The 1,153,433-nt window shown below is 41.0% G+C and overlaps 1 pseudogene; it reads left to right on the forward strand.

Moving 5' to 3' along the window:
* Positions 1 to 782,299: 782,299 nt before the first annotated feature.
* LOC124799635 lies at positions 782,300 to 782,417 on the forward strand (annotated as a pseudogene).
* Positions 782,418 to 1,153,433: the final 371,016 nt, after the last annotated feature.

Genomic DNA, 1,153,433 nt, shown 5'->3' on the forward strand with positions numbered 1-1,153,433 from the left:
TTACATCAGTCATTAACATTACTCTCATTATTATTATTATTATTATTATTATTATTATTATTGTTATTATTACACTACAGGCCATAAAAATTGCCACACCACGAAGATAACGTGCTACAGACGCGAAATTTAACCGACAGGAAGAAGGTGCTGTGATATGGAAATGATTATCTTTTCAGAGCATTCACACAAGGCTGGCGCCGGTGACGACACCTACAACGTGCTGATATGAGGAAAGTTTCCAACCGATTTCTCATACACAAACAGCAGTTGACCGGCGTTACCTGGTGAAACATTGTTGTGAATCTTCGTGTAAGGAGGAGAAAAGCGTACCATGACGTTTCCGATTTTGGTAAAGGTTGGATTGTAGCCTATCGCGTTTGCGGTTTATCGTATCGCAACATTGCTGCTCGCCTTGGTCGAGATCTAATGACTGTTAGCTGAATATGGAATCAGTCGGTTCAGGAGGGTAATACGGAACGCCATGCTGGATCCCAACGGCCTCGTATCACTAGCAGTCGAGACGACAGGCATCTTATCCGCATAGCTGTAACGGATCGTGCAGCCACGTCTCGATCCCTGAGTCAACAGATGGGGACGTTTTTCAAGACAACAACCATCTGCACGAACAGTTCGACGACCTTTGCAACAGCATGGACTATCAGCCCGGAGGCCATGGTTGTGCTTACCCTTGACGCTGCATCAGTTACGGAACCCTGCCACAGCCGAAGGCTGGTTCCTGACGAATGCTCTGCTGTTCCTCTCGGCACCCTATATATACTAGCCGTTACAACCTCCACCGTTCCTCTCCTGGTGGTTTTGGTGCGGCCGGCGCGGCGTCTACTGGAGGTGGTGGGGGAAGCGGCGCCTGGGTCTGAACTGGGGTTTGCAGATTCCTTTCTGCCACCATCGGGAGCGGTCCTCGATCTCTGGGACCGCATCTTTCTCTCCAGGCTGAGTGCAGGGTTCCAAGCCTGACTAAGTTGAACGCCGCTGCCTTTATTAATTAGATGGTCCTGTAGTCAGATTTCGACGTCCTCTTTAGTAACGCAATCCCAGAAGTAGGAGTATTGACAGAGTACTTTTGTTTTTTCATAGTCCATAGTATGGCCAGTCTTTATACAATGGTCAGCCACGGCTCATTTAGTGGCCTGGCGTAATTCAGCACACTAACAAGTCGCTATCCTGGAGCCGAAGTTCTTGTATACGTTGTACAAAGTGGATGGAATTGCGGATGTGGTGTTCGCATTTTCCCATAAATGGACTAAGGAGACACGTCAGGTGTTGGGCCAGTTCATAGGTTACTACTCCTTTGTTGCTGACTATTGGACGCATAGCTGTCCCATCCTTGTGGATCTTTGGTAGCCCATACAGTCGTGGCGGTGCAGCCGCTCGTGGTGGAAGTTTCTTGACAGTTTTTCCATCAAAGGTACTACGAAGAAGTTCAACGGTTCTTCTTTGAAGGCGACTTGTCGGGTCTCCTTCTATCCTTCTGTACGCTGCGTCATCGAAAGTTCGTACATTTTTCTCTTATATTCTGAGTGCAGGAGCAGTACTGTAGCATTGCCTTTGTCAGCAGGCAAGACCACCAACTCAGGATCGCGGCGTAACTCGCGGACGGCCGCTCTCCCCTCCTTCGAGATGTTCTGTTTCAGTGGTGCGGCCCTGGTGAGCGCACGGCACGTTTCACGACGTATTTTTTCTGCTTCATTGGCTGGCAGGGTGTAGGTGGCTTGCTCCACACTGCTTATAATGTCCACAATCGGTAGAGATGTCGAGGTCGGGGCGAAGTTGAGTCCTTTCTCGAGCACCGACGTTGCTGCGTCCTTGATCTTTCTTCCTGTAAGGTTGATGACAGTATGCTTAGGTGCTTCTTGACTAGTCTTTTGTCGTGCTACAAGGCATTCAAACTTCGATGTCTGCTTACTCGTAGCTTTTCTTCGTACGCGGTCTGTTTGTGTCCAGATGGCAGCGTCAGCCCATTCCCATGATATGGGAGATAGAACTGAAGATATCCTGAGATGGACATCCAGCAGTTTCTTCGATGTGTCATCCAGGCAGCGGCGAGTATAATGAATTCTCTCTCTTACCAGCGCTAAGCTGGCTCATCTCATGATGCACCTAGCCGCTGTAGTTCTTATGTGGTGAGTTACCTTGGCGAAAGGCGGCACGACAGTACCGTCTCGGCATCTAAGCAGAAACGCAAGTGAGCACAGAAGTCGCTCCTTCTGGTTCCGCAGCTTCATCTGCATCTGTTGAAGCATCCGCATAGCTGTAACGGATAGTGCAGACACGTCCCGATCCCTGAGTCAACAGATGGGGACGTTTGCAAGACAACAACCATCTGCACGAACAGTTCGACGACGTTTGCAACAGCATGGACTATCAGCCCGGAGACCATGGCAGCGGTTACCCCTGACACTGCATCAGTTACGAAAACCTGCCACAACCGAAGGCCCCAAAAACTTGGGTATTGCATAATTTGACCAGCCGGCCTAGTGGAGACCAACAATGCTGCTACTTTCGAACTACTTTTGCTGATAATGCTGCCTTAAACGAGTACATAGCGTCCATTAGGCCTTCATAGTTGTCATTCAGTATGTGACATTCTTCTGGTTACCTATGCATGTAGATGAAGATGAAATGGGAGATATGATACTGCGTGAAGAGTTTGACAGAGCACTGAAAGACCTGAGTCGAAACAAGGCCCCGGCAGTAGACAATATTTCATTGGAACTACTGAGGGGCTTGGGAGAGCCAGTCCTGACAAAACTCTACCATCTGTTGAGCAAGATGTATGAGATAGGCGAAATACCCTCAGATTTCAAGAAGAATATAATAATTCCAATCCTAAAGAAAGCAGGTGTTGACAGATGTGAAAATTACCGAACCATCAGTTTAATAAGTCACAGATGCAAAATACTAACGCGAATTCTTTACAGACGAATGCAAAAACCCGTAGAAGCTGAACTCGGCGAAGATTAGTTTGGATTCCGCAGAAATGTTGGAACACGTGAGGCAATACTGACCCTACGACTTATCTTAGAAAATAGATTAAGGAAAGGCAAACCAACATTTCTAGCATTTGTAGACTTAGAGAAAGCTTTTGACAATGTTGACTGAAATACTCTCTTTCAAATTCTAAAGGTGGCAGGGGTAAAATACAGGGAGCGAAAGGCTATTTACAATTTGTACAGAAACCAGATGGCAGTTATAAGAGTCGAGGGGCATGAAAGGGAAGCAGCGGTTGGGAATGGAGTGAGACAGGGTTGTAGCCTTTCCCAGATGTTATTCAATCTGTATATTGAGCAAGCAGTAAAGGATACAAAAGAAAAATTCGGAGTAGGTATCAAAGTCCATGGAGAAGAAATAAAAACTTTGAGGTTCGCCGATTACATTGTAATTCCGTCAGAGACAGCAAAGGACTTGGAAGAGCAGTTGAATGGAATGGATAGCGTCTTGAAAGGAGGATATAAGATGAACATCAACAAAATCAAAACGAGGATAATGGAATGTAGTCGAATTAAGTCGGGTGATGCTGAGGGAATTAGATTAGGAAATGAGACACTTAAAGTAATAAAGGAGTTTTGCTATTTGGGGAGCAAAATAACTGATGATGGTCGAAGTAGAGAGGATATAAAATGTATACTGGCAATGGCAAGGAAAGCGTTTCTGAAGAAGAGAAATTTGTTAACATCGAGTATAGATTTAAGTGTCAGGACGTCGTTTCTGAAAGTATTTGTATGGAGTGTAGCCATGTGTGGAGGTGAAACATGGACGATAAATAGCTTAGACATGAAAGAATAGAAGCTTTAGAAATGTGGTGCTACAGATGGGTAGATCACATAACTAATGAGGACGTATTGAACAGAATTGGGTATAAGAGGAGTTTGTGGCACAACTTGACAAGATGAAGGGACCGGTTGGTAGGCCATGTTCTTAGGCATCAAGGGATCACAAATTTAGCATTGGAGGGCAGCGTGGTGGGTAAAAATCGTAGAGGGAGACCAAGAGATGAATACACTAAGCAGATTCAGAAGGATGTAGGTTGCAGTAGGTACTGGGAGATGAAGAAGCTTGCACAGGATAGAGTAGCATGGAGAGCTGCATCAAACGAGTCTCAGGACGGAAGACAACAACAACAACCTATACACAGGACTGGCAACAGCACTAAACACGAAAGTCACTAGTCGCAGAGAGCTGTACCTTTAATCGCATACGTCCTACCGATATTTGAAATATCTTTCACATCCGACCATATGTTCTTTGTGCCTGACCTTCTTTGATCGCTCGCGTATATTTACAGGGTGGCTTAGGAGGAATGATCAGTATTTAGGGATACGACAGAAACGCTCATTTGAAGCAAAAACCTTTACAGTGACATATGTCCTACACCGTATCGTATTTGAGACAGAACATACTCTATGTGCGTTTGATTTATGTTCATTTGTTTTTGGGCTAGGAGCACACACATATCTGTCTTATCCACCGGAGCTCTTTGACGTTTTATTCTAACCACGTCAGATCGGTCTTGAATTAAAAACCATAGTGAAAATGACGTGAAATTCTGAGCAGACATGTTGTGCAGTACTTGTGGTATGCCTGTCAACCGCATCATATTGCACAGTGAGTCTGCTTCCAAGTGCTCCAAGAGTGAAGTCCTACTAAGGGGTTTGGGTTCTTTTAATGCAGCTCACGTAACGTAACTGTCATGTGTTTTCTACTTCTTGGCAGTTCACTAGAGTGCAGTCAGCATGCTCTTCACAGGAGCCGTGATACCAGATACCATAGGCACTGTCAGACCAGGAACCGACGAACGCGTGTTGAAAACAAATTGCTGTAGCCACAAACCTAGGCCCGGATTCCAAGATGCCCTTTAGCTAGGCTGGCCAAGGAACTTGTAGCTGGTCTGCACTACCAATTATTTTTTCACTTTGGTCCCTTATCGAGTCCTCTCTCATGATCTCCACAGGTTGTCTTACTTGTAGTCCCCAAGATACGCTCATAGCAAAAAGCATTGGACGATATGAAATGGCGTAAGATGTTCGAAATTCTGAGAGAGATAATATTAAGCTACACTTTATCTCCCACTGTTCAATCTCTGCATTGAAGAAGAATTCACGAAATTGGCAGAAAGGTTCAAGAGTGTGATTAATTTTCAGGGTTCGAAGATAACACTGATAAGATCTGATGATGTCATCCTGTCCTTAATGAAAGTGAAGACGCATTACAGGATCTGTTGCATGCAGAATATGGACTGAGAGTAAACCGGAAAAAGCCAAAAGCAGAGAAATAGCAGAAGTGAGAACAGCAAAAAAGTTAAGATCCAAATTTTGGATGACTAGTAGACGAAGTTAAGGGATACTGCTATCTTGGAAGCAAAATTACTCGCAAGGGACGAAGCAAGGTAGAGACTAGTATAGGTTTAGAGGGCTGATATCTACTGGGGCAAAACAAAGACTTAAGTTCGAGGAGGAGATGTATGTTGGAGAGTAGCAATGTATGATAATCAATCATTAACAGTGGTAAAGCCGTAACACAAGAGAATGCTGAAAACCGTGTGGACTGATAAGGTAAGGGAAGAGGTATTTCTACCCAAAATCGTTGAAGAAAGCAACATACAAAAAACGCTAACACGAATTGGGGGCAAGATGATAGCACATGTGTTAAGGCATTAGGGAATAACCTCCAGGGTATTAGTGGGAACTGTAGAGCATAAAAACCGTAAAGGAAATGATTGGAATACGTAGAATAAATAATTAAAGACATAAGGTGCGAGTGAAACCCTTAAATGGTGAGGCTGAAGCAGGAGAGGAAATTGTGGCGCAAGCATCAAACCAGACAGATGAATGATGACTAAGTAAAAGGTAACATCCACTCTCCAAATGGTTCAAATGTTTCTGAGCACTATGGGACTTAGCTTCTGAGGTCATCAGTCCCATAGAATTTAGTACTACTTAAACCTAACTAACCTAAGGACGTCACACACATCCATGCCCGAGGCAGCATTCGAACCTGCGACCGTAGCGGTCGCGCGGTTCCAGACTGTAGCGCTTAGAACCACTCTGCCACTACGGCCTGCCTCCACTCTCCAGAATGAAATCTTCGCTCTACTGCGAAATGTGCGCTGATATGAAACTTCCTGCCAGACTGAAATGTGTAATGGACCAAGACTCTGACTTGTGACTTTTGCCTTTCGCGGACAAGTCCTCTACATCCCCCATGCTGTGGCAGAGCTATGTCACCACAATATCCTTTCTCCCTGGAGTATTAGCCTTTCAAGTTTCACAGGACAGCTTCTTTGAAGTCTGTAAGGTCGGATATGAGATGCTGGTCGGGATATAACTGTGAGGTCGTGGTTGTGCTCGGGTAGCTCAGACGGTAGAGCACTTGCCCATTAAAGGCAGAGGTTCCAAGTTCGAGTGTCGGCCCAGCACGGAGATGTAATCTGCCAGGATTTTCAACATCCATTCTGCCCTCCATACATACAGGGCCCATATCACAGGCTGGCAGCAACCAACACTAGCTTCTCTCCAGAGGAGGATGTTGCCAGGCTCTTTAGCTCCGCTGGAGCCCAACCAACTGTCAGTCCACCAGGCAATACCGACAAATCCATGCTTCTTGCGTACGAGGACTTAAGTTGTCAGTATATCTGCTTTGCAGTCTGCTGTCGCACACCATATTCCTTCGAGTGCCCCTCAAACCTTCTCATCGGCTCGCGTTAGCACTGGGCTCGGTTCCTTTGATATTTCATATGCTCTCTGTGTCAGCGAGAGCACATCACCAGCCCTCGTGCTTGCCCCTGAGCAAGCGGAACTTAAACTCTGCAATGACCCAGTAAATCATGCCACAGTATTAACCTAATTTTATGTCTATACAAGTACTGGGTTACGGTTGAAGGTAGTTTTTCCAATTGTACCAACATCCAGATATACTTTTCCTGTTATGATTGTGAGTTATTTAAATGAAGCGAAAGCAGCAGACCTGTTGGTTTACCCCTTATTACTTGGTGTGAGATACAAGGATCCTGATACACGCCCTCTGTTAAAAGTTAGTACGGGCCACAGAACTGACCCATTTTCAGAGTCACCTCATTATAGTTTCCACCCACTGATGACAATCGTTTTTTGGGGCACAAAGGGAGTAGTTCAAATTGATTTTATGGAAAGAGGCATTGCAATAAATTCCGATTTTTAGCGTAAAATCTTAAATATGTTCTGCAAAACTATCCAGAACAACATGTGCTACGGCGTCGTTTCTGTGCAATCTAATGGTAGGCCACATACTGCCGCAGTCTCTCGAGCGTTGCTTGACAGATTCCACGGGAAGTTGCTATTACCCTCTGAACGGTCCTGGTCTGTCACCCTCTGGCTTTCACCTGTTTCCGAATATGAAAAGACTGAGCAGAGCTACCACTGTTTGAAAATTCCCCTTTAAGGGAGGGTGTCAGACAACGAATTAGCTCAGACGTGGCAGCGTTCTACAATGATGTCATAGAAAAACTCGTTCCTCAATATGACATGTGCCTTAATGTGGGCGACAGCTCCGTAGAAAAATAACTGACAGATGTCTCTTTACGTTTTATGTAAAGAAAAATCTTTTAATGTTCCGTAATTGCTTTAGTAAATTAACGGAACTTACATCATTAATAGCTTCACAATCTGCTCGAACAGAGACATACTGACAATTGGTATGCACCTACAAATGTGCATTTCGTCGTAGTACAAATGTCTGCTAATGTATAATTAACACTCCCAGAAGAAGGTGGACCAAACTGTTGATATAATCATTCAACAAGTGATTACATTTTGCGTTGACAGGGATTAGAGGGGAACGACTGAGTGATGCAAAAAAGAACTAGGAAGAAAAAAATATAAGGGAATTTCTTTTTCGGTGTGTCTGAAATTGGTAGTGTTTATTAGCGTTATGAGAGTGCGGCACAGACTTGGCAAATGTATGACAATGATGTTGGATTCCATAAATCAGCTAGGAGTCATATGTCAGGATATAACAATTCATTGCGAAGGTTGTAAGCAATCTAACTGTTGTTCCAGCAGCCTACAGATAGAAGGAGGCTTATATTAATTGCGAATGACGCAAAGAGGTGATATTCTGAATTTTCGCGCGCAGTTACAATTTACTAACACGTACACTACATTGTTTTGGTTCTAATTAATGTTAACATTCTCTGTACAATACTGAATATCTGAATAGGATGAATGATTAATAGTTACTTGGTATACTACCTTCACAGAAGCCAGAAAAGTGAGAGAAGTTACATTTCGAAAGCCATTAGATGAGGCATAACAATGCTGCTTGCTCAGCACCACCACAATACATAAACTCTCAACGCAGTCTTCAGACGTGTACTGTAATAATGAATCCGTACATTCTGAGATCGCACAACGCGCAGTTTAAACAGTATTCGAATATCATGGATAAAGCAGACAGAATTAAGCACAGACAGAAAAGTCAATCAGTAATATTTCAGAAGATCCATTCCTAAATGCAGCGAGGTGGATAACAATACCACACTCGTGCTAAAAACTATCATGTGACCTAATACAAACTGTTAATTTAGTGGAGAAAAATATGAAAACATATTTATCTTGTCCACAGAAAGCTAGCGAATTAGGGAACGAAATTCAGACTGATGCAGCTATAAGCTGTTCGTGTAAGTCATGCAGAAAAACCGTATTATTGCACAAATTACCCACGACCAGTACTGGAATCTGGTGGTATTATGATTTAACCAATTACTTAGACAATATATAACATCAACACAATAATATTTATATTTGGAGCTCACAGATCATTGTTCGTACATGACTATTATGACAATAAAACTCTTAGATAATCTGAATTATTGAGCTGGACTGAAATTACATTTTATTTGATGGATCTAGTCATCTTTATAATACATGGCGTAAAGAGTATTATAAGTTTCTTCTAAAGAGTTTTGTTACTTTTAGAGCGCTTTGATTTGGTTTTCAGACGCAGTAGAATTCCGAACTGAGTGTTTCAAAGAGATGCTGGCAGCTGCATTACCTGTCTGCAGTGCGTTCAGTTACAAAGAGGAATGCAGCAGTGCGATCTGAAGCTCAGTGAGAAATTCGAAACACATAACTGACATAACGCAGCGTGAAAGCCCTTCACTCCACGAGAGGGTCAGCCACGAATGGAATCAGAACATTATCCTTCGCTACAAATCGTTTATCACGTTGAGTTTAATTCATACTGAATTCAGAGCAAAACGAAGATCGCGATTTGGCGAACTAAATACATGTTTATAAATAGAAGCGCAAAATCTGCGAATATTATGTAGCAGAGGGAATTTATTGTTTTCTGAATAAAGCTGACAGAATTTACATTTTACGCAGTGTTAGTGCAGTCTTTGAGGAACAAAAGACCACCAAACCAGGAATCGAACTCAGCTATAAAAAGCGGAGCAATGAGAACACGCTACAGCAAAACCCAGAGCACCTGAGAAACTGTTGTGCATAAAATATAAATAATACCTCGGCAGAATTCGTATTTCAATGAAATACTGATTATTGACCAGTTCGGTGCTACTGTACAGCTTAGCCGTTAAAATTATTAGTTGTGGGTATTAATGAATCGGCTTTATAAGTACGTAGGTGGCTAAATTTGCTACTTTCGTTTCAGGAATTTGAAAATTCGTTTGTTTCATACCTGCGTGTTCCAGATGAGCTACGAAGGAAAACTTGGTCTAAATGTCAAAATATTTAAGCACATGGCAAAGACGAAATATTCAAATTATGACAGAAATACACATATGAGAAACTACATGCTGTACTAGAATTTTATGCACACTAGTAATAACAGCGATGCGGCCGAAACTGGTCACCTTTGGCTACTTACTACTGATACCGGTCGGACAGCTTCCTATACTGAAACGTTATTTCTTGAGGACCCCTGATTTGTACGAATTACGACCACACTGCCGACTTCTGAAGGACTGAAGTCAATTTATAGATAAATTACTTTTTATTACGCTGTGTGAAAGAAAGTTTAGGCACAGCCCATTTAGACTTAATTCTAAACTGTTAACAAGTTTACGTAAATGTTCATTTACCCAACTGTATTCGGACCAGTAGATTCACTGTTACTGTACGGGGAAAAATAGATTTATGTCGATAAAGTTCTTTGTTCTCATCTTAAACGTGGAAACTTCGATTCAAATGACTTATCTTATTTTGAATAACTCAGTCATAAACATGTTTCATACTAAATTCTGGTTCTTACCTCTATATCTACACTCATTGAGCTACGAGGGTCACTCCAAAAGAAAAGCACACTATTTTTGTAAAAATACAGTTCTCATTCTGCGTTTGTGAAAGTTCTACAGTGTGTGGATACATCCTTTCCGCTTATTTTCAAACTTAGTTCAACCTGTTCCTGTGAGTGGCGCCGTCACATCATGTCTTCAAAATGGCTACTACACTTGACGTTTGTCAGAAGCACCGTGCAGTCATAGAATTCCTGTGCTGTGAAAACGAGACAGTGTGAAACACCCACAAGAGGTTGAAAAAGGTGTATGGAAATGCTGCTATCCATCGCAGTACTGTTAGTCGGTGGGCAAGCAGGTTACGTGATGAAACCAGACACGGCAATATTGAGGATTGGCCTCGCACCGGCAGGCCTCGTACTGCACACACTCCAGACAATGCACAGAGAGTTAACGAATTGGTGACTGCTGAGAGACGCATGACAGTTACCGAATTGTCACGCTACGTTGGGATAGGGGAAGGAAGTGTTTGGAGAATACTGAAAGTGTTGGCGTTGAAAAAGGTTTGTGCCAGGTGGGTTCCCAGGATGTCGACAGTGGCTCACAAAGAAACAAGAAAATCGGTATGCAGCGAACTTTTGGAACGGTACGAGAATGGTGGAGATGAATTTCTTGGAAGAATTGTGACAGGTGATGAAACATGGCTGCATCATTTTTCACCAGAGACGAAGAGGCAATCAATGGAGTGGCATCATACAAATTCACCCAAGAAAAAAAAATTCAAAACCACACCTTCTGCTGGAAAAGTTATGGCTATGGTGTTTTTCGATTTCTAAGGACTCTTGCTTGTGGACGTCATGCCAAGTGGAACCACCATAAATTCTGATGGATATGTGACGACACTGAAGAAACTACAAACTCGACTGAGTCGTGTGCGACCACATCGGCAAAAGCAGGATGTTTTGCTGTTGCACGACAATGCACGGCCACATGGCAGTCAAAAAACCATGGAAGCGACCACAAAACTCGGATGGACAACACTGAAACACCCGCCTTACAGTCCTGACCTGGCTCCATGTGACTATCATCTCTTTGGGAAAGTGAAAAACTCTCTTCGTGGAACAAAGTTTGAAGATGATGATTCCTTTGTGCATGCTGCCAAACAGTGGCTCCAGCAGGTTGGCCCAGAAGTTTACCGTGCGGCTATACAGGCGCTGGTTCCGCTATGGCGTAAGGCAGTTGAGAAGGATAGAAATTATGTGAGAAAATGAGTACATTGTTCCTAAAGGATGTATCTACACACTGTAAGACTTTCAAAGATGTAGAATAAAAGATGGACTTAAAAAAAATAGTGTGCATTTCTTTTGGAGTGACCCTCGTATTATGTTATGATGTGTAGCGGACGAGTACGTCATGTTCCGCTCACAAATAATGAGTAAACGGAGATTAGCATTTAATCTCTGTACGAGCTTTAGTTTCTACAATACTACAGCCGTTGACATTTCGAGGCAAAGTAATATGTTGGCTGATTCTTCTTGAAACGTACGCTACAGAAAGTTTGGCAGTAGCCCCCTCCTCCATTCACAACGCCTCTCTCGTAGCTTCTCCCACTGGAAGTTGAAGAGGCATCTTTGTAACGCTCTTACCCGTAATAAATAAACTCATTACAAAGCGTTTGGCGCTAATACTGCGATTTGCAAAATAAGCTGGTGCTACAAGATAAATGTGCTTGTGCTTAGCTCCTGAGCTCCTACGTACACAGGCATCAGTTTATGAATTTAAATTCTAATACACACATCAAAAAAAACTTTTGCATCGACTGGGTTCCGAGAGTTCCGGAACCTGTACAGAAAATTGGAATAGAGATCAACATAAACATCATTTCCGACCTTTTTATTGCTCATAAAAACCACACACTGCGCGCTGTACCACCTTACGGCGAGACCTTCAGAGGTGGTGGTCCAGATTGCTGTACACACAAGTACATCTAATACCCGGTAGGACGTCCTCTTTCATTGATTCATGCCTGTATTCGTTGTGGCATACTATCCACAAGTTCATCAAGGCACTGTTGGTCCAGATTGTCCCACTCCTCAACGGCGATTCGGGGTGGATCCCTTAGAGTGGTTGGTGGGTCACGTCGTCCATAAACAGCCCTTCTCAATCTATCTCAGGCATGTTAGATAGAGTACATGTCCGGAGAACATGCTGGCCACTATTGTCTAGTCATTCACAAGATGTGCACTATGGAGGCGCAAATCGTCATCCATGAAGGCGAAAGCTTCGCCAATATGCTGCCGATATGGTTGCGCTATCGGTCGGAGGGCGGCATTCACGTATCGTACAGCCGTTACGACGCCTTCCATGACCACTAGCGGTGTACGTCGGGCCCACATAATGCCACCCCAAAACAGCAGGAAACCTCCACCTTGCTGCACTAGCTGGACAGTGTGTCTAAGGCTTTCATCCTCACCGGGTTTCCTCCAAACACGTCTCCGACGATTGTCTGGTTGAAGGCATATGCGGCACTCATCGGTGAAGAGAATGTGATGCCAGTCGTAAGCGGTCCATTCGGCATGTTGTACCGCTCTGCATGATGTGGTGGTTGGAAAGATGCGTGATAGGCTCCATTATGCGCAGCTTCACTCCCGACGTCCATGGAGAGGTCTCTCCATAGACGTCGGGAGTGAAGCTGCTCATCGTGCAGCCAATTGCGCATAGTCTGAGGCGTAACACGACGTCCTGTGGCTGAACGAATAGCATTATTCAACATGGTGTCGTTGCTGTCAGGGTTCCTCAGAGCCGGAATTTGTAGGTAGTGGTCATCCACTGCAGTAGTAGCACTTGGGCGGCCTGAGCGAGGCATGTCATCGACAGTTCCTGTCTTTTTGTATCTCCCCCATGTCCAAACAACATCGCTTTGATTCACTCTGAGACGCCTCGACACTTCTCTTGTTGAGAGCTCTTCTTGCAACAAAGTAACAATGCGAACGCGATCGAACAGCAGTAGTGACCGTCTAGGAATGGTTGAACTACAGACAACACGAGCCATGTAGCTCCTTCCTGATGGAACGTCTGGAACTGATCGGCTGTCGGATCCCGTCCGTCTAATAGGCTTTGCTCATGGATGGTTGTTTACATATTTGGGCGGGTTTCAAAAATGGCTCAAATGGCTCTCAGCACTATGGGACTTAACTTCTAGGGTCATCAGTCCCCTAGAACTTAGAACTACCTAAACCTAAGTAACCTAAGGACATCACACACATACATGGCCGGTCGAACGGTTCCAGACTGTAGCGCCTAGAACCGCTCGGCCACTGCGGCCGGCGAGGGCAGGTTTAGTGAAATCTCTGAACAGTCAAAGGGTCTGTGACTGTGATACAATATCCACAGTTAGACCTTAACTGTGGATCTTCGGGAGTTCTCGGAACCGGGTTGATGCAAAACTTCTTTTGATGTGTGTATTTTCAGAATGTGTAGTTGGTTTTTAAGACATGACTGGGCTAATGCCTAGGGGCCGATCAAACGCTTTTACATTCTTAATTATGTCGCAAAGTGCCAAAATATATGCGTGCATGAATTTGAGGTGAAATATCATGTTCACAGCTCGCAGTACTTTACGATCTATTTTATGACTTCTCTCTTTTACATCTAATGTAAATTGCTGAGTTCGAAAGTTGAAATACATCAAACTATTCTCTACTGACACATGCAAATTTTGCAAATCCCCTTCTCAATACGTAGAAAAATTTCGGGCACTCTCGAGATCCACCCTAACGCATATCCCTGGCTGTTCAAATGGTTCAAATGGTTCTGAGCACTATGGGACTTAACTTCTAAGGTCATCAGTCCCCTAGAACTTAGAACTACTTAAAATTAAGTAGCCTAAGAACGTCACACATCCATCCCAGAGGCAGGATTCGAACCTGCGACCGTAGCGGCCGCGCTGTTCCAGACTGTAGCGCCTAGAGCCGCACGGCCACCCCGGCCGACTATCCGGGTCTGTAATTTAAAATGCGTAACCATTATAGAAAAGCTACTATTATGTTCAGATAGTACTCAATGAGCCCTAAACGTTGAATCTTAGATTATGAAAATCGTCCAAGCCGTTGTTGATATATTATTTTCAAAGTTCATTTTCACTATCAAACATTTGACAGTAAATAACTTATGAACTACTTTTCTAATCGGGCCCTTTTTCACTACTATACTCGCCTTTTCTTCTTTTTATAGTGGTGTTATTGGCATCTCTGCAAATAGTCGGGTTCCGTTTCTATTGAATTTAGTTTTATTTAATATCTATGCTGGTCCTTCAGTACAGCCTTGGAGGTTACCCTCTCTAAGTCTACCGGCAATGGGTGTAGCGCATGTGTTCTCTCAAAGTCGCCTTTTTACCTGCCCGTTTTTTCTGCGGACATGGTGTTTATTACACTGTGTGCCAGTCACAGACAATGTCGAGGCTCCTCTGGGCTCAACCCGGCGTAGCCGGCACGCCTTCGTAGGAGTAAAATCCGCTCACTTGCCCAGCTGAGCCCGTTTCTATGCCAGCAGGGGGTGCGCTCACAGCTGTGTCTGCTTTCATTTTCTTTTTCTTAACTTTGAGGTCATTCTGATAGGGATGTACCCTCACAAACGCGACACTCTTCTTCGAGTGTTCTCTTTTGCTTGCATTAGTTCTGTCTAGTAGAGGAACAGGACTGACGATTGCTAATGAAACGTCGGTCTATGCAATATACACCAAGCACACAAAAAGTCTCAAAACTGAACATAACGTTAATAATAAAGAAAACAAGTGTGATCTTGCTTAAATGAATTAAAAATTACTGTTCCACGTCACGAACTCACACGGAAAAAATAAGTAAAAGGGGTATATTGTAGAAGAGTTCTCAGTTACTATAACGTTCATGGAAGCTAAAGTTAGCACAACGTACATTCCGTCTCAAGAAAGTGTGTGATCACTAGCAAGGAAGCAGTGTTCTCAAGCATCGAATTCTTATTCAGTGTGAAAACTACTGAGCTCCACAAACCAAAAGACTTCCCAGTACAGTTAGGAACACAAGAGGCCAATCAGTTTGAATGTAGCCCCTTTGTCATGCCAAGCGTAATAAAAAACTTTACTACAAATCGAATAAAATTACGTACAGTAACTGAAGTAGAATATCTGGTGATAAATAATGGTATTTCCGAGCTGATTAGTACTTCTCTTGTGAAGCAAATTCGTAACTGAAAAACTGCACCTGCAATAGTTCCACAAAACATATTTTAGTTTTGCATAGCTCCAACATGGCAAATCACAAAGTATTTTGTTCTGTTCTTAACACGAAAATATCCCGTTTCTTAAATGATTCTATTACTTTATAACACTTATGACTCAAACGACAGGAAAGTTTTGTTACTAAAGCATGTTGCTGTCATATCTACGCGATAACTGGTTGCAGGAATTCATATCTAATACCGTTGACTGCTCCTCATAGAGGTCGAAGCATGGCATAAGCCATTCAAGAAGAATGGATGTCATTGGCAGACGACAAATGATATGGAACGCTATTTCGAAGCACCATCCAACGGCTTGGGCCATGGCTGCCATCGTGACCTGCCGCTTTTCAGTAATGAAAGTATCCAACTCCAGGAGAATGGTGTCGATAATGCTATAGAGACCTGGGTTGAGTCTCCTACTATGTCGGAATGACGGAGCATTGAGGGGTGTGGAAAAGGTCGGATGTTTCAACTTGCTTCCAAAGGTCTCCATTTCCTTCCCATATCTTTTTACTCGAACTGTGAATGAAGCGACAATCTCACTGTAGTAGCAGTATACGTTTTCGATATTTTGCGGCTTCTTCCACTGCCTTTACAAAATAAAGAGAATGGAGAAACAACACTTACACTAAGCTAAACAGTACAAAAAATTAACTCCTACTACGGATCATAGTCCAACATGGCCCATGAACAGTATAGTGCCAATCGTGCAAACTTTCCGTAAATGTCACACGTTACTCATACTGACTTATTGCATTGCGGCTCATGGCATCTCACTGGCTTTAAATACATTTCCTTGGTACATACTCTAAACAGTAATAACTCTGAGGTACCTGTGGTTTGATGATGCTCTCAGAGTGGAATTAATGATCCTTCATTTTGGCTTGGTAACAAACAAGAACACAGTAAGAAAGAGCAACAGGAAAATGCTCACTCACTGCAATACCTTCCGTCAGGATGGAAGTTCAGATGGTGATGACGATGCTGCTGCAGACGTGTTCCTGCTAAGGCGGTGGCAGCCAACGTAAACACTTCTGATGCCAATTTTCTAGGGGCCTGGATTGACGGATCACGAAGTTCTGTGGACCAGGATGGTCGGCGAGCTGGGAGCTAATGATACAACACTAACAAAGCAAAAATGTATTACATTAAAGATTACCATCGTGTATTCTGCTCTGCGTGGGGGCCCCAGACAGGCGGCAGTGCAGTGCACGGCCTCAGGACTTGCTGAAGCTGTCCCAGCAATCGCTGGCGATCGTCGCACAGAGGCGTCCAGCCCACGTGACCAAGACATCGGATGGATGACAGGCTGAAGTGGCCATCTGTGTGGTCTGTACAACAGGCCTTGCTGCATAGGACGGAGACTGTGCTTTCACCAGAGCACTCACGTAGACATGGAAGGGGTGCGCGTGGGTAATATCTCAGGAGTTTTGCACGACGTGGAGATAAGAAACAGCATAGCTCTTCCACCAAGGAAGGCTAGGATGTCGATGACTGCTTACAGGTATTAGTCAGGGGAGCAGTGGTTGGTGAACTTCCGGCATGTTGAGAAAGCTGGGCAGCGTGCCAAACGCCAACAGTTTGGCTCTGCAAGCCGGAGGTAGAAGTCTCCGAGTCTTCTCATCAGTGGCGGCGAAGTCGGCTTCTGACAGCGACCGAGCTGAGAAGGCCTGACAGGTAGCAGTTTCAGAGGCAGAAGTACTCTTGGCGAATTTTAGCAGCACATCATAGGTTCGGCCTGATGGCTGGTGTATTGTAATGTAAAGAAGAAGAGCAGTGTCAGGATCTTGAGTATTTGCAACTAATTGTCAGAGGCAACGGCGTTACGTCTGGCCGGTGATGACTGAGTGTGGCCTACTTTTCCAAGCTCATCAGAGGTCTTCTCTACCGATCTGCTTTGCAAGAATGGCTCTCAGGGGTCAGTTTGTTGACTTTCCGTCACATCAGGAAGTTGATAAGTGTTCTTGTGAACTTCTGCACTCTCATACAAAGTAAAGCTGTGCTGTCAAAATCACATGATGTCTTCTCCTCTCTATGATTATGTTGCTGAGTTACACCGTCCTCCGGATTTGTTCTGCTCTCTGCAATGTCGACGTTCTACCTGTTTGTTGCTGTGTTTGGGACAGGGGCGTTGACCTGGCTCGCCTTGCCTTTGTACTGGCTGCAGAGGAATTTGAGAAAAGTTAACATTTGATAAATAATACTTTCCTTTTGCGTAATAACGTTGATTTACTTTCGAATTTTTAAACAAGTAAAGAGGATTACGTTTGGGAGGTGTTTTCTCTCTTTTGAAATTTGCTATATATGGTGATAAGTATGTTTTAGCTGCATGTATATCATAATAATGAGAACAGAGAATCAAGCTACACCGTTCATGAACAAAAATTAACAACTGTCCCAGTTTCTAGCAAACTGTATTGACAGAAATATGGATTTCAGCCTGCAGTGTGAAGAAAGTCTCATGCTGCATGTCTCGACATCACTGAAGCATTATGCCAGATGGTATATAATGTGGATAAAGTCTGTTTAAGGAACCATTGCTACATTCACCTGTAGCTATTAAACGCAACTACAAAAGCCCAAAATCTGGATGGTTGAATGGAAAGTGATGCACTAATCAATATTAAAATGAATATACTGCGCCAATGTATTCGATAATTTAAGCTCATCGCATTGTTTTGACTGAGAAAAAAATCTTTACAACACTTTGTTCACATGTTTCGGCCAATCTTCAAGAGCTCATGACCTTATAATGTCTCAAGTGTTACCCATTTTTGGTTATTCTCCAGTCAGTCGTTCTGTCATAACAAACTCTCAGGACACAACGAGGAGATACCGTCTAAAATATTCCCATTTAATACAGTAAAAAGTCATGGGCAAAGCCACTGAAATGACGAAGAACATGTGATAAGATAATTGGAGAAGAGCAGTTTTCTTTTACAATTTTAACAGCAGTCGACGTCCAATCTTCCCAGCATGCAAATTAACTAAATGTGAAGCCGCAGCAGTTATTACTTCATCGTAAACGGATATCGTCAGCTTATAGTATACAACAAAAATACATTACGAGATACCCTAATTACGTAGAGATCCATCCGATTTTCCCAGCAGTCATGCCACTAATGATCCGTGAAATCTAGACCTGGGCGTAAGTCTCGCCAAGAGACGCGAGCCCTCAGACGCGCGGCTTACTAGTGTACTGCATGCCCAGTGAGGCGGGCGCGCGCCGCCGCCGCTAGGAAACTGATTTACGCCTTTCCGGGCGGTGAAGGCGGCCCCTGCTCCACCATCCTTCAAGCAGCCCACCCGGCGCCCGGCCGGCATACAAATGAAACATTTGTCACGGCGGGGCGCGATCGCCGCTTCGAATATCAAGCTGGCGCCGGCGCCGCGTACGCCAAGCGGGAAGTTCTGCGCGGCCTGAAAATGCAGATGGTTTACACTGAGGTGACAAAAGTCATGGAAGCGATAAGCACTTACACGGATGGTAATAGTATCACGTTCACATGGTGTAAAAGGGCAGTGCATTGGCGGAGCTGTCAACTGTACTCACGGGATTCATATACGAATATAGCAGCGCGACGGCAATTAGAAGAGTTTTAACGCGGAACGATGGTTCGAGCTAGACACAGAGGACATTTTATTTCCGATATGGTAGGTCCAAAGCGTCTAGAGTACGCCGAGAATACCAAATTTTAGGCAATATCTCTCACGACGGACAACCCTATGGCCGAAGACTATCAGCTAACGACCGAGATCTGTAGTGTTTGCGTATTGATGTCAGTGCTATCACTGCGTGAAATAACCGCAGACATGAATGTGGGACGTATAACGAACGTATCCGTCTCGACAGTTCCCAATTAACGGGCTGTGGCAGCAGATGACACAACCGAATGCTTTTATTAACAGCACGACATAGCTTTCAGCGCCTGACCTGTGCTCGTGACCATATCAGCTGGCCCCTAGACGACTGGAGAAGCGTGGCTTGTTCATATAAGCTCCTGTTTCAGTTAGTAAGAAATCGTAGCAGGGTTCGAGTATGACGCAGACCCCACGAAACCATGGACCCAAGTAGTCAACAAGGCACTGGGCAAGCTATTGGTGACTCCAGAATGGTGTGGACTGAGTATGCATGGAGTGGATGAAGTTACGTTCGGATACTCGGAGCCCATAAGCATCGATGGAGTTTCTATGGGTGACACTCTGCCTTGTCACCTGGCCACAGTTATTCACGATTTCTGGAATATTCGAGTGGACAATTAAGCCACCGAGATCGCGTAACATGAATCCCATCGAACATTTATGGGACTTAATCGAGACGTAAGTTCGTGCAAAAAATCTGCACAGGCGACACGCTTGCAATTAGGGACGGCTACAGACGCAGCACGGCACAGTATTTCTGCAGGAGGCTTCCAAAGACATCCAGTTGCAGCACTAGGCAGGGCAAAATGAGGCCCGAACGATTTTGGGAGATATCCCATGCCCTACGTCACCTCGGTGTACACCGCAAATTCCACCCGTGTCTCGTAACAATGTAGCAAGAAACGTGGCGTGACTCATTACCCGTCGCTGCCTGATCGACTTACAGGATAATGCTGCTTCTGAAGCTTATAGTATTACAGAGCTCACTGCTTCCAGGGAACCCATGCAAAATACGAGATTGGTGGTGAGACGTGGTGTAGTAAGAGCAAACGAACGTAATCGTATTCAAAACATCTTCTGAACCACTGACTTGAAATAAATTTCGTTAGGCACAAATAACCAGTTCTGTTCCCGATTATTCTGATCTCTCGTGAGTTATCTTGACTTTTCGTAAAGATTCTCGTATTGTCTTGCCTGGACTTCAGTTATCTTGTCTCCAGATATCTTTAAATATTTCATCGTGTCTCTTTGTGTATAATACTTCTATTTCCTTTCCTGGACTACCTTTTCTCTGCCTCGTTTACCATTATCATATATCTACACGTTTAACTGATTAATTTTATTTATGTAATTCTTCAGGTTTCCCCGGCGATCCATCGGCATCTCGAGGGGTCGGGTGTGCTGCAGAGTATAAGTGTCGTTCGTGCACAGTATTTCGACAGCGTGACTCGCTCTCTTCTTCTGGTACTAGATGAGACTGATAATCGAGTGAAAGTGCTGCCACCCCCTACATGGAGAAGTCTCAAGGGGAAGTGCCTGTCTCGCTGGGCAGTTGTACGTCTCCTCAGCCTAGCTTCCCTTCCCTCTACAGTGGGGCTGGACACCGGATGAAACAGCCAATGGCAGTCGCTCCTCCATTGTTAGTAGCCATGGCTGCCCAATCAGCAAGTGCCTTAATAAATAGAATGTCGTATAACTGGCTGGCTTTCAAGTACACAGTCAGGTCCGTTACCCCCTTATTAACACTCCATCATCCACAAGAGCGGTAAGTTACGTCCTCACGCGCCGCTCATGTGATATCCAGTTCTTCCCTCAGTTCTCTGGTGCGCCTGCCACCTACGCTTCACCTTGACTAGGCTGCGGCTCTGTACAACATTGTGTCACAGCGTGGCTAACTAAAAGTAGCTCCCCCCCCCCCCCCCCCCCAGTGATGTTCCCCCTTGTATCTACTTAACTTAAACATGCAAATGTAAGTAAGTGAGATATTCTTGTCACTCTCGACGCCACGTGTATTAAATCTCAAACAAGTGTAATATACATAAAAATACCTGCTCCATGTTCCAAAATCAGTCTCTTGTAACACTACAAACGACGAAAAACTGAGGCACCCAAAATATAAGGTGTCCTGAATCGCGACGCTTTACAACATAACTAACCTGTCGTACGAGTTTTTAGTAATAGAGTTCAGAACGAGAGGCTTTTGACTCTCACCATCTATCCTGTCTCGTGCTTTTTGTCAAACACGTCTCTTGCGCACAAAGTGGCTCCTTTTTTTCAGCTCTAGATATTGTCCATCTTATCGAATGGAAACAACAAGGCGATGGACACAGTGTTCTTAAATACAAACGTGTTGGGTGGCATCTTGTCTGATTCCACTGCACAGATTTGTATCTTTGCACTGATTTGCATCGAGTGTTTTCCGGAATGCTGACTACCTGCTAAGGTTTGGGTGCTACAAAAATTTATTCTTTCATTGCCCTCTCGTGGTGTGACCCTACCGAGGCAGCGGCCTGTTCACGTTTAAAGTACGATGCAATGTTTTCACTTTATTTACACTACTGGCCATTAAAATTGCTACACCACGAAGATCACGTGCTACAGACGCGAAATTTAACCGACAGGAAGATATACAAATGATATACAAATGATTACCTTTTCAGAGCATTCACACAAGATTGGCGCCGGTGGCGACACCTACAACGTGCTGACATGAGGAAAGTTTCCAACCGATTTCTCATACACAAACAGCAGTTGACCGGCGTTGCCTGGTGAAACGTTGTTGTGATGCCTCGTGTAAGGAGTAGAAATGCATACCATCATGTTTCCGACTTCGATAAAGGTCGGATTGTAGCCTATCACGATTGCGGTTTATCGTATCGCGACCTTGCTGCTTGCGTTGATCGAGATCCAATGACTGTTAGCAGAATATGGAGTCGGTGGGTCCAGGAGGGTAACACGGAACGCCGTGCTGGATCCCAACGGCCTCGTATCACTAGCAGTTGAGATGACAGGCATATTACCCACATGGCTGTAACGGATCGTACAGCCACGTCTCGATCTCTGAGTCAACAGATGGGGACGATTGCAAGACAACAACCATTTTCACGAACAGTTCGAAGACGTTTGCAGCAGCATGGGCTATCAGCTCGGAGACCATGGATGCGGTTACCCTTGACGCTGCATCACAGACAGGAGCGCCTGTGATGGTGTACTCAACGACGAACCTGGGACCACGAATGGCTAAACGTCATTTTTTCGAATGAATGCAGGTTCTGTTTACAGCATCATAACGGTCGCATCCGTGTTTGGCGACATCGCGGTGAACTCGCATTCTAAGCGTGTATTCGTTATCGCCATACTGGTGTATCACCCGGCGTGATGGTATGGGGTGCCGTTGGTTACACGTCTCGGTCACCTCTTGTTCGCATTGACGGCACTTTAACCAGTGGACGTTACATTTCATATGTGTTACGACCCGTGGCTTTACCCTTCATTCGATCCCTGCGAAACCCTACATTTCAGCAGGATAATGCACGACCGCATATTGCAGGTCCTGTACGGGCCTTTCTGCATATAGAAAATGTTCTACTGCTGACCTGGCCATCTCATTCCCCAGATCTCTCAACAATTGAAAACATCTGGTCAATGGCGACCGAGCAACTGGCTCGTCACAATACGTCAGTCACTACTCTTGATGAACTGTGTGTTGAAGCTGCATTGGCAGCTGTACCTGTACGCGCCATCCAATCTCTGTTTGACTCAATGCCCAGGCGTATCAAGGCCGTTATCACGGCCAGAGGTGGCTGTTGTGGGTACTGGTTTGTCAGGTTCTATGCACCCAAATTGCGTGAAAATGTATTCACATGTGAGTTCTTGTATAATATATTTGCCCAATGAATACCCGTTTATCATCTGCATTTGTTCTTGGTGTAGCAGTTTTAATAGCCAGTAGTGTACATTACTACACAGTTGGTGCCTCTTTGGTGGGCATCAGCCCGCGTGCAGTGTACTGTCCGTACTTCCTACCAGCGTTCTTCATTCACATGGTGACACTTGTTCTTTGACGAGCCTCTGGCTCACCTAATAACAGAAGATGATTATGTCCCAGGGCCGCTTAAGTCCCTAGCCTATGCTCAATATGTTTCTCAGTTACACTGAAACAGAAATCCGGAAGAAGGATGAAGAAGGGTATATTAGTAACTGGATCTGACAATCACTGACTACTTTAGTCATACTGGTACTCTCGTTTCTAGTTTTGTTTCAATTTAGACTGGCTGAGGTTCTTCATTTACTGGAATTTGTGTTTCACGACAGTTATGCCAAAAACGTTTGTGTAACAAGAGCAACAATACTACATGTGGAATAGGCTACCGATGATATTGCCAAATGTACGTATGAAAAGGCACTCGCTTTCACTGACACGAATCAGCATTATTCCCACAGGAATATGATGCTTAGACCGAAAACATTTGCCACTCTGGTTAAATAATAAGGAGAAACGGCCATGGGTTCTATCCGGCACCTCCGAAATACTTGTTACTTCTCATTGTCACATTGTTAAGATCTAAGAAGTTTGTTATGATTTTAAAATTGTTGATTGATTGCGTCTGACCGCTACTGTTATGTTAATCTACGACTCCAACTGCGTAAATGCATGTCACGACCTGCACGGATGATTTTGATATCTCTCCTCTTATCGGAAACTCTGGTGTCGTTCTCTAAGTATCACACGCTCATAAATTATCTCTTTGTTACTCGTATACTGCACCATTACTGGAAGAATAACATGAATAAACTGAAGACCATGACAGGAGCCTTGACAATGTACAGCCTAAATACTTTTTATTAGCCGCGAGTAATTGCCCTAGGAATGCTATCCACCGACAACAGTTCTCATTCACTTGGTCTGAGTGGTGTGACGTGACACAATGGCAGGAATGTTTTTTCAGTATTGCACCGGAGCGAGGTGAAAAAAATATGGACAAATGTAGTAAAGTTTTGAGAATAATTTTCGACGATGCTGTAGAAAATTAAAGAAATTCGTTTTCTCTGTTTTACAGCAGTTTCCACGCAACATTTCATCCTTCTGCAAACCATTTGTGATTTGCCTGGAAATTTTTGACCCGAAAGGTTCGACTCACCCTTTCCGAGCAAAATAGTTCATGAGATAGGTACGAGGCATCCTATATTCAAGCGTAGCACAGTATTTTCAAAAAGTGGACATCCGTCTCTGGGCGAGAACATGAGATCTCAAAGCTCCACGGACGCTACCGATTAGTCTACACAATGTGGAACTGTGGATCCAAGCGGCCACTAAAGCTGCCATCATTACGGACAATACGGACGTCATCGTTGTATATGTGATATCTAGGCAGCTGAGCTTCCTCACGACGATAGTCGTGTTATACCCAGTGGAAACAGGATAGATGTTCCACGGACGTATTTAATGGGGGGTCCAGGGAGGGTCCGGATCCACCCCCCACCCTCTTCCTTAGTTTACACAAAAAACGCCAATATTAGAAGAATACCCGCTTTTGAAACCCCGTGCCACAAAACAGTCGTGCACTGCGCTTAGTTGACGTAGTGACAAGCCACCGAGGAATGAGGCTGCAAAACATAGCTGTGCCTGCGGCGGGGTGTCTACCCCCACCCTCACTATGTGTTCAACGGAAGTGAGTGAAAACTTGTCAACCGTATCAGAATTCCACTACGCTTCGTGGCGTAACGGCGAATTTCTGAAATTGTTAAATATGAAGCGGAATTTAACTTTCTTTGGCGAAAAGTAAAACCCTCGTCAATTTTCACTGCTAAGTACAAAACATGTAATATATGCACGGGAATGCAGATACCGAACAGACTTTCTCCATGATGACAGACATTGAAACTAAAAGACTTATTAAGCTACTCGCAGAAACGTTAAGTGACTTGTTGAAAGTATGACTAGACATCCAAAACAAGAGCCGTAATTGATCATTATTATATTTCGTACACAATTACGGAGGAACATTTCCGTAAGTTTGAAAAACGTATCAATTATTATCTGAGAACTGAATGTGATCAAAATATTGCTGCATCAACAAATTCATACATTTCACTGTGATTTTCATAAACATTGAAAAGTCTCACACACACAATCCTGAGAAAAACTTTGTAATTTAACTCCTTACGCCTTAGCCAGTTCAGATTCCGTATAAAGAGGAAAATTACCTTTTGCATCAAACTACAATTACTATATTAACAGCAACTATTTGAATGAAACACGATATTCAGGTCCGTCATTGGACACTGTCATCCTAGCTGTCGCTGATCGTTAAATGCCCCAGCTGGAAAAATATGGAATACATTTGTTTATAGCTTACATCATTTATATAGCCTGTATATCGTCTGGAATTATGTAGACTATATCATAAATTACATTTGAAACTGTAGTGGAATTTGGATCTGCTCGTAGCGGTATTAACATATTTTTGGCTGACAACAATGAACGGAACCAATCCAGTGTGTTCTCTCGCGTCCTCTTGGGCAGTCACAATTAGAGTGACGAAGTTTCGGGCGTCGTGTGTTAAGCCAGGTTCAACTGTGCGTGCGTGTGTTTACTTGTTAAAAGAGCCGTGTTTGAAATCAAAAAAAGCAACTATGAAACGGACAAGACAGAAATCCCTTGTGTTTTTTTTTTCTAAAAAAGGGACACAGAATTATTCTGATGCACTTGTTTCGAAAGAGAGTGGCATGTCACCACGCGATGCGGGATCCCAGCATGAAGAAGCGGGACCATCCAGGAACACTGAGGATGAAGCAAAGAAGGGTGAGTCTCCTATTTACCGTTATAAAAAGGGTTATATGAATTTGAGCCACAGTTTTGTGAACAATAAAGAAGATCGTTCTAGTTTAACATTTAATTACAAGTGAACAAATGGGAATATCGCAAAATACGTTATACCAATTTTTTTCTAGTTTAATTCTGCGTTAGGCTATTATATGAAAGAATTTGGTTATAGTGTCTAATAACTATTTTCTATTTATATTTATAGTAACAATTGCCTGTATTATGGGCGTTTTCCCAAGGAACTACTCACTTCAAAACTCTTGAAACGTGTTAGTCTGATGTAAATGAAATTTCATGTGGTTACAGGCACATGTATTGGCAGTGTAAATCTCAACTTACATAATTATTCAATCAATTATTGAAATTTTCTTATAATTTTTCTAAAATAAGTTTTCCATGGCCAATATAAACATAGAAAGCCTGTCATTGTTTTGGAGCTCTCTTTTTGTGGTACCTAATCTTGAAACTACGATCACTGAGACTGTACAGTGTGATATATTTTTATGAAGTTTAATAATGATTAATGGTTGCAACTTTATCCATGTTGAAGTAGCTTTTTTTGCCAGCAAAAATGGTGACTGTTCATTGGTTGAAAAGTAAATGTGACAAACAGTGGCGGATAAAATAATTTTGCACTCCTGGCGGTACAACTACATTGCGAAGAAATTATTAGTAAGCAGCAAGACGTAAAAGGCTAAATATAATATATAATAAAGTAATTAATGTTTATTTTTAAATTAACTTACGACTTGAAGTTACAGAAAAATGCCAAAGTGTCACAACTTAAATACAAAGACTGATATAAAATATTATTGCTTAATATAAATGATTAATAATGGTATTCAAAAATATATAATTACCTCCAATGTTAGTTGCTCTTTCATAAATAAATACCTCAACAGCTACAATACATATGTTTTACTTAAAGACGCATACATCAATTAGTGTTTCTCTACAGTTTTACCCGCATGTAATGTGGATGCTAACGTTTTTGTGGGTTTTTAAATTTCGGCTTGATTGCCTCTATTGGCGTTGACAGAGAAACCCTTTTATGTTGTGGGCGAAGACAGGTTTACCTTCCTAAATGATAGTGTTGGACCCCCCCCCCCCCCCTCCCCATGCAAAAGCTGTAGGTACGTTCCTGAGATGTTCCATCGCCATAATAGTATAATCATACAAGTAAAAAATTTTTTAAGGTAAATGTGGAAAATTTGTAAGTCAAGACGTAATCATGTACCTACATGAGGGGAGAGAAGGCACACCTCGAATGGTTAATCACGTAGCCTATCTATCAGATATACCCAAGCAGAACGAAGATACCCAAGTCTTGAACATGGAATTCGTCAACGTGAACTTAATGGTAAACGCTAAAACAACGGAGAGGACATTGGCAAAAGAGATAGCAAGTCGCACCATAGAAGTCTGTGAGTAATTCTGTGTACGTTAATGCACAAGTAGAGTGATATTGTAACACTCTACCTGTGCAATAGCTTAGAACCCTATGTAGAATCAGACAGAAGATATGCGGAATTGATGTAACAGTAAGCTTAATAATCTCTGCGATCAACAGTGTTGCCTCAGAATGTACATCTGTGCACTGTGTGTAGGATATATGAAGTGAAACGACGCACTCTAATTCTTATGGTCGACTTTTACGTAACTACGTACACACAGAGGAATAGGCAGAAGATGATGGCAGGTGATACCAATGATATAACGAAATTTTATAAAAAAATGAAACCAGAGTGCAAGTGGCACATAACAAGTATGCCACGTAGAAGGAGAAATATGTATATCTCGCGCTTTTTGTCTAAAGGTGTGGTCGCGCATGAGAGGCAGCAGCTCGTGCGATAGAGATGTCCATGACGTAAAAGGTGAGAGAAGTACTGACAACATGTACCCTCACGTTAGTTTCAGATGTAGGTGCAATGTCGAAAGAGGACCGTGTTTCGCTTCGAGGCAAAGGAAATTTGCAAGTGACGTCATTTCTCTTGGGACCTGTATTATCACCGTGATGTCTCCGATTGTCTACGTTTTTGGAGTGGCTAACTACCTTCCAAAGTTTTACCTTTATTTAGAACATGTAGTATGTCTATGTGATAATATATAGCATTCTTCGTTTCTTCCTGCATTATTTTGCTGCTTGCATCAATACATCATTAATAACCAATTCTAGTGCATTGGATTCTGCTCATTTCATTAACTGTAGTTAGTTTTACACCTTTTCCCGAATTAGTGAAAAGTATCTTATAACAATAGTAAAGTTAATACCTTTTGTGTCCATGGGTCTTATGTTCCACTTGTCCTATTACTCTTCTTGTTTTTAACGCTACTTTCATTGAGTTGAGTCGTAAGTATCAAACCTGAGAAACTCATAAATGAACGCGCAAATATGTATAGGGCTGTGAGGTATCCTCATTGTTTCACGTAATAAATGAACACTGTTGGCAATCACGACAGACTGGTGATTTCATAAGGTCGTGTGATGTTATTAGTATACACTACTGTTTTAAAATTATAGTGTAGCCAGTTCCGTGTTCTATTGCAACATAACAATAAAATGTAAAGTAAAGAAGTCGCAATAATTTGTCATATAAGTAGGAAAAGAGTTGTAGTTACTTTAGGAATAGGTGTGTGTTATCTCATTTTTGTTACAGCGTTATTTAGGAATTTTCTACGCGGGGCTGAATAAACCAACTAGTTTATTAATCTCAAACACGCACGAATAAATATATTTTATTCTTTGTCCCTCTATTAACCAGTCCTTCCGTATTTGCATCCTCTAATTATCTCTATATCTATACCTGTCCTTTCTATCTTTTCGGTGGATCCTCCTTCTAAAAAACCTTTCTTTGGTTTATTTATATTCTGTAAATAACTCTTTATTGTCTCACATTCAGACTGAATATTTCCCTATGAATCGGCTGTACGCTATGCTTCGTTTAATATGCTAGCGAGGGCGGATGGTTTAGAATTGCAGGATGCCAACGTAGTTGTTAGCATGATTGCAGGAAGTACCCCCGGTGGCACTGGTATGGCTTCGCGCCATGTAGGGCACAGAAATGGAAACCACAGCATCGATATCGAGAACCCGAGCACACAGAACTTTTGCGGTTTCGGGCTATTTCCTAGCCACCGAACGACCACAATGCAAAGCGCAAGCAAGGAAACGCTACCCTTTGTGGTCTGCTCTTTCCCAGAAATTGATAACATTCTCATTTCTGGCTTCACGTACCACCAAACGTACCTCTAACACGTACCTACATTGATTCTTCATTCTCTTCTGTTCCTTGTTTGTATACAGTGGAGTACTTCACAATACTGCAGGTTTTCAGTGTGCTTTTTAACACAGTCGTATGTATAATCTCTGAGATTCGCTTGTACTTCTTTTTATTTTCGTGTCTTCACCGTCAAATATCGATATGCTGTTTCCTCTCAGCACCACGACCAATGGCTCATCACCTAATATTAACATTCCCTTACGCTAAATTTCGGAAGGGGCAGGCATTGTTTGGACAGTAGGCGAAGTTTAATGTACCTGAATATTACTGTAAGCACTTGTCATTGCAGTTTCCTTTAAGAAGTGCCTTCGCTCTCCATTTTCCCTTCTGAAGAGAGGCATTAAAATATTGAACCGTGAGGAATTTTCCCCTCACTCTAAGACATATGTGGCCAGCCCTGCTTTCATTATTCATCAAGAAAACGGAGGTGTATAATATAATCAGTAATATAAGAGACGGTGAACACAGTGCTCATGTTGGAGGTATAGTGCTGAGAAACCTCTACTGGAAACAAAAATAGAGTGGCTGGCTAATATCACATGTGCATTTCAGTTGAATTTTGTTAAAACCAATCTTGAAATGTCAGTACCTGCATCTAACAACTCTCTCATATGAGCTGCTTCTCATGCGTTTTGTACCCTGTTCAAAAGTATTTATCCAAATGGCTCTGAGCACTATGGGATTTAACATCTTAGGTCATCAGTCCCCTAGAATGTACTACTACTTAAACCTAATTAACCTAAGGACATCATCACACACATCCCTGCCCGAGGCAGGATTCCAACCTGCGACCGTAGCGGTCGCGCGGTTGCAGACTGAAGCGCCTTGAACCGCTCGGCCACAGATGCCGACAGTATTTATCCAAAATGTAACATAAGGCAGTACTTGCATATGAGCCAAGTTAGGTTTGTTTACCATTCAAGGTTTAGGGTATAACGTATATCAAATGTTATATGATGCTTTTCATGTGTCATAGTGCAGGCAGGACGACATTAGCAAAATTATACTAACTGAGTGGTTTGCTTGTTCCGACAAGTGTTGTACTGCTCACATCCTATGCATCTGAGCTCATCTATAGAGTCTCAAAGAACACTCATGGGCTCTTGTTCAAGAATGAGAATGGATACCGCAGGGTGATCTCCATAGACTTACGTGGAGGATGCCACATATATGTCAGGCATTGCTCGCGGACGGCATACACATTACTGAAGTTCTCAAAATCCAATGATACACATCCCGTATGAAACGATGAATGGTAGTTTCCACTTTGTTTTCGACATCTGTTAAACATTTCAATTCTTCTTATGTAAATGGTCAAGCATGTAACGATGTTAAGTTGCACTTGCACAGTTAAAGGTATAATGTGGTAACATATCCAACCGCAGTTATTGCTCAGTGGAGTATGGCAGATACCTAAACACCTGTTCGCCTATTTCTTTTGAGCAGTGTCTGTATGTTACTGTACGTTTCACATTTGACTGACGCCCTGTTATTACCTTAGGTGAAAATGTGTCACTCAGAAGGAATGGATGGAGGGATATTTACGGGCACTCGGAGCCCTCTCTTACTGAAGATGAGAATTTCTACTAGAGAGAATAATCAGTATTTTCTTTGCCAGCAAAGTAATTTTTGTACAATAGTAGTACTGGTTAGCTATTGTTACTAATTCACAAAGAACTCCAGTGTTATTACTATGTTAGCGATAATTTGGAGTTAATCATATCTAAGACTATTTTTTTGAGTTTGGTTTGTTTGATGCAGTTTGAGAAAATGTGTAGCATCTGCAAGTGCAGTACTTAGAACTCCCTCGTGACTTATGAGAAAATGTGTAGCATCTGCAAGTGCAGTACTTAGAACTCCCTCGTGACTTATTCTTAAATACTCATCCATTGTTTAGAATCCCTGCGAAGTCAGACTTAAGAGAGAGATACTGAAAAATTCGAGGTATCATTCTAATGGATAGCTCTACCAATATGAATGGCATAGCAGTGCTTAGTGAATTTGATGGGAATCAGGTGGAAACCTGTTTTTCTAATGTTGGGATGCTTACATCACTTAACCTTCACCATATGGCATTCTTGCTGCCTTGACCTACAAATTCACTTCGCTTTTCTGATAAAATAGACACGTGAGAATTAATAAGCATTACAAAACAAAGCTAACTTGCAGCACAGAGAACCACAGAGAGCCGTGTGATGCTACGTCAGCATATTTCCCGAGTGTGAATTTGTGTATTTTCTTATAAAGCAGATACACCAAGGGTAGCGTCTCCACCCATCATTATGTTACACCCTATTGCGAAGTAAATCATGAACTGTGTGCTTTATCGAAACCCAGAAATTTTGGGAAAGCTTTATCTCTTTTTTCCTCTTGTGATATTTTCAAGCATTATTAACGCGAAACAGGGGAGATGGTGTCACAGGCGTGATACGTCAATTGGAGTGGCAATCATTAAAACAAAGGCGTTTATCGTTGCGACGGGATCTTGTCATGAAATTTCAATCACAAGTTTTCTCCTACGATTGCGAAAACATTCTGATGCCACCCACCTACGTAGGGAGAAATGATCATCACGATGAAATAAGAGAAATTAGGGCTTGCACAGAAAAAATTGAAGTGCTCGTTTCTCCCGAGTGCCATTCGTGAGTGGAACGGCAGAGAGACAACTTGAAGGTAGTTCATTGAACCTTCTGCCACGCACTTTATTGTGAATAGCAGAGTAATCACGTAGATGTAGATGTAGATGAAAATATATGGATAGATATCTGTTCGTTGTGTTCATTATTAGGAAAAACGTCAGGAAACAAAAGACAGTCAACCCATGCTGTATACTTTTGTCATCATACTTTCATTGGCTGTTTCATTTTAAGAGTCTGCAAAATAATCTGCTTGTCACCCAGAAGCACCCAAATCAGTTGAAATTTGCAGCAAGCTTTTGTGGTGACGAGACGCGCACATGATTAGCACATAACAGCACAGAGGCACATCACGGGTGCCAGTAGCGCCACCTGCAAGCGTTAAAAAAAGTGGGAACAGACGGCCGTGTGAGCGTACTGCAAATTTTCTTTCGTGCTGTTGCAGTGGCCTCATAGAAGACGGCGAGCGACCTTCGAACACATTTCGAAGTTCGACCGAGGAAGACTAGCTGCGTATAGGGATTGCGGATTATCCTTCAAACAAATGGGTGATCGTGTCGGACGGAACCAAGCAACTGTGTTGCGGCTCCGTAATCTCTGGATGCTGAAGGGAACGACGGAACGACGGGACCGATTGTTCGAAGCTCGTTGCATCAAGCATATTCTGTGTATGACAGTGATGGATCGCTCTACCGCACCACGAACCATATCGCAGCAAATTCTGTCTGTTGCATATGAAGCAGTTTCTGCGCGCGTACCACTGCGTACGTCGTTTGCAACGGATTGGACTGTCCATAAGGCGTCCATTTCTGCGTTTACCACTAAGCCAACACCACAGGGGTTTGCACCGGCAGTGGTGCGATGAACGACGGACATGACAACATAATGGAATTACACTGTTTTTGCCGACGGGTCTCGAGTCTTCCTGCAACACCACTACGGTCGGAGAAGAGTCTGGAGACACCGTGGCCGCGCGGGATTAGCCGAGCGATCACAGGCGCTGCAGTCACGGACTGTGCGGCTGATCCCGGGGGAGGTTCGAGTCCTCCCTCGGGCATGGGTGTGTGTGTTTGTCCTTAAGATAATTTAGGTTAAGTAGTGTGTAAGCTTAGGGACTGATGACCTTAGCAGTTAAGTCCCATAAGATTTCACACACATTTGAACATTTTTGAGACACCTTGGTGAGAGACTGTTGAACTGTTTCCTTATGTATCGACACACTGGTCCTGCGCCCGCTATTGTGGTTTAGGGTGGTAATAGACTGCACGCCTGCATTCCCTTAGTACGCACTGCCGGGACGCTAACTAATCAGCGATACATCTCTGAAGCGATGGACCCTGTTGTCCTCCCATAACTTCGTAGCGTCCCGACGTCCACACTGCGACAGGATAATGCGCGACCACATGTGGCACGTGATGTCCAGTACTTCTTCATCGCCCATGATATTGCATCGCAGCCTTGGCCTTTCCGTTCTCCCTATCTCTCTCCTATTGTAAACGTCTGCTCGATGATTGGGGAACGTCTGGCCCGGGATATACCACCCGCTGCTACAACGGATCAGCTTCGGCAATATGTGGAAGCTGCATGGACTGCTATTCCCCAACAACACATCCAGAGCGTCTTTGAACCAGTGCCGAGGCCTATAGGAGTGGTTGTAGCCAACAATGGCAGCAACATTCAATAATGATTTCATCGTCTTCCTCAATTCGCATCGGGCTGTATTTTCAATCACGTGATCATTGTACAATGTGTTATCTCCTAAATCAATTCATGGTTATGGCCCGCAATATATGAGTACTAGGCTCTGATTGCAGGTGGGAGCGTGGGTGGGGTTGGTGTAGAGGCGGACGGTAGGGATGGTTACGTAATGTGTTCAAGATCTTTGCCCCTTGTCCATGCCCTTGATTTAGTCTATGTGATAATTAAAAACCTTCCAAAAGGTTTGCTAGGATTGAAAACTTTCCAATAGGTTTGCTAGGTAGTGCATACTATACTACTAACCTGGCGTAATGTATTTGCATTAAAGAACAGTGGATAGCAATTAATGTTTGGTTTTGACCTTTCGTGCTACTAATGTTTATTGTAAAAGGCAATTGATTCTTTTTATACTTCTTAAATTCCTTCAAGCAATGAGAGAGCTTGCCGCGCGGGGCAGCCGCGCCGCCTGAGTAGTGTGTAAGGTTAGGCACCGATGACGTCAGCAGATTGGTCCCATAAGATCTTCCCACCAGTTCCCCAAATTTCCAATGAGAGCGTCAGTTCATCCAAGATAAAATTGGTAGTTTGTACGTTCAAAAGCAAATCTTCTGTAATCTTCTTGAAAAGCGTGACCATGCCTGCACTGACCACGCGTAATTGTCTAAAAAGTTAGAAGATGGGACTCACCGAGTCGGGGGCGGACAGGTCGGACCTCGGGACCGGAAGCTGCAGCAGCTCTGTTGTCTGCTCCAATTAAACGCCGCGCCGGCCGTCGCTGGCCTCATGGACGGGGCCGCGCCACGGTAATTGCGTTACATTATTCAGGCCGGTCGATCCCTGCATCAGAGCCCCCCTGCACCCCCTCCCGCCAGTCCCTCTTCCACCGTGTACCGCATCGCAGACCCCTGGTCGACCGTCCCAATTGCATTGCAGATCGCGCTCCACTAGCCGCATTCTTCTTGTTTCTCTGCCTTTTGCACGGGGAGGTAGCGCTCTGGTTTCTCCTCACTAACCAGAAGTTGCGCTATTCCAAGAACAAGCGGCAGTTCGTACAATTTGCATAGAATGCCTTTTTCCGATGGCGAATTAGGGAGGAAGTGCCACATGCGAAATAATTGCGACAGTTTATTGTGATGACATTTTCATAGTTCTGACGGATCAAATCGACCTATTTTTTGCTAGTATTTTACGGTAATCTCTAAAAACTTGAATTGAGGTAATTTCTTTTGAACAACGATGCTACAAGAAAGATTCTCTCTAAGTACGAATTCAGATTTGTTTGGATGAACAACTAACATTTGATATGAAACTTCCTGGCAGATTAAAACTGTGTGCCCGACCGAGACTCGAACTCTGGACCTTTGCCTTTCGCGGGCAAGTGCTCTACCAACTGAGCTACCGAAGCACGACTCACGCCCGGTACTCACAGCTTTACTTCTGCCAGTATCTCGTCTCCTACCTTCCAAACAGGTTCACAGGAGAGCTTCTGTAAAGTTTGGAAAGTAGGAGACGAGATACTGGCAGAAGTAAAGCTGTGAGTACCGTGCGTGAGTCGTGCTTCGATAGCTCAGTTGGTAGAGCACTTGCCCGCGAAAGGCAAAGGTCCCGATTTCGAGTCTCGGTCGGGCACACAGTTTTAATCTGCCAGGAAGTTTCATATCAGCGCACACTCCGCTGCAGAGTGAAAATCTCATTCTGGAAACATCCCCCAGGCTGTGGCTAAGCCACGTCTCCGCAATATCCTTTCTTTCAGGAGTGCTAGTTCTGCAAGGTTCGCAGGAGAGCTTCTGTAAAGTTTGGAAGGTAGGAGACGAGATACTGGCAGAAGTAAAGCTGTGAGTACCGGGCGTGAGTCGTGCTTCGGTAGCTCAGTTGGTAGAGCACTTGCCCGCGAAAGGCAAAGGTCCCGAGTTCGAGTCTCGGTCGGGCACACAGTTTTAATCTGCCAGGAAGTTTCATATCAGCGCACACTCCGCTGCAGAGTGAAAATCTCATTCTGGAAACATCCCCCAGGCTGTGGCTAAGCCACGTCTCCGCAATATCCTTTCTTTCAGGAGTGCTAGTTCTGCAAGGTTCGCAGGAGAGCTTCTGTAAAGTTTGGAAGGTAGGAGACGAGATACTGGCAGAAGTAAAGCTGTGAGTACCGGGCGTGAGTCGTGCTTCGGTAGCTCAGTTGGTACAGCACTTGCCCGCGAAAGGCAAAGGTCCCGAGTTCGAGTCTCGGTCGGGCACGCAGTTTTAATCTGCCAGGAAGTTTCATATCAGCGCACACTCCGCTGCAGAGTGAAAATCTCTTTCTGGAAACATTTGATATGTCCCTCAGATCGTTTTTCCCATATGTTCATCTTATAATTTACAGCAGCTACGGGGCAATACGTATTGTTTGTCAACGTAGGAAGTCGAGCTCTATGAGAAGCATTAAAAATTAGTTCATTTATAGCGTGTTCCCCCCTCCCCTTCCCCCCCCCTCCCACCATGAATCATAGACCTTGCCGTTGGTGGGGAGGCTTGCGTGCCTCGGCGATACAGATAGCCGTACCGTAGGTGCAACCACAACGGAGGGGTATCTGTTGACAGGCTAGACAAACGTATGGTTCCTGAAGAGGGGCAGCAGCCTTTTCAGTAGTTGCAGGGGCATCAGTCTTGATGATTGACTGATCTGCCCTTGCTGTGCTGGTACTGCGAACAGCTGAAAGCAAGGGGAAACTACGGCCGTAATTTTTCCCGAGGGCATGCAACTTTACTGTATGGATAAATGATGATGGCGTCCTCTTGGGTAAAATATTCCGGAGGTAAAATAGTCCCCTATTCGGATCTCCGGGCGGGGATCACTCAAGAGGACGTCGTTATCAGGAGAAAGAAAACTGGCGTTCTACGGATCGAAGCGTGGAATGGCAGATCCCTGAATCGCGCAAGTAGGTTAGAAAATTTAAAATGGAAATAAATAGGTTAAAGTTAGATATAGTGGGAATTAGTTAAGTTCGGTGGCAGGAGGAACAAGACTTTAGGTCAGGCAAATACAGGGTTATAAATACAAAATCAAATAGGGGTAATGCAGGAGTAGGTTTAATAATGAATAAAAAAATTGGAGTTCGGGTAAGCTACTACAAACAAAATAGTGAACGCGTTATTGTGGCCAAGATAGACACGAAGTCTACGCTTACAACAGTAGTACAAGTTTATATGCCAACTAGCTCTGCAGATGACGAAGAAATTGAAGAAACGTATGATGAGATAAAAGAAATTATTCAGATAGTGAAGGGAGATGAAAATTTGATAGTAGTGGGTGCCTGGAATTCAGTAGTAGGAAAAGGAAGAGAAAGAAACGTAGTAGGTGAATATGGATTGGGGGTAAGAAATGAAAGAGGAAGCCGCCTGGTAGAATTTTGCGCAGAGCACACCTTAATCATAGCGAACACTTGGTTCAAGAATCATAAAAGGAGGTTGTATACATGGAAGAAGCCTGGAGATACTAACAGGTTTCTGATAGATTATATAATGGTAAGACTGAGATTAAGGAACCAGGTTTTAAATTGTAAGACATTTCCAGGTGCAGATGTGGACTCTGACCACAATTTATTGGTTATCAACTGTAGATTAAAACTAAGGAAACTGCAAAAAGGTGGGAATTTTTAGGAGATGGGACCTGGATAAACTGAAAGAACCAGAGGTTGGAGAGAGTTTCAGGAAGAGCATAAAGGAACAATTGACAAGAATGGGGGAAAGAAATACAGTAGAAGAAGTATGGGTAGCTTTGAGGGATGAAGTGGTGAAGGCAGCAGAGCATCTAGTAGGTAAAAAGACGAGGGCTAGTAGAAATCCTTGGGTGACGGAAGAAATACTTAATTTAATTGGAGAAAGGAGTAAATATAAAAATGTAGTGAATGAAGCAGACAAAAAGGAATATAAACGTGTCAAAAATGAGATCGACAGGAAGTGCAAAATGGCTAAGCAGGCATGGCTAGAGGACAAATGTAAAGATGTAGAGGCTTATCTCACTAAGGGTAAGATAGATACTGCCTACAGCAAAATTAAAGAGACCTTTGGAGAAAAGAGAACCAGTTGTATGAATATCAAGGACTCAGATGGAAACCCAGTTCTAAGCAAAGAAGGGAAAGCAGAAAGGTGGAAGGAGTATATAGAAGGACTATACTACGGCGATGTTCTTGAGGACAATATTATGGAAATGGAAGAGGATGTAGATGAAGATGAAATGGGAGATACGATACTGCGTGATGAATTTGATAGAGCAGTGAGTGTCCTAAGCCGAAACAAGCCCCCGGGAGAAGACAACATTCCATTAGAACTACTGGCAGCCTTGGGAGAGCCAGTCATGACTAAACTCTACCATCTGGTGAGCCAAATGTATGAGACAGGCGAAATACCCTCAGACTTCAAGAAGAATATAATAATTCCAATCCCAAAGAAAGCAGGCGTTGATAGATGTGAAAATTACCAAACTATCAGTTTAATAAGTCACAGCTGCAAAATACTAACGCGAATTCTGTACAGACGAATGGAAAAACTGGTAAAAGCCGACCTTGGGAAAGGTCAGTTTGGATTCCGTAAAAATATGGGAACACGTGAGACAATAATGACCCTACGACGTATCTTAGAAGTTAGATTAAGAAAAGGCAAACCTACGTTTCTAGCATTTGTAGACTTGGAGAAAGCTTTTGACAATGTTGACTGGATTACTCTCTTTCATATTCTGAAGGTGGCAAGGGTCAAATACAGGGAGCGAAAGGCTATTTAAAATTTGAACAGAAACCAGATGGCAGTTATAAGAGTCGAGGGACACGAAAGGGACGCAGTGGTTGGAAAGGGAGTGAGTGATGGTTGTAGCCTCTCCCCGATGCTATTCAATCTGTATATTGAGCAAGCAATAAAGGAAAGAAGAGAAAAATTCGGAGTAGGTATTAAAATCCATGGAGAAGAAATAAAAACTTTAAGGTTCGCCGATGACATTATAATTCTGTCAGAGACTGCAAAGGATTTGGAAGAGCAGTTGAACTGAATGGACAGTGTCTTGAAGGGAGGATATAAGATGAACATCAACAAAAGCAAAACGAGGATAATGGAATGTAGTGGAACTAAGTCGGGCGATTCTGAGGGTCGTAGATTAGGAAATGAGACACTTAAAGTGGTAAAGGAGTTTTGCTATTTGGGGAGCAAAGTAACTGATGATGGTCAAAGTAGAGAGGATAGAAAATGTAGACTGGCAATGGCCAGAAAAGCGTTTCGAAAAAAGAGAAATTTGTTAACATCGAGTATAGATTTAAGTGTCAGGAAGTCGTTTCTGAAAGTATTTGTATGGAGTGAAGCCATGTATGGAAGTGAAACATGGACGATAAATAGTTTAGACAAGGAGAGAATAGAAGCTTTTGAAATGTGGTGCTACAGAAGAATGCTGAAGGTTAGATGGGTAGATCACATAACTAATGAGGAAGTATTGAATGGGATTGGGGAGAAGAGGAGTCTGTGGCACAACTTGACAAGTAGAAGGGTCGTATGGTAGGACATGTTCTGAGGCATCAAGGGATCACCAGTTCAGTATTGGAGGGCAGCGTGGAGGGTAAAAATCGTAGAGGGAGACCAAGAGATGAATACACTAAGCAGATTCAGAAGGATGTAGGCTGCAGTACGTATTGGGAGATGAAGAAGCTTGCACAGGATAGAGTAGCATGGAGAGCTGCATCTAACCAGTCTCAGGACTCAAGACCACAACAACATATAGCGTGTTGTAGATACATCGTACTATGTTTTGAAATAATTTCTCATCCCCCACCCCCCCTTACTATGTGTTCAGAATGTTTCTATCTCGCAATAATTGCCCATAGTTTGTCATCACAATTGCAGTTTTTTTATCAAACAAATATAATTCTATAAATGTAAAACTCAAATATCGTAATAACGAAATTGTTTACTTTTGTCCCAAAAATTCATTCTGCAGTAGCAGGTTTTATACATCTTTCCAAAAGTCAAACCTAGAATTGCTCGTCTTCATCAAAATACATTTCCGTACATTACTCGAATATTCATTTCTGTTTTCAAGTGTTTACCACCAAGCATCAGAGACCACAGTGCCGAACCAGTATTACCGTCTTGACTCCTCTTTACAATATTGGCACGGACAACATATGCCCCAACAACACACCAGATGAGCAGTGGTGAGATACAAAGTCCAAGCAAAACCACGTCTCAGGACACACCGTGTCCTGAACAGCCGACTCTGATATTTATTTCAGAGCTAGTGTTTTGTTAAAATACCCATCATCTATTTGTAATTACATCACACGAGCAAAATGGACGCTATTATGTTTCCTCTGTGCAGGGGTGTGTCCATTTTAAAAATTCTGGCATGGAAGACGCTGTACAGTATTCTGAGTATTATTCAGTCTAGCCTCGCCTGTTCTCATTTTATACCACCTAGACAATGACGCGACTGGTCAATTAATTCCTTCCATCTAATTGAAGCATGCTTTGGAGTTTAGAGCAAGTTTTCTGGTACTGAAAAATTACACACGCTCCTTTCACGAGAATACATCACGCTCTTAATTAACATCAGATTAATTTGGGCTCACGTGTCCTCAAATGACTAACAGTTGTGCTTACTAGTACAGCTGCTCAATATATCATCGCTTTGCAAAGTACTTCGAGCAGACCGATGTCGTTGTCGGTCTGAGTGCTCCAATCACTGACACTGCTTTTCCAGGCCATACGCTTACTTCGACGTAGATGGTATACAGATATTATGACTTTCCCCTAACAATATTATTAATCCCGTCACGGAAAAATCCAGATATGATACTGCAGGCTATTTCTAAATCAGCAATATACTGATAATCTTATCCTGCAGAAGGATTTTTTTTATTTCCTCATGACTGTGTGTAATGTTTAAGGAATTGGACTATTTTTGTTTTTCAACATATAACTATCGAGGGAAAGCAATAACTGTATTCGAATCAAGACTGTAAATAGATGTAAGTAAAATGCAATTAGGTAAGAGAAAACGGTCGCCAGCCGGATTAGGCATTTTAAAGAAATTTCCGCCATTTGAATATTAATTTTTCATTTATTTTACACAATAATGATCTCGGCTTACTAGCCATTCTTAACTGTACATCGGAAACTTAAAATATGTCCTGCCTATCTATGAAATGTCATCGTCACACCGATCAGACGTATTTTAAGGTATCACCATGCACTGGAGAATGGCTGCGAAGCCGAAATCATGATTGTGTAAAATAAATGAAGAATTAACTGGCAAATGATGGAAATTTCTATCCAAAAATTCTATGTGTCTCTGGTCCCCCACGAAGGAAAGATAATTAACTAGGGAAAGTTTTACGAAGTACTAGTACTGTTAATAGAGAAAGTTAATTATAAGAATTCACTTTACTTGATCCTAAAATTCTGTTTTCCATGTAAGATACAAGGCAGTAGCGCAATTTGGCAATAGATTGATACAGTGCTTTGGCAGCAACAAGACAGAAGTAATTTTAAACATTTTGGTGACAACTGGTTCTCAATGACATTATCTATACTTTATAGTAGGAAGCTAATGATTACTATTTATGGTGGAACAAAACTGACATGGAGAAGAGGTTCTTTTATCTGCTTAATTTTGAGGATTGCTGTCCTTGAAATGGTGTGTATGTAATTCTATTGTCTATTTCATATTTGTCTTCTCAAGGAGAATTTACGTCTTTATACTCTATAGATCACATGTAACATTAGGTCCATAGGCTCTGTTACTATTTGAAGAGTGATTACCAGTTAGTTTTTACAGCACACGTCAGTTATAAGAATGAAATTTACACTTCTTTATTACTTTTATTTTAATATATGCTGAAAAACTGGCTCAACAACTGGCATGAGCACCCAGAAACTATTCTGTTACCTGAGTCAGATGAAAACTTTTCAGTTAACGCACAATATGAGAAATACTTTTTACTACATTTACATGAAAATATAAAACCGGTTACTTACATTCTATACAATAATTATTTCTTGTTGTGGTCCTTCAAGTTTATTAGCTAGTAAACTGGTTCTTCAAGTTTATTAGCTAGTAAACTATTACAAATAACCCCAGTTTTATTTACGTTACTTTAATACCCTACTAGAATTTCAGTAAAAACAAAATTTAAACAAAACACTGAAAACATCTATTTGTATTGCACTTTGAGATTTTTACTATCCTTATATGAAAAAAACACATGATTTATTTCATAAACCAGGCTCACAGAAAACTTACGAAATTTACTACTTCGCAAAAGTTGTTAAACATTACCGTAGAAAATAATAATTTTTCATTTCAATGAAAGAGGACGCAGTGATGAAGAGTAGGCTAAAGTTTAAGAGATTAATCAGGAAAAATCAGTGCCCAAGGAAGTGGGATATGGAAGTGCTAAGAAATGACGAGATACGATTGAAGTTCTCTAAGGCTATACATACATCAATAAGGAATAGATTAGTAGGCAGTACAGTTGAAGAGGACTGGAGCTCTCTAGAAAGTGCAATCACAGAAGTTCTAAAGATAAACATAGGTACAAGGAAAATAACAGCGAAGAAACCATGAGTACCAGAAAAATTACTTTAGGTGATCGATGAAAGAAGGAAGTACAAAAAATCTCAGGGAAATCATGTAATACAGAAATACAAGTCACTGAGGAGTGAAATAAACACGGAGTGCAGGGAAGCTAAAACGAAATGGCTGCAAGAAAAATATGAAGAAAACGAAAAATAAATTATTGTCGGTTGGTCAGACTTAGCATACAGGAAAGTCAAAGCAACCTTCGGTGAAATTAAAAGCAAGGTGGTAACATTAAGAGTGCTACGAGGATTCTGCTGTTAAATGCAGAGTAGAGAGCGGGTAATAGGAAGAGCACACTGAGGGCGTCTATAAGGCGGAAGATTTGTCTGATGTGAGAGAAGAAGAAACAGGAGTCGTTTTAGAAGAGATAGGGGATCCACTGTCACAATCAGAATTTAAGTGAGCTTTTCAGGACTTATGATGAAATAAGGTAGAGGAACAGATAACATTCCATCAGAATTCCTAAAATCATTGGAGAAAGTGGCAACAAAACGACAGTTGACGTTCGTGTGTGGAATACATGAGTCTGGCGATATACTATCTGACTTTCGAAAAATATAATCCAGACAATTGCGAAGACTACGAGAGCTAATAAATGCGAGAATTATCGCACAGTCAGCTTAACAGTTCATGCATCCTAGTTGCTGACAAGAATAATATAGAGAAGAATGGAAAAGTAAATTTAGGATGTCTTAGATAACGATCAATTTGGCTTCCGGGAAAGGTAAAGGGACCAGAGAGGCAATTCTGACGTTGTGGTTCATAATGGAAGCAAGACTAAAGAAAATTCAAGGTACGTTCATACGATTTGTCGAGCTGGACAAAGGTTTCGACAACGTAAAATGGTGCAAAGTGTTCGAAATTCTGAGGAAAATATGGGTAAGCTGTAAAAAGAGGCGGGCAATATACGCAAGAGGCAAGAGGGCATAATAAGAGTGGTCGACCAAGAACGAAGTGCTACGATTGAAAAGGTGTAAGACTGGGATGTAGTCTTCCGCCCCTACTACTTAATCTGTACAACGAAGAAGTAATGACGGAAATAAAAGAAGGTTCGGGAGTGAAATTCAAATTCATAGTTAAAGAACTAGGGAGCAAAATAACCAATGACGGAGGTCATCAAAAACAGAATAGCACCAGCAAAAAGGGCATTCCTGGCCAAGAGAAACCTACTAGTATCAAACAGACAGTTTGAAGAAGAAATCTCTGAGACGACGTCTGGAACACAGGATTGAATGGTGGTGAAACATTGACTGTGGGAAAACTGGAACAGAAGAGAATCGAATCATTTGGGATGTGCTGCTACGGAGAAATGTAGAAAATTGGATGAGGTGATAAGGCAACGAATGAAGAGGCTCTTCGCAGAATCGAAAGGAATATGTGGAAACACTTACGAAGAGAAGGGACAGAATGAGAAAACATCTGTTGAGACATCAAGTAATGACTTCCTTGGTACTAGAGGAAGCTGTAGAGATCAAAAACTGTAGAGGAAGACAGAAATTTGAATAAATTCAGCAAATAATTGAGGACGTAAATTGTAATGCGACTCTGAGATGAAGAGATTGTCAGAGGAGAAGAAATCGTGTCGGGCCCCAAACTTCTGTAAATGACTAAGGATGAAATGTGGGCCTTCGACATAACGAAAGTAGTATTATTATTTGGATAGGAAACCAAATAACCAGTCTATATAGTTACACGGTACTCTAATGATTATTTCAGACGAAAGTGGTTGCTTTGTCGATTTCCTGTGGCACCTCCAAACTCGGTGGAGGTACCCATGGCGCCTGCTGTGTGACGGGTTCTGGAAACTCTCTTGTTAGCGTCGGCGTTTCGTGATACAGAGAAAACAGATGTATGCCACAAATAAGTAACCAAATTGCTTCCACGTCCGATGATATTTTACATAATCTTGTTACTTTTGTTGCCTGACAGACACCGACTTCTCCTTGCCACAAAGGACCTCCGCAATTCTATAGCCAAATATACCATTTCCATTCCCATCAAGTCATTATCCATGTTTTCCACGATTGTGAACCTGCTTTCCCAATACATGAGCCACTATTACGAATAAAGGATTCAGATTTACGTTACTTTACAGAACATTAGTTTCGAAATTAAATCCGTAGATTAATTACAGTGACATAAGCAACGAATAAATTATTTACAAAGATGTTATGTCAAACAGTGTGACTATACATATGAGACCTTAAGTAAAAACAAACAAAGAAAATACGTGATATGAGTCTACATCATACATTGATGTTAGACTCTCACACACTAAACCCATCTCAAGTGCAAATCTGTTACTACACGGTTAACTCAGATTTAAAATAACAGAGTAAGACATACTCGTATAGTCTTACAGAATAGAAACATGTCACAAATAGGTATATCTGCTTCGCAGTGGGTCTGCTTCCTTCGCTGAGCGGTCAGTGCGTCTGACAGACATGGGAGAGGACCAGGATTGAATTCTTAGAGAGCATATCATTTATGTAAGTAAGGAGCAAGACTATTCCTAGCACCCTGAGGCACCACCCATTTGAGCGTGCCACACTCATACCCCCCATCACATCCATTCTCAGTACTGTGGAGAATCACATTTTTCTGTCTATTATTAAAGTAAGATGTGAGCCAATTGTGAGCTAATAACTGTATTCCATAAAGGTGCAATATCTGGAGCAATATTTTGTGATCAGCTCAATCAAACGCCTTAGTTAGGTCAATAAATATTCCTAGTGTTCGAAACGTTTTGTTTAATCCATCCAATATCTCACAGAGGAAAGAGAATATACAATTTTCAGTTGTTAAACCACTTCTAAAACAGAACTCTATATTTGAAAGCAAATTATGTGAAATAAAATGATCAATTATCTTTACGTACACGATCTTTTCAGTAACTTTATCACAATTATGGCAGAGAAATAGGTCTAAAATTGTCTACATATCCCTTTATCCCTTTTCATAAACCGACTTCAATACTGAGTACTTTAATCGTTCAAGAAACGGACCATTCTTAAAGAAAAAATTAAAAATATTGCTGAGTACAGGGCTAACATGTACAGCACAGTACTTAATTATTCTGTTAGGTATTCCATTGTATCCATGAGAGTCCATAGACTTCAGTGATTTAATTGTTGACTCAATCTCCCTCATGTCAATCTCCCAGAGGGGTATTTCAGATATTTGTCACATGAAGGCATTTTCCGACAGAGTTATATGACCCCCGGTAGAAACAGTTTTTATTTAATTCGCCAGAAATGCTCAGAAAATTATTGTTAAATACTGTTCATGTATCTGACTTACCAGTAACCAAAATATTTTCACTACAAACTGACTTTATATCGTCGACCTTATGCTGCCGACCAGGTTTTCTAGTCACGACTTACCGTATGGTTTTCATTTTATCCAGTGAATTGGCTACTCTATTTGCGTACAACATAGACTTAGCTTTCCTTAAAACAATTTTAAGTCCCTTACAACACTATTTGTGGTGGGTTACTGTAGCTCTATTGTGACTACTTCTAACATATTAATATCATTCACACTTTGTTTTACATGATACCCTCATCCCACAAGTTAGCCACACAGGCTGCCATTTACTGCTAGTACCCGGTTTAGAACGTTCTAACGGAGAGCAACTTTCAAAGACCATGAAAAGCGTTGTATTTGTCATCTATGTTATCGCCACTGTAAAAATCCTGCCACTATTGTTCTAAATGAAGTTTAAAAAACTCTCTATTGGCGGTGGATTAGTTTTTCTACGTTGTTTTTCAATTATATATAGCATTTGTTTGAGTACAAAAACCCTTTAGAGTTAAAATATTTGCATCGCTGTTCGAAAGGCCATTCACTCGTTTACCATCAGATTGCCCATCTAGTAATGAAAAATGAATAAATATATCATCTATGGTTGTGCTACTGTTCTCCTGCATCCTGGTTGGAAAAAAACCAGTCTGAATCACATCATATGAATTTAGGAGGTCTTCCAACATCCTTTTCTTGAACAGTCACATACAAAGTTAATACTGAAGTCATTACATATTGGTACTTCCTATAAAATGAACCAAGAACCGTCTCTGGGTAGAGTGGAAATGCTCTGAAGTCAGACTTAGGGAACCTACAAACAACAATAGATAGACGTTTAGCTTCCTAAATTCAACTGCCCCTGCACAACCGGTTCAGTGCAGTGCCGTGATACGTCTATGGACTCAAATGAGATACTGTTCATAACGCAGATCGCCGATGCTCCACTCCACAAAGATCTCCTTGAAAGACAGAAAGCTAATCTGCATGCGTTATCTGAGAAGGCAGCGGGGTATATTTATGTCACATCAAGCAAGCAATATGGGCGTAAGAGCGCTACAACTAAGGCATGAGCCCTGTTTTTGCCCAATAGCTGATCAAAATAACTTGCTCTTGCTTGGTTCCCGGTCCGCGTATAATAATCGAACTCCTTCAGAGCAAAATATCCCCCATGGAGAGCCCATGAAATTGCAGTTCATATCACCTGCAACCAACGGACAAATTCAGCATTAGGATGTTCGTTTTCTCTCTGTCTAGAAAACATATTATCACACTGTCTGCAAGTGCAACTTAATAGAGAGCCACTTCGACGATAAACTCGAAGAAAGACTGTTATGTATTCAGTTGCATTCCATCACATTCCATCAGTTCTCATAAATGCGTTACAAATATGCGCTCTTCAAGATCGTGTATCTAACTGAACATGCTGCACTATCTGTAGTTCCCAAGGAGTTCACCTTCGATCTTGAAGGTGTGAACATTTATGATCACAGTGGGACGCCATTTTTCGTTCGGTGTACGTGGTGTAAGTTAATTGTTTGTTTTTAACATTTCTTGAATGTCTACTGTCTTGATTGTTAAGAAAATACCTTCAAATAAGCCCTCCAAAAGACTGAACCTGCGACGTCACTCTCACTGTGTTCCTTGTTAGTCTTTGAAAATCGTACTTTTGTCCCTTGCTGGCATTTATCAGATTTAAATGGAACTAATACTTAAATAGACCCCAGCTAGTTCACCATCGATGCAGAAGTAGCACTTGCCTTGGAAGAAGTTTATCGTTGTGTCCTTGTCCTCTAGAAACTCAATGGCACAAGCTTCCTTAAAATTAGTAGCGTTCCTGAAGTCATTCCTTTACCTATAGAAATATTTTCTTGAGTTTGCCTTTTCTCAGACAGCGACTTCGCACCAAGAGCTTCTATTATTCGACAATTCCATACCAGGTATATTGGTACTTTGTTTACTCCACGATTTTATTAAATAGATTTTGCGACATGCCATACACGGAGGCACCAGTTCTCAGATTAATCGTTGTAGGAATGATTACTATAATAGCATTTACAGATTATTGCATCATAACTTACATTTGGATCAAATATGTATGCTAGTCATGACACAGTTCTTCTCTAATATCATTAGCTTCACTATAGCACAACATTTTAACGTAACTATCAACATTGCCTGCCCCCCCCCCCCCCCTTGCGATACGACCATATTCGGAAGGCTTATGAGATGGAGACTAGTTTGTTGGACCTTCAACACTGGCAGCTGGCGGTGTTTCAATCATTAATTAAATGATTTTCACGGATTGGCATTGATTTGGCCAACTGTTGTCAGGCTAATAGAGCGCCATCTGGCCATGTTGTGAATAAGAACAGTTTTCATTTCTCTTGTACTGAGCTGTAAATTGTGCATTTCATTAACCATTCTGTAATATTGTCCACCGTCATTTCCTTGACACCTGGAATGATACCGGTTATGTTTGCCATACCTGCTGTTATTATTTATGTTCAGATTCTATGGGTGATAAACTGATCGTCTCAGGTCATACCATTGTGACAACTGACTGCGACGGCACAGGAGGACCGCAGAAACCATTCGGTCCGCCGTTATTGTGTTGCTACACGCTCGGCTGCCTCCGTGACGGCGCGCTATTTTATTTGCCTTCGCATCTCTGTGTATAAGATCAGTCAAACGTGTTCTAGATCGACTTCCGGCACATATATTAAATTTCCACGATTATGCAACTGCAATTTGACCTTGTAAATTCTCAGTATATCCCTGTACGAGATCGACTCATCCCAGTGACGGGTTCTGTTGAAATACTAACGAAGTACCGGCGGAGTATGCCTTGCTTCCAGTGGAGTTGTTCGTGGCTAAAAATCTGTTTTTTAAACTTTTCTTGATGACCAATGTAAAGACAACAAGGCTCGTTGAACTGTTCAGAAATTTGACAGTAGTCAGCCATTTATGTCGCCCATGGGCCTACATCTCTTCATATACATGGCATGAAGCACATCTTTTGCGCTCCGGAAACATACCTCTGATAGGCTTAATGAACGCAAGCGGATTAGGAATAGTGTTTGCTGTTATAACAGGCTTTAGTGGACCGTGTACGGCATGCTCTCTTCAAGGAAGATGTTGTGCAACGTGGGTGTTGCCGGTGCTTCGTACGGTATATTACTCAGTAAGAAACAACTAGAAGTCGCAGAAGTGTAGGAAGAACAGTGAGATTAACACGTTAATCACATACTGCCTTTGTGCACTTCGTCCTAAAACCCTTCACTGTTGACATTTCTTGTTGCTTGCCAGAAACCTGCGTACTAATAGGCCAACGCCATTCTGTTAAATTTTCGCTTAAAGTCTACTTAATCTCTTCGGCCTCTGTTTTAACAGATTCATCAGAAATGTCACAGTTCGACACGGTGCCCTTTTCTCCAGTGATAACCTGATTTTGATGTCCTCCTTGCTTCGTCTGTAATTGTATATTTTGCTGCCTAGGTAATAGAATTCCTTAACCTTATCTACATCGTGACCATCAACCGGGATATTGAGTTTCTCGCTGTTGTCATTCCTGCTACTTCTTATTCCTTTCGTCTTTCTTCGATTTACTCTCAATACAAATTCTGTACGCATTAGACTGTTCATTCCATTCAGCAGATTCTGTAAATCCTCTTCGCTTTCACTAAGAACAGCAGTGTCATAACATTGGTATCCTTCCACCTTGAATTTTAATTCCACTCCTGAACCTTTCTTTCATATCCGTCACTGCTTCTTCGATGTACAGATTGGACAGTAGGGGCGAAAGACTACATCCCTGTCTGATACCCTTTTACTCTGCGCACTTCATTCTTGGAGGTCGACTCTTATTATTCCCTCTCGGCTCTTGTACATATTGTGTAATGACCCATCTCTGCCTATAGCTTACCACTACTCCTCTTAGAATTTACACCACTTTCCATTGCTGAACGCTTTTTCCAAGTCTAGAAATCCAATGAAAGTGTCTTGATTTTTATTTAGTCTTGTTTCCGTTATCAATCTCAATGTTAGCGCTGTCTCTCTGCTGCCTTTAACTTTCCTAAAGAGAAACTGATCGTCATTTAACATATGGTCAATTTTCTTTTCCATTTTCTGTGCGTTATTCATGTCAGCTAGTTGGATGCATGAGCTATTAAGCTGATTGTGGGATGATTCTCACATTTATCACCTGTTTCAGTCTTCGGAATAGTGTGAGTGATATTTTCCTGAAAGTCAGATGTTACCTCACCAGACTCATATATTCTACACACCAACGTGAATGGTTGTTTTATTGCCCCATCCCACAAAGATTTTTAGAAATTCAGATTGAATGTTATCCCTTCTGCTTTATTTGATCTTAAGTCCTTCAAAGCTTTCTTAAATTCTGATTCTAATACTGGATCCTCTATCCCTTCTAAATCGACTCATGCTTCTTGTATAAATTCCAACAAATCTCCCCACTTATAGAGCCTTCAATGACCTCTATCCATCTATCAGTTCTTTCCTCTGAATTTAACAATGGAATTCCCATTGTTACCACCTTCGCTTTTAATTTCACCTAAGGCTTTTTTGACTTCCTTATATGCTGAGTCAGTCCTTCCGACAATCATTTCTTTTTCGATTTCTTCACATTTTTCATACAACCAATTCGTCTTGGTTTCGCTGTACTCACTACTCATTTTGTGGACCCGCCAGGGTAGCCGAGAGCGCTAACGCGCTGCTTTCTGGACCCGGATAGGTGCGCTGGCCCCGTATCGAATCCGCCCGGTGGATTAACAACGACGGAAAGTGTGGTTTTTAGGCAGTTTTCCACATCCTACTACGTGAATACTGCGCTGGTCCCCACATCCCGCCTCAGTTACACGACTCGCATTCATTTGAAACACATTCACACTATTTCACGATTTACACTGGACGCAGACAACTGGGGTACACTAATTCCGTCCCGGGGGGTATGGGGTGGCTGCAGAAAGGGTATCCGGCCACCCATTCAAATTAACCATGCCAAATCCGCACTTAACCCTGCCGACCCTGTGCACAATGCGGGATAAAGGCGGTAGCCAAAGAAAAAAGAAAAGAAAAAGACTATTCATTTCGTGCTTCCATAACTTGTATTTCTGTATTCCTGAAATTCCCTGAGCATTTTTGTACTTCGATTTTTCATCGATCAACCTCTGTTACCCATGGTTTCTTCGCAATTACCAACTTTGTACATATGTTTTTCTTTCCAGCTTATTTGATGCCCTAGTTAGAGCTGTCGATTCAACCCTACAAAATAGTAGTGGGAATGGAACTAGGACGTAGCTTGCTGCAGGAAGGTGTTGACAAGGAGAAGGCTGGGTTTGAAGAGGAACTCGGCGTCGCCGCTGCAAACTGTCTGTGTGGCCATGGCCAAGGGCAGTGGGCAGTTGGTTTTCATAAATGAGGCCATAAACGCAGCAACAACCGTTGGGGAATCTGCATTCTGTTCAACATCAATTACAGGTTGAGAATACTGGTGATTCAAGATATATTTTCTTGTTTATTGAGCCTGCGCTGAAATATATGTCTTGAAAGGACGTTGTAAGTAGTATTATAGTACCACTGCTTGAAACATTTATTGAGTATTACGACAACTGTTTTGGAAGATATCCAATGTAAAGTACTTCTACGTTGTCCTGACGTATATATAACATGTGGTGCGACTGTACATGGTGATTATTTTAGTTAAATTTCACATGAAATTCTAAAACATCGGTTTCATTTCCACTTTTCACTGTTTTAACAGGGTGGTGCAATATTCCGATGTAATCTTATACATATTTCCTTTAGTTTTTGACATTCACGCCGTACATGTTTTATATTTAATAAATTTGTAAATATGTATAAAACTTTTATGGTCCAAACTGTCGACAATTACCGGAAATATCTACAGATTTATAACAAAATATTTCACCAAAATGTATAAAACTGTACAAAAACCTCACTTACAGGATACATTTCTTCGTGTTAATAGCATCCCTTGGAGTTTTGGAGCTCACTTTGTGCTGCTCAGTGACGTTATGATTTTAGTAGTGAGGGCTTTTGCCTGGTGTATTTTAATTGATATTGAACTGAAGTCATTTGCGTAACTGTATCGGCCTTTCTGCGTTTAAAAGAAGTGCTGCTGGTAAATCAAGCCGGATTGTTAATTTGCCTTGTGTTGTTAAGCTTTTCTTCTTTTGCGAAGGCTGGCATCAGAGTGCCAACAGCATTAAACTCCCAGTTGTAATTATTGCATAATAGGATGAACTTCTAGCTGCCACGACCGTTATAGTTGCAGTGAATGGTGTCTTTGGCGCTGGATGTCATTACCAGTGAAGTCTCGTGAACAAAACTGATGGCCATTCTGTTGCTGAAGAGCGAGGGGAGAGAGGGTGGGCACAGGGCGCGGGGCAGGTTGTTTGTTCGCAAGGAGCAGTCTCTAAAAGTTTTACTACTACGGTAAAAAGGTCACACGGAAGTAGAATCAAACTTCGCCCAACGATCAACTCCCACAACGACTGGAACAAATTGTAAGAAACCGATTCCCTGTAATGATTCATGTCAACTCCCATAATAGAGAAAACTGTAAAGCATTGATTCCCTATAAAAATTTTTGTCTAGACAATGAGTCTTTTTCGTGCTTTTTCAGTTTTTAGTAACGATGTCAATAACCAGGTTCTCACAAATATCGGGCTCTTTAGCTTCTACGAATGGCCATTAAGTCACAAACTCTCTTATAACGTATTGCTTTGTAAAACAGAAGCTCAGACAATTCCATATTCAGCTCTACTGGTCGTGACACACCTCTCTCCTCAATTGTTGTCTCCGCTACTACCTTTACGTCTTCCACGGCGGACATGCATTTATTTCCAGGGAAGTTCTCCATGATTCAGCGGTGCCTGCCAATCTGTTGCCTTGCGGTAACTATTAATGAATTACAGTTCTGATTGGTCGTCGCAACGACTGGCAGCACAGCAGCTCTGGAAATGGTTTACCATGGTTTGCCATTTTCATAACAGAAAACCCAGTCCTAGTAATTTTTCTGTCCTTGAGTCGCCGAAAGCCTTCAAGTATGAGCGTCACGTTAAATTTGAGCAAAATAGAAAAATAAACGATTAAAAGTAAAACAGACATAAATCAACAACAACAAATTGTGCACATTTCTTACGGTTATTGGAATTATAATTTCATTCTTCATTCTTTTTGGAGGAATTTCTTGATGAAGTCTTTGTTGGATTTGGATTTATCGTTATGACTCAGCTTCGAAAGCAATTGTTTCTCAGTGGACATGAGGCTGAGCTTATCTGTGATTGTTGGGTTTGTGTAGCACGGCAGAATGCGTGAGTTTGGTTTGTGGACGAAAATGGGCTCTTGATAGATGATGTCACTGACAGAACTATTACAGTGATCAATGCCATTTTATAAATTTCTCAAAACCCGTCTGCAGATTAATTTCTGGTAAATGATTAATAGTGTAACAGGTGTGTTGTCCGACCCTTCGTCAGAATAACACAATATTGAAGGTCACTCTGGAGCTTGCTCAAATGAAAAATATCTCCTTAGATTTCCTGTAATTGTTTCAGTAAAAATTTTATTTTTTCTTAAAGTTACTTATTTTTGTTGGATTTATCAACCTGAAGTGTTGCAACGTCTCAAAAAATCTTAATCTAATTTGTATTCAATTGCTGATACTGTTTATTATTTTGAAATACAGTCTTCGAAAATAATTCTCAAGCGATTAACCTGTCGAGCGTTCCTTTTGTTATTGGTGTAAGTTCTCCATCCCCAATTTTATCCTGAAGGAATGACCGTAACAATTCAAAGTTCTCTCTTCACTTTAGCACCTGTTGTTCAACGCCAACTATCTTATTACTATAATGTAATACGACAACGTTCGTGAACTGGTGTATGCTTGTAACACTTATATCGATTAGAAGAAGGTTTGTATTACGTAACTGTGTATCTGCATTTATGAAGTGTGTATCCTGTGTTACTTAAACCCCTTGATCTGTGGCAAGAAAAACAGAGTTTTTTAATGTATATATGAAAAAAGCAAATGATTATGAATATAATTATTACAATATGCATATGTCCATAAAAAGATAATGTTTATTGAATGCTGGTTTATGCTTAGCGCACTTTGTAAGTAGGCTGTTTAGGTTTTTTTATTGGTAACGCCAACTCTGTATGAAAATCACTGGCTGTGCTGTGTGCAGTCTGTGGCTGCTTTGCATTGTTGTAATACTCGCCATTGTAGTGTTAGGCAGCTGGCTGTGAACAGCGCGTAGCGTTGCTCAGTTGGAGGTGAGCCGCCAGCAGTGGTGGATGTGGGGAGAGAGATGGCGGAGTTTAGAAATTTGTCATGAACTGCTATATTTATATATGATGATATCAAGGTAAATACATTGTTTGTTCTCTATTAATATCTTTCATTTGCTAACTATCCCTGTCAGAAGTTAGTGCCTTCAGTAGTTTGAATGTTTTATTTAGCTGGCAGTAGTGGCACTCGCTGTATTGCAGTAACTTGAGTAGCAAAGATTTTTGTGAGGTAAGTGATTTGTGAAAGGTATAGTTTACTGTTAGTCAGGGCCCATTCTTTTGTAGGGATTATTGAAAGTCAGATTGCGTTGCACTAACAAAATATTGTGTGTCAGTTTAAGCACAGTCACTTGTATAAATTTTTCTAAAGGTGACGTTTCATATGGCGACCCTGCCAGGATACCTCACTGGAATCTTCTGATTTTTTTCTTGTAGTTTGTGTAATTAGTGTAGCTATTGTTTATTGCTAGCGCGTAATTCTAGAGAGAATCTCCTTTGTAGTTGTAGTTTTTCATCGTTGTACACAGTTGTGGCATGCATGTAGATTTGCACCTAGTATTTCGCAGCTGCAATTAACTAGATATTATTTTCAGTGCTATGTTAATGTGTTCTCTTATTTTTGATCTTCAAATTGTGATTTTCTGTGTTGTCATGTGAAATACTGTGACAATAATGGCGTGTGAAAAACGTAATACTAGGCTCCAAAGTAAACTGAGAAATGACAGTGTGTTAGCGCCACCGAGTAATGAATTAACTGATGTTCAAAGTAGTAATTTGGTAATTGTGCATAGGGAAATGGAGCGGGCTGCAAACAATGGTGTAGACATTGAAACAGGTAGTGAACAGGGAAGCATTATCGACCGATCGGTCGGCAACAGCTCGCCTCAGGAATCCGAAATGACAGGACACAATTTCGCAAATACTGTAGATTCAGGTTTTGGGTCATCACCGTTTTCTCAAATAAGTCAAGACACATTTCCTGCTTGTCAAAATGTGAATGTTGCCGGTGTAAATGCACTGCCGAAAAGCGTAGAGAAACAGATTCCAGACACTAATACATTATTATTGCAATTAATGCAACAAATGGAACAAAATCAGAGACAAATGGGACAAAAGCTTGAAAAGTTAGACACAATGGAACAAAATCAGAGACAAACACAGCAACAGTTAGACGCAATGGGACAAAATCTTCAAAAGTTAGACATCACACTTGAACAAACACGTGAAGATTTAACTAGTGAGTTACATAACGTTGAATCGAAATGTCAAAAAGTCTGTAATGACGTAAAAACACAAATTTGTGAGCATTTTCAACCCATTTTTTCGCGGCATGAAAATGTATGACAGAATCACGAAGCAGCCATAAAAGAACTGCAAACCATTGTTCATGAAAATCACGACACCTTGCAAGCTAAAATTGACTCAGTTGCATCTACCGATTCGGTTACGCAACTTGCAAAAACTCAGGAAAACTTAAAGGACACAGTAGATTCGATTTCAACACAAATGGACACTCTGAAACTTGGTTCAGAAAAACACACTGAGGAAATGTGTTCACTATTGGAGAAAGTAGCCGAACTTTCGGATCAGGTCACTAACTTATCTACAAAGGTAGATGATGATCTGAATGACACAAGACCTGTAGCCTTCACTGACACAGAAGTGTATGAACAAATTAGAAAATTCAAATAGAATCAAAATCTAATCAATACACAGTACAAAAGAGAAATCCGGGAAGTACAAGATCAGCTGACACAGGTAATACAAGAATTATGTATTTCAGAGGATACTCGCGCCCCAATACGGGAAGAGGGACACAGAAATACGGAACAGCCACAAAATAATAACACAGGGCATTTCGGAAGTTATGAAAGAAATTGGCAATGTGCACCGAATTTTGAGATGGAACGGCCGACACGACCTAACAATGAACGATATGCGACTCGCCGACATGATGATTTTGACTATAAGCTGTTCATTACTACACGTAAATTCAAAACATTTAAGAATTCTGGCAACGACATTCATCCACAAGCATGGCACCATCAATTCTCGCATTGTTTTCCTCCCAACTGGTCGTTAGAACACAGATTAGAATTTATGTGTGGCTACTTGGAGAATGAACCAGTTGTAAGAATGCGATCGGTAATTCACGATTGCCACAGTGAAGGAGAGTTTTACCATGCCTTCCTCTCAGCATATTGGTCTCAAGCCACACAAGACCGAGTAAAACATAGCATCATAATGATGAAACGTTTCGAACAATCTGAATTTTCCAGTCTTATGAAATATTTTGAAGACATGTTGCATAAGAATCAGTATCTTTCAAACCCATACAGCCCCTCAGAAGTCATCTGCATTTGCTTAATCAAACTGCCTGAACATTTACGACATATTATTTTGGCAGGACGTTGCAAGGACGACATTGAAGCATTTCAGAGTCTCTTACAAGAATTAGAAATTGACACTGACAATCGCGGAACACAAAACCAGGAACACAACAATCACTATAGGTCACATCCGTCGCAATTCCGCGATGAAAGAAATAATAACTGGACACGACAAGGCTATTCTCACAACACAAATCGTGACCAAAACAGACGCCACCCATATGACAACCACTGGCAGAGTAATAATAGTTACAGAGAAAGATCGCGTTTCCGTAGTAATGACTATCACAGAGACAATCAGAGAAACAGACAATATGGGAACCAAAACAATTATTATCAAGGGAGGCAGAATAACTTCAGACGCAACAGTTCGGCGCAGAGTTACGATTCAGGGAGAAATTCTCCACCACATGACCGACAAACAAGAAACTATGTAAACTACCGACAAAACGACAGACGTGAATTTCATCAGAACTGGCGGGATTCTAACAGAGCTGGGCCCTCTTGGCAAGGCGAATTTGTAGAAGTTAGGTCTCCTAATAACAATAACAACGCACGCCAACAAAGAGACAGACAATGACTCGCGCCGCAGGCACCCACGTGCGCCGGCTGGCTCAGCGAAAAATAACATAGACGCTAACATTAAGAAAAATTCCAGTATTCTTTAACGACGTATACAACATGATAATTGCTTTGAAGTTGAAACTCTGTGCACTAGGAAGAGTAAAGGTTTACACCACATTTCACATGTAAAAGTGTTTATTGAAAGATATCTGCTTTTTAACTTTGTCTTTGCCATAAAACTTTTCACTTCACATTTCTAGTATGCTTTGTCAGACTTAGAATCTGTTAACATGCAACAATGTTTGAAGTTAAATATCCAGTCAAGAACCAAGAGAACTTATTTAAACAGAAATGACGAATGCATTGTTATAGTGAACAGACGTCACAGTGTTATTGTGTGTGTACATTCTTGCTTGTTAGTTGCACGATTATGGAACGACTATAAGGCTTACATACTTAGAACATTTACCAGTACTGCTAATGAGATTTTAATGCAACATTTTGGTTTACTTGAAAATATATTCTGGATTTAAAGTACTTTCAGTGAGATACCAGATGGCACAGTGGTTAGTTTATGTGACAGCTACACGATTATATCATGACGCTACTAATGAGTGACAATTTACAATGTTGCTTTTGCAGTGTTTCTGTTTTATATCTGCACAGTTTTCTGTTTTATTCTGGAAAGTAAAACAGGTTTTAGTAGTAACTTTTGTGGTATAGCTACAATGAGACTGCCTTTTCCGTAGCACAACAATACGTTACAGCACAGTACTTTCCTCACCACGGCAATAAGCGTAATAACTAAGACATTTATACGCAAAGCATTTCACTTTTGTGTATTATGAGGTAAGTACATTGACTTCTGCAGAACTTAGCTTTCGCAGGACGATAACTACGACACTTCCACACAGATTATGTTGCAACAAGACGCACATTTAGCGCTACAGTACACGTATTTGAGTGATTAATTTTGTACTTAAAACATTTATTTTTAAAGATTTTTGAATTACAAAGAAAGTTTTCCGTGATACATTTCATTCCATTGCTGTAATCTGTAACACCTGAGGGTATAATTACATTAATCCTCAGGGGGTACACGCTTACTTTGTGTACCATGTGTGTGGCAACCACAAGGATCCCTAGCTAATATGGTTTTTGCTCATACAACTTTACACATCGGTACCATATTTCTCTAACACACAAATTACACAGCTATCTGATCATGTAACTGAGAGATAAACTTTTTTTTATTACATCAGTGACAGATGTTTATGCAATTACACAGTTGGATAACTTCACACTTATGAAATTGTATTTTGTCTGTGCTTTGTGAAATGCTCATATTTTTTTGGAACCATTGTGATACTATGAGAGCTTTGAGATATTTGGTATGGGATCATGATTTGTAAAGTGTGTTTGAGGCAGGTGACACTTTTGACATGAGCAGAGAATTTTTTTAGGTTTTGAAATTATTGGAGGAAGCTACGATGATTTTGAGAGTTGACTGAGATGTTATGATATTATTACGACGACGATGTGTATTATGCTGTTGAGGTATGTTTATGATCAATAAGATGATGATACCGTATATGAGGAGTTTGATTATGCTACGTATTTCTTATGATGAAATACCGAAGAAGTGTCGACGAATAAGGTAAGGAATAATGAGTAGTGATTAGGGACTCTGATTTGTGGAAAAGGTTGTTGGAAACCAAGAATCGTACTTTAAGAGTTATGAAATGTGTGTAAATGCGTGAATGTATCACAATGCCGGTGAAAATTTTTTGGACACTGTTATATTTACAGGATTTTGTTTCTACAGATTTGCAACGCTAATTCTTGACCAGTGAAATATTTTTATGTGAGACTGTCACTGTAGCGGAAACTGCTGTCGTAAATATTTCCGTAAGAAAGTTAAGTGACCACCTGCACGTAATGCGTCGCGGGCACCCACCTGGGCGACAGCCGCCCGAAAAAAAAGCCATTAGCCTTTCCGGAAGCACAGGTAGAAAAAAAAAAGGGGAGGCCATAATCCTCGCTATTGACATTTCCTTGTTGAAAGCATACTGCGGAGCTCGTAATTTATGATATTTACAAAAATGCCTAATGAAATGATTAGAAACATTTTACATCTATTGTCTTTGTAGTTAAGAGATTGCTCATTTTGTTTAATATCTGGTTTCCAGCTGTGTTGCAGCATTGGTTTTATAAAATAAACTTAAATGCATCTGCTAATGTGAACACTTTCTGTCAACAGATTTATTAAATAATTATTATCTGATCCACATTCTTCGAAAAAGGTGCTCTTGGAATGGAGAGAACAATAAGAAGGGACTAATAACAGTAACTGCATCCATAATTTTCTTTTCAAGTACATCGTAATATTTCTTTTACAATAAGTTGTTGTGGTGCACCACTTTAATTACTTAGACATTAAGATGTGATTATACATTTCCCTTATCTGCATTGTTATCTTTAGTGTACTATTTTTTCTGCTTGAGCTATGTCATGTTTAGATATAAGCTGCTGTTTGCCAGGCATAGTGCTACTGAACTTTAATTTGTGTTACTCTGCTAAGCCAGATTTATTTTTTTTTTTGCTGCGCATTGCCTCATATTAGTTGTAATGTTGAATTGCTTGGTAATTTAGATTTACTGTAGCTGGCTTTGCGATTTTCCATTTTTTTTATTGCTGTTAATATTAATTGTTTTATGTGCTGCTGCATTGCCTCGTCCCTTAATTTAGCATCTGAGCTCAGTAGATTTAAGTTAGCTTAAGAGGGGGTAGCCTCTAAGAGAATGAGTTGCGATGAATTGGAAGAAATGCATTCAGAAGTTATACGAAAAAAAGTACAGAAAACAGGTTTAGGTAGGATTTTCTAGGAAATAAATGATGAGGTAAGATAATGGAAAATAAAAATGAGGTAAGAAATGTGTGAACATACAAATACAGAAAGCATGCTTGGATAGAATTTTTTTGGTGGAAACAAATATTGAAATAAGAGAAAAGATATATGGAATGAAGTTCTGGGTTGGACTGCAGTACCAAATGTTACACTGAAAACAAACCCTGTCCTTTCCTTTTGTGTTATCCCACTATGTGTTTGTGTACCCTTGTGTATTTCTTTTCTTCCTGTCTCTGTGTACTGTTTCATAGAAATTTTTTTCTGTTCTAGTACTAAGCTATAATCACTATGAGGAGGAATAATGTTATCCTCAAATATAAGTTGCATTAATAATATGTTATTTTCTTTGTAAAGTTGTTTACAATTATGTTCTGTTTCAATGTTCATGTGTGAAATTAATGTTTCGAAAACTATTCTCATTATTTTATATATTCACTTACGTCATAATTCCTGTAACTCTGATGGATATGTTATTTCGATTCTTTTGTAAAGCCTGTACTACAAATGTTATCTGTATTGTTATGTTCTTTAATGATGTATTTTGTACCTTTGTAATTTTATTTTCATGTTGTAAATTTATAATTGTATAGACACCAGTTCTTCAAATTAAGTTACATTTCACTGCACACGTTTCTGTTGGTCATAGTATATGGACAATATGTGAGAAGTAAGGACTGTTAGTGTTTGCACGTGTGTTAATAATTCAGCAAGGGACTGGATAACAGCATTGTTGGTTCTAAGGACAGTTCCGAAAACTTTGTGAGTGCACAAGTGGTGGTTTATGGACTTGCTATATTATCCGCAAGACTCTTCAATGGTGATTGTGCACCTGCACAGTCACAACAGATGGCTGTTGGCTATCTCTACAAGGACTACAGTGGGTCTGCATCTTTGATGACCCACCAGTACCATTATTTCTACAAGGACTGCAGTGGGTCTGCACCTCTGGTGACCCACCAATACCATAATCTCTATCAGGACTACAGTGGGTCTACTCTGTGATGACTTACCTACCAATATTCTTCAAAACTTCGAATGAATCTGTTGTGGGTTTGCTCTGTTGTGGCCCATTACCTGTCTGCATGTCGAGAGTCAGCGCTGTCTTTCCGTTGGAAGGACAACACTACTTCTTCAAGACTGCATGGAAATCCACTACTTCTGTGTGCAATTTCTTTTACTAATGAGACTTTGCGAAAAAAAACTGTAATTACTATTATGACGAATGATGAGGACTGTCTTTATGGACTGTGAGAAAATTTTAGCTTTCGACCAACATTGTATCAATAAGTGTGTGCATTTGATTTCTTTGTTATTGTAATTATGAAAATTTTTTTCAAATCTGTATTGGCCACTGCCCAATCAAATTTGTAAAATTATTTGTGGGGAGCATGGGGGCTATGTAAGTAGGCTGTTTAGGTTTTTTATTGGTAACGCCAACTCTGTTTGAAAATCACTGGCTGTGCTGTGTGCAGTCTGTGGCTGCTTTGCATTGTTGTAATACTCGCCATTGTAGTGTTAGGCAGCTGGCTGTGAACAGCGCGTAGCGTTGCTCAGTTGGAGGTGAGCCGCCAGCAGTGGTGGATGTGGGGAGAGAGATGGCGGAGTTTTGAAATTTGTCATGAACTGCTATATTTATATATGATGATATCAAGGTAAATACATTGTTTGTTCTCTATTAATATCTTTCATTTGCTAACTATCCCTGTCAGAAGTTAGTGCCTTCAGTAGTTTGAATGTTTTATTTAGCTGGCAGTAGTGGCGCTCGCTGTATTGCAGTAACTTGAGTAGCAAAGATTTTTGTGAGGTAAGTGATTTGTGAAAGGTATAGTTTACTGTTAGTCAGGGCCCATTCTTTTGTAGGGATTATTGAAAGTCAGATTGCGTTGCGCTAACAAAATATTGTGTGTCAGTTTAAGCACAGTCACTTGTATAAATTTTTCTAAAGGTGACGTTTCATATGGCGACCCTGCCAGGATACCTCACTGGAATCTTCTGATTTTTTTCTTGTAGTTTGTGTAATTGGTGTAGCTATTGTTTATTGCTAGTGCGTAATTGTAGAGAGAATCTCCTTTGTAGTTGTAGTTTTTCATCGTTGTACACAGTTGTGGCATGCATGTAGATTTGCATCTAGTATTTCGCAGCTGCAATTAACTAGATATTATTTTCAGTGCTATGTTAATGTGTTCTCTTATTTTTGATCTTCAAATTGTGTTTTTCTGTGTTGTCGTGTGAAATACTGTGACAATAATGGCGTGTGAAAAACGTAATACTAGGCTCCAAAGTAAACTGAGAAATGACAGTGTGTTAGCGCCACCGAGTAATGAATTAACTGATGTTCAAAGTAGTAATTTGGTAATTGTGCATAGGGAAATGGAGCGGGCTGCAAACAATGGTGTAGACATTGAAACAGGTAGTGAACAGGGAAGCATTATCGATCGATCGGTCGGCAACAGCTCGCCTCAGGATCCGAAATGACAGGACACAATTTCGCAAATACTGTAGATTCAGGTTTTGGGTCATCACCGTTTTCTCAAATAAGTCAAGACACATTTCCTGCTTGTCAAAATGTGAATGTTGCCGGTGTAAATGCACTGCCGAAAAGCGTAGAGAAACAGATTCCAGACACTAATACATTATTATTGCAATTAATGCAACAAATGGAACAAAATCAGAGACAAATGGGACAAAAGCTTGAAAAGTTAGACACAATGGAACAAAATCAGAGACAAACACAGCAACAGTTAGATGCAATGGGACAAAATCTTCAAAAGTTAGACACCACACTTGAACAAACACGTGAAGATTTAACTAGTGAGTTACATAACATTGAATCGAAATGTCAAAAAGTCTGTAATGACGTAAAAACACAAATTTGTGAGCATTTTCAACCCATTTTTTCGCGGCATGAAAATGTATTACAGAATCACGAAGCAGCCATAAAAGAACTGCAAACCATTGTTCATGAAAATCACGACACCTTGCAAGCTAAAATTGACTCAGTTGCATCTACCGATTCGGTTACGCAACTTGCAAAAACTCAGGAAAACTTAAAGGACACAGTAGATTCGATTTCAACACAAATGGACACTCTGAAACTTGGTTCAGAAAAACACACTGAGGAAATGTGTTCACTATCGGAGAAAGTAGCCGAACTTTCGGATCAGGTCACTAACTTATCTACAAAGGTAGATGATGATCTGAATGGCACAAGACCTGTAGCCTTCACTGACACAGAAGTGTATGAACAAATTAGAAAATTCAAATAGAATCAAAATCTAATCAATACACAGTACAAAAGAGAAATCCGGGAAGTACAAGATCAGCTGACACAGGTAATACAAGAATTATGTATTTCACAGGATACTCGCGCCCCAATACGGGAAGAGGGACACAGAAATACGGAACAGCCACAAAATAATAACACGGGCATTTCGGAAGTTATGAAAGAAATTGGCAATGTGCACCGAATTTTGAGATGGAACGGCCGACACGACCTAACAATGACCGATATGCGACTCGCCGACATGATGATTTTGACTATAAGCTGTTCATTACTACACGTAAATTCAAAACATTTAAGAATTCTGGCAACGACATTCATCCACAAGCATGGCTCCATCAATTCTCGCATTGTTTTCCTCCCAACTGGTCGTTAGAACACAGATTAGAATTTATGTGTGGCTACTTGGAGAATGAACCAGTTGTAAGAATGCGATCGGTAATTCACGATTGCCACAGTGAAGGAGAGTTTTACCATGCCTTCCTCTCAGCATATTGGTCTCAAGCCACACAAGACCGAGTAAAACATAGCATCATAATGATGAAACGTTTCGAACAATCTGAATTTTCCAGTCTTATGAAATATTTTGAAGACATGTTGCATAAGAATCAGTATCTTTCAAACCCATACAGCCCCTCAGAAGTCATCTGCATTTGCTTAATCAAACTGCCTGAACATTTATGACATATTATTTTGGCAGGACGTTGCAAGGACGACATTGAAGCATTTCAGGGACTCTTACAAGAATTAGAAATTGACACTGACAATCGCGGAACACAAAACCAGGAACACAACAATCACTATAGGTCACATCCGTCGCAATTCCGCGATGAAAGAAATAATAACTGGACACGACAAGGCTATTCTCACAACACAAATCGTGACCAAAACAGACGCCACCCATATGACAACCACTGGCAGAGTAATAATAGTTACAGAGAAAGATCGCGTTTCCGTAGTAATGACTATCACAGAGACAATCAGAGAAACAGACAATATGGGAACCAAAACAATTATTATCAAGGGAGGCAGAATAACTTCAGATGCAACAGTTCGGCGCAGAGTTACGATTCAGGGAGAAATTCTCCACCACATGACCGACAAACAAGAAACTATGTAAACTACCGACAAAACGACAGACGTGAATTTCATCAGAACTGGCGGGATTCTAACAGAGCTGGGCCCTCTTGGCAAGGCGAATTTGTAGAAGTTAGGTCTCCTAATCCCAATAACAACGCGCGCCAACAAAGAGACAGACAATGACTCGCGCCGCAGGCACCCACGTGCGCCGGCTGGCTCAGCGAAAAATAACATAGACGCTAACATTAAGAAAAATTCCAGTATTCTTTAACGACGTATACAACATGATAATTGCTTTGAAGTTGAAACTCTGTGCACTAGGAAGAGTAAAGGTTTACACCACATTTCACATGTAAAAGTGTTTATTGAAAGATATCTGCTTTTCAACTTTGTCTTTGCCATAAAACTTTTCACTTCACATTTCTAGTATGCTTTGTCAGACTTAGAATCTGTTAACATGCAACAATGTTTGAAGTTAAATATCCAGTCAAGAACCAAGAGAACTTATTTAAACAGAAATGACGAATGCATTGTTATAGTGAACAGACGTCACAGTGTTATTGTGTGTGTACATTCTTGCTTGTTAGTTGCACGATTATGGAACGACTATAAGGCTTACATACTTAGAACATTTACCAGTACTGCTAATGAGATTTTAATGCAACATTTTGGTTTACTTGAAAATATATTCTGGATTTAAAGTACTTTCAGTGAGATACCAGATGGCACAGTGGTTAGTTTATGTGACAGCTACACGATTTTATCATGACGCTACTAATGAGTGACAATTTACAATGTTGCTTTTGCAGTGTTTCTGTTTTATATCTGCACAGTTTTCTGTTTTATTCTGGAAAGTAAAACAGGTTTTAGTAGTAACTTTTGTGGTATAGCTACAATGAGACTGCCTTTTCCGTAGCACAACAATACGTTACAGCACAGTACTTTCCTCACCACGGCAATAAGCGTAATAACTAAGACATTTATACGCAAAGCATTTCACTTTTGTGTATTATGAGGTAAGTACATTGACTTCTGCAGAACTTAGCTTTCGCAGGACGATAACTACGACACTTCCACACAGATTATGTTGCAACAAGACGCACATTTAGCGCTACAGTACACGTATTTGAGTGATTAATTTTGTACTTAAAACATTTATTTTTAAAGATTTTTGAATTACAAAGAAAGTTTTCCGTGATACATTTCATTCCATTGCTGTAATCTGTAACACCTGAGGGTATAATTACATTAATCCTCAGGGGGTACACGCTTACTTTGTGTACCATGTGTGTGGCAACCACAAGGAACCCTAGCTAATATGGTATTTGCTCATACAACTTTACACATCGGTACCATATTTCTCTAACACACAAATTACACAGCTATCTGATCATGTAACTGAGAGATAAACTTTTTTTTATTACATCAGTGACAGATGTTTATGCAATTACACAGTTGGATAACTTCACACTTATGAAATTGTATTTTGTCTGTGCTTTGTGAAATGCTCATTTTTTTGGAACCATTGTGATACTATGAGAGCTTTGAGATATTTGGTATGGGATCATGATTTTTAAAGTGTGTTTGAGGCAGATGACACTTTTGACATGAGCAGAGAATTTTTTTAGGTTTTGAAATTATTGGAGGAAGCTACGACGATTTTGAGAGTTGACTGAGATGTTATAATATTATTACGACGACGATGTGTATTATGCTGTTGAGGTATGTTTATGATCAATAAGATGATGATACCGTATATGAGGAGTTTGATTATGCTACGTATTTCTTATGATGAAATACCGAAGAAGTGTCGACGAATAAGGTAAGGGACTCTGATTTGTGGAAAAGGTTGTTGGAAACCAAGAATCGTACTTTAAGAGTTATGAAATGTGTGTAAATGCGTGAATGTATCACAATGCCGGTGAAAATTTTTTGGACACTGTTATATTTACAGGATTTTGTTTCTACAGATTTGCAACGCTAATTCTTGACCAGTGAAATATTTTTATGTGAGACTGTCACTGTAGCGGAAACTGCTGTCGTAAATATTTCCGTAAGAAAGTTAAGTGACCACCTGCACGTAATGCGTCGCGGGCACCCACCTGGGCGACAGCCGCCCGAAAAAAAAGCCATTAGCCTTTCCGGAAGCACAGGTAGAAAAAAAAAAGGGGAGGCCATAATCCTCGCTATTGACATTTCCTTGTTGAAAGCATACTGCGGAGCTCGTAATTTATGATATTTACAAAAATGCCTAATGAAATGATTAGAAACATTTTACATCTATTGTCTTTGTAGTTAAGAGATTGCTCATTTTGTTTAATATCTGGTTTCCAGCTGTGTTGCAGCATTGGTTTTATAAAATAAACTTAAATGCATCTGCTAATGTGAACACTTTCTGTCAACAGATTTATTAAATAATTATTATCTGATCCATATTCTTCGAAAAAGGAGCTCTTGGAATGGAGAGAACAATAAGAAGGGACTAATAACAGTAACTGCATCCATAATTTTCTTTTCAAGTACATGGTAATATTTCTTTTACAATAAGTTGTTGTGGTGCACCACTTTAATTACTTAGACATTAAGATGTGATTATACATTTCCCTTATCTGCATTGTTATCTTTAGTGTACTATTTTTTCTGCTTGAGCTATGTCATGTTTAGATATAAGCTGCTGTTTGCCAGGCATAGTGCTACTGAACTTGAATTTGTGTTACTCTGCTAAGCCAGATTTATTTTTTTTTTTTTGCTGCGCATTGCCTCATATTAGTTGTAATGTTGAATTGCTTGGTAATTTAGATTTACTGTAGCTGGCTTTGCGATTTTCCATTTTTTTAATTGCTGTTTATATTAATTGTTTTATGTGCTGCTGCATTGCCTCATCCCTTAATTTAGCATCTGAGCTCAGTAGCTTTAAGTTAGCTTAAGAGGGGGTAGCCTCTAAGAGAATGAGTTGCGATGAATTGGAAGAAATGCATTCAGAAGTTATACGAAAAAAAGTACAGAAAACAGGTTTAGGTAGGATTTTCTAGGAAATAAATGATGAGGTAAGATAATGGAAAATAAAAATGAGGTAAGAAATGTGTGAACATACAAATACAGAAAGCATGCTTGGATAGAATTTTTTTGGTGGAAACAAATATTGAAATAAGAGAAAAGATATGTGGAATGAAGTTCTGGGTTGGACTGCAGTACCAAATGTTACACTGAAAACAAACCCTGTCCTTTCCTTTTGTGTTATCCCACTATGTGTTTGTGTACCCTTGTGTATTTCTTTTCTTCCTGTCTCTGTGTACTGTTTCATAGAAATTTTTTTCTGTTCTAGTACTAAGCTATATTCACTATGAGGAGGAATAATGTTATCCTCAAATATAAGTTGCATTAATAATATGTTATTTTCTTTGTAAAGTTGTTTACAATTATGTTCTGTTTCAATGTTCATGTGTGAAATTAATGTTTCGAAAACTATTCTCATTATTTTATATATTCACTTATGTCATAATTCCTGTAACTCTGATGGATATGTTATTTCGATTCTTTTGTAAAGCCTGTACTACAAATGTTATCTGTATTGTTATGTTGTTTAATGATATATTTTGTACCTTTGTAACTTTATTTTCATGTTGTAAATTTATAATTGTATAGACACCAGTTCTTCAAATTAAGTTACATTTCACTGCACACGTTTCTGTTGGTCATAGTATATGGACAATATGTGAGAAGTAAGGACTGTTAGTGTTTGCACGTGTGTTAATAATTCAGCAAGGGTCTGGATAACAGCATTGTTGGTTCTAAGGACAGTTCCGAAAACTTTGTGAGTGCACAAGTGGTGGTTTATGGACTTGCTATATTATCCGCAAGACTCTTCAATGGTGATTGTGCACCTGCACAGTCACAACAGATGGCTGTTGGCTATCTCTACAAGGACTACAGTGGGTCTGCATCTTTGATGACCCACCAGTACCATTATTTCTACAAGGACTGCAGTGGGTCTGCACCTCTGGTGGCCCACTAATACCATAATCTCTATCAGGACTACAGTGGGTCTACTCTGTGATGACTTACCTACCAATATTCTTCAAAACTTCGAATGACTCTGTTGTGGGTTTGCTCTGTTGTGGCCCATTACCTGTCTGCATGTCGAGAGTCAGCGCTGTCTTTCCGTTGGAAGGACAACACTACTTCTTCAAGACTGCATGGAAATCCACTACTTCTGTGTGCAATTTCTTTTACTAATGAGACTTTGCGAAAAAAAAACTGTAATTACTATTATGACGAATGATGAGGACTGTCTTTATGGACTGTGAGAAAATTTTAGCTTTCGACCAACATTGTATCAATAAGTGTGTGCATTTGATTTCTTTGTTATTGTAATTATGAAAAATTTTTTCAAATCTGTATTGGCCACTGCCCAATCAAATTTGTAAAATTTTTTGTGGGGAGCATGGGGGCTATGTAAGTAGGCTGTTTAGGTTTTTTTATTGGTAACGCCAACTCTGTATGAAAATCACTGGCTGTGCTGTGTGCAGTCTCTGGCTGCTTTGCATTGTTGTAATACTCGCCATTGTAGTGTTAGGCAGCTGGCTGTGAACAGCGCGTAGCGTTGCTCAGTTGGAGGTGAGCCGCCAGCAGTGGTGGATGTGGGGAGAGAGATGGCGGAGTTTTGAAATTTGTCATGAACTGCTATATTTATATATGATGATATCAAGGTAAATACATTGTTTGTTCTCTATTAATATCTTTCATTTGCTAACTATCCCTATCAGAAGTTAGTGCCTTCAGTAGTTTGAATCTTTTATTTAGCTGGCAGTAGTGGCGCTCGCTGTATTGCAGTAACTTGAGTAGCGAAGATTATTGTGAGGTAAGTGATTTGTGAAAGGTATAGTTTACTGATAGTCAGGGCCCATTCTTTTGTAGGGATTATTGAAAGTCAGATTGCGTTGCGCTAACAAAATATTGTGTGTCAGTTTAAGCACAGTCACTTGTATAAATTTTTCTGAAGGGGACGTTTCAACTTGTATTTGTAACATGTAAAAGCTGTAGGCAAGTCCACCCGCAACGGAAGTGGCATGGCACGATGTAAAAGGTTGTTTGGAGGTCGAACTGAACGGCCCTCTTGTGTGAACGGCACTCAGTATGTGACTAGAGGTAGCACAGTACACTTCGACGCTACTAAGAGAGGCAATTGGAAGCTGCTTTATAAAGGATTTTGCCTCGGATGTGAATGTGGCTATTATTTGATTTTCTCGGCGTAAAGGAATGGCGTTAATATGTCGAAAATCCCACGCCTATAAGAGATTTTATAGAGCATTCGAACATCAAGAGCCGTGACTACAGTTAGCTGCCATGTCGCTTGCCACCAATCTTCGCCACTGATTCACTAACTTCATACATTCAGTAATGTGTACGGGCATGGACCAATTAATTTATGTGTTGTTTTAATAAAAACTTCCTATAATTTACTGGTGTGTGCGTTGTTGTTGATACACACAATTCAGAGTGCATTATGATAGTTTGTATCCTGTTCGCTATTCAAAGGGAAATCTCAACGATAGTAACTTCAATTACCAATAGTCAAATTACTGAATTATATATTTCCAAATTAATGTGCCTAATTGGGCTGGCGACCGTTCGTCTTTTTTTTCATTCATTTATGATTTTACCTCTTTCATTAACACCCAAGGTTAAAGTCCGTTTGGATATTCTGTTTATTTCACCAAATTCCAAATTATAATTCAATACCTTTCTCCATTAGACACACGCACGGTCAGTCTTCGAAATTCTCTCAGAGGGTAATATTAGCGAGCTCCACGTTAGAGTGATATACGTTAGTGTTATACACTGAACTGTACAATGAAAATGCCAGAAAGTTTAACAACACTTCTATTAAAAATATTTTTCAAATCCTGAAAAAAGCCAGAAAATCCTCTATCTGCCATTTCAGCCGAGTTTTCGAAATCTTCACTTTCGCCGACATGTTCGAAACCATTATCAGTGCTTCTTTTTTGTTACCTACCGTATGGATATATTCTACAGTTTTATTGGTGCTTACGTCAACAAATCCAACGACTATTTCTACTACTTCTTGGACGCGGAAAGTATCGCAACACCGTCATAAGCTGAAACTTGATTTTCATATCTGTTGTCTCATAAAGCTTCATGGCGACAAAACCATTTTTTTGAACTTTATGGTACATTTCATGTCTCACTATATCAGCAACTGAAGTTATTAAGTCATTCTGAATTTATGCTGAAGTCCCTCGGAAGACTGTAGAAGCTGTTACAGTTCTTTCAGTGTACAATCACACTCAACTTTTGCAGGAAGAAATTCCATCCAATTCTCCCTACTGAAGGACTCTTCAGTTTAGTTGTTTCCCTATAGCTTTATCCATTAATAAGTCTTAATATCTCCCTGTCCTTTATCACTTTTCGCTGTGGACCTCCCTTTCGGCTTTTTGTTGGCAACCTAGTAAAATATCGACTCTAGTAGAGGCGAAATAAATTTGTTGTATTTAGAAAATTAGAAAGATGAAAGTAAGACTCACTTTGCTTTTGCAGTGAAGTCTTCAGATGGTTCAGATCTCTCCATATATTTTTTTGTTTGACAATAGTGAACATGTGCAACACTAAAATTTGTTCTCACGTTACACCTGCAAAGCTATTCCACATCGTCATACAATTCTCTACGAAAACGTCTTTGGAACGCTCCTCTCGCGCTGTGGGCACGTGTTGACATCCTGAAAGTTGGACGTGGTCGGCCACTATCAATCACTTTGTTTTCTTTATGAGGAAATGATAAGAAACTGATGTTTAATAAGCGCCTTACTATGCTTTCACTATGTTAAATATTAAATTTCTGACCTGACTGCTTAAGCAATAATACACTCGCGCGCATCTCAGAATCAACAATCAACACCAAGCTTCGAAAGCGAACCAACGCCTAGGCCAAGTTTAGCTAGCAGAAGGCAAGAGGACTGAGAGCATATGTATGCATGCGCTTTTACAGGGATTAAAGCTGCCGTCATCTTGGAAACAGATCCAGCGCCTTTGAGGCTGACATGGCAGTAGCGGAAGACTCCGCAGACTGCTTGGAGAAACTATAGTATATGGAGCGGAACAATGAATTATAATGGAAGGTAAACGCACTGTAATGAAATACTATAATAAAGAAATGAAATACGATAGTTTATTGTTCCTCTTCCGATTTTATTTGAAACGTTCACACACAACTGCCATAACCTGATAAAACCGGACTGATCATATCTTAAGTTAAAGTTTTATATAATGGTAAACGGTTTGAGCCTTAGGTTCAGTTGTAAGGACACGTGTTATGTGGCGATTCGTGAACTCTTTGTTTGCCGTTTTATGTATGCGGTTATGAGATTCCTCAGTGGCTGGTGCGTAGTTTTGATGTATTTCTCAATTAAGACCTATTATGCCGTTTGGTTACGTAAATATTTTGCGTGACATTAGCGATGTATAAGCAAACCATAACAGCCTATTACGTGAGTTACTTGTGTAAGGACGGTTATTATAGTTATCGGAGTTCATTCAGTTACGTATATTTGAATGTTTGAGACTGTACCGATATCTGCTTTGTGGTGCTGCTGTTTGTTTCTCATTGATTTGGGTTAGTTCGCATTTAACATCGTCTGCTAGCCTGTGTAGCTGTCTTGGAAATTCTGACTATTTAGGTGAACTCGGCATCGTTATTCATCAACTCTTTCAGACGTATAGTCTTGAGGTATTTTGTTCGAAATCACTAGAAGTGTTGCTATTAAAAGCTGTGAACTGCTCAAAGTGTCGGTAATTGATAGTTTTTAAGGTTATTGAGCAGAATGTTTTGGTTTGGCTCACGTTTATTAAATGTACTGAGCTGATAAACAATGGTTACAGTCTTTGCTTAAGATTCAATCTCATGTATGCTCCCCAGAGCCATTGCATTTATTTAGTTACTGTTCTTTGATGAGACTTGGGAAGGAATTCGCGGACGGTTGTGCTACGTGATATGAAAGATTGGATTCAGCTAACCAAATCAGAAGCGCATAAACCCACATGGGACCAAAAAAATTCTAAAAGCGTGAAAAACACATATTGCGAAATTCTGGAACTCATTCTTTGTTCTGTGTAAACCTTCAGCAGTCCTTAGGATAAATACTGAAAGTTAAAACACAGTTCCCTATATGTGGCATGTATCGGCGAAAGAAATTTCAGTGTACACCTCATTAAGTTCTCTGATTTTTACTAACTAGCGACATCTGAGAATTTATGTCTCCGTCTCTAATGTGCTTTCTTGTTCGTTTTACTTTTATTGCTTTTATGTGGTTTTAAGCGATGTAAGCTAGATAATACCCATACGTGAATACTTGTTCTCTTGTTTGCAATGACATTGTACTCTGGGTTAATAAATTAAGTTTTATTACCTGGGCCTAGTTGTTTGTTTAACTTGCAATTTTGGAGGCATTGTCCGGTTTTAATATTATTAGCACAAAGAGGGATATAAAACTGACTAATGTTAAATTAAATAAAATGTTTTTGAACATCTACCAGTACATTACTGCTCCCAAATTAACCACTACCCCACCCAATCACGAATAATAGGCAGGAACACCCAGTCAAAAATTAAAAACACAAAAACACCTTCCATGAATCTGGGAAGTACAACAGTACGCCTCACATAACCTGTTAACCATTAAATTGAGGGTAACAATCTTCCACAAATGCCTAGAAATTAATTTAAAATGTAGGAATTATCGTCAATATACAGCTTGATAATACAAACAGTATAAAACCGGTAAGAGACGGGGAAATATCTGTGCTCATAAAATGACATATTAGTCTTGGTTTCGTGAGACTAGAGATAGAGTTTCAGTGACAGACGGGAGCAAAGGTCATTATTTTGTCAGGGATGGCGGGAGGTGATGTGACACTTTGTGGCCGCTGGAGTGGGTTATTTCATTGGCTCAGTGGGTGATGTGTGAGTGAAACACTAGTCGTTCCACTATCAGCCTTTTATTGACACGCAAGACCCTTTAACCAAACTGAAAAATACAATGTATTTTAACTCTCTAAATTCCTCGCCCTCGCGACAGCGGTGCTGCGCGGAGTCGTAGCGTGCAGATTCCGGTGACGGCTGGTGCGGCGACGGCTCGCGTTGAAGCGGAGCGCCGGGCGGCGTTTTCTTCCATTCAGTACCGTACGCATAACCGACTGAGGCGGCGGCGCGGGCTTCTCCTTGTGAATTCACTCGTTGTGTTACTATCAGGTAGCTATGGCACGAAGTGCTCCGTCCAGGAATCGAACCAGCGACACTCAGGTTCGGCGTCTTCTTGCGGAGTTCATCAACCTCTACGTTCATAGGTGGCCCATTCGGTGAGGCCGCAGTCCCTTCGTTCTCACCAACCTCCACGTTAAGCACCCCAGGAATTTCTTCCTGGTAACATCTGGAAAGGCATCTTCTGCGTTGACCTACTGGCACGGTACCGATATCTTCTTCCGTGGTGCAGCGTAGCGACAGAGTCGTTGAAGTGACATCGGCTGTCTTACCATAAACCTGTCCGTCCAGGCGACGTTTATTCGTCTCCTCTTTCTCTCCACGAAGGACCAACTTATGCCCGTTTGTCGGAGGTATTTATTCGGTGTTTTCGCCAATGTCGTGAAGTTTCTTGGGCGGTGACTGACTCTCCGGTCGTTGGTCTATGCTTCTCACGTTGGGCAGAAACGTGACCAATGTCGGAACACGTGCTGGCTTTCCTTGTTTTACCTCTATGTTGGTGTGGTTGGGCATTGCCCTCTCGTCCTCCTCCGCATCACCAGGTACGTCAAGCTCGTCAGTTAAGTATGATGACACTTCCTGCAGCTTTCATCACTGATGTGCAAACTGCACTAGTCGTTGTTCTCCATGGAAGCATTGCCCATCTGCTCAGTCATTGATATGTTGAAGTGCTGACGCTGCGCAAACTCTGCTGGTCACTGGCTTCCTTGCTCGACTTCCGTCACTTCCCATTATTGTGGTTTAAGTCTCTAAAATAATCACTTACATTGTAATAAGTGTTTACGTATTCTTCTACCTGTTCTCTGCTATGTGACAACCATAAATTACACATTATTACGCATACACTGTGTGATCAAAAGTATCCGGACACCTGGCTGAAACTGACTTACAAGCTCGTAGCTTCCTCCTTAGATAATACTGGAATTCAGTATGGCGTTAGCCCACCCTTATCATTGACGACATCTTCTCCTCTCGCAGGCATACCTTCAATCAGGTGCTGGAAGGTTTCTTGGGGAATGGCAGCCCATTCTTCACGGGGTGCTGCACTGAGGAGGGGTATCGATGTCGGTCGGTGAGGCCTGGAACGAAGTCAGCGTTCCAAAACATCCCAAACGTGTTCTGTAGGATTCAGGTGAGTACTCTCTGCAGGCCAGTCCATAACAGGGATGTTATTTTGTTATTGTTGTGTATCCACTCCGCCACAGGGCGTGGATTATGAACAGGTGCTCCATCGTGTTGAAAGACGCAGTCGCCATCCCCGCATTGCTCTTCAACAGTTGGAAGTAAGAAGATGCTTATTGGAAATTTTTGGTAAGGTCTTCTGCTGAGGTCATCAGTACCTAAGCTTACACACTATTTCATCTAAGTTAAACTAATTAACCCTAAGGAGGGAGGGCTCGAACCACAGACGAGGGAGCCGCGTGGACCACGACAAGACGCCCTAGACCGCGCTGCTACCCCGCGAGGCCTTAAGACATCAACGTAGGCCTGTGCTGCGGTAATGCCACGCAAAACAACAAGGGGTGCAAGCCCTCGCTATGAAAAACACGACCAAACCATAACACCACAGCCTCTGAATTTTGCTGTTGGCACTACACACGCTGACAGATATTGTTCACCGGGCATTCGCTACACCCACACCCTGCTATCGGATCGCGACTTAATGTACCGTGATTCGTCACTCAACACAAAGTTTTTTCACTGTTCAGTTGTCCAATGTTTACTGTCCTAACACCAAGCGAGGCGTGTTTTGGCATTTACCGGCGTAATGTGTGGCTTATGAGCAGCCGCTCGACAACGAAATCCAAGTTTTCTCACCTCCCGCCAAACTCTCATAGTACTTGCTGTGGATCCTGTTGCTGTTTGGAATTCCTGTGTGATGGCCTAGATAGATGTCTGCCTATATCACATTACAACCCTCTTCAACTGTCGGCGGTCTCTGTCAATCAACAGACGAGATCCGCCTGTAACCATTTGTGTTGTAAGTTTCCTTCAAGTTTCCACTTCTCTATCACATCGGAAACAGTGGACCTAGGGACGATTAGGAGTGTGGAAATCTCGCGTATAGACATATGACATAAGTGACACCCTATCACTTCAGCAAGTTCCAAGACCGTGAGTTCTGCGGTGCGCCCCATTCTGCTCTCTCACGGTGTCTAATGACTATTGATGTCCCTGATATGGAGTACCTAGCGGTAGGCGGCACCACACGGCACCTAATATGGAAAACGTATGTTTTGGGGGGTTTCCTGATACTTTTGATCACATAGGCTAATTATTATACACTCTAATATACCATAAAATCAGCACACCGCAGTGTATAGAGGTGCAGGCGTGAGTCACTTGAGATTCGGCGCTGTTTCTTGGAATCCTTACTGTTATTTTTTTTTATTTTATTTTTCATTTTGTATATTCTTGGGCATGTTTAGGAAATAGTGGCCAATGCTTTCTACTTACCTGACGAATGAGTAATTGCCTCATTTCTTCATAGACGAGGAATGTTCGGTTCTGTCCATGTCGCAAGTTTCATGTCATGATTTAAGATATAAGTAATATGCTTTATTTCAAACTACTGATAGCAGACCACAAATGTAACCAACGCCTTTTCCAGATCACGTTTCTTCTAAGTTGCGGAACCGGTAGTTAATATGTTGTTTACAAGAACAGTCCAGCGGTTATTATTCAAGACGTCTACTTATGGCTGTGGTTGTCGCTCATATACGGTTGTAATGTCAATATGCTCTCGGTATGTCTGGCGGGGTGCCTCATAGGAGATGTGGAGAAGTCCTTGCCTCTGGCTACAGAGCTTGCAGGGAACCGTGGTCTGCAAGTTTGGCTTACATCAGCACCAATGACACTCGTTTCATGCGTTACAATACCATCCTGAGTTCATACTGGTGGCAGGAAGAAGTAGAGAACGCTGCTGTCCTCGTGCACGGGATGCAAGCAGAGCTCGCAATTTGCCATTGTCCTGGGTCCTCTGGTTTGGAGGCGACTGAAGGGTCCCAATGAAGTGGTTTATCGACTCTGTGACGGTTTTGGCTGAAGGTTTTTGGACCTGCGTTGTCAGGTGGAGAGTTGGAGGGTTCCCCCTGACAGGTCAGAGTTGCATTACACAAAGGAAGCTACTACTCGGGCAACAGAGTCATTTCGGAGTGCACATTGATGTTTTGTAGGCTAGGTGTTAGTTTGAGGTACTCTGATAATTGCTCGCCAGTCAACACGCAGACAGCGACATCGTTGTAAAGACAGTTCGATACCTACATATTATCAGCCAGTTGTCGAACCTACGTAAAAAAAGTTCCCGAAATTACTGCCCTTAAGAAAATCTGTCGGGCTACAATTATTCTCGGGAGGAAAAGGTGGCTGAAATCCGAAATTGAAAGCTCTGAAATATTTATCGAATCGTGGAACGTATATCGCTGTTATATCCTAGCCAGTAATGCCACCCGAGCCCGCTGCCAAAAGGTTGGCAGCATCAAAGTCCGGACGCCGTCCGCATCAGCAGCGCCAGCGAGACAGGAAATCGCCGCAAGTCTGCGCGCGCCACCGCTGGCTTCTGGTTTCTTAAGCACTGGAGTCGCCAGCGCTAGGACAGTTCTGTATTCGCCGCTCAGTTGTATACTCGCCACCGAATTGTGTACTTGCTAGTCAGTTGTGTGTTCATCGCAGCAGAGTTGTTGTTTGTCGTCAGCCGACGCTGACCTAGCCGCTCCGACTCGAACTAGACAGATTTCTGTAGACACGGAGTTCACTACTGTGTTTCTGTATCTTCGTTAATAAAGATAAGTACCGACTTTTATTCAATCAGAGTGTTTGGGTTTTCATCTTTCTGTTCACTGTTCCAGCGGACCGGTCGGCCCGCTATTGAAAGTGTGGCGGTGACTTCGTAAGCCGTTTCTACAGCGAATTGTTTGTCGCTACGAACGCCGCCACAAAAATCGCAAAGATAGGTTAGACACCATTGACGGAGAGTGCTGATTGCAGTCGAAGAAATATTGTCTCCAATGATAGATTTTCAGGGTACATGGAAAGATTTCTCGATTCGTGTAACAGGTCAAGATGAAATCAAGTTAATTGTTGGATCTTTCTACGGGCCATTCGATTCCGCGGTGACAGTTTTACAGTTATTCAGAGAAAATGTACGATCAGTAGAGCGGAAATACCATATCATTCAATGTTATTTGCAGATTACCTGGAACTACTTTCTGACATATCTATGGGTACATTGCAGGGTTACGTATAGGCAGTACGTACAAACTTTCCGAAAATTGTCTTGAGCAACTAGTTCGGCAGCACACACGCAATGGAAATATCTTAGACCTTGTAACTGAAAAGAGGCCTGTCCTTGTCGATGCTGCCAGTATACAGACAGCGATTATTGATCACGATGTCGCCTTTGTGACAATGTTTAATAAACTTAACAGATCACTCAAGAAGGCTAGTAGAGTGTATTTTGCTAGAATGAGGAGATAAGCGGTTGCTAGCATCCCACTTAGACAATGAATGGATATTAATTCCTGTATGATGGAAGTAGAGAAATTATGGGCAAAGTTTAAACGGATAGCCAAGAACATGCGGAAATTCTGGTCTTTCGTAAAATCGATAAGCAGGTCAAGGGCTTCTATCAAGTCACTAGTTGATCAGTCTGGTGTATCAATAGAATGTAGCAAAAGGAAAGTCGAATATTTAAATTTCACATTTAAGAAATCTTTCACACAGGGGGGTAGTACGAACACATGGTCGTTTGAACATCGCACCGACCCATGTATGGTGGATGTAGTAATAGGTCCCTGGCGAAGAAAAGCAACTGAAGGATTTAAATACAAGTAAGTATCCATCAATTTGCTTCGGACGATCCCCGTTGAAACCTTCCCGTCTCCTCTATACCTCTTTCGTTATTGATAACCTTCCCTTTTACAATAAACTATGAAACTTTTCCTTAGGATTTCTATCTCTTGCTTAATAATAACAAATGAAATCTTCCCTTTGAAATTTATTCTCTTTCTCTATCTTCGCATACAAGTTTAATTGCTGCTTATTAAAAGTGATTTTCTGATTATTTCGACGAAACATAGATTGTGTCGTCGTCGTGGCCTTCAGTCGTTATCTGCAATAACCCAAAACTGTTCCTTACCTTTTTTACTGTTACTGGATCGCCATCTGACTGCTACATCGAACTGCGACATGAATATACTTACTCTGTGTTACTATACTCTATTAGCTGCTGATGGGCTTTCATAATAAGTGGCTGTATTTATTACCAAAGCTGACGTTATTCTTTAATAGCAAAGCTGACGTTATTATTTAATTAATTTGACTGAAATCAAGTAATTCATAGTTAAACTTTTTCTTGACAACAATAAAATTTTGCAAAGTTTTACGTTGATCATTTTTGGGATGGATTACACTTTGAAATGCAATATTGCCGGCAAAAGTTAATTATATTCTGAATGAAATGATTTTACAAACGTTCAAATGGGACTTACGTTTTACAATAATCTTACAACTAGCGATGCGCAAACATACCTTCAGTAGTCTTGAGTTTCTCAAAAAAATTAGTTCAATAATATTAGTTCCTCTTATGATAATAGTTAGCTAATGTCTCTGTACATCCGTTTATAATCTCTTGTAAATCATAGCTAGTGGCTGGCAAGCACACCGCTCCTCTCAACCTCTCGCTTCAGACCTTCTACCGACTCGCTTCACTTCTCGCTTACTACCGACATTCTACGAACGCTAAAGTGCAGTCTCTCCTGCCAACAATGCTTTCTGGTGCAGATAATACCTGCTACCATTACAAAATGTATCAATGCACGGTCTTTCCCGATCTTTTCTTAAAATGTATCCATACGCGGCCTCTCTTGTCAACAACACTTTGCTGCAGACATTCCCCGCTACCACAATTATTTCCAACATGACAAATATTAATTATTTCTACTTAATCCTATTAATAACATATAAACATTTTTCATAAATTGTGATTTGACAATAAACAATAGAAATATACACGTCTTACACCGTCTATGTGCACTCATGATTCAGTAGGAAATCGTAAACGTATTTCCACTGTCTCTCACAGTGCGGTAAATGTAATAACCATTATTTCGATTACTTTTAAAATAAAAAAAAAAACAGTTTAATAAATTTTGTCCATGTGTCTAGCATTCATTTGACTACCTGTTACACACTCTTCGTCAGTATATCTGTTTATTTATCTTATTTCAATAGTGTCATTTGTCCTGTACAGCGTCCAAGTACCATCACATAGGGTGTTATGCACTTTTCTTGGTTGTTGGACATGAAAGTATTGTATTAATAGTAGCGAAGACGCGTTCATCTCCTCTTCTTCACTTTGTTAGCTACTGAATGTATTACTGAATGTATTACTTCAGGTAGATTCTCGGATAGATTTTCTTTGCGTGATTAGGAAACCAGTTACACTTATTCAAATAACTCTCTTTGTAAAGCTACAACTAAGAAGTCGTAAATTTATCTTCTCCTAAATTAACGTGTGACGAAGAATAGAATTCCAGTGCGATATCAACATGTACTCGAATACGTAGCCACATACTAGTTCAGTGATAATTACCCGTATCTAAATGCTTTGTCATTTCCGTGGGAACTCTGCAGGAACTTCCTTGCCAAAAAAAATGGATCTAAGATACCGTTAAGAAAATTAGTAAGCAGGATTAATTTACAAAATACAAACTAGTTAGTTGATGAAATATTGTCACGCTAACGCTAAATTCCACCGCTTAAACAAAGATAAGCTAGAACAATGCATTCTGTTTTCTGAGAATCAGACAAATAAAGGTTAAAACAGCGCATTTCACGAAATTACGGAAGTGAAGAGATGTCAACTTTTACATAAAATGAGAATTTCCAGAGCTTTTTGTTGATGCCAGCACCGCATCCCCACGTTTATGTGCATGTGTTTGATTTAGTATTTATGTGTTTGTGTGGAGACTGAAAGTGTTTGTGTGTGTGTGTGTGTGTGTGTGTGTGTGTGTGTGTGTGTGTGTTTGCGCTCACACGAGCAAGTCTACTGCATTTTCGGTCGGGTGAGTGGAATTTAATTTAAATTCCAGGGAGGGGAAATTACGAGCCACGCATTTATCTTTCGAGGGCGTATAAAATTGTTTCGGCAGTGTATTTAAACGAAAGCATGAAAGCTCTGTACGAATTTTGCGCTTCGCACACGCATGAGTAACTTTGCACATTTATTTCCAGCTAATTTGTGGTTCTGAGAGAAATAAAGAATACGTCAACAATAGGTCAAATGTTACAGAATTGCCTAAATATTTCATGGCTGCCGGAATTTATGTCATATCTGCTAGTTTATATATGTCAATTTTTCTCTCGTTTGTTCACTGTTTGTGCTAAGCATTAGATATATAAACATATATGGTATTAGACATAGCAAACGATCTGCTTTTATCGCATTACCTAGTCCTAAAAGTAGAAGTAGATCACGTTTCAGAGCCGCTCACCAAACATTAATCAGTAATGAACTAGTGAAGAAATATTTAAAAAGTGTAACAGAATTTTGCTAAACTATGTTAACAACAGCAGACAACAAACAGCAGACAAAGGTATGTAAAGCATTTTGGTACCTTAGATTAAATACAATCCTTATTTTGTTCTTTCCAAACTTCCCAATGTTAAACTGCACATCAAAAACTCCTTTATAAAACACATGTTAAAATATGTATTTTTCTGTAATGGACGCATATTTGCATAGAAGATGTCAGTTATGTTTCCTTTCAGTAAAAACCTCATCATAATACTTGTATGTCCTTAGAACTAGAGGAGTGTAGCTACCCTACCGTGTCATATAGTAGTATTCTATTCCTGACATAGCTACAGTATAGTGCATTATGAAGAATGGAACATTGACTGTTTTATTCCATAAGATTAAAAAAACAATCTCACGTAGGATGAAGTTCAAAAGGACAAAAAGTGCATATAGGAAGAGTTTTTCTGTTCTGTAACTCACAAGAATAACACACATTTTTAATTTCCCATAACGATAAGTGTTTCCGCAGTATATACAATACAGAGAACATTTTCATACCAATGATGACAAACATCGTGGAACCGATTGGAGTTTAAGGGGGAATTTTATACTAAATTTGTCATTTTGTGATTAGCGTGTAATATGCTATGCAGAAACGGAGTAACATCCTTAACGGCTCTCTCTCAAATTACTGGTTATTACATATTTATCAATAGTTAAAGGCATTATGTATATAGAATACCTATGTTCATTACATTGTGTTTGATCTATTCGGAATATTTTATAGTGCTTTCAGTTCAGTAATAATTTTGTCGAGGTGCTTAATCAGACAGGAAAGTTAACGTGCAAATCACCTAGACAGAATGCATTAATCGGAAGTAACCCATTCACATAAACCCGCTTTAGCCTATCTGCTTTGTCCTTTTATACAGCAATACTTCGACGTTGGCCGTCGCGACCTGCGACGTACGGAGGAAATAGCAGAGGAAAGTTCTTCACCATAATGTCCACTGATCTCTAAGTTTCAATAAGTGACCTTGAACGTAATAAAACTAACACTTTAGTGCATTAACCATAGTCATAACTGTCCACAGAGGTTTATCCATGAAGATAAAAGATTCTAAAAATTCCATGGAAACTGATTTGGTGTGACTGAAGAGTCTCATGCACATATAAAAGTAAATTAGTTTTAGCAAGAAACACAAAATATTAATTCTTTTCGCAGTGGAGTGCAAGTATAAACTCTGAGGTTTTCTTTTTAAAGTAAATAGCTTTGTTGGTACTCCTCCGTAACCGAGTGGTCAGCGAGTCTGATGCTAAACAGAGCATCCGGGTTCAGTTCTTGCTACTAACAAAGAATTTTCCCGTACGAGAACAATGGAAAGATTCCTCGTAATGCCAACTGACGGGTAAGGGAGGTGGAGGCTATCCGCCATGGAAGTCCAACAAACGTCAAAATAGTTGTGTGCTAGTTCCGTGCCCCTCCATACCACATCCTAGCCTATGCCAAATTACTTTCGACACATATCTCCATTACCAAATCGATGATTTCTTGTTGATTCGAGATTAAATGAAATGGTCGTATGGCATTGTTGGCCGAGAGGTCCCACACGGGTTCAGCCGCCAAGTGCAAGTCTTATTTCAGTCTGCGCCACACTTGGCGACTTTCGAGGATGAAATGATGATGAGGACAACACAACAGCCAGTCCACGAGCGGAGGCAGCTCCAACCCAGCCGGGAATAGAGCTCGGGCCCAGTGCATCGGAGGCAAGCACGTTACCACCCAGTTAAGCAAGCGGGCTGCTTCCAGATATGTCTTTTCGAATAAATCCTTCTTTTAGACAGCTTGTGCCATAAGCTGTTTTTCCTTCATTTGGCTCCAGTACACCATCATTCATTCGTGTGTCTACCCATCTAATCTTCAGTTTTCTTCTGTAACGTCAAATTGTAAAAGTTTCTATTCACTTCTTACGTGAACAGTTTGCGTTCACAACTCACTTCCGTAGAAGGTTAGGTTCATCAAAGGAGCACAAAAAAGTTTTCGTAGTGTAGTGTTGGCAGAAGAGCCAACACTGTGTTGCTAGAGGAGGCCGAAATGCACGCTGTTAAGCTCACGCAGATTGGCGTGAGGTCTGGAACAAGGTAAAGTAATTATCCTATAAAGAAAAGAACGTAGTTCTTGGAATACTTAACTTTTATCCACAATTGTAGAACATCTCTCGTGACTGTACATGCTTCAAGATAAATATCAATTGAATACGGCGCCTTGCTAGGTCGTAGCAAATGACGTAGCTGAAGGGTATGCTAACTATCGTCTCGGCAAATGAGAGCGTAATTATTAGTGATCCATCTCTGGCAAACTCTGCTGTACAACTGGGGCGAGTGCCAGTAAGTCTCTCTAGACCTGCCGTGTGGTGGCGCTCGGTCTGCAATCACTGATAGTGGCGACACGCGGGTCCGACGTATACTAACGGACCGCGGCCGATTTAGAAGGCTACCACCTAGCAAGTGTGGTGTCTGGCGGTGACACCACACGTAGCACTTAAGTTTACGTTTGCTGTTAATAAGTTTCTGTTTTTCAAGAAAGCTCTCATCTCATATCCTATCTTCCTCTGCCATCATTAGTTTCTTGGCTGCTTAAATAATGAAACTGGTATCTACTTTTAGTGCCTCATATTCTCAGTTCTTCAGCATTGCCTGATTTGATTCGACTACATTCCATTATCTTTGCTTTAATTTTGTTCCCAGTCATCTTATAACCTATTTTCACGACGACATCCATTCTGTTCAACTATTCATATAAGCCGTTTAAAGTCTCTAAAAGAATTACAATTTGCTCGGCACACCTCCACGTCTTTATTTCTTATTTCTGCCCGCCCCTGATAGCTGAGTGGTCAGCGCGACGGAATGTAATGCCTAAAGGCCCGGGTTCGATTCCCGGCCGGGTCGGAGATTTTCCCCGCTCAGGAACTGGGAGTTGTGTTGTCCTTATCATCATCATTTCATCCCCATCGACACGTATGTCGCCGAAGTGCCGTCAACTCGAAAGACTAGCACTGGGCAAACGGTCTACCAGACGGTAGGCCCTAGCCACACGTCATTTACATTTACATTTCTTCTTTCTGAACTTGTATTTCTTTACCATATATATTCTTGGATTTCCGGACGCTTTCTCAGTGTACATATTGAATAACATCGGGAATAGCCTATAACGCTCCCGCATTTGCTTTCCAACTACTCTTCCGTTTCATGTCCTTTGACTATTATAGCTGCATTCTCTTTGTAAATAATCTTTCGCACCCTGTATTTAATCGCTGCTACCTTCAGAGATTTTTCAAATAAAAACTTCTGAACCTTTTTCTGTATCTATCTACATATGCTATAGACACTGGTTGGCCTTCTTCAACCTATGATTTAAATTAATTGGTAATGTCTGTTTTGCGTGTGAGCTATTACATTTCTTCGGTCTTCAAACTTATCTTCTCTGTGATCGAATTGTATCACGGTTTCCATTCTTCTGTATATTGTGGGTGTCAATAGTACGTAACTATGACTCATCAAACTGATATCAAGTTAACATCCATATCTTTCAACGTTCACCACTTTTGTTGTTGGAATCAGTACATTTCTTTTAATTCTAAGCGCATTTAACTCAAGATATTTATATTACACGTCCTGTGGCATATTTTTGTCGTTGATGGCTTTCCCAAGGTTCTCAATTATTTTCAAGCAATATGCTCCACTCCAGGGGCCTCATTTCCGTGTAGGTCTTATTGCAGTGCTCGGTCAAATTCTTCTCGCAATATCCTATCTTCCATCCAATTTCATTTACTAAATGTCCCCTTTCTACATTGTTGTTGTTGTGGTCTTCAGTACTGAGACTGGATTGATGCAGCTCTCCATGCTACTCTATCCTGTGCAAGTTTCTTCATCTCCCAGTACGTACTGCAGCCTACATCCTTCTGAATCTGCTTAGTGTATTCATCTCTTGGTCTCCCTCTACGATTTTTACTCTCCACGAAGATCTCCAATACTAAATTGGTGATCCCTTGATGCCTCAGAACATGTCCTACCAACCGTTCCCTTCTTCTAGTCAAGTTAGCCATAAACTCCTCCCCAATTCTATTCAGTACCTCCTCACTAGTTATGTGATCTACCCATCTAATCTTCAGCATTCTTCTGTAGCACCACATTTCGAAATCTTCTATTCTCTTCTTGTCTGAAGTATTTATCGTCCATGTTTCACTTACATACATGGCTACACTCCATACAAACGAATTCCTGACACTTATATCAATACTGGATGTTAACAAACTTCTCATCTTCAGAAACACTTTCCTTGCCATTGCCAGTCTATTTTGCTCCCCAAAGAACAACACTCCTTTACTACTTGAAGTGTCTCATTCCCTAATCTAATTCCCTCACCATCACCCGAGTTAAATTGACTACATTCCGTTATCCTCGTTTTGCTTTTGTTGATGTTCATCTCCTATCATCCTTTCAAGACACTGTCCATTCCGTTCAACTGCTCTTCCAAGTGCTTTTCTGTCTCTGACAGAATTTCAATGACATCTGCGAACCTTAAAGTTTTTATTTCTTCTCCATGAATCTTAATACGTTCTCCGAATGTTTCATTTGTTTCTTTTATTGCTTGCTCAATATAGAGTTTGAATAACATCCAGGAGAGGCTACAACCCTGTATCACTTTCTTCCCAACCACTGCTTCCCTTTGATTTCCCTCGACTCTTATAACTGCCATCTGGTTTCTGTACAAATTGTAAATAGCCTTTCGCTTCCTCTACTTTATCCATGCCACTTTCAGAATTTGAAAGAGAGTGTTCCAGACAACATTGTCAAAAGCTTTCTCTAAGTCTACAAATGCTAAAACGTAGATTTGCCTTCTCTTAATCTAGCTTCTAAGATACGTCGTAGGGTCAGTATTGACTCACGTGTTCCAATATTTTTCCATTCGTCTGTAAAGAATTTGTGTTAGTATTTTGCAGCCGTGATTTATTAAACTGATAGTTCGGTAATTTTCACATCTGTCGACACCAGCTTTCATTGGGATTTGAGTTGTTATATTCTTCTTGAAGTCTGAGGGTATTTCGCCTGTCTCATATATCTTGCTCACCAGATGGTAGAGTTTTGTTAGGCCCGACTCTTCCAAGGCTGTCAGTAGTTCTAAAGGAATGTTGTCTACTTCCGAGGCCTTGTTTCGACTTACGACTTTCACTGGTCTGTCAAACTCTTCACGCAGTATCATATCTCCCGTTTCATCTTCATCTACATCCTCTTCCTTTTCCATAATATTGTTCTCAAGTACCTCGCCCTTGTATAGACCCTCTATATACTCCTTCCACCTTTCTGCTTTCCCCTCTTCGCTTATAACTGGGTTTCCGTCTGAGCTCTTGATATTCAGACAAGTGGTTCTCATTTCTCCAAAGGTCTCTTTAATTATCCTGTAAGCAGTATCTATCTTACCCTAGTGAGATAAGCCTCTACATCCTTACATTTGTCCTCTAGCCATGTCTGCTTAGCCATTTTGCACTTCCTGTCAATCTCATTTTTGAGACGTTTGTATAGCTTTTTGCCTTCTTCATTTACTGCATTTTTATATTTTCTCCTTTCATCAATGAAATTCAATATTTCTTCTGTCACCCAAGGATTTCTACTAGCCCTCGTCTTTTTACCTACTTGATCCTCTGCCGCCTTCACTACTTCATCCCTCAAAGCTACCCATTCTTCATCTACTGTATTTCTTTCCCCCATTCTTCTTAATTGATCCCTTATGCTCTCCCTGAAACCCTGTACAACCTCTGGTTTAGTCAGTTTATCCAGGTACCATCTCCTTAAATTCCCACATTTTTGCAGTTTCTTCAGTTTTAATCTACAGCTCATAACCAATAGATTGTGGTCAGAGTCCACATCTGCCCTGGAAATCTCTTACAATTTAAAACCTGGTTCATAAATCTATGTTTTACCGTTATATAATCTATCTGAAACCTGTCAGTATCTCCAGGCTTCTTCCATGTATACAACCTTCTTTTGTGATTCTTGAACCAAGTGTTACCTATGATTAAGTTATGCTCTGTGCAAAATTCTACCAGACGGCTTCCTCTTTCATTTCTTAGCCCCAATCCATATTCACCAACTACGTTTCTTTCTCTTCCTTTTCCTACTATCGAATTTAAATTTTCGTCTCCCTTCTCTATCTGAATAATTTCTATCTCATCATACATTTCTTCAATTTCTTCATCATATGCAGAGCTAGTTGGCATATAAACTTGTACTACTGTAGTAGGCGTGGGCTTCGTGTCTATCGAGTCCACAATAACCCTTTCTACATTACTGTATTGAAATACAATACAGCTATCCTCTTTATTACTTTCATATTTAAGGTTTCCTTTCTTTGTTTAATGCCGTTACGCCAAGTTAGCTGTTGATATTCGTTCAGATTCTTGGTAGATTCCATAAAGTTCCTTATTCTGCTTGTAGTCATCATCCGTCTTTCCACTAATAATTCATTCTCCTACATGTTCCTACATCTTTACATTCGTCTTCTGCACATTCCTGCTCAGACTGTTTGTCGTTTGTTTCAGTCTCATTCTCTTAGACTAATTTATCCCTTTACTCTGCTTAATTTGCTGCATTTCTTTATTTTATCATTTCGTTTGATATGGCATCTTTCGTGTTAGCATACAATTTGTACTACGCATTGACTTTTTTGCTATTAGATCCCCTGCAGCCTTCAATATTTCATCTATCAGTACTAACCACGCAAACTTTTATCGTAATCCTGTGTTGTGTTTCTATGAATAGGTGACTAATGATTCATTTGAAACTCACTACAAATTTGTGTTCTTTCTACTTATTCAGTTCCCATTCCATTAATTTCTTCCTGTTCTCTAAGTTAATTAGTTATAATCTGCAGCTCGTAACGGTGAATTATGATCAGATCCCACATTGCCCCTGGAAGTGTTTTTTATTCTAAAATTTGATTTCAGCCTCTTCGCCATTTGAAGAGCTAGTAAACATAGAAACTAGTACTAAAAAGGTGGATACTGCTTTCGCGTCTGTTTTGCATTCACTATGCTGTTCACAATACCTTATCCACATTACTATTTCTTTACTGTTACACCTAATCCTGAATTTCCCATATTTAATTTTGTATATGTAAGATTGTATTCTCCGGACTAGTGGTCTTGTTCAAATGGTTCAAATGGCTCTGAGCACTATGGGATTCAACTGCTGAGGTCATTAGTCCCCTAGAACTTAGAACTAGTTAAACCTAACTAACCTAAGGACATCACAAACATCCATGCCCGAGGCAGGATTCGAACCTGCGACCGTAGCGGTCTTGCGGTTCCAGACTGCAGCGCCTTTAACTGCACGGCCACTTCGGCCGGCAGAGGTCTTGTTCCACTTCCTACCGAACTTCAATAGTTTCCACTGTATCTGTCAGCGACTCACTTCTACACTTAAAGTGTCTATCCTACTGACCCGATTAAGAGATTGAGAATTCTTCTCTTTGGCAAGTAGTTAGATAGATTTGCTTTTTGCTGATGTCGACATCACTAATGTAGTTTCGGCAGGCATTTCGAATGTATGGTTGTTTTACCACAGGAACATTTTACGGAAGAGAATGTCACAATAATCAAACCATACCATAGAGCTGCAGGCCTTCGAGAAGACAGACGTCTGAAGTTTCCCCTTGCTTCCAGCTGTTCGTTGTAACAACGCACTAAAGCACTATTGGCTAGTGTTATATGTAGATCAGTGAATTATCGAAACTATTGCACTGCCACTAGCTAAAGGGTTGTTGTCTCTTTTCAGGAACTGCCGTTTTCTCTTGCTTCTATACATATACTCCAACTTGTGGTTGCAAATATATTGTTAAACCACGCAAGGTCCGTGATTGGTATCGATTTTCCCAGTTATCCATCGCCGAGCGGTTCTACGCGCTTCAGTCTGGAACCGCGCGACCGCTACGTCACAGGTTCGAATCTTGCCTCGGGCATGGGTGTGTGTGATGTCCTTAGGTTAGTTAGGTTTAAGTAGTTCTAAGTTCTAGGGGACTGATGACCTCAGATGTTAAGTCCCATAGTGCTCAGAGCCATTTGAACCATTTTGAAGTTATCCATCCCCGGTACTTTTATATAATTAAATGCAGAGTATTACTCGAGAAAGAAGCTGGAATATATTCACAAAAGGCACTTTTTTTGCCAACGTCGTTACGTCGATAATGAATAATATAAATCTTAAATCTAAAAAGTCTATACAACTGAAGAAACCCTGTTGGACATCAGAAAACCTGTTGACAGTTATCATTAATTAACTATCCGGGTGGAGCAACATGAAAGAAAGTATAAAAAGCTCTTATTACTTTTAGCCTAAGATGCTTACTTAGCTGTTGATATTCATATAGATTTTTGCCATACTTTCTTAATTTCCTTATTTATCTTGTAATCTCGAGACAAGAATCATCTCGGAAGTCAATTTACGCCCTCTATTTTCTGTATTTTTTGTCAACTTTGATGATTACAGTTCAACTACACTGAAAGCTATATTTTATTCCTTCTGTTTATGGGAAATGAGTCCCAAGCAGAACATTGGGCTAGATGAATGTAGTAAACCTCCAGAATCTTATTCCAGACGATCTTCTGAAACCGATTGTAAACAGCCCGGAACTCGGTCGAGACCGGCGTAATCCCTTCAGAGTGCCCTCATATACTGCCACGTCAAGTTTACTACAGAATCTTTAACTCTGTGACTGCAAGTCACAGTGTGCAGCCACTTGTAATGATTGAGAAGGGGCCATATTCTAGAAGGGACATCTTATGACTGAAATTTGAAGCATTTTTCTCTTTTCCAGTGCAGAAACTGGCATTTTATCATTCCTCTTCTTATGTTCTGGTGCAGAGACGGAGTACAAATGATTCATAGTCCTGTATAAATGTCATAATTTTCTTCAGGTTCTACTACAGTTTCTCTCCAGTGTAAAACTGAACTCAGTCTCAGAAAATTATCGCGGGTTTCATTCATCCGAGATCAAAAGGTAAACTAATACTGCGATGAAACTGTGTATCTGGTGGAGCCGGTGGATGTAACAGAGGTACAATAGAACAGTGATGTTTATGTACTACTGGTAAGAGAGATTGAGAGGTTGTGGCAATTAGCGTCGGACTTTCCACTGGCTGCGAACCACTTCTTTCCGTAGCTCGACACGTTCTGTTAGAACAGACGACAGAGAAAATGTTTAACGTTTTATTTCGGCTCTTTCTTGGAAGTATTCGTATCTTCTTTTACTGCAGTAAAACACAGAATCCACCACGTTGTAGGGAAACACCACAACTTCTAGTGATCAGTATGGTAACTTAAGAAACCCAAATTATGTCGCGATATCTCAGTACTTCCCGTCGCGCTCGCACTTGCTAAGTCTGTTTCTTTGTCCCACAGGTAGATTAGGAGGAACAGTACAAGCGCAGATAAACGTTGGACTATAAATCACTTCCGGTGATACGATAACGCCTGATAAGCAATAGAATTTTAGCTCAAGTTCTGCCTGAGATAATGATCTTACATCAAGATTTCTGATAAAGACTTCATCAGGTTACACATGTTCATAGTCATCACCCACTACCCTCCACCTTGGAATCACTGGAAACTGATCAAGGCCATCAACGGAAACCACTACACACCTTAGGGAAGTGGACGACTTATATCAAGACGTAGCTCGATTCTGGTCCCGTGAAATTAATGTCAAACCTGTGGACCAATGGGAGCACACTAAAATGACGCGAAACGACAAACACCAGTAAGATTCGAGCTATCACCCCTCCTCCTTCCCACCATTTATGAGTATCTCAACTGTTTACGCCTCTTCATTCAAGGTCTGAGCATCAAGGGGAGAGGTTCATGTTTGTTGAAAGCAAATTATTATTAATGAATCTACTGTGACAGGGTTTGTAAATTATAACAGAGATATAACGAATCACCTGAAAGTGTGTAATGTGCAGTCCTTTGTAATTTATTAGGTATTTACTTTTGTTTTCACAGTCTTATTTGTTTACGCATAGTGTTTCTCTATTACATTGATTAAATTCTTATTAACAATGTTCTATTTAGTAAGTCTTTGTCTGATTTACACTGGATATTTTTAAGAATCTATTTTCTTACAAGCAACAATTTACAACTTTTCTGATGTATTTACATATATCTGAGTGATTGATCACTGACAGTTCCACAACCGCACCCACACCTACAAATCTTCGTTCGACTGAAATCGATGTGCGCACATGTCTTCCTTCGTGTCACGAAAGCTGAAATAGGACACACTGAAAGATCCCGGGTGACTGTCTAACGGGAAACGGCAAAGACAAATCTGGCATCATCTCACATTTCCCCCGCTAAAGGGTTCAAAAGTGCTCCACACAATTTTCGATGAGGTTAAGGTGATCTTCTTCGACTGCAACCTTTGCTCATCCAGTTCCTCGAGCATGGATCACAACCAATGCGCATTACTACGAAGGCACTTGCGGGAACTGTGGCTTATCCTAAAGTCAAAATCTCAGGAAATCGTAGGAAAGCTTTGCTTCAGCGTTTTGTTGTATAAACAAAGCAACATCTTCCGTACGTCTCAGATCTTTCACTTGATTCTCACATCTTTGGCTACCTGAAGAACAGCATGCATTGACGTCAGTTTCAGTCGTACGAGTGCAAGACTGGTTACGGTTGAGGATGTGGCAGCTGCCGACTCCATTCAACGAAACAGGAATGACCGGCTCGTCTCCCAGTGGTACAAGTGTCCCATTGCGTGTGGCGACTGCTTTTGAATCGAACCATTCCATGGTTTTGTTGTATTCAGGTTTAATTTTACTGCCCCTTATACGCTGACGAGCCAACGAAATACATCATCGATTCTGTGTATCAGGGATCGATTGCTTATTGGTAGGCTTGTGGAGGTAAGTGACATTAGATGTCTCCGCACAGGACCTGTAATTTGCATAAATAACGGGACTGGCGACTTGAGTACGCGGTGATGGATCCCTATAGCGACCCAGATGGATTCCATTAGATTTACGTCGCGAATATGGTTTCTGAGATTCAACATTAGCTCACTATAATGATCCCCAAACCACTGCTTCACGGCTCTGGCTCCGAGAGACAGACAATTATACGGCTGAGATGTAATATCGCTGTCGAGAAGACATCAAGCATGAAGGAATGCTGGTGGCTTGCAACTGTCACCGTGTCTTCGACTTAGCAGTCGATAGATCCACAGGTCCCACGCAAGCACAGAAAAATGTCTCCCATAGCATAATACTCTTCCCACCAGCGTATGTCTACAGCTCACTGCACGTTTCGAGCTGCCGTTTGCCTCGATCGCGGCGTTAATAGAGACGACCCTCCATCTAGTGTAGCAAAAGTGTGATTCACCCAAGGGGCCGATACGTTTCCATCGCTCGATGGTCGATTCCCCATGGCCCTGTACCCACTGCAATCGTAACTGACGATATTGTTGGGTCAACATGTGAAGACGTGGGGGTTGTCTGCTGCGGAGTTCCAACGTTCAACAATGTTCAATGAACGGTGTGCTCCGAAACACTTGTGCGTGCGTCAGCAATGTGGTCTTTCAGCAGAAATGCCACAGATCACAATCTATCCTACTTTAGAGAGCAGTCAAATTTCTGAATACCACATTCTGCGAAGACTTGTGGACGTATAACATTTTAGCCCCTCGTTCTACCTCTTTCTGTGGTTGCTCGCGACAGTAGATCGTGAACATTGTACCAGCTTCGCCGTTTTCTAGATACTCGTCCACAGGCTCTGCATATTAATATTCTGCCTTTTGTCAGAGTCGCGTATCTCTGCTAGGGTGACCCCTGCCTGTGTCTGATACGTTTACATACATTTGGTACCTCGTCACGTGCTCTAACAGCCTCCAGCCGGCATCTAATGTCGCGGTGAGCAGTGGTTATAATGTTTTGGCTTATCAGTGAACAGGGTGTTAACAGGTGACTTCTTATTTTTAAAATGTTATAGATTCATTGTTTATAAATCAGTTTTCTTCGAATTACTTGTGTTAGAAGCAGCACTCCTTGAGGTTGAGTATAACATAATTTTTTTTTCAGTTTGAAAATTCCGCCATGTTTGACTGTGGAAGAACAGGCGAAAATAACAGCTGGTTATGAGGGCAGAGGTTCAGTGCTGCGAGTAAAAAAGTGGTGGATGGCAGAACGAGGCATCATGCAACACTGTACGCAAAAACAGTTAAAAATTGATATTCCAAATTACTAACAACACGGTGTATTACCGATGCAAGAAGATCAGGAAGACCGTCAATTTTGATTCAACCTGAGAATGTGGACAAAGTTCGTGAAATGTTTACGAGAAGCCCTAAGAAATCACTGAGTCGTAGATCTACATCAACATCTACATGGATACTCTGCAAATCACATTCAAGTGCCTGGCAGAGCGTTCATCCAACCACCTTCATAATTCTCTATTATTCCAATCTCGTATAGCACGCGGAAAGAGTGAACACCTATATTTTTCCGTACGAGCTCTGATTTCCCTTTTTTTATCGTGGTAATCGTACCTCCCTATGTAGGTCTGTGTGAACAAAATATATTTTTGCATTCGTAGGAGAAAGTTGGTGATTGGAATTTTGTGGGCAGATCCCGTCACAACGAAAAATACCTTTCTTTTAATGATTTCTGGCCCAAATCCTGTATCATTTCTTTGACACTCTCTCCCATATTTCGCGATAATAAAAAACGTGCTGCCTTTCTTTGAACATTTTCGATGTACTCCGTCAGTTCTATCTGGTAAGTATCTCACACCGCGCAGCAGTATTCTAAAAGAGGACGGACAAGCACAGTGTAGGCAGTTTCGTAAGTAGGTCTGTTACATTTACTAATTGTCCTGCCAATAAAACGCATTCTCTGGTTAGTCTTCCCCACAACATTTTCTATGTGTTCCTTGTAATTTAAGTTGTTCGTAAATGCAATACCTAGGTATTTAGTTGCATTTACGGCTTTTAGATTAGACTGACTTATCGTGTAACCAAAGTTTGACGGATTCCTTTTACCACTCATATGGATGACCTCTTACTTTTCGTTATTTAGGGCCAACTATCACTTTTCGCACCATTCAGATATCTCTTCTAAATCGTTTGCAGATTGTTATGATCTTCTAATGACTTTATTAGTCGATAAATGACAGCGTCATCTGCAAACAAACTAAGACGGCTGCTCAGATTGTATCCCAAATCGTTTATGTAGATGAGGAATAGCAAAGGGCCTATCACACTACCTTGGGGAACGCCAGAAATCACTTTTGTTTTACTCGATGACTTTCTGTCAGTTACTACGAACTGTGACCACTCTGACAGGAAATCACAAATCCAGTCACATAACTGAGACGATATTCCTTAAGCACGCTATTTCACTACGAGCCGCTTGTGTGGTACAGTGTCAAAAGCCTTCCGGAAATCCAGAAATACGGAATCTATCAGCAATCCCTTGTCAATAGCTGGTTGTGTTTCACAGGAACGATGTTTTCTAAACCCATGTTGACTATGTGTGAATAGACCGTTTTCTTCGAGGTAATTCATATTATTCGAACACAATATATGTCCTAAAATCATGCTGCATATTGACGTTAACGATACGGACCTGTAATTTAGTGGAATACTCCTACAATCTTTCTTGAATATTGGTGTGACCTGCGCAACTTTCCAGTCTTTCGGTACGGGTCTTTCGTCGAGCGAACGGTTGTATATGACTGTTAAGTATGGAGCTAATGCATCAGCATACTCCGAAAGGAACCTAATTGGAATAGAGTCAGGACCAGAAGACTTGCTTTTATTAAGTGCTTTAAGTTGCTTCACTACTCCGAGGATATTTACTTCTACGTTACTCATCCTGGCAGCTGTTATCGATTCGAATTCTGGAATATTTACATCGTCTTCTTTTGCGAAGGCATTTCGGAAGGCTGTGTTTAGTAACTCGGCCTTGGCAGCACTGTCTTTGACGGTATCTCCATTGCTATCGCGCAGAGAAGGCACTGATTGTTTCTTTCCGCTAACATACTTCACATACGATCAGAATCTCTTTGGATTTTCTGCCTGGTTTCGAGACAAAGTTTCGGTGTGGAAACTGTTATAGGTATCTCGCATTGAAGTTCGCGCTAAATTTCGTGTTTCTGTGAAATATTGCCAATCTTGTGGATTTTGCATCTGTTTAAATTTGGCATGTTTGTTTCGTTGTTTCTGCAACAGTGTTCTAACCCGTTTTGTGTACCAAGGAGGATCATCTCCGCCGTTTGTTAATTTATTTGGTATAAATCTCTCAATTGCTGCCGATACTATTTCTTCGAATTTAAGCCAAATATGGTCTACACTTACATTATTAATTGGGAATGAGAGGATATTTGTCTCTCAGAAAGGCGTCAAGTGAATTTTTATCTGCTTTTTTAATAGGTATATTTTTCGCTTATTTTTCGAGCATTTGGGGGTTACTATATTAAATCTCGCTACGACAACCCTGTGTTCACTAATCCCTGAATCGGTTTTGATGTTCGTTATTAACTCATGATTATTTGTTGCTAAGAGGTCAAGTGTGTTTTCACAACCGTTTACTATTCGCGTGGGCTCATGAACTAACTGCTTGAAATAATTTTCAGAGAATGCGTTTAGCACAATTTCGGATGATGTTTTATGCATACCTCCGGAATTAAACATGTATTTCCGCCAACATATCGAAGGTAAATTAAAGTCATTACCAACTATTATCGTATGAGTTGGGTACTTGAGCATCAGTTCTTTCTATTAGCGCTTGGAGCCCTGGTAGTTTCCTAACACAGCTATGACAATTTACAAGTGTTATACCATGGTCCCTTTATCTACGTTTTTCCTGTTTTCAGCCTGCACCCTTTGTGACTGTAGCCCTTCTTGTGTTTTCTCGAGACCCTCTAACCAAAAAAACAGCCCAGTCCACGCCACATAGCCCCTGCTACCCGTGTAGCCGCCTCCTGTGTATAGTGGACACCTGACCTATTCAGCGGAACCCGAAACCCAACCACCCTATGGCTCAAGTCAAGGAATTTGCAGCCTACACGGTCGCAGAACCGTCTGAACCTCTGATTCAGACCCTCCACTTGGCTCTGTACCACAGGTCCGCAATCGGTCCTGTCGACTATGCTGCAAATGGTCAGCTCTGCTTTCATCTTGCAAGCAAGACTGACACCCTTTACCACTTCTGTTAGCAGCTCGATATCAGAGAGAATCTATTCTGATCCAAATGCCCCACATTGCTGGTACCGATATATGCAACCATCAGCAATTGGCTGCACCCTGTGCTCTTCATGGCCTCCTGGAGGACCCTTTCCACATCTGGAAAGGCTCTACCCTGTATGCACACGGAGTGCACATTGGTTTTCTTACACTTCGTGTGAGCTAAGTCCCTAAGGGGCCCCATAACGCGCCTAACGTTGAAGCTCTCAATTACCAATAATCCCACCCTCTGCGATTGCCTTGATCTCACAGGCTCAGTGGTTTCCTCTGAAACAGGACAGGCGACAGCATGTGGCTCAGCGACTGTCAGCCACAGACAGAACCTGTAACCTGTTTGTCAGACAAACTGGGGAGACCTTACGTGCGGCTGCCTGGGAAGTCTTTCGCTGCCTGCTTCGCCCCGAGACGACCTCCCACTGGATCATAGGTGAAGGGTCAAACTCAGTGCGAGCAGTAACTGGGTTGGCCACCGGTGAGGACCGATTGGAGGACTCTGACGTGCTGGACGTCCGTTGGATTCCCACGGCAGGCCCACAGCAGTGGTGCCCATCCACTGTAGCCTCAAGCTGTGCAACCGAAGCCATCACAGCCTGAAGCTGAGAGCGAAGTGTCACCAGCTCGGCTCGCATCCGCACACAACAATCGCAGCCCAGGTCCATACCAAAGACCGTGGAGAACTAAACTATGTAGATAAACGGACTATCGGCTCGTGCTGCGCAACTCTACTATAGACCCCGATGACAACGCACGAACTGTTTGTAGTAATACGCAGATATTCAAAAATCTAGCTACCGAAGCACTCAGGTGATACTAAATAATTTGCCCCTAATTAGGAATTAGTAATATGTCACAAAATCGGTTTACTTTCCGACTCAAACGAATAGGCGACAACTGTGGCTGGTAGATATTAAATTTACACGCATAAAATCAAGAAACTAAACTATTGAAGCACACAGATGATACAATAAAATTCGCTCCTTGTTAGGGACTCGTAAATGACACAACAGCGGTTACTTCCCTGTTGCTACGTCTGTCTCGGTCGGCTACTGCTGCCTTTCACGTTAAGAAGAATGGGGTTGGAGATATTTTCTTTAGTTGGAATGATGATTGACCCAATCTTTTTGGGAACGTTTTGTGGACTGATCAGGCAGTTTTCCACATGGGTAGATTTGTAAACAGGCATAACTGCCATTGTTGGTTAGCCAAACACCCACACGAATGTGTTGAAAAAGCGTAGTTGCAACCGAAGGTAACAGTATGGTGCGGCGTCACGTCATCCGAAGTTGTTGGTGTTTCCACTCTGGGAAACACAACGAATGGCGAAAGGTACCTGGGAAGGCTGCAAGGTTGTGTATGCTCAGTAATTTCACAATATAACAACCCATACCTTCACATTTTGTAAATTATGTTTGTGAATGGCTGCATGATCATTCGCCAGGTCGTTGGACTAACAGTCACGGTGCACATGAATGGCCTGCCCACAGCCCTGATTTAAAGCCTTGCGATATTTTCTACGAGCCAAGGGTAAGGTTTACAGGGGGAAACCACGGATCTTGGATGAATTTTAATCGGTGATATCTGATGTGTTAGCCAATGTTCCACCTAACATGTTACAGGCAACAGTATCGCACGTAACTATTCGTTATAAAAGATGCGTAGAGAATGCTGGAACTTATCTGGAGGTTTAAAACAATGTTTAACAGAACCTCAAGCAATGTTATTCCTAACAAAAGTTGTTCTAAGAAAACTGATTCATAAATAAAGTAAGCATAAATGTTTAAAAATAGTGAGCAACTTATCGGGCTCCCTGTACATATGTAGGGCTTAAGTACACAGCATTATTTTCTGAAAATTTGTGACTGTCACCTAGAAGAAGTTCTTAAATACTGTTTTCACATCGTCTGCTATTACATTTTAGAGAATTTACTGTATGTTCACATTCATCATTTTATATTTACAGTATTTACATGGTATTTATATTAAATGTATAATATTACTCTATATACGTTATACATACATGGTTAAAGGATAAGTACAAGCATCAGGCCTAATCCGCTTTATCCCCAACCACTCCGCACACAGGGTGTTACAAAAAGGTACGGCCAAACTCTCAGGAAACATTCCTCACACACAAAGAAAGAAAATATGTTATTGTGGACATGTGTCCGGAAACGCTTATTTTCCATGTTAGAGCTGATTTCATTACTTCTCTTCAAATCACATTAATCATGGAATGGAAACACACAGCAACAGAACGTACCAGCGTGACTTCAAACATTTTGTTACAAGAAATGTTCAAAATGTTCTCCTTTAGCAAGGATACATGCATCGACCCTCCGTCGCATGGAATCCCTGATGTGCTGATGCAGCCCTGGGGAATGGAGTATTGTATCACAGCCGTCCACAATACGAGCACGAAGAGTCTCTACATTTGATACCGGGGTTGCGTAGACAAGAGCTTTCAAATGCCCCCGTAAATGAAAGTCAAGAGGGTTGAGGTCAGGAGAGCTTGGAGGCAATGGAATTCGCCCGCCTCTACCAATCCATCGGTCACCGAATCTGTTGTTGAGAAGCGTACGAACACTTCGACTGAAATGTGCAGGAGCTCCATCGTGCATGAACCACATGTTGTGTCGTACTTGTAAAGGCACATGTTCCAGCAGCACAGGTAGAGTATCCCGTATGAAATCATAATAACGTGCTCCATTGAGCGTAGGTGGAAGAACATGGGGCCCAATCAAGACATCATCAACAATGACTGCCCAAACGTTCACAGAAAATCTGTGTTGATGACGTGATTGCACAACTGCGTGCGGATTCACGTCAGCCCACACATGTTGATTGTGAAAATTTACATTTTGATCACGTTGGAATGAAGCCTCATCCGTAAAGAGAACATTTGCGCTGAAATGAGGATTGACACATTGTTGGATGAACCATTCGCAGAAGTGTACCCGTGGAGGCCAATCAGCTGCTGATAGTGCCTGCACACGCTGTACATGGTACGGAAACAACTGGTTCTCCCGTAGCACTCTCCATACACTGACGTGGTCAACGTTACCTTGTACAGCAGCAACTTCTTTGTCGCTGACTTTAGGGTTATCGTCAACTGCACGAAGAATTGCCTCGTCCATTGCAGGTGTCCTCGTCGTTCTAGGTCTTCCCCAGTCGCGAGTCATAAGCTGGAATATTCCGTCCTCCCTAAGACGCCGATCAATTGCTTCTAACGTCTTCCTAGCGGGACACCTTCGTTCTCGGCATCTGTCTCGATACAAACGTACCGGGCCACTGCTGTTGCCCCGTGCTAATCCATACATCAAATGGGCATCTGCCAACTCCGCATTTGTATACATTGCACTGACTGCAAAATCACGCTCGTGATGAACACTAACCTATTGATGCTACGTATTGATGTGCTTGATGCTAGTACTGTAGAGCAATGAGTCGCATGTCAACACAAGCACCGAAGTCAACATTACCTTCCTTCAATTGGGCCAACTGGCGGTGAATCGAGGAAGTACAGTACATACTGACGAAACTAAAACGAGCTCTAACATGGAAATTAAGCGTTTTCGGACACATGTCCACATAAAATCTTTTCTTTATTTGTGTGTGAGGAATGTTTCCCGAAAGTTTGGCCGTACCTTTTTGTAACACCCTGTATACAACATCTACGTACATACACATAATGTATAGTCTGAGCCGTGTGTGGCTCGTGCTTGTGCATTAATTACATGGGTCTTATGACGAGATTTTTGTGAGTGGGCAGAATACTTCTGTTTGTTTTATTGCAAACATGTGGACTGCACATGACCTTTCTTGCCACAAGCGTAACATTGTGCTTGTCTGGACGGGTAACTGTTTATGCTGCTTGGAGCGTGTGTATTGTTGCTGCCTGCTCGGCCGGTCTTGAACAAGGGACGACTGAACCTGAAAAATTGGTGGCTGTTCAAATTAATCGGCCGCTATGGCACCTGAAGCATACTGATCTAAAATTTGCCTTACGTAAGGAAATGATGGATCTGACTGTTTCAAAATCTGTCTTCTAAGTTAGACATCAGTTACATTGTACATGATCGCATCATGCAACATAACAGCTGAATACAAAGAACCAAATGCACATTCGATTTTGCATTTCCTCATCACACCCTGAAAACCTGTTACCCACTCGCGGTAAGTTTATTCTGACTTTTTCTTGCAAAGAAGGAATTGATACCTAGCTGTCACCACATTCAGTTGTTGATCATAATAGTTAATTAGAGAACCTACAACACGATCACAGGAAAGTTCACTCGGAGTGGCATCAGAGAACGATTTGTGAATTAGGCAAAAGACAGCACTTCCTACCTTTGACAAAATGCAATGATACTTTGTGAGCAATTATGTGAGCTTCATACTGTTGCAACACTCGAGCCATTTCTCATCATTTTTGTTAAACTGGCGAAAAGACGGTATCGCACTTGGAGCTACAGTTGTTACTTGTTGGTCGGTTGGTCGCACTGCGTTAATTGCTTGGTTGGCGAGTACCTGCTGTACCGTGTATAGAAGGGTTGCAATCTGTTTCGTCTGCAACTGAAACTTCTGTGTTATCTATGCTGCATCTGTTGCTTGCAGCTGAGGCGCCTGAACAGAGAGTGGGAGAGATGGGTTAGTCAATTTGGAATAGGCAAATACAATAAACAAACTGTGTAAGCAATAAAAACAAGCACAGAAGCAAAGAAAATTTCTGCATCGCCCACCTGAAAACACTGAATAGAAAAGAACGCTACAAGAGAAACTTGTAAACACACCCCTGCAAGGAAAAGACAAGGTATAATTAAGGCGCCAGCAAACCACAAAAGCCCGTGATGAAAGAAAACAGAGACAGCCTTGGCAGCTGGTGGCTCTGGGTTCGAAACGTTAACAGGTTGTCGCTACGTTAGTGCTCTTATATCGTCGGCACCATGTTATTCGAACATATTCATCAGCATGTTGTTGCGTCTAGGAATCCTGCATACTCGGTTGACTAGACAACCAAAGAAAGAACGCGAATTAATGAGTTTTATTACAAAAAGACAAATACTAATACTTAATTTTAATAGATGTACCGCAAGCAAAGGGCGACATATAAAATAATTATTCTTCTTTACAAAAGAGAAATACAGGTCTGTGCAACATAGAGATTGCTAATGATAAGAGACTACGATCTGACTACGATCTGTCAGCTAACGAAGTGGCTAACTTTGAAGCTGCTGTCGAAGTTGACTGCCACCAATCTGGCGCGGTGCTAATGTCGTCTTCACCTAGGGGCCGCTGCTGTTGCGTTGGTGTCCTCGAAGGTGGTCGGTCAACGGGAGATTGGCTGACCTCTTCTCACATTCTTCTCTTCTCTGTCGTTCCCGACTGGCCTGCCAGCGTTGACTTTATGCCGTAACAAATACTCACACACACACACGCACACACACGCACACACACACACACACACACACACACACACACACACACAAACACACACGAATACAGACACACACACAACTATGACAAGCAGTTCATCTAATTATTCCACACATAGGTACCAATAATTTACAAATAAATTAATGGCGCACACTCAGTCATTCCAATGAGAAGAGTAAGTAGGGAAGGGTGCGTGTCCAGTTGCTAAGGTAGAACTTTCCGACGTCATCACACTACAGGCCTACACCTCATGGCCACTACATCGAGTGATTAGCTGGCACACCGTATGTACAGCGGCGCCAACGCCCTCGAGGAAGTACCTCTTGTGATCTTGATCTGTAAGACCATTGAGGCTGCATGACACACAAACTTAGCACACTTTTGTCAGGCACCTGCATATCCAGACCTGTTGGGTTCTTCTTGACTGTACTTAACAACTGCATTTGGATCTCAGCCATTCGTCTAGTACATGTAACAACCTGCATAGTCTCTAACCATATAAAATAAGTTGCGATTGGCGAACTTTGGCTTCGGAGACTCATAGTGGAATTGGTACAAGTAAAATCTGAAGATGTTCAAAATCCATAAACTGGCATGGATAGACTTTGAGAACTGCACTGAAACTTTCGCCATCTCCTCAGAGACTAATCCCTTATCGAAGATGAAAACTTGCCTGAAATATGGCCTAGAAAAGTTGTCTCTTTCGCCGTAATGCACATGACACCGGTAAACTAAACTAATATTACCTGTTTTGCAATATTTCCCATAGTTTTTCTGAAGATTGAATTATTCATCAACATGTAAATCTACAGGGTTTTCAAAATGAATACAAGTATACAGGTTTTGAGGCTTTGTAGCACATATTACATTCACCTGACAATTATAAATAATACATCAATTGAAAGAGAAACACAATCAGCTTTTATTACAATTATTCAGTGTAAACACCGATTACACATCGAGTCGATGGGCGAATTGTTCCGAAACCTTGATTAATGTTTCAGGGGTAACTGTTGCAATAACACTATTTGTAAAGATCAGCTGATATCGGAGACACATACACTTGATCGCGTCAGAGCGCGTGTGAATGTGGAGGTCTTGCATAAAATTCTGTGCCAACTGGCCCCTAGCGCCCAATCCACAACGTCGCGCCACAACGTCGTTTAACCAGTCGCGTACCGAGTTATTCCAGTGAGGCGGCCCACCGTCTCGCTCCCAAATAAAGGTGTGTTGTTCAGCATCTTCCCATGGAGGCCCGGGCCACAGCTGTAGTACATCAATATAAGAAACATCAGTTACAGTTCATTCACCGAAAAAGAAAGACCCATAACCTTTCCGCGGGATATTTCCTGGGGGTAAGCGTGATACACTCGCACTCGTTCAAGACGTTTTTCAGTCACTCTTTGTCATTCCATACTCCTCCCATTGCGCACAGGTATACAAACGAAAGTGTTTCAGTTGCTCGTTCATTTTGTGTGTTATTTAAAATTGTAAGTTGAACGTAATAAGTGCTACCATTCCTTAAAACCGGTATGTTCATTTTGAAATACCCTCAGTAGTAGGGAATTGGCAGTGTCACTTCACTTTTGATATCAAATTGATTTGCAAATTAGTTAAATTTATCAATTAATCACCCCCGACCACGCCGCCCCCGACCACACCAACCCCCGCCACCGAATGACATCACTTGTTTTCTCAGCTGCACTTGTGTCCCAACCCCTCCTTCCCTTCCCCCACCCCCCTCCCATCAACCTACCCTATTGGCAGGAATTTCGAATTTTGTTGGGAATTCCTTTGTCCCAGGGTTGTGCTGACATCCCACTCCACCCCCACCCGGGAATTGGTGGGAGCGGGAAACTAAAATTAGCGGTGCCCTTTCCGGGACTCGAACCCTGGGCTTCCTGGGCGGAAAGCCTAATTTCCCCCCCCCCCCCCTTCCCCTAACACATTTTAATCACCACAGGCGCTTGAAATTGGTATTAGCCAATAGGAACGCAGCATCCGATCACAATAGGAGATAAGGCAGGCCCAGCAACTCTGCAACCTCAGTTGCGGTCAGTCACCCAGAATGAAGCGCCAGTCGAGATTGTCCAGCGCCGTACAGCCACAGCAGCAACGGAATACGAAGAAACCGTGGAAGAGTAAGTTTCCCCTGCTTAATGTCTGCGTTTACTGCAGTGTGATGGTATTTGTGCTTCTATCATCGCTTGTAATGGTTTTTCTTTGTTGCTAATCAGCGGATGCGACTCTTGCAACCTGTCGGGTCTGCAACAGCGACGTGTCCCAGCCCGTTGGGACCCGCAGCAGCGGCAGCATCCTGAGATCCTGTTGCGCACGTAGTCAGCTTGATGGAGCAGGACAATTAGCTGTTATTGTCAGTTGAAGACACCGAGCCAGCTCCTGACTCGCTGAAGTGCACCAGAGGTCCTAATCAGCATGACGCAGGTCGGTACTGACCTCCATCATACGCGCCATCGCAAAATATTCCTGTGATATTGCATGGACAGAGTGAGTATGTAGTGGATGAGAAGATACCAGTTAAGCCCTGTGCACCACAACTCTTCTCTTCAGTGCACAATTTAACCGCAAGTGGTTCGAAACGTTTGTTGTTGTTGTTGTGGTCTTCAGTCCTGAGACTGGTTTGATGCAGCTCTCCATGCTACTCTATCCTGTGCAAGCTTCTTCATCTCCCAGTACCTACCGCAACCCACATCCCTCTGAATCTGCTTAGTGTATTGATCTCTTGGTCTCCCTCTACGATTTTTACCCTCCACGCTGCCCTCCAATGCTAAATTTGTGATCCCTTGATGCCTCAAAACATGCCCTACCAACCGATCCCTTCTTCTAGTCAAGTTGCGCCACAAACTTCTCTTCTCCCCAATCCTATTCAATACCTCCTCATTAGTTACGTGATCTACCCACATTATCTTAAGCATTCTTCTGTAGCACCACATTTCGAAAGCTTCTATTCTATTCTTGTCCAATCTGGTTATCGTCGAAACGTTTATATATTGGTATAGAAGCAGCCACAGACAGGGAGTGGCGTTTTGTGATAGAGATCGAGAATGCAGCTAAAAGTATTAAATTGCTGTTTGCGGAGGTGGAAGAGGACGAACTCTGCTCTGCAAATGCGTATACCATGCAGCAGTTGACCGTCGAGTATCACCCGAGCCGTCCTCCTCCAGACATTTACTGTGCTGCTCTAACTCTATCCATTACAACAGTGTACAATGGCTCAGCACCCCGTGTGAAATCAGGTAACAATTCCATTTATATACAACACTCCACCGCTCAAAACTTTTTCGATCTACAGATGGTACTATCCATAGTGCTGGAAAGACTGAACAGATGGTTGCCATTTGTTAAAGCTGTGTATAGAGACATTGCAGAGTATGTAAGTATGAACAATTTGAATGTAGATGACTTTTAACAGTGGGTCAGTATGGTGCCGGTGGAAACTAATGCACTGCCGACAAGTTTGAGAGAAAATCATTCTGAATTCTGTGCTTACAAGAAGGCTTTATTTTCTATGTTCTATCCTGGCGTTAAGATAAAGAAAGAACCAGTTCATATAGTGCATCCTGTGTATGATTACTGAATAAAAAAATGTATATAACCATGTATGAGATTTTTATTTCTTACCTCTTATTATATTGCCAGTACTAAAGCGATTGCCTCAGTATTTTTACTGGGAACATACAACAGCAGAAAACTATGTCATTTAATTAAATTATCCGTAGAAGCCCATTGCACGCCAGTACCTGAAATGGTTGATATCATAGAAAGGACATAGAGCTCATTATTTTATATAAAAACCTATTGCACGCCAGTACCTGACGTAGTAGGTATCATGGCATGGTTGGTGAAACATCTAGACTTTGTTGTAAGCAACTGGAGCTGTGGCGGTGCGCACGAAGACAGACAAAATACGTGCAATAACTTTAGGTCCACCCAACTGCGGCATGACAAATGTCCTCATGTCGCTGCTAACGCGTTCAGATGGAGTCGGCTTTGAGCATGTTTGTGTATTTTCAAAATCACTGTTTCAGCCCAAATACCAACTATTACAAGAGATTCTGCATGATGTAGATGGTGTGACATACACGACATTCAGTGAGAGCAGTGACATCCCTCCACCGGAAAAAGTAAAGCCAAGCACAGTGTTCATATTTGGCGATGTTACTGTGGTATACCAAGATCACATTAGGCGATGTTTTTGTTTAGATCGCCATATGGCTGTTGATGTAAATTGTCTGGCTCAGACCTATTCCAGAATCCCAAAACAAGCTAGTGAGGAATAATGCAAACCTAATTATAGCTTTCAATCTGGACGACCTGAATTTAAAACGCATTTACCTGGCTCATGTAGGAACCGACACGTCATTCAATGATTTTGTAAAAATATGTACAGATTGCTGGAATCAGTCACAGTATGGGTTTCTTGTTATTGATAAAACATGAAAACTGAATGATGGCAGGTCGAGACGGAACTTCCAGGAGTTCCTATATATAGCCATGCAAAGAGATGAGTACATCAGTGTAAGCATCACCATGGATAAATCCGCACGCATGCCGGGAGCTCAGTTTGATACGATGGGTTTACATAGATAAAACATTTGCTTGTACGTGGGCGCGAAAATTCAAACTCTCGAACATAAGTTTGGAGGTGTATGCAAGGAACTAGAGACGTATTGTCAAACCCTTCTGAGACTAACCAATACACTGAATGACAGGGTTACTGAAATTGAGAAGAAAGTAAACAGTTTAACTGAAGAAGGAATATCTGTCACTGAGAACGGGACATTGTACGAAAGGGTTAACGCAATCGAAAAGAAAATAGGCAACTTAACTAAAAGGAAAACTGCTGTTATCGAGAACAGGGAGCAGAATAAGAAGAAGAAGAGTGGATATATAGAACCTCACTCTGCAGAAATGTCCGATTAATATACATCGAGAGGTCGACTAAGCATAGAGTCATCGAGGCACGGAAGGCCGTTCCCGAAGTTACGGTTCGAGAGTTTGAATTTTCGCGCCCACGTACAAGCATTTTAAGCGGGAACAGACTCTGCGAGAATGCTTTAAACCAGTTACTGAATCTCTCGATGAACTCTCAACGAAATTCCGCAACGACGACGATGACGCTATTGCCGATTTCACTAACCGTCACAGTGACGCTAGGATAGACAAAACCTTTGGTGTTAGTGGTGAGAAACAATACATGTTAGGCACACAGCCTATGACTTTAAATGAAAAAACGATACAGGTCGGTGATAAACAATTTCAAAAACCACCAGGTCTACTGAACCTTATTTTCCTAAGACCCACAAAAACTGTAAATTATTCGTCTATGGATCTGGAAATGTATCTTGAAATATTGCTATTGACTCACCTGCATAAGAATGCAAAACGGCGAAGCAATGTGAAATACAAATCCATTATAAGACCTATTTAAAATGGTGAAAAAAATAGCAGTGGTGTTCGTATTGATATTCAGCATAAAAGACTGAGCAATCGACTGCTGCATTATATATATTACGGCGACCCCAATGAAGTTATAGACCGGCTACGGCTGCTCATGGCATAAACTGCCGCTGGTAATACAGCTCATTCGAATGAAGTTGTTTCAATAATTTCTGAGCTTAGAGAGAGAGGCATCATCGATTAAGTATATAGACTGTAGTTCGAGAACTGCACAAACCAGCACGCAAAACATACCCTCGAAGATATGTTATGATTAAACGTTTGAACGACCTGTGGCAAGTAGATCTTGTCGACATGAGAGAATATTCACGTGTGAATAACGGATTCAAATGTGTTTTAATGGTCATTGATTCTTATTCTAAATATGCTTGGGCATTACCTGTGAAATCGAAAACAGGGAAGGAAGTCGCGCATGTGTTTGATGGATTGCTGCAGACGCGGACGAATCGAGGCCCAGACAACCTTCACACAGACCACGGCCGTGAGTTTTATAATAAATATTTCTGGGCCGCTCCGCGGCGTAGAATACATCACTACTGAACGTACACCCATCTGAAGGCGAGTATCGTGGAACATCTGAACAGAACAGTGAAATTCCAGATGTGGATGCCATTCCATCTTCGTGGCTCACACCGATTATATCCTCCAGCAAATAATTGCACAGTTTAATGGAGCCATACATCGCACAATAAAAATTAAACCAAACGATGTTCGTGATAATAACTTCTAGATACAGTATGCAATGGTCTTAAAATGGTAGATCCGAGCAAATAGCAATTTAGTGTAGGTGATTCATTACGTATTGCAAAACACAAGACAACGTTTGAGAAATTATACATATCGAACTGGTCAACCGAGATATTCACAGTTTCCAAGGTGCAGAGAACGAATCCTAGTAACTTCCTCTTGAAGGACAGCCCTGGTACTGAAATTTCAGGATGCTTTAACACACAAGGGTTACAGGGGAGCTCAGAACATTATGTGTATCTCGTAGAGAGGGTCATACGGCGTCGAGGGAATAGAGCATTGGTTAAGTGGCTTGGTTTTCACGCATCACAAAACAGCTGGATCGTCGCTGACGATTTGTTATATGACAGGGAGCGCAGACCACAAGCACCTCAGTTGCATAACGTGCGTTGTAGGAGACGCATTAGAGGAGGAGGCGGTATTCTCGACCAACTACGAGTCGAGTTACACATTCCTGGATATAAATACTTTGGACCTCCAACGAAACCTCAGTGATGATTGTCACGCTGTGTTAAGTAATAAATCTGCTCGACGAAGCGTGTATAGAACACGACATCGCTTACGCAGCAAATAAAGATGGTCACACCGCCCATCGAAATTTAGCTGATAAAGCTAAGGCAATAGGTGCGAGAATAGATATTGCTATAGTTCAACGCTATGCAGCATTTGCAGTTGAAACTCTATGTGTGGTAAAGTTAAGTGGAGTTTGGATGTGAAGAAGTTCAACCAAGTTATTAGCGCTGCACGTAGGGCGCTAAAGAAGAAGACGAAAACCAAAGGGTGTATGAAAAACTGTATCCTGGCAGCGTTGTAAGTAGCTAAAAGCGCCCTGAAGCAGAAACGAGAGAGAAAAAAAAGTTCGATTAAACCACCCAGGATTCTAACAATACCAAGGTCGTCGGGTGGAATTATCCCCTTCCTTATTCCTGCATTAGCTGGCCTCTCAGCGGTGGGTTCACTGGCTGGGGGTGCTGCGGTAATTGCCAGGGCAGTCAGGAATGCACAAAACTCTCAGGAGCAACTGCAGGAGGCACGAAGACTAAACCGCACGATGAAGGCAGCAGCCATGGGAAAAGGGCTATACTTGAAACCATACAAGAAAGGACTAGGTATATTCATAAACAAAAAAGAAAGCCCCCCAGTAGTCCTACCATACAGGGAGCTTACAAATACAGATCTGCTTAAGTTTGTTGCGAAGAAATTCAACATTCCGAGGTGTGTTTATGCGGAACACATTACCAAAGACTATGTGGAGATCAAGAGAATGCGGAATTGTGAATCTCGATGTAGCCGGAGGGCCTGGAACTCACTGGGTAGTATAAGTTAAAAAGAAATACAAATAACGATTATTGTTTCGACTAGTTCGGCGACCGGCAACCCGCAGAAGAATTACAACAATACTTTGCAGACAGAATACATGTGTTCTACAATTTTCGACGCTACCAAAACATTGATACATTCCTGTGTGGTCATCTATGCATCATGTTCCTTCTGACTTTTGCAAATGATATATAAGGCCGGGTATTAAGCACCCATTCACCAATCGACTATTAGATGCAATGTGGTAAGCTTTGACATTAAAAGCACAATCGTCTGCACTACTTGCGAATTACTTCCCACCAACTTATTTAAGCGTTGTAAATTGGAGCATCGCTCTGACTGGACTGTAGACATACATAACCATCCCAGATATCACAGAGGCTAACAATGAACTGCAGCTTGAAATTAATACTAAAGAAGAAATCGTAGAAATTGAATCTGGTGCATACGACATTGGTGATTTAAACGAAGATTTAAAACAACCCGGAAAATGGATTGAGCTTCGTGCAAACATCAGTACACTTAAATCTGAAATAAGGACGGTTAATGCTTCGACTGACTTTAGGAAGAAAGGTTCAATAGGCCCAATACTGGGTGTGACAAAGGGACAGGTTTTGAAGACGGATCCCAATAAATTTTACAATTCTGATTAGACAGTGGATACTCTCCCCGTCAGTACAACCCGTGTTTAGTGTAACATTGTAATGAACTCTTATCTCAACGATAGATTGGTTCATTCAGTTTACGGATTCTACCCATCAGTTGGAATAGGGTATAAGATTGTTGACTCCTACCACCGCTATATACCTTCCAGTCACAGTTCAGACAGTGGACTATCAGGAGCTGCGTGTAGTGGATCAGAATAACCAGCTTGTTGACTTTAGTGGTGAGGAAATCATTGTATGACTACATCTACCACCAGATGGGCCTAAGGTACAAAACCAGCGCAGGGAATGCACATCATAGCACTTCGCAGTAGAACCACAAGGTGATAACACGTGCGAACTACAAGTGACATCATCGCACAATATATCTCATCCGGTGGAATATGGTGAGCGAATCATACACCAAAAATACTTCTCGCGTAAACCTTATGCTTCTACGACATTTAACAAGAACGATGAAATTAGGATTGTCATTCAGCATCAAAACGCTTTAACTCTTCGAAGCAAGTGTTTCATATATTTGGATGGATCCTTTAAGAAAAAGGGTGGTAGTCATACAATGGGATCAAGGCTTAAACGTAATGCTTTCGCATTACTGTTCCAGGAAATACGTTATGAACTTAACGGGGTAGAGAATGATCGTACACATAATGTCGGCATAGCTTGAACCCTTAAAACGTACGTCTCATCATCACCCTCGGCTCTGAATTGCTTAGAAAACGAAGGATGGTTCATCAACGAGCCTGTGGGCAAAACAGCTTATGGGGTACTTTCCGGACATGCAGTGAATTATTTTGCATGCTAAACAGGAGCTTATTCTGGTACGTAGGGCAACAGATACCAACTCATACATTCAAGGAGATCAAGAGGAGAGTCATATCATCATTAATACAATTGTATGGAAAATACCGCTCATCATTGTGGGAGACGAGGAGCGTTTGAAGCTTTTAAAAGTTCCGAATACCGGTACATATCTTCCATTAACTTTCTGCTCATGGAAGGTTTTTGAGTAACCGTTGCTACCGACAGCGAGCGGAGAAACATGGGCTATTAAAAACTTCGGTGCAGCTGGAAACACCAATATTACATAGATATTTCCATTACAGACCAATGGAAGGGGGAATTTAGCAAATGATTCCAACATATTTGACAACTGTAATTTAACTGATTCTGAATTCTATCCATATGACAGCTTACTGCTACAGTGGGATCAGAATGCATACAATCTAGCACTTGACATGTATACAAGATTTCGTACTTCTTACTATGAAGGGCTTTGAAGAAGAAAGATGCCTACTCAGTCAACGGAAATTTAAGGTGCTGGCACCAATCATCGTGATCGACTGTTCTAAGCAGAATGATATAATTAAACAAGGACCGATAGTAGCACCAATCGAATTTGAATCTTCATCAAAATTCCCAAACTCACTGCAGCGTATACTCTAGTTCTACATGACCGCTTGGTTAACTATTGTCGACTTACTGGTGTTGTATAGCGTGTTGTATAGATGACCAAGAGCTGCTGCATATTCAGAGCATTTCACAACAACTACTTGCAGTGAGAACGTCGTGGCCGACATTCAAGGTTTCTATGATGATGAATGTAGGTAATTCGTATTTAAAGATGGTGCACTCATAGCATACACAGAAGATGTTGGTATAATAGAGACATTCTCAGCAAGAATTGCGTCACCGTAGGCCTTTCAAGGATGTGAACTGTACTAACACACGGAGGAGTGAAAAGTGACTAACACGTTTATTTCATGGACTCCACTGGTATATCTTGTAAGAAATAAGGACGTCCCTTCGAATTTCGATCATCCTGACCGTAATCTACGTCAAAGCGAGGAGAAGATAGCATGGATGCAGCATATCTTCAAGGTAGCATCTATTCAACACCTGGAATTCTAGGGGTGCAATGCTATCCTTAAGCTCAAGAGGAAGAATAAGATATGTGAAAATAGTGTTGTGTCTGCTAATGAAAATGTAAAATTACTTTTAAGTTTGAGTAATGAACAAAATGAATTTTTAACTCAAATTCTGTGTCTTTCTTTCTTTCTACGCAGTCCCTACTTAGACAGAGCGTAGCTCTGTCCGGATCCTAAGTCTGTGGCTCTGGTCAAGCACAGGAGATATAATTTCAGCAATGTTTGCTATATGCCTTTGGAAGTGGACACGATTACCCACCGCCTGTTCCCAAAAACACATATGTGCAACACGATAGGCGAAATTCCATGCAATCATTACATATATTTTCTTTTGCTCCATCTTAAACGTTACCCCGCTCATGCTTTATACTAATATCTTGTGCATTTTGCACAGCCTTTATATTCATTTGTAAAGGTAGGGATTTGTGAAATAACAACAAAGTTGTATGGTAATGAATAACAATTTTTTATTCAGACATAAATACAGTAGTAATACAGCTTTACATCCAAAAATCTTGTTGTTTTCACAGTACACGAAGTAATACTGCTTTTAAATTCACAGTTCTTTTAACTGTTTGATTTTTTTTATTTAAAGTACATAATTTTTAAGAACAATAGTACTAACTGAAATTTTTTTGTACTTTACATTGCAGTACTGGTTACAGCTATTGCAGATGTATAGTTCCTCTTACACTAATACTATTACTAGTGAAATTCCACCCAAACAGAAGACCTAATTTATACTTTGAACTGGGTGGCTCTAAGCATTTTCCACCTCAAGCAGCTGAAATAATTTAATAATACAATGATTTGGATGGCCCTAAAATGTTCATCCCAAACAGCTGCACGAAAATCAACTGGGTGAACTCACACTTAAAACTAATATTACTTGGATAGCTAGCGCTAGGTGAAACTTAAAAACTAATCTATTTACACAAGCATTCATCCACTCACACATGCACATGAAGTTCAAAAGCGAGAAATAATACGGTAAACTACTTCTTTTCTCTATATAGGCACTTCAGATAGTCTTCGACCTGAGGACACGTGATGTTGCACGTCGCACAGCATTAGCCTGCCTCTGGGTAGCTCCATCTATTGTGCGATGTGAATACATTCTCGATCTTAGACCCACAAACTCCACAATCGGCAATCCACCCGCCTTATCTTTCATTAAGCTGATAACCTTCTTGTTCTGCGGAACAATACTGTAAGGATTGTTGGCTGTGTATCTCGATGTATCGAATTCATTACCGTGACACCTAATTACTTCATATGGATTGCAATTCTTCACCCAATAGATGAAGCTATCAGTATCCATATCAAGTAACTTAGTCTCCAAAAAATGAGTTTTAGCAAACTCAAAGTGCAATCGGTACATGTGGAGTTTGGAGATGTCCAGTATACACATACCCAAATAGAATAATGAAAGCTTCAACATCGCCACAGCAACAAAGTTCTTATTGAAAATTATAACCTGCTTAAAATCTGGTCTGGCCATGCTCTATCTTACGCCCCACAGCCAATTCCAATCGGTCCTAATCAAAATATCATGTTCATCCTGCACAGTTTTACCAAAAGTTGAATTATTCATTAATTTGTAAAAGTCTTTTTAGAAATCATTAGTCGCGACAGCCTTCTTTTCGGTATTTAATTCAATATACTGCTTCAAACTGGAGGACTCAAGGAAACAGTCCAGGTGATTCTACCTAGCTCCAACCCTAAGCTGAGACACTGCTCGAAATTACGATGATGAATTACAAATTCAAATGGCTCTAAGCACTATCGGACTTAACTGCTCACCAAGGTCATCAGTTCCCTAGAACTTAGAACTACCTAAACCTAACTAACCTAAGGACATCAGACACATCAATGCCCGAGGCAGGATTCGAACCTGCAACTGTAGCGGTCGCGCAGTTCCAGACTGTAGTGCCTGGAACCGCTCGGCCACTCGGGCCGGTGATGAATTAAATACCTCTACTTGTGTCCAACAGTGGTCATCAGTTTAGGTATAGTGCTTCCTCGCAGATCGTGTTCCTCTGGACATAACAGCAAGTTGCTTGTCACTTATGCTAACCAACAGAGTATATGAGGCCTGCCTCCACCACATACCCTACATCAGAATCAGCCGCAAGGCCAAAATATTTTTCCACCTAATCCCTCTAATTCGTTTTCGGACCCCATTGGAACCCACCAGCCGGCAGTGGCTGCATCATGGCATGGCCGTATAAGTTATTCACATCCAAATATAGAATATAACTTGAATCGAGAGAGGCGTTAAACCACTCACCTATACATGGGTTATTTGGCTTGGCATGTCTATGGACACACTAGTAAAGTCCTCCACAGATTCTGTTCTCCAAGAAAAGAAGAATATGAGCGTCAGTCAAAAGTCCGATGCTGCGTCTCGTTTTCTTCAACTTTGCATAACAGGACAACCCAGGTGCTGCGTAATAAAAGATGGGATCCAAAGAGTTCATGGCCATACATACATTCTGGAACTTTTCCAAAAGATCCGCAAGCAAGCACATGTTGGTGTCCATGTATAGTCTTGTGTAATCAATCTAATTAAATTGTTGCGTTCGCGCCAGACAGTCACGGCATGCTCATAATCTGCACTAGTTATGGCATTGCCTGTGAGATTACTGGCTCTGAGCACTATGCCACTTAACTTCTGAGGTCATCAGTCGCCTAGAACTTTGAACTAATTAAACCTAACTAACCTAAGGACATCACACACATCCATGCCCGAGGCAGGATTCGAACCTGCTACCGTAGCGGTCGCTCGGCTTCAGACTTCAGCGCCTAGAACCGCACGGACACTCCGGCCGGCCCTGTGAGATTACTGATTAATGCAGAAATGTCGGGTAGCTGGTTTCATCGACTTTCGCATTACTGTCCAGATACTCATAAGGGAAAGCTCCTATCGTAGTCACAAGCTGCAACATTTCCTCGTCGGAGTAAGTAGATCAGGTGAAATGTATATCCCCTCGACGAAGAGTTTCAACGAGTTTCTGGAGCGGCGCCTGCATAAAACGTAGCTTGTCTAGGAAGAGGAGTGTAATATTTGGCATCATTCGTTTGGAGAATGAAATATACTTCTGAACACTATCAGGCAGGACACTGACCTGATTTTTCTCCCAATCTAATTTAACCAATTGCTCATTTAGAAAGTGAGTATCATACTCACTTAAGTTATGGAAGAAACTGGGTATGTGTTGTGGTAACTGATACTTCAAATTGCATGCGTTTTGAGCTGACTGTTGAACTTCCCTGTAATATGACAATGAGCTCTACGTGGATTTTCAACTTTTCTTTCTAACGGCAGCCAACAAATATGACACTTAACTGCATCAAGTATAATTTATATCTTCCTCCGATTCGGTCATGGGGATGTTGGTGCTGTAAAGCTCAGTGAGGTACCAAACCGTAGGATTATTCCTGACATAATATTCATCGTGGTTGGGACTTGAATCATATAGAATTTGATACGCAGCCGCATTCCGTAAGTGTTTTTGCGTGAAGGTGGTATGTGAGGCTAAAGGGTTCCCTTCACAGTGGGTAATAGGGGCAGGGAGACATTCGAAGTCGGTGTATACAACAATCGGGCATCGTTCCTGGTGGTGAGCAATCTTGAATTTAATGAACCTGTTTTCTTCTGTATGCATAACAACACGTACCGGTTCCTTGGATTCACAGTCCTCGAGATGCCTTTTTAATTATTTTTCTTCTGAAAAAATTTTTAGACACCTGAAGTAAATGTGTTTCTATATTTATGTCTCCACAATTAGTTGTAAAGGAGGCGTGACATATCTATCGTCCATGCGTAATGCTGCTTATCATCTTTAGGGAATATCAGCATGTTTACATGAAGATCATGCTCACTTGCGTATTTCGAACATTGGGGTGGTCCAACTATAGTATGCTGATGTAATTCTGCAGGCTTTCGAGGCCATTGTCACTGAAGTTGAAATCTTCTGGATTATTAGACCACGTCATATTTCGACTAAATTAATCGACATTTTCACCCCTCTGCTGGGATCTTCCTCTGGATCTTATGGTGTCCACTACTGCTACAACCAGCAGTAGTGGGCACCATAAGATCCTGAGGAATATCCCAGCGAGGGGTCGGAACGTCGATCATTTTTGTAGAAATATGATGTAGCATGATAACCCAGAAGATTTTAACTATAGTATGCTTGTTCTGCTCATCTGGTTTTCTTTTCTGCTTCTTCTTCACGCCATAAACGTGAACTGATATTCCGGAATTTTGTGCCTCAAATTTTTATGCGTCCTCAGTCTTTACAGGGAACTCGCTACCATCAAAGTTATAACATCCACGAATGTTAAGCCCTAATCTGTACCGATAGGTGCGCTCTGGATGCTGTTTAGCTTTTCTTTCACAAGCCCGGATTGACCATGCAAAACAAGCATTATCTTTCTCATTTTTAACGTTAATGCAAGCCCAGTTATTCTTAATATCCTCATGGAGATTGATATAACTGGACCCTCCAATTGACAGTTCGTGGACATGAATATGGATGTTGAGGTGTGGTATTTGGCTGAGTGCTTTAGCTGACCCTCTTCCTTCCATCTCTGAAAACTGGGCCAGTATAGCACCCAAAGTGGATTCACGATACCACTCATCGATTGATGTACTCCGAGATGTAATGCCATTATCAACCCAGATGTAATATAAGGTTTTCTCCTCAGCAGCACCCTGCTGTTTAGGCGGGTGGGTTAACTCACAGCAGAGCGCTGCATTATATTTAATGGCAATATATCTCGGATAATCTAGTGCCTTCAGGAGCTCTGCCTCGAACACCAGGAAGCACGCTTCTAGAAACCTGGCATGGTCAAGATACCCTCAAGCCGGATTCTCTATTCTAGTAAATGAAATACGTCCCTCAATGGCCCTAGTAACCGCCGGGTACTCTAGAGGGGTCATGACGCCGCTAATCTGATGTACTTTACTATGAGGACGGGATGGAGCACTACTGCTAGCCACAGAGACCATTAATACTACAGCTAGGTGATTACTGCGTCCAGCCATAGTATGAGGGTACTGGGGATGAGTCGCCTTCAGGGGGGGGTGGGGGGTAAGCACCTATGTACACATACCTTGCACTGCCAGCGAGGGCGAGAAGACGGAGCGTGAGTAGTAGGAGGTGCTGGCTGCAACCTCCTGAGGGAGAACCCAGGCAGCGACGAGGCCGCTCCTTGATGCTGCTGCATGGTGGAACATTCACTAACCCCAGCCTGGTGGGTGGGCCATCGTTGCTCTGAACCACCCAAGGACGCCAAACACTATGCGATGGTTCAGGGGCAGGCACTGCATGAGCCGCAGGTGCCTCCCGCATGGCAACGAGCGCCGCTTTGCTCGTCGGTGCACGCCGCTCGGGTGTGTGTTTGACACCTACCCCACAACCACCGCTCTAGGTGCACGTACCACAGCCATCTCATGTAATGGAGGTGTTGGTACCACCTCTGTAACATATGAATAACAGGAAAAATTAAGCACAATGCTCAAGATTTTTTAAAATAACGGTCAATGACAATTAAGTAACTACATGAAATAACAACAACGACATGAGGTAACAATAACAATTTTTATCCAGATATAAATACAGTAGTAATCCAGCTTTAAATCCAAAAATCTTGTTGTTTTTACAGTACACGAAGTAATACTGCTTTTAAATTCACAGTTCTTTTAACTGTTTGAATTTTTGTTTTTAAAGTTCATAATTTTTAAAAACAACACTACTAATTGAAAATATTTTTGTACTTTACATTGTAGTACTGGTTACAGCTATTGCAGATGTATAGTTTCTCTTACACTAATACTATTACTAGTGAAGTTCCACCCAAACAGAAGACTTAATTTATGCTTTGAACTGGGTGGCTCTAAGCAATTTCCACCTCAAGCAGCTGAAATAATTTAATAATACAATGATTTGGATGGCCCTAAAATGTTTATCCCAAACAGCTGCACGAAAATCAACTGGATGAACTCACACTTAAAACTAGTATGACTGGGATAGCTAGCGCTAGGTGAAACTTAAAAACTAATCTATTTACATATGCACTCATCCACTCACACATGCACATGAAGTTAAAAAGCGAGAGATAATACGGTAAACTACTTCTTTCCTCCATACAGCCACTTCAGATGGTCTTCGGCCATGAGGACAAGTGATGCTGCACGTCGCACAACCTTAGCCTGCCTCTGGGTAGCTCCATCTATTGTGCGATGTGAATATATTCTCGATCTTAGACCCACAAACTCCACAATCGGCAATCCACCCGCCTTATCTTTCATTAAGCAGATAACCTTCTTGTTCTGCGGAACAATACTGTAAAGAATGTTGGCTGTGTATCTCGATGTATCTAATTCATTACCGTGACTCCTAATTACTTCATATGGATGACAGAACTTCACCAAATAGGTGAAGCTATCTGTATTCATATAAAGTATTTTTGGCTTCACGAAATGAGTTTTAACAAACTAATAGTGAAACCGGTACTTGTGGAGTTTGGAGACGTCCAGTACACGCATATCCAAATAAATTGGTTTCGTAAACGTTACTGAATCCATCGACATCTCCACAGCAACAAAGCTCTCATTGAAAATTGTGACCTGTTTAAAATTTGGTCTGGTGAGGCACTTTCTTGTGCCCCATGGCCCATCCCATTTGGTCCTAATGAAAACATCGCAGTCATTTCGTACATTCTGTATGGTTTTACCGAAAATTGAAATATTCAGTAGGCTTTCAACTACGTAGTTTCCACTGCTTTTCAAGGTCATCCAATCACCCACTTCTTCCGACCGAAATAGAGATGATCTTGAAAAGTATTTGAAACTAGGCAGTTGAAAGCACAGTGACCACCTTTCCCTACCTTTAGGAAGGCATGCCGCTTATCGGAAGTGGCGCAAAGCGGTTACCGAACACAGGCGATCTCTGTCTTCGAGAGGCAGTGCGTGGTGGCTCTGTCGCTATATTGCACTTGATGTGGTCATCCTTTTTTCTCTTATTGTTTAGTTGACCATACACGCTTTTGTGCAGACATATCATGTTGTGTAGGGACTTCAACATTGTAGCTTCTGCAGTCTCCAGCCACCTCCAAGCAGGTAGGAGCTTGCCTACCCAATGCCTCCTGACCAGCTGAGGGCCTTTTGACATAAAAGGCTCTGCACCACGCGAGCTGACGAGACGCAACCTCAACACATGTGCTAGCTGCCACGATCTGTATACAATTCTGCTCTCAAGGCGCGCTTTGTTGGTCATTACCAGTTTCGAAAGTCAGCATCTTCTGCCACAGTTCTGTACAAAGGAGAATATGTTTCGAGGACTGCAGCTGGCACTGGGTGTGTCAGACTTTGCATCTCTCACAGAATGAACAAAGAATGTTTTTCTACAGCTGGCAGCTACATCCAATTATCGATCCACTTGCCGGCAAACACAGGATGGGTGTGTCAGACTATCCATGTGTCTCAGAATGAACAAAGAGTTTTTTCTAAGGCTAGGGAAGTCGACCTGTGCTAGACTATTTAACATCAACCCGACTCCTATAATAAAGCAACTTTTAAAAAATGAAAACAGAATAATTTAATCGTTTTACTTTCAATAACAACAGGTGTATGGTATCGCCAGTTTTGGAGCTGCGTTGCGCTTTTATGCAATCCTTGTGTAGCGCTATACATATAGTTGTGTAATTAGGACCGATTTTTGTGATTAATGACGTAGTTAGGATGGATGTTTGCGTCAGTTTCATGACCAAAATAAATAATGTGCACTTACCTAACCATCCTCTCCTGCATCTGGACAGTGTCCATAACTTCGTGGGGTGGGGAGTGGGGGGCGGGGAGGGGGGAACTCTTGCGCTTTCCATCCAGGAGCACAAGGATTCGAATCATGGAAAGGGCACCGCCATTTTTAATTTCCTGTCAACTCCGAGCGCCTCTCGTGGTTTGATTTTGTTAGGGAGGTACACTTGGGCTTTCTGCCCAGGAGGAGCAGTATTAGAGTCCTAGAAGGAATATGGTAAATTTTAATTTCCCGCCAAATCCCGGTTGGGGGTGGGGTGAGATGTCCCACCAAAATTCGAAATTCCCGCCAAAATTTGAAATTCCCGCCAAAATTTTAAATTCCCGCCAAAATTTGAATTTCCCGCTAATAGGCTAGGCTGCAGGGAGGGGCTTGTGGGATGGGGACTGGGGCACACGTGCAGCTGAGAAAACATGTGACGTCATCCAGGGGCGGGTGGTGGACGTGGTCGGTGGCAGGGGTGAGTGGGGCAGATAGGGGTGGGGATGGTTAAATGATCAATTTAAATAATTTGCATATCAATTTGATATCATCAGTGGAATGTCGCCGCCAACTCACTTCTACTACCCTTTATTTTCCATAGTCAGACGTCAGGCATGTTCAATATTGACCCCTTCACCGAGAAGCGATACTTGAAGTAGATGACATGGGTGATCCTAAGAACGCAATGTGTGACGCATTTTATTAATTATTATGGAGAAACAATTCTTGTATTGACGCTGAATAAAAGTTTATGTAACGTCCCAGAGTGAGTCACATCCATATGGCTCCATACTGTATGTATGATGTTCTCCCTCACTGATTTTCTAGTGATGATTGTAATCGAAATGTGTCAATAAACTAGTCGCCTGGTATCCGTTGACTTACAAAAACGCAAACTTTTATTCAGTATCCCTTCGGCACTGTTTCTCTATATTAATGTCTAGAGGTAACATCTTCGATTAGAAATCAAAACGTCCTCGGTACCGGGTTCGAAACCTGCCACTGCTTAAATTTTGATTAATAATTAGTATTAGCGGCTGAGGACTTCCAACATAAGAAGTCACCCTCATTCTGCCAACGGTCTTGTCAGAGAAGGTGCAGGAGCCGACGGAGGTACATTGCATTCTCTCGTTCTTGGGTTAGGAAACTGCTACTAAAGGTGGAAGAATCAGCAATGTTCACCTGCATGAAGATGCAGAAGGCAATGCCGACCACTGCATTAAAGTTAAACAATTTGTAACCACAGGACATGCGGCCAGTAATTGAAAAGTGTCGTGATGACCTCTCCATTGGCGAAAGATTCCGGAATAGTCCCCCATTTGGATCTGCGAGAGAGCACTGCCAAGGGGGACGAGACCATGAGAAAAAGATTGAATATCGAACGAAAGGATATGTAGAAAACTGTCTGAGAAGTAATAATTGCAGTAAATTTAAATTCTCATTGCGAGATGTGCGTTGGGAAGTCTCGTCATCTCACATATTAACTCTTACGTGAAATGGCAATACAAAACGTGGCGTCCATGGCTTGGACAAACGGTCCATGAGAGTGTAAATACCAGTGGAATATTTCTTTTCCAGTCTCCGGTCAGTTGCGAAATCAAAACAAAACTGTAAGTCCTGGGAAGTTTTACGCAGATTTGATGCACATTGTCTATGGTACGCATGTCTATAGCATCACCTCGCACTTTTCAGTTCGGAGGGAGCAATGAGAACGTAAATATGCCTAGAAAATAGTGTCTCCCGCCAAGTGAGAAGTCCTGTTGAGGGGTTTCGCCTGCTTTCTATACGGCCTGCACTTGGCTCCAGTTAGCGAGCACGCCACTTGTTCGTTTCTTTAGACAATCGACTCGACTGAATGAAGTTATCGAGTACTTGTACTTCCCTACGTAGCAGGAGCGTCCGCGTCATCGTATTTTATACGCTTCTGTCTGGCACATAGATAGCTAACACATACGTACGAGAAAAGTCGCGGCCATTGTAGTAATCTCGATACGTTAGTCTGTGTGGCATTTGTTCGAGAAAAATCACGAGTATTCTGCTGTATTCTTGTACAGAGAGCCTTAGTTACGTAGCGTTATAAATACGGACTATTCGCCGAATAGGAAGCTAGTTTACATTCAGAAGGGGAAATGTTAAGACTGAAGAGTGAATAAGTAAAAAGTCCTACTTGTAGCAACTGCAAGAGTAAAGGATAGTCAAGAGTGACAGTGATCAGTTGATTGTGAAGTATTAATAATAGTAATTCATAGTAATTGTTTCGCTATATCTCACTACTTTTGTCGTTTTAATTGAATAAGCATCAGGTTCCTTGTAGTGTTAGCGCGGTTCTTATATTGTAATGTTGTTTCACAATCATATTGATCGAAATGATGCTAATGAACTTGTGGTTTTAGGTGATGACGAGATTTTTGAAAACGTTTTGCGTTTTGATAAAATTTTTCAAAGAATTTGATGCAATGAGTCCAGTACAGGTTGAAATCAGTTTACCGGAAACTGCAGGGAAATGTGAAAAAAGAGGGATAAATGATGAGAGATGCAGAAGGTGGAAGAACCATAGAGAGCTCATTTATTTTTTTCAAAGAAAGAAAATCGGTGAAACATCACAACGCAATGAAACCTGTGCGGTGCAGTTACAAACTGTGGCGTATTGCAGACCTGAAAGACTACCTTCTTGACTTACATTTTCATCAAAGGAGAAATAAATTTTAGGAGAGGGAATTTTGTGTAATGATAGTTTGAGTCTTTTCAAAGAAGTTTTGGGGCAAAAACGGGAGCCCTGACTACGATAACTTTTTTACTTAGTCTTTGCTTCCTGGTGGGCAGAATTAGAGAAAATTTGATTTGTGGCATAATGAGGAAGAATTGGAAAAATTTCCTATCAGGCCTTTGACCTTTCGACGAAATGAAAAGATATGACTTTCACTTATAGGATGTCATCCACTCAGATTGAAGTGCTTTATTGAAAGAGAACGTAATTATGTGTCTGGCTTCTAGTTAAAATGTAACAGAAACAAAACCAGTCTCCAGAAAGCAGGAGGATGCGATTAAAATCAACAATCAGTGGCCGGCCGCTGTGACCGAACGGTTATAGGTGCTTCAGTCAGGAACCGCGCTGCTGCTACGGTGGCAGGTTCGAATCCTGCTTCGGGTATGGATGTGCGTGCTGTCCTTAGGTTAGTTAGGTTTAGGTAGTTCTAAGTCTAGGGGACTGATGACCTCAGATAGTAAGTCCCATAGTGCTTAGAGCCAACAATCAGTGCCCTTCTGCGGTGTAGGATATCATTTGCAAAAGGGGATTTACTTACCGTACTGACAGGCAGATCTATGTAAGGACTGGGGTGAAGGTCTAAAGAGTGTATGTAACTGCATATAAACTGCACTGTGATCCGTACAGAAAGATTACGCCTGTATAGGGGAAATGTGACCTAGGGACTTACGGTACATGAATGCAAAGGATATCAGTCTTGAAGCTGGAAACCATGTTGTGACAGGAAGCAATTGTTGTTGTTGTTGTGGTCTTCAGTCCTGAGACAGGTTTGATGCAGCTCTCCATGCCACTCTATCCTGTGCAAGCTCCTTCATCTTCCGGTACGTTCTGCAACCTACATCCTTCTGAATGTGCTTAGTGTATTCATCTCTTGGTGTCCCTCTACGATTTATACTCTCCACGCTGCCCTCCAATGCTAAATTTGTGATCCCTTGACGCCTCAGAACATGTCCTACCAACCGATCCCTTCTTCTAGTCAAGTTGTGCCACAAACTTCTCTTCTCCCCAATCCTATTCAATACCTCCTCATTAGTTACGTGGTCTACCCACCTAATCTTCAACATTCTTCTGTAGCACTACATTTCGAGAGCTTCTATTCTCTTCTTGTCCAATCTATTTATCGTCCATGTTTCACTTCCATACATGGCTACACTCCATACAAATACTTTCAGAAACGACTTCCTGACATTTAAATCTAGATGTTAACAAATTTCTCTTCTTCAGAAACGCTTTCCTTGCCATTGCCAGTCTACAGTTTATATCCTCTCTACTTCGACCATCATCAGTTATTTTGCTTCCCAAGTAGCAAAACACCTTTATTACTTTAAATGTCTCATTTCCTAATCTAATATCCTCAGCATCACCCCACTTAATTCGACTACATTCCATTATCCTCGTTTTGCTTTTGTTGATGTTCATCTTATATCCAAAAGGAAGGAAATAGTTACAAAAGATGTAACATTACGTAGGAGAGCTGTTAATTTTGCCATTTTTGCAGTAAATAAGGGAAATTTGAAGTATATCGTAAAAGAAAGGTTCAGTTTGGACCAAACTGAGAATTTTTATTTTGTGGAGTATTACTTTGTTGCCATGAAAATCAAAATATCTTTGCTGAATTTCATTTAGTAAGTGTACAATTACCTCCCTAATGTTCAGCGACTTCTAGCCTTAATGAATTGTAATACATTTCGATTCATTACTTAGAAAAAAATGCTGTATTGAGAACTGGTGGTTGACAAGGCACTGGAGGGCAGACGGTACTCAAATGCACCATCCTGAAAAATGGTAAATAACATAAAATTAAAATTCCGAAAAAAATCTGTGTTGTTTCCTTACCGTTTAAAGCTGTTCTCGGTTAAGAAACTGGGAAATGTATGTGTCTTTGATAGTGTTCGTACCATAGGGTTAATACAGAAAAAAATAGCCGTCGTAGTAGGCGATAGTCATTAGCTGGTGAGGGTCGCAGCCAGTCTTCTGCTTGCAATTATCCCATTGAAACTGTTGCTGATCAGCAGTGTACATAATGCTTAAGTTAAACGTATTCGGAGACGATTGGCGTAGATACCACTGTGTTAGAGAAATTCTAATGGTATGTGGTGCTTCGAAATATTTTGATTGCGAACGTAGGATTATGGCAGTCGTTGGACTTAGAATCATCTGAGGTTATGGTATTGATTTTATGCAGTGTTGTACCGAAGTCAGGAACGTGGAATGTCTGTTTACCCAGCCGGAAATTCCCACTCCAGAAAGCGGGGGTGACGCAAGGCAGGCTGTGGACCCAGCTGGGCTGCTCCGCCATTCTATCTCCAGGAGCTGACTCCAGCACTCGGCCAATACAGTGGCGCAGGCGTCCCAAGAGAGCAACGGACGGAATTGCAATCCGAAAGCAGTGCAGAAACGCACAAGATCCCGCAGCAACAGACCTTTCGCTCTGACGTACTTCCATGAATATTCCGGACTCAAGGAACCAAAGTTCTTGACACTATCTTCCGGCCTGTTATAGGTACTTCTGTTATTACATTTTTTCTCATTTGACGTTCCACGTGTACGCCATTTAAAAGTGGTTTTAGAAACAGCTATTCAACTTCAGGAAGGATGTGACACAGGATAATAAGCAAAGATGGGCCAGAGACTGGTGCTAAATGTAGGATATAAACAACCAGCACATGGAATAGGTGAGAAACGTAGTTCGTGGAACACATACATTTACATTGTATAAACCTAAGTAACATTAGAAATGAAATTTTTAAAAATAGTAGTTAGGTAAACTTCGCTAAAGGACACCAAATAATATAGTAAAGTAGTTGCAAATAAAATACTGCACTATGGTACATAAAATACATTACAATATAAACTCAATTATTCACGATATTGTCTGCAACTTAATGTAGGTTCATCTTCTTGAAGCTCTAAAGAAGTAAGTTATCTTTCTTTAGCGAATCATTTCACGCGTTTTGCTCTGTGCGCTTTGGTTTATATTCGTCAGGTTCAAATGGCTCTGAGCACTATGCGACTTAACTTCTGAGGCCATCAGTCGCCTAGAACTTAGAACTAATTAAACCTAACTAACCTAAGGACATCACACACATCCATGCCCGAGGCAGGATTCGAACCTGCGACCGTAGCGGTCGCTCGGTTCCAGACTGCAGCGCCTAGAACCGCACGGCCACTACGGCCGGCTATTCGTCAGGTGCAGCAACTGAATATTGTTGGTTCACTTGTCTCTCCTTCCGTTTAATCGCTTTGCCTATGTCATCCTCTGTTTTGGATGCACTGGGAACATCTTCAAAGCTTTATTCTTCTTCCTCTTCCGTCGTCCTCTTCCACACTCTCATCGTCGACTGCTTACCACTCTCGTACAGCATCAATAATGTCGTTCCTACCTTTGAAATTTACTGTAGGACGTGTTCTGGCCCTGAATTCTGTCCGAATCGTAGGTATGTCAGACTGCGGTGTATAGAGTTTTTACTGCACAGTATTTATGGTACTTAACACACTGGGTCGACAAATGTCGTGGTATAGCGACATGCACATATACAGATGGAATTATTATCGCGTTCACAAGGTAAAAAAGGGCAGTGCATTAGCGGAGCCGTCTTACGTACTTAGGTAATTCATGTGAAAAGGTGTTCGACGGGAATCAACAGACGTTAAACACAGAATGGTAGTTGGACCTAAGCGCATAGAACTTCCATTTCGAAAATCGTTATGGAATTCAATATTCTATGATCCCTAGTGTCAAGAGCGCGTCGTGATCACCAGCTTTGAGACATAAACTTTCACCACGGACAAGGAAGTGGCCGACATCTTTACCTTAAGGACCGGCATTTCCATAGAGCTGCCAGTGCTTACAGACAAGCAACACTGTGTAAATAACCACAGTAGTCAATGTGGGACACGCGAAGAACATATTCGTTGGGACAGTGAAGCGAAATTTGGCGTTAATGGGCTATGGCAACAGACGATCCACAAGAGTGTGTTTTCTAACAGCACGATGTCGCCTGCAGCACCTCTCCTGAGCTGCTGACCATATCGGCTGGACCTAGATGACTGGAAACCCGTAATCTAGTCAGATGAGTTCCGATTTCAGTTAGTATGAGCTAACGGCAGCGTTCGAGTGTGGTGCACACCTCACGAATACTTGGACCTGGGTTGTCAACAGGGCACCGTGCAAGTGGCTGGTGGCCCCATAATAGTGTCGGCTCAATTTACGTTGGATGGACTGGATCCTCTGGTTCAGTTGAATCGATTATTGCAAATGGTTATGTTCGGCTACTTGGTGATCATTTGCAACCATTCATGAACACTTTTTGGATGATAATGTGGCATGTATCAAGGACATAATTGTTGGTGATTGGTTCGAAGAAAATTCTGAACAATTCGTGTGGATAATATGGCCACTCATATGGCCCAACATGAATGTCATCCAATTTTTGTGGGACATAATCGAGAGGTTAGTTCGTGCACAAAAGCCTGTCTATATTGCTTCCGAAAGAATAGACACCATTTTCGAGTTAACAGCCCTTATGAATCTAGGCACAAAGGAATAGCAGACCTTGGCTGCGAGCGGGCATTGATTGAAATCAGTGGAGGAAGATGAAAGCAGGAGACCTGGGTTCGAATTCGGGACCAACATAAATGTTAAACTTTCCCCATTGAGTGCAGTGCCCACCCACAGCTGAGATCTGTAATTCCGTTGTGACTATATGTCATTACTATAAAAGCGAGTCCTCTATAGCATCACTCCTTCGACAGAATTTTAATGTTTGTCTGTGAATTCCGAATCATTAAAGGTGTTCGGACTTTATTTTCGTTTCCTGAAGGGTTATGTTTCGAAAAGGAATACAACAGGTATTCTAGAGGGATTTCAACCTATGGTATTACATTTGTAAAGTAAAGTTAATGCCACCCAAATTGAAGATTGTCACCAAACTTGTTAGCCAAAGTACTTCAAGATAAATATACTGGTAACAGAATAAACTAATTACTATATTACACGTTACCTGAGTCAGAGATTTCTTTGGTAAATCGGACACGAAAGCTACAGGACACCACAGTGAGCTCTTTTATTTTTTATTTATTTATTTATTTATTTATTTTTTGCTCATTCGTCCCTCCATCGAGACAATACAATGACTTTTAGTAATGAATATCAAAAAATTTCATGCAAACTTTCGGTGCTTGAGCATGGCTTTTTTGCTGAAAATCCGTTCATGTATTTTTACCCATGATTCTTCTCTCTGTGGTAAATCGGACTTCGTGAAGAAAACAGCACCCAAAGGCGACGATGGCTCGAGCTGGACGACTTTTTGCTTAAAAGTACGGAAACTTTTGTTAGGCCAAGACACCCAACAATCTTACAATGACTAAAGATACAAAATAAAACATACATAGGTTAGTAATAACGGTATATTCTGAAATAAAAACACGATTTAAAGTAGGACACATATACTATGCAATTACTAGTGCAGTTTGGTTGCAACTCGTGAATAAAATAATATAGTATATGATGGTGTGCCATAATATGTCCTATCTGGACAGGACCTAGGAAACAAAAGGTGCGTCTTAGTCTAATGATATGACGATCAAAAATCTTTAAAAGTTTGTAGCGGCTGCATACAATATTTACCGAGCCGTGAACTATATCCATAGCTCAAATTACTTCTTTATTTCATTACTTATAATTATGTTTCCTGCTAGTAAAATCTCAGCATGCAAATGGGCCTTTAAAATGCCCTCTGAGTTTCGAGACCGAAGGACACACCAGCAGGCGAGCAACTCACTCCAAAGCACATTGCATACATAAGTCTACAACTATTCATACATATCATATATAACATACATATCATAACATAATATTTACACAAAACAGATTTTCAATGTTGGAATGTGGTGCGTGCACCTATAACAGTTTTACGTTGATACTGCGTCTACCGCGCCTGCGCAGTCGCGTAAAGTTCAATACTAGCGCGGCCGTTGCGAAGCGAGTTCATCACACGACACATAGTTTATACTCAGTCCGTGTGTTCATGTGCACAAGACGTCGCAGAGACAACATTTATCACCATGGATTTCACAAATGTGGATTAACATTTAAAACAGGTACAAAATCCTAAAGTTACAACATTCGTAAACATGAAATTACCAATTCGGATCGCTGATAGTCTCTTTCATACAGTATTGAACTCAATATCTCTTTTCGTTTCAGATATATCGTCTTTTCACGACTTGTTATCGTTCACAGTTCCATGAACCGCAAACGTACAACACCATTATAAAGGTGAGCCACGTGTATGGCAGTTAAATGTCACAGTTCACAGTTTTGATACAAACACATATGTGCGATCACTCGTAGTTCAGTTTATATTTTCGCACTGGTTAGACTGTTTATTTAGACTGATGTCACTGTTTTTGCCCTAGGTCGTACATCACCTGATAGAAGACTGGTGGATACCCATTCCACAGCATAAGCACGTGAGGGCATGGAAGCAACACCTCGGACAGACCTCGTTTAGACCAGGTAAGAGTGTCCGTCATTTCCGAGAACATTTTGCTTCCTGAGGATCCGTCCAAAATTCCACCACGCGTCGAGTGGTCTTCCTCGTTTTGGAAAAAAGCGACCGTAGTTGCTGTAGTGAAGCATTTCATGCTATTCGGACTTGCAGAGATGCAGATATACAGAGGCGGGGCGCAGTGAATGTCAATTTACTATTCATTCAAAAGCGTCGGAGCACTTCACTATGGCAGTTTGTTACGTACTCAGTTTGTCAGGCGATATACAAATATTCATACACAAGTAGTTGTGACGTAGAGCAAATGTCTGTTAACAAGTCATTACGCAAACAATTCGTAACACGACTTTACATTAACAGTTTGTAAACAAATTTCAAACATAAATAGTTCATCACGTCTACATACATAGCAATATATCATGAATAGTCTTCTTCAATTATGCTGTTTTGCGCACCAGTTTCCTCGGAGTTACAAGTTTGGCGACGTGCAGATTCGATTAGATTAGTTTTTCATTCCATAGATGCGTGCTGAGGAGATCCTCGTGGATGTGGAACATGTAAATTTTTTTATTTATTTCATTTTTTTTGCTGATATAATAATATTAATATTATGAATATATAAACAATACATAATTTGTTTCTATTAAAAAATTCGTCAACGGAGTAGAAAGAGTTGGCCACTAGTAAGTGTTTCATGCTCCTTTTAAACTGATCTTTATTTGTAACTAATCTTTTTATGTTTTCGGGCAAATTATTGAAGATGAGTGTTCCTGAGCAGTGGACCCCTTTTTGAACTAAAGTAAGTGCTTTTAAGTCCTTGTGCAGGTCATTTTTGTTCCTGGTATTGTATGTATGAACTGAGCTGTTTGTTGGAAAAAGAGATATATTATTTAGGACAAATTTCATTAAGGAGTAAATATACTGAGAGGAGTAAATATACAGTAAACGTCCACAAACAGTTTCAGGTTATGCAGTTCTCATAACGTTTTCCATATGGGCACATGTAACATATAGTGAGCATATATCATTTAGCTTTTCTGAAATACAGAAAAATAAATAGAAACATGTGACATATAGGTTTCTACGTAGGTACAAATACATACAAACATATTACATAATGGCTTTACATAAACATAGAGACATATTTCTCTTGTCTTCACACAAGTATGATTTGTCCAATAGGAATATTTTTCACATAGCTTTACGTAAGCTTACAATATTTACAGTATTTACAATCATTACAAGTTTAGAGCTATGTTTTGCTTTTGCAAATATTGTCACCTGAAATAGAGGAGGATTTAGACGCGACATCCCACACCGGCAATAAGACCAAGCGCGCAACAACAAATATGCAAATAACAAAAGCAATGAACTAATATCAAACACACAAAAGAACTCGAGACACGAGTGTAAGTGTGCAGTGGAAGCATGGCCTTAGTTAATCGTATGTGTGTGTGTGTGTGTGTGTGTGTTCAATAGTGAGATGCGTACCTAATCAGTTTCAGGGTGAAAGTGTAAGGGTGTAGAATGATTAAGTATTCACGTCTGTCAGCTGTTAGTTGTCGGAGACTGACGGTGGAGATAGTCAATCTCGTAGGTTGGAAATATATCTTCGTCACATCTCTACAAAAGGTAATATAAAATTTGCTTTAAAATTTTAAGTGGCTGCAAAAAGTATTCGGCGAAGACGAACCCCTTCTCTCCTTCTGCTGCTGACAAGGACAGCTGAAATAAACTCTTATACTACGTAGCTTCTCTGTAGAAGTACTGTGAGGTACGTGTATTTGATAGTTGCGTATAACTTAAGCATGAGCCATAGACGAGTCTACTGTTGAGCATGGTATACTAACATCACGGTGAAGATAGAGTCCAATAATTCTGTTTGTTTTAGGATGCTGCAGCAGATATGCACCAGGATGCGGAATGCTGACAATAACATAAGGACCGTCGTTCAGCAGACGCCAGTACGCGTTGCGAAGATGCAGAGCAGACGACTTAAGGTGAGTACTCAAAAGCACTAAGATACCAACTTTAAATTCCTGCTTCCTAATTTTGGGTTTCGCAGTCAGCGTCGCACAGACTTCCCTAACCTTTTCGTCGAGTATTGTTTGCTGAAAAGAAAGTTTTGGCAACGGCGTTGTCCAATCGTTGTCTTCTTTGCGATCGAACACCAGCTCATTAGGAGTGTACGGAGTTTCATAAACATTGAGGTTGTTGTGTACCTCTTAAAATAAAGACAAATATGTTACCCAATTGGTATATTTGGTTGAACTTTGAGAAATTTACGGCACTTGTACCCAGTATAGTGTGGAGCATTGTCGGATAAAGTAGCTTTTGGTTTTCTCACGTGAGGAATGTAGTCACATGAGAAACTACGAATGATGGCAGTGGTAGTAGCCGATGTTATAGCATACAGTTTAATTTGCTTGGAGAATAAATCTAAAACGCAAGAATATATTTCACACCACAATTACTTGTGGGATGAGGACTATATTTGTCAGAACTTACAATTTCTAGAGGTTTGCTAGGGAGAATAGAATGCTAATCAGTCTTTGTAAACTAGTTCAGCGGTTTAGATTTTTGACAGATCGCACAAGTTTTGAGTATACTGTGGATCTTACGTCTCATATTGCTAAAGTGACAGTAAGTACTAAGCTTTACTAGGCACTTCCTGGTACCATTATGACCCCAAAAAATCGTGTGTGCCAAATTAAGTTGCGTACAGAATCCTTAGGAATACATACACACACCAAGTAGTGGTTTCAGGATGACGGCGATAAAATAACACATAATAATGTATCAAATATCGGTGGGACAGAGGATGGTCAGGTAGACTTGTGAGTAAAACCCTTACCTTATTCCAGTGAGGATCAGAGTTCTACAACGTTGACATATTTCTACATAAGTCGATATAACACTAGTGATATAGCTTATCCTGTATAAGAAGTATTCAGTAATCACTAACATACTCCAAGTCAGAGCTACATTCATTCAAGCCTTGAGGCAGACGAGACAAAGTGTCGGCAATGATGTTGTCCTTACCCTAAATATATACAATTTCAAAGGAATAGTACTGCAAAGATAAAGCCCAGCGTGATAAACTGGGATGCAAAGACGTAAAAGTAAACAGAAATGAGAGAGCTTGGTGGTCATCATAAATTTTAGTGTGCTTGCAATACAACTAGTAATTGAATTTCTCAAAGATCCACACTATAGAGAGTGTTTCAAGTACTGTAGCAGAGTAAGTGCGTTCACATTCCCTAAGTGTGCGGCTTACAAAACCAATAATTTTCAAGTGTTGTTCTTCTCCATTCATTAAAACTTGAAACAAACAACAGCCTAAGTCATAGGATGAGGTGACACATGTCATTGAAAAATCCAAGTTAAAATCAAGGTGATCCAAAATATCTGCGTTAACCAAAGTATGCTTAATATTACCAAAGTCCTTCTGACACTGGTCAGACCATATCCATACCTGATTCTTTTTGAATAGGTTCCATAAATGTTTACTGTTTAAAAGTTGGTGTGGTAAAAGTCGTCGAAAGAAAGAACGAAGTCCAAGGAATGATTTCAATTGGTTTCTAGTCCGTGGATTGGGAAAATTCCTGATTGCGTCTAACTTACCTGGATTACCTTGAGCATTAATTTCACTGCACGTAAATTTCCACTTTTTGAAATTAGCTGTCACTCCAGCTTGTGCGAATTTAAGCAGAATCTTTTGCAAAGTGTCAATGTGTACAGACCACATCTTACTAGCTATGAGCAGGTCATCAATGTAGTCAGTAACTGATTCAACCAATTCATCACCAAGTAAAGTATCAAACGCGGTGATAAACATGCCTGAACTGACGTTCAGACCGAAGGAAAGGACACAAAATTGATAGGTTCGCCCCCCTAATATAAATGCAGTGTACTTTCTAGAATATGGCGTGATTTTGACTTGCCAGATCGAATTGGTCAGATCCATCGTAGAAAAATACCTAGAATCTAAAAGTTTCTGCAGTTGCTGCTCTAAATTCTCAGGTTACATGCGAGCAGATGAAATAATCTCATTAACTGAACGAGCGTCCAAAACAACACTGATATTCCCATTGGGTTTCTTTACAACAAGTAAAGGACTTCAGTAAGGTGACGTGGAAGGTTCGATGGTTTTCCATTCTAACAATCTGATGAGGGGCAGCAGCCTTTTCAGTAGTTGCAGGGACAACAGTCTGGATGATTGACTGATCTGGCCTTGTAACACTAACCAAAACGGCCTTGCTGTGCTAGTACTGCGAACGGCTGACAGCAAGGGGAAACTACGGCCGTAATTTTTTCCCGAAGGCATGCAGCTTTACTGTATGGATAAATGTTGATGGCGTCCTATTGGGTAAAATATTCCGGAGGTAAAATAGTCCCCCATTCGGACCTCCGGGCGGGGAATACTTAAGAGGACGTCGTTGTCAGGAGAAAGAAAACCGGCGTTCTACGGATCGGAGCGTGGAATGTCAGATCCCTTAATCGGGCAGGTAGGTTAAAAAATTTAAAAAGGGAAATGGATAGGTTAAAGTTGGATATAGTGGGAATTAGTGAAGTTCGGTGGCACAGGAACAAGACTTTTGGTCAGCTGAATACAGGGCTATAGATACAAAATCAAATAGGGGTTATGCAGGAGTAGGTTTAATAATGAATAGGAAAATAGGAATGCGGGTAAGCTACTACAAACAGCACAGTGAACGCATTGTTGTGGCCAAGACAGACACGAGGTCCACGCCTACGACAGTAGTACAAGTCTATATGCCTACTAGCTCTGCAGATGACGAAGAAATTGAGGAAATGTATGATGACATAAATGAAATTATTCAGATAGTGAAGGGAGACGAAAATTTAATAGTCATGGGTGACTGGAATTCGACAGTAGGAAAAGGAAGAGAAGGAAACGTAGTACGTGAATATGGATTGGGGGGAAGAAATGAAAGAGGAAGCCGTCTGGTAGAATTTTCCACAGATCATAACTTAATCATAGCTAACACTTGGTTCAAGAATCATTAAAGAAGGTTGTATACATGGAAGAATCCTGGAGATAAAAAAGGTATTAGATAGATTATATAATGGTAAGACAGAGATTTAGGAACCAGGTTTCAAATTGTAAGACATTTCCAGGGGCAGATGTGGACTGTGACCACAACCTATTGGTTATCAACTGCAGATTAAAACTGAAGAAACTGCAAAAAGGTGGGAATTTAAGGAGATGGGACCTGGATAAACTGAAAGAACCAGAGGTTGAACAGGGTCTCAGGGAGAGCATAAGGGAACAATTGACAAGAATAGGGGAAAGAAATATAGTAGAAGAAGAATGGGTAGCTTTGAGCGATGAAATAGTGAAGGCAATTACTTAAAAAACTAAACAGTCATTCAGAAACAAAATGCCCCCCCCCCACACACACATAAAAGCTTGTACCACTTCTGCCCCCCCCCCCTTCAGCTCTCTTCTCTCTCCACATCACCCTCTCAACCCCCCCCCTCTCCTTTTTCCTATACACCCCCCACCCCCCACCGCCAACTCCTTTCCCACACCCTTTCAAGTACCAGCATTACTTATTATTTCAAGTTAACCATCAACCTCTCATCCCAGACATCATATGCCAAGATCAGCCAATGGAAGGAGCAAGCAATTAGCTGTCATAATACTCTCAATACCAATAATCTTAAATGTAACTGAAATATAATGTAAAAAAAAAATCTACTTTTATATACCTGTTAAAATTGCACAGTTAATTTATAAATAAACATTTTACTAGTTTAAGCTAATTTACATTTATTTTCTATGTAATAAAGACAAATCTCTTGTCAGTGTGTGTGATGACTAATAATGCCTCTGGTCAACTTGAAATCTTTGATACTGTAGTTATATTGCAATCTTTGGCTTGTTTATAATGTGTAAATCCTGTATTCGTATCTGTGGCTAAGTGTGTTCAGCGATGTTTACGAAAAACAAGATATATGTTTCCAACAGTGCCTCATAAAAGTAATATACATCTAGTGAAAGTTTTAACTTGTGAAATTGTGAAAAACAAGACACAATGGTTTCAAAAATACGTCCTAAAAGAGATATATATACCTGCAGAAAGATTTATCTGTAAGTAACACCTCAAAACGTAAATTAAACTGTAAATATTTCATGTAACTGTACCACATGTAGTGATTATTTGCTCTCATACGTTAAACATAAATTATGCTGTAAATATTTCGTGTTACTGTACCACATGTAGCGATTATTTGTTCTCGTTTCTGTCTAGCCACAGATACTCAACCACCCACACAATGGGTACAAAAAAGCACTAAATGTATATACCATCTGATGATGAGTTGCTAGGCAGCTCGAAACCGGTCATGGTTAAATAAAATACATCTACATAAAAGGCGACTGGTTGCAGTAATTTCTGAAAACCTTTTCACACCACAGTCGCAGTGTTCCACATCCACAATGGATAAAAGTCTTATTTTGCTACCTAGCCAGGTAAAAGGAACAATGAACAAATACAGGAAGTGCAAAGTGAAACTAATGAAAACTATTCTTGCCATCAAATTTAATAAGCAATGTATCTTAGAGAATGTAACTCCTAATTACATAAGAGTTGTAGTTAAAGACCAGAGTGAATCTGCACAAGCAGCCAAGAGAAAATGTGAAATTGTATGGATCAAAAATGAAATTAGATCACATTACAAACGAAAAGACTTGTTAAACAGGGACATCTACATGCTGCACTTAGAGTTAAGCAACTATCTCACTCTAAGCCAAATCACGAATTTCTTAGATCTAACCCAACTAAATGTGGATAAAGAGATGTTGAAAATTGCACATAAACAAAAAGAAAAGCTCTCACTCCTGATTGCCAAAAAATCCCCCATTCCACCAAATGAATGCCCTCCCATGCAACATAAATTCTTTGAGAGAGTAGTTAACACAACAAGCATTAATTTCAATAGCACAGAATTAAATTTGTTAAATAAGGGACTTAAACATAATATTACCACAAAACTTGATTACAACAGTGTTAAAGACCTAATAACTAACACCAAAATAGCATGTATAGCATCAAAACTAGATCAGAATGATCAAAATGCTCTAGCCCATGATGCAAACAAAATAATAAAGAAAACCATAGATGCACAAAGGCTCCATAGTAATAAACATGATGAATCTGCAACACTGAAACAAATTACCAAAAAGCTAACAAACAGTAGTGCCCTTGTTGTTAAATCTGACAAAGGCAGCACAGCCGTGATAATGTACGGGTCTGATTACATTAAGAAAACCCTAGAATTTTTCAAGAATAACAACATAACTGAGTTGAAATCTGACCCCACTCCCAAATACCAAGCTAAAATAAAAGACATGTTAACAAAATTGTAACTTTCTGCTGACATCCATTGAAGCCAAACAATGTGTTATAATGAACCCTACAGCACCAAAGCTTAGATCACAACCTAAAATTCATAAAGATGGACACCCGATACGCCCGATTGTGAATTCCATAAATAGCCCAGGGTACAAAGTGACTAAAAAACTGCATGAAATACTCAAGAAATATTATACATTCCCAACCAATTATTCCATAAAAAACACCTATGATTTGATTGACAGTATCAGAGAAATTTCCATTCCCAATGCAGCTAACTTTGCATCCCTTGATATTGTCAACCTGTACACAAACATACCTACAATAGACACACTTCGAATAATAAAAAATAACTTATTACAACATAAAAAGTTAAGTGACATGGAAATCTGTGAGCTGATGGATTTACTTGAATTAGTGCTGTCCCACAATTACTTCACCTTCAACAACAAAATATATATTCAACATGATGGTCTAGCAATGGGCAGTAGTCTAGCTGGCCTTCTTGCTGACATCTACATTAATGATCTCGAAATTAAATTCTTTAAAGCAAACCCAATAGAAACAGACAAAATCATTTATTATAAACGATATGTTGATGACACCCTGTTGTTATATGATGGGACAGCCACTGAAATTGAGGCCTTAGCTGGTAAACTTAATAATGTTCACCCCAAAATACAGTTCACAGTAGAACACCAAACCCAAAAAGGTATCTATTTTCTTGACCTAAACATAACACATCACAACAACAAACATAAATTTCAGATATATAGGAAACCCACCACTTCAGATGTCATAATAAACAATACATCATGCCACCCAAATCAGCATAAACTAGCTTTTTTCAAATCAGCACTTAACCGTATCAACAAGATTCGAGCTGATCCTACTGCAAAAATTAATGAAATCAATATATTAAAAACAATAGCATCAAACAATGCTTATGACCCAAGCATAATTGAAAAATTAGATAAAAACATTATATCTAACAAAGCAAAACCAGCAAGCCAGACCTCAGTAGCAGAAGAAACCAAATTCGTTTGTATGCCGTTTCTCGGCAATATCTCATACAAACTTGCTAAGCTATTCAAACCACATAATGTCAAAATAAGTTTTCACACTAACAACAAAATACAGAACAAAATAGTCCACAACACCAAAAGAGCCAGCACACCCTACCAAAAATCTGGTATATATAAATTAAGATGTGACAGCTGCTCCTGCTACTACATAGGGCAAACAGGTAGAAATTTTGAGATCCGATACAAAGAGCACACTGATGCACTTCGCCTAAACAACTTAAATAGATCCACTTTTGCTACCCATCTAGCAGATAATAAACATTCCATAACAGACATTAAAACTAACCTTCAAATCCTACACACTGTAGACAAGGGATTCAAGATGGATCTTCTCGAACAATTAGAGATTTTTACCCACAAACATAATTCCCCACATACCATTTTAAATGAGCAGACAGAATTGGCGAATAACTCCTACTTTCAGAATTTTAAGGATTCTTTGAACTTAAAAAACTAAACAGTCATTCAGAAACAAAATGCCCCCCCCCACACACACACATAAAAGCTTGTACCACTTCTGCCCCCCCCTTCAGCTCTCTTCTCTCTCCACATCACCCTCTCAACCCCCCCCCTCTCCTTTTTCCTATACACCCCCCACCCCCCCCCCGACACCCCACCCCCCCACCGCCAACTCCTTTTCCACACCCTTTCAAGTACCAGCATTACTTATTATTTCAAGTTAACCATCAACCTCTCATCCCAGACATCATATGCCAAGATCAGCCAATGGAAGGAGCAAGCAATTAGCTGTCATAATACTCTCAATACCAATAATCTTAAATGTAACTGAAATATAATGTAAAAAAAAAATCTAGTTTTATATACCTGTTAAAATTGCACAGTTAATTTATAAATAAACATTTTACTAGTTTAAGCTAATTTACATTTATTTTCTATGTAATAAAGACAAATCTCTTGTCAGTGTGTGTGATGACTAATAATGCCTCTGGTCAACTTGAAATCTTTGATACTGTAGTTATATTGCAATCTTTGGCTTGTTTATAATGTGTAAATCCTGTATTCGTATCTGTGGCTAAGTGTGTTCAGCGATGTTTACGAAAAACAAGATATATGTTTCCAACAGTGCCTCATAAAAGTAATATACATCTAGTGAAAGTTTTAACTTGTGAAATTGTGAAAAACAAGACACAATGGTTTCAAAAATACGTCCTAAAAGAGATATATATACCTGCAGAAAGATTTATCTGTAAGTAACACCTCAAAACGTAAATTAAACTGTAAATATTTCATGTAACTGTACCACATGTAGTGATTATTTGCTCTTATACGTTAAACATAAATTATGCTGTAAATATTTCGTGTTACTGTACCACATGTAGCGATTATTTGTTCTCGTTTCTGTCTAGCCACAGATACTCAACCACCCACACAATGGGTACAAAAAAGCACTAAATGTATATACCATCTGATGATGAGTTGCTAGGCAGCTCGAAACCGGTCATGGTTAAATAAAATACATCTACATAAAAGGCGACTGGTTGCAGTAATTTCTGAAAACCTTTTCACACCACAGTCGCAGTGTTCCACATCCACAATGGATAAAAGTCTTATTTTGCTACCTAGCCAGGTAAAAGGAACAATGAACAAATACAGGAAGTGCAAAGTGAAACTAATGAAAACTATTCTTGCCATCAAATTTAATAAGCAATGTATCTTAGAGAATGTAACTCCTAATTACATAAGAGTTGTAGTTAAAGACCAGAGTGAATCTGCACAAGCAGCCAAGAGAAAATGTGAAATTGTATGGATCAAAAATGAAATTAGATCACATTACAAACGAAAAGACTTGTTAAACAGGGACATCTACATGCTGCACTTAGAGTTAAGCAACTATCTCACTCTAAGCCAAATCACGAATTTCTTAGATCTAACCCAACTAAATGTGGATAAAGAGATGTTCAAAATTGCACATAAACAAAAAGAAAAGCTCTCACTCCTGATTGCCAAAAAATCCCCCATTCCACCAAATGAATGCCCTCCCGTGCAACATAAATTCTTTGAGAGAGTAGTTAACACAACAAGCATTAATTTCAATAGCACAGAATTAAATTTGTTAAATAAGGGACTTAAACATAATATTGCCACAAAACTTGATTACAACAGTGTTAAAGACCTAATAACTAACACCAAAATAGCATGTATAGCATCAAAACTAGATCAGAATGATCAAAATGCTCTAGCCCATGATGCAAACAAAATAATAAAGAAAACCATAGATGCACAAAGGCTCCATAGTAATAAACATGATGAATCTGCAACACTGAAACAAATTACCAAAAAGCTAACAAACAGTAGTGCCCTTGTTGTTAAATCTGACAAAGGCAGCACAGCCGTGATAATGTACGAGTCTGATTACATTAAGAAAACCCTACAATTTTTCAAGAATAACAACATAACTGAGTTGAAATCTGACCCCACTCCCAAATACCAAGCTAAAATAAAAGACATGTTAAAAAATTGTAACTTTCTGCTGACATCCATTGAAGCCAAACAATGTGTTATAATGAACCCTACAGCACCAAAGCTTAGATCACAACCTAAAATTCATAAAGATGGACACCCGATACGCCCGATTGTGAATTCCATAAATAGCCCAGGGTACAAAGTGACTAAAAAACTGCATGAAATACTCAAGAAATATTATACATTCCCAACCAATTTTTCCAGAAAAAACACCTATGATTTGATTGACAGTATCAGAGAAATTTCCATTCCCAATGCAGCTAACTTTGCATCCCTTGATATTGTCAACCTGTACACAAACATACCTACAATAGACACACTTCGAATAATAAAAAATAACTTATTACAACATAGAAAGTTAAGTGACATGGAAATCTGTGAGCTGATGGATTTACTTGAATTAGTGCTGTCCCACAATTACTTCACCTTCAACAACAAAATATATATTCAACATGATGGTCTAGCAATGGGCAGTAGTCTAGCTGGCCTTCTTGCTGATATCTACATTAATGATCTCGAAATTAAATTCTTTAAAGCAAACCCAATAGAAACAGACAAAATCATTTATTATAAACGATATGTTGATGACACCCTGTTGTTATATGATGGGACAGCCACTGAAATTGAGGCCTTAGCTGGTAAACTTAATAATGTTCACCCCAAAATACAGTTCACAGTAGAACACCAAACCCAAAAAGGTATCTATTTTCTTGACCTAAACATAACACATCACAACAACAAACATAAATTTCAGATATATAGGAAACCCACCACTTCAGATGTCATAATAAACAATACATCATGCCACCCAAATCAGCATAAACTAGCTTTTTTCAAATCAGCACTTAACCGTATCAACAAGATTCGAGCTGATCCTACTGCAAAAATTAATGAAATCAATATATTAAAAACAATAGCATCAAACAATGCTTATGACCCAAGCATAATTGAAAAATTAGATAAAAACATTATATCTAACAAAGCAAAACCAGCAAGCCAGACCTCAGTAGCAGAAGAAACCAAATTCGTTTGTATGCCGTTTCTCGGCAATATCTCATAAAAACTTGCTAAGCTATTCAAACCACATAATGTCAAAATAAGTTTTCACACTAACAACAAAATACAGAACAAAATAGTGCACAACACCAAAAGAGCCAGCACACCCTACCAAAAATCTGGTATATATAAATTAAGATGTGACAGCTGCTCCTGCTACTACATAGGGCAAACAGGTAGAAATTTTGAGATCCGATACAAAGAGCACACTGATGCACTTCGCCTAAACAACTTAAATAGATCCACTTTTGCTACCCATCTAGCAGATAATAAACATTCCATAACAGACATTAAAACTAACCTTCAAATCCTACACACTGTAGACAAGGGATTCAAGATGGATCTTCTCGAACAATTAGAGATTTTTACCCACAAACATAATTCCCCACATACCATTTTAAATGAGCAGACAGAATTGGCGAATAACTCCTTCTTTCAGAATTTTAAGGATTCTTTGAACTTAAAAAACTAAACAGTCATTCAGAAACAAAATGCCCCCCCCCACACACACACATAAAAGCTTGTACCACTTCTGCCCCCCCCCCCTTCAGCTCTCTTCTCTCTCCACATCACCCTCTCAACCCCCCCCCTCTCATTTTTCCTATACACCCCCACCCCCCCCCCCACCACCCACCCCCCCACCGCCAACTCCTTTTCCACACCCTTTCAAGTACCAGCATTACTTATTATTTCAAGTTAACCATCAACCTCTCATCCCAGACATCATATGCCAAGATCAGCCAATGGAAGGAGCAAGCAATTAGCTGTCATAATACTCTCAATACCAATAATCTTAAATGTAACTGAAATATAATGTAAAAAAAAAAAAAAAAATCTAGTTTTATATACCTGTTAAAATTGCACAGTTAATTTATAAATAAACATTTTACTAGTTTAAGCTAATTTACATTTATTTTCTATGTAATAAAGACAAATCTCTTGTCAGTGTGTGTGATGACTAATAATGCCTCTGGTCAACTTGAAATCTTTGATACTGTAGTTATATTGCAATCTTTGGCTTGTTTATAATGTGTAAATCCTGTATTCGTATCTGTGGCTAAGTGTGTTCAGCGATGTTTACGAAAAACAAGATATATGTTTCCAACAGTGCCTCTTAAAAGTAATATACATCTAGTGAAAGTTTTAACTTGTGAAATTGTGAAAAACAAGACACAATGGTTTCAAAAATACGTCCTAAAAGAGATATATATACCTGCAGAAAGATTTATCTGTAAGTAACACCTCAAAACGTAAATTAAACTGTAAATATTTCATGTAACTGTACCACATGTAGTGATTATTTGCTCTTATACGTTAAACATAAATTATGCTGTAAATATTTCGTGTTACTGTACCACATGTAGCGATTATTTGTTCTCGTTTCTGTCTAGCCACAGATACTCAACCACCCACACAATGGGTACAAAAAAGCACTAAATGTATATACCATCTGATGATGAGTTGCTAGGCAGCTCGAAACCGGTCATGGTTAAATAAAATACATCTACATAAAAGGCAACTGGTTGCAGTAATTTCTGAAAACCTTTTCACACCACAGTCGCAGTTTTCCACATCCACAATGGATAAAAGTCTTATTTTGCTACCTAGCCAGGTAAAAGGAACAATGAACAAATACAGGAAGTGCAAAGTGTAACTAATGAAAACTATTCTTGCCATCAAATTTAATAAGCAATGTATCTTAGAGAATGTAACTCCTAATTACATAAGAGTTGTAGTTAAAGACCAGAGTGAATCTGCACAAGCAGCCAAGAGAAAATGTGAAATTGTATGGATCAAAAATGAAATTAGATCACATTACAAACGAAAAGACTTGTTAAACAGGGACATCTACATGCTGCACTTAGAGTTAAGCAACTATCTCACTCTAAGCCAAATCACGAATTTCTTAGATCTAACCCAACTAAATGTGGATAAAGAGATGTTCAAAATTGCACATAAACAAAAAGAAAAGCTCTCACTCCTGATTGCCAAAAAATCCCCCATTCCACCAAATGAATGCCCTCTCGTGCAACATAAATTCTTTGAGAGAGTAGTTAACACAACAAGCATTAATTTCAATAGCACAGAATTAAATTTGTTAAATAAGGGACTTAAACATAATATTGCCACAAAACTTGATTACAACAGTGTTAAAGACCTAATAACTAACACCAAAATAGCATGTATAGCATCAAAACTAGATCAGAATGATCAAAATGCTCTAGCCCATGATGCAAACAAAATAATAAAGAAAACCATAGATGCACAAAGGCTCCATAGTAATAAACATGATGAATCTGCAACACTGAAACAAATTAACAAAAAGCTAACAAACAGTAGTGCCCTTGTTGTTAAATCTGACAAAGGCAGCACAGCCGTGATAATGTACGAGTCTGATTACATTAAGGAAACCCTAGAATTTTTCAAGAATAACAACATAACTGAGTTGAAATCTGACCCCACTCCCAAATACCAAGCTAAAATAAAAGACATGTTAAAAAATTGTAACTTTCTGCTGACATCCATTGAAGCCAAACAATGTGTTATAATGAACCCTACAGCACCAAAGCTTAGATCACAACCTAAAATTCATAAAGATGGACACCCGATACGCCCGATTGTGAATTCCATAAATAGCCCAGGGTACAAAGTGACTAAAAAACTGCATGAAATACTCAAGAAATATTATACATTCCCAACCAATTATTCCATAAAAAACACCTATGATTTGATTGACAGTATCAGAGAAATTTCCATTCCCAATGCAGCTAACTTTGCATCCCTTGATATTGTCAACCTGTACACAAACATACCTACAATAGACACACATCGAATAATAAAAAATAACTTATTACAACATAAAAAGTTAAGTGACATGGAAATCTGTGAGCTGATGGATTTACTTGAATTAGTGCTGTCCCACAATTACTTCACCTTCAACAACAAAATATATATTCAACATGATGGTCTAGCAATGGGCAGTAGTCTAGCTGGCCTTCTTGCTGACATCTACATTAATGATCTCGAAATTAAATTCTTTAAAGCAAACCCAATAGAAACAGACAAAATCATTTATTATAAACGATATGTTGATGACACCCTGTTGTTATATGATGGGACAGCCACTGAAATTGAGGCCTTAGCTGGTAAACTTAATAATGTTCACCCCAAAATACAGTTCACAGTAGAACACCAAACCCAAAAAGGTATCTATTTTCTTGACCTAAACATAACACATCACAACAACAAACATAAATTTCAGATATATAGGAAACCCACCACTTCAGATGTCATAATAAACAATACATCATGCCACCCAAATCAGCATAAACTAGCTTTTTTCAAATCAGCACTTAACCGTATCAACAAGATTCGAGCTGATCCTACTGCAAAAATTAATGAAATCAATATATTAAAAACAATAGCATCAAACAATGCTTATGACCCAAGCATAATTGAAAAATTAGATAAAAACATTATATCTAACAAAGCAAAACCAGCAAGCCAGACCTCAGTAGCAGAAGAAACCAAATTCGTTTGTATGCCGTTTCTCGGCAATATCTCATAAAAACTTGCTAAGCTATTCAAACCACATAATGTCAAAATAAGTTTTCACACTAACAACAAAATACAGAACAAAATAGTCCACAACACCAAAAGAGCCAGCACACCCTACCAAAAATCTGGTATATATAAATTAAGATGTGACAGCTGCTCCTGCTACTACATAGGGCAAACAGGTAGAAATTTTGAGATCCGATACAAAGAGCACACTGATGCACTTCGCCTAAACAACTTAAATAGATCCACTTTTGCTACCCATCTAGCAGATAATAAACATTCCATAACAGACATTAAAACTAACCTTCAAATCCTACACACTGTAGACAAGGGATTCAAGATGGATCTTCTCGAACAATTAGAGATTTTTACCCACAAACATAATTCCCCACATACCATTTTAAATGAGCAGACAGAATTGGCGAATAACTCCTTCTTTCAGAATTTTAAGGATTCTTTGAACTTAAAAAACTAAACAGTCATTCAGAAACAAAATGCCCCCCCCCACACACACACATAAAAGCTTGTACCACTTCTGCCCCCCCCCCCCCTTCAGCTCTCTTCTCTCTCCACATCACCCTCTCAACCCCCCCCACCCTCTCATTTTTCCTATACACCCCCACCCCCCCCCACCCCCCACCCCCCCACCGCCAACTCCTTTTCCACACCCTTTCAAGTACCAGCATTACTTATTATTTCAAGTTAACCATCAACCTCTCATCCCAGACATCATATGCCAAGATCAGCCAATGGAAGGAGCAAGCAATTAGCTGTCATAATACTCTCAATACCAATAATCTTAAATGTAACTGAAATATAATGTAAAAAAAAAAAAAAAAAAAAAAATCTAGTTTTATATACCTGTTAAAATTGCACAGTTAATTTATAAATAAACATTTTACTAGTTTAAGCTAATTTACATTTATTTTCTATGTAATAAAGACAAATCTCTTGTCAGTGTGTGTGATGACTAATAATGCCTCTGGTCAACTTGAAATCTTTGATACTGTAGTTATATTGCAATCTTTGGCTTGTTTATAATGTGTAAATCCTGTATTCGTATCTGTGGCTAAGTGTGTTCAGTAGTGATGGGCTACACTGCGATTTTCCGATATCAGTGATTTCTGTGAATGCTACTTTTCAGTATCTGTTATTCTTAACTGTGATTTGTCGCAGTTAAGAGTCGCAGTTAAGGAACCTAAGTCGCGTATCCCTCCGCCACTGCTATTTCTGCTACTTCCGCGATTTCTGCGACTTCTGCTACTTCTGCGACTTCTGCGATTTCTGCGACTTCTGCTACTTCTGCGATTTCTGTGACTCCTGCGATTTCTGCGACGTACCACCGTATGAAAAAGTTACATCTGTCCACACAGAAAATTGCATCTCAACAAACCTGTCATTGGTAAGTATGTTTTACGTTTATTCTTCCGTTGGCTTTAATTTTGTAATAAAGAAACAACTGTGAAAATATTAATAGTGTAATTAATATGTAAGTAGCCGCACAGTACCGTAATAGTTCGTGTTTAGAAAATGAATTCTAACATATTGTTATGTTCAAAGGTACCTGAACTACATTTCAGTCACTCAGTAAAGTGATAATTCTCAATATCATAGTCAACAGATCTGAAGAAATTGCCAGTCTTTAGACCGTTTTCGTCAGACGAGAGGTTAGTTTCTAAGCGTTTTGATGGACTTAATTACTTCAGTGAGATCGTTCTTGCGAATGTGATATAGCAAATGTGATATAGCAAATATTAGCAATCTACTCTGTCAATTATATTGCTAGTAATTAGTGACAGCAAAAATTGTTTAATAATCCTTGTGTTTTTGCAGACGCAGTTCTGACTGATTACTGGTTGCTGTACATATCTATCCACATCAAGGCTGTTGAGAGAGACTCGTGAAGATTCAAGACAGCTCTTAGAGGATTTGCAGTTTAAAAGTGAAATAATTATGAAATAAGTGTGTGACTGATTAAAGTGTTTTATTGAAGTTGTTGTGCGATTTTAAAGGAATAATAAATGTTAAATACATTGAGTGAATAATAAAAATCTCATTTTCCACATGTTAAGCTGTCCTATACCCGTAATTTTCCGCCACTTATTTATTGGTAAACACTTGTTGGATACCGACGTGCCGCCCCCCCCCCCCCCTTTCTCCACAATCTTGGTGTGACACTGACATGTAACATATCCCAAAGTCTACAATATGCATTTTGAGGCTGTTGATATGAAAGTGGGAAGTACAGATCTTCCAGTTAAATCAGGAATAGCTTAAGTGCATTACTTGAAAGTGACACAGGAAAAGCTTACTTATGTAGGTGGTAGTAGTGTCGGCAAAAAGTTCTTGTGTGTGAAGTTGCCATGTAGAACACCAGGTGTAAAACTTTTCTCCCGAGTCTTGAACTGTGTCGGAACAAAAGTGAGGCATTCATATGACTGTTTTCATTTCTCTGCACTTATACAGATGTCTGAGTTCTGCTGTGTTAACATTGCAAAGTCCTGTAGGCATGTGGAGTATTAACCAAAACTGTCATATTGGAAGCAGAATCAAACACATTTGTTACGTTACTTGATATTTTCAGGAGAAAAAGGCAATGTTGCTTCTTATTAATATAATACATTCAGAGTCACAGCAGTATTTGACCAACCATAACTGATGCTGAATGTGCATGTCGTCATATAATATGAAGGGCTTATTTCAATAGTGGTACAAGTCCATTACCTACACTTTTCTGTCTATAATGCTTCTGAAATTAGTGATCCAAACAAATATAAATAAAGGTTCATCTCTAGCAAGAAGCCATATGCTTGAATATTTCTGGTATCTCAACTGCACTCATTTAACTTTACGACTCTCTATCTCAAAATTAACAAAAATGGACTTTTACCACTACTGAAATAAGCCCTTCATATGCACACACAGCACATCGATCTCGTGAGGCACAAGGCTCTCATAACGAAGTACGTACGTCGGTCAACAGATGACACTAGGAAAAGTATGTTAACTGCGCTTTTTAGTTGCTACTTGCGACTCTTAGTTGCGATTTGTCACAGAAATCGCAGTTTGACTCGGTAGCGAATAGCGTAGTATGAACTTTGCTCAACAGATGGCAGTGCTAACTGCGCTTTTTAGTTGCTACTTGCGACTCTTAGTTGCGACTTGTCACAGAAATCGCAGTTAGACTCCATAGCGTACCGCAGAGATGGGCGTAGTACGAACTTTGACCCACAGATGGCACTGTTAACCGCGCTTTCTAGTTGCTACTTGCGACTCTTAGTTGCGACTTGTCACGGAAATCGCTTTTAGACTCCATAGCGTACCGCAGAGATGGACGTAGTACGAACTTTGGCCAACAGATGCCACTGTTAACCGCGCTTTTTAGTTGCTACTTGCGACTCTTAGTTGCGACTTGTCACGGAAATCGCAGTTAGACTCCATAGCGTACCGCAGAGATGGTCGTAGTACGAACTTCGGCCAACAGATGCCACTGTTAACCGCGCTTTTTAGTTGCTACTTGCGACTCTTAGTTGCGACTTGTCACTGAAATCGCAGAAAGCAGTGCTAAATTCGACCAATAGATGGCCCACGTCTTTGAATGTGAAATACTACTTGCAACTGCTAACTGTGACTGAAATCGCAGTTAGATTCTGTAAAGTTGCTACTGTGATATCTGTGACTTCTCAGTCACTGCGATTTCTAACAGATACGCGATTTCCTGCCCACCACTAGTGTTCAGCGATGTTTACGAAAAACAAGATATATGTTTCCAACAGTGCCTCATAAAAGTAATATACATCTAGTGAAAGTTTTAACTTGTGAAATTGTGAAAAACAAGACACAATGGTTTCAAAAATACGTCCTAAAAGAGATATATATACCTGCAGAAAGATTTATCTGTAAGTAACACCTCAAAACGTAAATTAAACTGTAAATATTTCATGTAACTGTACCACATGTAGTGATTATTTGCTCTTATACGTTAAACATAAATTATGCTGTAAATATTTCGTGTTACTGTACCACATGTAGCGATTATTTGTTCTCGTTTCTGTCTAGCCACAGATACTCAACCACCCACACAATGGGTACAAAAAAGCACTAAATGTATATACCATCTGATGATGAGTTGCTAGGCAGCTCGAAACCGGTCATGGTTAAATAAAATACATCTACATAAAAGGCGACTGGTTGCAGTAATTTCTGAAAACCTTTTCACACCACAGTCGCAGTGTTCCACATCCACAATGGATAAAAGTCTTATTTTGCTACCTAGCCAGGTAAAAGGAACAATGAACAAATACAGGAAGTGCAAAGTGAAACTAATGAAAACTATTCTTGCCATCAAATTTAATAAGCAATGTATCTTAGAGAATGTAACTCCTAATTACATAAGAGTTGTAGTTAAAGACCAGAGTGAATCTGCACAAGCAGCCAAGAGAAAATGTGAAATTGTATGGATCAAAAATGAAATTAGATCACATTACAAACGAAAAGACTTGTTAAACAGGGACATCTACATGCTGCACTTAGAGTTAAGCAACTATCTCACTCTAAGCCAAATCACGAATTTCTTAGATCTAACCCAACTAAATGTGGATAAAGAGATGTTGAAAATTGCACATAAACAAAAAGAAAAGCTCTCACTCCTGATTGCCAAAAAATCCCCCATTCCACCAAATGAATGCCCTCCCGTGCAACATAAATTCTTTGAGAGAGTTGTTAACACAACAAGCATTAATTTCAATAGCACAGAATTAAATTTGTTAAATAAGGGACTTAAACATAATATTGCCACAAAACTTGATTACAACAGTGTTAAAGACCTAATAACTAACACCAAAATAGCATGTATAGCATCAAAACTAGATCAGAATGATCAAAATGCTCTAGCCCATGATGCAAACAAAATAATAAAGAAAACCATAGATGCACAAAGGCTCCATAGTAATAAACATGATGAATCTGCAACACTGAAACAAATTAACAAAAAGCTAACAAACAGTAGTGCCCTTGTTGTTAAATCTGACAAAGGCAGCACAGCCGTGATAATGTACGAGTCTGATTACATTAAGGAAACCCTAGAATTTTTCAAGAATAACAACATAACTGAGTTGAAATCTGACCCCACTCCCAAATACCAAGCTAAAATAAAAAGACATGTTAAAAAAATTGTAACTTTCTGCTGACATCCATTGAAGCCAAACAATGTGTTATAATGAACCCTACAGCACCAAAGCTTAGATCACAACCTAAAAATTCATAAAGATGGGACACCCGATACGCCCGATTGTGAATTCCATAAATAGCCCAGGGTACAAAGTGACTAAAAAACTGCATGAAATACTCAAGAAATATTTACATTCCCAACCAATTATTCCATAAAAAACACCTATGATTTGATTGACAGTATCAGAGAAATTTCCATTCCCAATGCAGCTAACTTTGCATCCCCTTGATATTGTCAACCTGTACACAAAACATACCTACAATAGACACACTTCGAATAATAAAAAATAACTTATTACAACATAAAAAGTTTAAGTGACATGGAAATCTGTGAGCTGATGGATTTACTTGAATTAGTGCTGTCCCACAATTACTTCAACCTTCAACACAACAAAATATATATTCAACATGATGGTCTAGCAATGGCAGTAGTCTAGCTGGCCTTCTTGCTGACATCTACATTAATGATCTCGAAATTAAATTCTTTAAGGCAAACCCAATAGAAACAGACAAAATCATTTATTATAAACGATATGTTGATGACACCCTGTTGTTATATGATGGGACAGCCCACTGAAATTGAGGCCTTAGCTGGTAAACTTAATAATGTTCACCCCCAAGAATACAGTTCACAGTAGAACACCCAAACCCAAAAAGGTATCTATTTTCTTTACCTAAACATAACACATCACAACAACAAACATAAATTTCAGATATATAGGAAACCCACCACTTCAGATGTCATAATAAACAATACATCATGCCACCCAAATCAGCATAAACTAGCTTTTTTCAAATCAGCACTTAACCGTATCAACAAGATTCGAGCTGATCCTACTGCAAAAATTAATGAAATCAATATATTAAAAACAATAGCATCAAACAATGCTTATGACCCAAGCATAATTGAAAAATTAGATAAAAACATTATATCTAACAAAGCAAAACCAGCAAGCCAGACCTCAGTAGCAGAAGAAACCAAATTCGTTTGTATGCCGTTTCTCGGCAATATCTCATACAAACTTGCTAAGCTATTCAAACCACATAATGTCAAAATAAGTTTTCACACTAACAACAAAATACAGAACAAAATAGTCCACAACACCAAAAGAGCCAGCACACCCTACCAAAAATCTGGTATATATAAATTAAGATGTGACAGCTGCTCCTGCTACTACATAGGGCAAAACAGGTAGAAATTTGTGAGATCCGATACAAAGAGCACACTGATGCACTTCGCCTAAACAACTTCAATAGATCCACTTTTGCTACCCATCTAGCAGATAATAAACATTCCATAACAGACATTAAAACTAACCTTCAAATCCTACACACTGTAGACAAGGGATTCAAGATGGATCTTCTCGAACAATTAGAGATTTTTACCCACAAACATAATTCCCCACATACCATTTTAAATGAGCAGACAGAATTGGCGAATAACTCCTTCTTTCAGAATTTTAAGGATTCTTTGAACTTAAAAAACTAAACAGTCATTCAGAAACAAAATGCCCCCCCCCCCACACACACACACACATAAAAGCTTGTACCACTTCTGCCCCCCCCCTTCAGCTCTCTTCTCTCTCCACATCACCCCTCTCAACCCCCCCCCCTCTCCTTTTTCCTATACACCCCCCAACCCGCCCCCCCACCACCCCCCACCCCCCCCACCGCCAACTCCTTTTTCCACACCCTTTCAAGTACCAGCATTACTTATTATTTCAAGTTAACCATCAACCTCTCATCCCAGACATCATATGCCAAGATCAGCCAATGGAAGGAGCAAGCAATTAGCTGTCATAATACTCTCAATACCAATAATCTTAAATGTAACTGAAATATAATGTAAAAAAAAAAAATCTAATTTTATATACCTGTTAAAACTTGAGCAGTTTAATTTATAAATAAACATTTTACTAGTTAAGCTAATTTACATTTATTTTCTATGTAATAAAGACAAATCTCTTGTCAGTGTGTGTGATGACTAATAATGCCTCTGGTCAACTTGAAATCTTTGATACTGTAGTTATATTGGCAATCTTTGGCTTGTTTATAATGTGTAAATCCTGTATTCGTATCTGTGGCTAAGTGTGTTCAGCGATGTTTACGAAAAACAAGATATATGTTTCCTAACAGTTGCCTCATAAAAGTAATATACATCTAGTGAAAGTTTAACTTGTGAAATTGTGAAAAACAAGACACAATGGTTTCAAAAATGCGTCCTAAAAGAGATATATATACCTGCAGAAAGATTTATCTGTAAGTAACACCTCAAAACGTAAATTAAACTGTAAATATTTCATGTAACTGTACCACATGTAGTGATTATTTGCTCTTATACGTTAAACATAAATTATGCTGTAAATATTTCGTGTTACTGTACCACATGTAGCGATTATTTGTTCTCGTTTCTGTCTAGCCACAGATACTCAACCACCCACACAATGGGTACAAAAAAAGCACTAAATGTATATACCATCTGATGATGAGTTGCTAGGCAGCTCGAAACCGGTCATGGTTAAATAAAATACATCTACATAAAAGGCGACTGGTTGCAGTAATTTCTGAAAACCTTTTCACACCACAGTCGCAGTGTTCCACATCCACAATGGATAAAAGTCTTATTTTGCTACCTAGCCAGGTAAAAGGAACAATGAACAAAATACAGGAAGTGCAAAGTGAAACTAATGAAAACTATTCTTGCCATCAAATTTAATAAGCAATGTATCTTAGAGAATGTAACTCCTAATTACATAAGAGTTGTAGTTAAAGACCAGAGTGAATCTGCACAAGCAGCCAAGAGGAAAAATGTGAAATTGTATGGATCAAAAATGAAATTAGATCACATTACAAACGAAAAGAACTTGTTAAACAGGGACATCTACATGCTGCACTTAGAGTTAAGCAACTATCTCACTCTAAGCCAAATCACGAATTTCTTAGATCTAACCCAACTAAATGTGGATAAAGAGATGTTCAAAATTGCACCATAAACAAAAAGAAAAGCTCTCACTCCTGATTGCCAAAAAATCCCCCCATTCCACCAAATGAATGCCCTCGCCGTGCAACATAAATTCTTTGAGAGAGTAGTTAACACAACAAGCATTAATTTCAATAGCACAGAATTAAATTTGTTAAATAAGGGACTTAAACATAATATTGCCACAAAACTTGATTACAACAGTGTTAAAGACCTAATAACTAACACCAAAATAGCATGTATAGCATCAAAACTAGATCAGAATGATCAAAATGCTCTAGCCCATGATGCAAAACAAAATAATAAAGAAAACCATAGATGCACAAAGGCCTCCATAGTAATAAACATGATGAATCTGCAACACTGAAAACAAATTAACAAAAAGCTAACAAACAGTAGTGCCCTTGTTGTTAAATCTGACAAAGGCAGCACAGCCGTGATAATGTACGAGTCTGATTACATTAAGAAAACCCTAGAATTTTTCAAGAATAACAACATAACTGAGTTGAAATCTGACCCACTCCCAAATACCAAGCTAAAATAAAAGACATGTTAAAAATTGTAACTTTCTGCTGACATCCATTGAAGCCAAACAATGTGTTATAATGAACCCTACAGCACCAAAGCTTAGATCACAACCTAAAATTCATAAAGATGGACACCCGATACGCCCGATTGTGAATTCCATAAATAGCCCAGGGTACAAAGTGACTAAAAAACTGCATGAAATACTCAAGAAATATTATACATTCCCAACCAATTATTCCATAAAAAACACCTATGATTTGATTGACAGTATCAGAGAAATTTCCATTCCCAATGCAGCTAACTTTGCATCCCTTGATATTGTCAACCTGTACACAAACATACCTACAATAGACACACTTCGAATAATAAAAAATAACTTATTACAACATAAAAGTTAAGTGACATGGAAATCTGTGAGCTGATGGATTTACTTGAATTAGTGCTGTCCCACAATTGCTTCACCTTCAACAACAAAATATATATTCAACATGATGGTCTAGCAATGGGCAGTAGTCTAGCTGGCCTTCTTGCTGACATCTACATTAATGATCTCGAAATTAAATTCTTTAAAGCAAACCCAATAGAAACAGACAAAATCATTTATTATAAACGATATGTTGATGACACCCTGTTGTTATATGATGGGACAGCCACTGAAATTGAGGCCTTAGCTGGTAATACTTAATAATGTTCACTCCCAAAATACAGTTCACAGTAGAACACCAAACCCAAAAAGGTATCTATTTTCTTGACCTAAACATAACACATCACAACAACAAACATAAATTTCAGATATATAGGAAACCCACCACTTCAGATGTCATAATAAACAATACATCATGCCACCCAAATCAGCATAAACTAGCTTTCTTCAAATCAGCACCAGCACTTAACCGTATCAACAAGATTCGAGCTGATCCTACTGCAAAAATTAATGAAATCAATATATTAAAAACAATAGCATCAAACAATGCTTATGACCCAAGCATAATTGAAAAATTAGATAAAAACATTATATCTAACAAAGCAAAACCAGCAAGCCAGACCTCAGTAGCAGAAGAAACCAAATTCGTTTGTATGCCGTTTCTCGGCAATATCTCATACAAACTTGCTAAGCTATTCAAACCACATAATGTCAAAATAAGTTTTCACACTAACAACAAAATACAGAACAAAATAGTCCACAACACCAAAAGAGCCAGCACACCCTACCAAAAATCTGGTATATATAAATTAAGATGTGACAGCTGCTCCTGCTACTACATAGGGCAAACAGGTAGAAATTTTGAGATCCGATACAAAGAGCACACTGATGCACTTCGCCTAAACAACTTAAATAGATCCACTTTTGCTACCCATCTAGCAGATAATAAACATTCCATAACAGACATTAAAACTAACCTTCAAATCCTACACACTGTAGACAAGGGATTCAAGATGGATCTTCTCGAACAATTAGAGATTTTTACCCACAAACATAATTCCCCACATACCATTTTAAATGAGCAGACAGAATTGGCGAATAACTCCTTCTTTCAGAATTTTAAGGATTCTTTGAACTTAAAAAACTAAACAGTCATTCAGAAACAAAATGCCCCCCCCCCCCCACACACACACACACATAAAAGCTTGTACCACTTCTGCCCCCCCCCCTTCAGCTCTCTTCTCTCTCCACATCACCCTCTCAACCCCCCCCCCCCTCTCCTTTTTCCTATACACCCCCCAACCCGCCCCCTCACCACCCCCCACCCCCCCCACCGCCAACTCCTTTTCCACACCCTTTCAAGTACCAGCATTACTTATTATTTCAAGTTAACCATCAACCTCTCATCCCAGACATCATATGCCAAGATCAGCCAATGGAAGGAGCAAGCAATTAGCTGTCATAATACTCTCAATACCAATAATCTTAAATGTAACTGAAATATAATGTAAAAAAAAAATCTAGTTTTATATACCTGTTAAAATTGAGCAGTTAATTTATAAATAAACATTTTACTAGTTTAAGCTAATTTACATTTATTTTCTATGTAATAAAGACAAATCTCTTGTCAGTGTGTGTGATGACTAATAATGCCTCTGGTCAACTTGAAATCTTGATACTGTAGTTATATTGCAATCTTTGGCTTGTTTATAATGTGTAAATCCTGTATTCGTATCTGTGGCTAAGTGTGTTCAGCGATGTTTACGAAAAACAAGATATATGTTTCCAACAGTGCCTCATAAAAGTAATATACATCTAGTGAAAGTTTTAACTTGTGAAATTGTGAAAAACAAGACACAATGGTTTCAAAAATACGTCCTAAAAGAGATATATATACCTGCAGAAAGATTTATCTGTAAGTAACACCTCAAAACGTAAATTAAACTGTAAATATTTCATGTAACTGTACCACATGTAGTGATTATTTGCTCTTATACGTTAAACATAAATTATGCTGTAAATATTTCGTGTTACTGTACCACATGTAGCGATTATTTGTTCTCGTTTCTGTCTAGCCACAGATACTCAACCACCCACACAATGGGTACAAAAAAGCACTAAATGTATATACCATCTGATGATGAGTTGCTAGGCAGCTCGAAACCGGTCATGGTTAAATAAAATACATCTACATAAAAGGCGACTGGTTGCAGTAATTTCTGAAAACCTTTTCACACCACAGTCGCAGTGTTCCACATCCACAATGGATAAAAGTCTTATTTTGCTACCTAGCCAGGTAAAAGGAACAATGAACAAATACAGGAAGTGCAAAGTGAAACTAATGAAAACTATTCTTGCCATCAAATTTAATAAGCAATGTATCTTAGAGAATGTAACTCCTAATTACATAAGAGTTGTAGTTAAAGACCAGAGTGAATCTGCACAAGCAGCCAAGAGAAAATGTGAAATTGTATGGATCAAAAATGAAATTAGATCACATTACAAACGAAAAGACTTGTTAAACAGGGACATCTACATGCTGCACTTAGAGTTAAGCAACTATCTCACTCTAAGCCAAATCACGAATTTCTTAGATCTAACCCAACTAAATGTGGATAAAGAGATGTTGAAAATTGCACATAAACAAAAAGAAAAGCTCTCACTCCTGATTGCCAAAAAATCCCCCATTCCACCAAATGAATGCCCTCCCGTGCAACATAAATTGTTTGAGAGAGTAGTTAACACAACAAGCATTAATTTCAATAGCACAGAATTAAATTTGTTAAATAAGGGACTTAAACATAATATTGCCACAAAACTTGATTACAACAGTGTTAAAGACCTAATAACTAACACCAAAATAGCATGTATAGCATCAAAACTAGATCAGAATGATCAAAATGCTCTAGCCCATGATGCAAACAAAATAATAAAGAAAACCATAGATGCACAAAGGCTCCATAGTAATAAACATGATGAATCTGCAACACTGAAACAAATTACCAAAAAGCTAACAAACAGTAGTGCCCTTGTTGTTAAATCTGACAAAGGCAGCACAGCCGTGATAATGTACGAGTCTGATTACATTAAGAAAACCCTAGAATTTTTCAAGAATAACAACATAACTGAGTTGAAATCTGACCCCACTCCCAAATACCAAGCTAAAATAAAAGACATGTTAAAAAAATTGTAACTTTCTGCTGACATCCATTGAAGCCAAACAATGTGTTATAATGAACCCTACAGCACCAAAGCTTAGATCACAACCTAAAATTCATAAAGATGGACACCCGATACGCCCGATTGTGAATTCCATAAATAGCCCAGGGTACAAAGTGACTAAAAAACTGCATGAAATACTCAAGAAATATTATACATTCCCAACCAATTATTCCATAAAAAACACCTATGATTTGATTGACAGTATCAGAGAAATTTCCATTCCCAATGCAGCTAACTTTGCATCCCTTGATATTGTCAACCTGTACACAAACATACCTACAATAGACACACTTCGAATAATAAAAAATAACTTATTACAACATAAAAAGTTAAGTGACATGGAAATCTGTGAGCTGATGGATTTACTTGAATTAGTGCTGTCCCACAATTACTTCACCTTCAACAACAAAATATATATTCAACATGATGGTCCAGCAATGGGCAATAGTCTAGCTGGCCTTCTTGCTGACATCTACATTAATGATCTCGAAATTAAATTCTTTAAAGCAAACCCAATAGAAACAGACAAAATCATTTATTATAAACGATATGTTGATGACACCCTGTTGTTATATGATGGGACAGCCACTGAAATTGAGGCCTTAGCTGGTAAACTTAATAATGTTCACCCCAAAATACAGTTCACAGTAGAACACCAAACCCAAAAAGGTATCTATTTTCTTGACCTAAACATAACACATCACAACAACAAACATAAATTTCAGATATATAGGAAACCCACCACTTCAGATGTCATAATAAACAATACATCATGCCACCCAAATCAGCATAAACTAGCTTTTTTCAAATCAGCACTTAACCGTATCAACAAGATTCGAGCTGATCCTACTGCAAAAATTAATGAAATCAATATATTAAAAACAATAGCTTCAAACAATGCTTATGACCCAAGCATAATTGAAAAATTAGATAAAAACATTATATTTAACAAAGCAAAACCAGCAAGCCAGACCTCAGTAGCAGAAGAAACCAAATTCGTTTGTATGCCGTTTCTCGGCAATATCTCATACAAACTTGCTAAGCTATTCAAACCACATAATGTCAAAATAAGTTTTCACACTAACAACAAAATACAGAACAAAATAGTCCACAACACCAAAAGAGCCAGCACACCCTACCAAAAATCTGGTATATATAAATTAAGATGTGACAGCTGCTCCTGCTACTACATAGGGCAAACAGGTAGAAATTTTGAGATCCGATACAAAGAGCACACTGATGCACTTCGCCTAAACAACTTAAATAGATCCACTTTTGCTACCCATCTAGCAGATAATAAACATTCCATAACAGACATTAAAACTAACCTTCAAATCCTACACACTGTAGACAAGGGATTCAAGATGGATCTTCTCGAACAATTAGAGATTTTTACCCACAAACATAATTCCCCACATACCATTTTAAATGAGCAGACAGAATTGGCGAATAACTCCTTCTTTCAGAATTTTAAGGATTCTTTGAACTTAAAAAACTAAACAGTCATTCAGAAACAAAATGCCCCCCCCCCACACACACACACATAAAAGCTTGTACCACTTCTGCCCCCCCCCTTCAGCTCTCTTCTCTCTCCACATCACCCTCTCAACCCCCCCCCCCTCTCCTTTTTCCTATACACCCCCCAACCCCCCCCCCACCACCCCCCACCCCCCCACCGCCAACTCCTTTTCCACACCCTTTCAAGTACCAGCATTACTTATTATTTCAAGTTAACCATCAACCTCTCATCCCAGACATCATATGCCACGATCAGCCAATGGAAGGAGCAAGCAATTAGCTGTCATAATACTCTCAATACCAATAATCTTAAATGTAACTGAAATATAATGTAAAAAAAAAAAAAAAAAAAATTCTAGTTTTATATACCTGTTAAAATTGCACAGTTAATTTATAAATAAACATTTTACTAGTTTAAGCTAATTTACATTTATTTTCTATGTAATAAAGACAAATCTCTTGTCAGTGTGTGTGATGACTAATAATGCCTCTGGTCAACTTGAAATCTTTGATACTGTAGTTATATTGCAATCTTTGGCTTGTTTATAATGTGTAAATCCTGTATTCGTATCTGTGGCTAAGTGTGTTCAGCGATGTTTACGAAAAACAAGATATATGTTTCCAACAGTGCCTCATAAAAGTAATATACATCTAGTGAAAGTTTTAACTTGTGAAATTGTGAAAAACAAGACACAATGGTTTCAAAAATACGTCCTAAAAGAGATATATATACCTGCAGAAAGATTTATCTGTAAGTAACACCTCAAAACGTAAATTAAACTGTAAATATTTCATGTAACTGTACCACATGTAGTGATTATTTGCTCTTATACGTTAAACATAAATTATGCTGTAAATATTTCGTGTTACTGTACCACATGTAGCGATTATTTGTTCTCGTTTCTGTCTAGCCACAGATACTCAACCACCCACACAATGGGTACAAAAAAGCACTAAATGTATATACCATCTGATGATGAGTTGCTAGGCAGCTCGAAACCGGTCATGGTTAAATAAAATACATCTACATAAAAGGCGGCTGGTTGCAGTAATTTCTGAAAACCTTTTCACACCACAGTCGCAGTGTTCCACATCCACAATGGATAAAAGTCTTATTTTGCTACCTAGCCAGGTAAAAGGAACAATGAACAAATACAGGAAGTGCAAAGTGAAACTAATGAAAACTATTCTTGCCATCAAATTTAATAAGCAATGTATCTTAGAGAATGTAACTCCTAATTACATAAGAGTTGTAGTTAAAGACCAGAGTGAATCTGCACAAGCAGCCAAGAGAAAATGTGAAATTGTATGGATCAAAAATGAAATTAGATCACATTACAAACGAAAAGACTTGTTAAACAGGGACATCTACATGCTGCACTTAGAGTTAAGCAACTATCTCACTCTAAGCCAAATCACGAATTTCTTAGATCTAACCCAACTAAATGTGGATAAAGAGATGTTGAAAATTGTACATAAACAAAAAGAAAAGCTCTCACTCCTGATTGCCAAAAAATCCCCCATTCCACCAAATGAATGCCCTCCCGGGCAACATAAATTCTTTGAGAGAGTAGTTAACACAACAAGCATTAATTTCAATAGCACAGAATTAAATTTGTTAAATAAGGGACTTAAACATAATATTGCCACAAAACTTGATTACAACAGTGTTAAAGACCTAATAACTAACACCAAAATAGCATGTATAGCATCAAAACTAGATCAGAATGATCAAAATGCTCTAGCCCATGATCCAAACAAAATAATAAAGAAAACCATAGATGCACAAAGGCTCCATAGTAATAAACATGATGAATCTGCAACACTGAAACAAATTAACAAAAAGCTAACAAACAGTAGTGCCCTTGTTGTTAAATCTGACAAAGGCAGCACAGCCGTGATAATGTACGAGTCTGATTACATTAAGAAAACCCTAGAATTTTTCAAGAATAACAACATAACTGAGTTGAAATCTGACCCCACTCCCAAATACCAAGCTAAAATAAAAGACATGTTAAAAAAATTGTAACTTTCTGCTGACATCCATTGAGGCCAAACAATGTGTTATAATGAACCCTACAGCACCAAAGCTTAGATCACAACCTAAAATTCATAAAGATGGACACCCGATACGCCCGATTGTGAATTCCATAAATAGCCCAGGGTACAAAGTGACTAAAAAACTGCATGAAATACTCAAGAAATATTATACATTCCCAACCAATTTTTCCAGAAAAAACACCTATGATTTGATTGACAGTATCAGAGAAATTTCCATTCCCAATGCAGCTAACTTTGCATCCCTTGATATTGTCAACCTGTACACAAACATACCTACAATAGACACACTTCGAATAATAAAAAATAACTTATTACAACATAAAAAGTTAAGTGACATGGAAATCTGTGAGCTGATGGATTTACTTGAATTAGTGCTGTCCCACAATTACTTCACCTTCAACAACAAAATATATATTCAACATGATGGTCTAGCAATGGGCAGTAGTCTAGCTGGCCTTATTGCTGACATCTACATTAATGATCTCGAAATTAAATTCTTTAAAGCAAACCCAATAGAAACAGACAAAATCATTTATTATAAACGATATGTTGATGACACCCTGTTGTTATATGATGGGACAGCCACTGAAATTGAGGCCTTAGCTGGTAAACTTAATAATGTTCACCCCAAAATACAGTTCACAGTAGAACACCAAACCCAAAAAGGTATCTATTTTCTTGACCTAAACATAACACATCACAACAACAAACATAAATTTCAGATATATAGGAAACCCACCACTTCAGATGTCATAATAAACAATACATCATGCCACCCAAATCAGCATAAACTAGATTTTTCAAATCAGCACTTAACCGTATCAACAAGATTCGAGCTGATCCTACTGCAAAAATTAATGAAATCAATATATTAAAAACAATAGCATCAAACAATGCTTATGACCCAAGCATAATTGAAAAATTAGATAAAAACATTATATCTAACAAAGCAAAACCAGCAAGCCAGACCTCAGTAGCAGAAGAAACCAAATTCGTTTGTATGCCGTTTCTCGGCAATATCTCATACAAACTTGCTAAGCTATTCAAACCACATAATGTCAAAATAAGTTTTCACACTAACAACAAAATACAGAACAAAATAGTCCACAACACCAAAAGAGCCAGCACACCCTACCAAAAATCTGGTATATATAAATTAAGATGTGACAGCTGCTCCTGCTACTACATAGGGCAAACAGGTAGAAATTTTGAGATCCGATACAAAGAGCACACTGATGCACTTCGCCTAAACAACTTCAATAGATCCACTTTTGCTACCCATCTAGCAGATAATAAACATTCCATAACAGACATTAAAACTAACCTTCAAATCCTACACACTGTAGACAAGGGATTCAAGATGGATCTTCTCGAACAATTAGAGATTTTTACCCACAAACATAATTCCCCACATACCATTTTAAATGAGCAGACAGAATTGGCGAATAACTCCTTCTTTCAGAATTTTAAGGATTCTTTGAACTTAAAAAACTAAACAGTCATTCAGAAACAAAATGCCCCCCCCCCCACACACACATAAAAGCTTGTACCACTTCTGCCCCCCCCCCCTTCAGCTCTCTTCTCTCTCCACATCACCCTCTCAACCCCCCCCTCTCCTTTTTCCTATACACCCCCCACCCCCCCCCACCCCCCACCCCCCCACCGCCAACTCCTTTTCCACACCCTTTCAAGTACCAGCATTACTTATTATTTCAAGTTAACCATCAACCTCTCATCCCAGACATCATATGCAAAGATCAGCCAATGGAAGGAGCAAGCAATTAGCTGTCATAATACTCTCAATACCAATAATCTTAAATGTAACTGAAATATAATGTAAAAAAAAAAAAAAAAAAAAATTCTAGTTTTATATACCTGTTAAAATTGCACAGTTAATTTATAAATAAACATTTTACTAGTTTAAGCTAATTTACATTTATTTTCTATGTAATAAAGACAAATCTCTTGTCAGTGTGTGTGATGACTAATAATGCCTCTGGTCAACTTGAAATCTTTGATACTGTAGTTATATTGCAATCTTTGGCTTGTTTATAATGTGTAAATCCTGTATTCGTATCTGTGGCTAAGTGTGTTCAGCGATGTTTACGAAAAACAAGATATATGTTTCCAACAGTGCCTCATAAAAGTAATATACATCTAGTGAAAGTTTTAACTTGTGAAATTGTGAAAAACAAGACACAATGGTTTCAAAAATACGTCCTAAAAGAGATATATATACCTGCAGAAAGATTTATCTGTAAGTAACACCTCAAAACGTAAATTAAACTGTAAATATTTCATGTAACTGTACCACATGTAGTGATTATTTGCTCTTATACGTTAAACATAAATTATGCTGTAAATATTTCGTGTTACTGTACCACATGTAGCGATTATTTGTTCTCGTTTCTGTCTAGCCACAGATACTCAACCACCCACACAATGGGTACAAAAAAGCACTAAATGTATATACCATCTGATGATGAGTTGCTAGGCAGCTCGAAACCGGTCATGGTTAAATAAAATACATCTACATAAAAGGCGACTGGTTGCAGTAATTTCTGAAAACCTTTTCACACCACAGTCGCAGTGTTCCACATCCACAATGGATAAAAGTCTTATTTTGCTACCTAGCCAGGTAAAAGGAACAATGAACAAATACAGGAAGTGCAAAGTGAAACTAATGAAAACTATTCTTGCCATCAAATTTAATAAGCAATGTATCTTAGAGAATGTAACTCCTAATTACATAAGAGTTGTAGTTAAAGACCAGAGTGAATCTGCACAAGCAGCCAAGAGAAAATGTGAAATTGTATGGATCAAAAATGAAATTAGATCACATTACAAACGAAAAGACTTGTTAAACAGGGACATCTACATGCTGCACTTAGAGTTAAGCAACTATCTCACTCTAAGCCAAATCACGAATTTCTTAGATCTAACCCAACTAAATGTGGATAAAGAGATGTTGAAAATTGCACATAAACAAAAAGAAAAGCTCACACTCCTGATTGCCAAAAAATCCCCCATTCCACCAAATGAATGCCCTCCCGTGCAACATAAATTGTTTGAGAGAGTAGTTAACACAACAAGCATTAATTTCAATAGCACAGAATTAAATTTGTTAAATAAGGGACTTAAACATAATATTGCCACAAAACTTGATTACAACAGTGTTAAAGACCTAATAACTAACACCAAAATAGCATGTATAGCATCAAAACTAGATCAGAATGATCAAAATGCTCTAGCCCATGATGCAAACAAAATAATAAAGAAAACCATAGATGCACAAAGGCTCCATAGTAATAAACATGATGAATCTGCAACACTGAAACAAATTACCAAAAAGCTAACAAACAGTAGTGCCCTTGTTGTTAAATCTGACAAAGGCAGCACAGCCGTGATAATGTACGAGTCTGATTACATTAAGAAAACCCTAGAATTTTTCAAGAATAACAACATAACTGAGTTGAAATCTGACCCCACTCCCAAATACCAAGCTAAAATAAAAGACATGTTAAAAAAATTGTAACTTTCTGCTGACATCCATTGAAGCCAAACAATGTGTTATAATGAACCCTACAGCACCAAAGCTTAGATCACAACCTAAAATTCATAAAGATGGACACCCGATACGCCCGATTGTGAATTCCATAAATAGCCCAGGGTACAAAGTGACTAAAAAGCTGCATGAAATACTCAAGAAATATTATACATTCCCAACCAATTATTCCATAAAAAACACCTATGATTTGATTGACAGTATCAGAGAAATTTCCATTCCCAATGCAGCTAACTTTGCATCCCTTGATATTGTCAACCTGTACACAAACATACCTACAATAGACACACTTCGAATAATAAAAAATAACTTATTACAACATAAAAAGTTAAGTGACATGGAAATCTGTGAGCTGATGGATTTACTTGAATTAGTGCTGTCCCACAATTACTTCACCTTCAACAACAAAATATATATTCAACATGATGGTCTAGCAATGGGCAATAGTCTAGCTGGCCTTCTTGCTGACATCTACATTAATGATCTCGAAATTAAATTCTTTAAAGCAAACCCAATAGAAACAGACAAAATCATTTATTATAAACGATATGTTGATGACACCCTGTTGTTATATGATGGGACAGCCACTGAAATTGAGGCCTTAGCTGGTAAACTTAATAATGTTCACCCCAAAATACAGTTCACAGTAGAACACCAAACCCAAAAAGGTATCTATTTTCTTGACCTAAACATAACACATCACAACAACAAACATAAATTTCAGATATATAGGAAACCCACCACTTCAGATGTCATAATAAACAATACATCATGCCACCCAAATCAGCATAAACTAGATTTTTCAAATCAGCACTTAACCGTATCAACAAGATTCGAGCTGATCCTACTGCAAAAATTAATGAAATCAATATATTAAAAACAATAGCATCAAACAATGCTTATGACCCAAGCATAATTGAAAAATTAGATAAAAACATTATATCTAACAAAGCAAAACCAGCAAGCCAGACCTCAGTAGCAGAAGAAACCAAATTCGTTTGTATGCCGTTTCTCGGCAATATCTCATACAAACTTGCTAAGCTATTCAAACCACATAATGTCAAAATAAGTTTTCACACTAACAACAAAATACAGAACAAAATAGTCCACAACACCAAAAGAGCCAGCACACCCTACCAAAAATCTGGTATATATAAATTAAGATGTGACAGCTGCTCCTGCTACTACATAGGGCAAACAGGTAGAAATTTTGAGATCCGATACAAAGAGCACACTGATGCACTTCGCCTAAACAACTTAAATAGATCCACTTTTGCTACCCATCTAGCAGATAATAAACATTCCATAACAGACATTAAAACTAACCTTCAAATCCTACACACTGTAGACAAGGGATTCAAGATGGATCTTCTCGAACAATTAGAGATTTTTACTCACAAACATAATTCCCCACATACCATTTTAAATGAGCAGACAGAATTGGCGAATAACTCCTTCTTTCAGAATTTTAAGGATTCTTTGAACTTAAAAAACTAAACAGTCATTCAGAAACAAAATGCCCCCCCCCCCCCACACACACACACACATAAAAGCTTGTACCACTTCTGCCCCCCCCTTCAGCTCTCTTCTCTCTCCACATCACCCTCTCACCCCCCCCCCTCTCCTTTTTCCTATACACCCCCCACCCCCCCCCACCCCCCACCCCCCACCCCCCCCACCGCCAACTCCTTTTCCACACCCTTTCAAGTACCAGCATTACTTATTATTTCAAGTTAACCATCAACCTCTCATCCCAGACATCATATGCCAAGATCAGCCAATGGAAGGAGCAAGCAATTAGCTGTCATAATACTCTCAATACCAATAATCTTAAATGTAACTGAAATATAATGTAAAAAAAATAAAAAAAAAATCTAGTTTTATATACCTGTTAAAATTGCACAGTTAATTTATAAATAAACATTTTACTAGTTTAAGCTAATTTACATTTATTTTCTATGTAATAAAGACAAATCTCTTGTCAGTGTGTGTGATGACTAATAATGCCTCTGGTCAACTTGAAATCTTTGATACTGTAGTTATATTGCAATCTTTGGCTTGTTTATAATGTGTAAATCCTGTATTCGTATCTGTGGCTAAGTGTGTTCAGCGATGTATACGAAAAACAAGATATATGTTTCCAACAGTGCCTCATAAAAGTAATATACATCTAGTGAAAGTTTTAACTTGTGAAATTGTGAAAAACAAGACACAATGGTTTCAAAAATACGTCCTAAAAGAGATATATATACCTGCAGAAAGATTTATCTGTAAGTAACACCTCAAAACGTAAATTAAACTGTAAATATTTCATGTAACTGTACCACATGTAGTGATTATTTGCTCTTATATGTTAAACATAAATTATGCTGTAAATATTTCGTGTTACTGTACCACATGTAGCGATTATTTGTTCTCGTTTCTGTCTAGCCACAGATACTCAACCACCCACACAATGGGTACAAAAAAGCACTAAATGTATATACCATCTGATGATGAGTTGCTAGGCAGCTCGAAACCGGTCATGGTTAAATAAAATACATCTACATAAAAGGCGACTGGTTGCAGTAATTTCTGAAAACCTTTTCACACCACAGTCGCAGTGTTCCACATCCACAATGGATAAAAGTCTTATTAAAGTAGTATCTCAGAATTGCGGAATTGCGGTGAAGATCAACGGCAGTATTAACTAAATGCATGAACCTTAATTAATAAATGTCAGTATACTTATCAGCCATGTCCTTGTGGTAATTCTTTGCAACTTTCTAAGTGTTGCTTCATGTTGCATTACAGTAAACAACTCGTTTAAAACTGGTAATAGGTAAAAATATCTGATCTATCATTGTTTGATGTCGATATTAATGTTAATATGTTCAGTTGTTTGCCCGTACGTGAACGTATAAACGCTATGTGTGTGTTCTAACATCTACGCATGAGTAAACTCATACATTTCTGTCTCATTGCTGCATTGAACTGTACGTTGTTGCATCATCGCAATCCGCTATATATGTGCGTTATATATTACAAGTGCTCGTTGTTAAAACATTTGTGTGTTTGTCGTGCTTCAGAGTACGACGTATTTGGAGATCATTTTCTATCGTAAGTGTGTTAATCTTAGTGATGTTCTTTGATGATGGGATTATACATCAACGCGGAAATCCCGATTACTAATAATTCATCAGTAGTGGTGATACTGGCGTGACTGTCAATTCTTGGCAGAAAAATTTGTTTTGCAATAACTCTATCCCAAAAGACAACATCAGTGCATTTGTGGTGGTATTCACAACGTAACTGTGGATGAGAATTGAGATTAGAAGCCATGTATGAAAAAATTGTCGTATTTTCATCCTTGATTGCACATAAACCTTATCAAACAGTTTCGCTACATGGTTTTAAGCTAGATAACTACCTAAATAGGTCAAAAAGGAAAAACTATAAAAGTAACAGTGTGGAGTCGAGATGATGAAGTGGAGTTTTTCCTCCTCAAATCATTTGGCGTATGTGGAATCAGGAATCACAGGATAAAACAAAATAACTAAGCGGAGAAAGAAGTGAGACAGAACAAAAGGAGGGAGTTGATAGGAGGATACCATGGCGATTCCCATCAACAAGATAAGATGTTCGAAAAAGACACTTAAGTTACAGAAACTACAAAAACCAGCGATCTCAGGTTGGAACAAGCTCTTTTTACTACTGGTCAAGCATGGGCTACATTGATGACAAAATGGCGACATAGTGTATCGCATTCCGAATACGGCCTCTTAATATACAAAGTACGTCTTTTCGTATGAAATTACAGCAAATTATTGAAAACAGCAAGACTAGAGAGGACTCTACGACAATGTTTTAAGCTTGACTAGAATCACAAAATATCCGTTTTATTTCGACTGGTTGGCTGCAGCCCTAAAGACCCTAACCATGGGCTAATATGTACAGAACTGAACATGTATATCAAAATATTAGCTCTCGAAGTGACATGTTGAGTGGATATGCAGTGATGCGAGTCATCCACATAACAGCTGTTGATACAACCGCTTCCGGCCGCAGCAATACTCTGCCGGCATAAGTATACTACATGCTTTGATATGCAGATGATGAGCATTTCACTGCAACTGCACGATGTAGGTATGAACATCGCCATTTACGTTCTATGTACATGAAATGATTGTGTTATGCATCGTGAAGCAGAAGCGTCTGTCACCGAGTGCCGCATTGTGACCGCTACGGGTTCGTGCGTTTTAGAGTTGCGGTTTATCGTTCTGCAATATTGCTCCTCGTTTTGGCCTGGATCCCACAACTGTCATGCGAATATTGACACGAAGCGTTAACGCAGTGTAGGTACTCATCGATACCTCAAGGCAAGCAGGCTAGAGGACACACATTGTTTACACGGCTGTGACAGTTCGTACAGCCACGTTATACACGGTGTTTATTTTAACTTCAAAAAAGTAGTTATCTCGAATATGACGCACCGTACAAAAAAACTCTTCTAAGTGAAAAGTTAATTTGTCTGCGCTGCAATTGGTAATCTCCTAACGACCCTTCCTGCGTGTCCGGAGTCAACTTTATATTTTCAAGTGGAGCTGGCCATTTTTATGCCATATTACTAGTCTATGCCAAGAAATAAGCACCACTGACTTAAACCATTGTTTCCGGTTCGTGGCGGATATCAAGCGTTCCTAATTTGGCAATTAACACCCAAAGCATTTGATTCTACAATTCCTTTACGATATGAATGTGAACCTATGTGTTCTTAACTGTTGAGATTGATGTTCGAACGATTCTAGGCTAGATATTGACACTACGGGTTTGAATGTGGTGAGACCCCAAACCATCGTAATGCTTGATTTCGGTGGCCACCCTCGAGCCCCGCCATCAGGGTGACTGATTTCGATGCGTGCTTCCATCCGACCACTGTAGCTCTTGCGCTGGCCACTACGCGGCAACCGGCGGAATAGAAACCACAGCAACCGTAATAAAGTAAAATATCCGTGATGTGATAATGACAGGATCACCTGCTATGGATATTCACCGAAATCAAGCACACCAACATTGAGAGGCAGGGGGACTCACCGAGATCAAGCGCGCCGTTGGGAACAGAAAACTACTACACGTCGTTTTTGCTGGATCGCGCTAAACCAAGTTCGTAACCAGACAATGAAACGAATAACCATATTGTACCGTACTATCAAATTAGCAATTCTAAAGTTATTTCTTAACATAATTATCAACCCTAGGTACACAAACGTTTACATTTTCATTGCAAATGAAATGCAGAGTCAAATGCGTCGGTTATAAATTGCAAAAACAGGCACACTTGATGTCGGTCGATTATAGGGTGAATGGAAAGCAATGTTATGAGCTAACCGTACGTGTTTTTCGACTTAGAATCGTAATCTCAAAACACTAAATTGATCCCGCCCACGCTGTAGTGGACGCTAGGAGGTAGTTATTTGTGGCAGAGAGAGATGTCCCCTACACTAATATTACCTTTTCACCTAGAAAATTCTTTATCTTACTATACGTTTTCGAGATATTTAGTTGTCTCAAGTTAGAAGAAAAGAAACAGCCGGTATGTTTTCAGGTAAGGAGCGGGCTTGTTTACAGTAAGACCGATATCTACGTCGCGACGCCGCTCGTTGTTGCAGCTCACATTGATACGTCAGCAGAGACAGGTGTCTTTTCAGACGTGTCTCGTATTGGAGAACAGCCTCACGATGAATATATCCACGTTTGGAGGCTCCTAGGAGAACGAACGTTAAAAAATTGAATTCATCGTCGTCATATACGTCCAACACATTGAGGGATGGTATGGCGCGCTACTGGGAAGCTACACTATTACTTCTGGGCAACGTAGACGGTAACCTGGAGAGCAGCTATTACATGATAATGTGTTAAGCCCTGTTATTGTGATCTATCTTCGAAGTGCCCATCTCTTTTTATACAATATAACTCATGACTGCATGTTGCTCATTCTGCCATCTCGTATTCCGACATGGAGCGTATTCGACTATTACTTTGACCAGCAAGCGTTTGCGGACCTCTCACGCACTGAGAACGACCGCTTATGGGTCGCTGAGAGACTATCCAACGACTACACTTGATGATCTCTGGGCCGGCCGCGGTGACCTAGCGGTTCTAGGCGCTTCAGTGCGGAACAGCGCTACTGCCACGGTCGCAGGTTCGAATCCTGCCTCGGGCATGGATGCGTGTGATGCCCTTAGGTTAGTTAGGTTTATGTAGTTCTAAGTTCTATGGGACTGTTGGCCTCAGATGTTAAGTCCCACAGTGCTCAGAGCCATTTGATGAGCTCTGGAATAGAGCTGAAGCTGCATGGAGTGAGGTACTCGCATCAGTCACTCAAACTCAGCTCGACATGAAGTGCAATTGAGTTCGAGCCTTCATGTACCACAGGTACACCGATTAGACTAATGTACAGGAACAATTAGCTGACGACGAAAAGGTGTGGTGAGAAAATAAAAAACCCGCCAGCAATCAATTTGAGACGAGATGATAGCGAACTCTCATATAATTACGTAAAACTTTACACTGACGTCTGAAAATGCTGCAGAGTTTTCAAATCTTTCAGACTGACTGGTACGGCCACGTGACAGAAAATAACCCGTTCCAAGCACCGCAAATACAGGCTAGTGCCGTAACGGAACGTCAGCCAATGCATGAACGAAACTAGCTCGTAAATTCCGTGTAAATCCGACTCCGCTATTTTTAAAGTCTGAAGGAACACTACGGAACTAGGTTGCACGTTAGCCAGAACAACTTCAACAAGCACTGGGAAAGGTCTAAAGCGTCCCAAGCTTCCACGTTGCATGTAGGACTGGTGAAGAAAGCGTAAATTTTCGCAAGTAGTCGTCAATGATAAAGTTTATGGTTGCAAGAAATTGATTATTATCGTTGCAGAATACAATCAGTCACTTGCTCAAAGCCTTCCACAATGCCAGTATTAACGACTTTATTAATTAAAATAATATAGAAACATTTGGTTTATTGTAGACTGTATTATATCACTCGGTGTGATAGAAGTCGACTCATAGAAGTCGAATCATCAGCCTGAAGGACGATGAAAGCATGTTTCGATGAATCTTATGATCTTGTTCACTCCAGTCGGGTCACGACCCTATAGGGCGCTCCAGTGTGCGGTATTCGGGAGATGGCTACTGGCTCAATTAACTGCGTTAGAGGAGCCAAAACGAAGAGACACTTCTGCGGTGTATCACCTGAACTGCAGTCAACAACATACATATAAGAAGCAAGTAACTGTGAAAAAATTCTTCTATTAAATTTCTCACTCTGTAAAACCCAAATCACCTTCAAATAGACACTAAGAAAAAAACAGCACGAATGAATTATCGGAATGGGATACAAATTATTAGATCTGATGTACATTTACAGACAACTAATGATTACAATTTCATAAAAATTGGATGATTTGTTCAAGAGAAAGAGCTTCACAAATTGAGCAATTCTGTAACGCACTGATCCACTTCTGGGCCTTATGAAAACAGTTTTTCGTTTTTACATTGATAGAGAGTATTGGTGGATGCTTTCTTGAGGGATGTCGAGCCAAATTCTGTCCAATTGGCGCGTAAGATCATCAAAACTCAGGGATGGTTGGGGGGCCCTGGCCATTGTGCTCCAAATGGCCTCAGTTGTGGGGAGATCTGGCAACCTTTCTGGCCAAGGTAGGGTTTGGCAAGGATGAAGACAGGCAGTAGAAACTCTTGCCGTCTGCGGGTGGGCATTATCTTTCTGATATCTATGCCGAGGATGGCTTGTCACCAATAGCAGAGAACGGGACGTAGAATATTGGCGACATACTACTGTGCTGCTACTATTCAGCGAATGAGAACTAAAAATGGGTCCTACAATGTATAGAAATAGCACGGCTTTCTCCCAGTCCTGGTTGTCGGTACGTATGCGGGTGACACCCAGGTTGGTATCCCATCGTTTTCTGGGGAGTTTCAAGATTCATCTCGGTTGGTCATCAGAATGAGACACAATTTTATTGCAGTCACCGGGATTCAAAGCCGAGGTGCTCATACTCAGGTAAGGCCTGGTACTCAGCTAGCTGATAGTAAGAAGAAACTATTTCATAAAATTAGTATATTAAAGCATTAGTGCACTAAAAACTTGGTGAAAAGTCTGTGTTTTCATGTGTGTGTTAAGACGGCGCTAAACCATTACAGAAAATCACTACAGCCAAATGGATTGCAAAGCTAGGCAACAGGAGCTGGATGCTGCAAGGAAGGAATGGCAGCTAAACTATTGTGTGTGTCAAGAAATACACGTAAAAAAGCTGTCCTTAAACAAGGAAATAGAGCGTCGATGTACTGAAGGCAGGAAGATTCTTTGGAAATTCAACAGTGGATTCATATATTCAACAAAGAGTGAGAGGGAGGATTCCTTAACCGTATTTTTGACATGGAGCGAAGATGTATGGGAAATTAGGAATTCCTTGTCGGCACTCCGCATTTCAGCTTGCTGAGCAGAATAATGTATCACATTCAATCAACAAAGAGAAAAAGTTGGCAGGCCAGGACAGCATAGCACAGTTTGGGAAGAGACATCGAAACATAAGCCTCAGAAAATCCGATTCCACGAGATTTGGGTCTTATTTTTCTTCTCTCGATCTCTGGGCACTTAGTGCTACCTCAAAAGCAAAGTGGCCATGTTGCAGACTTTCAGTTAATCTCTCTGTTCTACTTCCAAATGAGAATTTCAGTAAATATACAACTCTTTTGTAATTACAGTATTTTTACAGTTTATACGGATGTACCTAATGGGTGACTATTTTGCACAAAGATAAATATACCTTCGTCGTTTCTTTGGCCTGCTTAGCTTGCACTTGGCACATATGGCATGAAAAACACTCTCGTTAGAGGTCTCCAATGAGCATCTGGTCGAATATAATGCTACTCAGACAGAATTCAATTTTTTCTCAATGGTATTTGAGTTGCTATGTAGTCCACCCAGGATACGATTATATCTGTTTCGTAGAGCCGCAAAGTGCAGTGATGTGAAAAGTTTCATTATGACTGTGCTGTCTAAAACCAGGTGATAACAATATCGTTTCTAGGTACTTCACACTTCACATTCGTGTAATAATCTCCGTTGAATAAGTGTACAGTACAGTTTGATCCGTAGTTTCCCGACAGATTGACATCAGTAGTTGGTTGACGATATGGTGAGCGTTATTCGATGCGTGAGTGCTGACCTCTTCATGGCGTGTCGAATCTCTTGTGATAGTAATTCCCTCGTCATTATTTCTCTTACCTTGCGTCCGACTATTACTAACAATTGTACAACATATACTTTACATTCTTGAAACAAACGCCTAATATGAAGGATTCCATCAGAAAAGTCGTATTGCTTTGGTTATTGTAAAAATCTTCTGTACAAGGCTAGATATGTTGAAGGTAAAAATTGCATTAAAAGCACAATACAAACATATTTCACTTGAAAACCTACGTGAATGACATTGGTTTGACAAAGATAATGAGAAGGAACAGTTTTCACTCGGCATAATACGTCGCATATAAGTCGCTTGCAGTGGTAGCGCGTTTTATGAAATTAGTACACTTTTGCTTCCCCTTAACGCTAAGGTACCAATTTTGTTCCATCATCGGATTCTGTAGCGGAGACGCCTCCAGGCTGCCGTACAGGGAAGGGAGTGTAGGAGCGGAGGAGAGGTTGGCGGGTGATACGTAGGGGAGGGGGGGGGGGGAGGGGGGAGGTTTATGTGTATGGGACAAGTGGCAGCAGTCCAGTGCTTGCGTTAATGAAGAGCCGGCCAGTAATGGCAGCCATGCTACAGGCTAATGGCCGCTAGGTGGCAGGACACACGCCAATGACGCTTCATCTGTGCTCCTACCTGCTGCCCACGTACGCACAGCACATGGTCCCCGCGGAGCAGCATCGCAGGTAAGATGACAAATAGTACTGTTAAGCTAAGTAACTGATGTGTCTTCTCAATGTTGCGGTATTATGTTGCTCACGTCGAAAGCCATCACCGGAAATTTCCAGATAATACGTTTGCAGTTCAGCCATCGGAGCTAAATGGTGGAGTTGCACTGCAATAATTACGGCTGTCAAAATTTAGACACTATTATCAATTAACCAAACCCAGACAAACATCATTACCACACAAAGCGCAATAAAAAAACAGCTTTTTGGGACTCAAGGGTGGCTAACATAAGCTTGAAACATCTCTGATCTGAAAAACAGAGTAATCACAAGATATCACGGATAAAAGCGGCGACGTGTCGTGGCATGGAAGCATTGAGGCCTTGGTAGGTCGCTGGAGGGAGTTGGCACCACATCTGCACACAGAGGTCACCTAATTCCCGTAAATTCCTGGAAGGGACCGATGCGCTCTGACACCACTTTCAGTCACCAGTCATATCTCAGGTGTGTTCTATGGGGTTCATTTCTGACGAATTGGGGCGCCAGCACATCAACTGGAACTCACCACTGTGTCCCTAGAACGTTCTGCATGCTGCTTTATCTGGTTAAAAGATGCTACTGCCGTCGGGAAACATGACCGTCATGTAGTGGTCTACGTGGGCTGTAGCCAGTGTACGATACCCGTGTGCTATCCTGGTGTCTTGCAAGAGCTCCACTAGACTCTTCGATGCCCAACTGAATGTTCTCCAGATCTTAATGGAGCCGCCACCAGTTTGTCTCCACCGCGCAGTACAAGTGCCGAGGAGCGGTTCCCCTAGAAGATGACGGATTTGCACCCTCTCATTGCTGAGATGGAGAAGGTATCGGAATTCATCAGATCACGCAACGCTCTGCCACGCGACAACGGTCAGTGCCAATGGCCACGTGCCGTTTCAGTTGTAGTTGCCGATGTCGTAGTGTTAACATTGGCACATGCATGGGTCGATGGCTGCGGAGTGCCATCAAGTACTGTTTGTTTAGGCACACTTGTACTCCACCCAGGATGAAGGTCTGATATTAATTCCGTGAGAGTTCGCCGCCTGTCGTTTTTTACAGCTCTAACTAGCATACGACGTCTCACATCTATGATGAGAAGTGACCGCCCAACTCCACGACGTCTGGACGTGGTTTCACCTTGGTTTCGACACGTTTTGAAAACACTCACCACAGAACTCCTCGAACACCTGACAACTCGAGCAGTTTCTGACATGCTCGTGCCCAGCTCGGGCCATCACAATCTGCCCTCAGTCAAACTCAGATGGTGCCTTCCCCACTCTACACACGGGCAGCATGCACCGTACTTGTATTTGAGTAGCTGCCATCTTCGCCAGGTGACGCTGCTATAGTGTGGACGGATTTATATCCATAGTAGGTCGGTGAGCAGTGCACGTTATTTTGCCACGGGCGTGTTTTTGCTGGTGTGAATGCTTGCTGTTGCAAACTCAATCAGTGCCCAACGCTTCACGTTTCTCACTACCAAGAGCTGAAGCTACTACAATACTCCAACTTCAATAACATCATTAGACATACAACTGAAGAAGATGAAACTTAGACAAAATCAAGGTACACTGACGATGCTCACTAGCCTCAGAAAAAAATTTAAGGAAAACCAGCATGGAAGAACTGAACCCAATTATCATCTTTATTTGCGACATATTTCGTCGTTTTCAATTTCGCAAAGCACATACAATTTATACAAAACATCTTAATATTTTACAAAGCGCAAAACATCAAAATTAAACCAGTTAACATGAAACCAAGGAATTTGTGAATCGCGCTTTTAGGTTATATTTTCAAAAACAAGAAATTCTTTACGTAATTCAAAATTGTGTAGCCCCATTTTACAAATTTCTAGAATAAAGAATAATTAGCCTGAATGATAATCAAACTACACTACTTACCATTAAAATTGCTACACCAAAAAGAAATGCAGACGATGAACAGGTATTCATTGGATAAACATATTATACTAGAACTGACATGTGATTACATTTTCACGCAATTCGGGTGCATAGATCCAGAGAAATCAGTACCCAGAACAACCACCTCTGGCCGTAATAACGGCCTTGATACACCTGGGCATTGCGTCAAACAGAGGTTGGATGGCGTGTACAGGTACAGCTGCTCATGCAGCTTCAACACGATATGACAGTGCATCAAGAGCAGTGACTGGCGTAGTAGTCACCAGACGTTTTCAACTGGTGAGAGATCTGGAGAATGTGCTGGCCAGGGCAGCAATGGAACATTTTCTGTATGCAGAAAGGCCCGTACAGGACTTGCAACATGCGGTCGTGCATTATCCTGCTGAAATGTAGGGTTTCGCAGGGATCGAATGAAGGGTAGAGCCACGGGCGGTAACATATCTGAAATGTAACGTCCACTGTTCAGAGTGCCGTCAATGCGAACAAGAGGTGACCGAGACGTGTACCCAATGCACCCAATACCTTCACGCCGGGTGATACGCCAGTAAGGTGATGACGAAAGACGCTTCCAATGTGCGTTCACTGCGATATCGCCTAACACGGATGCGACCATCATGACGTTGTAAACAGAACCTGGATTGTGATTTCGTAGACTTTCCAGGAGTAATAACTTGTGATATTCTTCACGGGTTTGCAGCCGGATCATGTCGTCGTCTAGACACAATATTTCGGCGGACCAGCTGGCCGCCATCTTCAGGTGACTTAATGCTAGTGCACTACCTCGCTGGAACTGAATTCCAGCCACAACGACGGAAACCTTTGTAAGTAGGCTGTTTATGTTTTCTCTATGTAAGTAGGCTGTTTATGTTTTCTTATTGGCAACGTTACGTAGCGCACAATATGAAAATCACTGGCTGTGCTGTGTGCAGTCTGTGGCTGCTTTGCATTGTTGTAATACTCGCCATTGTAGTGTTAGGCAGCTGGCTGTGAACAGGGCGTGGCGTTGCGCAGTTGGAGGTGAGCCGCCAGCAGTGGTGGATGTGGGGAGAGAGATGGCGGAGATTTGTAATTTGTCATGAACTGCTATATTTATGTATGATGATATCAAGGTAAATACATTGTTTGTACTCTATTAATATCTTTCATTTGCTTACTATCCCTATCAGTAGTTAGTGCCTTCCGTAGTTTGAATCTTTTATTTAGCTGGCAGTAGTGGCACTCGCTGTATTGCAGTAGCTTGAGCAGCGAAGATTTTTGTGAGGTAAGTGATTTGTGAAAAAGATAGTTTAATGTTAGTCAGGGCCATTCTTTTGTAGGGATTTTTGAAAGTCAGATTGCGTTGCGCTAACAAAATATTGTGTGTCAGTTTAAGCACAGTCATGTATAAATTGTTCAAAGGGGACGTTTCATATCCATCGCTGCTCAAGCTACTGCAATACAGCGAGTGCCACTACTGCCAGCTAAATAAAAGATTCAAACTACGGAAGGCACTAACTACTGATAGGGATAGTTAGCAAATGAAAGATATTAATAGAGAGCAAACAATGTATTTACCTTGATATCATCATATATAAATATAGCAGTTCATGACAAATTACAAATCTCCGCCATCTCTCTCTCCACATCCACCACTGCTGGCGGCTCACCTCCAGCTGCGTAACGCTACGCGCTGTTCACAGCCAGCTGCCTAACACTACAATGGCGAGTATTACAACAATGCAAAGCAGCCACAGACTGCACACAGCACAGCCAGTGATTTTCATATTGAGCGCTACGTAACGTTGCCAATAAGAAAACATAAACAGCCTACTTACATAGAGAAAACATAAACAGCCTACTTACATAGCCCCCATGCTCCCCACAAAAAAATTTTTACAAATGGTGTTGGGCACTGGCCAATACAGATTTGACAAAAATTTTTCACAATTACAGTAACAAAGATATCAAATGCACACACTTATTGATACAATGTTGGTCAAAAGCAAAAATTTTCTCACAGTCCATAAAGACAGTCCTGATCATTCATCACGGTAAAATAGTAGTGTTTTTCTCAAAGTCTGAGCAGTAAAAGAAAATGCACACAGAAGTAGTGGATTTCCATGCAGTCTTGAAGAAGTAGTGTTGTCCTTCCAACGGAAAGACAGTGCTGACTCTTGACATGCATACAGGTAATGGGCCACAACAGAGCAAACCCACAGCAGAGTCAGTCGACTTTTTGAAGAATATTGGTAGTTAGGTCATCACAGAGCAGACCCACTGTAGTCCTGGTTGAAATTACGGTATTGGTGGGCCACCAGAGGTGCAGACCCACTGCAGTCCTTGTAGAAATAATGGTATTGATGGATCATCAAAGATGCAGACCCACTGTAGTCCTGGTAGAGACGGCCAGCAGCCATCTGTTGCAAATGTGCAGGTGCACAATCACCATCGAAGAGTCTTGCGGACAATATAGCAAGTCCATAAACCACCACTTGTGCACTCACAAAGTTTCTGGAATTGTCCTTAGAACCAGCAATGCTGTTATCCAGTCCCTTGCTGAATCATTAACACACGTGCAAACACTATCAGTCTCTACTTCTCACATATTGTCCATGTACTATGACCAACAGAAACGTGTGCAGTGAAATGTTACTTAATTTGAAGAACTGGTAACAATTACAATTTGGTAACATAAAAATACAATAACAAAGGTACAAAATACATTATTAAAGAACATAATAATACAGATAACATTTGTAGTACAGGCTTTACAAAAGAATCGAACTAACATATACATCAGTGGAATTATGACATGAGTACATACATAAAAGATCATAATAACTTGCGAAACATCAACTTCACACATGAGCATTTAAACAGAATGAATAATGTCTAACATCTTTACAAAGTAAATAACATATTATTAATGCCAATTATATGAGGATAACAGTATTCCTCATCATAGTGAATGTAACTTAGTATTAGAAGAGAAAAAAGTTCTATGAAACAGTACACAGAGACAGGAAGAAAACGAATACACAAGGGTACACAAACATATAGTGGGATAACACAAAAGGGAAAGGACAGGGTTTGTTTTACTGCAGTATTTTGCATGGAGATCTCCCTTTGTTCATCATTATTCCCAAAAAGTCTTATCTAAGCCTGCCTTCTGTATTTTGTTCACATCCTCTGTCAATAATAGTTTTTCTCCACTGTACAGTATCCTATTTCTTATAAATTTATAATAGTTAGTTTCTTATATAGTCTACCCCCTCTTAAGCTAACTTAAATCTACTGAGCTCAGATGCTAAACTAAGGGACGAGGCAATGCAGCAGCACAAAACAAGTAACACAAACAGCAATGACCAAAAAAATGGAAAATTGCAAAGCAAGCTACAGTAAATCTAAATTAACAGAAAAAAATGCAAAATTACAACTAGTATGAGCCAATGTGCAGCAACAAGAAAAGCTTAACAGAGTAATACAAAGTTAAATTTAGCAGCACTATGCCTGGCAAACAGCAGCAGTAAATGCTATGACATATACCTAAGCATGACAAAGCTCAAGCATAAAAAATAAAACACTAAAGATAACAATGCAGATAAGGGAAATGTATAATCACATCTTAATGTGCAAGTCATTAAAGTGGTGCACCACAAGAAGTTATTCTACCAAAAAGTTACCAATTACTTGAAAAGAAAATTATGAATGCAGTTCCTGTGAAGGTAAATGTCATTTTGTGCTCCCTCATTTTTTAAAAAAAATTATTATTTACTCGATCTGTAGACAGAAAATATTTATATTAGTACATCTATAAAATTTTATTTTAACCGATGCTGCAGTGCAGCTAGAAACTAGATATCACATGAAACAAGCAACTATGTACAAATCAAAGCATAAGAACATCGTTCAATAGTCATGTGGCATTTCATAAGTAGTAAAAAAAATCTCTCATCTAGAAAGACAGTAGTCATAGTCAGGTGTGTAGACAAACTATTTCTTGTCATTTCATTAGGCATTTCAGTAAATATCAGAAAGTACGATATGTTTCCAAGTAATCAGCGTGTCGGATTTGCGATGCTTTCTCTAAAGGAATGACAATGGCCAGGATAATGGCCTCCCTTTGTTTTCTGTGCTCTGATTGCTTCTAACTTTTCAGGATCCGGCTGAATCCCTCCAGAAGAAATAATATGTCCCAAAAACTTCACCTTTGTCCTACCGAATTCAGACTTTTCCAAGTTAACTGTAATTCCAGATTCTGCAAAAATACGTAACAAACTGTTGAGGATGCGATTATGTTGTTCCCATGAAGCTTCTGCTATCAGAATATCGTCCACATATAAGGTGATGTGTCGTTTTAAGAACTCAGGTAATATGGAATTTAACCCACGAATGAATGCTGCCGAAGAAATGTTCAAACCAAAAGGAAGTTTCCGAAACTGATAACAAACGCCGAATCAAAGGAAAGCTGTGTATTTTCTACATTCTGGATGAAGTTCGATCTGATAAAAGCTGGATCTGAGATCAATGGAAGACAACACTTATACACCATTAAAATTTGAAGAAGTTCTTCTAACGTTTGGGCCTGTCTGTTTCAGGAATAATGATCGTATTGATTTGTCTCGAATCTAAGACAAGCCTGATCGATCCATTTTTCTTCTCAACAACATGTGATGGATTGTTGTATGAGCTTACTGCAGGCTCAATAATGCCCTCATTAAGCATAGATTGTATTTCTGTTCTAACACGGTCCCTATAATGCGCCGGAATTACGTATGGTCTAACACAAAATTTAGTATGCTCACGAACACGAAATTGGTACTGAAATCCCTTGATTGTTCCTGTTTTATGAGTAAAAACTGTGGAATGTGCTTGTAAAATCTCAAAAAGGTGCTGCCTATCAGTGTCATTACAATGCTCAATTGTTTGAATTTTATTCTGAATTAACTTATTAGTGTCAAATGCGCCGTCGATATCATCCCTGTCAGTACTCGCAGAGTGATTGTTAGTGTCTAGTGCCGTAGAAAAGTCCGAACTGTTGTCTAACAGAAGGTAAAGCCGATTAATTTCCTCGTCACGGTTTGAGAACCAATTTCAAAGCTATTGACTTACCTTCTTTCTCTAAACTTATTTCAGCATCGTGAAAGTTTAAGATTGCTTTGTATTCATTCAAAAAGTCTACTCCCAATATAATTTCCGTCGACAATAATGGAACAACGAGAAAGTTCATAGAGAAGCTGTGGCTTTGACAAAAGAATTCTAAATTGGTTTGTTGGCGTACATCTACACTTTTTCCAAAGATTGCACCTTGTAATTTAATCTTACGTAACGGAAGTGTGGGGCAATCGTTCGATTTGTTGCATTTGCTAAAGGTTGTTTCACTGATTACTGAAATGGGACTGCCAGAGTCAAGTACTGCCGTAAATGTTACGTCATTTACAGTAATGTGAATCACAGGATATGCAATGTTGTTATGTTTTACGTCGTGTTCCTGGAGTAAGATGTCCCTAATGTCTTCCATTTTTACGTAATTACTAGCTACGGCAGCTGCGTCGTTAGTGTCATAAGAACGTTTTGTGGCTGCCAGCGGTGTGAGTCATTGTCTATTGTCTCTTTGTTGGCGCGCGTCGTTATTGGGATTTGGAGACCTAACTTCTACAAAGTCACCTCCTCGAGAGGGCCCTGCTCTGTTTGAATCCCGCCAGTTCTGATGCAATTCAGGTCTGTCGTTACGATCACATCGTCTGTCGTCATGTCGGTAGTTCCTGTAGTTTCTTTCTTGTCGGTTAAGTGGTGGAGAATTTCTCCCTGAATCGTAACTGCGCGCTGAACTGTTGCGTCTTAAGTTATTCTGTCTCCCTTGATAATAATTATTTTGGTTCCCATATTGTCTGTTTCTCTGATTGTCTCTGTGATAGTCACTACCGCGGAGAGGTGATCTTTCCCTGTAATTATTACTACTCTGCCAACGGTTGTCGTACGGGTGGTGTCTATTTTGGTCACGATTTGCGTTGTAAGAATAGACCAGTCGTGTCCGGTTATTGTTTCTGTCGTCACGGAATTGTGACGGATGTGACCTGTAATTGTTGTGTCCTTGTTTTCGCGTTCCGCGATTATCAGTGTCAATTTCTAGTTCTTGTAACAGTCCCTGAAAAGCTTCAATGTCGTCTTTGCAACGTCCTGCTAAAATAATATGCCGTAAATGTTCAGGTAATTTGATTAAGCAAATGCGGATGAGTTCTGAGGGGCTGTATGGGTTTGACAGGTACTGATTCTTGTGCAACATGTCTTCAAAATATTTCACAAGACTGGAGAATTCAGATTGTTCGAAATGTTTCATCATTATGATACCATGTTTTACTCGGTCTTGTATGGCTTGAGACCAATATGCTGAGAGGAAGGCATGGTAAAATTCTCCTTCACTGTGGCAATCGTGAATGACCGATCACATTCTTACAGCTGGTTCATTCTCTAAGTAGCCACACATAAATTCTAATCTGTGTTCCAACGACCAGTTGGGAGGAAAACAATGAGAGAATTGATGGAGCCATGCTTGGGGATGAATGTCGTTGCCAGAATTCTTAAATGTTTTGAATTTTCTTGTAGTAATGAACAGCTTATAGTCAAAATCATCATGTCGGCGAGTCGCATATCGGTCATTGTTAGGTCGTGTCGGCCGTTCCATCTCAAAATTCGGTGGACATTACCAATTTCTTTCATAACTTCCGAAATGCCCTGTGTTATTATTTTGCGGCTTTTACGTGTTTCTAAGTCCCTCTTCCCGTGTTGGAGCGCCAGTGTCCTCTGAAATACGTAATTCTTGTATTACCTGTGTCAGCTGATCTTGTACTTCCCGGATTTCTCTTTGGTGTTGTGTATTAATTTGATTCTGATTTTGTTTGAATTTTCTTATTTGTTCATACTCTTCTGTGTCAGTGAAGGCTATGGGTCTTGTATCATTCAGATCATCATCTACCTTTGTAGATAAGTTAGTGACCTGATCGGAAAGTTCGGCTACTTTCTCCGATAGTGTACTTATTTCTTCAGTGTGTTTTTCTGAACCAAGTTTCAGAGTATCTACTGTGTCCTTAAAGTTTTCCTGAGTTTTTGCAAGTTGTGTAACCGAATCGGTAGATGCAACTCAGTCAAATTTAGCGTGCAAGGTCTCATGATTTTCATGAACAATAATTTGCAGTTCTTTTATGGCTGCTTCGTGATTCTGTAATGCATTTTCATGCCGCGAAAAAATAGGTTGAAAATGCTCACAAATTTGTGTTTTTACGTCATTACAGACTTTTTGACATTTCGATTCAATGTTATGTAACTCAGTAGTTAAATCTTCACGTGTTTGTTCAAGTGTTTGTTCCAATGAGTCTAACTTTTTAAGATTTTGTTCCACTGTGTCTAACTTTTGAAGCTTTTGCTGTGTTTGTCTCTGATTTTGTTCCATTGTGTCTAACTGTTGCTGTGTTTGTCTCTGATGTTGTTCCATTGTGTCTAACTGTTGCTGTGTTTGTCTCTGATGTTGTTCCATTGTTTCTAACTTTTCAAGCTTTTGTCCCATTTGTTGCATTAATTGTAATAACAATGCACTGGTGTCTGAAACATGTTCCTCAGTGCTTTTCGGCAGTGAATTTGCACCGGCAACATTCACATTTTGACAAGCGGAAAATGTGTCTTGACTCATTTGAGAAAACGGTGAGGACGCAAAACCTGAGTCTGCAGTATTTGCAATATTGTGTTCTGTCATTCCCGATTCCTGAGGCGAGCTGTTGCCGACCAATCGATCGATAACGCTTCCCTGTTCACTACCTGTTTCACTGTCTACACCATTGTTTGCCGCCCGCTCCATTTCCCTATGCGCAATTACCAAATTACTACTTTGAACATTAGTTAATTCATTACTCTGCGGCGCTAACAAACTGCTTTCGTCTTCACTGTCATTTCTCAGTTTACTTTGGAGCCTAGTATTACGTTTTTCACACGCCATTATTGTCACAGTATTTCACACGATAACACAGAAAAGCGCAATTTGAAGAGCAAAACAAAATAACATAGCAATGGAATTAATGTCTACTTAATTGCCAGTGAAGCTGCGAAATACTTGGTGCAAATCTACATGCATGCCACAACTGTTTTACTGTACAACAATGAAAAACTACAACTACAAAGGAAATTCTCTCTACAATTACGCGCTAGCAATAAACAATAGCTACACTAATTACACAAACTACAAGAAAAAAATCAGAAGATTCCAGTGAGGTATCCTAGGCTAAGGGTCGACATATGAAACATCCCCTTTGAACAATTTATACATGACTGTGCATAAACTGACACACAATATTTTGTTAGCGCAACGCAATCTGACTTTCAAAAATCCCTACAAAAGAATGGCCCTGACTAACATTAAACTATCTTTTTCACAAATCACTTACCTCACAAAAATCTTCGCTGCTCAAGCTACTGCAATACAGTGAGTGCCACTACTGCCAGCTAAATAAAAGATTCAAACTACGGAAGGCACTAACTACTGATAGGGATAGTTAGCAAATGAAAGATATTAATAGAGAACAAACAATGTATTTACCTTGATATCATCATATATAAATATAGCAGTTCATGACAAATTACAAATCTCCGCCATCTCTCTCCCCACATCCACCACTGCTGGCGGCTCACCTCCAACTGCGCAACGCTACGCGCTGTTCACAGCCAGCTGCCTAACACTACAATGGCGAGTATTACAACAATGCAAAGCAGCCACAGACTGCACACAGCACAGCCAGTGATTTTCATATTGAGCGCTACGTAACGTTGCCAATAAGAAAACATAAACAGCCTACTTACATAGAGAAAACATAAACAGCCTACTTACACCTTTATACACCATGAAGAGAGCACCGCGCGTGCGTGAGATGATAGACAGCGCCTCCAGGCGGCAAGTAGACTGCGTGTCTACTTGTCGCCTGCTGTCTATGAGCTGGTCTTCCCATCGCCATGTGTCGTCGCCTATTGTCCGTGTGCTGCGGTCTTATTCGCTTCCCCTTTGTCTGCAACCCTTCCGCGTGTCCACCTACTCAGCCCGCATCTCGTGGTCGTGCGGTAGCGTTCTCGCTTCCCACGCCCGGGTTCCCGGGTTCGATTCCCGGCGGGGTCAGGGATTTTCTCTGCCTCGTGATGGCTGGGTGTTGTGTGCTGTCCTTAGGTTAGTTAGGTTTAAGTAGTTCTAAGTTCTAGGGGACTGATGACCATAGATGTTAAGTCCCATAGTGCTCAGAGCCATTTTTCCACCCACTCACATCTTCGCTTGATGTCTTATCTCGTTTGTGTCGTCTTTGTCAACTGCCGTCTACCTTGTCACTAACCGTAACATTATCGGTGACCTCAAACGACTTTCCACAATCCAAACGAATTCCCATCTAGGATTTTTAACTACAAATCCCCTTCACCTGCCCCTGCTGCCGCGACATGGAGAACGTTTCCACTCACCACCGCCTATCGTCCGTCCCTTTCCTACAAATTACTCTCCAGTTCAGTCCCTAACTTCTGCTTATTTTCCCCTGCCGACATTTCCCTACTCTTCGACAGCCATTCGTATAAAGGAAAAAAAGCTGCAACTGCACCATACTCACTCAAGTAACAAATTATCCCAAGGCACCTGACCTCCAGGTAACCAACTAAGTCATATCCCACCAGCTCCCATCCCACAGTCACTCTCAAAAACATCTTCCAAGTGACATGCATGTACCACTCCTGACATCTTGAAACCAAGCCTGACAATGCTGAATACGTGACTCCCATGTTTAACCCTCCCAGGCCTCTTGTGTCAGTCCTTCATCCTCTCCTACCCTCAACCAAAATTACTGAACCCACAGAACCTGAACGTATGAAAAAAAAAAAAAATACTCTGCCATGCAGGAAGTAATCCCCAGGGATTCGATCCTGATCAAATATCCCAATCCCAACGGCCACACTGATCTGTTGCGTATATTTCCACATATTACCTTTAGTCCAAATTCCCACCTATCTCCTCTCACCTTCACCACTTCTTAGTCCAAACAGTTACAAGCCCCCACCACACCCCTCACCACGGTCTGCCATCCTCACTGACTGCTGCGAATGCAAATGTCAAACCTGAGATCGAAAGATAACGGAATGAAATCAAAATTCGACTCCCATCCTGCCGCTGAAATATGTAAGCCCTCCAAATGGTGAATGAGCAAGATTCCACATTGTTCGGTTAAAATTTTCCCCTATTCCTTTTCCTCAACTGATCGCCTATTTAAAGAGGAAGTCTTCCACTGTCGCCACAAAACCTCTAAGATGACCAATGGCATGTTTTAATTCTCATTTACAAAAGATTACAAGATTGGCCTTGTCCTTCACAAAAAGATAGTCGTGCATGTGCCGGTGGCACAGGTGCATTTTTGGATCTCAAAATGCGATGCATCCTGCTGCGTGAGATTTCTGTCTGGAGCTCACCCGTGTCCCTTAATAATCATCCCGGTGACAAAGGGCGGTGTGGTGAACAATGTTACATCAGTATATAGATTATTTGCAGACTATTGCCAGTTTTTTGTTTTTAGATTGGTTAGTACTTTCAAGTATGTGTGGTAGGAGCAAGCAATTAAATCCAATTCTCACCTAGGCAACGCAACAGAGCATCACATTCAGAGGAGACAAGGCTTGTCTACGCAGCGGTTTGCTCCATTTTCTCTACTGGCCACCGTGGCAATCGGTAACAATCACCGAACAACAAATAAACACTGCGAGACTTTCAGCCTACAGTCAGTCAGCACAAGTTCCGGTAGCTGCCGAAGGGGTGGCCTTTTCGCAGCCTCCGGTGCCTATAACATCAACGCTTTGTAACGTCGTTTGATGACCTTTCCGAACACAGGTTCCTATCTTCATTTTTTTTTTTTCACGACACCCCTAGAACCCCTCCAAGTTATACTATATCGTTTTCTGTGTATGCACTGTAATACATAACACATCTAGTACGTCATTGGACTGTCAGATGCCGAATTTCTGTTATAACTCGCCTGTGTTAGCTGATTTGTAACTCACTTTGTTCTTTGGCAAATAATATTCATATATGAAAGGACGCAAAATAGTATGAAAATGTTTTAACAGTTGTTGATATTCGGTGAGGGTGAGAGATTTCTGCTATACCAGTATCGTTGGTAAGCGATGTAAGTGATGGCATGGCGTGTGTGTTTTAGCAGATACGCAGAGTATTCTGGATAACAACATTCATAGTGAAGTTTATGTATTTTGACATGACAGTGACATATCGCTGAGTATCGTTTGATTAGTTTTCTGCTCATTTCTTGGATTTTTTTTTTGACAATATTACAAGGCATTCTAATTTAGGAAGAAGTCTTCATATTATCTTCTTAATAAACGAGCGGGCAATGTGTTCATCCCTCGATGTGGTTTATTTACCGGTCAGTCACGGAGGCTCTAGTGAAGGCAAGTTGGCACCACGGCTCTGCAGTTCTTAAAAGTGTTTGCGGTAAGCCCGTGTTCCACGCTTTAATGGCGAATTCGATTTCCTCATATGAAGGCACTTGCAGATACGCCACTGAAAGACCCTTGCTTACAGATGTGCGTAAAAAATTCACCTCCATGCACGCAAATCTAAGGATGGACCAACACAGCGCTGCTCACCCAATATAATAAAATTCGTTGCCTTTATTTCCAGAGCTTGTTATCCAGTCAAATGATTCTTGCCTGCCTTCGACCAATGAGTGGAACATTGCCAGCAGCCAGTACCAACTTTTTGCATGTAGAGATGTGCGCTAACAACTAAAATGGGAAACTGCTACAGAGTTCCCCCGTATTCAAGTAAATACAGCGAAATTCTCGCTAATGACGATGACAGTATATGGGTGTCATTCGGTACATGCAGAGTTGTTTTAACATTTTGGAGTTTGGTTTAGGGATGAATTTTTCGGGCACTTGCCGTTCTGACTTAGAGGGAGAGAGATACGTTGTCCTGCTGTGGAGGGAAAGAGACTTGCGGTCCTGCCATAGAGGGAGAGAGACTATGGTTCCGTCGCCGATTTCGGGACACATTTGACAGTTCATGAGTAAATGTCGCTTTCTGAGCTAGCGCTTTCTCCTTTGAGAGCAGCTGAAAGTAAGCGACTTGTGTTGCCTGATTAACTGTGTTCCTTCGTGGGTATCTTACACGTCTACTTTTCATTTTTGAGCTGCACGAATTAGGAAGGCTTGTAGTGTTTCCCAAGCATTCCTTTCTATAGTGTTTGTGAGACATCCATGATTAAATTTAATTTTTGTAGAGTTTTCAGTTTCAGAGTGGTAGTAGCATTGCTTGTGAAATTGAGTCAAACATAGGTCAGAGAAGGTCAAGTTTCAGAATTATGGAGGCATTCCACTGTGTGTGAAACAAATATTAGAAAAAGACGATGCAGACTGAACAGTAGAAGAAACAGACAGCATGGAAGCATGGGACTGAGATAGGAAAGCGGATGTAGACAGGCAAGAAGCCCATGAGAGAGATAGGAAAGCTGAAATACACAGAAGGGAAGCAAAGGAAGGAAATTTAAAGCTAAACAGAAAATTTTATTCCGAATCAAAATTAATTGACAGCAGCTTAGTCAAAGTGTCAAAAACAGTGGAAAGCAACATAAACGTGCTGGTTCAGGCTGAGTCGAGACGGAACAAAGTAAAAAATCTGATGCATCGTTATGTCAAAAAGTGGAAACTAAGGTGGATCGAACAGTATTGGAGGTAACGAAACTGGCACAATTTGAATAAACGAAAGAATTTATGCCACTCAAACGCGACGTAGAAAAATCAAGAAAGGAAGGTGATTGACTGCGAACAGAATATCTGCGACATGACGAATCACATATCTGCGATAGTTCGTAATCAAATAGCATACATTTGCATTACCAGATAAGATCATTATAAGAAAATTTCTTACTTATATTGCAGGCGTGTATGGCGGTGTTTAAGTACAGTTTGCTGAATTCCGGAGCAATCCACAGACATTAGTAGCCACATGAGTTTTGAAGTAACAGTGAAGGAGTTGTTAGTGATAATAAGAAATAATGAAATTTTGTTGGTCTTATGAAGAGTAAAACTGTGTGGGCCTCAGCAACATAAGGGTTCCATAACGATCTAAATCATATGCAACATGTTTCTACGAGATTTTAAAACAGGTTCAGCATCTTGACCATCCGTATAATTGTCGCAAGCTGATCGAATTACTTATAAACACAAAGCCATGAGAGCCTGAGAGATCCCTAATTACTGTTGACAAGAATGGTGTGATGGTCTCAAATTAATTTTGATAGATCTTGATGAGAATGTGCTAGAAGATGACAACACACACATCCATGCCCGAGGCAGGATTCGAACATGCGACCGTAGCGATCGCACGGTTTTCATTTGTTTCCAGTAAATTGCATAGCTCTTGTGGTATCATATTCGCCATTTACTGATACACAAGGTGATGTAGTATGGCTATAAGTTGTCAGCAGTGTGGTCCTTTCGCCATGCATGCATGTCCGAAGGTACTTTGAAATGAACTTTAGAGACATAGTCAAACACGGGCTCTGCACTAATGTATTTCATGCCAAAGCCAAGGCGACTGGGAGAGAAAAGAAATGAGTCTTCCTCTGTGCGGATCATATATTTCTACGAGTACGATGGGAGACAGACACTGGGACGTGTGGAAGTACGAGTCTGTCTGGGGACCTTGCTTCAATACTCGAAGCACTTAAGAAGCAACCCGTTACTCAATGCGGAAAATCCTGGTTCCTGACCCTGTCCGGCACAAACCTTCATTTGTTTTCAATAAACTGTATAGCTGTTGTGGTACGATATTCGCAGTTTGCGAATAGATTTCATGAATATTTTTAAGCTTACCTGAGGGAAGACTATTAGCAGTTTTGTATCCCTTCGGTTTCAATGACTATGAAGTAGGCTATTTTTTTAATGATTGTAAGAAGTACTATTGAGTTTTGCAGTGATGGGAGGTTTATATTTAAGAAAAATAGTGATAGTGTGTGATGTGACATGACAGTCACATATTGTTGAGCGACATTTGATAGGTTTTCTGCTCTTTTCTTCGATACTTTTTAAGAAAGCCCAAGGATCTTTCACTCCAGATTTTGTTTTCCAATCGAATGAGTCTTTCCCACAGCCATGCTTGGGCACAAAGGGCTCGAACTGGAAGCAGCCTATAACAACCTCTTGCATCTTAAGATGCGTTATGTAAACAACTAATCAGAAACTGCTACAGGGTTCCGTGAATTCAAGTAAATAAAGCGATATTTTCGTTGATCATTGTGGCATTGGTTGGATGCTATCTAAATGCCGGGGGGTTGCTTGGTTTAGAGGAAAGGGTTTTCGTCACTTGCAGTCCGGCTGTGGAGCGAGAGAGGCATGTAGCTCTGTCGCTGATTGCTGTCCATGTTTGACAAGTTTTGAGTAGTTAGCGTATTTCGCAACAGCGCTATCCCCTTTCTGGGCAGTCCACAATTTGCGAGATTTTTTATGGAACTTGTGTCATCGATTGACTGTATTGTTCCGTGGGTCTTGGAATCGTGTTTGGGAGCTGCAAACAATAGGAAAGCGTGAAGGGTTTCGCAAGCACTCTTCCATAGAAACAGTGTACCTACGCATACTGTCAGCAGGACTTTCATGGTTAAACCGAGCTTTTGTGTTTCTATTGTTTAGGTTATTTTGTGCCCATTGTCCTGCAGTCAGCATTACGAGATTTTATGTTAATGTCGTTGGCTTATTCTCTTTCATATTAATGCGATATGTGTCGATATCTTATAGTAATTAGAAGCCTTATTAAATTGACACTTGTTTTGATTGTGAACCATGCTATTTGTCTACAATTCATCCTTCTAAAGGCAAATACAGTCCCTGCATTTCTATTTGTCTCTCTCACTATGATGATGTGGCTTTGCAAAGCAGGTGCCGATCTCTTAGTTAAAATATTAAAACAGAGAGTTTTTTGATCTGTCACCGTGACATGTGACTTACTAGCATGACAATGGGATCATGAAAGATGTGCTAAAGGCAGGTTAGAGAAACGAAGAAAGGCAGAACAAATTCTGTTCAGTATGTATATATTCTAGTTATACAGGTCGGATACTATTATCTCTCGAAACAATACGAAAGCTAGGACACAGGAACAAAGTAGAAGAAGGTGGAGCGAGACTGGGCAGTGTCTTTGTCTATGCGAATTACGTTCATAGATATTCTACTGCATCGTGATAAAAGTGCCCATTTAAAGAGGCCAATCACGGTTGCATATCCTACTATGGATAAAACAATCGAAATATAGTTATGGCACGCCAACGTTGAATAACGACACGTTGTTACCAGCAGCTGAGTGGTATTTTCGTCAAACATTGTGATCGTTAACGGGCTCTCCCCTCGTAATTCTGAGTGAAAAACTATTTGAGTAAGAAGTATATACCATAACACCTCAACTGAATTTACGTTTACAAGTTCTCACTGTTGTTTTCTGCCTCACATAATCTGTATTAATATTTTAAAATGATTAAACTGAAACTGAATGCCATTAACTACATTTCATAGAAATGTAGACTCCGTAGGGACACGCTTTCTTTAAGATACTCATCCTATTTCTATAGCATTCCTCCACTTTTTAGCAGCGTTACAATCCACCTTTGCCCTTTATAATTTCTTTACCTCTCTTCTGTACACAAATATATGTTTTCAGCGTCTCCATGTGTTACGCACTTGCCGGCCGCGGTGGTCTAGCGGTTCAGGCGCTCAGTCTGGAACCGCGCGACTGCTACGGTCGCAGGTTCGAATCCTGCCTCGGGCATGGATATGTGTGTGATGTCCTTAGGTTAGTTAGGTTAAAGTAGTTCTAAGTTCTAGGGGTCTGATGACCACAGATGTTAAGTTCCATAGTGCTCATAGCCATTTGAACCATTTTTTTGTTACGCACTTACTTGTGTGTTTGTGTAAAGTTTACGTGAAGGTTTGTGGCATTTTACGCAGTGTGCTGGTAAAATAGGTACACAGTATAGGATCCACCTCTAAGCGAGTAGGTGAATTTTCATACATGAAGAGCTTACGCCCAAGAGAGAGCCGTAGATTTAACAAATACATGTGGGCAGGATTTCTTAATACTTGAAAACTGGTCATACTGCAGTATTCAAAATACCACAGGTGAAATTACTTACCTCCTTCCTGTATGCCAGTAACAATAAATTATAGTCCGTGTGGTTTTGTTATTTTGTGAGTTATGAGAACAGTCATAATTTTATTTATTTCAAGATCACAGACAAGAGATGTTATGTTTATTTCAGTAATCACTTTTGAGAGATTCAACCTCAACTTTTAGATCATTTTCTTTATTTAGGCTTTTACGTGGACACTTTCATTTGTGGGAACTGGCTTCTTTAGAGATTTCACTCTCTTCACTGTTTTTAGAACGTCACTTGACACAGAGATATTAGATACGTGTTCATCCGAGGCGAAGTAACCGGCAGGTCTTCTTGGAGAACAAGAGACGTAGGCGCGTAACGGAGTCGGACGAGCTCTCAGAGAAGAGCTGACGTACGCAGCTGGGAATCAGCGGCCGCCTCTGGACGGCGACGCTGACGACGCCAACGTGACGCGAATCGCTCTCGCGTCGCTGCCCGTGGTTCGTAGACAGACGCCGCCTACAAACATTGCTATATGGTTCTCGGCACGGTAGTCGCACCTCATCATACACTATTGTCAGAATAGGACAACTAAATTAATTACTCGGCGAATTCTGTAATACTTGACGGTTTCTCATGATTAATGCAATATTCTGGTTGAAAATTACTATGGTATTGATGAAGAATGTGATACGAACTGCTTAGCTTTACCAAAGCTGTCCTCCCCCCTTTCCCCCCCCCCCCCCCCCCCTTGATCCATGGACCTTGCCGCTGGTGGTGAGGTTTGCGTGCCTCAGCGATACAGATAGACGTACCGTAGGTGCAACTACAACGGAGGGGTATCTGTTGAGAGGCCAGACAAACGTGTGGTTCCTGAAGAGGGGCTGCAGCCTTTTCAGTAGTTGCAGGGGCAACAGTCTGGATGATTGACTGATCTGGCCTTGTAACACTAACCAAAACGGCCGTGCTGTGCTGGTACTGCGAACGGCTGAAAGCAAGGGGAAACTACGGGCGTAATTTTTCCCGAGGGCATGCAGCTTTAGTGCATGGTTAAATTATGATAGGGTCCTCTTCGGTAAAATATTCCGGAGGTAAATTAGTCCCCCATACGGATCTTCGGGCGGGGACTACTCAAGAGGACTCGTTATCAGGAGAAAGAAAACTGGTGTTCTGCGTACCGGAGCGTGGAACGTGAGATCCCTTAATCGGGCAGGTAGGTTAGAAAATTTAAAAAGGGAAATGGATAGGTTAAAGTTAGATATAGTGGGGCTTAGTGAAGTTCGGTGGCAGGAGGAAGAAGTCTTCTGGTCGGGTGAATATACAAAATCAAATATGCAGGAGTAGGTTTAATAATGAATAAATAAATAGGAGTACAGGTAATCTACTACAAACAGCATAGTGAACGCATTATTGTGGCCAGGATAGAAACGAAGCCCATGCCTGCCACAGTAGTACAAGTTTATAAGCCAACGAGCTCCGCAGACGACGAAGAGATTGATGAAATATATGATGAGATAAAAGAAGATATTCAGATAGTGAAGGGAGACGATAATTTAATAGTCATGGGTGACTGGAATACGATAATAGGAAAAGGGAGAGAAGGAAACATAGTAGGTAAATATGGATTGGGGGGGAAGAAATGAAAGAGGAAGCTGCCTGGTAGAATTTTCCACAGATCATAACTTAATCATAGCTAACACATGGTTCAAGAATCATAAAAGAAGGTTGTATACATGGAAGAATCTTGGAGATATAGAAAGGTATCAGATAGATTATATAATGGTAAGACAGAGTTTTAGGAACCAGGTTTTAAATTGTAAGACATTTCCAGGGGCAGATGTGGACTCTGACCACAATCTATTGGTTATGAACTGTAGATTAAAACTGATGAAACTGCAAAAAGGTGGTAATTTGAGGAGATGGGACCTGGATAAACTGAAGGAACCAGAGGTTGTAGAGAGCTTCAAGGAGAGCATTTGGAAACGATTGACAAGAATGGGGAAAGAAATACTATAGAAGATGATTGGGTAACTTTGAGAGACGAAATAGTGAAGGTAGCAGAGGATTAAGCATTTAAAAAGACGAGGGCTGATAGAAATCCTTGGGTAACTGAAGAGATATTTAATTTAATTGGTGAAAGGAGTAAGTATAAAAATGTAGTAAATGAAGCAGGCAAAAAGGAATAGAGGCATATATCACCAGGGGTAAGACAGATACTGTCTACAGGAAAATTAAAGAGTTCTTTGGAGAAAATAGAACCACTTGTACGAATGTTAAGAGTTCAGATGGAAACCCAGTTCTAAGCAAAGAAGGTAAAGCAGAAAGGTGGAAGGAGTATATAGAGGGTCTATACAAGTGCGATGTCCTTAAGGACAAAATTATGGAAAGGGAACAGGATGTAGATGATGATGAAATGGGAGATATGATACTGCTTGATGAGGTTGACAGAGCAGTGAAAGACTTAAGTCGAAACAAGACCCCGTGAGTAGGCAACATTCCATTACAACTACTGACAGTCTTGGGAGAGCCAGTCCTGACAAAACTCTACCATCTGGTGAGCAAGGTGTATGAGACAGGCGAAATACCCTCAGACTTCAAGAAGAATATAATAATTCCAATCCCAAAGAAAGCAGGTGTTGAAAGATGTGGAAATTACCGAACCATCAGTTTAATAAGCCACTGCTGCAAAACACGAACACGAATTCCTTACAGGCGAATGGAAAAAAGTGGTAGAATATGACCTCGGGGAAGATCAGATTGGATTCCGTAGAAATGTTGGAACATGTGACACAACACTGACCCAACGACGTATCTTAGAAAATAGATTAAGGAAAGGCAAACCTACGTTTCTAGCACTTGTAGACTTAGAGAAAGCTTTTGACAATTTTGACTGGAATAATCTCTTTCAAATTCTGAAGGTGGCAGGGGTAAAATACTGGAAGCGAAATGCTATTTACAATTTGTACAGAAACCATATGGCAGTTATAAGAGTTGATGGTCATGAAAGGGAAACAGTGGTTGGCATGGAAGTGAGACAGGGTTGTACCCTCTCCCAGATGTTATTCAATCAGTATATTAAGCAAGCAGTAAAGGAAACAAAAGAAGACCTTGGAGTAGGTATTAAAATCCATGGAGAAGATATAAAAACTTTGAGGTTCGCCGATGACATTGAAATTCTATGAGAGACAGCGAAGGACCTGGAAGAGCAGCTGAACGGAATGGACATGGTCCTGAAACAAGGATATATAAGATGAACATCAACAAAAGCAAACCGAGGATAATGGAATTAAGTCAGGTGTTGCTGAGGGAATTTGATTAGGAAATGAGACTCTTAAAGTAGTAAAGGAGTTTTTCTATTGTGGGAGGGGGGCAAAATAACTGACGATGTTCGAAGCAGAGAGGATATAAAATGTAGACTGGTAATGGCAATGAAAGCATTTCTGAAGAAGAGAAATTTGTTAACATCGAATATAGATTTAAGTGTCAGGAAGTCGTTTCTGAAAGTATTTGTATGGAGTGTAGCCATGTATGGAAGTGAAACATGAACGATAAATAGTTTAGACAAGAAGAGAATAGAAGCTTTCGAAATGTGTGCTACAGAAGAATGCTGAAGATCAGTTGGGTAGATCACACAACTAATGAGGAGGTATTGAATAGAAATGGAGAGAAAAGAAATTTGTGGAACAACTAGACGAGAAGAAGGGATCGGTTGGTAGGGCATATTCTGAGGCATCAAGGGATCATCAGTTTAAAATTGGAGGGCTGCGTGGAGGGTAAAAATGGCAGAGGGAGACCAAGAGATGAATACACCAAACAGCTGCAGTAGGATGTAGGTTGCGGTAGGTACAGGGAGATGAAGACCCTTGCACAGGAAAGAGTAGCATGGAGAGCTGCATCAAACGAGTCTCTGGACTGAAGACCACAACAACAACAACATCAAAGCTGCCTCTTTCCTCGGTCATCATATGAGTCGGCCAGTGCTTGTTGATTTATTTCTCAGTATATAATCGCAGGATTAAAGGTTTTGCCGGCCGGGGTGGCCGAGCGGTTCTAGGCCCTACAGTTGGAACCGCGCGACCGCTGCAGTCGCAGGTTCGAATCGTGCATCGGGCACGGGTGTGTGTGATGTCCTTAGGTTAGTTAGGTTTAAATAGTTCTAAGTTCTGTGGGACTAATGACCTCAGACGTTAGATCCCATAGTGATCAGAATCTTTTGATTAAAGGTTTAGAATGGATAAAGAATTACGTTTGTGGTAGGAAAATTCTTTTCGCTTGCACGCGCTTGTAAAACTTCGTTCTTCATATCAAGAGGCACAGTAAAAAATTATTATAAGAGAATTCCATTTTACACGTCGCTCTTATACATCCAGGATCATTTATATCATTTCTTTCGCCAGCATGGCTCTTATACATAGAACGTCACTTACAACACATAATCAGATGATTTCGGTGCTCTACCATTTTCAAATTTAAATGGCGGAAGCACATTTATGCGCACTCATACAGGTTGACGACGTAAAATTACGACGATAGAAGACACACTTGACAAAGGCAGAGGACCTAAATCATTATAACCGTGGTATAAATGATGACTGTGTAACAGTCAAGGTAGAACATGGAACTGTCTTTTAACTTTTACAATATTTTCTCATAATCCTAGTACTTTATAACTGTTTTTAAAATGTGGAAAACAATTTTCTTAACATCCTAATAATTTCTTTAAGAATGAAACTTCCTGGCTGGTTAAAAGAGTATGCCAGACGGAGACTCCAACTCGGGACGTTTCGCATTCGAGGGTGAGTGCTTATTTTGGTTGTATGTTTAACAAACATAAATAAATAAATAAAAGGAAAATAAAGAGTTGGCAGAGAACTTGCCAGCGAAATACAAAGTATGAATCAGCCAGCATGTTCCATATCAGCGCACACTTCGCTGCAGGGTGTAAAATTTCCTACTGGAAACATCCTCCTGGCTTGACCAAGTCATGTCTCCGCAATATCCTTTCTTCCAGAAGTGCTAGTCCCGGAAGTTTTGCAGGGAACTTGTGTGAAGTTTGGGAGATGCGAACCGAGGTACTGGCAGAAATAAAGCTGTGAGGACTGTCTTAGTCGTGTTTGGGTAGGTCATTTGGTAGAACACTTGCCAGCGAAAGGTTAAGGTCTCGAGTTCGAGTCTCACAGTTTTAATCTACCCTATACTTTCTTTAATAACGTATAGCTACAATAGCGCATTATCTGATTAGACTATACAGAATGAGACAATATAGAGTTACTGTGTTTGTCTGATAACGATGCTAGGAATGTGTTCAATACACGTATACATAAAGCAGTGAAGAACAGTGCAAGAAATCGTCTGTCAAGAGTAAACGTACAGAAACAGGACATCAACGTAAAACTGACTGTCAACTTACGAAAGAATTGCAGACTTGTGAGCGCATGTTGTGAAATTTCACTCCGTACAAAGTATACCGGCCTACAGTAATGTGTGAGCGGAGGAAATTTTAGATTCCTTGGGTCCAGAGAGATGCTATTAGACTTTCGAATATATATCATACGAACAATCTGGAGACAGCAATGGGGTTTTTTGTGTTAACTTTGGCAGAATCAGCTTAACAAATTATGGATCAAACTTGCTGACGATAATAATAATAAACATTAGAGTGGAACAGAAAACTTAGGATGTGTTAGATTCTTTTTTCACTTTAGGAAAGCTAACGGCACCATAGAGTTAGTTCTGACTTTACATGGCAATGGAATCAAGGTACAGGGATAACTAAAACACGTTCAAACGATTTGGTAATCCACAAATTCTGTTCGACAATGTAAAATATGCAAGATTTTCATAATTCTCAGATACTATTCATTACGTACATGAACCAAGAGGGAAAAGTATGAGTGTAAGATCAAGAACAAATTTCTAGACAATGAAGAGTATGTCACAGGAATATAATTTTTCCCTCGTACTGTTCAATCTCAAGGTCTAAGAAACAAAGATGGAAATAAAAGAATGTTTTAGGAGTAGGTTTAAAATTGTAAGTGAATGAATTTTGATGACAAGGTTTGCTGGTGACATAGCGGTCTTCAGAAAAAGTGAAGAAGACTAACAGAACCTCTAAAAAGGAATGAAAAATCGGATCAGCACACACTATTGATTAAGAGTAAAGAGAAGGAAGACGAAAGTAATGAGGAGTTACACAAATTATGTCAGTGACGAGTATATCGAAATTGGGGACCATTTAGTTGACGAATAGAAGAATATCGGCTACTTTGAACAACTGGCAAGGAGGACACCCGACCAGAGTAGTACAGGTGAAGAGGGCATTCCTGCTCAAACAAAGTCTACTAGCTTCAGACATTGGTCTTAATTTGAGGATGAAATATCTAAGAATACAGGGTTCGAACTTAGCTTTAGGATTTGGCCTGGGGGCTGTGTAGTGTGAGGTAAGGGGCGAGTTGTGGCGCCCTGGAAACATTGTATGTTCGGAGTTGCGGCGGTCGCACAGGATGCTCGTCAAAGCCGGGGCCCGGCAGAAAACACGTGGTGGCGAACGTTAGCCGGACGAGAGGGGTGGCCCCAGCGCATGGTCCAGCCGCGTGGCTGGGTATTCCGCCGCGACGGGGACGGTGCTTTGTGTCATTGAAGGAGATGTCTATACTTTGTGAAACATTAATGGCGGACATTTCACAGTTCGTATAGAAATTAATAGCAGCCAGATGAAACATGATACCTCAAAAAGAAACTTGAAGATTATTATTATTTGCAGGACTATTCTGTTGGTGTAATCAGATTTTCAATATTTTTATTAGTTTAAAGTTTAGTATCTACGGTAAATTATTCGAGTAACACGCAACAGCGAATTTCCAAAATCTAAACGGTTCATCTGATTTCGTCGACCTCCATGTCTTTATAAATCTATTAATGTAAACCTAAATTGGTATGTATTACAGACATGTAACTTAAATAGTACATGAGTTATTGGAGGTCAAAGTGGGCTATTACTATCTATCGCATCAGGCCATAAGTACTCCACAGCTAACGAAAAAACGGCAGCAGCATGCTTATAAATATATTTATTCATCTATGTCTTTGTTTATATCCGATATACACTATCCATGAAGAAATTGGTTAAAAATTTACATTGTTTTAGAAAGCACAGTTACATTAGGCTACTGTCCTACCTTTTGTCCTATTCCTTTGATATATGTTTATGTAATTTGTTTATATATCTAATAATGTGTGTTAGGGCGTGTTTATGGTCCAGACGTAGGAATATATATATATATATATATATATATATATATATATATAATTTCAAGTTATTTAAATGTAAATCGAGTATTTAGAATGTGTTTCATTATGTTTGTGTGGGTGAATAGGCATGAAGACATGGCGCCAGCCCTCGAGCCAATCACAGCGCTCGTGAATGGGGAGACTGGATGGAAGCGAGTTTGGGTGAAGAGTTCTGGGCAGGACGGCACAGGACACGGACGGTACGGCACACAACACGGGAAGTGCTAGACGCGACGGTGCGACGGACGCGGAGTCGGCGGAAAGACTTGGACAGTGAAGCAGTTTGCACGTGGTTCAAAATGTTCAAATGTGTGTGAAATTCTATGGGACTTCACTGCTAAGGTCATCAGTCCCTAAGCTTACACACTATTTGACCGAAATTATCCTAAGGACAAACACACACACCCATGCCCGAGGGAGGACTCTACCCTCCGCCGGGACCAGCCGCACAGTCCATGACTGCAGCGCCCCTCACCGCTCGGCTAATCCCGCGCGGCTTGCTTGTGGTAGCGGAAGACAAAAATATTTCGGAGTGCCGACCTGTGCTCTTGTGTGATTTCCATGGCTTCTGCAGCGAAGTCGTAGTATGCGTTCAGAAGTGAATACCTCGCGAGCTATGTTGTAGTTGATAACTAATTACGTGAAGTAGGAATCTATTGTTTCCCTGTTATTCAACTTATATGTTATTTAATTGCTGGACCATCGATACCAATAAGTGTTTTGCAGAAATATACCGCATTCTCAAAAGTACTTTTGCTATCGTACTCATCATTTGAAGTCGTTGAGATAGCACCTGCAGATTATACACTACTGGACATTAAAATTGCTGCACCACGAAGATGACGTGCTACAGACGCGAAATTTATCCGACAGGAAGATGATGCTGTGATATGCAAATGTTTAGCTTTTCAGAGCGTTCACACAAGGTTGGCCCCGGTGGTGCCACCTACAACGTGCTGACATGACAAAAGTTTCCAACCGATTTATCATACAGAAACAGCGGTTGACCAGCGTTGACTGGTGAAACGTTGTTGAGATGCCTCGTGTGAGGAGGGGATATGCGTACCATCACCTTTCCGACTTTGATAAACGTCGGATTGTAGCCTATCGCAATTGCGGTTTATCGTATCGCGAAATGGCTGCTCGCGTTGTTCGAGATCCAATGACTGTTAGCAGAATAATGAATCGGTGGGTTCAGGAAGGTAATACGTAACGCCGTACTGGATCCCAACGGCCTTGTATCACTAGCAGTCAAGATGACAGGTATCTTATCCGCATGGCTGTAACGGATCGTGCAGCCACATCTCGATCCCTGACTCAACAGATGGAGACGTTTGCATGACAACAACCATCTGTACGAACAGTTCGACGACGTTTGCAGCACCATGGACTATCAGCTGAAAGAGGAGCGCCTGCGATGGTGTACTCAACGACGAACCTGGGTGCACGAATGGCAAAACGTCATTTTTTCGGATGAATCCAGGTTCTGTTTACAGCGTCAGGATGGTCACATCCGTGTTTGGCGACATCGCGGTGAACGCACATTGGAAGCGTGTATTCGTCATCGCCATAGTGGCGTATCACCCTGCGTGATAGTATGGAGTATATCATGATTATAGATCAACGTGAAGTATCCTATAGGTTAAGATGAGTGAGTCTGCATGTGCAAAATATATGAATTAAATAGCCGTATCTTTTCGTTCGCGTGAAACGTTCCCTTTTTGAAGAATTATACAAGACTGTGCTTTAACTGACACAAAATATTTTTTAGCGCAACGCAATCTGACTTTCAATAATCCCTACAAAAGAATGGCCCTGTCTAATATTAACCTATACGTTTCACAAATCACTTACCTCACAAAAATCTTCGTTACTCGAACTACTGCAATACAGCGAGCGCCACTACTGCCAGCTAAATAAAAGATTCAAACTACGGAAGGCACTAACTACTGATAGGCACAGTCAGGAAATGAAAGATTTTAATAGAGAACAAACACTGTATTTACCTTAATAGTCATATTATATATAGCAGTTCATGACAGTCTTACAAATTTCATAACTCCGCCATCTCTCTCTCCACATTCACCACTGCTGGCGGCTCACCTCCAACTGCCGAAAGCTACACGCTGTTAACATCCAGCTGCCCAACACTACAATGGCAGACAACAATGCAAACTAGCCACAGACTGCACACAGCACAGCCAGTCATTTTTCATACAGAGCGCTACGTGGCGTTACCAATAAGAAAACCTAAACAGCCAACTTACACGCTGACAGTGGAACCTTACTACTTCTCATGTTTTATGATTCTAAATCAACAGGAAGTACCGTATAAGATTTGATGAGTGAGTTTACGAATATCAAAATACGTGACATAAATGGCAGTATCTTTTCACTGCACTGAGGCAGACGCTTCAATTTTTTACACCGTAAAGAAGTCCGCCCCTGGTAGCTGAGTGATCAGCACGATGGAATGTTATACCTAACGGCTCGGGTTCGATTGCCCGCTGGGTCGGAGGTTATCTCCGCTCAGGGACTGGGTTTTGTATTGTTCTTATCATAATCATTTCATACCCATCGACACGCAAGTCGCCGTTGTGGCGTCAAATCGAATGACTTGAACCAGCGACCGATCTACCCGACGGGAGGCCATAATTACACGGAATTTCCATTTACAGTAAGGAATTCGTACAACTTAAAATGTGACATAAATTTCGGCTTGCTACGACTACCGGATGTTGAGAAAACATACATACTATTAACTGCAACAGAACTGACAAGGCTGCCTTGTCTACCTATAACAACAGGAACACAATATGCAGAACCTACAGCTATGTACAATTGTGTACCAGCCTTCAGCGTAATTTAAAACAGAATAAATAAGTCTTATTTATACAACAGCAAGAACACCATCAGCGTTGAGTAAGATGTACAGAAACGTTGGACACACCTCACATCGAATATTAGCTGCTCAGGCTGCCAGACTCGTCGTGACACCAAGTCCCAATATTCAAGAAAGGAAATGGGAGTAACTCATTGAATTAGAGACCCATTTCACTGACCTCAATTTGCAGTAGGTTTTTCGAGCATATACTGTACTCGAACATTATGAATTACATTGAAGAAAATGACTTATTGATACATAACGAACACGGATTCAGAAAATATCGTTCTTGTGCAACACAGCTAGCTCTTTATTAACATGAAGTAATGAGTGCGGTCGACAAGGGATCTCAGATCGTTTCCATATTTCTCGATTTCCAGAAGGCTTTCGATACCGTTCCCCACAAACGAATATTAATCAAATTGCGTGCATATGGAGTATCGTCTCAGTTGTGTGACTGGATTCGTGATTTCCTCTCAGGAAGGTCACAGTACGTAGTGAGAGACGGTAAATCATCGAGTAGAGCAGAAGTGATATCTGGCGTTCCGCAAGGTAGTGTCATAGGCCCTCTGCTGTTCCTGATTTACATAAATGACCTAGGTGATAATCTGAGCAGCCACCTTAGAGTTTTTGCAGATGACGCTGTAATTTACTGTATAGTGAAATCGTCAGACGATCAGTTCCAATTACAAAATGAACTAGAGAGAATTTCTGTATGGTGCGAAAAGTGGCAGTTGGCACTAAGCAAAGAAAAGTGCGAGGTGATCCACATAGGTATTACAAGAAATCCGATGAATTTGGGTACACGATAATTAGCACAAATCTAAGGGCTGTCAATTTGACTAAATACCTAGGGATTACAATTACGAGCAACTTAACTTGGAAAGACCACATACATATTATTGTGGAGAGAGCGAAACAAAGACTGCGGTTTGTTGGCAGAACACTTAGAACACATGAGACAGACCCAGTAAAGAGACAGCATACATTGCACTTGTCCGACGTCTGTTGGAATATTGCTGCGCGGTATGGGATCCTTACAGGTAGGATTGACGGAGGACATCGAAAAAGTACAAAGAAGGGCAACTCGTTTCGTGTTATAGCGCAATAGAGGTGAGAGTGTCACTGATATTATATGCGAGTTGGGGTGGCCGTCACTGAAACAAAGGCGGTTTTCTTTGTGGCGAGATCTATTTACGAAATTTCCATCACTAATTTTCTTGTCCGAATGCGAAAATATATTTTTGAGACCCACCTACGTAGAGAGAAATGATCATCTTCATAAAATAATAGAAATCAGAGCTCGAACGGAAAGATTGAGGTGTTCCTTTTCCCACGCGCCATTCGAGAGTGGATTGGTAGAGAAGTAGTATGAAAATGCTTTGATGAACCCTCTGCCAGGCACTTAAGTATGAATTGCAGAGTAGCCATGTAGATGTCGATGTAGAACCTCCGTCCGCTCTGCTGACCACAAAAAAGCTTTCTGGCAGCCCCAATTAAGCCCCACTGTTACAACTTTGCCGTGTCACATCACACACAAAACTAGTCAGGATAGAGCTCCGTACCATGTCCAGTGCTGCTCATACCATTAGGCACCATGTTTTCTGGAAGAGGTTGAAATAGTGGCAATGGTGTTACTCCAAGTCCCGCCAACAGCAACCTCTTGGCAATAAGCACCAGAGCACCACGGTCACACCTAGTTGGGAGGCAGGAATGACAACGTGTCGCGAACCTCTAACTCATGGCTCAAAGTGAGTCTAGGACCTCGGGAAAACCTGTACGTAAGTGGATCAAAGCGTCTGTGATCCGGTGCTATTGTAAGAAGCAGAAAAGTAGGTAAATTGATATGAGGCGCTCATTGCAGAGTCGATGAAAAGAGGAACATGTAGAAATCCTTGACACGCTGATTCGACTTACGTTACGACATGATGGATAGCTGTCATTGTTCTATAGTTGTAGACGATAGAAAGTTTAGGGAGTTGCAGAGATTCGAATGCAGACAACAAAAAATGAAGGATGTCGGGTGCAAGTGCTACTCTGAGATGGAGAAGTTAGCACAGGACAGGAAGTCGTCGTTGATCACATCAACTGGGTAAGGGACTGATGACTCAAAATAATAAGAGAAACATTATGTTCAAAATGTTATATTCACGGCTTTCATGGCCATATGTGGCGATTACCCTAATCAATATCATTCATGAATCTGGAAGAACCAGTAGTTTGTTCTATAATGTGGCACAGCTGATTTCACTGAAATATTTCATGTGAACTAAGTAAATCCATACAGAGCATACAGTACAAATACCTCTTATATCTATGGCCGTCTCCCATTTTCCCAAGACACAGCGGTTGTTTCAGCAGTTGTTTAGAGCGGAGTTGAATATTAACAATGATGACAGCCACAGAATAACAGAGCAACACCACGAAGGTGGCATGGAGAAAAGGTAAATTGCATAATATTTACTAAAAGACTGGACACTGAACAGCGAAAAATCGAATGCATTCACTGAAAGTAATTGTAAATTCGGCAACACTACTTTTAAGCAAATATCTACATTCGTTTGCCTTGTAGCTAATGCCTTCACAATTATAACTTTTTGACTGGTGATATTTTGCCTTCAGATGTACTTTGTTCCAACATCGATAACATTCTTTTTCGGCAGCAAAGATCTGTTGGTAAGTGTGTATTTTTGTAGCAATCTCGATATCCTGAAAGTTTATGGCAGTGCGAAATGTCGCATGTGCATCATCTGGTTCTTCGTGGATTCTATGTGAAAATTTCTCAGGGATTCCACGTAGAAAGAAGTGTAGAGTCCTCTTTTGCGCCTCCCTGAGCCTGAATCGATTAGCTTCAGTAATATGTTTCAGCTAATAGCCTGCGAGTTTACTTTTCGAGTGCTGACAGAAAGGGTTTTCGGCGGCTTATCTCTAAAAAATATACTCCTACTCTGTTTACGGTATCTCTGCCGTAAGCCCTCTGCTACTTGTTCGCATGTGCGAGCTATGCCAAGCGTGTCGTGTTACATCACATTCGTTTTAGGCTAACCCGTCAGACGTAGGCTGGCCATCCACAGACTCGCATCATCTGACTTACTTCGGCTGTGATTAAAACACCATTTATGTACACTGTTACGTCCTCTTGCTGTTTTACGGTATATTGGTGTTACTAGGCTAGCTGCTGAAGGATCTATGGAGGAGAAGGGTATACCCAGTACTGTTTGAACCTCTTCTGAACCCGGCGGTGACTGTTGCACAGCTTGCAAAAGTTCAACTGTCTTACGTAACTGCTCATTGTACAATTTCTGCTTAGTATTACCCACCAACAATGTCGATTCTCCCTCTATAAGGGCGGCCACAGCAACATCCGTAATACCCGATCGTGTTGCCGGCATTTTGTGGAAGTTATTATTACTTTTATATTAACAAATTAATGTGAAAGAAACACTTCCTGCTTTGAAAGCAATAACAAAAGTCAACAGATATAATCGTCACCCAAAACACATAAAAATAATCGTAACTTATCTTTACGTCTGATCATTGCCACGCAACATTCAGTACAATGGTGTGCTGCATGACCATAACTCCTACAAGTGATGCAAGTTAATTGTACCATTCTATTACATGGTACACTACATTCAGCTAGAGGTCTTAAACCTCACAGGCTCCGTATATGTTTCCTTACAATTCTCTGTCAACTGTGACAAACATACTGGTTGTTCAGTTTTGCCAAAAGCCACTTGACACATTGTGTACCATTGCCTCCATCCAATCCTGGCTACATCAAAGCAGAAGAAATAAAAACTTCAGTAGAAAATGTTGTTTGTACTCATCGCATTGCGGAAATAACTGAGGCGTATGGACGGCGTTTGGGGTGACCGAACCCCGTACACGCTGTGAAGTCCTATCTTGGTTTGTCAGTCACTGCAGGATATCATTGTCGTATTGATGTCGATGAAGAACCACTTCTGGTGCCAAATTGTAGGGATGACGAGCAGAGTCTCCTGTAACTTCTCAGGATGGTATAGTGAAACCTGTAGAACATGTGTCAACGGTAATAAAACATAATCAGCAAGTTAGCGTTTATTCATTGAGATGTACAGTTTCGTGTTTTCTCGTCAGCCTTGACTGACACTTCGTACCAGTGACATGGAGAAATCGTGCTGAGCCGTGCGGAGTGGCCGCTCGGTTACATGTGGCGTGTCACGAACTGCGCGGCCCAGGGCATGGGAGTGTGTGTTGTCCTTACTGTCAGTTAGTTGAAGTTAGTTTAAATCAGTGTGTAAGTATAGAGACCGATGACCTCAGCAGTTTGGTCTCTTAAGAGTTCACACACACGCAAATTCTGCTGACTATTGTTATCGGCTCAGCAGTTTGGCCGAAGTCTTTCCGATTGCCGTCTGACAGGTGAAATCGTAGCGTGAAATTATGCCCCACACAGCGGAGTCCTCGCTCGCTGCGGAAGATGACGGTGACCCACGGTGAACCATCGAGATGTACCATGCTGTCGGAAGTCGTGTGCTCGTCCGATATCGGTTCCACCGGACAGGTAGGCGATGGCACACACAAGTCCCTGCACCGAAGATTGGAAACAGAGGTACTGGGTGGCCCTCTCACTCAGCAGTGACAATGATGTTCGTGTGATACGCACTATGATATTTACTAATGTTCGAAGACCATCACTCTCCCCACCAGAAAAATTGGAAGTTTATGTGGTATGGTATTATGGGACCAAACTGCTGAGGTCATCGGTCCGTAAGCTTACTCACTACTTAATCTAACTTAAACTAACACACGCACCCATGCTCGAGGGAGGATTCGAACCTCCGACGGGGGAAGCCGTGCCAACCATGACAAGACGCCCCTGACCACTCGGCTATCCCGCTCGGCTCCCCACCAGAAATGTGGTAGGTTGTGGCCAGTGAGACATAATGGTTACTCGGAAGTTGTCAACTCGGGAACGGCAAGCAGCTTGTCCACGATAAATTTTGGAGCATCTAATACATGGATGTCCCTACATCGTGGTAATCACTGAATCGAGTGTTTCGGTACAAACCCCTTTTGGTCCTATTGACCAACTGAATACAGCGCCGTAGAACTGTGATATTTGCGGAGACGGGTAGGAGATAATGACGTGAGCCTCTGTTCTTTAAGACTGAATGAGGCCCGCTTCTTTACGAGTAGTCAATAATCTCCGTTGCGCTGTGTTTGCTTAACTGTTTTTACAGGCTCTTTACTGTACTGTGCAGTCTCTGGCGGGTGTTATTGATGCAGGGTATAAATTGTTGTTCCTCACAACACGTAATAACGATTACCTCTCTCTCTCTCTCTGTCTATCTCTCAGTGAACTACTGTGGAATGTGTAACCTGTTCCTGCCTGTTCTCGCCGACGTTGCAACGTGCCCCCATTTCTGCGATCGATATATAATGTTGGGTGTTTCTACTACATAGCTACGTCACCACGTCTGCAGGCTGTCGCGTGTGGCTATCCTAGCACGAACTTAAGAAAAATTTAATTTCTTCCCCTTATCATCTCTGTGGCGTAAGACCGCTAACCAGTGGCTGAAGCAGTATTATGGTCTTCATGAATGGTGTTTACTGTTTCCGGCAATTAGCTTGCAGTTGTGGCGTCAAAAATAATATCTAAAAGCTGCAGGCAAATGAGGGATACACAGTCATACTCGAATTTTTCAAGGTTCGTGTATCTAATCATAACGAATTCCATCTGACATAGAGAGGCAGATGTGGATGCCACAGACTGAAGATAAACATCGCATTAAATGAATGGATCTGACTCAGTGTATGAGTCGACAATGGGCTGACATTCATCCAGAAGGCAAAGTCAGTATGCAGTGTGCAAAACAGCATGCATATCATTTCGCATGAAACCTGATTGATCCATATGACGAATAAGGTCCCACTAAATCCTCAGTGCTCTTTTACTGCTTTCATTGAGGCTTCATTCTTCAGTCATTGATTGTAGCATTCAGTCCTGGAGACCCACTCTCACCAATCTCTCACTGACTGATCCCGAGGTCCACCTTCCGTCCTCCGTAGTGCTGAATTTCGTCTAACTTCGTTATTGTCAATGGGCGGACTCAGTTTGCTTTTTCAACAAATGGACTCTTGTTTCAAGGTAAACACATCTACTAATTTCCGTAGCGATAAAATTTCCGACCTGGTGAGTCAAGAAATCTCTGGGTACCAGCCCGAATGAACCATGGCAGCCGGCCCCTATGACCGAGCAGTTATAGGCGCTTCAGCCCAGAATCGCGCTTTTGCTATGGTCGCAGGTTCGAATCTTGCCCCGGGCATGGATGTGTGTGGTGTACTTAGTTAGGTTTAAGTAATTCTAAGTCTAGGGAACTGATGACCCCAGGTGCTAAGTCCCATAGTGCTTAGAGCCATTTGAACCATTTTGAACCATGGCAGCTCTTGCATTGCTTTCGTGACGGCTCCTTGTTGCGGTACTTCCTAGTATTTTCTGCTGATTCCCTAGTGGATTATACGTCTAATTTACTTGTAAGAACCACTTAGAATTCCTTCTAGTGTTTGTCTGCAATTTTGAGTTCTGGAAATGAGTACTGCCCAATAACAATCCTACTTCTTTTTAACGGTATTTCCTGTAAGCCATCGGTCACGTACCCTAGGTAATCAGGACTTGGCAGTGGCCTTCTCATATTAGCAATCAAATAGAACAGCCCTTACAGAGCGAATAAACACTTCAGTTAAATCCTACTTGTCAGCCTTTTGTGATTTCTGGGAAAATCTGAGTACGTCAAAACGCAGTTCAAGGGGAGTATTTCTTCGTGAGACGGAGAAAAGTCTAGCAACAGGTATCGAAGCTTCACAGTGGTAGGACTGTTTCCTGTCGAGACGGTGGGTTATCGTTCGATGTTGACTGACATGACTGTCATGTGAATATGGAATCGATGGATACATGAGAACCATAATGAAATTCAGGGCTCTTAATGACTCCCTGCCAGTGGTGCCCAAAAGATCAAATGCACTGTTGTCTTACCTATGCATAATTGTACAGCCACATCAGTGATGCTGCAGAGCCTATTCTGGCGCTCTGGTTTACGATTCTTCACTACACTGGTGCTTCACTTCACTTTCAAGGTTATCTCACTTCATACCCCAACTCCCTCCTCGTCCTCCAAAGCCCAATTGTGTAACATAAATTGATTAACTGTTGTCTAACTGGTGGAGGCAGAAGGGTTTCTTAAAGTTAATATTATAATTTATTAGCTAATTAGATCTACCATTCTCCTTATCACTGATATTTATTACCTTCCTTATCTTAATTATGATGCTTTATGATGTTTTCCTAGATACCACTCATCAATGCAACAGTTTACTGTCTTTTCCACTGGTATTTATGAGTAACCGTTCCCTTATCACTATAATTAATTATTCTTACTCCTGATATTTATGACCAAATTAATTTTTTAAATTTATGAATTTGGCCAGCTGTGGACAGCACACAACTTAAGAGTTATTGTGTCTCATTTTCTTCATTTCTTCCCAGTACTTCTTCATATTCTCTATACCTGCTCGTCTCAAGTCATCTGTCCACACTCTCCTGGGTTGAGGTTTCGGCTGATCTTCTACATAGATCACGTTTCCCATCAGTAGCCTGAAGTGATTCCTGTCACGTATTGTCTCTTCTGTAACACCTATTTTGTTGACATCGTTCTTTACTGCTTTTATACATCCTACAGTACTTTTCAGCTTACTAATGTAATTAAAAGTTTTATTTGTAATCCGTATTTCTTCCATTCTTTTTAAATGTTCATAAAGTTTCGCTGTCCCTTCCTCATTGCATCTGTGATATTTTCGGTATTTTTCTATGAATCTTCATTTCTCCTTTTAATCCACCTGTTTTCATTGTTTTTCTCAGGACCTAGACTTTTTCTTGCTATTTTTCTCTCTCTTTTTTCTAGTTCTCTTAATTCGCCTTTCTTATTCAATGTTAGGCAGTCTGATCCATATGTTGCTTGTGTGCTAGTAACTGAATTACAGTGTCTAATCTTCGCTTTTATGGATGTTGTTTTCTTATTGTAGTAGTTTTGTGTTAATTTCAATGCCAATTCTAACTTTTTTATTCTTTTGTTGTTTTGTTATCCAGTCCATTGGCTTCGATCCACGCCCAAGGTATTTGAATTTATCAGTTGTTTTAATTTTTTAATACTTCGTCCTCGTAAAATTTTCTGTACTACGTTTGTGTTCTAACACTCGGTTTTTTCCTTAGGATATTTTTAGCCCAGTCTTTTCAGTAATCTCGCGTAACGGATCAAGCATAACTGTTGCGTCTGTTCGGTTTTCAGTTATCAATGCCATATCATCTGCAAAGGCTAAACATTTCACTTCTTTCCTTGGCTCATGCTTATAGATTCTGTGCCTCTGTTTCTCATTGTGCTTTCCCATGTTTTTACTATTTTATCTAGAAACCAGCTTAAAGAGAATTGGGGACAGCCCATATCCTTGTCGAACTCCTGTTTTGATTTTGAATGCTTCATAAATTTCGCCTTGAAACTTAACCCTTGGCGTTGTATCTGTGAGCATTTGTTCAACATGTCGTCTGATGTTTTCTTCTATCCCCGAGTCATAAAGTATCTTTAATAGTGTTTGTGTGTAAACTGAGTCGCAGGCCTTCTTGAAGTCTACGAAAGTAACTACTGTATTATTATTTTTTATAGCTCTCACTCTCAAAATTGTTCTTAAATCAAAAATCTGTTCTGCACATGATCTACCTTATCCTGCTTCATAATCACCTATATTAGATCCTTCTTGTTCCTCTATTTTTTATAAGTGCTTTAGACAGTGTTTTGTATGTTACTGGAAACAAGGATATTCCCCTGTGGTTATTGGTGTCTGTTTTATCTCTTTTTTATGGAGAGGATGGATCAATGCTTGTTTCCAGTCACTGGGTATGATTCCTTTTGTCCAAATGTCTAATATTACTTTGTGAATTTTCTGCCATGCGGATAAGCCCGATAGTTTCCACATTTCTGCTACTATCCCATCCTCACCTGGTGCTTTGTTATTCTTCAATGCTTTGATAATGTTTTCTCTTTCTTCTACTGTAGGTGGTTCTGATGGTGTATTTTCATGTTGTAGTTTTTGAAACTGTAATCTGTCATTAGGCTATTCACAATTTAATAGATTTTCAAAGTATTAAGCTAAAATTTGGCAGTTATTTTTATTGTTTAATACCATTTTCCAATTCCTATCTTTTAAGTGTAAAATTGGTGACTGTAACCTGTTAAAAATTCTTTGACAATCTTATAGATGTCTCTAGAGTTGTTCCTTTTAAAGTCTGAATCCATTTATTATAATCTTTGTCATGTTTTCTTTCCACTGATGTGATGATTTTTGCTGTCTTTTTCTCTTTTTTTAAACTCTTCCCAGTATTCGTGTTTCTTGTTACTGTTCCATTTTTCCATGCCTTTAGTCGATTCTCAATTGCTTCATCGCACAGCTCGTTCCACCATCTGTGTCTTGGTATTCTTCGTGGTTGTCCCATTTTTTTAATTGACTCTAGCATTGTTTCTTTAATTTCTTCAAAATCATCGGTTTTTCTTGTGTTTAATATATCACAGAATTTGTCCTGATTTTTCGTGAGAAATGTAGTGCTTACCCTTTGAAATCTTTTTGGTTTTTGGTTTATGTTTGTTAGGTCTGAACATGGTCTTCATTTCAATATATGTTTATGCCCTTCCACACTCTGACATCCAAGATTTCCATGTTGTCACGAGTCGTTACTGTCACAAGGTCTAATTGATATTCACCTGGATTTGGATTAGGTGATACACATGTTTTCTTCTATCTTGCAAGTTTCCTGAAAAAAGTCGACAGTAGTTTTAGGTTAAATTGTTTGCAAAAGTCTAAGAGTCTTTCCCCATTTCTGTTGGTTCTCTCATGGGGTAGATAATCTCCAACCACTGATTTAAATTTTATTTCTTTGCCAAGTTGTGCATTAAACGCGCCCACTAAAATAGTGATATCTCTTTTTGGTAATTTGGATGTTTCGTAATCTAGCATTTCCCAAAAATCTTCCACTTTTTTAACATTAGTTCTCCTACGTTGGTCGGTATTTGCATGTGCATTTAAAAGGTGTAATGTTTATTTCCTGACTTGAACGACAGAAATGAAATTCCTTCTGATGGGGAGCTAAAAGTAGTTACTGCTATTTGACCATAAATTCTATCCCTAATATAGTTGTACTATGGGAATTTTTAATGGCTGGTTTTCCTTTTTAGATCATGTATCCACCTGACTCAAATGCATTTTCATCCAGATACATTGTTTCTTGAAGTGCTAAAATACGTATGTTGCGTTGATTGAAAGTATCCGCTAGGTGTTTCAATTTTACAACTGTCATGAGTGTGTTGATTTTCAGAGTCCCCAGTATGTATTTTTTCTTGGATTCTATCTTTGAAGAAGTTCTAGGAAGCTCCTTGACTGATGTTCTAGGCTCTCCAAAATCCAAAGGCCTAGTTGCGCCGCCATGAATAGCCATGGAAAATTGGTTACTTCCTGGAGTAGCTTTCCTTTTGAAATTTACCGTCATGTTTTTGGTTAATGTTTGGGCTGAGGAAAGGCAGTTGAACCTTTCCACGATAAAAATTCAAGCATTTAGCTCAGAATTATTAGTGAGACGGCCGCTAACATGTGTAACAGACACCTTTTGTAACCGTCCACGTGGGAACAGACGATACACTCTTGTGCTTTTATACAAAAGCCTGCCTCCTCTAACAGTTCCGCCGTTCTGATGATCTTCTTCGCCACCTTCACCGCCACTGGGATCTACACCTTTTCCCTGACAAGGGACCCTCATGAGGTGCTATCACCCAGGGCAGGTGAACCAAGATTTTTCATCGAGATGTTACTCCTCCCCCTCCTCCTTTTTCATTTGGGATGATGACTGGCTTTGGCAGAGTTGACCCAATTAATATAAAATGATCTACACCTGTGGTCAAGGGGTGCCAGTCAGCCTTCAGGTGCGATACAGCTCGGATGCTGAGCGTGCCAAGCAGTGCTCCACACGTGTGTTCATTTAAACGCGTGTGGTAGTGGCCACGATCTTTGTTGTGATTTGAGAGTTACAACAAGTTGTACCACAAGATGATGGTGAAAATTACTTTCGACGAGTTGTGCACATGCCCAAAGGGTTGCAAAATAAAACAGTTTCTGAGATATGACATGCATGTTGATCTCCACAGGCTGATAGGCATCCATCTGTCCATAATTTCCATTACAGTCTAACTCAAGATGAAGAACAATGAGGTATGTGTCAATATAGTCTGACATTCCACTGAAGGGTTTCACTTTCGCCATGCTGAGGGTAATGTCTGCACACTAACTGAAGACTAGGCAATATGGGAATGTTTAAAGCGTGCAGATTCGAACTGCAGTTCAAAGTTGCGGCCATGCTCGTCACTGACACTTTATGGCTTTGTGGCATGGTCTTAAGCTGCAACGAGGAGAAGTGGAATACCTCTTAAATGTCTCACGTTGTCAATGGCAACTGACAGGTATACATTGAACTCTCCGAAAATGTGCTATCACATGTGTTTGTTGGTGGCTGCCGAGCCATCATTATTTATGATGGACAACTGCAGAGATGTTCAGGCTGTGGACAAGAAGGTCACATCTGGTAACATAAAACTCCCTACAGCGCCACCTAATCCAGGTGCCACGTGTGGAGCCAGTACAGACATATGGTGTGGACCATATTACTGTTTAAGTACATGGTAGCGTTTCGGCCAGTGTGCACAGATACCACACCCATTACACAGCCTTATGCGGCAGCAGGCACACCCACCGATGACGCAGTGATGGCGGCTTGCACGACGAGACACCCTTGTAGGCCACAATGCTGCCACCACCACCACCACCATCATCATTGTAGCAGGGGTGTCAGTTCCAGACATTGGCCTAATGGCCAAAGGTGCTGCCTCCAGCCAATCAAGGGGGGTGAACAAGTGGTCCAGGAAGCAATGGTTGCCAAATCATCATAAGAATTGCCACCGCTTTGGGGATGACAACCAATGGGATGGAGATGGGAAGAAAACTGTCATCCCTGACTTGTTGTTGCCAATGAGTCACCCCAAGGCGAGAATCAAACGCCAGAGACAAGACGGCAGTCCCACCCACCCTAGATGACACAATGACCAATGCTCTTCAAGACAAAGACTTGGTGATGGAGCACATTGCCTGCAATGACACATTATCCCAACCCCTTTGCCTCTCGTTGCCTGGGCTTCTGAAATGAAGGCAGAAGACACACCAGACACTGTTAATGCTCCTCTGCTACATAGAGTTGGCTCTTTACTTGGGGGAATCTGTCATCAGTAGAAGGGGAGTTTAAAAATGCCTGGCACAAATCTAGATAGCCAAGAGACCAACTGAGAGGCCGCCATTTGCACCTATGTACTCCGCCTTCAGGTTCCATTTCTACTCTATGGGTATGGTCATTGTACATGGCATAAACTTTCTCATCAAAATGTGTGCGTTCCGTGACATGATCCAGGCAGTGGGCCTGAATCCCAGCCTCCTACAGGAAGCCCACCCAGATCAGTGATTGGAAATTTATGAATGTATAGCCTACAGAACGTCATCTAGACATTCTGTAGGCTATGCATCCATAAATGTTGCCAGCAGAACGGCTATCTTCTTAAGTGACGGCATCAAGACATAAGATGTCACGTATCTGCCATCGACCCGCGCCCTGGTCATTACAGTCGGGGCAGCCCATATTGTCAAGTATATGCGTCTTCCAGGACATCTCGATGCGGTGAACGGATCAATTTTTGTTTCGAAAACATATCTCCGCTACAGCATGGGAATACGGTGCACTAAGTCATAGGCAGTGACTGTAACAGCGTTCTGGATCCCTGAGACCAAACACTGCGCTACTCTACCTGATTGGAACTAAACGCACTTGTGTGGGATCTGGTGCACTAATACACATGGCGTCTACTTCACGGGACTACCTTTGCTACACATACTTCACCAATGGACTCTGAGTCACGATAAGGGATGCAGAACTGTGACCAGCATCCATCACCAACCGTTTGACACACATCTGTTCAGTCACGCTGCCCCAACATCTCACAAACCAAAGCAGTGGTCCTTGTACGCTGAACATTTCCTATCTATACAAGGACACGTGTTAGCGGGAGGTCACTGCTACATGGGACCGCTGCCTCCAGAGTCAGCATGCACTACCTTCCACCTTACATTGGTGGATCAACTACACCAAGCTGGTCCTCCAAAGTACACCCATGGGATATGATCAACAAAGAGTGTACTGGTGTCAGGCGACGGCGGAATTTCATTATACAGAGGTAATGAAACTAATGACACAGTTGCCGTCACGGGACTGGCAAAGAGCGCCTAATCGTCTCAAAGGTCTCCTGATTCAACTCATTGTGGAACAGCTTGATGGAGCCCGAGTCCGGGTGTAGGGCACCATCCCCACCAAAATAGTGTCCATAAATCACGTCAACCGATAGAGGCGCCACAGCAAGAGCCACCTTACAACATTGGTAGAGACAGCAGCGGGTGGACGCGTCTGTATGCAATGTGCCATCGCTGCAGCGTTCATCCAGCATTACAGGACATTTTGCGTCGAGGACCCACAGATTGTCCGTGAGTACGTAGGCGCCGTATGCGACTTACCTCTCTCCAGAGGAGTGGCCCAGGACGACGCCTTGCGGACACCCATAACTGCCGAAGACTTAGCAGCAGCTTTGGCGTGTGGCACAAGAACCAGACAGCTTACCGAACGAATTCTACCGCGCCTTCTATTCCCTGATGGGTACTGAGTGGATTCAGATTCTTCAGGACCTCATCCATGACAATTTCACCACTCCAACGAATTTTCTCGAAGGCATCACGATACTGGTTTCAAAACCAAGCAACTCACAAGATTTGTCACGAGCATTGTCCTCTTAAACTTCTGAATACAGATTAAAAACTTCTCGCCTGTATCCTTTGCGCACCTCTTCAGGCAACAATTTGGCACTCCATGTATCCTGACTCGACAACAAAATATAGACGGCACTTGGCGCCTACCGCGACGTCACGGCGCTGTCGGCGTCGACTTTGATCGTCCGTTTGATCATATCGACTACAGTTTCCTTCGTGCCGTGCTTTAGTGCATGGTCCTCTCGCAAGCATCATCAAGAATGATCCTACATTTACTCCATAGGGCGCGCTCTCTAGATATGGTCAACGGCCGTCAGACTGACCACGTCACTCTTGGACGGTCGATGCGACAGGGATGCCCTTTATCAGGTGCTCTTGGCGTGGTTGGTGACGAAATACAAGCGATGCTTCACTACGGCACTGTATCAGACAGAGTCGTCAACATGCTCAAGACGACTTAAATGGATGTCAGAAGAGGCTTACTCTGAACGACGCCGATCCCCTTCCAGAAGGTCCCCACACAGAACCCAGTTTGAGTGTTATTGTACAGTACAGTTCGCCGAACTGCTATGGTCACATATCGCTGGCTACTAAACGTAAACGTCCACTGCACCTTGACCGCAAATTCCACCACATGGATATGATTCTCCAGACGCGTTACGTCTACACATACCTAGCGTCCTCATTCGCATAAATATTTTACACATTCTTCGCTTAGCAGACACTATGGTTCATAGTTTCCAGCTGGTGTACGGACGTTTTGTGAATGGAGACCAAATATTCAAAATCAACTACACTGCTGCAAAGAGACCACCAGTGGAGGTAGGTCTGAGATTGACTCATGTCCACAATCGCACCCGGCCGCTGTACGTACAGACTACGCGACTCACATGGACCGTAGCCAGCACCAGCTTGACAATGACGCTGCTTCAGATCATTGACGTTAGAAACATAGCTCTGTCCCTCGCTCACATTCGAGATTTCCTGGGTGAACTGAGATACTTGACAGAGGATCTGCCGTCGACAAAAGTGCCGAGTACGAGAGGCTATTATCGCCTCTATCATGCACAACAATCCCGCAACATGATCGAACAGCAGCACCCGACAATCCGCTGGACCAGGGAGTGGCAGACCATCTACATACCCGTACCTCCATTTCTACGCTCGTTCCTCGTAGTATGCGACGGCGAACGGCAAATTAGCCGCACGGCAGCGCCTCCCGTTGTGCCCACACTGTACGGTCGTCGATTATGATGCGCACCGCTTGACATGTGTTATGATGGGCAGCTGCCGGAATCTCATACAACGTATGCTGGCGTTCCTTTAGCTGCGGCAGCCAGGGTCTATCAAGACAGAATAACTCATGAGCCCATATACTGTTTTACTTTCCCGCCATCAGTACAAACGCCGACAACTGGCTAAAGGGCGTCGTGTTGCTTTACGTTAGGCAAGCCGCGCCCGAAAGCTTTCCCGACTTATGGTTTCACCTGTAGACGACTCACTAGGCGTTCCGCTGCCACGAATTTAACTGGACATGACTATCGAATAATTTAGGCGCATTATTCGAGGATCCTCCTGCCCATTGCGGCGTTCCGACAACTAGAAAGCATATTGACCCATTCGTACCTGTCTTGGATCCATGCGATCGACGCCCACCAACGCCCTTTCAATAGAGGCAGGGGAGATGCCCTTGAGCATTAGGCGCCAAATGTTATCGGACAAATGCTACATTCAAGGCATGGCCATTATGAACAGTTCCGTCTATCAAAGTAGAAACTGCATTTATCGACTGTGGATTGCATCCCACAGAAGGAATAAAGTGCCAGCTTTGACACTGGGTCACCTGTCATACATTCTATATGACGTTCAGCGCATCTACCTGTTTCTGAATACGATCTTCAAACGCTCTGCTCCCAGATCCCAGTCCATTATTTAAGTACGACCTCGCTGGACAGTACTAATGTCAACGTTGGCTTCAATCGTGTCGTTCAAGCACAATGGCCGGGTTTTCTCTGTGTATATACCGATGGCTCCAAAATTCCGCTTCAATCATGCCTCTTTCCCACAGCATGTAAGTCGGATCAGCGTTTACTGTTCACCAGCATGTGAGTGTGACCCTGAGTCGGAAGCAGATGTCAACCACATCTTATTTATGTGCCCCAAATTCGACCGTGAACGGTTGCTCTTTCTGAAGACTTTGCTGAGTATGGGCTACCATCTTCCTCAATCAGCTTCTTCTCTTTTGTGTACTAAAGACGTTCGTCTATATAAAGTGATAGTTAACTTCATCAAGAGTACTGGCCACAATCTGTAGGTTTTAATGGTGTCCGTAAATTATAAATATGTCTTGCTGATGAAGATATTTCAGAATTGGTGTGAATTGTAAGTGAAGGCACTTTTAATTATTTTCCAATTCAATTTCTAAAACATTATGTACAAACCTGTAACAGTTAAGCTTTTTATTCTTGTAAATATGCATTTCTATATTTGTTTATTCAATTATGTGTACATTGTCACTATGTGTTGCCGATGGCTAAATTGAATACACACTCAAAAAAAAAAAAAAAAAAAAAAAAAAAACTAGCAAGAACACTTGAAGATAACTCATGGAACATGATTTAACCTCTAAGGAATCACGGCTCCCTTAATTTACTTCACGACATGTTGGAAGCTTCAGATGCCGGTGAAAAAAATGTGGGTGGAATTTTCGACTAGAAATAAAAACGTCCACTGTACCAGATTTGAACCTCGACACCACTTACACTTTAAATAAAAATCACTAGAAATGGTGGCGAATAAATTCTGGCATAAGTAGTTGCCCTCATACTGCCAACTACCTTGTCAAAGAAGGTAAAGGAATGGACAGAGGTTCACCACACGTTCTTGCCCTCGGAGTGGGACCTAAACGGTGGAATAATCAACAGCGATCAGTTACAAGAGGACGCAGAAGGCCGTGGAAACAACTGCACTAAAGTCACACAGTGTATATACACAGGACATTAGGCTTGGAGCTGAAAAAAGTGTCATGATGATCTCTCCATTATCAAAGGATTCTGGGCTATCCCCCATTGGATCCCAGGGGATGGTTGCCAAAGGGGAGGTGACTATAGGAATAAGAAGGAAAAACCAACGAAAGGTTATCGTTCTAAGGGTAAGAGCGTGGAATGCCAGAGCATTGAATGTGGTAGGAAAGGTGGCAAATCTGAAAGGCAAACACATACATTCCGTAGAGATATAGTGGGGACCAATAAACTGAAATGGCCGGAAGAAAATAATTACTGATCAGACGAGTATAGGATAATATCAACAGTAGCACAAAACTGTATAAGGGGATTGGATTCGTTATGAATGAGAAGGCGGGACGGAAAGTGGGTTATGTGAACGGTTCAGTGATGTGGTCGATATCCTCAAAATCGACGTAAACCATCACCAACAACAGCACCTCACGCAGAGGATAAAGAGGTAGATAAAGAATATGAGGATACCGAAATGGTAACTGAGAATGTAATAGGACATGAAACTCTAATAGTCATGGGGGACTGGAACGCGGTTTTTGGGGAGAAAGTACAAGAAAGCGTTACGAGAGAACATGGGCTTGGTGGTAGGAACGGGAGGGGTGAAAAATTAATTAAGTTTTGCAATAAATATTAGTTAGTAAAGTGAATTCTCTGCTCAAAAATCTAATGAGAAAGAGGTATACCTGGAAAACGCCTCGAGATACAGGGAAATTTCAGTTACATTACGTCATGCTCAGGAAAAGATTGCGAAATCAGATACTGGACTGAGAGGTGTGCCCAGGAGCAGAAAAAGTGTCATGATGATCTCTCCATTGGCAAAGGAGTTTATAGTAATCACGGTTTAGTAGTAGGGAAGAGTAGGCTTAAACTTAAGAGACAGGAAGAACCACTGCGCAAATGGGTAGGATAAGTAAGCACTAAATAATGAAGAGACAAACTTCTCTGATGCTATAGATACTGCGATAATGAATAGTTCAGTAGGCAGTTCAGTTCGAGAGGAATGGACATACCTAAGAAGGACAATCATAGAACTTGGAAAGAAAACTGTCAGTAGAAGGAAGGTAAATGCCAGGATACAAGTTGATCTACGAAAGAAAGAAGTACAAAAATGTTCAGGGAATTATAGGATTACAGAAACAGAAGTCTTTTGGGAAAGAAACAAATAAGAAGTGCAGGGAACCAAAGACAAACCGGCTGCATGAAAAACGTGAAGAAATCTAAAAAGGAGTGATGTCGGAAGGACCGACTCAGCAGATACTGTAGAAAGACAACCCATGGTGAAATTAAAGGTATGGGCAGTAACATTAACATTGCAATGGGGATTCCACTGTTAGTTGCAGAAGAGAGAGTGGAAGAGTACGCTGAAGGCCTCCACAAGGGCGGAGACTCGTCTGATGACATGACAGATGAAGAAACAGAATCTAGAGGAAAGACGGGATCCAGAATGAGAGTCTAACTTAGAAGATGATAGACGACTTATGATTAAAAAAGGAAAATGGGATGGATAACACTGTATCGAAATTTCTAAAATCTTTGGGAGAAGTGGCAACAAAACGGCCATTCACGTTGGTGTGTACAATGTATGAGACTGACGAAATACTATCAGATTATCGGAAAAACATCATTCTCACAACTCCGAAGATAGCCAGAGCCGACAGTTGCGAGAATTATCGCACAATCACCTTAACATCTCATGTATCAATGTACCTGACAAGGATCATATACAGCAAATGCAAAATAAAATTGAGGATGTTTTGGATGACGATCAGTTTGGCTTCTGGAAATTTAAAGGCACCTGAGGGCCAGTTCTGACGTTGCGGTTGATAATGGTAGCAAGACGGAAAAAAATCGGGACACATTAATTGTGACTTCTCGACCTGGAAAAAGCCTTCAGCTATGTAATGTGGGGCAAGCTGTTGGAAATTTTGAGAAAAATAGGGGTAAGTTACAGGGAAAGACGGGTAATATAAAGTATGTATCACAACCTAGATAAAACAATAAGAAGAATGATGTGACAGGATTAAAAATAGCATAAAGCAGATCTGTAGTTTTCCGTTTCTTCTTTTTGAACTATACATGGAAAAAGCAATGAGGGAAATAATATAATGGTTTAAGAATGGGATAAAATTCAGTGTGAAAAGATGTAATTGATCAGATTCACTGTTGAAATTGCCAGTCTGACCTAATGTAAAGAAGAAATACAGGATGTGATGAATGGAATGGACAGTCAAAGGCGTAGGGAATATGTATAAAATGGAAAACGAAAAACACGAAATTAATGAGAAGTAACCGAAATGAGAAAAGCGAGAAACTTAACACCGGAGTTGGAGATCACGAAGTAGACGAGGTTAAGGAATTCTCGTTCGTAGGCAGCCAAATAATGTGATGGACCGAGCAAGGAGGACATAAAAAGAATACTAGCCACTGGAGCAAAGACCATTCCTGGAAAAGAGAATTCTGTTGATATTAAAGGCAGGTATTGATTTGAGGAAGAGTTTCCGGAGATGTGCTTTTGAAGCACAGTATTATATGGCAGTGAGACATGGACTGTGGGGAAACAGGAACAGAAGGGAAGCATTTGAGATGTCGTGCTACAGAAGAATGATGTAAATTAGGTGGACTGATAACGCAAGGAATGATCAGATCCTCCGCAGAACCGGGGAGGAAAGGAACACATGGAAATCCCAGACAAGAAGAAGGGACAGGATGGTATGATATCCGTTAAGACATTAGACAATAACTTAAATTGTGCTAGAGAGAAGTATAGAAGGTAAAAACTGAGAGTAATACAGAGACTGGAATACATCCAACAAGCAATTGGGGACATAGGTTGCAATTGCTAGTCTGAGGCGAAAACTTTGGCACAGAAGAGGAATTAGTGGTGGGCCACAGCAAACCAGTCAGTACTAATGACTCGAAAAAAGTATAATACATGACACAATGTGGAACAGAATATGTTGGAACTATGACGACACTATCAAACATGGCGGCGCAAGATGGTGGGTACATGAACCACTCAATCAGCACAACATAATTAATTTGATTTAGCAAATTTAATTTAATACTTCATAAATCATTTGCATCACTAGTAAACTGTAACATTAAAAATAAATTCTACAAAATATACTCAAACGTAGCGGCCCAAAATGGCTGATACATAGACCTCTCAACCAGCCTAAAATAACCATTCAAATGTACGCAGCAATACGTTCGCCTAACCACACTACTCATCCTCAGTGTCTAGTCTTGCTAGCCGTCAGATGGACTAGGCACTGTACTGAAGGATCTATTTACTCTGGATCGTTCCACGTCTCCTTATAGAAATTTGTGCAGCAATAATATAGTAGAAACACACGCTACTGGTCATAGATCACCAGCAGTGTGCCAATTGTAAAATTTAAAACATCGAACTGAGATAACTTGTTTGAAAGTATGGTTCTTTATTGTCCATCTGCTTATTAAACATGTAAGAAATAAACGTGGGTTACTGTACAATCTACCACTTTTCTGTGTCACTCAGCTACCCATTTAAATGATTTTCAAGATCTACATCTAACGGTCATCGTGCGTACGATAAATAAATTACAGATGTGCGCGTGTTGTAGAAAAGGATGGAGCGAGGAACGCGAATTCAACTGAACACCACGATGTGCCATGTGCACACCAGCTCCCACACATCCTCGTCCGTGGCTGCAGGGGTGAGTTCGGCTCCAACCACGGCCGTCTGCCAGCGTATTCACAGTGCAAAGCCTGTCTTATCGCCTTCCCTCCATCCTAACATCTGTCACAATGTGAGGCACCTGTTTCTCCATAGGTAAACATTGCATCTCAGATGACAACGAACTCCTATACAGAATATTACACAGTTACCCTCGCCAAAAAAAAAAAAATGTTTGAATAAATTCAATCTTCTGCTTCAACATTAAGGCAGTGGAGGGGGACAGATCTCATTTCAGGTTTGATACGTTGTTTTGGACATAGAAAGGTGTGTGTGGAATGTAGCAAACATACAGGATCATCTATTGTTATAGGTTGGCAGCTATAAGGCCGAGAACGACCACCGACAGATGGGGAATGCGGAGCGCATAGTTCCGTGGTAGTTGATCGTGGCAGACACAACGTCGTTGTTGCCGTAGTCTACGGAAACCAGTTCACAGATGTTGGCCACTGATGGGATCGTGTACACGATTGGAGCTCATCCCCTCAGCCTCAGTTAAGGCCTGCAGAAGGTGTATTGAATCACCGAAACTGGTAGCTATATAATAAGTAGCATCGAAAGAAAGGCTGCAGGTGTTCAATTTATCACATAAGTGAAAGGCCGAAATCCCTCAAACCTGCAGTCTGACAGATGGACATACAAAATTTAATGCGTGAAGTGTCCTTCTGTAGAAAATTGGCGCCATAACTTTTATGACATCCGAGGACCAGCAATGGGGAAAGGCTGCTTAAAACTGAATGAAATCCATAACAAGGATAAAGCGTCATTGGTTATTGTGGTTCATGACTTAAATAAGGTCTATACAGTCAGGCAATCAGGTATTGAAATAAAGTACTTACTACCTACAGTGGCTAACTTCCATATTAGCTCTAATCAGATCTTCTCTTTATGGTATATTAGCCAGACGTATGTGGACGTCAAGTAATATGTTGACCAACTCTTCCTCGAACATACTGCCTCCGCCGCAGCCAACATCTCCATGACGCACAATGTCTCTTGTATAGCCTACCAATAGAATTCGGTTACCAGCTACGTTACGCCGACCACCAACGAAACGATAGCGTATGAGCTACTCTTCATTGGGTCTTTTCTGTCTCTTCTATTAATGTGACTCTCTAATTGTCTGAGTCAGACTAGCTATGCATAAAAGGGATCAGTCTTAGAACTGCTCTACAAGCTATTTCTTTCTTGGATGAAATAGATTCTCCTAAGATTCTTCGATGTATCTGAGGTTGCCATGCGCTTTTCTCTACATTCTATCTTATGCTGTCATTCCACATTACCTCGCTAAGGATAATTATTTCAATGTATTTTACAATTTTAATGATTAATGGAAACCACCTCAGCAGTATTTTTACACATTTATTGTGTTACAATTCGTTTCATTTCTTTTAACATCTTCAGCTTGCCGTGTTGAGCTAAGGTGTAGAATGTAATGTTAAAAACAGCATCCAAGTATACTGATCGTCACATTACATATAGCAACTACACCATCCATATCTTGACCTCATCACAACTCGGGAAACTAAAGACGTTGGAAGAAACAAAAACTATCGGAATACAACAAACGTGTAAAAATAGAGTTGAGATGGTTTTCATTAATCATTAACGTTAATGTCAGCAGTGAGTTCAGCAGAATCAAGATTATTTCTCAATTATTACTGTTTATGGTGGTATGTTATCAGAATTATAGTCGTACAGTACTGGATTTGAGGCTGTATATATACGTGTACTATATCACATTCAATGTGAGCTACCTGTCCCCGTATGAATCATCCACACTCTGAAGGCGATCGTGCAGTGAGAAAGTCCAGTTACGATATATTACAAATGATCAAATACTCCTCCCCCTCCTCATATATGAATCATTCTCTAACTGGGAAACGACCTACAGTCGTCACAAAACGTGTCTTCTGTGGAACGTTTTGGGTCGCAGGCCCATGATGAGGAGTATGAAAAACATTTAAAAGTTCCTATGCTTTAGAATGGCCTATTCTTACAAGATTCAAAATAAAACACACCCTCTTTACTGTCAGAAAGATAATGCCAAGGGTCAGCGGAGTTACTCCTCCGACACAGTACCAATTGATCCTTGTCACCGTCTGATACATGGAGACAGTTTCTACTGGAAAAAAAAATACCATTCAGCTGTATTTTTATTATCTGCAACACTTAATTCTTAAGTCATTTAGGCTCGCATTACACACTTCAGTATCACCTGTAAATGATATCTTGGGATGAGATAGTCAAGTAGGTCAGTGGGAAGCAGACCTAGGGACGGTAGGTGACGTGACCGACCTTCAGTTCTGTTTTCCACCTATGATCTACTTTTCCTTTCCCCATGACAGGACCTACATCTGGAAAACTCATTCGTGCCCTCCACAACATTCCAGAAGCACATGAGGTACCGTGATTGGTTGACAGCAAACGGCGTTGGTAGGTGGAGGGGTTTTCGTCTGTATATAAATCCAGTAGTTCAGCGATCTAAGTAGCAATCAAAGCAGTGTACCTGTTCACAAGTACGTTCTGCTTAAATAATTGTGGATCTAGATCTATCAGTGCTGGAATAATTCCAGGCGCTTAGCTTCCATCGTAATTAAACAAAAGAATGTACAGAAATGTAGCAAGGTTAGCTTCATCAAATGAAGTGAGATACTTGTGCAAATATCTGTCTTACAGAGAGAGGAAACTAAGTACCGAATACACTCCATCCAGGGTAGCATCAACATTTTCTCTAGCATCGCCACCACGAACAGCAACAACAATCATGTCTGCGTTAATAGTAATGGTGGTTCGTGGTACAGCATTGAAATTACTAGATCGGGAGACTACGCGTAGCGCAGATATAAAAAGAAAATATTACAAACATACACAGGGTTGTGTATTTTACCGCGGACAAGTTACACCAATAACCCTTAAAAAAGCTTGCGTTGACATGGCGGTATAAAATAATGCTACGTAAAGTTTGTGTGGGTGTAGAGCTGAATGACTCCAAACCAGGACGTGGCTATGTCAACACACATGGTGAATTTACTACGTACAAAAAATGATTACTAGTTAAGTATTATAATAAGCAGAAATGTTGTATCAAAAGAGATAACCATATACAGGTTGATCTTAACCCTTTGTTGCCTGACGGTACTTAAAAGTAGCAGTAAGATTTGACTCTAATTATTTTCTCGTGGTGCAGTTTCGTGATCTGAGAGCCTGTCGGTACGTAACAGTAACTCTGCTCTACTGTTTCATAGATGTTATTGTGCAATACATAGACCTCTCTGGCGGTCAGAGCTTGAAATTGTTTTTCGCGCGCTGCTGTGAAAACAGAAGATTGTATGTGCTTGTTTCCATGGTGTTGCCTGAATTTGTGCGCAATTTATTGAAACTTCCGTTGAGTTTTCCATTGTACGTACTTACCTTCTTTGTTTTTTATAATAGTTTGAAGCATTACGTTACAAGTGAATGAGATAAAGTGGAAAATATAAAGCGGACTTATTAGTACCGTCAGGTTGTGCGAACACTTTATTGTAGCAACAATGCGTTACCTCTCAGTAGTTGTTCTGTCCACTTTTTCTCACACAGAAATCGGTAAATACATTTGCCTGTGGAACAATTAGAACAAACAGGAAAGGTTTGCCAGGGAATTTACCTAAAGAAAAATGTCTAAATCAAATCACAGAGAGTCATCTTTAGACCTAACAGTATTTCAATGGAAGGAAAAATATATTTTGCGTCAAACTTCCATGGCATTGAACAGAGCTTAGTGACAAGAAAACAGAAAGGTGGAACTAGTATGTCCAGTTATTGTATGTGATTACAATAAAAACATGGGTGGTGGGGATCATGCAGACAGATTACATTCAACTTATGGTCTTGACAAGCGATCAAAGAAATGGTGGTACCGTCTCTTCTGGGGAGCAATAGAAATTGCTTTTGTCAATGCTTACGTCATTTTCAGTTATCTACATGGGACACTGCCATTGCTGGAATATTGGTGTGCTGTGGCACTAGGGCTAATGAATGAACAGCAAGTGCCAAATCTCAAAAAGAGAAACTCTGGTAAAGATGAAATAACTCTCCCAAAGAGAAGGAAGGATAACTTTTCTGTTCCGAAGGATGTACGTCTTGGCAACCGAGGAAACCATTTTGTAGTGTTCAGTTGTAAAAGAGGACGATGCGAAATGTGTGCGAAAAATAAAATTCAGTCGAGACCACATTCACAATGTAGTACATGTAAAGTGTATTTGTACTGCAATGAGAAAAAGAACTGTTTTCTACAATTTCATGAGGTATCACTAAATATGTGATATGTATATACTGTCAAAAATGTATAGCTAAGTTACTATGTATTGTGAAGTTGCTCTAGAATAAATTTATGCGAAATTTAAAAAAAAAATTCAGAAATATCATATTTCGGTTAATTAATTTTCTAATGTAAAAATATTTAATATTTATGTGGAATAAGGTACAAGTTATAAAAATTGGAGCATTTTTCTGCGCATGTTGTAATTCTGTACATGGAGTCTGACGGTACTTCTAAGTACCAGGAGAGAGAAAAGTTGTGAAAAATAAAATAAAATTTTACAAAAAATCCTACCGTCATTTGAGGCCACAATAGCATAAATTCTGCAAAGAAAATGTTAAAAAGTAAATTTTTTCTTATGTCAGGAAACAAAGGGTTAATTAAACTTTCAAACCGCTTTAGAAATAACACCAAGGGTCACAATGAGGTCAAATTGCCACGGAATATTATCGGAGAAGGGGGAAAACGTATGACAGATGTAGAGTAAGTAGTTACAAACGTAGCAATAGATGGCACTGTAAGCATCATAATTTAATAGTGATCGACTACAAATGAAAAATTAATCATACAACATTGTCTGAGGTGTACGTTTGACGTTAAACAAACTGTAATATAAAGTGTGCATGGGTGTACAGATGTGATACTGTTAGTTACGTAAGCCCATCCACCATGGCAAGGTCATATCACATCGGATGGGAAAAATCAGTTTTTAATTGTTCTGTGGCCAAAAATCTCATAAAAAGCATCACTCACGTCGGTTTTTAACGGTCTTGAGGCCAAATACGGCATAAAAAGCATCAATTACATCTGTTTTTAACTGTCCGGAAACCAAAAACCGCATAAGAAGCATCAATCACATAGGTTTTTAATTCTAAGGCAAAGATCTCTCTTGCCGGCAGGTGAACAGGAAGCAACTCGTACACATGGGTAATTTTGAATGGATAGCAAAGAAGAATGTTTCGTAAGATTTTACGCACAGTGCTCACGGATATGTTCGACTTTCGGTCAATTCACCGTGCACTACACGTTTGCACACCACCACTCGTCTCCTCCTGCATTGCTGTGGCCACTGCTTCCATTGAAGCCGAATCAATTCGTTTCCTCCCACTACCAGGTTGCACACCAAAAGAACCCGTCTTTTCGAATTTCTGAATCATTTTCTCCAAACTCATGGCAGTCACCCGACCAACGCCTTTTTAAACCCTTCAGTGTCCAGAGCTTCTGGAGAGCGACGTATGCACAGTCATCTTTTTTGTAATACAGCTTTACAGGCAGAGCGCAATCCCGCGAACGTCGTAGACGCGAAAGGAGAAAAAGCCGTGTACCCGGCGTGTTTATACCAACTTTAGAGGTTTCGTGCGCATGACAGGCGTTTTCAGTTACGTATTCTGACACAGCGCCATCTATTGATCAATTTTCACACAACTTTTTTTCCTTCCGCCATAGGTTTTCCCCTGTGTCGGATAACATTCCGTTGCAATTTGACGTCATACTGACCAGTGGTGTTATTTCTACAGTGTTTTGAAAGCTAAATTATAATCACCCTGTATTTCGCAGGGTTGAATTATTTCGTTTTTGATCAGAGCTGTATAATCATGTTACAAGCAATATACACGTGTTTTTTTACTGTTACTGTACACACCAAAATGCCTACTTACGGAAGAAACTCAAGGGTATGGTTACCTTCCATTGATAATTACAGAACAAGTGAATACCACGTATTTCCCAGTTGTACCCAAATTTTTCCATACGTGGTATGTAAAGCAATTTTAAGCCTTGCTTGCATACCTGAAATGGCCTGCTCTTTTTCCAGTAGCGGTTTATAGTCTTCCTTAAAGGCAACTGTTTTTGCTATACACTTCAATTCCTGTTTTCTTACTTTGACCTCTTCCTTTCCTACCTCCCTTTTTCAGCTTGATACAAAACTTCTTTTCATTCGTAAGGCCTGAAGAATAACACTGTTTGTGGGATCAGTCGTATTTCAATAGTACCTACAGGGTGTAACTAAATTCTCTTTACAGACTCTGAGGACAGATTATTTATATCAAAACAAGAAACAACGTTCAAAGAACGTGGGTGTTAAAACGCATGCCTTAAGAGCTATGGCCACCAGCTTGCCTTAGATACTGTGGAAAACAGTTTTTCTACAGCTAAATCACTTCTTCCTGTATTTTGAGAGGAAGTAATATTGACAAAGGCAAGGAAAAGTATCTAGTGAACAAAGGGTATAAAACACATACCTTAACAGGTGTGAACGCAAGGGCTCCTGGCTCTTATAATATGCATTGTAGAGCCCACGTTCACTGGATATCTTTCTCTTGTTGTGGAAAATATTACCTCCTCTTACAATATCACAAAAAGGCTTTGAAGTTGAAGATGATTCCTCCAGAGTATCGAAGATGAACAAGTGCATATAGTCCTTCAGGTGTGCATTTTGATCTCTATGTTTACTAGACTTTTAGTTGTTTCGGTGTGAGAAACATGTATTCAATGTCTATGAAGAGAGTTAAAGCCTGTATATTCGATGATAATGTGGAGAATAATGTCCCGGATTGCGAAAAAAATCGCTTCTCCAAATTTAAAATAATTTTTCAGCGTAGTGCATACATCTGAGTCGGTGTTATCTCTCTCCTCTTATTTCACAGGAAAATTATTAAAACTCTAGGGACCCAGGACCTAGATTATTCTTGTTATTGACAGGCTGGACGTTTCATTTGTATACAGCTAACTTTCATGTGTTCTCATTGCCCTACAGACAAGCTGTAGAACAATGTTGAATAAAACAATTCAGATGCTTTGCACGGTGTCTGATAATTTACTCTACATCCAAACGACAGGAAACAATACAGAGGGGCATGTTTTAAATGGGAGTATATTTTAAATACTGTTCGTTGGCATTTAATTAATTCAAGATACATTTAGGTAGTCTTACACTTGGAAATACATTATTCATTCCATAGTTACAAATCGTAGCACCTAGCGCCACTTTCAATAGGCGAGGAAATTGTAAAAACGTTCTTATAGACTAATATCAGCCAACTATATGTAACTGATGAGGTGGTTACTGGTAACTTTCCTCGCCCCATGGCGTTGGACTAGTTATATACGTATGCTATATACCTTTATTCCACAACTAGAGCTCGTGTACGTTAAACAGTTTCATCATTGGTCAGAATAACATGAGAGCTTCCTTGATACTCTTCTTCCTGCACGCAGAAATCGAGTTTAAATGTTAGGCAGCCACATATCTCCATTCTGTTAAAAATCCCAGCGGAGCCTTGCGTTAAACCCACAGATAATGAGATAATAGTAGTATCGAGAAAGTTCTTGCAGTTACTGTCTCATTACTGGCCCCGAGTAATAGAAATAGTAGTTTCATATTGACACAATGCCCCTGAACTTTTCGTCATTATGCTATAAAAGTATACACATTTCGGCGACAACTTCCTTTCATATCAAGTAGCTACATTATAGCCTCACAATTTCTGCCGAAAATTTTTCTCAGTTTCTTTGTGTACTGCAATTTGTAAGTGTATATAGACATTAATGTAATACTGCTAAAGTGAGAATTGTAAAAGATTGTGACACATAAGTGAGAGTAACGATTTATGATCGTAATGTTCTAGATGATTTTTGTGGTAATGAAATGGGATATATTCCATAATGTACCTCACACTGAAGTCCTGAGTCGTTACTAGGTTAGTGGAGTGTACAAATACCCTATTTGCGATATACTTTAATAGAACTCAATGGTTTACCAACCCCACATTGCAAAGCATTTGTTACCGGATATTATGGAACTGTGTAATACAGGTCTAAGTGCCATAACTATGGTCCCCTGCAGTGACCAAAATGTTTTTATACTATGGGTGCAGTCCGCCAATACCATATTTTCATGATAAAATCAGGTCTTTAACGTCTACCAGTTTCTTCGAAGGAAGTGTTGACATCATGGTGTAGTACTATGAACTGACCTATCTAGGTGTGCCTGTCTTGATACAGTAGACATATTAACAAAAATGGAACAGCTGCACTGTTTGGACATATACACTACACTCTCTCTCCCACACACACAGACACACACACACACACACACACACACACACACACACACACACACAAGTCCATATAGACTGCCAGAGAAAAACTAGTACAACTGGAAGGACGACGCCGATTTTGAGTCGATGAGGGCATATACCATGTGTGGAGGTATAGTAAATCAATAGACATACTGATGATGGTTTCAAGATCGTCCGCCAAGTAATAAACTCTTCTGTAGGATTCTAATGCAATGCAAGCTATGCAGAATAACCTAAACGTATATTTATCCTCTACGTAACTCATATCTGTGGTGCCACAAAAACTAATGTGTACTGCTATGCGTCACTGCAGTACTGCGTGCCATGTTGAATGGTACAAATATATTACCTGACGCCGGCAATTTTTTCTCGGGTACGTGAGACTAGTACCACCAGAGCGCAACCGCTGGAAAAGATGTGACTGACAGTGCACCGCCAGCTCTGTGCTGGGGAGAGGTGCGAACGCTGTTGGTCAGTGATTTAGACTCACGTTAGAAGTGGCACGTCTCCCAGAAGCTAGCACCAGGTCTGTGGTAGCGACTGGCGGCACGTTGTCGACCATCAGTGCAGGATGTGGGGCTCTATGGTGGTGACTAATGCTGCAAGCTCAGCCTGTGTAAAGAGATGGAAATTTAGAGATGAACTAAGGGAGAGACTCCAAGGAATGTAGGTCTGCAGCAAGACAAATCCAAGACGTTCACTGAGTTGGTATGCGTATCGACGCTAAACGGAAGCAATCAGCTTGGGCATCTCTGGCGTGTGGATAACAATCTGTTTGGTTATGTTCTCCTTCTCTCTGTTTGCTAATACAACATTGCAGGAAGCCGACGAACAGCTTTTCCATGTTTGAAAGAGCACAGTCAGCGTGTTTTTGAGTTGATTGATGGTTTGTTGGGACTGTTCTGTTCATAATGAGTCACAGTATCGAACTAAAATGTGTGTTAAGTGAAGCGATTTGTATCTCATTTTATCTGGAAATTATGAACACTGAGTTGAGGTTTATTGTAACTGTTTCCACACAGGGTGGCATTAAGTCTAAGTACTGCGTATTTCGTCCAGCATATGTTAATATGAATAACAGAAACCATTTAAAGCAAGTATATACAATGTAAATGGTTGTGTAAGGTTAAAGGTAATTTAAAATGTTGTTAAGCCGTGGATCTGTTTCATGCTCCTTTTTTCATCTTGGTTCATAAGGACCTTGTTATTAAAGCTATGGATTATTCACGTGTATTGTGAATCACTATATTCTCTTATATGGACGACTGGTCATTGAGACATATTGTGGGTAGTTGAGTAGTACATTGGTAGCTTGTCTCGGTGATAGGAGGTAGCTAGTAGGGACGAGAAGAAGGATCTAGTACCGATTTTAGTCAGTTTTCTATAATAGATACGTGAATATGTTTTAGTACAATAGTAAATATTTTGAAGTGTTACATCGTTTTATGGTTTCCCCAGAAGCGGGCGTCATATTAAATACATTTTCATCAATTAATATTATTATTTACTGAAGATATTTTGTATGATTTAAGCCCTGTTTTCGTTTATTCACATATCGAGGAATTTTGTGTTAATAATGGTGTTCTCTACATTTCTGAACTGATTTTTCGATGCTATCAAATTGGTGATAAAAATGATAGTTTTCTAAGTAAAAAACACCTTCTCTTCCTGCACTGTATTTTATTTTCCAAGACGTATTTCTCCTTTTTTTCACTTTAAGTCATCATCAGCAGGATCTATAATGATACAGTTATGATACACTTTTGTTTTGATATATATTATCTGTAGATTATAAAACAGTTCACATCTCGTTTTTTATGTAAATAAGTGATTACCTAGAGTTCCTCCTGTTGTTAGCTGGTATCGGTGTTTCCTATCATCTGGTGACATGGATGTCGCACAACCGCTCTATTTACGAAACATAAGCCTGTTTTTGCGCTTCGAGCATTTTTTCCAATTTCTAATTTTGTCTGTACTTGCAGTTGTGATGGGCAATCCGTCTCTCTTCTGTCAATAACGTATACGTAACATTAATATAGACATAATTGCTTTGAGTTCACTGTGCATCTCATTCTGTTTGGATTGATTACATACGTGTATGTCTTGCCGACCTTACTAACTAGCGTCTATTCGTTTCTGTTATGTTTATATCTGTGTGTGTGTGTGTGTGTGTGTGTGTGTGTGTGTGTGTGCGTGTTTGTGTGTGTGTCTGGAGTGTATTTTTGGATAGAATTGTCTGTTGTGTATGCTATGTTTATTTCCTGTTTTTTGAAAATGTTGGTGATTTTATGAGTGAATTTGTGTTAGTATGTCTTTGTGTGCCATCTTATGTTTTTTCTTACGTTTTCGCGATTATTTTGTGTAGTTCTTAAGGTACTGAGTGATTATGATTATTTTCGGTGTGTTGTAGGGATGTCAATGGTTTTGTGCTTTCTGCTTTTTATGTTATTCTCAAATTTGTTATGTAGTTTTGTGACTGTGTTACTATTGTACCCATTGCTTTTGTGTTCCTGCATTATTAAATCCAGTTCCTTTTGTAGCTCTCTTTGTTGAGATGGATTGTGTTGAGTATGTGGATTATGTGTGGGAATGCTGTTTGCTTTTGTGGGTGTGGGTGATTTGAGGATTGTAGGATGATAGTATCAGTTGCTGTGGGTTTACAATAAATTTCAAAGATGTGCTTATTGCTTTGCTTTTTTATTGTTATATCCTGAAAGGTCATTCGGTTATTCTATTCTCAATCAATTGTGCATTTTGTGTTTTTATGTACCTTGTTGATGTCAATATGCAACTTTTGAATTTTTGTTTGTGATTCATCTATTAAGCAGACGGTGTTACCTGTATATATGAAGAGTATGGTGTGTTGTATTCTTTTGATATTATTTTTGTGAAAATCATTTGTTCAGTGTGGTTTATAAAAATATTTGCTAGACTCCTGTCGCTACGGACACTATTGGTAATCCTTCTTCTTGTAAATAAAAGTCGTTATTGACTTGGAAGTAATTTTGTACAGTTGTGAGCGTCACTAATGCGAATATTTCCTTAATCTGTTTCTGAGGGATTTCACTATGTGTTTTCAGGTTCTTAACTATAATTTCAAAGAAACTAGTATATCTCCATAGTATCGAATAGAGAGCACGCAGATGTGTCGCAACACAACTCGACTAATGTCTGAAGCGATGATGGAGGGAACTGACATTTTAAATCCTAGGGCTGTCCACAAATCCGCAAGAGTATGAGGGGGTAGAACAGCACTTTGCAAGGCATGCAGATATGATCAATAATGCTCATGTCTGCGGAGTTTGGTGGCCGGCGAAGTGTTTAAACTAGTAAGGAAGTTCCTGGAGCCACCCTGTAGCAATTCGGGACTTGTGGGGTGTCGCACTGTCCTGCTGGAATAGCCCAAGTTCGTCGGAATGCACAATGGACATGAATGGATGCAGGTGATCAGCTTATATATGTATCAACTGTCAGAATCGTATCTAGACGTATCAGGGGTTACACATATCAGGGGTCACATATCACTCCAACTGCGCACTCCCCACACCATTTCATAGCCCCCACCAGCTTGTAATGTCCCCTGCTGACACGCAGCGTCCACGATTCATGAAGCTGTCTCCATACCCGTACACGTCCATCAGCACGATACAAGCTGAAACTAGACTGACCAGGTAACAAGTTCCCAGTCATAAACAGTGCAGTGTTCGAGGTGAAGGGCCCAGGAGAGGCTTAAAGCTTTGTGTCGTGCAGTTATCAAGGTTATACGAGTGGACCTTCGGCCCTGAAAGCTCATATCGATAATGTTTCGTTTCATGGTTTGCACGCTGACACTTGTTGACGGCCCAGCATTGAAATCTGCAGCAATTTACGGAAAGGTTGGACTTCTGTCACGTTCAAAGATTATCTTCAGTCGTCGTCGGTTGCGTTCTTGCAGGATCTTTTCCAGCTGCAGCGATGTTCCCGATTTGATGCTTTACCGGATTCCTGATATTCAGGGTACAGTCGTTAAATGTTCATATGGGATAATGCCCACTTCACTGACGGAGGCGCTAAGTCCTATCGCTCGTGCGCCGACTGTAACACTGAGTTGAAACTCACTTAACATTGTAGCAGCAGCAACCAATCTAACAATTGCACCAAACACTTGTTGTCTTATACAGGCGTTGCTGACCACTTCGCCGTATTCTGCTTCTTTACATATTCCTGTATTTGAATACGTGTGCCTAAACCAGTTTCTTTGGCGCTTCAGTGTTTCTCAAGTGAGAGGAGTGTTTCTGTGCCTGGGATTCTTAAAACTTTTATTTTTGCATTATCTGTGTAGTGGTGTTAATGGTTCTGTGTTCTTGTGCTTTGAAATTTTCAAACAGTAATTTTAACGTGTATCCTGGAAGCTTGTAAGTGAGGGATTTTCTGAAATCCAGTATTGGTCTCACAGGAAGATTTCGTTTGTGGATCTTTGGTGGTCATCAGGCAAAACATCTCTACGAATAATACTGCATTCGAGGATTTTTGTTTTCCAATTTGTTCCCTGCCTTTTATAAGCATACCTTCCAAAATAGTAAATACTCATCATTCTTGAGAAGTACACCAATATGTGATTCCTCTCCCCTGGTATTTACGGAAAATGCCTGTGTCTTGTATTCCCCATTGGTATATGGAGTTTTTCTGTATGCTGTGTTTAAAGTAAATAGTAAACCTTTCTTGTACATTGGTAGTGATCTGTGTCAGTTTTCTTTCATCTATGTTATACAGTGCCATGGCTATATTTTTCAGAGTGTTTTTTACTTTTGTGTGGACTCGGTTTCTTGGATCTGATTTTGATTTTGTAATGTTGTTTTGTGAGATGAAGTACTGCGATTTTTCAGTGTAATGTTCTTTGTCTATAAGTACTATTGTGTTCGATTTGTCTGTTTTTAAAATGATGACATTTTGATTCTGAAGCTTATTCCCAGGTTTTTTTTAGTTTTATAGCTTCAATGTTTGTACTATTTTGGAGTTACTGCGTTTTCATATTGGTTATTATATTATGGTTTCTTTTTTTAATTATCTCTACTTGGTACAATCTTGGCACTGCTGTTTTCTCTCCTATCTTCCCTTTTCAATACCCTTTCTGCTTTTGTAATTAGATTTTCTGTGTAACCTTCATCTATTTCTGGATTTACATTGTATTTTGATCCTTTCTCCAACAGTTATCTTTCCTTGCTGTTTATTTGTGATTCACTAATCTTGGATAGAATTTGTGTCAGTATTTTTTCGGTTTGTGTGTAGAGCTATTGTGTTCTGACTGAAGTTTTTTGAGTTGACTAATCTTTCTTTTATGAACTGTTTCCATTCTTTGTACAGCAGTTTTTGTGTAGCCTCCGACTTTGTTCACAGATGGGAGAAAACTGCCACATTGTTAATGATGTTTGCAAGCTGAAAATGTGTCTTACATAACCTGTAAATTAATCTTGTTTTGTGGAGAATAGGGATTTGATTTCGCATTTTAACCACATTTTTTCTCAGCAGTATGCATTGAATTTTGATCCCTGGAAGAGCTGTTCTTAATCTTTACATTGATATATGAAGGTTCGGGATTATTACATTTGTATACGATGTTGAATTTTATATGTTGTATGATTTTATGAACGTTGCGGTGAAGTCGTTTGAATTTCTGGTATAGACCACATGGAAATATCTGTTATGGAGTAAGTAACGACTTTGTTCGCTTGGTAATAAATATATTGAGCACCCTGCCTACAAAACCGCCAGTCCAGTCCACACTGCTCTTAAATTCCAAGCAAAGACTGGAATTTTTAGAAGATGTAACATCTCTACGAAAAATACTGCATTCGAGGATTTTTGTTTTCCTGTTTGTATCCTGCATTTTGTAAGCATATATCCCAAAATAGTAAACACTCGTCATTCTTGAGAAGTACACCAATATATGATTCCTCTCCCCTGGTATTTACGGAAAAAGTCTGTGTCTTGTTTTTCCCATTGGTATATAGAGTTTTTCTGTATGTTGTTTTTAAAGTAAATAGTAAACCTCTCTTGTACATTGGTAGTGACTTTCACCTTTTTACTAACAGTTAATAGTTTCGTTCATTGTACATTTTCCTGCCACATTCCGCAGCCTGCTTGGTGGACTGTTCTCTGAATTTACTGTGGACTATGGTGAGGTGCTCAGTTACTGGCTTGGAACACATCCACCTGGATTTTTCGCGCAGTTTCTTGGCGTTTTATATTGTGGGCTAAATCCGCCCGTTTGTTTCTGATAACGAAGCACATAATCGTGGTTTGTGACGAACGTAAGTGAACCGTGTAAATCTGTAGTCTATTGAGTAGCTTGGCTGTCTTGTGGTGAGTGCAGGCTTCTTTATAATGAACTGCGGTACATTACCAGCTGTTTTCTTTGCCTCACCTTGCCAGTGTTTCAAGATGTACACTATTTGTTTAAAACAGCGCTCTATACGCCTGTTGTTGAGGTCACCTATAGTTTGCTTGCCTCACATGGTACCCACTATCCTGCGTTTTATGACAGTAGGTTTTATTCTGTTTATTTTGCTGGGGCTTTAAGTGCTTGATACATTTACTATTCCCATTGCCTATGAATCTCATACCATTTAATTCTATTTGTATGTTTCAGATTTTGTAATCCGTTACTAAACGCTTAGTTATCAGGGACCTCGGTGTACCCCTTAGTTAGTGATGTGACAGACATCTAAGAGAACTGGCAATCCGTTCAGTAGCAATGACTTACTTTTGTAAGACCTAAGTAATCGGTATTATTTTCCATATATTAAACTGCAAAAAACTACTTTTTTCCAGTCATTTTTAAATGCTTTAGGGCCACTTTGTTTTGCTGAATGTGAATATTGCCTTAGTTTTGCTCAATTCGCTCCCATTTTGTGACAGCTTAACATTTATTGATGAATGTAAACATACAGCAATATCATGTCTAAGTAGGCGCAGCCCGATTACATGTCACATGATTACTCTCTCAAATAACATCAAAATGACATATTAAGTACTGTAATTAACTAGATGTGTTGCATTACTTTATAACAGATAAAACAGTATGTATACATTCAGTGACACTCCAGCGATTACTTCATCATGAAACGAGGTAGGTTTGATTTTCTTCTGTGTTGATCTTCAGGACAATCTCGTTGGAGGCACCAACAGTAGTCGTTCATCATTCGAGTGTCCCACGTGCCTGAGATCTGTCTTATAATATCTTAATTTCGTGGTGAACCTCTCCCCTTGCTCCTCGTTGTAATCGCTTGAGTTATCTGGATATTTTGCACTTTGATACTCACATTAATACTTGACTTTTCATAGATTGTCAACGTGTTCTGCTCAATTTCCAAGATATACAGTAACTACGCCAGGCCTACATTTCTGAATCATTCATGAAATTTGTCACGTCGGAATTATTCATGAGTGTACGAATCTGCGGCCCATCAAATACACCTGCTTTCAATTTTCCAATACTCAATGCAGGAAAAATCTATATATGTATTTGAAGCACTTGTCTTCTTTATCTAGGGCCCTAAAACAATACTTTATCAGTTCTGTCTTTGTATGCAATGGAGGGAGACGTTGTTTTCTCTCTCTTAACCAATCGCTCCTGAATGATGTTGGCAGCGTCTATAATAAGGCTTTCCCTTAAAGGGCATGTTACTTTGCTCCAATGATCTTGTTTTGCTCTGGTGCCCCATAACCATATAAAACAAGGGTACTTTATGTACTCACACAACTGCCCAAACAACATATTTACCATCTTCAGGTAACAAAACATAGACCATTGATGATCATGATAACGTAAAGTGAGCAGTATAATTTTGATAGTGACATATTCGTTTATCAGTTTTGTTGAGTGGCCTATGGAAATGGATGCAAAGATAATACTGTTGTGAAGCGAGACACATTTTAGGCTTCTGGTGGTGCTGACTGTAGAAAGGCAACAGTCTTCTGGTTGATATTCTTGAAACCCCTTCTGAATGAGTAGACTGGGAATGTTATTGCAGTATACAGATACATAATCTTGGCTGAGGTATTAAAAAAGGCCTTCTTCTCTTGCACGCTATACTGAAATTTTCGCTTTTGAAGTAAGTCAGTTGTTTCCTTTTAGCCTGGATGCCAAACGTTCTGCTCCACTCTTTGACAAATTAAGATCTAGTAACACCAGATTATTATGTGTCTCTTGAGTGAACAACTTAGGTGTGGAAATTTCTCCTTCATATTCGCTTCCACTGCTGATACTGCTTTTGCACTCCAAATGCTGTATTTCTTCAGATTCTGACATTACAGGTTCAGGTAGCTTGGTAAACAGTGGTATAGAAACTTCTTCACAGTACGCCGCTGTTCTCCTAGCTGGTTCTAAATGTGGATATTGCCATTTATGATTCTTGAATCGACCGAAGCCTTCGACTTCTGAAGCATAAAAATAAGAGTCATAGTGGTGATATTATGGCTCTCAGCAGACCATGGGTACCCCGAAATTTAAACCTTCTATTAGTCCAATCTATACAAACTTTACAAACTTTGTGGGAAGCTCTTGCTCTATCTTTGCCTCCAAGCTGTATCCCAAACATGCACGATATGTCTTCTTTACAAAGTCTGTAATGTTTCATCTTTGTTCCTGTAGGCAGTATTCACCGTAAGTACAACAGGACACATTGGGGTTGTTTAAGCATCGTCTTCGTGAAGATCTCGTATTTTCCTGAAACAGATAGAAAAGAAACAGAAAATAAATTTTAAAGAATGTAATCGAATGTATAATTGTGAAATATTAAATGTATAAAATTTCAGGGAAAACCCTATGACATATTCGCGAACTGCAAAGGTGGCCGCTAATTTAGTATTTTTCTTTCTTCTAAAGTAACTTTAAAATCACTTTTCTATCTAAAAATTCTTTTCCTACTGTTATGTAGTTTGAATATTTGCGTTCTCAATCTGTAACTGTTCTTGTTAGTCTTACGGCAACAGCATAACTCATTTGAATTTTTCTATTGACAAATTATTATACGAATAGCTCCTCTTAAAAAAAGCGTTTAAGTAGAGAGACGCCGCTTAGAGGCAGCCTGCAATCTAATCTTCGCTTATTGTTTGCTTGACCACTGCGCTGTTAATCTCACTACGTTTATAGCAGAAGATACGTCAATTAGGGGATCACAGTCACAAGTAATTAACAAGGAAGTACATTAGTAACATCAAACAAATTGTTCAGCGTCAAATATCAAGTACCTCGCACAAAAAAACTTAAATTTCGAATTGTTGCAGAACACAATCATTTAATCACATATTAAACGGTTGCTAAACAGTTACTCGCTCGTTGCTTTGTTCATAGGAAAATTTCAGGCAAAGCTTAAAGTGCCTTCTCCGACTGTACTTTAAAGTTGTTTCAGTTGTCATCTGCAGTTAATTCAGTTGTCTTGTACATGTTAGACTTGCTTGTATACCACTGAAGCTCAGAATTTGTAAAATTTTAGTCCTCTTAATATCTGGTATTGTCTTCAACGTGTTAATTAAGTTTATTTAGCCGCATACCGTTTTATGAAATTGTCAAGGGTAAATCATTGGTTTCAGCCTCAGCGTTTTTAATCAGTAATGTATTTTCATAACATATTATAACGTGACTTCATCATTGGTCTTTAACTATACCGTCCTGTAACAATTATTTTGTGGGTTTTTGCTAAAAGTTACCGTTAACTGGGACTCAAGGCAATTTTCCTGTTGCTAAGTTTTTCGTATGGTATACTTTACTTGCCTATGAACAAAGCCACAAGAAAATCATTAAGCAGTTGATTTGTAATTCTTAATTTCTCATTGCAACAATTCAAAATTTAAGTTCTGTTCTGCGAGGCACTTATTATTTACCCTGAGCCATGTATCTGATTTTTATTGGTTTAAGTCCTTGTTAACTACCTGTGATTATAGTTTCCTTATTGGTACCATTTACTGTAGGTTTTTAATTACTTTCATAATGCAGTTGTTTGTAGATACTTTATTTTAAAGCCCCAATACCTTATCACTTCCCAGTCAGCTCCCACCAGCTGCTTCAGTGGCATCGTGTTCACTAATGCCTGTCGGTCATAAAGTCGAAAATATTTCCATTGTTTGTTTGTTTGTGGGCTGTCGAACTAAGTAATCAACACAATTTTCTGAACACTTATCGAAAAGTATTTCTCAGGACTTTCCGTACATACCCCCTGCAATGAGACCAGAGACGTCCCAGTCTATACTATGTGGGTTAAAGTTGCTTCGAGGTAATACCACATGATATTTGTATAACTCTGTCCCACTGACTGGGGATTCTTTTTGAATGACTAAACCTGTCGCGAAATCGGGTGGTCGGTAAAAAATCGAACAGTTGATTTCATCTAGATGTTATACACAATCAGATGACTGCTACACTCAAATTTCTATGGGATACAATCTATCGTTCCAATATACGTTCCATGATGAACTAAATGTTTCAGAGCTTTCTTGTTCGGCTTTCAGCCAGCTGCCCATCCCCAGATTTATTTGAACGCTACAGAATTCCTGGAGGGCAGAAATTTGGAGAACTTTGTTACGAAAATTTGACACTTTACTGATAAAATTTTAATATTCGGCCGGCCGGTGTGGCCGAGTGGTTCTAGGCGCTTCAGTCTGGAACAGTGCGACCGCTACGGTCGCAGGTTCGAATTCTGCTTCGGGCATGGATGTGTGTGAAGTCCTTAGGTTAGTTAGGTTTAAGTAGTTCTAAGTTCTAGGGGACTGATGACCTCAGATGTTAAGTCCCATAGTGCTCAGAGTCATTTCAACCATATTTAATATTCGTAGTGTCTTTACCCTGAGGGTTGTCTCATTTCACTGTCTGCATGTGCACTGGCGAGTAGTTGATACTTGTGAAAATATGGAAGAAAGAATTACAAACTAGGTCTATGGAAAACCTGGATGCAGCAGAGGAATACACGTTTCCTGCACTTACTGTAGTTAACAGTGGGCAGTGGCCAGCTGCAGGAATTTCCTTCTTAAGCGGTTATTTTGGCCAGTAGAATAGTGGTATTTGTTAAAGCACACAAATGTATTTATTTGCAATATACAAGTATGATCAGAGATATCTGATCACAAAAGAAAAAATTCAGGAGCGCGATAAAAAATTTAAAAAAGTTGCCATTATTATAAATAAAAGGAAACATTTGGCTGACACATTAAGTAATGGTATAACTTACAGCTTCAGCAGTACTTGTTGACAAGTTTACTTTGGTCTTTGTACCACACACCATTGTTAATACTCGTGCTTTAAGTCGGAACAATTTTGTGCATCTCCCATGTTTGCAATAATAGTGTGGTGTTCTGTCTCATAATTATAAAATCATTGCATGGAAATGTAGTAATGTCCTTCATTGCAAATTAGAGACATATTATAACATTTTAAAACGAGAACAAAATTTATTACTCTCACATAAACAAACTTATTAATGCATAGTTATTCTCCTTACGTCACAACCATTACCACCTGACAATATTTCACAAATGATTGTGTTTCAAACACATTAAACTCGGCAAGGAATTTGTCATGGACGCATACAGCTGTGCAGTAACCCTGTTCTAGGCCCTAACAAACTTTATGTTTCACTGTACATTCCACCTTGTCATTCAAAGCATTTGTACTATGCAGTCGGCATATTCTGTCATTAAACACATATATGTTGTCTGTAGTCACTTGAACTAATAGTTTCAGCGTTGTACCACCAAACACCAGTACTGCTCTGGCAGTAACATGATTGCTGTTGCTGGTGGCATCACTGGTGCTGCATCCAGAGAATGTTGATGTTGACCTCATGTCGTTTGTATTCAGTACTGAGGTAAATGTCGCTGTAAGACTGATATTCGCAAAACTATGTCCACTCTTTTTGACTGAAGTAAAGATTAGCACATTTATGCACATTATCTTGTTTAATTCCATTGTCTATATCGACGCTGGCCACATTTCAGCATATATGCATTACTACTCACTATCAGTCAAATAAAATGTACTTGTAAACAGCTATGTTGCTTTGATGGCTAGCTAGATGGCTGAACTGCTGCGTTTATATATCGACAAAAACCCCTCCACTATCCCACCTCAGTTGCTGCCAAGCAATCATGTCAGCTTATGCCCTTGTGGAGTTGTGAGAAGGGCACTATTGCATTTTCTAGTTGTAGGTCCTGTCATGAGAAAAGGAAAAGTAGATCATACACCGAAAATATAACTGAAAGTTGGTCATGTCACCCACCAGTCCTAGGACACCATTCTAATGACTCACTTCACTATTTCACATTGGAAGGCATTTACCTAAGTCGAAATGTGTAGTGCTGTCTTGAATGCCTTGAGAACATTACTTTGCAGGGAAAAAAATACAGATGGTTTATGTACTTTTAATCCTGTTTGGTAAATGTTCACATGTATTACATGACGATCAACAGTCTATTGTGTCGAAGTACTTCTACTGACCACTGTCATAATTGTTATGACAGTAAAGTGAGCATGGTTTACTTCGATCCTTGTAAGGAAAGAGTATTTCACCTCCATGCTCGTTGCTATGAGATTCTCGCACTAGTATAACTCATTTAATAGCGCAGCGCGCATTTGTATGTGGTTTTCCGCTTCCCCATAGCTTCCAGGCAGGTTGTGTACTAGCAGTAGCAGTTCCAGCATGCTTGCCATTGTAGGCATCCACATTTTTATGTCCTAAAACGCAACAACTGTGAACTAAGTCATCAGACTCTGTCCTGGAGGGGGCGCACTGGTGTATCAGATTTACCTTTTTCCGTCTACGGAAAATTACGCAGATTTATAGCAGTGCGGTTGTTGATATAGTCATTCTTCAGCTTATGTTTAGTTCGGTAAAAGCGAATGCAATATCAACAAGTCAAGGACAGTGATAAGTTATTCCTGGAACTGCACCAGCGTACTGTATACACCACGTGCCTGATTATACAAGCATTATATAAAACTGCCAACGCTATCTCTTGTATGTTTACCCGCAGCGGTGTGCTGAAAAGTTATATATTTTAAATATGTCCTATATTAATTTCATTAGCCATTAACAATAGCACCTGTTTCTGATTTTAGTGCCAAAAATACTTGGTAGAGGATGACGTAGAGTCGACTCTTAAAGGTGCTTGCGGAAGAAGACGACTTCGAAGATGTTAATGATTTGTTTTCTGACGGTGAAGATGAAGTAATAATACCGATTGATCATGATAGTGACTCCGAACGATTGAGCGTGATGTAAGATTACCTTCCTTTGATACTTAAGACGATATATTTATTCAGGCATATTTCCAACAGGGTAGGGAAAAACAAACAAAATAAGTGGAAACCAATACGCATAGATAGACATCCTGTGTACCAGCAACAATATTATGAAGATATTTCCGGGCCCTAGAATTGTAGCATCAGGTATTGAAGGAGAAATCATTCCCTAAAATCATAATTGTTGATATGACAGACGAAACTGTGCATTTTACAAACCTATACATTGCTATAATAAGGCAAGAGGAAAATTTCTCTGGTGATACGGCTGCTAAGTTGACAGATAGAAGTCAAGTTTTTGCAGTATCGTCATCATCATTGGCGCAACAGCTCTCTGTGAGACTTGCTCTTCTGTACAAGATTATTCCTTTCTTCCCTGTTTATTTCCAAACTCCTCTAATTTTAATTTCCAATTTTACTTATGTCGTCTCTGACATCTTCCTCCTGCCTTACCTTTGGTCTTTGTGCTCTCGCGCTGCAGGCACTGTGCTGAATTTCTTCTTAATCTTTCTGTCATTTGTTCTTAGTACATTTCCTGCCCGTTTCAGACTTTTAATCTTAATGTAGGTGACAATATCTAGTTCAGTAAACTGGTAATATAATTCGTAGTTAAATCTCCTGCTCCAGACTCTACTTTCTTTCACTGGCCCAAAAATCTGTCTCACGATCTTCCTTTCCAATAAGCCCAGTTGACTTTCATCAGATATTGTTAATGTCCACGTCTCAGCACCGTATGTTATCACCGGCCTTATTAAAATTTTGTACATTGTAACTTTAGTTTTCAACAGCAACTTACACTTCAGATATGGTAGCACTTATTAGCTGACAATATTCGTCAAACGTACATGAACCGATTTCTATGGATGGGGGTTCATTTGGAAGATCTTTCTCGCTTACGGGCATATACTTGGGTTTTCCCTTCATTTATCTGTGGTTTCATCCTTCTAGCAGCTCTGTCAGTATTCTCAAAGGCTTCTTTCATTGCTCTTGGTGTTCTTGCAATTATATCAATATCTTCTGCATATGCAATCAGCTGAACTGAGCTATACAGCAGAGTACTTCTTGTATTGTTACCCGCATCTCTTATAACTATTTCCAAGGCTATATTAAACGGCATGCAAGATAATGTGTCTCCCTGTCTTACTCCATTTCTTTATCGCAACGCTTTATAACATATTCCGTATTTTAACTTGACTCCAGGTGTTTTCCGTAGTAGCTTTCACTGAGGCAATCAATTTATTAGGAATATCCAACTCTTTCGTTGCTGGAAACAGATCCCTTATGCCAATACTGTAGCAGGGTGATCTGAAATCTGTAAACAGGTGATGGTAACAATCCCAAAATCTATGCACTTTTCTAGTATTTGCTATATTGTGAAGACATGATCTACAGTCGATCTTCCCTGACGAAACGCACAGTGATTGTCACCAACAACATTTTCAACATATGGTGTTAGCCTGCTGAACAGGATGTTGAAGAATATTTTATGTGCTGTATGTAACAGACAAATTTCCTTGTAGTTAGACCACACCATAGTATCACGTTTCTTGTATATTGTGCATGTGATACCTACGTTACAATTATCATGGATGCATTCATTTATTCAGTTCTAATTAAAAGCTTGTGGGAATATTTGACAAATACCTTTCCTGCATTTGTAATGAGTTCTGCTTGTACCAGATAAATTCCTGGTGCCTTATTATTCTTCAGTTTCTTGATGGCTACCTCGGCTTCAGCCTGCACTTAGTACTGTTTCTTCTGTTTCCGAGTTCCTTTTATTTAGAGAAGGTAAGGTTCCTTGGTTCTCAGCTGTACCGTAATTCAACAGTTCATCAAAGCGTTGGGAACATTTTCTACATATTGCTTTAGCGTTACTGAAAACTGTACCCTCTGTATATAAAATTCAGATGGTTCAGTTATATAGTATTAGGCCACTACGTTCGAAACCACTCAAATGCATCGGAACTTTGGCCAAATAACGGAACAGGAATGATTGCTTCGAGATCATTCACAAGTTAGAGGAGATTTTTATTGCTTCGCCAATGTACTAGGTATGATGATAAAGAAACTGTCTATATGAGACATAAAACCGTTAGGCTAGCATCTATTAGGAGATCTCTCGATAAATTTGCCTAAAACTGCAGTAATAGTTACAACCTTGGCGAATTTCTTACAATCGACGCGAAACAAAAATCTTTCAAATATCGTTGCAGCTTCACACATTACGATCTCTACAAACCAGATAATTACGGCATTATAATATTTGCTCTGTGCGATACTAAACAATTCTACACTGGTCTGTTAAAAGTATATTGTGGCAAACAGACGGAAGGACCATTTTGTGTTTAAATAAGCCGTTTGATACTGAGTGTACACTATCCCAGCTGAGAAGATGCACAAATAGGAATGTGACAGTAGGTAACAGATATCCTAGCTGAACACTGACTCCCTCTCTCTCTCTCTCTCTCTGTTGCAAAACAGAAACAAAAATGTAGGAACCGTAGGAAAGGATTAAAAACAAATCTTGCCTACAATTTTGTCCAACAAGAACAGAACTCGACTGGGCCGTTTTTCGATACCAGAAAGACTGCTATGGTAAATTATGAACCCACACATAACAAACCTTTTACACTCATTTCCACAACGAAGGAACAGTAGATGACTCCACTAAGAAACTTCACATTACACTAGATTACATTATGGAAAAGTGTAGGATTGATACTGGTCACCAAATAAAGAAATATTCAGTAATACAAATGACAAGTGGGCGGACAATCTTTGGACGTTAAGCATTGTTGAACGTGGCTGGTGTCAATGTGCAGGTGTGTCTCAAGTAAACGAAAAGAACGGGACACATACTCGACGAGTTGTTTTTTAGAAACCCTTGCTTTTCAATTGATGAAACCATATCTTATGGAAATACGTGCGAGACCACGTTTATCAGCTGATGTTAGTCTGCACCGAAGAATGGCTCCACGACAATAAGATGCAGCTGTGGTACCGATTTTGCTAGCGAAAGTTATTCCCAAACAAAGGTTCCATGTGAAAAGAGGAATGTGTGCGTTCACGCTTCACCAAAGACAATTAATTTGCAAGTAAATTACTACAACATAACGAAATAGCAATTTGTAACATGTAGTAAACTGTTGTTGAGCATGAACTTAAACGTTAATTGTAGTCATGTATGTCTAATGCAAATTTCTGCAGTAAACGATGAAGTATCACCAATTAATAGCCATTTACCATCAATTTATACATAACATACCACGCGCCTGCTTCCATGTCATTAAAGAGCGTATCCGCTCCGGGATTAATGACGAAGCGGAAAACCGAAATTTTACAAACGTTTTTTTCGGAGGAGAGACATGAGTTATATTTTGCGTATGCAAACATCGTCGTCGGGGATGCTGTGTTCACGTATGGAGAGTAAAAACGCTTCCTATTACGGGGTGCTGGGCTGGACGGCGGGCGGTAAGGCAGGCCTTTCGCGACTGCGTTTTGGAGATTGTAGCAGACGGTCGTGGCTGGAGTGGGGCTCACCGCCGCTGCCACGGGCTTGGGTGCGTGCGAACTGATGTGAGCACGAGGTAGCACGGTAATTGTTTCTATAAATAAACGTTCCTTCCACATCCTGTCATACAACATATTATAAGGCTGTAGTCAAGCACAAGGCTATAATTTCTTAAATATTAAAAGTATCGTATTTACAATAAGCAACAACGGGCTTTGGATGAAGATCTACAAATTTAGTTGTATGATCCTGAAAAACAGTAAAAAGTGGGTAAATTGGTGACACTTAAGAATTGTGGAAAGTATAATAATCCTCGCTTATTACCTACACATGTAATAAATAAATATACCATGCAACTTTCAAACAAGTTATCTCACTAGATTTTATTTTTTTTAAATTGTAGACATAACAAAAGTGCTGGTAATGATTATGTGACTAATAGCAAGTGCTTGTCAAGATGTTACTTTTGCTCGTTTGTTTGTGAGTAGTCCATAAATATTCTAAGAAAAAAAAATATTTTACCGAATCCATCACATGGCTAGCCAGCCTAGATGCAGTCGTTGAGTAATGTGGGTAGGCGACTAAAGTGCTGTGGCCGTTGGCACAAGTATTTTCGACTGTGTGCTTACTTTTCATATTCATAATCTTGGATAGCTATGTTTGATGGTGAAGTAACAGCTCTGCCAATTCGGACACCATCTTATGGCATAAATTACACTAACTGCGTCAAAAAATCAACGATAAGGACAATAAATTACAGTGACAAGGAAAGTTGTGGTCCTAACTGCGTAATAAAACAATAAATTATGGTAATTATGATAAGGAGGGTAGTAAAAAAACAGCAGTGCTAAATGGATTATAAATTACAGGAATTAAATTTATTAACTCCTGTACTTCACATGTATTTACTGGTTACCAAATTGGACGTCAAGGAGTGGGGGATGAGGACGATCTGGAAGCTCACAGGCGAAGGTTCATTAATCAGACTGCCAGAAGATGCCCTGCCACTGTACTCACGTTGTATATCTTCAGTCGAGTATAGGTCTCTTTGGATCTAGACTGAAGACAATACAGATCCATGGACTGTCGGTGACACTACCCTGTTGTTACATGACTGGTCCCTAGGACAGAGAGGCTCGTCGACAGCGGTCTGTCACAACGCACTATCAGATGTGTTTCTAAGCCGAACCACCCATTTTCTTCCACATAAGAGAAAGAGGAAACTAAAACGTCAAACAGGACAAAACGCACACAAAAATGACACACTTAAAGTTTTCATGGGCACAGACGGAACTCCATAAGACGGCGAGAAATCCACCACCTTGGTAGAAACCACTACCACCGACTATCAGCTGTTTACATGTTACGATATGAGGACACTACCAGCAAAGCAAGTTTTCACTTACTCAGTGGTACTCTTCCTCACAAAAACTGCATAAATAGTGAACCCTTCACCCAGGCATGGGAAACACACTTGACAAGTTAAGAACAGTTCTATTGATCACTGGCGATCACTCACCTTACTGAAACTTATATGAAATGACCTCCATACCACTGATGCCACGACTCTAATAGCTTGTGAGTGTTATAGTAAAATTTCCGAGAAATATTGATAGCTTTCCAAATCTAAAGGTGACATTATTGAATATATAGGCAGTTAAAACATTCTGTGTTTACATTTTATTTATATTTTGTCTAGAGAACAAATGCTGGAACCGCAGCACCCGTTAGTCTTCCCTTCGTTGTGGATCCTCCTGACTTCACGTTATGCAAGTGGTTGTTTCATTTTCTATTATATACTTTATGATAATGATAAATGTAATGAAATGAACAGGTAATTATTTACTTTTTAAATTATGAAGTTTTTTTGGTTTTCTAAATATTTTTTGTGCAAAAATTGTTTGAGTGCTTCAATCGGGTCAGTCGTCCTGATACGGCGATGCCACTTATCAGCCGCCAGGGCAGCAGCTCTCGTTTCGTACCGCAAGATCAGTGATAGAACCAGAATTACTTTAGACTTGCAATTCCCAATATCAATAATACTCTTCACTATCCTTCATACCTCCCTTGTCGGATTAATAACAGGAACAATAATGGAAAGTTATTTATTGTAATATATTTTAGTCTTAACAATTCTTGGTTATCAACCTGAGCGTTTGCAGGCTGGAGTTTATTTTATTTTTTATACCTTAGTTGCTAGATTACCTTTATTGTTAGTTTTATTTACGAAGTCTGATATACTTTTGAAGAATAATTTTTCTATAAAGTCAAGTCTGGCATTAAAATTTTTGATTGTCTTTTGTCTGTTACGCATCACCTTATTAACTACGGAACGACTACCACCAGTTACGTCGCTTTTCCACCCTGCCAGCCAGTCAATTGTAATCAGCCCTTTCTCCGATTGTTTTCTTCACTCATCATCTGCAACTGAGATGGTAGATTACAGTGCTTCTTGTGACTCCGTATTTCACGATCTTCAGATGGCTTACCGAAATAGTTTTACGTTCACGCCATTTTGACTATCAGCTCAGGGGCCGAATGCAGTAGTTTCATCTTGCCGTTTCCCACTATCACTGTTAGAGCTTTCTAACCCAAGTGCTGTTTCCTCTCAGTGCTTTTCAAGCTTATTTCTAACATGTTCTCAGGTACTGAAAAACGAAAGTCACAGACGGTCGAGACTACCATTCATCTTACGGTATTAAGGGATGACTGTTCTCTTCTCTCTTAGAGAATCGAGAGTTTACTCAATCTCAGGCCCTCTCATTCACAGTGGACAACAGGACGACTGCACAGGCGCTGCAGTGAAATAATATGTTACAACTCTTGCACAAGTTTGAAGGAACATAGAATAATGCATCCATTTTGGTCACCCAACCTTAGTTCTACTTGATGCCTACGCTAGAGCCATAGTGGTATCCGGATGTGGCAGCTCTGTGTATTAAATCTCACACCCCATACACATCCAGATCGGGTACAAATTTGAACATATATTCTTTCTTCTGTACTCTAAACGCACACCAATTAATTGTTAGTTATTTGCTATTCTCCTCTGTGTGATGTAATTGTAATGGACAGCAGTGTGTTAGGAATATTCATACAGAGTATTTTAAGGCGAAACGATGAAGTTAAGTCTAGCCGTTGAGAAGATTAAGATGCAAGACGACAATTTACTACATGAATCATCAAGTAGTGTATTTGATATACAAATGATACAGTTTACTAATATCTCATTCGACCATTTCCTATTGTTAAATTAACATAGGGTCCAACCAAGTTTTGTTGTTGGAAGGAACGTGTATGAAACTTCTTGTCAGATTAAAACTGTGTGCCGGACCGGTCCTTGAACCAGGAAGCTTCGCCTTTTGCGAGTAATCGCTCTACCAAATACGTACCCAAGAACCACCCACGACCAGTCGATAAAGCTTCGGCCCCACCATTATATTATTTTCTAACTTCCTAACATCACAGATGTCATCCCGCGAAACTAATGGGACTAGCACTCCTTGAAGAAAGAATTTCGCAGAGACATGGCTTAGCCACAGCCTTGGGCATGTTTCCAGAATTCATTCTACTATTAGCTTTATATAACGAAGAGCAGCACGCTTCGTTATGGATCATTTACGATGGCGATTTAAGAATTGCGTTGCGGAAACCTTACGTTAGTAATTTCCGAGACCCCACAGTTAAAAACGAGGAAAGATACATTTTACCATTTCAGATGTAGAAATTGTGTAGATGCAGCGTTGGAAAAAATTAAAAGAAAGCTCCCATACAAATATCAGTCGATACTAACATCAACCTCCTCGACCACACCTCAGCAGAGATGTGGTTATGAAGGACTTCCGCTAACTGCCCGGCTCCCTCGACTGCCCGACTGCTCATGTCGTCGTCTCTCGGCAATCTGTGTTTAACATTATCACTTACGCATCTGCAACAGGACATTCCTGTCGATACTAATGAAAATCATATGAACACTTATTCTCCAGTGTACGTAATTTATCTTAGATTAAACCCATCAGAATACGGTCTTTAGTGTCGAGTGCTCTTCCTGGAAGTGGAAAATTGTTTCAGTTAAACTGAGATTTCGTTTACCTCTGTCATTTACATTACCACGCTCACGGCTCAGACTGAAATATGTTCACTCTTGATTTGGAGCGACCAAGCAGGGTATCTCAGCGTGTTCAGTCAAAGGGCTGGCTACCCTCTGCAATAAAAGAACTGAGTGAAGTATTTATTGATGAAGTTGAAGAGGTTTTCTATTACGTCCGCCAAGAAGTAGCAACTCAGACTGCTAATCGAATATACCTTTGGTCCCATGATCGAACCCCACTTCTACTTAAATTTTTAATGAAAATTTCCGGGATTAAGGTGTAACCCTCGTTCTGTTAATGGCCTCCTCGAAGATAGCGGAAGAGTGGACAGAGGTAAAGGGCAACCTCTTCCTAAGGATGTAGATAGCGCTATAAGGAATACAAGTGTAGGCAGTTCAGTTGAAGAAGAGTGGGCATCTCTAAATGCTGCAATCACAAATGTTCGACAGACAAACTTGGGTACAAGGAAGTTTATTGCTAAGAAAAGTTAGGTAATAGAAAAAATACTGCAACTTATAAACGAAAGAAAGAAAGACAGGAACACAGCAATATAAACCGCTCTGGAATGACTTAAATACCAAACGCAGAGCAGTGAAGGCGAAATGGCTGCAGGAAAGGTGTGATGAAATCGAAAAAGAAGTGATCGTAGGGAGAACTGATTTAGTGTTAAAAAAAATTCGATGAAATTAGAAGCAAGGGTCGCAACATTAAGAAAGCGATGGGAACTACCCTTTTAAACGCTGAAGAGAGAGCAGACAGGCTGAAAGAGTGTAATGAAGGCTTCTGTGAGTGAGAGGATTTGTCTGAGGACGTGTCAGAAGAAGAAAGTGCAGTGGGTAGGGACGACTTGGGTGATACAGTATTATAGTTTGAATTTAAAAACCTCTGGAAAACTTCAGATCAAATTATGCAGAAGGGATACATAAAGTTCCACCGGAATTTCTAAAATCATTGGTGGAAGTAACGTCCAAACATCTATTCAAGGTGGTGTCTAGAATTTATAGGACTAGCGATCAACCATCTGACTTTCGGACAAATATCAGCCACACAATTGCGAAGATAGCAGGTCAGATACGCTCGAAAACTATGCACAATCAGCTTTCATCTCATAAATTTAAAATACTAACAGGAATAATATACAGAAAAACGGAAAATAAAATTTAGGAACAGTTAGATTGAGTTAAGTTTGGCTTTACGAAAGATAAAGTCAGCAGAGAGGCAGTTATCATGCTCCTCCTGTTAAAGAAAGCAACGTTGAATTCGTTGACCCAGAAAAAGGGTTCGACATTGTAAAACGGTAAATATGTTTGAAATTCTGAGAACAATTCCAGTAAGCTATAGCGAAAGGTGTGTTATTAACAATATGTGGTTCAAAAATTTCCACTCTGACACCTACAAACTAGAAGATAAACTAGATCTTTAGTATTGCCGAAAAACTACAGTTTTTATCTCTAAAGAAATAGTGCGATTTGCATCGTGAATTTATTTATGTTTCATCAAAAGAAGGAAATGGTGAGATATTTCTTTAAGGCCGTTCTTAGATGATGCGTTTATGTATAAGAAAGTAGCAACGCCAGACGTCAATATCGATGTGCAGAACGAACTCCAGTAGAGTGAGGAATGCTGCGGGCTCCGGTAGTTGACTCTGAACATAAACAGCCTATTGTGACTACACAGGGAATATGAGTCCCTACTGCACAACTACACTATTGATGGCGAATTGGTTTAAACCATATCTACAGTAAAAATTTACAAATAACTGTCCAGAACGTCCATTGTCACAATACCACATAAAGCAAATAGTATGAAAAGCAGACGCCACACTCATAGTTATACTAAAAATCTTAAGGCAACATAACTCGTCCTCAAACGAAGTAGCATACAACGCAAGTGTATCCTTACCAGGTAGGACTGCTAGAAGAGATAGAGAAGATTCAACGGAGAGTGGCGCATTTCGTCACAGATCGCTTAGTAGGCTCGTGAACGGTACAAAGAGTCAAATACCTCCGGTGGCAGACGTCTCAATAGAGGCGTTTTGCATGACACAGATGTTTGCTATTGAAATTTAGACACATCACTTTCCAAAATGATTCGGAAAATATATTACTCCCTCAAACATATATCTCACGAAATGACCACAATGACAAATTAGGAGAAATTAAATCTAAGACAGAGGATTACCGATAATCATTCTTCCCACGAGTCAAATTGGAGTGGAACACGGAAGGCGGGATCAGTTAGTTGTACCAGAATTACCAACAGCCACGCCCGTAAGATGACTTGCAGCGAAGATATGAATGTAGATGAGAACCTAAGATCAATTAATAAACTATTCACTTACTTTCTCGATACGTTTCTCTTGTTGTGATTATTGAAAAGTGGTAACAACCGTTTTACTAATGTTAATAGTATATACGAAATACAGCATAGAACTGAAATTAAGAAATAGTATATATTATTAAGATTATCGAATTAACACGAATTACATCAAGATTATTTAAAGAATTTGGTGAGTCATAGCGCAGTTGTCTCAGAGTCAAAATCTGCCCTACTGCCTGGCGATATAGTTCTTTGTTCCAAATATAAATCTAGAGAGACACTTCCTGACAAAAGAAACTTCGTTATTTAATACATATGGAATAAATCTGTGGGTGTTATGCAGTGTGTCAAAGGGAAGGCAAGAAATTTCTGTTATTAAGTTTATTAGAGTATCATCTACCGTAATATTTCACTGAGATCTGGGCAAATGAATGAAATATTGGTATGTATTTTGTTATTTACTTTTGCAACAGCATTCATACATCGGGTGGTGCACAGCACATTAACGAATGGCGCTGGCTTTTACGGTATTGCTTCCTCGCAGCGAGAGAGAACGTTGTGCGTGGTTTGTAAACAGGCGGATGAATGATTTTATCAAGTGGTTAACCAAACGAGCAATTTGTCATTAGTTGCGTTTTGACGTGTGTCTCTGCGAGTGGGATATTGGGTTTCAAATGCTCACGATGACATAACGCCACAAATGAATCCTCTGTATAAATTGTTCTACTGATAACGTTAGAGAGGACCAAAATTTGCAATGGTAGTAGCACCCTACTGGATGCAAAAAATGACGTCTTTCTGTGACAGAAATTTTATTGGATGAAGTTAATGTCGGTCGGTTTAGTCAGTTTACACCGACCTTCCAAAAATAAAACTTTAAAACTGTTACCATTTTCTTAAACAATGGTGAATCGGTGTACCGTAAATACAAATAAGAGAGACAAATTATTTCTTACTTCTTATACTGTGTGTGTATTCATAGTGTAATCGCAATCAAAAATACAAGTCACTGTTATGATGGCCACTGTGTTGTGATGCAGGTGAAAGTAACCTGTAGCCACCTTTCATTAGTCCGGTAGCCCTCTTTCAGTAGCAGTTCTCTTCCTTTTCCTTGTTTCACTTTTTTCACAAGTGATTGAATGAATGTGGTTGTGTGTCACGTTGCTAGACGCAGGTGTAGTCTGTTGCAGAAAGTCTGCGATAGTCATACAGATTCAGCAGCAGTTGTACAGAATAGCCAACTCTTATAGTGGTCAAGGAGGCAAAGAGGTTTGAGCTACTTGTGAGAAATCTGCCTGCATTAGGTTGGTGGCGGAAATGGTATCTTTGTGTGTTCCGGGCCACGCGGAACGTGGAAGAGACAGGAGAAGAAAAAGCCGCGTCGTTACTTGGCGAGAGGAGAGCTGTTAGCTTTTAGTCTCGCTTTTCAACTCTGAAAGAGTGCTTTACCTTGTTGCTATAAGGAATGCAAAACTTTGGCAGATTTTCCTTTTAGTAAATTTCTATTGCAGACTTGGATCCATCGGAAGAGCGCCACACTAAGGTGTCGCATCTATAAGCAGTGATCCCTCGCTTCTGTATGAATGTCTGTTTGCCTTCATCTGTGCCTGTATACGCTTTTATTTTTCTAAATACTAATAGCTTTGATTTGTTGTAAATTTTCCTTGCTTTATGTATCTTTCGTCCGTGGGAAGCCAACCACGGGGTTGAACATTAGGGTTGGGTGGGGCTACCGTCGTCACAAACTGTCCAAAATCATGTACGTTCTAAAGAATGTTAACTGTTCATGATTGCGTGATGTGATATTTTTGCCACTTGGCCTCGATACCTAGAAATTGCATCCCCACAAACCACGTTAGCACGCGGGTGTACTGCGAAACGTGTACCGTTTCACGAGCTATTGCAATCAATTATCAGGCAACCGCAGTTGTATGAATGATTCATACAAATGATTTTAGATTTAGATTATAACGGTGAATGTATCGCTGCTTGTCTTTAATGTTTTAGGAATTAATGTCATCAGGAATTGTGTACATGCCTCACATCCATGTCTTAGGAATAAATCATTTTATCAACAAATTTCTGTTTTATTCAGAGGTTACGTTTTTGGACCTAAGCCACTCGCCTCGTAGCTTTCCTGTTAGTACATCCAATGCGTTTCCTTACGCACAGGTCCAGTGATTACATTCCCCTTTTGTTGTAAAACAAATGCTTTAGACTAAGTCTTACTTTCAGGTGAGTCACTGGGAGCTGATCTTATGTACAGTGTTCATGCACTTTATATTTTATTTTAAATGTTTGATTCTCGTGAACTGTGCACGGGCAATACTATTAATTGCATAGCATCCCCTATGAGCGATATCACGATATAAGTACTTTTACGAGTTTTTGGTCTGTGATCAAATTAATTTATTTTCCGACTCGGCCAAACCTTTGATTAGTTGTATGGTCAAAGTCGGTGGCGACCCTATCCTTCGCACGTTAATTTCACGATCCATAAGCATCTCCATCTCCATCTGGTTCATTTAAATATTCGGACACAGTTCCGAGCGCTACGTTTTGTTGACTCAAAGGCGCTTCACGCCACTTACACAGAACGCAACACGTACACGGCTGTCTTACACGATTTGTTCGCAGGTGCCGCACGACGACTGCCAGCAGCGACCATTTTCCTATGCTTTAGTTTAATAGTAATAAGTAACCTACTGAGTTACACGGAGTCGGTGTCGTCCCAATAAAAACGTAATAACCCGTAAAACCTGGTTAGTTACACATGGCTTACCTTGCTCATGGATGTCCGTAAACCAGAAATATTGTGATGCGCAGTGAGGATTAGATATTTTCGGTTGGATGTGCTAATTGGTATATTTTCTTTCTGGAGTACAGAATTTACGTGAATTTAGGATATAGGTGTGCATTTTATTCCATGTTTTAGCTTGATTGTGGTTTACTGTATAGACATTGTGATTTATTATTCCATTGTGTTACAAGTGTGGGTTGATTCTTGTCCTGTGGCGTGTATCGCTGTATTATAGGAAATCTTGTGTACTTTGTGGGGACTGTGAGTCCATTAGGAGAATTTGGCATTATTCTTGTTGTATTTTGGAGCATGGAGTAAGTATCCTTGTGATGGAGACGCGTAGGTGTTCAGGGAGCCGCAATCGGAAAAACGAGCCAAACAATAACCCTGAACAAGTACGAGATCAAAACGTCGAATCCGACCAGGAACGAAAGGCGGAAAACGCAAGTACAAGTGTTGTCCAGCCTGAGCCTGCTGTAGTGATTTTGAATCAGAAGATAGATGCAAATTAATTTCAGACTGTGCTACGAGAACTACTAGACAGTTACAGGAGACACATCGAGGAAGCGAATAAAAAACAAGCAGAAGGAAATATGGGGGATTTCGAGGAAGCAAATAAAAGACTAAGTAGTGAAGTAGGACAGGGTGTTGGGGAGAAACTGTCGGTCATTGACAAACTCATCTTCGCTATAGAAGAGGGGCAGCTACTCATTAGTAAGCGGGTGATGGAGCAAGACGGAAGTTTCGCTGGGAATCTACGTATGTTAGCAGAACAGTACTGGAGTGAACACGCGGCTCTTGACTCCCAAATAGAGGACGCTGCGGCTAAGCGACCGGTCCACATTAGTGCGCAGGTGGAAAGCCTCATCCAGGCGATAGTAGCCTTCGAGCGAGAGCAAGGGCGTATGCAAGCACAACAAGACACGGCCCACCGAGAGTTGCGAGAAGGAATATCAAGGATCTCAGACGCAGTAGCGCGTAAGTCTGACAATGATAGGGAAACGAGTACGTCGTCATCAGCGGATGCGGACGAAATACGGTCGGTAACGAAATGTCCGCGCGGACGGTGTGAAATAAATATTCAAAAAAGTGGGGTTACCGAGAGACTATGTGAGCGTATGGCCCTTTTAAAATTTCATTTAAAAAGGGTTAACGGCCTATGAAATTGAGAGAAATGACCGAAAGGGCCATTATTCCGACGATGATTCCGTGAACGATGGCGAATTTGATCATCGTCATGATCAAGGATCTCGTACCAGGTGGGAATGGCGCGGATCCCCTCAGGAACAGTTCGCCAAGGGAAACTCATAATTTGACTTTAAACATTTTCTGACGGTGAGGAAGTTTGAAGTCTTCCGTAACTCGGCTACGGGGATTCACCCGCGGGCCTGGTTACGGCAGTTCGAGTTCTCCCTTCCTCCTACGTGGCCCAGTGCGCACAAGATGGAGTATATGTGCGGCTACCTCGAAGGTGAGCAAGCGGCGTGGATTAGGTCAATTGCACGCAATTGCTGCACAGTCTGGGAGTTTCGACAACATTTCCTGCCGATCTATTGGTCAGTGGCAGCGCAGAGTCGTGTAAAGCACGGACTCACTATGCTACCAGAATTAAACCGTTTGAAATTCTCTAGCCCTGTGCAGATGTTCGAGCTGCAGGCGAATGAACATTTTTACGATCCTTGTGGACCTACGGAAATTATTCGTATTTGCCTGGGACCGTTTCCAGTGCAGTTGCGGCACGTTATCTTTACAGGACGATGTAAGGATGATGTAGAGGGGTTTCTCAATCTCCTTTTAGAGATTGAGTGCGATTCGAATGGCACCACACAGAATTACGGTTAGAGCCCTTACTAGCAGCGGCCGCGCGAGCGAAACTTCAGCCGTAGAGACAGGTGTCAATCGAGACCTAGCGGGTCGCCTGAGAGTTTCAGAGCACGCGAGCGTTGACAGCGTCGCGACTCCTCACGGAACGCGGGCAGAACAAACGATGCCAATGGTCATCATTCACCGAGAGGAAATCAAAGACACCCTGGGGAGTTCAGAAGATAAGGTAATGAGCAGAGATTGAGGCACAATTATAGCGGTCCTAGAAACGGTAGTCGTGACTGACCACAGAATAATTATCGAACAAGCAACAACAGGGGTGCTGTAAACAGTATGGGCGGTGGGTGTTGAAATTCGTTCCGCAAACCCGCGGCACAAACCGCCAAATGCCCCTAATCAAAGGGATCAATGACTGTTGGCTCACTCGGTTGGCGTCAACTTAATGAGGACCGGTGCTATTAATGATATTGATGTGCATTTGATAGAGGAAGACGATATTAGGGAAGATTTGTTGAGGGAGGACCACAGTATTGCTGTGCACGCGGTAAACCCAGTCGTGTCTGTTTACATTTGGTGAGTCAGTCTTACATGTGTACTCGATACAGGCAGCCCCTTTTAGCTTATTAGTGAGGCGGCGTTTCGGAAGTCTGAGGAAACGGGAAGTTGGCCGACTTTCCAGGTGAGAGGAACCACAGTCAGGGGCGCGATATATGGAGAAAGTGTCGAAATTAAAGTTCAGACTCGAGTAAACTTCGTCTGTCAAGGTCATGAGTTTGAATTCAATTTTTTTGTGATGCCGCTAATGAGCGTGGAGATGATATTGGGGACTGACTTTATGAATGTCCACCGCGCCGTAAACGACGTAGCTGGCGGTGTTATGACTATCGTTGACGGGAGCAATAATGTCAGCCTAATTTTCGAGGAATGTGTTTTGCGCAAGGAGTCTGAGATGAACTGTTGAAATTTCACGTTAGGGCTGATTCGCAATTTGGGCAAGAGGTTTTGGTCAATCTGATTAGTGACCTAGATTCACAACCTAATGAGCATGATAGGAACGACGTTTTCACGAGCGCTGTGGAAAGCTGTATTGCTGGTACGGGAGCCACGGAAGCGAATCGTGCGGAACTGTGTCGCATTCTGAGAAGCCATGCCCGAGTATTTTCGGATTCTCTGGGGGCAGTTGATGAATTTCTGTACCGCTTTACGGTGCTCGAGCATCTTCCGTTCTTTGTTAAGCCCTACCCCATCCCACTGGTGCACAAGAGCAGTGTGGAAGCCTAAATAAGTAGGATGCTGGAGCAGGGTATAATGGAACGACCGACAAGTTTCTATAACTCGCTACAACTCGTTGTGCCAAAGCGAGACAAGTCCTTGCGTTTGGTGTTGGACTGGCGGCAAATAAATACGGTCATCATGTCCGAGACAGATAGGCCAGAAGGACTGGAGGAGCTGTTGCAAGGTTTCACAGTTTGAAAATTTTGTCATCCGTGGACCTCGGATTCTGCTATTGGCAAATTCTGCTCGTTCGTCAAGCAGGCAATACACTGCGTTCCTCTGCTATGGTAGTTGGTACCAGTTTGAATGCCTCCCTTTCGGGTTGAATACTTCTTCAGCCGCCTTCATAAGAGGCCTGAATAGCATACTACCTGACGACCTAAAAGCGCGCGTAACTACGTATGTGGACGACAATCTCATTGCAGAGAAGTCATGGGAGGAGCACAATCGGGTTCTAAATCGATTGCTCGAAGTATTCGAGAAAGCGGGGGTGACCATGCACCTGGAAAAATCCCAGTTCGGGTGCGAGAGCATAAAGTTTCTGTGTCATATTGTGTCAGCAGATGGGATTCATCTGGATCCCGAAAAAATTTCAGCGATTGCGGAGTGCGCGACTCCGATGTCAAAGCGTCAGCTCAGGGGTTATTTGGGACTTTGCAATTTAAACAAGAGATTTATAAATCTCAATGTTTTGTCCACCCCTCGTTTGTGTTCACTGACAGGTAAGAACACTCTTTGGATGTGGAACGAGCAAGCATAGAGCGAATTTGACGAATTAAAGAATGCACTGGTTAACACTCCATCGTTCACTCATCCGGATTTGAATCAGGAGCTTTGCCTGAAAGATAGTTCACCGACTGGGCTAGGAGCGGTGTTGTTCCAGATGGGTGTTGGAAAGGATCCGTCCACCTGGAAAACTATCTCATTCGCCAGCCGTGTGGTCTCGCGAAGTGAACGGAACTACTCTGTCACGGAGATTGAAGCCCTGGCGATTGTCTGGGCGTTCATGAAATTCCGCTACTATTGGTTCGGGCGCACGACTAGGGTGTACAGCGACCACCTAACACTACAATTCCTAGCGCCAAGATCAATCACGGTACACTCGGACGTTGACAGTATTCCTCCAGGAATATCACTTCACGATAGAGTACATTTTGGGGCACAAGAACATCGCTGCTGCTCTGTTTCGGATGCCTATCGGGCTCACCCATACTGAGGATAACACTATTGATGAAAACAATTTTAGTGTTTTATACCTGCAAAATGTGGCATTTGAGAATTATGTCACTGTGTCATTAGGCAATATCGGGGCGGAGCAAGACGAGGACGAAGTCTTGCGTGACATCAAAGAGAAATGGCTTGAGAAATCCCACGCGGCCATCAGGCAGTATTATATTGTCCGGAATGGCATTCTGTTTAAGAGGCGAGCTCTGGATGACTCCAGGTGGCTGTTACCGATTCCGAAGGAACTGGTGAACAAGCTCATGTGGTACGTGCATCTGAGCTACGGTCACTTTGGAGCAAGGAAATGCTTAGGGAAGCTGTGGGAAACCTGTTACTTTAATAATATGCTTCAGCGTATACGGAAAGTAATTAGGGTATGCAAGTCCTAACAGCAAGCCAAGCCGCCCACTGTGTCGTTTGCCACACCAATACACCCGATCGTTTCCAGTAAACTCAGTGATCTTGCAGCAGTAGGTCTATTCGGTCCACTAGTGCGTTCAAGGATCGGATTTGCGTACATTTTTGTGGCAGTAGAGATGACGTTAAAATTCGTCTGCCTCACCCACTGCGTAGGGCCACTTCTTACGGGAGGTTGGCACTATGAAGCGTGTGATTTAGGACAATGGGCCACAATTCAGGTCACGTCACTGGGAGTATATTGTAACACCGGAAATGCATATCCTCCTATTTCCATCTATTGCACTGCAAATTTTTTTCCTTATTTTGTTACCTGAAGATATAACATTTCTGTGTCTTTATATATTGTAATTGTTTTACTGTTTGTATATATATATTTATGCATTTATGTTGATTTGTTTTGTGAATATTACTTTTATTTATACGGTGGGTCTGGCCTAGGGAAAACTATGCTATCGAACGAATACATCGATAGGTCGTGTGGAGAACAAAAGTGTTTAGGATCCTTGGTAGTGTTAACGCTGTCGCGTGGAGCGCGGGAAGAGCGAGTGTCTGCCTGGAGTAGCGAGCGGAGCAGGTGTGTTGTGTGACGCTCCCGCGAGTTGCCGAGCTTTCGGGGTTGGGCAGCATGTAATTGCGCTCGACTTGCTATGATAGTTTCTGACACGGTGTCGCGGACGGAAAGTATTAGCTGGCGCACATCAAGAGCCCGTTTCGCCTGGTGACCGTGTCGAGAAGAAGGTGCGCCAACATCCAGCTTCTGCAATAGCGACGGCCGACAATGAGTGACTGTCGCCACCTCCTCGATCGACAGCTTCAAACTTTCAATCAAGCAACAAGGAAGACTGGAAGCACGTAAAGTTTTATAACTGTATGGCAGACCTCAGTTTTCAAACTGATCCATTTTCGTAACTAAATGACAGCAACGTAGCATGAACCTTTGTTGCTCATTGTCCCAATTGCATTACCAAGCAGGGTCCCTTCCTTTTCCGGAATCAACCCGAGTGTCGTTGAAATTCAAACGCCAGCGTCATTCGATTTCACCGCTTTAATTTCAAAGTACAGTTAAGGTATTCATAGCTGGCTACAATATTTAGATTACACAAGCACAAATTAAGAGTGCGAGTTTGTTACCGTATTTTAGCTTACCTGTGACTGCAGCTCAGCTTGGTACGTACTAAATTTTACTATTGTTAATTGTTCAGAATCATTTAATTCAAGTTCAGAGTTAAATCTCTTATTTCTAAATTGCATAGATTCAAGTTGCTTTTGAAATGATTGTTGAGGTAGTCCAAGACTAACCCTATTTGGCTGATTTTCGTAGTGCTTCAGAAACAAATCTCACTATTAATCGTCCACACCTCGTGGTCGTGCGGTAGCGTTCTCGCTTCCCACGCCCGGGTTCCCGGGTTCGATTCCCGGCGGGGTCAGGGATTTTCTCTGCCTCGTGATGACTGGGTGTTGTGTGCTGTCCTTAGGTTAGTTAGGTTTAAGTAGTTCTAAGTTCTAGGGGACTGATGACCATAGATGTTAAGTCCCATAGTGCTCAGAGCCATTTGAACCATTTTTGAACACTATTAATTTCAGTCACTAAATTAACTTTCAATTTTCCGGTTTTATTAATTCTTTTGCTAAATTAAGTCAGAGTGTAGCGAAATCTATTACTTCTGACAGACTTTCAGTTTTCACACTACACATGTCAACCTTCAGTTGCCACACTTCTAGTGCTAATTATATGTGTAATAACCTTTCTGTTTCAGTTGCTATAGTAATTGTCCTTAGGACTGGCGACCGTAATTTCCCCCAAATCTCAAATATCTAATTACCACTAGTTAATTGTTAACGTAACGGCCGCACATTTACTTTCTTTATTAGCTTTACCCCTTTTCAAAATTAATTTTCACCACTTTCATTTGCATTTTTCCTTTCATTTAGATGTAACCCTTTCCTCCCTCTTTACCGACAAATTAACTTCGGTGACGATTGCTTTTCCCAAATTTCCATTATGTACACGCGGTTTAATTTTTCACTGTCATTAAGGTCGATAAGTGAGGCGGAGGTTACAATATGCTTCGGAGAAAGCGAGTGAAACCGATCTTTATCTCCCTTTCCTACCCTTCAGCAAATCCCTGTGAAAGGTGGATGAAGGAGATTGGAAAATTGTGTCGGTTATACTGCCATAGTGAGCACCAGATGTGGGACACGAAACTATCCGGTTTCCAGAACCTATTAAATGAGTTGCCAAATGCCTCGATGATGTTGCCACCGATTATGGTTCTGAAAAACAAGGCACCTCCGAGTAAAATAAAGGAGGTGGTTCTCTGGTCAGCAGAATCCTGGTTACGGACCTCTGCAATTGTGGAGCTTGCCCTGAAAATATAAAGAATGCCGCCGAGGCTCGGAAAAGTGCCAACAAAAAGAAGCTGCAGAACATAACTTTTCACGTAGGTCAGAAAGTACTTGTACGCTCACACAAGCTCTCTAATAAAGGTGATAGGTTGTCAAAGAAGTTCTTTTTCTTATTCAATGGGCTGTACAGAATCAAGCGGATTCCACATCCGAATGCAGCTGAAGTAGAAAACCTCCGCTCTCGCAAGTCGAAGGGCCTGCACCACATCTACAATGTAAAACCTTATATTGAGTAAGAAGCAGTAGGTCGGAATGACATATTGCTCACGTGTTTTGCTTGCATTCATTCTTTTGTGAGTAAAATTACAGTGTATATTTTCCAATGTTTTGATTCACTCTGCTGTGATTGAAATTAAAGTGTTTATTTACTATGAATTGTAAAGGGTTCCCCAATATGTGTGTAGTTATTTCTGCTTCTCAGCAGAAAAGAGTAGTGTTCTGCAGCTTTATAACCTCTGAATGTGATTGATTATGAGGCTCAGATGAAGCGTTCCCTACTACAGTAAGATGGCGTTTCTTATGACTGAAAATGTATCGGGTGTGTTGCCGTGACGAGTCAATAATCCTAAGGTAAATCTTGATGATAAATTACAGTTGTAGTGTGCTTATTCCCCCTAGGTGAGGATGATTCAGTGAGATTTTGCAACTGTACTGCGATGTTGATGAAGCGACCTAGTGACTTGTAGGTGAAGGATTTGTGTATGAAGGGAGATTAATAGTGTTTGATTTTCAGAGTTGCCACCTTAGAAGATGTTTGGAAAGTGTAACTTGCCACCACATACTACTAGGTACGGTTGAGGGTACCAGTATGTGAAACCCTGAAGACGTATATGGAAGCAACTTGTAAACTCAAGCAACCAGATATTTAATAGAGAATCAATGCGACAACATCCAAGCTGAAATAACATGATGGTAGGTGAGGATCCCTGGGGACACGTGGTGAGTAATCGTGCTATCATTATGAGTATCTTATGACAGCAGTAAGTTGTGTACTCATTTCCCTGGACAATGGATTTCTTTCGACAGTCTTTTCTATGTACTTATAGGACGAAGTGTTTGTGTGTTCACTAATAGGATAGAATGATTTTGAATTCCACTTTTATGCCCACTGATCTTTTGCATTTCTGATGAATAGATGTTGAAACATTTACCATTCTCGGTGTGACTTGAATGAACCTTCTGTATTTCATTAATCATAACTTATATTATGAAGAAAAGAAGTCTCGGAAATTTTTCACAGATCAGCAAACGTGTGCTGCAAACCTTGAAGGAGCAGTCAGTGAACTACGATATGAGTATTGGTGTTGAAAGGAATATTTTGTTTGTATGTGGGAATTGTAATCGGGCTATATGGTGATGGTGCTAGTACGAGCTCTGTAGATTATGTGTGAGAGGGTAGTTATTAGGTAGAGTTTTGCGTCTATAGTTAGCAGCGGCGCCAAATCCTATCCAAATCCTGACCAAGTGTTGTACAAGATCTACCCTGAATGACTGACAGCAGATGTAACGCTGGACCTATATTTTATAAAAGGAACTTTTTTTGTTTCAATGTTCGTTAAGTAATTACCCTTGTTGTTTTCTTTACTAGTATTCTTGAAAAGGCCCTTCTTGTAAAGTTAATTTTGGCAATATTCCATGTATTGTTCAGGAGTAAGAAACTCCGCTTTGTGGTAATCTGTACACATGATATTTTGTAACAATCTCTGTGAGTGCAGTTCGTAAGTGGGCGGAAGGCTGCCTAGTGAGCCTCCGCGTCAGAAATTACGGTGCTTGGTCCATCGGCAGGCGTTGCAGATTATAAAGGCACATTTGCATGCCGTGCGTGAGTTTCCTCGGAAACGCGAAATCTTTATTAAATAATTATTCTGTGACAAATAAATAAAGCCTATGGCACAGAACTGCAGCGCTGTGTCGCTGATAAAACACAATTACGATACTCTTATGTTTCATTAAGAAGGAGAGGTCTTGTACAACAACTGGTGCGGGAAGCACGTATATTTTATTGACTGGCACACCGCCATATTTGATGTTATATAAGAACACTGCGAGTTGCAATCTTACTAGGCACTCGAATCTGTAAAGAATGTATATTTATGAAAGTAAGTAGAATTATTTAACTGTAGGCTTATTCGTTAAATATATCTGATTTAACTAACTGTGTAAACTTTTTATGTTTAGTAGACAGTCACGTATTGACATGGCTGGCAAATTATTCTAATATTGAGATTTAGATTTGAGTCCGCACCTACCGCAGCAGTCTCTGGAAACGATTTAAATACGAAGTCCGATTATTTGAGTCTTATTTCACGGTCAACTACTAATAACATTACATTTACGAAAAAGCCATTGTCAAGCGTCTGATACCGAATAATTAAACGTCCACGTTCCAGATAAGCAAATATTAATTACATCCAATCACTATCATACATAATGAATAATTAATATTTTATTTTATTTTATTTATTTTATAAGATCACTGCGGCGAGGTAGTGGTGTGGCGAACGGTCACAGCTGTTTCCCCACCAGAGGGGAGGGGATACTGGTGTTCCCCCAACCCCAGGCTCACACTGGGGCCCGCCGCAGGCGTGTCACCATGGCAGGGATAGCTGATGGCCAGCATTCTCCTCCACGAGCTAGTCACCTGACAAACGAAAGGGAAAGTATGACACACGCCAGGCGAGGTCCCCGACCACTGAGCGCCGCTATTCAAGACGGCCGATACGATGAGGTAACGCCCACTGCCCGGAGGGATACGTGTCCTAACACTGACGCATCAGCTGAGACGGTACAAAGAGGCGATAAGCGGGTCTCATGCCCGACACCAGCACGAGTCTACGTCGACCTCGATGCGACGCAGAAGAGCGCGTGTCTCTCCGTTGACACGACAGGAGAAGGGGGCGTGTGTCGTAAAACACATTCCTCCGCAATACGCGTACGACGACCGCCGAGCAACCTACTCGATGATGAGGCAGTGCTGACAAGCGGCATGTCCTGCAAATCTGCAACTTGAAACCATCCCACAGTATGGATGCAGAGGGTGGAAACAGGGACGATGTAACGTCGCGGGGTGCTGTCTAGGATGAACAACCTGGGTTACAACAGACATTACAATCAACGCCGCCGCTAACGCCCCAGTTCAGTGTTGTCGTCCCCTAGCACCTTATCCTACAAGTCGCCTATAGAAGAGACGCCCACCCAGCACCTAAAGAGAAAACCCAGTGAAACTACCGTGTGATAAAAATGCAAAAAGACAGAGTGTCACCGACCTCGTTCCTGTATGTGTTTTGTAGTCATGTCTTTTTTCCCTAGGTGGTTTTTTTCCAGCTGTCAGTCCATTGGGTTCATTAATGATTTTTTATCGCTGTATTTGTTGTGCACATTGAGTTTTGCACTTTCAAAAATTGGGTCTGAGCACTATGGGACTTAACATCTGTGGTCATCAGTCCCCTACAACTTAGAACTACTTAAACCTAACTAACCTAAGGACATCACACACATCCATGCCCGAGGCAGGATTCGAGCCTGCGACCGTAGCAGTCACGCGGTTCCAGACTGAAGCGTCTAGAACAGCGCGGCCACACCGGCCGGCCTTTGCACTTTCACTTAGAGGTTTTTCTGTGTATCAGCACCAGCTGACACACCTTTGGTTCGTGGTAATGATTCTGCATCATTGTATTGTACGTGTTCATCTATGCCTCTATATTAACTTTTGATAATTGGTTAAAGCAATTTTAAGATAATATCTCATGTTTGTTGCCGTAGTAGGTCAGATGACATTTTGTTAGCGTACAATATCACACTTAATTTAATTTGTTCTGTTCGCTTTGCGGACCGCATGAGATCACAATTATTGACAAACGTCAGATAAAACTCACTTGGATATAAGAGATTAATCAATTCTTTTGTGCTGCAGTTTGTCTGTTGCTATTTTTGCTACTTAGGGGATGTTTGTTTCGAAGACTGTTGGCATATTTTCTAGCATGGCGAGGAAATACGTGGCACAGTTTGGAGTGATGAAAGGGTCCTGTATTCACCTTTCATTAGTCCGATAGCCCTCTTTAACTAGAATTTCACTTTCTTTTCCTTATTTCTCTTTTTTCATAGCTGACTGAATTAATGTGATTGTGTGTCACGTTGCTAGACGGAGGCGTAGTCTTCTGCAGAAAGTCTACGACAGTCATACAGATTCAGCAGCCGTTGTACAGAATAGCCAACTGTCATGGTGGTCAAGTAGGCAAAGAGGTTTGCGCAACTTGTGAGAAATCTACCTGCGTTAGGTTGGTGGCGGAAATGGCGTCTATGTGTTTTCCGGGCCACGCAGAACGTGGAAGAGACAGGAGAAGAAAAAGGGAGGCAGTCTGCCGCCGGTACGGGAAGCCTCCACAACTGTGCTCCAGTCGAAGAACAGTGAGTTAGAATGATCGCTTAGAAAGTTGTTACTTGCCGAGATGAGATCTGTTAGCTTTTGGTCCCACTTTTCAACTCTGAAAGATTGCTTTACCTCGTCGCTGCAAGGAATGCAAACCTTTTACAGATTTTCCTTTCACTAAATTTCTAAAGCAGACTTGGATCCTTCGGAAGAGCGCCACACTAAGGTGTCGCATCTATAAGCAGTGATCCCTCGCTTCTGTATGAATGTCTGTTTGCCTTCATCTGTGCCTGTACACGCTTTTATTTTTCTAAATATTAATAGATTTGCCTTCTCGTAAATTTTCCTTGCTTTATGTATTTTTCGTCCGTGGGGAGCCAACCACGAGGTTGAACATCATGGTTTGTTGGGCTACCGTCATCACTAACTGACCGATCTCATGTGTGTTTTAAAGAATGTTAACTGTTCATAATTGCGTGATGTGATATTTTTGCAACTTGGCCACGATACCTAGAAATTGCGTCTCCACAAACCAGGTGGGCACGCGTGTGTACTGCGAAACGTCTACCGTTTCACGAACTATTGCAATCAGTTATCAGGCATCCGCAGTTGTATGAATGATTCACACCAATGATTTTAGGTGTAGATTATAGCGGTGAATGTATCGATGCTTTTCTTAAATGTTTTAGGAATTAATGTTATCAAGAATTGTGTACATACCTCACATCCATGTCTTAGGAATAAATGATATTGTTAACAATTTTCTCTTGTATTCAGAGGTTACGTTATTCCACCTAAGCCACTCCCGTTAAGACATCCAAAGCGTTTCCTTTCTCACAGATCAAGTGATTTTTTCCCCCTTTTATTTTAAAACAAATACTTTAGATTAAGTCTTACCTTCAGGTGTATAGCTCGGAGCAGATAGTATGCACAGTGTTAATGCATTTTCTATTTTATTTTAAATGTTTGATTCCTGTGGACAGTGCACGGGCAATACTATTAATTCATAGCATCCTCCATGAGCGATATCACAACGTATGCACTCGTATGAGTTTTTGGTTTGTGATCAAATTAATTTATTTTCCGACTCTGCCAAACCTTTGATTATTTGTATGCACAGAGTCGGTGGCGACCTCAATCTTCCCACGTTAATTTCACAATCAACAAGGATTTCTATCTCCATCTGGTTCATTTAAATATTCGGACACAGATCCGAGCGCTAGGTTTTGTGGACTCAAAGGCGCTTCATACCACTTACATATGAAGCAACAGGTACGCAGCTGTCTTACACGATTTATTCACAGGTGCCGCACAATGACTGCCAGCAGCGACCATTTGCCTATGATTTAGTTCAATAGTAATAAGTAACCAAGTGAGTTACACGTAGTCGGTGCTGACCCAATAAAAACGTAATAACCCGTAGAATCAGGTTAGTTAGACAGGAAACGATCACTGAGCGACACAATTAGAGGATTACCGTCTGTGTAATGATGTAATTGCCTTCACACACACTGACGAAAAAGAATCGCAACACCATAAATAAGTAATTTAAAGTTATAAAATGTCGGGAATAGATTAATCTGTGTGTCATATTTAAGTGATTGACATTGCAACATTACAGGTTAATATAAACTAGAGATAAGCCATCACAAATGTAATATGCTGTTAAAGAATAGCCGCGCGGAATTAGCCGGGCGGTCTGAGGCGCTGCAGTTGTGGATTGTGGGGCTGGTCCCGACGGAGGTTCGAGTCCTCCCTCGGGCATGGGTGTGTGTGTTCGTCCTTAGGATAGTTTAGGTTAAGTAGTGTATAAGCTTAGGGACTGATGACCTTAGCCGTTAAGTCCCATAAGATTTCACACACATTTGAACATTTTTTTGGTAAATAATAACCGGTGTAACCACAAGAATGTCGAATGCAAAGATGCAAACTTGCGTCCATTGAGTTTTACAGGTGCCGAATGTCAGTTTGTTGAATGGAAAATGGTTCAAATGGCTCTGATCACTGTGGGACTTAACATCTGAGTTCATCAGTCCCTAGAACTTAGAACCACTTGTACCTAACTAACCTAAGGACATCACACACATCCATGCCCGAGGCAGGATTCAAACCTGCGACCGTAGCGGTAGCGCGGTTCCAGAATGAAGCGCCTAGGACCGCTCGGTCACCACGGCCGGCTTGTTGAATGGAGTTCCATGCCTGTTGCAGTCAGTGGATCACTACAGCGATGTCACTGAAGTCCGATGATGTCCCATATGTACTCGACTGGAGACAGATCTCGTGATCAAGCAAGTGAAGGCAACATTTCGTGGGCGAACATTATCCTGCTGGAAATTTTACCGCCAGAATGCTGTTCATGAATGGCAGCACAGCCGGTCGAATCACCTGGCTGACGTGAAATTTTACAGTCAGGATTCGTGGAATAACCACGAGAGTGCTCCTGCTGCCATACGAATCACGCCGCAGACCATAACTTCTGGTGTGTGTCCGTTGCAGTTAGCACACAGATAGGTTGGGTGCAGGTCCTCAGCTAGTCTCCTTCTGACAGCCATCACTGTCACCGAGGCAGAGCCAGCTTCCATCAAAAAACACAAATCTTCACCCTTCCCTCCAAAGAATTCTCGCTTGACATAACTAAGTTCGCAAATGGTGGTGGTTTGGAGTCAGTGGAATGCTCGTTATAGAGCGTCGGAGCTCTTCTTGAAGTAACCAGCTTGTAAGAATTCCTTGTGTCAGTGCGGTGCCAACTAGTGCTCAAATTGCTGCAGCAGATGCAGTACGATTTGACAGAGTCATAGACCGAACACAATGGTCTCCCTTCTCGATAACGCCACGTTGCTGTCAAGAGTACAGTCCTCTTGCGACTTCAAAATTCTCATGATCGCCACAGCCAGGAACGATGTATAGTGGCTATATTCCTGTGAAGTATTTGTGCAGTATCGCGGAACGAACATCCAACTTCTTACAACCCTGTCACACGACGTTATTTAAACTCAGTGAAGTGTTGATAATGGCATCTTTGTTACCTTAAAGGTGTTCTTGACTAATATTAGTTCACTACGTCCACTCTCAAAGGTAACTATTGCTAAAGACCGTTCCAGGGTGTATTTAAAGCAAACCTGATTTAAATCCTCATAGCAGCGCTGCTAGTGCCATTCTTATGCGACATGTGCAAAATTTTAATAGACATCGTCTTTCAGATGTAGAAATGCGCCTACCAACTTCCGCTTTTGTCGCACAGCTCCTTCTGGTGTTGCGGCGTTTTCCGTCAGTGTAAAATTGGTGTTTTGAAAGTAATTTAATTTGTTGACCTAAACTCAGTTGATTTTGTTTTTACCCATCAATCTTACTTTACTCGACAACGTTTAATTATCAGTAGCTGCTATAAAGACGTAGCATGCGGTAAGCGGTCAAAGGAACGTTGCTCCATTATAAACACCTAGCTCATTCAGCCATATGGCACGCTATTTCTATGGACTACCAATTTTTCCTCACCTGCATATTAGCCTCAAGTGACACTATGTACTTATTCCGTTTCCTCGGAGGAAAACACCATTATGTGACAGACATTTACAGAATGACAACGAGGTGATTATGAAAGTTCAATGTTTGTTGGACATATAAAATTCTATTGTCCATGAACACACCGTCTTTCTGTCATCTATTGGGAATAATGTTTTGCATACAAGTGTGAAAATTTATAGAGATTCTAGCACGGAGTTTCATGATGGAAACTTGATTTTTATGAACGTGGTAGTTCACAAGAGAACTTTACGTAAGTGTATGGTAAAGGGAAGAAACAGATAAACTTCAAATGACCCTTGGTTTCATATTACAACTGATGCAATAGTGTACTGATGACATGTGGCAAGGCCGGCCGCGGTGGTCTAGCGGTTCTAGGCGCGCAGTCCGGAACCGCGCAGCTGCTACGGTCGCAGGTTCGAATCCTGCCTTGGGCATGGATGTGTGTGATGTCCTTAGGTTAGTTAGGCTTAGGTAGTTCTACGTTCTAGGGGACTGATGACCCAAGATGTTAAGTCCCATAGTGCTCAGAGCCATTTGAACCATTTGAACATGTGGCAAGATCAGCCTCTCCCTGCCCCCACTCCTATTCCTCATTCCACACCGCTCTCCTCCCCTCCCCTCACCCACTTTGCCCTCGTCCAACAAGAATTATTTGATGTCTGTAATTGGTAGTCAAAAGATAGTCATAAATCGCAATTAGTAGAGATCGATCAAAAGCAGAAGTAGTTTGAAAGTAATTACTTATCTGTAATTAATAATAATATTGTTATTAATTATAAATATCTCTGTTTTCTACTTACCTTCCGTTGTGTTTTATTTCAGCAACGAGGCCCGCCCCAGCGGAAGTGGTGAGAAACGATACTCAAGTGCTCAGTCCGTGCGACAGCAACAACAGCCAGCAGATGGACTCCCAGGTTTATTAGTCCTGCTGTTGTTCAACTGTTCTCGCCAACACCGGAACTTCTTCAGCTCATCGAATCTCAGCTAAGTCCCACAAGAGCACTCGTACTCATCAACACAGTTAATGCGACAGCTAGTGGTTGTAGTGTGGGAATGTAGACTTAGCACCTGACAGTGTTTTTCGAGTAACTATAAAAGTAGAAAACGTTCAACATGTTGCTATTAAAGTGGAGTGTTCGTGATATGCGTGATACTACCATTTTTAGTATGGGGCAGTATACCGAGACGAAAATGACAATCGATAAAGATCCTTCATATACTCCTGCTGACGTTCCTCTATTTGAATGTAAGGTTTCATTAGTTGTAAAGTACGATAAAGCTGTGCGTGGATTAACCTCAGCGGTCACATAAAACATTCATTTGTTCTCAGTTTCTATGATTTGTACTACATGTTATGTGTGAAATCTTATGGGACTTAACTGCTAAGGTCATTAGTCCCTAAGCTTACACACTACTTAACCTAAATTATCCTAAGGACAAACACATACACCCATGCCCGAGGGAGGACTCGAACCTCCGCCGGGATCAGCCGCACAGTTCATGACTGCAGCGCCCATAGGTCGCTCGGCTAGTCCCACGCGGCACAGTACGTGAAATCCCTCATTGATTATATAGGAGATGATAATATAATTGAGTTCCACATGTATAAGAATTGCGAATTACATAAAATTATGAAGTACTCAGATCACAAAAAGTACTATGGGAACATGCTTAATATTCTTTCCGAAAGAGAGGATAACAACCGAAAACTTAAAGAAAACCTTATGTGACATTCTCTGTGGCATTTTTGAAAGTTCTCTTCCAAAATTTACATCGGAAGTAGTTCAAGCAACACGTTACCATACATTGCTGAATACGGTTTGCAAGAAGAGGTCAAAATAAGTTTACACTGATGGATATGGATACCGATAACATTGCCCTTTGTTATATTCTTCGTTTATTTCAATTTAAAAACTAATTCTTTCACTAATGAAACAATTTAAAGAATGGTTTGATAGCGATTGAGTTTACATGAAATCTTGTACAACATTGTAACTTACTGTGTTGCAGCACAATAAAACAGTGTGGAAAGGAAAAAGCTCAGTGTGACGAGGAAACGCTGGGGAGACCGGATAGGCAGACCCGCCTATGTTCGGGCCGTGTTCGTGACATAAACTTTTTCAGTTAAAACATCAAATTACATCCAATGTACACCTCCATAATGGGGCATGTTGTGTTTCACATTCTGTTACTCTTATCTTTATTTAAACATTAAGAAATAATATGAACTTCTTACAGATTTAGCCGATCGCTTTGCTTCGTCCATTACACAAGCCTATAGAAAATAATAATGGATGCAGTAACATCTTCTGTATCCAGTGAAATACAGATCACACAATAGGTTGGATACACTAGACTGCTCATTAGGCTACGCACAATAATTCCATTCTGTACGTTTAACGTTCAGGCTTATCTTCAAAGAGCCGGTACATACACATACCAGCAATGTTCACTTTGTAGTAGATGTTGAAAGCGACCGCCTTGCATTTGTAATCACTTCCCCACTCGATATATTATGCTCTGCTGGACCCTACGCAACACACCTGCATCCACCACTGCCGAAGTGGCATGACGCAAGCTATTAGGTAATTTTCATCCACTGACAGAGTACCGTAAATTTGTTCCCTTAAGTGTCCCCAGAAATAAAAATCTATTGCTTTAAGGTTCGAGGAACGTGGAGGCCAGAGCATTGGACCTCAAGGACCAATCCATTTCCATGGAAAGGTTTCATTCAAATAGTTACGCACATTCATTCCAAAGAATGAAACCATTGCTGTCGCCGAATACCAAATGTAATGTTCTCTAACGCATTGGGTAAAGTAATGTAAGGCAGAGTTCGCTCAGGACTGCATTCAACCTGTCTGGAAATAGGTAAGGGCCCCAATGTTCTCCTCTCATTTTGCAGCCGACAGGTTTACGCCAACGCGTGCCTGAAAGCCACTTTCACTGGTGAGAGGTGGATTGTGTTCCGACCAATGACTGAGACTGTGGAGGTTGAAAATACTTTCAGTATGGAAGGTAGATTCGTCTGTCACGTTATTTATAAAACGTTAGTTATCTTCGACTTGGTGCAAACGCCATTCACATAACTGTGCTCGTCGAATGCGGTCTTCTTGCCAGTGGTGTTGAGTTAACCTGTAATGATATGACTGCAGTTCTTCATTGTGCAACACTTTAACAAGCAGCCTATGAAATATCTGGAACCACGTAAACCGCCTTCGAATATCAGGGGTACTTCGCTGAAGTGATTGGTGAACGGTTTCAAGAATCATGCCCTCTCTTTCCAGAGTAGATGTAGTCCGTCGACGATCTGTAACCATAGCTTGTGGACGAAGATTGCCGGTTTCCTGATGGAGTTGCTCCAGGTGACGAGAAACATTCTTATCTCAATGGCGCCCTTGAGGATATAGTGCGGCACATACACGAGCATCAGCTTGGCGATCGAATGCACCCAGCACACAAAGCATATCGACGTATTCATCGTTTGTGTACTCCATCGAGAAGCTGTCCTACATGAACTCGACAGAACCATTTACGGATGTGCAATGTGCGGTTAGCAGACACATGTATACAGTTTAATGCATCTCACTGTAATGTTATAGGCTACTGTAATGTGAAAAAATGATGTCCAGCTTACAAACGACGAGAAATTGGGAACAGACATTTAAAAAATTAAAGAAAAGGAACCAGAGGAGGAGTCGAACCATAGTTCCGTACGGGCTGTAGGTTTCATGTAGTAGCAGTACACTCAGGGAACTACGATGGCTGTTAAGCTAGCACGGGGTGACATACGTCCCTCTGCAAATTATGATGGGCTGCGCGATGTGGCACTGCTGGTAGCTCCTCGTTTTCATCTGATTTTTCTGGATTAACTTTTCTCTTGAATCTGGATGAGGAATCCTATGCTGACTTCAAACTGTGATATTTTTTCCTCATCCTATATATATTGTGTGTGTATACATGAAGATGATCTAGGTCAGAGAAAGCCTTAAACTCTTGCACGAGTGTTGCAGGTTAGGTTATACTGAGTAATAACTGTTAAGAACAAAATTCGATACGGGTAGCGCCGTTTCCGATTTCATTAGCGCTGATGCAAGCCAGTTGGCCATTTGCGCACGCATATTCAAGCGGCCTTCCAGAGTCAGTGTTGCCAAACGTGTTCTTCAAAAAGTTTTTCAAAACGTGCAAATGTAGCTTTGGATCACCTCTGAAAAAAAGGCACACTTTAACTGGTAATGAGCATTTGAAAAAGTGGTAACTGACAGACCCTAACATATGTGTGCTTTACCGCATTCTAGTTCGTGCAAGTCCTTGAATTTATAATCGCAACAACATGATGAGTGAAATTCAGTGCCAGATAATTCAGAAATAGCGCAAAATATAGAATTTCTTCTTAACAATTATTTCACAGCACTACATCCCATGCAACACCTTCACACACTTCGCAGACTGTTTCTATCTTGTACGTAATACTGAAGAGGTTGTTTTCTCACTAATGCCGCGATTTAGTTTTTTCTGGATGTTTTATATATACAGCAGCGAAATGTGATCTGTATGTACAAGATTACAGAGATAGGTATTGTTTCCCTGCAAATGTGGTTTACGATATATAAAATATTAAGAGTGTGTATGGGAGGCTAGCAGCACACAGCAGCAACAGAGAAATTAACCACACAATCATTCACTCAGACGTAATGTCCATAAAGTTACACATACAAATTTTGCAAGCACACTGTTATTCACGCACACATGTACACACAACCATGGCCAATGGTTCTCCTTACTTTCTAACACACACACACACACACACACACACACACACACACACACAAACACATACACACACACACACACACACACACACACACACACACACACACACACATACATACATACACACACAGGCGAAGAATGTGAGAATGGGAGGAACCCGACCACATCCTTACAGATGAAGTGTTTATCGTCATAGCGTGACAGAACGAGTTTCATCTGCACTGCAATGTGTACCTCATGACCCCATGATCGAAAGACAATTTGCCACTCTATATGCGTAGAATCATCTGCACAACTTCACAGACGCTCCTTGTAATCCACAGACATGATGACTCTTCAGTTCACACGATGCACATCCTGAGCGCGCCTGTGGGTGGAACCTCCATCTTACGATACGCATACATTTTGGATCTGAGTCCCGCAAATTCCCCACTTTGTGACCCATTCGCCTTTTCTTCCATCACGGAGATAATGTTCTAAGACGCTATGGCGCAAGGATGATCGGAAACATATCGAGGCGTGTCGATTTCGTTGGGACTGTACGCAATTAGTTCATATGGATGGCAGCCTTTCACCCAATATATGAAACTGTCTGTATCCATATAAAGTAAGTTGGACTCAGCAAAGTTTCGTTTTGCAGAGTGGTTGTGCAATCGGTATATTCGGAGTTTGAAGAGATCCAGAACACACACACCGATGTAGACAGGCATTATTAACTCCAGTGAAACCCTACCTATCCGTACATGGAAGATTACAGCTTGCTTAAAATTTGGCACGGTGATGTAATCTCTTGTGCCATAACGTCCATGCCACTGGCAAATTCAGTGAATATAATGGTGCTTTCTAAAATTCTCTATGGTTCTGCCAGAGTCAGACTTATTCATTCATTTTTTTTTTAAATAGTACAATGCGAGAGCCCTCTGTTCGGTATTAACACCAATGTAGTCCTTCAGTGAGGGAGTACTGTCGAAGGAGATTCTTGAACATCCTTTCCCAGAATCAACGCTATGTCTTAGTTCTGTCAGCCAACCATCAGCAAAATTCCCATTCGCGACAAAAGAATCAATAATTAACAGATTTTTGTTAAGTAACTTTGAAAATCTTCCACTTAATGAGTGCCTACTCAGTAACTGCACGATTTATGTGCCCAGTTGCAGTAAACATGTGTACACTATCGACAGGGAAGACAGGCACTTCCTCTGTTCCACGAAAGTGTTCATATAAATTGTTGGAGATGGCTGTATCGGCCTTACCAGAATCTAAAAGTCCAGTAATTTTCCGATGATTTACAGTGTATTTAGTCACTGGAATTAAAGCGTGATCTATAACTTGCAGCCAACGGCCCTGTTGGAATGGTAACATCGGTTCCCGTCAGATCACCTAAGTTAAGTGCTATCCTACTTGGCTAACACTTCAGTGGTTGAGCATACAGGTCTGCTGAGAGCTGTTGACATTTGGGGTGCACTCAGCCCTTCCGAGGTAACTTGAGGAGTTACTTTATTGAGAAGTAGAGGTTCCGGTCAGGATAGCTGACGAAGATTGGGAGAGCGGAGTGCTGACTACATGCCCCTCTATATCCGCAGACAATGACGCCTAACGCTTATGACACGGCGGACTGTCGATACCTTGGATCTTCAGAGGCCTGTTCGAACGGGGCTGTACAACTTGCGCATCTTCTGTCAGTAATTCAGCCTTAATGTCTTCAGCATCGCATTTAATAATTTGTATTCTCATATATGACCCATTAAACTATTCACTTGTTCCAGAGCGGGTCTCACCCGAAAGTTATTTGAGCCTACTGGGGGTCGATCGTTTTGTCGGTGGTTGTCACTCGCATTTCGAAGTTGTGACCATTCCCAAATCATCTGTCTCCTACTGTAGCTAGTTTCGTCTATCCTCTCGTGACTTCGAAAACTAATGTGACGGCGTCATTCCACGAGAGTCATCTCTTCACGTGCGGTTGTGTCGCTATTGATTTTCATTCTTCTCAGTCCTTGGCGCCGCTTAAAATTATTTTGCCACGATCTATAATTCTGACTCAGACATGTCGTACTTCGTTCTGATTCACCAAGTGCTCTGGCACTATATATCTCCTCTAAGCGATCAACATCTCTTTACAATTCGTCAAAACCATCGAATGCTTGTTAAGCCGTTTTCGAACCAAAATCATGATCAAATAATCTTCGCTGTACCCTTTCCCAGTCTTTCTGAAGTTAGTTAGGGATGAATCCTTCGTGGCGCTCGAAAATTATTTTAGCATTATACCCAGTTGTTTAACTCACGACCAATATTTGAGGTTAAATGTATTTTCGTCGTACTGTAAGCGTATTGTTATATCGCTGGCTTAGTTGTGGAGTATCTTTGCGGGCAGCCGCGTCTGCGGAGTCGAGCTCGGGAAAGGGAACTGTTACGTTGTGTAGTGTGTAACTGTGCATGTAAGAAGCAAGTACTATTATAGTAAAATGATGAAATACGGAAGTGATTCAGAGGAAAGTGCGTCAAGATGTAATTTAAATATGAACAGTGCTGCTGATAACGTATTTATGTATCCTCTCGTTGCGTGTCGTACCGTACAGTATCAATCATCTTCGCTGTGTTCGGTCTCTCAGAATGAACTAATGTGAATCAGCAAAAATTAGTTACCACAAAGGAGTGCAAACAAGTGCCAGTGTCTTGCAGCGAGCGTGAGAACATGCGTTCGGTCATCAGCCGCGCTGCGACGGTTACGCGCACGCTCGTACAAGTGAGAATTGAGAACTGTAAATTTAACTTTGTGAACAGTGTTATAATATATTAGTAGTGTCAAGGAGGACTGCTACCAAGAACTCCGTGCATGCGTGGCGAGCGTAAGAACTTCCGTTCGATTATTCGGATTTCGCATCAACAATCATTCGCGCCGTGTTCGGTTACGCGTACGCTCGTGCAAGTGATATGTGGACAGATAATCATCAAGACTGTCAATTGGGATAAACATTTACGATTCAGAGTGTAAACAGTGCAACCTGATATTTCCAAATCGTCTCAGAATATAGTTGTTCATACCAGACGTCGAACTGTGTTGTGTTTTAAAGTTGAGTGGCTCCCCTAAACCCGCTTCCATACTTCGATAGATAATTTCAGGCAAACCAACAGCAGTGTGGAGCAGAAATGTATGACCGTCGCAGGATTATCAGGTACGTGGTGTGGACAGGGCGCACGGTCAAAACGATAACCACGGTTTAAGGTTCCACCCCATCCTTTTGCCCTCCAGGGCGTGTTAGAGTATGCAGACTTAATGCACTGGTGGTACATCCGATTCCCCCGTATTTTAGCACCAGTAGTCATGTTTCGTACTCGAGATTCAACTGTTTTCAATTCGACCTGAATTCGTGGCAACACATCTCAAATTGCCTCGCAAGTCCTACGTGATGTAACGGTTTTTGGGGGTCAAATTCCTTAACCTCTCTCTGACGAAGCGTGTTACCTACTATCATATTTGTGCAGCAGTCTGCACTAACGATTTTCTTGCATTGGAGTTTGTTTCTTTTCAGATACCATTCGCATCAGTTGGGGTGTTGCAAATTTTCACAATCTCCGTCATTTCTTCTGGCTCCTACAGTTTTGTTCAAAATCTGAGCCTTGGTGTTGCAAACCCATAACTACTTCAATGACTGATTCCCAAATTCTTTCGCACACACTGTTAGAAGGAACTGTCTCATTACTTGTTAATTCGCTGCCCAGTAAGAACTGCTTCCGGATTTCCTGCTGTGGCTTTACTTTGGCCTGTATTTGAGTTACATCTGCCACATCTGCTCGTAATATGTTCTGATATCACGCATAATTTCATGTTATTTTACATTAAACGACTTACTACATTCCTTCGAAACCTATTAAACTAGTCTTGCATCTCTTTACAAATAACTACTACGTTTCAATCAAACAGGTAGTTTTGCTAACGATTATCAAGTGTTTTGTTCAAATCCGCCGCCAGGTTTTGATTATTATCAAGTTTTAGTTCAAATTTGCACTCCGTTCTTTATTTTTTGAAATGGCTTTCTATTTTTGGCAATTTGTTTCAACAACTGCAGTATCACATGAATTTCTCCTACAATATCAACACCATTCTCTTTTTATTTCTGACTGACACGATTCAATATTAGCGCTCATATTAAACTTTTCATCTGCACAGTGAATTCTACTAATTAGTTACGATTCGGGACCCAGCAACACTGCCGTCATTAACAATGTCTTCTCTATTAATTACGTCACTATTCTCAGTTTAGTTAGCTACTATTACTCAGTTATAAAATGCACTGGCAATGTGTAATCGAAGTTATTGTTCAGTGTCTATATAACTTTTCCTGTCTAACAATACTTATAAAATTCATTAATCATACGGGCTCCGCACGCGAAGATCGTTCCAGGTGTCACTTCCTTGCTGCCAGTCTCCGTATACGGGTGTAATGCGACAATTAGGTATGTTAAATTAGACGATTATGCCTTTCTCCTCTCCATGGATTTAAAGGCGTCAATTACCATTAACGATAATTTGAAGAAGCGTATAACGGGGAGTTCCATTCAGAATACTTACAATTAATGGAGCACCAACAGTACGATTTATAACCTAAATAGTTACTCGTTCCAAACACTTTCAAATTTTCACAATTTGGCAATATTTTGTATGTCACAATACGAAACTGATCGGTTCACACTGAAACTCTAAAGCGAGCAAACGTGGTGCGCACAATAACCTCAAAATGGAACGTCTGACCTCCACTCGACTTGACTGCAGATTTCGGACTGTTCTCCCTCCTCTAAACTGCCCCAGCGCCCTCGCCTAGCGAGAACAGCCATACATTATTAAAGGCATTGTCAATTATCAGCGATCAGTTTGGAATTCTGCATCGGTAAAAGCAGTTGTAGCACTTTGATGAAGCTGGTCAATAAAATTACGATCGAATGTTGCGTACAGTGACAAATGCATTGACGTGTGACTATATAGGATACTCAAAACATCCGTTTGACGGTCAAACAGAGGTATCGTGTGATTCTCACTGGCGTACTTGTAAGTTTTTATTCTTAGCGAGTACGCTGGACAAACACTGGACAAGTATTTTGATGGACGGTGGTTCAGACCTCAGGACGAGAATCCAGATTTGTGAATTATGCGACTTCTCTGCGTGTCTGAATATGAATGCTAGGATGGTTCATTTCAAAGAACAGAGCCGATATTCTATCCCAGCCATCTCCAATCCGAGATAGCGCCTCATCTCGGAATTCTTCGTGGACGAGATGTTAGATCTTAATTTTTCAGCTCTTTTCTCCCTCCAATGGACATAGCATATACACTGCCGAAACAAATTAGTACACCATTTTATAGATTTCCAATTAACTCAAGATTTATTGTTGGAACAGTGCTCATGGCGTACAAGAATTTATTATATTTACAGATCAGTAGCAGAAGAAGTCGTGATTCACCAGGTACCGAAACATGGTGAAATCACCATAATAGTACGTGGTGTACGTTATTCCACCTGTTCACGTAGTTCAGTGAGAGTTGTTGGTTGACGATTTGTACGAGTCACTTCTAATCCCATAATATCACACACATGCTTGACTGGAGACAATATCGGAGATCGTGCTGGCTAGGGAAGTTCATGCACATGTAGCAGTGCACGTTGAGTTACACCTGCATTGTGTGGGCGAGCATTATGGTTTTGGAATACCTCATCACCTTAGTGTTGCAAGAACGGCCAAAGAAGGTGTCTAACAACATTGTGCACGTATCGAGAGCTGATTAGCATCACCTCGAGGAACACCAAAGGTGAACCATGAGTTGTAACTTATCGCAGACCAGACAACAATGGTTCAAATGGCTCTGAGCACTATGGGACTTAACTGCAGAGGTCATCAGTCCCCTATAACGTAGAACTACTTAAACCTAACTAACCTAAGGACATTACACACATCCATGCCCGAGGCAGGATTCGATCCTGCGACCGTAGCGGTCACGTGGTTCCAGAGTGTAGCGCCTAGAACCGCTCGGCCACTTCGGCCGGCCAGACACCAAGACCTGAGGTTGGGACCGTGCGTGTTTGACGAATGCAAACTACAGGACACCTCATACCAGTTGTATGTCGTAAGCGCAACTGACAACCACTTGCATGCCGGCAGAATGTGTGTTCATCGCTGAAGACACAGCACGCCAGTCCATCTTCCGAGTGATCGTCTGCACTACTCGATTCATTCATGTTGATGCTGTGGTGTGAGTAGTGGGCGAGAGGTGTGGATTCTCGCAATGCCATTGCTAATAACCGCTTCGTAGTTGTTCATGTTGACACGTCTGAGCTCCAAGCTCTCTTGCCGCGTGGAGTAGCCGCGCTGTTACAGGCGCCATGTCACGGATTGCGCAGCCCCTCCGGTCCGAGTCTTCCCTCGGGCATGGGTGTGTGTTGTTCTTAGCATAAGATAGTTTACGTAGTGTGTAAGTCTAGGGACCGATGACCTCAGCAGTTTGGCTCCATAGGAATTCACACACACACACACACACACACACACACAAGCTCTCTTACCGGTGCTGTGGTTACAAGACGACGTTACAGTACGACGATCCTGGCTGACGACTGTGTTCTGTGGCTGTCCAGAATCTCACATACGGGTGTGAGAATGTTCACGTGATCACTGATACCAGCATCGTTGCAGAATTGACGCAGCATGTCCAACTCGAGCGACAGTTCTCCGAAAGGACCATCCCGCCACTCGGAAGGCCATAATTTGACCACTTTCGAACGTTTTCAGTTGGTTCTACGAATCACGAGTAGTGTGATTGCCTACTTGCTTGAAACGTTTGCGCCACACTGAGCCGTTGTTGGCATCCTGTACTAAAAGGGTAGACTCAGATGGAGCTCTAGTACTTATACCCCTACGCTATCTGTTGGCAGACGGCATTGAAACCATTATCATGACATCTGCTACATCCCAGGTACCATACACAGTCATATGACCAAAAGCGACGTCGTCATTAATGGTGCACAAATTTTTTTTCCGGCAATATAATTTGTAGCTATTAGCCGCTTGGATAATACTGCTTATGTTTCACAGGCTATCTAAACCCCTTAACAAGGGCGTACACGAAATATGAACAAGTAGCTGCAGTACAGGAGGGGCGATAGAGGCGAAAGTTTGCGCCGTGCTGCGAGACGAGCCGTGAGGTGGGCAGTGTGAGTGGGGGCCGCGGCGACACACACGGGCTGCAATCAGCAGCTGCGCGAGCCGCGCTGCCATATTTAGCGGCGCCGGCGCAGCCAAGGCGTACACTTTAATGAGACGCGCGGCGCTCCCATCCAATCAGGGCCGGTGAATGCAAGCCACGGGACACGGCGGCAGCTCGTCGCGAAATTAGCAGCGCCCCGCACTGCGCCGCGGACCGCCGCCGTCTCTGCCTCTGTCTGGGAGTCCGGGCTGCGAGACTTGCGGACAACTCCGAGGGAACTACCCGCGCAACGCTGGTACGGTCGGCGAGCAAGCTGGCGCTTTATTGGTTGAGCTAAATTAACACGCACTGCTTTGAATGAAGCCAAAACTTCGACGTGAGTCTCATTGTTTTAGCTGTATATTCGGGTACAATAATTACTTTCAGTCACCCTGTATCTTTTCACTAACAAGTCATACTGTTATTTCCCCTTATTTTGTTACACTGGCCGTCATTGGTGCGTTGTCGCGATTATTCTCTAGGAAACACTTTACCATAAAGCTTGTGCTCTCTTTTATGCTAATGCTGATTGCTGTAATAAATGGAATGGCGTAAACATATTGCGGATGGTGTCGTGTTCAATTTATTTCCGTTCTTTTCCCTAACATTTCTCTGAAATGAATGTTTCTCTCCGACTTCAAGTTCTTCAGATAATGACTTTTAAAATCGCCTTGTACGCAACACTACTGCAGTAGCGCAAGTGGTGCGGCAATTGTCAAAGTATATGGTGAAGAAATGCCTTAGGCCTCTAACACACATACTGCGTGCTCTGCGATCCCACTGGGATACGTTCAACAGTACATAAACTGCTCAAAGGGATTATGAGAACGTGACTTCTGGCGTCAGCCATACTCCATTAAGCAATAATTGAGGACTATGTTTCTTTACCAATTTACACCTTTATCTTTCACAAATTAACTGCACAACAAAACATAATTGTATCGTCAATCGTTTATATAAAAAGAACTGTAATGTCCAAAAGGTGTCGAAAGCAAATCTTTCTTCTCGGCATCCTGGGGTGCTTTTCAGTGGACTTTGAAACCTGTTTGTAGCTATTATCGGCTTGGATAACACTGTTTATGTTTCACAGAATATCTAAACCGCTTAACACAGGCCGAAGCTCCCAGTTTACATGGTAACGGCATAACGTGCCCTCCGTGAGTGGTTTATGGAGGCCTGACACCTACGTTGGATACTCCGTCTAACTCTACGGAGATCAGCCTGTGGTATCCGCTCCCATTTTTCTTTGAGGGGCAACGGGAGTTCTTGGAGAGTCTGTGGTGGAACAGAACGACCACTATCGCATTTGTCTGGCATGTCCCACCTATGCTCGACGCAGATTCGGTCGGGACTCACCGTCGGCCATTCCATTACTTCAGTATCCAAGCTTCCCAAGCTGCTCTGAATAAAGGCCTCGCATTATAAGGAATTCAGGGCCATTACAGTAAGCAGCAGCCACCGAATGGTGCAGGAGGATCTGTTCGATGTACTGCCTGACGGTAAGGGTGTAACTGACTACAACGAAGTGTCTATGGCCCCGACAACATCACAGAAACTCGGAAATATGTCGATGACCTGGACAACGTCTAGCAGATGACGTTTACCTCGGGATTCAGCACACGAACACGGCAGTTATCTTGTGTCGCCGGCCAACGTGGCCGAGAGGTTCTAGGCGCTTCAGTCTGGAACCGTGCGACCGCTACGGTCGCAGGTTCGAATCCTGCTTCGAGCATGAAGGTGTGTGACGTCCTTAGGTTAGATAGGTTTAAGTAGTTCTAAGTTCTAGGGGACCTCCGCTGTTAAGTCACACAGTGCTTAGAGCCATTTGAGCCGCGCGGGATTAGCCGAGCGGTCTCCGGCGCTGCAGTCATGGACTGTCCGACTGGTCCCGGCGGAGGGTCGAGTCCTCCCTCGGGCATGGGTGTGTGTGTTTGTCCTTAGGATAATTTAGGTTAAGTTGTGTGTAAGCTTAGGGGCTGATGACCTTAGCAGTTCAGTCCCATAATATTTCACTCACACAGAGCCATTTGAACCATTTGAACGTTATGTCAGAGGATATAAGACGTTTCAAAAATGTCGAAGTTGACAGTCTACATGGGAACGGCAGAACAGAAGGCTCAGGTCTCAGTAGTAAGAGTGTAATGAGAGTTCCTGTTGAACATAGACGATAGAACATATAGACAGAAGGAGGATGGTTTAACTACATCAATACGAGGCTCAAAATCAAGGGCACTGATATGATGTATCCGTATGAGCCACAGTATTAAGGTGACGCACTACTTCCTGGCACATGGCGTGGTCATGTGGGCTCCAGCCGTCAGAAAGGGGGGCCACACATCCGGGTGCAATAAGAAACAATCCCTCGATCCTGTCCCCATTACTTGATACAAATTCAATCTTTCTTCATCATCCCTTACTGTCTTAAATACACCACCACAAAACGCCAGCAGTAGCAACAGAGATTGGCCAAAATGAAGTAGCTGTTCAACCATCGTTCACACTATTAGAATTATTTTCAAGTAATATTTCGTGTTTGTATACGTATGGGTGCAACGTGGCCCTGAGGAGCCAATAGCAGAAATGCTGCACCGAGATACAGGGATGTTCGACATACTACTGTCTACAGTACCACAGCAGCCTAAAGCCGGCCTCCCAGATTTAACTGTGCCATCGGAACATCCTCTTCTGAGAATACAATATCTGTTATGTGACAGCCAGCGGATCGACATGAGCGAACATAACCCTGGCACTTGATAGCGGCTTTGTTATTAAATGAAATGGAGGATTTCCAATGGCTTTGCACTAAAATATATACTAAAATATGCGTGGCATAAGTCGAACTACCAGTCCAGTATGATGGACTATACTGCGATGACAATGACTAGGCGCTGCAGTCTGGAACCGCAAGACCGCTACGGTCGCAGGTTCGAATCCTGCCTCGGGCATGGATGTTTGTGATGTCCTTAGGTTAGTTAGGTTTAACTAGTTCTAAGTTCTAGGGGACTAATGACCTCAGCAGTTGAATTCCATAGTGCTCAGAACCATTTGAACCATTTGTTCCATCCCATAAACCAACCGACGTCTATACGCTTGTAAGGAAAATGTCTAATGTCAATATGCTTGGAGACATGGTTCTGCAACTAATTCATGTGCTTTTAATTTTAACCCTCTAGCGTCGTCATTTTGTGGAATCTAACATTGATTGAGCACTCTCGACAGGCAGAATGTGACGCTGGTGCCCATTGGTGAGAGCAGCTTACCATGGCATGGACTTACAGACTATCTGAGCAGTAACAGTGGAAATTAGAAAAATATATAAATTATTACATTCATCGAGTGCCAGAATATTTTGTAATTTCTCCTATATTGTTGAATGCAAAATATATATATATATATATATATATATATATATACGTAGGTTGGAACTTATATATTGGCAACACTGCTGTGGAGACACTACGGAATCTACTTTTGTCGCTGATAGAACACGCTGTTGACATACTTACCTTACCTCCGAGCAAATGCACCCGTCCGTCTCACGTCACCGGCGTGCGCACAATCGAGGAAAACACAGTTACTTGTGAGCAAGCGGTCTAACGTAACCGTGTCACTATGTTTTCGAAACAGGAATAACAGAGTTGGATCAAGACTGAATGTGCCAGAGGTCGTACAGCACGACAGTGTCATCAAGGTCTTCAAGAGGCGTGGGGGAATCGATATTGCCGTACATAACAATGGCACGTTGGGTAAAATTCTTCAACGAAGGTCGGCAAACTGTGGCAGACATGCATGGGGCAAGTCGTCCTAGTTTCTCTGAAGAAGAAGTGCATGCTGTTGCAGCGTTAGTGGACAGTGAACGACGCAATACGATTCGTCATCTCGCCCACAAAACCGGATTAGCACATACGACTGTACTTCGCATTCTGAAGGAACGCCTGGGCATGCGAAAAATTGCATCACGATGGGTTCCGCATGAATTGAAGGAAATGCAGAAATGGATGCGTTACGACGCTGCTCAGACGCACTTGAAGCGCTATGAGCGCGAAGGAGAGCTTTCTTACACCGTATCGTAACACTGGATGAGACATGGACCACATCGTACGAGCCAAAACTGAAACGCCAATCCAACGAATGGCGTCATTATGGGTCGGCGCGAAAGTCGATTGTGCGTCAGAACCCCAGTATGGTGAACGTTACGGTGGTTCTCGTGTACGTGTGATGGTGTTATCCTAACGCATTACGTTCCTTCACGGCAGACCGTCAATGCACAGTATTACTAAGGAGTTTTGGAGCATTACGTGCGAACAGCTTTGCGAAAGAAGCGACGACATTTTCTGCGCAACGCGCACATCATTTTGCACGACAATGCGCGGGCGCATACAGCGCAAGCTGTGGCTGCTCTGTTCGGTCGATGGGACTGGGAAATACTGTTCCATCCACCATACTTAAGTCCTTTTGACTTTGATTTGGTTCCGAAGGTGAAGGAACCACTTCGTGGCATTCGCTTCAGAAATGTTCCAGAGACTCGACAGGCAGTAGACCGCTGCACTCGCACCATCATCAGAACAGGCTCTGGTAACGGTATACTACGCCTTCCATAACGCTGGCAACGGGTTCTCCACAACCCTGGTGACTACTTTGAAGGACAGTAACAGGTGCAAACATGCAACTCTTTTGTATCCGTTGTGAATAAATAGTTGCCACTATTTAAGTTGCAACCCTCGTATATATGTATGTTACTGAGGAGAAACATTAGCAATATTACCAAAGACACACTTAATTTGCACACAGTCCAGCACCAGCACAGGTGCCACCATCGCCACAGCCGTCGTTCTTACGTCACAGACGTCCCAGTAGACCACGACCACTTCAAGCCAACTCGTGCCAGATCACAGTCAAAGGACGTAAAAGCATTACTGCCCAACTGAACGTGTCTTAGAGAGAGGGAGATAACACTTGCGCCGCTTCCTCCTCTGTCAGTAGTCAGTATTCTGACGTGAATTAACGGATTATATAAATTCATAGCTGCTGTAGTGGTCTGGGTATGGTGTGCGATTCGTAGAGTATAATAAACCAACTTGGTAAACTGTGGCTGTAACACATAAAAAAGAAAATTTTAGAAGGGAAAACATTATATGTGTTTTATATTTGTCAACCCTCACAGCTCATTTTAAAAAGTAGTGTTTTCTTTTTTAAAGATGATATAAATCACTCTTAGTTGAAGTTACACATACTGCTGCTAATAGCATACATATTTGCAGTGCCCGATAAATCATTCATCCAGTCATATGAAAACTGTAAAAGGGTATAGTAAGGGTAAACACTGCCTGTAGCAGACTTTAATATGTATTATTAATTGTCTGATTGGCCGATTTCGACATTATGTCATTATGTCACCTTCAAAAATATGTGGACAACTGTTATATGATCGATCATATTGACAGGGAAATTGATTGAAATTAATATTCTACATATGAAGCCACAGCTGACATAATCCATATACAACATCATATGTCAAATTTTGCTTCATATGTGGAGCAGTATTTATACTTATCAGCCACATCAGGTACGACAAATTACACTCTTGCGATGGATATCTTGCCTGGGTGTAGGTAACACAATTTCCTACAGTTGGAAGAATCTGCAATGATCAACGGTATGAGGGTGCAAAATACAATGTTAACCACTGTATTAAAGACACGCAATGTGTGCCCACTGATATATGGCCTATAATTGGCTCAAATGGCTCTGAGAACTATGGGACATAACTTTTGAGGTCATCAGTCCCCTAGAACTTAGAACTACTTATACCTAACTAACCTGAGGACATCACTCACATCCATGCCCGAGGCAGGATTCGAACCTGCGACCGTAGCGGTCGCGCGGTTCCAGATTGTAGCGCCTAGAACCGCTCGGCCACCCCAACCGGCGTCTATAATTGAAGAAAAGGCGTCATGATGATCTCTCCCTTCGTATAAGCTTCCAGACTAGCCACCAATTCAGATCTCCAGGAGGCGACAGGAATGGGAGGGGACCATGAGGAAAAGCACGCATCGAAAGGATAAAATTTTCAGAATCGATGAATGGAATGCCAGAAATTTGTACGTGGTAGGGGAGCGAGGAAATCTGAAATGGGAAATGCACATGCTCAATCCAAGTGAAATAGAAAAAAGGACAAGGATTTATGTGTATAAGAGAAGGATTTCTGGTCAGACGAGCTTGGCCTTTTTCGAGATGTCCATTCCTCTTAAAATGCCTGCTGAGCTACTTTTATCGAATTATCTATAGCCTCAGTGAACTTCGAGCATACATCTTCATTCTTTAGTACTTCCGTATCTGACTTCCATCTGCATTGATTCTTCCTGACTGCTATAGTTAACTTCAGCCTATTCTTTATCACTAATAAATCATGATCTGGGTCGTTATCTGCTGCTCAGTACGCCTTTCAGTAAAATTTCTAATCTCGGAATCTCTGCGTGACCATGATGTGATCTAACTAAAATCTTGTCGTTACTCCCGGGTTTTTCCAAGACTACTTCCTCTTCGTGCGATTACTGAGTAGACTACTCGCTATTACTAGCTGAAATTGATTTCGGAGCTCAGTTAGTCTTTCTTCTCTCTTTCCTACTACCAAGCTCATATCTCTTGTAACCCTTTCTTCTACTCCTTGCTCTACAATTTCTATTCATAACGAATTCTACTCCCCTTATATCATATTCTGCTGCTGATGATATTACACTATACTTTTCATAACGGATACAAATGTATGCTGAATTACTATGAAATATTATCACACAAATGCGGGCAACACCAAATACTGACGAATCAGAGGCCCAAAAAGAACTAAATAAAGTAAAATTATTAGAGCTGCTTTCGTAGGTGTTCTTAGCACGTGTAGCAGCATTGAAATTCGTGATAAAGACTGAAGAATCTATCCCTGGAGCACATACATAGTGGTCTGGGGATTTTGTATTAGTTTTGCATGTTGGGTTGAGGTTAGAAATAGAAGTTAAGAAAAGATTCGACACTTTGTGCTGTGTCCAAGTTAGCACTGAAGTTAGCCAGCTAGGCCATTGCAAAGGCAAATTCAAGTGACCTTCCAGAGACGGTGTCGTGAAACATGTTCTTTATTTGGTTTCCTAAAACCGCCAAGAGAGCGATACAAGAAGTGGGCGTGGGACGCTAGTAAGGACAGAACACCAACTGAAGGCTGAAGAGTGTTGTGCACTATCATCTGCGCTATTTGGAAAACTGTTACTAATTGCGGCTTACAGAAGACTTTATTTTGCATGGGCAACACCATGATTGGCTAACTTCAAGGTTAATTAACTCGGAAGTGGTCCGCCGTATCGAATTGTTTTCTTAAGAAGTATTTCTCGGCGTATATTAGCCTGCAGCTCCCTTAACAGCTTTTCAGTCTGTCTGTGTCCACACTGTATACTACGAAGAAATAAGGAAATAATAGAAGTCTGCGACTTCTTACAGCATCAGCACGTAACCAGAGCCGCCGATTCCAAATCAAGGAATTGTCTAAGGAGTCTTCTAACTGTTTGAAGCATACGATTCACGTGTAACCGAACTTTTTTATGTTTTCGTGGAAGGTGATGGGGAAAGTATCATTTTTTACTACGGCAATAGTAATTATTAGATAATATATTAACTGTTTTTGCTTTGAAAGATATTAAATGTGCTACAGAATGTGATATTCAGTCACTGGAAAGCCAATATTGGGACGACGATTGTCGCTCTAGGTAAAAGAGGCCACTGTATCGTCCTTTTAGGTGGCAGCGCGACTTGACCCTGCAACTGTCTCGCCTGCTCACAAGAAACTGTCTAACAGGGTACCTGATTCTCCCTAGAAAACTGATGCCTTTCGTCGCTCAGTTGAGCGTTCATCTGCAGGTTAATGCCGTTACTATTCTGCAGACTATAAAAATATTTAGTTAACTAGTTAATCGTGAGTAACCTAACAGAATATTAGTTTTCGGGCAGCTAATTTGTTCATGGAGCTTTCTCTGAAGTTCAAAAAGAATAAATGGTATCAATATGCTGTAAATTCTCTACGCAATAAAGCATATTTCAGTGAATGATCACGTCATTGTCTACCTTTCAGTTTTTATCGTCAACATAGTAGCGAATGGATTGTAGACTAGTATAATATTACTGTATCACAAATGTTGGGAGTCTGTAACTGTCCATCTACATTATGAAAATATGGCAGTTATAAACCTGTAGATGAGTGTACACTGACATGAAACCGATAGTTGCGCATAACGCACCTTCATACAACCATGCAGCTTTTGGAAACCCCTCATCAATTTGATTTTTGTAATTGTTACAATTTTTGTGCTAATTTTAATTATTATTTATGAGTGTTTCTTTTTGTTATTCACCCATCTCATGTGCCCTTTATCCAACAGACGCCAATATTTGTGAAAAGCCCATTGGTTTATGTTTATTACATCTTTATTTCCCCGATAGTAGTTCTTGAATTTTCGAAGCCGACAGACAATGGCTGATGCCTCCTTCTCAGACATGGTTTAATTTTTCTCAAACTACGTCAGGGTACAAATAGCAAAAGCTGCAGCTACTGCCTTATAGTCTACTTCTTTTTTATGAAATACAGGCATTTCTAACCCATAATCAGGGGCTATCTGTTGCCATGTAAAATGGTTTACTTAATTTCTACAGCAAAACTCTCTTTTAAATTATTGATGACTGCCTTGCAATCTTTTGTTCAAATGTATATACTGTTCTTTCTAGGCACCTGAATGTAACTAGGATCATTAAATGCTTACTTGTTTAAATATTATTGTGATAGAATGAGCACATGGCTATAAATGCCTTTAGTCACTTTCTTGTCTTTGGTGTAAAACAGTCTCACGAAGCCTTTACCTTCTCTGGATCTTTTTCAGTACCCTTTTATTGAAATAATTTGCCCCAAAAACTTCATTCATTTCTTCTCAAAACCAAGTTTCTTCAGTCGCATCACCCTTCCCCCTTACATCTCGTCCAGCAATATTAAATACTACTGCCAGTCTTCAGTGGCAATCACTAGATCGTCAGTGCGCACTGTTAACTGTGAATTTAATTCATTATCCACAATTAGATCTAATGCTCTAATGAACACTATACCAGAAGTGTTCAACCCCAAGTGTATGACTTTATAATAATATAACTTGTGGGCAAAAGGAAACATAGTACATTCCCTTGAATCTTGAGCCAAGTCTAGCTAGCAGTATCCAGTGGTCATATATTGTATATAGTCAAATATTTAGAATAATTCACTAAGACCTTCAGAAGAATCTGTCTCGTTCCTTAATTTGTTTAGTTCTCCAGCATCAGTATCAGTTAGCATGCTAACATCTCTTTGACTAGCACTAGTAGGTTTTCATACTGTCCATTGCTGTGTTCTAAAATTCCTTCTCGATCATTCTACCAGTTTATTTTAGTACTTCATTCATTTTGGTACAGGAATGAATAAGGTGGTCTGAAAAAGCGATAGCGTTTTATTACATTCAAGGGATGTTCGTAATTCACAACCCTTCCAAATTAATTTCTAAATATATTTTTATTCCCCATTAGCACATTAAACAACTCCTCTTTGGGTCCTGCAGACGTTCCATCACTTAGTTCTAATATCCTGCAAAGGCTTGCTCTTTGTTATTATTCTCAATCACGGGTTGTATAAGATACTTTTCTTTCTTTGTCTCGCTGGTACTCCAACACAATTTGATGCAATCTGTAGTATATTCTTGAACTGCTTCAGTCTATTTCGCTGTAAGATATGTTCATACATTTTACCAAATTCTAGTATTTGAACAGACCTTCAGACACTCTTCCCCCTCAAAGTCTTAAAAGACCTGTCACAGTAGCCATGTGTAACTGAAACTGCCAAATCCATGTCACCCAACTGTCCAATATTTTGAACCAGTTGAATGGCATGTATTCAAAGTATTTGTGTTTTCGTAGTAGCCAAATTATGTTTTTGGATTGGGAAAATAGCAGTTCGTAATACTCTCTCATCGGAAAACTCATGCCTTTCGTCACTGAGCTGGGCACTAGCATTCGATCTACAATTTTCAGTTGTCAATTATTTGCTGACTCTAAAGATAATTATTTAACTTATTAACCAAGTGTAACCTAAGGCAGCTTCCGTTTTCATAGACATGTCCCCTAAGCAAGACAAGGATAATGTGGTTCACTTTGCACCTAATTCTTTACACAAGAATGGTTATTTTACTGAAACATCATTTCACTGCCTACTTGGCAGTTTTCACCTCAACACAGTAGCGAATAGATAATCCAACGGAACGACAGTCCTCCTGTAGATGATACAAAATTTTCTGAAGACTGACTGCTCTGAAAATACATTTTAACTTTACTAGCGTCGAGCCGTATTTATTCTTAACGTGCGTAGCTTCACATTATGAAGCTATACCCATTATAAACCTGCAGATGGGTCTATACTGCCATGAAACCGGTAGTTGTAAATAAAGCTCCTTTTTACAGCTATGCAGCTTTTGGAAAAACATCATTTTCACATTTTTAATTGTTACAGTTTTATTAGAATTTGAGTGGTTATAGAGTAACGAGTGGTTCTTATTGTTACTCATACATCTCATGATCCTGTAATACAGGGTGTTTCAAAAAGAATACCACAACTTTAGGAATTTAAAACTCTGCAATGACAAAAGGTAGTGCTAAGCACTATCTGTCGGCGAATTAAGGGAGCTATAAAGTTTCATTTAGTTGTACATTTGTTCGCTCGAGGCGCTCTTGATTAGGCGTCAGCGTCAGTTGATGCTAAGATGGCGACCGCTCAACAGAAAGGTTTTGTGTTATTGAGTACGGCAGACGAGAATCGACGACAGTTGTTCAGCGTGCATTTCGAACGAAGTATGGTGTTAAACCTCTTGATAGGTGGTGTAAACGTTGGTATAAACAGTTTACAGAGAATGGGTGTTTGTGCAAAGGGAAAAGTTCTGGACGGCCGAGAACGAGTGATGAAAATGTAGCACGGATCCAGCAAGTATTTGTTCGCAGCCCAGGAAAATCGACTCGCAGAGCTAGCAGAGAGCTGCAAATTCCACAATCAACTGTATGGAGAGTCCTACGAAAAAGTTTAGTTATGAAGCCTTGTCGTCTGAAATTGGTTCAAGGCAGGCAGCCCGTGACAGAGCATTTCATCACTGGCCTCCAAGAAGCCCTGATCTTACCCCCTGCGATTTTTTCTTATGGGGGTATGTTAAGGATATGGTGTTTTGGCCACCTCTCCCAGCCACCATTGATGATTTGAAACGAGAAATAACAGCAGCTATCCAAACTGTTACGCCTGATATGCTACAGAGAGTGTGGAACGAGTTGGAGTACCGGGTTGATATTGCTCGAGTGTCTGGAGGGGGCCATATTGAACATCTCTGAACTTGTTTTTGAGTGAAATAAAACCTTTTTAAATACTCTTTGTAATGATGTATAACAGAAGGTTATATTATGTTTCTTTCATTAAATACACATTTTTAAAGTTGTGGTATTCTTTTTGAATCACCCTGTATAATATTCGAGAACCTTTTCGAAAAGTCTATGCTCAGTGATCCATGTGTATTGTAGATTTATTCCCCCAAAATTAATGCTTGAACTTCCGGAACGTACGGACGATGGGTAATGCCTCCTTCTCGGACATGATAATTTTCTCTCAAACTTACTAGGGTACGACCGGCAAAAACAAGAGGTACTGTATTCCTTTCTACTTCTTCCTGACGTGATAAAGACAATGCTAACCCACAATCCAAGCTTCATGTTACCATATGAAATAGCTGACTTAAATTTGGATATCATAACTGAATTTCTGTAGCCAAACTCCCTTTTAAATTATTCAAGGCTACTTCGCACTGTTTTGTGCAATTGAAGCCACCGTTCTCACTAAGCAAGTTCTTTGTTGTTTACATAATTACTGTAGAATGAAGACATGCCTTGATCGGCCTTCAATCGCTTTTTTGGCTTTTGGTCAGGACAGTCTCGTGCAGCTTTCAGCATCTCAGGACCTTTTTCGGCATCTTCTACTGCAATAAGGCGCCGAAGGACGTTTATTTATTTTTTCAAAAAAGGAATTTTCTTCAATATCGGCTCCATTTCCCGTTTTATTAATGTGGATATTTATAATGTATAAATGCACTGTATAGTAATATGAAATGTCGTAGGTGTGTGTGTGTTTATGTGTTTGCGCGCGCGCGCGCGCGCGCGCGCGCGCGCGCGTGTGTGTGTGTGTGTGTGTGTGTGTGTGTGTGTGTGTGTGTGTGTGTGCGTACGTGTGTGTGTGTGGTTTTTTATTCACAGTCTCCTAGTCGTTCCAGGTAGTCTCATTTTCTGTGCGTGACATACTTTGTACAAAATTTTGTTTATAGAAAATAGTATAAAAAGAATGCAGACAATCAATGAGAAACGTAGTGGTAGACAGATACTTTGCTAGTAGTACTGGACCTACTCTTCTACATGTACAGGTATCTGCATACGTATATGAATGTTCCATTAACGTTCAAAAATAACTGCAGCGCGGCTATAAGTTTACTTTATACATTTGTGCCAGTGTACACGGAAAACTATGTACCACATGGGTGCGTAACTTTACAGGAATGATGTTCAGACTGTGCGCTGCAGAATTAGCGCTGTAGTGCTGTTCGTGTCACAACTTTCCGATAGGCACTGGTACTGCAACGGCGACCAGTGTACATTAGAGTTGCAGACGATTAACATGGAACTGGTCAAGGTGAGCAGAGCTTTACCCGTAATGCTATCTTGTCAGAACAACAACAGTAGTGCTGTTCTTCGCAAGTATCGGGGCGTTAAAGGAAGATGGAGAGGTCGGTTTTGCGCACTGGGGTTGAGGAACATGACTCGAAAGTCCCAATAAACTGATGATTTGTGATGTGCTCCCGGGAGAGGCAGACGGTCATTTCGCCACAAATCTTTGAAGTAGTTACTATTGCCATGGCTGCGAATGCCGTACATAGCGTGCGATTTCAAGCACTGCACGAGGTTTTTCGTGACAGCTGAACATTCCACTGTCCACCGTTCGAAAAGTGTTGTGAACTTTTGTGAATTGATATCCGTAAAAACTTCATATTCTCTCTCTCTCTCTCTCTCTCTCTATTCGTTTAGTCGGTTCCGACTCTTCGTGACCCCATGAAACAAATCACGCCACTTTTTCCTGTCTTGCACTTTCTCCCGTAGACCTTCCAGGTTGGAACACATTGCTTCTGTGATGCCATCGATCCATCTCATCCTCTGACGTCCTCTTCTTCTAGTTCCTTCAATCTTCCCCAGCATTAATGTTTTTTCCAGCCAGGCATGCCTTCGCATTGTGTGTCCAAAGTAGGTCAGCTTTTGTTTTAACATTAGACCTTCCAGGGAGAAATCTGGTATTATTTGCTCCAATATTGATCTGTTGGTTCTCTTTGCAGTCCATGGAACTCTAAGAAGTTTCCTCCAACACCACAATTCGAAGGAGTCGATTCTACGCCGTTTCACGCAGCTCCATGTTTATCATGCATGATGCATGGGGCATATCAGTGTTTACAATGATTCAATTTTGTAGGTATATTCAGTAGCATACATGGATGCTGTCTGCAAAATGTTCTGCGAGTACAGATAGTAGGAAATAAGTAATAAATTTAAAAGTCATGTTTGACGTGTCAACTTTTCACGCTCTGCAGTGTTTATGACGTCATATGTGATGTGGACTGACAATGCAGCCAGTCCACAGTGACGGGTAGCCGAAAGAAAGGCACGCGTACACACACGCCGACTGGCGTGAAGTCTGGAACAATATAAGTAATGAATGCTAATAAGAAAAGAATGTATCGTCGGTTTACTTAACTTTTATTTATCCTTGTGGTACAACGTTCTTGAGGAGACATTTCATACGCTATCAAACTATGTAAGGCTAATGGCGCCTAGCTAGGTCGTAGCCATGGACTTAGCTCAAGGCTATTCTAACTGTCTCTCGGCAAATGAGAGAAAGGCTTCGTCCGTATAGTCGCTAGCAATGTCGTCGTACAACTGGGGCGAGTGCTATTCCGTATCTCGAGACCTGCCTTGTGGTGGCGCTCGGTCTGCGATCACACAGTGGCGACACGCGGGTCCGACATGTACTAAATGAACCGCGGCCGATTTAAGCTACCACCTAGCAAGTGTGGTGTCTGGCGGTGACACCACATTATGGACTATGAGGTATGATTTTAATGCAAAGTTTTACAACAAAATTGGTGAATACGGGGTAGATAAGATTACGGAATTCCGATGGATATAGACTACTGCATAACCGTTCTATGAGACGTCGCAGACGATTACTTTCACTTTAGAAACACTATTATTCTTGTCACAATATTATATTGACTTTATTACATCTTACGTGTTTCCACGTGATACCATACTGAAAGGATGGCCAACAGCGAATTCCTAAGCTGTGCCAACCTCTTCATCCCAGAGAACCATTTTCAACCTATGTCCGCAATTATTTTCTGAATTTATTCCAATCTCTGACTTCCCCTACAGTTTTTTCGGTCTACAGCTCGCTCTACTGCCTTGGATGTGATTTCCCGATGTCCTGTTATCCTGTACCTTCTCCCTGTCAGTGTTCTTTACATATTCTTTTCTCTCAGATTCTGTGTAGAACCTCCTCATTCCTTGCCTTATCGGCCTACTAATATCTTAAACATTCACATGCAGCACCACTTCTCAAATGCTTCGATTCTCTTCTGTTCCAGTTTTCCCACAGTCCATGTTTCACTACCATATAATGCTGTGCTCAAAACGAACGTTCTCAGAAATTTCTGCTTCAAATAAGGCCTATATTTGATACTAGTAGACTTCTCTTGCCCAGGAATCCCCCTTTTTGCCCGTGCTAGTCTGCTTTTGATGTCCTTCTTCCTCTATCTGACGTTGGTAATAGAATTCCTTAACTGCAGCTACATTGTGAACATCAATCCTGATGTTAAGTTTTCCGCGGTTCTCCTTCCTACTACTTCTCATTACTTTCGCCTTTTTCGATTTCCTCTCAATCCATATTCTGTAGTCATTAAATTGTTCATTCCATTCAGCAGACCATGTAATTCTTCTTCACTTTCACTCGGAACGGCATCATCAGGGGATCATTTCAGTGATATTATTTCACCTTGCATCTTATTCCTCTCCTGAACTTTTCTTTTATTTCCATCGTTGCCTCTTCGGCGTACAGATTGAACAGTATGGGAAAGGCTACATCCCTGTCTTAGATCCTTTGTAATCCGAGCACTTTGGTCATCGGCTCTTATTATTCCCTCTCAACTCCTGTACATTATGTATATTACCACAATTTTCCACAGAACGTCGAACATCTTGCACCGCTTTATATTGTCGGAAACTTCTTCCATGTCGACAGATTGTATGAACGAATCTTGAGTTTTCTTTTGTCTTGCTTTCATTATCAACCGCAACGTCAGAATCTCCTCTTAGGTGCCTTTACCTTTCCCAAAGCCAAACTGATCGTCATATAACAAATCCGCAATTTTCTTTTCCATTCTTCTGTACATTATTTTGTCAGTAAGTAGAACGCCTAAGCTGTTAAGCTGGTTGTGCCATAATTGTAGCACTTGCGAGCTCTTGCAGTCTTTGGAGTTGTGTGGATGATATTTCTCCGAAGCACAGATAGTATGTCACCAGACTCAAGCATTCTACACACCAACGTGAATAGTCGTTTTTTGTCACTTCCCCTAATGATTTTAGAAATTTTGATGGAATGTTATCCATCCATTCGGTCTTATTAGATCTTAAGTACTCCAAAGATCATTTGTTTCTCATTCTAATACTTCTAAATCGAGTCCTGTTGCTCCTGCCATCACATCATACAAATATTCCTCCTAATAGAGTCCTTCAATGTACTCATTTCACCTATCCGCTCTGTCCTCTGCATTCCTCTTCATGTGTACACCCACTGAGCTATTCCTTGTTACAGCACCTATACACTTAGATAACTTCAAGCATATCTCGTCACACCTTAGTACTTCAGTATCCTACTTATTTGCGTAATGATTCTTGGTGACTAATGTTTTATGCTTTAGCCTACTCTTCTTCACTACTACATTGCGATCAGAGTCTACACCTGCTCCTTGATACGCCTTGCTATTCAGTATCTTATTTCGGAATCTCCGTCAGACAATGATGTTATCTACCTGAAATCCTCACGTATCATCCAAGTACACCTCCTCCTCTTGTGATACTTGAACAGAGTATTCGCTATTAATAGCAGAAATCTATTACAGAACTCAATTAGCCTTTCTATTCTCTCATTCCTTGTCCTAATCCAATACCCTCCTGTAACATTTTCTTCTACTCCTTCCCCGACAACTACAAGAGTTTTAAATTGACGCAAAAAAAGGAAGTCGAAAATTAGGCAGGGTGATAATATAAGGCATGAAGTGGCTGTCCGCTCAATCAGCACATAGAGGAACGTATGTAAAACGTTGACAAGAAGATGAGATGGAATGACGGGACATGCGTTAAGAAATCAGTGAACAACTTTCGTAGTATTAGTGGCAGTTGTAACGCATAAAATCATTCTGATTCGTGCTGAACCGCTTCATACCAGTCAGAAGACTAATGACTCAGGAAAAGTAGTTTCTTTTTATGAGGTGCAGTAGATATCGAAAAGATTCTGTTATTTGTTTCATTTCGGCAGCAAAGCTTGAAATTCGCTCGACAGACTTCTATGTCATCTCGACAATACTGACAGTAACTCTCTTCCAAATAAAATCTGTTAAGATATATAAATGAGCCAAGTATTAATATGTAGCACGTACTACATTTGTGAATATATTCCTACAAGGGATTAGCACAATATTCAGAAACAATTTTGCTCTGATGAGAGTTTATATTACTACGTCAAACGGATTACGATGTTCCCAATTTATTCTTCTAACTCTGCTGCTCTGCTTTTACAACCTTCTCCGCAATAAAGATAAATGTCATTTTAAACGGATCAATTTGAGTATTTTCCGTGGAACACGAGGGACCAACATCGCTGCGAAATAAATCATTCAGCTGAGAAGTATCTCTCTTTCGTCCGGAAGATTAAAATCCAGTTAACGCGCCGTGGATTCTAAGGGATTTTTAATAGAATTTCTTTAATCACATAGGCTTTGAAATTCAATTTGTCAATGAAAGGAGGAAGTAATTATATGACCTGGTGTGTCCTCTGCGATTTAATTTAAAAAACTTTTATTCAATTATGTGCGTATCACAGAAACCTCGTTTCTTCAGAATCTCAGTACGGAACTCACTTCTACACGATTTAATGATGTACAACATTTAGTGACAGACAGTCATTATACATCGGCACCTATTCTGTCACATTATCGCAAAGAACACCTAATAATGATTGTTTTAGTAACACAAAAAGTTTTAGTCGTTTGGTACATCGCTACACCAACATGCATGTCACAGACAATTTTTTCCTCTGATGATACAATGAATACCGATACATCGCCATAAGATGACAGCCATCTAAATGTTTCGATAACTTAACGCTGTCGCTTGGCTGGAAACCAAAGAGCCTCAGTCACACATCGTAATAAACAGTTAATAAATGTAAAAGTACAAATATTACTTTTCGTACCCTCAGATGTTTCTTAAATGGTCTTACGTTATGAATTGTTTTCCGTAACTTGCAAATGCTCCTATGTGCAGCATTTGTCACACAACGTATCTACGCTATACTCTAACTCTTTGTATCTCTCTCTACCAACATAAGCCCCAATATGGTAGAAGTAATATTTAGGTAGGCAGTGCGGATGCGGCCCTACAGTTTCAGAAGAGTATCCGGTAGAGGAGAGACACAGACTTGATGTTTGAAGTACCCCGACACGAACAAATTTCACGCTGTCATGCATGGTGAACGCGGTGGCCAAGATAGAAACACCTTATCACCGTCAATCCGCGTTAGATCCGTTTCTATCGTAGTTGTTAATTTAAAATCACTCTGACTTATTTAATGAAATGAATTTGAGCATCTGTCTGCTGCAGTATGAAATCGTCACTCCGACATTCATGTCGTGATGCACCCATTTTGTAAGCATGAAGCAGGGCAGTAGTTTAACAATAAGGTCAGCACGTTAAGGGCTTTGACTTCAACACATACGGTGTTGCTGCCACACTGAAACCCCAGAATGTGAGATCGTATATATTTCTCTGATACTAATCATTTTTGCATGGTAATTTTCATTATATGCGGTAAGAAGTTCTTTTCAGTTGCATGTATCCTTGTTGGGGCAGCACTTTTCCCAGAGTTTGAGTTAGACCACGCACGAACTTTTGCTCACCAAATGACGAACAAAGCATGTTAAGGTGGCCACTGCTGGCAGAAACTTATTACGACTACGTCAAAAAAGTGATAGTGTCAAGAAAAAAAAAACAAATCAGCAGTTTCTTTAAACGCCATGTGATTTACTCCAAAGATTCGTTCCCTCTATTGATTCTGAAATATCCATTTCTTAAAGTTTTTACTTTCTATCTATATATTTTGAATTGCTTTTTACCTTCCACATGTTTCTCAGCCCCTTGTTATTGCTGCTTACCCGTTTGACTGCTACGTGAGATACTTGATGGCTGTGCCTTGCTTTATTTACTGTCATGTTCTTTGCCAAACTCAGAGTCCCGAGGACTCTCGAAGCAATCACCGTTTCCTACCTTTGTTTCGTTCCAGTATATGAACGGGCACTTCGTGAGTTAGAAGTATTTATCTGAAATATTTACTAGAATCTGTAATAACAGTGCGGTGCCAGAGTAAATAAATTTGAGGTTTTATAATGAATCATCATCTGGAGAACGAACAGCAAATCACGGAGAGTAATGAAATTCCTCCAGAGGCTTTGACATCGAACTGATATATAGAAATAATGTGTTGTTCATTGAGTCACCGTCTGTTGAGTATGTACTTTGCTACGGCCCAGTCGAAAATGCTAATACTGAACTGAGAAAACATATGTTGTGGAGTTTAAACTGAAATAACATTTGTTAGCTTTAGAATAAAAAAAAGCACTGGGGGATTGGTATCCAACAGTAGCTGTGAAACCTAATGATCCTTGTATTACATCACATCTAAAATATTAACAGCTTACGCTATGTCTCAAAAAAGGGGGAGCAGTCGACGGCAGCATGGACTAGTCAGTTCTGAACTGCTGCAGCTGTCAACCGCATTCGCACCACAGCGAGCCTCAACTGCGACGCCAGTTGCGGTTGAAGGGTTAATACGGAATCGCTGCTGTGCGTCTGCACTATTGCCATACACATTTATTGTCTTGGGGGCGATATCAGAAGCACCCTGAATGTTGGATTGTTTCGCATCCCTCACGGCACGGTTAGAGTATCTGGCTTGCGGACGCAGAATGCGACGGCTGTGCTGTGGTGTGGTGCGGTTTGCGTCCACCACGCTGCTTACCCTGACGTGATGGTCCATACAGAGGGCAGGCACACTCTTAAGGCGCGCTTTATGGCGGCTGGCTACTGCGTGGGGCCGATAAGGGTGCGATCGGTGCCTATCAAGACCCCGCCAGCAGGAAGCGGGTGGCGGCGGTAACTGCACGCCGCTAGCTAGCGGTCACCTCGGGGCCAGATTGCTTCCGCCCATATTTCACGGCCTTCGCCTTTTATGAGCCCCATAAAACGCCATAAATTCAGGTTGGCGACAGTGCTCTACTGACGAACGCCGAAACACCAACGTAAGCGAAATTGGGTTGTCCTAACACAAACATTAATTATGAAACACACACACACACACACACACACACACACACACACACACACACACACACACACACATATCACTGGAGTGAACGTTCTATTTTTAAGATTACACTATCAATAAATTAAGAAATGGTTTCAGTTCCCTAATTCCGACAAAAAATTTTGGGAGGCTACCATAGCCTATAAACCAAAAGCCGGAACTGGTAATCCCCTTCAAAACAATTCCAGTGTGGACCCCTCCATTATTTCCCCATCTACAGGGACACCTGGTACTTGGTTGAAAGGAATCGAGAGCTCGTAATGGGCCCGAATTCAAACAGGCCGCTCTTTCCATTGGCGTTGTCAATAAATATAACCATGTTACCTGTCCACCCCCGATAGCTGAGTGGTCAGCGCGACAGAATGCCATCCCTGAGGGCCTGGGTTAGATTCCAGGTTGGAGATTTTCTCCACTCAGGACTGGGTGTTGTCTTGTATTAATCATCATCATTTCATCCCCACTGACGCGCAAGTCACCGAAGTGGCGTTAAATTGAAAGACTTGCACCCGGCGAACAGTCTACCCGACGGGAGGCCTTAGCCACACCATGTTATCTAATACTCCCGTCGATTCGTGATCGAAAAAAATTTTAATAAACGAAAAGGAATTTAAATTTTAATAATCTACACAATTAATTCATTGCATTAATCTGTTTTCGGCTTACAAGCCCATCATCGGACCTTAAGTCACTGTGTCGCCGAAAAAGGTGCAGTGTTTGCAAGCAACATTGGAAAAGCTGATACACATCCTAGGGAGGCATAAACACACAGTGTATGATACCTCTGACAGTGTGGTCGTAATGCAGTTTAAAAGGTAAACAGTTTAACAATTGATAAATATTTTAGGGGAGCAATCAGGAAACACATTAACAATAATCTAAAACCAAGTCTACTTGACAGTTTGAAATGAATAAACAAATCAAAAAAATTAACTTAGTGCTTGATGAGACGACTTCAAGATATGTTAAGCGTGGAAAGTAACAATGAAACCTATTAAAAGAAAGAATTAGCAATTGTTGCAAATGAATATACGGAGTAAACAGACATCGCCGGTACTAGAGGGAATATCGTGAAAACAGTGGAGAGTTACGCAAAAAAGAGAGGACGAGGAGAAATATTAATCTGTGTTTGGTCATTTAAGATTAGAGCAAGGCTGTGAAGTAGTTTTTTGATTAGCAAACAAAGGCCAAAAACTCAAACTGGTAGAAGCTTTGGCAATCAACAGAAGTGTGGCCCACACACCACAGCCCCAGTCTTGAATGATCGAACAAAGCTGAACACTTCCCCTCTTCTAAACCTCACACATTTCTCTCAGTTTTCCGTTAGTTCCCACTCTAACCATCCGCTTACATTCCTCCATTTCCCTGTATTAACTGATTTCTTTTATTTTGTTAAGAGTGCATAAGTACGCCATATCTTCTGTTGTTACAACTGTTATATTTTCATGTAATTATTTCTGGTACCACGTACCCTGTTTAATACCTCGGTAACTCATCACGTCACTAGTATATTTATTTGGTTTCATTCGGTCTATTTATTACTGTAAACGGTTATGTAGGAAAGGTTTTCCAGCTTAGTGTTTCCAATTTATTGTTAACGTTTCTCCTGTTTGCCCCCCTTGTCTTTATCTATTCCTCCATATTTTCCCTTTTAAATTCCAGTATCACAATACAGTTAAAGATGTCATTTACTGTGTGTTGTATGCCATTTACTGTGTGTTTGGGCTCAATCTAGACGAGTACCATATTTTACGATGTTTTTTACAAACAGGGTAACATTTTTGGCGACGATATTCAGTTCAAGTCTGGTGATAGCCTTATAAGCCAATAATCGGTTAATAAAATAAATTAATTCTGTAGAACATAACCAGTATAGTGCTTTTAATTTATCAATGAATATAATAACTACAAAAATAAAATAATTTAACTCATTGGGCACCTCCTCATCATAGGAGGTATCAGTTCCATGTGGAAAGTTTGCGTGCTTCAGAGTAGATGAAGACTACGCCGGTGATGGAGTGGTTACTGGTAGGGTAGGTAAAGAAGTCTGACAAACGGACCTGACGAAGAACACGACCCGCACCGAAGCAGGGAAGGGACGGAAGAGACTTTGCTTTCTCTCTCCTTTTTTTTTATTGTCATCAGCCTTCAGGCTGGTTTGATGCGGATCGCCAAGAATTCCCCTCCTGTGCAAATTCCTTCATTTCAGAGTCGCACGTACAAACTACGTCCTCAATTATTTGCTGGATCTATTCCAATTTCTGTCTTCCTCTGTAGATTTTGCACTTTACAGCTCCCTCTAGTACCATGGAAGACACTCCCTGATATCTTAACAGATGTCCTAACATCCTGTCTCTTTTCTTTGTTAAGGTTTTCTAAACATTACTTTCTCTCTGATTCTGCGTAGAACCTTCTCACCCCTTAACGTATCAGTCCACGTAATTTTCGGTATTAGACTGTAGCACCACATCTCAAAAGCTTCGATTCTCTTCTAGTTCTCCCACCGTCCATGTTTCACTACCATACAGTTATTTGCTCCACACGTACATTCTCAGAAAATTCTTCCTCAAATTAAGGCCTATGTTTGATGGAAGCAGACGTCTGTAGGCCAGGAAGCCCTTCTTGCAAGTGCTACTTTGCTTTTCATGTCCTCCTTGCTCCGTCCGTCATTGATTATTTTTTGCCTAAGTGGCAGAATTCCATAAGTTCATATGCTTCTTGGCCATCAGTCTTGATCTTAAGTTTCTCGCTGATCTCATTTCAGCTACTTCAAATTACTCTCGCCTTTCTTCGATTTCCTACGAACCCATATTCTGTACTCATTAGATAATTCATGCCATTCAGCATATCATGTAATTTATCTTCACTTTCACTCAGGACAGCAACGTCATCAGCGAATGGTGTCACTGATATCCTTTTACCTTGAATTTTAGTTCCACTCCACAACCTTGCCTTTATTTGAATCATTCCTTCTTCGATGTACAGACTGAACAGTAGGAGAGAAAGACTATATCCCTGTCATACACACTTTTTAGTCCGAGCACTTCGTTCTTGGTCATCCAATCTTGGCTCTTGTACATATTGTATATTACCTGTCTCTCCATATAGCTTACTCCTATATTTCTCACAATTTCGAAATTCTTGACGATTTTACGTTGTCGAACGCTTTTTGCAGGTCGACAAATCTTATGAATGTGATTTTATTTTTCTTCAGTTTTCCTGTCTTTATCAACCGCAACGTCAGAATTATCTCTCTGTTGCCTTTACATTTCCTAAAGCCAAATCTCCAATATTCTTTTCAATTCTTCTGTATATTAGTCTCGTCAGCAACTTGGGTGCGTGAGCTGTTAAGCTGATTGTGCGATAATTCTGGCACGTGTCTATTCTTGCAGTCTTCGGAATTGTGTGGATGATACTTTTTCGGAAAGTCACATCGTATGTCACCAGACTCATACATTCTACTCACCAACGTAAATATCATTTTGTTGCCACTTCTCCTAAAGCCTTTAGAAATTCTGATGGATTGTTATCCATCGCATCTGCCATATTTAATGTTAAGTCGTCCAAAGCTCTCTTAAAATCTGATTCTATTACTGGATCCCACGTATCTTCTAAATCGACTTCCCTTTTTTCTTCTGTCACATCAGACAAATCTTCCCCCTTAGAGAGGCCTTCAGTGTACTCTTTCCACCTGTCCGGTCGCTCTCTGCATTTAACAGTGGATTTCCCGTTGCGCTCTTAATGTTGCCACCCTTGCTTTTAATGTCACTGACGGTTGTTTTGATTTTCCTGCATGCTGAGTAGGTCCTTCCGACAGCCATTTCCTTTCCGATTTCTTCACATTTTTAATGCATCCATTTCGTCTTAGCTTCCTTGCACATCCTATTTCTTTCATTCCTTAGCGACTTGTATTACTGCATACCTGAATTTCCCTGAACATTTAATACTTCCTTTTTTCGTCACTAAGCTGAAGTACCAGGTGATCAAAAAGTCAGTATAAATTCGAAAACTTAATAAACCACGGGACAATGTAGATTGAGAGGTAAAAATTGACACACATGCTTGGAATGACATGAGGTTTTATTAGAACCAAAAAAAAAAAAAAAACAAAGTTCACAAAATGTCCGACAGATCTCTCGCGCGCGTCGTTTGGTGATGATCGTATGCTCAGCCGCCACTTTCGTCATGCTTGGCCTCCTAGGTCCCCACACCTCAGTCCGTGTGATTGTTGGCTTTGGGGTTACCTGAAGTCGGAAGCGTATCGTGATCGACCGACATCTCTAGGGATGCCGAAAGACAACATCCGACTCCAGTGCCTCACCATAACTCCGGACACGCTTTACAGTGCTGTTAACAACATTATTCCTTCACTACAGCTATTGTTGAGGAATGATGGTGGACATATTGAGCATTTCCTGTAAAGAACATCTTTGCTTTGTCTTACTTTGTTATGCTAATTATTGTTATTCTGATCAGATGAAGCACCATCTGTCAGACATTTTTTGAACTTTTGCATTTTTTTGGTTCTAATAAAACCCCATGTCATTCCAAGCATGTGTGTCAATTTGTTCTTCTCTATCTACATTATTCCGTGATTTATTCAGTTTTCAAATTTATACTCACTTTTTGATCACCCGGTATTTCTTCTGTTACACATGGTTTCTTCGCAATTATCTTCTTCGTACTTATATTTTTCTTTCCAGCTTCTGTGATTGCCCTTTTCAGTGATGGTCATTCCTCTTCAGCTGTATTGTCGGCTGAGTTATTCCCTACTGTTGTATCTATAGCTTTTAACTTCAAGGTTGTCTCGTCATTCCTTAGTACTTCTTTGCGTGTTGATCCTTCCAGATTAATCCTTTGAACTTCACCTTACTCTTCATCACTACTACATTGTGCTCTGAATTTATATCTATTCCTGGACACGCCTTACAAGCGACTGATTTCGGAATGATTGTCTGATCAAGATGCATGGAACAGAAATCTTCCCATATCATGCGGCCTTTTCCAAGTATGCCTCCTCCTCTTGTGATTCTTGAACAGAGTATTCACTATTAACAGCCGTAATTTATTAGAGAACTCAATTAGCCTTTCACCTCTCTTACTCCTTATCCCAAGCCCATTTTTTCCTGTAACCTTTTCTTCTACTCCTTCCCCCAGAATTGCATTCCTGTGCCCATGACTATTATATTTTCATTTCCCTCTACGTACTGCTTTACCCTTCCAATATCTTTATATACTGAAAGGTGGCTACACTGTGCCACTGCGCCAGAGAGTGCGCCAAAGAGTACTATTAAGCCGCCTCCACAGTGCGTGTTACGAGATCGTAGAAGTCAGTGGTTGTTGAGAGTTCGTGGCAGTCAGTGCTAGCAGAGAGTTCGTAGAGGACAGTGTGTGTTAAGAGCTGGTGGTTGTCGTGAAGTTGGAGTAAGATGTTGTAGTAAAGAGTGTTCCATGTTTTATGCAGTTATTTGATGGGAGAGATAGCAGATGTTATTGTAATGAGTGCATTTCGTCAATATATATGAAGGTAAAATTTACAATGTTCTTTTATTAATTATGTGTCTGAAATAATGCGTCACTACAGGTTCAGTCAACAAAGCATCTGGCTTGTGTTCTTGTATTAGAGTGAATTCTGGTTTTCTTGCGTAATTATAGTTTTTCTAAATTTCTTTTGTCACGTCGGTATAATTGGTATTTAAGAATTCTTGTCTTGTTTGAGAAGAACCGTGCCAGATGTGGGCGTTGAGTCACACTCCCACATACAGAACAGTTACTCTTGTGCTCATTGGTTTCGTAGATTTTTATAGTTGCTGGGGTCTTAATTAATTAACTGTGTTTACGGAAATTTTCTTACATTGTTCTTTGCAGTCAGATAGCGTAAATATACTAGTCAGGGCCAACCGATTACGAGACTTACGTAATCGGACAGACAGTTACTAAAAAATAAAAGTATTTTCAATTAATAAAATTAATTAAGCCCCCATGCACGTGGCGACCGCTGCTTCGGATCGTCCCTTGGAATTTTTCTGATTGTGAAAATTGTAGACTGTAGTATTGTTGTAGTAATTTGTAGTTCAGTAATTGTAGTCTGTATTGAATGTGTAGATTTGGTAATTGGCATTCTTCTAATGGTATTTTTCAAAATTTAATTTTTATTGCCTTGTATACGCGTTTGACAATCTTGTGCAATTATTTCAATTGTTCGATTGATCGTGTTTGAGGGAGACATTGCGTGTGAATAGTATTGTTGGAGATAAGGGGTCATTGTGTGTGATTTTCGTACAGTGACGAATCTTTCGTATATTTTGTAAATGATTACGCGATCAATGAAAAAGGCAAAAATGATGAATAGTGAGAATAACGAAATTGTTAACATGGCGAACTCGCCAACAGAGGAAAACAGTATGGTGGATAATGAGGTGGAAAACAATGTGATAAGTCGGGAAAATAGTCCGGAACCATTTCAAAATTTTTCTCAATCAGAAAATTCACAGAATACGAGATCAACGATAGAAGAATCTGGAATAGTATCGAACACAGATAGCTTTATAGCCATGCAGAAGGAAGCTGGTTTTGTGGGAAATGTGAGGGGCGAAAGGAATTTCGAAAAAGTTACTATGGAGCAGTTGATGAGTGCAATATTAAATTTGGGATCACAGATGGGAACAATTAAAACACAGATGGGAACAATTAAAACAGGTTTAGAAAGAATTAACTCGAAGATGGAAACTTTGACAATACGGTTAGGCTCACAAATAGGAACAAGTAAAACCGAGATGGAAACAATGGAAACACAGTTAGGCTCACGAACAGGGACATGTTTCAAAAACATGAAAGATGAATCAAAGAAAGAAATTAGAGAAGTACAACCGATTTTGAATGCTCACAATGATAATTTAATTTCAACAGAAATCAGACAAGAGGAACAGGACGGAGAACAGGAAGAAAAAGATTGCGTGATAGGACAGGAATTTTCAGAGTTAAATTTACAACGTGTAAAAGATAAGGAAGAACTATTTGAGAGAATCGAGGAATCCGTACCAAATAACTTAACGCAACAGTGTGAACACTTAACTACTAAATGTGACAATACCGAAACCCGAGTCGCGACACTTACGGATGACGTAAATAAACAGAAAGGACAATTAAGTGACTCATCGGAAAAAGTCGAGGAGATCTCAGATAAATTGACAAGTGTTAGTTTAGCGGAAGGCTTTGAAGAAAATAATTTATTTCATTTACGAGAAGCAACAAGAGAGCGCCAGGCGCGTGAACTTACCAATAATCGTCATTGGGACTGGGACAGACGCGGTAGGTCTTTGTCGCCACGAGGCGAAAACTTTGATTATAAACACTTCTTAACTGTTCGGAAGATTAAGACATTCCGCAATTCTAAGAATGAGATACATCCATGTGCATGGTCAGGTCAATTTGCGTACGCACTTCCGCCAAAGTTGCCATTAAGTCACAAACTTGAAATTATGTGCAGTTATTAAAGTCCTCAGGGGATTCACTACTCTAAGTGAATATGTGCCGTAGCGAGCATAGGGCCCCGAGCTGTAGTGGTGCTATTTCTCTTTTAGTTTTCTGTACCGCTGCCTACTCTTTTACTATTCTTTGCATCTGTCAAAACAACTCTTCGACTATCAATCTATCTAGACAGTAGGTAAACAATAACCTGATATGACGATTTTACCCTAAAGAGATTTCGAAAATTACCGATTGGACTTAATGTACCTAATGCAGCATTCATTCGTAGTTTAAAGGAAATGTTACCTGTTTATCTTCGTGACAACATTACTTCGTATGTTGACGACATTCTTATTGCTAAACGTTCTTGGAGTGAGCACAACAAAATTTTGGACTCATTATTACGTATCTTTGCAAAAGTTGGCATGACAGTGAACTTGGAAAAATCTGAATTTGGTCGTTCTCAGGTGAAATTTCTCGGCCACATTATTTCTACAGAAGGTATTCTCCCTGATCCAGAGAAATTAGATGCTATTCGTAATTATGCTGTTCCTACTACAAAACGTGATGTTCGTAGTTTCCTTGGTGTCTGTAATTTTCTTCGACGCTTTGTTAAATTGGACGATTTGGCCACACCTCGTTACGGACTCATCATACAAGGGCCTGGGTGCACATTTATTTCAAGAGATAGAAGAAAACGGCGTTGTAGTCCAGAAAACTATTGCATTTGGAAGTCGTGTTCTTTCTAAATCAGAAAAGAATTATTCGATTACGGAACTTGAAGCTTTGGCTGTTGTTTGGGCTTTTACAAAATTTCGCACATTTTTGTTTGGCAGACATACTAAGGTTTATACCGATCATCGAGCTCTGGAATTTCTTATGTCAACAAAATTAACTCACGGCAGATTGTCACGATGGGCGTTGTACCTACAGGAATTTGACTTTAGTATTGTTTACATACAGGGTTCTTCTAATATTGTTGCCGATGCTTTATCACGTGCACCTATGGGTTTGAAACAAAGTGCTGAAGAGGACTACAAGGAAAACAATTATTGTTTGATGTATATTCAAGGTGTTGCGTTTGAGAACTTTATTTCGTCTTCACTCCAGGATATCGCTAAGGAGCAAAATAAGGATCCAATCTGGAAGGACATTAAGGAGAAGTGGAGGAGAAAGGAAAGCGTAGCGATTAGACAGCATTATTTAGTTCGCAATGACATTCTTTTTAAACGAAGATCGGTCGACAACTCCGTTTGGTTAGTTTGTATTCCTGATGAGTGGGTCAATAAATTGATTTGGTATACGCATTTCAGTTATGCACACTTTGGTCCCAGAAAATGCTTTCATAAATTACGAGAAAATTGTTACTTCAGTAATATGGAAAAACGTATTCGATCTGTTCTTGCCAAATGTAAATTATGTCAAATGGCTAAGCCTCCAACGATTTCTCACAGAGCACCGTTGTTTCCTGTCATTCCAGCGAAATTAAAGGAGATGGCTGCAGTCAATTTGTTCGGTCCAGTGGTTCGTTCTACTAATGGTTTTGCGTACATTTTCGTAGCAGTGGAATTGACATCAAAATATGTGTGTTTTACACCTTTACGCAAAGCAACAGCTCGTTCAGTATCTAACGCTTTTATCAAACATTTTCTTAAAGAAGTTGGTCATGTTGATAAGGTTATATCAGATAATGGATCACAGTTTCGTTCTAAAATTTGGCTTCGTACTCTACATCGTCGTAAAATTAAACCAATTTTCATTTCACTTTTTCACCCTCAATCTAACGCTTCAGAAAGATGGATGAAGGAAATCAATAAATTGTGTCGTCTTTATTGTCATCAGAATCACAGAACTTGGGATCAGTATCTTCATATTTTTCAAAATATTCTGAATGAACTCCCTAATGATTCAACTTCTTTACCGCCTCTATTGATACTAAAAAACAAAGTACCAACAAATCGCATTTCTGAAATAGTTCCTTTTCCGCCTTCACGGAAACTGCGGCATTCTGAAGTTGTTAACCTGGCTCTACAAAATATTGCATCTGCGGCTGCTAGAAGAGAGAAATCAGCTAGACGTCCTGGTCGTTCAAAAATCTTGTTAGTTGGTCAAAAGGTATTAATTAAGTCCCACCGTTTGTCTCACAAAGGAAAAGGCTTGTGTCGCAAATTTTTTCTGCTTTATAACGGTCCATATAGAATTCGCAAAATTATACATGATAACACTGTTGAAGTAGAAACTCTTAAATCTCGACGCTCTAAAGGAATACATCATATATCAAACGTCAAAATTTTTGTGGAATAACATACTTTAGAGAAACTAACAGCTAGATGTAAACATGCGGAGAGTACAAGGATACCGCGCTGTGTTTTGGCGGCGGCACATACTCAAAGCAACAGTCAAGTCTGCGCGCCGCACAAGGCAGTCGTTGACCGCGAACAATAGCTTCCTACGTCACGCGTCCACAGCTGATCGAGCGCTCAGTGCGAATGCACTGACAGCCGTAAACAAATACACAGTCTAATTTCTCCGACTAAATTCAGTATAAAGCTATAGTGACTTGATGAATTCTGTTATTAACATTTAGTATTTTGCAGGATACGGTTGTATAAAGTATTTAAGAACTTCAGGTAAATTCTGTGCGTGTCCGACGTTAAGACGACCTGCTATCGAGAAAATTTCAGGAAGAATGTAATTTCGAAGAAGAAACTAATAAACTAAAAAAGGTAACTGTTAATTGAGTTCATTTTTCAGGTAACATATTTCCACTTAGGTACGTACTTTAGACGTAATTTGCTGCTCGCGATTACGTGATTCATACTTTGTGCTAATTTCATGTTCTATGGATTTACTTGTGAAGTGACGTGCTTGCATACATTTACTGATTTTGACAATTATTGATTAATGAACAGGGTTGTTATTTGTATATACTATGCATCGCTTGGCTGCACTGCTATTTCACTAATGTCATATTTTTAATTATGTGCCTGCTGTGCTTATTTATTTAAATTATAATGGTAACCTGATTTATTGTGCTGATGTGTTTAGGTATGTAAGTTATACTTTGTGATTTATCTGCTTGCGCCTCCATGCTTACTTATTAAGATTACATATGAACATTTATTTGCTTATGCTGATATGATGCTAATGACCTGTTTATTACGTAAGATATATGTTTGCTGCTTTTTGTATGGATTACATATTTACACATTTCTGTTTTGTTGCCATAACTGCTCTTTAATTTGGTGTATAGCAATGCTGATGTACAGTGTACGAACATAGAGTTTAGGTCACACTACTGTATTAATTATAGATTGTTCGCTTGGCAGAGCTTCGTTGTAAGAATTGTGCTGCATACACTTGTTGACTTTCTGTTCTCTACTAGTATATTTACTCGCTATTGCTTGTTTTGCTTACGCTCAGTGCCTTATATTTTAAGATAAGAAAATGAACTGCTATAATTCGACGAACGACATTAGTACAAGAAAGTCATAGAAGTCACATGAGCTGAGGTTTTATGGAAGCTGTATAAATTTATGCTAATAGGAAGGAAGCTAACGACATGACAGACCAAAACTAGGTTTAGACCATTGACAGTTATTACACTGCATTTTCGTGAGCAATTGAAATAAGAAGTGACACTTGACATAAAAAATACTCCACATGTTTGCTTCTGCTATGATTCTTGAAGTGGTGTACACACGGTGAAATATTATGATCATTCACACTCCGTAATCGTACGTAATTACTGAGAGTTATTCGAACTAAGTCTGTTAGAGGTCAGGTATGCATTTCTTTTATTTAATGATGGACAAGGAACCAAAATGTATCTTATAATTTATAATGAGTAGAAAATTTGGGTCAGATGGATTACACAGAGGTTGTGTGTGGACACTGTGTCTTCGGATTGTATGGGATGCTGAATTGAAGTTGCATTAGGATTTTATCTGTACTTGTTCAAGGAGACTGACTAGAGGAAAGAGTTGTGTTGGAAGTGAGATGATATTGGCAATGAGGTTTATATTTATCGATGTATTATTATAGGTATTGAGAGTATATGAAGTTGTTTGTGGACAAGAGGTAAGGTGATATTGGTGCTGAGGTTTACATTTATCGACGTATTATTGAGGTATTATTGAGATTATGTGATGCTGATGAATATTGGAGTTTTGGTGGATAAGAGGTAAAGTAAGTGAGGAGCATATTTTTTTTTTTTTGTTGGTCTTATGGAACAAAGAGGATGAAGAGAGCAGGCTAAAACACTAAAGTAGAAAGAAGACAGTCTATACACACACTTTGTTAAATCACTAAGCAGTATATACTTTTTTTTGGAGAGAGGAAGTAATTGCATATCGTGGCTCACTGACAGTTGTTCAGCAACAGTACATTTGATCTGGCTTGGCAAACATTGGTCTTGACATGATGACTATGACGTTGACCTAACTATTATTGACTGTTATACATTGCTGCCACTACTACTTGATACACATGATGAACATCAGATTTTGACAGAATTACATTTACACAGTTAACACTATTCAATTACACAGTAGTACTTAAGGTGGATGAGAGATGAGTGAGTGTGTTCTGTGTGTTTTCCTTTACTAATCCTAACCACCTATCTCCTAAATATTATTTTATTTGTTTGTAGTGGCTTGCACTGACACCCATAAATATTATAGGTTTACTGGTATTTGTGTATTGTAATAGTTAATAGGACAATTATCTGACATCATTTGTGTGTTTGTTATGATTTGTATCTTACTGTAAAAGCATTTGTATGTGCATTCAAACTATTGTTCATGCCTGAACTGTCTGATTAGTGAAGATAAATATTCTGAACTGTTACCTGCACTTTTCAACATGATGTGTGACATTTGGTCGTGTTTAATTTCTGCTGATGAACAGAGTGATCAGTGCTAGTGAATTTGATGGAATTGCTTCTGCTGAGAGATGTGACTTTTTGCTATCTGCACCTGCTCAACATTGCTGGGTGCAACTGATGGACTACTTCTACTGAAATAATGTCACTTGTTGGTGTCTGCACCTGCTCTCAACATTGCTGGGTGCAACTGATGGACTACTCCTACTGAAATGATATCACTTGTTGGTGTCTGCACCTGCTCTCAACATTGCTGGGTGCAACTGATAGACTGCTTTTACTGAAATGATGTCACTTGTTGGTGTCTGCACCTACTCAACATTGCTGGGTGCAACTGATGAACTGTTTCTACTGAAATGATGTCACTTGTTGGTGTCTGCACCTGCTCAACATTGCTGGGTGCAACTGATGAACTGTTTCTACTGAAATGATGTCACTTGTTGCTGTCTGCACCTACTCAACATTGCTGGGTGCTTCTGATGAACTGCTTCTACTGAACTAATGTTACTTGTTGCTGGGTGTACCTGCTAAACTTTACTGGGTGCAACTGATGGACTGCTTCTACTGAAAAGATGTCACCTGTTAGTGTCTTTCTTTTTTTTGTATAAACTAATCATTGAAAGCATTTTATGTGAACATTTGTATAAACTGATTTTTTGTATATTGTGTAAACTATTATGTAAAGTCACATATATGAAGAGAAGTTGTATTGCTTACTGTATTTCATATGTTAGGTTAGTAAAAGGTCAGTGCAAAGCCAAAATTTTTAACTAGTTATGTGATGTTTAGGTATTAATATTATCTTTTATTTTTGTCTGTATTTTTCTGGACGAATTTGGTGGTATTTTCACCACCAATGCTGGCAAAAATACCATCAAATTCTGGCCTGTGGAGGAGGGGCATATGAAAGGTGGCTACACTGTGCCACTGCGCCAGAGAGTGCGCCAAAGAGTACTATTAAGCCGCCTCCACAGTGCGTGTTACGAGATCGTAGAAGTCAGTGGTTGTTGAGAGTTCGTGGCAGTCAGTGCTAGCAGAGAGTTCGTAGAGGACAGTGTGTGTTGAGAGCTGGTGGTTGTCGTGAAGTTGGAGTAAGATGTTGTAGTAAAGAGTGTTCCATGTTTTATGCAGTTATTTGATGGGAGAGATAGCAGATGTTATTGTAATGAGTGCATTTCGTCAATATATATGAAGGTAAAATTTACAATGTTCTTTTATTAATTATGTGTCTGAAATAATGCGTCACTACAGGTTCAGTCAACAAAGCATCTGGCTTGTGTTCTTGTATTAGAGTGAATTCTGGTTTTCTTGCGTAATTATAGTTTTTCTAAATTTCTTTTGTCACGTCGGTATAATTGGTATTTAAGAATTCTTGTCTTGTTTGAGAAGAACCGTGCCAGATGTGGGCGTTGAGTCACACTCCCACATACAGAACAGTTACTCTTGTGCTCATTGGTTTCGTAGATTTTTATAGTTGCTGGGGTCTTAATTAATTAACTGTGTTTACGGAAATTTTCTTACATTGTTCTTTGCAGTCAGATAGCGTAAATATACTAGTCAGGGCCAACCGATTACGAGACTTACGTAATCGGACAGACAGTTACTAAAAAATAAAAGTATTTTCAATTAATAAAATTAATTAAGCCCCCATGCAATACATTATCAATCTCTTAATTTTCCGCTTGTGACGTCAACATGTAAACCTGAACCACCGTTGTCCGCGTTGGTTTGCTGTCAATTCTGACAAGAAGAAACCTAAAAGTGAACTATTCACAGTAACACACCATTTCCTGTACCCTTCTATTGATAACGAATCCTACTCCCGCTATACCATATTCTGCTGCTGTCGATATTACGCTGTACTCATCTGACCAGAAATCTTTATTTTCTTTCCCTTTCACTTCACTGACACCTCCTATATCTAGATTGAGCCTTTGCATTTCCCTTTCAGATTTTCTAGCATCCCTACCACATTCAAGCTTCCGACATTCCACGTCCCAAGTCGTAGAACGTCATCATTACGTTGGTTATTGAATCTTTTTCGCATGGTCTCCTCCATTTTGCAGTCCCTCCCGGAGATCCGAAGGGGAAATATTACGGAATCTTTTGCCAATGGAGAGATCAACACCACAATTTTTCAGTTACAGGCCACATATGCTGTGGATACACATTATGTATCTTTAACGCAGATGTTTCCATTGCCTTCTGCGTCCTCATGCCGTTGATCATTGCTGATGCTTCCGCCTTTAGGTGTAGTTTCCCACTCCAAGGACAACAGAGTGTCCTCCGCTACTCCACCCTGTTTGACAAGGCAGTTGCCAGAATGAGGGTGACTTCTTATGACGGAAGTCTTCGGCTGTCAAAGTTAATTATTAATCAAAATTCAAGTGGTAGCGGGTTTCGATCCCGAGAAGGAGGAAGTTTTGATTAATAATCAAACGCGCTACCCTCCCTTTTTTTTTTTTGTTCGTAAGTGTTCGTAGCATTTGTTCGAGGCTGACGTCCCATGTGACCCGTTGATGTTCGTAGTTGATCCATTCACCTAGTTCTTTTTTTATTATACAAGGTAGCTAACCCTCTGACTCTGCTACCGTGCCGGCTTTCCCAAAGACCACTGGTGCTTTCTAACTAATATGGCATGTCCTTTTGCCTAAAGTTGATAATTTCAACTAAGCACTCGAAGACTGTATGTTAACAACCAACATCCCTTACACCATATTGTTAAAGGGACTTCAAGTAGAACCTAAGGTCGAAAGCTCGTGTCCACTTACGTCAGACAAGTTCAGCGTCACACACAAAGAGATACGCAAACATCTTCTACTAATATTCTCGACCGGCATCCACTTTGCTCCATTACCAACACTTAAATCGCTCTGCCATAGATCAACAAGCTCTAGCAACGAGGGTCGAGAACATAATGTTTAAAATAAAATAATTTTTTTCTCGACTTATGGGTTTTCCACACCATTAGTGCTTTTCCCACTAAACCATTATCACTACGTGATGAAACAGGGTCTATTGGACTCCTACGTACGCCTTGTTACTTAGAGACATGCTGCAAGCAGCATAATCTTTCCAATGGCCTTAACGAATACCTGACTCTAAGATCTAAGATTTCTCATCTAATACGAAACAGAAGTAGAAATTCAGTGAGGATAAAGTGAATTTTGAATGATTATTTATTTATCTCAGTTATAAGCCACAGAAACCGATGTTAAAGTGCAGCGCTCATTTGAATAGAAACTACTGAACCTCTTGACTCATTTAAACTTGCATGCATCTTTGTTGATGTTTATTACAGAGAATTAACAAATTAGGCAATATGCGCTGATACTTTCATTATTTGTAAAAACTCCATATGTTACGTACAATTTAGTGAAAAGTGTTAGGTTCAAGGCATTACTCAGTGCAATGTGAGAGCAGTGTGGTAAGTGTAAATAACGCACTGTAGAAGAAGTAAAGCTAGTTTTGGTAACGTACAGTGTCGTCGATTTCATCTAGATAAAAAGACCTCTCTCAATTCTAGTCCTTACTGGATTAATGACATTTTGTCTGTCATATACAAATGTTACCCTAATTACCATTTACATTACAGGGTCTAGGGGTAGTGTCTTTGATTAGTTATCCAAACGTACTCGGGCTCGGGTTCGAACACTACCACCCCTTCGATTTTGAATAAAACTCACCAGCAATGGCGGCCGGAGATTTTCGGCATAAGAAATCACCCTCATTGTGCCACAGGCCTTGTCAAACAGGTCGGAGGTTAGGACAGATGTCTAATGCACTCTCTTGCCATTGGCCACTGTCGCCGAGCGGTTCTCGGTGCTTCAGTCCAGAACCACGCAGCTGCTACGGTCGCAGGTTCGAATCCTGCCTTGGGCATGGATGAGTGTGATGTCCTTAGGTCAGTAAGGTTTATGTAGTTCTTAGTCTAGGGGACTGATGACCTCAGATGTTAAGTCCCATAGTGCTTAGAGCCATTTGAACCATTTTGAACCATTCTCTTACCATTTGTGTCAGAAATTTCCCCTAAAGGCGGATGAATCAGCAATGATCAACAAAATTAGGATGCATAAGACAATGGAAACCACTGCATTAATGACACACAACGTGTATCCACAGGACGTGTGTCCTGTAATTGAAAAAGTGTCATGATGATCACTCTATTGGCTAAAAATTCCGGAATAGTCCTCCATTCGGATCTCTGGGAGCGGACTGCCTCGGGGGAGGTCACCATGGAAAAAGTAATGAATAATCAGCGAAAGGATAGCTTTCTAAGGCTCGGGGCGTGGGATATATGAAGTTTGAACGTGATAAGAAAACTAGAAAGTCGGAAAAGCGAAATGAGAAAGCCCAGTCTAGACATAGTGCGGGGTCAGAGACATCAAATGAATAGAAGACACGGATATCTGGCCAGATGATTGTAGGGTAATTGCAACAGCAGCAGAAAATGATATAACGGGAGTAGGATTCATTATGAACAGTGAGGTAGGACAGAGAGCGTGTTACCATGCACAGATCAGCGATAGGGTTGTTCTAATCAGAATCGACAGCATACCAACACCGACAACGACGGTTTGGGTATACATGCTGGCTTCCTAGAATGAAAATGAAGAGACAGAGAAAGAATCTGACGATATTGAGCGGGTAATTCAATACTTAAAGGGAAATGAAAATCTACCGGTAATGGGGAACACTAATGAGGTTGGTGGGGAAGGGATGGAAGAAAGAGTTAAGGAAGAATATGTGGTAGAAGGAGTGAGACAGGTGAAATGCCAATTAGTTCTGCAATAAATTTTTGTTAGTAATGGCGAATACTCCGTTCAAGAATTGCAAGAGGAGGAGGTATACTTGGAAAAAGCCGGAGGGTTCCGGAAGAATCCAGTTGGATTACAACATTGTCGACAGAGATTCATAAATTGGATACTGTATTGCAAGGCGTAGACAGGGGCAGATATAGACTCATATCACTGTTTAGTAATAGTGAAGAATAGGCTGATGTTTATGAAACTAGGAGGGAAGAATCAATACTTGAAGGAATGGAATATGAAAGTACTACGGAATGAAGAGGTACGATTGGAGTTCTCTAGGGTTGTACATACTGGGATAAGGAATAACTCAATAGGCGATTCAGTTGAGATGGACATTTCTAAAAAGGATAGTGACAGAAGTTCAAAGCGGGTAACTGCGAAGAAACCATGGGTAGAAGAAGAATACTTCAGCTGATCGATGAAAGAAGGAAGTACAACACCGTCCAGGGAAATTCAGGAATACAGAAACACAAGTCCCTTAGGAGTGAAGTAAAGAGGAAGCACAGGGAAGCTAAGGCAAAATGGTAGCCTGATAAATGTGAAGAAATCGAAAAATAATTCTTCATTTGTGTGGTCATAGTGTCCGTAGTTGATTTGTAATTGTTGAGGCTATTTTTGTTCTGCCGCTGCAACTACAAAAATGTGTCATTTTTTCACCAGACGTGTTTCGCTTTATTGAGGTAAAGTATCATCAGTTTAGTATAATTAAGTTCTTTACGTTTTGGTTTGCTTTTCGATCGAAAAACTGTTCTTTAAGAATAGGTTGATTTGTACCTACGGTTATTTTTCGGCTGATTTCTCGCTTACATCGGGAAATGCCGTCTGCTAGCAAATCGTTGTTTTTGTGTGTTAGAAACTGATAATTTTGACCTAATTTTTAGACGTTCTGCAGCACTACGCATTTCTTATGTTTTTCACACCCCACTTTTATGCACACCACTGTATTCTGTTTGTTTTTGTACTTCAAGTATGTGTTATTGTTTGTGTTTTGTAGTGTTGTCAACATAACCTTTCCACTACTTTGTCTTTGACCTACAATATTATTTTTAAAATTTCATTATTTTAGGGGTGTCATTCTATTTAATTATTTTTTCGTGTGTTTATGTACGGTGTAAGAGTAGAAAAGGAATAGCAATGGAGGATTCTTTTTTTTCGGCGGTTTAACCATGATGAGTGAACATAAGTATTTAGCAGTGTGATGGAGTGTGAGTTAGAGGAGAAGGTGAGGAACGAGAAATGAAATGAAACGGTGAGTGAGGGAGGAGCGGTTGTGGGAGAGTGGGAGGTGGTGAAGAATGGAAAAGGAGCTTTAAATTTTCAAGTAATTTCATCAGTTATTTTATATAGAGTCTAGTTTCCAATATTTATCTGGTGATTGAGGAACTGTTTATTTTGTGCTAACGATTTTTGTATGTAGAAATTTTGTTGGAAAGGGAGGCGATGTCTGTCTTTACGGATTTTTATAATATTCATATCGTTTTCAATATTGCTTGGACGATGGTGTTGTTCCTTTACATGATCAGCAAATGTTGAATGATTTGTACCATATATAAATGTTCTGATGTGTTCTTCGTATCTTGTATCTAATGTCGTGCCAGTCATTCTAATGTATATCTTCTCACAATCTCTCCAACTGAGCTGATAGATAGCACATTGTTGGTATCTGTCTGGTTTTGATTTCAGTTTTGGAATGTGCTTTGAATGGAACTCTTTGTTTTGCAAGCAGTTTCATTTCACTTTTCGCTCCCCACATTCTCTTCTAGCTCAAACTCCATCACACTGCTATATACATATGACCACGCATCATGATTTCCCCCTTCTATTCCCCCCAAAACATACCTCCATCCGTATTCCTTCTCTACTCTTACACAGTACATCAACACGCGGAAAAATAATTAAATAGAATTACACACATACAATAATGTAATTTAAAAAAAATGTTTTTGGTTAAAGACAAAGTAGTGGAAAGGTTATGTTGACAACAATACAAAACACAAACAAAACCACGTACTTGAGGTACAAAAGCAAACGAATTACAGTGTTGTGGATAAAAGTATCATGTGAAGAACATAAGGGCTGGTCCTAGCGGAGGTGCGAGTCCTCCCTTGGGCATGGGTGTGTGTGTTTGTCCTTAGGATAATTTAGTTTAAGTAGTGTGTAAGCTTAGGGATTGATGGCCTTAGCAGTTAAGTCCCATAAGATTTCACACGCATTTGAACTTTTTTGAAGAACATAAGAAATGCATAGTGCTGCAGTATTTCTAAAAATTAGACCAAAATTATCAGTGGCTAAAACAGGAAAACAATTATGTGCTAGCAGAGGGTATTTCCCGATGTAAGCGAGAAATCAGCCGAAAAATAACCGTACGTACAAATCAACTTATTCTTAACAAACCGTTTTTCGATCGAAAGGCAAACCAAAATGTAAAAACCTTAATTACAGACCACTGATGATGCTTTAGCTCAATAAAGCAAAAAGCGTCTGGTGAAAAAGTCACGCATTTTTGTAGTTACAATGACAGAACAGAAATACCCTCAAGAATCGGAAAAGTATTGATTGTCATAAGGACTGAGTCAGCACGTAGAGAGATCAAAACAATGTCAAATTAATAGCAAGAATGATAAAATTAAGAGTGCAACGCGAATTACACTACTAAAAGCAAAGAACAGGTAGAAAGAGGATAGTGACTGTCTCTATGTGGGGGAAGACTTGTCTGTTGTGATAGAAGAAGAAACAGGAGTCGTTATAGAAGAGACAAGGAATTCATTTCTGGAATCAGAATTTAAAAGAGTTTTGCAAGACTTAACATCAAATGAGGTGTAGATAACATTCTGTCTGTCGATATATAACGTCCGGCTTTCAGAAAAATATCATACACATAATTCCGAAGGTAGCAAGAGCTGAGAAGTGCGAAAATAATCGCACTACCACATTTACAAATCATGCATTCAAGTTGCTGATGAGAATAACAGCAGAATAATGGTTGTATTGTATGACGATCAGAAAGCTTCAGGAATGAGAAGAAGACACCAGAGAAGCAGTTCTGACGTTGTTGTTGATAATGAAAGACGAAAAGAAAAGAAAAAAAACATGTTTTAGTATTGTTAATCTGGATAAGACGTTCATTTATGTCAAATGGCGCTGGATATTCGAAATTGTGAAGGAAATAGGGGTAAGCTATGGGGGGAGAGGGTAATATGCAACATGTGCAGAAGTCAAGAGGGAATAATAAGAGTCGAAAATCAAGAACGAAGTTCTGGGTTTAAAATATATATGAGAGACATATAGCCTTTCCTCATTACTTTTCAATTTATACCTAGAAGAAGGAATGATGGGACAAAAAGAAAGCTTCAAGAGTGGAATTAAAATTCACAGTGACATGATATCAATGGTAACACACTTTGACACTGCTATCCCCATGGAAATGAAGAAGAATTACGTGATATGCTGAATGGAATGATCACTGTAATGGATACAGAATACGGACTGAGAGTAAACAGAATAAACTTGAAAGCAGTAAGTAGTAGCGGAAACGAGAACAGCGAGAAACTTAGCAACGGGATTGGGGATCACGAGGTACATGGAGTTAAGGAATTCTGCTATCTAGGCTGCAAAATAACTCATGATATCCTGACGAAAAGGGCATTCCTGGCCAATAAAAGTCTGCTAGCATCAAACGTAGACCTTAATTTCAGGGAGAAATTTCTGAGAATGTACGTTTGAGGCACAGTATGAGCGTGGTACTGCTTCTGTGGTGAACCTCCTCATTCTTACCCTATCAGTCCACCAAATTTTTAACATTCATCTTTAATACCGCATCTCAACCTCTTCGATACTCTTCTGTTGCGGTTTTGCCACTGTCTATGCTTCTCTACCATACAATTTTGCGCTCTTTATGTACATTTTAGGGATATCCCTCCTCAGATTAAGGCCTATCTGTCGTAATAGTAGGCTTCTGTTGGCCGTAATCCCCTCTTTATCTCTGCTAGCCTACTTTTTGTGTCGTCTTTGCTCCGTCTGTCGGGGGTTATTTTGTTTCCAAGCAAATAGAATTCCTTAACTTCGTCTACTTCGTGATTACCAGTTTTGATGCTATGCTTCTGGTTACTCTCCTTTTTACAGTTTCACACTAGTTTCCTCTTTTTTCGGTTTAGTCTGAATTCATATTCTGTACTGATCAGACCATTCCAATCAACGGATACTGTAATGCTCCTTCACTTTCACTGAGGATAGCAATTCCACCAGCGAATCTTTTCATTGATAACCTTTCACCCTCAATATCAGTTACACTCTTGAACAACTAGTTTATATCCGTCATTATTTCTTCTGTGCATCGATAAAACAGTACAGACGAAATCTGCATTCCTGTCTTACATCTTTTTAGTCCGAGTACTTCTTCTTAGTCATCAGTGTTATTGTCCCGTCTAGGTTCTTCTTAATACGGTATATTACAGGAGTTTTCTTATAGATTATCACTATTTTGCTCAGAATTTCGAACATCTAGCCCCATTTGAGAATGCTGATATCTTTTTCTAGGTCGACAGGTCCTGTGAACGTGCCTTAGCTTTTGTTCAGTCTTGCATCCATTTTCAAACACAACGTCAGAACGACCTCTCTGGTGACTTTATCTTTCCTAAAGCCAAACTGATTGTCATTTAACACATCCTCAATTTTCTTTTCCATTCTTATATATATACTATTCTTGTCAGGTAATTGGATACTTTATTTCTTAATCAGGTTGTGCGACTGATCTAGCATTTATAGTCACTTACTATTTTTGAATGGTGTGGATGATTTTTTTCCGAACATCTGGTGGTAACTCGCTACCCCCAAAGATTCTACACATCAACTTGAATAGTCCTTTGGTTGCAGTCCCCCAATGATTCCTAAGAATTCCAGTGTTATGTTATCTATCCCTTCCGCCATATTTCACCTGATTTTCTTTAAATTCTGACTCTAATACTGGCTCTCTTATTTTTTCTGTAGCGACTCCAATTCTTTCTTCCAACAAGGCGTCAGAATATTTCCCTCGTGGAGGCCTCCACATACAGTTTCTACCTATCATCTCTCTCCTCTGTGTTTAACTGTGTAATTACCTTTGCACTCTTAACGTTACTATTGCCCTTCCTATTTACTTCATTCCTAAGTGATTTATATTGCTTTGTTCCTGTCTTTCCATGAGATTTTTGTACTTCCTTCTTTCGACTATCAATTGAAATATGTGCCTCTATGGCCGCCCAAAATTACGAAACTGTTGCTGGTGCTGTATTATGTCCACGAATTGCTCTCTTGATTATGTCCCATAAATTTTTGATGGGATTCGCGTCGGGTGATACGGGTGGTAAAATCATTTATTGGAACTGTTCACAAAGTTCTTCAAACCAATTGCGAACAATTATGGCCCGGTGACGTGGCGCATTATCAGCCATAAAAGTTCCACCGTTGTTTGGGAACAATGCTGTATATTTAAAGGTCTTCCAAACAGAATTAGAAAACAGGAACATGCAGAAAATGGTCTGCAAGTAGCCTAACATAACCATTTCCAGTGAAAGGTCGCCTCAATTGGACCTGAGGACCCAGTTCATTCCAGGAAAACACAGCCCACACCGTTATGAAGCTACATCCAGCTTGCACAGTGCACTGCTGACAAACTTGTGCTCTTGGATTCGTTGGATCTGCGCCAAATTCGAAGCCACCATCAGGTCTTAGCAACGGAAATCGTAAGTCTTCTGTACAGGTCACGATTTTCCAGAGTCTACGGTCCAACCGATACGGTCACCACCGCAGGAGACGTGCTGCAGGCGATGTCGTGCTTTTAGCAAAAGGTATTCACGCCAGTTGTCTGCTGCCCCAACCCATTTGACCGCACAGTCCTAACATACACGTTCGTCTTACGGTTATTTCACGAAGTGCTGCTTCTCTAGTGGTACTGACAGCTCTACGCAAACGCCGCTACTATCGGTCGTTAAGACCGTCGGTCACCGCGTCGTCCACGGTGAGAGGTAACACCTCAAATTTGGTAGCAAATATTATAGCAAAGAAATATTGACGCATCACTGTTGGGAAAAAAAAAAGAATATGAAAGAAAGAACTCAACAGAGATTGGGAATCACACACTACACTTGGAGGTCAGGATATTTATGCTATCATAGACCATCCAGTTCTTGTATGTACACGTTCAGTCTTATGGAAAATGAAATGGACGCTGCCTATTTAAAGATTTACCCGACAGAATTAGAAACATATTTGGGAAGGAGCACCTTTATTTTCCCTAGTATTCCGTTAAATGTGTTAACCCTGCTTCGAAGGAACTGCAGGAAAACAGCCGGCTGTTGACATCTCCTTCTTTCTTCTGAGAGCCGCAGGAAGGACGTCAATAGACTGAAACTCCGCAGGAGCTAAACAATGGTTGGTACGCAGTCGTTCCAATGCAGTTATCGTCTTCCTGCTTGCTTGAAATTTTAAAACCAGTGGGTGATTATAATAATAGCAGATAGAAGGACATCCCTGTTAATTCTCCTACTGTCAGCTGTCGCATCCATAACTTAAGCCCAAGCATGGGGGCATATGGCCAGCAAGCTGGACTCCTTCGCCAGGTGGCTGAACTTCACATTAATTGTAGACGAGTCTTACATTCTAAAATGACCTAGGTGTGCTGAAATGTAGTTTTCATACCTCTTCGTTTATGTAGCAATGATTCTGGTACGATTTCCAGTATTTAGATATTCTATATAGCATACTGTTCCATTCAGAGTTCTAAGTAGATTACACCACGCGTAATTAGCATGTTACTATCAGTTTGTTCTGAGTCTCGTACGACGAACTAATCTGAGAATCACTCTAATTTCTATCGCTTCCGCAGTTATATCAAAAAAAGTGGAGAACACACAAATTGTTTGGAATATTTCAGCCTGAGGACAAGAAATTCATATGGAATTGCTGAAGTTCATTAATAACGAGAGTCTTGAAAAGACGCATGAACAAGGTGCAGACAGTAAAGGTTGCTGCAGGCAACGTTTGTGCCACAGCAGTTTTTTGTAAAATTGTGAGTATCGAGATTCTCGAATCTATACTTCAATGCAGTCTGAGATGTGATTCTATATCTATCTGAATCAGTGGTCTTTGTATGCACTGGATCTAAAGTTCTCTGCTGCTGGTCCCGGCGGAGGTTCGAGTCCTCCCTCGGGCATGGGTGTTTGTGTTTGTCCTTAGGATAATGTAGGTTAAGTAGTGTGTAAGCTTAGGGACTGATGACCTTAGCAGTTAAGTCCCATAAGATTTCACACACATTTGAACATTTGATCTAATGTTGCCTCTAGCAATTGCCGAAGGCTCCTCATTTCTGATGTAGATCTTATGAGCCTTTTCTGCTATTAGACTGCAGATGTTTTGACAGCTGTGATACACGGAATTTATATCAAAAATAAATATAAACAGATACAAATTCTGAAGACAGAAGTAAATATTACGGACTGCTGCTTCAAAATTTCTGTGTGCCAAGCGAAGACAGTAAGGATAAATGAAAAAGCGACGGAGCGCACGGCACTGAAGCATTGAAGGTAATTGACAGACTATTTTTGTACCTATGATAGTTAGTCAGGAGAAACAAACTACAAGTTTTATCTGCACAGATTTATAGGGTTTTGTATTCAGTGTGGGATACACTCTAAGGAGAAAATAAAGGAATAAACCATCGAAGCTCCTTGAACGAATAATCCGTATGGGTCGGAAGTTGGTAGATGTGACGTACACGTGCAGACAACCAAATGATTACAACTTCTTAAAAAATAGATGATTTATTCAGGAGAATGAGTTTCACAAAATGAGCATCAACAACGTATTTGTCCACCTATGGCCCTAATATCGGTAGTTATTCGGCTTGGCATTAATTGATAGAGATGTGGATGTCATCCTCAGACACATCGGGCCAAATTCTGTACTATTTAACGTTGGATCGTCAAAACCCTGAGCTGTTTGGAGGGCACTGGCCATTCTGCTCCAAATGTTCTCATATGGCGAGAGATCTGGAGACATTTGCTGGCCTGGGTAGGATTTGGGAATCACAAAGACAAGTAGTAGAAACTCTCGGCGTGTGCGGGTGAGTACTATCTCGCTGAAGTGTAAATCCAGGATGGTTTGCCATGAAAAGCAACAAAACGGAAAGTAGAATAACGTCGACGTGGCGCTGTACTTTGATTGCACCGCAGATGACAAAACAAACTGGTCTCCCTACGAAATTAAATCGTACCTCGGACCATCACCCCTGGTTCTCAGACTGTCTGGCTGCCGACTGTCACGTTGGTATCCCAACACTGCTCGTGGCGTGTCCAGACACGTCTTCGCTGTCACTGGGGCTCAGTTCTATCCGGGACTTATCACTGAAGACTATTCAATTCCATTCAATGAAATTCCACGCGGAACGTGCCAGCACCATTGCAAATGAGCTTCTCGATACACAGAGGTCAATTTTAGTCAGCGCAATGGACGCCTTGAGCTCAGTCCCATTTCTAAGGACCATTTATTAATGGTCGTTGTGGTCAATGAAGCAACCAACAGTACGTCGGATAGATAATGATGAGTCCGGGGCTCTGAGAGCCTCTTTGTCCATTGCCTGTTCCTCTCGTTCTGTCGTCTTTGTAGGTCGACAGCTCCGTTTTTGTTGCTGTGCTCGGCCATAGTTCTCTCATATCTGCCAACACTGTCGAATGGTTGTATTGTTCCTGTTGAAGTGTAAGGCGATTCGCCGATTGTTCCAACCGATTTCTTTGAGCCCAACCACAAATCTCTCTCAAAAGCTGACATCTGTGTGTACCGTCCAAGCACTTGTCTGTGAGTTGTAATTATTGAACATCTGAGAATATGGAATGAAAGTCGCAAAGACTTTATGCACTGGTATCGACGTGTGCCCTGTTTACTATCCTTGCACAGTGCGCGGTGAAACTGCGCTGCAGCGCTACACATTCAACCGCCGGACACGAAAATTTTGCCGTTTCCGTTGATGCCTGTATGCATATCACTTGTGACCAGTGTACATAACTGCTTGGTGGTGCATGATCCTTTGAGCGTCTTTTCCAGTGTTTAACTGGCCATCTAGTGAGGACAGCTATTGGATAGTGGATGCAGTTTTTACAAAGCGCATTTGGTGAGCCACTCTCCAACTTTGATGACAAGAAAATGCTTACAAATTAAACTTTGTTTATTTTGAAAGGAATAACTTCAAAATAAAACCTTAACACTTTAGAAAGGCCATTAGTTTAAAACTGACTTTATAGAAACTAACAATCAAAACCTGGCTGTCGTAGAATAAAAGATTTTCAACAATTCTGCCAAATATTAAAATTTGCTATATTTGGGGTCATGATAAATTTAACTTTCACCAGAATGACTATTAAAGGAAGCAGAAATCAGGCGAATTGCGGCTGGTGTCTGTCACTCTGTGCCGCCAACGTACACTTGTGTCCAAAATTAAAGCAACCAGTGGAAATTTTGCAAGACTGCGTGTGTTTTGGCACGAAACAGTATAAATAAACGATAGTAAAGTAGAAACAATGTAAAGAATACAGAAAGTAAACAGATTCAACATGTATAATGGTAAACAAAGAAGTTCTTTGCTTTTTCGAACTTAACAGTTCTGCACACACTTTCCGACAATTAGTTAATTTGCTCAATATGGCATGCGACCACCTCTGTCGGCAATACGGGCCAGAAAACGACGGGACACGTTGTGCATTATGTGATCAATCTCATACTGAGGCAATAACGCCCATTCTTCCTGCAGAGCTTCTCACAAGTCTTGGAGAGTGGCTGGTGGATGCTGACGCGATGCAGCCAGTCTCCTTAGTGCATGCCATACATTCTCTATAGGATTCAAACCGGGAGAGGAATATCTTCTGTTTCCCAGGAAACATCAACAACTCGTGCCTTATGAGGTCGAGCCCTATCGTTCATCAGTACAAAGTCTGGGCCAACAGCACAACATCCACACGTGACGTCCCAAGATCTCGTTACAATCTATGACAGGTGTTAAATCAAGCTTCCTGAAGAGGGTTTGAGTGGCCAACATAATCCGTGCCCACACCATTAGGTATCCTCCAAGACATCGATCTCCTTCCACAATGTTTGGGACCCAAAATCGTGTCCCACGTTTCCCCCGGATGCGAATCTGTTGAGCATCACTCTCCAGACCAAATCGGGACTAATGTGTCAGAAGCACAAGGTGCCCCTGGTTCGAAAGTCCACGTTGTATGTTGACGACTCCACTCTAAACGTTCTCTTCTGTGAAGAAGCGTCAAAGACACACAAACAGTCGGTCTCCGACAGTAAAGGCCACTCTGTAAGCCGTTTCTCTCCGTATAATACAGCAGTGGGCTGTGTGAAGTCATATGTCAGCTGCTGTGCAGTACTAAGGCGGCAACGTCGTGCTCTTACAGCCAAATAACGGTCCTGTTTTCCTGACGTCATATGTAGTCGGCCCTGTCTTGTTCTTTGGGTTACAGTTTCGTTCTCTACAAACTGCCATCACGTCCGAGAAACAACAGAAGATTTCTCATTATGCCATCGCGCAATATCAGTTTGGGATTGTTCTGTTTCCATTCTTCCTAACGCCCTCCATTGCAGACAGTCTGGTAGGCGTCTTCTCTGTGCCATACTGCACTAACTGTGACTGCGCACACAGCAATTTTGGATGGGGAACTGGTTGGAAAACACTACCCCGTTTCATAGGTGCCCTGACGTCATCGTTGGCGTGGTTGACCTTTGACCAAATTCCATTTTCCGTGCAGAACACGATCGTATGAACATCTTTTGACAGTGTGTATGATTATACCGTGAATTAGACGCGGACAAGGAAATAGCGGTTTGTTGCTTTAATTTTGGACGCCAGTGTAGAATATTGTAAACGACTGGCCGATTAAAATAGCCGGAGCAGGAACCGCTCGTATACGCTGTGCACGTCCGTCCCCATGCAGACCACAGCGTACCCCAGTCACCCGCTAGCCGTTGAGGCTTACTACGCACAGACAAAGAGTGACTTCCAACTTTAATTTTCTGTCTCTCGCCCCAGAAACACGCTGCTCCTTCTCCAGCGCACCTCTGTCCCGCCACAATGGACAGTCAGCGCCCTCTTTCCCGGTCGGAAGCGACGCTTAACTACAGACGCAACGTAGAGGGTGGATAACGGTCGTAGGGACGGCACTAATAATGAGCGTGCCCAACATACGCACAATCAGATTAGTTGTTTTGTTTGTTTTAGTCCAGTGTGTGTAATCTGTAGCACAGTTAGTAAGATGGTGTTGGATGACAGCTTTTAGTCGAGGGTTAGTTTGACATTCACTACTATTTCAGTTGAATAGGATGGTTGTAAGTGGTTGAGCAGACATGTTGCGAACAGAAACATATTTTTTTTTCATGGTAAATTTTTTGAGTGTATTTAGGAAGTTAGTCGCACTGAAAGATTATCTCCCTGAACAGAAACTCGATATACGGCACTGGTTTTTCTTTCATGTCACGGTGCGAGTGAAGCACACAGTGTTTCCTTCGTATTTGTATACTTTGCTGCACAAATAACTTTGTCTTCACTATCTTCCCAATAGTCGAATTTTTTCCGCCATTAGGGAATACTGTACAGCTGGACACTTTTTTTTTTTTTTCACTTGCCGCCCTGATTTTACGACCCACCACCTAAGTGCTTAAGGTGGGTCTATTTTGACCACTTGGCCGCTACGACCGGTGTGCGGACACTGATGTAGTTGATGAAACTCACACCAGTTCCCGCATCCGGTCGCACCGTTGCCCGTGTCCCGCCACGTGGAGGCGGGTCTGTGCTTTTTTTTTTTTTCTTATTTCTTTCTTTACTTTGGCAGCTTTCCCAAAACCGATTTAACAAAATTTTTACAAAAATTAATTTTGAATTGGAAGAAGGAAATACAAGGAATAGTTTAGTCTGAAGACGAGAAAAGACGATAGGAAAGGAAGAGATCATAGTCCCACCACCGTAGGGGACTGAGGATGAGCGCCTTGGGATTTATCTTCAAGCCTCTGATCCTCAGTCCCCTAACCTTAGCCTAGGAAGTTCTATTCTATTCTATTTATGGCGTTTGATATCTCTATTTATGTTCTATCTGGTTACTTGTATACAGGTTTAGAGTGCCGTGGTAGCTGATGGCAATTGCGACGGTGCGCCGACACTGTTTATGTCTAATTTTATACATTAATCTATTGTCAGTTTTAGGTCTACTTATGTAAGTCTATTGCATGTCAGTTGTTTTATATTGAGACTTAGTTTAGTTCTTCCACACTATGGTGTCTGTCTGGGTGCTGCATATAGGTTTATTGTCTGTGTGGCATTCGTCAGAAATTTTGTCTGTTAGTGCGTTCAGTATGTCCCAAAGTTCAGGTGTTCTGATCGCATCGTATATGTGTTCCTCTGTCTGTAGGTGTTGTATCCCAGGTGTGTTCCTGTGCTGTCTGTACTGTCTGTGCTGTCTGGACAACAGAAAATGGTTCATTTCTCCCCAAGAGAAATTTTAGTGAAGGAGAACGTGCGCTGCGCCCACTCCTACAGAAACAGTCAACGCCGTGGACACAGTGGAGGGAAATAGGAGGTGGCGTTTCCGCCGTACCTCAGAATGTTGCCTGTGTGGTAGCTCGTGATTTACTGCGTTTGAAGGACGAGTTCGCGATAACCCCGGACTCGCTCACAAATCATTACCTTCAGCCTCTGGTATGGCCGTGTAGTTGTTCCTGACAACAATATGAGCAACAGCCACAACAACAGAACCAACAGCAAGAACACACAAAGCGACAGGCAACAAAGGCTGCTGGAGATTAATAATGGGCATGGCCGTAACGAGTTTTGCTCCGTGCGGCGCTTGTTGAGAGAGAACAGCGGGTCGGCCACCATCTTCAGAAGTCAGTCAGAGCGCGCCTTTTCCTTCCTAATGATTCTCAGTGAGACACCTACTGCAGGAGCCGTTCCCTACTAACTAAATTCGCACGAAAGAAAAACCGAAGCATATACATTTGAATAATAGCTGGGAAAACAGCATTGCATTTATCTGCAAGTTTTGAATTTGGAGACTGTATACAGTTCAAAATCTCTCTTATTGTTTTACACTGCTAGAACAATGTACCTACTTTAAAAGTCACTGATCTTTCACAGTATTCAATGTATCATCGACACAATTATTATTATTGTAATTTAATCTCTATCTATGCCGCGCCGAGTGGCCACGTGGTTTGGGGCGCCATATCACGGACTGCGCGGCTCCTCCCGCCGGAGTTTCGAGTCCTCCCTCGGGGATGGGTGTGTCTGTTGTTCTTAGCATAAGGTAGTTCAAGTAGTGTGTAAGTCTAGGGACCGCTGACCACAGCAGTTTGGTCCCTTAGGAATTCACACACATTTGAACATTTAATCTACATTTATATGGAACGGATGCATAAATCATTTTTTTACCTCCTTGTTTTGTATAAATCGTTCCTATCCAAACTAAATAAGTGCCCGCATCATGATGTTAAATCAGAGTTCGCTACCTGTTATTAGATATCTCAGTTACTACTCTATAAGAACCGTCGTCCATCTCGGACGGTCTATCGTGACAACACGCCGATTCCTTTGTTAATACAGTCCTAGCGCTGAACGTTTCTTCCATCTTTGTCCTACGTGTACTTCATAAATAATTACTTGCTGAAATTCTCCAGATAGAGTGAAAGGTTATCTGTAAATTATACAAAAACCGGACTGCAGTTATAAGAGTTGAAGGGCATGGACCTGAGACGGTAGTTGTGAAAAAAGTCAGAGAAATCATAAAGATACTTAGACACTTTTGTCAAAAACTTTCTTCGTTTTTGGGGAGAAACACATCAATAATTTTTGATGGAGGAAACAATGAATACCCGGGATCAAAGGGGGGATCGCAGCTCCCACCCCTTCTCCCACCACCATCACCAATAGTTCTCACGCAAAGGAAAAACATATAGTGTAGTCAGGTGTTTTCCCTTCAAGAAAATAGTTGGAAAGTCGGTAGTACGAAGGTTTTCAACTTGGTCGTAATTCGAAATTTTTGTATTCATTTGCAAGTCGCCACTGGTCTTCTAAAACATTTAAGAACTGCATCCCCCCTTCCCCCAACAAATCATTATAAGGACGCCCTTGTTGAGAGATGAGAATGACTTTTCGGGTAGAAGCGACTTTTTTACAAGAAATTTGAATTAACAAGTAATAATTTATACCGTAGATGATCTACAAGCAGGGGACGAATTTTGCCATACTGACAGTAAAACAGCTTACATGGCCACGGAGAGAGACCTCAAAATAGAGATCAACAACACTAAGAAAAGAATTTCTACTTCCTCATCCGAGTGTCAGGGAGAAGACAGCCAAGAGGGCGACACCTCGAAAAAAAAAAATGAAAACGACTGAATGGTGGCATTCATCGAGTCGGAGTGCGGAATATCGCAAGTCTGAATGAGTTCCATAAGAATCTGAAGAGAAGGAAACAAGGATACAATGGGGGCCAGTGAAGCTTCTAAACAATCTGCGTGGTGTCTGTTTGTTCTGTATCGTGTCTCCCTACCACATTCGCGCAACGACGCTCTGAGTGTGTTTTTTAGGGAACTGACTAGTTTTAACCTGGGACCTGTTGCTGGTAAGGAGATGCCAGACCACACATGACATGTAGAATTCAGAAGAGTTCAGTGAGACTAGCGATGATATAACCTAATACTAAATGATTTCAGCGTCAACTCCACTGCACTCCCTGCAAAAGAATCTTAATACTAACTAAATTTAGTGGAAGGGGTTCAAGGCTTTCCTATTTTTAGTTAGCTGGTAAAATAACGTCGAAAAAGCAGTTAAGTTTACCATTGGAAATTTTATTCTACTCACAAAACATCGTTTATAAATTGCACTATTGATAAAAGGAAATGTTTTAATACAGGATGGTAAAAACCAACTGCGTTCAACAAAAATGTGAACGAATATTCCCTGAATGGGTTTCCAAGTTCTACAATGGATTGAAGGATGACCTAGTCCATATCACATCTATAATCTAGGTTTAAATTAAGTTTCACGAAAGAGAAAACTACAAAAATGGTCTACAGTGACCCTCAATTCTCTTTAATTACTTATCTAACTTGTCGTAAATTACAGTGGCTGATGTGGCTTCTCAATAACTATATAACAGAAAAACCATCGCGTTTCAGATTTTTACTTCAAATGGCAAATGTGAACACCATGAGCTTTAATTGACGATCGACACTAATATTACGCAAAAAGGGGGTGTAACACATGAGACTTCTGCAGTTCTGAGTGAAGCCGTATGCGCTCAAAAATGCGGCATCGCGTGCGTTCATTACCTTGTCGGTGTTCGTCAGGGGGCGGCGGCCGGCGCAGCTCCGCCCAGCTCGCCCTCTCGGAAGCAACTCTCACCTAACTTCTCCTTACTACAATTTACCGAAGTTGGTTTAAAAAAAACTATCAGGCTGTGTTTTCATCTGACCAATCAGGGTCTCAATGTTAACCTTAAGCTCCACCCACAAAAATTCTGTCTATTCAATGAGAAACGTTATACTTTTAGTGGTGGGGCAATGTTTTTAAAGTTTGCAACGTAACAGAGACGCGAAAAAGTCTCACGCTAAAACTTGCTGCTGGTGTGGTCCTTTAGTGTTATCGTAAGATCTATACTGTTCATGTGGAGGGTTCTAGCTTTTAACATGGGCGAGGGGGTGGTCCTAATGTAACAGAGGCGCGAAAAAGTCTCACACTAAAAACTTGCGGGTGGTGTGGCCCTTTTTGTGTTATCGTAAGATCTATACTGTTCTTCTGGAGGGTTCTAGCTTTTAACATGGGCTGGGGGGTGGTCCTAACGTAACAGAGACGCGAAAAAGTCTCATGCTAAAAGCTTGCGGGTGGTGTGGTCGTAGAGGTTAGCTGGCGACGTGGTTGTCCGTCCCTTATCGTAGGGCCTTCTCGCTTAACACAGTTCTGCTCTCGGCTTCTGTTCTCGTTTCTCCCCTCGGAACTACGCCTATCTCACGGTGGGAAGGTATGACATGCATTTAGGCATTCTTGTGTTAGTCTGTGGTTTTCCATTTGCTCACTCGTTACTCGTATTACTTTGGTTAATTTAATGTCACGATTTATTCGGAGCTATGTGACATACTACTTCATTTGCTTATCATGTCAGGGTTTTCATGGAAGGTGTTGGATTTGCCTGACAGCTTACAAGCTAAACGCAAAGAAGACAGGCACTTCTGAGAAGAGGAATACAGGTAACAGCACAGCAACATAAAAGGATATCATGGAAGTAAACTTAGTCATCAACAGGAAAGTAGGGCACAGAGTAAGTTACAGTGAATTGTTAATGTTATAGACGTATTTTCTTAAGACACAAAATAATTAAAGACATTGGCAACGAGTGGACATATATTTTAATCAAACTGGGACTTATTTTCATCAGAATCAATAGCAAATCGGTGCAAAAAATAGTAGATCAGATATTCTTGCTAGCTTAACAAACTGACGACGAAGAGATGCAGCTAATATGTCGGGGTATAGAACGTGTAATGTAGTATGTAAAAGGAGAATTTTGATAACGACAAGTGATCGCAACAGTATTGTAGTCAGGAGAGTAGAACAGAGAGTCGTGGGACAATATGAGTTACAATATGTGATCAAATGTATCCGGATACCTGGCTGAAAAGGACTTACAATTTCGTTGCGCCCTCCATTGGTGATGCTGGAATTCGGTATGGTGTTGGCCCATCCTTAGCCTTGATGACAGTTTCCACTCTCGCAGGCATACGTTCAATAAGGTGCTGTACGTGTCCCTTCACTTTTCCACTTCACTATCACATAGGAAACAGTGGACCTGGGGATGTTTAGGAATGTGGAAACCCCGTGTACAGACGCATGACTCAAGTGACACCCAATCACGTGACCACGTACGAAGTCTGTGAGTTCCGCGGAGAACCCGATTCTGCTCCCTCACAATGTCTAATGAGTACTGAGATCGCTGGTATGGAGTACCTGGCAGTAGTGGCAGGACAATGTACTTAATATGAAAAACATATGTTTTTGGGGTATCCGGATACTTTAGATCACATAGTGTACGTAGGGAAAATACGAGAGAAGAAAGACATTTTCTGCAGAAAATTTCAGCTAGTAATAGCAAATATGCAGTTCAGAAATTACAAGAAAAAGGGCATACTTAGAATAGTCCTAAGAATACGGGTAGATTCTAGATGGAATACATCGAAATCAGAGGGATTCAGAAATAAAATGTTACCGGTATATACTAACACAGGAAAGAATAAGAACAGACTAAATATAATCACCCAGAATCATCAAAGTAAAGCGAAATGGAGTACTGAAGGAATGTCGAAGACACTACAATACTGAACCACAGAATAATCATTTACTTTAACGAGGGAATGGGCGTCACTAAAAAAGCCAAACAGGAGTTGTGCGGAGAAAGGTAAGGAAATGGAAGCTAACTACGAAGAAACCATCGGTGACAGAGGCGACACTTCATTTGTTATACGGAAGTAGGACGTATGAAAACCCTAATGATGTGACAGAAGTACACCAATACGTGTCTCTCGGGAATGAAAGAAATAGGAAGTGCAAAGAGACCAAGGCGAAGACGCTATAGGAAACTGCGAATAAAGGAATGTTCGTCGGGATGATGTATTCTGTTTATGGAATGTCGAAAAGCACTGGCTCCCACATTAACAGTGCAAGGAGAATTTCACTATTAAACATAGAAGAGAGAGCAGATAGAACGCAGAACGGTTACGTGACATGATAGAAGCAGTACTGGCGGTGGATAGAGAAGACACAGGGAATGTAATATTAGAGTAACATTTTGGCCATGTTTAGGTAACTTTAGCTCAAATAGACCTTGAAGCTGAAGTACTATTCTTTTAAAATTGCTGAAGACATTTGGGGTAGTGGCAACCGAACGGCTAATCAGTCTAGCATGAAGAAGCTTTGAGTCTGGAGACCTCTGAAAACGTATTATTTACACAAGTGCAACAAGTTTCGAACAATAATCTGAGATGTTACACAGTCAATTTACTGAGAACAATAATGTACACAAGAAAATTGTGATCATTTTGCTTGTGTGAACGGTAAAGAAAATAGAGAATCAGTTCTGTCGTTTTGCTTGATAATGGAAGCAAAACTTTTCGGCACTGTAAAATACTGCAAGATGTTCAAAACTATCGAGAAAATAAGTAGGGTATAGACAATGACGGGTACCATACAATATGAACAGAAGCAAGAGGAAAAAAATAACAATGGAAGTTCAAGAACCAAGATCTGCCTGTATCAAACATCGCCTTTACATTCAGTTAGAAAAGTTTTGGAATGCGGGAAATACCGAAGGCAACGGAATCGGAGCAGTTGAAATATGTACTATAGAATGATGTTTAAAACTGGATTGACTGATAAGAAATGAGGAGATTATGTGGATAAAATTTACAGTAAGATGGGAAAATTTGGTAGGCCAGGTGCTAAGGTTTCAAGGTAACCTATTATGGCTATAAAATAAATGAAGGTTGTGTTGTGGCGGGTCGGGGGTCGGTCGTCTGCGTTTTTGTTAACGCTATCGTTTTGTCCACCTACTTCGATAGTAATCTTGCCGATGTCCCTTCACTCTGTGGTCTCAGATACGTGCTAGGCAGTGTAAAGCAGCGTTCATGAAACCACCACCTAATACCTACCACAAACAGGCAGCGTAACTCTAGTTGAGAGTCAGTTCCTGAAAGTTCATGATTAAAAGTCGGCCGTTCTGGATCTTCAATCTACTTGCAGAAAAGCATTTAAAACTAGATTAACTGATGTTTCTATCCATATTGAAACACATGAAATGGCTATCAAGTCCGTATTTAATATGGTAAAACTTTATCACTCAAAGTTCACTGTCTGTGTAAAAAATAAACACTCGAAAAGCAGCCAGAATTTTAATAACTCCGACCCGATTAATTTTCACGTTCTAGCAGTCACAGACACAACTATTCCCGAGTTAAACGTTCGGTCATTTAGGTAGTCTTCTTCGTAAGAGGTGCTCGCCAAAATATTCCGTACAGAGCACGAAACACGCCAGGCGGAGTTGTTACTACGACCAGAAAGTACACACGCTCATATCTCTCAAGCTATTTAAATTAGAAACACCACACATTCATTAAAATGTTCGTAGCCCCAGCCGCTTCAGTCACGACATATTCGAACCGAAATCAGCTCACTATTTCCTCATCTTACAGAGTATTTTTGAGGTGATATCTGACATCGTGTTATCCGTAGACCGGCTAGCGAGCGACTCCCCTCGAGGTACTCTCCTATATGCCCACTCCTCTTTTCGTACGGGAACAGCTTAATTCTGATTGGCTGTTTATCTAAACGACCAATAAGAACGTTCCTTCCAGATCATTTTGACGACAAATATTGCCTTATCCATTCAGTAATTTGTTAGTAATTATTGTCAGCAAAACTTCTAATTCTTGTATTTTATGTAATGAAAATAAGCAAAGTGAGAAATATTCTTAAACTTGATGAATAAACTTATTCCACCCTAAATTCCATTCTGGCTACTTTTATAGCAAAGAAAGCACACGCCGACATATGTCACCTCAATCGTGGTTGTAACATAACTTTCCCACGGTTAGTTTGTACAAGGATTTACGTAAAATGAAATATTAAATTTTAAATTATGTCCCACATACACTCTCTCAATCAATCCCACACACTCACGCGGCAAAATATAATCAAATAATAATTTCTACCGATTTTTTTAATTACATAATGCACAGTGACTAAAGTGTTAAAAAGGAAATTGTAATTAATTGATTTTTATGCACTGATAACTTTGTAATGGCTTCAAATAATAATGAAAGTCAATCTGTTATTGTTCCTAACTTGATTTTAAAACCAAGCGTACATTTCAGGAGATTCGGTAATTCTCTTTATCTCCAAAGCTATAATAACATACCTACCAGACTGAGGCTCTGAGGCTGCGTAATTCTAGTTGAAAGTCAGTTCCTGAAAGTTCATGATTAAGAAATCGGGTGTTCGGGGCCTTCGTCTACTTGCAGAAAAGCGTTTAAAATTAGATTAACTCTGCTTTTTGTTGATAGTGAAATACATAAAATGGCTATCAAGTCAGTATTTAATATGGTAAAGCGTTATCACTTAACGTTCACTGTCTGTATAACAAATAACCACTCGAAAAACAGCCAGAATTTTAGTAAGTCCAACCTGACTAATTTTTACGTTCTTCCAGTCACAGACCCACAACTATTCGCGAGTTAAACATTCAGTCGTTTCAGTGGTCTTCTTCGTAAGAGGTGCTCGCCCAAATAATCCGTGCAAAGCACGAAACACGCCAGGCGGTGTTGTTACTACGCTACGACCAGAAAGTACACACGCTCATATCTCTCAAATTGTTTGAATTAGAAACACCACACATTCATTGAAATGTTCGTAGCTCCACTCGCTTCAGTCACGACATGTTCGAACCGAAATTAGCTCACTATTTCCTCATCTTACAGAGTATTTTTGAGGTGCTATCTGACATCGTGTTATCCGTAGACCGGCTAGCGAGCGACTCCCCTCGAGGTACTCTCCTATATGCTCACTCCTCTTTTCGTGCGGGATCAGCTTAATTCCGATTGGCTGTTGATATAAACGACCAATAAGAACGTTTCTTCCAGATCATTCTCACGACAAATATTGCCTTATCCAGTCAGTAATTTGATAGTAATTAATGCCAGCAAAACATCTAATTCTTGTATTTTGTTTAATCAACATAATCGAAGTGCGAAATGTTCTTCAACTTAGTAAATAAACTTATTCCTCCACTAAATTCCATTCTGGCTACTTTTACAGAAAAGAAAGCACACACCGACATATGTCACCTGAATCGTGGTTGCTTCATAACTTTCCCACGGTTACAAGGAAATGAAATCATTCTCATGCACTCACACGGCAAAATATAATCAAATAAAAAATTGGACCGATTTTTTAATACGTAATGCACAGTGACTAAAGTATTAAAATGAAAATTGTGATTAATTGATTTTTATGCACTGATAACTTTGGAATGGCTTCAAATAATAATGAAAGTCAATCTGTTATTGTTCCTAACTTGGTTTTAAAAAACAAGCGTACATTTTAGGAGTTTAGGTAATTCTCCAAAACTATAAAAATTAAAATCTGAAATTTTGAGAGCATCATTCCATCAATAACAAAAGGTTGTGTACCAAATTTGAACAAAATCGGATAATAACTAATATGGATTATTTAGATTTGCAGAGGGTATGAATCTTCGTATTGACTGAATGTTATGCTATGCACTTATCTCGGTTGGCAGCGTCAGTTGTGCTGTGACCAAAGCGAATATATATATCCTGCAGCCACCTTACTTAATGGCTGCGTGCCTTACTGCAACGAATGTTACCTCGAAATAACTTGCTGCGTTACATTGTAGGGTATGTCTTTAACAACACGTAAATCAATTGTTTCGGTCTAATTTCAAGAATATATATCTAGATCAAACAAAATGCAAAATTTTATATCTAACTCAGTAAAATACGTGATAAAACAACTTGCTATTTGAATTTCTCCAAGGTTAGAATAGCTTGGAGTAGGAATTAATGTTCAGGGAGTGAAATAAAACTTTGAACCTTGCCCGTGGCATTGTAACTCTGTCACTGACAGGAAAGCACTAGGAGCAGCAATTGAACTGAATTTACAGCGTCTTGAAATGAACATATCAGGTGAACACAACAGAAGACAAACAAAGATAATGGAACGCATTTGAATTAAATCAGGTGATACTGGGAGAATTAGGTTTGAAACGATACAGTAAAAGTAGCAGACGAGTTTTGTTATTTAGGCAGCTATATGACAGATGATGGTAGAAATAGAGAAGATATTACACGCAGACTGGCAATGACAAAAGAATCGTTTCCAAAGAAGAGATATTTGTTAAAATTTAATATAGATTTAAAAGTTAGGACATCTTGGTCGAACGTCTGGAGTGTAGCCACGTATTGATGTGAAACATGGATGATAAATTATTTAGTCAAGACGGGAATGTAGGCTTTTTATCTGTTGTACTACAGAAGAACGCCGAGGATTAGGTGGGTATATCGCCTAACTAATAACAAGGTACTGAACAGCATTGGGGAGACAAGAAATCTGCAGCACAACCTTACTAAATTTTTATACTGTGAGGGAAATACGGGGGATAAAAGTTATCGATGAAGAAGAAGAAATGAATACGTTGGGCACATACAGAAGAATATAGGTTGTCGTAGTTGTTCTGTAATGAAAAGGCTTGCACAGGAGAAAGTACCATGGAGAGGTACATCAAACAAGTCTCGGGACTGAAGGCTACAACAACTACAATAATAGTGTAAAGGCATATCACACCAAAAATAATAACACAAATACAGAAGAACAACAAGAAAATAAACAATAATAAGTCTTGGCACATAGTATCAAGGCCTAAAATATTAAAAAATGCCAAAATCTTAATTAACATTAAATAGGCCATCAACTAGAGAGCAGAAATCATCAAGACAGTTGAACAGCCCAAGTTATCCTCTGCTGGGTACAATAAAAGAGAAAAAGAAAACTGAATCCAGGAAGCAAGTAGAGATTGAAGTGTCATTGAACACAAGAGCAATAAAATAAAATTTTCCAACCGTAATACGCAAGTCCCTCTAGTCTCCTCACCGTGGGCGAAACGTTGTTAACTTAATATTGCCATCAAGACACACTCGTCCAAAATATAAGACCACGCTGATAGGAATCGGTACAATTTTCTTAAACCGAAAACAGGTCGCATCGAACAACACTAGAGTCTTATCGATATTGGTTTCCCTGGATACGTGTAGCCAAGCACCGTCTGCAGCTCCACACCATAACGACATCCCGTGTTGACAGCAAGCCACCCGCCTGCCCCAACTGCAAATCCTCAAGGCTGCCTCGTTGTTTTACTTCATGATTTCCTGCTTTGCCACGTAGACTGACCCCCTCTCCCGAAGATGCTACCTGATTTGCTATCTAGATGGCCGAATTCATACTACCGCCCCATTGTGGCTCCCTCAGATGATTATACTGGCAACTCTATTCTCCATCTATATGGTTCGGTTATCATGCCCAAGTCCCTGACCCAACTATCTTGGGGCACATAAATTCTCGACCGCCACACGTCGACTATTCTGGCACCGCACCGTAAGGCTTCTCCTCTGTTGTCCCCGATACCCCAGCAATGACAACAATTTGATGCTGCTTTCTTCACTCAGCTGTGACTTCTTTATCCTCCAGTACTCAAGACCACATTGGTAGCCCATTCGCTAAGGCACTGCTGCTCGCCAGAGAACGTGGTGAACCTGTCACTCCGGTATTAAGCAAGACTGTGAGGTGCACTCTGCCTGGCCCAGTGCCATATACGGTCTGTACTGCCCGTAGCTTCAGTCACTGGTTCGAAGTTTTTGTCACCGGCTAACTGCGGCTCACTCCCCAAGAGCAGACTGCTCCTCGCTGTGACAGCACGCCGCTCCACGCCTCGAGGTGCCACAGAAATTGTCTGTTTTTATGTCAACACAAACACTACCGTGGTAGAAGTCAACGACAATGCAGGCACCAACAACCAAGAGAGGCAGAAATTCTACAGGGATCATCGACTCCCGGGACAACTTCCATGGTATTTGATAAAACTATACATGGAATTGTGGTGGAAGACAGAGATCGGAATGTATTCTTCTTTCGACTTTTCTTCTTGGGCCTTTGCTTTTTAATCGGCGATGATCTTTATCGAATTTGGCTGGATTAATTTGAGTTGTGCCCGGATGCTCTCCCGTCGCCACCCGTAGCATCCCAGAATGGAATAGACTCTAAGACACAAAAAAGAGAAAAAAGGTGCAACACGAAAGACCAAATAGTATGGAAATTGGCACGCAAAAAAAAAATGATAACAACTTTAGAAAAATCGGACGATTTATTAAAGAGAAAGAGTTTAACAAATTGAGCAAGTGAATAAGGCCTTGGTCCAATTCTGGCCCTTACGTAAGTAGCTGTCCGGCTTGGTACTGATTGACAGAGTTGTTAAATGTCCAGGGATATAGTGCCAACTCTTGTCCAATAGCCACATTAGATCGTCAAAATCGCGAGATGGTTGGAGGGCCCTACCCACAATGCTCCAAATGTGCTCAACTGACGAGAGATCCGCTGATCTTACTGGCCAAGGCCGGGTTTGGCAATTACGAAAACAAACAGTAGACACACTCGCTAAGTGCGAGCGGGCCTTATCTTGCTGAAACGTGAGCCTAAGGTGGCTTGACATGAAGAGTAACAAAACGACTTATAGAACAGCATCGACGTACCGCTGTGCTGTAAGGGCGCTGCGAAGAAGGACCAAAGGGGAACTGCTATGAAACTAAATGGCACCCCACACTATCAATCCTGGTTGTCGGACCCTACGGCGAGCGACTATCAGGTTGGTATGCCACTGCAGTCTGCGACGTTTCCAAACTCGTCTTCACTGGTCATCGGAGCTCAATTCGAAGAATTCATTACTTTGAATAAAACATTCAGTTTTCTGAAGTTGTGATCTTTCCGTATCATTCGGAAAATTGATGCACGTTGGATCGCTTCCAATTTTTTATTTGTCTTATAGCGTAGCTGCATTCCGTCCGTCTGCGTGTAGTGTTATACATATGAAAGTGACTGAGCGTTTTGTAGATGTTTGCGAATTGTGTAACAGAGATGGGATTTGAGTATCAGCCTGGTATATGCCTAGTAGGACTTGGAAAACGCCTACGAAACCATTCGCAGGATGGCTGGCACACCGGCCGATATAGTAAATCCACCAGGCGAATTCGATCTGGCCGGTTATCTCCCCGTGGCGGAAGCAAAGCTATAAAAGCGCAAGGCTGTCCAGGTGGTTGAGATTGGAACATATCCGACAAATAATTGGATACAGGTGCTAGTCTTGTCTTGAAGATGTTGAGAGAGGTGCGAATTTCGTGGTAGGCTGCATAAAACCGTTCAGAAAACAGATGGGGTAAAACACGCGTAGGAAAAGCAAGTTTCGCTGCCATATGGAATAGGCACTCTAAACAAATCCACTTGGAATAATGGAGGAAGCATTGGTTCGTTTTCATAAATGGCTCAAATGACTCTAATAACTATGGGACGTAACATCTGAGGTCATCAGTCCCCTAGACAACTTGAACCTAACTTAAACCTAATTAACCTATGGAGATCACACACATCCAGGCCCGAGGCAGGATTCGAACCTGCGACAGCAGCAGCAGCGTGGTTCCCCACTGAAGTGTCTAGAACCACACGGTCACATATGCCGGCTTCGTTTTGATACAAGAAATAGTTAACAACGTAGATAGTGTGCGAAACTATTTGTTTTGCACCTTGCCTTTAAAGCCATAGGATATATCGTACAGTTATTAAGTTCTTATACACCGAAGGAACAAATAAACTGATATAGGCATACGTATTCAAATACCGAGTTATGCAAACAGGCAGAATAAGGCGCAACACCTATAAGACAAGTGTCTAGCGCAGTAGTTAGACTGGTTACTGCTGCTACAATGACAGGTTATTAAAATTTAAGTGAGTTTGAACATTGTGTTGTAGTCGGCGCACGATCGGTGGGACACAGCAACTCCAAGATAGCGATGAAGTGGGTATTTTCTCGTACGACCATTTCACGAGTGTACCGTGAATGCCATGAATCCGGTAAAACATAAAATCTCTGACATTGCGGCGGCCGGAAAAAGATACTGCAAGAACGGGACCAACGTCAACTGAAGAGAATCATTCTGAGAGAAGTGCAGCCCTTCCGCAAATTGCTGCAGATTTCAATGCTGGGCCCTCAACAAGGGTCAACGTGCAAACTATTCAAAGAAACATTATCGATATGGGCTTTCCGAGCCGAAGGCTCACTCCTGTATCCTTGACTGCACGACACAAAGCTTCACGCCTCGCTTGGGCCCTCGAGTACCAACATTGGACTGTTGATGACAGGAAACATGTTGCGTGGTTGGACACGTCTCGTTTCAAATTGTATCGAGCCGATGGACGTGTACGGGTATGGAGACAACCTCATGAATCTAAGGATCCTGCATGTCAGCAGAGGACTTTTCAGGCTGCTGGAGGCTCTATAATGGTGAGTGTCGTGTGAGCTGGAGTGATATGGAGCCCCTGATGCGTCTAGATACGACTCTCACAGGTGACACGTCCGTAAGCTTCGTGTCTCTCATCACCTGCATCGATGCATGTCCATTGTGCATTCCGAAGTACTTTGGCAATTTCAGCAGGACAATGAGACACCCCACACGTCCAGAACTGCTACAATGTGGCTTCATAGAAATGATTCTGAGTTTAAACACTTCCGCTGGCCACCAAACTTCCCGGACATGAGGGTTATTAAGCATATCTTGGATGCCTTGCAAAGTGCTGTTCATAAGAGATCCCCGTGATTCCTACTCTTACGGATTTGTGGGCAGCCCTGCAGGATTCATGACGTCTCTTACCTCCAGCACTACTTCACACATTAGTCGAGTCCATGCCACGTCGTGCTGCGGCACTTCTGCGTGCTCGCGGGGGCCCTAGACGATATTAGGCAGATGTACCAGTTTTTTCGGATCTTCAGTGTAAGTATTTCAGCATCCAACCACTAATACAAGGAACATAATCTCCCACAACGCATTTCGGGGGTTAGTGTCCTGTCATATAACTCTCTGAGATAATCTTAAGTAAACTTTTCAAACGCACAAAGTGCCTTTATTTTGTGTCATAAAAAATCTGACTTGTTTGTTCCTTCAAGCCACGATTTTCACTCGTGCCAACATCGCCATTTCCCTACGTCCTCAATTATTTGCTAGATACATTCCAATTCCTGTCTTCATCTACTTTTTCTCCCCTGCACAGCTCCCTCTAGTATCAAGTAAGTTATTTCCTGATGTCTTAAGAAATGTCCTGTCTTCCTGTCCCTTCTTCTTATGAGTGTTTTGCATATATTCCTTTTCCCGTTATCTCTGCCGAGAACCTTCTCATCCCTAATCTTTTCATTCGACTTGATTTTCAACATTCATCTCTAGCGCCACATTTCAAATACCTCGATTCTCTTCCGTCCCGGTTTTCCACTTGTTCATGCTTCACTACCACACAATGTTGTGCTCCAAAAGTACATTCTCATAATTTTCATCCTCAAATTAGGTTGTTTCTTTGACAGGAATGCTTTTTCGGCCTATGCTAAACTGCTTTTGTGTTCTCCTTGCTGTACCATCATTGGTTATTTTGCTGCCTAGGTAGCAGAATTTATTAACTTCGTCTACTTTGTGATTCTCAGTTCTAATGTTACGTTTCTCGCTGTTCTCATTTCTACTAATTCTCTTTACTTTAGTCTATCTTCAGTGTTCTTTCAGTCCATACTATCCACTTATTAGTCTGTTCATTCCATTCAGGAGATCCTGTAATTGTTCTTCATTTTCACTGAGTATAGCAATGTCATCAACAAATCTTATTATTGATATCGTTTCACCTTGAACTCTAATCCCAAACTGGAACCTTTCTGTTATTTCCATCACTGTTTCTTCGATGTGCAGAATGAACAGTAGGGGCGAAAGACAATATCCCTGTGTTAAACGGTTCTTATGGGAAGCATTTCATTCTTGTTCTTCCAGTGTTATTTCTTGCTCAAGATGCTTGTACATATTGTATCCGTCTTTCCGTATAACTTAGTCCTATTTTTCTTAGAATTTCGAACATCTTGGATCGTATTACATTGTCGAATGCTTTTTCCAGGTATGCAAATCCAACGAATGAGTCTTCATTTGTCTTCAGTCTAGCATCCATTATCAATGGCAACGTCAGATTTGCTTCTCTGGTGCTTTTACATTTACCGAAGCTAACCGTTCCTGAGTTTTCTATGCTGTTCTTTTCTACATTATTCTTGTCAGCCACCTCTGTGAATGAGCTGGGAATCTGATTTTGCGATAATTCTCGCACTTGTCGGCTCGCGATATCTTCGGAATAGTACGGATGATGTTTTTCCGATAGTCTCGAGTCACATCCTTTCTGAATACCAATGTGAAAGTCGATTTGTTGGCATTTGAAGCGTATAACATCATTCTTGAGGAATTCCGTACCCCAGTTCTTTGCGTGTCGATGCTTCCTGACCAGTCTCTTAAACTTCAGCCTACTCTTCATCATTGCTAAATGAAACTGAGTCTGTATCAGTTCGTGGGAGCGCCTTATAATCCAGTATCTGGTACGGGAATCTTTGCCTGGTTATCTAACTTAAATCCTCTTGTATCTCCCCCACCCCCTTTCCAAGGTAGACCTCTTCCTCTTGTGATTGTTGATCTGAGTATTCAGTATAACAAGCCGAATTCATCGCAGAACTCCATTAGCCTTTCTCTTGTCTCATTCTTACTACCGAGCCCATATTCTCCTTTAACCCCTGCTTTTCCTTCGACTACAGCCGCATATCAATACCGCACAACTATTAAGTTTTCATTCCCTTTTACGTACTAAATTATCAGTTCAATTTGCTCATCTACTTTATCTATCCCTTCAGCATCTACTCGCAATGTCGGCGAGGTATAACTGAACTATCTTTAACGGTTTTGGTTTGCTGTCCATTCTTTGGTATATTATTGTTGTGAGCAATTAGAATGCATGAGCTGTTAAGCTGATAGTTCGATAAATCTCGGACTTATGAGCTCTTGTAGTATTTGGAATTGTGTGGGTGATATTTTTCCGAAAGTCAGATGGTATGTCGCCTGACTCATAGATTCTGCGCACCAACGTGAATAGTCGTTTTGATGCCACTTCCCCCAATGATTTTATAAATTCTGATTCAGTGTTACGTATCCCTTCTGCCTTATTTGATCTCCAGTCTTCCAAATCTCTCTCAAATTCTTATTCCAATACTGGAGCTCTTATCTCTTCTAAACCGACAATCCCTTCTGCGTGATTTGATCTTAAGTCCTCCAAACCTCTCTTAAATACTTATTCTAATAATGGATCTCTTATTTCTTCAAAACTTAATCCTGTTTCTTGTAGCGGCCGCTGTGGCCGAGCGGTTTGGAATCGCGCTGCTGCTACGGGTGCAAGTTCGAATCCTGCCTCGGGCATGGATGTGTGTTATGTCCTTAGATTAGCTAGGTTTAAGTAGTTCTAAGTCTACGGGACTGATGACCTTAGATGTCAAGTCCCATAGTGCTTAGAGTCATTTGAACCATTTGTTTCTTGTTCCGACACATCAAACAAATCATCCCCCTAATAAAGGCTTTAAGTGTAATCTTTACGTATTTCCCCTATCTCCTCTTCATTTAACAACGAAATTCCCGTTTCTCTCTTAATTCACAGTAGGTTGTTTTGACTATCCTACATACTAAGTCAGTACTTCAGGCAAGCATTTCTTTTTCGATGTCTTCACATTTTCCATGTAGCCATTTCGTCTTAGCTTCCCTGCACTTCCTGTTTATTTCATTCCTCAAAAATGGTTCAAATGGCTCTGAGCACTATGGGACTTATTTCTGAGGTCATCAGTCCCCTAGAACTTGAGAGGTACTTAAACCTAACTAAGCTAAGGACATCACACACATCCATGTCCGAGGCAGGATTCGAACCTGCGACCGTAGCGGTCGCGTGGTACCAGACTGTAGCGCCTAGAACCGCTCGGCCACTCCGGCCGGCTATTTCATTTCTTAGCGACTTGTATTTCTGTACCCCTGAAGCCACTGAACATCTTTGTACTTCTTTCTTTCATCGATCAACTGAAGTATTTCTTCTGTCGACAGCTTAGGGTCTCGATTTAATTATCATTTCAGTCTAAGAGAGCTGCATGGTCACCGACGGTATCTGTTCTTTCGGACTTCGAAAGAACAGATACCATCCTCATATAGTTAAGGCTAACAGGCCATTGACCTTCTTCTCCTGTGCCAGATGCACACTCATTTCCTGAACTCTTACTGGTCTCGGTAAGATCGTCTGCGCGAGTAATGAATGTAACGGGCAGGGGAACTACGAATGTAGTGTGTGGAAATTAAGTTGGAAATGTGGGTCTCAAGGGGAGCGTGCAAGGGCTAACAATCCCTGCAGTCGCACTATCTTCTGTGCCCTCCGTGGCTCAGATGGATAGAGCGTCTGCCATGTAAGCAGGTGATCCAAGGTTCGAGTCGCGGTCGGTGCACACATTTTCAACTGTCTTCGTTAATGTATATCAACGGCTGTCGACAGCTTAGGGTCTCGATGCAATTATCATTTAATTTCTTCTGTTATCCATGTTTTTTTGCACTTACCTTCTTTGTAGCTATGTTTTCCTTTCCATCTTATCTGATTGATATTTTTAGTGGTGTCTATTCCCCTTCAACTGTAGTGCCTACTGAGCTATTCCTTGCTGTGTCTATGGCCTCAGAAAATTTTAAACGTATCTCGTCATTACTTAGTACTTCCATATCCATATTTTTTGCGTACTGATTCTTGCTGAGGCTTATCATACTGCTTTTCAAATTCTCTAGAATCCTAACACGTTCAGTCCTCCGTCATTCCGCTCCCTGGCTCGTGGAACGTTGCTCTTCCGTTAGTTGCTCAACCTTATCTGATGGTATCCTCCCCTTCGGCAGTCCCTTCCTGGACGTCAGAAAGGTGGAAAAATCCGGAATCTTTCGCCAATAGAGAAATCATCATGGAGCTTTTTGAGCTACAGGCCCACGTTCTGTGGGTAGACATTATGTATTTTTAATGCAGTGGTTTTCATAGTCTTCAGCAACCTCATGGTTTGAGGGATAGTTCCTCACCCCAAAGACAAGAGTTTTCTCTGACCCTTGCCTTACATGAAATGTATGCGCAGTTGCGAATGTGGTCAACCATTAGCTGGAAATAACGACAATGTAAAATGTGCCATACCGGAACTTGAACCCGGATTTCTCGCAATCGCGAGCGACCACCTTACCATTTTACTATCTGAGTAGGCCTACGGCTTGAGCCAAACTTCCTTCTATCACCAACCGTGTGCTTCCAGTGTGTACTCGTACATCCCTTAAGCATAATTCGCTACATGGGAGACATTTTACGTGAAAGTCGGTTGTCCACTATCGGCGGATAAACACGGTACTGCAGTGTCTGTGTTATTCTGAATAACTGCATTGTAATTGGGAATACCACACCATTGCAATGTCTTATGAAGTTTTTGTGGTCCTCCGCTCTCAATGACAATGCCGTTGGCATGGTCACAATAGAAATCCAAATAAAATGATATTGGTGTCACTCATCTTACTTTGAAAATTACAACACCAAATTCTTTGTTCTTCCTATCCATGTTACCGAGCATCCACCAAAGCATTCTTGCCATGAAACGATAAGCATCGCTCACTTGTGCTGCCCCTCCATGCATTGGTAGTTCATGAAGGTGACGGGAGCTTTACTCTTGGAAAGCGTTGCTGAGGATTATGTTCCTAATATTAGCGCTTGTTGGATAAAATGTTTATAACGATTGTCGTAATGACCATTACCACCGGTCCTTAAGATTAACATTATTAGAATAGTTCAAATGGTTCAAATGGCTCTGAGCACTATGGGACTCAACTGCTGAGGTCATTAGTCCCCTAGAAATTAGAACTAGTTAAACCTAACTAACCTAAGGACACCACAAACATCCATGCCCGAGGCAGGATTCGAACCTGCGACCGTAGCGGTCTTGCGGTTCCAGACTGCAGCGCCTTTAACCGCACGGCCACTTCGGCCGGCTATATTAGAATAGTGTTATTAGGTCTTTGGCCTTCTCCAGTGTCCTCTAAAGTTTCGGGTGGTTCCATCCGTTGTTCACAGCAGTCCATAGCCACACATCTAAGGTAAATGGTATCTCCGGCAAAATTCACCGGATAGCAGAGCGTCTGTCCGCCATTGAGGTTACAGAGCATTGAAGAGGACGACATCGACTGCGGGTCACCTTTGAAACGGCTGCAGTACGGCGCGGTGCGTCCGGAGCAGCACTCTCCTCGTTAACGAGAGCCGTGTACATCACAAGATATCCCTTCATGCATATTCACGTGCTTGATCTCTCTCCGTTGAATTATACGGCTGTCGCCATGAACTGTGTGAGTATAAGGTCAGTTATCTTTCAGAGAAAATATAAAAATCTGGTAACTGTTTTACTGTCAGGCTGTGATTCCTACAGGGAAAAAGTAAACGGAACTTTGTTCTACATCATCGTCCTGCAACTGCCTGCGCTGATTGTGGGATCAGCTATTGCAAACGCTAATGAAAAATTTACATTTTTATACAAAGTAAATACCCAATGCGCTTTCTGAGTTTGAATCGAATTCCCAGTTCATTTTGTTATACAGTATGTTCTAAAACTTTTGAAAACTGACAAAAGAATGTAGGTAGTTGTAAGAGAATTGAATTCCTCTGTAAAGTGAGGCTTAAGATAAATATGTCCAAAGCAAATTCTACCTGCAACAAATAGCTAACTCAGTGCAAATAATTTTTAACAACAAACGACTAATACAATATTACGAATATATTTATCTCGCAGTCAGTCTATATCCATAAGAGACTAAAGTCCTGAAAATTTTGGGGTATGTGGTTTCGAAGTTTAGCGGTTGAATGTAGCAGATGTTAAATCTAATATGCCACTGAACGTAAGTCAAAGTGTGCCTCGCTCAGTAATGTAATGGTAAAAAAGTTCAGTTTTACACGTGTTCTTCAGACGTAAACTACGAACAGCTCAGAGAGATGTGAGAATGGCTCTCGTAAGTCTCACTAAGGAAGGCTGGAAAAGAAGTAAAGACGTAATAGCAATTAAGGGATTTAAAGATTTTATGGAAAGAATGTTGTTGTTGTTGTGGTCTTCAGTCCTGAGACTGGTTTGATGCAGCTCTCCATGCTACTCTATCTGTGCTAGCTTCTTCATCTCCCAGTACCTACTTGCAACCTACATCCTTCTCAATCTGCTTAGTGTATTCATCTCTTGGTCTCCCTCTTCGATTTTTACCCTCCACGCTGCCCTCCAATGCTAAATTTGTGATCCCTTGATGCCTCAGAACATGTCCTACCAACCGATCCCTTCTTCTAGTCAAGTTGTGCCACAAACTTCTCCCCAATCCTATTCAATACTTCCTCATTAGTTATGTGATCTACCCATCTGATCTTCAGCATTCTTCTGTAGCACCACATTTCGAAAGCTTCTATTCTCTTCTTGTCTAAACTATTTATCGTCCATGTTTCACTTCCATACATGGCTACACTCCATACAAGTACTTTCAGATACGGCTTCCTGACACGTAAATCTATACTCAGTGTTAACAAATTTCTCTTCTTCAGAAACGCTTTCCTTGCAATTGCCATTCTACATTTTATACCCTCTCTACTTCGACCACTATCAGTTATTTTGCTCCCAAAATAGCAAAACTCCTTCAATACTTTAAGTGTCTCATTTCCTAACCTAATTCCCTCAGCATCACCCGACTTAATTCGACTACTTTCCATTATCCTCGTTTCACTTTTGTTGATGTTCATCTTACATCCTCCTTTGAAGACACTGTCCATTCCGTTCAACTGCTCTTCCAAGTCCTTCGCTGTCTCTGACAGAATTACAATGTCATCGGCGAACCTCAAAGTTTTTATTTCTTCTCCGTGGTTTGTAATACCTACTCCGAACTTTTCTTTTGTTTCCGTTACTGCTTGCTCAATATACAGATTGAATAACATCGGGGAGAGGCTACAACCCTGTCTCACTCCCTTCCCAACCACTGCTTCCCTTTCATGCCCCTCGACTCTTATAACTGCCATCTGGTTTCTGTACAAATTGTAAATAGCCTTTCGCTCCCAGCATTTTACCCATGCCACCTTCAGTAGGGTATGGAAAGGATAAAGAGTTTAAAGTGGAAATGGCTACGGCACATCTCACGAAGAAATGATGAGCAAACGGATTACTGGATTGAAGGCGCAAAGATGGCCGTATGGCAGAAATCCCAACAGTTGGAATAAATAACTGAAGAAAGTCGCAAATTTCAACTGCAAAGGTCGAAAGTAGGCGGACAACCAGGAAAAGAGCGACTAAAACAGAATTGGTTAAAGTTAAAGAGGCCGTCGTTCCAAATCATTTAATTAGCTGAAAAATAAGTAAAAAAATAAATAAATAACTATATAAAGCTTTAAAGAAAGTGTATATTCACGGTGTTGATATATCTTTTGAAAGTGAACTAAAATGTCTTCGCAGCTTACTGTAGATGCATTAGTTGCTGATGGCTGAGATGAGGAGCCACAATTACGTCGTGACGTAGTGACGTGCCGTGTGAGACGCGCATTTTTTCGACGACACTTCGCTAATTACAGATTTGTTAGAAGTTCTTGTCCTTTATTTTCCATTAGAAATATCAAAAAAACTAAAAGCCGTTAATTGCCCTATCATATTTCAGACACAGATCCGTGTGAGCCATTTCGTAATCGTTGAGTCATCTGACACAGCCGTGCGTATTAGAGATCCGCTTCCGGAACGGACAGGTGCGCTGGCTCTTGATCGAACGAGTCTCGGTGTGTCGACCAGCCTAGATGTTGATTTTTGGCCGTTTTCTACACCCTGATAGGTGAACAGCGGGTTGCCCCTAAGTTACAAGAATCACAAAACATTTAGAAAATTTTTACTCACTTTCATATGCGTAAAGCTACAAGTAGACATAATCGGTACAAATTTTCAGTCACAGCGGGTGATGGGTGGCGACAGGAATGGCATCTGGACGCCACTCAAACTAACCGCACCAAATCTGCAAAAACATGCTGACCCTTCGCCGATGTGGAACAAAGGCACATGAATAGCAGGAGATAAACATTCTGTCATGTAATGTATTGCATTATATGTGTAGGATTCTTAAACCGTTCTCTTGTCAGTCATTTTTCTTGTTTAGTCATCAGGCTTTGGACTTGTTTGAGGCGGCCCGCCGCAGAGTGTGCCAACCTTTTCATCACAGGGCTGCACTATCAACCTACGTTCTCAGTTATATGATATACGTATTCCACTTTCTTTCTCCACAGATTTTATCCGCTACAGCTCCCTCTAGTACAATGGTAATTATTTCCTGTCCCATGTTCTTGTAAGTGTTTTCCATATATTTCTTTTCTCAACGGCTCTGCGGAGAATCTCCTCATCCGCTACCTTATCAGTCCACCAAATTCTCGACATTTTTCTTTAGCACCACATCTCAGACGTTTCGAGTTTCTTGTCTTCCGTTTTTTTCACGTTCCATTTTTCATTACCGTACAATGCTGTGCTCCAAACGTAGATTCTCAGAAATTTCTTCCTCCAATTAAGACTTATGTTAGATATTAGCACACTTCTCTTGGCCATTAATGCCCTATTTTGCTGTACTAGTGTGGTTTCAGTGTCGTCCATCATAGTTTATTTTGCTTCTTACGTTGCAGAATTCATGAACTTCATCTAATTCGTGATCAACATTTAGGGTGACAATTCCGTCGCTGTTCTCATTCCTGCTAGTTCCAAGTACTTTCTTCTTTCTTCGATTTACTCTCAATCCTTATTCTGCACTTATTAGGTTGTTAATTCCATTTTACCGATCCTATAATGCTCCTTCACTTTCACTGAGGATAACAATGTCACCAACGAATCTTACCAATTATCCTTTTAATCCCACTCTTGAACTTTTCTCCTATCCTGTCATTATTTCTTCGACGAATAAGTGGACTGAAACGATGAAAGACTGCATCTCTGTCTTACACCTTTTATAGTCCGACCATTTCGTTCTTGGTCTTCCAGTCTTATCTTTCCCTCTTGGTTCTTGTTCATATTGTATACTACAAGTTTTTGACTGTAGATGACCCTGGTTTTCTCAGAACGTCTGATGGTATATCGCCGGTCTTATACATTCTACTCGCCAACTTATAATCGTTTCGATGTCACTACCCGGGTGACATTAGAAATTTCCACGGAATATTATCCATCCCTTCTACTTATTTGGTTATAAGCGTCCCAAGCCTCTTCTAAATCGTAATATTTAGAAGATTCTATATCACACACTTTAATATTAATTTTATAACTGCTTATTCTATGAAAGGTTTATTTGTACATGACAGTTATTTCTCAACCAGAGCCTTTAATTATTTATATTGAGGAGACTACTAAAATTTTTCCTGCTTATTTCCTCATACCGTATCAGTGTGTACCACACGTAAATAATAATGTACTCGGCGGACGATAAAAGGAATAATCATTTAGGCTTTGTTAATCTGTAATTAGAGTGGGGTACACTTTTTACTAACAGCAAACACAGTAGGATTGTTTTCCAAAAATTAGTACTTGTTAATTTAATTAAAGTCAGCTGTAAAAGTGAGATCTCTGTCAGAAAGGTTGAATACTACATTGAGCTTATGAAGTGATTACCACATCAAAAACTTGCAAAAAGTATCATTCTGAAAATGCTATTTCCGCTTTGGACAAGGACTGTATTTTCAAAGTTGAAGTGATAATCGCCCTTTCACCACCTCAGCTGAACTCATTTACGTTAGTTACTGGCTGAGTATGTCATCTTGTCCAGGCAACAACATTTTGTCCAGCGGTTGATGAGGAGATGGGTTCTCTTTCCTTTTTGATCCAGGTTAACCACTATCCACATGTATATCCTACAGACCATTGTGAAGTGCACACCAGGAGATACTTTCCACTGTAGCGCTTATTGGGACATTTTCCCGCTGCTTCCCAGTTCACATTTCCTAAAGAATGGTTACTTCAATGCCTCTGTAATTAATGTAACTTTATGTTCAGCGTGATACAAGTAATTCATTACTCTTTGGTCAATGCTGAAACTTGAGACTTTATAAGTAGGCTTTCAAGGGATATGTGATTCTATCTTCAAGCGCCCGTCAGTTGAAGTTTTTATACGCGGAACACAAGAATATGTGACCACACTTCATGCCCTTCTTTGTGTTCATTTTATATCTCCAAAGTGTCCGATGGGTCCAACATAATTGGGTGGTATTGTAATAGATGATTTGTACGAAATCTCTTCTGTAGACTGACTGCATTTCCTCAATGAATACCATTGTATGGTATATACATAGAATAGCTGTTTACTTATTCTAATGTATCATTTTTCTTAATGGTCACCTGGATTTTAGTGAGAATTTATTCATGCGTAACATTACGTATCAGTCTCACAATTTCTTCCCGCAACACAAATATATGCTACGATCTCCTTAAGTTATGCTTCCTGTTACAATCACTCTACAAATTCGAAAAGCAGAGGACAAAGACCGAAAGTAATTTATAGCAGAATATTTTACTAATTAAAATGGCATTCTCATTTTTAATAACGGCTTCTACAACGCCGAAAGACAGTAAGAAATTTAACAGTGAGTTATTTGAAGGTGCTGGCCAGCCAACAGCAGTGATAAACGCACAAACATCGCCAAGAACTCTAGGAAATTGTTGAGAGCTGCGCCAAAGGCTCGTACCTCACCCTCAGTTGAGTACTGAGGTGAATGGAATTGGGGAGCACACAATCACCATCGTTTGTTTGTGTGCGTGTGTGTGTGTGTGTGTGTGTGTGTGTGTGTGTGTGTGTGAAGTTTCCCACGAATAACTCCGATGCAGTTCATGAGCACTGTGATGGCAGATTATCTACCTGAAAGTATAGGTTACCAGCTCGATTACCATAGAGAACGTTTCTGCACCATTCGACGGACCACATGTTGTCTTTCACCCCATGGATATTAATATGTCTTGGTATTACAATAATGTTCCCCTGTCTGTTTCTCTGTTCATCTCTACTGTAGCAGTATTCAATGGTGTAAAATGTGTTAGTATCCCTCTTTTAACAGGTCTCTTAAGCGCAGTTCGAGGACCACCTCCTGACCACAAAACACACCCCTTCACCGTGATCCAGGTGCTCGTCATTCGCTGGGATTTTAAATCCCGCCTCTTTTAGTGATCAGCGCTGTTTACATATGTGGGGAGCCATGGCGACGGTTTGCCTGGAGCGGGAGCCATTTACCTAGTCGGGCAGTTCCTCTTGTACCACCCACTAATATTGTATGTACCGGTTTCCTCGGCATGACGAACTGGTTATCGATCTGTAGCGTGAATTGACCTGTTCACTTCGCTTGGTACAGTCACGTTCCAAATCAAACTAGCGTACGTTGTTACCTCGCAGTGCGAACGGGAGAAGTGTTCGCGGAAAACAGATTAGCGGGAGGCCTCAACAACTTGCTGTTAACTCACTCACATAGAAAAGGAATTATGGATTGACAGTAAACGTTTTACTAATGGTGCAGATAAATGTCTTATTACACAGACGTCCGCGATATTATAAGCAATACAAGGATATATTATCTACGCAATAGCTTCATTTAGTGAAAAAGAAATCTCTACACCAAAAAATAATTAATATAGAGCAATTAAATTTCGGGAATACATCCGTCTAGGTAACGTATATGTAAGTGATGATCATTGTACGATTGAAGATTAATGTAAGCGGGAGATGAAAGATAAAGAAATGTGAATTGCAGTTACATCAATAATGGTGTAGCCGCCAGACTGTTACATGCATGCATGCAAACGTGCATGCATTGTGTTGTACATGTGCCACTTATCAGTTGTTGGTTACAGAGTCATGCTTGTCGCACTTAGTCGGTCAATACAGTGACGGTTAATGCTGTTTATGGATGACGCTGAAGATGTCGTCTGATGAGGTCTCCACAGGTACAGATCTTGTGATCGAGCAGGCCAAGGCAACATGTCGACATCCTGCAGAGCATGTTGGGTTACAACAGCGGCAAGTGGGCGAGCATCATCCAGTTGGAAAACATCCCCTCGAAACCTATTCACGAATAAGAGTCAACAGGTCGGATCATCATAATGACTTCCAAATTTGCAGTCAGGGTGCGTCTGATACCCACCACAGTGCGCCTGCTGTCAAAAGAAATCGCACCCAAGACCATAACTCCAAGTGTATGCCCTGTGTGTCTAGCACGCAGACGGGTTGTTTGCTGGCCCTTTACTCGCCTCCATCTAACCAACACACGGCCTACGCTAGCACCGAGGTAGAACCGGCTTTTATCAGAAAGCAAAACAGACCTCCACCCTGCCATCCATCATTGTAACAGCTTGATACACTACAGCCCTCCATTGAGCTCTCGCTCGACACCACGGAAAATTGCGATAGTTTAGGGTGAGCGGAATGTACACTACAGCGCTCCTTGCTCGGAACTGTCCTCTAACAAACCAATTTGCAACAGTTCTTTGTGCTACTGAGGTGCCAACTACAGCTCTAATTGCTGGAGCACATGCAGAGCTACGCGCCAGGGCTGTACGCCAATCAGATGGTCTTCTCTCTCGGTAGGGCCAAACGCCCGTCCAGACTCCGGTCTTCTTGCCGCCGTAAACTCTCGTGACCACCGCTGCCAGCAGACATGTATGGTGGCTACGATGCTGGCAAGTATTTGTGAAATATCGCGGAAGCCACATCCAGCTTTTTGTTGCCCTCTACACGACACCGTTCAAACTCATGGGGTGTTGATAAATCCGTCTTTGTGCCCTTAAGGCCATCCTTCTTGACTCACATCAACTTACCACGTCCAACCTCAAAGGTAACTAAGGCTCACGACCGTTCCAGTGCCGCACTTATGCAACTGACACAGGTGTAGAAACATGTCTACCAACCTTCGCTTACGTCGCACAACTCGTTCTTGTTGTAAGTTTTTTTTTTTCATCTGTGTAGTTGTTGTCGCACAGAACTGGACTTTCAGGTTGACGAAGGAATGGATTTGATTTTAAAAAGTGCCACAATGACTTGCCGTCATATACAAAGAGGAGATAATACTACCAAAATGCCGTTTGCAGTTCAGTGAGTAGTGCGGTGTTCTGTTCACTGGCTGGTCGAACTTGACTGATTCCGGATCTCTGAAGAAGGCAGAAAGGCTTCGTGGAATCTTCGCTTCTGGAAGTAGGCGAATGTGCTAAACAAGATGTGGTGACTTTCGAGGAGTGGTTGCTGTTCCTTGGATGGGAACGAGCCCACCTTTGGAATCCGATTCTGATTTCGCTGAAGGTTGCGAAACATTGGAAATCGGCGTAAGTGTGGTGGACGTACTGTGCATTTGCTTGATCAGCTAAGTGCTCATCTTTTACTGGTCCTACGAGAAGCAGTGAACTTGGTCAACAGGTGTAAAATGGTTACTCTCCTCCATGGCTAACTGGTTTCAGAAAATTGGGTAACTTGCGTTGGAACTGCGCGTCGTGTGGCGTAATTTAAAGATCACACACATTAAAGCCAGAGCATAAACAGTCGAAGTGTTTGCTTAAGCTACAATTTCTATCTTTCTTATTGGGTAACTGTTATTAGTGGGATTTGGTCGCAAGAAATGAAATAACACATAGCTGAGACTCTAGTAGTTATATGGCTGCCACTGGTTACTATTCGTAAGTCTGGACTACGCTAAACAAGTTGCCGCTAAGAATCTTAACCATAGATGCTGTAGCAACTGTGTATATGTAATAAAAACAGCCACTAGTTGAAGAAAGTAGCAGTTAAAAGCTCTTGACCTAGATTTCAAACCATATAAATGGGCCTGCTTCATGAATCTTATTACCTAGAAATAAGTATATACAGATAAATGAAAGGTTCCAAAACTAGAATCTTATGAAAACACAACAGACATACATTGTAGGTTAGTACTCGTACAATGTGCCATAAAAATACGTCCACTTGCTATCACAAATGCAAGATGAATGGCCACTTCGAAAACATAACGGAGTGACCGATTGGCCATGTGCTGAACATGGGAGCTGGTATATTTCAAAAAGGCCAGAAGTTATTAATAATTAAAATAAGCCACAACTTATGTTTTACATACGATCATGATGTGCTGCAAATAGGCTTAGTCATAACTAAGATTGACAACCTAAAAAATATCCGTTTGGCTTTGTCGTACATAAAATAATACACATATTAGGTGCGGCATGTGTGACCAGTAACGGATAAACATGCAGCTGACGGAGCAAGATTCCTGTGTATGTTGATGACATACTCATCATTTTTGAAAATACAAACGATGAATTAGGTCAACAGTTTCTCAACTTCGATGAGCTTGATGAAAAGAAAAGTTTTTACAAAAGAACTCGAAAACAGTAGCAGCGAATTGAATTACTTTTATGTTACATAACGAGTACTTGACGACAAAATAGACCTTAATATTTTCACTAAGAAAACATTCCCTCGTGATATAGTTTCATTTCACTCAGGACACTCCCACGCCCCTACACTGACCTCTTATTCTATTATCCATAGAACACTGATTACTTCATTACACCTGAGAGCTTGCGAGATAACATTAAATTCGGTAATTCTATAGCCACTAATAACGGCTATAATTCCTCAGTAGTTGACACCATTTTGGACAAGAAAACCTCTAAAAATTGTTCCACAGTAGGTAATAGTAAACGGGAAGATGTGGATGGGTAAAGACGTTTTATTTTCATAAGGTTTAGAGGTAATATTTCATATAAAATTCCACTCTAGGAAATACAACTGCAATGTGTCTTTTTCAGTTAATAACAATTTGAGAGGAAAGTTAACACACAACGTAAAGAAGATCCATTTTAACACTAGGGGATCTATAAGATAAAAATGTAATGAATATCCACGTTTTTGTTCTGTTTGGGGAGGCAATTAAAATTAGGTACAAGGAACGTTTACCGCGCAAAGGGGGTATTAATATTCAGGCCTCAACATACGTCGAACATATCGTTCGAAGCCGACATTCCCCTAGGAGTTAGAAAAATACTGTTATTTTGCTTATAGATATAAGATATATGGGTTGGATTTATTGAAGGAACTTCATATTTTTGAGCACAGTTTCAACAATAAAGATTCAATTTTGAACGACCAACTGCAACTGAAAAATAAAAATTGCTTCGATGGTTGTGTCGTGTGCTACTATACTGCTTTCAGAATGCCAAACTCCTCATAAGCGTCCCCATTAAAATAATGTACATGTCTGTGTAATCACGCCAGTTCTCATGTAATTTTCATAAGCCTACTTGTCCTATTGTAACAATTTTTGTTGCCTTCTGTCACTCACTGCCTTCAGATTTTGTGTTACAAAAATGATTCGATTTTAACGTTTGGTACAGTTACATCAGCTCTTTGCTGCGGCTACTGACTGCAGGGTGTGTCACCGCCATCTATGTGCAGTTTTCCCTACAGAAATTGCATGTTTATCCGTTATTGGTCACACACGCCACATCTAATACCTGTACTATTTTATCTATGACAAAGCTATCATACGATTGCCAATTTTAATTATGAGTAATCCTATTTGCGGCTCACCATGATCAGTAAGTAAAACGTAAGATGTGGCTTATTTCAATAATTATTTTATTATATTTTTACTATTTATTATATTATTTACATTATTTCATGTTGCCATATTATTATTATATTATTATTTATTTTTATATTTTATTTATTATATTATATTTATATATATCACTATATGTTGTATACACGATATCATATTTATATATTTTATATTTATTTATATTATATTACATTATTATTGTATTATGTCTTTATTATTATTTTAATAACTAATAACATTTGGCCTTTTCTAAATATATCAGTGTTCATTTTAGGCACATGGTCAGTCGGTCGCTCTGATGTGTTTTACACGTGGCCATTCTGTTTGCATTTATGTTAACAAGCGAACGTATTTTTATTATAAGCACCACTGTACGTTGGTTGTGTTTTCATCAAATCCAAATTTTTTGAACCATGCATTTATATGTATATGGATATTCATTGTTATAGGTAATGAGACTTCTGAAGAAGGCCCATTTATACCAGTTGAAACCTAGGTCAAGTGCTTTTGACTACTAAATACCTCAACTGGTGGCTGTTTTTGTTTGAGACATTTTCCTTAAGAGGCTGCAAACGTTGGTTGTTCAAATCAGTGGGGAAATGCTGTCAACAGCTGTGTTCCTGAAATTGTGACTATAGACCAGTTTCATGTTAAACTCTTACTGTTACAGCTATCCTAAGTAATAATACAATGTGGTGACTCTTCACTTTCTCCAGGCGTATTTCATGACGAAATAAATCTCGGGTGAGCAGCCTGGTGTGAGTGTACAAAGGACACAAAATCTCGGCAATCGACGTTGTTGCCATCAACAGGTGTGCTGATGATGGCAACAAGGTCGACTGCCGAAATATTGTGTTCTTCGTACAAAATGGTTCTAAAGGCTATAAGCAATATGGGACTCAACATCTGAGGTCATCAGACGCCTAGACTCAGAACTACTTTAACCTAGCTAACCTAAGGACATCACACACATCCATGACCGTGGCAGGATTCGAATCAGGGTCCGTAGCATCAGAACGGTTCCGGACTGAAGCGCCTAGAACCGCTCGGTCACACCGACGGCTTCCTTTGTACACTCAGAGCAGGCTGTTCTCTCGAGATTTATTTCATCAATAACACAATGATCTGCCAGAACATTATAAATTAATACCTAATAACCGCTATGTCCACCTATGCCACGGATAACAGCGGCGATGCGTCGTGGCATGGAAGCAGTGAGGCTTTGGCATGTCGTTGGAAGGAGTTGGTAACATCTCCCCATATACAAGCCACTTAATTCCTGCAAATTGCGGGGAGGAGGTGGTAAGCTATAAAGCTACGTTCAATCACATTCCAGATGTGTTTGATCTGGTTCGGATATGGCAAGTTTGGGGGCTACGACATCAATTGGAACTCGCCACTGTGTTTCTGGAACTACTCCATCCCTCTCCTCGGCTTTTGATATGGCGAATTACCTTTATCAAAAATACTACTGCCGTCGGAAAACATGATCGTCATGAAGGAGCGTACGTGATCTCCAACCAGTTCGCGATACTCCTAGGCCGTCATGGTACCTTACACGAGCTCCAATGAACCCACGGGGTTCCCCAGAGGTTGATGGATCCGCCGTCAGCTTGTCTGCGTCCCTAGGTACAGGTGTCAGGGATTTCTTCCCCTGGAAGACGAAGAACTCGCGCCCTCCCATCGGCATGATAAATAATGGTTGAAATGGCTCTGAGCACTATGGGACTTAACATCTGAGGTCATCAGTCCCCTAGAATTTAGAACTACTGAAACCTAACTAACCTAAGAACATCACACACATCCATGCCCGAGGCAGGATTCGAACCTGCGACCGTAGCAGTCACGCGGTTCCAAACTGAAGCGCCTAGAACCGGCCGATGAATGATGTATCGGGGTTCATCAGACAACGCAACATTCTACATCTGTGCTGTAGTCCACTGCGTATGGTCACGTGGCTATTTCAGACGTAGTTGCCAATGTGATTGTGTTACCGTAGACACAGGTATGGGTCGTCGGCTGCGGAAGCCCATCGGTAAGAGTGTTCGGTGCGCTGTGTATTCAGGCACATTTTTACTCTGCCTAACATTAAAGTCTGATGTTAATTCCGCCACAGTTCGCCACCTGTCATGTTTTACCAGTCTGCCCAGTCTGCGACGTGCGACATCTTTAAGGAGGGGTGGCTGCCAAATCCCACGACGTCTGTACGTGGTCTCACTTTCGTTTCACCACGTTAGGAAGACACTCACCACAGCAGTCTTCGACCAGCGGAGAAGTCGTGATGTTTTCGAAATGAGTCGAAAAGCTGAAATACTCACAGTCCAGCGGGCAACCCTACTGGTCTTCCGAGGACGAGCCAAGCCTCATGAAAGGACTCATTTATCCGTCTTTAGTATAAATAGCACTGTGTTGTAAGGATATCGGCTTTGACTAGTAATCAAAATATTTTGGATTCCGAGTGGGAACTCACCACTACCTCAGTCTTAAATGAAATTCAGGAGCAGTGACAGTACCGAAAACGTCCTACATAGACGTCACCCTCGTTCTGTTAACGGCGTTCCCAAAGAGGGCAGAGGAGCGGATTGTAGTTCAGAACATCCTCTGGTCCTTGGGATGGGAAATTTCCCCTGAGAGGCTGAAGAATAAGCAATGACCAACAGCGTGACGATGATGAAGCCAATGGAAACCACTGCACTGAAACACAGAAAGCGGATCCATAGGACATGTGGCGTAGTTTACAGATTTCGGATCACTGAGAGGAGACTGCGAGGGGGAAGGTGATAATGATGAAAAATGGAATAACCAAACAAAGGGTAATGTTCTGTGAGTTGGAGCGTGGAATGTCAGAGGTCTGAACGTGACAGGGAAGCCAGAGAACGTGGAAAGAGAAATGCTATGGCTCAATCTAGGTAAGGGGGGATTCAGTCCGGTGACATGGTAAGAAGACAACGTTTCTGGTCAGATGAAAATAGGGTAATATCAACACGAGAAAATTATATAATTTGAGTAGGTTTCGTTATGAATACGAAACTGAACACGTCTTTGATAGGGTTGATCTCATCAGAATCGACAACCAATCAATACTGGTAACAGTAGTTCAAGTACACAAGCCGACGTCACAAGCAGAAAATAAACAGGTACAGAAAGTTTATGAGCATATTGAACGAGTAATTATGTGCATAAAGGGAAATGAGTCTAATTTTCATGAGCGACTGTAATGCAGTTGAAAGGAAAGTGGAGAAGAAAGTGGTATGGGAGAGTATGGCCTTGGTTCATTGACTGTGTGGCTGGTCCCGGCGGAGATTCGAGTCCTCCCTCGGGCATGGATGTGTGTGTTTGTCCTTCGGATAATTTAGGTTGAGTAGTGTGTAAGCTTAGGGACTGATGACCTTAGCAGTTAAGTCCCATAAGATTTCACACACATTTGAACATTTTTATGGGGGTGGTATTAGGAAAAAGATTGGAGAAAGACGAGTTCTCCAATACATTTCAGTTACATACAGCAAATACTCCATCAGGAAACGTAAGAGGAGGATATATACTTGGAAAAGGTGCGCAGATACGGGAAGTTTTCAGTTACATTACATCATGGTCAGGCAGAGATTCCGAAATCAAGTATTAGATTGTAAGGCGTACCCTGGAGCAGATACAGACTCAGAAGACAATTTAGTAACGATGAATAGGAGGCTGAAGGTTTAGAAACCAGCCAGGAAGAGCCACTGCATAAAGAAGTGGGACCTAGAAGTAGTAAGGAATGAAAAGATGCCGGCCGGAGTGGCCGAGCGGTTCTAGGCGCTACAGTCTGGAACCGCGCGACCGGTACGGTCGCAGGTTCGAATCCTGCCTCGGGCATGGATGTGTGTGATGTCATAAGGTTAGTTATGTTTAAGTAGTTCTAAGTTCTAGGGGACTGATGACCTCAGAAGTTAAGTCCCATAGTGCTCAGAAGCATATTTTGAATTAAAAGATACAGTTGAAGCTCTCTGAGGCAACAGATACTGCGATAATGCGTAAATCACTAGGCGGGTCAGTTGGAGAGGAGGTGATAAAAGAAAAGTGACTGAGAGACATCTATGGACAACACATAAAAACTTCACTCTCCAGACGAAAGAAGTAAGCACTAAAATGTTCATGAAATTCATGACTACAGGCAAACAAGTATGTTAGGAGTGAAATAAATAGCAAGTGCTGAGTACCTAAGGCGAAAATGCTGCAGGAAAAATGTGAACCCTACTAGACCACAGACCATAAAGGATTTGGTAAGACTAAACTCCGCTCGAACAGGCCATGAAGGCCCCAAGGGTACGGACCGGCCCCCCGTGTGATTCTCAGCCCACAGCCGTCACTCGTGAGGATATGGAGGGGCATGTGGTCAGCACACCACTCTCCTGGCCATATGTCACTATACTAGACCGGAACCGTTTCTTCTGAATCAAGTAGCTCCTCAGTTTGCATGACTAGGGACACGGAGAGCGAAGCTGGGGAGATACTCAGCTGCATGTTTCAATCGTGTCACTCCGAAAGGTTCGTCGGAAAGTAAGGTACACGTGCGAACGTTTGCAGTCCCTGGGGAAATACCAAAGTTTAATGGAGTGTAGGTAAAAAACAAGAGGCAGATCCTAATCTTGCGAGTTTTAACAACAGTTGAAGGAAAGTGATTGTTGTTCTTCAGTTCTACAGAGGGATGCTCTAGTTATAAGAAAAGACATGATAGTAAAAGCAAGATATGTCTCCTCAAGGAACTGCTGTGTCCTGTGTTTACGTATTTTCGTGAGTCAGTGGTTTGGGGCCATAATGGTAATTATATGATCATAATGAATATTCAGGAATTCCTAACACGACCGAATTAGGTGATTGGTGGAGGAATGTCAAGACCATAGTCTGCTAAGGTAGAACATCAGATGCATAAGGTATTTGTCGACTATTTTGGTCCTTTACATCGCACCAAAAGAAAAGAAAGCAATCGTTTTCTGCTAACATTGCTGGACGCCTTTACCATGGTCGTGTCGTTGCTCTCTAGAAGTGTATATAATACTGGGATCACAATGAAATTGTTGGGTTTAATATTTGCTGCAGGAGGAGGAGATTAGTGTCTAACGTCCTGTCGACAACGAGGTAATATTTGCTGCATTTGGTGCACGGTAAGCGACAAGCACCCCAGCTGTGTGTGTAGAGAATAGAGAGAGATTTTTTTTCGATAGTGTTATTTCGAATGTAACAACAATTCGATATTATCCCTAAACATCGGTTTTGGTGCGAGTCAACTCAAATTTACAGTCATTCGTAAGAATTTGTCATAGTAGCTACAGACAGAGTCGAATACATCTGTTCCCTAAATTAAATTCACCTTTATCTTGGTAGTTCACGAGAGCCATCGAACGACTTTGGCTAGATTAATGTTTACCTTAAACTTTAAAAATTGGTTCAAATGGCTCTGAGCACTATGGGAGTTAACGTGTGAGGTCATCAGTCCCCTAGAACTTAGACCTACTTAAACCTAACTAACCTAAGGACACCACACACATCCATGCCCGAGGCAGGTTTCGAACCTGCGACCGCAGCGGTCTCACGGTTCCAGACTGTAGCGCCTAGAACCGCACGGCCACTCCGGCCGGCTAAATGACCTTAAACTTTAATTCACCATTGTCAGACCTGCCGTAAGTAAATGATATGCTTCCGGATGATAACCATCGGAATATTGTTATAAAGAACTGGAAGGCTGCTAGGAAGAATATCCATCGAACACGCAGGAGGGGAGCTGACCGTTATAATAAGGGCAGGGGTCTTGCTTCAGTGAAGCTTGGTTATGTCGTCTAGAAGAAGAATTTTTGGGTGGATAGGAAAAGTAAGTATAAAATTACAGGGGAGGGTTTTTTTGGACGTTATTCTGTGATGCAGATAATTTCCCCAGTACGCAGTCCTGGAACGCCGCACTAAGAATCAAGTAAGAGCTCTCCTCAGTCAATTGAAGATGTATTCACCCAAACAGAGTGGAAGGAGTACACCATATACTTGGTTACATCAGTCACTCCTAGGTTTGGTTTACTGGTTTACAACGGGGAAAACCGAGCCATGGAAGGTAGTAGGTATCAATTCGGCCATTATTAGACAAATTTTGATCAATAAGCGACCAGACGATGGCTCCCTGTTCTCACATGCCTCATCAGCCAGTGCAGGCCAGGAAGCGAGCTGGGATGGCCAGTAGTCGTTTGGTCACGTGTATATCTGGCAGTTGGGTCGGTGGCGGAAGGGGAGTGTAATAAGTGTTGCAGCCAATAGAGACAAAAGAGGAGAGAGAGAGAGAGAGAGAGAGAGAGATGACATAGAAACAGCGATACTGATAATGAAGTTTTCTCGGGTTATCAGCAGAGACAACGCGTTGTTCTGCGGCAACGTTTCAACGATTTTCATATTTGTTATCCTCAGGTGAATTTGTGAACTGGAAAATGTTTAAATATTGCCACGGAGCGAGGCCTTGACACGCCTTGTGTCGGGCAGTAATCAAGGGCACAAGAGTGAGCCTTCGGCTCCGAAAGCCCGTATCGATGACGTTTCGTTGAATGGTTCACGCGCTGACGCTTGTTGATGGCCCAGCATTGAAATCTGCAGCAATTTGCAGAAGGGCTGCACTTCTCTCACGCTGAACGATTCTCTTCAGTCCTCGTTGGTTCCCTTCTTGCAGGATCTCTTTTTTTGCGGCAGCGATGTCCGAGATTTGATGATTTACTGGATTCCTGATATTCACTGTACACTCGAGAAATGGTCGTACGGGAAATTCCCCACTTTATCGCTACCTCGGAGATGCTGTGTCCCATCGCTTGTGCGCCGACTATAACACAATGTTCTAACTCACTTAAATATTCATAACCTGCTATTGTAGCAGAAGTAGCCGATGTAATAAGTGCGCCACACACTTGTCTTGTATGGTCGTTACCGACCACAGCGGCTTGTTCTGCCTGTTTACATATCTCTGTACTTGAATACGCGTGCCTATATCAGTTTCCTTGGTGCTTCAGTGCACTACATATAGCATAATACCAAAAGCAGCAGAGAGTGTTGTAAAGGGCGTAGGATTCCATATGAATAGAATGGTAGGCCAGAGAGTGAGTTACTGTGAACTACACAGTAATAGGATTGTAAAGAGATAGGGAGAGTATGTAGAATGGACAATTTAGTATGTAAAATGAGATGAAAATCTCATAGTCATACAGGCAGTGGAATGCGGTTGCAGAGGAAGGAATAGAAGCAAGGGTAACAGGAGAATACGGGCTTGGCAGTAGGAATGAGATAGGAGAAAGTCTATTTGAATTTTGAAATAAATTTCAGATGGTAATAGCAAATACTATTTTAAAGAGTCACAAGAGGCGAAGTTATACTTGGAATAGGCTGGGAGATATGGGAATATTTCATTTAGATTACGTCAGGGTTAAACAGAGGTTCCGAAGCCAAACACTGGTTTGTGAAGCTTACCTAGGAGGAGATTTGTAGTGATGAAGAGGAGGCTGAAGTTAAGAGATTAGTCAGGAAGAATCAATATGCAAAGAAGTGGGATACGGAATTTCTAAGGAATGAATAGATACCGTTGAAGTTAACTATGCTGATACTGGAACAAGGAGTAGTTCGTTGAAGAGTTACGGACATCTCCAAAAAGGGTAATCAAAGATGTTGATGAAAACGATGGTAACAAACAAAGTAACCGCGAAGAAACCGTGGGTAACAGAAGAAGGACTTCAAATGATCGGTGAAAAACGGAAGTATATAAATGTTCACAGAATATCAGGAACACAGAAACACAAGTTGCTGAGAAGTTTAATTAATAGGAAGTACCTACCGGGAAGCTAAGACAAAATGGCTGTGAAGATATCGAAAGAGAAATGTTTGGCGGGAAGGCAGACTCAACATATTGAAAAGTAAAAACAACCTTCGGTGAAATTAAAAGCGAGGGTGGTAACATTAAGATTGCAACGGTAATTCCAGTGCTAAACGCAGAAGAGAGAGCAGACAGGTGGAAAGAAAAAATTGAAGGCTCTTATGAGGAAGAAGACGTGTCTGATGTGATAGAAGAAGAAACAGAAGCCAATGTAGAATAGATAGGGAACCCAGTATAAGAATCATAGTTTAAAAGCTTTGCAAGACTTAAGATCAAATGAGGGGTAGGTAACATTCCGTCATAAATTCTAAAATTGTTGTTATTTTGGGAGAGACAGCTAAAAGATTATTCCCGTTGGTGTGTAGAATGTTTGACACTGGTGATATAACTCGTAACTTTCAGAAAAATTTCGTCCACACAATTTCGAAGATTACAAGTGCTGATAAGTGTTAGAATTATCTCACTATCACCTTAACAGCTCTTTCATCCACGTTGCTGACAAGAATAAGATAAGATACAGAAGAATGGAAAATAAAATTGACATTGTTTTAGATGACGTTTAGTTTGGGTTTAGGAAAGGTAAAGACACCAGAGAGGCATTTCTCACATAGTGGTTGATAACGGAAGCAAGACTAAAGATATATCCAGATACGTTCATAGGATTTGTAGATACTGAAAATGCGTCCGACATAATAAGATGGTGCAAGACGTTTCAAGTTCTGAGGAACATAGGGACAAGATAAACGGAGAGACGGGTAATACACAACATGTACAAGAGGCAAGAGGGAATAATAAGAGTGGAAGACCAAGAAGGAAGTTCTCAAATTAAAAAGAATGTAAGAGAGGGATGTAATCTTTCGTGCCTGCTGTTCAATCTTTACATCGAAGAAGCAGTAATCGAAATGAAAGAACGTTTCAAGAGTGGAACTGGAATTTAATGTGAAAAGATATCAATCATAAGATTCGGTGATGACATTGGTATCATCAGTGAAGTGAAGAGGGAGTACAGTATCTGTTGAATGGAGTCAGAAGTCTGATGAGTACAGAATGTGGAGTGAGGGTAAATCGATGAATGACGAAAGTAATGAGAAGCATCAGAAATGAGGAAAGCGACGAACTTAGCATCGACATTGGTGATCACTAGGTACATGAAGTTAAGCAATTCTGCTGCCTAGTGAACAATAAAATATGTTTGTAGGAGAAGGAGGACATCAAAAGCAGACTAGCAGTGGCAGAAATGGCATTCCTGGCCAAGAGAATTCTACAAGTAGGAAACATGGGCGTTATTTTCAGTATGAAGTTTCTGAAGATGTACATTTGGAGCACAGTATGGTGGTGAAACTTGGACTGTGTGAAACAGGAACAGAAGAAAATCCAAGCACTTTAGATGTGGTGGTGCAAAAAAATGTTGAAACTTAGGTGGACTGATATGGTATGGAATGAGGAAGTTCCTTGAAGAATAGGAGAGGAAAGGAATATATGAAAAACACAGACAACAAGAAGGGACAGGATGATTGGACATCTGTTATGACATGGGGGGGATAGCTTCAATGGTGTTAGATAGAACAGTAGAGCGTAAAAGTTGTAGAGGAAGATAGATATTGGAATAGATCAGCAACTGATTGAGGACGTAGTTAGCAAGTACTACTCTAAGTTGAAAGATAGGCACAGGGGAGGGACACGGGGAGGGCCCCATGAAACCGATCAGTAGATTGATGTCAAAAAAAATAAATAAAAAAATAAAATAAAAAAGTCGTCCTTCCCCTGTTCTTGTAGGGAATGGAAAAGGAAAGGTAATGAGTAGCAGTGGTACAGGGTATCTTCCACCAAGCACCGTGCGGTGGCTTGCGCGGTATGTATGCATGGATGTGGTGTCTTGGGAGGAGTGGTTGCTGTTCCTTGCATGAGAATACGTCCGTGTTTGGAATCCGACTCTGATTTCGCTGAACTGCAGAAGATCAGAAGTGTTTGCTTAAAGTGTAATTGTAATGGTCTTTGGTGTGACAGGTAATTGTTATTAGTGAGTTTGTTTCCCCAGAGGTGAACTAATCCACAGTAGATTCTCTAGTAACTGTACGGCCGCCGTCGGTTGCTTTTCGTAAGTTTGGAACTGCTAAATACACTGCTTCAGAACGTCACCAATTTAGAATCGACTGCCAGGAAACCAACTACCTCCTCGTATACTAACACGCCAGATACGAGAGCCCTCTTTTCGGCCACCGAGGTCTGCCTGAACGACCTTTTCTACTAACGAGCGCCATTTCCGCGGAACTCCTTTCGTACTGAGGGGCTCCTGGCGGGAACACCACTGTACGTCTTCACCCGGAAAAGTAAGCGGATTCACGCCTTAGAAACATGGGAAACCTCAAGGAGACCTTATTCAGTATCAAATTAATTATTTCTGGTACAACGTACTTCGCTGAGGACGTTTAAATGTTGTGTATGTTTACGGTATAAATATGTTGTATCTGTGCGTGTCTGAAAATGAGTTACCTCCAATCGCTAAAGCTCCTGTAATAGCTCGCGTCTGTCTACGCGATCTTGACGACTTTATCATTAGTTACTGTACACGAACGTTTTTGATGGTATGTTACTTAATGGCACTTCGCTGATTGCATATAATATATATTCTAAATCGTTAAGCACCTGCGATGCAAACAAAATTATTAACTCATTTTATTTACGGAACGAGAGAAATGATACACGAATTTATCAATAGTTATCAACATATGTTTCATCACGACAAAAACCAAGTATAAGCTGATATAATTTACGAAGGAAATGAAGAACAATATTCTCATTGGCTATTAACATCTCACATCTGATTGTTCATCTCATCACGCTTTTACCAACATCTACGTGTCATGTAGAACCTGCCACTACCATAACTGCAGTTAATGGTTTTTGTCAGATATGCTTGCTGTGGATGGCACTGTGACGAATTCCATTGTACCGCGGTACATCCATCGCGACTGTTACGAATCGACAATCTTTATTAAAACTCGCTTTACTAAGATGGTAGCCGGCCAAAGTGGCCGTGCGGTTAAAGGCGCTGCAGTCTGGAACCGCAAGACCGCTGCGGTCGCAGGTTCGAATCCTGCCTCGGGCATGGATGTTTGTGATGTCCTTAGGTTGGTTAGGTTTAACAAGTTCTAAGTTCTAGGGGACTAATGACCTCAGCAGTTGAGTCCCACAGTGCTCAGAGCCATTTGAACCATTACTAAGATGATAAATTGTGTCAATAAGTTCGTGTACTTGTTCAATAGATTCCCATATTAGAAATACACGGCGAATCAAAAGTCGCGTTTCGTAGGACTGCTCCATTATCTGTGCAGGTGCCCAAAAACCGATTCAAGGCCAAATTTTGGACGCACGTTTTAAATCATGAATTGTCGAATTTTTGAAATTTTTTTCAGTAACCTGCAACAAAATTGTTGTAAATTACATTTTAAATCATGACCTTAATAAGGATTTTTTTTTCGTAAACAAGTACATTGTCCCACTGCACAAATTAGTAAAGGTCAGAAATGGTTTTTATGCATGCTGTATCCATTAGTGTACGAGAAGTTATGGAGGAATGTCACAGACGGCGTCCAGGTCAACCACCCCAACACTTAACCATAGGTCGTTTACTGGAACGTTTAAAGACAACAGGCAGTAACCATGACCAAAAACGATTTTTGCGGCCACGTGCAGCAACAGATGATGCAATCTCAGCTAGCGTACTAGCTAAGTTGAGAGTTAGCCCAGCACTGTGAATTAGAAAAATGGCTCAAGAATGCGACATCAATCAAGCTTCCGTGTCCCGTACAGCATCCAGAAACTATTTCCATACGTCTCGCATGCATTTTGTCCAGCAACTTCACCGATATGACACAGACGGATGCAGTCCGGTGAGTGGTTTACAGATAGACGAACGCACCAACCACACCATGATGTTGATATTCTTTTCATCGGCGAGGTCTGTTCCCATCTGAACGGAACAGTGAATAGACATAAAATTGATTATCGGGCCACCGAGATCACACACGCAGCTTTAGATGCTCATCATCGGACTGACCTGAGATTAAATGTGTTCCATTGTCCCGTATTTCTTAACAACAAGCTCACTGATGAACTCTACAGAGAAAATTTCAGCCCTATTTGGATTCTCTACCGCTAGCAAAACGACGAGGGTTTTTCTTTCAGCAAGATGGAACACTGTCGCAATTCGGACGAACAACTCCCGAATTACTTAATGAAGTTTTACCTGGACGTTGGATAGGTCTAAGTGTAGATTGGAATGGCCGCCTAGGCCGCCAGATTGGACGCCTGTTTACTTTTTTCCCTGGGGCCATCTCAAACGTATACTGTACTGAAAGAGGCCCCAAACGCTGCAGGAACTTCAGGAGGACAGAAGAGGAGCCAGTGCAGCAGTGACACCTACTGTGTTAGTTAGACTGCGCAAGAGGTATGTGAAGCGTATTCGGATGTGGCGTCAACTGGATGGCCAGTAAGTGTGAAGAGTTCCTCCAATAGAGTCCAAGCAGTGCGCGTGTAGCACATGGTATTTCAAGTCATTAATGTGCTTCAGTTTGATACTCCGTGATTTGTTAAGTCGTAAATGGTGTACGGATATGATTTTGGTGTGTTTGTGTTTGTTTCAGTTTGCCATTTTGACAATTATTTTATTTTGTTAAATTTTTGTTTTCTAGCTGACTAATAAAATGGCCCAGTAATTAACCTGAATGGTAACTTTCATGTCACAACAATTAAGCTCATCATCTAAAACAGTGTATTTCCAATAATTTGGCTCTGTACCGTTTTTTCGGTATCTACATAAACAACGGAGCTGTCCTATGTTACGCGATTTTTGAGTCACCCTGTATGAAAGTTATTGTATGTATATATTGTAAATGGTTTTCTGTTCTTTACTAATTATCACAATCTATACTACAATGTAGTTACATCCTATTTATAGAGGACACATGAAGTTTCATATTTACAGGGAAATCCCATTATTTGTTTCTATTCTCTCCCCTTCATGTGCATTGTGGTGAACGGTGTGGGAGTGACAAATACTCAACACACGAACGTTGCTGAACTGACAGCAATGTAATCACGTAATGGAAATAAAAAGTAATTCTACTGAAACTGGGGTCACTTACATTATTTACTTTAAGGCATTTTAGAGCTAAATTTCATAATGAACTGCTTCAGTGCCAAAATATCTAAGTTCTTGCATCGTGACCTTGCTAATAAACATTATGTAAGCATGGACTTTGCTAAAGGGAAAGATGATCAGAAAAGGAGTTGCAGCCGATTATTTTGAGTGAGTGAAAGTTCACCATAGCTTCCTCAGGCAAAGGCGCCTTCGAGTCGCCCTGAATCAGACTACGTACCTCTTTCCCCGAGTTCCTCGTAACTGACGCATTGAAGGAAGGGATTCACGTGATTGCTTCTATTCAGATGTAAAACCGTGTTCACAAGAAGTTGCCTGAGATATTCATGGTTCACCTGAATCACAGACGGAGAAACTGCGTCTGCCGTTCGCAGCAGAAAAGAGACTTGCGAGTGCTATTCTCGAAGGACGACGAAAAACGTAAACGTTATTGCCTAGAATTAAACACGAACTAGAACTGAAAGATACGTCCTTAACCAGGAGCTACGTAATGTAAATCTAAACTTGCTATGTGTAATCAAATGTATTCTGCGACCCATAATCACCAAAATACATGACACGGAAGTAGCACGTTCACAAAACGATAGTTCAAATCGCTTTTGGGTGTCTACTAGTCCCTCACAGACCAGTTACTGAGGCCTGGACAAATGCTTGGTTATTATTCACAGAAAGTGTTTTGCCTAACTATGTATCCCAAATATGCCTTCAGGGTCATGTTCTTGAGATCTAGATGGCGTGCCAAGGCATTGATTAAACATGTTAAAGAAGTTCCTTCATCTGATAGGAGCGATACGGAGACATGATGTAGACGGGATCGAATAATCCTGAGCAAAACAATTCCTTCAGTTGTCACTCTTTGAACTATGTACGTGATTTCCCTGTCTGTAATTGTGAACAAAATTATTTCGTCAACCCAGAAGATGTAATTCTCCTTACACAGCACGGTATGCAAGACTCCTTCACGATCAGGAACAAATTTATGTTGTTATTCCAGTTGTAATGACAACTGTTTAATTTTCAGAACAACATGCGACGAGAATAATTCTGTGAACTAAGGTACCTTTTATCACTAAAGTGGTCATTTACGGAGTCACTGATTGTCACACAAACGGACCTGTCTATTATGAGCAGGACGCATATTGTCCAACATTCGACTGTTCTGAGTCCGAAATGAACAATTTTTCGTGAAACTAAAATTCCTGAAACTACTGTGCCTTTCAGAGATCATAGACCGAGCGAGGTGACGCAGTGGTTAGTACACTGAACTCGCATACGGGAGGACGACGGTTACAATCTGCGTCTGGCCATCCATGTTTACGTTTCCCGTGATTTCCCTACATCCCTGCAGGCAAACGCCGAATGATTTCATTCGGGCACGTACGCCAGTTTCTTTCCCTATCCATGAAACATTTAGAACTTTCGTTTCATCTCTAATGACTGCGATATCAACAGAATGTTACATCCTGTTCTTTCCTCCTCTCTTCCGTTCTTCAGACATCTAAGATTTCGTTTAATTCTAAAGCCCATACTATAATGAATCTTGACTCCTCAGAACTTTCGTACATTAATTAAAATGTTCGTTTCTGTGCAGATTTCTGCCTGACTTGCCTTACTTTTTACAATTAAATTACATATACTGCATCTGAAGGTAATTTTGGATACATTTGGTGACGAAAACACTGTTTCTCTGATAATATAATTTTATTTTCCATATATATCCAATTAGTAAAATCGATCTTGAACTATGAAAACGAGTAATCACTATTGTTAACTTAACCGTGTGGAGTTGCTAATCTCCGATTGGGCGCTTCGCCAGTTGGCGGGCAGGAGAACGCTTAGCAGATATAATAGGTACCTGAGAAATAAAATACTCGGTCTGGATCATACTAGCGGCTGCTGACTTACAACGTGATACTGCCTTATCAAAGGCTAAGGAAAGAAAACATTGGGAGTAAATTACCTGGTCCATAGCTTGGGGGTCGTGTAGCTTCTCATTCAGATGAAAAAAATTAAAATGCTAAGAAATTCTAATAATATGCCTTCGAAAAACAGGAATCTTGGACGATGAACTGGCGAAGAACAAAGGAAAACGACTCTAGGTGTTGTAGTGTCCAAGGTATCTACACAATATTGGATATATTACCAACAGCACGTGACAGTGTGAAAGTGGATGTAGTCGTACTCTCTGAGACAAAGAGGGAAGGCAAATGAGAAGAAGAACTTGGTAACTAAGTAGATAGTAGGGGTGTCCAAAGCAGGAGGAGCCAAAGCGGGAGTCTCCATTATGGTAAAGAAAGCATTGAAGAATAGACTAACAAATTTGGAATTTATTAATGAACGTGTTATTAAGGAGGAAATTACTATTTGCCAGGTAATTTGTAATTATCGGAGCATATGCACCCATGAATGATACAAAAGATCACCACCTGCCTCATATACTCCGTCCCTATCAAGACTATTCCCTCCTCCACCTACAATCCGTACCTGATCCTTTTTCGTAAAATTCCTACATAGCTCTCCTATGCTTTCAGTCAGCTGAGCCAATCCTGCACTGGGCTTCACATTGCTGGTGACCTGGTATCTTGCCTCAACACTTCCTGCAACTTGTGGCCCTCACCTGTACCATGCGAACTACCTATCAGCTGAACCTTCTCCTTTCTGTTAGAATTTACAACTGACTTAGGATTCATATCTGCTGAGGTCTGCCGCCTGTTTTCTACACCTACGGCCACAGGAGACTCCTCTCCTCTCGGTCCACTGAGCTCTGACCGCTGGTCAAACCTATTGCTTATACGCAACTGTCTGAATACCTCCTCCTCCTAGCTGACTTCTTACTAACTTCCAGTTCCCATTCTCTAGCACCATTCACCCTCCTCAACCTATCTAGTTGCACCTTTGCGTTTCGTAACTGCAACTGAAGGGCACATATCTTAGGCTTCTGCTCCTCTAACAACTTATTTCTGCTACGGTTCTGCATTTCCACGAGAGGATCTCGCTAGAAAGCCCACTGGCTTCCCCACTGCATTGCCCCCAATAAAAATACTTTGAACAAATCCCATACCTTAACTCACTACTCACAAAGCTACGTCAAATATTTCACTTCTTACTCATGGTAAAATTTTAACAGTTACTGAAAAAGCTAAACGTCTACATTACTTAAGTCCAACTACAACAGAAGAACTATTCAAAGAAACAATAGTTCTCTCTCTACAAAAAAGGAACGACGTTTATTAATATTTCTAAACCCCAGTAATTAATACCAATACCAACAAAACTTTACGCAATTTCTTAGCTCAAATTAAATTTCAAGCGAGAACTAGATTACTCAACGAAATTAAAACAATGAATGGAAATTTTACTGAAATATTTCACTAGAAGCAATAAGAAACTTCAGCTGAAAACTACGGCACGAAATATGCTAACCGACTTCAACGCACAAACGACTCTACAAAACACATTGGGCCAAAGTTTCCAAAAGTTTATTAAACCGTTATTTCGCCACAAACACTCCGAGACATCGCTGAAAACTACTAAATTTAATAACTGAATAACAGTGCACAAAAAACTTCGTCACAACGTAACTTAAGAACCGCAACAGCTGCAACTACACGCCGCGAAATGTAAACCCACTGCTGATGTCTGAAACTTGGATGAACGACGTAAGCACACTCACGAATAACATACCACTTGAATCAATAACATAGAAAGACTGAGAGTAATGAAAATCCACTAATAACTTACTTTTACGGCAAATATCAATACAAATTTATTATTCTTCCTTTAGACTAAATGTCGCTATCATAACTAAAGTTATTTACCACATAGCACCAAAATGGTAGTATAATTTTAATTAACACGATGTGATGAGGGATGATAATCTTAATAATATGATGTAATTTCTATTTGAAACTATGCGGCTTTACCCTGTCTGCCTAGATAACACGGCGACAAAATAACATGGAAAAAACCTGACTAAATATCACTATTGTACCAATGTCGATAGGAGATAAAACAATCAAAATATGATAAACTATTACTAGCAGTTTGCATAAGTACCCTGAAATACCTATTTCATTTCCTGGGATACCTCTGATGTATGCTAGATTAACCTCTGGTTGTCAGTGTCAGAAACTATCTCTCAAAATGTCACACCTTAGGTTGCAACAATTTCAACAAAATAACTCAAAGCCAGAACGATGCTTCACTTGCATTTACACGCCACTGTCCTCACACCTCTTTTTGACAACCTTTTATTTATGATCTATGATAGCTGTCGTTAGACACAAACTTGTACATATTCACATATACATGACAACAGATACAAATACGAAATCACAATGACATTTGTAAACATAACTTCTTTGATCGATTGACTGCTTATTTCGATTCTTCTGAATAGTTGTGAAGCAATAAATTTATAGGCTTTGGCTGTATGGATCTAAGAGTGTAGAAACCTATGACAATTAGAAATAATCACTGAGCGATCTGCAACTTGTATGACAATTTAAATTACATTTTCGGTATGACGTTTGTCAAAATAATTTGTTACGCTACTATTTGTCCCAAACTGTCCTGTAACACATAAAAAGACCCAAGTAATAAGACAGTTCAAACTAGAATAATTAATCGATACCGATAAATGAAATATGTACATAAGGAGGGGATGACCAGTACCTAACTAATATTGACTTCTATTTCCTACAGGGTACGGATCTCAAACCTGGACACATGAAACTTTGTTCTTAAAAGCAAATTTATTAAAACAAAATACTAATGAAGGTGAAAATCCTTTTACTTATAAGTAGTGGTATCTTTCAAGAGTAACATTACTCGATGTAACTCCCTTCATCCGCAATGACCGCCTCTAATCTTGTCCTGAAGCGATCGCTAACACTCTTTATCACAGCGATGTCTAAGTTCGCGAATGCTGCTTCGTTAGCGGTGTGTAGAGATGCACCTGCATTAGCAAGTTAGTGGGGTGGCAGGCTATAAACCCGTTTGTGTTTTAGCTAAAGAAGCAGATTTTGACTTGGCAACAAGAAAAGTCTAAGTTTTTAGTAAATAATCGCCACTGATGCTTTTCTGGAAAAGAAACCATTAACGACTCAGGTGAAACTAAACCGCTCCTTTTGTTGCAGTATCAGTGGAATCCTGTAACGCACTGTATTTTTAATAAGAAAGCACTGGTACTTAAACTTATCGAAATATATTTTTCCGTTCTTGAAGCTCCTGAAACGGTAATTGATTCAGTGAAGAACTGATGATAAGAGTGGTCAATACCTACCGAAAAAGCACTTCTTCGATGTAAACAAAAATCCATAATTTCTTTCAAGAATGAAATTTTCACTCTGCAGCGGAGTGTGCGCTTACATGGAACTTCCTGGCAGATTAAAACTGTGTGCCGGACCGAGACTCGATTTCAGGACCTTTGCCTTTCGCCGACAAGTGCTCTAGCAACTGAGCTACCCAAGCAGGGGTAGGGGACGAGCTACTGGCAGAATTGAAGCTGTGGGGGCGGGTCGTGAGTTGTGCATGGGTAGCTCAGTTGGTGGAGCACTTGCCTGCGAAAGGCAAAGTTCCCGATTTTGAGTCTCAGTCCGCCACACAGTTTTGATCTGCCAGGAAGTTTAGCGATTTATTTATTTCTGTTATGGCAAAGCCGCACAATTGCTCATTTCAACGGCTACTCATAACCATTAAAAATACACCATTCTTCTGAAAAAGTCTCTGGCTACCTGTATATCGCCGCGAATAAGGAAGTTCCGCAAGTTAAGCACATGACAAAACACGCTCCTGTTTATGTACAGTCATCTGCCAAAGTCTCGTTTCTACATCTATATCTACATCTACATTTACACTCCGCAAGCCACCCAACGGTGTGTGGCGGAGGGCACTTTACGTGCCACTGTCATTACCTCCCTTTCCTGTTCCAGTCGCGTATGGTTCGCGGGAAGAACGACCGCCTGAAAGCCTCCGTGCGCGCTCTAATCTTTCTAATTTTTGATTCGTGATCTCTTCGGGAGGTATAAGTAGGGGGAAACAATATATTCGATACCTCATCCAGAAACGCACCCTCTCGAAACCTGGACAGCAAGCTACACCGCGATGCAGAGCGCCTCTCTTGCAGAGTCTGCCACTTGAGTTTGTTAAACATCTCCGTAACGCAATCACGGTTACCAAATAACCCTGTGACGAAACGCTCCGCTCTTCTTTGGATCTTCTCTATCTCCTCCGTCAACCCGATCTGGTACGGATCCCACACTGATGAGCAATACTCAAGTATAGGTCGAACGAGTGTTTTGTAAGCCACCTCCTTTGTTGATGGACTACATTTTCTAAGGACTCTCCCAATGAATCTCAACCTGGTACCCGCCTTACCAACAATTAATTTTATATGATCATTTCACTTCAAATCGTTCCGCACGCATACTCCCAGATATTTTACAGAAGTAACTGCTACCAGTGTTTGTTCCGCTATCATATAATCATACAATAAAGGATCCTTCTTTCTATGTATTCGCAATACATTAAATTTGCCTATGTTAACGGTCAGTTGCCACTCCCTGCACCAAGTGCCTGTCCGCTGCAGATCTTCCTGCATTTCGCTACAATTTTCTAATGCTGCAACTTCTCTGTATACTACAGCATCATCCGCGAAAAGCCGCATGGGACTTCCGACACTATCTACTAGGTCATTTATATATATATTGTGAAAAGCAATGGCCCCATAAGACTCCCCTGTGGCACGCCAGAGGTTACTTTAACGACTGTAGACGTCTCTCCATTGATAACAAAATGCTGTGTTCTGTTTGCTAAAAACTCTTCAATCCAGCCACACAGCTGTTCTGATATTCCGTAGGCTCTTACTTTGATTATCAGGTGACAGTGCGGAACTGTATCGAACGCCTTCCGGATGTCAAGAAAAATAGCATCTACCTGAGAGCCTGTATCTAATATTTTCTGGGTCTCATGAACAAATAAAGCGCGTTGGGTCTCACACGATCGCTGTTTCCGGAATCCATGTTGATTCCTACAGAGTAGATTCTGGGTTTCCAAAAACGACATGATACTCGAGCAAAAAACATGTTCTAAAATTCTACAACAGATCGACGTCAGAGATATAGGTCTATAGTTTTCCGCATCTGCTCGACGACCCTTCTTAAAGACTGGGACTACCTGTGCTCTTTATCCAATCATTTGGAACCTTCCGTTCCTCAAGAGACTTGCGGTACACGGCTGTTAGAAGGGGGGCAAGTTCTTTCGCGTACTCTGTGTAGAATCGAATTGGTATCCCGTCAGGTCCAGTGGACTTTCCTCTGTTGAGTGATTCCAGTTGCTTTTCTATTCCTTGGACACTTATTTCGATGTCAGCCATTTTTTCGTTTGTGCGAGGATTTAGAGACGGAAATGAAGTGCGGTCTTCCTCTGTGAAACAGCTTTGGAAAAAGGTGTTTAGTATTTCAGCATTACGCGTGTCATCCTCTGTTTCAATGCCATCATCATCCCGGAGTGTCTGGATATGCTGTTTCGTGCCTCTTACTGATTTAACGTAAGACCAGAACTTCCTTGGATTTTCTGTCAAGTCGGTACATAGAATTTTACTTTCGAATTCACTGAACGCTTCACGCGTAGCCCTCATTACGCTAACTTTGACATCGTTTAGCTTCTGTTTGCCTGAGAGGTTTTGGCTGCGTTTAAACTTAGAGCGAAGCTCTCTTTGCTTTCGCAGTAGTTTCCTAACTTTGTTGTTGTACCACGGTGGGTTTTTCCCGTCCCTCACAGTTTTACTCTGCACGTACCTGTCTAAAACGCATTTTACGATTGCCTTGAACTTTTTCCATAAACACTCAACATTGTCAGTGTCGGAACAGAAATTTTCGTTTTGATCTGTTAGGTAGTCTGAAATCTGCCTTCTATTACTCTTGCTAAACAGATAAACCTTCCTCCCTTTTTTTATATTCCTACTAACTTCCATATTCAGGGTTGCTGCAACGGCCTTATGATCACTGATTCCCTGTTCTCTACATACAGAGTCGAAAAGTTCGGGTCTGTTTGTTATCAATAGGTCCAAGATGTTATCTCCACGAGTCAGTTCTCTGTTTAATTGCTCGAGGTAATTTTCTGATAGTGCTCTCAGTATAATGTCACTCGATGCGCTGTCCCTACCATCCGACCTAAACATCTGAGTGTCCCAGTCTATATCTGGTAAATTGAAATCTCCACCTAAGACTATAACATGCTGAGAAAATTTATGTGAAATGTATTCCAAATATTCTCTCAGTTGTTCTGCCACTAATGCTGCTGAGTCGGGAGGTCGGTAAAAGGAGCCAATTATTAACCTAGCTCGGTTGTTGAGTGTAACCTCCACCCATAATAATTCACAGGAACTATCCACTTCTACTTCACTACAGGATAAGCTACTACTAACAGCGACGAACACTCCACCACCGGTTGCATGCAATCTATCCTTTCTAAACACCGTCTGTACCTCTGTAAAAATATCGGCAGAATTTACCTCTGGCTTCAGCCAGCTTTCTGTACCAATAACGATTTCAGCTTCGGTGCTTTCTATCAGCGCTTGAAGTTCCGGTACTTTACCAACGCAGCTTCCACAGTTGACAATTACAATACCGATTGCTGCTTGGTCCCCGCATGTCCTGACTTTGCCCCGCACCCGTTGAGGCTGTTGCCCTTTCTGTACTTGCCCAAGGCCATCTAACCTAAAAAACCGTCCAGCCCACGCCACACAACCCCTGCTACCCGTGTAGCAGCTTGTTGCGTGTAGTGGACTCCTGACCTATCCAGCGGAACCCGAAACCCCACCACCCTATGGCGCAAGTCGAGGAATCTGCAGCCCACACGGCCGCAGAACCGTCTCAGCCTCTGATTCAGACCCTCCACTCGGCTCTGTACCAAAGGTCCGCAGTCAGTCCTGTCGACGATGCTGCAGATGGTGAGCTCTGCTTTCATCCCGCTAGCGAGACTGGCAGTCTTCACCAAATCAGATAGCCGCCGGAAGCCAGAGACGATTTCCTCGGATCCATAGCGACACACATCATTGGTGCCGACATGAGCGACCACCTGCAGATGGGTGCACTCTGTACCCTTCATGGCATCTGGAAGGACCCTTTCCACATCTGGAATGACTCCTCCCGGTACGCACAAGGAGTGCACATTGGTTTTCTTCCCCTCTCTTGCTGCCATATCCCTAAGGGGCCCCATTACGCGCTTACGATGTCTCTTTTCTCGCTCGTGTGATGAACGCGCAAAATCAAATCCGTTTTCTCGAGATAGGCGATGATAGCTAAATTTCATATGCACCAATATATGACCTCATAGCCACCTAACGCAAATTCATAGTGATCTCCATTTTTCATTGGAACGTTCTAACGTTTCATGCACTATGTTTCACGGAAATATAACAATAGCTGTAACTATTAACGAGGTGACGGACACTTCGAACGAGAATGACATATAAAGCGAGGTGCAACCTAAAAATCATAGTTCACGCTCAATAGTTTCTGGAAAGTCTTGTGAGATGGACTGTAGAGTTAAAATAGTGACGTTCTACTCGAAACGGCGCTGTTGTACCTTCACTGGCAGGGTAATCAGCTTCTCTGTTTGCAACTGTAGGTGCGCATAACTGCGCTAGACAGTGCAGTGCACCGGCACAAATACCACTGGGCTTGCTTTGGCTCTCAAACTAATAGATGAAGATCAGCACCTCTTAAGACAATTTCTCAATGGTCAGCATTCAGAATCTTGCGAATATAGCCAATCACGGTTATGTGATGCCAGAAAGGTGCAGAGAAAATTATCTTCCTTGTTGGAAGCAGACAGCCAAAACTATTCTACATTCAGGTGCTGTCTCGAGCAGTCTTCTGGTTCCAGCGTCATGATGCATTCTCTAGCAGATTTCACTTAGGTGCTTTCCCAGCTGACTTGAACTTAGATGTTGAAGGAACTTCCCCACACAGAAACAATTCCTGATATTGCAGCCACTGCAACCGCCATCTTCAGATTAAAATGGTGAGGTGAATGGTGCGGAAGAGTGGCAAATTGTTTGGCTCATCTCATTCCGCTTATTTGTAAGTAATAATGCAACTGGAGGGAAGCTGAGATAGTTTAGATGAATTAAAGGTAAGTGGTGATAACATTTCTACTTCTTAGTTATCTTCAACCTTACATCGTGCTGGTTATGTACATGGCTTTTCTGGCTGAGCTTTGGAAGGGAAGAGCACCATATACAGGGTGTTACAAAAAGGTACGGCCAAACTTTCTGGAAACATTCCTCGCACACAAATAAAGAAAAGATGTTATGTGGATATATATCTGGAAACGCTTAATTTCCATGTTTGAGCTCATTTTAGTTTCGTCAGTATGTACTGTGCTTCCTCGATTCACCGCCAGTTTGGCCAATTGAAGGAAGGTAATGTTGACTTCGGTGCTTGTGTTGACATGCGACTCATTGCTCTACAGTACTAGCATCAAGCACATCAGTGCGTAGCATCAAGAGGTTAGTGTTCATATATTCATCACGAACGTGGTTTTGCAGTCAGTGGAATGTTTACAAATGCGGAGTTGGCACTTGCCCGTTTGATGTATGGATTAGCACGGGGCAATAGCCGTGGCGCTGTACGTTTGTATCGAGACAGATTTCCAGAACGAAAGTGTCCCGACAGGAAGACATTCGGAGCAATTGATCGGCGTCTTAGGGAGCGCGGAACATTCCAGCCTATGACTCGCGACTGGGGAAGACCTAGAACGACGAGGACACCTGCAATGGACGAGGCAATTCTTCGTGCAGTTGACGATAACCCTAATGTCAGCGTTAGAGACGTTGCTGCTGTACAAGGTAACGTTGACCACGTCACTGTATGGAGAGTGCTACGGGAGAACTAGTTGTTTCCGTACCATGTACAGCGTGTGCAGGCACTATCAGAAGCTGATTGGCCTCCACGGGTACACTTCTGCGAATGGTTCATCCAACAATGTGTCAATCTTCATTTCAGTGCAAATGTTCTCTTTACGGAGGAGGCTTCATTCCAACGTAATCAAATTGTAAATTTTCACAATCAACATGTGTGGGCTGACGAGAATCCGCACGCAATTGTGCAATCACGTCATTAACACAGATTTTTTGTGAACGATTGGGCAGGCATTGTTGGTGATGTCTTGATTGGGCCCCATGTTCTTCCACCTACGATCAATGGAGCACGTTATCATGATTTCATACGGGATACTCTGCCTGTGCTGCTAGAACATGTGCTTTTACAAGTACGACACAACATGTGGTTCATGCACGATGGAGCTGCTGAACATTTCAGTCGAAGTGTTCGTACGCTTTTCACCAACAGATTCGGTGACCGATGGATCGGTAGAAGCGGACCAATTCCATGGCCTCCACGCTCTTCCGATCTCAACCCTCCTGACATTTATTTATGGAGGCATTTGAAAGCTCTTGTCTACGCAACCCTGGTACCAAATGTAGAGACTCTTCGTGCTCGTAATGTGGACGGCTGTTATACAGTACGCCATTCTCCAGGGTGCATCAGCGCATCAGTGATTCCATCCGACGGAAGGTGGATGCATGTATCCTCGCTACGGAGGACATTTTGAACGTTTTCTGTAACAGTTTGAAGTCACGCTGGTACGTTCTGTTGCTGTGTGTTTCCATTCACTGATTAATGTGATTGGAAGAGAAGTAATAAAATGAGCTCTAACATGGAAAGTAAGCGTTTCCGGACACATGTCCACATAACATATTTCCTTTCTTGTGTGTGAGGAATGTTTCCTGAAAGTTTGGCCGTACCTTTTTGTAACACCCTGTATATGAAACAGGTGACGTGTAGAGAGGCTCAGCTAAACGGTCCTAGCTGAGCCCATGAAACACAGACTTTCACAGAACTGCAGGCGGCGACCGACAAGTACAGAGGCTCTCACGTTGTCTCGGGAATATTTTCTTAAAGACATGGTAAAACAGGCATATTAGAGGTTTGGAAGTGTCGCCGACTTGGCGGCTAGTCTCAACCACAGTTTTTAAGTTTTCCCCAAACCTATAATACAAGGCTAGCAATTGGTTGAGAGGGAAACGATTGCTGAGATGGAAGTGACATCAAGAGGGCGTAACATAGAGTGGGAGATTCTCCAGAATAGAGGCGAAGAAATCGAGATCACTGGTTTTCTTGATGTTTCTTTAGCCTCCTCCTGGTGGGTTGTTCTGTTAAAGAAACAATTGAGCCATAGATGGACCGATGTAGCTTTGGAGAGAACAGAAGTTCGAGATTTTGTTTGTGGGAAGAAAGAAGTAGTCAGTTATTATTGTCTTAAAAATGAAGACCGTCTCTCCTCTTAGTGCTGGACACACTGGTACTACGGTGGCTATAGACTCAACTAAAGGAGCCGACAGGGGTTGAAGGTCTGAGTCATCGGTAGAGTGATCATAATGTCGAACTTCTTGAAAGTTACGCACAGTGTCACCACTTTACTCGTGTTAGACTCAAGCAGCCAGCTCTGGCATGTTAGGACAAACGAGAGTATGAAGTTCAGATTCACGATAGGTCTCACTGTCCCACATTCGTCAGTTCCTCCACAGATCTCTGGGTTTCTTTAGTTCTCTACGAGTATTCAGACAAACAGTCACTGTAATCATTTTGTAGCCACGTTAGGATAAATTTCAAGAAGTCAGACATGAGACTGTTAAGGAATTCCAGCACCGTAGAGTAATTCTTCCAACTGATAATTCCAATCGTATAGGTTCATTTTGTGAAAGTAGCTTTAGTAATTTGGTGATTGTTTTGATTGCTTTAAGATTCTAATTCTTTTTGCTATAAACTTAAGAGTTCATTTAAATTTTGTGTTTAGTATCATATTTAATACACTTACACGAAAAAATGCAAATTTACAACTTAAGATTCACTGCTAGGGTCACAATATTTACAGTATTAATCAATCCGTTGCATACATTAATAGCAGCGTTAGGTCTCAAGAGTGGGCCTCTATCATGATTAATGCTGGCTAAGTTCAATTCACTTACAAACATTCAGAAATATACAATTTTTTCTGAGATTGAGTAATTGCAGTTCTTCTTCTAAATACTTAGATGCAGTTGAAGGTTCAAAATGATTTCAACTATAGCCATAAAAACTTGTACCCATCTTTAGCAACAACATTTTGGAAATGATATGGTACACAGCTGTGCTAGATCTGAAATAGAAACTTTGTTTTATAGAAGCAACAATAGACACACATATAATGGTGTACATCAGTAGAGATGCATCGGTTTTATTAACACTTTTAATGGAGTTGGCAAATTGAGAGCTAAATAATCATTTTTAGTCATTTATTTAAATAAAATATATCTATAAAATGACAGTCCTCATAGCACAGGCCATTTAACAAATGTAGCTCACAGTCTCTAACTAACCGAAGTAGCCAACTGTTCATAGAATCACTGTACACTCTGTATACTTGGGTTAGTTGAAGGTGGCTGCTTCTTTTTCTGTTTCTACGTCTAAATACTTTTGTTCTTCCACTTCATTCTGTTTGTGAATTTTTTTATTCTTGAAAATCTTCTTCCTTGGCTTCTTTTTTTCACTCTTCACCTGTTGCGACTCTTCCCCTTCGATAGAGTATGAAAAACATATTTATTCTCAAATCGAGCTTGATAGTGCATTAGTTAACATAACAGACTCCCATTTCGGACAATACTAGTCGAAACCCATGCCTGCCGATTCTGATTTTGGTTTTCCGTGATTTCTATAAATTTCTTACGTCAAAGCTGGATAGTTGATTTGAAGGGGCACTGCCAATTTCCTTACTCCTCTTTCCTTAATCCCAGGTTACTACCTCTCTCTCAGGACCTTTCAGTTGGAGGGATGTTGAATAATACTCTTCGTTTCTTAAAATTTACTGTTTTACTGTGAAAATTCTGACAGAACTATTTAATGGTGATTTCTGTGTTCTGCCCATGATGAAACTGCATTCTAAACTCAGCACTTTGATCCCTTTCTCCACATAAATATGCTGACTATCATGACAACAACAGCAACTTCCTTTCGCTCGAAATCAGCACTGTTTTCGTTCGTCTTATGACACATCTCATCCATCCATCATTGAACTACAGTGTCATCGCATATACCGACTCCTTTTACTTGCCACTCCATCGGTAACTAAAGCTTTACATAGATAAAGTTCCTCCTGCCAGAACTAAGTGTTTTTAATGATGTACTGCATAAGGCCAAAGTACATAGAAACTTATTTGTAGAACACTTTTAGTTTCATTTGCAATTGAATACAAAGTAAGGAAATGAATTAACATCGGGAAAAGTAACATACAAAATCCTTACAGATATCACTTAACATAAAAATCCACGGTATTGTTTGGTGTCAAAGAAAATATCCGTTATAGCACCACCAGATGCTTCCACAGATGCACTTAAGTAAGTCATTGTCTGTTACATTTCATACAGTCATCTTAATATATATCGAATGTTTCTCTGATATATATGACGTTTTGCCATTCGTGCACCAAACTTAGTCGTTGAGTACACCATAGCAGGCGCTCCTGTCTGTGATGCAGCGTCAAGGGTAACCGCAGCCATCGTCTCCGAGCTGCTGCAAACGTCGTCAAACTGTTCGTGCAGATGGTTGTTGTCTTCCAAACGTACCCATCTGTTGACTCAGGCATCGAGACGTGGCTGCACGACCCGTTACAGCCATGCGGATAAGATGCCTGTCATCTAGACTGCTAGCGATACGAGGCCGTTGGGACCCAGCACGGTGTTCCGTATTACCCTCCTGAACCCACCGATTCCATATTTTTACTTATTTATTTACTTATTTATTGTTCCGTGGACCAAATTAAGAAGAAGTCTCCATGGTCATGGAATGAGTCAATACATGAAATTATAACACGATATTAGAAACAGATAAAATTAATATAAAAAAAGTATTCAGGTGACAAGTCGTAACTCTTGGGAATAGGCTAATATTGCTAACATGAAACGACATTAAGGAAAATATATACTGTGAGGGCAATGTCAGAATTGGCAGACTATTGAATAGGGGTGCACAAGAGGTTCTCGAACTTACACCACATATAGCTCGAACAGCCCGTTTTTGAGCCAAAAATACCGTTTTTGAATCAGAAGAATTACCCCAAAAAATAATACCATACGACATAAGCGTATGAAAATATGCGAAGTAGACTACTTTTCGTGTTGAAGTGTCACTTATTTCAGATACTGTTCTAATGGTAAATAAAGCAGCATTTAGTTTCTGAACAAGATCCTGGACTGGGCTTTCCACAACAGCTTACTATCTATCCGAACGCCTAGGAACTTGGACTGTTCCGTCTCGCTTATAATAAGCTCATTCAGTCTCATCAAAATATCGGTTCTTGTTCAATTGTGAGTTAGAAACTGTAAAAACTGAGTCTTACTGTGATTTAGCATCAAATTATTTTCCACAAGCCACGAACTTATTTCATGAACTACATTATTTGATACTGAAATGAAATGAAATGATCGTATGGCATTGTTGGCCAGGAGGCCCCATGTGGGGATGTTCGGCCGCCATATTGCAAGTCCTTTTTAGCTGACGCCACTACGGCGACTTGGAGTCAATGATGATGAAATGATGATGAACACACAACACCCAGTCATCACGAGGCAGAGAAAAATCCCTGACCCAGCCGGGAATCGAACCCGGGACCCCATGCGCACGAAGCGAGAACGCTACCGCAAGACCGTGGGCAACGGACATTATTTGATACTGTTTCTATATTACACACAAGATCCTTCACTACCAAGCTGGTGTCATCAGCAAACAGAAATATTTTTGAATCACCTGTAATACTACAAGGCATATCATTTCTATAAATAAGAAACAGCTGTGGCCCCAGCACCGACCCTTGGGGAACGCCCCACTTAACAGTGCCCCATTGGGACTGAACATCACTACCACTCTCAATATTGCGGAGAATTACCTTCTGCTTTCCGTTCTTAAAGTAAGAGGCGAACCAATTGTAAACTACTCCCCTTACTCCATAATGGTCCTACTTCTGCAGTAATATTTTGTGGTCAACGCAGTCAAAAGCCTTCGTTAAATCAAAGAAAACACCTAGCGCTCGCAACCTTTTATTTAATCCGTCCAAAACCTCACAGAGAAAAGAGAATATAGCATTTTCAGTTGTTAAACCATTTCTAAAACCAAACTGAACATTTGACAGCAAATTATGTGAATTTAAATGCTCCAGTAACCTTGTATATACAACCTTCTCGATAACCTTAGCAAACACCATTGGCATAGAAATAGGTCTAAAATTGCCAACATTATCAATGTCTCTCTTTTTATAAAGTGGCTTCACTACCGAGTACTTTAATTGGTCAGGAAACCGACCACTCCTAAAGGAAAAGTGGGTAAGTACTGGGCTACCATACATAGAACAATACTTCAGTATTCTGCTAGATACCCCGTCATTCCATGAGAGTTCTTGGTCTTTAGTGATTTAATTATTAACTCAATCTCCCTCTTGTCAGTATCATGGAGGAGCATTTCAGGTAACAGTCTCGGAACACTTTTTTCTAAGAGCTCTATATGATTCCCTGTTTGGACTGGGTTTCTATTTAGTTCACCTGCTATATTCAGAAAGTGATTATTAAATACTGTACATATATGGGACTTATCAGTAACACGGACATCCACACTACGCACTGATTCTATATCCTCGAACTGTCTCTGCAGACCAGCCACTTCCTTTACGACTGACCATATGGTTTTAATTTTATCCTGAGACTTAGCTATTCTAACTGCATACCACATACTTTTTGCATTCCTAATAACATTTTTAAGCACCTTACAATACTGTTTGTAATGAGCTGCTGCATTTATATTTTAACTGTTTCTAACGTTTTTATATAATTGCCCCTTTTTTCTACAAGATATTCTTATCCCTCTAGTCAGCCACCCAGGCTGCCTGTTTGTGCTGTTTTGAACGTTCTAATGGAAAGCAACTTTCAAAAAGCACGAGAAATGTCTTGAGAAAAGCATTATATTTATCGTCTACTGTATCAGCGCTATAAACATATTGCCACTCTTGTTCCTTGTTAAGGTTTACAAAGGTCTCTACAGCAACTGGATCAGCTTTCCTAAACAGCTGATGACTATATTTAACACGTGTTGCAGCACAAAAATCTTTTAGAGTTAAAATTTGTGCATCATGATCTGAAAGGCCATTCATCTTTTTGTTAACGGAATGCCCTTCTAGTAATGAGGAATGAACAAATATGTTGTCTATGGTTGTTCTACTGTTCTCTTGCACTCTCGTTGGAAACAATACGGTTTGCATAAGATTATATGAATTAAGGGGTCTACCAGCATCCTCTTCCTTGCACAATTACTTATACAATTAATATTGAAGTCACCACATATAACTAACATTTTGTATTTCCTATAAAGTGAACCAAGAACCTCCTCTAGCTTTAGCAAAAATGTTGTGAAATCGGAGTCTGGGGATCTATGAATAACAACAGTTGGAAGTTTAGCTTCATTAAATTTAACCACACCTGCACAACATTCAAACACCTTTTCAGTGCAGTACTTTGATACATCAATTGGCTCAAATGGGATGCCGTTTTTCACATACATGGCTACTCCCCCACACCGCAAAGAGCTTCTCGAAATGCTCCCAACAACCTGTATCCTGGTAAAGGAAGCCTCTGAATTATCTCCTTATTTAAGAAGTGTTCAGATATACCAATAATTTCAGAGTCAACATCTATAAGCAGTTCACTGACTTTATCTCAAATACCTTGTCTATTTTGATGAAATATACTAATTCCCTCATTACTCGGATACCTAAGCTTTGTCAAAAGTGGTTCCTTTGAGAGAGAGACTTCCTTTAAGCTGGAATACCTATCAGCTGACTTCAGTCTAAAAAAGGTGCAGCTCTGACATCCACTACTACAGGAATTTTCCCATGAGTGATCCCACCAACCCCACCTATGCTGTCATCTATAAGCTTTGCCAACCTCCCCTTCCCATACCTGTTGACGTGCAGGCCATGTCTACTGAAACCCGTCCTGCTGATAGACTCCACCGACACCACTGAAATGTGACCCATGCTTTCTGTCATCAGCGCACCCCCAAGTCTCATGTTATTACACCTGACGGCTGCATTAAGATGAGGCCGATCGTGACGCTGATACAGTTCCACGAAATGCACATTCGTGTTGCCAGTCTGAGTGGCTATGTTTTCCGTGCTCTACTAACAGTCATTGGATCTCGACCAACGCGAGCAGCAACGTCGTCATATGATAAACCGCAATCGCGATAGGTTACAATCCGACCTTTATCAAAGTTGGAAACGTGATGGTACGCATTTCTCCTCCTTACACGAGGCATCACAACAAATTTTCACAAGGCAAAGCCGGTCAACTATCGTTTGTTTATGAGAAATCGATTGGAAACCTTCCTCATGTCAGCACGGTGTAGGTGTCGCCACCGTCGCCAACCTTGTGTGAATGCTCTGAAAAGCTAATCATTTGCATATCACAGTATCTTCTTCCTGTCGGTTAAATTTCGGGTCTGTAGCACGTCATCTTCATGGTGTAGGAATTTTAATGGCCAGTAATATATATATATATATATATATATATATATATATATATATATATGTGTGTGTGTGTGTGTGTGTGTGTGTGTGTGTGTGTGTGTGTCTACATAATGCCCATTAGACGAGTAGTGATAAAAACGCTCAGCACATAATAAGCAGCACATTTCCATAAAATTATCCATTCAGATACAGGTGCCATTTTTTTTTCTTCAGACAGTTCCATGCCGCTTTTAGGCTCCAGAATAGCAACTCTCGTTCAGGAGATGCAACCATTTCGTAGATGTAAGACTGTTATTACGCTGAGACAATGTTTATTCCTTTATTCTAAACAGGGATAGCGGCAAAAAAATTGTAAGCTAAATGCTATGAATACTTTTCCATACTTCACAAATCACTAAGATGTTAAAGAAAATTCTTTAGCGAGTTGTAGTTCCAGCTGTTCATTAGTAAAAATAATCTGTGGTACAGGGTTTCTTCCTCAGTAACGTCGTAAGTGACGACTTAACTTCACCTAAAATGTTATCGTCTTTCATGCGTTCAGGGAGATGTCACCTATTACGAGGTCTGCGCAACAATATCATTTCACTTTTTATCATGGTATTTTTTGTTTCTTTTGTCAAAACATATCGGGGGCAGCACAAGGTAACATCACTAGTACGCTAATAAGGTTCTAACTGCCATCGAATCGTAAATCATAGTCAATTGTTAAACCAACAACACATGACAAATATCCCATTAGTTTATCAAATAGCTCATTGTCGGTATAAAAATACATCCGTAACCTCTTCATTTACGATGTTGCACACCAACACAATTTCTTCCTTCAGCAACTATCTATAGACCTTAAAAAACATTATTTCACTGAAAAAGATCTGTAATATTGAACCGTAAATTTACTTTAGAGGTCTTTTCTTAAAGAATTTACTTTATTTACTAGCGATTCATCAAGAACATTAAAAAAAAAATAATCACACTAGGTGAGCGTGGAAGTAGTTGCCAGGAAGTGACTGATGGAAAATGAAACTACTTTTAACAGATGTGAATTTTATGCCTAAAAGCTTTTCAAAAACAGATTTAAATTTATAAGCAGAAAAGCACCCTCGAAATATCAAATTACAATTATATTTAGAGGCAGAAGAACAATATTAACAGTATGAGCCTTCGGGCTGAGAAGCTTGCTTGCTCCCTTTCAACACGGCCGTAGTCATGACCGCTGACCACAACCTCTGAAAGATTGCACTGTTGCAAATCTGCAACACAACTGATTACTTTAGACAGAAAAGCTTTTGGCAACTCACACAAACACGTAAACTATGCACCCCGTAAGAGGGATGGAAATGGTACAACACTCAAATTATTTGCCCCCGAAAGTGCATTTTTTTTTTTTAAGGACTGTTACGGTGGAATGGTGGCAACCGTATAACCTAAGATGACTATTTAAATAAAACCCATATTACATAAAATGTACAACATGCTCTACATTACACATATACGACCTCGCAAGATGATATGCAAGATAAAAATATATTTCAAGAATTCGGCCTTTAAGCAATAAATTCGTTAACACCGGATCCGAAATGGTTCAAATGGCTCTGAGCACTACGGGACTTAACTTCTGTGGTCATCAGTACCCTAGAACTGAGAACTACTTAAACCTAACTAACCTAAGGACATAACACACACCCATGCCCGAGGCAGGATTCGAACCTGCGACCGTAGCAGACCGAATCCGACATACATGACAGAGGCAACTATTAACGTACGACAGACCAACAAACAGACAGACAGACACTAACTGCCAAACAAATGCGGACGAGAGACAGACGAGCATGCTGGGGACAAGAGGCTGACCAAGAAAGCAAGTAGAATTTAACAAGTAACTGAAACAACATATTTCCGATCACTTAACTTCTAATAAACTGTGATGTCTGGCGAAGACCTGGCGCAGCACCCACAACGCCCTCCCGAACCGTCCGCTACCAGCCACTTCAAAGGACGTAGGAAGGAGCGCCGATCTCACGTCTCACGGCATCGCAGCTCGCACCGGAGAGACCGATGTCGTAGGTTGGCTGCTGCTGCTCACGTGTCGACCGCGAAGTCACTACCCCTCGCTATACGCTGCAGCCCACGGGACTCACGTGGCGACCTCACATGCGCCGACGCCCAAGACGGACAAGTCATCTTGTATCCCAGTGCGCGACCGACTAGCCGATCGATCCAACCGCCAATGCCCATTGCCTGAACCACCTCGAGCAGACTGTCGGCCTAATACTAGCACTCCGGACGACCGACAGACACTAACCGCCTCACCAATGCGGACGAGAGACAGACCCAGACTAACTTGGCTGACCAACTGACCAGACTCGCCCAGACTGACAGACTGCCCTGGCTGACCAACTTTTTTTTTTTTTTTTTGGTCATCAGTCTGCTGACTGGTTTGATGCGGCTCGCCACGGATTCCTTTCCTGTGCTAACCTCTTCATCTCAGAGTAGCACTTGCAACCTACGTCCTCAATTATTTGCTTGACGTATTCCAATCTCTGTCTTCCTCTACAGTTTTTGCCCTCTACAGCTCCCTCTAGTACCATGGAACTCATTCCCTCATGTCTTAGCAGATGACCTATCATCCTGTCCCTTCTCCCTATCAGTATTTTCCACATATTCCTTTCCTCTCCGATTCTACGTAGGACCTCCTCATTCCTTACCTTATCAGTCCACCTAATTTTCAACATTCGTCTATAGCACCACATCTCAAATGCTTCGATTCTTTTCTGTTCCGGTTTTCCCACAGTCCATGTTTCACTACCATACAATTATGTACTATAGACGTACATCCTCAGAAATTTCTTCCTCAAATTAAGGCCGGTATTTGATATTAGTAGACTTCTCTAGGCCAGAAATGCCTTTTTTGCCATAGCGAGTCTGCTTTTGATGTCCTCCTTGCTCCGTCCGTCATTGGTTATTTTACTGTATAGGTAGCAGAATTCCTTAACTTCATTGACTTCGTGACCATCAATCCTAATGTTAAGTTTCTCGCTGTTCTCATTTCTACTACTTCTCATTACCTTCGTCTTTCTCCGATTTATTCTCAAACCATACTGTGTACTCATTAGACCATTCCGTTCAGCAGATCATTTAATTCTTCTTCACTTTCACTCAGGATAGCAATGTCATCAGCGAATCGTATCATTGATATCCTTTCACCTTGTATTTTAATTCCACTCCAGAACCTTTCTTTTATTTCCTTCATTGCTTCCTCGATGTACAGATTGAAGAGTAGGGGCGAAAGGCTACAGCCTGGTCTTACACCCTTCTTAATACGAGCACTTCGTTCTTGATCGTCCACTCTTATTATTCCCTCTTGGTTGTTGTACATATTGTATATGACCCGTCTCGCCCAATAGCTTACCCCTACATTTTTCAGAATCTCGAACAGCTTGCACCATTTTATATTGTCGAACGCTTTTTCTAGGTCGACAAATCCTATGAACGTGTCTTGATTTTTCTTTAGCCTTGCTTCCATTATTAGCCGTAACGTCAGAATTGCCTCTCTCGTCCCTTTACTTTTCCTAAAGCCAAAGCCAAACTGATCGTCACCTAGCGCATTCTCAATTTTCTTTTCCATTCTTCTGTATATTAATCTTGTAAGCAGCTACGATGCATGAGCTGTTAAGCTGATTGTGCGATAATTCTCGCACTTGTCAGCTCTTGCCGTCTTCGGAATTGTGTGGATGATGCTTTTCCGAAAGTCAGATGGTATATCGCCAGACTCATATATTCTACACACCAACGTGAAAAGTCGTTTTGTTGCCACTTCCCCCAATGATTTTGAAATTCTGATGGAATGTTACCTATACCTTGTGCCTTATTTGACCGTAAGTCCTCCAAAGCTCTTTTAAATTCCGATTCTAATACTGGATCCCCTATCTCTTCTAAATCGACTCCTGTTTCTTCTTCTATCACATCAGACAAATCTTCACCCTCATAGAAGATTTCAATGTATTCTTTCCACCTATCAGCTCTCTCCTCTGCATTTAACAGTGGAATTCCCGTTGCACTCTTAATGTTACCACCGTTGCTTTTTTTAATGTCACCAAAGGTTGTTTTGACTTTCCTGTATGCTGAGTCTGTCCTTCCGACAATCATATCTTTTGCGATGTCTTTACATTTTTCCTGCAGCCATTTCGTCTTAGCTTCCCTGCACTTGCTATTTATTTCATTCCTCGGCGACTTGTATTTTTGTATTCCTGATTTTCCCGGAACATGTTTGTACTTCCTCCTTTCATTAATCAACTGAAGTATTTCTTCTGTTACCCATGGGTTCTTCGCAGCTACCTTCTTTGTTACTATGTTTTCCTTCCCAACTTCTGTGGTGGCCATTTTTAGAGATGTCCATTCCTCTTCAACTGTACTGCTTACTGCGCTATTCTTTATTGCCGTATCTATAGCGTTAGAGAACTTCAAACGTATCTCGTCATTCCTTAGTACTTCCGTATCCCAGTTCTTTGCGTATTGATTTTTCCTGACTAATGACTTGAACTTCAGCCTACTCTTCATCACTACTATATTGTGATCTGAGTCAATATCTGCTCCTGGGTACGCCTTACAATCCAGTATCTGATTTCGGAATCTCTGTCTGACCATGATGTAATCTAATTGAAATCTTCCCGTATCTCCCGGCCTTTTCCAAGTATACCTCCTCCTCTTGTGAGTCTTGTACAGGGTATTCGCTATTACTAGCTGAAACTTGTTACAGAACTCAATTGGTATTTTTCGTTCCTTGTCCCAAGCCCATATTCTCCTGTACCCTTTTCTTCTACTCCTTCCCCTACAACTGCATTCCAGTCGCCCATGACTATTAGATTTTCGTCCCCCTTTTCATACTGCATTACCCCTTCAATATCCTCATACACTTTCTCTATCAGTTCATCTTCAGCTTGCGACGTCGGCATGTATACCTGAACTATCGTTGTCGGTGTTGGTCTGCTTTTGATTCTGATTAGAACAACCCGGTCACTGAACTGTTCACAGAAACACATCCTCTGCCCTACCTTCCTATTCATAACGAATCCTACACCTGCTATACCATTTTCAGCTGCTGTTGATATTACCCGATACTCATCTGACCAGAAATCCTTGTCTTCCTTCCACTTCACTTCACTGACCCCTACTATATCTAGATTGAGCCTTTGCATTTCCCTTTTCAGATTTTCTAGTTCCCTACCACGTTCAAGCTTCTGACATTCCACGCCCCGACTCGTAGAACGTTATCCTTTCGTTGATTATTCAATCTTTTTCTCATGGTAACCTCCAACTGCCTCCGACTAACTGACCGCCTGCCGAGATCATAGCGCCCCTTAAATGCACGTGAACAGGCAAGTTTTTCCCTTTCCCACCAGAGGGAGGCACCAAAGCTGTGATTACCACAGCGGCGCCACCGCCAGAAACGGAAAGCGACTGCATTAGACTACGCGCTGCGACGCGCTCTTCATAACATAAATTTTCAGCACGGCTCAAATATATTCTAATAAAACATATGTGAAAGCTTCACATATTATGCACATGGCAAACGGCTTTTCATTATGTGTGCTACAATTTTCCAGAATCTGGCTTCGATATCTTGATCCGTCTATGAAATATTATAGATGATACGAATAATGCACCATAGCCATATTACTTCGCATGGGGACTGCTGTGAGTGCGATACATGCAATCAGTTTTCTGTAGCTTGGAGACAGATATAGACCTCTCTCCAACCCTATGACAAAACATCTGCTTCTTAGTTAAATTTCTTTGCACCAATGTAGCACCTGACATGCACCAAACACAAGCTGATAGTGACCCCTACATTCATTGCAAACTATTCGAATTTTGTGCAGTGAGGTACCTAATCTCGAAATGTCACAATGAGTATGAGTATTAACAAACAGACAAGCAGTTCACATGACGCTAATATATGAGGCTGTAAATAACAGTAGATTTAAAATACTGTAGTATCGTTTGAGAGAAACTGTAGAATAGCCGATGGGTGCAAGCCTTCATCTCCGTGTAGCGTGTCGTCCACCTGCCGACTTGTCACAGGCAAATAATATTCCCTCCATTCCAAATAGCGATCAGAAGTGTGTCTGTTGCCCTATTACATAATATAGGGATATTCTTTATGCAATTTCAAACTACCTCACGCTGGCCACCATTGTGCAGGTAACTTGCTTTCTTTGTGTGTGTTCCCTAGGGAGCCGCAACTGTGTACTAGTGCAGGAGAGTCGTGAAAATAGCTTCGTGTTACCTTCTGTAAGCTGACATCAATAATGTAATGGGATATAATCTTCTCGAACATATTTAAAATGATCATTTACACTCCCCTAAAGTCACACTTCCACCACAGCTTCTTCAACATTTAATTCTATTTGATTGTATATAATTAATTCTTAAATGGCTTGTAGTTTCGTCTCACTTGGGTGAGAATAACACGAGAAAGAAAATAATCTTCTCCATACTCCTGGTTCAAGTCATAATAATATCATTGTTTATTTTGTTTTTTACATAGACAACCGATGTCAATACCTAACTTGATGCTCTGCTTCATTATGTGAATCGCAGGGTGTTGAAATACCATTCAGAAAGGAAACTAAAACCTATGAACATTAATATACTTGGGGGTTACTTTCAGGTAATCAGAGAAACGTATCTTTACCTTCATTTAGTTAAAATCTCGCTTCATCTTTATAAACTCGAAATAATGATTTCAAATTGTATCTCACTGAACTGTTTTCAAACCAAAGCCTTCAGTTCGCACTTTTATCATAAGCACATTAATTGTTAACTTCATCGTAGCCTGAAAGAGATTGTTTACATCTTCATTGACAGTCAATAATTTCGTGTAATATTCATTCATTTTCATTGCACAATGATAAACGCGACATGTTAGATGGTACAGCTTCATGATTCTTGTTGTAGTGAGTGAGTCTTGGCCAGATGAGTACTGAATTTAGTGATATGATATTTTCTTGCTTCGTAATGACAACTGGGTGATGTGATAATCCCCACGAAAAGTTACAGTCAAACCTGTTCGACAGATCTCCGTGCTTTCATACAGTTAAACAGTTATTACTACGATAAAATCACAGTACTTTGTATAATGTACCATATATCAAATTGTACCATGTTTCGTGAAGGCAGCTACATTGTAGGTGTTACAGCGCAAATTCTCCATCACCACAGTCTTCAGTAACGTTATGTATGCATGATAGTACATTTTCGATCAGGTCTTTAGAAGAGGAAGTGAATCTTCGTAAGCAAACCAAGGTAGATGAAAGGTATTGATGCAGCCTAATATCTCCCCTGGAACCTAACTAAACCACTTTTCTTGGTACATTTATTTACTTTGGTTGTGGACAAGTACATTGCACAACACAATTTAGTGAAAACTTTTTCGAAATGCTGCAACTATCTCAAAATGCTATGAATAAATTTAAAAGTGGGCTCGAAGGTTTCTACAACTTCAACGGTGAAAAATTGTGTCGCCCTGCGACGTCACCCACGTGTGCGATGAAGCTTCAAACAGCAAGGTGTTGAAACTTGCTAGAAAAAGTTCATGTGTGGTGTAAGATGGGTTAGTGACGTCACATTGGTACCTCAGTTCACCATAATTCCGCCCAACACCACAGTGAACGTGTACCATGATAGGAAAGTTATCTCAACAACTCGTACCCACATTTCACCCATCAGTTTGACGTTTCTGCGATGGTGATAGAACGGCGACACCCAGCGTCAAATCACGTGGTTTACTTGCTCGTGGCCGAGGAAATCACTTCTGTCACACCACTACTCAGAATCGAAACGAGAAGGCCTTAGCAGGTGGCACAGAGGGCTTCAGTACATTACCTCATTCCTTGTGGAGTTTATTGCGACACATTTCGCGTTCAAAAACGATAGTCCGCATTGCGATGAGCCGTAGTACGACGTCCGGGACAATTTTTGTCACTGCTGGCACCTCCCGTCGGCTTCAGATCATCTCTAATGACATTGCTGGCCAGAAACCCCAATGAACGTATTCTAAACACATTGGAATGTAGCGCAACCATAGATTTTGCTCTAGTGTGCTGAGGGAAACGACTAGGGAGGCTCAAATTCATTTGATGAAATTAAAACATGATTCAATGCAGCAAAGAGTGCCTTTGCTGGAACAGGGTCCTTCTGTGACCCAACAGTCTGTCAAGGCCCCTCCCCCCCCCCCCCCCCAACCAGTGGTTAACGGTCACTTTTATCGAAATAAAAAGAAAAGAAGTTGCCTTTACAGAGAGAATCTGCAAAGTGGCCATAGATGCCTGCAGGCAGGCAACCTGGTGACATCCTGTAAGTAATGCCAGGTCAGCTTCTCAGGTTTTCTCTGAAGAGACACAGTATTAAAATCCTCAGTGAATACTGAAAGGGGCTAACAAGAGAACGTATGAACTGGAGGCCTTTTAGTGGGATCCTTTCCAGTTATATTCAGGCATGTGTCAATGTCAGACTCCTTCATGACCAAGCCATAGGAAGGATTGAAGCAGGAGGGCTGCTTCACTGAAATTTCGTAGAAAGGTCCTGTCGGTATCTAGCTGATCGACCCTGTACGACAGAGCAAAAGTTGCATCGCACTGCACTCCAAATAGGGTGGATCACATTCAGTAGGACTATTGGCCCATGATGTCCTGAGAAAAGACTGTAGGCACCTTTCAACCAAACTTCAAACATACGTGTCCCAACGGGAGATAACTGCAGGATTTGAAAAGGTAGTTCAAATTAAGTGTTGCACATTGTAGTTAGTTGGAATGGTCAATCGAAGTGTAACAAACAATAGACAGGCTAGTTGTCAAAATACAAAGATTTTTGTAACAAAGTATATGCAAAATATTCTCGAATTAATGCCAATACAGTTCCTATAACATAATTCCGTATTTCGTAAATCGTATCCCTGTTGCATTGCCACAGGAAACGATTACGTAACTCATTAGCAAGGGTAAACTGTAGGTTAAACAAGTCTCTCCAGATTTATGTATCTAGTAATGTTAATAACATGTAATTAAAATGTAGCTTGAAAACGGTAAATGGGATTCGCTTTTACTCAAGTCGACTGCAACGTGTACCTCAACTGGTTGCCAGCGAATAATTTATCTCCATACCTAATCTTTTTTCGCTTTTCTGATGCTTGAACCGTACAATTTCTGGTAGCGAAGAGTTCACGTGTGTTTGCTTGTTTATTTTTCCTTTGCTGTTTTCTTTCGAAGGATTGCTTTGAGTGTTATGAAGCAGTGTAATTTGGAGACTGCAAGTGATTTGAGGCACACTGCTCTGTTAGAGTGTATCGTACAGTTGTGAGTCTGCAATACCAACATAGCTCAGTAACAGGAAGTGGACGCTCCATTTCAAAACTCAGGTGCAGTTTTGGCAACTCGGTCTTTTGCCCCCTGCCGCATCCGAAGTTCCAAGGGAACAAAGCTTGGGCACCGTCCACTGCGATCTGCTAAGTGTTGCACGCATTTGACCTTCTCTGCTCATAGACCATGGATAAAGAATTTTCTTCAGTGGTCTCAGTTTCGATTTTTAACTAATTTGGAACAGTTTTTATTTTAATGAGAATTTGGTCTCACGAGTTCTGAATTTCTGTACCTTACTTTTGGGGTACCTACATGTGATGGAGGAGCTTGAAACATGTTGCAGCATAAGAAAACGATCAGACACGATGTTGAATGAGCAAAACTAGTTGTCACAAAATGTGTCGTATAACACATACGCTGAAATGCTTTGCTAAATCTAGAATGCTGAGGTCTCCCTCATTCCATAATCTTCAATATGCCTATCCGTTATGTAGTCTGTGCTAGAGTCTGGCTGCAGTGTTACACTCGACCCTCAACCCGTTGCAGGCAGTGTGCTCATGTAAATACCATAATATGTTCGTTTGTAAATCTGTACATTTTTAGTTTTTTGTGAACACACACTCACTCTCTCTCTCTCTCTCACACACACACATAAGTCTTTAGTCTTCAGCTTCCCAGTATAACTTCGTAAGAACATTGTCTTCGTTATGTTTCGTTATATGAGTAGTACATTGGTACACAAAACTTACGGACGGAAGTATGATGCTTCACTGCCAAGTAATATGTCTCCATGAATCTTTGGCCATACATAAAAAGAACTGCTACACTGAAGTACACTGGGAATCTGAAAGCAATTCGCTATGAGACAAACAGAAATTACAGTTTTACTCAAAGATGATAAATACAGTAAAATCACCGCGATTAATTAAATTACAAAACTATGAGACATGGTCCTTAAGAGTGTGCTATCATGTTGCCCACAACGTTGGTAAGGAGCTTTTGGGCAGGGAAGAGCACTCTGTTCCTACACACAGTTTACAACTGCTAGGTGGTCGTTGATGCGTACTGGCGGGCTGCAATAGCCATTCCTAACACAATCCACAGGTTCTAGATGGGATTTAAGTTGTGGGAATGAGCAGGCTAGTCTATTTACCAAACATCCTCTTTTCCAGGTGGTTCCTCTGTTTGCACTGTCCGATGCTGTCCCACATTGCCATCCATAAAATTGAAGTTAGAACCGAATAAACCCCTAAAGAGACGCACACAAGAAAGGATTACACCGTCACAATGAAACTAACCGGTCAGTGTATCGTATATAAACATTAGAAGGTCAGTCCCATGTGCAACAATGTGCCTTCCAACACCACAAAACCTCGAACACGGAAATGATTGTTTTCGTCAGTGGTGGACTTACCGTCCTATAGCGAGAAATGGGAATATGTAATGCACCTACAAACTTACAAACTTAGTCAAACGTGAGGTGTGGTGCTCTAGGTGTTATGATATGGGGATGCATAATATTGTATGGGCGTACCGACCTGTAAATCTTTGAACACGTTAAGTGCGTCTTTGCGGGGACATGTTCGGCCCAGACTTCGTCATAATAGGTAGTAATACGCAACCGCATCGAATAGCACATGTAAAAGAACTTTTGGAACAAAAGGATGTTTGGCGAATGGACTTCCCTGACCGTTTTCCGGACTTATATCCTATGGAGAACGTGTGCGATGCGTTTAGGAGATGTATTGAACCACGTCCACATCACATGCGCCAACAATCACCCAACAGAAGTTCATTGAGCTGGTGGAGGAATGGTACACCCTTCCACACGAGTTCCTCACCAACCTTGTGGCCAGCACAGGATCACGTTTCAGAGCACGCATTGCTGTCCGTATCATGTGTCTAAACACAGAGTTTTCCCTATAATACAGTCCTAGATGTAAGATAAGACAAAATTAAGGAACACGAGAATGGATCAAGTGTCAGAAAATAATTGAATCTACTGTATTTCCACCGGCGCCCACCCCATGAACCATGAATCACGCCTATGATGGGGAGGCTTGCGTGCCTCAACAATACAGGTACCTGTATCCTAGGTGCAATCACAACGGAGTGGTATCTGTTGAGAGGCCAGACTAACGTGTGGTTCCTGAGGAGGGGCAGCAGCCTTTGCAGTAGCTGAAGAGCACCAATGTGAATTATTTACTGACCTGGCCTTGTAACATCAATCAAAACAGACTTGCTGTGCCGGTACTGCGAACACTTGAAAGCAAGGCAAAATTACAGCATTAATTTTCCCCGAGGATATGCAACCCTAGTGTATAGATAAATGGTGATGGCATCTCCTTGGATAAATTATGCCGGAGGTAAAGTAGTCCCCCTTGGGATCTCCAGGAAGGTACTACTCAGCAGAATGTCGTTATCAGCAGACAAATAAAACTGCGTTATACTGATCGGAGCGTGGAATATCAGATCCCTTAATCGTGCAGGTAGGTCAGAAAATCTAGAAAAGGAAACAGATAGATTAAAATTTGATATAGCGGAGTAACAGAATTTCTAGTCAGGTGAATACAGGATTATAAACAGAAATTCAAATAGGGATAATGTTGGTGTAGGTTTAATAATGAATAAGAAGATAGTAATGCGGATAAACTAAGACGAAAAGCATAGTGAACGCTTTATTGTAGCCTAGGTAGACACGAAACCCACACCAACCACGTAGTACATACTAGCACATATGCCAGATACCTCTGCAGATGAAGAGGTTGAACAAATGTATGATGAGATGAAAAAAACTATTGAGACAAATAAGGGAGACGAAAATTAAATTGTGATGGAGGACTGGTATACGATAGTAGGAAAAGGAAGAGAAGTAAAAATAGCTGGTGAATATGGACTTTGAAAAGGAATGAAAGAGGAAGCCGCCTGGTAGAATTTTGCACATAGCACAAGTTAATCATCGGTAGCTCTAGGTTTAAGAATCATGAAAGAAGGTTTTATATGTGGAAGACACCTGGAGACACGGAAGGTTTCAGATTGATTATATAATGCTAAGACAGAGACTTTTTTGTAGGACAATTCCACGGGGCAAATGTGGACTGATCACAATTTATTGGCTATGAACTGGAGATTTAAAATGAAGCAACTGCCAAAAGATATGAAGTTAATGAGACAGACTTGTGTAATTTGAAAGAACTACAGTTTGTTAAAGAGTTTCAGAGGGAGTATTCGGGAACGATTGACAAGAAAGGGAAGAGCAATGCAGTAGAAGAAGAATAGGTAGCTTTGAGAGATGAAATTTTGAAGGAAGTAGAGGATCAAATAAGTATAAATACGAGGCCTAGTAGAAATTCTTGGGTGACAGAAGAGATTCTGAAATGACAAAGTATAAAGATGCAGGAAATGAGGCAGTCGAACGTCAAAAAAATTAGATTGACAGGAAGTGCAAAATGGCTAATCAGGAATAACTAGAGGGTAAATGACCGAGCGAAATGTAGTGTGAGGAGGGCTATGCGAGAGACGTTCAGTTAATTCGAAAGTAAAGTTCTATGTACTAACTTGTCAGAAAATCCTAAGAAATTTTGGTCTTATGTCAAAGCGGTAGGTGGATCAAAACAAAATGTCCAGACACTCTGTGACCAAAATGGTACTGAAACAGAGGATGACAGACTAAAGGCCGAAATACTAAATGTCTTTTTCCAAAGTTGTTTCACAGATCCAGACTGCACTCTAGTTCCTTCTTTAGATTGTCTCACAGATGACAAAATGGTAGACATCGAAATAAATGACAGCGGGGATAGAAAAAGAGGAAAGGCTGCTGGACCTGATGGGATACCAGTTCAAATTTACACAGAGTACGCGAAGGAACTTGCCCCCTTCTTGCAGCGGTATACCGTAGGTCTCTAGAATAGCGTAGAGTTCCAAAAAGTTGGAAAAGGGCACAGGTCATCCCCGTTTTCAAGATGGGACGTCGAACAGATGTGCATAACTATAGACCTATATCTCTAACGTCAATCAGTTGTAGAATTTTGGAACACGTATTATGTCCGAGTATAGTGACTTTTCTGGAGACTAGAAATCTACTTTGTAGGAATCAGCATGGATTTAGAAAAAGACGATCGTGTGAAACCCAGCACGCGCTATTCGTCCACGAGACTCAGAGGGCCATAGCTACGGGTTCCCAGGTAGATGCCGTGTTTCTTGAATTCCGCAAGGCGTTTGATATAGTTCCCCACCGTCGTTTAATGAACAAAGTAAGAACATATGGACTATCAAATCAATTGCGTGATTGGACTGAAGAGTACCTAGATTACAGAACGCAGCATGTCATTCTCAATGGAGAGAAGTCTTCCGAAATAAGAGTAATTTCAGGTGTGACGCAGGGGACAGTCATAGGACCGTTGCTATTCACAATATATATAAATGACCTTGTGGATAGCATCAGAAGTTCACTGAGGCTTTTTGCGGATGATGCTGTTGTATATCGAGAGGTTATAACAATGGAAAATTGTACTGAAATGCGGGTGGTTCAGCAACGAATTGACGCATGGTGCAGGGAAAGGGAATGGCAATTGAATCTCAGTGTAGACAAGTGTAATGTGCTGCGAATACCTAGGAAGAAAGATCCTTTATCATTTAGCTACAATATAGCGGATCAGCAACTGGAAGCAGTTAAAGCCATAAATTATCTGGGAGTAGGAATTAGGAGTGATTGAAAATGGAATGACCATATAAAATTAATCGTTGGTAAAGCAGATGCCAGACTGAGATTCATTGGAAGAATCCTAAGGAAATGCAGTCCGAAAACTAAGTAAGTAGCTTACAGTACACTTGTTCGTCCACTGCTTGGATACCGCTGACCGGTGTGGGATCCATACCAGATAGGGTTGATAGAAAAGATAGAGAAGATCCAACGGAGAACAGCGCGCTTCGTTACAGGATCATTTAGTAATCGCGAAAACGTTACGGAGGTGATAGATAAACTCCAGTGGAAGACTCTGCAAAAGAGACGCTCAGTAGCTCGGTACGGGATTCTGTTGATAATTCGAGGAATCAAGCAGTATATTGCTCCCCCCTATGTATATCTCGCGAAGGGACGATGAGGATAAAATCAGAGAGATTAGAGCCCACACAGAGGCGTACCGACAACCTTACTTTCCACGAACAATACGAGACTGGAATAGAAGGGATATCCGATAGAGGTACTCAAGGTACCGTCCACCACACACCGTCAGGTGACTTGCGGAGAATGGATGTAGATGTAGATGTAGATGTCGATGTAGAGGTGGCGCAGTGGTTAGCACACTGGACTCGCATTCGGGACGAGGACGGTTCAAACCCGTCTCTGGCCATCCTCATTTAGATTTTCCTTAATTTCCCTAAATCGTTTCAGGCAACTGCTGTAATGGTTTCTTCGAAATGGCACGGCCGATTTCCTTCCCAGTCCTTCCCTAATCCAAGCTTGCGCTCCGTCTCTAATGACCTTGCTGTCGACGGGACTTTAAACACCAATCTCCTCCTCCACCCTCCTAGATAGCGAATGTGAGGACTTGGAAGAATATATCACTAGGGGAAAGACAGATACAGTCTACAAGAAAATTAATGAGGGCCATTTTCATGAATATCGAGAACTCATATGGAAAAACAGACCTTTGAGTAGAAAGGAAAGCTAGAAGTTTGAAGGAATACATAGAGGATCTATAAATACAAAGGGTATCTATACTAGGACATGTATTTAAGACAGTATTGTAGGAATGGAAGAGGACGTAGATGAAAATGAGATGGGAGATATGATACTGCGAGAAGAATTTGACAGAGCACTAAAGGGGGTAGATCGAAAGAAGGACCCAGGAGTAGCCGACACTCCGTTAGAGCCATTGACATCCTTGGGAGAGAAAGCCATCGCGAAACTCTTCCTCCTGGTTAGGAAGACGTATGAAACAGGCGAAATACCATCAGATTTCAAAAAGAATATAGTAACTTTAATTGCAAAGAGAGTAGGCGCTCACAGGTGTGCATAGTACCGAACTATTAGCTTAATAAGTCCTGGTTGCAAAATATTAACACGAATTCCTTACAGAAGAATGGAGAAACTGGTAGAAGCCGACCACGAGGAGGACCAGATGGCATTCCGGGGAAATGTAAGAACACCCTACTACTCTTGGAAAATATGTTAAGGGAAAGGAAACGTACATATATAGCATTCACAGACTTAGAGAAAGTTTTTGACAACGTTGATTGGAATACACTCTTTCTAAATCTGAAGATTTCACGGATAAAATACAGGGAGCGAAATGCTATTTGCAACTTGTACAGAAACCAAATGACAGTTATAAGAGTCAAGGGACGTGAAAAAGAAACGGTGGTGAGGAAGGGAGTGAGACAGAGCTGTAGCCTATACTGGATGTTATTCAATCTGTACATTGAACAAGCAGTAAAGGAAACAACAAAAATATTTGGAGTAGGAATTAAAGTCCAGAAAGAAGAAATAAAATCTGTGTGGTCTGCCGATGACATTGTAATCCTGTTAGACACACCAAATGGCTTGAAGAGCAGTTGATTGGAATAGACAATTCTTGAAAGAAGGATATAAAATTAACATCAACAAAAGCAAAACAAGGGTAATGGAATGTAGTCAAATTAAGTCGTTTGATGCTGAGGGAATTATATTGGGAAACGAGATACTGAAAGTAGTAGGCGAGTTTTAGCAATTTGGGCAGAAAATGACTGGTGGTGACCGAAGCAGAGAGGATATAAAATGTAGACTAGCAATGGCAGGGAAAGCGTTTCTGAAGAAGATAGATTTGCTAGCATAAAATACAGATTTAAGGCTTTTCTTAAAGTATTTGTATCGAATGTAGCCAAGTGTGTAAATGAAAACATGGACGACAAATAGTTAGGACAAGAATAAAACAGAAGATTTCGAAATGTGGTGCTACAGGAGGAATATTGAAGATTAGCTGCATACATCACGTAAATAACGTGCAAGTACTTAACAGAAACGGGTTGCAAAGAAATTTGTGGCACAACATGATTAGAAGAATGGATCGGTTGGTGGGACATATTAAAATGCACCAAGGGACGGCCAGTTTAGTACTGGAATGAAGAGTGGGTGAGGAAAATCGTAGAAGGAGATCAAGAGGCAGTAAGCAGATTCATAGTGATGTAGGCAGCAGTAGTTACTCGGATAGTTACTCGTAGATGAAGAGGCTTGCATAGAAAACAGAAGCATGGAGAGCGGCATTATACCTGTCATCGGACTGTTTGCTAACTTTAGATAAAATTATACTTTACAGACAACATTATCACCTTGCACACATCACTTAAATATAATACACAAGAATTACATATTGATTACGCCCTTTGTAAAGCACATATGACATTTAACAAATGTTATACATGAATAATACATATGCACTCCACTACACATAAATTCATCACATGAATATTAAAGATATTCCAGCTAATTTGAAATGAAATAATATGTTTCAGTTGTTCATTACAGAGAAAATATAAAAGATGGAAGCACAATGCGCTTGTCATTGGATAGGGGAATATTCAAAGTTTTGACATAGCTGGGCTGTTGTTTGTAGCAATATGGTGACCATAACTCAAGAGAAATCATTTTGTGTGTTGGGATTTGCACGAAGTCAATCGATTATGCAAGTGCAACGTGCATTCCGCTACCGGTTCAGCAATAAGCCACATCTGCAGAAGCTAATTTATAACCGCCATACAAATTTCTTGCATGTTGGTTCTATATGCAAATGGAAAAGCGTGGTCGTCCATGCACATCTAATGAAAATGTCGCGAGTATCCGAGATACGTTCACATGGAACTCTCGGAAGTGAACAAGACAGGAAGACCAGGAAACAGTACTTCCTCAAACAACTATGTGACGCGTTCTAAGCGATGCCTGCATGTGAAGCCCTACAAGTTGCAGTTACTGCAGCAATTACATCCTGGAGATCGTAACAGGAGGTACCAATTTTGTATTTCATTTCTCCAGGATATAGCAGATCACATTTTTTCCAAATGACTTATCTTTCCGTACGATTCGACTTTTCACCTATCAGGTAGAGCAAATAGCCATAACGTAAGAATTTGGGGTTCACAAAATACTGGCGTCGCCGTCAAACATGAAAGAGATTCACCGAAACTTGCCGTTTCTGTTGACAAACTTTATGGATCATTCTCTTTTGAGGAGGAAACTGTGACAGGTATGTCAAATCTTTATATGCCGCTACATTGGATATTTCCTCAGCTTTACGAAGATTCAAATGGTTTCATTTCCATGCATGATGGCGCCCTGTTGACGTTCGCCATGAGTTGCGGCGATATCTTAAAAATACCTTCCCACGACGTTGCATTGGAAGAGGTGGATACCATGATCTTGTCCATTGCTGTTAGCCTACCAAGTCACCAGAGCTCAGTCCTTGCGATTTGTTTCCTGCAGGGATACATAAAGCACACAGTCTTTGTTTACCTATTTCAGTTTCTCTTCAAGAACTCAGATATCAAATTGTTGGAGCTGTCGATTCAATAAACATTGACCTTTTGATCCGTGAGTGAAATGAAATGCACTACCGTTTCGAAGTTTCTCTAGCAACACGTGGTGCTCATGATGATTGTATGATAGTGTTATGCGAACATAAGACTTTGAAGCTTCCTCTGTCAAATCGCCCTATTCGTATATGGGATACTTTGTCTCTAATAAACAGTTGAAGTCGGTTTTCTTTTTAAATCACCCTGTATTCCGTACCCTACCTCGAATGCCACAGGCTCTATGCGGAGCCCTCACAACCGAAATCGTTATTAGGTGGGATCTTTAACACAAATTTTCTATTATCTTTTATTTCCTCTTATTAAATGCAAGATTCTTGTTGTATTTTTTAAAGTTTACCGATGTTGTACTCCGTCACAATGTTATAATATACTGATCAGCAGTGCTGCACGGAGTGGCCACGCGGTTTGAGGCTTCACGTCACTGATTGCGTGGCCCCTACCCGCCGGAGGTACGAGTCCGCCCTCAGGCATGGGTGTGTGTGTGTTGTTCTTAACATGAGTTAGTTTAAGTAGTGTGTAAGTCTAGGGACCGATGACCGCAGCAGTTTGGTCCCTTAGGAATTCACACACATTTGAGCATTTGATCAGCGGAAACATTATGACCAGTCCCACCGCGAGATCGAATGTCGCCTGGTGGCGTTTCCGGCCACGTCACACCGTAAGAAAAGTATATAAGCGGAGAAAAGACGAGTGTGGTATCATTACAGAGGTGGTACGGGCCGCAGATGGGAAAATCAGCTAAAGTAAACGACTTTGAAAGGTTTGTATGACCCGAAGGCTAGGGACGAATATCTCAAGAACTGCGAAGCTGGTCGGATGTTCGCGCAGTCTTGTCGTAAGTATCTACTAAAAGTATCTAAAGGGCGCTGAAACAACCCGTAGGTGACAAGTATTTGACGTCCACGCCTCATCACAGAAAGTGGAGCTCGGAGGCTTGCAGGCTCTGTAAAATTGGATAGGCGGCGATCTATGGGAGTTCTGTCGACGTCTTACAATTCCGGTGCAGGCATAAGTGTTAAGGAGCACACCGTCCAGGGCACATTATTGAAGATGAGGTTTTGTGGCAGACGACCTCCACATCTTGTCGTGTTGTCCCAGCTATAACGTCAATTACGACTGCAGTAGACAACGGGTGATCGAGGCTGGGCAGCAAACCAATAAATGTCGCTTGGTTAGAGAAATCACGTTTCTTGTTAACACCAGGTCGATGGTCGTGTCCAGGTAAGTCGTCATCCTGGCGAAAGGTTGTTCCATACACGTGCCGCGCCAGGTTTGCACACTGTTGGGATCAGAGTAATGCTAGGAAGGACACTCACATAGACTTCCATGAGACCTGTGTTGGTAATCGGAGGTATCGAACTACATGAACATACTGCAGCTACCTGCATCCTTAAAGGGTGATGTCTTCCACGATGACTGTGGCATCTTCCAGCAAGATAACAGTCCATATCACGAGGCCAGAATCGTGCGACAGTGATTTGAGAGGCATGACAGAGAGGGCACGCTGATGTCTTGGCCATCAAATTCGATTTATATGAACACAAAACAAGAAATCTGGAATGGTATCGGGTGTTAGCTCCACACCGACAAACCACTACAAAGTAATTTACGGGAACTGCATGACCTGGGCATTGACATATGCTAATACCCACCTCCCGAAAACTACTAGGGATTTTTTGAATCCATGTCACGCAGAGTCGCTGAGGTGTTGTCGGTCCACACGTGGGGCAACACGCTATGAACCAGGTGGGCATAATGTTTCGGCTCGTCAGTGTATGACATAAAGTTGTTTCTATGTTACTAAATTCCTATCCTCTATGATTTTATATATTTCCTTTTGTTGAGCACTTTTAAGTCCGTAGACCTTTAAAACTGCAATAATGTTTTAATTAGAAGAAGCCAAATGTCCCGCAGTCTGTATAACTACAGCCCCATATCGTGACAAGACGACCTGTCTTAGACAAAAAAACAGCAAACAAAGTAAAATAAAAAATAAAATACATTTCCTTATAGTAAAATTTACGCAACGTCCGTAGTTTTAACTGGGTAGTGATCCAGATTAGCCGTGGTAATTAGGTATGAATTGTTGTACTATATTTTATTTGTGTACCATCACAGTAAGCAGGATGCTCCATGTATCTTGACTACTCCAAATAAATGTTTGTCCGAAAGGGAATTAAGATAAGTACAAAACAAATGTTGCTTAGCTTTTACAGTTAATTAACCAGTATGACTGATTTTCTTGTAAGCTTTCAATTCAGCTATGCTTGTAATGTAGTACGCCATCATTTTCTTTAAAAAAAATCTTTTTTATTCGGTGATCAAATTGCTCTCCTCGAGACCTTACTATCACGTAAGCAAGACATCATTAAAAACGTATGACCAATTTCGGTTTAATTCTCCTGTTCTAATAGGCATCGCAGGTACCTGGGGCATAGCAACTCGTCTACTTGTTGGAGCTGAGAGTAACAAAACGGAGACATAAGGAAAATAGACACAAGTAATTCAATTTCATTCAAATGAGTTAGGTTTCTACCATCTCTCCGTTGGTGCATATTCTAATCACACTGCCCTGTAACTGAAGTCGTTTGACTGAGTAATGTATTTATTCCGAAACAAAATTCGAACCAAGGATGACTCCCTGTCGCACTAAATTTCAGTATTAGAGTTTCGACGTATTTTTGCCAGAACACCATGCCGAAAGTTGCTTTTAAATTTGTTGAAAACAGAATTAATACAAGGATTTTATCAACAGATTTTGTCTATCCTGCAAATTTGTAGCCTTTGTCTATGTTTTTTTTCATATTTACCATCGATGTTGTCCGTTCTGGCCCTCAAACTGCAAGCGCCTTTCGCGTTTCGTTACTAGCTCCAATCGAACTTCTGCCGCTGAGCATTGTGGCCTATACAAGTTTACTTTCCTACTGTAGCAATTGTTGTAACAATTTTGGTCTGTAATCTACCACCTGTGGCCTAGAGCTGCATTTCAACTGCAGCTCTGCTCTTGTCTCTTGTTCCTCAAGATTTTACCACTCGCTTACATATATAATACTGTTTTTAATATACTAGTGGAGAGCCATTAAGTGGCCAGCTTGTGACGAGAGCAATCGCAGCCTATCACCGATTCAAACCATGTGCCACACCAGCAATGAAAATCGGTACATTTATTTCAAAATGGTTCAAGTGGCTCTGAGCACTATGGGACTTAACTTCTAAGGTCATCAGTCCCCTATACCTTAGAACTACTTAAACCTAACTAACCTAAGGACATCACACACATCCATGCCCGAGGCAGGATTCGAACCTGCGACCGTAGCGGTCGTGCGGATCCATACAGTAGCGCCTAGAACCGCTCGGCCACCACCATTGGCACATTTATTTCCACGAGCACTTTCCTCCTTAAGGCGCACCGTCACACTTTCAGAGGCAGTAGTTTTGTTCCGGGTTGTGTCATCCCCAAGTTTCGTAAAAAATACAATGTATTGACCTACCATTTGTGTTTCGCAATTCTACGTAAGTCAAGGTCACCAGTTGATTCCCTAATGTAAGGAATATTTTGGATATTTGTGGTAAAGCCCTATGGGACCAAACTGATGAAGTCATCGGCCCTAGCCTTACACACTAATTAATGTAACTTAAAATAACTTACGCTAAGGACAACTCATACCCTTAGGAGAACTCGAACCTCCGACAGGGGGGGGGGGGGGGGGGGGAGCCGCGCGAACCATGAAAAGGCGCCTAGGAATACGCGGCTACCCCACGTGGCCATAATGTAAGAATCAGTATTGGATAAACTATTATCTACTCCTCAACAGCATGTACTGGCAGTAGCCCTGTGTCAGAATTGCACCACGATAGTCACTAGGCTGAGCGTCGGCCAGTGTTCCTCTTGAGTGGAGAGCTTAGGCGTCTGGAGGCGTCGCCGCGTGCCCCGGGCGGTACTCCGCGCCTGGCACACTCTCTGTAATGAGCGGCTAACGCCTCGGCAATATTCTGAAAGCCTCTTCCCGCGGCCTCGCAACGCGTCATTAAAACACTCCGTTAAATAGCGAGCGGGCTTCTGGCGGGCTGGCGGGCAGGCCCGCGTTGGCCCGCGCGGCCACAGCTCTGGTACACCGAGGAGTGCGGTGGCATCAGTTGGCCGGGGGGGGGGGGGGGGGCAGCAGGGTGGAGACAGCGCGCGGGCCTCGCCGCTGGGTGGGGCTCTGCGGTAGTGTTTGCGTTTTTCATTAGTTTTATGGCTCATAGCCGGCGAGCGCGCGGGCCACGGAGCGCTGTAGCTCTTTTGTCCTAGCACAAATACCAGGCAGCGACTCGTGAAATTAAACACCTGAGAGGGCGGGCCCGGAGTTTATATTAATTAAAAGCAATTGTGCGAGCTGAGGCCCTTAATCCATTCCAGCGCCGTGGGCCCGCAATACCACGCATTTGTGCTGGTATTACGACTAGGGGAAAAGTAGTATTGTTTCCACTATACAGTCATCTCACTCTCACACTCACACTATCTATACACGGAACGGAGAAAAGTATCGAAATACGAGCACGCAACAAAATTCGTATCAGTCACTTAAATTCGATGATGCAAGTTACAAGAAGGCGTATGATGTCAGAATGTTTCAAATAGCTACTTTTGTTAGTGAAGTTTCCCCTGGAGGTAATGCAAGATTTTAAAAAAGTGTTCCTTATTTTGGAGGATGGAAATATCGAGGGAAACAGGACAAAAATATCCAGTAAAAATGGTTCGAAAGTGGGTGTCTTAGGAGCTATGGTGACTTGTTCACCTTCGCTACTGTGAAACACGTCTCTTCTATCGCAAGGTACAGGACATGGACAGAAATGTGAGATCACAAAAGCGGAACAGATTATCGTCCCTAATACTGTGCAAGAGAAACGTTGGCATTCAAAACAGCTTCTAGGTGTCTTGAAATGGATAATACAGTTCTGTATGGTTTTCAGTGGAATCTTATATCACTTTCCCTGCAGTCTAGTGGAAGTTCATGAGCTATGCTGAGGTTCGCGTTGGTACTGTTGTAGGTTTCCGTTTTCTGTTGGAGGCCAGACCGTATCGTTTAGTTGACATGGTTGTGGTTGTTTGTATTCTTCTTGTGTTAACTGGCGCCACTTGGTTTCGCAAGCGTTGCCTGTCCGCTAGTGGCAGCAGCGGCGTTATAGATATGTAGTAACTGTGGCCCTATCTTTGGGGTGACGTCGTTGTTCTTCCGGGTCATGTGAGTGAGCTGTTTGTTGGTAGACTCAGGACGAGCCAAAAGGGCAGTGCGCGAACACGCCGGGAACGCTGAACTGCCGGACTGAAGGTCTGTGGTCGCGAGGGTACACGACCTCGTCGTCAACCGGATCCAACAAGCTTGAGTGGATTTTAATTCTAGCAGGGAAACCTCCACCATTGTGATATCTCGCGTCTCTCCAGTGACTTGGGTTCGTGTTGCTGCTCGCAGTGCCGCCAAGACGAGGAGCAGCGAGTGGAGTGCCTGCGGATGGCGGATCTAATTAGCTTTCCTCGACTTCTTGTTACTGATCGCTGCATTCTATGTGCTACTATTTGTTAAGTTCAACCAGCGGTATTTTCCCTACCTGGTGGCTGCTAAAGCCCCAGTGACCTACCCTGGAGGTTAGTGTAGGTAACGGCAGTGTACGCTTCTCGCTTTGCCGCTTCTGTCTGGTAAAGCGTGTAGTTCCGACAGTTTCCTTGACTTGTAGGGATGTTGGTGTTTCTTCTATTCTGGTAGTAGTGGTTCCTTTCTCCTTTCGGACGCTCTAAACACTGAATTCTGAGGATGTAGAGCTGACCGCCGGTTCCGGCTTTGGTGTGGTGTTCCATCGTTGCATTGGTTATCGGACTTTAGGTAGCTTCAGCAGATTATCATTAGTCTTTCGTTAGACTGCCACTAGCCTGAGTTACCATCTTGTGAAGTGAATGCAACTCTTGGCTGCCTTTCTCATCGCTCGGGAAATTGTTTTTGGCCTGACCCACTCAGAGGTCGATTCCTGGAGCACAGTTTGTGACTAGCCCTTGTGTTTTATTATTCTGTTATTATTTTATTATTGTATTACCAAGTTACCATCATTTGTCTGACCAGTTTGTTGATCAGTTGATTGTCCTTTTGAATTAACCTTGTTACTCTATTTGCTATTTTATTGTATATTTCTGATTTTTTTAATGTAATTGCCATTCTTGGCGTTACAGCAAGTTTAAACGGTTGTGCTACCAAGTTTACTATCATTTTGTCTCACCTGTTTGGCGATCAGTTGCCTGTCTTTTAAATTAACTTTTGCTATTGCCTTGCTGTTTGACAGTATGTTTGTTAAATGTTTTAATAATTACCATTCTTGGCGTTAAAGGCCATCAGCCATGACTGTCGCTACTTGCCTAATTCTAATGTGGGAATTGTATTTTAGCAGTTAACCTTTAAGACCTTGGTGATTTGTTTTCAGTATTTTAATAACTGTGGTTTGTAATTTGCAACAAGTTAAGCAATTCTTAATTTATTGACATTAAGGCTTTCAGCCGTGAAACAATTCTTAATTTATTGCCATTAAGGCCTTCAGCCGTGAGTGTCGTTACTTCTCTTAAAATTTGAATTTGGCAATTGTATATTTGCCGTGAGCTTTAAGACCTTGGTCACTTGTCTTTTGTATTTTAATAACTGTAATGGTAAGTTGCCGCAAGTTCAATAAATTCTTTATTTATTGTCATTAAGACCTTTAGCCCTGAAACGAATCTTAAATTATTGCAGTTTTTTTAATTTTTTGTTGATTTTAAATAATTTGTGTGTGATTAAAAGAAAAGCCAACCAATAGTAACTGAAAAAAATGATTGCCGCTCCGTCCACAATCGCAACCGAATCCTGCCTTCCTTGACCACTAGGTCTTAGTTCAGGTAATGACGATTTAGGTGGATAATGACCACGCAGTCTTCTCTTCAAAGCAGACCAAAAACGTTCTGTAAAGTTACGCATGGTGTCTGGTTGCCAAGAGAGATGTGACAGTTCATTCGCCTGCTGACAAAACCCGTCCTTGGCGTTGGGAGCAATCAGAGCAGAGACGCTACCGTCATGGAGCACAGCATCACACTGCGGAGCAAACATCGTACCATGGAATGCTGCTAAATCGTCAAAATGGTCACGTAGTTCTTGAAAGTAATGCTATCGTGCAGAGTTACCATGGCAGTCATGGAATATCATTATGTGTCAAACAGCCAGGAAAGTTGTTGGAGAAAGGAGAGCTGGGTTTTTCGTCAATTTCATTGAAAACAATATAATATATTTATGCGGTGCCGGTAGCAACGGCGACCGCATCCCTCAACTTCTGAGAGCGTAAGGTGAACGGGAAAAAGGAAGTACTCTTACTGTGTACCAGAGATCCGAGTAAGGACCTTGGACTCACTTCAGGCAACACTACCCCTGGCTGACGACACACAAAATCACAACAGAACATGCAGTGGAGCATTGTTCTAAAGCTTAATCAAATGCATTAAATAAAAGTTCTGGTCTGAATAAATATTAAACTTGGCAGCAACGTGCAGAATGACTAAAGTTAGCATTCACAGTCAAGAAGTTACATACTTTATATTTATCAACGTATCCAGTTAGTAACAGTAAGGCCGTTCTCTAAACTGTACCCACAGTTACTTGAGCTAGAGTGCTCACTAACTTTACTGGCCTTACACTCACTTGAAACTGTCCCGACAGACAATTACAGTGAAATATGGCTGAAATAATCTGCACTAACATTGGCTTAAACGGGGTTTTCAGTGTAGAGTCATGGATACTTAATTGAAAATATTCCTAAAGGACCAACTGCTGAGGTCATCCTGGTCCCTAGACTTACACACTAATTAACAAACTAACTTATGCTAAGAACAACACACAAACCCATGCCCGAGGGAGGACTCGAACCTCCGGCGGGAGGGGCTTCACAGTCCGTGACAAGGCGCCTTAAACCGCGCGGCCACTCCACCCGGCTATTAGATACAGATAATCGAACAATTCTACCTACAAACACAGAAGTACAAGTATTAAGAAGAACTTCAGATGTTGTACGCTTTACCCCTTCAGAACTAAATAGGTACTAGCGTGATCAAACAAATAAAAAGGCACTTGCCTGATTAATGCTGACAGTAAATCCAAGCATTCGGTGTAGAGTTAGTAGTAACTAGTGTTCTTACTAACTTATCGTTATAGAACTAGAACAGTTCTCTCTGTGGGAGAGAGCTCAAAAACTCCAATGACAAAAGTGAACAACCGCGACAACTAAAGCATTCACGTAGTTCCTTAGACAACAGAAGAGCACAACTTAATAAACATTCATACGTCCTTAAAATAAGCGGCGCGGAAAATTATACTAAATGTTCATATAACATAACCGAAATGTACCTTGTTCCATGGAACTAGCCAAAACATACCACAGCAATCCTCAAGCTACACGCTGGTGAACAGTCAAATAATCTCAAAACCACGACAAATATACTCAAAAAAATACAGAGCAACACAAGGCTACGACGCAACTAACCACGACCATGTTCGTCCAACGGAACATCAACAACATTACGACAAATTACTGTAACGGAGCCAGTCGGATTTAACGCTGTCACAAACCATATGTTGTCGAACAATACCAGCAAGTGATCGCCTAACACACAATTGTGCCTCCAGTCATAATTTAGGTACTCGAGAGTACACAGAGGACACAAGCGATACTGACGGGTCATTCGCCTCGAATGACTAGCAAAACTAATGTCCTCGTCGATAAACTGGTTACTCGTATCATACGACTGAGGTATGCAATCAGATTTTATACAGATTCCACAGGGATCTCAAAACTTCCGCTAATACGAGGTACCAGATACAGAAACTACAAGCGAATAATATTTTACGTAGTTACACTACCAAAACACGCTCGACAAATGTGTGGCTAATCACAAATCGCAGGCCACAGTGGAAGTACTCACAACGGAGCTATAACTAATTTTCGAACTCCTGACGGACCAGTAATACACACCGCAAACAAGCTCACTGCAAACCCACGCTCACAGAATCTTGTCGGTACCTGCCACAGGAATTAAACCATAAGCATGTGCCGATAGAACATGACCGAGTTCCGTCAAGTTTCTATATAGGTTACCAACCTATGAGACGTCTACGCGCATACTGCATGCGATCTAACACTTTGCCGATCTCGTTGCACATGATCGAACTCACTACGCAAGTGCTGCAACAGTAATGACGGAAATCAAAGACAGGATTTCAATCAGATTCCACAACTCAGATCTGAGAGTAAAGTTGACAATACTAAGCATCTGGAATGAACTTGCAAGGAATAAACCTCCAAGCGTTTCGCACGCTTGATAAACGTAAATATCCTAGTTGGAAATGCACGTCAAGCCAAGCGATCTAAATGATTTCATGAGACGTGGTGCCAAAAACCTGCTGGCAATGCCCACTCTCACTGGTGGAAAACACGAGTCTGACACGAAATTGAAAACAATTCCGAGAGGTGTTCCACACTGAACAAAGAACACGTATGCCTAATCACTATAATCACGTCCTTTCCTAACCACTCCCAGTTGGGTCAATTCATTTCCGAACTCGCAATCCACGATTTATTATTAACAGGAAAACAGGCACTACAATCACCACAAACCTCGGGGACATAAGTTAGTCAGTCCCTAGAAAAAAGAACTCTCACTACAGCTTGCAGAAACTAAGAATACTACCCAGTGTTTCCAAAATTCGCCGAATGAGTACCCCCGATCAAACAATAGGACAAAATGCTTTAAGCACTTCATCTAGACAGAAGAATACTAAACAGTACGCAACTGCTCTGTACTGCTAGTAACAATCCTGTCACAACACGTCACTCCTCGACAGTAAAACGAGGAAAGTTATCACCACACTCGCAAGGCATGACCATACCACTCGGTGGTTCCGCCGTATCCAATGCCACAAGAGAGAAGACCAAGTCTGTAGTAACTGCACGCCTCAGTTCGCGGAAACAACTGCCAAAAGAGCTGCTTCGAAAGCAGCGCAGTACACAACAGGTGGGCGTATATCAGAAACACCGGAGGGCAGCGCCACCCATCACGATGTGGCTGCACAAATCATCATAGATCGTCCGCCATGTTTCAATCTCGGGTCGCACACCCTGCCAGAGGTTTGAAATAGTGTGTAACATGACTCGTCAGGACAAATGACATTCTTACAGTGCTCCATAGTCCAGGTTTTATGTCTTCCGTTCCATGTTTTACTGCTGATGAATGTTTTTGGAACTCTAGCTAGCCACGAAATCCCCCGCTTCTGGGGCTCCGTTCGCGTTGTTTTGATACAAACAGGGTTCGCGAGTGCGACATTAAGCTCTGCAGTGCCTTTTGCACTTGTCGTCCGTTTATTTTTGGTCAAAAATAATCTTCTTCAATGACTGTCAATCGCGATCACTTAAAACACATTTTCGTCCACGTTGTGGCGCAGTGGATGGCATTTTCCCTTTTCCCTGATGTTATGTAAATCTTCGCTAGAGGTCCTCTTAAAACATCAAACACGACGGCTAACTTTGCTACGGAAGTTTCCATTATACGAACAGGCACTATTTGCCCACTTTCGAAATCACTTAGCTGCTAAGCAATGGACATTCTTCTGACCACGACTGACACAACATATTGAGAAAATTGCCAGGTGCCGTTCGTAGTCAAATACCAGAGCACAATCTGGAGGCTTGTCTAGCATCTGCATTTATGTTCAAGCGTGCATTTCTAGCTGTGTTTACGTGTTTTCGTCCATTCTCTGTATTTTTCATTACGAGTGACCTACAGAATGAAGTAAACAAATGAGAATACATTCATGTGTTACGTCCATGGATGCAGAATATAGTTACATCATTTAGTGTTGTTACTATAAACTGTATTCTCAGGTCGCATCGCATACAGTAGCTCCAACGGGATCATTTTGTGTCCGGATAAGTTTGTTAAACGCTTTTAATGTATAATTTTATATCTGAACTAACCAGTTTAATGGAAGCCTTTTCTTCCGCACGGGGAAAGGCTGACAAGATCTTCTGTTATGATTTGGCAAATGGAAGAGATCATCAAGCACGTGACCTGTATGCTGAAAAATATCCAGAAGGCAAGAAATCATGTGCAGAATTATTCTTAATTGCCTACGTTTTTGCCTCCTAAGTCGTTCGCAATAGAAAATAACTTGCAGTAGAAGTCATGTGTTTCACACTAGTGACGATAAGTAAATACTCGTAGCTCTTAAGGTACACGTATTAGAATCTCTGTTTAGCAGACATTCTTTATGTTTTGGCTCATACTACCACCTCTAAAACCGAAGAATACTTTCTCTAACATCTTTTGTAATGTTCAAGACGCGCATGTGAAATGAAGAGAACACTTCAAAAATGAAAAAGAAAAATGAAGACAATGGAGAGAAGAATTGCCACAATTCGGCCATTAGAGACGGTGTCGCCACTAATGTAGCAGTAAGACGTGAAAAGTGGACCGAGCGCTATATAATTCCCCAACATGTAATTCCCCTGAAGTTATTTACGAAAACCTGGTTTACATTCATTACAATGGGTATACACCGATCTGTGTCTTGTGTTCTCAAATACTACTTGGTTCTCTCAGCCATTGTGGCACATTTATCGGTGTTAGACGTTAACGATTAACACTTCAAACAGTTCCCGCCATTTTAGGTGTGAGTGTGACATTCCTTTGATGGTCTGGCTATCATTATCAAATTTACAGAGCAGGTATTTAATTTAAGAAAACCAAGCGACGGTAATTAAATCAGAGCACTTTTAGTTGTTACTGGGCTATATCGAGATCTGTTATAGATTTGCAATTTTGTGCAGATGATCAGCCGACGTACACGCATGCCGTATAATTCACTCCAGTACGAGGACATACTTTTGAACGAATGGTTTGTAAATTCACCACGTCTAGCACTACCATTTTGTTACGGCACTTAGGTCACATTATGATTAGATTACTAACGTTAAACGGAATGTAAGAACCGGATTTAGAACATTATTGTCACTTTCTGAGCTATTATTACACCTATTGGTATAATAAAACCAAGACATTCCTCATGGCGCTCTACATCCCCCACGCTCATGGGAAACTGATGTAGTGACAAGCATACACTTAACTGGATATTTCCAGTCACTGCATAACTACTTTAAAAATACATATTTTCATGTTTTCAATCCGGATCTGCTCCACTGTGGTACTTTCTAGTACTCCTTGCATAGTAAAATCAGTAAATAGATGTTTCTCCCTCAAAATTTGCAGAGTTACATCATATATGTATTTCCTGCTGGAAATTCGTTTCAGTCACTGTATTCATCACAGTCTGAGTACGCTCCAGGTCCGTTCAGGAACATTTTTTGTGTAGTGATTTTGTTGACCACGTTTGACAAATATTAAAGCCATTTCTTTCGGAATGATTCCTGCCGGACTGTATTAAAGTGTGGAGCGCATTCCACATACATAACGATGGTTGAAAGCCATTGAATGTTATCTGTTTTTAAATTACTTTGTTCCTTTTAATCGTTGACTTGTGGTATTACTCTACCGTTATTTCAGCAACTAGTAATTGGGGTTTAAGCAAAGTAATGTTTATTCAGTAAACTCATCGACTATACACGACCTATATAAAAAGGAAGTGGATTACTACAGACTTACCACTACATACGTTTTTACGGGTTCCGTAAAGAAACAATAGATTGCGAATAAAGTCATTATAAATTCTCCATCAGCAAGTCTTTAGACTTTAGTTCATACACAACTCAAGGAGAAAGTAGCTTCATGTTCTGCTTCATCCTCGCCACACAGATAATAATATATATGAAGTGCTACAAAACCCGGTCTTTTCTAGTTCTTACTGAATATATGTAGATTCCACGTACTCGATAACAATATCATTTTCTTATCATTAGCATTTATTTTATTTATATACAGCAACTTGTTTCAAAGTTTGTACTTATACTTTCTTCTTTCATTTTACAACATACCGATTAATTAGCTAAAAACTTTGCGAATGGCAGTCGATGGTGCTGCAAGATGTCTGAGTTGGAAGAAGCCCAGCTGTTCCTTTAAATGAAGTTGTAACGGGTCCAGGCAAGTAACAGCACCTGGAAAAGGGGGTTGCTTTTCACTATTCACTGGGTCGGTAATAATAACTTCGAGCGTCAGCCATACAGTATTATGAGCGAGTTGATCGGGGTGCAGTTCCCCTGAAGGCTGTAACATTGCTGTTGAGCCTGAAGGTTGCACATAGGAAGCGTCACTGGATTACACGCATCACAGCCAGTGAAATGAACTGCCCCGCCGTGAACTTTCTTCTTCCAGTTACGAAGACTATGTCAGACATAGACTGGATACAATGGATTCTCGATCTGGAGGGAGTACGTATACTTTGCTACTGCCTGTGGTGCACGATGTAAGTAAATCGTATTTTAACAAAGTGTCTTTTGTGTTCTGAACGAGAGACATTCTAACTTAGATAGGAACCTACAGTCTATTTTAGTTGAAAACTAGACATTAAATTATGGGTTATGCAATTGTATGTGTTGTCAGCGCTGCAGCCTCAGCTAACAGGTGTGTTCTAGAAATGTCGATTCATGTTTTTCTGGGTTACTAATTATGTAGTCACAGATTCGTGGTGTAATTCTTCAAACGTCCCATATTGAGCACTTTTATTGCCTTACCATGTGTGAAGTGTCTAATTCAAATATATGTTTTACCATCATTGTCATTTTATGTGTATATTTCTGTCATTATATGATTGTTTTCTGAAATGAGCTGAATATTTAAAAAAATTACCTGTTTTAACGTTAATACTTTACCATGTGTTTCAGTATTCTGGAAATTTTAATATCGAGCAGCCAAAAACCTGTCACCATCATCAGCTTAGCTAATACATCAACGTATCACATCACTCAACAATTCCCATCTTTCCAGAACGGGCTTTATCATGAAAGGAATGCAGTTGTGTACAGTCTAAGTCTCTTACTGAGCTCATAATCAAGATTCAGTATCGTCAAATGTTTGTTACAGATGTATGGGCATCACAGGCACACACATTGGGGATCACCAGAAGAATAACAGTGTTTTTTTCGGATCAGAACTGTTTAGGCCAGCGCTATTTTCTGGCTGACCAGTTCAAATGTTCCGCCTTTTGGTACAATACATAACCTAAATGTGCGCTGTCGATACGGATCGAGTGGTAATCCCGTTTAACGGCAGAGGACGGTGTAATCAGGACCACGGACTAATTTCGAGGATTTTGCAACGGCGTCTGTCTCTGCGGTGTACTACCGGCACACACACACACACACACACAGACACACACATACACACACAGCACCACAGCCCGCCTCTCCAGCCCCGCCTTTGCTATCGCCAGCCGAGACAATTTCGGGCTCCGGCACGCTCTTTCATCTGTCGAGTGGAGGAAAGAAAATATAGCTCCTACGAGTAATTTCACAGATATCTGCGTGCGCATCTAGAACCATTAAGAAAAACACAAAAAAAATTTACAAATTCTTTATACGTTACTTAGCCTACTGCTATTTTTATCTGACTTTCGGAATAGCGGGTGAGAAGTGGTTGTAGCTTTTGTGTTAGCAGAAGAGCCAACACCGTGTTACGAGTGGAGGCCGAAATGCTAGCGTTTTAGCTCAGGCAGGCTGGCGTGAGGAGGGAAGAACTATACTGACGTGAGGTCTGGAACATGACAAGGAATGAGAATTCAGAAAGCGGACGTAATTAGTTTGATACTTAACTTTAATCCATTAATGATGAACGTTGCTCTTGACGGTACATGATTCACAATATTATCTGTTCAGAATATATTCTTGAAGATCGTACTTAATAGTAACTGAATATGGCGGCTTGCTAGGTCGTAGCAAATGGCATAGCTGAAGGCTCTGCTAAACTGTCGTCTCTGCAAATAAGAGCGTATGTAGACAGTGAACCATCGCTAGCAAAGTCGGCTGTACAACTGGGGCGAGTGCTAGACTAGACCTGCCGTGTGGCGGCGCTCGATCTGCAATCACTGATAGTGGCGACAGGCGGGTCGGACGTATACTAACGGACCGCGGCCGATTTAATGGCTACCACCTAGCAAATGTGGTGTATGGCGGTCACAACACAGTAGTTTTTCCTATTAGAAGACCTGGCTGATGCATCTCTCAGGAGGCACACTTCCCACGCAGCATCTCTGCTATTTTTCATACTGTAGCATACGTTTGAATGCTGCATCAACCACTCGATCCATCGTTTGACATTCACTGTGCGAAACTTGTAGGGATGCTGATGTTGTACGTACAGCAGCGCCATGAACTTTGCCGCTTACACAATAAATAGTGTAGTAGACGATTTAATGAATTATCATAGTACAACGAAATAATAAGTTATCAGTTGCATAAAAGAAATTTAATTTCTTTTGAGTACATAGATGCAATCAGATGCATACAGCAAAATGCCTTGGTCATGTGGTTCACAGTGTCTGTACGAAAATACTATAAGGAAGTGAAACAGTAAGTATGTTTTGTTTAGGCTAAAAGTACTTCTTTTATTTTCTTTCCTGTTACAAGCTCGTCGCCGAGATCTGAATGCATTGTTCGCGTGTCACGGTATGATCACGGCGCCGAGACCATTACTCGCCTTGTCGATGCCCGTCCAGTGCAACAAGAAGCCTGAGTCTATACTGTATATCTTGTGGCAGTTACGTTTACTTCGTTTGTTACATATACTACTTAGCTGACAAACCTGGCATTGCCCGGGTTTTGAGTTTGCCAATTGTCTATTAGAAACTAAAAGAAAAACTGTTTTTATAGTGGAGTATCGAAAATATTTCATTTCCGTGTATTACTAAAAACACACATGAAGTTATGAAACAGTCCTACAACGAAATATGCATAATGTACAAATGTACAGGGTGTTACAAAAATGTACGGCCAAGCTTTCAGGAAACATTCTTCACACACAAATAAAGAAAAAATGTAACGTGGACATGTGTCCGGAAACGCTTAATTTCCATGTTAGAGCTCATTTTAGTTTCGTCAGTATGTACTGTACTTCCTCGATTCACCGCCAGTTGGCCCAATTGAAGGAAGGTAATGTTGACTTCGGTGCTTGTGTTGACATGCGACTCATTGCTCTACAGTACTAGCATCAAGCACAACATCAACTGGCATCAACAGGTTAGTGTTCAACACGAACGTGGTTTTGCAGTCTGTGCAATGTTTACAAATGCAGAGTTGGCAGATCCCCATTTGATATATGGATTAGCACGGGGCAATAGCCGCGGCGCGGTACGTTTGTATCGAGACAGATTTCCAGATCGAAGGTGTCCCGACAGGAAGACGTTCGAAGCAAATTGATCGGCGTATTAGGGAGCACGGAACATTCCAGCCTATGACTCGCGACTGGGGAAGACCTAAAACGACGAGGACACCTGCAATGGACGAGGCAATTCTCCGTGCAGTTGACGATAACCTTAATGTCAGCGTCAGAGAAGTTGCTGCTGTACAAGGTAACGCTGACCACGTCTCTGTATGGAGAGTGCTACGGGAGAACCAATTGCTTCCGTACCATGCACAGCGTGTGCAGGCACTATCAGCAGCTGATTGGCCTCCACGGGTACACTTCTGCGAATGGTTCATCCAACAATGTGTCAATCTTCATTTCAGTGCAAATGTTATCTTTACGGATGAGGCTTCATTCCAACGTGATCAAATTGTAAATTTTCACAATCAACATGTGTGGGGTGGCGAGAATCCGCACGCAATTGTGCAATCACGTCATCAACACAGATTTTCTGTGAACGTTTGGGCAGGCATTGTTGGTGATGTCTTGATTGGGCCCCATGTTCTTCCACCTACGCTCAATGGAGCACGTTATCATGATTTCATACGGGATACTCTACCTGTGCTGCTAGAACATGTGCCTGTACAAGTACGACACAACGTGTGGTTCATGCACGATGGAGCTCCTGCACATTCCAGTCGAAGTGTTCGTACGCTTCTCAACAACAGATTTGGTGACCGATGGATTGGTAGAGGCGGGCCAATTCCATGGCCTCCACGCTCTCCTGACCTCAACCCTCTTGACTTTCATTTGGGGGGGGGGGGGGGGGGCATTTGAAAGCTCTTGTCTACGCAACCCCGGTACCCAATGTAGAGACTCTTCGTGCTCGTATTGTGGACGGCTGTGATACAATACGCCATTCTCCAGGGCTGCATCAGCGCATCAGGGATTCCATGCGACGGAGGGTGGATGCATGTATCCTCGTTAACGGAGGACATTTTGAACTTTTCCTGTAACAAAGTGTTTGAAGTCACGCTGGTACGTTCTGTTGCTGTGTGTTTCCCTTCCATGATTAATGTGATTTGGAGAGATGTAATAAAATGAGCTCTAACATGGAAAGTAAGCGTTTCCGGACACATGTCCACATAACACATTATCTTTCTCTGTGTGTGAGGAATGTTTCCTGAAAGTTTGGCCGTACCTTTTTGTAACACCCTGTATAAGTATAGCCTACAAATTATGAAACGTGGTCCCGTAGAGTTCCTGAGTGCTGGGAGCAGCAGTGCCGTGTGTTTACAACGCGATTTTGTATACGTCCCTATGGCAGCGCCTCTTCGTAGCTCTATAGGTTGCTACTATATTCACCTACAGCAGTTAGCGCTTTGCACTTAAAGCTGCCGAAACTGCTGCCAGGAGTCAGGGATTTCCTTAATTTGACTCGAGTGTACGAGTCACATCTCGTGATGTACAGTGTCACAAACTGATATAATTTTGCAGAAACATCCATCGGCGTATGTGAATACTGTTTGCAAAACGTGTTACCGGAGTAAGCAACAAAGAAGCAATAAATTTAAACATGAGACAGTTTTTCACGCGTATCAGTGTTTATGACGTCATGCTTTTCGAATTATGTGTGGTACCATCATATACTTTTGCAGGTGCACTCAGCGACATGTGTGAATACTGTACGCGAAGTTTATTGCGAATACAGGTATTAACACGGAAATATCACATTTAAAACTTCATGTATGATGCTGCAATTTCTCACGCATTTCATTATTTATGACGTCATATCTCCTGAAGAATTTTACGTAGGTAGTTCATATGCCCACAGCAGTTGTTCCCTGACGGTAAAGGATACGTATATCATGCTTGGTTGAAATCACTTCAGTGGTTTGGAAGCAGATGTGACACACGCACACATACACACACACGCACACACACACACACACACACACACACACACACACACACACATTTCTTTTTATAAAATACATGGATTCTGTGCCAGATAAAAAAGAAGCGTTGAAGCGAGTGTGAAAAAAAAAATTGTGATCGGTAGAATTACTCTTATTTCCGAACGTAGAAGTCCTAGCCCACTGATTAGCTATACTGGAAAAAAGATATCATGATGCTTGAAACTTATGCCGAGATGCGAACGCATGAGATGGGAAATATTTGTTTTTCAGCTATCTGAAAATAGCCGAAAAGTATATTAATGTGGATAACAATTGCATGGATGTTTTACAGGCCCACCTTCAGGATTATCTGTGACAGTACCTAGGAGTTTTTGTCACTTAATATTGAAACATTACAGCTTACACGTATTTTGTTTCAGGTGAGCTAAAAACTGCTTTGTGCAAACGAGGGTAATTATAGAAACGATGTGTTTTCATACTTGAATGAATTTTATTTAGGTGCAGTTTCTTGTACACTTTCTGGATTAATGTTCCATTGATGACCACGTCCCAACATGTGAGTCAGTTACTCCATCCATAGATCTCCTTCTGTTGTTGCGGCCAAGCAAAAACCATGTGCCTGACTGGCTCTAAGCAGTGAGTTGACAGTGATTCAGCATAAAAGGGTTCGTGTGGTCTTCAACATCTACATCTACATCTACATACATACTCCGCATTCCACCATACAGTACGTGGCGGAGGGTACCTCGTACCACAACTAGCATCTTCTCTCCCTGTTCCACACCCAAACAAAACGTGGGAAAAATGACTGCCTATATGCCTCTGTACGAGCCCTAATTTCTTTTATCTTTGTGGTCTTTCCGCGAAATGTGAGTTGGCGGCAGTAAAATTGTACTGTAGTCAGTTTTCGAATGCTGGTTCTCTAAATCTTCTCAGTAGCGATTCACGAGAAGAACGTCTCCTCTCCTCTAGAGACTCCCAACCGACGTCCTGAAGCATTTCCATAACACTCGCGTGATGATCAAACCTACCAGTAGCAAATCTAGCAGCCCGTCTCTGAATTGCTTCTATGTCCTCCCTCAATCCGACCTGATATGGTCTGTTAGTGTTTTATAAGCGGTCTCCTTCACAGATGAACCCCATCTTCCCAAAATTCTACCAACGAAACGAAGACGATTATCCGCCTTCCCCACAACTGCCATTACATGCTTGTCCCAATTCATATAGCCCTGCAATGTTACGCTCAAATATTTAATCGACGTGACTGTGTCAAGCGCTACACTACTAATGGAGTATTCAAACGTTACAGGATTTTTTTCCTATTCATCTACATTAATTTACATTTATCTATATTTAGAGTTATCTGCCATTCTTTACACCAATCACAAATCCTGTCCAACTCATCTTGTATCCTTCTACTAGCTTTTGAATTTCTTTTCCAAACCTTGCATTAATATTCGATGGAAGCGAGACTAAAATCCTCGTTGGACCTTACAGTGTAAGACTCCTTGGGTTTTATCTGCAACACTCCGTACTAAATCGACGCTAGTTTTTTTAGTAGTAATAGTGATGGAATTGTTTCGATCGTAGTGTGCGCACGCCGGAGTCAGAGAGTCTGAGAACGAAAGTGTTCCTTACAGTGTAGTCACTACTAAACATAACAACCACTATTTTCAGATGTGAGGTCACTTTAAGATAGTCATAGTAATTACGCACGTTACAGATTATTCGGATGTAATACACGCAGTCTTTTCACCGCAGCAGATGTGTGACGACCAGTAAAAAGACTGGAATAATTGGAGCACACGCCCCTCACCATTCACGGGCGACCCCCGTCGCGTGCGTACTACTGCCGCTGCTGAGGAGGCGAGGGTAGCGAGGCGTGCTTGCTGGAGAGTCCTTGGAGAGCAGCCTCCAGGGAGAAGCCCTCTGCCACCAGCACCCGCTGTGCATTACGTCAGCGCTGTTTCCTGTGAATTCACACGCGGATAACAACAAGCAAGATGTACAGCTCCTTATTTCTTTTCTTTTCGTCTATGATAACAAAACTATTACGTTCCTAGACCTAAGAACATATCTATTGGCCGGCCGGGGTGGCCGAGCGGTTCTAGGCGCTACGGTATGGATCCGCACGACCGCTACGGTCGCAGGTTCGAATCCTGCCTCGGGCATGGATGTGTGTGATGTCCTACGGTTAGGTTTAAGTAGTTCTAAGTTCTTGGGGACTGATGACCTTAGAAGTTAAGACCCATAGTGCTCAGAGCCATTTGGACCATTTGAACATATTTTTGATCACCGACGGAAGTAAACAAAATATCTTGTACACGTTCTGTATCACTATTCTACTGGTGACTATTCGCAGCTTGTGAGTCACTTATCCCTTCCACATATCAATTCACTATAATCTTTATGTGTGAAACGTGTAGACAGACTAAATAGAAAAATAAAAATTTGTATTCATGTTCTTGCAATTTCCTGCTTTCTGATAACTTACTATCGCTACTGAAGTACATCACTGAGGTATAGAAGGACCTGTTCAGTGGAAAGCGCTTTAATCTACTTTTGGAAACATTTCTGTTACCTGTCAAACATTTTATTTCCAGGGGTACACTGTGAAAGAGTCTTACAGCTTTGCATTTCACCCTTTTATTTAAAAATGTTATGTTCATCAAAGCGAGATATAATTCGTCTGAAGTCGCTTTGAATCATCTCTACAAGGCAGGAGACTGCCTTTATGAGGGCAGAACACCAGCAGGAGATGCACGAGTAATAGAACAAAACTATTACAGTGAACTAAGTCGAATGCTGTTTCGGCACAATTTTCGATGTGGTAATCGATGACAAGCCATTTTTGTATTTGATATGAGTACAATTGGAACAAAACTGGATTTCTAGTTACCCCGTTAGTTTTTATTTTATTCATAGACTGTGGGATCTGAGCACGATTACGAATTCATTACTGCTGCGGAAAACTCACGCGAAAGCTCTCTGGGAGACTTTATTGATTACCTAAAATCGGGTTATGAAGATTGGGAGGTTGTTCTTTACGCTAGTTGTAATACAATAGTTCAAATGGCTCTAAGCACTACGGGACTTAACATCTGAGGTCATCAGTCCCCTAGACTTAGGACTACTTAAACCTAACCAATCTAAGGACACCTCACACATCCATGCCCGACGTAGGATTCAAACCGGCGACCGTAGCAGAAGCGCGATTGCGGACTGAAGCGCTTAGAACCACTCGGCCACAGCGGCCGGCCTAATTGTAATAACTGTTAGTTTGACAATATGGTGATTTAGCTCATATATTTAGTTGTTCATGCTTTTTCGTACGCTCTGTTTCTCATATATCTGACTTCAAGACAGGTCCTTTATAAATTTGTTTTTGGGAGGGTCAAAATTTCTTTCTTTTCTTCTATTACCCAGACAGGTTTCGCTGAAGTTTCATCGTCGTAAGTGCGCTTTTATTTTTTTCTATAAAACTAAAGAAAAAATCCCTTTTAATATTTGCAGACACACAAACTAGATATTTTAAGAAAATATTTACAAATCTGTTCTTCAGATTTGCCAAAAGTTCATATAGACTGGAAATGTGTCCCGAAGACCAGGGCAGGGCCGACCATTTGTGACATCAGAAAGAGAGGACCGTTATTTGGCTGTAAGGGGACGACGGTACCGCCTTAGAATTGCTCGACAACTGACATCTGACTTCGCCGCATCCGCTGGACGTATTGTATGTAGACAAACAGTATACGGAAGGCTTTTGCAGAGTGGCCTTTGCTGTCTGAGACCTACTGTTTATCTAACTCTAACGCGTGTTCACAGAAGGGAACGTCTTAGACTGCAACCTTCAGTATTCCACCTAGACGGTCGAACATTGGGCCAATGTTCTTCCACAGATGAGTCTCGATTTGGTTTGGAGTATGATTATCGACGGATTCGCATCAGGAGGGAACGTGGAACATGATTTCTAGACCCAAACATTGTGGAAAGAGACCGATGTTGAGGAGCGTCGCTAATGGTGTGAGCAGGGACTATATTGACCGCTCGAACACCTCTTCATGAACTTGTACAGTTGAATGAGCAAGGTTTAACTGTTGTCAGGTGTCGTGACGAGATCTTGTAACCAAATGTTGGCTTGTTGCTAGGTGCTGTGGGTTCACAGTCAGACTTAGTAATGTTTCCTGGGAAACGGAAGAGACTGCACAAATGGCGTGACCGCTTCTCTCCCGATTTGAATCCCATAGAGCATGTCTGATATGCACTAAGGGCATGGGTTGCATCACGTTAGCATCCACCAACAGCTCTCCAAGATTTGCGGGAAGCTCCGCTGGAGCAATGGTCGTTATTTCCTCAACACGAGATTGGTGACATTGTTTACAGCATTCCCTGTCGTTGTCAGGCCTGTACTGCTACCAGAGGTGGTCACACCCCGTACTGAACATATTAATCAGTTGTTGGAATCTGTGTCTAAGACCATTAATTTGGAAAAACGAAGCATATACTTGTCTACCGTTATGCATGTTGTAGTTTTTTTAGGTTATGTATTCTTCACATTGTTTATACTTAACTATCACCATGTTTATACTGTTTTGTGACAAAATAAACACAACTTTACAAAAGTTCTGTTTGTTGCTTTAAGTTTTCAGATAAGTGTAAATAACAAGTGCTGGGACGTTAAGGCGAATTGGATGGATGTAAAATGTGAAGAAATCGAAAAATAGATGATTGTAAGGAGGACTGATTCAGCACGCAGGAAAGTCAAAACAAGTCAACATTTTGTCGATGTAGAAGCAACAACTCTTTCATCTAATAAAAACTTCATTACAGATGTTTCACAGTTTCAGTACGTATATTTTGGTGACTGGTTACGAACGAGTTGGTTCGTTCTCAAGCCTGACCTATTGAGGTCGCACTGAAAGAACATCATCTTAATTACCACTATCTGAAGTTGGCAATATATGCACCATAAAGTCACGGTACACGGATGTCACAATACACATATGAAAGCTAAAATAGCTAACAGTGATCCTAAATTACCTGACCTTACTATCAACTGTTTTTGCCTTTAGTTTGACTCTGGATTGCATGGTGAGCACATCCATAATGTGACATATGACTACCGTCATCGAATGATGCATTTATTGTTAGTTTTATATGACTATCATAAAGCTCAGGTACTTTCATGGAACCATCAGTACGTCAGGCTTGAGAACGAACCAGTCGGTTTGAAACTAATCCCCAAAATATATGCACTGCAGGTGTGACAGTTTCATAATAAAATTTTGGAGTAAAGTCAGTCTTTGGTGAAATTAAAAGCAAAGAAGTCAATGTTAAGAGTGCAATGGGAATTTCACTGCTAAATGTAGGTGTAGCAGGCGAATACGTGGAAAGAGTTCACTAAAGGCGTCTGTGAGGAAAAGTATTTGTCTGATGGCCGGATGGAAACAGAAACAGGAGTCGACAGCGAAGGGATAGAGGATCCAATATTAGAATCAGAATTTATAGGTGCTTTGTACGACTAGCAATCAAACGAGGCAAAAAGGATGCATAACATTCTATCAAGATTTCTAAAATAATTGCGGGAAATGGAGAAGAAAACGACTATTCACGTTGCTGTATAGAATGTATGAGACTGGCGATTTTCCTTGAGACTTTCGGAAAAACATCATCCCACAAGTTTTTGTATGTCTATCCTTGTAATTGGGGGTTTGAGGGATTTCGGCTGTTCACTTACGTAACAAAATGGAACACCAACAGCCATCCTTACGATGTTAATTATTACATGGCTACCAAATTCGGTGCTTCAGTGCTACATCTTGAGGCCTCAACTGACACTTAGGGGTTATCTCCATAATTTGAGTTGGTAGTATATGGTTGGAGACGCAACATCGTTTTTACAGGTAGTCTGCAAAAGCCAGTTCATAGATGTCGGCTACTGATGAATATGTACACGGAATGGTGATGCCCCCTCCCCGCACCCCTCCAGCGCCAGCTAAGGCCTGAAGATGGTGCAATGAAGCACCGAAACTGGTAGCCATATAATAAATAATTTCGTAAGGACGGCTGTAGGTGTTACATTTTACTACTTCTTCAAGCAAATCCGTAGACAGCAAGAGCCAACATGTGCGAGAACTATCTCAGAATCAGCTTAATAGACAATGTATCGAAGTTTCTGACAAAAATAATATGCAAAGAGAAAGGGAAGAAACTGAGGATCTATTATAACACGATCATATTTAGTTTAGGACAGGTAAGGGAACCAGAGCGACAGTTCTGACGTTTGGATTGATAATGGCAGCAAGACCGAGGAAAAATCACGAAACGTTTACAGGACTTGTACACCTAAAAGCGGTTCGACAATGTCAAATGCAGCAAAATTTTCGGAAGTCGGAGAAAAATAGGGGTGTGTTGTGGTGCAATGCGTATGATAAAAAAAAATGTGTACGAGAACCAATGGGTAACAATGTTACTGTAAGACCAAGAGCGAAGCGCTCCAATCAGAAAGTGTGAGAGATAGGACTGTAGTTTCATCGCTAGTTTCCAGTCTATACATCGAAGAAGCAATGATGGAAACACAAGTATGGTTCAAGAGTGGAACTAAAGTTCAGGAATGTCAATGAAAAGATTAGCTGATGACACTGCTGTTCCAAGTGAAAATGAAGAAGAATTACAGGATCGGTTTAAGGGAATGCATAGTCAAATGAGCACAGGATATGTATTGAGTGTAAGTCGAAGAAAGACGAATGTAGTGATAATTAGCAGAAATGAGACCAGCGAGAAACTTATCAGACTTGGGGTTCAAGGAGTAGAAGAAGTAAATGAATCCTGCTACATTGGCTGCAAAATAACCCAAGAAAGACGGTGCAAGGAGGGTACCAAAAGCAGAATAGGTACGGCAAAAAGAGCGTCACTAGACAAGAGAGGTATGATGTTAGGAAGATTTCTGCTAAGAACTGGTAAAATGAAATTAGGTATGCAGCAAATATAAAAACCTTTTTTAGTTAATTGGAAATGTTTCCTAATAAAACTCAAAAATGCGACTTTTATAGGTGTACGCAGTAGCACCAAAATCGCGTGGCAGTAAAGCTTCACGAAATAGGCAAACCATTACGCCCGATTGTGATTGCTAGTGGAGGCGCAGGTTATTAGGCAGAAATCACTTTCGACATACTACTAATTTGCGTATAAAACACAGGAAACAGCTTATAAACAATTTCCTGGGTGTATTCACACCACCAATCACACATGTGATGGCATACGATGTTACTAACATGTATGTTAGTATACCTGCTGTTCAGGGGCCAACTATTATCGCAGGAATATGTATACCTTTCCGGAGAGACCATTTAAATAGCTGGAAGAAATGCTGGCTTCACTAAAAACTTTTTTGTCTTTTAAATACCATTTTAAATTAGTGTATGATTTTGATTCGCATGAAGGAGGTTAGCCATGCACTCGGCACTTGCATACTATATAGCAAATATTTTTATGACGAACTTTGAGGTACAATGTATGAAACAATTGCCTCAGCATAACAGCAAATTAATTTTGTCGAACAGGTATTTTGACCATATTTACATATTATGTGTTAGTAATAATTTTGAAAGCGACAAGTTTCTCCGGGATCTAAATAATTTGTACCAAAAGACACAGTTTACAGATCAGTGCGCTGAGCGTGACACTTTGCAATTTTTGGAACCACAAGTGACCATAAAAATGAAAATATCGGCTTCGATATTTGTCGGAAGCTAATCTCTACTGATCGTGTTATACACAGGCAGTCATGTCTTCCAAATAAATATACATTTTCGGCTTTTGGAGCCATTTAAAACCTCTTGTATGTAGTGCTCCTTACTAATGAAATGCGAATGACAATTTGAGGTTATTCAGTATACAGCGTATGGAAACGGTTGCGATCCAGAATCTGTTGACGCAGTTAATAGAAGCATACCGAAAAAGAAAAAATCTTTCCCATAGCTCATCAGAGGCAGGTTTTATATCGCTTAGACCAGCCGAGCAGGCCAAGGAGCGCTCTATTTTTTGTAGAATGCAATACCTGGGTGTAGTATCCGTAAAAGCATTATTTTACATTTTCGAATACAGGCGGGAAACTAAGGCACAAGAAAAGAGCTGTAGTAAATAAATATATTGAAGTAGGTGTGTAGTGTAGTACATGCAGTGATTGCCCTAAGAGGTATGTAGGACAAACCGGTGAGTCATTTCGAATATTCAGGAGTACTTTAACATAAATACCCAAGATCTACATTAACACCTCACTTAAGCGTAGAGATTCATAGAATCACAAGCCCTTCAGACAATTAAAATGTACTTCGTGAAAGAGAAAAAAGCCATATTTTGGATATACTGGAGGAAGTAAAAACTTTTAGATATAAATACGAAAATGCTGAGTTCACATTGAATAACAAATTACCATTAAAGAATCCCGGCATTCTGGATAATTTTGATTTTTTGTAAGATTAGGTATTAGTGAGTAATAAAATTCTGTTTTGTTCCCTTTTGTGAAGGTATCAACCCTGCACTCCCAGGCATGAGTATATGACGTCTCGCTGTCCACATGGATAGCATCCGTTCCGCCAGCCAGTTAGTCTTAGTCGTTGATGCGGACCACTCGTATTTCACACAGCACCGAGTTGCCCTGCCATCATGCAGTAACACACTGCCCACTGATACAATCCACATAGAAATTTGAATAGTCGAGAGTAAGAATTGTTTATCGCCCATCCGGTCCCTGTTAAAAACTTTTAATGTCCGTTCACTATAACGATTTTTATTTTATTTTATTTTCATTCCTTTTTTCTTTCCTAGATGCAGACGAATTGTAAAGAGTGTAGCACGTCTTCGTTATCTTTCCCTCGCTGTTGTACTGACAATATTCACTAATAGTAAATTTTGACTAGGAACGATCGCTATGCCTATGAGGTTTTAACTTTAGTAGTGGCTACTACTTATTTATAGCTCGTACAAAATAGATATGTGTTTCAAAGTTTTACTCACCTTCAATGTAGTCACGAGCATTGTGTAAAACCCGTTGCCAGTGATGTGGAAGTCGTAGGATACTGTTAGGAGTAGCAGTTGTGTTGACAGTTCAACCGGCGCGGTTTATTGACCGACAAATTTGCAGCAGTTCTGAAGCGAATGCCGTTAAGTGTTTCCTTCAGTTTATAAATGGAGTTGAACTTACGGGGGCTTAAATCATGGGAGTGCAGTAGGTGGTACAGCACTTAGCAGTCCCATCAGTCAAACAAATCAGTAACAGCTTGCACTGTACGTGCTTCAGCATTGTCCTGCAAAATGACGGTCAGGTCGTGCAGAAAGTATCATCACTTCTGTCTCTAAGATGGTCGTAGGTTGTGTTCCAAAAATGAACAGCGTAGAGACAGAAGTGATGACACTTTCAGCGGGACCTGATCATGCTGAAGCGAGTAAAATGCAAACTGTTACTGATTTGTCTGACTGATGGGGCCGGTAAGTACTATACCACCTACTTCACTTACCTGACTTAAGCCCTCGTAAGTTCAACTCGATATCTGAACCGATGGAAACATTTCACGGCATTCGCTTCAGAAATGCTACGAATTCGTCGGGCAACAGACCGCTCAGGTCGAACTGTCAATACAACTGCCACTGCTAACACTATCCTACGACCTTCACATCGGTGGCAACGGGCTATACACAGTGCTGGTGACTACTTTGAAGGTCAGTAAAACTTTGAAACACGTATCTACTTTGTACGAGCTGTAAATAAGTAGTTGACACTATTAAAGTTTCAACCCACGTATGAATAGTTTAGATAGTCATATATTCATTTTTTTTTTTTTTTTTTTTTTTTTTTTTTTTTTTTTTTTTTTTTTTTGTCATCAGTCTACTGACTGGTTTGATGCGGCCCGCCACGAATTCCTTTCCTGTGCTAACCTCATCATCACAGAGTAGCACTTGCAACCTACGTCCTCAATTATTTGCTTGACGTATTCCAATCTCTGTCTTCCTCTACAGTTTTTGCCCTCTACAGCTCCCTCTAGTACCATGGAAGTCATTCCCTCATGTCTTAGCAGATGTCCTATCATCCTGTCCCTTCTCCTTATCAGTGTTTTCCACATATTCCTTTCCTCTCCGATTCTGCGTAGAACCTCCTCATTCCTTACCTTATCAGTCCACCTAATTTTCAACATTCGTCTATAGCACCACATCTCAAATGCTTCGATTCTCTTCTGTTCCGATTTTCCCACAGTCCATGTTTCACTACCATACAATGCTGTCCTCCAGACGTACATCCTCAGAAATTTCTTCCTCAAATTAAGGCCGGTATTTGATATAGTAGACTTCTCTTGGCCAGAAATGCCTTTTTTGCCATAGCGAGTCTGCTTTTGATGTCCTCCTTGCTCCGTCCGTCATTGGTTATTTTACTGCCTAGGTAGCAGAATTCCTTAACTTCATTGACTTCGTGACCATCAATCCTGATGTTAAGTTTCTCTCTGTTCTCATTTCTACTACTTCTCATTACCTTCGTCTTTCTCCGATTTACTCTCAAACCATACTGTGTACTCATTAGACTGTTCATTCTGTTCAGCAGATCATTTAATTCTTCTTCACTTTCACTCAGGATAGCAATGTCATCAGCGAATCGTATCATTGATATTCTTTCACCTTGTATTTTAATTCCACTCCTGAACCATTCATTTATTTCCATCATTTCTTCCTCGATGTACAGATTGGAGAGTAGGTGCGAAAGGCTACAGCCTTGTCTTACACCCTTCTTAATACGAGCACTTCGTTCTTGATCGTCCACTCTTATTATTCCCTCTTGGTTGTTGTACATATTGTATATGACCCGTCTCTCCCTATAGCTTACCCCTACTTTTTTCAAAACCTCGAACAGCATGCATCATTTTATATTGTCGAACGCTTTTTCCAGGTCGACAAATCCTATGAAAGTGTCTTGATTTTTCTTTAGCCTTGCTTCCATTATTAGCCGTAACGTCAGAATTGCCTCTCTCGTTCCTTTACTTTTCCTAAAGCCAAACTGATCGTCCCCTAGCGCATTCTCAATTTTCTTTTCCATTCTTCTGTATATTATTCTTGTAAGCAGCTACGATGCATGAGCTGTTAAGCTGATTGTGCTATAATTCTCGCACTTGTCAGCTCTTGCCGTCTTCGGAATTGTGTGGATGATGCTTTTCCGAAAGTCAGATGGTATATCGCCAGACTCATATATTCTACACACCAACGTGAATAGTCGTTTTGTTGCCACTTCCCCCAATGATTTTAGAAATTCTGATGGAATGTTACGTATCCCTTGTGCCTTATTTGACCGTAAGTCCTCCAAAGTTCTTTTAAATTCCGATTCTAATACTGGATCCCCTATCTCTTCTAAATCAACTCCTGTTTCTTCTTCTATCACATCAGACAAATCTTCACTCTCATAGAAGCTTTCAGTGTATTCTTTCCACCTATCTGCTCTCTCCTCTGCATTTAACAGTGGAATTCCCGTTGCACTCTTAATGTTTCCACCGTTGCTTTTTTTAATGTCACCAAAGGTTGTCATGACTTTCCTGTATGCTGAGTCTGTCCTTCCGACAGTCATATCTTTTTCGATGTCTTCACATTTTTCCTGCAGCCATTTCGTCTCAACTTCCCTGCACTTCCTATTTATTTCATTCCTCAGCGACTTGTATTTCTGTATTCCTGATTTGCCCGGAACATGATTTTACTTCTTCCTTTCATCAAACAGCTGAAGTATTTCTTCTGTTACCCATGGTTTCTTCGCAGCTACCTTCTTTGTACCTATGTTTTCCTTCCCAACTTCTATGATGGCCCTTTTTAGAGATGTCCATTCCTCTTCAACTGTACTACTTACTGCGCTATTTCTTATTGCTGTATCTATAGCGTAAGAGAACTTCGAACCTATCTCGTCATTCCTTAGTACTTCCGTATCCCACTTCTTTGCGTATTGATTCTTCCTGACTAATGTCTTGAACCTCAGCCTACTCCTCATCACTACTATATTGTGATCTGAGTCTATATCTGCTCCTGGGTACGCCTTACAATCCAGTATCTGATTCCGGAATCTCTGTCTGACCATGATGTAATCTAATTGAAATCTTCTCGTATCTCCCGGCCTTTTCCAAGTATACCTCCTCCTCTTGTGAGTCTTGTACAGGGTAGTCGCTATTACTAGCTGAAACTTGTTACAGAACTCAATTAGGCTTTCTCCTCTTTCATTCCTTGTCCCAAGCCCATATTCTCCTGTAACCTTTTCTTCTACTCCTTGCCCTACAACTGCATTCCAGTCGCCCATGACTATTAGATTTTCGTCCCCCTTTACATACGGCATTACCCCTTCAATATCCTCATACACTTTCTGTTGTGACTTGATAAGACAGCCAAGCCACTACGAGGTGAAGCCGAATAGCACGCATTAAGGCTCACGCAGGCTGGCGTGAGGTCTGGAAAATGACAAGGTCTTTATAGTACCAAAATAGTACTTAGCTTCTTGAATACTTAACTTTAATGCATAATTGGTGAACGTCGGTCTGATGGTACATGCAACACAAGATAAATAGCAAATGATAATGGCGCCTTGCAAGGTCGTAGCAAATGACGTAGCTGAAGGCTATGCTAACTATCGTCTCGGCAAATGAGAGCGTAATTTGTCAGTGAACCATCACTAGCAAAGTCGGCTGTAGAACTGGGGCGAGTGCTAGGACGTCTCTCTAGACCTGCCGTGTGGCGGCGCTCGGTCTGCAATCACTGATAGTGGCGACACGCGGGTCCGACGTATACTACCGGACCGAGGCCGATTTAAAGGCTACCACCTAGCAAGTGTGGTGTCTGGCGGTGACACCACACTTTCTCTATCTGTTCATCTTCAGCTTGCGTCGTCAGTGTTGTCGGTGTTGGTCTGCTGTCGATTCTGATTAGAACAACCTAGTCACTGAACTTCCTATTCATAACGAATCCTAGACGTGTTATACCATTTTCTGCTGCTGTTGATATTACCTGATACTCATCTGACCAGAAATCCTTGTCTTCCTTCCACTTCACTTCACTGACCCCTACTGTATCTAGTTTGAGCCTTTGCATTTCGCTTTTCACATTTTCTAGTTTCCCTACCACGTTCAAGCTTCTGACATTCCACGTCCCGACTCGTAGAACGTTATCCTTTCGTTGATTATTCAATCTTTTTCTCACGGTAACCTCCCCCGTGGCAATCCCCTCCCGTAGATCCGAATGGGGACCGTTCCGGTATCTTTTGCCAATGGAGAGATCGTCATGACACTTCTTCAATTACAGGCCACATGTCCTATGGATACACGTTACGTGTCTTTAATGCAGTGGTTTCTATTGCCTTCTGCATCCTCATGTCGTTGATCATTGCTGATTCTTCCGCCTTTAGGGGCAATTTCCCAACCCTAGGACAAGAGAGTGCCTTGAACCTCTATCCGCTCCTCCACCCTCTTTGACAAGGCTCTTGGCAGATGAGGCTGACTTCTTATGCCGGAAGTCTTCGGCCGCCTATGCTGATTATTTATCGAAACTTAGGCAGTGGCGGGGATCGAACTCGGGACCGAAGACGTTTTGATTATGTAACAAAGACGCTACCCCTAGACCACGGGTACACATTAATTTTAATATCAACAAAATGTGGTGACTCTGTACTTTGCTTTTAACATATAGATTGCACTGATAATGCGCCTGTAGGCCGCGAAACCAGTTGTGATTTGATAAACAATAATTTTACCAGTTGTTGACATTATACTTCTCTTGCCCGGGGACGTTCGTTTTCGCCATACCTAGTCCGGTTCTTGAACCCCGAGTCTGATAAGATTCTCTCTGGTTTCATTTCCACTAATTATCATCACATTCGTTTTTCTTCGACTTACTTTCAACACATATTCCTTCTGCATTACATTGTTCATTCCATTAAACAGATCATGTAAATCTTCTTTATCTTCACTTAGAATAGCAGTCTAATCAGCTAATCTTATCATTGTTTATACGATTAGCATAGAGCATTGGCGAAGTACAGTGTCACCACATTTTACGGCAGTTAAACAGGAAAGTCTAAAATTTACTCACACCGTTGTGAGGCACACCCATCGCTCCCAGTCAAAATTTACTATTCAGTGAATATACGATACTCAGTAAGATTCTGTATTGTTCTCGTTTGTGAATGTAGCGACCATGCTCACCTACGTATGAGTATATTAAGTCACACAGTCCACTTGGATAGCTAGTCTGTTGTCGTTCGTGCGGGTCGCTTTCACTTCGCACTTAGTCCCCATGCGGTCACACCAGTAAGACATAGCCACCTGACACATTCCACATAGTAATTTTTGTAGTGCCGTGACTATAAATTATTTTTTTTTTCGTTTTAGATTCATGCAAATTTTAAAAATTCGAGAACGACTTCATTACCTTCGCTCGTCATATTATTCACAATATCCACTGAGTAGTAAACTTTTACAAGGATTGATGGGTATGACAATGATCTTTTACCGCTGTGAGTATATTTTAGGCATTGTTTTATTAATTTTAATAGCCACAAAATTTGGAGGCACTGTATTTTGCGTTTTACCATGTCGGCTGCAGCTGATAATGCGGTATTTACGCCGTGAAACCGGTTGTGTTGTAATAAACAATAATCATTTTACCAGCTGTTTGCGGAATTATTCCTAACATAATGCCTTTCAAAAGCTGCGAATACACGGAATATAAAATAGTTTGCAATGGAAGTATATTATAATCTAACATTTGCCTTAATCTGAGGAAGATATTTCTGGAAATATAAGTTGCGCAGCATTGTGTGGTAGTGAAACACGGACTGTGCAAAAGTCTGAACAAAAGAGAATGGAAGCATTTGATGTGTGATGCTACAGAAGAATAGTGAAAATCAGGTGGACTGTAAAGGTAAGAGTTGAAGAGGTGCCCGCAAAATCGCCAAGGAAAGGAGTGTATTGATACACTGACAAGTAGACAGGAGATGATGGGATTACATGTTTCAATATGTCAATATGTCCATGGTACTAGAGTGAGCTGTAGAGGGCAGAAACTATAGAGGAAGACAGAGGTTGGAATATATCCAGCAAATATTTGAGCACGTATGTTGAAATTGCCATTCTCAGAAAATGGCTGTTGACACTATGGGACTTAACATCTGAGGTTGTCAGTCCCCTAGATTTAGAACTACTAAAACCTTACTAACCTAAGGACATCACACACATCAATGCCCAAGGCAGGGTTCGAAACTGCGACACAGCAGCCGCGTGGTTTCAGACTGAAGCGCCTAGAGCCGCTCCGCCAGCGCGGCCGACTGCTTCTCTGGAATGAAGTAGTTGGCACAGGAGAGGTGTTCGTGGTGGGTCGCATCGAACCAGTCATAAGACAACAATCGAGATGTTCTAAAGGATGGCTTCAGGAAATAATTGGGTATATTTACCTGTATCCAGAAACGTCATAACGAGACGCTATAGTGCGTTGAAGTTATTCGAGATCAATTTCTGCTGGTAGGCTACTCCTTAGCCAGATAAAATTAGTTCGTACGCTGACAGACCATAATAAGTGCTGTGGTAACAGCTGAGTTTTCTTTCGACGCCGTCTAATGGCTTTCACTCTCACGACACACTGCGATCCACGGGAATACAAAAATACATTTTGTGCGGAATGAATGGTATAACTGTGTGTATTAACGCTGTGTAGCACCTTTGTTTGACGTCTGCGGTTTGTTTTCCCGTTGTAATTTTATTTTACAAGAAACTCTTCACAAACTCTCTAAGGAAGTCGGTGTCTTTCAACTACAGTCTATCTAGATACTGTTCTTGAAAAATTCTCAAGTATAGTGATTTCTTATAATATTATAAGAAATAGTGTGGTTTGTGTTTCATATCGCAGATGCCAAAGATGTCCATATTACCTAATCTTCAGCCCACTTGCAGCAGAGGTTTAGATTCATTTGGGAACTCATTACATACTTTTTAATTTCTTTTTAACTTTAAGGCCTTTCCATGTTCCTGAGGAAGCACAGGTGCTGGGTAGCATGTAATACCTTCACAAGCGATGGGCTAAATCAAAATTACTGTTTCATCTTTAGACACACAGCCTAGAAAAAATGGGAAAAGTCTTACCTATTGCTAAAAGTGGCAGCTTTCCTACTTAACATTAATTAAAAAATTGGTACTAGTGTTGAAGTGAAGTAGTGTAAATCAATATCAGTCAGAGTCGGCAGAAGGACTCGTTGTTTGACTAAAATTTAAAAAAGTATGACTCATTATTGCAAACAATACATTGGTCAGTGAAATAAGGCTATTTTCTCTGCATAGCTATTTAGTTAGGGAAACAGTGATTTTCATAATTAAGACATGTACAAGCGTTCACTATTTTGTAAGCAGGTTCGGAACCAAAATGAAAGTTTCCTGCTCTACCAAAAAATAAATCACGTATTTAAAGAATGAACTTCGTTGATAAATTCAGGGGAATATTAGTACTATAACATGGACTGATGGCTGTGACTCACCAAACACGTAAGCGTACATGGAAATGCAAACCTGTCGAGACACATTAACATCTTTCGCTAAAGGTTTATAATTCCTAATCTGACCAAAACAATTAAAATAGCTTTTCTGGGATTCACACGAAGTAATACTGCTCTAGGAATAATGATTCAATATCAGAACACTGCACTTTAAGCAACTAAGTGATCGAATCAGTTATCCCGCATGATACATGGAATAAATAAAATGTATGGAAAATACTTGTGAGAATAATAGTAAATACTTTTTAAAGATCTATGTTAGATTTACGATAGTGATTAAGTTCTGATTGTAATACGGAAGTCTTAAGCGTAAACTGGTACTCAGTATAAAAACAGTGGCACAGTTTCGAAAGTTACAGTGTTACCAGTATGTAGGGGAATAAGTGTTCATCACACTAACTTTCGTCACTCTTCTAGTACTATGGCACTCTTCAGCAGACGAAAAATTTGTCGAAGCAAAGGCATCCTGGCAGTGACGATACATATAGCAGAAGATCTTTTGGTACGAAAAGGTCGTACGTTACCTCATTTTCTTAGGTAAAGTTAGCTGTGAAGTGGGTGAAAATCTTCTGGTTGCGGAAACGCAAGTAGAAACTTTTGATAAAGCGATTATAATATAAAATAACAACCAGCCACGTTTGTTATTTAAAAAGTTTATTTAAAGTAAACCATTACCGGTTTCAGATTTATTACAAACCATAGTCCGATTTTCTTGCATTCCTGCTGGGACCTCATAGTGTAATCGTTACAGGTTTCCTGCCTTAAGGTATACGGAAAGTCAGTAAACCTGCGATAGGTTTCAAAGAAAGAAGGCCTTCACACAAACATACATTAAATGATATGAAACTAGGGTTCTTCAAACCTGAAATATGGTGCAAACTTGGGTGATACTCATTTCTGTGCGACGATTTCGTCGTGTATTTGTGTTATACATTTAAAATGTAAGACATTTTCGGTATGGGCACTATGTGAGTGCTTCAACACACATCATTCGATGTTTTGTAACAGAACACAAGCTTACCATAAACAAAACGTGGCACAGCTTCACATAAGAAACAAGAATTACATTTTGGACGACGTTAGAGTGATACAATTCTTAAGTTACAGACGCTGTATAGAGTACAGTATATCAGAGCAGTAACATATATTCTCGAAAAGTCGGTGAAATTAATTTAAAGGTTTGAAAGAGAAGGAATGATTACATACAATAAATTCAAGTATGGAGTTCTGCTGAATGGCTAGAATTACCCGAATAAATATTGTACATTTTAAGAAAAGCTTTAAAAAAGGGAAATTTAGCAAATTAGTTTATAACGTCCCATCGACATGAAAAGTTAATAGGAGTGTACTATTTAATGATATCCCATGTCTTATTCCACTGTGATCAGGTAAAGTATATGTTTGTTGAATAGAACCAGCACTGTACATGGACGTCAGACGACCAACACTGTTAAAATACGAGAGCACAATGAAACTTGTTTATATTCTTAACCTTCCGAAGTTACTATGTTATGCCATAAATTACTATAAACTTCGAATCTAATGTTACATTGTATGTTACGAACAATGCAAGGCGCATTCGAGTTTGCTGTTATTCAAATACGTTATGAAATTAAATCTGCACAACGGATTTTCTTTCTTTCTATCGGTTCTCGTACATAAATTATCAGTGTAAACCTTTTTCAATATTAATTAACAAAAAAAGAGGAAAGATTTACCAATTATGACAAAAGTACTCCCCCCCAAGCTTATTCACAAATAGTTACAATTTCAGTGAAATGAAATGTATAGAGTACACATTACTCGATACGAGACAGCGTTCAAACAATCACAGTTGACCAGCCGACAGGCAAAATGGAACAGATGGGCGCGTTGGCTGATTAGCTTGCTCTCGCCTTCTTAAATACAGAAATATCTGCGCCGACCATGCTGCTAGTATCGAATGCGCATGCACACAAAATTATTATCACATTACCGACAGTTGCATGAGTTGCGCCAACATGAGCCGCAAAACAGGATACTATCACGAAAAGGCACATTAGACTTACACGCATGGGCTGTCCATTATAGTCGTAGAAAGAATTTACGGAAAACTGTTGCATATAAACGTCTCTGTATGTGATTTTATTGGCTGCGCAATCTCTCTTGCTCCAAGTGTACCGGATGTACAAAGGAGACTCAATGAATACATAAAATTAAGTTTGCAGAAAGACGTCTAGAATTAAGTTAGTTTAGAATATGAATGAAGTTTAATATAAAAATGATGGGATAAATTACGGATAATCGTGAGTGGCTGCAAATGATTTATAAGTGCAATGTGCATCAGGTATCTTAAAAAAATATAGAAATGTGCAAACACTATGATACACAATTTAAGCGAGAGAAAACCGAAAGTTTGGCAGACGTCATGTCACCTTGGGCACACATACACACACACACACACACACACACACACACACACACACACACACAAACACGCACACCACACAACACAATGAAAAACTACGCACCAAACAAAAATGTAGACTTTAGATTAAAGTAAAGTCAAAAGCAACCTCAATTCAACGAAAAACACCGACTGTGAAGCACTGTAAAGGGTTTCACTGAAACTAACAGACTCCACAAGCCCACCCAACCACACGGAAGCAAGCGCACACAGACAAATTGAAAATATAACCAAAAGTCAAATGACAAATTGTCAAAAACTGATATCAAAGTGCTTATGAATGAAATAAAACCGAAGAAAACTCTGGATATCTCCAGACGCCCAACTGAACCAAAAGTATACTAATCTCAATTCTTATAAGTTTATGGAACAAAACGAAGGCTTGATCTGTACACTACCAAGTCAAAATAAAGGGACGACTTTTTCCTTGCTGGTGTTGTGCCCCTGCACTAGCGCACGAAAACCCTAGTGTTCTGAAAGTCAGTGAAGAGACCACCCTTAATCCCTCTGTCCAGAGAAAATTTGATTGACTAAACCAGTGGTCGGCAAACTCATTCGTCAAAAGAGCCAAACATGGGCATTACAACGACTGAATTTTCGTTTTGTAGCCAACTTTTTAAACTTACAGTATATAATGGTAGGTACATTGAAACTTAATTAGAAGAGTAATTTCGCCTTTGGTTAAACCGTCCTGAATCTCACTGAGGTACTCTCGTTGCAGTCAGTCCTACCCAACTCACCCATCCATATTTATCTTGTGTACTTGTTTCGTCTATCTCCTCTCAGTGAGGCTCTCAAGTCAACCTTAAACTGTTTCAACAACCCTTTCTTAATACTCGTGGCCACATCTTCTTTCACTCTACAACTCTCCCTACAGTTAACTTTATAAACTTTTCTTTAAGTTACAAGTATTAGCTAAGCTTTAGGTATGTTGAATATACGTTGATATTATACTTACTAAAGATGTTATTTATCGATGAATTTAAATTGTATTCATGAAAGTAAATCTTGACGATAAATGACAAAAACTAATGTGGACAATGGCAGTGCATATCCTGGGAAAGCTTGGGTAGGTAAGATTTATATGTTGTTTCCTATTTTAGCCACGATTCCCGGTTCTCATCATTAAGAAGACCTCTCAATCTACACTTGATAAGGATGATGCATGAAAATTATTGTTCTCATGTATGTGTATACCCGAATAATGAAAGAACAGCAAATGCTATTTTTTTCAACTGGTTGTAACTGAGGAAAACTATTCCACTTGGTAAAAATCAACATATCTTCGCCTCAGAGCACTTGCCTAAAGATAAAGGGACTTAAGAACAGCTTTTCATGAAGAAATATAAATAAGAAAACCAATAATTTTGTTCTTTGTCACTATCATTGTCTGTTTCGTTTATTTCCGACTCAGAGTTATTATTAAATAGCTTCCCAAATGGTGTGTAGTTAGTTAGTTACTAACATAGTTATCGTCTTCTTTCCCACACTTTACGGGAAACAGTTCGACACTCTTCAACAGCATTCATATTCCTTCCATTGCTTCATTTTCAGGAACTTAAATACGTTAAAAATTATCTCACAAGCGTGACTTCTAACAATTATCCATCCTACACTTCCGAAGACGTCGTCATCAGGAGCAAGAAACCAATGCGGGCGGCCGCGAGGGCACGTAGACTGAATCACCTACCACTCTGCCAAACGTCGCGTCTACAAACCAGACTCGTCCAGACCGAAGACCGAATTCTATGTATGGAACACGAAGTTTCATTCGCCGCGTGTGGCTCATGAGCTGCGGTTTACCCACCACTGGGCAAAAACAAAATTAGCTCACATTCCTCCAACCTCTGTTTGGCGGAGTCTTCAAATTGCCCTAACATTGGCTTAGGAGGAACTGTATTAAACTATAGAGAAGCGGGAGGGATAAGGATGCTAGCTACATGTCATATCACATATATTTCTGTTGTATGGAACGTATTCTTCTTCTGAAGTGGAATCCAGAATTAATATTAAAGGAAACGAAACACTCATAAAACTGACAGATGCTTTTTAAAAGTGTTAGATTTTACTGATTCGCCACTTATAATGTAAATGTTATGATGTCATGTCTCTACGTTGAAAGAATCTGCACTAAAACTTGATCATTTGTTGATTGACACAGTCTGCAGCACAAAAGCACAATAAGAAGTCTTTTTAATTTCAATGCTAAAACTGAGTTTGAACATAAAGTTGGTTTCTGTATATCAGTTAGTAATTTGGTATTTTACACTGATTAATGCTTATAATATAGGAAACAAGCGGTAAGACGCACTGATCTGCCGGTATGTCCGCCTTTGGCACGGATAATAACGGTGACGTGTCGTTGCACTGAAGAAATGTGGCCCTGGTTGGTCGCTAGAGGGAGTTGGCACGACATCTGCACACGCAAGTCACCTAATTCCCGTAATTCCGGGGAATGGGGCCCATGAGCTCTGATGCCACATTCAATCGCAACCCAGATTTATTAGATCATTAGATCACGTTCAGATCTGCCGACTTTGAACTGGGAGGGAGGGGGGGGGGCGGCACATCAATTGGAACTCGCCACTGTCTTCTTCGATACACTCCATCTCACTCCTAGCCTTATGACATGGTGCATTATCTTGCTGAAAAATACCACTGACGTCGGGAAAAATAATAATCATGAAGGAGTTTACGTGGCAGTGTACGATGCTTCTTGACCCACAATGTGCCTTGGTAGATCTTTGCTGGACCCATGGATGCCCACATCATTGTTCCCCAGAGCATAATGGAACCGCCACAAGCTTGTCTCCGTCCCGTAGACGGGTGTCAAAGAGTTGTTTCCCCGAAAGATGACCGATTCGTACCCTCTCATCGGCATGATGTAGAGGGTATTGGGATTCTTCAGATCATGAAGCTCTCTGCCACTGTGCCGACGTCCAGTGACGAAAGTCACGTGCCCGTTTCAGTCGTAGTTCGCGATGTCGTGGAGTTAACATTGGCACATGCATGGGCCATCGGTTACGGAGTTCAATCGTAGGACTGTACGGTGCACCGTGTGTTCGGGTATACTTTCGCCCTGCCCACCATGAAGGTCTGATGTTAGGTTCGCCACAGTGCGCCGCCGGTCTACCCAGCCTACAACATCCGACATCTGTAGTGATTGGTTGCCACCCAAAGCCACGACGTCTGGACGTGGTTTCACCTTGGATTCATCACGTGTTGAAGACACTCACCACAGCAGTTCTCGAACACCAGACAAGTTGTGCAGTTTCCGAATTGCTCGTACCTAGCCACCTGACGATCACAATCTGCCTTCGGTCAAACTCAGATACATCGCGCGCCTTCCCCATTCCACACACGGACACCAAGTTAACTGACACTACATGCACCGAGTGTAAATCCAACAAGCATTCCCTTCGCTCCCAGCTTCAGGCAGTGTTGGCTTCGGTCACACAGCTTGAGGCTGTTGCCAATGGGCATCACTGTGGGGGTCCGGATGGGGGTTTGTCGGGGACGGCCAGCTCTTCCCACGCATCCCCCGATCGGACTACGACTGTGGTTGCCCGGGATACTGCGCATTGAGGCTGATCCCTCACTTGTGGTAGAGTGGGAGGTCGTCTCAAGGTGTGGCAGGGGGCGAAAGACATTCTGGAGGGCTGAACGGAAGGCCTCTCCAGTTTGTCTGACCAACCGGTTTCCGGATCTGTCTCAGGCTGATACTGATCTTAGGCCTGACATGGCTGCTTGTCCTGTTACAGAGGTTGCCCCTCAGTCTGCAAGATCCGGGCGGTCGCAGAGGGTGGGCTTACTGGTAGTTGGGAGCTCCAACGTCAGGCGCGTAATGGGGCCCCTTAGGGATATGGCAGCAAGAGAGGGGAAGAAAACCGATGTGCACTCCGTGTGCATACCGGGGGGAGTCATTCCAGATGTGGAAAGGGTCCTTCCGGATGCCATGAAGGGTACACGGTGCACCCATCTGCAGGTGGTCGCTCATGTCGGCACCAATGACGTGTGTCGCTATGGATCGGAGGAAATCTTCTCTGGCTTCCGGCGGCTATCTGATTTGGTGAAGACTGCCAGTCTCGCTAGCGGGATGAAAGCAGAGCTCACCTTCTGCAGCATCGTCGACAGGACTGACTGCGGACCTTTGGTACAGAGCCGAGTGGAGGGTCTGAATCAGAGGCTGAGACGGTTCTGCGCCATAGGGTTGTGGGGTTTCGGGTTCCGCTGGATAGGTCAGGAGTCCACTACACGCAACAAGCGGCTACACGGGTAGCAGGGGTGGTTTGGCGTGGACAGGGCGGTTTTTTAGGTTAGATGGGCTTGGGCAAGTACAGAAAGGGCAACAGCCTCAACGGGTGCGGGGCGAAGTCAGGGCATGCGGGGACTAAGCAGCAATCGGTATTGTAATTGTAAACTGTCGAAGCTGCGTTGGTAAAGTACCGGAACTTCAAGCGTTGATAGAAAGCACCGAAGCTGAAATCGTTATTGGTACAGAAAGCTGGCTGAAGCCAGAGATAAATTCTGCCGAAATTTTGACAAAGGTACAGACAGTGTTTAGAAAGGATAGATTGCATGCAACCGGTTGTGGACTGTTCGTCGCTGTTAGTAGTTGTTTATCCTGTAGTGAAGTAGAAGTGGATAGTTCCTGTGAATTATTATGGGTGGAGGTTACACTCAACAACCGAGCTAGGTTAATAATTGGCTCCTTTTACCGACCTCCCGACTCAGCGGCATTAGTGGCAGAACAACTGAGAGAAAATTTGAAATACATTTCACATAAATTTTCTCAGCATGTTATGGTCTTAGGTGGAGATTTCAATTTACCAGATGTAGACTGCGACACTCAGATGTTTAGGACGGGTGGTAGGGACAGAGCATCGAGTGACATTATACTGACTGCACTATCCGAAAATTACCTCGAGCAATTAAACAGAGAACCGACTCGTGGAGATAACATCTTGGACCTACTGATAACAAACAGACCCGAACTTTTCGACTCTGTATGTGCAGAACAGGGAATCAGTGATCATAAGGCCGTTACAGCATCCCTGAATATGGAATTTAATAGGAACATAAAGAAAGGGAGGATGGTTTATCTGTTTAGCAAGAGTAATAGAAGGCAGATTTCAGACTACCTAACAGATCAAAACGAAAATTTCTGTTCCGACACTGACAATGTTGAGTGTTTATGGAAAAAGTTCTAGGCAATCGTAAAATGCGTTTTAGACAGGTACGTGCCGAGTAAACTGTGAGGGACGGGAAAAACCCACCGTGGTACAACAACAAAATTAGGAAACTACTGCGAAAGCAAAGAGAGCTTCACTCTAAGTTTAAACGCAGCCAAAACCTCTCAGACAAACAGAAGCTAAACGATGTCAAAGTTAGCGTAAGGAGGGCTATGCGTGAAGCCTTCAGTGAATTCGAAAGTAAAAGTCTATGTACCGACTTGACAGAAAATCCTAGCAAGTTCTGGTCTTACGTTAAATCAGTAAGTGGCTCCAAACAGCATATCCAGACACTCCAGAATGGTGATGGCATTGAAACAGAGGATGACACGCGTAAAGCTGAAATACTAAACACCTTTTTCCAAAGCTGTTTCACAGAGGAAGACCGCACTGCAGTTCCTTCTCTAAATCCTCGCACAAACGAAAAAAATGGCTGACATCGAAATAAGTGTCCAAGGAATAGAAAAGCAACTGGAATCACTCAACAGAGGAAAGTCCACTGGACCTGACGGGATACCAAATCGATTCTACACAGAGTACGTGAAAGAACTTGCCCCCCTTCTAACAGCCGTGTACCGCTAGTGTCTTGAGGAACGGAAGGTTCCAAATGATTGGAAAAGAGCACTGGTAGTCCCAGTCTTCAAGAAGGGTCGTCGAGCAGATGCGCAAAACTATGGACCTATACCTCTGACGTCGATCTGTTGTAGAATTTTATAATATGTTTTTTGCTCGAGTATCATTTCGTTTTTGGAAACCCAGAATCTACTCTGTAGGAATCAACATGGATTCCGAAAACAGCGATCGTGTGAGACCCAACTCGCTTTATTTGTTCATGAGACCCAGAATATATTAGATACAGGCTCCCAGGTAGATGCTATTTTTCTTGACTTCCGGAAGGCGTTCGATACAGTTCCGCACTGTCGCCTGATAAACAAAGTAAGAGCCTACGGATTATCAGACCAGCTGTGTGGCTGGATTGAAGAGTTTTTAGCAAACAGAACACAGCATGTTGTTATCAATGGAGAGGCGTCTACAGACGATAAAGTAACCTCTGGCGTGCCACAGGGGAGTGTTATGGGACCATTGCTTTTCACAATATATATAAATGACCTAGTAGATAGTGTCGGAATTTCCATGCGGCTTTTCGCGGATGATGCTGTAGTATACAGAGAAGTTGCAGCATTAGAAAATTGTAGCGAAATTGCAGGAAGATCTGCAGCGGATATGCACTTGGTGCAGGGAGTGGCAACTGACCCTTGACATAGACAAATGTAATGTATTGCGAATACATAGAAAGAAGGATCCTTTATTGTATGATTATATGATAGCGGAACGATTTGAAGTGGAATGATCATATAAAATTAATTGTTTGTAAGGCGGGTACCAGGTTGATATTAATTGGAGAGTCCTTAGAAAATGTAGTCCATCAACAAAGGAGGTGGCTTACAAAACACTCGTTCGACCTATACTTGAGTATTGCTCATCAGTGTGGGATCCGTACCAGGTCGGGTTGACGGAGGAGATAGAGAAGATCCAAAGAAGAGCGGCGCGTTTCGTCACAGGGTTATTTGGTAACCGCGATAGCGTTACGGAGATGTTTAACAAACTCATGTGGCAGACTCTGCAAGAGCGGCGCTCTGCATCGCGGTGTAGCTTGCTCGCCAGGTATCAAGAGGGTGCGTTTCTGTATGAGGTATCGAATATATTGCTTCCCCCGACTTATACCTCCCGAGGAGATCACGAATGTAAAATTAGAGAGATTAGAGCGCGCACGGAGGCTTTCAGACGGTCGTTCTTCCCGCGAACCATACGCGACTGGAACAGGAAAGGCAGGTAATGACAGTGGCACGTAAAGTGCCCTCCGCCACACACCGTTGGGTGGCTTGCGGAGTATAAATGTCGATGTAGATGTACTCGCCAGTTGACGTTACTATCACCAGGACGGGTTTATATCGATATTATGTAAGTGGTCATAATTCTCTGTTTCATCAGTGTATCTGGCTATGTATATCACATACAAATGTGTGTGTTCATATGTGTGTGAATTTCAAAGGGACCAAACTTCTGAGGTCATCGGTCCCTACGTAAACTAACTTAAACTAACTTACGCTAGGAACAACACACACACCCATTCCCGAGGGAGGACTAGAACCTCCGGCAAGAGGGACACAAATTTTATTTTACAGTCAAAGTATAGGTAAACTACTTTGTTTTGACATACAATGGATAAGGCTTTGAATGAAAGAACATTGGAGGTACACTGAAATCACAATGTAGTGGTATTATGTTGGGTTAAAACACATTAAGGCTTTTGGAACCTATTTATAAAGGTGGTGGTGGCTGACACTAATTAGTTATTATATGTAACATATAAAATTCGCAGGACTTTTTCAATAATGTCTACTACATGAGTATTGTCAGCAAGATGAGTTTCGGGTGCTGATTTGCTTACGTTATTCAGTCGTAGAAATTCAAGTTTTCCTTAAACTCTATTTCAAAAGTTCTACATCTTTGGTCAATCTGATACTGAAAACTTTATAAATCCCAGACCTTTCTTGTGGGCTAATAATGTGCGGAAGTGCGTGCATAACTAACAATTTTGTCTGGATGCCCATCCTCCTCAGCAAGCCTAGAAATACTTGCTTTGTAAATAAAACCGGCAGAGTTATTTACAAAACAAGTATTAGTGTGTACAACTCCTTCTCGAAGAATGTTAAGGCAAATTTTGTACTAAAGTGAGCCTTTATTAATATGACTTCATACATAGCTGAGTTTCCCTTATTCACAGTTGCCATAGTAATTTTTATTCATTTATTATTTGCAAAGTTTCTGTTAGAAACTATGATTCTTTTATTATTTTCTGACAGAGTGTATCTATGATTGATGAACCATATCCAATATTGTAAGCAACTGTTTTCATTCTGCTGATTTCTTTTGCGTTAGAGATTTTACAGATACAATGAAGCACTGACGTAATGTTTGTCATCTTATTGCTGGTTCGGGTGCCAGAACGTGTTACTGACTGTAACATGATGATTTTCGCTTCCAAACAATTGAAAGTCTTATTTTTTGTCGATGCTCGTTATTTTAATGTCTAGAAAGTTAGTACATACGGAGGGATTTGAGAATTACATATTGTAGTAATTGATGCGCCCCATCTTCACGATTTTCTGCTCTATTGACTGTATATTGTTAACCAAAACGGAAATGGATGCTTCGTTCCTAAATCGAGCCCGTGACTTCATACGCAGAAACGTTACTTATGCAAGAGATTGTGTACCTTACACACAAAAGTAGTGTGAGTAAACTATGCGCTCCAAAACACAGGAATGGGTCTGGTAGCACTTTTAGATGCTGGTAGTCTATCTTAACGGCCTTCTGCAAACTGGGGTACTCTAAAATTAAACAATTGAATTTTTCTAATGTATACCGTCAAGTCAGTTCACTACGTTTCGTACTTTTGTTATTTCACCTGTCCAGTCTTTCCGATAATCTTTAGTAGCTATGCATGAGAGAACAGCTTTACGTAACTCTGGAAACTGCGCGGTTCAGTCGCACCAGGAAATCACTCTAACTTGTATCAATTAAGAAGCAATCGTTACTATTCAGATGTAGTGCAATACGCAAAGTCCTATTCTTAGGTCGTTTCAATGATTTTAAATTCCTCGCTACCGACAGTAACGCTATCTGTATGTGAAAACATGACCTCTTATGGCAGATAGGTTATTCTTTTTGATGATAAATATATTTGCTGTAGATGTAATTATTGAAAAATAATAAATTAGCTCATCTTTGCTCTCGGTAGTTGGGTGATAGCTAAAATTAGTGGTACACCGATCCACTGCGGTATTTTTCATTACAGTGTACCATTTACACTCCATGAGAAGGCTGACACACGGCAGTGGACTGCGGCTGACAACCACATGTCTAGATAATGCTGGTATAACTAGGCTCAGACGTTCCCCATTAACGACTGACGTAGTTTAACAGCCATCATTCCCACCACCTGAAGGTTGCAGAGGACATGTTTCTATAAATATTCCCAGTGCCTTCACTTTATCGAAGGTCAGGAGAATGTACGGTAGCAACAAGGGCGGGCTCGAGACGACCACGTGGCAATACAGAGAGGGAAGACAATTCTGTTCAGGGCATGGCTGTGGTACATCGTAGCACATCTGCAGCAGCGGTCTGATCAACAGTTGGCACGACAGAGACACAACGAACTGTTTCAAATTGGTTACCTGAAGAACAGCTCCGAGCCAATCGCCCTGTAGCGTGCATTTCACTGACCCCAAACCACCGCAGTATGCGACTTCAGTGGTGTCAAGCGAGAGCTCACTGGAGTACAAGGTGGAGGCCTATTGTATTCTCTGATGACAGCTGGTTAAGCCATGATGCCACTGAAGTCCGTGATTTGGGTATAAGGAGGCCAATTGAGGGCCTGTAACCAACTTGTCTACGTGGCAGACACACTGGACATACGCCTAGAGTTATGGTTTGGGCGATTTCGTGTGACAGCAGACCACTCCAATGGTTATCCCACGCATCCTGCCTGTAAATTTGTACGTCAGCCAGATGTTTCGACCCGTTGTACTGCCATTCACGAACAACATACCAGGGGCTCTTTTCTATCACTATTATGCTCGCCCGCATACCGCTGTTGTTACCCAACATACAGAGTGTCAACACGTTGTCTTGGGCTGTTCGATCACCAGATCTGTCTCCAATCGAATGAGAACTCCATAGTCATGAACAAACAGCATTAAAAGTCCCTCTATTGACCGACAAAAGGCAACAGGCATGGAACTCCACACCACAGACATATACGGCACATGTACATGACAAACGCATGAACGTTTGCATGTTTGCATTCAACAATCTGGAGGATAGACCTGTTATTAGCGCAGCAGCGTTTCACATTTGCAATAGCTTATATCACGCTTACTTTAACCTATGATCTTGCAACGTTAATCACTTAAATAAGTAACTCTACGGACATAACTTTATTGGTATTGCGGTCTTCTTTCCGTCAGCGTACTACGGATAGTTGGAGTAATTGACGATTATTTTATTCGAGGATTCGAGTTATCTTCCAAGACTCCAGAAATATATGCAGCGTTTGATGCCCGAATATTGTGGCCCTGTGAGGTGAGTGACACTGATGAGGCACGGTATCTGTGCACCCTGTTTCGGACACGTGTGAAGAGAAACTGGCAGCACGTCACGAGTAAACTGTCTTTGAACGTGGACTGACCATCGCTGCAAGACGTCTCGGGCGTTTTATATGGGAGACAACACAGGAATTTTGGAGTCTGAGGTCTGCAGTGCCTAGACTGGATCTTCAGCAGAGACTTTCCACATTCATAAACCACCACAAAGAACGGCTTCCAGTGTTTGGCGAAAGCTCCTCACATCACCTCTACAGAGCGATCTGAAGATTAATGTGAATCACATAGCTGTCGATTTCAACGTGGACTGCCAAGAAACTGTTGTTACCAGGTTTAAAAATTTTATTTTTGTAGCATGAATTTGTTTTGAGAATGAAAACATGGTCCAGCCAGGCTTTACTCTATTAATTGTCCGTGCTCCACGCAATTGACGTATAGCCAATTCTGCCGGTCAATTCCAGTAGCCGAATACAGGCACATAAACTGGTCAATTCCGCTTATCACTTATACCACTAGGTGCCACTTTCTTCCATGACTTACAAAAGCACCTAGGGAACACGGGAAGTCACAAACCTGTAAGCCTGCCATGTAGGCTTGGGTCACAAGCTACTTGGTATATCAGAAAACAGCTCTGGCTATGAGAGTAGCCACACGACGAGCATAAATATTTCAGAATCCTGAATAATCACCTTTTGTTTCGCAGATTGCGAAACATACTGGAAGAGAGCCAATGAAATTCTGGAAGGAGCCGGCAGGGATATTCAGCTATGCTGACGCCAGGGCCTTGGTCAGATGTGCTATGTTTTTCGATTGAGGAACAACGGTGTGTATAACCGATCGAGTGGTCTCACAGATTCTGAAATGGGTTTCAAGCCTGGGAGAGTGTTGTAACGCCATCCTGGTGCTCTTTGAACCGTGTTCTCATTCTGCAAGCTGTGTGCAACGATGCGTTGTACTGCTGGTAGATGTCTTCGTGCCGATGGAAAACCGCATGTATGGATAGACATGGCCCCATGGATAGATGCATACTTCCGTTGATCCATTGTGACTTTCAGAAAGACAAGTAAAGCGTCCAGCCTGCACCATTCGGATGATTATTGCAAGGAGTTTGCTTTCAGATGTTTCAAGCCGCACACAACAACGTCCATTTGTCCGATGGAGCATAAAACGTGATTTATTGGAAAAGTCCACTAATTGGTCGTTCAGCTGTGGTACTGGCGTGCAGATTCAAGCCTACGCTGCCGATGAACAGCTGTCGGCGTTATTGCATGAACCAGGCACCTGGCACGTCGTGCCATATGCACCAATGTTCGTTGAAGGGTCACTGAGGAGAGACTGTTGGTAGCCCTGTGGTTAATTTGGACTGTTAGTTGCTCAAAGTGAGACGTTTATTCGCGGATACATATCTCCACAGCCGTCCTTCACCCCTGTCAACTATGCCTTGCGGTTCACTACAGTTGCCTGAATCCTGTTGCCGGATAGCACCACATTGCAATGCAAGGTGTGCTTTAACCACAGCGACACACAAAAAGGTTACGAACTTAACCGTTTCTGAAGTGCGAATGGTTAATGCACGTTGACGTCGAACATAGGTACTGGTATCATATATGTGACCAGACCGTGTACATCACGAAACGTAGTCTTCAAACTTCAGTAAGCATATCGAGTGAGGCTAAGTAGTGGTTACCTCACTTTACGGGAGAACGACGGTTGAAATCACAGTCTGGTTATACAAAGTTAGGTTTTCCACTACTTTCCTAAATTGCTCAAGATAAATGGCGGAAAGATTTGATTGAAAGGTGACGATCGACTTGCTTTCCCATCATTCAATAATCCGAGCTTGTGCTGCGTCTGTAATAACATCACTAAGGACGGACTGTTAATTTTCTTCCTTCCGTGAACATAGAACTAGATTCAAGGATTAGTTCCAGTGATACTGAAGACAGGGTTTGAGTTAGGTCACTAACATGTTGCCAATTGATCACAAGCATTTCTTTGTCCCGGGGAAACAACTTGCTATCAAAGTGCCTTCCGCTTGAAGAATTCGAGTCATCTACGTTCGGATGGAGCAATACAACAATGGAATTCATCTCGATACGGACACGTGCACACGATCCGTTCCGATGATACCTGCGCAGAGTCGTCAGAATGAAATAAAAGTCGCGGCGAGGAATGTTCTGGCAGCTTTGATCACTGCCAATACGGCACGTGATCCGAGGGCACGCGCCGGCATTTCCGCATCCGCAGACAAGAGAGAGGGAGAGAGAGAGAGAGAGAGAGAGAGACTCGGCGCAGTCCTGGGCGCTCACAAAGGGTCAGCAGAGAGGCCAGGCCGCCAGGCGCCCAGCTCGCATCACCCGGCTCCCAGCTAGCGAGCAGCAGCTGCCGGTTCGCGCGCGCCTCATTAGTGAAGGCCAGGCTGGCCCGCGTCACGCGCCCCGCCAATTAACAGCGGCGGGCGGCGGGCGGAGGGCCCGTGCTCCGGCCCGTGGCTCTCTGCCTTTGTGTACCACTGCCGGCAGGCGACACATCGATCGCGCCCCTAGCGCGCGGCACACACGCCGCACAAAGCACCGCTCGGGTACTCGAAACCGGGGTGACGCAGCGCGATCACCGACGACGCAACTCCACCTCCGCAAGCCACTTTCCCGCCCGCCTGAGCGCCTAGTCCGCAGTACACACACACACACACACACACACACACACAGTGCCCCCTTCTCTGTGCGCTCGCCCTCTTATTTACAGGCGCCTATTCTCCGGGCACTTTGCACTCTCTCTGAAGCTTGCCGGCGACTTTCCGAAGCCTGAGGGTAACAGCACCCCAAATATCCGATCTGCAAAGGATTTGCGCGTTAGCAGCCATCGCTGCACGTTTGATCCCCTGCCCTCTTAGGGTGGTGAGGTTGCTCAAATCGGTGCACCACTTGCAGCGTGAATAATGCTAGGGGAACTGTTGGGTAAGAGACTTTCGTCTGGGTTGGTGGCACCAGCATAAGAGAACACGTCGATAACTAGACATTCTCTTCTGTAATCTATCCACTATCACGAAAAGTATAAATAGCAGTAAAGTATACATAACAATCACCATCTTCACCATGCTACCTCACAAGGCAATATGAATTTTACTTATCAAAAATAAGCATATCAAATGAAACAATTAGTCAACCCCCACTCCCGCCTCTCACCCTCCCTTAGTGTTCCACTCTCACCAGTCGACTCAAGCTTTGACAGAAGGAAGAGCGTCCACAAATCATTTTGAGCAGTGGTAAAAATTACTGTTTTGAAGAGCGCGCCGTAGCGGGTAGTGTGAAGCAATCGTCCTCCGTTTCTGGCGGTGGCGCCGCTGTGGCAATCGCAGCTTTGGTGTCTCCCTCTGGTGGGAAAGGGGGAAGGTGGCCTGTTCACGTGCATTTAAGGGGCGCTACGAGCTCGCCAGTCCCCCTTCGCTTTTCTTCACCTTCCCCCCTTTTTTATCTTCCCCTCATCTGTCCACTTTCCCCCCACGTGTTCTCGGCTGTGGTATGTCATATTTTAGCGCAGTGTTCCAGTGAATGTTCAGTGTTGTTTCATCTTTTCCCGTGTTGCGAACAGAAACCATGCTGTCGCTGGGTGTGAATTTTATGTCCTTTGTGAACAGAATCCAGACTGTCGCCGTGTTTTTTTTAATTGTCTGTCTATTATTTTACCTGTCTACTTCGTATGTATTGTTATTAGCATTGTCAACCCTTTGATCCATGTTTTAAGTTCCACGATTTTTTTTTTTCGCCACGTTACCCTTTAAGTCTTCGATTTTATCGCCTGTTTTTTTTAAATATATATTAACGTCACCTTTTTAAAATAAAGTCTGTAGGCTGAAGAGCGGCATACTAAGCTGCTGCCAGCCCGCCCCCTTCGGGGGGAATCGAAATTCAATAAAGAAAAAAAAACCTCCCCAGTCGGTCAGTCTGGGTGAGTCTCTCGTCCCCAGCTTGCTAGTCTGTCTCTCGTCCGCATTTGTTAGGCAGTTAGGGTCTGTCAGTCGTTCGGAGTCTTAGTATGTCTGTCGTTCGGATCAACCTTTAAAGCTGGCAAAATGAGAGTGTTTCCAATCCGCCCGTAAGAGAACTCAGCGAGTGGTCGCCCGGTCGGGGCTTAGTTACTGCATCTGGGTCTGCGCGTTAGGCCGCCAGTCTGCTCAAGTTTGCTCAGGCAATGGTCATTGGCGGTTGATCGATCGGTTGGCCGGTCGCGCACTGAGACACAAGATGACTTGTCCGTCTTGACCGTCGCCGCGTGTGAAGTCGCCACGTGAGTCGCGGCGTATAGCGAGGGGTAGTGACTTCGCGGTCGACACGAGAGCAACAGGAGTCAACCCACGACATCAGTCTGGCCGGTGCTAGCTGCAACGCCGTGAGACGGGAGATCAGCGCGCCTTCCTGCGTCCGTTGAAGCGGCTGGCAGCGGACGGTTCGGGAGAGCGATTTGAGGGGTGCTGCACCAGGTCATCTCGAGATATCGCAGTTTATTAGAAGTTAAGTGATTGGTGATATGTTATTTGATTTACTCTTGTTAAATTCCACTTGTTTTCTTGGTGAGGTCACCAGCCGTTTTGCTTTGGGGTAGTCCCATCATCCTTCTCCGTTTGCCCACCTGCGGAAAGGTGGTTGTTTATAAATTGGGTGGTCCGTTTTTCCCTTGTGGAGTAAGGGCGGGTGAGAGCAACCTGCGGTTCGGGTTTTTCGGTAATCTCCCTATCAATCTACCGTACGTTAGTAGCCGCCTCTGTCATGTTTGTCGGATTTGGTGTGTTAACGAATTTATTGCTTGGAGTGTAACGGCCTAATACCTGAAATATGTTTTAATCTTTGGAAACTTTGATATGTTATTGCCTATGATCTTGAGAGACGGTATCTGTGTACTGTAGAGCATCTTTTGTTTGGCCAACCTTGTAGAATTCTATATAAGATTGCATTTCATGGGCTTTTATTTAAATGATCATTTTAGTAGATAACGTTGCCACCCTTTCACCGTAAGACTTTTCTTAGATGTTAAAATCAAGCTGCACCTTCGGTGGCTAGGTTAATATTTAAATTGTTTGTGTTTTGCACCATTTCCATCCCTCCTACGAGGGGTGTATAGTTAGTGTGCTTGTGTAAATTGGTAAAACTTTAAACTAAAAGTTATCTGGTGTGTTGCAGATTTGCACGAGTGTAGCCTATCAGAGGCTGTTGTGAGCGGTCGTAACTACGACCGTGTGAAAAGGGAGCGGCAAGGTTCTCTGCCCGTAAGCTCATACAGTCAAAACTTGTTTCTTTCTGCCTCTGAATAAACTGTAACTTTGATATTTAGAGGTTTCTTTCTGGATATAATTTTAAGTCTGTTTCTTTTCAAAAATGCTCTTAGGCATTATTAAAGTGAATAAAATTCCCATTTGTTAAAAGGAATTTTGATACGATTTCATCAGTTACTCCCTGGCAATAACTTCCATGCTTACATAATGTGATTAAAAGTGTTAATGTTCTTGATGAATCGTTAGTAAATAAAGTAAATTCTTAAGAATATTTGATAACAAATCGCGGTTCACACTTGTTTCCTTGCAGAAAATAAAGAATGTTCATGTAAATAAACAGCACAGTACGTGTAAATTTGTACGCGTGTTAGTTGTAAATAAGCTGGAAAACAGTAATGCTAGACAAAGTCGCAGACAAGTTTACTTCTACCGTCACCAGGTTCTCTGCCTCAAATTACTCAGTGGAGCATTCTCTAAGCCACTCACTAATGTATAGAGCTACCGGATTTCTGGGATTTTGTTTACTACATTCCACTCGCAGTTCCAAATAGTCACAGATATTTTCTATGTGGTTACTTGCATCGTTACTTTTGTTTCACTTCATTGCATTTCTTTTCAGTAATAATAGTTTTGGTATCGATAACTGCGACAACCATTTCGTACTTCTCATTGATATATTTCGTATGGGTGAAAGAAAAGTTGGACTGTCTTACATATTTTGTTTTACGAGTCACATTCCCTTTTGTCCCTCTCCATCCTCATGTCAATAACTTCTGAGAGTGAGTACAGGCTGGATTTACTGAGATGAGGGCAGAGGAGAGGTAGACAACGTAGTGTACCAACGTAACCTGGTGGGCACGTTCAGCAAAGGGAAGGTGGCATCAAAGATAACCTAGGTGGCAGAGTAAGAGTGGTCAGGTGGTCACAGCGATGGTCGTCCTACAGCCACCACCGAAGAGCGAACGGGAGAGCCGTTGTCGGGGAATACGCTATGTCCTAGTCTAGCGGTACCTGTAGAGAATAAGCGAATGCTGCGGGGTGCTGCTCTTCATATTTGGGTAACCAAGGGAGGTATCAGAATGTATTATTTCTTCGTTGAGACCGCCTATGGTGTGAGTTTTACACTTAATTTTGTCAATGAAAATTTTAATTTCTACTTAATTATCATCATTAATCTGGAGCAAACGATAGAAAGTAGGACTTCGTCGTGAGTGGACGTAGGGTGAGGACCTTCAGTTCACGCCGTCATTTCGTTTGCTTGGAGCTTTTATTTGTTATTCATATGTGTAAAACGTTTTTCTGTTGCCATAACAGTGTAGTTTTGCTACTTAGTTAAATAATTTTAGGATTCTTCTTTGTATGATGTTCTTGGACACATTTTGACACCATTTGTTAGATGCCTGCTAAAGTGTGATAAAACTACACTTCTGGACATTAAAATTACTACACCACGAAGATGACGTGCTATAGACGCGAAATTTAATCGACAGGAAGGAGATGCTGTGATATGCAAATTATTAGTTTTTCAGAGCATTCACACAAGGTTAGCGCCGGTGGCGACACCTACAACGTGCTGACATAAGGAAAGTTTCCAACGGATTTCTCATACACAAACAGCAGTTGACCGGAGTTGCCTGGTGAAACGTTGTTGTGATGCCTCGTGTAAGGAGGATAAATGCGTATCATCACGTTTCCGACTTTGATAAAGGTCAGATTGTAACTTATCGCGATTGCGGTTTATCGTATCGCGACATTGTTGCTTGCGTTGGTCGAGATCAAATGACTGTTAGCAGAGTATGAAATCGGTGGGTTCAGGAGGGTAATACGGAACGCCGTACTGGATCCCAACGGCCTCGTATCACTAGCAGTCGAGATGACCGGCATCTTATCCGCATGGCTGTAACGGATCGTGCAGCCACGTCTCGATCCCTGAGTCAACAGAGGGGACGTTTGCAAGACAACAAACAGTTCGACGACGTTTGCAGCAGCATGGACTATCAGGTCGTAGACCATGTCCGCGGTTACCCTTGACGCTGCATCACAGATAGGAACGCCTGCGACGGTGTACTCAACGACGAACCTGGGTGCACGAATGGCAAAACGTCATTTTTTCGGAGGAATCCAGGTTCTGTTTACAGCAGCATGATGGTCGCATCCGTGTTTGCCGACATCACGGTGAACGCACATTGGAAGCGTGTATTCGTCATCGCCATACTGGCGTATCATCCGGCTTGATGGTATGGAGTGCCATTGGTTAAACGTCTCGCACACCTCTTGTTCGCATTGACGGCACTTTAAACAGTGGACGTTACATTTCAGATGTGTTACGACCCGTGGCTCTATCCTTCATTCGATTCCTGCGGAACCCTACATTTCAGCAGGATAGTGCACGACCGCATGTTGCAGGTCCTATATGGGCCTTTCTGGATACAGAAAATGTTAGATTACTGCCCTGACCAGCACATTCTCCAGATCTCTCAGAAACTGAAAACGTCTGGTCAATGGTGGCCGAGCAACTGGTTCGTCACAATACGTCAGTCACTACTCTTGATGAACTGTGGTATCGTGTTGAAGCTGCATGGGCAGCTGTACCTGTACACGCCATCCAAGCTCCGTTTGACTCAATGCCCAGGCGTATCAAGGCCGTTATTACGGCCAGAGGTGTTTGTTCTGGGTACTGATTTCTCAGGAATTGTGCACCCAAACTGCGTGAAAATGTAATTACATGTCAGGTCTAGTATAATATATTTGTCCAATGAATACCCGTTTATTGGTGTAGCAATTTTAATGGCCAGTAGTGTACAAAGTCGTGCCTTTTCGATCGTGTTCTAAACTCAGTTCAAGTTAATAGTCAAGACTACATTTAATCTGTGTGGTAATTTTATTTAATTGTCAGTGCACCTTTCACAACTTGTGACTGCGCACATGTTCGCGCCTTTTACCTTACGTGTGCGTGTTTTCGTCTGGGATTATAGTTTGTTGATACCACATTTCATTGAAAGTAAGTAAATTCAAAATCTTTCGCGGAGCAGTAATTTTGTCCGGGAATGTTACTTTACTTGTGCAGTTTTCTTTGTCTATTGTGTTCAATCATGAAGCACGCGTGTGGCCCCTCTCAGATTATATATTGTGTATTGCTATCTCATTTTGATGTTAAAGCCAGTGCAAGATTAATCATGAGAATACAAGTTATCCCAGAGGGATTTCTTGCGGGAATTTTGATTGTTCTTATGGTGTGCTTTGTGCTTAGTGCACGATCACATGTCTTGTTAATTACGTTACACAAAAGTTAAGGTCCCCTTCGGCAATCCTGTGTAAGGAATTGTAGCGTTGATCCATATTATTGGAAATGCAATTACAATCAGAGGTTCATTTTAGCTATGAAGCTTAATCATTTTAGAGATTATTTAGAAATGAATCGAGTGCGTTGAAGCATTCCTGCCATCTCATATCGTCCCGTGATCTGGTACCGTTTCAATAATTTTTCTGCATTGAAGTAATCTCCTATAACAGATCTTGCCTCGATTTTCGTGGTAAAGCCAGCCATAATACTTGATCCACTGCCTAGATCTAGCTATGTACTCACATGATGCACCAGACTTAATAAATAAATGTTGCATTGTTCTCTTCAAAATGTAAATTCTGTATGTGTTGCTTCATTAGAAGTCTATCTCTACTTGTAATGAACCAGACAGTTAATTAATTAGCGCACTTGATACGACGGTCATTCCGAAAGTAATGTTTCCTATTTTTATTCATGAAAACTACAGGAGATTTATAAATTCCAAAACTACAGATAAATAAATCAATATTTAAGCTACAGACTGTCAATTTTCCACACAGTCACCACCATTCATTATGCACTTCTGCCAACGATGAACCAGAGCCAGAGCGCTTGTAAAAATCGGAAACGGTTGATGCTAATCACTTCCTTACAGCTTTGACAACAGCATCCTAAAGTTGAGAATTTTCACCACGTAGTCCATCTTTAAGAGGCCCAAAGATACGGAGGTCTGAAGGCGCTATATCGGGACTGTACGGTGGATGTGGTAAGACAGTCCAGCCAAATTTTGCAGTGAGTTGCGTGGTGACAAAACTGGAGTGGGGCCTGACGTTATCACGTTGCAAGTGAAAACTGGTCTTCTTTTCTGGTCTTACCTTGGATATTCGGGCTTTCAGCTTAGGCAGTGTCGTCTTGTAGCGTGCTGACTGGACAATTTCTGCAGGCTCGAGGAAATCCAAAAGAACCGCACCCTGGCTATACCAAACGACTGCCCACATCACTTTGCCTGCAGACGGCTGTGTTTTGAATTTCTCTTTTGACGTAGAATTCGCATGTAGCCATTACATGGATGATCTTGGGATTCCTGTTCGTAGTGGTGACACCAAGACTCATCTCCGGTAACGATGCTATTCAGAAAGTTGTCACCTTCAGCTTCATATTGGTACAACAGGTAGCGACAAAATTCCATTCGATGAGATTTTTGTTCTTCTGTAAACATCTCGCACAGTCTTTGCGATAACCATCTTTCAAAATGCTTTTCAAGACATTACTGCCGTCATTCAGCTTTGCACACAATTCTCCGTTTGTTATCCGCCGATCAGGACTGATGAGTTGATCAAGACGCTCTTCATCGCTAGGGATGACAGCTATGCAGGGCCCCTGGACCGTTGTTTGTCATGCACACCCTCTTCACCACCTTGAAACTGCCGGACTCATCGCCTCACATTGCTCACGTCCATTGTATCGTCTCTATACACCTTTGAAAAGCGTCGTTGGATTTCAATCGGCGGAATTTCTTCAGCAGTGAGGAATTCAATCACACATCTGTTTTAAAAGCTCGTCCATATCAGACTCTGTTTTGGAACGCTTCTCTGCTGGCGTCAACTACCGCAGAGCAACAGAACATCCTACAAATGAAAGAGGACGTTTCCAGCATTAACACTACACGAACGACATCTGAAGCAGACATCCAAAGCCACCACAAAAAATAGGAGAATTACTTTCGGATCGACCTTCGTAAATTTGTGAAATTTGCTGACCACTTTCAGGTAGATCTCCGTCAACACTCTATGTTGTAATTTCATGTGCACGTAGCTGAATTGGTGTATATAGTGTAGGTAAGTGAGTGGTTCATTTTCCTTTCTGTTATCTACTGTTTTACTTCACGGTAACTCGCCCCATTAATGTTATCCGTTGCGCATTTAATTGATTTGTTTACCAAATTTAGTAAAACGTCGATGTTGACGTCTGTTTACAATAATTTCTGCGGTGTTTGCCTAGAACAATTGAAGTCGAGTTCTTAACCAGGAGGTGAAACAAGTAATGAGACTAGGAGTGAGCCTATAAATAAAATATCTTTCAGTCATTTATATAGAAGTACCAGGCGAAATATTACATAATGTTTGGTGATTAGCAGGCCAGTTGAGATTTGATTACTTGTCCGAGAGTTCGTGAAAGTAAGGATGTATAAGTGCAAGCTTATGAACACTGCTCTCGCCATCTTGGGGATGTTCATAATCATCGTGCAGATGTAGCAGAAAGCATAATGCTCATAAAACCACGTTCGCGGCAGCCTGAATGATTGTGTCCAACTCTTGCTCCACATACTGCCTGATCTAAACCCAGTACACATTTTAGGTTAAACACCTTGGATTTGTCTAATGAACACGTGTGCATTGGTCTGTATACGAAATCACTTGTCCATTCTGCAGTTCTCATTCCGTAGTTCTGTGACAAATTTAAGCATAGCATTGTGTGTTTCACGGGCGCGAATATTGTGTACACTGTAATTTTGAAAATACAACCTGGAGACAAAACGACCCCCCACATGTTACGTGGCTTGTTTCCACTGCACGGCAGAAATTTCGCCGGCAGGCTCTGAAGAACGACGTTCGTGGCCTTCGATTTCCTTCGGACGAAGCGGTGCACACGTGGGTACATTTGTCGTTCCATGGTATAATAAACAAAAGTCTCATATAATTTCTCCATATTACTGGAACCAATATTATATCTGTTTTCAGAAGTATGGTGTATAAATCATATTTCGATTTTTACGAAGTGTTGTAGCAGTGTTGTGAAGCTCTGTGGTGCTTTACATTAGTCGAGTAGACCTCGGTACGGTAATTTTTGAACGTTACTCTTCTTATAAATGTTATTACTAAATTAAAATACGAATTTATGTTTTTCATTCCTACTCCATAAAATTCTCTGTAACATTATTCATATGGGACGCCTCTTACATTTCATTACTTTTTTAATTTATATTTTTTATAATATTTGACGTGTCATACATTTAAAAGGAAGGTTTATATTTGATTCTATCGCTTTCGTAAATACCTCTTATTTCTGTAATAACTCTAAACAAATTTCATCTATGAAAACGGCGACTAATTTAGATTTGTGCTACAGCTTAATTTCGTACTGAGCCACTTTGAGTCATCAAATGTTTTGGATACTTCCAGAATAAAATTTAATTCATATGTGCACTATAATTCGCGGCAAAGGTGTCATCAGTTTTTGGATTATGCTTTAGTACACTTCATGAGACTCTTTCATATGGTGAACAAAGAGTTACTGCGGAAAAGTCTGCTGTGGAAATTGTTTTTCATGTGTCTACCACATACGTAAAAGTGCAATAAAAAGTGGATATGGAAAAAACCGAGGAAATACTCTTCAGTCATTGCGCAGGTCTTAATATGGGAAGCAGCTGCTTTGTTTGGATTAAGTTATTCCTGTCTTTTGCTTACACTGGCATAAGATACCATTCTCGTAGCCAGTAAAAATGCTGCATAGAAGTGGTCGTTATTGTTCACTATCTAACATATGACGAACAAGCAGAGATGCGCACACGACCATCAACTGAATTTTGTGGTTTTTGCTTAGAGCATGCGGTATCCGTATACTCGACTTTTTTTAAGGATTTCGAGTCATTCACTGTAAAGTAGATATGTAGTAGCAACGTCAAGTCAGTAAATAAGCATGCTTTCTACTCACATTGACGAAAGTAGTTACATATCTACAACGACTTGTATAATTACCTTAGGAATACAGTGATTGTCTGACTTCTTCTCAGTTATTTGACTGATACAGCACATTACAATGAGCAATACCTCCTGTTTATTTTATTGGCAATTCTGTTGGTCTAGGTCGATTTACAACGTGAAAGTTAACTACCGTCTTCATTTAATATAAGGATTCAAATAAAAATCGACAACTACTTCTACCAACTGTACCCGAAAAGCCCTAGTGACAAGGCATCTGATTATAATTTTGTGAGGCCAACACTTAGGTATCACAGGGGCAACAGAAAACAGGCTCATGAGTCTCAGAAGGGCACGTCTTTAACTAGTCCTACAAAAGTGATATTTCAACTTAAGGGGATGCATAATTTATGAACTTACGAGTAACGGAGTTTCTCTAATAGGGGATCATCCATACAAAGCGCAAGTTTAAGGAGTTGGTGTAATCTGAAACCACTCTGAACCTTACTTAAATACAAAAACACTACTATCTGAAAACAAAAACGCCTTTATCTGTGCATTTTGTTAAAGCTGATCTGTAGCTTCTGGTAGCAGCACTGCTGCATTCACCGCCAGTCTGATGTACGCGAGCTTACATAATGATGCTGAAAAATTCACATGACGTATCGTTATACTCGAGAAAAATACTTGTGACAGTGCAATTAAATGTCGCATATGTTCATAGTGACGTCTGTTGCAGGCTGTGAGTTTACGTAACCACGTTCTTGGGGAAAGATAACATACGAATAATCGGAGAATATACGCATTAAATTCAATAATTGGCATTAACAGAGAACCACTCATTTTACGAACAAGAAAACCTAGAGCGAGCTATGTTAGTCAGAATCTGAATTCAGACTAAGTAGAAGGGAAATACATCACTTTACATTGTATGTAAAAAAAATTATCGTCAAAACACCGATCTGACGCATTACTACACTGAAGCGCCAATGAAAACGTCAAAGGTATACTGTTCAAATAGAGAGATATGTAAACAGGCAGAATAGGGCGCTGCGGTCGGAAACGCCTGTCTGGCGCTGTTGTTAGATCGATTATTGCTGTTGCAATGACAGGTTATCAAGAGGTAAGTGAGTTTGAATGTGGTTTCTTGTTGGCGCACGAGCGATGGGAAACAGCATCTCCAAGGTACCGATGAAGTGGAGATTTTCCCGTACGAGACTTTCACGAGTGTACCGTGAATATCAGGAATCCGCTAAAACATCAAATCTCTGACATCGCTGTGGCCAGAAAAAGATCCTGCTGCAAGAACGGCACCAACGACGGTGGAAGAACATTGTTCAACGTGACAGAAATGCAACCCCTCCGCAGATTGCTACAAGTTTCCATCCTGGGCAATCAGAAAGTGTCAGCGTGCGAATCATTCAAAGAAACATCATCGATATGGGCTTTCGGAGCCGAAGATCCACACGTGTACCCATTGATGACTGCACGACGCAAAGCTTTACTCCTCACCTGGGCCCTTCAACACCGACATGGGACTGTTGATGACTAGAAACATTTTGCCTGGTCGGACGAGTCTCGTTTCAAATTGTATCGAGCGGATGGATGTGTACGGGTATGGAGACAAGCTCATGAATCCATGGGCCATGTATGCCAGCAGAGGACTGTTCAAGCTGGTGGAGGCTCTGTAATGGTGTGGGGTGTGTGGAGTTAGAGTGATATGGGACCCCTGATACGTGAAGATACAACTCTGACAGATGACACGTACGTAAGCATCCTGTCTGATCACCTGCATCCATTCATGTTCATTGTGCATTACGACGGACTTGGGCCATGCCAGCAGGACAAATGACACACCACAGACGTCTGAATTCCGACAGAGTGGCTCGCCTGAGTTTAAACATTTCCGCTGGCCATCAGACTCTGCAGACATTAACATTATTGAGCATATCTGGGATGCCTTGGAACGTGATGTTCGGAAGAGATCTTCATCCCCTTGTACTCTTACTGAGTTATGGGCAGTCGTGCAGAATTCATGCTGTTAATTCGCTCCAGCACTACTTCAGACATTAGCCGAGTCCATATTACGTCGCATCACGGCACTTCGGCGTGCTTGCGGAGGCCCTACACGATACTAGGCTGGTGTACCAGTTTATACGGCTCTTCAGTGTATGTGAGGACGGGTTGTAGTACCTGGCATTATCGTGGATGGCAATATAGTGCACGAGTATTCTGGTCGACTTGGCCACACGATCAGATCTACAAAGAAACAAATTACGTTGTCAATCTGACAGCCAAATAAGAGCAAAAAGTTAGCATGCCTAGGTGCTAAATTATTTATACAAGTTCATACTTCCCAAATGTAGCGGATGACATTTCCAATTTGTCGCCCGTGCCAATAGCTCGGATCAATCTAACCAACAGATTTGCACCAAGGTGATGTGAACCCGTAACCATAAACAACACGCCAGAGCAGGATCATGACCGAAGCAAATTCTCTCAGCTTGCGTCTGATTGGGAACCACAAACATAAGAGCCTTTCATGAGGTGTGTCACGTATCCGGACAGTCTGAAGACCTACACAAAACAGTACACCATCGATACCAGTGTGTCTACAAGCGTGCTTCTTTGGATAAGAAAGGATAGCTCCATTTTAACGTGTCAGTGAAGTGACTGAAGGCGAAAAGTATACGAGTTGGACGACTGAGAACGGAATCGAATGTCAAAATATTTCATTGCATTTATAACTGTGGTATTCTCAAATATCATCAGCAGAATGGAATAGAGCCAGGAGTCAGTGTCAAGAGTTCTCGGTATGAAAGTCTTAAGCACTTTGTATGGAGGGATGGAGTAGGAAGGGGGGATAGTGTCATGGTGTGTCTCCTGCTAATATGTCACCTATGTAAGTTATAGTACGGAGATTAGTTCTTTTGTGTGTTTTTAATTTTTTGATATTGTTGTTTTCTTCGTTTTCGTGTCACAATATTTGGAGTTTCCCTAAGGACTTGCTTAATTTTCCTAACGCGGCTCTTTTACAAAAGTGGTTCACAATCTGCAAACAAGAACGTGAATCAATAAAATAATTTCATTAATAGAGACCTGTTTTAACCATGAAAAATTCAGCTCGAATGACAGAGAGCAATAAACATTTTATAATTTTTTTTATTTGGTTTAGAATGTGTGTGAAAAGGCTATACACATTGCCACCAACATGGTGTTTGGTGTGTTGCTGAAAATATAATTTCTATGGGAAATAAACGCCTAATTGTTGAAATTTTTGGACAACACGTTGATATTCTTTCTCTTTTCAACGAAGCCAAAAATTTATCATACAACGTTTATCAAGAAACTCTGTTGTGAATTTCGTTTTCATTGTTAATAAACTGTGCCACTGACAGCTTCTTAATTCGGATACTATAGGCTGCCCATTTTTTATGGGTGGTTTGCTGGGCGCAGGGCTATGAGAATTGACATTTTGTAGACGTTCTGTCATTCTTACTTGTATGTTCATTTGCACAGTGAAAAATCTGATTGAACTAACGGTCGAAATTATATGTTTCCGGGGAAGGGAAAAGTATGTCCTAGTAGGAACTTAAATTCTGTATTTTATATTTGGTTAACGGCTTTTAATATCGACTTTATCAACTAAAATAGCAGTTTCGATGAAACCAATTCTAAAGGTTTCTTCACAATATTACAGTGTTATCTCTTTGTTGTTCAATTGTATAATACTCGCTTCAGAACAAATTACTTCTTCCACTGAAGGGTGTCACTATAGCATTACCTGAAACAAATACCTGGATTTGCGACATAGTCACGAGCAAAGACAGTGTTATAGGAAGTTCAGAATTTGTACGTTTAATTCCATTCAGTGTCAGTAAACAACTCGTGTTAGTGACCATTGACTGGAATTAAAGAAAGAAGCACCTGTGTCTTCTTTTGTGATCCACAGTTACGAAGCCTAGCTCAAACAAAGTACAGAGCTGTCAATGTATTTCCTTGGGATTCTCTTGATATCGTGAGTTATGAGCTGTATCCAAACCTATGCAGGGTGGAAGCGAGCTAGGAGTAAAACTGACTTCTCAGCTGCATGTTGCACAAAAAATACAAATTAATTTGACATTTACCTCGTTGTTTGGCACTCGTTTTACTGTGATTTTATTGCTTTTTGGTTGTATAATTATTTCTACCGACTGTTAATTAATGTTCCAGCTTCGTACTCTGCTTCGGCTTTCCATTTTCTGATAAACTGAAATCTTGGACATAAACTACACAAAACACGGAAATGTGAGTTGAACAATGAATTGCATGACAGCTAATTGCATCGCTTTGAGAAACAGACTTCAAACTATAAATTGCCATTACTGCTGCGACATACAGGTATATTTTGTGTACCGTCACCTCTGGACGTAAAGAGAACTCCCTTAATACGACGAAAAACTACAAAAGATATGAGTTTCACCCTTAAAAATATAGCTCTGCTATGGGGTGAGTGTGTACACTACTAGGAGAAAAAATCTCTAACTGCATCTTTTGGAACTTCAATTAATTAGAATTATAAAATTTTGAAGTTGACGTTGCCTTCCAGAGCTACATTGAAAGCTATTCCCTGCAAACCACTACAAAGAGCATAGAGTGATGATCATCCAATTCTTTCAGTTGTTAAGGTTTCTTCCCGTTCCATTCATGTACGAAATGTGGGGAGAGTGATTGCTTAAACGCCTTTGTGCTCCCTGTACTTAGTCTAATACTCTTTTCTGTCGAACAACAGGAGTGATGAGTAAAAGCTGGTAATATATTCCTTGATTTATTGCTTAAACCTAGCTCTTGAAAATTTGTAAATTGGTTACAGGATTACAGTTCAGCTTGCTCAGCATGTCAATGAAAGCTTTCTGTGGGTCGGACAAGCCTGTGGTAATTCATGTTGCCCAGCTTTTTATACATACAGTATTTCCTTTAGTTCATTTGGTGTGACAGTCGGGTGCAAAGTGCATTGTTGGAAATTGGGGGTAAGGACTATGGGACGAAACTGCTAATGTCATCGGTCCCTAGGCTTACACACTAATTAATCTGACTTCAGCTAACGCTCGACGGGGGGCGGGGGGGGGGGGGGGGTGGCAAGCGAACCGTAATAAGACGCCCCTAGACCGGACGGCTACCCCACGAGGCCAAAGTGCATCATTCTATCCCAAAATACATCCACTGTTTCCAGATTACCCTTTCCACGTTCCCCACACCCATTTTGACATAGGCCAAATGTTCCATGCGTAAAATGATCAGAAATTGTAAAATAGGTGTGAAATTCAGTAAGTGGTGGAGAATTAAAAATACTCGAGTTGCAATATTGGACTTTCCTCTACACTCCTTTGAAGACAGTATAGATGTAGGGCTTTTGTCCTAAGTACAAACTGCATTGCTGCGTTGCTGCCAGATTTCCTGGGTTTAACTAACCCTCTTACTTACACTGTGTTCTACAAAGAGTTTAATATATTTGATGTACCAAACATGCCACAACAGACTCTTACAGGTTTCCAGAGGTATCTTACATAATTTGTTTACACTTTCTCTTAAACTAAAGATGCAGAGCTGACTTGCAGTAGCAATCTGGGTGCATTAAGATCAGACTAATGTGGTCATCAAGACATCAACAGGAGCAGTCTTTGAGGTATGAACTTATCACTAAGCTGCTGATATTCTACTAAGAATAGAAAACTTGCTCACCCGATGTCTCTCTCATGTTAACTGTCAAGCACAGGGTTAGGGAAACGTGGGCATTACTCCCCCATACCAACGTAGCACGTTTCGGATCTTGTTGCACAGAAACCGTTAATGCTGGAAGGGGGAAATCAGTTCGTTGTACTGTATTGCGAATGTCAAACGACAGACATAAATATCAAACGTTTCCACAGAATTCCTAGATAATTTCTGATGAGTGCAATATGGTTCCTTCAACAATACGCTTGCACTTGAATCTTTTGCTGGCCATGATGGTGGATGGCCGTGACAGGGAGGTCCGCTGTAACGATTTGCACTCCATTATTCAGGCAACCCAACTGCCTACACATCGAGCATTTACACGAATCAATCTCGGGATGTATTTCGCATTACATGTTTACACACAACACCTGTATATTGCTGGTTTAGAACTTACGTCTAACAGCGTGCATCAAGTGAAACGTGGTAGCAGAGGGAAAACAGGAAAAGGTGTGGACAGGGCCTGATCAGTTACGGTTGGTTGCATAGAAAACACATACACCTTATTTTTAAAAAGACAAAATTCTCAACAATCATTTTTAAAACATTTTATTACACTGGTGGCTGAAAGCCTTATTAGAAAAATTGCAAGTTATTGTCGGCTGAAGACTACAAACAATGTTACACACAATCAACGGCTGAACGCCTGATTAATAAGGTTGAAAATTATTCGGGGGTTGAAGGCCACAAGCAATTTCAGAATACACAAGGGCTGAAGACCTGAATTACAAATAAGGTGGACAATTATGCTTTAAAAATACTAAAACCCTTTCTAATAATCTTAATAACTTGTAACAAGCTACAGTGATGGCTGAAGGCCTCACTAAAACAGAAATGAATATTATTTGTCGGCTGAAGGCCACAGACAATTTTACAAGGCCTGAATAAGAAAGGATTCAAAATTATTGGGGGCTGAAGGCCACAAGCAATTTTCAGAATACTCAACTGCTGAAGGCCTGAATTACAAGTAAGGAAGGCAGTTTCATATTAAAATACTAAAACCTTTTTAAAACAACCTCAACGAATTGTAAGAGGCTATAGTGACAGCGGCAGGCCTTATTGAGAGAAAACTGAAAATAATTTGTCGGATGAAGGCCACAAGGTGTGTTACAAACAATTAATGGCTGCAGACCGGAATTACTAGTGGGGCAGGCAATAACATATTAAGACATTCGAGTAATTTTTCAACAATTATGGCAATTAGTCCATCATTCGGATCTCTGGGCGGGGACTACTCAAGAGGACGTCGTTATCAGGAGAAAGAAATATGGCGTTCTACGGATCGGAGTGTTGAATGTCAGATCCCTTAGTCGGGAAGGTAGGTTAGAAAATTTAAAAAGGGGAATGGATAGGTTAAAGTTAGATATAGTGGGTATTAGTGAAGTTCGGTGGCACGAGGAACAAGACTTTTGGTCAGATGAATACAGGGCTATAAATACAAAATCAAATAGGGGTAATGCAGGAGTAGGTTTAATAATGAATAAAAAATTGGAGTACGGGTAAGCTATTACAAACAACATAGTGAACGCATTATTGTGGCCAAGATAGACACGAAGCCCACGCCTACTACAGTAGTACAAGTTTATATGCCACCTAGCCCTGCAGATGACGAAGAAATTGATGAAATGTATGATGAGATAAAAGAAATTATTCAGGTAGTGAAGGGAGATGAAAATCTAATAGTCATGGGTGACTGAAATTCGAGAGTAGGATAAGGGAGAGAAGGAAACATAGTAGGTGAATATGGATTGTGGCTAATAAAAGAAAGAGGAAGCAGTCTGGTAGAATTTTGCGCAGAGAATAACCTAATCATAGATAACACTTGGTTCAAGAATCTTGGAAGAAGGTTGTATACATGGAATAAAACAGGAGATACAAGAAGATATCAGATTGATTATATAATGCTAAGACAGAGATTTAGGAACCAGGTTTTAAATTGTACGACATTTCCAGGGGCAGATGTGGACTCTGACCACAATCTATTGGTTATGAACTGTAGATTAAAACTGAAGAAACTGCAAAAAGGTGAGAATTTAAGGACATGGGACCTGGATAAACTGAAAGAAACAGAGGTTGTAAGGGTTTCAGGGAGAGCATAAGGGAACAATTGACAGGAATAGGAGAAAGAAATACAGTAGAAGAAGAATGGGTAGCTTTGAGGGCTGAAGTAGTGAAGGCAGCAGAGGATCAAATAGGTAAAAAGACGAGGGCTAGTAGAAAATCTTGGGTAACAGAAGAAATACTGAATTTAATTGATGAAAGGAGAAAATATAAAAATGCGGTAAATGAAGCAGGCAAAAAGGAATACAAACATCTCAAAAATGTGATCGACAGGAGGTGCTAAATGGCTAAGCAGGGATGGCTAGAGGACAAATGTAAGGATGTAGAGACTTATCTCACTAGGGGTAAGATAGATACTGCCTACAGGAAAATTAAAGAGACCTTTGGAGAAAGGAGAAGCACCTACATGAATATCAAGAGCTTTGATAGAAACCCATTTCTAAGCAAAGAAGGGAAAGCAGAAAGGTGGAAGGAGTATATAGAGGGTCTATACAAGGGCGACTTACTTGAAGTTAATATTATGGAAATGGAAGAGGATGAAGATGAAGATGAAATGGGAAATATGATACTGCGTGAAGAGTTTCACAGAGCACTGAAAGACATGAGTGGAAACAAGGCCCTGGGAGTAGACAACATTCCATTAGAACTACTGATATCCTTGGGAGAGTCAGCCCTGACAAAACGTTACCATCTAGTGAGCAAGATGTATGAGACAGGCGAAATACCCCCACACTTCAAGAAAAATATAATAATTCCAATCCCAAAGAAAGTAGGTGTTGACAGATGTGAAAATTACCGACCTATCAGATTAGTAAGTCACAGCTGTAAAACACTAACACGAATTCTTTACAGACGAATGGAAAAACTGATAGAAGCCGACCTCGGGGAAGATCAGTTTGGATTCCGTAGAAATGTTGAAACACGTGAGGCAATACTGACCCTACGACTTATCTTAGAAGAAAGATTTAGGAAAGGCAAACCTACGTTTCTAGGATTAGTAGACTTAGAGAAAGCTTTTGACAATGTTGACTGGAATACTCTCTCTCAAATTCTGAAGGTGGCAGGAGTAAAATACAGGGAGGGAAAGGCTATTTACAATTTGTACAGAAAGCAGATGGCAGTTATAAGAGTCGAGGGACATGAAAGGAAAGCAGTGGTTGAGAAGGGAGTGAGACTGGGTTGTAGCCTCTCCCCAATGTTATTCAATCTGTATATTGGGCAAGCAGTAAAAGAAACAAAAGAAAAATTCTGAGTAGGTATTAAAATCCATGGAGAAGAAATAAAAACTTTGAGGTTTCCTGATGACATTGTAATTCTGTCAGAGACAGCAAAGGACTTGGAAGAGCAGTTGAACGGAATGGACAGTGTCTTGAAAGTAGGGTATGAGATGAATATCAACAAAAGCAAAACGAGGATAATGGAGTGTAGTCGAATTAAGTCGGGTGATGCTGAGGGAATTAGATTAGGAAATGAGACACTTAAACTAGTAAATGAGTTTTGCTATTTGAGGAGCAAAATAACTGATGATGGTCGAAGTAGAGAGGATATAAAATGTAGACTGACAATGGCAAGGAAAGAGTTTCTGAAGAAGAAAAATTTGTTAACATCGAGTATAGATTTAAATGTCAGGAAGACGTTTCTGAAAGTATTTGTATGGGATATAGCCATGCATCGAAGTGAAACGAGGACAATAAATAGTACAGACGAAAAGAGAATAGAAGCTTTTGGAATGTGGTGCTACAGAAGAATGCTGAAGATTAGATGGGTAGATCACATAGCTAATGAGGAGGTATTGAATAGAATTGAGGAGAAGAAGAGCTTGTGGCACAACTTGACTAGGAAAAGGGATCGGTTGGTAGGACATGTTCTGAGACATCGAGGGATCACCAATTTAGTATTGGAGGGCAGCGTGGAGGGTACAAATCGAAGATGGAGACCAAGAGATGATTACACTAAGCACATTCAGAAGGATGTAGGCTGCAGTAGGTACTGGGATATGAAGAAGCTTGCACAGGATAGAGCAGCATGGAGATTTGCATCAAACCAGTCTTAAGACTGAAGACCACAACAACAACAACACAATAACTTGTCCAAATAATCAGGAATGATCCACAGACAGTGCTCCCTGGATCAACCTGAGGAAGGTGAGTACAGCTGTGTAAGCAGTGAGACAGGCAGCCAACAGTTGTACGCAGGTAACAGGATGGCCACTCACACTAGGGGTAGCTGAAGCGCGCGCTGACAGACCGACTAACCAATCTGCCTAACGTCCGATGACCGGTACAACGATAGAATATTATTAGGCACAGGCGGGGAGACGGACAGATTAAAATAACTGCTCATTCAAAACCACAAGATACACACGGATCCGGGAGAACAGTTCCACCAACAACTCACAATACTAAAAGCAGTCACAGTGAGTCAACACGGACGAATTGTAAGTCGGCACAAATACAGAGAAGACAGAAGCGGTCGGAAGACCAAATGCACATCGTCCGCTGTGACGACCGACCAAACGACCAACCAACGGTCGTCCCTACTCAAGTCAGGCACGGAAAAGATCCCAGTATATATCGTCGATTGACAACTTACTGGCACGAGGACACATCTACGGGCGGACACACACACACACACACACACACACACACACACACACACACACACACACACACAGGTGAAACTTGCACTACCCGTATATCACGGTTCATTCAACTAAAAATCGCTGAATCCGGTCCTTGATGTGGTCGTGCACTCTCGCGACCACATCCTTCCGTGGGACAGTGCATGTGTGTCGCCAGTAGTCGGGCTAGTACTGGCTGTCCGGTGCTCACTGCTGCTCCGTCCCAACTCAGCTGCACTCGAGACACGACGACCGGGAAATACTATGGGCCACTCCAAAGATGGTACCACAGTACGCGCTATCGAAAAGCGCTACTGCTACCACTCACGGACAGACAAGGCGAGCAAAACGTAGTGGTGCCTGTGAACAGACTAAGAAAAAGATATGCCGTTGTCGCTATTACAAGATGACAAGCTATGAACGGGATCAAAGAGAGCCGCACACAGCTAATCAAGCATGCAGAGCAGGTGAATTTCATGTCTTAGACACAAACATGAATGCTCCTCAAATCATAGTCAATTATAAGAGTTCTTGCGCAGGAAATTGTACGATAATACGAGTACTTCATGAAGACCTGTGGTCAGTGTGGTGTAGTTAGTAGAGTACTTGTAGCGTATGATTCCATAGGTTCAAACAGTAGGCCCCAGCATGAATTAACTGAAGTATTAGGCATTACATTCACACTATGCATTAAAATAAGCTCCCAGCTAGCTGTAGGCGTAGTAACTTCATGTCACAATTCTCAACTTCTGTGACACAACAACCACACACTTTTATGGTAGATGGCAGAAATGTACATATAGTGCTGGTAGAATCTTATTAATTCCAAGCACTGTCACAAAATGCTACAGCTATGGAACTGAAAGACTAGATGTACGTGCTAGCTGATGGATAATATACCTTATGCTAGAGTTAAAATTGTTTTAGGTGTTTGATACAGCTTTTCACACCGTTCATCAAAACATAACTACTGCACCCCATATCCAGTACCACAGATTTAATGTAGTAGGTAGCAGGAACGCCACGACTTTAAGTTTTATACTATGACTACACTGAAATTCATGCACTTCAAACCAATGATGTATGATTCAAGACTTGTAACAAATGCCTCATATCCTGCTGTTAGTATAATACATGCATATAGGGAATTATAATATTGCTACTATCTAATTACAATGGTATAGTACATCTATATGTAGACAACTCTCATAAACAAATCCCAGTGATAGAGCCAAATGCTTTATATTACAGAAAAAAATTTAACACTGTACCTCTATGTGTGCAGCAGTCGAAATGGTCCTCCCAGATGTCATCAATGAAATTTAGAATCCGAGGTGGCGATCCATAATGGTAGATGTTGAGATGCTGATGTATCCTGCAACACTGCCCACTGCAATTTCTGTGGTGCTGCAGTCGTCTAATGCACCACTTATCCTCAGCAACCAGTCTCACAAGCCAGAAAGTGGAACCATCATTTTTTCTCTGTACACCATAGTGAAAAGGTGATGATTGTCATGAAGCGACATTAGAAATATGCCACATTCAGTTAGAAAAAACTGAATCGCACAGCTAGATGTGAATAATATCTCATTCATCTCTTCCTAACAGTTTATTATTATTATTCATTATGTGTCTACGTTCATATGTGTTCTCACAGTTTTATTTAATTTCTCCCCCAGCTCAACATCTCCCTGATGTAGAGGATATGCCTTCTACAGCAACAGTATATCCTCTGTCAACATCTTTCAGGCTTATACAATGAGATTAAATCTCAAAACCCAACACAGTGTTTGTAATATTTACCTAAAGTACTGAAGTGTAGGAAACTTGTGTGGCTTGTATGGTGCAATATGGATCACTTTTGGAGAGATTCACTCTATGGCGAAGCAACTTTAAACTGTTGTTCTGTGATATGGTCAGGTATGTATTGGGACGTGCAGTTGATGATAAAGTGGCGTTAGATGTATGTATAGGTGTGAGTATGTGTGCAGTACCTGTATCTGCAGGTGTTACACCTATAAACAGCAGTTCCACACAAAAGAGAATCAACAGATGCCATTACTAAGTCTGTTATTTCTCCAGTTGGCTTACATGAAATACGTGCTAAATTAAAAGCACAAAAAAGTATTATTTGGAAGATATTGCAGGATGTATAATAAGGCTGATTTAGAAAGCAAAGAACACAGAATTTTAATGAGTACAAAAGTCGTGAATAATAGCCTTGGGTTAACACATATAGTGAACTCTATGTCGCTGAAAGAAGTCAGCAGGCAAGTGTAGACTGATTACTGCTGGTAGGGTGAAAAAACTGCTTATGTAGTGGACATGAACGGACTGTCAGGAGAAAAGTGTGTTTTGCCTAACGAGCAGGCTTGGAGCTGCAGTGGACGGGCGTCCTGGCGACGAACAGCAGCCCATGCGAGCTTACACTGGCAAGAGGGTTGGACATATGCAGGAAATCTGACAACTACACGGGTTGCACTCATGTTCCAGGTCATCCATCTTGGATTCTATACTTAGACCACTAATATGCTTCCATCAGCAACATAATGCCTATCTTCGATTTCCTACCAATTTACACTTCCAACAGCCCTACTTCCACAGTGACATCATGGTGCAGGGGGAAAATCAAACAGCCTAACTACTCCATTTTGCTTTTCCCATCATTTTTGGATTTTCTCACCAGTTTTTGAATTTCCCGCCATTGTATACGGAGAGTAATTTGCCTGTGGGGAGTTGGGGTGGGGTAGCAATGCACTCTGTGTCAGAACTGTCGTAGTACCCCTACTTAGGATTTCCTTACAGTTGAGCAATATTCTGAGGTGGGTCATACGAATGTTTCGTAAACAATCCATTTTGTAGACAGACTGCGTTTCTCTAGTCTGCTACCAGAGTACGACGTCGGTCACCTGCCTTACCTACGACAGAGCCAATATGATTGCTTCGTTTCATGTCCCCACAAACTGTTACACACAGTTATTTGCATGAGCTGGCCGATTCAAACTGTGTGCTCACAGGACACTAGGTTTTCTTCGTTTTGCGAATTGCACAATTTTAAATATCTGAAACAGGTTGCCAGTCTTTGAGCAACTCTTAAATCGTATCAAGATCTCGGTGAACATATTTGCAGCTTTTATCAGAAAGTATTTCGTTACAGGTTACTGCATCATCTACGAATATGCTGAGATAGCTATTAACACTGTCCGTAAGGTAAAACGTATATCGGATGAACGGTAAAGTAGCCACACGCTTCCTTGGGATACAACTGAAGTTATTTCTACATCTCCATATGATGTACAGAGGCGACGTACACTGTGAATTGACGTTCATGCTGAGTGTAAGCTTTTCAACTTCCATTGCTTTCAGTATCGACAGGACGTTACATAAAGAGACGTTACTGGAGGGCGGATCACACGTATCCGGTGCAGGTGGTCAGCGCCCCATGTGCCGGCGGCCAGCTCTGACAGGCCAGCGGTCCTCCAGCATCGCCGCCGGCCCTCCGCAGCCTGGCTGTCTGGTAGCTCTTGCTGTCTGGCTGCTGCTGCTGCAGACAGACGCCGGCTGCCGCCTCCGGGGTGGTGTCTGCGCAGTGCAGCGCAGAGCCTCACCCGCCCGTCGTTTGTTTCCCACGCTTTTTGTTCGCGGCGCTGAGAGCGTTCCTATGTTTGCGCTGCCGCTGCTGCTGCTCCTCCACTCTGCCGTTGGCACGATCGTGCGCACGCCATGCTGTCTTTTTTCCCCACTCCGTTCCTGCATAACGTACGTTCTCACAAATGCTCAGCCCAGTCGGTTATACGTAGGGTTATATATATGAGAGTGTCAGGGGCGTCTATGAGGCGGCACACTCAGACCCCTAGAACCGCCAGAGACTCTTCCATCAGGAATTCATTACAGCACAACGCAGTGTGCAAGGGAGATGAGAAGCAATACATATAACGCTGGCCACGGATTGAAAAGACAAACAAGAAAGAGAACAGATTAAAGCACGAACAGTCAGTCTTAGTAATCTACACAACACACTTTAACGTCCCTACTGTTTTTATGATTACTTGAAATGTGTACTATCTTCCCATATGTTAGTGTTATAATAACTATCATATATCTGTCTTATAAATAATGTATGATTTCAGATATATCAACCAGGATACTATCTGATCGTTTCGCTTTTATATTGGAACTAGGCTTTTTGCTCCACGGATTAATAGTAAGATAATAATGTTTCTTCCACAGACAGAAATCAGTAATATATTTTCATAGAAGTAAATAACTACAAAGTGCTAGAAAAACATGTACATGTATAATTAACTCACATGAACGTAATAGTTCTTAAATTGCTGTGATCGAGCATCTTGAAACAGAAAAACAATTTACATTACTTAATAAAAATAACCCAGGAGACATAGCTTTACTAGACAGAGCTCCATAGGCCACAGATATTAAGAAATATAGTCGGTTTCTATACAAAGACATCAGCAAGATACCTGAAAAATAAATATTATTCGTACAGGGTGATTTTAATGCGAAGATAGGACAGTTTACAGACGATGAAACGTAAGACCTGTCGTTGGATTTTATGGCTTGGCTATGAGGAATGAACATGGAGAGCGGTTTCTTGAATTTTGTGTGACTGACAACTTCTCTATACGTAATACTTTTTTCCAATATGGTCCACGAATCGCTACAAACGGATTTCTTATGCAGGTAAGGCTACAAATCGCAATGACTTTCTCTTGGTGAGTGAACTTTGGCGTAATTCGGCCCTGGTTTGTGAGGCCTATCCTGGTATAGACTTTGCCACGGAGTACACTATTTTATCTATGAAAAAGTGGATACAACTTAAACTGATCGAGAAGACAAGATTGAGATAGATTTGTGTTACAGACGAAAGAGTAGCCTCCCCCCCCCCCCCCAAACATAGGATAAACTGAAGGAAATATTTAGTTCGTCCCTTCCGAAACAGGTTACTAAGATTCTTCAAGCAAAGTATCCCTGGATTTCAAACACTACTCTACTCCTGCTCGAAGAGCGGAGCACACGGAAAAAACGTGGAGGGCAAACTCCTCAATGTTAAGAAGCATAAAAAGTACTTTGCCGCAAAATACAGCGTAGGTGCCGAACTGAAGAGACAAAGTGTTTCACGAGTATTTCTGATGAAGTATCAAATGCTAAATGAAAGACATAACCCCGGCCAGATGATAAACAGCAATTCGCGAGAGTTCAGAACGCGCACTTGGGTGAAATAAAATGTAGATGTCACTATCATTAGTGACAAGGAAACAGAGATAGTGAGGTGGAAACGACACTGTGAATCACCGTATTGGAAAGAAAATAACACCGAGGAAGAGAACATTTTTACAGGAGCAAACACAGACCCTGATATTATATTTGGTAGAATAATGCCATCCAGCATTTGGAAGACAACAAATCCCGAGGTACAGATTATATTTCTAGAAAAATTCTGATTGTTATGGAAGAGGGAGGGACGTGTGCTTTACGTTTAATATGTAATACGGTGTGGAAGGCTGGTGAGTGGCCTAAAGACTGGACTGCATCTGTTGTTATTCCTCTGCAGAAAAGGGAACAGTTAGAGATTGCTCCAGTTACAGGACTATAGTATTACGAGTAATATCGCAGATTAAGCTTATCCGTTACAGATATTTTAGCATTCGTGACTGTTAACTGAATGTAAATACATAAAACTGCAACCAGTCACTTTTTTGAAATGTTAGTTATTATTCCATGAACGTGTTTTCGCACCTTTTCAGGATCATCTTCAGACGGTTTTCTGGATGTTACATCATTATTGCATCACTATTTCTAGCATAATGCTGGGTGCTGGCTCCGTGACAAGAAGATGGAACACGTTTTAGTGTTTCTCCACGACAGATAAACAGTAGTAATGACGATGAATTAAAGCGTGTTCTAAATTCTTGTCACAGAACCAGCACCCAGCATTATGCTAGAAATACTGATGTTACATCCAAAAATCATCTGAAGATGAACCTGGAAAGGTTCGAAAACTGGTTCTTGGAATAATAAATATCATTTCAAAAAGGTGACTGGTTTCAGTTTTGTGTACTTACATTAATATCGCATGTTACCGAAGTCTTCCTGAATATAAAGAACCAACCCCGAAAGAAACTGCAGGACTCCTAGATTTCTGCAAAAGAAGCAGATTTTGTGCTGGTAAAGATATGTGGTGGCCGGTCTTGAATTTGAGGCAGATAATGTGAAAATGCGGTGAGTTGTGTGCTCTTGCCCTCATCGTTTGTTTCCTAGATCACAAAAAGGCTGTTGTGTCAAGTTGGATGCGTTGTACTGAATGATTTGGCGGGTTCAGAACGCCTAGTATCGTTACTAGAAGGTCTTTCTACCGGTCATAAACAGTCGTACAGGTGAATGGTGAACACTCGTAAATTTTTGATGTAATGAAAGGAGTTAGACAACACTGTATAGTGTCATCTTAGCTCTATAACATTTTTGCAGAATATGTCGTCAAGGGAGCATTGGATGGCTGGGATGGTGGAACTGCAACTGGCGACAGGAAAGTCAACATTCTACGCTTAGCAGATGACACCACCCTCATTGCAGGACGTGAGGAAGAACTTACTAATCTGATCACCAGAGGGAAGCTTTTAACCTTAAGTTTCGGTCAAGAGGTGAACATGAAAAAGAAGCTAACTAATGATTATTAATCACAATGGTTTTAGATCAAAATCAACTTAGAGGATGTTTAAAGGAGCTAGATGTAATGAAAAATAGTTTGTATGCAGGAATTCTGATCAATGATACGGAAAATGTGTCACAGAAATAAAACGGAGATCCTTGGTCAACTCACAATGGTTAAGCTCATTCACGCCTGGCAGACCATGGCAATATCCCAAACAACGAAAAGCGTTGGTGTCATCATTGGTATTCCTTTGTCCTTGCGCGACTGGGCACCTGGAGCGTGAAAGCTAGTGACAAGACTTGACATGACGCCTTCGAAATGTGGTCTTGACGGAGGGTGTATAGTGTACCAAGGAAAGAAAGAAGAACAAATGCTTCCATTATAGAAGAGATTAGAATGGCAAGAAGTTTAATTTTCCGTGTCAGCCAAAGATATTTCCACTTCCTAGGACACACTTCACGGAACAGATACCTTAGAAAAGACCACCTCGAACGGCAAAATCGAGGGCAGAAAACTGTGAGGAAGAGTAGCAAGCGGATGATTGTATCGAGTGAAGAAGATGAACAGCCTACCATTTAACATCATATCAAGAAAACGTAAATGTTGCTGTAGATGGAGGATTCTAGTCAAAGACTTAGTTACTTGAAATAAATAAAGATACGAGGCAACGACACTCGGGAATTAAGAACCTACTAATAATGACGAATTACATTGATGATTACATAACTTCTCTAAAGATGCGCAGAAGTCACATTGTAAGTAACATGTTATTCGATATTAGTAACAACAGGCCTATATGCAACAATTTGTTTTATTAAGAAATTTTACAATGAGTAGAAGGAGCTGGGCACCAATAAACCTTCTAATTTTTATTTAAACTAAACTTTTTATGGCTGCTGGAAAGTTATTGAAACTGGATGTTCCTGAATAATAGATATCTTTCTGGACTAAAGAGACTAAATCTTTATTTTTATTTCTGTTGCTGACTGTATGAACTGAGACGTTGGTTTGAAACACAAATAAATTATGTACGACAAATTGCATTAAGCAATAAGTGTCCTGGGGAGCAGCACTTGGTATGCCCAGTTTCTTGAAAAGCAGTGAGCTCCCTACCTTAATCATTGGCAAGGCAGTGAACTGGATTTCTGTGAAAATTATGCAGAGAGCTATAGAGTTACCAAGCCACTTTAATGGGCATCCTCGATTTACTAAAAGCAGACATTTAATCCACATGCATTGTACACATATAAAATAATCGCTATCTCGTTCTCAATTGTAGGGCCGCATGCAATTACCTTCCTGGCAGCATTCTAGTTTAAAGCGCTTTAATATGTTTTCTTCTAATTAAACTTGTAATAAAACGTCAATAGAACCATTCAGTTCCACCACAGAGAGTAACAGGGAGATGAAACGAGTTCGTCTTTCATCAGCGGGGCCGATAAGCTTCGATGTCCGATATCGACTCCTTCCGAGGTCGATCCACTTCCAGGGGAGTAGCATAACCGACTTTCGTAAACATGGTGCTTTATTGCTTTCTCTTACACCTCCCCTCCCCTCCCCCAAACACTATGCCTGCACATAAATCACGTCCTCTCAGTTAAGTGAGTGTTTACATTTGTCACAAACTCCTAGTTCACTAAGCATTACCAACATCAGACCCTTGTTGTTGGTGCTAGGCCCGCTTTTTCTCCTTGTCGCAAGATATCGCATTATTCATATGCTACAACAAGCTGATCTGGAAAGGCTGACCCGTAAGTCTTGATGTTTGTCTGAAAATTAAAATCTTAAACACTCCTATACTGAATCGTTAGTTACGCATGTACCTGAAGAAAAAGTTTACGTATAGGCAATGGGATTACCAGACCATACTCTGAGAGAAGTGACAACAATAACAAAAACTTCTGAAATGTCAGATACTGCTTAGCACTATTTCGAGGAGGGGAGCGAAACTCCTGTAAAGCATGGTAAATTGAAGTATGGTAAATTCTGTAAAAAAACTGCGTCATCGTAACTCATCATCTTCGTCATCGAACGTGGAGTTCAAACCCTGATGTCCATTTAGGCACAAAACACGAACGACTGATGAGCAGCAGCACATATTTCATTCAGAGACTTCACTTAGTCCCTCTAGTGACCAAGTTCACTTCCGAGAAGTGCAGAAAGCAGTGTCCATGGTGCCCAGATTGTCTGCTAAAGATACGCACAGCCAGTGCGAGTGCAGGGAAACACGCTGAGAGCACTGCTGTAAACAAGGACATGTGACCGTAGTTTGCTTTAGGGCACCACATCGCACCGACAAGCATAGCTGAATCCACTCACAGATCTACCACAAAAGTTTTCTCTTCCCAAAAACAATCAACAACCACCTCCCTGTTGATACCAGTTCATCAGTTTCTGTAATAGATAAGGAAACCTATTCTCAGTTTGGTTCAACATCACAAATGTCAACTTTCCACTGGAAATAGAGTGCGAAAGCATGGCACAAAACCGTAAACCATCCAATTACTTAATTAGTTGTTCAATCACGTCAGGCACAAAGCATTTTTGATATGGGTGCTTTATTGTCTTTTGATTTTATTGTAGTGAATGATAACAAGATTGTTCAAGCACCTGTGCCATTACACGATTTGGAGTCAGTATGCACTGAGTTGTTATACCTGTTTCACCAGGATTGGGAAGTGCCAATAACTATGTAGCTCGCCTTCTAGTAAATCCTTCCGCAGCACCTCGCTACTTAACAGCCCGACCAGTGCCAATAGCATTGCTATATGGCTCCATGCCTGAATTAGATCGCCTAGTGCCACGAGGCTTCCTAACGCACGTCACATTCAGTTAATGGGCAACACGTTGATAGTGTTACGAAAATCTAATAGCTCCCCACGTACGTGTGGTGACTTTAAATCAATTAAAATGCACAGGCAGAGACCGGCGTCTGTCCCATTTCACGGTCAGAATAGCTAATGACAAGTGTATCAAGTGGACAGTACTCTACAATTGATCAATCCGAAGTTGATTCACAAATGCCCCTTGACGAACAGTGCCGACGATTCATGGTCATTAACACCCCTTTTCGGTTGCAGATATATAACAGGTTCTCTTTTATAAGTACTAGAAATCCAGCAGTTCTCCTACGCTTTTTGCAGCACCTGATTCAAAATATTCGGAACACTGAGAAAAATAAAATGATATGATCGTGTGGCATTGTTGGCGTGGACGCCCCAGACCGAGCAGCTTGGCCTTCGCGTTGCACAACTCATTGCATGTGACGCTACCTCGGAGGACTCGCGTGTCGATGATGAAATAATGACAACACAACACGCTGCCCATGAGGATAGAAAATCTCCTACCCCGCCGGGAATCGAAGCTGGGTCCCGGGTTCACTACCTGGCAGGCAAGTTCGTTACCACTTTTTCACTTTTTTTTGTGTTCGAGTATCGAAGGATCAGGAAGAGGATGTAGTGGGTTTGCCTATGTTGATTTATTTCTTTAATTTTTATAGAATTTTTAAATTTACTTTAATTTTTATTTTGTTTTGTATTTAGGGATTTATTTTTGTTGTATTACAAAAAAAGATCCTACAACTGCCGAGTAAAGGGCCATGCCTTTTAAACAGTTAACGGCGTTCGTCCTGGTTGATTGAAAGTATACGCCGTCGGGGCGCAATGTATCATCAGGGGCCGGCCGCGGTGGTCTCGCAGTTCTAGGCGCGCAGTCCGGAACCGTGCGACCGCTACGGTCGCAGGTTCGAATCCTGCCTCGGGCATGGATGTGGGTGATGTCCTTAGGTTAGTTAGGTTAAAGTAGTTCTAAGTTCTAGGGGACTGATGACCACAGATGTTAAGTCCCATAGTGCTCAGAGCTAGCCATATCATCAGGGGAGGTAGACTACGGCAATCGCGCTGCGTCAGTAGCCAGCACTCGCTGGTCGCGGGACAAGTCAGATGGTGTGCATCCGGGTCAACGACTGAGCATATCGGACACAAGGAGTCGTCCGTCAGATGAATGGACTATAGCCTCTGACGAATAGCGAACTTCCCATTCACAACCACGTACCACAGTGAACATTCAGCTAAGCAGGCGGACGCTGGCCGCACTCATTATATGGACGATATACTGGGAAGTGGCGCTACAACGAAGCAACACCTGGTGAACCACTATTCCAAGCACTGCAACAAAGTTGACTGAAGTGTAACTTACAAAAGGGCGAATTATTTTTAGTGGAAGTCGAGCACTTCATTCGTAAGAAATTCAGCTGACTCAGCAAAATATGAAGGAAACAGAAAAAGCAAAATGCTTTCGAACTTAACAGACCTCAATCGTTTCTCAAAAACGTAAATTGTTATCAAAAGTTATACTAAATGCCTTCCAGTTCACCGGAACACCTCTATCAATGCAAGGAAGGTGCAAAATTTTAATGGTCACAGGAATGTGAGCAGACTTTTCATAAGATAATACGCTATCTAAAGCCACTGGTTATCTGGAGACTTACAGTTAGTTCAATAAAAAGGTGTAGGCCACAATTTTAAACGTAATGTCCGCAGCGTCATCTCTGGTAGTGATCTCGAATCTGTAATCAATGCGCTTTTGCACAGTGAGTAGATAAACAGCGTAAGAGTTGAATGTTTTGTTTTGTCGGTTGTAGTTTAAAATGAATGCAAAATACATGAAGCGCCACGAGGCAGCGTTCCTTGAAAATCATCCAAAGGCACCAAAGCTTTCATATGAAGTTAGCGATTGGATTAAATATTAGGTAATTGTGCAATTAGTAATAGCACGTATTTTATGTGTATATACATTTATAACAGTGTCTTTTATTTTCTACATATAACGGCGTATACTTTCTTGTGGAACTGATTGTGTGATTCATCAAAGCGCTTTATCCTGCATTCCTGACCACAGTGTGAGCGTGGAAAGGGGCCATTATTTCGCACAAAAGTGGAGCGCAAAAAACACATCTCATATGAATCTAGAACGCTAACCTAATCCAAAGTCCATTACTGACGTATGGAAGAAAACGACTTACCATTTTTGGAATCCTAATATGGCAAACAGTTCTTTTCAACACAATATTTCACCTCATAATGGACTTTGTTTGGTGTTAAGAATCACCTTTAAAATATACAGTATGTATCCTAGAACGTAGGGTCCACTTCCTCAGCATTTGTAATTAACCAGTTCACTATCCACTGACATAATGTTATGCTTTCACTAGATCTCTGTCGAAATTACCTATGGGATCTCATCCCTCCTTTGGGTCTCGGGGAACTCAATGTTTCTTAATAGGCGACATCTTAGAAAGAAGCCCATAAGAGTTTCATTATCAATGCATCCGCAATTCTGAAGGACACAGCTCAGAACTTGTTCTCAAACAAGTAATGGAATACATTCGGCAAGGTTGGCCTGAACGCCACTCACTTTACTTCTTTCCAGATATTCCTACAAAATTATCTCTAACAGGCAGAATCCAGTTTCTACAGAGAGTACTGGTCCTGACACTGGATTGTAAAACGTCTTTTTACTTCAAGTAATTTTTTGTCGCTATCTTTGACTGTCGATCGCATTTGATTCCAGAAATGCTTGCGCGCCTAATTGAAATATCGTTTTAGTCATTTTAGCTCCAATCGCTGGCTATTAGAAATTAAAAAAGATACAACTGCCACTTTATGGGCCCCACATCTGCGATAGACCTTGCCCAGGCATCGCTTCAGCATTTGAGCTTACTGACTCGACTAATTAGAATAAATCCTGAGAATTATTTCATGGTAAACGTTAAACCTTTCATTGTGGACGTAGTTATGCGGAATGCATTCTAAGGTAATGTAACCGTGAAATGAATAAGAGAACCTATAATGTGGCTATATTTACCATTGTGAATTATTTACAGATCCCTAGCGCTGAAACACGCGGGAAAAACCGAGAGTAATCCTACCGGAATTAATTTAAAATATAAGTACATGTTTCATGGTGTCATCTGGAAGGCTACAATTTCTTTATTCAAAGAAGTTCTAATTTATTGATCGATGAGCTTGCAGCACATGTCATATTTAAACATTAAGATTATTCAGAGTAAAAGTTACAATAATTAGAATGTTTGTCCAGTCCCATATGCCACTAAATAAGACGGGTGTTATTCTAACAAATACTGGAACTGTACTGGAGGTACACTCCACAGAAACAGAAGAAAGCAATTTTGTATGTCAATGATTTTGTTAGTATAATGGCTAGCTACAAGGCAATACTTCAGTACACGGTGGGCAGTTGAATGAGGAAATGTCTGTAAACTGTGTTTTGTTATATCTCTTGTTCACTCTTCCTTCGTTCCGTCCTCCACTTCCTGCCAGTTGTATAAATGAATAAAAGGGTGTGTGCAGAAAACTAGCAGACAACAAGTAGACAAGTCGCAGACGACCAAACAAAGATGTGTAGAAGGTGGTGGTTTACAAAGATAAAGCAGAAGGTAGCTTGAGCAAAGAGGATAGCAGAGGCTTCGGGTTGTATCGATAGTCTAGAGGGAGTTAGGCCGGTCACCCTCAGTTTCTGAACGATGGTACGTTGGCGACCAGGCTGTGTGGTTCGTCACTCTATTGTAGGAGCTGAAATGTGCAGTTGTTTCCATGCCGGATGGCGTTTTGGTAAGATATAAGACAATGCTACAGCTAAATGAGCTACATCATCGTCGATAAGGGTAGAAACCTGTTTATTAACGTCAACGTAGGCAACGAAATACCAGAAGATGGTGTAATTTTCATGCTTTTATTTGTTTAACTAGTTAGGACTTGATAAATTAATATGGTTAGGCTGACAGTTCAATAATTCTCAATACGGTTATGTGGTTTTTTTATCAGAAGTAACGATATTTTCTTTCTTTAGTAGTTGTACATCTCTTTGCTGCGAAGTATGGTTTTCTGAGTGTTTGTGGCTTATAATGCAGAATTTCTAATTTAGTTACCAGCTTGATATGTGTACGAACATACGGAAACTTTGTCGAAGTAGCGATTCAGCTGAAATTTTCATATTTTTTCAGTTTTTTCAGTTTTCTTTGTACTATGGTGTTATTAAGTGTACCAAGGAACGTGGTTGTAACGAACACTGAACGTCGATACATATATATATATATATATATATATATATATATATATATATATATATATATATTCCATATACACAGTTTGAACACAAAATATGGAAAAATAAATAGAGTAAAACATTTTAAATACCTAGGTGAAATTTTGGAGCCAACCGGAGGAGAGAAAGTTGCACAGAAGATCAGACAACAGAAAATGAAGAGAGCATATGGTATGACACATGAAATATACAATAAAAAATGCATCTCCTCGAACACAAAAATCAGACACTACTGCGCAGTAATTAAGCCAGCAGCACTATATGCTAGTGAAACGCTCACACTCCACACAAAATGTGATTTAGAAAAAATACTAAAAGAAGAACGCAAAATTATGAGAAAGATTTTAGGTCCAAAATTAACAGAAGAAGGATACCGGATACAATCAAGAAGAACCACAGAAACTATATCAAACCTGGCAGCAGACATAAGAAGGCGAAGATTAAAATTTTATGGACATGTCACTAGACTTCCCCCCACACGACTCACCAACAGAATTCTCACTTACATAGAAAAAGTCAAATCAACAACACCATGGATTAGCCAAGTAAAATTAGATCTACAAAAAGCAAATATTGAACTTAAAGATGTCAAAGATAGAAAAACTTTTAGAAATAAGGTGGAAAAGTGGATTGTATTGTCGGAGAAGGAAGCACTAAAGAGACCAGGAACAAAATGGACAGAAGAAAGAAAAAGAAAACATGGAGAACGAATGAAAGAAGTATGGAAGAAACGACGTCAGAAAGCTTTGCGTGATCCTTCTGGGTCCATTCGCGATAAGTAAGTAAGTAAGTATATATATATATATATATATATGCACTTTTGTTGCCTATGTCTACGGTGTCAGTTCGAGAACTCAAATTAATAACGAATTAATTAATTTACTCAGAGTGAACCTTAAATTGGCTGGTGTACTTATGTACCAACACAATGAAATAAAAACTGAATAATTAAGGGAGTGGGAATAATGACAGTGGTGTGTGTAAGTTTACAAAATAACGAGTTTCGTTAATCCTTTTGTAACTACGATTAGCTGAAAAATCTTAGACAAAAATCACACAAACAGATCAGAAAAGGAATTATACTCGATTGGCAAAGCGTTCATTGGGATGGAAGCTATACAAATTCTCCCCTGAAGTAATCCATTTTGAAACACAATCTTGCAAACTACGTGGTCTGGCGTTTTCATTATCAGAATCCTGCAGCGCCCTGAAATCCCGGCAGATTTCAGTGAGAGGTACACCCATTCACTCGTCTGCCCAAACCAGTTTGACTCATAGGCACGACGGTGGTGCTGGAATTTTCAGAAGTGAAATAGCCAACTTAGGACGAATAAGTTCATCTTCGTGACACCTGATATGTCAAAGACGATATAAGCTCCACTGTCGGTGCAGTTGCAAACTGCCACTGGATCTTGGTCTACTACAAGATGTAGACCACAAATCTCACCCAACGACCGGAAGTTCTCGACCAGGTGAGAAACAGAAGATGGAGAAGGCAAAGAATCACATGCAGTCTCTGCCAAGCAGTGGTACGGGAGCCAAATCAGCAAAAACGAAACTACTCCCAACATTGTACAAACCAGTTCAACTGAACTCTACTCATTAAAACTGTTCCACTGGCCTGCTAGCCAATTGACACACAGCACTAGGATTCTGACGCTGGGAAAGCAAGCTTCCACTGCGCATGTACTGAGACGAGCCACGCAACAACTCTAAATCTCTCTTATCTGAAAAAAGGAGATTTTAAACTAGGAGGCGTCGTTCTGACGATAAGCATGTCCATGCTTGGGCAAAGAAATTTGTTTCTGTGTAGGAAGCTGGTGAACGATATTTTAAAGCGGAATTTTTTACTTTTTGTCATATATGGATTTACCTCTGTACATTTATAACTAATGCTTCCTTATTTTAACAATTCTGCATATTCTTGAGTCTTGTTTGCGATGCTTAAGACTGCCCCCGACCCTGGTATCTTGAATTTTCTCCGTTCAGAATACATACACTATGAATGTACTCCAAAATTTAGCTCATTTGCTCCCTGTGATGGAGTTCTGATGAAATTTTCCTTTTCATGTAATTATTTTACCTATTCTTTATATAGGGGTATTTTTGTTTTTATTTAATTTTGCGTCTTGTGTGTCTGCATCGGATTCCTTATATACATTTTAATTACTTGTTTTACGCCTGCCGGAGTGGCCGTGCGGTTCTAGGCGCTACAGTCTGGAGCCGTGAGACCGCTACGGTCGCAGGTTCGAATCTTGCCTCGGGCATGGATGTGTGTGATGTCCTTAGGTTAGTTAGGTTTAATTCGTTCTAAGTTCTAGGCGACTGATGACCTCAGAAGTTCAGTCGCATAGTGCTCAGAGCCAGTTGAACCATTTTGTTTTATTTATTTTTGTTTTCGAAAATATCAGTTAAGCCAGTCATGCGCGTCACCTGGGCAGTTCTTGCTGCACTATACGCCGCACCTGCAACTCAATTTGTCAAGGTAAGGTTTGTGTGCACATCATTACACATAGTGACGTATGCGGCTTGTACCACAGTATGGTGTACGTGGCCCTATCTTCTACTGTCATGGTGGGGACGGCTGGTGTGCTCAACGTAACGTACGATTACCGAGGAAAATTTTTCCGCCACTTATTTCTACTTGATCGGTCTTATTTTGGCCGTTTCTCTCCTTTCAGTAGGTCCACTTCATTATTTCGATGTTTCACAACGTATAGGTTATGTTTCTATTTTACATTATATGTGGTTTTATGACTGATGGATCATGTATCCAGCTACTTATACATAAGTTTTTACTGCTTTTAGTTCACGTTGTCCGCATAGGCGTGCAAGATAAGACCATAACCTTTTCTTTCATTTGTATCTAAAAGTTGGTCGCTTCTTTTCGTAGACAATTTGATGATGGCCCAAAAAGGCGAAACTTGACATTTATATAAATAATTTCGCAACCGAGACTGCTGGTCTGAAAGGAGAATATCTATATATACAGAACAATAGTCTCTCATTTACTGAGAGATTTAATCTTTTCAAGGTGATCTTTTAGAGTTTCTGAAAGAAGAATGTTGAGCTTCCTAGTCAGAAGTCCCCGTGAAATAGAGATTTTTTTGCTCCTCGCTCAGAGAAACTGGCGACTCCCCGGTATCAGGGGAGTTACAGTCTTGTCACCAGAATAGACACACACTCTAGCCACTCTGTCCGTATCGTCCCAGCTTCTAACGTGAGAATGCACGGAGATTTTATGACTTTGCCACCATTTGCACAAAGGCTGTCTACAGCAGTCTCTCTTAAATGGCTTCCTCCACCCACTTTCCAGTAACTGGCTGCCTCCACGATGGGCTGCCGCCTAGCACAGTTAAAATGTTTTGCGAACTGACCAATCCTAAATGGAAGGAGGAGGGTGCTACGGCCAGAGGTCCCTCTGTAGGTACGATCCACTGAGTGATGCTTCCCAGAATCACTTACTCAACCTGGTCGCTGCACCAAGAATTTCTGCCCCCCCCCCCCCCCCATCACTCCTTCTTCAGTGCCTCCACTACAGCCTCTTAAGTATAAGTTCTCTATTGATTACACATGCAGTTATAAGAACACACTGTTCACAATTACCTCATGTAAAAACATCATAAATCACACATAACAAATGTAGTACAGGGGAACACCCAGATCATGACCTAAGATATGTTGATTAAGCTGACTGGCAATGTTGTTAAAATGAGCTGCATGCCACCTCACTACTAACCGTTATAAAATAAACTGACCACTGGGAGAGTCACACATAAATAAAAAGGTTAGTGTGACACAGAGCATAAGAAATTACGATACTTCAACTGGGTCTTTGAGACATTATATGCCAGACCATGACAACTTTTCCAACCGAAAGCCAAAAATACCACACCTTTTCTTGCCCTTACTCAACCATGGGTCATACACAGGCTCACTGCTGCATGTGTGCAAAAGTTTTGTGATTTTCTGAGTCTGAAGAATCATTCCCGTGGCCCCTCAGGTCCACCACTGACCATAAATACAATGATTGAATAGTTAAAAAGTCATGTAGGCATTTAATTAACCTACTTATACTGAGGCTGAGGTCAGAGATGATTAGTTTCCCTAACCACAATACGATATCGTTGAGAACTGAGTATTATCTACCTCATATTTTGTTGCCCTCCCTACACATTCATAGTAATTTTATCTTCAATAGAGACAGTTACATAACATTCTATCCAAGCATTCAGCAAATCAAGTTCTTTTAGTACAATCGAGTAAATGTCAACAAAAAATATACAACATTTAAATGACATATGGAATATACAAATGACAAAGACAAAATGAAAACGTTTTAGAAAGTGGTTTGCATATTAGTGTATTTTTTGTGTGTGATCTTTTGTCAATGTAAGACTTTAGATGAGAGTGATGTTGTACCCAGTACACATCTAAAAATGGTTTTTCCCCTCATGTGAGAAAATCACATTTAACCTAATGTAATAAATACAGCAAGGCACAAAAAAATAAGAGTTAAAAAATATCGTACATTTTTTTAGGCCACTTACTGCTCCCTTCTCAAAGCTTTTATGGAGCCTCAAATTTAACTTTAACATTACACACCAATAAACACAACACTACCCTAAGGAAGTGTGTAACAGGTTACACGTGGCAGGTATAGGGGGACAGTTGGTGATAAGAGAAGGGCTACCCCTCCACTTAACAGCATCACTGTTGGCAGATATGTCTGTGGCAGGACCTGTCTCCAGTCTATGGCAGCAACAGGTAGGCATGTGGACTATTGACAGACCAGAGATGGCGCAGCAGTTGACAGACTGTTGCCCTTGTTGAAGACAGTCCTACAGCAGCAGTTGTCAGAGTTGTAGCAAATGTCCATAGGGGTCAGTCGCTTGGTCCGGCGGTCTGTAATCCCTCCTTTCTGGTTGGCAGTGGTATCACATTCAGATAAAGTCCTTGAGACTCTTAAGTCAAACAGCGATGGTCTCAGGTGGTCGCGTGATGTCTGGGTCGTGCCTTCCTTACCTGGTGTCAGTAGACGAGACACCCCTGCAGACACTTTCACTCTCCTTTGGCACGAGTGAAGGGGGCGAGTGGGATTCTCTTCGCACCTGTCACCCTTCAGCTGTTATAATGTCACCACATCCACCGGCTGCCTGCCCTATCGCCGCAGGGTGTGGGGAAAAGTCATCTGTATCTGACAGCTACTGAAGTGGCCATGCAGTGACGTCACGTCAGATGATGTCCCACAGGTTGGTCATCTGCTTTGACGTCATACCAGCAGCCATGCCCGAGTTCGCGCTAAAACACCAGCAACCCCGCCAGCTGCATTGAGATATGGGCGCCTGCTCTGCGCCGAGCCACATTTAGCCAGAGTATGCTTCTCATTCTCTTTTTGGAATGTCGTAGAGCTCGCCATAAACCTTAGTTCATTTTAGTGCTGTGTATGGACAATGAATATTTACAAAAACACATGCATAGAAAAAAATAAGAAAAATATGAAGTTTGTAGCCGAAACTTTACAATATGCTTAATGCAAGAATGTGCGTGTCTGCTTTCTTTCGTTTACACAATGTTATTACTGAGGATCCATCATAAAAACAATAGTACCATCATTGCTAACTACTTACTTATCTAAAAGACATTAGTTAATCAATATCTAGTTGTGAAGCCGTCTTGATTTTGTAGTTTTTAGTTTCCCAACACATACACCTGAATACGCTAAGCTGTCACAGACTGTTCATTCATACTTCAAGCAATCTCACGCCATTCGGCACTTACTTCTAATTATTCTTCCCATTAACAAGTCTAGTTTCCTCTGAAATCTCTACTTTACGCTGAGCTGGAGTTTGATACTTCTCCTGATGCCAACTTACTGGATGGTGACGCTGAAGGGGATATCTGGTGCAGAATTTGGGTCGAATGCCTCTTACTCCTTTCTATGCTCTCAGGATAGCTTAGACATCTGCACAAATTCACCATTCCCTCTGAAAATGACCAACAACTCTCCAAAATCGATAAACAGATATAATCGATTAAAAGCTCTGCAAAGACATAAAATACCAGTTTTTTTTATAATTTATAACGCAAAAAGATTAGTGATTAAATTCTCCTTTTGGTCTGGTCCCATTCACCTTTCCCTTCCTATTCACCTAAGAACATATTATCATAGCTCGCACTCCACTTGTTCACATCACATAATACAGAGCTGGCCCTCGCGATCAGTAATCGAAATAACACAAGGCACACATCACACTACTGGCGATAATCTATTAGCCATAACCACTGACGAAATAGTACCACCCCAAAAAAATATTGCACCTTAGACGATTATCCATAATTGTAGTCACACTCGAAAACCACCAATGGAAACACATCTTTCCACTGGCAATAACCCTAATCGAACCATAGCGGGAAAAATAACCATACTCTAAAGTCAACACGCCTCTGCCGGGGACAACCCATGTTCATATCGCGAGATACCGCTTCACCCCTTCGGTATCTGTAGCGTGATCCAAATCACGCGAAGATCCGCATCAAGATCCACTATCGGATCATAAATCAACTTTTGTCGCATCACTATCGCCTCCTCTGAATGGTGGAACAGACGGAGCATAGACCCCACTGACAAAGCACACAGTGTGGCTCTGAGCACTATGGGACTTAACAGCTATGGTCATCAGTCCCCTAGAACTTAGAACTACTTAAACCTAACTAACCTAAGGACAACACACAACACCCAGTCATCACGAGGCAGAGAAAATCCCTGACCCCGCCGGGAATCGAACCCGGGACCCCGTGCTCGGGAAGCGAGAACGCTACCGCGAGACCACGAGCAAGCACACACTATCAATGGAAGAAATCAGCTACGTTCAAACATGAATTCTGAGAAAAATTGTGTCACTTAGTCACGTACAACTACGTCTGAACACAAAAATACAATTTTCCTGTTCCAACTCATACCTTTGCTGTGGCGTGACAAGCTACTAAGAACAGCAATGCTCAGGTGTTAAATAACAACCAATTTATCAGAAACGTAAGAGGTTTCCGCTGAGTAGTCGACATATTCCTATCCACGAAGTATATTTGTTTGTGAAACATGAGAGGATTAGACCAAGTCACAAATTTGCGGTAAATTAGGAAAATGGAAATGCTGGAAAGAAAACTACAAAAGTCAGACTCATCGATCAGATGTCATAGGAGATCTTATCCGCTAATTACAATAATAAACTATTCAAAAATTGCTACTTCGAGCACATAAAGGACAATACACTAAATGAGTACATAAATGAATTGGAACCAAAGAATTCTTAAAACTAAATGATCTAACGAGATCGCAGCGGCGAACTGTCAATTTCTACGACGGCTTATGGTGCGGTTTCTGTTTCGGTGTTTTGAGTCATGAATCTTCTAACTGGTTTGATGCGACCCGCCAAAGATTCCTGTCCTGTGCCAACCTCTTCATCTCAGAGTAGTACTTGCAACATATGCCCTCATTATTTGCTGGATGTATTCCAATCACTGTCTTCTTCTACAGTTCCTGCCGTCTACAGCTCCCTCTGATACCATGAAACTCATTCCCTCATGTCTTAACACATTTTCTATCATCATGGACCTGCTCCTTGTCAGTGTTCCCCATATATTCCATTCCTCTATGATTCTGCGCTGAACCTCCTCACTCATTACCTTATTAGTCGAGCTAATTTTCAAAATTCGACTGTAGCAACACATCTCAAATGCTTAGATTCTCTTCTGCTCCGGTTTTTCCACAGTCCTTATTTCACTCCCATAAAATTATGCGCTCCCAAAGGACCTTATTAGCAATTTCATCCTCAAATTATAGGCCTGTGTTTGATACTAGCAGACTTCCTTTGGCCAGCAATTCCCTTTTTGCCAGCGGTAATCTGATTTTGATGTCCTCCATCCTATGTCCGTCATTGATTGTTTTGCTTCCTAGGTAGTAAAATTCCTTAACTTTATCTACATCGTCACCATCAATCCTGATAAAAAATTTTCGCTTTTCTTATTTCTCCAAAATAAAATTTTTTTCGTCTTTTTCCGATCTTCTGTTAGTCCATATTCTGTATTCATTAGACAGTTCATTCAGCAGATCATTTAATTCATCTTCACTTTAACACAGGTTAGCAATGTCGTCAACAAATCGTGGCATTGATATCCTTTCACTTGAAAATTAATTCCACTTCAGAACCTTTCTTTTAGTTCCCTCATTGCTTCATTGATAGACACATTGAACAGTAGGAGCGAAATTGTCGTCCACTCTTATAATTCCCATCTTGGCTTTTGTTATGTATTTTATATTACCCGTCTCTGCCTATAGGTTACCCCAACTTTTATTTTCTTTTTGCACGATTTTACATTGTCGAATGCTTTTTCCAGGAAGACAAATCCTATGAACGTGTGTTGATTTTTCTTAAGTCTTGCTTCCATTATCAACCGCAGCTTCAGAAATGCCTCTCTGTTTCCTTTACCTTCCCTAAAGCCAAACATATCGTGATGACAGGTATCCTCAATTTTATTTTCGATTCTTCTATAAATTATTTTTGTCACCAAATTGGATGCGTGAGCTGTTAAGCTGATTGTCGTATAATTCTCGCACTTGTCAGTTGTTGCAGTCTTCGGAATTGTGTGGATACTTTTCCGGAAGTTAGACTATATGTCCCAAGACTCATACACTCTACACAAAAACATGAATAGTCAATTTGTTGCCAAATTTCCAATTGATTTTAGAAATTCTGATGGAATCCATCCCTTCTGCCTTATTTGATCTTAAGTCCTCCAAAGATCTCTTAAATTCTGATGTTAATACTGGATCCCGTCTCTCTTCTAAATCGTCTCCTGTTCCTTCTATCATATCAGACAAATATTCCCCCTCATAGAGGCCTTCAGTGTACTCTTTCCACCTATCCCCTCTCTTCTCTGGATTTAACATTTGAATTCCCGTTGCACTCTGAATGTTATCACCCTTGCTTTTAATTTCAGCGAAAGTTATTTTGACATTCCTATATCCTGAGTCAGTCATGAAAATTATTTCTCTTTCGATTTCTTCAATTTTTTCATGCAGCCATTTCGTCTTAGCTTCCCTGCACTTCCTGTTTACTTCATTCATGAGGTACTTGTTTTCCTGTGTTTTTGAATTTCTCCGAACATTTTTGTACTTGGTCGATCAACTGGAGTATTTTTCTGCTAACCATGGTTTCTTCGCAGTTACCTTCCCTGTACCTACGTTTTTATTTCTAACTTATGTGATAGCTCTTTTTAGATATGTCAATTCCTCTTCAACTGCACTGCTTACAGAGGTGTTCCTTACTGCTGTACGCATAGTATTAGAGAACTTCAAGCCTATCTCGTCATTTCTTAATGCTTCCGTAGCCCACTTGCTTATGTGTTGATTCTTCCTGACTAATATCTTAAACTTCAGCCTACTTTTGATCACTACTAAATTGTGATTTGCTTCTGGGTATGCCCCACAATCCAGTATCTGATTTCGTAATCTCTGTGTGACCATGACGTAATCTAACGGAAGTCCTTTTGTATCACCAGACATTTCCAAAGTATACGTCCTCCTCTTGTTTTTCTTGAAAAGAGAAGTCGCTATTACTAACTGAAATTAGTTTCAGAACTCAGTCTTTCTCCTCTCTTTCCTTGTCCCAAGCCCATATCTCCTGTAACCTTTTCTTCTACTCCTTCCCCTACAACTGCATTCCCGTCCCCCATGACTATTAGACTTTTATCTCCCTTTACGTACTGTATTATCCTTCCAATATCCTCATAAACTTTCTCCATCTCTTAATCTTCAGATTCCGACGTTGGCATCTAGACCTGAACTAACGTTGTCTGTTTGCTGTCGGTTCTGGTGAGAAGAAATCTATCACTGAACTGCTCACAGTAACACACTTTGCATACCTTCCTATCCATAGCTTATCCTACTCCCGTTATACCATTTTCTGCTGCTGTTATGACCCTGTACTCACCTGACCAGTAATCTTCGTCTTCTTTCCATTTCACTTTACTGACCCCTACTATCTCTAGATTGAACTTTTACATTTCTCTTTTCAGATTCTCTAGTTTCCCTATCACGTTCAAGCTTCTGACATTCCATGCCCCGACTCATAGAACGTTATCCTTTCGTTGGTTATCAAATCTTTTTCTCAAAGTTACCTTCGCTTTTGTAGTTCCCTCTCGGATGTTCGAATCGGGGATTATTCCGGAATCTTTTGCGAATGGAGAGATCATCATGACACTTTTTCAGCTACAGGCCACATGTCCTGTGGATACACGCAGTGGTTTCGATTGCTTTCTACATCCTCTTGCCGTTGATCATTGCTTATTCTTTGACCTTTACGGGAATTCAAATGGCTCTTTGCACTATGGGACTTAACACCTGAGGTCATCAGTCCCCTAGAACTTAGAACTACTTAAACTAACTAACTTAAGGACATCACACACATCCATGCCCTAGGCAGGATTCGAACCTGCGACCGTAGCGGTCGCCCGGTTCCAGACTGAAGCGTCTGGAGTTTCCCACCCCAAGCACAAGTGAGTTCCCTGAACGTCTGTCACTACACCGCCCTCTCTGACATGATCTTTGGAAGAATTAGGGTGACTTCTTATGCCAGGAGTCTTCGGCCGACAATGTTGATTATTCAAAATTTAAACAATGGCTGGTTTCGTGCCCATGACTGATGACGTTATGACCACCAATCAAAGACGCTATCTACAGGCGACGCTTGCATGTCTAAGCATCCTTTAGGTGGTCTGGTTTTCATTACATTCCGGTAATCAGGTTGCAGACTTGGCCTACCAATCCCTCCATTACTCCTTATTTGCCCTGAGTTCCAGACCGGTTGCATGAAGTGGTTAGTATTTTGCATCTCCCTCCTGTTGCAGTTTCTGTTCTCGTGAAAGTTGCAGCCATACGTTTACGTCTGGTTCCATCGTTTCCACGAGGCTCATTATTACATGGTTGGTTTTGATAATAATTTCTTGTTATCCGTTTTCTACGTGTATATTTCCCGTCGTTATTTTCTCCATATGCTCGTTACAAATTTCGTCCATTATGTCTCATATGCTCCTTCGCTTTTTGTGCTTCCTTGACAAAGTTTGACTCTCGTAGAGAGCTTTTGAACGACTTTACTGGTTCATTACATTTTCCAGTGAGCAGCTCCTGGTAGGTTTATGCAGCAATGTCGCATTATCTCCTTATTACTAAACGGTTGGTCCTGGTAACGATTCTTATTGACAAGCGTCTCGAAAAACTTTACCGGACTGCGGAACCCCGATGCTTCATAGTGCTTCCGTAACATAATCTCCTGCTTAATCTTTTCTTGGTTGTCTTTAGGAAAACCTCTATGAATTCCGCGTAGCTGCGTCACTTTGTTGCAACGATACACATGTGCTCTGCTATTGAACCTTCCAGGTATCCACAGACAACTCCAATTTCTGTACCAGTGACCTTGACTCAGGTAAGGTCCTGTCATACTGAGCTATGACGATGTGTAATGAATGGTGATTTTCTTTGTAAACTCGAAAATTTTGAATTGAGAGAAATTGTTTTAAGTCGAAATATTCATAATTCTGGGTTCCTGGAATTTCTCTAAATTCTGGCAAGCGTGAACCCGAGATATCATAACCGAACTATCCATGAATGCTATTGAGCCCTCATCCCGTGTCATCCGAGTCATTTATTAATGTTTCCGTACGTCTGAGATGCGTGCAGGTGTGGTCCGGCTCGTTATTTTGTGCGCGTCGCGCCACTGACAGCGCGCACTCGGCCGAAGGTTGTACCCCCTTAAGCTGGCGCTTATCCCGTATATCTGCCCGTGCCGTGGCATATAGCTCCAGGCTAGGTTGCAAAATTTTGTCTTTGACATTCCTTGTGACCAACGAACGCAGGGTAACGCGCTTTTGCTTCTGGTTGAATTTCTACACAGCCATCTCGCACATTTGTCTCATCTCATACGGCAACTCATTTTGCTGGATAGTGTGACGTCTTTGCTCGTCTTTGATTTCTACCATTTCCTCCTGTGTCTTTTCAGCTACTGTCTGTCCACGTATTTCGAAGGAAGAAGTAACCTTCTTGGTTAAGCTCTCTTCGACCTTTGCCAGCACTCAGTGATCTCGCGGAATTTAGGCATTTTCCAGAGCATCCCACTCTCTTAGCCTTAAACGTCTGGACTATACCGCTACTTCTCGCGTCTCATCTGACCTTTTGTTACTCTTAAATCTCTGCTTTTACAATCTTAATCTCATTCCTGACCTGATTTGCGCTTTTGACAAACTCATCAGCCCTCATTTGAATTTCCTCAATTTTTTTCATTACTTCGTCCTGTCTTTTTTCCTCTTTGTCTTTTTACTTCTGAATTTCCCTGGTTTTATCAATCAGGATCTCCTGTCTTTGGTCGTCTTCCTGTCGTTGTCTCTTCTCTAACTCCTGCGTAAATTGAATTATCTATTCTAGCTGCGTACTTCTAGTAACGTACTCAGGACTAGACGCACGAGAGACTGCTGTTCTATGGCGCCACGGCTGCGAAATCGGACTGTTACTTTCACTGACTACCTCTTCCCGTATTTACAGAACCTTCATGACCTACCACGTCGGCATCGTTTTCACTTAAATTTCTTGAGTGAGCGGAACCATCATCGGTGTTTTCAGTGTTTGACATTTGTGCCCGGTTTGCAGAGTGATTTAAATGAACTTCTTCTCCCTTTCTATCTTGGTCTACATCAATGTCCAGCTCGTCTTCCAGTTTGATGAAAATGGTTGTAATGGTTCTGAGCACTATGGGACTTAACATCTGAGGTCATCAGTTAGCTAGAACTTAGAACTACTTAAACCTAACTAACCTATGGACATCACACACATTCATGCCCGAGGCAGGATTCGAACCTGTGACCGTAGCAGTTTTGCAGTTCCGGACACCATTTTGAATTACATTAGTGTGCAGCCTACGCACAGGAGCTTTGCTTCTCGTAAGAATTAAAATCAATTGCTACCTCCCCAAGTTTCCAACTCTAATGCATCATGCGCCACAACCCTGCTCTGATATTCTTTTAAATAATGCATACATTTATGCCCTTGTCCATGAAACAAAACCTGCTCTAAAATGTCGCCTACATCCCCATAAAAAAAAGTGTTCCACAAAACCTTTCTCAACGCTGTTAGCAAGGACACAACATCAGACAGCAAGCGATGCAGAAGTCACTCAGAAAACACAACAATAAACAAAAAAAGTCAATGACATACAATACAACCACTAAAATAAAGTGACTACAGCATACTACAAATTGCTGAGATACAACACAGAGCATCAAACCTAAGTATAAATGTTCTCTATGCACCATTGTCTCACTTTGAAAAAAAGAAAAACACGTGCCTGTTCCGCAAGATAACGCACTAAGTACCTCGTAGAAGTCCCATGAATAGAGATCCTAGTCGATGGACGTCAAGAGCAAACTGTCGCTTGATTTAATCATAGATATATGTCTGAGTGATGCTAAGTGTTATTAAATGGTTCAAATGGCTCTGAGCACTATGGGACTTAACATCTATGGTCATCAGTCCCGTAGAACTTAGAACTACTTAAACCTAACTAACCTAAGGACAGCACAAAACACCCAGCCATCACGAGGCAGAGAAAATCCCTGACCCCGCTGGGAATCGAACCCGGGAACCCGGGCGTGGGAAGCGAGAACGCTACCGCACCACCACGAGATGCGGGCTAAATGTTATTATCTTTACATAAAAGAATGTATTACCCTCCCAATAACCTTCAAATCGTGAGATACACCCTCAAATACATATTAATTAGTGAATTTACTCAAGGCATTTTTTTTACCTATGCCGAGTGTCAGTTTCAGAACTCATATTAATTAACTTCGAAACTTGAATTGCTAGTGTACTCATTTACTACCACAATCAAATAAAAACAGTGAATACTTGAGGTAGTATGAATGAGAACAACAGCGTATTTAAATTTACAAAATAATAAGTTTACTAATCCTTTTGTGACTACAACTAGCTGAGAAATCTTACACAAAAATGACGAACACAAATCAGAAATGAAATGGTGTTTGATTGCCAAAGCAGACATCGGAGTGGAAGCTACACAAATTTTCCCCTGAACCAATACCTTTTACAACGGAATCTGAATTTGGTAACGTGAATCCACTGTGGGGCCCAACTCTATTCAAATGGAATCAACTATGACCAATTACACCTGAAACTAAGCTTCACCTAGGAACAGGGAGCCGTGACTATCATTTCACAACCCAACGCTGGCACAGCAATACTATACCTCTTCACCTTGATTCAGGTGGCAGCAGAAAACGGCTCGCTATGGGCCAGGAGCAGCGCGCTGCGGCAATTGTAATGTTCTGACGCGCCCATAAAAATTTGCAAACTACGTGGTCTATCGTTCTGGTAAACAGAACGCGAGGAACTTCCCTATAAGGCAGATTTCATTGCGAGGTGCACCCATTCACTCGTCTGGGTAAACCAGTTTGACTCGCAGGCACGACGGTGGTGCTGACATTTCAATCGTCAGATGGCCAGCTCAGGATGAAAAAGTTTACCTCATGACACCTGATATGTCCGAGATGATATTCAGTTCCACAGTCAGTGCTGTTGCAAACTGCCACTGGCTCTTAGTACACTGCAAGATGTAGACCACAAATCTCTCCCAGAGACCTGAAGCTCTCAGCCAGGGGAGGAACAGAAGATGGAGAAAGCAAAGAAACACTACGAATTTCCATCAAGCCTTGGTATGAGAGCCGAATGAACAAAAACGATACAGCCCCCACATAACACAAACCGGTCAAATTATCCTCTACTCATTGAATCTCCCCTCTTGACAGTTCTGTTGGCCTGGTAGCCAATACAGACACAGCACCAGGGCCCTCACTATGGTAAGCATGCCTCCACTTACATATACTGAAAGGAGCCAATCAGAGACTCCAAATCTCTCATGTCTGTAAAAAGTATATTTTAGTCTCGGGAGTTGCCTCAAGCTATGCATGGCCATGTTTGGTCAAAAAGCAAAAGAAATTACCTAGACGGGACCACAATCCCTCATTTACAGCGACATCTAATCTTGTCAAGCGCACCACTCCAATTCAGGAAAGAAGATTGTTAAGCTTCCCAGAGATTCGTACCTATTTGCCGCTCGCTAAGAAAACGTGGCGGCTCCTTGGTGTCAGAGTAGTTATACTGTTGCCTCCACTATACACGTGCACCAGACGCTCATCGAATAGTTCCAGCTTCTACCATGAGAATGCACGGACTTTTGTGACATTGCCACCGTTTGCACAGAGGCTCAGTTTAGAGCAGTCTCTCGTAAACAGCTTCCTCCACCCACTTTCCGGCAAGTAGCAGCCTCGCGATGGACTGCTGCCTGGCCCAGGTAATTTGTTTGCGAACCGGCACTCTCCTGTCCAACCCTAACCGGGAGGAGGAAAGTGCTACGGCCAGACGTACCTCTGCAGGTACGATCCACTGAGTGCTGCTTCCCAGAATCACCTGCACAGCCTGGTCGCTATACTCGCAGTTTATGGCATCAATCCATCTCTCTCCCGGTTCCCCTTCGGTCCATTATGGCCCCTGCAGGGAACACATGCAGTCGTAAAAACATTCGACCCACAATTTCCTCACGTAAAAAGTCATAAACCAACATATCTAATGTAGTACTGGGGAACATATCATGACCTGAGATATGTTTGCTAATCTGACTGACAGTGTTATTAAAGGGAGGCAGTGGCGTGCCACCTCTCACGCTCTGTAAAGAAGTCACATACTTATTGTGATGTGCGTTAATTATTCTAATTATTGTCTTAATGAATTGAATATCTGGGATTTTTTAAAAGTTTTTTGTCTACTGTGTTTACGTCTGTTCATCTGTTGTCATAGGAATAGTACCTTTTGGATTAAACATTGGTTAGTGTAAATAAATCGGGAGACTCCATTGGGTTATTGTTAGCGCGAGCGTGGTATGTAAACTGCAACAACATGAACATGTAGCTGGCGGCCGGTCAGGACACTAGCATTGAAGGGGAGCAGGGGATTAGAACGGCCGCTGAACCCAACGTAGAAGGAGGAAGTGCGGAACAACAGGGAGGGAATCCAGTGCAGTCAGCTGCATTCCAGGGCGAGACGAGAGAGGCAAGTGCTGCCACGCCTCTCGAGGCTGGCACGCAAACAGCGGGACGTTTGTGTTAGAACTATGTTCAGAGAAAGATACAACTGTAGAGTTTCAAGGGAGTAGGATGAGCAGTACAGATAAAGGCCAACACCACAATTTGTTGGCATTAATTTAAAGAAAGTAGATGCACAAAACGACGAACCAAACGAAAAATTAGACACAAAGTGAAAAACACAATGCGAAGCGTTCCATCGACGAAATTTGTGATTAATCACATCCGATGCATGGACGCAATTTAGGCCGAAGAACATGCGAGAGAGACAGAAAAACTAAACATACTTATTAAGAACAATTATCTGAGAATTCTTCGTGGAAGTGAGATTACTTCAAGGCATTGGTTAAGGTGCATCAGTATCGCGATGCGGTCTGTGAGCTTTCCATGTTCATAGGCATTTGCATTGGAAATTGCCACCTCTTCTGGAAAGAGATACTGCTGTTTGCTTGAAGAACAATGAATGACGTAAAAGGTTTTCAACAATTATTGCAACGGTTATGAGCGAATAAGACTTTGGATAGACTGAGCACCAAAAAGTGAGGTTCATACCTCCTCCAAGTGAATTCGTGGAGAGGAAAAACCACCAGACTAGAAAGTACAATGGAACAACGACGTCATAATAGGAACCGTGCACAATGGGACAGGAACAATTACAGTGGTAGAAATTTTTGTGACAGAGCTCATGAGCAGGGAGATTATAGTAGTGTTCCACAGTTCACTAAGGAGTAAGAGAAAGAGATCGAAGCAAAGAAGAGGAAATGTGGATCGTGTAACGTGACTAGAGAGGGACGTCATAGACAGAAAATATCAAGCACGACCCCACAGAGTACGTTATAAGCTTTTATGTTGACGTAAGAGAAATGTTATTAAAATATGGCTCAAATGGCTCTGAGCACTATGGGATTTAACATCTGAGGTCATCAGTCAACTAGAACTTAGAACTACTTAAACCTAACTAACCTAAGGACACCACACACATCCATGCCCGAGGCAGGATTCGAACCTGCGACAGTAGCAGTCGCGCGGTTTCGGACGGAAGTACCTAGAACTGCTCGGCCACAACGGCCGGCGAAACGTTATTAGAGGAAAATGCAAATGTTATTATAATTATGAGTTCACTTATAACATAAATGACGACTGTTTTAGTTTTCTATTTTTCTTGGTTATGGGCGCCAAGCTTCAATCCTGAGGGAAGACATATTTAACAAAGTTTGAAAGAAAAAAAAAGAAAAAGAAAAAGAAAAAAGGGACCTTGCCTACACTCCCACTGAAAAAACGAAAATCCGAGATGCAGTTCCCAACAGGAGTGTCGATATGAAGCGACGGTCACGGAAACAGTGTTTGTTGTCAACAAATTCATTCACCTGTATATCATCGTCCCGTTAATGATAGTAGAGGCAGTGATCGGTTTTCTATATGAATAAGATACGATTTTAGACTTTTCCTGTTCATGCGCTAGAGTGTACATAGAGGGACAAGAGATCAGTTTACAGAATGAGATTTTCACTCTGCAGCGGAGTGTGCGCTAATATGAAATTTCCTGGCATTAAAATTGTGTGTCGGACCGAAACTCGAACTCGGGACCTTTGCCTTTCGCGGGAAAGTGCTCTGTCAACTCAGCTACCCAAGCACGTCTGACACCCCCTCCTCACAGTTTTACTTCTGGCAGTCAGAGACCAGTTTATCTTAAGTATGGAGAGAATAGTTAAAGAGTCTTTGAGCATTCTAGTAGAGGAAGGAGGGAAGGATGATTGGGTTTAACATCCCATCGACATCGAGGTCGTCAGAGATGCAGCAAAGGATAGAATTGTGTTAATCATAGGGAAATCGTCCGTGCCCTTTCAAAGGAACCGTCGCGGCATTTGCCTAGAGTATTTGGGGAAACTATGGTAAACCTAAATCTGGATGACCGAAAGCGCATTTGAACCGACGTCCTCCTCAATGTAAACGCAGTGTCCTAACAAATACGCCACCTCACTTAGTGGTAGAGATAGAATACCAAAATGAAGCTCAATACTTGTGTACGTTAATGAATGTGATTGACAGTAGAAATGGAGAAGATAGGACTATAGAGGAAGCTATAAATACAAGGTATCGCATATAGAGTGAGGAACGTAACAGGTGCGCAGGACACCGTTAACGTAAAAAGAAACCTTATTGCAGGCACCTGCACCAATCAATAATTTGCAACATCGTTTCAAACATAAATCACGTAAATCACTTTCAGCCCACACCTACAACATACCAATGTTGTATCGAGACAAAGTGAAAAAATAATTCAAAAAATGTTCAAATCGGTGTGAATTCTTATGAGACTTAACTGCTAAGGTCGTCAGTCCCTATGCTTACACACTACTTAACCTAAATTATCCTAAGGACAAACACACACACCCATGCCCGAGGGAGGACTCGAACCTCCGCCCTGACCAGCCACACAGTCCGTGACTTCAGCGCCCAAGACCGCTCGGCTAATCCCACGCGGTGAAACAAGAATTAAAGGAAATGTTGAGACGAGTGATACTCGAGCCAGAGATAAGCTGATACAACATTCCGATTAACCTGGTAGGATAAAAGAGGGAGGTGCTATCAGATTAGGCTCGACTCGAGACAAATTAGTAATATCATTGAGATGGAAACAGATAGACCCAAAACCTTACATGAATTAATACAAACGTTTCGTGGAGTAAAGATGCTAAGTTCCAAACATCTTAATAGCAGTTTTTGACAGATAGTACTCGAGCCCTCTTGCAGAAAGTAAACAGCATTTTCTGTCTTGGAAAAGTTTCCAGTTTAGGAGGTTACTATTTGGATTAAAGGTGCCTTTCGCGGCTTTTATAAGAACATTGGGCACCGTACTTTTAGAACCGTCACGAAAATACATTACCAAACACGTGGATGATGTACTAATAGCAGAGAAATAATTGCGTTGTCGAAGCCTGATTAGAAGTTTTTTATAAGAGGAATGTAACAGTAAACACCAGAAAATCAGAAATTGGAAAAAGGGAATTAAATCTCTTGGTTCACATAATTTCGGCGCAGGAAATTCTGCCTGATCCTGAGAAGCTTGCGGCTATACGGTATTTTGCGAGGCCTCATGCAGGGAATAGCTGAACTTGGTGCTAGTGAAATTCTTCAAGCGTTTCTTGTACAGCAAGACGTAACAACACATCAAGGTGACGGGAAAACGGACAAATTGGGAATGGAATGACACGGCAGATCACGAGTTTAATGAGCTCAAAAGAGTGTTGTTAAGCGCACCTTCGCTCTTTCACCCAGACATAGAGAATGAGTCCTGCATGATTACGGACATTTTCCGTAACGGCCGTGCTGTGATGCTATTCAAAAATCGTGAGATAAATGGCAGAATTATCATAGAAACTAAACTGTAGCTTTTGCGAGCCGTACGTTGAACAAAGCAGAGACGAATTACTCTGTCACAGAGACCGAGGCAATAGCTATCGTGTGGGCCTTCGTAAAATTTCACTATTTAGCGAACAAGCAATATGTACATTGATCACAGAGATCTGCTGTTTTTGCTGTCTGCTATATTAACACACCAAGTTTACTAAGATGAGTGCCTTATCTACAAGAGTTTGTTTAAAATTTTGTACATACCGGGTTCAGAAAACATGACTGCACATGTATTATCCCGTAAACCAGTAGGGCTGTTGCTGGAAATAGAAGAAAATGGGTCTGATATCATTTATTTCAAAAATGTAACTGAAACATGGGACTTAGGGAAACGGAGCATTCGGTGTGGACGAGGCCTTACTCAGTTACCATTGGTTGCTCAGCTTTGTTTTTTTTTTTAAATAATGTACACTTTATTTGGAACCAGTTACAAACAAGGTTGACAATAAGGTATAGTTATCAAATTAGACTGTTACGACACAATGTTTAATAAAATATTCTTAAGCAACTTGCAGTCATGGCTGCAGTCCTTATTGACCAGAAATTCAAATTATTTGTTCGCTGAAGGCCCCAATAGTAATAACTCAAAACAATTTGACGGCTGAAAGCCTGAATAGCAATTTCTTAAAAACAGTTAAACTTCTCCAAGAGATACTAAAATACTAAAAAGAAACACAATCATCAAATTTCACTATTAAGAGACAATATCTAATTAAAAATTCTCTAGACAAATTGTATTCACGGCTGAAGGCCATACTGATCAGAAATTCGAATTATCTGTCGGCTGAAGGCTCCAACAGTAATAACTCAAAATTAAAATACTTCTTTTTTTAAAAAAAGAAATCGTCACAATATGATGAAACCAAGAGAGAAGTGGCCTCAGACAATGCTCCAAGGATCGGCCTGGGAAAGTAGCTCAACTTCGCAACCAATGAGACAGGCAGCCAAGAGTTGTATTCACTTAACGGATGGGCACTCAAACTAGTGACAGTTTAAATGCAGGTCAACACTCTTGCAAAATCTACCTAACGTCTGACAACCAACACAACGATGGAATAACCCAGGCAAGGCGGAACCTGCGGACAGCACTGCATCTTCAGAATCTGGTGTTTAGAACATCCAGCAGCAGAAGGACCCACTACGACCAAGGTAGTCCAAAAGAAACAAATATCCGAACCACAATCAAGGAGGTTGTTGAACTACACGCCTTACCAGACAGCAGCAGTAGGGTGAAGAAAGGTACACTGGCGCGAAAATACACTAACCTCTAGGGCAGGTAACTGGGACGTTAGCAGCCACTAGGCAGAAAAATAGCCCTGGTTGAACTTCTTCAATAAACACAAGAAATTCAATGATTAATAATAAAAGGTGGAGGATGGTTAATTAATTTCGCCAGCTCCAAACACTCCACTTGTTGCTCTTTATCTCTGCAACCCTCCGAGCAGCAACGCCCGAATGGCGTGAACTCAAAATAGTGGAGTTTTCCCTACTAGGTTAATGTTCACTCAACTCAAACATCCTGGGTACAGTGGAGATTGAGATTGTGGCCCAACCTTAGTTGTGTGGAACCATGGTGCAGAGCAGCACCTCGATTCAGCAGTGCCTGCGTGGCGCCAGCAGTCCCGGCATGCCCTCGGACTGCAGGACCTCACTGCTGCTCCACCCCAACCAAACTGTCCGACACACTCCGACCCGGAAAACACTTGTTATCCTTCCAAAGATAGTACCACTGTACTAGATATTGTTGCCACTCACAGACATACAACACTAGAAAACACAGTGGTGCCAGTAAACACTAGAAGAAAACGAGATGCCGCTATTCCTATAACATGATGCCAACCTACCAACGGCACCAACGTGAGCCACAACATGGCTCAGCAACTTTTGAAAAACATGTGGGTACAATTTTAGTAGATATAAGAAGAGGACAGGAAAAGGATGAAAACTGGAGAATTATTAGGGGAAAGCTTAAAGAATAATTAAGTATCAGCAAAGTAAATATTACTTACTTAGAAATAAAGTGTTGTTTTGTCAGAGACGAGAGGAGTGCGAAACCTGGTAACTCTGCATCTCAGAGGAGCCAGTGAATAAACTCATATGTTACAGGCCTTTGTGATATGGTCACCTAGGTGCATGGGAATGTTACTTAAAATTGAGATAGTCAGTGTGGAGCGAAGGATATGTAATGTTTTAAGCACCTATAAGTGTTGCCGGAAAGCCAAGCATCAACAGTTGGTGCTAGTGCGCAATTACTTCCCATGGTTCCCACGAAACTAAGAGAATTAAGGGCGACTGATCTCCTAGGTAAAAGGTACGTACTTGTGACACAACATGTCTAAGTATGCTACATTCACTGTCTTAGTAAACGTTACAGGAAGAACAGTAGCCACTGGATTCAAAAATCATGTCTTAAAGAAAGTTGGTAAAGTTCAGAAAATTACCTCAGACAACAGGCGACAGCATAGAATAAGTAATGGTTAACAACTGTTAATACACACAAAACAAAGCCAATTATTGTATCACGCTGGCATCCAGCATCTAGCCAAGCAGAATGTGTTATTAATATTTTGTAGAGTGTACTGTCACAACCAGCATAGAGAATTCGATTTGCAAGTCAGCGAATTTGGTAATATAATGAATGAAATGCTGCATGGGAGAACTGGACTGCGTCCGGTAGCTGTACTAAAAAATAGACCAGCAGATTAGAGAGCTGGCGCACAAAGAGGAAATTGAACATGCCGTCAGGACTACCAGGAAGGAAGCAGATAACAGACAGCAAAATCAAAGTTGCAAGCACCGTGGTCATCCTCACTGAACGACAGTTGAACAAAGAAAAACAGACTGTCCGTCCTTCAAAAATGAGAGGATTTCGCTGTCATCCCGAGAACTATACCTGTGCAGAACATCACTGCTAACACCGAATCCGTCCTTGCGAAAGAGCTGAGGAAATGGGCACTGATTGAGCCAGAATTCTACGCCCAGCACAACTACCAAGTGCAACCTGAAGAAAGAAGTACAAGCTATCAAGAGTCTTGAGGCCGACAAGAGTATTCTGGTACTGCCTGCGGATAAGGGAAATTCCATGGTCGTAGCCAAGGCCGAAGATATCGGGGTCCTGTTACATCCGGCGACATACTGAAAACTAAGCGCAGATTCGACTCAGTGGATCATACAGATTACGAATCGGTTAATCGAGGTGTCTCCCTTCTCGGCGGACTTTTAGACAATCCTGAGCAACACAGAAGCCCTACCACCTCGACTGTATGGATTACCAGTGATCCATAAGAATAATGTTCCATTAAGACCGATTGTTAACGCTTCTGGCACACAGGTGTAGAAAGTGGCAAAACACTTGGCCTCTCTGCTCCATCCGCAAGTGGGAAAGAATGACACATACATCAAGGACTCAGGACGTTTCACAGCGAAGCTGATGAATCTTAATTTTGTACCAAACGACATCCTGGTCACCTTTAATGTCGTTTGTCACTCAGTGACTCTTTGGAGCACATCGTTTCCATTTTCCCGCAAGACATCACCAAGCTCTTTCTTTCATATCTCACCACGAGGTTTTTCACATGTAATGGCCACATCAAAGAAGAGCTGGAAGGTGTCGCCTTAGGTAGCTCTTCGTCCACTGGTGGCCATCTTCTTCGTGTAGTATTTCGAAGCACAGGCACTGGACTTGGAACCTTGTAGACATAAGGCGTCTTACACATATGTTAATGATACCTTCGTTGTGTGGAACCATAGTGCGGAACAGTTCGGTGACTTCCTAAGACACTTTAACAGCGTCCATGCCAACATAAAATCTACCATGGAAGTAGAGAAGGACAAACATCTACCCTTTCTAGACGTTCTGATAACAAGGGATGGTTATATCCTAGACAAATCGTGTATCGAAAAGTGACACACACGGACGGGTACGTTCACAAACTATAAAATCACCAACCGAGCTAGAAAAAAGGCATGATTAACACTCTCGTAATGCGAGCAAGACCAACATGGAAGCTGCAGTACCTCAGACACGAGGTGCAACACATGGAAAGCGTTCTGAGGAGCAATGGGTACTCCACCAGAATAAGAAGGGTAACAAAGACTCAGCGCACTAATATATCGGGTAAATAAATGTCTGTTAAGGCCTTTCATCCATACATGCCCATAGTGACTGGCAGAATCAGCCGAATTTTGCGCAAACATGGAGTGCAGACTGTTTATAAACCGACAAAGAAGATCAAAGACAGTCTCAAATCGGCAAGGGAGAAAAGGACCTACTTGCAATGTCGGGAGTATACAAAATACGATGTACATGCGGAAAAGTTTGTTGGAGTGACTTGCCGATCAATTAACATCAGGATCACAGAACGTAAGCGACACTGTGGGATGGAACAGTTAACGAAATCGGCAGTAGCAGAGCACGCGCTGTGTGAGGCAGACCACATATTGAAATTCGCCGACACGGAAGTTCTGGCTGTACCGAAGTGCTATTACATCCACTTGTTCAGAGAAGTTACAGAAATACACAAACTTGAGAATAGCTTCAACAAGAAAGAAGAAAGGCTCAAAAGGATCCCGGATTCCCGTGCTGTAGCGAACGACCGTTTCAGATAGGCGAACCGCACCGGAAATTACCACGGATTAGTCCTTCGACATTGGCGAGCCAGGTACACGTAATCTGAGGCCGCGAACTCGACTCCAGTCCACCACCACCAATGGAGGGCGAAGCTTTGACAATACCAGCTGCTGGTGCTTGTGAAACGTCAGAAAAATCGTTAAACAAACGTCGGCCGAAAAACCCGACACAGAAGCCAACAGGCTGTTCGCCAACATGTGACCACAAAAGCCTTAACAATTTTGCCTTAACATGAATGTTCAATAATAAAAATCGGGAGGAAAATGTTTCTTTCTGATATTGGGATGTGTGGTGTTTTTATCAAAAGCAACGTCATTTTCATTGTGTAATAATTGTATACATCTTTGCTTAGAACAAAGGTTTGGTTTGAGTGTTTGTGGCTTATAATGTGCGATTTCTAATTTAGTTACCAGCTTCAAACGTGTATGAACGTTTGGAAACCTTGTCAAATTAGCGATTCAGGATAAATTTTCGTATTTTCCCGTTTTTTTAGTGCTGCGGTATTTTTCAGCCGACCAAGGAATGAGGTTGTAGCGAACACTAAACTTCGGTATTATTTGAGATTAATCAGAATTAGCCGCTACATTAAATATTTAGCTGAACTCAGTCATGATGAATAACTTTGAAGAAATTTTGTTTGACTTACAGATATTTCTTTATGTGGAGCGAGGACTTGTATGTTTCGCACCAAGTGCAGTAGACACGAATCACTGTAGCTGGTGCTCAATGAAATGCTTGTTGGCTATTGCGTGAAACTTATCAGGAAGTGGGTGCATAATGAAAATGATTTTAAAGTTTTTATGTGATGTTAGGTTGTTTTTCTTTGCGATGGGTTTTGACACCATGTGCTTGGGTATGTGTGTTCTGACTGACATGGTGAGGAGGATAAAAGCTCATATATTGCCAGAATAATTGGGCCTAGAAAGCACATTTGATACAAAGTGACCTGTTTTGGTGCATTTCTGACTCATAAATTAAAGTTTGATTTAGTGCTTGTTTGTGTGGTCAGATTGATGCCGACTATTCCAAATCTACGGTAGCATGGTTCACCGCTACAGGAAGGATATAAGCGGTACAAGAGAAATATAGACACAGAGTGCAATTGATAATTTTTAGTTTAGACTTGAGGTTTAGTTGTCAGTTACATTTGCGAATGGTTGTCTGGTACATTCTAACGATCATAGGCCGTAGCAGTTCGGTACCAGAACAGCATCTAAATTTCTTATTCGTTTATTGGGAATTTCCTCTAAACAACTGATTTTCTCCAACATAACAATACCACGAAATTATTACATCTGTTACATAAGGTCTTAATTCATCTCCACAGTTCGCCACTCCAGGTGTTTCCGTCTCGTATATCTTCCTCCTCTGCGCCAAGTTATCTCACTGTTAACTGTATATTTGGGAGCCAGGTCGTAATAGGGGGTCCTCATCTCTTTCCATCTTGTTCCGATTCCAGGATCATTTTCGGTTTTCTGGTATCATTGTAACTTCCTTCTGTTCTTCACGCCACGTATTTTTTCTCTTAATTCCGTTCTAATATGTATGTCGTCGGTATCTTATTTTCTCTTTCCTGGAAATTCTTGCTGATCTTCCCCAGAAGTCCACTTCTATTGCTTGCAGATTTTACGTGTTGCAGATTAGTAGTCCGTCTCCATTCCATACATAATTATTCTCTCTAGCATATATATATTTGATCCCTTTGGTTGGCTTCTTAAGATTGTGTTGAATATCCCAGTGACATTTCTTCCACTGCCTATTCTTTTATTACTTCTACCTCTGTGATTCCCGCTCCCCCCCCCCCCCCCCGCCCAATCATTAAAATGGATCCCAAATAACGAAGTATTGACATTCTTAATTCCCTTTCATTCTGTGTATAAGTTACCTGGATCATTTGAGATCTGTTTCCTTATAATTTATTTATAATCCATTGCTAAGTGATTACATGCATAATTTGCATCCTTCCCACTTGTGCTTTAACTGCATTATCATCAGCAAATAGTGAGCTATGGAAATAAACTCCATCTTTAATTTCCAGCCCCATCCCATTATATTTACGAGCCATTTTTAAGTCTTATGCGTATATAGATTCTAAATACTGTTTTGTGACATCGGGCAGCCTTGTAGTAGACCTGTGCTTGTTCTACTTTTCTGTGAAAGTGTAATACCAAGCTTCACTTGACATATTATTGTCTAAATATTTCTTGTGTTATTTTAATTAAAGTATCCCTCGTGTTCACCATATGAAATGCTTTCCAAAGTGGTTTTCTCAGGACAGTATTATATGTTTCTTTCTAAATTTGTGAAAGCTAGTCGTATTTATTTTTTATTTTCCCTGTTTTTCTAAATTGCATCGTAATGCAGTAATATGGTCTACGCAGGATCTAAAGTCACATTGTTCTTCCTGGACTTTGAAATTTATTTCCGGTTTATTTCCAATTATTTTCCCAAATATTTTCGTTAATGTGTTTATAACACAAAATCCTTGATAGTTACAGTATCTTTTGCGATCCCCTTTCTTAAATATGGTATTAATATATCCTAACTTCATTTCTTTAGGTATTGAATCTACATGTAACATTTTATTGAATAAACATGCTATCCCCACTAACATATTTTAAGAACTCCAGACTGGTATAGTCTGGTCCAGTTGATTTACTTTTCTTCTATGTTATTAATACCTTACTCAACTCGCTTTCTAAAATTTGGATCTCCTTTTCTTACTGTCTGTCCACTGTTCACTCCTCCAAATATTCTTCTGTATTCTCATTTAATAATTTCTGGAAATATTCTTCCCATTCCTTTTGTGTTATCAGTTGAAGAATGATTTTGGCTTTCGTCTCTTGCTGAAGCCCTTTTAATACTAACCACGATTCTTTCGATCTCACGTATCCCACTTTGCTGCTAACGTTGCCACATGTCCTTTCACATGCTTCATTCCTTGCTCTCATTTTTTCATCACCTCATTCTTCTTTTCCTTATAAATTGCTCCTGGTGCTTCCGATTTATTATTCAGCCACTAACTGATTACTTTTACCTTTTCTTTAATTGACACCTCTATTTCCTCTGCCCACCATTGTGTTGTACAGGTGATTGTTTCCCCTTATGCACAGCACATCTGCTGGTATATTTACAACATTGGTCTTTATGTATCAATAAATTTCATCTAAACGAAGCTCAATTGATTTTTAGAATGTCTTTCCATTGTGACAGCAAAGAATGTGGCATAGTTTCATCTTGTAGGCTGTCAATAATGAATTGTACCATTATTTGCATTGTTCCATGGCCAAAACTCTTAATTTGTACTAGATAATAGTCTGATCCACGCAAGGCTCTTCTATAAGGTCTAATATCTGTTGTCTTAACTACTTGTATGAGTAGCGATAATATAGTTTATTATAGAACGAATTTCTCTAGTATTCTGTTGTCAAGTATTTTTATGAATATCCTTGTGTTTAACAAATGTGTTTATAATTTTAGGAGTAAATACTTCTCAAATGTGAATCAATCTTTCGGCGCTGTCATTATATTTTCTCTCTCCATATTTTAGCATGATCATACATGATTTTCTAATTCCTACTCTTCCGTTCATATCCCCCTTGACCATGAGTTCCTTCCTTCTTGGGATTTTTCCTATAGTCTCCCTAAGGATTGTCTGGAAAGTATCATTCTCCTGGTCTCTTGTATCATTTGTGGGAGCATATACACCGATTATTACATCCCTGGCAAATGGAATCATTTCCACCATAATAATAAGTTCATTAATTAATTTCCAGTTTAAACAATTAACTTAAATTAACTTAGATCGTGTTGACACACATGTCTGAGTTGATTTTAAAATTATTGGGAATATACATATAAGACGAGAAAATTAGAAAGAATCTCTTTTTCGCTTAACATCGATTACAGTGCATAATTAGTGGCCTACCTTCCTGTTAGGTATGACTGAACTACCGCATTAGTGCTCCATCTCAGTAGGTGCTAACTGTTGATCTTTCGCTCAGTGAAGAGTGGAAAGTTGACAATAAAAAATGGTTCAAACGGCTCTAAGAACTATGGGACTAAACATCTGAGGTCATCAGTCCCCTAGACTTAAAACTACTGAAACCTAACTAACCTAAGGACATCACACAAATTCATGCACAAGGCAGGATTCGAACCTGCAACCGTAGCAGCAGCGTGGTTCCCGACTGAAGGGCATAGAACCGCTCGGCAACAGCGGCCGGCAGTTGACAATCAACCTGTATTCCTGCAAAGAGTACAAGGATAGGCTTTCTGATTCATATGCTGATTAACCTGTTACCTGTTGATGTAGTTCCTTTCCTGCACCCACTATTTCCGACAGTAATTCCGGATTTTGCTGTTTAGTGTATAACCTAACTAACCAGTTTTTAAGCCAAGAATATTTAATTAACGCTTCACTGGTCGCGTGGTCTTTGAAGACAGAGTTGGTGGCGCTGTTAATAATATTAGTTTTCTATTTAATCAATGTATTTGTTTTTTACTTTCCTTTCGATGCATAAGTAACTAAGTTTCTTCATACTTCTGAACGGAGGAAACAGATTATACATTTAATTTTTTTAACGTAAAATGGGTTTGCGTCACTTCACCTATCTGTTATTCACAGCATGAAAAATTGCACAAGTAATTATAAGTAATGTCTTTGATGAAGGGACTCATAATACACAGAAAAAACGCTAGTTGTCAAGAGTTTAACACCCACCCATTCATTACATTTCGAATACACTCTTCGTGTAAATTTATATCTCGTTTGCAACGTCATTCGCCCTCTTTCTTTACTTCAATTTTTTTCGTTTTCTCTTCTGGATACTCTACTTACAACCTCATTCATCGAGATTTTAGTTGTCTGGGTATCACGGACAGTTTGACCCTTTCCTGAATTTGAGGTATCACCATCTGCTAACTGATGTCGTCAGGGATATCAGTTCGTTTCACTTTTTGATGGCTCTTATTTGCTGAATAAATGCGTGAAGCATTCATAGCAGAGGTATTTAAAATATCGTTAAAATTTGTTGTTGGCCATCTTTTAGTAGTTCCTACTGTACTATTTGCACCAAGTTGATAAAATACGCCAACCCATATTTTGTGATCCTGTAGTATGTAACAATTTCTGGTTTGGTTTTTGAGTACATGGATTCGTTAATGGCTGCATCATTCTGCATACTATAAACTAAACTTACTAATTTTTCTCCATCGCAGCAGGATACAAATGTTGCATAATGTCCAAAGTCGAGAATAGAATTATTTATTTTTCGAAATGTGCTAGTTAAGAATTCCTGAGGTATTTATTTTTGGTTGTGTCTCATTGTGCTAACATAAGTGGTCTTTTTCTCAAGCAGTTCTTGAATCACAGGGTAGCTAGTAAACCAACTATCACTCGTGACGTTAGGTCCTGTGCCTGAAATTGCTTTCACAATTGTCATGGAGACCTCCTTACCTGCGTTGCTTGCATCAATAGGCCTCGCCAGCTGTTCTCCACCATGAATTTCTGTATTCGTAGTATACATTAGCCTATAATCCATTGCTACAAATTCATTTGGGCCATAATGAGCAGGTTTACTAGGCCTGAACTGTCTGAATCGACATCTTCCACGGAAACCTACCAGCTGCTCATCAGTTGGGAAGTACTCCCCAAGAATATAGTACTTTTCATAGTTTTCTAGCACCAGATCCATAAGTCGACTTATTGGTGCCAATTTGGCTAGCTTTTTTCTTTCATTTCTAGTGTTAACGTCATCAATCTGAGGCACCGAAGCAAGAGATGAAATCTGTTCCTTGATATAGTCAAATAGCCTCTTTCAATCCTAGTGTCATTCTCATTGTCCCATATTTTGCAAGTATTGAGTTTGTAAGATTTTATCTTACTAGACAAAAAAGTGTACCAAGAATAGCGTGCATTTCACATTCATTTGCTTATTTTGAATATAGCTCTCTAGAAAGTTTTTCCTCATTTATAACTGGTAGTCTTGACGATCAAATCTATTATTCTGTCATCAATTGTCAACTTAGTGCAGTCGATTTCATATTTCTCTTTTTGGAGCAGGAACATGAATAGCGGTATTGTTGGACTTGTCTTAAAGTTAGGCCGATCCGGTAATTTATACTGTTTTGTGTCTGCAACTCGTGGTCTAGTAGCTAGCGTTGTTGTTTCTGGGTTCGATTACTGGCTGCGTTGGCGATTTTCTCTGCCCGTGGATGGGGTGTTTGTGTTGTTCTCCTCATTTCACGATCATCATCATTCGTGATACTGGATAGATTGGATTGTGCAAAAACTGGACTGTGTGAAAATGTGGGACTTTGCAGTGGCGCTGACACCCGCGCACTTGAGCGTCTTACAAACCAGTCACCATTATCATCATTCTACATTGTTTTATCTTTGCCACAATAATGATTAGATTCATCACTAATCTTGAAGTTGTCATCCACGTCCTCATTTTCTTCTTCTTCTCATTCTTCCAATACATTGTTTACAGTTTGCTCGTCTGGCTGATCATCATCCTCGCTAGTATATCCATTGCGTAGGACAGAAGCACAATCGGAAAGGTCATCAACATTCAGTTGCATACAAATTATTTCAGCAGAAGTACGGTCTGCTATTATACTTAAACAGTAACGGTAGCCTAATACAACTACAACAGTCCAAAAACATTTCTACTAGAATGGAAATTTAAATTTTTACTCATCATAAAAAGTGCACTTTGATACTGGCACGGAGTACATACTTGCGCAACAAGAGAAAGAAGACTTCAGTTGTTCCTACAAGAATATCCGTGAAGGTTTCCACTCGTCATGTACTGCAGGTTCTGGCTTTAACACGAACGTCAGACTGAGAATTTTAACCCCACGGCCTTACCAACAAGAGGAAAATAACGTTTAGGAAGGCAATGTAGCACATTTGCACTCCGCGAGACTAACCGAGTGTTAATGATTTTGTTAATGAATAGTTAATCTGTACAACGCGCAAAGTGGAAATGCGTTATAGGTATGTGACAGTGGATGTATCTCTTGGTTTGTTGTCAAGCACTTACTGTAAATTGACTTAGACAGTGTTCTTGATTTTTATTCCATTTTTAATGTCTTTTTCACACGATCGATAAGTTGATGCTGCCCTCAGTATTGCTTATGCATACAGGTCTGAAGTTCATAAACCGAGTCACCGAAACTTGTTGCGATATAATAAGATATCAAAATGACGGCTGTAGGTGTTGATTTTATTACCTAGGTGGACGGCCGCATTCCTGTAGACCATCAGTCACAAGGATGGACATATGAAAACTTGCTACGACTGCATCATGTATACATGATCGTTTATCATAATCAAAGAGGAAGGAATATATTTGCGAAACCTAACTGGTTACTCACATATGCGAAAAACTAAAAAATAAGGACCTGAATAGGAGGGATATCATCCTTCTCCAGTTCTGTTCTGTATACAGTAACATAATGAAGGTAAATAAAATTCGTAAACCGTACGGTGAGGCACAGTCTTCCTCAAAGTATTTGACCACCTGGAAAAATATTTAAAGGATAAAATTTAATAGATCATCATTATCCTTGAAACTCATCAGAAATCACCATCAGCGTGGGAGCAACAAAGAATTGTAATGAGTGTACTGATGAGTACTTATGGGCAACTTGCTGACATTGTTGTTTCAAAAATTGACATATTGCTAGTTTCATGTATGCCATATATGTAAATGTTTGTACAGTAAGGTACACAGACTGTGAATATTTTGTACTTACCAAAGCGATTATGACGCATTGCAATAGTACAAAGGTAATATTACCCAAATGTTTTCATAACTCAGTCATGAAATGTTCTCAAAATTTACATTCTCACATAATGACATGGCACGCAGCTGTAAGTTCCAATGTTCCTTGTACAGGAACAATGACCTGAGTATGGTTGTGGGCCACAGTGGAAACCGGTAAATACAACGGTAAATCATTATCATCAAAATGGTTAATAATTTCCGTAGGTACTGAAGTACCTTCACCAACTGTGAAGATGTTACATGGTTGTGCGTCGGTAATTTTGCAACGACGTGTTTTTTGTAAATGCCGTAAAGGTTCTTCGAACTGCAATTCTGTCCACTGAAGTTTTATAGGTGTTGCCGGTAAAATGGTCTCATGGACGACGAAACATATCCCTTAATGAAAATCATATGTAAAATTGTATTACTTGAATTAGCTTCACTAAGGTGGACACTCACCACTGGGCCTTACACCCTTTGTCAAGGTGTTAAGAATAATTAAACATTGATCCAAACCTCTAACTCCTTAATGAACACTTGTACTGCAACTACGTAAAGCTTTAAGTTATCTATGGCTTCGCTACGAGAGAGCCTTATCTTAGGGCCTCTAGATGATGGTGCATTTGCTAAGTGTGGTCACTTGATGTAACGAGCAGAACTGTAGGGCGATTAACAATTATCTGGCAATTGCTTGGTGCTAGAATTATGTGGTAATTTTAGTTTGGCCATCAAACATGGGGCAACTATTCCTGATTTTCATTTTCATCTTACTCTCACGCATTACAAGGGTTGTTTATAAATGCGCCTTTTCCCGCTGCAAGATTTTAATTTTTTGTCAATAAATTAATGTTCCAGTGTACTTCATTTTATGTTCCATACCCTTGTACTCCTAATCATCTATCTGCAACTTTATTATGTTCTTAGGGTTCTCAGGTCAACAAACTATGCTCTTAGTCGCCATTTTTTCACCAATAAATATGACGTGCTGTCCCTGTACAGTGGGCATAAATAAATGTCAAACCATTATTGACCTCCAGAACTGCTTTTACATAAGCAGTATACAATTCTGTAACAGGGAAGAGAAGAGAACCAGCCGAAAAATGCTCCTGTCGGAGCACAAAGAAGGCCAATGCAAGAAACTGACGGAAAAGAAAGGAACCAGCTATCTCAATCCTCATTACTCCTCCGACACCAAAAATTTTGACATGTGAACATATTTGGGCTTTTTGTGCTCGCACAGAGTAATAGAGAGACAGTAACAGTACAATAATGACGAGACGGTGCCAATGGGAGAGAAACAGAGGACAATGGTGGTGAGTGAGAGAAAGTCGCAGTGAAAGAGAAAAAGAGAGATGAAAACACCAACACTTGCGGCCAAGGAGAGAGGAGATTCATGTTGAGTTAGTGGCAGTAGAAAAGAAAGGGTAAGAGATGTACATCCATGCAGTGTCGGCGAAAGAGGAAGGAGACTGTAACTAATGTACAGTTGACTGGAGACCATACATAGGTTTAGGGGATGGTCTGGCCTCCTCCCATACCGATGAACTTTAACACGAAGGTGTAGGGGAGGGCGCAGTTTTGACCTAAATTTTAAACGCAATATATAGGGAAAAAAATAAATCGTATCTCTTTGAATTTTTGAGTTGCGACGAACAGTGGGGACAAAGGAATGGGAAATACAAACAAGTTCAGGCAGTGTAAGTGAGAAACAGCGGCTTACAGGAATACTGTAAATCAAAGGGAGAAAAAGAAGACAATACGAGGGAGACATATGTTGACATTTGCAGTGAGTGAGAGGGAGAGATGGAGAGAGAGAGAGACAGAGAGAGAGAGAGAGAGAGATTGGTTGGTTGAAAAGAAGGGGGGGGGAAGAGACCAATCTGCTAGTACATCGATCCCTCGCTCTGATTAAAATAATTCCAAAAGGGTGGTAGTAAAGTAATCGAGACATGCGAAACACAAATGGAAGAAAGGGGAAAACCATAAGAATGACAGAAGGGCAGAAAACACTAAAATGGACGAAATGGGGCAAGAAAGCCACAGAGAGACGCGAGAAACAGAAGACACCAAAACAACAGCAGATTACGATGGCTTGCTGACTATGAGCATATAAAGGAGAAGCTAGCCACTCTGCTACACATTAAAACCACCACCATAAGATCACTACGGTGTAAGACACAGAGGGACAAAAGACAAGCGCTAAAACTTAGATCAAATGATAAAACCCACGCCGGTCGCTGTGGCCGACCTGTTCGAGGCGCTTCAGTCTGGAACACTGCGACCGCTACAGTCGCAGATACGAAACCTGCCTCGGGCATGGATGTGTGTGATGTCCTTAGGTTAGTTAGGTTTAAGTAGTTCTAAGTTATAGGGGACTGATGACCTTGGATGTTAAGTCACATAGTGCTCAGAGCCATTTGAACCATAAAACCCAACCTAACAAATACAGTTTTTGCCCTCCGTATCCCCTTCCATTGCCACGGAAGCTATTCCCTCTTAGCACATTCTGCGGAGAACCTCGTCATTTCTTACCCAATCCTTAACATTCTTCTGCAGCACCACATCTCAAATGCTACGATTCTCATCTGTTCCGGTTTCCCATAATCAATGTTTTTCTATAGTATTATGCTGTGCTTCAAACGTACATTCTCAGAAATTTCTTCACAAGATTAAGACCTATTTTCGGTACTAGTAGGTTTCTCATGGCCACCTTTTTGCCAACATTAGTCAGCCTTTATATCACCCTTCCTCCTTGCTCCACGCTGAATGCCCTATCTCTTACCATTGTTTTCTTTTTCTACTGTTCGCTCTCTGATCTGAACATAAGTGTGATATTCCCACTGCACTCTTCATGTTATCACCCTTCCTTTTAATTTCAGCGAAGGTCGTTTTGGCATTTCTGTATGCTGAGTCAGTCCTGCCGACAAACACATCTCTTATGAGCTCTTCTCATATTTCATGCAGCCAATTAGTATTAGCTTCCCTGCACTTCCTATTTATTTAATTCCTGAGTCTTTTTAATCCTGAATTTCTCTGAAAAATTTTCTGTATCCTTGATTGAATATGGATTCGGGGTAAGAAGTGAAAGAGGAAGCCGCCTGGTAGAGTTTTACACTGAGCACAACTTAATCATAGCTAACACTTGGTTCAAGAATCATAAATGGAGGTTGTATACATGGAAGAAGCCTGGAGATACTGACAGGTTTCAGATAGATTATATAATGGTAAGACAGACATTTAACAACCAGGTTTTAAATTGTAAGACATTTCCAGGGGCAGATGTGGACTCTGACCACAATCTATTGGTTATGAACTGTAGAGTAAAACTGAAGAAACTGCAAAAAAGGTGGGAATTTGAGGAGATGGGACCTGGATAAACTGAAAGAACCAGAGGTTGTAGGGAGTTTCAGGAAGAGCATAAAGGAAGAATTGACAAGAATGGGGGAAAGAAATACAGTAGAAGAAGAATGGGTAGCTTTGAGGGATGAAGTGTTGAAGGCAGCAGAGGATCAAGTAGGTAAAAAGACGAGAGCTAGTAGAAATCCTTGGGTAACAGAAGAAATACTGAATTTAATTGATAAAAGGAGAAAATATAAAAATGCAGTAAATGAAGCAGGCAAAAAGGAATACAAACGTCTCAAAAATAAGATCGACAGGAAGAGCAAAATGGCTAAGAAGGCATGGCTAGAGGACAAATGTAAGGATGTAGAGGCTTATCTCACTACGGGTAAGATAGATACTGCCTACAGGAAAATTAAAGAGACCTTTGGAGAAAAGAGAACCACTTGTATGAATATCAAGGGCTCAGATGGAAACCCAGTTCTAAGCAATGAAGGCAAAGCAGAAAGATGAAAGGATTATGTAGAAGGACTATACAAGGGCGATGTTCTTGAGGACAATATTAGGGAAATGGAAGAGGATGTAGATGAAGATGAAATGGGAGATATGATACTGCGTGAAGAATTTGATAGATCACTGAAAGACCTAAGTCGATACAAGGCCCCGGGAGTAGACAACATTCCATTAGAACTACTGACAGCCTTGGGAGAGCCAGTCCTGACAAAACTCTACCATCTGGTAAGCAAAATGTATGAGACAGGCGAAATACCCTCAGACTTCAAGAAGAATATAGTAATTCCAATCCCAAAGAAAGCAGGCGTTGACAGATGTGAAAATTACCGAACCATCAGTTTAATAAGTCACGGCTGCAAAATACTAACGCTAATTCTGTACAGTCCAATGGAAAAACTGATAGAAGCCGACCTCGGGGAAGATGAGATTGGATTCCGTAGAAATATGGGAACACGTGAGCCAATACTGACCCTACGACTTATCTTAGAAGCTAGATTAAGAAAAGGGAAACCTACGTTTCTAGCACTCGTAGACTTGGAGAAAGCTTTTGACAATGTTGACTGGAATACTCTCTTTCAAATTCTAAAGGTGGCAGGGGTAAAATACAGGGAGCGAAAGGCTATTTACAATTTGTACAGAAACCATATGGCAGTTACAAGAGTCGAGGGACATGAAAGGGAAGCAGTGGTTGGGAAGGGAGTGCGACAGGGTTGTAACCTCTCCCCGATGTTATTCAATCTGTATACTGAGCAAGCAGTAAAGGAAACAAAAGAAAAATTCGGAGTAGGTATTAAAATCCATGGAGAAGACATTATAACTTTGAGGTTCGCCGATGACATTGAAGTTCTTTCAGAGACAGCAAAGGTCTTGGAAGAGCAGTTGAACGGAATGGACAGTGTCTTGAAAGGAGGATATAAGATGAACATCAACAAAAGCAGAACGAGGATAATGGAATGTCGTCGAATTAAGTCGGATGATGCTGAGGGAATTAGATTAGGAAATGATACACTATAGTAGTAAATGAGTTTTGCTAGTTGGGGAGCAAAATAACTGATGATGGTCGAAGTAGAGAGGATATAAAATGTAGACTGGCAATGGCAAATGGTTCAAATGGCTCTGAGCACTATGGGACTTAACATCTGAGGGCATCAGTTCCCTAGTACTTAGAACTACTTAAACCTAACTAAGCTAAGGACATCACAAACATCCATGCCCGAGGCAGGATTCGAACTTGCGACCGTAGCGGTCGCGCGGTTCCAGACTGAAGCGCCTAGAACCGCTCGGTCACATCGGCCGGTGTTCTTCAGTTGATTCGAACTTCTTCATCATGGACCACACAGCAGAAAGAGGCCCCTTCCATAATCCTTTCAGCCAATGATATTATCGAAGTACAGCTGCAGCGTTACTCTTGTTTTGAAACAGAGCCTCACCAATAATAACATGCTACTTTTGTCCAAGCTCATTTCGACGGTGGTGCTGTGACGCATGGAAATCATGCACCACATACTCTTGACATTAATGCTACCTAGTTTGGTGCTTGTGGGTTAGTTACATTCCGTGTTATAAAGTGTTAAATAGGGAAAGTTTAATTATAACCACCCAGTATATGTGATACGCCCTGCATACGAATCCTACGCTTGGGTGCCTGTCTCAGCCTGGCGCCGCAAGTGGTTGCTACTAATTGTGGTACGTCCTGTATAGAATCATTACAGTTGACGTTGCCTCTGGCACGCGTTCCGGCTTGACACCCCAAGCAGTTTGGCTTGTTCCTTAAACTGGCCCTTAATATGAAAGACACCGTGTACGGTGAATAGTCGCTACACACAGTGTATTGTATTTATCACCAGTACGTTACTACGGCCTGTGTTCATCACATCTGTGCGTTAACATGCAACCTGGGAATGACTACAAAATTGAAATCATGAATCATATGAATAACTGACTGTCACATGAAGGAAATTTGTTTTTTTTTTAAATAATGACAATATGAATGCTATTTTCCATGAAGGAAAATGGAGGCAGCTCTGACTGTGACATTGACAACTGAAACAAAGCTTAAGAAAAGCCCAGATACGCTCGTAGGGTTTGGCGATCTAGAATAAGTATTCAACAATATGAGATCGTGCAAAATGTTTTAAATTCTGAGAAAAATGGGGGTAAGCTACACGGAAAGTTCAACAAAAAGGTTTGAGGACCAAAAAGTAAGTGTTTGGAGTAAAAAACGTGTAAGACACACATGCAGTGTTTCACCCCTTCTATTCAATCTATACTTCAGAGAATCAATGACGAAAATAAAAAATAAAAAATTCAAGAAGGAGATTAACATTCATGGTGAAAGGATGTAAATGGTAGGATTCGCTGATGACGTTGCTATCGTGAAACAAATTGAAGATGTATTACAGTAATTGTTGAATGAAGTGAACAGTTTAATTAATGTAGAATACAGATAGAAAGGAAAACAGAAAAATAAAAAGTTATGAGACGTAGCATGAATGAGATTAGCGAGAAATTTAACATCAGCATTGGTAGCCAGGAAGTAGACGAAATTAAGGAGTTCTGTTACCTTGGAAGCATAATAACCCATGTTGAAAGAAGCAAGGAGGACATGACAAGCAGTTTAGCAGAGGCAAAGAGGGCATCCCTGCCCATGAGAATTCTACTGGTGTCAAACACAGGCCTCAATTTCAAGAAGAAATCGCTGAAAATATACGTTTTGAACACAGCATTGTTCGATAGTTAATTATGGACAGTGGGAAAACTGGAATAGAAAAGAGCCCAAGCGTTTGAGAGGTAGTGTTGCACAAGCTTGTTGAAAATCAGATGGATTGATAAGATAAGGAATGAGGTTTTCCGCAGAATTGATGACGGAAGGAACATACAGGAAACGCTGACAAGAAGGAAGGACAGGATGATGAGATCTATTTAGACGTCATGCGTCGTACTAAAGGTAACTGTGCAGAGTAAAAAATGTAGAGGAATATGTAGACTGGAATACATCCAGCAAATAATTGTGGACGTAGGATGCATGTGATCGCTAGTCGCAGGAGAGAAATTCACTGCAGGCCGCGTCACACCGGACAGAAGACTGATGCCTCAAAAGAAATTGTCATGTTGAATGAGGGTAGTTGATTATTTCCTGTTGAACAGGGAGAACATTGTAAGTTATTCTGACCGCATAAGTTGGCACTACCATCACGTAGCAATCTTGGTGTGGATGTGTAGAGCCTCTGTCTAATGGCTGTCTTGTTGGGCTTCTTCAATAAACCAAATCGACAATCATTATTTTGTATTTTTAATAATGCATTTTTGAAATGATTGCTTCTAACGTTCTTCTTTGTTGGTACTAATATTACGTTTTATCCGTGTGTGTGCCTGTAGATATTATTTGATAAATAACGCAGTTACAGTACTAAACCAGCAGATAAATCAGCTGTGCACCTGATACCTGAAATCATTAAAATAATCAGAAAAATACGTCAAAGTGAGCTTTCATTTTGCCAGAAATTTACCGTGCTGCTGTAGAAAAGTATCAGTTGGACCGGTCAGTAATGTGTCGTTTTTTGGTTCCTTGAGCAAGGACGGAGCTTGCGTCTGCAGAGAAAAAGTCAGATTTGTCAACGATGGCCCCCGTCCCGCGTCCCTCACGTCCTTGAGAAGCGCCGCCATAATGCTGTCTTGTTACCGCGGATAACGATCCACTTCTTAAGAGCCGACCCCAGTATATGACGCAGCAACAGTTGCCTCAGCCTGACAAAAGAAGAGACTCGGACAAAAGGGTTGTGTGCCATGCCATGCCGCGCCGACGATATGAAGTTATGGTTCCGAGTTTTGCTTACGTGGTACGTTCTACATAATACGAATGATAGCAAACAGCACCTCTATCCTTTATCAGCACATCGATGTATAGGCATTTAAATTTATAGAATTGAAGTAGCAGTGACTGCGTAAAATGCTATTATTTTGAGACACGACGCAATTAATTGTATTCTCCATGCTTACAATGAGAAAATGTGCTTGAAAAAAACATTACAAAGAGTACTACAACTGATACTTTTTCAGTTTCAATTTACTGTTTTTAAACTAATAAAGATATTTTATCTCCGTAAGATATTTCATTTGGCTTTGTGAGGTCTGTGCGACAGTTCATGTAAATGGAGGATACACGTAATGCGTTCCTCATACATGCGAGATCAAGCCATTATCATAGCGACGAATATATTTCCACATTTATAATTTTTATGTTTTAGAGTTGGTAAATACCCTCAATGATATACAGAATGAAACAACAACATGTAGAACTGGGCAGGGTGGAGATCAGTTTGGAAGCCAGGGAAATGAAGCAAGACTGCAATGAGACTGAGGAAAGGCAATGCTATATTTACAGAATTAACGCATTTTGAAAGAGTTTCTGACAATGTTGACTAGGATACATTGATATGTTGGTGATATCTGAGCTAAAATATAGGGAGCGGAAAGGAGATGCCAGCCTGCTGCTATACATTACTCGTTTTGTACACAGAGTAATCAGCAAAATAAATCCAGGAGAATTTTATATTAGATAGTGGAGTCCAGCAAGAATAAATAAGAAACTTTAAGCTGTGCCGAATGGAATAGGCAGCGCCTTTAAAAGAATTTGTGAGATGAACATCGGGAAAACCATGGATAACAAAACATTGTTGGATAAAGTAAATGTTCAGGAAATTAGATTAGTTCTAGACAAATTTTCAACTTTGTAAGCAAAGTAACTGGCAATAACAGAAGCAAAGTCTTCATTTCTGCGCAGCACTTGCAACATACATCCTAAATTATTTCCTGGATATAGTCCAGTCTCTGTTTTTCTCTACAGTTTTTAATCTCTACAGCTCCCTCTGGTAGCATGGAAGTTATTCCCCGATGTCTTTACATATGTCCTGTCTTCCTGTCCCTTCTTCTTGTCAGTGGTTTCTACATATTCCTTTCCTCACCGATTCTTCCCGGAACCTTCTCATTCCTTACCTTATCGATTCACCTAGTTTTCAACATTCGTCTGTAGCACCACTTCTGATATCCTTTGAATCTCCCCTGTTTCGGTTTTCGCGCACTCGATGTTTCAGTATCATAAAACGCTCTGCTCAAAACGTTCGTTCTCAGAAACTTCTTCCTCAAATTGAGAGCCTGTTGCATACTAGCAGACATCTCTTGACCAGTAATGTCATTTTGCCAGTGGTAGTCTGCTTTTGAGGTCTTTCAACCTTCGTTCGTCATAGGTTATTATGCTGCCTAGGTAACAGAATTACGTATCATCATCCACTTCATAACAATTAATCCTGATGTTAAATTTCCTGCTGTCCTCCTCATTTCTGCTGCTTCTCCTTACTTTCGTCTTACTTCAATTTACTCGCAACATATATTTTGTACTAATTAGACTGTTTATTCCATTCAGCAAGTCCTGTAATTATTCTTCACATTCGCTGTGGTTACTAATGTCATTAACGAATTTTATCATTTATATCTTCCCATCTCGAATTTTAATTCCACTCTTAAACGTTTCTTTTGTTTCCACATTGCTTCTTCGATGAACAAATTGAACACCAGGGCGAAAGACTATATCCCATCCTTACACCTTTTTCTCATTCGAGCACTTCATTCATGGTCTTGTACTCTTATTATTCCCTCTTGGTTCATGTAAATGTTGTTTATTACCCGCCGTCGCAGTAACTTACCCCTATATTCCTTAGAATATCAAATATCTTCCGCCATTTGACACTGTCGAACACTTTTTCCAGGTCGATATATCTTATGAATGTGTCTTGATGTTCTTTACTCTTGCTTCCATTATCAACCGAAACTTCAGAACTGATCGTCACAGCGTGGAGTGGCCGCGTGGGTTGAGCGCCATGTCACGGACTGCGAGGCCCCTCCAGACGGAGGCTCGAGTCCTCCCTCGGGAATGGGTGTGTGCTGTTCTTAGCATAAATTAATTTAATTAGTGTTTAAGTTCAGAGGCAGATGACCTCAACAGTTTGGTACTTTACGAATTCACACACATTTGAACAGTTGAAATGATCGTCATCCAACAGACCATCACTTTTGTTTTCCATCCTTCTGTGTATTATACTTGTCAGCAACTAGGATGCATGAGCTGTTAAGTCGATTGTGATATCAGTTGCGCACTTGTCAGCTGCTGAAGTCTTTGGAATTGTGTGGATGACATTCTCCGAAATGTCAGATGGTATGACGCCAGACTCATAAATTCTACTCACCATCATGAATAGTCTTGTTGTTGCCACTTCCCACAATGACCTGACAGATTCTCATACAACATTGTCTACCCGTTCCGCCCTATTTGATAGTAAATCTTCCACAGCTCTTTTAAATTCTGATTCTTCTCTTGGACACCCTACATCTTCTAAATCGCCTCCTCTTTCTTCTCCAATCGTGTCATCAAGCAAGTCGTAGAGATCTTCAATGTACTCTTCCCACCCATCGCTCTCTATTCTACATTTAACGGTGCAATTCTCATTGCGCTCTTGATCTTAACACCCTTGATATTAATTTCACCGAAGATTATTTTGATTTTTCTTTATGCTGAATTAGTCCTTCCTGCAGGCACTTCTTTTTCTATTTCTTCACATATTTCCAGCAGCCATTTTGCCTGCAACTCTTATTTATATCATTCCTCAGTAAATCGTATTTTTACATTCCTTAACTTCTAGTAACATTTTTGTACTTCCTTGTTTCATGAATCAACTTCATTATTTTTGTGTTACCCACGATTTCTTCGTAGTTGCCTTCTTTGTACCTATGATTTTCTTTCCAACTTCTGTGATTTCCCTTTTTACAGATGTCCATTCCTCTTCAACTGAACTGCGTTCTGAGCTATTCCTTATTGTAATATCTATAGCCTTAGAGAACTTCAACGATACCTCTTTATGTCTTAGTACTTTCGTATCGCACTGCTTCATTATTGATTTCTCCTGACCAGTCTCTTAAACTTCAGTCTATTCTTCATCACTACTGCACTGTGATCTGAGTCTGTATCTGCTTCTGGGTACGTGATACAATCCTGCATCTACTTGCAAAATCTCTACCTGACTGTAATGTAACCAAAGTGAGTTCTTCCTGATTGGTGTGCCTCTTCCAAGTATACTTCTTCCTCTTGTGGTTCTTGAACAGAGTATTCTCTATTAATAGCTGGAAGTTACTGCAGAACTCAGTTACTCTTTCTCCTCTCTCAACTGTAGTACCAAGCCCTTATTCCCCCATGACCGTTTCTCCTACACCTTCCCCTAAAACCGCATTCAAGTCCCATGACAATTGGATTTTCATTTCCCTTCAGTACTCAATTATCCTCATACACTTTCTTGTCGGTGTCAGATGAGCATTTCATGGACATTTTATTATAATTGGAAAATATATTTATGTTTATGGCATGGCTCGAAGTACAATAATTTGAAACTTTTTCCAGTGTGGTCAAAAAACATCCCAGGTACATACCACATGGTTTTCAGTGTCATATTTCAACTTCACTACGAAACAAAAAACTTAGCAACGACGCACTTTCTGAACCAATATTTATATGGCCATTACTGTAAGCAATTCGTAGAAAATTATACTCGTATATAGCTGGAACAAATTCACAGTTACAAACTGCGTTTTGTTGATGAAAGGTGAGGTATTATATTTTATTCATAATGAATCATGATATGCTCTTTGAAAGGGGCTATGGGCTCCTGCAGGTTTCAGCAGATGTACAGAACAGTGATAGAGATAACGAATTAACTTTTGCAGATGGTGATGAAAGTGATGCTGATGCGGATGTGACAGAAAGATGTACAGTCCAGAGATTACATGGATGCTGATGTATGTGAAGATGATGATAATGGTATTCAGGAAACTAGTGTGCCTACTCTTGTGTCTAGAAGTGGACTGGTAACATAGATGTAGTACCACCTAACATGTGCAAACAGGCTTCCAGGAGTGTAATAAATGGAACTGCACATATTTGCACATATTTCTTGTCACCATCAACCACAAATACAGACAAGGGCAAAGAGTCTCAGACTTTATGTCACCAATGTCATGCAGAATGTAATAGTAATGCATACTAACAATCGTGCAGAAGATAGTAACATTCTACACCCACATCTTGAAAGCTGGATTGGATCTGAGTCTACAGAACTGCAGGTAATCTTTGGTCTACTAATAACAGCTGGCTTACACAAGGTACGTGGGAATCCCCTGGGTGCATTTCTATCAGATGAGTATGTTTTATCCATTTTTCCGAGCTGTAATAAGCTTTTCATGATTTCGTGATATTTTGATGCCCTTTGCTTCAATGATAAACTTACAAGAGAAAAAATGAAAGCTGTTTCTGGATCAAAATCTGATCCTATAGGGGCCATGTTTTAAATGCTCATTTATGCATGCATTTTGTCTTACATCCCTGGGACTTATATTACTGTTGATGTGCACCTGTGTACATTCAGGGGACTGTGTTCATTCAGGGTGTACATTCCATTAAAATCTGGACAGTGTTGTATGAAAGTATGCATTGCTGTACATTCTGAGACCAATATTCTCATAGAAGTAGGTTGAAATTGAATGTTCTGAGACACTGTGACAATTTTATAAAAAATTTAAAAAAAATCTATCGTAGCTGCATCACTCACAATTATCTTATTTCTTACAAAATTGTCCTAATATCCCAGAACCTGCAATTTCTACCTAGTATCCCTTTTACCTAATAATGCAATATAATAATACAGTAACAACTATAACAGAAAGTCGTTTATTTTTCATATGTTTCTCATAGGTGAATGTAATAAATACACTCCTGGAAATGGAAAAAAGAACACATTGACACCGGTGTGTCAGACCCACCATACTTGCTCCGGACACTGCGAGAGGGCTGTACAAGCAATGATCACACGTACGGCACAGCGGACACACCAGGAACCGCGGTGTTGGCCGTCGAATGGCGCTAGCTGCGCAGCATTTGTGCACCGCCGCCGTCAGTGTCAGCCAGTTTGCCGTGGCATACGGAGCTCCATCGCAGTCTTTAACACTGGTAGCATGCCGCGACAGCGTGGACGTGAACCGTATGTGCAGTTGACGGACTTGGAGCGAGGGCGTATAGTGGGCATGCGGGAGGCCGGGTGGACGTACCGCCGAATTGCTCAACACGTGGGCGTGAGGTCTCCACGGTACATCGATGTTGTCGCCAGTGGTCGGCGGAAGGTGCATGTGCCCGTCGACCTGGGACCGGACCGCAGCTACGCACGGATGCACGCCAAGACCGTAGGATCCTACGCAGTGCCGTAGGGGACCGCACCGCCACTTCCCAGCAAATTAGGGACACTGTTGCTCCTGGGGTATCGGCGAGGACCATTCGCAACCGTCTCCATGAATCTGGGCTACAGTCCCGCACACCGTTAGGCCGTCTTCCGCTCACGCCCCAACATCGTGCAGCCCACCTCCAGTGGTGTCGCGACGGGCGTGAATGGAGGGACGAATGGAGATGTGTCGTCTTCAGCGATAAGAGTCGCTTCTGTCTTGGTGCCAATGATGGTCGTATGCGTGTTTGGCGCCGTGCAGGTGAGCGCCACAATCAGGACTGCATACGACCGAGGCACACAGGGCCAACACCCGGCATCATTGTGTGGGGAGCAATCTCCTACACTGGCCGTACACCACTGGTGATCGTCGAGGGGACACTGAACAGTGCACGGTACATCCAAACCGTCATCGAACCCATCGTTCTACCATTCCTAGACCGGCAAGGGAACTTGCTGTTCCAACAGGACAATGCACGTCCGCATGTATCCTGTGCCACCCAACGTGCTCTAGAAGGTGTAAGTCAACTACCCTGGCCAGCAAGATCTCCGGATCTGTCCCCCATTGAGAATGTTTGGGACTGGATGAAGCGTCGTCTCACGCGGTCTGCACGTCCAGCACGAACGCTGGTCCAACTGAGGCGCCAGGTGGAAATGGCATGGCAAGTCGTTCCACAGGACTACATCCAGCATCTCTACGATCGTCTCCATGGGAGAATAGCAGCCTGCATTCCTGCGAAAGGTGGATATACACTGTACTAGTGCCAACATTGTGCTTGCTCTGTTGCCTGTGTCTATGTGCCTGTGGTTCTGTCAGTGTGATCATGTGATGTATCTGACCCCAGAAATGTGTCAATAAAGTTTCACCTTCCTGGGACAATGAATTCACGGTGTTCTTATTTCAATTTCCAGGAGTGTATATAATAAATAATATGTATATACAATTATTTACTTTATGCTTTAGCAGCCATAAGATTATTATGAGTTGTTGTTTGTTTATGTTTTTGAAGTAAGATTTATGTATAGTTTTACCACAGTTACAAGTAAAAATTAATTAAAATGTATTAGTTAACAAAAGTAAATTTTAGTAAAATATAAATGAACAACAAATATTAGAAATTAAGTTATGGTAAATAAACGATTTATCTAAAATTCAATACGATTTATCTAAAATTAATATGATTTATCCCAAATATAGTGCGATTTGTAGCACAATAACACGTATTAGTTGACAAAGTAAATTTTATTAAAATATAAATTGACACCAAAAATTGGAAAACAGATTATAATAAATATACAATTTATCTAAAATACAACATGATTTATCTAAAATATAGTACGATTTGAAGCACAATAACATGTATTAGTTAACAAAAGTTGATTTTTGAAAAATGTAGATGGACAGCAAAAAATGAACAACAAATTATAACAAATAAACAATTTGTCTAAAATACAATATAATTTATCTAACATTTAATACGATCTGTAGCACAATAACATGTATAGTTAAGAAAAGTAAATTTTATTAAAAATATATAGACAACTTATTGTAATAGATAAATGATTTACCTAAAACACAATAGATTTATCTAAAATATAATACAATTTGTAGCACAATAACAAGTATTACTTAACAAAAGTGGATTTTATAAAAATATGAATGGACACCAGAAAATGAACAACAGATTATAATAAATAAACATTTTATCTAAAATACATTATGATTTATCTAAAATATAATACGAGCTGTAGAACAATAATATGTATTAGTTAACAAAAGTAAATTATTTTAAAATAAAAATTGACAGCAAAAAATAGACAACAGACTATAATTAATAAACAATTTATCTATAAAATTATATGATTTATCTAAAATATGGTACGATTTGTAGAACAATAACATGTATAGTTAAGAAAAGGTAATTTTATTAAATATAAATGGAAAACAAAAAAATCGACAACAATAAGAAGGTAAAAAATTAATTAGTTTACAAATGTAAATTGTATTGTTAACAAAACTAAAATTTATTAAAATATAAATGGACAACAAACAATGGCCAACAATATGATTAAAAAATGTATTAGATAACAAAGGTAAATTATATTAAAAGTTTATATTGGTAATTTAAGTAGATTAATTAAAATGTAACTCATATTAAAATCTGAATGGGCAAAAAAATGGACAACATTAAGAAAAGAAGATGAATTAGTTAACAAAAGTACATATTTTAAATATTTCATATACATAAGAAAAACACTTGACTTTACTTTCAGATATTTAGTTTCAGCTACTTTTTATTTTTCTATTGCTTTTAACCTTTTCCACTTCTTGTTACTTCTTGGAAAACTAATAAATTTTTTCGACTATAGATGGAAGCTGAAATTACAATGTGTGCTATAAACAAAAAGACATATTTTTTAACAGAACTTTTGGGAGATAAAGTAAAACCAACTAACGAAAATTTACATAATAATGTTATTACAAATATTGGATATAAAATATACGAAAATGAAGAACGAAAATTAGACGAATTTAAACCAATTGCAGAACCATTTTGCGGTAGTATAATGGTAATTAAAATGACAGTTAACATTAACATACATGTTTTATATTTGTTATTATGTTAATGTTAACATACGTATTATATTTGTTTTATGATAATGTTTAGCTTAACACACATAATTAGTTTAAAGTTTTTTAAAGATTTGTTTAGCTTAACACACAAAATTAGTTTAAAGTTTGTTTAACATTTGTATGTTTTACTGTCATTTCGAATTTAATTGACCTTTGTTCTAATTTTAACTAATTTATCTTTGTTTTAAGAGTACTTAACTATTGTAAAATAAATAAAAATTTTTGTAGCACTAAAACAGTGCTACATAAAAATATTGTAATATACATAAAAATTTGAAACTTTCTTCTGTAAATTAGCCCACCATTGCGTTCATTTACAACTTCTTTATGTGGAAAATCATGTTGAATAATATTTATCGCTATCTTCTTCTTCGTTAGAATACAAATCGATTTCTTCCAAGTAACATTTGTTACTTGCATAAGAATTTTGTTTAAATACTTGTTACTACTTTATTTAAATCTTTTAATTTTACAAAAGCATCTTCTTGTTTGTCGTAAACTGTAATTTTTACACAACCATTTTTAAGTAAAACTAAATCTAAACATCCTATTTGGTATTTTTCTTCTAACAAACTTTAATTTTTTCTTCTATCTTGGTAATGCATTTTACTCTTAAAAAATAGAACTATAACTTCAACATTTCTGTCTTCTTACATTTACCACCATCGATTTTTATAAGTTCTAAATAAAATGATTTATATTAAGCAAATAAATTAATTATTCCTAAAATGTTGCACCTTGTGAAACAGATGTATTTGTTTACATTGCTAAGAAAACTATAGAAAAAGTATGGTATCTTTTATTATATACTTATTTAGGCTATAACGTTTACCATATTTGTTCTGCAGGAGATGGAAATTTAATTCGACCTTGTTATAAGTTTGGAAATTTTACATTCGCAAATACATAGCAATTTTTGTTGGACTTAATTACGAATATCTGCCATTGCTGTTAGACTTTTTTCAATAGAATAATATAGTTATTCCAGATAAATTCGTAACAATTAAAGTACATATATAAGAATATATAGTAAATTAAACGTTGGTCAATAACTGATGATTTGTAATATGCACATAAAAATTAGACAACAAACACTAATCTTTCCTTATGTTTACTTGGTGTGGTTTTAATTTTATCTAGCTTAACTTTAATCTTATAATTTAGATCAATTTTCTTATCTTCCATTTCTTTCTCTAGCCAATAATTAGAATAATAGTAATCTTGTATATTTTCGAATTTAAGAATATGTCTTTCCTTTCCACGATAAGTTTTTACAAAAATATAGGAAATAATTAAATCTAAAACATCTTATAATTTTGTAATCTTTTGCAATCCTTACATTGTATCTTTCCAACTATGTCGCACATTTTTATATTTTCTATTGTAGCTTTATCATCTTCTTTATGTAACATACTATCTTTATCTTCGAAAATGTTTAATGTTTTTAGGTAAAGTATTTCAAGGAAAGAGTCCCATTAAATGTTGTAATACCATCTGTATTTATTTCCATAAATGGTTGTTCTTTAGAATAGTAAAAAATTTCTAATTCTGCTCTAAAACTCCTATATGGAATACAAATAAATCCTTAATTTTTAAGACTATCTCTATTTCTCTTAATTTGTATAAATTTATTTTTATTATAATTTTTAACAATATAAAGACTTTTTACCATTTTGTTCACCCAATATGCCAACATATGTAAGCTTCTTATCATCGTTTACCACAAAAGCATAAATATTAAAAACTGCACTTGTAGGAAATCTATCCATTTCTGTTTAAAATAATTGTTAAATTCTTCTTGTTTCTTTAATTTTTTGTTCATTTTCTAAAGTATTTTTGTAATCTTCCATAAAAGATTGTGTTTTATCTAAATATTCAAGATTTCCTTTTGGCATACTTAAATTTTGTAATTCCTATTCCTGTTTTTTTTAGTAGATTGTAAATATGGTGTATTAATTGGTTCAATTTCTTTAATGGAATATCGAAAGGGTTTATTAGTTACATTTATTATTTTTCTAGATACAAATGGAATAATATGGTTTGTTTTTATTAATCTCAACTGTTCGATATTTATTTCTTTGAATATTGTAGAAAATAAAGTATTAGATTTCAAAAAGTATGTTTCTCCAGATTTTATAAAGCATGTTTGTTTTATAATAATGACATGATCTCTTTCTTCGAAAATCTTTCTACAGTTAATAGGCAACAAGTTAAAACTAAATGCAGATAAAACAAATTTCACTAAATTTTCTCTTTCTTCTTTGTTCTCTGTTTTAATTTTTATCTGTATTCCTGTTAATTTGTTAGTATTTCTGTTTCCCCAATATACATATTGTAAAAATCATTAAAAGTAATACAACAACTATTTTGTAACGAATCTGTTAATTTTTGCCACATTTTAGCTACTGGAACACAATAAAATGGTGCTTTTACGAAATATTTGCTGTTATTTGTTATTAATTCTAAACAGTCTGTTAATGGATCATTTTCTTGTTCTTTTGGATATCTGTATTAATGTAATTATAAACTGTTGCTTCTAATCTTGAAATTCCATTTTCTTTAGCTAATGTAGAAGCTATTGTTTCCTTTATTCATTTATTGGGAAAATTTAAAAAATCTATAATATGGTTACTCAGTTGTTTGTTAACACCAGGACTTATTAACTAGCAAGTAAATTTATTGTAGACTTTTAACTCTAGAATTAGAATTAATCCATGTTAAACAGTCTTCTCCAACAGAATTATTCTTGTTAACTATTACATTACAATTTTCTTTATATTCTCCATTCTACTAAAATTAAAATAATTTTTCAGATATTTTCACATTTCTTATTTATTAAAAATTCCTGCAAAATAATGCATTGCATCTAAACCCAATATGTAATAGTGCTCCTTTTTAAGTTGTTCTAAAATTTCTTTTAATTCTCTTAAAAGTGTATCGAGTTTAACATCTGCTAATACTACTTTGTAAGGAATATCAACAAGATTTTTATGCCTTTGTTCCACAATTTTTATATTTTTGTTAATAATTTGTCTAGTACTTTTATTTATTTGTGAATTGGAATCTAACACATATGGAATTTTTGCTTTACCTCCATGTTTTTTTAAATTAGATGCAGATAACCTAGATCTTAAAAAATTAAAATTTCCAGAAGCTTCCTTTTTTTTAGAAAAAGTTATCCATTTTTTATTTCTTCTTCACAATCCATAAAATCGGATATTTTAATTACCATTATATTATCGCAAAATGGTTCTGTAATTCTTCTTATTGTTGTCAATTTTTTGTTTTTCATTTATATTTTACTAAAATTTACTTTTGTTAACTAATACTTTTTACTTACATTAACAATACAATTTTCCTTCTTAACAAATTCATTTTTTTAATTTTCTTGTTGGATTTTTTTGTTGTCCATTTAGATTTTCATAAAATTTACTTTTGTTAACTAATACGTTTTAATTAATTGTTACTTGTAATTCTCATAAAACTATGAATAAATCTTTCTTCAAAAAACTTTTACAAACAACAACTCATAATAACTTATGGCTGCTAAGCCATAAAATAAATAACTTTATATATTAATGGTTAGTATATATTATTTCATTCACATATCGCAAATGTATGTAAAATAAATGTTTTTCATTATAGCTGCTAGTGTATTAATATGTTATGTTATTAGGTAAAAGGGATAGTAGGTTTAAATTGTAGGTTCTTTGAGATTAGAACAATTTTTTGAAAAATAAGAAAATCGCGAGTGACACAGTCATGAGACATTATTTTATCTTTTATAAAATTGTCCTACTGTCCCATAACATACAATTTCAACCTACTCGTAAATGCACAGCTATATACAGTGGGACCTCCTTAACAATAATGGAGATACATCAAGGGAATCGTGTGGTACATGATTTAGTTAATCGCCTGAGGGATAGGGTTTCAGAAATGTATTTGGGTCTCTATATACAGTATTATTACCTTCGTGAAAAAAATAGTTGCTAGAATCATTTTAGGTCAAAAAGACCCCAGAGATGATACCATGCGAGGTCTAAGTGCTTAACTGTTGTCACGGCCAATAACTTTAATAAGTTTGATGGGGTTGTTCCCAGATGCGTTGCTTAGCTGCAGCTTCATGAAGAAGTCAAATGGCATTTTATATTACGCAGGTAAACAGATTGTGTGTTTGTGTGTGTGTGTGTCTGTTCTTTCCAGCCTGGCAGACGATACTTGTTGAGCAGTCATAATGATATTCAGGGTGTTTGTAATGTTCTAGATGAAGTCGAACCTTTTAATGAGGCTCATCTGAACGAATGTAGAGCCCAGAAAATGCTTGGTTACTGGATAAATTTCCTAATGTCCTTAGCGATGAATCAGGGTCACGAACAAAAGAAAGCATCAAATTCAAATTGGAGACAAAATTCTTGTCTGTCAATGTCTTCTCCTCCTGATATATAGGATCTATGTGCTATGTTAGATTAACTCTTGGGTTAAATGGCTCTGAGATCTATGGGACTTCATATCTGAGGACATCACTCCCCTAGAACTTAGAATTTCTTAAACCTAACTAACCTAAGGACACCACACACATTCATGCCAGAGGCAGGATTCGAACTTGCGACCATAGCAGTAGCGCTCTTCCAGACTGAATCACCTACAACCGCTCAGTCACCGCGGCCGGCCAGAGCCACTCTTCTCTGACTCAGTGTCTCCCACCTGTTTCTTTTTGTGATAAAAATCTAGTGTTGCGTGTGTGAGTTAACGAACATTTTGCTCTCATTTAAGTATATGGCCGAAAGAGACAACCTTCAGGAATTGTGAAACGAACCCTGTCGTGCAGGAACAGATGCCACAAAGGGCGCAGATTCACTACGAGATGGGGAAACTTACTGGCATCTATTGTCTATTGAGGCCTAAGAGCTGTAGTATGCGAATGAGACAGACGAAAACCTACGTCATAGGGATGTCCAGTAGAAGGCTTTTGTGGCCAAGGAGACGCTGCAGTGATAAATATGGCGGATGTAAGATCGGCCATAATGAAAACTATTTAATTCTGTAGTAATGCAGGGAATCAAGGCACAGTAATTTTAATCTGTCATCTTCCATAAGTCTTCATGATGATCCCTATAAAAGTTGAACATTGATCATATGTATATTCGTTTAGGATTTGCTGTTAAAGTTAAATTAACAAAGACCTGAATGCTAAAATCCGAACGCTCTAGTGGAAGTTTACGATCGACATTTCATATACAAGCACATCATTAAAATGACAAACGTTGCAAATATCAACTCTGTAACTTTAATTCTGTAAAAGATAGAGTAAATTTAAATTATCTGTATTTTCAGTTACGCATCAGATCATCATTTCTTCCACGCAAAACACATTGAACGATGACAGCATGACACCTTGTTGAATCATTAGGTAATAGAATATTTGTAGTAAAGGTCAGTGCATAATAGATACTTTTTTTCTTTATTTACTTATCGGAAAGCACATTGGTGCACGGATACTGGCATTCAAAGCTAAGAAGGAAATTGTATTGGTTTTATGAAAAAGAATTTAACGTTTGTTATGTAATTGGTATTATTGTTACGTTATATAGAACGTGCAGTGTTGGACTTGTAATTAGCGATGAGATTGTGAATGATCGAACTGTGTGAAATGGAAATGCTCTTGAATGTAACAGTAACTCTAAATACAACAACTTTCGATATTAGTTTGCTTTCTGAATAAACATTATTCTAACCAAATCGCAACTGTGAGGCGTACATCATTTATGGGTCGTTAATTTAGGTCCCGATGTTACTATTATTGTTATTGTATGTTATATTACCTTCTATTTCGCAAACTTGACATCAGCCAGACAATTTAATCGAAGGGTCACAAGTGTCTAATTTAGGGGGTGTAATGCGACATAGCGGCTCAATCCCTAGACGGGTTTGATCCAAGACAATTCGACTAAGAGGAACTGCATGTGAGCCCGAACATCTTTGGGATGTTAGCTCGCACGGGTTATCGGCCAGTGGCGGATGACACCCTAAACCGGAGGATGTTATTGGAGTCGGTCTCCTTACCCAATATCCGTACCGTTAAATTTGATTTTACTTGAGACTCTGTTGGCCGAAGAGTCCAAGCCTCTGGGTATAACAGCCAGACGGGTTCTCAGCATTTCTGCCTTCCGTTTTCAGGTTAGGAATATTAGGGGTACCGACAGTTAAATCGCTGAGACTATGAGTTACGTTCAGTGTGAACCGTAAATAAGCTAACAGTAGCAAGTCAGCCAGAAAACCTAATGTGTTTCTTTAGTCTTCAGTGAAATACTGTCGTTATTTGATTAGTGAGGGGAAAAACAAACCAAGACGCTGAGTTATGTAGCGGCAGCCGTCGAGCCGAGAGGACGCGCAGCGCCGCCTGCAGCCGCAGTTGTCTGATAAACAGTAAATTAATTTAGGCTTTGTTTTTTCTCTCACGTGCTTCTGTAAAGAAATGAACTACACGTGCATATTTCACTGTGTAGACTAGTGGTTAGATAATTAGTCTTAGTATATTTCACTGTGTAGACTAGTGGTTAGAAAATTAGTCTTAGTTTTTGTTTTTGCGTAAGTCTTATGAGTATCCTTGTGCAGGGTGGTTTCCTAGGGTAAATTTTCCCGTCGCCAGAAACTCCGTCACGCCACTAAGTTTTAATTTTATGCTAGTAGATAGTGTACAGTTTACATCTGTGCATTCTAGTTTGAATATTTATCTCGTGCAGTAACTTTTCGGTAAGCAAGGTTTCTAATACAATTTATCTGTAAATACATCAACTTCAGTACAGAAATTTATTTCTGTTTAATAGCTTGCGGCCTCAGAGTACTGTATGACAACCGCACAGCAATTTTAAGTGTTTCATTCTTTACTTTGGTATATTTTTTATACATTTCTAACTCAGTAGCGACATTTCAGACCTTATACCTATTTTATACACAGTACAATATGGCTAGGGACTGTACGTGTTGTGAGCGGACAAAAGGAGAATTGTTTGCTGTCCGTAAACAGCAGGAAGCTGCGTTGGCTACTGTCGACAACCTTCTAGCTATTGCTCGAAGTTCCGGAGACGTCGTGGTGCCAGTGACGAGCCCTTCGATACCTTTGGTGCCACAGGGATCCCCTGGAGACCCGTATGTCGCCCCGTCTTCTTATGCGCAAAATCTGAGCAGTCAGTCCTTACTCCAGAGTGAGTGGCAGACAGTGGTGGGATCGGGGGTCACTGGGCAAAAGGCGAAATACGGAGGAGACCCTGCGGCTGGCTCCCTACGTCTTAGCAACAGGTACGAGGTGCTACCCAGTGTTGATGATAACTGTGAGCCAACACGGGATGCCTCTGCTGTTGGGCCGGGCCAGCGGTCGATTTTTCTGCTCGGTCAGGACAAGTGCAGTGGGTGTCATTGTCATTGAGAACTCCAATGATAGGTGGATGATGGAGCCCCTCAGGGAGATAGCAGGCAAGGTGGGAAAGAATTCCAGGAAGCATTCGGAATGTTTACCGGAAGGTCTCACCCGTAATGTGGAGGAAATCCTGTCGGCGGGTATAGTGCGCATTGGGTGTACCTGGCTGCATGTAGTAGCTCATGTCGGCACGAATGACGCCTGCCGCTTCTGAAGCTACCCTCGGCTCCTTTCGGCAGCTGGCTGATTTGATGAAGGCAACTAGAAACGTACGCGGTGTACAGGCTAAGCTGTCTATTTGTAGCATCACACGCAGGGTTGATCGTGGTACTCTGGTTTGGAGCAGAGTGGAAGGTCCAAACCACACGCTCAGAAGACTCTGCGACGGTACCCGATGTGAATTTCTTGACCTCCGCTATCGGGTGCAGAATTGTAGTGTTGCCCTTAATAGGTCAGGCGTGCACTACACGCAGGGAGCGGCTTCCGGGGGTAGCAAAGGACGTGTGGCGTGCAGGTGGGGATTTTTTAGGTAACAGAACTCCTCCCTTGAGATCAAAGACGATTTACGTGTTAAATCAGCCACAGTGACCTGAAAGAATCTTGGTCCTCGTAGAACAGAGATAGAAAAGATTAATATTATTTTAGCCAACTGCAGGAGCCTCCAAGCAAAGGTCCCAGAATTGGTATCATTTACTGAATGCTATAATAAAAAAAAATTGTATTTTGAACAGAAAAACGGTTGAAACCAGACGTCAATAACAACGAAATCCGAAGTTCATATTGGAATTTTTATCGTATGGATTGGTTAATTGCCAATGGATTCCAAACGTGAATGAATCTGGGTGAAATTGTGTACCAAATAACGGTCAAAAATGGTCATCGGGTGCTTTTACGCACCACATGGGTAAGGATCTGTAGTTGAATTAGCGCTTCAGACAGATCTTGCAGAATATAGTCAATAATTTTCCTCATCATGCCGTATTAATAGGGGGTGACTTCAACTTGCCGGATATAGATCGGGAGTGTTATGCCATCAAAACTGGTGCCAGGAACAGGGAATCATGTGGCATTGTTTTGGATGTCTTGTCCGTAAATTACCTTGAGCAGATAGTTAGAGAACCAACCCGTGAGGGTAAGGTCTCAGACCTTCTGGCACCAAACAGACGTGAACTTATCGAATCAGTTAACGTAGAGGAAGGTATCAGTGATCGTAATTCTGTGACAGCATCTATGACGATGTGTCCTACAAGGAATGTTAAGAAAATTAGGAAGATATATTTGCTCAACAAGGGTGAAAGGTTACAAATTTCAGAATATCTCAGCAGTCAGCGTCAAGTATTAGCTAATGAGGACGAAGATGGGGAGAACAAATGGAAAAAAATTCAACGGTATCGTTAAATATGACCTAGACAAGTACGTTCCGAGTAAGGTTTAAAGGGATGGGAAAGATAAACCATGGCTTAATAGACGTATTACAAAAGCGCTATGTAAAAAAAGAGCACTTCATCTCGGATTCAAGAGAAGTAAAAACCTAGCTCACAAAAAGTAGAAACATAGCTGACAAACAAATCTGAAAGAAGCGAAAATGAGCACAAGGAGAGCTATGGGAGAAGCGTTCAATGATTTTGAAAGAAGGACGTCTTCAACTCACCTGAGTAAAAACCCGAAAAGTTATGGTTGTATGTGAAATCAGTAAGTAGATAAAAATCATCTGGTTATTCTCTCAGCGACCATATCGGCACCCATACGGAAGATAACAGAGAGAAGGCGGAAATACTGAATTCGATCTTCCGAAATTGTTTCACCGCCGAAGATCGTAACACTGCGTCTCCTTTCAATCGTCGTACGAACGTCGAAATGGCAGGCACTGTAACCTATGGCGGATTTGAAAAGCAACTACAGTCGTTTTGTAGTGGAAAGGCATTAGGACAAGATGAAATACCTATAAGATTGTATAATGGTTATGTGATAGAATTAGCTCCCCTTCTAGCTGTAAATTATCGTAGATCGCTTGAGGTACCTAACGACTGGAAAAAAGCGCAGGTCATTCCCATTTCTGAGAAAGGCCGTAAGACAGATCCACACAATTGTTGACGTCAATCTGTAGTAGAATTATGGAACACGTTTTATGCTAAAGAATTATGACGTTTTAGGAAAATAAACATCTCCTATATAAAAATCAATATGGGTTCCGCAAACAGAGATTCTGCGAAACTCGCTCTGTTCCTCCATGAGATTGACACCGTCCCGCACTGCTGTCTAACGAAAATAATACGAACTTCTTGAGTGTCTTAGCAGACTTGAGATTGGTTTCAACACTTTCTTGCAGATACGAGAAATAAACACGTCGCTCTTACCGGAACAAAATCGACAGATGTAAAGGTAATGTCCGGAGCACCACAGGGAAGTGTGATAGGACTGTTGCTGTTTACAATATATATAACTGATCTATTATAAAGCCTCAGATGCTGTTTAAGGCTTTTCGCATATGATCAAGTTGTCTGTACCAAAGCAGCAACGCCAGACGATAGAAGGAATTTGCAGAACGACCTGGAGAGGATTGATGAATGGTGCAGGCTCTGGCAGTTGACCCTGAACGTAAATAAATGTAACATATCGCACATACATAGGAAAAGAAATCCTATTCTGTACAGGTACACTATTAACGACAAACAGCTGGAGATAGCGTCTGCCATTAAATATCTAGCCATAACTTTCCAGAGCGAGCTTAAGTGAAATGACGACATAAAACAGATAGTAGGAAAAGCAAATACCAAAGTCAGATTCGTCGGAAAAATCTTAAATCTTAAGGAAATGTAATTCATCCACGAAAGAAGTGACTTATAGGACGCTTCTACCCCCGATTTTTGAGTGTTGTTCATCTATATTGGATCCCTAGCAGGAAGCCATGTCGGTAGCAATGACTCCTGCCGTCTGGGTTCAGAGGTCATTCTCAGCTCGTACAGGCGGTTGGCGCAGTTGGTGAAGCCGGAAGGCCTCGCTCGCGGGGTGGAATCAGAGCTACCTATTTGTAGTATCGTTCCCAGAACCGATCGCGGTCCTCTGGTTTGGAGCCGAGTGAAAGGCTTAAACCAGAGGCTCAGACGATTCTGCGGAGATCTGGGGTGCCAATTTCTCGACCTCCGCTATCGGGTGGAGAAATGTAGGATCCCCCTGAATAGGTCAGGCGTACACTACACGCCGGAAGCGGCTACAATGGTAGCGGAGTACGTGTGGAGTGCACATGGGGGTTTCTTAGGTTAGAGAATTCCCTCCCTAGGCCCGACATGACGCCTCCTGAGACGCGGCAAGGTAGGAGTAGGCAAAATGCAGCAGGGAATAATAATATTAATCTGCTAATAGTAAACTGCAGGAGCGTCTATAGTAAGGTCCCACAACTACTCTCATTAATAAACGGTCACAACGCCCATATAGTACTAGGGACAGAAAGTTGGCCGAAACCAGACGTAAACAGCAATGGAATCCTAAACTCAGACTGGAATGTATACCGCAGAGACAGGCTGGACAGTGAAGTGGGAGGCGTGTTTATAGCGATAAGAGGGGCAATAGTATCGAAGGAAATTGACGGAGATCAGACATGAGAAATGCTTTGGGTGAAGGTCACGGTTAAAGCAGGCTCAGACATGGTAATTGGATGTCTCTATAGGCCCCCAGGCTCAGCAGCTGTTGTGGCTGAGCACCTGAAACATAATTTGGAAAATACTTCGAGTAGATATCCCCACCATGTTATAGTTCTCGAATGAGATTTTAATTTGCCGGATATAGACTGGGAGACTCAAACGTTCATAATGGGTGGCAGGGACAAAGAATCCAGTGAAATTTATTTAAGTGCTTTATCTGAAAACTACCTTGAGCAGCTAAACAGAGAACCGACTCGTGGCGATAGCATATTATACCTTCTGGTGACAAACAGACCCGAACTATTTGAAACAGTTAACGCAGAACAGGGAATCAGCGATCATATAGCGGTTACGGCATCGATGATAACAGCCGTAAATAGAAATATTAAAAAAGGTAGGAAGATATTTCTGTTTAGCAAAAGTGACAAAAAGCAGATTACTGAGTACCTGACGGCTGAACACAAAAGTTTTGTCTCAAGTACAGATAGTGTTGAGGATCATTGGACAAAGTTCAAACCCATCGTACAACATGCGTTAGATGAGTATGTGCCAAGCAAGATCGTAAGAGATGGAAAAGAGCCACCGTGGTACAACAACCTAGTTAGGAAACTGCTGCGGGCGTAAAGGGAACTTCACAGCAAACATAAACATAGACAAAGCCTTGCAGACAAACAATAATTACGCGAAGCGAAATGTAGTGTAAGGAGTGCTATGCGAGAGGCGTTCAAAGAATTCGAAAGTGAAGTTCTATGTACTGACTTGGCAGAAAATCCTAAGAAATTTTGGTCCTATGTCAAAACAGTAGGTGGATCAAAACAAAATGTCCAGAAACTCTGTGACCAAAATGGTACTGAAACAGAGGATGAGAGACTAAAGGCCGAAATACTAAATGTCTGTTTCGAAAGCTGTTTCACAGAGGAAGACTGCACTGTAGTTCCTTCTCTAGATTGTCGTACAGATAACAAAATGGTAGATATCGAAATAGACAACAGAGGGATAGAGAAACAATTAATATCGCTCGAAAGAGGAAAGGCCGCTGGACCTGATGGGATACCAGTTCGATTTTACACAGAGTACGCGAAGCAACTTGCCCCCTTCTTGCAGCGGTGTACCGTAGGTCTGTAGAAGAGCATAGCGTTCCAAAGGATTGGAAAAGGGCCCAGGTCACCCCCATTTTCAAGAAGGGACGTCGAACAGATGTGCAGAACTATAGTCCCATATCTCTAACGTCGATCAGTTGTAGAATTTTGGAACACGTATTATCTTCAAGTATAACGACTTTTCAGGAGACTAGAAATCTACTCTGTAGGAATCAGCATGGGTTTCGAAAAAGACGGTCGTGTGAAACCCAGCTCGCGCTATTCGTCTACGAGACTCGGAGGGCCATAGACACGGGTTCACGGGTAGATGCCGTGTTTCTTGACTTCTGCAAGGCGTTCGATACAGTTCCCCACAGTCTTTTAATGAACAAAGTAAGAGCATATGGACTATCAGACCAATAGTGTGATTGGATTGGAGAGTCCCTAGATAACGGAACGCAGCATGTCATTCTCAATGGAGAGAAGTCTTCCGAAGTAAGAGTGATTTCAGGTGTGCCTCAGGGGAGTGTCATAGGACCGTTGCTATTCACAATATACATAAATGACCTTGTGTATGACATCGGAAGTTCACTGAGGCTTTTTGCAGATGATGCTGTGGTGTATCGAGAGATTGTAACAATGGAAAATTGTACTGAAATGCAGGGGGATCTGCAGCGAATTGACGTATGGTGCAGGGAATGGCAATTGAATCTCAATGTAGACAAGTGTAATGTGCTGCGAATACATAGAAAGATAGATCCCTTATCATTTAGCTACAAAATAGCAGGTCAGCAACTGGAAGCAGTTAATTCCATAAATTATCTGGGAGTACGCATTAGGAGTGATTTAAAATGGAATGATCGTATAAAGTTGATCGTCAGTAAAGCAGATGCCAGACTGAGATTCATTGGAAGAATCCTAAGGAAATACAATCCTAAAACAAAAGAAGTAGGTTACAGTACGCTTGTTCGCCCACTGCTTGAATACTGCTGAGCAGTGTGGGATCCGTACCAGATAGGATTGATAGAAGACATAGAGAAGATCCAACGGAGAGCAGCGCGCTTCGTTACAGCATCATTTAGTAATCGCGAAAGCGTTATGGAGATGATAGATAAACTCTAGTGGAAGACTCTGCAGGACAGACGCTCAGTAGCTCAGTACGGGCTTTTGTTAAAGTTTCGAGAACATACCTTCACCGAAGAGTGTAGCAGTATATTGCTCCCTCCTACGTATATCTCGCGAAGAGACCATGAGGATAAAATCGGAGAGATTAGAGCCCACAAAGAAGTATACCGACAATCCTTCCTTCCACGAACAATACGAGACTGGAATAGATGGGAGAACCGATAGAGGTACCCAGGGTACCCTCCACCACACACCGTCAGGTGGCTTGCGGACTATGGATGTAGATGTAGATGTAGAAAGAACTGCTAGAGAAGATAGACAAGATACAAGGAAGAGCGGCGTGTTTCATCACGGGATCGTTTAGCTGGCGAGAGAGCGTTACGGAAATGCTAAACAAACTCTACTGGCATACGTTACAAGAGAGGTGTTGTGCATCACGGAGAGATTTACTATTGAGATTTTCGGACAGCACTTTTCAGGAGGAGTCGGACAACATATTACTTCCCCCCAGATACATCTCGCGTATTGACCACGAGGAGAAAAATCGAGAAATTAGAACCAATACAGAGGCTTACCGACAATCATTCCTTCCACGCATATTCGCGAGTAGAACTGGGTTGGAGAGATCAGATGGTGGTACAGAAAGTATCTTCCACCACATACCATTAGGTGGCTTGTAGATGCAGATGTAGATTTAAGTAATACCAAACGGCACCGTAATGATGGTCACCATATTTCGGGGTAGTACTTAAGACACAGCATGGAGACACTATCGTCTCTACAAAATCATTCCTATATTTGCACACAGAAAAAGCAATCCAACGTATTAATAGCATGCTTGCTGGAGGGTCATGCCAGGTCATTCAGGGAAACAACATTTCAGTTTAATCTTTACATAGTTGATATGTCTGAAAATAGATTTCGTAAGTTTTGATACTCCGATGGCTTAGTACTGGCAATGGGACATCGAAATTTTGAAAAAACAGAAACCGTCACAACATCTGATCTGGCGATAAGGGGAATATACAGTACTTTCGGGGATGGGGACTAACACCAGGCCCCACGAAGGTAGATACGGTTTGCTTTCATTTCTGCAACAGAGCGGCGAACAGACGGCTCCCAGTCTGATCTGGCGACAGACTGCTACACCACAGTTAGCACCGAAACCATACAGAGGTTACACGGGACCAGACAGTCTCCTACAAAACACTGCCGCGAAGGTAAGAACTAGGAACATAATCAAACTGCGTGGAACAACATGCGTCTCTGCTGCTGAAGCTCTACCCGTTTCAGCACTTGGACTAGTCTACTCTCCTGCAGATTATAGTGCTTCTGTATGGCTCAATAGTTTATACACACAAACTCTCGACCCACAGCTGCACAACACAGTGGGAATTATCAGAGGTACTCTTAAATCAACCACCGCCTAATGACTGTCTATGTTAAACCACACACCGCCGCCTAGACTTCGACGAATAACAGCTCCACTCCGTGAGTTTAAAGGCATAGAAGGCAATCTGCAACTCCATACTAATCATAATGCGGTTATCGTAGAAGGAAACCGGCTTCGAACAAGAAAACCATTCACGACAATCGCCATGGAACTGCAGGTCTCGGTTCAACTTAACAGACCGATGGGGACGATACTGGAGAGGTGTCCCTCCGCAGTGGCAGAACTTGCCCTTTATTAGAAAGAAACCACCTTCCTTTGACCAGTGGCTCAGAACGTAGACAATGTTTAACGGGATACGCACCAAACATGGCAGAAAAATGGATTCTCCACATACATCTGGATAAGACTTTGTCTCCAAATTGCGATTGTGGAGCACCCATGCAAACGGTTCGTCACATAGCTGCAGAGCTTCCCAACACAATCTGTTGTGGTACTTTCCACGATTCTCTGGTAGCTACGAATGATTCAACGGATTACATTAAAACCTAGATGTCTGTAAATTACTTGTGTTGTTTTTTGTATTAAATATAAAATATAGCATAAAAATCCATACCTTAAATGAAATAAATCAATTAATTAACAAAAGTAATTTGAGCCATCATGCTCACTATGATGGCAAATTAAGGATTTGGCTCTCTAGGAAAATAATTCCTGCTGTATTTAAGCATTTTACCAAGCCTTATGTTGAGGTCAATTGAGCACTCATTGCGAGCAAACAACCCAAAGATATTCGGGAACACATGCGTTTCCTCTTCGTCGAAATGTCTTGGCTCAATCTTGTCTAGGGATTGAACCGCACGTGTCACATTACATGCCCTAAACTAGACACTTGTGACCCTTTGGTTAAATTGTCTGGCTGATGGCAATATTGCGAAATTGTATGAAACATACAACGTTGATATAACACTTAACAACAGCAATAATAATATCGGGAACTAAATTAACGACCCATAAATATTGTAGGCCACACAGTTGTGATTTGATTAGAATAATATTTTTTCAAAAAGCAAATTAATAGCGAAGGTGGTCGTGTTTAGAATTATTATTACACTCGAGCGCATATCCATTTGATATAGTTAGATCATTCACAATCCCATCGCGAATTACAAGTTCATTACATCACCTCGTTAACTACGCGAAGGGTTGGAGTTCACACCAGACGCGCGGCTGCTCACAGCTCAGAGACCGACCGTCCGCTTTCGCGTCTCCACCAGCACTGTCCTTCTGCCCGTCCCCGGCCGCGTTTCTCGCGCGCCGAATATCTTCGCTCAACTGACTAGTGCAGTTCCTTTTCCTTAAGCCATGCATCTGATTGGTTACAGCTTATTCTACATTATTTTACATTTTAACAATTTTAAATAGTCAAAGCTCAACCAACTTGACGTTCTAAATAAAGTGATAATAATATCTATTACATAATAAATGTTAAATTGTTTTACATAAAATAAATTCAGTTTCCTTATTAACTCTGAATTTTACGGCCAGAAGCCTTGCGCCACTGTGCTTTCTGATAAATAAATAAAGAACAAAAGTAGCTATTATTCCGTAAACGTTTCTACATCTACATGATTACTCCGCAAATCACATTTAAGTGCTTGGCAGAGCGTTCATCGAACCACAATCATACTATCTCCGTACCATTCCACTCCCGAACAGCGCGCGGGAAAAACGAACACCTAAACCTTTCTGTTCGAACTCTGATTTCTCTTATTTTATTCTGATGATCATTCCTACCTATGTAGGTTGGGCTCAACAAAATATTTTCGCATTCGGAAGAGAAAGTTGGTGACTGAAATTTCGTAAATAGATCTCGCCGCGACGAAAGACGTCTTTGCTTTAATGACTTCCATCCCAACTCGCGTATCGTATCTGCCACCCTCTCTCCCCTATTACGTGATAATACAAAACGAGCTGCCCTTTTTTGCACCCTTTCGATGTCCTCCGTCAATCCCACCTGGTAAGGATCCCACACCGTGCAGAGGACGAACGAGTGTACTGTAAGCTGTCTCTTTACTGGACTTGTTGCATCTTCTAAGTGTCCTGCCAATGAAACGCAATCTTTGGCTCGCATTCCCCACAATATTATCTATGTGGTCTTTCCAACTGAAGTTGTTCGTAATTTTAACACCCAGGTACTTAGTTGAATTGACAGTCTTGAGTATTGTACTATTTATCGAGTAATCGAATTCCAACGGCTTTCTTTTGGAACTCATGTGGATCACCTCACACTTTTCTTTATTTAGCGTCAACTGCCACCTGCCACACCATACAGCAATCTTTTCTAAATCGCTTTGAAACTGATACTGGTCTTCGGATGACCTTACTAGACGGTAAATTACATCATCATCTGCGAACAACCTAAGAGAACTGATCAGATTGTCACCCAGGTCATTTATATAGATCAGGAACAGCAGAGGTCCCAGGACGCTTCCCTGGGGAACACCTGATATCACTTCAGTTTTACTCGATGATTTGCCGTCTATTACTACGAACTGCGACCTTCCAGACAGGAAATCACGAATCCAGTGACACAATTGAGACGATACCCCATAGGCCCGCAGCTTGATTAGGAGTCACTTGTGAGGAACGGTGTCAAAAGCTTTCCGGAAATAAGTTACAACAAATATTCTATTACCTAATGATTCAACAAGGTGTCATGCTGTTATCGTTCAATGTGTTTTGTCTGGAGGAAATGATGATCTGATGCTTAACTGGAAAAATTTATAATTTAAATTTACTATATCATTCAAACAAATAAAGTTACAGAGTTGATATTTTCAACATTTGTCATTTTAATGGTGCGCTTCTACATGAAATGTCGATCCTTTAGATCGACCAAAGCGTTCAGAATTTACCATTCAGGTCTTTGTTACAAAATCTTGTCAGTTTCACTTTAACAGTATATGCTAAACTATTATAGATATGATCAATATTCCTATTTTATTGGAATCATCATGAAACCTTATGAAGGATGGTAGATCAAAATTACTGTTGCTTCATTTCCTAAATTACTACAGAATTAAATAGTTTTCAAAGTGTTTCACTGTATGGCTGACCTTAGGTCCGCCATATTTCACATTGCTACGTCTCCCTGGCTACAAACAACTTCTATGAGGTTTCCCTATGACGCAGGTTTTCGTCTGTCTTACTCGCACACTATGGAGCTTAGGCCTCATTCAGCATAATAGACACCTGTGAATATTCCCCATCTCGTGGCGAATCTGCACTCTTTGTGCCACACTGTCCTGCACGACAGGGTACATTGCACAATTCCTGAAGGCTGATTCTTTCGGCCATATCCTTAAATGAGAGCGAAATACTCGTTAACTCACAACGGAAAACAATCATGAAAATTAAGGAGTATGTATCTTGGAAATATTTGAACTCCTAGATAACAAAATTACTAGGTTAATGTCATGACCGTAGGACAGCTAAACGTGAATCAAATACCCATCGGGCTTTCTTTCAGTCAAGTAGATAAGAGAAGCAATGAGTAAGCCTTTTCTCCATTATCTGGGGCCTTTCAGACATACTGATGGGTAGATAGGTATATATTTGTTGCAGCCAACGCATTGTGTTTGTCTAATTCCGAATGATGCAAACCTTTAGTAATACAATTTCTCATATTACAAAGAAAACCTTAACACTCTGTATCAGATATATTCAGACCGCTCTACAAACTAACTTCGTTTAAGCCTTAATACTGCAGTTCATGAAAGCAATAGGACAAAATTAACTAAATTTGTTTTAGCGTATGCTATTAACTCACCTATACATAATTTATGGTCGATAAATAACCTACTTTCCTATGATACACGTCCTAATGTCACTAAAGAAAACTGGCAAGCTGCTATGTAGAATTAGTCATCTGATGCTCTAGGAGGAGGCTGTAAGGTATGACATGGGGAGACGTCCTATCTCGTTAAAAGTGTTGGACATAGTCTTTCTGAAACACTTTTGGGAACATAGTAAGCATAGTCAGAAGATTTCAACTAAGATATTCATCCTGCTCTTTTGATTTGTGTGACGTCATGAAGGTCATATCACCAGTCACCTTCCTAGTCAATGACTGAGCCACCAAGCCACGTATAAGTTAGTTTGAGATTAGAACTGACTGTCGGGGTGCTGAAATAGTTACTGTAGATGAATTATACTTGTCCCTTCCCCCCCTCACCCCGTCACCACAAGGAGGGAGAAATGAACCATGCATCCGTTAGTATTCGTGTCCCGCCAGAAGCCGTGTAGCCACTAGTCTAATTGATTTAACTGCACGCGCGCTCTCTCCAGCTCTGTGTTTGTTTGGTAACTAGGATTTCTCACTGAGCGCTGAAGTCCGATTCATCATGTTATTGATTCTGATTCTTAACTGTCAATAGTACGTCTATGACATTTAAAGAATTGCTGATTCCCTGTGCCTTTAAGGTCAGGGGTTCTCATCTTCAGATTCGGCACACTTGTTATTACTACTGCCTTACTCTGGGGTTGCGGAGCTCCCAGTATATACTGTACAGACAACAAACAGTTTAGAGAGGGAATCGTTTCTCTTTTGGTAACATTCAAATGAGGTAATGGTTGTGATTTGCGAAAACCCCTGTTCCTTGAGCTAGTCTTTTTTTCTGAAACTTAGCTTCGGTTCCCGCTTATAACGGTGTCTACTTTTGATTAGTGACTGTCATATTGGTATTGATCCTCATTGTTTATCGGAATTCCGAGTTATCACAACACGTTCAAGTTATTCATAAACACCTGTAAAAAGCAATACCTTCCTAATCTGAAAGTCTATTACTATTTGGAGCAGTTATGGCTGCGAATGGAAAAACTAATCGTTTTTAAATTTCATGCTTCGTTTTTAAATGTCAGTGTGTTAAAACTGTCATGAAAGATTAAGCTCCGAGAATTTTTTATTCCCCTTTAAATACTCATGACTCAGGCAGTTAAAATATTTTCTTATATAATTAAATATTACTTAGCCAAAATATAAAATATTGCGTCGTTCACAGTTAAAGCATCAAAGCAGCTTGTCATCTCTTTCGGAGTGCGACCTGTAATTCATTTCTGTTTTTGTTACCTTGTGGCTGCGTTGTTTCAGTTTCACCTGTGTGTGTTTTAGAGTACTAGGGCTAAGTTCAATGAAGGTGGAGTAAGCTCAAGCTGGTCACCCTGTGTCAACGCCTGATCTTTAAGCAAAAGTTTCCTTCTTCTGGAATTTTGATTTAGTGCTCTTTATACATTCATGATTTACATATGAATTGGTATCTGTTATTTAATTGTCGTGAAACATAAATTCTGTTAATATTGATTCCATCACACTTTATCAAAATTTAAAATTGATATTTGTCAAATTTTAAAATTTTTCTTAAATGTTTAAAAGAATAACTTTAATGTTATTCCGACTGTATGATTCAATAGAAACCTTACAGTGGCTCTTACAAAGTCTGTTTTGGAAGAAGGAAAAATAATTCCGGCTTAACTCCAATATTCTCTTCTCTGTAATTCAATAGTTCATATTTGTCAGTATTGTTTGAACGACGGTTAGATGAATAAATGTTAAACCTTTATTTTTATTTCAGGGTGTGTTGACGACTCCCAGCATCATGTTACCTGACATACCAAATAAATATTAAACTAGATTTGTATAATTTGTATTTTACCTCCCAGGTGCATTTGGCAGCAAATGAGTACTGACGCCATCTCCGAACACAACATATCCGACCTGCAATGTTTTAACACAGCTGTCGCTATTTGTAATTCTCTTGGTATCTGACGGACAGTTTAGTCCTAATAACCTCCTTTTCGTATCCCCTACACAACGTTGCGTTATACCGATATTGTCTATCCCATAATAGGTTCAATTTGGGTATACAAAGGGGTGACAAATGTCATGGGACAGCAATAAGCACATAATAGAAGTGGGTGGTATATAGTACACATGGTAATAAAGGACAATGCATTGTTGGAGCTGTCATTTGTACACGTAATTCACGTGAAAAGGTGTCCCACGTAATTGTGGATGCACGACGGGGCCAGCCGTTGTGGCCAAGCGGTTCTAGGTGGTTCAGTCCGGAACCGCGCTGCTGCTACGGTCGCAGGTTCGAATGCTGCCTCGGGCATGGATGTGTGTGATGTCCTTAGGTTAGTTAGGTTTAAGTAGTTTGTAGGGGACTGATGACCTCAGATGTTAAGTTCCATAGTGCTTAGAGCCATTTGAACCATTATTTGCACGACGGGAATTAACCCGCTTTGAGCGCGGAATGGTTGTTGGATCTAGACGCATTTAATATTCCGAGATCCAATGTCACGAGTGTGGCAAGAACGCTTAATTTCAAGCATTACAATTCACCACGGACAACGCAGTGAGCAACGGTCTTCACTTAGCGACCTCGAGAGCATTAGCGTCTGTGTAGAGATGTCAGTGGTAACAGACTAGTAAATATGCTTGAAATAACCGTAGAAATCAGTGTGTGAGGTACGGCGAACCTCTCTGTTAGGACAGTGTGTCACAATTTTTCGTTAAGGGACTATGTCAACAATGAGCGACGCAGGTGACTTTGGTAACAGCACATCGGTCACAATTTTTCGTTAAGGGGCTATGTCAACAATGAGCGACGCAGGTGACTTTGGTAACAGCACATCGGTTGCACCACCTTTCCTGGGCTCGTGACGGTGTCGGTTGGACGCCAGACGAATGGAAAACTTCGGCCTGGTCCACCAGTCACGATTTCTGGCGGTATGAGCCGATGGTAGGGCTAGGGTGTGGCATAGAACCTACGAAATCCTGAATCCAACTTTTCAGATGGCACTGTACAAGCTGTTGATGGCTCCGTAATCGTGTGAGCAATGTTTACATGGAGTGGGCTGTGTCCTCTGGTCTAATTAAAGCGATCATTGAATGGAAATGGTTATGTTCGGCTACCTGGAGACCATTTGCTGCCATTCATTGACTTTTTCCCCCAAACAACAATGGAATTTTTGTGGATGACAGTACGCCATGTCACCGTGCCACAACTGTTCACGATTAGTTTGAAGAACATTCTGGACAATTCGTGCGAATGATTTATCCACACAGACCGCCCAACACAAATCTCATCGACATTTATAGGGCATAATCGAGAGGTCAGTTAGTTCACAAAATCTTGCACCATCAACACTTCCGCAATTATGGAGAGCTACAGAGTGTGGCTCATTATTTCTGCAGAGGAGTTCGAAAGAGTTGTTGAGTAAATGCTTCGTTGAGTTGCTGCATTGCGCCGGGAAAGAGGATGTCCGACACGGTATCGGGAGGTATCCCATGACTTTTGTCACCTTAACGTACGTCAGACTAACTGCTGCCATTCTGCTTCACCTGCTCTTTATTTCGCTCGGCATCAACTGCTGCAACCGATTTTTAGGCCTGGGTATTGCAGGGCCAGGTCGTCACTACTTCATACGGATTCTGTCCTTCCTTTGGACTTGTCATTTAATATTGATAACCACTACTGTATGGAAAGTGTAATCGATGGAGTAATTTTTGTATTCAGCACTGGTCCATGATTTATACATAGCTTTGTGTGTTGAATCATGTATGGCATACATTAATAAATAGCTTAGCAAACCTAGTCTATCACATGTTATTGCAAAATCATAACGAGAAACTATCCGGAATACTAGGTATTGCAACGAGGCTCCTGTGAAAATTCATGGGAGAATATTATGTGGAACCACACAAACAGGCTACATATCATTAGAAATAAAATCATGACAAGGAGATTTTGTCTCTTAGTAAGTTTTTTTCTGTTTTTGTTACTGATTCGCCAAATATCTCACATATTTTACAAAACTCACTATTGTTTTAACATACATTTAACAGATTACATGCGCCCATATTTCCTCATAAATACACCAGTACTTCTCAGCTGGTAATTGTTGAGGTAATTTCGCATTTGCAGCCGGATGACATCGACATTTTGGCACGTTATTTCGGCTGACAAAAGTCATCTTCTGATGAGTTTCACACAGACTATTGCTAGTGCGGGTCTGCCAGTTTAAATCAGAAAGTGGTGCAATAGATCCCGCTGTCAAGTTTAACACCGTTTGTCAGATACTGCTCCATCGGAGGTGCGTAAGCGCTTGTGTGATGATGACACTGTACGACTGCCCTGTCTAGAGTTGCGGGCCAGCGCAGTTGAAATTCACCGGTAAATACAATAATAGTGATTGTACAGTAGAGCAGTGTCTGTATTTTACAGTGTTTGTATACTTCGATACAATGTTCCTTCGGCAAGCCCCCATATCCGGAGGGCTCAAAATGGTTCAAATGGCTCTGAGCACTATGCGACTTAACTTCTGAGGTCATCAGTCGCCTAGAACTTAGAACCAATTAAACCTAACTAACCTAACGATATCACACACATCCATGCCCGAGGCAGGATTCGAACCTGCGACCGTAGCGGTCGCTCGGTTCCAGACTGTAGCGCCTACAACCGCACAGCCACTCCGGCCTGCATGTCCGGAGGTAAAGTGTATCTACCCGTACAGGCACTGTACAGTACAGACAGTGCTCTACTGTATTTGTATGCGAACACTGTGGGACGTGCAGGGGTGGCCGAGTCACTTAAGGCAATAGCTCGTGTAAAGCAGGAAATCCAGGCTGAGTCCACGTCAGGCACAAGTTTTCCTATGTTAATAGTAAATCGTAGATCCGTGGTACAATTGTATTCGAATCTGCGAATGCATTGCATTGGAATTAATAGTCTGCAGACGTTCTATTAGGCGTAAAATTTAGTCTTACTTTTTAAGTTCTTAGCCGCCATGACGATTAAAAAGAACTGCCGCCCAAAACACCATTAAAGATTTCTTAATTTCTGAAACCCACAAGGATCGAGTTATATCAGAGATTTTGGTGGAAGAATAATACGCTCACTCAGAGAAACCCTGCTGCAAAGGCGAGTGCGACTTCCATGTTCCCTGCACCTTCCATCAACGTTGAGGATTGATATTACCACCTTTCTCCATGTCTTTTACATTCTTTAATTCAAAGCTACCGGTTTCGGTAATACACTACACCGTCTTCAGATTCTGTGTACATCAGTGTAACAACAACATTAGTCATCGAAGAAACAAGAAATTATGTTACAATATGCGTTAGCAAAGTCTCTTTCCAAAATATACAACATGATACCCCAGATTACTGAAGCACATTAAGTAACCGAAGAAAATCATATTTCAATCGCAAATTGTTCTGGTAAGTAATAAAGTTAATTGTAAATCTCATGCCGTTACAAAACTGTACTTGTGCTTAACAATGATAGCCAGTCATTGAATAAATCAACTTTCGAGAGTATGTTCCTGCAGTAGCTGCGAATTAAAATGGTTACAGAATAGAACTATTATTCACTGAGAGTTGCAAATCGTGTATATTGAGTGCATAAGTCAACGGACATGAACATATATGAATTGTCTCACTAGCGATGTATTCACCGTAGCAATCGCAAGCTAATCCAAAAATGCATATACCGTCCACTAAGTTCCAATACCTTTGCCCAATATAAGTAAAATGTGAGAAAATGATTCGTAAGTACGAACTGGTGTATATTTACGGCCCCAAAAACAACACATAAAATATTCTTAAGGGCCACGCTCCCGTCTATAATAAAATATTAAAACAAATTCTCTGTTCAACACAGAAATCCAGTCTCCACAAAACAAAACCGGTCTATATAAATCCTTTATAATCTCATATGTCAGACAGCTCTTGACGTAAGAGAATAGATAATAAGAAAGGTAAATACGAATCTTGCCTGAAGCTGTGAGTAGTCTCACTAGGTAAGAAACCGCTGGTATCCAGATACACACACTCAGTGGTAGTCATGTAATACATGCATAATTACGGATAAAACACTTAACTACTGTGAGATGAAGATGGTATTTAAAGAACCTATGAATATCTAATAACATCTTGAACTGCGTAGTTGGCTGACTTCATGGCAAAAATACACTTGCATTAGCGGTGTACCGTTGTTTCATCAGCGTCGCCCCAACATATCATATGTTGGTACTTGACTAAACAGCACTGTTGAACCACTTCCTATTTCTGAGCTTGTATCTGATTGTTATTCTTCAAAATATTCATGAAGTAATGTTATTTACCTTAAAACCACTGTGAAGTTACTTATTTTAGCTATATGTAAGGAAACGAAGTATCTAAATACAACGATGTCTTTCCCAATAAGAATGATCTGTGTAACATAAAACGTTTTAGATTGTTTTCGCTTATTCTTTTTTTCGTTTCCTGGACGCTGTATAGTTCAGGTAGATGTTTACCGCACTATGTGACTTTAGTGAGTAGTAACATTGCGTTTAATTCAAAACAGTTTTATTTCAGTGAACGTACGTACCACACCTCTTACTTCAAGTGAGACACAGAGGTGGTTTTTTGGTCGTTTTAATTAAGTTGAAGGTGGTTCCTTTGGTGACGCATTGGTGTCCCGTTTCAGTCACTGGAAAGGCAAAACGAGGATATTTTCGGAAATTTAGCAGCAGTTACAAGAGTAAAAACTGAAACTATAGGAATTAGTGAATCGTTTGGTCAAAAGTAATGAAAAAGTTTTACTTCGCATTATAGCTTGTTCAAAATAGTGGATGAAATATGTGATAACTTGGTTTCTTCTCATGCCACTGAACGTGTAAGTAAGGTCTAACACTTTGAACTAATACATTGCTTAAAGGACATTAGATTCAATTTAATTGCTGTTACCTGTCGTTTCCTCATTCGATTCCAATCAACATGTTCTTAAATAAGTGTATAAACGTTTACTTTACCATTCAGGCGTTTTTCATTGAGGATAGCCCATAGTTATCGGGATTTTGAGAAAATGAGGAAAAAAACTCATCAAATTTGCAAACTTCGCAATAAATGCTTTTGTTTATATAGATAAAATAAAATTCAGAGAACTGCAAGAAAGTTATAACAATGTGTGATTAAAAAACAGTATGTCAGCTCGTATTTGCGACAAGCGAATCTAACTCTCCTTTCTACGTATTACACATTAAGTCACAATGTTGCTCTGTGTTGGATAGTAGCTCTGTGGCAATTAAAATTCCATATTCTGAATAAATCAATGCACATTACAATATTTTAGCTAGCAAAATAATAATAAAGGTTATAAAATACCACACACATGTGCAAATTAAATCTCACAGTACATACTTGTATGAGACTGTATTGGAAAAGGTGCTAAAAACGTACAGAGTGGCTCAGTTTTACTGTACTGAGATCTGTGAGTTATGAAAAATCTTTACGGAATACAGGATTAAAGCTTAAGCCACAAATTCCAATTGATCTTGGTTGAGCATTCGATGCTCAATAGCCCATAATATCGGTTGTCCCATCCATTTTAATGGTAAAATATCAACGTCTCGTCCTGTACAAAGAATTTAGAAGTAAGAACGGAAGAAAAGCTAAATCATCCTCGGAAAATATCTACGATGTTTCAGAAGACATCAACAATCTCCATGTTTTTAAGTGGAAAATAGATTTATAAAAGCGCTTATAATTCCACCTGTTGTTCATAGTGATTCTATGTATTAAATCAGAAAGCTCACTGCACCTGGAACTGATGAAGAACGCCTGCATTCTATAGAACAGGACAGGCGGCAAACTGTTGTGGAACTAACATCAGACTTTAATACTAGGCAGAGGACAAGGGTGTCTGAACGCACAGTGCACCGAACACACTTAATGATGGCTCTCCGCTATGCAAGTGTCACTGTTAACGCCATGACATCGGCAACTACAACTGAAATGGCCACGTGACCATCGTCACTTGACGTTGGTGCAGTGGCAGAGCACTGAATGGTTTGATGAATCCCGATACCTTCTTCACTAGGCTGACGGGAGGGGCGAACCCGTCGTCTTCCAGGGGAATAGCTCCTTGACATCTGTACTGTGGGACGGAGACAAGTTGGCGGCGACTTCATTATGCTGTGGGGAATGTTCACGTGGGCATCCATGGATCCAATGGAGATCGCGCAACTCACCACGATAGCCAAGGAGTATCGACAACTCGTACACTCTTTCAAGAGGATCAACAAAATAATGCGCCATATTGCAAATCCAGGAGTGCTATGCAGTGGTTCGAGGAATACAGTGGCGAGTTCCAATTGATGTGCTAGGCTCCCAAATAGCCAGATCTGAACACTATCGAACCTATCTGGGATGTGACTGAATGTGGCGTCAGAGCTGATCGGGCCTCCTCGCCGGAATTCAGGATTAGGTGACTTATCTGTTCAGGTGTGGTACCAACTCCCTCCAGCGACCTATCAAGACTACATTGCTTCCATCCGACGACGTGGCCCCGCTGTTATTCGTGTCAAAGGTACGACGTATTGGCTATTAGGTAGCAGGTCATAATGATCTGGCTGGTCAGTGTTCACAGATATTCTGGCTAAGTGCCGACAAAAACACAATTCCATAAAGTTTCTCTCCCCTGCTGACTTATCATCGTACACTGACCCTCATATCACTCCTCAATCTTTAAACACTTGTCTGAACAGCATAGCAGAAACACTCATTTCTATCCAAGCAAAACCCACCCCGTTACTCACCCGCTTTCTCAAAATCCTTTGCAATTGAGGGAACCCGACTCTGAAATGACTTCCTTCCTCATTTTAGAGAACTCAATAGATTTCCCGTATTCGAAAGACAGTTAATGAAAAATCTACTGAAATATGAATAATGTCAACCTTTTTCTATCTTCCTCATTTCCCAGTGTTCTGAGCTGGTGCAACCTCCATTATATGTCTTTCGCTTAGAATTCACTAAGTCAGAAAACATCACTTTCCTATAACTATAAATACAACTTGTATCTGCCACCATCACTGTTATTATTAACATTTGTATCACTGTTACCACCAGCGGCAGCAGAAGTAGCAGTGCAGTTATATTATAGTATTGACCTTATTGGTTCTTAGTCAGAACATATATTCAGATCATTTTCTTTCTACTAACATTATTTTATTACTACCTCTCATATTAAAATTGTTATTTCTTGAGTGACCATCATGGTGGATTGAAGACAGGGTCATCATGTTAAGGGGAGCCTGATCAGGTTGAATAAATAAACAAAGAAATAAAATACACAAACGGAAGAAAAATTCGAAACACCATGAAGTTGTGCGACATAAGCGAAAGTTAGTAGGCGTGTTTCCTTACGAAAGATGACGTCTATTCATATTCCGCGCCGCTATGGAGATTCAGATGAGCTTTGCTTTACATACACACTGTAACGATCATGAGTGTTTGTTACCTTTGAGATTGGACGGGATGAGTGGATGGTATTCGTTAATGCCTTTAAGACGATAAATACTCCATCATCCTCACTGAGTTTGAACTAGGTCGTACAATAGGGCTACGAAAAGCTGAATGCTCCATCTGTGAGATTTCAGAAAGACTTGGCAGGAATGTATCCACTGTGCATAATTGCTGGCAGTGGTGGTCACGACAACGTTCGGTCTCAAGAACACCGGGCTCCGAGTGGTCACGTCAGACTACCGAAAGGGCAAACCATCATGTTCAGCGCATGGCTTTGCCGCATTGTACTATACCTGCAGCAGCAATCTGACCAGTAGATCACAGTGACAAAAGGAACTATTACAAATCGGTTACTTCAAGTACCGCTCCGAGGCAGACGGCCTGAAGCATGCTTTTCACTGAACCCAAACCAACACAATTTGCGTCTTCAGTGGTGTCAAGCGATATTTCATCGGAGGACAGGGTGGAGATCTGTTGTGTTCTCTGATGGAAACTGCTTCCGCTTTGGTGCCAGTGATGACCGACCGTTTGTTGGTTAGAAACAGGCCAGTAGAAGGCCTGCAACCAACCTGTCTGAGTGCTAGACACACTGGAGATACACCTGGAGTTATTGTCTGCGATGCGATTTCGTATGAGAACACCAGGACTGCACAGGGATATCATCGTATGAAAACTCCAGCGTCGGCCACAAACAGAATTACCCGTCCTTGTATTGCACGACCGAGCGCAAAAGACATGGAGCTCCATCCCACAAACTGATATCCGCCGCTTGTACACAAACATGCCCGTTTGTGTGCTTGCTTTAAACATTCTGCCTGATATATTGATTATTATTGTACAAGCATTTCACACCTGCAATGACTTACCTCGCTCTTACATTAAACAGTGAACTTGAAACGTCAGTCACTTAAGTATGTTAAGTAGACAAATGTATTCCTGAAATTTCATTATTCTACATTAATTACGTTTTGGTGTTGCGATTTTTTCCGTAAGTGTGTAGGTTATCTGAATATTATTAGTTTAAAATCCTAGAACTCGAACGCCTTTCTCCTAAAAACTTTAAATATCAAAGGGAAGAGGTAACTACCAACGGAAACGGCAATTAAAAGTATTCATTGTTGAATAAATGGTAGGTTGAGGAAGGACATAATGGAACTGCCGTTTTGACCTTACTGTGACAATGATGACCAACATTTCATCGAAAACTTTTAGGAGTGGCACTCTTGTGATTTGTAGATAATAATTTAACAGTGTCACATCACAAAGAAGAAGACCTGTCATGACTTTCCATACATCTATTTTCCTTCAACGACAATATCCAGTTTACGACGGAATTGAAAAACTGGTTCGTCTGCCGATTCTAGACGTCTAGGTAAGTCGGAAGATGGATACGTCGTTCGAGAATTCTGTTTGCCCTAGAGTCACACATACAGACCTGTATCTGGGTTTGTCTAACTACCAGCATTCTTCAAAAGTACCAACTTCCAACGCTGGTACGCTGGATATATTTTGTAACCGATACAATCTTCCAATGGAGCTGGAACACCTGCTGTCGGCGTTTCAAGACCAAATATAAAGTGGACAGAAGCTGTTCAAGAACAACTATGTTTGTTTTTTGGATATGTTTCTATCTGTCTTTGCCTAAATTTTTAACCCCCTGCAGTTTTATCTAGCACCACGTAAATGATTCCTTGAACTCTTACACGTGTCCTATCATCCAGTTCCTTCTTATTGTTAATGATTTCCACATGTTCCTCTCCTCTTCCTCATTTCTTTTTTATTGGTCCATTTTATTTTCGGTATTTTTATACGGCACCACGTTTCAGATGCTTCGACAATCTTCTTTTCCAGTATTCTCACAAAACATAATTCACTTCCGTCAAAGCGCATAGTCTCAGAAAGTTCTCCCTTGTATTATTGCCATAGTTTCATACTGATAGATTGCATTGTTAGTGCGTGATTCACTTCCACACAAACGCACAGTTTAAAAAAATCTCCCTCATATTAAGGCCGATGTTTCTCCCTGTGGTAATCTGCTCTCTATGTCCTCATTTCTTCGTCCGTCTTGTACTATTTTGCACCCAAGGGAACTGATGTCTTTCACTTCATCTCCTTTATGGTCCCCAGTTTTGTTATAAAGCTGTTGACTAATCTTATTTCTGCTACCTGTAATTACTTTAATCTTTCTTCGGTTTAATCCCAATCCTTATCGTGTAAACAATGGTCCATTTATTCCATTCGACAGGTCCTCTAATTCATCTTCACTCCCACTGAGAACAGAAAAGTAATCAGGGACTCATAGTTATCAGTGACGTCATTTAGCCTGAATTTTGATCCCACTCCTGAACCTTTTTTAAGTTTTTATTTGTTCATTATTGCTTCACCGAAAAGAAGGAGCGAATGTCTATAATGCTATCTCATACATTTTCCAATCGGAGGGTTTCGCTATTGGTCTTCTATTCTTAGTGTTCCTTCTTGGTTCTAGTGTATTTTCTATATTACCAGTCTTTCCTTACAGTTTGCAGCTATTTCCCTGAAAATTTCGAACATCCTCCACGTTTTACATTGTCGAATGACTTGTACAGGTCTTCATTTTTGCTAAGTCCTGTTTTGATCAGACACAGCATTAGAACAGCAAGGCAAATGATCGATATCCAAATGATCCAAAATTTTCTTTTCCATTTTTCCGTATGCGATACTTGTCAGCAAATTTGATTCATCGTTTCTTAAGCAGCATGTGTTTCACTTATCTCTCTCTACTATCTTCGAGACTCTGTGGGTGACATTTTTCCTAAATCAGAATTTTATATCCCATCCTCATATGGGCTACAAACTGACATGAATAGTTATACATAAAATGTATTCAAAGCTGCGAATATGTGCAATACCACCTGTACAATGGAATGACGACAATGAAAATTTGTGCCTGAACGGGCTTGATCCCGGAGTTCAAACTTATCGCGAGCAACCATTAGCCTATCCGAACACGCTTCTTGGCCAGTCCTATTTATTTCATAGCGGCTGTAGGAGCCACAGTGCCTGTTCATTCGGACACATCAGCTCAAATGTCCGAACATTACAGCAAAGGCACTGCAATATCGTATTTATCCACCGACCGGGCAAGCGATTTTCAATTAAAATGTCTCCCCTGTAAGGTGGAAGAGTGCAGTGTGTAGACACATGGAAGTTCGTGTGTGGTCGTGGGTCGTGTTCATCTAGCCTAACGCTTATGCGACTGCTCGCGATAAACGGGAAACTCGAGCTCGAGTCCCAGTCAAGAACAAATTTTCATTTTCATCATTCATTACACATTTGAAGGTTGCCCATATTCGATACTGCGAATATATTTCATAACGTCGCCGCAGTGCCTGTTTCTTTGGACATCCATGCACGTCCGAAGCATCGTACTTGTGAACAACACAGGCGCTGCAGTATCGTATCGTCGACATGAATAGTTGTTTCATTGCCATTTCAGCCAAAATTTTTGGAAATTACGAAGCAATGAAAACTATACTACTGCTTTTTATCTGTTCGAAAGTTGAGCTCCGTTTAACTCTTACTCTAATGCAGAACTCCCTGTTTCTTCCAAATCATTTAATAGTTTATCTCTTATTACATCATCAGACAGTTTCATACTGGAATGTATCCAACAAATAACTGACGACGAAAGCTACAAGGGCTGCTCTGTGATGAAGAGATGTCACAAGAGATGAATTCGTGGTGGGCCGCATCAATGCAGTCAGAAAACTGAAGACAAAACCCATGGCTGCCTATCTTGCGATTTCTGTCCATAATCACTATGGTGCTTCCATGAACACACGGATCATGCCAGTTAGTCAGTTAATGAACGAATGTCATCAGTGAGAAGGTGAAGACGAATGTAGATAACACTGACAAAGAGTAATAGCTGTAAGAAGCCAAGTCATTTGGGTGCAATAATCATCTGCACCAGTTGGACCAACTAAGAGACACATCGCTTGCCATAAACCCAGATACGGAAATGAAGCTGTCTGGCAACGGACTGAATGATATGAAACGAGTGGAATTCGTAAATGAGTTCATGGTATTGGTTCTTACAAAAAGGACTGAACTTTAACTAATTATAAGGCGTTAATTAACTGCTGAATTGAAATTATTTGCTCAGTTTGACCCCAAACTGATTCTGTTACTCCTAGAGAGAATGTACATAAACAAGAAAGCAATGAATTACACTCTGACACGACTGACAGTAAGTAATAGTAATTGGAAGAGTGATCCACGTTGAATCAAATTTAAACAAGCGCTATGACGATTTGGATAGGAAAAAAATGAGATGAGACTAACTGTCATCTCAACAGATCATTCTTGAAAAAATATATCTATGGATGAGTGTGCAGTGATTACGATGAAAATGACAGAAAGGCGTATGGAGCCCAGATGCAAATGAGAAGTCTGCTCAGTCACGAATGAGCCCTCGAATATCTGACAATGCGTGAAATTACAGGGCCTAACCAAGTACAGGGCTATTACAAATGATTGAAGCGATTTCATAAATTCACTGTAGCTCCATTCAATGACATATGGTCACGACACACTACAGATACGTAGAAAAACTCACTCACATCAGTCAGTCATAACAGTGCAACGACACTTCAGGACGAAGTTCAACAAAGATCCACCAACTGCTAACTCCATTCGGCGATGGTATGCGCAGTTTAAAGCTTCTGGATGCCTCTGTAAGGGGAAATCAACGGGTCGGCCTGCAGTAAGCGAAGAAACGGTTGAACGCGTGCGGGCAAGTTTCACGCGTAGCCCGCGGAAGTCGACGAATAAAGCAAGCAGGGAGCTAAACGTACCACAGCCGACGGTTTGGAAAATCTTACGGAAAAGGCTAAAGCAGAAGCCTTACCGTTTACAATTGCTACAAGCCCTGACACCCGATGACAAAGTCAAACGCTTTGAATTTTCGGCGCGGTTGCAACAGCTCATGGAAGAGGATGCGTTCAGTGTGAAACTTGTTTTCAGTGATGAAGCAACATTTTTTCTTAATGGTGAAGTGAACAGACACAATGTGCGAATGCTGGGCGGTAGAGAATCCTCACGCATTCGTGCAGCAAATTCGCAATTCACCAAAAGTTAACGTGTTTTGTGCAATCTCACGGTTTAAAATTTACGGCCCCTTTTTCTTCTGCGAAAAAACGTTACAGAACACGTGTATCTGGACATGCTGAAAAATTGGTTCATGCCACAACTGGAGACCGACAGCGCCGACTTCATCTTTCAACAGGATGGTGCTCCACCGCACTTCCATCATGATGTTTGGCATTTCTTAAACAGGAGATTGGAAAACCGATGGATCGGTCGTGGTGGAGATCATGATCAGCAATTCATGTCATGGCCTCCATGCTCTCCCGACTTAACCCCATGCGATTTCTTTCTGTGGGGTTATGTGAAAGGTTCAGTGTTTAAACCTCCTCTACCAAGAAACGTGCCAGAACTGCGAGCTCGCATCAACGATGCTTTCGAACTCATTGATGGGGACATGCTGCGCCGAGTGTGGGAGGAACTTGATTATCGGCTTGATGTCTGCCGAATCAGTAAAGGGGCACATATCGAACATTTGTGAATGCCTAAAAAAACTTTTTGAGTTTTTGTATGTGTGTGCAAAGCATTGTGAAAATATCTCAAATAATAAAGTTATTGTAGAGCTGTGAAATCGCTTCAATCATTTGTAATAACCCTGTATAAACGAAAGGCACAGAAAAATACCTAACTCCTCTTATTCCCTAATAGCAAATGCCGCTTAATAATCTCATTATAGTTGACGATTTGGAGAATGGAATTCTGCGTACGGCAAAGCCTGCTACTAACTGCTACTCATCAGCCGCTGCGTCTTGGTCTGGCTCCCACAAAAGCCAGTCTGCCTTCTGCCGCGTCTCCAAAGTCAGACTGTCCTCAGAACATGATTTTACATCCAGAGTATCTAAAAAGGGCTCCGCAACCGTTGGAATACTCCAGTCTTTTTACGAAAAATATTACCAGTAAAAACAACATTCCACCAATATGTTCTTTGAGCAAAGAGACCGATTGGTAAAAATAATTCATTCCACACTGGCCGAACGCATGACACATTTCATTGTATTAGGCTTTTCAGGCCAGCTTCGGGAACTTCAAAGCGCGTGCCAGTAGTTCGTGAAATCTTGCCTGCAGACGCGTCGTTGGAGCTGAGGCAGACAATGCGGCACCTGTAAATGCCTACCAGTAGTTCAGTGCAAATTTTTCTTTATAAATCGACTATTCCCCGGACGGAGCTGCAGCGACTGATAGTGCACCATGGCTCCTACTACCGTGAGGCTCATCCAAGATTCTATAAGATTCGTACAACGTAACAAATTTATGTCGGACATACAGCTAACTACACACATAGAGGGAAATAAAGATGTGTATTAGTGGCTTGATCTTTGAAATCATGGATATCACCCATATTGTTAGCATCAGATAGTCCTCAGCGACTAAGAACATGATAAAATTTACTATCAATTGAATCAGTAGCATTTATACAAGAGACGTGGCGGACCACTACTTGACTGATGCATTTCATCACAGCCACAACCGGGGAAAATTTTGTGCTGGTTGTGTCACACACAGTAAATTCTTGGGGTGACATCACAAAACAAAGATTTATTTATAGAATCTCGCTATCACAATTGAAAGCGAATATTGGGAACGAGGGAAGTGAACCATTTCCAAGGTAACATTTGGTTAGATAGATCGCATTCTTTCAGACGTAGAGCCATCAACACTGACTCATTGCTAGTGCATGTGTTCAAGCTATTATTCCAATTTACACAACATAAAGAAGAAGGAAAACCAGCCTACGTATCACAAGCACTCTCTTAGAGAAATGTTTACGATGACTGTTAATCTACCTTTCATTGATACTTTTGTATTTTACACTTTTGAATATTCATGTTCCACAGCCGCTCCCGCTCTCGTCCTGGTGATGGTTTTACTAACTTCAAGGTTTATTTCATTCATTCGGTTAACAACTAGTGATAGATGAAATTCACCCACTAATTTCGCTATTTTAACTTTCTTGCCTGAAATCGTACTCAGAACTAAAGAAAATTCATTTTTATATTAACATGAAGTAATTCATTGTCATTAATCTGAACACACATACTCAAATTTCGAACTAGAAGCGGAATGATAGACATATACATCCAGTAACTCTAAATAAATATCTGTTAATAAAACAAGGGCATTTTAAATTTTTCAAAAATCATGAAACGCAACTCATAGTTACACGGAAGACCAAAACATGTATCTTATTATTTGTAAGCGCTGTACAGAATATCTTAATAAACGCCAAACGCATATATGAAAATTCTTATGCACACATGCACACTTTTAAAATGAGCTCTCGAAGTATCCTTCATTGACAGGAACGGCAAATCACTATCGCACATTACTGATTGGTAATTAATAAAACGGTTAAAGACAATATAAGTTCTCCTACATGTAGAATTGTTAAAGTTTTGGTATCGCGTAAAAAACGATGGAATTCAAATCTTAAACTGACAGAGGCTAAATTCACATAAAGCTAATTCAAGCGAAAAACATTTGAAGATTAATATGGCATACTTGATTCATTTTCATTTATATTTATATTGATCTCGGTTTTGTCTAGCTGAGAAGATAAGCAGGCGTCCAATGTGACTCTTTCGCGAACTACTACCGCCCGATTAAGTTCTTCCACAAGACCATTGTTACGAAACACGGTCACACACACATTACATGTGGGTGTAGTTGGGTACAGGGGACTTGACTTACGTTTACCTTTCGACACCCACTTCTGTAGCTTCATGAGATCAGCCTCATCAAGTTCTCGTTTTGGACTAGTCTCTCTCTGAGGATGGCTGGCCAAGAGTCTTGTCGCTCCATCTGCTTGATGAGTCCAGGTGGCTGGCGCCATGACTGAAGCAAGAAAACGCTTCGATGCCCATTTTCCTTGTTGGTGGTCTGGAGCTCTTGCTCTCATGAAAAGAAGAATGAACAAGGGTGGATGGCTCTGCTAAGTGCAGAAGGCCCCCAAAAGACATTATTTGATACGGTATGCTTCTGTAACCGTTTCTTCATTGGCACTGGGAGAAAAGGTATATCATTTGTGGTACAGTGAAACTAAGATAGGAGTTGGTGAACGAATGGTTTTGCAACCACTTCTTCATCGGTGGAAAACTCATGCTTCTCCTAAAGAGAGCAAAAAAGATATAGTTTCACTTGTGATGCAGAGCTACTAATTGCAATAGGCTGTTCAAAAGCGTTCTCTTCAGAAAATAAAGGTGCTAGAGGGACTCTTGAGTTTGCATACTCTTGCCGTTATAGACTTACCGCACATGCCCTTTGTTCCCGTGGAAGTTTAGGGCAAGTCATCTTGAGTTGCCGTGTGAAATGCCACGACGTGTTTCCAGTTGCTGGCAGTGTTTTGGGAGTGGCTTTCAAACGGAATCTTGATGACCCACTGCAGCTGGTATGTCACTTTACTGTCAGTAGTGGCCTGACTAATACTTTCCTGTCCCCCAAGAAATACGTCATTGAGCGAGCGCTTTGTGCCTAGGACCCTTTGTCCAGATACCGTGGCTCATCTACGGTTAGTCCCCTGGCGAAAGCGAGAGTTCAGGACAGTGAACTTCTCGCGAGGCGTCTGTCTCTCCGTCAGCGTGTCTATGGTCGGCGGCGGGCCTGACATCCATTGTGAGGAGACACTCTGCTGCGACGTCGCCTGTCAGCGACGACGCTCACCACCATCGTCAGCCTTTGAGTATTGTTTCGTGTACCATAATCTGTGCAGCACTTAACACCGTAACCACTAACATCGTTTCACGTAATACCTCGCATGTTTAAACGCAAAAACTCATTACGGAGCAACAATATGCGTAGTTACTGGATACATCTAATGATCCCCTATGACGACGCAAACGTCGATATTTATTACAAAATATTCTTACAGAGACAGAAAAATGGTATTAGATTATCCTACCTTTCACAACAGCTTTGATATTAAACGCATGTTTTTTCAAGAAGAAAAGCAAATTCTTAACCCCGACTTTAATTCCAGGTGGCTCACCTGTTTATCCAAGATTCTGTTTAACTATCTACATCGTTGTCCACAATGGCGTAACCACTTGGCAGATCCATTTTGCAGTTAACGTCCCACTAATAATAGTTACTTTGTTACTCAAGTGGCGGCGTCAAATATGTGTTACCATATTAAACAAAAATTGGTCTTTCAGCAGGAGAACATGTTAATCGGTTATTTATCATAAAACCAAGGTACTTCCCCCTCAACTCATGTTTTATAACACCTTCTTTCATGCATTAACCTAAACAACCTAATAGCCAAACCCAAGACAACAATACAAAAAGCACTACCCATATTGCCACTAAACCATTACAAGTGGCATGCTTGCTGTAATCCATTTCCTGTATCGTCCTCCCTCTATCTTTGTTTTATTCTTCCTCTCAACATTCTAAGGCACCACAGAGCAACGATGGGTCCACTCCGATGGCAGCAAATTTGGCCAGCATGGGATTAGCAGTAATTGTCTGCGAGACACCAAAATAAAAAAACACCATTCTTTTTACTAGCCGTCGCGAACACATAGAGCGAAATAATAGACGCTTTTGTTTACACCTTCCAACTCTGATATGTCCCCACACTATTTCAGGACATCCTAGTAATAATTCATTCGTCAGTTGACAGTGTGTCGACTGCACTTAGCTTCCTCGAGCGTGAGAGTTTTCCACTCTCACACTCATATATTGAAGTGTCCTTAACTCGAGTTCTTTTATTTCTATATTTGCTTTGTTGGTGACTTTCGTTTAACATGGGACTTTTTTTCTCATAGAAGGCCCGTGTTTGTTGTATTTATTTAATCACGATTAATTTTTTCGCTACAAAGATTCGTTCCCCGGTGGCTGCACTCTCATTCGCATGATGGTTCCCCTTCAGAGCTGCTTTGAGGCGAAAACTATTAGCATCACTTCATATTCAGTCATCACCCTACTTTCACTAAAGGTTTTGTTACCGGCTGTTGGTCGCCTTACCCGCATTAGCTCTGAACATCCCTTCTGATTCGCTTAAGACCAGAAACCCAGCTTACACGTAACAAAAGTTAACGAAAAAGCAAAAACTTCCCATCCTTCCGTAATATAGGGCCCATAAGTGCATCTGACGATGCAAATCAGTACTGCAAAAAAAAGCAAATCCTCTCACACTTCATCCGTCCATAGGGTCTAAACGGTAACTAGGTGTGGGCATTAACACAATACAGCCTCACTTAATACCCCAAACAAGCACTACATAACCTAAGTATACCATTCATCTAAATATGTCAAAACGCACGAAAATCTGGAAGCCAAAGAAGAGCTCATCGTCTCCGCAAACTTGATTGAAACAGACCCTACATATTCACTTGACTATATTATCCAGGATAACAAAATTACCCCAGATCATCACTTCTATCGCAAAATCCGTCAACAAAGTAAATATTCGCATGGCACCAAATCTTACAAAAATAATCATCTTTCACGTTTTTCATTAAGCCTTCTCAACAAGAATGAGAGGGCAATTATTAAAAAAAAGACCCATAGTTTCAGTTCGTCGAAGAGCAGAAGATACAAGCTTCGTAGAGAAAATAATATACCACTGGCCATTAAAATCGCTACATCATGAAGATGACTACAGACGCGAAATTTAACCGACAGGAGGAAGATGCTGTGATATACAAATGATTAGCTTTTCAGAGCATTCACACATGGTTGGCGCCGGTGGCGACGCCTACAGCGTGCTGACATGAGGATTGTTTCCAACCGATTTCTCATGCACAAACAGCAGTTGACCGGCGTTGCCTGGTGAAACGTTGTTGCGATGCCCCGTGTAAGGAGGAGAAATGCCTACCATCACGTTTCTGGCTTTGATAAAGGTCGGATTGCAGCCTATCGCGATTGCGGTTTATCGTATCGCGACATTGCTGCCCGCGTTTGTCAAGATCCAATGACTGTTAGCAGAATAAGGAATCGGTGGGTTCAGGAGGGTAATACGGAACGCCGTGCTGGATACCAACGGCCTAGTATCGCTAGCAGTCGAGATGACAGACAACTTATACGCCTAGCTGTATCGGATCGTGCAGCCACGTCTCGGACCCTGAGTCAACAGATGGGGACGTCTGCAAAACAACAACCATCTGCACTAACAGTTCGACGACGTTTGCAGCAGCGTTGACTACTAGCTCGGAGACCATAGCTGCGGTTACCCTCGACGCTGCACCACAGACCGGAGCGCCCGCGATGGTGTACTCAACGACGAACCTGGGTGCACGTATGGCAAAACGTAATTTTTTGGATGAATCCAGGTTCTGTTTACAGCTCCATGATGGTCACATCCGTGTTTGGCGATATATCAGTGAACGCACATTGGAAGCGTGTATTCGTCATCGCCATACGGGCGTATCACCCGGCGTGTTGGTATGGGCTGCCATTGGTTACACGTCTCGGTCACCTCTTGTTCGAATTGATGGCACTTCGAAAGGTGGACGTTACATTTCAAATGTGCTACGACCCGTAGTTCTACCCATCATGCGATCCCTGTGAAATCCTACATTTCAGCAGGATAATGCATGACCGCATGTAGCAGGTCCTGTACGGGCCTTTCTGGATACAGAAAATGTTCGACTGCTGCCCTGGCCAGCACATTCTCCAGATCTCTCACCAATTGAAAACGTCTGGTCAAAGGTGGCCGAGCAACTGGCTCATCACAATACGCCAGTCACTATTCTTGATGAACTGTGGTATCGTGTTGAAGCTGCTTGGGCAGCTGTACATGTACACGCGATCCAAGCTCTGTTTGACTCAATGTCCAGGCGTATCAAGGCCGTTATTACGGCTAGAGGTGGTTGTTCTGGGTACTGATTTCTCAGGATCTATGCACCCAAATTGCGTGAAAATGTAAGCACATGTCAGTTCTAGCATAATATATTTGTCCAATGAATACCCGTTTATCATCTGCATTTCTTCTTGGTGTAGCAATTTTAATGGTCAGTAGTGCAGAAATGTAGGAAATACAGCAAAGAAAGCAGAGTCCCTTGTGACTTAACCAAAAGAAAGAAAGAGAGACTAGGAGGAAATATGCCACTTGAGCGACCAATACGAAAAGAAGCCAGAGCTCATCACATGAACTTTCTACCCGATTAAGCAGACATAAATTACAAGTAACAAGGCAATAGCAGAAATACGTTACCAGGAAAGCACAAAAATCATGGCTGTCACACACACACACACACACACACACACACACACACACACACACACACACCTAAGTAACATCGCAGTCTGTCAAAATTTAGAGAGTACATGCAACTGCTACAGAGCTAGAAAATGCACCTGTAAAATTCCATAGACTGGTTTAGTAACTTGTCTCGTCAACTCAAAATCAAATGTACTTCTGTCATCCCATTCATCCACCTGGAATTTTACACACACGGAAGGTCGCATACTGTCTCCTCGACCCGTACCAATAATCACACCCACCCTGAAAACGAAAGGAAATAACTTCACTACTAAAAACATACATAATTATGATACACAGAATTCTGCGTACATTCTCTTCGCTTCGTAGAACAGTAAGCGTATGGGGCACGCATTTAACTACACAAAAAGAGGCAAACAAAGCTATAAGTTAGTGCCTAGATATTTGCAGTTAGCGATATCACCCTCACTATAAGCATCAGATATTCATCGGTCAGCTGAAATACCATAAGACTTCCAATTAAATGAATCAATAGCAGTCATATATGAGTCGTGGTAGATCACCACTTGACTGGCGCGTTTCGTCGGTAACTTTTTGTGTGTTAGAGTTTAACAACCCATCATGTTTACCTCGTCTCCGCCTACTGAGCCTCCAGATGAAATAATTATTGCGCCGTTAGTCATTCCCAATATACATTTTTGCGAATGGTTGAGTCTCATGCTAATAACAAATGTATCCCACGTCTTCCCCATTTTTCAGCGATTTTACTATGCCTCTGGCAATATATGAAATCTGAGGTGTTACGTCTAAGTCAATATCTAGGCGTCATCAAATTTCATGTTGTATAAATCGTGGGGAGTGTCCATTGTTGTCTGATCCTCAAGCAATAGAGCTCTGAGTGGTTTTAGGCAATATGAACGAGCTAGTGGAACGTAGCAGAATAGCCAAATTTGTTAAAGTATTTGTCCTAGGTTGACGACAATTTCTTTGAGGAGGCAACAGTAGGTTTGGGTATAATTGCTCTGCAGGTGACTTTGGCGAACGAGAATGCAGAATAGCCTGGTGTTTCTCAAAGGGAACGGCAGCTGGGCGTGTAAGGTCAGAAACGTCCAAAACACAAATTGACTTTTTTCATCATCGTTATGTCTAAGCATGTGCTCCGTCTCTGATGAATTCATTTCCAACGTGGTATCGAAACCAACGTACAGATTTAGTTTTTGTTGTTGTGGCTTTTATTGTCATTTGACAAGTACTGTATCAATATCTGGAGCCCTCATATCCTGTATGGGAAGTTTCATCAGTGCTAAAAAGATAGTGGAAAAGAGAAGGCACACATGTGTAAAGAGACGTTGCAGAATACCTTTGAATGGTTTTAATAGCAGCGCCTGCATAACATCAGTATTTCACGATGCTGTTACTAGCTATAACTTATTTTCGGAAAGTATAAATTTAATTTGAGATCTACTTGCAGCAGGAAGTAAAAAAAATGGTTCTGGGCACTATGGGACTTAACATCTATGGACATCAGTCCCCTAGAACTTAGAACTACTTAAACCTAACTAACCTAAGGACATCGCACACATCCATGCCCGAGGCAGGATTCGAACCTGCGAACGTACCGGCCACGCGGTTCCAGACTGAAGATCCTAGAACCGCATGGCCACACCGACCGGCAGCAGGAATTAGATTACGTCCTAATAAAGTGATTTCGTTAATAGATAACACTGAATTAAATAGAAATTGTTATTAAATGGACTTCTGATTAGGAAACTACATGTTATCTCGTCAGTAAATACGTGGACATCTTCCTTCCCAGTTGGACCAACCTTCACAGTCATGATGTTCTGCGAAATCTCGTTACATATACTACCGCACAATGATTGAAGAAATAAATGACTGACCTAACTACATTTTTGTATTACGAAGCTATGTTTCTTAGTAACTATTACCTTCCCAGACCTCTTTTTAATTTTTGGGGAAATGTGAATTATGATAAGCTTAGATTATCCATTTTCATTCTTTGTTGTTGGTTGCTAATGGGTTTATTGTATGGTCCATCGCCCAAAAGAATGACTGTAGCGAATAAAACAACCTCACAAGCTGTGGCTGTTATATGGTTTTCTTTTGTTCAGTCAACAACTAGATATTGAGACAGGAATATTCATGGAAAGATAATTACTCTCATAGCTAATTTCACACAGTTGTATTCATCCTATTACGAGAACCAGATAGCTCAAAATACTCTGCCGTAAGCTCACAGAAAATGTGATGTTGCTCAAAATGGATAAATTTGATTGTCGCTTCTCTATGAGCACCTAACACAGAATTAATTAATGTATAAAATAAAAGTAGCCCAAGTTGGTCACCATAATATTTGTTTGGCCGGCCGCGGTGATCTAGCGGTTCTAGGCGCGCAGTCCGGAACCGCGCGGCTGCTACGGTCGCAGGTTCGAATCCTGCCTCGGCCATGGATGTGTGTGATGTCCTTAGGTTAGTTAGGTTTAAGTAGTTCTAAGTTCTAGGGGACTGATGACCACAGATGTTAAGTCCCATAGTGCTCAGAGCCAGCCATTTGTTTCGGTTTCAACTACCGTGCATTCTGCAAACAAGGCTACTTTCAAACAAATGAGGAGGGAATTCAGAATTGTTATGAAATATTTGTGCAACTATTGTCTGATGAAAACACAATGGAAGAACGAACAAAACAGTACCACGCTGTGACACGTTTGAGTATAAAAGGAGAAATGACGGGCTGAGGCAGCAACACTTTTTTACAAATTTCAGCCTTTTTTCTTTTTTTCGGGCTGGGTGAGACCCTGCGCGCTGCTGTTGTTTCACGGTTTTCGGCTGCATCCATTTAGCACGCTTCATATCTGAGTGACGTGCGGGCGCGGAGTGGCTCCCTTCTTGCTGAGTGCAGCACAACCAGCAGCCGTGACGCGCGCGGCGGCGCTTTCGCCGCGCATCGGCGTTGTTAGTCTGCACTTCTGCTGCCTTGTCATGTTTACGACACATTTGCAAACCCATTCGCCCGCCTGACGCGGATGAATTGCGAAAATTTCATTTTCCATTTCGGGCCGGTTTTAATGTGATACCGATATAATCCGTAGGTGCTAATATATCTGGGTGCGCTTGTCACTGAGGGATGCGCACGAGATAATGGCTGCATCAATCACGGCGGAAACCGCCCACCGTGCCGCGCTGTCCGGCGCAGTACTCACTGCACGAGGCGGCTCTCCGCCGCACAGGGCCGCGCGACGTACAGAACACGGGCGGTGGCAGGGCGCGATCCAGTTCGAATGCAGCTGCAGTCAGTAGTACGACCCCGCATTTACATAATGAGGCAGGAACTGTTATTTCGGTTGAGAAATTTTTCTTTCACATCACTTGACGACACCGTAAGGAAATTAACATTAACATTCACACCGAAATTATAATGTAGCATAAATGAACTACTCTTTCACTACTCCATGTTGTTTCATATTTCTCAAACTGCGGCACTAGTCTATTTTATTCATATAATCGTGCTATCATAACCAGTTCAATATCAAGGAAATGGGAGGAAACATTATGCCACCTATTGAAAATGTTCTGATTTGGTAAAGCATTTTGTATATTCAAATTTTGAAAAAAAAAGTTATTTCTTGCTTTTAAAGATAATTTAAACTCTCTCGTACATAGCAATGGTCACATGTGGGGGCCACGTGCGGCTGCATGATGTGTTGCTGCAGCGTATGGAGTTCCACTCACCTCATGTGAATCTCTTCTCACACGTACGCCTACTTGAGGTAACTGAAAAGCTACAGCAAAAACAATTGTACATCTCGTACCCACAATTCGTACTAAAATTATTTTATCAGTGGAGGGAATAGTTAAATGAAAGTATTTACGTGCTTAAAATTTCACTCTATTACGATAAGCTTGCAAACACCAGTTACTACCAAGCCCTGCTCTCAGCTGCACAAAGTCTGAGAAGTCCAAATGCAGGCATCACTCATAACCATAGCCAGGTAATAGAAATTATTAGTTATCCTTCAAGGAAAACATAATAACGGATTGTTTCTTTTAGAATAGCTGACTCAAATGTACCTATAATCGGTCTCACGTAATAAAACGTTCGCAAGTAAGCAACACGCAACATGGAATTCAATTATTTAAAATGTCACCAAAAGTTCTGAATTTCAGACCGGCATGAAATTGAGCGCTCTCCCACATGTACGGCACTTGTCAAACATTTTGGTTCCGGAAAATATCACAATATTGATTATTTTCTTCGGAACACGTATCAGTAGATCTGATCACTACGAGATCGATACCCCAACTCTACCGATCTCTCTTCACAAAGTAAATCTATAGTCCCCAAAATACACGCGAATATGCTTATTTCTGATTGGCACAGAGTGGCCGAGCGTTTCGAGGCGCTACAGTCCTGAATCGCGCGACCGTTCCGGTCACAGGTTCGAATCCTGCCTCGGGCATGGATGTGTGTGATGTCCTTAGGTTAGTCAGGTTTAAGTAGTTCTAAGTTCTAGGGCACTGATGACCTCAGAAGTTAAGACCCATAGTGCTCACAGCCATTTGAATCATTTGAACAGAAACATCACAGCCAGTCAGAAAGAAACATCAAACCCGCTCAATGCCGCACATATATGCAGAACCAATCAAAATGTGTCACTGAATCAGAACAGTAAGCTAACATATATAAATTCTGAAAACCCACAAGTATAAAATCCGCATTCACACCTTTATTCACCCTCGTAACGAAGCACAATTATAGCAGCAATTAATAACCATTTAGAGGATTAAGGAAACAGAACTGCAAATAAAATTTAGAGTATTTTGACTGCAGCGCAAACATTGTCCGTCAGCTCGTGACCTTTCCAAGACTGTATAGAAACTACATACACGTGAGCATTTGACTCCATCTGTCCTGCGCGTGACTCGTAAGTTACTGCAAGTCTGTTTACTGCTGCCTGATTTCGATAGGTTCGATATAAGGCGCTACGCCTCACACGTTATGTAATATCACTCTTATTAATTTTATGGTCAATGTTCCAGTAATTTGACTTTTATAAAGTACCACCGTCGTTGATTACGGTTTAATAAGTGAATTTTCGTCCTGTACAGCTTAAGAGACGGCTTTCGTAACGGTTACTGATACACTTAAACAAAAAATTTATGTTTCTATAGTACGTAGCTGTCACTTCCAACAATAAATTTCTTATTCAACATTTTCAAGTTCAGCACCGCACTTGGGCATGAGCATCTGTTTGAGAAGACTATTCAGAGTCAAAGTCCACATCAATTAAAGAAATGAATATTTAAAAAGAAGTTATGGTGGTCACGAAGTACCCCCCCCCCCCCTCCCCTTTCCACCACTTGTTAATGCACGTTACTGAAAATGTATTGTTATTTCGAAGCTTAATAGTATTATGAAAGTTTTATCTATTAACGCATGATGTGGACAATGAAGCCCGTAAGTTAGGAAAGTCAATTATTGGTAACGAATTTCGTGTTTATTAACTCGTTTGTTTTACAAACACCTCAAGTCGAAAATGCTAATTGTATGGCAAACGCTGGACTATTAAATCGAGAAATCCTTTCTCACAGTAACTTCGCATAAAATTCACGAAAGGAATAATTAATGGTTCAATTGGCTCTGAGCACTATGGGACTTAACAGCGGAGGTCATCAGTCACCTAGTACTTAGAACTACTTAAACCTAACTAACCTAAGGCATCACACACATCCATGCCCGAACCAGGATTCGAACCTGCGACCGTAACGGTAGTGCGGTTCCTTGACTGTAGCGCCTAGAACCGCTCGGCCACTTCGGCTGGCCCCACTTAGCAGGTCCATACACACACATCATCCAAAGGCTTTAATCCCATCTGAATTCACACAAAAAGTAAATCTTCCGGGTGGCTCAAATGGCTCTGAGCACTATGGGACTTAACTTCTGAGGTCATCAGTCCCCTAGAACTTAGAACTACTTAAACCTAACTAACCTAAGGACATCACACACATCCATGCCCGAGGCAGGATTCGAACCTGCGACCGTAGCGGTCACGCGGTTCCAAACTGAAGCGCTTAGAACCGCACGGCCACACTGGCCGGCCTCTTCCGGGTGGTACTGACACGTTCCACCTTTGTCACACAAAACTTAGAACCCATTCTTTAACGTTCAGTACAGGGTGTTTCAAAAAGATTATACGTATTTCGAATGCATATATTTATTAAACCTTAAAGGATACGAATATGAAACTTTACACACTTATTTACGAATCTCTCAAGTTCAGATTACAGATGTTCAATGTATACTTCATCAGCGACACGAACACTATCAGATCGATACTCAAATACCTCCCATAATCGGGCAAGCATGTCCATCGTCACTGATGTTACGGCAGTATGGATCCGGTTCTTCAGCTCTTCCAGGTGCTGTGAGAGTGGTCGTACATAAACGTTGTCTTTAACGAAACTCCAAGGAAGAAGTCAGTGGGTGTCAAATCCGGTAACCGTGGAGCCCAGCTGAAACAAGCTAAGTCGCCAGTTCCTTGACGACCAATCCAACGGTTCGGTAGAGCTTCATCCTGATATTCACGCACTTGGCGACTCCAGTGAGGGGGCGCCCCGCCTTGTTGAAAAATGTTGTCTTCGTGCAGCCTCGGAAACAATCAGTTTTGTAGCATAGCGAGGTACTGCTGACCGTTAAACGCGTTTCCATGAAGGAAAAATGGACCATAAACAGATGACTGGGATATCGCACAAAACACATTGACTTTGGACGAATCTTGTATATGTACAGTGGCTGCAAACTCGAACATTGTGTTTGTTTGCATGACCACTAACATGGAAATTCGCTTCATTACTGAACACGATGCGTTGTGTGAATGTGCTATCTTTGTCAACAGCATCAAGAATCTCGTTACAAAAGGCCACACGTTTGCGTTTGTCATCAGGGTGCAGAGCTTGTAACACCTCTAATTTGCACGGCTTCACAACCAGCCGATGTCGTAAAACACGCCAAGTTGTTGTTGTAGGCAGTTCTAACTCCCGACTAGCACGACGAGTTGACTTTGAACGAATGCGTTAGAAAGATGTTTTAATTCTTGCCACATTTTCTTCAGGAACACGAGCGCGGCCAGGACTCTTTCCTTTACATAGACATCCTGTATCTAGAAACTGTCGATACCATCTGCGAATGTTCCACCCATTCGGAAGACCAGTTTGGTACCTCAGCCTGAAACGTCTTTGCACTGTAATCAGGAAATTGCACATCGCAATCTCGAGAATACACAGTGATTTCTGATGCGGAGTAGCCATTTTAAACATATGACGGTTACCAAGCAAAACAGAGGATAACTGACCTTTAGCGCCTATTATTATCCAGTAGCTGAGCCGAGCCGCAGCGACCGATAACTTGGACTAAATCATACTTCGTAATAGGTATATTCTTTTAAAAGCACAATGTATTTTACAAAAAGATCTATACTTTACAAAATCAAAGAACACAGCCACTGCCACTATGAAAGGTTTCTCTGGTCGTAATCGTTTGATGGATTGTGAAAAATGGCTATGCGAGCATGTAGCCCTTCGATTCTAGCAATGGTCTCTAGAGAACCGTATGTACGGTGCTGGGAGAATCTCACCACTTCTTCTAACTGATGAACCGGGGCAACTATTAAACAGAACACTTCTGTACGTTCTAAGCTGCCTAGGAAGATATATGTGACAGGAAAGATAGTATCCGGAGTTCGATAAAGCTTTTTCACGGTAGTGCATTCCATTCAATTCGAAAAACACATTTCGTTACACACGACTGTGAAAAATTCACATCCCAAAAGACATAAACTACAAACACTTAGTCCACATGCAAGTTAACCATGTAGCAAACGAACTGTTAACCTTTAACTGAGGAGGTGAGCATTCATAACGGAATGGTGTTCAGAGCACCCTACATAAATATGAGATGAGGTTAAGAATTAAGAAAATGTTTATTATTCATTAAGCTTTGTATTTAACCTTTTATTAAGTCAAATAAATGCAATTTTACTCAGTACGTTACTCCAATAATTATCCATAATTGATAAATCAGTAACATATTTAAAATGACTTAAATGTTAGGGTACATACTATTTCTCAAATTAACCATTTTAAAGTTATAGGGAGATTTTCACAGACAAATCAAGAGACATATTCATACCACTTGCAACAATTGTTTCTGTCACAAGTTTGTTGGGAAAGCACATTTTGACACTGATCATTTTCATCAAAACTAGAAGAAGTTTCGGAACAGACACGTTTAGTGCAGATAGTTTTCACATGATTCAAGTACATACACTGGCAACAAGATGAAACTTTCTTTTCAGCATTTCTTGGGCATATTGTACATCTAGCTAATTTGCGTACATCGCGTTGAACTGCTGGAATAACCTCTCCCGTGTTTAAGATCTTAGCTGCCTTCATCCGGAAGGATCTTGGTACGGCCGTGTTTGCAGCTCTTTTTCAAAAGCTAATAAACCACAAGGTCCCGCCGCAACTGCCTTGTAAATTGCTTTCTTTCCACATCAAAACTGGGGACGCTCCAGTCCGAAATAACTCGAGTATTAATGCAAGCAACATCTAACATCTTAAAGAACACCGTTAGAGGCCATTGTTTTGTTCCTCTTACTACAGCATATGTAGTACACGACTTGTCAACTCTGTCAACTCCGCCTTTCGTAAGGTTGTAGAAGATAATGGTGTCAGGTTCTTTCCTTTTGTAGTATCAATGCTCTTGGAGTTTGGATGCAGCAGTATAATATTTTTACCTCTTTTCGATACATATGAAATAGAAGTGATGTCCGCTTTGTAGGAAATCTTGTGGTTTCTCTCCTTTCTCATTGCACCATCAAGTGTTAATCGTTCCTTCGGTAATTATTCAGCATGCGAGATACTAGTCTAATAGTTATCGGTTGCGATGTTTCATCCAGTTCCTTGAATCCCCTTAGTAAATCCAAAACAACGTCTTTGCGTGAATTAGAACCTGGAAAGGCTGAGTATAGTACACGCAGTGAACTTTGCAACAAATTTGCGAAATATTATTCTTTTTCCCTCGTAATTGCTGTGGTATACTAGGGCATTACGTAGATAACTCTCAAAACTGACCGTTATCGATAAGTATATGCATCCTCAAGGAATTAAATTTGTAAGGCATAGACTTTCTGGTACAGCTTCCTACAGTTTCATCCAAAACACTGTCATAGCCCATCTCTTTTCTAGAACATAATTTCCGATTACGTGTTAAGCAATTATACTGCGCCTTAAAGTGGTTTTTAAGTGTTTCCTGATATTAATTTTGATTGCTTTAAGTTGTACATATAACATCTAACAACTCTAGTTGATTTCTAAACAGTGGCAGATGAAGAAACAGCAGATGTGCATGACCTATGAAACATGTTCGCAACCGAGTTGGTGAGTGGTTGCTTAAACGCTTCCACGGGACTACTAAATCGTTTTCTAGCGTCTGTCGGTACAATCAACAAGGGCGCTTGTGCAAGATGTCTTCTCCATCGTCACGATAGCGAGTGTTGCGAGGAGTCATGTGAAACGAACGCACGTGTCGAAATTCCTCAGCGCTTTGCAATTATACGAGATGTGATAGAGATACCGAATACTTTACGTCCACCATTCGTTTTTTCGTTTGGCAGTCTCACTTCAAGAGGGAGTGCAACTTAATCTTTCTGTTTTGTGCTGATATCAAGGAATTTATGGTTGAAAAAGACTTTAGAGCAATTTGGTTCCCCCCTACAGCAATGAGTCCACGCTGTGGTCACAGATCGTAACTTTGCAAGGGAAGCATGAAAGACTAATACCTACGTGTTGCATATAGTGCTAGAAACAACAGAGCAGGATTTTTAATCCGCAAAATTCATGCCTCGCTGCATGCTATATGAATACTGATAACTGTCATACATTTGCAGTCAAAGCAAGGAAGGCATGCAGATCAGAGACACGTATCAGTCACGATGTATGTTTCTCTTAGAAACACCAGACCAAGCTGCGATGAATAATATCAGAGGACTATCATTCCACTGACAAGAGAATGGTTGTCACACACGTCAGTAGAATTGAATCATAAGAGGAGGAATTTTACACAAGGCTGGAAGAAGTCTTTGGCCGTCATCTGAAACAAGGAGGTCCTCTGTGTGCTGCGCACCTGCGGAATTTGAGTCACTCTCAATCAGAGTAACATAGTTGCACAGAAGGGATAACTAAACATCGGAAACCAACATAACAGATCCAGCGTCTGATATATCGGAGAAGCACGCAGAATTGCTTCCAATCAATCTCCATAATATGTTGGAACAGGACACGCACCAAGGTCTGCTTGCTTTGAGTTTCTACTCCCTCCTACATCTACGCCATTACAATTGGCCTTAGGGCACAGTTGAAAATAGTGTTATACTGTGCAACGTTAAACGTGTTGCTATAGGTTTGTTATCAGACCGGGAATTGAGTGTAGTGTTAATTTTTAGAAAGTACACTTGTTTCTGACATTAAAGCAGTGCTGTCAGGCTATGATTAATATCACGTAAGAGTCCAGAACAAATTACCGAAATGTTCAACTTACGAATGCAGACTGTGTTACTCGATTATCACGCAATGAGTAAGGATTATCCAAGAACTGTGAAACATGCATCAACAAGTATAATCCCACGTAGTGCACAAACTTCCTGAAACTAGATGTATCTCACCACAACCATCTAGTGTGTGATATCTTCATGTGTACAGATTTATGCAATTTGCAGGTGAAGCTTTATACAGAACATCCCTCAGAAGAAGATACTGCTATCAAGTTCTACCATGTCATTCATATGTGACATTCCAACGCAGTAAACCACTTAGACGAAGTCTATATTCCCCTGTAGCTTTACCCTATAGGTACTAAACAGCATGGACATGTCTAAACCAGACGGACATTCCATCAGCCATCAGTAGCAGTAGTATGTCCACCACAATACAATTTATAGTCAACAAACGTGTTATTCACTCACCTGGAATGTAAAAGTGTAAAAATATATATACTGTTATTAATCTGTACTGGCCACCAAAGTATCTAATAGTCTCCACTGTAATGACAGTGTAACTTTATCAGCGACAAGCGCATTTTAACTCGTAAGTTAGAGCAGCAATAGCTTTGACATGCGGGCCTTGTGATGTTATAGAACAAGTCTTTAAATATTTTGTCAAATAATACCCGAATACGAGTGTGTCTGGATGACAATATTAAGTTAACAACGTTTCAACTACGGCGAGGAGACTATAGGGACTTGCGTGTAATAGTTGGAAAACTTTATTTTATTTGTAAACTACAGAATGCAGCGCTCAGTCGTCCTTTTTAAATTTTATTGTGCAGACCTACATCTACATCAACATGGATACTCAGCAAATCACATTTAAATGCCTGGCAGAGGGTCCATCGAACCACCTTCACAATTCTCTATTATTCCAATCTCGTATAACCTGCAGAAAGAACGAACACCTCTATCTTCCCGTACGAGGTCTGATTTCCCTTATTTGGTCATGGTGATCGTTTCTCCCTATGTAGGTCGGTGCCAACAAAATATTTTCGCATTCACAGGACGAAGTTGGTGACTAGAATTTCGTAAGAAGATTCAGCCGCAACGAAAAACGCCTTTGTTTTGATGATGTCCACCCCAAATCCTGTATCATTTCAGTGACACTCTCTCCCCTATTTTGCGATAATACAAAACGTGCTACCCTTTTTCCAACATTTTCGATGCACTCCGTCAATCCTATCTGGTAAGGATCCCATAGCCGCGCGGAGTGGCCGTGCGGTTAGAGGCGCCATGTCACGAATCGCGCGGTCTCTCCCGCCGGAGGTTCGAGCCCTCCCTCGGGTATGGGTAAGTTAGTTTAAGTAGTGTGTGAGTCTAGGGACCGATGACCTCAGCAGTTTGGTCTCTGAAGAATTCACACACATTTCTACATTTTTAATCGTCCCACACCGTGCAGCAGTATTCTAAAAGAGGAAGGAGAGGCGTAGTGAGGGCAGTCTTCTTAGTAGATCTGTTGCATTTTCTAAATGTCCTGCCAGCAAAACGCAGTCTTTGGTTAGCCTCCCCCACAACGTTTTCTATGTATTCCTTCCTATTTCAGTTGTTCGTAGTTGTAATTCATAGGTATTTAGTTGAATTTACGGCCTTTAGATTTGACTGATTTATCGTGTAAGCGAAGCTTAACAGATTCCTTTAAGCACTCATTGTATTGTCAATGAGTATCTTACTAACCTACAGCTGATAACGAAAATCATAGAAGAGCCAAGAGTTATTACACGATTGCAGCAGGTTTTCCATTTGAATATCAGTTTTTACGCCAGCCAACTCCAGTTTGTATTGTTTCATTACTCTCTTATATGACCTCTTGTTCATTTTACCTAGTATTCGTCCATCTACCGTTTTGTCATCCCGAAGTAGAAGAAATAGTCTGCAGCCTTGACACTGTCTCCTACAGAGATTAACTTAAAAATTTAGCACGATGCTGGCTGCTAAGGAAATCACACATTTCAACCGCTCGTCACTTGGGCTCTTCGTCGTCCTACAAGAAGGGTAAGGGCTTCAAAGTAAAACAAGAATACATGGCAGATCAGCAACATGTCTAACTGGAATTGTATGTATCGAAAAGACCAGAATTGAAGTAAAAGCAGGAAGAATCACACAGGTTGTTAGTGGAAGGGAGGGAGACAGCCGTCCCAGACGACACCCTATCCTGTACTGCTCAATCCTGCTATCGCGTTCGAGTACAATGCTAAATACATTTCCTAGATAATGCACTGTACTATGCCATTCAAAAACGCATTCAAGTACTACGCCATTTTGTACCGTCCGGCAATTGCTCTTTACCAAATCATCAGAAATCTTGTACAAGTACTGCGCCATACTGTCCCGTCCGGATATTGCGGTGTACTACTCCATACGTTAGGTTCGTGAGGGGCAGTCTCCCTCAGTACCACAAACACCTTGTGTGGTTCGCTTGTTCATATTCTAAGTCTCATCTGTTGGATACATATAATTCCAGTCGTGCGTGATGGATATTCATCATGTGTGCTTGTAAAAAAGTGTCCAAATTCTTCCGTCTGGTCTCTTTTCTTTATTTCGATACGACCGGCTTGGGCAGGGAACCCATTCTCAAATAATTTCTTACAGGTACAGGGCATACAACAGAAAGTTCACTTTGACAGGTCACTCTCAGATCGTCATAAATGGCCTGAGAATGGTCAGCTGACCCAAACCCGGTCAAATGGAGATAAAGGAAAGCTATCTCGAGACTGAATTCTGAAACTTTCTTGCAAGTGATGAAACGTTTCGACAAACGTGTACTTTCTCTGCTCCTAAGTGTCTAGCAACCTTTAGTTTTGTCTAGGATGCAGCTATCTACATGGGAAATTCTTCATTTTCATCTCTTTCTGACGCAGACAATTTCTCCTACTTCCATATAACAATGTGGTGGCTGGAGGAATACTGGGTAAATGAGCAAGACATCATTAAAGAAACCTGTGATGAAAGTATGTGAACTGGAATTCGACGATAAAATTGATGTTCTGATGGAACAACTGTCTACAATAATGCAGTAGCTCTCGGTTCTTCTAAGATGTACATTAGTAGGAGTGTAACTTTTTCTTATTCCTTGTAAATCCAATTACATCGCTCTTGAAGCTACTTTACAATTGCTTCTTCTACACGTTCTTTATGACAATTATTTCTCAATAGACTCCGTTTATTTTTCTTAGAATTTCAAACATCTATTCAGTACATCGTCAAAAATCTACCCTCTTCATAGCTGAAGGTATCGTGGACTCCTCCCACAGAGTGAGGTACGAAGATACGTGGCGAGGGTCACACGTTAGAAGAAACTGTAAGAAGCTGTACCAAAAACTCTCTTAGACCTTTAGTTTCATGACATGACAATATATGTACCGTAATGGTTTCAAGTATTTACCAAAATACATAAAGGTATGTTTAACATTACAGGACATGCTTGGGAGTACTACTGTTCTAATTCGTAAGTGGATCTGCGCTTTTCAGTGACTGATTTATGCGGTCATGAAACTGGAAACTATAAGGCACATTAATGAGAGAGGTTTGTGCCGGTTAATACCTGTAAAAGAATGTCATAGAAATACCATTAAATTGCTAAGTGGTTCACTGTGTTGCATTCCAGGCGGGTAAACAGTATGTCTGTAGACTTAAATTGTATTGGTGTGAATAGGACAGCTATAAACAGCTGATGGAATGTATTTCTGGTGTAAACATGATCATGCTAGTTTCTACATGTAGGGTAACAGTTTAGGGGAATATAGACTGGAAATAGTATGCTTCGTCTAAGTCGTTTACTGTATTGGAATGTCACATGTGAATTACATGGTAGTCATTCATCGCAGAAACTTCTTCTGAAGGGTGTCCTGTATAAAGATTCGCCTGACAACTCCACGAAACCTTTACATATAAGGGTATCACGCACTGGATGGCTGTGGATAGATTAATCAGGTGTCTGAATGTTTGTCTAGTGGTTGGTATTCTGTTTGTCGAAGCTTATTTCGTCGTTATTGGAATGTTCACACACATTAAGTGATTATTTGGTAACACTGTCAGCATTTAAACGTAGAATTTTGCAGTTATTTGTATTTAATTCTGATATAATTGATATCAGACATAATCTAACACCCTACTGAGTGTGAAAAAACGTGGAAATTCAAGAAGTTAACATTACACTTAACTCTTGATCTGGTGATAATCCTATAATAAAACATTTAACGTTGCAGGGGCTAATACCACACTTATCTGTGCACCGTGCACAGATGTTCGACGTACTGCAAACTGGAAGTCCGGAAACAATTCAGTGTGTCCTGCTCTCATGTATTATGGACCTCGTCTGCAACAAGTTCTGTGTACTGTTGAAATATTTTAGTCACTGTATCTTATGTGATGGTTTCCGAATTTCAGTTATTCCTCCTATTACTACGCCAGCAACCATGTATGCTGACGTAACACGAGATACGATAGGTATGTACGCTCGCAGTATATTTTTTATGATTGGCTCCTATTTTGACCTCGTTCAAGTCAGTTAGTTCTGATGTTATGGATTAATAATGGCAAAGGACGTGCTGACAGCTGCAGGATCAAGTGTGTGCTTGACTTATAATGTGAAATTACACTCCAATGAAATTACCTGTAGTCAACTTGTAGTGTAACGACGTATTAGTTTTTCGTTCGATATATGTATGACCATGAGCAGACTTCGTCACCTACGTCAGTTACAACCCACTTCAAAAATGATTCATATTCTTTTAAATTGTCATAGAATGGTTCTTGAACGAAACTGTAAAACATCAGTTGAGTCGTGTGCAAAGAATTACATCACTTGGGCCAATTGGTTTTTGTAACTTTTTCGAATTTAAATTTCGTTTGTTTCTCCTCAGAAATTATATTGACACACGTTATCTTGATCTAATCGATATCAGAATCACACATTAAATAAACTTTTTAGATTCAAAGTTTCGGTGAACGCCGTAAGAATCACGAATCTTGTCAAATATATTATTAATCCGTTCACATAATTCTTCATAAATAAATCTTCAAGACACGTGTTTCAGCTTTAGTAGCTTACACTATTTTATTAGCTTCCTACACATACAGATGTGAACTTGAGCGTTGAGAGTTAGTGACTGACATTTCAATAAGATTAAGCTCTATATGACGTCATTGTTGTACAAAAAGAGTATAAAACTTCATTTTTAATTTTTAGAAGCACGACGCAACAACTCGGTTCCAGGATCTTCTGTTGCTCCTTGGCTGTCGACCCGCGACGTATAGCGGCCAGCAATTTCCTCTCTGGTCGCGGCAACGAAGATGCTGTCCCCGTTCGTTGCGCCGCCCTCTCCGTACATGAAACACATAAAAAAAATACAAAACTTTTAGATAATTCACATCTATTACAAATAATAAGAAAACACATAAACAAATCTAAATTAAACTTATAGTCACCTGCAAACTGGGCTGACTTTGGTGGATGGGTGACGCTTAATTTCGTCCCACTACATACCCCACCCACAAGCTCAGTTTGTCAGGTTTTAACCGAAATTAAAACTTTTCAATATACAATATTTAACTGTTAACACATTTTCCTCACATTTTACGTAATCTAGAGTCCTTGCTCTTCGATAGATTTAATCCTTTTAATACGATATTGTTGTGACTATTTGTCATTTACTCTTAATTGCGCTATTATGGTAATTCGTAACCGAATATAGGGAGATTGCTCCTCTTCATTTAATAGTTGCTAATAAATACTAATTTAGTACGTTCTTTAACGTTGTTACATTAGGACAGAGCATTCAAATTGTGATAGATTAGTTTCAGTTTCATTTATTTATTAGAGTTATTCTTTCCAAAAATGTATATTACTAATAAGTTTTCTCACAATAACTAATAGTACTATTTACTTTACGTCATTCCTTTCCCTAATGCCTTATTTATACCTGAGGTCAAGAAGAAATCAAGCAAAACTTTCTTTAGAATCTCGGCACGGCTTTTTTTTGCCTTCGGACACCTTGTTGGGTAATGGCAATTTATTTAGGAGAAACAAGCGAGAGTGCCCCGTTTGGTGTGTTCTATATTAACACTATTACAAACCTATATTAAAGGCACTCTGCTATGTTCTCGTGAGCCATATAGCTCTGGACGCCCATGGTCCCTAAACTATTAACCATCCCCTTTGGTTCCTACTATCCGAGTAAATTTAAAATATGCAAAGTTCCTTTTGACCTAAGAGCAAAATTTCTTCCATATAAATCCCCCTTTTGGTTATCTTTCTCTTTTTGAAGTACCAGTAGATTATTGTAGAACACTTGTTTAAGCTTTCTGTTTCATTCTTTAAAATAATACGTAACTATCACGAAAAACTTCACATGAATAAACTATGAACGCTCTTCCGTGTGTAACATCTACTAAATATTAACTTATTTAGGAATGAAGGGTTTCATCTGATCAACACTATATAATCCTTTAATTACACCTGATGAAGGTTCCATGAGAAGTAATGCTTTGGGATGTACAATCTTATGTACAACATATGGACCTTCAAACATAAAGAAGAATTTTCTACATTCCTTACCGATCTTAGAACTTTTAGGATGAGATAGTACTAACACAAGATCTCCTACCTGAAATGAGGGTTCTATAGCCTGTTGATTATAACATTTAATTCTCCGTTCGGCATTTTTTACAATCTGTTCGCAAACTTTTTCGTCTGGAATGCATTGTTGGATCTCATTTACCGGTGGCCAAGGTAGAGCAGCTAGTAAAGGCTCACCTATAATTCGTTTGCCTAAAATTTCTAGAGGTGATAATCCCGTCGTTAGGTGAGGCAATTCATTTCATATCTTTTCGAATTCAGGCATTAGTTTGGCCCGCCGAGTATGTTTATGTGCACAATAAGTTCTACATAATCGTCCTAATTCTTTCATGACTCTTTCTACTAAATTACTTTGACGGTGATATTTCGAAATTAAGATATGTTTGAATCCATATTGTTTTATCATATCTTGAAATCTTTGACTAATAAAGGCACTACCATTATCAGACATAAGTCGTTTAGGAATGCCCCAGTTAACAAAGTAATTTCGGGTGAGGCAGCGTATAACGCTTGCTGTATTCGCTCGTTTCAAAGTATATAGCTTCACATGTTTGGACCAACATTCCATTACAACAAACACATAAGTTAATCCTCCTGAACAACGAGGCAGAGGGCCGAAAAAATCTAATGACAGTAGATCCCACAAACCTCGAGGAATTACAGCATATAATTTATAACGCTTAGATTTGTTATTAACTTTAACCTTTTGACAGGTTTCACAAGCCCTAATAATACTTCTCACAATACGGGACATATTTTTGAAATAATAATACTTCATTAGATGTTTAATACATTTATGAATTCCAAAATGACCGTAACCTTCATGAATATGAGCAATTAACTCGTCCACAACAGTTTTCGGAATGCAGATTTTCCATCTCTGGTGTTCCCTCTGTGCTTTCCAATACAACAAGTCGTTAAAATATAACCACACACCCCGGGTGTTAACTGTTTCGTCCACATTATTAAGGTTTTGTATAAGGTCCCTATATTGATCGTCATTTCTTTGATTGCATGTAACAGCAGTTACTATCCGTTTAACCTTACGTTCGTTCTCCTTAGTTAAAAGGAAATAAACATGGTAATTTGTTCCTGGTTCTTCTGCAATATTAATATTCTCCATTCCTACGGGAAGCCTCGACAAAGCATCTGAAACTACATTCTGAGATACTTTTATATACCTAATTTCGTACTGCAATTCCTGCAAGCATAATACCCAACGTAATAGCCTACGGTGAAGTAACCGGCAATTGTTCAAAAAGATTAAAGCCTGATGATCAGTATATACAATTGTTTTTCTTCCCATTAATAATCCTCTAAATCGTTGAAAACCCCATACCACTGCGAGAGTTTCCTTCTCGGATACAAAATAATTTCTTTCATGTTTATTTAAAGTTCGACTAGCGAATCCAATAGGCCGATATAATCCCTCTTCATTGGTCAGATCACCTTGGAATATTACACAAGACACACCATAATCAGAGGCATCCGTACACATACAAAAGTCCTGATTGAAATCTGGGTGGTATAACATTTTGGCTTCGGTTAACGCTCCTTTTATCTTATTAAAAACTTCCTCTTCCTCTTGTCCCCAGAGCCATACTGACTTCTCTTTCAATAAATCTAGTAATTTAGGATTAACAATATCCTGCCCTGGAAGAAATCTTCTTAGGAATCCTACCATTCCTAAGAATGATTTCAATTGTTTCCGATTTCTAGGACTCGGACATCGAGCAATAGCTTCAATACGTGCTGGGTCTGGCCTAATACCTTTACGGTCCACTATATGCCCCAAAAATCTCACTTCCTCCTTTCCGAAGTAAGACTTAGATAACTTTAAAGTAACTCCTCTGTCAATTAAACGGTTAAACAATTCTCGTAATATCGTTACGTTTTCTTCCCACGTTTTAGTAGCTACCAAAATATCATCTACATATAAAATAATCTTTTGTAAGTTTTGTGGCGGTGTTCGTAGCGACAAACAATTCGCGGTAGAAACGGCTTACGAAGTCACCGCCACACTTTTAATAGCGGGCCGACCGGTCCGCTGGAACAGTGAACAGAAAGATGAATACCCAAACACTCAGATTAAATAAAAGTCGGTACTTATCTTTATTTACGAAGATACACAAACACAGTGGTGAACTCCGTATCTACAGAGATCTGTCTAGTTAGAGTCGGAGCGGCTAGGTCAGCGTCGGCTGACGACAAACAACAACTCTGCTGCGATGAACACACAACTGACTAGCAAGTACACAATTCGGTGGCGAGTATACAACTGAGCGTCGAATACAGAACTGTCCTAGCGCTCGCGACTCCAGCGCTTAAGAACCCAGAAGCCAGCGGTGGCGCGCGCAGACTTGCGGCGATTTGCTGTCTCGCTGGCGCTGCTTATGCGGACGGCGTCCGGACTTTGATGCTGCCAACCTTTTGGCAGCGGGCTCGGGTGGCATTACTGGCTAGGACATAACAGTAACAATTGCTGACCCAAAGCAGAATCTAATGCCCTAATGAAAGTTGACACTGATATATTAAGTCCAAAAGGTAAAACTTGGAACTGATAAGATCTGCCTTCAAAAAGAAAAGCCGTATATTGCCGTGAATCCGGGTGTAATGTTACTTGATGGTAGCCGGCGGTTAGATCCATTGTACTCATATAACGAGAACCAGCAATCTTAAGAAGTACGTCCTCCATAGGAATAGGTCTGTCTCTTTCCATCTCTATAATTTTATTTAATTCCCGGGCATCCAGAACTAGTCGTACCCCACCAGTGGCTTTCTTAACTACTCACAACGGACTGTTAAATGCGCTACATGATCGTTCGATAATGTTTTGTTCTAGCATCTTACTTATTTCTCTACTAGCCGGTTCCTTGAATTGTACTGGAATAGGATAAGGTTTCTTAAAGAATGGTTTTTGATCTTTAATCTTAAGTTTACAAACGTAATCTTTAATTCTCCCCGGTTCATCTAAGAAGACAGCTCTAAATTTTAACATCAAAGATTCCAACTCTTCCTTTTCTTGTTCGGATAGACAATTCGAAGAATAACATTTTTCTTTCACTTCAGTTTCGATATTATTACTAGCCTGACATTGGTATACTGCATACTCAAGATCACTAAAATCTGTTAACAGATTCATGGTCGGTGCGTACTTAATCTGTAAGGATTCGTAGCAATTTTCAGGTACTTGATTATTAGAAAACCTCACTTTAAAAGCACATGCCTCCTTATGGATAGTTAAGGAAGAGTCTTTAAAATCTAATATAGCTTTATATTTACACAGCCAAACTATACCTAAAATTATGGCCACATTTAAGTTGGCTACGACGAGTACAGAGTGAGCAATTAATTGTTTAGCAATTTCAAAAGTTACATAAACTTCCTCAGTTATATTTTGACTTCTTTTACCAGTAACTCCTATAATTTTCACCCCAGTTACAGGTAAAGTTGGGAAATTCCAATATTTTCTTTTAAGCTGAAATAATTCTTTGGATAAAATACTTACTTCGCTACCCGAATCAATTATAATATTTACTTCGGTATCTTTAATATAACCTTTAATAACGGGTTTATAAGTTATATTCTCCCTTATCTGATTGTCTTCCTGAAGTAAATCTTGTTGCCAGTCACCATCCTTTTGGCAGCTTAATGATAAATTGCAATTGGGTCTTGTATAATCTTGACTAACAGTTCCCTTTAGTTGACCCGTACTAAAGGACTTTACTAGTTTTCCGAACTTTCTATGATGACGTCGCCTACCACTTGACCTTCATTAATTACTTGAGGATGATTTATCTCATGATCTTTATTGTGTAATTTCCGCACTTTAGAGTTATTACCACGATTTTGTTGGCTCTCTTTATCTTTAGATTGACGTTTTATATAACAGAACCGGCTATGATTGTTGTAATTAGCTTTTCGTGGTTCTGAATTATTATTATTATGTCGAGGATTGTCATTTCTACCAAATCTAAACTTCTCATCTTCCCTTTCTCTATTAAGTATATCTAACTGCTCTAAATATCCTAACAATTCGCACGGCTGTGACCATTCTCTTTCTATCATTCTTTCCTTTACATAATACGGTAACCTACTAATTAGGACTCGTATTAAATGACTTTCAATAATTGGTTCTTCAATTAATTTAGCACGGTTTAAATGCCATTCAAAATAATTCCTATAACCTCCCCACCGTTTAGAATATGGAGGAGGGTCTAACAACTCTAAAGGTAAGTGTTGTTGTTTTCCTCTTGACCAATAATTTTGTTTAAACTGCTTAACAAAATCATCCCAATCCCTGAATTCAGTTCTATGCAGTACTGCCCATTCCGCAGCTTCTGCTTCTAAATGTCCTATTACAAATTGAATGCGTTTTTCATTACTCCATTTAGGAGATAATGATGTTTCAAAAGCTTTTATAAAGATTATAGGGTGAAGTTCGCCTCCTGGTTTGAATACAGTAAATCGACTTGCTACATTTGAATTTGTCGTTATGTCATCCAGACATTCTGCGAGAGAAATAGTCGGATTTTGTTTAGATTGCAGAGACGGAGTTGCATCGGATTGGCTTGCCGTGATTGCTTTATTCATATTGTTGTCGTCCGAGCTAGCAAATTCGATGCGACTGTTGTCTCTGATTATGTTATTACCTCTGCTACCTGAAATGTTCTCGTTATTGTCTAATTCCGATAACCGTTTAGTAATTTCCTGTATCCGCATTTCTGTATTGGATACGCGATTAGCTAATATCGATTCTTCACTGTGTTCACGATGTGAACGCTCTGTACCTTCGTCAATATTATTATCTTTGGCGGTCTCAAGGTTACTGCATATTTCAGTAATTAAAAATTTCATGTTTTCGATTTCGGTATGGTCCTTTTCTACTTGATGAGTTAATGTCTCTAATTCTACATTATCTATTGAAGAAATCTCTACAGGTTTGGAAGAGACCTCTTTAATAGATTCCAATTATTCTCTACGAACAGTTTCCGTTTGCATAGAAAATTCATCTCATAACATATTGTTATTTTTCTGTATTTCATTTACAACTAAAATATTGACAGTATCTAGTCTCTCGGTTAAGTCAGTAATATCGTTTCGCATGCGAGCTTTTTCCTCGCGCAATTCCTGGATATGTTCTTCTAACATTTTACAACTATCAGCAATCTTATTACTAAGTCCTACTAATTTTTCCTGCATTTCAACTTTAGAAGACTCTATTTGATCACTTAATTCTCGACTGGTTTCATTAAGATATTCCTGCAACCTGTCTGTAGATTTTGTTAGCTCCCCTTTAAGTCCAGCAGTAGATTTCTCGTTAGACTGTTTTAACTCCTGTTTTAGTTCCTCTTTCAATCTAGCAGTAGATTCCTCGTTAGACTGTTTTAATCTAGCCATAGATTCTTCGTTAGACTGTTTTAATCCAGCCATAGATTCTTCGTTAGACTGTTTTAATCTAGCCATAGATTCTTCGTTAGACTGTTTTAATCTAGCAGTAGATTCTTCGTTAGACTGTTTTAATTCCTGTTTTAGTTCCTCTTTTAATCTAGCAGCAGATTCTTCGTTAGACTGTTTTAATTCAGCTAGAAAATCCCCGTTAGATTGTTTTAATTTAGCGATCGCCCTAAAAAGAGATCTCATGCTCCTATCGGACATAGATTGCTCTTCGTCTGCCATTTCACTTCCCGACATTATTGTAAGATATTAACTATTTACACACGCAGACTTGTAATCAACAATCCTATAAAAGCACACTCCCTATGTACAACACTCCACTTCCAACTTGAAACAAACTCACCGGACACTTAATATTGTAATTTGTAGTTCTCGATGAGCAGTGTGCTGCTATGGGCTGCAGATGTAACAGCCGTCGATGCAGCCGCTGAGATGCCGCGACCCCGCTTCCGCAACCGGCAGGACGCTGAGTCGAACACCGGAACGTCACTGGCTGCAACCACGCCCGGCACCGCCGTAGACAGGCGAAGCCCTCAGCAACACCTCTAATACCAGCCGGAGGAACACCCCGCAGCTGGCGTACTGGGCCTATTAGTTTAGGGAGAAAAAAGGTTGTCGGGTTTTGCAGCGTTCAGCTGCTGCCCAACAGACGCGCCTTCTCGTGGAACAACTGCGTGACCGTACTGCTTGGCTGCGCTCCGTCAGATGCCCACACCCACGAAGTCGTCGCTGGCTGGTGAAGGCTCCACGAAAACTCACGTTGACTTCCGAAGGACTCTTGATGCTTTGTTTCGTACCTGTGTGCCTTAGTTGCACACAAGTCCTGTTTCTGAGGTCGCCACGGTGTAGTGTAACGACGTATTAGTTTTTCGTTCGATATATGTATGACCACGTGCAGACTTCGTCACCTACGTCAGTTACAACCCACTTCAAAAATGATTCATATTCTTTTAAATTTTCATAGAATGGTTCTTGAACGAAACTGTAAAACATCAGTTGAGTCGTGTGCAAAGAATTACATCACTTGGGCCAATTGGTTTTTGTAACTTTTTCGAATTTAAATTTCGTTTGTTTCTCCTCAGAAATTATATTGACACACGTTATCTTGATCTAATCGATATCAGAATCACACATTAAATAAACATTTTAGATTCAAAGTTTCGGTGAACGCCGTAAGAATCACGAATCTTGTCAAATATATTATTAATCCGTTCACATAATTCTTCATAAATAAATCTTCAAGACACGTGTTTCAGCTTTAGTAGCATACACTATTTTATTAGCTTCCTACACATACGGATGTGAACTTGAGCGTTGAGAGTTAGTGACTGACATTTCGATAAGATTAAGTTCTATATGACGTCATTGTTGTACAAAAAGAGTATAAAACTTCATTTTTAATTTTTAGAAGCACGACGCAACAACTCGGTTCCAGGATCTTCTGTTGTTCCTTGGCTGTCGACCCGCGACGTATAGCGGCCAGCAATTTCCTCTCTAGTCGCGGCAACGAAGATGCTGTCCCCGTTCGTTGCGCCGCTCTCTCCGTACATGAAACACATAAAAAAAAATACAAAACTTTTAGATAATTCACATCTATTACAAATAATAAGAAAACACATAAACAAAACTAAATTAAACTTATAGTCACCTGCAAACTGGGCTGACTTTGGTGGATGGGTGACGCTTAATTTCGTCCCACTACAAGCTGTAATAGTACACTGTATTCCATTAGTGAAATAATCCTCGACGAAAGTCTTACAATGTGTCGAATAGGAAAAACTCCGCACGTGCGCTGCATACAGACCATCTCGTTGTTTCAGATGACACCCAAAGACCTCTTCCAGCCTTATTTAAGATTTTCCGTCCTAAGATTCATTTCTACTAACGTATATGCCAACCATTCTGTTATCTGTAATGCGACTGCATCCTTCCAGAAATAGAAGACATCTCCATCAACCTTTCGAATTACCTATTTATTTCGATAAAAATACAGGTAAGGTCTTAACTCGTGGCTGGCACGGTCTCAGTTCCCCCTGAGGAGTCGCGGCATAAGCGGCCTTCGGTTGGCTCAAGCTGGACACTTCGTTCCAGCCGACTGCTACACTGGCGGTTCGCTGCTTGCGGTGGCGTCGGCACAAGCTGTATCGCAACGCTGCAGCAGTACAGTATGTGACGGGGGCGCGAGTATTGAACTTAACACACGCCGATTTCGGAAGTGCTCTGTTCCTCCCGCTCACAGCCCTTCTTCATCATCCGTCGTACCGTGATGACAATTGTCATGTAGCCATGGAGTTGTAGACCCTATTCAGTCCATCGGAATGTCAGGCAAGGTGGTGTCCTGATCCTGGTAGAAAGGAAAGACTTCCAGCTTATACCGTCTGCAACAGTGGCAGACTGTAGTGTTGAACCCTGCGACTGGTGATTATGACGAGGTAGCCTTTCTCCTAGTAGTGGCTGTTGTTGTCCATAGCGTGCACGAAATCTACAACAGATTTGTGCCAGACGTCACTTCGCTGCAATCAGACAATCTGGTGTGATGTCACATATGTCGTCGATCTGTCAAACGGATTGCCTTACGTGCTAAACTGCTCGTTGTGGCCGAGCGGTTCTAGGCGCTTCTGTCCAGAACCGCGCTGCTGCTACAGTCGTTACAGTCTGAAGCCGAGCGACCGCTACGGTCGCAGTTTCGAGTCCTGCCACGGGCATGGATGTCCTTAGGTTAGTTAGGTTTAATTAGTTCTAGGCGACAGATGACCGCAGATGTTAAGTCCCATAGTGCTTAGAGCCATTTGAACCATTTTTCCTAAACTGCTTCCTTATTTATAGAGCAAAGTAGTGGCTGATTTTTACCCGACATCATTCGTCATGACCACATAGAACTTTTTTTGTTTTATTATCCGCAAAATCGATTTTCGGTCACTTAGTGACCATCCTCAGTGCTGTAAGATACAATTAAAATTGTTAGGCACTGGTATTAACAAGCTTAGAGCTTAAACAAAATTACGACCAATGCTGTTTCTCCTTCCATTTATATCCATTGTCTGGTCGTGGTGCACAGAACACTCCGTGGAGTCGCCAATCACATAGAACTTGTTATTACGAAAGTATCAGCTGTTTCTCTTCTGCCGTGGCTGCTTACCTGCTTGGGTATGGTATAGAGCTGGTTCGTAAAAACTCTTGGTACTGTTTGTTGGATTTGCCTTAGCCTTTCTTTCACCTCTTTTCATTGCGGTAGCCTCGTGTCGACATTGCCGCAATGTAGCGAAATAGCTTCGCTCTGGGACTTTGATAATTTTGCCCGTGTGTAAGTTTAGAGACCGATGACCTCAGCAGTTTGATCACATAAGATCATACCACAAATTTCCAAATTTTATTACATGCAGATTGCTGTAATCACAATGGTACAGTTCACTTGGCGAAGTTAGCTTCCCCGTGGTGTAAGTCACTGAAATTGGAAAATGAGCTGAAACCATCTATCGTTACTTAGTAGGCAAATCTTTGTATCCAACAAAGGGGATAGGTCGTAGTTCAATATTTCGTCCACACGGAGTGAAAATTGGTAGATAAGTGGTGCATATCGAAATGCTCATTGCAATCACATCTGCTACTGCCGCCTGATAAGAAATAAATCTGTGGCTTATTAACTGCAAAGTTCAGATTTTTTGACAGAGACGTTAAAGAGCATGTCACGAAGAAGAAAGAAATGTTGCTTCAAATGAGACAAGTTGGTTGAAAATGCGTCATATCAAGTGCAAAAAATGTTTACAAATGCACCCAGAATGTCTGAAGTTTGATTTGATAAAAAGTTACTCTTCTGGATGGATGCGCCTGTCAATGAGCTTTGCTCGGTGTCATTTTGAAAACGCTTCCTCTGATGGAAAAATAGCCACAGAATCATACGACAATATGGTGCAGTTACTGAAATTTATACCCATTTTCTAGCAGCATTTCTTTCCTGGTTTACAATGTGGTCGTGGCATCGTTTAAAACAGTAATGAAAAATTTATTTAAAATATATCAGCATCAAAATAATGACTTCATGTGAATTTTTATTCTGTGTTTTACAATCTTCCTTTTTCTTGGTATCTTCTGACAATAAATAAGTTTCTTTGAGTGGGTTGTATAAACTTTTATTTAAACTCATTCCTTTTCCTAAGTGATATTTTAAGATAATGATTTTGGATGTTTTAATTTTGAGACAATTGAACTCTTACAACAATAGATCTATATTGTGGGACAGAACGTTTACATTTAGAAGTTATTTCTATGCCGTAATTTATTCAGTAATTATGTAAGCACTAGCTGAGTACCTTAATTTTTACTTTCCTTTAACAGGTTTACCTGTCCATGTACCTGAGTCCATTAGTTGTGATAAGTATTCCATTTATCTACAAAACCAACCTAAATCTAATAACTTGTGATATCATTTTGTCTCACCCCATTTTAACTGTGTTATATCCACTGGCATGCCTATTTTGATACCTAGCGCCTCACGTTCCCTGTAACAAATACCAATCGACCACACCAGTGATGCTGCAGTTCAGAGAGAAGCAAAGGCGAGAAAAACGGTACTCCACCTCTGGCTAAGATGAATGGCACGCTCATACGTTGTACACATGAAGCCGCGCCACCCATGCTGAATGCTTCCGACTTGCAACTCTTCAATTCTTATTCTTACATCAAACGTACACATAGCGCGAACAATAATAACGATGCTACACATTTCCGGTACTTTGGTTATATTGTCTTACCACGAGCCACAGATTAATCAGCTTTCTGCAAATCTATTGACACCAATGACACATGTAACATCAAAAATTAACGATGAACATTTCCAGTGATAATGTAATATTGGAAGCAGTGTTGCAGAAGGGGAGGGATGGGGGAGGGGACAATCACTACGCTGAATCATCGGCAGGGCAGTCAGCTTAGACATGAGATACAATCAAAATTATATAATTTCTCGATCGCCTACAGTAATCGTTACAATGAAATTCAATTTGCAGTTTAGTCTAATGTGCACAGCACATGGGTCACATAGGAGGGCTATTTCTTTTCAACCATCGATCAGTAGGGAAATCGAAACAACGATGAAAATCATACATATTTTATTTGCAACAATTACCTACATCTTCCAACTACTTTTCTACTTACTCACCTCTCCGACATAGAGATCAGTCGTAGAGTGGTACCAAATCTCTGATACCCTCGTCATAGAAGGCAACCAATGGTGATTTCCGCCAGTTCCCTGGGTTGGGTAGAGCTCGTTTTTTGTGCAAAAATGCTGTCCTTGTTTCCAGCGGTTCGTGTGAGCGGAAAGTTAAAAATCAGAGAAAGCTATGTCCGGCCTATGGGGTGAATGAGCGAATACTCCCATAGGAAACGCTGAAGGATCGTCTTCGTTGTCCCGGCAGTGTGTTGTTGAAAATCATCATGAAGAAAGAAATGCAAGAAAATTATTTTATGTAATCTGCATAAAATCAGGCAAAAACTCCCAGCAGACACTCCACACCTGGCAGGAAACAGTTCTTTTTCTAGGCATCCCTTTCTGTTTGCGCTCATAAGTGAAAAGTGCGACGTATCGTGATAGGCCAGCATACTAGAGACACCGGGAAAGACATGTGCGAAAAATTTTACCGAGTTCGCGACCGGTCGGAGCTTGAAAAAAAGAAACTGGTAGTAACAAGTAAAGATGAGCACCATGCGTTGAATAAACGCAAAGGCACCGCAGAAGTGATAAGGGAATTTGGCAGATGATAAGGGAATTTAGTAGAGTTTTTTAAGTATTGTCATTAGTAAATGATACCTAACTGAAAAGCGTGGTTGACTACTGCACGTCAGGATAAGGGTATGCGTATATTGTAAGGTTACGTTCCTCACCACACTTTATATCTTTCATACAGTAATATAAGTTATAAATATTTACTGAAGTATATCTAAATTATGCACTGATTTCTTTATCGTATGATTGCCTAGCGGTATTTAGCACTGAAATCTGTAGTCATTACACAGATTAAATGAGAAAATATAGACTAAAGCAAATAAAGTAATTAGCTAGTGCTCAGTAGATCTCATTATTAACAACAATTTAGTGTAGCTCAAGGGCTTGGTGACTTGTATGTCGGTAACACGAGTAATTTAACTGGGGAAAGCGGACCTACATGTTAAAGTCGGATCCTAAGCACTTGCCGCTACCCGTGAATCTCCATATAATCGTGAAGGCTAGGTAAGAGACAGATGAAAAATTTCCATGTTTCGAACGGGATTCGATCCCACCACCTCTCGGACTCCAGGCACTTGTCTTACAACGTTTTCTTGATCTTCTTCTTTAAGACCTATGTCTTCGTCGCTTTTTGTCAGTGGTTGTGTTCTGATCTCGCGTGACATTTTTCAAATTGCATCGATAAGAAACTTCACTCACTTTTTTCTTTTCAGAATGTAGCCAATCCCTTGACCGAACACACTGGTTTAACACGTCGTCGCACTAGACATCGATTTTCACTCTTTTATTAGTTATAATAATATGCCGGGGTGATGTTAGTCAAGGACGATGTCACTTGACCACTTCTCGATATCAAAATTATTCACGCTTAAAATGTAAAAATGTCGAAAACCTGTCTCTTATTCCATACTAGCATATTCATTCTGGCCCAGTAAAGACCAATAGCAATCCGAAAGCGTCGTAGCGATTCGATGAATTCCAACTCATATTCCACGGCAATGCAAACAAAGAGAAATTATTAGTAATTTTTGGAACCACCCCACATTGCCGGAAAAAACTTAGTACACCCTTTTAGAGGTTTCCAATTTATTCAACATTTATTGTTACAACAGTGCATATGGATTACATGAAAAGATTACATTTAAATATCAGTAGCAGATTCGGTCGTGAGGTCAGGTATCGACCAATCCTGAAACACAATTCCCAGTACCTTGTGTACGCTCCAAGGGCGGCAGTGCTAGCGGTGACTCTAGAATCCAGTCGCTCGTACAGATAGCTAATACCGACCTGGGAGACGTTATTCCACGCCTGAAAAAGTTTTTCACGTAAGTTCTGTAAGAGTTGTTGGCTGACGTATCACATAAGTTACTTCTCTCCCATCATGTGTGCCAGACGTGCTCTATTGGAGACAAGTCCGGAGATTTTATTGGCTAGGGGAGTTGTTACACGTATGGCAGACAACTTTAAGTTTCACGGGCAGAATATGGACGAGCACTATCCTGTTGGAATAGCACAGGATCTTCTCGTTGCAACATCGGTACTAGAACGGAACTGACAACATTCTGCATGTATCGAGCGCTGGTTAGCGTCCCCCTCCCGTGTTCCTCCACCCCCACAAACACCAAAAGTGAACGAGAGTTGTAGATTATCGCACCCGAGACCATAAGGTCTGAGGTGGGGCAGTGTGTCTTGGATGAATGTATCCTACAAGATAGCGCTCACCAGGTCTAAGTTGTAGGCACAAATGACCGTCACTTGCGTAGAGGCAGTGAAGATCACGGCGCTCCATTTCATCTTTCAAGTGATCCTCTGACAGCACTAGTCTTTCCGCATACGTCGATGTTGTAGCGGGAGTGGAAGAGCGGCTAGAGGTGTGCGTGCCTGTAGTCCCATAGCTAATACCCGGTTCGCAGCAGTTCGTGTTTTCACATCTGGGCTCACCAGGTCTCTTATCTGTGCTGTGGTAGCTATACGATGTGCCACTGCTGCCCTTACAACATAACGATGCTGGCGGATGTCTGTGCTGTGTGGACGTCCAGCACCTCATCTATAGGTGTGAGAAAGTTCACATGACCACTGATACAAACATCGTTACACAACTTACGCTGCACGTCCAACACACAGTGTCAGTTCTCCGAAAGGACCATAACGCCACTCGGAAGGCCACATACACGAAATGAGCGAGTGGCGTTGTTGGCCGGTAGGCCCCATCCGTGGAAGTTCGGCCGCCGAATGCAAGCCTTATTTCAGTCGACGCCACACTGAGCGACTGGCGATAAAATAATGATGAGGACAACACAACACCCAGTCCACGAACGGAAAAAATCGCCAACCCAGCCGGCAATCGAATCCGGGCCCGCTGCATGGAAGACAAGCACGTTACCACTCAGCTATGGAGGCGGACGGAAGGTCACAATTTGACACCTTAAAAACTCGCTCAGTTGACTGTAGGAAGCACGAAAGCATCTCCGTGGCATGGTTGCCTGATTACACCACACCGAGCCTTCTCGCGGTCAGCATTCCCCATTATTCAGGAGACACAGATGGCGCTCTGATAATAATGCCACTACGCTCTCTGTTGATGGACGACCTTGAAACAATTATCAGTACATCTAATATCTTCCAAGTGGCATTGGCCGTCATCGGATCAAAATCGGCATCATTTTTTCCGGTGTACTATTTTTTTTCCGCAAGTGTATTTGCTGACACATATTGGTTGAAGAATCCAGTGTTGCTGTTGGAAGTCCAATATATCTAGAGTGGCAGTAGTTTTGGAGTAGTGAGTGAAATGAACCACGTAAAAAGTGAACGTCCATTATTACGTCATTGCGGACCTGTACAGTCCTACTAAAAATGACAGTCAAGTCTATGACGGGAGAGAGCCTTCTGACAATAAAAGTCAGTTTTCCCCTCATCCACGACCAAATTGCATTTAAATTGGAACACATGAATCTACGTGCGAGGGTGTCCTGTAACTGAAGCTTTCTGCAGAGAGCGTCTGGTCTTAACGCGATGCTGTTCAATTTCTCCCTAGCTGGAACCTCCCCATAGATTTCATCCAACGCTACAGATTTTATAGCTGACAGCAGGAGTTTCTGATGAACAGCTGGCCAAACTTTGATTCAGTCTGTATGTCCTGAGAATTGGTTGTGATAGGTACTGCTGGAATGATTTGTTGGTATAAAAAAATAAAAGCTGTGGAAAGGTGAGGGAGTTCCTACCAAATGTTAGCTGCCATAAAGAAATACGACAGAACAAACGCTAAAGGGGTTGAGTTTCGAGCGTGAATACTAGTGGATACTTGTCAACTAATACAGATGTTGAGCAAGGTTTTAGTTTCAGAAGTATTAGTAGCTGATAAAACTCTTATAATATTCATGGCAGAAATAATGTTGAAATATACCTAGACGCTTGTGTACATACAAATCTGCTCCTGAAATGATGGTGGCATCCGTTAGAAGATTTAACTTGAGGATGTATGACTGCTAGAGTGCCCGAGCAGCGGCTACCAGATTCCGTTTCACTACTCTGATAGGGACAGGGTGACCTAGTGCGACATGGTGGAGATTAGGTATAGTATGAATGCTAATAACATGAGCAATATGCAATCCGTTGATGCTCTCGTAACGTTGTATGTGACCTGTATTTGGTTAAAATTAGGAGTGTATATAGAATAACTGCAGAAAATTTCACTGACTGACATTCTACTTTTTATCACCGAGTATTGATGCATGGAGTAATGTTAGCTGTCTTCATTACAAGTAAAGGTTACCACATGTACCACTTACTTAAACCATAAATCGAGCATTAAGAATGTTTAAACAGTGTTGATGATCCAATTTCTTACTAACAAAACTATTATTTAAGTTGCGAAACGTTTACTTTGTTCCATCTTATAAGCACAATATATACATTCAGCATGCATGGCTCCTACTTGTAATTTGAACACTTCTTCAGAAAGTGATTGAAAATATGAATAATAAAGCCACAGAACAGATTCACAAATTTGTTGTTCCTAAAGTCTTGCCGAAAGCACTTCCAGAACCCAACAGAATCGTACGAGAAATACTGCTAACAATCTAATGCTGACTAAATTCATGCAGCACGTAGAAAATAATTCTCCCCGAATAAATGAATACTCCTGCTGAAGGCAAATTATCACAGTAGGATATCCATAAATGGATAACTGATGAGTCGTTGACCAAATGACTTCGTAAAAAGAAGCGCTGCATAAATACTGTCCATTTAAGTAGGAAGGTGCGTGAATAAAGTAGAAAGAATTTACTTTGTTAGTTTTTGCAATCGAAAAAAATAGTCACTTTGACAGAAGAACTTAGTTAAAGTCATAAGAACTATGTCGCCTCTGCATCAGTTAAAGACCTTGTTCACTGAGTGCTCAAGGAACCGACGAAGATACTAGGAATCGTCTTATGAATGAGAAAATGATCGGCAGTATATTTCTCGTCTACGAATCAAATGCTTAAAATTAACGCGACAAATTCTGGTCCACATTAACGAAACAGCATATCGCTCTATCTCACTCATAATGTCTCAGTGAATTCATAGCAGCAGTATGGCAGGCTGAGCGGCGCATTGCAGCTTATATATCTCGTCGTTAGAGACCGGAAAAGGCAAATTCTCATTACAATATTTTAAATACGAAGACAAGTTGTAGCCATCAATCAATAGCTCCCTCGAAATAAACCGGGGCATCCATATTTCCCAATTGTCTGGAACAAATAGCAAAACAGAGCCCATGCTGCTACCGCATTGGCTGCGTTGAATTCCTATTGGCCAAATGTGACTGCTTACTAATGGGCATCGTTAAGAGAAGCAGTCACAACTGAGCAACAAGTGAATACATCGCAGATATCGGCTAGTGGGACATATTGTCATAGCAAAATTCGCTATTAGGCAGACGCACAAAACATGAGCAACTGGAAGTTGAAAAACGTAAGGGTTTCTATAGGACTGCATTTTGCTCATCCTGCTCTTGTGTAACATATCTGAGACTTGCTTGTGGTGATATCGATTCCTTGCTTAAGTAAGCTGTTTACCAAGCCTACGTCCTCTCGGCAAGGTATTTTACACGTGCCCAACTGGAGTTTGGCTGTTATGATGGAACCTCAGGTAGTTTAGCTGCCTGTTCTTGTGAGCCACGAAGTATGCGCTTCTTGTCTGCACGGGTGATGTTTACTTCCTGGGCCGAATCTTCGCCTAATGGGCCTGTGTGGTGACGGACGCTATTCTGGAGTTGGACTTCTGCCGTGAGCGTTGCTGCATTGGCTGTTGCAAGTGGCCCTACACACTGTCCGTGATTTGCCTCGGCCTCGTGCAGAACGACGATGTGTAAGTGTTAGCCGAGATTCGCGAGGCAACATCCCCACCCTACGCAGTCACTTCCGAATGTCGTGTTATTATTGGCATCAAACTGATTTCGGTCGCTTTACTTGCCGTGTTTGAGCGATGGCATTTTCCCGATAACCTTCCTGACCACAAGAATCAGTCGAAGAGAAATGTCCGTTTGACTGTAAGGAATGTGTTTCACGAGGCGTATGGGTTAGAGAAAAAGAGCTAGAGTCTACTGTCTCCTGTATTCAAGTGACTCATTCATATTTTCTGGTCTGATACTAGCGGGCCAAACAGATTCAGTAGTACCCTCATGTTTATGTTGCATTTGATTGCTGTGTAAATTTAATTAGTACCCTGTGTAGAAGTTTCAGAATGCGTCGAGAAACTGTGTGGAAAGACAGCGAAATTGAGCCGTCACTATATTTGGTTGATTTGCATTTGAAAACCCTCCCCTACTCCCTTAGTCCTACACGGAATTAAGAAATGGCGATACCCTATGGGGCAGAGTTAGCTAGGACACAGTGGTTCTGGAGTGAAAGGTACTAAGCAGAAAGTGAAAGGTACTAAGCCGAACTAAGCACATAAAGTGGAATTTATTTTATTGACACAATCGCACCTCGGAATTTCAGCAATGCACACAGCTATTAAGAAAAACAGCGTACAATTGGCGTTATCCACATTAAACAATAACACACACCAGTTTTTAATTAAATTTGATGATACCCGACCAATCAGGGTTCTCAAGTTTCAACCGGCTCAATATTCGTTTAAAAAGGATGGCACAAACTAACAACTAAGCCATATTCAACTGACTTTTCGTTATATTACAAGGCAGTAAGACCTTAAAATTCCCTATGGTTCTCAGCAGTCTCACGCGAAAGTGTCATTTATGATTCTCACTTCCAATTGGCATCAGCCACTCTATGGGAATAACAACATAAGCCATACACAACACTCAAAATACAGAAATTTTAATCCCCGGTCGTTTTGGCCGAGCGGTTCTAGGCGCTTCAGTCTGGAACCGCGTGACCGCTACGGTCGCAGGTTCGAGTCCTGCCTCGGGCGCGGATGTGTGTGATGTCCTTAGTTTAGTTAGGTTTAACTAGGTCTATGTTCTAGGCTACTGATAACCTCAGAAATTAAGCCCCATAGTGCTTAGTGACATTTTTGACAAAAAATTGTAATGGGAGTGTAGCAACCTTAAAACACTTAACTCGACTTCCCTACTAGAATTGGCAGTAGTCAGTTAAATTACCAGTTACATGAAATATAACATACGATAAATTTACCGTTGGTCTGAAGATTTCGCAAACAAAACATGAAATTTAACTCACCTCTTAACGGCGTTTCAATCAATTTGAATCGGCAGTCGGCATCTCAATTTTCAAACTACACTAACACAGATTAAAATTTTAAGTTCAACTCTGCGCTTAGTCGTCTTTAAATTCTCAAAAAAGTTCATCATTTTGAGTCGCCACTAGCCGTTTAAATTTTCAAACTTAACAAGCATGTTTCACAAAAACATTAAATTTTATGTTTAGCTCGGATCTCAGCGTCTTTAAATACTCATTTTACGAATCGTCTCTAGTCGTTTTAACTGGAGGAACACATCAATTCTCTTAAAATCTGGCCCTTGGCCACATATAACACAGTTTTTTTAATGATTTCACAGCTCTACCCGCCAATAAAACTAAGCAGGTTAACGTTTGTCCTGAGCAATGACATGTGTTTGGGAGTTTCAATTTAAAGCACTAATGAAGTTAATTGTCTAACACGTCAACCTCAAAAATAGGTGTCGATTTACACAGCATATGAAAACAATACTTGCATTAACAGGTACCTTCAGCGCTGACGACACATCCCGTTACACTGATGTCCAACCAGTCACAAGAAGCGAAGTGGGAATTAGTTGCTTGGTACTAACTTAGATATAAGGTTATGACAGTGAATAATGCCACAAATCCTGCAACGAAAAAGGTGGGAGGTTTTAAAGATAATCCATGATAATAATTTAAACATAGAGCTGCGACTGAAAAGTGCCGGCCCCGGTGGCCGTGCGGTTCTAGGCGCTTCAGTCCGGAACCGTGGGACTGCTACGGTCACAGGTTCGAATCCTGCCTCGGGCATGGATGTGTGTGATGTTCTTAGGTTAGTTAGGTTTAAGTAGTTCTAAGTTCTAGGGCACTGATGACCTAAGATGTTAAGTCCCATAGTGCTCAGAGCCATTTGAACCATTTTTTTGACTGAAAAGTAAACATACAGCATTTTACTACCACAAACTACTCTGTAACTATGGCATAAGGTATTAATGGCCAAACATTTTACAGATGGCCGTAAGAATAGTAACAACAGAGAATATTTCAAGTTGGCGTCTCTAGTCACTAGCATATCAACCAATAGCTCAGATGAAAAATTTCATTTGGTATAATAGTTCACCAGCCAATGTCGTCCCAAACGTTTAACTTGAAAAACATCTGATATAACAACGAATGGGCTACCACTGTAGGCACACCTCAGACTTTTAACAGCCTTCATACACTGTGCGTTTGAGATGATTTTTAGCATATAATAAATTTAACTATAGAGGAAATAGCTTCTCGGTACAAACAGTATTAGTCCAGATCCACAACACCCGCCAATTTTCATCACAATTCTTTACATTTGCCCAAGACACAGCTCACGAGCGTAGCCCACAACTGCCACATTTCTAGCCAAACCCGTGCAAGATTCAGCACATCCTGAGCCATTCCGCACACGACAACGCTTTATAAAGAAAATACGTGACAGATTCTCCAGGGAAGATACTTGACGATGATATTACGATGAATGTAGGATTAGTAGTCGTCCTTGCCAAACAGCATAGCTTCATTCCCCGTTACCCTTGATGCTGGTTCACTTGCGCACTCCAGGAGTCCACAACCCGGCTCCGCTGCGGACTGTCACGTGTTGTGTACTTGGTACTGACTCGTCCACTGCTCACTGTGCTTCCTCCTCCATTACGGCACGCCACGTTCCTTCAAAACAAGTCGTCGCGACCTCGTGCGCTCTCTAGTCGTGCAGACAGAGCTGAAAGTAACGCTCATGCGAATCGTTAGACAAAGAATTCAGCGGTATACATCAGTCTGCTTCAAGTCTTCTTCTTGCGTAAGATTAAAGGTGCTTGGTAAATACTTCAGGTCGCTTCATAGACGTACATTTTCATTTTTTCTCTTTCTTTCACTATGCTTGTTAGTGAAACTGGTTGCTTCACAGCAGTGTGAGTAAAGTCAAAAAGCAAAGGCTTGTTTTACAGGCTTATAGATGAATCCTCATTTTGGTTTCGATGATTGTCCAAACTAGTCAGATAACAAACAACAATTTCTTTGGCTGAATTTTCAACTGTGTGTGTAGTTTTTCTCTTTTTGTGTGTTTTCTACCGCTTTTTGCTATTCTGTGTCCTCTCTGCTTCTCCGATAGATATACAATATTACTTTCTGTGTCAGCTAATTAGCATACGGTTTGGGTACTTCTGAGAACCTAACGATCTGATTTCAAACCTAGTTTTTGTGGAGAAAAATATCGTTTGCTTTCGTAAGAAAAAAACGGCTGTGGGATAAATCAATAAATAATTGTACTTTAGGTATTTTCAGTTAGCACGTTACTACTTCCAGATCCCAGCTCTCTTCAAATTCAATATCCTTAGGTTTGCAAAAGAGCGTGACACTTTGGAACCCCTGGAATTGGTGAATGGCTTATCTGTGGCACATCTCCAGCGGGACTGTTACTTTTATCCATTGAGGATGGCACCGTTGTTGTTATCATATTACTTTGTAAGTTATAGAGTGAGGCAAAGATCTGCTTCTCCATAAGAACACGACAAGCACGTCACCTGCACATCCCTGCACTTTAATTTATGTCTGAGTAATATGGAGTACGCGTGGAAGTGTTTCATTGGCTAACGCTTATAACGTCACCAACTGCGACGTCCTTGTTCCAGACCTTGGCGGAAGGTTGCGAGAGTAGTTTTGGAATGATGACGCTAATTCTTGTTTTGGTGTGCAATACGCTTCCAATGTCTTCTGAACGAAGTGGAGCTCAAGGTGATAAGTCAATAGGCACATCTTAGATATGAACAATTGATGCACTTATACGCATTTTCATGTCCAAGCATTCTAAGAGCAGGAAAGTGTTTGCATGGCACGCCAATGATAAAACGTCTCTGAACAGTGAAAGAACCTCTCCCACTGATCAAGACAGTACCGCAAAAGTCTGATAGTGTCCTAGTATTAGGGGAGTGACTGTATCGCATTCCTGCATTAAGTGCGCGAGTTTAAAGTATGAAATCAGCATGAATGTTGTAACATTCTCGGTTTGTGTTTCCTTCCTAAAGGACAGTGATTCCCTTAACAAAACTGTCCGGTTGTAGTATATCATTATAAACCTTGTTGAATTTCTGCAGGATTTATGGTTCCAGTGAGTGCCAAAAGAGTTTATAATGGCGCGTGGGAATAACATCTTCTCCAGACACCTTATTTGCCGAGGTCTGTTGTGTTAGCTCTTCTACGTCGAAGGGTTGCGAAAGTCTGAGGTTCTCATCCTCGATCTTCTGCTGACTGTCAAGGGGTCGAGCAAGACATACAGAAACTTGTCTATCAGAAGAGACTGTGATGGTGTAATATTCTCAATAATGCTGGATTATGGAGTCTTTATGATTGTGGTATGTCCCAATCTAGTTACATTTCTTGTTTTGGCTATCCTACTAAGGCGGAGGGTCTTAGCCTTGTACTGTTAAGTGCCACACTCTGTTGTAGATGGCCAGAATCTCGATGTAGTTGACTGGGAGCTTTAAAGTAGCCTGCGTTCACTGTCTCCATTGTGGTTTCGTCGAAGTATAATGCTTTAGAAAGTAGCTGATTTTCGGCATGCCACAAGTGATCCGCCACACAATTCCTCTCCTCATTTCTTATCTCTGTCCACCTAACCTTTAAATTCAAGATTTACATTTCCCAAATTTTTTCCTCAACTTCAGTTCAATGCTTGGTACTAGTACACATTTTTGGTCATAAATTTTCTCTGTTCCAACGCTTGATTGCTTTTCAGGACTAATCTGCGTCTTGTATACATTATTTTTCCCCAAAGACAGCAGACTTACGTCGCTTCTGCTTCATGGTCCTCAGTATTGCTCTAATTCATATCTGCCATCCTTCATTACTTTCGGCTTTGTTCGGTTTACTCTCAATCTACACTCATCAATCAATAAACTGCACATTTAGTTCAGTATATCCTGTAATTTTTTCTCGCTTCTATCGAGGATAACGATGTCGTTAGTTAATCAGACTGTTTGTATTCTTTCACCCTGAATTTTAATCCCACTTATGGATATATCCATTATTTCCATCACTAGTTCTTCGATATACAGATTTAACAGCTGCGCAGACAGGCTGCTTGCTTGTCTTACACTCTTTTTAATCCGAGCACAGTGTTCATGTCCTTCCATTCCTACTGCTCCTTCATAATGTATATTATCCGTGTTTCCCATTAACAGAGACATATTTTCTACGTAATTTAGAACATCTTACACCATTGCACAGAACCGAAACATTTTTGTAGGTTGACAAATATTATGAAATTTCTTGATTTCATTAGCAATTGCAATACCAAGATTGTATCTCGGCCTCGTATTTACTAATGTCAAACTAATCGTCATATAACAGATCCTTTATTTCCTTTTGTCCTGTATATTCTTCGTCCCATTAACTGTGGTGCGTGTGTTTTGAAGCTGATTATGACAGTTTTCGCAAACATCTTCACTTGCTACCTTTAGGATTGTATCGATATTTTAGGGATGTCTGATAGTAGTGTCTAGACTCATATAATCTAAGCACCAGCTTCAATAATCATTTGGTAGCCGCTTCTCTAAATTATTTCCCCAACTTTTAAGGAGCTCTCTGCATCCCACCTTATTTTATTGCAAGTCTTCTAACGCACTGTTAAACTCTGACAGTATACTTAATCATCTGTTTATTCAGTATCGACTCTCAATTCTTCTTGTATCGCTCATCAGACAGTTCATCCCCTTTATAGAGGCTTTCAATTTACACTTTTCACTTATCCGTTCTCTACCCTGCCTTTGGCACTGGAATTCCCCTTGCACTTTAACATTGAATCCGTAGATTATAATTTCACTGGATGTTAATCCTATTAGCCTACGGCAAGCCTGCTGGACTGGGCTACCTCTTGGATGGATGGCCAACCGGTCTGCCGAGCGCTACTGGCAGGCGAGGTGCCCTCAGGCCTTGTGAGGTACTTGACTGAGAAGTAGCGGCTCCTGTCTCGTATGCTGCCGAGAGGTCGGAAGAGCGGTCTGCTGCCCACATGCCCCTCCGTATCCGCAATCAGTGACACCTATGGGCTGAGAATGACACGGCTGCCGGTCGGTACCGTTGGGCGTTCGTAACTTATTCGGACGGAGTTTAGTTTTACTTAATCTTCCTTTTATAGATCAGTCCTCCCAACTACGATTTCTCTTCCTACTGCTTCACATTTTTCCTGCAGTCACTTCATCTTAGCTTCCGTGCATTTCCTTTACATTTATGTAATGTTGTCTTCCTGTTTCTTTCTCAGCGCTATTGCACTTATTCTTCTCGCCGACCAGTTGAAGTATTTTATATGTTACCCATGGTTTCTAAGCAGCTAACGTGCTTGAACCTGTAGTTGTCTGGACAATTTTTGTGATCGTCATTTTAAGAGTTGTCCATTCCTCTTCAACAGAACTGTCTACTCTGGTAATCATCACCATTTCTCAGTGGTTCTGGATCCCACTGCTTTCTGCGTTGATTCTTTCTGGTGAATCTGTTAAACTTCAGCCTATTCCTCATTATTACTGTGATCCGAGTCCACATCTGCTCCTGAATATGGCTTCAGAAAAATCAGAGGTCTGACATTGGAATCCCTGTCTCGTTGTGATGAAATCCAGTTAGTATCTCCGTTTATCTACAGGCCATTTACAAACATACCACCCCCCCCCCTTGTGATTATTGAACGGTGAATTCGTTATTACAAGTAGATGTTTACTGCAGAACCTTATTCCTACTACCGAGCTCATGTTCTTCTATAATCCTGACTTCTATTCTTATCCTTGCTACTGATCTCCAATCTCCCATTGTTATGTTTGTTTTGGTAAGTCACGGTCGCGCAACCTTTATTATGACACATAAAATTAATATTTAATGAATAGTAGTGTGTCCAGTGGAATGTCTTCAAAGAAATAACCGGGTAAAATGATGATCTAATATTTATGGATGTTACAGGATTGGTAGCGCTTAATGCTTCCTCTTCTTATATCTAAATTCATATTATCGTTCACCTGAGAGTTTCCTGCTTTGTTGATCATGGCAGCGATGGAGATCGAACCCACAGTAGGGGTTTCAGTCAGGTAGTGATGTAGAATAAAGGTAAGAAGGAATGCCACAATCATGTAACACAAAGGCAGTGAGACGCATATTAGATTCGTCATGCGAATTTTCCCTAGGGTTTCGGCAGGCATTTGTAATTTCGTTGTTGCAGCGTGTTACTAGAAACAGCATCAAAAACAAATACGTCCTTCATGCAACGCCTATTGTCAAAAGAAAGCATTGATTTGCTTCCCATTAAAAAGGTAATTAATTTTGAAGTGGACTTTTATATGCCCTTCCGATATAGCGCTGCTATATTTGCCTAGTGCCACATTCGTTTCATCGATGTGTCTAACAGACGCTGTAAAACACGAAGAACAAGCAGTACTCCGTTAATGAACGCACTGCCTTGACCCGCGGTCGACTTTTTGAAAAGTTGGATTTGTTGTACGTCGAGGAACCCTTTTCTCTTGTTCCGAACCCCCGAGCCCGATAAATGCTTACAATTTGTATGCCAAAGAATTGACAAGTTATGCGTCTATCAGATAGGTGCAAATCTATCAGTGTTCACGGCTTAATTTCCGGCTTGTAACCAGTCAGAACCGACGGTTTTTGTATCTACATACTTTATTCAATTCTTTTGGTGGTAAAAAGATACCCGGTTTACATTTATAGTGACTAAACAGTATGTTTGTTCAATCATGGTTGTTCCTTGTGTTCTGGCGCAACCACAAGGGCCGGAAAGAAGACGAATAACGCAAGACCAGAGAAGGCCGTGAAACAACTTTGGCCAATGGTGCGCTGGTCAGGACCACGCCACGACAAGAGCAACACCTGAAAGAAGTGAATATAAGCGTCGATCCTGCCAGCCTCGGGCATTAGAGCTCTGTATCGGATATTAGTGGACAGCATTCGCAGAGCAGTATTAGTGACGTGTGTCAACTTGCAGGAACATTGTGTATATCAAGGACTCGAATATGACTGTTTGCACTTCGGCCCTCGTTTTGGACATTAGCTGTAAGTAAAAAGTCAGGTATTGTGAATCTGCTTTATAAAAATAAAACTACTAATGTTATTTGACTGAATTATTGTACAGCATTCCAAGCACGCAGCATCCCTTAGGCACTCTATAAGAGACAAGTGGGCAAGACCCAACACACTGAGGCAGCAAGTTTTCAGACTAGGGAGTCTTTGGCACATACTCCGGGGTTAAATTTTATTTTCAACTGTGTTTCAGATGAAGTGTGCTTGTACACAGCTGTATTCGCCTCTGTATCGAAATATCCCAGGCTTGGTTTGTACTTTACTTCTAAATCATTCATTTTTTTCTTTCTTGTTACTTGCAAGTAATCTCATGCTGTGATGTCAGAGCACATTTAACTCTTAGCTGTCTGTGGAATCCTTTCAATTGAGATAATAACGTCCATTTTTAAAGAGTGCATATTTGCTTCATTTTTTTGATTTTCCGTGGTCAGTGGAATTTTGTCATTAGTTAGTGAATGAGTATGGATCATCTCTATCTCAAGAAGGAGGTTCAGTCCATGTGTATCTGGAATGCTCCAGGTTGCGATTGTGGTTGTAACGGGTGAAAGTTTTGTCAGTTACTTGTTGGTGTGTGCACTAAATGGTTCGCTTTTCAGTGTAGTGGGTGTTCCTAAATGTTGTTCCCTTGACTGGTCCTGCCTCTGATCTGTGTTGTGCTGTTCTAATAAGCTGCGAGCTTATTTTAGTAGTTTTACTTAGTTGGTAGTCATTTCAGCATATTTTGATCCTCTTATCATTTTGTGGAAGTCCTCAGTGCTTCTGCCTCTTAGTAGTTGAAGGGGTCTACTTACGCGAGATCAATACGCCCGTAAGAGACGAACGTGCCCACATAATGCATATTCTTTTGATGACCTTAAGGGATGGACAATGCCAGAAAACGTTTCACACTGGTGTAAATTGGACATGTTTTTCCAGCCACTCGAACATTAGTGTAGCTATTCAGTGTCTACTTCTCCCGTATTATTTGCATAACACTGTCACAAGCCATTAATACCGATCTAATGCGTTCTTGCCGCGTTTCAAATGTAAAGCTATGTTCCCAAACGTTGCATAGTCCGAAGCCGACAGCGAAATTCGTAGCCTGAGGATTTCGCCACTCGCCGCTGGAGGTAAAAGAATCTGCCTATTACTTCGTCCTTTCTATGAGTCTCTGGGATTTTACTTTTGAGTTTCCTTATCAAGAATAATGAAACTAACAACTAAACATCATTATATTAAACGAAAAATATCTTATTTACGTTCGCTCCTGAAAGCGATAGTTTTAAATTCTCCACAGTATCACTCACTGTTGATATACCGTGTCACTTATATCACTAGCTTAGCTTTCATAACTCTAGGTCGTTCACAAAAGCACTGCCGGCACCTAACTCGGTGATATGAAACCGTTACAGGATCTGTCTTTTTTCCGCCTGTCAGCCCGTTTGTCTGTCGGATTGTTGAAAGCGCTTTTCTTAAGAACGGCTTAATGAATCGAGATGAAATTTATGTCACGTGCTAAAGTCTGTCATCACTTGGAGGTGTAGAAAACTGGAGTTTGTAAGCCAAAACTCAGGTAAGAGATACGGCCAATAATGCTGCATATTTTGATGCTCTCAAACTAACTCAATAAAACTATACTGAAACTCCCCTCGGTCTAAAATCATGAAATTTGGCAAGTTGCAAGCTTTGACAGTACAAGAAAAGACCAGAAATTGTTAGTTTGTTACTATCTCGCAAGAAAAGTTTTTGTCATGTGTAATCCGACTGTCTGTCTGTCTGTTCCGCCACACGTCTGTTAAAAGATTTAGAGTATCAATTTGAAATTAATGTCACGCACTAAGATCTATAATTCCATGGCGGTGTAGTAGACCCCCATGTAAACTGCTAAGTAAACTTATCATGAAATTTGGAAGCAAGTAAAAGTTTCAAAGTACACGTGGTGGAAAAAATGTTAAAATCTTTAATTTCTAATTACGTGACATTAAAAAATATTCATTTTGTTATTTATTATCCAAATTCAAACGTTAAACTCAAACTGTTACGGCTTAATGTCTACAGCCGCTACGCCTGTCGGGAACGATAGAGGAAAGATGGCTGTGAGAAGGCGTCAGCCAATCGCACGCTGACCGACCCGTCTCCAGGACGACAACGCGACAGCGGCGGTCCCTATGTGGAGAGAACACAAGCACCGTGAGGGGCTGGCGACGCACAAGATGAAATTTAGCTTCAAGACTAGGGAGTTGGATAGAAGTGTCAACGCTAATTACTCCACTTGTACACTTTATGTAGGTAAGTCTTGAAATTGTTTATATTGATGAAGATGTAATATTTCGTATGTCAGCCTTTGCTTGAGACACATCTGTGTAATTGGCATTGAATTGTCAATCCTTTTTGTAATAAAACACATTAGTACGATTTGTTAGAATTGTTTTCCTAGCGAACCGAATAGGTAGAATTCCTGGACTCCACATGGTTGACGACGGGCATGGAGACATAAAACAAACATGTTCGAAAGTTTTGGAATTCCGAGTGTCGGTGTCTTACCAGTATCTGAGTATCTGTGAAGATAACAGAATGGTATGGGTGCATTGACTGACTATATAGCTTATTAAGTTTGTATGGAAACCTCAGAGCGCGAATAATACTCACACTTATATAGGCTTTTTATTTCTTTTTCTGTCCATCGAGTCATTGTCTTCGACTGCCCGAATGCAAAAACTAATCCAATGTTTATGTGCCATCATTCTTGATTTATTCTATTTCCTGTTTAAAATGTAATTTGTTTATTAGTATATTTATGTAGTAATAGATTTTCACATCTGCTTTCATTCCATTTTAAATTTCCATTCCACTTCAAAGCATGATGGGGAGTGAGGAACGTGGCGCAATGGACGCGTCTGGCGTCGCACTCGGCTGAAGGCTGGTAGCGGCCCTGGAGGCGGACAAAGCAAGCCGCAGGCCTGCACAGCATAGTTCAGCCCGGCGGACTCGTGGGGCTCATTGAGGGCGTGCTAGGTCCTCCTCTAGCAGCCCGGCTGCTGGCTGCGCAGCATCGCACAATGAGGAGGAACGGCTGCCGGGGCGCCAGGCGCCAGGCAGCAGGCAGCAGGCAGCAGCGGCGGGACCCGCCGATAGATGCTCAGCGCTATGACGCGTTCTCTGCACCCGCACAAAAGTCAAAACATGTCGGCGTCACGACTTAAAAGTATGTGGGCCTCATAATTTATTAATTGCTTATACATACATTGCATCAACAGCAAGCGCTAGAGCGAAGTTCATTGCAAAAACACCCCCAAATAGAGGGTGGTCCATTGATCGTGACCGGGCCAAATATCTCACGAAATAAGCGTCAAACGAAAAAACTACAAAAAACGAAACTTGTCTAGCTTGAAGGGGGGAACCAGATGGTGCTATGGTTGGCCCTATAGATGGTGCTGCCTTAGGTCAGACGGATCTCAACTGCTTTTTTTTAAACAGGAAGCCCCATTTTTTATTACATATTAGTGTAGTAAGTAAAGAAATATCAATGTTTTAGTTGGAATACTTTTTTCGCTTTGTGATAGATAGCGCTGTAGTAGTCACAAACATATGGCTCACAATTTTAGACAAACAGTTGGTTACAAGTAGGTTTTTTTTTAAATTAAATTACATAACGTAGGTACGTTTGAACATTTTATTTAGATTGTTCCAGTGTGATACATGTACCTTTGTGAACTTATCATTTCTGAGAACGCATTCTGTTACAGCGTGATTACCTGTAAATACCACATTAATGCAATAAATGTTCAAAATTATGTCCGTCAACATGCATTTGGCAATACGTGTAACGACATTCCACTCAACAGCGAGTAGTTCGTCTTCCGTAATGTTCTCACCTGCATTGACAATGCGCTGACGCATGTTGTCAGGCGTTGTCGGTGGATCACGACAGCAAATATCCTTCAACTTTCCCCACAGAAAGAAATCCGGGGACGTCATATCCGGTGAACGTGCGGGCCATGGTATGGTGCTTCGACGACCAATCCACCTGTCATGAAATATGCTATTCAATACGGCTTCAACCGCACGCGAGCTATGTGCCGGATATCCATCATGTTGGAAGTACATCGCCATTCAGTCATGCAGTGAAACACCTTGTAGTAACATCGGTAGAACATTACGTAGGATATCTGCATACAGTGCACTATTTAGATTGCCATCGATAAAATGGGGGCCAATTCTCCTTCCTCCCATAATGCTGCACCATACATTAACCCGCCAAGGTCTCTCATGTTCCACTTGTTGCAGCCATCGTGGATTTTCCTTTGCTCAATAGTGCATATTACGCCTGTTGAAGTTACCGCTGTTGGTGAATGACGCTTCGACGTTAAATAGAACGCGTGCTAAAAATTTGTCATTGTCCCTTAATATCTCTTGTGCCCAGTGGCAGAACTGTACGCGACGTTCGAAGTAGTCGCCATGCAATTCCTGGTGCATAGAAATATGGTACGGGTGCAATCGATGTTGCTGTAGCATTCTCAACGCCGAAGTTTTTCGGATTCCCGATTCTCGCGCAGTTTGTCTGCTACTCATGTGCGGATTAGCCGGGACAGCAGCTAAAACACCTACTTGGGCATCATCATTTGGTGCAGGTCGTGGTTGACGTTTCACATATGGCTGAACACTTCCTGTTTCCTTAAATAACGTAACTATCCAGCGAACGGTCCGGACACTTGGATGATGTCATCCAGGATACCGAGCAGCATACACAGCACACGCCCGTTGGGCATTTTGATCACAATAGCCATACATCAACACGATATCGACCTTTTCCGCAATTGGTAAACGGTCAATTTTAACACGGGTAATGTATCATGAAGCAAATACCGACGCACTGGCGGAATGTTACGTGGTACCACATACGTATACGTTTGTGATTATAACAGTGCCGTCCATCAGAAAGCGAAAAAAGTGGTCCAAATAAAACATTCTTTTTTCTTTAAGTACTACACGAATATGTAATAAAAATGGGGTTTCCTATTTTAAAAAACTCAGTTCAGATCCGTTTGACCTATGGCAGCGCCATCTAGCGGGCCAACCATAGTGCCATCTGGTTTCCCCCTTCAAGCTAGACGAGTTTCGTTCTTTGTAGTTTTTTCGTGTGATGCTTATTTCGTGAGATATTTGGCCCGGTCACTATCAATTGACCACCCTGTATACTTGTACACACGATGAAAATATGTGAACCGGGTATGTTGGTAGACAGATAAATATATTTTCCTTAGTTGTTCTGTGGAAAAAATCTACCTTTCTACTCTCACCGTAGATCGAATATTGTTAATACAGACGCTGCAGCCCGCATCTGACAACAACTTATCGATACTTGGTCAGTCGTGTTTCTTTCTAGCATTATCTTGGCAAACCATGGCGTCCGCTAATTTCACAGGAAATGTTCTTTCCATTACAAACATGGGGCTTTCGTTTGATGCTTCACACGCGTGAAGAGTCCTTATAGAACTTTTCATCTAGCCTTTACAAAGAAAGGGTGCCAAATTATTCAGCACATAAATTTAGTAACGAATTCGTAAGGGAGGGAAAATTATAAACCCAATGATTGTAATAAATACTAAATTTTGTGCATGCAAATGAGTTAGCCAAGTCAATGTGCTAATTTCTTCTATAAAATAATTTTGTTCTGTGTTCTGCAACCAGAATAGGACCATCGGATGATAAAGTCAAAATAATTTTTGACATGTGCCAAAACAAGTTATTAAAAAAAAGCACTGCATGATGGTTGGACCATTGATTGAAAATGAGCTATTTAGTTCAAATCAGTTTCTTGGCAGCGTTGGCATGTGTGAAATCCTTTTATTTGACGTTCAGGTAGCGGTAGATCAGACTGGACACTCTCAGAGCGTAGAGGCCACCAACTCCACTGTATAAAATGAAGTATGAGAGACCTGCGGTATGAGCCTGCCCTGCAAGGTAGCCTGTGGGGGCTAGGTTTTACTGGGGAAGACAGTCGATCTAGGCAATAAAGTTAACGGATACCCACTCTCTAGGCTACTCTGACGAAGGCTGTTGTTGATACCCTTTGGTTTCTGGTCCCTCATGAAAATTCGCATGGATCTCTTACCGTCTCAGCTAGCAGAGGCACCTATGTTCTGGCCTTACTCGCCTTAGCATCAAGTGTGATGTCACTCTATGTATCGCGTAGCGAGATGTTGTACAATGCTACCATGATGGACACGCGCTCTCTGAGGACATTACACGCCACACTGCGATACTTCTTTAATAAGATTTGCAGCACGTGCCGACCATTCCATTCAAATCTCATCCTCATAATCAGACATTATCTCCACTTCTCCTGTGAGGTCTTCCCCACCCATCTTACCAAATGAGAACTCCTAGGAGTTGGACTAATTTTCTACGCGTATTGTGTATTCTTTTTTTCTCTGATTCGTAATTCCGTGGAGGACAGGCGACAGGAGTGGAATATCCGACAGTCAGTTTGTGCTTCCTCGAATTTCATTTGTGTTTGCGGCTCAGTACGCATGAATATCTGCTCACTTTATGCTTCCCTGTTACTTGTTTGCGCGCTTCCCCCTGTTACTATTTCTCCAACACTTCCTTGTTGAAACACCAGTGCATATTACGCCTGTTGAAGTTACCGCTGTTGGTGAATGACGCTTCGACGCTAAATATGGTACGGGTGCAATCGATGTTGATGTAGCATTCTCAACGCCGAAGTTTTTCGGATTCCCGATTCTCGCAAAGTTTGTCTGCTACTCATGTGCGGATTAGCCGCGACAGCAGCTGAAACACCTACTTGAGCATCATCGTTTGATGCAGGTCGTGGTTGACGTTTCACATGTGGCTGAACACCACTTAACCTAACTTAAACTAACTTACTCTAAGGACAACACACACACATCCATGCCCGAGGGAGGACTCGAACCTCCGACGGGGGGAGCCGCACGGACCGTGACAAGACGTCTAAGGCCCCTCGGCTTCCCCGTGCGGCTAATATTCTTTGATGCTGCTACGATCAGCGAGACCGGAAGACCTTTCAAATAAGCTATCATTACTTTATATGGAGATAATTACTTAAAAATTACTTGTCATAATAGTAATCAGTTTTATATAGGTCACTGAGGAGACACATAACAAGCAGGTTAACTGAACGTGAACATAGCTCGTGATTACAGAATTATGACTACAGTTGCTGGGCGTGTACTGAGACTGGGCCACAGCTGCCAGCCACAGTCCCAAATCTTTTACTTAGCAAAGAGCGAAAACCCAACCTCCTTGAAGCCCAGGAAATCAACAACCACTGGCATGATGTAATATTAAATGACCGACCTCACCACACTATTTCCCTCTTAGAAACTTCTTTTAATTCTTATACTTTTCCAATGCTTCCCACAATGTCTGTTACTTTCTACTCCTCCTTTTTCATGAAATTACTCATTTTATTGTGATTGCCTATACACCCCACATAATATGTTGTCATAATTGTCAATTATATTTTTTACTCTCTTTCTGTATCACTACCCATAAGTAAAACGTCTTCTCTTATTATCTGGCGCATGAGGGAGGCGGACCCGCTGCAATTTCTGCAACAGGGCTAATTTCTAAATTTATTCACGTTCGTGAAACAAGTTTCTTAGTACTTGCTGTCTTTTCTGAATATTTCAGATCGTTCGTTCACGTGTTGTATATGAGTGCATTAATTGATACTGTAGGTCTGCATTGTTTTCTCTAATTAATAGATGCATTATCGTATGTTTGTAACAATTCAGTAATTAATTTTTGAGTTGGCTGGCAGTGTATTTTCGTGTACGGTTCGTGAGTCCTTTTTGTTTAATATGCCAGTCCAATCGTCGGAGCTGTCTTTGATACAAGTCCTTCAGTTGTAGGGTCAGCAAAATGAGACAATACGGCAGAGCGTAACTATACTCACTCAGGATTTCACTGCGGAGACCAGATCTCGGCAATCTGCTCCCGCATTTAGCCCTAAATTTCGGGTGTTTGACGGCCAAGTTTTCTAAACATAAATTCTCAGAAGTCTTAGTCTTCCGCAACTGTGATACAGACCACATTCGGCAGTGGGAATCACGACTTTCTTCCATGGCTTTTCGTGGAATCGCTGGCACACTAAATACGATCCCCTGCTCTTGTGGCATAGTACACTAGCGGAGTTTGGTACATGTGTTCTGTCTCTCCTTTGACAAGTATGGGGTTTCTTCGGCTTAAGTCGTATTTTTATTCAAAGTCGCACAGCGTCATGCAACTGTTCTTCCGTTAAACGGACATGGTGCTTACCGTCAGCAGTGCTGCTTGGAATTTATCCCGAGCGTTGACGTTCTCCCAGTTATACTCGAACCACCACTGGGCTGCCCCGTCGACGTAGAAGCAGAGATTATCCAAACGCGTCATCTCATCCCACCAGTAGGATTTGTGGGCACGGTCAAATCCTTTCAGCCATTTCGTCGGTCCCTGACCATGGTCTGCGGAAAGCACTAACGGATCCCTGATTTTGAGCTGACTTATTGCTATTGCAAACCATCTTTTGTAATATATCACACCTCCCCTGCCTGCAGAATACTTTCCTCTGTTTAACTTTGTGGTGTCAGGTATCGTTGTCGTATTTATAATTTTAACTCGTAAGATGTCTCTTTATCGCGGACTGGCACGCACTTGTACAATTTTCACCGCTGCTGCCAGCTCATTTTGATGTCATGCGAAGTAAGTAAGTGTAGGGATAGGCAAGAGTATCGTGTCTTCTCCAGGCAGCCCTGCAAGAGAGCAGAAGTGAAGAAAGGTGCTCTCTTGTCTTTGTATCACAATTTAAAACAAAGACTGGTAAACATTAAAATTCGATAGGTTTGCTACATTATTAAACTATTCTGAATAATCGTATTGCATATTGCCCTACATTTACGTAACTCAAGCAGCAGTCGTTGCGGCAGAATTAGAAGGAATTTGGCCCCAAAGTGCCTACAAACTTCCTCTGTAACGGCGCAAAATCGTGGCACCCCGTGGCATCACCTTTGTTCTCGGCGACGATTCTAACAGTGAGGTGTCGAGGCAGGCGAAGAGAAGGCCGGAACTCAGAGTTCATATCAAGCGTCTACTGGGTTACTGATGTCAGACCGACACAATCCTACCCAATCCGACAGTGGACATGTCACAAGAAGGCAGTGTGCTCATACCCACTCTTACCGACATTTAACTCCTTCCTTTCACTCCTCTGCGGCAGAGGACGGAACAGCGACCTCCAGCATTGAAATCACGTCGTTTTCTAATGGGTGGCCGAGGTAAACGTTTCAAACTCACTGCTGTGTAGGATGGACACGAAGAGGCCCCAGAGACTGATACAGAGCGCATCAATCAAATATCACTTTCCTCGACGCGTTCCCGTCTAAAAGACAGTTCACAGTGCGATGAACAACAGGATAGTGTTCTTGACAAATTTTGCAACTGCTGACACGTCTCGAATGATACATCACTTTCCTAAAGACATTGCTGTTCTGCACCACATTGAACGTGATCTCACCACTTGGGAGTGAAGCATGTCAGACATGTCTGATGTGGCATGCACATGGAACTTCTGCAGTCCGCTCAAAAGTATTCCACGAAACTGGAACCTAATACGAAGCAGAAAAACGTTCTTATGCTTTTTCATTCCATCTGTCCTAAGGACACTACCACGAGTGGTCTCTGTATATGTACATTTTTTAAGTGCTCAATTAAGATTGGTGGGTGGCACTGAGTAAGATGTGGTGAACTGGGTTGTTTTAGAGGAATCTTCTGCTGTACTGTTCACGCATATGTCAATGTCGCACCACCTCTACTCTCCCCTCCCCATGATAACGTTTTAGGAGGTCGTGAAAAAGGAACGATGAAAAAGTATAAAAACACTGTTCTGCTTTGGATCACATTCAAATATCGGCGAATAGTTTTTATCAGTAACTAGTCATTCTCTTTATGCAACAGCAGAATCCACGCGGCTGCTACGGTCGCAGGTTCGAATCCTGCCTCGGGCATGGATGTGTGTGATGTCTTTAGGTTAGTTAGATTTAAGTATTTCCAAGTCTAGGAGTCTCATGACCTCAGATGTCCCATAGTGCTTAGAGCCATTTGAACCATATGAATAACAGAAATTGCTGCCACGCTAAACTCCAAAGAATGAGATCACATTCGGTTGGGTTGCTATCCAGAGCTGTTGAAACGTCCAGGTACCATCAGCAGTAACAAAATATGTCAATAACGTCGTTATATTGCTATTGCAATATGAGCTGTCGTTTCCGCAGCGAAATGTGTGGGAATCAACGCCTCAAGTAAATGGGTGGTACATCGACGCCTTAAGAAAACGGCATATTTTCAACGCTGGGTGTCATTCTTTTAACCTGCATTCAAAAGAAGGACTGAATTGTGAGGAATAGTGGGTATGACAAGCTCTTCACAGTTTGAAACACCCACTGTGGCACTAGGCAACATTGTGGTGAAATTTGGTGCTAATGTGATATCATTAAGCCGCCTAACACCTCACATGGAATTCGAAGTGACACCTAGCTGTTCGAATCGTTGCCGACCCCTATCGCGACGTCGCAGAGTTTGCCCATCACAGATGAAGGTTGTAGGCACTTTCCAGCCAAATTTCCAACTTCTACAACTACGTAACTACGAAAAAGTGATCCTCTGATATTATTACACAGTGTATTTATACAAGTAGAGAATATTCCCTAATGTTTGTATTGATACAGAAATTAAATATTCCACAATATACAAACATTTCAGAGCAGGAAATTTTAAGAATCTTCCAGAAATAGTAAATACTAAATACCAAAGAATAACTGGTGCTCGTGTTTGAACAAGCTACCAGTAGCACGTCAGAATGCAGCGCTAACTACTAAGCCAGATTGCACGCGCAACTCCCGGTAACGTTGCACTGGCTAGTTGTTCATACAGTTTACTAGAATCATATTGAACTGGCTGTCACAGTATATACAGGGTTTTTGAAAAATAATTCCCTGATTTTAAGTATAATTTCAATGCGAAAATTAATGACATATTACATCAGTGAGTACACATAAAAAAAGAGAATTCCTTCAAGTTTTGTTTAATGTTAGTAGACGTAACATGGGATCCATTTGTTGCCCTGCACACGTCGAAACGACATTTCACATCTCGCCACGTATTCATCAACACTGCAGGTGTAACTGTCCCAACCGCCCCGACGATTCTTTCCCTTAAATGATTGACGTCTCTGATCTTTTCACTAAACACAACATTTTTTATGTGGCACCAAAAGAAAAAGTCCAATGGGGTTATGTCTGGGCTTCGTGGTGGCCTACGTATTTGGTCAGCCCTGCCTATCCACCTTCCTGGAAAGCGAGTGTCAAGAGCCGCATGCACATGGTAACTGTAATGAGGTGGGGCGCCATATTGTTGGAGAAACACAAGCCCCTTTCCCGCCTCAATATCGTCCATTTGGAGAAAGACGTACTCTGTCAATATGTCACAGCAAACGTCACCATCTATTGCTTTTCTACAAAAGTGGAAGGACCAACCACACGATCTTCCATCAAACCGCACCAGGCATCAGCTTTGGGAGAGTCTCGTTGATGCCGAATAACTTCATGTGGATGCTCTGCCCCCGCCCCAAAACTGCGCAGTTATGACGATTAACTGTTCCACTGACATGTAATGTAGCCTCATTAGCAAAGAGAATCTTTTATAAAAAATTTGTTATCACTTTCATTCCTATGTAGAAAGTTAACAGCAAACTCGTACATTTCGATTTTATCAGTAGATTTGTCCGCCACTGTAGCTGAGTGGTCAGCGCGACGGAATGTCATACCTAACGGCCCGGGTTCGATTCCCGGTTGAGTCGGAAATATTCTCCTCTCAGGGACTAAATAGAGGTGGAGCCCCTCCACGCCCACACTGGCATGATGGCCAACATAAAAGGTCTACTGCCATCTCTGCATAAGGGTTAGTATTCACTAAAGTGAGGTGTCGCAGGATGTGGGTACTGCCATGTTTGCGTACGTCTGGTTAGGATTAACCATTAATCTGGAGATAGATTGGTCGAAATCTGACGAAGGGTAGCGGTTTGAAGGGCAGAGGAAAAAAAGTGCCAAGGCAAGAGCCAAGGGAAAAAAACCTCTGCGAATGTTAGGTCGGGCGGCAAGAGCAGTAGCGGTTGTCTTGCTGCCAGCGATAGGTTGTGCAAGGATAGGCTTTGTTAGTAGTGGGTATCATGCATGTCGATACCTTGACGTTGTGCGTTTGTGCTGCTCGGCGGCTGGCGCTGGGTGCTGGTACAGAGTCCTCGTTCAGCGTCCTGCAACCTGCAACAGTTAGGTTTGTTATCGGTCTTGTGTCCGATAGGTCATATACCGGAGGCACAGTGTGAGGGAATGTTGGCAGATTGTTCGTGCGTCTGTGGGCGAGCTCGTCGGTGTCCCTGCTGTGGCCTTTCGGTCGGCTCTAATAGTAGCTGGTAGTTGCCAGTCAGTGTTGCTGATATGCAGGGGCTTAGCGGCGTTTGTCGGTGTTTGCGTATGTTAGTTTACCATAGGTGGTTATGCCCTAGCTAGCAGAGTCTTTGGCCGCTTGTGTTTCCACCTGTGGTTGTGTCTCAGGGACTGGGTGTTGCGTTGGCCTTATCGTCATCATTTCATCCCCATCGACACGCACGTCGCCGAAGTGGCGTCAACTTGAAAGACTTGCACCAGGCGAACAGTCTACCCGACTGGAGGCCCTAGCCTCACGCATTTCCACATCACTAGATTTTATTTCATGTAACAGTTGCAATTTGCAGGCGCTCAACTTAAGTCTTTTACGACCACCATCATACACAGCACCTTTAGGCACTCCTAACTGTAGACTACGTCTGACCAATCACTTCTTCATGCTCCGAACCCACGAAATACGTATGTATTCAACAACATCGTCTTAAGTTCGCGGTCTACCTGGTGACTTTGTTTTTAAAACACTACTGGCTTCCTTAAAGACTTTAGCCAATGACGGATAGTTTTTGCAGTAGCTGGTTCACCACCATACTGACCTCTAAAATTACGTTGCACTGTTATAACAGACTCAGTATTGACAAACCAAATAACTCACTGCGCTTTCTGTTGCGCAGTACACATTGTTGCTGAGTTGCTCAGCACTGCACTCCACACACACCTAGACTGAAGTGAATGAATAGAGGAAAAGAACAGCACTGTTACCGTCTCAAGGTCAAGCAGACCTGCCAACTGCAGGGGAGCCAAAGTTGGAGAGTGTATGAATCAAACACCACAAACTAGAATACTGTCTGTCATTGTGTACAGATTCTAGGAGACATTAAAACTTCAGAATTCCTTTTCAAACACACTGTATAGTTTCAGTTACATTCTTCCACGTGGAAAGGACTATGCCGACACTGAACATTTGTCCATGAAGTGCTAATTTCTATAATTTCAAAATTTTAGTTACGTATTTTTAAAGAGAAGAAGCTGTAGCCCGTTATTTCACGTTTTTGAATATGAAGTATTACACACTCCAAACGCTACCGATGCTACGTACGAATTATTTTCCTATGTTTGTAGTTAGAGCGGTACGCTGCCCTGACGGCTAAAGTCCTCTCCAGTCGCGAGATTTAGAGGCGGCAATAATCAGTCCTCCAGGAGAGGGGCCCTCAAGTAGGCCCTGGATCTTGAGCTAGAGCGCAGCCGCGAGAGGAAATTAAGGCAGAGTCGAGTCGCCGAGTATTTACGACCGAGACTGCCTCTGCGAATACTGGCTGGAGAGAGGGATGGAGGCTGGAGGAGGGGACGAGAGATGACGGTAGGAGTGGCAGAGGGGACGGTGGCTCATTACAGATGCGCGCGACTCTCCGAATTTCCTGAAGGGGGCGAGCGGTCTGCGGCGCCGCTCCGAGAAGGCGACTACTCCCCGCTGGCTGAAGTCAACAAAGAAATCGAGCTGTAACTGCCGCGACAAGTGGTGGGGCGAGAAACGGCGAGGGAGTGTGGGTGGGTTGGGGAAGCGTCGGAGGCACAGAGCACCGCGGCAGCCGCCACGAAGACGGCCACTGTGCCTCCTCTTGGTCTCGGCCGCCGTGTGATTCGCCGTACAAAGCGAGAAGAGGACGGCAGAGCGGCGGCGACGCGGCGCGGCGCGGATATTCAATTGCGCAGCCGCCGGAGGGGAGGACAGGCAATCTGGCGCAGGAAATTACAGGCGGCGCTGCTGTGGGCAGCGGTGGCGACGCCGCCGCGGCAGTCCAGTGCCCAGCCAGCGTCCAGTCCGCACTGGCCGCTGTCCCCGTGCCTGGGCGCTGGAGGTACCTGTCCCCAGTCTCTGACACCTGCTTCAAGTGGCAGTGAAACTCCACAGCCCACCTAATTCAGTACTACATACTCGTGACGGCTTGTAAGCTACACCTCACGTGGATGCCAACTTCGACACTTCCCTCGAGATTAATACTCTCTAATTCGTATCCAAGTCCTGCCAGAGACCACTTGACAGAGCCACTTTCAGATTATGGCTCCACCGTTCCACAGTAAAATATAGCGAGCGAGAAAAGAGTACTTAAATCCCACCTTACGAGCTCTTATTTATTAAATTACAATTATAATTTCTGGCTATGTAGATGGGAGCTATAACAACACAATATTTTGGCGTTTGCAGGACAAACTTTGACATTTTGTTGAAATGCATTCACGAAAAACGCCTTCTCAGTTCGCTTATCATATCCGTGACACTGTCTCTTATACAGGGTGAAAAGTATTTGAACCGACAAACTCTGGGAGGCTGTTGGGGACATCAAAACAAATATTTATCCCTAAAGTCATTTTTTCCTATGAGGATTATTTAAACCGGTGGAGGCCGTATTACGCACTTCAGTTGTTAGAGGCCGTATTACGATCTTCAGTTGTTAGAGGGCGTATTTCGCTCTTCAGTTGTAGGCAACTGCGGTCCACCAGTGTAGTAGAGCATTGTCTCTGTTTACTAATGGAGCGATACACCTGGAATGAGTACACTGATATAGTTGGTGCATACTACGTAGCACAGCGGGTTTATCAACAACAATATCCTAATCGCCGTATCCGGCATCGTACGACCTTTGCTCCTGTGTACCAACGTGACCGGGTCATTTAGCAGATTAACTGGACAGGGACGCCATCGCACGGTAAGAACGCTGCAATTTGAGGAAGCTGTCTTGCAGCAGGTGGAGCGGGATCCATCAATCAGCACTCGTGCAACTGCACGTAACATGGGGACGAATTACACGATTGTAAGAACAGTTATCCTAGAGCAATTGTTACGTACATTTCACTTACAGTGTGTCCACAACCTGAAACCAATTGATTATCCACCCAGAGCACAGTTTTCGCAGTGGTACCTGGAACAGTGTGAAATGCATCCTACATTTCTATCCTCTGAGTTGTTTACCGATGAAGCAACGTTCGGGTATCATGGAGTCTTCAACATGCACAATCTGCATGTTTGGAGTGAGGATAACCCACATGCCACAGTTACTAGCGCTCATCAAGTTCGGTTCTTCGTTGATGTGTGGGACTGGCAGAGGTGGTCCTGTACCATGGCCTCCTCGATCCCCAGATATGTCCCCTCTGGACTTTTTGTGTGGGGAGAGATGCGTAACCTTGTTTACGCAGCTCCTCTTGCATCAGAAGAGGATATAGATGCCCTGATAGTAGTAGCAGCAGCAGCACGAACAATTCAGGATACTCCTGGGGTTTTTGCCCGTGTCAGACCGAACATGATCCGACAGTGTAACCTTTGTTTACCTGTCAGTGGAGGCACTTTTGAAAATCTACTCTAATTGAAATTGGGTTGTGTTAACGTGTTGACTCTCGGTCATAAAAAATTGGAAAAGTGTTTGTTGGTTTAATTAGTTTGCCGCCATAGAAAGCTTCCTCTACCGGTTTACATACTCCTTGTAGGAAAAAATGGCACTAGGGAAAAATATTTGTTTTGATGTCCGGTACAAACTCCCAGAGTTTATCGGTTTAAATACTTTTCACCCTGTATTTCGCGATATTACAAAACGAACTGCCCTTCTTTGAACTTTTTTGCTGTCTTAATCCTCCGTCATTGCCGGTGGGAACGATTACATACTGGGGCAGAGGGCAGACAAGCGTAGTTTCGGCAGTCTTTTTAGTAGGTTTGTTGCATATTCTAAGTGTTGCATAAAACAAACGTAGTCCTTGGTTTGTCCTCTGGACCTCATCGTCAATGTGATAGATCCAGTTTGAGTTGCTCGTAACCATAAGCTCTAGGTATTAAGGTGAATCGACGCCTTTTATGTTTGTATTACATTGAAGCGCCAAAGAAAATAGTAGAGGCATGCGTATTCAAATCCAGAGATATGTAAACAGACAGAATACGGCGCTGCAGGTGGCAACGACTATGCAGGACACTAAGTTTCTGGCTCAGTTGTTAGATCGGTTACTGCTGCTTCAATGACAGGTTATCAAGATTTGTGTTTGAACTTTGGCACCAAAACTTGTACTACTGTGGTACGCGTGGGCTTCGTGTCTAACTTTTCGACAATAATGCGTTCACTAGGTTGTTTGTAGTAGCTTACCTGCGTTCCTATTTCTTTATTTATTATTAAACATACTAATTTATATTTATAACCCTGTATTCGCCTGACCAGAAGTCTTGTTTCTCCTGCCACCGAACATCAGTAATTACCACTATATCTAACTTTACTCTGTCCATTTCCTTTTTTAAAGTTTCTAACCTACCTGCCTGATTAAGGGACCAGACATTCACGCTTTGATCCATAAAATACCCGGTTTGTTTCTCCTGATAACGGCGTCTTCCACAGTAGTCCCAGCCCAGAGATCCGGACTATTATACCCCAAGAAGACGCCATCATTATTTAACAATACAGTAAAGCTGCATGCCCTCGGGAAAAGTTACGCCTGTAGTTTCCCCTTGCATTCAGCTGTTCGCAGTACCAGCACAGAAAGGCCGTTTTAGTTAATGTTACGAGGGCAGATCAGTCAATCATCCAGTCTGTTGCACCTGCAGCTACTGAAAAAGCTGCTGGCCCTCTTCAGGAACCTCACTTTTGTCTGGCCCCTCAACAGATATCCCTACAGTGTGGTTGCATCTACAGTACGGCTATCTTTGTCAGTGAGGCATGTAAGCCTCCCCACCTTCGGCAAGGTCCATCATGGACCAGTGGGGTGGGGGGTGGTTGGGGTGATATTCACGTACACACTTGAAATGGTAGTACGGGAAAGTCCCCACTTCATCGCTACCTCGGAGATGCTGTTTCCCATCGTTCGCGTGCCAACTACAATAGCAAGTACAGACTCATGTAAATCTTGATAACCTGTCGTTGTATCATCAGTAACCGATATATAAGAATATCAGATTTAATACACGCAAATTTTGTTAAATCTGGTACTTTTATGTGTCATCAGTCTTCCGAACTTAGGTCTGCCACGGATTCCTCTTCACCACTTCCACACTACCTCCAAACCAGTGTCTTCCCCTCTAGCTCGTACCCCCGACAGTTCCCGCTGGTACCTGGGAGATTATTCCATGATGCCTTAATACATGTCTCGTCTTCTTGTCCCTTATTCTTGTTTACCTTTTCCACATATTCCATCCTTTTAAAAATTCTGCGGAGAACCTCCGCATTCCTTATTAGATTATCTGATTTTCAACATTCTTCTGCAGAACCACAACTTGAAATCTTTGATTCTCTTGTTCTGGTTTTCCTACTGTCCATGATACACTAACATAAAATTCTGTGAACCAACTGTAGATTCTCAGAACTTTCTTTCACTTATTAGTGCCAACGTTTGATACCAGCAGACTTCTCTCAATCAGCAATGCCCTCTTCGCGGTGATAGTCTACTTTGCATTTACTCCCTGCTTCGTCTGCCAAGGTAGAAGAATTCCTTAACTTCGACTACGTCGTGATCTACAAACTATTCCAGTTTCTGCTACATCTTATTACTTTTATCTTTCTCCGCTTTACTCTCAATCCATATTCTGTACTTTTTAGGCTATTCATTCGATTTAACAGATCCCGTAAATATTCTACATATTCCTTGAGGATAACGAAGTCATCAGCAAATTTCATCATCGGTATCGTTTCACCCTGACAATAACCTCATTCTTGAACCAGTCTTTCACATCCGTCATTGCTTCCTCGATGTAAAGATTGAACAGTAGGGGAGAAAGATTATATCGCTGTCACACATTATTTTTAATCGTTACACTTAATTTTTTTGTTTCTTGTGCATATTGAATATTACCTGTCTTTTCCTATTGCTTAGTGCAATTTTTCTCAGAATTTCGAACATCTTTTCACTAGGTCGACGAATGCTATGAGCGTGCCTTGCATTTTCTTCAACCTCCCTTACATTATCAAGCACAACGTGAGAACTGCCTCCCTTGTGCCTTTACCTTGCCTTGTCAAGCTGATCCTCACCTAACCGATTCTCAGTTTCTTTTTCCATTCTTCTGTTGATTATTCTTGTCAGTAACTTAGACGCATGAGCTGTTGAGCTGATCTTGATATAGTATTCGCATTTACCTGCCCTTTCGTTCTTCGAAATTGTGTGGATGAAGTTTTCCCGAAAGCCTGATGGTAAGATGTCAGTCCCATAGATTCCACACACAAATTTAAATAATGTTCGGTAGCCACTTCCGATAATAATTTTGGAAATTCCAGTGCCGTGTTATCAATACCTTCTGCCTAATTTGATACCAAATCTTTCAGAGCTCTTTTAAATTATGACTCCATACTAGATCCCATACGTCATACCTATCGACTCCACTTTCCTCTTCTAACATGTCATCAGACAAGTCCTTCCCCTCGCAGGGGCCTTCAATGAACTCTTTCCACCTGTTCGCTCTTTCCTTATGCGTTTAGCAATGAAATTCCCATTCCACTCTTAATGTTACCACCACTTCTTTCCATCTCACCAAAATTTATTTTGACCTTTCTGAGTGCTGAATCAGACCTCTAGAAGATCACTTCGTATTCGATTGCTTCACATCTCCTTTGGAACCAGTTTTTGATGTTGCTGAGCCACAGCCATACAAGACATTTTAAAGAAACTCACCGCCATTTGAATGTTCTATTGTTAATTTAAAAACCTGAAAATGGCATAAAAGGCAGAAACATTGGATGTACTTAAATAAACAATAAATCAAACTACGGGTGTTCCTTGACCCATTACGTTTTAACTTCCCTGCGTTACCTTTTTCTGTTATTCCTAATGGGTTGATGTGGCTGTGCATCTCTTTCTCACGAAAGTTTATAAACTTGGTCTCCCGTGGATCAACAGAAGTTTTTCATCTGTTACCATTATTTTTCTTTGTTAACTTTCTTGTATGCAAGTCGGCGTTCCAACATTTATCATTGCCCTTCTATTCTCGCAGTATCCACCTTTTTTTTTTCTTTCCTGTGAACAGTCTTCTTACTGGTATGATGCAGCCCGTCACGAATTCCAGTCTGTTCAACTCAGATTCGACCTGCGTCATTATTATCTGCTGGATGTATTCCAGTTCCTGCCTTCCTCTACAGTTCTCTTTATCCTACCATCATGTCCCATCTTCTTGTGAGTCTTTTCCATATATTCATTTCCTCGCCGTTTCTGTTGGGAACATCCTCATTCTTTACCTTATCAGTCCACGTAATTTTCATCACTTTCCGGTAGCCACAAATTTCAAAGTCTTCTATTCTCTCCTGTTCCGGTTTTCTCGCAGCACATGTCCCATTACCATACAATTCTGTACTCCAAATGTGCATTATTCTTAAATTAAGACCTATCTTTGATACTATCACACTTCTCTTGGCCAAGAATAACCTTTTTTCCACCCCTAGACTTCATTTTATGCCCTCCTTGCTTGTCCATCATGGGTTATTTTGAGGCGAAGGTAGCCGAGTTCTTTAACTTCCACTACTTAATGATCATCAATTTTGATGTTGTGTTTCTCGCTTTTCTCATTTTTCCTCGTTATCATTTCTTTCGTCTTCCTTAGATGTACTCTCATTTCACATTCAGATCTCATTGGACTGTTCAGTTCATTCATCAGGTCCTATAATTTATAGGAAACTTTCAGCCTCGATTGCGGTAATGAAACCAACCTTTACCTTGGCTTCAGCCCAAATAATTGAGCCTTCTTCAGAAGATATACCTGAATCTACAATTTGTCTCAGAGGTCATGGTCTAGAAATAAAACTAAAACAGCCTGAATAGACCACGCCCTCTTAGACAAATTATAGATTGAGGTATATCTTGTGACGGAGGCTCAGTTATGGGCTGAAACCTCGGTAAAGGTTGGTTTCATTACCGCAATCGAGGCTGATAGTTTCTTATATATTAGATTATCACGATTTCTGACTGGGCTGCAATGTTGAAAGTACAAAAAAGGTCCTATAACTCTTCTTCACTTTCACTGACAATAGCAGTGCCATCAGTGAATCTTATCATTCATATCCATTTATCTGAACTTTAATCCGCCTCTCCAACCTTTGTTTTATTTCCCTTAGGCTACAGACTGCCTACTCCCTTTTTATCAGAGTAATTCGTTTCTGGTCTTTCTGTCTTATTGTTCCCTTTTGTTTCTTGTACATATTGTATATTACCAATCTTTCCCCACAGATTATCTTTATTTCTAGGAATTTTGAATATCGTGTACCGTTTTATACTGTAGAACGCTTTTTCAGGTCTACAAATACTATGAACGTGTCGTGAATTTTTCTTCACATCGTGAGTGAAATTTAAGCGGGTCTTGTTATTCTTCAGTACTTCAATATCCCACTTCCTTCCACACTGATTCTTTCGGGCGATTCTCTGAAACCTCAATCTAAATTTCATGAATACTGTATTGTGATCTGAGTCTACACTTACAGACGGCTACGCCTTACAAATCCATTGTCTGATTTTGGCATCTGTCTGACCATGACGTAATCCAACTGGAATCCTGCCGTTTCTCTTGATCTATCAGGGAATATATCCTCCTCTTGTGGTTCTTCAACAACTTATTCGCTAATACAATCCGAAATTTATTGCAGAACTCAGTTAACTATTCTCCTGTCTCGTTCCTCATGCGAAGACCGAATTCTCATGCAACCCTTTCTTCTTTCCCCTACAACCGCATTCGAATCCCCCGTGGCTATTAGATTTCCATCTTCGTTTACATACTGAATTACCCGTGCAGTATTCTCATATACTCCCACATTCCCTTCATGTGCAGCTTGCAATGTTGACATGTTCACCTGAGCTAACGTTGCCGACTTTGGTTTGCTGACGGTAACTCATTCTCTGCCCTATCTTCCTATTCATAACGAGTCCTACCTCGTTAAGACATTTCTGATATTGTTGATATTAGCCTGTACTCATTTGACCAGAATTCCTTATCTTCTTTCTATTCACTGACACGCACTACATCTAGACGGAGCCGCTACATTTCCTTTTCAGATTTTATAGCCTTCCCAATATGTTCAAAATTCTGACGTTCCATTCTCGGACTCCTTATGGTATCTCGTTGTTGGTTATTCCACATTTTTCTCATGGTCACGTTCCCCTTGCAGTCCTACCACGGAGATGCTAATGCAGACTTATCCGGAATATTTTGCCAGTAGAAGTCATCATGACACTTTTTCAGCTGCAGGCTACACTCCTGTGAACCCACTTTATGTGTCTTTCATGCAGTGGTATCATTTGCCGTCTGAATCATGATGCATTTGATCATCGCTGATTCTTCCGTCTATTTGATACAGTTTCCCCCCTGAGTGGTCCCAGCCCAGAGATCCAAATGGGGGACTATTTTACCTCCGGACTATTTTACCCAAGAGGACGCCATCATTTAATCACACAGTTAAGCTGCATGTCCTCGGGAAAAATTACGGCTGTTGTTTCCCCTTGCTTTCAGCTGCTTGCAGTACCAGCACAGCAAGGCCGTTTTAGTTAATGTTACGACGGCAGATCAGTCAATCATCCAGTCTGTTGCACCTGCAACTACTGAAAAAGCTGCTGGCCCTCTCCAGGAACCACACTCTTGCCTGGCCTCTCAACAGATACCCCTACATTGTGGTTGCACCTACAGTACGGCTATCTTTGTCACTGAGGCATGCAAGCCTCCCCACCTACGGCAAGGTTGAGGGGTGGGCATCACAACTCATGACCGATCAGATACTTACAGGCCTATTTAATGCTCAGAGGCACATAAAAGTGATTCTACCGGTTTCTTTTATGCCCAGTACCGTTGTACTGAGTCCCAGTTTGTCCTGTCTCGCCGGCCGGTGTGGCCGAGCGGTTCTAGGCGCTACAGACTGGAACCGCGCGACCGCTACGTTCGCAGGTTCGAATCCTGCTTCGGGCATGGATGTCTGTGATGTCCTTAGGTTAGTTAGGTTTAAGTAGTTCTAAATTCTAGGGGACTTAAGACCACAGCAGTTAAGTCCCCTGTATATCCAAAAACAAGGTAATGCGAGGGCGCCTTCAGCAGCAGCCACCATGGAAATGTTACGGGATGTCGCGATTCAACAATTAGACACTCCTGCTCTGAGTCCTGACCTCATTCCTTTTGAACATATGTGGGATATACAGGATAGATTACTTGCTGCCCGTCCTGTAGCACCTTAGACTGCTTAACAACTCGCAGAGTCCCATATTGAAGATTGGGAAAAAATTCCATAATAAAGTATTAGCAGACTTGTCAGGAATATGAGTCGAAGGTGTCATACAGTAATACGGGCACATGGAGGGCCTACCACATATTAAAATGTTTCTTTTTTTGCCTTATATGACTTACATGAAGGTGTTTCCACTTTGATTTAGGGTACTGTGTTGAATTTCTGGTCATAGCGGCTACATGTGTGATGAGAAGAGCACAAGAAATGTACATTTCTCTTAAATGAGAGTTTCATTCCAAACATTCCTGAAAACGAAATGCTGTCCCTGAACGCTGTATTGGTCTATTGCTATTAAGCAAGTGCGCTATTCGTGAACTTCACCCGAAATTCAATTGAGTATGATATAATAATAAATCTCTTTTTCAATTTAAGGAGCCGTGAAGTGATATTACGCTTGGCAGAAAGTTAGAAGACTTGTGATAGCGGGTAGCAGTTTGGTTTCGAACCCAATCTTTGATACAATTTGATGTGAACAAACTCGACAGTGGACGCCAAAGGCCACGGCAGGCGGTAATATGCAAAGTTCTGCAGTTCCACTAGTGAGGGCGGTCCCTGCCGGGTTGTGGTGTCAGTCTGTCACCAAGAACTCAACGCAGAGTACAAACACTGAGCAGATTACGTGCGACACCACGCACATTGTTGTTAGTCTTCAGTGGATCACCCCATGATGACTGGTAGGAGGTCGATGAGAATCAGATCAGTGAAGATCAGTGAAGTGAACGATGACCAGCTGCAAGCCTGAAACGTCTTACGACAATACTGACTCTGTGTGCGTAATACGTAAAGCCGCGAGGGCATTTTCTGCATAAGTTAAGCATCCAGTCACAAAACCTGTACTCAGTATGGCGAATAAAGAAGAGCCCTGCCAGTTAAAATGGACATTGCGAAGCTGATTCGCACTTCTGCCAGGATCAGTCACATAACATGATTTTATACGTTTTTATGGAAATGCATTGTGTTGTCGCGGCGCTAGATGTGACTATTATTTTCAGTTTCTTAAAATTTGTACTCACGGTTTTTCACTTCGTAACTGAGAGCTGACCACAGCACTCACAGCTAATAAGGCGCTTCTTTGACCACACGAAGTACAGATTGTCATACAATTAAATTTTAAAGAATTCCCACGGTCATTCAGGAAATCAGTCTTAGGGCTGAATTCATTAGAATTTAATGCCTCCCAAGATAACTAATCCAGGAATTTACACTGGACAGTCTACTTACATTCTGTAAATGTAGGGAGGATGATGTAGGAGACTGACGAATTGAGTGGAGCTTGATGTATGTGTATAGAACGTTCAATCAGCAAAACTGAGCCGCGTGGTCTCTGTTTCCTTGCCACGGTACGCGCGTCTCCCACTGTAGGAGGTTTGAGACCTCCCTCGGGAGTGGGTGTATGTATTATCCTTAGCATAAGTTAGTTTAAGTCAGATAAAGTAATGTGTAAGTCTAGGGAACGATGACGTCAGCAGTTTAGTCCAATAGGAACTTATCACAGATTTCCTAATTTCCAGTTAAGTTGATATTGCTAAAGACAGTGGTTCATTTGCTAGTGAGCTACACAGCTTTAATCTGAATAAGAGATGAAAAACCTCTTCGTATCACATACTTCATTTGTAACGTTAGCCTGATTCGTATTGCGTATTTCACTTGTGCCATATTTTAGCAACACGTAGCACAGAAAATGTCACGCTGCACTCGACATTTAATACCAAATCTGGTGACGTGTTCCCGACATGGCAGAGAGCACGCAAAACATAGAAGTGCAGCCAAGTGCAGCCAAGTGCAGCGCCACAACGTGGTGTGTGGCCTTGAGTGACGACCGAAGTCTGCTGTGCCACAGCCAAGCGGCTACAACTTGGAGCAGTGGGCAGCCGTGGCAGGACACCACTCTGAGAGCAGCATCGGCCCATGGAGGGCGTGCTGTCCGGTATGGTCTTCGTCCCTAATTGGCTGGATCCTGGAGGTAGTCACGGAAGACGACTAGCACTGGGCTCAAACAGTGATAGTGACTCAGTAATGATGGAGAATGGGGCGGTCGTTGCCATTTTGGCTAATAGAAACGGAGCCAGTCAGTGATAACCGAACGTGGGAGGCCTCCATAAGGGAGTAAAGAGATGGTTGTGTGGACCATGTGGGTGGAGATGCAAGCTCGCATGGCGTGCAGTGGGCGAGTCAGAGCTAGTGGCTAGGGCAACGTTATTAACGTGCGGAATTGGTTCCTGACCTCATTATGTGGGTTGTAATAGGCATCTTATTTCTAGCGAAGACGGTGCTGGCTTGAAACTTCCTGGCAGATTAGGAATGTGAGCCGGACCGAGACTCAAACTCGGGATATTTTCCTTCACGGGCAAGTGCTCTACCAGGGTGCTGGTCTTGCAAGTTTCGAAGGAGAACTTCTGTGAAGTTTCGATGGTAAAAGAGGAGGCACTGGCTGAAGTGGATCCTTGAGGACGGGTCGTGAGTCGTGCCTGGGTAGCTCAATCTGTAGAGCCCTTGTCCGTGGAAGACAAGGGCCCCGCTTTCGAATCTTGGTTCAAATGGCTCTGAGCACTATGGGACTTAACATCTGAGGTTATCAGTCCCCTAGAACTTAGAACTACTTAAACCTAACTAACCGAAGGACATCACACACATCCATACTCAAGGCAGGATTCGAATCTGCGGCCGTAGCGGTTCCAGACTGAAGTGCTTAGAACCGCACAGCCACAACGGCCGGCTTGAATCTTGGTCCGTGGACAAAGTTTTAATGTGCCAGGACCTTTAGGATTGGCACAGCGCACACTAAACTAGAAAATAAAAATATCATTCCACACGGTGCCGGATGTACACAAAGGAGTACTAGCAATGGTGTGTGCTCTTGTACAACACTCTATAAGAAGAGTGCAACCGCCAGGCCAAGTTGTGCCTACCTGAAATAGGAACCAGTTGTGGAGGGTTCTATGTTAAATTATACCGTAGGGGCTCTCTTATATTAATTTTATGCTTTATTTATATACTTGTACATTTATACACTTATATTTTCACTATTGGCCTAGTGTTTCTGCGTTTATGAACCACACTATCTTTCTCCATTCTCCAGCGCTATGTAGGCCTTTCTCTACGCTATTTAAATTAGCTATTCCTTGCTACTTTTACTTTTGATTCCCCGAATTAGCCTTACTTTTGTACGTTTTCTGTCATCTCTCATTTATATTTTATTTATGAAATTGTGTCCTAAGCTTTTGCCCAGCGATCTTTCTTTAATTACTGTTCTCTTCCTGCATGTATAAGTAATTAGTTACGTGATTGTTGATGTATCTAGCACTCTCCTTTTATTGTTAAAACAAGTTTCATTAGAAGTATCAGGATGTTGCGAAGTTGGCATTAAATGTAAGAAATGCCGTTCATGTTTTGTTCGTTGAAGTCGACCAGAATTTCAGCTACCCTATGTTGTTGTTTAAGCTGATGTGATTCGATATTTTTAATGCATGGTGTCTGTCGTTACGGATATGAGAATTCCGCATCTGTGGTACATACTATGAAAATTCACGGTGGAAGATGGGGGAGCGGAGGGAAAGGAATTCATGACGTCAGCTGCACCGGGACTTTATGTGGAGTCGACCGCGACGAGTGCAAATGAATACCGTACTCGGATGCGAGCTCGGGATCTCCTGTTTACTAAGGTAGTTGCGTTAACCACTGCGCCATCCGGACACAGTATTTATCTCAAGCGCGCGGACTACCACGCTGCGCCCCCTGGCCGATCCACGTTCCCACCTGGCGCCACCTATCCGCAGTCCGCGTCCGTCTCGCCCTTGCTCGCTACTTTGAGTTTGCAGGAGAAGGTCGAAGGCGATTGTGCATCCGCATTGACGACTATGGATTCGTGGCCGATCGAGGCAAATCAATTATATGAATGCTTGGTATCTGGTTTCCGAAAGAATCTGCAACGATTATATGTATTATGTAAATTGAAGGTGGAGGGGAGAGAGAGAGAGAGGGATTAAATAGAAGGGAAGGAACTCATGACAGCAGCTGCATCAGGACTCAGCAGCAACAAGTGAAAATGTGGACCAGAAAGTGATTTGATCCAGGGATATTCTGCTTACTAGGCAGTTGAGATAATGATTGCCCCTCTCCGATACAGAGCTTATTGTAATTACATGGACTGTCTTCGTACACCCCACGGCTGAGCCACATTCTCATTAACCGCCACATATCTTCATTTCCCATCCAGTACCCATGCTAAACAGGCTCCATTCATTCATATAATTGAACCGCCTCGATGGACAATCATTGAACAGCCTTCAGTGGGGATGCATTATCACGTTTGACGTCCTGCCGAAATCTCAAAGGCTGGTCCCGGCGGAGGTTCGAATCCTCTCTCGGGCGTGTGTGTGTGTGTGTGTTTGTCCTTAGGATAATTTAGGTTAAGCAGTGTATGAACTTAGGGACTGATGACCTTAGCAGTTAAGTCCCATAAGATTTCACACACATTTGAACATTTTTTTGAAATCTCAAAAGAAGAGAGCAAAGGCAACAGGCAACAGTGGAGCACGGAGTAATTACTGTTAGATGGTGTTAAATTCACTTAAGGAGTCATGCACAAGCTCAAAGCACACGATCCTTCCTCATCTCAGCTATAAAATTCTATTTTATCTTATATTTAGAGTGGCCGGAGTGGCCGAGCGGTTCTAGGCGCTACAGTCTGGAACCGCGCGACCGCTACGTTCACAGGTTCGAATACTGCCTCGGGCAAGGATGTGTGTAATGTCCTTAGATTAGTTAGCTTTAAGTAGTTCTAAGTTCTAGGGGACTGATGACTTCAGAAGTTAAGTCCCATAGTGCTCTGAGCCATTTGAACCACTTTTTTAATTTAGAATAGGAATGCTGTGGTATTCTGTCTCAATACATACGAGCTGGATGTAAAGTTCTGGCGTTAACAACGTAATAAGCTTTTGCAGAGTTTAAATCTTATAGAATATCAGCTTGAAACAGTATAACGGAAACGCTCCATAGCAGTTTGCTGCCACATTCTAATTGTGGCCCTCGCTGCATACGGAAAGAAATTTCAATCACTGTGTGACGTTCACTGGAATAATAAGCCCCTAAGGACGATTAGCGTGTTACGTATACGAAAGAAAAGAAAACAGGAAATGTAGGGCCACGAGGTGATACAGGGCATCACTAGACTTTCAACTACCTAGTTTCGGCTCCTTTAAAGGTTGTACAATTATCCATATCCCACACTGCGAGACTTCTTAAGATTTTGCCACGACAGCGAATAAGAAGGCATAATATATTCCCAAACCTTATTATTTCTTGCATGCACATTCACATACAGTAAAACATTCACTGTTCATTTTTATTTGGCGTGGTTTTAGTAAAAGTCATCTTAATTTTTATCACATAATTCAAATCTCCATTGGATACTTCTAATTCTGTCTGCAGAGAGTAATTTGAAAAGTACAAAGAAGGTGAGTTCTCTATTTCCTATCCGTATCTAAGTTTTAACCTGTAAATTATTTCTTTTCCTGCTTTGACAATTATCTCTGTCCCTTCCTGTTCCTATCTTCAGTTCTTCTAGGCAAGAGCGTCCAGGGATTTCAGTTTTACCCCTTATTTCCTGCTTAATACTGTTGTTATGATACTCGAAATAATCCTGGGTGTACACTACCAGCTCTTCTGCTGCACAGTCTACATTTTCGTATACAACACTATGTTAACATCTTTTGGGAACAAATGACCATTAAATATTGTTATTCCGTTGGTTTTAAGCCCTGCATTCGCGGTTTCAGTTGCTGTCTGCAGAATATCCACTCCAGCACATTATGATACAATGTAACTATCCACTGTAGCAGATCTAGATGAGAAGGGAGCTTCATAAACATATTTTTCGTGCGTCTTTTAATGTAGCAAAAATACTCCAATAGCTTAGTTTCTTCTAAGACTACAACATATGGCCACTTACCAGTGCTATTAACAATAAATGCGTATATTTTACATTCCTCACTAACAGCAAGATTTCGCCATACTCTGTGTTTAAAGCGCCCGCGCATCTGCAGAAGCTTTTCCTTTTTCCAATTGCAGTTTTTGTCTTTATTCATTTCGGTTTCCTTCTCCATTTTCTCCAATTTTCGTCATATGGCTTCGATCTTATCTATTTCCAGTTTTCTTTTAACACACAGTAACTGCGCTTAAAAGGGTCATGTCTGTAATGGCGAATGGTTTAATTCTTTGCGAAACATTTACTCTTTTCTTAGGACTTGTGCGATGACACTGTTTTTACGTACCAGTCCATATTCAGCGACATCGATAGTGTGAATAATATAAACCTAATAAACTGCACGGACCGATTCCTGGCAGAAAATAGAGGGAATAAGGTATTGTGAACACGTGTCCAGAAATGCATCGTTGCCACGGTAGATGGCGCTGACGAATGAAAGTTCCTCTGACCACGTTCCGTGTGTTCCTTGTGCACTGCAGGCTGACTGACTGAGGCAAAGAATTGTAATCAGCAGAGTAGTTCGGTATTCATGTTGAAAATAAGCCGAGATTGTGTCTGTGTACGACCAATCGGATGGAAACGGTCGAGATGCAGCATGGCTATAGCGAACAAGTATACTTTCACAACAACCACATCACACAACATCTCCAGCACGTTTTTGGCGTCCTTTCGGACAGATGAACGTACACGGAGGCGGCAGACTGGGCTTACACCAGATTTGGGGAATCAGTTCTAAAGATGTTAAGATGTTGAGACGAACCCTAGCACAACCTCCAGGCAAAAAGTGGCCCGCCAACGTGGTGTAGACTAAACTACGATTACGTGTGTCCTACATGACTACCGTTACTCACCCTATCACCTCAAAGAGTGCAACGATTGTCAGCAGTTTTCTCTCTACGGGAAGGATTTTGTCGATGGTTTTTGCACCAGTCAGTCCTCTTTATCAACGACGCAACCTTTACCAGAACTGGCATTATTAGTTTGCATAATCGTCGTTTGTGGGCTGCAGTCGATCCTCGAGGGATGGTTCATGCATATCATCAGCATCAGTTCAGCATCAGTGTGTGGGCAGAGACTCTAGGCGAATACAAGCTAGGACCAATTACTATTCCACAACGCCTCGTCGACAGAGCAATGTGCACGAATTCTCTCTGGAATACTCTGCCTGCACTGCATGAGAATGCCAGATTTTGTGGTTTCTGCATAACGAAACACCACTCCTTTCCTGCATTACAGTTCGTCCACACCATAGCAACATCATCCCCAGACGCTATATAGGATGTGGATGCCCTGTACTGTGGCCTGCTAGATCACTGGACTTCAACCCCCCGGGTTTTTACGTCTGGGGGCACATCAAAAGCGTTGTGTGTGCTGAGCCAGTTCCTGATGAGAGAATCCCTGAACAGCGTGCTCACGACGTCGGCGACGCTATTCGGAGTGACGCCAGAACATTCGAAATGGTGCAACAATCCATTAGGCGACGTGTGAAAACTTGCATTGTATCCCATGCAGGCCACTTTGAACATTTGTCGTGACGTGGGTGCGATACTGCACTGTAATGTGTTGCGGGACGATTTGTTTTCATTACATGGACACCGTCCGCTTCCGGACATATGTTCATGGAACATTTTTCCTCCATTTCCAGTCAGGAATCCGTCCCTGCAATTTGTCGATTTCCTTAATGTTCTCCCTGTATATCTGATGGTATTGTGGAGGACAATGGACTGGACCGAGAGAAATATGTTTCCACTACTTCAATATACTTATGTTGTCTTTGTTGGAGTTATTATTAAGAAACTCCGCATGGTTTACAGGTAGATCACGAAAGCTGTATGGAAACTGCGCATAATGTATAAGATTTTCTGTGTCTTGAGTGTCAGGCAGGGTTATCTACAAGCCAGAAAAGTTTCTTGTTTCCTTATTACCTCAACAGACAAACACCAGAACGTTATTAAACACCACACAGCACCGGCTCTATAAGTTATTAATTAGTTGACACCAAATGGAAGTGGGTGGCATAGAGTTCAGTGGAGCACATTGTAAATACAGTAATATTTCTTATAGTCTAATACACTTAAACAGCCTTGATAGTGAGTTTGACCCTGTGCTAGGTAGTTTATTAGACTCTAAGAAATATTATTTACAATGTGCTGCATTGTACTTTGTGCCAGTCACTTACATTGGCTGTCAGCTAACTAATAGCTTACATAGCAGGTGCTGTGTGGTGTGTAACAACGTTCTGGTGTTTTTCCACTGGGGTAACAAGAAAACACGAAAAGGGTCTGCTGTAGAAATAACCCTTCTTGACACACAAGACAGAAAATAACTTATACGTTATGTTCGATCTGCGTATAGTTTTTAAATGGTTCAAATGGCTCTGAGCACTATGGGACTTAACTTCAGAGGTCATCAGTCCCCTATAACTTAGAACTACGTAAACCTAATTAACCTAAGGACATCACACACATCCATGCCCGAGGCAGGATTAGAATCTGCCACCGTAGCGGTCGCGCGGTTCCAGACTGTAGCGCCTAGAACCGCTTGTCCACCTCTGGCCGGGTATAGATTTTAATTATCTACCTCTTTACTACGTGCAGATTCTTAACAATGACTCCGACAATGGTAACATAAGGATTACACAGAAGTTCCATATTTCCAGAGGAAAAAAAGTACTTCAGCCCCTTTGCTAAGATGGGATCCTCAACAAACATCTTTCGGCTACCGCGAAAGCCCCTAGTCCTTTTCACCAGGATATTCAACTGCTGCCTTCAGAGGCCATAGAGGAAACAGGCAAAGCTTAATGCGATCCCAAGCCTTCTAAAGACCCTATGGTACCTACCAACAACAGGCCAATCAGCCTTTTGAACACCATGGCCAAGGTCCTGGAGTCTCTCATACTGCACTAATTTCCCAGCCTCTGGTGGCAGCTGTGACAATCCGTCCTGAACGGTTTGGGTTTAAATTTCACCTGTCTGCTGAACTGCAAATTCACTGCATCACAGAGCACATCAGCAAGGGTTTTAATTCCATCATGTCAATGGCAGTGGTCTTCTTGGACGTGCAGAATACTTATGATAAGATTTATCAGGACAACCTGGTGTATAAGATGCTGACGCAAGCGGCCATCCCTGACATGTATCTTAAGATCGTGGATGATTTCCTCCACCAGAGGACCTTCCTCATTGCCTAGCAGGGAAAGTGCTCCAGTGTACGGCACATGACACTGGGTACCCCTCAAGGCTCTGTGCTGTCACCTCGTCTTTTTAATGTCTATGTCAATGACATGCCAATCATCCGTTACTGTCATTTGGTGCAATACACCGATGACATGGCGCTTCATTCGACCAGCCACAATCCTGATCAACTCACTGCTCTCCTCCAAAGGCAAGTGGACGCAACAGTCATCTGGTGTTGCCCCAATAAAAAGTCCCTCAGTGCCGCCAAAACCGTGGCTGTGTATTTCACTATATGGCGCCCTTCACTCTGAAACAATATCTCAATCGGAGACATCCGAGTCCTGTGGGCCCCAGCTATCAAGTATCTCAGGGTCTGGTTGGCTAAGAAACTTTTTTGCCACTGCCATGCAAAATACAACACCCATAAAAGTTTAAAGTTGACAAAGGCACTGTACCCGCTCTTCTCCAACCAAAAGCTGAATTTAGATACCAAGCTATGGATGTATCACTCTGTTGTCCTACCATCACTAATGTATGGTTTCTCTGCGTGAGCCATGATTGGTAAGTCCTGGATGCTGACGCTCCAGTGCCTACAGAATAAAGTTCTCAGGTGGAGTCTTCACACCCCTCCGCTCAACAGGATTGTCACTCTGCATGAGGAGACAAATACAGCCCCTCTCTAGACGATTATTTTCTGTAAGGCTTACCAACTGCGCAACTGGACATCCTCTGTGAGACAATCGATGGACTCCAAACCATCGGCACTACAGTTCCACTGCACTGGCACCGACGCCCTGTTCCACTCACCATCCTGGAGGACGCGGATTAGTACTATGACTGACAATAGCCCCAATATGACCACGTTTTTCTGCCTGTTTCGTACAGTCACTAGCAGTGGCCTGTTCATGTCCAGCCACTTTTCTCCTTGACCATAGAGTTCACGCATTACTGCACCCCTCTTCTGTCCTTCCATCATTGGAGGATGGCATGGAACTTAAAAGTTTCACCACCAGACCTCCATAGTGCTATGCTCGGCTCTTATTCAGCCAATGCTTTGAGTCTCCTCTTACTTGTCCACCGAGACAGTTGGGCCTGACCTGAACCAGTGAAGCTGTGTATTAGTAACCTGCCACAAAGAAAAAAATACTGATATGCATCATCTGGATCCTGACCATCTTCCTGTGGAACATCCAACCCCTCCAAGGCCTCCACAGCCTTCGCAGATTTCCCTTGCCACTCACTCTGTTTTCCATTTGAATATCTACACCACATACTCAAACAACCAGGACCACTTTAACTTCACCTACCTAAAAACCCTCCTTTAAGCCCCTCTCTCCACACCCACTTCCTTCCCCCTCCCACCTCTTGGCACATCCACAGTATCGTCTCCTCTAACAAAACATTCACTCCCTCCCTGCCAACAAATACCTCTTTATGCATTCCCTATCCCAGCATCGACTCCTTCATCCTTAATGGAAACTTCCTCCAACCTCACCCTATCTCCTTCACTGCACCGACATTCCCTTTCTCCTCGCCTAGGGCAGGGTCTCTTTCTGCCACCTCAAGCATCTCTCTGTCCAGCCACAACCTACACTCGATGACTCGACTGAACACCTTCTCTCATCACCTTTTTACCCTCCCTTACCATCACCCATTCCACTATCAATATTCGTCGCACAGCTCCTTCAACTCAGACTTCATTTCCCATGTTGACCATACCTTCTGCACCTATATGATTGCCACTGACGTCATCATCCACAGCTGTGATCCTGTCACCGTTTGGTGATGGCATCAGTTTTTTGCAACCTCCATGGCGATCTTGTCCCTCTCCCGCAACACACTCGTTCTGAAAGTAAGTCAATCCCAGATATTATCCTCGCTTTCCCCAACCTCCTTGGTCGTATCACCACAGATGTCATCGATACCATTGGTGGTGACCGCCTCCCCATCCTCCTCACTGTCTCCTTTGCCCATGGGCCCACTACAGCCCCCTGCCCAGGTACCCGTCCAAAGTCCATCCACAACTATGCCGCACAGGCTGAGATACCTGCTGGGAATCCATTGCCACCCCTTCACCTTTGAGCATCCTGCTGACATCACCGTGCCTCTTTTTTCCTTCAGAACACCATCACTGACACTTTGGAGGGCGATGTTCCTCACCACCCTATGCTTCCTCCAGAGGCTGTCCTTCTTCTTCATGAATCCCACAGGCTCTACAGCTCCTTCCTCTGTACCCGTGACCAGGATACACTCATCCACCACTGACAATTACAGCGACACAACTGGAACCTCCTTAAAGCAAAGAAACGCAGGGACTGGCCCCAGACATGCATACACCTAAATTCCAACCTCCCTGTCAACTCCTCCAAGTGCTAGTCTGCCTTCCACCACCTTACTGGTAGCCATCCCACCCTGCAGTACCCTATGCTCCATTACAATCGCCCCTCCTCTGACAGCCTCAGTAAGGCTAACCATTTTGCTTCCCACCTATACAAGGTCTTCTCCATTTCTGATGATTCCCATTTTGAATGCTCCATCTTAGCCACTGTCCTTGACCACACTGATACCTCTGTCCCACCATTCGACCCTAGTTTCCAGTACTTGGATCAGTTACCTCCCTCAGACATCAACACACCCACCACAGCACACGACACCACACTTGTACTCCATTCTAAATGCAACACAACCCCTGGTAATGACAATGTCACCTATCACCAACTCAAGGAATTCCCCCCCCCCCCCCCCATATTTCCTGGCTGCCCTTGTTACCCTGTACAACGTCCTCCTCACCACTGGCTTTTACCCTGACCTGTGGAAACTTCCAGTGTCCTGCTGTTCGCCAAACACGAAGAACCCCTTCTGACACCTCTTCCCATCATTCCATCTGCCTTCCCTCCATGTTCGGTAAGGTCTTTGAGTCCATCTTCTCCTGCCGTTTTCATTGCCACCTTCACCAGCACCACCTCCTTTCAGTGAGAAGGTTGGTTGGAAGCCACACTGGGTAAGTGACTTAAATGATTAGCATTTCATCACACTTCCACACAGTAGGTGGGAGTAACGCCTTCTGCATTCAGTATGTAGGAAAACACGAGACGTAACATCTCTTATTCATAAATCACATTTGTACGTGGTTCATATGTGAGAGTATCAACACTAGGAGGGACATTGTCAGCCAGCACATATTAGCATTATTCTGCTGCAGTATAGTGGTCTGCTGAGACTGTAGTTGAGCGATACCGTTGCTCCTTTTGTCGATCGAGATCACACAACTGCCACGCAGACATGGAATCGACGGTTTGAGGAGCACTACTCTAACATCAGGCTGAATCTCAAAGATTCCATAATATTGCCGGAGATAGGCATACGCTTCGCTAGCACATTGCAGGATCGTATATTCACGTTGCTTACTATGATTGAGGGAATGGGGTTGGTTACCGAAGTCAGTTATCTACACTGAGAGTGCGACGATGTCTCGAGCACCGCAGAACTCCGGCACGGGTGCCATTGACGCGACAAGACTGGACATGTGGAAACACCAGGTGTTCTTTTTCTTTATCTTTGCTTTTTCAGTCATGTCCCGTTTCCGTGCACTGATCAAGATGCACTTATGGAGGGGTGGATGCTCCAGGGTGAACTTAAGATGCCAGATTGCATTCGTCATCGTCGTACGGACGCGGCGTGGTGATGCGGGGCGTCACTGGGCATGACCCATGAATGAGAAATGACCTCTCTGACTGGCATGGCAAGTAACTTTCACGCCAGTCGCTAAATTTCTCGTGCATTAAGGCCAGTAACTACATCCTCTATTCAAGATTTCCATGTGCTCTTAAAAAAACAAACTGTGGGTGGATTAGTGGCTATGTGTAGGTATCTCAATTCGATGCCACTTCTGTGAGTTACGTGTCTGTAATCTAATCCAGTTATCCATCCAAGGAAAGGAGCGTTACGTTTCAGTGAAGTCATGCAAGGCCGTATGTTGCCCATGCTGTCCTGACCTATGGGGATACGTTGGGTGTTCCACTGTTGCCTGTGCAGCATATTATCCACATCTCCAGCCATTTCATGGCTTGCTGAGAGATTGACACGCCACCTTCCACAGGCCAGTACGAATGTTGAACTACTTCAAGCATCATGTACATCCAGATTCATTTCAACCCCAATGCCTAGGAGTATTGGTCACTGTTGTTGACACCAATGGCAGCTCTTTGTACTATAGTTTGCACCAACCTTATCCCCAGCTAACCTAGAAATTTAATGATGTATTCTACCTTTTGTACTGTACAAGTAAAATATAGTAAAATTTCGTTATTCGTAATATTTCCCGCTATTGACATTTTAATGTCCATGTAACACGACCGTCTTTCTTGAAACTGTCCCGACACTAATCTAACACCAGATTATAAAAACCCATTAGTTCTGAATAATTAATCAACAATGAAGTGCGTCATAGTATCATTGATTGTCAGCACTTAATTACCCTAATTTACACTATTTATTCAGATCTGAGTGGTGTAAATGAGTATGAAGCCATTTGAAGGGGCAGGGACAAGCTGCCAACACTCGGGCGGGCAGCGAGGCTCCTTGCCAGACAGAGGGACCATCCCAGGGTGAGTTCTCAGAGGGGTGCTCCAGACGGGACGCACGTCAATGCCGCTCACCTAACAGGCCTTTCGTTTTGAACTGCCACAACTGGACGTCGGGTACACAACAGTCAATACAAGTATGGTTTACCAAGCGTGAGGCCACCAGCAGCTATTGTTTTATGACTTGAAGGTGGCAAGAGGTGAAACTCTCTTTTTAGAATAGTGCAAAAGATGAGCTATTGTGAACAAAACGTAGAAAGTTGTGCTTGTTTCGGACACACCAGGTGCCACAGATAACATCTAGCAAACGTAGTGAGAACCTGCAGTTTGGGACCTCTCTGTAAGCATGGCAAACAGCTGAAAATCAGGTGCACAACAACAAAATATTTACACAATATATGAAGAACCAAGCGTGGGTTGTGTAAGCATCTCCTGCTTCACATCTGCTGTGCAGCGAGCTACGTTAATTTAAGTATTAACTGTATTTTTCTTACCTGTCACTTCTTCTTCCGTGTGGTTTTTGCTTTTAGGAAGCTTTAATTTTCGAGTGCTAGTAATAGTGTTCCATAGATTTCGTGTTCCTTTTGAATACAGTAAGAGAGAGTCCCTTTACTCAGTGTAGTGCCAGTAGTGCTAGTGTCTGTTTTGAATACAGAGACAGAAGTGTCTAGTAACCACAGTTCAGTCAGCTATCATCCGCCTTTAGTGAATTAGCAGTCTAGTTAAAAGTTTATTAACACTCTACAGTAAATTGATTTCTTAGGACAGATAGGACGTGTGACTGCTGTGTACGGACTCAGGGGGAGCTGGCCAATGTACGCGAACAGCTGAGCGTGTTGATGGCCGCGGTCAGCCGTCTTCAGGCTGCTGCCTCGGAGTGTAGCGGCAGTGGGGCGTCTGGTGCGTCGCATGGTAAACCACGGGTGTTACATGCTTCACCCACGGTCCCTGCTCTCGAGACATCTTCGCGGGTACCGGGCGCGGTTGGGCCACCCTCTCCCCAAGTGGAGTGGCGGGTTCAGCGGCGTTCGCGTCGCACGAGGCGGAGGGTCAGTGTGAAGGCTGGCCGTGTGGCATCGCCCGCTCTGCCTGTGAGTGGACATGTGGCCGCTCCTTCAGCAAGGTCCGAGCATGCACACGGGGGGAGGGGTTTTATTAGTCATTGGGAACTCAAATGTTAGGCGGATGATAGAGCCCCTTAGGGAAATAGCGGAAAGGTAGGGGAAGAAGGCCAGTGTTCACTCTGTCTGCTTGCCGGGGGGTCTCAACCGAGATGTGGAGGAAGCCATGGAGGCGGCGATAGAGAGCACTGGGTCCACCCGACGGCAAATTGTTGTTCATGTCGGCACCATTGACTCCTGCTGTCTGGGTTCAGAGGTCTTCCTCAGTTCATACAGGCGGTTGGCGGAGTTGGTGAAGGCGGAAAGCCTCCCTCGTGCGGTGGAATTTGAGTTAACTATTTGTAGTATCGTTCCCAGAACCGATCACCGTCCTCTGGTTTGGAGCCATGTGGAAGGCTTAAACTGTGGTGTCACCACCAGACACCACACTTGATAGGTGGTAGCCTCTAAATCGGCCGCGGTCCGTTAGTATACGTCGGACCCGCGTGCCGCCACACGGCAGGTCTAGAGACACTTCCTAGCACTCGCCCCAGTTGTACAGCCGACTTTGCTAGCGATGGTTCACTGACAAAATACGCTCCCATTTGCCGAGACGATAGTTAGCATTGCCTTCAGCTACGTCATTTGCTACGACCTAGCAAGGCGCCATTACTAGTTACTATTGATGCTGTAAAACATGTACCGCCAAGAGCGATGTTCACCAGTTATGGATTAAAGTTAAGTATTCCAGCAGCTCCGTACGTTTTTTGTTAGTCTCATTTCATTGTCCTGTTCCAGACCTCACGCCAGACTGCGTGAGCTAAAACGCGTGCCTTTCGGTTTCCTCTCATAGTGGGTTGGCTCTCTTGCCAATCCACATCATAAACCAGAGGCTCAGACGATTCTGCGGAGATCTGAGGTGCAAATGTCTCGACCTCCGCTATCGGGTGAAGTAGTGTAGGTCCCCCCTGAATAGGTCAGGCGTGCACTACACGCAGGAAGCGGCTACAAGGGTGGCGGGGTACGTGTGGGGTGCACATGTGGGTTTTTTATGTTAGAGAATTCCCTCCCTACGCCCGACAAGACGCATCCTGAGACGCGACAAGGTAGGAGTAGGCAAAACTCAACAGGGAATAACAATATTAATGTGGTAATACTAAACTGTAGGAGTGTCAATAGCAAGGTCCCACAACTGCTCACATTAATAAACGGTCACAGTGCCCACATAGTACTAGGGACAGAAAGTTGGCTGAAACAAGATGTAAACAGTAATGAAATTCTAAACCCAGATTGGAATGTATACCGCAGAGACAGGCTGGACGGTGAAGGGGAGATGTGCTTATAGCGATAAAAAGTGCAAGAGTATCGAAGGAAATTGACGGAGATCCGAAATGTGAAATAATTTCTGGGAAGGTCACGGTTAAAGCAGGCTCAAACATGGTAATTGGATGTCTCTATAGGCCCCCTGGCTCAGCAGCTATTGTGGCAGAGCACCTGAAGGAAAATGTGGAAAATATTTCCAGTATATTTCGCGAACATGTTATAATTCTGGGTGGAGATTTCAATTTGCCGGATATAAACTCGGAGACTGAAACGTTTATAACGGGTGGCAAGGACAAAGAACCCAGTGAAAATTTTTGAAGTGCATTATCTGAAAACTACCTTGAGCAGTTTAACAGAGAACCGACTCGTGGCTATAACATATTAGACCTTCTGGTCACAAACAGACCCGAACTATTTGAAACAGTTAACGCAGAGCAGGGAATCAGCGATCATGAAGCGGTTACTGCATCAATGATTTCAGCCGTAAATAGAAATATTAAAACAAGTAGGAACACTTTTCTGTTTAGCAAAGGTGACAAAAAACAGATTTCAGAGTACTTGACGGCTCAACGCAAAAGTTTTGTCTCAAGTACAGATAGTGCTGATGATCAGTGGACAATATGCATTACATGAGTATGTGCCAAGCAAGATCGTAAGAGATGGAAAAGAGCCACCGTGGTACAGCAACCAAGTTAGAAAACTGCTGCGGAAGCAAAGGGAACTACACAGCAAACATAAACATATCCAAAGCCTTGCAGAGAAACAAAAATTACGCGAAGCGAAATGTAGTGTGAGGAGGGCTATGCGAGAGGCGTTCAGTGAATTCGAAAGTAAAGTTCTATGTACTGACTTGGCAGAAAATCCTAAGAAATTTTGGTCGTATGTCAAAGCCGTAGGTGGTTCAAAACAAAATGTCCAGACACTCTGTGACCAAAATGGTACTGAAACAGAGGATGATAGACTAAAGGCCGAAATACTAAATGTCTTTTTCCAACGCTGTTTCACAGAGGAAGACTGCACTGTACTTCCCTCTCTAGACTGTCGCACAGATGATAAATTGGGAGACACTGAAACAGACGACAGAGGGATAGAGAATTAAAATCGCTCAAAAGTGGATAGGCCGCTGGACCTGATGGGATACCAGTTCGATTTTGCGCGAAGTATGCGAAGGAACTTGCCCCCCTTCTTGCAGCGGTGTACCGTACGTCTCTGGAAGAGCGTAGCGTTCCAAAGGATCGGATAAGGGCACAGTCATTCCTGCTTTCAAGAAGGGCGTCGAACAGATGTGAACACGTATTATGTTCGAGTATAATGACTTTTCTGGAGACTAGGAATCTACTTTGTAGGAATCAGCATGGATTTTGAAAAAGACGATCGTGTGAAACCCAGCTCGCGATATTCGTCCACGAGACTCAGAGGGCCATAGACACGGGTTCCCAGGTAGATGCCGTCTTTCTTGACTCCCGCATGGCGTTCGATACAGTTCTTCACAGTCGTTTAGTGAACAAAGTAAGAGAGAAGTCTTCCGAAGTAAGGGTGATTTCAGGTGTGCCGCAGGGGAGTGTCGTAGGACCGTTGCTATTCACAGTATATGTAAATTACCCTGTGGATAACATCGGAAGTTCACTGAGGCTTTTTGCGGATGATGCTGTGGTATATCGAGAGGTTGTAACAATGGAAAATTGTTCTGAAATGCAGGAGGATCTGCAACGAATTGACACATGGCAATTGAATCTCAATGTAGACAAGTGTAATTTTGATGCGAATACATAGAAAGAAAGATCCTTTATCATTTAGCTACAATATAGCAGGTCAGCAACTGGAAACAGTTAATTCCATAAATTATCTCTTCCTCCAGCCGTCACACAAATCTGCGCACCCGCGAGCAGCTCTTCCTCATACACCCCTCAGTCCGGATATCGCACCTTCCGACTTTCATCTGTTTGGCACAGTGAAGTATGCATTAGGACTGATTTAAAATGGAATCGTCATATAAAAATGATCGTCGGTAAAGCAGATGCCAGACTGAGATTCATTGGAAGAACCCTAAGGAAATGCAATCCGAAAACAAAGGAAGTAGGTTGCAGTACACTTGTTCGCCCACTGCTTGAATATTGCTCACCAGTATGGGATCCGTACCAGATAGGGTTGATAGAAGAGATAGAGAAGGTCCTACGGAGAGCAGTGCGCTTCGTTACAGGATCATTTAGTAATCGCGAAAGCTTTACGGAGTTGATAGATAAACTCCAGTGGAAGACTCTGCAGAAGAGACGCTCATTAGCTCGGTATGGGCTTTTGTTGAAGTTTCGAGAGCATACCTTCCCCGAGGAGTCAAGCAGTATATTGCTCCCTCCTACGTATACCTCGCAAAGAGACCATGAGGATAAAATCAGATTAGAGCCTACACAGAGGCATACCGACAATCTTTCTTCCCAGGAACAATACGAGACTGGAATAGAAGGGAGAACGGATAGAAGTACTCAAAGTATCCTCCGCCACACACCGTCAGGTGGCTTGCTGAGTATGGATGTAGATCTAAGTGTAAACAAGAACATAGAGTGAGAAACTGGAGTGTGCCCAAAAGGACCCATTTCATTGGCCACCGGAAGAAACAGAGAGTGAGACGCCAACTTTTCTCCCTGAAAGGTGTGAACAGTGTTACAGCGGTGGTCGGGATATCCATAGCCAGGGCAAAATTCAGATGTAAGTCTTGCTTTTACAAGTAAAAAGCCATCGGTGCAAAAATGCATCTGCAGAAGGCCTCAGCATCAGATTTGTCTCAGATGATGATAAACTGATGGATTCGAACTCAGCTACAGGCGTGTGTCATTGGTGTGCTACAGACGACTGATTCTCTGGCCGCTTCAGCCTCCACCTACAGACTGATTTGGTGAGTCATTTTATAAGATTTCTGTCTTCACTCTGAAGATTTGCTTTCAGACCGGAATTTCCAATTTGCGTCCAACATCGGCTACAGATACAGTTTATTGCCTTCTCTAGCGCTATCTCTTATACTAACATCATGACAATCTTTCTACCACTTCGTGACCACGGGTGTATCACTTTTACACTTTCTCTTATTCCAGGCCCCAGAATCAGATATGCCAAAGTTTTATCTCCTGAATAGCATTGGTTTTCAGATGAAGAGTCATTAACGTAATAAACCGAATTGTGATTCTTGTTTCACTTAGCAGTCATTGAATTTCAATTTCATTATTTCAGAGAGTGTTTAATTGGCGCATGTCACACGACAGAGCCATTTAGAGTACATTCATACTACACAACCCGATGCCCGCTTCCATCCAGCAGAGTACTTACGGGTTATATCCACAGTATTATGTATCTGTTAATTTTTCTAAATTTTTATTATTTTGTGAAGCAATACTGAACTTAGGGCAGGCCACACATAGAGCGACGCAAGGGCGCTAGGCAGCACTGAATAACATTTCACAGTCAGTGAACACATGTTTTGTTGTTTGTGTTCATTTTTGGCTATTTGCTTATGTTTAAATAGCGGGAGCTTTCTCTTAAGCTCGTGAGCTTGTGATTACGTAAAATCATTTTATCTTTGAGTTATCATTCTAAACGTCAATCGGAAACTAAATTTAATGAAAATGCAAAATGAAATTTTGGAAATAATTTAGGTTACATGTTTTCCTGGCTAACAGAAATGTTTGGGAAGTTTGAGAAAGAAAACGGGGTCAGTATATTACCTGAATAGCAAATTACGAAGAGAGTTCAGTAAGTAAAGCAATCTTTCTTTTCTCATTTTCGTTTGAAAAAATGCGGATTTTGTTGTAGAACATTTGTGGAATACCCCAGCTTCTACCCCTATGGTTCCATGACGTTCTGGTAGGTGGCGGTGTTATATGTAGCGTCTGTAACGTCGGTGCGTTCAAGGCAGAGAGCTGTCATTAAATTTCTCCTGGTGGAAAAACAGAGCGACAGAGGTATTCACGGTTGCTTGCGAATTTCTACTGATATCTGGCAGTGAACAAAGGAACGGTGAGTCATTGGGCGAGGCCTATGTCATAATCGCATAAAGGTCGCGCAAACCGGGCCGAACTCCCGCGTGCCGGGCAGCCGCACCCAGTTGTGGTTTCTGCAGTGTTTGAACGTGTGGACAGTTCGAGGTGATCGACGGGTAACAATCAAAGGCCACGTTGCACAACTAGACGTCTCTGTTGCTAGTACTGACACACTCGTCCACAGCGTGCCGGGCAGCCGCACCCAGTTGTGGTTTCTGCAGTGTTTGAACGTGTGGACAGTTCGAGGTGATCGACGGGTAACAATCAAAGGCCACGTTGCACAACTAGACGTCTCTGTTGCTAGTACTGACACACTCGTCCACAAATTTGGGTACTGAAAGGTGTGTGCCTCATGGTGCGACGGTAGACTATGAGGTGTATTGCTATAGCCTCAGGAAATTCAAGAAACGACTTCAATGTGTCCGACACAAAAAAAAATTTAAAAGAACTTCTCTTCCTCCAGCCGTCACTCAAATCTGCGCACCCACGAGCAGCTCTTCCTCATACACCCTACAGTCCGGATATCGCACCTTCCGACTTTCATCTGTTTGGCACAGCGAAGTATGCAATCTGTGAGAAGCCGTTCGAGGATGATGTGTAAGTTATTGATGCAGCAAAACTTGGCTCCGAAGTCGACCACTAGAGTGGCACCATTCGGACGTACAGGCCGTCCCAGTAAGGTGGCGTAAGGACGTCGCAATGAATGGAGACTATGTTGAAAATAGGGTTTTGTAACCAAAACCGTGGGTAATAAAATGGTATATTCGAATCCTGAATAAAACCAACTTGCATTCAGAAAAAATGGGTCCAATGCTTATTGAAGGCCACCCGTTATTTTATTTAAATTATACCCTTTCGATTGGGATTTACATGGTTTTTTGATTAAGAGAGGCAAGTAGTATGTTTAAGTCATCAGTTTCATCCACAGTCAGAAAATCAAAAACTTTTCTAACGGGCTTACGCGTCAGTACATATATTTTAATTTATTTTGAAACAGACTTAGAGCAGACATCCGCAGTTAATTGTTGACTCTGTGCTGAGATACCATTCAGTGTAGGCTCAGAGCTATGTAGCAGTTACTAGCTTATGTGATAACACAAACAGTATATCTCACTTGCAGTGGCTTCAGGCAGTTTATACTAATACCATCCTACAATTTAGTTATTGTGCACTTGTTACCTGAACTGACAGTAATGAATTCAGTTACACCTTACACAACAAAGAGCCAATAACAGTAAAACTGTGGTGGCATTTTTTTGTTCAAAAGGAACTAAAGTTACTGACACAATACTGAGTAATTTAATTATTTGTTTTCAACACTACTTCATAATCATCAACGCAACCACACTACTTGGAATTTTCTTGTCCAATTACCAAGAGCAAATAGTCGATTTATTATAAACAGAGATTTCGTGAGAAAATATCCCTGTAGCAAAGGTTAGTTCCTTCTGAATTCTCCGAAGCAACATCTCATACTTTCAATTACGACTAGCGCAGACTAATTTTACAGAGTTTACAGGGCTTTATAATTATTGTCGTTGGGACGACAACAGGAAGATGAGTTTCTGTATTCGTTGAGTACTGCGTTTCTGATTTTTAATAGAGCACTCACAAAAAAATCGCAACACCAAGGAGTTGTACGACGCAAACGAAAGTAGTTTGGCATGATGATGGACCATCACCTGGATGATGATGTCTATTCAAATTTTGCACCAGTCGGATAGGAATGACACCAATAGCACCACTATGAATTTGAAAATGATGGTTGCTTTAAATACACGCTGTAACGGTCGTGAGCGTTAGTTACCTTCAGGCCTGGAAATAGTGAGTTACACAAGATTGCATTTAAGGAGACAAAGACGCCATTATCGACACTTTACTGAGTTTCAACGAGGTCGTGTGACAAGGCTACGAGATGCTGAATGTTTCCTCCGCGATATTGCAGAAAGACTTCGCTGGAATGTAGCAACTGTACATGATTGTTGGCACCGGTGGTCACGAGCATTTGCGGTCGCTAGAATGCGCTAGTCCGGACGGCCATGTGACGCTACCGGCGTATGGCTCAGGCGCATCGCACTGCTTCTGCAACAGCAGTCTGAACTGCAGTTTGCTCCACAGTGACCCAACGAACTGTTACAAATCGGTTACTTTAAGGATAGCTTTCAGCCAGATGCCCTGTAGCGTGCATTCCTCTGATCCCAAACCATTACGAATTGTGAGATCCGTGCTATCAACTGTGAGCTCAGTTGGGAACAGTAGGGTCTATTGTGTTTCCCGTTGAAAGCATGTTCTGCCTCGGTGCCTGTGGTGGCTGAGAGTTGGTTAATAGCAGGCCAGTTGGGTGGCTGCAAGCAAACTGTCTGCGAGCTAGACACACTGGAACTACACCTAGTTATGGTCTGCGGTGGGATTTCGTGTAACGGCAGGAGCACTCTCGTGGCTATCCCACGCATACTGACTGCAGATTTGTATGCCAGTCTTGTGATTCGACCTGCTCTGCTGTCATTCATGAGTTACACACAACGGTGTATTGTCCAACACGATAACGCTCTTCCACATATCGCTGTTGTAACTCAACATGCTCTACACAGTGTCGACCGATTGCCTCGTCCTGCTCGATCAACAGATGCGTCTCCAATAGAACACTTGTGGGACATCATCAGACGATAACTCCAGCGTCAACCACAAACAGCTTAACAGTCCCTGGATTGACTGACCTACAGCAACAGGTATGGAACTTCTAACAACCCTACCACAACAAAGGTCAGCATTTAATAACGATTGTGGTGTTGCTCACACTTCTAAATACTGCATTTTCGGGCAACAACAGTCATATTATGTGGCAGGTGTCATTAGAGCACAGTCATTTCGTGTAATAATGAAAAAACAATTCACTCATATTTTGTGTTTCCCAAGCTGGTCTCGTCGTAAAATCATGGCTCAATCGTTGAAAATCTAGGTGGTTATGATTCCAAGCTCGGATGCAAGGAGACCTAGGTTTTATCGTGCTATATTCAAAAGTTTTGTAGATTCACAAAACACTCTTGAAGATTACACTTTTACTGGATAATTGTGATGTAAAAAAATAATGAGCACTCCGAAATTAAGTTACACTTCCTTTTAATTGCTTTTATTGCAATATCACGTAAACACAAAACATCACTTCACAATACAAAACATACTTGAAAACATCTTCCTCACATTTTATAAGCCAACTACAATATGCATCTTTCCAACATGATGTCCAAGACTTGACTTTCTCAACGTTCGACTCTCTAACAAGTTAACAACTAACTAACTATTAATCGCTTACGCGCCCAAAAATCAGAGTTACAAGTACGTCAAACATCATAGTAACAAAAGAAAGAATACACATAAGAATAATATCATTGCAATATAAACATATCGATGTATCACAAATGAAATCAAATCTGAATGTTGTCTCAGAAATATGTCAACTACTTTGCAGAAACACAGTAGAATATAGATGATATCGAGAGGTTCAGGTGAGGTGCCGTAATGGTTGCGTAATTCAAGTTCCATTACAAACTCCAGTCCACAAACTGACATCCGGCAACTGTCAATATATTGCTCGCATTAAACATCCTTGCTGTTACACCGGTAATTAATGAACCAGAATTTCACAGTTATCTCACGCTTATATTAACCTCTGATCTTCCAATGTTAATTACTTATATATGTTGCCCAGATAAATGTATTTCCGAAATTTCTTGAAAAAATTTCAGGAAGTTCTTGACGAATTTGTTTTAAATTTTACTCGTTACCCTACTAAATATTCAGACGGCCAGAGGCTTACATATTTTTTAAATATACACTGCGTATAAAAACATTTGTAACGTACAGAAAAAACAAGTTGTTAGGAATAATCGCTGAGAGTGCTCTACTGATTTACTTCAAACTTTTACACGATATTCTAATAAAATTGGGAAGGCCACACACTATACTTTTCTTAAACATTTGTAAAACAAGAATACATATGTATGATATGTTACGTATATGTTATTAGGAATATTAATCAATTGAAGTTATCTAGACAAATGTATTCTTGATATTTGTTGCTACACATTAAATAGGTTTTGCTTTTGCGATCTTCCTCCGTCAGTGTACTATGACCAGAATACAAGCCAGCTCTATAATACACTTTTCTTCTAAAATATTCTGTACTCATGCATAAAATGTGGCTATACAGTAACTTAAATCAGTAATACTGATTCCTGAAAAAACTATTTGCATTCATGATCAGTAAACTTCCACCATGTACAGTTTCAGCCTATTCCACTGTGTGGCGCCTGCACAGCCGCGTGGGGTAGCTGCATGGTCTTGGACGCCTTGTCACGGTCCGTGTGGCTGCCCCCATCGGAGGTTCTAGTCCTCCCTCTGACATGGGTGTGTGTGTTGTCCACAGTGTAAGTTAGGGTAAGTTAGATTAAGTAGTGTGCAGACTTAGGGACCGATGGCCTCATCAGTTTGCTTCCATAAGGCCTTACCACAAATTTCCAATTTGCGCCTGCATATTCTTTCCTTCACTTCTACACATTCCAAATTCGGTTCGAAGGTACGTCTAAGAACCTCTCACTTTCTTATTAAGAAAGACAAGAAGAAATACCAGATTTCCCCTACATAAATCAAGAATCTGATATGTGTCCTTTCAATTTCCAGTTCGCATGTCCAACTCTCATCTCCCATCTAACACCTGTGAATCAGCATATATATTCTTTTCCAGTCTTTCCTAAAAACATCAACAGTCTAACAGCCAAGAAACAGTCTGAAATTAGTTCTATCAACCCCCACCAAACACTTAAGTGTGAATTCCAGAGATATCTTGTAGAAGTAGAAGTTACTGCTAGTCACTTTACATAATAGTAGCATGAACAGGGAACCACTCCTTCGCTGCATCCAAATATCAAAAGATTACAGTATTGGTGAACTGGTTTCCTATAGTCTTAGCTTTCGGTTATTAAGCTCGTTCAGGAATTTGAAATACCCTAAGAACTTTTAAATATTATGTTGGTGAGCACATGTTATACGAAATTATATGAAATGAGCAATAAAAGAAAAAAAGTGATGGTGCCCATGAATATTACAGGAAGGGTGAAGTAACACACCAGAATCACAATAATACCTACTGAAGCGGTTGTACTGATGTACAGATACACGACATGCTGTGAGAAAGTGTAAGGTAGCGAGTACTACATACAACTCAAACTAATTGCAGCTTAAAAGCTTTAAAACAGTTTTCAAACATGCAAATATTTTCAACAAGAGAAAGGAACGTTTAGCAGTTAACGGTATCTGATTTCCAGGAAGTGTATCAGTTGCCACATGCGTTTCACGAAAGCATACACAGTTCCTGCAGCAGATCACCAAGGTAACATTGAATAAATTATTTCAGGCTTACATTAAAAGTGTGTTGCGTACACTGTCCCAGTCTTTCACTTACTATTGATGCGATTATACTATGGTCTAATTAAAATTACTTGGTATTGACACTTCAGGCGTTGTCGCTAGTTTCCTCCAATCAGAGCGCTCGACGTCACCCCCAAACTGTTCGCCGTTGCCTAACTGCCACAAAAATTAGTTCACCTCCAATAGTCTGCCCGGCTTTCTCTTTCGATGTATCTGAATCCAGAATCCTGGGTTTTAATCTTTTAATTCGTATTTCATCACACTTGATATCTACACCAAAAACTACACACACACACACACACACACACACACACACACACACACACACACACAACGATGATAATTGAATATATATGTTTCATAAACCTCACTAATCAAACACTATTCGGTCCATCCATGACGCAGCATTTCATATACAAATTCTATAATAGCAGAGATTGCCTTATCATACATGTGCTACGGACGACACTGCATGAAGGCGAATTTTTTAATTCAACAATTAATCGTTGCCACTGGGTCTCCAGAGTCATAAATACAACCACCTCTCCCATTCTAATGGCGTAGCACAGTGGTTGATGTATCAGCCTGATGTATGGGAAGTAGTAGGTTCGGCTCTCTTCAAATTCAACGATTTTTTTTATTTTTCTAAATCTAACCAAAGGAACTAATGCTTTTTATCCAGTTGAATGGCTCTGAGCACTATGGGACTTAACATCTGAGGTCATCAGTACCCTAGAACTTAGAACTACTTAAACCTAACTAACCTAAGGACATCACACACATCCATGCCCGAGGCAGGATTCGAACCTGCGACCGTAGCGGTCGCGCGGTTCCAGACTGAAGCGTCTGGAACCGCTCGTCCACAACGGCCTCAACGGCCTGCTTTTATCCACTTGATTGATTTAAATAGAGGGTGAGTCATGAATGAGGAAAAATATGTCGAACAAATTGCCACACACTGAGCTACAAACACAAATTAGTTTTCCTCATGTTCCTATGTCAATAAATGACAACCCAATAGAATGGTAAAAATCTAGAAATTTGAAGTGTAGTTTTTGGTGTTACTGTGCGCAGACATTGGCCAAGGGGACAGATCGGCAACAGGGCACAACACGCAAGTATTGTAGGTAGTCTAGCCGCTCACGAGAAGGCGAGGCATGCGGCGTCAAGCGACGGTGTGTGACACTGTGAGCAATGGCAGCGCCCACATTTATCTCGTACTAGCTACACTTGCAGGTTTTATGTATCGTGGCTAGTTGGCATAGGGAAAGGAAAGTGACGAGGGGCTGCACTACCGTACATGCAGGTTTTATAACTTGGTTTTTGTGTCCCAGACTTAGTTTTAAGAAACGAGTACATAGACGCAGAATACAAAATACAACTACACAGGTATGTGGCAGCTAGTACAAACGAATACATTGCAGCTGTACAAATCTAAACTAGCATAGAAACACGTGACCAGAAGCTGCAGTGGCGGTTTATAAGTACTGTTGGAAATGAGGGCCAAGATTTGTGTGGCAAAGTTGAACACTTCGCAGGAAGGATTGCTGAACACGATCCAACATGTCTGTTTCTCTTTGCTTGATATCACAGGCATGCTGTATTCTTCATAAATCACAGATTTCAGATGGCCTCACAAAAAGAAATCCAGTGGATTCAGGTCTGTCGACCCTGCTGGCCATGCTACAGGGGCTCCACAACCGATCCATTTCGAAGGGAAGGTATTGTCCAGGTGGCTGAAGTGAGCGGAAGCACCGTCATGCATCTACTACAGGTTCAAATGAGAGGCCAAATTAACGTCTTCCAACAATTCCGGTAATGTAGCATCCAAGAAACGCAGATACCGCTCTCCTGTAAGCCTTTGTGGTAGCACATGTGGCCCTCTGAGATGGTGATCAAATATACCAGACGAGATATTGACACCGCATCATTGTTAGTACCCTGGGATCACTGTGCTGTGGGGGTTTTCTTCCGCCCACTCGTTTCAATTGCGCGAATTCACTATACCCTCCTTCGTGAAATAGGCTTCGTCGGTGAACAGTATTGTTCCTGAAAAATGCTGGTCGTGGGTGTGACGCTGCAGGATAAAGTTGCAGAAGTCCAGCCACCTTTGATAGTCTTCCGGCAATAAGGCCTGTACCTTCTGCATGCGAAAGGGATGGTAATGGTTTCTACGGAGTACTCACATAACAGTAGACTGTGACATTCCGACCGCAGTGGCGAGAGAACTGGTGCTTATTGTTCGGTTCTGCGCAAAAGTTTGTACCACTTTTTCTTCGTCATCCGCACTGTACGTCACCGGTCGGCCACGACCACTAACTCTTGGAGGTGCTACACATGAACCATACTGCCTCAAGCGCCTGTCCTCAGAATAAAACGTTTTTTCGGATGGAAGTCGGCAGCTAGGAAACGTCTTCTGATACAGTTACCTTGCAACGTCAGCTCTTTCATCTGCAAGACCGTAGGTGAGGTGGATGTCGGCGTATTCCTCGTTTGTGAAACTTGCTATGGTACTGTAGTAACACTGCGACGCGGCCGTTAACAGCTGTCGACACGGCGAGTACCGGGCACAGTGAGCAGCGCAGAGGTGTTGTAAACACGTCATGCACGCCGCGGTTTTACTTCCGCCGTTGACCACTCTTTCCGCTTACAGGACACACATTCCCTAACGTGGGACTGTACACTCCGTTACTGCCGGCAACGTGTGATTCACAAGTTCTGATACAATTTCACAGACGTGGCGGAAGGATTTGTTCCTTCTCGTATCTTTCAAACGCTAGCAGATACACATCAGCTCATTGGTGTGAGGCTCGTCGGTGTCTCGTTCAAAGGTTAACAGGTGTTTTTGTTTCACGTACACAGTACACCGAGAAGAACGAAATTAACAACGGTGCGTCACGTGTTATGCATAGCAGCATGCGGTCCTCGACATATTTTCCTCATTTATGACTCACCCAGTATCATTTTCATTATTTGTAATGCTTGGCGCGTCATTTTGGTCATGTACTGACTATTTATTTACTCTTACTTTTGGCTTCTGTGTTCTACATTCTGGCCCCAAATACCAACCAGGAATGCTCATCGGTTGATAACGCAGCAGACGGTTTAGGCAGTGTGAGAGTAGTTTCAGTTAACCAATGACAGCCAGAAATGACGGTTTGCTCTCACCACTGAAAATGAACTCTTTCTGCTTTGAGTTTGATCTATGTTAGCCGTAAACGCCGTGAACAAAGCGATCGGAATTTTAGTTCTCGGACAGATTGTTGACCGCCATTTTCTCGGATACACTGAGCATCACGAGGCTGTGGCTGGGTTAGGGCAAAAGTAACGCTACAAAACGCGCCCTTTGATGCAATCGAGTGTTTGGTCATTTAATATCAGCTGTCAACAATTCCGCCATACCTCGTGGCGGCCTTGTCCAGCACTGCTCCCCGTTACACATAGCAGCATTTTTGAAGCGTCACGCCGTGATCGAGTGCTGTCTATAACAAAACCGTAGCCGGCAGCGATGTTGCAAGACCATAATGGAAATGTCAGACGTAAACTATGGAATGATTTTAATCAGCTATAGATGTGGTAGTGGGTAACATCGTGAAATCTTTTTTGCGACATTACGCTGTGTAGCCATGCAACAAGAAAGTACGACAGAGCAACGTGATCCAAAAATTTTACATCGTTGTTGTATTGATCCAGACGTGTGACAAGGTGCGGCCACTGGCGCAGACAGGAGATGAGAGAACCGCGACTACAGTTTGCATGGCCTGTAACAGATGCGCGCCATCGGAAGCGGCGGCGCGGCCCACGTCTTCATCTGTCATCTGGCCGGTGGCTGCTGGCGCCCGGCAGGGGCGGCGGAGTGATGGATGGTCGGCGCGCGACTCACTCCTCGGCGTCAGGCGGCCAGCAATCTGAGACAAGTGCCGCGCGGGGCTGCGGCGTCCGCCACAGGTGGCCCTGCCCGCCCCCACTGACAAGCGAGGCGGCGCGGCGCCGAACTGGGGCGCCCGGGTCTCTTCCTCTCTACACAGATTTTCCTCTCCTGTTGCAATGCAAATCATTGGCTACACGTCTCCATTTCAAAACAGGCACATTCTAGGGCACCAACGCCCAAACAGAAATACTCACATACATACAGATTGCCACACTGAAACAGTAAAAGTTAATAATATGAGAAAACCATGAAGGGACACTGAAAAAAAAAAAGGATCAAATGCCTCTGAGCACTATGGGACTTAACTTCTCAGGTCGTCAGTCCCCTAGAACTTAGAACTAATTAAACCTAATTAAACTAAGGACATCACACACATCCATACCCGTGGCAGGATTCGAACCTGCGATCGTAGCGGTCGCGGGGTTTCAGACTGTAGCGCCTAGAACGGCTCGTCCACCCTGGCCGGCATTTCACGGTCAGAAGATGTGACATGTCCACACGTGTTTTTAAACACCAAAAATTTTATCTTCCCTGACGTTAATACACTAAGACGTCATAAGAGTCCTGCCCGCCAGTACGAATGAAGGAAGGGAGTATTACGTTGTCAGTAAAGCGCTAACAGTTAAGTAAGGATCAGATGGTGTTAAGAATGATATGCGGAAGTTCTTCGTGTCTTGAAAGAGATCGCCTTGTCGCACTTAAGAGGGGTAGAAAGTTAAACGGGTCGACTTACAGCAGGAGAGGCACCACAGGACATTTTGAACCGCTACCTAGATTTTTACAAATAAATTCATAAAACTTTGTCAGCGTGACCAGGAAGGATTCATAGGAGTGGAAGCTCAATTTATTTTTTTTTACATCTGGAATTTCATCATTTTTTCCTTACTGTTGGATGCATTTGTTGCTATAGGTACACTTTTCTACATAAGTAAAGGAGATCTTTTGATGTAATTTGCACAGCATACAAACTGTACCTACTGTTGTATGAAACTACAAAATATTCCAAATGTATTAAAAACTGTGGTAAAAATTGAGATAATTAACTATAATATTAAAGTTTTCTCTAAATATGAAGTTTAAAATGTAACAGCTCATTCATTTTCGGATAAATTAATCAAATTCCAGGGTTTCATACACCTATAAGTATGATTTGTATGCTGTGCAAAATTCATCGAAGGATCTCTTACTTCGGAAGAAAAGTGTACCTGTAGCAACAAATGTACCCAATAGTAAGTGAAAAAATGAAGAAATTTCACATGCAAAAAACATTATTTTGCTATATTTTAGAACTTCTATTGCTATGGGTGTGAATCCTTAATCCTTCCTGGTCATGCTCACAACCTGTTATGAATTTTATTGCAAACTTATAGACAGTGGAAATTAAAATGTCCTCTGGTGGCTCTCTCGCTCCAAGTCGGCCTGTTTGACGTCTTACCCCCTTAAGAAAATGTGAACACGTTTTGCATCATTCTACGTTTGATACTGTAGACGAATAGTTTAGAAGCGACGATTCTATTAGCAAGACAATGTAACCTGTCATAAAACAGCATCTGCGAGACCACGACTTGTGGACAACAACATGGCTGTAACATATTGGCCTTACGAATCCCGACCTGAACCCAATGGAACACCTTTGGTATGAGTAAGACAATCGACTCGCTCCAGACCCTAGCGTCCAGAATCAAGAACTTTTCTAGTCTGCCGGCCGGTGTGGCCGAGAGGTTCTAGGCGCTTCAGTCTGGAACCGCTTGACCGCTACGGTCGCATATTCGAATCCTGCCTCAGGCATGGATGTGTGTGATGTCCTTAGGTTAGTTAGGTTGAAGTAGTTCTAAGTTCTAGAGGGCTGATGACGTTAGATGTTAAGTCCCTTGTGCTCAGAGCCATTTTAACCATTTCTTTCTAGTCTAGGCTCTTGAGAAGGAATGGACTACCACTTCCATGGAAAAGCTCTGATACAACATTGAAAGCGTCCTCAGTATAGTTATGGCTGCCATAAAGGCGAAGGGCGCCCACACAAACCGTATTAATGTCAACTAACAGACGTTTAGATACTTTTGATCAGATAGTTTGTTTCATTCAGAGGACTAAAATTTTTGTAAGAACTTCTTACAACGATGTAGGTTAAAATAAATATTGTTAGAGGGTCACTTCTACTAAGAAGAGGAATAAATGGCTTTTGTCAGAATAATCTTACCAGTCATCCCACCCAACTTGTACTTAATAGAACGATGGTGACGAACTAGGGCAACGACCTACTTAAATCGTAGATTACATTAATTCTTGAACACTGAGGAAAGAATCACGAAACTAGGTAACATTAAAACAAGCCCTCGCACTACAAATATTCCGACACTAGGAACCGTTTCTCAGTTCAGTCGTATTTCGAAATTCTAGACATTCTAAGATCTCTGCACATGATCTGTACACATTACTCTCTATATTCCTATCTCCACTGGCTGTGTTTGACTTCGGAGTTGTTGCCGAATAGGTCCATATTGTGCCCTTCTCTTCCCTTGTTCATATGTATTTTTCGCCATAATCTAAATTTACGGATCCGTATCGTCATACGTATGAGAGGATTACTGACCTCAGTAATTTGATAAGTCAAACTAAACTGTTTTTAATCAATTTAGTAGGAAGCAACAGTTAGGGTGTTACATAACGATAAATTCAAATTTTCAAGCATTTATCCTCTTTTCTATGTCGCTTTTCTTCTTTTCTTAAGGTGTACTTATTACTTTTCCCAGAAGTGCAAGTGAGGTAGCCTACGTAAAATGTAGTTTCTTAGAACGTTATCCTTGCACAATCGGATCATGAGGACAATTAGAGGTTGGTGTCTTACACCCCTCTGCTAGAGACACACTCTATGAATCGTGCGTTGACAGGCAGGAAATTGGCTGTCCAGTTTTCACCGCACTCTAAAATACGACTCTATGAATCGTGCATTGACAGGCAAGAAACTGATTGTCCAGTTTTCACCGTCATGTAGCAGAAAGAGAAGGGTAGCTGGGAATAGCCTTATCGTCTGATGACATTCACAATATTTCGAAAACAGAACGAGTTGTGTAAGGTAGCGCTCAGTAACTAATCGAACAGTTCCTTTTGATCTAGAAATAGTGTCATTCCGAGTCATTTCGTCTAGCCCTCCCTGCTCAACGGTCTCAGATTTCGTTACAGTTTCATGTGGTCATTTGCACATCTCCCAGATGCAGCGGTAAGGTGTAACGTTCGTTGATGCAATACTAACCGACATATAGTCATTTGGTTAACTCCATTCATGATTTTGCGCAGGGGGGACGTGAATTTCTGGTGACTTTGAGCTGTTATATCTGCGGTAATAGTTGGTAGAAAGAAATGAAATTTTGACGTCTCGTACAAATTGAGTTCTCTTAAGAATAATAATGAGAAGAATATTGAGATCGAAATTCAGACGGATTTTGCAAGAAAATGCGTTCCGTAAAATTCTCCAAATTGATCTCATTAGAAAAAACCTGGTTAAAGCCGTAAAACCAAGTGTATTAATTATTCAACGTGGGCTGACATTGTTAGATAATTAGAATCAAATGCGGGAGGTAAGATTCCGGCAAGATAAAATTAAAGCTTCTGAATCTTATATCTCGTAAAGTAAACTCATGCCGAACATGAAACATAACAATCAATGATGTGGAATACAAAATTTCGTTCACCTACTATTTTCCAATAATCTACAAATTCGTTGAAAAACTGATTTTTTTGAGGCGGTAACACGTCTGTTACTGTTTTCTATTGGAGCTTCAAAACCCATCTTATTCGAAACAACAACGTGTTTTAATATCTTCCCGCCCCCCTCCCCTCCACACTCCACAGAACAGTGTGTTTAATTTCTAACGTGGACAAACAATGCTACGTAATTCAAAACAAAGTAGCCGGACGGATTGTGTGTGAATAAATTTTAATTTTGGATTCTTATACCTCGTTGATTAAAAGGATGACAAATATGAGACTTTGTCCAAAACAACATAGGAACATAAATTATTGCATTATAAAATATAATTCACGAACTGCTTTCCAAATTCCTGCAAAATCATTACCAATTTTATTTCCATAAAAATTACATAAATAGATCACATTCTATTTGTGTTAGAAAATTTGCTTTTCGTAACTGATTTCAATTTCATCACAGTAGGAAAGAGCATGTCATCAAGCATCCAGAACACCAAAATCTGTTTGCATTGTGCCTTAACAGTGTCTGGAAGTGATGGACAAATTTGAGAGAATGTACCACGGCAACAGGCTAAATTGCAGCACCCTCGTTTCCATGTTTCGTTGCATGTAGTTTCCATTTTTAAATTGACAAGTAATATCTCACTGTATTGTGTTGGTCCTACACGTTCATGAACATGAACGCGCAACCGTATCGCCACAGGGGTAACGCAGTACCGGTTACGGGTGTTTTCATCCAGGTTCCCAAGCTTATAATTTGGTTTCTTAATTTACGTTCCAAAGCCTTCCTAAGTACCTTATGTTGGATTCTAAAATCTGAAAGAATATCTGGTATAGGTGGAAAGCAAAAAGTAATATCAATTTCAGTTATATACTTTTCAATACTGCAGTTTCCCGTTTTCGAAATTTTTGAGCCACTTTCTGTAGTTCATTTCCTGGAAGCTGATACTCTCGGCTTGATAATGATATTGAAGGAAAAGCCCCAACTAGTATCCGGTATTTCGGGTCAATAAAATGATTGACCCAGGCCCTCAGGACGCATAAATTTAAACAGAGCGTTTTTTTGTTCCGTTGTTACGTCAATAATGTTGCCGATTTACCATTCATCATCATACAAAAAGGCACTGTAACGGCCAGGTACCAATTACGTCAATTTCAAACTTACTCTTTTTGCGCTAGATTCTGTCATTACAAACTCTGTTAATACAAACCGAGCTCGAGGTAAGTGTTACAAATTGAAGGTGATCTTCAGTTTGGCTACCGCACTGCTTCAATGGCTTCTGATTTCTTGAAACTTTCTGCTTTCTTAGATTTCTTGGTTTGGAACATATGATATATATGTGAAGCCATTGACTGTCATGCTGAAATGTATCCGAACAAACTGAATTGCATTTAGTCTGATTTATATGCAGCTCACATAACGTAACTGTGATGCAGGTTCTCTGTTCACTTTTCGGTACAGTTGTTTGATCGTACAAAGAGGTTACTTCCAGAGACCACAAGACAAACTGCTCTGTGCGGCTATGATACCAGATGAAAATTAATGTAACAATAATGCAAATATCTTAAAACATGTTTTAGATGTGACACAACCATTAAGCGTATAAACTCAATTTGTTACTGTGAATGACATTTGGAAAAGAAAGTCTTAACTCCAAATTAGATTACGAAAATTTTAGCACTGAACTGTGACCCGCCAGGCAATCCAGTGACTTTTGTTCCTTTGAAGTAACCACGAAAGGTGCACGCGCGCGGGCAGGTTTAAACTTGAAACGACGAGACATAATATCTTATATTTTAACGGGATTCGTACTCAGCACCTAATCGGATTATTAACTAAGTAGAATCAAATGTTTGAAATTGTAAATTATCACAAATAGAGAACAGACTGAAAATGAAATGACTGGACGAGAAAGTTTTCACCCACCGGGATCCGAACAGAGCACATATCGTCATTGACTTCTAGTCACTAATACACTTTAAAATTGGTTTATTTCACCAGTAGCGAGATGTGAACATGTCTGATGTGGAAATAACGTGACGTAAAGTTATGTGCTGGCGGGGAATCGAGACCTTATCTTTTCGTCGCTGCCTGACACAGAGAGACGTCGACTACCGAATTCTTCTTCACCAATAAATAAGAGTGGCATGTTTTAACATAAGTGATACGACGGAAAGTTCTGTGTCTAAATAGGAGTCGAAACCAGTAAAAACTGTTATTGTAGAAAATGCACGGATAGGTGCTAAAAATCATAACTGTTGGTCACCTGTAGTCTGGTGTGCGCATGCTATAAGTTAAAATTGACAGTTTTATGCCATATCAGGATTCTAACGGACAAACCGTGAAGAATTCGGAATCTTGAGGACACAATGAAACGATGGAACTGCATCGTCTCAAGTGCGTCAAACCAAGCGAAAGGAGAGATCTGAGTTCGAATCCTACTCCAGCATCAATATTTTTGTATTCCCAAATTGATACAATAAGAAATAATTGCCCATTTACCTTACAAGACAAGTCATCATTAATAAAAAAAAGAAACTCTTGTAAGAAAGCAAGATCGTGGCATAGTTTCTACCTGGAGTAACTACCGGACAATTCACACCAACTCTTTTAAAGGAGGTAGGGAAGCGAACCCGAGGTGGGGAGGGTCTGCTTGTACTTGTTACAAATGATTGCCTGATGTGAGTCGAAACCTGACCTTAGGCACACGTTGCTAGAACATTCCAACAGACAATCAACACAGACGATTGTTTCCTGATTGTGTCGTAAAGAAGGATGCTCCACACGGAAAGTGATTTCTGATTCTACGGAGGTTGACTTCAGCCTACTCGATACTTTCATTTTGTTGTTCGTGCACATCTATACTCACTAGCTGTCTAACCAATGGGTGTTCTTCGCTTGATATTTTAATCACCGAAAGAAATTCACGTAATAGCCAGCTGTTTGAACTGGATGCTGGAAGTGTGGATTTCCATTTGTGATTGTGAGCTGATGAATGTATTTCTGGTTTCCTCATATATATGGCGCTCTGCGAACGCAAATAACAGATATCTACCATACCCTCATCTTTACATTTTTCAAACAGCATTTAGTCTGATATAATTCCTTAGGTATGGGCCCATAGACGTTTTATTATGTGTCATATTATGTGAAGGGTGTCACATTATGTAAACCACCAGGGCTCAATGCACCTATAAACCTGGACAAGTGCGAGTAGGAATCGAGTTCTGAGGATTCGGTTCAAATTTACTCATGTTTATAAACAATAATATCATAATAATAATGATGATCATGATTATTAAGAAGATAATGATAACAATAGTTTCCTGTGTCTCAATGGCATGGTGCAAGTCTTTCCATTGGGCGCCACTCTTTTGTTTTCAATTAAACCTTTTCCTTTTTCGTTTTTTTCGGGCCTCTTTCCTCTCCTAGGGTCCTTCGTTACGCTCGACGGAAGCGACTCTCTGGGAGTGCCTTCATCGTCATTATAACTCCTATTTCCATAGCTCAATGAATGAAATAAGTGAATGCTCTGTTTTTGATATAATAGAGAACAAAAATAAATGCCTACTACTAGGGCAAAATGTTGTAGTTAACGGTAAAGCAAATAAAAATCTCTAATTTCTGAAAGTAAAAGACGATTTTCATCATAAAACAAGTAAAAAAATCCATGAAAGCGTAAATAAGTATACCTTCTCAAAACCACTTCCGCGACTTGGGTTCCCTAACCTACTCTAGTTATCGATCAGGGCCAAAGGGACTTTTCGCTTAACGTAGACTCCTCATATAGTTGAGAGGTGATGGATAGGTTAGAAAGAGGTTTGAAAAATCGGAGTTCCGACAGAGAATCGATTCCCCCGGCTTCTGGACTTCCAAGCACGCACTTCACAGCTACACCACCAGAACCAACGTGACTGTACATTCTTCATCTATAAAATTTTACGCGTGAGTTTGTGAGTTTCTAAATATATGACATGACCCCGCATTTTTTGATTGCATTCACAGAGCTCAAATTGTTTACTCCCCAAGGGACCGTAGACTTTAGTATCTGACATAAATTTAAACTTGACAATCCCATGAGTTCTTGATAAGAAGGGATAATTGCACACGGCCGTATCTTTTGATTGCGTTGAACTAGAACTCTAAGGTCGATTGGCAGTGTACAAAATTAGACACTGGAATTTGAAATAAGTTTCAACTCAACATCTCTACCGGTTCCTGAGAAAAAAAGGTCTTAACAGGTGGACAGATACACAGACGTGCGACAAGTGGCAATGAAGTTGATTTGCGGAAATTACGGAAAACTACATAATCATCAGGATGGTCAGACGGGAATTTAGATCGTTGCGTAATAACTTCATAAACAAAAAATATCGGTTGGCCCGTAAAAAAAAGAAAAAAGGAAGAAAATCACCACGGTAACATACGCCAGTGTGAGTCTTCAATATAACTTCATCCGTATAGTGGCACAATCAAGAGGGTCTGTGATAACAGCTGCATCTCAAAGATATGTCCATTGTCGTTTCAACAACTGAGGCGCCTTACAGTCGAAACATACCACAAGCGACCAAGGAAACTGGAGCCAGTGTTGACACTGTGCGAGAAATCCCATATGCACTCCGCTGATTTAAAAAACGAACATACCCATGACCATCGCTGGAAAGTAATCGCTATTGCTCTTCGCCTTCTGATCAAGCCCACTGACGTTTTTCCTTTTCGCTCATTATGGAATATATCTCAGGAAAACTACTTTGTTGACGAAAATGCGCTTTAAACTTAGATTGATATGGCGTTCGCTGTGTTATTCAGTGGTTTGTTATTTAACTAATATGTAAATGAAAATGATAATGTTATTTTATTACATTGAGTAATTACTAAATAAATTTTCTCTCGGCTAAAGAATTGGTCAAGTTACTAAAGAACTTCAAGTTAACGTCGTGTTAAAGTGTTTTCTGTAAGGTGTGTAAGTGTCACTAAATCACAGTTCATACAACAGATTCTGTACAACTATGGATTATGATGAAAACAGTTATCTTCAGCAAAATGATCATTGAAACCACCGAATATCAGCCGCGCACAACACTGACGTATGTTACCTGAAATAATATTCTTCGCAACTCGTGCGTAATTAATTTCAGCTCCATACATCAGCTAGAAATGTTTGCTATAACGACCGTGCTATGAGCACTGTTTCTAAAGAACCAATCTGATTCGAATTAATTTTCATTAAAATGAGTTCAGGACCACCGGTGCACATTTATTTTTACACATTTGTATTAAGTTCGGCATTTATGTCTGCAGAGTTGCGTAATTTGAATTTGCCGCTGAGATAATTGTTAAGATGGCGGCAGACAGTTGATAGAGAGTCTCTATTGTTAGACAAAATAAGTAAGTATTTGAAATGCTTATTAAACTCTATAAACTCTACTTTCGTATTTTGCACTATTTCGACTTCATCAAGCAAACATTTGATTTGTTTCTAAGGAAAACACAGACAAAAACGCGATACAAATCGCTATCATCAATGGCTGCGCTCGCTGCAGCGGAAAGAAATAATTAACACAGTTAATTCTTACTGAGAGAGGAATTAAAGTTACAAACAATTATTCACTCATATTTATAGAAATAATGAACTCTATTTTCAAGTGCTAATTAACAAATAATTACAATTTCTTAACAGACCTCAATTTGATATGCGTCCGCAACCTACAAAAGCCAACCAACAAAAGATAAAAACAAAGGAAGACAATCGCAGATCATAAAAGGAATTGACAATTATCATTGTCTTTGTATGATACACATCGATGTGTCCAATTGCATCATAGAATATTATATAAATAATTAATATTTATCATCGTTTTCACTATTTTTATATGTCGAATAGATAATGTTTATAACTGTTACAGGCATAATTTTCTCTCGTCGCACCGTATCTAAAATTTATCTCTTGGATGTTACATTGACCACATCTTTATCTCCTAACTATAAGTTTCCTACAAGCGTGTAATCCAAAAACTGCCTGACCATCGTCAGCCTGTTTTTGTTAACAAAGTGATGGGGCTATTATATTGATAATTAATTTCTTTTATACTTTTCTGTTATATTCGGTAAATCAACGAAAATCTCTATAAAACATGCTCTGTTCTGTTACAAGTGAATTACAATTTAGGAGAACACGTTTATAACTAATGTCCAGTTTAACAGAACCTAACTATCTTAAACATGAGCCAGCCCCAACCGTCATGCAGTATCAAGATATTACATACTTTGGAGCCTAGTGCGGTCTGTTCCAGTGAAGTCCTGTGTCTTATCAAAGATGCATTTCGGGATTAGCACGAAAATGCTATATAAACATCGCCGTGAGAGCAGAGCCAAAAAGAAAACCAGTTAACAAATTATTCAATATCAAACATGATCGACAGAACTAAGTTATGTGTCGGAGTAAGCAAAAAATATAACTTTAAACAAGGAATGAATGTCACAATGTCTTTAATTTTTCACGTTTAGATCCATCGGGTACTAAATCGAAATTGTGATAACATTAAGATGCTGAAGTTGCTGTCGATCTGGAGGTCTGTAGCTCGTTAAGACAAGACGTAAAATTGCAGACGAAATGTGAAACCCTCTTGCGAGGTTAGATCGCTGGGCTAACCCATTTTTCCTCTTCACTAAACGGCCACGTTACGACAATACTACATACAATATTAGCGAGGTACTGCTGCTAGGAGTCGGTGCCCCGCCCCCCATGTGGTATTGTTGATTATCAGAGGTACTTGGTAACATTAAATATAGGATCAGTTACCGATTGTGTGGAAAGGTCTTCCTTGAATCAGATAATAAATGACACTCCAATGTTACACTTTAAGTGAGACATTCAGATTGCTTACAGGAAATGGCAAAGAGTTATTAACTGATTTAGTAGGGCAGAAACGCACCAGGAAGTACATGGTTGATCATGTAGTTGCCAAACGTATTCTACAACCTGACAGTTCACCATTAATGTCTTACGTGTACTGCAAACTTGAAACTCATACCCAATAAGTCATTTGCTTTTTTATAATCATGCGATACAAATAACAACTTATGAGTAAAAATTATTCTTTTTAATATTACACCATAAAGTACCGCTTGCAACATATAATAACACAATAAGACAACATCCAATGCGTGTTTCACAAGCTTCAAACAGTAGACAGTTTCTAATCAGAAGAGAAACAGTGCGAGGAAATCTTTCTTAAAGACAAAAACACTACTCACAAATCAGTGAAGAAAATGAAGCAAGTGAACTAGTACAGTGTAAGTTAGATAATGTGGCAGACAACGTTGCCTATGATTACCTTATTCCATACATTTATTGAAATGTTCAATAAATAAACGTAAAAACGCTGCAAAGTGTTCTTTGTATTAATACAAATTACTTGCTACTTAGTATGGTAACCTTACAACACAAGTCTTCTATCGTCAGAAATTAGCATAGCATTTTCCTTTTTGGCACAAAAGCAGTCTGTGACCATTTGCAGCCTATGGTCATACCGAAGTAGCATTACAGGACTACCCTAAAATTGTAGATGTGTCTCAGTCTAAGCAGACACATGACGAAATCCAGGTAAAAACTATAAAAAAATAGTTCAGCAGAAGCAGAAAACAATATCAACAAATATGTAAATACGTAAATCTTTCAGTTTTAGCTACTAGGTATTGAATCAAAGCAGCAAAAAAAAAAAAAAAAAACCTTATGGAGGAGAAGTTTTCTAAAGATATCTGTACTGATTGTCGATCTAATTGACTGTAACTGAGCCGTGTTGCGGCCCGTATTGGTGCCGTTTGGAGGTTGGTATCGTATAATAGGGATAGTGGTATCTCGTTTTCTTCTTGTGTTTACTGGAGCCACTACATTTGCTAGCGTTGTCTGTTCACGAGTGGCGGCAGCAGCGGTTATAGCTATCTAGTACCGTGGTACTATTTTTGGAAGGATGTCAGGCGTTTCTGGGTCAAAGTGTGTCAGAGAGTCAGGTTGTGACGCAGCAGCAGTGAGGTCCGGCAGCGCTCGGACATGCCGGGACCGCTGGCAGCACACAGGCACTGCCAGATCGGGGGGCTGTAGTTGTGAGCGCCACAACCTCGTTGTCCACTGGACCCGGGGCGTTTGAGTTCAGTGAAGTCGGTAGTGAAACGTCAACTATTTTGAGATCACTCCATTTGTTCGCGCTTTACTGCTCGCTGGGTCGCTGAGACAAAGGGCTGCGAGTGGAGTGTTTGGACTCGGCGAAATTAGTTAGCCATCCTCTGCTTCTTATTATTAATCATTGAATTTCTTGTGTTTACTAGTGTTCAACCAGCGGTATTTCTTCTGCCTAGTGGCCACTAGCGCCCCAGTTACCCGTGGTGGAGGTTAGCGTATTTTCGCAGGGTGTAGCTTTCCTTGCCTTGCCACTGATGTCCGGTAAGGCATGTAGTTCGACAGCCTCCCTCATTGTCGTACGCTTATCTTGTGTCTTTTGGACTAATTTCGTAGTAGTGGTTCCTTATGCTTCTGGATGTTCTATACACTGTCCGCCGGTTCCACCTTGCCTGGGTTATTCCATCGTTGTGTTGGTTATAAGACGTTAGGTAGATTTTGCAACAGTATTGGTATGCGTTTAAACTGTCACTAGTTTTAGTTGCCATTTGGTTAGGTGAATACAACTCTTGGCTGCCTGTCTCATCGGTTACAAAGTTGAGCGACTTTCCCTGGTCTATCTTTGGAGCACTGTCTGAGGCCCACTATTCCCTTGGTTTGATCAGATTTTGATGATTGTTTTTCTTTTAAAAAATATATTTTAATTTTGAGTTAATACTATTGGGGCCTTCAGCCGACAAGTATTTGAATTTCTGGTCAATAAGGCCTTCAGACATGAGTGCAACTAGCTTAAGAATTTTATAAGATATTGTGTCTTAACAGTCAAATTTGATAATTGTTCCTTATTGTCAACGTTATTGCTATTGGTTCCAAATAAAGTGTACGTGATTTTTTTTAAAAAACTGAAAAACCAACGGTAGCTGAGTAAGGTCCCGTTTACACCGAATCCTGCCCTTTCCTAGTGCCATATTTCAGTAACTTTGAGACAGGAGAAGTAAAAATCTTGTTCCTCGCGAGATTGCAACCGACAGCTACCACAGTCTGCTGTTTCAAGGATGAACACTCTTCCTATGCGCTAGAGATTAACTGCCACGTGAAGGATAAGACGGATAGTACGTAATGTAAAATACGAGAGTGGTCGTAGTGTCAACTTCGAACGAGCTTCCTGGACACAAAAATATAAAGTTCATATCTTAAAGTCATTCCTTAAGAAATCCATTCAGAATATTTAATCAAAATGACATGAAACTATGAGGTAATTATAGAAGGATAATTCTCTTCCCCTCAGAAAGTAATTCGGATGTCACAGTTTTGCCAATTATACTTCGGGGCGTCATAGCCCTAGCTGGGGACAGTTAATCTGCATCTTGTGCATCTTTCACTTGCTTTTGAAATACATGGGGCAGGCAGCGACATATTTAACCAAATGAGCAAGCCAAGGAATTGTGCTTTCATTTCTGAAACTAGGGATCGAAGTTAAATCGTAATTAGGAATAGTTTTCATATTTACGAACTGAAGCCAACACACTATAAATTAAGATTAGACCCAATTATTTCGGTGGCACCACTCTTCAGTAGCTGTTGTAATTTTTTTGTCTAATATTGACTGCTGACTGAAAGGCTCATTTGCTGGACACAATTCAACAACAGCTGTTTGTGCTTCATTATTATTCATACTTAACCTTTGACAAGATGAAAGCTGTTAAACTATATCTTAATTGCAGCGACACCGCATAACTCCACACAAAGGCACCTTAACATAGCAGGCAAATAAATTGTTTACACTGTCTACTGTTCGTTTACTTGAATGCAAATTCCTGTGTGAACTAAATCACTTTGGTTAAGAATTATTGCTGCATGGCTTACTACTGACAGCAACCTTAGTAATAGATAAACAATGTCCCTGGTTAAGAGATGAGATACTGAACTGAAGTAGATATTTCTTCAAAATTATTGGGATACTCCATCGCATATGCAAGGTATACGCCGCAGGAGAAATTCCTTCAATTTTCAAGAAAAATTTCATAATTCGAATGCCAAAGGTGGCAATTCCTAACAGACGACGCTATTACTGGTCAATCGGCCTTATAGGTCATGGTCCAAAATACTGACATAAATTATTTACAGACGTATCAAAGAAAATAAGTATAGAAAGCTTGGCGCAGGGAATACCAGTTTAGATTCTAGAGAGATGTAAGAAGACCTGAGGTAATAGTAACCCTATCCTAGAAAGTAGACTGATGAAAGGTAAATTTATCTTTCCAAAACTCTTCGATTTTAAGAAAACATTTGACAATGTTGAGTGGGGGACACACTGATATTCTGAAAGCAGCGGAAGTAAAATACGGGGAGCCTAAGGTTATTTCCAACTTGTATAAAAACTAGACTATGAAGGATAGCGGTTGTTGAGAGAATATTGTAGTCTAGTGCCAATGAAATTCTATCTGTGCATTCATCAACCTGTCAAGGATACCAAGGGTAAATTTGTAAAGGAAACTGAAGTACAGCGGAAAAAAGTTTTAAAAAAATTGCGTTTTGACAATGACATTGTAATTCTGTCGCTAACGGATATAGAGTTAGAGGAACAGCTGACTGGTGGGATAGCGTCGTGAAGAGAGGTGATATCATAAATATGAACAGAAGCGGAACTAGGATATTTAAAAATAGTTGAAATGATCCAGGTGGTTCGGAGGGAATTAGATTCGGAAACAGGATACCAAAAGCAGTAGACGCGTTTTGCTGCGAAGCAGTAAAATAAGTGAGGACGCTGTTGTAGACAGGATGGAAAAACTATGGTGCAATAACTAGGAAAACGTTTCAGAAAATGAGAAACTAGTGTACATATAGTATACATTTAAACGTTGGAACCCCATTTCGGAAGGTATTTGTCTGGAGTGTAATCTAAACGGAACTGAAAGGTGGCTCAGACAAGAAGAAAATAGAGCTGAAATGTGTTGCTTCAGAAGAATGCTGAAGGTTAGAACGGTAAATCAGACAATGAGGAGGTTTTGAATCGATTTGGAAAGGAAAGTTATTTATTTCGTAACTTGACTAACAGTAAGGATCGTCTGATAGGATAGGTCTTGAGGCATCAAGGAATTGTGCTTTGGTAATGGATGGAGGTTTGTATGAGGTAGGGGAAGGGGGAAGAACAGCCTAGAAAACCACGGTTTGAATATGGGAAGAAGATCCGAGTGGCAGCAGGTTAGCAGTTATGCCGAGATCATGGAGTTTTTCGGTTACCGTAGAGAACTGTTTCAAACAAGTCTTCCGACTGAAGACCTCAACTGCATCATTCTCTAATGAAGTGTTTTCTTTCGTACAGCCTTCTGAATGATTTAATGCCATTCATCATGACTTCTTCTCCTGTGCCAACCCTTCGATTCGAACTAAACTTTTTCAGTTACATGATGCATGTATTTCAATATCTGTCTTCCACTACAGCTTTTGCCCTCTACGGCCCTCTCGAGTACCACGGATGTTTTCTCCTCCTGTCTTAACACTTGTTCTGTCACCTTCTTTTAGTCAATATTTTCCTTTTATTCTTTTCGTCCTCGTTTATGCAGTTAAGCTCCTCATTTCTTATCTTATCAGATTGTTTTCATTATTCTTTTGTGAAACTACATGCGAAATGAATCGACTCTCGTCTTTTCGGTTTTCGAAGAAATGTAATTGTGTCACAAAAATTGTAAAGAGTCAAAAATCCTGGGTAAATGTTTTATAATGAGTCACACCAATAGTTAGAATATATTAGGAACTTTCTAGTGCGATAAAACACTGATAAGCAGCTAGAACCTCGGCTCTTGACAGTTTTCTTTTCATTTGAGCTTTTTTAACTTTTGAAACCGAGGAGGTGCATCGAACGTGAGTTTTAGACGGAAATGTGTCTACAAATATGTATTCTACTATGGAGAACGTACATGTAGAAGGTGCCGATTTTCCGAACATTGAAAGATTGGTGCCAGTGAACTGATTATTTATAAAACTGTAGCAGACAGAACATGTGCAGAGACCATCATTTCGCTTATGTGCTAGGTGATAAGAATTTTTATGCAAATGATCTACGGAATTAACAGGGCTTTTCTTCCTATGTTTTACACCGCCGTTCATAAAAATAGCGACGTCTACAAGGAAGATAGACACAGCTGAAAAGTAATTGAAACCAAATATTAGCTACATAACAGTACATAAATGATGCGATTACAGAACAGTGCACAAACTCTCACTTACGTGAATCAATGTGGAATAAAGTACTTAAACATTGTAATAGATGTCTCCAGATACTGTCCCTTGGAATGACAGATAGGCCGACTATATTCCCGCTGAATCTTCCTCCGTGCCGTTTATGTGCTGCAAAGCTGTGACGAAGAATTTCTCATAAACGTAAAACACTGATGAGTCGGAAACATTATGACCACCTGCTTACTGGATTGTGTGTACATTTTTGGAACGAAGTACATCACCGTTTCAGAGTATCAGGGATCTAACCCTTTCTTGGCAGTTTTATAGAGCTATGTGCCATAAGATGTCTACGCACAGGTCATGTAATTCACTTAAATAACTTGTCGCTGATTGGCGTAAACGGTGATGGCGCCCGATAGCGACCCATACATATGGTTTATATCTGAGCCACGGATATTTATACTGCTGAAAGATGATATCGCTGTCAGGGATGAAATCGAGCATGAATGGATGCTTGTTGTTCGCAGCTGTCAGCGTGTCTTCGATTACCAGCACAGCTCCGATGCAAGCGCAGGAGAATGCCTCCCGTAGCCTAATACTGCTCCCACGCTGCACGTTTCGAGCCGCCGATCATCTCGATGACTGCGTTTGGGAAGTTGCTACCTAGTGCAGCAAAAGTGTGATTCAACCGAAGCGCCATCAAGTTTCCACTGATAGATGGCAGAATCCCGATGGTCCCGTGCCCACTGTAATCGTAACTGACGATGTCGTTGGATCAGCATATGAACACGTAGGAGTGGTCTGCCGTGGGGCTCCATGTACAACGATTTACGGCGAACGGTGCGTTCTGACACACTTGTGTGTGCTCCTGCGTTATGCTCGTTTGAGAGAGATGCCAGAGATCGCCGTCTGTCCTACTTTACACAGCGGACAAGTCTCCGAACCTCGCGTCCTGTGTACAGTCACGCACGTTAACCATTCAGCGCCTAGCTGTGGTTCCACTGGCTTTCTACCTCTTTCCGTAGATGCTCATGACAAAGGCTCGTGAACATTCGTCAGCTTCGCCGCTTTCGAGATACTCGTTGACAGGCTCAATGTCATAATATTCTGCCATTTGTCAGAGTCGCTTATATCAATGGATTTCTCGATTTGCAGCCCGTATCTTCGGCATACTAATCCCCCGTCCATGTCTGCTCCACTTACGTACTTTGTTACAACGTCATGTACCCACAGCGCCACCAGGCGGCATCTAACGGCGCGGTGGGCAGTGGTCGTAATGTTTTCACTTATCAGTGTATGTATGACCAGGCCATTTGTCCAGGCCACATGCAAAACTTAACACTCAACGAGGAGAATTGTACATTTCTTACGGGTTTTGGCCGGGCTTCGTCCTCCTCATATCAAGCATGATATCATAGAACAAGTGTGTTTCTGTGGCATCAGTTACTTGAGTAGTTTGAAGTGACCCGCCAAGAATTTCTCTTTTATGCCAGCTCCCTCACCTCAAAGTAACAACTTTACACAACGTTGTAAGTCATATGTTGCATTTGTTCCTATTTCGGGCTTCCCCTACCGTTTCCGCCCTCTATAGGACCCTCGAACATCACGGAAGTTATTCCCTGATGTCTTAAGACGCGTCCTAACATTATCTACCTTCTTAGCAATGTTTTCCATATATCGTTCCCCTGGCCGAGCCTGTGCAGAACCCCTTCATTTTTCACCAGTCCACCAAATTTCCAGAAACCTTCTGTAACACCACAAATCAAACCTTTCGATTTTGCCCATTTCCGATTTTTCGACGCTTCATAATTCACGTCCATACAATGCTACGTGACAAACGTTCATTTTCAGAAATTTCTTTCTCTAATGAAGGCCGATATCTGACACTAGTGAACTTATTTTGAGCACGAATGCTGTCTTCGTCCGTGCTAGTGGTACTTTAATGTCCACCTTAGTCGGTCCACAATGTGCTATTTTGTTTTCTAGTTAACGGAATTTCTTAAGTTAGTTTACTTCAGCATTTCTTCTGTCATGTACAGATTGAACGATACGGGGCAAAACCTGCACCACTATTTTATCCTGTTTCTAATCCGAGGACTTGTTTCTGGGTCCTCGATATTTATTATTGCCTCTTCGTTTTTGTGCATAATGTATAGATCCTGATCTTCCCTGTAGCTTACAACTATTTTCTTGAGAAATTCGAACATCTTGCACACTGTTATGTTTTCAAATGATTTTCCAGTTCTCAAATCATATAGACGTGTCACTATTATCCTTAAGTATTAGTTTCACTATCAAGAGTGATGTCATAGCTGGCTATAAGGTGTCTAAATAATTTTGTAGTACGATTTCCGCATACAACTACATCACGAATCTATTTTTCGTAAGGCACTATCGGTTTTTGGTTTATAACCACTTCATAAGGTGCCTGTTCAAAAAACAAGAAGTAAACAAATATAGTGTTTGAAGGCCTACACTTCAAAGTAATACCAGAACCATAAGTACCTAATTAAGACAATAGATAAAAACAAAAACCTAGTGGCAAATATTAAATCACGATAAACAACACGGCGGAGAGTATAGGAGGTCAAGAACTTCATGCCGGCCGCTGCTGGCCGGGCGGTTCTGGCGCTACAGGCTGGAACCGCGCGACCGCTACGGTCGCAGGTTCGAATCCTGCCTCGGGCATGGATGTGTATGTTGTCCTTAGGTTAGTTAGGTTTAAGTAGTTCTACGTTCTAGGGGACTTATGACCTCAGCAGTTGAGTCCCATAGTGCTCAGAGCCATTTTTTGAAGAACTTCATGGTTAAACCCACAACGTCCTTAGAGCAACTTCATAGGCAAGTCACCACAGCACAGACCACACAGACGAGGGGGTGCAATAACCGAAACAGTGTCCTGCGCATGAGGCGCGGCGCAAAGACCGCCACCACGTCATTAAACAGGAGAAACCAAAACAACGTGTCCTGTCCTCTAAGAGTTGGGGTTTCATACGTCAGTTTTGACAAACTAAGGGTAACAAAACAAGCCAATACCACCAATCCATTGTCTAGAGGACAAGCTCAGGAAGAACAGATCACACTGCACGTAAAATGTCGGCACAACCGAATGCATACTAGGGAACAGATATCACAAAATCAAAAATATTTCTAAGGGACAACAAGGGAGACAAACCGAGCCGTGGAGCAGCTGGTGCCAGTGTTCTCGCACTTAAAATAGCATCGCTGCCATTGATTATAGCGTCACCATCTTTGCCTTCCGCGATTCAGGCCGGTGATCGGGTTTTTTTTTATAGAGGTGGAGTCCCTCCACGCCCACACCGGCATGATGGCCAACACAAAAGGTCTACTGCCATCTCTGCGTAAGGGTTAGTATTCACTAAAGTGAGGTGTCGCAGGATGTGGGTACTGCAATGTTTGCGTACGTCTGGTTAGGATTAACCATTAATACGCGCCCATCTGGAGATAGATTGGTCGAAATCTGACGAAGGGTAGCGGTTTGAAGGGTAGAGGGAAAAAAGTGCCAAAGCAAGAGCCAAGGGAAAAAAACCTCTGCGAAAGTTAGGTCGGGCGGCAAGAGCAGTAGCGGTTGTCTTGAAGCCAGCGATAGGTTGTGCAAGGATAGGCTTTGTTAGTAGTGGGTATCATGCATGTCGATACCTTGACGTTGTGCGTTTGTGCTGCTCGGCGGCTGGCGCTGGGTGCTGGTACAGAGTCCTCGTTCAGCGTCCTGCAACCTGCAACAGTTAGGTTTGTTATCGGTCTTGTGTCCGATAGGTCAAATATCGGAGGCACAGTGTGAGGGAGTGTTGGCAGATTGTTCGTGCGTCTGTGGGCGCGCTCGTCGGTGTCCCTGCTGTGGCCTGTTGGTCGGCTCTAATGGCAGCTGGTAGTTGCCACTCAGTGTTGCTGATATGCAGGGGCTTACCGGCGTTTGTCGCTGTTTGCGTATGTTAGTTTACCATAGGTGGTTATGCCCTAGCTAGCAGTGTCTTTGGCCGCTTGTGTTTCCACCTGTGGTTGTGATCGTAGTTTCCCAGAGTGAGGATGAAAGGATTGTTCGAGTGTCTCGAGTTCCTGTATAGTCGTGTGGCGTGTTCCTTGAATACTTCCTTGAGGGTATGAAGGCGGTATTCATGGTGAAGATCCACGGTACGTGTGTAGCGTGGAGCATTGCTGATGATTCGTAGCACCTTGTTCTGTATGAACTGCAGGCGGCGCAGTCGTGTGGGAGCTGCATATCCCCAGACGGGAGCTGCGTACGTCATCAGAGGTCTAATCAGTGTCATGTATAAGGACCTCGACACCCTCCTATTCAGTGTGCTTTCCCTGTTGAGAATTGGGTAGAGCTGTTTGAGCCTCGCGTGCGCTCGGTTGGCAACGTATTCGATGTGGTCCCCCCATGTAAGTTTCCGGTCCAGCCAGACACCAAGGTATCTGACTTTCTCTCGGAGACGTATTGGGCGTGTATGTAGTGTTATCGGTCTACAGTGTTGGTGTTTGCGCAGTAGTTTCGGTCTGCGTGTGAACAGAATTGCTTCGCACTTGTCGACGTTTACTTTAATACGCCATCGCTCCAGCCAAGGCTCAGCTGTTCTGATTGCTGTCTGTATTCGTGAGTTGATGTTCGACGGTTTCCAGTCTTGCGCGAGGATGGCTGTGTCATCCGCGTAGACGGCTAACGTCGTGTTTCGTGTCGCTGGGAAGTCATTAATGTACAGGTTAAACAAGATGGGCCCTAGGATGCTTCCTTGGGGTACTCCAGCTTGGATACCGTGTTGTGTTAATTGTTTATCCTGCACGTTACTGTTGAAACATCTGTTCGTGAGATATGAGTGTATGAGACGTACGAGTCCGTCCGGGAAACCAGCTTCGCTTAGTTTGCGTATGAGTCCGTTGTGCCAGAGACGATCGAAAGCCTTTTCGATGTCTAGGACCACGGCCCCTGTGGCTTTGTTCATGTTGTAGCCGTGTGTTATATGTTCGACTACGCGGAAGAGTTGTGTTGTCGAGTGGTGATTCCTAAAGCCGAATTGCTCCGGTCTTAGGGTGTCGTTGGCGATGCAATGCCTAGTGATACGTTTTAGTATTACCTTCTCAACAATCTTGCTGAGCGAGCACAGCAGACTGATGGGACGGTAATTTTGTGGGGGGGAGTGGTCTTTCCCTGGCTTCCTGAACATCAGGACCTTGGCCGCCTTCCAAAAGTCAGGGAAGTGTTGGTGTGTCAGGATGGCATTCGTTAAGTGTGTGAGGTGTTCTACGGCTTTATCCGTGAACTCCTGGAGGACACGGTTTTGAATGCCATCAGGCCCAGGGGCTTTTCTAACGTTGGTGTGCTTGATAGCCCATGTGGCTTCATTTGTGCTACTACGTCTTATTTCGTTGCGCGAGGGCTGGGCTACAAGTCGTGTAACCTCCTGGTCCGTTTCAAGTGTGAATGCTGGGTCTGAAGTAACCAGATTCGGCTTGAAAGACGCTGCAAGTGTTGTGGGCATAAGCTCTGCCTTCTTCGTCGCGGAGTAGGCTGGGCCGTCTGGTCCTTGTAACGTGGGAATGTAATGTTTCTCCCTGGTGAAGTGTCTGGCCAGCTGCCACACCCCAGGACGTGTGGTATCCAGCCCAGCGAGTTTCTGTCCCCATTGTTCGTTTCTGAATGTTTGAATTTTATTCCGTATTATGCCCTGGAGTCTGTTGACGTGCAGTTTATAGAACGGGCGCCTGGTACGCTGCCAGTATCTCCTGAGGCGGTTCCTCATTGAGATAAGGCCCAGGATTTCCTGGGGCAGGGCCGTCGAGTGTTGTCTTGGTGTTGTAAATGGAATGGCGTCAGTCATTGCGTCTTGGACGGCAATTGTGAGAGACTCCACAGCCTCATCGATCTGCTGTGTGTTGTTAATTTCGTGGGTGTCAGGAATGCGACTATCAAGCGTTTCCTTGAACAGTGTCCAATTCGCACGCTTGTAGTGAAGCATCCTGCGTGGTTCGATGTTCTACAGTGTCTCTTCCATGTGCAGTATTACAGGCATGTGGTCTGAGTCCAGATCGTTTTCAACCGTTAGGTTGAGTGTGCATGTGATGCCCTTTATGAGGGCTATGTCTAACACATCTGGCCTAAGTCGGGCCTGTGTAGGCACGAACGTGGGAACGTCCGGTCCAAGTATAATGTAGTTTCGGCCTAGTGCGTGTTCGTACAGTTTCTTGCCGTTGGAGGTTCGTATTCGTGAGTTCCAATCAGGGTGTTTTGCGTTGAGGTCTCCAGCGGCTATTACCCGCGGTGATATGTTGAGTACTGTGCTGATATCGCGTGTTACTATGTTTTTGGGAGGATTGTATAGCGATACCAGTGTGGTGTTGGCTCCGTTGAACTTGACCCTGACGGCCGTAGCCTCTAGTCTTTCAAGTGCTGGGAGCTCGATGTTCGTGTGGTCTATGTCTCTGTGTATGATGATTACCGTGCCGCCTCCCCTCCTGCCATCCGCTCGGTCGGTACAATAGACGCAATAACCTGGGAAGTTTAGTTGTTTGCGAGGCGTAAGCAGTGTTTCGTTCACAAGAGCGATTCGGATACCCTTTCGCTCTATGAACGTGGCCATCTCGGCATTTTTGCTTGCGATCCCGTTGGCATTCCAAAACAGGATCTGTGTGATTGTGTTTAAGTCTGCGTTTCGGGGCTGGTGTGGTGTATTATCCATGTAGTAGTGTAAAAAGCGATGTGATAGTGGCTTGGAAGCTAGTCCAGTTGAGCGTACCCGACATAAACTGCATGAAGAGTTGTGAGACACACCCCATAATCTTCGTGACTATTTCGGTGGTCGTGCGTCCGGGGAATAATGTTTCCATTATTCTCTGGAATGTTGTCGTAATGTTGGTCATGTCGGCCTGCGAGTTATTGGTCGTGTTAGCGGCCGCTTGTTCCAGTGTTGGCGTTTGGTGAGGGCTGGCCTGCGAGTCGGTTGTTCGTGTGGCAGTTGTGGGCGCCTGTGTATTCTCTGTGGTGAGTGGGTGTGTAATGTGGGTTGTTGAGTTGGTGTCCGGGATGTATTCGTGGGTGTTGGTGTTCTGTTGCCTGTGTACTTGTTGTGGTGTGGTCGTGTTCTTCGTGCTGCGGCTGTTTCTCCTTCTCCTCCTCCTCTGGCGCTGTGGTTGTCCCTGTGTAAGTGCGTTTTCTGTAGCCTGTGGTGCGCTGCAGTTCGCGATCTCAGGGGGTAGGGTGGTGTTGTTGCTTGTTTCGAGTGGTGTGCCCGGTGCGGGTGTGGTGTCAGGTGTTGTGCTTGTCTGTTGTGTGTCTGTTGCTGGGGGTGTTTGCTGAGCGTGTTCTGAGCTCTGGGGCTCCTCTGACCGTCCCGCGCTGCTGGGGCTGCCAGCGACCACTCCAGCGAAGGATATTCCACTTCTTACTGGGCGCGGGGGCGGTTTTAGAACTGTGATGGCGGTAGGTTTCGCATGTTTCGCGATTTTGCGCCTCAGAGCTGCTTTGTAAGCAATGCACCCTCTGTAGTTTGCCGGATGGGCAGCACCACAGTTGACGCACTTGCGAGCTGCTGTATGGGGGAGTTTGCAGCGTTGGGTTGTGTGACCGCCAGCGCAAATGCGGCAGCGGGTTGCAAGACCGCATCTGATACCCGCGTGCGCATAGCGCTGGCAGTTGTGGCATTGTTGGGGGATGCGCGGCGTTTTGTAAATTTCTACATTTACGACCATGTGAAGAAATAGCTTTAACTTCAGCAGGTCGCGGGATTTGGCCGTGTCGGCCAACTCCGCCATGTAGTTATGAGACGGTCTCGTTGTGCCGAACTCTGACATTCGGTTTACCCGAATGCACTCCCACCCGAGAGCAGAGAGTTCATTGTGTACTGTGTCGGTCGGGGTTCGTGAGTGTATCCCCTTTATCACGTACTGGTGTGTTTTTTCCAGGACTGTCCTGTACGTGAAGTGTTCTACCTTCCTTTCTTTGAGAAAGTCCAGTAGATTTGTGTAGTCTGCCTTGTTCGCCACATACAGTGCGGCGTGTTTCCCGGTGAGCTTAGAGTAGTATGTTGTGGGGCTGTGCTGATTGTTAAATTCCTTGTTTAGGAGACTTAGGTCTCCGTAGTTGTGAATGATGACCGGTGGGAAGCCAGTCGCGGTGTTGTTTGTGTTCTGCGTAGCTGCTTGTATATTTGTGGTTGCTGCAGTCGCACGGTTGTTTGTGTTGGTCGCTGTGTTGTTATTGTTGTTTGTTCGCGGTGTAGATGGTGTTGGCAGCAGCGCTCGGCCGTTGCCTCGTGAGTTTGTGGGCTCACTTGTTTGCGTATTTGGCTGCTGTTTGCGCCTTGGGCCGACCTGCTGCCACGGCCCGTCTTCATCTGTGTTCGTTGTGTCCTCTGTCGGCTCTGGATCCGGTTCCGTCGGTGCCTGGGCCGCCAGAGATGAAATAGGGGGCATGTCCAACTGTTGTTCAGCAGGTGCCTGTGTGTGTGGTGTGGGTGTTTCTGTCTGTGTGTTTTCACTGCCCATCAGCTCTGCGATCAGCTCCAGCTGTTCCGCGATCTGTTTATCCTTCAAGGCAACCTGCTCTTGGAAGGTGGACAGTGGGACGGAAATGATGGCGGCAGTAGCCGGCATTACCGCCTCTTGTGCTGCAGCTTTGCTGTGGGTGAGTGGTGGGGAAGCACAGGAAAGATCGGACATCTTTGCTGTTTCGGGAGTATTTATTTATTTGGATAGGGAAGGATGGATGCATGACAATTTTGCTCTTTTTCAAGGGTGGTTAACGGGGAGAGAAAAGAGGCAGCGGAATGGATATTCGCAGGGTCGGAGGTGGCTTGTTGACGTTTACCGTTAGGCCTGTGGTACGACGCCTGTACGCCACTGGCGGGGTCAGCGATAGATCCCGGCAGTGACTTGATGGGACTTCGGGTTGGGTATAGCGGTGGTGCACTGTTGTGTTTTGGGGCTTTTCTGCTGTGAGGGCATGTATAGATTCTTGTTACTGGCCATTGAAATTGAGATGTGCCTTTGGCGTGACGGAGGATGTGAGATACTCGCCTCTGTTGCATGTGAAAACGCTTTGTCTGCCTTGTGTCTGTGCAGGAAATTATGTGAAGTAAATAGTTGATAACATGGCGACGTCTTGCTCTCACGCTTTGTTGAATATATTTCGGAATCACTGAATAGTGAAGATACCCCACGTGTAAAGCAAATGAATCCATTTGCACCGTACTAAGGTACTGTTTTATTCTGCTTAAATCTGTGTCAGTTACATGTGCATTTATATGTCCTTCTTTAGGTGCAGAAGTTATAGAAGTATGTAAACAGAGAGATATGTGGAAAGGTATGTGAAGTTGAAACCCTTCCAATAAGTGAATACACTCGAACTCTGTAGTACCAAAGGTGTCTTTTGGTACCAGCACCTACCTTGGGTAATAAGTGTTATTCGGAGGTTGTCATGGTACTGTAAGTAATTATTATACACAAAATTGTTAATTCTGATTATACTAAATTGGAGAAGTGTGGTCGGTTGTGTGTTGCTGTAAATTACTATTGTCTCCTCTGTGTGGAAGCCTAGCGTTGTCAGTGGCTTCAATCATTATTCCTGTCATATTTCGAGTTTTGTTTTCGCGGGTTTGCTTAAGCTGACACTGTTGAGTTGTAAGACCTATAAACAGGCAAGTCAAACTGAGTATTCTATGAGCTCAAGGTGATATTCTATTACGTGGTACTTTAGTTTGTTATAGGTTACAAGCATTTTACGAGTTTTTAATATTCTGCTGTTTGCTTTGTGCCTTTTCATGTTAATCGTTTTTAAGAAGCTACAAATGACTCTGTGTATGTTGCGGGTAGCTGAAACTGACGTGTTAACGGGGGTGGCGTCCTGACGGGGTTGATAGTGGCCCTTTTTACTACGGCACATCTGGCTATCCTCCTTCAGTACATTTGTCTCGCTTATATAGTTAGTACGTTTCTCGAGTGGAATTAGGGATTACCGTAATCACCTTATATGTTGAAGTTAAGTATCTCCTTTGCCAGGGCGCGAACCTTCTTGGATACAGTCGTATTCTCATCTGTAAAGATTCGTAGTGTTATTCATTTGTTCTCGTCACGTGTATGATTATTTATCTTGTTATATTTACTGTCAGTAAAACGTAAGTGTTTGCGAGATCCAATTGCGACGTTGTATTCTCCTCTTGTAGAAACAGATTTAAGTGATTTTATTCATTTTTAAGTAGCCTTCAGATGCGTACATTTTGCCTCCATGTTTGATGTTTTTATGGCTTCCACGTTAATTAAAATTTGGCAACGGAGGTTTTCGTGTATTTATTAGCTGCTAAGTGGATTCTAAGTTAAGTGTAGGAACCATACGACAAACTACTGTAATAAATGGGGATGAAAGAACCTCTCGGCTCTCACAGTACAGTCAAAATTAAATAATATGCCCCAACGTCTTAACTCGATCTGGTTGTTCACCGTGAGTTGCAGATATAGTTTTATATTGTGCATGCTTTCCATGTCTTCTAAAATATTCAGGAAGTGACTTTTTCCATGCTTATGTAAAGTTCTTAGAAAGTCAGTGCTAAAGATAGACCTTGAACTTCTCAAATTTGCGTGCTCTCTGAATCTCACATCGACCGGACTACCAGTCTGCCCCACGTAAGACTTAATGTAATGGTCACACCGGATAAAGTAAACAACTGTAGCTTGATACCTTTGGCAAGACGTCGGATCTCTCTGCCTCAATCTCTCACCCAGTTTACTAGAGAAAAAGAGAGCAGGTGTGACTGATTTCGGCCTGAGGTGTTAAGCAGCCTTTTCCGGAATTTTACCGTAGTACGGAATCCTGGGGTAACCGTTTTACTCATCTACTCTACCCAAACCCCCTCAGTACTTGTCCAATTTCACACACGGCTTTTTTGTGAATAATGCTCCTAGGAGGGATACTGTGATTCTTGCAGTGACATGGTTTTTCTCATCAGAACCGACAGCAAAGTAACACCACAGCAGCAGATCAGCTGCACACGCCAACGTCACAAACAGAAGATGAATAGATGGAGAGAGTATATGAGAATATTCAGTTGGTAATTCAGTCCCTGAAAGGAAATGAAAATCTAACAGTTATGAGTGACTGCAATGCGGTGTTAGGAGAAGGGATACCAGAAAGGATTATTGGAGAATATGTGTTTGGAAGTGTGGGCGGTAGAGGAGAAAGACTAGTTGAGTCCTGCAATAAATTTCAGTTGATACAGCGAATACCCTGTTCCAGAATCACAAGAGGAGGTATATACTTCGAACAGACCGAGAGATACAGGGGGATTTCAGTGCCATTACATCATGGTCGGGCAGAGATTTCTAAATCAGATATTGGCTTGCAAGGGGTACCTATGGGCGGATATAGACTCAGACCACTATTGGTAATGATGAAGAGTAGGCTGAAGTTCAAGAAACTGGTCAGAAATAATCAGTGCCGAAAGAAGTGGAAGTCCTAACAAATGAAGAGATACGCTTGAAGTTCTCTGAGGCTATAGATACTACGAAAATATATAGCTCAATAGGCATTTAAGTTGGGGAGGAATGGACAACTCTAAGAAGAGCGGTCACAAAAGTTGTAGAGAAAAATCTCGGTAGAAGCAAAGTAACTGGGACGAAACCATAGGAAACATAAGTACCTCAGTTAATCGACGAAGGAAGGAAGTACAAAAATGTTCCGTACCAGGATGTCATTTTGTGCAGGAGAATCAAAATTCAGGCAAAAGTAGGGGTTACCTATAGTGAAAGACGGGTAATATATAGTACGTACAAGAACCAAGAGGGAACCATAAGGCTGGAAGACCACGAACGAAGTCCATGGATTAAAAAGTCTGTAAGACGAGGATGTAGTCTTTCGGCCCTGCTGCTCAACCTTCACGTTGAAGAGGCAATGATTGAAATAAAAGAAAGGTTCAAGAGTGGGACTACAATACAGGATATCTTTGATTAGATTCGCTGATAAGACTGCTGTCCTCAGTGAAACTTAAGAAGAATTGCAGGATCTACTGAATGCAATGAACAATGTTATGAGTACAGAACATGGAATGACAATAAATCGAACGTGTACGAAAATAGTGAGATATAGCAGAAATGAGAAAAGTTACAAACTTAACATCAGGATTGCTGTTCACGACGTAGATGAATTTAAAAGATTCTGCTAACTAGGTAGAAAAATGACTTCTGACGGCCATGCAAGGGGGACATATAAAGCAGACTAGCAATTGCAAAAGGGGTATTCCTGGCCAAGAGTAGTTCACTGGTGTCAAACATTGATCTTAATTTGAGGAAGAGATTTCGGAGAATGTACGTTTCGAGCACAGCATTTTATGGCAGTAAGACATGGGCTTGGGAAAACCGGAACGGAAGAACACAGAAGCATTTCATATGTAGTGCTACAGAAGAACGTTGAAAATTAGATGGACTGAATATGCAGAATTGGTGAAGAAAGGAATAAATGTAAAACAATGTCAAGGAAAGGGGACAGGATGATAGGAGATCTGTTACGACATCAGGGAATACGTTTCATGGTATAGAGGGACCTGCAGTTGGTAAAGACTGTAGAGGAAGACCGAGATTAGGATACATCCAGAAAATAATTGAGACGTAAGTTAAAAGTGCTACTCTGAGGTGAAAAGGTTGGTGGAGGAAGAATACTCGTGGTCGGCTACATCAACTCTGTCAGAAGACTGATGAATAAAAAAAAATCGTTAATATGGCCAACATGAATGATGACTCGCAATTCCTTGTCGAAGGCCTCACTCGACACAGGAAAATAATGGAATCTTCATAGCATGGATCAGATATCCGCTATCTGATAGGGAACCAGGTGGTTACAACTCCAATTAATGACTACTAGGGGGCGGACGGTTTACTATAGATGCGTAAAAATGTCTTGGAATCGTGAAAGGAAATCTTCAAATACGGCAACCAGCCTACCTCTATATGCTGTGTAGTTAACTAGATCATTTCATGGACGCTATTTAGATGTTGAACACACACCAAACAATTGCGTATGGTGCCCCTGTACAATAGTAATACATCATTCACATACCGACTCCACATGACAGCATTATTACACATCGGGAAAGAGATCATGATATCCTACTCAAATTTGGTAACGTAAATATTCGCCAGGTTCTAGATCAGAGGAGGTCCCATAGCCAAGCTGCGCTTTTGAATGATCGTTTTACCCCTAAATGTAAAGTAGCTCTACCTGAGCACCATCTACTAGTCTGCAGAAACTGCCAGATTCCTGCACTACTGGTGGTCATGCTGTGGCCAACAGAACAGCAATCAAAAGGGCTGAGCACAGGGTTCTCCAAAGAATATGAAGAGAATTATCTTGTTATTTATTAGTTCTTTCTTGTTTTCCTATCTGCTTCCCATAGTTGCATGTTGTACACGTGGATCATTGTTCTTCATTATTATTACATTGGCGGCCGAAAACTTCAGGCATAAGAAGTCATCCTCGTTCTGCTAACGGCCTTGCCAAAGAGGGCAGAGGAGCGGACGGAGGTTTAGGGCACTCTCTTGTCCGTGGGGTAGGAAACTACCCTACGTGCGGAAGGATCAGAAATCACCAACTCCATGAGGATGCAGAAGGGAATGGAAACCACTACCGTAAAGCCTCATAACATGTATTCACAGGACACGTGACCTGTAATTGAAGAGGTGTCATGATGTACTCTCAATTGGCAAAAGATTCCGGAATAGTTCCCCATTCGGATCTCCGGGAGGAAACTGCCAAGGGGGAGGTGGCCATCAGAAAAACACTAAGTAATCAATAAAAAGATAACGTTCTATGTGTCTGTGACGAATGTTAGAAACTTGAATGTGGTAGGGAAGCTAGAAAATCTTAAAAGGGAAATGGAAAGGCGCAATCTAGATATAGTAGGGATCTGTGAAGTGAAACGATAAGAAGACAGTGATATCTTGTGAGATTTGTTTACGTTAATATCATCAACAGCAGCCGGCCGGTGTGGCCGTGTGGTTCTAGGCGCTTCAGTCTGGAACCGCGTGACCACTACGGTCGCAGGTTCGAATCCTGCCTCAGGCATGGATGTATGGGGTGTCCTTAGGTTAGTTCGGTTTAAGTAATTCTAAGTACTAGGGGACTGATGAGCACAGATGTTAAGTCCGACAGTGCTCAGAGCCATTTGAACCATTTTTATTTTCATCAACAGCAGAAAATGTTGTATCGGGAGTAGGATTCGTTATGGATAGAATCTACATCTATACTCCGCGAGCCACCTTACGGTGTGTGGCGGAGGGTACTTATTGTACCACTATCTGATCCCCCCTTCCCTGTTCCATTCACGAATTGTGCGTGGGAAGAACGACTGCTTGTAAGTCTCCGTATTTGCTCTAATTTCTCGGATCTTTTCGTTGTGATCATTACGCGAGATATATGTGGGCGGTAGTAATATGTTGCCCATCTCTTCCCGGAATGTGCTCTCTCGTAATTTCGATAATAAACCTCTCCGTATTGCGTAACGCCTTTCTTGAAGTGTCCGCCACTGGAGCTTGTTCAGCATCTCCGTAACGCTCTCGCGCTGACTAAATGTCCCCATGACGAATCGCGCTGCTTTTCGCTGGATCATGTCTATCTCTTCTATTAATCCAACCTGGTAAGGGTCCCATACTGATGAGCAATACTCAAGAATCGGACGAACAAGCGTTTTGTAAGCTACTTCTTTCGTCGATGAGTCACATTTTCTTAGAATTCCTCCTATGAATCTCAACCTGGCGCCTGCTTTTCCCACTATTTGTTTTATGTGATCATTCCACTTCAGATCGCTCCGGATAGTAACTCCTAAGTATTTTACGGTCGTTACCGCTTCCAATGATTTACCACCTATGGCATAATCGTACTGGAATGGATTTCTGCCCCTATGTATGCGCATTATATTACATTTATCTACGTTTAGGGAAAGCTGCCAGCTGTCGCACCATGCATTAATCCTCTGCAGGTCCTCCTGGAGTACGTACGAGTCTTCTGATGTTGCTACTTTCTTGTAGACAACCGTGTCATCTGCAAATAGCCTCACGGAGCTACCGATGTTGTCAACTAAGTCATTTATGTATATTGTAAACAATAAAGGTCCTATCACGCTTCCCTGCGGTACTCCCGAAATTACCTCTACATCTGCAGATTTTGAACCGTTAAGAATGACATGTTGTGTTCTTTCTTCTAGGAAATCCTGAATCCAATCACAAACCTGGTCCGATATTCCGTAAGCTCGTATTTTTTTCACTAAACGTAAGTGCGGAACCGTATCAAATGCCTTCCTGAAGTCCAGGAATACGGCATCAATCTGCTCGCCAGTGTCTACGGCACTGTGAATTTCTTGGGCAAATAGGGCGAGCTGAGTTTCACATGATCTCTGTTTGCGGAATCCATGTTGGTTATGATGAAGGAGATTTGTATTATCTAAGAACGTCATAATACGAGAACACAAAACATGTTCCATTATTCTACAACAGATTGACGTAAGCGAAATAGGCCTATAACTATTCGCATCTGATTTATGACCCTTCTTGAAAATGGGAACGACCTGCGCTTTCTTCCAGTCGCTAGGTACTTTACGTTCTTCCAGCGATCTACGATAAATTGCTGATAGAAAGGGGGCAAGTTCTTTAGCATAATCACTGTAGAATCTTAAGGGTATCTCGTCTGGTCCGGATGCTTTTCCGCTACTAAGTGATAGCAGTTGTTTTTCAATTCCGATATCGTTTATTTCAATATTTTCCATTTTGGCGTCCGTGCGACGGCTGAAGTCAGGGATCGTGTTACGATTTTCCGCAGTGAAACAGTTTCGGAACACTGAATTCAGTATTTCTGCCTTTCTTCGGTCGTCCTCTGTTTCGGTGCCATCGTGGTCAACGAGTGACTGAATAGGGGATTTAGATCCGCTTACCGATTTTACATATGACCAAAACTTTTTAGGGTTCTTGTTTAGATTATTTGCCAATGTTTTATGTTCGAATTCGTTGAATGCTTCTCTCATTGCTCTCTTTACGCTCTTTTTCGCTTCGTTCAGCTTTTCCTTATCAGCTATGATTCGAATACTCTTAAACCTATGATGAAGCTTTCTTTGTTTCCGTAGTACCTTTCGTACATGATTGTTATACCACGGTGGATCTTTCCCCTCGCTTTGGACCTTAGTCGGTACGAACTTATCTAAGGCGTACTGGACGATGTTTCTGAATTTTTTCCATTTTTGTTCCACATCCTCTTCCTCAGAAATGAACGTTTGATGGTGGTCACTCAGATATTCTGCGATTTGTGCCGTATCACTCTTGTTAAGCAAATATATTTTCCTTCCTTTCTTGGCATTTCTTATTACACTTGTAGTCATTGATGCAACCACTGACTTATGATCACTGATACCCTCTTCTACATTCACGGAGTCGAAAAGTTCCGGTCTATTTGTTGCTAAGAGGTCTAAAACGTTAGCTTCACGAGTTGGTTCTCTAACTATCTGCTCGAAGTAATTCTCGGACAAGGCAGTCAGGATAATGTCACAAGAGTCTCTGTCCCTGGCTCCAGTTCTGATTGTGTGACTATCCCATTCTATACCTGGTAGATTGAAGTCTCCCCCTATTACAATAGTATGATCACGAAACTTCTTCACGACGTTCTGCAGGTTCTCTCTGAGGCGCTCAACTACTACGGTTGCTGATGCAGGTGGTCTATAGAAGCATCCGACTATCATATCTGACCCACCTTTGATACTTAACTTAACCCAGATTATTTCACATTCGCATTCGCTAATAACTTCACTGGATATTATTGAATTCTTTACTGCTATAAATACTCCTCCACCATTAGCGTTTATCCTATCCTTGCGGTATATATTCCATTCTGTGTCTAGGATTTCGTTACTGTTCACTTCCGGTTTTAACCAACTTTCCGTTCCTAATACTATATGCGCACTATTTCCTTCAATAAGAGATACTAATTCAGGAACCTTGCCCTGGATACTCCTGCAGTTTACCAATATTACGTTAACTTTTCCTGTTTTTGGTCTCTGAGGACGGACGTTCTTTATCAACGATGATAATGTCCTCTCTGGTAAGCCGTCAGGTATTTTATCGTTTCGCCCAAGGGGGGGTCCCTCTAACCTAAAAAACCCCCGTGTGCTCGCCACACGTACTCTGCTACCCTAGTAGCTGCTTCCGGTGTGTAGTGCACGCCTGACCTGTCTAGGGGGGCCCTACAGTTCTCCACCCAATAACGGAGGTCGATGAATTTGCAACCATTATAGTTGCAGAGTCGTCTGAGCCTCTGGTTTAGACCCTCCACACGGCTCCAAACCAGAGGACCGCGATCGACTCTGGGCACTATGCTGCAGATATTAAGCTCAGCTTGCACTCCGCGTGCGATGCTGGTTGTCTTCACCAAATCAGCCAGCCGCCGGAAGGAACCAAGGATGGCCTCAGAACCCAAGCGGCAGGCGTCATTCGTTCCGACATGTGCTACTATCTGCAGCCGGTCACACCCAGTGCGTTCAATAGCTGCCGGAAGGGCCTCCTCCACATTACGGACGAGACCCCCCGGCAAGCACACCGAGTGCACACTGGCATTCTTCCCCGACCTACCCGCTATTTTCCTGAGGGGCTCCATAACCCGCCTAACGTTGGAGCTCCCTATAAATAATAGGCCCGCCCTCTGTGACTGTCGGGACCTTGCCGGAGAATCGGCCACTGGCCCAACAGGCGAGGCATCCTGTGGTGGCTCGGAAACGATGTCATCACCACTAGGAAGCACCCCGTACCTGTTGGGAAGGGGTAAGGCAGCTGCCACGCGGCCAGATCCCACCTTCGCCTTTCGGCCAGGCACGCGCGAGCCCACCACTGTCCGCCATTCACCCTGGAGTGATGGCTGACCGGTAAGATGCTCACTGCCGGAAGACGCGGCGACATCAGGGGTTCCATGTGATTCCAAGGCCACCGAAGTAGGCATAGGTTTCACCACAGTTGCCCCAACGCCACTACGAGCCGACGCCTGCGCCTCGAGCTCGATGAGCCTAATCGTAGAACAAAGAGTGCGCTACAGTGAACAGTTAAGTCATAACATTGTTCTTGTGAGAATCTACAGCAAACCAACATCGATAACGATGTTGCAAGTATACACGCCGATGTGTCCGGCTGAAGATGAAGAGACAATGTATATGAGGATATTGAAACAATACAGTACACAAAGAGAGATAAAAATCTAATACCTGCAGAGTGCGTAATAATTATGTTTTGTTTATGGTTGTTCAAAGGAGAATAATATGTAAAAATACACTCCTGGAAATGGAAAAAAGAACACATTGACGCCGGTGTGTCAGACCCACCATACTTGCTCCGGACACTGCGAGAGGGCTGTACAAGCAATGTTCACACGCACGGTACAGCGGACACACCAGGAACCGCGGTGTTGGCCGTCGAATGGCGCTAGCTGCGCAGCATTTGTGCACCGCCGCCGTCAGTGTCAGCCAGCTTGCCGTGGCATACGGAGCTCCATCGCAGTCTTTGACACTGGTAGCATGCCGCGACAGCGTGGACGTGAACCGTATGTGCAGTTGACGGACTTTGAGCGAGGGCGTATAGTGGGCATGCGGGAGACCGGGTGGACGTACCGCCGAATTGCTGAACACGTGGGGCGTATGGTCTCCACAGTACATCGATGTTGTCGCCAGTGGTCGGCGGAAGGTGCACGTGCCCGTCGACCTGGGACCGGACCGCAGCGACGCACGGATGCACGCCAAGACCGTAGGATCCCACGCAGTGCCGTAGGGGACCGCACCGCCACTTCCCAGCAAATTAGGGACACTGTTGCTCCTGGGGTATCGGCGAGGACCATTCGCAACCGTCTACATGACGCTGGCCTACGGTCCCGCACACCGTTAGGCCGTCTTCCGCTCACGCCCCAACATCGTGCAGCCCGCCTCCAGTGGTGTCGCGACAGGCGTGAATGGAGGGACGAATGGAGACGTGTCGTCTTCAGCGATGAGAGTCGCTTCTGCCTTGGTGCCAATGATGGTCGAATGCGTGTTTGGCGCCGTGCAGGTGAGCGCCACAATCAGGACTGCATACGACCGAGGCACACAGGGCCAACACCCGGCATCATGGTGTGGAGAGCGATCTCCTACACTGGCCGTACACCACTGGTGATCGTCGAGGGGACACTGAATAGTGCACGGTACATCCAAACCGTCATCGAACCCATCGTTCTACCATTCCTAGACCGGCAAGGGAACTTGCTGTTCCAACAGGACAATGCAGTCCGCATGTATCCCGTGCCACCCAACGTGCTCTAGAAGGTGTAAGTCAACTACCCTGGCCAGCAAGCTCTCCGGATCTGTCCCCCATTGAGCATGTTTGGGACCGGATGAAGCGTCGTCTCACGCGGTCTGCACGTCTAGCACGAACGCTGGTCCAACTGAGGCGCCAGGTGGAAATGGCATGGCAAGCCGTTCCACAGGACTACATCCAGCATCTCTACGATCGTCTCCATGGGAGAATAGCATCCTGCATTGCTGCGAAAGGTGGATATACACTGTACTAGTGCCGACATTGTGCATGCTCTGTTGCCTGTGTCTATGTGCCTGTGGTTCTGTCAGTGTGATCATGTGATGTATCTGACCCCAGGAATGTGTCAATAAAGTTTCCCGTTCCTGGGACAATGAATTCACGGTGTTCTTATTTCAATTTCCAGGAGTGTATGTTACAGATTAAATGAATATTTTAGAGACTTTGACATTTTTAGCGACAATATTCGGAAGTGGCAGTAGTCGAACATGGAATGCCAGCAGGTGGGTCGACATTGATCACGTTTGGGTCCAATGTGAGAAGGGCGATAACAAGCTGAGCTTGCACAGCAGCAGTCAGCACTTAGACAGATCAACGACTGACCAAACGGGCAATGCTTCCAAGGAGAACAACGACCAGCGCCCTTCGCACGTCAGCAGTCAATGATCCAGGGACTGTCAGCATACTGAACTCACGTGCATGATGTATGTGGCAATGTGGTAGAGGACGACAGGGCAATTCCCGACCTCACCAGCATAGAGGCAAAAAGAGGAAAGCTGGGCCGGGTGTCGATATTGGTCACGATTCTGCCCAACGTGGGAAGTACAGATCAACGAGCGAAGAGTCAGTCACCGCCCTAGAAACATCGTGACATTGCCAAAAACACCAAATAAATACCTCTGACAAATGGGTATGAGTTAGTCCATTGACAGGGTCCTTCGAAGGGGAGAAAGAAGACACAAAGAAAGAACCTATGGTTAGTCAGCGGACGTCATATTTCGCTACAACGACTTAGCCACTACGCTGCTCGAAAGATGAATATGTCGGTACCGCGTTGATAAGTCAGTGCATAAGATACCATACAGATCTTACCAGAAAGATCGTGTGGTACATACGCAGATGGCTGCCAAGGGCGAAGGAACTTTAGCCTAAATAAAGGGGTCACCTGTGAACCTAGAGGCTGATGAACTACGCCAGAAGATGCCGAACTCGAGAGTCGCTGGCACGATTCCTCGACGGAGCACCCTGCGCCAAGCCGTAGTCCCTTGTTAATAACGCAACGAGCGAATACACAAGGAGAAGACAGCGCCGCCGCCACAGTGGGTCACTGTCACGGTACTGAGGAAAGAATACGACGCCTGGTGCGCCGCTGCATCACGAGCCGCCGCCGCATCAGCAGTCACTGTTATGTGCACGCTACGACTCCGCCATTCCGCAGCTGCGAGTAATTGTGTGTGAATTGAAACACATTGTATTACTCTGTTTGTTCAAACGGTCTTATGTCTTAATAAATGGCTATTAGAGGAACCACCAGTGTCTCTCTCACACCTCACCATCTGAGCCAAGGAAAGGGCCAACTCTACCGCTCACAAGGTGTCGTTCTCCCTCCCGCCATCCTTGACAATTACCTTTGCTCCCATCTCTCACCGACGCCCAATGACTAGTGTCACTAGACCCCGAATCGCAACAACTCATGGGAGACTGGAACGCAATTGTAGGGGAAGGAGTAGCAGAAAAAGTTATAGGAAAATATGGATCTGGCACAAGGAATCTGAAAGACTAATCGAGTTCTGCAATAAATTTCAGCTAGTAATAGCGAATACTCTGTTCAAGAATCACAAGAGGAGAAAGAGGTGTACTTGGAATAAATGGGTCTTGTGGGAAGATTTCTGTTAGAAAACATCATCATCACACAGAGATTCAGAAATCGGATAATGGATTGGAAGACGTACCCAGGAGTAAATATAGACTAAGATCACAATGTAATAGTGATGAAGCGTAGGCAGAAGTGCAAGAGATCAGTTAGGAAGAATCAAAACGCAGTGAAGTGGGACACAGAAGTACTAAGACATGACGAAACACACTTGAATTTCTCTAAGGCTATAAATACAGCAATAAGGAATAGCTCAGTAGGCAGTACAGTTGAAGAGGAATGGACATCTCTAAAAAGGACAATCACAGAAGTTGGAAAGAAAAACATAGGTACAACGAAAGACAAAAAGAAGTGCAAAAATGTTCAGGGATATTGAACAATACAGAAATAAAAGTCGCTGAGGACTGAAATAAATAGGAAGTGCAGCGAAGTTAAGATGAAATAGATGCATGAAAAATATGAAGAAATAGAAAAAAGAGTGATTGTGAGAAGGACTGACTCAGCATATGAGGAAGTCATAACAACCTTTAGTGACATTAAAACCAAGGGTGGTAACATGAAGCAGGCAACAGGCATTCCATTCTTAAGTGTAGAAGAGAGAAGGGATAAGTGGAAAGAGTACATTGAAGGCCTCTGAGGTGAAGATCTGTCTGATGTTATAGAAGAAGAAACAATAGTCGATGTAGGGGATTTAGGAAATCCACTATTAGAATCAGAATGTAAGACAGCTTTGGAGGACATAAGATCAATTGAGGCGGAATGGACAGATAACATTCCATTACAAGTTCTAAAATCTCTGGGGGAAGTGGCAACAAAACGACAATTCATATTGGTGTGTAGAATGTATGAGTCTGTCGACATATCATCTAACTTTCAGAAAAGTATCATCCACACAGTTACAAAGACTGCAAGAGATGACAAGTACGAAAATTATAGCTCAATCAGCTCAACAGGTCAAGAAGACAAGTTTTGTCAATAACAATATGCAGACGAATGGAAAAGAAAAGTGAGGATGTGTCAGGTCATGATCAGTTTGGCTTCAGGAAACGAAAAACGCCAAATAGGCAATTCTGAAGTTGCGGTTGATAATGGAAGCAAGAGTAAAGAAAATTTAAGACACGTTCATAGGATTTGTCGACCTGGAAAAGCGTTAGACAACGTAAAATAGTACAAGATGTTCGAAATTCTGAAGAAATAGTAAACAAGGTAATGAGTTGTAGCAGAAATAAGAACAGCCAGAAACTTAACATCAGGGGGAGAAAGGTAATATACAATATGTACAAGAGCCAAGAGTGAATAACAAGAGTGGACGACCAAGATCAAAGTGCTCGGATTACAAAGGGCGTAACACAAGGATGTAGTCTTTGTCTACCACTGTTCAGTCTACACATCGAAAAAGCAATCATGAAAATAAAAGAAAGGTTCAGGAGTGGAATTAAAATTCCAGGTCAAAGGATAGATTAGCTGATGACATTGCTATCCCGAGTGAAAGTGAAGAAGAATTACATAATATGCTGAATGGAATGAACAACCTTATGAGCACAGAACATGGATTGAGAGTAAATCGAAGAAAGGCGAAGGTAATGAGTTGTAGCACAAATAAGAACAGCCAGAAACTTAACATCAGGATGATGGCCACGAAGTACATGCCGTTAATGAGTTCTGCTACCTAGGGAGCAAAATAACAAATCACTGGCGGAGCATGGAGAACATCAAAAGCAGAGTAGCACTGGCAAGAAGTGTGTTCCTGGTCAAGAGAAGTCTACTAGGATCAAACGTACGCCTTAATCTGAGGAAGTAGTTTGTGATAAAGTACGTTTGGAGCACAGCATTGTATAGTAGTGAAACATGGACAGTGGGAAAACCGGAACAGAGGAGAATCGAAGCATTTAAGATTTGGTTCTACAGGCGAACGCTGAAAATTAGATGGACTCGCAGTGTAAGGAATGAGGAGGTTCTGCGCAGAATCTGGTAGGAAGGGAATATGTGGACAACACTGGCAAGGAGAAAGAACAAGACGATAGGATAGCTTTTAAGACATCAGGGAATGAAGTCCATGGTACTAGAAGGAACTGTAGATGGCAAAAACTGTATGAAGAGGTTGAGACAGGAGTGGAATTCTGGCGGGCAGCGTCGTACCAGTGAGAACACTGATGACTTCCCCCCCCCCCCCACTCCCCAAAGAAAAGGAATAAAAAACAAATTTTCTGTCTTTACATCCCTGCATTTATTCAGAAAGACACACCTTTTATCCAATGAACCTCTGTGTGTTATTAACGCTGTAGCATTATTGTTCTAATGTATTGTCCTGGAAACGTGAAATAAATAAATAAATAAAACAACCCCTGACAGTGCAGTTTAATAGGAGGGTGAGCCGTGATATGACAATGTGCTTTCACATCATATTGTCTAGAGCAAGGTTCATACTTGAAAGAGGTGCATTACTCTTAAATACTTGAGGAGACCGATTAGATCTTTGCGAAACATATCAAAAATGTATCCTATAACTGTCTAAAAAAACTTTACACACGTATTAGTTTTCAGGCACACAAACATGTAATAAGCAATAACACAACACTCTTCTTCGATACTGTGGCATGCACACGTGACGTCGTCAGCGGTCTAGTATTGCTTGTAATCTGACCTGCGTTCATCTCTGGCGATTGCTGGGAAACCTGCGAACGCCTGGCCGCGAGAGGGTGCGCATAAGCTGCGGAAAACACAGATATTGGGACGCGCTTGGCTGGCTATGGGGACGTGCCTTGCTGTCAGCCTTGGCCAGCTGAAGGTTTACATTTACCGAGGTCGTATGGGTGCTGAACAGAGATGGTGGACTGACCCATACAGTTTTACTGGCACCATCAGTCTGTTTGCAGTTTAAATGTCAGCTACTCGACCGTTCAAAGAAGCGAGCCTGTTTATAGAACTATTCCGTGCCCATATTGTGGGCCATAGGGTGAGTTCTCTTTATGACTGTGTAGTAATTTCACCCTTAAGCTTCGTGTGAACCACAGCATCCTGGTTCCTTTGAGGCCTACCTGGTACTTGTGTCGTTCCTGTAAACCGTCATTGTGAGTCTAAAGTGCAAATGTGTGATTTATATGCTTCGCTGTATCTGACTAGTTTTCTGGACACGCATTCACGAATTATGGCGAACGTGTATTAAATTTTACATCGTGTTATCTACTCACCACGTTACTGAGCAAAGTGCTGTGTGCAGAAAATATACTCTCTCTCACATCATTCTGTAGCTTACCTGCAATGATTCTTTTAATGTCATACTTGCCAACCTTCGTTAAAGTGTCTTGTACGTTGTTAAAGTATTGTTCAAGGTATTTACTGTTCAAGTTAACCGTAAACTATCTGCCTCACATGCTATGTAGTGCTTTTTGTTTTATGATATTAGTGTTCACTCGATGATTACCAGCCCTTTCCCCATTCATGACTTGATGGTTTTGGCATTTCATTTGAATAGTGTTCAATACTTAATGCTCATCCTATTGGCTTTATTAGGGGGCCTCCTGTATTTTATTAGAATACTGTTTAACGCAGTGCTTGTCAAACATAAGTATGCTTTGAATTTGTTTTTATCTAGAACCTTGTTTAAATCTGACTGTATATTCGTGATACAGGACAAATTTGCCACAATTTAGTAAATTATTTATCATTGATCTCACTATATGCTTTGGCCGATCCGGTGACATTCATCTGATGATTCATTTGCTATTTTCTGAACTAGCCGCCTGTGTGATAACAACCTTGCCATACGTTAGTTACCGTAGCCACCCTCCAGGCTTAGCTGATTTGGTTTGTATATTTTTTCAGTTGTTGCCACTGTTTATTTTGTTGTAACATCTGAAATGAAGCGGTTGACTTGCTTGGGTGTTTTACGTCGGTTGTACCTAATTTAATGCAGCTCATTTTTTTCTAAATCACGTGACACTTTCTGTAGGAGGGATTTCGTATAATTTTAGCCTGATGCTCTGCTCAGCCACTGCGCTGTGACGATCTCTGTATTTAAGTTTAAGAGCCTCCAAGATAGTTACTAATTTCTGTAAATCCAGAAGAACCTTCACTGACTACAAGTTTGTTAGTCCGCCACTGACTATTAATCGTGTTACCCATGCATTTGTTGTAAATAACATTAATGCTACTTGCAGTGTATTTCTGTCCACTTGCGTTTCGTCGGTGTTACCAGCAAACTGGTCTTATGACTTGGAAGACGTATTCCGTCATGAACATTATATGTAACATTTCATTAATGGAAATGGATTTTCCACGGTAGACTTCATTGGGCCTTAAGGTATTTCAGCAGATGGTAATTATCTTCACTTTCTTTCAGCTACCTGTTAACAGACAATGCCATAAGGTGATTAACAATTTGGTGACAACTGATTAGAATTTGAATTATTTGATTGTTTCATTTTGGCCTTGCTTCAGGGGAGTGTGACTTTTGTTGCTTTTATCAACATCTTACTGTCGTTCACTTCAAGGATTAAACATAACAGCACTTTTTCTCATTGTAAAAGGTTTAATACTTTTGTAAACGAATAACTGCGATTGCACTTTATTTTGTGATCCCAACACCTTTACATGCTCAGATAACCTACTTCTTGCTTCAGAAACCATAGTCCTCCAGCTAAATCACTGAGAAATATCGGGGATAAGAGGGTCCAGAATGTCTTGTATGTTGGGGATAAGCCGGTTTATTGAATAAGACAACGTTGTGCAGACAGTATTCTCGTTAAAGAGCAAGCTAATATCTGTATTGTAAGAGTGAGCAGATGCATCAGTTATCGTAACCTACAATATACGCACACCACCCTCACACAAGTTTACAACAAGGTTTCACAGCGATTACAAAGTTTTCATTTTTGTTGCACAAGAGGAAGTGATGTACTGACTGTAGAACTCGGCGCATCTATTCTTTTGCACTGAAAATAATTTTTAGAGAAGTTGCATACACATCTGGTAAAAAATTATTTGTGTTAACAGCTGTCGCTAAATCACTCACCAATTCATATGAGAACTCACAAAGAGTAATCAAGACATACAGCGAGGCAACTGTCATGTAAGTATTAACACTGATGAATAAGAATGAAATTATCCTTTTCCTTTACTGGTGTGACTAATTCCTCACAGTAGCAGCCACTTGACGTTCAGATAATGCTGTTTAACGTCAGTTACTGGTTAAACAAAATACTTGTAAATTTGCCAGTACGGGAATGATGTTGGGTCTTGACTTCCATCCGATGGCAGTATTAGAATGTCTTCGATATGGTCACATTGATGTAATATTGTCTCTGGATGACACATGTTTAAATACAGATCTTTATCAGTCAAAATGGGTGATCATCACAACAGGGACTTCCTAGGAACAGATAAGTTATTTAACATGAGACAGGGCACTCATCTACAGAAACACATTTTTAAAAACCTATTTTCCTCCTGATATGCAATCTTTCACACTCTACATTGTCAACAACGCTAGAGCCTTAAGTCTATGAATTTTTCGACAGAATGAGAGGAACTGTCGGAGATGGCGCCAATATCTGTTCACTCATTATAAGGAATCATTACTCAGTGTTACGACTTTAGTTGTGCATTGGTGCAAGTGGAAAGCTATGAAGCAGTTTTGCCAGATGTAGGCACACAAGTCCGGTCCTGCTTATCTTCATACGTCCTGCTACATTCAAGAAATTATAAATGAACAAACAAAAAAGATTGGTATGTGTTTTCTATAAGGCTCTATGAATACTATAAGCGCATAGTCGTCACCAGGTCCGAGTGGACTAAACATACTCAATATAAAAGCCTTCTAGAAGCTGACTGCTGCTGGAATGATACCAGACACCAGGAGAAGGAGGTAAGTGGTTAGCTGGTTCCTCATAATATGATTGTGGGACTATCTGCCAGTGGGAACACTAATCTAATTCCGTCGCGGGTAACAAAAACTCATATATTTATTGAAAACACTGTATTCAGCCAAAATAGCGACTATTACAGGAAAATTTACAAGACAGTGGTGGAACAAGCAACAAGACATTCAGCAAAGGTAGTGACAGTCCACAACCTGAGAAAGTGATGTCACAGTGCATTCATATTCGAGGACATTGTAGCAGAAAACCGTACTCAGTTAAATAAATATCTTCGTTTTGGCTGTCATATGACAGCAGTTGTCCCTTCATTTTAACCAGGCAGGACGATATGAATGTAAAAAATATATACCAGGTACTTGTAGGAACTGATATTACCTCCAAAAACAAAGGTAACATATGTTGTTACTGCTAGTATCACAAGTAGTGTGGCTTTCAAGTTCTACATCTACATCTACATCCATACTCCACAAGCCACCTGACGTTGTGTGGCGGAGGGTACTTGGAGTACCTCTATCGGTTCTCCCTTCTACCCCAGTCTCATATTGTTCGTGGAAAGAAAGATTGTCGGTATGCCTCTGTGTGGGCTCTAATCTCCGTGATTTTATCCTCATAGTCTATTCGCGAGACGTGCGTAGGAGGAAGCAATATACTGCTTGACTCCTCGGTGAAGGTATGTTCTCGAAACTTCAACAAAAGCCCATACCGAGCTACTGAGCGTCTCTCCTGGAAAGTCTTCCACTGCAGTTTATCTATCATCTCCGTTACACTTTAGTGATTACTAAATGATCCTGTAACGAAGCTCACTGCTCTCCGTTGGATCTTCTCTATCTCTTCTATCAACCCTACCTGGTACGTGTACCACACTGGTGAGCAATATTCAAGCAGTGGGCGAACAAGTGTACTGTAACCTGCTTCCCTTGTTTTCAGAATGCATTTCCTTAAGATTCTTCCAATGAATCTCAGTCTGGCATCTACTTTACCGACGATTTTAAATTACTCCAAGTGCCTACTCCCAGATAATTTATGCAATTAACTTCTTCCAGTTGCTGACCTGCTATATTGTAGCTAAATGATAAAGGATCTTCCTTTCTATGTATCCGGAGCACTTTGCACTTGTCTACATTGAGATTCAAAGCCATTCCCTGCATCATGCGTCAATTCGTTGCAGATCCTCCTGCATTTCAGTACAATTTTCGATTGTTACAACTTCTAGACATACACACACCACCATCCGCAAAATGCCTCACTGAACTGCCGATGTCATCCACAAGGTCATTTATGTATAATGTGAATAACAACGGTCCTACGAAACTCCCCTGCGGCACACCTGAAAACACTCTTACGTCGGGAGACCTCTCCATTGAGAATGACATGTTGTGTGCTGTTATCTAGGAACTCTTCAATCCAATCACACAATTGGTCTGGTAGTCCATATGCTCTTACTTTGTTCATTAAACGACTGTGGGGAACTGTATCGAACGCCTTGCGGAAGTCAAGAAACATGGCATCTACGTGGGAACCCGTGTCTATGGCCCTCTGAGTCTCATGGACGAATAGCGCGAGCTGGGTTTCACACGATCGTCTTTTTCGAAACCCATACTGGTTCCTACAGAGTAGATACTAGTCTCCAGAAAAGTCATTATACTCGAACATAATACCTGGTCCAAAATTCTGCAACTGATCGACGTTAGAGATATAGGTCTACAGTTCTGAACATCTGTTCGACGTCCCTTCTTGAAAACGGGGATGACCTGTGCCGTTTTCCAATCATTTCGAACGCTATGCTCTTCTAGACACCTACGTTACACCGCTGCAAGAAGGTGAGCAAGTACCTTCGCGTACACGTAAAATCGAACTGGTATCCCATCAGGTCCAGCGTCCTATCCTATTTTGAGTGATTTTAATTGTTTCTCTATCCCTCTGTCGTCTATTACAGTATCTACCATTTAGTCATCTGTGCGACAATCTAGAGAGGGGACTACAGTGCAGTCTTCCTCTGTGAAACAGCTTTGGAAAAAAGACATTTAGTATTTCGGCGTTTAGTCTATCATCCTCTGTTTCAGTACCATTTTGGTCACAGAGTGTCTGGACATTTTGTTTTGAACCACCTAAGGCTTTTACATAAGACCAAAATTTCTTATGATTTTCTGCCAAGTCAGTACATAGAACTTCACTATCGAATTCACTGAACGCTTCTCGCATAGCCCTCCTCACACTGCATTTTGCTTCGCGTACTTTTTGTTTGTCTGCAACGCTTTGGCTCAGTTTACGCTTGCTGTGAAGTTCCCTTTGCTTCCGCAGCAGTTGGCACATACTCATCTAATGCGTATTGTAAGATGGTTTTGAACTTTGTCCACTGATCCTCAACACTATCTGTACTTGAGACAAAACTTTTGTGTTGGGCCGTCAAGTACTCTGAAATCTGATTTTTGTCACTTTTGCTACACAGAAAAATCTTCCTACCTTTTTTTAACATTTCTATTTACGGCTGAAATCATCGATGCAGTAATCGCATTATGATCGCTGATTCCCTTTTCTGCGTTAACTGTTTAAAATAGTTCGGGTCTGTTTGTCACCAGAAGGTCTAATATGTCGAGTCTCTCTTTAACTGCTCAAGGTAGTTTTCATATAATGCACTTAAAAAATTTCACTGGATTCTTTGTCCCTGCCACTATAACACGGTCGGGAAATCTACTCGAAATACTTTCCAGATTTTCCTTCAGGTGCTCTGCCACAATAGCTGCTAAGCCAGGAGGTCTATAGAGACATCCAATTACCATGTTTGAGCCTGTTTTAACAGTGACCTTTACCCAACTTATTTCACGTTTCGGATTTCCGTCAATTTTCTAAGATACTATTGTACTTTTTATCGCTATAAACACGCCTCCCCCTTCACTGTACAGCCTGTCTCTGCGGTATACATTCCAATCTGAGTTTAGAATTTCATTACTGTTTACAACTGGTTTCAGCCAACTTTCTGTCCCTAGTACTATGTGGGCATTGTGACCGTTTATTAATGAGGGCAGTTCTGGGACCTTTCTATAGACGCTCCTGCAGTTTACTATTAACACATTAATATTGTTATTCCCTGTTGCGTTTTGCCTACTACTACCTAGTCGCGTCTCAGGAGGCGTCTTGTCGGGCCTAGGGAGGGAATTCTCTAACCCAAAAAACCCACATGTGTACTCCAATAGCCGCGCGGGATTAGCGCTGCAGTCATGGACTGTGCGGCTGGTCCGGGCGGAGGTTCGAGTCCTCCCTCGGGCATTTGTGTGTGTGTTTCTCATTAGGATAATTTAGGTCAAGTAGCGTATAAGCTTAGGGACTGATGACCTTAGCAGTTAAATCTCATAAGATTTCACACCCATTTGAACGTTTCTTTTTTTTTTTTGGACTCCTCACGCACTACCCTTCTAGCCGATTCCTGCCTATAGTGCACGCCTGACCTTTTCAGGAGGACCCTACATTTCTCCACCCGATTGCGTAAGTCGAGAAATTTGCACCCCAGATCTCCGCAGAAACTGGGGGCTCATCCATCGACTGACTGACTTAATTCTGAACTCTTACCAAAGTTTGTGGAATTTCTTCTGAAAACAGCAACGGCCCAAAGTTATGGCTTGGAGAGCAAATTTCATAATATTAAATGATTGCTGACTGTACCGTATTTCACAATCAAATGACTACGGCGCATAAAATGGCACACACAAATAATAATAACCAAAATAAATGCTTCCGTATATAAGAAAACACACAACATTGTGAATCTACAAGGGAAAGACAAGTTTATAAATGGAAGATGATTAAAGTTTAACTGCGTATTTCAGAGAAATAAAAGTCAACTTACACTATTCCACACAGCAAGTCTTTCATGCCTAATATTTAAAACGAAAGTAACTCTACACGAACCGCACTATATTCAAATGCACGCACTTTATGTCTGACTACTAATAACAGTTCCTGTCGCAAATAATTAAATAACAGTCCAAGAAGGATCTCCTATGACTATTTCATCAAATCCGCAGAATTTGTTACGAAAGACTAATCACGCAAACCTAAAAAGAGAAGCATAATGGCAAGAGAGTAAAACACAAAAAAGAGCAAAAGAGAGCGGTGCCCTTGTTTCACCGCTATTAATACTAATTGCGCATTATGATCTTTGTATAGTTATCGATATATCATCCAGAAGTGCCTGGTATAGCTACATTACTTTGGAAAAAATCTCATGTAAAAACCTGTGACGTTGTAACAACATACTGATACAGTTGCATATTGGTACACTACCTTTTAAGCAGAACTACTGTAAGTATTGTCTATATGGACTGTCATTCAGTTTTCTCGTTTTACCAGTCGTCGTAACTGTCGTCTGCTTCACATCTGCTGTGCAGCGGGCTATGTTAATTTAAGTATTAACTGCATTTTTCTTACTTGTCACTTCTTCTTCTGTGTTTTTTTGCTTTTAGGAAGCTTTAATTTTCCAGTACTAGTAATAGTGTTCCATAGATTTCGTGTTTGTTTTGAGTACAGTCAGAGAGAGTTCCTTTAGTCTGCTGTAGTGCCAGTAGTGCTAGCGTTGGTTTTGAATACAGTCCAGAGACAGGTAGTGCTTATTCTCATTGTTTTCAAGAAGTAGTATCTAGTAACCACAGTTTAGTCACGTATCAGCCGCCTTTAGTGAATTAGCAGTCTAGTTAAAAGTTGTTTAACTCTGTAAAGTATATAGATTTCTTAGGATGGATAGGATGTACGACTGGTGTGTACGGATGCAAGAGGAGCTGGCCACTGTTCGCGAACAGCTGAACGTAGTGATCGCCGCGGTCAGCCGTCTTCAGGCTGCTGCCTCGGAGTGTAACGGCAGTGGGGAGACTGGTGCGTCGCATGGTAAACCCCAGGTGTTACATACTTCACCCACGGTCCCTGCTGTCGAGACATCTTCGCTGGTACCGGGAGCGGTTGAGCCACCCTCTCCCCAAGGGCACTGGCGGGTTCAGCGACGTTCGCGGTGCACAAGGCGGAGGATCAATGTAAAGGCTGGCCGTGTGGCATCGCCCGCTCTGCCTGTGAGTGGACATGTGGCCGCTCCTTCAGCGAGGTCCGAGCAGGCACACGGGGGGAGGGGTTTATTAGTGATTGGGAGCTCCAACGGTAGGCGGGTGACGGAGCCCATTAGGGAGATAGCGGAAAGAATGCCTGTGTTCACTCTGTCTGCTGTCATCTGGATGTGGAGGAGGCCATGTCGGAGGCGATAGAGAGCACTGGGTGCACCTGACTGCAAATTGTTGCTGACGTCGCCACCAATGACTCCCGCCGTCTGGGTTCAGAGGTCATCCTCAGTTCCTACAGGCGACTGGACGAGTTGGTGAAGGCGGAAAGCCTCGCTCGCGGGGTGGAATCTGAGCTAACTACTTGTAGTATCGTTCCCAGAACCGATCGCGGTCCTCTGGTTTGTAGCCGAGTGGAAGGCTTAAACCAGAGGCCGCCATTGATTTTCATTTTAATATAAAAAGTTCACAACACGTAATTGCCTTCAATATTAATTGAAATTAAAATACATAAAAAAACGTTAAATTGGCGAACGTGACAGAAATGCGAAAGAATACATAATAAATGAAATTTTATTGAGTATATGATTGTTGCAATTTCTTGTTGGTATTTGTATGTGTTTTCTGTTTCACGTATGAATCACATAACTAATGTCTGCAATTGAGAAACATCAAGAGAGGGAACTAAGAAAAGGAAAATAGCTAACGCAGTAATGCGATAAGAAATTGCAACGATAAGGTAAGGAAAAACAGTTTAAAGTCAAATCTTCTACTTCGTGTTAGCTTTTAAATGGGCCTGAACTACCTTCCTGTGTAAATTTATAAAACTATTTCGTGTGAGTTTTAGTTATTCACGTATGAAATAACGCGCCAAAAGATGGCGGAATTTATTAGTCGATTTGCGTAATGGATAAGCATGGGTAGATTGTTTAGCTTTGTTGGTGATTATTAAATTTGAAATGTTGTACAGAAACACACCGTACAACACTTACACGAACGAGGGTTAGTCGTCGTGTGACATGCGGGTGGCAAATGCTTTGAAGAACTTCTTGTTAGAAAAGAGCATGCTCAAGCATCGTCAATTTCAGACGTACATGCCAGGCAACAAATAAGGCGAAGATGCGCTGTTGGCGTCTGAATGTATACAGAAATGCAAAACATATGGTTCCAGACCCCCAAGACAGAGGAAGAAAAGTATACTCACTTAAACCTTACATCAGTCAACAAGGTACTCTACGCAAGTGCTTTGAGAAATATACTAATAAGACAAGATGCTGGGATGACCCCATTTCAGTAAAAGATGTTCCACGAATATTAAAGACAAATTTACCTTTATATTTAAAAGAAATCGTATGCTCCTGAAAAGACATTGAGCAGGTCATACCTCTCGTTGACTCGACAGACTTGTTACATGAGGACACAAAGCCGTAGACTAAAGACAGCGGGCATGCGAATAGTAAGGACAAAGCGTACCATAATGACAGTGATGACGGGGACCAGAACCGAAACCGAAACAATAACGGTAACGGAAACTGGAATGGAAATAACTGAATGTACGCCAGCAGTGTTATATATAGAACCATGCACAGGAACGTAACAACTGGTAGCACTTCGGAACGACAGCCACAAACATGGTCAAACGACGGACAAGCGAATTGGCAATCGAATATTGCACTACAAAACATTGAGCAACCGCCTTCGACGCAGAATATCAACCTAAACCAAAATTTTCAGAATAACAGTAATAATTCTGTGAAGTGGTGGGTAGAAAATTAACCACTGTGGCTAACTGAAGTGACTGAAAGTAATCAACCTTGAAACAGCCGGGCAACAGAATAATTTCGATCACATCGAGCCCTCGGATATTGGTCGTGAATACTGTAGGGATCAATACGGAAAACAGATCAATCTGATATGCTACAATAACGGTATTCATATACTTGATGAATTGTTCTCTGAGAAAAATTCCCGAACAGAGGGAAACAATACAGTGTTACAAGCTGCATTTGAAGGTGAAGTAGGTAAAGTATCTTCAGTGCTAATAACTGACACCAATGCATCGGCGACCGGTATTTTCTATAATTTGTTTAAAGAAGTATGTGAGGACGATATATCTGCCACATTACCAGCCCACATCTATACAGGTTGGTCCATTGAGCGTGACAGGGCCAAAAATATCACTAAATAAGCGTCAAACGAAAAAACTACAAAGAACGAAACTCGTCTAGCCTTAAGGGGGAAACCAGATGGCGCTATGATAGGCCCGCTAGATGGCGCTACGACAGGTCAAACGGATATCAACTGCGTTTTTTAAAATAGGAACCAACATTTTTATTACAAATACGTGTAGTACGTAAGAAAACATGAATGTTTTAGTTGGACCACTTTTTTCACTTTGTGATAGAGGGCACTGTAATAGTCACAAACATATGGCTCACAAATTTAGACGAACAATTGGGTAACATGTAAGTTTTTTAAATTAAAATACAGAACATAGGTACGCTGGAACATTTTATTTCGGTTGTTCCAATGTGATACATGTATCTTTGTGAAATTTTCATTTCTGAGAACGCTTGCTGTTACAGTGTGATTACCTGTAAATACCACATCAATTCAATAAATGCTCAAAATGATGTCGGTCAAGCTCAATGTATTTGGGAATACGTGTAACGACATTCCTCTCAACACCGAGTAGTTTGCTATCCGTAATGTTCGCACATGCATTGACTGACGCATGTTGTCAGGCGTTGTCGGTGGATCACGATAGAAAATATCCTTCAACTTTCCCCACAGAAAGAAATCCGGGGACGTCAGATCCGGTGAACGTGCTTCGACGACCAATCCATCTGTCATGAAATACGCTATTCAATACCGCTTCAACCGCACGCGAGTTATGTGCAGGACATCCATCATGTTGGAAGTACATCGCCATTCTGTCATGCAGTGAAACATCTTGTAGTAACATTGGTAGAACATTACGTAGGAAATCTGCATACTTTGCACCATTTAGATTGCTATCGACAAAATAGAGGCCAATTATCCTTCCACCTACAATGCTGCACCATACATTAACCCACCAAGGTCGCTGACGTTCCGCTTGTCGCATCCATCGTGGATTTTCCGTTTCCCATTAGTACATATTATGCAGATTTACGTTACCGCTGATGGTGAATGACGCTTCGTCGCTGAATAGAACGCGTGCAAAAAATCTGTTATCGTCCCGTAATTTATCTTGTGCCCAGTGGCAGAACTGTACACGATGCTCAGAGTCGTCGCCATGGAATTCCTGGTGCATTGAAATATGGTACGGGTGCGATCGTTGTTGATGTAGGCTTCACGACACCGACGTTTTTGAGATTCCCGATTCTCGAGAAATTTGTCTGCTACCGATGTGCGGCTTAGCCGCGACAGCAGCAAAAACACCTACTTGGGCATCATCATTTGTCGCAGGTCGTGGTTGAGGTTTCACATGTGGCTGAACACTTCCTGATTCCTTAAATAACGTAACTATCCGGCGAAAGGTCAGAACATTTGGACGATGTCGTCCAAGATACCGAGCAGCATACATACATAGCACATGCCCCTTGGGCATTTTGATCACAATAGCCATTCATCAACACGATATCGACCTTTTCCGCAATTGGTAAACGGTCCTTTTTAACACGGGTAATGTATCACGAAGCAAATATCGTCCGCACTGGCGGAATATTACGTGGAACCACGAACTTATAAGTGTGTGACTATTACAGCGCCATCTATCAGAAAGCAAAAAAAGTGGTCCCACTAAAACATCTATATTTGTTTACGTACTACACAAATGTGTAATAAAAATGGGGGTTCCTATCCTTAAAAAAACGCAGTTGTTATACGTTTGACCTATGGCAGCGCCATCTAGCGGGCCAGCCATAGCGCCATCTGGTTTCCTCCTTCAAGCTAGAGGAGTTTCGTTCTTCGTAGTTTATTCGTTTGATGCTTATTTCGTGAGATATTAGGCCCGGTTACTATCAATGGACCACCGTGTATAGTTATTGATGCGTTACGTACCAAGTGGAAGAATATTAATTGGCAGATTCAGCTCGAAATATTGACAGGAAATGGAACATTTTGCTTCACGTTCCTTGTGGTTGAATATTTGTCAGCCGACTGCATTATAGTTGTAGGATTCCTGCAAGAGAAGGACTCAAAAATCGACTTCTGGGCAGGAAACTGGTATATTACAGTTGATGAAAAAAATATAATTCTGGATTTCCTCAAAATAACAGCTCGCCATTGCAAATTCTGCTAGTGAGTGAAAGTAAAGTTAGTAGGTATTGAGCCTCCACTGACAGATGATAACTGATTTTCTTTAGATAATGTAACACTTACGTTAATGTTGGAAACAATAAGTAAATCTTGAGACAATATTGCCGGGCAGAATTTTAGATTCGAATTGCTTAAGTGAGCAGCAGAGAAATGAGCAATGCAATCTCTTGTATAGATATCCACAAGTCTTTGCAGAAATACCAGGTATAGTAAAAGGATATATACATCACATGCAAGTTAAACCTCACGAAACGCATTGTCACACAAGCTGCTCAATTTCCTGGACCAAGAGAGAGGTCGTAAGCAAAGAAAGCAGGGAAATTCTACATTGGGAATAGCAGAAACATCCTTACCCTCCATATAGTAGTCTTATATTACCTGCAGCCAAGTTAAGAGGTATATTACGCTTAGTGCTGCATGCACGAGCGATTAGTAAGATTATAATATCTGTTAGATCAAGGCCAGAAAACCTGGAACAAATACAGAAATTTTATGGTCTGTAATAACTATCTTCAACAGGTTTGCAAAATTCCAACTGTAAGGTTTTGCTGTTTGAGGAGTCAAGAATATATAGAACAAATACAGAACTAAACACATACGAAAATAATGAATGGATTAAACGCCTTCCACGAATGATTAGAACAGAAATTACACGGGAGGAAAAATTAAAATGTGCTGAAGCTTCGTTGGCTCACCAAACACAACATAAAAAGTATAAATACGGCAAAACTTTGAGGGACGTACAGAGTTACTGAATTGGGGACAGTGTATTCCTAAAAGCTTATTTTAAACTCTCCTTTCCGAAAAAGAACAAGAAGTGGCAGCTGAAGTACACTGGTTTACCCAAAACTGTGAAACACCCACATAAAATCCTCAAGAAATTTATTTCATAAATACATTTTTATTGTATATATGTGTAAATATGTCATTTCTCTTTTCATGTACATAGTACAGATAGATGTGAGAAGAAAAGTCTCAAAGCACTTGTGTGGAAATTGTAAAGAGAAGCTGAAATACATTTAAAGGACACAAAAAATTCCTAATCCAAATCTCCGTTTTACTTGTAAAGCTGAAACCTGTCTTATAAAGGCATCTTACGTAATGAATTGTGAATAGTGGTGTTGTTTTCTAGACAGAATTCGTAGATGTGTGTTAGTGTTAGTATTATCCATTTATACTTTTGGCTCCAAAGTATGTGATTAGGTATAAATAACTTTGCACCATTGATGTCAGAAGATCCTGCCCCACAAGCCCATGATAATAATCAAGTACATTAATACTTAACAACGTATTCTCAGTAGGGTGATGCCCTGTGTCAATGCAATAGCCAGCAGGCTTAGTTTAGATGATAGATGAAACACAAAGCTTCAGTATTAGCGTATTTGTTTCATAGTGTAGTATGTAATTGCAAATGAGTAACAAAACGAATGCCAAAGTCTGTGCCATTAAAGAATTCCAGAGAAAGCCGTGATAACAGAACTTTGTGAGCAAATAAACAAAATTGTGCAACGGAACTAGTTTGTGAGACCCGAGAACATACTAGTGTTGCGAAGTGCATAATAACTTTTTTTTCCTGCATCTACATCTACATCTACATGACTACTCTGCAATTCACATTTAAATGCCAGGCAGAGGGTTCGTCGAACCACAATCATACTATCTCTCTACCATTCCACTCCCGAACAGCGCGCGGGAAAAACGAACACCTAAACCTTTCTGTTCGAGCTTTGATTTCTCTTATTTTATTTTGATGATCATTCCTGCCTATGTAGGTTGGGCTCAACAAAATATTTTCGCATTCGGAAGAGAAAGTTGGTGACTGAAATTTCGTAAGTAGATCTCGCCGCGACGAAATACGTCTTTGCTTTAATGACTACCATCCCAATTCGCGTATCATATCTGCCACACTCTCTCCCCTACTACGTGATAATACAAAACGAGCTGCCCTTTTTTGCACCCTTTCGATGTCTTCCGTCAATCCCACCTGGTAAGGATCCCACACCGCGCAGCAATATTCTAACAGAGGACGAACGAGTGTAGTGTAAGCTGTCTCTTTAGTGGACTTGTTGCATCTTCTAAGTGTCCTGCCAATGAAACGCAACCTTTGGCTCGCTTTCACCACAATATTATCTATGTGGTTTTTCCAACTGAAGTTGTACGTAATTTTAACACCCAGTTACTTAGTTGAATTGACAGCCTTGAGAATTGTACTATTTATCGAGTAATCGAATTCCAACGGATTGCTTTTGGAACTCATGTGGCCGAGCAACTGGCTCGTTACAATTCACCAGTCAGTACTGTTGATGAACTGTGGTATCGTGTTAAAGCTGCATGGGCAGCTGTACATGTACACGCCATCCAAGCTCTGTTTGACTGAGTTTCCAGGCTTATCAAGGCCGTTATTACGGCCATAGACGGTTGTTCTGGGTAATGATTTCTCAGGATCTATGCACCCAAATTGTGTGAAAATGTAATCACATGTCAGTTCTAGTATAATATATTCGTCCAATGAAATTGTGCTTGTCTCTCTAGTTTTGCTTGATTCGTCTTAAGCAAACGGTTTTGCGGATTTAATGAAGTGGTCTTAAACCATTCTTGGAGTATTACGTATTCGTAAAAAGAAAATCAAGTGCGTACTTTTCAATACCGCGACTTTCATGTAGAGTACCTTTTGTTCGAATATTAGCCATCAATTGTTTGCAATGTGGAACAGTGCAAGTTGCCCATTATGTCCTTAAAATATACTGTTAAGGTTTAATCATATTCAATTTATAAACATGAACTTCCCCTACAGATTCATTTGTGTGTTTGCTTAAATACGGAAGCATTTATTTTGGTTATTATAGATTGCGGGCGCCGTTTCATGCGCTGTTCACTATTGGCCATTAAAATTGCTACACCAAGAAGAAATGCAGATGATAAACGGATATTCATTGGACAAATATATTATACTAGAACTGACATTTCATTACATTCACACGCAATTTGGGTGCATAGATCCTGAGAAATCATTACCCAGAACAACCGCCTATGGCGATAATAACGGCCTTGATAAGCCTGGGAACTCAGTCAAACAGAGCTTGGATGGCGTGTACATGTACAGCTGCCCATGCAGCTTCAACTCGATACCACAGTTCATCAACAGTACTGACTGGCGCATTGCGACGAGCCAATTGCTCGGCCACCATTGACTAGACGTTTTCAATTGGTGACAGATCTGGAGAATGTGCTGGCCAGGGTAGCAGTCGAACATTTTCTGATTCCAGGAAGGCCCGTACAGGACCTGACACATTCGGTCGTACATTATCCTGCTGAAATGCAGGGTTTCGCAGGGCTCGAATGAAGGGTAGAGCCACGGGTCGTAACACATCTGAAACGTAACATCCACTGCTCAATACGAACAAGAGGTGACCGAGACTTATAAACAATGAGACCCCATACCATCATCACGCCGGGTAATACGCCAGTATGGCGATGACGAATACACGCTTCCAATGTGCGTTAACCGCGATGTCGCCAAACACGGATGCGCCCATCAAGATACTGTAAACAGAACCTGGATTCATCCGAAAAAATGACGTTTTGCCATTCGTGCACCCTGGTTCGTCGTTGAGTACACCATCGCAGGCGCTCCTGTCTATGATGTAGCGTCTAGGGTAGCCGCAGCCATGATCTCCGAGCTGATAGTCCGTGCTGCTGCAAACGATTTCGAACTGTTCGTACAGATCGTTGTTGTCTTGCAAACGTCCCCATGTGTTGACTCAGGGATCGAGACGTGGCTGCACGATCCATTACAGCCATGCGGATAAGATGCCTGCCATCTCGCCTGCTAGTGATACGAGGCCGTTGGGATCCAGCACGGCGTTCCGTATTACCCTCCTGAACCCACCGATTCCATATTCTGCTAACAGTCATTGGATCTCGACCAACGCGAGCAGCAATGTCGCAATACGATAAACCGCAATCGCGGTAGGCTATAATCCGTCCTTTATCGACGTCGGAAACGTGATGATACGCATTTCCCCTCCTTACACGAGGCATCACAACAACGTTTCACCAGGCAACGCCGGATAACTGCTGTTTGTGTATGAGAAATCGGTTGAAACTTTCCTCGTGTCAGCACGTTATAGGTGTCGCCACCGGCTCCAATGCTCTGAGAAGCTAATCGTTTGCATATCACAGCATCGTCTTCCCGTCGGTTAAATTTCGCGTCTGTAGCACGTCATTTTCGTAGTGTAGCAATTTTAATGGCCAGTAGTGTATTTTTTTGTTTTTTCGTGAAACGCAATAGTACCTGCATATTAGTATTATTTTCCTCAAGGAAAGATTTAAATACACGGTCAGACACAAATTTTATCAAGACACTTGCTCTCCAAAGCAAAACTGTAGGCTGTTGCTACTTTTAGAGAGAACTGCATTAAGTTTCGTAAAAGTGCAGAATTATGTCAGTCATTTAATGAAAAAGGCCCCAGTTTCTTTTAAAGTTTCCAAACAGCTGCTGTCATTCTGTTTTTTTTTTTTTTTCGCTCAAGCGACAGTGACGCAATGAGTGTAGAACTCAGCGTATATGTATATATTCCTTTACAATGACAACTATTTTTAAAGAAGTTGCAAACACATCCGCTAAAAACCTTATTTGAATTAGCAGTTCTTGAGAAATCATTCACCTAGTCATGTGGGATCTCACAATGCATAATCAATATGTGTAGCGAGACAGCTGTCATGTAAGTATTAACACTAATGGATAAGAATATATTTGGAAAAAAGTAAGGAATTATTATCTTCCTTTAGTGGCCTGGCAAATTCCTCACAGCAGCTGCCACTTGACGTGCAGATAATACTGTTTAACGTCAGTTGCTGCTGGTTAATCAATCATGCCTATACGTTTGTCAGCATGGGCATGATGTCGAATAGTGAGTTTCAACCGATGGTAGTATTCTCTGTATGTCCATCTTTCCAGAGATGGTTGCGGGAATCGACTGTTCGATACAGGATGTCAAACCAAACACATTATTGCTGTCCAGTTAGCAAACTTAATTTATATGATTACCAGTTTCGGTGATTTACTACGTCATTTTAACGTTCCTGAATGGCGAGTTGGAAGATTCCACCTCGGTTCTGGTCAAAACACTGGCCGGCAAAACCAGTATTGCTGGCTCCTGCATGTCGGTCAGGAACCTGAAGATGTCGTAGTAAAGGCGCAACAGTCTGGAACCGAGCGACCGCTCCGGTCGCAGGTTCGAATCCTGCCTCGGGCATGGATGTGTGTGATGTCCTTAGGTTAGTTAGGTTTGATTCCTTCTAAGTTCTAGGCGACTGATGACCTCAGAAGTTAAGTCGCATAGTGCTCAGAGCCATTTGAACATTTGTCGTAGTAAATCGACGAAACTTGTAGCCAAATTAAATGAGTTTGGAAGCTAGACGGCTGAAAAGTGTTTGATTTGACATCCTCATGGTAGTACTAGAAAATCCTCGATGTAGTGACAATGATGGAATATTATCTCTCGGTCATTGATATTTCAGTGCAGATCTCTGATTTATTCCATGTAAACGCTCAGCCACCGTCAGTCAAACTGGGTGATTATCACAACAGGGACTCCCTAAGAACAGGCACACTATTTACTATGAGAGAATGCACTCATCTACAGAAACACACTTTTAAAAATCTATTGTCTTCCTATTATGTCATCCTTCTGTCAACAACGCTTGCGGACTTCACTAATAATTCCGAAAGAGAAAGAAAGAGAATTGTCGGAGATAATGTCAATATCTCTTCACCCATTAGAAGAAATCTTCGCTTAACGTTACGACTCTAGTGGAGCATTGGTGCAAGTGGAAAGCTATGATGCATATTTGCCAGATGTAGGCCCAAAACTGTGGTCCTGCTTACCTTCATACGTCCTGCTATATGTAAAAAACCATATATAAATAAAAAATGTTGATATGTGTTTTCTATAAACCTCTTTGAATACCAGTGTAAATGCATAGTAGTCGCCAGGACCGAGTGGACGAAACACACCCAACAAACGTACCTTCTAGTAGCTGATTGGTCCTGGAATGATGCCAGACACTGGGAGGAGGTAAATGGTTCGCTGGTTCCTCATGATATACAGGCTTTGATTGTTGGACCATCTGCCTACAGGAAGACTTATCTTTTTCTGTCGCGGTTAACACGTATTGACACATTTATCTAAAACACTATATCCAGCCAAAGTAGCAGCTGTTACTGGAGAATTTGCAAGACAGTGGCGAAGAAAGCAACCACACATTCAGCAGAGGTATTGACAATCCATTGCCTGAGAAAATATAGTCAGTCAGTGCATTCATATTCGACGACATCGTAGCAGAGAACTAGCATTAGTTAAATAAATGTGTTGGATTTGGCTGTCATATGAAAGCAGTTGACTTTTATTTGAACCAGGCAGGGCAATGTGAATGAAAAATAAATGTTCCAGGTTCATGAAGGAACTGACATAATCTCCAATTCACCTGGTAGAGTATGTTGTGATTGCTGGTACACATGTAAGATTTCTATCCATTTACAGTTAAAGAGAGGAAATTGAATGACAGTCGATATAGACGTAACTTCCAGTAGTTTCTGCTTAAACGTTAGTGTAGCATTGTGCAACTGTAGCAGTGTAGTGTGGGCTGTGGACAAACTTTTTGCATCTCATTTACTCATTCTGAAAATGTGGAAAACAGGAAAATCTTACGTCAATATCTTGATAGAAAAATCAAAGCAATTGGCACAAAATCAACAGGTTAGCAAAGTATTATTAGGGCAGTCTCCACATATCGGTGGTTGAGACAGTTGTTCTTTATCATCATCTACCTCATCTGTGTCCAGTTCGACTCTAATATTTTTCAGGTTGTATGGAAGAAATGTTCTGAACATAGTGAAATGCATTGTAGATAAAAGCCAGGAGAAAAATAACAATTCTCTTGTTAAAGCTTTCTGGGGACATAAAATGCAATGAGATATCGAATGTCTTTGAAATAACACTTCATCAATTCAGCCCAGACTATTTCCAAAAATACTTAGGAGCAGACTGTGAGAAAAACATGAAAGGTCCCACCAACTCTTTAGAGCTTTGGGTATCAGACACTGATGCCAACGGGATCCAGCGGTGGACATCTGCTGCTAGTTTTTGAAAAAATGAGAAGAAATATAATCTTTTTACTGTCATAATTATTTTTGCTAACTGTTTCATCGATTTCTTTTGTTTTACATAAAGAAATGACATTGATTGGCTAGGAAGTTCCCGTCTCCTAGGTTCTTAATGAAATAATTGTTTGTGCAGAATATTTTAAGTATTTCTTAAAACTCAGCGTGTTGACCCATTTAGGAGTCATATTTGTATTTAAGGACCCAAAAACATAAGAAATAGATATATCAGTACATATCACAGAGATAGTTTTTGTACACCAATATTAGTTTAGAAGTGAAAATTATGTATGTTCTACAGTTAAAGTATCTTAGTTACTTTATGTACTTTATGACTGTGTATTCGTATCTCTGCTGTATGAGACACAGAAGACTGTAATTCCACAACATGAAAGTAATGCTACTTTTGAGATTAGTTAACCATATAATGTAGAAAATGTTTCACTGTAAAATAAACTAAACTCTCTCAGCAGAGCAATGACACATCGAACAGAAAGTCGCTGGCATACACGGAGAAAGGTTTTCATTTCAGGTGCAGTGTCAATTGCTCCCTGGTTTAAAATAACATTTAAGCATCTGGTGATGGCGACATGCGAGTAAATACTGGATAATAAAAGTGACTGGAGCTGAGGAACTGTTATATGATGGTGTAACACACAATGGCTCCATGTAGTTCTTCTTGTAGTCCTACTGAGACACATGTGCTCCTGGTTCAGGTAAACGAATTTTGCCGGGGGCTAGGGATTTATTAATGTCTCTTGACCATCTATGTAATACACTTACATACTTAACCAGCATATAGTATCCCGTCAGTAAGACTCTAATTCTCTTTAACGTCTTTCTTGAAGTTGGTGTTATGGTAGTACCAACCACAAAGAGGAAAAAGCGGTCTACTATATTTTTATTTCAAGTTATCCTGGGAGGTGTCAGTAAGTGAAATCAACTCCATTTTCAAGTTATAAAGTATATTCTAGTCATTCCACTTAATTTTCCATTACCCTTATAGAACCAGTATTGGCATATGACCATAGACTTCCTGCCTCCTCCCCCCCCCCCCCCCCTCGAGAAGTCCAAAGGGGGGAAGCAAGTAATTTATTCACTTCTTGCGTATCGCACACGTCTACTGCGCATGCAGTTCCTCTCGTGTCTGGTACCATACATTTTCTGTTAAGCGCTGAGTTTCAACTCCACGAAGTTGGGCACAGAGACGAAATAAACACATGGAATCTGTTTTGCTTTTGAAGTATGTGAAAATCTGTTACTTTGTCTCTTTAAACGTGTACCCTATTCGTCATCTTTGGACATCGTTAAGACGAGGGTGAATGTTTGCAGGTCAGTTACAATCAGAATATTAATTTATTAGAATGATCTGAATACCCTACGAAGCACATCAAACATTATTGTATCCATATCGAAAGAAAAATGATCCTTTAACAAACATAATATCACGCTCTGCCAAAACTCAGTTTGTGTGATGGCATACATGAAAACTAAGAAATTCCGTAAATCAGACAATAATTCGGCGTTTCGTACACTTAACCGAGCGCATCACTGAGGTACTAAGAAACTTAGCACCCTATTCCAATAAAATGAAACAACTCTAACAAGAAATATTGTGAGGTGAACGACGGAGATTTCCCACGTAAGTTAGTAAATTCGGTACCTACAGTTAAACTATACTCCAGCCACACGAACAGGATTCGGTTTTATGTGGAATACTTTGGTCTGTTCATTGGTGCTGGCGTTTATATTTAATATAAATTGTCCGATCCAACGTAACGTCATGCTTGTGAGTAGAGAGTTATTAATGTTTAGATACACACTGAGAGATTCAAATTAACACACACAACTGGTAAAAGTGGTAAAAGTGCATGGCGTGCCAAACCAGAACAAAGGGCTGTGTCCAGTTTGCTCATTTCACATTAACTTCTGGAAATTACACCGCTAATAAATTATATCACATCTGAACGCATAACTGAAATACCTGAATCATTCCCAAACACTAAATAACAGCTGAAACTAAATTACTCAAATGAAGTCATACAAAACAACGTTCCCAGGAAAAACCTCACACGCACAGCTGGGCAGCGTATCACGGCTGTTGCCACGGAGAAGAGTTTCATCAGAGTGGAGGGGGCCACCTAGCTATTGCAGACGAAAAGAGCGTGGAATCTAAGGATCGAGATGTAATTACTTTGACAGACGTCTTAGGAGGAACTCTAAAATGTTGGTGCTACTATACGTGGGAGAAAAGTATCTTCATTGATAACTAAAACATCTGCTAAACGTCTGATATAGTTACTAACATTGTCGGGCAGGTCGTTAACATACAACACAAACAGCAAGTGTCACAACTCACCATCTCAGGTCATGCCTAAAGTTACTTCAGCATCTATCGATGACCCTCTACATAAGATGAAATGCTGATTTATTCCCACCAAGAAATCCTCATCCATATTTTGTTTGATACCACTTATAATAGTACATAAAATAAGGTTCATCAGCTCAAAGAACTTTGGAACTTAAGAAATTCTGCATCCACGTGACTGCTTTAATTCACGGACCTCACGACATCATATGAGTAAAGCTCTAGATTATTTAGTATAGTCGACGTTTTAGCAAAACGTACTTATTCGCGTGCAGGAGGTACGTTTGAAATTGAGTGTGAAGTACTTTGTGCATTCCATTCAACAATTCTTCTTAAATTTTTCATTGTTCTAGCCTGTAACTCTATTTTATCACAAGATATAATCCATATACACACATCAAAAAATGTTTCGCATCACCCCGGTTCAGAGAACTCATGAAGATAGACGCTTACTGTGGATATTGTATCACAGACACAGTCCTTTTCATTGTTCAGAGATGTCACTAAACCCGCCCAAACATGTAATCAACCATGCATGGGCAGCACCTATTAGACGGAGGGTGTCCTACAGTCGATCAGTTCCATTCATTCACCAGGAAGGAGGTAAATAGCTCGCGTTGTCTTTAGTTCAATCACGCCAAGACGGTCATTACCACGGTTTGATAGCGTCCGCGTTGTTACTTTGTGACAGGAAGGGGTCTTAACAAGGGAAGTGCCCAGACGTCACGTAATAAACCAAGGCAAAGTTGTTGGGATGTGGAGGAGATACAGACAGACAGGAACTACAGATAACATGCCTCGCTCAGGCCGCCCAAGGGCTACTACCGCAATGGATGACCGGTACCTACGGATTATTGCTCGGAGAAATCTTCACAGCAACGCCACCAAGTTGAATAATGCTTTTCGTGCAGCCACAGGACGTCGCGTTACGACTCAAACTGTTCGCAATAGGCTGCATGATGCGCAACTTCACTCCCGACGTCCATGGCGAGGTCCATCTTTGCAACCACGACACAATACAGCGCGGTACAGATGGGCCCAACAACATGCCGAATGGACCCCTGAGGATTGGCATCGCGTTCTCTTCACCGATGAGTGTCGAATATGCCTTCAACCAGACAATCGTCGCTGACGTGTTTGCAGACAACCCGGTCTGGCTGAACGCCTTAGACACACTGCCCAGAGAGTGCAGGGTGGAGGTTCCCTGCTGTTTTGGGGTTGCATTATGTGGGGTCGACGTACGCCGCTGGTGGTCATGCCAGGCGCCGTAACGGCTGGTACGAAACGTGAATGCATCATCCGACCGATAGTGCAACCATATCGGCAGCAAATTGGCGAGGCATTCGTCTTTATGGAAGACAATTCGCGCCCCCATCGTGCACATCTTGTGAAAGACTTCCTTCAGGATAACGGTATCGCTCGACTAGAGTGGACAGCATGTTCTGCAAGCATGGACACTATTGAACATGGCTCTGGTAGATTGAAAAGGGTTGTTTATGGACGACGTGACCCACCAATTTGTCTTAGGGATCTACGCCGAATCTCCGTTGAGGAGTGGGACAATCTGACCCAACAGCGCCTTGATGAACTTCTGGATAGTATGCCACGACGAATCCAGGCATACATCAATGCAAGAGGATATTCTACTGGGTATTATAGGTACTGGTGCGTACTGCAATCTCGGCCACCACCTCTGAAGTTCTAACTGTATGGTGGCACAACTCGCAATGCGTGGTTTTCAAGAGCAATAAAAAAGGTGGAAATGATGTTTATGTTGATCTCTATTCCTGTTTTCTGTACAGGTTCCAGAACTCTCGGAACCGAGGTGATGCCAAACTTTGTTTGATGTGTGTATTTGGAATGTCGCACCTGTGGTATACGAGTATCGCTTTTGACTAGAAATCTAAACGTCATGCGTGCCACATGCGAACTCCGCTGGTGCTTCAATATTGAATGGAAATCGTAAACAATAGCGGATGAAGACTTCCTTCATAAGAACTCAGCCCTGTTCTGCCAACGGCCTTGTGAAAGAAGACGGAAGTGCAGAAGAGCTTCAGGATGATCTCTAGCCCCTAACGTGGAGAAGTACCCCAAAATGCGAAACAAAAAGCGACGATCAAAGGAATGGGGATGTAGACTGCACAGGAAGCAACTGAATTAAAGACACACAATGTAAATCAACAGGTATGTGGCGCTGAATTAAAAAACCTGTCACTATGATCTATGCCCTTTCAAAATATTTCGGATTGGCCCTAATTCGAGTCTCCGAGAGGGGATTGCCGAATGGGGAAGTGGTCACTAGAAAAACATGAAATAACCGAGTGAAAGACAACATACTGTGAATCCGAGCATGCAATGTTACAAGTTTGAACGTTTCAGATAATTTAGAAAATTTGAAAACGGAAATTTAAAAACTCAAGTGGGTTTCTGTGAAGCGAAATGCAAAGAACATACGTATTTCTGGCCAAGAGAATATAGGATAACATCTTCAGCAGCAGAAATGACACAATGGGAGGAGGATTCGTGGTGAATTGAAATGTAGGGAAGAGAACGTGCTAATGTGAACAGTTCAGTCATGGGACTGTTCTTCTCAGATTCGACAGCAAACCTACGCCTACAACGATACTTCAGTAATGATAGCGGCATCAGAAGCAGACGAGGAAGATGTAGTAAAAGTATCTGAAGATGTACAACAGGTGATTTAGTATGCAAAGGGAGATGAAGACATAATAATCATGGAGGATCTGAATGTGGCTGTAAGGGAAGGAACCAAAGAGAGATTTTCGGGACTAGGCAGCAGGAATGAGACAGCAGAAAGACTGAGTTTTGCGATAAATTTAGGATAGTTAATAGGGAATACTCTGTTGAAGAACCACAAGAGGAAGAGGTATATTTCGAAAAGACGCAGAGGCACTGGAAGAGACGATTTGGATAACATAATGGTCAGACACAGAACCCGAAATCTGATATTGGCCTGTAGGGCGTACCCTGGGTCAGATCGTGATTTAGTAATGATAAAGAATAGACTGATGTTTAAGAGAATAACTGAGGAAGAAAGTGGGACACTCGAGTACTGAGACTAGGTAATACATGCTTTTATTTCACTGTGTGGATACTGTGATAAGGTGTAACACAGTGGGCAGGGACTTCTCTGAAAAGTGAAATTACAGTTGTTGGACAGTCACTAGTTAGGTAGATGACAGGTAACTCCAATAAACCTCACGTAACTGAATATGTGCAAGAAGTACAAAAATTTAATGGGAAAGACAGGAATACAACAGTATAAGTGACACATGATATACAGAATATACAGGAACCCAGAGGGAACAATAAGAATGGAGGATCCAGAACAAAGTGCTTGGATTCTTGTGGCCAGGGCCTCCAGTCATGTAGACCGGTCGCCTGGTCCAAGTCTTTGAGTTGACGCCACTTCGGTGACTTGCCTGTCGATAAGGATGATAGGATGATGAAGACAACACAGCACCCAGTCCTAGAGCTTATAAAGACTCCTAACCAGCCGGGAATCGAACCCTGGCCTCTCTCATGGGGTTTTACCGCATTGACCACTTTTCTTTTTTGTTTATGTCATTTTGTTCGTATTGTCCGTTGCATTTGTTCCTGGCAGACGCTCCACGACACCCGTTCAAGTTCATCATTGAGCCGTTCACTCAGTTATTTTATTGCAGCAGGCAGCTAAACCTCGCAGCAATGAAGACGGACTGTTAAGAAAGATGTAACACACGGATACACTCTTTGGCCTCTACTGTTCCATGTATACATCGTAGAACCAATGACGGAATATAAGAAGAGTTCATGAATGGGATTAAAACTCGAGGTAAGCGTGCATCATTTTTAAGATTCGCTGTCGACATTGCTATCCTCAGTGAAAGTGAGGATGTATTATAGCTTAAGTTCAATGTAAGGGACCGTCAAGTAAGTACAGAATATGGATTGAAACTAAACGGGAAAAGGACAAAAACAGAGAGCAGTAGTGGAAACGAGAATAGTGATGAAATAAACTTCAGAAATGATGGTCACAAAGCTACCCTTGAAGTAAAATAACCCATGACGAACGAAGCAAGGAGGATATAGAATGCAAACTAGTACCGGCAAAGAGGATATTGCAGGCCAAGAACAATCTACTGGTGTTAAACATATGCCTCAGTCTGAGGGACAAATTTCTGACAATTGTATGGTAATGGATCATGGGCAGTGGAAAGAAGAGAATCGATGCGTTTGAGATGTGGTGCTACAGAAGGAGGCTGTGGAAAATCTGGTAGACTTTTAAGATAAGGACTAAGAAAATCCTCCCCAGAACCGGCGAAGAAAGGAACGGGGCCGGCCGGGGTGGCCGAGGGGTTCTAGGCGCTACAGTCTGTAACCGCGCAACCGCTACGGTCGCAGGTTCGAATCCTGCCTCGGGCATGGATGTGCGTGATGTTCTTAGGTTAGTTAGGTTTAAGTAGTTCTAAGTTATATGGAACTGATGACGTCAGAAGTTAAGTCCCATATCGCTCAGAGCAATTTTTGAAAGGAACGGATATCATTTATTTCCGTCAAGACTTCTTAGAAGTATAGACTGAACAGGCAAAAAATCGCCATCAACAGTGGTACTTAATATCACCGATACTCGACGAAGATGACTAGCATGTACTGCACGAGATTATCGCAACTCCGATGATAACCAACCGTATGCCACTGCCTCTCCTCATGTTGCCTGCCAAATTCTATCATGCGGGTCCAGGATTTGAAGCGGCTATCTCTGAACCGAGTCGCTGCACTGGAGTGCTTTAGCGATCTTCTCTACCTATTCGCAGTTTAGCATTGTATGCGCTAGATTTAATCAACTGCTATCTCTGTGATTAGTGATGTCGTAAACAAATCCATTACTCCACTATATGAATGGATCACCTGAAATTTAATTTCTACTAATGATAACTTAGTGGGCTTACATTGTAGGTTAATTTAACATGTTGTCCTACGTTGTCCACACATTTGGGTCTATTAATGTCAGGAGGTGCGAAAGACAACATCCATGCCATTCCCCGTTTTAGTCCGAGCACTCCGGCCTTGGTCTTACAATATTTTAATCCCTGCTTGGTCCTTGTACATGTTTTATTGTAACTTTCCCCACTTTTTCTCAGAATTGCTCCAGTTTTCTCAGTATGACGAACATCTTGCATCATTTCAAACTGTCGAATTCTTTATCTACATCGAAAAATTCGATTACCATATTTTTTCTGCAGCCTTGCCTTCATTATCAAGTGCAAAGTCGGAACTGCTTTTCTGTTTCCTTTACCTCTGTGCCGTGCGTCCGCGTTTAATTTCGCCTGATTCCCGCTGATTTGGAATCGCTCTGGCCCCAAGAGTGCCCGAAGCATTACTGTCGCCGATAGAGGGCAGGTCGGATGAGAAGGTAGTTAAGGGCTGCGGCGACCTGGAGAAGACCAGAGTGTGACACGGGTGGCGGTGAGCGCAAGTGAGGCAGCGTGTGGTTGTGGCCAAGAGTCTGAGGTTGCCCGTTGGCAAAAGTTGTGCCTTTTCTCACTGTGGGTTTGGTGGGACCGAGCGTTGGTTGAGTTCGTGAACATTGCTCATTAAAAACTACTTCTGCAGGACACACAGTATTCAGTGTGTCCTCTACTGCTGAAATAATTTCAACCAGTTTGTGTCCATTGTGGTGCCGGGTTGGAGTCCGTTCTGACCTTTGCAAGTATTGGACGTGGTGGCGTCTGCTGGATGATATCCGTGGGTTTTCGACTACCAGTATTCTTCGCTACATCCTTCTCTCGGCGCTCTCCAAGCATGCGTTTGTCAACGGGCGCTGTAAATGACTGTGAGAATCCGATTAGCGTGCGCGTCACTTGGTGTCGCGTGGTGGTTACTTTGACTCCGTAGCCTGGTTGCCCGTTGTACTTAAGTTCTGTCAATGTGTGTGGGCTTGTGGCTGTCACTATTACAAACAACTTTTAGAATATAATGGTGCAGAATGCAGATGCAACTCTTTTGATTTACGAATTGTACTTTCTAGGCGAAATACCCTCAGACTTCAAGAAGAATATAATAATTTCAATCCCAAAGAAAGCAGGTGTTGACAGATGTGAAAATTACCGAACTATCAGTTTAATAAGTGACAGCTGCAAAATACTAACGCGAATTCTTTACAGACGAATGGAAAAAAAAGTAGAAGCCGACTTCGGGGAAAATCAGTTTGGATTCCGTAGAAATATTGGAACACGTGAGGCAATACTGACCCTACGACTTATCTTGGAAGCTAGATTAAGGAAAGGCAAACCTACGTTTCTAGCATTTGTAGACTTAGAGAAAGCTTTTGACAACGTTGACTGGAATACTTTTTTTTTAGATTCTGAAGGTGGCAGGGGTAACACACAGAGAGCGAGAGGCTATTTACAATTTGTACAGAAACCAAATGGCAGTTATAGGAGTTGAGGGCCATTTAAGGGAAGCAGTGGTTGGGAAGGGAGAGTGACAGGGTTGTAGCCTCTCCCCGATGTTATTCAGTCTCTATATTGAGCAAGCAGTGAAGGAAACAAAAGAAATGTTTGGAGTAGGTATTAAAATCCATGGAGAAGAAATAAAAACCTTGAGCTTCGCCGATCACATTGTAATTCTGTCAGAGACAGCAAAGGACTTGGAAGAGCAGTTGAACGGAATGGACAACGTCTTGAAAGGAGGATATAAGATGAACATCAACAAAAGCAAAACGAGGATAATGGAATGTAGTCGAACTAAGTCGGGAGATGCTGAGGGTGTTAGATTAGGAAATCAGACACTTAAAGTAGTAAAAGAGTTTTGCTGTTTGGGAGCAACATAACCGATGATGGTCGAAGTAGAGAGGATATAAAATGTAGACGGGCAATAGCAAGGAAAGCGTTTCTGAAGAAGAGAAATTTGTTAAAATCGAGTATAGATTTAAGTGTCAGGAAGTCATTGCTGAAAGTATTTGTATGGAGTGTAGCCATGTATGGAAGTGAAACATGGACGATAAATAGTTTGGACAAGAGGCGAATAGAAGCTTTGGAAATGTAGTGCTACAGAAGAATGCTGAAGATTAGATCGGTAGATCACATAACTAATGAGGAGGTAATGAATAGAATTGGGGAGAAGAGGAGTTTGTGGCGCAACTTGACTAGAAGAAGGGATCGATTGGTAGGACATGTTCTGAGGCATTAAGGGATCACCAATTTAGCATTGGAGGGCAGCGTGGGGTGTAAAAATCGTAGAGGGAGACCAAGGGATGAATACACCAAGCAGATTCACCAGGATGTAGGTTGCAGTAGGTACTGGAAGATGAAGAAGCTTGCACAGGATAGAGTAGCATGGAGAGCTGCATCAAATCAGTCTGAGGACTGAAGACCACAACAAAAATTGTTTAATCTATCCACCTTATGTCTCAGGCTTGTCTATAGTTACCTGTTGGCTAGTATCACGAGCTTGAGCTGTTTCCTAAAATTTTGCATCTACTAAAAAAAAAAAAAAAATAAAGGTAAATTTTATGACTCAGTAGGCAAGTCAAAGTTTCCAGGTTAACGTTCGTTCTTTCCTGCATTTGTAATATGTTTAATTCTTACTAAATAATTAACAAGTTGTCACTGTGTTAGAGGATAGGTGACTGTATCTCTTTTTAACTGTGGTCTAGTTAAAGATACCTCTGTACCATGATTGAACTTTTTAACTAATGTTTCTAGTACTGTAGTAGCGGCAACCGCCATCCTATGTTAGTAGAGAAGGAGGAATTATTGTTGCTGGTGCTGCCTCTGCCACCACCTCTATCATAAGTTTGAACCACTTTTGTCAGTCATTTTGGCCACTGCGAAGGCAATTGCATTTTGATAATTACTGGCAATAGCCGATGGTTGATATCTGTGACTCATTCATTTGATCATATGTTCTGGTGTTTGTAATGTAAATGTATTTTTAATTAATTTAATATTCTTTACTGAAATTAAGTGCCGTTTTGAAGTGTTTGTTATCAGGCAATTTGTTAACGTTATTCTTGGATATTTGCTTTTTAAAAATAAATTCATTAGTGATTTTAGAAACGTTAATAAATTCATTATGGCTCACTACCTTACCACTCAACACCAACTCCCTACCGGATATCATTCTAAAGCCTTTCTGATCTTCATCCAACAGATCCGCAGTTTTCCATAGCTTTCTTCTGTTAAACATACTTACCATCATCTTGGATGCATGAGCTGTTAAGATTACTGTGCGATAGCTTTCGCACCTACTGGCCCTTACTACAGAATTTCGTGGATGATGTTTCTCTGAATGTCTAGTGGGAAGTTGCCAGTCTCAGAGACTCTACACATCAATTTCAATAATCGCACGTTCCAACTTCCCTAGTAATTTTAGAAATTTTGTTGAAATATTTTCTATCCCTTCTGCTTTATTTTATCTAAAGTCTTCTAGAGCTCTTTTGAGGTGTGACTGTAACATTGGATCCTCTATGTTTGCATTATTGACACAATTTTCTTCCTCTACCTGTTAATCAGATGCTTTTTACTTCTTCCTGGCAAGAAGAAGGAACGGGGTGATAGGACATTTCTTATGGCATCAGGCCATAGTCTCCATGGGGTTATATAGAGTGAACACTGTAGGGGAAGAGAGATCATAAAACATTCGGCGTATGATTGAAGATGTAGGACACTCGATTCCAAGACAGTTTTGCGGACGGTTCGGCTACAACATGCGTGAAGGCAGTGGCGAATAACTGACGGTTGACAGTCGAACAGTGGAACAGTCGTGAGACGGAAAATTGCTCACGAGTCTGGGGGCGGAATATCGGCAAGGCGTCTTGATGTCACTGCTGTGGAATTGCAGTTGCACAGTAGATAACATACACCTGCATCTACATCTCTTTTCTCCAGGCCACTTTACTATATGCATTGGAGGTTATTCCGTGTGCTAGTCTCTTTTCCTTCTTTTTATGCTCTAGTCGCTTACGGTTTGCAGCAAGAGGTCCTACGGAGGTCTCCAGCCGACATTTGGTCAGACAGAGTGTAGGATACGTGCTATTTTCGCGCATAAGGCCTGTGTGACAGACAGTGTGGAATACTATCTTGAGTCAATACTTTATCATTCAAAACATCTATTGTATCCCATACTCAGAACATGAGCGTTGAAGGGCGACGTAAAATATTTTCAGTAACCGTCCATGGCAAGTTTCCACTCCGGATGGTCTGTTGCTGCCATTCCTCGACTTTTCATGCAGTGTCAAATGTGTATCTGCGTCGTATGCATGACTGTGAACTACAGTGCAATGTTGAGATTGTTTTGTTGTTGACTAGGGGAGGAGAGCGGGTGGATTCCTGAGTCGGCAAGTCTGCAACACCTGACCAATACGCCGACGACACAGAGCTCAACGAACCCATCAAAGAAACGGATCTACATCAACAATGATACATAATCTCATTCCAAGAGACTCTGCGGAGATTTTCGACGCAACTCCGATGATAACGAAATGTACGCCACCGCTTCTCCTCACGTTGCCTGCCAAGTACTATAAAAATATCATGCACAACCAGAATTCGAATCGGTTACCTCTGAACCGAGTCGCTGCACAGACGTGCAGGCTCATTTCAGAACTGTATACGCTAGATTTAATCAGCTGTACCTATGTTGTTGGTGATCTCGTACATTTATCCACTAATACATTATGTGAATGGACCACTTGGAATTTACGCGACTGGTACAAGAAGAAACCTTAAAGGGTGCCATCAAAATGAGTACCTTCTGCCGAATACTTCGACCTGGTTTCCAGAGTATTTTTAATCGACCACAATATTATTGCACCTGTCCTCCTCGGCAGCTGTGCAGATTGCAAACAAATGGGGTCCCGGTTCTCGGATGAGTAGGAGATTATTTTCGCTCAGGGACAAGGTGACACGTTTTCCTTACTTTCCTATCACCATAACTGGAATTAAAATTGAGATGGCTCAATGGGCATGGCCTGAAACACGGTACACTGTATTAATCCAGCTGGGATGAAGGGCGCTTCGGCCGGTTCAAATGGTTCAAATGGCTCTAAGCACTATGGGACTGAGGTCACCAGTCCCTTGACTTAGAACTACTTAAACCTGACTAACCTAAGGGCATCACACAGATCCAAGCCCGAGGCAGGATTCGAATCTGTGAGCGCAGCAGCAGCGCGGTTCCGGACTAAAGCGCCTAGAACCGCTCGGCCACAGCGGCAGGCGCTTTGGCCGGATTAGAGTGAAATTTTACTATGATATTTCATTTGATAGTATACAAATAATTGTCTTGAAATCATTAACAATGCGATGCGTTTCCCTTAGCTACATGTGTTTCCGATAGTGGTCACGGAACGGCAAGTTTAATAATTTCGTGGTCGGGTAATAATGTAGATTTAGATGGTGGTACTTATCACGTAAACGCTATTACACCAGCATTCACAAACATGTTGTCCTATTAATGCAATAGTTACTTGTACATATCATGATTAGTATAAAAAATCTGGTAAGGAATACTGCGAACTGTTCCGCTTTTGTAACAGGACGGCTAACGAGCTACGACTCTGCGAAAAGGTCAGATACGGGATAACCTGCGCAACACGTTTACGCAGGGAACGAAGAGGTTGTAGAGCCGCCTGCGCGCGTGTGGCCGGAAACCCCGCAGCCCTCGACAGGCGGCGTGTTTATCAGGCGCCGTGTGACGTCTGTCAGCGCCCGTGCAGCGTATGGGCACGCAGGCAGCCTGCAGACGCGGTGTTTGTGCCTAACCTGCACTGTGGTAGCCGCCAGCTGCGTGCGTGTTTGCGCACGCGCACTACACAGGAGGTACAGTGTGTTTGCGGGCCGGTCATGTTTACCAGCTTAGATCTAGCCATGTGTGTGCGCCCCCCCCCCCCCCCCCCCCACTACTCGCTTGCTGTCTCTGTGTGTCACTCTCTTCCTTCTCTGTCGTTCTCCTTTCTCCCTGTGTCAATGCCTCTGTGGTTCCGCACCCGCTCTGACTGTACATGAAGGGAAAGGGATACATGTGTATGTGCGAAAGCCGGTGAAGGAGAAACAGAGCAGAGAGGATCGCACTGCAGAGAGGACAGACACAACGGCTGGCAAAGTGGCACGCGTTGCACTAGTTTGACGTGCCTGCTTTGTGTCGGCGGAAATTGACTCTCGCGCCGCGAGGACCCCCCAGGAATATAATTCGGCGTTCCTGAGGCTGCCGAGGCGGCCGACGCCAGACGCCCGGCGCCCGACGCCCGCCGCCTCGGCGCTAAGCGTCGCGTCGCGTCTCGTCGCGTTCCCGGCTCAAAACAGGCGTGGAATCCGCGCGGCATCCATTGTGGCGCCGCCGCCTGGGTGCCTGGGGGCGTTAATTACGGCCGATCAATAGGCGCGCCACGCGCTGCTCCCTCGCACCGCCTCCACAGCCTGTTCGTAATTACAGACTTGCTTTGGGTTACTCATCTCATTAACTCCTACAACACTAACGGCGGCAGAAAAACTGCTCGTATAACCCTTGTTATCGCGGAAAAATCCGGATTTCTTAGAGAATCTTGCATCAGGCATACGAACTGATTCCCTGCAGTTACATTTTTGGACACAGTTGCCATCTACTCTTGCGTAAAAGGGAATTTAACTTCAGTAATGCCACAATACCTGTCACGGAGAAACCGCTGGACGTAAGTTCCATCGAGCACTTGATGACTGAATCTCTGTTCAATGCGAAAACATCGCTCCAGTTTTACGTATGTGCTCGGCGATATATGCGTCTGTCCTGTAAGGAACGCATTCCGAAGGTCTTTCATAAACCTTTTTCTTTTAGATTTCCTTCTATAGGTTCATATGAGGGATCCAACTTTTAGAATGTTTCCATATGTAGTTCGTATGTCGCTCAATTCATCAAATGTTAGTGGATCGAAGTGGTAGCATTAAAAGAGGAAAAAGAAGGAAGTTAAATTCAAGCTTATAGTCAAGTTCTTTCCTATGTTGTATAACTTTTGTCCATATTGCAGTTCACATAAAATGGTTCACAACAAAACTCGTTTTTCATCTAATTCAAAACACAAAATTTGCCTTTCGCCAATATGGCTCACATGACGTTACATTATTCCGAAGACAGCAGAATAATCCTGAAGACGATTCCTCCTGAGAGACAGAAAAGTGGAATGATTTAAAGTAGAATTTTGAACAGGAATGTGATTCCGTCTGACGGCTCAGGAGATTTGACCATCATTGATAACAGTCACGAAACGCAACCTCTCTTCACCATTCTTGCTAGATACCCATGAACATTTAGCCTGTAATCTCAGATATCTTAAATACATCAAATTTACAGAACCGAGAGACGTATGAGTCCAGTTAAGCACTGTCTCCCGTGACCTGTCACTAAGAAAGGAACTTTACACACTCAACCTCGTATTTTCTTGAGAAAGAAACACATGAGCTAGATATCAAACCCAGCAACCGATCCCACGCGAAAATCTGGGTCATTATGCAGATACTAAGCAGGTATGGTTCTGCGAACGTACAGTCTCTTACCAAGTGTACCGGTATGAAATGAGCGTTTAATGAAACACTAATTTTGAATTGAAAAGTAAAAACATTTTATTCAAAGTACTGACAATTGCTTTCTGTACATTTTAACCACATTTCTGGCAATTTGTGGACACCACGCCAATAGAAATGTTCGTATTTTGAAGCAAACCAATCAGACACCCGATTTTTGACTTCTTCGTAGGAATCGAAGTATTCCTCAGCCAATGCGTGTCCCATTGATGAAAACAAATGGTAGTCGGAAGGGGCAAAGTCTGGTGAATACGGTGGGTGGGGTAGCAGCTCCCAACCAAGTGTTTTGATTCTATCCTGAACCAGTTTTGCTTTGTGTGCAGGTGCATTGTCGAGTAAAAAAAATACTTTTCCATGTCTTCTCACCCATTCTGGTCTTTTTTATATCAATGCATTGTTCAAATTGATCATTTGTTGTCTGTAGCGATTAGTATTCACAGTTTCACCGGGTTTTAGAAGCTCATGATACACAACACCTTTCTGATCCCACCAAAGAGCATTGTCTTCTTGCCGAATCGATCTGGTTTTCCAGTCGATGTTGGTGGTTGTCCTGGATTAACCGACGATTTATCCCGTTTAGGATTCTTAAAATAAATCCATTTTTCATCGCCAGTAACAATTCGATGCAAAACTGATTTTCTTTCATGTCTTTGAAGCAAAATTTTACAAACGTTTTTTCGGTTTTCCATCTGTCTTTCATTCAATTCATGTGGCACCCATTTTCCACACGTTTGGATCTTTCCCATAGCTTTCAAACGGTCATAAATTGGTTGTTGTGCTAAAATTAGCATTGCTGCCATTTGCTTCTGACTCAAAGTATCATCTTCATCCAATATTGCTTGCAATTCGGCGTCTTCGAACTTTTTTCGTGGTCTTTCACGTTCTTCATTTCTTACATCAAAATCACTATTTCTGAACTGTTGAAGCCATCTTTTGCATAATGCTTCTGATAGAGCATGATCAGCACATGCCTCGAAAAGCATTCGATTATACTCTGCAGCCCTTTTTTTTCAAATGAAAACAAAAAATTGATTCTTCCGCAAATCATCACTTTCTGGTACAAAATTCGACATTGTTAAGACGATGAAAACATATGATGATGTTTGTTCCGTGACTTGACGTGTACTAAATATCTTTGACAGATGTCATACCAACCAAACAAAAAAAATTAACGCTCGTTCACAACAAATGTTCCCTATCGACACGTTTGTATCATAAGGCTCATTTCATACCGGTACACCTGGTAAACATTCTCGCATTCGTGTTTTTTGTCCGCTTCACTGCGGCCGCTTAGTGCCCACACTCGAAGTTGAGTGCGCAGAGTTCAGTAACTGGTTTGTGTTCATGATCTCGATGAACCCACAAACTGTCGGGCGACACCACCGGGGGTGGTATGAAAGGACGGCTAAACTGCAACGATTAAACATCAAAGAACTAGGGCTCCTGAAAGTCGTCACAGGTAGGCATCAATAACTTCTACACACAGTAAACAAAAGCACATTCGAGATATCATAGACCATTGCACGGATAAAGTGCTGGATGTAGAAGAAAATAGTGGGTTCACGTACGGTGCATGTGTGCGACGGCGATAATGAAGCTGCCATTTCACTACATGACATTCGTCGATCACTTCCATCTCTTCTCTGGAGCTAGAGCTTTTAATCGAGGACGTCGGTGATGATGAAGTCTGCTTTGACGATGTAAAACCGTCGAATTCCATTCCACTCTTGTCCGCATAAGAGGAATATATGCCATGGGCCGTTGCCTTTTGTAAAAGCGAAAAGAAGCGGACTCTATCAATCAAGACCGTCAATAATAGCTTTAAATTAGTAAACAGAAAAGGTATCTTGTTGTTTGGAATAATTACGTCAAAAATATTGTTACGTGTCACGAAAAGTTTGCGAAAGTGAACACAATCTGGTCAGATAAATTTACTGTGATAAATTCACGATCCGCAACGATAACTTACAGCAGTGGGGCGTTCAAGCGACAGTGGAAGTAGGCCTAAATGATTCCAAGACATCTGTTGGCTAGGTTTACACCTTCAACAAGAAATATACTATTGTGTCACGAAAGATGCCCCACGTCATGAACCGGCAACGGTGCCCAAGCGGTTCTAGGCGCTTCAGTCCGGAACCGCGCGACTGCTACGGTCACAGGTTCGAATCCTGCCTCGGGCATGGATGTGTGTGATGTCCTTAGGTTAGTTAGGTTTAAGTAGTTCTATGTTCTAGGGGCTGATGGCCTCAGATGTTAAGTCCCATAGTGGTCAGAGCCATTCGAAATATTTTTGAACCCACGTCGCAACAACAAAAAAGCTACGTAACAAAACCATAATTACTGCCTGCGAAAAACTCATCGCTAACACTAGTGCTTTTATGTAAACTGGTCCGTGAACAGAATGTTGATAATATGTATCGGAGTAGGTTTCATTTAGCAATGACGTCAGGTCTAACATTTGTGAGAGAGAGGGAGAAAAGATGTCATCACAGTCGTGCAGTCCGCCAATAACATGACTATTAGCTACACTATAATGCTAATGATATCTGCAGATGGACACTTGTTCCCAGAATGAGATTTTCACTCTGCAGCGGAGTGTGCGCTGATATGAAACTTCCTGACAGATCAAAACTGTGGCCGGACCGAGACTCGAACTTGGGACCTTTGCCTTTCGCGGGCCACTGCTCTACCAACACTTACAGTGTTTATTGTTTTGAAAGAATCGACCCCATCAACTGGGCCGCATGTCAAACAAAATATATTTCACGCGGGCAATATTGTACTTGTCGCCTCAACTTCTGGAAAGGTAAACAAGGAACACTTACAGAAGTGATGATGTGTTGTATAACATCATCGGAGACGGGAACAGATCTGTTTGAATAGTGGACATGAAGGCTCGAATTTTCTCGTGATATCGATTTCTGAGGTTGGTATCTACCTCAGCTACATTTTTTTTTCTCAAGAAATTACGAGGCCGAATTTATAAAGTTTCCTTGTAAGTAGTCTAAAGACACATTGGCATCGATCTAACGATCACACACACTAACGAGACGAATCGAAGACCACCACAGTTGACCACCACAGATTGCCACTGAATATTCCAGTTCTCTATCGTTTTACACACCCCCGGTTGTCTATGATGTGGAGGCAACGTTAAACGACTCTTGGTTACTCGAGATTCAACCCAGCTTACACTAATATGCTACCGACGATTCGTGGTACCACTCTCCCAGTATCCTCTACCCGGATCTCAGCTGTTGTAGTCCATCTATTCGTCAGAGTGAGTCGAATTCTTATACTATAGCCCTGCGGTGTAGTCCTTCTGGAAGGAACCGTTTCAGTTCTTCTTACCTCTTGTCCCTATTCCATTTCACCACCAATCGTCCTGGGTCACTTCACCACAGCCAACTGTATGTGTAATCTTTCGGTGTGGCGATACTGCGTCCTTCGTACCTATGACGATGCTAAGCTGCGGTTGTACATGGTGAGTGGTGATCTCCAACTCAAAAGTTAACTTAATAGTTGGAAAAGCCCAATATACGCCACTTAATCTGACAACTCATATTCTGTAGGATTTTGATTGAGCTCATATAAACTTAAAATTGATCAACAATATCCACAAGGCAAGCAAATCCTGATGTACCGGTTTTGTACCTTCGGTCAATGTGTTCAATTCCATCTGTTCATAACACTGTCTGCCTCCACAGCGGAACGGCCTACGCATCTGATTGCTATGCCGATGACCTGGAGTTCCCCAATGTTGACAGGATTTTTTCTTCGTGATGTAACTGGAACCGAGATATGGAAAGCTGTCAATGGAGTCGACAGCGTTGAGATGGCCCGTAACTGTACATTTCACAGCCAAATGACACCATGTGACACAGGATGACACGTCAAGCGGTTGGCAGCCCATAGCCCGCGGGGCTTGATACGTAGTGTGAACCAGGACAAACTTTCAGAGGCTTTTCGGGGATACCTCTTGAGTATTTTGGTATAAGAAACCAAAGTCTCCGGCGGTTAGTTGCAGAGTTAATTCATTTCGTTTGGTTTCTTCTCGCAATTAGCTCTGTATCTCCACTGCACTGAAAATAGTGTGCAGCAGTGGAAATGTCGACGATGACGATACGCGCTGCATGTCTTGTTTCAATTCACATACGGTGCCTGCTGTCGACAGTAGGTTTACCCATTTCACACACTCCCCCCCCCCCCCCCTTCAAGCTTGCATTCTCTACTGTTCACTGTTTTTATTAATTTATTTTAAGAGTCAGATGCACGTTAGGGGTAATACACAGCTGTATGGTAGGTTTACTGACGAAGAATAGGCCCATTTGCGCCTTGTGTGTGGTTTCAGTCAGAGCAATGGAAGAGAGGCACAACGATTCTTTGCTGATTTCTTCCCGCAATGGAGGCGAGTGTTGTTGCATTACGCTGTGTTGGATGATGTATGTTCAGGTTATTGCATATTACAGACTTGTGACGGTGTTTTCATAGAAACAAGAGTGATTGCTGTAACAAACCGATAAAGCTACAATTACAAGGTTACTCTGTAACAAGCCGGCGTAAACTGTAGATTCCTTGTACCAAAGTGCTTACAGGGTATATCTGAACGACCTCTGAAAATTTGTCGGTGAAGTTCTGGTCACTGTGTATATGAGGATGTTCACATCACTTGAATGGAATTGAAATTTAAACTTTAAATTCTTTGCAATTTTTACAGAGATCAGAGAAACTATCTTAGTATGGTTTTCACATTCTACGCAAGATTTTTGAATTCCACACTCTAGGAAGAGCGATAGTGAGCGTAGCGAATTGAAGATATCTACTTTTTAACGTGTAAAATCACCTAGATTCCTGATGTAGGTATCGAAACGTCCACGAAACACCGGAAGTATTGGGGAACAGTTTTGATGGATGATCTCTCAAGCACTGCCAAACATCAGTCCGAATAGTATTCTTCAGGAAATATCCTGCGTAAATGTTCTTGGTGGAACTGAGATTAATTGAGCCCTGGAGATGGGGAGAGAGGTAAGCATCTCATGTTGGAGGAGTGTCTCTGACACAATGTGGGAGTGACGGGCTTGTTCATTAACTTGTAGAAGGTACATGCCACCTCCAATTTTAGAAGACTATACAGGAACACACACACGGTGATAATCCGACTGTATGAGTTCCTCTGATGGAAGCTGATGAGGGGCGATGGCATACATATTAAGTATTATAATGGATACTGCTTTGCATGCCGCACAATGGAAAGTCTCCAACAACTGCCTTATTGGTACCATGTTACAATAGCCTCCGTAATCAACACGCTTTAGCTCACAGTAGTAGATCCTGCTGTGAGTGTTCGTTCCTATCTCGAGTTACTCAAGGTACAAACTTGTCACAGTACAGAAACGCCCAGTACCTGAATGAATTTGGTTACTAATAGTTACTATTAGCTTCTAAATTGTTCTCCAACAGGCCCAGAGAGGGCCACCCATGTACTGTTGAAACGAGTTTTGTGTATCTCATATGTTTAATACTTTTACATATTTGTATCAGACAATAGATGGTTCAAATGGCTCTGAGCAATATGGGACTTAACTTCTGAGGTCATCAGTCCACTAGAACTTAGAACTACTTAAACCTAACTAACCTAAGGGCATCACACATCCATGCCCGAGGCAGGATTCGAACCTGCGACCGTAGCGGTCGTGTGGTTCCTGACTGTAGCGCCTAGAACCGCTCGGTCACCCAGGCCGGCTGACAATAGCTGTTGAACCAGCTAAGTTTCATGTATTTTTATTTTCATTCTTGTCATTGTCCTTTTAATTACGAAAGTTTACGTTGTTCTGGACCTAAATGAACTGGTACGCTGACAAACATCCAGAAATCTTCTGTGACTCGATTCTCTTGTGATGTCAATAGAAGACCTCGATCACCAGCAATGTCAAGACGTTTCCGTGTGACCGAGAAACGCACGTCCTTCCCCATAGTCAGTACTGGAAATCTCCATTTGAACAACTGGACCAAACGAATAGGGGTTCTGCACTGTATGGCCTCACCAGGTGCTTGCAGTGTGTCAATCGTTGCGTTGAGGTCTGCTGATGGAGTCTTGGTGTCTACGCCGAAAATTTGATGTAGCACCTCAGCTGACAGTCCAGACGTCAACTCTGTGGTCGACACTGAAGGCATCGTGTTATTGGGACACTGCCGCTTACGACGTATGGAGCCTCCACTGCCTGCCATTCGTCCCTAGCTATGGAACGAGGGCTCTGCTTTGTGGAGCTGAGTGCCAGCCGCAGACTCCTGAGCAGCGTGTTTATGTCAGGGCTGTTAGTTTCACCTTTGTCACGTGGCACACCATGTGGAAACATCACGAGTCAACAAGTGAAAAATGGTTCAAATGGTTCTGAGCACTATGGAACTTAACATCTGTGGTCATCAGTCCCCTAGAACTTAGAAATACTTAAACCTAACCAACCTAAAGACAACACATACATTCATGCACGAGGCAGGATTCGAGCCTGGGACCGCAGCGGTCTCGCGGTTCCAGACTGAAGCGCCTAGAACCGCTTTTGCCACACCGGCCGGCCCAAGAAGTGAAGTGTCCAAATCTGATAAAGAGCTGTTTTGTTCGTAAATTGTTTCTCTACAGCCTATCGTCACGTCCTCCTGCCTCCCTCGCCATCACGCAAACCCAATGGATGACCCAGGTGAAAACAGAGTGCAGCCTGACGAATAAGAAGTCGGCGCCCACTGGCATTGTACCCTCCAACATGCTACACATATTGCAGCACAGCAAGGTTGAGTGTCTTGCCATAAACCTCATCAGCAACACGCTAACTTTTAATGGTTACTACTTTGATGGTTTATCTTGGTGGAAATTGTAATTTCACTGGTTTACTACGTGTAGTGTTTCTCAATGTGCTGTTCTGATTTCTCTTCAGGACAGCTACCACCAATATCCTGAGCAACTATATAAAAAATTTTTATTAGAATTCTTTGCAAGACATGAACATTTTGCTCCTATTCTCACTAAATGCGCTGTTCTTCTCATCGTTTTTGGTTTCGATTTTTTACATCCATACGCTCAATAAACGACAAAATAATGTTGTTCTTTTCGCACATTGATTGTATTATATATTTATGAGACACCCATCGTTCGGTTTACAAACGTGAGTGTCGAGTTTGTAATGTAGTACTGTGACTATGTCGAGGTTCAAAATGTTTTGTGCAACATGGGAACACATACAAAGTTTTAAAAACAGCCAATATCATGAATACTTTTTACGGATATGTACTTGCTACGGAAAATTTCTACGTTCGCCACTTTAAGGGAAGTCCTTACATCTGATATTTCCAGGAGGTGATCCACCTTGAATGATTTACTTGCATCCCTAACTTGAGGTAGTAGTGACTCAGATGATTGTTGTCGTAACAAGTGTTCCAGAATCACAAGGATAAGATATTCCTCTCTACATTCCCGTTTCGGAGAGTCTATTGTTCGGAGATGGTGTAGAAATTTTTCTGGCCTCCATTCTTGAATATGAGACTTTAACCGAAACATTCAACCTGGATGTTGCGGTTTGTTTGAACTAGCACTGTGTGGCTGGGGGACACTGATACAACTGACTGCAGTAGTTCCCCAAATGCTGCAGCATCTTTCTCTGTCTCCCTTTTTCCCTATTTTACTTGGGAATTTGATCTCAATTTATTTTATTTTATCTTATTTTCTGACGTATCAACCTTAATCAAGATGGACACACTCTTGAAATTATTTAAAAATTTTCTTAATGGTTTATAGAGCTGTATACAGTACGAAAGTGCTTTTGATCATTAGCCATTCCGGTTATTTTTATGATCTCATAAGACGTAAGGTTTAACGCGTATTTCGGCAATTTACTGGTGGTGCCTACATCTACAAGATAAAATTTTCAAAACCACATATAAATATAAAAAAATTAAACCTGCAGTTGAAATTTTACTCCATGTAACACGTCATGGTGTTAACCCAAGGCAGTCGTAGTCTAGTGGTTTAGATCTGTTTGTTACACGGTAGCTTTGGATGTTAGAGTTGTACTTTTATTTAGTCATACAAGCAGTAATATATTAAAATGACAGTAAATTATTAGTAGTCTACTTACGTTTATGCCATTTTCTGTCAGTCTCGTTTAATAAAGCTACTTTAAAATATCCAAACATTATTAGTGACCTACGTATTTTGACGCAATTATCCGTCGATTTCCTTTACTAAATCTCCAAAGATTATTAGTAGCCTATGTTCGCTGAAGGCACTTTCCGTCAGTGCCCTGTACTAAAACTACTTTTACATTTACAAAAACTAATAATCCTATCTTCATTCCCAACAGTAAGTGTGTGCTCTCAGTCTGGTAGTCAATAACTCATTTCAAATTCAGGAATAGCTTCTGGATCTATTTTACTGTTTGTAAGAAAATATGTGTCACACATAACAATACCTAAATTTACAAAGCGAATTATACCTAAACCATGTTACCAGAGACGGGTGTGTTATCGAGGAAACTCCTATGTCAAAGCTAAGTGATCACAAGTCAGATTACGTCGTGTGATGGACCAACTGTAGCTACTTTAACCTCAAATACCAATAGTGTGTTTATGAGTCTCAGCGCATATTTGCGTAAATTGTGCTGGTAAAATTGCAGCCATTGTGCAACACTGAACAAAATCAATGTTTTAAATAAACGTTATTAGTCGCAGGCGTCATAATACAAATCAGTCAGACGTGCGGACGCATCCGTTTAGGCGCGGGAGAGGTAAAACGTCGGGCACAAGTGATTAATAGAACTGCGATCGCCCGAATTTTGCCGATGTATCAGAATCGATGCGTCCAGTCGGCACTTTGTAAATAATAGAAAATCCAGGGCAGGCTTTGTTTCCCGGTGAAATTGGATTTCACACGCCATCCCACTACGGGTGGGCCGCACCAGTTTAATTCGGAAGGCGGCAGGGTGGCTCGCTACGTGTGAGTGTGAGTGTGTGTGTGTGTGTGTGTGTGTGTGTCTGTTTTGCTACTGTGGCGACGCCACCGGATCGCGTTCTCGCCGTAGCCACGCTCGTCCGGAACTGTGCAGCCGCTCATTCCACGCACACAGGGGACTCGCTGCACCTCTCCCACTCTTAGTTCTGGGTTCGCCACTGGTATTGCAACACGCCTCGCCCGTTACAGCACGATTTAGTACGATTACGGAACAGATTTTTTGTTTTTGAAAAACGTTTACTGGAGTGGAGTCGCCGTTTCGCTTCGCTTGTTTCATTAGTAAATATTAAACGTTAGCTCAGTGTCTGCGTTACGTTCCCTGTGTGCTCGCACCGTCTCTTCTCCAAACTCTCCTGTAACCCGCAACGTGGCCAAAAATTGCTGAGTGCGAAAAATGTTCGGGAAACTCTGTTCTATAATGCCATATTGACTGTGACACGCCTTACAACAACGGTTCAGATTTGATACAACAATGAGTTTGTACGTAAAGCAGGGATTAATTTTTTATTTGTATTAATGTTTCACCTTTGCAGTGATTTAGTCTTCGCATCTCACATTTACGATCATTTATGTCACTGTTTCGAGCACTAATATTTGTAGGTAAAGAGCACAGGCATATTGAAAAAGTAACATCCACAGTTTGGTTTGGTGATCTGCTGGTAAAGAGTGATCGAATCAAGAACGACACTTATTTTGCATTACACGTTAATGAGGTGGAAAGCAAATGGCTGAAGCGTTGTCCAATTGAAACATTCTCTCCAAGGCGTTCAGCTACGCTGAATTTGTTCCTATATTCGAGCTGTTGCTGTTCAGGTTATAACTAACTAAAAAAACGTATCGGGACACTTCTATGCGCAATTGAGGACAAGCTGTCGCGAGAGGTGGATCCACGGTATAAAGGGGGACGGAGATTATCGTTTTGTTAGAGGAGAAGTAGTAACAACGTAACAGGTTGGTGAGGAGAGTTCAGTTACTTCGAACTTGGACCAATCACTGGCTGCCACCTAAGTAACAAATCCACCAGTGACGTTTCAATAATTCTAAAACGGCACAAGAAGACTGTTGATGATGTGACTGTGCAGTTGAAACTCGAAAGAGCCACAGCAGCTGAACGGAGACCAGTCAGGCTTCATATACTGGCGGACGAAGACCGTCAAACAGTGTGAAGGGTGGTCTTTAAAAATCGCACGAAATCTGAGGAAGGAATCACTCTTGAGTTCTGAAGCGCTACCAGCCCTCTGGTGCACACGCAAACACACACACACTCTTCTAAGTATTTCGTACGTAAAATTCTCTGCCTCCAAACACATGTGATCTCTGTCTAACTAAGAAATCAAGGAGAGGTGTGTTTTACCAAACCCAAGACATTCCTTATTAGGACTTTCTCAACCAGATATGTGGATGGGTCCTATTATATACAGTAGTCAAAAACCTGTTATCTCTCACATCCACAGGTCTCATATCAACGTTCTATGTTTTGTTTGATTATATGGACATTCTAGATTTTGTACCACATCAGTTGATTTAAAAGACATTTGAGTGGTGGAGCTTGTAAACATCATTCCTTTACGAGTACTACTGAATTGTTCTACAACTGAAACTTGCAGTTGGAAAATGGTAACGAATTACTTATTCGTTTTCCCTTCACCTTCCTGAAATGACTATTGGAAAATTTCTTACCCAACATACTTTGTAAACGAATTAGAATCGTAATTTTGAAACTGCAATTTTTTCTAAATGTATCTGCCACCTCAACACCTGTTTCTGTCTTTAGACTAGTGACCCACGTATATTTGGAGTACACATCAACGACTTTTAACAAATTTTTGTATCCTGAATTGTATTTGGAATTTGCAGTCAGATAAACCTGATTGGCTTGATGGACGTCATCAATTTCTTTTGTCATAACTGCTCTCCTTGGATAAATTTTTCCTGCTGACCGCTGTAGTGCTTCAGATGTTACAGCTCTCATGTTGATTACAGTGTCAGTCAGTAACAAGAGCACGATCTCTCGTCAGAATGGGGTCCAGCAATGAGTTACTACTTTACGTAGTATGCTACAGGGGGTAAGCGAATCAACGAAAAATACTACAGATAAAAATTTTATTATGTAAGACCTTAAAATAATCTCATTGTTTAAAACAAGTAATATAATTTTAATATACAATTCCAACATTCATCAACAACAGGATATGAAATTCACTAAACGTTTATTTCACTGTAGAAAAGCATTCCATTTCTTTTGTTGCTCAGCAACAAGGTCCATTTCGCTCATTCGCGTCATATGGGAATTCTCACAAGTCACAGTCATGCCACCAGCGTCCAACAAATTCATATTTAACTCTACACTTACTGTTTCTTGGTTATTGACATGCATTTTTGATTGTAGCACAGGAAATAAGGGGCATCCTTCGTATTCAGTATAATGTACATCATAATATAGCAAGGAGTCTTTAATCCACATCGCTCCCTTCGCTCCCTCCAAGTGCTTCAATCAGAATACGAGGGTGGTGTGAAAAGTTCTCGGAACGTAATAGAAGAAAAGTACTTACATCAATGAACCTTTTTTTTATTTTTCAATGTAGTCTTCTTGTAGATTAATGCAGTTGGTCCAACGATGTTCAAGTGCCTTGATCCTATCTCTAAACTGAGTTTCCTTCAGGCCTGCAAAATAATTGTCAACTCCGGCTATCAATTCTTAGTTTGAAGTGAATCTTCGTCCCCCAAGAAAAATTTTCAGTTTCGGAGAGAGGTGAAAGTCTGACGAAGCCATATCAGGTGAATTAGGGAGGTGTGGCAACAATTTATACCTTAGTTCCTGTTATTTTGCGATATCCATTCTCATACGTTTTTGATTCAGCGTCAAGAGTCGCGGAACCAATCGTGCAGATAATATTTTTATTTCTAATTCTTCAGTTAAAATGTAATATACCCTTTCAGATGACATCTGGCAAGAGTGGGTAATTTCAGACACTTTCAATCGACGGTAATCCATGATCAGTGCACTTTTTTATTGATTTCTGGAATAGTGATACATCTTGGCCGACCACTGCGCGGATCATCATCTAAGCTCTCCCGACCAAATTTAAATTCATTTGTCCTGCTGACAACAGTTGAATATCAAGGACCAGAGTCCCACAGTGCATTCTGGAAAGCAGCATGAATGCCCTTTGTTTTCATACCTTTCTTTAAGAAATACTTAATCACTGTTCGAATCTCGATTTTTTTCAGTCTTCGCAAATCACTACACGGGAACACCAACAGAATAGCGTTACCGCCGCAGCTCTCTTCCAAGAGTACTGATGTGGCACGCTTTTACAGGCAACAGTCCAATGAATATCACGTGAACAACTCGTTACCCTGACCTCTCTTGGTGATTCAGCTCGTCGTAACTGCCACCTGTGTCACGTCTGCTGTGCAGCGAGATACGTTAATTTAAGTATTAACTGTATTTTTCTTACTTGTCCCTTCTTCTTCCGTGTGCTTTTGATTTTAGGAAGCTTTAATTGTCGAGTGCTAGTAATAGTGTTCCATAGATTTCGTGTTTGTTTTGAATACAGTCAGAGAGAGTCCCATTAGTCGGCCAACGTGCCAGTAGTGCTAGTGTTTGTTTTGAATACAGTCCAGAGACAGGTAGTGCTATTTTCATTGTTTTCTACAAGAATTGTCTAGTAACAGTTTAGTCAGGTATCAGTCGCCTTTAGTGAATTAGCAGTCTAGTTAAAAGTTGATTAACTCTCCACAGGAAATTGATTTCTTAGGATGGATAGGATGTGTGACTGCTGTGTACGGACGCAGGAGGAGCTGGCCACTGTTCGCGGACAGCTGAACGTGTTGATGGCCCCGGTCAGCCGTCTTCAGGCTACTGCCTCGGAGCGTAGCGGCAGTGGGGAGTCTGGTGCGTCGCATGGTAAACCCCGGGTGTTACATGCTTCACCCACGGTCCCTGCTGTCGAGACATCTTCGCGGGTACCGGGCGCGGTTGGGCCACCCTCTCCCCAAGGGGAGTGGCGGGTTCAGCGGCGTTCGCGGCGCACGAGGCGGAGGGTCAATGTGGAGGCTGGCCCTGTGGCATCGCCCGCTCTGCCTGTGAGTGGACATGTGGCCGCCACTTCAGCAAGGTCCAAGCAGGCACACGGGGGGGGGGGGGGGGTTATTAGTGATTGGGAGCTCCAACGTGAGGCGGGTAATGGAGCCCCTTACGGAAATAGCGGAAAGGTGGGGGAAGAAGGCCAGTGTTCACTCTGTCTGCTTGCCGGGAGGTCTCATCCGAGATGTGAAGGAGGCCCTGCCGGTGGCGATAGAGAGCACTGGGTGCTGCCCGACTGCAAATTGTTGCTGATGTCGGCACCAATGACTCCGGCCGTCTGGGTTCAGAGATCATCCTCAGTTCATACAGGCGGTTGGCGGAGTTGGTGAAGGCGGAAAGCCTCACTCGCGGGGTGGAATCTGAGCTAACTATTTGTAGTGTCGTTCCCAGAACCGATCGCGGGGCTCTGGTTTGGAGCCGAGTGGAAGGCTTAAACCAGAGGCTCAGACGATTCTGCGGAGATCTGGGGTGCAAATTTCTCGACCTCCGCTACCGTGTGGAGACATATAGGGTCTCCCTGAATAGGTCAGGCGTGCACTACACGCCGGAAGCGGCTACAAGGGTAGCGGAGTACGTGTGGAGTGCACATGTGGGTTTTTTAGATCAGAGAATTCCCTCCCTAGGCCCGACAAGACGCCTCCTGAGACGCGGCATGGTAGGAGTAGGCAAAATGCAACAGGGAATAACAATATTAATGTGCTAATAGTAAACTGCAGGAGCGTCTATAGAAAGGTCCCAGAATTGCTCTCATTAATAAACGGTCACAATGCCCACGTAGTACTAGGGACAGAAAGTTGGCTGAAACCAGATGTAAACAGTAATGAAATTCTAAACTGAGATTGGGATGTATACCGCAAACACAGGCTGGACAGTGAAGGGGGAGGCGTGTTTATAGCGATTAGAAGTGCAATAGTATCGAAGGAAATTGACAGAGATCCGAAATGTGAAATAATTTGGGTGAAGGTCACGGTTAAAGCGGGCTCAGACATGGGCATTGTATGTCTCTATAGGCCCCCTGACTCAGCAGTTGTTGTGGCTGAGCACCTGAAGGATAATTTGTAAAATATTTCGAATAGATTTTCCCTCCATGTTATAGTTCTGGGTGGAGATTTTAATTAGCCGGATGTAGACTGGGAGACTCAGACGTTCATAACGGGTGGCAGGGACAAAGAATCCAGTGAAATTTTTTTAAGTGCTTTATCTGAAAACTACCTTGAGCAGTTAAACAGAGAGAGAACCGACTCGTGGCGATAACATACTAGACCTTCTGGTGACAAACAGACCCGAACTATTTGAAACTGTTAACGCAGAACAGGGAATCAGCGATCATAAAGCCGTTATTGCATCGATGATTTCAGGCGTAAATAGAAATATTAAAAAAGTTAGGAAGATTTATCTGTTTAGCAAAAGTGACAAAAAGCAGATTTCAGAGTACCTGATGGCTCAACACAAAAGTTTTGTCTCAAGTACAGATAGTGTTGAAGATCAGTGGACAAAGTTCTAAACCATCGTACAATATGTGTTAGATGAGTATGTGCCACGCAACAACAACGGAGTTAGAAAACTGCTGCCGGCTGAAGTGGCCGTGCGGTTCTAGGCGCTGCAGTCTGGAACCGCGAGACCGCTACGGTCGCAGGTTCGAATCCTGCCTCGGGTATGGATGTGTGTGATGTCCTTAGGTTAGTTAGATTTAACTAGTTCTAAGTTCTAGGGGACTAATGACCTCAGAAGTTGAGTCCCATAGTGCTCAGAGCCATTTTTTTAGAAAACTGCTGCGGAAGCAGAGGGAACATCACAGTAAACATAAACTTAGCCAAAGCCTTGCAGACAAACAAAAATTACGCGATACCAAATGTAGTGTGAGGAGGGCTATGCGAGAGGCGTTCAATGAATTCGAAAGTAAAGTTCTAAGTACTGACTTGGCAGAAAATCCTAATAAATTTTGGTCTTATGTCAAAGCGGTAGGTGGAGCAAAACAAAATGTACAGACACTCGGTGACCAAAATGGTACTGAAACAGAGGATGACAGACTGAAGGCCGAAATACTAAATGTCTTTTTACAAAGCTGTGTCACAGAGGAAGAATGCACTGTTGTTCCTTCTATAGATCGTCGCACAGATGACAAAATGATAGATATCGAAATAGACGAGAGAAGGATAGAGAAACACTTAAAATCGGTCAAAAGAGGTAAGCCCATTGGATCTCATGGGATACCAGTTCGATTTTACACAGTGTACGTGAAAGAACTTGCCCCCTTTCTTGCAGCGGTGTACCATAGGTCTCTAGAAGAGCGTAGCATTCCAAAGGATTGGAAAAGAGCAGAGGTCATCCCCGTTTTCAAGAATGGACATCGAACAGATGTGCAGAACTATAGAGCTATATCTCTAAAGTCTATCAGTTGTAGAATTTTTGAACACATATTATCTTCGAGTATAATGACTCTTCTGGAGACTAGAAATCTAGTCTGTAGGAATCAGCAGGGGTTTCGAAAAAGACGATCGTGTGAAACCCAGCTCTCGCTATTCGTCCACGAGACTCAGAGGGCCATAGATACGGGTTCCCAGGTAGATGTCGTGTTTCTTGACTTCCGCAAGGCGTTCGATACAGTTCCCCACAGTCGTTTAATGAACAAAGTAAGAGCATATGGACTATCAGACCAATTGTGTGATTGGATTGGAGAGTTCCTCGATAACGGAACGCAGCATGTCATTCTCAATGGAGAGAAGTCTTCCGAAGTAGAAGTGATTTCAGGTGTGCCGCAGTGGAGTGTCGTAGGACCGTTGCTATTCAAATTATACATAAATGACCTCGTGGATAACATCGGAAGTTCACTGAGGCTTTTTGCAGATGATGCTGTGGTATATCGAGAGGTTCTAACAATGGAAAATTGTAGTGAAATGCTGGAGGATCTGCAGCGAATTGACGCATGGTGCAGGGAATGGCAATTGCATCTCAATGTAGACAATATAGCAGGTCAGCAACTGGAAGCGGTTAATTCCATAAATTATCTGGGAGTACGCATTAGGAGTGATTTAAAATGGAATTATCATATAAAGTTGATCGTCGGTAAAGCAGATGCCAGACTGAGATTCATTGGAAGAATCCTAAGGAAATGCAATCCGAAAACAAAGGAAGTGGGTTACAGTACGCTTGTTCGCCCACTGCTTGAATACTGCTCAGCAGTGTGGGATCCGTACCAGATAGAGTTGATAGAAGAGAGAGAGAAGATCCAACGGAGAGCAGCGCGCTTCGTTACATGATCATTCAGTAATCGCGAAAGCGTTACGGAGATGATAGATAAACTCCAGTGGAAGACTCTGCAGGAGAGACACTCAGTAGCTCGGTACGGGCTTTTGTTGAAGTTTCGAGAACATACCTTCACCGAGGAGTCAAGCAGTATATTGCTCCCTCCTAGGTATATCTCGCGAAGAGACCATGAGGATAAAATCTGAGAGATTAGAGCCCACACAGAGGCGTACCGACAATCCTTCTTTCCACGAACAATACGAGACTGGAATAGAAGGGAGAACCGATAGAGGTACTGAAGCTACCCTCCGCCACACACCGTCAGGTGGCTTGCGGAGTATGGATGTAGATGTAGATTCCGATAACTTTTCAAATCACCATCGCAAATCAAATGTATGGTGCAGAATTCTTGTCAGTCAACGAAGTTGTCGTACATGTTTCTGAAAAAAAAAAAAAAGAATTCACAGTAATGTGCTATCTTATGCAAAAAGTAGTCCTCTTCCCAAACATGAAGGAAGTGTTTTTCTCTTCTTATTATGAGTAACATGTCTGCAAACTACGACACCCAACAGATTACTGATCATATGAGAGGGTCAAGGCCTGTTATTAACGCTAAACACTTAACATGGCAGCACATCTGATTACAAGATCATGACCTCGCTTCCGGTCGAGAAAATTGTGAGACTGTTTTCAGTTGTACAGGATCAAATCTCCTATACATGGGTTCCAGAATCAGGTGAACGACATGGAAGGACTAGGCCCCTTTATCTTACATCATTTATCCTTTTCAAAACAAATATTTAGTTTTTCAACGTAACAATGGGTCTCCTTTAAGGTAAACAGGAAAGAATATTCCAAGTTAATTTGCCATATGAAATTTACAGACACGTGTGAAACTTGGACGTTCATATACTTTTTTTTTTAAGTTGGCTGCTAATTCTGCTGTTGCGTGCATACACAAACATATTGTTATCGCGAGTGGTGACGACCGAACAGTTGTTGGTGGCGTGGAGAGAAACCACATCACGAGAAGCTGCAGGCTGGCAGAAGCATTGCAGTGTAATTGTCACAAGACGTCAAAGAATATTTAATAAATCGGAGTTAAGCACTACACAATTGATTTTTCATGATTTATACGAAGAGAACTAATTTTTGTTTTGGTTCGCTATCAGAAATACTGACATTTCCTGTAGTAGGAGATTACAGAAAATGTTTCGGTACTGACACGTCAGAATAAGGGATTTCATAATTCAAGTTGTATGGCTACATATTACGGTTGAAAAGGCTTTGAGCATTATGGGACTTAACTGCTGAGGTCATCAGTCCCCTAGAACTTAGAATTACTTAAACCTAACTAACCTAAGGACATCACACACATCCATGTCCGAGGTATAACTCGAACCGTAGCAGTCGCGCGGTTCCAGACTGTAGCGCCTAGAGCCGCTCGGCCACTACGGCCGGCAGCTACATATTAAATTTTGTGAAAACGATAATAAAATTACACTAGATGGCCTCGCAATATTTAGAGAAAAGTATAGGTAACGATATTGGCCCTGATAGAATTTACACACGTCGTTCACCAGGCTAACAACAATCACAGTTTTAGACAGGAAAGATTTCACATTGGAAGTTTTTAATGGCGTTAAACAAGATATAAGAAGCTATGACTAACAACATTGACCTTAAAAATTTAAGTTTAAAAAATTTTAATAAACTTTCAAACAATTAAAACAGAGCTCAGGATACATTTTTTCAAGCGAGTTCAAAATCAAGACATTAGGCAGACCCCAAAAGATAAATTCTAACTAGTTAACAAGAAATAACAGTTCGCCTTTACGGCTTGCCCAGAAGTTTCAGACCAAATAATTTACAATAAAATTTAGAAAAATATTACAGTATATATTAAACAGAACAATAACATTAAAAGGAAAATTTCCTGTGCGAAGCCAGTTCATCAGACGAAGGCCTCTTGGCGGACAGCAAAATTTCGTTTCAGCACATGGCAGATAATATGAGGCACTCAAAACCAATACAGACAGTCAGGTCGGGCGATTGCAAATAAATAGCAAGTCACACTAAGAAATGCTCGAGAGCCACGGACACGGCTGCAAGTTAAGTCAGTCCCACGCGGCGAGAAGCCGCTGGCACAGAACTCTCTCCCCGCAGCTTAGTTGGTGTTCTTAACAAACAAATGTCTCACTGAATTACACTACCAGTGTAATGACACTACAAGTGTTAACTACGATTGCACTTATAGAACCTTTCCAATATGGCCCCACACCCCAGAAAATAAGCATCGCTAAAAATATAAAGTGTAAAAGAGATATACTCAAAGGGAGCTGTAACTTCTTCGAGAAATGAACGCAAAGAATAACTCGCTAAGGTCTTCGCATTAGCTGGTGGTCATAACACAAAACATAGTGAAAATCTATATTCCAAAACTTTAAAAACTAAATAATTCATAGGCCCTTGAATTAACTATGCGTGAACGCTGGGCACAGCACGTAGTTAACATAAACCGTCATAAGAATATCAACCACAGCAAATTTTTAGAGAGAACCCTGGCCAGCAGTTTAACACAAGCGACATCAGATAACGCACAGAGCGGACAGGGCAACAAATGTGTCCTAGAATCACACAGAGTCAAATCACAAAGGCGTGCATGACGACTCAGAGTATGTATGAGCTCAAACAGCTTGCGGAACGGGAGATCAGTGCTCAGAGCTGAACACCCAGATACGCACGACATAAGTGAACCAGAACTTCCGCGCTCTATCCAGCCCTGGCGAAGAAGAGGGAGTGATGACCCGGAAAAGACGTGCCCGGTCCTCTAAGCACAGCCGCTGGCCGTGGCTTCACACTGCGCGAAGACTACACGTAAACTGCAAGCACTGCGTTGTTCTAAGGCCTCCTCTGGCGCCGCTCTCGCGGCCGCTTTTGAAACGGTAACGGTATCGATAACCGCAAAAGGAATTAATACACACCTCCTGGCGAGACGCCAGGCAAACTGAGCCGCCACGGATCGATCTGATTGATTAAAGATGACATTTCTGTAAGAGATTCGTGAATAACCCAGCTCTTATCGTATTTTTTGGGAACGGTGTTTTTGTCTGTATTTCAGTTCACGTGTCGACGACAGATGATTTCGATGTTTCTTGATCTTGAAGAGAATGACAAGTGTATGTATAATACCATTCTTGAACTCTGTGCCACTCCTGCGTGGATTTCTCCTTAGTCTTCTCCCCACATAGTATAGTGACTCAAAATTGTAGTACATTTAATACGCTTGCAGTATTCTTAGTCTTAAAACCACTTAAATAATCCTCTTGGCTAAATTCTGGATAATTGGCGTATATCTTCAACTTTGTTATGCTTGTCGCGTCTAATATGCTGTAATCACTGGAAGTCGAATTCTGATTTATCTGTACATCTAAATTACAGTCCAGTACTAACTACACTGAAGAACCGAAGAAAGTGGTAGCCCTTCCAAATATCGTGTAGGGTCCCAGCGAGCACGCAGAAGTGCCGCAACACGACCTGGCATGGACTCGACTAACGTCTGGAGTAGTTCTGAAGGGAACTGACACCATGAGTCTTGCAGGGCTGTCCATAACCCCATAAGAGTGCGAGCGGGAGATCTCTTCTGAACAATACGTTGCAAGACATCCCAGATACGCTCAACAATGTTCTTGTCTGGGGAGTTTTGTAGCCAGCGGAAGTGTGCAAATTCAGAAAAGTGTTTCTTATTTGCTTATACAGACGATACTATATTTCTGAAAACAATATAAGTGTAATTTTTTGATTGACGTCCATAGATTTTTGCATTTCTTTTTCATCGACAAGACTTCCGCTGTTATGTAGACTACTCTCGCATAGCGGTAAGTAACTGTTTTCACTTTGTGTCGCATCGAGCGAGGTGACACAGTGTTTCGCACACTGAACACGCATTTGAGAGGAAGACAGTTCAAATCCCACGTCCGCCCATGCTGATTTAGGTTTTCTGCGATTCCCCTAAATCACTTGAGGCAAACACCGGGATGGTTCCTTCGAAAAGGCAGGGCAGAGTTCCTTCCCATCCTTCCCTATCGCGAAGGGACCGATGTCCTCGTTGTTTACTCCCCTCCCCCAAATCTATCAACCAACCAACTTGGTGTCGCAATCGATATGGAATGGTTGTAAGAAAAAAACTGGTTGACGAAATAGTTCACACCTACGATACTCGAAGCGAGTAATGGAGTCATCACCGACAATTTTTCTCTCACTTTCCGTACTAACTCGTGATGTTCTTCGGCTTCTTTTTCTTCTTCGTGTTCTTCCTCGCCAGGCAAAATGTCGAATGATAGCTCGCAGAGTATCATGGTCATACTGTGTATCGTAGTGCTGACAGTATGTGTCGATTGGAAGAAGTCAAGATATTTCCCACTCTTATCTTCCTCTTGGTCGTCTCCCTCTTCTTTGTACCCTTTTTTACCTCTTCAGACACGTTTCCTGAAAGAGATGCACATTCCGTTCCCTTAAGTTCAATCGAACAATTATTTCTTCTCTGTCAAAACCCTAGGAATTTGAGTCTTGATCTGTAACTGACATACTTAACTATGTGTTTTCCTACGACTGCCACATAAATGACCGCGCTTGGTGCTTCCACAACATCCAGGTGGTACTGCAGGCCAAAGCTGGTGCAACAGACATGTAGGATCCACAGAAGTGTTATAGTCAACGCATAGGGCGTTAACGTTTTGAATAATTACTACGTGTCCTCCTGTCTTTAAGATTTGTTTCTCAGTTACATTTCTCTCGAAACCTAAGACAGGGCCGACGTATATTATCTTCTAGTGCATTACTCCACATCTCCAATCGAGAGTTTAATTGTACAGTCCGTTCCACAAGAAAGTGCACGCCGCAATTTTAAATGTAACGCCCGCAGAGAAATCTCTGGCAGTGGTCTCGATTCTGTAATCAGTGCGCTTTTGCACAATGTATAGATAACAAGTGAGAGAGTTGATTGTTTTGTTTTGTCGCTTGTGGTTTAAAATGAGTGAAAATATCTAAAACTTGGCAAGTAGTAGTCCTTGTAAATCATCCCCAGGAACCACAGCTTTCATATGGAGTTGCTGCTAAAATTGTTAGAAAGTCAAAGACATTGGTTGCCACTTGGTCAAACGGCATTTAGAGGTAGAAAACGTGGATGATTTACCGGGTAGATGCCAAGCTATAATCGGTAATGGCGGCGACTGGATTAACTGGCTGGTTCTGAGCACTATGGGACTTAACATCTGAGGTCATCAGTCCCCCAGAACTTAGAACTACTTAAACCTAACTAACCTAAGGACATCACAAACATCCAGACTGAAGCGCCTAGAACCACTCGGCCACATCGGTCGGCTACTGGAATAACTATTAGGTAACTATACAATTAGTAATAACAAGTATTTTCATGTAAACATGTATTTACATTAGTGTCTTTTATTTCATACAGACAACGGCGTTAACTTTCTTCTGGGAGTGACTGTAACTGAAGTTCAGTTTTTCACTGATTTTTTTCTTTTTCTCGTAAAAAATTTTCTATCCTATTCTTGATGTTGAATGCTGTATATAATATTACCCTTCTTCTTGTAAGAACTCAATGTGAACTTATTTCATTTCCTTCATATCCCACCTGGAATTTAGCAAACGAGGTCTCGTATCCTTCAGGTATTTAGGGTAAAGAATATCTCATAAACAGGCTTGAGATACATTGTATTCCAGTTTTTTACCATAATACTCTAAGTCAACAGCAGAAAGCACTCTTGGTGGGTGACTATTACAAGAGACTTTTCTCCATCAAACTGAGACCATGCCCATTTTTTCTATAAGATTTCCACGTGCAAGCCCTTCATTTCATGAACTGTTATTGCTTACATTACATGAATGTGTCTTTGCACCTGAGCCAGTTGTTTGCAAGCATCCTTTGCATCATTAACTGCCTTTGCAAAATCCTGCCGCCCCACCAGCTAATCCTCCAAGTACTGATAATGCCGTAAATGCTGGAATGAGAGGTAATACTCCTCCGGAACTGCTTCGTTCGTTACATCCTCTGCATCCTTCATTTTCTTCTCTTTTTCTTATACCCATAACAACTTCATATTTAGCTTTCACGACACCAATCTCTGCTTAAGCTGCTAATTTCTCACATATATTATCATCTTTTGCTAAGGTTATCATCTTCTGCTTTCACTCGGATATCTGGTCTGTCTGATATCTCTATGATAAGTATTGTATAAGCGATGGCATGTTTCTTGTACACCACATCTAAAGGCTTGACTCAAACATCGCCTCCCTTTAGCCATTCCATCAAGTTAGTGCACAGCGTGCAATATGAGTAACCAGGCAACTGAAATTCTATAGTGGAGTTTTTAATAAGAAAATTACTTCTACTTTCTCTTCTTCTTCTTGTTCATTGTTCGAATTCCGGCTCATGATTGGCGTGCTAGACTCAAAGAAACCTCTTACGTGTAGTTGCTGCATGGTAAAAGAATCGTTAATATGTATCAAATTGCGATCCAAGAAGCATGCACTTATACTCCCAGCCAGTCCTATTATTCATGAAAGTTAGTTGCAACCATGGTCGCAAACATGGTGATCATATCCAGATAAAGTTAGATTCGTTGTATCGGATCCTTCCAAGTACGAAAAACAAATGTGGGTATTAAACTTCACATTTATGAAAATACCCTCAAATTTAAGAATTTCTATGTACGCAGTTAATCCTTATTGCTTAAAGTGCCGTAAAACTTGAACAGTATTAGATATTTAATATTTTCAAGTAACGAGGGTGTAATATCACCTGATAAAGTACTACCACTTTAAATTTGGGTAATAATTACGGAATAGACAGCTTTTATCTATGGCAAACGTGTAGCAATATTCTGAAATAATTCGTTAGAGGCAATGCTAATGTAAATATTCTTTTCAAACAAGGCGAACGTGAGTTGAGGCACGTATTGAACGATCATGTTAACGCAGGGATGACTTTGAATGCATTCCCCGAAATGTGAATCTTAGCTTGGAGCTGGAGTGCATAAAATTTTCTGGTCACAAACAAAGATGGTGATTTAAATAGTAGTAGTATGAGCGAGGTTTCTACGACTGCCGCCGCCCCTCGCATCCCAATCCCCATCGTTCACGGTCATTCCAGGCTCCTTCATTAAGACCTCTCACCGCAATTGCTTCGTTGACGTCGTCTTTCCCGCATCTCGCAAGTCTACCGCGCTTTCTTCTTTGATGTGGAGTCCAGTGTCATACCCGTTTTGGCCATCTTGTGTCTGGCATACGCTGTAAGTGACCATACCAGAGTAGGCGATTCCTTTCTATGTAGTCTAAGACTGTGCTTTTAACATTCATAACCTCTCTGAGCCTATCATTTCTAATATGATAAAGTCTGGAGTATACACAACTCCATCTCCAGAAATCCATCTCGACAGCCAGCAGGCGATCTTTCTGCCTCTGAGTTAGTTCCCACAACTCTGCACCATATGTTGTGATACTTTCAATAATTGTGTGGTAGATTGTATGTTTTGTTCTGCGCGTTACGTTTTTGTTCCTGAGAATACTATTTAGTTGTTTTATGGCTCGCTTGCCCTGGCCTATTTTATTTTTGACATTATCCATACTTCTATCATTGGACGACCGTGTCACTCCCAAGTACCTAAAATTATGGCACCCTTTATAAGTACAAAACCCGAGCTGTAAGTTGTTAACAGTACTTTCTCCCACTTTCAGATATTCTGTTTCAGATACGTTTATGACAAGACCCCATTTTTCATATTCTTCTTTTAATTTGCGGGGCATGCAATTTGCATCTTCCTCATCTCCAGCTATTAACACTTGGTCGTCTCAACAAAAACTAGAGTGAACATGATCTCGTCGTCTTTCCTCCGCATTTCCTTTTCCATGATTTTATTGCCTCCTCTAGGTAGATATCAGAGAGTGTAGGGGCGAGTGTGCATCCCTGGCGTAGTCCCTTTGTCACCACAAACTCTTGAGATAGTTGATTTCTCAATTTAACCATTTCCGTACAACCTTGGTAGAGGTGCCTGACAGTTTTCACATAGCTCGGTGACACACCATTATCACTTAGAGTTGTTCATAGCTTGTTCTATGGAACTGTGTCATAAGCTTTCTGGAGGTTCTGAAATATTGATGTAACTGTTGCTTTTTTCTACTCCTTTGGGGCTTCGTCACTTCTAAGACATTTGTCAAAAGTCATTGCCAATATCTCAGAGTTTAAACGGTGCTGCTTTAACCAGTTCTATATAAATTAATCCTGGGCCTGGCGACTTTCTGTTATTCATGGCATTAATTGCATTTTGGACTTCCATTGGAGTTATCGGTGGTATTTTATCATTACTGATTTCAGTGCCTGGTGGGTTCTCAGTGAACGCAACTCTGTTCTCAGTTAGTAGTCCTTGGTAGTGTTGTACCCAGTCCTGCATGCTAATGAGGTTAATATTTTCTTTATCTTTATTCTGTGTTCTCATTGTTTTTAATAACTTCCAGGCTTTATTTGCTTGCGTATTCCCCATGCTTTTTTCTATCTCTTCACCGGTTTTCTGCCAGGCTTCGTTTTTCGCATTAATTATTGTTTTTGTGCATCTTTTCTCCTCTCTCTGTATTCCAGCCAATCATTGTCTGATCTTGAGTTCAATCATTTATTATAAGCTTTCTTCTTACTTTCTATCTTCTCTTGTACCGAGTGGTTCCACCACTCATCACATATTCTATTACTCTTTGGGATTTCTGTTTTTCCCAGTGCTTCATAAGCTGCGTTATGGATTGCTTCTTTAACCATCTCATACATCTTATCTGCAGAGGTTTCTTCTATGCCAGCAAGTTTTTCTGCTAGCCTTTGCTGGTACAAGAAGTGGGTAGAACTATGGTCAAGGTTTTGTAAATTATATTGATATAATTGGCTTTCTCTGGTTCGGCTTCTACTTCAATTTCTGTGTCTTTGATGGACTTGAATAATATCTTAGATATTAGCACAAAATGGTCTGATACGCACTCTGCGCCTCTCATAGCCCTCACGTCTTGTACTACTAGCTTTGTTGTTTGCCTTATTATGGCATAGTCTGTAATGGACTTAACGGGTAATATTCTATTAATTTCGATAAGTATGTTTGTATTTGAGGTCAGGTGCTACATGTGAGCAGTGGTATAATTGAGATGTTTGTGTGTAATACTTGTCAACGTGTCTCTCAATTCCATTAGACGAAAGATTAGTCTGGGAAGTCAGGTGATGAAATCTTGAAGAAACATTCGCTAGAAACTGGTGTCACTGAAAATAAGGCAACCTGAACGTGGCTCTGATCTGGAAACACCTATTATAGCTGTTTCTCAACCGATGGGGAGAGATATTACTACAGAAAATAGACCAAGATAAGTCCAAAAAAGGGAATTATCTATGAATGCAGAAGAATAAGATGATGATGAACACGACATGGAACATTGTGATGGAGATGAAGTAGACCCACTGACGGAAATTACGCTGGATGGATGGGGTAGACTAGCCACATGGTTCTTTAGTAAGCCAACAGATGGAACGCCAGATAGTCTATACAGCATCTGATATGAACGAACAGCAAGTGCATCGATTATAATTATCGGTAATTTAGGGTGAAGGAGGTGATATAATATTTCGCAACGTAAGATACCTGTGAACCAGAGGATCTCGTAACCTGTTGTTTATAATTTGACCTCTTAAAATGAGTTACACAACACCAGATCTTCTACGTCATGGTAAAATTCTCAAGGCTAGCAATGCCCATAAGCAGTTCTTATATACAAATAATGTTTCATTCTGTTACTTCATGAGACAGGTATGTGTTATGAGTTACGAACTCTAAACATAATCGCTATGCTCGGTATGCCTTTGTGCCAGTGTGGTGCCCTGTAGTATAAGTGCAGTTGTTTACAGCATCCCAACTGCCTTCTGGGTATGTGAAACGTGAAATTCCGCAAAAAAAAGCTAATCCCATAATCAAAATGTGAGTACAAATATCAAATAAGGAATAGCATTTGTCCTTTTAAATGAAAACTTCTTGCGACAACTGATATTTCAAACCTCTTACCATTCTCATTATAATCTGTTAAATTGTCTGTGAAATCTATTTTCGGGTAACTGTGTCATTTAATTTGTTCAGTACACTTTTAAGGTGTTTGCTCTGAGTAAAAGTTGTATTACTAATGCTTGTGAATCACAGTACGCCCTCATTTGACGAAACATGATCTATAATAGAGAACGTTCCAGATCATGTGATTAAGTATTGACTGCAATATAACTACAGTACAAAATAAAAGTTATTTGGGCACTATAAATTACTTAAATATGGCAACGATTAAACAGTGAGCGTAGCAATATTAGGCTGAACGAAAGTGACCTAGGAAATTCTTGTGAAATTCCTGTGGTAATGTTGTAGAATACGACCTATCGTCGGTCACAGTGCTATAAGGCTAGAAACCATGTGTATTAAGTAGAGGATCAGGGCCAGTTTTACATCGCGGCACGCAGTGGCCGCGCTGCTTGAGGCACCATGTCACAGATTGCGCGGCCCCTCCCACTGGAGATTCGAGTCTTCCCTCGGGCATGGGTGTGTGTATTGTTCTTAGCATAAGTTGGTTGAAGTTAGATTGTGTAGTGTATAAGTCTATGGACCTATGACCTCAGCAGTTTCGTCCCTTATGAATTCACACACAGTTTCACATCAATGGATCAACTGTTCTGTCTCGTCCGCTGTGACCGAGCGGTTCTAGGCACTTCAGTCCGGAACCGCCTGACTGCTACGGTCACAGGTTCGAATCCTGCCTCGGGCATGGATGTGGGTGATGTCCTTAGGTTAGTTAGGTTTAAGTAGTTGTAAGTTCTGGGGGACTGATGACCTCAGATGTTAAGTCCCATAGTGGTCAGAGCCACTTGAACCATTTTAACTGTTCTCCTTACCATCAAGGTCAAAGGCAAATATCCTCAAAACTCAGTATCCTCCATTGTGAGGCAGTTGTGTTATCTTCAAAGTCAGTTCCACCCCTTGTCTTCCTTACATCCCCATCTCCCACTGACTCCCTATTCGCCTCTCCATCCCTTCCCCCTCCTATCCCTTCTCTTCTCCCTACAGTCACCTGTCTGAGAGAATCCGTGCGCCATAGTGAGACTAGTTAGAACCGTGAGTCTGTGGCAGTTGTATGACTTCAATATTATGGGAAATTCAAGACACTGCTGAGATCTCACTTTGGCAAATTTGTTACTCAGGAGTAACAATTTCTCATTCTTATTGATGACCTCTCATCTAACTACAATAATTTAGTTATCACTAAAAACAGGAAGTATTTTCTCTCACCACACCATTGGCCTTACTAAGCATTAGATGGACTCCTCACTCATGCTCTATCTCTCGTACATTCCTGCCATACAGTAGAACTGTCTTTTGAGTTTCTGTGATTGTGTTTTAGGGTTCTCTTAACTTTTTAATGTTCTTTCGTACAATATTCCATTCTTGAGTTTAGTGAAAGAGACAGTTAGGATACGTAACTCTTTATTGCCTTTTTTTCTTTGTTAGCAATACGTTTAGAGATATGTTAATAATAATAATGGGAGACTTGTACATACGTACTTTGTATGACGATACTACTAGCAGAAAAAATTAATCTATACACTCCACTCACTTGGCAGTCTCTGACACCGCTGTTTTTATATAGTTTGCTTGCCAGCGGCCTTGCCGCAGTGGTAACACCGGTTCCCGTCAAATCACCGAAGTTAAGCGATGTCGGGCTGGGATAGCACTTGAATAGGTGACCATCCGGTATGCCGAGCGCTGCTGGCAAGCGGGGTGCACTCAGCCCTTGTTAGGCAAACTGAGCTACTTGATTGAGAAGTAGCGGTTCCGGTCTCGGAAACTGACATATAGCCGAGAGAGCGGTATGCTGACCACATGCTCCTCCATATCCGCATCCAGTTACGCTTGTCGGCTGAGGATGACACGGTGGCTGGTCGGTACCTTTGGGCCTTCATGGCCTGTGTGAGAGAAGTTTATCTTACCTTAATACAAGTACAGTATCCCTTTATATCACTGGAGTGTCGTGAGATCAAAACTCACCTGTACTGTACAATTTTAAATTCCATATTCGGTTCGAGTAGATTCTAGAAATATCCACAAATGTCAAGCATCATTGTACTGGAATGTTCTCTAGCTTTGTATATGCTGTATGTGTTCTGGCCGGAGGCAGTTGACACCAGCCTCTTGTATGTGCAAGTGCTGAATAAAGCTTCGTTAAGTGAAGTTAGTGTTCGTCATTCATCGAATTACACCGTCTTCTAGGTGATATTATAAGTTGACTACAACACAGAACTCTCATAAAATATAGACCAGGTAAGAACAATTCCAGAGACTTGCACAGACACAAACTTCTTGAATATATAAACTACTGCACTAATATCTGCCTTTCAAGCCTGTATATAATTGTAGCTCCTTCTCATAATACATTTGTACCAATTACTATTCACCAGTTTAACACATGAAACATAAAAAGAAACACAGATCCTGGCAACTTAAAACTGTAACCGGATTCTCTATATATTGCCAAATTTCCCCTTACGATACCGCTATACACTATGTTTTCTGAGAACGCCTTCCAACATATACAGTACACCTGCTATAGAAATATCGGTTAGGTATTATGTAGCTTGCAAACCGATTTTTCCCATATACATGCATTAATTTCGAGTTATCCCTGCTAGACACAAATGTAAATCTCGCTCACAACATACAATGAATGGATGGATGCAGTCGTCGGACGCTGCAGTTGCACAATTGTCAGCAGAATTTGTAGAAAATATTCCTGCGGTCGTTAATTAATGGGCGTTGTCTGGACGCAGCGCGTGTCACACAGAAACAACCATTTCCATAATTGTGCGCGACTCATCATGCGAGCTGCGAGTCGGGGGAGGGGGGTGGGGGGGTGGCAGCGGGCGCCACCGTCCCCTCGCGTATATCACGCTCGCGGGTGATACACGCGCCCCCATTTGTATTCATGAGGGAATCGCGCGCCCCGGCGCCTTCCCGACGTTTTCATTAAGTATTGCCACAGCTCTTGGGCCGGGCTCGCTGCGAAGTCATTTCTGGAGATGTGCACCAATTTTCCACAGGGGGTTGTATACTGTAGCGAAGAACAGACTGTGACATGTTTATCGACATTAGTAGAAGTTCCGTTGGTCTCTTTCAGTCCTACTCAAGACGACATTTATTTTTATTTTCTTGATTGTTAAAATAATAACAGTTATGCAGCTAAAAGTTGTAGACAGTAATAATTAGTGACCGTATTTTCAAACAAATACATATTCTTTTCTGTTATTCGATAAGTATGCTCTGTGGATATTATGTTCGAATTACTTCTTTTCTTGTATTTTAAGCATGGGTTTAGAGTGCATATAATGCATATTTTTCCTGTTTTATAAATAAGCATAATATTTTCGAAAAATTATATTTGTTGAACTTATTTTGTGTATTTTTAATTACAGTACTTATACTTTTAAAAATATGAAAATTTAAAACTTTGTGTTGGCATGTTCTGTTGTTGTGGAAGCTTAGTTTGATGTATTTAGTTATAGTTTTTCTTTCTTCCCAGTTCACTGCAAGGAGTTAGCCTTGGCACTTGCTCACGTGGTACGAGGCCCTGTTTGCCGGACTTCTCCGAATTCTTTGTAGATCTCACCAACATGGGTATTAAGGATTAGTCGAAACTGTGTCTGTTGGAGCTGCTTACATTGTAACACCGAGCAACAGTTCTAACATTATTATTTAATTAGTATACTATTCTTCAAAAATGTTGAACTTTATAATATTTATAACTTTTAAATTAATACAACGTTATCGTGATGAGTGACTCATTTCCGAAGCCGCCCTCAGTTACCTATCTTCAGTTAAATCCACTTTCAGTTTACAGAAAATCAGTTCGTATTTGTGGCGAGCGGTGTGTTTCAAGTTTTTCACAATTAAGTGCAATGTCAAAAGTGAAAACAAATAATCAGTCTGGATTGGAACACTATGAGCGAGAGTTCCAAGGGAAGATGATAACGGCAGATGCATAACACTTTATTGCCTTGTGTCTGAGGAAAACATTTGTAGTAGATAATGTTTCCAAGTCGTTCAACATGTGGAAACCAATAAACACACAGGGAACATAAGATGTGTGTACACGAAAAGTGCCCGCATCCAGAAGGTGTTAGGTGAAGGTTCTCACAATACTTTTTCGCAGTTTTCTTTTGATTTGTGCGAAGCCATTTTGTTAGCAGATATTCTAATGTGGAATTAACTAAACCTCTTCTGGAAGATTGCATTGAGAAGTATACAGAGTGCCACAAGAATCCATTGTACGTAAAAATTACGTACAGTAATGCTACGACCAAATCATTAAAAAAAATAATGGGTAAGATTCAATATTATTTCATATGGGTGGCAATCGACGAAACACAAGACTGTGAGGGAAGATTTATTTCAAATATCGTAACTGGCTCTCCTAACAAAAATATGAGGTCTACGCCATGTCTACTGTATTATTGCAGTTTCTAATGACAAATAGCTTCCAGCATCCTAATTTTTTATCGATTACATGGATTTTGTATGGCCGATTGACATTCAGTATGAGTGTGTAATGCTGTTTGTGACTAACGCAGCAAGCATGATCAAAGCTGGTACTGCTCTCAAACTTAGATTTTCCAATATGATACATTTGATTTATCCTGCTCAAAAGTTACATCGCGTTCCTGTAACTATTCCAGCAACTTTTCGTTCCACTGACAAACTGGTGTCTGCTGTGAAGGAAGTGTTTCTCAACGCACAAGCCTTCAGCGCAGCAGCACTTGACATTCCCCTCCCAGTAGAACCAATCTTAATAGGCTAGGGCACATAGTTGTTTTCAGTTATTTACTACACTGGAAGTTTAGAAACTGTTAAGAGAATGGTTTCTACATTTGATCCTAAAAGTGCAGCTTCAAGTCAAATTGCCCCAAAAGATCTGAACACCCCAGAAATAGCAGCCAGCCTTAACGTATGTATCCTCTCGTTTTTCTCATTTTCCAGCGACCATTGTTTCTATGGAAAGAGGCAGTCCTACACTTCATGATTTATGAAGTGTGTTCAGAACCACAATTACTAAACCTGGAAGAGTTGGTGAAATAGTGAAGGAGTAAAATAGTGAAGGAGAAATTCATACATGTTTTCTAACATTTCGCCGATCCGATAAATTTTTGATATTTAAGGCATTTTATACTGTAAGGGCACTGAATTTCTGAGAAACACATCGCTTCTGTACCTACACACGTAAGCTACTATGAAGTAAAGAGAAGTCTCTCCGGCTAGAAGCAGAATTTCCGAGACGATAAGAGATGGCTTATTTTCGAAAACCTGAAACATATAGTGTCTGGGAACCGTAACACAAGGAAAGTGAAAAACTATTTGTGAGTAGAATAGCTTTTCGAAAATTAATGTAAAATACTGTTTAATTAGTCTTGTGCAGCAAGATCACATTTACATCCCAGACAGTGACTTGTGTTTTGACATTGATATGAAAACTTGGGAAAAATCATTAGATGGGTTATTGATAACACCTTCGGCATGACTGTGCAATTCAAAATGTGTAAATGATACTCCCAAAAACGGTTTGTTCCTACAATCAGAGTCATCTACGTAATGTGATTTACGTATTTATATTACTTACTTCCATTTACACTTGTCCTTCAAACTAGTTACTACGAAAGCTCATGATTTCACAACATGTTTTACCTAACTTCAATAGTAATGCAGATTTATGCACTAGGAAATGTAAAAATAATTAGGAAATTGAAATTCTTAAAGTTAATCATTTATGTACTAAGAAGATAAGGAAACAGAACACAGGAAAAGGGTTTACAAAAAGGAGCAACCGATGTAGTCCTGTTGCAAACATCCCAGAAAGGTAATGATCATCTCGCTTGTGTGCCCCACTGTCCTATGTACTAGTACTCGCCATTTGAGGATGAGGATTTCGACAGTTCTTTGAGCTTCTCCCCTCAGGTAGTTACAATTGCGGCGTAATGCCCAAGCAAACAATAGTCTGAACTTACGTAATGTAGTGTTAATTTTATGTTGTTAGCCTCTGCTCATTTTTGGAATTCATGTAAATACTATTTATCTTTAGTGCTGGCACAGTTAACTTCATATTTTAGTCTCCTGAAACATGTGTACTGGTTTGTTTTTAAGTAGAGTAATTGTTGGGTTTGTCTGCACTTGTGTATTTAGGGCTGTTAGCCATTGTTTAATGCACTGTTCATCAGCAAATTCACTGAGATATTCAGAAAATTTTTTTGCGATACGAATGTTCAGAGGTACGAATTTTGGTAAGGCAGCTGGCCACCTGATAACATCCAGTCCGCGTTACTTGTCGTTTACTACATTGTTGCGTTGTTGATATAGCCCCCTGTGTGATATTATATTTGTCGTGGCTGTATGCAGTTGGGTGCACGCCGGGCCTTGGCCATTCTGTTTGTGTATTTGATCGACTACAGCCATTGTTTGCTTCCCTGTCACCTCGAGGTTGGGAGTTTACCTTACCTGAATGGTTTTTGTTAACGATCTTGTCTAAGTTATGGAAATTTTATAATGTTTAAATAAATATAAGAATCAGTGCTTAAATGTACACATTTTTTCCGTGACCCTCCACACCAGTTAGTAGTTCTTCTAAGTACGTACTTAATGTGTACAATGTGATTATGTACGTATATATTGTTCCTTATATAATATTTAAGTGGTTAGTATTGTTCCAAGTCTAGTACATATGATTCGCCTGAGTTAGTAACAAGCAACTGTAATGTATCACAGGGCCTATGTCAGTACTTTTGTTTTGTCTTCATTTTATGTTCCTTCATCTTCACCTGTTCCGCCACCGTCTGATTTGATACAACTGCTGTCGCCTGTCTCACTAGTATAGCATGTGGAATCATTCATCGCCTGTGCTTGTCACCACCTATGCTCTTGTCGTTCTTACAAGGGAACCTCCCCATCGCATCCCCCTCAGATTTAGTTATAAGTTGCACAGTGGATAGCACTTGAAAAACTGAACACAGATCAATCAAGAAAACAGGAAGAAGTTGTGTGGAACTACGAAAAAATAAGCAAAATATACAAACTGATTAGTCCATGCACAAGATATGCAACATTAAGGAGTACGTAAGCAAAGGAGACCCGTGGCCGCGTGGTTAGCGTGAGCAGCTGTGGTACCAAAGGTCATTGTTTCAAGCCTGAACTCTAGTGAAAAATTTTAATTTTTTATTTTCAGACAATTATTATCTGTCCGTCCGTTATGTTTTCAACAGTTTTTTGCGAGTGATTATCACATCCACAAGAGATCCTAAATCGGAGAAGGTAGAAGAATCTTTTTACCCATTCGCCATTCGACAACATATTCCTGTCATGTGACGCACATGCCGTCACCAGTGTCGTATAGAATGTATCAGACGTGTTTTCCTGTGGAGGAATCGGTTGACCTATGACCTTGCGATCAAATGTTTTCGGTTCCCATTGGAGAGGCACGTCATTTCGTCTACTTAATCGCACGATTTTGCGGTGCGGTCGCAAAACAGTCACTAAACTTATTACAGTGAACAGAGACGTCAATGAACGAACGGACAGATCATAACTTTGCGAAAGTAAATAAAGTAAAGTTATCGCTTGAGGAAAGACTTGAACCCAGGACCTCTTGTTCCGCAGCTGCTCACGCTAACCACGGGACCACGGCGTTCCGGGGCGCAAACTATCCTTAATGTTGCCTATCTTGCACATGGGCTACTCAGTTTGTATATTTTGCTTATTTTTTTCATAGTTCCACACAACTTCTTCCAGTTTTCTCGATTGATCTGTGTTCCGTTTTTCAAGGCCTAACCACTGTGCCAACTTATAACTAAATCTGAGGGGGTTGCGATGGGGAGGCTCCCTAGTTAGTACCCGTTATGTAGCGCTCTATACATTATGTATGCATAGTCATTGAGATTACTTCACGAGGTCCTGCCTCTGCTGAATGCAACGACTACTTTAAGAATGGCTGGTCCGGGCGGAGGTTCGAGTCCTCCCTCGGTCATGGGTGTGTGTGTTTGTCCTTAGGATAATTTAGGTTAAGTAGTGTGTAAGCTTAGGGACTGATGACCTTAGCAGTTAAGTCCCATAGGATTTCACAAACATTTTTTTTTAACTTTAAAAATGTAAGCATTCACAGATCCGTTTATCTCGACATGGACTTAGATTTACATACAGTGAATGCTTTCGTTATGTCCCATGGATGGTTAACAAGTGAACCGTTCTTACGGGCGGTTTGCGGAAGTGTTGAAGGCTTCTGGCCTCACTCGTAAGGTGGAAGCAGATCTTGCCAATTTACAGCATTGTTCCCAGAGGTGATCTGTGTCCCCTCGTTCGGAGCCGAGTGGAGGGTCTCAGTCAAACGATACGTCCACCCTGTGACGGTCTTGGCTGCACACTTCTAGACTTGCGTTATCGGTTGGGGATTTGTCGGACTCCCCTTGGTAGGTCAGTGGTGCACTAGACAAGGAAGCTGCTTGGGGTAGGTGAGTTTTTTTGGAGTGAAGTGCACATGAAGATACGCAGCAATGGTAGTCAGGCTGCGTTCAGGGTAAAGACACTTCGGATGTCCAAATTTTATCTGTAAACTGTCGACGTATTTCTTAAAATGCTCCAGAATTAACTGTCCCCCAGAACGTTATCTCGCTCAGATTATTCTCGCGAGTGAGAGCTACCTGAAACCCGAAGTGGAAAGCTCTGAGATATTCAGCGACTCATGGAAAGTATATTGGAAAGAGAGACTAAATGTCATAGGTGGGCAAGTACTTATTGCAGTTAAAAAAATGTTGTCCCTGTTTAGTGTGACAGTGAAGTTATCTGGTCACATGTAACAGGTGTAGGGGAAACCAAATTAATTGTTGGATGTTTCTAACGGTCACCCATTTCAGATGTGACAGATGTAGAGTCATTCGAAGAAAATCACCTTTAGTAGCACGCAAATACCCAGATCATGCAATACTACTTGGAGACGTCTTTAACCTACCGAGTGTAGACTGGGATGTCTACTGGTTCATTACAGTGGGTACAGAAGGACCGTCATACGAGGTACTTTTGAACATGTTTTCTGAAAACTGTCTTGAGCGGCTAGTCTGGCAAAACACACGCAATGGAAATATCTTGACTTCCTAGGCACAAATAGGCTGGACCTTATCAACAACGTCAATACAGAAATGGGGATTAGCGATAATGATGTCATTATAACAACTATGGTTACGAAAGTTAATAAATCAGTTAAGAAGGCTAGGGGAGTGTGGCTGCTAGAAACATCAGATAAACAGTTGTTAGTATCTCTCTTAGACATTGAACTGACATCACTTAATTCCAGTAAGATGGACGCAGAGGAACTATGGGCGAAGTTTAAGTAGATTGTAAATCGCAGAACTATGTGTTTACTAAGTGGATAATGGACGGAAAAGACTCCCCCCCCCCCCCCCCCCCCCATGGTTACACCCTCTTTTCAAATGAGAATGCCCAAATGATGACAAACAAAAGTTAGAAGAGATTCGTGCTTCCGTGAAAATATCTATGCGCGCATTATACAACTAATGAAACGGCATATCTTATCAATAGAACTGGCACTGAATGCGAGAAAATCATGGTCAATTGTAGCATCGCTGAGTTTAAGGCTTGCATCCAGTCACATGTTGACAAGCCTGGAGTCGCAGTTCAAGACAACAAAATTAAAGCTGAAGTTTTAAATTTCATGTTCATAAAATCGTTTACGTACGAGAATCGTTCAAACATACCGTCGTTTGACCAGCGAACAATAACAACTGAAAGAATTGATAAAAAGTAACTCACCTGGTCGGGATGTAATCATGATACGGTTATTCAGAGAGTACTCTACAGCATTATCGTGAATATATAGCTCAGTACAAAGTCCCAAGCGACTGGAAAAAAGCGCAGTTGACTCCCGTGTGTAAGAAGATCAAAAGAACGGACACGCAAGATTACAGACCAATGTCCTCACCATGTTTACTGCAGAATCCTTGAACACATTCTCAGTTCGAATGTAATAAATTTTCTTGAGACCGAGCAACATATCTCCACCAATCAGCAAGGTTTCAGAAGGCATCGCTCGGGGAAACTCAGCTTGCTCTTTTCTTGGTGGCTCCAGGATTTCTTAAGTTATAGAACCCAGTACGTTAACCTCGACGGCGAGTTTTCATCTGAGAGAAGGGTATCGTCGGGAATGCTCCAGGGAAGTGTGATGGGACTGCTACTATTGTCTACATACATAAATGATTTGGCTGACAGTGTGCCCGGCAGTCTGAGGTGGTTGGTCGATGACGCTATGGTGTACGATAAGGTGTCGAAGTAGAGTGACTGTAGGAGGATGGAAGAAGATTTAGATAAAATTTCTAGCTTTAAATACATAAAAATGTAAGTTAATGTGGATCAGTAGGAAAAACAAACCTACAATGTTCGGATACAGCATTAATAATGAACTACTTGACACAGTCATCGTTTACACGTCTTCTACTTGATGGAAAAATACATCCATGGTAGAAGCTTGCGACCATTCAGAGTTGGCATAGTTGTGTTTAAATATCTGGACGTAACCCTGCAAAGTGATGTGAAAGGGAACGAGTATGTGAGGACTGAATACCGAAGGCGAATTGTCCAGTTTCTAGGAAAGTGTGGTCATCTGTCAAGGACACCGTATATTTGGCACTAGTACGATCTGTTCTTTAGCACTGTTCCAGCGTTTGCGATCCGTGGCAGGTCGGATTAAACGAAGGCGTTGAAGGAATTCAGTGGCGGTCTGTTACATTTGTTCATGGCAGGATCTAACAACACGCAGGTGTTGCGGAAATACTTGGGGAACTCAGATGGGAGTCCCTGGAGGAAGGCGACGTTCAATCCAAGGTGGTAGGAACAGTGAAATTGTGTTAATGGAAGATCTAACACATACGCTGCTACAGACGTGTTCTATGCTTTGCATGCTGAGGGCGCCTTTCGTTATGGCTATGCTGCATTCGGTGCTGGGACATGGCCTTATGGTCGATATTAAATACTTATCATGAGATTTTAAGGAAACTACTGGGTAAAAAAATGTGATTTCTGCACATCTTATAGTCTAATATCTTCACTAGTTGACGGGCTGAATTTATCTTCGTTATCTGTCATACTTATTAGGCTTCATCAAATTAAATAAAACGTTGCAGACAATTTTAAAGAGTTTGTAAAGGTAGAAACTCATTGCGTAAACTTTGCAAATAGTTGAATGCAGCTCATGAATTGCTGGAACTGAAATGTAGATAAGATATGGAAATTTTGTTCAAAGTTGAGAGCAGAAGGATACCTTATTTTCTTCTCGAGTTATTTGGTTTTACATCGGACAGACGATAACGCGCCGTGCGTCCGTTGATGTACTGTCGCGTCGCGAATCATGGTGTCATAACAATTGTCATGCGACACAAAGAATAAAAGATATAGAAACGAGTTTTTTAATGTGATAGGAGGTACATATGTCGTACGGTAAGTATCCAAGACCTTTATATTGTGGCATGGACGCTACTCGTCTGCAGCAGTGAGAGGTCGGCGGCTCGGAATGCGTACACAAGTCCATGGCACTGTAGGACAATCCATGAAGTATGTGTGTCTGTATACACATCCACAACAGTGAAAGGGTTAAAAAAATCGTCTCTTTACATAGAGAAAGTGAAAAATTGTGTTTTATATTTTTCCTCCCTCTCCCTCTCTCTGACTAATCAGAGCACAGCACTTAAGAATCTCTGTGTACACAGCAAGTGACAACCCGTCCGCTTCCTCCTTATGACCAGAAAATCAAAGCACAGTATAAAAATTCCAATATGGCAGAAATATCTCAATTTGGTAAACGTATAACCCTCACATTCTTAGGTGGGAACAGATCAATTGCGTGTTTCCCCTTCTCTTTTTCGAGGCCGGCCAGAGCATGGTATTCAATTGATGTGCCAGACCCATAGTAAAAAGTAACGTAACCTTCACTTGATAGTCAAAGATATTCGTTATTCCTTGAAAGTAAAAGATATTCAACTTTTAATTCTCAATATGTTCTTGTAAATCGATGAAATGATTCCAAGGTTGAAGATACACGCTGCATACACACATTCGTATATCTCTAAGTTTAACATGTCAAATTCAATACTTCTTAGAAACATGTGTGTATATATCTCCCTGTTACAAAGTAATGTGTGTTTTATTATATCCAAGCCATTTTATGCAACCTTTGTTTCTTTTCCTTTGTATGACTTTCCAACTACACATACAGATGAATTTCTGGTTTTTGTAGTTGTTTGTTATTGAAACGTCCTACTTCGTGTCATGTCACGTAATATCGCAGTAGTCGCATTGTTTGGTTAGTTTCCTGAACTGCTCACATTTTATCTCAGTAGACCAGCTGGGAGAGTAAATTTTTTCGAGAACTCAATTGTGTTTCGTATTTATAATAAAAGCACCAGCACTGTCTTTAAATTTTCATGGATCTATCATCTTGATCTAATTATGCACAGTAGACAAAAGCGCCTTCTCTTTCACATCATAATGTCTTATATTAGTTGTTCTATGTTTTGTGTGATTGAACTGACTTACTAGAATTGTACAATATCAAACTATTTGAAATAACACTGAGTGATGAAATATTTAAACATCTACCCTTTAAGAGTTTTGTTGCAAACTGGAAGCGATGTGTAATGAAAAACTTCGAGTTTTCATCAGCTTCCTCAAATGGCTAATATAAAACTTCTTAACGAGCTCTGTTTGTAAATGGTTTTATATCATATGACTCTTTCTGTAGATATTTTTAAATGCATCTACACTCTCAGCCTCAGATTTTGCCTTTAGAACGACAAAGCATGCATAGTTAGAGTACAAATCAGTTACTGTTAACAAATATTTGTAAATTTAATGGTGCCTGGAATTTGACGTCAAATCAACCAAATTGGATTCATGGAGATTATCATTTGTTTCTTCATAACCTCTCTCCTCAGAAAAACCTTGTGTGCTGAGCAATGCAGTTCTTCAGGTATTCCAGTTTTCATGCTGATTACTAAGTCAGTAACAGGAGCAAGCTCTCTCGTCAGAATGATGTCTCAACAATGAACTGTTTACTTATATAGCACCTTACAGATAGTGAAAAATAGAAAAAGTACAAAATTTTTACCATAAATTTCTTTCACTAATTCAGTAGCATGATCCATTCCTCTCATTGGCTTCATGTGGGAAATCACACAAGTGACACTCACAATAACATTATTCCAACATTTTCACGTTTTATTCTCCAGTCATTGTTCGCGTTTGTCAATAAACTTTTTCGATCGGAGCACAGGAAGCGACGGATAGACTTTGTTCTCAGTATTACGTTCAAAAAATGGTTCAAATGTCTCTGAGCACTATGGGACTTAACATCTGAGGTCATCAGTCCCCTAGAACTTAGAACTACTTAAACCTAACTAACCTAAGGACATCACACACATCCATGCCCGAGGCAGGATTCGATCCTGCGACCGTAGCTGTCGCGCGGTTCCAGACTGAAGCGCCTAGAACCGCAGTATTACGTAAATCATGTTCCGGCAACAAGTTTTTGAATCCAGTTCACTATCTGAAACCTCTTCAAGTAAACATGTGACTCAGATGGAATAACTGAGCATGCACTGTTCAGTGCAGTTTCCAATGACAGACCAGCTGTGCCCATAGTGTGATGGTAGTCATTATTCATCAACAGTTTCGTAGAAGTTACATCAAACACGTAGTAGGGAGTTGTCTGCTGTGGAAGGAAATGATCGGAAGCAACCATGCTGCTTCGAGCAACACCGGTCTTCTGAATTCCAAGTTTCTTCGGAACAAATCGATTGACTCTTGGGCGGAAGAACAGAAGACGTATTTTTTTCTGGAAAGAAGAAAGGAAAACGTAGCAGTAAGCAATCTGATACAAAATCGGAGTCTCTTCCTAAGCATAAGAAAAGTGTTTTCCATCCCTTAGCATGAGAAAGAAGTCTGCCTCCGCGCACTCAATTGCGAACTGACTCAACTTGTTATTCGAATAGTATTTTGCAGCATACTCCTCGGCAATCAAAAGGGATACTGGAAAAAAAAATACGTGCTGTGGACCAATAGTTTGCAAATCAAAATACTTTCCTAAGGATGACAGAACATTTTCCCTCCTCTTATCTGCACACTACGATTTTCATCAGAACACTGATCAGTTGTAACTATAAAGACTACTTATACACTGATGAAGACATCGAGAGAATTCAGAGATTTTCTTTCATATCTATAGCATTAAATACCAGATTTATGAGTACGCGTCGTTATGCAGTTAGTTGAAGGCATGATTTCTATGACAAATTCGTAAATATAGAGACGGAATGCTATCATATTTTCAGGGAACAGCGTTTGTTTGTGTTTCACTTCTCATATCAGTGACAGATGATTGCAGTGTCTTTTAATCTTGACGTGAATAACTGATGAATTGTCGGCCGCGGTGGTCTAGCGGTTCTAGGCGCTCAGTCCGGAGCCGCGCGACTGCTACGGTCGCAGGTTCGAATCCTGCCTCGGCCATGGATGTGTGTGATGTCCTTAGGTTAGTTAGGTTTAAGTAGTTCTAAGTTCTAGGGGACTGATGACCACAGATGTTAAGTCCCATAGTGCTCAGAGCCATTTGAACTGATGAACTGTGTCGGACACTTCCATAACTCTCTACAACTCACGAGCATATTTCTCCTTAATCCTTTCTCCACATTATACAGTGATGGAAAATTGCAAATATATTTGATAACAGCGCACAGTATTTTTGTGCTAAAATCTTCTGAACAGTTCCCTTTGGCAAATTTAGATAATCAGGGATATAGCTTCAACACTGTTGTACTGACTTCATCGGATTCAATGTCGCTGGAAATCGAGTTCTTGTTCGTTTGTAAAGTTAAAACTCGTATCGGGCCACATCAAGGGCTGTATTGAATTTAACGCGCCACGTTCGTCTTCTGATTTGTGCTGCAACACATTCAATCGAATACCAAAGACGGTAAACTAGAAAGGCTTATGTCACTGTTTACGAGTATCCGTAGTGACTTTTGTTAATTTCTCGAACCCACAGTTTTAAACTTGGTATCTCCATTATCGGACATAATACGTTTAGTGAGATCTCCGCAAATAACTAGAAAAGCACGTAACGAGCGTTTAAAATAACCTTCCTGTAAACCTCTGCGAACACAAATATCATACTCAACGGGATACTGAAACCAAAACGTACATCATCAGCAACCAATTTACTTACATCTTTTGTCAGGCAGCATTCTACAATGCAATTGCGTCATTTACCGTAAGAGAGACATATTCTTTCATTAACTTTGCAGTTCCCATATAGAGCATATCATCAATAATTTGGTTACTCCAAGGGTAGCATATTTCGGAAAACATGTGAACCACGATTTCATTAAAGTAGATGTCACTAGCTTTTCGCAGTCCCGACACATCGGCAAGTCTTCCTTCACAAGGTCGACCAAATGATCTGTAGTTATGATATTCTAAGGGAGTAATGCCATCGTCAGTGACATTTCTTTTCCTTGCATTCAGTATGTAACCCTTCTCCTCCTCCTCCTCTTCCTTCTCCTTCTCCTTCTACTTCTCCTTGTTTGTCCTCTTCCTCACCCAGCAAAATGTCGAATGAAAGCTCGAAAACAATGGTGGCATTTTTAATACAGTGTACCCTAATGGCGACAGTATCTGTCGATTGTAAGGAGTCATAAACTTTTCCAGTTCCTTATTTTATACATCCTCGCTGTCTTCTTCATTCCCATTTTACATCCTCAGGAACAACACGTTGTATGAATATGATACCAATGACGTTTCCTTAGGTGTAATCGAATAATTATTTCTTATCCACCGAAATCCACAAGTCATCCTCCTTCAATTGTAATTGATGTACGGTAAGACGATGATAAGCCGGCACACGGCAGCCGGATAGACCTGATAGTCCTACAGATGTCAGAAATGTTTCTTTACTTTGAGCCTGGTGCGTTGGGCTGTACAACCTGACTCCTTGAGGAAGCATCTGCATCTTCTTATGTACTGAATGCGTTTTCTGCAGAAATTGGCGTATGGATCGAGATTGACAACACTATAGCTATCGAAGAAGAGCTGAGTGACGATGTGAATTTACCAACTGTTCTCAGCGCACTGAGGTACCAGAAACTGAGAATGACGAAGACGATATGCCTTCAACTCACACCTCCTGGACTGAGGTTTCAGGAGCACTTTCACATTTTTGCGAAATTCGCTGAAGAAAGTCAACAATACAATGCTTCTGACAGTATAAATTTCCATGTCATCAGAAAATAATTTTTGTCAGGAAAGTACTCAAGCCAAGGAAGAAAGCATATGAGCAATGCACCAGTGAGCTCAGAAGAAAATCTCAGCTATAATGTCAGTGATGGATACCAGACAAACACATTTCACGACCTCGAAAACGTCAGATATCCGTGCTCTTCCTAAAGACCGTGAATCCAATTAAACTGCACCAAATTCTTTGTAACAGTTTTTACTAATTAGCTTCTTATTGATCTTCTCAAAACAGTATTGCTTATTTCATTTCGTAACGGATGCAAAAAGTATTGTTTATGTGTAATTAAATTTTGAAAAACTTAAAGTTTTGAGCTAGTTTCATACAGCAGTTTCATATTCGACTTTTAATTCGTTTTGTCAATGGAGCAAAGCATACATACTTTTAATTTTATTGTAGGTAAATTGCTGCTGTTGTGATTAAAAATTGACAGATATATTTTTTGTGACTTAACAGTATAGCTTTTATTTATATCCATTTATATTGACGAGATTATTAATGTTACCTTCACGACCTGGTATATTTGATAATCCGGCGTTTACCGATCCTGGAGCACCCCGGATTATCAAGGCCCTAGGCCCTACTGTATTTAACCCTGAAACGTATCTTACCACGACTGGCATTTAAATGAGTGAGTTTGGTCTTACACAGTGTTCGTTCCACAACTGGAGTAACTGATGTGCAGAGGTAGAATGAATTCTCAGAAACGTTAATGTTCTGGAAATTGACCGGATTTTCTGCTGTCTTAAAGGTTTATTTCTCCATTACATGTCTTTCAAAATCTAAGACTGAGCCTATATTATCATCCAGCCTAATTAAAATCAACATGTCATTGCTCCATTTCCCACATCATTCCAGAGTGTTATTGTAATTGGTATTTAGTTTGATACTGATTTTGTTTTCGCCTCATAATTCTCCTGGTTATTCTTGATCTTGTACCCTTCTGTCTGTCACTAGGGCGGAAAAAATTTCGAGTTCTAAATCTTCACGATTTGAAGTAACTCTGTCCAGAATTCCCTGATCACCTATCTGATTGTAAATTATTGTTTCTTCGTTAACATTCGGTATTTAATTGTATGTAAATTGAGTAAGGCAATTTCGGATTCGTGTTGAGATACATTTAGTGCAGGTTTAAAGCTGGCAGTTATAAGGAAGTTTGTACCAGATAGGCTAAACGTTAGACCATGCTCGATGACGTTGATGGTGCTACTGACTGGATGTTCTAAGAGTTTCGTTAACTTACCTAGAGTTCAAGAAATTTAAACAAAGGTGATCAAACTTATGATTCTCAGGTGCTTGAAGTTAATTGTAGTGTTACTTTATTGAATATTTTATGTAATATCTTACTATTTCCGGAGGAATTTTGGAACTGCCGTTGCTATCTAAGAAATAAAGAACATTACCCATTTTTTTGTAAGACACCCAATGTGAACCTAGTTCACTTTCAGTCAGGAGGTTAAAAACCATATTTTTTATCTTTTATGTGTTTTGGGTAAAGAATGTAAAGGATCTCTCGCCAACACGCCTCGAAAATGAGGTATTTTCAGTTTTTTACGTAATGTTCTAAGTCTATACTAGTGAGTGCCCTTGTCAGAAGACTGTTTAAAGTAATTTTCCCCCCTTCAAATTTAGACTAGATCCATTTCTCCTATATGGTCCCAAATACAAAGGCTTCCCTGCACAAAGTGCTGTTGTTTCTGTTGTATGATTATGTCTTTAAATCCCTGCCAGCCGGCAGGTGAGGCCGAGCGGTTCTAGGCGCTTCAGTCTCGAACGGCGCCACCGCTACGGTCGCAGGTTCGAATCCTGCCTCGGACATGGATGTGTGTGACGTCCTTAGGTTATTTAGGTTCAAGTAGTTCTAAGTTCTAGGGGACTGATGACCTCAGATGTTAGGTCCCATAGCGCTCAGAGCCATTTGAACCATTTGAACCATCCCTGCCAACTGTTTGCGAGACACCTAATGCCTGCCGCTCCTCCAACTAATCCTCCAAGTAAATATTGAAACGAGAGGTAGTATTTCACCTGCTTTGGGAATGGATATTATGTACACTTCGCAGAGAAATCTGGTTTTGGAGCAACTTGTAAACCTATTTTATGAGCTATTTTTGGGGAAATTATAAGGTTAATGCCTTGCTTGGGACGCTTAGCTACTTCGAACTGTTTTAATTATTCTGTTCATTGCTCTCTGTGATATCTTTCTTCTTCTTCGTTTTCTTTTGCTACTTCTCTTTCCTTCTCATAGCCACACTCATCTTAACTTATGATTCTATTCCACCAGTCACTGCTAAAACAGCTAGCTCTTGATTGAGCCTAACGTCTTTTGCCTTCACTCTAAGCCATGTTATTTCTACCAGAATGCTGTCTGTTATCTGTTTGAATAAGTATTTATCTGCATTGCATACCAATCAAAGTGATACGCTAGAATGTATATAATGATTATAAAATCATAAAATGTGTTCAGTCACTGAATCGAAAACATTCCAATCTCCTTCTGGATACAATTAGATTCATTAATGAGGCCCTTGAATCTCTGGAAAAATTAATTTTGATTATTAGTCTTCTCCTTCATAAAATTGCCTCAAATTTAAAAATGTATAAGTTTTTAAAACTGCTTTTGCAAAATTAGTATAAATGTTCAGCACAAGTCTTCGAAAAATTGAACGATATAGGATATTTCACAGTTTCGGGTAATGGTGATGTAATATCACCTGATTGTTATTTTTGTTGATTTGTGATGATCAAGCTCATATGAAAGCATATTAATCTACAGGCAATCATTATGCAGTAGGTTTTTTTTATCTAAACCAAACTTTTAGCAAACTTTCAAAATAAATAATAGGAGATAATGCTAATGTAATTATTATTTTCAAACAAGATGACCATAAGTTGAGGAATGTATACAGTGATAATGTTAACCTAGGTATGACATTTAATGCATTACTCGAAATGTGTTAAGTAGCAAGCAGTAAGGATGCGTATAAGTTTCTGACTATAAGCGAAGATGATGATTTGCGTAATGGGCAATATCTTATTAATTTCGATACTATCTTAATATTTGAGATCTTGTGCTACAGATGAGTAGTGGTATAAATTGAGACACTGGCTTGTAACTGGTTCCGTTGTAACTGAGCACTGCAGTTGTCAACACGTACCTCAGTTCGATAAAGAAATGAAAGATTAGTCTCAAAAGTCAGCTGTTGAAATCTAAATGAAATATTCTTGGGAAACTGGCACTGCTGCCAAAAAGACAAGTTGCAGCCGACTCTCTACAGGAATGAGTATTTAACCCATTTATCAACCATTAGAGAGATTAAGAGATCTATTCTGACAGGAGAATGAGACATACTTAGAAGAAGGAGATGGGTCTACAGCAATTATAAAATAAAGAAAGTGAATACAACATGGAGGACGGTGATAAAGTACACTCGTGATAGAAAGTAATGCTGTTAAAGTATACTGATAAGATTTTTTATTAAACACCTAGAAATTAGTTGCTGTACACACAATTAAATTTGAACAGACAGCAAGATTGTTGATGATTGTTGACTCAAAGGTAGATTTTGAAGAAGATGATTTTATAATTTACAATGTAACATACTCAGGAATGAGACATTCATTTAAACGATCTTTTGTAAATAAATCGCCCAAAATTCGTTACACAGTATGAAATCCTGAAATTCTCTAGGATAGCTGTGCTCTGAAGCAAAGGCACATCTCTCATAATCCATTATGTGGTGACAAGATGCTGTGTAAGAGAGAGAGGAAAGATGCACTTGAAAATCGCAACTGAACGACAATCTCCACCGAATAACCTAACATCTATCGATTTTGTTCACTAGATTAATCTGAACGAATGGATGGAGCGTTTAGTCTTCTTACTTGCTTTGGAAACAGCTGACAATCTTCCACCTCAGATGGAGAAACAAAAACATTAGCCATACCGAAACCAAAAACGGATTGTACAATGGTAGAAAACTACCACGTAATAGCAATTATAAATGTCATATACCAGCTCCATGAGCTTCTGATCTACAGTATAATTTTTGAAGTAATCTACCAAACATATCCCAGCAAAATAAACAGAATTGCGACCAGACAGAAGTTGTAACGATGAAGTAGTCTCTGCCTTACTTAAATCTAAAATGCACATGAGAAGATATCAGTAAGTATAGCTGCCTTTTTCGATCTAAAAATGGTCCGGTTCCCCATCTTTCCCGCCTGCACACGTATGAAGCACCTGAAACGTTTTCAAGAAGATTAATTTACGATGATTACATTTATTGGTCGGTGCATAGCTGCTCATTTTCTGTCACTGATGTCACTGGAACGACTCATCTGATAGTGTTAGATTCATATTTCATGTAATGGTGCCTGCAGCTATTTCCTCAAAAAGCAGTTATGGCTGCATTTTTACCTGCGCAACAGACAGGCAAATTAAAAACCAAAAATCAGATTCAAAGACCTAGTTTTGCATTATTTCTGTACGCCAGGATACATAGTTATAACACAAGACAGAACTCTAATTTGCAAGCAACATCTTTTAAACATAGCTTCCAAAGTCAAAATGAGAAACAATATTATTCAAATGCTTGCTGGTACCTCATGGGGACCTAATGTTCACATTTTCAGATCCAAAGGCTAAATCTATCATTGATGTTGCGTACTACCATTCGACGTGGATAAAACAGCGCTCACATCAAGAAGATAGATGTGCTGCTCACACAGGCAATACGTATAATTACTGGATGTAATCGTAGGAATAACAATCTGCTGCTGTTCGGAGCAGCATCCCATCTTCAGCTCTGAGGACATTAGTAGCTCTCCTCAAGGCGTGGAACAACATTCAGAAGAATCCTCAGCTACCCATTCATCGAGTATTGCACAAGCAGAACATCAACAGCTGAAATAAAAAAATTTGTGGCAGCAGCTAAAAACCTCGTTGGACCGTCTTTCAGTGCCAGCCACTCATGGAGAAACCAGAGGCACCAGTCATCAGTTGTCAATAAACACCTAGATGAAAACCCTCCCACGTGGATATAAGGATTCGATCTACCCAGACGTAAATGGGTGGTCTTGAACCGGATTCGCAGCAAACAAGGCGGATAAGGTTACCTAGTGCACAAGTGGGGATGGGCTATTTTTGTAAATTCTGACTGTGATGCCTCCATACAGTCAATCCTCTATATTGTTACATCGAGCGTACAGAGTAATGAGAATGGACTTTCACCACACATCGTAATAAACTATCGAACTGATCAGGGAACTGGGCCTGGAGATGTATTATTCTGTGAGTTTGTGATTGTACACACTTGTCCTCAAATTTTGTATGCGTGTACTTGTTTTCATCTGGATAAATAAACAGATAAAATCTATACCAATGAAGAAAGACATACAAATGGAAGACCACAGCGTCGCAGTAAGGTTTATTGGCGAGTGTATTGTGTTCCAATATACGGATGTCAGTATCCCCATGCAACATTATACCTCCCCACAGCCGGCCCGTGTGGTCAAGCGGTTCTAGGCGCTTCAGTCTGGAACCGCGCGACCGCTACGGTCGCAGGTTCGAATCCTGCATCGGGCATGGATGTGTGTGACGTCCTTAGGTTATTTAGGTTCAAGTAGTTCTAAGTTCTAGGGGACTGATGACCCCAGTTGTTAAGTCCCATAGTGCTCCTATTTGAACCATTTGAACCTCCCCACAGCATAACACTTAGACCAAAATGATCATGTACAACAAAGTTCCTGGATAGATGTCATGTCTACCTCTCACCATTTGGGGATACGCCCACCATTGTTGAAAATGATCTTTTTAGTGTACAGGTGGCATGGAATGGGATGGCATAATATTGGACGGGCTTACCAACCCCCCAAATCTTTTAACGCAGTACATTCAGGGGTCAGTGTTATTGTGACACTGTACTTACTCTCCGTGACTTAATTTTTATGGATGACAACCCGTGAGCTCATCGAAGAGCTCTTTGAACGAGAGGATATTTAGCCGATAGACTGGCCTCTCCGTTCCCCCGAATTCAGTCGCATGTGACATGTGCTGGATGCGTTGCGAAGACGTATCGCTGCACGCTTAAAAGCGCTTACGAGTATCCAGCAATCGTCGACCGTTCTGATTGGGTAATGGAACGCGCTGCCACAGGAACTCATTCCTAACATCGCTGCCCGCATGGCCGCACGTTACAGAGGATGTGTTGCTGTGCGTGATTTTCACATACCCCACTTCCTGCCTGTGGTAATCTCAAGGGGGCCTTCATAAATCGCGATGACTTCAGTGCAGTTAGTGTCTTTCTATGAAAGTGTCATGTCTATTCGTCTCTTAGCGTAATGCTTCCAGAAACATTCCTCACGACACTGAAGTATTTCTTTCTGTGTGTAGTCCAAGTTTCAACGAGCTATGTTACTATTCAGTGGCACGGTGGCACATAACATGAATGTTACTTTCGTCCTTAACTTTTGCACACCAATGTAGAGTTGCGTAATTGTATTTCAAACTGCCGGCTGCAAGCCTCTACGTGACTTGCCGACTTAATGTCGGAGGCCAACTGGACTTTCCGGCAGTGAGACAGCTTCCCACTGCCTTTACTTAGTTACGTAAATTAAAATTCGTGCAACGGATGAATGAAACTCGGTCCTCGTACGCATAAATTAATAACCTGGTGCCTCTCTTGCAAATTATTAGGTAGAGAGGGGCAGGGATTATATACTTACAGGACTGATAAAAAAAGAGTCCAGTAATGCCCCTTACTTATTTACTTAACTTAAAATGCACATCCATACTCCATCAGTGCACATACAAACATTAGGTTACACGGATCATACGTTACTCACGTACTAGGAACCGTTACAGTGCGAGGTCGCAAAAGGCAAATTATGTTTACGGCATTCCATACCCCGCAAAATTTTCTACCACCCAACCACAATATTGGCTGCTAATGGCAACTGGAGGCGACACTGGAGGTATCCAGTAGCGAACACAGCATGGGGCTACGGAGCGTAGTTGAACTGCTTAGTTCGACGAGTAACCCAAAACACTACCGCAGTGCTAGTGGTGTTGATACAAACCAGAGAAATGGCAAAGATAAACAAAGAAAACATCAGCCACAGTAGGTGCCGAAGTTGATATTTCGTCAGAAAGGAACACAAGGAATTTACCTGGGTGGGAAACAAAGTGGCAGATGAAACATTAACGTTTCGACGGTGCCGGCAAGTACAACGACGATAGGTGCTTAACAAGTGAAAACAAGTGTCGAGCCATGTAGTTCATCATCCTTGTCAGACGGGGAGTCACAAATTACATCTCCAGTGGAACACAATAAAGGGCAGACGTTGTCCAAGGAGCAGGTACTAAAAATAATTACCTACATGGAATATCATCCGCAGCATGGATTTCGAATAAGTCCAGCAACATGCCATAGTAGAGCATAAGAAAAGTACGGATACTAAAGAGAGGGCAAAGCGCACTTTTTACAAAAACTGGTTTTTGCGTTTAAGAATTCTCCATACAATTTACTACTTACTACGGTATGCACATCAAATTTCGTGCAAAGTCGGTTACAGTCATTTTAGGGGGAGCAATGGATTTTACATAACTTCACAGTGCTACAGAACTGAAAGAGGTAATATAGCGAAATTTCAAACGAAGTATCAACTTTCAGGATGCACAACAAACTGTGGAATCGACCATAAAAATTGTAGATAGGAAAAAGAAATTTATCCCATCGTTCGGTAAGGAATTTGTTTTCAACTCCGATCAGTGAGGATCTGTAGAGGGAATACATATGAAAGAAAGCCTGTAAATTAGCCGTGTCACGAGAATTATATCAAGATCAACTTACATCAATGTCTTAATGCATTCGTGAACAAATATGCCCAATGCTAGTGTGGACGTTAAATTATCTGGAAAGTTATTTATTTTGCTGCGAGAAGTTCCAGGGCCTCTGATGCCTACAATTCCTTCTCGTGTTCCTGATCTTCCAAGGACAATGGACAAAATTCACGTCACAACAAGAAAGAGTAGGAAAATGGGCGTACTATGTTATGAGCACTGCTTCTGGCCATGATTAGGTCAAAATAACATTCATTTCCCTGATTCCTGGACCGCGTATAAAAGTCCTCCCCATTCGGTGAATGGTCAGAGAGTTGGAATACCACGCACTGGGTCCCGAGTTCGATTCCCGGCTGGAGAAGGAGATTTTCTCCCCTCAGAGAGTCGGTGTTGTGCTGTCCTCATCTTCATTTCATCCCCATTGTCTACGAGCAAGTCGCCAACTGTACCGTCGCACTAAATAAGACTTGCACTTGGCGGCCGAACTTCCCGTCTGGGACCTTCCGGCCACTGACGACATACGCTAATTTCCATTTTCCATTGCGTAGAAAAGTCAGACTCCTGTAGGGAAAACCATCCCTCACGAAAGTGTGTGACGTTGCAGTTCGTAACATCTGGAACCACTGGACAAATTAAGCCTCTGGATGTTACTTTTTTTCCGTGCCTATAACACATTTATCGCACTATCTGCAACTATACCTTAAAAGATAGCTAATTTGTTTCGCATTCGGCTGCATGACACCACATTCCATAAATTCTTATCACACCATTACACCAATGTGATTCTATACGCATTCTTTAAGAGTCTATGTTGTTGTTGTTGTGGTCTTCAGTCCTGAGACTGGTTTGATGCAGCTCTCAATGCTAATCTATCCTGTGCAAGCCTCTTCATCTCCCAGTAACTACTGCAGCCTACATCCTTCTGAATCTGCTTAGTGTTTTCATCTCTTGGTCTCTCTCTAAGATTTTTAGCCGCCACGCTGCCCTCCAGTACTAAATTGGTGATCCCTTGATGCCTCAGAACATGTCCTATCAACCTATCCCTTCTTCTAGGCAACTTGTGCCACAAACTCCTCTTTTCCCCAATTCTATTCAATACCTCCTCATTATTTATGTGATCTACACATCTAATCTTCAGCATTCTTCTGTAGCACCACATTTCGAAAGCTTGTATTCTCTTCTTGTCCAAACTATTTATCGTCCATGTTTCACTTCCATACATGGCTACACTCCATACATATACTTTCAGAAACGACTTGCTGACACTTAAATCAATACTCGACGTTAACAAATTTCTCTTCTTCAGAAACGCTTTCGTTGCCATTGCCAGTCTACATGTTTTATCCTCTCTACTTCGACCATCATCAGCTATTTTCTCCCCAAATAGCAAAACTTTTTACTACTTTAAGTGTCTCATGTCCTAATCTAATTCCCTCAGCACATCCTACTTAATTCGACTACATTCCATTATCCTCGTTTTGCTTTTGTTGATGTTCATCTTAAACCCTCCTTTCATGACATTGTCCATTCCGTTCAGCTGCTCTTCCAGGTCCTTTGCTGTGTCTGACAGAATTACAATGTCATCGGCAAACCTCAAATTTTTATTTCTTCTCCATGGATTTTAATACCTACTCCGAAATTTTCTTTTGTTTCCTTTACTAGTTGCTCAATATACAGATTGAATAACATCGGGGAGAGGCTACAACCCTGTCTCACTCCCTTCCCAACCACTGCTTCCCTTTCATGTCCCTCCTCTCTTATAACTGCCATCTGATTTCTGTACAAATTGTAAATAGCCTTTCGCTCCCTGTATTTTACCCCTGCCACATTCAGAATTTGGAAGAGAGTATTCCAGTCAACATTGTCAAAAGCTTGCTCTAACTCTGCAAATGTAAGATACGTAGTTTCTCTTTCCTTAATCTTTCTTCTAAGATAAGTTGTAGGGTCAGTTTTGCCTCACGTGTTCCAACATTTGTACGGATTCCAAACTGATCTACCCCGAGGTCGGCTTCTACAAGTTTTTCCATTCGGCTGTAAAGAATTCGCGTTAGTATTTTGCAGTTGTAACTTCTTAAACTGATCGTTTGGTAATTTTCACATCTGTCAACACCTGCTCTCTTTGGGATTTGAATTATTATGTTATTCTTGAAGTCTGAGGGAATTTCTCCTGTCTCATGCATCTTGTTCACCAGATAGTAGAGGTTTGTCAGGACTGGATCTCCCAAGGCTGTCAGTAGTTCTAATGGAATGTTGTCTTCTCCCGGGGCCTTGTTTCGACTCAGGTCTTTCAGTGCTCTGTCAAACTCTTCACGCAGTATCATATCTCCCATTTCATCTTCATCTTCATCCTCCTCCATTTCCATAATATTGCCCTCAAGAACATCGCCCCTGTATAGACCCTCTATATACAGCTTCCACCTTTCTGCTCTCCCTTCTTTCCTTAGAACTGGGTTTCCATCTCAGCTCTTGATATTCATACAAGTGGTTCTCTTTTCTCCAAAGGTCTCTTTAATTTTCCTGTAGGCAGTATCTATCTTACCCCTCGTGAGATAAGCCTCTACAATCCTTACATTCGTCCTCTAGCCATCCCTGCTTAGCCATTTTGCACTTCCTGTCGATCTCATTTTGAGACGTTTGTATTCCTTTTTGCCTGCTTCACTTTCTGCATTTTTGTATTTTCTCCTTTCATCAATTAAATTCTGTATATCTTCTGTTACCCAAGGATTTCTACTAGCCCTCGTCTTTTTACCTACTTGATCCTCTGCTCCAAATTCAATAGGCTCAAGTTTCCATGTGTATTTATATGATAGTTGGTTTAATCCCAATCAGATTTGTAAAATAAAGTCCATGTAAAACAAAATAAACTCATATACTCTGAAACCCCGACCCCCATGGAACATGGACCTTGCCATTAGTGGAGAGGCTTGCGTACCTCAACGATACAGGCAGCCCTACTGTAGGTGCAACCACAACGGAGAGGTACCTGTTGAAAGGCCAGAAAACGTGAGGTTGTTGAAGAGGGGCAGCAGCCTTTTCAGTAATTGTAGTGGCAAAAATCTAGATGACTTCCTGATCTGCCCTTATAACATCAACCAAAACGGCCTTGCTGTGATTGTACTGTGAACGGCTGAAAGCAAGGGGAAACTACAGCCATAATTTTTCCCGAGGGCATGTAGCACTACTGTATGGTTAAATGATGATGGCATACTATTTGGTAAAATATTCCTGAGGTAAAATAGTCCCCCATTCAGTTCTCCGGACAGGAGCTACTCATGACGACGTCGTTGTCAGGAGAAACAAAACCGGCGTTGCACGGATTGGAGTATAAACTACCAGATCATTTAACTGGGCACGTAGGTTAGAAATTTTAAAAAGGGAAATGGATAAGTTAGGGGTATAGTGGCAGTTAGCGAAGTTTCGTGGGAGGAGGAGCAGGACTTCTGGCCAGGTGAATACAGAGTTAGAAATACAAAATCAAATTGGAGTAATACAGGAGTAGGTTTAATAACGAGTAAAAATAATAAGAACACGGGAAAGCTACTGTGAACAGCATAGCGAACGCATTATTTTAGCCAAGATAAACACGAAGCCCACACGTTTATATGACAACTAGTTCTGCAGATGCGGAGGAGACTGAATAAATGTATGATGAAATAAAAGAAATTATTCAGATAGTTAAGGGAGCCGGAAACTTAACAGTCATCAGGAGGAGCAGGACTTCTGGCCAGGTGAATACAGAGTTAGAAATACAAAATCAAATTGGAGTAAGACAAGAGTAGGTTTAATAACGAGTAAAATTAATAGGAACAGGGAAAAGCTACTGTGAACAGCATAGCGAACGCATTATTTTAGCCAAGATAAACACGAAGCTCACACGTTTATATGACAACTAGCTCCGCAGATGCGGAGGAGACTGAATAAATGTATGATGAAATAAAAGAAATTATTCAGATAGTTAAGGGAGCCGGAAACTTAACAGTTATCAGGAATTGGTATTCGACAGTAGGAAAAGGAAGACAAGAAAAAGTATTAGGTGAATGTGGACTGGCGGAATGAAATGGAAGAGGAATCCGTCTGGTAGAATTTTGCACAGAGCATAATTTAAACATAGCTAACACTTGGTTCAAGAATAATGAGAGAAGGCTGTACACGTGAAAGAGACATGAAGACACCGGCAGGCTTCAGACTGATTACATAATGGTTGGACGGAGATGTAGGAACCAGATTTTAAATTGTAAGACATTTCCATGGGCAGATGTGGACTCTGACCACAATTTATTGATTATGAACTGCAGATTAAAACTGAAAATGGCCGAAGTTGAAGAAGATGGGACCTGAATAAGTGTAAAGAACCAGAGGTTGTGGACGGTTTCAGAGAGAGCTTTGGGGAACGATTGACAATAACAGTGGAGAGGATTACAGTAGAAGAAAAAATGAAGTGTGACATGAAATGGTGAAGGCAGCAGAGGATCAAGTACATAAAAGGACGAGAGTTAGTAGAAATCTTTGGGTAACACAACATATACTGAATTTAGCCTATGACAGGGGAAACTATGAAAAGGCAATAAATGAAGCAGGCGAAAGGGAATAGAATCTTCTAAAAAATGGGATCAACAGTAAGTGCAAAATGGCTCAGCAGGAATGACTAGAGGACAAATGTAAGGATGTAGAAGTACACATCACTACGAGTAAGGTAGGTGCCACCTGTATAAACATCAAGAACTCAAACAAGCAAAAGCAGAAAGGTGGAAAGAGTATATAAACGGTCTGTACAAGAGAGATGTACTTGAGGCCAGTATTATGGAAATGGACGAGAACGTAGAGGAAAATGAGAAGGGAAATATGATACTGCGTGTTGAATTTGACAAAGCACTGAAAGACTTAGTCGAAACAAGGTGCCGGGAGTAGACAACATTCCGTTAGAGCTACTGATAGCCTTGGGAGAGCCACCCATGACAAAACTCTTCTATCTGCTGAGCAAGATGTAAAAGACCGGCGACATACCCTCAGACCATAAGAAGAAAATAATGATTTCAGTTACAAAGAAAGCATGTGCTGACAGGTGTGAAAATTACCGCACTACCAGTTTAATAAATCACAGTTGCAAAATCCTGACACGAATTCTTTACAGACGAATGGAAAAACTGATAGAAGCCTACCTCGGGAAAGATCAGTTTTGATTCCGGAGAAATCTAGGAAGACGCGAGGCAATACTGACCCTGCGACTTCTCACAGAAGATAGGTTAAGGAAAGGGAAACCTATATTTATAGCATTTGTAGACGTAGAGAAAGCTTTTGACAATGTTGACAGGAATACTTTCTTTCAAATTCTGAAGCTGGGAAGAGTAAAAACAGGGAGTGAAAGGCTATTTACAATTTGTGATAGAACCAAATGCCAATTATATGAGTCGAAGGGCACGAAAGGGAAGCAGTGGTTGAGAAGGAAGTGAGAGAGGGTTTTAGATTATCCCCGATATTAGCAGCATGTAGCAAGGAGGAAAGGAAACAAAAGGATATTTTCGAGTAGGAATTAAAGCCCAGGGAGAAGAATTAAAAACTTTGAGGTTTGCGATGACATTTTAAATCTGTCAGAGACAACGAAGAACTTGGAAGAGCAGTTGAACGGAATGGACAGCATCTTGAAAGGATGGTATAAGACGAACATCAACAAAATCAAAACGAGGATAATGGAATGTAGGCGGTTTAAACCAGGTGATGCTGAGGGAATTATATTAGGAAATGAGATACCTAAATCAGTGAAATAGGTTTGCTATTTGGGAAGCAAAATAACTGAAGAAAAAATATTTGTTGACATCGAGCATAGATTTGAGTGTCAGGAAGTCATTTCCGAAAGTATTTGCATGGAGAGTAGACATGATGTAAGCGAAACATGGAAGATAAACAGTTTAGACCAGAAGAGAATAGATGCCTTTGTAATGTGGTGCTAGAGAAGAAAGCTGATGATTAGATGGATAGATCACTTAAATGTTGAGGTATGGAATGGAATTTGGGAGAAGAGAAATCTGTGGTACAACCTGAATAAAATATTGGGATCGATCGGAAGGACATATTTCGAGGCATCAAGAATTCACGAATGTATTACTGGAGGGAACTGTGTGGGGCAAAAAACGTCGAGAATCACCAAGAGATGAATACGGTAAGCAGATTCAGAGGGATGTAGGTTGCATTAGTTACTCGGAGATATAGAGGCTTGCGCAGGATAGTGTAGCATGGAGAGCTGCATCAAACCAGTCTTTGGTCTGAAGACCACAACAAGAACAACTTCGAAACCGAAGTCACAGACTTAAATCCATGAATCCATCACTTGGTGGCAGTTCCCCAATTCCTGTTCAACTAGCGATTCTTCATCCTAAGGCTCGCTGAAATCTACATGATGAACATTCTCATGTTGTACCTCCACATCATAGCAATTGTCTACATTTACTGAATTAACTGCAAGTTCTCTCTTGACCTCACTCATTCTCGTTTAACTGTTAGCTTGTGACTTTGAGAATTTCGGCATTCTCTGAAAGAACTCTCCAGTTTTCAATATTATTAACTCTTGGAGAAAATAACTAATGAACCTCCAGTAAAATGCACAAAACCAACCTTCACACTGTAGTTCGATACCCTCCTAACACAAAACACACTAAATCTCCTATTATTCTGGGAAAAACACCTGAAATGGTTATGTGCCAGCAACTTGAAAATGGTTTAGTTTAGTTAATTCAGTGATTATTGAAGTGACAAATCAAATCATTCCTCAAAAATTAAGTTTAATTAAAAAAATTGCTAATATAAACGTTGCATCAGGGGTTCGTAATTAAACATATCTTGAACAGAACTGCTTATCTGTAAGTTTAAAGCCTGTCTGAGTAGTGGATGATTTAACTTACCTTAAATAACAAACTATACATCTTAATTAGGCCCTGTGTAGCTGACAGCTATAAAAGTAATCATTTCCTCATATGCGGTGTATAGTTAAGAGGGGCATTTGATTTTGAAGTTGCTGATGAGACTGAAAGATTTTGAGCTACGAAATTAATAATCTCTTGCAACTTTCCTAGTGCACAGCAGACTGTCCCGTGTATTTATCAAATTCAGTCTAGTCTGTCCTTTCCATCCGGGATATCCCTGTTATCCAACAGCAGCAAGGGAAGGACGTGCTACTGTATTTGCGCGACGAAATGCTCGTTATTTGCCATCAGACTTGGCATAGCAAGGTATCAGATGTTAAAGGAAGTTAAGGTCATCAGCTTCTCAATATTGCTGAAAAACAAGAACTGAAACGGCTTCGTCCCTTCAGTTATACTTAGTGGTATTAGTATTATATGCTATCGATTTCGTAGCTATATAGCTTGATGTTCATGTGTCATAAAGATAATAGCTTCAGCTGTGTGTACCATTTCTTATTTACTCGCGACCTATTTCCTAGATGCAATCCACCCACCGTCTTCAGGCATTCAGCAAACATATCATTTATCATACTACATAATGTGTAACCTGTTACATATTAAATAATATATCTACACTACATGTACAGGACTCTTGAGACATGTTTCAGTTTTAATTTACCTTACTGCAAGTATTTTGTTGAATGAATACATCCAACACTACGCAAATGGCACACTGTACACCATAGCGTTTGATTTTTGTATGTCCATCCTTGTGACTGGACAGAGGGCCTTCAGATGCTAACGTATGTAATAAAATGTAATACCTACAGCAGTCATTTCGACATTTATTTTATGGCTGCGTTCCGGTGCTTCACTACATCATCTTCAGAACTTAGCTGACGCTAATGGGGTTAACACCGTCCGTATAAGCGGTGCATCAGAGGCCAACATCCGCAACTAGTTTTTGCATACTACCTTTAACAGCGATGTTGTGTCTCCAACCATCAACTATCAACAACTGCAGAGACAACATCGCCATTGAAAGTAGTCTGCGAAAATCAGTTATCACTGTTGGCCACTGATTCATCGCGTACACGGATGGTGTTAACCCTATTAGCGTTAGCTAAGGCCTGATGATAGTGCAGGAAGCACCGAAGCACCGAAGCACCGAAACTGGTAGCCATAAAAGAAATGACATCATAAGGTGTGCCATAGGCGTTACATTTTGACACATAGCGCTTGATGGTTTCATGTGAGCGACACAAGGGAAATATAGCACGCCTTCTAACCGTATTGTAGCCTGATAAGTTTAAGGCCCTGTTCAACAACCCTTTGTGCGTTCAGTATCGGCTGTCTGGGTTCCCATTGATTACTGTAAATTTGATACTGTGGAGACACCAACTACCGAATCCAGTCGAAAGTAAATTAAAATTAATGCATATGGATGAACGTATCGTTGTTATTGCACGGAGCAATATAGCTGTTGTTCCGAAACCCATCATAAGATGGATGTATGGAAAAAGATTCATGTCCAGGTGCCTTTATATAGCACATGATACAACGGAGAACCATAGTCAGGATTTTGTCTCGTAGAGATCCATTGTATATACAGCTCATCTATATGCATCAATTTTACGTGAATAACGATGTGACTAACGATATAAATTTATGTCACGTCGCTGCTGTTTATATCGGCTGTTGATGGTTACTATACTGTTTTATAACAAAACTTGACACTTGCTGATCGAAATGTACACTCCTTATTTGTATCAAGCACTGCATGCTTACGGATAGGAAAAACAGAAAAAAAATGTCAATCAAGATTTACGCTCTTGTGAGGAGACAGGGCAATTCACGGTGCTTGTGGTATGGTGGTATGAAATTTTGCAAGGCGATATTATTAAATGCGTTTTTCATCATGACAAGGAGGCAGCAATCAGTATACCTGCCGATCTGCCAGTTATTTTAGATGGATATTAGGCGTATGTGGTAAGGTATTAAGGTCATGTGCAGCTAATAAATTTCTGGTTTATTAGTTACATAATACATTTTTATTTGTTCTCCGTGTGACTAACGCACACACATTTTATGAAGACATCATCCAGATACAATAGCCATAGTCCGATCTGTCAGCTTTTGTATTACAATAATAGCTCTCTGTTCAGAAAGACAGACAGATTTAGGTCTTTTTGCAAGAGAATGTTCCTTTATGGGTGAGTAGACAGAGAGTGACTAAAAAAGTATGGAATTTTACCTTTGCAGTTTTAGTGTTTTAAATGATTTAAATACACTCATCTTCGAAAGTCTTATGTGGGTTTAGTAACGACTATATTGCACATTGTAACCACTCTAACGTTGTTATCACGAAGTTCAAGGTCTGAAGAATATATTTCAGAAGCCCTGGATTCACACTTTATCTAACAAATTATTTTGATGACTGCGGACATATTAAGGAGTTCTGAGATTCTTCAGTTACCTTGAAGCGGCAGTCAAAAGTTACGGTTTCCGATCCGGTGGCTAAATTTTTGTGGTTACTAAAATCATGTAAGAAATGTCTTACTGGCTTTTAAAATCACGATGGTGAGTTGCACGAAAACGCAGAACTAGAAGCAAAAGGAGAAATGTTTAATTATACTCGAGCTTCAAGGAAGAATGTTGTCTCAGATGTAGCCTCCCATTCTTCAGGAACCCAAAGTGCTCACTTTTTTGTCCTGCGGTGAACTTGACGCAGCTAACCACCACAACTCACTTTGGGCGGCTGAGCTACGACCATTATTCACAATCGAAGCAACAGACGCATTAGTGGTTGGCAGCACTCAACAGGCGTCATTAGGGGCTCGAGGCGCGTTGCTTCACAGGAGACCATTTGCAGAAAAGGAGACAGTGATCGAGAGGTAGTGCGTGACTGAATGAGGTCGGTATCCAAGTTCTGTGAATGCTGCGAGCATTCACTGGTTTTCTTATTATGTTGCAACACTCTTGCTTCCAATTCGCTCACAACGTCACGAAAAACCACCTTTAATTTCATGTGGCTGACATAAGGAAAGGACTGTTCTTCTACGACAATAGTTTTCGTTAAATTTACCGAAACAGAGAAGCATTATCATCTCCCTCGTGATACATTTAATTAATCGCATTTCATCTCAAATCGAAACTGAAGTGTTGATTCTTTTGTTTTCATTCCAGTAGTCGCCTGCATACCTTAGACAGCTTCCATCATTTCAAGCGCTGTCATTTGAATTTCGAACTTAATTTAAGTGCTAGTAGTCGCTATGATAAAACGATTAATAACTTCGTCATATTGCTTTGTCATCGCATGTATATACGTTGTTCAACATTAACACATGAAGAACCTCCAGTATCTTCGTGTTAGAGGAATTAACATTTCACATTTACATCATTACAGTATCAACACTTATTAGGCCCAAAGGACAGAGTTTGATAAATCTGCAGTCAGAAGTATTGCTCTTGTAACATTAACATCAATCCTTTGCTAAATTCTTTTGTATATAATTATTCAGGCATACCTAACTAAAACTATTAGAAAGATTAATTCGATATGTTGTGACGATGATTCGAGGTTAAAGTGTCCACTCTGCTGTATTTACTAATCACGTTGTGTCATCTGCGTATGTCATTGCAGATTATTCATTCAGGATAGAACTCAAAGGAGACTTTCGAAACAGATGCGGGTACAAAATCCATAATATAACATTAATAAAATTTCCGTTGATACTTTGCAGAAAACAATAATAAGAACAAAAAATCGGCTGTTTCTTGACATTCTGTCTATATTCATTACGGCAAGAAGATTATTTTGTTTTTTTTATTCTCTTCATATCAGTTCCATGTCTGAAAAGGTTTCCTTCATCTCTTCTCAGCCCTTTTATCTTCTTCTGGTACTTTCGATAAGTCGGCAAACTATCTTGGTGAACGCTGGCTGCAGATTCATGTACTGTCCGACAATAGACAGATACACGTACCTTGTAGGGCGTAATTTGTGTATCGTAATAATAAAAATATTTAAAGCAGAGTATCTTACCTTGCATAAAATGGACATCAATGATATTATTGTTCTGTAAGCAAGTGATGCAAATTAAACCACAGTTGTTCCTCCTACAGAAAGACTCAATGGTGTTTCCTTGTATCGTGTTAGTTTCTTTGTGATATTCTTGCGATATGAATAGTGAGCATAGTAACGATAAATAATGAATTATATGTAACAACAGATGAGTTGTTGAATCCACGTAACTGTACCGCTAAAAATGATTGTTAAGGACAGAGTCTACAAAACGATTGTTACGGACAAGAAAATGAAATGAAATTATCGTATGGCATTGCAGGCCGGAAGACCCAACAGGGGAAGTTCGGCCGCCGGGTTCCTAGTCTTATTTCGGGGGACGCCACATTGGGTGATTTGTGAGTCGGGGATAATGATGGATGATGAGGACAAAACAACGTCCAGCTCATGAGCAGATAAAATCTCCAACTCGGCCGGTATTCGAACCCGGGTCCGCTGCACTGTACGCAAACACGTTACCACTCAGCAATGTAAGCGGACCAGGGACAAGAGATAGGTGTGCACGAAACGACACTCAGAATAATTTTTTTTTTTTTCTGTTCGAGTCAGTGTCGAAGAGATAACTTACCTTAAAATCCATGTACATCCATAGTTTGTTTCTATTTTTATATTAATAGTATATTTAGATGAAACAGTATGTATTCGAGTGGCTGTTAATAACATACCCCAGCAACTGTACATTAAGCTATATTTGCAGAGAAATATGGAGACTCCCAGATGTCAGATGTGGCTTTCAGGTCAATAACACTATAAAACTACGAATAAAACATAAATTGAAAGGGAACTGTGATGAATTTGATGGCTCTGGAGTGTACAGGATCGACTGCAGTAACTGTGACAAGTATTATATAGGTCAAAAAGGCCGCTCTTTTAAATTAAGGTTCAAAGAACACTCACAGCCACGAAACAAAACGGCTTTGGGACAGCATTTGTCTGATACTCGTCGTTCCATAGGGAGCATTGAGAACTGTATGCGTATTCTTCACAGGGTGGAAAAGGGACGTGCTCTTAATTTGCTGGAGAAACTTGAAATTTATAAAGCAAAAAATAGAGAACCGGATGAACTGCTTAACTGGCAGAACGATTTTGTGCCAAATGCCAACTTTGCTATATCTGACAATGTTTTACCCTAGTCACTCCACGCCTCTGCTATTTATAGTGTGTTCGCAAGTTCTCCTAGTATTGTGTATATCACATATTTACTTTGTTTTCGTATGTTTTACACATGACTCTAGTAGGTTCTTGTTCCATCTTTATTCATTTCATTGACTGCACTAATCAGATAATGTAAATCATCGACTGTTGTGGAATTTTATCATTCTTTGCTTGCACCGAAGTGCCGCAGGGTACGAGGGGCCCTCTACCGGTCACGTTCCTCCAACTACTGCCCGCCTGTGCGGATTTCTAGAGTTAGCGCTAACAGAGGGCGCTGATTATGTGCAGAACTATATTTTCTTTCATTTATGACTCCTTTAGCGATTTGTTTTATGTTGTCTATATTACCTGGTGCAATATCAACGGTGTTTAAGATTTATCTTATTGCCCAGAATATTGGCCCTAGAGCATATGTCAACCACTGTTTTCAACTCTTCGTCTTTGTAACAATATTGCTTTTGTCGTGTCCCTTTTATTGCTTTTCACTACTGTAACACTTTTTATACTTTATAAGCTTATTACAGATTTTAATTACTGTATCCCCCCTTTTATTTTCGCTGTTTCAATTAATTATTGAAAAATAGTGTATGCTGACATTAGCGACATCTGGTCAACTTACTACACAAACATCTGGTGGCTACTGTACGGCAGCTAGTTTTAAACAGTAGTTTTACTGACAACATGACTTGTGCATGTGATGTGAGTTGTGTGTATCTGACGATGCTGGTGCCGATTCCGCATTTAATAGTTGACTATGCCACTATGGCTGCAGTGCATTAGGACTTTGATTTTATGAGACAGGTATGCCTCTTTACATTTAAAGGGCACAAATATAAATTTTGTCAGCACTACTTTTCAGTATGCTCTATGTATTGTTCTTAAGCTGTTTACAGTTTGCGAGTGTATTTATATTTGTCCCATTTTTTCTGCAGATCTGATGATGGTCATCAAAGACCGAAACCAGTAATCTGTTAAAAAAAAAAAAATTTGACCATAGACGGAAATTAAAGGAAACTTTTATCATATCGACGTGTACTGTCATTGGGCAACAAGGCCTGAACGATTTGCACTTTGTATGCACGAAACAATAAACGTTTGTGTAAAGTGTCATGGAGAGAGCTTTTGGCATCTGTAATTCACAGCTGGCCCGGCGCACCGATTTCTTCGGACTTCGCAGAAAAGACTGCCTTACAGTATCCACCCTGTCTGCTGAGATTCTTGGTCGACCAGACCTCGGAAGGTCAGCAACCGATCCTGTGTTCTTGAAAGTCTCATACCAGGCTTTAATGCTCTTGACATCAGGTGGATTCCTTCCAAATGTTGTCTGGAAGTGTCTCTGCACTGTGGTTGGTGATCGTGTCTCATGATACCACCGGACACACTGTGCCTTCTCCTGATTGGTTAACATGGCTTCTTGGGCACTGCACCTTATCAACTACTTACGTACTGCGAACCTAAAACAGAAACAAAACTTTGATAGTTGTAAAAAGTTCGACACAAGTTTCGTATTTGTATCTTACTTCTAGCCTGAGTTATTAATTTATGTAATCAGGGAAAGTCTTTACGGACACCCTGTACATTTCTACAGAAACATTCTTCTCTGTTGGCAGTGTTCAACGTTGTTCATTTATACGAAATTTAAAATTTTGTGTCTATGCAACGATGAGTGACGAGGGATAATGAATATGTGGTTAGTCACATGTACATGGGTACGATTGCACTTACATATAAAGCCATGGTTTGAAATTGGACATGATGGTTCGAAACAAGTCACCCCAAAGAAATGACTATTATCGCAATGCTGGTGGATATTGAAGTAAAATAAAGGTTCTTGCCGAATATTTTTTACTGCAGTAGTAGCACGACATGATTGTGTTCGACGCAATCTCTGGGTTCAAGTTCTCAATTCTGCCTTTATTAAATGTAACACAACTAGACATATGCCATGGAAATTATTAAAAGGTAAAAGTAGATAGCATGAAAATCTTGGGTAGGACCTCATTAGCTTATTATAGGTTACTAAACGCTTGCTGAATCCTTCAAATCTCTTCTAAAAAAAAAAAATCTATGACTTCGGCATTTGATACATTCTTGGATGCGAAGGGAAACGGTTCTGATAGTCTCTGTACGCTATTATCCATTTATTCAAATTTTTCGACTTCACAAATATCCCCAGAAGGAAATTGATACCAGATATCTAGAGACAAAACGTTTTGCAAGCCGCACCACGCAAGTAACGAGCAGCTCTTAGTGGCTCACCATCACAGTTTTCAGTATCTTAAATATCTTTGTGACTAATGCCCTTTTGGCCTATCTATTATTTTATAAATGACATATAAGTACGATAATTCCGTACTTATACTCTAACATACTTTTTAGTCATAATTCTGTGACCATGTTATAGAATATAGACCATTCTTTGATTTAAATTTTGAGGAAGACACTCCTAGCAGTGTTGAGACCCGGTTAATTCGTTTAAATATAGTGACCGAGGGCTATTTTTCTTTCAATTGAATCCAACAAGGGACGTCAGTCAGCAGTCGCTTACACAGAGACATTCCGAAGTTATCGGCCAGGCCTCGCTTTTGAAACTGCGCGGTGGCATAGCGTGTAGACGAATGTCCAGTCTTCTGAGCACTGACAGAAGTGATTTAATAGTACTCCATAAACCAATACATGAAACTACTTTTTATGTGTGAACTTAGATCTATGAGAAGAACAACACACTATTTGATAGTAAACCTCCAACCTGATCACAAATCTCGTCCGATACTTCATATTCTGTTCATTTGACGACAGCACAGAAAGGTACTGAACATAGTGTCAACAAAGACATGTGCGTCTAACGTCAGCCAGTGTCATGTACAAACAGGGCGAGTTTCCTTTGCTGTTACGAATAATATGTTATTTCCTAGGAACTCTTCAATTCAATCATAAATCCTGCATGGTATTCCGTATTCACAGAATATATCTCTGCGACATGCGCCATTAACAGCCAAGTAGGCTGGAGAAATCACGAGTCATATAGACACAAACATTCGTTTTCCCATCGCTAAACACTCATTGCGCAATGGTTTGATATGTTTTTCGTAGATGTGTAACGATAGGGCCACCTCCTGCCAAATTGCACACGGGCCATATGTGCTGGCCCTGTTCAGGTCCACACTTGGTCGGCCTCGGCTTCACTCGGTTCTTCTCTGAATAACCCAGTACAAAGTCACATTTCATTTATTACTGCGATGTGACATTTTCCGGTCGGTACAACTCTCTTCTGTTTAACAGAATCGTAGTGTCATTGGTGTTTACTCTTCTTAATTCCTTCGTGGTGTGATGGTTACAATGAAACAGCAAAAAATTACAAAGATCGCTAAATGTGATTCATTGTTCTGTAAATCAAGAAGCACTTTGTGCTAAATTTTCAATTCTGGAACTTTTGCAGAAATTCGTGGTACCGATAATAAAATTTATGAATTCGCAAGAATTATTCCTATGTAAGCTGCAACAGCGGAACTTAAAAAAAGAATACATAAAGTATTATATATTACAGCAAATATGTTGATTTAGTCAAGAGGAAGCATGGAACGATTTGTCGACTAAACCCCGCAGTTGTCGAATTTATGGAGAACAAAATGAGTACAGGAACGAAAATTAGAACATACGGAATGGATTGCAGACCTATTCTAAATGGCTCACGTCCTCAGCATGCCATTGCAAGGTGTATAACTTTTTTGTGATTTTACTGAGATGTTTTTAAGATGAAAGTCACATTGTAAAAGGCACAAAATCTGACACACATAGGCCAGTTCGCAAAGCTCACTGACTTTAAAGAAAACTCGACGTTCAGAGGTTTCATTATGCTCTTGAAAAAGTAACAAGAATAGTTTTCTGAAGGTTTTAAGGACACTGCCAAACTTACATCTCGTTTCGAGCTGTTTCCTCCGTTTGCAATTTCAAATGAAAGCGCCCCCGTGCATATCCAAATGTAACGCACTGATGTACAATGGAAACCCAGTTTTAAAGACAAATCCTTTTAGGTTATCTTTTTTCAGGACGTCTACCTTGCTTTCCTCTGATAGTGTTTCCACGTCTCCATAAAGGAATTGCAAACTTGCTACAACATTTCCACCAACATATGAGTGTCAAAGATGCTTCTTCCATTGTGATGCTAAGTAGGTGACGACTATGTGGCAATCTAAATGCTAAAATCTGTGCTATTGTAGTCGTCTGTCGATATGATATCAGTTTTTATAATACATAATTATATTACGCCTTCAGTGTACTAAGAAATAGAACCAAAACTATGTTGATAAATGTGAAATTTTAACCACGTTGTATGCAGTGGGGATGCATAGCCATTTCAAAGCGACACGTTCGCGTTTTAACACCACCCACAAACATGCAACGTGCCAGATGGTGTTGGGGAAGTGTATAGGTAGGCTAAGCCTTATGGCACTCGTACCATGGCACTGTCCACAAGCGAAACTTTTTGCCACGCCTGCTTTAGAAAGTCAAAGAAGGATTCAGGTTAGCCTAATGTATGCCGCACTAACGTCATGAACAAGAGCTGAACAGATCAATAGATCACCACAATCTCTCTCTCTCTCTCTCTCTCTCTCTCTCTCTCTCTCTCTCTCTCTCTCTCTCTCTCCCTGTCTCAGTCACACGAACAGCACAAACACACACACACACACACACACACACACACACACACACACACACATGATAACAGTGAAGCAAATGAAAGGACAAGCATGAGGCTAGAGGTGGCAGAACCCCATCCAAACTATAGCCTCCTCAAATCCACTAGCAGTAAAGTTTGGTTAGTCATGTAATGTTTACATTTAATCGCCAGGCGGTGTGGCCGAGCGATCCTAGTCGCTACAGTCTAGAACTGCGTGACCGCTATGGTCGCACGTTCGAATCCTGACTCGGGCATGGCTGTCCTTAGGTAATTTAGATTTAAGTAGTTCTAAGTTTTATGGGACTGATGACCTCAGCAGTTAAGTCCCATAGTGCTCAGAACCATTTTGAACATTTAATCACTTGGCCATTAAGGTTAAGAAAATTTAGTTGTTTCCGAAAATTATTGACATAATTTTTCAGAGTACTATTTGTTGTATATGACAGACTGGTATTCAATGCAAGCAAATTATGAAAATGAAGTCGAGTGATATACTAATGTACATTTTGTAATCTTGCAATGAAAAGAAAACTAGTATATACAAAACATTTAATTATATCACGATACACGGAAGAAAGGTTATACTTTCATACAGAGCATGTTTTGAGCTATTTAAAATTGCCAAGATATGATATCACAGATATTCAAAAAATACCTTTATTTCTCTAGCTTTTGTGTTCAGTGACTTGGCAGAACATATGATTGACATCTTGTTTCTACATGTGGAGATGACTACTAGGACCTCTGCTGTGATGTATTGCATGTGGTACTGGAGTGGTTGATCATCTTTTCCTTCTAAAACAGGTTCTCTAAATGCTGAAGCTCATGTAATCACTTGAACACACATGTAAGTGCGTAGGAGGGGTACTTGATCGTTGTGTTAGAAGAAATTCTGCATTCTTCACGTCTGAATCATTGTCCACATAATTACAGCTCCTGTGACAATAGCTGGGAACAGGTTTCATCATCCTCACAAACGCTTGACATTCTACCAACTTCTGATAGATAGCCATCAAAGTTTAATGGGTTATCCAGCTCATAACATAGCTCCTCTTCAGACGCTAAGGGAATAGCTTTTACCTATTTTACCACCAATCAGGTTGATGTCCTTTTATTATTACTGTCATTATTATTATTATTATTTATGAAAAGGATAACAAATTAAACTGAATATTTGCAAATGAACAAACAATTTTACGATATACCGATTCGCTGTGTAATATACCACACACACATGTATCTAATCCAACAAAATGTTGGAATGTATTACATCGTACAACAATGGGCTAGAGATAACTGCAGCACATCTTACGGCGACATCACACAGATTCATTCCAGACACAGTAAACGCACTCTGCAATATGACTGATCGACAAAAAGAATTTGAGCTGTTTGACAAGAGAGAGTTCCATTTCTATGCATTAGCTTTCACCAGTCTCTTGCTGCAAAACCAGCTTCACCCTCCACTGGTTGCATATTTCTTTCTTTTCCTATCATGTTAAATTAAGGATAAAACTTAAACTAAGCACCACTCATGTGTTGCCTTTGAAATAATCAATAATTTTGTAGAGATGATGCTGATGAGATTATTTCCTTCTTCTTATGTTCATAGACTTGTTGTGTACTCATTTTACATCCTTGCCTTTTTAATATTTACAATGAAACCATATTTGAAATAATTTGATAGCTCTAACAGTAATTGATTAATACAGCCTGTATTGACCAGCAATACGCTGGTGACGATCCTAGTTTGCATTTTTGAATAATTTTCTCTTCAGTTTGAGATATAAAGTCAATGATGAAAGAATATGCACTGCATTTCATAATCATGAGCTAATAAATGTGTACTATTGGTAGATGAAATCCTAGGACTGAAATACACAGGCCAACGAAAAATCTTTTTCCAAACACTCTTTTTATATTGATAGCTGATGTTTATAGATTTTTAAGAGTTGAATCCAAATCTAGCCTTAGTGTTTTTGTATCACCCATAGTTTTCGAGTAATATGCTTTTTATGATACAGTATAAAAATCCTGTACTATAATGTAAACGGGGAAATTAATGAATTGCTTTGGTATAGCATAGGCACGCTTTGTGTTTACAGTAAGCTATTTAAAACAATGATATGTGATAATAGAGGCTTCACTAGTCTGCTGGAATTCGTTTGTATTTTCTTTCTCTTTTTTTCTTTGAAGCTTCTTGTGTAGCTTTTTATATGATGAGTCGCTTGCTGAACTTCTCGGTGAAATGACCGACAGTTTTCCCCCACCATGTTGGTGTTCCAGCGGCCTTCGTAGCGCTTTCCATCACTTTAATGGCTGGACTGTTGCCTTGATCAGATGGTTCATCCGACAAAGGCAGCTTAACGTGGACTGAAGTACAGGCTGTATTCCTAGTTTGTCTGCTGCACGTGGACCATAACAAAGGACCGGGTATGGACAGTGAGGCTGATGATTGGAACAGCAGTTAGGATGCCTCATCATAGTTTCGTTGTATTTCAAAGGCTTCAGATAATTCACTATAATTAAGTTATACGTAACACTTGTATAAAGGAATCAGAAAAATGTAATGCACGACTTACATAAGTTGTAGAAATTTTGTGGGCACGCTGGCAACTAAGTATAACAGAGAATGACCATAATACATTAACTGGATGCGTTTTCCGCCTCGATGGAGGTGATAATGGCCGTACAGATTTCGTCTTTGCAATATTTCTTAGCATCCATTGAATTAAGACTTTTCATCAGTTCTTTATGTCCTCTTTGCTGTGCTTTAAATTGCATTTTATTGCTTTAAATTAACAGATGAGCTGAGTAACAATATTGAAAAATAAATGTCAACAACATGCATCGAAAAAAGTCTAAGTTGGTCAAATTTTCGTCTAGATTCGCAGTACATTTCAGGTCAATAACAATCGTGTACACAGCACTTAAAATTGACAGTCATGGTAGAGCCAGATAGGATTCTTGGTAACTGCAGTCGGCAGAACAGTTGTCTTTACATGTTCACACAGCTACTTAGTGATCTCCAACGCAAGTAAAAGTTGCTTACTATTTTCAGAGTGGATTCTTATCTTCCACAAAGCACCATGAGTGGGGAAACAGTTTTCTGTTTTCGACCCAAGTAAGTGCAAAATATGTTACAGGTTTTTTGTTGGTATAATAGTCTGTATGAACGTTTTACCATGTGTGATCATCATAATTAATTTACCTGTCTCTCACAGTTTCACAGTGCACTCACAAATGCGAAAACATTTTTTAAGCTAGAGTTCACTGGATCATGGCCATTCAGTGCTATTTCCTTACAGACACATACATTATGTCACTCCCATGGATCACAATATTCTGGTGAAAGAGAGTACATGTATCTTATTCACAGGACAGATATATACATATTTCGAGAGAAAGGTCTGTATAATTCACATCAAGAAATTGGTTTCTGGCCTGAGATGGTGAAACATATATATTCTTTACTATCTAACATTCATTTAGGCCACGATGATGTTATCTACTTATTCAATTGCCTTTTGCATATTTTATGCTAAGAGGAAGTGAATGCATGAAATTTTGAAAATAATCTCACTTCAGCTGTAAGTCCTTTGTTTACAAGAACAACTTCTTTATGCTTATAAAAAAGTTCTTGCAGCTGAAGTAAGACTATCTTTAACATGATATACCCAGGCTGAGGCTGCCCTGAATACATATTCTTATGCTATGCATGAAAATTAATTCAGTTTACAGGCAAGGTCATTTTGTCAGTTCGAATCAGAGCTAAATGTACTTCATATTTGTAAAGTGCCAACTCAAAGTCTAATATTAATTATCACAGATTCCGAATTTCATCCTCCCATTACAGTAAAAAGTTACATTACACAAGTAGAACCTACCAGTAAGGAAGGCATTTCTCTTGCTTACCAAGCGTTGAATTCATTTAGTGCAAACATACTGGGAGGGACATACAAATTTGTACTTCTTACAGCTATATACTGTGAATCCAGATAAATTGTCTGAACAGAAAAAGACCTAGTTTTATATACGAAAGTTTCCTTTTTTGAGAACACAGATGTAGTAAATAGGTGGCATCAAAATTATTATACTGATTTACGAAGGACAAATTCTTCATTAAAGTCATGGCTCTGTACATTTGCCTTGTGGAATACTATAGCAGGTTGTATTTCATATCCTATAGTCTTGAGAAGGAATACACTAACATTAATAATGTTCTTTAGTTCGTACTACTTGTTATTTACATATATATGCTTTAGTCAGACATTGTTGGATACATCCAGGACACCGCCCATCACTCAGTTTATCTGGTGTGTGTGCATATGTGGTAAGGACTGCTTACAGTATTAACTAGTCACCAATTTCAATCACGTGCAATATATGGTTGTTTGACTGATTCAGAGGGAGGAGACCAAACAGTGATGTCATCAGTCCCATTTGATTAGGGAAGGATGGGAAAGGAAGTCAGCTGTGCCCTTTCACAGGAAATGTCCTGGCATTTGCATGAAGCAATTTAGAGAAATCATGTAAAACCTAAATCAGTATGGATGAACATGGGTTTGAACCATCGTCTTCCTGAATGTGAGTCCAATGTGTGTTAACCACTGTGCCACGTGGCTTGACTGCAATAAATATTGAAATACAAACAATACCACTGATAGAAACTTATCCCATTCCATGTGGACTCTATAAAGAAATATGGTGCCAACATTTTTTCACACTGTGTCAGTTACTAGTATAAACTAATTATTCATATATTTAGAAGCAGTATTGAAAGACAGACCAGGTCAATCATTCACACAGATATTTCTTAAGATTGCAATGGGGATATAGACCACTTATTTTGTTGGTTCTAGGGTAGCCTAACAAGCAGTTTCCTTCAAGAGGAATTCTAATTATTTTGAAGGACCTGTGTAAAGTAGTGGCCACTTAATGTTCTAGCATTGATGAAGAAAAGATTTTAGGTGAGTTTTCAAATGTACACAGTCTCCTACCCGATGTTTCTGTATACACCCCAAAATCTTAATAATTTTTTCTCATGTGTGGATATTCTGCAAGTGTGACCTAAGGTTGCCTTACTTATCTTTTCAAGAGCAACTTTCTCTTGGAAGTCATTGATGGGGATCTATCCACTAGTTTCTTTCCTTTACTTTACAAATAAGTTCAGTCATAGAATACTGTGTAGCACAGAGTGACAGGTCATTAATATTTCCCTGAATGGAGACGTTTTCACCAGGTTTAGCTACTGCTAATAAATGGTTGCAATAATGTGGTGGTGATGGTTGTAGAACTGTCCATTCTAAAATCCATCCTATCACTTTGGTCGCTGTGTCTTGTTTTATCCATGGACTGAGTTGCAGTTTTGACTTCAAGTTTTGTATAGAATTACTCTCAAGTACGTTTGATACCAGGCTTCTTACTAAAAATGTGTATATACTTCAATAACAGTTCTTTTAGTCTGGCATGTTGTTGTTGGTTAGTAGTTGAGCATATACCGCTTTGCAATTTATTGTCGTTTGTCAATCTTTACAATACTATAGTGAGAAGACTGGCTAGAAATTTGTGCATCTTTCGTCCTAAGAAAATAAATTGATGTAGCGTGGTAGTATTCACTGTGTTTGGCTCTCGTCTTCATTAAATCAGCTACAATACTTTCATCATCGATACTCCCATGTTACTTCCTCAGAAATCCCGTACCAAACGTGCATTTGACTATTAATCCATTTACAACTAGATATAGGCATACTAAGGCTTCATTTCCTATAATTAACTTAACCTGCATTTCCAACTTGATTTTTCAAAACCGGGTGCTGAATGTTCCAATAATACTGCAGCTTAGTTTTGGGTAAGTAGATACTCTCATAACCTAACTAATATTATAAAGTACATTCAATGAAAAAATATCTATACGAGTGCCTGTGTTAATAACAACTGATGTCAGAATTTTTCAGTCAATGGCATTACTAATGGCCTGACCTGTATTTCTAAAGTGATCGATGTCTGTGAGTATATTATATCTTAACAGGTTCACAAAATTATGTTTTCTGCCATCACTCCAGTCCACGACCATCACTGGATTATGTAATGCGATTGTTTCTAGTTTGCTGAATGAGTCATTGTTGGGTGAGAGTCGTCTGTTACATTAAGAATATTGATTGCTGAAATTTGCGCTTCCCAGTATTTAGTGATTAAAATCCCATCGACGACGAGGTCATTAGAGTTTGTGCTCCCCAGCTAATGTCAACAGCATGGTTTAGTACTGGATGACCTTGTTGGTGAGTATCATTTACATTTAACTGACTGTTGTTTCCCATATTGGAATTCCACTGATTATTTTCATCACTCACCCAAGTAACAGAGGGCAGCATGTCACATACCATTCGTTTGACAGTGGACAATCACAGCTGAATATTACTGAGAAGTGACATTCTTACACCATTCAGGCAAATATTTATTTAAAGTACTTTTAATTTGAGTTAACTCTCGTTTAACTCATTTCTCTGAAGTGCCTCTCTCAGATAATATTTCAGTAACTGACCTTTGTATTACATGTTGTAACTGTCAATTTAATTTTCAGTTGATCTGGGTGTCCTTATCCGATATCTACTTTGAAAGATCCTGTGAAAACTCTGCGTGTCAAATATTTTGTATAAGTTAATCTCTTATTGGCAGTAAAATTATCTATTTCGTCACTTAGTTTCTGAACAGATTCATTTATATAAGTTTGTTCATCTGCTAATTTTTGTATGACCCCAGGAGTGACATGGTATGTGCTTTTCAACTCCGAAATTTCGGTTGTTAGGGCATCATGTGACCATGAGAAATTTGCTGGATCTGTTGACAATTTTGTCAGTTCGAACGGCAGGGTATCTTGTTTAGATGACAGTTTATCTCGCTGTGTTGACAAGTGATTACAATTATATTTCATCATTGCCTATAAACATCGACATAGTGCTGTAAATGAGTCTTGAGTAGAACTAGTTAGTAGAATAATATAATTGCTCTCAGCCTGCAACTCCATTCCTTGTGCTGAAGCATCAATTATTGCGACAGCCATATCGCTGAATTCGCTATGTTTGCGGTTGGTTGTATATCATTATGTTCTTCAGATTCCATGTCTATAGATTTTCCTATCTTTTCCATAACACAATGATCACCGAAATTATCTGAGTAGATTACGCATTTCAGTTTAATAATAGCACATTAACAATAATCATTCCAGAAGGTGAGAATCTCAGTGAGAAGAGACTAAGCTGTATAAACAATTTAACAGGGTACGCTATAGTGCGCACTCGCTACATGAAGTCAGGTATATTGTGCCCCTTAACTTCGAGAATATTACAATTAATTGTCAACAAATTACAATTTTCAAACTATGAATAAGAAATTGGACGTGAAAGATAAATTAGATCTGCAACCATTATGATATGCAGTGCCAAAGGAAATAAATAATTACGGCTTCATCTCATATGTTACATCTTAAAGAGTATAAATAATTAAAACAAGTTGTTACAGGTCCTATTTCTTTTTGTTTCTTATATTTTTTGAAATTTTTATGTATCATGATGTTTGATTTTAGTAAAACATATTTTTCTTCAACTTCTTACCGGTTTCGTCAGTATTTTAGAGTTTCCATTCAATACACGAAACAGAGAGAAACAATGTGTAATAACATAATAAGACAAAATTCTTACTACATTTGTCCTGCAAAACGATCGACGGTGTAATGTATCATCTCTCCTCCTGTATGGGTTTTGTTATTTCAGGTTTGTTCAAGAAAGTAAATTATATAGAAAGAAGCATTACATTGTCGATAAGAAAAGAAAACTTGTAATCGTAAATTCGTCAAGAAGGTATTAGCATTGTTAGTACATTCCTCTGGCATAAAATGATGTTTATTCATATGAGCTTAATTTCACTCTCGTGCAAGGATAACATTGGGTAAAGCACCTGTCGCTGGAAAGCAGCACGCTTCAAGTCAATGAACAGTGTTGTCGTTAATCATTCATGCAAAGAGTTAGTTTCGCATAATAATAACAATGATAATAGCCACAATCGGACATCCTTTAAATCACGGACGGTATGTTCGACATATAGAGGCTTATGGAGCGCTAATAGAGCGCGGTCGTCGCGGCACCAAATTGTCTACTTCCAACTAATTTACAAGCCTAAGGTTATAAAAACCAGATGCATTAATATAGGACGCAGAGTTTCGTACAATGCCACTAAAACGAAGAGGATATAAGCTGAAGAGCATTAGGGTAAGTGTATTAGGGTAAGTGTATTCGGAAACAATTAAAAAAAAATTAATATCGGTATTACTGTCAGTGAAAACTGTGAAGTTTCTAGTCCATTCTGCAGCATATATCTGAGGAACAAACAAAAGGGCATAATGCTTTCACAATGAGATACATAGTGATTATATTAAAGGTAACTATTAGCTTCCACATGTCACTATTTGAATGCCGGACATTTGCCACGCCGGACATTTGCCACACTTGCCCCTCCGCCAAGTAGCTAGAGTAGTGATCCCGCAGGTAAGGGACGCCCTTTCCCGTACTACCTCTGTCCGCTTTCAAACCGCCGTCTCCACATCTTACTCGATACAAACAGCACGCAAGGGACCTTCTTCTTCGACGTCTTGGCCAAATACAGAGCTTGTTTTCTGAAATCGAAATATTTATAACTTTTGGGAAACGAAACAATACCGAAGATTATGTCAGTATGTAATTAGTTCTGCTAAGTATAAATATAGATTCCTCTGTCCGTACGGTAGCTGTCTTTCACGCTTACTGATTGCGATAGAAACAGTCCATCTGCATGGGAGCAACAAGAAAGGAACGATGTAAGGAGAATACGAATGTACGCTAGTCACTTCCTTTTGACCACTGCATTTGTGCCTACTTTAATTACCACAACTGTATACCCAAAAGACAATAGGGAAAGAATAAATGGGTATGTGAATGTTTGAAAAGAAGAACGATATACTCCATATTAATTTACTCTCTAAAAACATTAGTTAATAAAGTGTAGCAGGGAAATGTTCAAAACATGACTGAAAACACGTTCACTAAATAGAGATAGGAACGTCTTTGATTGACATGTCATCTAAAGTCGACTTACAACTTTAAAATGTTAGAAAAAAAGGAAATGAAGTAATACAGAATGCTACGCTTGTAACGTACGTTGTTGTTCTACATTGTTTAGCTCTGGTATTTACAGGGTCACAGAGAAAGCATCTTAGGTTCTGTAGGGAAGAGCCGTAATTGTTATTACCTGCACTACAACAGAAACAAGAAGGACAACATAGGGAAAAATGATGTAAGCTCACTATCGAGTCTGAAGCAGATAGTTCCTGTGGCTTAGTGTGGGCAGAGGTTATATTCGACAAACGGAATAAATTAATAAGTGGCTCCTTTTACCGACCCCCTGTCTCAGATGAAACAGTTGCTGAACAGTTCAAAGAAAACTTGAGTCTCATGATAAATAGGTACCCTACTCATACAATTATAGTGGGCAGTTTCTTCAATCTACCTTCCGCATGTTGACAAAAATACATTTTCTTATACCCTACTGTAAATAGAAAACAACTTCCGTAATTGTTCTAAATGCTATTTTTTAAATTATTTTTAACAGTTAGTTGACGAGGCCATTCAAATTGTAAATAGTTACGAAAACACACTTGATCTCTTAGCCAAAAAAATCCTGAGCATCACGACGGATACAGGGATTAGTGAACACGCAGAGGTAGCGAGGCTCACTACCGTAACAAAGAAATACACCATAACTAAAAGCGAAGTATATCGATTTTTTAAAAGCAGCTAAAATATCGGTTGACGTCTTTCTAAGAGATAGTGGCTTAAGTTCAAAGAAATAGTATCAACAGCACTCGAGGTATTCGGTACACAAAACACGACAGAAAGCTCTTGCAGGAGCACCGCAAAAGGCACGTATAATTTAGACGAACGCAAAATCTCCAAGATTGGTGAAGTTTCGCTGAGGCTTGAAATTTGGTGCGGATTTCAATGCGATATGCATTTAATAGTTACCACAACGAAACTCGCTCTAGAAATGTAGCGGAAAATCCAAAGAGATGCTGGTGCCATGTGAAGTAAACCAGCGGAAAGGCTCAGTAAGTACCTTTACCGTGCGACAGCGCCGGTAATGTTACTGATGACAGTGCCACTAAAGTGGAGTTAGTAAATGCATTTTCCGAAATTCCTTCACCAAAGAAGACGAAGTAAATATTCCATAATTCGAAATGACAACAGCTGCTAACATAATTTAGAGTAGATATCCCTGGTGTTGCAAAGCAACTGAAATTACACTGCCATTGACAGAGGAAATGATCAAATATCTTTTCAAAAAGTCTCTAATGGATAGGAAAAGTAGGTCTCATACATTTGGTTCTGATTTTCTTTCGTAACAATTAATTTTCGGTAGTAAGCTCCTTGCTTTTACTCACCTGTTTAAAGATAATCAACAATTTAGAAAGAAATTTTAATTTTTAAAGGACTATATCTAAATGTACTTAAGTAGGTTTACATCAACTATAAATGTTTGCAGCTAAACTTAACAAAAAAATATTTGAGGTGCCAAAATTGTCAACCTTAGGATCAGATCAGTTTTTTGTTGTCAATTTTAGGTGCAATTCAAAGGTTCAGTTCCCATTCTCTTTTACAAAAACGTATACTATCAGTTTAACAAACCATGATATTTTAGGTGATAGTTGTGATTCTGAAGCTTTAGAAAATTATTTTAGAACTCACAATTATTTAATAGTGTGGCCATAATAGTGGAATCAAGAAAAAGTTATCTTAACGTGACAACAATACGGATACTTTTGTGAGGCTTGAAACACTTTTCAATTTTTACATCAACGGCTGATTCGCATCACACATTGCACAGGCTTTGGACCGTCAAAATGATAAATGACCATTTACCATTCTTGCGTGTGTAAAATCAGCCTAAACAAGCTGAACTAATGTACATTCTATTTACAATTACAACTTAATATTAGCTCCGATAATGCTGCTTCAATGTTTTGATAATTTTGTCTCAGTAATCTGCGAGGACTCAGTGGTCTTCATAATTTTTAATACATTATTTTTAACGTATTTTAGTCCAGTTTCTGCATATGGGCAATGGCTTTCAAGCAAGGCCTAATGTTGCCTGTCTCTTCATAATTCTTTACGATTCTCTCTCTATCCTGTCGTCCAGCTTTAAGTACTTCTTCATCCTCTTCTTACCTTCAAGATTCATTTCCAGTTCCATGTGCAAGCAGTTTGTGAGCTCTGCTTTCTTTTTCAAGCACTCCACCAAATAGTTGATTCTAGGGTGAGGGTTTCATATAATACTATTTATTTTTTTGTGCCACCCTTCATCAGCATTCGTCGTTCGGTGCCTTTTTCCGTGACAGTCCCACATTTCTATTGCGATATCCTCATTCTTTAGCCAGTTATCCACAAAGTAGTCAAAAAACTGAGAGAACCTTCCGTTATCAGGAGCTTCTGCATGAATCTCAATCCATCCATTGCTTACGTCCACCGGTTTTACAACTGCCAGCGCTGCACATATGCTGAAGTGATGTCTTAAGTCCTCGTTCTAGGGATACTCCTCAGTTAGACCGAGAATTCGAATTCTCGCCATAAACACTTCTTCATATGGAAATAGAATCCATTTATTTCAGTTGTGGGAAAAACTTGACGAATGGCCAGTATCGCAGATGCCTCAAAGTCCACCTTTACTTGTTTGGGATACCACTCAGAGACTGCCTATTTTTATCAAACGAAACAGACGAACATATGTGTCTTTCATCTTATTAGGGAGCACTGCAAATACAGTAGGAAGAATGTTTGTTTCTTTAATCAGGCCTCCTAAGTCTACATGTATGGTGTAGAGCTGTGCAAACTGCTTGCTGCATCTCTTAAATTTTCCACTTATAAAAAAATGGGAACATGGTTTTGAACTTTCTTTTCCTTTGCTTCCATTAAAAATCATTATTCTCACCTCTCATCTATCGTCTTCCAGAAGAAAACTACTGCCATCTCCCATTTTTAGTAGATCATCATGAAGATCAATTTCATAAGAGTTCTTACGCTCTTGTTGGTTGCCCCGCTCTTGACTCCATCGACGACGCATGGTTCTCTTCATAGATTCTGAATTAGGCATCACTGTAACAAAGTCATAAACTTTATTATGTAGATTTCCCATTTCATCCGCGTATATCTCGGATCACTGTGTAGTTTCTTCTCAGGACCTTCTCTTCGCCCTTTCCACTTGCTTTCTCAGTTTCAGAGCCGCATCGTCACGTGGTCCACAGAGATGTTCTAGTACGTTCAACACTTCTCCGTTCCTCCAAAGCAGCTTTCCCCTTCAATGATCCACTTTTTGGCGTAAGCACATCCATGTAACCTTTAGATTCCCTCTGTTTAAGATACGCGTAACCTTTGTAATGACCAGGAGGCCTGCCCTTGCTCGTTGTAATAACTTCCATACTTATGGTCACGTTAGGAACTTCGAAAGCAAACTGGGCGGGCTGGTGAGGTGGAGGAGGAAGAGGAGGGGGGGGGGGGGGGAGACAAGAGACCCGACCCTTCGGAGCAGGTAAAATCGTGGCAATTGTCCGGCGTGGCAACTGCCCGCACACCCGCTATTTACCCTTGCCAGAGAGTATGAATCGGGACAATCGATGAGATGAACTGGAACATTGTTATATAACACTGTTCGTTCTTTTAATTGCCATATACTGTGCATATTTATGAAGGAGGTGACGTGAGTGTGTCAGGACAGCTTTCGTGCTTTAGGGTGGCTTTTTTCTAAATACACATCTACCACAAACAAATTTTTTCTTCCCCTCAGCTCCTACGCACTTTTCATTTTACCACTCCTTTCCTCTCCCATGGCACTGAATGCGGCCTCGCAGTTACAAAGATACGGGGTCGCTGTATTTCATACCACAAAATCCACACATTGCACCTTTTTCCTCTGATTCTGAGGATAATGTTTTTGATAATGTTTCTGGAGCAGACTTTCCGTTTTAGTTATTTACTTTTTCTCCTTTCTGAAGCAATATTTTCAGAAGACAGTTAAAAGAAGTGCTTTTTGTTTCTTACTCGATGGATTTTGGTTCAAATCCTTCTTTGGTGACTGAAGAAGGTAGTGGAAAGGTTCTGTCTGGCTTTCCGTGCCGGCTTATAATATTGTAGGATCTGCACTATGATTGAACACAGCAGATTCCCTGTTTACATGCAACTAGGAAGCAAATCATGTTTAGAGGGAATGTTCTGCAATAAATGGATGAACCCCAGCTGATCTGAATCCTCACTCACGAGTGACAGCCATCACTGCTTTCAGGATGGTCTGAGTATCTTTCCAAAAGAGAGCTTGTAAATTTTTCCTTCCCACCTGGTTATTTCTCATGAAAGTATTACAGTCATTGTCATAATATGACTTCTGCGGCTCGAAAAATGACCTATGAATAATGACTGAAATCAATGAGTTGTATTAATATGTAAACAAATCACATATACGGTATATTCTCCGCAAAACTCCAATGAAGTTAGACTTTTATTGGAAGTGTGTCCCTCTGGAAGAAAGAACCCTATGAATTAGAAAATGATGCAACTATTTCGAAAAGAAATATCCATTTATCGGGTCTGAGTGTGTCATTGTTATCAATGATTCATTACGAAAACAGAATATTCACGATGAAACTTTTGCTTTTATATATTGCCATTGATGGAACGAAATCCCGTAAAGCACTGGTGCAGGCAAGAATGGTAAAATGTTCACGCTTCTCTACACAAGTCTACAAACAGATTTGCAACCTGTCGCAGCACATATTTTCTTGTTTGGTTTGTTATTAATTTGTCAGCTTGATTCATAGCATTTATAAATCAATTGTAGCTTGAAGAAAGTTAGTTATTCCAAACTTTTCCCAATAAAGTAACATATCGCGCAACGTTATGCTTATTAAAGCCATTGTCACGATATGACGAGGGTCAGTCAGCCTTCCTGAATGTTATTTCAAGATTGAGCATGCGAAAGACAATAAGTCAATCAGTTCCTGCCATTTGATGATGTTTCGAAAACTTATGCTCGGTTCCGTATTGCTCTACGAAGACAGAAACAGCTTTTCTTAAGACGTCAGAATCTATTACGCTCCAACAAAATGGAAAACGTAAGCATTCGTTTTTCTAATTGCTTTTCTTGTTCGACGGTAAATGTGGATTCCCCAGTCTTCTTCTTCAGCTGATCATTATTACGATTTTGAAGATGACGGTAGAGACATGAACGAGGCGTCCCAAATAGTTTTGCTTCTTCCCTGGCGGAATGCAGTAATGGCTTTGGGCGTATCATCTTCAGTCCAACCACCTTTATCACTACCCACCTGCGAGAGAATAGTAAAAAACAAATCAGCAAAATTTGTTGCCTTTATTCAGTGTCAATTTAATGTCGGTATTCACCCAGAAAGTAGTATTTTCAGATTTGAGAGACTGGTAACGTTAAAATCATTTTCTACGAACAGGAGATGTGTAAATACCTCATTTCAGATCGATTTAAAATCTACCACAAACGAACACGTAATCAAAAAAATGGTTCACTAATTACACTAAATTTAAAGAAACAAAATATTACACATCAAGAGCCCGTACTTGTCGTGAGAAATTCAAAACACGACACTAAACTGGTGGAACACCAGTTAGAACGTTTGCTGTTACATCAAGTAGAGACGATAATTTGGAGATGACAGCAACTTCTTATACCCATCAGCAGTTAGTTGCCCCACAATAACTGTAAATGCTTTATCTACCACCAGAAACTACATCATAATGGCATGTATAGTTAAATGTGAGTTGAGTCTAGCATGACAAAAATTAAATCAATATATATTCAACCTGCAGCGGAGAGGGAGCTGAGCTGAGGTTACTGGCATAATAAATTAGTGAGTGAGAACAGGACTCCTGCTTATCTTTGGCAGATCCTCTACCAACTACTTTTTTCCTATTCTTTTCTTTGTCTATTCCTTCAAGGAGACAGGTTCTGTGTAGACAATACATGATAGTTTCTCAGCGCCTGTCGATAAATACTTTACCCAGTTAAGTATTTTTTTATTTTTATTTTTATTTTACGGAGGATGGACAGCTTCCATATTGAACGCGCTTCCTTCGGGACGGATCGGCATGGGATCTGTTGATTGGCTACCGACATAAGGTCATAAGAGAGGGAACTTAGTCGTTTAGCACAGACGATAAACGTTTCTGCAGTCTTCGTAGTTTTTTTGTGAAACTCTTTCCCTTCGTCGCAGTAATATTCCAAATGAATTAGCTGGCGAAATGTTGAAAGCGTTTAGAGAGTTTTGAAACACGAGCGTCGCATATGAAATGGATGTAAGAAAACCTGTTCCTGCCAGAACATCATGGGTCGAGAAGGTTTCCGTGAAACAGTATCTTTGTTAGATACATGCGAAGGCGAACGTCTGTGAAAGAATTAATTTTATGGGACCCTTCTGCGGATGCATATTAGATTCGAAAACACCCCAAAATATTGCCGGCAGCATGACGTGACCATGGAGACAGTGACTTTGAGATCAGACGTACAAACTTCACCTAAATTGACAAGCAAACTCCTTTTGAGGTTTGTAAAGGGGCATGCAGCAAGTGCAGTTCAGGAGTATGTCTGATAATGAGACCGCTTGCAAAACACTGTTGCTTCTTTGGAAGTATGTAAAACATATGGGATACATAACAAAATGGAACTAACAGTGGATTCTAACTTAACCTCTGAACTACCTTACCCACATTAGCGTGGACTCCATCTCCTCGTGAATCTGCATTTTTCATGCTAATAAATCGTTCTCGTTGTGGTCTTCATTCCAAAGAGTGAGGTGATGCAGTTCTCCATGCTAATCTATCCTGTGCAAACCTCATCTCCGAGTAACTACTGCACCCATACATCCTTCTGAATCTACTTTGTGTATTCATCTCTTGGTTTCCCTCTACGATTTTTACCCTCCATACTTCGCTCCAATAATAAATTCGTGATTCCTTGATGACACAGAACGTGTCCTACCAACCGATCCCTTATTTTAATCAAGCTGTGACACAAATTGCTTTTCTCCCCAGTTCTATTCAGTACCTCCTCGTTAGTTACGTGATCTACCCATATAATCATCACCATTCTTCTGTAGCAGCACATTTAGAAAGCTTCTATTCTATTGTCTACACTGTTTATCGACCATGTTTCTGTTCCATACATAGCTACACTCTACACAAATACTTTCAGAAAAAGCTTCCTGCCACTTAAATCTATACCGATGTTAATAAACTTCTTTTCTTCAGAAAAGCCTTCCTTGCCATCGCCAGTCTCAATTTTATATCCTCTTTACTTCGACCTTTACCAGTTATGTTGCTGCGAAAAAGTAAAATTCAACTACTACTTTAAGTGTCTCATTTCCTAATCTAATTCCCTCAACGTCATCTGATTTAATTCTACTACATTCCTTTTTCCTCCTTTTCCGTTGTTGATTCCTCAGTATGAGCATTAATTTATTGTGTCTCACCTTCGTGGTCCTTACGCGCAATTTATGCTGGTGGCAATTGAATAGTTCTGCAGTCAGCTTCAGATGCCGGTTCTCTAAAGCTTCTCAACAGTGTTTCTCGAAAAGAATGTCGCCTTTCGTCCAGAGATTCCCATTTGAGTTCCTGAAGCACCTCCGTAACACTTACGTGTTCTTCGAACTTACCGGTAGCAAATCTAGCAGCCTGCCTCTGAACTGCTTCGGTGTCTTCATTCAACAGGACCTGGTACTAATCCTAAACACTCGAGCAGTGGTCAAAGAGTAGGTCACATGAGCATCGAATATGCAGTTTCCTTTACAGGTGAACCACTCTTTCCTAAAATTCTACCAATTAACCGAAGTCGACCATTCGCCTTCCCCACCAAAGTTCTCAAATACCCTTTCCATTTCATATCGCTTTGCAACGATACGCCCAGATATTTAAAAGACTTGACTGTGTCAAGCAGGACACCAGTAATACTGTATCCGAAAACTACGGGTTTGTTCTTCCTACTCATCCGCATTAATTTAAATTTTTCCAATTTAGAGTTAGCTTGCCATTCAACACACAAACTAGAAATATTGTCTAAGTCGTCCTTTATCTTCCTGTAGTTACTCAACTTCGACACCTTACCGCACAGCACAGCACCATCAGCAAACAACGACAGATTGCTGCCCACCCTGTCCGCCATATCATTTATTTGTATAGAGAACAACAGCAGTCCTCTCACACTTCCCTGGGACACTCCCGACGATACTATTGTCTCTGGCATTTATCCTATGCAAGTCTCTTCATCTCCGAGTAACTATTGCAACGTAAATCCTTTCTGAACCTGGTTACTAAATTCAACTCTTGCTCTCCATCAACAGTTTTTACCCGCTACATTTCCCTTCTATACTAAATTCCTGATCCATTGGTAATCAGAATGTGTACTATCAACCGATCTCTTCTTTTACTCAACTTGTGCCATAAATTTGTTGTCTCGCCAATGCTATTCAGTACCTCCTCGTAAGTTACGAGATGTACTTATCTAATATTCAGCAGTCCTCTGTAGCACCACATTCAAAAGCCTATATTCTCTTCTTGTCTAAACTGTTTATCGTCCATGTTTCACTTCCATAAATGGCTACACTCCAGACAAATCCCTACCTCGCCCATCATCAGCTTTTTTTCTGCTGCCCAAATAACAAATTTCATCTACTGCTTTTAGTGTCTTACTTCCAAATATTATTCCCTGAGCATCACGTGATCTAATTCGACTACATTCGATTATACTGGTTTTTGTTGATGTTCTTCTTATAACTTCCTCTCAAGACACTTCTCATTCCGTTCAACTGCACTTCCAAGTATTCTGCTGTCTCTGATCAAATAACAATGTCATCGAAAACCTTAAGGTTTTTAATTCTGTTCCCTGGATTTAAATTCCTACTCCAAATTTTTCTTTAGATTCGTTCACTGCTCGCTCAATGTACAGATTGAGTAACATTGCAGATAAGCTACAACGCTGTCTCACTCCCTCCTCAAACACTGCTTTCCTTTAAGTCCCTCGACTCATATATGCCGTCTGGTTCCTAAACAGGTGGTAAACAGGCTCTCGATCCATGTATTTTTCCCCTGCTAGCTTCAGAATTTCGAAGAGGGTATTCCGGTAAAAAACTTTCTCTAAGTCTACAAATTCTATAAACGTAGGTTTGCCTTTCCTTAACCTATCTTATCAGGTAATTCGTAGGATCAGTATTGCCTCACGTGCTCCTAAATGTCTCCGAAACCCAAAGTGATATTCCCCGAGGTCGGCTTCCAGCAGTTTTTCCATTCTTATGTAAAAAATTTGTATTAGTATTCGGCAACCAAGACTTATTAAACCAATAGTTCGGTTACCAGAGGTGGAAACAAATAACTAATGAAAATAAATAGTAACACTAATGTACGACACAATCACAGACTTTTAAAAAAGTAGTAAATAAAAAGAAAAAAAAATCTCATTGACATAATCTCAGACTTCTGACAGAGGCGCCAAACCCTAGAAGCACGATCGGTTAAACTTACGTATACAGTAGTTCACTAGTGAGGGACCTATTCCTTTTTGTAAATTCATGTAAACCACGGGATGAAGTTGGGGCGTTCCAAGTTTCTAAATAACGAAGGCAGGAATAGCTTCCAAATTGCTATGAAAGAGTCACGTCAGGATATAGTAAGTTGCTTCATTACTTCGTTACCGTGAAAAGCTGACTCAGTGCAGGATCTCCACGCCCTGACTTCTTAACATCTATCGATCTGTGTACGACGAAAGTGTCTTCCTTATCACATTAAGAATGCTAGTCGATCAGCAGCTGAAAAGGAAGTCAGCCCAGAAAAGCGTCGGAGACAACTAAGTAATATCTTCAAGATCTACACAGGCTCTATGGCCACCATCTGTCAGATTTAAAGGAAAAAAAGCCATAGGTACAAGGAACCATGGGTAAGAGGTAAAATACTTCAAATGAAAGACGAAAAACCAAAATATTCTGGGATATTCAGAAATATGGAAATACAGGTCACTTAGGAACGAAATAAATAATAAGTGCAGCGAAGCCAAGGCGAAGTGGCTGCATGAAGAATGTGAAGAACTCGCCAAGACATGTTCGTCGGAAGGACGCAGTTAAATGCAAGGGGTTAACATTAAGAGAGCAATGGGAATTTCACTGTCAAATGCAGAACAGGAAACGGATACGTGGAAAGAGTACACTGAAGCCCTCCACGAAAGGGAAGACTTTTCTCAATACTTGACAGAAGAATAAACAGTACTCGATAGGAACAACTAGGGGATCCAGTATTACAATTATTTTTTAAGACAGATTTTAAGACTTAAAATCAAATAGGCCAGAAGGGACTAAAAAAAATCCATCGAAAGTAGCAACGAAACGGCTGTTCATGTTAGTGTGTAGAATGGCGATATACCAGCAGGATTTGAGAGAAACATCATCCACACAATTTAGAAGATAGCAAGAGCCGGTAAATACATGAGTTATCGCACAGTCGGCTTAATAGCTCATCCAGCCAAGTTGCTAATAAGAATAATATACAGAAGAATAGAAAAAAGGATCGAGGAAGTGTGATATGGGGTTCAGTTTGGCTCCTAACCAGGAGCGAATTTTATTAAATCATCTGTGCGCTTTAATAGTTTAGATTCTTGAGTTTCTGAGAATTTTATTATACCATCTGTGTGCCTTAATAGTTTAGTTTCTTGAGTTTCAGCGCGTAAATTTAATATCTAATAGCCAAAGTTCTCGCGTTTTCGTTTGTGTCGGAGAGTAAACCTATTTTGTGACATTACCAGTTCCTAATCAGGGGCGAATTATTTAGTTTCACCTCAGTGCTTTGGTAGTTAGGTTTTTGAATATCTGCGTATTATTTCACACTGTTCTTGCGTTTTCGTCAGGGTCTGCAGTAGAGTTGCGCAGCACGTGCTGATAATCAGTATATCTGCATAGTTTAGATTTCCTAGGTCATTACTGTGGACAGGGACAGCGATTATTGTGTGCGAATGCGAGCTGGTGACACTTCACTCTCAGCTTCAGGCTGTGATGGTTCCGGTTACACAGCTTGAGGCTGCAGTGGATGGGCACCATTGTTGTGGGACGGCCGTGGGAATCCAACGGACGCCCAGCACGTCCGAGTCCTCCGATCGGTCCTCACAGGTGCCAACCCAGTTACTGCTGGCACTGAGGCTGAGCCCTCACCTGTGGTCGAGGCGGCCGCAAGTAAGGCCTCCCGGTTTGTCTGACAAACTGCTTCCAGGTGCTGTCTGTGGATGACAATGCCGCTGAGCAAGATGCTGTCGCCTGTCCTGTTTCAGAGGAAACCTCTCAGAATGCAAGATCCGGGCAATCACAGAGTGTGGAATTATAGGTAGTTGGGAGCTCCAACGTTAGGCACGTTAGGGACTTGGCTGACAAGAAGGGTAAGGACACCGAAGTTGCACTCCTTATGAATACCGGGTGGAGTCATTCCAGATGTGGAAAGAGTCCTCCCGGATACCATGAAGAGCACAGCGTGCTGCCAGCTGCAGGTGATTGCTCACGTCGGTACCAATGATGTGCGTCACTGTTGATCAGAAGAGATTCTCTCTCGTTTCGAGCGGCTAACAGAAGTGCGAAAGGCTGCCAGTCTTGCTTACAAGATGAAAGCACAGCTGACCATTTGCAGCATAGTCGACAGGGTGGTTGGGTTTCGGGTTCCGCTGAATAGGTCAGGTGTCCACTATACGCAGGAGGCAGCTACACGGGTAGCAGGGCCTGTGTGGCGTCGACTGGGCGTTTTTACTTTTAGGTTAAAGGGTCTCGAGAAAACACAAGAAGGGCTTCAGTCACAAAGGGCGCAGGCTGAACACAGGAAGAACGTAGATACAGGAACCATTGGTATAAGAGTTGTAAACTGTCACAACTGTGCTGGGAAAGTACCAGAGCTCCAAGCGCTAATAGAAAGCTCTGATGCTCAAATCGTTAATGGCACTGAAAGTTGGCCCGGATCTTGATATAAGTTCAGTCGAAATTTTTGCGAAGATCCTAACGGTGTTCCATGATGATAGGCTATACACGGTTGGCGGTGGCGTGTTTGTTGCTGTTAGTAGTAGTTTAACTTGTCGCGAAATTGAAGTCGATATTTCCTGTGAATTAGTATGGGCAGAGGTTAACAACCGGAATAAAATAGAAATTGGATCCTTTTAACGACGTCCCAATTCAGATGATACAGTTGCTGAAAGGTTCAAAGAAAACTTGAGTTTGATTGCAAACACGTACCCGATTCATACGATAATAGTTGGTGGTGACTTTTATTTACCGTCAATATGTTGGCGAAAATACATGTTTCATTCCGGAGTTACGCATAAAATATCATTCGAAATTGTGCTGAACGCGTTCTCTGAAAATTATTTAGAGCAGTTAGTTAATGAGCCCACGTCAATAGTAAACGGTTGTGAAAACACACTTGACCTCTTAGCAACAAATAATCCTGAATTAATAACGGGCATCAACACCGATTCAGGGATTAGTGAACAAAGGGTGGCGTAGCGAGACTGAATATTGTAATCCCCAAATCGTCGAAAAATTAGAAAAAAAATATATCTATTCAACAAGAAGATAAAAATTCACTTGACGCCTCTCCACTCATTCCAAATTAGTAAAACAAATCTAGACCAGATGTGGTTTAAATTCAAAGAAATAATGTCGTTAGCAATTGAGTGATTTATACCACATAAATTAACAAACGACGGAGCTCGTCCTCTTTGGTACACAAAAAGGGTTAGAACACTGTTGAAGAAACAACGAAAGAAATATGCCACATTAAACAGACACGAAATCCCCAAGATGGGCGATCTTTTACAGAAACTCGAAATATAGCGAGGAGTTCAATGCGAGATGCTTGTAACAGTTCTCAAAACGAAACTTTGTCTCGAAACCTGCCATAAAATCCACAGATTTTGGTCATATGTGAACTATGTTAGTGGGAAGAAACTATCGATGCCTTCTCTGCGCGATGGTAGTGGAGATACTACCGAAGACAGCGCTGCCAAAGCGGAGTAACTAACACAGCCTTCCGAAATGCCTTCACAAAGGAAGACGAAGTAATATTCCAGAATTCGAATCGCGAACAGCTGCCAACATGACTAACGTAGAAGTAAATATCGTCGTAGTAGTGAAGCAACTTAAATCAATTAGTATACAAGTCTTATTGTGCAGAATGTATACTAGTTAGGTTCCTTTCGCAGTATGCTGATGCAATAGTTCCACACTTAGCAATCATATACAAGCGTTCGCTCGACGAAAGATACGTACCCGAAAACTGGAAAGTTCGACAGGTCACACCAATATTCAAGAAAGGTAGTAGGAGTAATACACTAAATTACAGGCCCATATCGTTAACGTCGATGTGCAGGAGGATTTTGGAACATATATTGTGTTCGAACATTATGAATTACCTCAAAGAAAACGGTCTATTAACACACAGTCAACATGGGTTTAGAACACATCGTTCCTGTGAAACACAACTAGCTCTTTATTCACATGAAGTGCTGAGTGCTATTGACAAGGGACTTCAGATCGATTCCGGATTTCTGGATTTCCGGAAGGCTTTTGATACTGTACCACACAAGCGGCTCGTAGTGAAATTGCGTGCTTATGGAATATCGTCTCACTTATGTGACTGGATTTGTGATTTCCTGTCAGAGAGGTCACGGTTCGTATTAATTGACGGAAAGTCATCGAGTAAAACAGAAGTCATTTCTGGCGTTCCCCAAGGTAGTGTTATAGGCCCTTTGCTGTTCCTTACCTATATAAACGATTTGGGAGACAATCTGAGCCGCTGTCTTCGGTTGTTTGCAGATGAGCCTGTCGTTTATCGATTAATAAAGTCATCAGAAGATCAAAACAAACTGGAAAACTACTTAGAAAAAAAATCTGAATGGTACGAAAAGTGGCAGTTGACCGTAGATATCGAAAAGAGTGAGGTCATCCGCATGACTGCTAAAAGGAACTCGTTAAACTTCGGTTATACGATAAATCAGTCTAATCTAAAAGCCGTAAATTCAACTAAATACCAAGTTATTACAATTACGAACAACTTAAATTGGAAGGAACACACGGTAAATGTTGTGGGGAAGGCTAACCAAAGACTTTGTTTTGTTGGTAGGGCCCCTAGAAAATGTAATAGATCTACTAAGGAGACTGCCTATACTACGCTTGTCCGTCCTGTTTTAGAATACTGCTGCGCAGCGTGGGATCCTTACCAGATAGGACTGACGGAGTACATCGAAAAAGTTCAAAGAAAGGCAGCACGTTTTGCATTATCTCGAATTATGGGAAAGAGTGTCACAGAAATGATACACAATTTTGGTTTGGCATCATTAAAGGAAAGGAGTTTTTCGTTGCGACGTAATCTTCTCATGAAATTAAAATCACCAACTTTCTCCTCCGAATCCGAAAATATTTTGTTGACACTGACCTACAAAGGGAGGTACGATCACCACGATAAAATAAGGGAAATCAGGGGTCGTACGGGAAGATATAGGTGTTCATTCTTTCCGCGCGCTACACGGGAATGGAATAATAGAGAATTGTGAAGGTGGTTCGACGAACCCTCTGCCAGGCACTTAAATGTGATCTGCAGAATTTCCATGTAGATGTGGATGTATTAAAGCTAAGGCGCCGGGAGGAAGTTTTGACTTGGCGGTTGATAATGGAAACAAGACTGAAGGAAAACCTGCAAAAAGCATTTAACATTGTGAAATACTGCAAGGTGTTCAAAATTCTGAGAAAAATAGAGGTAACCTGTATCGAAAGACGGGTAATGTACAAAATGTACAGGAACCCGAAAGGGAACAATGAGCCTGGAAGAACAAGTACGAAATTCTCGTGTTGAAAAGGGTGTGAAACAGGGATGTAGTCCTTCGCCCTCACTATTTAATCTATACATCAAAGCAGCAATAATGTAAATAGAAGAATGTGTCAAGAGTGGGAATAAAATTCAGGGTGAAGTGATGTCGGTGATAAGATTCCCTGATGACGTTGCTGTCCTTAATGAAAGGATACAGGATTTGTTGAAAGGAATGAACAGACTAATGAGTACAGAGTAGGAATGGAGAGTAAATCGAAGGAACATGAGATTTATGAGAGGTAGCAAGATGAGAACAGTGAGAAACTTAAGATCAGACTTGGTGATTGCAAAGTAGATGAAGTTAAGGAATTGCAATCCTTGGAAGCAAAATAGCCCATGACGGACGGAGCAAGCAGAACATAAAAAGTAAAATGGAACAAGCAAAATGGGCACTCCTGGCCAAGAGATGTCTGCTAGTGTCAAGCGTACTGAGGGAGAAATATGCGTTTAGAGCACAGTATTTTGTGGTAGTGAGGTATGGCTACGTGAAATCTGAACTAGAAGACAATCGAAACTTTTGCGATATGATGTTAGAGAAAAATGTTGAAAATTAGGTGGACTAATAATGAAAGAAGTGAGGAGATTCTCGGGAGAATGGGCGAGGAAAGGAAGATATGGAAAATACAGACAAGATGAAGAGACAGGAATGAAGGACGTCTGTTAAGAGGTAGACAGAGACTGGAATACATCCAGCAAATAATTGAGGACGTGGGTTGAAGTGCTGCTCTGAGATGAAGACGTAGCACAGGAGAGTAATTTATAGCGGGCCGCATCAACCAGTCAGCACATTGATGACTGAAAACATTTTTTTTTCCAGTATGGTAAGGCGGACACTCCAGCAGCCGTTGCCCATACCGTGCTCGTCAGACAGAGCGCGGACGTAGCGGGCCGGCATTCACAGCCGCGCCAGGCAGCGCGATGCAATTTCCGGCAGCGCGCTGGGCGGCGCGCCACGGCGGGCGCCTTGTCGGGAAGGCGATTGAATATCCGCCGACGCCGACGCCGACGCCGACGACGCCGCCCCCGCCGCTGGCTGACGACGCCAGCACCCCCATTGCCGGCGTCCCGACGCCTCGCGCCGCCGCCTGGGGCTCACTGCCGGCGCGCCGTCTCTTCCGCTAGGCGCAACCGAAATGAACCCTCTTTGTCTCATTTTCCGACCTGGACGACAAGATCGATAAACTTAGTTCTTGAGAAACAGAAGAAATTTGTAGACGTCTATAGGAGTGCGAAAGTAGAAAGACGAAAGTAATTGTGAAGATCGCAAGAGCTTGTCTAGTGACAGGAGTAGATACTTTAACGAAATCGTCGAAATGAATGGAATTGATTTGAAATTTCGTTAAAGAAGAATAATAAATTTTATCTTTTGCTTTTAAGTTAATTTTCTTTCGTGCGAACTTTGTTGTAGAACCACTCTCTTATTTTCGTGTGGTAATAAAAATTTTTACTTTCTTAAGAATTACGTACATTTAAAGAAAAAATAATATTTACGTGAACTCATATGAACTGGTTAAGAATATTAGGTTGAGAATTGAGTCCTTTAAATCATTCGGCCTTGGCATACACTTTCCAGATGCAGTGGGTTTTTTGTTAAATATTTTTACTGAATTTTATCCCGGCACTAGCCATAGAACACAAGATTATCTCTATCAGCAGAAAATGTTTTAATTATTGCCAAGCCGACATTTATCACTGATCAAACCTACTTCACTATGCATTTGAGTTATTTTGAAAGAACCAAACTGTTTAAATTTCAATGTTAACTAACATTAACTATCCGCCTACGAATGCACAAACGTATAATTAATTCAAATTTTATCAGCCGCAGGATCTCTGAAAAAGAAGAACAATTTCTTAATTCACAATTGATTTTTATGCATCTGTTCCCGATTTACGGGTTTGATAATTTTTTTTAAATATGCCGCCGCTGCTATTGTTGGTCGCGGCACAGCCCAGCAACACCGCTAAAAAATGCTGAAAAATTCTTAAAGAAATTTTATAGATGACGTGGGCAAGCTAATTTACATAAATAATTCACACTTCTGATAAACTCTAATATATTTAGATCAAACAACAATACAACTCACATTAATTCGTAACGCATCGTCTAATGGCGGCTAAGTCCAGACCGAGACAAAAGAAGTCTACACATTCGTAAAAAACTCTTTCACAGTGTCCTACCGCAATGACTTCTGAACAGAGAAGACCAAAGAATACATAATGCATTGTGCCTAAATAGTATTGCTGACTATTAACATTTCTTTGCAAATTGACGATATTATTCTCTTCTGGCAACATTTTATATCTCTGCTATCGCAAATACTGACACATTTTACAATCACATAATAAATACAGAAAAATTCCTATCCTAAATACAGAGAAATATTACAACAAAAAATATAAGGAGAATAACAAATGTCTCTTACACCACATTCAGTAATATTTTTGTTCAATAATTACGATATATACAACTTGCTCAGAGCGGCGTATATGGTACAAATAAACTCTTGTTCTTTAATAACGTGAGTTTGCCAGGGAACGTTGCAATACTATATCTCGTAACTGTCAGCCATCGTAATGTCACCAGCTTGGAACTTTCACTGTTCAACTGTATCACTGTCGGCAAGTTCACCTAAGACACGGGTTACATACGGCGCACAGATTTCAACTGATATAATTTTTAAAATATTCCTATTCCAGTTTCGTAAATTCCTTTGACAAAACATGGCAAATAGTTCTAAACCATTGACTGTAGGAAAATTACACTGTGAAACACAGATCGTTCTTTTCACACCGGCTATTTTGAAACTAGGAAACTGATATGGACAAGTATATTTCATCTTCCTTGATCCCTGAAAGGCGTTCTCACCGGTCGAGGTGGCGCAATGGTCAGCATACAGCATTCTTATTCGCGAGGACGATGGTTAAATTACGAGCAGATTTAGGTTTTCGTTGATGTTCCTAAATGGTTCCGGGAATATTGTTTCTTCGAAAGAGGACGGCCGATTTCCTTGCCTATCTTTTAAACATGCTGAGCTTGCGCAAATTTTGAAGTGACCTCGATGTCGACAGGACGTTAAACTCTAATTTTCTTTCTCCTCTGAAAGGTATTCTTCATCCATTATACTATTGTACTTCGTCATAGCGAATAACTGAACTGATATCTCTCAGGAGATTCTCAAATGTGTGACTGACTCTAACAAATTTTAGCTGTTGTTAGTATGTATGTTATACATGATAGCTAATGTTCAACAGAAACTAGTACCCGTACACCTTGATTCCATCTAGGCCATTAACTAATGGAAGTAAATCTGGAGTCTCATTTTCCTGGTTTCTTCTGAGTAGTACCTTCAGATTATAGTTACCTTCTAATTCTTTTTGACTTTTTGCAGAAACACATTTTGCTTGTGAAGTGATTAGAATAAGTTGTACCAACTGATAAGAATGGGTCCCAATTGGGAACAAGTATAGTTTCTACAGTGAATTTTCCTTCTTATGGTAAAACACAGTTTAAAATGCTTAGAGAGAAAGAATTAAATTTTCAAAGATAAAAGAGGCAGCAACTTCGACTCAAAATATTGTTATTTTTTAACAGAAATTTTAAGGCAGTTTAGCAAATGAGCAAATCGAGATGCCTAATACTGTAGAATACCGTTCATGTCAACGATCCGAGATATCTGCTAATGTAGAAAATATCACTACTGGGCAATCTCAACTGCTGACTAAGCAAGATTCTGAGCAGGTTACAACACAAGTCTCTGATATTGTACACGAGCAATTTACGAAACGCTTACAGAAATTAACACAAGAGGCATAAGTACTGTTGGACAACTGAACAAAGGCATTACCAGTACGTCGTCTGGCAGTGATCATTTGATAGAGGAAACGTTAGAAGAAGTTCACAACTAAATTAGATGAGTGTGAAAATAAAATTCAGTCTCAGTGTGGGAGTTAAGGGGACCACATCAAATTTATTAGTGAACAATTTGCCTTCAGATGAGCAGTTCAAGCAAGACTTTAAGCAAGTTAAAAATCAATTAGTATCTGACTCCGTACAGTTGGGGACAAAAATGGCACAGACTGTAGAAAAGTTTTCACGACATCTTCAAGATGTCCAAGGGCCAATAAAAGTCTCTCGTACCGACATTGATGGCGTGGAAAGACCCAGACCTTGAGCCTAGCATCAGAATATGGCAGTGCACGCGCTTATCAGATGTCTTGCAGTAATATCTCAGACTCCGCGCACGATATTTTGTCGTCATCTGAACTGTATACCGCAATGGTAATGGAAGAAAATCTTCTGAACCACAGACAGTTCCACCCATTTTCCACTGACAACAAAACTATGTTGTATTCATATACGGATTTCGTGGTCTTCTGCCGAGATCTGGGATATAATCCCTGAAAATTTGCTATGCGTGAGGTTATATACAAGAGAGCGGCACGTTTCTGGCTGCAGATGTGATGGACTCACGCCGATCATACGAATTCGGACATTCGTAGCCAATTATTGGTCACAGGGAATACCGGAACATCTGAGAAATGAAGTATTTGACCCAGAGCGTTTCTATGGTAGCTTGCTGCGGTACTTCAAGAAGTAATGGAAAAAGCAAGATACAAGGATGAACCAGTTGTACAGAAAGGCAATCTACGAAATCTTAAAGCAAAACTTCCTGCGGAGATTCATGAAAAATTGATCCTCACATCCGAAGAGTACCTAGACAAGCTTATCTCGCTGGAGTGATACAGGAAGACATTAAATCAAGATACAGACAAGCGAATTTTCATATTCCTGGTGCTAGTTCAGTAATGGGCGCACAAGTAACAGTACCATACACGAAACAAATTACAGCTGCCCACAGCACCACTAACACAAGTAATATTAACAATTAATATTAAATATAACTTTAGTTAGCTGCCGGCCGGGGTGGCCGAGCGGTTCTAGGCGCTACAGTCTGGAACCGCACGACCGCTACAGTCACAGGTTCGAATCCTGCTTGTGGTATGGATGTGTGTGATGTCCTTAGGTTGGTTAGATTTAACTAGTTCTACGTTCTAGGGGACTGATGACCTCAGAAGTTGAGACCCATGGTGCTCAGAGCCATTTGAACCATTTTTTTTGGTTTGCTTTCATTAGTCGTCGAGATTAGACGTGTTGTAGAAGCTCGAGTCTTTTACGAATGTTAGGAATTGTTGAAATCAGTTATTGAGAATATTCTGATACATAGAAAGTTTAACTTCTTGCTATGGCAGAAATGTCATCAGAACCAGTTGAATCAGTAGAGAGAGTTAATTACTAAAGGAATACATGCTGACGTTTTCTTTTATTAATTCTACAATTCTACGAAACATTGTTTCCTACTTCTACACCCTACGATGCGCTATAGGTCCTCTGAATCGGTGAACATTTCTTCGAAAGCACGAAGCTGCAGTCACCGTCTGATTTCGTCGAAAGAACAATATTGTCATTTACAGCATGGTAATTTACTACATTTTATATAAAAAGTTTTAAACATGGCTGTGAGACAGCAACTGTACTAAAATAAGGCAGGTATAAAATAGCCAATCAGTTGCTACAAAATATTACTTTTAGTTCCATGTCACCTCTCGCAGCCCTTAGCGGTGCATGCATCGCTATGTCATGTACCTATAATTTTACTAGCACTTATGAATCCAGTGTTAGCCAAACTGTCATTATTTTATATACTTTTAATGTAAACTTTTTAGTAAATTATTTTACATGACGAGAGTACTTTTGCTCTTACATTTTTTCTTCAACTACTACATGTATTTTGAATTGTGTGGTGAAGACATCCACAGTCAGCGTCGAAACTTCCTGAAAGTAAAATTTTGCTCTTATCATTGAGCGATCTGTCACTGCACATACGTAGACTCCAGCTGGTCTGCAGAGACTGTTCGTTAATAGATATTAGTTTGCAGAGTTCTGGAGTCACAACGACATCGCGGTTGGGTCCGTGAAACATTGCATCAATATTCCTTGTTGCACTACAGTGGGTAAGTCATCACGCCTTCCGCCGCGCCGGAGAAGAACATCCGTATCGTAAAATCATAAATAATAAATATGTTTCCAGACAACGCTGTTTCACTGTTGATACCGTGTGACACTAACGTACGAGCTCAGACTCTTACAGCAGCGTCTGACACCTCGCCTCCTCAGCCTCCACTAACATTAAAAAATAGTGACCCAAAGGGTAACTGCGACTAGTGCTTGAGGCACGAATACATATTTCCGCTATTTCTTTATTCTAACGAAGTGAAGAATGATATCGACAGAGGATCTGAAATTCGTTCCACATCTATATATTTCCAAAAGGCTTTTGACAGCGTTCCTCACAAGCAGCGCCTAATCAATTGTCTATCCATTGATTATTGTCTCAGTTAGGCGACTGGATACATTATTTCCTACAGGAAGGTCACAGTTCGTTGTAACTGACGGAAATTCATCGAAAAAGCAGAAGTGATATCTGGCATTCCCCAAGGTAGTGATATAGGTGTTCAATGTTTCTAATATTTATAAACGACGCAGGTGACAATCTCAGCAGTCTTGTTAGGCTGTTTGCTGAAGAATCTGTCTGAAGATACCAGAAAGTCAAAACTAATGATTTAGACACGGTGACTGTATAGTGCGAAAAGTGGTAACCGATCCTAACATGAAAAGTGTGAGATCATGAACATGAATACTAAAAGGAGTCCGTTAAATTTCTGATTCACGGTAAATCACACGAATGTAAAAGATGACAATTCAGCCAAATTTCTAGCAATTACAATAACGAACAACTTAAATTGCAACTATCATATAGGCAATGTTAAGTGGAAGGCAAACCAAAGACTGCGTTTTACTGCCAGAATATTTAGAAGATGCAACAGGTCTACCAAAGACACTGTCCCTCTTTTGCCACAGTATTCCAGCGCGGTATGGGGCAGGACTGACGTAAGACTTCGAAAAAATTCAAAAAAGGAGAGATCGTTTTGTACTATCGCAAAATAGGGGAGAGAGCTCCACGGATATGATAATTGAGGAATGGTGGAAATTTTTAAATGAAAGGCGACATCTTTTGATTAAATTTCAGTCTCAAACGTCCTCCTCCGTGTGCAAGAATATTTTGTTGACACCCACAACATAGTTAGGAATGGTCATTGTAATAAAATGGGAGAGATCAGAGCTCTCACGGAAACACAGAAGTGTTCATTTCTCCAGTGCGCTCCTCAAGAGTGGAGCGGTGGAGAAATACTGTGCAAGCGGTTTGATGAACACTTTCCCAGGCACATATGTGTTAAATTCAGACGTTTTCTCCCTCGCTGTTCGAGAATGGAACGGTAGAGAGATAGTGTAAAAGTAGTTTGATGAACTCCTGTCAGGCATTTAAGTGTGAAATTCGGGATATTCATGTAGATGCAGATGACTGTCACTTTGGAACAAGGCTCACTGGCTACGGAAAATACATTTTAAAAGTAATTATAGTCATTTATAATTCCTAAAAATCTTCTGTGGTCGGTAGCTCACAGTTCTCGCTGATGAGAAAGCATGCGCCTACGTTTAAAGTATTACATCGTACCAGTGTTAAAAGTGATATGTGCATACTGCATTTTCATTACATTTCTGAGTTTGAGTGATAAAAAGCTGATAATACTTTCAAATAATCTGTAACGTGCCATGTGTTGTGACTTGTCTAGATTGTCAGTTGCCTGTGAGACTATGCTTAGATTAATAATGGTTGAAAGATGAACCTGCAGCCATGTTATTCAATTCAAACATTAATTCTTGTGGCAAGAATTTACAAAAGCATTATTTTTCCTGTTTTCTGTGTGTCTCCCCATAAGGCAGGCGATGGTATTATTTGTTAACTTGTCTGTTAAATACCTATGCACAATGTAAACTGGCAACTGTGTACAGGATATGCTGCAAGCTACAGATGTACCTGTGGCTTAAAGCATTATAGCCCACCAACTATTAAAAATTTAGCAGCCCACTATATGCAATTTTTAAGTTCACGTGCTTTAATAGGAAAAATTGTGTGATTCAGATTAATTTTGATTTTGGTAAACGTATGTATGGTTTCAGTTCCACTTTCCACTGAGCTTGTCTTCTGACCAAATCAGGTTAGGGGTCACACTGTGTCCCTAACAGCTTTTCCTTTACTGTCTCGTTTGTTCGATTTCGGTTTTTTAGGTTATATTGAACAGCTGTGATATAGAGGGCACTTGAGCGTCAAATGAAGTTCCTATTTTCTAATGTTAGTAAGATTTTTCGTCCGTAAATTTCTCTCTTTGACCTAATGAACCTTCTTACTTTGTACTCCTTACTTGTTGCGAAACTGGAGTACCTCATTTGCTTAGACGTGTTTCTGAAATTACAACAACTGTGATTAGCGTTTGGTAGGGAGTTGTATGGGCAATCCTGTCGGGGACACTGGCATTACTTTCCATGCATCTTCCTGTAATTCGGACTTCGAGGGATGCGTATTGTTAGAGATTACTGACTTTCCCAGACGAAAAAGTCCACTTAGAGCACATCAGCCGAGTGGGAGCCCAAACTCTTGGCGGTCCATGACCAGTTCATTTACCAGGAAATGTAGCTTTCAGGTAGTTCTTGATGTAGTCGGCCAGCAACAACAGCTATTATTTCTTCTATCGTACACATTCCTCTACATCACCCGCAAGAAAGTCAAAATAATTACCGAAAAGACAGAAATGGTAAGCGATTCTATGAACACCCTGTATGAATTGGTGATTAGTGCATAAGATAGGCTGCTATCAAAACGATGTGATCTGATGCCCAGTATGAACTTTTCAAAGCTAAACACGTTAAAATAACATGTAGTGACATATCTTTGGATGTTATGTCCGTATAGTAGAGATGTGGGCTTAAAAACATCCACAGGTGAATTCTGTAAGGCTTCAGTTACACAATCTAGTTTACAACTAAGTAGTCTGTTGTAAAAGGGATTTAAGTTCTCTGTGTGGTGCTGAATGGCAATACTCAGTGCACATTAGCGGATTATGGGAAAATATATCAGATACAGCAAAACAGACACAAAATGGATTATTTTATGGTTCCTAATGGTTTAAGAGTTCTAAGAACGGGTTAGTAACATATTTGTCCCCTAGTAATGTGAACGTGCAAGTGTTGTCTGTTGCGATAGTATGCGAGGCCTAACCCCGAATATGCACAGATCATTTAGGAGTATATTATTCAAGAACTGACATTTGCAGGAAACAAATACCACATCATGATGTGGGTACTATAATGATGCTTGTGTCACAGGCTTTGCGGTATGGCCACGTATGCGACATGAGTGAGTAGTACAACGGTTGCAGGCTCTGGTCAACACCAAGCCGCTGATGCATGAAAAACAAAACAGGGCAACGACTGGACATCATCATTCTGTAGTTATGATATTCGAGGAGGGGAATTGTTTGTAATATTTGCTATGACGTAGCTGTAGAACAACCCTGTGCTTCCTTTTCAATGAAATTTACAATAAACTGAACGTTGTTAAAACATTAATACGCAAAGGTCCTCTACTGAAAACAAGTGAACGTCATTAAATACAAAAATTCAAAATGCAAAAATACCACGTGTCATTTCCTCTATTCACCTTGACATCTAAGGGGTGACATCTTTTAGGTTTTGGGTATTGTTTTACAACATTTCGATAACATAACTCATCATATTCATCAAGTGTGACCTTCTCCTCGTACTTGACCCGTTCCATGCGAGAAGCAGTCTCAGGCAGCATCTCATGAAGATCAAGATTTAAGTTATCGAAATATCGTGCAAGAGCAACGGCTGATGGCTGTATGATACCCGACACGTGAAAGAAGTCAACAGATTGCCAGGAAAGTCTGACAGTATAGTTTCCTAGCGCATGTCAGTAGCCACTTGTTCGTTTGTGTTGAAAGCTAGTGTTCGCTCGTTGGCATTAGTCAATCAGGGAGCAGCAGAAGCTGTCGGCTGACTGACAGTAACGTCAGGTAAGTACCCGATTTCACAACATTTCAAGAGTTCCAAACCAGGGGTGAATTATATAGTTTAATCAGTTGTTTAGGCAGTTTAGTTTTCAAATTTCCACGTCTTAATTTAATATTTAATAGACTTGGTCCTCACGTTATCGTTTCTCTCGGAAAGAAACCAATTTTGTGATATTTTACAAGTTAGTACTCTGAGGCGAATTATTTAGTCTCGCCTGTGTGCTTTGGTTGTTTAGTTTTTTGAATATTTGCATGTTAATGTAATTTATTAGGCACATTTCTTGCGTTTTCGTCAGCGTCTACAGTAGAGCGCCGGTCGTTAGTCCTTTATTTATCCATGTGGTGTACTTCTCCATGCTCTTTATTATGGATAGGGACTGTGATTGGTGTGTGCGGATGCAGGTCGGGATGGTGACATTTCGCTCTCAGCTCCAGGCTGTGTTGGGTCCGGCTGTGTGTGCATGCTGGATGAGGTCATTCCAGACGTGGAACGGGTGCTTCCAGATGCCATGAAAACCACACAGTGCTGCGAACTGCAGGCTCAGATCGGTACCGGTGATGTGTGGGTCCCTTTGGATCGGAAGAGATTCTCTCCGGTTTTGAGCAGCTTTCAGAAATGAGAAAGGCTGCCAGTCTTCCTGGCGAGATGAAAGCAGAGCTCACCATGTTCTGGACGGTCGACAAGACCCATTACGGACCTATGGTACAGAGCCACGTGGAGGGTTTGAATCAGAGACTCACAGCGTTCTGCTTAAGGTGTAGGCTGCAGATTCCTCGACTTGCGCTGGAGGGTGCTAGCGTTTTGGGTTCCGGTAAATGGGTCAGGAGTCCATTACGCGTAAGAGGCGGCTACATGCGTAGTGGGTGCTTTGTGCCGTGACCGGACAGTCTTTTAGGTAAGAGGGTTTCAGAGAAATTCAAACAGAGCTTCAGTCTTAAAGGGTGCAGGTCCAACACAGGAAGAGCGTTGAACTAGAAAACATTGGTGTAACAGTTTTAAACTGACGTAGCTGTGTTGGGGACAGTACCAGAGCCCCAAGCACTAGTAGAAAGCACGGATGCTCTAATCGTTATAGGCACTGAAAGTTGGCTAAATCCGGAGATAAGTTCAGCCTAAATTTTTATGAAGGAAGGGTAGGCTAAATATAGTTGGCAGTGGCGTGTTTGTTGCTGTTAGCAGTAAGCTATCTTGTAGAGAAACTGAAATTCATAGTGCCTGTGAATTAGTATAGGTAGAAGTAATTCATGGTAATGGAAATGGAATAATAAGTCGATCCTTTTTCCGACTCATACGGTTGTAATTGATGATAGCTTCAATTTATCCTCCACATTTCGGCGAAAATACAATTTTAAATCCGGTGGCACATGTAAAACATCACGTAAATTTCTTCTAAACGCATTCTCTGAGAGTTATTGCGAGCATTTAGCTCATGAGCCCACGAATATTTTACGGTTGTTAAAACACAGTTGATCGCCTGGCATCAAAATGCATACAGGCATTAATGAACATAGGATTGTCGAAGCGAGACTGAATACCGTAACTCACAAATCCTCTAAAGATAAAAGAAAACTGTTGCTTAAATTTAAAAAAAAAGTACTGGCAGCAGCTGAAAGATACAAAGCTGGTAAAATCACTTTGCAGAAACAACGAAAAATCATGCCAAATTTAAACGAACGCTAAATCCCCAATAATGGGGATGTTTTAGAGAAGCTCTAAATTTTAGCGAGATGCTCATAGTAGTTTCCACAAAGAAACTTTGTCTCGAAACCTCGCAGAAAATTAATAATGTTTCTTATCGTATGTAAAGCATGTGGAGAGCCCCGTCTGGGGGCACTTTGAGAATATGTCAGTTGATTACACTCAAAACTCAGTTTATTAACACCATCAGAAGAGCCTTTCTTCTTTGACAACTTAATGTACTTGGAAAACAACACAAGTATATCTCCGCGTTAGACCATCTTCCCAGAAGTTCTCTAAGAAACGAGATTATCTTCTTACACATCAACAGTAGGCAGTCCCGTCGCACGAAAAATATGAGTAGCGGCATCAGAGTCCATGGGCAGAGCAGCGGGTCACGATGCGCGATGTTACCAGGTGGCCAGCGGGATGTCGAGTCCGGGTGGCGGCGTGGCGCTCGCGACCTCTAATTCTACTAGCGGAGACGGAACTCCCTGCATCTCGCTGGTCGACGTCAGTTATACGTGCCGTATGCCTACCAACAAATATTTGCCTACCGATGTGGCCCCGCATTTGGTGAGGAAAACGACGCAGCGGACGCACCAAAAGGCCTGTAGATGTGGTGGTCTCTATTGCTCTTGCACGCGCCCTCTGCAGGTCAGAAGTTGGGCTGACTTCGCCCGGTACGCCTGTAGGGCTGGAGCGATGACCCGCATAGCGGTACTACGTTGCGGGTTAGCAGCGTTGCAGGAGAACCCGGAAACACGCCAGTATGCTACCGGCAATATAAAATCATTGCTTTCTCTGAGCGATGACAAGAGAATACTGTCTACGAAAGTGCTGTTGAAGCAGAGTTACTAAGCACAGCCTTCCGAAATTCTTTCACCGAAGAAGATGAAGTAAATATTTCAGAATTCGAATCAAGAACAGCTGCCAACAAGAGCAACTTGGAAGTAGATTTCCTCGGAATAATGAAGCATCTTAAATCACTTAATGAAAGCAAGTCTTCCAGTCCAGTGGGGAATGTATATCAGTTAGGTTCCTCTAAGAGTGTGCTGACGCAATAACTCCATACTTAACGCAACCTCTCGGTCGACGAAAGATCTGTATCCCAAGATTCGAAAGTTGCACAGGTCACACCATTGTTCAAGAAAGGCAGCAGGAGTGATCCCATAAATTACAGGGGCATATCATTAACCTCGATATGCAGTAGTAATGTAGAAGTTATATTGTGTTCGAACATTATGAATTATCTCGAAGAGAAGAGTCCACTGACACACAGTCAACACGGATTTAGGAAACATTGTTCTTATGAAACGCAAGTAGCTCTTCGATCATCCGAAGTGTTGATTGCAATCAATTATGGATATACAATTGAGTAATTATTTCTAGATTTCCAGAAGCCTTTTGACACCGTAGCTCACAAGCGGCTTGTAATATTGCGTTTCAGTTATGCGACTGGATTCCTGATTTCCGGACAGAGAGGTTTAAAGGTATACACACAGAGTAAATTACCTAAAGTTTTATAAGAAAATATTATATTGAACCAGAGATGGTCGAGTGTTGTATCGACTGTGCGGTAGTGTCGCTGCTCAACAGCGGTCGCTGAATCAAGGTGTTGTTGGTTATGTGTGAGAGGAACTTTAGATCTGGAGATTTATATGCTGGATATATACTTACTCGCTATGGTCGGCAATATTTTTTATTTGCGAGATACTATGATGTTTGATAACTGTAAAGGGAATCTCAACAGATGTTGCAAATAATTAAGGTAGAGAATGTTGTTTTGCTTCTAATGCAATGCGCGTATTCATAAGTGATGTTTGAGACCATATATAGCACTCACACCCAATGGTTTTGTAAAGTGTTAAATGTGAGGATCATTAATTTTCAAAGAGTAAACATACATGTTTTAAAGATAGTGCCATATTGTTACTTACCGCACGTCAGTACCATTTCCGAGATCCATGTCATTTTTTATTAAGTATTTTTCTCTAGAAGTTATTGTCTCCGTCATATTCGATTTAATTAAAATTTATGCTACGTAACAGCCGTGAATAATAGCTAATTCCTAACAATTAAAGTACTAACAGAGAACAGTGCGAAGAGCGTTACCACTGCACAGGCAAAGGTAAGAAATTTTATAAATTTCAGGGACAGAATTCATTAAGGACAGAGACCATTATTTTCAAATAGATCAAGTTTTGTTTTATTACCAGGTTCAATTTCAAATCTATAGTGTTGCATCAGATTCAGTTTTTGTGTTAAGGAAATTCATGCAGTTTTGGTTTAATTTAAAGTTATTGACAGTTTACATTGCCGCAGCTACCTTAAATTTACATTTTCGCACTCAGAAAAGCTCAATACAGGGCAAAGTGCGTAAGCGACAACACAAAATGCACGTTCACATGCAATTCCCATTCTAACAGTTGCATTTAAATGTTTCGAGGTCACAGTTCGTGTAACTGACGGAGAGTTATCGAGTAAAACAGAAGTGCTTTATGAAGTTCCAAAAGGTACTGTTATACGCCATATGCCGCTCCTTATCAGTATAAACGATATGGGACACCACTGATCAGCGATCTTAGGTTGTTTGCGGATGATTCTGTCGTTTATCATCTAGAAAAGTTATCAGAAATGAAAACAATTGCAAAACGATTTACGAAAGATATCTGTATGACCTGAAAATTGAGAGCTGACCAAGTAATGAAAAGTGTGAGGTGATTGACATGAACGCTGAAAGGAATCCGTAAAACTTCGGTAACACGATAAATCAATCAAATCTAAAGGCCGCAAATTTAACTAAATACCTAGGAATTACAATTACGAACAACTTAAAATGGAAAAAGCACACAGAAAATGTTATGGGGGAGGGGAACCAAAGACTGCGTTTTATTGGCTGAATACCCAGAGGATGCAGCAGATCTAATAAACAGACTGCCTACGCTACGCTTGTTCGACCTGTTTTGGGGTACTCCTGCGTGGTGTGGGATTCTTACCAGACTGGATTAACGATGTACACCAAGAAAGTTCGAAGAAGGGCAGCGCGTTTGTAATAACAACTGTACATATAATAATTTTTTTTTCTGATTTTCGATAAATTAGTGTAAGCAATGTTTTGATTTCATTTCTTTTTCTTTTCGTGTCATTATGTTAAAGAAACTGTAAGCAACTTTCGATGTGAATATTAATATTTATGTATAATTTCAAGCAATGCTATAACAGAATTGAAGTGTAACCCATGTTGAATCTATTGTAACATGTTTAAAATTGTAGTTGTGCGCCTGGTTCATACGTAGGCAATGTATTAGGATATGTGGAATGTAAAACCTTTGGTAAATACCCTGTCTGTAGGGGAGCGGTAAAAGGTGGATGGCAGGTGAGCGCGGGAAAATGCACACGGGCGCGGCACGGCATAACGGGCTCAGCAGTAGTAATAGTCGCAGTTGGGCATCGGTCTGAGAAACACGCTCTGGATCGAGGAGGCTCTCCTGGAAAACGTGATTTCATTGAGCCTCGGATGTGCCGTTTCCGACGCCTATACAGCATGGCAATATTCCATAGGCACTAAATGGAAAAGTATTGCGACGCTAAGAAGAAGCAAAGTGCCGATACATCAAGAGCCATAGCTGCGATTGTATGTGTGCTGTGCGCCTCGCCATCTCGCCGCCCGCCAACCGCCGCATCGACACGAACAGGTTGAAACATTTAGTACTGTATTCGTGTGGACCAGTGTTACTTTTGTTCCCGACTGTTCAATAACAACTTAACTTTTACCAGAATTGGCCCATCATTTAATTATCCTCATCACTAACCTAGACAGGGTCCTTTCCACATGTTGTGCAATCCGAGTGCCCCGAAATGAAGATTTAAAGTTTATGTTAATAAGAATTACCTGCAGACCTATCTATGATAGAATGATGTTTAAGGAACTTTATTGTTAATGAATATACAAGTAAAGAACATATGTCTGACAAAGTTGGAAGATAATGTTGAAATTGGTTTAGTAATGAAGTATAATTAATTTGTGACAAAAATAATGGTAGTTAAATAAGCAAGAAATAAGACAAAAAGAGTAGTAATTCATATATTGGATACCCTGAGTGCTTAATGAGTTCAATAGTCAAAGAATTTCAATACAGTGACAACTACAGTTTCAGGTTCCCCCCCCCCCAACCCCTCTTTTTTTTCAAAAACATTTACATTTAGTCATATTTTCAGTAACCTATGCCCGATATCAGTCGGATCAATACTACAAAACGCAGTTTGTAGTAGTCATTATAGTGTAATGCTGTGTGTTTATAGCTTGTCCAAATAAGTACAGAAAGGGAAAATATTTACCCCATAATGCAGTATTACTACGTGTTGTTATGCTTGTACGTACATCCACTTGTACAAGGAAAAAACTCACTTAATGCCTAATCAGGCTGGCGACCGTATTATGAACAATTGGTAGCATCTGCTGTGTATGTCTCTTGCCCGTCCTAACGTGTAGTTGCACTTTAGACTTATAAGGTGAAGCCCGTCAACTTACCATAGTACAGGCTTTAAAGAGATAACGTACGCCCGAGCGTAGACGTTACAAGTGGCTTTCCGGTGACAGGACATCCAATTGTTATCGGTCCCAAATTAATGTGAATACCGAGCAGTGGATGTTCAGTGGCACGAATTGCAATATTATTTAGTAAAATAAATAACAGTGAACGTCAAACACGTTAGTGTAGTGCAATTTGCATTCAGTATGGACGGGAGTGTAGACAGAGTAGATGTGCCGAGCGTAATGGAAGAGGCGCATGGCGATAGCAGGGGTTTACGCGGCCAGATAACAGATGGCGTTAGCGAAAGGCAATTGGTGTATATACAATATCACGAACATGTTAATGAACAGATTGGAATGTCGAGATTGCCTCGAACACAGCAAGAGATAAAACAAGAAGTAGGGGATGACTTTGTAGACGATAGTGGGTACGTGAAGGAATCCACTGACATGTTTGATTCTCCACAGATAAAGAAAGAAACTTTTGATGTAGGATCGGAACACACTGATTCCGTAGAACAAAACAGTATGAAAATTTTAAGCATGAACGATTTATTTGAACAATTAACCAAACAAATTGTAGGACAGAGTGATCAGCTTCAAAAACAAGTCAGTACTCAGGTTAGTCAGCTCAAAACACAGAATGATCAACTTAAAACACACGTTGCAGGGCAGCTCAAAACACAGAATGATCAGCTTAAAACACAGGTTAGTCAGCTTAAAACACACATTGACGAGCAGCTTAAAACACAAAGTAATCAGATTAAAGCACAGGTCGAAGAGCAAGGAATTAAAATTAGTAAACAAATAGAACAGGTAGAACAAAAAGTGGGTAATTTAAATTCTGTGGTAAATACTTTGAAATTTGAAATTGACACAATTAACAAAAATATGGATACTATGCAGGGGGAAATTGACAACATTAACAGTAGGTTTGATGTTGAAATTCTCAACTTCCAAGAGAAAGTAGAGCCTCTAGTTGAAACGAAAGTAGACGAAAAAGTTTTCGGTCTTAAAACTGAGATCGTAAACGAATGTCAACACGGAATATCACAGTTGAAAAAGGCAGTTTCAGACACTGAAAGAGAATTAGGCGAGAAGGTGACCGGATGTGTACTAAAGTGTGAACAAAATACATCGAAAATTCAAGGCAAAATTTTCGATCTTGAGGGTAAAATTAAAGATAGGCCTGGTGTTGTCTGTAATGGCACACCACTTACGAAGCTATTGGAAGGTGAGGAACGCTTCGATCCCGCCAAGAAACATAACGGATGGCATCCGTTAGATTTCATCAAAAATTGCGAGAGAATATCTCCTGAACACTTGTCTGATCAGGAAAAGATAAACGTAGTAATTAGCGCCTTAGCAGGTGACGCTAAGCGCTGGGGAATTAATTTGAATACAGAACGAATGACGTTCGAAGAATTTAAGCAAAAGTTTACGGAAGAATATTGGTCCGAACAAAAACAGGATCATTTGTGGCGCGAGTTTATCATGGCCAAACTTCATGATAACAGGGGCAGGAATTCTTTAAAAGATTTCTGCGAATATTGGTACCGGAAGTTGACGCTTTTAAGGGGAAGAAGATCCGATTCTGAAATTATATGGGAGTTATATAAAAAGCTTCCAGAAGATTCGAAGAGATACGTGGGAAGCAATCATCGTAGCTTCCAAGCGTTTCACGAAAGGGTCGAAGGCGAAGACCACTGGTGCGAAAGTCGTGCCAATTATCAAAATTTTGGTAATAGGAATAATCGTAATAATGACGAGAGAAATGACGGCGAAGGGTTTCGCGTCAACGTGATACAGAGAGGAAGAGGCAGAGGAAAAGGAAGGGGAAGTTATCTAGGTCGCGGTAGAGGGTATACCGCGCAAGATAATAATGACGCGGGAAACTGATTTCCGCGAACGTTGCGGGCCAAACGGAAGCGGACAGTACATACCGGCCCCGATTTAAGAAATGTTACCGGACCGACAGTAAAGTTATGAGACAGGTTAGAGAAAGGCTTGGAACGACGCAACGTGTTGTTGCGAAACAAGCGTCAGGTGCGGGCATAAATGAGTCATCGTTGCCGCGCAGAGCGCTACATGTTAACAGGCGAGCGGAGCATCAAAGGGCAACGGCCCAGCCTAGCAAAACAGCTGTTCAGAGGAAACCGATAGCAATGCGGCAGCATTAGATACGAGCACTGCCGTAAGTACTGGTGCATACATAACGAGTGGTAATTCCGTGGCGAAGGAAATAGTAGATGAAACGGTGGAGACACAGAGAGGCGCGGTTAGCAGTGTTACCAAAAAAGTAAATGGCGAGAATGATCTAGCAGAAGTAACTGATTGGTGTGTGCAGATCGACGATCTGTACAAGGGCCGAAAGCAATGTGAGTGGGAGGATTTTAAGAAGGAGTATGAGGCAAGGAAGTTGATTAGTGAAAAAGGAGATAATTGGGACGTCGATAAGGTGACGTGGCCCAAAGTTGAAGAGGAGAGAGTAAACAGCGCCGCGCTGAGTACGCGTGCTGCCGATAGGACGATGATTAAAGATAGGGAGGAATTGGAGGATGAAATACTAAGCATTGACGAGCAAGTAACTTCTGTTAACGATCCGCCAACAGTACGAGCTGCTACCGAAAGGCACCGTGGGGAAGAGGTAGGTGATTACCTAACAGTAATTGCACGAGGATTACAGAAAATATGAAGTAACAGCGGATGTGAGTAAAGCTGATAATGAGGCCGTTTTGTCAAAAGTGGATATTGAATTAAAATTAAAGCCTGACGAAAATGCAGAGGGAGAACTTAGTGCCTGTCTCAGAAAAGCTTTTATGTTAGAACCTGAAAGCGATCCAGATTGGTCGGATTCGGACGATAGTTCAGATGACGAGTATTTCGGTACTAGTGAAAGTAATGGGAATACAGCTAATTGTGATACTATACCTAATGATGACGAAGTTTCAAAACAAAATCCAGATGTTGTGACCGCACAAAGAAAGAAAGAGCCACCTGACGACTCAGGGTCTATTTTACAAAGAGTTCAAGTAATCAATGACTTTGAACTCCCGGAACCAAAGAAACCGCCAGATATAGGTGGGGTGAACGTTAAAAGCATATCTTGGGACGATGTTATCGTCGAACCGGATTTCCTTAGGGAAGATCACAACAATGAAAAACATTCGACGCTGAAACAAACTGTAGTACCAGTTGAAATTTATAATGTGAAATTGCAGGTACTTCTTGATACGGGATCTCAGATAAGCGCAATCTCCCAGTCGTTTTTCGAACACATTTGTGATGAGCGTGGAATAGTAATTATGTCAGTGACGTGTGCAAAAATTGTTGGTGTTACTGGCAAGACTAGCAAGACGGTAAAGAACCAGATTTTGGTTGAATTTAGTATAAAAGGACAAAACTTTGAACACGATTTTTTGGTTGTGCCAGATTTGAGTACTGAAGTGATTCTGGGAATAGATTGGTTGGATAAAGAAAAGGTTATTATTGATTGTAGCCAGGAAGTGATCAAAATTGATAGTACATCTCGGAATTTAGAAGTAAAATTTGAGGACAAAGGGAAGGTGTTCGATTCAGATATTGATTCTTTATTGTTGGAGATTGACCAAGGGAATGATGGTTTGACAAACAAGTATGAGGTGTACCATGTCCAGAGGTTAATAAATGAGAGTGACAAGCAGGGGCATGATTTTAAAGAAATGGTGGAAAATTTGAAGGGAATATCTCCCGAACAGAAAACAGAATTGCTTGATATTTTAGAAAGTAACAGCACCGTATTTTCGGACAAACCTGGCCTAGTTAAGAACTTTGAATACCAGATTGAGACAATAGAGCATAAACCTTTCTTTGTAAGACCGTTTTCGATACCCATATCAAAGAGGCAGGCTGTGCAAGTGGAAATAGGTAAAATGATAGAATGGGGTGTAATCGAACGGAGTAGCAGCGAATATAATAGTCCCCTTATCATCGTGAACAAAAGGGATGGGGGAGTAAGAGTAGTTATTGATGCCAGGACTTTGAACAAGATTGTAAAAAAGGAAATAGACAGACCTGAAAATCTGGACGAAATGCTTCAAAAATTTTATAACGTGAAGTATTTAACCAGTCTGGACATGACCGCCGGATACTGGCAAATTCCTTTGAGTAAAGAATCCCGTAAATATACCACTTTTCTTTTTGCCGGGAAATGCTATCGGTATAAAGTAGTACCATTTGGGCTTAGCACTTCGGTGGCAGTATTTATTAGGGCACTGGACTTTGTATTAGGGAGAGAACTGAGTTCCCGGCTAACCATTTATGTAGATGATTTACTGATTGCTACAGAAGAATGCCAAGAGCATTGTGAATTATTGCATAAAGTTTTCGTTGCTCTACAAGCAGGTGGCATGACGCTTAAGTGGAAGAAATGTGAATTAGTGAAATCGGAGATAAAGTTTCTGGGGCACATTATTACTACGACCGATATTGGCAAGTACCCGGAGAAGTTAAGTGCAATAGCAGAGTGTCCAGCTCCTAGAAATAGAAAACAGTTGAAAGCCTTTTTGGGTTTATGTGGGTTCTATAGAAAATTCGTTAAGGGGCAAGTTTTTAATAGTCCTCATTTGAATAATCTACTTAAGAAAAATAGTGCTTTTGTGTGGACCAAAGGGTGCGCGAGAGATTTTGAAAATTTAAAAAGTGAACTTTTGAATGACAAAATTTTGCATCACCCCATACTGTCAAAACCTTTCCATATGAGTACTGACAGCAGTGCTTATGGAATTGGTATAGAAGTTTTCCAAGAAATCTGTGATGGCAAGGAAATCGAACACAGGACTATCGTATTTGCAAGTAGAACTCTAACAAAAGACGAGAGAAACTACACTATATCAGAAAAGTAAGCTTTAGCCATTATATGGGGGTTAAAGAAATTCAGAAATTATTTGTGGGGCCATAAACTCATCATACATACTGACCACAAAACTTTATCTTTTCTTAAGGATTGTCGTTTACTTAATGGCAGGCTTAACTCGTTGGGCTTTGTACCTGCAACAATTTCATTACGAGATTTGCTATGTTAAGGGTACTGAGAATTATGTGGCAGATGCGTTATCTCGATTGCCTAATGGTATGAGTGAAGTGCCCAATGAAAATGGTGAAGAGGGTACTTTTCAGATAATGTATATGAAAGAGGTTTCAGGAAAAAGGAAAATTGAACAAATATGTATAAATATGAGATACCATCAAAATGAGGATCCGACATAGAAATCTGTGAAAGTAAATTTTTACAGAGTGCAGTATCCTCAAATTAAGAAGTATTACAAAATCTTTAAAGGCATTTTATATAGGAGGAAAGACTTAGTCACTGAGGAATGGAGAGTATGTTGGCCACACCAGTTCGATACCGAGGTCATAGACTATTTTCATTTAGCATTGGGGCATAGTGGTCCAAAGAAATGTTTGGATAAACTGAATAATGTAATAGTGATTGCTGGTAGTGTCAGTAAGAGGGTAAAGGAACGAATTAAGTCGTGTGATGACTGTCAAAGGGCCAAAGTACCGAAAAGAACAAATTGAGGTCCAATGCAAAGTACATTACCTGAAGACACCCTAGAATTATTATCGGTAGATTTATATGGTCCCCTCCCAAAGACTTCGGGAAATTGTGCATATATTTTAGTAATTTTGGAAGTATTCTCAAAGTTTGTGAAATTATACCCCTTGAAAAGAGCAACAGCAAAAGCTGTATTTAATAGGATGGTCGAATACTTCAGAACCATCGGGAAACCCAAGGCAGTACTATCTGACAATGGGCCCCAGTTCATATCCAAAATTTGGAAAGAAGGAATGGAGCAAAATGGTGTGGAGGTTAAATATATATCAGCTTATCATCCTGCTAGCAACCCAGTTGAAAGGTACATGCGAGAAATCGGAAGATTGTGTAGAACGTACTGCAGTCATAACCATAGGGCCTGGGGCAAGTTTATATCGGACTTTGAGACTGTCATGAACACATTACATCATGAAACTACTGGGTGCCCACAGGAAGAAATTTTGTTAGGCAGCAGAAGTAAAAGTTTAATTGAGGAAAAACTAGATTTTCCGCCTTGTACTAGTTTGGGGTTGAGTCAAAAGAAAGAATTAGTCAGAAAAAGGGCAAAGCAAAAAGCTGAATCTAAATCTAAAAGACATGATAAAAATCTGAAAGTTTTTAAATTTAAAATTGGGGACTATGTTCTTTTAAAAACCCTCGAAAAGTCTAGTGAACTCAACCATGAAATTTCCAAATTTAAATACATTTATAATGGACTGTATATAATACAGAATATTCCACACGATAATGCTTACTACCTGATCTACCCAAAATCCGAGAGACCTTTAGGTGTAAGAAATGTTGTGGACCTGAAACTGTATGTTCCTAGGAGTGAGTGACCTAAGTACTCTCTGAGAGCAATTTGCGTTAAGGGGATACGGAATCACCTATCCCCGCAATGTTAATATATGCCTACTATAGGGAACATTTTCTCACAAACTACTGGAGACAGAGAGGTAAAAATTTTACTGTATGTGCATTCATATGTTACAACAATACTGAAACAACAGTTTATTGTCAAAGTATTTTCTTACAGAGATATTGTACATTTATTTTTAAGTAAATTTTTTCCATCGCTTTTTACTAGACTATCACCCCTAAGTCTTTTGTAAATCAAGTAATTAAAAAATCGTTGTTTCAGTATGTAATAGGGACCTATGTCACTACGTCATAAAAATTTCAGACTTCTAGGTTGACCAGTACCTGAGATAATGTTCCTAGATGAAGTAAAAAGTAAACTTACGGGAAACGGAGAAAGAAGATTAAAACATTCCTGATCCGTAGCTAATACCCCCTTCACAGTCTTCATAATCATCTTCAAGTCTTCTTTTGGCACCCCTCTGCACCTGTCTTGCTTTTTTCACTAACGTCTTGATTATATTATCAGCATGCCTTAGTCTGTGCTGATCTAAAAAGAACATAGCACGTACCGTACGGGAACCAACACACATACCCAACTTTTGAAGGACCTGGCATTTAGTTATATTTCCAAGATTGAAGGTTGCCACAGCATCATACACACCAAAATGTAGTGTATTAATTCCGACAAACACTGTTTTTGGGAGACGATGCCATATCACACTATTCAAGCACTCGTTGGGGTTCTGCGTTTTTCGGTGAAGACATTTCATCAGAAGACTTCTGTCAGCCAGATCTCTGAACATGGGCTTTATTTCTGCCATGATGGCTGATGGTAGACTGTGGTGGTGAATGTATTTCTCTCCTGTTGTTAGTCCCCTATTGTATTTACACCAGCTGTTTTCACCTTTGGGGCACAAACCATGTTGTGGATGCTCATCCGTGGATGCGGTGTGGAAATATAAAGCCCATATAGCTCTCCTCATTTCTTCAAGATTGCCTGTATTTTGCCTGATTGCAAGGCCATAGCAGTTCTGAATGTGGTCTATTATGGAATCAGTCAATCTTCCTCTGCCATCCAAGGTTTTCCCATCATCTACTTTTTTCCCTTTCATAACTGATTTTAACCTTCTCAGCCTGGCACCCATTCTCTTCTGCACATGTCCTATACATTCAAGTTTGCTTATATTTACACTGTTCCCGTATGGTTTGCTTTCCAAAACTTCTTTGAATGCTTTAGAGTCACCATCTCCCAGATATTTGACATAGCGAACATTATACCACTGTGAAGAGCGATGAAAAATTTTCTTCACCCCAGCAACCTCCATGCCACCACTACTACCATAATAATTAGCAATACAGTCATCACTGTGTTCATTTTTCAGCCTGCCTGTGCACCTACAGTATTTAGACATTATTGCAACATCAATAACCTTGCCAGTATCAACACTAGTTGCTGTTACAACACCATTGTTGGAGGTGTGGCCCCTTTTCTGCCACGTGCCATCAAACGCCACTGTGAGGTCACGACTGCCGTCATTTTCTTCCACTGCTTCTTCCACAGCAACCTGCATTGACTTCTGTGCTACATCTTCAACTGCAGATCCTAGTACATAATTGTAAGCTTCAAACTTTGAAGGTGCACTTGGAAGATTTAGAACACCACATAGCATATCACCAGCTGCTTTGCCCTTACCAATTGCTCGCAATCCATAAACTAACCTAATATTTACACTATTAAGTTCAGTTTTCTTGTATCCATTATTTACAGTTACTGAAACCGAACTTGGAAACTTACAGCTGTATTTACAAACACTGCATATTAAATTAAACTGGGCAGCCAGGCCAACATGGGATTCTACTTTCAGAGAAACGTTTCCATGACATTTTTTGCAGCACAAACTGTTTTCAAGAGCTTCACACAATATATTCGTATCAATGAGTTCAAAAACTTCATTCCCTCTATCAAGTAAATTATATTTCTCTTCCAAATCTCTGAGTTTTTTATGAGAAGCACTGTTTTCATTTGGTGTAAGTTCGTTCGGCAAATCAGTAATAAGTGGATTCACATTTACCAACAGTGATGATGATGAACTGCTTTGCTTTGCTAATGAATCATTATTTCTTTTCTTTTGCCAGTTCACACGCTTTTTAAATACTTTTGCTTTAGCTCTAGGCATTTTCACTGCGAAAAATGAAGCACTAAATACGAAATAACTCAACAACAACTACTTTCTTATATCACACTGTTTACAAAACAGTCCCGCCACAAAGTCAAAGAGTAACTTGAGGAAACCAGAGAGAAACATTTTCGGGCAACTAGTGTATAAATAGTCGCTGGAAACCGGGATATTTGAATTCATGTCACTTTAAAGGTACTGCCAAAAAGTTCATGGTCAGCCACGAGAGACGTGTATAACTAAAGCGCAATACCCGATCTCACAAATATATAAAAATAAAATAGTTATAATTGTAGTAGAGCTATGTATGATACGTCATTTTAAAGAGGAAACATGGCAGAATATAATACGCCAATAAAAAAAAATTCGATTTTTTAACCCAAAATCCGATTCCGTATCCCCTTAAATATGCTGTATCTTATGCTGAAACTAATTTATTCCAAATGTAACTAATCTTTGTAAATGTATGTATACCAATGACAGTGTGCTAATGTACTTATGTGAGTTTCAGATTACCAAATGTACTGTAAATGTAAAGATGTATGGAGAAATTTACTGAAAAGGAAGGGTAAATGCTGCGAGCCAAATAAAAGATGGGACTGTCAAAAATTAAAGTGGGCAGTGTATGAGTCATAATATAAAGGACTGCCAAACACCAATGAGGGCAGATAAATGGTCAATGGAGTATTGTGAGTTTGGTGCAGGTGATGTGGTAAATGATGCGAAATGGAGTGCCCAAAATCTGAATAATAGGCAGCAAATATATGTAGTGATTTTTCTAAATATTATTGTGTGGTTTTTTTTGTAAGTAAGGAAATGGACTGCCATTAAATGCAAGCAGCAATAAATTGTCTTATAGTGTATATAGATTTTTGCAATTGCTTTTGTAGTTAAATGTTTGTGTTCCAGATTTTGAAATTATTTCTTTGAGAAATTTAGTAAAAATGAGAAATTTGCTATTTAAATAATGTTGTGATAGGAGGTTGGACTGTGCCAAAGGCACTTAAGTAAATGATAAGTAAATGTTCTTGATATGTTAAAAAGTGTAGACCTGTATAATGTGAGTGAAAGGAAGCTTGTGGTATAAATTTTTTTTTTTTTTGGATGGGAAATTCACATTAAGATTCAGAACCACTGTATAAATGTAAAATTTAGTGTTCCCATCAAATTTGTACTTAGTAAAATTTACTGGAAACAGGGGCATGTGTAATAACAACTGTACATATAATAATTTTTTCTTCTGATTTTCGATAAATTAGTGTAAGCAATGTTTTGATTTCATTTCTTTTTCTTTTCGTGTCATTATGTTAAAGAAACTGTAAGCAACTTTCGATGTGAGTATTAATATTTATGTATAATTTCAAGCAATGCTATAACAGAATTGAAGTGTAACCCATGTTGAATCTATTGTAACATGTTTAAAATTGTAATTGTGCGTCTGGTCCATACGTAGGCAATGTATTAGGATATGTGGAATGTAAAACCTTTGGTGAATACCCTGTCTGTAGGGGAGCGGTAAAAGGTGGATGGCAGGTGAGCGCGGGAAAATGCACACGGGCGCGGCACGGCATAACGGGCTCAGCAGTAGTAATAGTCGAAGTTTGGCATCGGTCTGAGAAACACGCTCTGGATCGAGGAGGCTCTCCTGGAAAACGTGATTTCATTGAGCCTCGGATGTGCCGTTTCCGACGCCTATACAGCATGGCAATATTCCATAGGCACTAAATGGAAAAGTATTGCGACGCTAAGAAGAAGCAAAGTGCCGATACATCAAGAGCCATAGCTGCGATTGTATGTGTGCTGTGCGCCTCGCCATCTCGCCGCCCGCCAACCGCCGCATCGACACGAACAGGTTGAAACATTTAGTACTGTATTCGTGTGGACCAGTGTTACTTTTGTTCCCGACTGTTCAATAACAACTTAACTTTTACTAGAATTGTCCTATCATTTAATTATCCTCATCACTAACCTAGACAGGGTCCTTTCAACATGTTGTGCAATCCGAGTGCCCCGAAATGAAGATTTAAAGTTTATGTTAATAAGAATTACCTCCAGACCTATCTATGCTAGAATGATGTTTAAGGAACTTTATTGTTAATGAATATACAAGTAAAGAACATAGGTCTGACAAAGTTGGAAGATAATATTGAAATTGGTTTAGTAATGAAGTATAATTAATTTCAGACAAAAATTATGGTAGTTAAATAGGCAAGAAATACGACAAAAAGAGTAGTAATTCATACATTGGAAACCTTGAGTGCTTAATGAGTTCAATAGTCAAAGAATTTCAATACAGTGACAATTACAGTTTCAGGTTTCCCCCCCCCCCCAAACCTCCCTTTTCTTTTCTATTCATTTAAATTCTGAAGTGTACTGAACTGATTTGACCAGCAAAGTTAAAGTCAAAATACCTAAATTTATCAGTATTTTACCCTTCTTAAAATTGACATTGTATGTGTGTTTCAAAAGTGCTATTTCTAGGGTAACCTATGCCCGATTTCAGTCGGATTAATACTACAAAATGCAGTTTGTAGTAATCATTATAGTGTAATTTTGTGTATTTATAGCTTGTCCCAATTAGTACAGAAAGGGAAAATATTAGTTCAGTAGATTTTTCTGGTTCTAAAATTTACCATATAATGCAGTATTACTAGGTGTTGTTATGCTTGTACGTACATCCACTTGTACAAGGAAAAAATTCACTTAATGCCTAATCAGGCTGGCGACCGTATTATTAACAATTGGTAGCATCTGCTGTGTATGTTTCTTGCCCGTCCTAACGTGTAGTTGCACTTTAGACTTGCTTGACGTATCATTGTTGTTACTGAGTGGGTGTAAGTCTGATTTTGCCTCCATTCACGTACACGCGGTCAACATATTTACTAAAATCGTTTCTTATAAGGTGAAGCCCGTCAACTTACCATAGTACAGGCTTTAAAGAGTTAACGTACGCCCGAGCGTAGACGTTACACGTTTTGTACTATCGAGAAATAGGGAAGCGTGTGTCACGGACATGAGATATGATTTGAGGAGTAAATCTTTACAACAGAGGCATTTCTTGTTGCCACGAGATCTACTCACGAAATTTCAATCACCAGATTTCTCTTCAGAATGCGAAAATATTTTGATGACGCTGATCTACATACGGATAAACAATCATCATAATAAAATAAGGGCAGTCAGGGCTGCCACAGAAAGATGTAGGTGTTCGTTTGTCCGTGCGCTGAGCGAGAACGGAATAACAGAGTATTATTGTGAAGGTGGTTGTAGGAACCCTCCGCCAGGCAGTTAAGAATCATCTGCAGAGTATCTATGTAAATATATAAGAATTCATTTTAGGGTTCTTTATTTACAAATGTGAGCCAGACACACTACGAGTTCCCTAAGTGTGAAGGCCGTCAATTCCACTACCAATGTACATTGCCTGACAAGGTAAAAAAATGTATCACGCAGAATCAGAAATGAAACTTCAAGGTCTGAAATGATCTTTTATGTTATTTCACTAATTACAAAATAACATCAAATTTATAGAGAACGTAGCTATATGAGTACGCACGTATAATGTTACAGCCCCATTGGCCGGAATGCAGGTACTGTTCCGGTTCGGAAATGTATTATAGAGCCATGACATCCTCTTCTGAGGCTTACTGGCCCACAAATGTTACAACTGACTCTTTATATCTCAACCACTGTCACTGGACTGCAGTTTACGTCTTATCAGGTCACAAACATATTCTATCGTGTACAAATCTAGTTATCTTGCTGCCCACGGAAGTGCGTCATCATCACTCAAACAGTTTTTGAAGATACGTGCCGTTTGAGGATATTTTTATGCTGAAAAATGGCACAAAAATACCTTCGCGTAGAGGTAACATATAAGGACACAGGATTTTCGGTGATGTAGCTTTGTATTTTCAAGGTTTCCTCAATCACTACCACCCGTTATGTCATATCCAATGGGTCTCCACACCATGACGTCAGTGGTAACACCAATGTAGGTCTCCAAGACATTGGAAGAACGGGACGTACTCCATAGGTTTAGACTTCTTTGCCAACAATGTCATCTATGGATAGTGCAGAACTGCTATTCATTTTTGAACCCAATGCGACGCCATTCATCAGGAGGTCACAGAAGCTCTTCAAACAAAGCTGTTAGTGCTGCACTGCTGTGAGCGCCTATGCATGGGACTGCCAGTTTCCAGCCAATTGTGTGGGATTACAGAGAAGTTGCAGGGAGTGTATTACGTTTTCTCATACAGCAGCCATATATGTGCAGGGGTTCAGTGTGGTGTCAGATGTTATCGACCTGAAACGTGGCATTGATAGGTATGGACCTCACTCATTGCCGACATATTTGTTTCTGTTAGCAAAATAATTGAGTAACAGGTCAAAGAGGATGGAACCGACGGTGTACGGGTGAGGTCATTTAAGAAAACCGCTTGTTTTTCGGAGTTAAGAAACGTTTTAATTTTAATTAAATACTGAAAGCAAAATCGTGCCAACGCGCGGTAGCCGAAAGCAACCATTTCGTGAGCTGGGATGACAAAGTGCCTAAGGACACCAATAACGGGAGGTTTAGACCATGGTGACGGAAAGCTTTCAGGAAGCTAGCATACAATACCAGTGGCGAAAACCGAAATATAAAATTTGCGAGCGCAGATGCCCCTCATAAACAAAGAGGTGGGATGGGTAAATGAGGAAAGAAGAAAAGTCAATTCGAAAAGCACATTTTATATGAATTAAGGTAGAATTAAAGATACTGTTCCGGGAGATTCACAAATGGTTCAAATGGCTCTAAGCACTATGGGACTTAACAACTGAGGTCATCATTCCCCTTGACTTAGAACTACTTAAACGTAACTAACCTAAGCGCATGAAACACATCCATGCCGAGGCAGCATATGAACCTGCGACCGTAGCAGCAGCGCGGTTCCGGAAGGAAGCGCCCTGAACCGTTTGGCCACAGCGGCTGACGTGTTCTGGAAAAGTTTCCACTTGAGGAGCCGACATAGGACATAATTTGGAGAGGAATATTACTAGTAATGTGGGTTATCTGTCGTCATAGGAGCTCAAACAGCTAGAAGTAGGTGTGGCAGACCATTATATACGGGAGAATGTGTTGGTGCTAATGTCGGATGACAGTCCATCTTGTTTATAACCTTCGTATTTGTTTATGTCAATTAAGTCTGAATAAGTACAGTCGCACAGGCACTTCCTTAAATTGGTGCTTCAAAGCATATTTTGCTTGTGACAGTAGCTAGAGACATAGAGACAAGTTAAGTGAACAAAGCTTAAGGGGTGTCACACGTCATCACTTAAGAAATTGTTGGCATGTAGAACGATGCAGATTAACTAGGTGTGATCTGTCTCAGTGTTGCAACAAATCGTCATTGATGGCATTCTAGAGGCAACTGAGGGCTTAGCGTGGTTTGTGTCTTGGAGATATCGTGTGCCTTATCCTCAGAAGCTCCCAAAACTATTCTGGCAGTCCGTGTCTGGTCCCGCGTGGCAGAGTGCTAAAGCGATTCTAATGGTACGTATGAGTCTCTAATTCTGGATAACGGAAATGTCTTGTCAATGGGATTTATTTGTATTCTCGCAAGTTACTCCAATGCAGGTGAGTGGTACTGCCAGCTTTCCATGAATGTTGTAACATATATACAACAACTTCATTGGAGGACAAAAAAATGGTTCAAATGGCTCTGAGCACTGTGGGACTTAACAGCTGGGGTCATCAGTCCCGGTTCCGGACAGAAGCACCTAGAACCGCTCGGCCACCGCGGCTGGCTTGGAGGACAAAGAGCCTCTATAATATAATTGATTTTACCGGATTAGATTCTTCTTTTTTTAATGGTGTACCGAGGGATCCGAGGTACTTGTATTCATGCAAAGTTCAATGAGGCACAAATATGCGAGTGTAGCGTAAAAAAGTACTTCGCAGGTAAGAGCATGTATGTTAACAAGTCGAAGATATGTGGCATTACATCATGTAAGAAGCATCAGAGTGCAGGTCAGTGTCGTGCCTGAGAGACGCAACCCTGTGAGACCATCGCTTTCCAGCCTAGGAAAGTTGTTCGATACCACAATCAAGAAGTGAATTTTTGGCTGGTTATTCCACTTTTTTGTAAATAGATGTTTGTCCAATGTTCGAATAATTTATCCGGGAAGTTTTGTGTGTGGCAGGTTTTATTCTAATTAGTCTCGAGTTGTTAAACGTTATTAATTCCATGTCTGATGGGGGAAGACAATGTTCTAGACCGGAACCCTAACTACAGATATCCCTTCTCTCACACACCAGTCATCGCGCCACTTTCACATCTGGATGCTCTACAAATATGGGTATTGCATGATTCGACCAGCCATCCAAACGGACAATCAGAATGAGGCTACTTTCAAACTCTACCACATGCTGATAACGCTGTTTCACTTGAGTAAAGGACATCTCAGTGTCCTTCACAGTGATCAATTGGCATCTGAAACTAGTCATGCCCGTTTTATATTCTTCCAGGCCTGGTAACAACACTAACCACGCTAAGGCACTCTAGTGCGGCTTCTACCTGCCACAGTGTATAACAACCCAAATTATATACACACCCGCTGAAGATGCTTGCGTCAACAGTGGCATCCGAAGAAATTGTTCAAATGGGACTTAACTGCTGAGGTCATCAGTCCCCTAGAACTTAGAACTACTTAAACCTAACTAACCTAAGGACATCACACACATCCATGCCTGAGGCAGGATTCGAACCTGCGACCGTAGTGGTCGCGCGGTTCCAGACTGAAGAACCTAGAACCGCTCGGCCACTCCGGTCGGCGTGACATCCGATCAGGTCTACTTATTTGTAGGACACAGTAATTTTTCTCTCTCTCCCTTTCTCTCTCTCTTTCTTTCTTTTTTTTTACATCATTTATACCTCAGTGCTCATTTAGAGAATACCGAAGAATTTACTAGGTGCTATTTACTGGCAAGAAGTAGTTCACAATTCACAGATGACAGGCGGGGTAATGAACTCCCTTCGGTAAGCTATTGGCACAAGCGAATGAAATGATCCGTTGACGAAAAACAACAGTTCGCGATTAATTTACTGTTTCAAACTGCTTTAGAAAGACAACCACTGCTCAAAATGACGTCAAATTTGGACAGCATGTTATCGACAGACGGAGAAACACAATAAAAAAAAACGTAAATTTGAGTATATTTGAGAACTAGATGCCGGTGTAAACGGCAGAATGTGTCCGCATGACATACGGCTGCTCCTCGGTTTGCGTCCGAGATGCCCAACGGGACTGTCCCCATGAAGGGTGACGAGCTACTGGTGCAGCTCTTTTACAAGGACTGTGACGGCACGCCAATATCCCTGTACAAGTTCTGGTCACGCAATGGCATGAAAAACGGCATCGGTCTGATGTCTGCCAAGACTATGGAGAAAATTATTACAAAATTCGAAAAGACTAGTTCTTTTGAAGTACACTATGTGATCAAAAATTTCCGTACACCTGGCTGAAAATGACTTAAATGGTGTTGGCCCACTCTTAGCCTTGATGACAGCTTCCACTCTCGCAGGCATACGTTCAAGCAGGTGCTGGAAGGTTCCTTGGGGAATGGAAGCCCATTGTTAACGGACTGCTGCACCGAGGTATCGATGTCGGTCGGTGAGGCCTGGCATGAAGTCGGCATTCCGAAACGTCCCAAAGGTGTTCTATAGGTTTCAGGACAGGACTCTGCTCAGGCCAGTCTATTACAGGGATGTTATCATCGAGTGAACCACTCCGCCACAGACCGTGCATTATGAACAGGTGATAGATCATATTGAAAGATGCAGTCGCTACCCCCGAATTGCTCTTCAACATTGGGAAGCAAGAACGTGCTTAAAACATCACTGTAGTCTTGTGCTCTGACAGTGCGACGCAAAACAAATAATGGTATTAGCCATCTCCAAGAAAAACACGACCACATCATAATACTACTGCCTCCGAAGTGTGTTGGCACTACACACGCTGGCCATATCCACTCCCTGCCATCGGATCGCCATTGTGACCGTGATTCGTCACTCTACACAACGTTTTTCTACTGTTCAGTCGTCCAATGTTTACGCTTCTTACACCAAGCGAGGTGTAGTTTGGGATTTATTGGCGTGTATGGCTTATGACAAGCCGCTCGACCATGGAATCCAAGATTTGTCACCTCCCGCCCCATATTCGTATTACTTGCAGTGGATCCTGATGCAATTTGGAATTCCTGTGTGATGGTCAGGATAGGTGTCTGCCTATTACACATTACGACAGCCTGCAACTGTCAATCAACAGACGAGGTCGGCCTGTACGTTTTTGTGCTGTACGTGTCCCTTCACGTTCCCACTTCACTATCACATCAGAAACAGTCAATTTAGGGATGTTTTGGAGTGCGGAAATCTCGCATACAGTTGTATGACACAAGTGACACCCAATCATCTGATGACGTTCGAAGTCCATGAGTCCCGCCGTGCGCCCCTCCGCTCTCTCACAATGTCTAATAGCTACTGAAGTCGCTGAGTGGGAGTACCTGGCAGTAGGCGGTAGCACAATGCAATTAATATGAAAAACGGATGTTTTTTTGGTGTCCAAATATTTTAGATCACACAGTGTGCATTGTGGCAGAGGGAGGAAAACTGTTGATTTCACATCCATTAAAATGTAGCCACAGCACTGCAGGACGGGTCGAGGGTGTCGTGCAAACGCACAGTGCACGGGGAATTGATTGAACATTGGACATGACTGCGAGAACGGTACACACAATCCTACGAAACATCCTGCATTTCTATCCGTACAAACTCACCCATATTCAGCGGTTGCTCCCTGTTGACCAGTCAGCAAGACAAACGATGGCTCTGAAATTTCTTGCTCACATTGAAGTGGAAAATAAATGGCTGTGGAACAATCTGTAGACAGACGAAGCCCATTTCCATCTTCAAGGACATTTCAGTACCCCGAACTGTGGTATATGGGCAACGGAAAAACCACACGCACATTAGCTGGTCCCACATCATTCTGTAAAGGTGACTGTGAGATACGTGTTGCTGGCTTCGTTTATCGAGGGGCCATATTTTCTCATGAGATGAATTATGCTGGTCCTATTTCCTTTATTGCTACTGTGAAGCGCTATGAGAGTCTTTTGCGCATCGTCCTTCTAAACCTTCAACAGCTTGGATGTGTAGGTAAGATCACTTTTATTCAAGATGATGCTCCTCCACACATCGTACACCCAGTGGAACGGTTGTTGGACAGGCTTTTCGATAATGCTGGAATTATCAGCTGTCGTTTCCCCACAGCCTGTTCATCCTGATCACCCGCTCTCATTCCGTGTGACTTCTAGCTGTGAGGTTATATGAAAGACGTTGTGTTCAGTGCTCCAATTACAAACGTAACTGAAATGAAGGAACTCATTCCGCAATGCATTCTGGAGGCAACCACCGAGACACTCCGACTTGATATGGAAGATGCTGGTTTTAGATACCAGTCAGTGGCAGAAAACGGTGAACATGTATTGCGCCAGTCTCACGATAATTAGAAACAGAGGTCTTTTTCTTTTTCAGCGGTTTCTGGCACGAGGGCAATTAAAAGCCTATTTTTCCCAGCGATGTGGTACGACCTCGCCACGGTGGAAGGGTTCGCCTAACTAATAGTGCCGGAACTGTTTACTATCAGACTTGTGTAGTCATGCACCTTGAACAGTACGGATGGCGTAATGTGCAACTCAAACCATAGCCTTCGTATTACGATTCATCTGTCATTTTATGCTACAACGCTTTCAGCACAATCTATAGGTAAAATTTAAATTTTTTGTTCCATGGCCCTGTGTCAATAACATGCTGCTCAAATTCTGAGAAGTTCTCATCTCTCTACGGCGTTTTGAAACTGGAACTTTACTACGGACATCATGTTAGTTTGATGATTTCGTTGAATGATTGTAATTACTAATAAATGATCAATTATAACCTGACTGTAATTTATCTTCGCATTAATTCTTAATGGTCGCTCTGTCCCCTGTAGACGAAGCACGTATCCGATAGAGAGGATCACATTTTTCAAAATAAGGAAATAACCACAATGCTGTTTCAGTTCCAGTGCAGTAGCTAAAGATTTCAGTGAGATGCGAGTTTCATTCCATTAATGCACACCCAATATCGTCTATGCAGTGACATCACGGATACAACAGAACACTATATGAATAATGTAATTCAACCTTCAATTCTCATGTACTGTACAGAATATACTTAACTGTCACCGAAATAGGCTATCACACGAGTTTAAACTTTCCTAGGCTTCTTCACATATTTTCCACTAGTTGAAATTTCATTTCAGTTAATTTTTGTTTGGAATAGTGCTCTCCCTCTGTTTGGTTGTATTTTGTAATGATGTGAGGGTACAGCTGAGATTTCAACATATCCCTGTGGATCTCAGAATGACCAGCGTCAGATTCACTGGCCAGTAGTCAGATCGCGCCCCATGCGCTCATGCCCGTGTAATAAAAAGTGTCGCAAACTGGGTAACTAATAGGATAGGCGCTATCCCAGCAACTTCAGGCTGGGTGTTGCATCTCACAAAAGATAGAAAACGGGGTCATCAGCTAAATATGAAATGAAACAGTGGTTCACATCAATCCCTCTTTCATAAACGTTCGCTGAAGACATGAATGAATAACAGACTTTGGCAGGACTTTTTTAATCACAAAAAATGTATAGAATAATAACATCAACAACTGTTGACATATAACTCTTGAATGACCCTCCTAAGACTCGATATGTTAGGTAGATGAGGTAAAACTACAATCAGTACACGAATTATGAATAAATTTCTTTTGTTTCTGTTAGTGATTACAAAACATTTCGCCCTTGCAGGCTTCGGTTAACATTGTCCAATTTGAGATCTACAGCAAATCAGAGGAAGTGAAATACGTCTTGTGGACAGATTACATCTTAAAAGAACAAAAGATGCCAATAAGAAAGATATCACTTTCATGGATGTGGAAAATGCGCTTAAAATAATGACGCCGCATACCTGTCGTATAACGTATTCTAATGCAGTAATGCCATAGTGGCACAGTCGCAAAATATACACCAGACAAGCTTAGCATTGTCGCACATACCTAAAATATGCTGAAAACTGCACCACATTCGCGGTGGAGTCATACTGTTGATAGTTTTACTGTACATAACAAACTGCAGTACAGTAGCCGCAAATCATGTCTCGTTAGATGTAGCTACTGAAAGTCTACACATATTTTTTGAGTATACTGTTGTACAGAAAGCAATAAATGAAAAGTAGAATAGATAAAGTGTATAGTGGGCTCGCCATGTGTATAAGTTATTACAGTGGTAAAATGCAATAATTAAAAAGACAATTGAAGTTGATTTCAAAATCGTTATAAGCAAGTCGTTAAGTGATATGAGATTCTGAGACGCTCTTTCGCTCATTTTAGATAAAATACACGAGAAGAAGCTTCTGGAGCTAGTAAAATAATACAAAGTTGGTAGAATAGGAAGAGACTTGAAAAGGAACAAAACAAAAGATTAAAGTAAGTAATTAGCGATCTCTGTAGGAGTAGGTGCTGGAATGCAGCGTAGGCAAGAGAAGCTGGAGGAATATATCCACCAGAGGGCCTAACGTGACGTAAAAGCAGTATGTCTCGTCATATTTTAAACGCATATTTCCACATCCATGGCAGTAATATTTTTTCGTTATGGCTCATTTTAGTGTAACATGTAATCTGTTCTGTTCTGTTCATTTCCCATGTTTTTCTGCAGCTCTGAAGATGGCCGTTTTGACGGAAACCGGTAGTCTAAGGACAAAACGTTCTCCGATCACTGAAGTAAATAAAATGAATTTATTCTACGCTTTTTAATCCGCCACCATTTAACAGTTTGTGAAGCAGAATTACGGAAAGACAGATTCGTGGTCGGCACCCAGTGGTACCCCTAATCCACCAGAACAACAGAAATACGCAAAAGCAAACAACAATCCTGATCGAGTAGTGCATGAACCTCCAGAGAAGAATTGGATTCGCGAAATTTATCTGATCCTAATAACGTGCCTACAAACGGCTGATAATTTTATCCTACCTAGCTCGCTGAGGCTGCGATTTTCGCTATTTCAGCACTCGGTGCACGCGGAGCAGTGAGGTGCAGACTGCTAAACATCAGATCTCCAGACGAAGTGTGTGCTCTCTCGTATCCCGCCTCCTAGTGCTCTCCTCACGATCTCCAGAAGAACTGCTCTCCACTGGATGACGAGCGAAAATTCGTTATCCATCGACAGAAAGTTCCTTTCCCCTGTCTACGAGTCACCATGAGTCAGTGAAAAGGGCTCTGCAAAATACTGGTCAGAGCCGAAGTTTAACAACATTAACCAATTACTACACACCAAACTACGCATTTTAAACAAGCCTGAGATACTCTTCATCTCTTCTGCCACCTTTTAAACTACAGCCAATACGCTAGTCTCAATTCGCAATTTTTTTTAAATTAAAAGATGGGGAGACCTACAGTTCTTTTACGCCAGAGGTTACGCACCCCACGAAAAATGGCGCCAGGAAGACGGATCACTCCTTTACAAAAAGAAAATAATCTCTTTCCACAATGCAGGTCCGTCACTTGTCATCAACCTCTGATATCTTCTTCTGTCATTGACGTCCCTGGCGCAGCGTACTCGGAAGATGACTCGTGAGCCCAAAACAAGATTCCTCAGAATGTGTTTTGGCCATGTGGCACTGCATAAACGTCCAGATCACCGCTTGGTGTTTGCCCTTAGAATTTAGCCCACCTCCTCCCCTGATACTTTCCTCCGAGAGACAAACCGCAACTAACAGGGTATTTGGTCTCAACGACAAGATCCTGGCTTGTGCCAATACCCCCAGCCAGGCTCATCGCGTATACAGCTACATTACACAGAATATTACATGCTTAGCAGCCACTAGAAATGAAATGGAATGAATTTAAAAGTATACGTCTCGATGCTGGTAATCACCGGCATCCTAATGGACATAGTAGAGGAGCCGGCAGCGGGCGCATCTGAGAGCGAACCAGGGACTGAGCAGTGTGTCGGCGGGACAGTGGGGGCAGGGATGCTGGGCGCGGACGCCCGAAAGAGCGGCAGATAGGAGGACGAGGGGCAGGAGATGAAAGTTCGGTGACGGCCTCCCCTCAGTCAGTTCATCAGTGCACCTGATGACGTCAACGAGGTCATCTGACGCATTTTATACCCATCGCACACTCACAAGATATCTGCCAATTCACCTGTGAGGTATTTCGATGTTAACTGTTTTAATAACTGATAAGAATAGAATTCAGACAGTAATGATTCTAAACTGATTATGATTAACACCTAAGACGTTCACTGGACTGACGTGTATCACTGGGGTCGTACATACTGTTTCAGTTATGCGCTGTCTTCTTTCATTTTATTTATTCCATTTCATGCAAATATTGATTATTTATCTTTCTGACATAAATGCGTCACACGCTTAATGTATCCACTAGTATTTTAAAACTAACTGAATACTGGAACAGTCTAGGGAAAATTCTTCGTCATAACACATTTCTTTCAGATGCTTTCCAGTTAATAAAACAGGTCTGTATATTACATCTCCCTTTTTGGACCGTTTTTCTGTAAAAATTCATGCTATATACCTTTATTTCCTTATTGCCAGTACGTGTATTCTCCAATATTGCACTGTGATACCTTTTGTACAGCACCTGAGGCTCCTGAATTACTTTGTTCCGACGATAAAAATACATGGACACATTAAGAGTGCTATTACCATGGCTCAGTGTTTTAGTGGACGCTAAATCCACATACAGTGCTAGCACACATAGAGACATACGCTTGATGGCGGCTCTGTGGCAGTGTGGAAAGCGTATGATTTTCTCTGCGACACCGAAGCTGTGTGCAGTATTGTACCGCTGGCGCGGCGGTGGTCGCGCACAGGACCTCATTTAGGCGTCCATTTAGAACCGCTGTACCGCTGGCGCCAGTTACGGAGAAGCGTTACCGCCCAGTGTTTGATTAAAGAAACAATGTCACCATTATGAGAGCGCAAAAAAAGTGCACGCAGCGCGTTTCGCACGGCGATGAGCACTGTTATTATTTCACAGGCTCTCTTCGCTGCGTAGCGCGTCACACTCCCAGCGTCAGCACAATGCTGTTTGCACAACAAACAGAACTGATTCTGTTCTCAACTCTCGCAATGTGTTTAACATTAACTGCTTCACTTTGGTGTCTAATTACATTTTAGTTCTATATGTTGTGCGTCAGTCACAATTCTTCAAAAGAAAACGAACTGACAAACAGCAGAGCTATGCTACGATTCCCCTAAATCAGAAAAATATTTTCTATTCTGTGACTGTGATCCACGTGGTTTCTATCATGAAAATTGAGAGAGAAACTTCACAATTTCTTATAAACATAACCACACAATTATTGTACCGTTTAGCATTTTCCTAAGGCGCTGTAATAATAGCTGACGCAGATGGCTCCGCGTGTAGGTGTGAGCAGTACATCCCAGTGTCCAATGTGGACTTCCACATTTTGCAGCTGTTAGTACCTGCAACGTATCGTTGATGACTTTTTGAGGAATATAACAGCATGGATTCTTAGCATCATATACATCATTCAAAGTGGAGAGTGAAAGTCCGCACCCCTCTAGTTTAAGTGTACTGCTCACATTCACATGTTGACCCTTCTGACATGTCAAATAGTCATGTTGATCCCAGGATCTGTGATTAAGAAGCAGTCAGTCCGGAGCAAGACTCTCATGACCATATCTCTACCGATACTTAACAGTTCGCATGTCTCGCCATACTCTTAAGGGCATTGCATTTTATCGTACGATACGTAGGTTACTAGAACTGTAGGCATGTGCGAGTTCCAAGGGCGCCGTTTTCCGGGCTGTGTGCAGAAAAAAACTCAATAGTGCAGTGAGGGAGTCCAAGTCGTAGGGAGAGTATGCTCCCGCACTTCCCTTGAATAATTTAACTGTGACAGAAGGTGTGAGTGACGGCACCGGTTCTTGAGGTGTGCGATTAAACATTCCAAAACACAGTTATTTTATTATCAGAACAAAAGTATACTTTTAAAGTAAAAGACAAATAAGAAAGAAACCCCTAGTTACAATTGTATTACCACAGTGTATAATAACCACAATCACAATCATTAAAAAACAATTCAAGGTAGTACCACTTAAATGAGTAGTTACATAAATTTGCAAAACTTTAACTCTCACAGTAGTTATCTCTTTAAAGCCAAAATAAATTTCTAGATGAAACATAAAAATCAAAAATCGTGCTGCTTTACAGGTACCCGAAACATTCAGGAGAAGCGTAGATAGCTACGTACTGAATTAGCACGTACCAGCACTGGCGCTCAAAAACAGTTAACCTTCAAATTATTAGCACAACATTAGTACGATGCAAATTCGCGACTTTCGCAATTTAGGTATTAACTGGCAAGACCAGAATTAAAGAATTAGCCTAGAGATCGTAGGTTTGCAACATCATCTACATTCCTTTTAAAATTACATCACCGTTAAAAACTCTCGTATATGCATTCAATCTACCGTTGGCGGTTACATAAAAACAGATTAAATCGTAAACTTCAGAGGTGTCAAGGAACACTTTAGTTTGAATGGGGGATCATATATACATAATAGACAAAACATGTCATTAATGTGTTGTAGGCAGACAGCCAGTGGTTGTAGGAGGCGAGCATATGACAGCGTACGTCTATGCTGGTCTGTCTACTCACTTGGTTCTCTCTGACAGGATAATATAGAATAACTTCACTACATAACTTTAGTATCATCATTCGATTCTGAACGCAAACCATTAACTTAACCGAGTGAAATGCACTACGCATGACTTGGTTGTTTAAAAAATGTGTCAGGCGTAGTACTTTAATCAGAGAATCGGAGTGGGTTTATCCATACAGATCGTGAATCACACGGCTTCGGCCTCGCATCATCAGTCGTCCAGCAGCTGCACTGCCCAGTTTTCCGTCAGAAAATCAGCTGTTAGCAGTTTTGCGTTTTCACTAACGATATTTAGCATCATATGCTCATTACAGCGCGGTGTTATTGATTCACTGAAAAGAATGGACGGCTCATTCTAATTTATCAAAAAGCATTTTAAGTACTACAATTTGGCTCAAGAGTTTGATTTACGTGGACTGCAGCACTCTCTTCTGCTGTGCAATACAGTGAACTTGCAGCGCGACATTCTTGACAGATATCCTTTGTTTTTTATTGATAAGCTTGTCTTAAAGTGGGGACTGCAAATAGATGGCCCTAGGCAGGAGAGTGAGACGGCCAGGGGCGTACCGAGATGGTCTGCACATTTGCGATAATCACCCTGTCCGGGGGCGTAGTGGTCAACGCAGCTGCCTAGTAATCAGGAAATCCTGGATCCGAGTTCCAATCTAGTACCAATTTTCAGTCTGACTATTCCGCATAAAATCTCGATGGAAATACAGTGTGTCTAGGGCCTTCCGTCGGGTAGACCGTTCGCCTGGTGCAAGTCTTTCGAGTTGACGCCACTTCGGCGACTTGTGTGTCGATGGGGATGAAACGATGGTGATAAGGACAACACAACACCCATTCCCTGAGCGGAGAAAATCTCCGACCCAGCCAGGAACTGAACCCGGGCCGTTAGGTATGACATTCCGTTGCACTGACCACTCAGGTACCACATGTTCACATGTGTGTAAATTCCCAAGGGACCAAACAGCTGAGGTCATCGGTCCCTAGACCTACACACTACTTAAACTAACTTATGCTAAGAACAACACACACACACCCATGCCCGAGGGAGGACTCCAACCTCCGATGGGAGGGCCACTCAGCTACCAGGGGCGGATCCCGATGCAGGTGATGTCATTAGTTTCTTTCCTTTCCTTTCTTTTCTCCCCTTCCAGGTCTACTTTACGTAACATGTATGACAGTTGCGGATTAATGTAACTGATATGGTATCGGCTAGTGTTGTTCCCTTATGGCAGCTATAGTTAGAGATTTTATCTTGTTGTAAGGATCAGCAAGCTGAAGTACGCGTGGTTTTACTGTGGGTTTAGTGAGTATGCGTGTTCCTAGTAAATTAAGAATCACATCTTCGGAAATTCGTTTCATTCGGTGGCGAGTGTTCCCGTTACGTCGCGTAGTTGGTTATTAGGAAGATTTGCATTTCCTTCCTGGATGTGAACCACGGAAGGATTAGTTGTTAATAGTTGTCAGTTTGATGTTTGTGCCTGTGAGCGTGTATGTTCCTGGTTAAGAAACACGTCTAGGGTGGCTAATTGTGGCTCGGTTATCGATTGTTTCCACAGTGGCATATGGTTGCTAATTTTGGACATTTACATTTCCCCGTTGGGGAGATCAGGGACTAACGGATTATTTGATTAATGTTTTGTACCAGTAATTGCCCATCGAGGTCTTCGAGTGGTGGAATTAATTGAATTCTTGTACTGGTTTCATATTACACAGTAAGTTTCGTCGCGTGGAACGAAATAGGAGTAAAGATACTGTGCAGAATTCTCCTGAAAGTGGAAGCGTTTTCGAGCTGTTTCTCTAAGCTGCAACACGTATTGCTTACTCACATGTGGATTGTGAAATACCGACCAACCTCTATCATATTATATCAAAAAAAGTTCAGCTTACTGCTGCAGGAACCGAGTACCTGACCAAATGTGTCTGCGGAGAGTTTAGTGAGCCTTTCTGATCCCGCTCAGTAATGTATCACGTCCTACCCTCTCTGTTCGTACGTAACCCGAAAGGAAGATTAGTTACTCGTACTTTGTACTGTCAATTGTGTACTGAGATGTTCTGGAATCGGTGGAATCCGACTAAAAGCTTAGAATGATTCCCTATAGCAGAAGTTCCATGATACGATTAGTGAAGTAAACTGTTGGGACTAACAAATTTTGCACATCATTCCGGAAGAAATTGACAGCAACTCTTGGTTGTGTATTGTGTGGAAGCTTGAACAAGTATATAGTTGGATGAGGGTGTCCTAATGTCGACAGGCGGCGCTACAGTTTCCTGAATTGTACGGGATCGGATGTGTCCCTGTTTACACTATCCGGGGGCGTGTGGTCTCCAACAGCAGTGACATAAAGACAGTTGCGATTCACGTCATAGTGTTTTATGAAATGCTTCCAGTCTCGTTTCCTGTGCGTGTCTCTCACGGAGGTGTGCATATCTAGTTAATGGTTACATCGTCTGCCATGAGTATTCTCGTATAGTTTTTGGTACTACTTGTGTATTGTAGAAATATCAAATGGTTCAAATGGCTCTGAGCACTATGGGACTTAACATCTGAGGTCATCAGTCCTCTAGAATTTAGTACTACATAAACCTAACTAACCTAAGGACATCACGCACATCCATGCCAGAGGCAGCATTCGAACCTGCGACCGTAGACGTCACGCGGTTCCAGACTGAAGCGCGTAGAATGGCTCGGTCTCAACGGCCTGCGTAAAAACATCATCTGGGTCTTTATTTTAAGTCGTTGCCGTTTGTTGGTCTGTGCTTGGCTGCAGTTTTGTAGCTGGGTTTTTGGTTCGTTTTAAGTAACCACTTTCTTGTTAGCTACGAAGTATGAATCTTTGTCACCCTTATTGGTTCTGTTAAGGTACGCATGTGTGCATATTTAGTTCAAGTTGTTCCGTTGTGTAGCCTGTGAGGAACAATGTCCGTGAATTCATTATCGAGGTTGCCCGCCTTGCTCACTGAGTATCCGGAGTTCTCAACAGTAAAATCCCACAGCAATAGCTGTTAGACTTCTCCCAATGTTAGTGCTGATCAGTCTACAACTTGTTTAGCTGCATAGGGGCTAAGTCTGTGCTCTAAATTAGGAATCTAGGTTAAGCTACGGCTATTGCAGATTTGTATATCGGAGGTGTCACCCGACTGTTGAGTGATACAGTACGATAAATTGCTGATGTCGTAGTCGTTGGTGATGTCATTATTATTAAGGTTAAGGAGTCTTAAGTGAGCGCCCTTGCTTAGGTGTAGCTTAGTGAGTGGCTGGTGATGTATCTACTAATTAAGGCAACCGTTATTACTTGGCGGATACATAGTAATTTTTGTGTCACGTTGCTAACTACTCTGTTCTGAATTTTTATTGATAGTAAGTGCCTTATTGATTCCACATTAAATATTCATTGTGATCATATTTTGTTTTTTTATGTCTTTGTTTAATGATTTCTGAATGCATTTCTGCTCGTGTCTTTAGATCATTGTTCGTTCGATGTTTTTATTTGGTGTGGTTTTAAATGTTGTCAGCCCGTGGTGCTGTTAGTTGGAGTCAGATATGTTATTTATTCAGCTCTGTGTTTCAGAACGACGCTGGTTTCGTTTTCCATTTGTCTTTCACCTTCAGCTGTTACACGGGTCGCACCATCGTTTCTACAGATCCCGCGCTGCTCGATCCGTGTCTGGTTTTGACATTTGGCGCCGTATTCACTTCAGAGACGCCGTGTGTTCCAAATTGGCGTCTAATTCGAAGGCTACTTGTTAATCAAATTAGAACTGGGAAAAATAAAATATATTAAAATAGATTGTTTCAGCACAACCAAACCGCAGTCGGGAAAAAACCAGCGCTCCACTCCCCAATCAACTTACCTGGATCACCACGTTTTCGTAGAGGCTTTAATGTTTGACCTATTCCGGTACCAAATGTTCTCGTTTGCTCCCACTGAATGCCACAGGGCTAGGTTTCCAGCTTCAGCCGCTAGGGACAACGCTGATCAGTATGTTGCGACGCTACACTGTGCGACATGCTCTCACAAAGTCTGTCACGAAACTTTGTTCTGTTCCAGGCTCTAAACTTTATCTGATATAACACAACAACATATTTTAATTTTCAACCTCAGCTGCAATAGTTCACAGTCACTTTCGCTACAGTCTGTACAAATTACCGGCAGCAACAGAGAACAACAGTGAGGTCTGCTCGCTGGTAATCAGAGCGACAGTAAAAATCAGCAAATCGATCATTATACCTCCCCTTAACGAAAACAAAAGCATGAACTCCCTGGTCATAGTTTCAGTTTATGTATACACAGGGACTGAACAGGCAGTACTCCAGATTTCCAATTTAAGTCTTACTGTAAGATTGATAGGTTTGTTATGCATAAAAGGAAAGCTAAAACATTTTCCATACTTAAGACAGCGCTACTCTAGCCACAGGTAACTGAGTGGAAATAACAGTTCTCTTCAGCACTTACGAGATGTGCTTGTGCAATACATAGACTTATGAGGATTTGCAATGTAATTGCTGTGTGATTACACATAATATTTTCCAGGTTACGAAACCGGATGGCTTTCTTCTTGTATATAATTGATTTTACCATCTTTTTCATCAACCTTCACCCCTTACTAACCTATCTTGAGCTCAACATCATTGCTTTCACTGGATGTAGTACTTGTCCAATAAACTGCCTTCTCATGCAGCTTTTATTTAGTACTGACACAGTGCACGCGAGAAAGTTTCTGCATGTGTATAAGAAACACAGAACTACAGAACCGAATATAAACTTTCCTTCATTACTAACACCCCCATTGAAATCAACGCCGTGTGTTAAGATATACCCTCCTTTTGGCTAAATTCCTTAATAGAATGTAATCTCATTTTGGAAACGAAGATTGTCTAGTAAACAGGGTTTCTCTGGAAAACTAAGATCGTCTTAAAAACTAGACTCAAGTCGAACAATAAAATATTCCTGAATCTAACATTCACTTAAAAAATAAACTCCACTTCAAAATAAAAATTCTCTTTAACCTGAAACAGTATTTTGGCCCCACAAATGTTGACGACTAGTAATATAATGCAGAAAGTGAAGTCTTGAGGAATTCCTGGAATATTATCCTATTTTATACCTTATCTTATTTTACTCTATTGGCCGTTGTTGAAACAGATAACAGAAATGACATGCATGACTAGGTTATTTGTGTGCATGAAGTAGGCAAGAACATAGCCACAATCCCTGAGCAACTACTCTCCGCTATTGGAAAGAAGCTCCAATTCGATATCAGGACGCTATCTACCTTTACAGTACTTGGTGCGGTCCTCGTAATAGGGGTCAGACGTTCCCTCGACCAGTTCCGTATTTGAGATTATTCTACGAAGGTAAATACCGGTAAAAGTGTCCCTGTGGTTGTTACTTGCCATTTATCAGACCGATTTGGGCTTGCCCTAAATACACTCCTGGAAACTGAAATAAGAACACCGTGAATTCATTGTTCCAGGAAGGGGAAACTTTATTGACACATTCCTGGGGTCAGATACATCACATGATCACACTGACAGAACCACAGGCACATAGACACAGGCAACAGAGCATGCACAATGTCGGCACTAGTACAGTGTATATCCACCTTTCGCAGCAATGCAGGCTGCTATTCTCCCATGGAGACGATCGTAGAGATGCTGGATGTAGTCCTGTGGAACGGCTTGCCATGCCATTTCCACCTGGCGCCTCAGTTGGACCAGCGTTCGTGCTGGACGTGCAGACTGCGTGAGACGACGCTTCATCCAGTCCCAAACATGCTCAATGGGGGACAGATCCGGAGATCTTGCTGGCCAGGGTAGTTGACTTACACCTTCTAGAGCACGTTGGGTGGCACGGGATACATGCGGACGTGCATTGTCCTGTTGGAACAGCAAGTTCCCTTGCCGGTCTAGGAATGGTAGAACGATGGGTTCGATGACGGTCCACTATTCAGTGTCCCCTCGACGATCACCAGTGGTGTACGGCCAGTGTAGGAAATCGCTCCCCACACCATGATGCCGGGTGTTGCCCCTGTGTGCCTCGGTCGTATGCAGTCCTGATTGTGGCGCTCACCTGCACGGCGCCAAACACGCATACGACCATCATTGGCACCAAGGCAGAAGCGACTCTCATCGCTGAAGACGACACGTCTCCATTCGTCCCTCCATTCACGCCTGTCGCGACACCACTGGAGGCGGGCTGCACGATGTTGGGGCGTGAGCGGAAGACGGCCCAACGGTGTGCGGGACCGTAGCCCAGCTTCATGGAGACGGTTGCGAATGGTCCTCGCCGATACCCCAGGAGCAACAGTGTCCCTAATTTGCTGGGAAGTGGCGGTACGGTCCCCTACGGCACTGCGTAGGATCCTACGGTCTTGGCGTGCATCCGTGCGTCGCTGCGGTCCGGTCCCAGGTCGACGGGCACGTGCACCTTCCGCCGACCACTGGCGACAACATCGATGTACTGTGGAGACCTCACGCCCCACGTGTTGAGCAATTCGGCGGTACGTTCACCCGGCCTCCCGCATGCCCACTATACGCCCTAGTTCAAAGTCCGTCAACTGCACATACGGTTCACGTCCACGCTGTCGCGGCATGCTACCAGTGTTAAAGACTGCGATGGAGCTCCGTATGCCACGGCAAACTGGCTGACACTGACGGCGGCGGTGCACAAATGCTGCGCAGCTAGCGCCATTCGACGGCCAACACCGCGGTTCCTGGTGTGTCCGCTGTGCCGTGCGTGTGATCATTGCTTGTACAGCCCTCTCGCAGTGTCCGGAGCAAGTATGGTGGGTCTGACACACCGGTGTCAATGTGTTCTTTTTTCCATTTCCAGGAGTGTATTTTGAAATTACGAAGTTGCCCTTATCAAATGTCTAACGATGTCACCAAATACGTGTAACTGACGCGTTATGTTGACGTCCCCTTTCAGACACTCCTACAGGTTGCCACGGAGGTGTGTCGTTCTATTACATTTCTTCTGGTGGAGTGTAGATGGCTGTCACACGAGTATCTTTATCTCATTAGTCTTCACATCATTTGATGTGGGCTGGCACGAATGCCTCACCTGTGCCAACCCCTTCATCCCAGAGCCGCTCTTACATGCTGTGCCACCTGTATTATAATGGATAAATACAAAATAATGCGTCTCCTACAGTTTTTCCAATCTGTAGCTCCCGATAGTACAATTGAAGTTATTTCCTGTCGTCGTCTCACAGGTCCTACCACTCTATCCCATTTTCTGCTTATTGCTCTTTATATATTTTTTTCTTTCCCAGTTCTGTTGATAACCTAATTTTCAGCGTTCTTCTGTTATAACTCAACTGCTTCGATTCTCTTTTTTATGATTTCTCACAGTCTATGATCTACTTCGATACAATGCTTCTGTTACCTATGCTACTCTTATATCTTCAATGATTCCGTGTCATGCGCTATTTTTCTTTGAAGACATCAAAATTCCGTCAATTAATCTACGTCGTGGTCTCCAATTTTCATTTTAAGTTCATCGTTAATCTCATTCCTACAGCCCCTGAGTAGCCCAGTTTCATTTCCTACAAATATTCAACCAGTTCACAGTAGACAACAATGTTATCAGAGAATAACAGTGTTGATATCTCACTTCTGAACCTTTCTTTTGTTTCCTCCATTACTTTCTCGATAGTAATATAGAGGAAAAAGAAATCCCTACCTTGTGTGTATTGTGTATTAAACCAGGGACCTAGAAACGACGGAGAGGCTTCGTCCCGTAGTAACTCTCAGTTGTTCACAACCACACAACAAGCCACAGAAGTCCCTCCATCCCACCGCCGCCCCACACCCAACCCAGGATTACTGTGCGGTTCAGCCCCCAGTGGACCCTCCCAGGAACGTCTCATACCAGGCGAGTGTAACCCCAAATGTTTGCGTGGTAGAGTAATTACGGTGTACGCGTACGTGGAGACAGTGTTTGCGCAGCAATCGCCGACAAAGTGTAACCGAAGCGCAATAAGGCGAACCAGAGCGCATTCACCGAGGTAGATGGAAAACCGCCTTAAAAACCATCCACAGGTGTGCTGGCACAATGGACCTCGACATTAATACGCCAAGCGGCTTCGTACCGGGGACAGGCTAGCTTCCCGCTCTGGAAGCAGCACATTAGACCGCGCGCCTAGCCGGGCAATACCTACCTTACTCCCTTTCCACTGTGAAGACGTGTGTGTCCGTCGTCCATTCTCATTGTATGATCTTTGTTGTTGTACCTGTTGTATATTGTCAGTGTTTCCTAGTAACAAAAACCACTTTACGTTCTCGAACTCTTTTCTAGGTCGACAAATCAGACGAAATTATTTTAAGTCTTGCTACCTGTACAAAGCGCAGAGTCAGAACAGGTCTAGTAGCGCCTTTATCTTTCCAAATGCCAAACAGGTAACTATCGAAGATTGACTTTTCTTTTACATTCATCTGCATTTCATGCTTATCAGAAATTTGAATGAACGAACTGATAAGCTGATTATGCAATTATTATTGCGTCTATCAACTTTTGTTACCTTCGAGTCTGCGTGAATGAACAGTTTTCCGATATTTCGATGATATGTCTGCGGTAACATTGAATCTTGACACTACAATGAATATCCTCTTAACTCGCTCATTCACCACTGATTATTGAAATTCAGAAGAAATGTTATTTATTTATTCTGTCGTGTTTGAATTCATGTCTTCCAAACCTGTATCAAATCATGCCTTCCAAACCTGTATGAAACGGAATCAGATACTTGTTCACAATGTCTTTCCTATCGATGCCCATTTCTTGCTGTATCATGTCAACAGACTGTTACCCTAGCTAGCAGATTTCTGCAGTGTGCCCTTTCCTTTTATCCCTCCCTTCCCTACGCTTAACAGTGTCATTCCTAACATATTGCTAATTTTGTGTCATTAGCTTGAATGTTATCGAATGTTATGTCGCTTTTAAATGCTGAAATTTTTTTCTGAGAGTCATTACGTCTTGAGTCCATCATACTTACGCCGCATTTATTTCGTTTTAAATATAACTTACTTCCTAAGGAAAACTGCAGTATTCTTTTCTATTCCCGAATATTTTTGTATTCTTATTTTCGTTTTGTTTCAACAGAACAAACAAGAGTTAATGTAAACCAAGGAAAATGTCATATTCTATTTATGTCTGAATGTGTGTGAGGAAAATTGGTCTCTCTTATTGTAACCAATATATGTAACGAAGTAACTGATGAAATGAAAATGAGAACATACTTCCAGTCTCACTTGATTGAACGTTGGATTTATCAAACGTACAGGAGCTCGGAATTACACTAGATTCGTAATAATTTCAGAGTCAAGTTAAAGCAAATTACGTAGTGCTGCTCCACTTTTCTCGGTTACATTAAGAACTCCTCCCTTACACAGCGCCTCCTGAAGGTTTCCTACGGCTTGCATCGTCCTGTACATATACTTTTTCCTTTCACTGCAGTTCTTATAACTGATTGATCTCTGCGAAATATGCTTTACTCTTCTTCAGCGCTGCCTCTACGTAAGCCGAAATCACAGGAAAAAGTTGGTGTACTTCTGAAAAAGTGGTATTGTCTAGTTCTGTTCGCGTTATAGCGTCATAAGTTTATTTCTTGAGCCTTCGTCACGACATTGTTGAACTGTACACTGTGTCAAACATGGATCTCCAGTGAAACTTCCACAATCATTAACAAGCTATCAGAACATTGGTACAGCAGTCCATCGCCTTCGACATGGAAATTTGAATGCGACAGATAATGTATTTCTCTTTCCTGATAGCCTCTAATTCATTACGAACATGTCTGTACTTGACTGATTTACGTATATTTTTGATACACAGTTCATTTCATGAAGTGCCTGTAGACCAATATCTCATTTATCAGTAGGTTGACGCTGGGCGCTGTGCAGCCTATGCTTGCGATTAGTGGTTATGTTTGGTATTGCCTGCAGTAATCGTACTTTTAGCGTCGTTGTTACATGACACCTGCCTCCAGGACCAATTCTCTACTAAATACTGGATTCAGAATGGCTATTATAAAATTAGTCACAGCCATGTACCGTTAATGCGAACTAATATGAATTATGGACTTTCAGTGGAACAGTTAATGGAACACGGAAATATTCAACATCTAGAAACCCTTTCCATGTGTGTGAAGTGTAGCTAGTTCATAATCATGTCACCTTCTGGAATGCAGCTCGCTAGTATTTGGATCATATGAGTAGAAGTTGTACACAAGTTACATGCACTGCTGTAGGAATATTGTAGTCAAATTGTTTCTCTGTGGCAGTGCAGACGACAGTATCGGCAACAGTACATCAGTAAGTTTAGATGCCTCTGAATACTACGACATGATCACTGAGTTATAATGCTTAGGCCTAACACTGCTCCTTTCCAATTTCATTTGTGTCTGCGTTTTTCCTGGCGTAGTTTGTAACAAAACCGTGAATTATATACACACTGGACATACCTGATATTCACTGAGATGATTCAGTCGTAACGATAGTGTGTAATTACAGAGACGGTCCCAATACTGAAATGTTTTGCTATCCACAGTTCGTCATTTATACTGCTTCCATACGCTGTCAAATGGTTCAAATGGCTCTGAGCACTATGGGACTTAACTGCTGAGGTCATCAGTCTCCAAGAACTTAGAACTACTTAAACCTAACTAACCTAAGGACATCACACACATCCATGCCCGAATAAGGATTCGAACCTGCGACCGTGGCGGTCGCGCAGCTCAAGACTGTAGCGCCTAGAACCGCTCGGCCACTCAGGCCGGCCTACGCTGTCAAGAGACCACATCGCTGCAGAAGAGCTGTGATTAACACAGACACTTCCTCAGATTTATGCGTCTGTGCGACGAGTAAACAAATGCAACACACGATCGAATGTTTTACGTTCAGTAATTTCTGTTCCTTGCACTTCCGTTTAGGGGTGTTAGGTACCCGCAGGACACACCGGCTTGTGTGTAACAGTAATTTAAGCAAAGATATAACAGTTTAAAACCATGACTACTGCACTGAAACTGCTTAACACGATATTCTTACACAACTATCAGTTAGGCCCTGGTCGAAGGTATACTTCTTATCTAACGAAACGTTGGGCACAGATCTATGCCTTGCTTCGTGGCCTCATTCCCAGAAAAGCTAAAGTCACCACAGTCGCATAAACGGCCGTGAAAGCTTGCTTTTCCGCTGCGTTTACTCGGCTGCAGAATGATTCGAAGCTTGTTTCTATGGAGCGATGCTGGCTGCGATAACAAACAAATACAGACATGGATCATTGCCAAGGAGAAATGTCAGTAGCTGGAACTCGATTATTTTAAATTACTTGTCACCTCTGGTGTCAGTCGCAGTCATAATGTTACACTTAATATCACATCTCAGCTGAATGCTGTCGAGTCCAGTTGAATATATGGCTACAAAACTTTGAACGTTAATTTCAGGAAGGTATTTGGGTAAGCGTTGCAGAACACACAACAGAGTTCCAGGGTACAAAGAAACGCAGTAGAGAAAAGGTAATACAGTACTAACCTGACTGAAGCAGATGTCGAAAGCGACCATCATTCAGCTCTTGGCACTTTTGGATCCAGGTCGGCAAGTTGCGGAGGCTAATCGAAGCTGTGTAAGAAGGCTGTATAGGTTTTTATATTGGTAACGCCACGTAGCGCTCTGTATGAATATCACTGGCTGTGCTGTGTGCAGCCTGTGGCTGGTTGGCATTGTTGTTGGAATATTCGCCATTGTAGTGGGCAGTCGGCTGTTAACAGCGCGTAGCGTTGCGCAGTTGGAGGTGTGTCGCCAGCAGTGGTGGATGTGGGGAAGTGAGATGGCGGATTTATGAGAGCGGATGATCTGGACGTGTGTCCATCAGAAACAGTACATTTGTAAGAATGGATGTCATGAACTGCTGTATATATTATGACTTTTGAACACTATTAAAGTAAATACATTGTTTATTCTCTATCTAAATCTTTCATTTGCTAACTGTGCCCATCAGTAGCTAGTGCCTTCAGTAGTTTGAATCTTATATTTAGCTGGCAGCAGTGGCGCTCGCTATATTGCAGTAGTTCGAGTCACGAAGATTTTTGTGAGGTATGTGATTTGTGAAAGGTATAGGTTAATGTTAGTCAGGGCCATTCTTTTGTAGGGATTATTGAAAGTCAGATTGCGTTGCGCTAAAAAATATTGTGTGTCAGTTTAGTGTTGATCAGAATAGGTAAAGAGCGAAATGTCTGAGTACGTTCAGTTTCGCTCAGCTGTCTGAAAATCAACAAATGGCTGAGATTTATCAGCACAGTAAGTCACTAATTTTTTTAAGGGGCGTTTCATATGTCGACCCATAGCCGAGGATAAATCACTGGAATATTCTGATTTTCTTCTTGTAGTTTGTGTAATTAGTGAACTATTGTTTATTGCTAGCGCGTAATCATAGAGAAAATTTCCTTTGTAGTTATAGTTTTTCATTGTTGTACAATAAAACAGTTGTGGCACGCATGTGGATTTGCACCAAGTATTTCTCAGCTGCGCTTGAAATTAACTAGATATTATTTTCAGTGCTATGTTAATGTGTTTTATTATTTTGCTCTTCAAATTGTGCTTTTCTGTGTTATCGAGTGAAATATTGTGACAATAATGGCGTGTGAAAAACGTAACACTAGGCTCCAAAGTAAACTGAGAAATAATAGTGACGACGAGCGTATTTTATCAGCACAACTGTGTAATGAATTAACAGACATTCAAAGTGGTGATTTGGTAATTGTGCATAGGGAAATGGAGCGGGCGGCAAATAATGACGTAGACAGTGAAACAATTAGTGAACAGGGAAGCATTATCGATTGATCGGTCTGCAAAAGCTCGCCTCAGGAATCCGAAACGACAGGACACAATCTGGTAAATACAGTAGATTCAGGTTTTGGGTCCTCACCGTTTTCTCAAATAAGTCAAGACACATTTTCTGCCTGTTAAAATGTGAATGTTGCCGATGCAAATTCACTGCCGAAAAGCACCGAGAAACATGTTTCAGACACCAGTGCATTGTTATTACAATTAATACAACAAATGGGACAAACACAGCAAGAGCTTCAAAAGTTAGACACAATGGAACAAAATCTTCCAAAGTTAGACACAATGGAACAAAGTCTTCAAAATTAAGGCACGATGGGACAAAATCTTCAAAAGTTAGACAAAATAAAACAAAATTTTCAAAGGTTAGACACCACGCTTGAACAAACACGTGAAGATTTAACTACTGAGTTACATAAAATCGAATCGAAATGTCAAAAAGTCGGTAATGACGTAAAAACACAAATTTGTGAGAATTTCAAACCTATTTTTTCGCGGAATGAAAATACATTACAGAATCACGAAGCAGCCATAAAAGAACTGCAAACTATTGTTCATGAAAATCATGAGACCTTGCAAGCTAAGATTGACTCAGTTACATCTACCGATTCGGTTACGCAACTTGCAAAAACTCAGGAAAACTTAAAGGACACAGTAGATACGATTTCAACACAAATGGACACTCTGAAACTTGGTTCAGACAAACACTCTGAGGAAAAAAGTTCACTATCGGAGAAAGTAGCCGAACTTTCGGATCAGTTCACTAACTTATCTACAAAGGTGGTTGATGATCTGAATGACACTAGACCTGTAGCCTTCACTGACACAGAAGAGTACGAACAAATAAAGAAATTCAAACAAAATCAGAATCAAATTAATACGCAACACCAAAGAGAAATCCGAGAGGTACAAGGTCAGTTGACACAGGTAATACAAGAATTACATATTTCAGAGGACACTCGCGCTCCAATACGGGAAGAGGGACATAGAAACATGGAACAGCCACTAAATAATAACACAGGGCATTTCGGAAATTATGAAAGAAATTGGCAAGGTACACCGAATTTTGAGATGGAATCGCCGAAACGACGTAACAATGACCGATATGCGACTCGCTGACATGATGATTTTGACTATAAGCTGTTTATTACCACACGTAAATTCAAAATATTTAAGAATTCCGAAAACGACATTCATCCACAAGCGTGGCTTCATCAATTCTCTCATTGTATTCCTCCCAACTGGTCATTGGAGCACAGGTTAGAATTTATATGTGGCTATTTACAGAATGAACCAGCTGTAAGAATGCGATCGGTCATTCACGATTGTCACAGTGAAGGAGAATTTTATCATGCATTCCTCTCAGCCTATTGGTCTCAAGCTACACAAGACCGAGTAAAACATAGCATCATAATGCTGAAACATTTCGAACAATCTGAATTTTCCAGTCTTTTCAAATGTTTCGAAGACATGTTACATAAGAATCAGTATCTTTCAAACCCATACAGCCCCTCAGAACTCATCCGCATTTGCTTAATCAAATTGCCTGAACATTTACAACATATTATTTTGGCAGGACGTTGCAAAGACGACATCGAAGCTTTTCAGGGACTCTTACAAGAATTGGAAATCGACACTGACAATAGCGAGACGCGAAAACAGGAACACAACAATTACAGGTCACATTCGTCACAATTCCGCGATGACAGAAATAATAACTAGACATGACAAGGCTATTACAACAACGTAAATCGTAACCGAAACAGACACCACCCATATGACAACCACTGGCAGAGTAATAGTTACAAAGAAAGATCGCATTTCCGTATTAATGAATATGACAGAGACAATCATAGAAACAGACAATATGGCAACCAGAACTATTATTATCACGGGAGACAGAATAACTTCAGACGCAACGGTCCACCGTGCAGTGATAAATCAGGGAGAAGTTCTCCGCCACGTGACCGACAAGAAATTAATTACAGAAATTACCGACATGACGACAGATGATGTAATCATTACGACAGACCTGAATTCATCAGAACTGGCGGGATTCAAACAGGTCTGGACCCTCTCGGCAAGGTGCATTTGTAGAAGTTAGGTCTCCTAATCCTAATAACGACGCACGTCAACAAAGAGACAGACAATGACTCGCACAGCAGGCAGCCACGTGCGCCGGCTGGCTCAGGGAAAAATTACATAGATGCTAACCTTGTGAAAAATTCCTGTATTCTGTACCGACGTATACAACATGATAATTGTGTTGAAGTTGAAACTCTGCGTACTACGAAGAGTACAGGATTTCACCACATTTCACATGTAAGAACGTTTATTGAGAGATAATCTGCTTTTTAACCTATTCTTTGCCATAAAATTTTTCACTTTACATAACTAGTACGCTTTGTCAGACTTAGAATCTGTTAACATGCAACAGTGTTTGAAGTTCCATATCCAATCAAGGACCAAGAGAACTTATTTAAACAGAAATTACGAATCCATTGTTATTGTGAACAGAGGACACGGTGATATTGTGTGTGTACATTCTTGCTTGTTAATTGCACGATTATGTAACGACTATAAGGCTTACAAACTTAAAACATATACTGCTAATGAGATTTTAATGCAACATTTTGGTTTACTTGAAAAGACATTCTTTATTTGAAGTACTGTCTGTGAGATCAAAGATGACGTAGTATTTGGTTTCTTTGACAGCTACACGATAAATATCACGACGCTACTAATGTGTGACGCAATTTACATTGTTGCTTTTGCGGTGTATCTGTTTCATATCTGCACAGTTTTTATGTATTATTCTGGAAAGTAAAACATGTTTTAGTAGCGACTTTTGTGGTATAGCTACAATGAGACAGCCATTTCCGTAGCACAACAATACATAGCAGCACAGTACTTTCTTCATCACGGCAATAAGCGTAACAACTAAGATATCTATACGCAAAGCATTTCACTTTTGTTTACGATGAGGTGAGTAAATTGACTTCAGCAGAACTTTGCTTACAGAGGACGATAACTACGACACTTCCACCGAATTAGCTTACAGCAAGACGCACATTTAGCGCTACAGGACACGCATTTGAGTGATTAATTTTGTACTTAAAACTTTTATTTTTAAAGATTTTTGAATTACAAAGAAAGCTTTCCGTGATGCATTTCATTCCATTGCTGTAATCTGTAACACCTGAGGGTGTAATTACATTAATTCGCAGGGGGTACAGGCCAACATTGTGTACTATGTGTCTGGCAAACACAAGGGGCCATATCTAATATGGTATTTGCTTATACAACTTTACCCATCGGTACCATATTTCTCTAACACATAAATTACACAGCTATCTGATCATTTAACTGAGAGACAAACATTTTTTTTACTACATCAGTGACACATGATTACACAATTACACCGTTGCATAACTTCACACTTACGAAATTGTATGTTGTCTGTACTTTGTGAACTGTTCATATTTTTTTTGGAACCATTGTGATACTGTGTGAGATTTGAATGATGTATTTGGTATGGGATCATGATTTTTAAAGTACGTTTGAGGTAGATGACATTATTGAAATGAGCAGAGAATTTTCTTTAGGTTTCGAAATTATAGCAGAAAGCTATGACGTTTTTGAGATTTGGCTGAGTTTTTATGATATTATTACGATGACAATGTGTATTATGCTGTTGAGGTATGTTCATGATCAATAAGCTGATGCTACATGAGGAATTTGATTATGCTATGTATCTGTTATGAGGAAATATTGAAGAAGTGTCGACGAATATGTATATGTGTAATAAGGTAAGGAATAATGAGTACTGGTTAGGGACTCTGATTTGTGAAAAAGGATGTTAGAAACCAAGAATCGTACTTTAAGGGTTATGAAATGTGTGTACATACATGAATGTTAGTTACCACAATGCTGACAAAACTTTTTGGACACTGTTGTATATGAGAGTTTGTTTCTACACACTTCTAATGTAAATTTCTAACCTTTGAATTTTCTTTTATTTTATATGAGACTGTCACTGTAGTGGAAACTGCTGCTGTAAATATTTCAGCAAAGAAGGTAGATGACCTTGACGTAATGTGCTGTGGAGACCCAGCTGGGCGAAAGTCACATGGAAAAAAAGCCATTAGTGTGTGCCTTTCAGAGGCACAGGTGGAGAAAAAAGGAGGCCATTATCCTCACTATTGACATTTCTTTGTAGAAAGCATCGCAAATACGACATGCTCAAACTTGAAAACATATGATTACACTGTGGAGCTTGTAATTTATGATATTTACTAAAATGCCTAATGAAATAATGAGAAACATTTTACATCTATTGTCTTTGTAGTTGAGAGATTGCTCATTTTCTTTAATATCTAGGATCTAGCTCCACTGCAGCATTGGTTACAATAAAATTTTATAGATCTACTAATTTTATTCCTACAGATCCAGTAAATAATAACTTTATGATTTACTTCAAAAAAACGGAGGAGCACAAAAAGGCATTTCCCTTCACAGGAATTGCATAAATAATTTTCTTTTAGAGTACTTGGCAATTTCTTTTGTAGAATAAGTTGTGCTGCACCACTTTAATGACGTAGACATTAAGATGTAAATAGACGTTTCCCTTAGCTGCATTGTTGTCTTTAGTGTACTATTTTTTCTGATTGAGCTTTGCCATGTTTAGGTATAAGTTATAGTATTTGCTGCTGCTGTTTGCCAGGCATAGTGCTACTGAATTTCACTTTTTATTACTCTGTTAAGCCAGTTTTACTACTGATTTCTTTTTCTTGTTGCTGTACATTGGCTCACATTAGTTGTAATGTTGCATTTGCTCTGCTAATTTAGATATACTGAGGCTTGCTTTGCCAATTCGCATTTTTTTTGTCATTACTATTTGTGTTAATTGTTTTGTGCTGCTGCATTGCCTCGTCCCTTAGTTCATGCATCTGAGCTCAATACATTTAAGTCAGCTTAAGATGGGGTAGGCTACATAAGAGAACGAGTTGCGATGAATTGGAAGAAATGCATTGAGAAGCTATAAGAAAGTGGTTTGGCCAAAAAAGTATTTTGAAAGAGGATATGAACAAAAAACTAGGGTTTATGGAGAACAGGTTTAGGTAGGATTTTCTTGGAAATAAATAATGAGGTAAGATAATGGAAAATAAATAATGAGGTAAGAAATATGTGAACATATAAATACAGAAAGCATGCTTGGATAGAATTTTTTTGATGGAAACATATGTTGAAATAAGAGGAAAGATCTATGGAATGAAGTTTTGAGTTGGACTGCAGTACCAAATGTTACACTTAAAACGAACCCTATCTTTCCTTTCGTATTATTCTGCTATGTGTTTATGTACCCTTATGTATTTGTCTTTTTCCTGTCTTTATGTGTTCAGCTAATAAGATTTATGTTGTAGAACTTTTCAAATACTATGTTATTTTCTTTGTAAAGATGTTTAGACATTATTTATTCTGCTCTGTTTTAACGCTCATGTGTGAAATTAATGTTTCGAAAACTATTATCATTATTTTATATATTTACTTATGTCATAATTCCTGTAACACTGATGTATATGTCTATTTCTATCCTTTTGTAAAGCCCGTATTATTACAAATGTTATCTGTACTATTATGTTCATTAATGATGTATTTTGTACCTTTGTAATTGTTTTCTTATGTTGTAAATTTATAATTGTTTAGACACCAGTTCTTGAAATTAAGTTACATTTCACTGCACACATTTCTGTTGGTCATAATGTATGCACAATATATGAGAAGTTGGGACTGTTAGTGTTTGCATGTGTGCTAATAATTCGGCAAGGGACTGGATAACAGCATTGCTGGTTCTAAGGACATTTAAAAAAAAATTGTGAATGCACAAGTGGTGGGACATGGACTTGCTATATTGTCCACAAGACTCTTCGATGGTGATTGGGCACCTGCACAGTCGCAACGTATGGCTGCTAGCCATCTCTACAAGGACTGCTGTGGGTCTGAATGCACAAGTGGTGGGACACGGACTTGCTATATTGTCCACAAGACTCTTCGATGATGATTGGGCACCTGCACAGTCGCAACGTATGGCTGCTAGCCATCTCTACAAGGACTGCTGTGGGTCTGCACCTCTGGTGGCCCACCAATACCGTAATCTCTACCAGGACTACAGTGGGTCTCCTCTTTGATGACCTACCTACCAAAATTCTTCAAAATATCGAATGACTCTGCTGTGGGTTTACTCTGTTGTGGCCCATTACCTGTCTGCATGTCAAGAGTCAAGACTGTCTTTCGGTTGGAAGGACAACATTACTTCTAGAAGACTGCTTGGAAATCCACTACTTCCGTTTGCATTTTCTTTTACTGCTCAGACTTTTAAAATAAAAAAAAAAAAAAACACTGCAATTTTACTGTGATGAATGATCAGGACTGTCTTTATGGACTGTGAGAAAATTTTAGCTTTTGGCCAACATTGTATCAATAAGTGTGTGCATTTGATTTCTTTGTTATTGTAATTATGAAAAAAATTTTTCACTCTCCATTGGCCACTGCCCTAAACAAATTGTAAAATTATTTGTGGGGAGCATGGGGGCTATGTATGTAGGTGGCATAGATTTTTATATTGGTAACGCCACGTAGCGCTCTGTATGAAAATCACTGGCTGTGCTGCGTGCAGTCTGTGGCTGGTTGGCATTGTTGTTGGAATATTCGCCATTGTAGTTGGCAGAGTTGGCTGTTAACAGCGCGTAGCGTTGCGCAGTTGGAGGTGAGCCGCCAGCAGTGGTGGATTTCGGGAAGTGAGATGGCGGATTTTTGAGAGCGGATGATCTTGACGTGTGTCCATCAGAAACAGTACATTTGTAAGAATGGATGTCATGAACTGCTATATATATTATGACTTTTGAACACTATTAAGGTAAATACATTGTTTGTTCTCTATCGAAATCTTTCATTTGCTAACTATGCCTGTCAGTAGTTGGAGCCTTCAGTAGTTTGAATCTTTTATTTAGCTGGCAGTAGTGGTGCTCGCTGTATTGCAGTAGTTCGAGTCACGAAGATTTTTGTGAGGTAAGTGATTTGTGAAAGGTATAGGTTAATGTTAGTCAGGGCCATTCTTTTGTAGGGATTATTGAAAGTCAGATTGCGTTGCACTAAAAAATATTGTGTGTCAGCTAAGTGTTGATCAGAATAGGTAAAGAGCGCAACGTCTGAGTACGTTCAGTTTTATTCAGCTGTTTGATAATCAACAAATGGAAGAGATTTATCAGCACAGTAATTCACTAATTTTTGTAAGGGGACGTTTCAGCTGGACTGCTGGAACTGCTGCACTCTCATCCGAAATGTTCTGCGGCAGTTCTTGTAGACTATGTGGGTTGCTGCCATACACTTAAGACTTGAGGGCTCTTCGCAAAATGTAGTCGCACTGATAGATCGGGTGATCTGGTTGCCTGCTAGGGCCCCGACCAGACTGATCTCTGCTGAGTCAGGCGTGACTATTGTGTAAATGGCAACCAAGGTTGAGCCGGCTGTGTGGCAATTGCTCCATCCTGTTGGAAGTAACTGTTGGTCATTCCTCCTCCGTTAATGCTGCCACAAAAGGCTCGAAAACACGCCGAATTCAGAGTCTGATGAAAGAAGATGGGACCAATAACGCGGCCTGCAGACACTGCAAACCAAATCCCAATCCTCTGATCATGCAATGGTGATTCGTGGAAGTTATGCAAATTTTCCGCTGCCCTCAATCGGTTATACTGCGAGATGACGTAACTACTCAGGTGAGACAAGGTTTCATCAGAGATCAAGTACAGCCACTGACAAAACTGGAGGCGTTGAGGAACATCTGCTGGTTGCAGTGCGTGAACAACAGATGCTTGGTAGTGATGCATCTGCAAGTCCAGGTGGCGTATTCGGCCGCATGTTCGACGTGATACGCCGGTCTCTTGCAGGGTCGATTTGATACACCTCTGAAGCATTTTATGGTGAACTGAAGCCGCATTTTTTGGCTTGTTCAAAACAGATCTTTACTGACACCAGTTTTAGACTAAGCGTTGCATGGAACTCCTTGCTGGTATTTTCACACCATTAAACGTCTCAGCAAACAAGTGAACACACCATATCCATGCCTTTGTAGTCACGCAACTTTCCACACGAACATCCGCTGATCCACAGTGAGTACCATCGTCTCCACTTCGCTCACCTTTCCCAAAACCAAACTTATATAACACATCCTCAATTTTATTTCTATTCTTTTGTATGTTATCCTTGTCAGCATCTTCGATGCGTGAACTGTTACACTGATTGTGCGATAATTATCGCACTTTTTGGCTCTTACAATCTTTGGAACTGCGTGGTTCATATTTTTTTCCAGATTCCGATTGCTTATCGCCAGACTCATACATACTACACACAAACGTGAATAATGGTTTTAATGCCACGTCACCCAATGGTTTTAGTAATTCTATTCTATTATTTGTTCTTAAGACCTCCAAACCTCTTTTGAATTCTGATCCTAATACTGATCCCCTACATCTTCTGTAACTACTCTTGTTTCGTTTTCTATCACCTCCGATAAGTCTTTCCCCTCATAGAGGCCTTCAATGAACTCTTTCCATATATTCGCTCTCTGCATTCAGCAGTGGAATTCCCAATGCACTCTTCATGTTGTCACCACTGCTTTAATTTCACCGTTGGGGTTTTTGACTTTTATATATGGTGTGTCAGTAGCTGTGAAACAATTCTTTATCGATTTCTTCGCACTTTCTATGCAGCCAAGACGATTTAGCTTCCCTGCGCTTCCTGTTTAATCCTAGGTGACTTGTGTTTTTGTATTCCTGAATTTCCCTGAAAATTTTTGTATTTGCTTCTTTCGACAGTCAGCTGAAGAATTTCTTCTCTTACCCATGGATTATTCGCAGTTAAATTCTTTGGACCTATGTTTTTCTTTCGAACTTCCATGATTGCTCTTTTTACAGATGCTCATTCCTCTTCAACCAAACTGTCCACTGAGCTATTCATTATCTCAGTATTTATAGCTTTAAAGATCTTCAAACTTATCTATTGTTCAGTCATTAGTATTACCATGTCCGACTTAGTTGCGTATTAGATCATGCTGACTAATCTCTTTAAAACTTCAACCTACTCTTCATCACTAATAAACTGTGATCAGTATCATTTTCCGGGTACGCCTTACAATCCAGTACCTGATTTTGGAATCTCTGTCTGACCATGAAGTAATGTAACTGAAATTTTTCTGTGTCTCCCTGCCTTTTCCAAGTACACCTCCCCTTTTGTGATACTTGAACAGAGTATTACTGCCTGAAATAAACTGCAGAACTCAGTTAATCCTTCTCCCATTCATAGTACCAAGTAAATATTCTCCTGTAACCTTTTTCTTCTACGCCTTCCCTAGCAACTGCATTCCAGTTCCCCATGACTATCAGATTTTCCTCTACGTACTGAATTACCCATTCAATATCTTCGTATACTTTATCTTTCCTTCTTCGGCTTGCGATGTCAGCATGTATACCTGAACTGTCGTTGTCGGTGTTTATTTGTTGTAGATTGAGAAGAGAACAACGCTTTCACTGGACTGTTGTCAGTAACTGACTATGCCGTACTTTCCTACTCATAACGAATCCTTCTTCCGTTATACTATTAACTGCTATGTTACCCCATACTCATCTGACCAGAAATCCTTGTTTTCCTTTCATTTCACTTCACTGACCCCCACTATATCTAGACTGAACCTTTGCATTTCCCTTTTCAGATTTTCTACCATCCCTAATACATTCAAATTTCTGACATTCCTTGCAGCGACTAGTAGAACGTTATCAATTCGTTAGTTATTCAGTCTTTTTTTCATAATCACCTCCCTTTGGCTGTCCCCTCCCGGAGTCCGAAGGGGGGGATATTCCGGAATATATTGCCGATGGAGAGATCTTCACGATGTTTTCAGTTAAAATCCACGTATCATGTGAATTATATTACGTGATTTTAATACAGTGGTTTCCATTGCCTTCTGCACTCTAATCAGTTTATTACGTCTGTCAATACTGGTTCAGACTTACATATCATGTGTTAGTGCTTAATGAAAAATTTTCTTTACATTCACATGATATTAGGTTGTAAAGCAATACATTTAAACACTGTAACTATATAGTGCTTAACAGGATTCCACGTGGTTCGTCAGTGCTACAGGCTCTGCGCAACTTAAACAGGCCCTAGAATGCATAAGATATAAAAATTCTGAAAAATGCAATGTGTTTGGAGGGATCTAAATCTCTCTTGTACTGGGAACTTTTGTCCATGATATCTACCGAAGGTATCGAACGCAGTTATTCCTTCAAAGATGTGGCTCTGAAAAGAACTATATAAATGACAGACGCTGTGGGCAGAAATCAGCCTGCATAACCGGTGCCTGCGCTCTTATTTGGATTCCAGGCTGCATTTTGTTAAAAGTCACACAAAACACAAAAGCATCAATTTCACTTGATACAGTGCGCATATCAACCGCCAAAATACAGCTTTCACCCTCCACTCAGAAACAAGCCTGTAACCAGAGTATGTCGTAGTCAATGTCACTAAAAATTCCAGGAATGTCCAAAGACATTCTCTGCATAGCGGGAACAGTTGTCGCAAATTAGTACGGTCCGAAGGCTCTCTAGATGTACAAGTGTTCGGTCATGGGCGCCATTGCTGCCTCCTGTTACTTATAGATCGTTAAAGAACTCATCCACATTTTCGTGCGTGGTCTATAGGGATGTTGCCTCGCACCCGCAGCTACTAAATACGCCCCCACCTAAGATACTATCGCTGGAGATTCCGGACCATTAATACAAAGATAATCTAAATCATATATGACATGTCAATGCGTGACGTAACTTATTTTGGACATGTCCGAAAGAACAGTCACCACGTATTCATACAACTAATTCACCTTCAGTGCGGATACACAATTATGTACGACCTCTTGTGGGAACCTCAAAGTAGCTGGCAAGGACGACATGGACGGGGACTGCATATAGGAGGCGCTAGTTGGGAATGTGTGTCGGCTGAGGGGCGTACCGAGATAATCCGGGTGACGCAGTGGCGAGCGCATCTACCTACTAAGCAAGAGATTCAGGCTGTTGATATACTTTCCGGGATGTGAGGTCGTGGTCCAAGAAGTTTTCTGCTCCTTACGTTTCGTCCAGAACTGCGCTGGACTTCCTCAGAGGCGCTGCTCCGCTGAGTCTTGCCGACTGACTGGTCGGGTGTCTGAGAGCGACTTATATATTATGAGAAAGGGGGGCGTGGTTCAGGTGACACGTGATGAGCAGTGATAATCCGTAGCAAAGATAAGGTTAACTATCGATTACCACCTTGCCAAAGATAAAAATTGTTAGCAATTTTGTAGAGCCACTGATAATCCAAAGCAAAGATATCTTTTCCCCCCTTTCTCATAATACATAAGTCGCTCTCAGACACCCGACCAGTCAGTCGGCAAGACTCAGCGGAGCAGCGCCTCTGAGGAAGTCCAGCGCAGTTCTGGACGAAACGTAAGGAGCAGAAAAGTTCTTGGACCACTACCTCACATCCCGGAAAGTATATCAACAGCCATGTCACCTGGTCGTGAAAGCCTTCATTCTACAAAGAGATTCAGGGTTGTAGTCCCCGTCTGACACACATTTTCACTCGTCGTCGATAATTCAGACTAAGATCCTGATGCAGCTGACATCAGTAGTTCCTTCATATTCCTTTTCTTTGCCCCCCCCCCTGCACTTTTAATTAAGGTAATATAATCTAAATCACTCCGCCGCAGACTAGACACGTTGGTCTGAAAATGGAGGATTTAATGTCGACTGGGGCGATTCGTAGGTAGGCTGTATGGCGCTGCCTGCTGCTCTGGAAATCTTGGTTGGCGACATTTCGATTTCTACGCGCTGTGGCTGTGACGGGGGTCTTCAGGAACCGACCTGACTTGTGCCCCAACGTCAAGCGTAGTCGCGCAGTATTTATTGGTTTGAGTGAAACACTGATAGCAAGACAAGGTGGACAGAAGTCACTAAGCTGTGATATGAACAGATCATCGGAAGTGGGGATTTCAGTACTGTTTGAATCTCCGTGGTCACAGTCGCTTCTGATGGGCGATCCACACACATAATAACTTCATTGTAATTAGCAAACAGTATGATAGTTTAAAATGTTTTACTCCATTACAGTCCTTTAAACTGACTTCTTCCACAATGTTTAGTGCAGATACATACCTTATTTTTAATTTTTGTAATTCTCAAGTCGATATGCGACACTGTAACAGATTACATGTATATGTTGTTGTTCAGAGAAAGAACTCAATGTTATTTCTACATTTCTGTTGACTAGACCAAAAAACATTTGTGATCTTTTATGCACTCATACTATGTATGTGTTGCCAATCACATAATATTTGTACCTTTGACAGTTATAACAAGTCCATTATTAAGTGTGGAGTCATTACAAAATGTGCACTGAGGTAATAGTACGTTTCGACCTCTACGCGCTGTCGCTGTGACGGGGGTGGTCAGCAACCGATCTGAATAGCTGTGCTGAGGTGCCCCAACGTCAAGCGTAGTCGCGCAGTATTTATCGGTTTTCTATCAGATGCATTAAGGCTAACTATTAAGGCAATTATGTCCGTACCACTTTTCTATGGCTCATATAAGACGTAAATTTGTTATTGATGTACAATATCTATGCATGATGTTTGTGTATATCCCATAGTATTCTTCTTTTTTTTTCACTTAATAGTTTTCTGCTTGAAGATGATTGTTGGAATGGAAACCAGTAGCGAATGTACAGGAACATTGGAAATAATTAATTACCAAGCAGACTGTGGTGGTATAAAACAGCTAAAACAGCAGTATTATTTCTATATAAAAAGGTTTTTGGGCACAATGAGTGCTGCATCTTCCACTGAAACGTGAGTAAAACTTGTTATATCGTTACTGGTAGGGTCACTACACGTTCGTTTGAGTACCTGAACAATGATTATGTGTTGTTCCCAATCACTCTAATATTAACGGCAGACCGTAATTCATTTTGCCGAGGCCCGATAATCGGTGGCCACAGTTCTATTCGGGTGCATGCGACGCGATAACAGAGAGTGCGAGCCCTCGATCCGATTCTTTTGACGCAGGAGTACCGTTTCATACGCGCGTGTGTGTGGGGGGGAAGCCATTGTGGCGGACGCCATTGTTTCGAGTGATGAGGCGGCGGACGCCTCCGCAAACAAAAGCGGGTGCCGGATGCGGGGCGCCGGTCACCTGTGGCAACTTCCGGCCCCGGCAGCGGCCACGCCCGCCCTGTTGCGCCCTGCTCCCACCAGAGCGCGATCCCTGCGTCTGCACTCTGCACACGGTCGAATACAATACCAGTCTGATGAACTACGTTTGTAAACAAGCTTCACTTCAAAACCAAAATGAACACTAACCTGATTAACTTCCACTTCGGAGAAAATTGCCAATCAACTAAATTAGTTACTATACTGTGATATGAATGATTTATGATGACGAGAAGCAGAACAATGCTGATAACAACGAAACACTACTACAGTTAGAGAATTACTTCCAGTTACAAACCATAAAATACGTACATGTTACAAAAATGTATATATGTATTTGTGTCTGTATGTTCCACATCTCCTCCTAAACCACTAAATCGATTTCAACCAAACTTGGTACACGTATCCCGTACTATCAGGCTACAATCTCTGTGGTGACAAGAACTACCTGTCTGACACAGATCAGGAAATACGGTGTCAAAAACAAAGATATGCATGAGGAACGGTCGCTTCATGCAAGACATTTAAACTTATTACTTCTGATCCTATTAGCACAAACAGTATCAACGTATGTTGCTGAATGAAATTTTAAAATTATATCACGGTTCCACTCACAGTTCAGGGCTTATGACATCATGAACTCTAAAACACATAACAAACTGTCGCATTGTGCATGTTCAATTTTGTTACATCTTTGCTACTAAACCCTAGTCCTAACACATTTGGCAGGCATCATCCACACATGCGCTGAATGTACCTACACAAATATATCATTGTACGTCAGATAGCTCAACAGATATGACGTCATAAAACTGAGAGATGTGAAAAATGGCACATCATGCGTGAAGTACTAATACATTAACGAATAATTTATTTCTAAAACAAAACGTCGCTCAGTCGCATTTACCAGGAAATGAAACAAAAATTCTGCAAGAGATAATCTAGATACTCAAGTAATGGTCTTTCGTTGTTTTCTCTACTACTGAGTGAAAATATTTGTACATCTTGTTCGATAATATGAGAGCAATACAGGGCCTACATAATGTTTTAAAAGTTACGGAGAAATACTGCTAGTGGAATAAATTGTAATAACCTAGACAATAAAACGCACTAAATCGGTTGTAATAGTGTGTAATGCATGTATAAACTGTACCTCTTAACACAGAAAAATTTTTATTTGACAACAGGTTACAGAATCCGTTCTGTCTATCCTGTGTCAAGGGTTCTTAGTAACAAGATATTAATATCATTTAATTTCTACCCCGACGATGTTGTATGAAGTGTTAAGGATACAATTTTACGACATTTCTCTGGCGTTATACAGCTATACATGTATTAGAAGTTCAATAAAGAGTGCGAGCATAAAAAAATTACATCTTACATATATGTGTGCCGCTCTATAAATATAATTTGTCATTACTCGTTGTGGGAGGGGGGGGGGGCAGCTACTAGTTCATTATATAAGTTACGATAGTCTGTTGGTGTGTAAGGCTCCAATTTCTTTATGTCAAGCCATTTCTTGTAACTTAATTTCTGATAGCTCTTTGGGAAATGTGGTGTGCATGGCAACAACGGACTGTTGACTGTAGAAGATATCAATACTAAACAATGAACAACGTGTCCAGCAATGAAATTCTTTCCTTTATAACACTAAATTCATGAACAGGTACAGCATCTCTCCAACAGAAGTGTCGTTTCTACATTAAATTGACATTTATATCCTGTTTGTAGGCCAGGATGTGAGGCAGATGAGTTATTTCAACATGAAACTGTAGATATGATCTTTATAATCAGAAAAATGTGAATGACTCATAAAGTGTCAAATAGAGGAGAAATGCTGTTCCTGGAATAAGCGATTAATTTTTCGTTACTGCTGAGACGCTCCTACAGTCGCGCCAACTTAAGGAAATTTCTGACATCTGGCAGCGCTTTTGGCAGCTTTCGGTTGCTAAGAGCACACAGCTGTAAGCAAAAAATAGTCTCCATCCATACAGTTATGAAGAGGCGTTGCCATTGCTACAAAATCATGTTGTAGACAAGTAGCTGCACCCAGCGAACAGAAACTGTCCTGGATATTACTAACACAGCCTATTTTTAGTTTAGTTTCTAATAGAAAATTTGCAAAATCAATACCTGGGCAATGCCGGCTTTCAGCTCGTTGAATGTAAGGCTCCAGCGTCAAAGTCACAAGCAAGTAACCAGATCCCCTCATGTTGCTCGCTGAGTTTCTACTTCTCTCTTTTTAAAACCGCCAATATGAAACGATTTCAACAAATTGGTGTACGTTAATATTTCAACACATACCTCGATTTGCAATTGCTGTAATGCTGTGACAAGCAGAGATGGTAACAGTTCAAAAGGAACACAGCCTCGTAATTCTGAGCAACACAGGTCCTGCAATACCGTATTTATTCGTCGACACCGGGCAAGCGACTTTCAATTACAACGTCTCCCCATTAAGGAAATTACATAATTAATGCACGAGTGCAGGTTGTAGACACATGATTGACGACATGTGGAAGTTTGGATATGACTGTGAAGCGTGCTCGGGTAGCCTAATTGTAGCGCGACAGCTCGCGATTAGCTGGATATCTTGTTTCGAGTTCCAGTCCAGCACAAATTATCACTGTGGTTATATCACTATACTGCTGATGGTTGCTCATATTCGCAATTCCAAATACATTTCATGTTTCTCTTAAGATATTGTCGGTAAGATCGTAAAAGCTAAACCGGACCTTAGGTTATCGTGAACTTCTGGCCTTGTAAGAAGATGTAAAAAAAGTGGAACTATCCTTGGAACTGAAAAACCATTTTACTGTAACCATATTGATGATCTGTCAACCGTCGCGTTCATTACAGGAATAGCTGTAGCATTTACAGCAAAGAATTTGATGGCAGAAGGCGCAAGAAGAAGATTTGTCATCAATTACAATATTTGCTGTTTCACGATTTTAAACACGACTGACAACAGCAACCGCAAAATTACACAGATACCAGTTGCATAAATTTTTAGAAATGGTTACCTGTTTTCTTTAGAAATTAAAAAATTCTCTTTCATTATTTTTATTCTAACCAAGTTAATTATGTTTAAATATTACTGCCAAAATTGTTGTATCCATTAGTTACCCAAATGAAAGTCAAGAAAAAAAGTTAGCCGTCAATTATTTATTTTGCTGAATTCGGTTTATTCGTGTTTGCACACTATTTATTGCAGTGTTTTTTCGAGGCCTAACTCAGCGAGTTGACTGCAGAAGACACACTACCTACTCATCGCTCCTCATGAGCTAATCAGTTTCGAAAGAAAGTTTGACAAGTCGTCAAAATAACTGAACATAGCTTTCGCATAAGGGAAAAGAAGAAGTAAATTAAATTCTTTCTTTTGGAAGTACAAACTCAGCCGCATAGATAAGTACGATAATGACATATATGGAACTATGAATCTTAGCTACGTAGCTATGAGTAATCAAAAAATCCCTTTTGAAACCTGATCCTTCGCCTCCTATACAAACTAGAGTGTTTTTCCAGATGGTGGTGCTGTGCATCCCATGTCCCGAGTGCAAACAGTAGCGATAAGTATACAGGATACTAGCAACTGTCTCATTAGCATTATCTAAGTCGACGCCAACGTTAAACTCTCGCTATATCATATGAAACGTTCTAGAGATGGTTTACTTGTGGTTTCACTGCAAAATCGCATACAATGAAATACTGTAAAGCACTTTTGCTCCAAACTATTGTAAGGATGTTACTTTGATATGTTGCTGACTGTAGAAGTATCAATAATAGTTAATATCAATAATAATTATTATAACCCGAATGACACGTTTGTTCTTAGATTCAATGAAGTTCCGCATTCTCTTTCTCCATATTGTTGGTAATAGAATTGAATTCGTTCAACTTTGTTGCCCTTGAGCGTTATGGCTCAAAGTAGTAATAGTTCAAAATAAATAATACCCCGTCATATCACCAACATAACGGTTGTACGCACACCATTGAATATTTCGTAACGCTGAATCGGAGTAGTATAGTTTTGAGGTCTTTGACCACTTTCACGACTTTGAACCCTGCTGAAGTTACATGTGGTCACTAACTTTGGGTAAATGACACCATCACTGACTTTGACAAGTGCAAGTGTGACTTCATCAATGACCTTGAAAGCATAATGTCATCAAGTGGTGGAATACGAAAAAACTGAAAATTAAAAATGGCGGGTGGCGGGACATTTAAAAATTCAGGATTGTGGATGGTAGTAAATTTAAAAATTAAGTAGGTGAACCGTGACAAAAATTAAAAACAAAAAAGATGGCTGATGCTAGTACACTTGAAAGTTAAGGACTTTTGATGGTGGTGAGTATAAAAATCAAAGGTAGTGCTGGCGGGATATGTTTTTCATCAATCGCAAAGCAAGGTGGCAGTGAGGGAGGGGTTGGGAAGAATGTTTACAGCGAATTACTCCACAGTTACCCTTTTTTTGTTTTTTTTTTTAATGTGCCAGAGTCCATCACGCTCAACAGTATGCACAAAATAATCCTACACCACCATTCACAAAAATATTTCGAATGTAGGAACAGGCATACACACAAGCAGGCACATACACCCACACACACACATACGCATACACATATTACGCAGTGGGCAGCAGATATCCAGCTGATGCCCGCATGCTCGATACACTAACGCAGAAAGCTACCACATTTTTGTCCAGTTCCTGTACATATTGGCTATTTGGTGCACTTACCTTAATGGAAATATCCACGTGGAGATCGCAACGCTGCGTGCCCTGCTGACGTGAAATTACGGCTCATCTTTCAGACATAAGAAAGTCGAACCAATGGTAGGAGTATCAAGGGGTCACACACACAATAGGCAGTTCAGTGAGCACAAAACGGATAATGGTCAAACGGACTCAGGACGAAAGTATTACACAAATATACTGAAGAGCCTATGTTACTGATATAGGTATGCATATTCAAATACAGATATATATAAAGAGGCAGGATCCGGCGCTGCAGTCGGCAAAGCTTATATAAAACAAGTGTATAGTGTAGTTATTAGATGACAGGTTATCAAGATGAAAGTGAGACTGAACGTAGTGTTATAGTCGGCGCATCTCCGAGGTAGCGATGAAGTCGATATTTTCCAGTACGATCATTTCACGAGTGTACCGTGAATGTCAGGAGTCTCCTAAAACATCAAATCTCCGTCATCGCTGCGGCCGGAAGAAGATCCTGCAAGAACGGGACTAACGACGACTGCAGAGAATCGTTCAACGTGACTCAAGTGCAATCTTTGAGCAAATAGCTACAGATATCAGTGCAGGCGCATCAACAAGTGTCAGCGTGCGAACCATACGACGAAACATCATCGGTATGGGCTTCCGAATCCGAAGACCCACACGTGTACCCTTGATGAATGCACTACACTTGGGCCCGTCAACATCGACATCGGACTATCGAGACTGGAAACATGTTGCCTGATCAGACGAGTCTCGTTTGAAATTGTGTCGAGCGAATGGACGTGTACGGGGAAGCAGACATCCTCTTGAATCCATGGAGTACTCATGTCAGCAGGGGACTATACAAGCTGGTGAACGCTCTGTAATGGTGCGGGCAGTGTGCAGCTGGTGAGATATGGGACCCTTGATAGTCTAGATATGCCTCTGACAGGTGACACGTACGTAAACATCCTGTCTAATCACCTGCATCCATTCATGTCCGTTGCGCATTTCGACGGAAGCTGAGACACCCCAGACGTCCAGAATTGCTACGGAGTGGCTCCAGGAGCACTTTCCTGAGTTTAAACACTTCTTTTGGCCACCAATCTCCCCAGACGTGAACATTATTGAGGATATCTGGGATGCCCTGCAACGTGCTATTCAGAAGAGATCTCCACCCGCTCCTACTCTTACGGATTTGTGGACCTGAAGGATTCATGGTGTCAGTTCCCTCCAGCACTACTTCAGACATTAGTCGAGTCTATGCCACCTGGTATTGCGAAAATTCTGCGCGCTCTCAGGGGCTCTACAAGATGACAGGTAGGTGTTCCAGTTTCTTTGACTCTTCAGTGTAGGTGGCTCGAGTCCTTTTCGAAGGAAAACACGAAGAGGAAATCGCAAGATTTTTCGACTGGCTCTTATGAACTGTGTGCCGGCACAAAAGTCACCACCTTGCCAGTGCCTCTAAACTCCCCCCTCTGCAGGTGGCTGCGTTTGGCGGTGCTGTGGGTAGCACGACTCTGACACCTCCTAAACGAAACTCTCGGCCGTCTGCCGGGGAGAGACCACACGAAATGTACTCTTCCGCCATGAGTTGCAAACCTGAGCATCCATCTGAAGAGCTATCACCGCTAGAGCCCTAGTTGAATACGTTTGTTTCTGGGGCTCAGTGTTGTCTTTGAATGCACCTACCATCGGGTGACGAAATGTGCTTACGGTCTCCTCCTCGTGGTTGTGAGCCTTGGTGAATCTCGTTGCTTACGCACAAGTGCTGGGTGGCTTGTTTTTATCCAGAAACGCTGTCGTCGTGGTAGAGTTGGTGTGGCTGGCCAAAGGCAAGTTGGCAATATTAAGTTAATGACAAAGGTGGCTGTGTGTAATCGGAGCAAAGTTTGAAGCCCAATTATTATAAATTTTATTGTGTTCATAAGTGTGAATGTTTGGTTATGTAAAGGAGAATGCTTTTGTGATGTCTTAAACTTTCCCGGCGATTTTGTGAAATCTTGTTGAATTGGGTGTACTGCTGGTGGTCTGCGTTTTTCTAACGCAACACTTCGACGTCGTACCTCGGCGTCTGCCACTCACTCAGAATGCTTTTTTTTTTGTCTCGTTAAGGTCTTATGTCATTCATGTCAGAATATTATTTTTCCACGCATGGATAATCTGGGATCTATGATTCGTATTACCATCGCGTCTTTCACATATTATTCAGTTCCACTTTGTTATTGCTGAATAAGTTGATGTACAAGCATTTCGCTATTAAAATTAAATGACGCTTTGAATATTTTTATCTTGAGAGTTCTAGATTTGAAATTTTAATGTGTTTCGAATAAGAGTACCGGTATTACACTCACCTCAATATAGCTCTGCCACTCACTCAGTCCATACAAAATGGAAGACAACAGCTGAAATTCAGGTAGGAGTTAAAAGTGCGGTGTAAACGCGAACGCCCGCATCTCGTGGTCGTGCGGTAGCGTTCTCGCTTCCCACGCCCGGGTTCCCGGGTTCGATTCCCGGCGGGGTCAGAGATTTTCTCTGCCTCGTGATGGCTGGGTGTTGTGTGCCGTCCTTAGGTTAGTTCGGTTTAAGTAGTTCTAAGTTCTAGGGTCTGATGACCATAGCTGTTAAGTCCCATAGTGCTCAGAGCCATTTGAACCATTTTTTTTTTAAACGCAAACATTTGGTAGCAGGTTACTGCAAGTTTGTTCAAGATGTCATTTTACCAGGCTTCGCTTACCGTTAACATCATACCACACGTGGTTGATACGTTCATGGTATACAGTTAGAATGAAATATGACTTCTAGTGGCATTCTGCGTCGTTCAGTGACGATAGTATGTGGAGCTTTGATTACAGGACTCACATAGTAATTGTAGAAGTGAGTCTGAATTCTCACCTGTATGTGGCGAAACTAGCAATGACCAGGGTACCAAAAGGTATATTCCCTGATGTTAGTGCAAGGGCCCACATAGAAGGTTTAACCACAAACACCTTGAGCATCCTTGATCGGCAGCTTCATCACATGAATTTTCTCCTCAAGGAGAATGTCTGGGAAGTGATAAACAGACGTATACTTTCATACCAACCTTTAGCGAGCAACATTCATGAACTAACACATGAAGTGTTAAAGACTTTTCCAAGCTGATTACTACAGTGTTAAAATCAGCATAAGAATGTACTCGTGTCCTCGTACTGATGATGTTGATAGGCATCAGTTACGAATCAACTGAATGTTAGTCACGTAATACCCGTTGTAGGTGAGCATCCGATAGCGTTTTATGGTGTGAGACTTTCCAATTCTGTCATCATACACTATTGTTTGTAAAAAGTGAAAGACACAGAAGCTGTGGACATCAACACGTTATGATAATTTTGAAAATTTGTGGTAAGGTCTTCTGGGACAAAACTGGTGAGTTCATCGGTCCCTAAGCTTACAAACTACTTAATCTACCTTAAACTAGCTTACACTAAGAACGACACACAAACCCATGCCCGATGGAGGATTCTGACCTCCGACGGGGGGAGCTACCAAGCGCGGCACGTCATGATAAGATGACGTTTACATGAGCGGTACCATAATAAGAGAATTAAACGACAGGTAGGTAGCGTGAACGTAGGCTCAACAGCGCCCTCTCTTGTGTGACCGGACAAGTCCGTGTTACGGAACGCACAGTCAGTGTGCAGCCATCATACGGCGTCGAAACGTGTAAACAACCGCCAGCACGCCTTGCCGACGTCACAGAGTGAAATATCGGCATGTGAGTACATTCAAATGGGGCAGAATGATTGATCTCCGGGAGGTGCGTTTATCGTTCCGTGACACTGCGGCTCGTACACTACACGCTGCTTTAACGGTGAGAAGTACGTGACGCCAGTGGAGAGAAGAGGGCCGTACACAGCGCTGACAGGGAACTGGACACAATGTGACCACAGCGCGAGATGACCGCCGTCTCGTCCGCTTGGCCGGCCAAAGTGTCGAAAGTGTTGAAGCAATGCCCTGGGTGTGGCCATGTCTGTGACGACGGTTCGATGTCGTCTTCTGCGGGTTGGACTGGTGGCATTGCGTCGGCTTCCATGGACTAGAACCCACCAACGCCGCAGGTTGCACCTATAGCGATGGCCGGCGTGGTGAACGTAATCGGATGGACTGTATTGTTTGCGGACAAACATCAAGTGTGATGGTTGGGGCCGTCATTGGTTGTAATACGCGATCTCGCCTCGTACGTCTTGAGGGCAATCTGAACAGCTACCGCTACATCTGGGAGGTTCTACCCTGAAGCACTGCCCCTCCTGCAAGTCTTTCCACATCTCAGCAGGACAGCTCTCGGTCGCATGTGGCGAGGAATGTGCAAGACTTCTTCTAGGAAAGATGGGTACCACTGCTACCATGGTCCGGCCGTAGGTCTGACGTATCATCCATCGAACATGCCCGGGATATGTTCGATCGGGAACTTGTTTGTTCAGGTAATCCTGCCGCCAGAGTTGAAACTGGATGCGCTTAAAAACTGCGAGGCACAGCGTTGTCTAGCAGCATATTCAAATGTTCTTAGATTCCATGCCACGACGTCTAGTGGCTCTGATTGCAACACGTGGCGGTGCTTCTACGAAGTTCCCACAGTCATGCTGCATATGCAGGTCTGAGATTTGTAATGGCAATCATTTGGGTGTTGTCATTTCCTAACCGGTGGGATGAATTTCATTGCGATCACATCTCTCAATCTCGTTGTTTCACGTTTCCCAGACAGTAGTGTATATTTTATATACTTTACCAACCTAAATAATAACCAATGATATCAGCGCCAGGTCTGATTGAAGCCGATAAATTTCTGCCATTGCCTCGTGTACACGGACAAAGTCGGTGTGAAAGCCTTGTACTCTGGACACAGTGGCTGACAGGTCACGTCGCGTAGCCGACAGCAAATGAAATTGGGGGCGGATGCGGCTGTCAGCGAGCGGGACACGGCGCGGGGGCAGCGCCAGCCTTTGGCCGCCACTTCCCGCCCCCGCACTGCCAGTAATTAACGTCACGCCGGGTCTGGCAGGGCCGGGCCCGGAGCGACATCGGAATGTCGCCCGGCGCTGTTCGAAGCTGTAACTCGCACAACAGCCGAACTGTCGCCCCCAGTTCTGGCAGCTGGCTTCCCCGTGCTGCAGTACATATCGAGTTGAGGGGAACAATTCCAAGTACTCTCCGTGAACTACTTCTGAAACTAAAGATCCGAACACGCGGCGCGTCTTGTTCTCTGACCTCCACGAAACTCTGTTTGTTAGCTTGAAAACAAGCAAGAAATTATGTAAATGAAAAACGTCAGGCAGAAATGGCTCTGAGCACTATGGGGCTTAACTGCTGGGGTCATCAGTCCCCCAGAACTTAGAACTACTTAAACCCAACTAACCTAAGGGCATCACACACATTCATGCCCGAGGCAGGATTCGAACCTGCGACCGAAACGGTCGCGCAGTTCCAAACTGTAGCGCCTAGAGCCGCTCGGCCACTCTGGCCAGCCGTCAGGCAGAGCTCACGAAAATCTACTTGGTTTTACACTTAAGAAATATAAGTTGCTTTAATATTACTCACATTCTTTCCTTTCTTCAGCGTTTGTTTCCCCACTGCTTGTTGTGCTCACGGGCAACAATCCATGGAACATCTTACCATCTTCATTTCTTTTTTTTAATTCTGTAGCCCTATACGCTTCGTGTCACTACAACCGGACAGTTTCCGCAGAGCAGAAAAGTCGTTTGCAGCCATCTATATGTTATCAAGTAAAATATAAACGGTGTAATTATTATATAACCTGTTACACTATATGAAAGTGTAGCTAGCGGAAAAGAAGAGAAGCGAAGCGTGTGAGAGGCGACGGTGCAGCAGTATGCTGAAAATTACTTCGGCTGGTATTTGAAATCAGGAGACCCTTCGCAAAATCGCCGAGGAACGCACTGTGTGGAAAACGCTAACTTAAAGAAGAGATCGGATGATACGACAGGTGTTCGGACTTCAGTGATTAGTGGTACCAAAGGAAGTCATAAGGAGCAAAAACTGCGTCAAGATCGAAATATGTATCAGACTTATTTGAAGGTGTTGGGTGTGTGTCTTACTCCAGGATGAACAGCCTGTAACAGGATTGGATGCCCTATAGGCGGCGCGATACGACTCTTCAGTCGAATTCTAGCATTTCGTGTTTCTTGAAACCACACTAATAGTAACTTGCGTAAAAGGTCGTTGCTGTGGCCTCTAGACCGAAGACTGGCCTGATGCAGTTCTTCATGCTACTCAGTCCTGCGCAAGCTTCTTCATTTATACGTATCAACAACAGCCTATAACCAACTGAACTTCCTCGCTGCATTCAAGCAGATAATACTGTGCAAAATCTTCTGTTATTAGGTTTCAGTTTCTTGCTAATAAAAAGGTGAAAGGCTCTCCTGAGGTAGGCCTAGTGATTTGAGCGTTATATATCGTATGTTCACCGCTTGCTATTAGTTTTCTGTTATACACCCACTCTGGTTTCATGCGGCTAGATAGGAACTACCCTCCCAAGCTAATCTCTTCTTCTCAGAACAGCGCTTGTAGCCTACGTCTTCAGTTATTTGTTGGATATATTACATTGTTTTCCTCTACAGTTTTTATCCTCCACACCTCGTTCTACTACAACGGAAGTTATTCCTTGATATATCAACAGAAGTTCAACAATCCTGTCCCTTCTTCTTGTATGTTTCACATATATCCCTTTCCTCGCCGATTCTCGGGAGAACCCTACCTTCTCACTCCACCTAATTTTCAAGATTCTTCTCCACCAACACACCTCAAATGGTTCGATTCTCTTCTGTTCCTGTTTTCCCACTGTCCATGTTTCATTACCATACAATTATACGCTCGAAACCTACATTCTCTGACAATTCTACTTCGAATTATGGCGTTTGTTTGATATGAGCAGATTTCTCTTGGCTAGGGATGCCCTTTTTACCACTGATAGTATGCTTTTTGTGTCCTCCTTCCTCCGTGTGTCATGGATAATTTTGCTGCCTTGATTGCAGAACTCCTTGACTTCGTCTACTTCGTGATCACCAATCCTGATGTAAAGTTTCTCGCTGTTCTCATTGTTTGCTACTTCTCATTACGTTCGTCTTTCTTCTTTACCATTCACATTGCTAAACTGATTGAGCAATAGCTCTAGCACTTACCGGCTCTTGCAATCTTCGGAATTATGTGGATAATATTTCTCCGAAAGATGGTATATCGACAGCCTCATACGTTCTGCACGCCATCGTAAACAATCATTTTGTTGCAACTTTCTCCCGTGATTTTAGAAGTTCCGATGGAACATTATCTATCCCTTCTGTCTTATTCGATCTTAAGTCTGCCAAAGCTTTTTTAAATTCGGATTCTAATGATGGATACCGTATCTCTTCTTTATCCGCCCTCTTTTCTTCTTCTATGTCAGCCAGCAGTGTCCCCCACCATCCACTCTCCTAGACATGCACATCACTGCACCGCGCAAAGTCAGTCGGTGCGTTTACTTCCCGTCGTTTCTATTATCTGTGTAGACATCGCGCTCGCTGTTTGTGATGAAACAGAGCTAGTGAGTAAAAAATGGATGAGGAGGAGTTAAAATCGTTGAAACGAAAGTACTTTGCACCCATACTCGTTAATCAACAGTGGGAAGAGGACTACTTTCTTGTTGGAACGCACAGCGGACCTCAGTGTTTGAACTGAAATGCAACATTATCTTCACGGAAGAAGTACAATGTGAAGCGACATTATCAGCTGCTTCACGAGAGGGATATAGTCGGTTTGAATAACGATGAAAGGAAATCCACTTATCGGACTGAAGCAGGAAAGGAGAAAGACGTACGTACAAAAAATTTGTAGCGAGGTCTTTTGGGACCAAACTGCTGAGGTCATCGGTCCGTAAGATACACCCTATTAATCTAACTTAAACTAACGTACGCTAAGGACAACACACACATCCATGCCCGAGGGAGGACTTGAACCTCCGACATGGGGAGCCGTGCAGACGTACTTATACATGTCGATAATTAGAACATTGATTCGTATTGTAACTGTTATTAATAATATATTACGTGCATTTTCCGTCACTTTTACATTCTCCTGTACGTATATAACAGGACGAAAACCTCATCATCCACAACGATGCAGCGATGACAGTAAGCTATCATGTAGCTCTTAAAATAGCTGAAACAGCACGGCCCTTCAGCGATGCAGAATTTGTGACAGAATGTTCTGTTACTGTCAACAATTTTGTACCAACAAGTCTCCCTGTTTTTGAAGCCGTTCCTCTTTCACGGGGAATGGTTTGCAGGCGCATTGAAGAAATGGCACACGATTTTCTTTTCATTAGCATTGGACGAAAGCACTGATGTAAGAAATGTTGCTCAACTTGCAGTCTTTTTGCGAGGAGTTGATGCTCAGTTTAATGTGATTTAGAATCTCCTCGGTTTAGTGCCAGTGGCTTACACAACAACGGCCAACGAACTATTTTCGTGCGTAGAACTTAGAATCGAGAAATACGAGCTATGTTGGGAGAAACTTTCATCGATTGCAACAGATGGGGCTCCTGCAATGAATGGTCATAAGTGTGGTGTCGTTGCTTTGATACGAAAAAAACTGAAAGCCGTCGGTGTCTGGCAGGTGCTACCAGCAATACATTGCGCTCTTTACCGTGTTAATTTGCTAGTAAAATGTGCCAAACTAGTTGGCGTCATGGACGTGGTTATAAAAACAGTTAACATTCTCAGATCGCACGGTTTGGGACACAAACGATTCAAATGGTTCCTGGCACCCTGAGTGTGAATACGGCGATGCTCCATTTTTTTTCTTGAAGTACGCTGGGTGAATCGAGGTGTTGTTTTAGAACGATTTTTTAATTTACATAAAGATACAGCGTTATTCACGGATGCCAAAGGAAAACCAGTGAAAGAAGTGGACGTCCAACAGTCCGTTTTTAACTGATGTAACCAAGCATCTGAATAGCTTGAATGTAGCTTTGCAAGGTAGAAATAATTAGCGAAGTGTTTTAGACTATTTTGGCATTCAAGAAAAAACTGCTTTTGTGGGCAAATCACCTGTTAGAAATGTCGCATGTACCTTTGCATCAGTTGTGACTGAAAACAAATTTGAACAGGAGAGGCTCAAAGAAAAATTTCATGGGCTTGTAACGGTGCTACAGTCTTTCGAAGGCACTTTTGATAGTAGATCTGAATACTTAAATCGGCTGCAATGTGATGTCAACCTTTCTGCGACTCCTTTTGTAGTTAACGCTGAAAATGTGCCTACTGAAATTCAACTGGAACTCATTGACTTTCAATGCAATCGCGTACTGAAGGAGAAGTTTCGCACTATATAAACCTTGGAAAAGTTCTATAAATATTTCCCACGCGAACAGTTTCCACTGTTAATTAAAATAGCTGCTCGTGTGTATAGTTCTTTTGGAACAATATACTTGTGCTTAAGTGTTTTCTTCATAATGAAACTGACAAAATCGAATCTTAGGAGTAGTCTTACTGGTGTTCATCTGACTGGTGCAGTGCGCCTAATGACCAGTAATTTCGCACCAAATATCGAGATGCTAGTTCAAAGTCATTGTAAAGACGTCCGGGATGGTGTAAAGTAATGCCTATGTCCTATTCGCACGTAGTACCACTCCTCTGAACTACACACGTCTGTGTAAATACAACGTAACATTTACAATACGAATGTGTTTGTTTCTTAATCCTTTACGTCTGTATCCTGTTTGTGGCCAAGAAAGTTGAACACGCTACAGTGGTTCGAAACTGTGTTTCATCCGTACAAGCCCAACCGTTGCATGGCCCAGGATACACAAACTTCGGGTACATGTTTTACACGTATGTCCCACATACGCATGTTGTGCCACATATGTCTGGCTTCCCGATAACAGTGTACCGGCGCCGAGTTCACGTACGCCACATACGCGTGAAACGACCTCGGCCGTATGTGTGTTCCACCTGCACTGATTGTCCATACTCAGTTGTGTGCGCGAAGCACTCTCACAGCGGCACAGTTCCCACCCGTGCAGTGTGCATACCCAAGCGGCCAGCCACATCGCACAGCTCTGCTACCCGCACTACGTGCCCTCACAGCTGCTCAGCGTCGCCCTCGCTGCTCACGGTGCCAGCGGGCAACCATGCAGGCAGCTCTCGTGTCCACCCCTATTCTATGATGCCACAGTCAAGTCTCCGCCCTCGTAGAGGCCTCTTTACACCTACACAATCTCTCTTCTGGAATTAACAGTACAATTCCCATTGCGCTCTTAATGATACACCCTTTCTTTTAATTTCGCTGAAGGTTGTTTCGGCTTTACCATGTGCTGCGTCAGTCCTTCCGACAATAAATTCCTTTTCGATCTCCTCATATTTTTTGTTTTAGCTTCCCTAGGCTTCCTATTTATTTCATTCCTAAGTGACTTGTACTTCGCTGTTCCTCAATTTCTTGGAACATTTTTGTAATTTCTTCTTTCTTCGATTATCTGAAGTTATCCTCCTGTTACTAATGGATTCTTTGCTGTTGATTTCTTTGTACCTATGGTTTTCTTTCTAACTTACAAGATCGTGCTTTTTAGATATGTCCATTCCTCTTCAATCGAAATGCCGACTGAACTACTCCGCGGTATATATAGGCTCAGAGAACTTCAAGTGTATCTCTTCAGTCCTTAGTACTTCCGTATCCCACTTGTTAGCCCACTAATTCTTCCTGAACAGTGTTTTAAACCTCAGCCTGCTCTTCATCATTATCATATTGTGATCTGAATCTTTATCTGCTCCTGAGTACGCCTAACAACCCAAAATCTGAATTCGTAATATGTGCTGGCCATACTTCAGTCAAACTGAAACCTTCCCGTATCTCCCGGCCTTTTCCAAGTATACTTCTTGCAACAGTAAGAACTATACTTGGAAAAGGCCGGGAGATACGGGAAGGTTGCGAGTCTTGAACAGAGTATTCGCTATTACTTACTGAAATTTATTGCTGAACTCTATTACTCTTCCTCCTATCTCAGTCCAAGTATCAAGCTCATATTCTCCAGTAACCCTTCCTTGTACTCATTTCCCTTTACGTACAGAATTATCCTTTCAATATCCTCAAATATTTTCTCTGTCTCTTCATTTTCGGCTTGCGATGTCGGCATGTGCACCTGAACTATCGTCGTTCGGTGTTGGTTTCCTGTCGATTCTGGGGAGAACAATCCTATCACGGAACTGTTCACAATAACTCACTCTCTGCCCTACTTAATTTTCATAAGGAACCCTACTCGCATTATATTGTTTTCTGTTGTTGTTGGTATTACCGTATACTCATCTGACCAGAAATACTTTTTCCATCGCACTTCACTGACTCCTACGGTATACAGGTTGAGCCCTAGAATTTCCTATGTCAAATTATCTAGCATCTCTAGCGTCTTCAAACTTATGACACTCTAAGACCCAGCTCTTATAACGTTATCGTTTTCTTGGTTACCCAGGTTTTTTTTTTTTTTTTTTCATGGTCACCTCCCCATTGGTAGTCCCCTCCCGGAGATCCGAATGGGGGACTATTCCGGAATCTTCTGCCAATCTAGGGATCATCATGACACTTTTTCAGTGACAGCTTACATATCCTGTGGATACACATTATGCGGCATTAATGCAGTGGTTTGCTTTTCTTCTGAATCCTCAGGCCATTGATCATTGATGTTTCTTCCATTTTTAGGGACAGTTTCCCACCCCAAGGGCAACACAGTGCCCTGAACCTCTGCTTGCTCCTCTGCCCTCTTTGACAAATCCATTGGCAGAGTGAGGGTGACTTCTTATGCTACATGTCTTCGGTTGCCATTGCTTGTAATTATCATTCAGAAACTGAGTGGTGGGGAGGTTGGAACCCGGGAATGAGGGCTTTTGATCATTAATCAGAGACTCTACACCAAGATCACCAGGTACTAGTGCCACTATTAAACGTGAATAGGTTAACGAAGTTTTCAGATATCAAGGAGGGCCATTAAGATGGACTGCGCTAGAAAGTCTATGCAAGTCGCCGTTGAAGCGTAAATTGTGTGCGTTTCCTTGAAAACTGCGACTCGTCCTATCAAGAGTTCTGTCAGATTCAATCTGACAGAACTGCCCCACAGTATAACCAGGTATTATTTCAATTAGTTTCACTGTTAGAACTTCTAAGTCTCACTGTAGAATCTAATATTTGTTATTCTTCTCAGTTATGCCTGGTTAACAGTCATCAGAATACATTTCAACATTAAATTAGTTATCAGTAGCCATTAACAGATGTTACAAGTCATTGCAAACTTACTGTAAGCGTGATGTTCCCTTTTTACACACTTGTTCCTTGATTATCATTTTTTAAGAATCAAGTTATCACTGTTTAAAATGTCACTATTGAAACAAAGTACTTTTTTCAATCTAATAAGTTGCGCTTCACTTTCCAAGAAACAATACAAATAAAAACGTAATGGTTTACTAATTACTATTTTCTCACTCTTGGCTTTTTGAACGTTGTTTTCCTGTTCAGAATAAATTCATAAGTAAAGAAATTCCTTTTAAGATGACTCACTATTAGATTAGTGCCACATTAATAAGTTGCCAGTAAACTGAAAGAGATTTTCTTTTCTTGCAGTTGCGGAGATACTACCCTACTCAATAGTTGCGCTCGACACAAATTAACGAACGTCCTTTTTCTAATCACACCTTGATAAATATTACACGGATCATTATATATGAAAGGCTTTTCAAGACTGATATGAGATTGATAATCTCTCTTTTTTAACATTTTCTTTTTAATAGACAGCGTAGTAGTTCTTGGTAATGTTCTCCATCTTTTCTCTCCATCGCGAACCTTCGGCGCAATTCGTTCCGTGACCCGCACTGCCAATCACTGCGTCCATCAAATATCACTAGATGACATTTCCAGGAACTTGCTCGTTCCACTTGAAACTGAACAAAAATAAAAACACATTTTAGTGTACATATTAAACTCATTGTAAGTCAATGAACAGTTCATTCTTCTTTTTACCTGACGTCCCTCGTGCGAAATGTAAAGACAGTGTACTGCCTTAAAAAACTGGAGCAATACCTGTGCCATTTTGCGAGATAAAACGTGGACCATACATAGAAAGAACGGCTACGTTATAGTTCAGAAGGTAACTGAAACAAATATTCAGTGAGGCGAACAGAAATGTTACTGTCGACTTAAGTTAACAAATATAATAAGATCTCCGGGATTCATGATGGTCCCCTGGACATTTTAAAAGACGGGAATGGCTCTCAATAGGGTGTCTGATGAGGAATGACTGCAATGCATGGTCTGATGCTGGCCACGACGCTCGTAGGGAGTTGTCGTGTTAGGGGGTTCCATTTTTCCATCAGGCTACTGGATGGTCGTTGGTGCATGTACATGGGCTGCATAAGACTCTCCAACGCTACCCACATGGGTTTTAAGTCAGGTAAACGTGCAAGCCACTCCATTCGCTGAATATTTTCTCATTCCAAGAGTTTCGCCATCAGCAGTGTTCCTTGGGGTTTTGCGATGTCTTCCACAAAAATATATTCTTGGTAGAGTGGCTCCTTGAAAAGACGCACATGAGGAGTACAATATAACAATAACTTTGGCCAGTGGATGTACGGTGTTCAAAGTTTTGGTGGTCGGTATCCCTTTGCAGCGTTACGCATCCGCACACCATAACACCTGAACCATGGAAAAGATCATATTTGACGTTTGACTTTTCGTCGTACGGCGAGAGGTGGGAACTAGTAATGCAACAAGGAACATTGATGGTCCAGGCGTTAAGGTGTGACGAGGCTTAATGTTGGAAGTGCATACTGACCTCTAAATCTTTAAAACAGTACACTCATTGATCAATGGTGCTGCGCACTTTACACTTTCCTCATGTGAGTTCATTCAGTGATGCATTAGAGCAGATGGAGGAGCTACTGGAACGAGAGGATAGTCAGCCTGGCCAGCCCATACCCCAGACTTAAATCGCGCGGAGCACATGAAGCATGTGCTGTGGAGCACCAATGAACATCTATCCGGTGTCACCTTTGCTGATGCTTTGATGGAATACAACAACTCTTCACCAATTTCTTTTCTGTATAAGAGTATGTTGCAGTGCATGGATTGCCGTCCGTGGTGATCAAGTGCCCTATTAAGATTCAAGCCGAGCCCATCCTATTGTCCAGGAGAACTTCAGCAATGGCAGTGACATAAATGTAAATTTTCTCTTTGAATAAAACTGTCATTTCTGTTCACCTCACTGAATTTTTATTTGCTACCTTCCGTACAGTGCTGTACCATACCATAGCAGTTCGTTGAATGAGTGGTCCACGTTTCATTGAGCTGTGTTATTTGGCGTTGACACGTGGTGCGAAAGTAACGTTCCTTGTTAAGCTTTGCACACCGTTGAAACTTCCTGGCAGATTAAAACTGTATGCTGGACCGAGATTCGAACTCAGGACCTTTGCTTTCCGTGGGCAATGGGTCTACTGATTGAGCTACCCAAGCACAACCATCCAACCGTCCTCCAATTCTGCCAGTACCTAGTCTCAAATGGTGTCATACCGAGTACGAGTCTCGATCAGGCACATAGTTTTAATCTGCAAGGAAATTTCGTATCGGCGCAAACTCCGCTGTAGAGTGAAAATCTGATTTTGCACACCGTTGTATATTTAAGATCAGACTTAAGTTGCAACACCACAGAAAGCAGAGACGAAGTCGGTACTTGCACACATGATTAGTGACAGTTCTATTGGAAAATATGAAACTCCTATTACCTTAATTGTCAGCAGTAATAGCTTGCATATCGTAAAAGGCTATAATAGCGTAAGGTCGTATGTTCATACATGGACTATGTGCTTCTATAGTGCCCCAAGGATAGACGAGGCCTTTCTTCAGACCTTCAGCTGTTGAGCGATGTTTGGCAGATGGCGAGATACGAGTGGTTGCGCAAATACAATTCGCGAAATTGCGATACAGAGATTGACATTTCTCAGGTACACGGCATGAGGTGTTCAGAAAAAGTAGAAAAAGGCCCAAAAGAAGTACAAGGCCAGACGTAGGCTCTATGGCAATGATTTTTTCTCGGAACTGATCTCTAGTTGACAATTACTTGGCGAGAAAACGGCGTTACATCTAAAAATAATGAAGTCATTGCATTTTTTTGTAAAGTCTCGTCGGTATAAAAGCAGGAATGTATGTTGATATGTAGCTAAAGATAAGTGATGTTTGAAATCGAAGAAGCAGAAGGAACGACTGCGACAACTAGACCTCCCAGTAAAAGATAGGATGTTGCCGAAAGCCTGTTGACAATCGAAGGAGCTTAGACAACATTATAACAAGTTTTTCTATATCTACGCGGGTCCTTTTTATGTGAGAAGAGCTGTGCATGAAAATATAGGTGACATCGGATCTATACGGATGAAGACATTATGTGGCTGATACTACATAACGAACCTCAAAATTAAAAAAAAAAAAAAAAAAAAACAAAAAAGAAGACTATTTGAATTATAGTAATAGCCCGTTAAAGTGAAAGCTAGTGTGTATTATTTTTGTCATTTCCGTGTCAGAACGTATATTACCCAAGACAAATGTGTTCCGTATTGTTACTTATTGTGACTGTTTGGTCAGTCTACAGCTGTATTCATATTGTGAAATGGTATACTTGAGAGTATGTCAGAGCAATTTTCGAGTTGATTTGTAGATGAAGAACTGTAATTAATAAACTTGGTTACAAAGGATAGCTACATAGAAAGCATGTTGAATTTATAGATGGATGTACGAATGATACAGATTCGTGCCGAGGTTGCTTTTAAAATAATGGTAGCGAGAAGTACCGATGGAGGTTTTTTTCCGTTGCCGGGAAAGCACGATCGCATCAAGTGACTGGCGGAATATTTGTAGGAAATTATAATGCAGGGGATGTGGTCTGCTCATGTAGTATGTGCGAACTGAGATAAGGTAGCTCCAAAAGAAAGATCTTTAGAAACTTGCATTTAAGAGAATTTGGGTTCGTTTCTGACACTAACGAAGCTGCTTATTGAAGAGAAAACTACAATAGAAGAGAAGAAGCCACAAAACCAATAATCAGTGAGACGGAGATAGAGAGAGAACGCTAACTGCGGACTGGAAAATATGGGGCATATTTTCAATAATTTATTTTGTGTGACCCTGGTTTCTTTGTGTATATGCTTCGGATTTTGGAAGTGAAGAATGGGAGCCCATGGAAGATGCCCTGTAATGTTATTTTGGCCTGGTTTTTTAGGAAAATTATTCCTGTTTCTCTACATACTCGAAATTCCACAGGTCAGCAGTGCAGAAAGATGTTTTGAAAATTGTTAACAACACATCCTGCTGCCATTCTTTCTGACGAAATCCCAGAAGTTTGAATAGAAAGGTTAAAAAGAAGCCTGTGAAATTGGACAATACTTAATATGGCATGTAGTTTGCTATAAACAGTAAAGTGAATGTTTGGACGAGGACTCTTAAGTAGCAACTTGGAAATCAGAGTGTGGTATGGAACTACTAGATATTGTAGATATTAGAATGGAATTCCATTGTGTCAAGATCTGAATCAAATCACTGTGCAATAACCTTGTGGTAGCTTGTACAGATTGACCCACATCAGTCAACAAAGTTATTAGCTCAATGATTAATTTTTTGTATGAAAAGTAATTTTTTAATTGTATTGCACTGTGCAGCTCTTCCTCTGCTTGTGAAATCATAAAGTTACGGGTAACCTCATTGTGTGCTTTTGGCAGATATTGTGTACTGCCAATTACTGCAATCATCGAAAACAGTCATATAGATGTGAAGCTGCCAAAGTTATGACTGGCGTCAAGGTAATGGCAGTGTGACGATGCAGATAGAGATGACTCAAGATAGCACTAAAAATTTGCTGAACTGGTAGCAGTAGTTCTCACTTGGAGAGGTATACTTTAAAGCTGTTAATGAGATAGAGAGGTAATCTGGAAGGCCCAATTAACATGATATAGAACAGACGTATGTAGTTAGCATTTTGGTTGTATCATTCTGGTGACAGAGAATAGGAATAGTGTTAGTTTATCCTTTCCTTTGTGCTTCCGCCACTTTAATTTCACAGTGAATAATTTAGGACATTAATTTAAATGTCTTGTGCTCCTTTTATGAGACATACCTATTTAAGAAACAGTGTTATGGTTGAGATGGTGACATCCTCACTATGTAATGCACAAATGTGATTTTGTGTCAAAATGCTTGTACCTAAAACTGATGCATCTGTTTGTCTTAGAGGACTCAAGATGTAGCGCAAGCGGCTCTGGAGTGGAAGGCTGGACCAAGAAAACATGCGAGGGTAGCAGCGTTCAGAGTTACAGACACTGGTCTTATTTTAAATCAGATTAGAATTAAAAAATAGTCTTTCTAGTTGTTTAGAAAGTGGCTTTAAGCAGTAAAATTTTTTTCTGTTTCTGAGACAATTGGGGTTCTGTCAACTGGTATCAAACCTCAAATTAAATAATAACAAAATACTCAGGCAGTTAGCCCTTTTATAAAACCAAAGTTATCTCCAGAGTAAATAATCAGTGATTGTATCCCACACTGAACTGCACAGCACCTTGAACTATAGCAAAGTATTGTGACATGTCGGGATCTAGTTGACATTCCCAAGGAAGAACTGCAACGTGAGTGGGCTCCGGAAGGTATCGTTGATGTCCAACTTATCATGAAGAGGGTTGATGGCAATCTTGTCAAATCCGACTTCTTTATTCCAACCTGCAGTAGCACGAAACTTCCTGAACATGTTAATGCTGGCTTCTTTCCCCTTAGTATGAGGCCTTATTTCCCGACCCCAATGCGCTGTTTTAAATGCCAGCGTTTTGGGCATACCACCTTAGGGTGGAAAGGCGAAGCGACTTGTGGCAACTGTGGTAAAGCTGCTCATGAAGGAGTTAGTTGCTCGTCTCCGGCCTATTGTATCAATTGCTCTGGGAACCACCCTGTATGGAGTAGGGACTGTCGAATATTTTTAGAGGAACGCAAAGTCAAGGAAATAAAAACAACCAAGCGTATCCCCTATGGTGAGGCCAAAAAGATCTACAAGTCGATGCAACCTCCCAAATTTGCTACATCTTTTGCATCCGTGGTTCAGAGGCCTACTCCAAAAGCCGATGCCTCTACGCAGACAGAGGTGGTGAGTGTTGGCACTAACACCTGCAGATGTCGATTCACTTGCAACGCAGCCAGTGTTTCAGAGCCTGTAGCCCCTACTCGAACGGCAGACCATGCAGATGTCGTTTTACGCGAGGCTTCATTTGACTCTTCCCCAGAGCTGATGGAGTACGACATATGTGTGGGCAACGAAGCTATACACTCCACAAAAAGGACGACTTGCCTAGAGAGAACTAGAGGAGGTATTTTCGTCAGGACGGACTACCATTCCTCGCCTCTCTCGCTTACGACGAGTTTACTAGCCGTTGCTGTTTCCGTGCACATGCATCATCCATTGACTTTGTGTTCTCTTTACTTGACCCCACATTATGCACTTGATGAAGCGACCCTCACCGACCTTCTTACACAACTCTCCCAGTTGTTTATTATTTGTGGTGATTTTAATGCCCACAATGTGCTCTGGGGCTCTGCAATTACCTGTCCCAGGGGTAGAGCAATCGAGAGGCTTCTCCTGTCATCCTATGCCTACTTGCTCAATGCAGGACAGAGCACTCACTTCTGCACAGCGACTGGGTCGTTCTCTGCCATTGATCTCTTGCTTTGCTCTCCAGCTCTTGCCGTCAGTGCTCAATAGGAAGTGGTCGCTGACTTTCGAGGCAGTGTTCCCAATCTGGATTCACCTGCCAGACGGCGTGGGCCCCGAAAGGAGACCACCACAATGGGTGCTCAGTGGGGCCAACTGGACACTTTATAGGCAGTTGGCCCCGTTCCAACAACGTGCAAAGTTTGAGGCGTGGGTGGATCATATTACCAAAACGGTCCACCATGCCGCTGCAGCATCCATTCCACAGTCAACAGGCCACCGAAAGAGACAACCTGTCCCTTGGTGGAGTGCCGAATGCCGCTCTACAATTAGGACCAGGCGTGCGGCTCTGCGTAGGTTCTGGGGTCGGCCAACTGCTGAGAATCTTGGAGCCTTTCGGGTGGCAAGGGCAAAATGTCACCGCATTATTCGAGAGAGCAATAAGAGGTCGTGGCAACAGTTCCTGAACACCATTAATCGTTCCACCAAAAGTTCCATTGTGTGGGAGAACATCAGGAGAATTTCTGGGAGAGGAGAGAGCTGCCCAATGGCTTCTGTGATGAATAACGGCACTCTCCATACGAATCCGCGAGACATTGCCCAATCTATGGCAGAGTATTCTGCGATGGTTACTCCAACAACCAGTCAGGATCTGGGTTTCCAGCGCCATAGAGCGGTTGCTGAGAGGTGTAGTCTGGATTTCCAGCTCACCTCTAATGAAGTTTACAACCGTCCATTTTCTATGTGGGAGCTGGATTCTGCATTGTCTGCAGCTCGTGACACATCCCCTGGTCAGGACAGGATCCATTACGGTATGCTACGGCACCTCACAAGGCGCAACAAGGAAATCCGCCTCGCAATTTTTAATGCCATTTGGGCGTCAGGTCACTTTCCTGACTCGTGGCGTGAGGCAGTTTTAATTTCCTTTTTAAAACCTGGGAAAGACCGCACGAGCCCGAGAAACTACCGTAGTGTTGCCCTCACAAGTTGCATGGGAAAGACCTTGGAGCGGATGGTCAACCGCCGCCTTGTCTGGATGTTAGAATCCCGGCAACTCCTTAGTCGCTTTCAGTGTGGGTTCAGGTTTCGTTCCACCTTCGATAACCTTGCCCTCCTGGAGGCGGCAATACAACAAGCCTTCCTACGCCGTCATCATCTTCTAGGTGTATTTTATGACATCGAGAAGGCCTACGTTACCACTTGGAGGCGTCTCTTCCTGGAGCAGCTCCACGAATGGGGTTTTCGTGGTTGTCTTCCTCTTTGTATTCAGTCTTTCCTCTCGCCACGATATTTTAGATACCGAATTGGTGACATCCTGTCTGACCGCTTTGAGCAGGAGGACGGTGTCCCACAGGGTAGCGTTTTAAGTGTGACTCTCTTTGCCATCGCTATTAATAGCATTACGTCCATAGTGAAAAGTCCTGTCCAGTGTTCCTTGTTTGTGGATGATTTCTCTTTGTTTTGCTTTTTCTTCAAGCCTTGCAACGACAACGCGTCAGTTGCAACTTACTCTTAGACGTTTGGATGAATGGACGCAGAAGAGTGGTTTTAAGTTTTCCACCGAGAAGTCCGTATGTGTTCTTTTTCACCGTTCTCGTTCGATTTTAACCTTCCCTGCGTTGAGAATGAGGGACACTGTCCTTACTTTTAAAGGCACGCTTAGATTTCTGGGGCTCATTTTTGACTCGAAGCTTACGTGGTTACCTCATCTTAAAGATCTGAAACTAAAGTCATTTAAGGCTTTAAGTATTTAAAAATGTCTTAGCCACAGTACATGGGGAGCCGACAGGACTTGTCTGCTCCAGTTTGTGCGATCTCGGCTCGATTATGGGTGCACGGTGTATGGGTCTGCAAGGCCTTCTTACTTAAAGATGTTGGACGTTGTGCACCATGAAGGGCTTCGGTTGACCACTGGAGCATTCAGAAGTAGCCCCATACCAAGCCTCTGTGCAGAGGCTGGTGAACCGCCACTTCATATGCGGCGGCGGCTACTTACGGTGCGCCAGGCGTATAAAACTTTGTCCACATCGTACACACCTGCATACCATACCGTTGCTCAGCTTCCTCTGGCACGGCTATTTCATAACCGGCAACGAGCGACGCGGCCCTATGGGATTCGCGCACGGGATTGCCTCTCTGCGATGGCTATGGCTGGTCTTCACGTTTTCCGTCGCGGTTGGAGCACATTTCCACCTTGGCTCCTCCGGAGACCCAGACTTATTTTAGATTGGACTAATTTTAAGAAAGATAGTACACCATATTTTACATTCCAATCTCTGTTTTTTAACATTTCAGATGTGCATCATGGTTTTACCGTCGTTTACACTGATGGCTCCAAACAAGAGAATTTCCTTGGCTGTTCTGTAGTGTTCCCTGATCGTGTTACCCGGATTTGCCTTCCTGATGAAATACCGTTTTCGCAGCTGAGCTCCACGCGATCCTGAAGGCACTGGAGCAGATTAATCGTGTTCGGGGCAATAGATATGTCCTCTGCTCCGATTCTATTAGTGCCTTACAATCATTGCAGAATCTGTACCCAATTGAGGAGATGGTCCAGCTGATATATGACCAACCGTACTTGCTCCAACGGCGGGGTAAGCAGGAGTCGTTCTGCTGGCTGCCAGGTCATGTCGGAACATGGGGCACTGAACAGGCTGATTGAGCTGCCAAGGAGACCTGCAGAGAGCAGGATGTGGTCCAGTGTCCTATTCCCTTGCAGTGTGTCATTTCTGCACTCCAGAAGAAGTGCATGGAGTTGTGGGAGGAAGAATGGCCGGCGGTGACGGCCAATAAATTGCGGTTGGTGAAGTCAACAACTCGGCCATGGCGTTCCTCCTGTCGGTTGCTGAAGTGGGAGGAAGTGACCCTCACGCGTTTGATGTGTGTGACTAGGGTTTTAAAGTTTTGTGATGTGTCTGGACTCTGGCCTAAACTTTTAGGCTGGAGGTTTTAGTGTATTTCCAAGTGGCTGGCTCCTCCATTTTTCCCTGCAGTCTGCCAGCCACTTCTAACTGCTACATTGTTTTAGCTCCCTCTACCACTTTCTTCTTGTGTTGTCCGTGTTTTACTGCTGACGGCATGCTTCGTCCCACGTTTCGGTGTGGGTAGGCACATATTTTTCCAACCTTGTTAGCTGTGTTTTACGTTCTGTTTTATGTTACTGTTCCTAGTATTTTCTTGACACCCGTCTCAATCTGTTACTGAGGGGGCCTGAAGACCTTGCCGTCGTTCGCCCGTACAACCCTCTCCAACCACCCAACCAACCAAATCACAAACATCATTATTCATAATACTAGATTTAAATAGTTATAAAAATTGTTCCAATACGATAAAGCTGTTCTTACACAGTAGCTCTCAAATAATTAATACACTTTCCCCACACAATAATAACGATTAAAGCTTATGCAAAATCAGTTTCTAATTAACTAGAAGTCCCCAGACAATAATAATGACTAGGCTGCAGTTGAGAAACGGGGGCTCAAATAATAATCTTACAGTACACAACGACAATTATCAAATCCCAGGCAATCAGTTTTTAAATAGCAAAAAATAGTTTATCCCGGGGAATAATACTAACAAAGCTGTACTTAAAAAACTGCAGGGCTCAAATAATTAATTATCTAACCCCACACAATATCAATGACAAAAAAATATTTTAAAAACTTTGTCCAAAGACATCAAATATAATTAAGCTGCACCAAAATAATTAATGATCTTGCGACACAGTGTAATAATGACAAAAGTTTGTGCAAAAGCAGTTTTTAAATAGTTAGAAATGGAAACTGTGATCGTGGTATGTCACATTAGGTGAGCCTAAATGCAACCCACGTCCCCGCCAAAAGGTAAATGAAAGTCCTCGCCTTTAGAACAAGATACACGTCACAGCGCCGTAAGACGGGCTACACATTTATTATTCAGTAAGATGGGCTCCATTTATAACATACTAAGATTGGCCATGAGCACCCGGTAATGAAACAGATACAATTCTAACATAATTGTACATATGAAGGACACTGCATCAAGCATTTCCCTTTCCCTGTTTTTTTAGTTTTTTTTTTTTGTAGGCTTGGGATAGGAACAGGGAAGGTCGAGCGCGGGTAGAGCTCATGCGTCAGCGAGCGTAGTCACGCCACAAACAAACATATGAACAAGTGGGGTATTATAATAACAGTAGTGCCAATGGCGTGGCATAAGGTTCACACTACGCCAGACCAGTCCACCGGTCCACGGGAACTGGTATTAACACATCCTCAAGTGAAACACAACTTACTGGCAGCAAGATAATGCATCTGTCCAGCTCAAAACAGCTAAAAACCGGCCTTGGATGGCCCAACGGTACCAACCGGCCTACGTGTCATCCTCAGCCCACAGGCGTCATCGGATGCGAATACGGAGCGGCATGTGGTCAGCACACCACTCTCCCGGCCGTAAGTCAGTTTACGAGACCGGAGTCGCTACTTCTCCATCAAGTAGCTGCTCAGTTTGCCTCACAAGGGCTGACTGCACCCCGCTTGCCAACAGCGCTCGCCAGACTGGATGGTCCAAGTGCTAGCCCAGCCCGACAGTGCTAACTTCGGTGATCTTACGGGAACCGGTGTTACCACTGCGTCAAGGCCGTTTGCATATATCCAGCTCACCCCAGACAAAATTCCTGATTTATTGCAAGAACAAGGCCATTACACTAGGCAAAATTTAAACTTCAAGTCAACGCTGCAACACATATTAATGAGGCAATAGTGGTATAAGATTTAACCTTACAAGCAGGATACTTAAACAACAATGAGGAATAAGTTCTCTTAAATCCATACAGTATAATAAAATCCTCAGTGTTAAAAATAGGTAAAACCAGGTTCGCTAAAGGACATTAAAAAAATTTGAGAGCCTCACTCGTGGACCCAGAATAACCTTACTGTACACTACAATGTAAGTCCTACCCATTATGGCGGAACAGATAACCAATAGCTACACCAACCAGGAGCGGTTGGGAAAATAACAAATTCACACAAAGAGGGCAGCTATCCCACCTCCATTGCTTAACACGGTGAGTTCACTTTAAATTATGGGACCAAACCAGTAAACGGCTTCCCGCAGCGATGTTGAAGATAACTATCACTGTGAAAACGTGCTTGGTAGGTGATACAGTTTATCAGACGGGCATAGTACAACCGACATGAACGCTCGCACATGCTCTCACTTGAACGAAGTAGCCATTATCACACCCAGGGGTAAGAAGGTATAACACCAGCCGCTGCCCATGAAAGTCTTGGACAGTTCACGCCGGACGTCATCGGCATAGCGCAAGCGACTCGGCTGCGCAAAGAGACTCTGTCCAACTGTACTTGTATCTGGCGCCAACCTGTGCGCAATATACGCTCATAGCCGTCCGGAAGAGGAAAGTGTCCGTTGCTAACCTGTGTCCGTTTCTCGCACCTTGCAACCTGGAGCCACTCCCCCCAGCTGCGCGAGACGACCAGCAGACGGAGCTGCGGCCCAAACTATGTACGCAACGGAAAGATATCACAAAGTGCCCGCATCGAGATATCGCACGCCGGCCCATGAAGCAAGTGCCTCGACTGTCCACACCTGCCCTAGTGTTGTGGGGTATGCAATTCCCAGGCACGACACTGCAAACAGTTGGGACCTGGGAACCTTCCTCACTGTGATCATGCACGTCATATCGGTAGCTGAGCAGTTCGGGCTTCCTGCCCTGGACTGACACCGCGTCCGAGCTGTCATCCACCAGTGACTCTGAGGGAGGCCGACGCATCCGTCATGGGTGTTGAGAAAAGCGTACTCAAAGGCGCACCGTTCTGTGCCCGACACTACCACGCAGCGTAGCGCCCACCGTTTGCACACGCCACTGCATGTGGACGATGCCGTAATCCCCAACGGTAGCCTACCACTAAAAAAAAAGGAAAGCTAAATACATGGTGTCTGGTGCGACACACTACGGTACCATGATACCCGCAAGGACACCTATTACGAATCTAGATGAATCGAAGGAGTTGATTGTCATTTACGAAGAACGGACGTACACGTTGGCATATGTCCCAGTGATGATTGATTTCACCTGCGACATGTCATGAGCTGTAATCGAACAGAACACATCCGCCTATTCCGTGTCGCGCTGACTAGTTGACTGCGCTAACGAAGCACTCCTGCGGCGCTCAATCCACGTGAGTGGTCCTGTAGATTACGAATGATGCTATCAACGCAACGGGAGGTAATTAGATGAAGCTATGTGCTCGAGGACTCCTTCTAATTAGAGACGAGGATCTGAAACAACTGCAGCTGCCACTGGAGAACATTGTCTTGCCAACAGTAACCACCACCACAGTTTTTTTCTCAGTCTCTCTTGAAAGCACCCCATCTGATCTTGTGCTGGGAGCTTGGTGATGAATGAAATGAAGTCTTTGCAGATATGACTGTGAAAATCGTGTTTATCTCTTTCAACACTAAATCATTGCATTTTGTGTGTCTGACAGGTATACACTCACTTTTATTATTGTGTTCAGCGCAATGTCGGCAAACAAATATACCTTTTTAGAAACATTTTATTAGTCATTATTTAGTCCGATATTTTTCACATTACATTTGGATGCTTTGTTTAGGATGTTTCTAGCCTTAACTACATTTTGACTTGTGAGCTGATGCCTTAGTATGAGTCTTTTCTTAACACATATATCAAATTACGAGTTATTTTATCCACCATTAATAATTTATTCGTCTTGAGAATGCATTCCCTTTCACAATTTGGCACTCCCATAATAGGGGCACAGGGCTGTTTCCAGACTTCAAAAATGCTTCCTAGCAGGGATCCTACTCAAACTTTTTCCCCTTGAAAAGCAACAACGAATTGGGCGAAATTGTAAGGAATTTCCGGTACAAATTAGCATGGCTGCAAAAAGTGCGACCCTTTCATGTTCTTATGTGATGGACAATGGCCCCTACTTACATTGCATTTATCACGAATCTCTCACCCAGCGCAAAGTCCCAAGCGACTGAAAATAAGCATAGATGACTGCTGTATAAAAGACAGATAGAAGAATATACCCGAAAAACTACAGACCAATATTTTTAATATTGGTGAGCTGCACAGTTCTAGACCGTTTTCTCTGTTCGAACATAATAAGTTTCCTTGAGACAGAAAGCTTCCGTTCACGAATTAGCGTGTTTTAGGAAACATCACTCGTCCCGAGACTCAGTTCGAACTTTTTTTCGCATGACATACTGCGAATTATTAATAGAGGGCAACAGGCAGAAGCCATATTTATAGATTTCGGAAAAGCATGTGACACGGTGCCTAACTGCAGAGTTATCGAAGATTTCTTGTCATAGAATCCAGTACGTTGTCCCTGACAGCGAGTGTTCGTCAGAGAAGAGGGTATTGTCAGGAGTGCCCTACGGAATTCTGATAGGACTGCTATTATATGTAGATGAATAATACAGCAGACACGGTAAGCAGCAGTCTGCGGCTGTTTACAGAGGATGGGAAGGTGTCGTTGTAGAGTGACAATAGGAAACTACTAAATAACATAAACAAAAGTTTTAGTTGGTGTGATGAGTGGCAGCTAGCTCCAAATGTAGAGAAATGCTAGTTAATGCAGACAAATAGTTAAATACAAGCTTGTAATGTTCGAAACAGCGTTAGTTGACACTGTCACATCGTTTAAATATCTAGCGTAACATTGTAAAGCGATATTAAGTGGAATGAGCACGTGAGGATTTGAATAGGAATAACGAACTGTACACTTCGGTTTATTGGTAGAATTGTAGGAAAGTGTGATTCATCTGTAAAAGAGAGAGCTTATAGGACACTAGTGTGACCTATTCTTGTGTACTGCTCGACTGTTTGGCATCATAACTATATTGGATTAAAGGAAGAGCTCAAAGTAACTCAGGAGCAGGCTGCTACATTTGCTACCGGTAATTTTGAACAACACACAAGTGATGCTTCTGAAACTGAAATGTGAGTTCCCGTAGTGAAAAAGTCGTTCTTTTACAGGAGCAGCATTGGAAAAATTTAAAGAATCAGCATTTGAAGCTGCTGAGAACAGTTGTATTGGCACCAAAGTCTATTTAGAGTAAAGAGCACGAAGGTAAAAGAAAGTAGGCCGAGTCTTATGGACAGTTGCTTTTCCCTCGCTCAACTGGCGAGTGAAACAAGAAGGAAAACGACTATCAGCGGTACAGGCTGCTCTCCTCTACACGCCGGTAGGCGACTTACGGAGTATGTATGTAGGCGTGGACGTAGATTGCTTCTGTCCGAGTTTGTTCAGTCCTGACGCCCATGGAGTTTACTATATGCACCAGGAAGGGAGACTCTCACTCTCAGAATTTCACGTTGTAGGGTCTGACCAAAAATATGGCCTCCCGATGACTCCTAAATACTTCTAAAATGTCCAACGTCGCTTTGAAAGTCCGACTAAAAGTGACTATATCATCCAAGTAATGGTATACACAATACACTTCAGATCATAGAACACATTGTCCAAACGGCACGAAAACACAGCTGCCCTGGTTGAGATGCCCAGTGGAATCTGATTGTACTCGTAGCATTCCAGTAAATAGTAAAGAATTACTGGATTAGACTCTTCCGTTAAAGGTAGCTGAAAATATGCCTGGTTAAAATTAAATATTATTAACACCTTATAATTCTCAGCTCATCGAAACAGCAGTCCACACACAACAAGTGAATGGATTTTCAGAAACATTTTCTTATTAAGGGAGTGTTAACCAACTACCAGATTAATTCCGCCCTGCGGCCGGTGCTAAAAAAGTGTGTGACGAATATGATAACTTTGATGGTCTAATCGCACCATCCTCACATTTCTTCCACTGCCACCTTTAATTGTTTCATACGCTGTGGTGACACCCGATATGTGGGAATGTTATCACTTAGTTCTATTTTATACTCGAAGCACTTAACCAGGTTTAGCCACTTAATATGAAAATCCTTGAATTCTGTACATAATAGCTGCAACTGCCACGTCTGTTCATGGCTTAATTAGCCCATTTCGAAGAAGGACCCGGTACTAAAATCACTACTGTCAACCACGTGTGCGCATCAACTTTTTAAATAATTCACAACCGAACTGTGGCTCAAAATGAAGGAATACGTCTTGTGATGTCAGAAATTAAAACCGTCGGTAATCAAAATCCGCTCCCAGAATAATTGGTGCTTATAATCCTTCCGCCTTTCTTGACCAGAAAGAGCCTTGTAAATTTATTAATGCGTAACTGTGCGACCATCTCTTCCAGTAAGATCATTTTACTTTAATTGGCTGCCTTGCATACTTCGTCCTTCATTGATAGGAATCCAAACTTGCAAATGTCTTTCATCTGCTCATATCCATCAGTGCAGAAACAGATATCAATTCACTTCCGCGTGTACGAAAGGAACCCGACTTCTGGACGCGGCAAATAGCCTATTACAGCTTGACTAGTCGCATTCCGCAGTACACTGGTGTTATCCACCAGGATCTTTCAGCTTCTCAATACAGTTCCTGGCCACTGAACTGTAACACTGAAATTCTTGTCTTTTATATTCCTAAATTCGATACTGTTTGACGTTCTCTCGCGCCACTCCTACGTTATTTTCCTCGAAACTGTTCCTTTCAGCCTAACTTATCTGTATCAACAGCTGTTATAACTTCACAAAATCCCTTGGTGGGGTAATAAACATGATTCGCATCCTATCTTCAGGCACATACCTTCCAAGATGTTAGTAACACTCTCGTCGTTGGAAGTGGAAAGAGACATACGTCGAGCACTTCTTTTTATACCACTAACTTATCCTCCTATTGGCTCGTCAGATTTCTACATCCCAAAGTATAATTTACCGACTAATTCGCAGCGCGTTCTACCTGGGGGATGCGACTACAACTAAGTACACGAAATTAGGCAAACGGTAACTTTCTCTTCATGGCTTCCTCTAACACATTTTTTACACTGACGAGCCAAAGAATCTGGTACACCTACCCAGTACAGTGTAGGAGACCGCGGCTCGTGGTCTTGCGGTAGCGTTCGATTCCCGGCGGGGTCAGGGATTTTCTCTGCCTCGAGATGACTGGGTGTTGTGTGTCTTTCATCATCACTTCATCCTCATTCACTCGCAAGTCGCCGTAGTGGCGTTAAAGAACTTGTGGAACGGCGGCCGAACCGCCCCACGAGGTGTCTCCCGGCCACCAATGCCATACGCTCATTATTGTTACCGTGTAGGACCTCCGCGAGCATGCAAAAGTGCAGCAACACGACGTGGCATGTATTCAACTAATGTCTATAGTAGTGCTGGCAACACGACGTGGCATGTATTCAACTAATGTCTAAAGTAGTGCTGGATGGAACTGATACCATTAACCCAGCAGGGCTATCCACAAATCCGTAAGAGTACAAGGGGGTGCAGATCTTTTCTAAGCAGCATGTTGCAAGGCATCCCAGATATGCTCAATAATGTTTATGTCTGGGAAGTTTGGTGATCAGCGGAAGTTTTTAAATTCAGAAGAGTGTTCCTGGAGCCACTTTGTAGCAATTCTGGACGTGTGAGGTATCGCATTGTCCTGCTGGAATTGCCCATGTCCGTCGGAATGCACAATGGACATGAATGGATGCAGGTGACCAGACAGGATGCTTACGTATGTGTCACCTGTCAGAATCGTATCTAGACGTATCACTCCAACTACACTTGCCCCACGCCATTACAAAGCGTCCACCAGCTTCAACAGTCCCCTATTGACATGGATATCCATGACGTGGTCTCCATATCCGTACACGTCCATCCGCCCGATACAGTTTGAAACGAGCCTCGTCCGACCAGGCAACGTGTTTTCAGTCATCAACAGTCTAGTGTCTGTGTTGATGGGCCAAGACGAGGCCTAAAGCCTTGTGTAGTGCAGTCATAATGGGTACGAGAGTTGGCCTTCGGCTTCGAAAAGGCATATCGATGTTGTTTCGTTAAATGGTTCTCGCGCTGACACTTGTTGATGTCCAGCATTCAAATCCGCAACAGTTTGCGGAAAGGTTGCACTTTTGTCACTTTCAAGGGCTATCTTCAGTCGTCGTTTGTACCGTTCTTGCATTGCACTACCACATTTCTGCACTGACTGATCAATACTTCTTTCGCAGAGGCAATACCGTTGAATAACAATCTGCGAAACATGTAGTTCTTAGAGAGCAACCTGCTAACGACGAGAAATGTTGAACCTACAAATCACTCCTACCAAACGCACTACTGATTACATCAGGGAGAGACGTAACCAGCATTTTTTACCGTGTCTCATGAAACACTCACAGAGGCTACGTCGCTCCTTCAACGTTGCCTTGCAGGAACAGATCGGAGAGCTAGCCTAAAGTAAACTGCACCCGACGTGTCGTACAATAACAGTTCGGCCAGAGCACTCTTAATACCAGCCGCCTACAACACAAATGCCCAGACTTACAGTTAAGTCCATACGACATAATTCTTCGGTGGTGTTCCGAGGTTACTCCTCGACGTTTCTCTTTCGGGCGACTCCACCGCTTTCCTTGTACTCTCGCTTTCTAATCTCAGCCGGCGCCTTGTAGGCGCCTTTGAGGCCCACCAAAAGGCAAAACCCCAAGAAGTCGCTCAGCGATGGTCGCATCGCAGCCGGTGAGGTTTTTCAATAGTTGTGTCTCAATGATGTCTAATGGCCGCACATAAATGTTTTCGTAGAAGGTAGAAGTTAACAAACATAGTTGGGAGGTGTACCAGGGAACAAAAAGTAGTGTTGAACTCTGGAGGTAAGTGGTGGGTCCTGCCATTATCGTGATGTGGTTGGTCAGATGCCTCGGGATCTCTGCGCCGCAACTGCTCGAAAGAGGAACCGTTTCGGGCTAGCGCCATGTTCACCGAAGAACTGGTGAGTTAAGAGACATGCTCTTCTGAGCTATTTTTTTTCGGTTGTGCGTCCAGGTATTCCAATTTGATAGTGTAATTTGTAGAAGTACTTAATCCATTCTATTTCGGTTTGGTGATATTAGAGGAATGTTTCGCACCTCTTCTACTATTACTTAATTATTCGTTTCACCCTCTAAGGAGCACGCGGAACCATTAATTAGCACTGGTCTTCTCAGCTTTCCTGTTCTCCTTTTCTTCCCCAAACATTCACGTTGGCCTGTCTTCTTTCTTGTGTCCGTGCGGTTTTCAATTTCAGATTCTTTTCCGTCGGGTTTTTGGCTGTGAACTTATGAGAGTTGATTTTCTGTCTGTATGCAATCCATTTTGTTTCTAGTGGGTCGATACTGATTTCCGTAAAGTCATTTCTGGTTTCTGTTAGCCAGCGTGTCATGGTTTGGCGAGTTCCTTTGATGATAAGAAATATTTTCTTGGTCATTCTGGAGGCGTCCATTCTTGCTAAATGTCCATAGAAATTCAACCGTCTTTTCTGGGCAACTGACGTGAAACGTTCAGTCCTTGAGTACAGTCCTTCAGAGCTTTTGCGCATCCAGATCCCATCCTGAATCTTGGGTCCAAGTATTTTCCTGAGTATTGGCCTTTCCATTTTCTCAATGTTCTTGATATTGATGGTTAATGATGATATTGCAATTGCGTAGAGCGCTTCTGGAAGAGTGACTGTATGACAGTGGTGACGTTTGGCTTGCGTGGATAGCGATTTATTATTGTATATGTTCCAGGTCATTGTATAAGCTTTAAGTAATTTTTAGGCTAGTGTTTTGCGAGCTACTTTTTCGTTGCCAGTGCTGTTGATTATTTCACCAAAATGCTTGAAGTACTTAACTTGTTTGATGTCACCACATTTTGTTGCAAGTGGTTTCAGATTTGAGTTTTCGGAGCCCATGAAATGTGCTTTCTCGTAAGAAATTTGGAGTTCGGATTTGATGACCACCTCGTGAAGTTTCTCGATGGCATGTTTGGTGTGGTGTCACCGCCAGACACCACACTTGCTAGGTGGTAGCTTAAATCGGCCGCGGTCCATTTAGTACATGTCGGACCCGCGTGTCGCCACTGTGTGATCGCAGACCGAGCGCCACCACAAGGCAGGTCTCGAGATACGGACGAGCACTCGCCCCAGTTGTACGACGACATTGCTAGCGACTATACGGACGAAGCCTTCCTCTCATTTGCCGAGAGACAGTTAGAATAGCCTTCAGCTAAGTCCATGGCTACGACCTAGCAAGGCGCCATTAGTCTTACATAGTTTGATAGTTATCGTAGGAAATGTCTCATCAAGAACGTTGTAAACCAACAAAGAATAAAAGTTAAGTATTCGAGGAGCTGCATACTTTTCTTATCAGAATTCACTACTTATCCTGTTCCAGAATACACGCCAGTCGGCGTGTGTGTACGCGTGCCTTTCTTTCGGCTACCCGTCACTATGGACTGGCTGCCTTGTCAGTCTACATCATTTGGCTTCCTCGGAATTCCGCGTCATTATTGCTAGGTCACGAGCAAAAGCAAGGCATTTCATGTTGATTCGTTTGTCCTTTGTTCCCATATTTATTCCAGGTATTTTTGTCCTTTGTTCCCTTATTTATTCCAGGTTTTTCCTTGTCCCACGTCTTGATAATCTTGTCCAGTACCACTTTAAAGAGGAGTGGGGGCAACCCGTCACACTGTCTCAGGCCCGTCCTGATTTGAAAAGGTTCAGAAACTTCCTCAATGAATTTTACTTTTGAGATTGTGTAAATTAATGAAGTAGTTTTCCAATCTACACCATATTCACGAAGTGTATTGAACAGACTGGTGCGATGAACGTGTCGTATGCTTTCTTGAAATCTACGAAGCGGTTCGACTGACGGTGTTGCAGTTTCATCTTCTGGTTCCAGATCTGTTCTGCGCAGGATCGATGTGGGCGGAACCCTGCCTGATATGTTCTTTGTCCTAATCTGGTGAGAAAAGTATAAGAGAGCTTTCTGTAAGTGACTCATAGGTGTGAAATGCCTCAATAGTTGTTAGAACTGGTCTTGTTGTCCTTTTCGTGTAGGGTGTGAATTAAAGCTGTTTTCCAATCTCCTGGTATGACTCCACTTTCCCATATATTTGCAATGATAGTTTTTAGTTTGTCAATCAAGAGTTCACCTCCAATCTTGAGCATTTCGGCAATTACACCGTCTTCCTCTGGTGCTTTGTTGTTTTTCATATGTGATACAATGTTACGTATCTCCTCATGCTTAGGTGGAGTTGAATCCTGGTTTGGGGTCGCAACACGGAAGTCAATTTTGTTTGCTGGTGGTTGACAGTTGTGTATCTTCTCGAAATGCTACTCCAGGATTTCACAGTTGGCCTTTGTCTTCGTCCCAAGTCTTCCATCAGGGCGCCGAAAAAAAGAGTGGGTGGCATGAAAGTTGCTAGTTCTTCCCTAAATGTTCTATAAAAGCTTCTGTGTAGTTTCTTTTAAAATCATTATCAATTTCCTCTAATCGCTTGTGATGGTAAATGCGTTTAATTTGTCTGATAGTTTTGGATGTTTCCTGCTATGTTTCCAAAACTTTCTGCCAATTCTCCGGTGTTCGATTGCTGTGACAAATTTTCCAGGCCTTAATACGTGATACAAGTTCACTGTCGCAATCTGTTGTCCTCCACCAGTGTTTCCTACCCTGTGGTGGTTGACCGAGTTTTCTTGATGACTGCTAGATGGTTCCAAGAAACTCTTCCCCTTTTAATTTATGTTATTTAATTTCGTGTGTTGAGGATGATGTGATTCCATATAATTTGTTCAGGGTTTGAGCTACCAACACGCAAGTCCTTGGTCCAATTGACTAGCTATTAAGAGCTCTCGTTTGCTAATTTATGTATGTGTTACCCGATACCTTGTATGTTTAATACTGTATAAAATTAAATTTTATTTCGGTAGGCGAATCCTTGTGACTGATACCAACACCGTTGTCCGTAAGACCCTTATATCTTGGCGTTTTCGTACTCTTCAGAGAACGGGACCATGCCATTTATTAGGTAGCGTAATTCTGTCCCTAATGAATTCCGACATCCGTGGAGAGTTGTCATTTAGTGGGCTATTGCTTGACTTTAAATAAAAATCTTTGAAACCACTTGGCTGTGAGGTGATACTTCTCTGTATCCTCTCTGATCATTCTATGCTTGCTTCATTGTAGCAATGAATGGTTCAAATGGCTCTAAGCAGTATGGGACTTATGATATGAGATCATCAGTCCCCTAGAATTAGAACTACTAAAACGTAACTAACCTAAGGATACCAAACACATCCATGCCCGAGACAGGATTCGAAACTACGACCGTAGCAGCCGCGTAGTTCCGGACTGAAGCGCCTAGAAGCGCTCGACCACAGCGGCTGGCCGTAGCAATGAACATTGCTCGCTCACTCACGCTGTGACTTACTGTGAAATTAAATGATCCTTGTCTCATGCTTTGGAACACTGATGACTCCAACAGGAGGATGACTCCACTCGGATCGATGTATCAAAAGTTTTTTATACATGTGATGAGCCCCCTAAATGAATAAGAAGTTTTGAATTAGAATAATAAGGCAGATAATGTGTGACTCTACGCTCTTTGTGGTTGCATATCCAAATGGGGTTAGTTCTGTCATTGGCATAATTAAATTCTCATCGTTCATAATAAAGGAATCGAAACATTACTGTGATTTAACCACCAAACATTCCTTTCACTATACATTCACGTGCAACTCCCTCTGAAACAATAATGTAAATGTGATTAAGCAATACGTCGGCAAGGAAATGTGCAGTGAGAGAAAGCACAGTGTACACCTCCTAGCGTCACCTCCCACTACAGATTTGTATAGATTTAGAATTTCTGTTGTCAAAAACTGTTACTGCTTCGCTTAATGGGCTCTATACAAGTATATAGATCACTTTGTTACACGTCATTAGCCACCAATACTGTTACCAGTATATTACTAAATTTAAATTCTCATTAAATTCTCAAACAGTCTTTTATGTCGCATCCTGGGTAGGGTTCTCTATTTGTGATAGACAGTCGAATTACAAAAGGTAAAGAATTCTGTTTATCTGGCCTCTCTGCTCAGGTTACTTTTCTGTCGCATACTAATACGAAAGATAAACCACCTTTTAACCTAATATACTGTATAACTGTATAACAACGTGTGTCTTCTACCTGCACATAATTACGTTCAGTTTTTTTTCCAAATTAGTATGTAAGAGTGTTGTATCATGGTTCACTTTTTCACGTTGCACTCTAACCATCCTTATAATAGAAGTTTAATGTTTTTTCTCATTCCATTTTCGAATGATGAGATTCACCTTTTACATGCTGCAGCCTTTAACGAATTATAAAATCTGAAAAACTGAGGTTTTCGAAATGTGGAAACCCGTTTCAGGACATACATCAAACATACATGATCATGTACCTAGGAGCAAATATTCGACTGAGATTTAAAAACGTCGTCGTCTAGAAAATCTTGTCAGTACCGTATCTAATAACTATCTGCTACATCATTCCTCTACTACACATCAATAATCAGTAAGCGAAATCAAAGTAAGTGTAAATGTTATCAGAAACCGGTTATTAATGAAATCCATTTTGAAACAGATGGTGTTGTAAGCTAACACAAATGTCCATATTCAAGACAGGTAATATTGTTAAGACATTAAAGAAGGTCAGTTCATTTGCAGGTGTCACCTGTTTTACGGTAAAAGACCTTCCCCCTGTACCAAAGGACAAGATATTGCATGACCGACAAAGAATGGCTTGACTTTTCACTTGTAATGTAAATAGCTCTAAAATTTATGGAATTTTACACACTATGAAATTCTGGACCAGAAGAATTAACAATATATTTCAAATAGCTTGAATATATTATACAGTACTAAAACGTACAGAACACGAAATATTTATAAATGTTGCGCAAAACACAACCTCATGGCTAACAACAACAAAAACCGTAGAAATGGCTATAAATTACGGCCATTTCTGAGGTGCACTCCTTCATGCGATACTAAAATCAGTTGCTAGATTGAGGTACCGATAGCAAAACGTCGTGTTTTCTTAGGTATACTATCCTCTAGGTACAGCAGCCTCCCCTTCCAAAATAACCACTCGAGTTACTCTACCTCATGCTTGCCCTCTTACCATATCCCAAGTCCCACTTATTTCATCCTCCGTGGATTGACCTAATTCATTTAGCAAAGTGTCCAGGTGACATAATTTAGGTACCTAATTTTGAGTTTTTTGACATGTACGCACTCTTATCATAAAAAAGCCAAATTTAGGCAGCTCCACTTCCTGTCCAGTGGCAGTTATGACAAACATTAAATGTACTTAATACGCCTCTTACTATAAGAATACTAGGACGATTGACCATAAAAATGTGTGAGAAAATACTGTCCCAAACACTTATGTTTGATATAGCATTTCTAAGTTAAAAGAGAGAATACGTAAGAAGAATGAAGCAAGGAAGGGAAGCCTGACACCGCATAAGGATGCAAATCGTGCTACCGTGAAAGAAGACAAAAACTTGCTAAGACGTTAGGCTAGAGAATAAACTGGTAGCAGGAAATAAACCGTGACAATACTAGAAAATGGTATAACAAATTAATAACTGTGTGGATAATCAAAGAACTAACTTACGTAGGTAAGGGAGACAAAAATTTAATAGTCCTGGGGGTTGGGGTGTGGCTTTAGGGGAGAAAGTAGAAGGATTAGTAGCGGGAAAATATGGGGTTGGTAGTAGGAAGGAGAGAGGAGAAAGTCTTCGATTTCTGCAATAAATACCAGTTAATAATTGCAAACACACAGTTCAAGAATCACAAGAGAAGGAAGTATAGACAGCTTGGAAAAGATCGATAGACACTGGAAAACAGACATTCTAAAACAGATATTGGTCTGTAACGCTTACCTAGGAGCAAACATAAACCCAGATCACAGTTAAGTAGTCATGAAGATTAGGCTGAAGTTTACTACTAGCCGGAAGAATGCGCGAAGAGCTGATGTAGAAGTACTAAGGAATGAAGAGACATTCTTGAAGTTCTCTGAGGCTAGAGATACTGCAGTAATAAATAGCTTAGTAGGCAGTTCCATGAAAAGAAACGCGCCTCTCTAACAAGGGCAGTCACAGAACGTGGAATGAAAACCGTAGCTAAAAGGGAAGGTTACTGTGAAGAGACCATGGATAACAGAACAAACTCTTCAGCTGATCGATGGAAGAAGGGAGTAGAAAACTGTTCAGAGAAATTCAGGCATACACGAATACAATTCACTTAGGAACGAAGTGCAGGAAGCTGGGGTAAATTTGAAGAAATGGAAAAAGATTATCATTATAACGACGGGCTCAGCGTAATGAGAAGTCGAAACAACCTTCGGTGAAATTAAAAGCAAGGGCGGTAACATTAAGGTTGAAATGGTATTTTCATTGTTAAATGGAGAGCAGAGAGTGGATAGGTGCAAAGGGTCCATGGAAGGACTCTATGAGGAGGAAGCCTTGTCTGATAACGTGACAGAAGGAGAAACAGGAGTCGACGTGGAAGGCATAGGGGAACTAGTATGCGAATCCGATTTTGAAAGATCTTTGGGCAACTTAAGATCAAATAAGTCAGAACAGATAGACAACATTCCATCGGAATTTCTAAAATCGTTGAGGGACGACTATTAACGATGGCGTATAGAATGCATCAGACTGGCGACTACCATCCGAATTTCGGAAAAAGCATCATCCACACAATTCCGAAAACGTAAGACCCGGAATGAGAATTATCACACAATCAGGTTAACAGCTGTTGCATCCAAGTTACTAACAAGAATGATATACGAAAAAATGGAAAAGAAAGTTGAGGATCTATTAGATAGAGATCAGTTTAGCTTTATCAAAGGTAAAATCACAGAGAGGCAGTTCTGACAATGCGGTTGATAATGGAACAAGAATAAAAAAAATGAATACACTTTCTTAGATTTGTCGACCTGGATATAGCATTTGACAATGCCAGATGGTGCAAGATGTTCGAAATTCTGAGAAAAATAAAGCTAAGCTATAGGAGATGGTTGAAAGTTTGTGGCAAATTCCTGTGGAACCGAATTGCTGAGGTCATTGGTGCCTAGGCTTACACACTACTAACTCTAACTTAAACTAACTTACGCTTCGGACAACACACACACACACACACACACACACACACACACACACACACACATGCCCTAGGGAGGACTCAAACTTCCGAAGGGGGAAGGCGCGCGAACCATGGCAAGGCGCCCAAGACAGGGCGACTTCCCCGCGCGGCGTAAGCTAAAGGGAAAGACGGTTAATATACGGTATGTACAAGATCCAAGAGTGATCAATAAAGGTAGATGCCCAAGAAGGAAATGCTAGGCTTAAAAGGGTGTAAGTTAGGAGTGTAGTTTTTCGTCCATATTGTTCAATATATGCACCGAAGAAGCAATGAGGGAAATGAAAGAACAATTCAGTAGTGGGATTAAAATTCGAGATGAAATGATAGCATTCATAAGACTTGTTGATGTTGCTGTTCACAGCGAGAGTGAAAAAGAATATTGGAGGATCTATTGAATGGAATAAGCAGTGTAATAAATACGGAATATGGATTGAAAGTAAGTCGATGAAACACGAAACTAATGAGAAGTAGCAGAAATGAGAACAGCGAAAACCAGACACCAGAATTGAAGATCGCGAAGTAGAAGAAATTAAGAAATTTTGTTACGTCGGCAGCAAAATAGCCCTTGATGGACGGAGCAAGAAGGACATAAAAACCAGATTAGCTTTGGCAGAAAGAGCATTCCTGCTCAAGAGGAGGCTGCTAGTATCAAAAATAAGCATTAATTTGAGGAAGAAGTGTACTCTAGGAGCGTAGCACTGTAAGGTAGTAACACATGAACTGTGGGAATCTGGAATAGAAGAGAATCGGAAATGCTGACAAGAAGAACGGACAGGATATTATAACGTCGGTTAAGCCATGAGAGAATAACTTCCATCGTTCTAGATGGAGTTATAGAGGGTCAAAACTGTAGAGGAAGACGGAGACTGGAATATATCGAACAAAATGTTGAGCACATCGGTTGCAATAGCTGTTCTGAGATGAAAATGTTTCCACTGGGGAGGAATTCGTGACGGGTGGCATCAAAACAGTCAGAAGACTGATAAAACAAAAAAGATGCTGAGTTTGTGTTTTTCCTCTGGCAGAGAATTGATAGCAAATTAGAGCCTCTTTCATCAGAAATTTAGTTGTGGAGTAAATTAGTTTGAACATGCTGCAAAATTGATTCTGACATTATAAATAAACAGAAAATGTCAGAAGTTATCACAAACCAGTTGAAAAAATTTAAAACATTGATAATAATATTGCAGATTTTTTGAAATATGTTGCCATATTGCACCGTGGCCATAAATGACACTTTTAATCTCCAAAGTAATTTAGCCTTCAAACACTATCTTACGTGAGAAACTCAGTTTGTAATATAAAGGCAGTGCAAACTACTACTTTCGTTCATATATTTATAAATATAGAATTGTAATATAAAGCTCATTTCAGATACGTTTGAGTTAGCTGCCCTTCGTTACCTCTAAAACTTCAGCATATTTTGTGAACAAAACATAACCGAGGAAGGTGGTAACTCGTAACTCAAACGTTCAAATGTCAGCTGAGGAGGGTATAATTACTTGTATTAACTTTCTTTCGATTCACCTGCATGCCATTTTGTTGAAACTACTACATTTAATAATTTGATATGTAACGCACCTCTTGTGACTGTTTTTACATTTTATATTTATTTCTTTATTGTTATAAATCGGAATGGGTGCCCCTGGTTTTAAATTGACAGATGAGACAATCGTATGGTTTTTAAATATCGGTGTGATTTAACTAAGGCAACCAACAAAATCTGAGGTCGCCTCCACTGTCAGTTTTCCTCCAAGTACGTCATTTTAGGACTGAATAGAAACTTTACATTATCCACTTCTTCTACATCATGCTCTTTCAGTTCGCTTTCGCGTGAATCGAGCTTCAAATAACTGCTAAATTACTCGGCTCTAGAAAGTCCATAACAACTAATTTTTCAAATAAACCGTAACGATTTTCTTCAGTCGTGACAGCTGTGACTGAACGTGATTGCTGTACATATGGTGCCTGAATAGGGCTGTATGTGATCAGCTGCGTCACCGATTCGGTACCTGAGCACATTGTCCATAATGAAGAGAGAACAGCGATCAGTACTTAACTAATAGATAGGATCCATACAATTCATTATCCGCTTGGATTAACGCTTACAACGTAGCACTCAGAAGACAGTTGCTACGCAGCGTTATTGTGTCACGTCCTCCTTTACGTATAGCAAGGCGCTAATGAAGCTCTGTTTCAGTCTAGAGCATGGTGCGCAAATTTTAAAAGGACGAATGAATTACGCTGATGTTGTTGCGAATCGTAGTTCCCAACTAGACAGTGTGGTAACATGAAACGTGGCATCCCTATTCTCGAACATAAAGGAACAGCCTTTGTGAGACATTGTGGCTCTTTACGTATGCCCACGAAACCTTTACAGATGCATACATTTCACGTTTGGAGATGCTGCTTCAGGTCGTTTACTTAAATCGTTGGTGTTAGTGAATTCTTTTCTTCCTTTGCAATTAATACAAGAAGTAGCATGATTTCAAAGTGACCTCGTTAGAAGGATCGGGCGAATAAACTTTTTGAGAAACAATGCATGTATTAACTGCTAATTAGAGACGCTAACGAAGTTCGACTTTTAATTGGACTGTGAATCCCTTTCCGTGTACGGTTTTAATCCTGGCTCTGTGCCGAGTAAATAGTCAAGCGAACTCGCTGTTGAGAACGTCAGAATTGCTTTGCCGATTTCTGTTCAAACTGTAAATGCTGGAAGCTAGAGAACTTGCGCTCCTTCACGACTGTGGAACAACAATTTGCGCGAACTAATTGACCCAGCTATAGTGTCTAATACTAAGAAATGTATAGACACGTCAGCAGTTTAGGATGTCATCTAGTATCGTACCATTTACTCTCCATTCGTATTCACAGTGGAATCAGTACGCAACATTAAGCCTCACGAGAACTTTTACAACAAACGTCTTCGATAAACTATTTCACACTATCATTTTTTATATACACGTGTAATCTTCTACTATGCTGCAACTTCCTCTACTTAAGAGATATTGGGTGCCTAAGTCTATGTTGAATCAACCAGTCGATACATATGGTAAAGGTCCTGTACAAATCTGTCTACCCCTACTAGATTTTTTTTCTCACTCTCCCTAAGTATAATTTTTAACATGCTCTTGTGGCGACTGACAGCACATGTTGCTGTCGAAATCTGAATTTGTAAAACTAAGAGGGAAGAAAGAACAACCATAATTGGACCATTTTATGACTTCACTATAAAAGGAAACCAATAGCGTCTATTCATTCGTCGAACGTGCTGTAATTTTCACATTCCGGTAGTAGTATTGACATTTCCGGCAGTATTCAGATGTTACAACGCTTCGGACGATTAAACCTTTACACCTGCTTACTAAGGCGAAGTGTAAGGATTCCGTTTTCGAATCATGTAATCAATTTGCTGAGAAGCTACAATCGTATTCGTTAGCTGTGGGATTCAAATCACATTTCGGCCTTCCAGTATTATGGTACGTCTTACGTTCATTAATCACTTCGAATTAATCAGTTCGAATACAAAACCAGATGAGTAGGAATTACTGAATTTATCGGCCGCAAAGCTGCAGCGGCAATGAATATGTGATATCCCCAAACACTACCTTCCTTTAGACTACATCAAATTCAAGGGGGCTCGGCCCGGTCACTTATTTGCATTGCGCAAGCGTACTTGGAAGTGCCAAGGGTACAACGTTTACCTGGCATGTGCACGTTCGTCTGATCCCGCACACTGCCCTCAAGCGATGTGGCGCAATAGTTAAGACACTTTAGAAGAATTCGGAAGGACGTCTTTCGGTTCCCCATGTAAGGATTTAAGTCGTTTGTGTTGGAATATTTTCTCTGAAATGGATAAAGCCGATTTCATTCCCCTTATCCCTTTATGTTCCTATCCTTAAACCAAGTAACCGAGAAGTGACTCAACTTTGTCCTAATATTTCTTCCTTCAGCAATCACAGTTCATACTAACGTGGACTTATGTACGAATGTTGTGTAGGTAAATTCTTCAGGGTCCACCGTTAATATTTGCCACGACATCTAGAGCCTAAGTTTATGAAAAAATCGTTTTTCAGAGGGTTCTCAGCAACATTGTACAGTTCCATAGTACAAATAATATCTGTGTTACCGCGTATGACTTCTGTTTCCAAGATATATTTTCGTCACGGTTTTCCTTTATAGTGTTGTAAGTTTCTTACATTTGATATATAAACACAAAATCGGGGGAATATCGTGAGCTGAACTGTCAGACACTGAGGGGTAACAGAACCAAAAATTCCGATTAAGTTATAAGGTCGACCTGTTGTACACAGACAACCTTAAAATTTGGTTGAACGTGTGACAATCTATGTCAAGCGCTGCTCACTCAAAAAACAAAGATGAAGCGACGTGGGAAAAATACTAAGTTATTTGTAACTGTATCGGAGTGGAACATGGACCAAGACAATAAAAACAGAGGGTTCCAAGAGTATAAATGAGGTAATGAAGTGGGAGGAGTCTTCCAGTTATACAACACGAAGAATTACTGTGTGAGGAACAGTTCAGGTTCCACAATATTATAGGAATATAGGGCAAGCTCCGAAATGAATGGATCAGTCTAGGATCGTGAAGTAGTTTGAACTATTAGGCTGCTGGAAAAAGAAGCGTCATATACTACTTCAACACCAGAAGCCGAAAACGGGTCTTAATGGCTAGGATTTGAGCAAAGAAAAAGAATTTTCCAGATCCGATTTGCCGTTTGTAACGTTCCCTGGCAGCACACACACTATTAATAAACTAAAATTTAATTGTACTATATACGCCACTATGAAGCAATTTGTATATACTGTAATTATTTAACAAAAAATATTATATAATTTTGTGTAAAGGACATTCGTTATTATTGTAATATTTTCTGTAGTATTATTCTCGATGTATTTATGATAGTAATATTTCTATACTCATAATGTAATTACGAAATCTGTCAATATCTGCGATAACAAAAATGTAAAATACAGCCACAGATTGCAAAGAGACATTAACGGTTGGGAGTGGTATAAATAGGAATACATAGTGTGCATTCTTTGTCTTCTTCCTCGAGAGCTGAGAGAGAGAGGAACCTGTGACGTAGCATTTTATGAATGGGTAGACTTCATCTGTCTGTATCTAGATTTAGCCGCCATTGGAGGAGAAATTACAAACTAATGTAAGTTGAATTATTGTTGTGGTCTAAATACATTATTATTTATCAAAAGTGTGTATTACTAATGTAAATTAGCTTGCCCATGTCATCTATAATATTTCTTTAAAGAATTTTCAGCATTGTTAGCAGTTATCGCTGGTGTTGCTGGGCTGTGCCGCGACCGAACGATTTGCAGCTGCGGCACATTTAAAAAATTGTTCCGCTAAGAAAAATTAACCAAAACCGTAAATCGGGAGCAGATAAAAATTAGCAGTGAATTAAGTAAATGTTTTTCTTTTACAGCGATCCAGAGACTGACGGAATTTATTACTAGTTTCACATTTGTGCATTCATAGGCGGATAGTTAACGATGAAATTTAACAATTTGTTGGTTCTTTCAAATAACTTAAATGTATAGTGAAGTGTGTTTTATCAATGATAATTAAACGTCGGCTTGGCAATATTTAACCATTTTCTGCTAATAGAGACAGTCTTGTGTTCCATAGCTAACGCCGGGAAAGAATTCAGTAAATATTAAAAAAAAGAACCCACTGCATTTAGAAAATGTGTGCCAAGGCCGAATTATGTAAAAGATTTAATTCTCAACTAAATATTCTTAATCAGTTAATGTGAATTTATCAGCATGAGAGGGTTGACTAAGTTCACGTAATTTTAAATGTGCTTAATTCTGTCTAAATGAATTTTTATTACCACACGAAAATAAGGGGTTCTACAACAAAGTTCGTACAGAAAGAAAGAAAGGCAGATTAACTAAAAACAAATTTAAAAAAGGTAACTGTTTATTTTTTTTTCATTTAATTTCATTAAACGTTTTAATATTATTTATCTGCTGTTACGTATGTACAATCTTTCAGATTGTAATATTTCTTTTTATTTTAATACAGTGTTACCAGATTGTATTTGCTTTGCTCCCATAAAATGGCGTCGTCATCAAGCGAATGCTAGGTACTTCGTCTGCAGCAGTAAAATTTGCAGGATTATATTAATATAGTTAAAGAATACGGATGGGGGAATTTATATTAAGAATTCGGATGGAAAGTTACTCTAAATACGGTATTCTAGTGCCTCCAAAAATATATAATGTGTCCTTATTGTAGGGGATCTGGGATCTAGGACAAGGCAGGACTACCAGGTCTCCGTCACACAGAAGAAGGTAACGGCAAAAACGATACAACTGCTCAAACACAGAATCCTATCGGGGAAATGATAGCATGAAAGTCCCAAAGTGCTTAGAGTCATTTTGAATTTCAATAGTGTAATATTTTTCATCCATGAATGAAAGTTACTTATAGTCTGCTACTCTGGGAGATGAAAAGTAAGCACCTAGAAAACTGCTAACTTCGGAGTGTAAGAATATTATTTTTGAGAAATACTCTTCTGTTATGTTTTGTAACGTTTACCAGGAACAGCACGATTGCAGACTTAAAATTTTCATGTAGAAAGACAAACTCCTATGTTTTCAGGACCCTATCTTCATATATTCTCAAAGTTATACTTGCTTGTTCTTCAAGTAATTCGATGAAGGTTTCACATTTCGCCCCCCTAGAATGGTTCGTGGGAGATGCTTCTTGGTCAGACGCATCTATTGCCGGAGACTCAAAACTATAATCGTAGTGGGTTCTTTCGCTACTGAAACCAAATCATGGAGTCGCATTGACTACGATATTGGCTATTAAGTTGTTTGACCAAAGTACGCGTTCAGTAAGGACAGTTTGAGAAAAGCCTATTGTTATGTTATTATCTTCACCATTTGTTCTGGAGGCTTAGGACTTATATTATGTATATTATCACTGCAGTTCTGAGAAGTAAAGTACTTTCTCAAATTTCTGTACAACCAATTACTTGGCATCAGATAACAGTACTACACAGCGCAACAGAATTAAAGGATCACTTTCTCGAAACAACGTAACTGATTCCCGTTGCAACGCGTAAGTCCGAAATTTGCCTCAGAAGCGCGTACTATCCTTCTCTGGAACGGCCCAAAACCGTGGCGCACTGCAACGTCATCCTCGGGCTCAATGACGCTTCAGATCGCAAGGTGTCGGCATTTGTGAGAAAAAGACCCACAGGTCAGAGGTTCACGTCACGTTTAAGGTAGGTTAACGGCGAACTGGCACCTAATTCCGTTAAAACTCTACCCACCGCCGCCGTGGACCTGTCGCAGCATGGGCAGGTCGCGAGAGCCCCTCTTACCCACATTTTACACGTTCTTTTAACTCCTTTGTGACTGAGGTCAAACCCGCGACGGACAGCGATGAATTCACGCTGTTTTCTTTGGACGAGGGAAACATTTCAGAAACACTTTCGATCAGAATGGGTACGAAAATGCCGTAGGGGTGTTGATTCCCAGACATTTCGCTGTCCAGAACGACTGTTGGCAGTGTGATGAGCAACAGGACGATATTCTTGACAACTTGTTATACTGCCGACATCCTCGGACGTTCCGACCCTTCCATAAAGACATCGTATGGCTGCAGCCTCATGGAACGTGATCGCAAGCGTTTAATGTGCAGTGCGACACCAAATTTTGCTCTGTTGTGCAGGTTGGAGTCACTGGACCGTTCAAAAGCATACGAGGAATTGTGAACTTGAAGCGAAGCATCAAAGTGTACTTACACTTTTTCAGACCTCCTGCTTTGCGGCCTCCTGTGTCGTTTAAGCGCCCACAATTCGGCGATACCCTTCGTGGTACGTAGCGACAGATACTGAGAATGCCTGTTCAGAGAGAACCTGCGAAGTAGCCGTAGACACCTGCAAGAAGTCAACCACTTGACACCCCAGCGATTCCAGTTGTCTATCAGCAAGTGCCTTGGACTACGGTACATGTTATATACATACGTAGTGTCTGTTCCTTCGGGAATCGGCGAAATGTTGCCACTAATGAGGATGTCACGCAATTACTAAAGTTGTAGAAACTGTGCTATCGTGTTCCACATGCTGAACAATATATTTATAAAAAACTAATCGCATAAATGTCTGAATGTTTATTCTGTAATATCAGAACTATCTTTTATTGTTAATGGCCCTGCACCTGTTACCTTTACTTTTTATTTGTGTATCGGTTTTATTTTTATGTGATCTAATCTGGCTGCAAATGTTAGTGAGTGAACCTGTGACATGCAATAACTATTACTGAGGACTGAAATTTCATAATGTCATCTTAAAGTGTGTCCTAGCCTGTGATGGTTTTTGGAACGTTCCAGTAATGTCCTATATTACTTGTACGATGCCAACGAACCGTGGTTGAGTGTGCGCTGCATTCATGGCGACGTCACCATATATTCTTGATTAAATTAAAGAAGTAAATTATAGTTCCTCGTTGTTTTTGCCAGTTGTAATTTATCAAGGTTAACTTGACCTTTCGGCGACAACTATTAACATATACTGCTAACACCGAACGCACAACCTTGATCACTCATGTAGACACTTCGTCGAACATTGAAATAACTTCTGTACTTGTTTCATTTTCTTATTTGTAATACCCGATTCTTTCTTACACCCTCGGCATCCAATTCCAAATGGTGATATTATCAATTACAAGCGATCCGGCACGGCTCCATACAGGTAGCATTAAGTACAGCATCTACAGCCAGACGACGTATGTAGCACAGTGTGTGTTGTTCGCGAGTCCCGGGTTGGAGTTCACAACGTTAAGCAACTGAATAACACCACGTTCATATAACATAGGCGACGTGAGCAGCTCACGGCAATAAAGTTGTCTGGGAGCACGAAGGTTACGTGTTCCATACTGAATTGGCGTTTGGAGTGACATCTCATGGCAATGCAGCGTGGTGTAAGTAATATGACAGCAACCAACGTAAATATTGTATACGAATCATGAGTGTAAGTGTTTGAGAGATTCAGTGTGTATCGGAGGCTGGCTAAGGAGGCACAAGTAAAAGAAATAATAAGATATAAGCATGCAAAAAAAAGTTCAAATGTGTGTGATATCTTATGGGACTTAACTGCTAAGGTCATCAGTCCCTAAGATCACACACTACTTAAATTATCCTAAGGAGAAACAGACACACCCATGCCCTAGGGAGGACTCGGACCTCCGCCGGGACCAGCCACACAGGCCATGACTGCAGCGCCACAAGACCGCTCGGCTAATTCCGCGCGGCGAAAGCACGCATCATGTACATTTTTAGCTAGTGTTAAAGCACTCCGCTAACGAAGGTTAGTACGCACTGTGAACGCATTGTTGAGACTCATTGCCCGAGTTCTTTGTAGTGGGCTCTTTATGGTATATTTCTCCACCGTAACACGAAAAGAATCGTGTCGACATCCATTTTTAATTCAAGGAAGGAAGGAAGCTAGAAGTTGTGCCACCAGCTGCACTGTTGAAAGAACGTATTACATGTAAACGAAGCAAAGTTGTTGAAGTAGTTTCTTGAAAAATGTTTTACTAGTACCATCAGAATAAAATACCAAATATTTTGGATACAAATTGATTTTCGATATGCAGCTGTTCTCAAGTGATTGCAGGAAAACTTCTCTGGATATAACAGAGATGTGTGCAGGAGTTAGCAGTACACCCCTCGGATTTTCTTGGAAAGCTCTTTCTCGCATTTCTAAAATTAAATTTTTCATAAAAAACAAAGCCGTTGTTTCAGCAAGTGTCATGGAACTTTTGCTCAGTATAAGTTACTGAACTTCCCTTTAAAAGTATTTGATTACTTGAGATTGTAAATCTCACATCGCAGCCAGATGACGAGGTGATTATGTTTTAGCTGTTGATCGTAATTATTACGATATAGTTCTTCAAAGATGAGTAACTCTGTACCCGTTGTTCGAAGACTCTATAGTGAATTAAGAATGTGAACTGCGATTGCTAATGTGAGGGAAGCAGAAATTGGCAGTCTGATATTGTCGCCCTATTTCTAAATGCGTCTCTCGACATCATTGAGAGGTGAATGCTGGGTTAAAAGGTAGAGTGATAAAAAAAAATACCATTCGGTCCCATAAACTTTCGCTTTCTAGCCACATGGTCTACCGATAGATCACCACAGCAATTGTAATAGATATTCCATTTTCTTCGATCTCAAGGCAGTACTACTCTCTCGAGCTATGGGCGTTATAAGCTAGGTAGCAATTCCATCATTTTCGCCACTTTTGTACAAACATTTGTAAATTACATAGAAAAAGCTTTCTCGTGAATCAGAGCGCGTGTTAGTCGAAACAGGATCAAAGACCTTCATCAGTTTCAGATATTAGGCTGCATATACAGGTGAACGCGGGACAGGGACTTCAATTTACATACATAGAGATTCGTGCGCTCTCCCACAACATGAATATCCAACTTTGCCTTCTCACTGCTACCATCCCATTTACAACGACGTGACTTCTCTTCAGCTGGTTGCTTTACGTGTGTAACAGGTTGTGATCGCATGATCAGCATGCAGGAGCTGACAGCAACACTGCCTTCCACGTTATCGTCAGAGGAGCACAATACTCTATTGAACAAATCCTTTTCTCTACGGTACTTCTTTAAATAAACAGTTGCATCGAAGGCACGCTGACATTGGGGTCAATTTAAATAGACAGAATTTTAATCACCTATGCAGTAATAAAAACAGTGATAAAAATGTTAGGTGATATCACTGGAGTTCCCTTTGTCCATCACAAATCAGAAGGGAATTATCTTTGGAACTGAATATTCTTTACAAAGATTGTTATATATTGTGGTAACTTATCTCTTTAAAACAAGGAGATCATAGAATCTGAACAAGACACAGCATAATGAAAGAACAGGAAACCTGAATGAAATTAAACTTAACCGAAATTACCTTTCGCCTGACTCAGTCTAACCAGGAACAATTCTGTGAAACCTAACTGACTTTCCTCAACAAATGGTACACCAAGCAAATAATGACTTTAGGATCTACTGAAAACATAATACGCAATACGTAAGTAGGCTGTTTAGGTTTTTATGTTGGTAACGCCACGTAGCGCTCTGTATGAAAATCACTAGCTGTGCTGTGTGCAGTCTGTGGCTGGTTGGCATTGTTGTAATATTCGCTATTGTAGTGTTGGGCAGTTGGATGTGAACAGCGCATAGCGTTGCGCAGTTGGAGGTGAGCCGCCAGCAGTGGTGGATGTGGGGAGAGAGATGGCACAATTTTAAGAGCGGACGATCTGGACGTGTGTCCGTCAGAAAGAGTAAATTTGTAATACTGGATATCATGAACATATATATATATATATATATATATATATATATATATATATATATATATATATATATATATATATAATGACTTTTGAACACTATTAAGGTAAATACATTGTTTGTTTTCTATCAAAATCTTTCATTTGCTAACTATGCCTATCAGTAGTTAGTGCCTTCAGTAGTTTGAATCTTTTATTTAGCTGGCAGTAGTGGCGCTCGCTGTCTTGCAGTAGTTCGAGTAACGAAGATTTTTGTGAGGTAAGTGATTCATGAAAGGTAGAGGTTAATGTTAGTCAGGGCCATTCTTTTGTAGGGATTATTGAAAGTCAGATTGCGTTGCGCTAAAATATATTGTGTGTCAGTTTAGTGTTGATCATAATAGATAAAGAGCGAAATGTCTGAGTACGTTCAGTTCTGCTCAGCTGTTTGAAAAACAAATAACGTAAGAGGGTTATAGCACAGTGATTCATTAATTTTTCTAAAGGGACGTTTCAAATATTATATTTGGACGACGGGACTTGACTGATTTAGCAAGACACACAAGTAATATAAAATATTAACGTTAGAGAGGCTCCTTGAAATCATTTCACTTCCTTTGTTTTAATGAAATATTCTAGGTTGATGTCTTGGTACTCTTCAGTCATCCAATCTGGTGGCAATCCTACGGTTGCTAGGAACTCCTTTTGGTAACTCTTCTTCTCAGCGATTTGTATAAGCCTTAATTCTTGTGGGTAGGCTTGATATTTTCTCTTATTTCGCGTTACATGTAAAGACGCAAAATAACTAGAATAAACAGAAACCTAATTTTACTGATTGTTATATCTTGTATCAATAACTATGAACAATGACATCTGAAATACATGATATACACGAAATCGGTTTTAACATAATTGTAATTCATCAGAAAGCAACAACAGAGTAATGATCCTACCATAGAGAAAAAGCAAAACTTTAGCTTCATAATGTATATACGTTGGGGCTGCAGCTCTTTCTGTGATATCTGCGTGTATAAGTCATGATCATCGTCTTGTACAGCAACTCCAACTGGTAGCGACAAGACCAATCGTTTTAAAATAATCCCAAAACGAGTTACTTCAGACGTATAGTATTTTTATCAATTCTTACTGGTAAATATTGTTTCCACGTCCACAACATTTGGATGGAGAATACTTTGCACCCATAAATTATCACTAAATACTCTAAAGAATCTCTTACACTCACCTTTCACCTTATTAGAAAGACAACGCTAACTTAGTAAAAGCTTTTCTGTCGGGCAATGAATTTCTTCAGCCGTATACTCATATTTTATCCTTTGTTTCCGTTGTCTGCTGATTTCTCTGAATTTTTGAATTGGAAAATTCACCACATAACGCTTACTTAACGACCACGGATAGGGAAAACTTTCTCTGTATCTAATAACGTCACTGTGCTCAATAGGAAACGGAACTTACAGGGATACAATCTTGTTGACCCATGAGCTATGTTATTTAACGTTTCCTGATAAGCATCAAGTCTGGGTTTCTAAGTATTGCGACGTTGGTGACAATACAGTCGACACGTTTTCCCCCATTCTCTCATCGGTCAGGCTATCGGATTTGATGTGGGGTCACACAATGAAATATAAGTGTTTCTCTTGCCGTGATCAGTAACTGTTTACTTCCGTATTTGTAACCTAAATGGAATCACTAGTCTAAAGAAAGGAACAAATCCAAACCTCATTTCGTGGGGAAATCAAAAAAAACTTTCGCCATGCTCTTATTTTCAGTTTGGTCTTAATCAAACATTTACATTAAACCCGTACCCACTACCTGGCAAAGATGAACTGGATTGTCCTGAAGGACGTATCACGATACTGAAAACTATTGAATTGTTTCCTTTCTTTCTTCAAACTGATTATGAATGAAGCATTAAAACTTATTACAACTTTAGCATTAGTTGTATTTCCAAAAAAAACACATAATTCAACGTCCACACTAGTCACACCTTTTGAAAGTGTTATCAACGAAATGTACTCTGAAAATCAATATTGTTCTTCACTTACACCGTCCTGTGCAGTAGCTATTATAGGCCTCATCAACAATTCCTCCTAAAATTGTCTGTAGCAATATGGAACTATTTCGCATACATCTGGATTTTCTCGTCTTCTATTGGAGTTTTTCGATTGTAGGCTACGTCACTTCTGTTGTTGTTGTTCTTTTACAGCAGGTACGCGCTTTTGACCACACCATCAATGAACTGAATTGCGGTTAAATAACCTTTAGGAAAGACGTACTCTGACTGCCTGAAGTCAGATTTATTTTATTTCATTTTTTTATTGTTTTGTAGAATTTCATTCATCAATTCTTGCAGTTTAGAATACTTTCAGCAGAGGTATGAGTAGCAGTGTTGTGTAAATTCCGCCTCGTCGTCTAATTTTCCTTTTCGCAGTCACAACATTATGATCATACAGAAGGAAGAAATATCCACGCAATGGGAAGTACTGATAAATCTTTTTAAATTTCCCAGTAGCAACCAAGGCAATGAGAGAGCACACTGAAGTACTTTTGCAGTTTTTATAGATGCATGCGCCACTGAAAAGGTGAAGTTCTTTAGTCCCAGGGTCCATGCCGTTTATTTTCAACCGCAGTATGCGACATTCTTCGTCTTGTCCACGTTTAGCTCCCCCTTCCGGAAAAAAATAAAAATCGGCCAAATCAGTTTTCATATCGTATATGCGCAATACATATGACCAGAATTTTCTCAAACAGAACATTTCCTGTACAGGTAATTTAGGTAAAAGGAGGTTTTAAATATAGTGAAATACAAGGTATTCTAGCCCCCGGGTCTTTAGAAAGAGGAGCTTTTATTTCTTTCCGTTTGTTACAAAATTTCGGAGCACAGCGAACATGAATGAATGCGAAGAAATCTCACTTTACATTGTCGTTCAGATGTGAATTTTCTATCTTTACTCTTAGTTCTTCAAAAGTACGACAGACAACGATTAGAGGAAGTCCAAATCTATAACTAAATTTTCGTTGAAAAAGTGTCTATAGGAGTGGTATTTTACTTCCTTGGAAAGGTCTGGATGTTTTTTACAGGAGAGATCATACGTGATTTTGATGTTAAGTCCAGCACTCAGATACATTACATTCTAATTGGTGCAATATGCTTCTTAACAAGAAATTCGATAGTGTGTTCGTCGACAAAACTACGAATGTTGTTTGGTACTGCATTGCCGCGAGGTCCACGCTCGCCCCTATAAACAACAGGAACCTCGTCTGCTGATATTAATTACATTAATCGACAATCTGCTTAATACTTTATGCTGTACGCAATACTAAACGCGTTTTTACACACAGCAGTGCATTCATTGCCTTTTATTACATGATATACAGAAATGCTATCTCGTTTGAGTGGTATTTGTCTTTAAAATCGCCTCCGTAATGGTGTTTTGCGACCAATCAGCCCCATTAAGAATATGTTCTGCTCATTTTGAGAAAGTACATCAAGCAAAGTTTTCAGGCAAAGTTCTTCTCTTCTATACTTAGTCTTTCACTCTATTAATGTTTATAACAGCAAAATCTAATTTTCCTATAGCAGTCACTACCGAGTCGATTGTTTTTTCTGAGCATAAAAATATATTTCTCGACGACGAATACCTTCCTTCCATTTTTCTGTAGTAGAGACATTATAGAAATAACCTCAACACTAAACAATTGAAAGGCAGCCCTATAAAAAAGAAGGAGTTATCACATTAGAAACGGTACAGTGATACGCTTTTAAAAGATATTTAATAGTTACTGTATCAGTACTTATTATTCATTTGTCTGTAATTATCACCATCTAAACTCAGACTTTGGACATTAAGCATAAGCCAATACTCTGATACAAAGCAAACTCGACGTTTTAAGCAACTGAACAGCAGATACGGACACCAGCTAATAGATCTCCAAATGGTTGATAGTGGATGAACTCTAAACGGAGCTATTAACCCGGGATATGTGTGGCTTTCGTACCCTTTTTGTAGCTCAGTTTGCATACGTATGCTGACACGCATTTTCTGAAATGAAAGTCGATTTTTTGGTGCTTTTTACCTTCTTCAAACTAACGATTCAATTGCGCTCCATTGCCAGTTTTCTTGCTTGGTTCTCCCTACGTATAGAAATTTAGAATCTTTTATGTTCTTTTCGTAATATTTCTACTACTGAATGTCCACTCATACTGTCAAAAGTTTGGCTGCCATTCTCTGAAATCACCTTGCAGCCTTGTTTATCCAAGTTGTGAGTAGGAACTTTTCCTTTCTTTCACTCTTCTAGTGTCATTTCAGCAGTTTGCAGTTCCCTTTCCATAGTAAAACACTCAATCCTGAGACTGTGCGGCTGGTCCCGGCGAAGGTTCGAGTCCTCCCTCGGGCATGGGTGTGTGTATTTGTCCTTAGGATAGTTTAGGTCAAGTAGTGTGTAAGCTTAGGGACTGATGACCTTAGCAGTTAAGTCCCATAAGATTTCACACACACTTGAACATTTTTAAACTCAATCCTGAAGCTTTCATTTTCTTTATACAGTTTTTCCGATTCCGTGTCTTCTCTTTCGTTCTCTTCTCTTTCGTACTTCTGCAGCGTATGTTACCAAACGGTTGTAAGAATACGATTCAATCCCGAAGTTTTGATATTTCTTCTAGATCACTGTAGGCACGTCGCTCAGTTTCTGCTCCATTTATTCCTACTTTCACATAATCAGCTAAATCATTAAAGGGAAACAATTTTTCATAGCGGCAAGTATTCAGTTCACTGTCTCCTATAGGGTATTGAGTCGCAGCCCGGCGCTATTGTCATTTCTTCTTCAACCTGACTGGTGATTCCCGAACTTGATTGTCGTCCTTCTAAAACTATTTCGTCTTGGTCTAGTAAACGACCCATATACTCGATTAAAACTTAAAGGCCTTCTTTCACAAATCTCAAAAATGACTACTCCAAATTCCTCTTCCTGTTTTCTTCAAAGTGTAACACAATTTTTCGACAGTCGATCAGTAACGTCACACTTTTCTGAGTTACATTCCTTCTTAATTCTTCTTTAAATTATCAATACCCAGCTTGACATAAGCATTAATTTTTCCTTCCCTTGGACACCCCATAATTATTTCGATATTGTCAGTTTCTTCGTTACAGTTCTCGATAATTGCCCCTGACAGCTGCTCCGTCAGAATAGACTCTATCATTCATGACTTATTACCAACACACTTGTTCAAAGCATCGCTTGAAATCACCATGGCCTCCCTTGTAGTCTCTGCAATCACTGTAAGTCCAATATTACAAAGAGGGACACAAATTCCATGAAAGAGAACAGTAAGTCGCATAGATTTCTTCAAAGGCCAGTTCCCTTCCAACTAATGTGCTCGAACTTATATCATTCCAGATCTCATGAACGTTAAGCAAACTTGTTTCGCTTGTCTGAATACCTTCTTGACATCTATAATTTCTAGAAGTCGTCTCAGGCTTACTAAAGAGCTCGTGAAACATCGCCTTCAAGTCTTCGTGAATTAAAAACACAGTTCCGTCACTGACCCTCTGCACTCCAATGTTTTTGTCCCTGTAAAGGTTTATCCGTTTCAGTGTTCCCACACCAACCCTATTTTGAAGCAGCTCCATTTAAAAAAAAATTCACTTGTATAGAGTGCTGAAACATAGTCGTAGCATTTTGTCTATGGGTGGGGCAGGATGTCGCATTCCTACATCAGTTTTGCAATGGTCACCTCAAGCCCACTGTTCAAGCCTTTTGTTGTGATAACAATTGTCTTCTGAATGACCGTTTCTGTTCCTCTCCCACTCGTTATTAAATCTGTCCCTACGATTGCTTTCATCCCAATAACTAAATGGTTCAAATGGCTATGAGCACTATGCGACTTAACTTCTGACGACATCAGTCGCCTAGAACTTAGAACTAATTAAACCTAACTAACCTAAAGACATCACACACATCCATGCCCGAGGCAGGATTCGAACCTGCGCCCTATAATTGGTTCCGTGGCCGTGACGGCTTAAGAAGCGTGGCTCAAAGTGCTGTTATAACTACAACGACTTCTACTGAAATTATCCAGATACTACAACGCAGAAGTAAACTGTTCCATGTTTTATTCTGTATGTGATAGCAATCACCTATTTACGCTATGGCAACTTGGGACACGAACCATATGCTCGAGTTAAAGTTACTGACACAAAAATGTTTCCTTTCGGTAACAACAGTAAAAAAATTGTGTAATGGTTTTACACTTGCCACCCCCAGGATAATTAAGTTCACAGATTATCTCTACCCTCTCTTTAAATTGTCGACTTCTTGACCAAAATCTGTCTAGAAACTTGATTCGAAATTTCTCTACGTTATAGAAAAACTGAGCAACAGGCACTATTTGAAGCTTCATGTATCCATCTAAATAATTGCATATAAAATGATTTTTTCCGTCTTCTATCCTATTTCATGCTAGTACACTGGATAACTGATTCTTTACTACTGCTGGGTGTCTCTTCGATCACCGCTGTAACTGATATATCGCTCATGTTTCAAAAATTTTTACCTGTCATATACTTGATTATTACATTGGTTAAATGACTCTGTTTCCTGTCCAGGAGTATTACTGATAAAACTACTTTCTCCACATATGACAATGACTTAATGCAACGTCTGAGATTCCAAGATTTTCACAAAATATTTCGACATCGTATCTTCTAATTTCTTCCTTTCCGCATTCTTAATCAGTTGCTGGATCTTCTGAATTTCAGCAGTGTCTGAAAATGCTACAGATACCTTACGAACACGTTCCAAAAGGTATTCTTGACACATCTCGACAATTATCTGCTCATGCATTTCGATCAGCTTCTCTAACCATTCCCAAACGTCAGTAAACTGTACTACCAGATTCTGTATTTGACTCAATCTTTTGGTTTAATGAACTAATTACGTAATGGGAAGCTCAATTAAACTTCACAGTACAATAATGAGCAGGTCATGACTGTTCATGAATTTACTATGTTATTCCAAAGTGCGTTTTGTACCTTCCACAGGTTTTTTTCGACCTTTGTCCTCAATGCATTTGGCTCGGGAAATCTCTCTTTTGATATGTTTTAACTGAAGTAAGATCTCACATTACTTTTCAATTGTCTCACCTTGTTTTTGTGCAGCTCCACGTCGTTCATCGCACTGTTTTCCATCCTATCGGATTCTCTTTGGATTGTTTGTGAAAGTAATAGCAAATCGTAGAACGTAAACACTCCACTTCAAGTGTAACACACCTTGTGTGTCAATATGGGTGCTTACGAGATTTGCAGTTATCGGGGCATGGCTGCTTTTGTGTGCAGCAGTGGCGGACGGGTTTTAGTATCGGAAGCTTCTTCGAGGTCATTGCATTTCTTGCCTCCACAGCAAAGTGAAAGCTCTGAGCAGTGTTATGTCTTACAGTGAACCGTGACGCCATGTCACCTACATCAGTACTCCCTGTCACTTGCATGAGTCCCGTGTCTTCGTCCTTACTACCAGATTCTGACACCATTTCGGCCACGTTGTATTTCGATTTAGTCTGCCTAATTTGAGATTGCTGAGGTTATCAAGGAATAAAATTAACTCTTTTTTCAAGAGTCTGCTTATTTTCGCACCAAGGATCTCTGCATGAGGTAAAGATACATTCAGAGATGATACTCTGTGGTCGTATTAAAGCCATTTCTCGGAATCAAGTGCTCTGATTGGCATGGAATGGGTCACAATGGGTCTGAGTCCTATTTCAGGCAAAATTTTCATATGTCACTAATGGGTAATAGATCTATACCTAATATAGCTGATTTCAAGGAATTCGCTTTCAGTAAATTCATTTCCAATTATTTCTTACGTTGTAGATAGTCAACAGTGTCAATTCTTTCATATATGGATCTACGTAAAAAATAGTTCACCCCATTTCGGTGTTCATAAGCGATCCGCTAACACATTGCTGTAAATAGGTAAGAACACATGCCAGGTATGGATACAGAAACACTATACAATCACTGTTAATGTTGTTAGTCAGTGCTGCTATGTTACAGACATTAGTTCAGAAGTTCTTGTGCACAATTTTATCAGAAGCTTCAACTGTATTTTATCCTCACTTTTAAATGTTTATTCTGTACGATAAGAACTTTCTATTAATTGCCGGGCGGGGTAGCCGCGCGCTCTCAGGCGTCTTGTCACGGTCCGTGTGCGACTCCCTCCGTCGGAGGTTCCAGTCCTCCCTCGGGCCTGGTGTGTGTATTGTCCATAGCTTAAGTCAGATTAAGTAGTTTGTAGGCTTAGGGACCGATAAACTCAGCACTTTGATCCCATAAGACCTTACCACAGGTTTCCAAATTTCCTATTAACTTTTACGATGCTGCACGTCATTTTTGCTTCGTACTTGCACAACAGTTTTATATTTGTGTGATCTTATGTCACTGCAAGTGAAAGGATTTGCGACATGCTACACACTGAGGTGACAAAAGTCATGGGATACCTCCTTAATATAGTGCTATACCGCCTTTTGTCTGGCGTAGTGCCACAACTCAACGTGGCGTGGAACGAACGCATGTCTTTGGAAGTCCCCTGCAGAAATATTGTGCCATTCTGCCTCTATAGCCCTCCATAATTGCGAAAGAGTTGTCGGTGAGGGATTTTGCGCAGTAACTGATCTCTCAATTATGTCCCATAAACGTTTTATGAGGTTCATGTAGGGCGTCTCGGGTGGCCAGATCATTCGCCTGAATTGCCCGCAACATTCTTCAAACCATCACAAACAATTGCGCTCTGATGACACGGTCAATTATTATCCGTAAAAATGCCATCGTTGTTTGGGAGCATGAAATCCGCGTGTGGCTGTAGGTGGTCCCCAAGTAGCCGAATATAACAATTTCTAGTCAATGATCGGTTGACTTGGACAAGAGGACCTAGTCCGTTCCATCTAAACACAGCTCACACAGTTACGGAGCCACCAAAAGCTTCCATTGCGGCTTGTTGACCACTTGAGCCCAATACTTCGTGGGGTCTGCGTCACACGCAAACCCTACCATCAGCTCTTAGCAACTGAAATCAGGACAGATGACAAGGCTATGGTTTCCCAATCATCTAGGGTCCAACCGATACGATCACGAGCCCAGGAGGGGAGCTGAAGGCGATGTCGTGCTATTAGGAGGTGCACTCACGCCGGTCGTCTGTTGTCGTATCCCATTAACGCCAAATTTAGCCCCACTCTCCTAACGGATACGTTCGTCGTACGTCCCACATTGAGATCTGCAGTTGTTTCACTTAGTGTTACTTGTCTATTTGCACTGACAACCCTTCACAAATGCCGCTGCTGTCGGTCTTTACGTAAAGGCCGTCGGCCACTGCGTTGTCTGTGGTGAGGGGTAATGTCTGAAATTTGGTATTCTCGGCACACTATTGACACAGTGGACGTCGAAATGTTGAATTCCTTGACGATTTTCGAAACTGAATGCCGCATGCGTCTAGCTGCAACTATCATTACACGTTAGAAGTCTGTTAATTCCCGATGAGTGGCGATAATCACGTCGAGCAGGGCTTCAGATCAATGATCTGAGTACAAATGACAGCTCCACCAATGCACTGACCTTTTATGTTTTTTTGTACACGATACTACCGTCATCTGTATATGTATATATTGCTATCACATGATTTTTGTCGCTTCACTGTATGTATCTTGAAGAATGATTCCCATAGTGTTGTGTTTCTTGGTCTGTCTTCCGTACTTGCACTGATAATTTCCTTACCATGTTTTACCAGCATCTTGGTATCAAACCGTGATTGAGTGGATAGTTCACTTTATGATAATGTAGCTTTAAATTTTCGTTGTAGTTATTTCTGTGACAAAATGATTAAATTAAGGACGAAACACACAATTTGGAGGTTTTTCAGTTACAGATTATTGTTGTTCACTTGGTTTGTCAGCAGTAACTGTTAAAATACAAAACTAGTACCAACGGCAGAACCTTAAACAATCATGTTAGCACTTTATCAAACACAGAAATAACTTCTCGACTTGTTTCATCTTTTCCACTCGTAATACTCGTGGATAACTTGCACTCTAGACATCCTATGCCAAAGGTTAACTCTACTAATTCTTCACTCGCTCCTCCACATCTGTCCGACTCAAACTGATGTGGCATCCCATCAGCCGGCTACATCTACCTTCGATCCATGTTGCGATCACGTGAACAGCAAGCAAGGGCTGACAGCAATAAGACATTCGCTTTCGAGGCGATCGTCAGAGGAGCGCAATAGACTTCTGAACTACTCCTTTATTTTACGGTGCTTTTGTAATCAAACTGCTGCTTCATGGTGACGCTACGTCTGCATTAAAAATGTAATATAAAAACGCCGTGTCCGAGCTTACTGTCACCTTACAATGGCTCCACTTACTTATCAAGTGATTTGACCACTTAAAGTAAAATAAAAAAAAATATGTGCGCATCATATTTTTGCCAACGCTTATAGCTTTCTTCACATTATTGGCGGGAGCGTCATCACACAAAACCAGACTTGCAATGTTAATTTCATTTTGGCTGAAAAATTATGCAGAATGCTGAACACCGAAACTGGCCTTATGGATAATATCCATTCATAATATTTTAATGGCTGTCAATGTCCTACATATTCCGTCCAGCTATAGGATGGCGTGATACGAAGCTATTGGGTGCAGCCACGGCTTGATAGTAAATAGCTATTAGCTCATCAGCTAACTCCAGGAGTGTATGAATTGTGCTAGCAGACACTCCGCCATCTTTGTTATGAGTATATTCTGCTTTGTTTACATGCGATAGTGAGAGACGGGTGCGAGTTGGGGATTAAGCAACAGATCGCAGAACTCTAGGGGCTGAACACTAATCAAACCATCAGCGCTTCTCGCGGATAGACGCGAAGCTGCAAGACGGTTCAAAGTCGTTCCACTTCCTTACCTCACTCTGCAGCACAGTGAAAAATTAATACCTCATACGACAAAAATATACACAGAAATTATTGTCCTCAGCCTTAGGGTGGTTGACGAGAAATCCTTTTCTTATTATGTAGAAAGAGCGGAGTGGCATCGCAAAATTCGTTGTGCGCCGCTTGCTAAGGTGGGGATCTGGTTTGAACCCCGGTCTGGCACAGTTTCAGCTGCCAACTTAGTAATAAGAGACAGTATGTTTTTTAGTCATATACTGAATGTGAAACTTGATTTCTCGAATTTGCATACGCACGCGTGCTCGTGGACACATACACACACACACACACACACACACACACACACACACACACACACACGCATACACACACAGACACACACACACACACACACACACACACACACACACACACACAATACTCTCCATCAGTATTTCTGACGTGTCGGACCTCCTTGGCCGTCATGGCTACGAAAGGACAAGATTCTCAGAAAGTGAGAGACTGATGCTCAGGAAGTCTTCGCGATCACGGAAATAAACTGCTGCAGACAATCAGTGACGTGTGTAACTTTCTGGAAATGAGCTATGTATGTTTTCTTTTTTTTTTATTTTGGCGACGTGATAGGAGAGCATATTGCCGATTGAGAAGAGTTTTACTGTTTTATATGAAAATATAACACGTGTTGTTTCATTTTCTAAATTAAAATAGGAGAGAGTGAAAGAGTCAGGATACATATACTGCGGCACTTGGTTCAGCTTGTTCTACATATTTGACAGACTTTATATTACCATAAATGACCACACAAAATACAGATGACTTTTTGATATAGCGTAAAACGTTTCTACAGCTATCGTCCCATTTAACGCACACAAAAAAAGACACGCATTACAATTTTTGAAGTGTCCGTATACAATCATGCGTGCAAAATTAGTGAATATATCACATAGGCCATTAGCATTTGCTTATTGCTTCCATTAGCTGCGCCACTTTACTGCAGATGTCAGCGTTAAATATTTATTACGTGAATATAACAGCAATGATACAATGAAAATATACTCCACAAATGACATTTATTTCTTCTTCACGTTGAAGTTGCTTAGAACCAGTGCAACTTAGGGAAAAATTTGCCATTGACTAGTGTGGGAATTTTTATGTTCCTTAAGCTATTCATCAGTACATGTTACTCAACATTCAACCTCTGCATGAAAATCGGGAGAACTATCTTTTGGCATGTTGCGCTCTTTCACCTTGATCTGATGCTGCTGTTGCCGAAGATAGGTAGGGTGTGTTCCTTTTTTTATTTATTCTGATTCGGAGTCCAGCTCCAACGCGAGATTTGGTGGGTCAAAACTGTGTTATCGAGTGCGACACCGACGTGGAGAGGAATTTCCCGCGTGTCACGTCCTTTCAGTTGAGATATTCAGCCACGTAACGCAGACCGGCTCAAAGTTTGAACTGTCGGTAAGTTCAGTCCATCCGTTGGAAAAAGTGCAACTCTCGATGGGCAGCGTTTTGAACAGCGATCACGATTGCGCAATGTTTATCAACGTGTATCAGTTACAGAATTACAGGAGCAATAGTAACACGCTCAATTTCTGGCAATTACAATGGGAATGTCAAATAATAAGACTGAAGCACATATCCGACTTTTTCTTCTTACAATTCGGCCGAATACCGCCCAGTCATCTTCTGAGTGAGGTGAGGTGACTGACGCCCCATCACTGGCTCCCTCATTTAAATCCGCGGACCGCACCACTGCGCAGATTCAGTACAAACGGAAATCATACCTCTGTCAGAACTGTTCCTCTTGACACATGTCCGGAACCGCGCGGCTGCTACGGTCGCAGGTTCGAATCCTGCCTCGGGCATGGATGTGTGTGATGTCCTTAGGTTACTTAGGTTTAAGTAGTTCTAAGTTCTAGGGGACTGATGACCACAGATGTTAAGTCCTATAGTGCTCAGAGCCATTTGAACCATTTTTTTTCTTGACAAATGTATTATCATTTGTGTCTCTAACGATCGATTTCTGTTTACATTTTAGACATTTCTTCCATTTTCCTAGTGTTCAATAATTATCTTCAGACTGTAACAACAGCAACGCTGTACTATTGTACATATTATAATTTCTTCTTCTGATTTTCGATAAATTAGTGTAATCGATGATCTGATTTCATTTCTTTTTTTTGTTTCATGTCATTGTTTTAAGAAAACTGTAAACAATTTTCAATGTGGATATTAATGTTTAGGTCAAATTTCAAGCAATATTGTAATACAATTGAAGTGTAACAAATGTTGAAACTCTTGTAAGATGTTAAAGTTGTAATTGTGCGTCTGGTCCATACGTAGGCAATGTATTAGGATATGTAGAATGCAAAACCTCTGGTGAATACCCTGTCTGTAAGGGAGCGATAAAAGGTGGATGGCAGGCGAGCGCGGGAAAATACACACGGGCGCTGCACGGCATAACGGGCTCAGCAGTGGTAGTCGGAGTTGGACATTGGTCTCAGCAACACGTTCTGGATCGAGGAGGCTCTCCTGGAAGACGTAGTTTCATTGAGCCTCGGATATGCCGTTCCGACGCCTATACAGCATGGCAAAATCCCATAGGCACTAAATGGAAAAGTATTGCGACGCTAAGAAGAATTAAAGTGGCGATACATCAAGAGCCATTGCTGTGGTTGTATGTGTGCCCTGTGCTTCGCCATCTCGCTGCCCGCCAACCGCCACATCGATGCAAACAGGTTGAAACTTTTAGTACTGTATTCGTGTGGACCAGTGTTACTTTTGTTCCATACTGTTCAATAACAACTTAAATTTTACCAGAACTATCCTATCATTTAATTATCCTCACAACTAACCTAGTCAGGGTCCTTTCCAAATGTTGTGCAATCCGAGTGTCCCGAAATGAAGAATTAAAGTTTATGTTAATAATAATTACCTGCAGACCTAGCTATGTTAGAATGATGTTTAAAGAACTTTTTTGTTAATGAACCAATAGACGAAAAACAAAGGTCTGACAAAGTTGGAAGATAATTTTGATATTGATTTAGTAATGAAGTTTAATTATTTCGAGACAGATACAATGGTATTTAAATGAGCAGGAAATAAGATAAAAAGAGCAGTAACTCATATATTGGGAACCTTGAGCACACAATGATTTCAGTAATCAAATTTTTTTTATACAGTGATCATAACAGTTTCAGGGTCCCCCCTTTTTTTATTCATTTGAATTCTGAAGTGAAGTGTTCTAAACTAATTTGACCAGCAAAGTCAAAGCCAAGATAGAAACCAAAATTTATCAGTGTTTTACGTTTATGAAAATTGACATTGTGTGTGTGTTTCGAAAGTGCTTTTCTAGGATAACCTATGCCCGATTTTAATCAGATCAATAGACAGTACGAAGTTTTGTAGTAAACGTTATAGTGTAATGTTATGTGTTTATGGTTTATCCATATTAGTACAGAAAGTGAAATTTTCAGTTCAGTAGATTTTCTGGTTCTAAAATTTACCGTATTATGCAGTGTTATTACGGGTGGTTTTGCATGAACGTACATCAACTTGTACAGGGAAGAAACTCAGTTAATGCCTAATTAGGCTGGCGACCGTATAATTAACAAATTGGTAGCATCTTCTGTGTTGTTCCTTGTCCGTTCTGACGTGTAGTTGGATTTCGGACTTGCTTGACGTATCATTGTTATTACCGAGTGGGTGTAAGTCTGATTTGCCTCCATTCAGGTACACGCGGTCAATTTCTATACAAAAATCCTTTCTCATAAGGTGAAGCCCGTCAACTTACCATAGTACAGTCTTTAAGGAGTATTGTGTGCCCCGAAAACGCAGCGTTACAAGTGGCTCCCGATGACAGGACATCCAGATGTTGTCGGTCACAAATTAACGTGAATACCGAACAGTGGATGTTCAGTGACACGAATTGCAATATTAGTCAGAAAAGTAAATAGCAGTGAACGTCAAGTACGGTGGAGAGAGGTAATTTGCATTGAGTATGGACATGAACGAAGACACAGTAGATGTGCCGAGCGTAGTGGAAAATGCGGCTGGTAATAACAGCAGTTTACGCGGCGAACATGTTAACGAACAGATTGAAATGCCGAGATTGCCTCGAACCCAGCAAGGAATAAAACAGGAAGTAGAGGATGACTTTGTAGATGATAGTGGGTACGTGAACGAATCCACTGACATGTTTGATTCACCACAGATAAAGAAAGAACCGAAAGAAAGTTTTGAAATAGGATCGGAATACACCGATTCCGTAGAACAGAACAGTGTGAAAATTTAAGCATGAACGATTTATTTGAACAATTATCCAAACAAATTGCAGGACAGAGTGAGCAGCTCAATACACAGAATGATCAGCTTCAAAGACAAGTCAGTAATTAGGTTAGTCAGCTTAAAAGACACATTGACGAGCAGCTTAAAACACAAAGTAATCAGCTCAAAACACAGAATGATCAGCTTAAAACACACATTGGTCAACTTAAAGCACAGGTCGAAGAACAAGGAATTAAAATTAGTAAACAAATAGAACAGGTAGAACAAAAAGTGGCTAATTTAAGCTCTGCAGTAAATACTATGAAATTTGAAATTGACACAATTAATAAAAATATGGATACTATGCAGGGGGAAATTAACATTAACAGTAGGTTTGATGTTGAAATTCTCAACATCCAAGAGAAAGTAGAGCCTCTGGTTGAAACAAAAGTAGACGAAAAAATTTTCGGTCGTAAAACTGAGATCGTAAACGAATATCAACACGGAATCTCACAGTTGAACAAAGCAGTTTCAGACACTGAAAGAGATTTTGGCGAGAAAGTTACCGGATGTGTACAAAATTCAAGGCAAAATTTTCGATCTAGAGAGTAAAATCAAAGATAGGCCTGGTGTTGTCTGTAATGGCCCACCACTTACAAAGCTGTTGGAAGGTGAGGAACGCTTCGATCCCGCCAAAAAACATAACGGATGGCATCCGTTGGATTTCATCAAAAATTGCGAGAGAATGTTTCCTGAACACTTGTCTGGTCAGGATAAGATAAAAGTAGTAATTAGCGCCTTAGCAGGTGACGCTAAGCGCTGAGGAATTAACTTGAATACTGAACAAATGACGTTCGAAGAGTTTAAACAAAAGTTTACGGAAGAATGTTGGTCCGAACAGAAACAGGATCATTTGTGGCGCGAGTTTATCATGGCCAAGCTTCATGATAACAGGGGCAGGAATTCTTTGAAAGATTTCAGCGTAAATTGGTACTGAAAATTGACACATTTAAGAGGGAGAAGATGCGATTCGGAAATCATATGGGAGCTATATGAAAAGCTTCCGGAAGATTCGAAGAGATACGTGGGAAGCAATCAACGTAGCTTCCAAGCATTTCTCTAGAGGGTCGAAGACGAAGACCATTGGCGCGAAAGTGTTGCCAATTATCAGAATTTTGGTAACAGAAATATTCGCAATAATGACGAGAGAAATGACGGCGATGGGTTTCGCGTCAACGTGATACAGAGAGGAAGAGGTAGAGGCAGAGGAAGAGGGAGTTATCTAGGTCGCGTTAGAAGGTACACCGCGCAAAATAATAACGATGCGGGAAACTGATTTCCGCGAACGTTGCGGGCCAAACGGAAGCGGACAGAACATACCGGCCCCGATTTAAGAAATGTTACCGGACTGACAGTAAAGTTATGAGACAGCTTAGAGACAGGTGTGGAACGACACAACGTGTTGTTGCGAAACAAGCGTCAGGTGCGAGCGCAGATGACTCATCTTCGCTGCGCAGAGTGCTACATGTTAACAGGCGAGTGGAGCATCAGAGGGCAACGGCCCAGCCTAGCAGAATAGCTGTTCAGAGAGAAGCCGCTAGCAATGCGGCAGCATTAGGTACGAACATTGCCGTAAGAGCTGGTGAATACATTACGAGTGGTAATTCCGTGGCGAAGGAAATAGTTGATAAAACAGTGGATACAAAGAGAGGTGCGGTTAGCAGTGTTAGCAATGAAGTAATTGGCGAGAATGAATTAGCAGAAGTAACTGATTGGCGTGTGCAGATCGACGATCTGTACAAGGGCCTCAAGCACTGTGAGTGGAAGGATTTTAAGAAGGAATATGAGGCAATGAGGTTAATTAGTGAAAAGGGAAATAATAGGGACGTCGATAAGGTGACGTGGCCCAAATTTGAAGAGGAGAGAGTAAATAGCGCCGCGCAGAGTACGCGTGCTGCCGATAGGGCAATGATTAAAGATAGGAAGGAATTGTGGGATGAAATCCTAAGCATTGACGAGGAAGTAACTTCTGTTAACGATCCACCAACAGTACACGCTGCTACCTAAAGGCACCGTGGGAAAGGGGCAAGCAATTACCTAAAAGTAATTGAAGTCCACGAGGATTACACTAAATATGAAGTAACAGTGGATGTGAGTAAAGCCGATAATGAGGCCGTTTTGCCAAAAGAAGATACTGAGTTAAAATCAAAATCTGACGAAAATGCAGAGGGAGAACTTAGTGCCTGTCTCAGAAATGCTTTTACGTTAGAACCTGAAAGCGATCTAGAATGGTCGGATTCGGACGATAGTTCAGATGACGAGTATTTCGGTACTAGTGAAAGTAATGGGAATACAGCTATTTGCGATATTGTACCTAATGATGGCGAAGTTTCAAAACAAAATCCAGATGTTGAGACTGAACTAAGAAAGAAAGAGCCACCTGACGACTCAGGGTCTATCTTACAAAGAGTTCAAGTAATTAATGACTTTGAACTCCCAGAACCAAAGAAACCGCCAGATATAGGTGATGTGAATGTTAAAAGCATATCTTAGGACGATGTTATCGTCGATCCGGATTTGCTTAGGGAACACCACAACAGTGAAAAGCATTTGACGGTTAAACAAACTGTAATAGCAGTTGAAATTTATAATGTGAAATTGCAAGTACTTCTTGATACTGGATCTCAGATAAGTGCAATCTCCCAGTCGTTTTTCGAACACATTTGTGATAAGCCTGGACTAGTAATTATGTCAGTGACGGGTGTAAAAATTGTTGGTGCTACTGGCAAGACTAGGAATCCGGTAAAGAACCAGATTTTGGTTGAATTTAGTATAAAAGGACAAAAATTTGAACATGATTTTCTGGTTGTGCCAGACTTGAGTACCGAAATGATTCTGGGAATAGATTGGTTAGATAAAGAAAAGGTTATTATTGATTGTAGCCAGGAAGTGATCAAATTTAATAGTGCATCTATGAATTTGGAATTAAAATTTGAGGAAAATGGGAAGGTGTTCGATTCAGGAATTGATTCCTTATTGTTGGAGATCGACCAACGGAATAATGGTTTGACAAACATGTATGAGGTGTACCATGTCAAGAGGTCAATAGATGAGAGTGATAAGCAGGGACATGATTTTAAAGAAATTGTGGAAAATTTGAAGGAGATATCTCCTGATCAGAAAACAGAATTGCTTGATATTTCAGAAAGTAATAGCACCGTATTTTCGGACAAACCTGGCCTAGTTAAGAACTTTGAATACCAGATTGAGACAATAGTGCATAAACCCTTCTCTGTAAGACCGTTTTCGGTACCCATAACAAAGAGACAGGTTGTTCAAGTGGAAATAGATAAAATAATAGAATGGGATGTAATCGAACGGAGTAGCAGCGAATATAATAGACCCTTATCATCGCGAATAAAAGGGATGGGGGAGTAAGTACTTTGAACAAAATTGTAAAGAAGGAAATAGACAGACCTGAAAATCTGGACGAAATGCTTCAAAGGTTTTATAACGTGAAGTATTTAACCAGTCTGGACATGACCGCCAGATACTGGCAAGTTCCATTGAGCAAAGAATCCCGTAAATATACCGTTTTTCTATACGCCGGGAAATGCTATCAGTATAAAGTAGTGCCATTTGGGCTTAGCACTTCGGTGGCAGTATTTATTAGGGCACTGGACTTTCTATTAGGGAGAGAATTGAGTTTGCGACTAACCATTTATGTAGATGATTTACTGATTTCTACAGAAGATTGGCAAGAGCATTGTGAATTATTGCAGAAAGTTTTTGTTGCTCTACAAGCAGGGGGCATGACACTTAAGTGGAAAAAATGTGAATTCGTGACGTCGAAAATAAAGTTTCTGGGGCACGTTATTACTACGACCGGTATTGGCAAGGACCCGGAAAAGTTAAGTGCAATAGCAGGATGTCCAGCTCCTAGAAATAGAAAACAGTTGAAAACCTTTTTAGGTTTATGTGGGTTCTACAGATAATTCGTCAAGGGGCTAGTTTTTAATAGTCCTCATTTCAATAATCCACTTAAGAAAAATAGTGCTTTTGTGTGGTCTGAAGGGTGCATGAGAGATTTTGAAAATTTAAAAAGTGAACTTTTGAATGACAATATTTTGCATCACCCCATACTGTCAAAACCTTTCCACATGAGTACTGACAGCAGTGCTTATGGAATTGGTATAGAAGTTTTCCAAGAAATCTGTGATGGCAAGGAAATCGAACACAGGACTATCGCATTTGCAAGTAGAACTCTAACAAAATATGAGAGAAACTACACTATATCGGTAAAGGAAGCTTTAGCCATTATATGGGGGTTAAAGAAATTCAGAAATTATCTGTGGGGCCATAAGCTCATCATACATACTGACCACAAAACTCTAACTTTTCTTAAAGATTGTCGTTTACTTAATGGCAGGCTAACTCGTTGGGCTTTGTACATGCAACAATTTGATTACGAGATTTACTGTGTTAAGGGTACTGAGAATTATGTGGGAGATGCTTTATCTCGATTGCCTAATGGTATGAGTGAAGTGCCCAATGAAAATGGTGAAGAGGGTACTTTTCAGATAATGTATATGAAAGAGGTTTCAGGAAAAACGAAAGCTGAGCAAACATGTAAAAATATGAGATACCATCAGAATGAGGATCTGACATGGAAATCTGTGAAGGTAAATTTTCACAGTGTGCAGTATCCTCAAATTAAGAAGTATTACAAAATCTTTAAAGGCATTTTATATGGGAGGAAAGATTTAGCCACTGAGGAACGGAGAGTATGTTGGCCATACCAGTTTGATACTGATGTCATAGACCATTTTTATTTATCATTGGGGCATAGTGGGCCAAAGAAACGTTTGGATAAATTTAATAATGTAGTAGTGATTGCTGGTAGTGTCAGTAAGAAGGTAAAGGAACGAATTAAGTTGTGTGGTGTCTGTCAAAGGGCCAAAGTACCGAACAGAACTAGTAGAGGTCCAAAGCAAAGTACATTACCTGAGGACACCCTAGAATTGTTATCAGTAGATTTGTATAGTCCCCTCCCAAAGACTTCGGGAAATTGTGCATATATTTTAGTAATTTTGGAAGTATTCTCAAAGTTTGTGAAATTATACCCCTTGAAAAAGGCAACAGCAAAAGCTGTATTTAGTAGGATGATCGATTACTTCAGAACCATCGTTAAACCCAAGGCAGTACTATCTGACAATGGACCCCAGTTTATATCCAAATTTTGGAAGGAGGAATGGAGCAAATTGGTGTGGAGGTTAAATACAGCTCAGCATATCACCCAGCTAGCAATCTGGTTGAAAGGTACATGCGAGAAATCGGGAGATTGTGTAGAACGTACTGCAGTCATAACCATAGAGCCTGGAGTAGATTTATATCGGATTTTGAGAATGTCATGAACACCTTACATCATGAATCTACTGGGTGCCCACCGGAAGAAATTTTGTTAGGCAGCAGAAGTAAAAGTTTAATTGAGGGAACACTAGAGTTTCCACCTTGTACAAGCTTGGGGTTGAGTCAAAAGAAAGATTTAGTTAGAAAAAGGACAAAGCAAAAAGCTGAATGTAGATCTAAAAGACATGATAAAAATCGGAAAGTTTCAAAATTCAAAATTGGGGATTATGTTCTTTTAAAAACCCACGACAAATCTAGTGAACTGAACCAGGAAATTTCCAAATTTAAATACATTTATAATGGACCATATATAATACAGAACATTCCACACGATAATGCTTACTACCTGATCTACCCAAAATCCAAAAGACCTTTAGGTGTAAGAAACGTTGTGGACCTGAAACTGTATGTTCCTAGGAGTGAGTGACCTAAGTACAATCAGAAAGCAATCTACAGTAAATGTTCTGTATCTTATACTGAAACTATTTTATTCTAAATGTAACAAACCTTTGTAAATGTATGTATACCAATGTCAGTGTGCTAATGTACTTAAGTGAGTTTCAGATTACCAAATGTACTATAAATGTAAAGATGTATGGAGAGAAGGGTTGAAAAGAAAAGGCAAATGCTGCAAGCCAGATAAAAGATGGAACGGCCAAAAACCAAAGTGGGCAGTATATGAGACATAATATAAAGGACTGCCAAAAATCAAAGAGGGCAGATAAATAGTCAAAGGAAAATTGTAAGTGTGGTGCAGGTGATGTGAAAAAATGATGCTAAATGGACTGCCCAAATATGAATAATAGGCAGCAAATACATGTAGTGATTTTTCTAAATAGTATTGTGTGTTTATTAGTAAATAAGGAAATGGACTGCCATTCAATGCAAGCAGCAACAAATTGTTTTATAGTATATATAGGTATTTGTATATGCTTTTGTATTTAAGCGTTTGTGTTCTAAAATTTGATTTTATTTTACTGAGAAATTTAATAATAATGAGTAATTTGCTATATAAATTATGTTGTAATAGGAGGATGGACTGTGCCACTTCACACACGTTCTGGATCGAGGAGGCTCTCCTGGAAGACGTAGTTTCATTGAGCCTCGGATATGCCGTTCCGACGCCTATACAGCATGGCAAAATCCCATAGGCACTAAATGGAAAAGTATTGCGACGCTAAGAAGAAGTAAAGTGGCGATACATCAAGAGCCATTGCTGTGGTTGTATGTGTGCCCTGTGCTTCGCCATCTCGCTGCCCGCCAACCGCCACATCGATACAAACAGGTTGAAACTTTTAGTACTGTATTCGTGTGGACCAGTGTTACTTTTGTTCCATACTGTTCAATAACAACTTAAATTTTACCAGAACTATCCTATCATTTAATTATCCTCACAACTAACCTAGACAGGGTCCTTTCCAAATGTTGTGCAATCCGAGTGTCCCGAAATGAAGAATTAAAATTTATGTTAATAATAATTACCTGCAGACCTAGCTATGTTAGAATGATGTTTAAAGAACTTTTTTGTTAATGAACCAATAGTCGAATAACAAAGGTCTGACAAAGTTGGAAGATAATTTTGATATTGATTTAGTAATGAAGTTTAATTATTTCGAGACAGATATAATGGTATTTAAATGAGCAGGAAATAAGATAAAAAGAACAGTAACTCATATATTGGAAATCTTGAGTACACAATGATTTCAGTAATCAAATTTTTTTTATACAGTGATCATAACAGTTTCAGGGTCCCCCCTTTTTTTATTCATTTGAATTCTAAAGTGTTCTAAACTGATTTGGCCAGCAAAGCCAAAGCCAAAATAGAAACCAAAATTTATCAGTGTTTTACCTTTATGAAAATTGACATTAAGTGTGTGTTTCGAAAGTGCTATTTCTAGGATAACCTATGCCCGATTTTAATCAGATCAATAGACAGTACGAAGTTTTGTAGTAAACATTATAGTGTAATGTTATGTATTTATGGTTTATCCATATTAGTACAGAAAGTGAAATTATCAGTTCAGTAGATTTTCTGGTTCTAAAATTTACCGTATTATGCAGTGTTATTACGGGTGGTTTTGCATGAATGTACATCAACTTGTACAGGGAAGAAACTCAGTTAATGCCTAATTAGGCTGGCGACCATGTAATTAACAAATTGATACCATCTTTTGTGTTGTTTCTTGTCCGTCCTGACGTGTAGCCGCATTTCGGGCTTGCTTGACGTATCATTGTTATTACCGAGTGGGTGTAAGTCTGATTTGCCTCCATTCAGGTACACGCGGTCAATTTCTATACAAAAATCCTTTCTCATAAGGTGAAGCCCGTCAACTTACCATAGTACAGTCTTTAAGGAGTATTGCGTGCCCCGAAAGCGCAGCGTTACAAGACCTCCACAGCCAGAGCACGTTACCACAATATTCGCGAGTCGATAGTAACAAGTGACATTACAAATACATATTATTCAGCTCAATTAGAAGCACTGTTGGTAGGAGACATTTTACTTCATGTCTTGTAGAAATTGTAGACCTATCAGAAGCTAGTTACTATCATATCTTCATCCAGCAAGCAGAAGCTATCATATCTTAATCCAGCGAGTTGTAGCCAGTGCCGAACTATGATAGACAGAGCTTCCGTTCAGATATGAAAATTTGTCGTGAATGAGAGAGAGGAACAGAGCATCAAATAACGTAAGGTTTTAAGCGAAATAAAGTAACTACTCTCTGATTCGACAAACCATATGTATGGTTGTCAGTAATTCAGCTTTCTGTTTATTAAAGGGTAGTGCTAATTTGTAATCATGTTAAGTCCCATTAGAAAAAAGTCGGTGTAGCAGAAACACTCAGGAGAAATAATCCGTGTATAGACGGTGACAAGAAGCGTAACCGGTGGCAGATATTACGTAAAACAAATAGGTCTGTGTTACTATGTATCTTGTAACACTCCCTGGGATGTACACATTTATTTAAAGCAATAGAGTGAGGCAATTTATCCAAAAAAGAAAGACAATTTATGCAAAAGAGTATATGGTTCACATACAATATATGTTGGCATTGCACCTAATAAATATTGTGTCGACTGTAAACAGATGGAGATGTAACGAAGCTTGAAAACCGTCACCCTTGAATTAGTAATAACTGGAAGGTTATTCCTTTAGGGGCGGAAGCAAAGGGAAGTCATTGCCGTTCGTTATACGAGTAAATCTACAATTCAGCATGGCTCTATGATTCTTCTGGAGAAAGTTCTATATCGACTGTCGATGATTGGGACTATATATTTGTCACCGTCTTCATCCTGGATTGTCGGGTCGGACTTGACAATGTATAATATATCTTTCAACGAAACCAGAGAGTTGAACTCTTCTGCCTACTGAATAGTCTTGAAAAGAAATGATAATAATTACGTTAAGCAATAATCGTGCTTATGGACTGCTACGAAATAACTCCTAATATCATTTCAGTTAAAATGCTGGTGAAATTATAGCAACTACATTGAACGAACGGCAAAAACATACTTCTTTTGGTTGTAGTTACGAAAAAGCGAGGTCTCCGTAAAATAGCATCTGCAACCTTTGATACTGCAACATTCATTTTCTGCGAAGTTGTAACTGTTCTGTCTATAAAATGAGCAATATTGGTTTGTTTCTTCCTTCTTGTTTCGGCAGCGATACGATGCGGATGTAGACGTTTTCACTGTAACTCTTCGTAGTAACAATTGGAGCATTACACAGAACACACGTTTCGTTTCTTAAGATGACCAACCTCTAGGTTTTCCTGTTTTAATTGTACAATGCAAGTATTTTTTGGCCATTTGGAAGAAATGGGAGTGTCTTGCTTGGTGACGCGACGATGGAACGCCACTAGCGCTCTGTAGTTAGTTATTTTATTATTAGTAACTGGAATGTGTAACTTACTAGAAAGTCCGATTAATTCTTTTACAAAATAACTTCCTTTTACCAACATTAACTACATGCACGATCATTGTCATTAAATGCGTCATTAATCGACAATAAGGTTTTGGCCTGTAACTAAATTTCATATATTTTGCCTAAATAACTACGACTGCTTTTTAAGTAAAGAATAATCAGTGTCCACAACAATTTTACTTGTAAATGAAAGTAACTGCACTTCCTCTTCTTTACCGCCTTTGAAAGGATGGTGGTGTTTGATACTTCGTGATACATATGGTCTCGAAACGTAGTCCATTTATACGAAAGGAACCACTTTAGTGCCACGACCTAAATGTAATTTTATTGAGTTTCCTGTACACACAGATTTTGTGGTCATGTAACAACAAATTGTATTCTTATTTTTCATATACAGATACCTATACGATGAGACAATTTGACACGAAGAAATGGAAGTAAATAAGCCACAAATAATAAAAGGAAAATTGGAAATAAAGTACAAGGCCTATAAAATTGTATAAATAAAATTTTCCGATACGGATGTTTTATGGAAGATCTGAAAAACTCCGCCACACATGAGGTAAAGGTATCATTGGTTCTTCCTTTGCTTATGCCTATTATGAAATTTTGTCAATCAGACAGACTGTTGGCGGCCCATAATCAATCTCAAATCTAATTGTTAAAAATTGGTAATTAACTATGTCATTCATTACATTAGTGGTAACTACGTGTCTGACTTTGTGCAGAGTGCGAACAATTCGGAATAGCGCTACTAACTTGTTTATGCAGATTGAAACTATCTTGTTGAAAATTTACACTTTGAGCCAGTATTAATTGTACATTGTTGTTAAATATGGGTGTACATAATTTATTAAAAAGTTTCATTAATCTGTCGCATAATACAGATAGGTAAAATTAGAAATATTAAATCTGTGGGAAACCGTTACCGTAAATCACATGCTGATGGCAATGTTTTTGCAGATCTGGCAACTAATAATAAAGAACCTTAAGCTAGTAATTTACAATCGCAAACTGAAAGTGACAAGGTTATTCCACGGACTTGCCATATTGTAGATCCTTTCGTTAAGTTGCTTAAAAGATCAGAAGCAGTAAGGACTACAAATTTTGATTGCATGTCATCAAAACATGAAGCAATTTTGGAGACAAATTTCGATTGCATATAAACAAAATCAGATAACTTTCAGTCAACACACAACATCTTTCACTCCAAAAGGACGCCTTTCAGTCCAAACTTGGCGCTATTCCTCACGCTACGAGACAGTTAACAGGAGAAAATTGTTCAGGACCATCGGAACATCATCCAAAAAAAGAACACACTCAAGCAAATCAGGTCACAAAGCTTGCTAATTTCTGAGCAATTTAGATATTTTGGCTTCTAAATAGGAGATTCTGCTTGTGACTTTCATCTCTTGTACTTCATCTCATCCACAAAAGCTTGGCAGCCCAGCTTCAAACAATATGCTTGTCTTTGCAACTGAGAAACAGATGAGACGTTTTATGGTTATCATCTGCGTATGAAGGTTGATCGCATCTCACACAAGATGCCTTTCATGAGTTAACGAACATTTTGCTTTCATTTCAATACATGGCTGAAAGAGTCAGCCATAAGGAATTGTGAAACGAAACCTGTCGTCCAGGACCGTGTGCGACAAAGAGTGCGGATTCGCCACGAGATGGGAAAATTCACAGGCGTCTAAGCCCTGTAGTGTGTGAGTGAGACAGACGAGAACCTACGTCATACGGATATCCCGTAAAAGCCGTTTGTGGCCAGGGAGACGTGTCAGTGTTAAATATGGCGAGCCTAAGATTGGCTATAAAGGGAAACATTTATGAAAACTCTTTAATTCTGTAGTAATTCAGCGAATGAATCTACAGTAATTTTAATCTTCCAGGTTTCATAAATTTTCATGGTGATTCCGATAAAATTTGAATATTGATCATATCTGTAATAGTTATGGATTTACTGTTAAAGTGAAATTAACAAAGTTTGTAACAATGGCCTGAATGCTAAATGTCTCAGTATGACCTCTGTAAATTTATTTGTTTAAAGATCTAGTAAATTTAAATTATGAGTATTTTAAGTTAATCATCGGATCATCATTTCCTTCACACAAAACACGTTGAACGATGACAGCATGGCACCCTATTGAATCATTTGATAATAGGATATTTGATCTGAAGTTTAGTTCATAATAGTAACTTCTGTTCTTTACTTATTTATCAGAAAGCACATTGGTGCAAGGCTACTGGCCGCGGGATTCAAAGCTAATAAAAAATTGTGTTGGTTTTTTGTAAAAGAATTTAACGTTTATTATGTAATTGATGTTATTGTTACTTTATTTAGAACGTGAAAATGGCCAAGCTTTGATTGTTTAAATATGTTAAAGTGTAAAAAAAATAAACTGTAGCCAATCAGACGGACGCTTCAGCAAAGGGAACTGCCCTAGTCAGTTGAGCGGCGATGTTCGGCACGTGGGGGACGCGGCTGGAGACAGGCAGAGAGACAGTGCTGGTCTAGACACCAAAGAGAACAGGGCTCGTAGAGACGCGATAGCGGACGGTCGGTCGTTACTTAGCTAGGAAGTGAAACGACTTAGAATATTTCGCGTTGTATGGTATCGCGGGACTTCGTCTCTGAGCAGTGAGCAGACGCGTGGCTGATGCGAACTCTACGTTTCACGTACTTAACGAGTTGGGGTACTGGACTTGTAATGCGCGATGAGATTGTGAATGATCGAACTGTGTCAAATGAATATGCGCTTGAGTGTAATAGTAATTCCGCATACGACCACCTTCGCTGTTAGTTTCCTTTCAGAATAAACATTATTGTAACCAAATAGCCACTGTGTTGCCTGCATCATTTATGGGTCGTTAATTTACCTCTCGATATTATTATTATTTGTTGTTAAATATTATACTAACATTGAATGTTTCGTACAATTTCGCAAATTTGCCACCAGTCGAACAATTTAACCAGAAGGTCACAAGTGTCTAATTTAGGTACTGTAATGCGACACTGCGGTTCAGACCGCTAGACGAGTTTGAGCCAAGACATTTCGACGAAGAGGAACCGCATGTGAGCCCGGACACCTTTGGGGATGTTAGCTCGCTCCGTCCGTCCCATACTGTGGTGGTGTGACCATTGTGATGATACGTGAAACAGTGAACTGGGATGGGAACATATAGTGTTTCTTTCTGGAGGCTTAATCCTACTTTAGAATGCTCTGACAGCAATGTAGAGTTAAAGGTTAGATTAGGTGAAAGCGTCTTTTCTAGAACGCCGTTGACAAGCTTTAATTTGGTGTTGAAATTTGTGACACCAATGACCTCCAATTCCAGTTAAATTCTTCTACATCTGTTGTCATTAGGTCGTGGTACGATACCACACCCTTGCCGGCATTGAGAGTGATTGGATTTTGGTCACAGCTGGCTGATACCTAAGATCCCTCCCTTACCGCAGTTGTTCCGTATGACGCGATGTGGTAGTACGCAGCAGAAGTGTGACACACCTACAATGCTTGATAGATATTACTGTATCTGCTGTACATCACCTACTTTTGTTTTTTTTAGAAAACTGACACTTTTTTCAAAGCTTCCTTCTTGTCTTTTGATAATCGTAAGTACACCTGAGACAGAGTAAATATCCTGTTACTGACTGTAGTTCTTTTATGTGTGACGTTAAGCTTTCCCGGTGAATGAAATATTAGTATTTCCTTCGAGTGTCTAGCCGGATGCCGTCGTTTACGTAATACGGTACTTCGATAGCGTACCCATTGTCTTCTTCACGTGGTGTGTGTCGAATGAGCATCCTCCATACACTGCACATCATTTATGATGTTCTACCAGTGGGGGGACGCTATCGCTGAATGCTGGGTGCAACCTCCGGCCCTCAGCGTTTCTGCAGTCCCCGGCGGTCGCAGAAGTCGGCTTCGTCTAACGATGTGACCTCAGCTGGCTGAGCCCTGGCTCCCACTCTTTACTGACAGTGAATCCACTGTCTCTGTTGACCAGTCCGTCGGTCACTCGTATTTCGGTAGCCACCTTTAGAACACAGTCCCGAAACGACGATATCTGTGCGAACACTTTCGTTTCTTCATAATTCATCTGGCCCCTGTAGGCATCCAATGTCCTGCGACCGCTGATTTCGTTAGTTGCTTAAGCTCATTGTGTATTATGTGGTGCTTGCACCTCTCTGTGACTGTCTGCATACTTTACCCGATGCATGCATTACAGCATTTGCATGGAATACGATAAACAACTGGTTTCAAGAGCACCAAGTCATCCTTCAAGGGACAGAATAGTGCAAGCGTTTTCTGTATTGGGCGGAAACCGGATGGAGCGAGGACTCTATCGGATACGGAGGGGGACAAATCCGACGTCCCTTCTGGCAGAAGCTACAGACACAGCAAACATAATATTACGAAGATGAGATAATGACGTACTCGTATTTGCCGTAAGCCAGCAAAGTACCGAATAAAATTGGTCGAGAGTTCTTTTCTTCGGCCAACCGCAACTGTACGTGCTCATCTTGTACAAATGAGCAGAATCCTGCTTTCTGAGTCCTGCACATAACAAACAGAAACCAGAATAAAAATGGTTAAATGGCTCTGAGCACTACGGGACTTAACATCTGAGGTCATCAGTCCCCTACATTTAGAACTACTTAAACGTAACTAACCTTGGCAGTGCTAACACATACGTGCCCAAAGCAGGATTCGAACCTGCAACCGTAGCAGCATCGTTGTTCCGGACTGAAGCGCCTGTAACCGCTCGGCCACAGCGGCCGGCGAACTAGAAGAGAGGCGCCATATGGGCAGTGGCATACGTGGGTTGAGGCAAATAAACCATGCGACCTTCTTGATACTTTCAACACACAAAGAAAAGAACGTAAGCTTACAATTATTACTGATTAACTTTTATCTGACTATATTGTTAAAACCCGTAGTTCATTGTACCTTTGTATGAGTTTACATCCTAAATACAACAGCGTAACATATAAAATGTGATCCCGTTACTATCCAAGGGCAGACAGTAATAGTGCGCTGAAATACAATAGGTGCTCCACCTCGCTAGAATGAATTTGGGGAAGCTGAAATGAAAAAGAAAGCCAAGAGTGAAAAGAAAGACATATTTTATTGAAGAACAAGACTGAGAAACCTGTACGTAGGTTCTTTAGTGAGCAGGAAGAAAAGGACATAAAGAAAACCAGAAGTAAAAAGGAAACATTAGAGACATCGGAGGCATCTAATATTTCTAGCATCTGTGATGATGTCGAAGACCATTATTATGACAACCAGTTGAAATTGCAGCCTACAAGTAGTAACTGTGTTCATGGGTTATGCCGCATCTGTTGACAAAGAAGTAAAGACAATGAATTTTGTTACAGTTGGGTGCTATGCTTGGAACCTTACCGTATGTACTTAAAAAGACACTCCCAGAGGATGTTTGTGATAACTGATTATTTAAGAATTGAACATTCTAAAGTTTGCTAAAATTTGAAAATTCAAAGTGATTAAACATCAAGAGTTATTATTTAAATAATATTCCGTATTTTAAATTACCCGACAGAATGTGACAGATAATTTCAGTTGAGTTATTTTCATTCATGTATTTTTAATGAAAGCTTCCCTTCTAAAGTGCATAATTCCCCAACCACTGTGGATAAATACCCAATGGGATGGAGAATCGTGCACAGTCGGATTTGTATAATACCAGAATTATTGACTGTTACAAAATACATAAAATTTAGAACACACCGTCTTTACTTTCATATTGACAGTAATAGCCCCCACCCAGATTCATATATCTGCCGTACCGTAAACTCAGCCTATTTATCCCTTCATCATAAGAGTCATGTAGATTTTCAGTCAGTTGACAGCATCCCTGAGCTCATAGTTAATCATGAAGTGATGAGTAGCTAGCCAGGCCCTTATATTGGGAAAGAGATAAAGGTCATTTGGTACCAAGCACGGATTACAGGGAGACTGCTGAAAAGAATCCAAACCAAAAAGTCAGCATTTATCCTTCGAGTCTCAGTATGTGGTCACATATTGTCGTAAACGGGAATGTTTTCTTCGGTAACCATATAGCGCCAATTGTTTGGATTGAACTTCAGTTTCATAAGCGCTTATCATTAATTTGTGATGACATAGAATTTTAAAGCACCACGATGCAGAAAGAAACAGGCTGTGAATGAGAGAAAGTACCCCGCAATTAGAAGGAGACGTGATAAGGTCATCACTTTCAGTGCCTAACTACTTATAGACTGACGAGAGCAAAAGGCAACTGACTGAAACAACGTGACCGATACAGTGTCATTCTCCAACCATGCTAGTGCCATAGAGCTTCAAACGTTTGTTTATATTTAATCGTCGATCGGAATATAATATTTAAATAGCCACTCGTATTTGTAGTTAAATTTCACTCTACTCATGGAATGTAGGCTTATACGGCAGATGTTTATGTCGGTTAAAACTTTCAGGCTGAGAGGCTGTCTACGGAAGACATCTTGGAATGATGCAACAAGCACTGGAGGGGCCATCGAATTCAAGGTTCAAGGCCCTTTGTTTACAAGATGAACTGAATGGGCTACGTGAGGCTCTCAAGAAAAGTAGTCTCTCCAGGAAAGAGATGGATCGTGCAGTCCGTTCTGGGAAAGAAAAACCCAGGCCTAATTAGGCTCGACGGCAAACAAATGCCCTTTTCTTAACAGGATCGCGGATCGGTTTGGGAAGGTGGTACCAAAGTATGGGATAGAAACGACCCATCAAGAAGATAAAAGAATATTAGCAACTATGAAGGAAGTACGGCATCCATTAGTGATACCTAGGTTACAGAAAATTCAGCATCGTTGTCGGCAAGCATACATTACCACCCTCTTATCTGAATACAAAAGGATCTGCCTCCTGACCCATATTAACTAATCGATGGTATCAGGAGAAGTTTTCCGAGATTAATACCATGACATAAAAATCTGTGAGATGAGTGTTTTTGTAAACGCAAGGCATTATCGTGACCGCATGTAAAAGTGGTTCACGGAGACTCACAGTCTTCGTAACAATTTTGAACAGAATAAAGGAAGTTGTCGATTTGTGCCAAGAAAATGACAGAGTGACTGCTGATAAACAAGAACGATTGCTTCACCCACAGATATTTATGCAATCGCCTTTACTTAACAGGAAAGGGTGCTCTCTGAGCGACTTTATGAATTTGGGGGACCTCGACCTATTTGGTGGCTTCAGTTGTCGTTTTGCCTCAGCTTCTGATGTCTCCTGCAGTCGGACGAAACGTCAAGGAGTAATTCTGTCTATCGACCACAGCCTCTTGGTCTGCAAGTTTTAAGAAGAGCTCAGTGTACAGTTTGGCACATTTAAATTGATTTATTACAGTAAAAGTAGAGTTCCTACAGCAGTTGCAAAATCAGCTAATGTTAGGTTACCTGTTATTAACGCGTCACAGTGGTAATTTTTGGTTTGTACTCGATACTGCTCTACTTTGATGGGTACGATATCATAGTTATTAAAATTATTGTTGAAATGTTATCTCAAAAGACGGTGTAAAATTTCTAGAATTTAGGTGTTTCGAAGAACAAGCTTCCATCTTCAGAATAACAGTGGAAGAGTCTCTAAAAGTGACAATATAAAACATGAATAAGAAGGAAAAACAATAATAAACTGTGGCTACTTCCCTTGCAGCCGTGTCCTTTTAAGATGTACTTCCACATCATCGTCATTTGATAAAATGGATTAAAAAGGAATTTCACATGTTGCCAACTACTTTTCTATGTCTGCCGGTGGGATGTATGAGTGTCACTCCAAAAGAAATGCACACCATTTTTTGTAAAAATACAGTTTTCATTCTGTATGTGTGAAAGTTTTACAGTGTGTAGATACATCCTTCCCACTTGTTTTCAAACTTAGTTCAACCTGTTCCCGTGAGTAGCGCCGTCACTGCATGTCTTCAAGATGGCTGCTACACTTGACGTGCTGCGAAAACGAGACAGTGGGAAACATCCACAAGAGGTTGAAAAAGGTGTATTGAGATGCTGCTGTAGGTCGCAGTACAGTTAGTCGGTGGACAAGCAGGTTACGTGATGAAAGTGGGCACGGAAATATTGAGGACTGTCCTCGCAGCGGCAGGCCTCGTACTGCACACACTCCAGACAATGTGCAGAGAGTTAACGAATTGGTGGCTGCTGACAGACGCATCACAGTGAACGAATTGTCACGCTACATTGCGATAGGGGAAGGAAGTGTTTGCAGAATACTGAAAGTGTTGGCGTTAATAAAGGTTTGTGCCAGGTGGGTTCCCAGGATGTTGACAGTGGCTCACAACGAAACAAGAAAAACGGTATGCAGCAAACTTTTCGAACACTACGAGAATGGTGGAGATGAACTTCTTGGAAGAACTGTTACACGCTAATGAAACATGGCTCCATCATTTTTCAACAGAGACGAAGAGGCATTCAATGGAGTGGCATCATGCAAATTCATCCAAGAAAAAAAATTCAAAACCACACCTTCTGCTGGAAAAGTTATGGCTACGGTGTTTTTCGATTCCAAAGGACTCTTGCTTGTGGACATCATGCCAAGTGGAACCACCATAAATTCTGATGCATATGTGAGGACACTGAAGAAACTTCAAGCTCGACTGAGTCGTGTTGAACCACATCGGCAAAAGCAGGATTTTTTGCTGTTGCACGACAATGCACGGCCACATGTCAGTCAAAAAACCATGGAAGTGATCACAAAACTCGGATGGACAACACTGAAACACCCGCCTTACAGCCCTCACCTGGATCCCTGTGACTATCATGTTTTTGGGAAACTGAAAGACTCTCAACGTGGAACAAGGTTTGAAGAAGATGACTCCTTTGTGCACGCTGCCAAACAGTGGCTCCAACAGGTTGGTAAAGAATTTTACCTTGCGGGTACACAGGCGCTGGTTCCAAGATGGCGTAAGGCAGTTGAGAGGGATGGAAATTATGTGGAGACACGAAAATAATGTTCCTAAAGGATGTATCTACACACTGCAGAACTTTCAAACATGTAGAATAAAAGATGGATTAAAAAAGTAGTGTGCATTTCTTTTGGAGTGACCCTCGTAGCTTTTAGGAAGACACAGGGACCATCTACGCACATAGCTGTTATTGTGAAGAGGCCAGTACCCAGGACAACATGTGGAATAACTTTTTTTTTATATATTTTATCAGTTGACGTTGAAGTGGACATATATCTTGAGAGGACATGGCTGCTGGAAAAGTAGCGACGTTATTTCACTAGGATTTTTCTGATTGTTTATCTCCTGTATTGATAGTCTTTCGACATTATGCTATTGACATTCTGAAGATGAAGTCATAATAAGCTTCGAAACGCGTAAATTCTGGTGTCTTTTGATGGTAAATATATAGCTGAGCCGCTCTGCAGCACTGATGTTCCTCCACTTTCCCTTACACGTAGAGGCTGCTGAGGTACGATGGTGTGAGAGGCAACGTGCCGCGCAGTGGATCAGTGGGAGATCGGAACGGCGCAGGTATATTGTCCCCGCGGCGCTGGCGCAACGGGAGCCGCAGGGCCTATCGCGTTGCACAGCTCTGGGCAGCGGCGGCGGCGGAGGTGGAGGCGGCTGCGACTGACAGCGGGGCAGCGATGCGCGAGCTCTGCCGCCGCCGCCCGGAGCCGATCGACCGGCGAGGACGGCTTTGACCGGCAGCGGCGGCGGCAGGAGGTGGGGCTCAAAGCCACACAGCACTGCGTGCAGCAGCCCAACCCGCCGCGGACGCGATACGCCGAAACGCCGCGCCGGGCCGGGGCACCCGCTGATCCACTGCCACCGCCGCCGCCACCGCCACTGCCGCCGCCTCTGTGCCTTTTGCATTTATCGGCTGCGGCTTTCTGTATTGAGCGGCGCTGACGTTCGCCGCAGGCCGCGCCGTGGGTCATCCTCTTAGCGACGTGCTGCCCTGACCGGCCACTTCGGATAACAGGACTGCTGCCCTCTTTCGCAAAGCAGAGCATTAGTCTCTCTATGCCTTTACGAGTCACCTGTCGGGTAAAGCTAGCGGAGGTTGTTTTCGAAGCGCTGCGCGGACTGGCCGCGCGGTTTGAGGCACCCTGTTACGGATTGCGCGGCCATTCCCGCCAGAGGTTCGAGTCCTCCCTCGGGCATGGGTGAGTGTGTTGATCTTAGCATAAGTTAGTGTAAGTACTGTGTAAAGACTTACCGATGACCTCAGCAGTTTGGTCCCATAGGAATTCACACACACACACACACACACACACACACACACACACACAAACATAATATTTGTTTTCGAAGCTTTTCACTTCGCAGATGCCTCCAACATCTCTCTGAGCGCATAATAAAATTATCAGAGGCACTGTAGCCATTATTCATTCCATAGGGGCCTGAAGATGAGATTAATGATATGCCGAAACGGCAAACTTCTGAACTTCTGAAAACATACGGTTGTTTGGCAATTTTCCTTGGTAAATAACATGTGACCGGCCGCTGGCACGTATCCACAATGGATCAACGGAGAACTATCTCCATATGTTTCACAGCGTTTATTGCCAACATTCTCCCACTGTGGGAGCCTCACTCTTTTGCATTTTACCTCAGTTACGATTTTTCGTTCCTTGAAATCCCGTGCAGCACTCATCACATCCGCAAGCATTAAATATCCCTTCCCGCGTGATGCTGCCGGTTCCTGTTGAGACGTGCTGCTGTCTTAGCGCCTCCTATCGTGACCCAACGAGCCGTCAGCCTCCTCAACCACGCGAAAACCGTGGCCGCCAGCTTAATCACTGTGGTTGTGGACAGTCTACTTATACAATTTAGTGTAATAAAATGAAATAGCTGCAGGCGTCCTTTCAATGTTATTTATTATGCAGTTGCCAGTTTCGGTGACTCAATGTACCATTTAAGGAAGAAAGAAAGTTACGGTTTAACATTCCGTCGACATTGAGGTCGTCAGAGATGGAGGATTGGCTCGGAACATGTCAAGGATGGGGAAGCAAATCGGCTGTGGCACTTGAAAAGAACCATCCCGCCATTTGCGTGGAGCTATTTAGGAAAATCATGGAAAACCTAAATCAGGATGACCGGCCGTGGATTTGAAACATAGTCCTTATGAATGCGAGCCCAGTGTGCTAACTCCTGCGCTACCTCACTCAATTACAAACTAGACAACGGACGAGAAGATTACAAAACGACGTACTCGTACTGTGGATTGTGTGTACGAAACAACATTAAAAAGTTCAACGATGTATGTTCAATGAAGTCTGAACCAAAACACATGGAGAATTAATTGAAATTGCTGCTTTATCTGTTCCCTCATTCCCTTTCTGCACATAAGTGTTAGCTTATCTGACGGTATTCGGTCTCCTCAGTTTGGTAGCATTGCTGATCGAACCTACAGCAGGTGTTTCAGTGGCAGAAAAGCAGTAAATCAATTATGTATATACGATGTAGCCTTTTACAGCACAAGGTGACGGCACCCCAGGCTTCCGGATTACTCGGCATTTAGCCAGTCCTTCATGATAACTGAGAGTTCCACGACAAATATAGTCAAGGAACAAATAATTTTTTGTCCAATATCTAGAGAGCCGGCACAAGAAAAACACGGAAAATCATTTTGAGAAGAAGACAGGAGAGATACGAGATTCGAATGCATAGAGCTCTAATACTGATTCTAAACTTCGAGCCCTATCTCTCCCATATCTACGCCTGTTATTTCTTCTATCACGTCATCAGACGGGTGTGCTCCGTCATAAAGGCCTTCATTGTTCCCTTTCCACCTATCCGCCCTATCCTCTCTAGCCGGCCAGAGTGGCCGTGCGGTTCTAGCCGCTACAGTCTAGAACCGAGCGACGCTACGGTCGCAGGTTCGAATCCTACATCGGGCTTGGATGTGTGTGACGTCCTCAGGTTAGTTAGGTTTAATTAGTTCTAAATTCTAGGCGACTGATGACCTCAGAAGTTAAGTCGCATAGTGCTCAGAGCCATTTGAACTTATTCTCTCTACTGATCACAATGCAGTCTAAATGTTAGCACACTTGCTGTTTTGTGCATGCTGAGACAGTCCTTCCGATAATCATTTGCTTTTCGGCTTTTTCACATTTTTCATGCAGTTATTTCGCCTTAGCTTCACGTTGCCCCTGTCCCCAATGATTTTATAAATTCTACTGGAATGTTATCTATTTACGTCTGTCTTCTTTGAACTTAGGTCCTCCAGAGTTCTTTTTAATTCTGGTTCTACACTACTGGCCATTAAAATTGCCACACCAAGAAGAAATGCAGATGATAAACGGGTATTCATGGGACAAATATATTGTACTAGAATTGACATGTAATTACATTTTCACGCAAATTGGGTGCATAGATCCTGAGAAATCAGTACCAAGAACAACCACATCTGGATGAAATAACGGCCTTGATACGCCTGGGCATTGACTCAATCAGAGCTTGGATGGCGTGTACAGGTACAGCTGCCCATTTAACCTCAACACGATACCACAGTTCATCAAGAGCAGCGACTGGCGTATTGTGACGAGCCAGTTGTTCGGCCACCATTGACCAGACGTTTCAGTTGGTGAGAGATCTGGAGAATGTGCTGGCCAGGACAGCAGTTGAACATTTTCTGTATCCAGAAAGGCCCGTACAGGACCTGCAACTTGCGGTCGTCGATTATCCTGCTGAAATGTAGGGTTCCGCAGGGATCGAATGAAGGGTAGGGCCACGGGTCGTAACACATCTGAAATGTAACGTCCACTGTTCAAAGTACCGCCAATGCGAACAAGAGGTGACTGAGACCAACCAAAGGCACCCCATACCATCACGCCGGGTGATATGCCAGTATGGCGATGACGAATACACACACTTCCAATGTGCGTTCACCGCGATGCCGCCAAACACGGATGCGACCATCATGATGCTGTAAACAGAACCTAGGTTCATCCGAAAAAATGACGTTTTGCCATTCGTGCACCCAGGTTCGTCGTTGAGTACACCATCGCAGGCGCTCCTGTCTGTGATGCAGCGTCAAGGGTAACCGCAGCCATGGTCTCCGAGCTGATAGTCCATGCTGCTGCAAACTTCGTCGAGCTGTTCGTGCAGATCGTAGTTGTCTTGCAAACGTCCCCATCTGTTGACTCAGGCTCCACGATCCGTTATAGCCACGCGGATACGATGCCTGCCATCTCGACTGCTAGTGATACGAGGCCGTTGGGATCCAGCATGGCGTTCCGTATTACCCTTCTGAACCCACCGATTCTATATTCTGCTAACAGTCACTGGATCTCGACCAACGCGAGCAGCAATGTCGGGATACGATAAACCGCAATCGCGATAGGCTACATTCCGACCTTTATCAAAGTTGGAAACGTGATGGTACGCATTTCTCCTCCTTACACGAGGAATCACAACAACGTTTCACCAGGCAACGCCGTTCAACTGCTGTTTGTGTATAAGAAAGCGGTTGAAAACTTTCCTCATGTCAGCACGTTGTAGTTGTCGCAACCGGCGCCAACCTTTGTGAATGCTCTGAATAGCTAACCATTTGCATATCACAGCAGCTTCTTCCTGTCGGTTAAATTTCGCATCTGTAGCACGTCTTCTTCGTGGTGTAGCAATTTTAATGGCCAGTAGTGTAATATGGGATCTCCTATCTCTTCTAAATCGACTACTGTTTCTTCTTTTGTCAGGTCATCAGACATGTCCTCTTTGACAAAGAAGCCCGTAATGTATTCTTTCGCCCTCTCTCCGCTCTCTCCTGGGCCCTTAACAGTTGTATTCCCATAGTACTCTTAATCTTACCCCCCTTGCGTCTGGCTTCAGCGAAGGCTTTTTTCACTTACCTACATGCTGAGTCTGTCCGTCCGACAGTCATTTCGCTTTCGGTTTTTTCACATTCTTCATGCAGCCTTAGCTTCTGTGCACTTCCTGTCTATTTTATTCCTAAGTGACTTGTAATTCCGTATTCCTGAATTTCCTTTTACTTCCTTTTTTCATCGATCGACTGCAGCACTTTTCCGTTACCTGTCTTTGTAACGAAAAATATGGTTCAAATGGCTCTAAGCACTATGGGACTAACCGTCTGTAGTCATCAGTCCTCTAAACTTAGAACTACTTATAGCTAACTAAGGACATCACACACCCATGCCCGAGGCAGGATTCGAACCTGCGACCATAGCAGCAGCGCGTTTCTGGACTGAAACACTTAGAACCGCTCGGATACAGCGGCCGGCCTTTGTACCGACACTTCTCTTCCCAACTTCTGTGATTGTCCTTTTTACAGATGGCCATTGCTTTTCAGCTGAACTGCCCCCTGTGCTATTCCTTATAATAGTATCTACAGCTTTATAGAACTTCAAGCGTACCTCTTCATTCCTTAGTATTCCCGTATGCCATTTCTTTGCATGCTGATTCTTCCTGTCTAGGCTCTTGAACTTCAGCCTACTTTTCATCACTACTACTTGGTGATCTGAGTCTTTAGCTACTCCTGGGTACTCCTTACAATCTAAATCTGATTTCGTAATCTCTGCCAGACACAGATGCAGTTTAACTGAAATTTTCGCCTTTTCCAAGTATACCTCCTCCTTTTGTGTTCTTGCAAAGAGTATTCGCTATTACCACATCTACATCACACTTCGCAAGCCACCTAATGGTGTGTGGTGGAGGGCACTTTTTGTAAGGTTAACTGAGCCCTCAAACCCTGTCTCACTCGCGAATAACCCGCGGGGAAGATTTATTGTCAATAAGCCGCTGTATTGGCTGTAATTTCTCAACTTTTCTCCTCTTGGTAATTACGCAAGACGTTTGCAGGTGGAAGTAATATGATGTCCGATACATCTCGGAAAGTGCTCTCTCGAAATTCCAGTAGTAAATCTCTCCGTGATGCAAAACGCCTCTCTTCTAACGTCTGCCAATGGAGTTTATTGCGCATCTCCGAGAACTGTAGTAAGTACCAAACGATTCCATGACCAAACGTGCTGCTCTTCGTTGGATCTTCTCTATCTCATCTATCAGTCCTATCTGCTAGCAATGCCAGATAGATGAACAATACCCAAGAAGAGGTCAAAAAAGCCAATTATAAGCCACTTCTTTCGTGGATGAATTACATTTCCTTCAGATTTTTCCTATGAATCTCTGGCATCTGCTTCTCCCACTATTTGTTACATATGGTCATTCCACTGAAGGTTGCTCCGGATAGTTACTCCTTGATATTCAGCGGCAGATACTGTTTACAGCGGTTTGTCATCAATGATGTCGCTGTACAGTAGTGGAGGCCTTTTCCTATGTATGCACATAAATTACTCTTATTTACATTTAGGGTCAACTGCCAGAACCATTGCCATTCATCAATTATCTGGAGTTCATTCTGCAAATCGCTATAATCGTCTGGCGTTGCTACTTTTTTACAGACAACCGCATCGTCTGAGAACAGACTCAGAGAGCATGCAATTCTCTCTCTTTTTTTTTTTTTTTTTTTTTTTTTTTGTCATCGGTCTACTGACTGGTTTGATGCGGCCCGCCACGAATTCCTTTCCTGTGCTAACCTCTTCATCTCAGAGTAGCACTTGCAACCTACGTCCTCAATTATTTGCTTGACGTATTCCAATCTCTGTCTTCCTCTACAGTTTTGCCCTCTACAGCTCCCCCTAGTACCATGGAAGTCATTCCCTCATGTCTTCCTCTTCGATTCTGCATAGAACCTCCTCATTCCTTACCTTATCAGTCCACCTAATTTTCAACATTCGTCTATAGCACCACATCTCAAATGCTTCGATTCTCTTCTGTTCCGGTTTTCCCACAGTCCATGTTTCACTACCATACAATGCTGTACTCAAACGCTATACAATGCTGTACTCCAGACGTACATCCCCAGAGATTTCTTCCTCAAATTAAGGCCGGTATTTGATATTAGTAGACTTCTCTTGGCCAGAAGTGCCTTTTTTGCCATAGCGAGTCTGCTTTTGATGTCCTCCTTGCTCCGTCCGTTATTGGTTGTTTCACTGTCTAGGTAGCAGAATTCCTTAACTTCATTGACTTCGTGACCATCAATCCTGATGTTAAGTTTCTCGCTGTTCTCATTTCTACTACTCCTCATTACCTTCGTCTTTCTCCGATTTACTCTCAAACCATACTGTGTACTCATTAGACTGGTCATTCCGTTCAGCAGATCATTTAAATTTTTTCACTTTCACTCAGGATAGCAATGTCATCAGCGAATCGTATCATTGATATCCTTTAACCTTGTATTTTAATTCCACTCCTGAACCTTTCTTTTATTTCCATCGTTGCTTCCTCGATGTACAGATTGAAGAGTTGGGGCGAAAGGCTACAGCCTTGTCTTACACCCTTCTTAATACGAGCATTTCGTTCTTGATCGTCCACTCTTATTATTCCCTCTTGGTTGTTGTACATATTGTATATGACCCGTCCCTCCCTATAGCTTACCCCTACATTTCAGAATCTCGAACAGCTTGCTCCATTTTATATTGCTGAACGCTTTTTCCAGGTCGACAAATTCTATCAAAGTGTGTCGATTTTTCTTTAGCCTTGCTTCCATTATTAGCCGCAACGTCAGAATTGCCTCTCTCGTCCCTTTACTTTTCCTAAAGCCAAACTGATCGTCACCTGGCGCATTCTCAATTTTCTTTTCCATTCTTCTGTATATTATTCTTGTAAGCAGCTTCGATGCATGAGCTGTTACGCTGATTGTGCGATAATTCTCGCACTTGTCAGCTCTTACCGTCTTCGGAATTGTGTGGATGATGCTTTTCCGGAAGTCAGATGGTATATCGCCAGACTCATATATTCCACACACCAATGTATTAGTCGTTTTGTTGCCACTTCTCCCAATGATTTTAGAAATTCTGATGAAATTTTATCTATCCCTTCTGCCTTATTTGACCGCAAGTCCTCCAAAGCACTTTTAAATTCCGATTCTAATACTGGATCCCCTATCTCTTCTAAATCGACTCTTGTTTCTTCTTCTACCACATCAGACCAATCTTCACCCTCATAGAGGGCTTCAATGTATTCTTTCCACCTATCTGCTCTCTCCTCTGCATTTAACAGTGGAATTCCCGTTGCACTCTTAATGTTACCACAGTTGCTTTTAATGTCACCAAAGGTTGTTTAGACTTTCCTGTATGCTGAGTCTGTCCTTCCGACAATCATATCTTTTTCAATGTCTTCACATTTTTCCTGCAGCCATTTCATCTTAGTTTCCCTGCACTTCCTATTTATTTCATTCCTCAGCGACTTGTATTTCTGTATTCCTGATTTTCCCAGAACATGTTTGTACTTCCTCCTTTCATCAATCAACTGAAGTATTTCTTCTGTTACCCATGGTTTCTTCGCAGCTACCTTCTTTGTACCTATATTTTCCTTCCCAACTTCTGTGATGGCCCTTTTTAGAGATGTCCATTCCTCTTCAACTGTACTGCCTACTGCGATATTCCTTATTGCTGTTTCTATAGCGTTAGAGAACTTCAAACGTATCTCGTCATTCCTTAATACTTCCGTATCCCACTTCTTTGCGTATTGATTCTTCCTGACTAACGTCTTGAACTTCAGCCTACTCTTCATCACTACTATATTGTGATCAGAGTCTATATCTGCTCCTGGGTACGCCTTACAGTCCAGTATCTGATTTCGGAATCTCTGTCTGACCATGATGTAATCTAATTGAAATCTTCCCTTATCTCCCGGCCTTTTCCAAGTATACCTCTTCCTCTTGTGATTCTTGAACAGGGTATTCGCTATTACTAGCTGAAACTTGTTACAGAACTCAATTAGTCTTTCTCCTCTTTCATTCCTTGTCCCAAGCCCACATTCTCATGTAACCTTTTCTTCTACTCCTTCCCCTACAACTGCATTCCAGTCGCCCTTGACTATTAGATTTTCGTCCCCCTTTACATACGGCATTACCCCTTCAATATCCTCATACACTTTCTCTATCTGTTGCGTCGTCGGCATGTATACCTGAACTATCGTTGTCGGTGTTGGTCTGCTGTCGATTCTGATTAGAACAACCCGGTCACTGAACTGGTCACAGTAACACACCCTCTGCCCTACCTTCCTATTCATAGCGAATCCTACACCTGTTACACCATTTTCTGCTGTTGTTGATATTACCCGATACTCATCTGACCAGAAATCCTTGTCTTCCTTCCACTTCACTTCACTGACCCCTGCTATATCTAGATTGAGCCTTTGCATTTCCCTTTTCAGATTTTATAGTTTCCCTACCACGTTCAAGCTTCTGACATTCCACGCCCCGACTTGTAGAACGTTATCCTTTCGTTGATTATTCAAGCTTTTTCTCATGGTAACCTCCCCCTTGGCAGTCCCCTCCCGGAGATCCGAATGGGGGACTGTTCCGAAATCTTTTGCCAATGGAGAGATCATTATGACACATCCTCAATTACAGGCCACATGTCCTGTGGATACACGTTACGTGTCTTTAATGCAGTGGTTTCCATTGCCTTCTGCATCCTCATGTCGTTGATCATTGCTGATTCTTCCGCCTTTAGGGGCAGTTTCCCACCCCTAGGACAAGAGAGTGCCCTGAACCTCTATCCGCTCCTCCGCCCTCTTTGGTAAGGCCGTTGGCAGAATGAGGCTGACTTCTTATGCCGGAAGTCTTCGGCCGCCAATGCTGATTATTTATCAAAATTTAGGCAGTGGCGGGGATCGAACCCGGGACCGAAGACGTTTTGATTATGAATCAAAGGCGCTACCTCTAGACCACGGGTACAATGCTCTCTACTAGATCATTTATATATACTGAAAGCAGCAAATGTCCTATCACACTGCCTCGGGGTACAGAGGAAATTACCTTTATATTCGTTGATTTTGTTCCATTAAAAGAGATGTCTTGAGTTCTGTCTGTAAGGTAATCTTGAATCCAGTCTCAAAACGGCTCCGATACTAGATAATCTCGTATTTTTTTCACTAAACGGCAGTGCGGGACAGTGTCAAATGCCGTCCTGAATTCAAGGAACACGGCATCACCTAGAACGCCATTGTCCAAGGCACTATTGATCTCATGGAGGTACAGAGCGAGCTGAGTTTCCAGGATCTCTATTTGCGGATTCCACCATATCCTTCTCCAAGAACGTCATAATTTTTGAGCATTAAACATGCTTACACAACCAACTGACGTCAATGATATAGGTCGGTATTTGTGTGCGTCTGAACTATGGACCTTCTAGAAACGGGAAAGACCAGCGCTTTCTTCCACTCGCTAGGTGACCCTCATTGCTCAAGCGGTCTACGACAGTATTTACTGCTGGAAGAGGAGTAAGTTCTTTTTCGTAGTCTTTGTAGAATCCTATAGCTATCTCATCTGATCCTGACGCCTTTCCACTACCAAGGGATTGTAGTTATTTTTCTGTTCCGCGATCGGTTATCTCAATATCTTCCATTTTGGCGTTCGTTCGACGATTGAAAGGAGAGACCGTGTTAAGATCTTCTGCGGTGAAACAATTTTGGTAGACCAAATTTAGTATTTCAGCCTTCTCTCTGTCATTTTTCGTTTCGGTGCCAGTATGGTCACGGAGTGAATGAATAGATGATTTTAACCCACTTACTGATTTTGCATACGACCAAAACCTCTTGGGGTTTTTACTCATATAGGTTGACATCGTCTTACTTTCAAAACCATTGAACGCTTCGCTCATTGCTGTTCTTACTCTCTTTTACACTTCGTTCAGATTTCTTTTGTCAGCGAGGTTTTTACTTCTCTGTAATCTGATGCGAAGTCTCTTTGCTTACGTAGGAGTTTTCTAACACTGCTGTTATACCATGGTGGGTTTTTCCCATCCTTTTTCCCATCCCTTAAGACTCGGAACACATTCGTCTAGGATATGATGCACGATTCCTTTGGATTTTTCCATTTGTTTTCCACATATTTTTGTAATTTTTTGAAAAACTTTTTCATTTTCACAAAGTTCTCTAAACATAGTCCTTGTCTTCTTCTCCTTGATAATGGTATGTCTCATTGTCAAGTAATGAGATCAACTATGCGAAAGAGAACGGTTTTGTATTCTTGTCATTTCCGTTTTACTGCTCGCACCAATTGCAACCTTTACAAAGGCAAATGTACGAACCACTGAAGAAGTACGGGAATACTGCAAGTGATTCGTGGATCTTAAATCACCCAGAGTCGACAACTAAAATGTAGGACATTCAAGGAATTGTTACTTCAGCATGTCCTCCTGAGTTTACGCCACCAAATATCCAAGCAGGACTAAAGACTTGTGGCATTTGCCCCTTCAATAGACACGTCTTTCGCGACCATGAATTTGCTCCTTGTTTCGTAACAGATGGACTAAATTCTGATAGCCCTACTGCTCTAAATTCTGACACGATAAAAGAAGGAAATAATGAAATTCAAACACTAAAGGTCCCCGCGAACCAAATTCACGACAAAAGAAAACTGAGTCCCAGCCTTCTTGCAGTGGCTTGGAGAATGTTCGGTCTAGGCCTGTTGTTGTTTCTCCGAAAGACATCAGATCTTTCCCTAAAGTTGGAGCAAGGAAAAACGACGGAAGAACAACAGCCACAGATATTCTTGATTATCCTCACGAACACTACTGTGAAAGAGGAACTCAAAAGGAAAAAAAAAAGTTCCACGGATCTCTAGTAGCGTCTTTCCCCAGCTGAAGAAAAAAAGACTAGAAAGCAGAAAGAACAAAAGTTCTAAACATAGTCCGTGTCTTCTTCTCCTTCATAATGAGTAGTGATAGTGAAGACGATAACAGTTTTTCTGTTGTATGTCTTGATTCATTGGCCAATACCAGATCAAGTAAAACGTGGGTACAATGCACAAACAGCAAGAAATGGGCTCATGGGAAATATACGTCGGGAGGTGCCCATTCTGTTTGTCAAATTTGCCACACTGATTATGCATATTAATTTAGTAGATTTTTAACAATATTTATTTTAGGGCTATTATCAATGGACAAGTTTCACTGTAGGCTATTTGTGTGGACCTAAGATACTAGGTGTTAAGTCATTTTATCCTTGTACATGTTTAATTCAAAAAATGGTTCAAATGGCTCTGAGCACTATGGGACTTAACAGCTGAGGTCATCAGTCCCCTAGAACTTAGAAGTACTTAAACCTAACTAACCTAAGGACATCACACACATCCATGCCCGAGGCAGGATTCGAACCTGCGACCATAGCAGCAGCGCGGTTCCGGACTGAAGCGCCTAGAACCGCTCGACCAAACCGGCCGGCTATGTTTAATTGCTGAACTTCTTGTGTACAATCGTCTAAATTATTTTGTTTGTCATTATATTGTCAGTGATAAACAGGGTAGTTAATTTTAATCTTCAATACTCCTTTGTGTGGAAGTAATTTACATGAATACCAGATTTTGTTTCTTCAAATTCCTACATATTTCACATAATATTAACACGTAACAAGCAACTCGCGTCCCTCAAACAACCGTACCAGTCCCGGGGTCGGCAGTCACAAACATCGCATACAAGAAAAGGCAATGCTTATTTCATCACAATAATTATAAAGGCATAAACTACTTCTATAAACATTCTTAAAATGCAGAATACAAGTTAGTTAAATAAAAGGGCAAATATATCTGTGAGTCATTATTTATTACTTATTTATTGCCAAATTGTGGACTTGTTACCTGATGTTTTAAAACAGGTCGTACATCTTACAATTTTCGTTTTTTTATCTTTTTAGTTCTTTTCTTTTATTTTATAGACCACATTTACAAGGAATGATACTTTTCAAAATAACAATAATTTAAGGTTGAAATATAAATAAAGTTTTGTTGTTTTTTAAGGAGAATATAAAAAGGTGATCTGTGGGTGAGCGCGTAAAGAAATTGAAATAAAATAAATATGTGACTACCGTATCTGGTCTCTAACGTGCGATGCTCCCTGTGAGTGACACCGGAACGGCCATCCACAAAGGTGACCTGCACTTCCACCATTACTTAATCGGACTAAACCTTATCCTGAAAAAACCCTGCACCTTGAGAAAAATTACAGCAACATCATTGGAAGCCCCGTCAAGTATTCAGCACAAATAGCAAAAAAGCGAACCGGGTATAATATAAAAGAAAAATGAACATGTGTTTCCCTTAGATACTACGGACATTGCAATAACAAGGTTCCTATAATTTCTTTTATTTCCGTCAATGATCGCAAAACGTTTGGTCCTGAGACTACTGACTTCGGTCAGCAATAACCGTCTTCAGATGTGCAGCATAGCATGGGAAACGGATTGCAAATAGTGAAAAATTTACATCATAAAACAACAAAGTCTGCCATAACCAAATGTATTACTTCAACAGATGTGGACACATTCGTTTCAAATAGGGCAAGGTATAACTATTGTACAACACGTCCTAATATAACGAAACCATAGTGTCATCGTCACAAAATCAGCTTTGTATGATAGCATATATTTAAAATATGGTGTAAAGTAGGACATAGAGCTGGCGGAGTCATGCTGTTAGCAGCTCTTTTGCTCATAACAAAGTGCAGTATAGTGGCCACAACATGGGTTTGAGAAGAAAGCTCGTTATATATCGCTACTGAAAGCCTACACATATTCTTCAATTATAAAATTATACAGAATACAATAAAATGAAGAATACAACAGGCAAAGTCTATTGGGGGCTAGCCAATTTTATACGTTATTTCAGTGAGAAAATGTATTAAATTAAAAACACAAATAAAGTTCAATTTGAAATTGTTGAAAATAAAATGGTTAAGTGACAATGAGTGATTCATAGACGCTCTTGTGGAAATTATAGATAAAAATAATAACATATACAAGAACGAGCTTATGGGACTGATACAGTAATATACGAATAATTGATCAAACCAACTAGAGGAAGAAGTAAAATGGATGACAACAAAGCACGACAATAAGAGAACAGCACCCTCTGTTGGCGTAGCTGCTAGAATTCAGCATTGGCGAGAAGCCTCATGGAGGTTACCGCCAGAAAAATGTAATAAAATCAGCGGAGAAATGATCCTGTTATTGCACAAAAATTCTAACATGTTCCCGTTTGTCTATAACACTGTGGCTGAAAAGTAGGGCGCCAGTTGTGTCCCTCCGTTACTGTCACCTGTGCCATAGCCAGGGTATCCTTCATTTTGTACTACTACTACAGTCTCCTCCCTATGCCACTGCCTTGCTGTTGCTCTGTTTTACTGCCAGTGTCTCATTCCTTCCTTCCTACTGCTGCTATCTCTTCTCTCCGTCACTCTCTCTCCTCCTCGTTGTCGTTGTCATGCACTATGCCTCTCACTGGCACTAACTAGTTCGCATCCACTTTCCCACTTTCACTCTTCCTCTATACTCCCTTCCCCTCCCACCCCCACCCCCGCTCATAGTACTAATGTCTCCTGCAGACTTTTTCTAGCACTGTTCTGTCACTGTCAAATACGTTCCACTGCCACCGTTTCCCTCTCTTTCTCTCGCAATGCTATTGTCTCCAATCTTTCCACAACACAGCTTCCAGCGTTTATACTTTCCTGTCTCTTTCGCACGGCCACTGTATCATCTCTTAGCATAAAAAATCCCGAATATGTACACACGGCAAAATTTAAAACAAAAATTACGTGCTGAGGATGTAGAACGAGACAGCTGGTCTTTTAAATAAACAGAAACATGTGCGCATTTTCTGTGCTCCTATAGAAGGATTTCTCCACTGGTTCCCTTATTTTCCGTGCTGCAGCAAGGCAAGTAACTCACATGAAAATGTGTGTATAGTCAGTAATGTTTAGACAGTTTAATTATGTGAAATTGAAATAACGCAAAGCCACGTACAGAATTTTACGTGCAAACTAAATTTGTATGTGCTTCAGTACTACAACAATGGAAACAAGGCCGCTTCTAAGAGAAAGCCAGCGAAGGAAACCGCCGACCACTTCCACAGGAACAACATGATGACATATATAAGAGTGTGGCCTCCGGCTTGCATGCTGGCCGGATCTATCCTCTGTCGATTTTTTAACGCACTATCCATGTGAGAAACGGCAAGTGGCCGCAAATACTTAGTGGACGACGGCTAACGGTACAGATATATGTAAGAACAAACCGACAAGAATTCGAACGTGAAGCCAAAAACCGTCAAAAGCGTACAACAAAGCCTGCGTACCAAATGGAGAGAGATAACTAAGAACAAATGTGTCACAGCATACATATAGTAACGTGAGCGACGGAAAAACTTCAGAACTGGGCAGAGCTGGCCAAGGGACGCTCGCGCACACTCCTCAACGCCTGCACCGATAGACTGTCTTGCCAATGGACGCAGTTTGCACACCGCCCACAGTGTGACCGTAAAACAATACGGTTGGTGAGTTTGTCTCTATATTAATATCAGAAACAGCCGACGATAGTCAAGTCGGGCCCATTTTATCCCAGTTTCAGAGCCAGTTAGGCACTTGCACAATGATACTCGTGCTGGAGAGTCTACTCTACCGAGCGCTGCGCGGAGTGGCCGCTCGGTTTGAGGCGCCATGTCACGAATTGTGCGGTCCCTCCCGCCGGATGTTCGAGTCCTCCCTCGGGCATGTGTGTGTGTGTGTGTGTGTGTGTGTGTGTGTGTGTGTGTGTGTGTGTGTGTGTTTGTGTGTGTCTGATGCTCTTAGTGTAAGTTACTTTAAGCATGGTGTAAGTGTAGGGACCTATGACATCAGCAGTTTGGTCCCTTAGAAATTCACACAGATTTGAACATTTCTACGGAACGTGGTGGCGCAATGGTTAGCACACTGGACTCGCATTCGGGAGGACGACGGTCAACACACGCGTCCGGCTACTCTGATTTAGATTTTCGGTGGTTTGCCTAAATCCCTTCAGGCAAGTGTCGGAATAGCTCCTCTGAAAGGGCACAATCGATTTCCTTCCCCATCCTTCCCTAATTGATGAGAGCGACGACCTCGGTGTTTGGTTTCTCCCCCAAATCAAGCAACCAAGCGAGTCTACTCTCACTGGATTTGGGCGTTGCCCCTGCTATTCATTTCTTCTGTTACAGTATGTCCGTGATACATGTGCTTTTGGGGACACCTGGTAGGGGCAGGTGTGAACGAAATAGCCGTCGCAATTTCGAACTGTGAAATTAATAATTGGAATAACGGTATAGTGATGACCTGTCTCTCCAGTATTGTCTTCGCGTCACGCTTAAATTCAAAGAATGAACCACCGAATTTGTGGGAATGAGTCGTAACCTTGGGTTGATATTTATTAGTTACGTTCTAGAAAGTGCAAAATTATTTGCAAACGCTAAGGAAACGAATACATTGTTAGTCAAAACATATTTACAGATTTCATAGGACTGTAAAGTATGTGCCAGAGTAAAAGGAAAACTTCAGTAAGATTATCGGCAATAAATGGAAGCAACGCAGCACTCCATTGTGTATATCCCAGTTGACGATTTTCCTTGAAGTGTTGTCTACAGTTGCTAAGAGTTTCTTAAATGAATTATTTCCGCCTGTAACTGCCCGTTCTTGGTTCATTTTCTAAACAACAGCTCAATTTAGACCTTAAGTTATTCCACGTACCAAAATATGTTTGTTGACAGTATGATCCTGTGAAGGCAAGTTCTCTATTAGAGACCAGCGTTGCAGTATCTGCCAGCACAGATGTAGATGATAATTGCTTCAAGAATGTCTGAAGTGGCCTGAGGTTGAATCTACACGATAGTACAGAACACAAAACAAAAAACTGAGTTGCAGACGGAGTGGAATTATTTTTTAAAACCTTCCAGTTGCTAGGTAAGTACTCCTCAGAAGAAAGGGCGTGTGGGAGTAGCGATTAACGCTCTTAAAAATGAGAGTTATTTGTCGAGGACTTCAGTGGGCCTCCGAATCCACCTTGGACGGTGGTGGCGAGTAACGAATGAGCAATGCCGCTGCAGGTCCCTAGCGGGAGCCACGTCGGGCCTGGCAGTGTAATACGGCAGCTCAGCAACGTCCGCCGCGGGCCGCCCGCCCTCATCCCGTATGCGCCGCGCGCCCCGACAACCGCCAAATATGATTCCCAGGAGACGGCGCGCTCGGGATGTGCCTCGAGATCATTTCTCGCGGCAAATCCTTCATAAAGCGCCGAGCGCCGCGGGCTGCCGACTGCCGGCACGTGATTGAGACGCACGGCTCCCTCGGCGGTCGCTTCACGTCCGCCGAGGCAACGAGCAGCGAGACGAATCCAGGGTTGAAGGCTGCGAGGCTGTGTGATTGGCACCTGTGAAGCCGTTTGGTTTCCATAAGCTAATTATTAACGGCTCTTCCACACGTATTTAGTGAATAGGTCATAAATTAAGGTGAATTTACAATCAGTTTTTTAAATTGCATTCATAAACTATCCTGATTTATGTAAAAGAATACGGCAACAAATGTACCTAAAGTTTACTCATTTATATATCTCATTTTCACCTCAGCAACATTTAATCATTCTTTATATCTAGTCTCTACGCTTGTGCTTTTATTTCATGTAAATATTTATATCATTCTCCCTAGCACTCTCCATCTATTTCTGTTTCTCTCCACCTATCACTGTTGGGTTTTGAATGTTACTACCACCAATAGGAATTCAACCTTTTAATGCCATCCTCTTCTCCGTAATTATCCTCTCTCCCGTCTGTTTAACCTTTGCCTGTATTCATTCTCGTTCTTTCATCTTCCTCCTTCGCATCTATCCATCATTTTATTACCCTGTCTGTCTGTCTGTCTGTCTCACTCTCTCTCTCTCTCTCTCTCTCTCTCTCTCACACACACCCTCCCTCCCTCTCCCTCCCTCCCTCCCCCTCTCCCTCCCTCCATCTCGCTCCCCCTCTCTCCCTCCCTCTCCCTCTCTCCCTCCCTCCCTCTCCCCCTCCCTCCCTCCTCCTCCCTCCCTCCCGCTTCCTCCCACCCCCTCTCTCCCTCCCTCCCTCCCTCTCCCTCCCTCCCTCCCTCCCTCTCTCTCTCCCTCCCTTCCTCTCTCCCCCTCCCTCCCTCTCTCCCCCTCCCTCTCTCCCCCTCCCTCTCTCCCTCCCTCCCTCCCTCTCTCTCTCTCTCTCTCTCTCTCTCTCTCCCTCTCCCTGTCTCTCTCTCCCTCCCTCCCTATCTCTCCCTCCCTCCCTCTCTCTCTCTCTCTCTCTCTCTCTCTCTCTCTCTCTCTCCCTCCCTCCCTCTCTCTCTCTCTCTCTCTCTCCCTCTCTCTCACACACACACACATACACAAACTAATACATAATCACTTGCATACTGTCACTCACGAACACAAGCACACATTATTCACCAAATGTGTTATCCAAACAACCAACTTTTACATATAACTATAATTTTCGTACGCTTGAGAGATTTGTTTTCTAATCGTTTAAATGCCTTGCCTTACCGTTAGGGAAATAGGTGTCCCCTTTCCATTTCGACCTCTAATAACCGAGAGGCAGGAATGCGAAGATTTTCCTAGTGCCAGCAGTCGTCGATTTTCCTTTTGCTTCGTACAGGACTTCCCTAGAGCTTCATAAGCTGTGCTCACATTGCAGTTACTAGTAGAGAAACTGATTTCGACTCCCCGATGCATTTTCAAGATTTTTGATTTCTATTTTCTCTCACACCGAAACTGGTAGGAACAGGAGTCAGTAAATCAGTGAACAACAATAATAAGATACGTCAATAAATTTCTCAAAAGACTTGGATAGGTGTGAATGCGAAGACACGTATTCAACACACGATATTGCATAACGGAAAAAAAACACATTTTTACATGACGCGGTATTCCGTCCCAGCTCCTAGAAAACTATTGTCAAAGTTATTCTATGCTTATAAGAAACTAATGATTAATTTGTCCCTCGTGTTGTAGATGGGATCTATCGCATAACGGGCACGTTAAAAAGTGGCAATATCAGTAGCGCTAAATCAAAAAATTTTCAAATTCTGTTTTCGAGATATATCTCTAGAATATTTCAGAACCGTACGTTTCCAATAACAAGTTTTGTCTGATATTAGATTCCTGCGGTGGAGGAAACAATGCCTGCAAGTATGACAGCAGATTTATACATGACCAGAGTTAACCGACTTACACGATATAGAAGTGATAGTAGCTGTGTACCACCTATGTGACGCTTATTGCAATCGCCAAGTTAAATACCTTGTTTAGAGGCTTCAAAAGCGTAATGTGTTTCCGGAAATCCAGTGGGAAATGCACAATCTGGCGGATACAATAACGATTTTCAGTACAATTCATGAGCAGCTTGCAGCATCGATGTTTCAGGCAATGTTATCGTATTCATGGAAAGCAAGAAAATTAATTACTGAAAAAGAAATATCTTCGAAAGTAAATCAAGTCTGTTTTCCGTGTTATGGTCTGAACAAACGATGTATTTATATTTACTCGAGACCTGCATTCATTAGATGTACTTCGCTGCAGCAGTCAATTTATTTCCCATGGTTATGTGAGAATATCTGTACATCTATTTGTTGGACGCAAACGTAGGAGAACCAAGTGAGTGAATGAAAGACCCATTGTAAATCTAAATTGATAAAATTTCTAATTTCCTGCAAATACAAGTCGGTTATTGCTCACCAATTTACTTACGTTCTTAACCATCCCATTCCTAAAAATTTCGAATAAAAAAAGTGTATAAATAAGAAATTATAGTATGAATATGGGAACCGAATAGTGGTTCTCTGCACCGCAGATAGATGCGCCAGCGGATCTGTCAGTGAAGGACCTTTGCTTTATTGGCTCTTAAACGGCAACCGAAAAGTTTTCTCAAAAAATAGGGGGGACGGGGGAGAGAGAGTTGTTTAAACAAAATGTAAGACATCTAGAGACGGTTGGCCATGGCCGAGGCCTTCTTCCCCTTGGCAGCGCTCTGGCTTCCTTCCCCCCTGCCCTATTCGTCGCAGATGCGTGAGCGAAACTTCTGCAACCCGAAGCCTACACAAGCTTAGTAAGATACATCTGCAACGCGGTGCAAGTACTTCTCAGAGGCAAATATTGCAGCATACTTTTATAAGCATTGCCTTATCATATTAGTATTCCTTTTAACATTTTAATTTGCTGCCTAAGCAATAACTTCCTTTACTGGACTAAGTAACAAAATAAATAAAAAATTCACTTTGCTTTACACGGAGACATTTAATGTGTATTACTTAAATTTATAAATTTATAACCATTTCGATTTTAGAACACATAATAAACTTGTAACTATGGTTCGTGAAACAGTCAGACATTTGGATCTGCGCAGAATAAGATCTGTTAAACCTGAACGTTGGTGGGACTTCATCAATTACGTGACAGAAAGAAACACATTCCCTCACATCTATTGAACCATACACTGAAATAAATTCAGAGCCTTGTATTTGCAATCGCGGATATTGCTTTGGAGAGGGGGGGTAACATTTTATAAAAGTCTTGTGAATACCTGGATTGGATAGACAGGTCGTTGAGCTGGACGCTATACGAGTAGTACTATCAGCAAACTGCCTGCCGTCTTACAAGGCGACTGCTTTGCTCCAGCGGCGTCCGAATGCAGCCTTCACTGAGGTCTTTCTCGTCGCCCCTCAGTGCGTGGCCAGAGAGCCGTTTGGCCAGGCCTATTCTAGGTCTAAAAACATGTACCACGGTAACCACTCAATCTACAGATATTCTGCACTTCAAATGCGTATCGTAGGTTTATATTGCACGGGAGAGCGCTAGAGTGCTCCTAGGAGGAGGATGATCTACATTTTTTTTGAGTCATCTGACGTCTGATTAGTTTGATTCGGCACGCCACAAACTCCTCTCCTCTATCAAACTCTTCATCTCAGAGTATCACTTGCCACCGACTTCCTAATTATTTGCTGGACGTATTAAATGTCTGTCTTCCCTTATAGTTTTGCCCTCTGTAATTCCCTCTAGTACCATGGACGTTGTTCCCTGATCTCTTAACAGACGTAATATCATCCTGCCCTTCTCCTTATCAGTGTTTACCACATATTGCTTTTCGATTCTGCTCAGAATCTCCTCATTCCTCATCTTATAAGTCCACCTAATTATCAACATTCGTCTGCAGAACCACATCTCAAATGCTTCTATTCTCCTCTGTTCCGGTTTCCCCACAGTCCATGTTTCACTATCCTACAATGCTCTGCTCTAAACGTACTGTATCGGAAATTTCTTCATCAAAGTAATGCCAATGTTTAATACTAGCAGGCTTCTCTTGGCCAGGATTGCCCTGTTTTCTTTCCAGTTCACTTCTCTGACCCCCTACTATATATAGATTGAGATATTGCACTTCCCCTTTCAGATTTTATAGATTCCCTACCATGTTAGAGCTTCTAACATTCCACGTCCCGACTCGTAGAACATTCTCCTTTCGTTGGTTATTAAATCTTTTTCTCATGGTCACCTCCCCATTGGCTGTCCCGTCCCTGAGATCCGAATGGCGGACTGTTCCAGAATCTTGTGCCACTTGAGATATTATCATGACACTTTTTCATTTACAGGCCTCATGTATTCTGGATAAATGTCATGTCTTTAATGCAGTGGTTTCCATTGCCTTTGCATCCCCATGCTGTTGATTATTGCTAATTCTTCCATCTTGAGCAGCAGTCTCCTATCCCGATGACAAGAGAGTGCCCTCAACCTCTGTCTGTTCATCCACCCTCTTTGACATGGCCGTTGGGAGAATGAGGGTAACTTCTCATGCGGGAAGTCTTCGGCTGCCAACGCAGATTATTAATTCAAATTTACCCGGGGGCGGGTTTCGAATCCTGGACCGATGCCGGTTTGGTTGATAACCAAAGACGCTACCAACAGACCACGGGTGCAGTAAAACAGGTCAGTGAAACGCCATGAATGCGTCGTCACCAAATTTAAATCTGCCGTACATAAATGTGTCAGTCCTCACCAAAAATGCGGAGTTCCAAAAAAGAGCATCTACAAGCCGCTTGTACCAATAAAGAAGTACCATCAGTTGTTCTTTCGCTCGATTTCCGTAAGACTTTACATATCTTCAACCACGACTCAAGCAGATAGTCGCTCAGTTTTCGAAAGGTCACAAGCTTCATCCAATAATACTGAAATATACTCAGCAGTTTTCATCCTAACTTCTGACAAGACTGTATTTGGCTCCATATCCAGAATTTCACACTCTTTTCAGTTTGAAAATCCATCGTCAACCTAAGCTTCTTTTCATGTTATGTCCTGCCGTCAAAAATGACTATTAACTTTCGCTGACACACTTCAGTACAGATTTGTCAAATTCCTTTATCTTTGTTGGTTTGAAGCCATTGGATTCCAGGTTGCCCAATGATTTTAGAAATTCCGAAGGATTGTTGGGTATCTCTGCTGCGTTTTTCTATCGCAAATATTCCTAAGCTCTGTTAAACTTCACTACCGGATCCCCTACCGTCCATATCAATAGCTATTTCTTCTTCAGTCGCCTCATGAGACAAGCGCTGACCCTCGGAAAGGCCTTGAGTGCAATTTCTCTACCTATCCGCTCTCTCCATAAAAATGGAATTCCCATAGCCTTCGTGCTTGCTTTTAATTTGTTCGAAGGCTGGTTTGACTTTTCTGTATGCTGATCCGTCCTTCCCATTACCATTTCTTTTTCGATTTCTTCACGGTTTTCACGCCGTAATTCTTCCGTGGCTTCGCTGCTCTTCCTGTTTATTTCATTTCTGAGTTATATTTCTGTCGTCTTGATTTTCTCAATTTGTTTTCTTCTCGTCCATCAGTTGCAGTGCACAAAAAATAAAACCACGACGCACCACGAATGAATTACCCGAATTGGACGGAAACTTTATATATGATATGAATGTATAGACAAACAAGGAGTTAAAACTGTCTTCATGTGTGGGCCGGGGTTACCTTGATGAAATGCAGGCCTAGAATGGCATACCACCAAGGGCAAATAAAGGGGCGTAGAAGACGTTCGACGTACCGAAGTGATGTAAGTTTGAGAGGATGACAAGTAAAGGGGTCCTGCTGTGAAATGACGTAGCATCCCAGACCATTACTTACGGTTGTCGGGCCGTATGGTGGGCGACAGCCATGGTTGCTACCCCACCGATGTCTGAGGCATCTCCAGACACGTCCTCGATGGTCTCTTGGCTCAGATCGAAGTGCGACTCATCACTGAAAACAATTATATTCCAGTTAATGCGAATGCAGGCCGAACGTACCCAACATCAAATGAGCTTGTCGATGTGGATCATTCTTGGGGGAGTAGTTCCGTCTGATAGTGGTCCTTGTAATCAATGAAGCATCATTTGAAGGTCTGATAGCTCAAAAAGATGAATCCATGGCTCTAAGAGCCCCTCTGACGACTCACTCGCTGCCCAACTTTTCTATTAATAACGATTGTTACTGCGGGTATCCTATTTCCTGATGAATTTATAAGGTACTTTTCTCATTCTTGTACAATCTGGAGTGAATCGCAGAAACACGAGGACGCAAGGCACACACCACAACTCAAACATTCCTCGGAACAATTGATTTTAGCTTCATGGAAAAGACAATGATGTCGAAACACTAACAAGGGCACCACACGGCAATCGCATTTTTGACAGATTTTTATACTTACGCTATGTGAAGTTCAGAACTCAGGTACACTTATCCCAAAGCAGTTCGATGCCACTCTCAAAATTCTATAGGGAATGGACTTCGAAATTTTCCAACCACCTTCAATTTGCTAAAATAAAGTACATATTTTCATACAAGCAATGCGGCCCTGTCACATAAGTGCTCGCCCGCTGTGTGGTGAGCATTGGTTCGATTACAGGTGGAATCAAATTTGTAAGCAAAGATGTGTGTTCTGTGTAGCGTGAAATACATAAAACGTACTAGACTGGTAATCGCTAGATCGAGTTACATTTCGGTCATTATTTTTTCAGCAGGCCGCGGTGGCCGTGTGTTTCTAGGCGCTTCAGTCCGGAACCGCGCGACTGCTACGGTCGCAGGTTCGAATCCTGCCTCGGGCATGGATGTGTGTGATGTCTTTAGGTTAGTCAGGTTTAAGTAGTTCTAAGTTCTAGGGGACTGATGAACTCAGATGTTAAGTCCCATAGTGCTCAGAGCCATTTGAACCATTACTTTTTTCCGTTTTCTTCCGTTCAGTTCGAATATTTCAGTCAATTAAACATTGAGTTCATTATATATTTGCTAACTAGCACATATCATCGTCACTTCTAGTTCCGCACCTCAGTCTGATTACTTTCTTGTCCATCTGTCTGTCTCTCTGTCTATCCGACTGTTAAGAATAATTTTTGTCGGTAACGGCGAGACGTATTAGGTTGCAACTTGTGTCACATTACCAAAGTGTATGCGTGCCTGGCGATTTAAAAATAAATTTACCTCTACATAATAGCAATCAAAAATGCGACCAGTTACATGCGGCCTGTATATCGTGTATTTCGATACTTGCAGACTCTCTGATCAAAACGTGCTGGGTACTTCCCGTCTACCTAGAACCATGAAATTTCTCAGGACGCAAGAAACCACAGCACAGGTAAACGAAAAATTTCGAAAATTGTTATTTTATAAAGTGTTTCTGGTATCGTCTCAGGATTGTAGTCACAAGTATGCGAAGGAGAATATCGAGCCTTATTTGAGCATTGTGATGTTAACAACCTGCATCCTGTTGCGCTGGAGAGCAATTAAAGACGAAATTTATTGGAATAATGGAAGATTTTATAAATTTAGCATAGGAGTCGCCGAAGCACTGGGCTCAGTTCAAAGATCAGAAGATTGAAACTGAGAAAGAAACTGAAGCATGTCTACCTTCTCTAAATACCTAAAAGGTTAAAAGTTTCATTGAATGGTATTTTTACCTTTATATTAACACATACCTTTATTTTACAAATGGCTAGTACGACTAAGAACTCTAGGAGCAAGCTCCAGGTAACGGAAGTAGATTTTGTTGATCTTTCTGTTGGCCACGGAACAGATAGTATTATATCTGCAAAATTATCAGGAGTCTAAGATTATTTGCAAAAGTTCGAGTGCTATTTTAATTGAAAAATATTTACTGAAGTTAAGCATCTGGGAGAAATTTTGCATCTAATATTTTGAAAGCCAGATGTATGTGTCATCGAAACATATCGCAAAACAGAAGGAGTTACTGACAATTTGTGTCCTGCTCGTGAGATTAAACTTGAAAAAAAATTGTGTTAATGTATTCAAACTTAGGCTAATCTTTGTACTGACGAACCTAAACTTCCACGACAGCTCAAAGCCTCCAAAGGACTCCATCAAGGCAATGACGAAATCCCAAATTCAAAGAGGCTCGACAGTTTTCGAAAAAATCGTATTTTAAAGTTTTAGATCAGTTGTCTGAAGCACTTAAGAGTGGATTCGACAACTGTTCCTCGAAATTTTTTTAATCTTTTCTAATAAATACTCTTGGATATCCAACAGACGTCGGTGAAATTCTCACATTGTTATAAGCGATAGAGATAAGATTTTGCAGCTTTTCAAGAGACAAAATGACCAGGCAAATAACATGAAAGTTGTAGAAAGTTTTTAAAAGAGTATGAATGAACCAAATGACAGTATAACGTATGTGGGATTCGTTTGCTTAGTTATTACAATTTCTGTATCATCCTGTTTTAATGAACAAATTTTGTCTATTTTACGTAGTTTCCAAACTTATTTAATATGAACAGCATTGTAATATCATTTCAGTCCCATCGCTATTTTCGATGTGTACTGCGACATAACCGGTAAACTAGATTTACGTGATTTGTTTGTTAATTACTTACATGTTCCGTAGATCATTTGAACGTTTCTGTTATCTAAATTACGTTGAATGAGTTAGTTTACTCGCTTTGTATACATGAGAAACTATAACAATACTGAAAATATCACTTTTTAGTCCTATTCATGAAACATCCCTTAAAAATTAGATTTTCTGTAGACGACTAACAGTTTTTCAATAGAAGTTCGTCAATTGAATAGGAGGAGTTAGGGGTTGGATTAAATACATTTATTTTACGACACTCAAGCTGAGCCACTGGTTTTGCACTGTAAAACTGAATTTCTTGTAATGATAATATTTTATTATGTTAGTAAAATTTTAAGAATAATTTTGAATTTATTGTAGTTTTCATCCCTAAAGAGACTCATTTTTATGAACTATCCTCCTAGACCTTAAAGTCACATGAATGTGCCCACCTGTCGAAATCCTCAATAATCACCTTTTGCAGCGCTGATGGCTTTGAGACGAGCAGGAAGAGAGTCACTGAGATTCGGTAACACACCGACAGGGACGTGGAGCGATACGGACTCCAGTGCCTTGAGCAGCCGCTCTAGGTTTCTCGGCTGAGGATCCATGGTTCGAACAGCGCGATCGAAGTGGTCCCACACATTCTCGATAGTTTTTAGATCAGGGGAGTTTGTTGACGATGGGAGTACGGTAAACTCATCCCGGTGCTCATCGAACCACACACGTACACCGTGAGCTGTGTGACAGATTGCACTTCATTCTGGCAGAGGCCATCCTACGGAGGAAAGATAATAAACTGCGTATGGGGCGAACATGCTCCGCGAGGATAGATGCATAGTTGTTTAGATTCATTATGCTTTCCGGAATGACGAAGACCCGCATGGAATATCACGAAAACATTACCTAAACAATAACGCTCCCTCCTCTGGCCTGGAACATTTCGGTGTTTACCTTCATGCATTTCACTGCGTATACGACAACGGTCACCTATCCCATGGAGCATGGATGTGATTCATCTGAAAGACCATCTGTCGCATTTCAAACTCCATTTCCGGTATTGGCCGCGCAAATTCCAGCCTTCATCGCCAATTTACAGCGGTCAGGACTGGCGCATGAAGAAGGCGCCAGCTGCAGAGACTCATACGCAGCAACAATCGCTGAACGGCCGTTGAGGAGACACTCTTGGCAGCTTCTAGGTTCATCTGAGCAGTCAGTTGTTCAACAGCTGCAACGTCTATTCACCCGTACGCATCACCCCAAACTTCGTTCGCCCCTGTTGTCTATGAGCTGTGATGCACGAATTTGCCCCGGTGCCGGTTTTGGATAGCGTCATTTTGTCATAGACGCTATACTGTAACCAAGGCGGTCAGCAAAAGCTTACAACTTCTATCGGAAATTACTCCACCCTTTTCGCGAAACGCAATGAACATGCCCTTTTCGACGTCGACGTTTCCACATTACGAAAACAACTGCATTGTTTTCCTCGTCCCCCCAGCAAGCTTCCTATACCATTTACAGCTGCCACCTCCCGTCTATGAGTCGTTACTTGACGTTGATGTCGAAAATATGCGGTGGTCACATTAATGTGAATGGAACAGGTATTTTCAATTTCCTGAGGCCAAGGTTGGTTACAGAGGTGGCTTGGGTAACAACCGACTCAGACAAAATATGAACTGCCGGGCCTAACGACTGTGTAACAATCATTGGAAGCAGTCACTATCATTAAATATGAGCGAATTGTTTTTAAGAGGAACGACCTCGAGAAAGTAATTACAAGAAACTAATTACAGGTAATGCAGATACCAGGAAAAATGCTCAATATGTGCGTCGACCCACGAAGGAAGTTGGTATCCTCAGTCCGGAACCGCGCGACTGCTACGGTCGCAGGTTCGAATCCTGCCTCGGGCATGGATGTATGTGATGTCCGTAGGTTAGTTAGGTTTAAGTAGTTCTAAGTTCTAGGGGACTGATGACCACATATGTTAAGTCCCATAGTGCTCAGAGCCATTTGAACCATTTTTGAAGTTGGTATCAATTCTCTCGTTTGACTAGTAGTTGAATGCTGCTGATATTGCTCGTCAGTATGGAATTTGCACCAGATGGAATTGCTGGATGAAAAACAGAATATCTAAACTAGAGAACTGCGAATCGTTACATGTTCAATTAGTTAGTCCTAAGGTTTCACAGAGATGTTCCGCTAACTCGAGTGGCAGATGCTGCAAGAGAGGCTTTCTGCATCACGATGTGGTTCACTGTTACAACTCTTACTATAAGAGTAATGTAGTACATTGTTTTCCGTACACATATCTTACGAACGAAACATGCAGAGGCTAGATTTGTCCACTGGTTTCAGATTGTATGAACATGAACTGTAATGCCACACTGTTTTCAGGAGTTATAGTTTGCTCTAAAGGGATATGAATTTTAAACGCAAACCAGGAATCAAGCTAAAGCAAGTTATTTTTACCAGCTCTTGGCCAAAAGCATTACCCATACGATAGTTGTAGTTCTCTTACGCTCATTTTCTCACTTTTGCTTGCTGTGACACAAATATTCACTTCTGTCCTTGCAAGATCACGCGCACGAGAAGGAATCTTAAGGGGAGAGGACTCCAATTCCTTGCAGCACAATAAGTAACTTTCCAGCCAGTTTTCTGTCCAGGAGAACAGTCGGAATAATTATATAAGAATGTGTTAAAGCTTTTGTGTTAGTTAATCTTCATACAACTCTTTTGGTCCCTCTAATTTCCAGGATTCCTTTCACATTCATTTCCTGTTCATGTCCCAATTGGTCGAAGTTGAACACAAATTTCTTAGTGGGCGATAGGATAAGTTTGCTTATCTCTTCTAAAAGTTTTCAGGCGAAATCCGTCTGTTGCTGTGTATCGTCGAGTTGACGCTTTGTCTAAAATTTCGTTAGGTGTTCCAATTATGTAGCACTGTCTGAAGTTACACAGGCACCCACTGCTTCCCATGAAAGCGGTGTAATCAGTATCGCACGCCATTTGATATGCATAACTTAGTAGCTCACTATCACGCACATCCTGTAAATTCTATCGAGAATCACTGAAAAACACGAACACAAGTTTTTGTATAAATTGTGCTCCCTTGATTATCCCTAGTTTTTCTTATACACTACACGGTAATATCGCTGCGGACTTATACCAAATCCATTATTAATTTTTTTTTTATTCTGCTGCAGATGATGTTCTACGTACGTAATTACTTTTATAAGCCTCTCCTTTGACAACGATTGTTCTTTACTACGTTTCACTAGACATGCGATTTATGACATTGAAAGGTGGCTACACTGAGTCACAGCGCCAGAGAGTGCGCCAAAGAGTATTATTCAGCCGCCTCCACTGGCAGTGCCTGTCGAGTTCTCGTAGTAGTCAGTGCGTGGGCAGAACTCGTAGTAGTCAGTGCTTGTTAAGAACTCGTAGCAGAGAGTGTTTGTTGAGATTTGCTAGTAGGCAGTGCTTGCTGAGATGTGATATTGGAGAGTTCTGGTTGAGATGGGGTAGTAGCGAGTCGGTGTGGAGAGATTGTAATGTCTAGAGTGCTTTTCATCAATATAAATTAAGGTAACAAACTACTTTTCTTTTTTTTCTCATTATTTCAATGTCCTGAATAATGCGTCATTACAGGTTCAGTCAACAAAGCATCTGGCGTGTGTTCTTGTATTAGAGTGTAATTCTGGGTTTCTTGCGCAATTATAGTATTTCTAACTTTTTTTTATCACGTCAGTATAAATGGTATGTGAAATTTCTTGTCTTATTGAAGAAGAACCGTGCCAGATGTGTACGTTGAGTCATACACACAGAACAGCTATACTTGTGCCTTGATTTTGTAGGTTTTATAGTTGCTGGGGACTTAATTAATTAATTAATTGGGTTAACGAAAATTTTCTTTCATTCTTTGTTGTTGTTCTATGCAGTCAGATTGCGTAATAATACTAGTCAGGGCCAACCGTTTACGAGACTTGCGTAATCGGACTTACAGCTACTAAAAATATTTGCATTTTATTTAATTAAGTCCCCATGCACGTGGCGACCGCTGCTTCGGATCGTCCCTTGGAAATCTTCTGATTGTTAAAGTAGTGGACAGTAGTATTGTTGCAGTAATTTGTAGTTTAGTAATTGTAGTCTATATTGCATGTGTAGATTGGTAATTGGCATTCTTCTAATGGTATTTTTCAAAATGTAATTTTTATTGTCTTGTCTATGGGTTTGACAATTTAGGGCAATTATTTCAATTGTTCGATTAATCGTGTTTGAGGGAAGCATATCGTGTGAATGGTATTGTTGGTGATAACGTGTTATATTCTCTGTAATTTTCGTATTGTGAAGAGTTTTGTATGTTTTGTAAATGATTACGCGATCGATGAAAAAGGCGAAAATGATGAATAGTGAGAATGACGAAATTGTTGACATGGCGAACTCGCCAACACAGGACAACAGTATCATGAATAATGGTGTTGAAGACAATTTAATAAGTCGGGAAAATAGTCCGGAACCATTTCATAGAATCCGAGATTGACGACAGAAGATTCTGGAATAGTATCGAACAAAGATAGCTTTACAGCTATGACGAAAGAAGTCGATTTTGCGGGAAATGTTAGGGGTGAAAAGAGTTTCGAACCAGTTACTATGGAGCAGTTGATGAGTGCAATATTAAATTTGGGAACACGGTTAGACTCACAAATGGGAACAATTGAAACAGAATTAGGAACAATTATAACCGAGATGAAAGCAGTGAGATCACAGTTACGATCTGAATTAGAAACTGATATGGGAACAATGGAGACACAGTTAGGCTCACGAACGGTGACATGTTTCAAAAACATGAAAGATGAATTAAAGAAAGAAATCAGAGAAGAAGTACAACCGATTTTGAATGCTGACAATAATAGTTTAATTTCAACAGAAATTAGACAAGAGGAACAGGACAGAGAACAGGAAGAAAAAGATCACGTGATAGTACAAAAATTTTCAGAGTTAAATTTACAACGCGCACACGATAAGGAAGAAATATTTGAGAGAATCGAGGAATCCGTGCCAAATGACAGATTAAATAACCTAACACAACAATATGAACAGTTAACTACCAAATGTGACAATACCGAAACCCGAGTCGCGACACTTACGGAAGACGTAAATAAACAGAAAGAAACAATAGGTGATTTAGCGGAAAGAGTTGAGGAGATTTCAGATAAATTGACAAATCTTAGTGTAAATGGGGACAGAGATTCGGGTGATACAGCTCCATTACCATTTGCAGAAACCGAAGAGTACCAGAATATAAATAAGCATGTTGAAAATCATGGAAAATTTAATGAACGCGTGAAAAGGGAATTTGAGGCATTAAAAAAGCAAGTCAAACAAATTGAGGGCGAAATCGTAGGAAAAGACAGCAGAAGAAATCTAGAATCACAGATAACAGAGGGCTTTGAAGAAAATAATTTGTTTCATTTACGGGATGCAACAAGAGAGCGCCAGGCGCGCGAACTCGACAATAATCGTCATAGGGACTGGGACAGACGCGGTAGGTCTTTGTCGCCACGAGGCGAAAACTTTGACTATAAACGCTTTTTGACTGTTCGAAAATTTAAGATCTTCCGCAATTCTAAGAATGACATACATCCATGTGCATTGTTAGATCAATTTATGTACGCACTTCCGCCAAATTTGCCACTAAGTCACAAACTGGAAATTATGTGCAGCTATTAATGTCCTCAGTGGATTCACTACTCTAAGTGAATATGTGCTGTAGCGAGCATAGGGCCCCGAGCTGTAGTGATGCTATTTCCCTTTTAGTTTTCTGCACCGCTGCCTACTCTTTTACTATTCTTTGCATCTGTCAAACCAACTCTTCGACTATCAATCTATCTAGAGAGTAAGTAAACAATAACCTGATATGACTAATTTACCCAAAAATGATTTCGGAAATTACCGTTTGGACTTACTGTATCTTCAGCAGCATTCATTCGTAGCTTAAATGAAATTTTACCTGTTTATCTTCATGACAATATTACTTCATATGTTGACGATATTCTTATTGCTAAACGTTCTTGGAGTGAGCACAACAAAATTTTGGATTCATTATTACGTATTTTTGCAAGAGTTGGCATTACAGTGAACTTGAAAAAATCTGAATTTGGTCGTTCTCAGGTGAAATTTCTCGGTCACATTATTTCTACAGAAGGTATTCTTCCTGATCCAGAAAAATTAAACGCTGTTCGTAATTATGCTGTTCCTACCACAAAACGTGAAGTTCGTAGTTTCCAAAATTTTTGTGGAATGATATACTTTTAAAACATTTTTGTGGAATGACATACTTTTGAGAAACTAACAGCTAGATGTAAACATGCGGAGAGTACAAGGATACCGCGCTGTGTTTTGGCGGCGGCATATACTCAAAGCAACAGTCAAGTCTGCGCGCCGCACAAGGCAGTCGTTGACCGCAAACAATTGCTTCCTACGTCACGCGCCTACAGCTGATCGAGCGCTCAGTGCGAATGCACTGACAGCCGTAAACAAATACACAGTCTAATTTCTCCGACTAAATTCAGTATAAAGCTATAGTGACTTGATGAATTATGTTATTAACATTCAGTATTTTTCAGGATACGGTTCTATAAAATATTTAAGAACTTCAGGTAAATTCTGTGTGTCTCCGACGTTAAGACGACTTGCTATCGAGAAATTTTCAGGAAGAATGTAATTTCGAAGAAGAAACTAATAAACTAAAAAAAGGTAACTGTTAATTGAGTTCATTTTTCAGGTAACATATTTCCACTTAGGTACGTACTTTAGACGTAATTTGCTGCTCGCAATTACGTGATTCATACTTTGTGCTAATTTCATGTTCTATGAATTTACTTGTGAAGCGACGTGCCTGCGTACATTTGCTGATTTTTGTCAATGTTTTATTAATGAACAGGGTTGCTATTTGTATATATTATGCGTCGCTTGGCTGCACTGCTTTTTCACTGATGTCATATTTTTTTATTATGTGCCAGCTGTGCTTATTTATTTAAATTATAATTGTCACCTGATTAATTGTGCTGATGTGGTTAGGTATGTAAGCTATACTTTGTGATTTATCTGCTTGCGCCTTCATGTTTACTTATTAAGATGACATATGAACATTTATTTGCTTATGCTGATATGATGCTAATGACCTGTTTATTACGTAAGATATATGTTTACTGCTATGCGTATGGATTGCATATTTATACATTTCTGTTTGTCGTCACAACTAGTCTTTAATTTGGTATATAGAAATGCTGATATACTGTGTATGAATATAGAGTTTAGGTCACACTATTGTATTAATTATAGATTGTTCGCTTGGCAGAGCCTCGTTGTAAGAATTGTGCTGCATCCACTTGTTGACATTCTGTTCTCTACTGGTAAATTTACTTGCTATTGCCTGTTTTGCTTACGCTCAGTGCCTTATATTTTTAAGATAGGAAAATGAACTGCTATAATTCGACGAACGACATTAGTACAAGAAACTTCATAGAAGTCACATGAGCTGAGGTTTTATGGAAGCTGTATAAATTTATGCTAATAGGAAGGAAGCTAACGACATGACATACCAAAACTAGGTTTAGACCATTGACAGTTATTACACTGCATTTTTCGTGAGCAATTGAAATAGGAAGTGACACTTGACACAAGAAATACTCCACATGTTTGCTTCTGTTTGCCATAATTCTTGAAGTGGTGTACACACTGTGAAATATTATGATCATTCACACTCCGTAATTGTACTTAATTACTGAGAGTTATTCGAACTAAAGACTGTTAGAGGTCATGTATGCATTTCTTTTGTTTATAATTCATAATGAGTAGAAGATTTGGGTCAGATGGATTACACAGAGGTTGTGTGTTGACAATGTGTCTTCGGATTGTATGGGATGATGAGGTTTGCATTGGGATTTTATCTGTACTTGTTCGAGGAGACTGACTAGAGGAAAGAGTTGTTATGGAAGTGAAATGATATTGGCGATAAGGTTTATATGTGTCGACGTATTGAAGAGGTATTATTGAGATTATATGAAGTTGATGTTTATTGGAGTTTTTGTGGACAAGAGGTAAGGTAAATGATATTGATGATAAGACCTATATGTATCGACGTAAGAGGTATTATTGAAGTATTAAGATTTTGTGATGCTGATTATTATTGGAGTTTTGGTGGATAAGAGGTAAAGTAAGTGAGGAGCATATTTTTTTTTGTTGTTGATTATATGGAACAAGGAGGATGAAGATAGCAGACTAGAATACTAAAGTGGAAGGAAGATTGTCTACACACACTTTGTTAAATCAATAAGCAGTACTTTTTTTTTTTTTTTTTTTTTTTTTTTTTTTTTTTTTTTTTTTTTTTTTTTTTTTTTTAGAGAAGAAGTAATTGCATATCTTGGCTCACTGACAGTTGTTCAGCAACCGTACATTTTGATCTGGCTTGGCAAACATTGGTCTTGACATGATGACTATGACGTTGACTTAACTGTTATTGACTGTTAAACATTGCTGCCACTACTACTTGATACACATGATGAACATCAAATTTTGACAGAATTGCATTTACACAGTTAACACTATTCAATTACACAGTAGTGCTTAATGTGGATGAAAGATGAGTGAGTGTGTTTTGTGTGTTTTCCTTTCCTAATCCTACCCACCTATCTCCCAAATATTATTTTATTTGTTTGTAGTGGCTTGCATTGACACCCACAAATATTATAGGTTTACTGATATTTGTGTATTTGTAATAGTTAATATGACAATTATCTGACATTTGAGTGTTTGTTATGATTTGTACGTTTAGTGTAAAAGCATTTGTATGTGCATTCAAACTATTGTTCATGCCTGAACTGTCTGATTAGTGATAGTGAATATTATCGACTGTTACCTGCACTTTTTCAACATAATGGGTGCCACTTAGAAACGTTTAATTTCTGCTGATGAACTGTGTGATTAGGATAGTGAATATTATGGACTGTTACTTGTACTTTTTCTACATGATTGGTGCCACTAGGACATGTTTAATTTGTGCTTATAAACTCTGATGAGCAGTGTGATCAGTGATAGTAAATATTATGGACCGTTACTTGTACTTTCTCTACATGATTGGTGCCACTAGGACATGTTTAATTTCTGCTAATAAACTCTGATGAACAGTGTGATCAGTGATAGTGAATATTATGGACTGCTGTCTGTACCTGCTCAACTTTACTAGGTGCCACTGATGAACTGCTTCTACTGAAATAATGTCACTTGTTGCTGTGTGTACCTGCTCAACTTTACTGGGTGCCACTGGTGAACTGCTTCTACTGAAAAAATGTCACTTGTTGCTGTGTGTACCTGTTCAACATTGCTGGGTGCCACTGATGGACTGTTTCTACTGAATTGTTGCTGTCTTCACCTGCTCACCATTGCTGGGTGCCACTAATGGAACTGTTTCTGCTGAGTGATGTCACTTGTTGGTGTCTGCACCTGTTCAACATAGCTGGGTGCAACTGATGGAACTGCTTTTACTGAAATGATATCACTTGTTGGTGTCTGCACCTGTTCAACATTGCTGGGTGCCACTGATGAACTGCTTCTACTGAAATGATGTGACTTGTTGTTGTGTGTACCTCTTCAACATTGCTGGGTGTCACAGATGGAACCGCTTCTACTGAAATAATGTCACTTGTTGCTGTCTGCACCTGTTCAACATTGCCGGGTGCCACAAATGGAACTGTTTTTACGGAAATAATGTGACTTGTTGCTGTGTGTACCTCTTCAACATTGTTGGGTGCCACAGATGGAACTGCTTCTACTGAAATAATGTCACTTGTTGCTGTCTGCACCTGCTCAACATTGCTGGGTGCCACTAATGGACTGATTCTACTGGAATAACGTCACCTGTTGGTGTCTGCACTTGTTCAACACTACTGGGTGCCACTGTTAGAACTGTTTCTACTGAAATGATGTTACTTCTTGCTGTCTGCACCTACTCAACATTGCTGGGCGCCACTGATGGATTGCTTCTACTGAACTAATGTCACTTGTTGCTGTGTGTACCTGTTCAACATTGCTGGGTGCCACTAATGGAACTGCTTCTGCTGAATGATGTCACTTGTTGGTGTCTGCACCTGTTCAACATTGCTGGGTGCCACTAATGGACTGCTTCTACTAATATGATGTCACTTGTTGGTATTTGCACCTGTTGACCATTGCTGGGTGCTACTACTGGAACTGTCAACTACTTGTTTCTTGAACTATGGAAAGCATTTTATGTGAACATTTGTATAAACTGATTTTTTGTGTATTGTGTGGACTCTTATGTAAAGTCACATGTATGAAAAGAAGTTGTATTGCTTACTGTATTTCATATATTAGGTTATTGAAAGGTCAGTGCAAATCCAAAATTTTAACTAATTATGTGATATTTAGGTATTAATATTATCTTTATTTTTGTCTGTATTTTTGTGGACGAATTTGGTGGTATTTTCACCACCAATGCTGGCAAAAATACCATCAAATTCCGGCCCGTGGAGGAGGGGCATATGAAAGGTGGCTACACTGAGCCACAGCGCCAGAGATTGCGCCAAAGAGTATTATTCAGCCGCCTCCACTGGCAGTGCCTGTCGAGTTCTCGTAGTAGTCAGTGCGTGGGCAGAACTCGTAGTAGTCAGTGCTTGTTAAGAACTCGTAGCAGAGAGTGCTTGTTGAGATTTGCTAGTAGGCAGTGCTTGCTGAGATGTGATATTGGAGAGTTCTGGTTGAGATGGGGTAGTAGCGAGTCGGTGTGGAGAGATTGTAATGTCTAGAGTGCTTTTCATCAATATAAATTAAGGTAACAAACTACTTTTTTTTTTTTCTCATTATTTCAATGTCCTGAATAATGCGTCATTACAGGTTCAGTCAACAAAGCATCTGGCGTGTGTTCTTGTATTAGAGTGTAATTCTGGGTTTCTTGCGCAATTATAGTATTTCTAACTTTTTTTTATCACGTCAGTATAAATGGTATGTGAAATTTCTTGTCTTATTGAAGAAGAACCGTGCCAGATGTGTACGTTGAGTCATACACACAGAACAGCTATACTTGTGCCTTGATTTTGTAGGTTTTATAGTTGCTGGGGACTTAATTAATTAATTAATTGGGTTAACGAAAATTTTCTTTCATTCTTTGTTGTTGTTCTATGCAGTCAGATTGCGTAATAATACTAGTCAGGGCCAACCGTTTACGAGACTTGCGTAATCGGACTTACAGCTACTAAAAATATTTGCATTTTATTTAATTAAGTCCCCATGCACGTGGCGACCGCTGCTTCGGATCGTCCCTTGGAAATCTTCTGATTGTTAAAGTAGTGGACAGTAGTATTGTTGCAGTAATTTGTAGTTTAGTAATTGTAGTCTATATTGCATGTGTAGATTGGTAATTGGCATTCTTCTAATGGTATTTTTCAAAATGTAATTTTTATTGTCTTGTCTATGGGTTTGACAATTTAGGGCAATTATTTCAATTGTTCGATTAATCGTGTTTGAGGGAAGCATATCGTGTGAATGGTATTGTTGGTGATAACGTGTTATATTCTCTGTAATTTTCGTATTGTGAAGAGTTTTGTATGTTTTGTAAATGATTACGCGATCGATGAAAAAGGCGAAAATGATGAATAGTGAGAATGACGAAATTGTTGACATGGCGAACTCGCCAACACAGGACAACAGTATCATGAATAATGGTGTTGAAGACAATTTAATAAGTCGGGAAAATAGTCCGGAACCATTTCAAATTTTTCTCAATTAGAAAATTCATAGAATCCGAGATTGACGACAGAAGATTCTGGAATAGTATCGAACAAAGATAGCTTTACAGCTATGACGAAAGAAGTCGATTTTGCGGGAAATGTTAGGGGTGAAAAGAGTTTCGAACCAGTTACTATGGAGCAGTTGATGAGTGCAATATTAAATTTGGGAACACGGTTAGACTCACAAATGGGAACAATTGAAACAGAATTAGGAACAATTATAACCGAGATGAAAGCAGTGAGATCACAGTTACGATCTGAATTAGAAACTGATATGGGAACAATGGAGACACAGTTAGGCTCACGAACGGTGACATGTTTCAAAAACATGAAAGATGAATTAAAGAAAGAAATCAGAGAAGAAGTACAACCGATTTTGAATGCTGACAATAATAGTTTAATTTCAACAGAAATTAGACAAGAGGAACAGGACAGAGAACAGGAAGAAAAAGATCACGTGATAGTACAAAAATTTTCAGAGTTAAATTTACAACGCGCACACGATAAGGAAGAAATATTTGAGAGAATCGAGGAATCCGTGCCAAATGACAGATTAAATAACCTAACACAACAATATGAACAGTTAACTACCAAATGTGACAATACCGAAACCCGAGTCGCGACACTTACGGAAGACGTAAATAAACAGAAAGAAACAATAGGTGATTTAGCGGAAAGAGTTGAGGAGATTTCAGATAAATTGACAAATCTTAGTGTAAATGGGGACAGAGATTCGGGTGATACAGCTCCATTACCATTTGCAGAAACCGAAGAGTACCAGAATATAAATAAGCATGTTGAAAATCATGGAAAATTTAATGAACGCGTGAAAAGGGAATTTGAGGCATTAAAAAAGCAAGTCAAACAAATTGAGGGCGAAATCGTAGGAAAAGACAGCAGAAGAAATCTAGAATCACAGATAACAGAGGGCTTTGAAGAAAATAATTTGTTTCATTTACGGGATGCAACAAGAGAGCGCCAGGCGCGCGAACTCGACAATAATCGTCATAGGGACTGGGACAGACGCGGTAGGTCTTTGTCGCCACGAGGCGAAAACTTTGACTATAAACGCTTTTTGACTGTTCGAAAATTTAAGATCTTCCGCAATTCTAAGAATGACATACATCCATGTGCATTGTTAGATCAATTTATGTACGCACTTCCGCCAAATTTGCCACTAAGTCACAAACTGGAAATTATGTGCAGCTATTAATGTCCTCAGTGGATTCACTACTCTAAGTGAATATGTGCTGTAGCGAGCATAGGGCCCCGAGCTGTAGTGATGCTATTTCCCTTTTAGTTTTCTGCACCGCTGCCTACTCTTTTACTATTCTTTGCATCTGTCAAACCAACTCTTCGACTATCAATCTATCTAGAGAGTAAGTAAACAATAACCTGATATGACTAATTTACCCAAAAATGATTTCGGAAATTACCGTTTGGACTTACTGTATCTTCAGCAGCATTCATTCGTAGCTTAAATGAAATTTTACCTGTTTATCTTCATGACAATATTACTTCATATGTTGACGATATTCTTATTGCTAAACGTTCTTGGAGTGAGCACAACAAAATTTTGGATTCATTATTACGTATTTTTGCAAGAGTTGGCATTACAGTGAACTTGAAAAAATCTGAATTTGGTCGTTCTCAGGTGAAATTTCTCGGTCACATTATTTCTACAGAAGGTATTCTTCCTGATCCAGAAAAATTAAACGCTGTTCGTAATTATGCTGTTCCTACCACAAAACGTGAAGTTCGTAGTTTCCAAAATTTTTGTGGAATGATATACTTTTAAAACATTTTTGTGGAATGACATACTTTTGAGAAACTAACAGCTAGATGTAAACATGCGGAGAGTACAAGGATACCGCGCTGTGTTTTGGCGGCGGCATATACTCAAAGCAACAGTCAAGTCTGCGCGCCGCACAAGGCAGTCGTTGACCGCAAACAATTGCTTCCTACGTCACGCGCCTACAGCTGATCGAGCGCTCAGTGCGAATGCACTGACAGCCGTAAACAAATACACAGTCTAATTTCTCCGACTAAATTCAGTATAAAGCTATAGTGACTTGATGAATTATGTTATTAACATTCAGTATTTTTCAGGATACGGTTCTATAAAATATTTAAGAACTTCAGGTAAATTCTGTGTGTCTCCGACGTTAAGACGACTTGCTATCGAGAAATTTTCAGGAAGAATGTAATTTCGAAGAAGAAACTAATAAACTAAAAAAAGGTAACTGTTAATTGAGTTCATTTTTCAGGTAACATATTTCCACTTAGGTACGTACTTTAGACGTAATTTGCTGCTCGCAATTACGTGATTCATACTTTGTGCTAATTTCATGTTCTATGAATTTACTTGTGAAGCGACGTGCCTGCGTACATTTGCTGATTTTTGTCAATGTTTTATTAATGAACAGGGTTGCTATTTGTATATATTATGCGTCGCTTGGCTGCACTGCTTTTTCACTGATGTCATATTTTTTTATTATGTGCCAGCTGTGCTTATTTATTTAAATTATAATTGTCACCTGATTAATTGTGCTGATGTGGTTAGGTATGTAAGCTATACTTTGTGATTTATCTGCTTGCGCCTTCATGTTTACTTATTAAGATGACATATGAACATTTATTTGCTTATGCTGATATGATGCTAATGACCTGTTTATTACGTAAGATATATGTTTACTGCTATGCGTATGGATTGCATATTTATACATTTCTGTTTGTCGTCACAACTAGTCTTTAATTTGGTATATAGAAATGCTGATATACTGTGTATGAATATAGAGTTTAGGTCACACTATTGTATTAATTATAGATTGTTCGCTTGGCAGAGCCTCGTTGTAAGAATTGTGCTGCATCCACTTGTTGACATTCTGTTCTCTACTGGTAAATTTACTTGCTATTGCCTGTTTTGCTTACGCTCAGTGCCTTATATTTTTAAGATAGGAAAATGAACTGCTATAATTCGACGAACGACATTAGTACAAGAAACTTCATAGAAGTCACATGAGCTGAGGTTTTATGGAAGCTGTATAAATTTATGCTAATAGGAAGGAAGCTAACGACATGACATACCAAAACTAGGTTTAGACCATTGACAGTTATTACACTGCATTTTTCGTGAGCAATTGAAATAGGAAGTGACACTTGACACAAGAAATACTCCACATGTTTGCTTCTGTTTGCCATAATTCTTGAAGTGGTGTACACACTGTGAAATATTATGATCATTCACACTCCGTAATTGTACTTAATTACTGAGAGTTATTCGAACTAAAGACTGTTAGAGGTCATGTATGCATTTCTTTTGTTTATAATTCATAATGAGTAGAAGATTTGGGTCAGATGGATTACACAGAGGTTGTGTGTTGACAATGTGTCTTCGGATTGTATGGGATGATGAGGTTTGCATTGGGATTTTATCTGTACTTGTTCGAGGAGACTGACTAGAGGAAAGAGTTGTTATGGAAGTGAAATGATATTGGCGATAAGGTTTATATGTGTCGACGTATTGAAGAGGTATTATTGAGATTATATGAAGTTGATGTTTATTGGAGTTTTTGTGGACAAGAGGTAAGGTAAATGATATTGATGATAAGACCTATATGTATCGACGTAAGAGGTATTATTGAAGTATTAAGATTTTGTGATGCTGATTATTATTGGAGTTTTGGTGGATAAGAGGTAAAGTAAGTGAGGAGCATATTTTTTTTTGTTGTTGATTATATGGAACAAGGAGGATGAAGATAGCAGACTAGAATACTAAAGTGGAAGGAAGATTGTCTACACACACTTTGTTAAATCAATAAGCAGTACTTTTTTTTTTTTTTTTTTTTTTTTTTTTTTTTTTTTTTTTTTTTTTAGAGAAGAAGTAATTGCATATCTTGGCTCACTGACAGTTGTTCAGCAACCGTACATTTTGATCTGGCTTGGCAAACATTGGTCTTGACATGATGACTATGACGTTGACTTAACTGTTATTGACTGTTAAACATTGCTGCCACTACTACTTGATACACATGATGAACATCAAATTTTGACAGAATTGCATTTACACAGTTAACACTATTCAATTACACAGTAGTGCTTAATGTGGATGAAAGATGAGTGAGTGTGTTTTGTGTGTTTTCCTTTCCTAATCCTACCCACCTATCTCCCAAATATTATTTTATTTGTTTGTAGTGGCTTGCATTGACACCCACAAATATTATAGGTTTACTGATATTTGTGTATTTGTAATAGTTAATATGACAATTATCTGACATTTGAGTGTTTGTTATGATTTGTACGTTTAGTGTAAAAGCATTTGTATGTGCATTCAAACTATTGTTCATGCCTGAACTGTCTGATTAGTGATAGTGAATATTATCGACTGTTACCTGCACTTTTTCAACATAATGGGTGCCACTTAGAAACGTTTAATTTCTGCTGATGAACTGTGTGATTAGGATAGTGAATATTATGGACTGTTACTTGTACTTTTTCTACATGATTGGTGCCACTAGGACATGTTTAATTTGTGCTTATAAACTCTGATGAGCAGTGTGATCAGTGATAGTAAATATTATGGACCGTTACTTGTACTTTCTCTACATGATTGGTGCCACTAGGACATGTTTAATTTCTGCTAATAAACTCTGATGAACAGTGTGATCAGTGATAGTGAATATTATGGACTGCTGTCTGTACCTGCTCAACTTTACTAGGTGCCACTGATGAACTGCTTCTACTGAAATAATGTCACTTGTTGCTGTGTGTACCTGCTCAACTTTACTGGGTGCCACTGGTGAACTGCTTCTACTGAAAAAATGTCACTTGTTGCTGTGTGTACCTGTTCAACATTGCTGGGTGCCACTGATGGACTGTTTCTACTGAATTGTTGCTGTCTTCACCTGCTCACCATTGCTGGGTGCCACTAATGGAACTGTTTCTGCTGAGTGATGTCACTTGTTGGTGTCTGCACCTGTTCAACATAGCTGGGTGCAACTGATGGAACTGCTTTTACTGAAATGATATCACTTGTTGGTGTCTGCACCTGTTCAACATTGCTGGGTGCCACTGATGAACTGCTTCTACTGAAATGATGTGACTTGTTGTTGTGTGTACCTCTTCAACATTGCTGGGTGTCACAGATGGAACCGCTTCTACTGAAATAATGTCACTTGTTGCTGTCTGCACCTGTTCAACATTGCCGGGTGCCACAAATGGAACTGTTTTTACGGAAATAATGTGACTTGTTGCTGTGTGTACCTCTTCAACATTGTTGGGTGCCACAGATGGAACTGCTTCTACTGAAATAATGTCACTTGTTGCTGTCTGCACCTGCTCAACATTGCTGGGTGCCACTAATGGACTGATTCTACTGGAATAACGTCACCTGTTGGTGTCTGCACTTGTTCAACACTACTGGGTGCCACTGTTAGAACTGTTTCTACTGAAATGATGTTACTTCTTGCTGTCTGCACCTACTCAACATTGCTGGGCGCCACTGATGGATTGCTTCTACTGAACTAATGTCACTTGTTGCTGTGTGTACCTGTTCAACATTGCTGGGTGCCACTAATGGAACTGCTTCTGCTGAATGATGTCACTTGTTGGTGTCTGCACCTGTTCAACATTGCTGGGTGCCACTAATGGACTGCTTCTACTAATATGATGTCACTTGTTGGTATTTGCACCTGTTGACCATTGCTGGGTGCTACTACTGGAACTGTCAACTACTTGTTTCTTGAACTATGGAAAGCATTTTATGTGAACATTTGTATAAACTGATTTTTTGTGTATTGTGTGGACTCTTATGTAAAGTCACATGTATGAAAAGAAGTTGTATTGCTTACTGTATTTCATATATTAGGTTATTGAAAGGTCAGTGCAAATCCAAAATTTTAACTAATTATGTGATATTTAGGTATTAATATTATCTTTATTTTTGTCTGTATTTTTGTGGACGAATTTGGTGGTATTTTCACCACCAATGCTGGCAAAAATACCATCAAATTCCGGCCCGTGGAGGAGGGGCATATGAAAGGTGGCTACACTGAGCCACAGCGCCAGAGATTGCGCCAAAGAGTATTATTCAGCCGCCTCCACTGGCAGTGCCTGTCGAGTTCTCGTAGTAGTCAGTGCGTGGGCAGAACTCGTAGTAGTCAGTGCTTGTTAAGAACTCGTAGCAGAGAGTGCTTGTTGAGATTTGCTAGTAGGCAGTGCTTGCTGAGATGTGATATTGGAGAGTTCTGGTTGAGATGGGGTAGTAGCGAGTCGGTGTGGAGAGATTGTAATGTCTAGAGTGCTTTTCATCAATATAAATTAAGGTAACAAACTACTTTTCTTTTTTTTCTCATTATTTCAATGTCCTGAATAATGCGTCATTACAGGTTCAGTCAACAAAGCATCTGGCGTGTGTTCTTGTATTAGAGTGTAATTCTGGGTTTCTTGCGCAATTATAGTATTTCTAACTTTTTTTTATCACGTCAGTATAAATGGTATGTGAAATTTCTTGTCTTATTGAAGAAGAACCGTGCCAGATGTGTACGTTGAGTCATACTTCCACACACAGAACAGTTATACTTGTGCCTTGGTTTTGTAGGTTTTATAGTCGCTGGGGACTTAATTAATTAATTAATTGTGTTAACGAAAATTTTCTTTCATTCTTTGTTGTTGTTCTATGCAGTCAGATTGCGTAATAATACTAGTCAGGGCCAACCGTTTACAAGACATTGCGTAATCGGACATACAGCTACCAAAAATAAAAATTATTTTCAATTTAATTAATTAAGCCCCCATGCAACTTCCTGTCCCTGCTTCAGTATCAGTTCCACTTGTTAAGCAAATATCGTCATCGCTGTATTCCTAATGTACATTGTCCACACAGTTGAACCTACACACCACATATTCCACTAGCTCATCTTGCTGAAACGCTAATATTTCATCTGACACTTCATTCTCACTCTACGAAATTCCTTTCGTTCCCTTCTGAAGAAATGCTAACTTTGGCAGTTGTTGTTGTAGATATAATGCAATACCTTGTTTGACTATCGTTGCCGTTATCCTGCTTTGTACCAAAACCACTGGCACTTGTAGCATTGTTCTAAGCTACTCGTCGACTTAGCCATTCAACTATGCTCCGCAGCCTCATGCAGTGCTCACCACTGGATACCTCCAGTTCTGCCCCTTGTTGCTTTTAGCAGCCAATAGTGTGGTTGCATGGTAGACAATACGTGGGGCGTAAAATGCCATAAACATCATTGGCCTTTTGCACATAAGGGGTTACATGTCAGAACAGAAGCCTAAGTAAGTGAGAAGGACGGGAAAGGAAATCGACACAGTCGTTTCAAATCAGTCTTCCTACCATTTTAATTAAGCGAAGAAAGGAAAGTATAAATCTGGATGGCCAGGTGGAGATTTGAATCCCAGTCCTCCAAAATGCGAGGAAAGTCTCCACTTCGCCGCCACTTAGCTCAATCTCACGACAAACAATGTCTTTAAACTTACTTTAAGTGAGGATCCAAACAAATTCTGATATGGAGGCGAAATACTAACGATAACTTAGTAGTAATGTAGTTAATAAAAGTCGTTAAATGTTATATCCATATTTAATTAAAATGTTTTCGTGCATTTATGTTAAGAAATTTTAGAGAAAATCGAAAAAGAAGACACTGCCTCATTGTGAAATGGGGCAAAGTGAAACAGTGGCAGAACAGTGTAAAAAAAGCTGTGTTACAACGTGATATGAACTTTAACACACAGCTGAAATTGCCTGGAACCGTGTCGACAGGGTCTAATGGGTCCACTAGCACTGGCTGCGTGTTGCGCGCATTTGAACCACGCTAGGTAGTGTTGTCACCAGGAAAGAGACCACTCACAGACAAATAAAGGTGGTTTCCGACATTAAGTAGGCGTGGGAGTTCAGTAACGGCACGGACAATACTTGGAGCAACTCAGTTCCACCATCATTATCATGCCTTAAGTGCTGGCAGAGAATTAACCAACCTAGTTTAGCCGTGCGGTCTAACGGACTGCTTTCCGTGCTGGAAGGCGTGTCGGTCCCGGGCACGAATCCGCCAGGCGGATTAGTGTCGAAGTCCATTCCGCCTCAGTTACACTATGTCGACGATTACTACGCAAACACTTTCTCCACGTACGCGTACACCATAACACCATAACTACTCTACCACTGAAACATTGGGGTTACACTCGTCTGGGGTGATTGGGATGGGGAGGGTGGTGGTAAGGAGGGTCCACTGGGGCCGAACTGCACAATAACTCTGGGTTCTGTGTGGGGCGGCGGTGGGGTGAGTGGAGTGCTGTAGCCTGTTGTGGGGTTGTGAACCACTGAGGGCTACGGCGAGGAGGAAGCCTCTCTGTCGTGTGTAGGTCCCCAGTTCCATGCAATACAATACAATTCAGCATAACTTTAGTCATTGATCCCTTTTGGCCCGCTCATATCCCATCAGTCTGTGTATTGCTTCGAGAATTCTGTCTATATATTCGACGAACTCCCTCAATGAATTGATTACAGTTTGAGGCCACAGATATACATCTATTGTATAAGAATTTAGTCATTATTTGGATTAAGGTAGAAACGGGGTTTCCTGCGGTGACGTCGCAACTCGCCGTAGTTCGCAAAGAGACAGTGTTTCTCTTGACTACCGTGGCGATGCACCACCTGTTATTAGCAGCAACAGTTGGCATTAGGTTTCCCGGTACTTGCCAGGAGAGTGGTCCTCGCCGTCTTTCACCTCGTGTGACCTAGTGACAGGCTACAATCCAACCAATTGTGTGCAAAGAAACCCGTAAGGAAGCATCGGTTTCCTTGTACATAAGGGAATCCTGTTTCGCACACACACGCAACGACACACTAAATGGTGTACAAATATTTTATCGTGGTTTCATCCTATGAGTATTTCTTTTGGTTAAGCTACTGATTCATTTATCCTTGGAAGATAAGACCATCAAGCCTTCTCTTACACCTAACTATTTTAATGGACTGATGACCCTAGATGTTAAGTCCCATAGTGCTCAGAGCCATTTTAATCTATGTTCAGATAACAACACCGATTTTCTTCGCCAACTTAAACCTGGTTTGTAGAGGAACACTTGCAACTGTATCTTACGGTGATGTGGGTAGATGAGACACAGTCATTTGCATAGCTCCGTTTAGCTCCGTACGCACAAGTCCGAAATGAGTTTCCTTGCTACACGGTCCAGTCAAACTAGTGAGACCGCCAGCTTTGTTCGACTTCAACGTGCAGTACCTACTCACAGACGGCAGGAGGCAACACTAGATGTGGAGGGTATGGAACGCGTGTATGGGGAAGCGGAAATAGTGCAGTCGTTGTCGTAATGCGGAAACGGGGCGATTTCTCTGATTTCCAAATTCGCATGGTTACTGAATTTCGGGCCAACGGTGGAAGTATTTCCGAGACGACTAAGTTTGCACAATGTTCGCATACCGCCGTGGTTACAGAATGCTGACATGGCAAAATGGTGCTAAAAGAAACCGGCGCCGAGGCAACTGTAGCGCATTACGGACCATAGGTGAAGGGGTGAAGGACGGCTGCAATGATGTGTACATGCGAATAAACGTGGAAATGTTTAACACCTGACTGCCCAAATGAACGAAGGGACTACTAAAACTTTGCTGAGTATGGTCCTCCGCAGTAAGCATCTGGTTTTTGCGCCCACGATGTTTATCGGCGACGAAGGCTGGAATTTACTCGCCACTGGGCGTCCAGAGAGAATGAGTGGCGACAGGCTGTCTTTTCAGATGTATGACGTTTTATGTTCGATCAGAGAGATAGCCGTTGACGTGAATGGCGCGAAAGTCTAGAAGCGTACATCCTGCATCAATTGTCTTTCCAGGCTGGAGGAGGGGCATTAGGATCTGGGGGTGTTTTCGTGGAACAATGTATAAACACAAATAAGCAACAAACCTTGAGGACAGTGTCCACTCCTACATGCAGAGAGTTTGTCATTGGCATGATGACGTCTACCAGCACGACCATGGAACCTGTTACATTGCGTGGTTCAAAGAGCACCAGGTTATGTTTACCGTAATCCAGTGGCTAGCAAACTTTCCAATATAAGCCCAATGGAGAGTCTGCGGGAATACGTAGACTGAGCTGGGCTGTTTGCGACACGGATCCTCAACCGAAAAACATAGGGCAACTGGCCGTATCACTGGAGTCAGCAAGGCTCCACATTCCAGAAACTCACCGGCTCTCTTCCTGCACATCGCGCAAGGACTTTGATATGACTGGGCAGTGTAGTAGGACTGATTGTCTGTCTGGTCTTGCATGGTACGCCGTTGAGGATCTTCCATAATCTATTATTTTTCACTCACAGTGCCCTTGGTGAAAAAAATTGATGTGAAAGCTACGTTGAGACGTAATATCTCCAGTACAGGCAAGAAACGGAGGAGAAAACCCTATAATTGGAGATGTTTCAGCAGACTAACCCTAAACATTTCTCGTGATGCTAAAATATATTTCTTTAATAGCATTCACATTACCAATATTAATTAAGTAATCGATGCATCGGCTCCTGATGTCACGTACACACACAAATGTAGTATTCAATGCTGTTATTCCGACAGCATCCGTGCACCGCCAAGATCATCTCTCAAATCTCGTAGAATGAGTCACAGTGTTGACATAATTGCATTCATGCACGTTTTTATAGAACTGCGAGTATAATTCCGCTCTACATCGCTTCATACCTGACTTACTGCGGCATTCATGGCGTGCCTGTTCTTCTCAGAAGCGGACAATAAGTTCATATTATTGACTGAACGTCTACAGGCACACACATTAACAATTTTTGGTCTGCCTTATACTTTTGTACGTATATCGAGGTTCTTTTTAGTGCGTGAATGTATGGCATCCCTCTTGTATGCTGAAGTACGTTGTTTTACATCGTAAACCTGATGGTAAGAATTCAGTTTTTTAAGCAAACGAATTGGATTACGAATAAGTTCATCAGCATTTTGTGTAATCTGTACGCAGCGCATTGTTCCCAGCAGGCATTAGGCTTCGGCTTTAGAAACTTGTTTGGTAAACACGGAGATGTGATACCTGTATCTCTGAGAGCGGCAGTCAGTTTAGAGCGCGATGAGGCGCAGTAGATATTTCACAGTCGGCGCCGGACGGACGCTCCGGCGTCAAGCGCCGCTGTCTATCTGTGTGACAGCGCATAAATAGCGCCCGCGAGGGGCGGCCCTCGTGGATGATTATTTTCCCGACGTGAGTGAAATCTTTGAGCGCAGTGGCTGGTGGCGGCACTGCAGCTAATAGGAAATGGAGGGCCGTCAGGCGCGTGAAAAATGTGCCGCTACCTGCTCGCCGGCGGCGCGATTGATGGCCGCGAGCTGCTGGTGCCTCTCGTTTGTTGTTCGTTGTTTGTCGTCCGCTGCAGGAGGCGCGAGCCGCGCTCGGGGGTCACGTCTGTCGCCCGTGTCCATCGCTGGCGAATGCACGGCCAATCTCACTCTGTCACGAGATTTGTCCGGCACAGAGATATTCCGTACTTTCATCCGGATATTATATTTTCGTTTCGGCTGCCGACAGCGTAGGGCATAAGGAAAGTAATTTTACAGACATTACATTTTTCCTGTCTGGTTATTACAGTTTTAATGTGAATTTTGTAATAGTCCTAAATACCCCTTAAAATTTTTAAGAATATTTAAGAATATTCTGGATGCTGAAATCAGCTTTTCGGCAGTAACTTTTATGACAGATGGTTATTCTAACGAAATTAAATAAATGTTCTTTTCTTCCCGGTGATCAATAGTAGATTTTGATGTTCTTAGTAATCTTTTTCTTACACGCAGGAGGTATACGTATGACTGCCATGGGAGGGATCCCATTTTGATTCCCGGTACCGCCAAGGACTTTTGCTTGCTATGACAACTGGTACAGGGTGCATTCAGCCTCGTTAGGCCAACTGAAGAGTTACCATTTATTTGTGGTTCTAAGGTCAAAAGCGCAACAACGACCCAGAGAGCGGCGTGCTGGGCCCTTCGTATCGCATCCGATGACACCATTGGCAGAAAATGACATGGCGATGGGTCGAGCTTTACTGGACCGTCAGGGCCACAACGAAGAACTTTATCTACCTTTTTTACCTATATTACATACGCTTGAGTATTTCACGAAAATGGTAGTTCCTCCAATATACCAGATATTGTTTCATTATATTCATAGCAACAATAAACGCACGAACTGCCAGCACGACTCACCAATAAGTGTGCAATGGCTACTACACTGTCGTAGGGCCTACACGATATTATTGTTATTACCATTATTATTATTATTAGCGACATTTGTGAGACACAAAGCATTGTCATCCTGAAGACTGCCATTTCAGAGTAAGGAGACAATGAATCAATTAATTTACAGACGTACTCTGATAAGTCAAAACATTATGACTACTGTCCATCGAGACGCTGGATGCCGCCTGGTTACGTTGTGGACATGTGACACGGTAAGAAAAGTATGTAAGCTATTGAGAGACGGAAGGGGAATCACCATAGCGAAGATATGGGCTGCAAATGGGCAAATCCATTGAGATGAGCGATTCTCACAAAGGGCGGATAATTATTACAGTCTGTGAACGAGTATCTCGAAAACGGCGAAGCTGATCCAATCTTCACATGCTCCTACACTGAGCATCTGTGGAAATAAGTAGAAGGACAGTGAGACTACAACTTGGCGGAAAATGGTTGAATGTCCACAACTCTTTACGGAACGTGGAGTTGCGAGCCCTGTCTGGTTTGTAAAGTAGGACGTTTGGTGATCTGTGGCATCAATGCCGAAAGAATACAACACTGATTCACGTAGAAGAGTTTCGGAGTACACCGTTCATCGTACATTTTTGAACATGGAACTCCGCAGCAGACCATCCCTACGTGTTCACATGTCGAGAGAATGAAATCGTCAGTTACTATTGCAGTGGGCACAAAACCACCGGGATCCGACCTTCGATCAATGTAAAGTGTCGTATCTTCGGGTGAATCACACTCTTGCTACATTAGACAATCTCTACAAACGCCGTCATCGAGGTGAACGGCAGCTCGAAACGTGCAACGCTCCACAGACGAAGGCTGGTGGGAGAGGTATTACGCTATGGGAGACGTCCTCCTTCAGTTGCATGGGTCCTGTGGTAGTAACCGAAGACACACTGCCAGCTGCAAACCACCTGCATCCACACATTTTTTGATGTCTTCCCCGACCACGATGTCATCTTTCAGCACAATAATTGTCTGTCCGGGAGCCAGAATCATGCTACAGTGGTTTCGGAGTTGATGTCTCGGCGTCGTTATCGGACGCCATCATCGGATACGTTAATCAGCGGCCCGTTATTTACGCGCATTACATGACCTGTGCGTAGACATCTAATGCCACTTATCTCCACAAACCTACAAACAAACTGTCGGATGCCTGATGCATAGATTCAGTGATGCAATTCATTCCAAAGAGGAACAATGAGGTGGTCTTAATATTTTGGCTCATCAGTGTGGGTACAATGCATACATATTAACTTGGTTGATTTTAAATAGGGCTGCACTGTGTGGTTTAATCAGATGTCATTTGAGTTAGGAGTGGTCCAGAAGAATTATGTTTTGTAGCAAGTGCCTATATTCAATGTGAATAATTAGCCTTCTTTTCTGAGAAGGCGATGTAGGTATTAGTCGCGATGCTCTGAGAATTGATTCAGCCTCCCGTAAAAATACATTTGTTAATGATAAGCATTGTCGGTTGCCTCACTGACTCGTTGTTTCTTGTATGACAAAACACATGCAAAAGCTAAATATCATTTTCTCTCGTCACTTTAAAAAAAAAAGTTCTGAACAAGAATTTAGTCAGAAGCTACTGCAACAGGACAAAATTCCCATGAGCGAAGATGGCATCACCATATGAACTTTCAACGGTTTGTCCGTCGGAGAGATGAGTTCATTTTCTGAAGATGTAGGAGGTTAACGTAAAGAACAAAAGCAAGTACGATTGAATGAAGCTTCTTGAGTAAGTGATTTTCTGGCAAGTGACTGAAAATAACTCTAATGCCATTTGCGACGGTAGTGGTGTCAAGCGAGAGCTCACTGTAGACCAGGAAGGAGGTCTGTTGTGTTTTCTGACGAAAGCTGGTTCTACTTCACTGGCAGTGCCATGAGGCGATTAGGAGGAGGCCAGTTAAGGATCTGCAACCACCTGTATACGTCCTAGACACACTGGATTTACATCTGGAGTTATGGCGTGAGGTGCAATTTCGTATCACAGCAAGAGCAATCGCGTGATTATCCCTTACACCCTGGCTGCATATTTGTACATCGTGATTCGACCTTTGTGCAGCCATACACTATGTGACCAAAAGTATCCAGACTGAAAATGACTTGCAAGTTCGTGGTGCCCTCCATCAGTAATGGTGGAATACCATATGGTGTTGGCCCACCCTTAGCCTTGATGACAGCTTCCACTCTCGCAGGCATACGTTCAATCAGATGCTGGAAGGTTTCTTGAGGAATGGCTGCCATTCTTCACGGAGTGCTGCACTGAGGAGTGGTATCGATGTCGGTCAGTGAGGCCTGGCACGAATTCTCCGTTCCCAAACGTCCTAAAGGTGTGCTGCAGGATACAGGTCAGAGCTCTGTGTAGGGCAGTCCATAACAGGGATGTTATTGTCGTGTAACCACTGAGCCAGGAGCTGTGCATTATGAACAGGTGCTCGATCTTGTTGAAAGATGCAATCGGCATCCCTGAACTGATCTTCAACAGTGGGAAACAAGAAGGTGCTTCAAACATCAATGAAGGCCAGTGGTGTGATAGTGCCACGCAAAGTAACAAGGGGTGCAAGCCCCTCCATGAAAAACGTGACAACAACAGAACACCACCGACTCCGAATTTTACTATTGGCACTACACACGATGGCAGATGACGTTCACCGAGCATTCACCGTCCCCACACCCTTCCATCGGATCGCCACATTGTGTACCGCGAATCGTCACTCCACACAACGTTTTTCCACTGTTCAGTCGCCCCGCATTTACGCTCCTTACACCAAACGAGGCGTCGTTTGGCATTTACCGGCTCCACCATGAAATCCAAGTTTTCTCAATTTCCGCCAAACTGTGACAGTACTTCCAGTGGAGCCTGATGCAGTTTGGAATTCCTGTGTGATGGTTGGGATAGATGTCTGCCTGTTACACATTACGACCCTCTTCAACTGTCGGTGATCTCTGACAACCAACAGGCGAGGTCAGCCTGTACGCTTTTGTGCTGCACGTGTTCCTTCACGTTTCCACTTCACTACTGCATCGGAAACAGTGAACCTAGGGATGTTTATGAGTGTGGAAATCTTGCATACAGACGTACGAAACAAGTGACACCCAATCACTTGACCTCGTTCGAAGGTCGTGAGTTCCGCGGAGTTCCCCATTCTGCTCTCTCACAACGTCTAATGACTACTGAGGTCGCTGATATGGAGCACCTGGCACATCAGCACAATGCACCAAATATGAAAAACGTATGTTCCTGTGGGTGACCGGATACATTTTATAACACAGTGTGTGTGAACAGCTTTCCACGGGGTGTTATCCAACAGGATAGCTCGTCCACAAACCACTGTTGTAACTCAACATGCTTTACATGTTCCCTTGGGATGGTCCTTCACCAGATCTTCCTCCAGTCGAGTCCATATCGGATATCATCGGACGACGAATCAAGCGTCATTTACGAGCAGCATTAATTTCCTTGTACTGACCGACGAAATGTAAGAGGCATTGAACTCATTCTCACAAACTGACATCCGAAACTAGTACAACACAACGCATGCACATTTGCATGCTTGTATTCAACAGTCTGGCGGTTACACCAGTTATTAATGCACCACCATTTTACATTTGCAGTGCTTTGGGGAGTTTCAGTACAATTTTTTGCCTTAGAAAGTAGTTTCCACTGAGGTTTTTTTTTTCCTTTCCCAGATGTTTTCAAATTACCCTGACGGAAAAAATCGCAACTTCTTCTTAGTGCTGCCCAGGGACTATGTGGAAATGAATGCCATTTTATTTAAAGATATGAAAACAAAGTGTAAAACGAGAAGAACTACATAATTTTCCCTACGTTTCAACAAATATGAAATTCAACTGAGTAATCAAAATATAAACTGCAGAATTTTTCATACGTTTCAGCAATTATGAAATTCTAACAGATAGTCTTGTTGCTGTCTTCAATCCGATGCAGCTATGGACGTTTTCCTATCGTGCGTGAGACTCTTCGTCTCTGAATGAGTAATTCAAGCTTCTTACTGTAATTAGCCTTTGGTCTCTATCTGCAGTTTTTCCCCAATAAACTTTCCCCCATTACTAAAACAGATGACTTATTAAAACCTCAGGATAAATGTTATTAAACGGTGCCTTCCGTCAGCTAAGTTGTGCCGCGGATTTTTTTCCTCAATTTGATTTAATACATCCACGTTAGTTACACGATACACGCATCTAATCTTCAGCATTCTTCTGTACCACCATTTCAGGAGTATCTATTCTCTTCGCGCCCGCTCATCGTTTATGTTTCACTTCGGTGCTACACTCCAAACAAATACTTTTAGAAAAGAGTTCACTGGAGCTAATTTCTATTTTTCAGAGATGTTTTCCTTTCTACAGACAGTTTGTAGTTTTCACGCTGTCACCCTCGTCCACAGTCGGTTATTTTGCTAACCAAACGCCAAAACTAATCCACAACTTTTAGTGTTTCGTTCCCAATCCGATACCTTCAGTACCGTCTTATTGAATTCTACCATAATGGGACACACTTGTCTAATTTTTGTTGACGTTCGTCTTATAAATACTTTTCAAGATTCTGTCTACTCCGTTGAAAAGCTCTTCCAAATTCTTCGTTGTCTAATATAATCACAACGATATTGACAAAGTTCTTATATAATCTCCCTAAACTTCGATTCCGTTTCCAAATCTCTCCTCGGTTTTCTCTATTGCTTGCTCAATGTGCGGACTGAATAACTTCGGAGACAAGCTAAAATTCTGTCTCATTCGCTTCTCAACTATGGCTTCCCTTCCATACCATTCTACTCCTATGATATGAGTCTGGTATCTTCACAAGTAGTTACTCACCATTCACTCTGTCTCTGTTCCCTTCAAAATTATGAATAGTGTGGTTCAGTCACCACTGTCAAAAGATTTCTCTAAATCTAAAAATGCAGTAAAAGTAAGTTTGCCTTTCATTAAAATACTTTCCAAGAAAAGTTGTAGCGCAAGTTTATACTCGCGTATTTCTATAGTTCTCTGCCACCAAAATTGATCTTCTTCGAGGTCAGGTTTCATCGTGTTTTCCATTCTGTTGTAAAAAATTCATGACAATACGTTGGAACCACGAATTACTGAATTGCCGGTTTTGTGATGTTCATGCCTTGTCAGCAGTTCTCTGCTTTGGAATTTGGTTTATTCTACTAAAGTCTTAAGGGATTTCGCTTGTAGCAGGTGGCTAGGTCTCACAAGAATCTTGGTAATTCTGATGATATGTCGTTTACTTATCTCTCAAACACCGGAAAGGTGGCATCTAGAATTAAGTTTAGAACCTGTGTTTTTATAAATTGACTCCCAATTTCGGGTACCCAAAGAAGTGCAACGCCTCCCTCTTAATACCCGATGTTAGGGCCATCCATTACTTCTATTTAGGCACAGTGTACGCCATGAGTGGGCAGTGGACGACGCCTGTATTAGTCAGCTATGAAAGAACGTACTCCAGACTACTGTCTCACTTGAAATGCATGGTATTTAGCTTGATAGCATAACAATGTAACTTTTTATTGGGTACAGTAAATGAAAAAGGCGTTATACCACAAATGTCCCTGCTCATTAAGTTTTGAACCTTACATAAGCATTTAATATACGTAACACAATTCAACATTTATATCACTTCAACATATGAACACCTAGAAACACGCAAAATATCGATCCATTATTTTGTCTCTTGCCGCACATTCTGCAACATATCTGATGTTATTATGCCATGGCATCTCTGATGCATTGCTGCAGTTCCACAATATCAGTAACTGACTTTTTGGTCACGATATCTTTCACATACCCCCAAAGAAAGAAAACTATGAGAGTAATGTCAGCTGATCTCGGGGTCCTAGAGATTCTGCTGTTTGTGCCAGTCTACCTTTTGGAAAAGGTTTCATTATGATAGTCGCGGACTTCCACAACCCAATGAGGAGGAGCGCCACACTGTTGAAAGATGGTAGTGTCTTGCGTATCCTGTAGTTGGGGAACGGCATAATTCATCACCATATCTAGGTAAACATGTTCACTTACTTTGCTTTCAAGGAAGAAAAGTGGGCCAATCACCCTGTTATACATTAACCCACACCACACTTTGGCCTTTGGACTGTGCCGAATGTGTCTTCATGCAACATGAATTTCTGATTCACAGATCCGAACATTATAGCGTTAACTAAGTAACAAACATGATTTGTAGCCACGTCGGAGAAACACAGACACTTCAAGAAATAATTTTCATTCAATCGTTTCAGCATGTCCATTGTAAATTGTTCGTCTTTTGGGCGATCACCTGGTTGTAAGGCCTGAACAATTTTGGCCTTGTATCCATATAGTTTAAGACGTATTCGAACCGCTGTGTGCAATAGAAACTTGATGGATTCCCAGTAGACGCGTATCAAAAAACAAACGCTACCATCATAAATGTAATTAATATTTAATCTTGAACTCAATGTAAACAATTGTGGATAGACTGTACTTTGAAAGTACGTCTTAACCTACTTGAGGAAAGGCCGCCAACAGAACTCTGTATGAAGTGTTTATCTTGAGCAAAACGCAGAAATAGCAGTGGAGAACGAAACGTTAAGAGCACTAGCGCCAAACTTACAATGGCACATCAGAACGATCTTTGCTAAAGGTCGTCGGAGAGAGCTACTGATTGCAGCATCAAGCAAGGGAAATATTCAGCTACGCGGAATTATGCATCCACCCGATACGTGGGCACACTGCCCTGTTTATATTTTCCCCATTATCAGTTTAATTCAGTTTCTTCTGTTTTATCTAAGGGTTTCTACTGTGCCTTGGGTTTCTATTCTACGTATTTGATTCTCTTGCGCCTTCATTGTTTCATATCTCATTCCTGTCTATTATATTCCTTTCCCCCGTTTCCGTATGTCGTTGCGTAATCTTCTTTCTGTAATTCCCAAAAGCATGTGATGCCTTCAACTTATCCAGGGCCAATCTTCATTTCCTACCACACTACAATATTTACAGATTTAATATTCAGTTGATGATTAATCAATGAATTATGGTCAGAATCCATCTGCCCAGGAAACATCTTACCCTTTAAATCTAGTTTACAGGTATATGCTTATCATTAGATAACTAATCCGAAACTAACCAGTGTCTCCTTGTCTCTCGGTACATAAAACCCTATTATATGACTCTTTTAACAGCAATTAAATATTTTCTACGCAAAATTCTCACTACTCATGGACTACCACCTTAAAGTCTGTCCCAGTGATCAACAGAACTATGCCGGGGGATGCTTGCTCCCGGTAAAGTGAACTATGGCACATTGGTCAGTAGGTAAGAGACCAGACAAAGTTTAGCCCCGCTAAAGGGCAACTTTTTAGGCAACTTAGCCCTTAGCCACGGTCGACATCCGTTACATTTACTTGGGTCACACTTCTTTTGCTTTCTTCCTGTTTGCCTCTCTTGGCCAACTTTTGATGTTATGGCCCAGACGGGATTAGTTATTTTCATTCTCTTCTCTGCTATGGAGGAGGAAGGCCTCCCAGGTGAAGTCAGCCATCCTACGTCAGCAAACTCATAAGGCAAAGCCTGGTCCTCCAAGTTTACAGTTATGCAGTAAGGCCGGTAACATACCCACGTAAATCATTCGTACTTCACAAGCCTGAAAATAAACCTAAGATAAAAGCCTGAACTCATGACCGATGACCAGGAAAGGAAATATTAAGAGTTATGGAGTAAGAGATGCAATCATGTTGTCACGTGGAAAGTACAGGGTCTGGGAACAAATGAGACCGAGATGAACGAAATGGGCAATGATTACAATATCAATACAGCAATGATTACAGAAACCAAAAATGAGTTGAAAGGGACTAAATATTTAGAAAAGTATCTTATGTTATTCAGTGTCATACCATCTGAGAAAAGAATCTGTAGTGGAGTGGCGGTGTTGATAGGAAATGGGAAGATAACATACTACTGTATGCTGTAGTAAACGAAAGATCAACTTAGACTACGCATCAGACGCAGGAAAGAAGGCAGAAACAGATCTGTACAATAAAGAATTACTGAAACACCTGATTGAAACAAACAACTCTCGCCGTGTCATCTTGAACGGGGACCTAAATGAAGGAACAGGTTAAGGACGAGAACACTAAACCAGTTGATCGGCAAAAATGGAGAAGATAAAATTAAGATCGACGGTATGAATGTGAGAGATTATGTCGATTCAATAAAATGAAAGTAACAATACTTATTTTAAGAGAGGAATATACTAAAATATACATGATCTGCTCGATGCCACATTCTTCTTGTTGATTACATGAAAGTAAGTAAAAACATAGCTTCAGTGATGATAGACCCACAAGTATATACTGGGAGAAACATGAGTATGGACTATTATATAATTAAGCAAAGATCTCGCTATGGGAAAAATACAAAAATCAGAACAAGAGGAAAAAATGAAAGAAATCCAACCAAATATTTTAATGTGCATATGTTCCAAGGAAACTGTTAACTAAGGTGCCATCAAGTGAGGATGTAATTGGAGAATGGACAAACGTTAAATAATATAACGAATTAACTAGTAAAAAACCCGAAATGAATGATTATAGGGGTTTAAACCAGGAAAGAAGAGACTGAAGAAGACAAAGAAACGAAAAATTTAACGCATAGGCAATACTTGCAGAAATAGACTGAGGAAGCTGAAGCAAAATATAGTGAAATCAGAAACGAAACAAGAAAAGTAATACAGGCACATAGAGACACACTTACAAGCAGAGCTGAACACATTCACGGTAGACAGAAAATGGCATATAAATGATCAAGCAGCTAGAAAGAGCAGAAAACGATTATGGCATATGACGGATCTATAGGAGTTAATGGGAGAACAGTAAGAGGAAATTGCAAATCTAAAAAATTGGACAGAATTCAAATTTTCATTCCAGGAAACAAAGAATAGAGAAGCATCTGGATTAGGTAAAATTAACTCAGAATTGATATGTGAAAAATTTATGTAATTCAGAAAACTGCAGCTCTATAATGTGTGTTGTTTTACACGTGAAATACCAGTAGAATCAAGATGTGTCAAGGTTATTTCACTGATTAAAAAATGAGGCAGAAGTAGCACAGCTAACTACAGGGAATCAGCCTTCTGAATGCTTCTTATACAGTATACAGTAAAATAATTAATCATAGGCTTTGAGACCTTTCCGATTAAGTTTTAATAGAACAGCAAACAGGCTTCCATAAGGAATGTTCCTATAGAGACAATGTTTGTACTGTGGAACAAATTCCACAAAAAAGAAAAGAATTCAGTATGTATACACATCTAGCACTTATCGGCTATGAAAATTCATTTTACGCACTCACAGAAAAGAGCAGCAGGCAATAATGGAGGGAAAGGAATTCTCCATGTATCTCATAAAAGAATACCAATGTTTATGTGAAGAGACCAAAATAATAACATAAACTGGCAAAGAGCTGTCACCAGGGAGTAACGCGAGGATGTGGTACATCACCAACATCAGGATCTACAGGGTGTATCATGCTTCTAGAGGTTGTAGAGGGACGTATTAGTAGATCAAGTTTTGCATAGGTACCCATGTACGGAAACGTCATACGGCGACACTACAGAGCGTCATAGTTATAGGCGCCGGCGGCTGTCAATGTATATATATAAAGGGTGATTCCGCGATGATGTTACTATCTAGCCTGATGGAGACGGATAATTGTTTCAATCTGAGGTACGCGTCCCTGTACCTGAAACGAACGAGTCGGTAGTTAATAAGCGAAAACCTTCCTCACCGTTCTGACAGTGGAATGCATGTACTGCTACTATTGTTGCTAAGATTGTAGGTTCCGCATTTATTATTGGTGGTACAATGGACAAAAACAAGGAAAAGTCCACTCCACATGGGCTACTTTTTCGAGCAACTTTTTCATCTTCGCGACTGTGAAACCCGTCTCCTCTATTGAACAAGTGTCCGTAGCTCTTAAGGTATCGATTTTTGAACTCATGTTTATTCGACGTTTTTGTTTTCTTTTTTTGGTCCTTACTACTATATCTGAAAGTTGCCCACCCTACAGTCTTAGCAACAACAGTACCAGTAAGTGCATTTCACTGTCGGAGGTATCACAACGGTTTTCACTTATTCCTTTCGACTCTTTCGTTTCAGGTACAGTGACACTTCACTCAGATTAATACATTCATCTTTCTCCATCGTTCTAGAAAGTTTTGTAACATCTTCACGCAATCACCCTGTATATACATATATTTAGAGGCACCTGCTCCTATCACTTTGGCGCTCTGTAGCGTCTCTGGATAACGTTTCCGGACTAGTGTTCCTATGATATTCTTTATCTGCTAAATCCCCTCTACAGCATCAAGAAGTGTGTAATATGAATTGTGAGCTACTCTATATATCGACAGCCTGTTCAGGGCGTGGATGAAGGAGAGAACAGCTCAAGAACAGGGAAATATAAATGTATAGTTACGATGTATTTTTGCCGACGAAGGGATAATCATGCAGGACAGTGAAGACAAAAAGCAAATAGCGATGAACAGAATAAACAATGTAAGCTTAACTTATAACCTCAAGATACCAACAAAAAAATGTTTTTAGCAAATTACGCCATTATGGGTAAGACCGTCGTTAGTAGCATAATAACGTAGCATTCCTTTCGAAGAAGAGAAATACATAATATGAAAAATGACGCTTTCCAGCACATACGTGGCACGATAAGAAGAACGTTAAAATATAAAGCGAAAACGAATTTTTATAATGTTATGGTACTATCCACAGTTATATATCGAGCAGAACGTTGGATATTAAGATGAAAAGTCTAAGACAACTTGAAACATCAGAAATGAAGTTTCAGCGCTTAAGAATAAATGAAGAAATTAGAAAAGAACTCTTAGTATTTGCGTTAATTGAAAAGTAATCAAAAGAAAACAGGATTGTAAAGATCGTTTATCGCAAACTTCAGCTCACCGAATTTTTCGACAAAAGCTGGAATGAAATCTTATTGAAAAAAAGAGTGTCACAAGCCTGAGAAAGATATGGTCTTACCATCTCTTTCTCGGAATATTTTACCTCTGGCTTCCTGGTCCTTTCGTTTCCCGCACTCATGTTCTTCCATTTTTTTTTTTTTTTAATTCCTTCGAGTCAATCGCAACAAAGTTTTCTTTTCCATTAAGTACCTGAGGAATTTTGTTTATCTTATGATGTATTCTTTCAGTTGTATCATTTGCAGAGCTAATTGGCGTAAGAACTTGCACTACTGTGAAGGGAGTTAGCTAGATGTCTATACTGGCTATGGTAATGCGTTCGCTCATCTGTTCACAGCGGCTTACATTACTATTTTATCATTCATTTTGAGACTTACCCCGTCATTACTCTTATTTGTTTTTATATTTATAGCTTTGTACTCACCAGATCACAAGTCCCGTTCTTCTTCACGAGTTACAATTCTACGCAACTTCGAACTTAGTTCAAATGGCTCTGAGCACTATAGGACTTAGCATCTGTGGTCATCAGTCCCCTAGAACTTAGAACTACTTAAACCTAACTAACCTAAGGACATCACACACATCCATGCCCGAGGTAGGATTCGAACCTGCGATCATAGCGGTCACGCGGTTCCAGACTGAAGCGCCTAGAACCGCACGGCCACACCGGTCGTCAACTTCGAACTATCTGTTTCATTTTTAATTTTTTAACTCCCAATTAAGGTATTCAACTTTTCACATTCTGATCTGTAGATTACCAGTTTAAGTTTTTCTGATGACGACTTGCTCCTGAGTAGTCACTTCCCAGAAATCTCAACATGTGATTATTTTATCTCCGACATATTTTACCTAAGATGATGCCCTTATCATTTAACCATACAGTAGAACTGCATGACCCCGGGAGAAATAAAGGCTCTAGTTTCTCCTCGCTTTCAGCCGTTCGCAGTACCTGCAAGCAGGGATTTGTCGGGTAATGTTAATCATTCATACTGTGTACCTGCAACTAGTCAGTAGCCTGCTGCCCTCTTAAGGAATCAAAGTTTAGTCTTCTTCCGAAGCAGCCCTCTGTTGTGGTTGGATCGACTGTGCAGCTACCTCTATCTTTGAGATACGCAAGCAGTGGATCATAGGGAGTCAAATATATCAATGAAAATAAAGATAACTTCTGAAACATAAAATTGAGCATGACAAGAAGACAACAAGTTACTATCTAAATTGAAAGCTTCAGAAGGATGAGAGAAGGTATCACATAAAATTATTAAAACATGCAGAGAATAAACAGAGGACTGATAGAATGAAGATAATACTAGGAACAAAGTATAGGAGCAGCACGAGAAATTTTAATTATTCAGAAGGTTCCACAAGTATGATATTAGCAGGAAATGTTAGAGAATGATTTTTTCTTTCATCCAGTAACGGCAGTGTCCAGTAGACGTACTCTTCAGTGTTTCATTCGCAAGTTACAGCAGAGATCATCTGGTGATGAGCGGCCCTCTAAACAATGTGAATCTCCCTCCGAAATTGCTGTTATGTTTTGGGTTGAGGAAGAATGAATAGCAGAACTGAAAACGGAAGATGTGATGTTTCTCACAGACTAAGCAGACACAGTAGCCCTAGAATAAACTTTTTGCGGAATTCTTTGTGAATAAATGGAATCACGTAAAGAATTGGGCAGTAAAAAGTGTTATTTTAGCGCGCTTCGTTACGAACGAGAACGAAAAATAACTTGGATTAAAAGTGTGCCCGCAAACTCCGTCGGAAGTTTGCTCGCGTAACGAGGTGTGGAACGAATCTGGTCAAGTCCTATGAGAAGAGAAAAATGCCTGATGAAAGGTAGCGCGCGGGAGTAAACTGGCAAGTGAGAGGTAGCCGTGAAACGAGCTTAAGCAGCCAGCTGTGGATGATGCGCAGGGGCAAAACTTGCGCAGTAAGCAAACTTCATAACGAGACTAACGAGTGTTTATCGTCAGGCGCCTCAGGGAGGTGGCTGCAGCGCGGCGCTGCGCGGGGCTGTTTGGTCCGCGTGCTGATGAGCGCAGCGGCCACCGGTCGCAGGGGAGAGCGAAAGCGCGCCCCGGGCCTCTCCCGTAGCTGGCTGCAGGCGCTGAGTCCGAGCGTTACCTCGCTGCATTACGTTGCCTTACTTATCTCTTCCATTAAAAGAGGAGCATTCATTAAGATCCAAGTCCCATCTTCAAAAAGTATTACGTAATTAATGTTTTCTTCTTCCGCATTCATGTCAATCAAAGAAATTTAAATAGTATAATGAAAGCCATCTGTTAGAAATGTCATTCACTTCCAAATTATAATTATTGTTTCGTGCATAACGTCCTAGCATTTTTCCATGAGTTCAATAAACATAACAGATACACATAACAGAGACTTCAGTTATCAACAGTAGATTCTCTTTCACTATTTGTAACAGTCTGCCAACGCTGGTTACCTTTTAGATTTTGCGACCGCAGGAATCAAGTGGTTTTGAGGCAAATAAGTTGTCAAGTTCGGAGCGAATTTTTGTCCGGAACGGAAGTTCGTTGAAAATTTTCTGATGGAGAGCGCGAAAGATAAAAATCGAGGGCCCAAGATCAGTTGAGTAATATGGGCGTGGAATGACATTCCCACCTAACGCCTGTATAATGTTATTTGTCAGAATGTGGGCGCGTGATATCGTGGAGTAGTGTCAGTTCACGCAGTCTTCCTGATCGTTTTCTTGGACTGCCCCGGCAAGAAGTCTTAGTTGTTGCCAATAAATATCAACAGTTACTGTTACATCTTGGGGAGGTGATTCTTAGGACACATCGTCGGTGTTCCCCTACATGCCTAACAGTGTGTTTTGGGGCTGCACGCAGCTCTTTGTACGGGATGTCGCTGCATTGTTTAGGCCTTATCTCTCCTTTCCCGTATGATAGCATAAAGACATCAATGGTCGTCTCCAGTAACTGTACAGGATAACAATGGTCGATGTTCTTGATGAGTTAATTTATGACGAGCAAACAGGGATACTCATACGGCCACCGGCTGATTTCTGTGATTTTTGGTTGGAGCATGCAGTAACCATACACCGATACTTGAACCTTCCCTACTGCATGCAAATGTCGCACGCTGGTGGAATGATCACAGTTCATCACTTTTTCCAGTTCTCGTGCCCACTGACATGGATCATTGTGGATTAATGCGTTTAAATGATCTTCATCAAAGCCTAAACGTCGTCCTGTACCTGGAGAATCAGTAACCTCGAAACGATCCACGTTGAATCGGTAACATCGTTTTGCTGCCGTGCTCTGTCGAATGCCATTATTCCCACAGACGTCAAAAATATTTCTGGCAGCTTCCGCTGTTGTCACACATGTTCTGAACTCGAACAGACGAATACGTCTGCGTTGTTCCGGTACCTCTACTTAGCACTCCATTTTCTAACGCCCACAGCTCCACACACTCCAAACGACAAAATGACGATATGTAAACTCAAACAGCAACAATGAACTACACATGAAAAATGACACTCGATGCAAAAACCCATAGCAATCTGAGTACCAAAATACAAAACGAAAACACTACGAACTTATGAACCAGCATAAGAGAATGTCATACCGGAACTCAGAAATTAGTACAAGTTGCTAAGTTAGGGGACCAAATATTCGATTTTCAACATTTGCCGTAGTTATTGACAAATTTGAAAATTTGAAATTTCATTACGCTTACTACAAGAGTACAAGTTTATATGCCAACTAGCTCTGCAGATGATGAAGAATTTTAAGAAACGGATAAGGAGTTAAAGACATAATTCAGATAGTGAAAGGAGACGAAAATTTAATAACCGTGGGTAACTGCAATTCGATAGTAGGAAAACGAAGAGAAGGAAACGTAGTAGGTGAATATGGATTGGGGGTAAGAAACGAAAGAGGAAGCCGCCTGGTGGAATTTTGCACAGAGCATAACTTAATCATAGCTAACACTTGGTTCAAGAATCATGAAAGAAGGTTGTTTACACGGAAGAAGCCTGGAGACACTGATAGGTTTCAGATAGATTATATAATGGTGAGAAAGGGAGTTAGGAACCAGGTTTTAAATTGTAATACATTTCCAGGGGCAGATGTGGACTCTGACCACAGTCAATTGGTTATCAACTATAGAGTAAAACTGAAGAAAATGCAAAAAGGTGGGAATCTAAGGAGATGGGACCTGGATAAAGTGACTAAACCAGAGGTGGTACAGAGTTTCAGGGAGAACATAAGGGAGAAATTGACAAAAATGGGGGAAAGAAATACAGTAGAAGAAGAATGGGTAGCTTTGAGGGATGAAGTAGTGAAGGCATCAGCGGATCAAGTAGGTAAAAAGACAAGGGCTACTAGAAATCCTTGGGTAACAGAAGATATACTAAATTTAATTCATGAAAGGAGAAAATATAAAAATGCAGTAAATGAAGCAGGCAAAGAGTGTTATATCCTAGCCAGTAATGCCACCCGAGCCCGCTGCCAAAAGGTTGGCAGCATCAAAGTCCGGACGCTGTCCGCATAAGCAGCGCCAGCGAGACAGGAAATCGCCGCAAGTCTGCGCGCGCCACCGCTGGCTTCTGCCTTCTTAAGCGCTGGAGTCGCGAGCGCTAGGACAGTTCTGTATTCGCCGCTCAGTTGTATACTCGCCACCGAATTGTGTGCTTGCTAGTCAGTTGTGTGTTCATCGCAGCAGAGTTGTTGTTTGTCGACAGCCGACGCTGACCTAGCCGCTCCGACTCGAACTAGACAGATTTCTGTAGACACGGAGTTCACTACTTCGTTAATAAAGATAAGTACCGACTTCTATTTAATCAGAGTGTTTGGGTTTTCATCTTTCTGTTTACTGTTCCAGCGGACCGGTCGGCCCGCTATTAAAAGTGTGGCGGTGACTTCGTAAGCCGTTACTACAGCGAATTGTTTGTCGCTACGAACACCGCCACAAAACTGGCGGCGAGGTCTTCCGAACTCGTGTGCAGGGCTGGTTCAACTTGTTTCTGGTTATACTAATTATAGCGATAAAATTTTGGGGGCTAGTTTAATTTGTGTTCACTATGTCTGCCGAATTACAACTGTTGATCTTGTTACAGAGTCAGCAAATACTAAGTCTGGTGGAAGCAATCGCCAAACAAGCGGCTAATCCTCCAACACAAAAGGAACAAGCACAGGCAGCACCACCTTTCCGTGCTTTTGATGCATCAAGAGAAGAATGGCGAGAATATTTCGCGCAGTTGCAGGCGCACATGACAGTCTACAAAATCACAGGTACTGAGCGGCAGCTTTATTTAATTTCCACTGCAGGCGTGGACGTCTATCGACTACTGTGTAAGTTGTTCCCGGAATCCCAGCCAGAAGCTTTAGACTATGACGTTGTTGTTAACAAGCTTGCTGAGTATTTCGAATCGCGAGTTCATGTGGCAGCAGCCAGATTCAAGTTCTTCAGATTAAAGAAACTGCCACATCAATCTAATAAACAGTGGTTAACAGATTTACGGGGCCTCACCCGTCAGTGCCGATTTAATTGTGTGTGTGGAGCTTCCTACAGTGATGTCATGCTACGAGACGCTATTACTCAAAACATTGCAGATTCTCGTATTCGTGCTGCTATCTCAAAGTTGCCTGACCCGTCATTAGAGACTGTGATGAACATCATTGAAGCCCAAGATACTTTTGACTATGCTGAGTGTGAGTTAGATCAGCCATGTATTTCTCAAATTACCTGTGCTAAGCAAGTTACGTCACGCCCGCGGCCCCACCGGCAGAGTCAGACTGTAAACACTAGCCGGCCGCGTCATGTTAAACACATTCGTCAGCCGCGTGTGCAAAATGATAGAGTTAAGTCTTGCCCTAAGTGTGTTCTTGCTCATCCTCGTGAACGTTGCCCGTTAAGAAACGCGGTTTGTCACTTTTGTCAAAGGAAAGGACACATCCAGACTGTTTGTTTGCGTAAACGCAAGAACAATTCTAGTGCTGCCCAGCCCATGGATATTCATGTTCTTCAAAGCCAGCCCGCCCAGAAGGTCGCGTTTAAAGACTCTTCCACGGTTCGTGTGGGTAATAAACTTGTTCGCAATAAGCCACCCACCCAGCCCTCTGCTATGCGACCCAAGCGTAATTCAAACGCTGTAAAAAGTAATGTACAGACTGCAAGTGAAGCGGGAGTTGTTGTTCCACCCGCCCAACCCACGAGTTGTCGTAAACAGCGAACACGCGCTAAACGCGCTGATTTTGTGTCTTCCGCCTCCACTGCACCGATCCAGAGACAGTGTAATAAACTATTTGTGAAGCTACGCATCCACGATAAGACCTTCAATTTTCAATTAGACACTGGTGCGTCTGTGACTCTCATAAATAGTGCTACGTATGCGACTATCGGCCGCCCTAAACTTTCAGCGGCAAAACATTCTTTGGCTACTTATAGTGGAGAAAAAATTCCTGTGTTAGGTGTATGTAGCGTGCCAGCCACATTCCGTGGCAATACAAAAACAGTTTCATTCACAGTGCTCTGCGCTACAGACAGTGTAAACATTTTCGGATTAGACTGTTTTGACTTGTTTGGCCTGTCTATCCAAGACAATGTGTTGCAAATTAATTCTGTTGTTGTTCCTCAAGACAGCATAACCGATTTGAGTAAACGATACAGTGACATATTTAAAGACGAACTAGGTTGTGCTGCGAACTTTGCCGCTCATATTACGTTAAAAGATAATGCTCAGCCTCGATTTTGTCGTGCTCGTCCAGTGCCTCACGCCCTCCGGGCACCTGTAGAAGATGAACTTCGTCGTTGGCAAAACAACGGTGTTATTCAACCCGTTTCAGCGAGCCAGTGGGCTTCTCCCTTAGTTATTATGAAGAAACCGTCTGGCAAGTTACGTTTGTGTGCTGATTTTAAGTCGACAGTTAATCCTCAGACTGTCATTGATTCTTTTCCTTTGCCTAGACCGGACGAGCTGATGGATAAGTTAGGGGAAGCTCGTTTCTTTTCCAAAATTGATCTCCGTGAAGCATATTTGCAATTGCCCCTCGACGAGCAATCACAACAGTATTTTGTCATAAACACGTCTTTGGGGTTGTTCCGTTTTCTGCGTTTGCCTTTTGGTTGTGCGTCAGCTCCAGCTGTTTTTCAGCGTTTTTTGTCACAACTTCTGGCTAATGTGCCATCGTGTTGCAACTATTTAGACGATATTGTTGTGTCCGGTCGGACGCCTGCTGAACATTTCCGTAATTTGGAGTGTTTGTTTAAAGTGTTGTCTCAGGCAGGCCTACGTTGCAACATCGATAAATGTTCATTTTTCCTTACGGAGCTGGAATATCTGGGACATGTTATTAATGCTCAAGGCATTCATCCCTCCCAGTCACATTTAGCAGCTATTCGTGATTTGCCCGCCCCTCGCAATCTGCATGAATTGCAAGCAGTTCTTGGCAAATTGACATATTATATTAGGTTTATACCTAATGCATCACAGATTGCTGCACCGTTGCATCGTCTCCGCCGTAAGAATGTTCCGTTTGTGTGGTCAGCTGATTGCCAATCAGCCTTTCAGCAGCTTAAAGAGGCTTTATTGAATGATCGTTGTCTGGTCCATTACGACCCTAACAAGCCTCTGGTGTTAGCTTGTGATGCCTCTTCTTTCGGCCTCGGTGCTGTGTTGTCTCACCGAGTCCGTACCACCGAACGTCCTATTGCGTTCGCATCTAAGTTGCTAAACAAAGCTCAGTGTAATTATAGCCAATTGGACAAGGAAGCGTTGGCTATTGTGTTCGGTGTCACAAAATTCCATCACTACCTCTATGGTAGACCATTCTATTTATTAACAGATCACAAGCCCCTGACGTCACTGTTTCATCCGTCTAAACCAGTTCCTCAGCGGACAGTTCAGAGACTACAACGTTGGGCTCTTTTGTTATCACAATACCAGTATGAGATACTGTATCGCCCTATAGCTCAGCATGCAAACGCTGACGCGCTTTCTATATTGCCGATTGCTGCGGATGATGTCTTCGATTCTTCTGACGACTCTTGCCATCAGATTGACGCCGATGAGCATCAATCCCTCCGGGATTTTCCGATTGATTATCGTCAGGTGGCACGTGAGACAGCTACGGATCCTCATCTGAGTTTACTATTACGTTTTGTTCAACGTGGTTGGCCGTCCAAGGCAAAGGACATATCGGATCCTGTGGTTCGTCGCTATTATCCGCAACGTCATCTGTTGTCTGTTTCGCACGGAGTTTTGCTGTTACGCACCGAGAATGACCAGCTTCATGTAGTGGTTCCCCAAGTGCTCCAATCCAAGGTCCTCGACTTGTTGCATCAAGGTCATTGGGGAGTGGTCCGCACCAAGCAGCTTGCCCGCCGTCATTGTACATGGATCGGCATTGATAAGCAGATTACGCAGATGTCTACAGATTGTTCGACGTGTGCCGAACACCAAGCTGCTCCGCCTCAACGCTATTTTGAGTGGGCACGCCCTGCCGGTCCCTGGCAGCGAGTGCATATTGATTTCACTGGTCCATATTGGAATTCTCGTTGGCTCATCGCGATAGATGCATTTAGTAATTTTCCGTTTGTTGTGCCCATGCAGTCTACTACGTCTGCACAAACTATACAGGCGTTGACTTCAATTTTTTGTATTGAGGGTCTTCCAGAAGTTTTAGTGTCTGAGAATGGTCCACAATTTACCTCTGCTGAATTTGAAAGTTTTTGTTCTGCCAATGGCATTCGCCATGTTCTTACTCCGCCGTTCCACCTTCAATCGAATGGTGCAGCGGAACGTTTTGTACGCACATTCAAGGATCATATGGACCGCCTTCGTGCTACGCACTCTCGTCAGCAGGCCCTCATCACGTTCCTGTCGTCGTAAGGGACCACGCCACGCGACGGCCCTTCGCCTGCGGAGCTTCTCCACGGCCGTCGTCATCGCACCCTCCTACGGTTGTTGCACCCCCGGATCGACCCGCCGCTTCTGAGCATCGCACGCGTTTTCAGCGCAACGACGCCGTTTTTTCAGAGTTTATCACGGTCGCCGTCGTTGGGAACGTGGTACCGTGATAAGTGTCCAGGGTCGCGATTTTTATACTGTTCAAGGTGCTACTGGGGTGCACAGGAGGCATCAGAACCAGTTGCGCCGCGCTGGCCGCCCGGATTCTGCCGCTCGTTCTTTGTCCACAGATTTGGTCCGCGGCGGGTTCCAGCCGCGCCTTCCGACTTCGCTGCCGCCTCCAGGGCAGCAGCAGCAGCCGTCGCCGCTACCACGCCGACAGCCCGTCCCGTTGATGCCTCCCGCGCAGCTTCGTCCGGGAGCGCCCCAGGTGGTCGCTCCGGCGCCTGCGGTCCCTCTTCGGTCGCCACCGTCTTCGGAGCTGATGGACGTCGACCCCTCAGCCGGGCCGCCTTCCCATGCGGTGGCTGTGCAGCCTGTCCTGCAGCCGCTTTCCTTGGGCACCCCCAAGGAGTCTGACACCGCAGCGCCTTGTCCGGCGCCCACTCAGCAGCCGTCGACGCAGCGTCAGGAGACGCTGCCTCTCTTCGTGGGTCCTGACGCCCCGTCGCGTCCAGTACCAGAAGCTGCGCCCGTGGTCACAGACGTGCACCCTGACCTCGGTTTTCAGTCGGTGTTTCCCGAGGCCTCGCGCAGCCAATGCTGGGGTGCGGACCGGGGACTGCCACCGACAACAGTCTCCGCCCCGGTCTCTTCTGCTACGCCTGCGGCCAGACCCCTCCCCCGCCGTCGACGCTCGCCACGTCATTATTCATCGACGGTGCGGCGATTTGGGGGGAGGAGTGTTATAGCCTAGCCAGTAATGCCACCCGAGCCCGCTGCCAAAAGGTTGGCAGCATCAAAGTCCGGACGCCGTCCGCATAAGCAGCGCCAGCGAGACAGGAAATCGCCGCAAGTCTGCGCGCGCCACCGCTGGCTTCTGGCTTCTTAAGCGGGAGTCGCGAGCGCTAGGACAGTTCTGTATTCGCCGCTCAGTTGTATACTCGCCACCGATTTGTGTACTTGCTAGTCAGTTGTGTGTTCATCGCAGCAGAGTTGTTGTTTGTCGTCAGCCGACGCTGACCTAGCCGCTCCGACTCGAACTAGACAGATTTCTGTAGACACGGAGTTCACTACTTCGTTAATAAAGATAAGTACCGACTTTTATTTAATCAGAGTGTTTGGGTTTTCATCTTTCTGTTTACTGTTCCAGCGGACCGGTCGGCCCGCTATTAAAAGTGAGGCGGTGACTTCGTAAGCCGTTTCTACAGCGAATTGTTTGTCGCTACGAACACCGCCACAAAAAAGAGAAATACAAAAGTCTCAAAAATGAAATCAATAGGAAGTTCCAAACGGCTAAGCAGGGATGGCTAGATGACAAGTGTAAGGATGTAGAGGCTTACCTCTCTAGGGGTAAGGTAGATACTGCCTAAAGAAAAATTAAAGAGACCTTTGGAGAAAAGAGAACCACTTGAATGAATATCAAGAGCTCAAATGGAAACCCAGTTCTCAGAAAAGAAGGGAAAAGGTGGAAGGAGAATATAGACGGTCTATACAAGGGCGATGCACTTGAGGACAATGTTATGGAAATGGAAGAGGATTTAGATGAAGATGATATGGGAGATATGATACTACGTGGAGAATTTGACAGAGCACTGAAAGACCTGAGTCGCAACAAGGTCCCGGGAGTAGACAACATACCATTAGAACTACCGACAGCCTTGGGAGAGCCAGTCCTGACAGAACTCTACCATCTGGTAGCATGATGTACGAGACAGGCGAAATACCCTCAGACTTCAAAAAGAATATGATAATTCCAATCCCAAAGAAAGCAGGAGTTTACAAATGTGAAAATTACCGAACTATCAGTTTAATAAGTCACAGCTGCAAAATAATAACGCGAATTCTTTACAGACGAATGGAAAAACTGGTATAAGCCGACCTCGGGGAAGATCAGTTTGGATTCGGTAGAAATATTGGAACACTAGAGGCAATACTGACCCTACGACTCATCTTAGAAGAAAGATTAAGGAAAGGCAAACCTACGTTTCTGGCATTTGTAGACTTAGAGATAGTTTTGACAGTGTTTATTGGAATACTCTCTTTCAAATTCTGAAGGTGGCAGGGGTAAAACACAGGGAGCGAAAGGGTATTTACAATTTGTACAGGAACCAGGTGGCAGTTATAAGAGTCAAGGGACAAGAAAGCGAAGCAGTGGTTGGGAAGGGAGTGAGAGGGTTGTAGCCTATCCCCGATGTTATTCAATCTGTATATTGAGCAGGCAATAAAGGAAACAAAAGAAAAATTCGGAGTAGGTATTAAAATCCATGGTGAAGAAATATAAACTTTGAGGTTCGCCGATAACATTGTATTTCTGTCAGAGACAGCAAAGGACTTGGAAGAGCAGTTGAAAGGAATGGACAGTGTCTTGAAAGGCGGATATAAGATGAACATCAACAAGAGCAAAACGAGGATAATGGAATGTAGTAGAATTAAATCGGGTGATGCTGAGGGAATTAGATTAGGAAATGAGACACTTAAAGTAGTAAAGGAGTTTTGCTATTTGGGGAGCAATATAACTGATGATGGTCGAAGTAGAGAGGATATAAAATGTAGACTGGCAATGGCAAGGAAAGCGTTTCTGAAGAAGATAAATTTGTTAACATCGAGTATAGATTTAAGTGTCAGGAAGTCATTTCTGAAAGTATTTGTGTGGAGTGTAGCCATGTATGGAAGTGAAACATGGACGATAAATAGTTTGGACAACAAGAGAATAGAAGCTTTCCAAATGTGGTGCTACAGACGAATGCTGAAGATTAGATGGGTAGATCACATAACCAAAGAGGAAGTATTTAATAGGATTGGGGAGAAGAGATGTTTGTGGCACAACTTGACTAGAAGAAGGGATCGGTTGGTAGGACATGTTCTGAGACATCAAGGTATCACCAATTTAGTATTGGAGGGCAGCGTGGAGGGTAAAAATCGTAGAGGGAGACCAAGGGATGAATACACTAAACAGATTCAGAAGGATGTAGGTTGCAGTAGGTACTGGGATATGAAGAAGCTTGCGTAGGATACAGTAGCATGGAGAGCTGCATCAAAGCAGTCTCAGGACTGAAGACCACAACAACATCAACAAATTATAATTTACTCATTAAGAGATACAACCTAACGTGAAAAACTAAGTCAAGGTTTAAACATAGAACCTATGTGTTTCACTTGTGGCAGTGTACTTGGCAGCGGACATATACATGGCATCCATTCATCCAGTATCAGAGAACGAAAGCATTTATTGACTTCCAACAAAGGCAATAGATGATTTCGAACCTTTGTGGAACATTTTCTCGGTGGGAATACCACCAAATGATTAAAGGAGAAACGTTTAATACGTGTTACATTTTCGTTGGTATAGTCAAACATACATCAGACATGACTTTTAATTTGTTACTTGTTTGCTGTTAACTGTATTCGCAACACAATTGCAGACAGTACTCACATATACCATAAAATATGCCTGAAAAATTGTGGCTTTGTACGACACATAGTTCAGGAAATAAGACGTCACAGTGCGGTCTGTTTTCTCTGAAATGTCCGTTAATCTATTTCAGAGAAAGATATCCAAATTCCCTTGATGAGGCAGTCATTCCGCTATATCACTCTGCAATAGCAGAGTTGGGTTAGCATTGCCAGTGGCTGTTTCCACTTCACTGTTTATTTCTTTACCTTTCCTATGTAGTACGGTGGAGGTTCCGAAGAGTTCATAACTTGCAGGCTGGCTGCACGAGGTAGGAATTCTTTCAAGACTAATTTGTCTTCATAGTAATTTTGAGTCCTGGGCAGGACGCAACCTCAGAGAGACAAACCGGCATACTTGTTCCCCAGCCCATGCGCTCCAGGTGGGACACAGGACGCGCTTTTTCTATCGAAAGGAACATGGCATTATCTGCCGAAGTCTTTTAGCGAGATAAGAGGTCTCTAGCCAGGACAATTTTTTCTGTGACACCTCGGAATATCATTTGGTTTAAACTTCTAGAACCCAGCTTTCTGCTTGGGTCACACTGTTTTTTCCGGAGAACCCGCGCATTTTCGCTGTGTCTAGGTGCAGAGCTTCGAATAGGCTCTTTTTTCAGATCTGTGTCATGGAGTGGGAGAGATTTTGTGCTTTAATTCACCTCTAAATGCGCTGTCGAGTCAACACAGAGCAAATATACAACAGTAGAAGGTGTTTAACATTGCCTCTTAAGTTCTACTGCTCGGCACTTGCAATCTTTACCACCATTGGCCAGCGATTTCCTGCTCTGACGAAATACAGCAAAGATCCAAAGCGTTCCGAAGGAGAACACATGTAGGTTTTTGGAGAGTACACTTTACTTTAAGCTTTTGAAGAGTGAAGATGCCAGATTGGGACAGAAGAGATGACTAATGAAGCAAGCCTTGCTGCCATTAGAAGGAGCGCTGAGTACAGAGGGATGGCTGAATCTGACACTCCAGTCGTACTGCAGCCATTCGATTTATTCGCGCTCTGCCTGCCTGGTACATGATACTCCATTCCATGCTAGGTCATCATTCAAACGCGAAGTTTGTTCGCTCCCTGCCGGCCGCGGTGGTCTCGCGGTTCTAGGCGCGCAGTCCGGAACCAGGCGACTGCTACGGTCGCAGGTTCGAATCCTGCCTCGGGCATGGATGTGTGTGATGTCCTTAGGTTAGTTAGGTTTAAGTAGTTCTAAGTTTTAGGGGACTGATGACCACAGCAGTTGAGTCCCATAGTGCTCAGAGCCATTTGAACCATTTTTTTTGTTCGCTCCCTTCAGAAGCCGAGTACACTTGTTGCTCTCAATGCACATTTTGGCAAACTTAAGACGTTCACTCCTTTCCTTCCGTGTCTTCCTGCATTTAATGACCAACTTAAACAGTCAGTGGCCATGTTCGCATGTTATTAACGTAACTCTGTTGCATCGTCCCCTTCCACCTAAACCAAGATCATGTTTTATACTTATATTCCCCTGTCCATTTGTCAATGATTTCATTCTATTTTTCAATAGGTGATTCTCATATTTAACGACAACAAATCTAATAGTTGCAGTAACCAATTGTTTCCATTCATAGCTAGAAGATCCCTCTTCCCATTAACACATTTATGTGAGTGGTGCGGAACCCATTTGTTTTGTGCCACCCCTATTAATATTCATATGAATAATCCGTTTCTGTTGTGCGACAGCACTCTTGTTTAAAAGTTTTCAGAATATTGTTCCAGGAAATACAGATCTAAATTTATAATTTATTTAGTAAACACAGTCATGGTCACGTATAAGCTGTTACTTTTTATCTCCGGATGACCGGTTTCGATCTGCAATGGGGAGCACCATCAGATCTACATTCCTTGGCGATAGTACGAATCCTTGACGAGGTAAAGGCCCGTCCGTGCTGACGCTGAGAACACTGCTCTGAGTCGTGTGAATCTAATGATGATCCCTGTAGCAGATCGAAATCAGTCATCCACAAATAAAAAGTAAAAACTTTTATGAGACCACGACTGTGTTTACTAAATAAACCCTTGTTTTAAATTAATGTGTTTGATCGTTTAGGATGGTTCCTGACACTGTTGATCACCAGAGTTTCGTACTGTGTATCCTATGGGTATGCTTCAACCACAATCGAAACCCCACAATACGCATTTAGATGTGTGAAAAACTAACTCTTCCTTAAAATGCCGCAGAGTAGAGCGTTAGGCATGGCTTTTTGATTTATTACTTCTTATTCTTCTACCACCTGTAAATATTTCTTCTACACCTTCTTCTACTACCGCTTTCGTCGTAGGATTATCATGTCCTGTCATAAACTGAATACAGTTAAACTATATACAGCAGTAACCAAAATATTTGTTGGCCAACAGTGGCTTATTATATTCATTGCTGCTTGCCCTGGTGCTAACTGACTCTACTATCTGAAACAGACACTGTTGGTTGGCAGAGTTCCTGAAGAGCAGACTCATTTAGTAGTGTGTTTCGGGATGCATCCCTGTCGAGATCACGTTTAATGATTCTTGTCAAGTTTTTAGTACTCCTGTGAAGCAGTTCATTAGTGGTATGAAATACTCAATGCCTGAGTAATTTAACAGTTTCTTGTGCACAGTTATAGCTCTCCTCCTAAAATACATGTTAATATCACTTAAAGTAATCTGGACTCGTTCTCCATCCTCGAAGGGTCTCCCTTATGATGGGACTTAGGGAACACGATGTCTGAACCAATGTGTGAGTGGTAGTTAATCTACATATAAAGTACGAAAAAACAATGTGAAAATGTATGTCCGTAAACTAATTTTGTTTTCGAATTTCGAAACTGGGTGACACGTTACATGAATTTCATCCTATGTAAAGTGTGTTTCGCTTAATTTTACAGCTGTATAAAGATTTTTCCTTGATAAAATTACTCGAACATGGCGATCATATTCATGATAATATGAGCTCGTTTTCCGCCAGTGCTCACAGAAGTTGATTTTGGGCACCTCCTCAGAATATAGAACTATTTGATGGATAAGTTGAGATTTTTGATTTTTTTTTACTTGCAAACTTAAAGAGTGAGGTAGTGGCGTTTGATTTCTAGATTATGTCGTATTATTACATATCTAGGATATATGTTTATACTATGTCATATAAGAAAGTCGAATAATTTTCCGTGTTCTGGTGCTACCGAAAAAGAAAGAAGGGAACTTAAGGTTTGGAACTACAGTGACTTGCTGACAAGTAATGGAAATATTGATTACATCAATTCCTAAGATACTTTTGTTGAAGAAACTTTATCGCTCTTGGGCCGGTCACCCGAACATTTTTGAATCTGCCACAGCCGACTGTAGGATAGAATTTGCACCGCGCCACTACTGTAAATGGTCTATACGCTGAGCACTGGGGCAGCGATCAGCAAACTGCAAAGTGAGTCAAGAGGGTCTTGGCAGTGGGGCATACGAAGAACGAGGTTGTGTCTTGCGAAGAGGAGAGCTGTAATTTGAGAGCCACGAGTTGACGCCGTCAGACAGAGCGTGTCTTTGTGATGATTTATTGTGTGGGAGAGCTCAGACGTGTGCAGCACTATTTGTGGTGAATTTCTAAGCGATGTGGGGAACGTTGTATGTGAATTATAAGGTAATGTATTGTGAGTGGACTGTGCTTTTGTCTGGTGTACGGTGTGATGAAGCAGGACTTCGAATTCGTGATGACTATTGGAGCTATATTTTGATTATTGTTGGTCGTGTTAGTGTGACTTGCAACCTGTAACTTTAACTTTATTTCATCGCCCATTTCATAAAGAGTGTGCCGCTACAACGATTTGGACAACATTGTATTGTGTCGTAGAAGTGAACCGCTAGCATACCGTTTTAGTTTAGTTGATACCTGCCTCCCTTCACCATATTGTAGCATGCAAATGTTACTGGCCGACAATGAATGGCTGTAAGTGAGTGGGTTATTTGTCAAAGAAGGAAAGCCTATATGATATTTATAGCGTAACTACTACATGTTTCATTCAGTACATTAATAACAATTTACTGAATTATATATTATTGTTATTATCGTGCTACGTCGGTTGCGGGTAACACAGGTTGCCTCGTATGATGGTTAATGTTATGATTGATTGGTATTAACACAACTTCTGTTGCAGAATTCATCTATGTTTAATCTGGCTTCTTTTGGGTTAAGACGCGTATTAAGTGGACCACGACCAGGGCAAGGTTTTGAACGTATTTAAATGAGTATACTGAACTCATATCTGAGATAGAAAGCTATCTGTAAATCTAGAAACATTTGAAGGGGTTTGAAAATTTCATGATATGGTAAACTTTTCTCTTAGGAAAGTTTTATTGTTTTCGCTTTTTTTGGAGGGGAGGGGAGGGGGTTATCAGTCTTCTGACTGGATTGATCCTTCCCGCCAAGAATTCTTCTCCTGTGCCAACCTCTTAATCTCATGGTAGCACATGCAACCTACGTCCTCAGTTGTTTGCTGGATGTATTCCAATCTCTGTCTTCCTCTACAGTTTTTGCCCTCTGCAGCTCCCTCTAGTACCACGGAAATAATTCCCTGATGTCTTAACAGCTGTTCTACCATCCATGTCAATGTTTTCCACATATTGCTTTCCTCTCCGTTTCTGTACAATACTTCCTGATTCCTTCCGTTATCAGTCTACCTAATTTTCAAACATTCGTCAGTAGCACCACATCTCAAATACCGTACTTCTATTCTCTTCCGTTCCGGTTTTCCCACAGTCCATGTTTCACTAGCATACAATGATGTGCTCTAGACATATCTCAGAAAATTTCTTACAGAAATTAAGACCAATGTCTGAAAATAATACACATCTGTTGGCCAGGAATGCCCTCTTTGTCAGGGCTAGTCTGCTTTTTATGTCGCCTTTGCTCCGTCCGTCATTGGTTATTTTCCTGCCTAGGTAGCAGAATTCCTTAACTTAGTCTACTTCGCGACCATCAGTCCTGATTTACGTTTCTCGTTGGTCTCATTTCTGCTATTTCTCATTACATTAGTCATGCTTCGATTCACTCTTAATGCATATTCTTACTCCTTAGATTGTACATTCCGTTCAGCAAATAATGTAATTCTTCTTCACTTTCAATCAGGATAGCAATGTCATCAGCGAATCGTATCATTGATATACTTTCACCATAAATTTTAATTCTACTCTGGAACCTTCCTTTTATTTCCATCATTGCTTCTTCAATATACAGATTGAACAGTAATACGAGCACTTCGTTGTTGGTCGTCCACTCTTAATTTTCTCTTTGCTCTTGAATACCTCGTATATTATTCATCTCTCCCTGTAGCTTGCCCCTATTTTTCTCAAAATATTTAACATCTTTTGCCATTTTACGTTGTCGAACGGCTTTTGCAGGTAGACATTCCTATGAACGTGTCTTGTTTTCTATTTAGCCTTGCTTCCATTATCGACCACAACTTCGGAATTGCCTATCTAGTGCCTTTACATTTTTTAAAGCGAAACAGATCGTTATCCACCAAGTCGTCAATTTTCTTTTCCATTCTTCTCTATATTATCCTTGTCAGCAAGTTGTATGCACGAGCTAATAAGCTGATTGTGTGATAATTCTCGCACTTTTAGCTCTTGCAGTCTTCGGTAATGTGTGGATGATATTTTTCCGAAAGTCAGATGGCATGTGATCAGACTCGTACATTCTACACACCAACGTGAATATTCATTTTGTTGTCAATTCTCACAATGATTTTATGAATTCTGATTGAATGTTATCTATCCCTTCTGCTTTATCTGATCTTAAGTACTCCATAGTTCTATCAGATTTTGAATTTAATACTATCTCTTCTATATAGATTCTTGTTTCCTCTTCTATCACATGAGATGGATCTTCATAGAGCCTTTCAGTGTAATCTTTCCACGGATCCGCTTTCTCCTCTGCATTCAAGAGTGTAATTTCCGTTGCACTCTTAACGTTACCACCCTTGAATTTTATTTCACAGAAGGCTGTTTTCACTTTTCTATATGCTGAGTCAGTCGTTATGACAATCATTTCTTTTTCGATTCCTTCACATTTTTCATACAGCCATTTCGTCTTATTCACTTCATATTTATTTCATTCCTCAGCAACTTGTATTTCTGTATTCCTTAGTTTTCCTGATTTTCTTTGTACTTTCTTCTTTCATCGTTCAACAGAAGTTCTTCTTCTGTTACACTTTGTTTCCCCGGAGTTATGTCCTTTGTGCCTGCGTTTTCCTTCCAACTTCTGTGAGTGCCCTTTTTAGAGATGTCCATTCCTCTTCAGCTATACTGCCTACTGAGCTATTGATTATTGCTGTATTTGTAGCCTTAGAGAGCCTCAAGCGTATCTCGTTATTCCTTAGTACTTCCATCGCACTGCTTTGTGCATTGATTCTTCCTGATTAATATCTTAAACCTAAACCTATACTTCATCACTACTACATGGTGATTTGAGTCTATATCTGCTCCTGGGTACGCCCTATAATCCAGTACATGATTTACGAATATCTGTCTGACAATGATATAATCTAACTGAAGTCTTCCCGTACCATCCGGCTTTTTCCAAGTAAAGCTTTTAATTGTTTCTTTTAAATAATTATTTGATAACATTATCTGAGTTGTTAAGGGAACAAATATTCTGTTTGTACGAATGCTGTATTCAGAAGACATTTTGAGATTGTAAACAGTTCTTATGGAAAGTAGAGTTGAACATAATTTGCAGCATTTTCATGATCCTATTAAATACTTTGTGTCGGGTACTGTGGGAGTCAGCACCGACATAAGTAAGGAAGGAGAGAAGTTGCGATGGCCGGTGTCAGGAATCCAAAATGATCCGTACAGATCACACGGTGTTTACTATAACACTTTATTTATAAAATGGAAGAAACAATACTTAATTACCTGTGCTCCTGTGCTCTCTAGACTGCAGGCTAAGTAACATCTTTTACTCAGCAACGATGCCCTCGAAGACTGTGATCAAACATGGCCGCCCAGCGATGGGCAGTTAGTTAAATCAGCGTTGACGGGGGACACTGAACATCGTCTTCCTGGAGATGCAGGGCTGCCTGCTCTTTCCATTGTTTTGCGGGTCAGCCCCTCTTGATGCCGTTTCGCGGCGCTGCGCTGGTCGATTGCAATCGATGCTTTAGGACTGCACGAAATAAATGTATAAGGTAAATGGGATCTATGCGTCAATTTTCACAGCTCAACCATTTTCTTCCTGTTAGGCGCCTTGTGTTTCCTTTTCATTTCAAGTACATTTTAATATTAAGGTGATCCCAACTTAAATTGGATTACTGCTGGAACGTGAAATTTTTACCCTATGCTCCACCACTTTCTTACCCCATAATAGAGAGTGGTGTACTTCATCATTTCCAAAATATAACAATTGTTTCAGTTATTTTGCATTAGTCTTGGAAAGAGGAACAGTTCAGATCTGAGGAACTACAATGTTCAAATATAATCTCTTGAATTTTAAATGAGAAACAATTAACTATTAAGAAAACTGAATGTCATTTATTTAACAACCTATCGCTTTTGATTTATTTGTAGAAGAAGCTGAATTCGGAGACTCGAGCAAGGTTTGTTCAGATGTGGTACTTACGAACGTAACTCCCATACAATAGTTTCTAAATATGAGTCATCGTCACAAATAGTGTTTTCGTTTGGATAAATCTTTAGAAGAGAGCAACATCTTTTTTACTTAGCACAATCATTTTATGCCTGACAATTTTTTGATGTAGTCGTGCATAGCATGTGGGACTCATGATGGTCCATATGACCAAATATCGGTTTGACGAGTAAAAACAGCTGATGTGATGTTGGTTTACATCAGCATGTCCTTTTTCAGTAACGTATGCCGCAAAAATTACTGTATTTGCTGTTCAGCTGGTGGAAGTATTAGTGTAGGGGCCTCATATTGTTGTAGTTGTTTCCCAAAGATTTTATAGTAGTTCCTGGAGTTGGTTTTATGATGATTACCATCTTTAGAGTTAATAATATCTTTATGAAATCCTCTCTTCATTCTTCTAATATTTAATGTGAATTTTTTTCTTTCATTTTTTAGGTGGATGGCATTTTCTTTAGTCTTATGTGTTTGAAACTTTAACCATGCTTGGTGTCTATCTTCATGGAATTTGTCACATTCTGATGTCCACCATGCATGATTCCTTCATAGGTTCAGGGGAGCTAGATTCTCTGCTTCTTTTTTTAAGATCAGGCACTAGTTGTTCTAGATCATCCGTTAATTTGATGGTTTGTGTAATTTGTTGGTGCTTATTATCTTTAATTAGCTGATGTGGGTCAAATCTCATTTTTATTTTATTAGTTTTTGCAGTCATCTTCTTTAACGGAGTGAATTTGATTTTAATTTTAACCATATAATGGTCTTAACCTGTGTCTACTCATCTCAGTACTTTAACATTATGGATCTCCTTATGAAAATTTTTGTCCATACAGACATGGTCTAGGTGCCACTCGCCCTGCTCCAGTCTGGATGTTCCATGTTTTAAGTTTACTTGGCCTCCTCTGCAAGTATGTTGATTTAGATACAAGGTTGTGATCTCTGCAGAGTTCTACAAGTCCTTTTTTTAAAAAATGAATAAAATCTATACGATAATAAATGCTCATGCTCAACAAATGAAAAAATTGGCTAACAAAAACAAAGGAAGAGGTAGATAAATTTTGGGACCTTCTAGAACCAACTGTGAGCAGAGTAAATAAAAAGAATGTAAAAATCTTATTGAGAGATTTCAATGCTCACTTGGGAAAAGAAAGGAAGTATAAATATATAATCGGAAAAAGGAGTCCACATAAATTTATGAACAAAACTGTCAAAGAGTTGTAGAACCAGTCCTCAAAAACAGGCTTAGGACAATGTGACTGCCTATCACCATTACTGTTCAACTGTGCACTGGAATACATAATGAGAGAAAGGTACAAGGACAATCCAAAGATGATAAGAATTGGAAGTGCAAAAGAAGATATTAGCTTAAACTGCTTGGGATTCGCTGATAATCTTGCTCTCCTATCCAACACCGTTCAAGATGCCAGCCAGCAAATGAAATCACTACAAGAAATAGCAGAGAAAGTAGGCCTTAGAATATCATTTGAAAAAACAGAGATTGTGCTAACTGATCCACTACTTGCAAACAAAATTACACTAGAACAGGAAATCAAAATTGTTGATACATTTAAGTATTTAGGCGAAATAATAACATACAATCTAAATGAGAAGCCACCATGTCAGAATATAATAAAAATCCGAACTATGCAAATTACATTACCAAAACTATATACAACAAAAAAGCCTAGCTATAGATGCAAAATTAAAACACTATAAAACAGTTACACAACCAGAAATAACATATGCAGCTGAAACTATCTTCAAAACAACTAATACAGCAGAAATTGACAGAATACTAAAAATAGAAAGAAGAATAATTAGGACATGTATAAATAAACAGTATAAAATAAATGGACACTGAGAATAGCATCAAATGAAACAGTATATAAGAAAATTGAACCAGTCATGAGCACAATCAGGAAGAAACGCATCTCATTCTTTGGACATCTGATGAGAACTCAAGAAAACAGAATTAGTAAAAAAATAATACAAAAATTGTGGAATAGCAAGAGCGACATTAAATGGATCACAGAAATTAAGGAAGATACAAAGAACTTCAAGTTACAGTAGATGACCTAAAAAACAAGACAGAGAAAACCATAATACCGCAAAACCCGCAAACCAGACTACAAATGAAAATCAATAAAAGGAGTACAGGAAGAGTGGTCTCAGAAGAAGTAAGAAAGAAAATATCTGAAAGAATGAAGAAATATTGGGCAGACAGAAGAGCAAAACACCTTTCATATAAGAATAGACTCTAATAATTATTTTACCTAAGTATCATATTAAGTTATTGATGAACCAAATTGTATCCCTGTGTAACAACTTGTTTATAACTTTGTATTTTTGACTAGAGTGGGCCAATGAAGGCCATAAAATAAATAATAAAAAATTAAATAATAATAAGACCGGTATTAGCTGTTGCTCGTTCAGAACAATAGAGTGTAGGCTGTTGCGATTCACTACCACAAAGTTGTGAAGTACAATCAACACAGAATGTCAGTTTATTGATGGGGAAAGTGAACGCTTGTTTAATACTCTTGGATCCGCTACTTCTCTGCTATGTTCTGTAAGAGCGTGGATTGTGCTGCTCACAGACGTACTCCTTAAGTCGCAGAAGATATTTCACTTGACCTTCGTGTACAGATCTAGATCCAACAAGACTGAGTTTTCGACAACCTCCTCTCCCTGAAAGGTAGATGGGAACACCTTGATCCGCAGACAGCTCGTTTGCTTTGCCTGACGACAAGTATTTCTTCTAATTGGGTCATGTGATATATCTTGCTACGAGGCTTTTTATAATCCTGAAGATGATCTCCTACCCAGACATCTGACTACCTGTGACATTATTTCAACAAGACCGGCGTTGTTCTAATATGAATGAATTAGTTTAGTTTAACGATGTAATGCCTGCACAGAAGCTGGTTTTCGCCAGTTACAGCTGCTGTGATATAAGCAATTGAAACAGACACTAATACAGAAGCATTACAAAATGTGGCTACTTGGAGTTTTCAAAGTTGTCAAAAGACATGGGTGTACAAGAAATTATCTCACTGTCGGTTATGAACTGGAAACTTCGAGGAGACCGATTGATACGTTTGAATATCAGCAGACACAGAGCCCCCAAAACGTGAATCGTCTTGCTTCTTGACCATCACTTCTACAGGTACAACATAGGGCACTGTTAATGAAAGTGGCAATCACAGATCTAATCACACAAATGTGGACTATAGACAGATCATTGGGCCTTTTCTGCTAGCTGCACCGAGAGCCTCTCTTCCTTTGTCTTGAAGTGACAGCACCAGAGGGGCAGGTGCACCGCAACGAATAGCAGAAATCCAAATCCCGATATGGATAAGAGATGGGGAAGTAGACGAATACTACTGCAAGAACTCTCATATGCTTTGGCTTCCTTGTAGTTCACAATTTTAAACGCCAAAAAAGTAAACTCGTTCATGTACTGCAACCAGAAAAGTGTTTGAGACCTAAAGCTACTTAAGGCAAATGAAGAGGGTAGAAAGAACGTATGGTGAATTTGTCAATTAATCTCGTGTTCTATCACTATGGAGGTGAAAAACGAGGTGATAGATCCCGCTCAGATCACTTTCACGTGGCAACAGTAACCAACTAAAACGACAATTGAAATATTGTGAAACGCAGCACACTCCCCAAAAAAATAGTAAAACTGGAAAGAGGACATCGACTCTGATCCGATGACGGCATATACCACCTGGGGCACTAGATGTACTCATAATGATTTCAAAGTCGTCCGCCAACAGGTCACGTCGTGGCATTGCTACCAGAGTGCCATTTCTGTCTACCCTTTAATTGTGAATGTCCACAGCATGAAGGCTCAGTGTGGCGCCAACGTGGAAAGCAAGCAGCAACGGGAACGTGCTGGTGCTTATTACAGCCTACTGAACGTGGTTGAAAGGGATGAAATTGTGGCCTTCTGAGTGGTGAGATAGTTCTTTCGGTGAATTGCCACACGAATTGGACGTGTCGAGTTAGCTGTGCAACGATGCTGGTATCAGTGGTCATTTGAACATTGTCACATCCGTAGACGAGGTTCTGGACAGCACTGAGACCCACCGGGATCGTCGTATTTTAAGGACAACAGTGGCCGATGCAGCTACCGAAGCACAGAGAAGATGGTTATGAGCAAAAACGTGTCAAAACGAACTGTTGCGCACCTGTTATTAGCAGTGGGTCTATCGGCACGCACACCTCTGGTCTGCCCTACACTCTCGCCCATCACCAACGTGCACGCCTCGACTGATGCTCTCGGTGTATTACTTGGATGATGGAATGGCGCTCAGTGGTCTTCAGCGATGAAAGCAGATTCTGCCTACACGGAAGTGCCGATCGTTTGCACGTACGACATGCGCCTGGTGAACGCTGTCTCGTAGAGGGGATTCGTCCAAGATACACAGGCCCCATCCCAGACCTCATGGTGTGAAGCGCCATCAGCTGCAACTCTAGTTAGATTTAGGTGTTTCTGGAGGGATTGATAACCAGCACCTGGTACGTGCAGAATGTTATTAGACACTTTCTCTTACCTTTCTTGCAAGAGGAAGTTGATGGGTTATTCCAACAGCCCACACACTGCCCATGAAAATCAGCGTGCTCTGCGAGACGTACAGCAACTTCCCTCGCCAGCATGATCTCCGGGCTTATCTGAAATCGAGAACGAGCGGGATATGGTCGAAAGAAAAGTGACTCGAGCGATTTGACAACCAACAAGTCTTACAGAAATACGTAAACAGGTCCAGCTGCCGTAGCATGAAGTATCCCAGGACAGTATTCGCCGTCTGTATAGTCGACTACATGCCATAGTCAGCGCCTTTCTTGCTTTCCGTGGAAACGGAAGAAGGGAGATTTAGTTTAACATCCCGACGCATTGATGTCATGAGAAACGGAGCACACGCTGTGATTCTACCAATGTTGAGGGAGGAAATCGGCCATGCCCGTTGAAAGGAACCATCCAGTCATTGCCACCCATGAAGGGCACTCCACGTATTAATATGGGCTTTTCAGCAAGGTTCAATACCCGGTACCTCAGAACTGCTTGTGTTATTGATCTGTAAATGGAATCATTTCATGTATTCCAAAAATGGTTTCAAATGGCTGTGGCCACTATGGGACTTAACTTCTCAAGTCATCAGTCCCCTAGCACTTAGAACTATCTAATCCTAACTAACCTAAGGACATCACACACATCCATGCCAGAGGCAGGATTCGAACCGGCGACTGTACCGGTCGCGCGGTTCCAGGCTGCAGCGCCTAGAACCGCTCTGGCTACCAGTGGCCAGCTCATGTATTCCATATGCACTGTTGTAACAATAAATCTAGGATGAACTAGAAACCACTGAAAAGGAGGTGTGTGTGTTTCTTTTTTGTTTTCTTTTTACAGCGGTGTAGTAAGTTTAGACCGTTTTCAAGTCACCACACTGAATCTTAAGCTAGAATTATTAATACTGTGCCTCTAAAAAGCATTCTGAATCACATCATTCTCCATATGTACTTACCTCACTGTGTTTCCACTGGAGTGAATGGTATAGCCTTATGTCTGCACTCTGCTCATTAAATCACCAGACGAAATAGCTAATTTTTTTATCTGTGAGGTTTTTAATTCAGCAAGCTTAGGACCATCTGGCTGACTCTTATATCTAATAAGCATGTTATAGGTTATATCTGATACAGATTCCTAACTAAATTACTATGACATAGATTAGTGCAGGAAAGAACACTGTTGGTATACGTTCATGTCAAGCACAGGACGAGGAAAAATTACAGGCAAGTTGATTTGAAATATTAACACGAGTGGCAATGGACACGTGAGCAGAACTGAAAGACGAGAACAGAAATATAAAAACTGAAATTAAGTTCATAATATTCTTATCTCTCCTATCTCTAGGAGGTTTTCCACCATTTATTGGATCCCTACCAAAATGAATTGTTATACAATCATTAATAGAAAACCACATAACAACTATTATAGCTATTAAGGTCGTACTAACTACAATTACACTTTATTATTACATATCTATTAGATTCTCAGCCTTATTACATATGTATTAGATGGAATGAGATACCGCCAAATTCTTTGGGTTTAAATACATTAACTAATAGTCCCCTGGTAAATATAATTAACATTTAAAATAATAGGGTATCTAATCCTAGTTTATTATTTACATTTCACAGATTCATAAAAAGAGCTACAAACATATTTTAACATTTCACCTTACAAATTTATATTTTAACCCTAATAATATAAACAACTGTTTCAACCAATAATATTCACTTGTATCAATCGTATAACCATGGCTGCTGGCACGAATTATGCTGATACTTAATCAATTGCTAAAGCCAAAATGAGTTGATAATTAAATCAAATTACTGCAAAAAGAACATTTAGTTTAACAAAACTTACATATAATCCAAAGAAAAAGTGAATAAACAAGCAAGAATAACACTTTTAAGAACAAAAAATAAGAAATTTAAAAAATTTATCAAATTAAGAAAAAGTAGAAGATTCAAATATTTAAATAATGAAAAGAAAAAATAACAAACAACAAAAAAAAGGAAATGAACCTCCATATGACCACAACAACTTCTCTATTATATATAAATAGTGATTAGTATGGAACATGTATACCAATAAATGTATTATATTCTTTCTTATTTAAACTTTCTTTTCACTAATAATAAAGAAAGATTAAATAACATAATAAATATCATATATACAATTATGTAAATTAATGTAATATGTTATTAATATAAAATTTAGTTTCTGTTAAGTTAACTTAAATATTCATTAGTCAAACAATCTAATTACAAACAATTCTTCAATTATATTATTATAATTAATATAACTATTTATATTAATGTAATATTTTGTATTTAAAGTTAATAATTTTGTTTATTATATCCAATTATAAAAAATTTAATATTAATTTACATATTATTATATATATTATAATATAATAACCTATTTTAAGCTAAAAACATAAGTAGCTATAATCCTAGGTAAATCAATGTATTAAAATAATCACTTAATAATAATAAAAGAATCTTATAAGATTTTAAATTTAATTAAATGTAATATATTAATATAAATTATTTACTATATATATATACAAAAAAATTAACCGAACAGAGATAAATTAATTCGGTATAACCAATATAATACATAACCAATTTTAAAAAAACTTTTAATTTTTATATTAAATAAATGAAGTGCATGATGAAAGGGTTACCTTGATAGGGTAGATTAAGTCAACAAAAATTACCTTCATTAAACAAATTACATAAGATAGAATTAAATTAGCTCCTTTAGTATCAAAAACTAACGTGCATCATACACCTTAATGTAAAAAGGTAGGCTAAACAAGCTAATGGGTTCATACCCCATTTATAGAGGTATCAATCCTCTCCTTTTTAATGACCAACAACTCTACAAAACTTCTCTTTCTATCAACATTAATGATAGGAACGAACCTCTCCATTTCATCAAATTCCTGATTTGGAGTTAGAATAGGGCTTGAGATCAACTTATTTTCATTTGTTCCGCTCCTAACAAGAAATAAAAATATAATAAAGTTCCGCTCCTAACAAGAAATATAATAATAAATGAGTCATCGATTAAATATTTTATTGTCCAAGATATAGCATCGACAATACTATTATTTTGAATTTTGTTGATTGAAATAAAGTATCCAATAGGGTGAGAAACAGAATTTATTCCATCAATAATAATCAAACCTAGATTATTTTTAAAGATTGGGGCTGCACCTTTTCATTTCTGATTTACAGAAGTAATAGGAGCTTCGAGATGAAATAACTGTGTAACATTAATAACATGACAAAGAATTACTCCAATAATGGTATTATCATATTGTATTCAACTAAGAACTTTCATTTGAACAATTATCATTTTAAGATTCATTATTGGAGCAATAGGGGGTTTAAATCAAACATCTCTCTGTCAACTTCTAAAATATTCTTCAATTAGACATTTAGGGTGAATAATTAGTTCCCTAACAGTCACAGAAACGATCTGAGAACTGTATTTTATTATTTACTCACTACTAAGATTATTTATGGTTTTATTATTTAAGCAAATAAATCTATTTTCCATAAACCAAATTTATTAAGCCAGAAATATAAAAACTGAAATTAAATTCATAATATTCTTATCTCTCCTATCTCTAGGTGGTTTACCACCATTTATTGGATTCCTACCAAAATAAATTGTTATACAATCATTAATAGAAAACAACATAACTATTATAACTATTATGGTCATACTAACAACAATTTCACTTTATTATTACATACATATTAGATTCTCAGCCTTAATCATATCACACACAGAAAATTCATGATCCACAAAGATAAAGTCTCAAAAATCAAGAATTATTCTTCCTATAACAGGAATAATTTCAACAATAGGGTTGATCTCAACATCAACTCTAATCTCATTGTACTAAGGATTTAAGTTAATTAAACTAATAACCTTCAAAGTTATAATTAAAAGAATAATATTTTAGGCCTTAGTAAAATTTTACACCTCTAGAATTGCAGTTTAGAATCATAATTGAATATAAGACCAAAATATGGTAAGAGAGAACGTATCTCATAAGTAGATTTACTTGGTCAACAAGGGTTTCTAATAGGAGACGATCAGATTTATAATGTCATCATTACAGCCCATGCATTTGTAATAATTTTCTTTATAGTAATACCTATTATAATTGGTGGATTCAGTAATTGACTTGTACCATTAATAATTGCTGCACCAGATATAGCATTCCCACGAATAAATAAATAAGTTTTTGATTATTACCACCTTCATCAACTCTTCTTCTTACATCTTCTGTAGTAGATAACGGTGCTGGTACAGGATGAACAGTTTACCCTCCTCTAGCATGAGCTCTTGCACATGGAGGTGGATCTGTAGATCTAGCTATTTTCTCACTACACTTAGCAGGTGTATCATCCATTCTTGGTGCAGTAAACTTAATTACAACAGCAATTAATATACGATAAGAAAGTATAACTTTAGATCAAACACCTTTATTTGTTTCATCTGTAGCTATTACAGCCCTTCTTCTCCTTCTTTCACTTCCAGTTTTAGCAGGAGCTATTACCATACTATTAACAGATCGAAATTTAAATACATCATTCTTTGACCCTGCGGGAGGAGGGGACCCAATTTTATACCAACATCTATTCTGATTCTTTGGGCACCCAGAAGTTTACATTCTAATTCTACCAATATTTGGTATTATTTCACACATTGTATGTCGAGAATGAGAAAAAATTGAATCATTCGGAACATTAGGAATAATTTACGCCATACTATCAATTGGACTAATAGGATTTATTGTTTGAGCACATCATATATTTACAGTAGGAATGGATGTTGACACACGGGCATAGTTTACATCAGCAATAATAATTATTGCTGTACCTACAGGAATTAAGGTATTCAGATGACTAGCTACACTATATGGAACTAAATTCAAGTTCATTCCACCATTATTATGAGCTCTAGGATTTATTTTCCTATTCACAATTGGTGGATTGACAGGATTAGTACTAGCAAATTCATCACTTGATATTGTATTACATGATACATATTATTTAGTAGCCCACTTCCACTATGTATTACCTATAGGAGCAATATTCGCAATTATAGGAGGTGTTATTCAATGATACCCACTATTTACAGGATTAACCATAAACAAAAAACGATTAAATATCCAATTCACAATTATATTTATTGGAGTAAACTTAACATTCTTCCCTCAACACTTCTTAGGGTTAGCAAGAATACCACAACGATATTCAGACTACCCAGACGCATATACATAATGAAATGTAGTATCAAGATTTCGATCCACAATTTCTATTGTAGGAATTATTATTTTCATTGTAATTATATGAGAAAGAATGGTTACAAACCGAGCAATTATATTTAGAGCTAGTATAAGAAGGTCAACAGAATGGCTAAAAAATAACCCACCTGCAGAACACAGTTACTCAGAATTACCATTAATTTCTAGATTCTAATATGGCAGATTAGTGCAGTAGATTTAAGCTCTACAAATAAACGTTTGACCTTTTAATAGAAAATATTATAAGTGGCAACATGATCAAATTTATCCCTTCAAGATGGAGCTTCATCATTAATGGAACAACTATCATTCTTTCATGATCATACTATGGTCGTATTATTATTAATTACAGTAATTGCAGGTTATGCCCTAAGTAATATATTATTTATTGCCTATACAAATCGAAACATACATCATGGACATTTAATTGAAACAATCTGAACAGCATTACCAGCAATTACCCTAATTTTTATTGCTTTACCATCATTACGACTATTATACTTACTTGATGATTCAGTAGACGCAATAATTACAATCAAAACCATTGGACGACAATGATACTGAAGACATGAATATTCAGACTTTATGGACGTAGAATTCGCCACTTACATAACACCAGAACAAGATCTAGAAAATGATGGATTCCGACTTCTAGACGTAGATAACTGTACAATTCTCCCAATAAATACAGAAGTACGAGTATTAACAAAAGCATCAGATGTTCTACACTCATGAGCAGTTCCTGCATTAGGAGTTAAAATTGATGCAACACCAGGTCGACTAAATCAAGGAACATTTACAATAAAGCGACCTGGGTTATTCTTTGGACAATGCTCAGAAATCTGTGGAGCAAACCACAGATTTATACCAATTGTAATTGAAAGATCTTCAGTAAATTTATTTATAAAGTGATTATCTAAGATAATCTAAGGAGTTAGTTAAATAAATAACAAAGTGTCAATCTAAAATAACTAAAAATTAGTACACCTTGAAACATCAGATGGCTGAAAGTAAGTAAAGGTCTCTTAAACCAAACAATAGTAAATTAATGACTACATCTGATGGGGAAATGAAATCTAAATCCCTCAAATATCTGCTCTCATATGATTCTCCCTATTTATAATAGTTCCAGCTACCTTAATCCTATTTAATCAAATAAACTTTTTCTCATTTAAACCTAATATTATTAAAAGAGCAGAAAAAAGAACCACTGAGATAAAAAACTTAAATTGAAAATGATAACAAACTTATTCGCAACATTTGACCTATCAACTAACATCTTCAGTTTATCATTAAATTGAACTAAAACATTTTTAGGACTGTTATTAATCCCATCAATGTTCTGACTTACACCATCACGAATTAATATTATCTGAAATAAACTAAACCTAACCTTACACAACGAATTCAAAACACTACTAGGACCAAAATAATTTAATGGACCAACATTCATCTTTATCTCAATTTTTATTATAATACTATTTAATAATTTCATAGCAATATTTCCTTACATCTTTACTAGAACAAGACATTTAGCGTTAACATTTGGAATTGCCCTACCTATATGTTTGAGATTCATATTATTTGGATGAATTAATCAAACTAATCATATATTTACACATCTTGTTCCACAAGGAACACCACCTGCATTAATATCATTCATAGTATTAACTGAAACAATTAGAGATGTCATTCGTCCTGGTACACTATCAGTACGACTAGCAGCAAATATAATTGCAGGACATTTACCATTAACCTTACTAGGAAATACAGGACCATCTATAGCAATAAACCTAATCTCACTACTAATTATTGGACAAATACTTCTATTAATTCTAGAATCAGCAGTGGCAATAATTCAAGCTTACGTTTTTTCAATTTTAAGAACTTTATATTCTAGAGAAATATACCAACCTATGTTAACAACTCACTCAAATCACCCATTCCACTTAGGAGACTATAGACCTTGACCACTAACAGGAGCAATTATAGCAATAGTCCTAGCATCAGGATTAGCAAAATGATTTCACCTATTCAACATCAACTTATTTATAATTGGATTCGGAATTACCTTACTAACAATAATTCAATGATGACAAGATGTAGTTCGAGGAGGAACATATCAAGGACTACATACAGGGTTTGTATCAATTGGTTTACAATGAGGAATAATCCTATTTATTGGATCAGAAGTATTATTCTTCTTTCATTCTTCTGAGCTTTCTTCAGAAGAAGTCTAGCACCAACAATTGAACTAGGAATATTATGACCTTCAATGGGAATTCAACCTTTTAATCCTATACAAATTCCATTACTTAATACAGCTATTCTTTTAGCCTCAGGAGCAACTGTAACATGAGCACATTATAGTTTAATAGTTTAATAATTTAATACTCAAGTATTACAAGGACTATTTTTATAGTATTATTAGGAATATATTTCACAATATTTCAAGCATACGAATATTGTGAAGCACCTTTTACTATTGCAGACACAGTTTATGGATCAACATTCTTTGTTGCAACAGGGTTCCATGGTCTCCACGTAATTATTGGAACAATCTTCTTAACAACTTGTCTACTTTGACACTCAATAAATCAATTCTCGCCAAGACACCACTTTGGATTTGAAGCAGCAGCATGATACTGATGCTTCGTAGACATAGTATGATTATTCTTATACATCTCTATTTATTGATGAGGTAGATAATTGTTTTTCTAGTATAAATAGTACATTTGACTTCCAATCAGATAGCTTGATATAAATCAAGAAAAACAATCCTAATTCTATGTACAAGAGTTTCTATTAGATTTATTATTCCAATAATTGTTATAATCATGCAATATCATTATCAAAGAAATTAATCAATGATCAAGAAAAAAGATCCCCATTTGAATGTGGTTTTGATCCATCAACATCAGCACGAATACCATTCTCTCTACGATTTTTCCTAATAGGAGTAATTTTTTTTTTAATTTTCGATGTAGAGATTGCACTAATTTTTCCAATTGTAATTATTTTCAGAACCTCAGACATTATAATCTGAACATTAACAACAATATTTTTTATTCTAGTCCTATTAGGAGGACTATACCATGAACGAAATCAAGCAGCCTTACCGTGAGCAGAATAAAGGGTTGTAGTTAACTATAACACTTGGGTTGCATTCAAAAAGTATTGATATAATCAATCAACCTTAAATAGAATAAGAAGCGAAATATAGCAGTCAGCTTCGACCTGGAAGATTGATAAATAAAATACCCTTATTCTCATTAATTGAAGCCCAAAAGAGGTGTATTACTGTTAATAATATAATTGAACTATAAAGTTCCAATTAAGGAAATGTAAAGCCAATATAAAAGCTGCTAACTCTTTATATTAGCGGTTAAACTCCGTTAACATTTCTAAAATTTATATAGTTTAAATAAAACATTACATTTTCACCATAAAAATAATATATGTATATTTATAAATACTTACAGGTAAAATTACTTCCATAACATCTTCAGTGTCATGCTCTAATTATAAGATATTTAAGTACATGAAAAATAATACCACTTAAATAAATATTCAAAAATAAAAGTTAAAAGATAAATCTTAAAATTAGAATCATAACAACCCTGAATATATCTAATTAAATAAATAAATATTCTATACTGTATACACCTTGGCCACCAAATAATTCACCTCAACCATAATCAAATGATTTAGATGAATAATAAACTAACTTTAAAGGAATATATCTAACAAACTTAGTTGGAAGAAAAGGTATAAACCATAAAGAACCAGCAAATATAACAAAAGAAAGCATACTTAAAGAAAATAAATCATGAGAAAAATCAAACTTAGAAATAAGGTATCCCAAATAAGCACCTAAAATACTACTGTAATAGTAAAAACTTTAAATAATAAGGCAAAGCAATGACCTGAGGAATAGAAAAAATTAACCAAGACAAAAAACAACCACCAAAACCAGCAACAAACAATAAACCAATTACACCAAACAAAATATAATAACCCTTATCATTAAAAGAAAATCTAGAATAAAAATTATTATCCCTAGATATTGAATAATAAAATAAACGAATAGAATAAGAAGCAGTTAAACCAGTAGAAAAAAAATAAAGAAAAAAATTAAACAATTCATTTTAAACAAACCATTTCAAGAACTTAACCCATCGAATAAAAACCTAACCAAAAAAGGTATACCACACAAAGACAAACTACAGACATTAAAACAAACAGAATATCTTGAGAATCCTTTAAATTATGAATTATTGAACCTGTACACATAAATAATAACGCCTTAAATAAAGCATGAGCTAATAAATGAAAAAATGCAAGTTTTTGATAACGTATAGCCAAAATTCTCGTTATTAAACCAAGTTGTCTTATAGTAGAAATCAAATCTAAAATTAGTCCACAATCCAGCTGGAATATAGTTATGGAACCAGTCAAAAGTAAAAATCAACCGCAATTATAAGTATCTAATATTTGTCTGAAACGAATTAATAAATAAACTCCAGCAGCAACAAGAGTAGAAGAATCAACTAAAGCAGAAACAGGAGTAGGAGCAGCCATAGCAGCAGGAAGAGAAGATGAAAAGGGAATTTGAGCTCTCTTAGTCATTGCTGCCAAAACAATTAATATAGTAATAAGCTTTATTTCAAAAGAGTTAGAAATAAAATCATAATAATAAATATAATTCCAACCACCAAAATTTAATATTCAAGCAATATAAATTAAAATAGCAACATCACCAATACGATTAGAAAGCGCAGTTAATATACCAGCACTATAAGATTCCACATTTTGGTAATAAATAACGAAACAATATGGAACCAATCCTAAACCATCTCATCCTAACAAAATTCTAATCAAAAGTAGGACTAATAATAAAAAAACCTATTGAAAGAATAAATATTAAAACAATAATAATAAAACGATTTATATTCTTTTCACCTGATATATAATCCTCTCTATAATAAATAACCAAAGAAGAAATGTATATAACAAAAGATATAAAAATAAGAGATATTCCATCCAAGATTAAGGTTATAACAACCATAGAACCATTTAAATTAAGAAGTTCCCACTCAACAAAACTCTATAATCAATTATTAAATAATAACTACCTAAAATACAAGTTATAGTTCTAGAAAAGAATAAAGAAAAAATTCAAAGAACAAATAGAAAATAAATTCATGGCCAAAGATGAAAAACTTCATATCATTGATTCCACAAAACAATATTTCCAATTAAAATACTTAAGCAAATTAAACAAAGAAATACTCACCCTTTAAACAAAGAATATTTAAAGGCAATCAATGTAAAATTAAAAGATCATATTCACGAAAATAACCAAGAGAACAAGTATTCACCCCAGAATAATAATTACCATGCTAAGAGTGAGAATATATATATACAAAGTATGAACAGCTCTAAAAAAAGATTAAAAAATTAAAGCAAAAAATCTAAAAGAAGATCAAGAAATAATTCGGTTCAATAATCTAAATTCATCTACTAAATTTAATGAGGGGGGAGCAGCTATATTTGATGATCTCAAAAGGACTCACCATAAGGCCATTCTAGGTATTAAATTAATTATACCATTGTTAATTAATAATCTTTGTCTACCTAAACGTTCATAAATAATATTAGATAAACAAAACAATCCAGAAGAACATAAACCATGACCAACCATTAAGGAAAGAGAACCTATACAAGCTCACCAGTTTATAGTTATCAATCCACCAATAACCATTCCTATATGAGCAACAGAAGAATATGCAATTAAAGACTTTAAATCAGCCCGACGAAAACAAATAAATCTAACAATAACCCCACCGGATAAACCTAAAGATAATCAAAAATAATTAAACCTTAAACCCAAATAAGAAATAACCTTTATAACACGAAAAATATCATAAGCACCTAACTTCAATAAAACACCAGCAAGAATTATTCTACCTGAAATAGGGGCCTCTACATGAGCCTTAGGAAGCCATAAATGAACAAAAATAATGGCATCTTAACTAAAAAAGACAAAATTATAAACGCATAAAATATAAAACAATAAGAGCCAAAATCAACCAATAAAGGAAAATATAAAGTGTTAGAAAAATCATAAACCTTAAATAAAACCAGCAATAAAGGTAATCTAGCAATCAAAGTATAAAAAATTAAATAAACACCAGCTTGTAAACGTTCAGGTTGATAACCACAACCCAAAATCATAAGTAAAGTAGGAACCAATCTTGCCTCAAAAAAGAACAATAAAGCATAATCATTAAAATTAAAACCATAAAGACAAAAAAATTAGAATGATAAGATTTTAAATAAACTGAACCTCTAGCAGTAATTATTAAAGAACAAATTCAAAAACTCAACAAAATCAAACTAAAAGAAAAATTATAAATACCAAAATAATATCTAATTATATTCAAATCTGCATAGGAATAAACACAATTATAAAACAAAACTTGACAGAAACATTAAAGAATGAACCAACCATCAACAATTATTCAGTGAACAAATTGGGATAAAAAAATAGTTATGAATAAATACTTTAACGTAAAGATAGTCCAAAAGAATTAAAAATATCATTACCATGAGAACGAATTATTGAAACTAAAATAGAAAGACCTAAAGCACCTTCACAAACAGAAGAAAATATAAAAATAACAGGAAATAACTAATCATAATCAAACTTAATAAGGAAAACAGTAATTAATATAAACAAAGAAAGAACAATATACGTTAATCTCAGAAGAACCATCAATAAATGTTTACATTTAGAAGAAAAATCATAAACACCAGCAAAATAAACCAATAAAGATGCAAAAACAGAGAATATAAACATTAGTTCTAATAGTTTAAAAAAACGCCGGTCTTGTAAACCGGAAATAAGTGTAGCCCCCACTTTTAAAACCTCAGAGGTGGAAAAGCTTCCATCATCGGCCCCCAAAACCGAAATGATTAAAATAATAATTATATCACTATCAAATGTAATGAATATTAATTTTATTATATTAAGACACCCAATATCAATAATGCTTTTCATTATCCTACAAACTTTTTAGTTGGATTAATAACAGGAACAATAATGGAAAGGTAATGATTATCATATATTTTAGTTTTGACATTTCCAGGTGGTATATTAGTTCTATTTATTTATATTACAAGAATTGCGTCAAACGAAATATTTCAACCTAAATCAATTACCATAATTATTACCTTAACAATATGAGTATTTATTATATCAACATTAATTATCCTAGATATAACAATATTTATAGACTTTTTCAAAAATACTGAAATTATAAATATTGATAATTCAATCAATTACCACGAAATAACAATACCTTTAGAAAAATTATATAACAGACCAACATTCATGATTACAATAACAAATAATAATTTACCTTTTTTTAGCACTATTAGCAGTAGTTAAACTCACTAATATTAACCAGTGGCCTATTCCTTAAAATAAGATAATTTACTAATGAATAAACCCTTACGATTAAGACATCTATTAATTAAAATTATTAATAACTCTTTAGTTGATTTACCTGCACCAATAAATATTTCATATTGATGAAATTTTGGGTCCCTGCTAGGGTTATGCTTGGTAATTCAAGTTGTAACTGGACTATTTTTAGCTATACATTATACATCAAATATTGAAATAGCATATAGTAGTGTAGTACACATCTGCCAAGACGTAAATAATGGTTGAATTATACGAACTTTACATGAAAATGAGCATCTATATTTTTTATTTGTATTTATTTGCATGTAGGATGAGGAATTTACTATGGATCTTATATATACATACACACCTGAATAATTGGTACAGTAATTCTATTCTTAGATATAACTACTGCATTTATAGGATATGTTTTACCTTGAGATCAATTATCATTTTGAGGTGCAACAGTAATTACTAATTTATTATCAGCAATTCCATCTTTAGGAACAGATATAGTTCAATGGATATGAGGGGGATTAGCCACTGACAATGCAACATTAAGTCGATTTTTCATATTCCATTTTGTATTACCATTTATAATTGCAGATATAGGTGCAATTCACTTATTCTTTCTTCACCAAACAGGGTGTAATAACCCCTTAGGACTAAACGGAGATATTGAAAAAATTCCACTTCACCCATACTTTACTTTCAAGGATTCTAGTACATTCGTATTAATAACATCAGTATTAATTATATTATGCTTAATTAATCCTTACCTCCTAGGAGATCCAGATAATTTTTTACCCGCTAATCCATTAGTAACACCGGTTCATATTCAACCTGAATGATATTTCTTATTTGCATATGCAATTCTCCGATCAATTCCTAATAAGTTAGGAGGTGTTATTGCATTGTTCTTATCAATTAGAAACTTAATAATTTTACCATTTTATAATAAAACACCATTCTGAGGTATCCAATTCTATCCTATTAATCAGATTTTATTCTGAATCATAGTAGTTGTTGTATGCTTGTTAACATGAATTGGTAAACGACCTGTTGAAGAACCTTACATTATAACAGGTCAAATCTTAACAATTATCTACTTTACATACTTCTTAATTAATGTCCATGTCGCAAACGCATGAGATAAGCTAATTAAGGAATAATAAGTTAATTAGCTTAGGAAAAGCATATGTTTTGAAAACATAAAACTAGAAGTTTAACTCTTCTATTAACTTTTCTTAAAAAATTTCACTAAATAAATGAGATAAAAAAAGCTTTAAACCAACAAAGAAAATAAAAAAATTTAAAGATAAAGGTAAAAAACTTTTTCAAGTTAAGTGTATTAGCTTATCATAACGGAACCGTGGTAATGTACCCCGAACTCAAATAAAGCCAAAGGATATAATAGGAAGCTTAATAAAAAATATAAAAGAATAAAAATCACCACCTAAAAAATTGAAGCTAATAATATTCTTGTAAAAACAATTGTAGTATACTCGGCTAAAGAAGTCCACAGTCTCAAGATTGATATGATGTGGCTCAATACGAATTCCTCCCTTGAGGCTACCTCTTCCTCTCGGAATACCACTGACATCCCACATCAAATATTTGTTGGATGCTTTCCATTCTCTGACATCTCCTATAGTTTTTACCCTCTCTAGCTACCTCTAGTACAATGGATGCCATTCCTTAATGTCTTACAACAAGTGATGCTGTCCACCTTCTCAATGTCTTGCATATAATATTTACTTCACCGAATCTACTGAAAACCCCTCGATCCTTTACGTTCTCATACATCTAACTTTCAACATCCTCTTAGAGCACCATATCACAAACGCTTCGATTATTTCTTTTCCTGTTTTCCCACAATCTATAATTCTCTACCATAAAATACTTTACTCCAAAAGTGCATTAGCTGAAACTTCTTGAAATTCAAACTTACGTTTGGATCTAGTACACTTCTTTTGATACATGCTATGTCATCGTTGGGTCGTCTGACATGAATTATTTTCATAAGAAGCTAGTAGAGTTCTTTAACTTTGTCCTCTATGTGCTGAATGCTCATTAGACTGTTCCAGGTCCTGTAGTTCTTCCTCACTATCACTATCAACAGCAGTGGCATCTGCGAATCTTATCACTGATATCTTTGCGCGCTGAACTTTAAACCTACCTAAGCAGGGGTACAGTTTCAAACACCCAAGGTCACTATTATACAGCCTGTATTCTGATGACCGGATTCAGCAAACTGCGTTGCCACCACCAGATCTTCTGCGCTACATGTCATTGAATCTTTACCAAATGCATCGTGTGTCGTATCACGCCACAGAACGATATTTAATGTACGTGAGGACAAAAGTATATCAGCAAGTCAAGCATAAAATAACTGTTACATAAAACAACGTACATGTTGCACTGACGTACAACCTCATGTTCATACATTAGCGGAATGAAGATGCCCCATTCTTCTCATTCTGCTAATGTACGAACATGAGCTTGTATAGTCATGCAATATGTACGTTGTTTTATGTAACAGTTATTTTATGCTTGATTGGCTAATATATTGTTGTTCTCATGTTTACGAAACATCGTCCTTTGATGAGAAACGATGTAAGATGCGTTTGGTCATGATTGAGTAAAATGTAGTGCAGAAGATCTGACAATGGCAACGTGGTTAGCTAAAACGGTCATCACAATAAAGGTTGTACAATAGCGATCTTCACTGTCTGAAGGTGTACTTCTGTTCCTGCACTAATCTATGTCGCCTGCTAGCTTGGCAATGTTAAGTACATATGATATTTTGAACCCACGTCTAAGCCAAACTTTTATTTCTGTCATTACAGTTCCGAAGTGCAGATGGGATAGTAGGTGGAAGGACTGCGTCCCTGCTTTACATCCTTCTGAATACGAGCTCTTCGTTCGTGGTTTACTATTCTTGTTCCCTCCGGGCTTTTGCACACATTACCCGTCTTTTCCTGTCGAACGTGTTGCATCTCTATCCATTGTAGAGAGCTTTTTATAATTTCTATGAACGAATGCCGATTTACCTTGCTCTGGTTACACGATCAAGAGCTACACCAAGGATGCCTTCACCTTCCCTAAAGCAAAACTACTATTCCATTCTTCTGCATATTATTCTTTTCAGCAACTTGGGTGCATGATCTAAGCTGACTGTGCAATTTTTCTCTCACTTATCTGCTCTTGCTGTCTTTGGGTTTGTCTACATGCTGTTTCTCCCAAAGTGTGATACTGTGTCTCTGGTCTCACCATTCTACACAAAAACTTTAATAATCGTATGGTAGCCCCTTACCTCAATGATTTAATACTTTTCGAAGGCATGTTACCTAAGTCTTCTACCTCATTTGATATCAAGTTTTCAAAAGAAATCGGAACATGATGAAATAAAGAACTAGTATTGTAGCTGAAGGAAATGAAAGTGGCGTAACTGATTTACTAATGAAAAGAGAAAGAAGCGTGGGTGAACGAAGATGGGAGCTTCTGCTTACCTCTTGCAGAGAAGGGAGTCAGTTTGTATATGATTTGTGTAGCCAACGGAGTTCCTTTCCTCTTCTCGTACTCAAACCACACCCACAAAGCATTGTCCAGAAGCCCACTTCCACACTTCTTCAAAATCCTGTCTGTTTTCAGTCCTTTCATATCATCGATCGTTGCTTTATGACTTCTAAGAGTTTTCTTATTTTATCTTAACGGTTGTTATGCAAACTACTATCTCACTTACAGTGTTATGAAGATACTCGCCCTACCTATCCTTTCAAGCACTTTGAGTTTCTTCGCTAAGGACATCGTCACATGCTTATGTTTAGTTGATGTCATAATTTAGTCTTACACATTTTACTGTATGAGAAGAACACTGTTAATAATTTATAAAACAAGTGTGTTAACAATAAACTTATTGATCGAGTTGAATCAGTTCTGGTACAAAATAACTGTTTTGTAACTACTATACACATTAATGTCAACTGACTACTGATCAATATTGCGGACGAGAGTCATCAACAAATACCAAAAATGGGATAGTTGGTTTTAGCAGGGAGTCGGGCCAACCGAAGTCGGATCAGCGAGGTTCTGCTGTATGTCACAGAATTAGCCAATAAAGCTGATCAAAGTAAAATCCAGGTGGGGTGGTTAATAAAAAATGTGTGTGAACTCTTATGGGACTTAACTGCTAAGGTCATCAGTCCCTAAGCTTACACAAAACTTAACCTAAATTATCCTAAGGACAAACACAAACACCCATGCCCAAGGGTGGACTCGAAAATACATCGGGACCAGCCGCAGGTTGGTTAATAAATGTCAGTTTTGAATTCAATGATTCTACTGCATAGAAGAAAATTTTAAGCAATTTTTCAAATAATTTATATTTTCAGCAGTTATTAATGGAGACTTTTTTGTATGAAAACTGTCACGTTTTATGGCAGATAAATAATAGTGACAGCTGGTTTAAACCCAAGGGTAGTGAATAAACCAATGCCAAAGATTGTGGGAACGATGTCAGGAAATATCAAAAATAACAAAGGAAGATTGTTCAAGAATTTAAGTCTCCTACTGACTACACTATCTTTAATGAAAAATTAGAAAGTAAAATGGAGACACAAGAGTATACAGAATTCTGATCATTTCTTGGAGATATCTCAAGTAGATAAGTGTAGCAAATGGTAAAAGAAGAAAATTGTACATTAGAAAAGAGGAAGGAATACATCAACTAAATTAATAACTAGGAGATCTGTGCCAGATGTGACTTATTTAAGAAGTAGAACAGAAAGAAGAAAGAGAAAAGCTGTTTAAAAATAAAGAAACTGCAGTTAAGAAAACAGCTGAAGGAGCCTGAAAGCAAAAGATAGAGATAAGTAGGAAGTTTGGGTCAAAATTTGAAAACATGAATTAGATAACATTATAATGAAAAAACAGGACGCTAATCTTCAGTATTTAAATGAACCGACATAGGATGATCACCACATTAGTATTCAAGAGAGAAATGCAGAAAATCAGGCAGTGAAAGGAGCTGATCAAGGCTCTTGGTGTAGGTTCATCAACATAGTTGAAGACAATATTGACGGAAGGCATGTAAGAGCATATTAAACAATGAAAATTCTGAATCAAGCAGAAAAACAAATTTGTCAAGGTAGTAATGCCCAACAAGCAAACTGGATAGATCATAACAAAACATATTTTGAGAAGAAACACGAAACAAATAGCTCTCAACTCCACAAAGCATGGGAGAGCTGCTGGTATGGATGACATGAATGCTGAATTGATAATACGGAGGTAGTTGTTGTTGTGCTCTTCAGTCCTGAGACTGCTTTGATGCAGCTCTCCATGCTACTCTATGCTGTGCAAGCTTCTTCATCTCCAAGTACTTTCTGCAAGCTACATCCTTCTGTCACTGCTTAGTGTATTAATCTCTTGGTCTCCCTCTACAATTTTTACCCTCCATGCTGCGCTACTATACTAAATTTGTGATCCCTTGATGCCTCAGAACATGTCCTACCAACTGTTCCCTTCTTCTTGTAAGGTGTGCCACAAACCCCTCCCCCGTTCTATTCAGTACCTCCTCATTAGTTATATGAACTACCCATCTAATCTTCAGCATTCTTCTGTAGCACCAAATTTCGAAAGCTTCAATTCTCTTCTTGTCCAAACTATTTATCGTCCATGTTTCACTTCCATACATGGCTACACTCCATACAAATACTTTCAGAAACGACTTCCAGACACTTAAGGCTATACTCGATGTTAACAAATTTCTCTTATTCAGAAACGCTTTCCTTGCCATTGCCAGTCTATATTTTATATCCTTTCTACTTCGACCATCATCAGTTATTTTGCTCCCCAAATAGCAAAACTCCTTTACTACTTTAAGTGTCTCATTTCCTAATCTAATTCCCTGAGAATCACCCGATTTAATTCTACTACAGTCCATTATCCTCGTTTTGCTTTTGAGGTACCATACTACAAAAGATATTAGTACACTTATTCAACATGTGTGGATAAATGGAGCTATTACAGAAGCATAGTCACAAGGAAAAGTGTCATCACTGTTTAAAAAAAAAGGGAATCCGCAAAAACTATGAGAAAGGTGCAGGAATCAGTTTGCTGGACACCACATACGAATTTTATGCAAGAATTGTTAACAAGAGCTTAAAGATAGCGGATGAGTGTTTACTAGACGATGAAAAATTTCGGGGGGAGGGGGGGGGCGGCAGGTCCGCAACAGAAGCAGTATTTGCTATTAAACAAATAATCGGAAAGCGGGAGATTATAATAGGAAAAAGTATTTAGGATTATTTCCCAATATAATCACCCCGGCGACATATTTCTCCCGACTAGATGCAAGTTGATTGATACGGTCACTTTAGAGTGTTCGACTTTTTGACGGAGCCGCAACCCCACCTACGCATGCATCGCTTCATCTCTATCATAGTGGACTTACTGGTAGTGTTCTGTAACTTATAGAAAGAGATGTAAACGTATGGGGCCATGTAGGGCTGGATGCAGGATAGTCGATGACAGTGAACCCAAAGCGTCGGATTGCTAATAAAATCGTGGCGCTCATGTGTGGGCTGGCATTGTCATGCTGAAAGAGAGGGTACTCCATGTGAGGACGAAGCATTCGAACTCGTGCTTGCAGTTCTCTGAGGGTGCCTCACGTACCGTCCTTACACATCGCCATGTTACAGCTACAATTCGGGGCCCTCTAGCGGCAGAGGGCCCCAACTTGCGTCCGTGAAGTGGGAAAGTCGATCGAATAATATGCACACCTCACCGAATATTGAGAAGAGAATATAAAATCTAGAGGCATTTCTTTCCAGCACGATCTCGTATTAAGACATTCAATACTGATCATAAAAGCAAACTGTGGAGAATAATGAGAAAAATAGGACATACACAACACCTAACAAACATTTTAAAAAGTCTCTGCAAATCACGACTGTCAGTTTAGGTACAAGTGTTACATTAACACCGCCTGTTTCCGTAAACAAAGTACTTACGTAAGTGTGCAGCATTTCACTCACACTTTTTAACATATTTACATGATGCAGTTAGGAAACTCAAGGAATTCTTCACCAGGTGACTTAAGATCAACAGAAATTCCCACTTGAATTGCCGTTTATACGCGGATGACGACACCCTGCTGGCAGAGGTTGGAGTTAACCGACCTAGATAGTGGAATACATTTAACGAGCAATTTCAGAAAAGAAGATAATCAATGGTTTTTCAAAGGAAAACATAGTGCACGGACAAAAACTGTGATTAACAATATAAAAATACGAAATGTCAATCATTTTTGGTGTTTAGAAAGTGACGTAACATGAGACTATAACGAACACATAGAGAAGAAATTACCAAAGTTTGGGAATATATTTGGAACCATAAATAGATTTCGAAATGAAAACAGCGAGGAAAAACCTTAAATTAGAATTTTATAAGCAAATGGCGGCTAAAATGATAGTTTACAGAAGTAAATCATGAGTTATAAGCGAATGTCAAGAAATTCACATACACTACTGGCCATTAAATGAAGATGACATGCTACAGACGCGAAATTTAACCGGCGGGAACAAGGTGCTGTGATATGCAAATGATTAGCTTTTCATAGCATTCACAGAAGGTTGGCGCCGGTGGCGACACCTACAACGTGCTGACATGAGGACAGTTTCCAACCGATCTCTCGGACACTATCAGCAGTTGACCGGCGTTGCCTGGCGAAAAGTTGTTTTGATGCCTCGTATAAGGACGAGAAATGCGTACCATCACGTTTCCGACTTCGACAAAGGTCGGATTGCAGCCTATCGCATTGCGGTTTATCGTATCGCGACATCGCTGCTCGCGTTGGTCGAGATCTAATGACTGTTAGCAGAATATGGAATCGGTGGGTTCAGGAGGGTAATATGGAACGCCGTCCTGGATCCCAACGGCCTCGTATCACTAGCAGTCGAGAGGACAGGCATCTTATCCGCATGGCTGTAACGGATCGTGCAGCCACATCTCGATCCCTGGGCCAACAGATGGGGACGTTTGCAAGACAACAACCATCTGCACGAACAGTTCGACGACATTTGCAGCAGCATGGTCTATCAGCTCGGAGACCATAGCTGCGGTTACCCTTGACGCTGCATGACAGACAGAAGCGCCTGCGATGGTGTACTCAACGACGAACTGGGTGTACAAATGGCAAAACGTCATTTTTTAAGATGAATCCAGGTTCTGTTTACAGCATCATGATGGTCGCATCCGTCTTTGGCGACATCGCGGTGAACGCACGTTGGAAGCGTGTTTCGTCATCGCCATACTGGCGTATCACCCGGCGTAATGGTATGGGGTGCCTTTGGTTACACGTCTCGGTCACCTCTTGTTCGCATTGACGGCACTTTGAACAATGGACGCTACATTTCAGATGTGTTACGACCCGTGGCTCTACCCTTCATTCGATCCCTGCGAAACCCTACATTTCAGCAGGATAATGCACGATCGCATGTTGCAGGTCTTGTACGGGCCTTTCTGGATACAGAAAATGTTCGACTGCTGCCCTGGCCAGCACATTCTCCAGATCTCTCACCAATTAAAAACGTCTGGTCAATGGTGGCCGAGCAACTGGCTCGTCACAATACGCCAGTCACTGCTCTTGATGAACTGTCGTCTCGTGTTGAACCTGCATGGGCAGCTGTACCTGTACGCGCCATCCAAGCTCTGTTTGACTCAATGCCCAGGCGTATCAAGGCCGTTATTACGGCCAGAGGTGATTGTTCTGGGTACTGATTTCTCAGGATCTATGCACCCAAATTGCGTGAAAATGTAATCACATGTCAGTTCTAGTATAATATATTTGTCCAATGAATACCCTTGATCATCTGCATTTCTTTATGGTGTAGCAATTTTAATGGCCGGTAGTGTAGTAAGAACAGAGGTGAGTTCCCAGAATTAATTTTTCACTATGCAGCGAAGTGTACACTGATACGAAACTTCTTGACAGTTAAAACTGTTTACCAGACCAAGACTCGAACTAGAGACCTTTGAGTTTCACAGTAGGTCGTTTATCGATCAGCTACCCTAACACAACTCTCGGCTCCGACCTCGCAGCTTTGTTTCCGCCAGTATCTCATCTCCTACCTTCCTAGCGTTACTGAATTTCTACTACGAAACTAGCAGGACTACCAGTTCTGGAAGATAAGTTACTGCCACGTTAAAACGGCCTGCTGGACTAAGATGTGGTTTATGACAGAGTTAAACGGATGCACATAAGTCGACGGATTTGGAAAGTACAAAATTAGAAAAGAAGTGAATATACTTAACATTCGCAATAAAATACCAGAAAATGATAGAAATTGGAATGGTTGTCTCGAAAGAATCTGTGGAGAAAGATTAGTTCTCCAGGTAAGAAGATTTAAATCGGTGGGGAGAAGAAGTCAAGAAACACCGACTTAGCGATGGGTACTGTACAGACAACACAGAAAAAGACCTAATGCTTCCAGGTGATCCTGATGACAAATTTAGCTACTTTCTCCAGTTTCATCTCCAGTCTGAAAGTAGTTTGCGCCTTTAGGCATGTACACGGCCGCACTTCCAGTAGACACGCAGGTCCGCATATCGCTACACGATGGTCAAGGCCTCTGCCGGCGAGATGAGGAGGGTGACAAATGAGCGCCTAGCTTAACGCAGAGCACGAGTAATTAGGGCAGCTCGTGTAGCAAGTCTGGCCTCCGTTACACTCTTGCCATGAAATGAAGCTCTGTACACATCTCGTCCACTCTCGTGTTGCAATTAGCGCGCTACGCTCCATTATCTCTGTAATACGCTGTGGGTCAACATTAGTTAAAAATTAAAACGCTTTTGCAGTTTGTACTGCTGACTTTCAGAAGAAATCGATTCACCAAAATTAAAATGCTTTTACAGTTCGTAGTGCTGAATTTCAAAAGATAAATCGATTCACCAACGCAAATACCGTCTACTGAAACTAGAGATTGGTTGACACTGGGAGCCAGAGGGGTGCTGTAATCAAATTTAACGATTCGTTAATGTGAAATTTGAAATGTCAAGCCGGCCGGAGTGGCCGTTCAGTTCTAGGCGCTACAGTCTGGAGCCGAGCGACCGCTCGGTCGCAGGTTCTAATCCTGCCTCGGGCATGGATGTGTGTGATGTCCTTAGGTTAGTTAGGTTTAATTAGTTCTAAGTTCTAGGCGACTGATGACCTCAGCAGTTAAGTCGCATAGTGCTCACATCCATTTGAACCATTTTTTGAAATGTTGATTTCTCGAACTTTTTCAATTGGAAAGCACTATTCTTTACAATTATCGTTCTGTGCAATGGCGGAACAAAAAATTAAATAAAGAAAATACCATTTCTATGCTTTGTTTTCAAAGTTGCTACGTGTCTTCTCCGTCACATCCCACTGCATGACATAATTTGCATACAGCGGGTTTGCTATACCTTTTCTCGATTAAAATAACCTTTACTGTGGCCACTAACCTCGAAGATTATCGGTTGCACACAACATCTACACCCATGACATCATCATGTGCCACAGCCGTCTCCCAATCCTTCCCCGCTCCGCACTCATTCCACCTTTTTGCCTCCTATCCCCTACCCGTCCCGCTCTCCAGCAAAAACCAGAGTAGTATTAGAATGAAAAAGTCAATTTCTTTCACAGCAATATTTTCGCCATGCAGGCGTTTATGTAATTCATGATAAATTAATTACAATAATATTATTAGTAATTAAATAATCTAACTAACTGTAACTGACTCGAGAGAGAAGTACATAATGAGGATGTACATTTAATTTACATGTTTAAAATTAAGGTGGATTTTGTTAAAACTCCATCAAAGAATCTAAATGTGTGGTTTCATTCATATAAATACATATGCCAGAAAATATTAATAAAGATTTTGTACTTCTTATTATTAGTTACACTGCCGAAAACCCTCAAAATGTAAATAAATATACTCCTATTCATGATAACTAACATGTCTTTTGAATGGGAGTAGATGGTACATAGGTGACCTAGCAAACTGGTTGAATCTAGGCTATTGAAAGTGTAGTAACCCTAATATTCAACCTATATTTATGGTATTCCAATCTGTTCTCTGAGACATGACATTCTATGAAATCCTCTCTTCCGTCAGTATCTGATCCAGCAGCATCATTATAATCACTAAATTTCATCTCTCTGTTGTTTATACCACAGTAAATTTCCTCTATCCCTGTCAGAGTAGAACTGTGCCCGATCGGCCTGGGTGTCTCCTCTCCACAAGCCTGGGGTAAGGGTAGATGGCATAGTATCTAACAATAATAAAATATACAAATTATTAAATTTGAGTAATATATATTATTAGATAAATATAGTTCCAGCCAGTTAAATTGTAGCAAATCTAAAGCTAGTCAATCAACACGTTTCTCGAAAGACAAAAAGTTTCAGCTAATGTGACAATAACGCGATCTTAAAAGCTGCTGCTCTCGTCATCCTCGATTAGACCCGATTCTTTGTTTAAGATACTCAACGAATCTAACAATTCTCGTGAAAGTAAAAATCGAAGACTTGTCTTAATACTCCAGTGCAGAAAATCGTACCTCACAAGTTACTTGTACGAACTAAATTGCGAGGATTATACATTAAGCAACGTCTAAGTAGGAGTACGTACTGATTTGCTTCTTGTGTTGCGTCAAACGTTTACGTGCACATAGTATACAGCTTTGGAAGGTGTCCGAACCGCTTATGGAAAAACAAATGTTGTTCTTTGCAGTTTGGTCCAAGACATCTTCGTAATGTCCGTCGTCTCCTTCATACTGAGAAACTGAGTCATTGACGTCTTGTTGCCTAGGTTTAACGTCTTCATTCCAAAGAGATACGAGCGACTTCAATGCGGCATTATGAATCTCATTTTTGTTAACGTCACTGAAATTTTTCCGGACCAAATAGGCGGCCTCCTTGAAATGTGTACTGTAATTAAATTTTGCGACAGTCGGAGGAATGGAAGAGGGCTCCAAACGCCTCTGCTCGCTGGCTCTTGTGGTCGTTTTGGGGATGATCTCCTACCTTTTGTACCGCCAGATGCATGCGGCTAACACCTATTAAACTGTATAAACAAAATACCCTCGAGGCTGCTGACCGACAAGTGCAAATTTTAACCAGGGTACAGTCTAGGAGGCTGAAGTCAAATGACGAATCGAATGCGTGTGTTAAGCTCCTTAAAGTGAAAGTTCACAAGTTTTTATTCATAACTAAATACATTTCACGGGTGCTACTTTCAAACAGTTACATACCGTTTTATTTATTGCTCGAGCCCCAAATAGTGAACATGCTATAAATTTTAATGAAAGTTGTTGAATGCTGAAGAACATGCATTGATATATAGCAAATTGATCAGTTCAACGATGATCTTAAGTTCGATGGGCACTAGAACGAATTCCTAAATGACAGCCACGACAAGATATTCAAAGTCCAACTGGTTTAAACACAATTGAAGTCCAATGACACTGTTTCAGCATCAATCACCTATTCGTGGAGAAAATAGTTAGAGTCTAACCTGACCGTATCAGAAACTAAATCCTGTTGGTATCCCAAAACACAGTCCGCAATATTCAAAAAATAAAACGAGTCACACAGCAGCCCTTCAGCGACTACGTGTGGTGACACTCGAATGTAAACAACGTCTTACAGCTACTATTGTACTGCAAAGTCCCGTTAGCTGCAAAAGCAATCACCAAAAGACACAACACGTGAAAAAACGATAGTCCCTACTGTGTTCGACACTGAATATATCCTAAGTCCGGATTCATCGCGAAAAATTCTATCTTCTGTTTCCACGCTCACTCAGAATTCGGCTAAGTTCAACACCTCTGGAACCGCAGAGCAACTCAGGTCCGACGTCGGTAAAGGCGCGCAAAACTCTGACCTGGAGCTTCGTGTCTGCTCCTGTTAAACGCCTTTGATCCGAAATCCCCACTGCTTTCCATTGATCACCACTTCTTCGCATAACTTTTTACATAGAAGAGATCTTTTAATTCTGTTTGGACCACTATAAGCCGGTCCAAGTTCCATACAAAAACATATTACACAAATTTCTATCGGCAATAGTTCGCCAGAGTTAATATTTTAGTGTTTTGCAATTATCTATGCAGAATGTGAAATTCTTTTTGTCCATTTACACACTAAATAACAGTACAGTTCTCTTTAAACCACCATTTTCCTTACGGATTAGAAGCACTCATTCCAATGCGCTGATCAGAGTTTACGTATACAAAAAAGTTAAAGACATATGGGCAAAATTATGTAAGAATTGTTAATAAGCAAAGACAACATCTCATAATAATCGACAATATCACAAACTGATCTTGTCGAAATGTATATAAGGACACCCGATATCATACAATGCCTTTCTATCGGTCTATATGTCTTGTATTAATCACTTTAATTAATTATTAGCAACAAATTAATAATTTTATCCTTGAAATGTCACTGCTGCAAAATTATACAAGTATATCAGTGACTGCATTTCGATGAACCCTTAAAGATCAGCACTCGCCCTACCCTGTACTTGCATTGATTCAAAAATTGTAAGGTGTTCAGTAAATTGCTCTTATTGCAGATTTCTTTATTTAATGTATTTCGGTATAAAGTTCATATCAGTCCTGTCAGCATTCGGCTCAATAGTCTCAAACTCCTCTTCGTTTTGCCGTATTGTACTTTGTCGTACTAATTTGCGGTTGCGTGTAAAACAGTATACTGAGCGGGGTAAACCCTAGTGACGTCACGTAACCACCAGCCGTTTGAAACTGACAGGTCCACGTGGAGCGATCTGCCGCTGACCACTCGCTCGCCGGCATCTTCGTCCCCGCTCTCGTCCGCTGCCTCGCAGAGCCAGCTCCACCGGTCGCCGTGGACTCTCCAAGTGACAACAGCTGACAGTCGTGTCACAATTTAGCATCTATCTTAACTAAAGCTGGGCTAATAATGAAAAGGAATCTCTTTTAGTTTGCAGACATTAATGCTACTTCGTTTTGACCTAACTTATCGCACTTCTTTTGTATTTCAGGTATTTCTCTCCATGTCAGCGTGGTCTGTAGGTCTCTGTCAGTATCTTCGGCTTGCATTAATCCTTGAACTTGGGATGCAAACAATGTTGCAACTCTGAATACGTCGTCAAAATTATCTAACTGTTTTCGAAATTTAATTCCAAACTCCTGAGAAGCACGCAAGCTAGAAGGTAGTCTAATGCAGGAGTTTGGAGATACTGGCTTACCAGGGTTGGTAGGTCGAACATTTTCTTGAATGTAATCCTTGGAATTTCAGAAAGAAATCAATCAACGTCTTCGCTTAAACAAACCTTTGTCTCGATATCCATGATCGAAGATATGACAAAGTTTTTACCAAAGTGACGAGTCGTGTTTTCTCCAGTAACAGAGGTCAAGGCTTTGTATTCATAGTCAACCATCTCGTTTTTCCAATGTTCTGTAATCGTCTCAATATTCCTTGACCAGCTTTTACTTACAAAATTTTGTCCACCCTTAAAAATGTGCGCATAAATAGGTAGTGAATAAACATAGTGATGAAGACCAAGAGCCAAACCAATTCTTTAGTATAGTACAGCTTGAAATCACGGCTTCCAGCACTAAATTTAAAACATACACGTAACAATGCATGAGAATTAATTTTTATACTTCTTCCTTCAGTGTCACTTGAAGACCAATATAAGTGGCTGTTATATTTGGTGCGACACCAAAAGATACACAAATAAGATCTTGCACATTTAAGATGCACTTTTAAGCCTTACCAGACTAATTCATGAGTTACAAGAGCTCTATAAGCTTCTACTGCTGATTACCGAACATGTACCATACTGATCGCCCGTTCCAGTGGGATTCCGTCCTCAACATAGAGTACGCCAATTACAGCATAATCAAACAATGCCAAAGTCCTGACAACGATCGACACTGAGGAAAATTAGATTTGCCGCCACAGTAGCCCAAATGCAATTGCCGCTAAATGCATCATAAACGAAACTGAGATAATCGCTAAAACCTCGTCCCATCCACACTGTTAAGGATTTCGTTACTTTTCCAACAATAAATAAAAAAAAGATTAATTACACGTTATTAATGGTTGAAATCTGCGATTATGTATTATACGTTAAAATCTTAAGTGAAATATTGACTTAACGTTTTCTGAACCCTATTTACGCAGTTTGCGGGCTTTGCGAGCGTGTCAATCCAATTACCAAACAAACATTGGGTGATATGTCAGGAATGATAGTAATGCGGAATTTAATTATTGGGAATATAAATAGAATACGTTGTATTTCAAAGACAAGTCTGAAAATTCTACAATTCTGGCAAATAAAAATAGGAAGATGACATTATTTTCGCAGGAAAGAACTGATATACTTAACACCAAAAAGATAAAATGATCAATGTTGAAAATGAAGTTTTAAAGAATAATAGACATTCGCGTTTTTGACTTCACAAAAGATTGTAGAAAATAAAATAATCTGGAAACTGCATCTCAGTAAAACATTGGCAAAATTTTAGTAATAATAAAATTGGCAGGAAGTTGCATCTTAGTTTTAAAAAATCTAGAAAATGAAATTAGCTGAACATTGTTTTTAACTGTCGTAGACCTCAGTGACACCTATCAATTTAAAATCGCTCCCGGCTGCTTCTGACGGTTGCAGCCTCAGAAGTGACTGTAGGAGTGCCTTCCTGCTCATCTAACACGTCGCCGTAGAATTTGAGTTTGTCATTGGTAGCCTGTTCTTCCAAAAGCTTTTTTACGTCTCCTAGTTTGGCTTCTGAAAGTTCTACACTAGCTGTGATTGGTGTTGAGCTCAAGTATTTTGCCTTTTTCAGGATTACCTTATTTTCTCCGGTTTCAAAGTTGTAGAAGTCTCTCCATGAACTAGACAAATCTTCTTGTTTTTGCATTTCGTGAACACGATTTTTTTTGGCGTTCTGGATCTGGCAATTCCAATAACTTCCACTCATACTTCCACGTATATCATAACAGTTAGCGTCAACACAGCTTTCATTGCATAACATTGCTTTGGTAATACTTTTCATGTTCTTAGCTTTCTGTTTTGGAAACATTTCTTTTCCTCTGATCAGGACTCCTCTTCCTTTGCCGAGAAGGACCGTCGCCCTCGGTCTCGCTCTGGTCATTTGCGACTACAACGATCGGTTTGACTTCTTGCCGAATTTCTACTATTTCAATTACCCCCATTTGGTTTGTACAAACTTCTGCGCTTAAACCGTCCACAAAACCACTCATTTTGTCCAAAGCGCCCAAGCAAATACGTCAACAAATGCTACTGACCAGCTGAAACGTGCTTACCGGTGTGTATTTGGACAACGCATCGTAAGCGAGAACTTTACTGTCGCGTAAGCGTTCGCTACAGCGGAGCGAACCTAACTCTGAACGAGAAGAATATCCCTTCTAATCATAACAAACTGAAACGTAGTTTTAAATGTCTAGATTGGTAAGTCTGATGCTTTCCATCCGGACATGGCACAGATACTACCATGCCTGCCGGGCAGGGTTTGCCTTGGCGTGTTTTGCAATCATTGGATATTTAGCGGTCTTTGCACGAAAAGACAACGTGAAGTTAACGGCCTTAGCAACCGAACACAATTTTTACAACTATTTTCAACGGTTTAACGGTTTATAGTCGGTTTTGCACCCAAAAAACCAATTCCATCGCGTAGGTGCTGAAATAAATCTATACGCTAGAGCGCTCGACTCAGACTCGACAAAAAGTGCATTTAGCGGGTTTTGCACATGGGCCACTCATATATATACACTCCTGGAAATAGAAAAGAGAACACATTGACACCGGTGTGTCAGACCCACCATACTTGCTCCGGACACTGCGAGAGGGCTGTACAAGCAATGATCACACGCACGGCACAGCGGACACACCAGGCACCGCGGTGTTGGCCGTCGAATGGCGCTAGCTGCGCAGCATTTGTGCACCGCCGCCGTCAGTGTCAGCCAGTTTGCCGTGGCATACGGAGCTCCATCGCAGTCTCTAACACTGGTAGCATGCTGCGACAGCGTGGACGTGAACCGTATGTGCAGTTGACGGACTTTGAGCGAGGGCGTATAGTGGGCATGCGGGAGGCCGGGTGGACGTACCGCCGAATTGCTCAACACGTGGGGCGTGAGGTCTCCACAGTACATCGATGTTGTCGCCAGTGGTCGGCGGAAGGTGCACGTGCCCGTCGACCTGGGACCGGACGGCAGCGACGCACGGATGCACGCCAAGACCGTAGGATCCTACGCAGTGCCGTAGGGGACCGCACCGCCACTTCCCAGCAAATTAGGGACACTGTTGCTCCTGGGGTATCGGCGAGGACCATTCGCAACCGTCTCCATGAAGCTGGGCTACGGTCCCGCACACCGTTAGGCCGTCTTCCGCTCACGCCCCAACATCGTGCAGCCCGCCTCCAGTAGTGTCGCGACAGGCGTGAATGGAGGGACGAATGGAGACATGTCGTCTTCAGCGATGAGAGTCGCTTCTGCCTTGGTGTCAATGATGGTCGTATGCGTGTTTGGCGCCGTGCAGGTGAGCACCACAATCAGGATTGCATACGACCGAGGCACACAGGGCCAACACCCGCCATCATGGTGTGGGGAGCGATCTCCTACACTGGCCGTACACCACTGGTGATCGTCGAGGGGACACTGAATAGTGCACGGTACATCCAAACCGTCATCGAACCCATCGTTCTACCATTCCTAGACCGGCAAGGGAACGTGCTGTTCCAACAGGACAATGCACGTCCGCATGTATCCCGTGCCACCCAACGTGCTCTAGAAGGTGTAAGTCAACTACCCTGGCCAGCAAGATCTCCGGATCTGTTCCCCATTGAGCATGTTTGGGACTGGATGAAGCGTCGTCTCACGCGGTCTGCACGTCCAGCACGAACGCTGGTCCAACTGAGGCGCCAGGTGGAAATGGCATGGCAAGCCGTTCCACAGGACTACATCCAGCATCTCTACGATCGTCTCCATGGGAGAATAGCAGCCTGCATTGCTGCGAAAGGTGGATATACACTGTACTAGTGCCGACATTGTGCATGCTCTGTTGCCTGTGTCTATGTGCTTGTGGTTCTGTCAGTGTGATCATGTGATGTATCTGACCCCAGGAATGTGTCAATAAAGTTTCCCCTTCCTGGGACAATGAATTCACGGTGTTCTTATTTCAATTTCCAGGAGTGTATATATATGATTGATTTCGAAAAATGTAGTATTAAAGTTATCTCTACCCCTATCTTCTCCAGAAACATTTCTTCTCTTAGTTTCAGTAACTGCCTAGGATGTGTAGCTTTTAACAACTTGATTGTACTTCGATAACAGGACAACTAAATATGGAAAGTTTCGGTGATTCTGGTTTTGGTCGTCGGCGACATCTGTCAGTGAGTACAAGGCTTATTTTATCCGCTATAAGCGATGCTTTGTTTGGATATAACCATTATTAAATCAATAATTCGTTTCAGAACCTGACGCGTATAGGAAATCTCGTGCATATTTTTTCGCCTTAGATATTGTTCAACATTGCCTTTTTTTTCTCTCTCTTTCTGTTAGGACGGCTACCACGGCTATTTGGTAACTTTGAGTTTCTTCGTGTTCTACCACTTTGTTCATAAATACTTTTTTAACAGAGAAACACCATCAGTAAATGGATTTCTTCCCCCTTCTACTTTCTTTCTATCGTCAGTTGCAAAACACATTCAAGGAGCACAAAATATCTTATTTCATTGTTGAAATTAAGAGACTGATCAAAAGGCAAGCTGTTTTTATCACCCGAGGGCTGGATAGGACGGACAGACAAGAAACTCAGTTTCTCTGCAGTGGTGGTATCTTTTCTTGGTGAAGTGAAATCAGAATTCTTTTGAACTTCACTGTGACCATCATTTGCCGATTTCTCTTGCGCTAGTGCGACGCTGGTAATATTTGCACTGGCTCCGTTATTGCCAGGAACTGAGAAAATTGTTTCTTCGGAGTGTGTGTGTGTGTGTGTGTGTGTGTGTGTGAGTGTGTGAGTGTGTGTGTGCGTGCGTGTATTCTTAGTTACACGATAAAATATTTTTCAATACGATAACGGGGAATGACATAGTGTGCACTTCAGGGTTTGCGAAGTCAGAAAACAAACAAACAAAAAAAAAACCAAAAGATCCTATCGTTATACCACTGGGTATCAGGAACGGGAATTCATATCTCAAAAACTGTATATAAACAACAAATATGAAAAATGCGATTAATATTGTTTTTTTAGCTGTGTAGAATTAATATGAAAAATTATTTTCATATTAAGTCTATCAGCTACAAAAACAATAAAAATCGGCATTTTCAGTGATTATTGCTTACATACATTTTATGGGACATAATATGACATAAATTCCGATTCCTAAATAGTTTACTTTTAGGTAGACGTAACTTTGGAGTAAAGCAGATAATTTTGACACATTCCAACCGTTTTAATGTTGAAGATAAGAAGGAATATACAACTGAAACTACGCGTAAAACTTTATGCTTGCAAGCTATAAATTGGACTTGTTAAACACGGAAAAAGCAACTGTATTAAAAATCGAAGTTATTCACCTGGTTGCGTTTCGTTCCGATTTTGAGGACCTTAAAGCTCTTGACATGTAGATTTGAAGCCGCGGTATGTAATTGGATCGTTCTTTTATTTTTCCGTTTTTAGGATCCAGATTTGTGTTTGTATGCAGCTGAATGTATTTAGAAACATATTAATTTAAGTACTTACAACACAAAGCGTTCAAATAAATAATTCTGGCTTCGGAAGTCAATTAAAATAAAATGTAACTCACCTCTTCCATTGTAGTAGGCGATTTAGGTTTTCAACGTACTTAACATATATAATGAGAATTAAAACCATCTACATGACACCACAACTTTGAACAAAATCAATATAACATAAAAATAAGTTGTATCATAAACTTGTACGAGGCGGCTTGTCGGCGGAAATAAACGATGCAATACGACGCCGGGAGCACGAGAGAGCACGCTTTTTAAAACCAAGGACTTTCCCGACTTGCGATGCTTATTCTTTTTTAAGTTGTTTTCCGTTTCTCCACTAATATGAAAGTCAATAGTTACGTTATCCATATTTGTTAATTTATAAATGTTATTGACAATTTCGTATTATGCTATTTTCAATAAGAAATGACAACCCAATAAATGTTTCATTATAATAAGTGCATAATTTTGAACTTCCCGCACTGAAAACGCGAAATTTTCAAAATCTCGAAAGTTATCAATTTCAGTCCAGTTTTTGAAAATTGTGTTTTCATCAGATCTGAATCTATTAAGGTAGTAACAATTCATTCTGATCATTCTGATAATATCTACATGTCTCCTGTGTGTGTGTGTGTGTGTGTGTGTGTGTGTGTGTGTGTGTGTAAATCCTTTAACATGTTGTCAATGGACTGACCGATCGAAATGGGTCTCATGGTGTTTGAAAGGTATTCACTAAACTTAGATTTCATGAAAATTTTAAACAAATCGGAATAAATTTCGAGAACATAGCAAAATTAAATTCTTTTAAAAATGTGCATTTTTAACACAGATCAACTGATTGACTCCAAAATCTAATCAGCACTTTTCCTCAACAGACAACGTCAAATTCCGCGCATCAGGTAAAAATCGGTTGATTCCATGGTAATTAATCGCCGTTGAACTATTTCAAAAAGAATGTTTCTTTTTTTTCCAAAATAGTTTGAGTTTTCCTAACCAACTGACTTATTTACAAGGACAAAATTTCTGTGATACGTGAACTGAGTACTCGCTATTACTAGCTGAAATTTATTGTAGGACTCAATTACTCTTTCTCCTCTCTCACTCGTACTGCCAAGCCCTTATTCTCCGATACACCTTTCTTCTATCCCCTGGCCCACAACTGCATTCCAATGCCTCAAGGGTCTTATATTTTCGTCTTTCTTTACGTACCGAATTATCGGTTTAATATCCTCACATACTTTCTCTTCGTCTTCACCATCGTCTTGCGACGTTGGCATATGTACCTGAACTATTGTTGTCGATGTTAATTTGCTCTCGATTCTGTTAAGAACAACCCTAACCCTGAACGTTTCACAGTAACTCACTTTCTGCCCTACTTTCTAGATTCCCTACCACATTCAAACTTAACATTCCACTCTTCCATTCGGAGGACGTTACTTTTTCGTTGTCAATCTTTTTGTCATTATCACCTCCCACTTGGCAGTCCTATCTCAGAAATCCGAATGTGACTATTCCGGAATCTTTTGCCAGTGAACAGATGATCATAACACTTTTTCAGTTACAGCCCACATGTGTGAGTTTAATGCAGTGGTTCCCATTGTCTTATGCATCTGCATGGCGTTAATCATTACTAACCCTTCACCTTTTGAGGCAGTTTGCCCCTCTCTCCATCCCCCCCTCCTCCCAAGGGCAAGGGAGTACCCCAAATCTCTGTCCGCTTCTCTGCCCTCTTTGACAAGACCTTTGGCAGAATGAGGGTGATTTCTTACGCCGAAAGTCTTCGACCACCATTGATGATTGCTTTTAATTCATATTTCAGTGGTGGTGGGGTTAGAACCTGGGGCGGAGGACGTTTTGATTACTATTCAACGGTGCTGCCCCTAGACCAAATACCGTTCATGCATGTGCAGGAAACAATTAGTAATGATAAAAGTAGACTCAAGTTTAAGTCACTCGTCCAAAGGAATCAATGTAGAAAGAACTGGGATACTAAAGTACTGAGATTTAATGACACGTGTTTGAAGTTCACCATATATTTGGATGCCACGATAAGGAATACCAGAGTAGGTAGTCAGTTGAAGAGGACTGGATATCTCTAAATTGGGTAGTCACAGATGCCGGACAGACAACATGTGTACAAGAAAGTTACTCTAAATTTTGTGTAACAGATAAGGTATTTCAGTTCATTAACGAAAGAAGGAAGTACAAAAATGTACAGGGAAAGACTAGAGCACAGCAATAAGAACCGCTTCGAAATGAAATAAGTAGGAAATGCAGACAGCGAAAGAGAAATGGTTGCAGGAAAGGTGTGAACAAATCGAAAAAGTAACGATCGAGGAGGACTGAGTGGTCATACAGGAAAATGGAGTTGGAATTCCAGTATTAAACGCAGAGGAGACAGCGGCTTGGTGGAAACACTGCATTGTAAGCCTCTGTGAGGGAAACAGATTCCCTGATGACGCGAAAAACAAGAAAATTTTAGTCAATATAGATGACATAAGACATTCAGTGTTAAAGACAGAGTGAAAAGAGCTCTGGAGGACTTGAAACCCAATAAGGCCGAAGGTATAAATAACATTCCTTCGGAACTTCTAAAATCGGTGTGGGCAGTGGCACACAGACGGCTGTGTAAGTCGGAGCGTAGTATCTCTGAGAACTGAGACTTCACGCTTGACTTTCGGAATAATATCTTCGACACAGTTCCAAGGGTATCAAGTGCAGGTAAGTGCGAAAGCTAACGAACTATCACCTTAACGTCTCATGCTTGCAAGCTTCTGATAAGAATAATATACAGAATAATGGAAAATAAAATTGAGGATTATCCACATAACGATGAGTGTGGCTTTAGCCAAGGCAAATGCACCACAAAGGCAGTACTCGCATTGCGCTTGGTAATGAAACTAAGATTGGAGAAAGGTCAAGACAAGCTCACAGGATTTGTCGACGTAGAAAAAGAGTTCTACAACGTAAAATTGTGCAAGGTGTTTGAAATTATGAGGAAAATAGGAGTAAGCTGTAGGGGAAGATGGGTACCTTACAGTATGTACATAAACCAACAAGGGACAATTTAATTGGAAAACCAAGAACGAAGCATTCGAATTGAAGAGATATGATGCTGTCTTTCGCTCCTACTCTTCAAACTATATATCAAAGAAGCAATGGGACGAAATTCAGAGTTAGCCGGCCGGTGTGGCCGAGCAGTTCTAGGCGCTTCATTCTGGAACCGCGCGACCGCTACGGTCGCAGGTTCGAATTCTGCCTCGGGCATGGATGTGTGTGATGTCCTTAGGTTAGTTAGGTTTAAGTAGTTCTAAGTTTTAGGGGACTGATGGCCTCAGATGTTAAGTCCCATAGTGTTCAGAGCCATTTGAACCATTTTTTTAAATTCAGAGTTAAAGGATATCAATGACAGGATGTACTGATGACATTGCTGTTCTCAGTGAATATGAGCATAAATCAACTTCCTAATAATGTACAGAACATACATTCAGAATAAAGAAGGAAAAGACCAAAGAAATAAGAAGTAGCAGAAATGGGAATAGAGAGAAACTTAACATCGAAATAGGTGATGAGGAAATAGAACAAGTTAAGTAATTATGCTACCTTGCTAGGAAAATAACGTATCTGGGCAGAAATAAGATCAGCTATGATTGTAATGTCATCTGTCTTTTTATTGCATTGTAAAGCTAGATTTCAACTGACAGTGTAGTCATGTAGACTGAAAGTAATTATAGGGACACATACCCATTCCAGTTCAGACATGTTCAAGCATTTGTTGGACTAATGCTAATTGTTGTACATGCCATATCAGGCATTTACAAGTGGCCACTAAGTTCAGAAGACAGGAATGAAAGTAATGCATAGAAGAATGATTATTAAGGTAAAAACACTCCATCGACAAAGCTGTAACTATAGAAAAAAATTAGTAAAAGGCATACAGAAATTCTATTCAGGTTTCGTGAACCTAACAGATACATGAATAAGCACTAAAGATAGCTGTTGGACAAAGATTTAATCTACTCTGTACGTTCAGGAATAGATGCAGGGAGTGTTGGCGTCGGACTGAATGAAAAACTAGATAAACAAATAAATAAATCGTGTAACATCGGACAGTATGACTCAATACCATGAAAATAATAGAAACACAACATCTTTCCACTTATAATATTTAAGACAATTGTTAAAATTCGAATGTTATTATTTAAAAAGCACACAAGAAGAAGACCGTAGTATACCTGGGCAAGGGACAGTGTTTATATTTTCAAAGACATATTACAAAATAAAAATTAGATCAATAAACAGATTCCACACAAAAGTAGGAAACTATGAAGAAATAGTTGACACACAGTAAAATATAGATAAAAGGAAATTGATCAAGAATAATCCCACCGAATCCATCCTCTACCAACCAAAAATCCAAAATTCAAGCATTCCAGTAAGACCCAAAGCAAATTTCAGAAAAACTACAACCTACAGTAAGTTTCGGGTGTGCAGCCGCAAGAATTCTCCCTCTTCTTCTAATATTTCGGCTGTATAACATTCAGCCATCTTCAGAGTGAGCCGCAAGGCTCAGTCTTGCGGCTACACACCCGAAACTTAATGGAACAGTCTTTGCTCCGCCAAAACCTAAAGATTTAAAACTTACAAGCTAGCAGGCACTATGTTACAATTACTACTCGAAAACTTCAAGAAGAAGAAAGAAAAACTCTTCCAGTACTAAAAAGCTAATACACCACATAAAAGATATGAAAATTATGGACACCGCAACACTTGTCACATTTAATATATTGGTAAAAGAGACTATAAAAATTACACAAAAATTCCAAAAGTATACAGCAAACTTTCTGGTCAAAAATTACCGAAATACATTAATTTCCAGATGTGGAAAGGGTGCTTCCGGATGCCATGAAGGGTACAGGGTGCACCCATCTGCAGGTGGTCGCTCATGTTGGCACCAATGATGTGTGTCGCTATGGATCCGAGGAAATCCTCTCTGGCTTCCGGCGGCTATCTGATTTGGTGAAGACTGCCAGTCTCCCTAGCGGGATGAAAGCAGAGCTCACCATCTGCAGCATCGTCGACAGGACTGAGTGCGGACCTTTGGTACAGAGCCGAGTGGAGGGTCTGAATCAGAGGCTGAGACGGTTCTGCGACCGTGTGGGCTGCAGATTCCTCGACTTGCGCCATAGGGTGGTGGGGTTTCGGGTTCCGCTGGATAGGTCAGGAGTCCACTACATGCAACAAGCGGCTACACGGGTAGCAGGGGTTGTGTGGCGTGGGCTGCGCGGTTTTTTAGGTTAGATGGCCTTGGGCAAGTACAGAAAGGGCAACAGCCTCAACGGGTGCAGGGCAAAGTCAGGACATGCGGGGACCAAGCAGCAATCGGTATTGTAATTGTAAACTGTCGAAGCTGCGTTGGTAAAGTACCGGAACTTCAAGCACTGATAGAAAGCACCGAAGCCGAAATCGTTATAGGTACATGAAGCTGGTTGAAGCCAGAGATAAATTCTGCCGAAATTTTTACAAAGGTACAGACGGTGTTTAGAAAGGATAGATTGCATGCAACCGGTGGTGGAGTGTTCGTCGCTGTTAGTAGTAGTTTATCCTGTAGTGAAACAGAAGTGGATAGTTCCTGTGAATTATTATGGGTGGAGGTTACACTCAACAACTGAGCTAGGTTAATAGTTGGCTCCTTTTACCGACCTCCCGACTCAGCAGCATTAGAGGCAGAACAACTGAGAGAAAATTTGGAATACATTTCACATAAATTTTCTCAGCATGTTATAGTCTTAGGTGGAGATTTCAATTTACCAGATATAGACTGGGACACTCAGATGTTTAGGACGGGTGGTAGGGACAGAGCATCGAGTGACATTATACTGAGTGCACTATGCGAAAATTACCTCGACCAATTAAACAGAGAACCAACTCGTGCAGATAACATCTTGGACCTACCGATAACAAACAGACCCGAACATTTCAACTCTGTATGTACAGAACAGGGAATCAGTGATCATAAGGCAGTTGCAGCATCCCTGAATATGGAAGTTAGTAGGTATATAAAAAAAGGGAGGAAGGTTTATCTGTTAAGCAAGAGTAATAGAAGGCAGATTTAAGACTACCTAACAGATCAAAACGAAAATTTCTGTTCCGACACTGACAATGTTGAGTGCTTATGGAAAAAGTTCAAGGCAATCGTAAAATGCGTTTTAGACCGGTACATGCCGAGTAAAACTGTGAGGGACGGGAAAAACCCACCGTGGTACAACAGCAAAGTTAGGAAACTACTGTGAAAGCAAAGAGAGCTTCACTCTAAGTTTATACGCAGCCAAAACCTCTCAGACAAACAGAATCTAAACGATGTCAAAGTTAGTGTAAGGAGGGCTATGCGTGAAGGGTTCAGTGAATTCGAAATTAAAATTCCATGTACCAACTTGACAGAAAATCCTAGGAAGTTCTGGTCTTACGTTAAATCAGTAAGTGGCTCGAAACAGCATATCCAGACACTCCGGGATGATGATGGCATTGAAACAGAGGATGACACGCGTAAAGCTGAAATACTAAACACCTTTTTCCAAAGCTGTTTCACAGAGGAAGACCGCACTGCAGTTCCTTCTCTAAATCCTCGCACAAACGAAAAAATGGCTGACATCGAAATAAGTGTCCAAGGAATAGAAATGCAACTGGAATCAGTCAACAGAGGAAAGTCCACTGGACCTGATGGGATACCAATTCGATTCTACACAGAGTACGCGAAAGAACTTGCCCCCCTTCTAACAGCCGTGTACCGCAAGTCTCTAGAGGAACGGAAGGTTCCAAATGATTGGAAAAGAGCACAGGTAGTCCCAGTCTTCAAGAAGGGTCGTCGAGCAGATGACGTCGATCTGTTGTAGAATTTTAGAACATGTTTTTTGCTCGAGTATCAAGTCGTTTTTGGAAACCCAGAATCTACCATGTAGGAATCAACATGGTTTCTGGAAACAGCGATCGTGTGAGACCCAACTCGCTTTATTTGTTGATGAGACCCAGAAAATATTAGATAGAGGCTCCCAGGTAGATGCTATTTTTCTTGACTTCCGGGAGGCGTTTGATACAGTTCCGCACTGTCGCCTGATAAACAAAGTAAGAGCCTACGGAATATCAGACCAGCTGTGTGGCTGGATTGAAGAGTTTTTAGCAAACAGAACACAGCATGTTGTTATCAATGGAGAGACGTCTACAGACGTTAAAGTAACCTCTGGCGTGCCACAGGGGAGTGTTATGGGACCATAGCTTTTCACAATATATATAAATGACCTAGTAGATAGTGTCGGAAGTCCCATGCGGCTTTTCGCGGATGATGCTGTAGTATACAAAGAAGTTGCAGCATTAGAAAATTGTAGCGAAATGCAGGAAGATCTGCAGCGGATAGGCACTTGGTGCAGGGAGTGTCAACTGACCCTTAACATAGACAAATGTAATGTATTGCGAATACATGGAAAGAAGGATCCTTTATTGTATGATTATACGAGGCCTGTTCAGAAAGTAAGCTCCGATTGATTGCCAAATTGAAACCACAGTGAACATCAGAAATGTTTTACTTCTAACAATTAGCTACACCTTTCAGCTACTTCTCTACGTAGTCGCCGTTCTGACTTAGACTTTTGTCATAGCGTTGTACCAACTTTTCAATAGCCTCATCATAGAAGGCAGCCGCCAGTGCTTTCCGCCAATTCTCCACGCTGGCCTACACCTCGTTGTCTGTGTCAAAATGTTGTCTTCAAAGACAGCGGTTCATGTGACCAGAGATGAAACTCAGGGGAGACAATTGCGGACTGTATTGTGGGTAATCTAACATTTCCATTTGAAAACGATGCAGGAGCATCTTCATTGCCCCTGCAGAATGCGGCTGAGAATTGTCTTGAAGAAGAAACAGCACGACAGTTATGTAATGTTAGCTGTATAGCTTCAGGCGAAATTTCTCACCAGGCCCTCGTACTTGGCGGCAGACACTATTTTCTAGACATCTTTACGCACTCACTGCGAGCTCAGAAATGAGAAGAGCGACGTGATGCTAACTGGGGTTATACTAGAGACACTACCCAACACATCTGTGCAAAGCTTTATCGGATTTTCATAGTCGTTTCCATTTCGCGACCGATCGGAGCTTACTTTCTGAACGCCCCTCGTATGATAGCGGAACAAACACTGGTAGCAGTTACTTCTGTAAAATATCTGGGAGTATGAGTGCGGAACGATTTGAAGTGGAACGATCACATAAAATTAATTGTTGGTAAGGCGGGTACCTGGTTGAGATTCATTGGGAGAGTCCTTAGAAAATGTAGTCCATCAACAAAGGAGGTGGCTTACAAAACACTCGTTCGACCTGTACTTGAGTATTGCTCATCAGTGTGGGATCCGTACCAGAACGGGTTGACGGAGGAGATAGAGAAGATCCAAAGAAGAGCGGCGCGTTTCGTCACAGGGTTATTTGGTAACCGTGATAGCGTTACGGAGATGTTTAACAAACTCAAGTGGCATACTCCGCAAGAGAGGCGCTCTGCATCGCGGTGTAGCTTGCTCGCCAGGTTTCGAGAGGGTGCGTTTCTGGATGAGGTATCAAATATATTGCTTCCCCCTACTTATACCTCCCGAGGAGATCACGAATGTAAAATTAGAGAGTTTAGAGCGCGCACGGAGGCTTTCAGACAGTCGTTCTTCCCGCGAACCATACGCGACTGGAACAGGAAAGGGAGGTAATGACAGTGGCACGTAAAGTGCCCTCCGCCACACACCGTTGGGTGGCTCGCGGAGTATAAATGTAGATGTAGATGTAGAATCTCACTTATTTACATTTGAAGAATGAATTTTATTTCCAAGCAGGTGGATTATAAGTGGCTTCCTCAGTTTCATGACTCTTAGCAAATATTTTTCCAAAATATTTTTAAAAGATTAATTGTATAAAAATATCCGCAAAAGAGTACTACGTATTGTACTGGCTCAGATGTGTGGACTGATTTTTTCATGTTTCAGACACATTAGTTTTATGCAAAAGAATTAGGATTTCGGAGTTACAGCTAGTCAACGAAGGGTTCAAATGACCATGTGTAAATGATAAACAACTCGGTACTTTTATTAATCGATAAAATAATGGAATAATATTCTAAAAGATGACTGTTAGACTAGTGCTACACAACTGTTTTCCTGTTCGCAGTCCCTTGGTACTGTCCAAAATATCTCTAAAGTAAATGTCCATTAATCTAAAGATCTAGAGCCTTTACCCGTTCTTTGACAGCTACTAGACGCATGTTCATAATTCAAATTTTTCCAACCCAATCTAATCTAGCTTAAGTTCCACCCTCTTAGATTTCTTAATATATTGTTTAAGTCTCTGAAATAGGAAACAACCACGTAGCCACGAGCACTAACAAAGACACACACACACACACACACACACACACACACACACACACACACACACACACACACACGCCAGCGCATAAACACATATAGAAATTTAGAGAGAGAGAGAGAGTAAGAGAGAGAACAGAAATTAACAGTCATTGGTTGGGCAAAAATTACTTCCTTATGTTCGCAATATGTACATAACCAAGTAAGATACGGGATACCAAGTGAACTAACAGTTATGGTTAATGACACTCACAGATCTAGTAAACTCTACATTTAGTGACAAATCACTAGTAGTGGTTCTCTGCAGCTGTTAGCTCACAAAATATGAAACCTACAAAACAGAAAGATCGTGACATGAAAAAGTCGATCTTTCATAGACCAAGTGGCAGTAGGACTTCTAACTCATTACAAGACGAGAGGAAATCCAGATTTGTGGCGGAAACACGAATACCTGCAAATAATGATTCATTAATGTAAAAATTATGACTAAATCGTTCCCTAAACTATAAATGTTCAGAATAAATACACTGTTGATTCCCTATCGTAAAAGGCAAAACGCGTCTCGAAGATAAATAAATAAAGACTGCAGCAGTAAAACGCAGTTTCAGTTCAAAACCGACCACAGTTCCCACGCAAACCATCTTAGTAAGATTTGATGTGGTATTTTTTCTCAACTCAAATAAATTTGTTGTTTAATTTATGTTTTTACTTGAGAATAACTGTATCATGAGTTTTATTGGCACTTAACCCGTGTCACTAATTAGATTTCCGAATTCCTTCCCGGGAGCCACTGTATTCTCCTCAACTGAGAGAAGAAAAATCCAATGGAAAACGTAAATATTAAATTATATTACATGGATCCATTCATAAATTAACTTACGAGTCCATGTCGCACTTGATATACAATATTGATATTTCATCGCCGTAGTGAACAAAAACAATGGTCCTGAGTATCCCTTGTGTGTGTACACTTCATGTAAGCCCCAATCACTCGTATCTAACTTCGATGACTCATATTTACCGTGTGCAGGGGTAGAGGCACTAAAGTATATGTAGTCTTCGATATCGTAAAGTGACATTGGAAGTATCGGCTGTGCTCTTATGAAACTAAATTGGCCTTAAGGCCTTCAACTTGATGTTATTTATCAATCGTTCATTTAAAAAATTCTCAACTAACGAATATTATTTACTGTCATTTACTGCAACGATTAATTTTGTTTAAGCACTCTTGTTAAATGTAGCTATTAACCGATGTATTCCAACATTAATGTTTCTCAGCGAGTGCGAAGGACCTGTCGCAACTGTGGGAAAACCTGGAAAGGACTCCCCCCCCTCACCTCCACAGGAGAGTTCCCAGCACTATCGAAACGCTCCACACATTTCTTATGATGCTGGCCACCGTTCCTACTATCTATCGTGCCCTTGTCATTGTCTTGGCCTTGTGGATTCGGTACGCCCCAACAGGGTGCGCTGTCTGCGGAATCAGGCTGATGACGGAACTGCACACTGTGTGCGTTCACGTCGCAGCAATCTCTCGTGGTGGTTGCCGAGGTCTAGCGTTCTGTATTGTGTCTGTTCGTTGGATGTGTGGTGCCTGACGTTTCGGGTGGTTGATATTGTTCACTGTTTTTCCCGTGAGCGCTACAGTTGTCTCCAGAGGAGGAGGTGCTCCATAACGGGTTCTATACCGTTAATTACGGCCCTTGTTGTCTGAGTAAGCTACAAGAGAATGGATTTTTTTCCATTCTGTAGTAATCGGAACCGGATTCCATGCCGTACTGATCTGATGTCCTGTTTCCCGGCTGAAAAGGTCCTATTTCATCTGGTTTTCGATAGATTCCGTTTTTTCACTATCCCAAAATCTGGGGGTCTCTGCCTGAATCCTGGTTTTATTATAATGCATGGCCCGTTCAAGTTTCAGGCAGTGTTCTGCTGCTGTTGATTTAGTGGCCTGTCATAGTCTGGTCTATCTTTGGTGTTCTTTACATGATATTTCAACAGTTTTGTTGGTCTGACCTATGTAAGAGGTTCCACATTCGTATCATATATGGTAGATTCCAGTTTTCCTTAACAGCAGACCATCTTTGTCGGTTCCATTGAGTGCCCTGATCTCGTTAGGAGGGCAGAACAGGCAGAACACACTTCTGATTTTGTGTTTTTTCAGGGTCCTGCTGATCTTAGCAGATGTAGGCCCTGCTTGTGCTAGAAAGGCTAACCTGGTATAACGGGAGAAGAACAAGGAGACCACGACGTTTTTTTAGATATACGGGGCTTAAATCTGAGATTAGCAGAGTCCTGAAAAAACACTAAATCGGAAATGTGTTCTGACCACCTCACAAGATCAGGGTGCTTCTTGCAATGGTCAAAGATGATCTGGGGTTAAGGAAACCTCTCATCTACCATATACCTTTTGAATGTCGTACGTCTTACATCGGTGAAACCAGCATAACAGTTGAAATATGATGTAAAGAACGGTGAATACATAAATGGCTACGAAAGGCCACTACATCATCAATAGCAGAACTTTGCCTGAAATTTGAACACGCCATGCATTCTGATAAAACCAGGATCCTGGCTTAGACCCCCAGTTTTTGGGATACTGTGATTATTGACTCTACCGAAATCCAGGTGACAGAGAATCTGATCAGGCGAGAAATGGGACACCATATCAGTACGGAAGGGAATCCGGTTGTAATTACTAAAGAAATAACGGAAAAGTTCCCTTCTCTGTTAACGTACCTCAGACAAGGGGCGTAATTAACAGGATCTAAACTCTTATGGAGCATCGGGCGGCAAGAACACCACCTCGGGAGGTAACTGTAGCGCGCACGGAAAAAAGACGGAGCAACATCGACCATCCGAAATCTCAGGTACCACAAATCCTAGGAGCAGACACAACATAGAATGCCAACGGCGGACGCCGCCACGAAAGACTGCTGCGGTGTGCACGGACAGAATATGCAATTCCCGCTGCAACCGGATTCGGAAGGCAGCGCACGTTGTAGGGACATAGCGAACCCACAAGGTCAGGAGAATGACAAGGGCACGATAGAGAGCAGGATCGCTCGCCAACAGTGTCAGAAACGTCTGCAGCGTGTCGATAATGCTGCAAATGTGCTTACGGGCGCGGACCTATACGGAGCACCTTTGCACGACAGCCATCGGGAAATCAGCGGAAACGGGCGCCTAGAGATAACTAGCACATCCAGAAACGGCCGCAGCTGCTGCGGACGGCGTAGGGAACACCAGAGACCACCTAGGCTTCAATACGGGACACGGTCAGCTTGTCGCCCAGTGGAAGGAAACACCTTATTAAGACATCGAGTTATTGTGCTGGGAAGAGGCAGTACACCCAATTCGACAAGATGACAGCGAATCTCCGGGAAAGTCTATGAAATTACATTTGCTCTGTAATAGTGAAATATGGTAAAGTAACCTAATGGAATTGGAAGTATTGTGCCTAATAGCCCAAATAATTTTGTATGGAAAGCAGACAAATGATTTTAGTTATAGCGTCAGAAATTCAATTTATGTTTGTTTGCAGGTACATGCCCGTAGACCTGGTAGCACTGAAATCCCCGCGCAACAGTAGCACAGCACGTCGCTATATGAGCCAAAGCACAACGGCGCAAGTCACTGACGAACTACACTCCTGGAAATTGAAATAAGAACACCGTGAATTCATTGTCCGAGGAAGGGGAAACTTTATTGACACATTCCTGGGGTCAGATACATCACATGATCACACTGACAGAACCACAGGCACATAGGCACAGGCAACAGAGCATGCACAATGTCGGCACTAGTACAGTGCATATCCACCTTTCGCAGCAATGCAGGCTGCTATTCTCCCATGGAGACGATCGTAGAGATGCTGGATGTAGTCCTGTGGAACGGCTTGCCATGCCATTTCCACCTGGCGCCTAAGTTGGACCAGCGTTCGTGCTGGACGTGCAGACCGCGTGAGACGACGCTTCATCCAGTCCCAAACATGCTCAATGGGGGACAGATCCGGAGATCTTGCTGGCCAGGGTAGTTGACTTACACCTTCTAGAGCACGTTGGGTGGCACGGGATACATGCGGACGTGCATTGTCCTGTTGGAACAGCACGTTCCCTTGCCCGTCTAGGAATGGTAGAACGATGGGTTCGATGACGGTTTGGATGTACCGTGCACTATTCAGTGCCCCCTCGACGATCACCAGTGTTGTACGGCCAGTGTAGGAGATCGCTCCCCACACCATGATGCCGGGTGTTGGCCCTGTGTGCCTCGGTCGTATGCAGTCCTGATTGTGGCGCTCACCTGCACGGCGCCAAACACGCATACGACCATCATTGGCACCAAGGCAGAAGCGACTCTCATCGCTGAAGACGACACGTCTCCATTCGTCCCTCCATTCACGCCTGTCGCGACACCACTGGAGGCGGGCTGCACGATGTTGGGGCGTGAGCGGAAGACGGCCTAACAGTGTGCGGGACCGTAGCCCAGCTTCATGGAGACGGTTGCGAATGGTCCTCGCCGATACCCCAGGAGCAACAGTGTCCCTAATTTGCTGGGAAGTGGCGGTGCGGTCCCCTACGGCACTGCGTAGGATCCTACGGTCTTGGCGTGCATCCGTGCGTCGCTGCGGTCCGGTCCCAGGTCCACGGGCACGTGCACCTTCCGCCGACCACTGGCGACAACATCGATGTACTGTGGAGACCTCACGCCCCACGTGTTGAGCAATTCGGCGGTACGTCCACCCGGCCTCCCGCATGCCCACTATACGCCCTCGCTCAAAGTCCGTCAACTGCACATACGGTTCACGTCCACGCTGTCGCGGCATGCTACCAGTGTTAAATACTGCGATGGAGCTCCGTATGCCACGGCAAACTGGCTGACACTGACGGCGGCGGTGCACAAATGCTGCGCAGCTAGCGCCATTCGACGGCCAACACCGCGGTTCCTGGTGTGTCCGCTGTGCCGTGCGTGTGATCATTGCTTGTACAGCCCTCTCGCAGTGTCCGGAGCAAGTATGGTGGGTCTGACACACCGGTGTCAATGTGTTCTTTTTTCCATTTCCAGGAGTGTGTATTACGTACCGTAGTTCAGAGAGGTTAGAAGGTTTCCGTTGTCCTTCTACATGGCGCCCCACATGAAACTGTTACGCCTTTAGCCCAACATTCATGTAACAGTGAACTAAAAAACCATAGATAAAAGTAACGTTAAAAACAATGTACTTACCTATAATGTAAGCTTTCACGGCCGGTATTGTCTTCACTTATAACTTCCGGGCTGATAGGCCGCGGTCGAAGTATAAAACTCTCCCCTGACGTTTCGTCTACGACTGCGGGAGACATCCTCGGAGGTACAGCGGCGAACTGCGAAGAGATCTCGAGGAAGCGCTAATATATAGGCAGTACAGAGGGCGTCAGTGTCGATCACGTGGCGTCGGTTATGAGATTGTCTCTGGTAATGCCAACATTCTCGATTGAAAGTAATCGATCGTCACGCTTGCAGTGCAACGCTGACATCCAAATTTTGTTCAGTTTAACACCTCCGTCTTTCCTGTTAAAATTGTTACGGTGTTTATCAATCTCGATAGCCTCTCTATAAATGCGTGCATAATAATGCGAGGTTTTTGATATGACGCTTGTCTCGCTGAATTTTATTTCTTGATCAGCTTCCTGGTAAACATGTTCCGCTACGGCCGATTTCTCCGTGTGACCCATGCGGCAATTCCTCTTATGTTCAGCAAGACGGGTGTTCACACTTCTCCTTGTGGTACCGATATAAACCTGTACAGAACGACAAGGAATTTTATATACCCCCAGTGCAGCCAAAGAGTGTCGTGCATCTTATGCTGATATTAAATATTATTTTATTTTCCTGTTGGATCTGAAAATAGTTTCCACCCCTTACTTGCTTAAAACTTTCCCAATGCGATCTGTGACCTTACTAATGAACGGAAGAAAAACTTTGCCCTTGGGCGACTGTTGTTCGTGGTTGCTCCTGATTCTCTGCCTAGAGCGAAGTGCTCGATCTATATCCTTGCTAGAATAGCCATTCTTCACGAAAGTTGACCGTAGATGTTCAATCTCATATTTTGAATAAACAGGTTCACAAATTTAGTACGCCCTGTCTACCAAGATTTTCATTACACCCCTTTTTTGTCTAGGGTGGTGGTTTGAATCTTTATGTAGATAACGATTAGTATGTGTGGCCTTTCTATACACCTTATGGCCCAACGTTCCGTCCCGTCGTTTAATCACAGACACATCCAGGAAATTCAATTACCCATTCCTCTCCGTCTCCATAGTAAAATGTATTTTCGGATTAATGCTGTTTAAATGTGTCAGGAAGGCACCCAGCTCCTCTGCTCCTCCATACTACGAACGTGACATCGACATAGCGATACCATCTGGCTGGTCTCTTACTGGCAGTCTGCAACGCCCGTTGTTCAAAAGTCTCTATAAATAAGTTAGCCACAGCAGGACTAAGAGGACTGCCCATAGTCACCCCGTCAATCTGTTCATAAAAGTTATTATTGTATTGAAAGTAGGTTGTGGTGAGGCAGCGTCGGAATAATGCCACAATATCGGTAGGAAAAATATCCGCTATGCATAAGACAGCTTCGTTTACCGGAATCATGGTAAATAACGATACAGTATCAAGACTGACGAGGATATCATCCAGGCCCACGCTCGTTTCCTTTAACTTGTCAATGAAATGAGCTGAATTTTTAATATGTCTGTCTGTCCTACCAACATAAGGTTGCAGCAATGAGGCAAGGTGTCTAGCTAACTCGTGTGTTGGTCCGTCTGTAGCGCTTCCTCGAGTTCTCTTCACAGCTCGTCGCTGTACCTCCGAGGATGTCTCCCGCAGTCGGAGACGAAACGTCAGGGGAGAGTTTTATACTTCGACCACTGCCTATCAGCCCGGAAGTTTTAAGTGAAGATGTACTTGGCTGTTTATAAGAGATGCAGGAAGTTGTGGCCGTGGGCATCCAGGCTTCACTGATTTTGTGTGATAACTTTGTATGAATGTTTGGTGTCTGTCCTTTCGGACATGTGTGAAGAAACAGACCCCACACAGAATCAACAGGTGTTATACGTTATATGTTATTTGAAGGTGGAGAGGGGAAGAAAGGGAAGGAAACGGATCACTGCTTTAAGCTGCATTGGGATGCTACGCTGAATCGACAGCGAAGAGTGAAAATGTGTACCGTACCGGAATTCGAAGCCGGGATCACCTGCTTACTATGCAGGTGCAGCAACCACTGCGCCTTCCGAGACACAGTGTCAGTACAACTGCCGGTGTATCTCGGCTCACTTCGCAGCTGATCCGCACAACCACTTAGCGCCACCTAGCCACAGTCCCTGTCCATTTCCTCCATATTCGCTCTTCCGAGAGTCCCACATGAGGTCGGACGTGTTTGTGCATCTGCACAAGTAGGAGATTCTGGTATCGAACAACGGTCCGTGCACATTTTCACCCGTAGCCGCCGATTCAGCTGACAGCAGTTATCTCTCCCCTTTCTTTTCCTTTTTTCCCATCTCCATCTTCTGTTAACATATAGTGTATAACAAGCAGAGGATTTGGTGTGGTGTCTGTTCTTTCTGATATGCCCAAGAACAGACACCACACATTCATATAATTTGATAGGCCTAGCTGGGAAATGAATCCACCTTCTTCAGTGCGGATGCACAAATACGTCCGACTTCATTAGTGAATCTCGGAAGAGCGAATATAGAGGAAATGAACAAGGACTGCGGACAGGTGGCACTCGATGGGAGTGTGGGTCGTCCGTGAAGCGAGCGGAGAGACTGGCAGTTGTAATAACACTGTCGCGGATGATGCATAGTAAGGAGGAGATCTCGGCTTCGAATCCAGTTCCAGGATTCATTCGTCGTCGCCGATTCGGCGTAAAGTCCCAATGCAGCTGACAGCAGTGATCCCTTCCCTTTCCTTTCCTTTCCTCCCACTCCACCTTCCATTACACATAAAGTGACGACTTTTAATAGCAACACGCAGACGTTGTTAAATTCTGCAGCAATGTTATGTTTAAGATTGTCAATTGTGCAAGATTGTCAGCATACACTTTACTTTTTAGTGTGCCCCATCAACAAAAATCACACGATGTTAAATCCGAAACCTTCGGGTGTAGCCTCAACTGACAAGTCTGTCTGCAGGAACACGTTGGTCATGTGGGCCTCTCTTTGATTGGATGTGTGAGCGGTTGTTCCGTCTAGTTGGCCACATACAGCCTCTCTGCAGGGAAAGAGTCAAAGCTCTCTAGATATTCTAGATATCTGGCACAATTCAAGGTGTAACTGAAAAATGGAAAAGGAGCACAAAACACCTATCCTCTTTGTGTAGAGAGGTGCTTCCTGCGGAATATACAGGTTGTCCTAAGACCACAGTTTGAAATGCTGCGAGTTTACATAACCTGACAAATGAAACCAATATTCATCCGATATGAAGTAAAGCAAGGATTCCTAGTAAATGTTAGCAATTCATGTTAACAACCCGTTTCACTGATTAACTCTTTTTCCTGATCCTAAAGTTTCAACTCCTGCACTACACTCACACGATAGGTTGTTCATGTCATATGGTGCAAATGGCTCTGAGCACTATGGGACGTAACTGCGGAGGTCATCAGTCCCCTAGAACTTAGAATTACTTAAACCTAAATAACCTAAGGACATCACACACATCCATGCCCAAGGCAGGATTCAAACCTGCGACCGTACCGGTCACGAGGTTCCATTTTAGTTTCATGTCTTTTGGTACACGATGACTAGATACACGAGGTACACCAACCCGCTACGATAAACTCCCTACCGACTAGCTGGAACGTCTCGTAATGTCAATGCGAATGCTGTCTACTGCTTCAGATGTCCACCACTGTTATTCGCCTATTCCCCCGCACGCTGAACGGATCGTACAGGCCGTTTCTTGTACAGATCTTGGATAGATTTGGTCGTGGGCAGTTTCCTACAAGAATACTACGCTTAAAACATTTCTTTACATTGATTGATAGAGCCTGTCCTTACGTAACACTCCACATTATCAATTCTCTGCGTAATGCAAAGTGTCCCATTTCTTTAACGACTCAGCAGTACGATCTTCTCACAACAACTGATGCACGAACACACAGCTCCACTCAAATTTTCGATAAAATGCAGTGTATCCAACTTTCGAGACAGTGTTGCCACTTCACAAGCAATTCGACTGCAGGTGATTAACTGGCACCTGAGGAGTATTGGTCTTATATGGGACACTTTGTACTACATGACGTGTATTTAAGCTTGATACATCTAGGTCTACTCACACTATATCATTCATTTTAATCTCTGTTCTTTGGTGTTATATCTATGATATAGACATTTCTCCCTCAAAACAGTACTGAGGTTGTAATTGAGGCCACAGTAGCTGGTAGTGGCATGTATATTCGTATTACTATGAATACGCTGAAATATATCTGGAAGTGATATGAATCAAAATTCGCTTGGTTATAATTGAATCAAATGTTCTGGTACTGGCGTGATGCATTTAAGGAAAATCACAGAACAACAAAATTAATTGGGAAGTTCATGATTTCTGATTTGGTCTGTTTTTTTTTTTTTTTTACAAATCCAAATGTCATTCGTTATTTCACATCGCTTAGCTGAATCCAGCGCAGCAGTAGTGTTTCATTAGCATTCCATTACAACACTACCTTTTTCTTTATTTAAAGAATCATCGAAATTATGTGGAGATATTGTAGTGCATTGATTTGTTTTCCGTCCTAAGATGTTGCTTGCATGTCATTATATTTTATCTTTTTAAAACGAAGAAGGCCCTTTACCTCTGTCACGACAAGCAAGTATCACTTCGTTCTGTGTGTCCACAATCTGTTGGTAATATATTGAAACTAACTCTTAGCTAAAAGAATATTTAAAATTATCACTTAATTAACTGTGAAGGGGTGTTTTATTGGGAGGCATATACGAAGCACATATATTTATATGTCCTTGACTAATCAAAGCTGTAAATTATTATTTCACTGTAGCCGGATTTCATCAGTCATTGCTATCGTCATTGTTCAATGACGAAACGATTACAGTTTCATATTGGCTCTTTCGCTGGACATTTTCTATCATAGAAAGAACCTGCCTTCAAGGAGACGAAACCCAGACATTTAATTTTCTTTCTTTTCTTACACTTCCGCGAAGTGGGAGTTCCTTGCAAGATTCACGGTCAACAGAGTCAATGAACAATGATGAAAGCCATCCAAAATGCACTGACTTGAACATTGAGCGTTGGGAAAGAGGGTGTGAACTTAGTTAAGATCCTAATAACTATGATAAGAATCAGTCCCATCTGTGTTGGAATGTGTTTTCATGACACAGAAAAACGTGCATGTGAAACTTAGTACTTACTCACGTCTTTCATGATGCATAACTGAAGCACTTTTCCTTTAACGCAATGTACAACAAGTTGTAGAAACTTTTTATATGAAAACAATTTTCTTCAGGACCATTGTTGTAAAATATTTATTGTGTGTCGTTAGAGTTGTATTCTTTCTTTCCATGTACAGCAATCACCAACGAGCATGAAATAACCTTTTATGGGACAAGAATGATTGAGAAAACAACAATCCGAAACTAAATGAAAAAAATTATTAAAAAGCAAGACAACAATTTAAATTAAATTAGAAGGAAGAGAATTTGCACCATAAGAGTTACAGGTAAGCCCATATTTGTCGATCCTCTTATATTCCGGTGTCATTGACCCGAAGGAGCCAAACTTGTTAGTGATTTACAGATTTAAAAAGTGTTCATTTATACACTGCATTTTACTTAAAGTTTCATACGACGTTCTCATTAATTGTTGCGAAGTGAGTATGGAGTGACGACTTTGCTTTGGTTTTATATATGCCCGGATTCCGTTTTGTAGACAAACTTTCTTTACATTAAGGCTTTAAGGTATATGCTTCGTAGATAAATAGTTGAGGATACAAAAGTGTCGTCTACAAATAAGAGTGAGGACAAATTTATTGTCCATGAAGACAATTCGGCTAATCCGGCAATGGGAAACGTAGGTACCACTTCCCTTGAAACCGCACAGGTGTGTCAGTACGAGGTGCATTCCAGTTCTAAGGCCTCCTTTTTGTTTTCTCCAGACTGGTAAGAGATAGAAACATGCGCATTGTTTTAAAATGAGGCCGCGTTCATTGTCAATACGTCCCAGAGATGGCAGCACCGTACGGCAGATGGAATTTTACCGCCAGCGGCGAGAATGAGAATTGTTTTAAATACTTAAAATGGCGACGTTTTCCTTACTTCAACAGTGGGCAATCATTCGTTTTCTGAATTTGCGTGGTGTGAAACCAATTGAAATTGATCGGCACTTGAAGGAGACATGTGGTGATGGAGTTATGGATGTGTCGAAAGTGCGTTCGTGGGTGCGACAGTTTAATGAAGGCAGAACATCGTGTGACAACAAACCGAAACAACCTCGGGCTTGCACAAGCTGGTCTGACGACATGATCGAGAAAGTGGAGAGAATTGTTTTCGGGGATCGCCGAATGACTGTTGAACAGATCGCCTCCAGAGTTGGCATTTCTGTGTGTTGTGTGCACACAATCCTGCATGACGACCTGAAAATGCGAAAAGTGTCATCCAGGTGGGTGCCACAAATGCTGACAGACGACCACATGGCTGCCCGTGTGGCGTGTTGCCAAGCAATGTTGACACGCAACGACAGTATGAATGGGACTTTCTTTTCGTCGGTTGTGACAAAGGATGAGACGTGGATGCCATTTTTCAATCCAGAAACAAAGCGCCAGTCATCTCAATGGAAGCACACAGATTCACCGCCACCAAAAAAATTTCGGGTAACCACCAGTGCTGAAAAAATGTTGGTGTCCGTGTTCTGGGACAGCGAGGGCGTAATCCTTACCCATTGCATTCCAAAGGGCACTACGGTAACAGGTGCATCCTACGAAAATGTTTTGAAGAACAAATTCCTTCCTGCACTGCAACAAAAACGTCCGGGAAGGGCTGCACGTGTGCTGTTTCACCAACACAACGCACCCGCACATCGAGCTAACGTTACGCAACAGTTTCTTCGTGATAACAACTTTGAAGTGATTCCTCATGCTCACTACTCACCTGACCTGCCTCCTAGTGAGTGTTGGCTTTTTCCAACAATGAAAGACACTCTCCGTGGCCACACATTCACCAGCCATGCTGCTATTGCCTCAGCGATTTTCCAGTGCTCAAAACAGACTCCTAAAGAAGCCTTCGCCGCTGCCATGGAATCATGGCGTCAGCGTTGTGAAAAATGTGTACGTCTGCAGGGCGATTACGTCGGGTTCCCGGGTTCGATTACTGGCGGGGTCAGGGATTTTCTCTGCCTCGTGATGACTGGGTGTTGGCTTATAATACCAGAGTTCTTCAAGTACAATTACAGCAGCTGAATAATTAATCTTGTTTCCATAAAATGTAATTGCTAATTCATCAATCCTTTCTTGACTGGTAGGAACAAGGAAGGCGAGGCGTAGGTCGTCAGTAACGTTCTGAATAAAGATTGTTATTTACAGCTAATGTCTGCGTTAGCGTTTTTTATGGCAACTGGGACCATATCAGAAATTACCCGGACGACCTACGCCTCGCCTTCCTTGTTCCTACCAGTCAAGAAAGGATTGATGAATTAGCAATTACATATTATGGAAACAAGATTAATTATTCAGCTGCTGTAATTGTACTTGAAGAACTCTGGTATTGTAAGCCAAGTCTTAATGATTTAATACGGCAACTCAGGGAAGCATATAGAGAGTTTGTGTTTATGCCTAATGGAATAAGACGTGCACATAGGTACTACGATTTTAGGCAGGGACGTTATAGGCCGTAGTGGTATAACTACTAGAGCCTCAATATATAATACCTCAAAAGTCATACCTCAGACGCACAGCCGAAGGCCATCCTAGAAAATGGCCTCACGGGAAGTGAGGTCTCCCAATCAGGGTAGAACAAAATATAGGCTTGTTCACAAGTTGTCTAAGGAAAAAGGTGGTCACCCGCAGAGGATGGTCCTGCAGCTCCGAGTAAGTGCGCTGGCATGCGCGACAGCGGCATCTCCCATCCGTCGTCAAAGTTCTAGGGGACTGATGACCATAGATGTTAAGTCCCATAGTGCTCAGGAACAGCAATTTTAAATAAATCGGAGTAAATCGTTCCTCTAAAGCAGAATAAATGCAAGGTAGGAGAAAATCAACCTACAGATCTGAATATATGGCACGTAGCCATCTTGCTGTAGGAGAACAAAAGTACATCGAAAAAACTATAAGAAACAAATGGTAACTCGTTCTGTCGCTAGACAGTGGTACCTTCAGATTTGCAATGAACTCATGGCAGTGAATAACTAGAAAGGAAGTGGTTAGCCACGGGAAGTTACAGGTACCAACACAAAAACTCTTTTAGCTGGTAATTCTTATTACTTCAGCACAGATGAACGACCAGAATAGCTGCTGCGAACATACAGACGTGTAACATCGTAACTAAAACTAACTCTGCACAAGTCTGCTTCCAAGTTCATCTACAGTAAAATGGCGATAACTTCGGTACTACTACCAGTAACGGAATCATGACTTATCAGGATGGGTGACAGTCTAAGATCCACAACGGAATGGGGCTCGGAGGACGCTTCTGCTCCGAGTATCCTTTAACCAAGTATACGTTGGGTAACCCGTTGTGGCGCCAGGTAGACGAGCGTGGGGCAAACTGGTATCCTACGCAATAGCCTGTCTGCACCCAAGATTTGAAGGACAACCTACAGTAGACAAGCATTCCTTCAAATTTGACGTCATTATGAAGCCGAAATGAGAACTCTATTGACTTTGTGACACGTTCACAGCACGTGAGGCGAACATGGCGTTCTAAACAATAACAATCACATCAAATAGAGAGAACTGGAGGTTATGTTTTTTCTTTGCTGTAGTGTACATTAACTTTGAAGTTACATTGTTTATAAATGCGTAAAGTTCTGTACAAACGTGGACTGGGCTGTAGATGGGGAAGAGATTTAAGTGTTTCCAAGAATTAACTCCGGAAGTTAGTGAAAAATTTATACTAACAATTTTTTCTAATACACATTCAAAAAACCGTAAAGCAGACAACAAGCTGAAGCCAACCGGCACCGAACCCAATAACGTATATATTCAACTGTTATCATTAAAGTGTCTCAACAGGATAAATTTATTTGAGAACTATGAAAAGAAGTTCCAGGAGTTGACCCGTAAATAAAAAGTGTGGGTAGCCATTGTATCAGCCAAATTAGACAGCAGCTTGTTTATGTTACGTTCCATGAATAAATGCTATTTAGAAACACCAACACATTGAAAATCTCTCGAAAGCGCATTGATACTGTTAAAATTTATTGTAACACAATCATGAAGACTTAACGCTGGTGATGTAGTTCATCTGAAGACGTTCTTGTTTGGAAAAGAAGTATCCTGGTAGAACGGTTCTTAAATTTTTTCTCTTTATAGATGACTCAGTTACCTTTAAAACTTTTGCAAACGTCCAGTCTTGTCTAAGCTTTTTGTATTTTATTCTGAGGGGTAGTTTGTTTTACCAGATGATCAATGTTTTCGAATTTGGTGCTTCATGCTCAGTTTGTAAATTATTGACAATGACAACTCAGTTCTCTGAGAGAGAGAGCCACGCTTGTAACTAACACATTCAAAAAAAATCACTCCGTCTTTAGGCCACGAGTGGCCAACCAGGACCATCCGAGCACCGTGTCATCCTCAGAGGAGGATGCAGATAGGAGAGGCGTGGGGTCAGCACACCGCTCTTCCGGTCGTTAAGATGGTATTCATGACCGAAGTCGCTACTATTCGGTCGAGTAGGTCCTCAATTGGCATCACGAGGCTGAGTGCACCCCGAAAAATAGCAACAGCGCATGGCGGCCTGGATGGTCACCCATCCAAGTGCCGACCACGCATAACTTCGGTGATCTCACGGGAACCGGTGTATCCACTGCGGCAAGGCCGTTGCCCTCATAACCACTACACTAAAACGAAATTCCAGAAGTGTGGTATTTGTACTGTAACTTTAAGCTCTTGAAGGCTCTATCTGCAGATACGTAATTATGTGACATTTAACTATAGAAAATCTGACCGAGAACGACGTGGCCTTACAAATCTTCAAGATGCGTTGCCTTCAAACGGCATACGTTGATAACACGGAAAGTTAGGACACACTAACTATCAAGTAAGGAATACAATATGGTATTCCCGAAGTATCGCACAACGAACGCTGCTTAAGTTCTATAGCAGTTTGTGCAGTGTTAGATAGCAGTGTGCGAGTGAAAATGACACAATCTGTGTGCAGAGTCTTGTGAACGGCTGGATACCTTAATTATAACTTCACTTAAGTTCGCCTTCTTGTCGTTTTTTCTGATTTATTGATGAGCGAACAACAAGAATGATACACCTTCTACCATTCGCAGGTCCTCTGCTTATCCGACGCATCTATGGTTTATGTAGTCTATTGGGAATTATCTTTACGAGGGTGCACTGAAAAGTAGTGCCTCCGAATTATATGTTCTGTTCTCAGTTTCGACTGAGCTATCACGTGTCATGCTTACTACACGGTAGACTTTCCTGCATCGCGGACGCACGTTGCAATCCCCTGCCACACGAGTGGGTAACGAAGAAAACTTCTTGCACAGATGGAGCACCCGCTTCGACAACATGACAATGCCAGATCACACACGACCAGTTCGACATCTGCAACGATCCGACGCCTTGGGTTCACTGCCATGGATATAGTGCCGACTTAGCCCCATCCTAGTTTCATCTGTTTTCAAAACTTAAAGAACACCTTTGGTGACTTGACTTTGATAGTGATGATACGGTACAAGCAGAGGTGAGGTTGCAGGTCCGTCAACATAGTCAAACATTCTGCGGTGACGGTTCCAAGAGACTGATCTCTGGTTGGGAGAAATGTGTTCTTCTCCAGAGTGGCTATGATGATAAATAATTACGAACGAAAAATAAATAAAGATGTAGAATGTTAATAAAATTTGTTTTATTTAAAAAACTTTGAGATTTTTCCCATAAAATGTTCGGAAGCATTACTTTTAAGCTCACCCTCGTAATAACTAGATTGACCGATCGGTTTTTTTTTAAATTATTCAAGTTACAGTGCTGTGATTACTATCGCTGAATCCTTGACTGCAAAAGCATTACGAGATCATCATTTGTAACATGGTTATTAAGAAATCAGACTCCATTTTTTTGTATGGGACTGGACTGCTCCTCCGCTTCGGTTCATCGCTGGTACGTAGCCAGGGTTTTGTCAAAGAGAAGTACTCCAGTTGCTAATTAAACTAAATATTTCCTTTTTTGTCAATACCATAACTTCACTATAACTCAAACGAATTAAAATTCTAATGTAGTGTACTGCCTGTTTGCTAGAGAAGTACAGGTATGTTTTCTAATACAATGTTCAACCTCGTAGAGCAGAAAAATCTTAACGTTGTGCTGAATTACTTATAAGGCAAACTGATTCAAATCTCTGTTGGCAATAACTATCTTTCTCGTACAATCTTATTCTATCTTTCTCTTACTACAATCTTGCTATGAACTTTACATCTTACTTGCAAACCATGTCAGAATTTCCTCAACACATCAAAGCACTCAGGTTCCTCAGTTCAGTCTCATATTTTATTGAAGTATCTTTTATTTCATTAAAATTCTCCAGTTTCCTTAAGTGATCAATAATATCAATTATTACAGTATTTCAAGAGCATAAGTACATTTTGAAGGGGGATGGAGGGTGCAATTACGTAGGGCGAATTCAAGCAGCCCACTGAAATAATCACTTGGAAACTAACCAGAGAATGTGCTGTCGTCACATGCCACTTTCAATCTCCATAAGCACCTCCCCAAGGTTACGTATCGGAACTGATTTTCATGAGTGAGTACTGATCGGATGACCACATTGGGCGATATTTTGCTATTTCCCTAGTACAGATAGAACTTTGAACAAATGTTTCTGAAGAAATGCAACCATCATCGCTTAGGTATAGCTTTGTTGATGAACACAAATTTTCGGTGACACTGTCCTATACAAGATTACTTTTATCCACTTATTTCAATCGAATGTTATTTGTAAAGTTGCTTGCCGCTCCGCTGCCTTGTAAAAAACTGAAATACTGTAACCCAGTACTTCTACCAGTGCCGGCCGGGGTGGCCGAGCAGTTCTAGGCGCTACAGTCTGGAACCGCGCGATCGCTACGGTCGCAGGTTCGAATCCTGCCTCGGGCATGAATGTGTGTGATGTCCTTAGGTTAGTTACGTTTAAGTAGTTCTAAGTTCAAGTTGACTGGTGACCTCAGATGTTAAGTCTCAAAGTGCTCAGAACCATTTGAGCCAGTTCTACCAGTCTTCAAATAACGACTCTAGTGCTAACATTAAACCGCTATAGATAGATAATTAGGCTAGTATAATAGCGCGTACATATTTTAAGTAACCATAATGCTAGAGAATGAATCAAATGGAGTTTTTCCTCTTCTTCGTTGGTATAAACTTATCTATGCTTAGGAACTATTACAAGAGTATACAGCAAGCGACAAAAGGCAACGCTTACATTAAATTCAACTGTATGTAAGAACTCACCTGATTAACAAAATAATAACTCTGCTCAAGTGAGGCCAGCGATGTACAGTAGTTGGTCTTGTCTAAAATGGGGATGGGTGACAGCGCATAGTGCTATCGATAGCAAATCTATCGAGGGTCTTCAGTTCCACTAAACGCCAACCAAGGTCGTGTGCAAAGGCTTTTAGGTGATTGGGGGCGAAGTCCGGACCCCCGCAATCCCCACCCCTTCGGTTATGCCCTTGCTCTACTTCTCAGAAAAGTGTCCGTCTTTGATCTTGCGGGCAGTTATTCATTGTCTGAAAGAAAATCCACCAGGTCTGATGACACTTATCTAAGAGACAGAAACCTATCGTAAAATTAGAAAAACTCGTTGATCTAGGCAACGGCAGAAAATACTATATACGTATTATAAATATTGGGGCACCTAGTACATTATATAGCAGCTTATAGAACTATTTGTAATATTCAATAAAAGTAAAATAAGATATGTAATTACTGGTATGTAGCTACCACGAACAGTTGCGTACAACGATGAAATTTTACGCACTCCGTAGCCAGTAACTCTTGTTTAATGTAATGTTAGCACCTCGTTCCATCAACCCTCGGAGAAACACACCAACATTTCCAGACAGAACCAATATTATCACTGACATTAAATTTAGAGAATTATACGGTGCACACTACACTATACGGATCAGTTACGGTTATGTTCTCTGAAGGAGAGAATCCCGTCAATTTTGCCTGTTGCCGTCACACCGCTCCTGCTATATCCTGGCTCAATACACTCAACGAGTTGCTAGAGAGCCTGCATCTGGTAAGCCGCTGTCTTGAGAAGCCGCTGCTGGTACGGCCGTTCGATGCGATACGACCTTTCGGTGGAGATTCTGCAGTCGACAAATGCGGGAATTTACCGCTCCGCAAAGACTGAGCTCCGCCTGTGAGTTTAGATTGCCCGGAGTGCGACGCTCTCGTGTTCTCCGGCGCTACTTTGCAAATAACACATTTAATTCTCCCCAGACGCGCCCGGACAAAGTTTAGCGCTCTCGGTAATGGCAGGGTGGGCACATTCCTCGCCTGAATTAGGGACCATAAAGTACTTTGCATTTGTCGCGAGTCTGGACTGTTGTCTCGCTGCAGCAGCTGCAGCCTACATTAAGCGCGTCCGCATACCCGTCAGCCGTGTGTGTGTGTGTGTGTGTGTGTGTGTGTGTGTGTGTCCCTCCCTCTGACTCTCTCTTCCTCTTTTGCTCTTTGTGGTCCGTTTTCCTGTTACTTTGCCAGCGCAGAAGCTCTTTGCTTAGGCGGCACGTGGAGGGACTTTGGGCTACATGGCATGTCACTGACCACTTCACTTCCGTTATGAATTTCTTTTTATTATTCATAAGAAGTTCCAGCTGCTTCTACATTTTTTCTGCATCGTTTCAGACATAGTGCTGCAGAGGAGATTCAAATTTCACAAACATTTTACAATATTAAACGAGTGTGTTTTTCTGCAAATGTAAATGTGGTTCTCAACAGACACTTGGTAGACTGCTGAATTTATTAGACAAATTATTGTAATGGTTCCCTCTTTAACACCTATCGCGACACCAAATCAATATAAAAACTTCTGTTGTCTCTAAGGATGTATTAATCATAGCCATAAAATCAATGGCAACGGAAAATCTTCTTGTACACGGATAATAACTTCATGATAAATCAACAACAAAAAGCGGCAGTTAAATAACGTACCAATTAATTTGTTCTTCCGAGTATAGAAATAGCGCGTTTCATCGGTCCAAACAGTAACGTAGACATCTATTGTTCCGACTGAAAATATTCTATGATCACGGACGTTGACTGCACAGTTGAAATTCGAGCTACTTAAGTGATTGCTACCGAGAAAAAGAGTGCAGAGACGTTTACGACACGAAAATAAACTGCTTGATTGACATTCTCATTATTTTTAAAGTTTCAGCGTATAAGGAAAAAGTGTAGATAAGATTTCACAGTTTTAATGAGTACCTTAATATCACTGTTATCACCTATGACTGCTAGTACCTTTGAGGCCCACATTTTATTGATTTGTACAATCAGTCTAATTTTAAGCACGCCTACCTAACAGAAATTTAGTCAGAGGCAGCACAGTTGTGTTGATTTTTAATTACATATGATCTCGTAATATTATTATAATGACATTAATAACTGGCGGTACTATTTTCTGAATATAAAGAAAATAAAATATAGTGATAAATCCCTCATATCACTAGTTACCAACTCCGTTGGCACCTGCCAACATTATCAGGAGGTTATGACATCCAGTGTACAGATTTCTGCCAATTAAGGACTTTGTATCACTCAGAATTAAATTTAGTGGCACATCCTATAAAACTTCCGTTCTGTCTCCATAAACACCTATAGCAAGATGCATCCCGTTTCGTAAGACGTATCTTACACTGGAACACAAGACACAAAGTCACAAATCAGTTAATTACGAAAAATCTACAATATCAATTTAACATGTGAAAGGGCTTTTTATAATAATGAACATTTGTCTCATTTTCATATGTATTTAAGAACGTTCATAAAAATTTAATCATTGTCTAAATGTTATTGATTGTTTTAGTTTTTCAATATAACCCATAACATAACTACAAGAAATGTACTGCATTGATTTTGCAGAAATGAGTAGAATAGATTTTCTGTCAAGAGCTGGTACTACAAACTTTAGATGAGTATTTCTTTGCACATCTCGTGATCTCACTCCATTATTAACGACTATTAAAAGCTACTAATCACTAAACACAAATAATAAATGTGGGATGTAATCATGGAAAATGTCACTATTAGATTATTAACAGTCTAAGAGTTTACCACTGCCGGCACTTACCCAACCTGACAGGTATATTAAGTCAACTTCTGGAGATTTGTAAGTGGACGGTAACTTTATGATTATGGTTTTATTTCCTTATGGGTACGTACTTACATGTCACTGATGTCTTAACAAAATCTTGCTCTGATGGCTTTGTTTTTAGTTTATTCTGCTAGGCTGTCGAAAGTCACCTGCTTGCCTATCTCATGCAATACACAAAATATTTACTTTCTTAATTATATGTCTTCTGTCGCAGGTTCCTTGGTTATTCTTGGAGTGTTCAAAAGCAAAACGATGTGTTGTACCTTCATCGCTCGATCCAGTGCAGGTATGTCGTCCAGTTAAACGAACAGTATGAAGCCATATTATGCCTTTAGTAGGTTAAAAGTGGCATGAATTAGTTTTCTCTCAAACACTTAGTAATACGACTTCCTAACAATAATATTTATATTTTATGTTAAAAATTTGTCTTATTGATAAACTTTTCTTTCTCCATTTCTCTCTGTTTCTGGTATCATCAGTTATTTTGGAGTTCAAATACGAAAACGCATCCACTACTTTTAGCGTCTCATTTCCTAATCTAATTCTCACATCGTCTCCTTACATAATTCCACTATATTCTTTTACACTTGTTGTACTTTTGTTGATGTTCGCATATTTTTCAGGGCACTCTCCGTTCCTTTATATTGCCCTTCAAAGTTCGTTGCCTTTTTGAAACAATTACAATTACATAGAAGAAACTCAAGATTTAAATGTCTACTCCTTTATGTTTAATTCTTTTAATGGAGCTTGGTTTCCTTTATTTTTGCTCAGTGTACTGATCGCATAACACTGGAAATAAGCTTCAATTTGACGTCATTCCATTGTCAACTACTCTTTCATGCCCATCAGCTCTTATAACTGCTGTCTGTTTATTGTTTCACTTCTTGTATTTTATCCCTTGTACCTTCAGAATTTCAAAGAGTGTAGTCCAGTCAACAATGTTAAGATCTTCTCCTAAATCCACAAATGTTATAAACATAGTTTTGCCTTTCTTCAGCCCCTATTCTAAATTACTACATTTCTCCAGAAACTAAATAAATCTTCCCAGAGGTCGGCTTCTACTCCTTTCTTCTGTAGATAAATGATGTCGCTATCAGGCAAACTGATTTGTTAAAATGGTTGTCGAGTTATTTTCACGCCTCTTAGCCCCTGGCTCCTTTGAAACAGGAATTATTACTTTTTTCTTGAAGTCTAGCGTTATTGCACCTATCTCATAAACATCATGCATATCGTGTGGAACAGGTTGGGAACGGTTAGCTCTCACGGACATCTCAATAATTATGAGAAAAAGCTACGAATCAGGACTTTAAGCTCTCTGTGAGTCTACTCTCTCAGAATCATATCTTCAGTTTCACATTCATCTACTTCCTCTTCGGTTTTTATAATGTTGTCTTCAGGTGTGCGTTTCTCTTATATAGCTGTTACAGTTAATTATTATCTCTTTCAACTATCCACAAGTTACTTAGTACTAGTTCGACATCTAGCTCTTAGTGCTCATACAGCTGGTTATAAACTCTCCAAACAACTCCTAGCTACCCACTGGTCGCATCCAGCTTTCTCCTGGCCATGCATGGTTCTACAACTTTGCATTTCTCTTCTAGACAGCTCTGATTGGCCGTATTTCACTCTATGTCTGGAACATAGTTCAGACGTTAATATTCCTTTTTGCCTGCTTCATTTGGTGCATTTTTAAACGTTTTGTTACTTAAATTCAATATTCCTTATTTTATCGAACAATTTCTGTTGGGATTCGTCGTTTTATTAATTTGATCCTATGTGTTCTCCACTATTTCATCAGTCAAGCAGTCTAATCTTCTACAGCATCCCTTTCGCTTGTTCAACTGACATTCCATAACACTCCCTTTGAAACTCTACGAATCTTCTGCTTCTTTCAATTAATCCAGGTACTATCTCCTTTATCTTCTGCCTCGAAACATTTTCTTTACTTTTAATCTATAATTCATCACGTGTATTCAGGGTCAGTTTGCCCGTCATATGTTACTTTTTCTTTCAAAATTTCCGTTTTACCGCTGTATGAACTGTCCCAAGCCTTCCATCATTTTCAGATCTCTTGCATGTATACAACTTTCTCTCACGATTCTCAAACCAAAAGTTAGCAATTTTTAAATAATCCTCTGTTCATGAGTGCACAAGGCGGTTTTACCTTGTATTTCTTTGCCCCAATCGACGTTCTCCTAAAATTTTTCCTTCTCTTCCTTTTCCTACAACCGAACTCCCGTCTCTCATCAACAATGTTGGCTCCCTTGTCTGAATATTATATCTCATTAACTGATATTTTAATTTCTGCATCATCTGTGGGCTAGTCGGCATGTAAACTCAAATTACTATAGTGTGTATTAGTTTCGTACGTACCATTGCTACGAAAATGGGTTCACTACGATGTTCGCTGTAACCCTTGCATCATTCCTATTTTATTATTCATGGTAAGATCTACTCCTGTAATACCTCTATCTGAGTCTGCGTTGAAAATCCTGCACTAACCTGATCAAAACTCCAGTTCATCAAAATGTACAAAAGTGTGTGAAATCTTAAGGGACTTAACTGCTAAGGTCATCAGTCCCTAAGCTTACACACTACTTAACCTAAATTATCCTAAGGACAAACACACACATCCATGCCCGATGGAGGACTCGAACCTCCGCAGGGACCAGCCGCACAGTCCATGACTGCAGCGCCTGAGACCGCTTGGCTAATCCTGCGTGGCTTCCAGTTCTTCCTGCCACCATGCTTCACTATGTTTGTCTTTCACCTATCTGTATCGGTTTGTACACTTTTACATCCATAAACGCAATTAAGTGATCTGACATCCGCCGCTCAGACTGGTGCACTGCTAGCTTTGTCTCTCATCGTGACAACAGCCTTCTGAGAAGAAACTTCCTGGCAGATTAAAACTGTGTGCCGGGCCGAGACTCGAACTCAGGACCTTTGCCTTTCTCGAACAAGTGATCTACCACTTCCTCGCGAAAGGCAAAGGTCCTGACTTCAAATCTCGGTCCGACACACAGTTTCAATCCGCCAGGAAGTTTCATACCAGCGCACACTCCGCTGCAGAGTTAAAATGGTTCAAATGGCTCTGAGCACTATGGGACTTAACTTCTGAGTTCACCAGTCCCCTATAACTTAGAACTACGTAAACCTAACTAACCTAAGGACATCACGCACATCCGTGCCCGAGGAAGGATTCGAACCTGCGACCGAAGCTTTCGCGCGGTTCAAGACTGCAGCGCCTAGAACCGCTCGGCCACCGCGGCCGGACCGCTGCAGTGTGAAAATCTCATTCAGCCTCCTAGTGCCGGCCGCGGTGGTCTAGCGGTTCTAGGCGCTCAGTCCGGAACCGCGCGACTGCTACGGTCGCAGGTTCGAATCCTGCTTCGGGCATGGATGTGTGTGATGTCCTTAGGTTAGTTCGGTTTAAGTAGTTCTAAGTTCTAGGGGACTGATGACCACAGATGTTAAGTCCCATAGTGCTCAGAGCCATTTCGAGCCAGCCTCCTAGTAAGTTATACTAGGAGATGCGAATGGTGGACTATTTGTACCTTTGGATTTGTATATCCAAGAGAATGCTAGAATCATTATCAGATAAAAGAATAAAGCATTACGTCTTGGGAAAAATAAGAAATGTAGTACGCCTTTGCTACTAAAGCTACTTATGCTCGAAAATATAAACGACTGTCGTATCTCCTTGCGCTTAGCTGCTCATAGCAGCAATGTGGTAATGCCACGTTGATTACTTTAAGGCGACGCCAGTCAGTCATCCAGACTGTTCACTCCGCAACTACAGATACAGCTGCTGTCCCTCTTCAGTAACGGTATGTTAATCCAGCCTTTCCATTGATACCCATCCAGTGTAGTCGTACCTACGGTACAGATGTATGTATCATAGAAAAATGTAAGCCAACTACTTCGGCGAGGTCGATTTTTCACGAACGGCCGTTATACCCGAGCAATCCTAATAAAGGGAATACAGTAAATATATTCGCAGTTGTGAATACGGACTACTATCTGCTGTGTAATGGAATGACGACCGCGAAAATTTGTGCCGGACGGGGACTCGAAGCCCGATTTCCCGCTGATCGCGAGCTGTGGCACTACTGTTAGACCATCCGAGCACAACTCACGGCCAGAACCAAACTTCCACATGTCGTACACCACGTGTCTACAAACTGTACTCCTACATCCATTACGTATATTTCTGTACAGGGGAGACGTTTGACTTATAAGTTGCGTGCCTGATGTCGGCGGATAAATACGATATTGCAGTGCCTCTGTCCGTCGGAATTACGATGCAATGTTCCTTTGGACATGCATGCAAGCATGAACGATAAAACATTGCACAACTAACGATTGCTTCAGCTTTTCACTATATTTTGAGCTTTTTCTTAAGGAGGATTCTACGACGTTTACTATCTAGCTTGTCAAGATCACATCCACTTTACATACGACGACACTCCTTCATTCCTTCAGCGGTCAGTGTAACATTCCCGCATCTTACGTCTATGGAAGACTGTGGTGCCCATCAAGCGGCTACTAGTTAAACTTCTGTTCGACCAATCCATAACGAACCTAGATTGGCCAAGTTCTTTGAGATATTTCCCTTATGACAGAATCTACTGAGCGATATGTGACATCAAATGCTAGTGGTACGGTGACCAGCAGCCCTAATTCGATCGTATATTGTCCATATTTGTTACCCAAGATTGTAAACAATTACTGCTTAATGAACTGATTCAGTTGCCAAGAGTTCCTCAAAAACAGATATTTATAAATTTGTTCTACGACCTACTGTGTGGTCCTTATCACTCGCTTTAATTTGTCAGATAATAAAATGTTCGATTTTTCGGAGGACAAATGGTTATGTACGCAGATTACGATGAAACTAAAACCTTTCTGTGAAGAAAAACCAGTATAATTTTTGCCGCACTAAGAATATTGATGAGTTTTCATTAACTTTGAGCGAATGGATAGATACCCTGGTGGTCCGGATCCATCGGTTCCCACCGACTGCCGGGTCATCTTTCACAAACTTCATCATTGTCTGTGGTGTGGAGGTGAGTGGAGCCAGCACTCAAAGCAGATTAGACCACTTAGCAGGATCATTTTAAAAACCCAAGTAATGCAAGATTGTTGAGATGCACCAATTATTGACGATGTGAAACAATATTTAAAACCACTTAAAACAGATTAGGCGGTTTATCACAATTATTTTGAAAACTCTAATATTTTAAAGTGTCCCAATGAGTCACAACATGAAAGAATTATTTAACTGCCCCCAAGTAGATTATACCATGCATCAAACTTATTTTAAAAACCAAACTAATGCAAAATAATATCATAGGCGCCAATAAAATGACACATAAATATTTAAGGGCACATGTAGGGCAATATTGAGAAAAAATCGATTTTTTTTTACTTAATAATTTGTTAGTTTATTCTTCAAGAATAATATCTTACAGGTTCATAATTAAATTCGACTAGAAATAAGTTTTATAAGGATTTGTTTGGGCGTCTGCACCTGACACGCCTCCTCTTTCTCTGCTGCGATTGACACCTTCTCTAGGCTAGAAATTTTTTATGCTTTAATTCTTCGTTCACACAATAGAAACCAACTGCAGATGAC

Source organism: Schistocerca piceifrons, chromosome 5 (assembly GCF_021461385.2).
Source record: "Schistocerca piceifrons isolate TAMUIC-IGC-003096 chromosome 5, iqSchPice1.1, whole genome shotgun sequence".
Classification (NCBI taxonomy): domain Eukaryota; kingdom Metazoa; phylum Arthropoda; class Insecta; order Orthoptera; family Acrididae; genus Schistocerca; species Schistocerca piceifrons.